Source organism: Lynx rufus, unplaced genomic scaffold (assembly GCF_022079265.1).
Source record: "Lynx rufus isolate CCGP_SWC_20201006 ecotype Redwood Valley unplaced genomic scaffold, mLynRuf1.p SCAF_1, whole genome shotgun sequence".
NCBI classification, from domain to species: domain Eukaryota; kingdom Metazoa; phylum Chordata; class Mammalia; order Carnivora; family Felidae; genus Lynx; species Lynx rufus.
Genome location: NW_025814823.1, coordinates 67,771,841 through 68,925,273, shown reverse-complemented (window position 1 = coordinate 68,925,273; position 1,153,433 = coordinate 67,771,841). Strand labels below are relative to the sequence as shown.

General features: G+C 39.8%; 3 protein-coding genes, 1 non-coding gene and 1 pseudogene across 4 annotated transcripts; 2 read left to right on the top strand and 3 right to left on the bottom strand.

The window, feature by feature from the left end:
* Positions 1-131,198: 131,198 nt before the first annotated feature.
* Positions 131,199-131,305, bottom strand: LOC124523094 (U6 spliceosomal RNA). The gene has a single exon (XR_006964912.1). It is a non-coding gene; the product is annotated as a U6 spliceosomal RNA (small nuclear RNA).
* Positions 131,306-147,311: 16,006 nt separating this feature from the next.
* Positions 147,312-148,328, top strand: OXGR1 (oxoglutarate receptor 1). The gene has a single exon (XM_047084110.1). The coding sequence runs from the start codon at positions 147,312-147,314 to the stop codon at positions 148,326-148,328; it is 1,017 nt and encodes a 338-aa protein (XP_046940066.1).
* A 112,442-nt stretch (positions 148,329-260,770) lies between these two features.
* HS6ST3 (heparan sulfate 6-O-sulfotransferase 3) lies at positions 260,771-919,159 on the bottom strand. Its single transcript, XM_047083983.1, has 2 exons — positions 918,456-919,159; positions 260,771-261,479 (listed from the first exon to the last, which is right to left on the bottom strand). Exons 1-2 carry the CDS (start codon positions 919,157-919,159, stop codon positions 260,771-260,773), a joined length of 1,413 nt encoding a protein of 470 aa, XP_046939939.1.
* On the bottom strand, positions 423,399-448,282 carry LOC124500714 (ubiquitin-conjugating enzyme E2 variant 3-like; annotated as a pseudogene).
* A 39,406-nt stretch (positions 919,160-958,565) lies between the features above and the next one.
* UGGT2 (UDP-glucose glycoprotein glucosyltransferase 2) lies at positions 958,566-1,147,944 on the top strand. Its single transcript, XM_047081127.1, has 39 exons — positions 958,566-958,717; positions 972,693-972,775; positions 981,212-981,342; positions 981,800-981,912; positions 992,842-993,016; positions 997,722-997,818; positions 1,004,829-1,004,901; positions 1,007,206-1,007,306; positions 1,013,052-1,013,151; positions 1,015,359-1,015,419; positions 1,035,406-1,035,497; positions 1,040,241-1,040,391; positions 1,050,545-1,050,664; positions 1,051,468-1,051,553; positions 1,052,129-1,052,264; positions 1,059,027-1,059,158; positions 1,073,191-1,073,355; positions 1,073,749-1,073,872; positions 1,073,963-1,074,061; positions 1,076,399-1,076,493; positions 1,081,233-1,081,439; positions 1,086,297-1,086,428; positions 1,091,593-1,091,717; positions 1,097,355-1,097,450; positions 1,101,651-1,101,753; positions 1,104,138-1,104,217; positions 1,110,402-1,110,585; positions 1,115,869-1,116,027; positions 1,116,378-1,116,463; positions 1,118,372-1,118,456; positions 1,123,812-1,123,897; positions 1,125,997-1,126,089; positions 1,127,147-1,127,231; positions 1,130,994-1,131,176; positions 1,132,820-1,132,980; positions 1,133,866-1,133,980; positions 1,135,235-1,135,351; positions 1,139,857-1,139,983; positions 1,147,922-1,147,944. Exons 1-39 carry the CDS (start codon positions 958,566-958,568, stop codon positions 1,147,942-1,147,944), a joined length of 4,533 nt encoding a protein of 1,510 aa, XP_046937083.1.
* The last annotated feature ends 5,489 nt before the right edge of the window (positions 1,147,945-1,153,433 follow it).

Here is a 1,153,433-nt window from a genome sequence, read left to right as displayed (position 1 = left end):
AGCAGAGAAATTTTGTTTCTGCAAAATTTCTAACCTGATTTATCCCTGACTGAGAACATTTGGGGAAATGCCCAAACACGGATAGGTAGAATTGAAACCATCATATTGTAGGTGCGTGTGTGTGTGTGTGTGTGTGTGTATTGAGACTTTATTTTTTTTAGAGCAGTTTTAGGTCCACAGCAAAACTGAAGAGCAGGCATAGAGTTTTCCCACATACTCCTAACCCACACACATTTATAGCCTCCACTATCAGTACCCTCCATGGAGTGGTACAGTTGTCTTAATTGATGAACTCACAATGACATATCATTATCCCCATAGTTTACATTAGGGTTCACTGTTGATATTGTATATTCTATGGGTTTGGATAAATATGTAATGGCATGTGTTGTCCACCATTATAGTATCATCCAGAGCAGTTTCGCTGCCCTAAAAAAATCCTCTGCCCTTGGAATATTTATCTTTCCCTTTCTCCATCAACCCTTGGCAATAACTGATCTTTTTTACTGTCTCCATAGTTTTGCCTTTCCAGAATGTCATATAATTGGAGTCCTACATTACACATGATTGGCTTCTTTTACTTAGTAATGCGCTCTTAAGGTTACATCAGGTCTTTTTGTGGCTTGATAGCTCATTTCTTTTTAGAGCAGAATGATATCCCATCATCTGGATATACCACAGTTTATATATTCATTCACTTATTGAAGGATACTCGGTTGCTTACAAGTTTTGGCAGTCATGAATAAAGCTGCTGTAAATACCTATATGCAGGTTTTTGTGTGGATTTAAGTTTTCAGGTCCTTTGGATACATACCAAGGAGCACGACTGCCGGATCACATGGTAGGAGTTGGTTTAGTTTTATAAGAAAATACCAAACTGTTTTCCAAAGTGACTGTACCGTTTTGCATTCCCTCAGCTAATGTGTTAGAGTTCCTGTTTGCTCCTCGTCCTCATCAGCATTTGGTGTTGTCAGTGGTCTCAATTTTGGACATTCTAGCAAGTGTACAGTTGTATCTCATTGTGTTTTAAGTTACATTTCCCTGATGACATATGTGATGACATACGGGGAGCATATTTTCATGTATTTACTTGCCATCTGTATGTCTGTTAAGGCCTTTGGCCCATTTTTTAATTGGGCCAAAGAATTTGAGTTTTCTTATTTTTGAGTTTTAAGACTTTTTTTTTTTGCATATTTTGGATGACAGTCCTTTATCAGATATGTCTTTTGCAAATACCTTCTCTCAGTGTGTGGCCTGTCTCCTCATTCTCTTGATACGGTCTTTCTCAGAGCAGAAGTTTTCAATTTTAATGAAGCCCAACTTATAAGTTATTTCTTTCATGGATTGTATCTTTGGTTTTGTATCTAAGAAGTCATTACTGTGCCTAAGTTCATCTAGGCTTTCTCCTATGTTATTATTTAGGAGTTTTATAGTTTTGCATTTTACTTCTAGATCTGTGATCCATTGTGAGTTAATATATTTTTTTTAATTTTTTTAACGTTTATTTATTTTTGAGACAGAGAGAGACAGAGCATGAACAGGGGAGGGGCACAGAGAGGGAGACATAGAATCTGAAACAGGCTCCAGGCTCTGAGCATTCAGCACAGAGCCCGACGCGGGGCTCAAACTCACGGACCGCGAGATCATGACCTGAGCCGAAGTCGGACGCTTAACCGACTGAGCCACCCAGGCGCCCCGTGAGTTAATATTTTTGAAGGGTATAAAGTCTGTGTCTAGATTCTCTTTGTTTTTGCATGCATGTGGATAGCTAGTTATTTCAGCATCATTTGTTGACAACTATCTTTGCTCTGTCGTATTGCTTTTGTTTCTTTGTCAAAGATCAGTTGACCAGATTCATGGAGATATGTTTCTGGGCTCTCTATTCATGTATTTATTTGTTCTTTCACCGGTACCGTACTGTCTCGATTGCCTTAGCTTTCTGGCAGGTCTTCACGTCATGTGGTGTCAGTTCTCCAACTTTGTTCTTCCCCTTCAGTATTGTATTGGTTGCCTGCTCGGGGTCTTTCGCCTCTCCACATAGAGTCATTTTGTTGATATTCAAAAATAACTTGCTGACATTATCACGGGATTGCACTGAATCTACAGACAAAATAGAGAAGAAATGACATCTTGACAATACCGAGTCTTCTCATGTATAAACAGGGACTATCTATTATTTTAGTTCTTTGATTTCATTTGTCGGAGCTTTTTAGTGTTCTTCATATAGATCTTGTACTTATTTTGTCAGAGTTGTACCAAAGGATTTCATTTTGGGGTTTGCTAATATAAATGGTGTTGCATTTTTAGCTTTCAACCTCACTTGTTCATTGCCGGTATATAGGAAAGTGATGGACTTTTGTACATTAACTGTGTATCCTGCAACCTTGTTACAATTGCTTATTAGTTCCAAGAGTTTTCTTTTTTGTTGATCCTTTCAGATTTTCTACAGAGATAGTCCCGTCATCTCTGAACAGCCATTCAATTTCTTCCTTCGCAATGAGTATACCTTTATTTCCTTTTACTGCCTTACTGCATGAGCTAGAACTTCCTGCACAATGTTAAATGGTGGGTGAGAGGGGGCATCCTTGCCTTGTTTCTTATCTTAGTGGGAAAGCTGCCAGTTTCTCATCATTAAGTAGGATATTAGCTACATGTTTTTTTTGTAGATGTTCCTTCTCACGTTGAGGAGATTTCTTTCTATGCCTAGTTTACCAAGAGTTTTTATCATGGAAACCATCAAGTTTTAAAAGCCTTTCTGGTTAGGGGCACCTGGGTGTCTCAGTTGGTTAAGCATCCGCTTGTTGATTTTGGCTCAAATTATGATCTCACGGTTTGTGAGATGGAGCCCCATGTCGGGCTCTGTGCTGACAGCATGGAGCCTGCTTGGGACTCTCTCTCTCTCAAAATAAATAAATGAACTTTAAAAAATAAATAAAAGCTTTTCTTGTCCATCACGGTTCTTAGTGTCTAGCAGAGTGTCTGACACACTGCTATATACTATGCTTTTGGTTGCTTGTTATGGGCGATGAATGAAAGAAAATGAAACCACCTGAAATAATTATCCCCCCTATTTGATTTGATAGAGTAGTTAGTGTCCAATAAGAACTACAAGAACATGGCTGTCAAGTAAGAATTACCCGAAGTTATGAAGCATTCACCAATCTGACCTAGATATACTTATGATAAAAAGTCATTGGTCACAGAAATGGCCATTTACAGGGATGCTGCAGAGAGGGCAGCTTGGGTGCAGCCTGCACATGCCAGAGAGGAATCCAGAAAGTAGATAATCTTTGCCCTCAAAGGGCACAGCTTCCCATCTGGGTTTTAGCATTTCCTGTCTTTGATGTTTTGGGACAAATCCTTTAACCTGTCTGAGACTCAGTAACCTCCTTTGTACATAGTGAGAATAGAAGAGAGCCCCCTAAGAGGCTTCTGGGAAACCAAATAAGACGATGCATAAGAAAGCACTTTGTAAATTGCGTAAGTGCCATAGCAATGCTATTCAGTTTATTGCTTCCATAAAGCATGACCTAACAGTCCTTGAGAAAACACCGCACCACATTCTGTTCTAACTAAACACTGACAGAAAATCGGGGCTCTGAGCTGCTATGTGTTTTCAGGATAGCTGAGATCCTTCATTAATTCAACAAGTACTTATGATGTGTTTACTATGTGCCAGGACTGTGTGAACACTAAAGATGCATCAGAAAATAAAACATGCAAAAATCCATGCCCTCATGAAGCTTACTTTCAAGTAGGGGACAAGACATTAAACAAAATTTAAAATTACATAGAATGTTAGAAGATAGCAAGTTCAATAGGAGAAAACAAAGTAGGGAAGGGAGGTAGGGATAGTGAGTGCAATATTTGTGTAATATTTCTAGTCTCTTTTGTTGACATACTATCTGTTCTTTCTTCATTGCTCTCCATTGTTGACAATTCTGGGGAACCACAAGGGAAACAAAAGTTAATTTAGGAATTAGTTGTGTTTGATGAGGTTTGAAGCTGATCTTTTTAAACTTCTAGACCACTTATTTTTTTATTTTTAGTTAAAGCACACACCAGCAAAAATTGTAAAGCTTCCCCCTTTTCCCCTTGCCACAGTATACATGAATATGGCAAGAAATTAATCAATTTAAAATTTGACAAATATATAGGTTAAGGGAAAAATGATACACACATTTTCTAAAATGTGGTAGAATGCCCTCATTACTCAAATTTCATTTTCTGTTTTCAAAATGATCTTTACTCACTGGGACACAAGATGGGGAAAACGTGACTTCTAATACCATGTCTCTGATCCATACAGAATGAAACCCTTTACTTAAAACCCAACTTTATAATTAAAATAAAATGCAGCTATAACCTGTTTCAAATGTGCTAGATAAGCTGGTTTATAAAAATATAAAATACAATATGTAAGTCCAATTTGAGATTAATTTTACTTTTTGAAAACAATGAAATACCCATATATAAACAAAAGGAATTAATTCCCTATAATTTTTGTCTTTAGTGCTTTATTCCCTTTACCTTTTAGGTTTTCCTATAAGAATTTCTACTTTATGGTTCCTGTTTCTCAGATCTACTTAAAGAATAGACGGTTAATTCATCTCCCTGTGTTTGGACAATGACAATGGCACCTTTATGGAGCACGTGGGTGAATATTACAATTAAGAGATTCGATTTAGTTACCTCTTTAAACAAAAGGTACTCTCCTATATATGTTCTGCTTGATTTGTTATTTTGGTTCCTGGCCGTAATTCCTGAGATTTCAAATTGAATGATTGTTATTTTGTTCTTTAATTACTGTTCTTAATATAGGCAGGTATCTGCCTGATATGTTAATATTCACTTATTAATCCAAAAAAATGTGATTAGTCACTTACTCTGTGTTGGGTGAATTCAAGGCATTCTCTTAACTTTGTAACAGGTAGCAGAGCCCAATGTGGAGAAGTGGGGTAGAAGAGACCTTCAGGCTAGTACATCCTTCAAGTTTCTGGGGTTCTCATTCAGGTAATGCAGTCAGAATTACTCAGAGGAGGAAAGAACTGACACAGCGTATGGATGTCCCGTGCTTTACTACCTGTCTCATCCACACTTGAAACTGAGGTAGAGTGAAAGCCATCCTCTATGGTAAGACCACGGCCCCGTTAGAACCAGACTCTCGAAAAGAGTCTGTTGGAATTCCTATGATTTATATGCTCCCTGATAATTCATTTATTTTGGGAGAAAATGTCCTGAACAATACATCACCTAAGCTAAAAATCACCGTGTCTGCCCCTACTAATATCTTTAATCAACATGGAATACAGTTTTCATATTCCAAAGAGACTCATGCAGTGTTTTCTCCTCTCCTGTTAAAACTCTAACAAAATGTTACTTTGGGTTTACATAGCAATTATCCCCTGTGATTAGAAAGGGCTTCTAGTGATTTGTCTTAAAACATTGATAAGCAGTAGCTATAAGGGCCACACACGATTTCAATGATGGAGGAAGTCTATCCAAAGTAATAGGCTCTCAGGTTTGGGAACAGATTTCAAGGCTCTTGATATCCACAGGTGGATCCTATATGTCACGGATAGTGTGATTTATACAAAGAGAAAATGAGAATATCAGACATGGTGGTAACCTTTTTAAAGTACATGCCTCTTTTCAACAAGCATAAATATATTACATGGTGCTCAAGTTCAAAACTGATAAATAGCATCCCTCCTTGGGGAATATCCCTACTGCAGGTGAGTTGCTGGTACTCAGATGTCTATCTTTTGTATGTCCCTACTGGTGAGGATTTGTCACTCTTTGCTTTCTTTCTGTAATTTGTAGTATTAAAATATTAATTTTTTTTCTAGGAGTAAATCTGTATTACAATGTTGAATATGCTTTTCAAACCACTCATGCCCCAAGCCTTCCAACCAAAATTCTGATTTACTCTGCTTTCCTCTGAATAATTAATTCAGAACCAAAGGACTCACCAAAGACATTGGAAAATGATGTCAGGAAGGGTTTTTTTTTTTTTTTTTTTTTTTTTTTTTTTTTTTTTTAAGAAAAAGTAGCTCATCTTGGGTCAGTGCTTTAGATAATAGACTTTAACTGTGTCACAGATAGAAGAGATGTAATAGCAAAGCCCCAATTAAATTAAGGTGACATTTCCCCCTTTAAGGGATTATTTTAAAACCCTTCATTTCTCTTCATTTCCCTCAGGCTACGTTTTTGCATTGCTCCTTAGAGTTTGTTTTGGAAATAGAGCTTGTTTTCTTTTTCTAAGTGTGGGAACAAGGGAGAACTGCCTGATTTTGCCCCCAGGAGGCCCACACCGGACCTTCATAGTGGTCTGGGAGACCTGAGCATTGATGGGATCACATCAGGACAAAATCAGGTTTCCTAGAACTTAGAGCCATACTTCCCCCTGGCATTATTAGGAACTGGGAAAATTAATCACCATTGTAATTGTAAAAATTTGTCCAACTTGGGATCCCTCTTTTAGGGAAGATATAAAAATTAATGCAATACTTTGAAAAAGTTTCTGTTAGGCTACAGCACAGTGGAAATACCTGCACTGTTGCCATTTCTACCCCTCCCTTTGTGCTACGGCTGCTGCCTCACCCAGACTCGTCATTAAGTATTTAATTGTTTTTGCCTTTTGCATTAACCTCAATTGCTCATTCATTGGCTCATTCTGTATTTATTAAGTACCTCTGTACACCAGGCACTGTGCTAGGAGAAACCAGTTAATATGGCACGGTAGCAACACTTAACAAAATTTCAGGTTAATTAGTTGTACAGATAGGAATGTAAATTCTAACAATCCCAATGGTTAGTGTCTCAGTAAAGTGCATTCCCATGGAGAAAGCATTAACAAACCGTGCTTGGAAGTTCTGAGAATGGTCGCTGCATGAGTTTCCTAAGGTTGTCATAACCAGTACCACAAACTGGGTGGCTTAGAACAACAGCAATGTTCTGCCACAGTTCTGGGGGCTGGAAGTCCAAGATCAAGGTGTTGGCAGGGCCATGCTGTCTCTGAAGGCTCTGGGGGAGAATCTGTTCCGAATTTCTCTTGGCTTCTGGAATTATCAGTGTTCTTTGGCATTATTTGCATTGTAGATGTATAACTCTGGTCTCTGCTTCTGTGGTCACAAGGCTACCTTCCTTCCTTTAGAATGATTTGTGTTTGTGTTTATTTATTTTTGAGAGACAGAGAGAGATAGAGCATGAGCAGGGGAGGGGCAGAGAGAGGGAGACACACAATCCGAAGCAGGTTCCAGGCTCTGAGCCGTCAGCACAGAGCCCGATGCAGGGCTCAAACCCACAAACCATGAGACATGACCTGAGCTGAAGTCAGATGCTTAACCGACTGCGCCACCCAGGTGCCCCAAAGCCATCTTCCTTCTGTCCATCTGTGTGTTCACAAGGATGCTCCTTTCTATGTTTGTGTCTCTCTCCTCCCGTATGACGACAGTCATACTGGATTAGGGGCCCGCTCTACTGCAGTATGACCTCATCGTACTTAACTACATCTGCAGTGACCCAGTTTCTAAATAAGGGCACATACTGAGGTACTGGGGGTTAGGGTTTCAGTAGTTACTTCCTGTATAGAGGGTAAAAACTGATCTGTGTCCTGACTGATGAGCAGGAATTGCCGAAAAGGAAGAAATGGTCTGTGCAAGGTGTGTGTGTGTGTGTGTGTGTGTGTGTGTGTGAGTGGTGACAGACACTCCAGGCAAAGGAAGCACCATTAGCAAACAGTAATTTGTTGTTCGCAATGGCACCAATGAGACTAGAATGCCACCTTAAACCTGGGCACAGACCAGACCGAGTAGCACTGGGTCTCACATTTCAGTGTCCTTGTGTATCTGAAACACCTCAGCACAAAGCATTTTCCTTCCCTTCAGTCTAAAATAAAGTTTTCTGCAAGTCATTGACCAGTGGAGCAACTAGGAATTACCTGGGGAAGATGCAGGGAGCAAACTGGGCCCCTAGGCCAGAGGACATGGGAGTAACTGCTGGGAGTGTGCAAGTGTGTGCAGAGGGAGGAGACAATCCCAGCCTCTGCTCTTGGGAATCAGAGGAAGAGTGGGGAGTTTCCTTCTGAAGTTGGCCACCTAAGTCATCCAGGCAACATTTAGGCAAACTGAGATCCTCTTATAATTGTAGCCCTTTTTCCCCTGCTCTGGTGGCAAAGTTCTGAAAGGTGCTTAGAACTGCCTGATTAGGAAACTGAGTTGGAAACATGATGTTGGACAAGAGGATCCTGCCTGGCCTGGCACTTCGCAGAGCTGTGCAGGGTGGCCCCCTCCCAGAGTTTTCCCCTGCCTGGACCAGCTCCCACCCTGTCCCACCCCACTGATGTGCTCTAGGTCCCTCTCAGGGTCCCTCATGGCAAGGCTGCCCTGGGGGAGACAGGGCTCCATTAGCCACTGGACTGGGTTTCACAGTTTATAGATTTAAATGCCTGGCATCAGACCTCATCTGTCCTCTTTCCCCAGCCCACAACTGTTATAGCCCAGAAGGGAAAAGGGAAGGTGGGGCCAGGTCCTGTGAGGTGTAGGCTGGCACTTGCCCTTGTTGTGAGAGGTTCTTTGTGCTAATTGTTTTCTTCTTCTCCTTTAACTCTTAAGTATGGAGCACACATTCTTTGTTGTGACTTTGTTGTCATTTTGGGTCATGACGGTGGCAGTGCAACTGTAGACCTGATCAGTCTGCAGCTGAAGGTAGGCCCATGCTCTGGTTAGCCCGGAAATGATCTTCTGTGGTGTCCCCTCCTCTTTCTCTAAATTTCCGCCCCACCCCCACCCTCACAGGAAGCTGGAGCTTCTCAAGTCCTTTGTTTCTTACCATCCTCCAGTGCCCTGGCTTTCCAGTCTCCCTCATCCTACCTGTAGTCTTCTTTAGTCACGCAGATCTTAGCTAGGTATTAAGAATAAACCTGTTTTATGTTAGATCTTGAAAGTAGATTACTAAAAAATATAATTTTGCACAGATCTGCACTCTTGGAAGCCATAGGCAAAGAGGAGTATATTCACTCCAACCAGTCTGTGTCAGTGGAGAGAGGCTGAACTACACAATGTCCATACGCTTCTTAACGGCTGTCCTGACTTCCTCCTGAGGACTGTGAATGAACAGTGAGGAGCACAAGGTGCCTATATTTTCCAGGGTCTTAGGACCTATGCTTAGAGTTTCATAGTTTCCCTAAGCCATAAGCAGTAGGAACTATAGTCATAAAGACAAAGAAACCTATGTGTATGGATGTGCGTATTAAAAGTAACAGGTGTTACACAGAAAATACACCCAATACTGCACATAGGAGCCCTCTCTGCAAGAATTCACTTCTATGAGTCACTGCTTACATACTGAATGTTTCCACTTATCCAAGGTTAGAAGCCAAGAACCAGTGCATTTCCTATTCCCCCACCAGACTTTTCATTCTTAGCGTTGGTTTGATGTAGATCTCAGCTGGATGTCCTCCTCACACCCTGTGTCCCTGTGTTAAAATATAGGGCTTTTATCTTTAAGAAAAATCACTCACTGCATTCAAAAAACGGACTCCAAACACCATTCAAGTGTGTCTACCAATTCCAAGTAATTTTCAAAGCTTGGGGCAACTGAAGCCATGGCAAGCTTTCATTTGTCAATTGCTGGTAAGTCCCCAGTTCTATCAGGAAGGTTTATGGTCTATCAGCATAAAGACAGAATTCATGGTCATCTAGAATAAGCTATTCTATTCTATATGCATATTAGACCTTTTCAACATGATGCTTAACTTGTTCATTCACAAAAATATTACAGCCATAGTATTAATTATAATGAAAGCTCATAATAATCTGTACAAGATTTGTGCAACACTATTATAATCCAGTAAAAGAAGTAAAAGTTACTAAAAAAACCTGAAAGTTCCAACATGCTCTGGGAATTTCAGACCTTAAAGTCCAAACACTTTCAAGGAAGCTGTTCAAAGATTATCTTTACCCACTATTGCAAGGTACAACTCAGCTATAAAAGGAGTTGATGACGGTTGTAATGAACAAGCAATGAGAACCCAGCCAAATACTTGAAAGTCTCTAGAGGTGTGTGGGCAAAAGAAGATGCTGCATTCTTGAAAAACAGAGTATGATGTTCAACTGGATTAATTTTCCTTTCAATGCCAAATGCCATTGGAATTAATCTGCACTGGCTTCCGTGAAAGACAACATCCTAACTAGTGCTTCTCCAACTTTACTATATGAATTACCTAGCATTTTGTTAAAAAGAACATGAAGGGCTTGAGATTCTCTTTTTCTAAAACCCATCAGGTGATGCCGAAGCTGTTGCAGGTAGACCACAATGTGAACAGCAAGGACCAACAGACATCCTCCAACAAAACACCGAAATTCCCATCTTCAGTATTACAACAAAACCTTGCATGACATTCTCCATCTCCACTAAAAAATGAAGTGAGAACTGCCCCTTTTCACTTTTACCCAAACTATGGGGTCAGAAAAAAAAAAGGGTTTTAACAAGTAAACAGTTTTGAGTGAAATAAAATAAAGCCCTCTTCACCAGGCTGTAAAGCCAACCTCTGGCTGCAACCATGCTAAGAAGAGCATGTTTGGAAAGCTGAGATTGCTGATTTCCATTCCCAGGTGTTTATCCTTGAGAATGAAAAGCCAATGCCAACAACTATGGTTAGCTTGGCTCTAATGAGGCAGAGGGGTAACCACCCAGGCTGTGCTAACAGTGTGAGTGCTGCAGGCAGATGGACATTGGCCAGCCAGGGCTGCATGGCTTAGCAACACCCATCGGATGCCCTGAGAGTAAGTAGAAAGGTATGTCCATGCTCAGAGAATAAATGGGGGCTGAGAACTGGCTTAAATGGTTTGTTATTGCCTCATAAATTACGTCCCATATATACAATGGTCCAAACGCTGCCTTGACTTACTCACCTACAAAGCTAAGAGAGTTAAGTGCTGAGATCCAAAAGAGAATTGATGGATCCAATATTTTTAATTTTCAGAAGATACCTTTATGGTTGGCCATATACCTTTTAAGCATATTTATGGGCTCACCTGTCTAATTCTTTCAGTGTGTGTGCGTATGTGGGTGTTTCAGTGCCTTGCAATGAAGCTACTGAAGTAAGTGCTACGTTTTCCACACTGTTTTCAAAGAATTAAAGGCAAACTAAATGCAATTAGACAGAAACGAAGAAATGTCTTCTCTTTATTTCTAGTAAGCAGAAGTCCTCCTGTTTTGGCGGCCCTACATTTATTCTTTCCTTGAAGCAATGGTTCCTTTCAATGAAAGCAATTTGAAACTTATTAGGGGGTTTCTTCTTCTGCAGTGAGTGGGGAAGCAGCCAGCTAGCTCAGCAAGGTGAGCTAAATACAGTCTGGATTTTCCTTACAACTCAACGAAATCACTCAGCTGCCTTAAGAGACAATTGATTCCAGAAGGCTCTTTCTCTCCAGAGTTAACATTATAATAGACATCTGTCTCTTAACAGCTATACTGTCTTTTAAACATAAGAAAATAACTTCCTTCCCAATATATATAATGACTTTGGATTTAGACAAGGGTGAGAATGAGTGGAACAGAATTATATTTTGGATGGAAAAGTTATTTAAAACCTGAATTATATATATGTATATATACACACACATATATAATTATATATAATTTATATTAAATATATATTAAAGAAATACATGCACACACGTGCACACACACACACACACACACACACACACACACCTTGGTAAAGAGAAAAAGAGAACAAGAGAACAACCTGAAATGAGAGCATGGAAAATGTGTTTCTAACTCAAATAAAAATAGCTAAAAAAAAGTCTTAAAGTCCGTGTGTGTAACTAGTCTGGTGGTTCCCTGAAATCTAAGCCAAGGAAACAAAGAGCTCTAAAAATGAGCAGTTTTAAAAACATGAGGCCCCTGGGAGTCTAGGCCCATCTCAAAATTGTACTTATGAAAGCTGAAGGCATTGGAATACTCATGTCCTGATGTATAGAAGAAGCCTTAGAATCAGATCCTTCCAAAGATTTCTCTTTTGGAATCAACCCAAGTTATTGGCACTCTCCAGTGTATGGTTCCTCTACTCTTAGAATCACTTTCTTAATAAGCCAAGGTGAATTGCAGATGAATTAGTCCATCCATCCATCCATCCATCCATCCACCCTTCTTTCCACCATTTATTCATTCAAGAAACATTTAGGTCATACAAATCTTGTGCCAAGTACTCTGGTTAGGCATTAGGGAGAACAGCAGAACAAGGCGCTTCTATCCTGTGTTGCCTTCTCTGCTTCTTCCTGATGGATTTAATCACTCCCTCTCTGCACTGCTGATGTGAATCCATATTTTTCAAAACTCAACCAGGTGAAAAATAGGGTTAACATCCTCTTGTGAAAACTAAAAGCCTTATACAAAATTCTTATGAGAATTAGAAGATTGGTTCATCTCCAGTCTAATTTTTGTATGCATCCAGTTTCCTTTTATGACTATGGGTTCTGAGAGGAAGAAATTGTTTCCCCAGCTTCTATGCATATTAGACACACATAGGGAGGGAGGGCATGGAGGGAAGAGAGAGGGGAAGGAAGGAAGGAAGGAAGGAAGGAAGGGGAGATATGAGGGAAGGAAGGGAAGGAAGGAGGGAGGGAGGGAAGGAGGGAGGGAAGGAAGGCCGATCTTTGGTTCTTGAGCACACTTGAGTACATGGTCTAGAACAGACTATTTGTCCTTTAGAAATATTTACTACTTGAAATTGAATTCACAGAGTCAATCAACATCTAATGAATTAGATGCACATAGAACTTGGTCGTTAGAGTTCGGTTAAGTTCCTTCTACATAGAAGTATGTCAAAGGGTAGTGGTAGCATATGGGAGAAATTTATGGGCATACTTTATCTGGAAGCAAGAACACTGGTAAGTTTTCCACATATCAGAAAATCTCATGATACTGTGGACATGGTCAAATTGTTGGCCACTTTTCTGCCACCCTTTGTGAATGGGCGCCAGACCTGTGGGGTTGGGCATGATCCTTTATGGTTTACTTCTGCCTGGAGTCCACACTATCCTTTGTTCCAATCATTTAGGCAATAGTCAGGTATTCACAGATAGTTCTAGTCTTATTAAAGGTTTTCCATTTTCTCTAAATATAATCATTTTCTTTCTTGCTTTATGTTTAATATTTAATCAAAATTACATGTGTTCATGGCATTAAAATGAAATTTTTTTCTGCAAGTCTTACTTAAAAAATCTCAGTAGCCTCTTCTCCCCTGTCCCCCAACTACTTTAACTGTTAACTACTTCTATTTGCTGACTTCTATTGATTATGTCTTTTGATTATACTCACATTTATATAAATAATGTGCTCATAGTGTTCCAGTTACTGTTTTTAGTTCTCCACAGAAGACTAGAATTTAGAATTTAAGTTTTTTGGGTTTTTTAGCCCTCCCCCTCCCTGTAGGCAGTCTCTCTCTGTCTCTCTCTCTCCCCCTCATATTCTTCCTATACAATTATAATGCTGGTTTGCATCAACATATGGTCTTTTACATTGCTATGAAGTTGGAAAATGCTATTTCCGGCTGAGCCATATAGTGAACTATTGTTACACTTCCTTTCTTACACTCATGTTTATGTCCTTGGAGTTAGTGATTTTCCCTTCCCTTCCCTTCCCTTCCCTTCCCTTCCCTTCCCTTCCCTCCCCTCCCCCCTCCCCTCCCCCATTCCCTCCCTTCTCCTTCCCTCCCCTTTTCTTTCCATTGAGGGAGTTGCCTAGTTTTCTATATACCTATTACTAATTAATCCCCAAATGCTTTACCACATATGTAAATCATATATGTAAATCTCCTCCTAATAGGCACACACATTCACGATGCTATTGATTCTTGTGTTTTGAGCCTTCCTCGAAGCCCTGTGCCTCCCTGGCAGGATCTGGTGTTAATATTCTCTAGATTTACTGCTGAGATGCCCTTCTGGGATCTCTCTTCACCATTGCCCTTGGAGATTCTTTTGGCTATTCTGTTTCATTACTTGGTTCCTGAACCCACTGTCCTTTTTAAATTTATATACTCCTTTGTTTTAAAATTTTTCTTCCTCTAGTTGCTTTCTGAAAAAAGGTGCAAGGAAAGAAAATTTTGGTTTTTTAAGTTTTTTTTTTTAAGGGAGGAAAATATGAGGACCTAGAATATCGGACCATGTCTTTATTTTATACTCTCAGTTGATGATGTGGCAAATAATAGATTGCAAATAATACCCCCCTCCACATTTTGAAGCCATGCATTGACATGTATCTCTACTTTCCAGCATGAAATTGAGAAGTGCAATGCTATTCTGAATCTTGATCATTTGTTTTGTTTAAAAAATTTTTAAATGTTTATTTATTTCTGAGACAGAGAGAGACAGAGCATGAGTGGGGTAGGGGCAGAGAGAGAGGGAGACAGAATCTGAAGCAGGCTCCAGGTTCTGAGCTGTCAGCACAGAGTCCGACGCGGGGTCAAACCCACAGACCACGAGATCATGACCTGAGCCGAAGTCGGTGCTCAACCTACTGAGCCACCCAGGTGCCCCTTGATCATTTGTTTTACTTTCTGAAAGTTTTATGAAAGGTTTTGTCTCTAGTGTTCTGAAATTTAACAGTGATGTGCCTGGGCTTGGGCCTTTTCTATCCAGTTTTCTGACACTTGGTAGTCCCTTTAATTTGGAAACTCATGTATTTACATTCTGGAAACTTCATTTATAGCATTTCTTGGATAGTTTTCTCCTGTTTCTTCTTTTTGTATGAAACTCCTATCATTTGATTTTGCACCTCTTGGGTTAATAATCTATTTTAAAATATTTTTCTATCATTGTTCACTTATTTGCCTTTCCCCCTTTCAAGAAACTTTCCTGAGCTTTACCTTTCAACTCATTCATTGAGATTTTCCTGCTTTCCTACAGTACTTTTTTTTTTAATTTTTAAGATTCCTTTCTGCTTTCTGAATGTTCCTTTATAAAGACTTCCTTTTCTTGTTTCATGAATGTAATAATCCATCCCAGTATTTTTGAAATGTTTTTCTACCACACTTTTTCTCTTTTTATTCCAAATTCCTTTTTGTTCTTTTTTCACTTCTGACTTTCAAGTTGGCATATTTCCTAAAATTACATCATCTTTGGATGTTTATAGGTCTGTAAAGCACCACTGAAAGCTCTTTGTAGGGAGGGCTTGTTGTCAGATGCACATTATAGAGGAATCTGGTTGGTCATTTCAGGGGGGTGCTCATGATTATAAGTATTTCCAAGTCTCCTTATCTCTTACCAACCTGTCAAATCCTCCAAGGGAAAAAAAAAACCTTCCGATCTACTACCTATAAGGTATCATCCAGGCTGTGTGAATATGGGTATTGATAGAAAAGGAAATGGGGGCACCTGGGAAGCTCAGTTAAGCATCTGACTCTTGGCTTCAATTCAGGTCATGATCTCACGGTTTGTGGGTTCGAGCCCAGTGTGGGGCTCTGTGCTGACAGCTGCAGAGCCTCCTTGGGATTCTCTCTCTCTCTCCCTCTCTTTCTGCCCCTCCCCTGATGGCTCTCTATCTCTCAAAATAAATAAATAAACATTAAAAAAAAAAGAAAAGGAAATGAAGGTGGAGGTTATCTCAGTTTGGTGCATAAACTTCCATTCAATACCTCTGTTTGTAGCACTGTTGGTGGTCCTGGAGCTAGTGTGTCCAGTTCAGAGAAGCTAATTATGTGTATCTCTTTCCAACTCCATGATCAGAGACTTTGTGTTGTTCACTGAAAATTAGCTTTGGTGGGAATATTTACCCCTTTGAAGTTGGCAGTGACTACAAATGGTCTTCCCCTTGCCCAGCCCAAGCGGATTGTTACCAGAACCAGTGCTTTGTGGAGCACACTACTCTGAGCTGTGCCCTGAGCTGTGTCTGGGTCTTCCCTGTGCCAGAACCCTGCTGGCTTACCCTCCAAAAACACACTTCTAGTCTCCTGCCCGGGGTGGGGGAAGGGAGCGTGCTCGTGGGGCTATGCAGAATGGAGAGGGGGAGCCTAGCACCTACCCGCCTCTCAGACTTTCACCCGCTCTCCCATCTCCAGCCCTCTTTTCACCCCCACTTTGAAAGCACCTGGCACCATCACTGCTGGTTTTCTGATGCACAGTCAGGTTGCTTCTTGTCTGTACCTGCTGCTGGCTTGGGTTTCAGCTCCCAGGGATCTGCCAAGTCAGTGGCCATTCATCCATCTGTCTTGCGACATGCAAAATTAGGTTTCTGTGGTTTCCTCTCTGTTGAGTGTTTTTTAATGTTTTTTTTAAAACCCTTTATATTCCTTTTAGAGGTTTGAGGGAGGAGCTCAATCTGCCCTTTTATTTTTATTTTTTATTTTTAACTAAAACATAGTTGACATACAATATTATATTCATCTCAGGTGTACAACATAGTGATGTGAGAATTATATATATTATGCCCACGTCCAGTAAGTTTAGTTGTCTTCTGTCACCATTCAATGTTATTACAAGGTTATTGACTGTAATCCATAGACTATACTTCTTATCCCCATGAGAGGATCTGTTTATTTATTTTACAACTAGAAGTTTGTTCCTCTTAATACTCTTCACCTGTTTCTCCCATCCCCCCACCTCCCTCCCCTCTGCCAACTGCCAATATGTTCTTTGTATTTATGAGTCTGTTTCTTCTGTTGTCATTGTTGTTCTTTCATTTGTTCATTTGTTATGTTTTTTAGATTCCACATATGAGTGAAGTCATATGGTAGTCTTTCTCTGTCTTAGCTCACTTAGCATAACACACTCTAGGTCCATCCACGTTTTCATAAATGGCAAGATTTCATTCTTTTCTATGGATTAGTAATATTCCTCTGTGTGTGTGTGTACATAATATATATATATAATATATATATATATTATATATATATAATATATATATATATATATATATCTTGGCTATTGTAAATAATGCTGCAATAAACATAGGGGTGCATATGTCTTTCTGAATTAGTGTTTTCCTTTTCATCAGAAAATAACCATAAGTGGAATTGCCAGGTTGTATGGTATTTCTACCTTTCTGTCTTTTTAATGTGAAAATCCAACTGAAGACTGTATGGTATATTAGGGGCTGGCCAAGAATCTGAGGGGTCTGGACCACTGAGGCACTCCTCCTATCCTGGGCCCACCCAGAAGCGCCTCTCAAGACCCCGGGAGGCCCCACAGCCAAGGTGAGCTTTCTTGTGCTACAGTTAATAGTATGCAGGTCAGCACTGCCTTTGGGGGCAGGAGCAGAACCACATTAGTGAGGATGGAGTTACCATGGATATTTGCTAAGTATTCGCCTGATGCTATTCAGGGCTTGGCCAATAGCTACAAACTTGGTAACTCTGACTTCCTGAAACTCCATCTTATTGGCCTTTGTAAAAGACATACATATTTCCTCTTGGAAAAGTTTCCAAGTACCAGAGCACCTGAAGTGATCCTGTGGATTTGAGCCATTACCTGTTGGTCCATAAATTGGTTAGAATTTATTTGGCAATTGAGAAATAACTAATCTTGCTCCTGTTCCATGCAGCCTCAAGGTTCACACCATTCATCTTGTTAAATTCAGTTTTTCAGCTCCAAGAGGTAAGAAGGCATCTCAGCATGAATAACTCTGATGAACAAATGGCATTTCTGGGCTGATCACTTAACAAAAATGTGTGCTGGGCAAGGAAAAAGCCATGCTGATTCCTTTCGTTCTGTGCCCAGTGGCCCTACCACTGGTGAGTGTAGGACGGCTGATTATTGAAGACTAGAAAACTTTTCCACTTTTCCTTATGAGACTGGCAACAATTTCTGAGACAAAGAACACTCTTGGCCCTGCAGGCAACCATGCAGCACCAATGTACACTCGGAAAACATGCTCTAAATGGTTGGCCTGGACTCTCAGGAGACCTTGTTCTCGGTGTGCCGGTGTGTGACATGGTGGGGCACCAACTTCACTTCTGGGAGCACAATTCCCCTGCTGGGACCAGAGGGAAAGGCTTCCATCCCCCTCAGAAACATCTGTAAGTGTGGGAACCCAAGAGATCAATGATTTCTGGATAAAAGTGGTGTTTCGCAGGGATAGGAGAGTAAGGTGTCCATCATATAAACGTGTGTGCTTGCAGTTAGATACTTGTGGGTCCCAGTCTCGGCTCACCAGTTCCTAACCATTTGCCTTTGGGCAACTGACCCTCTCTAAGCTTCATTCTCTTTGAGAAAATGGAAGTAATCATAAGAATTACCTGGGAAAGCTGCCGGGAATAGGGAAAAGCAGAGGGCCCACTAAGAGTTTGTTATTGTGGGCTGTTACTGTGGGTGACATGGCTGCCTCCAGTCGGCTCAGAGCTATAGCAAGGTGGCTTCTTTGGAAGGGACAGATCAAGGTGCAGGGTCTACTCTCTGAGCACGTGCCAGGGCAGCTCCCTCAGAAAGCAGAGAAGGACTTTGTGAACCTGAAGAAAATGCGGAGTCAACATTAAATATTTACTAAGCATCCAGAGCACATGAGAAAGGAGATGAATTTATCTCCAGGAACATTTCACTTAACTTAAGGCATTAAACATCCATCGGAAGCATGAACACGTCCTCATTGAATCACTAATGAGAAGGTACCTTAGGAAGCATAATATTACATTCTTTAATGCCCGCCAGAGCTGAATCTTGCCCTATCACTTTCTCTCCTCTATTTTACACCCACACAGTTCACCGGCAAAGCCCTGCATCTTTAAGACACACAGCCACAGTGACAGTGTATTTTGGCTTGAGCTCAGGCATGTTTCATCAAATACACACACACACACACACACACAGCAAACATATTGTGGGGAAAGTTCCCAAGTTCAAAGTTGGGTGTGAGTCTTTGCTCCTCTTTAGGCATTTTATTTATTTATTTATTTAAAAAATTTTAAACGTTTATTCATTTTTTTGGAGAGACACAGACAGCGTGAGTGGGGGAGGTGCAGAGAAAGAGGGAAACACAGAATATGAAGCAGCCTCCAGGCTCTGAGCTGTCAACACAGAGCCCGACGCGGGGCTCAAACTCACGTACCGTGAGATCATGACCTGAGTTGAAGTTGGCTGCTTAACCGAATGAGCCACCCAGGTGCCCTTTTTGGCATTTTATATACATTTTGAATGGTGGGACTATGTGTGTGTGTGTGTGTGTGTGTGTGTGTACAAGTGTATGTGTGCTAGTACGTATGAGTGCATATGGCTTTATACTAAGAATGGACCTATTTACCCCACTTCTACTTTTAAGAGCAGACATTGTTACCCCAAACATCTCTTTGGATCCCATTACATCCTATGCAAGATGTTCACTAACTCTGAAAATATATACCTTGGCATAAAAATCTTGAAATTTTCCATGGAAGATAGTAAATAATTAAGTAGCACTGATCCATATCTTATATGATACCATCTCTTTGCTTCTTCACCTGTACAGTCATGGATTTTTTTTTTCTTTTGAAAATAGACTTTACTTTTAGAGCTATTTTAGGTCTACAGCAAAATTGAGCTAGTGGCACAGAGATTTCCCATATACCCTCTGCCCCCACACACCCATAACCTCCCCCATTATCAATGTCCCCCACCAGTATGGGACGTATGTCCCAACTTATGAACCTACATGGACACATCACAATCACCCAAAGTCCGAGTTTACCTTGGGTTCACTCTTGTACATACTGTACGTTTTGACAACTGTATAATGACATGTGTCTGTCGATTATGTTAATGGTTCTTTGGCCTTACTGAATTGAAAGGACACCAATACAGATTTTTCTCCCCAGGCTCCACAGGCAGGAACTGCCTCAGCTAATAAACACAGAGCTGCCCTTCTACCCAGAACATGGTCTAATGATATAACAAGGCTCCAACTTAAAAAAAAAAAAAAAAAGTCTTCACAGAAGCCTCAAGTGAACATTGTCAGTAAATGAGTGTGTTTTTTAGGATTGAGCCTGTGCTGTTATGCTTTTCCCTGGAACCAATCGTTCAGCTTCCCTGTTTCTCAGCCATTTATCCTCAACCATGCAACTCCAGTTTTTCCCATGGTCAAGCTCGCACACTGGCAAGTTAGGCTGAATGGAGCCCTGACCATTCAGGGCTGACTCTGGTGTTATTTCTTCCTCTCTTCTAGTTGCCTCCAGCATTTCCAGGAGCCAGGGGGTTCTTGGCATTTCTTGTGCCTCTCCCTGCCTGCTCCATGACGCTAAGTGTTTTTGGTTTTTGCCCCTTAGTTCTGGAGCATGCTTACTCCCCTCACTCCCTCTCAGGCACCTCTCTTTCCTCAAACCATGAATTTCTTCTTTTTCCTCAAGGAAAACATGTTCTGGACATGAGACAAAGTAATCTCTACCTTCTTTCCTTTCCTATCTTCTTTCCTCTCCCCAATCTTTCTTTCTTAACCTGAACAGACGCTGGTTTTAATGCAATTTCTTTCCTCTACAGGTATTAAAGGCAGAGAAAGCTCTGGTTTTCATTGGCTCCATTACATTATTATAGTGCCAAATATCTCCTAAACTATAACCAATGTGAGGAATGGACTATTTCATTTGCAAGCTGAAAAATCAGGTAAATATGAGCATTTCTTTATTTAGTTAGTAGGAAAAATTCATTCTAGATTGTCCATGTGGGACCATTCCTAGCCACGGGTGGGCTATTGCTTTACACTCGGCTGAAGTTACAGCACCGGGTGGGGAGGCATGATTATAGAAACAGAGTTAGGGACAAATGCCAACATGAACATGTATTATATAAACAGAGCTCAAACTACCTCCATACACTCTGAATTTAGAAATGTTACCAATCCACAGATGAAAAACATTCTCGCAAGTATCTAAGTCTGGGATAACATAAAGTGAATGGACAGTGCATTGAGCGCTAGAAGCACTGTTAGGAATTTCTCATGCCTTGTGCTACTTGCCGGCTTCACAAGCAACCGAAGGAACGGGACAGCTAATCAAAGTAGTTCATTTAACCTTTCAAATTTCCAGATGCTGGTCTTGTCTCTGCTCCTGTTTGGGTAACTGCCATGATGTTCCCTTTCCAATAAAACCTGGTGTGCAACACTCCCCCTGGGTGCTGCTGCTTTTACCTTATTTCTCCTAAATTATCCAAAACTAACAGGGGTCTGTTGTGGTCCAAACTACAGCTGGAGCCTCCCCAGTCCAGCTGCAGACCCATGGGTTGCCTTTCCCATGAAGAGATGGCCAGTGTGGCTTTTCCTGAGGAAAAAATATACCCAAACCAGAAGTAGCCTGTAAGGCTTCATTTTAGTCTTACCCACCTCATCCTCAGAAGTCAATAACCCCTACTGTTGTTGGGTGACACGTCATGGTCCCCTGGGAACAGACCCATCCTAGGGATTGCTGCCCCTGGCTTTGGGTAGGAGGGGAGATTAGCCATGCATTCTAATGAAAATGCCAGAACATAGCTTTAGGTTTTGAACAGGGAAAAGGCTTTCTGTAAAATTAGACCTCTAGGAAACCTTCCTGTGCCAGTCATCCCTGCAACATATAGGGTCCTCCCCCGACAGGACCGCCACACAGATTTTTCATTCCCCACTGACCATTCTCAAGGCCCCTCGATCAAGTGAGATCCCTGGCCGACAGCAACCTTCCCTTAATAAGTCATATTTTTAAGTTGCAAATGTCACTTCATTCTGAATGAAGAGTGCATTTCATACGTGATGCTTAGAAGGAATATTAGAGAAGTGTTTTAGTATTTTGTCCATGATGGACTGGATCTGCTGTTAGAATGATTTTTTTTCTTTGAAAATGAGGAACCCTTTATTCAAATAAAATCTTATGTGGAAGCCTGCTATACACATCACATCAAAGTGTAACTGCCCTGGGGGAAACCAAGGTAGATCAATTGTTGGGTCCACCTAGCCCCTGAGACAGCCACGTGGGAGCCTTACCTTGGGGCATGGTCTGAAGAACTTGGAATCAGATGATATGTCAGGCTCTTTCCTTCAACAAACTGTTATTTGGTAATGTACCTGCATTGTCCAGTCTCAAAGACCATCTTGTGCCCATATGTTTTAGTTGGTTGGTTTGCATGTAAAAATAATACCAAGTCTTAAATATACAGATTGGGGGCAAAACTATGAAGATATTAGCTAGCAACCATTTACAAAGTAAAGGGAAATACATGGTTATCTCAAGACCCATACCCTCACTTTACATGGTGAGTTATCACCCCAGATATACCAGACAGCGTGCCCTCAATCATCTTGGTTCTTTTTCCTTTGTCACTTTCCCCTTTCACTTTCTTCTTGCCATCCTCTGCTCTTTCTCTTCTTTCTTATACTCTTTTTTTTTTCTGCTCTCTCCTTTTCTCCATGTCTTCCTTGATCTTTTTTTCTCCTTTTCTTCATCTTTAACTCTTTTACTTTCTTTCTTATTGTGTTTTCTTTTGGCATTTTCTCAGCTTCTGTCTGCTCCTTCAGTATCAGTCAGGCTAGGCTAGGTTACATCGCAGTAACAAAAATCCCTCAAATCTCAGGTGCTTAAAGCAAAAGGTTGATTTCTCAGTCATTCCACACAACCATCATAGTTTGATGGGGGTTCTGCTCAATGTAGTCATCTAGGGATCCAGGCCAATGGAATACCAATTTTCTCAAATGCTGCTAGAACAAAAAGAGGATGGGGGAAGCATACATCATCTCCAGAAGCTTCCACCTAGGCACGAAATATATATCATCTGCCTCCTCTTTCATTGTCAAAGCAAGTTGCACAGACATAGTTCAAGTTGGTGGGCAGAGTGCACCTCTACCAGGTGCCTGTGAGGTAAGAAAGTCCAAGCATATGGAAATGCCCCGGATGAGAACCACACTCGTTATGTAAACTCTGCAGATCTATTCCAGATTCCTTCTGCTCCTCAGCTGCTAATTGTCTTTCCCTCCAGCCCTGTCCCTTGCCCTCCTCATTTGTTGCCGATTGAAGCCCCTCCCAATTCCCTCCTCTTCCTTAGCCCATCATGTGGTGGCAGCACCAAGGATAGTCACAGGAAGTATTACTTAACACGCAGGGAGAGAAGCATCGTGGCTTTATGTACAATCCCTAGTGTAACATGATGACAGTCCTCGAAGCAGAAGAGAAGGCTGTGCCAGGTCCTTGTCTGGGCCCCTCCCTCAATGAGGTACAGCCCTGAGAGACACTGGTCTTTTCCACTGTTGGTGCTAAAGTCGCGCTGCTTAAGACTCGTGTGGAACAGACTCTCCCTTTTCCCATTCTACATGGCTTCATATTAATAATCATTTAGACTCTTTCTCCATAACCACCATTTGGCTGCCCTAAAATAAGTCAGGGCAAAACCATTCCCACTATACTTTATAAACATATAGTAAGGGCACAAAGCAGAAACGTTAAGAGGGGTCACTTAGGATCAATTATAGTTATAATGGATCTGAAGAAATAGCTGCGTTGTAAAATTATAAGGAAGTCTCTGAGGTAAAACCCAAACCTTAGCTATCAATAAAACAGTGCCTGAGAGTTGAAGAAAGGCAAGTACATTTTATTTGAATATAAATGTGATTCACTTCATCTGCTTAGTCAGATAGCACTGGAGGCCAGTAAACCAGAAGCTAAAACGCCTACTATACCTGCTCCTTTTCCCCAACTTGCTGAAAGTCATGTGCAGTTTTGAATCTTACACCTCTTTCCTGGATAGCATTCAATGGCATAGGGCTATTGAGGAACTTGTGAGGTATTGATAGCAGGAAGATTCTTCAGAAATTATTTTGTGTTACCTGGAGTGCCGTGGCTCACATCAGCTAAGGGCTATGTGGTATGATCAGAGACAATTGGGCTGGTGTCAGGAGTGGTCACATGTAAATGGCTGCTTCTACAAGATGATAAAAGACAAAGAAAACTTCTCAAACATCTCCCTCAGTGTTCACCACGTTGACACAATTTTATAACTAGACAATTACTCTTTTGAGAACTAATTTTTTTTCGAGTTTTCAGAAAAACCAATAAAAATGTACCTGGGAGGTGCAATAATTAATTTTTTAAGCCATCACTGACTACCATGGTATTTTGGGGTTACTTGATATCATAAATCTGGACCAGGTAGTATGTGAGAAGGGAAGAGTAAGAGGACGTAGTTGGTAATTCTTGGGAAACCAGAACCAAAACCAAAATTTACCACCTTCTCATTTTTTCCCAAAAAACAGCTCTGATTTTTCTTAAGGCAAACTAGAAAATTTTGTGACACAGAAACAAAACTAAATGTTCCAAAGCTGCATGTTAGTCCTATTCCTTGGGCCACTAGATATATCCCAGATTTCACCCTTAGGGTAAGTAAACATGTTTCAATTCCCTGGCAAGTGTCCCTTCAAGTTGTTGCTTCCAAGATGGGGGACAGGAAGCTGACGTGTGGAGGTTGGGCTGGGAGGAGATGATCACAGGAAAGCTGAGGATACACAGCAATGCAGATGTGGGCATGTATGACCCATGCTGGGCTGGCCCATGACTATTTCAAATTCATGGGCCGTGTGTAGGGAGGCGTGTCTGGCTTGTTCAACTCCAGGTTTTGAGGAACTGAGACCTAACAATGATTGAGTTTTCATAGCAATTCCAAACACTTTCAAATACACAGCTGGGGTGGGAATTGTTTCTAAAAGGCCACAGACAAGACCCCTGCATTCAGGACTTCATGATTCTATTTACAATTGAGAAGCCAAAGGCGAATATATGGTTTCAGTAAGACAAGCCAAGTTCCATTCTTTGTAGGAAATCAAGTCTTATTGATTAGTAAATGAAAACATGCAGAATTATTAATATCTTATCTTTACTAAAGTTTCTTACTAAAGCAGCCGCTCTCTATTGTTTTGTACACCATTTAAATGAATAGTACAGTAACCACATGCATTAATTCTCGTTACACGAGAAAGCTACCATCCCTGGGGCTTCCCCCTCCTTTTCTTTGCTTCCTGTTTACCCTCTCTACGTAAAGTTGTTCCTTAATTTTTTCTTTTTCGTTTTGCAAGCCAACCTTCTCTTCGGCTTAGTTCTTTAGGTGACCAGTATTGGCTGCGCCTTATTTTAGGGCATCAAATACATGGAGATGCAAAACCCAAGGAAAAATGGTGACCGGGCTTTGGCTGCCTCTGTCGGAGGGAGTGCTCCATCGTTCCTGGGTCACAGCTCTCTGGGCTCTGCAGAAGCCTGCTCTCCATCTGCCTCCAGAGTAAACAAACAGCCTCCGGCCAGGTAGAGCTAATAACTCCATTTTTCTGCATGGGAGGGACTCATGACATAGAGAATGTGAGTCATCCTAGGAGTTCACACTCCCCACCCCCCAAGCTTGAGGACTCCGAACTATAGTAAACCATCTATAGAATGTAAGGGAGGAGTGACAGTGTGTGTAGACTATAGTGGGCACAGATGCTTCAACCAAATTGTAGGCATAATATATTTACATTTCAAGACAGGAGAAAAAAATACGTGTGCTACTTTTAAATAAAGAATATTCAGCATACACAACAACTGAAAGAATTCTAACACGCATTACTGCCTCTAAATAAATACTATTTTCACAAAGGAGCTGACACATTGGATTTGGGGCATTTTCCTACTCTTATGGAGATGGTTTAAAATAGATTTGCATTTCAGATTTTTTTTTTAATCACTGAACATACATATGTCATCAGACCCATCCTATTGAATGCCATCCTAGGAGCAGGCTCATGAGACTCTGTTGCTAGAGCTGTGTCTAAATATCAGATGTAGGACAGGTATGAAGAACGATTTTTCTCACAACGTCAGGTCAAAATGATTATCTTTGGGTTCCTTTCCTATAATAGTCTTTCCAGAGAGCTCATGGTTTAACTGTTTGTTCCTAAATAAAGCATATTATTTTTCTTTTTTTCTTTAAATTTTCTTAATGTTTATTTTGAGAGAGAGAGAGAGAAAGAGAGCAAGTGGGGGAGGGGCAGAGAGAGAGAGAAAGGGAGAGAGAGAATCCCAAGCCGGGTCCACGCTGTCAGCACAGAGCCCGACGTGGGGCTTGATTTTACAAACTGTGACATCATGACCTGAGCCGATATCAAGAGCTGGGCGCTTAACCATCTGGGCCACCCAGGCGCCCTAAGCATATTATTTTTCATAAGAGAAAATATGGAGTTTTTATGATCTAAAGATGGAAAAGTATAGCCAATATATTGTCAGAAGCAAATACATTTTCTTTATAAAAGACAATGCCAAAGCCTTTCTGGACATTATTTTTACCAGAATCTGCCAAAGCAAGACAGAGAATGGGATGGGCACACAGAGTGATTCTCAGAAGCCAAACCGAAAAGAAAAAAATTTAAGACAGATAAACATTATGTCATGTTTCTGAAACTTCCTGATCATCCTTAAAGCAGACCATCTGTCCCTGATGACGAAACTCACTGGATGAGACCTTGAGGAATGTAACTCTTTGTAAAATTTCTGAAACACTGAATTTGTTCCCCAGTATTCCAACTCTGTAGCAAATCTGTTACCCAGATGTAAATTTAGAAGCATCAGAGCTCTTGGCTCCCTGAAGGAAGAATTTCAATTTAGAAAAGGCATTATAGACTAACAAGAGAAGAATGCTCAAAACCTAAATTACCCAAAACAAACCAGGATGCAACATAAGGGAAGCAACTAGAGAATTCAGCAATAGGCCAAGGTGAGTTCCAGCCACTCTTATCACTGGGGGGAAAATACTCTGGCATCAAACAAAAATGAAACTCAGCAACATGATGCAAACGTTGAGCATATAATCTGGTTTTGATGAAAAATTCACCTTTTGCTGAGTATTTTCCTAAGTGTCACTTAGCACATGAACAATTTCAAAGTTGACATTCTCCGAAGGGGTGCGTGTGTGTGTGTGTGTGTGTGTGAGACTATCCATCACCAGCCCTCTACAACGGGGCAGATGGTACTGAGAAAAGCAAAGTTGCCATAACAGAATCCATAAACAGAGTAACAGTGGGAGAGGTCATAAAGGTTCAACAAGAAAAAGCTTGGAGGAGGCACAGGTGAAATGGTGGAAGACATCAGGCAGTGGTGCTGACCTGGAAAACTTCTGCAGGGACAGTGCCAACGAATATACTGCACGTAACCCTAAGAGGAGCGGGAGAATGGGTCCAGCCTCAAAGTAAGGAAGCAGATGAATGTAGCATGACTGAAAACAGGAGAGGTGAGGGGCCAGAGGAGGGGATTCGGGAGGGGCAGAAGGAGACCAACGGCTGACCAGCTAATGCGCTGGGCAGCCTCCCGCTCACACAGCTGCCCTGTAGAAGAGCATGTGCCCTCTGGCTCTGGGCGTCCTCAGAGCCTCCGACAAGGTTCCCTCTGTGTGCTTCTTAAGCTGGAATGCACCACACGAGAAGGTGATGGGCACTGAGGAGGGCACTTGTTGGGATGAGCACTGGGTGTTGTATGTAAGAGATGAATCATGGGAATCTACTCCCGAAGCCACACTGTATGTTAGCTAACTTGACAATAAATTAGATTAAAAAAAAGTAAAAAAAAAAAAAGAATAAGAAAGTTCTTTCCACTGAACGTACAATGGCTGTCAAAGTGCACTTGAGCACAGTGGTTTGAAAATCAAAAAGACTCACCAAAATGAATCTGACATATTCACAATATGCCGAATAGCCATTGAACGTGTGACAATTAGGTCTTATAAATCACTACATTGCTTTGGCACCACTAAATGAAGGTGGTAATTTTCCATTCCATTAGATTTATCAATCACCACAGTATATAGTGTAATGAACACCATATACCTATTACCAAGAATAAACAGTTATTAACGCTTTGCCACATTTACTCTAATATTTTTTGATATAGTATATAAAGTAAGTTTCATGACATTTTACTCCTGAAGACTTCAGTAGCACCTCTAAAAACTAAGGACATTGTTCTATGTAATCATCACCCACTTCTGCATCTACCAAAATTAACAATAGCACCTACTGATCATATAGTCCTTGTTCCATATTCAACTTTCCCACATTGTCCCCCAAATGTGTTTTATGGCTCATTTATTCAAAGCAGGGTCCAATCAACGTTCACAAACTGCATTTGGTTGTTACATTTCTTTATTCTCTTTGAATCTTGCAGGCCTCCTCCACATTCCCTACCTCTGCACTGTTATTTCATGTCATTGAAGCAGGTAGCAGAAGAGGTTAGCAGGGGGCCTGGGGAATGGCCACCTTTTGCATTTGTCTAATTAACTTGCTCCTTGAGTCACTTCCCTTGGTTCCTAAACCCTCTGTTTCCTGTAAGCCGGAAGTTAGATCAAACCCTGTTCAAACAGTTTTGGTGAAAAGACTTCATCGATGATGCTGCGTGCTCCAGAGCAACTTCCAGCAGGATCCACATGTCCCACGGATCGTGAGGCGAAGGTGGATCGCTAGGTTAGGTGTGGTCATCGGAGCTTCATAGTTCCGGCAATCCCCCACTCCTTAACACCCACACCTGCTGAATGCACTGCCCACCAGCAAGCTTTCACCTGCTTACCAGAAATAAGTCCACATGACTGGCAGCATAGCATTGAAAGCTGTAAGTATTCATAGACTTCCAGTACCTTGGACGCCAAGGCACGGTTTCATTTAAGAATGAACTAACTTCCTATCAGCTGCTCTTTGGTTTGACGGGAGGAAGGAGGGCAGTGAGCGGCAAAGAGAACACAAAGGAGTAGAAATTTCATGAGAAATGAAGAGATGAAGAGACCAAATGAAAATAGGAATTTGGGGAAACTTTTTCTTTAAACGCAGAGAGCGATCTATTGTGGGACCTGACGGCTTAGACTCCAAAGTCAGGACACAAGGATTCACCAGCTCTCATTGTCTGACTCTACTCTTGGGTACCTAACTTAACGTCGCTGGACTGTCCTTCCCCATCAGAACCTCTCAATAAGGGCACTTCCCTAGTAGGGTTTCTGGGCAACTCAGTGTGAGAACAATACTTAGCACATTGCCAGACACACAGTAAGAGTATGGTGGATGCAGGTTGCTACTATTGCTTAATCCTGCACTGAACTAAGGAGCCATTTTCTTGTCCTGTATTTTTCCACTAACCATTCACAGGAAACTTCTTGAGAAAGCGGAGGATGAGGGAAAGCTATCAGAAGCAGGGGTTATATGGGGGTCAAGAACACTGGTCCCAAATTCCCCAAGGATAAGTCAGGGATGGATGGGGAGAGCAGCTAAAACGAAAACCATCTTCCTCCTCAAATTCTTCTCAGACACAGAATTTCCTTGGTACTCCTCTTCACATGTGGCCCCGGTGTTGACAGGACTCAGTGGGCCCAGAGCTCTCTCTCTACCTCCAAGCTCCCTAGGGGACACAACCTGAACTCGGCAGGTCTGAGGGCAACACAGCTTAACGGGCAGCTGGGTACAAACTGACATTGATGGACCTAGTAATCAGCCTGGACAAGGGAAGTGAAACAGAACCTCATGAAATGCCATGGAGAAACATCGGTACCTCTACCATGGGTGCTCAGAGGGTCAGGCCCATGATGGAATGCTTTCCCTTTCCTCTGAAACACTGCTTTCCCTTCTGCCACAACCGGCTCAGTGGGTGCCTCTCAGACAGGAAATCTCGTGTTCCTCTGGGGCATTCATAATGCGGTATTTCATTTCAATAATCAAGGCACTCTGCATTCTGTAAAAGGGAAAACCAATGAATTCTACCACTTGCAATTTGGCTCTGACAGGAATTAATGTGGAAGGTTTCTTATTTTATTGAGCCACCCACAAAAGGGAGCGGAGAAAGCCTCAAATTCCTCTAAAAGCTCTTATTCCAGCAAAATAACCCAGATAAACATTTACGCTTCAGCTTTGAGATAATTTTCCCAAGCTCCATTTTTAACTTTTAGCGCAGCATAATCTTATCAGGATGGTTGATGCCCTTCAATTGAAGCATCAGCTCCTAGAAGAAGGGGTTACTAGACACTCACCCCGCTACCGACCTCAGTGGCCATCCTGAGATGGGGACTCCCAGGAGCTTTAGAAGGTGACCCCAGTGAGAGACATTGCCCGATGCCCTCTGAGGAGGAACACCTGTGTGGAAGGGGGCAAGCTGCCGGGGAGAGAGGGGAGGAGGCTGCCAGTGAGCAACTCTGCCTCCCATCTCCACCCACAGCAGAATGGGAAGATGCCTATCTTTCATCTCAAGACTCGTCAAACCAGTGCCGTCTGGTTACCTGTTCTTCAGGGCGAGCCTCCATTTCTACCGCATTAACAGGCCCTGCATCTAGTTATCAGGAGAAGGTCAGCAGCAGGAGAAGGTCAAAAACAGCCCTCAGCAGGAAGCCCTGGGCCACTCTCATCGTGGATGCTAATGGGTATACACTACACACTGAAAAGAATTTTTTTTTTTTAATGACACCATGATGAGGGAATTCTCATCAATTCTAAAAAAATATTTATGATCTATTTTGGTCTCTTCTAGGGCTTTGGGTCAGTCCACAGACTCCCGGAAGCCTTCAGAGCCTCTACAGTATATAAGAGCATGGTCATTTGACCTGTTGAAATCCCTCCATCATCTAAGCACAGTAATGAGCTTGTGGAAGGTGCTCAAATATTTCTTTCTGGATTGAACAGAAATGGCCATTCATGTGCTGTTAAGTATTACATAATAATTTTCATTAGCTGAATCTTACTATGTGCCAGGCGCATATACATATACTAGTTTCTTCACATGTGTTATTTTACTGACTTCATTTAAACATGAGAAAATACCACAGAGGTTTCACACAGGTAGAAAGTGCTGGAGCTGACATTTAAATGCAGGTCCATCTAGATCCATACCCCAAAGTCTAAACACTAGGAAAAGGAAAGACAGAGAAAGTGGGAAAATGCCAATCATGCCCTCAGGAGACTGATAATCTCACCAGAAAACAAGACACACTCCCATGAAATAATTGTAACGTGGAACATAATAAAATGCCTAAAGTAGGCACTACATTCAGTTAGCAAGTGCTTCCAGAAGTCAAAGCTGGTGTTGATTAATGCACACGGGATGGTCGGGGGAGGCAATGAGGTTTAAGGCGGGGTTTAGAAGACCACCATATTTTTGATTGACGTCAGTATAAGGAGGGGGCTTTGAGTGAGAGGGGAGGAGGATGGTAGAACCACACTAGCAGACAAGGCACCCAGCATTGTTCAGGTGTAATCCATCCTGGGTGTTGAGTAGTGTGGGAAATCACGGGATGTAAGGGAAAGAAGTGGCGAATGAAGGAGTGACGAAGCTCAGTGGATCTTAAAGGAAAAGATAAAGGATGCAGATTTAGGCAGGAGAGCTATGGCATGGTGAAAACAGGGTTCCAGGATGAACTGTCAGGTGGTGGTGGGCAGGGCTCACTCCAGGCAGGGGCGGAGAGATGGAGAAAGCACCTTTCAGATTTCCAGTCATCAGAAGGATTGAGGACAAACAGAATATCTTCCTTAGCCATGCCAAGTGGACAGCTCCATGGAGAAGGTACGGACATTCGCCATGGGTAGGACCAGAGTGAGATATGGGTAAATATTTGCTTTGCCTCAGCTGGAGAAGATGGATTTTTAATAAAGAGACAGTGTGACTCATGTCACAGAGTGTACCAACAACTCAGGAAAAAGCCACTTCAGAAAATGCCAGAATGGCAGGCAGTCTCTCTTGATGTGCTCTCAGGAAGGGTTTGCACACACACACGTGCACACACACATACTTCCTCCTCCCAATGGCACTGGCACCATTCTATCCTACGGTGTCACTACGCGCCTGATGGGGTCTCCTGGGGACATTTTGGGTCTGGTTTCCACAGTCATTCCAGAGCCCTTGTAGATCCAGCTCCCCTGAAAGCTGTGCGATGTGGTGGTTGTGATTAGAGAATGCTGAGGGCCAACCAGACCGTGCTCTATGACACCCTCAAAACAAAACCCACCGTGGTATCCACAGAGAGCAGAATTCTAAGAGGGCCCTAAGATCTCCATCCCTCGGTGTCATGTCTCGTGTAATACCCTCCCCTCAGGTGTGAGCAGGACCCGGACTTGCTTCGAACCAATGGAATATGGCAAAGTGATAGGCTGTAGAGACTTCCCTGCTGGCTTCGAAGAAGTAAGATGCTATGCTGTGAGAGGGCCAGATGGCAGCAACCATGAGTGGTCTCTGGTTCCTAAGAGCGGTCCCCAGCTGACAGTCAGCAAGGAAACGGGCACCTCACTCTCACAACAATAAGGAGATGAGTTCTGCCAGCAACCCAAGTGAGCTTACAAGTGAATTCTTCCCTGCTTGAGCCTCCAGATAAGGACGAGCCTGGCCATCATATTGATTGTAGCCTCGTGAGAACTTGAGCGAAGGACCCTGCTACACTGTGTGGGGAGTTCTGACCTGTAGAAATTGTGAAATAACAGAAATGCATTGTTTTAAGCCATTATGTTCATGGTAATTTGTTATGCAGTGAAAGAAAGCTAGTATAGCCCTCATTTTCCTGTCTTCCCATAGGAAGCCCAAGAAAGCTCCGGTAATACAGGGAGTCTGAGACAAGCTGGAAGAAAGGAGCACGACCTGGAGTTAAAGCTGAGGGCATGGAGTCCACAGCAGTCAAAGACTGCTGGCTATGTAACCTTGGTCAAGGTGGGAGTCCAGTTCTACCTCTCTCTAGATGAGAGAGTTCTTCCAACTCCGATAGATTCTGATTTAAAAAACTGATGAATGAACGCATTTAATGTCAGTTGAACACCTACTGATGTGGCATGCTAAACATTACTGCATTCTGTCTCATTTAAACTTCAGAAAACATCGTGCCCACGTGATTATTATAGTCGCTTGCAGAGATAAGTAAACTGAGGTTCAGAGAAGTTTAATAATTTGCACAAGACCACATGGCTTGAAAGCGGTAGAGCCTGGAATCAGTCTTAGGACCTTTTCGCTGCATAATGCTGGACCGGCGCCCAGGAGAAAGTCTACTCAACTATTTAACTAGAAGCAATCAGGGAAACAGAGGAGCAGAGAAACCTCAGGAAGGGACCTGGAGTTGTAATAATCAAGTGGAGAGCCATGTAAGTGGTAATTCAATCTGACAGCTAAGACTGAATAGATTCCAAGTGATGGCTTTGAAAAAGTTAAATCACCAGGAAAGTTCATCAGAGTTCATTTTAGAGTGGAGAGAAGGGAGAAATTAGGATTTCAGGAGAATATTTCCCACCACACACTAAACACTGATGGTTCTAAATGGCTTTCTGTGGCCCAGACACGTCTCCTCAACTTTGGATCTATCTCTGCAGCCCTCCTGGTGGTCCCAATTTCAACTCAACACGTCCCCAAACCAAAGTCACCTTCACTGGAGGCCCCCTGCCCTGGTTAAACAACTTATGATTTCCTCATCTGGCTTTCATATCAGCAACTCCCTTTGCTTATCCCCTCACTTCTTAGTGGTCACCTACACCTCTAACCTATGGATTTCCTCCTCTTAAATGCTTTGAATCATTGTGCATGTTATCACGAACTCAGAGTTTCATTACCTCTCTGCTGGGCTATTTCAGTAGTCCCCTAACTTGTTTCCCTATCCTCCAGCCCACCCCCACCCCCTTTCCTTACACAAATCCATCTTCCACATTAATTCCAAGGTGAACTTTCAAAAATGCAACTCACCGCCACATCTGAAGCATTTTAAAGACGCTCCAGCACTAACTGGATGCATTTCAAACTCCTTGATAAGGCATGCAAGACACTTCCTTCCTGGCCTCCGTCTCCTCGTACAACCTCATCCCCTCCCATATCTCCTCTTGTCCGGTTAACTCTATTTGAACCATATCCATATTTTACTCCATCACCTGGGAGATTCCCTGCAACACCTTTCTATATTTTGTCTACCTACTCATCATTTCAAGGCTCAACTCAGGTGTCCCGTCCCCTACAAAGCCTGTTTGTGACTCTTCCCTGAGCGTCATGTTGCACATCTCCAGGATATCACTCACATTTTACCCTGAGGGCTGCCATTTGCATAGAAAATCATGCCCACGATCCCCCATGTACAACAGAGTGGCATGACACACTACCCTAAATGAACTTGGTGACTCTCCCACTATGACTACAATCTGATAACTGTCTCCTCTTCGAGACATTAAGCTAAGCTCTTTAACTGTAAAGGCCATGTCTTATTCATCTTTGAATTCTTAATGCCCATCTCAGTGCCCTACATACCGTAAGCCCTCAATAAGTCTCTGCTGAGTAACTGAGTGAACAGTTGGATGAAGTCATCAAAAGTCAGCCTGTGAAAGGGCAAGTACCTGAACTCTACATCCAGATTTAGAATCCAGAAAAAAGGACAAGTTTCTTGAGCCAGCTTACATTGGGCCTTCTGACCATACACCCCCCAAAGAATAATGCCAACTAGTTGACTGCAATGCTATTAGTCTGAAGATATTGGTAGAGAAAAATATTGCCAGTTCTTTCCATTTTTGGCACATATACAAAGTATTTTGTAAAAATCTCAAGGAGTCTGGTTCCAGCTGCATGGAATGGACTTTCCTTTCTCTTTCCTTTCCCTTTTCTTTCTCCTTCCTTCCTTCCTTCCTTCCTTCCTTCCTTCCCTTCTTTCTTGATCAATGTAGGAGAAATTTGGCTATTCCAGCATAATCAAAAAAATGTCTATGCAAGGTAAATCAGTGTCTTGGTAGCTTTCTGAGGTAATTACTTAGTTGTAGCTAAAATATCCAAGTCTAGGACTATAGGAAGACTTAATTTTATTTATATATTGAGAAGTTAGGGTTCCCATCCCACTGTTTCTTCCTGAACAGCTGAGTGCATGGTTTTAGACTGCAGGAGAGTCTGAGACTGTCCAAGGAGATTAACTTTATTTATTTATTTATTTATTTATTTATTTATGTATTTATTTACTTACTTAGCTGTTTATTTAGTGTGTTCTCTCTCTCTCTCTCTCTCTCTCTCTCTCTCTCTCTCTCTCCAGGGAATTTTAACTTGGCCACATAAACAGCGGCACAGACATCTTCATATTGGGAAACTGATCATAGACTTTCTAGCCTTTACTACTTGTTTATGGTGTGTGTGTGTGTGTGTGTGTGTGTGTGTGTGTATTTACTCCAAGGCCCCAGAACTGACTGTCCTATCTACAAACAGCACTACATTGGGAAATTGCACTCACCGCAGCCACATTTGCCTGAACACCTGTAAAAATCCCTGAGCTCATAAACTCTTACATGTTGCACAGTTATCAGAAAGATCCCGACATACTGTACCGTGTTTAGAATTGAAAGATGGAAAGAGCTGGATTTTAACTTGGTTCTAGTTCTAATTGGCTAGGACAAATTGGGCAAGTCATTTGAATTCTCTGGGTCTTACATTCTCTTATCTATGGGCAAAAGTTTTTATGCAGATGACCTCCGAGACCCCTCTCAGTTTTAGATTTGGTTAGTAGCTGGTTCCACCCCAACCCTGCATTATGTATTATATCAACAAAGACAAGCCAAAAGGCTGAATCTTATTGCTCTAGCTAGCAAAGAGCAGCATAGAGAGGTTAGTCGCTCAGCAATATTTAAGGTAAGCTCCTTGACGGTAAAGACCACGTCTTCATTGTCTTTCTGCCTAATGCCCAGCACAGTGCCCCGTGCATTCTAGAAGTCTGCAAACGTTAGCACATAGAAGGGTAAGTCCTAGTTAGAACTGTGGCTGGGAAGTGATTGCACAGGTGAGGACTACAATACCCAGGCTCCCTTGCTTCTAGGTGGGGCCATATGACTAGTTCCCCCCAACCGGATATGTGTTCCCCCCAAGACAGGTGGATGTACCTTTTCCACTGTCTCTTAGAAGCCGTGTTCTGAAGATGACAGAATTCCTGGGTCCTTGAATGCTCATGTGGGGCAGAATACCCCATTACTCACTTGCGTCAAACTGTTTCGAAAGTAAGACGCAAACTTCCATTAAGTTAAGCCTCTAAAGTTTAGGGGTTGATTTGTTATGACAGTTGTTTTTACTTTAATGAGTACACAGAGAGTAATAATTGCTTCAATGCCAAAGCACATTAGATTTGCAACAGATTCGCTGAGGGAAAGAGGGAGAAAGGGAGGGTGAGAGAGGGAAGAAAAGAAGAGGAAAGCAGGGAGAAGAAGAGAGGAGAGGAGAGGAAAAGAAAAAGAAAGAGCTGGTTTGTTTGGAAAAGCATTTCATTTGGAAGACTGAAAGGTCAAGCTTGTAGGACTCAGACTGCAGAATTTTTTACAATAAGTCTAGAACAGAGAAGTACCTAGGACATTATGTAAGCATGACATAAGCAGTTTCCTCTGCATAGAAAGGGCTGGGGCTTGAACTAAGAAAAGTGTTGCATGGAAGAGCATTAAAATTGGGTCAATATCCCTGAGTAGACTCAGTCCAGCCCCATTCCACAGTTGAAACTGTGTTGGAGAGAGGTGCTGATGAGATGTTAGAAACACCGAATAGGTTAAGAGGGAATCTGTGACCCTCAGGGCTTATGCCCACCATTGGACTGAAACCTGCAAGATTTGGAACACTTTGCATTATTCTCTAAGTCGACACAATGGCCTCGTATGTTGAGGTAAAGAGGGCCTGAGATACGTTCACTGACTCTTCTCCATTAAGTGTAGGGGAAGGCAGCCAAGATGCTGAGAGAGTCTGTGGGCTGCAGAGGTCTGGGGCAGGTTAAGAAGCAGACGTGGACCCGGGACTGGAGTTCCAGGAGGTCTCCCAGCAGCAGTGACGAGTACAGGTGCACGGCACCAGGGACCAGCCATCCCCAGTAGGTGCAATGGCCTTCACACAAAAGCCCCGGCTGTGTGGTCACTCCAGGAGGAGCCAGAACAGAGGACTCAGACCAGACATTCCTTCCTGAGGCCGGTGGGTCACATACACCCCAGCTTCCCAGGGGAGAAGAAAACACAGTGGACTGGAGCATGATCCTCAACAGACTGACTTTTCACCAAGAGTTTCACCTGAAAAAGTCTAGTCTTAAACTGAACAATCCTCAAAAGACAAGACGTTCCCCCTCCATCCATACAAAGGAAGGCTCATGAGGAAATTTAATTCAGTTATAGAAAAATTAATTTTCTACACATCCTAATTATCATGCATAACTTTTATGCCCATTAAGTATACGTAGTATCCTTCCAGAAACAACACAAACCTCGTCAAAAAGCCGCGGTTACTGCCTTATTCTGAAGTCCAAAAGAAGTCAACTGGAGAAGAACTGTCCTCCTCTCCGTGACCACAGGTGACCTCGTGCCCCAAACCTGCCTTTTAATCCCAGGGCGTGGAATCTTCTTGATTTCCTGCTGGAGCAGGAAGGCCTGGGCAGAACCCAGGACCCAAGGCTAATGTCCACAGCTGAGGCCAGAAATGGTCAAACTGCCAGACCTGTTAGGGTGACCAGACGCCCAAGTCTGCCTGGGACTGAGGAGGTGGGGGTGTAGTTCCCAGAACAGGGCTTTCCATTAAAGCCAGGAGACTCCTAGGCAAACTCATGCAAGTTGGTCATCCTATCCTCTTCCCCACTGAAAGGCCAGGCCAGGTGGAGAGAAGAGCAGAGGCCCTTCTGCTGGGCATGGATTCACGCCCATACACGGAGCATGGATGGGCAGGGGCTTCTCGGGCATGGTTGAGTCTTGGAACCCTTCTTGTAAGTGTGGAGTTACATAATGGAGTGAATGGACATGATTCACCATCACCGCCAGCGGAAGAACATACACACACCTAAATATAATTTACAAGTGGCTCCTCTTGATGGCATTGCACAACCAAATTAGCTCCTTTAAAAAAAAACACCCACTTTAAAGCACAACAGATGATCTGTACTTATGCTCGAAACCACAAAAGTTTGCTCTGGTGGCAGAAATGGCTGAGACAAACAGGACCGGATTTGGATTTAGTTCTGAGAGAATTGTATTTGTTACTGTACATCACACATGTGCCCGGCAACCTCCGAGATTAAAAAAAGTCCTGATCCAACACCCTATGTCAAATGCCTGGCCTTTGCACGCGCATGTAACTTGCAAGTGCGCTAAGCGCACTCAATTCCCTCCGCTGCGAGGCAGAGGCTGATAACGACTAGCAGAGGAAGGTTCGTGAAAGCGCACATCTGGAATGGCACAGATCTTGACGGTACTTCAGGATGATGGACTCCTCCCAGGAGAAGCGGCTCACGGAGGAAGGCTGCAATGCTCGAAGGGACTGAAGTTTCGAGAGCATCCAGACCTGGGGACTGGGCCTGGCTGTGCGAGCTCCTGGGCCGCTGCCCTGCTGAGTTTATTTTGGAAGTCTGTTTTGAATTTACAGCGCTGCCTCTTTAGGAGGGTATTTTAAGATGCTCTGCCAACCCGCAAGGGCTCCAAGTAGCTTTTGTTTCTGTACTCACACAGATGAGGAGCTAAACTAATTGAGAGACTGACCCAAATTTGTGAGTATCACAGAGTACCACAATTGGCCTGAATTCCCCGCACCCTTCGCATGTGTCTGTGTTCATGTCCATTTGGAAGTCGCTCTTGGAACCCTTGCAAAACTCTCCTCACTCACATATAATCAGTAAATAAATCATCAGTTCCGCTCCTGAGTGGTTATGTTCCAAGGTCCCAGGAAGAAAAATTTCAAGCGCTAAACTCTTCCAGAGGCCTTTGTTAATATAAACACAGCTTAGCAAAACAATTACTGTTTTCTTTCTTTGTTCCGTGACGGCACAGAGCGGCTTGTGCTCAGATATTGTCCTTTAATTGACATAATTTCGGTGTCTTAGTGTTGATCTACTCAAGGTTGTAAGAGCAAGAGATTCGCCTTACAGCCTTGGAATGTTTTCATTTTTATTCTTCCAAGTGTAGTTTTCTAGCCAAGAGCATTTCAAATCATCGTCAGAATTCACTGGAGAAAATAAAAGGGGGTAAATCACTCCCCACCCCGCTGTCTCTTCCCCCCCCAACCCCCCCCCACCCTGCACACACACAGACACACAAAGGGAGGAAGGCATTTAAGGTAACTACAGGAATGCAAGTCCTACAAGAATTTTCATTTCAAATGGGCATTTTCCATTTAGTTTATACATCTCTTTCTCCCTTTCCTTATTTCCAGCTTTCAAACTCCTTCATGATTAATAGATACGCCAGAAAGCTTCTTATTCTCTCTTTGGGAATCATGCTTATAACAAAGAGTAATTGGTGTAAAAAAGCAAGTTGCTGAGAGAGGGTGGGAGAGCGACGCACAGGAGTGTGTAAAGAAGGAGCAGCAAGGCAGGCAGAGCATGAGGCATGTGGGTGGCCTGCCAAGCGCAGCAGTTGGTGGGGACAGAAGGCTTCAGATGGACACATCCAGGTCCAGGCTGCTGGCTCAGACTCACCTGCACTGCGTCAGGCCTTGTGCCACTGAGCAGGAGTCTGCCCAGAGTCCCATCTCCAGGCTGACTCAGCTGCTGACCAAATCAAGGGTCTTTCGCCCCATCCCTCTAGGTTTTTTTCTTAGGCACAATATACACATAGGGATTTGGGAAAGTTAAATCATCCTGCCGCACTGGGAGCAGAAAGGGGAGACTGAGTCAACCGCTGAATGAAAGCTTAGAGAGAAAAGTGAGAAAAAGAAAAAAAAAGAAAGAATCTAGAGGCTGGCTATTCAAAGCGTGGCCCACTCACCAGAGGCATTAACGTCTTCTGGGAGCTCATTAGAAATGCATGACCTCAAACCTCAACCCAGATCTACTGAAGAGGAATCTGCATCTCACATTCCTAGTGATTCATGTGCAGGAGCAAATTTGAGAAGTGCTGACCTGAGATTTCATCACATGGGGGGCTTTTAGCAACCACAACAGCCCATGCTCTGGTCTGCAGTAGGGCGCACACCTCAGTACTTTAAAAAAAAAATCCTCTGGTGATTGGAATGGGCATCCAGAGTTGACCGCCAATAATACACAACAGAGCAATGGTTCCCAAAGTGTGGTCTCCAGACCAGCAGCAGCAGCTGGTGAACCTGTTAAAAAGGCAGATTCTTGGGCCCTATCCAGACTCTGGGGTGGGGGACAGCAATCAATGTTTTAACAAACTTTCCAAATATTTATCCAGAAGAGCTATAGAAGGACCCCAAATAAGAGTAAGGGCTGTAAATACATTCAATTCTACCACTCAGAACTTCCCAGAAACATCCATTACCTGTAGTAGGTCTTTTCAATGACATTTTAGGTTCTGCATGAATTAATCCAACATACCTTTCTAAATATACACCCCCCCATAATTTCCTTTAACGCATGCTGCTAAAATGAGTGGACTGGATTCTAGGGTCCCTTCCAGCTATAAGACACTGATTCTATGCTTCCAAAGCTATAACTTCAGCTAAGTTTATTATCTCCCGGAATATGGCGACCTAGATGCTCAACCTTCTTTGTCTACATAAGTCTCTTCTTCCTGTCTTCCTAGGTCAGATCCTATCCATTCTTGGAGGCCACGTATAAATGCTATCTCCTTTACTAACTGGTACCCCCTGCTAGAATGAAGCTCTCTCCCCATGTTTCTCATAGCATTTGCTCATTGCATACATTTCCCTGTTTTCGATCAGTCATTCGCCTGATGCTTTGGCTGTCCGCCATATGTACTGTTCCTTGAAACACAACAGTGTTTTATTCTTCCTCACTACTCTCAGCTTCTAGCACTGCCCTCTGCACATAGGAAGTAGCACATAAATACTGATCACATTGAAATGACTGGGTTTGAGGGCTCTCCAGAGATTTTTGTGGACTATAAGATGAATCATGACTGCTTTTTTAAATATAGTGAGCAAGCACAGAATTCCAAACCAGCCAACGAGAGCACAGACATCATGAGTCTAATGAAAGCGACTGTTCCAAAAATTTGATTTCAAAAAAAGTCTAAGTCACATCCTCAAAAATCCATAAAAAGAAATTATATCAAATTTTACACTACTTGGCACATATTAGTCATTCAGTAATTATTTTGTTAGATGAATTTTTAGATGAATATTGATAGAAAATTTTCTGAACAAGAGCTCTAGAAAACTAAAAATGTTTTCATATATATATATATATATATATATGAATATATAACCTTTTTAAAAATGTTTAAAAGTTTGTTTATGTATTTATTTTGAAAGAGAGAGGAAATGAGTACCAGTAGGGGAAGGGCAGAGATAGAGAGGGAGAGAATCCCAAGCAGGTTCCGGGCGGTCCGCACACAGCCCGACAAGGGGCTCAATCCCGTGAACCATGAAATCATGATCGGGGCCGAGATCAAGAGTCAGATGCTTAACCAACTAAGCCACCCAGGGGCCCTTATGTGAAACCCTTTACTGAAATCTGATCTGACTTAACCCTCTGGCAGACACATTACGAATTTTATCTCATAATCTTCATAACCCTAAGAGGGAGAGATTTTCTATTCTCCCTTCTGTGGGTAAATTCAGGCTACAGAAGGTTAAATAAGGCATTGAGAGCATCTGGCTAGAGAGGAGGCAGGACAAGGGCCCACCTCACACCTCCCTAAGTCCAGAACATCTCTGCTCTCCACTGTATAAAGATGCTTGGTGTTTCAAAGATTTCAAAACATTGATTTCTCTTATGTGACTTTGTATATTTTGTGTCTATTTCTCCATTTTATATTTGTCATTAACTACATACTTCTGAATGATGACGCGACCAATAGGACTTTGTGAGAATGATTCCTAATGAGCCTTTCTAGTGGGACATTAGAGAGGAGAAGGAGGACAAGAGCAAGGAGGGAGCAGAGCCTGTGCTGTGAATGGGGGGCGATACATCTGCACTGGTGTGTCTGCTATGCCTCTAAGAGTTTAAACTGGATTTAAATTGCACCTGGCAAAATACCTCACACACACAGGCACCGGCAACCTACAACCACATGCCAAGGGCAGAGGTGAAAGGCTTCACGGTGGTCTGTTTCAGGTGGATGTGCTGAAGAAATCCCGCAAACTCTGTGAATTCGCCCTCCTACCTCCCTTTATTAGCGGCACTACCAGCTCATTACAAAGTGCTACCTCATACCGCCAGGCTCTGAGATCTTTTTGGTTTTAGAATGTTTCCCTACAGAATCTGCCTTCTTGCCTCTTACATTTAAGAATAACCCCTCTTCTCAATCCCAGTCTCCCACCTTTATCCAGAACTGCCAATTTGTCATTGAATGATAAAGTCACTTTATACTAAGGAGTGAATGACTGATAGGAATCCCCTGTCAGGGAATGCATCTGAAAAAAAAAAGATCTTAATGATCTTAATGCTCTTAAATGACTTTTTAATCAGTTAAACACGTAGAATTAGCTTGAAAGGTGACCAACCTTAGAAGTGTATGTGTTTATTGGTGGGGGGGGGGGGAGGGAGGATTGGATTTCCTTTGATTTATTTTCTTATTTAATCCTTATTTTTCAGGACAGAAAATTAGTGGCCATCACTAAGGCAGGAGACTTTTGATCTGACCTAGTTCTGTGATGGCCAGTGTTTAAAATTATGACTTTGATTCTGATTCTCTCTGGTTTATCTGAGAACAAAACTCATCAGTATGTAAATTAAACTCAGAGAGGCTGAGGTCAAAGTCAAGCACAATATAAGAACAGAGAAGAACCAGGGATGTTCAGGAAAGAAGAGCTCAGCACCACAAAGGAGAAATGAAACAGAGCTCTGGAGTCAACACCACCACAAACAGAAGTTGTCATGGAAACCCCCGTTGGAAAGCAGGCAGTTGGATTCTGGAAACTGGATGAAGCAAGACTTGATGTCAAGAGAGGGGGGGAAAGGCTGAAGCCCCAAAATGAAGTCAGATCCTTCAGGGGAATGGAGTCATCATGCCATCACTGTGCCTGTGAACATATACATCACTGCTACAAGATCGGAGCATGACCGATCTGTCCAGCCAGGAGGTCTATGAGTAAATGTGTTAGAATCTTCCTTTTATGGCATTGCGGTGCTCATGACTCATCCTGCAGAACAATGTGATAGGTGGGTGGAATCTCTTTTAAAAGATCCCCAAGAAGAATAGGTAGTATGTCCATATCTAATTTTGAGCAGAAATTCTTTCTCCACTCAAATATTAAGAGTGGAGGCAGGTTAAACAATCGCTGCCATGATTTTTTGTACTAAGTATTCCCTTATGGATACGGCCATGAGGATTGTGCAGGCATATCAAAGACTGACTTCCCTGTTTTCTGGCTCCAACAAACTCTGAAATTATATGATTACACGGACTTATAGCATTGGCACTCGTAATGTACGTGGATTGGTTTTCCATAAATTACCTCTTAAAGAAGAGTCTGTAGCACTAAATGTGCACATGTGGTTACAAAAATTTTCCAGAGAGGAAAAGCAGACAGTGTGCCAGAGAAAAGAAAGAACTCTTTCAGCAGCACATAAAAACTACAGAGGGCTAATTCAAAAGCAGAGTGTAAGTGCATGTTCTGTTACCTGAACATGGAATAAGACATTCTTTGGGACAGCAAGGGGTATATGTGAGGAAAAGGTAAAACAAGTCGCCCTAATGTAATATGTAGGGGGAAAAGGGCGGGTGACTTTGGCAATATGAAGATCTGTCATGAGTAGGTCTGACAAGACTAAACTGGTCTACGCGTCCATGTTGAATAATACCACATCTATTCATTATGATCCTCGTGACTTCCTTTTGTATTTGTGAGTTACGCTCTAGCTTGAAGTTGGAAACAAGGATTGCAAGTGGAATGACAGGGGTAGAAAAATGCTACCCTTTAAGCATTTGGTAAGTTGCTAGCTTAATACCATTATCATGACTAAGGGTCGTGCTGGGTCTTCAAAACTAGGCAAGCAGTGAAAGGAAGAAAACTAGGACAAGACAGGATGAGGTGGGAGCCAGGCCACGGGAGCAAACTCGGTTGCATCATTTGTGACCTGGGGCACCAGATTAACTAACACTGGTTGGGACCTAAAAGTGAATAGATCATGAGAACAGAAGTTGCCAGGCAGAAATATCAAAGGTGGGTGACGGCAACCCTGGGGTTTCAGGGAGGTTGTTTTAGGTTGGAGCCAAGTCCGAGAGGTAGGGTAGATAAGAGGCTATGGTTGAGTTTCTTAAGATGATTATCCAGCAAAGTTTAGGAAAGGCACAAGAGTCTTAGCCAGGTGGGCTGGGACCCACCATAGGGGCTGAATTTTTGCAGAAGACCTAGAATACAGAATGCAGAAGATTCGGAAGCAGGAGTGGAATCCTACCGATCTGTGGAACCGCGGAGGGAACAGAAAGGTTGTATCTCAGTGAGCTCAAAGCTGTGGCTCAGCTTAAACTCATTTCCAAATCATTGGCTACCAGATCTATGTTAGTAAAGGTTTGTTCAGGAAAATGGAAACTACTCCAGGTATTCCCAGAAGAAAAGACTTTATGCAGGGAGCTAAGGGCCCGCAAAACCCTTGGGAGAAAAGGGTAACAAAGGTCAGTGAACACTGCTTTTAGAATTTAGGGGAAAAGAACATTCAGGAATTACAGGTAACTCTGGTCAGTGATTTCAGATGCCTGCAACAGCACTACACGTGGCCACAGAAGGCCTCCTGGAAGCCACAGGCAAAGCCTCCAAAGCTGCCTGTTGCTGCTACAGAAACAATGTTGACGTCAACTTCTCTTCTACTTTCAAATCTCCCTTGATATTTTCTCTTTGGCACAATCTAAGCAGGAAACCTCTGGAAAAGCTTCTGGGAAATGTAGTTTCCACATTTTACAGCCCACGTGATTCTGGGCGAACACAGAAGGGGGAAGAGGTGATCTGGCACAAGGACTACACGAGAAGCACTGATAATATCCCATTTGCTCGTGGAGATGTGATCCTGAAGTGATTTCCTGAAATGAGTTGGTAAGGCTGAGTCTGGGTGGGATTGATGCTAGGAAGCAAAGTCCAGTAGGCTCCATAGTCACAACCAAATGGAAGGATGGCTTGAAGAGTGTGTGGGACCACATAGGGAGAGACAGGCCATAGGGGGGAACACGGCAGGTGCAAGGTGATGACCTCCAGGAGTGACACAGGACATGCTCTGATTTAGAACTCTCACTGGAGTGTGGAGCATAAAGGGGGACAGAAAACACAGCTGACTGAGGGCAGGCAAGTCAGGAGGAAGACTCTATGGCAACCCAGACATTCAACTGATAGTTACTGAAAGGGTTTTATGAATAAAAAAAATTACTCCAGAGCAGGAAAAAATTTGAATAGCCTGAAATAGGGCAGTGATGTTGGAACTAGAAGGAAAAAGGTAGAAATCTGAGCCTTTGAAAAGGAAGTTGATAACCCAGTGGATAGTGGGGAGGGTAAAGAAGCCAAACAGACTCCTTGGTTTGTGATCTGGGTAACCTTGTGAATGGTACTACTAATTGAGATACTACTTGAACACAGACTAGAAGTTGGGTCTGAGTCATGCTGTTTTGGGTCTGTTCAGGGGGAAGCATGTTAGGATTACATGAAAGGCACAGTAATTCACTGAAGATGACGATGTGTGTTGGGCTGGTCTTCCCCACTCCTGTGGACCAAAAAGATAAGCCTTATATGCAGATGTAAGTAAAAATAACCTACACATGTGACATTGGATGTCCCCTAGTCCTACTCCCTCACCAAGTTTGATGTCTACAATCCAACGATCAGTACTTTGCATTGTTGGCTTTAAGTTAAATACTTCAGCTTTTGTACTTGCAAGTCTCCTGCAGTGTGTGTGTGGGGGGTGGGGGGGTCGGTTGCCTTTTCCATCCAACACTTAGCCTGAAGACGGTCTACGGCATTTCTGTGTCACACTTACAATTTGCCACTGCTCTCAGATATAAGAATAAGACCAGGAGGAAGTGGAGCTAGAAGAACATTTTAGGGGCGCTTGGGAGGCTCAGTCGGTTAAGCGTCCGACCTTAGCTCAGGTCATGATCTCACAGTTTGTGAGGTCAAGCCCCAGGTCACACTCAGACAGCTGCTGACAGCTCAGAGCCTAGAGCCTGCTTTAGATTCTGTCTCTGTCTCTCTCTACCCCTTCCCTGCTCACACTCTGTCTCTATCTCAAAAATAAATAAACATAAAAAAAAAAAAAGAACGTTTCAATCCCACACAATGCAGGGATAGTCAGACATGTAGGGTTTGCAGACAGAGAGAACAGGACCTTCCTGCGATTATCTTTTCTTCTGTCTTAACAGACTCCTTTTCTGATTTATAATTGGTATTTCCTTATTAATAACTTTATTCCTGAAATCTCAGGCAATTCCAAACCTATTTCTCCCATCAAAACAAAAAGAATTCATCAAATAGAATCATGAGTCCATTAAGATTGGATGGTACATCTCCATGAAATTGTGATTTACATTGTACAACAGGTTAATAAAAATGAAAGCACTCTGTTGAAAGGGAAATATATCCAAGAATCTTTTAGGGCTATCTAAATTACATGAAATAATATTGTGAGAAAACCTGGAGAGACAGAGAAGGTACTGACTAAGAAAAAAGCACGACCAAAAACCCGCAAGCCAGTAAAGTGGTGTGGCTCAGAGCTCTAAGTTTTGGGTAGACAGCTGAAGCCAGAGAACATTCAGAGCTGCAGACAAACACTTAAATTAGGCATTCTGGTAGAGCAGGGGCTCCCACTGCAACGGCCTGTCCTACAGCTCTTATGAGGTCATTGTCGGTGTGTTGATTAATATGGCTCCTGAGAGCCCCTCCTAGCCAAAAGCTATGGGCTTTACAAGTGGTTCCAAGTGGACCAAAAACACTGCTCATTTCAACCTAGTCCAAAGAGTTCAAGAAAACAGTCATATGTCAAGAACTATGTAATAGTTTCCATATAATTCTGATTGTTTCAAATCATCAAAAACGCTAAAAGGAGTGGTCCCTGTAGCTATAGGGTAGTATGGGGCCTAAAACCCTTCCCAAATGCCTTCAGGCTAGTGTTGCTTTTATGTACTTTATTTATGTATACAAACATAAATTCACTTGGCCAGAAAACAGTTTGGAAACCACTAGCTTAAAGGATCGGTATGTCGGACAGAATTAGATGTTCGATGGAAACAAGACACAGAATGGGACACGAAGAGAGACAGTGGCCACACTGCCCTGAAAAGGGGATGACTTCCTTGACGTGCTACAGCCAGCCTGTAGGTGCTGGCTTCCAAGGAAAAAGGGGGCATGTCTTTCCCTAACTCTGAGCTCAGGGGCTTCACGTTAGCAGCTCGAAACTGGCCACGGTGGGAGTATTTACACCATAGAAACTGGCAAATGCCACATGAATCAGGGCTTTTTCTTTTTTTCCCTCTCAGACAGCTGGTTATAAACACTTGCCAGCATACCACTGGAACTTAATCCAAAGACAATTTAGCCAGGAAAACTGCCAAAGCCCTGTGAAACTCTGACCAATCGCCTCTGGCTGTGGTCAAGTTAGGGACGTGTGGAAGTTTGTAGAATCCAGAAAGAGGGGAAGGAGTTCTTCTTGGAAAACACACGTTCACTATGTAGTCGGACACACAGCCATAGACCAGGGATCTGAGAATTGACATGGAGAGGCCCATGTGGCAGGCGCTGCTCCGACAAGGAGCGAGAAACCTTTCTCACTCGACCAAAGACTCCACATAAAGGAAGGAGTTGGGAGAGCCAAGAAGGTTGGGACTCAGAAGGACCAGTATCCAGGTCATTCTGACAGCTAACTTCTGCTTCTGTTGGAGTCCAAACAAAAGAAAAATGGGCGCCAACAACACATTCCTTAGGTATCACACAGAACTCTCCTAGACCAGGGGTCAGCAAGCCCTGGGTTAAGTGAGTGAGTGACATCACAGAAGCTCTTTCTGAGAGGCTCCAGATGGATATCATCCATCTGGGATGTCTGTGGCTCCCTCCTGACTGAAGCAAAGATTGGAAAATCTCTTCTGCTCCCTTCCTGGGTCCTAAGCCTCTTTAGCAAGATGTGTCATTAACCCTGAAATGGCTTCCAGCAAAACGCAGGAAAAGTTGAAGCTGTCACACACAGAATGAGAGGCTCTGGCAGCCTAGTGGAAGGAAGTTTCGTTCCGTTTTGAGGAAGAAGTTGATCTCTTTGAATGGGTCTGGGACAAGCCTGCCTTTGCCTGACATGCCTCTCTAAAGCTTACTGAGCCATATGTGTTTAAGATGGAGGGCCGGCTCAGGCAGCGAACAACAGCACTACGGGGCCACACGGTGTCCTTGCTATTTTCACCAGCTGCCTGGCAACTGGAGTCGCAGTCACTGGGCAGCCAAGCGTGAGACCACAGGCAACGGTGCTTGTTCATCTCAATCCTGAGACCCAAGCTCATTAATTTCTTTAAAAAAATTTTTTAAAGTTTATTTTGGGAGAGGGAGAGGAGAGAGAGCAGGGGAGGAGCAGAGAGAGAAACCCAAGCGGGGTCCATGCTTCACGCAGAGTCCGACGAAAGGCTTGATTTCATGACCCTGAGATCATGACCATGACCTGGGCCAAAATCAGGAGTCGGACACTTGACCAACTGAGCCACTGATGTGCCCCTTTTAAAGATGTTTTTATTTCATCTTTTTAAAGGAGGCTCTACAACCCACACGGGGCTTGAACTCAAAGCCCGAGAGTGAGTCAGATGTTCCACTGACTGAGCCAGCCAGGGACCCCTCTCTGAGAAGCAAGTTCAAAGGCAATGTCGTCCCAAAGAAGGCTGAGTGCAGGTACGTTTTTCCTAGAGGGCGGCAATTTCCCTGATGGCTTACTCTCCAGCAGTATAGTTTGCTTTCTCAAGAAAACATTGACTTTATTATTTAGAAAAAAGATTTGAAGTATGTGAGGACAGCTTTAAGAGCTGCTATTCAAAATAGTTAACTAGTGTAATGTAGACACTGACCAATCAGAACAGGTGCTGGCATCAGTTCGAGGTTCCTGGAGACCCCCTGCATGCCAGCCTTAACTCCTTAGATGCTGGATCGTGAGAGATCGTCCCCAAGCTGGAGCGTGGGTGACTGGGAAGCGGGACGCTCTGGGAGCTGGGGGGGTGGGGGGTACACCAACCACTATGGAAACATTGCAATGTCTTAACAACCAATCAAGCTGTCCCCGTGCATCCTAGCTATGGAAACTTGACCATCCAGAACTTCATGGGCCAAAGGGGAAGAAAAGTCACTTTTGGCCGTGTTTCAGTTTGTATCATTGGTAATCAAGTGCCTGACCTTGTGAGTTTCGGCCTGAAGAACAGGAGTCCAGGATTATATAGTTCTTAAGCACCTGTTAAATTTCAAGCCGTTCCTTTATTTTCCTATCTTTGCGAATCTTTTCTATTTTTTAAGAGCACCCTTTGATGTCACTTTGATGACGTTTATTTATCTTCTCCAAACCTGCGAAGGCACTAGTACCTTTAAGTCGCAAAACGGATTCACGCTCGATGTTCTATATTTAGCAACCATCTGAGAGGGATCTGAGTCTGCACTTAGCCCTAAATAGCTACAAATAAGGGAGTAGCAGCAACATCCCTTCAAAAGCTTCTGTAGGAAGCACGGTGCCAGGGATGGTGTGACATCCCAGGACTTACAGGTGTGCAGGTGAGCTGTAAGTGAACAGGAAATCCAGGTAGTAGCTGATCGAAGAATCCGAGTGGTTTACTACGAAGCAGTTTCCCCACTTTTTCCAGATGGGTTGTAAGGAAACATTTCAGCGTGTTTATCTGTCTGCCCAACCCTATTTAGCAAAAAAAATGATTGCTCTTTGCTTCTTGTTACCATGCTCAGATGATACTATGGCAACCAGGCTGCATAAAAGGGAGGGGGTGGGGGGGGATGCTGCTTAGCAACTTGAAGATTTTTAAAAGGCAAGTACTCATTTTAACAGCAACAGTTTCTCAAATGCCAGTTTTGAGGAGCGAAAAGAGAGGAACATTAGAGAAAGCGAATGGAATGACACAGTAAAGGAATGAGACTAAGCTCGTGGGAGTTTGGCAGGGTCCCTGCTCACTGATGGGGAAACTGAGGCTCACGGAGGGTGAGTGGCATCCTCAGGGGTGGCCAGTTAGGCAGGGGCAAGGCTGGAACTAACACGAAGACATCCTGATTCCAAATTCCACACTCTTTATCACACCATGCTTTAAAAAAAGAAAAAAAAAAGGAATGAGAAAATCTGAGAGAGAGGAAAAAATTTAAAAACCGCATGAAAGTGTCAACAACGTGAAAAGAGATGGACATCTGTTTTTCAGGTAGAAACTCAATGGAAAGGAGAAAAATACATTTGAATGTATTTATTTAGGGCAAAAAACGGTGACAGGCAGACAGTGCTGAATTCTGGCGTTCCCTGAAAGGACCGCAGGTTGCCTGTTCCTGGAACACGGCATCTGGAGGAATCCCTGGACATTACAGAGACTCAATGCAGAGGGGCTGGAGGAGAGGGGAGGGCTGGAAAGGGGCGTGGAGGGAAAACGGAGGGCGGAAGCCTTGCTCTGATTTAGGAAAAGACTGTCTGAGTGGGAAACACAGGCCTCAAAACAGATGACCATGTGGTCTCGACCAGGACTAGAACCAAAGGTGGCCGGAGCTCCCACTGCCCTCCTCACAGGCCAACGACGCTCTGCTTCCCAGCTCCTCTGACCCCCCTGCCCTCCGCTTTCCTCTGGAGACGAAGTACTAGGTGACTTAAAAACCAGAGAGTTCAAACACGGAGTCGCTGTGGGGTTAAGCCTGATGCGCGTGTCCAGGAGCGTGTCCAGCAACCCTGGAAGGTATGTCAGGCGAATGAGCCTTCTCCCAGGCAGACAGACCGGAGTCTCTGTATGATGCCCCGTCCTCAACCGTCTTGGTCGGATCGAAGCCCTAACTCAGGCCCAACCTATTCCAAGCTAGCGGAAGTCCTGTCTCAGCTTCGGGCGCCTGGAGTTGTAGGTGGAGACACGCATGGATGAAAACAGGCTGCTGGCTGAGTTTTCTGCTCTTCGGTCACTCTGTCACTCCATCACTCCACCAGCCCGCCCCCCCCCCCCCAGGGAGGGCTGATCCTGTTCCACCAGCCCGCCCCCCCCCCCCCCCCCAGGGAGGGCTGATCCTGTGCCGGGTGCTCCTCCCCACTGTGCCTTCGGCTGCCCTGCAACAGGAGGACCTCCAGGCCCAGGGATTCCAGGCCCTGGAGCGCGCCTCCTGGAAGAGGCGTCTCCTTGCTTTCCGGGTAATAACACAGCACTGACAAGACAAGCGCGGCTTTGGGCTGCCGCGGTCACAACCAAGTCATGGGCTGGCTCCTCTCTGCGTTGTTTCCACTCGCTCCTAATTGTGTGGATGCAGAGTCAGCAAGAAACAGTAAACAGACTGCTTTTTCCTGTATGTAGTTCAACTCAAAGGGTTGTTAGGCTCCTAACGAACCAGCTGCCACCAAACATGAGTTCTAATGAGCCAAGAGTTTGAGGAGTGGGGAAGGGGGGGTGGGGGCGCCGTTCTTATTCAGGACACAAAGACATGAAAGGAGGACACTGACATGAAAGGAGGGATCTTCTGGGTTCTAGTCCTAATTTTGCCACTGGCACTTCCACCCCTTGCGATCACCCCCTTCCCCAGGTATGCCACATACTCTGGCCATAATGAGTTTTTCTTTTCTTTTCTTTTCTTTTCTTTTCTTTTCTTTTCTTTTCTTTTCTTTTCCTTTTCTTTTCTTTTCTTTTCTCTTCTCTTTTTTCTTTCTTCTCTTCTCTTCTCTTCTTTTCATGTCTTTTATTTTTGAGACAGATAAAGTGTGAATGGGGGAGGGACACAGAGAGGAAGACATCGAATCCGAGGCAGGCTACATGCTGTCAGCCCAAAGCCCAACGCAGGGCTCGAACCCACAAACCATGGGATCATGATGTGAGCTGAAGTCAGAGGCTTAACCAACTGAGTCGCCCAGGCGCGCCCCCTCCTTAAGGAATTTCTTGAGAGCTCCATGAATACTTCCACACATCTGTTCCCCCTGTCCCCCAGTTCATGAGGAGGTGCCCTCAAAAGACAATGCATTCGGTCTCGGGCTACTGCAGCTGGGGGTAGTCCTAACTGACATTTGTGTCATTTTTTTAAAAAGCACAAATCAGGGCCCCTGGGTGGCTCAGTTGATTTTGACTGAGGTCAAGGTCTCACGGTTGGTGAGTTGAAGCCTGGCATCTGGGCCCTGAGCTGACAGTGCAGAGTCGGCTTTGGGATTCTCTCTTCCTCTCTCTCTGCCCCCCGCTAGCCAAAAAAAAAAAAAAAAAACCCTTAAAAAAAATAAAAACCAGAAATTATTTTCAAAGTCGTAATCTCAGTGAATTAAAAAACAACCAGTTTTAGTTGTTTAGATAGCAATATCCCTCTTTTTATAGACAAGGACATGAGGGAAATCGTTTAGCTGGTCTTCTCCAGCTTAACCCGCCTGGGTCACTAGTTGGGAGCTAGTGAGGTTTGGGATAAGGTCCAACTCCAAATCCCCTGCTCTTCAAGGATTTGCAAACCTCCTTCTCTCTCGGCTTACATTAATTAAACCCAAACCTGCCTTTTAGAGCAAAGCAAAACAAATACACCCTCCCTTTCAAATATTGGCCCTCCAAATATGTGAAGGCAGCTACTGGCGGCTCTCCTCCCGGGGCTTTGCTTGCTTCTCACACTTGAAAGTGCACAAGACTCACCTGGGGGAGTCTGTGAAACCTCAGATTCTGATTCACTGGTTCTGGGATGGGGCCTGGGATCCCCATTGCTAACAGGCCCCACCTCCTCCCAAATCAGTTGCTCAGAGGAGAAAAAAAAAATGTGTACCATCTTCACAGTCAAGACAAAGAACTTGCCTTGTTTGCCGTTCCCCTGCATGTACAAAAATGCCTCACTTACACGGAACATTTAATAAATGTCTCCTCTGTTGGCCAGACACAGTAAAATAAAGTACCTCCTCTTTCCCTCTTTCTTTAGAAAGAGCCTTTGTCTGTTCCCCGTTACTCAACTTATCTGAAGAACACAGTTGTCATCTCTAAATCGGTGGTGACTGTGATATTGAACCTTAGGTGCCCAGAATGGTGCCTGAAGCACATGGGGGGGAGGGCGGGGAGGCGTCTAATAAATGTAATGATCACCCCACCAGACAAAACCGAACCAAACCCGGCCACATATCAGTTGCCAAAACACTGTGTCCTCACTGAAACGAGACAGGAAAAATGCCTCCGCTGAAAAGAACACGAGGCAAGGACCGCTCCCGAGGCCTTTCCCGAAGGGGAACACAATGGCTCCCTGTTCGCCGGCGAGGCCGCGGGAGGAGCGCCCGGGCGAGCTCTGCTGCCCTCTGCTGGACGGAACGCCCACCCCGCGCCAGCGTGTCTGGTCACATCGCGCCAGCTCCCGGGGGACCCGTGTCCTGATCCAGCAGCTTATGCAACACCAGACTGCAGCCAGAGCACGTCTGAGAAAAGGAAACCACTGACTTCATGGCGCTTCGGTGAAAACTGGTGATAAGAGAACAGGGGGGCAAGAGAATAGCAAGTGCTCTTCTAGCGTAGCCGGCTCAGCAAAGGTCCTTGAACGTTGTCTGCGCAGGACCCCCCAAACAGCAGGGGGCTCACTCCTATTTTGTTGTAGATGAGGAACCTGAGGCTCAGGGAAGAGTTGGGTACATTACTGAGGGAAACTGACTGCAGAGAGCCCCAGCCAGGTTTTGAATCAGGGCCTCTTTGACTTAAGAATACCAAGTTGCCACACCTAGCTGTGCCCTTAATTAGCCATTAATTAGCTGTGTGAGCTGGACCAAATACCGGGTCGTGTTGGGTCTTGGTGCTCTTCATTTTCGGAATAAGGGGTTGGCTGAGGTAAACTGAGTTCCCTCTCAGCTCTCACATTCTGAATACAAGCCTTTGTTACTGGTCGCTCTTGTTGCATAGGAATGGATTATGGGGGTCATCTCCCCCAGGGGACCATGCATTTCTCATCAAGCATAATTACTGGGAGACAGCTGGCACCCCCTGCTCTGCAGCCCCAAGCATGCCAGGCCCCCCACCATATTCTCCACAACTTACCTGGCTTCTCCCGTCCTCCAAATTATGTCAGAGGCTCAGAAGTGTGTTTTCTTTTCTTTTTTTTTTTTTAATTTTTAATGTTTATTTATTCTTGAGACAGAGAGAGACAGAGCATGAACAGGGGAGGAGCAGAGAGAGAGGGAGACACAGAATCTGAAACAGGCTCCAGGCTCTGAGCTGTCAGCACAGAGCCCGACGCGGGGCTCGAACTCACGGACTGAGATCATGACCTGAGCCGAAGTCGGACGCTTAACCGACCAAGCCACCCAGGCGCCCCATCAGAGGTGTGTTTTCTAATTAGTCTTGCAGCTTTTCAAATCTGACCACTGGTGAAATGTACCAAAGAGTCAGGCTTGCCTGTCCAAGATCCATGGTACAAGATAATGTTGCAGAGAAAGGAATACTACAAACTGAACAGGTTCACCTAATGCCCATCAGAGGCCTTGAGAAACATTTATAAATTCTCCAGGCAGAGTCCCCGGGGTCCTGCCCAAATGAGCCAATGGGATCATGTACCGTTTTTGTTTTGTAAAAATGGTTTCATTGAGTGATTGACATACAAAAAGCTGCAGATATTTAAGGTATACAACTTGAGGTGTTTGGAGGCTAGTATATACCTGTGAAGCCATCATCGCAGTCAATGCCACAAATGTATCCATCACCTCCAAAAGTTTCCTCCTGCCCCATGTTTTGTTTTGTTTTGTTTTGTTTTTTGCCGTTCACTATTTACTTCAGGCATACTTTCTTTCAGTCTGCAATGATCCTTAGGAGTTTCAGTTGGATTCTTTAATGGTATGAAGGGGGTGGACATTTCAGTCCAGTCTAGTTTGGATATTGATTTATGACATTCTTCTAGTTCATTGGAATCTTCAGGTCGTAAAATATTTTAGGGGGCTCTTTTTCCACAGCGGGGCCAGGAAGCATCTCTGCTTCTCAGACAACTTGACAGAAAATTTCAAAATCCAAAAACATGAAAACTGGAAGGCACCCTAGAGATTATATGATCCCATTCTCTCATTTTATGGATGACAGTCTGAGCTATTTGTCCAAATAAAGAGAGTTCTCTGGAAACTTTTTTTTTAAAGCAATAAAACAAAACCAAAAACAAACCAATAAAAACAGATGCACCAAGCATCTTTTCCCAGACTCTGGATGGTACCTTTCATACACTGGCAGGAAGGCATTAGGAAAGCTTAGTCAACACAGAATCGGGGCAGCCACCAGGAAATTAGGGTTCAGCCTGATTATTATATTCCCAGCTTTTAAGAACGTCAGGTCTGGTGCCAAAAATATATTAATGCCTTTCCCGGAGCTCTCCCTCCAAACATGGCGCCTGGAGGGCAACTCTGGTCTCAAGAAAACATGATACCACACAATATCCAGGGAGGCCCAAATGATGTTCACCCCTGAACTGATGATAAAATACCGATCAAACACTGATCAAACCTCTTTAGAGGCAGCCAAGTTGCAGTTGGAGACGGTATCTGGCAGAGTTTCCAGACTGAGAGCACATGCCAAGTGTAATTGAATGTGAGTATGATAAACAGTGATGGACCCCTCACTGACAGACTGCAATGCTGTTAGAACAAGATTCCCAGCCGTTCTGGAATTATGGGGAGATGCTGGGAGGTCCAGCTGCAACCCCCGAATTCTGTCATCCCAGCTTAGAGAAAACTCCTACTGTTTTTCCCTTAAAAAAATTAACTGTTTCAATCTGGTCTTTTGTTTGTTGGTTGGGTATTTTTTGGTCCCATCCAGTTTTCCCTATTAACATGGAACTTCTGTGGCTTGTGTTTTACTTCATCCCATCGGGAGCAGTAAAGAAACTGCGCAGGACTGAGGAGCCCCCCAGGGGTTCTTGGAAGTGAGGGGGTGGGGTTGGGGGTTCTTGAAGTCCCAGGATGAACCTGTAGGATGAACTTGGCCCATGTTCCAAGAGCATATTTATAACTCATGGTTTACATTTTTTGGTGGGGGGGGGAGAGGAGGAAGAGATGACATTGACATTTTACGAAGCAGCAAGTAAATCTGCATGGGTTTTAAAGATAAAGCACAAGATGTGAAGGAAATTCCTGCTTTGCAGCTAATTGCTTCGAGCTATCTATCGCCCCCCATGACCCCCTTGGGAGCCCACAGACGAAAAATACCAGATTTGACATTTGATTCCGTCCAACTTTTCGCCTGGAAAATACAATTACTACTATTATTATCACTGCTACCTGCACGACTACTACTTAGTACTATTTCTATCCCTCCAACTGTTACTTCCACTGCTATTACTAACACGCACCCCCCTTTTCTTCTTTTTTATAAGCTGGAGAAATCCCAGGACTCCAAGGGGACAGGACTGCTGCAATGTTCTGCAGGGCCTGAAAACATGGTGCTTCCTTTGACTTCCCACCTGAAGACACATCCCACTAAGAATTAATAATGGCTGAAAATAATAATAATACAGGCCAGTCTGCCAACACGGCGGCCATCAGCCCTCGTGAGCCTGGGCGAACCACGGTGGATGTCTCATGCTAACACTTGGGTGACACACTGGATAAGTGAGTGATAAGGCTGCTTGGGGCCAGCAGCCTGGGCCAGAGTCCAACTATCCTAGGCCTGCTCACTCTGAACTGAAGGGACTGATGTCACACTTGTAACACATCTGTGGCACACCACAGCAAGATCCGATTTAGCCTACTCATTACAGCAAATAATTTCAACAGTTTTTTCAGTTAGGAAAACAGAAGATTTCTCCTTGGGCTGATTCATCCCAGATGGGAAGGGGATTTGATTGAGAGAAGTCCGCATGTGACACTGATCACATGGAAATCTGTTGTTTTCTCCTCTGGGTTCTGAGATGCCACCTGCTGGTGTTTCCCAAAGACTTGAGGCTCAGTTGGCTCCTAACTGGAGAACAACCTCATTCATGTAATTTTCATCCGTTCATTCATTCAACAAATACTTGTCGAATTCCTACCTTGTGCTATGCACTCCGCCGGGCACCGAGGATGTTATAAGGAGCCACTGCGGACATGTTCCTCCCACCGTGGAGCTTTCCATCTAGAGAGGGACACAGAGAAATAAGCTGATTTGAAGCAGCATAGCGCAGGAAACAGAGTGCCACATGGCACACGAGCGCAGATGTGAAGGCTGACTTTGGGAATTGGGAAGTGCAGCGTCTAAGTGAAAAGCTAACAGAATTAGAAAAGTCAGCTGAATGTGGTGCAGGGAAGGCTACAGGAATCTGAACTGCCAGGTGATGCTGGAGGATAGAAGCTTAGGAAGGCAGGGTAAGGGGATAAAGACTGGAGTTCTGGCAAGGGCAGCAACTGGAATCTGCATTATCCATGACGCCCTAGCTCAGGGGAGCAGGGCCACATCCACGTAAAGTCCATCCTCATTGTTCGGGGTTGCGCAGGTGAGGCCCACCTCTCCACAGCCACTTAGTTTAATTTGGGCTCTCCCAGAGACACGTTCTCATAGGAGGCTTTGTGTGGATACTGGTAGCTGGGTTCCCATCTGTCACCTTCCTCCCAACCGAGCCTCCGGGTCCTCACCCAGGCTGGACCAAGGGGACGGAAGAATGTCTGTTCTCCGAGCTGGAAACACACCTCAGGAGAGACAAAGCACATGGACAGGGCTACACTGCTCCCTTTTTTGCTTTCTGAAATGCATTCTTAGATCTCTGTGACCTCAAAAAACTTTTATCACAATGTGGAGGAGTCCTAAACAGTTCAATTGCCCCAAAGCTCTTAAAAATGTTATCCAAGCATTATCTCCCAACACAGTTTTGGGGCCCAGATATTTTTAGGTCAGTTCTTTCAAATCCTTAATTATGCAATTCCTATTTTTCCATAGACTTCTCTTAAAGATAGAAAATACAGAAGACTACCCAATTTATTTTATGAAGCCAGAATAATCTATTAAAGACTCCAGACACATCTGTCTCATTCTCAATCCTTCCCTCCCTCCTATCTCTCTCTCACAAATATAACTATTGACTTCAATTAATGAATAGCTCAAAAGCTCCTACAAAAGTCCCACAAAAATCTAGAAAATTAAAACTTAAAATGTAGTAGACTAATAATTCACTACAACCAAAAATGTCATCATAGCTTAAGGCAAGAAAAGCTAACAATATAGCCCATTGCATTAATGTCAGATAAAAAATAGTAAATACTGAAAAGGCATTCAATAAGTTCAACAACCATTCTTTCTTAGAAAAATACAAAAGAGGGGGTGCCTGGCTGGCCCTGTCAGTAGAGTGTGTGACTCTTGATCTCAGGATCATGAGTTCAAGCCCCATGTTGGGTGTAGAGATGACCAAAAAAAATAAATAAATAAAAATTATGAAATAGAGAAATGGAAGGAAGTTTCTCAAAAATACAAAAAATATTCACCTCAAAACAACACGCATATGTAACAGTACAAACTAGGCCTATAACTACTAAAATCAGGTCTGCGAGTAATGAGCACACTGGTATCATGATTAAGTAGCAGTGTTCTGGAAGATATGGCAAAGACATTAATTTGTGATACTCAAATAATCATAGAAAGAGAGGAGAAAATTGCAATTACTTGCAGGATATACAAATCATCCAAAATAAATCATGGAGAGACAGTAAAATGAATGGATATTAAGCACATGTATAAAAATGTGTTTATTTTTTTCATCTGTCACAAATAATTTGACATATAAGAAATAAGACCCTTCATAATATCAAAAAAGCCCATAACATATGTAGAAATAATGTTACATCAGAAATATATAAGACCTCCATGTACCTATGACAGTATGACTTAAATAAATGGAGAAACATACTCTATTTTGGGGTGGGAAGACTTAATTTTGTACAGATTTGAAAACTTACCAAAATCTAATGCTAAAATGTAAGAGTTTTCGGGGCGCCTGGGTGGCGCAGTCGGTTAAGCGTCCGACTTCAGCCAGGTCACGATCTCGCGGTCCGGGAGTTCGAGCCCCGCGTCGGGCTCTGGGCTGATGGCTCAGAGCCTGGAGCCTGTTTCCGATTCTGTGTCTCCCTCTCTCTCTGCCCCTCCCCCGTTCATGCTCTGCCTCTCTCTGTCCCAAAAATAAATAAAAACGTTGAAAGGAAAAAAAAATTAAAAAAAAAAATAAAATGTAAGAGTTTTCTTTGCAATTTATCAAAAATAATCCTAGAATATACAGAAAAATCCACGGGTGAAAATAGTAAAGAAAAATACTGAGAAAGGAAATTGATGATGCTGGATTACCATCAAGCAGAACAGGTCACGTGCCTGTCAAAGTTCCCTCTTCTGGGAGGATGGGACACCTTTTTCTAATAGGAATGCTTAGAGGAAAGTATGTTTGCTAATTGGTTCACCCAAATGGGATGGCTTTTGCAATCTGACTGTCTGAGGGAGGGCCGTTCTTTTGAAGATTGAACAATGTGGAAAAAAAATAAACATTTCAATAAATGACAGTGGCCAACTGGGTATCCGTATGGAAAAAATGGAATTGGTTGCTTATCTTATACCATTCATAGAAATCAGTTTAAGGTGGTTTAAGGACCTATCAGTAATGGACAAAACTTTAAAACTTCTAGAAGAAAATATAGGATAGTAGTTTAACACCTCAGGGGAGAGTAGAATATCTTAAAACAAGTAATAAAAGCTTAAACCATAAACAGAATATGGTTACTTGACTACGTTAGAATTAAGAGCTATTTATCAAAAAAACACACAGTAAAAAGAAAAATTACTAACTGGCATACACACACACACACACACACACACATTTATGAAACTGGAGAAAGAATTTGTATGCAGAATATACCAAAAAAACCCAAAACCCACATATCAATCAATAAGAAAAACACAAAAATGAAACAAAAAATGGACAAAAAAATGACCAAAGGACAAACACAAATTTCCAGTTAAAATACGAAAAGATTTTAAGCTTTTAAATAATTACAGCAATGTAAATTAAAACCACAATGAACCACTTTTTCTTTATCAGATTGGTAAACAAAAACACCCATCCATTCTAAGCTATGGTGAGGACAGTGAGTGGGCAAGAGCTTAATGGGACAAATAATTTGGAAAACAGTCTGGCATTATCTAGACATTTAGAAACGTACATCCCCCAAATCCAGGATTTTCACCCTCACATATGAGAGGTAAGAACAACTCGTGAACACTGTCAACAAGGGACACATAAAAACAGTCATAGATGCCTTACCTGTAATAGGTAATACAAAACAACCAACCAAAATCATCAGTAGAATGAATAAAGCTGGTATATTCTTATAGTAGAATATTAAACAACAGTGCAAACAAATTACAATTACAAATTACAAGCATCCATGTAGATGAATCTTAAAACTTCATGTGGGTTGAAAACACCAAATTGTAAAAAAATTATATCCAGTTGATTCTACTTATATAAAAGTTAAAAATTAGCAAACCTAAAGAATGCATACCGCATGGGTGGTAACACTATCGAGAAAAGCAAGATAATTCGATCGTCTTTTAACTTTTTTTTTGTTTTTAAATCCTTGGCGGTTCTAAAATAGGTAGGCATTTGGTACCTACCTAATAATAAATGAATGTTTCAAAGAATATGCCTCAAGAGGTTTCACCGTGGGAGGCCTTGGTTCTTACACATTTTCATTCCTCAGGGCCCCTCGTCCTGGAGTCCACCAGGATCTTAACCTCCCTGAAGTGTTTTTCTTGGCCACCGCCTGGACTTGAGACCTAGAGAAGTGTCAGTTTTCAGGCTCCTTTACCTCCTTCACCTAGAGGGAGTGACACATGGCATGTTTGAAGTCCCCTTGTTTCACTGATCTGGGGAACAGGGTAAGAATGGACAGGAAGGTAGCTCCTGGCAGAAACATGGATGTATTGAGTGGTTAAGTTCAAGATGACCCAAAACGTTTTCTGATATTCCTACATTTGAGTTACAAGAGAACATTTTTTTTAATAATGATTTCTTCCCCTTTTTTTAATTTTTAAAAATTATTTAATAACTTTTTAAATTTTATTTAAATTCAAGTTAGTTAACATATGGTGTAGTCTTGGCTTCAGGAGTAGAACCCAGTGATTCATCACTTACATGTGACAGCCAGTGCTCATCCTGAAAAGTGCCCTCCTTAATGCCCATCACCGATTTAACCCATCCCCGCCTCCCCCTCAGTTTGTTCTCTGTATTTAAGAGTCTCTCGTGGCTGAAAATGGGGAGGATGTGTGTTCTTCTGACTGCCCTTCCCAGTGGCCTGCTTATATCAGAGTCTATGTTGCATATCAAAGTTTGTCCCATGGCTTCGGTAGCAGGAACTCTAGGCTGCCTAAACTCATCTTCTGTCCAATCTTAATAGTTTGAGTCTTCATTTACCATTGATATCGATCCACGTTACCCTATAACGAAGGCTGTTTCACTGTATTGGATTGGATGTACTACTGGGCATCCAGTCTTTTTTCAGCATTGCCCAAATGAATGATCTGGTACATGGGCCTCCAGCGGAGGGAAAAGGTTTCACTGTATAAAAAACAGGAACATTGTTTCATTGTATACAAAATCGGGATGTTTCGCCCTTCTCTGCCACCTTTGACCTTGGTATAGCTTTGGAGTGTTTTTCAGATATTTAAATACATTTATTTTGAGTTACTTTTTAAGCATATCTTAAGGAATTCCTTCAATGTAATTTTTTTTTTTTATGGTTGCAGAAGTTACAATTAAACTAGTACCTGTCGGTCAGTGGTTCTGCCGGTGATTTTGCTCCTCAGGGGATATGTGGGGATGTCTGGGGACAATTCTGGCCATGGCATCTGGGGACCTAGCTGCATCCATCTGTGGGTGGAGGCCCAGACGCTGCCAGTCACCTTACAATGCCCAGAACAGCTCCTCACAGCAAAGAATGGTCCAGCCCCAAATGTCAGGAGCGCAGAGGTGGAGAATCCCAGGTGTTGATTTACGGTGAAGATAAAGCATGCGGCAGGCATGCCTTTCTCCGCGTTTTGAATACTCAAGTCTTAGCCAACGTAACATCAGTCTCACTGCCCCATCCCAGACAACAGCCATTTTGTTGTTGTCGTAGTTAACCAAATGGGTCAAGGCTATTTATGTTTCTCACAAGTCAAAAATCTCTCTTTGCCTAAAAGAACACCCTATTGGAGAACATTTTGTTTTGCCCTACACCACTTTACCTGCTGGCTTAGCTTGGCAACCGAAGCTGGTCGCACCGACTTTCCCGGCGTCACGAAGCTAAGTGTTTCGTTTTATTTCCCTGATGAAACCTAATGCAAAACTGGAGTGTGTAGCAATGCCCCAATGATTAACGATGTCACTTTTTCCCCTCAAAGTCTAAACGTTTCCATTTTCTGAAGCAATCTAGTTGTGTTAATTTTGGATAATGAATGAAAAAATTCCAATTAAAAATAACCCCAAATCATTGCCAGTGTTAGTTCTCAGGCTGTAAGTGAACTGATCAGAGACCACAGCAGCTTCAGAAAGAGAGCTGCACTCCAAGTAGCCTAAGAATCAATTTTTTTTATTTTAATGAACTCTTTCAGGAGGTCTGGCCAGACCCAGGTCCAGCCTGTGGGTCTCAGTGAGGTGAATATTACAGATTGTGGAAATTAGCACCGACCGGAAGGAGAGTAAGGCATTGTTTTGTACAGCAACCTGCATCTTAAGACCTCTGGCTGGGCAATCATAACAATAAAAAATATTACATACAGAGAAAGACAGATACCATATGGTTTCACTCTTATGTGGATCCTGAGAAACTTAACAGAAGACCATGGGGGAGGGGAAGGGGAAAAAAAGAGGTTAGAGAGGGAGGGAGCCAAAGCATAAGAGACTCTTAAAAACTGAGAACAAACTGAGGGCTGATGGGGGTGGGAGGGAGGGGAGGGTGGGAGATGGGTATTGAGGAGGGCACCTGTTGGGATGAGCACTGGGTGTTGTATGGAAACCAATTTGACAATAAATTTCATATTAAAAATATATATTATCTAAAAGATTCGCAGGACAGCTTTTTAAAATAATGCAGATTTCTAGGGCTACAGAGACTGAGATTAGTAGGTTTCGGATGGGAGCCTAGAATATCTAGCAAGCACCTTTGGGTGATCCGAAGCAGCTTGAGAAGGCCTGGTTTAGGACGGCATGCTTATACTTCCTCGCCTGCCCTATCACTAAGTTATTAAAGACATTTCTCTTTCCTGCTTGTCCTTTAGTGCAAAGATAAGTAACAACGATTTAAAAGAAGGAACCTTGATTAACCACCGCTGTGGAAATGTTTGGCCTCAGCACTGTCTCCTTGGCCAAGGCAAAATAAAATTAGATGTTGCATGCGAAAATGCTTTATAAATTGAGGAGAGGGAAATAAGCCTATTTTCGTGCACTCAGCAAATAGCTTATATGTTGCCTCTCACACAAAAAAAGGTGCTTAGTGGCATGACTAAGCAGAGAAAAGCTACAGAATATCAAAATGTGACTGCATTGTTCTCTCTCATTTAGAGCTTAGGAAACAAGGATGGATCACTAGGCAGGGATTGATACCGTTCAACAGGATGAAAGGAGTCCCTAATTCAAAGAACTTTTGAATCCTGGCAGGCCATCAAAGCAGAAGGTCATCATTCTGAAAATGACTCAGCAGAAATCTATAACCCCGCTAAGAGTACATCAGCAGATCTTTTTCAGGAAGCCTCACACATTTCGATTTAGAATCTCCTAGAAGGCTTGGGGGCTTGGCGTGGCCCCTTACATCCTTCATTCCATTCGGAAACTCACTATATGCCCGACCTCGGTCAAAATCCTGAAAAGTCTCCAAGATTACGTCCCCCTTTTGTGGAAATGGGGACAACTGTATTTGCCTCAGAAAGTCACTGGGAGGATTAAAAGAAATGATGTGTGATAAGAATGTCGACACAACAAAAGCACCTGTTCCCCTCCGCTGGAGACCCATGTACCAGATCATTAGTTTGGGCAATGCTCAAAAAAGACTGGATGCCAGCAGTACATACAATCCAATTTATTATTATACGCCAAAGCAGCCAACTGTGTGGGGAGCTTGACAAACGGGGACTGAACATGTGCAGTGCTAAAGTCTGTATGTTCGTACTTGACATCATATGCAATTTGTCTGGGAGGCCCAGCTCAGAGTCTTCCTGTTCTACTAGTCAACACCACACACACACACACACACACACACACACACACACACACACACAGTCTCATTCTCCCCAGCAAAGGTAGCTCCACTTCTGCAATAGAACTTTCACCTCTAAAGTCTTGATGCCCATCTTTTCGCTTCGCCGACGGTCACTGCATCCTAAAACTTGCCAATAAAAACCTGAGCAGGGCTGCACCTAGCAGTCAACTCCTCCCCATACAGTCAGTCAATTATCACAGCCACCCTGGAATTAGCAGGGTTTCCCGGGGGGTGTAAGTCATACGTTTTCCTGGCCTGAATGTGTGCTTTATTGGTGAAGGAAAGTTAGAATGAAGCACAAAGCAGCCAGCAGGGTGGACAAAGATCCCCACAAATCTTGGCTTAGACAATGATGTAGGTGAGGCTCGCCTGGGCAGGACGGGATTCTTCCCTCTGACAGCACTCAGCATTTATTTAAAACTACTTTCAGAAACAGTTTACGTCGATAGGAAAGGTGAGTCTCGTGATTCCACTCCTACCTCTTTTTTTAGATCGCTTATGATACCACCCAGCTTCCCCCATCTGAATCCCCTGACATGGTTCTAAATGCCAGTTTAGAAAGTCAAGATCACCTTCACAGAATCAAGATTTATAACCTTTGAATATATTAAAAGAATGTGCCACAGGCTCTCCAAGAAACTCTTAAAAAGGAGTACTAGCAAAGTTTGAAAAATGGAATATGTGTGTAGTTGTCAAGTTAATTACATTGGAATGCAACATTCATGTGGAAGGAATATTTGATCTGCTTGCTTACAGAGGTCAGTTACATACCTTTTTTTTTGTCATAGAAGAATCATAGTAATATTTCTCCAAAGGCACAATATCAATGATTCTTTGAGCAGCACATAGGCACCGAATAGCTCCTAGGGACTGTTGTAGTTGAATTCAGATATTGAAAGGACACTGCAACCCGGCTTCCTTCTTCCCACAGAATGAGAACATTTAGTGTTGGATGGTGTTGATTATGGATGCAACTTCCAGAGAATAAGAATATTCAGTGTTGAGTAGTGTCTATTATGAGTGCAAATTAATTCAAAGAAGGGAAACAGTGTGCCTTAGTGTCGTGAGGAAAGCTTCAAGGACACTGGATGGGCCTGGAAAGATGGCTTGCACTGGTATCAGCAAAAGAACAGAGGAGGACAGTCCCACAAAAACACGGAGGCAGGGGCATGTGAATGGGCCCACCTGGCTGGTGTGGCACTAGTATGTTGGGGGATCGTGAGAAATAAAGGTGGAGTTGGGTCACATCGTAGAATGCCTTTGAAGGTTGGGGGATGGTATGTAATATCTTAGGGAAGAAAAAGTCATTACAGACTTTGGAGCAAGAGAAATATCATGATAAAAGAAATGTTTCAGGAAAATTAAAGCAAAAATGACATCTAGGGGCTTGGAACAGAAGGCGGAGGAAACTATTTCAGTAACAGAGTTATGAGGCTAGAACAGAATAACAAGCAAATTGCTCACAGGTTCTGCATTTTTATATTTATCTTATTTTCCTCAGAATTTCTAAACATTTATTTCTACTATTTATTTGCCACTTAAGTTCTTCCTGCATGGTAGCCTTTAATTAATTAACTAATAATTAATTAATTAGTTATTTGGGCATTTCAAGAGATCACACACCTTCTCCACTAGATTATATATTGGGACTCTATTTTATATTTATATTTTTTAATGCTCCTTAACATTGTTTACCCACAATTGGAAAAGAAGAAAAGGCAGCAAAATGATTTATGTTGACTAAATTAGAGAAAGTTTTTACAAATCTTGACAAGAGATGGAGAAGCCAGGAGAGATGGTCAAAGGTATCTCCCAATTTTCTAACCTAGGAGAATAAAATATAATATATACTTAGAAAATGGTTTGTTATAGGGAAAGTTGATGAGTTAAGTTTTAGCTGTGTTGATATCCAAGCAGAAAGATCACATCGGCTTTTGGAAACAAAGAAATAAGTGAGAAATCATCCATACTTTTGCATATTACTTTTCACTGTCTCTTCTTACATTATCCTATTATGACACTTTTGATTACCTATTCTGTTTCAAATACATGTTTTATCTCTGTGGTGAATGCGGGATACATATCTATTTTATCCTTGTAGATATGGGACCATATTGTCACATTTTTGTAGATAAAGGACTTTATCTTCCTCAAAATATTTAGCATATTGGGGTGCCTGGCTGGCTCAGTCGGTAGAGCACGCAACTCTTAATCTCGGGGTTGTAAATTCAAGCCCCACATTGGGTGTAGAGATTACTTAGTTATATATTATATTGTAACATATATTATATTAATTATATTTATTATATAGTACATATACTATACTAATATATACCATTATATACTACTATATATACTATATACTACTACTTTAAGCGCTATTTACTATATATAAATATATATATATATATTATGTTGTATTACTTAGTTATATAATATGGTTAACATAGTGAATTATACATGGTAGGTTATCGGTGCCATATCAATAAGCAGGCTGACAAATGTTTATCAGTGTTTCAAAACTTCAGCATTATTAATATCTTGGACCATATAGTTGGGAAGCTGTCCTGTTGTACTGTAGGACGTTTAGTATCATGTCTGGCCCCTACCCACTAGCCGCCCACAGTATCCTCACTCCCCAAGTTGTGACAACTAAAAATGCATCCAGACATTGCCAGATGTCCCCTGGGAGTGACACTGTCCCTGGCTGGGGATCTGCTGGTTTAGACAGATGCTGGATTGGAGATTCAATTTAGGAGTCATTTAAATAAAGATTATGCTTTAAGGCTCGGTTCCAATAAGAAACGAAACAGAGAAGAAAGAGCTGGTGGCTAAGAACAAAACCTTGGGTGATGAATATGAAATGAGGGAGGGAGTTTTCAAAGAAATTTCTAGTTCCATGATATACCTACCTATACCTTGTACACAGTGGCAGCCAGCATTGCTCAATAGACACTTGTGTTGTGAATGTAATTTCAAATTTTCTAGTAGTTCTATTTTAAAAAGTAAAAATAGGGGCGCCTGGGTGGCTCAGTCGGTTAAGCGGCCGACTTCAGCTCAGGTCATGATCTCGCGGTTCGTGAGTTCAAGCCCCACGTCGGGCTCTGTGCTGACAGCTCAGAGCCTGGAGCCTGTTTCAGATTCTGTGTCTCCCTCTCTCTGACCCTCCCCCGTTCATGCTCTGTCTCACTCTGTCTCCAAAATAAATAAACGTTAAAAAAAAATTAAAAAAAATAAAATAAAATAAAAAGTAAAAATAAACTGATGAAATTAATTTTAATAGTACATTTTATTTAATAATACATATTACCACTTCAACATGTAATCAATATATAATAGTTATTTATGAGCTATTTACCTTCTTTTTCTGTATGAAAACTTTGGGATATGGAGTATATTTTATTTTATTTAAAAAAAATTTTTTTAATGTTTATTCATCTTTGAGACAGAGAGAAACAGAGCATGAGTGGGGTAGGGGCAGAGCAAGAGGGAGACACAGAATCTGCGGCAGGCTCCAGGCTGAGCTGTCAGCACAGAGCCCGACGCAGGGCCCGAACCCACCAACCAAGAGATCATGACCTGAGCCAAAGTCGGCGCTCCCGACTGAGTCACCCAGGCGCCCCTGGAGTATATTTTATACTGATAGCACATCTCAATTTGATTATTCATTTCAAATGCTCTATAGCCACATGTGACTAGGGGCTGCCATATTGGATGGACAATTCAGTCTATTTAAATAAACGTTTTCTGATCCTTTCATTTTATGTTATTATGCTTTTCATAAAGGGAGCCACAAGGATTAGCAACGTGTCTGAAACTTGTTATCAATTTACTTAATACTTTATAAATATAAAAAAGATGTCTCTTTTTTACTTAATGTCTCAATTAAATTAAGATGTCTCAATTTACTTAATACTTTATAAATATAAAAAAGATGTCTCTTTTTTGGCATAGCGTTCTGTGAATTTTGATAAATGCACGGAGTCAAGTAGCCATCACCAGAGTCAGGACACAGAACAGTTCTCATACCCCTAAAATTCTCTCTGCTGCTCTTTTGTAGTCCAGTTCTCTCCCACCCCAACTTCCATTTTTTTTTCTTTTCTTTTTCTTTTCTTGAAACAGGATTCTCTCCTTTTATCAAAAAAAGATGTCAGGAAAAAAGGTAGATGGGAAGCAGACACAGTTGGGAAGATGCAACCGTCGACATTGAGTACATGTCTTTCCAAAGCTCACGTGCGGTGAGCTCTGCTCTACTTGAAGTCATGCAAGCCCACTCTGAGAGGGGCCATGTGTCTTCCCTTCCCCCACATTCATCTGTCGTTCCTCTGCAGGTTACAGGAATAGGAAGGTCTCTCCCGGAATACTCTGCACGACAGATGGCAGGTTCACACTAGGAGACACCTAGAAGAAGAACTCAGCCTCCACAGGTGGGCGCCTTTCCATGGCTGAGGAACAAGGCACTGAAGTGGACCCTCCTTGCATGCTAGATATTCCTTACACTCCGGCTTCTGTGTTCCCAAGTGTCTCTATCTTTTCATGGCCTCTTTGCTTTTCTAAGGAGAGAAACCTAAGAAAATGAGCTTTTTAGTGCATGTGCAGCTCCTAGAGTGGACAGGTCTGGACTGCGGCTGTCATCAAAGCATAGATGACCCGGGTTGTGCCAAACACCATGAGGGCAGGTGTCCTTGGGCCAACTGACAGCAGTGGCTCTGGCTTTGTCATGCCTCTCAGCATCCCCGTTCTGTTCACAAAGCCGAGCAAGCAGATGGGAAGAGGCATGTAGAAGCACCTCCCTCACATATATGTCACTACTGGCACCCACGTTGGGAAGGGGAAGGTGGCCGGTTTGCTTGACATTGTTCCAGGAGCACATGCCTATTGTGCTGCCCAGAGAATCGGGCTCCAGAAATAGAGTTCCACAAGTCACACAAACGCCCACAAGCACACGGAGACACAGAATATGCAGAGGCAAGCACATCGCCTCGAGTTCCCGCTGTTGAACATTTGTCCTTTGCAATTTGCCATCGTAACAATACAATCATAACCTTTAGGGTGTCTATCTTGGACATCTTAGTATTCTCTACACTTTATATACTTGGGCTAACACTTCTCTTTATCCCTTACTCTCCCTCATATAAAGTTTTGAAGAAAAAAAAAACAACAACAAGAGATTACAGTAACATAAAGGCAGGCACTGACCTAAACACATATGCATTAATTGACCAAATACTTTGAGGAATCGTGTAGTAAAATTAAACTAGAAAGAAATCCTACCAGAACCGGAGAATCCTTTTTACTTCAGTTTTCCCTCCCAAAGTCTTCCAACAACATGCCTCTACTGGAAAACCTGGAGACCATGTAAAGGCCTGCATGTTTGTAATGGATGACTGGCAACTAGTTTATCCAAGTTATTTCATTTTTTTAAATGTTTATTTTTGAGAGAGAAAGAGAGACAATGAGCAGGGAAGGGGCAGAGAGAAAGGGAGACACAGAATCCAAAGTAGGCCCCAAGCTCTGAGCTGTCAGCACGGAGCCCGACGCGGGGCTCGAATCCATGAACTATGAGATCATGACCTGAGCTGAAGTCTTATGCTCAACCGACGGAGCCACCCAGGTGCCCCATCCAAGTTACGTCAAGTTTACCACGTAGTTCAACAAAATCAAGTATCCTCATTGGCACGCACTGTAAAAGGTGAGGTGTCCTGTGCACACTAGGACTTGCCAGGCAAAGAAGGAAAAGAGTGAAATAGTGGCAGTGGCCATACCATGTGTTCACAAATTACCATTTCATTTCCTCCTGGGCATATGAGAACGCCATCTTTTCCCAGTCTCCCTTGCCAACTGAATTCTGGCTTGAAGAGACACAGACTAGAAAAGTCACATGCCCTGTAGAGACATAGTCCCTAAAGCCACCCGCTGAAACCAGCGCGTGCCTTCCTTGAGGGCCAACCAGATACTAGACACCCCATGAGGACCCAGGAGACGGCAGAGGCACTCAATGGAAGGAGCCTGGGTCTCTGTTTGAGCACAGCCAATACTTCTAATCCTTAAACCACACTCAACTGTGAGATGAGCAAAAAAATAAAGCTCTGTGAATTGCTCAGCTTCTGGAGTCGTCTGTAACAGCATTTTTTTTTTTCATTTCCTAATCAACACAGGTCACAACCACCTGACTCCCAAGTTTCCTAACCTTGGTCTCAAGGCGATCATACCAAGTCTCCTTCAGTTGGATGTAACCGTGAAGGCTGTGATGCTTATGGCTCTTTGGAGACCAAAACCTGTCTACTTCCCTGTCCAATTTCATTACTGTTTAGTTTAGTCCTGCCTACTATTCCATTTTGATTTGCCTGGTCTGGTCTAGAGGGGAAATAATTGGCGACAAGTTGGGTCTCCTAACATCCCCAAGCAAAGAGCTGGCATACACTGTTTGGTAGTGTGCTGGCAAATGTTTAACGATTGGTTCTTTGGGAAAAATCATATGCATATATACAAGTGCATAAGTCTATTGCTACTTTTAATGATATTAAGAATATGTAGCACATAATTTACAAGTAATAAAATGTACAATACTTTTTAGTATAAATTTTATGTAGTCAATTGATTCTCACAGAACGTTTTCAGCAATTTTGCCCAAACTCTTGTATCCACAGGCAATCTACTATTGCAATTCAATCATGATTTGATAAAATTGCATTCCAGTCTGCTGATTCTTTTCTTAATACATTTATTGCCATTAAATCTGATATATTGTCTACCGTTAAACTATTTTTCAACCTCAAATTATATTCACCAAAATGAAACTTCCACCTCACCACGACACATACATATGGGAACTTGACTCATTTGTCCATTACGTGAGCAATGCTTTTGCTGAATTGGATAATTGTTTTTGAATCCTGGAGGAATTTTACAAGTTTTCATGCTAGCCACAGCGTAAGGTCCATACATATGATGTCCTTTGATGTTTAAACTGTATTATCAAATATCTTCTCCATCAGTTTCCTATGTCTAGATCAGGGGCTTGGAGACACTTTCTGTAAAGGGCCAGTTAGTAAATATTTTAGGATTTGTGGGACAGATGGTCACTCTCACCGACTACTCAATTCTGCCATTATATAAAGGCAACTATAGGCAACGCAGAAATAAATGGGCATGGCTGTTTTCCAATAAAACTTTCCAGAAACAGACCTTCGGCTGAATTTGGGTCGCTGGCTGTAGTTTGCCAAATCTCGTCTAGGCAATCAATAAGACACTAAGTCAAGCCTCGATGTGTCGGGTTTGCCAATTTGTTTGGTGGACAGACTTCCATTGTAGTCAACTTCAGACTACTCGTGTGGTATCACTGAATGCAGAGTCAGGAAGAAACGTGCAGTAGCTGAGCATCATGTAATACTTTCACCGTACAGACACAATGGGGCTAACTGTAAAACCAGAGAGAATACCGAACTATAGAAAAACAATTAGGAAGTGATGTTGAGTATTCATCACCTTTGCTTTCAATGCGATTTAACTGCAAGGATTTATAACTTAATTTTTAATAATAGCTACCTTTCCCACATCGCTCAGGAAATTCCTGGAAGTTTACTAGTCAAGTCTCACGAGATGGTGCAAAAATGTTTCTAACACACCACCGGATCCCAGACAGTTTCTCTTCTCCATGGCCGTTGTATTGGAGTCAGGGAATATCTCTCATCGATTTATTTTCTCCTGAGGCACAGTTACAGTTGTTGGAAGGTAAATATTATTGAATCAGTTATCTTGCTCAAAAGATAACTCTGTCAACACTTAAAACTCAAAGCATGCATCAATTCTCACTCACATGTTCAAAATTATTACAGGTTCATTGCATGCTTTACACCAAAACATGCTCGATATTTTCCTTACATAGTGTGGAGGTGACTCATCTTTACTTAAGGGGAGGTACGATAGATTATGACAGTGTGTGAAAAATCCTCAAGCACAGACTTCTTTACTCCTTTTAAGCATCCACTTCCAGGTGAGGAAATCAAAAACCTAAATGCAAATAAAGGTGACTTTGAACAACACAGGCTTGAACGCAGGTATGCAGGTCTGCTTGTACATGAAGTTTTGGGATAAATACAAGACAGTGCTGTAAATGTTTTCTCTTCCCTATGATTTTATCAACAACATTTTCTCTTCTCTAGCTTACTTTAGTGTAAGAATACAGGATATAAGAATACAGGATATAATACATATGACACACAAAATTGTGTTCATCAACTGCTTATGTTATCGGTAAGGCTTCTGGTCAATAGTAGTGCTAAGGAGTGGTTAAGTCTGGGGATGGCCAAAATGTATACATAGATTTTCAACCGCATGGTGATCAGCACCCTTAACCCCCATGTTGTTCTAAGGGTCAACTGGATCCTAGAGCAAAACAGATCCTTACATAGATTGTCTGTACATGAGGCAACATGGCTTAATGGAAAAGGTCACGAGCTTTAGAATCAGACAAATTGGGTTCAAATCCCTGTTTTGATATGTGCTCGCTATATGACTGAAGGTAAATTCCTTAACCTTTTGAAGCCTCAGTCTCCTCTGTAAAATGGGTCATGAGGTTTAGAATGTTCGAATGAGGAAAAAAATATGTGAAGTGCTACAACGTGCAGGGCTTCTGAAGCATTCGGTCAACGGCAGGTATTATCGTTATTCACTGAAACTCTCATATTGCTCCGGTAAGTGTTATCATGAAGCTGGTGATACAATGGTTCTAGAAATCTCAACGATTATTCACGCCTTTAATGGTCTGATGCTTGGATTGGGGAGCCTGTGTTTCAGATACACACGTCCTCTTCTTCGTGCATTGGGTACCAGCAGTTGCTCTGAGTAGTCAAAAACTGTCAGGTCTACAACGCTGAATTAGCAATTGCCAATTCCCCGTGTGGCAGACTGAGCTGCTTCTGCTTTTCACCTAGACATGAGAAGCCACAGTGGCATGTTACCACTTGAAAATAATCTAGGGGCCTGCCATCACATCGGTTTGTCCAACGTACTTAATAAAGCTGTCTAAGATGCTGTGCCAAAGATGAAGAGATGTACTTGGTTTTGAGTTGGCTTAACTTTTTTCTCTTCTATCTCACGGATGGGTAGCATCAGTTTTGGCCGTGGTATTAAGATGAGAGCATCTATTTCCTCCTGTGCTTCTACAGGAGCATCTTAAACTATACAAATGGTCAAACAATTCTTTAGGAAGATTTCTCTTTAATTTCAATATAAGGTCGTACACGATGCTTTGATAAGCACTTGAGAGTTCCAACCTAACACTCAAGGAGCATGTTGACCTCCTGTTGATATTGTCAAGTATCGTTCACGATGATCTCATGCCTTCTACATCTTTCAGTGGGGAAAGCACAGCCACATTAGAAATCTGGCTCGCTATTGCACTTTGAATCTTCCCCAAATACCATTGAAATGTCCAAAAATATAGATATGATCCTGATTTTCAATACAGTCATCTGATTTTATTTTTCTATTATAACTTAAGACACCTGTGCAGTAAGCAAAACTCATATTCTTGACCACCTGACCACTTTGAGTTGCTGATGACATCAAGTTACTGTCATCACGGTGACAGATAAACTTGACATATTTGGTGAAAGTATTCATCATTCTTAGCATATGTGGTTGAAGAATAACTACGTGTTCATTTGCTTTGATTTTTAATAAGAGGCAAAATAAAAGTCACTAGGACCAATATAGGTCAAAGAGCTTCCCGAAGGAAAAGAATAAGTGACTTTCTTTCTTTATATTTCTTTTCTTACTTCTTTTTTTCTTTCAAGCAACATGGAAACATGACCTCTACTTGCTGTATTTTGGTAACCAGAAACCTTCCAGCGAGATGCCTTTCTAGAGCTATTAAGTTGTATTTTGCTCCTTGTGTATTTAAATTCTCCAATTGCAGGCACAGGGCAAAGCCCTCAATATTTTCTTGTCTAGAGGATTTTTTAAGCCAAAAACAAAAGCCCTCAGCTCTTCCTGCTTTTTTGGGAAAACGTAAACACACAGGAGAGATTATGTTGGATCTCCCAGAGGGGAAGGGCAGTCCTAGACAGAGAAATGGGTGAGGTGTGCAGGCGAAATATTCTTCAGCAATGGGCCTGGTGAGATATTACCAGAAATGTCTGGTGTGAGTGAATACTGGCTTGTAGCTTGGGGGAAGAAAACTGGTTTTCATAATCCCAGAGAACCTGAGGATGGATTAAGTGCTCATTCAGCTGCAGGGGCTCCTAATGAAAGCAGTGTGGTGGCAAACACAGGCAAGAAACTCCCCACTAAGCAGAGAGTTCTCTCCTGAACAACTCTCTTAATAGGCAGGTGAAACTCTATACAGGCAAGAAGAGACTGACAGACAGAGACATAGATAGATAGATAAATAGACAGATAGATAGATAGATAATAGATAGATAGATAATAGATAATAGATAGATAATAGATGTTAGATAGATAGATATAGATAAATTATAGATAGGTGATAGATAGATACATAGATAGATTTTTCCCATCCTCTTTAAGGATAAAAAGATGTGAATATATAAATATATATTCAATATATAAATTTTCAAGACAACTTATTTGAGTTCCACATAATGGATGAACATAAGCATCTGAAAGGATATGAAAGCAAAAAACACATTATATGGGGGGAAAATCCTGTAGTTCACAAGAAGTGCATGCATCTGAGTTATCAGAGGAAACATTCTGTGATGAAACAGATTATGCACCAAGCAAAATCCAGGAGAAAACTGTTTTTCAAGTCTAATTTATATTCTCAATATGATTCCCTAAGATATTATATAAATGAAAAAGGAAAAAAATTGAGAGCAGTGAAGATTACTTTCAGAGGGAAACTGTTACACTCAAAATGACAAACATAGTGGAGGCCCCAAAGAACAGAATGAATAGTAAATCAAGAAATGAGATAAACAGCTTGAGAACTCCTCCTAGAGCAAAAAAACAACAAAACAAAACCCACAAGTAATGACTATAAGGAAAATATAAAAAGCAAAGAGGATAGCTCCTAGAGATATAATATAAACAAAAACAGGACAGCGCTCTTCATATCTTTCCCCGCAGAAGAACAGTGACAGAGAATAAGTATATTTGTACCATCTGTGTATACAGAGTGAGGAGTGGAGGGGTTGGTGGAAAATGCAGAAGAGGTTCTAACCAGGGGTAGAATATCGAGTGATCCAAGAAGAACAAAAAATGTGTTTTCAGTCTTTTGCTCTATCTTAAAAGTTCTTGAATATTTAAATTTTATCCCAAAATATATCCAAGTCTCATTCAACACCATAAGAAAAAAAGAATGTTTCATACAGCTTTCTGATACTTGTATTAGCTGCTGAAAGGAGTTAAAACATTGGGTGGATTTTTAAAGTATATTATTAAAAGTTCTAAATAAATAATAGATAAATGAGTACCCTAAAAGTTAAGAAAGCATGGAAGTCTTTCTTGCCTTGAGGATTTGGTACTCTCAATACACCAATCTTACTGCTTACGGGATTGTAAATGAGAGGAGATTGCAAAGAAATCCCAGAGTCTGTACAAGATGGGGCCTGCTATAGAAAACTCTCTGCAGCCAATTCCCTCCACCATCCCTCCCAAAAAGCTGCTGAGACTCCAAATATCCATACATTCAAGGGTGAGGGCAAATCAAAATGGCAAAACCCACGGGGAATTTCTTAATGGTTTCAAATCCTTTGGTTATACAGGTAATGTAAACTCTGGAATTTGGTTTAAAGAGGTAATGGAATTCAAGTGACCCCAGGCACTTTGGAGAAGTAAAAGTAAATTCTTTCTGGAGGGAAGCACCTGTACTATATGCCTCAAGTAATTCCTACAAATAATTTTTCATGTGCAATGTAATACACAAAGGTAACCAGATACCCAAGAAAATTAATCTTCGCGAGCAAAATCAGCAGAATAAAACTACACAAAATACCTTCAAAAACTAGACTCAGACTGTAAAACAACTAGGCTATGTAAAAGAAATACTAGATAAGCTTAAAGATACCTGCAGAAACAGAAAACTATAAGAATGTCACATTGTATGGGGCGCCTGGGTGGCTCAGTCGGTTAAGCGTCCGACTTCAGCTCAGGTCACGATCTCACGGTCCGTGAGTTCGAGCCCCGCGTCGGGCTCTGGGCTGATGATGGCCCAGAGCCTGGAGCCTGCTTCCGATTCTGTGTCTCCCTCTCTCTCTGACCCTCCCCCGTTCATGCTCTGCCTCTCTCTGTCTCAAAAATAAATAAACGTTAAAAAAAAAATTAAAAAAAAAAAAAAGAATGTCACATTGTACATTTGAAAAATAACCAGATGTAAGTTCTAGAAATTAAGAAGAAATTAACCTATTTAGAAACAATTTATGGCTTTAACATCAAATTAGAAACACCAGAATGGAGGGGTGCCTGGGTGGTTCAGTCCGTTAAGCACCCAGCTTCGGCTCAGGTCATGGTCTTGACAGTTTCTGGGTTCAAGCCCCGAGTTGGGCTCTGTGCTGACAGCTCAGAGACTTGGAGCCTGCTTCGGATTCTGCGTCTCCCTCTGTCTCTGTCCCTCCCCCGCTCACACTCTGTTTCTCTCTCTCTCTCTAAAAAAATAAATAAACATTAAACAAATTTAAAAAAGGAAACACCAAAATGGAGAATTACTAAAATAGAAGATAAATTATAATAAATTATACACAGTACAGCACAAAATTGTAAACAAAACTAGGGGTAAAAGAAAAAGAAGGAGGAGGAGGAGGGGGAGAAAGTGAGAATCATAGAACACGGAGTGAAAAAGTTTAATATATATATGAACTAGAATCCAAGAAGGATAAAAACAATTGAATGGGACAGAAGCATCACTCAATAGCAGATTAGACTTCGTGAAGACAGGATCAATACATAAGTGAACAAGTCAATAGAAATATCCAAACTGAAGACAGAGAGAGAAGAAAGAATGGAAGTTACAAAGAAGAGCATTAGCAATGTGGGACAGAGCAGGAATATGTAACATGTGTGTAATCATAGTCCCAAGAGAAGAGGATAGAAGAAATGAGGCAAAATGATTATTCAAAGATATGATAGTTGAGTTTCTCAGACATGATAAAAAGCACCAGTCCACAGACGCTATGAACTCAATGAATCTCAAGCAAGATACAGAAGATGAAATCCACACCTAGACAAATTATGCAAAGACTGCAGAAAATCAGAGAGATCAGACAAAGAATAGAGTATCCTTAAAGAAGCTACAGTCGACTGACAGCTGACTTCTCAACATAAATAACAGTATCTATGAGTCCAGGGAATGATATCTACAATGTACATTTAAAAAAACAGGGGTGCCTGCGTGGCTCAGTTGGTTAAGCATCTGACTCCAGCTCAGGTCATGATCACACAGTTCGTGAGTTGGGGTCCTGAGTTGGGCTCTGTGCTGACAGCGCAGGGCCTGGAGCCTGCTTCGGATTCTGTGTCTCACTCTTCTCTCTGCCCCTAGCCTGCTAGTTCCTCACTCTCTCTCAAATAAAAATAAAAAAACTATCAAGCTAGAATGCTATACTGGTTAAAATATGTTTTAAGACTAAGATGAAATAGAGATATTTCAGTAAAATAAAACTGAGAGCATTCACCATCAACACTAACTTAAAGGAAGTTCTAAAACATATAATTTAGGTAGAAGAAAATCTTAGATCTAATATCTGAAATATAAAGGGATAAAAAGCAAAGGAAGTGGGAAATATGTGGGTAATTCTAAATGAGTTGACTATAAACTTTTTTTAAATCAATGTTTTTTGGAATTTAAAAAGTGTATAATTAAAATATTGACAGAAGATTAAAGGAGGTAAATAATGGTAGAATTTTCAAAAGATCTTTGTATTGTTCAAGATGAGGATGAAAGAATTAATTCATATTAGACATAATAAATTAACCTACATTTCAATTTCCAAACTAAAAATAAAGAATAAAAGCGGGATATATAACTGCAAATAAGTAGAAGAAAAATATAAAATGCTAAAAAGAAAATAGGCCAAAAGAAGTCAGGAAAGGAGAAGAAAAAAGCATGGAAGACGTTAGACAACTAGAAAACAAAAACTAGATGGCAGATTTGACCCAATATATCAGGAATTCTTGATGTATACATAAATGGATTACTTGACTGACTTCTGCCAGTACAAACGAAAACAAAACAAAATACAATAATTTTTGTTTTTTTTAAAACAAGAAATGTATCTAAACACAATAACAACAATAGTAACAACAACAAAACACCGGAAAGGTTGAGAGTGCTGTGTTAAGCATCACTTAGAGAAATTTGTAGTCTTGAAATAAATGTGTTAGAAATGAAGAAAGGCTGCAAATTAACAAGCTAAATATTCAACTCAAAACTTGGAAAATAATAGAGGAATAAACCCATTAGACTGAAGGAAAGTAGATAATAAAGTTGGGAGCCAAGATGAATAAAAATAAAAAACAAATATTCAACAGAAAGGAGCAATGAAACTCACCAAACATTGGCCTTCTGAAAAAGCCTAATAAAACTGTTAAATCTTTGATGAGGCTGACTCAAAAACAAGAGAAAAGGAGATGAAACACAACTGGGACTCATATTACTACAGAGCCTTCGGACATTACAGGGGATCATAAAAGGATATTATAATTTTATACCCTAAGTATGACAATTGAGATGAAATAGACAAATTCATAGAAACGGTTTCAACTAAAAACACTGGCTCAAAAAGAAATAGAAACCCTGAAAAATCCTGTAAACACCAAAGAAATTAAATTAGTAAGAAAAATAATCTTGCAAAAAAGACCCAATGTGGGTCAAGATCATCCAATCCAGTGAAGGCCTAAATAGAACAGAAACGTACAAGAAAGTTTCCTGACTGTTGAGCTGGGACATTGATCTCCTGCTCTTGGCATTCTGGGTTCGCAGGTCTTCAGACCTGGACTGAAATCTACACCATTGGTTCTCTGGCTCTCACACCTTCCTTTGAGCACTACCACTGGTTTTCCTGGGTCTTCAGCTTGCAGATGGCACTTCAGCCCCCATCACCCCCTGAGTCAATACTTTATAATAAATATCTTTCTCCCCTGTGTGTGTGTATACGTATATACATATTATATATATTCTGTTTCTCTGAGGAATCCTAATATACAAAAAGATATCTTGTTTATTCCTATGATGCTACCAGCCCAAGATGGATGCAGACTCCCCACAAAAATTTTAAGCCTAACAATGGGCAAAATGGGGTTCAGACATAATCTAAGCAAGGGAAGTCATGGACAAGCCATTTAACTTCTATCCTAGGAACAAGTGCCCCCCATTGTCCAAATTGGCTACTTTGGGACCAAGAATAGAGGGGTGGGGGCAGGGGCTGGAGAAACTAATGCCAAGTCTATTCCCAAATATTTAGGACTCTTTATTTTATAAATAACTGGTATTAAGAGTGCCATTGGGGTGATTCAGTGATGAGAGGGGACAGGGAACTAATAAGAATGAAAATATAGACTGTTGGTCATATTTTAACTAATCCAATGATTCTACAACTAAGCAGCCCCCTGTGTAGCCCTTAGGCTCTCGGGAGAAGCCTTGACAGCCACTGACTAAATAAACCTCTGCTGCTTGTGAATTGTTGCATGAGCTGCCCAATCCAGAAGCTGCTTGGGTCCAAGAGTTGCCACCTTCAGTCAGGACTTTTATTCGGGGCCCCTGTCCGAAGACACTGTTTTCTGCTTGGTTGATGGCATATCCGACAACTCTGTGCTGACTCTCCCAATTGGCAGTCAGATCACTTGTTCTTGGCCTCAGTATCAACTGTTCTGGAGAATAACCATAAATCTTCTGAGATGCTCCACCTTCACCCTCAAACACTACCAAAGGGAACTTTTAGTGTATTTCATGACATACGTTTTAAGTCAAATCATCCCACTGCTACTTCTCAATTTTTGCAAAATTGCTAACGAGTAGAAAAAAGTATTTATAGACATTTTTTTCTATTAACACACGATTCTCCATTAGAGATTTTGAAAAAATTAATAGGAAATACCCCTAAAATGATAAATTGGTAGTATCTCAGTGACAGAATTATAGATGGTTGCTCTCTAGAGTTTATGAAATGTTAGGTTACTTTAGTAATGGTTAGGTTAAATAAATAAGGAAGTAACCTGATTCTTTCACGGAAATTTTTATATTAATAAATAAATGCTTAAGGTAAGTGTATACATATACGTATACATATACATATATATAATCTATTATATATACATACACAAAATGTGTTGTATGTGTTAATATCTTTGTATGTCTGTAAGTGCATATATTGATATCATTCTTACACATCAACTCTTAGTGCTACAAGTACCTTAAAAAATTATCTTACCTTCTTCACACAAATCTAAAATTATCTGTTGTGTCCTGGGGTCATTTAAACCTACTTACATTTTGATTTTTATACTTATCAGTTGGTTTGCCTGGAATTGCAGAGAAGTCAATAGTCGTTGACTATTAAAGCCAGAGAAAACTTAACAGATCCAACTCAGCCCCTGCCAGGAAGATGATGAATTTATAATCATAACAAGAGGTGACTAAGGAAATCAAGCCCAATTTTATTAACAGGTGTATCTTGGGAGTAATTAGTTCTGGGCCAGAAGCCAATTTCAAGATCACTCCCTTCTTCTAAGTAGACTTTCATGTCCAGTCCCTTTGCTATGTTTTCACAATGCCAAAACCAAACATGCAACCGAACCATTTTAGTTAAAATGTCAAAATATCATTCATTTAGTTGGTTAACATGATACCAAGGCATCGAATTAATAGATGCTTTGCCCAAAATTGAGGAGATGCTTTTGTATATATTGGCATAGCCTTTGTACATGTGATATTTAGGACTTTCACCTTCAGATGTCCTATGCTCCAAAGTATCATCGAAGACACACCGAACTCATACATACACTACACTCAAAAATCAATTAGTCAATTTCAGATAGCTTGAAGATTGACTTCATGTAAGAGATAAAACAATAAAGCTTCTAAAAGGTAATATGGTGGAACACCTTTGGGATCTTAAGATAGGCAAACATTTTTTAACAGGACACAAAAAAGCATTAACCATAAAGGAAAAGACCAAACAATTGAAAACTTCTCTCCATCTAAAGACACCATTCAGAGAGTGAAAAGGCAGACGAGAACAAAGAGAAGATGATTATTTTCAGTGACAAGGAACTCCTATCCAAAATATTTAAACCAGTTCTACGTACTGATAAGAAATGCACAGGCAAACAAAACATGGACAAAAGATTTGAACAGGCAACTCACCAAAAGCAGGTGTCCAGAAGGCCAATAAGCCTACTAAAAGTTATTGAACATCATTAGTCATCAGGAAAATGCAAACTAAATCTAAAACAAGATACAACTATATACCTAGCAGAAGGACTAGAATAATTGAACAACCTGACATCACCAAGTGTTGGTAAAACCGTGAACAATAGTGTGGGGGAATAAACTGATGCAATGCTTTCAAACAGTATCTGGTAAAGCAGAACACAGGTTCACCCTATAACCCAGCAATTCCCCTCCTACATATGCTTCCATATATACAAAAATGTGAAGATGTACAAAAATCTTCAAAGCGATGATGTTTATAATAATCCCACACTGGAAATAACTCAAAAGTCCATGACAGTAAAGTGAGTAGATCAAGTGTGGTATGTTCATACAATGGAATACTATAACTCACTGGGGGAATAAGGCACACGACACCTGAATACATCCCAGAAAGATGTTGCAGAATAAACTAGAAACACAAAAAACAGTATGGTTCCGTTTACATAAAGCTCGGCTCTGCACTGTACGTCAATAAGGAATGTTTACAAATAAACAAAGGCAATATAACCAGGCATGCTATATGCTTGGTCACAAGACAAACTACTTATAAAGCATGACTGTCATAAAATTACAGAACAAACACCCGACTTAGATTTATGTAACTCATTAATGCGGACACAAGTGAAAACATAAAGCTGGTTCAAACAAGAATTAGGGGAACCAGGATTATAAAATCCACCAGGAAAGACAACATATTGAAATAATTTTCTGGGTTAGAGACAAAACCGTTCAATGTCCAACAGGGCAATAAAACTCATTTTTGTGATTACCAGTTCTATAAGACTGAAATATGTTCCAGTCTGACATTGAAAACACACAAGAGCTACCCTTTGTAGATATCAGTGCTGTTAAGCATTTGATCGATCATCTTGAAGGATCAAGTGCGTGGAAAGAAGTGGGTTGTAAAGAATGAGCAAATAAATATATATGTGGAACTACTATAGGTTGTCAAAAACAAAGGAAATTGAAATTCTGTAAACACGGTTTCACATTCCAAATTTTCTATGATTCTTTTTTTTTTTTTTTTTAATTTTTTTTTCAACGTTTATTTATTTTTTTGGGACAGAGAGAGACAGAGCATGAACGGGGGAGGGGCAGAGAGAGAGGGAGACACAGAATCGGAAACAGGCTCCAGGCTCTGAGCCATCAGCCCAGAGCCCGACTCGGGGCTCGAACTCACAGATCGCGAGATCGTGACCTGGCTGAAGTCGGACGCTTAACCGACTGCGCCACCCAGGCGCCCCTGTGATTCTTTTTTTTTTTAAGTTTACTTATTTATTTTGAGAGACAGAGCACACGCATGAGTGGTGAAGGGGCAGAGAGAGAGAGAAAGAGAGAGAGAGACAGAATCCCAAGCAGGCTCTGCATCGGCAGTGAGGAGCCTCATGTGTGACTCCAACTCATCAACAGTGAGATCATGACCTGAGCTGGATGCTTAACTGACTGAGCCCCCCAGGGGCCCCTAATTTTCTACAATTCCTCCTGGCCCGCCTAAGCTGGTATATCTGAATAAATGATACACTATATTAAAAAATAAACATTATGTCAAGAGGGGGGTGGGCAAGAATATGAACTTCTTGCTTTGCTGAGAAATGAGTGCAAATAAGCAGGCCAGCCATGCATGAGATCGCTGTGGAGACAAGTCTCTACTACAGTAAAACCCGTCACCTGGCTTTCTCATCTCTGCATCCACAACCACCTTTGTGAAAGGTCTGCTGATGTCATATAAAATTTATGAAATTATAAGTTTTCTAATCTATAAAATTATAAGTTACCCCTTCTACGTGGTCTCAAGGCATTCAGTGTTCAACACACAGTCACGGAACCCTGTCCACATGGTAGGCACTGATCCAAATGCTGCGTAGCAGGAGTCAATGTGTAGGAAGTGGATGGACACATTTGGGATATATTTTTATGGTAAGAGGATGATCTTCCAAGAAACTGAAAATGGGTGGCTAGGAGGAGAGATATGAATCAGGAGTTTCACGATCTTGGGGTTTCTTCCTAAGAAATTAGAAGGATGGTATTACAATTTACCAAGAGGGTAAAAAAAATGTAGGAAGATCAGCCTTACTAACTTTCTAACTTGAGAAAACTGGAGGTTCCAATGATAGTAGAGTGGGGAGATCAAGTGTGGTATGTTTATACAATGGCACACTATAAGGTGAGAAATGCTTATTGGACACCCATCATGGTAACGTTGAGCACGCGGTTGCATCCGGAACCTCACATTCAGGAATAGGTCCGGATTGAAGATACAGGAGGCACAGGTTTTTAAAGCCACAGGACTGCATGTCATCACCAAGCATGTGCGTACGGATGGAAGAGTTGAGGACAGAACCCTGGGGCACCCCAAGGTCGGAGCTCTGGAAGGTGAGGAGAAACAAAGCAAAGGAAACAAAGAAGAAAGGATGAGAGAAGTAGCAGGAGAACCAAGAGGGAGCATGTCCTGGAATAGGAATAGGAGGAAAGGCAGACGACAAGGCAAAGCTTCAGGCCAGGTGACAGAGGACACATGCAATTCCTCTACCATTTACTTTGCAGTGAAACAGGAAGGAGGGTTATCTGACAGGGGTGAGGATGGGGCAAAGATAGCACAGGCTTGGAGAAAGAAAAGATGCACAACAGTAGTAGGCTAGGAGAGCAGGAGAGTGAACTAAAGGTAGGTGGGAGGCCTGAGGGCATGCTCAAGGTTAGCGTCCTGAAGAGAGAGTGGCATGACAACATGGTTTTATGTTTTGCTCCAGTTGCAGCCAGATGGTTCTGAGCGGGTGAGGAGAAGGCAGGGAGCTGGATTAATCCAGGGGCTGGGCTTTCCCAAAGGACCATGGCAAAGGGGGAGAGACTGAGCTATGGGTTTGTGGAAAGCGTATATAATGGGCTTGCAGGTGAAGCTGTACAAGGAGGATGGAGCCGCCATGGGTAGGCAGGGGGAGTGGAAAGGTCGGAGGCTCCATGGATGGCAAATCCTGGTGGGATGGGATAAGTTCTTGAGTTGGGGGGCATGAGGGAGGGATCTGGCACATTTGCCAGATGTGGAGGTCTGGAAGTGGGGTGGAGAAACTGAGGTTGGGAAGAGACGGGGCATGTAGTAATGGGAAGGTGCGGGGTACAGCTATGGGGGTGGAGGGCTGGGAGAGGGTGGAGGGCAGGGTCACTGGCGAAGAGGAAGCCAGAGAGCTGAGGCAGCAGAGGGCTGGGAAGGTCAGCATGTTCATTCCCCAGGGACTATTGCAGAGCCTGACCACCGGGCCTTTTCTGTGAAAGAGGAGGGCCCTGGGGTCACTGCACAAGGAAACCATCCAGGTGGAGGGCTTGGTGGAGGAGTCTTACACATATGCCTTAAAGACGAAGGGGGAGGGTGTTCTGAAAGCGCAGGCCCAGGACCTGGCCGGCTGAGAGGGAGGCAACCGCCAGCCAGCGGGGGGCTGCCAGGAATGCATTATCCTCAGGGGAGACCAAATTACATCTCCTTAGGACAAGAGCTTGAGGACACAATGGCCTCTGCTACTGAGCGGTCTGTTCAGAGGGCACAATGAGGGGGTCTGTGATGGGGTCAGACAGAGGGCCTCATGGGGACGGGGGTCCAGTGTTGAAGAAGGACATGGAAGTCTTTGGGCTCCTGTGGTGCTCTGAATAAAGAGGAGCAGTAGATCCGATGCACGATGGGATTAGGCCCGAGGCTGTCCCTTACTCTGTAAGGCTGAGGGTGCAGAAGGGGCAGAATGGGAGGTAGGAGCCCAAGGCTCTGGGCTCCTCTTCACTCTGCCAACGCAGGCCCAGAGGCTAACGGGGTAGTGGTGATAGAGGAATGCACATTTCCTGAAGTCAAGCACTGGTTGTCACCACCTCTACAAAGAGCAAAAACAGGCCTACCAAGAGCTGGAAAACAGGGACAACAGGTATCTGCACATCTCACTGATATCTCTAGGTCAGGGGGAAGTTTAATCAGCGCACAGCACAAGGAGCCCTGTGGTCACCGATGAGAATGGCCATCACCAATAAGAGAGATGAGAGACGAGACAGACTCCTTGCTGCTGAGGGCTGAGAATAGTGGTGGGGATTTTAAACCCCCTTTCCCATTTGTATGAAAAATCAGCAGACGCGATTTTGGAAACTGACTGTTGGTGAAGTGGAATCCACAACGGCCTCCACCCATGTGCTTTCAATTCATCAGGACATGTGAAGAATTAATATCCTGCCTGCCCAGTAGCAAGGAAGTTCTTGTGAATGGAAGGAGGGATGTGCCGTGGCTGCTGTTGCAGAAAGCCAAGCAGCATGAAGTATAATGGGAAGTGGGGAAAAATGGAAACTCAGCCAAGAACAGAAAACTGCACTTTAAGTGGATAATGGATAATGGAGATCGCTACTGGCCTAAGATGCCATCCTCCAAAAAGAGTCACCTTTTAAATGATTTGATTTCACCACTAAGCTGTTTGCCCATAAGATAAGTGCCCAATTAAGGCAGAGGGGGAGTTGCATTTGAAGAGATTAATGTTTCAGGCTTTTAGATTCCACATGGGAGAAAAAAAAATCAGGAATCAACTATTTCTTGAACCTACCAGAATGATGCTTCCCTCCCTCCAGGTAATTGCTGCTGGGAGAGGCCAGCCTTCTTGAACTAGCATCCAACCTGGACCACTGTCCTTGGAGCTGATTGCTTGTAGGACAGAAAAGGCGGCTTTGGAGAAGCACTGAAATGCAATCACCACGTTGCCTCACAGGGGTGGCACACTTTGCCCAGAAAGATCAGAGGGTAACTTGTTTGTACTACTCCTTGGCTGACTGGAAATCTTTACCTGGTTTCTAAACCTTAAATCAGGTTCCCCAGGGTCCTGGCATCTCATTTCTGGAAAGCAAGGTCAGTTTTAATGGTGGGAATTAGTATGAAGGAGAGAGAATGAGCTTCAAGGTGAAGGGCAGTGGCTGTTTAAATATCCACAGTGTTTACCTTCCCCTGATGGCTCCCCGGGCATTCCTACTTATTCTGGGGAATGTGCTTGAAGAGGTGCCATCGGCAGGGGGACATCAGAAGGCATGGTTGCAAGCAAAAGCGCAGACATTAAATTCCACTTAAACACTGGATACGTTAATCTCCAAATTGTTCTGAGCCCAGCTACCCTTGCTCCCCTGCCTGGGGAGCCCACTATGTGGGAGGTCCCAAGTAACCATTAATTGCAGTGGCTTCCTTGAGCTCGTCCCTTATCAAACTGAAAGGCCAAAAGCAAACTGAATGTTAGTGGCACTGTGCACCACCCATCAGGTTTCTGTAACGCCAGAGGAAGGCGAATAGGCATGATGGTCACATCTTCCGAGAACTGTCGAGATGCTGAGCAAACAGGTGATTTATTGCTGCAGAGAGCCAGTAAGAGATTACTAAAGGGAGCAGGACACAGGAGATCAGTGACTAAATGATTTCCTAATGGCCTGAAAGAGTCCCACTGCCTCCCTCTGTACCTAATGTAATAGCAGAGGGTGCCCTTTGGACCCGGGACAGAATCTGGATCATTAACCCTAGCTTGATGTTTTCTAAGATAAAAGGAAAGTGGGTTGAGGCTAAGGGAAAATGCAGATAGTTGGGAAATTCTTCTTCACTGACAGGGATGGATCACAGACTTGTATTTGTGGTTTCTTGGATCGCGGAACACTGCCTTGAGAAATAAAAAGTTTTGGACTCTCACACTCCAGGCTCTGTGTGTGTGTGTGTGTGTGTGTGTGTGCGCGCGCGTGTGTACATGCACATAACAGATTTTATATACAATTTCAGAGAACTAATGGACTCCTAAAAGTCACCCATTACACCCAGTTTAAGAAGTCCTGTCCTATACGGATTAGAGAGGGAAATGCCTTATCTAATAACACAATCCCCCTTCAAGAAGTTTGGAAATATTTACAAAGGAGGGCATATTCCTCATTAAAACAAATAAAATAGACATGGGTTAAAGTTAAATTCCTGAATATTTGTTTCTAGTTTCTCTTCCAGGCTTCCTTTGTCAACGTGTCACCTCCAGGATTAAATATGGGTAAAACCTAGCCATTTATTAACAAAACATATATTTAGTATTAATAATGTGCAAACAAATATGCTAAGAGCCCTGCTAAGTATGCAGAGATAAACAAGGCCTGTTTTAGATGCTCAAAGAGATTCGGAACATGTTGTAAAAATTAGATACAGTAGCAATTCCGCTAATATATAGAATGTGACTTCCAGGCCAAGAAGATCAAAGGAAGAGAGTTCTGGGCCACATCATCTGGAAAGGTTTCTTGAATGACATGCAAACCGATGGTAAAAATGGGGCTCCTGGGGGGCTCAGTCGGTTGAGTGTCTGACTCCTGATTTCGGTTCAGGTCATGATCTCATGGTTCGAGCCCTGAGTTGGGCTCTGTGCTGGCAGCACGGAGCCTGCCTGAGAGTCTCTTTCTCCCTCTCTCTCTGTCCTTCCCTCATCTGCCTGCACTTTCTCTCTCTCAAATAAATAAACATTAAAAAAATAAACTGATGGTAAAAGTGTTTTTCAAACTGTTTTTCCCAGAAGAAATACATTTTATGTCACAGGATAGTACACATATTCATATACATGAAATAAAAATTTTGCAAAGCAATATTTTCCCTTATAATGAGCCAAAATACTCTGCTATATTCTACTCTACTCTGCTATACTATATTTGTTTTCATTTAACCAGAAATCATGATTGGAACCCATAAAGTTTATTTCACAACCCAATGACTATCTACCGTTTGGTAAATACTGTACAGTTTGATAAATCCTGCTTTAAAGGATGGCAGAGGTGGGGGTACTTTGCATGATTAATATCACCAGAGAGTTCCAGAAATTTTATGCTACAGGTCCATGATCATCACTGTATGTCAGACAAGGAAATGGGACTGTGGACAGGTTAAGTAACACATTCAAGGTCGCTTAGCTCTTAAGTAGTGCAGCAGGGATTCGAACATAGCACAACAGACTATGTAAAGGTCCAAGACCATGAGAAGGCACAGAGGGAAGAAACCGTATTTGCGGAAATGTGCAGTTTGGCGACTGTGTAGGGTAAAAGTAGGAGAATGGGGAGAGATGGTTATAAAAGGAACCACATCATTATTATTTTCAAATAATTTAAGTAAAGTTCTTCTTTGTCTTTGTTTCATTCTCAACCTTTTCCTGGAAAATGCACCTGCACCTAATCAGGTGCCTAATTCTTAGCCTAATTCTCTCACACTTGATTTTTTAGTTAGAGCCTTTAAGAAATGCAATTCTTACCATATTTCACACAGGAAAGAGTTGAAAACATATTGTGTTTCAATGCTAATGAAAACAGAAGAAAAAGTGACAAGAAGGCTCTTTCAAGCACTCTGACTGGCAGGCAGAACTTACATAGGTGATTACACAGGTATATTAAATAAACATGCACATAAAGGGAAATGTTACTTTTGAAAATATAGGATGAATTACAGATACAAGTTAGAAGTCAAGAAAGGGAGAAAACATTTTCAATTGGTTCTTGGGATGTTCTAGGAAATAAATGGGATTTAGGACGAAGATGTTCCAGATAAGATAAGGACAAGGGGAACCCAGAGAGTCCTTGGGAATTGGGTGATAGGAGGCAAACAGAGTAGGGGGGTGGGAGGTGAAAGCAACTGGAAGAGTTGATAGGGTGGTAAGGGGATTCAGGGCTGGGCCTGGATCGTGGAGGATCATCAACATAGCCTTAATTAAATTCTTGTCTTCTGTTATTCATAGTCAGCGCACGCTGTATGTCTGATGTATCTAAATGAGAATCTGATTCTTATAACAGCAGAGAGGAAAAGTCTAAACATAAAAACAAACCCAAAACCTAGCCTGTGTTTATGTTTGAAAAGTTATCCACAGAATCTTTTAAGTCACTATTAGTATAATTTAGATGAGAGCACCCGCATTTTGAACTGACTGGCGGTGAGAGCAGGGGGATGCTTCTCAGCTCATACACAGTGACAGCTGTATTTATATTTTGAAGAAATAATGAAATGCTCTTATTTTTTCCTGTGTCCCATTAAATGCTGCCTTACATAATAAAAACATGCATTCAAAAGAAAGCACAGGACTTCGGGGCCAGATTCTTAATAATGACTACTACTCCACTGTTCATGACACCACAGATAAGTATCCTCTCCCTACTCCAAAAATGATCATTTTAGGTCTTTGTTGACTTGCTGGATTATTGCATATATATGTATGTACAGCCTGTTCAAGAGATCTCAAAATATCCTTTCTGATTATTTGTGCTTTAATTTTAACATCAATAAAATGGAAAGAATAATTCATCAAATAGATCCACCTTGGATGACTATTTGCAGAAAAAAAAAGACATCTAAAAAGATATCTTGAACAATTTACAGATTCTAAGAAAACTGCCCTCACAGCTTCAACTGGAAAAATGCCTCTGGTAGCCCAGACCTCTCCTTCTAGCACGGGTCCAATAGGACAGAGACAATGTTGGTTCTTAGCTAATATTAAAACACCAATTTGGTTAGCAGTTGGAGTGTGTGTGTGTGTGTGTGTGTGTGTGTGAGAGAGAGAGAGAGAGAGAGAGAGAGATTTTGAATAAAGTAACTAGCCAGACCTTATTTTATCTGTTTTGTGTGTTAAAATGGTTTGACTGCCAAGCATTTGTTCTCAAAATCTGCACCTGTCTGAAACACAGTCGGTTTTTGTTTTCATGGGAGTTACGTTTTATAAACTCACTGTGAACACTAATCATTGCTCCTAGGAGAAATAGAAGGTTAGGTTCCTGTGAGCCTCTGGTCACATTTTTGTCAACGGATTAATACATACCCATATTTTATGTGTGTTTCTGTTTAAAGACACCTTATTTAATGTATAGTATTGATTCACTGACATTGAACTTGGCCAATAGCACTATAACTCAAGCCCAAACAAGCCTATTAATGTGAAAGGGTGTTCAATATACCTAAATATTGAAAACTGAAAGTCAAAGAGTGATATGTATAGTGTATCCCCTTCTTGTAAAAACAAAAAAACAAAACAAAAAAAAAACCTCCTATGTATATGTGTGTTTGTGCTTACACAAGCATGCAGAAAAGAGTGAAATATAATGCCAGGCTGTTAGCATTATCTCAGGGCAGTATAGGGCAGAATGGAAAGAAGAGTATTAACTTTTTCTCTATGCATCTTGTATTTTTTAAATGAAACATAAAGATATATTACTAATAAAATGTGTTTTATAAAATTTAATTTTAGCGTAGGCTGTAGCAACTTCTTTCTCGATATGTCTCCTGAGGCAAGGGAAACAAAAGCAAAAACAAACTATTGGGACTGCACTAAAATAAAAACCTTCTGCACAGCAAAGGAAACAAGCAACAAAACTAAAAGGCAGCCTATAGAATGGGAGAAGATATTTGCCAATGACATATCCGATAAAGGGTTTATATCCAAAATATCCAAATATATATCCAAAATATATAAAGAACTTGCACATCTGTCAGAATAGCTAAGGTCAACAACACAAGAAACAACACATGTTGGCAAGGATTCAGAGAAAGGGGAACCCTCCTACACTGTTGGAAATGCAAACTAGTGCAGCCGCTCTGGAAAACACAATGGGGGTTCCACAAAAAGTTAAAAATAAACTACTCTATGATCCAGCAATTGCACTACTAGGTATTTGCCCGAAGAATACAAAAATACTTATCCAAAGGAATGCATGCACCCTGATGTTTATAGCAGCATTATCTACAATAGCCAAATTATGGAAACAGCCCAAGTGTCCATCAACTGATGGAAGGTTAAGGAAGATGTGGCACACACACACACACACACACACAAAACGGAATATTCTCAGCCATAAAAGAGAATGAAATCTTGCCATTTGCAATGACATGGATGGAGCTAGAGAGTAAAATGCTAAGTGAAAGAAGTCAGAGAAAGACAAATACCATATGATTTCACTCATATGTGGACTTGAAGAAACAAAATAAATGAGCAAAGGTGAAAAAAGAGAGAGAGGCAAAACAAGACACAGACTCTTCACTGTAGAGAACAAACTGATGGTCACCAAAGGGGAGGTGGGTGGAGAAATGGGTTAAACAGGTGATGGGGATTAAGAAGTGCTCTTGTTGCGCAGAGCACAGGTGTTATACAGAATTGTCAAATCCCTATATTGTATGCCTGAAATTAATATTATACTGTATGTTAACTAACTGGAATTTAAATAAAAAAGTTTTTAAAAAGCGGAAACTATCTATTTATTTATAAGAGAACAAAGGCGCCAATCAAAGTAATAAACCATTGGCTCTCTTTAGCTAGGCAAAAAACAAACAAATGCAAAAAAAAAAAAACCCAAAAACAAAGCAAACAAAAAAACCCAAAGAAATTAAACTAAGGAGAAGTTTTAAAGTGTTTAAATTAGAATTGAAATAAAATAATGCTGGTAGAGTTGAAAATCTTGATAGTAGCTCACTTTTATAGAAAATATAAATTATTACAATAATGACAAAAAAATAGAAAATCTGGGAAAATAATAACTATTAAAAATTAAAGTTATCAAAGAGTTACTTTTCCAAAGAGACTAAGCCATGATGATTATAGCAGCCATTGCTTTTAAACAGACGATTTCAATACCATAAAAACAGTCAAGAGAAGGAAAAACCTATAAAGCTACCTTACTCATTCCATCGAAATGAAAATATATATATGTGTCTCTCTCTTTCACACACACACACACACACACACACACACACACACACTGAAAAAGAATACATTTATCACGTTGCTGGGGAAGAAGTGTGAAACTAGAGAACCAGAAACTTTGAACAACGTTTGGAAGAAAAAGAAGACTGGAACAAAAGGGCACAGAAACCAGAGAAAGAAAAATATTACACGCAGAAAAGAAATGTGCAGACTAAAACCACACTTTCCCCCACCGAAGCCCTCTGGGCACTTCAACTCGGAAGGGCTCATGTAATTCATAAAGTGAAAGAATTCCAACTTGAAAAATGTAACAATTTTAATCTTGTATGCATTGAAAATAATGCATATTAATAAAATCTGCAGAATGAATAACAATGATTATAACAATAATGATACAACTACAAGGAGAAATGGACACACCTGCAGTACAATGAAAAACGTTTTAATTCTTTTTTTTTTCAACTTTTTTTTATTTATTTTTGGGACAGAGAGAGACAGAGCATGAACGGGGGAGGGGCAGAGAGAGAGGGAGACACAGAATCGGAAACAGGCTCCAGGCTCTGAGCCATCAGCCCAGAGCCTGACGCGGGGCTCGAACTCCCGGACCGCGAGATCGTGACCTGGCTGAAGTCGGACGCTTAACCAACTGCGCCACCCAGGCGCCCCAGAAAAACGTTTTAATTCTTGAGTAATTGGTAGACCAGGCAAACCAAAGAACTATCAGAAAAGGTATACGGGATTTAAACAACACAAATAAAAAGTGCAGTCTGACGGATATTACTAAAGTATTCACCCATGGATCTATCCATCAGGAGTGAACCAAGGAGACAGAAACCGCTTTAAGCCTTTGCAACAGGGGTGAGGGGATTTAGCGCAAGAAATTGGTTACACATGTGATGGGAGAGTTGCAATGACAGATGGGTGTTGTTGAGCTAAGAGATTAGCAGCAGCAGGAAGTCACCACCACTCCAAAGCTGGGATCAGTAGTAACAGACAGCTTTTTCAAGCAGTTTTACCATAATTAGTTAGAAAGGGATTTGGGGTCAGGGTTGGCTTTGTTTTGCTCTTTTAAGGGATCTCCCCCCCTCACTCCTAGAGGAAGAGGTTCTGGGCCTCCTTCAGTGCTGCTGCTGGAGGCTTGAGGTCCAAGGGGAGAGCAACTTTAACAAAGAGCAGATGGAGGTCCAGGTCTGCCTCTTTACTTTCTTTAAAAAAAAAAAAAAAAAAATCTAAACACGTTATATAAGGATCATTGTCTGAAACAAATCTGCAGATTGAAGCAGGAGCATACTGTGTTCCAAAAAACTGTAATGTAGAAAGCTTAACACGGAGGCATATCCTGGTGAAGTGGTTGAATTTCAAAGATGAAGGATTTCTTCAGGCATTCAGGCAGCGATATCATATGCCCTAAGCAGCGAAAGCCGTCAGGCTGGCCTCCAACTCTCTCCAGTGGTGGTGAATGCCAGAAGACACTGATGCTGTGTTCTGTTTAATTTTTTTTTTTTTCAACGTTTATTTATTTTTGGGACAGAGAGAGACAGAGCATGAATGGGCGAGGGGCAGAGAGAGAGGGAGACACAGAATCGGAAACAGGCTCCAGGCTCCGAGCCATCAGCCCAGAGCCTGACGCGGGGCTCGAACTCCCGGACCGCGAGATCGTGACCTGGCCGAAGTCGGACGCTTAACCGACTGCGCCACCCAGGCGCCCCACTGATGCTGTGTTCTGAAGGAAAGAGTGACTCAGGACTAGTGTCCACAAATGTCTTGTCTTGCAAGCGCTATAGAATTTGGGGGGGGGGTCTCAAAGCAAAATGAAAATGCAGAACCCCTTACTTAAAAGAATATTAAATCTTTCAAGACTGTGACAACAATATTAAACCAAGCACGGGGTCCTTCCAAGTGCCAGCCCCCGTGCAGTAGCGTGTGTTGCGCACTGACAAAGCCAGTCCTGCTTTCTAGTATAAAGGAAATGCTCAGGCATACATACGAAATACCACGCGAACCCTCTTCAGCAAATTATTTGATGAAAAAATCCAGAGATAATATAAAGCAAAGAACTAAGAAATGAAGAGACTGCACTGGCCGTGAGGATTGAATTTATCTTACATATGAAACAAATACTAAACAGCTTTGAGAATTATGGTTACGGAAAATAAATATTTGGCAATAAGAGAAAGGATGAAATTGCTAATGCCCTTATCTAGCCCTGCAGGTAATCAGCCGACACTGTCTAAAATTATATTATGTATTTAATGAGACATAATGACTCTACATTCTCAAGGTTTTATTTAGTCTCTTTCCTTAATTTTAGAGGGCTTTTTTTTTTTTAATTGAGAAATATCTCATGGAATGAAGAAATATTTATGTGAAGGTTAAGGGATCTCTCTGGTTTTGCTTCAGCTTATCTTTCTTCTATTAAATTCAGATAAATTACATTTAATACTTTTTATTGAGAAAAATAGATGACTCTGTTTTTATGAAAGTCCAAAGGGTAATGATTATTCATAGATGATGGGATCTGAGTCCTTTACCTTCATCTCTGCCTTTTCTGCAGGAACTGGATTCTTTGTAAGTGCATGCGTAAACAAAAGCTAAATTTATTTTTATTTTATTACAAAATTTTAGTGAAATATTCTCTCACCGAAAGGCTCCAAGCCAGAAAGGATTTTATTGGTGAGGGCTAAAACTTCAGGAAGCGGAGTTTCTATAAGCTGGGCTGTTGTTTTATAGTGCGGAGAGTTAGAGAAGTTCCAACCCATTCCATGACATATCACTGATACCAAAGCAAGGCAATTTATTACCCAAAAAACCCCACAATATGCCAATCACTTTGAATATAAACATGAACACAAATCACTTTGAATATAAATGAACATAACGATGCTATATAAAATATTTCCACCAGGCTAGACCCCCCCCCCGATCCAGCCACGCACGCTCATGCGGGTGTGTGTGAAGTGAGAGCTTTGTCACTAAGAAGTTGGTATACTGAGAGTCCAGCCTACGTTTGCATGCAGGCGAAGGCGATATTCTCTGCCCCCCGCCCCCCGCCCTTGACACCTGAACAAAGTCTGCTGGACTGAGGGCAATGCAGAGCCGTGGGCCACAAAGAAGGCTCAGAGATGGGCAGGGCCTACAGTGGACTGCTTCAGTTCAAACTGTCATGATCACAGAGAGGGGGCGCTGCCCTGGGTTGAAGAGGAAGGCATATCAAGGCGGGTGGTGGGAGGGGTCCACCCAGAGTACAGGCACATAAGGGAGTGAAGTGCCTGCAGGCAGTTTGTTTTTTGTTCTGTAGTCAGTTTTAAAAACAGTAATAAAAGCAGCTACGGGGCGCCTGGGTGGCTCAGTTGGTTAAGTGCAGGGCTCTTGATCTGAGCTCAGGTCATGATCTCACGGTCCTGAGTTCGAGCCCCGCATCGGGTTCTGTGCTGGGTGTGGAGCCTGCTTAAGATTCTCTCTTTCCCTCCTCCTCTGCCCCTCTCGCCCACTCAATGCTCGTGCTCTCTCTCTCTCTCTCTCTCAAAAAAAAAAAAATAGCTACTAGTTAGTCTGCTTCTTATTATCACCAAGTATTTGCAATTCTAATGTCAGTGATAAAACACTCCCTTGTGAAAAAAAAAATACTCCCCCTTGGAATTAATAATATATATAATTTATATATATTATATAACATGTATAATGTATTATACATATTGCATATTGTTAATTATGTATTAAACATATACACACACTATATACATTTAATAACATATTGTTAAATATATTATATATAATATATAATACTAAATAAATATATATAATATTACCTATCCTTTAATAAATATTGCATTTTATAGGAAATTCAACTCAGAGATCTTTGAGTTACACACTCAGCCATCAACATGCAGAATTAGCTCTACAGGAGTTTTTCAAGGCCAAGTTTGTAATGGTTTGGCTATTTTTAGCTGGCTTCAGAGGCAGCTTGTGTCACTAACCTCCATGAAATGACCCATTCCTGTGTTTAAACGGTAAATTATATATAAACAATGATAGTGCAATGATTATAAAGTCAAAGAGACAAAACTCAGATTGTTTCAATTCTCTAAATTGTGGGATTTCTTGGACCTGTTACTTGGAACTTGAAACCGTGTGAAACAGAGAGCTCGCTGAAAGGTGTAATATTTTTGTTTGGTAAGTGAACATTTTAATTCGCACATGAAACATACTCATTTTTTTCATGACTATCACTAAGGATATTCTGTAGTAGAGAGATATGGGCGACACAAGAGGATCTACCTCAGGCATGAAGCACGTTGCTGACGCTGATGCCCCCGTCACAATGGCCACACGAGGGAGTAGTTGCAGTGACAGCAGCCGAAAGAGAAGGGAGAGGGAGTCTCTTCGAGACACTGAGCACATTTCCTGCTCTGTTCTCAGGTAATCAGACAGAAATCGGCCCTGAATCCTCTGGACTGAGAAAGAGCCCTAAACTATTGCAAAGCAAGGGATTCAAGGGAGGAAAGAATGGATTTCTCTTGACTATTTGGATAAAGACTAGTATTCTTATGAATTTGGGTTTTGTGTGGACACCTCCACCTCAGCCATAGTAGAGTAACTGGAAACGAACTTACCTTCCCACCATAAACAGACAGAAAGCCAAACAAAATAAACGCGGCAACTATGTTCGGATATTGGACAACAGGCAGTGCGGGACTGCGATCCCTGAAATTAGGGGAACAAATGAGGTGAGCCTCAGCTTTCTTCCTAGAGACACTTTCTGCATCACAGTGCAGACAGGGAGACCCAAGCGAGGTCACAGGGATCTCCCAGAGGCAAGGTAGCAGAGATTAGTGCCGGGGGAAGGTGAAGCATCTGGAATCTGTGGGACAGAGTAAAGGAGTAAAAAGTGCTTCATGGAGTAAGAGCTCCAGAACGTATAGAGGTTTCCCCTGGAGACTGAGGCTGAATATTAACTTCTGCATGTGTATGAAACGCTGGCCGAAGAACTTCCGGCTGAACAAGTCTTAGAGCTCACAGGGGATGAGAGAACATCCAGTTCGAAGCAGCCTGATGGAAAGCACTCCACAAGGACATGAGAGTCCAGCTTTAGTAGTGGGACTAAGCTAGATTCAGAGAAAGACTGCTGTAAACCCACTGACAAACCACAAAAGTAAACCTCAAAATCATCGGCTGGTCCACAAGTGACTCAAGCGTCTTCTTAAAGTCCATCATTGTTTGCAGGAAGATAACAAAACCCAGAACTCAACAATATAAAATCCACTATGCCCAGCTTCCAATACAAAAGGACTTTGTCATTAAATTCTTGCCACGGAAAAATATCAGGTCCAGATGGCTTCACTGTTGAATTCTGTCAATCACTTAAGGAAGAAATGATACCAAACCTCCACAGACTCTTGAGAAAAAACAGCCACTTTGTGTCGCTGGCACATTGGCACAAACCCAAAGAGCTTCTAAGAAATGGAAGCTGCAGACTGTTACTGCTCATGAAAACAGTCACAAAAGCCTTAAGAAAATATTAGAAAATCAAATCCAGCAATATATTGTATTAGCAGACTGTAAATGCATATATAGTATATACACATACACATAGACATATACATGTACATGTACATTCATATACATTCACATATATATATAACACACACCAGTTTTTATATATTAAATTTTTATATATTAGTTGATCTGTACTGATGTATATTATACCTCATTTACAATTATAAAAATGTAAATAGAACAAATCACTTGGAAAAAATTTTCAAAGCCTGTATCTGATAAGGGATTTGTCTTCAGATTCTACAAAGAACTCACATGACTCAAAAATAAAAAGGTAAATAACCCAATTAAAGAACAGGTAAAGGATATAAACAGCCATTTCTGTAGAGAAGATATACAAATGGTCAATAAACACATCAACAGATGCTCCGCATTATTAGTCATTAGGAAAAAGCAAATCAAAACCACACCGAGGGGTGCCTGGGTGGCTCAGTTGGTTAAGCATCTGACCTTGGCTCAGGCATGATCTCACGGTTCGTGGGTTAGAGCCCCACGTTGGGCTCTGTGCTGACAGCTCAGAGCCCAGAGCCTGTTTCACATTCCGTGTCTCCCTCTCTCTCTGCCCCACCCCTGCTAGTGCTCTCTCAAAAATGAATAAAAGCGTTTAAAAAATTAAAAATTAAAAAACACTGAAATACTACTTTACACACTCTAGGATGGATATAAAAGAAGGTTAATAGCAAGTGTTGCTGAGGGTGTGGAGAAATCAGAACCAAAGTTACACACTTCCACCTTTTACACTACTTGTGGTAACGTAAATGGCGTATACACTTTGGAAAGCAGTCTGGCAGTTCCCCAGAACGTTAAATATAGCCTTATCATGTAACCCAGCAATTCCGTCCTTTCCCCGATATCTAACCAAGAGAAGTGAAAACATATGTTCACACAAAATCTTGCACACAAATGCTCATAGCGGCATCACTCATAATAGCAAGAAAGCGGAAACAACCCAACTATCCACCAACTAATGAATAAACAAAATGGGGCATACCATTGTACACGAATGTTTACAGCAGCATTTTTGTCACAGTCAAAAGATGGAAACAACCCAAATGTCCATCAATGGACAAAAGAATAAACAAAATGTGGTATATTCATGCAATGGAGTTGGCCATAACGAAGAATGAAGTAGGGGCACCTGGGTGGCTCAATCAGTTGAGTCTTGACTTGGGCTCAGGTCACGATCTCACAGTCGGTGAGTTCGAGCCCCGCGTCGGGCTCCCTGCTGTCACCACTTCAGATCCTCTGCCCCCCTCTCTCTCGGCCCCTCCCCCACTCCTGCACTCTCTTTCACGAATAAAAATAAACATTAAAAAAAAAAAAGGAATGAAGTAGTTATATGCTACAACTTGGACGAACCCTGAAAATACTGCGTCAAGTGTAAACAGCCAGTCACGGAAGACCATGTATGCGCCTGTTCCTCTGAAAGTCCGGAATAGGAAATCTATAGAGACAGAAAGAAGACTAGTAGCTGCTAAGGTCTGGGGCAGCAGATGCAGGGTGCGGTGCGTGAGAGCTACAGGGTATATGGGGTTTCTTTTCGAGATGATGAAAATGTTCTAAAATTGTGGTGATGTCTGCATATCTGTGAATATACTAAGAGCCACTCAATTCTACACTTTAAATAGGTGAACTGTGTGGTGTATGAAATTATATCGCAATAAAGCTTTTTGTTGTTGTTGTTTTCTAAGTCTGTTATTGGAACTAGGGCCTATGTTGTCAGAGAAACCACACGGCAGGGGCGGGACCCTGGCCCAGACACAGCCACACTCCCCAGGAGTGCAAAGAGCCGCCCCAAAACACAGCCTACACCCTGCTTTCGTGGGAGAACATGGGGAATCAGAAGTCAAGAAACTGGGGACTCCCTGACCCAGCCCCGTCCCCAGGAAGACAGGTGCCAGCGTAGACAGGCCTGCGGAGGCTCGAAGGTTCCACAGGTGCCGACCACCCACAGGCAGTCTGGGTGGGACCCTCGGGTCTGCAGTGACCCCGTCCCCCCTCCCGCACTGCGCAGCCTCTGGCCTGTGGCTTTGCCTCAAGGGCACCGCCCACGCTGCGTCCAGGGCCCCAGCTGACCTTGAGAGCACACTGAGCGTGTCCGGGTGGGCGCTGGCCATAGGAAGGGCGAGGCGACTGCCGTGTGCCACTCACCTCTGTCACCCAGGCTCCTGCTCCCTGTCCCTTGAACCTGAAGTTTCTCTGACCGCGCCGCCAGGTCACGTGCGCAGAGTCGGTCCAGAGCAGGCTCTCGCGCGGCGTGCATGCGCGCTCCACGCGCTCGGGCACATCGTGGACACAAAGGGCGCCCAGCTGGTGAAGTCGCAGGTCATCTGGCCTGCTGCAGTTGAGCAGTTCCAGAGTGCCAGGCGGCCTCTGTGTGGTCCCGATACTGGAGCACCAGCTTCTCCCTCTCAGGGCTCCCAGGGCTGACCTGACTGCCCTGAACAGGAGGAAGCCTCTCTCGGAGTCCAGGTTCCTCTGAGGTCCGCCCCCCGGGTCCTCCAGTTCAGTGTCGCTGGCAGCTGGTCAGGTGCTGTGCGCCCCTAGGCGCAGGCGCGGGGGAAAGTGGGGGAAGGGGGCGGTGTGCTGTACCTTAGCACTGCGTGGAGGTGGGGGAAGGGGGGGATGGTCTACACCAGCTGGACTCCAGCCCTGGCATGCCCCTCTTCCTGCACCCCCAGTAAAAATACTGTTTGACCATAAAAAGGAGTGAAGTAACGATGCATACTGGGACACGGATGGATCTTGAAAATATGCTAGTGAAAGGAGTCTAGGAAAATCTGTACAGATTGGTGGTTGCCTAGGGGTGAGGGGGTGGGAAGGTTGGGGGGCTGGTAGTGATAGCGAAAGAGTACGGGGGGTTTGGAAAGTGGTGACGAAAATGTTCTAAAATTGACTGTGATGGGAGGTGCACGGCTCTGTGAACGTACTAAAAACCTTTGACTTGTATCATTTAAATGGGTGGATTGCATGGTTTGTGAATTATAGCTCAGTGAAACTGTAATAAACGTATTTAAATAAAGAGTGGGTAAGAATGGAAAGAGTGGGAAAAAATGAGACTTTTCCGATACTATGGATAAGTAAGTTGGGACAAGCCCTCTGGAAAGGAGTTTAATAGTACCTAGTAAAATGGAAAAGCTACATACTCTACGACCCAGAAATTTCACTTTTCTATGTGTCATCTGGAGCAGTTCCCCCCAGTATGATCATGGGGTTAGGTCAAGAGCTTGCACCAGAATGTACATCAGAGGATCACTGCCTCCCTCAGAAAAGTCTTGCTCTGTACTGTCCATGTGAACTGAAAAGTGTGCTTGTGACATAGTTAACCAGTTCTGTCATAGACTCCTTACCTTACCATGGACCACGGCCAGTTTGTGGACCACAAACCACATTAAGCACTGCCAGTCTAGAGAAACTTGCCTATGTGCAAAAAGAAATAAACAAATACAGAACGTTGTGATGGTGAAAAATTAGAAACCGAACCAACTAATAGTCCATCAATAGTTAATGAATAAATAAATTGTGGAATATTGATTGAATAGAATACCATTTAGTCACTAAAAGGAATGCAATACATATTTATATATAAATAGGTCTCAAAGTGTGTAATTTGGTATAAAAATACATACTAATATGATGTCATTCGTGTTAGTTAAAAACATATAAATCAATGCTCGTTTATGCTCCCGGAAGTAAGTGTGTGTGTGTGTGTGTGTGTGTGTGTGTGTGTGTGTTTGGATAAACTGGAAAATACACACTCAATTCATGACAATGGCTACCTTTGGAGGAAGAGAGAATTCAGACTAAGAATTCAGGGCAAAGTGACTTCAGTTTTACTCATCATGTTTTATTAAATTACTTTTTTAAAAAAAGATTTGAGTCTAATATGTCAAAAATGTTAACAACTTTTGTTTTTAATGTTTATTTGTTTTTGAGAGAGAGAGACAGAGACAGAGCATGAGTCAGGGAGGGGCAGAGAGAGAGGGAGACGCAGAATCTGAAGCAGGCTCCAGGCTCTGAGCTGTCAGCTCAGAACTGGATGCAGGGCTTGAACCCACAAACCGTGAGATCATGACCTGAGCTGAGGTCAGACGCTTAACCCAGTAAGCCACCCAGGTGCCCCGAAAATGTTAACAACTTTTAATACTGGGTGGTAGTTCATGGATACTTGATATATATTACTGGTACATTTATGTATTTTCAAATTTCTCAAGAAAAACAGCACAATAAGGTAGCTGTACTTTTAGTAAATTATGGCTGCATGTTACCCAGATATCTGCTCCAGTTATATTGAGAAACTGTTCGTGTGAAACTCCACCATCTGCTAAAGAAATCTTGACATCCATGGATAGCACAGAAACATCAAAGACTGACGTTTAAACCAGATGACAGAGCAGATATAGTTGGGGACATGTGGACAACTGTAGCCATTTGGGCAACAAATCCTGGAAACAAATTTCAGATTCCATCATAGAGTTAGTGAGGAGCATCTAGACCAAGGTGAAATTATCGACGGTACCGATTACGGTTTCATACACGACTTTTCATTAATTTTTCTGCTGGGTGGGAATAAAGAGCTGTTGAGCAGAATAAAACTTGTTAAAAGTGCAAGCTGTTCTGAGGAATCCTTATGTCTATTCCAGTCTGTTATTACAGGATTAAAGTGTTAAATGTGAGCAGGAACCCAGCAACATATGAAGAATCACAGCTTAAGCCCACCCCACCCCCCACCCCCACTAGCAGTGAATTGTTTCTCTGACTCATCTTTTGTGCAGACAAATTCATTAAAAGGCACTTGCCTGACTGTGAGGTGACTTCTTTGCTGAACTTCTGTGCTGGAGACCTGCTGAGGGCTGACTACGGTGCAAATTTCTGCAAGGGGGTGCTTGCTGTGGAAGTCCTTCCCCTGGAAAATAATGCCCCATTTCATAAGTAATTGTGCAATCATGCAGTCATTTTTTCCCCTGTTAAAATAAAATCACATATACTTATGTTCCAATTCTGCCCCTTGGCTTAAGGCAGATAAATCTACAAATTATGTGTCACAACGTTGATCCCTAAGAGTGTGTAAGTACTAGAACTTTTAAATAAAGTTTGGGGCTTTATTTATTAATTCAGTTCAACCAACTTTTATTTAGTTTCTACGAAGTCCCAGATACTTTATAAGTTACTGAAGATACAAAAATTAAAATGACATTTTTTGCCTTATAAATGGTTGTCAAATAGCGAAGAAAACAGATATGTAAACATATATGTATAGTTTAATGAGATACTAAAAGAGAACTATGAACAATGGTAAACCCCATGAAAACAGGACCATTGCTTTCCTTTTTCACAGCTCTCCTCCCAGACTTAGCCTAGTGCTTAACGCACTGAATATATTGAGTGAATTTGTTTATTAATGAGCAAAAGTACTATAGATGAGAAAGTGATTGTGATGGAAGATGTCAGATGTTATTAAGGACAGTTGGTTAATTAAAAGCTTGGGTCAGAAGTTGGATCCGGGGCACTTACGTGGCTTAGTCGGTTAAGTGTTCGACCTAGGCTCAGGTCATGATTTTGCCGTCTGTGTGTTCAAGCCTCGCGGGGGGCTCTGTGCTGACAGCTCAGAGCCTGGAGCCTGCTTCAGATTCTGTGTCTCCCTCTCTCTCTGTCCCTCCCCCACTAGTGCTCTGTCTCTCTCTCAAAAATAACTAAACATTAAAACAATTTTTTAAAAAAAAGTTGGATCGAAAGTGGGTCGAAGTGGATACTTAATGAAAACCAACAAACCTGAAGCATTTTATTTAAAATAAAACATCATTTTGTTGTTGTTTGTGTTTTTCGTCAATCTTCTGATAAAGGGCCAAACCTTTTTGAGTGCCTAAACCCAGAGATGGGAATCTTTATTGTGCAAACCACATTTATGATGAATCTTCAATAATTTCCAGTTTCAATGGATTAAGAGTAGTAGAACCCAAAAAGATTCTTGTGAGGTATCCTATCCCTCTAGATTTTTCTTTTTTCCCCCCAAATTTCCCCAAATTTCACACTTGTTTTGCCTATTAGTCTTTGCATGGTTTTTTTTTGTATTTTTGAAGACTATCTTCATCAAGCCTTTTAAGTTTTCAGAGAAATATATCTATTGCCCATGCACATTTTCTTGATTTGTGTAAGCTCTAATTGAATCACATGGTTACAATAACACACACCACTGGAGCAATTGGTCCAAAGTGACTCCTGGTGAACACATGCTGACATGATGGGAGAAGCCAGCTGGAACGCTGAAGAACACTCCAGAAGAAGGCTGCCCTGAGTGTGCTGTGGGCATTTTGCAGAGCCAGGGACAGCCTGGTTAATATGAAAAGCTAAGAAGTGGAGATTGTTAAGAGCATTCATCTAATGTTAGATGACCTGATGTCAAAGCCATTTAAAAAAGGATTAAGGTTTTCTCAGTAGACTAGGAAGAAAACTCTTCCAGATGAGAGGTCAAGTCTTGCAAACATACGACTCTCAAATAGGACTATATTTAGGGGGAATCTGAATCATTGGGATGTATCCTAATATGGGTTATTTTGAACAAGAAATTGCCTTTTGGAGGTAGTTTACCAGGATTATCAACCCAGTCTTTATTAAGTTGATTAGCTAAGGTAATTAATACACCTTCTATATGCATGAACCCATTATTGATTGTACCGTTTATGCAGAGTTGATATTTGACTTTGCATGAGGATAAGAAGAAAGAAGAAAGAGAAGGGGGAGGGGGAGAGTAGGAGGATACATTAAGTTGATTCAAAGCAAAAACGTTCTACAAGAAAGATTCTGACTTACATGGTGCCATACCCTGAGATGTTTACTTAGGGGTCTTTAATTTCGTTAAAATTGAAAGAACAACTTTAGAAATAATTTTACATGTTCACGTATGTATTCACCCCCATTCTCCCACACACTCACATGCACACATACATAGTCAATACCTTTAAAAATATAATTTTATTTTAAAGTATGGCCATAAGATTTATCAGAAGCTTATAATTTAAATGTAATTTTATTGTAAACATGATCTTTAAATTCTAGTACCATACTTAAATTTTCATGAGAAGACTTTACCCCAGAAAAATGGTATTATGTACGAGGGGTCATAAGACTTAGGAATTTTATTATGACCAAATCACTAAAAAGCTACAAAAAGTGAAGATCATCCCTTAATTAAGAGAGTTTTTCTTTAACTGGGAATTTATAATTTTGTATTCCAAAGAGGGAAAGGGCATGAACTGACTGCAAACTTACTGTACAGATTGCTAGATTTCTTTGCTAGGCTTTTCCAGCAATTCCTTCTATTCCAATGCCTAAATTCTCCTGTCAGAAACCTTTCTCATGTTTCAAAACACCTAGGTTTTGTAGTGGGTTTTAGCAGGTCCCTTGCAGACAGTACAGAAATATTTGCTCAAAAACCATGGAAACAAACAGAAAGCCAGAACATGAAAACAAATCTTCATTAAATTATCATTTTTGCTTTTACAGGGTTTTTTTTTTTTATTGCAACTCGAGAAGATCTGTTTTCATACTTTCCTCTGTTATTTATGGATAAATCATAGTCTAATTTGTAGTAAAATAAAACATGTACGTGCTCTTGAAAGTTAAAATTTTCGATGAGGAAAAACAGAGATCTTCTGTCCTGTCCTTTTTTTTTAACCCTTTGTTTAAAAACCTTTAGGCCATTTTTACAGGCTTTTTACATATGTTTTAAAATGAAGTGTCATAATGTTATTTGCTCAATTTGTAGATCTAGCTGCCTATGGATTTTCCCAGCAATAGATGTGAACTTTGTTCTCCACCACCCCTCTCTCCATTTCCTCCAAATACCACATTTCTTCATTCAGTCAATATTCATAGTTTCTATGACTGTGGCTTATAATTGTTATAATTGTTTGCTTACACATCTTTCTGTTTTCAGGTAATTAATAATTCCTTATCTTTTTTATTAAAATTTTTTGATATTTATTTCATTTTGAGAGAGAGAGAGAGACAGAGAGGGAGAGAGAGAGAGAGAGACAGAGCATGAACGGGGGAGGGGCAGAGAGAGAAGGAGACACAGAATCTGAAGCAGGCTCCAGGCTCTGAGCCATCAGCACAGAGCCTGACATGGGGCTCGAACTCACAGATGGCAAGATCATGACCTGAGCCAAAGATGGGCACTCAACAGACTGAGTCACCTAAGCACCTTAAATAATGCCTTACTTTAATTTTTGTTAACAATGCCATGTCTGTTGGCCATGTCTGTACAGCTAATTTTTCTTTAAACTCTCCAGGAGAACAATACAATTCCTCTGGCTAGACACCATTACTTTTGCTCTGGGGGACATCCCTCTTGGCAACTTCTGTTGTCCTGCTCCACTATGGGAGAGCTGTGCTCAGATCTGCTGACCCGCTCGCCTCCGGGGACTTCTCGTTACCATGTTGGTGAGTCCTTCTCTCTCCCAGTCAAACACCATTCTTTGATCCCGATCCCATGTCTTTTCTGAGTGCACTGCCTTGTTTTGGTTCCCTTTCCACCTGGGGGTTTCCTGAGAAGGGTGCACAAGAAGTAAAAATGATGAGGCCGTGAATATAGGAAAATAATATAGTTCACCTTTACACTGTTTTCCAGGTTGGCTGATCGCGACTCCTACTGTAGAAGTAATTTCCTCCACAAGTGTTTGAAGGCACAGCTTCGTTGTGTTCTAGCTTTCAGTGTAGCTGGGAAGAAGACAAAGGTTGTTACACTTTCTGAAGTTTTGTATGTGACCAATTTTCGTTTCCTCTCGGTTAGCTTTTAGATTGTTTATTATTATGATTATGATCATTTTAGAAATATACCCAGTATTTTGAGATTTTTGATGGTGTGTGGTATTAAGTAGTAATTGTCTTCCTTATTTTAGGAATTTGGTGACTTCTTTCCATCTGTAAACCTCTGTCTGTCTGTTCTGGAACTTCTTTTTATTTATTTATTTCTTAAACTTCTTGTTTAACATTTTATTTTATTTTGAGAGAGAGAGAGAGAGAAGGGGAGGGGCAGAGAGAGAGAGGGAGACACAGAATCCGAAACAAGCTCCAGTCTCTGTGCTAATAGCTCAGTTCAATGTGGGGCTCGAACTCGCAAACTGTGAGACCATGACCTGAGCTAAAGTCGGACGTTTAACCAACTGAGCCACCCAGGCACTCCTGGAACTTCTTTTTATACCCTCCCTTCTATTTTCTCTTTTTCTATAATTTTTTAAAGTTTATTTACTTATCTTGAGAGAGAGAGAGCGTGGGCAGGGGTGGGGCAGAGAGAGAGAGAGAGAGAGAGAGAGAGAGAGAGAATCTCAAGCAGCTCTGCACTGATAGTGTGGAGCCTGATCCTGGGCTCAAACCCATGAACCGTGAGATCATGAACCAAGATCAAGAGTTGGACGCTTAACCAACTGAGCCACCCAGGTGCCCCACCTCTGTAATTCTTAATAAGCAGATGTTGGATTATCAGTTAGGAATGTATTCTGATTATTCACAAATAAGAATGTAAAAATCAGGATTTTTCTTTTTATTTTTTTTTTAATTTTTTTTAACGTTTATTTATTTTTGAGACAGAGACAGAGCATGAACGGGGGAGGGGCAGAGAGAGAGGGAGACACAGAATCGGAAGCAGGCTCCAGGCTCTGAGCCATCAGCCCAGAGCCCGATGCAGGGCTCGAACTCACAGACCGCGAGATCATGATCTGAGCTGAAGTCGGCCACTTAACCGACTGAGCCACCCAGGCGCCCCAGGATTTTTCTTACATAACAGGACATGTGGATAGAGGCTAAAAGATGACCAGGGCTATACGTCTGTAAGATTCTCAGACTTTTCTTCATCTGTGCCAAATTACGGTTTTTTTAAAAAATTTATTTTAGAAAGAGAGAGAAAGCACACTGGGGGAGAAGTACAGGTGGGGAGAGAGAGACAAAGGGAGAGCCAGAGAGAGAATGTTGTTAAGCAGGCTCTATGCTCAGCATGAAGCCCGATGTGGGGCTTGATTCCATCACCCTGGGATCATGACCTGAGCTGAAATCAAGAGTCCAACGCACAACCCAATGAGCCACCCATGCACCCTGTCAACTTATTAATAAAGAATGACTGCTAGCATCATATCTGCCTTCCATGATAGAAAAGGGTAAAGGGAAGTGAGTGAAGGGCCAGTGTAGTGCAGGGACCTAGCTGCTTTGGTCTGAGGACTCTTGACAATCTGGATGTCTTCTTTCCTGAGGGCTGTGAGTTTCTCCAACACTGAAGGCCATGTGCCATTCCAGGAATCTCAAGAGAAAGGTGCAGGAGGAAAGGGAAAAGTATGATGGAATGAAGCCGCAGAGGTAAACAAGAAAAGGACCATGTAGGATCTTGTGTTAGAAGATCATGTAAATGCAGAACGAGCAGTGCGTGGTCCCTGTCTGCTGAAGGGTGACTGTCTATCTGGAAGAATTGTTATCAGTTGAAGAAATCTTGGTAAAAGATAGTCCATGCTCTGAACCATATTGTTTATTTTCTATTGAATAGTCTTCAAAGAAATGGAAATGTCCTCAGATCTCATAGCCACCAATATACAGCCACTGTTGTCAAAGGCCAATTAAAGATTCTTCTATAATCCATAGCTCTGGGGCAAATGATGTGCAAGTGTTCAGGCCAATTTCCACTGCCTGCTGGTTGACTGGGCACCTGAAAGGTATAATTCAAACACCTGACGGGATCATTTTTATCACAGCTCCTGTTTGTATCCCATAAGAGCATTAGCTCACACTTTTGATGTGATACAGGGGCTGTCCATTTTAGGGACAACAGTCCTGCTGTTATCAGCCCTGGAGAGGCTGCTTCCAGAGTCCTTTTCACGTGAGAGAAAAATAAACTATCTCTTTTAGGGCACGGGTATCTTTGTTTTCAATCACACACTACTGAATCTAATCCTGTGTGATATACACACATAGAGGCTTTCCTTAGCTGATGAATATTGCATATATGTTCACATATGTGCACACCAACTAATTAAAACTTTCTGAAAATATAAGATTAGAAACAAGAATTTACCTTCGGACCAAATCGTTTGTTTAGTAACACAATTCCGTATTTCAGTAAATATTGAAAGTTTCAATTCCATAATATAACATTTATTAAGATCTATTCAATATATACTAAAGGATTCACAGATGGATTTTTTGAGACAAGAAATAAATGTTCTATGTTTCAGAACTTAAGTTTTCTCAGGTCAAAAATTCTGACCCATTTTATTTAATAATGTCTCCCAAGCATCTCTCATATAGTGAGAATTTGGTAAGTATTTGTTGAACAAATTAATGGGCATATGTACCAGTGCTGAATTATTGCCAGGGTCAAGCACAAGCTTTGTTTCATTATTATATTAACATAGATTTGGTTATTAAATACCTAGATTTGTATAGATACAAAATGAAAATGTATGCACATATCATATATCCTTTTTTTAGTTAACATATAATATATATTTTAAAGTTGAATATAATTTATTTTTTAAGTTTATTTATTTATTTTGAGAGAGACAGAGACAGCACGAGTTGGGGAGGGGCAGAGAGAGAGAGAGAGAGAGAGAGAATCCCAAGCAGGTTCTTCACTGCCAGCCCAGAGTTCCATGCAGGCCTTGAACCCATGAAGCTATGAGATCATGACCTGAGCTGAAACCAAGAGTCAGATGCTTAACCCACTGAGCCACCCAGGCATCCAAGTTGAATGTAATTTAAAGGTGAATCCATCAAGGAGGGTTTTCTTGCTGGAAAAGGCTCCAGCAAAGGCTGGAGTACAAGCAAAGGCTAAGGAATAAAAATATCTGGTCAGCTCTGTAATTTAGAGCCTTGTAGGTCTTTATAAGTGCCTGGAATTTATATTCTGGGCAATGGATTGGGGACTGCACTGAATAATTAGAATAGAGACATGGCCAGATGTACCCTTCACATAGATGAGGCTGATGGCCATGGGTCACATGGAAAGGCCCACCTTCTGGAAATTTCTGTAAGGACAAGAGAAGGGGATGGGATTGAGAAATATTTGGAAGACAGTCCATAAGACTTAGATTGATTGTAGGATCTAGGTGAAATATAGGAAGGTGTCCAGATCCCTGGGAAATTTCTAGAAGGCTTGTAGGACCACTCATTGGGACAAAGGACTGTAGGAAGAAGTTGGGAGTGATGATGTGACAATGACTTCAGTTTTAAACATGATGCTTAATAGGATATCAAGTTGGAAATGTTTTGAGCAGTTAGATAGCTGTAAAGTTTGCTGTAGAAATTTACCTGGGGGTAATTTATCTTTACGTGGGTAAAGATTGCCAGGTACATATATACACACACAATTCTCATCCATAGCTACATATAACTATGTATTTATGTGAAGATGCAGTGTATCTTTCACACCCTATATATAGATAAGTTTATCAGTAAGAATTGCTTATATAACATTATATGGGAATTGAGTGCACATTTGTATGTTGAATTTAGATGTATAAGATAGAAATAACCATATATCTGTAGCTTTATCTCTGTGTAGATATTTCACATATATAACACATACATATTGATATTCTAAAAGGTTAGAATAGATGCTAGTATATTTGAGATCATTAACTCTGAAAAACCACAGTGGTAAAGGGTTTTTACCTTTACTGGGTGGCTCAGTCTGTTGAGCATCTGACTTTGGCTCAGGTCATGATGTTGTAGTTTTGTGAGTTTGAACCCCACATCGGGTTCGCTGCTGTCAGCCTGTCAGTGCAGAGCCTGCTTCAGATCCTCTGCCCCCCTCTCTCTGCCCCTTCCCTGCTTGCACTCTCCCAAAAATAAATATTTTTTAAAAAATCACACTGGCAAAAAAAATTGTCATGTTATTATTAGAAATGCTTAAATTCAGTGTTCTGAAAAACTCTTAGATTAAACACAAATATAAAAGATGAGAAGTTCATGCAAAAATGTGGCAGGAAAGAAGGGAGAACTGCTTTGATATAATGACTTAGTCAGATAACACGAAAATGCTACCAGGGGCTACAACTTCTAAGGCCCTACATCAGGGCCTCGCCTAGGACCCAGTGACTCCAGTGTTCCACGGTCTCCACCTGGAGTGAATCTAGGAAGACAGTTTCAGTTGCCATGTTGTGCAAATTATTTTTTAAAAGCAAGGGATTTTCATAAATATATGCTTTCTTTGACAAGCACATTTTGTGTATCCAATATAGGGCCAACATAACCACTAAATTGTAAGGGAAAACAGGGAGGAAACCTCTTACGAGTTTAGAAACAGAGTCACCTTGCTTTAAAAACTGCTCTTTCGAGTTTTCTACCTGCCAGCATCATGAAACAAGGAAGATTGTGTTGGGTCTCCACCTTGTGGCTATAACATGTACATACCATTAGACATAAAGAGCTAAAATCCCCATTGGAAATACTTATTTTCATTGACTTAACCTAAAATTTTGTTGTCCAAATCATTTCCCTTCCATTGGACCCCTCAACTGCATCTGCTACACCACACACACACACACACACGCGCGCGCGCACACACACACACACACACGCGCGCTTAATAATTGTTAATGACCTCAGCTGTACTTTTCCAATTATCAGTGAGCTAAGATTTATACTTTCAGAAGAGTGCAATTTGGAGTATAAAGTTCAAAAGTTTACCTTAAGAAACTCCTCCTCCATTCTCTCCTTCTCCCCCAAACAGATCTCTCTCTCTCTCTCTCTCTCTCTCTTAAAGCTTGGGATCTAGTGGAGGTTTGGAGTATGTGAAACTTTCACCTTCTCAAAAGCTGAAGCTCTGACTTACACGAAATTCCTACATTGGTAGCCATGTACATGACTAAAAATGTCTTAAATTCTCAACTGCTTAGCACCGAGCAACTACTGTGTAAATCAGGCACCCCTCAATCCCTGTTATCCCTGGGCCTCACGTCATCGCCAGCATGGTGATGGAAACAACATGGGGCAGGCACCATCTGGCAGATCAATCACAAGGGCTTGTAGTCATGTGTCCACCATGCCCATTGATCAATATACTAAATAAAAATAAACGTGGCATGAAAATGAAACATTTCTTTGAGAAAGACATCAGATATTGAGATGCAGAGTATGCATGATACTTGTGAATGTGCAGATGATTTTGCTTAGAATCATTCATAGAACCTTCTGAAATCAGCAAAGGACAAGATAGATACCCGTAGCTAAGGCAGCTGGAATTTCAGAGCCGCATGAGTGATATGCCTTGGGTTGTGGAAGTGTGTGTGTGTGGGTGGGTGGGTGGGAGGCGGGGCACGGTCAGGGGCAGGCAAGGCAATAACACAATTTTGTATTTAAAAAAGAAAACAGAAATTATTTTGTCTTGCAAAATACATGCTATACAGCTTAGAGGGAAACTCTGGATGGCAGCTGTGAATCTCGAGGAAGGATGAGATGCTGAGATCTTCATGGTTCTCAGGATGAGCCAAGGATTAGAACTATATTGAAACACTGATCTGAGAAGGGGGACCCTCTGTCTGCTTAGACTCCATATTTAAAACCTGCATTAGATTGGACATATGTCAGAAAGTGGTTTAGTGCCAGGTCTGAAGACGGTGATCGGACCACAAAAATGATCATAACACAAAGGAAACAGTGTAAACATTAAATGATTTCTCGTGCAGTTTGGAAATGTGAATAAGGGCTATTCTTAAAATACTTTTGTATGTTATTATCTTATGAATAATAAACTTTAAAATAAGTTGCAAAACTTCTCTTTGACACTGGTTTCATGGGACAGACTTCCTTGAGACCAAAGCTGTTATGAAAGTTATTTTAAAAAGTGTTTCCATTTCAGTTTTACACCCCAAAGGTAATAAAGACTTAGTATAAACAAATACATTCAAACATGGATAAAGAGGGAAATGAAAGTCCTCTCTGTGTAGAGTGAAGATCTGACACGGAATGAAGCTCCTGGCTTATGATTGCAACGCTTAGGAGTTTCACTGTCTGACAAGGCCATTTTGTGGCAGCGTCATCAAAAATCCTCTGTACAAATATTCAGCTTCTGCAGGCATCACGGGGGGCTGACACTAGGGGGCAGACAAGCCTATGTTTATGATCCAGCCTTCTGGAAATGGGATTGAGGCTTCAAATAATTGCTTGCAGACCTGACGAAAGAAGCAAAAAAACCTGAAAAACAAACCAAAAAACTTAGCAGTCCTTTAAAATAAAAAAATAAAGAAACAAAGCAAAACTGAGCTGTGTATTTTTGCCCAATTCAATAAAAACACTGACAGCTAAACAAAATATGTGTTTGCATATGAACAACACACACTAGTGAAATAATGCTTAAGGAAGGAGATCCCGGTACAGCCTTATGGCTGAAGCCAGTGTGGCTGGAGGACAGTGTCTCAAGGGTGAGTGGATCAGGTTGGAGAGGTAGGCAAGTTCACATCTGGCAAGATCTTGTAGTCCTACAGAGGCCCAGGCATCCCCCTTTCCCGTTGTATGGATACCTTTGTAAATGGTGGTAGGATTCTTGGGGAAAGGACAAGGTGATATTGATACAGACAGGAAGCATCATCATGACCCTTATTGGAGTGAGAACATAGGAGTAGCTTCCTAAATGGAGTCTTGGTCCAGGCCAGCTTTCAGTGGGAACATGGATCACACAGTGCCAATTTTCTCAGTCCCCAAATGTATAGCTGAGATGGACATAGGTAGGTTGAAAGAAAAATATACGGGAAAAGTTATATCCTGGAAATTTTAAGAATAAGAAAGCTCATGTGCATATGTTAATGCCAATTGACTTCCAGAAAAGTATTGTCAGAGGTATATACACAGGGAGATGTCATGATGATAAGGAATCATTTCATCAGAACATGAACACCATAAATGTAATATGCCCAATAATGAAGCTTCAGAATACATGAAGCCAAAACTGACAAGACTAAAAGGAAAATAGAGAACGTATGACCAAAATTCAGGACTTGACACCCCCCCCCCTCAGAAATTGGTAGAACCACACGCAAAAAATTGGTAAAGATATTGAAAATTTTAGCAACATTACTAATTTTGCCTTACATTCACAATGGCAGAACATTCGATCTTTTCAGGGGAACATAAAACGTTTGCCAAAATAGACCACGTGCTGGTCCATTAAATAAATTTTAATATAATTCAAAAGATTACAGGGTATGTTCTCGGACTATACTGCACCTTAAATTAAAAATAAGTGACAATAGTGTATGTTTTTAAAAACCCAAATATTTGGGATCCATTGTTCAAAGATTAAACCTCCAAGGAATTAGGAACACACTTCAAGGTGCGTAATAATAAAAAGGCAGTAGATGAAAAATTGAGGAGGGGCATCTGGGTGGCTCAGCTGCTTAAGTATCTGATTCTTGATTTTGGTTCCGCATTGCGTGAAGCCTACTTGGGATTCTCTCTCTTACTCTCTAAATAAATAAACAGACAAACAAACAAATAAATAAACGAACATATAAAAAAGAGAAAGATTGAGGCAGCTAACATAGAACTAGATGGTCAATGCCTGTATTAGAAAAGGAGATAAATTAAAACCAATGATTTCAATGCACCTTCCAAGCTAGACTAAAATAGCAGCTTAAATCTGAACTACTAGATACAAAATAGTAAAAATAAAAGCAGAAATCGTTGAAAAAGGCAAAAGGGCAGCAACAGAGAAAATTAAAACCAGAAGACACTTCTTAGAAAAGACTAATAAAAGAGAAAAAGCACTACTCAGGAAAAAAGAAAAAAAAAGTTATAAATATCAGGAATGAAAGAGCATCTCACTACAGATCCTACGATCATAAAAAGAGAAAAAAAGGAATAGTCTGAATAACATTATGCCAATAAATTTAATAAACTCAAATGAAAAATAAAATCTCCCAAACCTGATACAAAATAAAGAGAAAATGTTATTTAGGATATTGAATTTACTATTAAGAACTTTCCCCCACACACAAAAGAAACCCCTTCAGGTTATAGTTTCACTGGTGAATTCTATCAAACACTTAAAGATGAAGTCACTTCTACTCTTATAGAAAGTAGAAGAAGGGGAATACTTTCTAACTTATTTTATGAGGTCACTAACACTTAGATATCAAAACCTAAAAAAAAAAAGATATTCCAAAAAAAATTATAAGCAAAAATCCCTCAAGAATTTACATGTGGAAATTCTTAACATAATATTAGCAAATTGAGTCCACAATGTAAAAAAGGCATTTTTATGGAATGTGCATACTTTTATAGTACCTCAGTATATAGCACAGATAGTATTTTTAGTATATATAGTATTTTTTGTATAATACTTTTATACTAAAAATATTCTTTTTTTATCTGAAGTTCACTCTTAACTGGGAATTCTGTATTTTTACTTGATGTATCTGGTAACCCTATGAGTTCAAGATACTTGGAGTCTTTCACATAGTAAATGTTCTTTAGGCTGTTGGAATGGATGGGTTGGACATTGAACAGAAAGTAGTCACCACCATGCAGTTTCTAGATCATTGTGCCTAGGAATTAGTGTTCCTGAGGACATATAGTTTTGCATATCAGTTTAAGTTGACAAGGACCCTTTGGTCCTCGCATAGCACTGAGGTCACTTTCTAGCTGTCTTCTTACCACCAACCAATTTGACCAAAACAGAGCCCACATCCAGAAGCAAAGACTGACATCATATCCTGTTGCCAAAGGAGCTTCTGAAATCAAAGGACCAAGTTAGAAAAGTGTACTGATTGATCTTGGAAAAGTTTTCCATAAAGTACCATAAAGCAACATCTTAAAATTTAGGTGGAGTATATTTCCTGACTACCCCAGGAAACAGAGTTTACTAGAATATAAGTTAACACTTCCGAGGAAGAGTTATTTTTAAAAATCCAAATAATTGATGCATCTAAAGACAATTATAATTTAACAAGTATCCTATTACTTGATTATTAAATCATTAAAATAATTAATTAATGGTTTTACCCTGATATTGCTGAAAGCAATGAGCATGGCAACTTTTCAAAGTAGTAGGATTTTTTTTTTTAAGGAAAAAAATGTATACAATGGTCATAGCCATATTTTTCTAGTTTGCCAGTGTGGCTCTGCCTTCAGGGTGAAGGCGGGGTCCAGAGCCTTATCTGGTTACTTCTGTGTTCCCAGACCCCGCAGAGATGCTCAGAATGCTTTTCTGTGAGTCTCATTTCCATTGCTTTTGGTCCTAGCTGACAATAGAGGACCCTCTATTCTTCTGCAAATTCTCTCCCAATTATTTCTCAGCATTACTAGAGTGTGCCTTGCATGTGCACGCAAACAAGTTTTGTTCACTCCCGCCCTGTGGCTCTGGATGTTTTCTAGCCCTTGTGTTTTGATTGAGCCCTGCTGAGAAGATGATGGCTCTGCACCGACAGAGAAGCTCCTTCCCCCACATTCCTCAGCCTCCCTCCCCATGCCCCCTGCCTCTGAGGTAGGTATCAGGGAGGCACCAGGTTGTCTGAAACCCCCTCTGTTCTCTGCAGAAGTGGGGAGACACACACTCTCTCTTTTGGTTAATTCTTTGTCTCCATGACAAAGCAACATGTACCCAATGACTTGCAGAGATTTTAGTAAAATAACTCTCATGCTCTCCATCATTTTCATCTCCAGTAGATGCTGTACATTCCTGCTAAAAGGCAACAGTGACATCTGCTGGTAGAAGGAAACATTTCCTGGTACAGCTATTTCCTTTTGTTTTGTTTCTCCTTTCAGTTTATGAAACTCTACAGTCAGGTCAAGGCAACCCTGACCCATAAGAACAGATTTAATTCCTGCCTGGCCGTAATTATTTTATTTTTAAAATAAAATAAAATAAAATAAAATAAAATCACTGTCTAGCATATGATATTTACTATTTCAGTAACTATAGGGGATTCAAACAAAACAGATGAGCAGGTCAAGACATCATTGTCTAAAAGATCTCCCATTTCTAAGAACTCTTAAAACGGAAACACATTAATTCACTAGCTGTTTTGCACGATATAGAACAAGTTTCCACTTTCAGTTCTGCAAAGATACAAGACAAACAAATGAACAACAAACCTGTATCACACTCAACCATGGAGATGTAGAATCCTGATTAGATGTGTGAACTCAGAGCTGTGGAGTCTGGGTTTGAGTCCCAAGTCTGCCTTTTAAACCTATCACCTTGGGCAAGTAACTGAATTTCTCTGTGGCTCAGTTTTCTTATCTGTACAGTGAAAATAAAGATAATAATACTTACCTCATAGCATTGTCATGAGGATTAAATGAGCTAATATGTGCAAGTGCTTAGCACGGTCCCTAAAATAGAGTAAGCACTCTATGAGTTGTAAGGAATATTATTATCTCATTTAAATGGTGTTAGTAAATGTTTCATATTAATCCTAATTAGCTGGAGAAGACTTGGGAGTACAATAAATAAAACAAACAACTCTAGAAATGTCAAATATTTCATCAGAATGAACATGAAAACAAAATGAATCTGCCAGGCAATCCTAAACCTTACAAACCTTCTTGAAAATTTAAAACTAGAAATGTTTTTGCTGTTTTAAAATTTACAAATTATTTTTTTTTTAACGTTTATTTATTTTTCAGACAGAGAGAGACACAGCATGAACGGGGGAGGGGCAGAGAGAGAGGGAAACACAGAATCGGAAGCAGGCTCGCAGGCTCTGAGCCATCAGCCCAGAGCCCGACGCGGGGCTCGAACCCGCGGACCGCGAGATGGTGAGCCGAAGTCGGACGCTCAACCGACTGAGCCACCCAGGCGCCCCCAAATTATTTTATTTTTACTAGCCATTGGCTATTCTGAAAAAGATCAAGAGAAAAAAAGAAAAGTCTTTTTTTTTTTTTTTTTGCATTATGATAGAGTTCTGTTTCTTTTAGAATTCCAAATGCATGGTTTTATCATAATTTTAAAGTAGCTTTATATTTTCAAGATGAACAGATATTAAATCTTACATTAACTTTAAGCAGATCCTCAAGACCAGCATATGTCAAATGACATCATTTGAGTCACATTAATTGAAACTTAACCTAATACAAAAACCACTATTGTTTCAAGAATTGAAACATGGCATGGGGCGCCTGGGTGGCTCAGCTGGTTAAGCATCTGACTTTAGCCTAGGTCATGATCTCACTGTTCCTGAGGCTGTGCTGGGCTCTGTGCTGACAGCTCAGAACGTGGAGCCTGTTTCGCATCTTGTGTCTCCTTCTCTCTCTGCCCCTCCCCCACTCATGCTCTGACTCTCTCTCTCTCTCTCTCAAAAGTAAATAAACATTAAAAAAATTTAAAAAAAAAGAATGGAAACATGGCATGAATCAGAATTGATTAAGAATATTTTGTCCTCTACATTAAGAGGAAGAAAAAATGCTCAGTGACATTACACAGTAACAGTTACCCGAGGTCATTGCAGATTCAGCCTACACATCTTTGTTGTTTTAAAACAGAGGTTCACATAGCCCTGGGGCAGAGCTATGTTAGGGGTACACAGACTCACAGGGAAATAGAGCAGAGTCTTGTGAACACTTTTTTAAAAAAATCAACAATGTAGGTAAAAAAAAATATTTTTTTTTGGTATTTTAAAGTTTTTATCAGACATATGCACAAGTAAAATTAGCAGAATTCCATGTCTCCACTTTATCTAATGGAATGATTCGGGTCATTTTGAGAATTACTTTGAAAGATTAAACTGATACAAGAGGGCAAAGAGCAATGCCATTGTCTACTAAAGTGATTTCAAATCTGTTTCAGGTGAAGAAAAGAGACAGCCTGTCAAAGAAAAAAAAAAAAACCCAAAAACTTGTCCCATCAAAAAACTCAACAAATTTTAATGTGCCCCAAGCATAAACTTGAACAGTTAACTGATAAACTGAATTAATCAATTTTCACAATATGTGCAGGAAAGCAGAGAAATGACGTACTTGGTGTTTCACTATTTTTTGCTTTCTGCATGAAGTGGTTTTGATCAATTCGTAAGGAATTTCATGGTGAAATACCAAAGTACGTGAGTTTGTGGTCTGGTTCTAATTAAAGTCATTTTCAAATGGGCAAAACAAGCAGGTATCTGCAGAGAAGGCCCATTTGTGACAGAGCCCTGCATCCAAACACTCCAGCAGCCACTGCTGCCTCCATCGGAAATGGTCTTTTTTTTTATTTTTTTTATTTTAGGGGTATATTCAGTGGCTAGTAAAAACAGAACGATTGGCAAAACTTTTTAAAAAGCAAGCAACAATAAACCCAGATGAAATGCTCAGCTAAACACAGTTTATCAGTTCCCTGGTGCATTTTGGCCAGCCCGACAGGTGCCAGGAGGGAAATGCAAGACTGAAAGAAGATATAGCTATCCAAAAATGCAGAAGAGAGAAAAACTAAAATATTACAGAAATTCTGAATTGAATGTATATCTTTAAATATATACAATGCACATATGACATATAAAGACACCAATATAGAGTATCTTTATATGTATATATGTGTATATAAAACACACACTATATATAATATTATCTATATATTATGTGTATATATTATATAACTAAATTACCATAACCTTGAAAACCTCAGTGAAAAAGATGAATTTCTAGCAAAAATGATTTTTTAATGGCATAAGGAGAAATAGAAAATACAAATGAGCTAAAAACCTTTCTTTCTTACTTTCTTTCTTTCTTTCTTTTTCTCTGTTTATTTAATATGAGAGAGAGAGAGTGGGGGGGTGCAGAGAGAGAAGAAGAGAAAGAATCCCAAGCAGGCTCCCTGCTATCAGTACAGGGTCTGACATGGGGCTCCATCCCATGAATCATGAGATCAAGACCTGAGCCAAAATCAAGACTCGGACGCTTAACTGACAGAGCCACACTGGCGCCCTAAAAACCATTGTAAATATTGCATTGTAACCACCAAAAGCATATGCCAAAATTTTGTACAAGTGTATCCCACCAAGTTTTTAAAGAACAGATAATTGGGTGCTTGGGTGGTTCAGTTGGTTAAGTGTCCAACTTCGGCTCAGGTCATGTCTCACTGTTTATGGGTTTGAGCCACGCGTCGGGTGCTGTGCTCACAGCTCAGAGCCTGGAGCCTGCTTCGGATTCTGTGTCTCCCTCTCTCTCTGCCCCTTGCCTGCTCCTGCTCTGTCTCTCTCTGTCTCTCAAAATTGAATAAACATTAAAAAATTAAAAAAAATAAAGAGCAGATAATCTTCATTGCTTTCTACAAAAATAGAAATCAAGTATTCTTTTTACTATTCAGTATGAATTCTCATACTGAAAGATTATCCCAATTTTCTTTTTTTTTTTTTTTAACGTTTATTTATTTTTGGGACAGAGAGAGACAGAGCATGAACGGGGGAGGGGCAGAGAGAGAGGGAGACACAGAATCAGAAACAGGCTCCAGGCTCTGAGCCATCAGCCCAGAGCCTGACGCGGGGCTCGAACTCACGGACTGCAAGATCGTGACCTGGCTGAAGTCGGACGCTTAACCGACTGCGCCACCCAGGCGCCCCGATTATCCCAATTTTCTATACAGCTAGCTGCTTACTCAGTAAGTCTGACTCATGCATCCATATCCAAGGGCTTCACCCCTGCGTGGGTTTATGTCTCCTCTACTCAGACCTGATTCAGCTGGAGGTGTGAATCCTTGCCCACACCCTGAGTCAGAGGTGCTGACCCAACTAAAGCCAAGAGATGGGACCGCAACATTCTGCATCTATTAGATTTTACTCAGGTACAGTTATTGACCTGCAGACAGACATCCTGGGAAGTTTCTTAGCAGAAGGGTTTTGTGGAACCCTAATTATTTCAATAAACTGCACTTATGTCCTACACCAGCTGAGTCTAACATCCAAAATGTACAACGGCAAGAATCACCTGCCAACATGCGAAGTCTGTGCTGAATTCGTTCTAATTCATAGGTGGATCAATGAAGACAATTTTCCAGTGGTCTTTTTTATAAAACACACACATCAGCTAAACCAACTTACAGCTGTAGCCTGCAAAAGATGTGTGCTAAAATATTTTCTGGCCCAGGAGATTTTTTTTTTAATGTTTTTATTTATTTTTGAGACAGAGACAGAGCATGAGCCGGGGAGGGGCAGAGAGAGCGAGAGAGACAGAATCCGAAGCAGGCTCCAGGCTCTGAGCTGTCAGCACAGAGCTTGACGCAGGGCTTGAACTCACGAACTGTGAGATCATGACCTGAGCTGAAGTCGGATGCTTACCCGACTGAGCCACCCAGGCGCCCCAAGGAGATTTTTTTTTATTATAGAATTGTCCTTGGCCCTAATTCACTTAGATATGTTGTATAAGACTTCTGTTACTATGTGTTAAAATGCTTTTGAAGTTATAAACATTTACTCATTCATCCCACAGTCTTTTATATGGTCCCCTATAGACTAGACTGGATTCATGATGTGAAGGAGAAACTGATGAATAAGACAGACGAGGTCCTTGCTTTTATGAGATTTGTATTCTAATGGGAGAACACAAATAAGTCGTGAGTAACACAGTTTCATGTAACAAATAAGGTAAATAAGAGAAGCAGGATAATGAGAGAGTGATTTAATGGGCCAGGGTTGCAGGGGGGGGGGCGGTTAGATAGAGTGATACAGGAAGACTTCTTGGAGAAGGTGGCATTTGAAACAAAACCACATGCTGGGAGTCTGGGAAGATCAGGCAAAAGGAATTCCAGACAAAACAATCAACAAACCTAAAGAGCCTATGTTTGAAATGAGCTTTCTGTGGTCTAGAGACATCAACAAACCTAGAGTGCCTGGAGATAGTAAATGAGATAGATGATGGTCCAATCCTACGTGGCTTTGTAAGACAAAACATGGAATACGAGGAAAGACTGAGACACAAAGTAATGTACTTTGATGCCAGTTTTTTTAAAAGAGACTTTATTATGACTTACAAATTATTACAAGGAAGAAATGCTTTGTAGATTTCTTTGTAGGTTTAAAAGAATCTTTTATAGTCCTTTTATATGAGTTGGTTTTCCCAGAGATAGAGGAGAGAGGTCAGAGTGAAATAATTATCACAAGGTTGGTGGGCAAAATCCATCACCCATGACAAAATCAGTTAACAACTTCAGGTGAATAAACATTAAAGAAATTTTTTTTTAATGTTTTTATTTATTTTGAGACAGAGAGAGAGACAGAGCATGAGCAGGGGAGGGACAGAGAGAGGGGGAGACATAGAATCCGAAGCAGGCTCCAGGCTCTGAGCTGTCAACACAGAGCCTGATACGGGGCTCAAACTCATGGACTATGAGATCATGACCTGAGCCAAAGCCAGATGCTCAACCGACTGAGCCACCCAGGCGCCCCAACATTTTTTTTTAAACAACAAGACGATCTTACAAATGTGATTTCCTATAGTAGACATTTTTAGTCTCAAGGACACATGCCAACAAAGTCCTGGAACTGTTAAGAACCCCTTCAAGGTAACAGGAAGGCTCTTTGACCTCCTTGGCAAATAGCTGGACCCTCATCCATGAAGACCAAAGAACGGCAGAGATGTCACTCAAATTTGGGAGTAACTAGCAGTATATATATTAGCTACATTTCCCTCATATTTATCTAGCAACAAGCAATTCTGCTTGATAGCCTGTCTTCTCAAGGCCTCATGTCAACAGTCTTCCATTCCTTTGGGATTTCTCATTAAACTCCAAGGGGAGGCACGTGGCTTCCATCTTCAGCTACATTTTCTGAATGAGCAAATATGGGGTTTATAACTTACTCTTTCTACAGAAATTTGGTTTTATTCTAAGTGTAGCAGAAAGTCATGGAGACTTCTGAAGTAGGAAAGCGATATGTTATTCGTATTCTAAAAAGAACATGAAGTCTTTAAAATGGATGTTGGGGCCTAAAAGTGAAAACAGAAACACTGACTAAGAGGTCATGGAAGCCTCCAAGGTGTAAGAGGGGGGCTTCGACTCAGGGACAGGTGGAGCTGTGATCAGGGATCAGACTTGATAAGCATTTTGGAATTGGAGCCAATAGGACTTACTGATGAGTTGGGCAGGCACCTAGGAGAGGCGGTAGAAAGAATAGAATCATGAGTGACTTTGGGGCTTGGGGTCTGAGCAATTGGATGGTATGATAATGAGATGGAGAGGATTTTGCAGGTGTGCAGCAGAATCAGAAGTTCTGCTGGGTATCTGGAATTTAAAGTGGTCCAGGAGACATCAAGGTTGAGACAATTAATAGGTAGTTCATTATATGTCTTTGGTAATCAGAGCCAATTTCCGGGAAGATATGAACTGATTCTATGCAACTGAATGGGATTTTCTAGGGAAAGAGTGTGGATAGACAAGAGAAGATGACTGGAGTAAGCCCCGGCACATTTCAGCGTTTGCAGGACAGAATGGCAGAAGGACCCAGCAAAGCTGCAAAAAAAAGGAGAAACTGATGAGGGTGAAGGAATACCAGGAAAGCAGGTTGTCCCAGGAGTCAATGCACCATAAAAAATGTATGAGCTTGAGATATTGCCCCTGGACATGAGAGTCTGTGTGTACTAATCAGGACAGTCTCCATATGCTGCCGGAACAAATGGCCCAACAAGCATCCATTTCCCACTCATGCTACGTGTGCAGCTCGGGTTACCTGGCTGCCCTGCTCATTGTGGCCACTCAGGGACAGGGGCTGGTGGGAATTCTGTTTTGACACGTGCTTCCATGATTGACAGGACAGGGGAAAGTGTGGTCACACATTGGCTCTCAGAGCTCTACTTGAACATGACACAGGCCACTTCCTTTCACATCTTATCGGTTAAAGGAAGTCAGGTCCACAGTTAACCTCAAAATAGTTAGGCAAAAGCCATGTTACCATGCTCCCAGCAGAAGGGGAAAATAGCCCGAGTGATGATCAGGCAGTGAGTTGCTGGTAGTAAGTAAGTGGGATGTCAGTGGGGCTATTCACCGCTCGTAGACAGTTAGAGACCAGAAAAGATTTTATTTTATTTTATTTTATTTTATTTTATTTTATTTTATTTTATTTTATTTTATTTTATTTTATTTCATTTCATTTCATTTCATTTCATTTCATTTCATTTCACTTCATTTTTAATATAATTTATTGTCAAGTTAGCTAACATACAGTGTATACAGTGTGCTCTTTGTTTTGGGGATAGATTCCTGTGATTCATCGCTTACATACAACACCCATTGCTCATCCCAACAGGTGCCCTCCTCGTTGCCCATCACCCATTTTCCCCTCTCGCCTACTCCCCGCTCCCGAAAAGATTTTAAAGAAGATTCTTTGGTTCATTTCACCTAGCCTCGGCTTCAAAACCAGCTAGGATGGGGGACTTTTCATCCATGTGGTTTCACAGGAACAGGGGAAAGTTGAGTATTGGTAAAAGTTCCGGTGCTTTCTCCTAAGACACAGCTCAGCTGCGTAAGCACAATACCACGCTGCCTTAGGGATGAGTTCCCAGTCCACTACCCATGTAGCAGGGTCCAGTCAGGAGACAAACATTTTAACGGAGAGAATTTGGTAGAAAGAACTGTCAACTGGATACAAGGTCATTAACTACAAGAAGGAGTCAAAAAGAACTGTAAGGTTTAACAGGGCAGTAATGGTGGACAGCAGTTATAAATATAATGGCTGAGGGGGCAATGATCAAGGAAGGAATCTGGAAACTTTGAGGAGGACCTTTCAGAGGTGAGATTCAGAACTTTGGGCTGAAGGAGTGGTCGGTGGAGATACAGGCTCCTCAGGAAAGGTCACTACAGAGCACCTGCCTTTGAAGCCCAAGAGCCACAACCAGTGCCATGAACTCTGTGGGCATCTTAGCCCTCCTTGTGAGCAGATGTCACAGTGAGAACAGAAACAAAGAAAAAGAGTCATCCTGTTGTGGGTAGAGTTCATGCCGCAAAAGATACACTGAAGTCCTGATCCCGGGAAACTGTGAATAATGACTTCTTTTGGAAAGAGGGTTTTTGCTGATGTAATGAAGATGTAGGATTCGGTGAGGTCATAGTGGAGTATGGTGGGCCCTTCATCCAATATGGCTGGCATCCTTCTATGAAGAGAGGTACAGAGTCAGACACACAAAGAGAGCGCTGTGTGATGACAGACAGGCAGAGAGGAGATGACCACGTGGTGATGTGTGACATTGGGGTGATGCATCTACAAGCCAAGAAACGCCAAGGACTTCCAGAAACACCAGACGCCAAGACAAAGGCATGGAACAGATTCTCTTCTAGCACCATCAGAGAGAGTGTGGTCCGGCCAACACTTTGGTTTCAGACTTTTAGGCTCCAGAGCCAAGAGCAAATAAACTTCTGTTGTAAATTACCCAGTTTGTGGTAGCTTATGGCAGTTCTAGAAAACTAGCAGACTGTCTTTTCTCCCTCTTCCAGCCCTCAGCCTCCTGTCAGGACCACCCATGGGCAGGCGAGGAGAAATGAGGTTCCCTGGAGTCACCACGTCACAAAGCAGGATAAAAAGACTGTGTGGAGCTCAGAGGCACTAAAGTAATAATGGTTACAGCCTGGGAGATCTTGGACAAGCCAAAAAACTTCTACGACACTCAATTTCATCTCATATCAGATGGAGAACAATCCAACGGGGCCTCCTAGGGATGTTGCAAGGTTATATGTGAAATGCATGTAGTTGGCTTAGTTTCGTACTTGCGAGAATCACCCCCCCACCCACTTACTAAGATGTCTCTACATACGCTTAATATTTTTCACATGAGTTGAAAGCAAAGGAAAAGTTGCCTGATTTCCTGAGGGAATTTATGGCACACCTACCTTTCTTTTGGAGAAATAAGAGCACGATGAAATTTCAGCTCTCATGACAATTTAAAGCCCCAGCATCTGGAGATGGGGGAGGACCCACGTGCAACCCCTAGAAATCCATCCAGTCAAAAGACGCTACATTTGAAATAAGTCCCCAAAATATCCAAATTAACTGGCATCCTGAATCTTTTCAGCAACCTAACGAAATGAACTTGAGATGAAAAACAGAGCAGTCAATTAAAAAAAAAAAAAGAATGTTATATAAGACATAGCAGCAATGCCAAGACCAGAACCGCTAGGCCGCTTTACTTTCTTAAGAAAGCACCTCTGTCACCTCTAACTTGTCTGAGTGGGAAATTTTGATCGCTCCCAGACACACAGCACATTTCCCACAAAACTAAGGGTCATTGGTCGTCTGTTTCACTCTCTTCCATCTAGGTTAATGACCTAAGTTTTAAAATGAAAGAGAAAATGAAAACAAAGTGGGACTCCTTCTAAGAGACCGCGGGACCAAGTTTGCTCAAGAAAACAACGTTAAGGAGGCGACAGAAGTACAGATTCCTCTCTGTTTCCCTTGGGTATGCTCATGCTCAGAATTCTCAAGAGTTGACCCCAAGGAGGGGGGCACCACGAAAAACTGGGGTTTGCTAGTGTAGTGTGTATATTACAGGGCAATGGCTGGGTCCTGAGGATGCCTCACCAGGTCAGATCCCATAGCTTGGTCCGTAAAGACAATCCACCCTCTGAAACCGTTCCAGCTTGTTGAATGGTTACCAGGGGCCAGAGCCTGTACTAGGCACAAGGCAAACAGTGATGAACTGGACACAGACTTAGAGCCTAGTAGGGAAGACAAACTCTGACCCATAATGGCATGTGTGACCATCCTTCTGCACACACAGTTCTCACTGTGTTTAGAACTTCCAGAAAACACTGTCATTTAGGTCATCCTGGGGCACCTGTGATTCCTCATGAGATCCTTAAAAGGCTTATTTTAGTCCAAAGCTGTTCTTTTGGAGCACAAACATCCAAAACTCAGCATGCATCTTGTGGCTGCAGCTGCAGGGTATCTGGCTTCTGCTGGCCGCCCGGGTTCTTTGACCGCATCTCTGGCTGAATGTCAAACGTCCACTGGTTCTATACCTCTTAGAAACTCACCTAAGAAAGTGCTCTGAAATCGCCTGATTTTGCGTCATCCCACTGTGATGCGTGGTTCCGAGGGAGTATTCTGCCTGAGGCATAGATCTTCAAGAGATTCCTAAAATCTCTAATGGCGAATGGCCATTGATAAGTGGTCACTTGAGCACCAAGTTCAGCTGCACCAGATTGGTGTTCAATAAAGTGTGCTGGGAGCGTGAGGGAATAGACCACTCTTCAACACTTCACATTAAATGAAAACTCATGAAAAAATTCATGACAAAAAAAACCATTCAGGGAAAAATACCCCATTTTCTGATATCAAGAGATCTATGGAGTTTCAGCATGGCTATCCAAAGCCCTTGGAATGTGGCCCCCATGTTTCATGTAGCAGTGTGGGGACACAGAGCTAAAAGGAACACAAGATAGTCATTAGTAGACTCCGAATTAGGAACAGTCATGCCAAGATTTTACGATTTTTGGAAGGAGGAATCAAAAGACATGCGTGAAGTTTTAGGAACCAGTGAATTCTCTCGGATATTTGAAGAAGGAACATGGAGTGGCTCTTAAGTTTGTCATATTCTGCTCAAGAACAGCCTTCTCACTAAGACCTCTTCTTTTTTTTTTTTAAATTGTGCTACTTTGGTGTTTTCAAATTGCTCATTGTAATCTGACATACACTTGACTCAAGAGCCAGAAATGCTATTAAATTCTATTTCCTTATACATTGTTTCAAAGGAACTTATACAACAGTTCAGTACTTTTAAGCAAGCGGGCACAATGAAGCAGTCCTAACCAAATATGTTCATTGGCAGATTCAGCCCCACACGTGAGCAGAGCGCTGGCGCCTATAGGACCCGCTTGGCAATTTCCTGTAGACACCCTCTCCACCAGCATCAGAAACTCGGGTCTGAGTGTCCCATGAAGGGCTTCGTCAAAAGCTCCGCATTTTAAATAAGCTGACAGATTTTGAGAACTTTTAGAGGGGGAGCAATTAAGAAGGCTTAGTTTTTATGGTTAGGCTATTAGTGTGGCTTATCATAAAGCTAGAAGTAGGGCTCCCAGGGAAAGATACATAGGGTCTTTGAGAAGATTACATATTGATCTCTTCTATAACTAAGTCCACTTAATTATTGCCTGTACTAAGTCTATAATACCAATGAAAAGATACGGCATGGTGTCAAGGTGAAGTCTGGAGTCTGGAGTTAGACTTCATGGGTTTCATATCTTGAGTTTGCCGTTTTCCTGAAGCCGGGCATGTGACCTTCAAACGGTATGCAGGATCACTGCATCTCATTACTTCATATGTAAAATGGACATAATCATAGAACCAACTTCGTAGACAGAAGTGTTGTTACGAACAATATATAATGTGGAGATCTAAAAAAGCATATCTGTACCACATACAGAGCCTTTCCTCCCAACAAGATTGTGATTTCATTTCAGATAGGCATGAAATATTAGTTACTTTTTATTCCATGCCGCCTGGGATGGTATTAGGCACTTAATAGTAATGCCTGACATTGCAATCGACTCTAACAGTTTTCTTATGGTGTGTTATATGTGCAGTGTTTAGCCTGGTTCAATCTCTAAACCGTGAGATAGGCAAGAGGTATTTTCATCTCTAACTTACTACTGGGACAACAAAAGCCTCCAGAATTAAATAACTGGTCTAAGGTCATCCAGTGAGACATATGCAAAGCCAAACTCTGAACGGTGGTTTTTATTCTTTCAAATACATCTGTCCATCACCAGTATATTCTTTAGAAGGCTCTCAGTTAATATCTGTGCCTGTTTTGGTTGATTGACAGGAATGCAAGTAATGCTGAATTCTGGTACCTGGAGAGGCTCCTCAAGGAGGATTTGCGGTACCCAACATAGAGCTCCTTTCTGTGGTATTCTGGACTCAGCCCTGCCACTCCAGTCACTCGGCTTCAGGCACCATGCCTCTGGGACACTGCTGTGGCCAAAGGATAAGGTCACAGAGGGAGACTGAGAGCAAGAGCAGAGGCAGGTCCAAACTGGTCGTTGTTTATCCCTGCAGACAAGGCAGGCTGAGGTCAGCGCACAAGGGCAGGGAGGGGAAGGATGGTCCCAGCTCCTTTATGGAGCCCAACACACTACTCTCCTGAATGCAATGGACTAGCTCTCATTCCTTGCTCCCACGAAAATGCTCCCACTACAGCAGTGAGGGTTTGTCTCTGGAGCCGTCCACACTACACAAGGAGAAAAATGTGGGGACGCAGCCAGGATGTAACTCACTAGAAAAACATGTGCATGCGGCCCCATGGTTATATCTCTTGATAGGTAACAGGTTCACTTTCCGAAAGAAGTTAAAGATGGGAGCCGTGGTTGGCAACTGCCCTGATATGTCTGAGGAAAACAGATTATTTGCAGACTCCTGGTATCCTCCCTGTCTTCAGTAATTTAATAAGACAAAAGCTTGAATTGTGCATAGAGCCAGCTTTAAAAATGTCAGTTATGAAGAGATAACTTGCTGTGTCAGTCGTTGGGAAAGAAATCCATGTTACTGCTTCCTTGCTGCCCCACCTCTGTGTGTGTGTGTGTGTGTGTGTGTGTGTGTGTGTACACAGTGCTGTGGAGTGATTATATAACTCCTTGGGGCAAAGGTCTTTTTTTTTCACAGTTCCTCTTTTGTCTCTCAAGGCATTATTATCTACCTATCATCCCCTGTGGGTGGAGGGTCAGCCCCTGCAGGCAAAGTCCACCCAGAACCAAAGCCTTTCATAAATCACACATGCCAGTCCAAAAGACATCACCACTCAAGGGTCTGAGGGGGCATGACCCAGAAAAGAATAAAGGGGGTGCCCTGCAACCTGGAGGCTCAAGAGGTTGAGGAACTTATGTGCCTGCACCCATGCAGAGATGAAGCCAGAGGTAATCCATTTCATTCATGGTTTATAAAATAATTCTGTGGCATCGAACAGGAAACCAGAGGTGCTGGAAGTCAACCCAATGAACTCAATCAAAGGAAACCAAATTTTGACGTCCGGTGGTCTACAAACATAAGAAATAGTAACTTAAGTGTTTCTTCCTCATTGACACTTCCAAAAATATTCTTGACTTTGGTACCTTTTCCGTGGTTGAACCTGAGTAGATCAAACAAGCGGTTTCCTAGTTCAAGGCCAGGCCTGACTTCATGGATGTGCAGACCATCCAGTAGCCCAGGGCCCATGTTCAAAAGGGTCCCTTGTTTGGCTTAATCCTGTATTGTTGCGTCTTGAAATGTTTAATCATGCTATCTTTGAACTTGTGTTTTGCAAGTGAAATGTGATGGGACAGTGGAGCACACATGTGAACAGAGAAGTTACATGCTATATGCACGTGCACTGCGACTCTTTGTAGGCCTATTTACAAATAGAATGGATGACATTCAATGAGCAAAGAATTCTGGTGGATCCACAAGGCATGGCAGTTCTGTGACTCAGTACAAGTACCAGGCAAGTAAGTTGGGTCTTATAGCTGGGTATGAAGGGTCATTGACAACCCCTTTAGACCATGCTTTCTGTTTAAAGCAGAACTCGCTTCAGACCCGGAGGAAGACAATGACACTCTAATGAACACTAATGAACAAGGAACCCTATCAAGGAACCCATTCTTTACTTGTGTTACTTTCTTGAGTCGGCCAATAATACTGAAAATGGTGACCCAGAAAGAAAGGAAAAGATAGGGTAATGGTTTATTTTCTGTTCAGTCTTTCCTTACTCTTCAGTAAGCTGAAAATAGAGTTGGTAGAATGTGTGCTGTGCAAAGCAGAGTTGCTTTTGTGCAGTGTTTCCACTGTTGCAATAAAACCACAATAGACATGCAGCTTTGAAATTTGGCTTGTGTAATTTTGAGTATGCTACCTGAGAGACGAATGCTCTTATATTTTCATTTAAAACTAGTATTGCACCCTATAAAGACCGATGGTAAATTTCATGCTAATCACCTAAATATGTTGATTTTTCTGGGGGCGCCTGGGTGGCTCAGTCAGTGGAGCATCCGACTTTGGCTCAGGTCATGATCTCACGGCTTGTGAGTTCAAGCCCCACGTCGGGCTCTGTGCAGACAGCGCGGAGCCTGGAACCTGCTTCAGATTCTGTCTCCCTCTCTCTCTGACCCTTCCCCACTCACACTTTGTCTCTGTCTGTCTCTCTCTCAAAAATAAACAAACATTAAAAAAATTTAAAAATTAAAATGTTGAATTTTTTCTGATTTAGAGTGACATTAAATAGCAAAAGCCAAATCAAACCAAAACAAACAAAAAAAGAGAAAAAAACAAACCCAATTACCATGATAAATCAAAAGGAGACTTCAGAAGAAAGGAAAAAGCCTTATGTTTTAATACTTTTTTTTTTTTTTTTTTTTAGAGAGAGAGAGAGTGCAAACAGGGAGGAGAGGGGCTGAGGGAGAGAGAATTTTAAGCAGGCTCCACGCTCAGGGTGGAGCCTGACCCCACGACCTTGGGATCAAGACCTGAGACAAAATCAAGTCAGTCGCTCAACCGGCTGAGCCACTCAGGGGCTCCTATTTTATTGCCTTTAAAGGCATTTTCTCTCCTACTTTTTCTTTCTTTTTTTATGGAACGCTTCACGAATTTGCGTGTCATCCTTGTGCAGGTTCCATGCTAATCTTCTCTGTATGGCTCCAATTTTAATATACAAGCTGCCGAAGCAAGCCCTCTCCTACTTTTTAAAAAAGAAGCCCCACATTTTCATTCTGTAATGAACCCTGCAAATTATATAGCTGACCCTGCTCAAGGCCTCATACATGCACAGGTCTGTTGTGCAAAACAGAGACTGCTGTAAATGTCTACTCTGGGTGACAATGTCAGAAAAGGACACTGCTCAAGGTCTCAGCCTTCAAAGGGCAAGTGGCTGTAGCCACGGGGTGCATGCATGGTAAGAAGGCTTCCCCGGAGCTGCTCTGTGGTCATAACTGCTCTGCAGAGTTGCTTCTCAGGAGGAGAAGCTTCTAGCACTGGCCTCGGTCTTCACAGGCTCCCACCCTGCTCTGTCCATATGGGAGTCACTGTAGCATGAACACGCTAAAGCATAGCGTGTTGGAAAGTGGTGATGACCGAATGGCAATATTTTCTTTTCAAATAAATATACAATAAAATTACCAAACGTGGATGTGTCTATCTATTCAGTGTCTGTGCTGCTGAAGCGAGCACTGGGTGTATTTATTCAAAGAATATCCCTTGGAGATTTTGCCGATCCGGTCGCCCCTAGTTAGAAATAAAATAAAACAGAAAGGTCAGCTCTGGAGACTCAAAAGGCTTGTAAAACCACAGGACCAGTGATTGGTATGTTTGATGTGGACAGGTGGGTTAGGGAGGACGGCAAAGGCCAGACACAGACCACTTTTGAAGATGGGATCGAGAGAGGAGTGAGTCATCTGTTCTCAAGGTGCAGACTAACCAAACGGAGCATTCCTCAATTACCCCTGGACAGTGTTGAGGATTTCACAAGCATCTGGGTACGGTTTAACTCACAATTAGGATGAAAGCAGGATTTCCAGTTAAAGGGGATTAGAACTGTTTTTGCGATTTAACCAGATATCAATCTGGCATAATTAGGAAGGGAGGAACAAGAAATAGCTTAATGATGTCACCTGGCCATTGTACATCAGTGCACATAGCAGAAGGGGCTGACTCCCGAGGACTGTCTGTGGCAAGTTGGAGAAAGAAAGAAACGGCGTCTTTGGCTAAATCACTTGCGTTTTTATTCTTTTCTGAACATGAGCGCTAAGATGAGCCACTCTAAGATTAAACACGATGCTGTCTTCACATCCCGTTCCATTTCAACCTCCTCTTATTCACCAGCAGCCCATCCATCATGGACATGAGTGTGTCTGGCTTACTGTTCATCAGGCCCAGGCCAGCTGGAAACTGTTTGGGGTTTCTCACTCAAACCAGATTTCAACTCTGATTTTTCGAAGGTTAACAGGTTAGTACAGTGGTCTGTTGTGTCAACAAGGCCCTAGAAAAAAATTAATCGTGAAAGCAATATCAAAAGGTCAAATGGGAGAAATTGAAAATGCTATCATAAAAAAATTACATAAGCCTTTTGTATGTGTTTCTGGGGCATTTAAATTCAAATGCAGAAGCATGACAAAGAAAATAAGATGATGTTGCTCAATGTGGTCGCCGCCAGGGGCAAGTGACCTAAGACACTAGCAGGGAAGGGAAAAGAATTTCAACAGCTCATAATGGCCTAGTGTTCTCTAAAGAGTCTAGTGAAACAGGAGAAATCCTAACAGAGGTAGGAAGGGAATGGAATCTCTGGTAACAAATTACTTCTTTAGTGTTAGGTGAACTTAACGCAATCACCATCGGCTGCTATAGAACTTGCAAATGAACTTTAGCACTGAAGAATTTGAATCTCTGAACTTCCTTTAGAGTGTTAAGTGTGGTTGATGTTCCCTTCACACGGTGAATGGAAAAACGTGGGGATACGGAAGGTAAGAGCAGTGCTGGGACAATTTTCTTCTATTTGCTTCAAACTCCCCATCCTGCGCTGGCTGTTGGTAGCACCAGGGAGGCTCACAAAAGCCACGCATTGCATTATGGGTGCCTCAGCAAAGGAGAGAGCATGAAGGTAGGTCTACATGGTGAGTGTCTGTGTGTGTGCACAGGTGGGTGGGAGGAGTTACGTCTTAGACGTAAAGACAAAGGTAATGTTTGTGTGATATGCTCGTATAGTTAAGCTTCCTTTTCCTGGCGAGAGACTTGGAACAGCCTCCTGAATAAAACAAGAAGATGGCTTAATGAGCCATGGGATTCTGGCTCAATGTTCTTTCCATCACTTCAAAGGTCCAAAGAAGAAAACAAAGACATAAAACCTGAACCACAAAAGTAAACACCAGAAGATGAAAATCTGAACAAATAATCAAAATATAATATACGCTTAAACATAATGGTATGTAACTAATATAAGACATGTGAAAGGTTAAATATTTAAAGTAACAACAGCAAGCTGGTTCCTTTCAAAGAATAGTTTCCTGGGATATCCCCTTTACCTAGTAGAAATTTACTGATAAGAAGATTGAACTAGGGGTGCCTGCGTGGCTCAGTCAGTGAAGAGTCTGACTCTTGATTTCAGCTCAGGTCATGATCTCCCAGGTCATGAGTTCAAGCCCCACATCAACGCAGAGTCTGCTTGGGATTCTCTCTTCTTCTCTCTCTCTGCCCCTCCCCTGTTCATGCTCTCTCTCTCTCTCTTAAAAATAAACTAAATAAACATGTTTTAAAAAGATATTTGAACTAAATACCTGCTCAACAGAAAAACTAGTGGATAATTAGGTGTTCTACACATTTGAAATAGCTTTTATTAAACTTCCCTACTCAACCACTTTTAAAAACAATTTTTTTACGTTTATTTATTTTTGAGAGCTAGAGAGACAGAGCACGAGTGGGGAGAAGCAGAGAGAGAGAGGGAGACACAGAATCCAAAGCAGACTCCAGGCTCTGAGCTGTCAGCACAGAGCCTGATGCAGGGCTAGAACTCACGGACCACAAGATCATGACCTGAGCTGAAGTCTGGTGCTTAACCAACTGAACTGTTCAGGCACCCCTCTACTCAACCACTTTTTTTTTTTTAATTTTTTTTTTCAACGTTTATTTATTTTGGGGACAGAGAGAGACAGAGCATGAACGGGGGAGGGGCAGAGAGAGAGGGAGACACAGAATCGGAAACAGGCTCCAGGCTCCGAGCCATCAGCCCAGAGCCTGACGCGGGGCTCGAACTCACGGACCGCGAGATCGTGACCTGGCTGAAGTCGGACGCTTAACCGACTGCGTCACCCAGGCGCCCCTCTACTCAACCACTTTTAATGGTTCCCCATTTGTTGTGTAATCAGATATATAGGTACAAATCCATACGCTAAAATGCACAGATTTTAAGTGTACAGTTTAGTGAGTTTGAGTAATGTATTTAGCTCAGTAACCAACACCTTAGTCAAGATACAGGATATTTCCATCAACCTAGAACGTTTTTAGTTGTCCATTCTGGCTAATTCTCCTCCCCTCGCCAAAACAACTATTATTCTAACTTTTATCTTCATAGATTTTTTTTCTTCTCTTCTCTTCTCTTCTTTCTTTTCTTTTCTTTTCTTTTCTTTTCTTTTTTTTTTTTTTGCTTGATGTCAATGTCAATGGAATCACGATGGCATTATACAGAGTGGGTCTCTTCATTTCTGGCTTCTTTTGCTCAACGTAACATTTTTGACATTCACCCACGGTTGCCATCAGCATTCTTTTAAAGTTTTGAAGTCGGGGCGCCTGGGTGGCGCAGTCGGTTAAGCGTCCGACTTCAGCCAGGTCACGATCTCACACTCCGTGAGTTCGAGCCCCGCGTCAGGCTCTGGGCTGATGGCTCAGAGCCTGGAGCTTGTTTCCGATTCTGTGTCTCCCTCTCTCTCTACCCCTCCCCCGTTCATGCTCTGTCTCTCTCTGTCCCAAAAATAAATAAACGTTGAAAAAAAAAATTTTAAAGTTTTGAAGTGTCTACTTCAAAAATGTATAGTCAAGCTTCAGAAATGAATCAGCTCTGTGCAGTGTGTTTACCTGGAGAACTTTAAAAAAACAAACAAACAAAACAGTACTCATGCCCAACTTCAGAGTTACTGATTTAATTGGTCTGGGGTAGGAGAAAAGTATTGATGTTTCTGAAAGCTCCCCAGCTGATGCCAGTGTTGAAAACCTCTGGATGAGCCTCAGAAATGTTGGAATTTCCTCTTGAGTTCACACAGATCTTCCCCTACCCTCTTTTCTATTTCAGAGGCATTGGTGGCCCTTCCTCTTTCCATTTGTGCTCCTGACTTAACAATAGCTGCTATTTTATGACAGCTTACACCATGCTAATGACTTCTATATATTACCTCGTTTAGGTCTTAGAACAATCATGTTTTATCCCAGTTTGACATATGAACAAAATGAGGTTTAAAGAGAGAATTTGCGCAGCTTGTAAAAGTAGGAGCCAGGAGTCAAACACGGCTATTGTCATACGTCCCCCCTGTGATCCTATCTCCCGTCCATTAATTATCTCTTTCCAATCTTTTCTTCCTTTGGTTTTTAATTTTTTCCTCAGTCTATACGAATGCTTAGGTTATCTTTATCCTAAATAAGGAATAAATAGAGACTTCGCCCTTAAACATGTCAGCCTTCAAACTACACCCTTATTTCTTTCTTCCTGTTTTACTCTTCTGCTCACTTCACAAACTAGCGGCAGCCTCTAGCACGTGACTGCAGTGGCTCTCTGGTCACCAGTGATTTCTTATCCCTCCATTCAATCTTTCAATCTCTCCCTATGTTCTTTTTAAAAAAATTTTTTTTAATGTTTATTTATTTTTGACAGAGAGAGAGAGACAGAGCATGAGCGGGGGAGGGTTAGAGAGAGAGGGAGACACAGAATCCGAAGCAGGCTCCAGGCTCTGAGCTGTCAGCACAGAGCCCGACACGGGGCTTGAACTCACAGACGGTGAGATCATGACCTGAGCCGAAGTCGGACGCTCAACCGACTGAGCCACCCAGGCGCCCCTCCCTATGTTCTTTTCATATGCTCAATTGATTGGACAGACGCCAGTGGGAAACTGCTTGGTGTCAACGTGTAACCGGAAACCTAAAGAACTTGGTATTAATTAAGGTCAAAAGAGGAATCAGATCCATGGTTATAGTAATAACTGCCCAAACAACAGGCAATTGTCATTGCTTGCTATGTATCTATGTAACATGCTGCTTAAGATCCAAAGAGGAGAATATAAGCTCCTCTCCCCTGAAATGGAGAAATCCGGTTGACCCAGGCAAGACTCAAGTTAGTAAAACTATTATAGTTAATAAAATTGTTAAACAATTTAAAAGTGAATAAATGCTGGATAAAATGGTACGGTATACAAGTACAGCAAGTATCCAGAAAAGAAAAAAGTACTTCTGGGCAAAGAGACTCATAAACTAGTTAGTATTTTATTAGGATGTATCACATCTCTAAGTCTTATATTGTCTTTCTGAGTCACAGAGTAGTTGGTAGGGTCAGAAAACCGGGAGGCAGGGACACTACACCAGTAGAGGCAAAGAGCTCAATTCCTTGATGATGATGCCTTTCTTTCTCTGCTGGCTTTTTTTTTTTTTTAAGAGTATTTATTTTAAGAGAGAGAGAGAGAGAGAGAGCACAAGTGGGGAAGGGGCAGAGAGAGAGGGAGAGAGAGAATCCCAACGAGGCTCCGTGCTGTCAAGGCAGAGCCCAATGCGAGGCTTGAACCCACAAAACTATGAGATCATGACCTGAGCTGAAATTGAGAGGTAGACACTTAAAATCAACTGAGCCATCCAGGTGCCCCTTCTCTGGCTTTTCTCTACTCCTTTTTTGTACCACATTTTCTTTGTCTATAATCTCCATTTCTCCCTGTTTCCATGGGTCACCATACTTCACATTAAAACTCCTCCTGAGCAGAGTGGCAATCCCATCCTTGGCTGTGGCCAGCAGCCGACCTGTACTAACTGCCTGGCTCTTTATCCTCCCAGAAGACCCTAACCATCTTCCAACTTTTACTGGGATTGAATCTAAAGAGACAATCTAGTCAGTCTCTTTCCCAAGAGTCTCAAATTTCTCAAATTTCCCAGAAAAACCTCTTTTTCAAAGAATCATCAAGATGACGTTCACATAGGAGCATAGCAAATGACTCACATGGGTGCAGCAACATCATACCTACTTTTCTAAGAAAAGAAGCTTTGAGCTTCCCCTAGGTTTTCACAACTAAGACCCCTTGAATCTGGAACGGGCCATAGAGAATGTCTTGTCCAAACTCTGCTTTTCCTAGATGGAAACCTACGAAGGGAATGTCTTTTTTCAGCTAACGGCATTGCTTTCCAAACACTAAAGTTCAGGCTTTAAATGTCTGGGCTTCTCTCCACTCTACCATAATGTCTTCGTCATTGAAGAAACATTGCAGGAATCTGGAAGGCATCACAACAATTCAATTCGTTGGCAAGTAGAGCATAGATCAAAAACTTGCTTTATTTAATAAGTGCATTTTCACTGAGCAATCCATTTTAAAGGCATTAGAAAACAAGTTAATCATTTTCTTTTAAATCAAGACAATTAATCTTATGAGAATACTGCTATCATATCAAGAGATATATCGTGGCTGAAATTACAAAAAAGTCCGCCAAAGCTATAAATGGTGTTTCAAAACATAGGTTTGTTATTATTCAGGTATGGCGAGGTCAACAGATCAGGAGATGATTGCCATTGAAAAGACAGTTTGTTATGTTCACAGATCCCAGGAGGAGGGAGCACCCCACACCATGGATGGGGACACACAGGCATGCACTGGGATTGGCCAGGAGGCAGAAGGAAAGGAGGAACTTGATTACAGTTTCTGTGGAAAGGAACAGACAAGGCAGGGGAAGCAGACTTAGGACTGGCTAGTTTGAATAATTTCAGTGGGCTCTGGGGCACAGGCGCTGTCCCTATTTGTCTGGTGCCTGGCCTTGGGATGTTTAGAGCAGATGGATGGTGGTCCAGAGTGTGACAGTCTGAAAAAGGAGGTGGTTGGGCATAGGAGCTCTGGATTGCTTGGTCTGCATTTGAAAGTACACCCTCTGGTGGGTTTACTATCTCTAGAAATTGGCTAACCCCGAGAAAGGCAGTCTCTCCCAGGTCAGCAAAGTGCCAAACGTCAAAGCATCCGAATATAGATGTACAAATGGTCAGCAATGATAACTTCAGCTATAGTTGAGACTATGATCTGGAAACATGATCATTTGACGTTTGGGTCAGGATAATCAGGGGAGAAAGAAATAGAATGGTTCTGCACAGTCACCAACCATTTGTCCCTTTCTCACTCAACTGAGTAAGAGCTAAGACTAGTACTAATATGTTATTCCTTCCCCCCTGCCAGCCCCCAACTCAGTAATTAATGGCTTTCCGGAGAATGCTACTTGAATCTGCCTTCTCTGCAAAGTTTCACGGAGCTTTTTGGAGCAGGAGGATTTAAGATGTCAGTGCGTCTTTAAAAAAATTTTTTTTAATGTTTATTTATTTTTGAGAGAGAGAGAGAGAGAGACAGAGTCAGAGACAGAGACAGAGAGTGAGCAGGGGAGGGGCAGAGAGAGAGGGAGACACAGAATCTGAAACAGGTTCCAGGCTCTGAGCAGTCAGCACAGAGCCTGACACGGGGCTCAAATCCACGAATCGTGAGATCATGACCTGAGCTGAAGTTGGATGCTTAAGCGACTGAGCCACCCAGGTGCCCCAAAATTGGAGAATTTCTGAGTATCCAGATTATCCTGGAGATTACCCCATCCTCTGCTTCAAAGGCCCAATTGCAGCACATTGCAGGTGGCACCTGTGTTGCTCAAATAGCTGTGAAAGTAAGTGCTGGAATCCTGTTCTATCGAGTGTTCATTTAAAAGAAGAAAGTGCATTTCTGAATCTGGGCAGGAGACCAGTTTTAAATGGAAGTTGAATTTTACCCTATAGGTCTTTGACTTGTGTTGCTAGAAGACCTAAATCTGAAGTTTAAACATAATCTAAATTAGTGACATCATTCGCTAATGCAAGCTTGTTTTAAAGATATAAAAATTGTATCATTCTTTCTATTCAGAGAATGATTAAGGTCTATATTGGTTAGTATTTTTTTTCCTGCAAATAACTACTTCATAGGTGAGAATTTTGAATTGTAGTAAGAAGTTATATTTACAAGTAAACATGAAAAAACAAGATAGTTAGTTCATAACAATCATCTTGTTGATAGAGCCAATATTGAGTGTCAGATTATAACACATTGTTTTCTGATAAAGTGATGGCTTCAATCAAGTGGCCAGTCACACGTAGCGCGGAGAGGTAAGAACAGAGGCATTGGCTTCACAGAGACCTTCCTGGCACTCACCTCCGTCTTGTCTCTTGGAGCTCTAGAATTCTCAGTGTCCTCCTGTGTAAAGGGAGGCCATAGGACTCGATGTTCAAATCAAAGTTTTAAAAAATTGTGGTAAGATACATAGAACGTAAAATTTTACTATCCCAACTATCTTTAGTGTACCTTCAGCGGCATTTGGTATATTCATACTGTTATGCAAATCATCATCATCCGTCACCAGGACTCTTCGGCTTGTAAAATTGAAACTCTGTATCCACGTAACACACACCGCATTCCTCTCACTCCCAGCCCTGGGGCAACTGCCATTCTACTTTCTGTCTCCGAGAATTTGACTACTCTAAGTATCTCATATAAGCAGAACCATAACTGAGTTTTCACTTACCATCGTGTCCTCAAGGTTCATCCATGTTGTAGCACGCGTCAGAAGCTCCTTCCTTTCTAAAGCTGAATAATACTCCATTACCTGTATATACCACATTCGGGTGGCTGCCACATTGTGGTTATTGTGAATGATGTTGCTATGAACACAGGTGTACAAATATCTCTTTGGATCTCTACTTTCAATTCTTTTGGGTGTTTACCCAGAAGGAGAATGGCTGGATCACATGGTAATCTATTTTTAATTTTGGGGGAAACGATTACACCCTTTTTTTTTTACAGTGGCTGCATCATTTTACATTTCTAGAACTGGGTATCTTAAAATGTCTTTTGCACATTTATGATTCTAGGACCTAACGCTTGTCCTTAAATCATTTCTTTCAGCCATTTCCTCTTCACCTGGAAATCCCGCTCATCACGGAAAAATGGTCAAAAGTCTTTTTACTCCAGGAAGCTTTTTCTGACCTCTCTTTCCCTTACACTTGGATCAGGCACCTTATAGCACCCTAACTTACCAGTGTCAACACGAATCACTTTTCAAATCAATAGTTTATTTTTTTCCAGGACATGAGTTCCTAAAAGGCAGAGATCATGCCTTATTCCTCCTTATCTCCTCAGTGCCTGATACAGAATAATCAAGCAGCAAATGTCTGCGGAATGAATGTGGGTGGATTTGCACAAAATAGGGTCAAATACTTCCAAATGAGGGATTGAGGAAGTGATTAAAAACAGTGACACCGGAGAATACTTTTTCTCCTAATGCAGAGCATTTCCCTGGAAAGGCTGGGACTCAAATAATAATAATGAGAAGCATAAAATTTAAAGACCTCTTAATAGTGCTGTCCAACCATCACCTAGGGGGAATCTTCTCACTTGGGTTCTGGAAAGCCTGGTTCGGCATTCTTGCTGTCGCAGGCCTGCGTGCCAGAGGATGAACTGGTGGTTTTACTGCCCGCCAAGACGGAAGTGCAACCAGGGATTCTAGGCTCATCCACAGCAGAACGTGGAGGGGGCTTTCTCTGCTCACCTCTGTTAGACAATACAGAAAACTCGTCTCTCATGCTGGAAGGGACCTTAGAGTCCCATGATTCAGAGCCCTGTTATCTTGGATGGTGTAGCTGAGCTTCAGGGAAAGGAAGAGGCTGTTCGCAAGTCCTATGGCAAGAGGGCTTCACCCTAGACCCGGAGATCCAGACAAATGCTCTTCGCACACCGTTACAAACTATTTTTAAACGACTTTGCAGAGCGGTGGAGGACAGGCCTGTAACTGGATACAGTGAAAAGACACTTCAGCGGAAGTCTTCAATTCAGAGGGTCAGACTGAAGTTGCTTCCATTCCAAGCTAGATGAAAGGCCCTGAACCGTGGGCAAGCAGGTGATAGTTCTGGAGCCAGACAACAGGACCTCAACCCTCCTGGGGCAAGAGGCCACCTCTGCAAATACTCCCTTTGTGCAGTCTTGGGTCCAGCCGGCAAGGAGGATGTCCAGAGATCCCTGGGAGTGTAAGCGGCAGTTCCGGGTAGGCCTCCAAAGTGGGCGAGGGAGGACGCTGGCTGCTGTCTGCCGGGGCGGGACCCTGAGCACGCACCTGCTCCGGCCTAGGAGGGGGGAGGGCTGGGAGGGGCAGGGGCGGTGCACCGGCCTCTGCTCCTAGTGTCTCGCCACCAGGGCGCAGCCGCGCTCCGAGGGCCACGCGGGGCTCACGGCGGCCGCATACCCGGTGCCAGGTGAGCGGAGACCGGATCCGGGAGCGGCCCGAGGGCCGGAGGGAGCCGGGTGCGGGGGTCCCGCGCCGATCCGGGAGGGACGCGGGGCGCCCTGAGCCTGGGGAACAGAGCCCCGGCAAGTCCCTGTGACAGGACAGGGGCGGACAGAGCGGGGTCCCTGACTTCTCTCAGCAGCAGCAGGCGTACCCCGCACCCTGGCAGCGAAGACGAAAGCCTAAGATGGCCAGAGGTTTATCTCAGGGGAGCCTGAATAGGTTCCGGACTGTCAATCCCCATCTTGTGCCTTTTTCACGGCTAGGCGACCAAGCGTATGTGTCTATGGGGGGTATTTTGGGGCAGAGAGTTCATCTCTGACACTGTTTGATTTCGCTTTCTGGGTGCGTTCTCGGCCCCTTGCTGCCTCTCCCCGGGGTCAGCAAAGTCCAAAGACATTGCCCCACAGCCTCCCCAAGTAAAGGAACAAAACCTTACCCTCTCCCCAAAATGCCTTTCTTTACCGTCTTATCTTATGTTTTGTTGTTGTTGTTGTTGCTATGGATTTAATGAACAAGTTTGCTACTGTCTCTAAATGTCCAAACTGTATGTAAAATTTCTGTGTGCCCATATTTGCACATTTCCCAGGAGAGATACCCATAGATTGTATTTGAAGATCAAATAGCTAAAATCCTAGCTTTGAGCCCCATCCACTGGGCCAGTGCTAACAGTCTTTAGCAACAGAGTTGCAGATTCTTTTTTTTTTTTTTAAGTTTATTTATTTTGAGAGAGAGAGAGAGAGCATGAACAGGGGAGGGACAGAGAGAGAGGGAGAGAGAATCCGAAGCAGGCTCTTCACTGTCAGCTCAAAGCCCGACGCGGGGCTCTAACTCATAAACCTGAAATCAAGAGCCCTACCCTTAATGGAATGAGCCATCCAGGCGCCCCCCCCTCCCCGCCCCTGAGTTGCAGATTCTTTCTTTTTTTTTTTAATTTTTTTTTAACGTTTATTTATTATTGAGAGACAGAGAAAGACAGAGCATGAGCATGGGAGGGGCAGAGAGAGGGGGAGACACAGAATCCGAAGCGGGCTCCAGGCTCTGAGCTGTCAGCACAGAGCCCAATGCGGGGCTCGAACCCACAAACTGTAAGATCATGACGTGAGCTGAAGTTGGATGCTTAACGGACTGAGCCAGCCAGGTGCCATGAGTTGCAGATTCTTAACTGAAAGCTGGAATTGAGGGAAAGGTTGGGGAGAAGGAGTCCTTCAAACTCAGGAAGGACAGCATTCATGCATCTCTCAAATTTGCTTGGATGAAGAATTGGTCTGTTTTCAACTAGTACCAAGTCAAATTAGTTTACAGATATGTAGAGGAAGAAAGGAAGATGAATCTTTGTGAGTAAAATGTCTACCCATGGTTCCTCTTGGTACAACCCCAGCTGTAGTTTCCAAGGACTCTGAAGGAATGTGAGAGGCACAGGGTTTCAAGTTTATGCCTCCCCGGTCCACTGGCAGCTTGAGAAGAGGAAAGAATGAATGTTAACTCAGCTTTGGAACCGCACCGGAAAAACCCAGGGTGTGTGTGGAGGGAAGGGAACTCTAACGGGGTGGGGTGGGGTATTGTTGGATTAAGAGTTTACTACAAAATTAACAGATACCCTAGAAAAATCACATTTCATCATGAATCCTACTTGTTTCCCCCCTCCCCCCACCCCCCCGGCAGGCAAGAGGGTGCCATGGACATAAAATAGTTTATGCTGCCATTTTTTGGTCCTGTCTTCCATATCAGAAGCTTGGAATCCCTGTCTATGAGGTTCATTGGCAAATTGACATTTAGGATAGCGGTTCTCAAACTGCTTGTTTCCAAAACACTGATAGCCTGTAGCTAGCCTCAAAGAATCACAATCTCTTCCCAATTTCCGAGAAAAAAAAATGAGCCAAAATGATGTGATTTTTTTCCTTTGTAAAAATATCCCCAAATCTTTGGTGTTTGCTTTTATTTGTGTGTTATCTAGTTTAGTTCAAACATATGCATCTGTTTATGTTGAAACTTAATAGATCATTATTTCCAGTTTGTAAAGAGTCTGTTAGTTCTAGGTGGTCTATAACCTCCCTTTGATTGAGGTCCGCTGTTGGAGCAAAATGTAGGGAGCATGTCATATCATTCTTGAGTGTCCCCTGAATGTAAATGAGTCCTTTGTGGACATCTGGCTCTCGGGATAGTAGCAGTGAATTGCATGAGATTGTGGGACGACTGAGGAAAGAAACCTGACCTCACATCCCTGACCGGTTTTGTCTGTTGTTCTAAACCTGACACATATTTTGTAAACTCAAACCATTCTTTTGCTGAGGTTTGTGGAAGAGGGGTTAAACTTCTTGGCCAACCCCTCCTCCCTTCCAGTTGGTCTGTCAGTCTTCATTAAATCCCCAGTTGAACTGTTGTTTTTCAAAACAATAAGGTGGTTGTTTCTACCTACAACCTGTCTTCTCCTGATATGATTATTGTTTAAAATGGCCCCATGACATGGCCAGGGGTTCATTTGGCAATGACAGAAATTATAATTTTGCTTCTTACTGTATTTATTTTGTTTAAAAATTTTTTAATGTTTATTTATTTTTGAGACAGAGAGAGACAGAGCTTGAACAGAGGAGGGTCAGAGTGAGAGAGAGGCACAGAATCCGAAGCAGGCTCCAGGCTCTGAGCTGTCAGCACAGAGCCTGACGTGGGGCTCGAACTCACAGACCGCGAGATCATGACCTGAGCCGAAGTCGGAAGCTCAACCCACTGAGCCACCCAGGAGCCCCACTTCTTACTTTAAAAGTGGTTAAAGAAGCAAACTTAAAACAAACAAAAAAAAGTTGCCATTTCATTAACGCTTCAGCCCCAGATAAAATTTTGCTGAAATTACTCATTGTTCTTTTCTTCAGCAAATATGTATTGAGAACCTTCGCTGTGTTGGCCCTTAGGGTATGAGGTGATTCCGTGTTTCTGGTTTCAGGGAGTTGACAGATAAGCAGTGTGGACCTGACTAAGGACTTGCTATGAACTGGCTTCTGGAAGTGCTGCCTCAGGGACTCTTTGACCGTGACCATTTTCTTTCAGGTACAAATTACTGCTCCCATCTGGGCATGAGCCCATTTAAAGAGTCTGGCCAATGAAAAAGCTGTCTGCTGTAGTTTCCTGGCCTCAGAGAACCCTTGCTGGTCAGCAGTACCTGACTCGGATCACCTTCACTGCTGTGTAGGTAATAGTTCTAGGAATAGTGTGTCCAGCGAGAGTAAATTAACTTGACAAGGAAGGAAACATTTGCTCTCCATCTGTGATACACGGTCCCAGGGAGCACTGGCGTCTCCCCTGGAGGATCCTAACAGCTGCCCAGTGGCATGCTTCACATCCCGAGGCTAGTCTTTCCCCAATTCGTATGGAATAGAAGTCATAAATGTTTAAGGCCATCCTGATCTGCACCCTAAGTGAGATCCGGAAGAGTATATTCAAGGCCAATGAACTGGGGAGGAGTCTACTAGTTTCGATTAGTTAAGCTGGGCCAGTCTGAAATCTACCTCCTTCCTGCACTGGGGGAAAGCTTGAAAGTGTCGATTTTAGTATCAGATAATAGTAATAATGATGGCAGATGATGATATAACACGTATATCTTTCAAAACACATACATAAAGTATGTTTTAAAATGTACTTAACTCATTTAACCTCTCTCAACCCAAAGAGGTGGGTGCCATTATTGTTGACAGGTTAGCCCTGGATCACACAATTTAGGATGTTTGATATACTTAGCCCATCTGGGATACAGTCTAATTCAACCTTGTTATTTTAGAGCATTTATTTGCCTCTTGCCTACTCACTGTGAGAGGCATCCCAGCTCTGCAGACTGACTGCCCTAGTCCGCATCTTATGGCTCGCTACTAACTAGCAGTGTGACCTTGAGCAACTCATTGTCTTCTTGGTGCCTCAGTTTCCTCTGTAAAATGGGCATGATCACAGAACTACCTTGCCAGACTGCTGGGAGGATAAAATGAATGCATACTAGAGTAGTAGTGCTTTGTACCCAGGACGCGCTATTATTTTTATTATCAGCTATTATGTTCTTTCCAGCTTCATCTCCCACTGGTCCTTAATATAGCAGCCATGCTGAGCACAGCTCCCTTGAATATCTCCCTCTGTCATATCTCAGTGCCTTTGCACATGCTATTCCTTTTGCCTAGAATGCCTTTCCCTTCCTCTTGCTACTTTCCGCTTAAATGTTCCTTCCTAATGACCTTGCTTCGTGCCCTCCCCTGTTCTCCAGGCAACTGTTCCCTTCCTTCTCATGCCATTCATCTATCAAAGGACTTAGTGATTAACAACTACCCAACATTTATTGAGCACTTATTATGTGCCCAATAGTGTTCCAAGTGTTTTTCCTGCCTTTTTAAAAAAATATATTGACAGCTCCATGTGGTAGGGTTACATTTCGTCAAAATTATGTCCATGTCTATCTCCCCCAGTAGACTGTGATAGTGGCTTGTACATCTGTGTGTGTTATTCATTTTGTATCTCTAGGAGCTGGCAGAGTGCCTAATTAATACACAGTGGGCACTCCGTAAATGTGTAAGTGGATACATTTTACCAACATCTATTTACATCTGAATAATAAGCTAATTGTAAGTGATTCTTCTTTTAAATAATCTTCATGCTTTTCTCCTTGCAGAAATTCACTGTCAAAATTTTAGAAAACCCTGATAAGTAAGAAGAAGGAAATTAAAACGCCACTGCTCCCAGCCCTGGAGAGCTTCAGCAACGTGCTTAGGGACACACAAGTGTTCTCAATAGCCAAACTGAGAATCAAGGTCAGGCAGGCTGGCGACAGAGCGCAAAGCTTTAACGCTGCATGAATCTGCTCTTCCTTCTCCCCTGGCAAACACACACACACACACCCTCCCGTGAACAAATTATATTAGCTATTAAAATAGGTTGGAAGAGCCGACATTGGAAAATGAAATCTACCGTATGTATGATGGTGCAAGATGTGAAATCTACATTAAAAAAACGGGCAGTATTCTGCCTTTTCATGCCTTCACACTTCCTCTTCCACCACGTACGTGGGGGAATCTGGACTGGGAGGCAGCGTAGTGAGGGAAGCTAGAATCGAGGATGGCCTCTAAATCAGAGAGACACAGGTTCGAGCCCCGGCTGTGCCACCAGGTGCTTTCCAGGGACGTGTTGCAAAACCTCCCTCAGTCTTTATTCCTCCTGTAAAATAGAGATAATAAGAAACACTTCACAGCGTCTTGTGAAGTTTAGAGGTTACATGATGGTGAAGTGCCTTGCGCTTGGTTAATGGTAGGTCTTGTTAAGTCTCTAATGGTGACATTCTGTGGCTTCCCCAAACAGCAACCTTGCCAACTTGATGTCCACTGCCGCTACGTGTATTTGTTTATTTGCAATCCTTCGTTTTCATTCTGGTGGTAACTTAACTTTCATATTATTATTAGATGCCTTGCCTCACAATCGTTTTCTTAGAAATTCAATCTCTTCTCCACAGGGTCTCTTTGAGATTAAAGAGAAAGAAGTGGCACATTTAGGATCTGAGAGCAATTTTCATTTAAAAGAAGATCATTGTTTTCATTACCCTATCATTAATGTTTTCTATTTTCCTTTATCAGGGAGTGAGTTTGAAGTGATTTGTGTTGCCAAACCGAACGCTTGTTTTCCTGCAAGATGAAAGGAGACAGCCATGAATGAGCCACTGGACAGTTTTGCAAATGCTTCTTCCGACTTCCCCGGTTTTGCAGCGCCTTTTGGAAATTGCACTGATGAAAAAATCCCACTCAAGAGGCACTACCTCCCTGTAACATATAGCATCATCTTCCTGGTGGGCTTTCCAGGGAACGCAGTAGCGATTTCCACTTACATTTTCAAAATGCGGCCGTGGAAAGGCAGCACCGTCATCATGCTGAACCTGGCCTGCACAGACCTGCTGTATCTAACCAGCTTCCCTTTCCTGATTCACTACTATGCCAGCGGCGAAAACTGGATCTTTGGGGATTTCATGTGCAAGTTCATCCGCTTCGGCTTCCATTTCAACCTGTACAGCAGCATCCTCTTCCTCACCTGTTACAGCATCTTCCGATACTTCGTGATCATTCACCCCATGAGCTGCTTTTCCTTTCACAAGACTCGATGGGCCGTGGTGGCCTGTGCTGTGGTGTGGATCATTTCCCTGGTGGCCGTCATTCCCATGACCTTCCTGATCACGTCAACCACCAGGCCCAATAGATCGGCCTGCCTTGACCTCACCAGTTCGGATGACCTCGCCACTATCAAATGGTACAATCTAGTTTTGACTGCAACTACTTTCTGCCTTCCCCTGGTGATAGTGACACTGTGCTATACAATGATTATCTGCACCCTAACCCAAGGACCTCAGAATCACAGCTGCCTTAAGCAGAAAGCTAGAAGGCTAACCATTCTGCTACTCCTCGTGTTTTACATATGTTTTTTACCCTTCCACATCTTGAGGGTCATTCGGATCGAATCTCGACTGCTTTCAATCAGCTGCCCCATCGAGAATCAGATCCATGAAGCATACATCGTTTCTAGGCCGTTAGCCGCCCTGAACACCTTCGGTAACCTGTTACTGTATGTGGTGGTCAGTGACAACTTCCAGCAGGCCCTCTGCTCGATGGTGAGATGCAAAGCCAGTGGGGACCTGGAACAAGCAAAAAAAATCAGTTACTCAAACAACCCTTGACATACTTCATTTAGTCAACCAAGAAGAAAAGCCTGCTGATATTTTAACTTCTAAGTCCAGAACGGCTCCCTCAGTGGCTCTCAGGAAATATTGTGTGTTCAGGTAATCACGTGCCAAAGCCAGGACGGGGCTACCGGGACTTCTTGGTAACCCATTTATTGAGATCTTCCCTAGGGTAGAGGTAAGAATGGGATACATGCGTATCAGTAGAAGATTCACACGTAGAATCCAAACTATTAGAAATCAGGGACATCTTGCAAAACCTCTAGTCTTGGGGCACCTGCATGGCTCAGTGGGTTAAGCCTCTAAATCTTGATTTCGGTTCAGCTCATGATCTCGAAGTTCATGAGTTCGAGCCCCTCACTGGGGCCTGCACTGGCACTGAGGAGCCTGCTTGGGATTCTCTCTCACCCTTTCTCTCTCTGTCCTCCTCAGCTCTCCCTTTCTCTCTCTCTCCTCTCTCTCAAAACAAAAAAATAGATAAATTAAAAAAAAAGAAAAACATGCCCTAGATCTGTCAGGAAGTTAGTGCCAAGATTGGAGAAAACCAAGCTACTCACTCATGGTTTCATGCCCCCTTCATACTGGGGCCTGTTTGTGTTGAACCCCCAGACTATCCAAGGCATTATTTATCTCTTTTTCAGTATTCTTTTTGTTTTCATTTCATAGCTTTATTTTTTTTTATTTTTATTTAAAAAAAAAATTTTTTTTTTAGCGTTTATTTTTGAGACAGAGAGAGACAGAGCATGAATGGGGGAGGGTCAGAGAGAGGGAGACACAGAATCTGAAACAGGCTCCAGGCTCTGAGCTGTCAGCACAGAGCCTGACGCGGGGCTCCAACTCACGGACCGCGAGATCATGACCTGAGCCGAAGTTGGACGCTCAACCGACTGAGCCACCCCTCATTTCATAGCTTTAAAACTTACTTTTTCAAACTTTGCTTTGAGGCCATTAAACTGCGTTTCTCACAAGGCTTTAGTCAAGTAGATTCAAGGTGGTCAGTACAATTCACCTGAGACACCCCAAAGATGTCAGTGCAAATAGCAACATATGTGGGTCATTATGTCTGTATTGTTGTAGGTCGTTTTAAAAGTTGCTGTTGAGTTTATAAAAATGATCAGCTAATACTAGTTATTATCACCACATCCTGGGGAAGGAGGAGCCACTTCTTGGGGAAACAGAAGTCCTTTTAAATACCTTGTATATAGGGGCGACTGGGTGGCTCAATCGGTTGGGTGTCCAACTTTGGCTCAGGTCATGGTCTCACAGTTCATGGGTTCGAGCCCCGCTTTGGGCTCTATGCTGACCACTTGGAGACTGGAACCTGCTTCGGATTCTGTGTCTCCCCCTCTCTCTGCCCCTCCCATGCTCATGCTCTGTCTCTCTCTGTCTCTCAATAATGAATAAATGTTAAAAAATTTTTTTAAATATCGTGTATATATTGGATGTTAAGTAAAATCTAACGTCGTCATGATTTCTGTGGAAAACGATTCTCGGAAACACCTATTCCCTTTAGATAACGTTCTCTTTTGTGACTCTCTTGAAAATATGTTATCTATTTATTTTAACAGCTAAAGCTATTTTTGATTTATGTGTGTGCCTAATTATCACAATATAAGTTGAAATAATTTGAGAAAAATGCTCAGTCTGGACATTTAAAACCTTAGTAAATGTGTCGATACAATTAATAAACTAATTTATAAATTTTTTATGTTTGCTTTTGAGAGAGAGACAGCGTGAGCAGGGGAGGGGCAGAGAGAGAGAGGGAGACACAGAATCTGAAGCAGGCTCCAGGTTCCGAGCTGTCAGCACAGAGCCCGACGCAGGGCTCGAACTCACAAACCCCGAGATTGTGACCTGAGCCAAAGTCGGATGCTTAAGCAACTGAGCCACCCAAGTGCCCCAATAAACTAATTTAAAGACACTGGATAAATACTGAATAAGCTGGTAGTATTTTTCTGTGAAAGTGCAGCTTTACCACCATTATATATATTTACATGAAGCTAATGTTCTCCATGTGTAGAGAGCAAAACTGTTTGTGACTTTCAGGTTCTTCTAGAACATTACATCTGACTTAGACCTAAGTAAAGATGTGCTCCGGGAGCCTCGGCCAGGCTTGCAGGGGGAAGAAAGAGGCAGGCCGAAGGCTCCGCACATGGATGTTTCTGGATGATGGCACTGTCTCCACCACCCACCTTCTGAGCCATCGTCTCCAGGGCCTTTCCAGAGCATAAGGAACGAGTTGTTTGACTGGAGGGCTTGACTTCCTCATGCACGTTGGCTGCACAGCATGAAACAGCATTCAGAGGCCCGTTGGGAACCTGAAGGCCGGGTAGCTCTCCTTCCCATCTACCCAGTGTCCCGCCCTCACCAAAGTGTGGACAGGTCAGCCTCAGTACCACAGCTGTTGTTATTCTAGCCCGGGACGCAAACCCCTTTCTGTCTCTATTCTTTCTTATTTCAAAGATTTTACCCACCAGAAAAGAAGCCACCCGAATCTCCTTTATGTCTGTCTCAACTGTCTCTGTAGAATCTTTTTTATCCTTTTCCTTCTTCCCACAAATGTACAGAACAGTAAATCATTTCTCTTTCTGATTTCAATTCTTCCACTGTGTCTTTGGTCCTTACTCTGCTGTCTTAGGGATTTTACTCTGCCACTGAATCCCATTTTCTCAAATTTTTAACATTTCTATTACCTTGGATAACCGACCTTAGTTTGGGAACATGCATAATATTCCTTTATCCTCAAAATACCTTCGCTCACTCAGCTGTGTTATTCTTTTATTGGCCCTGCTCCCTGCAGGTATGGGTCAGGTGCAGATGACAGTCTGTCCTCCAGGGTTCTGCTGATAGAGTATAATCACAAAGATCCGAGCTAAATTAGACTCAAAGGGTCAGTCTTATTTTCCAAAGTAAAGAGTTCTGGGCTAATTGTGTTTGGAACTGAGGCCAAAAGAAGAGATTGATGATACTCCCAAGACTAGAATAGGACCCGAATGACCTTGTCTCATAGTTGTAGGCCAAGAAAGTACGGGGACAAAAGAGCAGAGCTCTGACTGTCTGCCAGAGAGGGAGCTGCTGGGTCTTCTCACCATATGAGGACTCTAAGTTCAAGTCAGGCCCAATGTGCTTGAGTGCAGGGAATCTAGAAAAAACGGTTCCAAACTTTAGCGACGCGGTAACCCCTCCACTTTGTTTTTAACTGTCGATCATAGAATTTTTTTAAAAATGTTTTCTTTTTAATTTTTATTTTAGAGAGAGAGAGTGTGAGCGGGGGAAAGGGACAGAGGGAGAGAGAGAGTGCGCAAGAGAGCATCTCAAGCAGACTCCATGCTCAGCATGGATCCTGACATGGGGCTCAACCCCCCGGCCCTGGGATCATGACCTGAGCCGAAATCAAGATTCAGACGCTCAACCCACTGAACCACCCAGGAGCCGCTATCATGGAAATTTAAATGGTCAAAGAAGTAGAAAAAGTAACAAAATGACCTCCCAAATCCATGACTGAATGTCACCAGTAACCAACATCCTGCCATTCTTGTTTCACCCATTCCCCCCACCCTTTTGTTTTTTTGCTAGAATATTTAAAAGCAAATCCTAGGAAACATAGTAGTTTCACCTATAAATGCTTCAACATTGATCTCTTTTAAAAAGCAGAAAACCAAACAAAATAAAAAATTATTTCTTAATATTATCTAATATCCAATCCTTATTTTCCTTCCCTTGGCTACCCCAAACATGTCTTTATACGGTTGGCTTTTTCAAATTAGGGTCCAGACAAGGTCTATGCGCTACATGTGGTTGATAGGTCTATCAAATTTCTGTTCATCTATTAGAGTTCCCCTTTCCTTTATTTATTGTCATCTATTTACTGAAGGGATTGAGTCATTTGCCCTGTGGAATCTTCCTCATTGCGTTTCAATTCCGTTCGGCTGTTTGTCAGGTGGCTCCATGCCCTGCATTTGGTGTAAATTAGAAAGGAGAACTGGAGGTTAGATTAGATGTAGATTCTTTTCTCCCACCCTCGCTCCCTCCTTCCTCTCCCTTTCTTTCCCTCCCTCCCTCTTTCCCTGCCTCCTCTCCTTCCTCCTTTGTTTTCTTTTCACAGAAACAGGACTCCACCTCAGGAGGTATAGTGCCTGACTGCTCTCCATTTAACGATTGAGCAGGGGTTTCAGGATGTATCGGCCTGATCCTTGTATCATAAAGATACAACTTCCTTTGCCCTTCATAGTTTTTCCGTCATCACTTATTGTCTGGACCCACTAGGGTGTTCACAGTGGTGACTTTTAAAAGTCTAACACCCTTCTGCTTTCATTTGTTAAGACTTTTCTGTAAAGATCTTTAACCCATCAACTGTCTCTTCCCCTGCTACTCTGAGCACAGACCCACCGATTACATTTAGCTCCTCCTCCTCCTTTGGGAAGGCACAAATAAGGCATGAAAAGACAGAGTGTAAGTACTGGCAGAGTATCCTTTCTGTATGGGCCACATTTTTGTTCTTTAACTCTTCAGGGTTAACGGCCATGCCTGTGACCCACAGGGTTAGAGCTGCAGCCTTGGGGACCGAGCTGGCCTTGTTGCACCATGCTTCTACAAACCCACCTTAGTGCCTCTGTGTATCTTCTTGGACTACGGCAGGGCATTTCACTTTCCCCTAGAGAGTTCTGAGAACAGGGAGAACAAGGCATTAAGAATGACAAGGCCACGTAGCACTTGAGGCTAAGTGCTCACTTCCTGCGCTAATTTCATTCTTAAATTCCACCCAGCGAACACCGTTCAATACAATCTACCTGATACTATACAATGAGTCCAGATGATATCAGATGATACAAGGCCAGCAAGGCAAAAATCCCTGAAGGGTGAGAGCCCTGTTCATTACTGAGTTCCTGGGAAGAAACTACATTTGTTATGCACATTGATCTGTCTTCTTTCAATTCTATTTCCTTTTCTGCACTTTCTTCTGAATATTTTCTATTTATCTTTCATTAATCCTGGCTTGTACTATAGATAATTTGCTATGAAACTCATGCATCGAATTCCTGATTTCAGATATTGTATTTTTTTTTTTAATTTATACAATGTACTTTTGGTTCTCTTTATTCTACCACTTCTGTGAAGTAGTTTTTGTTGTTGTTGTTGTTGTTTTTGTCTTTTGATCTGTTTTGTCCCTTTCCCTATATTTTCTAGAACTGAGTAATCAGTTATTTTAAAGTCCCAATCTATTTGCTCCAATGTCATATTACCATTGGGTCTGCTTCTCTTGTCTGCCATTTTGCCTGTGTTTATGGGTCATGGGATCCTGTCTCCTTGAATGTCTATTAGTTTTTGCTTGACTGATAAAAATTGTCCATAAGAGAATCAAAGGGACTCCCCTGAGAGGTTTTTATTTCAGTTATTTTACTTTTTGATTATAAAGTTTTTATTTAATTCCACTTCTGAAATTTCCTCTCACTCACTAAATAAGTCATTTTCTTTTAACTCTTCAAGCATATTTACATAGCTCCTTTATTATCTTTGTCTATTAAATCTAGCAGGACTGGCTGTCTTGCCTTACTTCTGGTGGCTCCAGAAGGAAACCATTTCCTGGCATTTTCCAGGTTCTAGAAGCCACCTCATTCCTTGGTTTATGGCTGCTCCTTCCATCTTCAAAGCCAACATCTTCAATTCTCTCTGATTTGTGCTTCTAGGTGACTATCTCCTCTGCCCAACTCTGATTCTCCTACTTCTTTTTATTGTATCTCTTGCAATTACCTTGGGCCCACCTGGGTAACTCAGGATAATCTCTTCATCTCAAAATCCATAATTGAATCACATCCTCAAATCCCTTTTTCTGTGTAATGTAGGATATTTACAGGTTCCTGGGATTAGGACAAGGACATTTTTGGAAGGCTGTTACACAGCTGACCACAGTGGTTTCTTAAAGAGCAACTGACTCAAGTAACAATAACAATGTAAAGTGACCTTGAGGCTGGTTTCTGATTGCTTTTTTTTTTTTCTTGGCTGTGAAATACATCTTTCTGTTTTTCATGTGTAATCATTTTTTACTGAATACCGGATATTATGAGTACATCATTGTAGAGATTCTAGATTCTATTATTGTCCTCTGAAGATTGGTGACTTTTCTCTAGTAGACACAGCATTTACTTGCTAATCACTTTAAAATTATGTTGACTCGGTTCTACAAATTTTTAAAGAACAGATTTGTGAAAAGTCCACGATGTTTTCCATACCCTTCTAACACAGCAGGACCCAAATGCCAAATTCTGTTTCTCCTTTGGTCTTGTCCAGACTTGGCTTTAGGCTTTTTTTGTCAAAGCATGTCTAGAATAGACCTTACTCTGGGGCATGGTCTTTACAGCTAAGACACAGCTTTCTGCCGTCTCAGCAAGATGCGTTAATGGAGTGTTAGTGAGATTTTCTTCCCTGGTTGGGCCAGACGCCCTCGCACTGCTTGACCACTGGTGTCTCTGATGCCATAACAGCATCTTACTGGTGAATATCAAGTAGTCTCTCCTTGCAAATATCGCCCTTGACCCAAGAATCACAGGAAATCTGCATATATTTCTGCCCCTAAGCTCCCCATGATTTCTTTGTCCTTGGTGCTCTGCTCCAAATATTTCAAATGATTCAACAATGCCAAACTCTGGCCTCTGTCTCCTTAGATCAACGGGACCACAGGACTGCTGTCTTCTGCTTAGACTTCAGATTTCTGCACCACAGTCAGGAAATTATTTCCGGACAGAGAGCCCGGGTGACCGTGGGGCTTATAGCATTACCTCGTCTATAGTCCCAGCCTGAAAACATTGGATCCTGTGTTTCGCCCGGTCCTAGTGTTGCTAACAGTGGGAGAGCCTCTCCCTGACGTTCTACTGTACCGTGTACCAGGTGGGGGAGCGGTATCCGTGTGGAGGATTCCTGCCTTTCTCATTAATGCTTTCCACAAAACATGGGAGATTTTAGGGGCTCCTGGGTGGCTCAGTCAGTTGAGCGTCCGACTTTGGCTCAGGTCATGATCTCGCAGTCCGTGAGTTCGAGCCCCGCGTCAGCTCTGTGCTGACAGCCTAGAGCCTGCTTCGGATTCTGTGTCTCCCTCTCTCTCTCTCTCTGCCTTTCCCCCCTCATGCTCTGTCTGTCTGTCTCTCTCTGTGTCAAGTACAAATAAACATTAAAAAATAGTTAAAATGTGGGAGATTTTAATTTAAACATGGAGGTGAGTCTCCTCCTCTCCTCAAGTGACACTAGAGCAATGACAGGAGCATAAGTATAAAGATATTGGAAGGTATGGAAGATGAGAGCCCATGGTTGAGTGGTGAAGCCAGACAAAAACAGAGCTGGTAATGCGCGGAATCTGTAGGTAGGCTGACGTACTCCGGTTAACTGCAAAATGCTTAGGAGTTACAACTACCACTAGCTCCCTCTCGGGGATGGTTGTAAATGGGACTGACAACAGGACATTTGGTTTAAAGCCTGAATAAGAAACAACGGCATCTCCAGAGACTCTCCCTTCTCCTGTGCAAACCGACGACTGTCCCTTTCCTACACCAGAATTCAAGGCTCTTCATTCTGGGGAGGTTGAAGCAGGAAGTTTCTTGGGGACAATAGACAAAACCGAAGGCAGCAGAAAAGCGAGGTGCCAAGTACTGGATAAAAAGACGTGGCTCTGCTACCAAGGGCAACTCGTGCTTGCACTTCCTAGCAGAAGATTGGTGCGTTCTTCTCTATGGAAATGAAAATACAGCAATAACCGATACAAATTCCTGATGTGGATGAACGGCTTTCTTCATGCACCCAGGTGATCTGACTTCAGAGCCTGTGTGCAGAACTACTACACTCTCCTGACTTACATAAAAGGAGAGAAAATACTCGATGCTAACAGCTGGGGAATGGCTCAGCCTGCTCACCCACAGGGCTGCCTACGAGTTGACCCCCTCGTCAACCCTGCTTCTCAGCGCCTTCCTCTTCAGAATGAGCGGTCAGCCACAAATAACAAGGCGACCGATGAAAGCCTGGAGTAGGGATCAGAGACTCCAAAATGAACACACAGGGAAAAAGCACTCAGGGAAACAGAAACACCGTAGGGAGCCTAAGAAAATTTCAAAAAAACCCTATAAATTAATACTCTCAGAGACATCTTTGAAACAGACCAGGAGGTTCTAAAAGAATGACTGTTCAAAAGACAACAAAGAACTCTTGGCTACTGAGCAGGGGGAGGTTAGTGGGGTTATTCCACATGCCCTCCGCTACCTGCCCACGTCTTGGCATGTGCTCTGCACTGGGGAGCCGAGAGTTCTCCTGGCATCTTCTTTCAATTTATTCTAAATGTTTCATAACTAGAAGAAAGTCTCCGAGGCTGGTAGTATGATGCCAGAGTTATTTCCTGATTTCAGTGCAGGTAAAGCATTCTCTGATTTTTGTAATCTTGAGTGCCTCTGTGAGGTTTTAGGAAAGTGGGATGTCTTTAAGTGTACCTAAACCACTGAGTTCCTTGAAGTTGCCCTATTTCCTTCTCATTTTATCTCTGTGATCACATATGAAATAAGAGTATATGTTACGTGATTATATAGTAGCATATCATTTTTTTTCCTGTGATTTGAAAATATGCTCATAGCCTGAACATTGTTTTTCTTTCTAGAAATGCTCGCTGACACTACCTTAATGCTTCTAAATGATTTTTGGGGGGTTAGTCACAAGACCTTGGAGGAACATTAACAGAAAAATAAAACATACATGCATAAAATCTTTTTTAGTCTTTATTTATATTGCTGCTGGTTAAGTAAAGGGATTTATAGAATGGAGGAATGCCTTCATGTTTAGGACTCGATATCAGTTTTAAATGCAATCAGGTTAACTAACACCAGCATCTTCTAAACCTCTATACCATGTGCAAAGTTCTGTGCTATACCCTGGAGACAGAAACCTAAGTAAGCAAGTCTGCTTCCAAAGATAGACAATCGTGCAAACTAGCTGCATGATTGATATGTACCTTTTAGGGTGATTATTTATGCTACTCTGCATTTACTTACCAAATCTCAGCAAAATGTTTATCCAGTTCATTTTGCATTTTAGTTTATTATAACCCTAGTTATGTTCTAAGGAGCTTAATCCAAAGGGATTATTTCAGGAACATATATAATTATCTAAATCTCTATCACTGATAACTCTGAAGGGTGTCCTAAATGGCAAAGCCACAGAAATATCCTAGGGTGCTAATTGTATATGGTTAAATGCCCTATTTATCTGTTTAAATCCACATAAGAGATAATCAATACCACAGTTAATACTTAGTATTATTTCATTATCAGAGGCAACACTATAAATATCTGAATCGTACACCATGAAAGCCAAAAAAAAAAAAATCTACATGTGCATCACAAATGATGCTCTCTGGATCAAAAAACAAAGTACCTTCTTGCAAAACATTTTCTGATTCACATAGTCCATTTTAACTAATAGTGCTTCCCCCTTCCCCAAACCCAGATGTCATTCATACTAAAGAATTAAAACACAGCCAATGTTAAGGCCTCTATTCAATTTTTAGCCATCCACAAAAGCACTGCTGAAGTTTAGTTTTTGAGAACTTTTCTCCAACCATCCAGCCTAGGAAAACAAGCTTCCCACCTCTCTTTTCTATTCATGAGGCATTTTGAGCACTTTATTACACAGGATTTGGATTACCAGTCTTCCATGTCCGTGCATTCTTTTTGTCTCTGGTGAGATTTTAATTCCTCCAACACACAGTCACATTTACTTGTGTCTCCAGCTCCTAGCAATGTGCTAGAAGGTATGATATATGGAACAACAACACAAAGGAGCCTCTCTGAGAATAAGAAATATCTACTTATAATCCCACTTCTTATTTGACCAATTTCTAGATATGGAAAATTCATGCTTAAACTGAGTCTTTGTATTGCCTTTGAAGAAGAGGGGAAAGACTTGTTTTTAGTAACATGCTAAATTAATTCTACTGTGCAACCTTCCAATTGGAAACGACAAAAATGGCTAAACAAAGTATTGTCGTAAGCACCTATAAAAATGCTCACTGAGCTGGTAAGAAACTAAAAAATCCACAAAGGACAAAATACAATATATAGCTAGGGAACTAGAGGTCAGCAAGCAACAAAAACAGCAATTTTCCAAACAGTATCTGGTGCTTTTGAGCCTAAATTTTGATATCTGTGTTTGGATAAGTAGGGTGATCGTATATCCTGGTTAATGCCTGTTGCCTTGGTGTAATTATTAATAGCACCTACTCTTATTCTTAAAAGTATCTTGAGTGGTACATGGTCATCCTAATTATAAGAGACAGGACATAATGTAGGAAACTTGAAAAAGTAAGGATTCTAATAGGAGATCTCACAAAAACCAGCGTGTTAATGGGCTCCATTCTCCATGTTAGGAAGAATGATAAATAAGGACACAAAGCCGAAGGAAGCAGCATGTGAAATAGCCTGTATTTACTTTGACACCGGGCAGAAGGAAAATGAATCTGCCCCTGAGAAATCACAGTCAGCATCAAGCCCTCATGTACATTTGTTGTTATCTGCATGTTTAAATTGAAGTTCAAGCGGAGAATTGCATTTAAAGTGATTTCCAGATGGGTAGTACCACCAGGCAACTGGCAGAGCATATGCAAAACCTCTCTGAGGGGACACAGCTTTCACCTAGGTCTCCAAGAATTCCTGGTGGTAAAGTTTCCAAGGAAATGAGAAACACATTTAAAAAAGCACAAGAAACGCCAACCAAAAGGCACAATGGGTGAAGTACATCAGAATTGGAGGATAGAAGAATCAGAATGTCAGACTTTCCTACGTGAGAAATATTAGGCATGGATTATAAAATGGAATGTTTATTTTGTTCAAAAAATTAAGAAAGTTCTAAGAAGTGGACTGATAAAGATAAGACTATAAAATGATTAAGCAAATTTAGGAAAACAAGACTTCCGGAAATAACAAATGTAAGTCGCTATAAAAAAATATTAATGGATTGGTAAAATAGGGGATTAGATACAGCAAAAAAGACCATTAAGGAGTTGGAAATGAGATAAGAAAGAAACTATCTGGAATGATACCAAAGAAACCCAAAGAAACCAGAAAATGAAAAGTGTAAAAGGGCCCTGGATTGAAGACTGAGGAGGCTTCACATATACATGAGCAGATTTTCAGAAGGAGATGGAAAAGAGAATGGGGGAAAAAGCAAAACCAGTCGCACAATTAGGTCACACGTGTTTATCGTAGTACTTAGCATGCAAACAAATGGATCATACGAAGGAAGGCTTTGCATAGAATGGTGATGAGAATCTGTCGTAGGCCAAGGATTGTGATGAATCCAATTCTGTCACATGGCAGGTATAAAAGATAAGTCAGTCAACCAGCCAGTAAATAAATAAATAAATAAATTTAAATGAAATCAAGAAAGAAGAGGGAAAAAGAAACAGAAAAGTGGGACAAACAGAAGCCATACAATGAGATGGAAAAACAAACACAAATATGTCAGTAATCACACTAAATGTGAAAAGACTAAATATCCCAGTTAAAAAGAGCAAGGCTTTCAGACGACCCTTTAATTTAATATAACGTATGGCCTTTTAAAGAGACACATCTAAGACATAAAAACAAGTTACGAACTTGTGAAAAAATGAAAAATGCAACAGATTATAACCATGAAGGAAATAGAACTAGAAATTGTCTTAAGATAATACAAGTTTGATACGCATTAAAAAAATCAGTGTAGATGTTCCTGGTCAGAAGGCAGCTTTTGTCCATGCAGTGATTCATGGACCGAAAGACTTTTCACCTCCTGAGGCCTCCACTGCCCAGGGCCTCAGAATCTTCTTCTCTTTTAATGTTTATTTATTTATTTTGAGGGAGGGAGGGAGAGAGAGAGAGAAAGAGAGAGAGAGAGAAAGAAAGAGTATGTGTGTGAACGGGTGGAGGGACAGAGAGAGGGAGAGAGAGAATCCCAAGCAGGCTCTGTGCTGAGAGCCTGCTCAGTCCCACAAAATGTAGGCTCATGACCTGAGCCCAAATCGAGAGTCTGATGCTTGATCAACTGCCACCCCACTGCCACTCGCATGCCCCCCGAATCTTCTCACCTTTCTCACATTCCATCAGCAATAACCGATCACAGTTCTCTCCAAATGGTTTGGTTGTAAGAGCCTCATTATCTGGCTATTTAGGAATTAAAAGACTGGTTTTCTGCCGACCATACCCACCTCAATACAGAACAAAGTAAAGATAATATCAACGTAAAAGCTCCTTCAGAGAAAAGAAACGGAAGAAGACAATAGTCATGGAAATGTTGAACCCCTGCCATGTAGACATTGTGAAAACCCTCTTCCCTGGCTGTAATGTTCCGGATTAGACTCAATTCTGTTCTCTAGAAGAAACTTCCTTTTCACTGTTTCCCATCCTCCGGGAGATTTTTCCTGATTCTTTCTCCTCTAAGGCAGGGGTTTTAAGATTTAGCAAGCATCAGAATTCCCCGGAGGGCTTGTTACAATACAAATTGCTAGGCACCATTCTTAGAACCTCTGATTCGGTGAGTCGGGATAATTTACATTTCTAACATATTCCTGGGTGACGATGAAACTGTTGGTTTGGGGACCACACTTTGGGAGAACCACAGTCCTAAGGCCCCATCTAAAATGGGCTGGAGGAATACGTACTCCTTGAGGGTGCTTCATGTTCACTGCCAGCTTCCTACTGGGGCAAGTTTGGAGGCGTGAGAGCTGTTTTATAGTTGCAGGCTTTTTAATTTTTTTCAACGTTTATTTATTTTTGGGACAGAGAGAGACAGAGCGTGAACAGGGGAGGGGCAGAGAGAGAGGGAGACACAGAATCTGAAACAGGCTCTAGGCTCTGAACTGTCAGCACAGAGCCCGACGCGGGGCTCGAACTTACGGACCATGAGATCATGACCTGAGCCGAAGTCGGACGCTTAACCGACCAAGCCACCCAGGCGCCCCGTTGCAGGCTTTTTAAAACCAGGCTTCAGTTTATTTAGCAAGATATTCCCACAGATACTTCCTAGATTCCTCATCTATTTGCTTCCAGTAAATCCCATGTATGAATAACCACATTAGTTCTTCCCTGGATAGAATTCTTTCATGTGTATCTTTACTTTCTGCTCCGCACCCCCCACGGTTGACTCTCTCAAATGCAATGACAGGTATCTCGAGGCCATGTTACAAAGTAACCTCGAAGTGGAAAGAAAGAACCTTAATGCAAACTTGGCCACAGAGCCGAACCCCTTCGTGTAACTGAGAACCGCTGCGGGACCTTTGCTGCTCAAAGTCCTTTCCGTTATAGCTTCTAATTCTGCTTTACAGCATAGATACAGTTTTGCCAATCCTCAAACGTGCAAGTTCCTGGACTCTCTCCATTCCCGTTCATCTCTGCCCTTGAGCCAGCCACCTCTTGTGGGGACTCACCTTTTTGTTTTTTGCACTTCGCTATAAGAAAAAACCAACACACCAACATTTCTAGCTCCTTCCAATTACTGCTTGCAAACCCACACATTTACTAGGCATCAGATATGCTTTCGAGATTACAGCAGGCCACGTTTTATGCTACCAGGGAATAGAGCTCTCCGTATTTCAGTCTGGTTTTATTGTTTTCCTTGCTGCCTGCCACCCACCTATTACCTCAATGCTACAAATTTTACAGTTTATTAAGGGGCGGGGGGATTCCCACTTCAAGATAGCAATTTCCGTACTGGTTAGGGTAATAAATGTTAGCTGATGAAACAAAATAGTCCCCAAATATAGTGATTCATGCAACAGAGGTCCTTTTCTTGCACAAGTGAATGCCCAACATAGGTGTTCCTGGCTGGCAGGCTATTTACCTACGTGCAGGGATTCAAGCGTTTCTGTGCCTTCTATCTGTGGCCTCACCAAGTCCCAGGACCCCAGAGTCCCTGCATCTGAGTGGATAAGGAAAGAGAGAAGGCATGCACTTCTTGCAACAGTGCCATATCACTTCTACACATATTCCATCGTCAAGAGCGGGTCATGTGGCCCCATATCCATGCAAAGGTGGGTCAACTAATTGCCGACTGAGCAGACGCTTTCCCACGGTAGCTACCCTCGGGAAGGGGGGAGGGGCGTGAGTTAGGGGGAGCTGCCAGGCCGTGAGTTTTCTTTGCGACAAGTATCAAAGATAATACGGTAACACTTTAGAAGGTAAAGGAGCCTGTCTTTAAACACCCGAAAAGGAAAGGATTTTTACACAAGACACGAAAAGTTACAAACCGTAAATATATTGATAAATTCAACTATGTAAAAAATTAAGAGCTTCTAGTCATCCAAATACACCATGAAGAGAGCAAAACGACAAGCCTCAACTGTCTTTCGAGGCTGTCTCTGAAGATATTTGCTGTAGAAACAGCTAGCCCTACATACCCAGAATACGTGCAAAACTCTTCCAAGTGAATAAAAAAGATAGTTCGGTAGAAACAGTAAGTAAAAAGACAGGTAGCGACTTCCTGGAAGTAGCACGAAAGGCCACCAGGTATGTGGAAAGCTGTTTCCACTCATTGGAATTTAGGGAAATGCAAAATGGAAGTGCAAAGAGCTGCCCTCTCGCACCCGTCAGGTTGGGTGAGTGTTTAAAGGTTGGGCAAAGTGAAGTATCAGTGAGGAGATGGAGAGAAGTGAATTCTCTTACGGTGCTGTTAGGGACAAACATTTACACACTGATTTATCAAACAGACTGACATTGCCTCGTAAGGGTAGTGGGTGCCAGGGTTCTTGTTTTCTCATTATCCAATAGTAAACTGTGTGTGTGTGTGTGTGTGTGTGTGTGTGTGTGTGTGAAATCTGTCTCACAGTACAAACATTTAAAACAGCACTCTTTTGAAAATATGGTGTAAGAACTATGGAAAAGAGAACGGCCACACCTCGGTTACCCTGGACACGTTTGTGACGTCCCGTACTGCCTCCCTGTTTAGAACTGGCCCTTTCTTCCACCCCTGGATCAGCGGCGGATGACATTTCTTCTCAGACTGATGAGAAATTCCAGCCCGAACAAATCCACCTCATTTTAGTCTTAGTACTGGCGAATGGGGGATGAGAAAGCCGAGCCATGGAATCCTCTCCATCCCAACGCGCAGCCCTCTGCAGGAAATTCACGGAGGAAGCACACCTTCTGTTTATGTCAGAGGGGTTAATTAAGAAGAGTTGGTGTCATTTCCAATAATTACCAGAGATCGAAATTTACAGAAGGCGCAATGAGGGCCCGGAGGCTCTAGTAAAATAAATCTGCCTCTGACCACATGGCTGCAGCTGTTACATCTCAGAACGTATTTTTCAAATCACCTTGGCTTTTTGAAAGCCGGAGTCTGAGAATAGCGTGATTCCAACCACGTGGACTGGACCAGAAAACAAGAAGGCCCCACAAAATGCCATGTGGCTGTCCTCGGTGGCCTTAGAAAGGGACACAATTCATTTTCCATTTCTCAGAGGAGTGAATTTTAAAGCTTCTTCTCCAGGATCCAGAATTTAAGGACAGAAATAGGCTCTTCTCTGTCAACTTTCAGACTGAAATAACCAGTTCTTATAATAAACTATCAAATGTAGTCTAAGTGAGGCAGAATTTCACACAGCCCTGTGTTGGGGAGCACAGGAAAAGAGGTTGGAAAGATAAATTGGAAGTTTGCAACCTGTCTTTGTGGAAGGTGAGGTGAAGCCTAGAATTCAAGAATCTCCCGTTCTCTGAAGGTGCTCCAGAAACCACTTCAAATCCTACAATGAGTGCACAGCAGTTTCTCCTTTATTCCCCACAGGCGAAATTTTGCTCCCTAATGGCACATTGCCTTGCCTCAAACACCAGAAACAAAACATCCACTAGAGGGCATAGAAAAGCTTATTAGAAATAAAAGTGCCTCTGAGAAAACCCTCAATATTGGAAAAAATGAAAGGCTTAAAATGCGATCTCAGCCAAATGCAGCTGGGAAAGGCAAAGTGAGGATGCATTTTAAAAATACAGTCTCTTTCTATAAAATAAGATCCTCCTTTTGGAACGTGAACTAAATAGACAAAATTAGTAAATGGGCACCTTTTCCTACTGATGTGAAACAACTAACAATTTCTAACTTACCTTACAATTTAGATTAGCCCACAGATATCGGTGGTTTTCATCCAGAAAGATCTTTCAGAAGAAAAGTACTGTAGTGGCTATTAAGCATCACAGCACTATTGGCTTACAAAGCCAACACTTTCTTAACTCACTGTGCTTAGAAGCTTCCAAGGGACCCCTGACCCGTAAGAGATGGGGTCTAATGAATGGAGATTTTGTTTGGGAGAGAGTAGGATCATCTGTTTTAGGAATCTGTGCCTTGAACTCACTGGGAAATAAAGTCATGATCATTTAGCTGGCTAATCCTTCATCTGGTTGGTTTATGGCCTTTGTGTTGTTGTTGTTGGTGCTGGTGGTGTTAATCTTGGGTCTATGGGTCTCTCTCCGGAATGTAAGAAATGCACATCAGCTTTGGAATCCCGCTTTGCGATAAAAATGAATTGCTAAGTCATGCTATGACTTCATTTGCCAACCACATTCCTTCTCCCTCTGCCGAATCGCCAAATATCTCCGCGTTGCTGAAATCAGTTGAGCTACAAGTGAACTCTTAATAAGTATTGATGCATAAGGAAGATGAGGACATACCTGGAGACGAGATGCTGAGGGAAATTTTGTTGATCCCAACAGATAATCATTTGTTTTAAACTTGCAAGAAAATGGAAGTCAAAGGAGAAGTTGCCAAGAAATATAAAAAATTATGCTGTGGGTTACTTGGTTCCACGGAGCTTGTGGCAGAAGAGAAAAAAGGGGGGATGAAAAATGCAACAAAAGAGATAACACACTATAACAGAGCATATGTTGGTAATATTTCAACATGGAGACTGCTGTTATCTTTTGTCTTCCGGGATGGAAACATGGAAGAAGAGCTGAGGAGCTTTTGGAAGAGCCTCTCGTCTTTAGCGACAGGTATGGTTTCCAGACCAAAGAATTCAGTGGAACCTCATCTAAAATTCCCTTGGGTGTCAGAAGCATCTCAAGTGAGCAGAAATTTTGAGGATTACGTTTTCTCCTGTAAAGGCAGTCTGTTTGCTTAAATTTTTACTGTGTGCTTGGCTTGGCGTGTACAATAGAGGAGACATTTCAAATCAGAATTAAGAACCATTAGACTACAGAATAATGATGGTGGTATCGATTATGACGATGACAGCAGATTCTTCAGAGTGCTTGGTTGTAAGCGCTTTGCGTACACTAACTCATCAAATCCTCACAACGACCCTATAAATTAGAAATTACTATTATTATTCCCATTTATAGATGGAATTGAAGCGCAGAGAGATTAGGGAACTCACCCAAGGTCACGGGAGTAATAAACAGCGGAAATGGAATTGAACTCAAGGGATCTGTCTCAGGGCCTATGATTTTAACTGCTGGCCAAACTGCTTCTCTAATAAATAAATATTGTCTGTTATCATATGATGTTATGGTAAAACTTTGGTTTGCGAGCATAATTCGTTCCGGAAACATGCTTGTAATCCAAAGCACTTGTATATCAAAGTGAATTTCAAGAACCGTTGGCTCAGTTGTGATCACGTACTACTTGCTTTGCAAGACATCCCTTGTTTATCAAGTTAAAATTTATTAGAAACGTTGGCTTGTCTTGGGGAACACTCGCAGAACAAGTTCCTCACAATCCAAGGTATTATGGTATTGTATATTACTTTATTGTCTATTAGCACTCGTCATGTAAATGAAAGGTAGTAATCTGTAAACCCTTGTAGTTCAAGTGTCCTGTACCAGTTGACAGATCCCTGCACAAGTTAAGAAGAACGAATGCTATTATTTGCACACAGTCTCATCTCGATTTTGTATCTTGAAATGTACAGTGGTATCTCAAATAATAAACTCTAAAGAAGCACATCTCAACAATGTTCTTCATGTTAGATAGAATGTGCCAAAAATGTTTATATTCCTAGTCACCTGGAAGGAATGGTTTGGGGCAATCGGAAGGCAAGTTCACACACTGGTGTCATCCACTCGGCATCTTATTCCCTCCACTACCTTATTCCCACGTCTCCCTCTTCATTTTCCAGGCCTTTCCACATACTCATGACTATAAAATTTGCTCTCGCCCAGCAGTTTAGAAACTTTCATAAGACTGATATCACACAGCGATGGGGCTTTCTCTGAAGGTATGTTTCCCTCCCATCAGTCATTTTTAAGTAGAGCTTAATTTAAAATTCTATGACTTTGATCAAACCTAAGGGAATTCCTCGACCAGAAAAGATTGAGGGAGTGCCCATGAGGCACGGTTTTTATGGGTTTAGTTGGCCTATTCCTGTACTTACTCCCACCAAAGTAGAAGACTTTAAAATATAGGTTTTATATTTAGTCCAATCATATGATCTCAGGCATTTTGCTTACCAAGTTTATCTGAGCATCTGCCTGAACTTTTCTAATCATTTCTTTCAGCTAATATTTTAGACATTAGGAGGTTTGAAAAACCATAAAACAATGCCACTCTTTTCACAAATATCTTTTGCTTTGGTAAATACAGTTATCTTTCAGAAATATGCATTATTTATGTTAATACGTGATAGGTTTATTGTCATTTTTAAGTTAATAAATAAATTTAAAACTTATTCTTAAAAATTTTAAAGTTTATTTATTTTGAGAGAGACAGAGAGAAAGCATGCACACAGCAGGGGAGGAGCAGAGAGAGAGGGGAGAGAGAGTCACAAGCAGGCCCTGCACTGTCAGCACAGAGTCTGACATGGGGCTCAATCCCATGAACAGTGGGATCATGACCTGAAAGAAATCAAGAGTCAGATGCTTAACTGAACGAGCCACCCATGTGCCCCTAACACTTTTTTTTTGCTTTGATATCTAATATCACATTGATAGATATAATCCACATTAAGCAAAGCTCTTTGAGGTCCTCACCACTTTTTTCATGAGTGTAGAGTGGTCCTGAGAACAGAGTCTAAAGACTTGTGCTTCACACACCTGGCCTCAGCAGCCCCAACCTCCACGCCATCAGAGGACCTGCCATGCTCCAGTGCCAAGACCACAATGGTAGAGTCTATAGCCCTGAGTCTGGTCATGACTGCCCATTTACTAAGAGGTGAGTCCTCCATGCCTTCATCCGTAAGGTGGAGACAATAATAACTAGTTCTAGGGATGTTAGAAAGCTTGCATAAGTTGCCAGAGGTTAATGTGCATAGCCCAGGGTCCAGAATAAAGTAGACAAGAAATACATAGTAGCTCCCTTCTAGTTTCCCGGGTGCCTCATATGCACCGTACCATTACATCATATTGTCTTTAAATCCTTAATTTTTAGCCCAATAGATCACCGAGAACACCTGCTTATCTCTTTCCTAAATAATGTTCTTTCTAAATCTCTCCTCATGACAAAATCTTGTAACCAGAACCACAGCTTACATTTATATAGTGTTTGCTGTGTGCTAGGCACGGGTCTACATATTTCATCTGTATTAATTCATTCAATCTTAACGACAAACTCAAGAGTTAGGAGCTATTACATATAGTTTGGTTTTACACAATAAAAAACTGAAGGACAGATAGCAAGCAACTAATATCATATAACCAGCAAGTGTTGGAGTCAGCACTAGAACTCAGGCTGTTTTCAGATTCTATGGGCTTCACTTCAGCTGATGGTGCTAAACATTTTATAAATGGCTCCTAAGGAACTCTGCACCGGACCCCACGGGTTCTGTGTGCAGCCAGTTAAAATACGACTAATAGCAAATTGACTTCATCACATCGATATCTGCTTGGTTGAGAAATTGCAACAGCGTCTTCTCTCTCCTTGCTTTGGTATCTCCGTTGCAAAACAGGCCGACTTGTCAGCACTTAAGTAGGGTGGACCAACAAACCCAAGCTCATTCTTCCGTGCAGTGGCTCTTTGGGACTGTTGCTGCTTAAACACAATCAGATAATTGCCTCTGGAAGATAAACAAAAACAATTTAATATTTTCCTTCCAAATAATTGCACTGTAATCCATCGATTGGACTAAGGCCTCAGCATCAATGGCCACTTGACAGCCCATGTTAAACATCTTTAAGTTGCCAGGGTTGGACAGAATGGGACATTGATACTTTTGTTGATGTGGGCACATTTGCATCCACAGATACTGGAGACTTTTTAAAAATTTTAATAACATAATTACATAAATACATGACATACATTGTGTATGCACTCAAGCAGTAATTTCAAAACACGTTGTAATTTTTAGAACAGACGCTACCTTGCTGCCAGAAGGATCTGAACAAGCCATTGTTTGGTGCCATGAGAATACTTCTCTTAATTTGTTTTTTTCCCCCTCACCTAGGTGTTAAACGACTGTCATTATTTTGTCATCTCCAGTGCCTAATCAAGTTAATTCGGAGCACCAAACATTTTTCTACAATAGGACATAACTTCTATTAGTTTTCCCAAGCTCAGTGGAAGGTTGAGATTCACAGAATATTAAAGATGGAGGGGCCCTGAGGGACCACCTAGTTTCTCCCTCTGATTTTACAGGTGGGGAAATAACTCGGTATATGGTTCACGTGGGGTACATTGTTCAGACAGGGACGTAGAATGGGGGAAGGATGGTATTTCTATTTCTATTTCTTTTTCTAAATTTCCTTGCTAACTCTGGTGACCTAGTTTCTTCGGAGTTCTTTTTTCTCTTTGATCTCTGTGCCTTTCTCTCCGTCTTGGTCACATGATGGGTCACATCTGTCTCCTTCACACGCCAAAAGTTCCACTCAGCTGATGAAGTCACAGAGAGGAAACTTTCACTGGACGTAGGTAGGAGTAACAGCGTGGGGGCACTGCATCTCCTGACCACATGGTAGATGAATTTAAATGGAACATTAGATCCTTCTTTTTGTAAAAGTCTCTGCTTCGTCTGGTGACCTATGTTTTCTGCCACATTCTCTGGATCTCTTCTGCCCATCCCCCCATCTCTCCCCCTTCTCTTCTCTCCCAGCTCCATACTGCTTTTTGTGGGTCTCAGGTTTTTAATCTGTCTCTGTGTTGTTCCTGCTTTCTCTCAAGGCCTTATTTTCTGTTAGCTGTAGCTTTTCAGTGTGTTTTCCTAAACAAAAATGGTTCCTTCCCTAACCGGAACTCTGGTGCCAACAGCGAAACAATACTCTACTTTTTACCCAGTTATATCATAGCTGAGATATATGCCAGAGCATTTTGGACAACTGGGCAAAAATGCTTCATCCTATTATAGGAAAGGTCATGCATGGCACCATTTGCTGTGGGAAATGAAGGAGGCAAGTTGGGGGAGGAAGTCAGGTCAGGCCAGAAGAGGCACGTGGAGGTGAACGTAGAGCAAGCAGCAGTCTGCAGGGCACGGAGGGGCCTGAAGTTCACAGTTCCTCTGGCGGTGGGAGGCGGTGATAGGCAGATGGATGTAGGGGCAGATAGCAAAGGGTCTTTCTTGTCATGGTGGGGTATTTAGATGGGGAACACCAGGCACCAGGATCTGCTCCCCTGGATCTTTAACTTCTCTACTAACATACTCTCCATCTGCCCTGCTGTGACCGTGGTCCAGCCTGCCGTATCTTTTGCTTGGACTACTACCGTGCTTCGAGGTACAGAGACAAATAAAGACATGATACATGAGGCACACAGACTGTTAACTCAGGAGAGTTAGAGGAACAACGTGGAGAAGTAGATAGGAGATGAGGGGAAGACAAGCAGGGGCCTCGTCTCTTTCCAAAGCCGACTCTCCATCCACTCAACTCTCGAAGATCCCGGCAATCTATCTACCCAAATCTGCTTATTCAACCTCCAGGAGGAAGTGTTCTCACCATCCAAACCTTTCTACCCACTGTCCTCTGGAAAAAACAAAACAAAAACAAAAACAAAAACATGAACAATTTATGATTCTAGCGGATTTCTAGTGTCGCATAAAAGTTTCTTATAAAAATGAATATCAGGGGCGCCTGGGTGGTGCAGTCGGTTAAGCGTCCGACTTCAGCCAGGTCACGATCTCGCGGTCCATGAGTTCGAGCCCCGCGTCAAGCTCTGGGCTGATGGCTCGGAGCCTGGAGCCTGTTTCCGATTCTGTGTCTCCCTCTCTCTCTGCCCCTCCCCCGTTCATGCTCTGTCTCTCTCTGTCCCCCAAAAAATAAATAAACGTTGAAAAAAAAATTAAAAAAAAATAAAAATGAATATCAAAGTAACAATATTTTATTGATAAAGATCAATGAAATTAGTAGAGACGCTCCACGTTTACAAGAACTGGTTGTAATAATGTTTAGTTATTCTAGGCCATCTGTGCACACACAGAGATAGCCTCATTATATGTAAACACATAATAATACTAGTTATTAAAATTTGATTCTCTTTGTAGTGTATTCAAACAAAATGAGAAGCAGAGAGGCTAAGGTACATATTCTTTTCTTTTTTTTTAATTTTTAAATGTTTATTTATTTTTGAGAGAGAGAGAGAGACAGAGACAGAGAGACAGAGCTTGAGCGGGGGGAGGGGCAGACAGAGAGGGAGACACACAATCGGAAGCAGGCTCCAGGCTCTGAGTAGTCAGCACAGAGCCCGACGTAGGGCTCGAACCCACAAACCGTGAGATCGTGACCCAAGCTGAAGTGGGACACTTAACCGACTGAGCCTCCCAGGTGCCCCACTAAGGTACATTTTCTATGAATGTGGACTCAGGAAAATAATTAGATGTGAAAAGAACTGTAGAGTTAAAACATTTTTTTTCCCCTGGGATATTTATAGTTTTCATGAGAAAATCCAAGATGCTCTATAGGTTATCCTAGCTACTGACTAACCTTAATCACCCAGAGCTGGCAATGTTCGTATATGGAAGTTCAGAGTCATCGAAAGCAGCAGGCTGCCTTGGGGAGTGTTCTCTGTCACACCATGTCATGCTGTCGTGCTGACCACGATCTCTGTCAAAGTCCCTGACGTTGACGAAGCCCATAATAAATGGTAGCTCCCTGGGGCACCTGGGTGGCTCAGTCGGTTGAGCGGCCAACTTCGGCTCAGGTCATGATCTCGCGGTCCGTGAGTTCGAGCCCAGTGTCGGGCTCTGTGCTGACAGCTCAGAGCCTGGAGCCTGTTTCAGATTCTGTGTCTCCCTCTCTCTGACCCTCCTCTGTTCATGCTCTGTCTCTCTCTGTCTCAAATAAATAAATAAATAAATAAACGTTAAAAAAAGTAAATGGTAGCTTCCTTCCTTATTGGGTGAGGAAGGGGCTCCACCATCCCCACTGGAGTTTTACTTTCATAATTTATGTTTTGATTCTTTTTGAAGAAAAGAGAAAACAAGGCAACAGTTTATGGGTTTCTAGTATCTGCTAAATACTATGCACAATAGTTCTCCATATGTGTATACACACATACGTATTTTTTTTATATGCAGAACTGTCTTGTAACGTTGGTTTTACCATCTTCGTTTTACCGATGAGGTAAAAGTCTCAGCTATCGAATGGACACTGCAGACTGTAGACTAGATGAGCCAAAGAGCCAATATTTAGTTCAAGTTCTTGGTTCTCCAAAGCTCATCCTCTTCTTGAGCTTTCTTATTCTCCTGCCATCAGCTTTTTCCCCATGGGACTTGGGAGCCGATTAAAGAAACTTAAAGCCTTTTCTCCAATATATATTGAAAAAAGATGTCCAACATTCTGCATCAGCTAAGTTTGGGTTCTACGGTTGAAGCACACTTACTATTCACCCACTAGCTTTTGAAATTCCTTTGAATACAGGTAGCCCTCACTGCAGATGCAAACTGGAACCACGCAAAGTGGTTTGAATAATCAATAGGAAAAATCACACGTGTTCCTTGGCCTTTAAAATTTTATACTGAGACATTAAAAACTCCCTTATGTCTGTTGTAAAACATTAGAAGCACTGAGAATGAAAGTGTTTTCTTTGTAAAAAAAAAAACATATCAAGAGTAGTTTGAAGCGTGCTCACTTTCTTCTCATTGTAGAACTTAGGACACAGAGCAAGCATCTTTTCTATGCCTTGTTGAATTGTTGTACTCCTTTCTAAACTTGGATCAGCTCTCGACGTTGTGTTCTCTGTGCCTTCAATGTCATGAAACACCTCTGAGAATTCCTTTCATGTGAAGGTTTTCTTTGCCAGCTTTGCTTCCTCTGGAACATCTTTATTTATTTATTTCTTTTATTGAAACCACTTTCTTCATTTATGTTGATGAGTTCACTTCCAATAAGTTCCTTCTGCTGCACATCCAGACTCTCTCAAAAGGAGGCAGACTCAACATTCCTGACACCTGCTATTGCTTCTATAGTTCTTTTATGTTTGATTTGCATTTTACTTACATGGTTATCAGTTTTCACTTTTCTTTTTCTTTTCTTTCTTTTTTTTTGTCCCTCTTGGTTTCAATTTCCTCTTTATTTCCTAAAAAATGTTTATTTATTTATTTTGAGAGAGAGAGAGAGAGAGAGAGAATGAGAGCAGGGGAGGGGCAGAAAGAAAGAGAATCCCAAGCAGGCTCCATGCTGCCAGCACAGAGCCCAGTGCGGGGCATAATCCTGAAAACCATGATACCATGACCTGAGCTGAAATCGAGAGTCAGACACTTAACTGACCGAGCCACTCAGTTTCCTCTTTAGATCACCCTCACCGGTAAAGGCAAACATAACGATCCATACAAAACTGTAATGGGGACATTTAAACCACTTTTAACCCTAATACACAAGTTAAAAGCATATGACTACATTGAAAAAAAAAAAAACAAATCACAAAGGAAGATGTCAGGAAAGGAAAAGAGGGAAGGATGAAAGAACCACACATCAGACAAAAAAATAACAGAAGGGTAATAGTGACTTTTTACCTAACAATAATTTCTTTGAACGTAAATGGATACAGCTCTCCAATTCAAAGATATAAAATAAAATCAGGAAGTGTGATGACTACAGCTTTGCTTTTCTTGTCCAAAATTGCTTTCTCTATCCAGGGTATTTTGTGATTCCACATGAATTTTAGGATTGTTTTTTCTCTTTCTTTGAAAAATGTTATAGGAATTTTCATAGGGATTGCATTCATTCTGTAGATTGGGGGAGGGGGGTGGCACGGACATTTCAACATTATTCATTTTCCCAACCCATTAGTATGAGATATCTTTCCATTCATTTGTGTCTTCAATTTCTTTAATCAATGTTTTATGGTGCTCACTGTATCGATCTTCTACCTCCCTGGTTAAATTTATTCCTAAGCATTTTAGTCTCGTTGATGCTACTGAAAATTATTTCAAATAATATTACAAAGCTACAGAAATAGAAAAGGTATGGTGCAGGCCTAAAAATAGACACAAGAGTAATGGAACATAATAGAAAACCCAGAAATAAATCCAACTGATCTTCGACAAAAGTGCTAAGAATACACAACGGAGCAGGATAGTGTCTTTAAGAAATGGTGTTGGAAAAGCTGCAAATCTAAATGCAAAAGAATGAAATTGGGTCTTTATTCTACACCATGCACAAAACTCAACTCAAAACAGATTGAAGACTTAAACCTAATATCCAAAAATGTGAAAATTTTAGGAGAAAATATAGGGGAAAAGCTCTTTAAATATTGGTTATGGCAATGATTTCTTATATATGGTGACAAAAAACACAAGCAACAAACACAAAAATGACAAAAAAAAAATCCAGCGGAAAAGCTTTGTATAGCAATGGAAACAATCAACATAATGAAACACCAACATTTGGAATGAGAGAAAATACCCACAAACCATATAGGTCATGATGGGTTATTATCCAAAACATATAAGGAACTCATACAAGTCAATAGCAAAAAAAAAAAAAAAAAAAAAAGTAACCCAGTTTAAAAATGGGTAAAAGATTGAACAGACATTTTTCCAAAGAAAACAAATGATGGCCAGTGAAAAGATGCTCATTATCTAGGAAATGCAAATCAAAACTGCAATGAGATATCACCCCACACCAGTTAGGATGGTTATTATTAAAAAAAAAAATACAAGTTTTGATAAGGATGTGGAGAAAAGGAAACCCTTATACACTCTTTTTGGGAACGTAAAATGGTTAAGCCACTATGGAAAACAACAAAATTAAAAACAATAAATTAAAAATGGAACTACCATATGATGTGACAGTCCCGCTCCTGAGTATACACCCCAAAGAATGTAAATCAGGGCCTCTAAGTGATATCTGAATAATATCTTCACTCCCATGCCATGACAGTACTATCCACAATAGCCAAGTTATGGAAACAGCCCAAGCGATCATTGACAAACTAATAGATAAGGAAAATGTGGAATATTAGTCAGCCTTAAAAATAAAGGAAATATGGGGTGCCTGGGTGGCTCAGTTGGTTAAGCATGTGACTTCGGTTCAGGTCATGATCTTGCAGTTTGTGAGTTCAAGCCCCGCGTCGGGCTCTGTGCTGACAGCTCGGAGCCTGGGGCCTGCTTTGGATTCTGTGTCTCCCTCTCTCTCTGCCCCTCTCCTGTTCACACTCTGTCTCTCAATAATAAATAAACGTTAAAAAAAATTTTTTTAAATAAATAAAGGAAATACAGCTATTTGTGACAACATGAATGAACTTGGAGGACATTTTGCTAAATGAAATAATCCAATCACAGAAGGACACATACTGTATGATTCCACTTACATAAACTACCTAAACTAACCAAACTCGAAGCACAGACTGGAATGGTGGTTATCAGGTGCCAGGAACAAGGGGCACCTTGCCAGGGGAGAGGGGCAAACGAGGAGTTGTTCAACTGTTCTAAAGTTTCAGTTATGCAAGATGGATAGTTCTAATGATCTGATGTCCAGCATAGCACCTAAGTCATCAATATGTATTATGCACTTAAAAATTTTAAAGTGTGGCTCTCGTGTTAGGTATTCTTATGAAAAAAATCCACAAAGAGATAGAAGGAAACTTCAGAGGTGTTAGATACATCTATTACCTTGGTTGTGGTGACGGTTTCATGGGTATATACATATGTTGAAACTCATCAAATTATATACATTAAATATGTGCAATTTATTGTATGTTGATTATACTTTAATAAAGCCATTTTTTTTATTTGTTTTTAACAACAAGCTAAGTGCATAAAAGGAAGAGTGAATTTCCTGGACAACTTCAGAGGCTTGTTCCTGCTTTAGGCACCACGTGAAAGAGTTGTCCTCAGTCTTTGTAACACCAATTTTTAACTCTGCTCTTTGGAGAATTATTTCCATGACCATGTATTTACCCAGCTCTTGGAGTCAATGAAGAAACTGCTTTCACTAATATTTACTTACTGCTGTTAACATATCTAAATGTTGAACGGCAGCTGGCCACCCCAGTTTCCATTGGGAGCTTTTATCTTCTTTTAGAGACGATTTTGTTTGACTATGTATCCCAGACTTTCTTCATGGTAAGTCAAGATATTTGCTCATATAAATATTTCAGGAAGGAATACAAAAGCCTCGGAAAGAATCCTTGAAGAGGATACAGATTTAAGTCCAGATTCTCTTCCTGTGACACTTAAATTCTTTCTTCTTGTTTTCTAAACATAGTTCCAGAAATACTTCACTAGTGCAATCTCTCCAGATTTGAAGCGTCTCCCAGAGAGGGTCTAAAACAGGTCCAACCAGGGGCTGGCAGAGAGCTGCTCTTAGTCTGTGGTGTGTGTCAGGCACCATGCTCTCATTACCATGCAGGGCTCTGTTGTGATGGAAGGAAGGACAAAGCATTCAAAATAAATATCTTGGTATTTTAAAGAGCCTTAATTATGAAAAAAGTGGCATTTTCACAATTCTTTCAACACTGTGGAAGGAAAAGCCTTTGTGCTCAAATGGCTTATTTCCTTGATTATTTAAAGGTTCTCTGCCTGTGGAGAAGGTCTTCTCCCAGAGGGAGGCAGAACCCTTGGGTCTCAGGGGGGAGGAGGCGAATCTGAATTCCACACAGTGGATTAGTCTCGAGGATGAGCTTTGATGAAAGGAACAATGAGGATCGAATTGCACAGTAGTGATCGTAAACTTCATGCTTCCAAATCTCTCTAAGCTTTGGAGTAGATGAAGTTCAGGGTCTGCTGTCTACAGAACAGACAGTCATGATTCCAGCTGTGTCCACTCCTATACTATCCACTTACTCCTTCAACGAACTGATGTTAGAGTCAAATTTCAAATAAAGGACACATGCCCTCTTTCAGTAGGCCAGAGAAGACATCTTGGTGAGAAGGAGTGCGTTGTGTGCCTTCCCAAATGAAGTTATATTGCAAGCCTGAGTTTGTTGTTTGGAAATATGGTAGTTCAATCATCTTCAGAGAAATTAATTATTCAAGGATGTTCTAAGACAGTAAAGAGAAAGTTTTTAAAGAAAAAGGGGATTAGCAATAAAGCTATTGATGAGCAAATATTGAAACTAGAGATAATTAAAATTAATTCACCAGATATTTATTGAGCAAATACGTTATGCCAGGCAGGTCTGCCATGTGCGATTGTGTAGTATGTAGACTGTGCAAAAGCATCTGGCTACTCACAAAGAAACCGTGTGAATTAGTGGAGACCCTAAAGTGAAAAAGATATTTCAGCTCTGGGGATAGAATGGTGAACCCAACAGACAAAATGCCTCTCCTAATAGAGCTTATATTTCAGTGGAAGATGCAGACACATTGGCAAGCACTTCTATAACAGAGTGTGGGATGTTGCATATGTGGAATGCCATGGGCACAGTCAAGAGGACTCTGATCCAGGTAGAGGCTGGAGAGGGCAGAAAAAATAAACTAACACCAGAGGGTGAGTAGGATCTAGACAGACTCACACACAGAATGTGGGCAAAGGGAGTGTTTCAGACTGAGAGAAGGAAATCGGTAAAAACTCAAAAGTGTTCCTGAGCTTGGGATTTCCAAGACTCTGAGTGAATTCCATTTTAGCTGGAGCATCAGAAGGAAGGCTGGAGAATGAGGCTGGGGGTGGGGGTGGGGTGTAGGCCAGGCAGGGCTCCCTACTGCAGAGCTCAGCTGACCATAGCAAAGTGGTTGGAGCAGTGAGTAAATGTTTTTGAGCAGGAAGGGAGGGAAGCAGGGGTGACAGGATCTTTTTTTTTTTTTTAATGTTTATTTTTGAGAGAGAGACAGAGCACGAGTGGGAAAGGGGCAGAGAGAGAGAGGGAGATACAGAATCCGAAGCAGGCCCCAGGCTCTGAGCTGTCAGCACACAGCCCAACACAGGCCTCCAACCCACAAACTGCGAGATCGTGACCTGAGCTGAAGTCGGACACTTACCCGACTGAGCCACCAGGCGCCCCAGGATCTGCTTTTTGAAAAGACCATAATGAATGCAAGGTCCAGACTGGTTTAAGGGGAGCAAGAGACGAGTCTGCTTTGAACACACCCAGTATTGATTTTACTTTGGAACCATATACATTGCTTCAACCACATTTAAATAAATTAAAAAGTAATTACTTAAAATTGAAAGTAAAATTAAATGGATGACCTTAACTACATATCTATTTGGAGACAAAACCATACAGAGAAGAGTTATTCCCAGTGACTTTAAAAAAACAATCACTTGGGGCGCCTGGGTGGCGCAGTCGGTTAAGCGTCCGACTTCAGCCAGGTCACGATCTCGCGGTCCGTGAGTTCGAGCCCCGCGTCAGGCTCTGGGCTGATGGCTCGGAGCCTGGAGCCTGTTTCCGATTCTGTGTCTCCCTCTCTCTCTGCCCCTCACCCATTCATGCTCTGTCTCTCTCTGTCCCAAAAATAAATAAAAAACGTTGAAAAAAAAAAACAAAACAAACAAAAAAAACAATCACTTGATTGACCCTAGTGGGATAGACCTTGAGGAAAAAAGCACTGTAAAAAAAATCCCTTAAGATTTTAGAAAAATCCCTTAAGATTTAGCAATTATTTTGTTGGAAGAAATGTTAATATAAGTTTTCTGATATTTTTCTGTGTCATGAACAATATCAAACAAGTAATTGAGTGAGCTTTTCAGCAGTCTTGAAAGAAGATACAAGTATCAGAACAAGGAGGTTAAAGGAAAACTCTATAGGCCTGAATTTGAATGGCAAGTATTACTATAAATTTATGCTCTATTTTTTATTTAAGAAAAATTATATTATTATTAGACACCACGAGCAACCCATCTGCCGTGACACCATTAGTGCCCAGAGTGTCATCCATAAAGAGTGAAAGGAATCAGGGATCTTGTGAGAAGTATATTATCCTAGGTCTTGGCCCAGAATATGCACAAAATGAGTCTGGAATATCTCTTTGCACCAGAAGACACGATCTGAATTAGTTCCTGCTGGCCAAACATGAGCAAATGCGACCGTTAATAAGTACGATGGATTAAAAGACAATGTCTTCGTATGTTTGGGCTACCATAACAGAAGTACCATAGAGAAGGGGGCTTATAAACAATAGAAATTTCTCACAGCTCTGGAGGCTCAAAGTCAATGTGCCTGCATGGGTCTGCTGAGAACCCTCTTCCTTCCGGGTTGCACATCACTGACCCCTCACTGTGCCTCACACGGAGGAGAACAGAGGAAGCAAGCTCTGTCTCCTGAGTCTTAAAAGGACACTAATGTTCATTCATGAGGGCCCCACCCTCATGACCTTATCTAATGCCAATCACCTCCCAAAGGCCCCACCTCCTAATACCAATGTGTGAGCAGGTAGAATTTCATGTGAATTTGAGGGGAGGACACGTTTATTCTAGAACACACAGCAAATGATATTTAAATGCCTGACCTCATAGATACCACAACAAACCAATAAATAAACAAAACCGAACCCTTACTGGTCAGTATGGGAGGATGAAAATGACTGACCTCGTGACCAAAGGTCCTTGAAGTCTTTAGACATATCTGAACCCTTGGGGCAAGACAGCCAGTACTGGGATCAGGGTTAGACCTAAGATTTAAGCAGAGTCACCCATGTTTGTGGGGTTTCTGTTTCACAGTGTTTAAAAATCCCATTTATGCTCTGGGTCCGAGAGAAAGCCCATTATTACTTAGAGCAACAGGTCTCACTCACCAAGACAATACTACCTTCCCCATTGTAAATGAAAGTACAGCTCTTTTTGGGCTGAAACCAAAATTTTTCTAAGTGATCTATGTGATCATCCATCACATAAATGAGATTTCCTAATCATATAAGCACAAGAATTTTCCAGCATTCTAAAGAAATTGATTCCTCTCAGTTTAAATTAAAAAAAAAAAATGTGTCTCTCTTTTAAGATATAAATGGTGGAAGCTACAGAAGAACTATATCCAACACAAAAAAGAATTTCTTCCATTAACTAATATCCAGAGACTGTCATTTTCTTAAAGACAAAAAAACAAAACAACAACAACAAAAAAATGCTAATACAAATTTAGCTGGTTGGGAAAATCTTGAACTTTGCTAAATATGTCACTGTTATTTCTTTGTTTTCCCTGTAACAACGGCAGCAAAAAATAACTATTATTGGAAAGCTTTGCAAGTTTAAATGAAGCTACCCTGGGGAACCAAATAGAGTTGCTAATCCTGTATACTTAGCTGGTTAGTTGATATTTTAGACTATATTTTTCAATGTACAATGAAGGGCACCTGGGTGGCTCAGCTGGTTAAGCGTCCGACTCCTGATTTTGGTTCAGGTCATGATCTCATGGTTCATGGTATGGAGCCCCCGTAGGGCCCTTCGCTGATAGCACGGAGCCTGTTTGGGATTCTCTCTCTCTTCTTGTCTCTGCTCCTCCCCTGCTTGCATGCTTTCTCTCTCTTTCTTTCTCTCAAAATAAATTAATAAACTTAATAGATAGATAGTTGCACGTCAAGAGACGTCCACTTAGGGAAAGTAAGAAACTGAGGGCTAAGCTAAGAAGGGACCCAGTTTGTATTGAGCATCCCACCACACATCTCCCAGGCCTGGGCCCTCTCCAGTTTGAGAGAGTTACTTGCAATCTAAACAGAAAAAGGACATTAACTTGCATTCCTAGTGCTCTTAATTAGTCTCCCTACAAATCGATAAGAAAAAACAAATAGGAAACTGTGTGAAGGATGCAAAGCTGCTTCTCACAGGACAGGAAGGCCGCTGGTCAATAAGCACATCCCACTCATAAAGGGAGAAAAGCAGACGGAGCAGCAGTCCATTGCCATTTCCCACCTGCCTGACACGTTGGCCAAAAATTAGAAGTCTGACCAGCCGTGCCCGGGTGAGATGCGGGGCAATGGGAGCCCCACTCACTGCTTGTGGGATTAGACATCAGTCCACACATTCTGAAGGAGAATTTTGTATCATCTGGAAGTCCTGGATATTTGTTTCTTCTTTATGATGAAATATTTTGAGTATTAAAAAAAAAAGCGGGGGAAAATATGCAAACATCCATGTATCCGCCACCCAGAAGGAAGCATGCACGTGAAAGAAGCTCTAAATGTTTCTCCTTCTCATCCCTTTCTCCTCTTTTCAGATGAAGCCACCGTCTTGAAGGTGGTGTTTGCCGTTCTGATGCTTACTTACCCGTGTATGCGTCCACATGCCAAGTCCTCGAACTCCACGCAAATGATCTTATATTGTATATTTCTTCCCGGAACTTGGTTATTTTTATTTTTGTTCTTGGTTGCACGCACCATTATCTTTTCAGGAGTGACCCATATATTCACTTATCTATACTTCCATTATAGATGTAGCTGGAGTTTTTTCCTTTTAACTTCTTGCGGTGTTCCTTTGATAAATACACTGCAACTTATTTTTCAATCCACTACAGATGATCAATTATTTTTTTCCAGGTTTTTTGTGCTTTCTGTTTGGTTGGGGGTTTGCTATTATAAGCAATATTTCAATAGGCTTTCCTGTGTAGATAGCTCCTGTGAAAATGTGCGCGAGTTATCCTGGGTGTGATTTGTACTCTCCTGTGGAGTAGTCTAGTTGAAAACCTCCCCAACTTGTAATGTGCATTGGAATCTTTTTCAAATGCAGATTCTGGCTCAGTGATGTCTGGGGTGGGAAGAGAAACCTCATTTTCAAAAACTCCAAGGTGATGCCAGGGTTGCTGGTCTGTGGACCACTTGGGGAGTTATGAGATATTAAGTAGCCTTTTGCTTCTTAGGACACTCCCATGCCCTTACATCAGTGAGCTCATGGTGTCCTTAGGTACGCCTTAAATGCAATTGGCCTGCTTTAACTCTTTAGTGCGGAAGGGACCACTTATCTCAGTATACCTTCTCTGATCAATTCAATACACCATAACGGCGTTTTTAACAGATGTGATAGAGTTTCTTTACGATGTCTTAATGTTGCCATAAGGCTCCCCTTGATTTTCACGTACAGGAGAGGTGACATGCAAGCCTTGGCTCGGCACTGGCGCTGAGCTGTCTCCGAACACAAACAGTGGGGGAGCCTGGGGTTACGAGGATGATTGCCAAGTGAACAACATGTTTTGTCCCTGGTCTTATATTTTATTCTCTTTACTGATTAGTGAAATTGCGTGTGTGTGTGTGTGTGTGTGTGTGTGTGTGTGTGCATGTGTTTATTTTAATAAAAAAGTAGTAAATGCACTTGGAACAAACTAAACTGTGAAAAAATGAAACTGGATCCAACCCAATTGTGTGGTAAGTTACATGAGATTGTAGCGCTCATCTTGTTTGAGTTCCTTGCTACCTTGAGGGCTATGTGGGTCCCATGTGACATCCTTTAGGGGCCAAGGGGGGGCCTCAGCTTCTGCAACAACCATATGAGTTTGAAAGCAGATCCATTCCAGGGCACCTGGGTGGCTCAGTCAGTTAAGCATCCAACTTCGGCTCAGGTCATGATCTTACAGGTCATGAGTTCGAGCCCCACCTCGGGCTGTGTGCTGACAGCTTAGAGCCTGGAGCTGCTTTGGATTCTGTCTTCCTTTCTCTCTGCCCCTCCCCCACTCTCACTCTGTCTCTCTCTCTCTCTCTCTCAAAAATATATAAATATTAAAAAAAAAAAAAGGAAAGCAGATCCATCCTAGTCAAAGCTTCAGGTGAGAGCACAGTCCACCTGCCGCTGTGACTGTGCCCTTGGAGGGAGTCCAGCCAAGCCATTCCCTGACTCCTGACACACAGAAACCAGGAGATAATGAGTGTGTATTGTCCTAACCATTGTAACAACATGGATACACAGTAATAGAAAATGAATACACTACTTCCATAAATGATAAACATATACAAAAGATTTATAAATTTCTCTCTCTTTTTTTTTTGCTCCAAATTTGGAAATTATTTAACATGGTCATATACACATGTACTCTCTTAATTTCTAAGGCTGTCTTGTATTTCAGAGATTGAGGCTCCACATTTTACTATTTAATGCACTTCTAGGTTGTTTCCCTCGGCTTTCAAAAGATCCCATTCTGTCGTCAGGGAATATATGAAAGTGGCTTCCAATGCCTAGGGACAATAAACCATTTTTAAACATCTATCTGCTTTATTTCCTGCTTCCCAGTCCTGTCTTTCTAGCCTTTCTTCCACTTGAGGTTTGAACTAAGATTAGTAACCATTTGGTTTACTCAGGACTAGGGTTTTTCTGGAATGCAAGATTTTTGGTGCTAACACTGGGGCAGTCCCCTCTCCCCCAAAGGGACAGTCGCTAGTCCTGCAACCCCTTTAAAAGTTCAAACAAGAGGAAAAAGAGGCATTCTAAGGACTGCAGGTGATTTCCTCTATGCTCAGCCAACAGTGAAGGAATAACAGTCCCCACATCTGGTCTCCGCGTTGCAGCCACGCTTGCATACCCAGCTTGGGGTTCCCTGCGAGCCTCTGCTAAAAGTGAATATGCAAGTGTCTTTACCTAATGCAAGAATGAATAAAAGACTTTGGATTTTCAGAGCAATCATCTACCTCTTTTTATCGGAGGGATAAACCTCTCAACCTAAAAGAATAGTTATCCACACAGGGCTTGGATTACGCCTCATAAAACAGCAAGCCTTCTATTATCACCTAAATAAAGCTGCCATCAAGCTGGAACAAAGAGGCCAGGCAGAGAAAGTCTCTGAAAACAAGAGGCTCGGCATTTTATTTTTTTTTATTTTTTATTTTTCTCTCAATATATGAAATTTATTGTCAAATTGGTTTCCATACAACACCCAGTACTCATCCCAAAATGTGCCCTCCTCCATACCCATTACCCACCCTTCCCTCCCTCCCACCCCCCATCAACCCTCAGTTTGTTCTCAGTTTTTAAGAGTCTCTTATGCTTTGGCTCTCTCCCACTCTAACCTCTTTTTTTCTCCTTCCCCTCCCCCATGGGTTTCTGTTAAGTTTCTCAGGATCCACATAAAAGTGAAAACATATGGTATCAGTCTTTCTCTGTATGGCTTATTTCACTTAGCATAACACTCTCCAGTTCCATCCATGTTGCTACAAAGGGCCATATAGTATCCAAAATCTATAAAGAGCTCACCAAACTCCACACCCAAAAAACAAATAACCCAGTGAAGAAATGGGCAGAAAACATGAATAGACACTTCTCTAAAGCAGACATCCGGATGGCCAACAGGCACATGAAAAGATGCTCAACGTCACTCCTCATCAGGGAAATACAAATCCAAACCACACTCAGATATCACCTCATGCCAGTCAGAGTGGCCAAAATGAACAAATCAGGAGACTATAGATGCTGGAGAGGTTGTGGAGAAATGGGAACGAACCCTCTTGCACTGTTGGTGGGAATGCAAATTGGTGCAGCCACTCTGGGAAACAGTGTGGAGGTTCCTCAAAAAATTAAAACTAGATCTACCCTATGACCCAGCAATAGCACTGCTAGGAATTTACCCAAGGGATACAGGAGTACTGCATAGGGGCACTTGTACCCCAATGTTTATAGCAGCACTCTCAACAATAGCCAAATTATGGAAAGAGGTTCGGCATTTTAAAGGCTTCGGAAATGCATAGTAGGGTGGTGATGCCGGGGTCTGGAGTCTGACTGGCTAGAGGCCTGGAGGAGATACTTCCTGCCTCCGCTTCTCTGTTTTCTCATCTGCAGGGCCTAATACATTGCAGACGCTTTGTAAATCTACATCCCACCCTCTCCCTTTTCCAGAAGAGGACATGGAGGTTGTGCCGGGTGGTCCGAGGTGAACGCTCATTTCAGAAGGGTGGATAGGCCCATTCGACCTCGATGACACCCGCGTCCAAGTGCACTTGGGAAGAGGCACTGAGAGGAGGCTCCAGAGCCTGGGGCCCCGCTTCCTGCCCTCAGAAAGGTGATGCCCCAGGTTTACGGCCCACACGTGAACTATATCCAGAGACAGACATTGCAAATCTGCTCAGTAGCACATTTGAGAGTCTCCACGAGGACAGATGGTTAGGGGATGTTTCCTTGCGCCCAATGGCAGGATTTCTGGCTTTGTGTTTATGACTTCATGCTTCCTTGTCAGCGTTCAAAGCTATGGTTCTAAGGAATGTAAAAAAACAAAACCAAAAAACCTACACTTTCATATACTGGAAGCCCATAAATTAAGCACCTTTTAGCCTTTTCTTTCTTGGACTCAAAAAACCCCATCCACATACCATTTCCTGGGGAACCGGATGCATTTGTGTGGCAGCTCGGAGCCTTCCATCCACAGCTGTCATTCTGCAGTCACGGTGCTCGGAGACCCTGGGACAAAGCTGTTACCTGCGCTTGCCAGCTCAGTAGTCAGGCTAAGTGGAATAAAAAGGGGCCCCAGGCAATGAGCACACTCCTTTCACTCATGATGCTTCTAAATAGAGGCACAGGTGCCTGTGTGTTTGCTATTTTTATTTGCAAGAGTCCCATCTGCGGAAGGGCCTTTAAAACAACAACAACCAATGGGCTTTCGTTGGGGAAGGAAAACAAAATTGTCCGTTGAGAGTAATGAAAGTTTACTGATGACGACAGAAGCCATTAAAGATTTTTCAATGTTTACTTCTTTATTTGAGAGAGACAGAGAGTGCATGAGTGGGGGAGGGACAGAGAGGGAGGGGGAGACAGAATCCTAAGCAGGTTCCATGCTTAGCACAGAGCCTGACTCAGGGCTCAATCCCACCACCAACTGTGAGATCATGACCTGAGTCCAGCTCCAGAGTCAGATGTTTAACCAACTGCACCACCAGGTGCCCCTGTTAAAGACTTTTAGAATAGACAGGAATCTGGGGTCTCCCATGTGTGACACCACAAGGTGTGTTATCAAAGAGAGAGATGTGGTTAAATGACTGTTCCTGGGCCACGGGGACAGGAAAGGAGCCAGAGAACCTTCGAGGAACGGCCGACAGATTTCCCTTTGTCTGGGGCTCAGAGGGCAGAAGAAACAAAGGGGGTGGTAGCCCATGCGGATTCCTTCTGTACATTTTATCTTCTTACCTCCCTTTTTGCCCCACTCCCACCCCCTGGCCCTGAGACCTTTTAGTGACGGGCCTTCCGAGCCCGCAAACCTATCATGTATAGGTTTATATAGCCCCCTTACGAGGAAGCTAGGATTGCATCCCTGAAAATGTCACTCAAGGTTTTTGCAGGAATCATTTTGGTCTCCTTGGTTACTCGAAGCCATCCAGGTGACGTGTGTGTCTTTCACAAGCACGTGCTGCGAGGAAGCAGTTGAGAACCCAAGTGTCACAAGAACCAGGGTGCGCACTGCCCACGTTCAGCAGCAATGGCAGTAGAAGAGGCAAACTGATATAGAGTTGATACGTGACTCAATAATGATGCATATTTCCGCTCTGGAATTTTTCACTGTCCTCAGTCATTCGTTCATTTACCAGATATTTATTTGGCCCTAGCCATCATGCCCCTCATGTTCCCACTTTCTCTGCAAACACCTTTAATTCCCTTGCTCTCTACCTGCCTGGTCGATACCAATACTAGAGAAACCAGATATCCACTTATTCCATTCCTGCAGCGGAGTAGCCAAACATTGGCTCAGCAAAGCACACAGTTTCATGTGTTTGTCTCACTTTGAGTCATGTTCATACATTTCAAATGGGCATACAATGCTGCTTGCTAATCTTATCACAGATCCCTAGTGGTCTCTTTCCCATTCCCTAAAGTGACTTTTTAACACATTGCCCTCTCTCCTCAAACATCTTGCTTCCCCTCCTCCCCCTTCACTCTCAACAAATGACCTTGCTCTAAAGTTCTAAGAGAAATTAGAAACAGTGAAATAGGAATTTCTTGTGCTTCCCTCCACTAGATTCACCATGAGCCTAAGGTTTGCACCTGCGCTCCAAGGGTCGTGAATAAAGTATCTCTTCAGATGTCAACCACATGTCTACCATCTTCTCTCCCCTTTTCAAGAACATCACTCGTGTAAGTATCCCTTCTTTCTCTGGGATCATTAGTTTCCTCTTTGTACCAGATCATTCTAATGTGAAACAAAAGTGCCTCCAATCCTTAATAAAATATAAGATAGAACCACAGAATCCTCTCTCGACAATCTACCAATCTATTAGTGTTCCTTACCTCCCCAAGCAAACATTCTTGCAAGGGCTGGCCAGAGTTCCTGTCTTTACTACACATTGGGACTCCGCTAACACTGCTAATTAAAATTCCTGAGGATCCTGACTTTGCCACATTCTTTCTCTATTTTTGCCTTACCTGATTTCTACGGAATAGTTGATGTGATCAGACATTCTATCCTTCTTCAAACACTTTTTCCCCTTGGCCTCTGTGATAGCACACTCTCCTGATTTTTCTTTTACTTAATTGTGGCCATTTATTCAGAGTCACTCATTCTTAGTCTCCTTTGTTGACTGATGCTCTTCTGCTTGGCCTTAAATATTGGAATATTCCAAGGGATATGTCTGGGACTCCTCCTCCCAAATGATACTCTCTTTAGGTGGTTTCAAGTGTCTCATTTCAATGTCATTTATAGGATAAAAAGTCTCACCTTTGTGCATATACAGATCTTTTACACGCCAGACTCTCGCATCTAATTGATTACTAGATGCCTTTACTTAGTAACGTATCCCCCAGTCTTTCCTATATCAGTGACACTTGCAACTGAAAGTCAAAAAACAGGATGAAGTCTCTTTTTCCCTTACCCATCATATTGAATTAATTAGAAGGCTCTGAAAATTCTTCCTCCAGAACACATCCTGAATCTCTCCATTTCTAATGCTACAACCTGAAAGAAAGCCAACATCATTACTTCTCTAGATTATTCCATTAAGCCCTCAATGATCTCTCTTCTTCCAGGTAGGTATTATCTTTATTTAACATATGAGGACACTAAAGCTCCACAAGGTCAAATGACTTCATACATTCATTCAGAAATATTTCTGAGCACCTGTTTTGTGCTGCCAGATGCTTGTCTAAGTTGCAGGATATAATGGCAGTGCCAGTTCTATCTGACGCTAAAGCCCTGTTCTCAGTCTCACATACCATATTGGTATCGGATCAGGAATGTGCCAGAACATTCCTTCTAGTACAAGAAACAAATACATAGAAAATACACTGGTATGTAAGAACATCACATGCTTTATAATAGCAGAAATATACTAACTCAACCTGAGGGCTTTGGGAAGTTTACCTAAGGGAGCCAAACTGATCTATTTCTATTGGAAATTTCTCCCAAGGATCCTGACATCTTTTCCTTTACCAAAGTGGCTTTCTCTACCTGGCCTACCTTATAGATCATTAGCCTGGCTAATGACTACTTAACTCTGCAAAAGCATTGCCTTATCTAGGAATGGTCTACCCTTGGCCTATCCATGTCAACAAAAGTTCTCTTCCTCTGTGTTCCTTAGTTGATGCTTATTATATTGTATTGCAATTTGGGGTTTATACCTACAAATAACTTTGTGAAATCCTTTAAAAAATATTAGGTGCAGTTGATAAATCTAGATGGAAATACTTGGAAAATGCATAGGGAACATCTAACTATTTAACTTTCCTTTGCAAAACCTGACACTCATCACCATGTTCTCTCTTGCTAGCCTACATGTCTTGAAAACTAAAGTTTAAAATGTGTATTCAGTACAGGGTTGAATGGAAATGTCATCCATATCAGTCACTATACAAGCCTGGAAAACAAATACAAGCCCTTCTCTTTGATCTTTCCAATGAATCACAAGACTCATTTGCCTTTCTTAGTAAAATGGTGCTACAGTGGTGGTGGTGACACTTCCGAGGGCAAAACAGAATCTGAACCAACTTTCCCCCGCACTCCAGGAAGTGGAGACTCTGTAAGGATGTTGCTGAAGATTGAGCCATCCCAGCCATCAAAGAAAGTGGGAGCTAGGTACTTTGTTTGCACGTGTATGTATTTTTTTATTCCGAACGACTCGGGTTTTAGTTTTAATGGTTACTGCGTCTCTCATTCAAGGCTTTTCATCTGGAATTCATCTCTATTCAAACAAAGTTGGGTTTATGGATGCTTGGCGCAGCAAGCAAGACCACACATCATGGGGAAATGCCCGGTATTTCAGTAGGAGAGTGTCTGAAAGGATAATTAGTAGGGATGTGGACTCTACTGAACATCAGGATGTTCTGGCACATTCCTGATCCGATACCAATATGGTATGTGAGGGGGTTTTGGGGGGAAATTTAAGGAAGCAGGAATGCTCTCTGCATAGGTCACTGTCAGAAGGCAGGGGTAATTCTATAATCGAGCATGTCTCTTAAAAATTATTTATTTATTTATTTATTTATTTATTTATTTATTTATTTTTGAGAGAGAGAGAGCGAGAACGAGCAGGGGAGGGGCAGAGGGAGAGGGAGAGAGAATCCAAACAGGCTCCAGGCTGTCAGAGCAGAACCCTATGTGGGGCTCAAACTTGTGAACCATGAGACCATGACCTGAGCCAAAATCAAGAGTTAGATGCTTAACAGTATGAGCCATTCAGGCACCCATATATAATTGGGTATCTTAATAAATCTTATATCTAGAACCAAAAAAACAAACAAACAAACAAACAAACAAAAAACAAAAAAAAAACACACAAACAAACCAAAGAGTGAGGTTAAAGCATTAATTGGTAAAGGTGAGGTAGTCACTCAAGTTTGCCAGGAGAAGGGGATTGAGATATTATGAATTATAAGAAATGTACATATCTGATCTTCACCCACGTCTTTTGGGTGGCTCACATTTGGGGCCATTGCCTGAGTAATACCCATAGGGTATGCAGGGCAAAACCAGATGTATGTCTTTGTTCAAGTTTCTAGAACTGCTAAGTCAGCCCTTGCTAGCAAACCACCAAATCATCACCTGGCTGGACGGCAGAAACCAGCTGGCTTTTGGAGGGGTAACGTGGTACCAATGCCATCTCTGGGGTCCACCCCAGACTCTGAAGCTGGAATGCTTGGGTTTGAAGGCTGATGTTCCCACCCATTTCCTAGCTTTGCACATCTATGCTCTGTTTCCTCCACTAAAATAGTATATACCTTGTAGGATCATTGTAAAGATTGAATACTTCCATGCATGTGAAGTTTCTAGACCACTGAATGGCATATTGCCATCTGTGTTACTTCTCAACCCCACCACGCACACACATTCCTGGAATCCTTGGACCCCATACCAGAACTCAGTGGTTAGACAAACCCAGTTAGAGCTCCCAGGGCTGCATGGTTAGACAGACCGGATTAGCGCTTTCCAGTGAGGGGCAGGGGTCGTGGTGAGTAGGCAGGCCTGTCATGTGGTATTTGTGGAGTTGCAGAGATCACAGTCTGAATCTGGCATGAGGAATCTGAATTGATTCTGCCAGTCCCCTGGGTCCTACACAGGGTACCTGTAAGGCAGGGGTCATGGACCATGTGCAGATAAACACATTCTTGAGTGCAGTGGGCTGGAAGTGCCATTTTTCTAGGCCTCTTTCTTTCCAACGTGCATTTTCACACACAATAGATCCCAATAACGCCTGTAAAACTGCCACAATTTCCCCATTTTAGGAAAGGCCAACCTCCCATTATAGGGAGGGGCTGTGTGCAGCAAGCATTAGTGCTGTAAATCACAAGGATGGGCTCTGCATACAGCGATTCCTTGCTTATAAGCCTTTTAATGTCTTCTTCCGTCACTGTGGCGTATGTTATTTACTCTCTGCCGGAGCTTTGGCTTCTGCCCTTCTGCTGACCATAAAAGTAATAGCCTATGTTTGTGCACAATGACAAATCAGAGAAAGCAAATATTATACCTGTGGAGTACAAATCCACCTGAACTCCTTTTGATCCCTATCACAAGGTTAGGTTATTTGGATGTGTCAGAGTAAGAGGATTTGGCTCTGTTTCCTTATGAGGGTAGATCTTATGAGCAAGCAGAGCAAATAGGCAAATACAGTTTGATTTGAGGGGTACAGACAAGGGCCTCTGTCCAGCTCCCCATTCTCCACAAAATGTGCAAGTATACTTTTAATCTATGTGCAATTGACTGCTTTACTCAAGAGTGCACAGTCTGAGGGCGGTCAGCTGGTCTTTCCTATTGACCTATTGCCAGATTTCAGAGCTAGGGGCATTTGCATTTCAAGGAATGCCAAGAGTTTAAGTTGAAGGAATACATCTCCAGTTGTGTAATTCAACCAACAGTTAGTCTGTGGTGGAGGTATTTGCTGGAGCATGGCAGGTTGAGGTCCAAGGTTTTGGGCTACAATTTGCTATGCATGTGAACGTGGGTTCGTGCCCACTCAGATTCTAAAAGATATAGACAATTCTTTTTAGACCATTGAGGGACCATTAGTCCCATTGTGGCCACTATATTCTGTTTTGGTTCAGTTGTATGCTTATTATTCTACATCATAAGCAAAAAGCTCCCAGTATGGATCATGATGAAAATAATTTAATTGCCAGCTTGATGGAAACTCAGAAATTCCAACATCCCACCTCCTAAGAACCTATGCTAATTTCTAGGAGAAAATTCCCAATCGGGTAGACTATGAGTGTGGAGAAGGCTTTCCTGGGGCTGTGTTCTAAGGGAGGCCCATGTTCTGACCCTGGGGAAAGAAACTATAGACCCAGGTCAACTAGTAACCACAGCTGAACAACCATAGAAACGGAGGAATGGAACAAGACATGCCCTGGAAGGATTGAGTTGAGAAGACATGACTCTGGGCAGGAGATTCAACCCTGTCATGAAGTCTGAAACGTCCATTAAAGTACTCTACCTACAGTAACGAGGACTTATGAATGTGCAAGTATAGTTTTAATCTATGTGCAATTGACTGCTTTACTCAAGAGTGTATAGTCTGAGGGAGGTCAGCTGGCATTATATTGGAAAATAACACATTTCAGGGGCAACTACAACATGTATTCTGATAGCTAAATTTTAATCAACCCACAGTGTTCATTTGCATACCAAATGTCAGAAAGGGGTCTTATTGGTGAAAAAATATTGATCTATTGACTAGTATGAGGACTTAGAAATGGGATCTGATTGGTAAAATTCAAGGTTTCCAAGATATGTAGGTGTGCTAAGATATTTTGGAGACACCCCTGTGTTCCCTGCATCCCCCACATCTCACGTGGCAAGGGTATAAAACCCAGCGAGGTCTGTAATCTGCTTATGCATGCATAACCCCTGAGATCCCCAAATGGTCCTTCATCCAGCCATCAGGAGGATTTCTGAACATCTGACTAACTTTACATCCCAGAGTACTATGTCTGCAATGTTATGTTTGGCTCAAGAGAATATTTCATGCAAAGTAAGGCCAGAACATTTAGAAGGACCAAGAACCGGACCCTCATTGAACTTACTGAATGCTAATTATTTTTTCCCGCTTGCTTAATGTTGATTTAATAAATGTCTGACATGTGGATTGGCATTTTGACCTGCTCTCTTTAGAGTATGGTAGTGAGGTTATGGATAAAAAGCCACTCTCATCTAACTTAGTCATTTTGGGGTAGCTTCTAGTCTCTACCAAACAAACTAAAACAAAAAAACACAAAGAGTTGGACATTACTATTTTTTCACCTGTTTAAGATGTAGTCTGAAACCTTTTTTTAGAAGGATAATTATATTATGTGGTTTTTAAATACTTTTCTAAATATAAGGATCTGTGGGAACATTTCTCTAGTGACATGGGGAAAGGGAAGGGATAACCGGATGGGGTCAGAAAAAGCTTCAAGTCTTTAGAGGGCATTAAACAGAAACACAGCACTGAAGGGAGTCAGAGGAACAGGTTTTCCCTTGGTTCTGCCACCAAACAGTTCTTTGTGGTTGGCTTTTCCTCTTGGACTCCATTACTCTCATCTGTGTAAAATAAGGAAGATGAATAGAAAAAGCTCAAAGGTTCCCTCTGGTTCTCAAGTTCTAGGAGTTCCAAGGGGTACAAGCAAACGGATCTCTCCACCTTCTGGGTAAGTCATCAGGAAGGTAATTCTATCCCAACAGATGAGCCCCCTGCCTGACGTTCAGGTAATAACTGGAACCACACTTTGGTGAACACTCCTCCTTTTCAATAAAGTATTATTAGAGGACAGTGGGAAATTACAAACATTTACAATTCATTGAAAATGAATTTCATTGGTAGCTTTCTGATAGCTGTTAACACTTCATGAACAAGAATGTTGATGATTCTTCCATGACTGGAAGGGGAGATAAGAAGGAAAAGAAGCAAGGGGTCATTTTCATCAGTGGTGCAGAACTGAGGACAGGAATGGGGGAGGAGGTATGTTGAGGGGTGTTCAGGACACGTGTAAGCACAAGTGGTGGTTAGTCAAAACCTGGACATCCAAGATTCCTAGGTTGCTTGGGGAGTGAGAAAGGGAAATTGGGAAAGGAGGGACAAAAAAGGCACAGGTGATTACTAAGCAGATTTGCCTAGGGGTTACCTCTCCCCCAACAGGCCCTGTGCCATTACAGAAGCCACTGATGAACCCTGAATTTAGATTTGAGAGCAGAGAACACTATCCAGAAGGGGAGAAGGCACTGCCGTCTTGGGATTCCCCAACCTTCCAGCTCTCTGCCACCTTTCCTCCAGAAGCTAATGCTTTCTCCTTCTCTTTGCTTTGTGAGCTGACTCAGTGGGAAGACCCAGGTTAACAGGGCCCACCCAGTTAACAGGTGTGTGTGTGCAGAGCCATTTTTGGTTGAAATCTGCTTCCCCTGTCGGCAGTTCAGAAGGAGACTCCTGGTCTCATCTGGGCCCCCAACAGAAGCTGACATGGCATCAGCCTTCTGGTACTCGAGGTAAGATGGCAACATTCCAAACACACTTCACAAATCTTGCTCGGGGAGCATGGGCACAAGCTGCCTCAGGAGCCTACCGTTGGAGCACCTATCAGTCCCAGAGAGGGCAGCAGCCATCCTGCTTTCTTAGTGATCATCCAGCCCTATCTCTTCTGCCAAGAATATCTTCCAGAAGCTTTCTAAGATGGGGGGAGTGAGAGGGAAATTAGAACTTTTGCATATCCGAGCTCACTTTCATAGTCCCTACTCACACTTTATTGATCACTTGGTGGGTATAGATTTCTGGATTGAAAATGATTTCTCATTTTAACTTTGAAGGTGATGCTCCATGATCTGCTAAGCTTGTAATGGTAGCCTTGAGAAGCCTAAAGACATTCTGGCCCCTTACCCTTTGCTTTTTGTCCCTGGAGCATTTAGGGATATTTCATCACACTGCAGTATTTTGGCATTTGGCAAAGATATAACTTGGTATTGCTGTCCTTGCTTTAATTATGCTGGGGACTCATTTTCCTCATTTCTCAGAAATCTTATCATATTTCATTGATAATGTCTCTATTTTCTCTGCTATTCCTTTCTTGATTGCAATTTTAGCTGGATATTGTATGCCCTAACTTGATGACCTAAATCGCTTATATTTTCTCTTCCATTTTCCCAACTTGGTTTTGCTGTTATTCTGTTTGATGTTTTGTAAAGTGTATGTTTTCAATCACTTTGATTAAGTTATATTTTCATTCCCCACAAAGTGCTCAGTTTAGAGTTTATCCCTTACTTTCCTATTTCAGTCTATGCACGTTTTCTTTTTAGTAGTCTCCTTTCAGTCAAAAGATTCTCCAAAAGGATAAAGACACACACCAAACAGACAAAACCCACAAGACTGCAGAAGTGTCTTGACACTTGTGAAATACACATGATACTCTTCTACTTCAATGTCCCTTTTGTGGCCACATGAGTTGAGATACTCTTGTGGTTCTTGTGGCCTGCCCTGAAGCTTCTAACCTACCTCTAAAATGCTGTTTCCACCAGAAGTTTCAGGAAACAACCGACTTGTCACCAAATCCATAAATGGAAGGGTTATGCAATCACTGTAGTCAAATGGATGAGCAAAGCCCTAACTAGCAGCTGCTTTAAAACATTGATTCAGAGTATGGCAAATCAGTACTCCAGAGTGGGGAAAGTATAGTCATGATCCTTCTGCTGAGTTTCATAGTTATAATCCAGAATGTATCACTTTTACCGACTCCAGAGGATCAGAAAAGCCACTGAAATGATCATGGTTGTTGTAAATTTTTTCTTACTGGGTAACACAAGCTCAACATTTAATTGTAGCCATGTCCATGTACCTATACTCTGTTGAGATTCATTTTCACAAGGAAATATATTTTTTTCTGGTTTTTGTTCTTTGGGGTGTTGAGATCTGGAATTCATAACTGCAGATCTAAGAATGCTAAAGCCCTTTTCAGCCATAGGCAGTTCCCTATTTAAAAGATAGATTCCAAATTGGCATTTATCTCCAGTTCCAGAGTTGGAAAGTGGGTAGCAGCCTATAAGTGCCTCCCTGCTAGGAAAAAAGAGTTCCCGGGGTCAAGGAGACCAGGAGAAAGCAAAGACAGAGGTTGGCAGGTTGTCTGAGAATTACGGAGTTTCAAATATGCACCTTTCTGTCTCTATAGACACAAAAGTAAAAGAAAAAGTGTTGTAAAGGCCCTATTCTGAGTATGAGGGGTATTTCTGTACTGTGAGTCTGTCCACTGGGAAATCTGATTTCAGCCAGTAAATCATGTAGAATGTGGCTCAACAACTCTTCCTTATCCTTTTCTTAGTTTCACTCCAGAGAAGCAAACTTACTAATTCCATGAAGACCAAATATTTCCATTAGGATAATAATACAGATCCCATAACTGTGTTATCACACTACTGGGCATTTATTCCACAGAAATAATTCTAGAAAAGAAAATATAGTTTTACCTGTTCTTCACAGAAAAATTATTTATAATTGCAGAACTACTGCGGTGAGCATTTGTGTCACACAGGGGAATGGTATGTAAACGATGCTATTTCCTTAATGGGTCATTAACAGTAATAACTATTAAAACCATGTAACTATTAAAACCATGTAACAGTAAGAAAAGAGATTTGCAGTTAAGTTTTAGTGAGAAAGGAACACAAAATATCACCTGTGTGATGATTGCCAATTTTTAAAACGTATTTATATGGACTACGATGAGAAATAAAAAACAAAAATAAAGAATATTTACCAACAGTTGCTGGTGGAAGTTTGGTCGGTGTCTCTTTGTTGTTATTCGTCAAATAGTGGTCACCGTGGAATCTCATTCTGGAACAGCCGTTCTGCAGAGAAGCAACTGGGAATCCCTGGCCTCTAATAATACTTCCTGGGTATGTTTCATGGTATACTTGTTAGGTCTAGGATACTAAGATATTCCATGAAAACAATACAAAGCAAAACAACAAAGAAAATACTTTTGACCAAATGAATGTTAAATCCATTTGCTCTCAAAAAATGTTACTGTAGGGCTCCTTAGAGACTTACATATGCTAATATAGAACATGAAGTTCCCAGAAGGGAAATAAATATGCAGTCTTTTCAAGACACCTCAGGCTACACAGATTCCCACCCTCTCCCCCAGCCCCACCTCCCTCTCTTCTCCCTCCCCTCCACCTGCCTCACACACACACACACACACACACACGCACACACAGGCATTCTGCAGGACTAGTGTCTTGCTGAGCAAGCTGTGGGTCATTTCTGATTGGGTTGGCACATTTCCTTGGCTGTGCCAGAACTAAACAAACACTTCTCCAGGGTTCATCTTCTAACATAGTAGCTGAGCAATTTCTTTTCATCTTTCAAGGTCTCCCTCGAGTGTCACATCCTCTATGAGAACCTTCCCAATCCCTCCAGGCAGAACTAATGTTCCTTCCTCTCACTCCCCTTCCACTTTGCCTTTGTTATTGCACACTTTATTCTTTGGCAATTATTTGTGTTTGTTCTTCAGCTAGAAGGGCTGTTTTCAGTCCTCCCTGTGCTTCAGAATCCACTGGGGACCTTAACATAGTACAGACGCCCAGGAACCACCCCCAGAGATTCAGGTTCTTTGGGTCTGGAGTGAGACCTTGGCAAGGTCTGATGAGGATCACTGGGAGAAAGAATCAGCTCCTTAAGGCCAGGTGTGAGTTTCATTGATCTTTGTATTGCTACTGCCTGTCACTAATGGGTAGGCAGAAACTTCTGCTAAATCAATGTGCCCTAGCGAGAAAAGAGGAAATGCTTACTTAAACACTGGTTGTTAAATTCCTCTTAGTGAAATAACATGTTTTGAGTAGCGAGGTTCCTTCGTTTGCCATTTTAGTTATGGAAAGACAGCTGTGGAAGCGTCCAGGAGATGAGGAGAGAAAGGACACAAAAGGTCAGCATGTGAGAGACCATGAGGAGTGAGTGGTCCTCTGATGAGAACCAAGATGCCCGATGTTCAATGTTAAGTTTTCAGTTTTGCCTCATTGCCATACCCTGCTGTTGCTCTCAAACCTTAGGGAAAGAGCATTCCAGCATAACGCTCTGAAGTTCAACCGGTCAGGGCCTGGGCTGGGCTATCCCTTGAGTTTTGTCTGAAAAGAAGAGAGGCCAGAGCCTGCATTAGGGAGAGGCGAGTGTGGTGCTTAGGGCACCAAAAACTCTGCAATCAAGATAAATACTATTTTGATGCAGTATTAAAAAAAATCAAAATGGAAACAAAAATAAGCCTATGATCAACCAAATACCAACATTTTATTATTTATTTAATTATTTATTTAATTTTTTTTTTTTTATTGAGAGAGAGAGAGAGAGAGAGAGAGAGAGAGAGATTGAGAGAAATGCCAGCAGGGGAGAGGGACAGAGGGAGAGAGATAGAATCCCAAGCAGACTCCATGCTTGGAGTGGGGCCCAATGCAGGGCTCGATCCCACAACCCTGCAATCATGAACTGAGCCAAAATCAAGAGTCGGACATCAACCTACTGAGTCCCCCAGACACCCCCCAAAATTTTAAATAAAGACAGAATCAATCATAGCTGTGTCCCTAAACACAGTAGAGCCTGAGGAAAGGAAAAATCAGTAATACTAATCCTGTCTTTATCTAAAACTTTGGTGTTACGTTCATGATGGATTTGGGGGTTCATTTTGATTGTTTAGTATATTGCACTAAATAGTATTTATCAAAACCTTTACTGATCTTGATCACTGAAGCATCTGGTGCCCCCACCGGTTTTATGTCTGAAGCAAGTACCCTCACTTGCTTTACTCTAGTCCCAACCTTGAGATGGACACTTGGAAACTCCTCTGAAACTAGTCTTCCAGCTTTGCAAAGGATGCTGTGTTTGAGAATACAGGATGCCCAATTAAATTCCAAGAAAGGAGGCTAACCAAAAAATTGCTCAGATGACACAGTATAACCCAACATCTATAGTCACAGAATGTCTTAAAGAAAAGAATATTGCTTTTTGATAGTAGGAGGCTTCAGACTGATCTGGAGAAGGATCCCCACTGGACTAGCCCATTGATGCAAACTGCATGCAATCCTGGTCTGGGGATTGTCTTGGGACTGACAGAAATTGGAAAGGATAATATTGAAACATGGCAAGGATACACCAACAATCTGCTACAACATTGGCATGTGTATGACACTGAAAAGCAAGGAATCCTCCCTATGCTGGAATCAATGTCTTGGGCACAGAACTTCAAATCCCTCAGTGCAGGAGACTTCTGTCCCTGAGCCCACGAGTGTTGGTTAGGTGAAATGCAACCAGGACTTGCGGTCTAGTCTATAAAACATGGGTGATGCACCTGCATTGCTTGATGTATGTAAACCATTTTCTCTTGGGGATCAGTGTAAACAATTATTCAAGTTCTACAAATAAATGATGTGTTTCTTTCTGCCGTCCTCACTCATCACTTCAGGGTGAAAATTTGAGGGGTAGGTACCCTTATGGGGACTGCAAAGATTTTGCTGAGAGGAAAATGTAACAGAACCACCACAACACCCCCCCTCCCTCACCTGCAAAACCCAGCTATGATTGGCATATCAGCTGGTGGCAGGATTCCTTTCTATGGGGTGAAGAAGTTTTTCTGTCTGTAGTGAGATACCTTGATGGGTCCTTTCAGTTGGAGTGAATGAGCACCCAGTCATGACGCAGGTCATTGGGGCAAAGCAGAGGGAGCCACGTTGCCCTGCCTTGTAAAGTGGGAGAAGCTGTAAGTTTCAGGACATCGCCATAATGCATGGGGTGCCCTGCTGGAGAATGGACATGAAAGGGAATGAGTGCCTTTGGGGCTTGGGGAGGCTATCCAAAGCTCTGTTTAAAGTTACTTGCTACACTGTGCTTTGCTGTCATTTATAGCCTCACCCTCACTCACTCCACCACCAAATTCGTCAATAAAAATCTCTCTAAATATAAGCGGTTTTTGCAAACGGTGTTTTGAGAGAAAAGCACAACAAAAGCAAAACGGGTTAGCATTCTGTGCTTGGGTTGATGGGGGGCGGGGAGTGAAGAAGTGAAATGAATACTCAGAGAATGGGAACTTCAGGGGAACTGAAATAAAGTATAGAAGCAAAATAGAAAAAAAGAAGCAAAAGCCCTTGAAACTCCTTGGCCTGTGTTAGGTGGGGGATGGAGAAACTGGGAATGAGGGTCCTTCCTCGTGGGGGAGCGAGGCTCCAGCCACCTCCTCTCACTATTACGAGAAAAGGTGACCCCATAAGACAGGCTAGGGTGAGGACTTCCAGGTGACTGACATAGAAATGAGAGCTTAAATGCCACCACGTGTCACATAATGGCATAATAGAGCTTCTTTTCCCAGAATAATAATAATGCACTTGACAAAAGGCTTTTACATGAGTAAAGAGAACATAATTTCTGAATATTTAATGCAAATTGCCATAGAATAAAATGATCATTAAATATGTAAATGCTATTTACACGTGCTTATTGCTACCATAACTCATCTCTTATATAATGCGATCTCTGTGCCCTAATTTGTTACTTGGTCATGGGTTCCACAAATCAAAATCTGGGGCAGCTTCTCACAAAGAAGCAAGTTGATGAAATGCACAAAAAATATCTCCTTTCAGCGCTAACAGGAGGTTTCTGAATTTGGCCTTTGTGCTCTTGATCCGAGGAGGAAAGATGGAGACCAGCACCCTACTGGGAACTGATGTGATGCCAGGTGCTGAAGGGCCATTCGGATCAAAGAGAAGCCCAAATGTCCCGTCTCAAGTACACACCGTGGGTCTCCTTAGTCTCCTTTAATGTAATACTAAGCAAAAGATTAAGAAAGTTTAAAAAATTGTCCTTTGATGATCACAAGTGAGCCAAATTTCTACTTTCTCTTGAGGGCTGCTTGGGTGCTATTTATTATTTTAAAAAGAAAATAAAGCGAAGCTGGTGAGAGCAGCCTCCCTCGTTCTGACCCTCATTATTGTGCAGTTTTTGGATTTTCGTCAAAGGGCCCAAGGCCTGCTTATTCAAAGTGCATCTGGGCCAGCACTGGCGTCACCAGGAGCATCTTCATTAGAATCCACATCTTAACAGATTCCCCAGGTGGACTGTATACACATCTGTGGTGGGTTATTTTTGTTTTAAGTTTATTTACTTATCTGGAGAGAGACAGAGACAGCACGAATGGGAGAGGGGCAGAGAGAGAGAGGGAGACAAAGAATGCCAAGCAGGCTCTGCACTGTCAGCGTGGAGCCCGAGACTCAAGAAACCATGAGGTCATGACCTCAGCTGAAACTAAGAGTCAGAGGCTTAACCAACTGAGCCACCCAGGCTCCCCCCGTGGTGGTTTTATAACAGTGTCAGTTTGGATAAGACTCCCCCGAAATTAGGGTTGGCCAAAAGAAAACTTTTGCGGGAGATTGACAAGATGGACTTAAAGCAGCCTCGGTCCTGCTCTGGGGCCCTCCTAGCCAGGGTCCCTATAAACAGGTGGCTGGGTTCCAGCTTTTCCCTGCTGTCCCCCCTCTACCTGCACACCCAGCTCTTCTATCCAACCGTCAGCCCAGCTAATCAAGGGAACTCCAGACAGGGGGCAACAGCCTTCCATAGGCTCCAGCATCCCTTCCCTTTCCCACTGGCCTCCTAGATTTCCCAGAAAGTTCCAACTTGTTCATGCATGCAAAAGCTTCAGGTCAGTTTCCTTAGTGACCTTTCTGATCCCCCAGTTCCACTTACGGGACCTTCCCAGCTCATTCCACAACTATAATAGGTGCAGTTTGTATAATAAACCTCTTCCTCTAGATTACTCAGAGCAGCTTTGCTTTCTTGGTAGAATTCTTAACTAGAAGCGCATTGAAGTTCAGAAGGCACTGGTCTAGGTTACAGTCGTGATTAGCAAGCAACATTGTAAGTTATCCATTTTGAGCAAGTCCACTGGCCCCATCCCTTACAGGGTTTATCCGAATGAAGTATGTGCTTTCCAAGCAGTGGTGGAGGGAGATTCAGAGGTCTCTGGTAATTTCTGGTGAGTGCCCCTTATTTATATGAGAACTAGTTTGGTGGAGACAGTTCATCTGGGAAGGCTATTGAGTCCTTTTAGCCACATTGATTGGATGTTTCAGCTCGGAAGAGGAAAGGTGAGCTGTCCCTTTGGACTTTGGATACCTTATCCTGGTCCTTGAAAGTTTTCCTGGTGCATTTTTGAGTGATTTTTTTGAACTCTTTGAAGTTCTGTGCTGATCAGCTCTCTGTCATTTGAAAGTGATAGAAACCAACTCAAAAACAGCCCAAAGCGGTTAGAAGTGCTGTTTTGGTTTTTTGTTTGTTTGTTTGTTTGTTTTGTTTTGTTTCTCCCTTAACTTTTTTCTTTTTTTTTGGCTGGGAGGAGGGGTCAGCAAGTTTTAGGCTGAATTTGATCCAAGACCTAGGTGATGTCCTGAGGACTGAGTTTCCATCCCTCTGTTCTGGATCTTCCTCTTTGGGGAAAGATTTTTTTTCAATGGCTGCTGGAGACAATTCAGGGATCCAAAGTCCAGTGGCACAAAAAAGGTAATATCTTCTTTCTGGTCATGCAGGTGGAAATTCTGGGACCAGCCTGATAGGATCTGATGGACTGACCTATGCCACCTGCTCATCCATGATCCAGCCACCTGGCTAGGAGAAGGTCATAGGCTGAGGTCCACCCTGACAGCTGCGATTGGCATAGTCTCTACCTGAGGCACCCTGAAGTCCTGGGACTGAGAACCAGTATGGCAGGAGGTGGTGTTTTTACAGGAAGAATAGGGAATTGTTGCAGGCAGACAGAAATCACCACAACCACCATGATGAAATGAATAGATGGCCACTTGAGGATCATAGTATAATATACTTTGGATTTCACTGTTCGGATTCTAGAAAGGAAATAAGAAGATCATGGCCTCTTAGTTTAAAACTCATCAAATGTTCATTGTTGAAATTTTAGAAAGTGCAGGAAAGCATAAAAAGGAGGAAGAAAAAAAAGTCACAGCAATCTTATCACCAAGGGAAAATCATTGTTATTGTGTAGGCAAGTAAACTTTTTTTCCAAGTAATTTACTGAAGAGTATTTTCCATATCATTAAATATACTTCTATACTGTGCTTTTCAGTAAAGGCATAGTTTTTCATTGTATGTTTGTGCTACACACCTGGTTCCATATTGTAGACCTTTTTATTGTTTCTAAATTATGAATCCAATGTGTAAAATGCTTACCCATCAATCTTTGTGAATATTTATAATAATTTCCACAGGATAAATGCCTAGCAGAGAACTCGCTCGGTTAAAAGACATGGACATTTCCCCTAATTTCCAACATCTTGCTATCCATAAATGTATCAATTTATGTGTCTATCGGATGTTCATTTTGCTACTTCCTCAACAGTGATTAAGAGTATATTTTAAGCTTGCCAACTCCATAAGCAAAAATGTCATTGTTGTTTGCCCTTATATAACTTTGTGATGTTAACACACTTGCGTATGTGAATATCGGGGCTTGTATATTTGTATGTGTGTTTGTACTTCCTCTTCAGGTTGTTTGCCCATTTAAGAAATTGGAGCATTTTTATCTTTTCCTTTTATTTGTTAGACTCTTTGTAAACCAGCGACATTCTTTATAATATATGTTATAAATATTTTTCCCAGTTTAACATGTACACTAAATTATTTTTTAATGGAAATTCAGATGTTTCCCTTTTTTGTAGACCAAGTAATCTTTCCACTTATGTAACTTGCCCCTTTAGAATCGTTATTAAAAAATGCCTCTTTCATTGCAAGAAAGGGGGGGGAAAGGAAGACAAAAATGGAACTCCTGAAGTTCCTTTCCAGGCATTCTGTGCTATTCAACAGTTAATAATAGATATTTTGTTACCCGCTGATAGGAATTACACCAGCCGTTTCCCGTTCCTCCCAAACACTTCTAAGAAGGCGAAAGTTGTTGCTAGCCATTTCTGACATAAAATAATGTTATTTTGCACTGCATTTTCCGTATGAATTTGGGTTTCTTTTCATGTGGGTCGTTCATTTCCAGTGATAAGTGTGTCTGTTCTAGTCCCAGAAACACACTGTTGAATGACTGCTACTTGGTAATATATTTTATTTTCTGCAAGTGTAAGTCACATCTAATTATTTTGATTATGTAAAATTTGACTACTATTTTATCTTTTTTTTTTGGATACACTGTAGAATAATTTTGTCAATCTAAACAAGTCCTTCTGAGTTTTTTATTGGAATTGCTTTCAGTTGATGAATTAACTTGGGGAAAAAAGTATTTCTTTCCATTCAATAGAATTTCATATCTGTTTCTTTTTCTCAAGGAGCATCATCCCCCAAATTGAATATGCTTTAAGATCCACAAAACCACGACACCTCTCCTCCCACATTTAGAAATCCCGGGCTTGGGGCTGACAGCAGTATAATAGTTTAGCTTCCTTCTTTCTGGGTGATCCGCTGATCCCTCTGGCATTCCCAAGGTTTTCCAGTGAGGACTGGGGAGCTCTCTGTAAAATTCTCCATAACCAAATGAGATCTGACCTTGATCTCCAGCCCTGCCATGAGAGAGAGGGAGAAACTAAGAGGCCCCTCCCATGTTCTTTGCTCTTCAAGGGGGAAAAACACACCTTGCAGACAGGCTAACTCATGCTCCTCAAGGAAAACTGGCCAGAAGTCACAGTGGCAGAACTGGTCATTTTCTTCCACCTCAGAGCAGATTCTTTTAGAGCAGCAGGAAATGAAACGGTATTCACACTATCAATTACCCCAGCTGTTTACCTAACGAACTCAGCTGCAGAGACAGGCGTTTTCAAGACCAAAAGAATATAATAAGCCCACGGTAACCCTGCAGTAACAAGCACCTTGGCAAACTCAAGGTCTGAATTCACACGATTACAGTCTGGCTGCCGGGAAGATGCCATCCCATTATTGACTTATAATGCCATGTTATTTATTGGGATAATTATGCTTTTCTACCCTTCAGGGGCCCAGAATCAGAGAAAGTGAGCAATTTATTCTTATTCATTCAGCATGTGAGCAAATTTCAAATTAGAATAGATCTCTCCAAGATCTATTATACTGCGTGGAGGCACTCTGCAGGCTTTGGTCCCTACCCCTAAAAATTACAGGGGCTTAGAGGCATTGTAGGAACCCATGGGAAGCAGTGAAACAAATTTCCGTTTTGTCCAGAACTCTACTCTCCCTCTCCGCCCTCAAATGTTAGCATCTCGTGCTGGCTCTCTGAGCTGGTTTGTAACGTTGGACGCAATAAAATGAAATTTTAAAAAAACATTGCATCTATTCTGCATAACCCTGGAAAGGAGTTATTATTGCAGATGAGGAAGTAGTTAAATGACTTCTTTGGTGAACACAAGTTAATTTTCTTTTCACTGGGGCACCTGGGTGTCTCAGGGGTTAAGTGTCTGACTCTTGATTTTGACTCAGGTCGTGATCTCACAATTTGTGGGATTGAGCCCCAAGTTGGACTCTGTGCTGTCAGTGCAGAGGCTGCTTGGGATTCTCTCTCTCTTCCTCTCTTCCCCTCCCCCCCCAAAATAAATTAATAAATATTTTTAAACATAATTTTCTTTTCACTGAACATAATTCACTTGTTTGCTTATCTAATTTCCCACCAGGCTTCCAGGTCCTTGAAATCAGGCATCTTCTAGTTAGATCTCAAATACCTCTGGCTCTGGTATAGGTCCTAATATACAGTGGGAGTTTAACAATTGTCTGCTGAATGGTGGGTCAATACTGGGCTAAATGTTGGTAGAATGCTCAGATCCAGTCTCGGGCCTAATGATTATTATTAACCTCGTGAACCTGGGTCTATCACTTTGCTCTGGCCTTCATTTTTCTCATCTCTAAGGGGACATAATCATACCAAACTTTTCTTTCTCTTTCTCACAAGTTTTTTTGTTAAGAATGAAATGAAATTTAGTGGAGGAGAGGGCTTTGAAATAAATTATGAAGTATGAATAAAATGAAATCCACCATGGGGTGCCTGGGTGGCTCAGTTGGTTAAGTGTCCGAACTTGGCTCAGGTCATGATCTCCAGTTCGTGAATTCAAGCCCTGCATGGTGGTGGTGGTGGGGGGGGGGTCTGTACTGACAGCTCAGAGCCTGGAGCCTGCTTTGGATTCTGTGCCTCCCTCTCTCTCTGCCCCTGTCCCACTCGCGTGTGCGCGCTCTCTTAAAAATAAACATTAAAAAATTTTAGAAAAAGAAAAATTTTAAATGAAATCCATCATATTAAATTCTTTTTAATACAAATTGACTAGATTAGAAGAGGCCATTATGAATGCTGTCATGCTTCTTAATATGTAGGTCAGGGCTGTTTTTGTGTCATCAGGGTTTACGGAGTTTATTCCGGTGGACCCTTCTTTCTGATGGGTGGTCTCTAGATTCTATGCCCTTTTGAGTGGTGCAGGAGAAAGATCTCTGAATACGGAATCAAAGTATTAAGGCTTACTACCCGTTTTGCCAGTAATAAACCATGTGGTCAAGTCATTTAAGCCCCGGATTTCAGTTTGTATTTTCTTTTCTGTAAAATAATGATGGTGATAGTGTTGGTTGGTGGTTGTGTCTACAGAGAGAGAGAGAGTGGGGTGGAGGGAATTGGCTAGATCATCTCTAAATTATGCTGCAGCTTAATTATTCCACGTTTTCACCTGTACCTTTAAAGTCTAGTTGCTATGGTCCAACTAGTTTAGAGAGAGCGTAGTTGAATTAGATGGAAAGCTCCGAGTTTGAGGCATCTGCATGAGCACACAGGGTCACTGCTAAAGAGAATCAAGAATACCATTTCCCTTTCTCCTCCTAAAAGAAAACATTTTACATATGCCAGTTGGGAGTAAATTCGGCTCCGAACTTGGACCTGCTTCCACTGGAGTTGAGGTAAGTTAGATACCAAACCTACCACTAAATTGGATGGCTTTCTAATGAGCCACTGGAACTCAGGTGGCCAGACTTCACTGTGAGGACCTGAGCTGTTGACTTCTTCAGTGTGGGGAAAGTACTTACGAGGCTGTTGTCACAGGCATCACATGGAACTTTCTGAGGCCAGCACATGTTATGCCCAGAATCCGTGATCCCCAAAGACCACCAGGGAGCCGAGTCCGATGCAAAAGCAAAGAGCCTTTATTCGAGCTAGCTAAAGCTCAATCCCCTACCTGCACCGACGCCGCGGTGAGATACCAGAGAGAGAGAGCGGGTTTTAAGAGCACAAAGGTTTTATAGGGATCATGGCCTTAGCTGATTGGCTGGGGAAGGGTCGTGGCCTCAGCCGATTGGCTGGGGAAGGATAGAACAATGGCTGCCAAGGTGTGGTCCCAGATCAGCAATTATCAGCGTCACCTGGAACTTGTTAAAAATGCAAATGTTGGGCCTGGTGGTCACAGACCCACTGAATCAGAAACTCTGGGGGTGGGGCTCAGCAATCTGTGTTTGAACAAGTCTTCTGGGAGATTCTGATGCACCTGAAGTTTAAGAACCACTGTGTCTGAGGGTCTCTAACATGTTTGGCCTCACTGTATACAGAACGTTTCTCACTGGTCACCTATTAACCATTGGCTGTCAGCCTTGCTGTGCTATATAAATACCTAGCACCAAACACCATCCCCAGAGACTCTGATTAATTGGTTTGGGGAGGGGTAAAATGCTCCCAGGTCATTCTAAGCCTGGACAGGGTTGAGGGCTCCTGCCTTTGGCCCCTACCTGAGAGAAGCCCTCCCTCTTCTACTCACACTTTCCACGCCTCTCACACTCCCTTTTCTCCCACCTTAGACTTCAGAAGAATGCATCAATCGGTAGCCTGCTTTCTTAGAAAACATAAATTACTCAAGGGGAGGAGGCGTGGCCTGAGGTTTGAGCGGGAACTTCTTTCTGAGGCCATGTCAGGGACATAGTTACTAGTCAGCCGGCCTAGGTCTGCTGTTTCACACAGACTGTTCGCCCACTATTGCTTGTGTCCTGGTCTGACCATTCTTCCAGTGCTTCCTCTTCCTGGAGGTGCCCCAGCTCTAATCTTCTCCATTTTCCTAATGAATATTGCCCAGACATTGCAATTCTGCCCCTGCAGTATGTCTGAGAAATTCATCACCTTCTCTGGCAGGCTTTGAACTTAGCTGCTGACTCAGAGGATAGGATCCTATAAAACTGGTTTCCAAAACAGTGGGAATAACACAAATTTCATACAAATCAAAGGCCCATCTTCTCTGTTGTATTTCACATGTTGAGTTTCCCATGATTCACACATGTTGCTGTATTTTACCTCAAGAGATTGATGCTTTGTAGGGAGAAAAACATGTATGCTTGCAAAGTTTTCCACGGAAACTTTTCCTCCATCAGCCATGTTACTGCACTTCCTCAGGACTGTTTCGTTACAGACCCTGCTGAGACCTGATTCATATTCATGGGAAGAGAATACAAGCCTCTGAAGACATCTTGAACTTAAGGGTGAAGAAATATGCCTTGAGGACACATTTCAGCTCCAGAGTACAGCTCAGAGCCACCAAATCTCCGAGAGAGGTGATGATGAAAGACAAAAACATTTTTTAGTCATGGGTTTTTATCAGCTAAACCCTGGGGATTAGTTCTTGGTGCTGGAAGAATGTGAGAGTCACATGGGCAAAGAGCCTGCTCAGTAATTTTAATGACCTTTCCTATGAATAAAATAGTTTTATTACTTTGTACCTTTGCTAAGGATTCGGGGCCTAAGAAAAGGCAGGCACGGCAGAAAAAGATAGTTAGCTTTGACTTCAATGGTGGAAAATACATTCCCCAAATAATCATACTAGGCTGGGCCAATGGAAGAGCTATTTTTGAAAAATACTGGAAATTACTGAGATCCAAACCAAACGGGGTCTGAATACTCTCCCGCCACCTTATATTTTCTTTCAGGCTGCTGCCTTCCATCGTCCAGAGAGGCAACTTCCAGTCATCCCCCCTCATCCCTAAACACCTCATGCCACCTCCCCCGGGGACTCCCCAAAGATGACGTGGGGGCCAAAGTCATAGAATAAGAAACCACCACCGACTCAGAATGGCCTTGACTTCTTGCCTCTCACATATGGACTTACCATGGCTGGTATGCTATTAGTCAGCTAGGGTTTCTATAACACAGTAGTACAAACTGGATTGCTTGAACGACGGAAATGCATTGCCTCACAGTGCTGGAGGCCAGAAGTCCAAGATCAAGGGTGGGTTCCTTCTGAAGGTGCCAGTGAATAATCTGTTGCAGGCTTCTCTCCTAACTCCTGCTGGTTTGATAGTGTCTACAGCCTCACCTCAATCTCTGTCTTGGTCTTCATGAGGCACTCTCCCTGTATGTGAGTGTCTCTGTCCAAATTTCTTCTTCTTCTAAGGGCATCAGACATATTGGATTAGAGGTCCACCATAGTCCAGTATGACTGCATCTTAACTAATTACACCTGCAATGACCTACTTCCAAATAATGACACATCTGGAGGTACTTGGGGCTGGGACTTCAACCTAGAAGTTTAGGGAGACACAATTCGATCCATAACAGGTTCCCATGCCTGATCTTTTCCAAAGTACCTTTCTCTCCCATGTGGCTACCCCTTAGCAGGGATGTTTTGGAGACCAACCACTCCTGCCTCCCCTAGAATCATCTCTCTTCACCAGGTGCCATTGCTTCTGCTATACTGATCCTCCCAATCAAGCCTTCCAACAAATTCACTTCTCTTTCTTCTGAAGAACCAGCTGTGGCAACAAAAGCTTTCCATGGCCTTTACGTTCCACTTAAGCCTTGGCCCTGCACCATCTTTTCTGTCACTGCCCCCCATCTGCTCCCTCCATGTGCTGTCTCCCGTTCACCCAACTCACTACAGTGTGGCCTTCGCCTTCACTGCCTTACTGAAATGGCTCTTGCTGGGAATAGTAGACACCTTCCTTCAGCTATGGGCTGCAGAGGCTGCATCTTCCTTGACAGTATATCATGGCTTAACATTGCTAACCTGTTTTGACTTTCGGAAGTGCTCTCCCATTTCAGCTTCCCCAGCTCCTCATTCCCCTGACATCATGTTGTGTTGTGTTCCTTCCTGTCTCACTAGATGTTACAGTGCTGTCTCCTTTGCTGGCTTTTCTTTCTTTGTCAATTTCTTGAAGTGTCAGCGCTTCTCAGGGTCCAAGCCTCGATTCTCCAGACTCTCCCCTCCTGTGATCTCCTGTCCCACCAAACTCCAATGACCACCTGTATGCTATGACTTTCAAATGTCCTTCAAGCTCAGATGGCTCTCCTGAGCTCCAGGCTCGCATGTCTAATTATCTGCAGATGTCTTCGGGTGGATAACCACAGCCATCTCAAACTCAGTTTATTCCACACTGAATTCATGACAGACAATCCAAGTCTATTTCTATTTCTCTCTCTCTGCTCATTATCTTAATGGTACCATTAATGGTTTTACCCAGTGTTGAAGTCTTGGATTCTTCTTCACTCTTTCCTTTCCCATATACCACATCTAACCACACTTATTCTCTAGATTCCATCTTGTTATCTTTTGGAATCCTGCTTCTGGCAGTGGCTTATGCAGGCTGGGGGCATCATTTTTCCAGACTACCACAGCAGCCTGTGGACAGGTCTCCTTGCCTCTGATCTTGCAGTTTGCTGATCCGCTCTCCACACCACAGCCAGAGTGGCCTTTCACAGTGCAATACCGCTCTTCTGCTAAAAGAGATTTTTAATGCTTTTCATTGCTCTACAGTTGAAATTCAAACTCCTTAGCACTGGAGTCTCACAATTTGCTCACAACTATGCTGGACTCCTCAGCATCATTGTTCAATATCCTAATAGAGAGCTCCAATCTTTCTGAAGTACTTGCAAATCCCCAGTGCACTATGATTTCTTTCCACTCCTCACTCCATTCCCCTGCACGGCGAGCTCTTAGACCAGGAAACTCCCCCCCAAAGCTGACCTAAAAAATCTTCCTCTATTTTCTCATCAGACAGGTTTCCACCAGCTTTCCTAACTTTACCACATTATATATTGCATGCAGATTCATATATTCCTTGAAGACTAGGACTTTGCCATCTATGGAAAAGAAATAGCCTAATTTAGTGCACACAGCACAGGGACTGGCATATAGTAATCGTTCAATAAATGCCTGTTAAATAAAATGAATGGATCAAACCTCCAGAGATAGCCAGCTTAGCCATATCCAACTTAAAATAGCAAATAGTTTTGAAACCCCCACCAAATATTCTCAAATGCAGATAAGTTAAAAAAAAATCAGAAAGGTCCCCAAAAGCTTGAGTACATGGGTAACGTTTAAGGACATAACATGAAGAATATGTCCTTCTAATCTGTCTATTTGTAATATTTCAAGGTAAGATTGAGCCCTCTGAGGGGGAGAGGGAAGATTACTTATGTCTATGACTAATAAAAACAAATTCTGCTAACTCTTCCATCAGAATATACCCCAAATCCAGTTACTTCCCACTACCCTCTCTGCTACTTCTCTGGCTGTAATCACCGTCATATTTTGCCTGGATTATTTCAAAACTTCCTAACATCTGCCTTCGCACTTTCACTTTGCATTCTTAATCCAGTAGCTAAGGGGATCCTGCTCAAAGAGAAATGTAACTTTTCACTCCTGTGTGTAATCCATAACAATAATCAAAATGCTTATAATGAGCTTCAAGATCTTACAAGAGTAGCCTTCCCACCTCCAGCCACAACCACCCTGACCTCCTCTCCTGCTGCTGCTCCTTCACCCTCACCACATCCCACACCTTGTTGCTCTTCAAACACTTCAGGCGTGTTCCTGGCTCAGGGCTTCTGTACTTTCCCTTCTCTCAGTCCAAGTGCTTTCGCCAGATATGTCTGTGACTAGCTCATTTGTTTCCTGAGGTCTTTGCTGTGACGATTTCTTTTCAGTGGTGTCTCCCCTATTCACTCTACTTTAAATTACAATCGCTTTTCACCCCCAACACTCCCTGTTTACCTTTCCTGTCTTGACTTGCTTTGTAGCACACAATCCTATCTGGTGCTCTGTCGGCTTGTTGACGTGTTTGTTTCTATTGCTTGATTTTTCCCACATGATATGCTCTTTAGGAGTTTTATCCACTCTTGTATTCTCTGCATTTAAAGCAGTGCCTGGCACATAATAGTCAATTGATAAATAAATGTTGGGTGAAAACATAAAATCAAATTTGAGGACTTTCACTTTAGCCATAGTGGAATGAGAGGGACCAGATTAATCTTCCGACTTAGAGAAAACATTAAAATGGAAAAATATAGGTAATAACATTTCCAGGTATTGGACAATGGGCAGCACAGGAAAGTTATCTCTGAGAGAAGGACAAGAAAGAAAATGAGACTCAAGATTGCTGCAGTTTACTGCCTTGAAATAATTCATGGGGTGTAATGCAGGTAGGGACCCAGCAGAATCCCTAAGTTGAGGAGGCAGAGACAGAATTTGGAGAGTCCAAGATGGCTAGAACTCATAGGGAAGAATAATGGAGAGGTGATATCTATATATCTACATATTTATATATTGATATCTATCTGTCTACCTACCTATCTATCTATTTATTTATTTATAGAGAGGAAGAGGGAAATAAATTTCTGGAAATCTTCAGAGGATTCCCTTTGAATCTTTAACTGGGTACTGGCCAGTGCATGTGTGTGAGAAAACTGCACGAGGCCAGAAAAAGATAGCAGGAAGGATCAGATGGGACCAGTCCCCAGTGATCACATAGAGCCAAAAATAGTTTCTTTTCCACCAGCCAGAGTGGAAAGACCTCTTAATACCTGGATCATCAAATATAATGTTTGGAAGGGTATTGTCATAGCAGTGGGGCAAACAAGAATCAGAATAAAAATTGTTCTGAACCTATCTTAAAGTGGTTAAAAGAAAACATAAAGATCAAATTATTTCCAAGTAACTTAAGTGTAACACTGAACATAGCCCCACAGAATTTATAGTTCTCTAGAAAATCATGATGTTAATTTCACAACATCTGGCATTGAATCAAAAATTAATAGGCATGCAAAGAAACAGAAAGTTTAATCCATAACAAGGACAAAAATAAATCAATAGAAAAGATCCAGAAATGAGATTGTTATAGGTTGGATAATATCCCCCCCATCCCGACAAATTCATATGTTAAAGCCCTAAATCCCATACCTCAGAATGTGAAGCTATTTGGACATAGGCTCATTTTAGATATAATTAGATAAGATGAGGTTATTAGGGTGGTCTCTAACCCAAAATGACTGGTGCTCTTATTAAAAGGAAAATTTGGAGACATAAAGAAAGATGATGTGAAGAGACAGGTAGATGATTACCATCTTCAAGCAAGAAGAGAGTCCTGGAACAGATTTTTCCCTCATAGTCCTCAAAAAGGAACCAATCCTGCTGACACCTTGATTTTATATTTATAGTTTCTAGAAATGTGAGATAATAGATTTCTATTGTTTAAGCCACTTATTTTGTGGTACTTTGTTAAGGCAGCCCAAGCAAACTAATGCAGACGTCAGTGGTAAAATTAGTACAGAATGACATTATAAAGCTCCTATACATGTGAGGTATATATTTAAGAAGGTAAAGGAAAATATGTACATAATAAGAGACTTGGAAATACATTCAAAAGACTCAGACTGAAGTTCTATAAATAAAAACTATATTATCGGAGGAAGAGAATTACTAATAGGTTTTACTTGTAGAAGAATAACTTGAAGACACAGCAATAGAAACAATTTGAAATCAAATACACAGAACAAAAGAAAACAAAATAATAACAGTATCAGTGAGTTGTGGGACAACTTTAAGTGGCCTACCACACAGGTAATCAGTCCTGGAAGGAGAAGAAGTTGAGGAAAAACAAATATTTGAAAAATAATGGCCCAAAATTTTCAAAGAAGCTCAAAGAATTCAAGCAGATGAAACATAAAGAAAATTACAGCAAGGCATAATGTAATCAAATTATTTAAAAGTAATGTTAATGATTAAAAAATTTTAAAGCAGCCAGAAGAGAAAGAAAAGAAACATTATGTACACAAAACAAAGTTAAGAGTGACACCAGGGTCAGAAGTAATTCAAACAAATAGTAGTATAGCAACATCTTTAACATCTGAAAGGGGAAAACTATCAACATAAAATTTTATATCCAGCAAAAGTATCTTTTAAAAAATGAAAGCAGTGTGGAATGGCCCACCAAGCCATTTACTGAAAAACATTACAAGATAGTGAGAGATTAAAAAAAAAAAAAGAAAAGAGAAAGAAAAAACCAAGAACAACAAAGACACAATAAATTGTTAACACTTCTCCTCTGTTGAGAAAATGCACAAAAATGCAAGCAATCCATGGTCACTTGTGTCCCAACAACAAGAAATCTTTATGCACCCAATAACAAACATTTAAAATACATAAAGTAAAACTGTTAGAACTGAGGAAAGAAATAGACACATCTAGAACTATATAAGACATTTCAATGTTTCTCTCAACAATTGATGGAACATGTATACAGGAAATTGGTTAGGATAGAAGAAATGAAGAACTCATTTGACCAACTCGACCCAAGTGCACATGGAAAATTGACTAAATTAGGCCATATGCTGGTCCATAGGATATTGAAGTTTTAAATTATATAAAATATGTCACCTGATCACAATAGAATTAAATTAGAAATCAGTAACTCAAAGATATGTGGAAATTCACTAAATAGTTGGACACTACACACATACTTCTTAATTCATGCATCAAAGAAAAAAATCATATGGGGAATTAGAAATTATTTTGAAGTGAATAGAAATGGAAATGCACTATACCAAACACTGGGGAATGAAACTAAAACAGTGTTTACAGGGAAATGTATAGCCCTAAACACTAGTATTAGAGAGGAAGAAGGGTTTCAAATCAATGACCTAAGCTTCCACTCTATAATCTAAAAGAGGAACAAATTAAAATCAAGCAATCAGAAAAAATGAAATAAGCATAAAAAGAGAAACGAATAAAATGGAGACAATATTAAAAATCAATAAAACCAAAAGCTGGGTCCTGGGGAAGATTATAAAAAAACAACAACAAAAAAGATAAATCTCTAGCCAGATTGATCAAGATGATCAAGATAGCTAGGGAAAAAAAATTGACAAACCCACAAATTATACCAATATCAGAAGTTAGAGTGGGGAAATTCTACTGGTAGTGCATTTATTAAAAGAATAATATAGAAATAATATACATGATTTTGTGGCAATAAATTTGGCAACTTCTATAAAATAACACATTCCTCAAAAGTCATCGGCTACCAAAGTTCATTCAAGAAGATAACCTAGGGGCCTGGGTAGCTCAGTTGGTTAATTGTTCAACTCTCGATTTTGGCTCAGGTCATAATCTCACAGTTGTGGGATGTGGGATCAAGCCCCATATCAGGCTCCACACTGAGCATTGAGTCTTCTTGGGATTCTCTCTCTCTCTCTCTCTCTCTCTCTCTCTTTCTCTCTCTCTCTTTCTCTCTCTCTCTCTCCCCCACCCCCCTCATGCTATCTCTCTCTCAAAAAAATAAGTAAATAAAAATAAAAGGTAACCTAAACAGCTTTGTATCTATTATAGAAATTAAGTTCACAGTTAAAAACCTTCCTACAGTGAAAACTATAAGACCAGATGGCTTCACTGGTGAATTCTACTGAGTATTAATGAGGAAACAATATAAATTCTACACAAACTTCTCAGAAAATTGAAAGAGAGAGAGAGAGAGAGAGAGAGAGAGAGAACACTTCCAAACTCATTCTACAAGCCCAGTATCACTCTATAAAACCTGACAAAGCTACTACAAGGAAATTATAACCAATATTTCTCTTGAACACAGATGAAAAATGTATTAATAAAATCTTGGCACATGATATTTAACAATATATAAAGGTATAATACATAATGACCTAGTTGATAAATCACATTAATTAGAAAAAAGGAACAAAATCACGTTATCAGCTCAACAGATACAGAACATAATTTTTCAAAATTTAACACCTATCTATAAATTTAAAAAAAACTCTCAGAAAACTAAGAAGGGAGGAGATTTCTTCAATATGGTAAAGGAGATGAACAAAAATCACACAGCTAACATCAACATTTAAAGTCTGTGGGACTTAACATAGGACATAGGAATTCTGTTCCTAGATATTTACTCAGAAGAAATGAAATAACTTGTAGGAGGTTTTTTTGTATATTTCTTTGCAGTATCGTAACTATCTTTTCTCACCTGCAGCTTGCATCTCCCTCTCTTAATATGACTTTTGATCAAGTCTCTTAATATGACTTTCATCAGGAGTTCTAATTTTAAAATAGTTCTACTTATCAGTCTTTTCTAGTTATTGTTTTTTATGTCCTGATATTAGAACGTGATTACAAAAATGATTCTGTAGGCAAAAACTGGAAACAACCCCAAAGTCCATCAAGAATTTACTAAATAAACAGATTATGGTATTTTTACATGACTACTACTAAGCAAAGTGAAGAAACCAGGTACAAAAGATTTTATGCTATATAATTAATTCTATTTATATGAAGTTCTAGAACAAAGAAAACCAATCGTTGCTTCTTACAATTAGAAGGATGCTTATAATTATCAGGGCCTGAGATGAGAAAGGGCAGGAAGGAGGCTTCTAGGAGGTACTATATCTTGACTGAAGTAGTTGTTACACAGATATATGCATTTGTTGAATATCTTCACACTACATTTAAAATCTGGGCATTTTATTGTATATCTTTATAATTTAAAAGTATTTTTTGGTAGTGAAATATTTATTTATTTTTCTTTAAACACTTTTTAAAAATTCCTTAATTTTTTTAATTTTTTAAAATTTATTTGAGTTCAAGTTAGTTAACATACAGTGCAGTCTTGGCTTCAGGGGTAGAACCCAGTGATTCATCTCGTACATATGACACCCAGTGCTCATCCCAACAAGTGCCCTCCTTAATGCCCATCACCCAGTAAACCCACTCCCCACCCACCTCCCCTCCAGCAACCCTCGGTCTGTTCTCTGTATTTAAGAATCTCTTACGGCTTGCCTCCCTCTCTGCCCCCTTCTCCGCATCTATGAAAACATGCAGTAATAGGGATCAAGAACTTGAAGCTATGGCATATAAGGAACATGATGAGTGTGAATCAGGCTCGTAAAAATAAGATAGAGGAGTATCTCATCTAGCTTTTTAGACCATGTGAATTTCTTATCTCAGGTACCTATAAGGAAATGCACTCAGCAGGGAAGATAACTCATTATTGTTCAGTGGCAAACATTGATCTTTTTAAAGTTTCTAGAGGCTCTTGTGTAAAGGTCCTCCACTTTGTATCCAAGAAAAAGGGGCTTGTGACGCAGCAGACACCTGCCCAGCTGAGGCTCTGACGGAAAATCCAGTGCCAAGTGCTACTTGGACATGTACATTCTGCAGCCATTTAGCAAACAGGTAGAGGTTGAATGAGTGCCCTCCTCTCTTAGGAGAAAGGGTAATCTACTCCTGAAGTAAAATCCAATCAGGTAGGATTCCAGTGGTCCTTGCAGCATGACGGTCACATGGCTCTACAATTAGCCTTACATATGCCCAGCCTTAACTGCAGGCGAGAGCACTGGTCACAGTTTTCAATCGTTCTCTGGAGGTTAATGCACTGGCTTTCAGCAAGATTTGACATGGCACAGAACAAGGTGCTGTGTTATTAACTACTTGGGAATTACAAATAGGTTATGGTAGACCAGATATGATTTGGAAACCGCATAAAATGGAATGATCTGTAACTCACATTAAAACCAGAATTATGAAAATACTGCCTTGGCCTATGTAGCCTCTGTCCTAAAGGTCCAATGTATTGAAACCTCATTATTCCAGCTTTACTTCAAAGGCCCTGGGCTTTCTGTCCTCAATGAGTCTCCTAACTCCCCCAGTCAATGAGATGGTAACAAGGGCGACAACAAGACAATGAGCTGTGATGCAGAGCAGGGAGATTTCTCTGGAGTTCCCGCTGAAAGGCAATAGTCAGCCCTTCCTGGGGAGACATGACGCAGTAACATTATTGGAAGCTCTCCCCCTGCTTCCAGTTATTTTTCTTACTCTTACAGATGTCCAAGTGGCACTCTTACAGTCCAGTGGTCTTAGACACGCACAGAAGGCGAGCCCCAAGCAGCCAACATCTTTTCAGTTATGAGAACTATCACCCCATGCCATAGATACGGAAAGCAAATGACATAACTGCTATTCATGGAAAAGGCTTCTGTGAATCAACAACTAGCCTGGGAAGATGAGGCAAAGAGCACAAATGGAGAATTTACAAAAGAAGAAATGCAAATCTCTAATCTGCATTAAATAGATCCACATGTCACTAGTGAGCAATTTAAAGCAAAATGTGCGCCAGACGTCACGTCTCAGGTTAGTGCTGATTTGGAGAATAATTGTGAGTGTATGGTAAGACAAGTAATCTTATGCACTGTTAATGGAACAGTCCATGCCATATCCTTCTAGGGAAGCGATTTGGCAATACATATTGAGTGACTTAAAATGTTCTTTCAATCAGTCATTATCTTATGACATGGTCCAAAGGAAATAATCTCACATGGGGACAAAGATGTGTATGCAAAGTGCTTATCACAGTTAGCAAAAACTGGAAATGACTTAAAGGTCTAATAAAAGAACAATGGTTAACCAAGATATGTCATATTAAGGAATATCATAAACCCATTATAAGTAATGTTTGTGGACAGTAAGAGACAGGATTCAAGGTTAAATGTTAAGTGCAAAGAGGATAAATGGGTAAAACTATGAATAGACATTCCAAAGAAGAAGAAGGTACATAATTCTATGCACAAGTGTTGAAACCCCACAGCTATCAGTTATAAATACAAATTAAAAAGAGACATTGATTTGCAGGCCTCAAAATAGCAAAAAATAGAAGAGCATATAACACAAAATGTCACTAAGTATGTGGGAAGATGGGAACTTGAACAACACTAGAAAGTGATACGTAGGTTCTTTGAGAAGTTTTCTCTGTGAGAACCTAAGGCCCAATAATTCCACTCACTCCTGGACATAGATCACAAAGACATTCTTACGCCCGTCCTTACAGGAACATGTAAAAGACATTTGTCACGATATAGACTGGGCGGCAAGAGTTAGAATAACCCAAGTGTTCAGCACTGGGGAAAGAACAGGCAAAATGTAGTAGATTTACACTATGAAATGACAAAATTTGGATTAGGTATATGTCAATAAATCTGTAAAAGAGAAGGTTGAATGAAAACACTAAAGGAGAATGGGATTTTAGTAGAAATGAATATTAAAGACCATATATGTGAAACAGTGCAACAATGTATTTCTCAAGAACAGGTGGATATATAGAAATGGGTGGGTAAGCATCTTTATCAAAAAGGAATCATAAATGTTATTATTATTATTGCTAGTTTATAATTATAATAGAAAAGGACTTTGCCTAGGTGGATATTCAATGATGAAATAGTTCTATAACTGAAAGGCATGAAAAATTCATTGCTTGGATACCTAGGTCTTTAAAAAGAGAAGAGCCAGTATTAACATACCATATAGTTCTACCATATAGTTCCAAGTTTGTAATAAATGTGCAAAAAACACCGGAAGGAAAGAGAAACATTACGATGTTAAAATTAGAATCTTTGAATGATCGTTTGTCACCTGCCTCCTTCATATCTGTAGGTAGGTGCCAAAGTCTGGCATAACGTGTCCAGCTGTTGGGATTTGGAGATATTTGAGCATGGGGGGGTGGGCTGGGCTGGGGTGGGCAGAGCAACCTAAGATTCCACTGGATCAATGTTCTCATGGCATGAGCCTCAGAACTCAGGCACCAAAGGGGCAGTAAATGTCCTCTGAAGACCCTTTCTTTGGATATAGAACTTAGGCTAAGGGAGAGAGGAGCCACAGTCAGAAGGCAAGCAATGGTTCCCTAGTTTGCTAGGTCCTCAGTAAGAAGGTCTGGCTGGGGATGGGGGTGGAACTTGCTTTCCTCACATCTGCATGAAACCTCAGAGCTTTAGTCGCACCGAGTGTCCTTTGGCAACTCCAAATCCTTAGGGAGGGGACTCTGAGTGGTCATATAAAGAAGAGCCCAGGGGTCCCCTCATTCGGTTTTGTAGGCAGCTGATGTCACTGAGTATGGCCAGATGTGGAAGGGAAATGATCAAAAGCCACAAATAATGGGCCAAACTAAATTGTGAGCATCAGTCCAGGTGCTCTGGCCCCTTGGGTTTCTCATACTACCTAGAAATAAGAGGATGGAGGGAATAATAATTGGTTAGGGATTTGAGAACTTGCATTAGGAAGGAAAAGAAAGAACCGGTGAAATATGAGTTATTACTATTAATAATCATTCAGGTTGATGAGCTGAGGAAATGTTTCCTATTTTCTCTATTTTCTGAGCATTCAGCAATAAACATATTTTTATAATAAAAATTATAATAAATTAGAAAATAAAAGTCTCAAGTATAAAGGAAAAATAGAGGGGCAAGGTATTTCTAAGAAAAGTCCTGACAACAAACTGTCCTCATCTCAGGCTTATATTGCCTGTCTCTCTACCCCATCCTAGGCTTTGTGTTGGAGTCTGGGAAAGAGAGAAGGAAAACACTGCCCTGTTGTCAAATGGCTCATGGTCTTGTTCTGGAAGAGCATCTAAAAGCCGTTCTTTTGACATAAGAAAGTTTAATCCCATAGTTCAAGTTAAAGGACTGTTTCTAAGGCTATGGATATCAAATTTTGTGGAAGACAGTCTCTTCATACCGCCACCCTTACGGATGAAGAGTCACACCCCGAATTCTTCTTCTGCGGCTGGAAAGAAGGAAGTCGGGTTTCTCACGGACCAACCACATTCTGCAGAAGCAGCTTCTTCCTGGTTAGTGTCCTGAGTCCTGTGGTAACCACCCCGCAATCCCTTTCCCCACAGGTCTCCCCACCAAATGCTAGAGCCGGGGCCAGACTTCAGTAACACTGGTTGTCTTTGGTACTTTGCCTGTTTTCCATTTCCCGGGGCTTCCTCTCCTCTATCCCCAGAGAGGGCGCCCAGTCTCTCCCAATGCCCCACGCCTCCTGTTCCCATACCTACGTGCTACCGCGGAGCTTCACAAGCCAATATTTTCTCTTCCTCCACCTTCATATTCTATCTCAGAGCTATATTTGAATTTTCAAAGCACATATTTGTTATTATGAATGGATCTATTAGGCATGCTGTATATTTTACTTGCTTATTTTCTGCCTTTCTATATACTCTCTCCCACTCCCCAACATCAGTAATTCTTGTTTCTTATTCTCTGATGTAGTTCCAGGGTCTAAATCAGTGCTTGGCTTATAGAGAAAATCCTACTAGGCATTTGATGGAAGTATGAACAGATTTGAGGGAAATAATGTGGGGTAATGAACTTCCAGGAAGAAAGGCCTGGTAGATGATTGGCCATTCCACTCATTCATTCATCATTTATAGAATACCCATGAAGTGTCAACCACTAGTATGGGAGGGGGGATTCAATTCTTGCCCTGGGGGAGCTCACAGTCTGCAAGGGTAGACATGCCAATGGAAACCAAATAGTGTGAAAAGCGCTATAATTGGGTAAGCTTTGGAGCAAAGAGTGGGGGCATCCCCTTGGGGGTCTCCCCAAGGGCATCAAATGCCCACCTAGGCTGAGGCCATCAAGTAGGGAGGAGTAGCCGAAAAACCGGAAGTGGTAAGTTTTGAAACAGGGAGTTCGGGGCGGAGGGGGAAAATGCTGCCAAAGCTTGAGGGTGAGAGAGGGTAGTATAATCCGGGCCTTGGTGCTGCACAGCTCAAGGGGATGGTGTTCACATCATGCTGGAAGCGAGTACCTCTCTCAGGCACTTACAAATATCCAGAAGCAAAGGCCGTCAGGTGGCCATGGGAGTGTTCGGCACTTTGTAAACACTCGGCGCACACTGGCTCTACCATAAGAGAGAACAGGAGGCTTCGGGTGGGAAAACGGGGAAGATGGGGCTGATCTTCCTAAGACAGTAGGCGTGGCTCACACTGAGAGAGTTTCTGCCAACAAGGAGGAGCAGGGCAGCGCGTGAGATACGTAGCGTGTGAGGATGAGGTGGCAGTTAGTGGGGGTGACCGGGGGACAGGGACGCAGGGCTGGCTGAGGGTACTGCAGTTGTCCAGTTGTGAAGTAGCTCAAGGTTTCAACCAGAACGCAGGCAGTGAAGCAGAAGCACCGGGCTCGGGTGGGTAAAGGGAGGGTTGCTGGGATCTTGACTAATTATAGGGGAGAATAAAGTAGGTGGATGTGAGGACCGCCTCTGCAAGCCCCTGGCTCCAGGGCAGTGACGGGGACATGGTGAGGATGGCACAGGGGGCCGGAAGGAGAGCTTGCTCTCTGGCCCTCAGCCCCCACTAAGCACCTGCCAGCAGTCCGAGCTGCTCTGCAAGTGCCCACAGGACAGCAACTGTCCTGTGCTGCAAATAACCAAAAAGCCTCGAGATGCTTCTGCACTCAGCATTTTAATAGATGGAGACAAATATTAAACCAAGGGAATGAATCTCTAATTATGGAGCTAGTCATCTGGGAGCAAAATAAGGATATCCAGGGCAGGAGAAATAAACTTCAAAATGCCTCCAGCCTGCAAATAAGATAGAGTGAACACACCCGCTAGAATGGCTGTAATACAAAGGATGGAAAGTAACCAGCATTACTGAGGATGTGGAGAAACTGGGACACTTGAATTTGCTGGTGAGGAGGTAACACAGTCCGGCTGCCGCGGAAACAGCTCAGTGGCTCCTCTACAAGGTAAATATAAGTTAATTTATTTATTTTGAGGGGGTGAGGGCCAGAGAGAGAGAGACAGAGGAGAGACAATCCTAAGCAGGCTTCACACTGTGAGTGCAGAGCCGGACATGGGGCTCCAACTCATGAACCATGAGATCATGACTGTAGCCAAAACCAAGAGTCAGATGCTTAACTGACCGAGTCACGCAGGCACCCTTAAAAGGTAGATATAGAATTACCAGTCACCCGGCTATTCCACTCCTGGGTGTACATCCAAAAGATCTGCAATCAGGGACTCACAGATACTCCCATGCATGTTCATTGCAGCATTATTCACCACAGCTAAAAGGCAGAAATAGCCCGTGTCCATCAACAGATGAGTGGATGCACAAAATGTGGTGTATACATGGGGTGCAGTATTATTACTCAGCCCTAGAAAGGGAGGATGTGCTGACAGAGGCTACAACACAGATGAAACTTGAGAACACTGTGCTAAGTGAAATAAGTTAGGCACAAACAGGCAAATACTGCGTGATTCTATCTACCTAGAAATGGCAAATTTGGGGGACAACAGGTAGAGTAGCATCCGGGGAGAGACGAGAATGGGGAGTAACTGCTTACTGCCTACCGAGTTTCTGCCTGGGGAGATGGAAACGTGGTAGAAATTGATAGTGGTGACGGTCATACAACACGGTGAATGTCATTAATGCCGCTCAACTGTAAAGAACGGTTAACACGGCAACTTTTGTGTTATATGTAGTTTAGCACAGTAAAAAAGAAATTTAAGCACGTACATAAAATATGTAGGAAAAGGTACTGTAAAGATATGTCAGGGATTAAGATAAATATAGGGGGGATTTTCTTCTGGGTTTTGTGATGTTTTCGGGTAAATTTTAGCTTTTATACTTTGTAGTTTGTTGTGATTTCTTTTCTCATTTTGAGTACATTTTCCTATAGTAAAAAAAAAAAAAAATACATAGAGCCAATGTGTAGTTGATAGTGCCATTACCCAACGAAATACTTGCGGAATAGTTAACTCGCTGCTGGACCTCCCTCTGTCTCTCTGTCTTCTTCACTCTTGCGGCATCCCTGGGCCCAAGTGTCCTCTCTTCACAGCTGAGGAAAGGGATCTGAGGAAGCGAACGGACTTGCAAGGAGCCCGTCATCAGAAGCCCGTGCTTGTGGATGAGGCTGCCTTATGTTTGGAAAGTGCCACTTTGGATCATAACGCGGTTGAAGGAAATCACCACGGTGCAATTCCTTTCTAAGCAAATGTATGCCCCAAAATGAACTTTTCAGACTGAACCACAATGAGTTTTTGGTTGGAAAGAAAAAGCTGCTATCCTGTCCTGGCATAGCCACTGACAAGTCATGGAGCACTGGAAAAGCCAGTTAGCCGCTCTGGGCCTTGGTGACAGCATCTGCGAAAGCCAAGTCGATAATATTTATCAAGTGGCCACAAGGCACAAGACCCCAAGTGAGGCTCTGAAGGATGGGGAGGCAGCATCGGCAGCTTTGCTCTCGGTGAACTTGGGATCCAATTGAGAAGACAGGATCTAGTTGAACAGAACTGAAGGCCCGTGAAAGACGACGGAAGCCGGAGAACAGATCCATCAATTCTGTCTGGAGAAACAACACTTGATGAAGTGTGAGAAGGAAATTGATAGGCGTGTAACTGAGTCACCGGCCTTTGTGTCTTGGAGGTGGGGGTGAGGGCTTCCAAGAACAGTCAGTGAAATCGGTTTTTCTGGTTAGCTGGTTGGCTGAACCCCTGCTTTGCTCTCTTCCATTCTCATAATGTATGGTTTTGATCTTAAATGCCTGCAGGTGACTTACAGGGGGTGGGAGAGGTGATGATCTATTCTCCGTCTTCTGCACGGTCCATGCACACACACACACACACACACACACACACACACACACACATTCCAGAAAAGGCCAAGCATTTGCTTTCATATCTCAGTGGTAGAATGCCCTGTAAAGAGCTGGAAATTCTCATGCACTCATGTCTGTGCTTGTCCTGACCCACAGCCTTCTTGCCCCCACCACCCTGGTGCCTCCACTGGCACGTGGACTTTTTTTTTTAACTCCTTCCATCCCTTGAAGCCTTGACCTCCATCATTCTCTGGCTGGCCCTTCCTCACTGTTTCTCCTCAGTCTCTGAAACCTTAGATGTGTACATGAGTTATTCTGTTTGTTCTTCCCTTTGTTTCTGTGGTTGGGTTGGTCAGGGGGGCGGTGTGAAGAACTTTGGGTCTAAGAGTACAGGAAATGAGAAGGGTCATTTTAAAAGACAGGGATTCTGAATGGCAGCCTTTTGGCTCTTCCTAAGCTTTCACTACACCCCAAAGTCTCACTGTGTTAACTTTATTTGCCTGTTTTTAATTCCTGACTTTCTCAAACTTGAACACTCAAAGGGCCATAGATAAAAGACCATCCCATTTCAGATACAAAAGAGGGAAGGGTATTTCTGGCAGAGAGAACAGAAGGAGCAAAGTGGAAAAGATGGGAATAGGCATGATACATCATAGGCATGGAAATTGTCTAGTTCATCCTGTAAGTAGGGTCCTGGAAGAAAGTGGTAAGAGATGAACTCTCAGAATTAAATTGAGGACTCTGAAAAGTCTCGAGTGCCTCAATTAAACATGGTGGCCTTCATTCTGTAGCACATGGGAAACAACTATGGAAAGGTTCAGAAAAAGTAATGATACGATTGTGTCTTTGTTTTGCTTAATTCTGATGGTTGTATAGAATGAATTAAAGGGGAGATAATATAGAAATCGACTTTTTAATTTATTCAGCAAATATTTATAAGTTGCTTCAATGTTACGGGTACTATATTAAATGTTGACACTAGACAGTGAACAAAATGGACAAAAATCCCTGTCCTCACAGAGCTTAAAGGCTATGGTTAGAACACTGTGGGTTTGTTGTCACCTTCAATGGAGCAATGATAGGGGAATAGTTAAGAAATATGAGATAATATTTTGGAAGTTCAATTAATAAGATGTTGAAACTTGGAGTATGAGAGAAGGTGGTAATACAGTTGACTACTTTAACCAACATAAGATACAGAGAATAAGAAGAAAGTTTTCTATAGCTTTCAGGAGAGTATGGTGTAGGTATACTAAGTACTAAGTGGGAGGTTTTTTAAAATTAATTAATTTATTTATTTTGAGAGACAGCATGAGCTTGAGCCAGGAAAAGGTAGAGAGGAGGGAGAGAAGGAATCCCAAGCAGGCTCTGCATTGTCAGTTCGGAGCCTGATGTGGAGCTTGAACCCACTCACTGTGAGATCATGACCTGAGCCAAAATCAGGAGTTGGATGCTTAACCAACTGAACCACCCAGGAGCCCCTAAGCATGAATATTTTATAGGCATCCCTGTGGTGGTATCCAGAAGGCAGTTGGAAATATGCCTGGAGTTTGGGGGGCAGGTGAGAACTACAGAAGTGAAGGGCATCAGAATATAGGTGATAACTAAAGCCATGGGCAGAGTTGGAGTCATCCAGAAGGAATACATAGGGTAAAAAGAAAAGAAAATCAGGCTCATAACTTTTGACATCGGGGCTGCAAGACAAGAAATCAGTGAAAGACTGAGAAAAAGCCATCAGGGAAGCAAGAGGAGAAGTAGAAGATACTGGTGCTTTGGAGCTCAGAGGAAGCAAGTGTTTTAGGAAGGGCTGGGTAGAGGTCAGTATGGGAGGAAGCCCAAGATAACCCACGAGACGGTCAAGCCCATATGGAAGCTTTGAAAGCAGCTTCTTCCTTGGAGCAGAAAGGTACAGGGAGGGAAGTCTGATTTTATAGAAGGAGGGAAATAAAGGGAGTTGAGGACGGACTGTAAGGCATTCTCCAACTCTCTATTTCTTAACTTGAGTCTAGATACATTAGAAATAGTAGTTTGGGTGTTCTGTGACTTCCTCTGTGACAGTTAACATGACACAATTCCTTTGCTATAGTTTGTCTTATGAATTCCAAGAGACTAAATGTAGGGAGTGCAAAAGAATCAAACTTCTTCCTAAGGCCAACAGGAAATGTCTGATTTCCTTGTTGGAAATCAGGTCTTGTTCTCACTCCTCAGAGAGCTGGGGGTGCCTTGGATTCCCTCTCCATTGTCCATAGAAAGGATTCCCGGATTGCAGTGTCTAAGTGCTATCCCAACATCTTAGGAGATGGCACGGACATGTTTCCCTATTTTGTAGCAGTAGCAGCAGCAGTGGCTTCAGATTAAAGATGAAATTCCCATGAAGGCTTCTCTGCGGTCAAAAAGCTCAGAAGCTTTTTGACTGCAACGCTCTTGAATGTCCTACAGAAAACAGGGTCCCCTTGGATGTTTCAACATCAGTATTTCTGAGGCATCATAAATCAGTAAATAATCCTTGGATCCGGATAAACTGAGTGAACCACAGCTGAGAGCTCTTAACTGGACAAGGCCTGCAGGAGATTTAAGGGATTAATAACTCAAACTTCCACCAGTCTACATGGTGACACAGCTTGATGTTGTCATAAGAACACCCGGTCCCCCTCTTTATTTATTGGAGTTCAAGTGCCTCTTCTTTCCTCCCATGGCAGTTCTCAGTGAATTTTGTGGCCAGCTCACACTAATTTATTTGTTCAAGTCTGCCCCCTTCAGCTTTCCGCAGAGGTTACAAAATTAAAAATTGTCAGTACCCATAACTGCCTGACCTTTTCAGTTGGAAAAGTTCAGAGACTGGCCCACTGGGGCTACAAGGTAATTCTGCCAGGAGCAGCTGTGGCCTCAAAGAATCAATGTAAATATTTCAAAAGGTAAATAATCAGTCAGAAGGCTTGGGCCAAAAAAACTACAAATGTTGAGCCAGACACAGGATGTCAAAGGTGGAGTAAACTTAAAAGGAAAGCTACAAGAGCGACATTTCATAAAAATAAAACCTTGTCAGAAGAAGAGCTTTGAAGTAGAATTATCTAAGTTCCAATAAATGGCTACTCTTCAAGGGAACTCAAGAGAACAAATGGAAGAACATGTGAAGGTTTCCATTCATCCTGGACTTTGCACTGTAAGTGCTACACCATCACAATGGCCAAATTTATTATTTAAAACCTATGCAAAAAACCTTTTTTTTTTTTTTAGTCTTCAGGAGTTACTCTGCTGTTGGGTAGCACTGTAGAAAAGAAGCCAGGAAATACTTTAGTGAATGAGGAAGGAAAGACAAAAACATGATTACATGGCCTGAAAGTCTCTCAAAAGTCTTGCAACCAAGAGAAATGAGCAAAATGGAACTAACTGTGTCTGAATTATTCCCCATGAAAGTTCTATAAAAAGAGAGGGGTGTGAGCATTGAGAATGCACAAATAAACCCATATATCCACAGCCAATTGATTTTTGACAAGGGTGCCAAGACCATTCAATGGAGAAAAATAGTCTCTTCAATGAAATGTACAGGAACAACTAAATACCTCACATGGCAAAGAACTAAGTTGAACCCTTGCCTCACATTATATACAAAAGTTAACTCAAAATGGATCAACAACCTAAATAGAAGAGCTGAAACTATAAAACTCTTGGAGGAAAACATAGGGCTAAATCTTCATGACCTTGGATTTGGCAACAGATTCTTAGCTGTGATACCAAGAGCACAAGAAATAAAGGAAAGAATAGATATATTGGCCTTCATCAAAATTAAAAACTTGTGCACATCACAGGATATTATCAAGTAGTTAAAAAAGCCTACCCAATGGGAGAAACTATTTGCAAATCATATATTTGATAAGCGTCTAGCATGCAGAATACATAAAGAATCATTACAACTCAACAATAAAAAGATAACTCAATTTTTAAAATGGGCTAAGGACTTCAATAGACATTTCTTAAAAAAAAAAAAGCTATCCAAAAGCTTACATGCCTTTAACTTGGGGCTCAGAGAAGACACACCAGATATTGACAGGCTTGTCAAGTAGACTCCTGTGACAGTATTGTCCTTCTTCAAGGGGATTAATCAGACTCATTCTCTAAGGCTCAGCTTAAGTGTTACCCGAACAAGAACATGAAAAATGTTCAACATAAATAGTCATTAAGAAAATGCAAATCAAAACTACAGTGAGATGCCTCTTCCCATCTGATAAGATGGCTATAAAAAAAAAACAAAACAAAACTCCCAGAAAATAGTACATGTTGATGAGGATACGGAGACTTTGGGACCCTTGTGCATTGCTGATGGGAATGTAAAATGGTGCACCTGCTGTGGAAAGCAGTTTGGTGGCTCCTCAAAACATTAAGCGTAGAATTATCATATGACCCAGAAATTCTACTCCTAGGTACATATGCCACAGAACTGAAAACAGGAACTCAAATAAATGTATGTACATGTATGTTCATAGCAGCAAAATTCACAATAGCCAAAAAGTAGGAACAACTTCAATGTCCATTTGTGGACAGATGGATGGATAAATAAATTGTGGTGGAATATTATTCAGCCATAAAAAGGAATGAAGTCCTGATAGATGCTACAGTGTGGATGAACCTGAAACCCATTATGCTGAGTGAAAGAATTCAGGTATAAAATGTTACGTATTGTAATATTCCATTTACATATATTCAGAATAGGTAAATCCATAGAGACAGAAGGCAATTTGGTGTTTGCCTGGAGTTTCCAGAAGGAGAAGCTGGCGAATGACTGTTTAATGGGGATGAAGATTCCTTTTGGAAGATGAAAATACTTTGGAAATAGACTGAGGCAGTGGTTGCACCATATTGTGAATGTACTAAATACCATTGGACTGTCCATTTTAAAATGGTTAATTTTATTCTATGGGAATTTCACCTTAATTTTTTAAAAAAATTAGAGAAGTGTGGGTCATAATTCTATGCAGAGTGACTTGGGCTTGCTCCTTTAGGAAACATCTGAGCCCAGTAATGTAAAAAAGTATTTCCGTAGAGCTTAGCCCAAAGACACATGTGAAGTAGCTTTTGAGACTTTTCTCTCCTCATTTTACTGCACCAAGGCTGTGGGTGGGGCAGGGTGAGGTCTTTTTTTCACTGTCAAACACGCTTGCTTTCTCTACCCACCCCACACCGCAGAAGGGTCCCAAACAACCACCCTGAACTCTCAGTTTCATCCCTCCAGTAAATTTCACTTATCCTGGGGCTCTGAGAAGTGACACCAGATAGTGACAGATTTGTCAAGTAGACCAGTAAATTCACTCCTGCTATAGTATTGGACTTCTTCAAGGGGTGCCTAGCAGAATGCTCAATGTATTAAGGGTATCAATGCCAATAGATTGAAATACCTGTTGGATAATACATCTCAGACTAAGTAAAAATGTACTTATTCCTTAGCAATATATCCATGGGTGTGTGCGTGTGTGTGTGTGTGTGTGTGTGTGAGAGAGAGAGAGAGAGAGAGAGAGAGATGAATTGGGCAGAATATATTCGCTTGTGGAAGCCTTTTCATGCATCAGATGACCTCCTGCCAATGCCTATGGGTATATCAGTCTTGCTGCCACAGAGTTTCTGCCCTTCAAAGAATAAATTTATCATTCAGAGACCAATTAATTTAACCTAATTCTATCTTCAAAATAAATTGGGAGCTGCTTTATCGGAGGCCAGCTCTCTGAGACGGAACTGGAAATGGGCCGGAGAAAGGTGTTTGATGAGCAGCCGGTCACTGGTGACTGGAGGACTTGGCGGGAAGCAGGGGGCCATGGACACCACCTGCGGCTCTACACCTGGCTGTGATTCTGTCACCCCACAGCAGGCTACAGAGGACTTGGACGCTGTCAGCCTCCGGGAGGGAGGACAGCAGAAGGAGGGTGGGGGAATTCAAGAAAGAAAATGCAATCGCTAGAGCAAAAATAACATTTTCTCCCCGAATCCAGAGTCAACCCGATTACTTCCATGTCCTCATTAGATAAACTCTGAACAATGTCCGATTGTTCTGAAAGTGAATTCAGAACCTCGGGTGGAAGACAGCTGGTGGTTGGAGAAGAGGATGCAGACGATGAGGAGAAGCTGCCAGGGCCTGAGCCCCCAGGGGAGGCGTTACAGGCAGTAGAGTGAGGGCCAGTTTATTTAAACTAAAACACAAGGTATAATATATAGTTGACCCTTGAACAGAACAGGTTTAAACTGCGTGGGTCCCCTTATATGTAGATGTTTTCCAGTATACACAGGACACGACCATAAACGTATTTTCTCTTCCTTATGATTTTTCTTAATAACATTTCCTTTTCTCCAGCTGACTTTATGGTAAGAATACAGTATATAATCCATATGACATACAACATGTGTGTTCACCACCTGTTCATGTTATCAGTAGGGCTTCCGGTCAACAGTAGACCGCTAGTAGTTAAGTTTTTGGAGAGTCACAGTTACACTTGGGGTTGTGACTACGCAGGAGGTCAGTGCCCCACCCCCACATTTTGGAGGACCGACTGGATCCACATTTCGCCAGCACTGCTGGGCTGCCGCTGTCCCCCATGGCATACTTTGGTTCTAAGAACTTCCCAAGACTCTACAGTGTGTCCTTTGTGCTAACCCCCTGGGAGGAGCCGTACTATGTGTGTGTCTTGCCAGTATGTTCTTTGATTGCTTTCACTGAATGCTTGCTTTGGAGTTTACAGGTTCAGACCACTGGAAATCATTTCATTGTGTGCCCTCCTCTTACTTAATCTGGTTGGCTTTTCTTAGAAAAGCCGTGAGGGGAAAAACTAACTTTACTCACATTTGTGACATTGGTAAGAAAAGATAAGAAGAAGGTAGAGGGCCTGGGTGGGAGACGCGGGGCAGAGGGAGCTGCTGGGTAAGTGGGTACATTGTTACTCCACAATTTTGAAAGGGTAGTAAAATCAACATAGAGTCAGTCATATCATTACCACCATGTAGTGGTAATTCTTGAAGCATGCAGGGACAAATCAAATCACTGGCTTGAGTGTATGACCAAAGTTAGCCTGTTGCTGCACTGGTCATTGTAAAATAGTTTTGAATGTGGAAACACAGAACATTAAGACCAAAAGGCAGCTTAGGTATCATGTAATAGTATCTCTTCATTTTTCCTTCACTCCCTCTCTCACTAAATGAAAATTGGAGTAGCCACTGCCAGTGATCACGTTTCCCAAGATATGCCCCTGCCCTTGTGAAGCCTCTAAGCCTGGGAAAGAGTGGTGAATGACCTTGTCAAGGTCATATGAGTGCCGAGAGGCTGAGTCAAAACAGAATCCATGATACTTCCAACTGGCCTTCCTTCCCCAAGGGGTTTAAAGTAGCGGGAGCCCAGGAACCGCAGAAAGCCGCAGGTCTTGACATACCTTCCAATCTATGACTAAACTAAAAAAAATTGAAAATTCCTGATGTTTTTTTCTGAAAAATTTGTTATGTGTTTTGCCTTTCCCCCTCAGGACACAGGTGGTTCCTGGAAGTCTGCAATGGCTTCCCCCAGCCCCCGCCACTTAGTACAGGGAATTTTTCCAGCAGCACAATTGCATTCTGAAGTTTATGCTTCAAAGCGAGTACTAACAGTGCTCTCCCTAGGTGCCCCAGAGAAGGCAACTCCCCCAACACCACCTCAAATGACTTTTAATTAAATCGAACTCAGTCAGTCATGACTTATGCTTTGCCCTTCTGTTTTCCATATCTAAAGTTCTATTTATAAACCATTTAGTCATATGGGCTACTGGATTGGGAGCGTAATTAGAGTTGTATTACAGTATGGCCGCCTCAAACATTTGCCTCGCTTTGATAGGAGGCGGGCTAATTAATTGCTTGTGAAGGACCCATTGTACTTCTCTTAGCAGGTTTGTCTGTGGATTCCATCTAAAGGGGATGCACTCCCTCTAAAAGCCCCAAACCACACACTACTCCTTGGTCACCTCTCTCCGCTTACTGGCTGTGTGCTGTGTGGCTGTGTGCTGTGACAGAGGGAAGGAACAGCAGCCCCGCACCAAGCCCATGGGCAGCAGTCACTGCAGGCCCCCGGTCAGTGTGCGGGAGGCTTTGATCACCTTACAGCCTGCTGGTGGATCGGTATTGGAAGGTTTGGGCCCATTTCTCCTCCTGTCTTGGACGGAAGCCAGGATTTAAATAAAGGAAAGAAATAATAAGAAAAAGAAATCAAATAGAAATTCAACGACTGGAGTCAAGGGCAAGCGAAATTGATTTTAAAGGGCTGGCTTCAAGCCACAGAAACAAAAGAAAGTTGAGATGGAAATGACTCTCCTGCTCCTGGTTGAATCGCGGCCACTGCTGAAGGAGGGGGATATAATGGGAAAGGGGACATGAATGCTTCATTTTAGAATGCCCAGTGTACTGAAAATGAAGACAGGGCACGCTGCTTAAAATTTGAGAAAAACCTGTCCCCCAGAACAGTTCTGTCTGCCTAAAATGTAAGCAAGAGGCACCAAAATCAGAGCAAAATGAAAAGATGGTGGGAGGACAAGACAGCTTATATCTTGCAATTCTGCACTGTTCCTTTATTACTCGATTTCTCTACAGTCATGTAATTTTCAGCATGTAAGTAAGATGTCCAATTTAGCCATTTTGACTCCACTTGTATCACCAACTGCAAACAATGTCAGATTTATTAAGAGGTGATACTGCCTTGTGGTTAGGGGAACCGGTTCTAAAGCCAGAGTGCCTGCGTTCAAATGTTTGCCACTTATTAGCTGTGTGGCTTCAGACAAATTGTTTGACTTCTCTGAGCCTCAGTTTCTTAATCTATAAAATAGGGATCATAGTAATAGTAAGTGTAGTACATAAAACAAGTGACATATGTAAAATGTAGAGGGCAGTATTTGCGCCTACTAAGTGGTAAAGTGTTTGTTAGTTTTGTTTTTAAATATTAATGCTTTCTGCTGCCTATCCTACTTATCTATTTAATTTTCCTCAAAAGTTATCAGTGCAAAATATCCAAGTGGGGAAAAAATGAATCTTGACCTGATATTATACCGATATTATATACAAAAATTAATTCCAGGTATTGTGGGTATAAATAATAAAGTTGACACAATAAATCTTCTGGAGGAAAATGAAAAAATCTCTTTAGGACTATGGTTAAGGCAAAAATAATTTTTAAGCAGGACATAAAAAAACACTAACCATAAAAAAAACACTAAAAAATTCTACTTAAAATTATTTATGCTATGGAAGTTAACAAATAAATGTGCTAAATAATTTAACCCCTCAAGTCTTAACATTTGTTTATAAGCTATTCACATCTAAGTGAATTGAGCATGTGTGTGTTTGTGTGTGTGTGTGTGTGTGTGTGTGTGTGCGTGTGTGTGTTAGAATGTAAGTTCCAGGAAGACAAGGATATTTGACTTTAAGACTTGCTGCTCCCATCTCTGGCCACTTCAATAGTGTCTGATATGTAGTAGGCACTCAATAAATATTCATTGGATGCATAAATGAATAAATGCCTTGCATTTGATAAATTAAAGGAAAATTAATTTAATACTGTATTTGTAGGCCAGGAAAACGGAATGGGTTCCTTCCTAGGAGGTATAAATATTATGATTGATCTACTTTTATGTTTTCTCCAGCTAGTTTTTTTCAAGCAGGGTTTGTAATTGCAGGGAGTGATATATGAGTAATAGTCAACAGTGGGAACCAGTGTTCAAGGCCATGAAACATAAAGGAAATTAATTTCTGAGCCCACCAAGATATCTCAGTATCTATCACTTAACAGAATACATGCATTCCAGTAAAGATAACTCTAAAGCAATTTCTTTGGTAAAAGGAAATCTATTTTCCTATGGGAACTCTCAAAAGAAGTTGAATGAATGTTTTCACAGGGAAAACTCCTACAATAAATGAGAGTTACAAAAGAAGTCTTTCTGTGAGAAAAGGCACAAGATGGCGGTCAGTTTCCTAACGGACTAGAGATGACAGTACCTAGGACAGATCCTAGAGCATGCTTCTGATTGTCATTTCTACCTTGTTTATTCTTTATTTGCATAGGTTTCCCAAATTTTGCATTCTTTGTATCCAATCAGGGAACAAATTTCTGTGAAAGTCTGCATTTCCTACCTTCTCTTTGGGGTCAGATATTTTCCATATAACGAAGCTGGCGCATGATAGTATGGGTCACCAGCATTAATAGTGATGTCACACTCTATCTTCAACATCCTTCAAGTCTGAAGTCAAAGATTGTATCAAAAAAAATTTTTATAGTCTTTTGTTTAATGTTTATTCACTTTTGAGAGAGAGAGAGAGAGAGAGCGCAAGAGAGTAGGGGAGGGACAGAGAGAAAGAATTCCAAGCAGCCTCTGTAGTGAGAGCAGGGAGCCTGATGTGGGGCTCAAACTCACGAGCCATGAGATCATGACCTGAGCTGAAACCAAGATTCAGACGCTTAACCGACTGAGCCACCCAGGTGCCCCGTGAAACAAATTTTTTAATGTGGCAAATTCCAAATCAGGTAAGTCAGCCTTAATTTTCCTAATGGATGAACTTAATTTGCACGCATAGCTTCCAAAGTGATTAGGTCAGTAAGTGGTATCATCACCATCACCATCGCCATTTACACCCAGACGGCCAGAAAGTAGCCAAGTGATACAAGCCCAGTAGTTAACTGCTGGTTTTTGTGTGGATGGCTAAGAACTGGAATGGACTTTGGCCCTGAGACAGTTTAGCAGCTTGGCCTGAGGCACTGATCAGCTGGGGAGACCAGCTATTGTAGCTGCTGTTTTTGGTTCTGTCAGCACAGAGCAACTCATCACCATGCTTCATATTTCCATCTGCAAAATGGGGCTGAACACCCATAGCCACTCACAACAGCAAGGATTTCCACACTACCCAACTTGGAAACTGGCTGTGGAGGGAGCAGAATTAGCAAGGCAACGGGGAGGGAGGAAGGCCCTTGGGTTGCTGGTTGGAAGCTGAGAGCTGGCTGGAGATAATTCTCTCTGATCTATTGCCTGGAGAACATCAGGAGGCAGGTGGTCTGAGAAGATAAGAGAATTGTTCTTCTCCAGGCGAGGTGGTGCCATTACCTATCAAGGAGTTGGGCTAGCTGCTTAGCAAACGTTACTTTCACCGTGTGCCAAAGTTTGCCCACGTTTCATCTGGATTTGAGAATTAGAAAAAAAAAAAAAAGGGAAAAGGAAAAAAGCTCATGTTTTAAAAAAATGACTTGGAATAACTTTGGAAATAACAGTAGTTTTGCATAAATGCTAAATTGCCCCTCATTGCCTCCTCCATCTGTTTGTATACCTGCTCTTGCTATCAGACTCTACCTTATCAGAAGCAGAGGTTCCACAGCTCAGAGGAAGAAGGGGAAACAATGGACTTTTACCCCTGCAGGATGGACGCATAAGAACAGAACTGAGCGTGGTGATGAGCGAATTTATATCTACTTGGGTAGGTTGTGGTGCCCAGCTGTTTGGTCCAAGACCAATCTAAGTGTTGCTATGAAGGTTATTTTTTTAGCTGTGGTTAACATTTAAATCAGTAGATTCAATTCTGACACCAATTCTAATGTGTGAGTTCTCCAAAGCCATTCTGTGACGCCAACAGTTCAACTCAATTCTCAATTCTGACACTAAGTACCTGGAGATAAAATTAGGTCCCATAGGTTAGGGGCTCGTTCCCCCCGTGCCCCCCCCAACACTTCCAGATGCAAACCTGTGTTTCTGACTTACAAGCTATAGGTTGGAGGTTCTCATGATCCCCTCTCCTTGAATTAATTTGCTAGAGAGGCTCACAGAACTCAGAGAAACATCTTACTTACTAGATTAGCGGTTTATGATAAAAAGACTTAAATCAGGAATAGCCAGATGGAGGAGACACATTGGACAGGGTAGGGGGAAAGCTGGGAGAATTTCCATGTTGTCTCTGAGCACACTACTGTTTCCCAAAGCCCCACGTCTCCACCAACCCCGGCCTTTCCAGACCCTGTCCTCTTCTGTGTTTATGGAAGTGTCATTACACAGGCATGATTGATTAACTCATCGGCCATTGGTGATTGAACTCAATCTCCAGCCCCTCTCCCCTCCCCAGCAGTCAGGAGGTGGGACCTAAAGTTCCAATCCTCCAACCACAGGGTTGTCAGGTGACAAGCCCTAATCCTTAGTTGACCTAGGAGCATTCAAAAGTTGTGTCATAAACATAACAAAAGACATCTTTATGCTTTCATTGTTTCAGAAAATTCCGAGGGTTTTAGGAGTTGTGTACCAGGAATGGTCTAAAGCCAAACATACAATTGTTATTGTAGAAATAGAGGAAGAAGAAATTCTAAGTTACAACATAGAAACCCTGCCTGAGTTTCTAGCCTGCCGCCTTGCAGATTGTGGACTCAAGACTGCAACATCAATTCTTACCTGTTTCCAGCCTGCCCACCTGGCCTACAAATGGCTGACTAGCTAGCCAGCCCCAAATCACATGAGCCAATTCTTTGCCAGATCTATCTATCTATCTATCTATCTATCTATTATCTATCTCTATCTCTATCTATCTATCCATCTGTCTATATCTATCCACAGATAGAGTTCCCTACAGGATCTGTTTCCCTGGAGAATCCTGACGAACGCAAGCATCCCACTATTACAGTAAAGGGAAGATGTGCTGTTCCCCAAGGCGGTATGGTTGAAAAGCTGCCAAAATGTGGCCCGTCCTGAAACATCTCCTTCCTCTCTTTATCCCCAAGTCTACCAGTTAGCTTGCAAATTCATTCTGGAAAGCCACTGAGAGCGACAACATCTCATACAGAAGGCCATAGAAGTATCCTTACCCATTAGGTTATTAGCTTGGTAAATTTCTCTGTTTGGGCGGGCCTTGCACCTTGAAGAGAGAGGCATAATACTGACTCCTGAAAATGGAGTTATATGGCTCATAGCCCTCAGGGGTAGGGGCCGGTCAGGGTAGTCATATAGGATGAGACAGGGACTACAAGGGCTGCCTGGGAGGAGGGTGAAAAGACACAAGGTAGATGCTTTGTTATGTTGGACACTGTTATGAATGATCAGCATCATAAGATCAGTAAGCCCCAAGCTGGCCATCTAGTCATGGGGAGGCAAGTCCTGACTCAAGCAGCTCACAGGGGCACCAGAGTGAAGCCCCGCACCCCAGACCACTTCCAGCCACCCCCTGCTTCCTAAGTGAGGTGCCCAGGTAACCCCACCCCGTCAGCAGCAAGCAGGGACTTGGCTTTCTCGATATGGGAAGAGGCACTTTGGGGTCGTTCGGCTTTCAAGGACTCACCGAATTTCTTCTCCTGGACATGTCATTCCTGGAAACCCAGCCCCCGTGCTGCAGGGGGATCCTTGGCAGCCAAACCCTTCCTCTCACTACTCCATCTTTGGTCTCTTATCATTTTTTTCTTTAAAAAAAAAAAAAAACAATTACCACGAACCTGGTTCCCATTCTCTTATCCTTACTTAGAACCCTTTGAAGTTAATAGTGCTCCATTTTGCAAGTGAGGCAACAGCCTGGGAGAGCTTGCCCAGATGTCAGCGGGCGGATCAGAGCTCGGCCTGGCGGAGGGCTGGTACTTGTGCTGACCCACAAGAAACTCAACGAGCGATAGACCAAGAAATGCCACGGCTGAGACCCCTTGGCCTGAGAGGGGCTCCAAGGTAGGGCCCCAGCACATGTGGGAAAGCCAGAAGAAAAGGGAGCTATTTAAAATGAAAGCCAAGGGGGTCTTTATTCTGTGAATTTAAATGCAGACATGACATTAACAGCAGGATAACCCAGGAATACTAGCTCACTGCTGGTAATTAGACCTCGCACATCTTTACTCTTTGACAGATGCAAAGAATTTCAAAATATAATTAAACCTTCCAATACCCTTGTGAGGAGGTGGCATCATATTCATTTTACAGATGGGTGAATTGAGGCCAACAGAAGACGAGTCTCTGAAAGTTAGATCCCGAATCCATGAGAAAACATTAAGGAAAACCTGTGGTTCTTGGCTCCTCTGTGTTTCAGCCCCAACCAGCTCAGAGCAGTGGTCTAGAATCTTTAAGGGAGGAATCAAGATTAAATGTCGTTAAGGAAAGCATTTCACCCATATGTATCCATCCCAATATCTAAAGCAAATATCTAAAGCAACAGAACAAAAGTCGGTCCATACAAGCATTTAGCCCCTGAGTGGCAGTGGTCTTATCCGGGGTTTCCGAATAGGACTCCCACAGGTGCTACTTGTAAATGATACAGGTTTTCTGGATTCCCCCCTGGAGATTCTGATTTGGCAGGTCTGGGATGGATCCTAGGAGTCTGCGTTTTGAACAAGTTTCCAGGTGATTTTTTATAAGTAGGCAAGTTTGGGAAACACTGGATTAGTTTCGTTTTTTTTTTTTCTAAGTACTTCTGAAGCCTATTAATGTGCCTAGCACTGTGTTAGTTTCTATCAGATAAACTCAGAGTATAAGGAACAGCCTCTCGGGGTGCCTGGGTGGCTCAGTCGGTTAAGCATCTGACACTGGCTCAGGTCATGAGCTCGCAGTCTGTGAGTTCAAGCCCCACATCGGGGTCTGTGCTGACAGCTCAGAGCCCAGAGCCTGCTTAGGATTCTTTGTCTCCCTCGCTCTCTGCCCCTCCCCCCCTCACGCTCTGTCTCTCTCTCTCTGTCTCTCTCTGTCTCTCAAAAATAAACAAACAAACAAAAAAAGAAACAGCCTCTCTAATCCCTTTCTCCCCCTACATGGAGTATACAACAAATGTTTAATGCAGGCCTACTCTACGGAAAGCCTTAGCTCTCAGGTTGGGTGCTACAGCAGTCACAAAGATCAAGAAACCAGGAGAGACAGACAGCTAAACAACAATTAAGAGCATGAGATAATAATGTGATAGAGGTGTGTACAAAGCATTCTGATGGAGGAGACAAGGGGGCAGGTAAATATAGCTGAAAGGAAGAGAGGGGAAATGTACAGCAAGAGAAGACCTATGAGCTGGGTTTTGAAGGATGGATAGGAGTTTGTCCACTGGGAGTGCATTACAGAAAAAAAAAAAAACCAGTAACATAAGCAAAGGAATATATATATGTACATGTATGTGTACACATATATTTTAATCAGGACTCTGAAGGAAAGCCAAGTGATACAGTGTAAGTCTGTGACAAGGTGTGGTAAGAGGTGGTGGCTAAGGGTTTCTTTTAGTGCCCTTGTATGTCTTGCTCATTCATTCAACAAATATGTATTGGGTACCTGTTGGCTGCCAGACAGTGTTTTAAGCTCCGGTGACTTATCAGTTACAAACTAATTTTTCAAAATGCCTTTCCTCGTTAGTTAACACTCCAGTGGGGGGAGAAGGTCAAAAGAACAGCAGTTCTGCCTGGACGAGGCTTTGCTCATAAGGGGACATCTGGTCCTGGCTCTGAAGAAGGCAAGTGTGGGAACCAAGTGGGGGACAGAGTGTTTACATTAGAGGGGGAAGCAAACAGAAAAGCCTTGAGCATAGAGTTTGCCTGGGGCCTCTGAGATATAGAGAGGAGGCCAGCATGGCGGGACTGGAGGGAGACAGGAGAGAGTGTTAGGAGATGAGGTTAACAGGGTGACAGTGTTGGAGGGGACAGTTAGTGAGGTCTCAATAGGATGTTTGCAGTCAGGGTGAGCTATCAGGTAAGTCAGAGGCCTGTTCCGACAGCTCTCCCAAAACGTAGCCACAAGAAGCCGGATCAAACCAGACAGGCCAAGACAAAGAAGGCTGGAGACACTGACCAAGTAAGGGAGAAAAGGCGTGAAACCCTGATGCCCCCAAATCCCCTCCCCAGTAATAAGCACTGCACCCCACTGGCTAATATCTGTCAATAAAAGATAGAGACCCAAACCTTAGGTACAAACTCTCCCTTGAGCTCACCTGCTCTAATATCTCAAGAGTGCACTCGCTTTAATAAACTTTCTTGCTTGTGCTCGCTCAACCATCGTTATCTGGTCTATTCTTAAATTCTTTCTTGCCGTGAGACCAAGAGCCTCCAGTGACATCCCAGAGATGGGCTGACTGGAGGTCTTAAGGTTGGGGACCTCCCCAGTCTACCCAGCAACAACAATAGGCAGAGAGAAGGGGGACCTGATTACGAAGGGCTCTCTAGGATATCTTATGGGTTTTTGGCTTTTTTGAATGAGAAGGAAAACCACTGGAGGGTTTTAAGTAGAGGTGTGACGTGATCTGATTCTCTTCAAAGATGTATCACTCTGACGCCCATGATGAAAACAGCATGCAGGGTTAAATGCAAAGCAGAGAGGAGACTACTGCAATGATCCGAGTGTGAACTGATGGCAGCTTGGGCCCTGGGGGAAGCACTGGAGGTGGTATAAAATGGTAGAATTCTTGATGTCTTTTGAATTGTTAGAAGGGTGGATATAGAGCATAAAAGACAGAAGGAAGCTGAGGATCTTGGTCTCATTCTGGAAACCATTTGCGACAGCATTACCTGATCTCTGCTTTGTGAAATCTTTCTGGTTTTCACCTAGAGAATAGGCGGAAGGCTATTATAACAAGCCAGGCAAGAGGTAAGGATGTTTGAACAAGACTGGGTCTGTGAGTTCCAAAGAAGGAACCGTGGTGAGAGAAGTTTTGGAAGAACAAGTACAGAATTAGGTGACAAATTCAATGGGTTTAGTGTGACTGGTGCATGATGGAGGCACAGAGTAGCAGTCAGACTCATGGCAGGAGAGAGGATGACTTTGGCTTTGGCTTGTTGATCTTGAGATGTCTCTGATCTTTGGATCAATGATCCTTAGAAGGCCACAGGCAATTTAGCTCTGCCACTTGGGAAGGAGATCATGGCCAGGAAGTTGTGGAAACAGCTAGTGATTTTAGATATTGATGCTAACCTTAAAGTAAGCCTTCTAGATTTTGCCAAGGATAATGATTTTTACAATATATAGTGCTCATCTCTAAATTTAAGCACAGGAGGGCTTGGGAAATACTTGGAGATACAAATAGTCCAGTAGGATGAGCATGAGTGTTGGGGTGGGTGGAGGAGTATAGTGTGGGCTGTGAGAAATTCCCCAGCCGGCTTGGATTGGCCAGCCTCCACAAGCAGACTGCATTCCTTGTGAGTTTTGTCTTTGCATAACTGCATAAGCACATTTATAAACTGTCTTTGCATTTTCATACGTTTATTTATTTATTTTGCAAGAGAGAGAGAGAGAGAAAGAGGCAGAGAGAGGGAGGGAGAGAGAGAATCCCTAGCAGGCTCCAGGTAGTTGGTGTAGAGTCAGATGTGGGGCTTGACTTCAAGAAGCATGAGATCATGACCTGAGCTGAGATCGAGTCAGATGTTTAACCAGCTGAGCTACCCAGGTGCTCTGCTTTTGCATTTTTGAAGCATATAACGGGGCAGTGGGGGCAGGGGTGGGGGGGAAGATGCCTGAGTGGCTCAGTCAGTTGGACATCTGACTTCAGCTCAGGTCATGATCTCATGGTTTCATGGGTTCAAGTCCTGTGTCAGCCTCTGTGCCGACTGTCAGAGCCTGGAGCCTGCCTCAGATTATGCATCTCCCTCCCTGTCCCCCTCCCACCTGCACTGTCTCTCTCTCCTTCAGAAATGAGTAAACATTAAAAATTTTTTTTTAATTAAAAAAAAAAAGAAGCATGTAACAGGGATCTTCAGAAAACCCCCTGAGTGGCCTTTGAAATCCCTTACATGCCCACTATGTCATCTCTTGCTTTGGTTGTTGGCTGGACAGGCAAGGGCTTTAACGAACGAAAGACAGCCAAAGTGATGAGATGTCACTACTGACATTAGGTCATTAAAGACTGTGACTTCCATCTTGCCAGCACTTTCTCACCCCACCTGTTCACTTTGATGAAGCCAGCTGCCATTCTGGGAGCTTCCCTCTGGGGAAGCTCATGTAGCAAGAACCAGGGGTGGCCTCTGACCAATAGCTCAGGAGAAACTGAGGTCTAGAGACCACTGGTCCACAAGCAACTGAAGCCTGCCTACTACTACTGAAACAGCTTGGAAATAAGAGTCTTCCTGGGTTGAGCCTTGAGATAACTACACCCCAGGTGAGCCCTAGACTTCAGCCTTGTGAGGGGCTCAGGGCAGCACACCCAGCTCAGCCATGCCCAGATTCCTGACCCACAGCAAATGTAAGATAATAAACGAGTATTACGTTAAGCTGCTAAAATCCAGGGTAATTTCTTACCCAATAGATAATGAATACACCGATTAATGTAGCATAGCCTGGGATGGTTTGGAGGAAAAGAAATAAAGGGTCTTACATAACAAAAACTGGGGGGTTACCAAACATGTGACCCTGACATGGAAGGAAAGCTAAAAAAGAGGTCCTAAGAAGTGCTGGGGCAGAGCATAGAAAGAAAAGTGTGGAAATAAATGAAGACCAACCAAATGAGAAAAGCGGAGGCTACTTATTCCAGAGCTTGCTGGAACAAGCGAGTCGTTGACCATCACTTACATTTGGCAGAGACTCAAAGGCAGGCAGAGGATGGGAGAGCTTCGAAGAGGAGAAAGAGGAAGGCTCCAGGGGTGTCCTGATTGGAGGCTGCTGGCCTGGGGAAGCAGGAGGCTGGCCAACTAGAAGTGGGCTGTCCTGTGTGATGGGTTAGGGGTGCACGTCTGACTTTCTGTGGTTGGCCCCAAGTTGGAAGTGAGAACAAAAATTAGGGAAGTTGGCAGTTATTTATCAAAATCCTGGCCATTCGAGGCCAGTTGTTGCAGGGATTATTGTTCGGTTTCCTGGGCTGCTGATAAAGATAGTGCTCTGACTGGCCTCTGGACGGCTTAACATAGATAAAGGGCTGGTTGCTGGAGACTGTAGGTCAGAGTTTTATTCTTATATTATGGTCTGGCCATTTCTATACTCAGTCTCTCAGAAGGAAGAGTAACTATGAAGAAATGGGCTACCTGAGCCAGATCCAGGAGATGCCCACAAAGGGACTCAGGACATCCCTAGTCACAGAAGGGAAAGTGTCGGGAGCCCCTGCTGCTTTTTCACAGGGTCACAGATGACCCCATAAGTGAATACCATGGAGAAATGCTTGGCTGCACCGTGCTTCTGGAATCTGGACCCATGACAAGTCACTGGTCCAATTTGAATTGCTCATGACCACGTTTTAGCCACACCTGTCTCTCCTTTCCTTACCTGGGTCTGAAAGCAAGTGGCAGTGCCGTACCCGCCATCCACCTGATAGCCTTTCACACAGCCTGCTTTGCTCTCGCCACATTTCTCTCCATAAAGCCACCATTTAAGTGGACTCTTAACCACTATGGCTTTTTTTTCTAGAAATAGTCCCAGGAGAGTCTTTACCTACATCGTCCTGAGTTGCACTGTAACTTTCTTTACTGGACCCCGTTTAATATGTTCTTTTTTTCACAGTCAGACTTAGGGGAGGTTTTCTTTTCCTTTTTTTTTTTTTTCTTTTTTGCTTTGCCTTTTCACCTGCTGACTAACTAGAAAATTACCCTCCGCATAGTAAATGCTATCTCATCCCGTTGTGAGAATCAAAAATTATCTTGTAACTTTGCTCTGTTGGGCAAAAATCTACATCAGATCAACACTCCCTCTTAGCAAGCAGTGACTTTCAGGAGAGGGACCAGGGTCTGGATAATAAGAGCAGGGCTTGTAATCTTCCCGGTGCTAATGAGGGTCGCATCCTCCCTGACTTTCAGGGCTTCTGCGGAGAGAGTTACAGCTTCCCCTGCTCTAATTAGCAATGGCTGATGGAAGTGGAAACCTGCGCCTTTAAAGGTATCCATTGCAAGTGGTTTGAACAATGCAGAGAACAATTATTTGCAGGCCCAATGGCAAAGATGGTTAATTAAAATAGTGATGATGTGGATGAGAGGCACGACAAACGGGGGTCTCTCTTTAATGAGAATGGTCTCATTCTCTGCTCCCTTCTCCCTTGGCTCATCAGGAAATAGCAGAGCGGAGCCCCCAGGAGACTCCTGCTCAATTAGGCCCCGCAGGCAGTGGAAGCTGCCAAAGGCCCTGTGAAGAGAAAATTTAACCACCTAATTTGGGAGGGAAGGAGAGAGGGCACAGGCTTTAATGGAATATGCCACTGGCACTTCCAGGTCTGTAGCTGATGGGACGCGCCTCTGGAAACAGAGCGTGTGATGTGAGCAGGAGACACACGGGCTTTGCCGCCACGCAGGCCTACACCGGGATCTTCATTCTGGCAGTGTTCCTTCCCCGCTCTGAGCCTGTCTTCTCATCGGAAAACATAATGACAATGACCTCCTTGAGGGCTGGGTGTGTATGTGTGAGGGGAAAAGAGAGGACGTTCACAGGGCTCACAGAGCACCCAAATAAAAATTGGCGCTTTTCCTCCTTACCTTCCTTTGTCCCAAACACACCTGCCCCGATGGACTTGATCCTTGTCATCTCTTGCAAACTACCGCTTACAGTTGATAGGACCTGTTTACAGTGGCCCACACTTTGTCCTGCCCGCTGTCACATCGAAGGTGTCCTAAAGACCTTTCTTGGGCACTTTGTGTCCTTTCTTCTAGGCGTCAGCACCCTAAGCATAGGAGCTGTTCTTTGTCACCTTCTTCGATCCTCAACAGACTGCCACTTGTCCCATCTGAGTTGGACATCACCTCCTCCCCTAAGAGAGAAAGGTCCTTGGAGGGACTCTGAGAACTAATGAACCCGACATCTGTCTCTTTCAGCTTTGAGGAAATCCCCCATTGTGGCTAACACCAATCTTTGTAAAGCAGAGGCATCTCGCGATCTCGATTTTGTTCTTTCCAATGACCTTGTGAAATTGTCCAACTTGGCTACAATCTAACTTTTTGGAAGAGGCAGAACTCAGGCCAAATATTCTGAGGACAAAGCTGGAATATACTCTCCATTTTCTGGAAATAACTAACATTGGACTCTGTATCTCAGGATAAATTATGAAAATCGCAGTGGCTGAAAATAACAAAGGCTTATTTCTGCCTCGTGCTACATGTCCATGACAGGTCAGTTGGGGTCCTGCCCACTAAGTCACCCCTGTAATCATCTGCACCGTGAGACCCGGGCTGATGGAACAGTGTCCCTTGGAGCATTGCTAACTGCCGGGGCAGAGGAAAGGCAGGCAAGCTAAGCATTTGCTTGATCCTAAAGCACTGGCCTGGAAGAGATGTATTTCACTCCACTCCCATTTCACTGACCATGAGTGAGTTCACCAGGGCAGGGAAGCATCACCCTCGCTGAGTGCGGGGCAGGGACACTGGTGAACAGTTGCACAGTTTCCCACTGACCCCATTTCTCTTTGTCTCAACTCCTCAGTGTTCTTGAAATCAGCAGAGTCTGTTAGTGGTCTACTCATTCCGGCTAGTGATTGTCACTACAGATGGAGGACTGTGGACCCTCTACGTGCTCTTTTTTGAAAGCAAAGACAAAGCAAGGATACCCACAGTAGTGTTTGCTTTGGAGGACACAAGTTAGAAGGTGATGTTTGTGCTTGGCGATCAATAACATGTTTAAATCCTGGACCAGAGGTTATATTAGCAATTGCAGAAGGAGAAGCTATGTGGGGCTTCTTGCCATAGATACGGTTCCAGTCTCCAGGGGTTCAAAGCCACGTGCAAATGTTTATGGTCTTCAACAGCAAGGTACTAACATGTCCCACTTTTTTGGTTTGTTTGCTGAAAAGAGGAGAGAACTAAATAACTTAACGAACAGCAGTTCGTGACGAACAGCAGAAACAGAATTTTAAAAGTGTTTGGAAGTGATACAGCAGAAGATGGCCAGGGGCCTGGAGTAAAGGACCCGAGGACTGAGTTCCCCTAGGACTGGAGTTGTCTTAGGACAGGCCGTGTGACTCCTCCATTTCTACCTCCAGTGTATGCTGTGTCTTCTTCCTTGAACTCATTTGCTTGTAAAAGAAAACAAAACAACACAAAACGAAAGTACCAAAAAAAAATTTTTTTTTTTTTTTTTACAAACAAAAACCCAACCCAAAGCTTCTCCTTCTAGTTTACGTGACTTGTTGCATACAGGTAAACATCAGATATATTTACTTACCTACTCAGACTTCATGCTTCATCTACTTCTAGGTGGATTTGAGGCAGGGTCAGCTTTAAACTTTATGCAAAATAGGAAAGTTGGAACTGAAGCCAGAGTAGAGACCATAGAGTGAGTAGATGTTTCCACATCCCTGAAAACAGCTAATGATGTGCTCAGCACTGACTTGTCTCCATAGGTTCTGGAAGCTATGGCACAACAGGACCACACTGGCCTCTTGGGAGTGTCATGCATCTGAAGTGCAGGTTATTGTGCAGGCAAAGTGCCACTTTGAGGGCCGTCCTCTCCTGCCTTGGTGGGACTACCTGTCCCCTGAGGCTTAGGAAAGGCTGACTTATTACTAGGATAGGTATGCAACAAAATCTGTCACACCAGCCCACTGACCAACAGTGTACGTAGCCCTCTCTCCATTCTGGTCCCTCCTAAGTCTCATGGTGGAAAAGCAGTCTGATCCATCTCTATGTTCAGATGTTATCTGAGACAACCTCAAGACCTGACCTGATTTAGGGATTTTTGTTCAATTCCATTTATCTAATGTTTATATATTGACTACATGTTCAGAGCCTGGAAATACAGAGATGGAGAAGACAGAGTGTCTGAACAAGAACACTGATTGGCAGAACCACCCTGGGACCTAGGCAGCTGGGGTCCCCTTGCTTAGAGGACCCATTTTGGGCCTCCACCAGTCATGCCCCACCCTATAATGAAAGATTCTACAGTGCCGGGAGGGATGTGTCCAACTGAAGCCTGTGGCTCTCCCTCCTTCTACTCCATGTTCTAGGTACACGGCACCCCAGATTTCCCTGCCCTAACAACCCACAATAGCATCTGGGGCCAGCATAAGCGTCTTCTGAAGATCTAACCTGGCCTGGTGGGAGTGCATCCAAAGTGTGAGAGTAGGAGAGAGTTGGCCACAGTAGGACTCTTGGCCAGAGGTGTCCGCAGACTTGAGACCATCCCCTTCAGAGTGTGGGATGGAACAGGGGTGGGAGGTGGAGCAAGAGGGTCAGCAGGCCATGGCCTGTATTGGAATGTTTGCCCCTGGTCCTGAAAATGTGGAGATGACCTTGTGATTGGGCATTCTGGGAGGTAATGATAGAGCTAGGTTGGAGACAGATCCCAAGTCTAGAATGGGTTTCTTTTGGCCAGCAAGGGGTTAGTCATCCACTGTTACCTATTTCTGATTGTTTACAGGAAGATTTGATTATGAAAAGCCAATGAAAGTGTTCAAGAGTCTGATTCTTCTTGTCTATCTAAATTACCATCTCAGGAGGTAAAGCAAACCAATTTACCTTGAGGCTTTCATCAAAGAAATCCGTAGACAGTTCAGGAACCACATGCTAACAAGATAGTGAGTCTCAAAGCAGGAAAACAAACTAAAAAGCCAAACTCAAACTAAAAGGTATTGCTTCATGATGAACTCCCACTTATTTGGGCCAAAGAATCCAAAGATAGCAGTATCATGGGGAAACACAAATAGTTTTGTTAACCGGATGTAAGTTAGGATTGTGTCTTCACAGATTTAAATTATTGTAATTTATAATATAATATAATAATTATATTTATTATATAATATTAAAATTATACTAAATATGATTATATCCCTTCTTTGTTACTGACTTCAGTAATTTGGCAGATTGCCTTTATTGTTATTATTATTTAGGTTGCTAATATGTGCTTAGGGTCTATCCTCCAAAGACTGACTAAGCAGTAGAAGTAGGACAAGAGGTCCCCTCCTTGTTATGACTGAAGACAGGTGCATGGGAACTTCTCATTAAAGAGAGGCAGAAACGTTTCTCCCGTTGTGGCCCCTCTGTGGGTAACTCATGGCTTCACTGTTGCGATGGTACCTCCGTCTTCTCAACTGTTGTCATTCTAGAGTGTAGAGCTCATCAAAGAATTCTCTTTCACAAGAGAATTTCAGTGAAATTCTTTTTGCTCTGCCTTCTGTGTTGGGGGTCACATAATAGTTGTCGACTCAGACAAAATGGTTATCTTGCTATTTAAGTCCCGCACCTGAAAAATGTGTAGGTCTTTGCTGTTCTTTGACTTCTTCCCTTATATTCTTAATTAACTCCATCTGTACCCACCCAATGATCCCCTGAAGGCATTCCTCCTGCCATCCACCATGCCCACCCCAGGCCATTAGGTAGAATTCTTCAGAAATTCTGTGTAACTGGAAGACAGATTTAGTAAAGAGGAAGATGACGTGGGAGAGTGTGAGTGTGGTGGGGAGAGGTTGCTGGGCCCTAAATGCCATGCTTACTCTATCTCAAGGTCAATGGATTACCATTGGGAAGGTTGAACAGGGAAGTGATATGACCGGGTCTTTGAATAAGAAGAGGAAAAGGTTTGGAGGCTGGGAGAGCAATGATCTCATAGTAGAATGTGGGCTTTGGGTAGAAGCAAAGCTGATCTCAAATCCTAGTTCCAATATTTATCCATTAGGTGGTTACTGTTTACTTTCTTTGATAAGTCAATTTCCTAATTAAAAAAAAAATTGTAATGCCTCAGAGTGTTTCTGTGAAGGTTAAAATGGGTATAAGAATCTCCTACTGGCAGACTGGATGAGACAGAGGAAGGTCTACAGGCTGTGGCTGTGGAAATGGAGAGCAACGATGGATGCTGAAGGTAGAGTTGCCAAAAATGGTAAGAAGAGTCAGGGGTAGGCGGGTGTTCTGCCTCAAGTGACCTTATAGGCTGCACAGTTCATGACTGAGTCGGGATGAGGCAGAACAGAAGGAACCAAAGACTAATTCAGATAGAAAAGAAGCTAATTTATTTCATTTTATATAAGTTGAATTGAGGGGTGAGTGGAAGACATTTAGCTGCAGGTGGTTATTAGTTCACCAAAGACAGGGGTCTAGAGAGCACTATTGGGACTGGTCAGAACATGGGCCATTGTGGTCACCCTGGGATTTGCTTAGCTTGCCCAAGAGGACAAGTTGGATTCACTCTCTCATTGATTTTTTCACCTACTAATTCACTCATCAAATATATACTATTTACTATGTGCCAGTGTAAGTGCTATTAAACAATGATGAATGTGCAGAAGTTGTGCCTGATCCTCAAGGTCTTATGTCAAGGTTATAGGATGAAAGGGAGCCAAGGATGCCCCTGGCCTTCAATCCTGGGCAGCCAAAAACCCAGGTCTGTGTGTGGGCTGGATGCCAGGCTGCTGAGCTGAGCATGGAACAAGGTAGAGCTGGTCTGTGGTTGTGGGTTAGGGCACAAGAGGAGGGAAGACTGTCTAGCCTGACAGTGTCTGAGAACAGAGCAAAATGCGGATCCAGAATAAACCACGTACAACACAGGGTAAGAAAGGTGGAGTGTGCAGGTCTAGATGTGGAAAGAGGAGAGGTTTTCTGAGGTATGACTGGGGCCAAGGGAAGAGCCTTTTCCAGCACACCTGTCACTTGGCCTGTGAGTGCTAGAGAGATTGCTGAAGACATCAGATGGGCCCTATTCTTTTAACTTTAGCATCCAGCATCATGCCCCACTCTTAGAAAGTTTAGTGAACATTTCTTAAAATGGAAAGACAAAGGAATAATAAAAAGAAAGGTAGGAAAGAGATATTGAAAAGAGCTCAATTGTCATTGTCATCAGTCTGTAGATTTAGAAGGTGGTAAAGATATTGTGGAGTCTCTATTGACCTTCAACCCAATTACAGAAATTATTAAGGGGGACAAAAAGTAGCTAATCTGAATTTGGGGGCTGTTGAAAATTCCTAAAAACTTGCTCCAATGACTTTGAGTTACTAATACCAAGATGTGCAATGTCATAGCGTGATGCTGAATGTATCAAGCACGTTTTCTAAAGTTCAGGATCTTAACCAGGGAAGGCTTTCTCCCCTAGAGAGCAAAGAAGCTGATGACATCAGATGGGGATTGTGGCTCTTCAGCTGTGACTGAGCTTCCTACGTGGGGTGCTAGTCTACCTTTCAATGGGGAGCATCATGGGGGTGGCTGCGGGATTACTGGCTGTGGCTTGCAGCTGAACGTGGGAATACTAACTGTCAGCAGTGACCTCTTAGTAATATATATGCTTCCATTTGAAACTTAACTGGCAGAGCTCCTGGGAGTGATGCCTTGGTTTGCAAAGACTTAATGGCTCCGTGTCATCCAACACCTGTAGGTACAGAGACGAGAGGGGAGGGCATCAGCACCTGGCTGTGCCCCAGATAAAGTGAGCCGCGTGAATTTGTGAAGGCGCCGCCTTTCCTTTTGAGAAAAAAATTCTTTATTCAATAACTGTTACCTTGATTTTAAGATTGCCAATGTTTTCACTCAGAAATATTTTAAATTATATTCTTTTTGTAAGGTTTATTTATTTGTTTTGAGAGAGAGAGAACGAGCAGGGGAGGGGCAGAGGGGGGGACAGAGGATCTGAAGGGGGCTCTGTGCTGACAGCAGAGAGCCCGATGTGGGGCTCGAACTCACGAACTGTGAGATCATGACCTGAGCTGAAAAAAAAAAAAGGCTGTCGCTCAACCAACAAGCCACCCAGGTGCCCCTAAATTATATTCTTAAAATATATCCCTGCTAGGTTCAATTCCCCCTTTTGTGTATATTAGGATGGGTTTAGTTAGTCATAAATTAAACTTGAGGACAATTGCATTTCTAGAGTCCTGATAGAATTTTCACTCCTTTGATTTCTTCTTTCTCTGAACAAACATACGATTCACAGGAACTGAGGACATCCTGAAAGCTAGCTGCCCCCCATGGCTTTCAAACCCAATTTGTGAGGTCCTAATTTCCTCTTTAGCATATATCTTCTTATTTCACATGTGACAACTGTTTAAATAATTTAAATGATCAGATACATGCAAGCCTCACCCAGAAGTGTGAGGATTTTGGCTTTGAAAGTAACTCAGTATTTCCAGATTAGGATGAAAGTAACAGTTTGCCTATTTTTACTCTCCCATCTCCTTTTGATATAATTATAATGCTAGCTACAATGATGATATGACAACAGCAATGACACTACGAATCTAAACGTTCATATTATTTCTAATCCAGGGCTATTACTTCAGGTATTAAAATATTAAACACTTGGAAGTATGATGGGGGAAACCGATAAATGCTTGCATTTATATAAATGTGAATATCTTCAGATTACACAAGGAAAGCCAAATAAATATGATTGCGTTCTTACCACTGATTCCAAAGAAATTGTAGCTTATCAAAACAACAGAAAATAAAACAGGAAAGGAGCATAAGTAGTAGAAATCATAAAATAACTGAAGACAATAATCCATAAATTATAACCATTTTCTAATGAAAAGACCATGACTCAAATTATGTAAGAAAAATTAAACTACATGTTAGTTACAGATTATAAAAAGTTGAAAACAATATTAAAATGAAAGTTGAATTGAAGGCAAAAAGTATTAAATGATACAAAGGGGGTCATTTGATATTGAAAATGGTAGCCTCATCAGTAAAGAATGTGGAACATTCTCTCTAATAAATTCTTATTTATTCTTTGATAACAAATCACCAAATTATATAAACTAAAAACTGTTATGAAATGATACACAGCTACAGTGGGAGAGTTTAGTATGCACTGTGTCTTTGATTAAAAAAAATATACACACATACAGTCGAGATATGTGTATATAATATAAATATATACATAAACAATACATATTTAATACATATGTATCCTGGTATATAATCATTTAACTTGTGATACAAGTTAAATGTGCATATATATATATATATATATATATATATTTGTGCGTGTATATGCATTTGTGTGTGTGTAATTCGATAATGCAATACATTTTCTTTCCAGGTATCCAGGAAATTTTTATGAAACCTGACCACTTACAAAGCCCCAAAGGAACCTCAGTAGAGTTTAGAAAGCACAAACTTTGCAGGCGGATTTATCTGAACACAACATGTTGATCAAAGATAATAGGAGTAAACGAATTTGTTTCAAAGTAAAGGGACAGTTAAAACCAACAATGACAAACTGAAATAAACTTATAGAAAAGCAAGTAAAAGGATAAACTGTCAACAAAAATGAAAGGCAAAGCATTGAGACAGATGAAAATGGTGGGATTTAAAATAAATCATAAGGGGAGCCTGGGTGGCTTAGTTGGTTGAGCGTCTGACTTCAGCTCAGGTCATGATCTCTCTGTTCATGAGTTCGAGCCCCTCATCAGGCTCACTGCTGTTAGTGCAGACTCCACTTTGGATCCTCTTTCCCCCCCTCTCTCTGCCTCTCCCCTGCTTGCATTCTCTCAAGAATAAATAAAACATTAAAAAATAAAATAAAACATAAAATTAAATAAAAATATCCGTGCATAAATTAAGATTAATATTTGAAAATGAAAATTAAGAAGTGGGATGATAAAGTAAAATATAATCACAAATAGGAAAAGAAAAATCTTATTAAAGGGAATGAATATTAACAGAGAGGTTTATGGGAGGGATGAGCAGACACAGAGGGAATCCCCCCAAAGCAGAAAGAGAGTGAAAGTTAATCACGAAAATCTGGAGTTTTGAAATAGAATGTGACGAGGCGGCCAATAATGAGAAAGCAATGGAAATAGAGAATTGATAAGAGCAGACTTGCTTCTAGAAACTTGTCAGACTGAGCTAACACGGATTCCTCTTTCAACCATAAACAAGTGGAAATGTTGGACCAAATATGCCAAAATAACTTTTCAAAACGTAGCTGAGCTCCAAAGACAGGACGGGAGCTAGAAGGAAGCAACAGCAGCAGCAGCAGCAGCAGCAGGCCCTGGAGGCTGGAACGCAGGCAAGCCTGGGTCCCTGGAGAGGAGGTGTGTGTGTGTGCGGAGGGTTCACTGGGAACAACCCGTCCCGAGAGTCAGGTCCCCAGGAGGGGCAGAGGCAGGAAGCGAACTGAGGCGTCTTACAATGAAATCCTCAGCTGACCCTACCTACAGGCACATGCTGTGGAGCCCAGAAGTCCCTAGTTAAAAGACCTGGCCTTTGCCTCCGCAGCCACGTCATTAGAAACAGCCTGGCCTCTACAGGTGACATGACCTTGGAGGCGGCAGGTGCTCCAGGCAGACCCAGATGAGAGCTGTCAGCCAGCAGCCACACTCCCAGCATCTTGCGGGAATGTGCGCTTCCCTCCAGGGCCAGGAAGACAGTTCCGGAGAGATAACATATAATTTTCTTTGAGTATATGAATAACGTTCATTTTTTCCCCCACAACTCATTTAGCTGCAGCTACGTTATTTTGACAACCTTGAATATGTTTTCTTTCTCAGTTGTTGGGGAGAACCAATCAAGCAGTCCACTGTCCTCTGTCCAACACGTGCACAAAGACAAAGATGCTACTTATGTATGCATATATTCATTTCAGTGTTAGTCATTTGGTGGAAACATTGAAAATAACAAGAATGCCCCAAAATACGGGAATGGTAGAATTACATGCACCTATTAAAATTATATTTTCAAAGAATGGCAGTAAGAAGTTAATATATGTATTTACATTATATAGATTGTATGATTCTAATTCCCTAAAACATCTGTTATTTAAAATTTTACTCTAATTGCTAATACATAAAAATATGAAAGGAAAAGGTCAAAATAATGTCAGGATTTGGCTCTATTATGTATGCATTTTTTTCTCACATTTTTCAAATGATCTAAGATCACATAGTATGTTGTAATAAAAAATTAACGTAATATATAAAATAAATAATTATGTTGAAATTAGCTTTTATTAAGTTTCAAATTTATTTTTATGTAAAAGCTGACCTGTGAAAGGGAAACTTTACTATATTGAGAGCAGATTTTCAGTAATATTTTTGACATTTCTTTCAGTCTTACCTTGAACAGTATTTTCGTGGTGAAGGGGGAAAGAAGTCTTGAGTATTTCTTAGTTCTTCTCTTCACTTATCTGTTTTTTTTTTCTTGGAAGACAGAAGCCCACAAAATGTCCATGCATGTCTGTGTGTGGGGGTGTGGGGGGATGCACACTTGTTTATATTTAACTTCAATTGTCTTTTGAAGCCTCTCCTATGGCTGCTCCAATTGCTCTAGAGTCAGGGACTTTGCCTATGATCCCCACTAGTTAGAGGAACACAGTCAAGTGACATTTCTCTGAGGCTTTAAATCTCATGAACCCATAAGCAAGGAAGGAATCCACAAATCCCACTTCCACAGAATAAAAAGAAAATGATAAAATGCACCATTCAGGGGATTTTTTTGAATGAAGGAAGTTTTCTCTACTAGAAGTTAATTTTATTCTTTCTTTGCTTTTGTTGTAGGAACTAGTTATTTATTAAAAAATCTATGTGGACAAACTGTACACTTAGAAATTGTGGAGAAACCCTCATCGGCTGCCATTGTTGTTGTTTTCTTCTTCTTCCATTTTCTCTCCCTGTCTTGCCTTTCCTCTCTCCCTCTTTTCCTTCCTTTTCTCATTTCTTTTCAGTTCCAAACTCCTTTGCTTCAGTTCCTGTTTTTGTCTCCCACCACTCTTTGTCAAAACTTTCCCTCATCCTTCCTCCCCAGGCTGCTGCTTTTCCAGGGTTCACAGTGAATTTCAATGTGCGGGGGGGGGGGGGGGGGGGGAGCGGGGGGGGAGGGGTAGCGGGGGTGGGTGGGGAGGAGGGGGACAAAGAACAGGAGGGCCACCGAAAACGACGGTTCTAGAAGCTTATGTGTTTGAGAGCCTGTGAAATCCTCCCTGGCCTCAGAGATTTTAAATTGTTCCAATCTATATTTTCTTTGTCTTTTATGCTTCTAAAGCTTCACATCCAATAGCCACATTTGTATCCAAAGCATGGATTCTTTAGAGTTTGACAAAGCTGATCCCATGCATTCAATTTCCATAAATCCCTTAAAGTGTTTGACCAACTTTTCTCATTTTGCAAAAACGTCTAACAAAATCACAGGGGAAAACAATTGTTCTTGACATCACAACAGTTTAATATGGTAACTTATTCATTAAATTGTGCTTCACATCAATGGAGATCCTCAGTTCTACAAACTATCATGTTTTAAATAGCAATAAGGGTTGATAATGTCACAATACAATCTCCTAGTACCCGAGTTCATACATATTATTGCACAGAAACAAAAGGAAATATCTCTTAGGTGAAATAATTTACTATCTATTGGATCACTATCTTTACATCTAAAATGGGGCACCAGATAAAAGTCTAGATTTTTCTTTCCAACATTTTTCATCTTTGATACATTAAATGAAAAATAATGCAAACAAAACCCAGAAAGTACCTCTGGGGAACAAAAAGAAACAAGGGAAAAAGGAAAGAAAAGATGGCCATGTGATTACAAACAAAAGAAATGATGGGTTGGTGGAGGGCAACTGTGACAATAACTAAACCACGCAAACTCCGCTTCCTTAGAACGCCGTCTTCCCCGGCAAGAACTGAGGTCTTTCAGCACTGACATCTGGCCCTTTGAGGAGTTCCCACAGTGCAGCAGAGCACATATCGCGCAGAGGCTCCATTTAATGCGTCAAAGGATGACAGTTGCAGCCTTTTCCGTAGAAAAGGAAACAGAACACAGGCTTCGGAAACATCTGTGCTTCGGCGTTCTCAGATCTGGAGTTTTGTTAGGTCACCTCGAGTCCTTGCCTGGAAGTTCAGGGGCTTTGGTCTTGCAGATGTAGCTGGTGTTCATAGCAAGGCCAGTCCTTCTGGAAATCTCAGCACTTCTGCAAGGTGGATTGGTTTTGCCAACGTGTGGCGTGGATGGGTCCATGTGCGTTCCATCCACGAGGCTACAAAACACACAGGTCTCAGAACTCACCCACTTGCCCAGAAGGGCTAATTCAAAGTTTTAGGGGGTTAATTCAGATGCGTCCAGGTGAATGTGGTAGGAGGACAGCAGGATTCTGTCCCTTGGAGAACGGAGGAGGGGGATAAGGAAGGTGCCTTGGAGAAGGAACCTCTCTCTGCATGCTCCCCAGAGGCGATGTGACTGGGTGGAATCATCAGACCCAGGCTGCCCTGATACCCAGCCGGGAGACTTTGAGTTGGAGTTCTGATGACCAGTGGAGGCACAATAACTGTGGGAAAGGAAAGCCTTGGAGACGCAGCTGTGAAAAGATCGGGGTATCCTTTGTCTAAGTCCAACCCAGGTTTCCCTTTGATCCAACCCTTCCAACTCATTCAGCCTTCAGTCCTGTCGATGCTCTCGTCCTGTTTCATGAGCCTCGTGCCCTTGTCATCTCTTTTAAGTGGCCCAAAGAAATACAGTCCACATGTCTTCAGCCTGCTCTTGTTCTTGAGGACAGAAACCGTATGCCGTTTTTCTATTTTTCAATATTTCCTGGCACATATGTAATTCCCATTCTTTTCACCTTTGGAAGACTGCTTCCCTTTTAGGAGCCCTCTCCTCCTCTATAGTTACTCCTACTCTTCCAAACCCCCACCCCTGCATGATCCCATTATACAGGACTTTCTTCTCAGCTAGAGGTCAAGTTTAGAGAGGAAGACGATCAACTCTGTGTGAAGATGTTAGCCTATGACAGCTTAAAGCATTTCCTCTCTCTGGCAAATGTGCAAGGGGACTCATTTAACACCAAATATAACCTTTAAGAACCAAAGCAATAAGTTGCTGATAAAATTCCAGAGACCTGGGGAAGAAGTAGAGAGGAGGGGAGATTTTTTGAGCAGGGTTCTATTGATCATTCCTCACACCTAACTATTCAGGCTGTTACTGATTCTAGATATTTCTAACACTGAGCTTCCCTAAGGAGTTGTGAGCATATTCCCTCAGCCTTCATCTTGAATTGGACTTTGGATTGGCTGGGGTGAACAGCCAGCATGAGGTGTTTGAACGTCTGTGCTTCTCAATCTCCCCTGAAACACTGCCCATCTCTTGGACATTTCACTGCTAATAAGATGATTCCTCTTTGGAGGCAGGGGTTGTGAGCCAACTCTACCAGTTTCCTTGGTATCTTGTAAGTCAGTAGTTCTATAAGAAGGTAAGGAAAGATATAAATCAATAAAGACTTAGATTTCATATTCTTGCAATTCCCAATCCTGATACTGATGCTGAACAGCATAAAGTAGTAGCAAAGGCTATGAAGTCAAGACGGGGGCTCTCAGCAACTTTCTTGTTAATAAACTAGAATTGAGAAATCTTTTAACATCTCTGAATCCCTGAATCCCCATGTGAAACTATCAGATGGGATAATGAATAGAGGTCCTTTTTAGCTAACACACAAGAAAGTGGTGGAGATAAAATGGGATACTGAGTGTACAAATGTTTGGAAAGCATTAAATGCTATACAAAGTTATGAATTTTAATCTTATCCTTTGCAAAACATATGACAGAATAGAGAACTCTGAATAGCACTCGGAATATTTTTCAATTCCCTTTGGTGGCAGAGACTGATAGTTTTATCAGTATTAAGTTTCACATTGCCTCTTTAATAATAGATTCCCCCCTGTTGGTCAAGGTGCATGGCAACCAATAAGGAAGACATTTCCTGGTATCCTTTGTTTACTTGTAGCTAATGGCTAGGTTCTAGCCCATGAGATGTGAGTGGAAGCGATATTTGCAACTTCCTTCCGTGCCCTCTCTGTTGTCTGAAATACAAACAAGATGGCAGGAGCGGCAGCAGGCACCTTGCATCATGAGGTGGAAGGCACGTGTTCGTATGAAAGAGCAACAAAGAGGGGGCCTGGGCTTCTGTAACTCACCAGAGCTATCCGACCAGTTTGTCTTTTAAATGAGAGGACAATGGCTTTGATCTCCTTGAAGTCATTATTATTTTGAATTTCTCTGTTAAAGTGGCCAAGTGGGAATCCTATCCTATGGATTTAATGTTTGTTTTTGTTTTTGTTTTAATGATCCATGCTCATCTCCTTGCCAGGTCTATCTCTGGTAGATTTTCTTCCCTGTATAAATACTATCTCTACTCAGGCTTGAACAAGTCCTCATATTTCAAACCCTTGATTAGACGATGACCAAGTTACCTCCTCTAGGTGATAAGAAACACGGTCTTATAATTCTTTAATAGCACACACGATATCCTTAGCTGTTGCCCAACACTGATTGCTAGTGTTATTAGTTATTAGAAGGAATATCCAAATAATTCTCAGGGCAGGCTTTCTCTGGTTAGCAAGAGTAGGCTGCCAAAAAATTAAAAAGAGACAGAAGAGATAGTATACCTTAGTCCCTGATGATAATTTAAACACACACACATGAACATGCACACGAGGACACCCCGTCCCAATCTGGGGCTCTCCTTGCCAAGAGAAGGGAAGGAATGTCTACCTGGGTGTTGTAGGAGTCAGTAGGATGTGGAAGCCCCTGGGGAATTTTCTCCCCCTCCTCTTGGGCTTTTAACAGCAATGCACCTGGTATTGATTTGGTTTTGGATCTTAAAGCTGTTGACTCCCCATGGCTCCCAAGATCCAGATGCCTTCTGTTGGCATCCCCTCTCTGAGCTTCACTCAGCATGTAGGTGTGCAGTCAATTTTTGGAGAACAAACTGTGTCCCTACCTCTTCATTTCTATCAACATAGGACCCCAGGGATATGACAAGCGTGCTGCTTTCGAATGAAATGATATGAGGGAGGAAGCCTGTGTCGGTCTTTTTAATTTGCTCAGCACTGGCCTCGGGCCAACACAAAGAGATGGTTTCTCCTCTGAACATCCTGATATCTGGTCTCAAGTGGAGCTCCATACATCACGCCTTCAGCGGCAAAGAGCCTTTTGATATAAATCCCGAGATGCCTAAGGAACAGTGTGAAGTCAGCAGAGGCTGCCTCCAAGTCTCAGCTATGCATGAATTCCCTGCCAAACATTTAAAGTGAGTTTAAAAGAAACAATCCGAATGCTTTCTAACTTGTTTTGATTTTCCACATGACAAAACACTGGATTGTTATTGTGTGAGTGTGTGTGTGCGAGCATGTGCGCGTGTGCGTGTCACAGCGGCAAGCAGATAATTTGCAGCTAGGCAGAACATTAGATCCTAACATCGAAATGTGATGATGGAGAGAGAGCTGCTCATTAACTGTAGCTGCCATCTTCTTCCCTCTCTACCTCAGGAACAAATCATGGGTAAGATTTTGTGAGTCTAATTTCTACCGACTAACAAGCAATGTTTATTTGGTCCCTTTAACTTATATATGTCTCAAAAAGTGTCACTGCCTAAAAAGTCATCCGTCTCGCAGCTTGCTGGTGGGCCAGGGATGTGGAGACGTCCGGGCTCACCCCAGGCGGCATGGCTCTGGGTCACGGCCGGCTCAGGGCTGGCACAGTTGTGCCACGCACGTGGGTTAGAGACAAATCCTTCTGGGCTTTAATAGCTGGCTTCTTGCGTGATTGGCAGGAAGCTTTTATCCCTCATGGAACACACGAGTAAAAGGAGCTTGCACTTTGCAGTCCGTCACATCTAGCATACAACCTATGAGGAAGCCGGTTATTGTCTGTGGGATTCACTTTTCCCATCTACGTAATTGGGCCTAATAATATCTACCTTGTTGTGAATAGATTTAAAGTATGAAAAGGGCCCCCCCACAGTGATGGACACAAGGGAGGCCCCCAATAATACTCCCCTCACGGGGCAGATGAAGCCAAGGGTAGTGAGAGAAGTACAAAGCCGCTTCTCCAAATCTCTCTTTGATGGAGACACTGGGCTCCCCTCTGTGCAGGCAGGCACTCCATGAATGCTTGTGGGTTGATTGACTCTCAACCCCAGAGAGACTATTCTGGAGGCTGAGATGCGGCTTACGTAAAGCTGGCTTAAACATCAAACATGTTAGATATCAATGAAATAGGCTTTTCAATCTGATTTAGGGGTTTCACTCATTTTGCCTTGAGCTCCTTGAAAGGACTGATCAGATCAATGTTGTGAAACTCTTGACCCGCTCTGATCCTGCTCCTGAATGCCAGGCAAGGGCTTTCTATCCCCTTTTCCCCTTATTATTCGACAAACTTGGTGTTCCTGTAGTTGTGATTGGGAAAAATTGAAAACGAGAAGCAATTGGCAATGCAGCACATTTTCAGGTCCTGTCTCACACACTCCAGCCCGAGCTGCCAGCTATGGGCATAGTCTAACAAGAGGAGGAGATCATGTGGGTAGAAGAAGGTTACCAGGCTGGAGATAGTCAAGATGTTGGGAGGTAGTCTGTCTAAACTCCTGGGACAACTGGCCCACTGAGTTCCGTGTCTCCTAGCATAAATCAGTTATCATTTATTTAGTGACCCTGAAGATCTTTTGCATACTGGCTAGCTAAGCTCCTAGTCTTTGGGCCACATTCTTTTTAAACGTCTTCGCCTCTGTGCTATAGCAGAATTTCAAACTTGGAAGTACCATATCAAAGAAGATGACGGCTCCAAAGAGGTAAAACGGAAATACTCCTGGAAACACTACAAGTTCTGTAGCCTGTTTGGAAATGTTAGACATAGAGTTTTCTTCCTGCTTCCCCCAGCTCTTAATTTATTAGTCAATTATTTTTGAACGAAAATAAAATCGGTAAAGGGTGATCTTAGACACTTGTTAATAAGCACATTTTCTCTTAAATGCCACTATCAGTGTTCATTTCTCAGGGCCTGTCCTGAGACATGCCTGTCCTGATTCTACCAGCCATTCCCTAAAAGACGGGAGATGCAGCACGGCTCTGAGCTGAGATGCAGGGGCTTTGCGGGGTGTGAGTCTCTAGTGATCGTCAATAGGAGGGTGACCTTGTTTAAAAACAGCTGCAACAACAAAACACCGCTACTTATGATTTGAACCGCATTCGCACCGGGTTCAAGATGAGAGCGAACAGCAAAGCAAGGGTTGGTGTAAAACCTCATTTAAGGGTGGAAGGGGACTTCTTTCTTTCTCCTTCTCTCTAGACAGACCAGTATTTCCATTACAGAGGCCGTGTGAAACAGACCAGTTTCAGCAGAACATCCAAGCCATAATTTGGCTTTTCATGTGTGCCTCTGTGGGTTCCCATGCTGCTGCAAAGGATGTTTTCAAGAACTGTTTCTTTCTGGTGCTTCTCTCCTTGAGCTTCTAAGGACATCTAAGTCAGATGCATCCCTACCCTACTTAATATCATGGATTGAAAAACGTCAGGGGAAAAAAAGAAGAAGACAGATCCTCTCCAGCTGGGCAAGGATGAAGACAAAGAGGAAGCAGGTGTCCAAATCAAGCCACCTACAGCCAGGTGTCCTCCAAAAGGCCCATCCTTCTCCAAGGTAACCAACGCCACAGAAGGTCGGTGTGCCTGCTCATCCCCCCCCCCCCCCGTCCTGAGGAAGGAGAGCACAGGGGGTCACCATCTCACCACCTGGCTGTTGTAGTCCTCGGTGACCGCCCCGTCTGTGTTCCCGTCCTCCTTGGGCCACCGGTGGCCCCTGTGCTCCCGCTGCAGCCTGCGCCCCTCCCGCCTCTTTTGCCGGTCCCTCTGGTGCTCTAGCTGCTTGGTGTGGTGGTAGCGCTGCTGGAAGAGATCCTTCGCGTACTCGTAAAGCTGCATGTCCAGGAAGTTGAGCTCCTCGATGCGCTGGCGGGCGCCCTCGTTGATGTCCACGTTGGAAGCCCGTGTGATGTTGAACTGCGTGAAGGGGGAGATAAACTTGAGGTTGAATGTCCTCTCAAAGAGAAACTGAGTCTTCCTCTGGAATTCCGTGAGCCCAAAGAAGGCCATGTTCTTCAGGTTGTTTTTCGCGCTCTGCAACAGGATGGTGTTTCTCTCGCTCTCATTCATGAAAGTCAAGTTGTAGCAGCCCACCAGGCTCAGGTCGGCCAGCATGCGCACCTGGCGGTTGTTGGCCAGGTTGTAGGTGCAGTCCATGAACTCCCGCAAGCTGACCCCAGACCAGTCGTCCCCGGGGTAGCAGGTAGGCAGCTCATCAGGGGTGGGGCTTCTCCCATCACACATGTGGAGGGAGGTTTTCCATGTGGCCCCTCTCTGGACGTGTTTCCACTCGCTCAGGTAACGCGACACTGGATCCCGTAACATGGTGATGTAATAGAAATTCCTGGAAGAAATTAGAAGGAAGAGGGTCAGTCAGTCGTTGACAACCACAGCTCTGGGATTCTGAACCTCCGTTGTGTTTGTATCAGCACTGAGTCAATTGCCTCTTCTGCCAAATGTTCATGCGAGCGTCGTTGCTTGGATTTGCACCTATCAGGCAAATGTTCCCAAATGTGATATTTCCATAAACATGCATGGACCGGTTTTCAATACCATTCATTTGTTGGGTATTTCCTCCCTGCTCCAGTGTGGGGAGAGATGTGGTGGGGGAATAGGTCATTCATTCATTAAGCAATTTCTTCACTGATAAATTACTACCAGAAATAACAATACCTTATGTTAAGAAAACACACCAAGAGTTTTCAAAGTTATTCTCCAACCAATGTTTTATTTGATCCTTACAACAAACCTTTGTAGCAGATGTGGGACTATTTGACAGGGAAACGTGCAAGGAGGCAAAGTGATTCATCCAAGGTTGTGGGACCAAAAAGGGCAAAGCCGGGAGCCAAGCCTCCTTAGTCTTGCCTGTTTACACTGCTGTTTTGGATTACAAGGTAGGTGGGGTTGGGGGACGATGTGTTGTATGTGGAGACTGATGTTCACTGAACACCTACTGTGTACTAAGAGCTGCGACAGGTGCTTTATGATACTAGCACAGATAATCCTCAGCACAATTTCATAAAAGGTTCTTTATCATAACTTCTTCAAAGCTGAGACCATAGAGACTGAGAAAGGTGAAAACACAGCCTAAGATCCTAGAATGAATTAATACTTGAACTGCAATGGAGTCCAGGCCTATTGATTTTAACACTTCTGTGCTTTCCTATGTACTGTATTGCTATTTTAAAAATAAAAATATAATTAATATTTATTAAATGTCTGTTTTTTTAATTTTTAAAAACGTTTATTTTTGAGAGACAGAGAGACAGACAGAGAGAGAGAGAGAGAGAGAGAAGAACCATGAGCAGGGGAGGGGCAAAGAGAGAGGGAGACACAGAATCTGAAGCAAGATCTAGGCTCTGAGCTGTCAGCACAGAGCCCGATGTGGGTCTCGAACCCACAAACTGCGAAATCAGACCTGAGCCGAAGTCAGACGCTTCACTGACTGAACCACCCAGGCCCCTTGAATGCCTATTAGTTGTCAGGTACTGTGGTTATTATAAGCACAGGTCTTCTCTACTGGCATCAGATGGAACATTGAGAAAAAATATGTCTTTCAAATGGTTAGCTTCAGAATGATTCTGTAAAGATCAGGGTGCTTCTGGCTTAAAGAGGCAAGAAAACTGTAAAGAGGCAAGAAGAGAGTTGGAAAAGTAGATAGGTAAAGACACAACACAAAGCATTACAGGAAAGTAAATATTGATTAAAATGAGGAAAACCCGGGGCGCCTGGGTGGCGCAGTCGGTTAAGCGTCCGACTTCAGCCAGGTCACGATCTCGCGGTCCGTAAGTTCGAGCCCCGTGTCAGGCTCTGGGCGGATGGCTCGGAGCCTGGAGCCTGTTTCCGATTCTGTGTCTCCCTCTCTCTCTGCCCCTCCCCCGTTCATGCTCTGTCTCTCTCTGTCCCAAAAATAAATAAAAATGTTGAAAAAATAAATAAATAAAATAAAATGAGGAAAACCCTTCTCATGATTTGAGCTGCCTCCCAATGGAATGAGCTGCCCACCCACCACTGGGACCAGGAGTGACAGTCAGAATGCCCCTGAGCAGACAAATGGTCCTGAAGAGCTCAGAAAGGAAGACTGGTCTTCCCTTGGCCAAGCTAACCTGGATTTTTTTTTTTTAAACTTAATACCCAGGAAAAGCAATGACAAACATAAGGGCTTTGAGGGTGCACTGCTTTTGATGCTGCTTTTAAAAAGGAGTTGATAGGGTGCCAGGGTCGCTCAGTCGGTTAAGTGTCAGTCGGTTAAGCATTGGGCTTTGGCTCAGGTCATGATCTCGCAGTTCATAAGTTCGAGCCCCATGTTGGGCTCTGTGCTGACAGCTCAGAGCCTGAAGCCTGCTTCAGATTCTGTGTTTCCCTTTCTCTCTGCCCCTCCCCTGCTCATGCTCTGTCTCTCCCTTTCCCTCTCTCAAACATAAATACACATTAAAATAAATAAGTAAATAGGAATAGATGAACTATAATATTTGAAACTACACATTTACTATATTCAGTTATTTTGAATGTCTAGCCAGACAGTTTGAAACGTGCTAATGAAACTGCACTACCTCAAGGAATGCTAGCATCTCCTTAAATTAGAAAGAGGAATGTGCTGACCACAGACAGGCCAGCCCCAGCCCTTGCTGTGGCCAGGTCCCATTTTACGTTACTCCATTGTCTTTCACTGTGACAGAATGACAATTCCATCAGTGGGAGAAAATTTCATGAAAGGTCAGTAGGAAAAGCAGAAAACAACTTGATACAGCTTCTGGGCTCCACGACGAAATGTTGATGGTGAAGTTTTGTTCAGAGTAGGTATTACTATGGTTGAACGCTATATGACATGTCATTACTTAATTCTGCTTTGGTCCCATCTCAGGGCTTGTTCATGTTTACATTTTATAAGCAGAGACTGATGTTTATTTCACAAGACAATTGCATAATAAATATAGAAACACAATAATGATGATAGTCACATAACTCATTAAGGATGCCAAACACTTCAAGACAGAACAATCTAAAGCAGACCGATCTTTAAATTGGGACAAAGACCACAAATGGAAAATTTAAGATTTTCCTGTTAATTGGGTAGAAGAGAAAACACACACAAAAAAAGGATTTAAGGAAAACGCATGGTGACAATCAGTTGATAAGTCTCCACCTCATTCACGTGTCTCAGGGTTAGAAACAATCTAGATTTTTTAAATTATAGGAGCCGGAGGGTTTTATGGCCAGGAATTACAACGGTTTGTGACGTAAAGGTTTAACTGGAATCTGCTCCTGGAATTTTAGTGGCTTTTGTCTGACTCGGGAAAATTGGCCATAGAATTGCTGGGGCCCTCGTTCCATTGGAAATTTACAGGGTCTCAAAGCTGACTGAACCTGGCTTGGCTTAAAATGGTATTGGTTTCAAATTTAACTTTATACAATTTAACACCGCAGTTAACAATGACCACCCAAGCTGTAGGATGATGTTTACATGAGTAAAATAAGTCCCAAATGTCTTCAGGTTCTGCCAGCTAAATAGGTAAGAGATCAATTTGTACGCAAAACTCCGACATCAAGACACAAAAATGTACTAGTGGGACATTTACATTGATGGAGTACAAAGTTGTCCCAATCTCATGGTTCCGTAAAGGAATGGCCCTTCGCATTTAAGTATTGCTTTAGTCAGACATATTCTCATGTATGTTGTGTTTCCTTGTTTAAATCCTGCCAAGGATTCAAAATAGAAATTTAGAAAAACAGTAAAAATGAAACAACGGGTTGAAGAGCACTCAACTACTGGTGAAAGACAAAACACTTAAACATGATCAATTAAATAATTTTTTCTCATCTCTACTTTTCCATTTTCATTTGCTTCTCTCCTTGCAGACAGAAAACTGCAAAGATCACTGTTGAAATGATGTTTATGTCCAGGCCACACGCCCACATGTGCAGTGTACAAGCTTTGCTCGGGTTTTATGAATCTTCTGCTCACTCCAAAGAACAACACGTACTCATTTTCTTCTGTTCTCCAGACTCCTGATTCAGTTTCTAGGGAGAAGTCTTAGAGGGTGCCACACTACTTAAATTTGCAAGTTTCTTTTGTACGCCTTTCTTGTTCAACAGCACAATGGAAGGTAAAGCAAAGAACAGAGAAAGACTAGCCCCAGCTCCCTAGCAAAGCCTGTTATGGCCACAGTGTGGAGGTCTTCATCCACTCTCTCCGTCTTTCCTAATGCAATCTCCTAGCCTAGGTACAGCGTCATCTGTTCAGACACCGTCCTTGCAGTTGACTTCAACTCCCCTCAGATTTGGGAAACACAAATAAGTAAACTACTATTTTCCTCCCTCATCTACCATTCATTCGTTTGTTAATTCTGCCAATGTTAATTGAGCCCCTTGTGTTTGGTAAGCACGTGGGGGGGTGGGGTAGGGTGGGTAGGAGACATCAGGGACTCAGAGATTACCAACACATCACCCTCAAGGGGATCTCCAGCACCCAGTGATTTTGTTGCAGTGAAAAAATCGCTAACTACCACAGTAAGGGAATGTTCTACCAGTCTCCTGGGACCAGAGCAATCTCCAAGACAGATAACTTTATTTGTCGGTGACAGCATTCTGTCAGCAGGTCGTCCATTTGCCACCAACTTCATCGAGAGTTTGGGCGAATTCATTTAAGAATGTCTATAAAGCAATTGCAGTCCTTTCGAATTGTCATTCTTGGGCCCCCAAGATAATGATGGCAAATATGGGGGGTGTGCTCGGGAAGATTAGGGAACAAGTCACCTTGGTTAGTTCAAGGATGATTTTAACTGATGATGATCATCTGGGCCATCGTGGCTTACTCAAGTTCAGGGCCACAGAAAACACACTTTTCCACGGCTGCTTTCGAACCACCTGAACGTCCTGCTCTGCTCTGAGGGAATCACATCAAACAATTCTACATGCAGCACAGAGGCATGACTGCCCTCCTTCAGTCTTTGACTTGTCTTTCACTCACTTGCAAGCTGCTGCCTGGCCTTTTGTGGCCCAACTCCACCTTGCCTGATTTTTCCAGCCTCTGGGGTTTCCTGCATTACTCACTGCACTTTTAACCTGCACGTGAACATCGTGGTCACCTCTACCCTTGAATCTCCTTTTTGATAACTGGACTCAGGCCTCATGTCCCACAACACCTCACACAAAGTCCTGCTCACAGCAGATGTTCAATACACGATGCCACATAAAAGAAATGATGATCGTATGAGATTAAATGTATTTTAATAACTAAGGTTAATATCGCCTTTGATAAATATGCCACTATCTTCTTTCCTAAAACGAATCCAATATTGTTTTTGACTGTTTAAAATGTGTGAAAAGTGTAAAAAGATACGTAATCTATGAGTGTATCCATCATTTGATTGTGATGGTCCACGTGCAGAGAGAGACAGTCAACACAGACTTTGGGTAAAAAGTAGAGTGTTCAAGCAACAGGTAATTAGTAGCGATGAGGTGCCTTTTTAAAAATGTTAAGCTTACTAGTTTTCTTCCCTATTGCTTCAAAAATCTGTATTTCACCAAGCAGTTTATTGTATAATTGCTCATTTCTTTAATTAGCAAGCCATTTAATTAACACATGCTTATCGAGGGTTTGTTATGTGTAAGGATCTGCTCTAACAAATGTGGAGAACATAAAAAAAGAATAAAATGCCCTCAAGTATTGTGTATGTAAGGGTGGTCGATTAGAAAAAGCCATTGTGTAGCAAGTTACGGAGGTAAGGAGTGAACAGGCAATATTTAAGAGAATAGTTACGAATGTACGGAGAGAAGAGTGGTCTAGGTTAGACCAGGAGGTTCATGTTGTGCCTTTCACAAAATGTTTGTTTAATATATGAATGGGTGGGAGCTACAATAGGATGCTGAGTCCAAGGAGTCATGGGCTCTGAATACAACTGTCTATTCCCCAAATGAGAAAGGTGTTGATTTAAGAAGACTCATTTAGCAACAGCGTTCAGTGTAGACAGAAGTAGGCAGAGCCAGGAGAGACATTTGGTAGCTGTGGTGAAGGGCCAGTGGGGAAGAGCCCAGAACCATTGGTGTGGATGAGGAAGAATCAGGGACAGATTCCTATCATGCACCCATCTGTCATCCTTCCTTCCCTACTTCCACATTGCCAGCTTCCTCCAAACTACCTTTCCCTCTGTATATTCTTCTTCCCTTTTACCTCATCCTTCCTTTTCAATTCCTAAATGAAAGAAGGCAGAGCCAGTATGCCCATCAAAATGGTGGAATGAGAGTAGACGTCTCTAGAATCACCCTGCATGTGGTGATTAAAAAATAGTTTTATGAGGCTATCACTTGCCTAGCCATTGAAAACACATCCAGAAGAATCTACAAAATGCTACGTTCACAGGAGAGATTTAATAAATGTATTCCTTCCACCACTAGATTAACCCTTGTAAAATCAAGCAACAAAATTAGTAGCTCCATGGTCCACAGCTCTGTGCATTCAGAAAAAACAGCTCAAGTAGAAACTCCTCCAGCCAACACCCTGTGATGTCCTCTGAGGAAGGAGCTTCTACTCCCCTGTAACCTGTGCCATTCATACTTTATCTTCATTCCAGTGACCAGTGACTGTCCTATCCCTTGAACAGGTGTCATGCCTCACTCTTCTTGTTTCACCCGGAGCATATGGTGCACGACTTTATACAACATGGATGTTCAGTTGTTCAATGTTTGTGGAATGAAAAAATATTTTATCAGCTACTGTCTCAGGGATTCTGATAGTGATACCCCCGGGAAACTGAACTTGGTGCCTGGACCAACAAAAGGTTACCCAGGCTAACGGTTTCTCTTAGCCTAGATCTTGTGAAATGTATGGAAAATAATCAATTTCTCCACCTTCCTCTCACCGTACACTTTTCAGTGAGTTTTCCCTACCTAATCAAGTTTTGCCAAAGCTCAGCATCTCACAAAGAACCTTGTGAACAGTTGGAAGGTGGACTTGGGGGTCATCTGACGGAGATCTTTGGTCCTCCCAAAGGAGTGGTACAGACATCTAACAGTATACACCTTAAACATAAGGTGATGTGAGCATTTTCAAATAGTGACACTTAGCTCCCCTTCTGCCCCACTGTACTGCGTACTGGAGTCATTTTCCAAACGCTCAGAACGGAATTAATTTCTTGACTCTCTTTAGAGCTGCACACTCATTATGGGCTACCCATTCTTCATTATCTCAGTAGAGTGTTATCTGCATTATACTGTATCTGATAGGCGGAATGGTGGCAGTTAGAGCTTGGCAATCAGACTGCCCTTTGACACAGTGATGAAAAGGCCTTTTATTCGAGCCTTGAAAACAAATTAAGGAATTTAAGAATGATGTTCTAAGCAAATGGGAAATTGGGAACTATGATTGTTAAGTATGGTAATAAAGAACTTTCAGAGGCTGACAATGGTGTGTGTCAGAGCGATTGGTTCCAAGGATGTCCAGTATTGTGATGAGAAAATGGAGACATGCATGTGTGGTTATCTTACTTCACACAGAAGCCACACGTCCCCCACCCAGCTGCCGCTGCTCCTCCCTCGCGGCGACTTACAAAGCAGCCAGACCCTTTTGGCTAAGGCCTTTTTATTTTATGTACTACCCAGAGATCTTGACTCTTTTCAGTTGGTAAGATAGAGGGGAGAGGAATGCCCACAGCCCTCCTCTCCTCCTCTCAGGGGGAGAGACACTTCTCATCACTTTTCCTGCCAGTGTACCTGATAAGTTTAGAAGGAGAATACTTTTAGATGTAGCTGGTTTGACCCTTTTTGTTTTTAAATCAGTGATTCCCCACCTTCCCCCAGTTGGAAATGCAATACATCGGGGCACCTGAATGGCTCAGTTTGTTAAGTGTCTGACTTCAGCTCAGGTCATGATCTCACAGTTTGTGGTTTCGAGCTCCATGTCGGGCTCTGTGCTGACAGCTCGGACCCTGGAGCCTGCTTCAGATTCTGTGTCTCCCTCTCTCTCTGTCCACCCCCCTGCTGTGTTCTCGTTCTCTCTCAAAAATGAATGAAAAAATTAAAAAAAAATAAATGCAATACATTGATTTTCATGCCACTATGGAAAATGTGAGCAATGCAGAATAGCAAAAAAGAAAAAAAATTAAAATTATGTATAAGCATTTCACTCATATATAACCACAGATAAATATATATTTTTCTTTATAGAGTAAGGATCATAAATGACCATGATATTTTTAACCTGTAATTTTAAGAAAAAGGGTTTTTTTTACATTTATTTATTTTTGAGAGACAGAGTGAGACTGTGCGAGTAGCGGAGGGGCAGAGAGAGAAGGGGAGACACAGAATCCCAAGCAGGCTCCAGGCTCTGAGCTGTCAGCATGGAGCCCGATGTCAGGCTCTAACCCACGAACTGAGAGATTATGACCTGAGCTGATGTCAGACGCCCCATCGACTAAGCCACCCAGGCTCCCTTAACCTGAACTTTAAGTCAAAACTACAGAGTGAACACTTTTTCTATTTTATTTAATATTTTTCTATAAGAGTGTGATATTCCAATTATAGATGTACCATAATTTATGTGACTCATCTCCCGGTTTTGGACAATTAGGCTGATTCTATTTGGAGGAGGATACTACAAACAATAATCTGGTGAATATCCCAAGCCATAAATATTGACGCAGGAATAAATTGCCAGGAGTAGAATTTTGAGTCAAGAGAATTGCCCCCATTTTGCTCTCAAAATGCCAAAATATAGCTGACCATCACTAGCATTGGAGAGGACAGGGCCCTTCCACGAGGCCTGACATCAGGAGGTGCTGGGGGACAAGGCCGCCCAGAAGCCAAGGGAGGCCTATAAAACAGGCTCTTGGCTCTGCTCCCTTCTGGTTGGACCACGAAGAGGTCCCACCGGGATCACATTTACCAAAGACGGATGTTCAAGGACCGCCGGGGTGGGGTTTGTGACAGGGTGGTGTGGAAACATTCTTCCAAAAAGATTTGTTTGTTTTGCACTGGATGAGCAGCTGGAATATCAAATTAGAGACTAGACATTTGTGGAATCAAATCCCACTCATCAGTCTTGCAGCTATATTAAAGCTGACATCTGGATCAGAAAGACGGAGGTCCCTCACCCGATTATATTGGGGCCGGTCCTCCCAAGAAACAGCCCCTTGAGAGGCAGCATTTCTGCAGCTTTTAGTTGTCAACTAACTTTAATTATGAGAAGCCACAACACAGTACTAAAACAACCACACAAAAGCGTGAAATAAGAGGCTTCCGGACCACACTGGTCATTTCTCAGCGACGATCAGCCCACCTTCCAACCTCCCCAGAGGAAGAGGTAGTATTTATCGATAAGATAAAATTTTAAGTCCTGTCCCGTTGCTGCTTTATATTGACACGAACGCTAGGAGCCTCAGACTCACTAAAATGCCATGATTTTTGGGCGGTTGTCTAATTTGCTTTCACTTTCCCCCAAGTGGCTGCCGCAAGAATAAATTTCAGGGCATGCATGTTCCAGGGGCTTGTTTTTTGCTATCTTGCTGAGTACAGTTCCTTCCAGTACAGTTCCAAATGTGCCAGGGAGGGTCCTGCTCTCATGCATTATTCAGGCGCTTCCGTGCTTATTTGGTTCAGAGGCGCCCTGCTTTGCGCTGCCTTGCTGGGATTTGGGCAGGAGGACGTCTCAGGGCGCTCCGCTCTGCAGAGCTGTGGTTTATGCGTGTGGGCATCCACCTGAAGCCTGGAGCCGCCCCAGAGTGAGATAAGGCCCAATTCCGTCTCACTTGCAGCTCTAATCCCAGCCGGGCAAAGCGGAACACCAGATAGTACACTCCGATTGTGTTATCAGGCCGTGCGTGTTCTGCTGTGCTCTCTTCTTAGCTAATTTCCCAGACGCTGCTTTTAGCAAACGTGAGAATTACCCAGGGTAGAAGCAACGAGGTGTTTCCATTGCAATTGTTTTGCTCTAGCCAATTTGGAGAGGAAAAGAAGTAAATCGGGATATTTAAGAGCAAGGCACGTGTTTCAATATTTAGGCTTATATCTGACGGCTTCGGTACACATTTTCCTAAAATATCTTAAGAACTTAAGAAAAAAATCGTCTCTGTCCAGATTTTGCTGTGCTCGTCCATAAAAGATTCTTCTGAGTTAGGATTTTCCTAGATTCTGCTATCATGACTTGGCAATCATTTTAGGATATTTAACAAAATACCTGAGAGATCTCTGCTTGATTCCATCCCTTGGCAGTTCTCAAAGAAAGAGTGACTTGGAGGTCATCCTTTGTGCAAAGATTAAGGACCAAGCTAACTTAAAATATGCAAAGTTCCATGTGAAACAAATATTGATATTAATAGCAGTAATAATAACGGCTAACATTTATTGAGCTCTATGTCCAAGTACAGTTATAGGTTCTGTATTTGCATTAACCAACTTAGTCATCAAAATAAGAGATACATAGGCTTTTAGATGATGTCCGTAATTTCACCAAGCTCTCCCAAAGAGAGTTCTGATGGTCTCCTATCCTCTTCTAGGAGTCAGGCTGTTTTAAAGATGCAGTTTATGAATTAATGCTGCAGTGGGCCAGGCTTTGTTTAACTCAAAGCTCTAGAAGCAAAATGAGCTTTTTGGGGTAAGGGGTTTGTGTTTACCTGTGGGGTGGGCAGCAGGAATGAGGGTGAGGCAGCACACTGTAGGGTCGGGGGGCAGAGGGTTTATCTCAACTCTGGAGCATATGGGCTCAGAGGGTCCTCTAGACGGTCACAGCTTAGAAGTTCAGAAACACTTATCCCGACCTCGGCATGCACACAAAACTGCATAACAAATTTGCACTTGAGCTATAGAGACTAGTGGGAAAGACTGCAGCTGCATGAGTTTTTTAACACTCCTGAGGAATCTAGAAGCCAAAAGACTGTGGTAATCTCAGGACAATAATGGATGGTTGGAAATAGCGACACAAGAGAATTCCGATAAGGCAGAGCTCATGCAATGCCATAATTCTCTTCCTGGCTTTAACATAAGTCTTTTTTGAACACAATGCTACAAAATCTCAGAAATGTGTTCACAGGAGGTTGTCGGATCCTGAAGTTGGCTTTTGTTTCGGAAGAGAAGATTCAAGAAAATACACGTCAAGCTCTCCTCATTTGGACATTGCATGGGCGCATAATTTCGAGCACGTTGGAAACTTCACTGAAGGTGCAGTGGAAAGAGAATGGGTTTGAAGTCAGAAAGATCTGGACTTCAATTTTGGATCCTCCTCCCCCTTGATGTGCACTGGTTAGCTTATATGACCTCTGCGGGCCTTGGTTTCCTCATCTAAATAGCCAGGGTATATACATGCTTATTTCATAGAGTTGCAAGATTAAAGTAATGAGCGTGAAGGGCCCGGCGGCAGCTGATGCATGGCAGTTCCTTAACGTAAGTGCACACCCTCCCCTTTGACAGTTTTCCTTCTTGCATGATTATCAGAACCTCAGGAACTAGCCAAGTACCGTCAAGTTTTAAATCTTAAACAAGCTGCGTTAATAATAAAGAAAGAGAGAATGCTTTTCTATTTGTATAACATGCTTACAGTTCTCAAAACACTTTCCTTATCCATTATTGCACTTTATCCTCAGTAAAGGATCGTATCATAGCAGAATTTTCCAGGTGAGGACCCTGGCGTTCAGACATAGGAAAGGATGTTCCTGAGGTCAAACAACTCAGGCGCAGTGGCTGTGGGACTTCTCTTCTGATCCGTCTTCAGCCACTATACTCATTTATTTATTTAAATATATTTTTTGATTACGTCTTTCATGCCACTGTGCTAAGTACTTGCGATATAATGGCACACAGGACACGGCCTGACCTCAAGGAGCTGACCATGCAGCCATCTTTGATGATCCTACACTGTTGTGTTTTGCTCCTATGTAGTTGAGTTAGAAAGAAAACATGGGATTTGCACATCATTCTACAGTTTTGGAGGTTTCACTGATGTGTATATTAGCTCATTTTCTCTTTGAAACCCACCGAAAAGGGAGACCCAGAAGAAATAGGCAAAAATGCCAGGATACAGATATGCCTTTAGGTAATATTTGAAGTTGTAGAAAAAAATCAATCTGAAATAATAAACTCTTATTTCTAAGTAAGCAGTGTTGTGGACCTCAGTCAGGAGGCACACAATGTCTAGCGGTCTCTCTTTCTGTGATGCCAGTGGCCACTGGTGATCATTTGTTAAAGGGTTGCAAAATGGTGAGATTCTAATTCTATCATTTCTGCTTCATTTGTTAGCCACAATGCTTCTATAAGGAGAAACTGCCCTTTATCAACTATTTGATCCCCCAAGGTATAGTTGATATAGTTAGGAAAGGTAGATGAATGTGTGAATCATGTTATTTATTGGTTTCAAAATAATGGATTACTTTCCTAGAATCCTTCAGAGGGGCTTTTTTTTTTTTTTTGGATGTTGTTTGTTATTTGTTTTTCTATCACTAATAGGTCGTGAGTTTAAACATATTTAGTGTGTTTCAAGACATTGCAGACATTATACTTCTTGATGTTCAAATTGTCTAATTTTTGGCCAGTAGGATCTTATTCAAGATGGATTCTGAGTCCCTTTGATTTGGTCCCTTACATCCCTATAAGCCTTTTCTGCATATTCTTATAGGATCTTGAACGTTGCAGAAGTTCCCTATTAACAAAGACCAAGGAAGATGGGGTTACAGCTGGAAACGTGCCACCAATCCGAAAGAACAAAGTGATAGCTGCCCAGCCTCTCCTCCTGGCCAGCCGGACCTCTCACAGTCCCTACCCGGCAATGTAACTGATGCCTGTGCTAATTACCCCTGAGTGCAAATGGGGAAACAGACCAGACACCATCTTTAATTCTCATATGTTCTATCTGGGCCCAAACATCAGGGGTTTCCACTTTGATTTTTTCTTCTCTCTTTTTTAAGTGTACATGCGTGACATTTTCCTCTGTGCTTGGAACAATAGGCAGGGCCAGTGACTCATCTGTGACTAGATGCCAATGTCACTCTACAAACTAATCTAGGAGAAACCAAATTATGCTGGAAGTAACACGGAGCCCTAATGAGGTTCTCTCCCAAATCCACTTATTCCCAATAACAGCTTGAGTTCCTTCCAGAAGCCCGGCTTACCACGTGGACACTCAGTGGGACCCTCCAGCTGCGGTGGGCTCTGAAGCACGGCTGTAATTCTGCCTAATTAATAAAGCAATGACAGGAATTTAGAAAAAAAATATATATGCACGAGAATTTAAATCTCCCAGGAAAAAATCAATTCGTTCTGTCTAAATTTTGCCTTGGGTGCTCCCTTTATCAATTCAAGTGTGCAGCACAGTGACCTTAAGTTGCAAATATTTTTCTTCAGGCATGATTGAAGCATCAGAGAGGTAATAGCTTTCAACATGCATTTCTTAGAAATTTAAAAACACTCAAATGAGGACACTCATTTCCCCACTTTGCTCTGCTATATGGAAATCAGAGAAAATAATCTTTAAAATGGTCAAAATAAATGTAGCTTGGGGCTGCTAAAGTTAGCTTTACCTTTGTGTAGTCAACACCTGGATTAAAAATAAGAAGCAGCAAGCCTCAAGAAGCAGAATTATACACCTGTAATGCCCTTGCTTGCAAACTTCCCTAAACATACCCCCTCTGCATTTATTATTTCTCTTGGTGATAAGAATCTGAGTTTAATAATCAGAAAAAAAGGAGGCGTCTGTCTCTTAAAAATGGACACGGCTCCCATCTCCGAGTCCTCCACTGAAATGATGTGAAATATGCTGATGTTAATCTAAAATGAAAAACAATTCAAAGCCATAATGCAAGCAAACAAGTGTAACTGAAAAGAGAGAAAGAAAAAAAAATCAACCAAAAACATCAACCAAAAAACCCAGCTGAAAGTGGATCGTCAGTGTTCAGTTCAGCTTTGCTAGAGCCACAAGGGGGCTCTCAAATCTTTCCAAACACTAGGTAAGTGCTGAGAACTGTTTTTCTAGTAATTAATTTCCACAAATCAATATTACCTATTAATGTACACTACAGAGACAAGCTACAGACTTCTGACACTTTATGCTCAAGTTAAAGAGAGAATTTCCTATAAAAATTCTAGGGGCCTGTAGCGATTGTAAGTCAAAACCAGAATGAGTTGCACCTGTGATTTCCTGTGTCTGCTCTAGCATAAAAAATCCCAACACTGCACATTTCATCAAAGGTTAAAACTGAATTTGAAGCACCATGTATATAATGGAATACATTGACCTCTGATGCATTTTTAAAGGCTGTCTGCTTCCTTCCACCACATCGCGCACCCCCAAAACAGCCAAGGAGGCTGATACACAAAAGTTAAAATGCGGTGACCCTTTCCTGGGGCAGGGGGAAGTTGCTAGAGCCATTAGTTCTGAAGGTTTTCAGCTCATGCTGAGAGTTTTATGGTGTCTTGGTGTTTGCAGCCTACATAAAAAAAAAAAAAAACAACCAAAAAAACAACCTTGCAAGGAAAGAGGGTATTTTCATTCTCCATTAAGCCAGAAGATGGAGGCAGGGTCTGCTGAGGTACAGGGGCAGAAAAGGAGGTTTCCGCAACTAAGGACAGATTGGAAACTCAACTTTCTCCGAAGCTTTCCCAGAAAAGAATACCACATATCACCCCTACCTCAGGCAAAATAAGGGAACAGAACAGACGTGCCCCCAAAACATTCTGTCAGATTCATTAAAATATCAAAATCATCTTTGTACAAATTCAGAAAGCCCCTCTGAGCTTTGATATAAAATGGCATCTGATAACGGCCTTTCCTCTAATGGTAACAGTCCCAGTGAAGGGTAAGGATTGGTAACAATTCCACTGCGATAGGGCAGGAGTATTTTCATGGCATCTGGGGGATGTGGACCTTCTCCTTCTGGGCAGCTTCTCTCCTAGAACTGGCAATGAAGGAGGAAGGGGACACCAGCTAGGACAGCTCAATTGTCCCTCTGGATCAGAATTTCCACACATTCATCTACTTCTGAAATTAAGAATCACCATAGAGAGGCACCTGGGTGGTTCAGTCAGTTGAGCAGCTGACTCAGGTCATGATCTTACAGCTTGTAGGTTCAAGCCCCGCATCAGGCTCTGTGCTGACAGTGTACAGCCTGCTTGGAATTCTCTCTCCCTCTCTCTCTCTCTCTGCTCCTCTCCCACTCATGCTTTCTCTCTCTCTCTCTCTCTCTCTCTCAAACATAAAAAAATAAAAAAAGAGAGAGAATTATCATAGAGTAAATCCTGGTGTAAGAAGACCAGTGTTCTGCCTTTAACTCAGGCACACAAGAGATGTGTTATGGAAAAACAAAGTTCTCTCTCATGAAATCCGACACTGCTTGGCATATGCCCCAAATGCATATTGAACTAAACCTTGATGTAAAATGTGTAAATTTTTAGCTAGCACTTTTTAGAGTTAGTGCTTCCCCAAGTATTTTTTTAAATTGAAGTATAATTGGCACATAATACAGTTGACTCTTGAACAGTGCAGGGGTGAGGGGTGCCCACCCCAGCACAGTTGAAAATACATGTATAAGTTTTGACTCCCCAAAACTTTAATAATAGTTTGCTGTTGGCCTGATAGCACAAACAGGTGATTAACACATATTCCGTATGTCATATGCATGATATACCGTATTCTTATCATAAAGTCAGCTGGAGAAAAGAAAATGTTATTAAGAAAATCATAAGGAAGGGAAAATACATTTAGAGTACTGTTCGTACATTTATTTTTGCTTTTTAAATTTATTTCTTAAAGATTTTTTAAACATTTATTTTTCAGAGAGAGAGAGAGCTAGCAAGTGAGGGAAGGGTAGAGAGAAAGGGAGACAGAGAATCTCATGCAGGTTTCAGGCTGCCAGCCAGAGCCCAACAGGGGGCTCTAACTCACAAGTCATGAGATCATGACCTGAGCTGAAAACAAGAGTCAGATGTTTAACCAACTGAGCCGCCCAAGGACCCTCCCCCCCCAATACATTTATTTTTAAAAATCCACCTACAAGTGGACCCATGCACTTCAAACCCATGTTGTTCAAGGATGAACTGTATTATATTAGTTTCAGGTGTACAACATAGTGATTCAATATTTATATATATATCATGAAATGCTCAACATAAGTGTAGTTACTGTTTGTCACCATACAAAGTTATCACAATATTATTGACTATATTCTATATGCTTTTCACTCCCATGACATATTTATTTTATAGCTAGAGACTTGTACTTGTACTTCTTCATCTTCCCCTACATCATCCATCCCCACTAGTTTGTTCTCTGTATTTATGAGTTTGTTGTTGTTGTTGGTTTTTTTTTTTTTTTGGTCTGTTCTTTTTAAAAATATATATTTTACACGTAAGTGAAATCATACAGTATTTGTCTTTCTGTGACTTATTTCAGTTAGCATTATACCCTCTAGTTTCATCCATGTTGTAACAAATGGCAAGATCTCAAGCTTTGTTATGGCTGAATAATATTTCATATGATATACATATCTCACAAGCTCAATGGTATATATATATATATATATCTCACACCTTTATCCATTCATATAACAATGGACACTTGGACACTTGGACCTTGGCTATTGTAAATAATGCCGTAATAAAGATAGGAGTGCATATATCTTTTCGAATCAGTGTTTTCATTTTCTTTCCAGTAGTGGAATTGACGGATCACAAAGTAGTACTATTTTTCATTTTTTGAGGAAACTCCACACTGTTTTCCACAGTAGTTGTACCAATTTACATTCCTATCAACAGTGCATTAGGGTTCCTTTTTCTCACTAACACTTATAATTTCTTGTCTTTTTTAAAAATTAAAAAATAATTTTACTTTTGAGAGACAGAGAGAGACAGGGAGTGAGCAGCGGAGGGGCAGAGAGAGAGGGAGACACAGACTCAGAAGCAGGCTCCAGGCTCTGAGCTGTCAGCACAGAGAGCCTGATACAGGGCTCGAACCCACATACCATGAGATCATGACCTGAGCTGAAGTCAGATGCTCAACTTACTGAGCCACCCAGGAGCCCCAATTTCTTGTCTTTTTGATTTTAGCCATTCTGACAGGTGTGAAGTGATATCTCATTGTGGTTTGGATTTGCATTTCTGTGATTCCCCAATTTTAATTCCCAGTTTAAGTAGCATCAGTCTCTCTTAATTTGCCTAAATCATTTCTTTTTGCAATTTCAAAAGGTATGTCCTAAGAGATCATGTTTTTCTTCCAGCTCTAATCCAGACTTCCATTCAAATCCTTCTTCTTCACCACTTTGCACATTACTTTTATGCTGTCCCACATCTAACCCATACTTTCATTCATGCAACCTCAGAATGTTGACCTTCTCAAGGGATATCCCTTGTTAAAATTCTGGTCATGACCTGGGATTGAAGTTTAGTCTAAGGCTTAGGTGTACACATGAGGGTCTTCAACTTGGTCTTGACTCAGAGCCCTACCCCTCCAGAAGGCAGCTAGGACTGAGGCAGAACTTGTGAAGGAGGAGGTCAAGCAGTAAGGAGGTAGAAACAGATCTTTAACTGATCCCAAGGCATTCCGTTTTTAGACAAAGCACATCTAGTCAAGTGTAAGTATATTTTTTTAAGTACATTTTGATCTGTGTACTTAAAATCACTCAAGGTCACAAAGAGATAGAATTCCCCACCTCTAAGCAGGAGGTGAACATTATAGACTGCATGTTTGTGCCCGCCCCAATTCATATGTTGAAACTATAACCCTCAATGAGATGGTATTAGAATGCAGGGCCTTCGGGAGGTGACTAGCTTTAGAGCCCCACGATGGGATTAGTGCCCTCATGAGAATAAAAAGAGACTAGAGCTTGCCCTTTCTACCATGTGAGGATACAACCAGGAGACAGCTGTCTGTAAACCAGGAAAAAGGTCCTTACCAGACACCAATTTGCACCCTGGTCTTGAACCCCCCAGCCTCCAGAACTATGAGAAATAAATTCCTGTTGTTTAAGTCATGCAGTCTGTGGTATCTCATTATAATAGCCCCAACTGACCAAGAGAGCAAAGGTTGGTGTTTTAGAGAAAATAAAGGAAATCTTTCTCCACCAACTTTCTCCTCTCATAGAATATCCATTGCAATATACCTGATCATGTTAAAAGCTGCTTTCTAAAGAAACTAAATGACTAAATGATCTGACGTGATGGGCTGGGGTTGGGGCTGGGGCTAGGTTTTGTAGAATTGGTCTTTCTCAATTTAAAATTCACCAGCCCAACTGCTCCTCTTCACTAATCAACTCAAAACCCATCACTGATCTCCCATTTAGAGGTGTTGTGAGTTGAATTGGGTTGTCCCAAAAGATGTTGAAATCCCAACCTCCATTACTTGTGAAAGTTACCTTATTTGGAAATCAGGTCTTTGTAGAGAATCAAATTGAGGTCATTAGTGTCTCCAATATGGCTAATCCAATATGCCTGGTGTCCTTGGAAAGGGGAGACATTTGGACACAGAGACATTGTGAAAAGGGAAGACAGTGTGAAAACACAAAAGGAGAAGACAACCATCTATAAGCCAAGGAATGTCTGAACATACCAGAAGCTAGGAGAAAGGCATGGAAGAGATTCTCCCTCACATAACTCAGAAGGAATCAACTTTGCCAACACCTTGTTTTAGGCTTCTAGACTCCAGAACTGTGAGACAATAAATTTCTGGTATTTTAGCCACACAGTATCTGGTGCTTTTGTTACAGCAGCCCTGAGAAACTAATGCAAGAGAGATATTTACTAGAGAAACAAGAACACAATGGTGGAGAAGGCACACACTAGCTACCCACATTAATAACCCTAGTTTTTCTCTATAAATATGAATGGACCATTAAGGTTTACTAAACATTTGAGGGGAAAAAAGTGAGTAAACAGAATAAAATGCCTGGAAGAAAAAGGCAATTTAATAAACAAAATGTATTATTATGAACTATCCTGAAAAGTTACTGCAGCCATTAGATAAGAATAGGATAGTAGGGAAAAGAACATGAAAGAGTTCTTAGAAATTAATTTATATTCATATATATATTGGACCTGAAAAAAATCGATAGATGGAATAAGCGATAGGATCCAAGAAACCTGGTAGATAGGGAGGGGGAAGGTGTGGAAAATATGAGAAATTAAGAGACGAGGATATGCATTCTATAGGTCCAATACCTGTCTAGAAAAAATTTCCAATAGAGAGTAAAGAAGGAACAAGAAACCACAGGAAGAAATAATAAAGGTAGAGTATTTCCTAAGCCTAAAAATACAATGAATTTGCAAATTGAAAAGTCCTGTGGAATTCAAGGGATGTAAGTGGAATTTTAGAGCCCCCAAGATAAAGAGAAGTTCCCCAAAGCTTCCAGAGAAAAGGGATCTAAAGAGATCTAAGATAAAATAAAAAATTAAATTGCTAACAGTTTTCTTATCAGAATTCTGAATGCTAGAAACATTGGATCAGTGACTTCAAAATTCCGAGGGAAAATTATTTTAAAAATTGAATTTTCTACCTAGTCAAACTATCAATTAAGTGTGGAATAAAAATACTGATAAGCTCAGAATATCTACTTCTTCTACATACTCTGGAAAGAAAAAAAAAACTATACTCTAGAAAATATTCCAACACAAGTAAAAAGAAATCCATGAAAAGGAGATGGGATCTAAGACACTGGAATTAACAGTCTACACGGGAAAGATTTACTAGGATAGGAACTCAGATATCTCCAGAAAAGAAAGCAAGGGAAGTGAGAGAAAAGTCATTTCCTCAGGATTCGTAGATTGAATATTTTATTTTATTTTTTTTAATTTTTTTAACCTTTATTTACTTTTTTTTTGAGACCGAGAGAGACAGAGCATGAACGGGCGAGGGTCAGAGAGAGAGGGAGACACAGAATCCGAAATAGGCTCCAGGCTCTGAGCTGTCGGCACAGAGCCGGACGCGGGGCTCAAACTCACAGACTGTGAGATCACGACCTGAGCTGAAGTCGGACGCTCAACCGACTGAGCCACCCAGGCGCCCCTAGATTGAATATTTTAGATAATAATGATGAAAGAGGCATAGAATTCTTCTCTCCACAAGATAAAAGAAGGACAATTTCCTGGCGATTCCAGGAAAAACCAAAACTGAAAGCGAAAGTCACAACTATATGTGAAGCAAACTAAAACATGGCAATATTCTAAGGATGAAATGGAATGCATGAAAGGAGAATCCATTTGGCTTGGTGTGGTTTGGGGGAACCAATGTACATTTCCTTTTTTTTGAGTCCAATCACACCATTTGTAGATATTTACATGGTTACATTAGGCATGGTGCTTATTGGTTTTTTAATTTTTAATTTTTAAAATCATCTTACAGAATAAGTTCAGAAGCCTATGTTTCACTGAAGGCCAGAATGCAAATATTCACAAAAGCATCACAAAATGAAGGTAAGGCCAACCGATGTTGAAGGTGGAGTGAATTGAGGGGCACACATGGAACGAAATGTGCCTTAATGTCCTCATTTTTCATAAGAGAGAGTCCACAGAACTCTGCCACACAGAAATAGGCTTTTACTCACTGAATAATGAATAGTTGTTGAGCCCCTACATAGCAGAGGCAGGAGTCGAAGCAGCATATCAGTAAAGAGGCTGTGGTCCAGGGTCTCATTCCCTATTGTACAGTGACACCATCAGTGACAGAGTATGTGATGGAGTATACCTTTCTCGGGAAGGAGAGTTGCACATTGACGCCTTTTCCCACCCTTGCATTCAGTCCAAATTACATGGGAGAGGTTCTCCTAAAGTCAGATGTTGAGTCCACACTGCACCTTTCTTCCTGAGTGTGTGTGTGTGTGGGTGTGGGTGTGTGTGTTTACATTTTCTTTCCCGTTTTCGCATTTATTTCTTTTTCTCAGATCCTAGGGTAGCTGTGGATTAGGTAAACCTGCATGCATGCCATTATTTTTCTGGAAGTAAATTGTAAATATATCTCGATAGCCAGCTAGCTTCAGAACCAAGGGCATTATATATAGTTCCTCTACCTGGCCAGATATAAGATTAGAGACCAGGCAGGGCTGATCTCACAGGTACTGTGATCAGAGAGGAAGACCAGAAGGAAACAGGCCCTGAGTCCTAAGAAACTCTAAAGATAAGAAGCTGATAACCCTATACCAGATTCCTTCAGGTTCAAATCTGCAGGAGTCATTGAAAACACGAAACCTTCCAGCAAATCCTAAGTCAGGGTATCAAAGATAAGTCTTGATTGTCCAACATCAATGCTTAAGAGGTGTGTGTGTGTGTGTGTTCACTTTTAAATACAAAGATAATTCCTCATATTCAGAAGGAGAAAAGACACCATATATGCTACTGTGATTTCTAATTAGGAAATATATATTTGGTGTTCATCTAGTTCCTGGAACAGAGCTCTTAAACCTTTGGAATTTCCTGAAGTGATGACAGCATAAATGTGTCTTTTGTTTTGCTAATGAGGCTACTGTTGGAAAGCTTCTGGGTAACCTAAGGATGGGAGAACCAACCCCGTGAGTGGTTCCATCTGGAGTCTTCAGTTCCAGATATGGCCACTGGGGTGGGGAGAGGGGCTGGAGATTTGAGTTTCATCACCAATGGCCAGTGATATAATCAATCACACTTATGTCATGAAACCACCATAAAACATAAAAATAAAAAAGGACAAGGTTCTGAGAGCTTCCGGGGTTGGTGAACCTGTGGAAATATGTGGAGAGTGGCATCTTAGAAAGAAAAGAGAAGCTTTGCACTCTTTCCCCACACCTTGCCCTGTGCATCTCTTACATCTGATAGCTCCGGAGTCATATCTTTTTTATAATAAACTAGTGATCTAATAAGCAAAATATTTCCCTGAGTCCTGTGAGCCTTTCTAGCAATTAATTGAACCCAAGGAGGAGGTAGAGGGAAGCTCTAATTTACAGCCAGTTGATCAAAAGCATAGGTAAGAGCCTGGGCTCGCAAACGGTATCTGAAGTGTGGGTGATGTGGTGGCAAAGACAGTCTTGTAGGACTGAGTCCTTACCCTGTGGGATCTGATGCTATCTCCATGTGGATAATACCGGAATTGAGTTGAATTGTAGGACACCCAGCTGGCGTCAGAGAATTGCTTGGTGGTGTGGGAAAACCCTCTACACATAGTAATTGGGATTAGAATTATACCATGACTGGTTGACAACTTTATAATAAGAGGAACTTCACCTAAGAGTTGGGAGAAACCAATATCTCAAAGCTTGAAGAATAAAAGGTTAGCAAGCTGACAATTGTTAGCAGGCAAACTGCCCTTCTATGCAAACTTCATTGTTCTTATGTGCTAGTGAGAAGGGAAAAAAATGTTGAAAGGTTAATTTTAAGATTCAACTTCAAAATTCGTCTCAGGAAAATACCTGTTCTAGCTTTGTGGAGGTCTCGTGGTACAGGCTTGCAGGGAAATATTGGCCGGCCGAAAATCTCTGATGGCAGAATGGTTGAAAGATGTGAAGAACAGAGATGACTAATATTAACCCTTAAATTTATCCCTTGGATTCTGTATTGTAAGCCCTCCTTGCTACCCCTAAGTCATCAGTAAAGTCTGGAATACAAACAATCATCTTGTGCGGGTGTCGGATTGGGACAACCCAGGACAAGAGGCTGGGTTCTTCAGCTGAGTCAGGATTGGAATGTCACTGAATTCAGGCCATCAGAGCCAAAGGTGACCTTGAAAAGGAATGAAATTCCCCGAGTGCCTAGAAAACTTGGGGAAGGATGTGTGCTCCCCTGCCTGTCCCCCAGACCCTGATTCTGACAGTATGAACGTAGCCCACCTGGTAAACCCCAGCCTTACCCCCAAGCCCGCGCATGCTCTGACCAACATACCCCCGTTACCTAAGTCTATTCTGAGCATATTCTTTCTGGTCTAATAGAAATTGAGTCTTCTAGCTTGGCTGTGACTCAGGCTTGAGACCTAGGTATTCTTGGTCCTTCCATACTTCCATCTTGAATTTCAAGCTTTGATGTTCATATTTTAAACAAGGCTTTCTTTGGGTGTAAAAAGACTAAATTCAATGGCAGGTACAAATGGTTATTTATTATATGTGTTCAACTTTCTAATTTGTTTTTAATGAGGTCTCCTATTCCTGTTTTTTATTCATTAATTCACTCAGCAGATACTTACATCCTACTATGTTGCAGCCACTATACGTTCTAGTCTATGAAGTAATTGCACCTTTTTGTACATTGTAACAAATGTATTTGCTTCCCAGTATAAAAAAAAAAAGTTGAATACTATTAAGCTTTTCTTAGGCATTCTTTTTACAAATAATGGCATTTTTCCTATTTACATAGAGCTCCAGACATTTATTGAACATTTTCCAACGATTCTTTAACACTCCAGCCAAGTGGGTAAAAAAGAATTGCTATTCTGATTCTAAGATGATTTAGGAACAGGGCCCAAATCACATCAGAAGTAGAAAAGCCCTTTAAAAATAGGACTGCTTTTTCTGGGTTTCTCTTTGCCAAAGCAGAGCAGTGCAGGGTCTCGTGATGGTGCCTTATCACTTCCTAGCTAACATGCTGAAGATATTTCCTTTGCAGCCCCAAGGTAAGTAACAGCAGTGGCTTTTCATTTCTGCTTTTGGTTTTACACCATTAAAAATGCTCATTTTGCTTCATTAACAAGAAAAAGATTCACACTGTCTAGGGGCCTGCTGCTTCTTCATACAGAACATTGTCTCCTTATCACCTGTCCTAAACAGACCCAACGGAGCTGGGAGGTCTCTGGAGAATTTGTTTTTGGATGGCCCCTATTATTAGTACTTAGTGTATTGTTCACAGCAAAGAGGCCTATAATTAAGCTGCAGGAAAACTTGAATTGTAATTTCTCATTTTTTGACTAACACAAGTAATAGAAAAATTGCCTAAGCTCTTTAGCTACATTATTGTTGCTATTTCGTTTTGTGTTTCATGGACAGTTTTCCACGAGGTAAAGGCAAAGAAAATTCCCTCACCCCAAAACACACAGATAAATTCCCCAAAGTTAGGGCAACTTAGATTTCCCTCTATTTCAACGTAACAATTATTCCATTTTTAACATCATCCTAAGATTTGCTCATTAGACAGAATCCAAGCTGTGACACCACTTACTTGAACAAATTATTTAACCTTTCTGAGCTTTACCTTCCTCGTGTTTAAATGGTGATAAAAATAGTACCAAGCTTGCAGGGTTTCCTGGGAGGATTCACTGAGATACAATATGGAAAAATCTCGGCACAGAGCCATCCCATAATAAGCATCCATGAAGGTCAGCTATTCTCATCATTCACAAAGTTTTATGATTAATACTACTAATAATAACAATACATGAAAACAACCCATGTGAGTACCTTTCACAGAGTACTTCCTGTGCCTGGTGGGGGGAGGAAAGAGGTCTGCTTCCTCCTTTGTTCTTCTATGTCTTTGTGTCCCTCACTGATGGAAGGAGAGGGGATTTCTAATGAATTGATTTGAGTCTAGAACAGGATGAAGCCATGCTTTCCTGATAATAAGGGCTACCAAACCTTCCAAGGAAGCCACCATAGGGAGACCACCCTATACTTGCTTCCCTCATGTCAGGGAGCTGTGATGTCTCACTGTGCCCTCCAGATCTCAAATCGCATTCCCCAAATGAGCTTTGACCTGATTTCAGCCTTGCAGGGTATTGGATGCCATCTCAGTCCTTCATCAAGATGAATGTTGAGATCTACTTGGCATTGCCTCCTTGGTCAGGAACCCCAACTGTAGCATTCTTGTGAGCTGGCCATACTACTATCCGAATGGTACCATGGTCTCATTTGGAATCCCTGGCCCCAGGCACTGGGACAAGTTCTATGGAAACATGACCTCGTGAAGCTCCTCAGGGAGGAAGGCGTTATTATCCTCAACTTTCGGAAGGCCACGCCAGGCTTAGAGAGGTGATGGCCTCTGCCCCAGAACTCATAAGTGTTAGAGCCAGCGTGTATATCCAGGCCTGTCTGACTGCGAAGCCAGTGTCTGTAAGTCTTATTCAGGGCTGCCTCGTATGTGCTAGGTATTAATAATTAGTGCCAGAGATACCAAGATAATGAAAACACTGTCCTACCTTCACAGAGCTTATGGCCAAGTCTGGAAGCTCAGGGTCAGTACTGTCCCACCCACTGTGGTCTGCAGATCCCCTGCATACATGACTTGACCTACTTCTTAATGTGCAGGTTCCCAGCTCCTGTCTTAATTCACTCAGGCTGCTATGACAAAAATATGGACTGGGTGGCTTAAACCTAAGCATTTATTTTGCACAGTTCTGGAGCCTGGGCAGTCCAAGGTCAAGGTACTGGCAGATTCAGTGTCTGGTGAGGGCCCTCTTACTGGTTCACAGGCGGCTGTCTCCTCACTGTGACCTCACAGGGCAGACGGGATAAGAGAGCTCTCTGGCATCTCCTCCTATAAGGGCACTAATTCCATTCATGAGGGCTCCGCCTTCGTGACCTAATCACTTCCCAAAGGCCCGCCTCCTATTACCACCACATTGGAATTTACATTTCAACGCATGAATTGGGGGGCTGAACTTAAACATTTAGTCCATAATACTGCTCCTTCCCTAAGTATGCTGAATTAGAATCGCTCTGAGGCAGATCTGAGGATTCTGCGTTTTTTAAAAAATGTGTCACCGGGTTATTCTTAACGTAATTAAAAGTTGAAAACTACTAGTTTTAAATTTAAAAGCAGAAGACAAGACAGACTAAGAAATAGCATATTCCTAGGAAACTCTCCTAAAACATTTATCCATAAGGGTGTCCTTTTTAAATTCTTAGCCTGAATATTTCCTGGGGTTGCCTAAATCCACCAAACATAATTCTTAGTTAGGAAGAATCGTGTTAGCATCGGATTACAATAAAAATTTTATTACTAGGCTTCACTTTTAAAAAAAGAGGACATTATTACAGGGCTAACAAGGACCATTACTCAAGCGTGATGAATGCAAAATCAGAGGTCCAAGAGCTTTTTTCCTTGAGTCTGAAATATTAAGCCAATAGCTCAAATGGTTAGAGGTGAAACTATAAATTCTGCCCAGAGTAGCATGTATTTTGTTTTGCTCGTGTGTGTGTGTGTGTGTGTGTGTGTGTGTGTGTGTGCAGTTTAAAAGAGAGGAATGCTCTCAGTTTAGGAAAACTTCTCTTCTCCCATCCCATCTGCACTCTGCAGAAACCTGGCTGGGCTCCCTTCTTGAATGCCCATGGACCACTGCCTTCACATGAATCATCACAATCACTTCTCACATCAACTTCTACTCAAAATCAGTAACAGGCTCCTGAAAAAGTCCCCACTTCTTACCCTGACATGCAAAATTCTCCACAATCTGGGCTCCTTTGCCTTTTTTTTTTTTAGCATGTACTTCTTTTCAAAATTAAGCTTTTTCAAGGAGTTGACCTACTTAAGATGCTACATTCCCATAACTATGCTTTCTCTTTTGCCTTTTCTCCCACAAGTGCTGAGTCAGTAGGCACAGGCTGGGTTCTATGCAATAACAAAACAACCCCTGATTCCCAGTGGCTTAAAACAACAAAGGCTTCTTACTTTTTGTGCAAGTTGGGTGTCTCTCATGAATTAGCACGGGGCTGGCCTCATCGTACACTACTGGGTCAGCAGGTGAGGTCGCCATTTTCAGCATTGCTGGTTGCCACGCCAGAGGATAAAGAGAGCTCAGGGAGACTCACATTGGCAGTTAAATGCTTTGACCTGCAAGTGACACGCATCACTTTTGCTCTCCACTCATTCATCAGAACTGGCCACATGGTCCCACCCAGCCGCAGTGAAATCAGGACATGCAACCCCATCAGCAGCTCAAGTGGGAAAAGTATCAGTAAACAGCATTCATGACGAGCTGAAGTATTTTTTCAAATCCCATCAGTACTAAAGGCTGAGCTCAAATACCTCCTCCGTTGCTTTTCCTACAGAGCCCAGCTGGATGAGAGCAGGGTTTTTTTCCCCTTCACTTAGAACTTTTATTTTTCTGTTCCGTTTATTTGGCATAATCAAATCCAAAAAAATTTACATGATTATTTCATATACACATGTCTTATCTCTTCTGAGACCAGAAAACTATCTTTTTGCAAATCATTTACTTGATGTATCATAGTTAAGATAACATAATAGATGTTTAATAGTATATGTAGGCATTGACTATCTTTCTAAATTACGTTAAAAATATGGCATCTATCCTACCACATTTTCATTTTGTACCTCTAGACATGAGAGCTTTGAACTCCTAGTTTACCCAGTTTAAATCTTATGACAATCATTTCAAATACTATATCCTTAGTTGCTGGTTTTGTCCAGTACTCACATTTTATCAAACCCTAATTAGATGTTTTCTAATGTTTTATATGTATCCCAGACACATAGGACAGTGACTGACAAATAATAAGCACCCAATAAGTTCTTGTTGAAGAGTTCATTCTATGTTCAAAATGACCCTAAAAGAAAACATCCCCATGTTACAGATGAATAAATGGGTTGAGGCTTAGGGAAGTCTGGCAAACAATATGCAGTATAATATTCTTAAACAAAATAAAACTTCTTTTACCAACACCATTAAAAGGATATTGTTTTGATTTAGGATGCAATTGATATTTCTAGAACTTTTAAAAAAATGTTTTATTTATTCTTGAGAGAGCGCAAATGGGGGAAGGACAGAGAGAGAGAGGGACAGAGGATCTGAAGTGGGCTCTACGCTGATAGCAGCAAGCCGACATGGGCCTTGAACTCATGAACCAAGAGATCATGACCTAAGCCGAAGTCAGACACTCAACTGGCTGAGCCACCCAGGTGCCCTGATACTTCTAAAACTTTTAAGCTCTTATTTTGGCTTGGTTCTTGATGGTGATCAAGAGACATCAACTCTGTGGACTTAGGCAGAAAAAAAATGGGGGGGGGGAGGAGGAAGGACAGGAAGCCTGTAGAAATGATGAACTGGCTTATTGACAGGTTCAGAAAGGAAAAGTGGGATCTCAGGGAAGTGATGCCTAGGTGCAGGCCCACAGCAGGAAGTCTGCTGAGGAAACAATTCCCGTGCCCTTCCCACCGGCCCCTGGCTCCCCAGCTTTGGGACTTTCCACTCAGTTGTAACTCTGACTGTCTTCACTCTCCTCACACCTGTGAGCCACTTTCTCAACAATTGACTGGCTGAAACAAGCCTGGATGAGCCTTCTCACATGTTTGTGTCATCAATGCCCAATGGTACAAGATGGGGCCCTACCACTCTCCATCTCGGGAATTCCCAAAATAAGAAGAACAGTCAATGAACCAAACGGCAAATTTCCAACACCGTTATGTGCAATCAGTCCCCAGGGGCTGGACTGACATTCCTGACCTGAGATCCAAACGATAAGACCAACACTTGTATTAGACACGAGAGTAGAGAAAGGCTTCCCCAGACATGATCCCCTAGAAGCGGGCAGAATTGCTACTCTCATTCCACAATGAGAACACGAGTCAGGTAGGTCATCCGACTAGAACTGTGGAGGCAGAGCGTAAACTCAAGTCTTCCTTTCTGCAGATACTGTGTTCAATTTACTACATTATTCCACAATTCAGTCTATATTAGAATTCAGGGAAGACAAAAAAATTATTTATAAAAGTTAGAACCAAGTTTTCTTCATTTAGAACAATGCTTCCTAACTTCTTCCATGGAATGGCACATGTAGAAAATAGTCATTACTATGCAGCCATCTGGGATAAAATGGATAAGTCTGGTTAAGACCAGACCCTCTCAGACTCCACAGTACAGCTACTAAAAACAATCATGGAAAAGCTGAGTATCGACCAATGTATCTGGGAGTATAATACTGATATAGTCCATGAGCAGGGATAGTTCCCCAAACATGGGCTTCTTATCTCCCATGAGCCAACCTGAATAGTCAGGGCAGGAAAAAACAGGTTAACATGCATGAAGAGCTCAGATTTTCATAGGGGAGACAAAAACGTAAGCAGAAAATTACAATGCAGTGTGACATAGCCACAAGGCAAGGGATACCAGCAGCCACTAGATGCTGGGAGAAGCAAGGAGCATATTCTCCCCTGGAGCCTTTGCAGGGAGGGCAGCCAAGCTAACACCTTGGTTTGGACCTGCTGATATTGATTTCAGACATCTGGACTCTAGATCTGAGAGAGAATAAATTTATGTTATTTTTAGCTGCCAAATTTGCGATAATATGTTTTACTATTAACTTGGGAATGACATTGCTCAGAATCTTCTTCTCTGTATGGGCTGGGTTAGAGTTCTGCAAAACAAATTATGTGATATTTGGAGCTGACACTAAGGCAGAATTACACTCTGAAGGTCATCATTGGTTAGGAGCTTGAAACACGTGCAGAGGTGCAGGCAAGCTCTCCTCTGGCCCTTCTCATCTACTCTACCCCTACATCTTGGTCCTGACAGTGGCCCTGCTGACTGACAGTACTTCCAGACCCACACTGCATGGGAACTCACAGGGACAACAGCCGTGAGTAGTCAGGAACCTTCCATAGGCTTTGTATACCAACCACCTCATGGCCCCACTGTGTCAACTGCTTGTGCCTACCTTCAGGATCTCCTTTGCGAGCTTCGACCCAATTAACTCATATCGAGACTGATCAGTGATTTTTCCTTTGATTTCCCAACTCTCTTTCTCATTTATTATTATTTTTTTAATTCAAGAAAGAGAGAGAGAAAGTGCATGCACGTGAGCAGGGGGACAGAGACAGAATCTTAAGCAGCCTCCGTGCTGTCAGCGCAGAGCCCCATGCGGGGCTCCATCTCACGACCATAAGATCATGATCTGAGCTGAAACCAAGAGTTGGTTGCTCAACCGACTGAGTCACCCAGGTGCCCCTAAAATTCTCCTTTTCAGATCTTCACTTTCCTAGCTTCTGTCCCTGTTGTGAAAATTCTTACTCCTACGGTAAATTTCTTACTGTGCATAGTGGTTTACTCCCCTGATTGAATCCTGATTGATCCGCACGTGTGAGCCAAGCTAGGCCTTTGCAAAATGTACTTGGAAAGAGGGGAAGGATGTCAGCAAAGGTACAAGATAAAAGAGCTAGGGAGGGCTAAGTGCAGTGACTTAAGAAGAGGGAAAAGGTTTGGGTGGCTCCCGGGTTTCCAGCTTGGGAATGGGGGTGCTGATATTAGTTTTCTAGGTTTGCTATAATAAAGTACCAGACTGAGAGGCTCAGACAACGGAAATTTATTGTCTGGCAGTTTGGAGGCCAGAAGTCTGGGCTATGCTCCCTCTGAAGGTGCTGGGGAAGGATCTGTTCTAGGCTTCTCTCCCAGCTTCTGGTGTTTTGCTGGCTATCTTTGGTATGTCTTGCCTTGTGGATGCATCACCGCAATCTCTGCCTTCAGTTCACGTGGCATGTTCCCTGTGTGCATGTCTGTGTCCAAATTTCCCCTTTTTATAGGAACACCAGTTACATTGAATCAGGAGCCCACCCTACCCTAGGATGACCTCATTTTAACTGATTATGTCTGCAAAGAATCTATGTCCAAACAAGTCACATTCTGAGGTATTGGGGGTTAGGATTTCAACATATGAATTTTAGGGGACATAATTTAACCCATAATAGGAGGATCATGACTCAATGAAGAAATTAGGAAGACAGATGGGGGAAGACTGAGTTCCATTTCCGACATAATAGTAATAACAACCACCAACTCGAGTGCTTGCTATGTGCCAAGAGCTGTGTTCATTTTTTTTTCATGTGTTTAGCTAGCTTATTCTTCACAAGTGATTCTTAAAAAAAAATGATTAAAATTGGCATTTGACTTTCCAGAGGCTTAGAAATCCAGCTGTACGGCATTGAAGTCATTTGGACAAGGTCACACAGCTAGAACAGAGTAGATGAACCCAGATATTTCTGACCCAGGACCTTTGGTCTTAACCTGTATGATATTCCACCTGCAGGGATGTCCATGTAAGAGGGGTCTATAGTAGGCAGCTGGATCAGGTGAACATACAGGTATGGCAAATAGTAGCTTAGAAAAAGCTTGGGCATCCTAGAAACTTGTCCAAATCTAAGAATATAATTGAACAGTTACAACCTGAAATCAAATAGCCAATATTCAACTGATTTATAGTTGTTTAATCTTCTGTGTACATCAATCCATTCAGTTAACTAAGACTACACTTTAAAATCTGATAACCAGGAAGATTGAAGGTGCAGTGAATGCTTTCCTGGTGCTGATTTTTTTTTTCATGATCTGGGTAAAGATTTTGTAATATTTGCTTTAATATGCTTTTTTTTCTCCCAAGCCAGGACTATTATGGCTACACCTTGACTCAATCCTAATATTCTTTTCAATTTCAACTGAAATGTCACTTCCCCAGGAAAGACTTCTCTCATCTTCTCCCCAAATAAAGCAGGCAGCTGTGATGGGTGCTCCCCACGTACCACAAATCTATCTGATCTTGGTTCTACCATGTTTCATGTTAATGGCTTATTTAGTTATAAGTCACTATCGGAAGATCATATGCTCAGTGATGAGAGGGGCTAGCGATATTTTGTTTCCATTATGCCTCTAATCCCTGGCACATCTCAATAACGTTTCCATGGGTGCATAAATATATAAATTAACTGAACTTTGATTATTGATTATTCTGAGACTTGAAAACATTTCGGAAACATTTTACGAGAAGCGTTTTGGTTCTACCCATGGACATTCTCTGCGTGAATTTATAGTGACCTGCTTGCTTATGTGTCCTCGTTAGTGTCCACCACATTTATAAGATGAAGTCAATCCCTCTTCCAGCTATGGGTTGTATTTAGCAAGTGGTATAGGTACCTACAATTCCAGGTGTTTGTCAGGGAGCATACATACTTAATAAAAGCTCTGAAGTAGAATTTGTGGAACATTGCTTTGAAGATAGAACTACTCATGCCTCTAGATACCCAAAAATACATCCTCAGATGAGACTGCAGTAGTACATTCCTGCATACCTGGGACAAAATTGCATAGCTTGTCATAGAATTTCATTAGCAAACTTCACTTGGATATAAATGTAACATAACAACACTGTCATCTTTCTAACACTTTTTAACTCACTAAGATTCACCAGAAAAATATTTTTGAGGGTACTGGTCACCCTATTGCTTTGTGACCCTCTTGTTAGTGACCCACAGAGCAATACTAAGCTCCGTATTTTACTTCCTTTGGAACTCTGTTTATTTTTACCATATTGCCAAGTCTTGGGTTTCTTATTGGAAAGATGAGGACAATAATACTGAGATGAGAAAGTTTTGGACAATATGAAATGGGATAACACCAATAAAATGCTTGCTTAGCATAGTGCTTGGTGCATGGTAAGGAATTTGTTATGTACTGTTTTGTCACCATCATCACCATGATCACCATCACCATTATCATTGTCATATTACCCTCTTGGCATTTATGCCTGGAAAGTGCCAAAGCATGTTCCTAACCACCTCCACCAAGTGAAATTACTGTTTGGACAAAATAACCTTCACCTCATCCTAATTTTTCCCTACTCTTACTTTTCCCTTCAACCAGTTTTCTCATTTATACATGTCTAAGTACATTTTTGTTCATACCACTAGATGCTGGCTCACAATCTTTGTGGAACCATGTGAGTTATTACTACACACATATGTACGTACGTTAGTTTCCAAAGGGCAAAGATGGATCACAGAAAAGTGGAATGACTTGTACTCAGAGTAGCAAAGCAGAAAGAATTCTTGTGTTTTAAAGCATGGCTCCAGCCCTTTTTTTTGTGCAGAAGGCCACTGAAGCTTCTCTTTTGCTGAATTCCTACACAGTCCCGTCAAAGAGTCTGATGTGCCTTTTGCCACGTTCCATGCTGCTTATTGTTGAAATGAAAGCTTTCCTTCTTTCACCAAATAAGGTGCAGAAACTTCATTGAGGGAAGGAAGGAGCCTGAGAGGACAGACCACAATAGCTGGAAAGGAAGAAAGGATTCCTGGCGTGCTGTGTACTGCCTGGGTAACCTAAATATCGCATAGTGAACTGATATAAGCAGGGATTTTAATATTATTTTTAAAGAAAGAAAAAGTCAATTTCTTTTTATTCCCAAAGGTAGCTGTGATTAATCTGTGGGGGTAAGAAGAAAGAGCGGCGAGACACAGAGCCCTTGAAGATTTATGGCTTTGTATGTGTAACGAACATAAGTTTATAAATACATTTGTAAGCCCCAGGCTCTACCCTTAAACATTCAAGACGCTTCCCTCCTCCCTCTTTGTACCACATGGCCTCAGAAACCACATAAAGGACACTCTGGGCTGCCATCTGCCCTACATTCTTATACGGAGACTAACTTTTCTCCGTTCTGACCACTTCAGCTGCATGTCTTCCCCTCCCCGCACTACCTCCCTACCTCTGGTTTTACACTCATATATATCTTTTTTCCTTTTGGATGGGGTAACTTGACTAAAGCATTTGCCTTGGCACAAGAGAATAGGAAACCCCACATGGAATGCTGATCCAGGCATCCGCTCCACTGCTCAGCCTTCAAGCTTGTAAGCCCGTGTTTTAGGAGCTGTCTTTTGAGCCCTGCCAGGTTCCCAGGATAGGAAAACAGGCATGTCTAGCCTCCAGCTACAATCAGGGGGAGGAGAGATGGGTCCTAAATAGTTTTCCTTCAGACAGGCTGCAGCCTTTTGAGGGCAGGACCCACTTCACTGCCAAGGTCTTTCCAGTTGTGCAGAGCAGGAATCGTGTTGGAAATTTCTTTTCTTTCTTTCTGTTTTGTACATTCTCCCACACCCAAAGCATGAACACCTCTAGAGTTATATTCCATGTGACCCAATAAGTGCTCATTTAAGCAGATTATGGAACAGAAAAGGAATCATAAATTTCCTCGTCTGCTGTCAAATACTCCAGAGGGTAGAACTACCCATGCCCCAACACAAAACTTCTTGCCTATCCACTCTCAGTATTGGATCTCAAACTATAAACAAATAAACAAATACTGGCAAGATTTCAAGTTTGAGTAGAGCCTATTTGCCAGAAAATGTTGAGTTCCAATCTTGGCTTTAACTCAGAGTCTATTTTTGTCTTAAAGGAGAAAACAAACAAACAAACAAAACACATTTTCTCATCAATTTGCGCAAAGTCATTCTTACCTGCCCCTTTGGGTACCGTGAGGATTAATGACTTCTATTTCTTAATAATACCCGAGTCCCTCCCTGGTAGTAAGCCAGGGATATGGGCCCATTAGCTGCAAATGTTGCTCCAGTGGCCTTTAAGGATTAATATACCTCCCAAAGCCCTTAACTTACTGGGACAAATCTGGCTCAATGAGTTAATTGGCTAATTAGTTAATTGTCAACTCTGCAAGATGAGAAGTATTGTTATTTTCACTTTATCAAATTCTTGAGGATTAACAACTAGAGGGAGTGCATGCTAAGAGGATTTGAAGGATCCTGGATGAGTGTGACACAAATTGTTGGTCTTGTCAACAACCTCTTGTCCAGCCTTTCCTGGGGGAGTGAGGGGATGAGGCCATTCATTCTATCCCGCGGGTAACTGACAACCAGAGCTGTTGGGAAGAGATTGGACTCCACTGTATAAAAGCCTTCTTGACATGAAAGTGCGTGTCCTAAAGTAGGACGAAGAGTCAGGGTGGTAGAATAATTGTCAGTTTCCATGTCACTGATTGAGAGAGAGATGACTGTTGTGATGTGTGAACTGAGGAAAGATTTGGTCTGCAGCATAACTGGATATGCAGAATGATGAAGTACTTTTTAGTGAGGCTTTATAATGCCACTTGAAAATATGGTTCACTTTAGAGCCAAAGGAAAGAGCATGGGGGAAAGTATTTGAAAATGTGAATATTCTATAAATAAGAATGAGGTGAGATCAGCATGGGGCATCTGAGTCACAGATACTATTAACAAAGGGAAGTCATTGGAAGGGGTTCAAATTGTTAGTTATGATCAGAGATTATACAGCTCAGACAACTTGTTTCTAAGGACAAACTTTAAAATTGCATGAGCCTCTGGATGGTTTGGGAGTGTGTTCAATCCCTTTGCAGACCAGTGCATTTTGAAAAATTGGAAATTCTACACAGAACAGTCATAGCCCAAAATGATGGATACGTAAGCCTTCCTGGTTCCACAGGAAGCATGTTTTATTTAAGGCTCTTAACAACAACAAAGTAGCTAATTAGACTTTTGGAAAAAAGGTATGCATGAAGAACAGGTGAAAAGTTGTTCTTAACAAAGAAAAGCTGTGTTAAAAGAGAAAATGGCTTCAAAAGGGAGCATACACAAACACAGATGGCCAGTTACAGACATTGTGCCAGAAACTCCTTGAGATATGGAGTAGACCCTTTTGGCTGTCTATGCAATAGTCATCATTCCTTCACAATGTCTAAGCCCTGATTTTCTTCTTGTTTCTAATCCCTTCTTCTTCCCCACGAATCAGGTATATCCTGAAAAGGATGGGTCTACTGCTGCCAAGGTGGGGAGTTTACAGATGGGTATGTAGCCAGTTTTGTCAGTGGGATATGAAAAGATGCCTACTGGAGGGCTTCTGAAATTTTCACTTCCTAATACATTTCTTTAAGTCAGAAATATCTCCTTTTCTATTGCTGGACAATGTTATACTTTGATGTGTTTCTGTAACTACTTCAGCCATTTTATGGTTATAAGGAAAAACAGCCTTTAAATGAAGTCAACACAGAGGACGGCAAAACAGAGAGCTAGAAGGAGCTTGGATCCTTGATGACATTCTGAGCTACAGATCTTACGATCATATAACTCTGGAGTTCCTTTCATTAAGATGATAAATCTCATTATTTATTCCAGGTAAACTGAGTTCTCTATTGCTTGCAGCCAAAGGCACCGTATAAATCCAAAATTCCTGTTCGCTTTAAAACGCTAAATGTACACTGCACATTTATTTTATTTTTTTAAAGTTTATTTATTTTGAAGTAGAGAAAAAGTGTGGGTGGGGGAAGGGCACAGAGAGAGAGGGAGAGAGAGAATGCCAAGCAGGCTCCTCACTGTCAGCCCATTGCCCGATGTGGGGCTTGAACTCATGAACCTCAGGATGGTGACCTGAGGAGAAATCAAGAGTCAGAGGCTTAACCAACTGAGCCATCCAGGTGTCCCCACTGTACATTTATTAAGAGTATCATCAATGCATCCTGACATGGGTTTCGATCCTTGCCATTGACTGTGTGAACTTGGATAAGTCACTTAAACTCTCTAAGCTTCAAGTTTCTGTCAATAAAGGAATAATAACCACTATTTCCTAGGGCTCCTGTAAAGATTATGTAAGAGAACACATGGAAAATGTACTCAATAAATACCTGAAATAACAAACATGCATACATTCTAAAGGCAACTCTGACAGCTGTTTTCAAATAGGAAACAAATCAAGTGAGAAAATAAACACCATTCAAGCAGCAGGATAAATAAAACTAGAAAGACATATGGTATATCAGACAGCATCTGAGTTGAGAACTTAAAGCCTAATTTTTTATACCTAATCCTGGATTAAGTATAAAAATATTGGTATTTTTCTCAGATCTCTTAAGAACCCAGAATCTGAGGGGAGAATCCCTTAGGGATCTACAATGTGGGGCATACTCAATGTTTCAGGCCCTTGAAATTGTCAGAGAAGGATCAAACAATGAGACCAAGGTAGACTGGCCAGTGATGATAAGTAGGGCAAGAAGAAACTGAAAATGTTGACCCCAAAGCCAAGGGAAGAAAGTGTTTGTGAAGTATGGAGTAAACAACAGTGCTGAATGCTGTTAAGAGACTAAGTAGTGTAAGAACAGAGAAGTGAACATATGGATTTCCACGGAGGAAGATGATGAAACATGAGTGAGGGGGAAACGGTAAATGAAGGCTGAGAAGTTGGAAACAAGGACTACCTATACATTCTATATTTTACTCGGGCAGGATAGAATGAATGGGACAAGAACTAGTGGGCAACCAGTGGTGTTTTTTCCTTTCTTTCTTTTAAGATCAGAGATGCTAGAAGATGTCTACATGCTGCTGGGAATGTGCAACAAGGAGGGTGAAACTGACGGAGCAGAGAGAAGGGGGATGATCCCAAGAGTGAAGTTCTGGAGAAGAAGAGAGAACAATGGGACATCTGGCTTTAGGTAGGAGCTGGGAAACTATTCATTATAACAAGATGGGAGGTATGGTTGTATGCAGACAGAGGGAGGTACTTTGGCGGATTTGGAAGATGAGTGGATTTCTATCTGTTGGTGGCGGACTTGGAAGGTAAGTGGATTTCTATCTATCTGTTGGCTTCCATCCTAGAAAATGGACAAGAAAATATACCAGTCAAAAGACAGAATTTCCCAGAGATGGAAAAGTGTTCTACATTTCCCTTGTTCTAGATTTCAAAGTTTGGACCTTGGGTTAAAATCCCAGAATTCTGAGAAAGAAGAGTAGAATTTTCCTTAATTAGAGAGCATTCTAATTGCTCAGACACTGAGCTGCTTGGATGCATAGCTTCTTTGGCATAGATGCAGTATAAATGCTTTGGGACAGGATAGTCATGAATTTAACAGGAAAATTAATTCTCTGACAACTGTCCAACTACTTGGTGGCAGCATCATGTGGTGAAAAGAAAACAGTTTGAGGCTGGAAAATTGAGGTGTAATATTACACAGGGAGTGTAAACAACATTACACACCCTGTGTAATATTGGGCCAGGACTGTAACTTCTTCGTACTTCAGTTTCTCTGCCTACATATACAATTATTATGATAATCTGTATCTAACAGATTTGATAAGAAAATCAAATTATATGAGAATAATGATAATAATGTCCCTGATAGTTATAAGGGCTATTTCTTATTGGGTGCCTACTTGGGGGCAGTAATTCTAAACTCTCTCTCGGGGGTGCCTGGGTGGCTCAGTTTGTTAAGTGTCCAACCAGGGCTCTGGTCATGATCTCACGGTTCATGAGTCTGAGCCCCGCGTTGGGCTTTCTGTTGACAGCTCAGAGCCTGGAGCCTGCTTCAGATTCTGGGTCTCCCTGTCTCTCTGCCCCTTCCCCACTTGCACTGTCTCTCTCTGTCTCTCTCTGTCTCTCTTTCTCTCTCTCAAAAATAAACATTAAAAAAAATTTAAACTCTGTGTATGTGTATTTGTATATGTACATACATATACACATACACACACACACACACACACACATATATCTTGCTTTTGGCTAATTGTGCCCCCCTCCTGATAAATTAATGTGTTGATGACCTAATGCTCACTGCCCTGTATTTGGAGATAAGGCCTTTATGGCAGTGATTAAGTCAAAATGAGGCTATTAGGGTGGGCTCTAATCCAATCTGACTGTGTCCTTACAAGGTGTCCTTATAAGAAGAGGAAATTTGGACACACACAGAGACACTAGGGGTACACGCACACAGAGGACAGACCAGGTGAAAACACAGGGAGAAGGAGGCCATTTGCAAGCCAAGGAGAGAAGTCTCAGAGGAAACCAACACTGTCAGCACCTTGATCTTGGACTTCCAGCCTCTAGACCGTGAGGAAGTAAATTTCTGTTGTTTAAGCTTCTCAGTCTCTGGTGTCGTGTTATAGCAGCCCTAGGAGGCATATTTTATTTTATGTATAAAACCTCTTCTCCTTCCTCCAACTCAACAAGGTAAGATACTGTTATCCTTGCGTTACAGCTGAGAACCCTGACACTTAGATTAAGTGACTTCCTCAAGGTCACGTATGACAGGCAAATTCTCACAAAGTGCATATTAACTTCAGAATCCCTCTTATTTTTTATTTTTTTAAGTTTATTTATATTTATTTTGAGAGAGACATAGTGAGCGGGGGAGGGGTAAAGAAAGAGACAGACAGAGAGGCGGGGATGAGATAGAAAGAGAAAAACAGAGAGAGAGAGACAGTCCCAAACAGGCTCCACAGGGTCGGTGCAGAGCCCAACGAGGGGCTCGAACCCACAAGACCATGAGGTCATGACCTGAACTGAAACCAAGAGTCAGCCATTTAACTGACTCTGCCACCCAGGTGCCCCTAGAATCCCTCTTAAAGTTAATTGTAAAAATTTGAAGTCATAGAAACAAATTTAAAAACTTCTCTGTTTCTCATAACCACATTCTTAGATTCCTAGTTCATATGCTCGGATTTCATAGCTGTTTGCTGTTGTTATTTTCAGAGCTCCTACCCTGCTATCTCTTCAAGGTTTATTAGAATTTTTAAACATCCTTCTTATTGCACCTTTTATTGGTCCCTCATTGCAATTCTATCATTCAAACTCAATTAACCAGATTGTTTATTCTCTCGGCCTTTGTTACCTTCTCAGCTGGGATCACTTATGGGGGTTGCAGCTTGCCAATTCTGCAATGAAGTGCTTAGATCAGAACTTCGAGCGGGACCTGGTTTACGGGACAGCATTGCAATCGGAAGGCGCCCTTGTCAGCGCAGCCTGGGACCTCATTTGAGGCTTGCAAACATCTGCTCTCCCTGCAGCATTTCACTTCCATTAAACGTGGAGCCTCCAATCTCCCTTGTGCATCCATGCTTGGGCACTGGGTGACTTCCAGTTGAAGGGTCAATAAATATAATTAAAAGGCTCATTCAACTGGATCTCATTTTCCCAGTGTCTTCTCTTGGAAAGCCAACACTTTCCATGTCATAAATGGATTTTTTAAAACATGCGGGCTTTGAAAGGTTGCAGATATCCTCAGCCTATTGATTTGCACAGTTGAATGTCTGTCGAGTTGTAGTCAGGGGCCTTAGACTCATAAGGACACACTTTTATATGCAGAAAGTTAAGGGATAGTATTCACTGCATTATTGTCTGTTCAGTGGCTCCACTGAAGCAATGTCACCCATTCAGATCTCCTCACGGACAGGTAATAATGACCATGACTCATCAGGAAATAACAGTGAGAGAAAAAAACAGCAGTAGCCAGTTTCTTGAGCAGCTATTATACGACAGGGCATTTCTTCGTATTCTTACATACCTTGGTCCTATTTCTTATGTTAACCTGGCATCCTGCGAATTATTACTTCTCTCTCATTACTAAGGAAACCAAAGCTTGGTGAATTTAACTAATGCATCCAAGGTTTCATAACTATAAAGTGTCTGAGATTGCCTCCCCATCTCCAAGACTCATGTCTTCTCGCTCTATTAAATTTTCCCTCAGCCAATCATCGCTGGCATTCCAAAAATATGAGTTTTCTTTAAAAAGTTACCCTTTGAAACTTCATTAAGTTGAATGTTGCTTTCTTATACCAACAGTCTGAACTGCTCTCCTGTTTTAGAAGTCTAGATGTTCAGTGAGCCTTTGAATTATTGGTTTATTGCCGTATCAGTCAAAAGAAATGACAGTATGGTTCATTTTAAAAATTTCTTTTGCCTCTGAGGTTTTGCCAAGATCTGTTTATCGCTGTCATGTGGAAAAGGGAAATATGATGAGGCCTGAAACATTCAAATGTGAAGTTTTCCTTTTCCCATTCAAATAAGGGCCGGCAACAAATCAAAAGGCGAGATTTCATTTCCAGTGATTGACTTAGACAAACGAAAGGCTGAATAAATGCTGGGTAAATTAGATGTGGTGACTGCTGCTTAAAATACGTGAATCTTAATGCTTCCGAAAAGTAACAGACAGATTAGAAGCAGATCTTCTATCAATACTAATGGTAACATCAAGGATCATGATGACGGTAATGTGGATTTGTGTCGCCTTTTTCCTTCCCACCATCTCCAAGCCATCAACGGATGCATCTGGGAACAAAGACCACAGGTGGACAAGTCCAATGAGCGCCACTGTGCTGGACCACTGTGCCTCATCTCCAACAAGCAGCCGCCCCTCCAGGAAGCGCAGCTTCTTGCCATTTGGTGGGTTGCAAAGGAGCATTCAGTCAGATGCTTGTTGCCATGGGGATAAGAGTCAGGAAAAGACCTGTTCAATTGGTCGCCCAACATAAAACCCTTCCCTTTAGATATAATTCTCTTTGGGTTCTCTGGGGGCCAGGCTGAAAGTGATTTGCAAAGAAGTCAGAAATTTGAATGAGTAAGAGCACAACCTTTAAACATATTTTTTATAGTTGCAGTCTTATCGCATTTTTGTTTGAAAAATATAAGGCAGGTATTAATGAAGGGGTAACAGAATTATCAAGTTTATACGATTTTGATAGCTTAGCATTTAAGAGAATGGGATTGGGATTCAGAGACTAGCTTCAAATCTTGCGTCTGCTACTTATCAGCTCTGTGGCCCCAGGGACATTACTTAACCTCTTTTGTCTTTAGTCATTGCAACTATATGATGGAATAATAATACTTAGCGTATACAGCTGTTGGAAGAATTTAAGAGACATAATGAATATCAATCATATTTCAAATATCTGGCTCAAAGACAACACTGAAAATAGTAGATGTCAATATTAAAATTGATTATTAATGCCATGATAGCATTATGATGACCAGACTGGATAATAATGTCATCAGTCAGTTAGAAATTTAGGTTTATAATATGCACTTCCAAAGATAATAAAGAGGATGGAAAGGAGTGAAGGGTTTGAGTGATAATGAAAGCACCTGTGCAGGAATGACTTTGATATAAATAGGTTTTTGTTTCGGAGGGTGGGGTATTTTAAAGGAAACTAAGCAGAACATTTTTTTTTAAAGCCACACAGTAGGGTACCAAGGTGGAAGTCACAGGTGACAATCAATATGCTTTGCCAAAAATATAAATAAGAAAATTCATCAGCTGGAAGAAGCATTGCTACAATGTGCGTGTTGCTTCCATCTGGAAGGAGAATGCTAGAAAGAAACTTAATATTCATGACTGACACATTTTCTTTGTACTGTCAGTCAGCCAGAACCAAAATACACAGCTGGTTAGAAAGCCCATCTCTAGTTCATGTTTCATCTGATGACCTTATACATCAAATCAAAAATTGTGGGACGAAACAACCCTCTTCACCTAGTTTATTATTTTTTTCCTGAGGACGGTACAGGGACCAAAATCTGCCACCATGTAGCCTGTTTCCTTTCTTCACCTTTCAAGTTCTTATCAGAAATCAACACCAGAATTCAGTAATATAAGTCCACTTATCATCCCAAGAAATAAAGGAGGAGAAAATACACACTTGGTCAAATACCTTATTTGCAGGCAAAGTAATTTGTCAAACAGAAGATTCATTTTTGTTTTCAAAGTGCTGAAGTTATGTAGAGATGTCTTAAAATACATTTTTTTTTGGAAACTCAGCCATAAATATTCAGGAAATCCAAATGTTAGACAGACTCTCCATTGTGAAAATATGTTTATTTTTTATAGATTGTAAATTTCTGGAGTCAGATCCAACCTTTTCTTACACAGTTTCCTGGAAATGTTATCTGCATAGAGGAGTATTTATCAGTTTTGTACACACGTGGAACTCACGTCCCTAATTATAAGTTCAGGGCTGTGCATTTTCACAAAGAAGATGAACGTCAAAAGTGTTACTATTTAACCTATCATCAGGGATTGAAGTAAAGGAATTGACACATAAAGAATGACATCGAAGTGTCTGTTCTCAGCAAAACAAAATCACCACTGGGTGTTGTACGTAAGCGATGAATCATGGGAATCTACCCCCAAAACAAAGAGCACACCATACACACTGTATGTTAGCCAATTTGACAATAAATTATATTTAAAAAATAAAATAAAATAAATGAAATTGCAAAAAAAACAAACCAACACCACCACCACCACCAACAGAAAAACCCAGAAAAACAAAATCAGTGGCCACCTGTCATTTATCTTAGCAGAAACTGTCATAATTGCAAAATCAGTAGAAACAAAAGTAGTCAGGTACATGCACACCTAAATCTTCCTCGAGGATTCCATTCCTTCTTAGCATGTCATATTCAATCAGTAAGAAAATATTTGGCTGATGATAAAAAATGAAAATGAAATGCATTATTATCTTTAAACAATATTTTAGGAAGGAAGTCATCCTTAGAACCATAATCATACCCTTGTTCCCTCTCGAGGGATTACTTCAAACTGGCATAGGAGTCCTAGAGCATTGTAGTGGAAATAAATTCCTAGTACTCTGGTCTTCTGAGGATTGATTACAGATTTATATATCTTTTCTTGCTTTGGTATGGAACAGCCTGTAAAGATCCCCACATGACAAAGGGTGGTTGTGATCCTGTGGTATGAGAGATTTAATTAGACATCCAACGTGCCTCACCTAATGAGGGTTGTTTAAATTATCAAGGCACACACTGCCATTCTCCAGCTCACACACTGGAAGGAAGCATGAGGTAAAAATCCAGTGAATCCCTTTTCGACATAACGGGATGCAGGGAACTACCGTGTTACCCTTGGCAGGCACACAGCTCACCGACTCTCCTTCTCAAATGTCTGGGCTGTTTTGTATTTCGTAGATGATTGACACTTCTTCTCTTGTCTCTCAATCAACCGGTCCGCTCACCATCCCATTGATCAATTTAATACCTTGGCTAATTTCACCCCAGAATAATGTTTCTGTTTATGGAAGTCTGGCTTCTGGGGCAAGCAACAAACACACAGGGGTGTCCATGAAGCAATGACGTGGATGCTGGAAGGACAAGGAGAGCCTCTCCAATCAAAATACAGTCTCAGCTTCCAGGGCGCCAGGGTGGCTCAGTTGGTCAAGTGTTAGACTCTTGGTTTCAACTCAGGTCATGATCTCACAGTCATGGGATTGAGCCCTATGTCGGTCTCTGCTCTGAGCATGGAACCTGCGTGGGATTCTCTCCCTCTCTCTCTCTCTCTCTCTGTCCCTCTCCCACTCTCTCTTCCTCTCTCAAAACAAAGGTAAACAAACGTTAAAACAACAACAACAACAACAATAGCCCCCTCCTCCATGTCTCGTCTTCCCCCTCCAGGGGAATTGGTGGTTAGAACCCTTCTGTGCACAGCTCTACTTGTCCATGCAGCCTGTTGGGAGGGGGATGGTCCATGGGGATCCATAACTTTCAGACTGCAAGGTAAAGAATGATGTGAAATGGATCCTTTCAAGCCAAGGTCAGGGCTATTAGGGTATGTTGGCAAGACACGAACTCACTTCTCAGACCAAACAATTTGTTTTATTTCCCTCCATCTTTCTAATACCAGGCATGGGTCACATGTGACCAAAAGGAAGCAAATCTTGGTCATCTCGACAAATCGGTGTGGTGCCAGGAGGGAAGGAAAACTTGCCGATTAGGAAAGGATTGATGACTGCAAGTGTTTTCCAGGTATAAACCATCTGGGCAGGTGTCTTTTAACTAAGATTAATAAACATATGTCGCTGCAAGTTTCTCATTACAAGAGGCATGATAATGGAGATTCAAAAATTTCAAGTCAAACTGCCAGCCTGCCTGCCAGAGAGCAAAATCTCTCCAGATAAACAAAGCCATGCCAGCTCAGATAGGAAAAGCTCCACTTACTGCACCTGAAATGTGATGTCCAAGGTAAATAGTCCTCTTTGTTTCTGGAAAAGTGAATGTAGACCAGAGGTCTCTCTGTCCAGGCCAAAACACAGGTTATAAAATTTCCTCTCAATTGGCAATCTGTGCTCATATGGACAAAGCAACATCCTGGCCTCTAAGTTAATGCCTACAGCCAAGCATGGAACTATTTTAGAGCCTCTCACCAGAAATTGGTGGCCAGGGACCTGAATACAGCAACATTTTCATAGGGTAACTACACAAACGTCGAGGACCATGGCGACAAATATCGGAAGTGTTCCATGGAACACCAGAGGGGAACATACATGGTCAGTTCAAAATTTCGTTTCTCCCCAAATGTCAAAATGGGCCAGGGCCGTAAGCTTCCAGGGAACCATCTGAACCATGGTTTGTGTTTCAAATTCAGGATCAATGCGCATTTCCATTTTACAGCCCACGTGTGTAAATCCATCACTGAACATTCATTTAAATCTTGCTGTGAAACTGTGGGTGAACTCTTTTCACAAAGACGATTAAAGGCTCAGAAAACAGAATATCTAATCTCCTTGCCCACAAAAGTTAATTATTAATTTTTCCATTTGCTTGAACTTTTGGTTGACTGAAGCCTTCACCTTTCACTTGAGATGTAGAGTAATGTTTGTGTTATCCTGTATGATAACATATATATGGTGTAATATGTGTATGCGTGTTATCTGTTTATATATGTTAAGACACAGGGAAATAATAACTCTATTATTTTGCCTCATGAAACCATTATGTTGGTAAAAAGTAGACAGGAAAGTCCTTAACAGGGACTTACAGGAAACTATCATCAATTTGAAATAATTATCTGGAGTGGAACGTCAAAGATCTAAAATACACGACGGTACTAAAGAACGGCATGAATTACGAAATAAACACAGGTAAACGAGGACAGACACAAGAAGACGTGGTCAGTGTACTGTCCAGGTAAAGACACTCCTTCCTGATCCAGCCTGCCACATAAATAAAGATTTTTAATATCAGAATGAGAATGAGTGTTATTTTCCTGGATTATATTCATTATTACCTTTCATAGCCTGATAGAGTTATGGCAACCAAATTTTATCCCACGTGTCAAGTTTGATGGCTTGACGTGGCTGTCTGGACCCTTGTGCCGAGAAGGTTTCTGAAGCTGCATCTGGGTCAAAGAGACCAAAGATAATCAACAATCCCTGCTGTGGCTGTAAGACTGGCAGCTGGTGATTACACAGTATACACTTGCTGTGACTCACTCTGTACCTAACAGGAGTCTCTCTCTCTCTTTTTTTTTAAATTTTTTTAATGTTTATTTATTTTTGTGAGACAGAGAGAGACAGCGAGAGAGAGCGAGCATGAGTGGGGGAGGGGCAGAGAGAAAGAATCTGAAGCAGGCTCCAGGCTCCGAGCTGTCAGCACAGAGCCTGATGTGGGGCTCGAAACCACAAACCACGAGATCATGACCTGAGCCAAAGTCAGACGCTTAAACGACTGAGCCACCCAGGTGCTCCTAACGGGTGCTTCTTAAATGTTTATTATTGATAATAAAGAATGGAACATTAGCATGCAAGATGACAAAAAACCAAAGGTCAGAGGTTAAAGGATGGTGAGGACAACCAAAGCTAAAATTAAAAAATGGGATTACATCAAACTAAAAAGCTTTTGCACAGAGAAGGAAACCATCACCACAATGAAAAGACAAACTACTGAATGGGGGAAGAGAAGATATTTGCAAATCATACATTCCATAACGGGTTATACGGGGCAGCTGGGTGGCTCAGTTGGTTAAGCATCCAACTTTGGCTCAGGTCATGATCTCACAGTTTATGAGTTTGAGCCCTGCATTAGGCTTTCTGCTGTCAGCACAGAGCCTGCTTCAGATTCTCTGTCCCCTTCTCTCTCTGCTCCTTCCCCACTCTTGCTCACTCTCTCTCTCGCAAAACTAAACATTAAAAAAATAAGGGATTATTTTTTTATCTTTATCTTTATAAAGATATAAAGAACTTACATAAATTAATATCAAAAGAAAACACCTATATATTTTTAAGAAGGCAAAGGACTTGAATACACATTTTTCAAAGAAGACATACAAATGGCCAAAGGTATATGAAAAGGGTTCAACATCACTAATCATCAAGGAAATGCAAGTCAAAACCACAGTGAGATATTACCTCACATCTGTCAGATCGGCTAGTATCAAAAAACAAAAATAGAAACAAAAGATAACAAGTGCTGGTGAGGATGTGGAAAAAAAGGAACCCTTGTGCACTGTCGGTGGGAATGCAGGTTGGTGCAGCCACTGTGGAAAAAAGTATGGAGTTTACTCAAAAAATTAAAAGTAGTACTTTCTAGCAACTCCACTTCTGGGTATTTACCTGAAGAAATGAAAATACCAATTTGAAGAGATATATGCACCCTTATGTTTATTGCAGCATTATTTACAGCCAAGATATGGAAGTCGACTATGTGTCCATTGGTAGATGAATGGATAAAGAAGATGTGGTGTATATGTGTAATGGAATATTACTCAGCCATAAAAAAGAATGAAATCTTGCCATTTCCAACAACATGAATGGACCTAGAAGGTATTATGCGAAGTGAAATAAGTTAGACAGAGAAAGACATATACCAAACGATTTCATTTATAAATGGAATATAAAAACCCAAACAAATGAACAAACAAAACAAAATAGAAACAGCCTCATAGATGTAGGAAACAATCTGTTGGTTATCACAGGTGGGAAGGGGCTGGGAGGGGTTGGGTCAAATAGGTGAAGGGTACTAAGAAGTAACAAACTCCCGAGTCATGAGGAGGTCATGTACAGCATAGGAAATAAAGTCAATAATATTGTAATAATTCTGCATGGTGACATATGCAGACTAGACTTATCCTGGGGACCATTTCATAATGTATAAAAACATCGAATCACCATACGTACTCCTGAAACTAATAGGATATTGTATGTCAGCTATATGTTAATAATAAAGTAAGAATAATTTCTACCCTACTGCTTTTAGTGTTTTTTTAACTCCAAAAATATAAACTAATAAGTTTATGTCTCTCACAGTCCAAAATGATGAACTTTTTTTTAAAAAGCTGCCATAGGAAATAAAAAAAAACAACCCACAAGCAAGACAGATCCCAAATAAAGGTAAAGGAAGATTTTTGTGTACGTTCCAGAAAGTTTTTAAATGCCTTTCGTCTTGGGCATCCTGTGGCTGGCTGCCTTTCTTTATTGCTGTAAATCAGTGAGGGTGACTCCGCTGGCCATAGGGCCTAGATCCATGGCAGGTGGGAGTCAGTGGCAGGGCAAAGCAGCCCATGCCTGTAAGCTGAGGTTGACACCAGAGCTAAAGTTGATGATTCCTGCACAAGGAGATGAATGTCTTTGCTGATCTCTTTGTGCTGTCTGGATCACATCTCCTGCATGAACACATAATTAGAAGTTTGTTAGACTTGTTATCTGTTCCACAAGTCTCTGTCTGTTGAAATGAGGGCTATTTTCAAGTGAAAGGAAATAATTATGAAAATGGAATTTATATTTGACAGTTTCACCTGGCTGGTCAAGGAGAAATTTGCCATTTCCCAATCTGCTTTGGAGATGGAAATAAAACGAGCGAGCAAGTTTAAAAAAAAGAAATTAGGGGAGGTTAGGGGTGGCAAAAAATAGTGCAGCACAGAAGCGTCCTAATGAAACAGCCTCAGCAAAGTTCAATAACTTGAAGACACTGCCCGCTGCATGAGGAAGTCATCTCTCAACCTAGTAAGAATCTATTTCAGGTCACATAACTTGAGGATGTGGGACTAAAAATAGCCGCTAAAAGCTAAAGGAAGAAGTTTCCTCAGAACTGCATCTATTATCAGGGCAGGTAGCAGGGAGGAAGAGACCTCTAAGACACTACTTCATGAATGACCATGGCAATTAGGGAATCAGAGGATATATGCTCTCTTGTTTGTAATCCTACAGAAATGTTTTTAAAGGGGAGGGATGGTACTTTCAAGGGAAAGTTAGACAACCATTTCTCAGAATTTGGGGAGGGAATTGGTTCGTGAGATAGCCAGGGTCACTGTGAACGAAGGTGGGGCACCAGAATCACCTGTGGAGCCAGCTAACAAGCCATCTTATGCAAACCTTCAGCCATGGGACCCGGGAATGTGAAATCACATCCTCAAGAGATTCTGGCACAGGGGCGCCTGGGTGGCGCAGTCGGTGAAGCGTCCGACTTCAGCCAGGTCACGATCTCGCGGTCCGGGAGTTCGAGCCCCGCGTCAGGCTCTGGGCTGATGGCTCGGAGCCTGGAGCCTGTTTCCGATTCTGTGTCTCCCTCTCTCTCTGCCCCTCCCCCGTTCATGCTCTGTCTCTCTCTGTCCCAAAAATAAAAAAATAAAAAGGTTGAAAAAAAAGAGATTCTGGCACAGAGACAGTACTGAAAACAAACAACGTTTTACAGAATGTCTTCTGAAGTTTCATTCAGACAGGCAAAATTTTGTAATAAATAAATAAAAATCAGTCTGTGTGGATATTTGGAATGGCACTTCACATGCAGCGGGAACTAAATAAATTTAGGTTGAATCTGAATCTTAATTTAGAATGTTTTGGATTTCCTCGTTTTAAGTTTTCCCCTCATTTCCAAAAATGATTACAAGAACTGCAGATAGCCCGTTACTTAACATGTAGTCAGGACTCCATAAATGTTGGTTAATTTGAATCCTGAGTTACTTTTCAAGACTTCTTAATATTAAATAGTATCTTCATTGAGTTAGCTCTTGGGACTGATTTTAAGTTTTTCTTTCATTTGCAACAATGATTATAAATAGGTGTTGCACATAGTGTAGAAGAGGTGTGTGTGTGTGTGTGTGTGTGTGTGTGCGTGTGTGTGTGTGTGTGTGTTAGAATCTGATTACTGAGTTAGTTTCCAGGAAACAAGCTTATAATAAACCACAAATCTTAAAACACAGAAGTACTTGTCTGCTGAGTGCTCAGTCTGTAACAGTGCTTATCAGTGAAGAGGGACATATAATGTTTCAGATGCTCAGTCTGACACTTTTCTAAAAAAGATGGGATAACCAGAGTTGGAAAAGTTGCAAATCAGAAGTCCTAACAAAGCTGACTGTTTGCTGGCCTTCTTTTGCTTAGGATTAGAACCCAAACTGGGGAAGGAAAACAGAACTTGACATACCATCAAATCAGCGGGGACTTTCCCCATGGCCTTGCCTCTGGTTTCTCCTGGCAGGGACACCTGGAGTACAGCAGAAAAATCTCCAATGGAAGCCCGATTTTTATTGTTTAAGGAGTGGGAAAGAGGCCCCTGCCCTGTCAGAGAGAGTGTGGGGGGCGGGATCTGTTTTGTTCTGTTTTTTTTTTTTGTTGTTGTCTGCTCTTGCCCAAGCTTCCAGGCAATCTTATGGTTTAGGTTAAGAGCCTAAAACTCTGAGAGGAGGAACCTTTCCTTCTGACAGAAGAACCGTGGTCCAGAGGCTATTGGGGAGGTATTCCCATTGCTTTTATTTTGCTACTTGGCCCCAAGGTGGGTATAGTTACAGGAAGTTTATGACAAAGAAGGCAAATACAGTTCTGGGTTTCTCCCCAGGGTGCCATGAAGGGGTGCCCTTGGAAGCAAGAATGTATAAAGGAGATCCTAGAGATGAGGAGCCAAAGAAAGTGATCTCATAAAACTGTGTATGATCTCCTGAGCTCATCACCAAGCCATGTATATGTGGATCTGAATCCAGACAGCTTTCCAAAGCTTTGAGGACTGAAGTGTGAGGCAGACGATTGCCCAGGTCCTAGACTGGAAGTGAGCAGGCCTATATGTGACAGATCCAAAGTACATAGCAAAGATTTTTAAAAATAAACTAACAAAAGGACCACAGCTCACAGAAGGTGGGTAGGAAATTTTGGCCTGAACATAATCAAGTAAATTGCCTGCTAAACAAAAAAATCAACATCCTCCATACAGTCTTACTCAAAATGTCTGGAACATAATCCCAAATTACTTAAAATGTTAAGAATCAGGAAGATCTCAACATCACTCAAGGAAAAAGACAATCAAGAGATGACAAACGGGAGATAAAACAGATGTTGGAATTAACAAAGGCTTTGAGGCAAATATTATAACCATGACCTAAAAAGTAAGAATGAATACTATTGAAAAGAATGGAAGATAGGAGATAGAAGATACAAGGAATGACCAAATTAAAAGTTTAGAATTGAAAAATATAATAGCCCAAGGGGAGCCTGGGTAGCTCAGTCGGGTAAGCGTCTGACTCTTGGTTTTGGCTCAGATCAGGATCTCACAGTTTCGTGAGTTCGAGCCCCGTGTTGGGCTCAGTGCTGACAGCATGGAGCTTGCTTGGGATTCTCTCTCTTTCCTTCTCTCTCTGCCCCTGCCCCACTCATGCTCTGTCTCTCTCTAAATAAATAAATAAACTTAAAAAAAGAAAAAATATGATAGCCTAAAAAATAAAAATCACTGGGAGCACTCAATAGCTGAGTGGTGATGACAGACTGAAGTCAGTGAACTGACAGATTCACAGAAAGTATGCAATCTGAAAAATGGACAGAACAGAATTGAAAAATTAGAACAGTGAATCTAGGACCCATGGGACAATACCGGAAAACATTTATATTATCAGAATTCCAGGGGAGAATTTGTCCCCAGGGGGATAAAGAGTGGTGCAGAAAAACTTCTTGCAGAAGTAATAGATGAAAATTTCCCAAATTTGGTAGAAAACAAACTTACAGATTTAAGAGGCTCATAAATTCCAAACAAGATAAACTCAAAGAACTCCATACCCAGGTACAACATAATCAAACTTCTAAAACTGAAGGCAAAGGAAAAAAAATCTTTAAGGAAGTGAGGAAAACTGTCCTCTACAAAGGAACAGCAATGCAAATGGCTGTGGGGTTCTCATCAGAAACCATGGAGGACCAGAGGTAGTGCAGTTTTCTAATGTTTAAAGAAAAGAATGGTCAGTCTTGAATCCTAGAGCCAGCAAAAATATGCTCCTATAAAGAGGAAATAAAGACATCCTTGGAAGGAGAATTAAGAGAATCCATCAGCAGTACACCCACTCTAAAAGGCAAATTTTCTTCAACAGAAAGAGGAATGTTATCAGTGAGAAACTTGGAACTTCAGAAATGATGGAAGAACAGAAATGGTAAATACGTGGCTAATATATTGGACTATTCTTCTCCTCTTACTTTTTAAATACAAATAATGGATGAAGACAAAAAAGATAATATTATCTTACTGGAGCTTCAATGTATAGAGGTTATGATGATCTTTAAATGAATGGTGATGAGAACAACATAAAGAGAGAAGGGCAAAAGAACTTTATGGCAGTAAATTTCCATATTCCACTGGAAGTGATAAAATAATAAATATAAGTAGACTATAAAAGTTAAGTATGGGGGCGCCTGGGTGTCTCAGTCAGTTGAATGGCTGACTTGATTTCGGCTCCGGTCATGATCTCATGGTTCATGAGATTGAGCCCCACAGGCTCATGTTGAGTGTGGAGGCTGCTTGGGATTCTCTCTCGCCCTCTGCCCCCACCCTCAAAATAAATAAATAAACTTTAAAAAGTTAAGTATATATTTTGTAACCCCTAGATAAACACAAACAAATTAATACAAAGAAATATTTAAAATTCAATAGATAAACTAAATTGGAATAAACAAATTCAAATAATCAAGAATGCAGGAATGAGAAAAGAGGAATGTAGAACCAAGGGAACCAATAAGCAAACAAAAATCAAATAAACATAAATCCAAGTATATAATACAAAATGTGAACAATGCACATATGAATTAGAAATGAAAGATTGTCAGAATGTCAAAAAAAGAGCCTCAATTTTATGCTGTCTTAAGCAACCTACTTTAAATGTGATGTCATAGGTAATTTTAAAAGCTATCCATATAAGCACTAAACAAAAGAAAGCAGCAGTAACCATATTAATTTCAGACACAGTAGAATTCAGGACAAAGAAAATTGTCAGTGTTAAAGAAGGAAATTGCAGGGGTGCCTGGGTGGCTCAGTCGGAAATTACATAATGATAAGAGGCTCAATTCACCAAGAATACGCAACAATCCTCGATGTGTATGTAATCTAAAAACAGAACTTCAAAAACTGTGAAGCAAAAACTGTTATAACTGAAAGGAAAAATGTACAATCCATAATCCAACCCTTTCCCTTCACCTATAACTATGACAAGCAGACAGAAAATCAGCCAGGATATAGAACTGAATGATGTCATCAACCAATAGATCTAATAGACATTTACAGAACACCCTCAAAAAAAAGCATCAAAATTTTATACTGAAAAGTACAAAAGGCTGATGAAAGAAATCAAAGAACTAATAATTGACCTGGCATACCATGTTCATAGAGTAGATGACTCAATAGAGTAAAGATACCAATTCTTCTCAAATGATCTTTACATTTAATGTGATTCCAAAAAAATAAAAAATAAAAAAAAGTCCCAGGAAGATATCTTGTAGATATAGGCAAGCTAATTCTAAAATTTAAATGGAAAGACAAAATAGCAGAGTCAAAACAATTTTTAAAAGCTAGATTAATGTAGGAAAACTCATACTGTTTGATCCTAAGACTTACCATAAAGGTATAGTAGTCAATACTGTGTGGTTTGGCAAAGAGGTAGACTTGCAGGTAATGGAACAGAACAGAGAGTCCAGAAATAGATCAACACAAGTATGCTAAACTGATTTCTGACAAAGGTGCACAAGCAATTCAATGGAGGAAGGAAAAGTGTTTTCAACAAATGGTACTGGAGCAGTTGGACATCCATAGACAACAGAAGAAAAGAAAAAAAAAAGAAAAAGAACTTTGACTTAAACCTGACTTCTTATATGAAAGTTAATTAAAAATGGATCATCAACCTAAATATAAAATGTAAAGTGAGAAAACATATAGGGAAAAAAAAACATAGGTGAAAACCTTGATGTTGGGTTAGGTGAAGAGTTCTCAGACATGACACCAAAGGCACAATACAAAAAAAAAAAAAAAAAAAAAAGAAAAGAAAAAAAGAGGAAAAAATAGGCCTCATCAAAATTGAAAATTTCTGACAGTGCAAAGCACACTGCCAAGGGAAAGAATAGATGAGGTACAGTCTGGAGGAAAACCCTGATTACAAAATATATAAAGAGAGGCGCCTGGGTGGCTCAGTTGGTTAAGCGTCCAACTTCAGCTCAGGTCATGATCTCATGGTTTGTGGGTTTGAGCCTCACATCAGGCTCTGTGCTGATGGCATGGAGCCTCCTTGGGATTCTCTCTTTCCTTCTTTCTCTGCCCCTACCTCACTATCTCCCCCCCCTCTCAAAATAAATAAATAAACTTAATATATATATTAAATATATACATATTATATATATATGTGTGTGTGTATATATATAACTCTTATCATGCAATAAGACAAAAACCTCATTTTTAAAAAAATGGGCAAAATATTTGAACAGACATTTTGGTAAAAATATATAGAGATATATAAAGAAACACATGGAAAGATAAAGAAATGCAAATTAAAACCAAATGAGATGTCACTACACACATATTAGAATGGCTGAAATGAATAAGTACATACATACGTACACATGGACATATGTGCATACATAAATGATAACGCCAAGGGCTGGTCACGATGGAGAGCATCTGTAATTTTTGTACACAGTGCTGAGAGTGCGAACTGGTACAGCCAATCTGGGGAACATTTTGGCAGTTCCTTAATAAGCTAAATATGCATTTACCACTGACCCAGCCATTGTACGCCTGTATATTTACCCCAGTGAAATAAACTTGTATTCACAAAGAAACCCAGACACAAATGTGTACAGTTATTGAATCCATAATTGTGAAAAACTGGAAACAACCCAAATGTCCAGCAGCAGGTTAACATAAACTGTGGCACAACCATACAAGACAACTACTCATTAGTAACACAAAACAACCAATATACTCAACCAACTGGACGGCTCTCAAGGGAGTTATGCTAAATGAACAAAAGTCCATTTCAAAAAGTTACATACTATGTGATTCCATTTATGCTGTTCTGAATAGGTAAAACTCTAGTTGTCAGTGGTTACCAGGGATTGAATTAGGGAAAGGCTGAATCTAAAAAGTGCAACACGAGGGAGGCTTTTTGTGTGGCCATAAAACTCTTCTGTGCAATGGCTGTGGAACTTGTAAGAATCTATGCGTGTGCTAAAGCTCTTAGAATTATACATCTTAAGAAAAGTCAACTTTATTGTATGTAAAATTCTTAAAAATTTACTTTTGATCACATGCCAAACTTTCTTAAATTTGTAATGTTTTCTCATGCAAAGTGTATGGCTCTGTGTGTGTGTGTGTGCACGTGTGCGTCCTGTCCCTGTGTGTAATTACCTACTCATCTGTGCAACCACCAACAGGAGATCCTTACAGTCTAATGGAAGGAACACATGCTTTGGGGGCAAATCAAAACTTGAATTCTTGCCTCCCAAATTTATCTAATTAATAGTAACCTACTATGTGCTAGGCATGTGCTGCGTTCTAGGAATAGAAAGCCAAATAAAATAGATGTTTTGACATCAAGAAACTTACAATCTTGGGGTGCCTGGGTGGCTCAGTCGGTTAAGCGACTGACTCTTGGTTTCAGCTCGGGTCATGATCTCATGGTTCTTGAGTTCGAGCCCCGTGTCGGGCTCCACGCTGACAGTGCAGAGCCTTCTTAGGATTCTCTGTCTCCCTCTGTCTCTGTTCCACCCCTCCCCCTCAAAATAAACAAATAAACTTAAAAGAAAAGAAACTTACAATCTCGGGACGAATTCAAAAGTAAGCAGATAAACGTGATAGTAGATACATAAAATGTGATAGGCTGTGGTAAGTTCTATCCAGAAAATAAACAGGCCGATGAGCTACAGCAGAATGAAGGAGGAGACATTGAGACATGAAGGAAGACAATGAAGCATCCAGGCAGAGCGCTAGGAAAAGGGGCCTTCTTGTTGTAGGAATCAGTGAGTGCAAGGGAGCAGGGGGGAGAAAGCCCTGGGAATTCAGAGAATGACGAAGCTGTCAATGTGGCTGGAGTGCTGTGAGGGGAGAGAGGAGGCACGGAAGGTGCCATGTCATGGAGCCTCAAGGACGTGGTATACAGTGTGGCTGTCAGAGCAATGGGCAGCCACTGGTTTTTGCGGTTGTGTTTTGTTCTTTTTTTTTTTTTTAAGCAAGGGAGTGGCCATGATCCGGTTTCTGCTATCAATGGGACCTTTAGAAAATTCTTTTTTTTATTAAGCTTATGTATTTTGAGAGAGAGCTAGACAGAGAGAACTAGAGAGAGAGCGAGCAGGGGAGGGACAGAGAGAGAGAGAGAGAGGGAGAGAGAATCCTAAGCAGGCTCTGTGCTGCCAGGGCAGCGCCTGACATGGGGCTAGATCCCATGAGCCATGAGATCATGACCTGAGCCGAAATCAAGAGTCAGACGCTTAGCAGACTGAGCCACCCAGGCGCCCCTGGAAAATTCTTTTAACTCTGAATCTCAGTTTTTGCATACGCCAAATGGGAGGAAATGCTTTTGTGAGAAATACACATGCACGTGTGCGTGCGTGCGTGTGTGTAGAATTGTGCAGGTTATAGCAGGTGCTCAATGAAATATGGGCTTCCCTTTTTTCACTGTGTCTCTTTATCTCTGGGTATGTGTGCCCCTGTACTGCTTTCCTGTTCATGTGAGCTTCTGTCTCTCTTGTCTGTCATTTTATCTTTCGTTGAACTCTGGGTGACCTTGGAAGGAGAATGTTAGCAAGTCCACAAGCACTAGCACAGTCAAAGCCTCTGGTTCCTGTTCTCTTTGCCCATTTGCAGCTCAGATTCAATTTGGGCGAACCATATGAAGTGGCTGTGTCAGTAGATCTCGACTGACTGAATCAGGCTGACCCAATTTCACGGAACTGAGCTTTGTAAGCACACCAAAATGTGACCAACACGGATCTCAGTGGTTTCCTCATCTGCTAGAGATTAGATTATTTTTGAGAACCAGTATGGCTCTAAATTCTGTAATCAGGCCCACGTTGATTAAAGACACAGCCTTTGTCACCAGTATAAGTGAGCATCTATCTCTCTTGCAAACTGTCTTGATCACCGACAAATTCCCAGGAGGCTCTCTCCAGGATCACAGCACCAATATACAAAGGAGCTTTCCCAAATACTGCACTTTATCTCAAAAGCATTCAATCCTTGTTATCTTTTCATTAGGCAGGTTTTAGGGTTTCATTGCATGGAGCACCGTTTCCATCACTTCCTTGAGGATAGGCTTGGTAGAGAATACAGCAGAATTAGAGAATCAGGTCTAACTAATTCAGTCAGTTGATAAAGTTCTAGTTTTCAGGTCCAACGTGAGACACCTAATTTATGGTTCCTTGAGGATAATGTGTAACATCTATAAAAAGTATCTTGAACAATGCTTTTTAGCCCGCTAATCAGTTGTTTGAAACAGAAATCCACTCTCCACAGCTTTCTAAGCAAAGCCAAGTCATTTTATCTGTCCACAAGCAAGAATAATGTTATCGTGTATTAGCTGAACGATGTCCTATGACGTGGTGGGTAGGCGTATTTATAATACTCTACTTTAGTATGTAATACTTTATCCAGCTCTCTACTTCCCCTTTGACAAAAATAAGGAGATAAAAATTAAAAAGTTACAAATCTCAAAAGCTCATTTCCTGAAGAGAGGATTGCAACTCCTTGCCTTTTCTCCCACTCTGTGCAAAGTCTGCTAACTCCACCCCCCAAGCACTGACTTTCACCAGACAGGTGAGTTTAAGCAGGTCATATTCATTTCCAAAGGGTTTTCATTACTACCATTAATCTTTCCCCAGATCCTCATGAGGAGATAAAGCAGATATCAATACAAATAAATATGCTGTTTATTTATTCATATCAAAGCTCCTTTCTTCTCAGCAGGAAGTGAATTTCGGCCTCAGTCTCCAATCTCCCATTAGTGATGAATCAAAGGGCGAGAGCAGGGAAAACTTGAAAATATTAAGATCGAGGAGGCCTCCAGGGCCTGGCTGTCCTCTGCTTTTTCTACTGAGTCTTTCTTTCTTCAGGGTGTTGTCATTAAGCTCACTGGTGAGTCTGGGGTGTAGCATGGTGGGAGTTCATCGTGAAGATCAGTGACACAATAAATATGATGGTTTTAAGTACGCTCTTCTCAACCCAATCAATAATAGCTTTCATGTGATCTTGAGATGCAAATGTATTCCACACATTGCTTCTGGGCTCTGCTTAATCATGCCTCCCCTTCCTGTTTGAGTTCTCATGACTGAAAACCATGCTGCTAATCCCCCAGCAAAAGGAACTGCTCTATATTGTCTCCACTTGCTTTGCAAAGATTCAGTGGTTCCATCCTGTCCATAAACCAAGTTATCATTGCCTGGGCCCCTGGGAGATCCTTCTTCCTCTCATAAGAGAGAAGAGACACTTTTATTTGTCTAACCCCTCCACCCCCCCCCCCCCCCCCCCCGCCGCCCCGCATCGTTATGGTAGTAATCAGCTGTGGGATTCACAATTTCTTCATAGAAAAATAAAAACTGTTTTGAATTTCAAACCCAGAGAAAGAAATGAAGAGAAGGGGGAATGCGTCAGAGATCACTTCAGCCTATATAACACCAAAACATTGGGTAAAAAATAAAACCATTAGCCAGACTTTGTGATGTTTAGCTGGTAGGGTGTTGCTGTCCAAATGGGACAAGAGGTAAGGAGGGCAGAGTCATGACCCATGATGGAGGCAAATCAGGCCAGTTCAGGACCCCAAAGACTAGCTACATCATTGGTTCCTAAGAAAGAAGTGATCCCAACACACAGCTTTGTGCACGAAGGGCTCATTCGGTGCCATACATTCTGTTTTCACATTTTTGTGTCCTATCCACATACCCACTTAAGACTTAGTTCATAAGCCTCTTTGTTCCTTCAACAAATAATGTGTTCTATTTTGTCCTCATTTGATCATATGGCTTGAAATAATTTACTCAACTTACTCATAAATTATTCCAGGTCCGATGCTCTGTCTGTTCTTACAGATGAGAATTTCTGGCCTCTCTCAGAGCTTATCTTTCTTACCATAGACAGTTTCTGTGCATATTTTTCCTCTCCCTTCACAATAGGGACCCAGAAATTTCAGTATTGAGGTATTTGGAGGGTTTCTCCTCCCTCTACCTAAAATGAGTGATTTTACGTGAGCATCTGATTAGCCTTGTTCAATAAAACTTCCCAAATTCCAAATCTCCCTTTGCATGTCTACCATTTTAGAGCTGGCCAAGGGCCACTCAGCAGCTCATGGCCACACATCCATGTGCAAGGAAAGACACTAAAGCTGAATAGGAACAAAGAAAATTCATTATGTCTGGCAATGATGTGACGTGTTCATGGCAACCATTTTGGAGAGTATGGAGAAAATTGGCAATCCTTAACTCTGCGATAATTTTACTGCCTTCAGCTTCTTAAATAATTCAATAGCCCTTTTTGCTTGAACATTAGCATATATAACCAGAGGAAACTTGGGGGCAGAATCGGGGCTAGATTGGTAAATTTATTGTGTTCTCTGAAGAAAGGCATCAGATTCCAGAAAAAAAAAAAAACAACACAACAGTATAGCTGAGACAAGCTTGAAAGTTCACCATCAATATGGATGCTAATACATCACAAAATTTGCCTTCAATTTCTATTTATTTCCTTAACAGATTTCTAGGTTATCTACAACCATTCCTGTTCCACATGAGAAGTTTATATTAAGGCTATGCGGATATTGGACACGAGATAATTATTTGGGAACATATTTATGAAAATAAGATTACTTTTTCAGGGTTTTAGTCCATGATTTTTCCTTCAAGGTTTGACAACTGACTAATAATAATGCCAATAAACACCAACAATAACATATTTGTCATTCCACTATAATAGCTAAGTGGAAGCAATTTTAGCGAAACATGATCATCTCTTGAAAACAAGATTTGGATTTGCAAGAAATGAAAGAAGGTTCACATTTCCCCTAATAATGGGAAAGAGATTATTTTTGAGGCCCAAAGACAACATAAGTTGTTTTGAATTGGGCTTCATCTCATTATTGATATATTTTCATTTGCTGAACTGCAGCAGAGTTATGATCTTCTCTGGTTTCCTGTTGAGAGTTTTATCTTTCCATTTTTATAGTGTATGCTTTTTTCAAAAGAGTAAACTTCCAGAGCAATTTGTTTAAGAAGATACAGCTACTGAATATCAAGAATGCTAAGAAACTGTTATGAATACACTACAGCTTTTCCTGAGAACAAAGCTTTGCCCTTGGCTCTTCACCTCTGATAGCATTCTGGAGAATTTGGCGCAAGGCTGCTGGGTACAGTTGGGTAGGTTGTTCACTGCACAAGGGCAACTGACCAAGAGATGAGGGGCTGAAATTTGGCTTCACTTGCACAGCTGTATGCCCTGGCATTGGGCTGCAACCCACTGGAAGAAGGAGTGCCTTTTATTAATTTTCACAGAGGCATTTATGCACTCGTGGCAGCCTTATTTAGCTTGGCAACTAACACCTAATAGGAAAACTTTCACATGGTGAGATTAATTTGTTTGCTCCTTAAAGTGCAGAAAGAAGAGAGTGTGTCCACAAGCAAGATATGGGCACTGCAGGTATGGAAGGAAGAATTCCTCATCGCGAGACAGACATAGCTATCTACCTCAGGGTATGTCCCAACTCCTTCCAGACTATTTCCTTATCAGTAAATTAGCTGTAATAATGTTTATACAGCAAGGTAAAGTATATCCTATACTGGCTGGTACTTAATAAGCCTGAAGTGCTTGGTGGTAGTTGTGGTGGTTGCTGCTGCTAGTGTTTTATTGTGCTGTGATTAATATCTCTTCCTTCCCCTCACTTCACAGTTAAGATTGTCACTCTGCCAGAACCAGCTCTCCCGTGCATACACGTGCAGCTAGGAACATTCGAGAGGAGGGAACAGAGCTCATCCCCACCCTGTCTTCTGTCTGCTGTCCATACAGTGGATAGCGAAGCAGAGCCTTTAACTTTCCCCCCCCAGAAGCTAGGGTGTGCTGCACAAGAGCTGCCTTATTCTCACCCTGGACTAGCGGTGTTGAGAGGAGTTCGCAAACCGCTGTAACAATGGGAAGTATCTGAGGGTTCATGAGCCTTTGCAGTTCTGTGAGGAGCGAGTCTCTGGCTTTCACTCAACTCTGAAAGTGCCTCTCTCCCAAAAGTTAAGACCTGCAGTTCTGGACTAAGGAGAGGGGGAAGGAATTAAGGAAGATTATTTCTCTCCAACTGCAGGGAGTGGAGTTCTTGTCTGGAATGCATGTGTCAAGATCTGCCCTGTCCAGCTCTCTGCCTCCTGTTCATCTCTTTCTGCAAGACTTGGGCTGCCCAGCTAAGGCTGCTGATTCTTACTAATGCGGGATGATCACCCTTCCCTTCAGCTGAAGCAAATACTTGGCATATAGCGTGTGCAGTATCTACTGCTGCTTTCTATCTATTCTGTCAGCCCTCGGCACGGATCCCGAATCTCTACTACCCATTTTCTCTTTCTAGCTTCTTATTCCTTGATACTTACTTCCTTCTTCCATTTGGTACATCCATTCTCCCTCAGTTCTAACTGCTACCGTTCCAAATCTGAACCTGTTCTGGGAATCGTGTGCCATGCCTGCCACTGAGACCAATCTCCGTGCGTGCCCTCTGCCCACTCTGCTTTCTGATCTTGTGGTTCTGATTCTTTGCTTTAGTCTCCTGCTCTAAACGCAGGCTTTTAAAATAAATCATGTTATTCAGCAATACATTCCAATAACCACAGTTCCATTCTGGGATTGGACAATAGGTCATTGAGGCCTGTAGTTTATGATTCATCTTGGCTTTTTTCCAGAACCTCAACTTGAATTGCAATCTTGTTGAGCTAGGCAAGGATTCAAACGTCCTTCCAAAAAAAACCAGTGTAAGTAAGATCAGGGGTTCTAATAAGGGAAATATACCTGCTTGATCTCAGGGCAAGTCCGAGAGTCAAAGGGCCATGAGTTCCCTCACCTGTGTTCCTGGATCTGCCCTCACATTCACTCCTACACTGTGACAGGAACATTCCACTGCTTTACATTTCCATCTCTATTCTCCTTTTACATCCTGCACTTGCAACAGTGATCACACTCACCCTCGCGTGGATGTTCTGCCAACTCCTCACACTCGAAATGTCCAAACCCTCAATTCACTGTCTCCCCGCGAATGACCTCTAAACTCAGATGCATTTTTACACACTGCTGTCAGAGCAGCCTTTCCAATATGAAACTTTGAGATAGTTGTTGGCTACCTCAAAAAGTTCCAGTAGGGGAGCCTGGGTGGCTTAGTCGGTTAAGCATCCGGCTTCAGCTCAGGTCACGATCTCACGGTCTGTGGGTTCGAGCCCCACGTCGGGCTCTGTGCTGCCAGCTCAGAGCCTGGGGCCTGCTTCGGATTCTGTGTCTCCCTCTCTCTCTTCTCCTACCTCCCTTGTGTTCTTTCTAACAAAAATAAATAAACATTAAAAAAAAAGTTCCAGTAACAGTCTGTTCCCATAGAACAAATTTCGAACTTCTCAAGATGGCACTCGAGACCACAGTCTACTTTAGGGGGGAAGGACCTCTTTTGCCAACATTACAATAACTTGGGGGAATGTCCTTCTCATTGAGTGTACCTTCCATGCCAATTCATAAATATCAAAGTACCTGTAGAAAGATGCACCTGTATAACTTACTGCTTTCTAGCACCAGGTGTGGCCCACAGAAGATGCTTAATAAATCTCATTTTATTATTTCCTCATCCCTGTGCCCTTAGGACAATTTCTCTTTTCTTTTCTTTTCTTTTTTTTTTAGTTTTTATTTACTTATTTTTGAGAAAGAGAGAGAGAGAGAGAGAGAGAGAGAGAGAGAGAGAGAGAGAATCCCAAGCAGGTTCTGCCCCATCAGTGCAGAGCCTGACATGGGGCTCAATCCCATGAATTGTAAGACCCATGACCTGAGCTAAAATCAAGAGTTAAATGCTTAACCAACTGAGCCACCCAATATTTAACTCCAGCATAGAATTTTTGATTTCTCTCTACTTATATGTATCATAAACATTTTTCTCTTTACAATATTCCGAGTATTTGCTGACCATGGCTCAATAACCGCATAGCTTTTTTGCTCTGAGGTCAATTTTTTCCTTCTGACAAACATAGCATTGCTCTCTTGTTCTTTTTTAACCGGGTTTGTTTAGAGTTTAGAGCCGAAGAGTGCTGAATCTACCATTCCATGTTGCTGGTATGCACTGGAATTAGGCATCTCACAAACCCTACTGAAATAAGGCAAACCTTTACCTCTAGATGGTGAATCTCCAGATTGGGGATGGGTGGGGGGCCAGTAGTTGCTGATCTAAGTAGCACTTAGATAGCACAACTCTGATAGCCTTGCTGAATTTCACCTTCCTCTTAGGTCCCTCTCACCTTGATTGGAATGGCCTGCACCCATATCTCGGCTGCAGATGTGTGCTACTGTCCATATCAAACTCTGGCCTATGCATGAACCCAAAGGTCTTCCCTTGTGATCCTGAGCAAAGCTGAGGCACCATGAAATAAAAGAAACAAGAAAGACTTCACCAGGTGTGAAAGAAGAGCAAAGATACAGCAAAGGAAGAACTAGAAGCCTAGACTTGGTCATGATTATACCCACATAGATTTGTGGTATTTCATAGCTAGTGTCTGACCTTTCTTGTTCATGGCCCGTCCTTGTTGGAAGTAGAAGCGAAGGGCAAGATGGCCTCCTTGCAACACACACACACACACACACACACACACACACACACACACACAGTATATGTATTTACATTGTAGTTTCTGGTAGTCTTGTCTAAGGTTGATGCCTAACTTCTCGAGGACTTTTTTAAGTCAAGCTGGGGTTACAGGTATCAAAAGCAGTCATGTCAAGATCCCTCACTGTGTGAGAGAGGACAGGATGCCTGCTCTGTAACAGGCCAAAGCTGACAAAATCTTGGGAGGCTTGGCACCTTCATAGAGGAAGTGATGAACATTTGTTCACCGCAGTATTCCTAAACTGCACATATGCCCTCTGGATGCGGGGCTGGAATCATTGGGTTTCTTCTCCTCTACCCCCTCAGCCATTTTGGTCTGCTTATTTGATACTTCTATGAATAGCTGAGTGATTGCATCATGAGAATGCTCACGTCGGTTTCTCGAATTCTTTCTAAAGCTGACTCTTGCTTTCAATGTACAGGTTGCCCTCGCTGTCTGAAAGGGCGCTCCTACCGAAACTTTCCCAAGCCAAAATGGCGAAAGGCGAAAAAGCAACTTCCATTAATTTTCACGGGAAACATTGTAAGCCTACCTAGATCCGAAAAATCACGTCTCCCAGGCTTTTCTGATACCTTAGCGCACATCTTGCTAACGGATGCACGAAACAAACCGAGACAAAGCCCAGATGCGCACAGACACCACGCAAAGCTCTGGCAGCTGGAGGCGGAGGTGCCGATCGCGGTCCCCGGGGAAGGAGCCTGGCGGGGCAGCTCCGGGCGCGCTACTCGGGGCGCGCCCCGCCTCCGCGGATGCTCACCGCAAAACCGAGGTTGAACGCTTACTTGCACGTTTTGCCTTTTTCCGTAAAAGTGAAAATCCTCTTCAGATTTCTCCTGGTTAGTGAAAACAGATACCGACGTAGTAGGTCTTTTGCGACGCAAACTTTTGAAAAGTGGGGCATGCATGTCTCATTGAGTTTGCAGATCTCACCAGCCATTCCGCCAACGGATTAACTACCAAACACAGCACTGCCTTCCTTTCAGGGACGTAGCTGACCAAACGCGTCTAACCTCCTCCAGGCTACTCTCCATGGGGTGACCAGAATACTTTCAGAGAAGTTCCCTGTCTCAACCTTCTTTTGGTTTCTGACAGTCACTGCACAATAATTAATCAATCCATATTCAATACCAATCTATTGAATACTCACTGCAACACAGAATCCGCTAGGTTTTCTTCCCTAATACCTCCTATTTTATCCCCACCAAGAAAATCACGCGCTGTTTGTTTTGCATTATAGTTTTTCTATATGTTGTGGCAAGCAAATTGTTATAAGACAATTTGCTACTCCTATGAAATAAATATGATGTCCCATCAAGAATCTGTTACCTCTATAAGGCAGGTATGTAAGTAAAACATGAAAGCGTTAAGTCTGACTTATATTTGTCTAAGTTTCTGGGTGTGTGTGTGTGTGTGTGTGTGTGTGTGTGTGTATAATATGCCAGCATTAAAATTACACTAAAGAAAAATTATTTGAAAAATTATTAATTGCTAAATTGCAAAAAAAAAAAAAAAAAAAACAAAAACCACCCACAATCAGGATGCATTTTCAATTAATAAGTCCAGCCTCTGGATCTCCAGTTTGGCTTGTATGAACAAGTGAACTGCATTGGGCAGTAAAGCCAGTATTTAGAGCCAGTAGCTGTGTGCACACATAGTTCTGGACGATTTATTATTCTGTACAGTAAATGGCTGGCCCATAATTCACAAGCTGAGAGTTAATGAGAATATCTGTCCTTAATACCCATAAGAAAGATAAGGACCAGCATAATGTGGTTTATCCAGCACTTCCCAGCCTTTCAAGGGCAAGAGTGAAAGCCTCTGACAGCAAAATGCAACAAGAAATATTGCACTGACCTACAGACTTCCTACTCTCCCATCAAACCAATCCATGTGTACAGGCACTAAGGAACAATTCATTCTGAATAACTGTTCCCAAATAACTGGATCCTTTATAATTGTTGGCACAATTAATGATATGATTGTGTTGCTCCAAAGAAGAAAGGGATGGAGAGAGAAATTTATTTCTTCCTCATAACTTAGCTAGCAAAACTAGAATATATATACACATATGTGATGTTATACAATTATTTTCACAACCATATATAAAATATACATTCTCTATATATTCTATTCAAAACTACATGTGTATTATTATATATTATATATTTTTATGTATATAGGATATGTAATATTCATACACACAAATGATATATACACAAATGCACATACACATAACATATATACACAGAAGGGCGGGATAGGAGTGAGAAACAAATTAAACAGGGAGAAAGTCCCCCAAATGACTAATTGTTTATCAGTTTATCTGATTTTATTACCAACCTTTAGAAAGTAAATATCTGCTTGGGGCCTCATCAGAGCAGTAATAAATATTAATAATTACCAATTGACTACAGGTTTTAAATGGTCTTTCTAAAGCAACGTGTCAGCAATACTGTGTTGCTAGTAAGCATAGAATGGATGTCTGCATTAACGGCTTCTCCTCTGTGTGGGGTTTTAAAGTCAGGGATGTTCTCAACGGTCTATCCTAATGGCTTCTAACTCTCTCTGCTATTTCCTTGAAGGCAGTTGAAGTGTCTTGTAAAGAAGATGTGTTACCACTCTGTGCTGAAATGAACCTACAAAATGCCCCACCTTAAATAAAGGCAGACTCTGTGTGTGTGTGTGTGTGCGTGTGTGTGTGTGTGTGTGTGTATGTGAAACAGAGAGAGAGAAAGTGTGTGCGTGGGTGTGCATACATGTTGTTTAGGAACCTGATAGGGTTTAGCTAGGATGTGTTCCTCCCAGTGGTTCGTGGACCAGCAGTGTCGAAGTTTGTTAAAGCTGAAAATCCTCAGGTCCTTCCCATTGTTGATCTACTAACTGAGGGGAGCCCAGGAATCTGTGTTTACAAGTTCTGCAGGCGACGTGTTTGCTCACTAAAGCTTCTGAACTATCGGAATGGTTTTTCTTGACTCAGTATCGTGCTGTGAATCAAGTGGGTATGAGCCAGCAGATGCCAGAGACTTTGTAATGTGATCGCTGGCATTTTAAATGTTATATAAACAGTCAATGGTGTTGCTTGTATACTAATGGACGATTTGATATTGCGTTTTATGGAGGACATGCTCACGGGATCCAAAAGAGTAAAGAGGTATTAAGAGTCTTTTTGTCCCCCTCTTGCACTGTGGCTTACGTGGCAGGAAAGCATTCATTTTCTTCTGAGTTTAATCACACTTCAGTCAGACCACAAGAAACAGAGTTTGAGTATTCATGTTAAAATTCTATTCCTTCAAACAACGGTGTCTGAGGAGAAATGCAGAAAAAGCCAGAGAGGAATACAGAAGTGACCCAGTCGGGTTTGTGATCATTCGCTAAGAAAGGCTTACGCGTGTACTTACATGTACCGCCTGCAAAATTCGGGCCCCAACTCACTGTTGGCAATTCCTGTTCTACACGGTCAACCAGCTGATGGAGTAACACTGAGCATTCTCCCTTTTGCATAGACTGTGTTCCTTCCCCTTCCCCTTAATCTATTGCCTCAAAGGCAGTCCAGAGTGGTGTGCAGGCTGAGCAAGTGTGACCTTCCTTCCAAGCATCGGTGAGGTAAACAAAGAGCAGGCGAAGTCAAAGCTAGTGATTGGAAAAGTAATGACAGCCTTCTTCTCAAGCCCTTGGAGAAAAAGCATGAGTATTTGAGACTCTACTGTGTCTGCCTGAGTAAGGAGAGACAAAAGAAAACAAGGTACAACGTGATCTTAGGGATGTTTTCCTTTCCGGTCCCTGGCCTCATCCTTCTTAGCTAAAATGGGAGAGCAAAACTATTATGGCATCCAACTGGGACAGAAGAACAAAGATGTTACCTAGTTTTAAGACCAGCTCAAGGTATCCCCTGGTTCTAAACTAGGCATTGGGTTATGGGTATCTATTCAATAAAGTTGTGTATCTGATGCTTTTCTTTTTTCACTTTTAGCTCAGGGTGTGCACAATATCTTGCCTGCTTAACACTTAATTTCTGGGCTGACTGAGGTTTGGGCAATATGTGAACCTGGCTGGCTTCTTGCCACAATCTCCAATCTGCAGCTGCCAGTCTGATTTCTGCCCCCTGAGCTGTTCCACATGGCTTCAGGTGCCATTTATCACCAAACACCACGCAGGCGTCCAGTGGGCAGAAATTCTATTAATATGCGTGTTTGCCACAACATGCATATACCCAGTTTTATTTCAGTATGGCAATTCAAGACTTTATCAGATCAACAGAGAAGGAGTACTGTGTGTGTAACAGGTTACAAATGTGCAAAAGGTTTTGTTTTCGTAATTCCCACACCCACCCTCCAACAAAGCCATAACATTTTCCCAAGGCTATTGTAATGAGAACAAGGCAGGTAGAGATTTGTCAGATAGATGGAGATATAGACGACCTTTGTTTTCTTAAATCTTAAGGTTGGGGAGCATGTGTATGTGCACCATATGCATGTGTGTTTACCTGTGTTAGTCACAGTGCACCACGGATAGGAGTTTGTGGTCAATGTTTGTTGAATGAATTATTGAAAATATTTGTTGGATACTTGGCTCAGGTCATGATCTCATGGTTTGTGAGTTTGAGCCCCGCATCGGGCTCTGTGCTGACATCTCGGAGCCTGGAGCCTGCTTTGGATTCTGTGTCTCCTAGTCTCTCTCTGCCCCTCCCCCACTTGTGCTCGCTCACTCTCTCTCTCTCTCTCTCTCTCTCTGTCTCTTTCCCTCTCTCTCTCCCTCTCACTCTCTCAAAAATAAATAAACGTTAAAAAATTTATTTTAAAAAACAAAAATATAAATAAACAAAGACATACATGTATGTATGTGATTCATAACAGTTATAAAAAAAGCAAGCTACTTCTGGAGCGAGTTACAACCCTGTGTTAGGTATCTTAATCAGTAGCGATCTAATGAGGCAAAGTTAGCACATAATTTCTGGCACACAACTGGAAGAGGTCTCAAATAATCTTGTCGAAGGGCAAACATCCTAGCAGAGGATGGCCTCATAGTCATAAATTGTATTTTGGCGACAAAGGGGGGATTATTTCCATCAGAAAATAAAAAGACCAAAGCTGGTGCAAGGTTGCCTCGGAAATATTTCTCAGTGACACCCCAAAGGAAGCTTATCCTTAGAGAAAGCTGCAATTCTTTTGATGGATTACAAGTGGAAGGATTCCCCTTAAAGATGTTAGAGACTTTCCAAGTCCCACAAACAATTGGCTGCAATCATGTAATCAGTCATCTCCAAATGTTATCCCACCTAGGCTCATAAAACTTTTACTTAATGATTTTGTCAGGCATATCCACCCAAGGGAGTTTCTGCCTGAAGAAAGTAGTGGGAAAATAGACATATGCTAAGAATCTTCCTAGTTAAGGGATTGAAATAACAAGCAAAAGACAATTAGCGCATATAATCAGCACTTTGGAAATTTGCTGCCTGCAAGGTTTTAAAATTCCCCTTTTAAAGATGATTAACACCGCACTGTCACATTTACTTTTCAAAGGGATATAAACAGAACTTTTGTGTGGTACGATTTTTTAATCATTTGTTTTAGTTTGTAAACTGAGGTTCACAAATGTTTCTCACCAGGTAATTAACTGCTGCCCGTTCATGTAGGCAGTAGGAAAAGAAAGGAAAATTCTAGTGTCAATGATTTTAACGTCTATTTTTCTTACTCTTTTTTTCTTATAACCCCAGCCCCCCCCCCCCAGAAAAAAAGAATGGAACAGAGATGAACTTGTAGTTCTGATTGATTGACAATAGGATGTCCTGCTGGTCTATGTTCAGAATGTGTACCTGGAAATCTGGAAGAATTTGCCTCATACAATCAAATAAAAATCAGTTGCTACCCTGACTTCATTAACTGTGATGGCATTTATTACAGTGTCATTTCTTCATCTCAGATGAAGCTTTTATCTCAAAATAGAATGTGTCCTCATCTCTTTCTGAGACCTGTTTCATAGTAAAACAGCTGCCAACACTCATAAAAGAAAAAAAAAAGCTCTTTAAAAGTCTGAGGCTATATTTAGTACACAAAGCCTTTGTTGCATACATTACCATATTCTTTGTCAAGTACATGGTTCCAACATACAAGGTGAAGATAAGAGAGGTACCCTTCGCAAGATGAAGAGGGAAATGGAGAGAGAGAGAGAGGGAGCCGCAGCTCACAGAATCCAAGGCACTATTGCCAAACCCAAGAAAAATGCTGGGGGAGGAAATCACAGAATGTTAGTGCCAGGGGGATCTTACATTCATCTAGCGGAGAAACTACCAAATGCTAGCGCAGGAGGGATCTTATGGTCACCGAATGCTGTCTTTCCACTCTAGAGGTGAGTAGACTGAGGTTGGAGCTGACAAAGATAACATGGTGGTTACTGGACACTTGAAATATAGCCAGTGCAACTGAGGGCCTGAATTTTTTATTTTATTTTATTATTTTATTTTTGATGTTTATTTATTTTGGAAAGAGAGAGACAGAGCATGAGTGGGAGAGAGGCAGAGACAGGGAGAGACATAGAATCTGAAGCAGGCTTCAGGCTCTGAGCTGTCAGCACAGAGCCCAACTTGGAGCTCGGACTCACGAACCACGAGATCATGACCTGAGCCGAAGTCAGATGCTCAACCAGCACCCAGGTGCCCCTGAGGGCCTGAATTTTAAATTTTGGTAACTTTAAGTTCCAACTTCAATTTCAGTGGGCTCATATGGCTAGTGGCTACCCTGTTGGACAGGTCAGAGGCCCTTCCTAGATCCTTCTCTTCAATTCGGTTTAAAGTCACGGCCAACCTGTTAAAACTCAAAAGAATCAAAAAAGACAAAAATCATTCACAATAAACAAAATCATCAAAGCCTTCTGAAACCATTCAGGAGCATGACAGGCACTCCAGGGGAACGTGATCAATAAAACAAAGACCTACGAGAACCAAAAACATCTATGAGGACTTCGATTCTTTCTCAGGAGGTGTGGAAAGCATAAGAGAGAGACAAAGTGGCAGCAGAGAGCAGCCAGGAACACACTTATTCTGACCTCTCAGCTGGCGAGAATTCTGCCCCAACAGCGACAGGATGAAGGAAAGAAAGCCTGTTGAGAGACAGAATCAACAAAGGACAAAAGGGGAACCACTGAGCAAGATGGCGAGGTTGGAAAGACCAAGAAGATCACCCTGCCCATCTCCTTCCCGAATCACACACGGAATCAATGCCGAGAGGATGAGTGGAGAGCAGACACTAATCAAGAATATTGGATTTTTATCGCTATGTTAGCAAGTTGGAGTATGACCTTGGGAAGCACACTTAACTGGCTATCTCACTTGCTTCGTCTGCTGGAAGAAATGGTAATGAGACTTGGTTTCAGGTGCTTGGGGAGGCGTAAGATGAAAGTGTAAGATAGAATCATCACTTGTTCCTTTTCCCCTTTCTATCAGGCCATACTTCTCTTTCCAGTTAATAAGACCAATCACTTTCAAACCACAGTCTAGTGTCTTGTTATAGAATCCTTCTTTGAAAACAGTCAGGCTTAACACTTTTTTTAGCTTCTTTGAAAATATAACAATTGGAGCTAAAATTAGTGTTGTTCGTGTACTCAATAGAAAAGGCTTTACAATATTTAAAGAAGGAGGATGACTGTGTGAGGAAGTCCGTGGAACCTAAAGAAGTAAATGTGAGTAAATGTTGAATTAAGAATACTCTGAACTATTCTTTTTTTAAAAAATTCATTTCTATTATAAATTTAAACAATTTTCAATGTTTATTTATTTTTAAGAGAGAGACAGAAACAGAGCACAAGCAGGGGAGGGGCAGAGAGACAGGAGGACACAGAATCTGAGGCAGGCTCCAGGCTCCAAAGTGTCAGGACAGAGTCTGACACGGGGCTTGAACCCATGAGCTGTGAGATCATGACCTGAGCCGAAGTTGGACGCTCAACCGACTGAGCCACCAGGCACTCCTTGTATTGTAAATTTTTTTAATGTTTATTTATTTTTGAGAGAGAGAGAGAACAGTAGAAGGCAGAGAGAGAGGGAGAAACAGAATCCGAAGCAGGCTCCAGGCTCTGAGCTGGAGCCCATACACATAGAGCCCAACACAGGGCTCGAACTCACAAACCATGAGATCATGACCTGAGCTGAAGTCAGATGCTCAACTGACTGAGCCACCCAGGTTCTCCCTATCCTGAACTATTCTTAATTAAAGTTCCAACAATTATGATTCTGAGGGTACAATTGCAAGTTATTATAATTTCTTTCACTTCTACTATTTTTCTGCATGCCAGAAAATTTTCTTATTTTCTAACTTCAAGGTTACTCAAGAATGATTGTCTTTGAAAAGCATATTGTTGTAATATCACTTGCATCTTACTTTCCTATCCAATGTTTTCCCCATTTGTTTTTTAATTTCGTCTATTTAGGAAACTATATAGTGCTTGCTATATATCCAACACTAATCTAAGCACTTTACAAATGTTGAGGCATTCAATCAACAATGTTAGGAGGTAGGTACCATTACTCCCTCCAACTCATAGAGGAGGAAGCAGATGCGAAAAGGGGCTTAAGAGTCTTTCCCAAGCCATGGACAGAATTCCAAATGGTGGGGAGTGAAACAACCCATCTGGGTCTCTTAACCTCTAGGCCATGCTGTCTCGTTTTATATACACACTTAGGTCAAATTTAAAATGAGTGTTTGTAAAATTAACTGCCTTGAAACACTTTTTAGGCCACAGTTTTTCCTCAGTGTTGCTTCCCCATACCCTCTATCCCCACTCACTTTATTTCTGAACAATCTCATACATGTGAGTCATTTGTCTCCAAAAGAGCTAAATCACCACTAGAACAAAGACCATATTGGAGGAAAACATAAGTACCAGTTTGTTTGTTTGTTTGTTTTTACTTTATTGTTTCTGAAATTTAATTTTTTTATGTTTTATTTTTTATATTTGAGAGAGAGAGAGAGACAGAGCATGAGTCAGGGAGGGGCAGAGAGAGAGGGAGACAGAACCTGAAGCAGGCTCCAGGCCCTGAGCTGTCAGCACAGAGCCTGACGCAGGGCTTGAACTCACAAACTGTGAGATCATGACCCGAGCTGAAGTCAGATGCTTAACTGACTGAGCCACCCAGTCACCCCTATTATTTCTGAAATTTAAGGAACAAACTGGAGGGGTGCCTGGGTGGCTCAATCAGTTAGGCGTCCGACTTTGGCTCAGGTCATGATCTTGCGGCTTGTGAGTTTGAGCCCCACATTGGGCTCTGTGCTGACAGCTTGGAGCCTCGAGCCTGCTTCAGATTCTGTGACTCCCTCTCTCTCTTCCTCTTCCCTACTCACGCTCTCTCTCTGTCTCTCAAACATGAGTAAATGTTAAAAAAATAATTAAAAAAAAAAAGAACAGAAATGGAAGAAGGCCAACTAAAAGAAAAGAAACAGGTGGAGGAGATCAATATAGAGGAGAAAGAACAATAGAAGGAATAAGGAAATGTAAGAAAGATACAACACCTGTCAGCTTTGCAGAGCCTCCTAACATGTTCAGTTCTCACAAGACAAATTTAGTAAGCGCTAATTATTTAGAGTCAGTGACCTGAGTGGTTAAAGAACAGGTTGGCCTTCAAATAAGTACACCTTATTCTCCCAAAAGGAAGTAGTCTTGAATAAGTTTGCTGAGCCAATGAATAATCTTTTGTTAATTTTATTCACAGGGTGGCAAAGACAACCCGAAGAACAGAGAATAAGGCTCCAGCTGGAGTTGCACAGAAACAGCCTATGAGAGAGATCAGCACGATGGCAAACACCACTTTCCTTGCTGAGGAAATCCAGTGTGAAAGGCTTAGAATTTGTGTCCTCACTGTCAATATTTAGAATGATTTTAACACCTCCTCCACTCTGATCTGATGGTATATGTCTAACTATCTACACATTCGAATTGTAAGCAATAATTTTTAAGTACATACATATGTACTACATGTATACACACTTCATTTTTTTTCCACTTTTATTGAGATACAATTGACATATATTGCTGTATAAGCTCAAGGTATACAGCAAAATGGCTTGACGTACACATACTGTGAAATCATTGCCACAATGATTTCAGTTATTTAGTGCCCAGCGTCTCACATAGATACAATAAAAAAGAAAAAACAAAAAAAGAAACAAAAAATTGTTTTTCCTTGTGATGAGAACTCTTAGTATCTACTCTCTTAACGACTTTCCGGTTACCTTTCAGCAGCATTAACTACAGTTGTCATGTTGTACATTCCATCCCTCTTGCTTATTTATCTTACAATGGAAAGCTTTTAATCCTTCCACCTTTTGACCATCCCTCCACTTCCGCCACCACCGGCCCCCCCAACCACTGTTAACCACAAATCTCATCGTGGTCTATGAATTTGTTTTTGTTTTTGTTGTTCTGTCTATTTTGGATCTTACATATAAGTGATGGTGAATCCCTAATATATAAAAAAAGATAACACATCATGAACAAATATGGTTTGTCAGGGAATGAAAGATTTGTTTACCACTTGAAACTGAAACTATAATTCACTATATTCATTAAACAAAGGAGAAAAGTTACATGATCATCTAATTAGATGAAAAAAATAATGACAACATGTAATAATGTTCATCACTTAAAAATTTTCAAAATTGCAAAGGTGGTTTTGAAAGCAGAAGTCGCTAAATACAATTCACCACATTAATAAATGAAAGGAGAAGAAAGAAAGTCATATATTCTCTCAAAAGATGAAGAAAAATCTGTGATAAAATCGATTTACTCATGATCAATATCATTGGTAAGCTAGAAATAAAAGGGAACTTTCTGAACCCAGTAAAGAGTAGTTCCAAAAATCTAGACTGAAAACATTCCTAACAGTAGAATGTTAGAAGCAATCACTTTAAAATTAAGAGCAAGAGAAGTATGCCCTGCTTCTATGCAGGTTGTATTAGAGATTCTTGCTTGTCTAGTAACACACAGGAAATAAAAAAATTTTTAATGTATTTATTTATTTTTTACAGAGAGAGAAAGCATGAGTGGGGGAGGGGCAGAGAGCTAGGAGAGGGAGAATCCCAAGCAGGCTCCGCACTGTCAGTGTGGAGATGTGGGGCTCATGAACTGTGAGATCATGACCAGAGCCAAAGTCAGGTGCTCAACCAAATGAGCCACCCAGGAGCCCTGAGAAACAAATTTTAAAATATAAGAACCAGAATGGGAACAACAAAAAAGGTCAACATAGATGATATAATTATCTACACAAAAAATCGAAAATAATTAAGAGAGATATTAAATTAATATAAGATAAATGAATTTAGCAATCTGGCTAGAACTAAGATCAATACATTTAATCTATATGCCATCAATGACAATTGAGAAAATGTCGTTTTTTTTTAAAAAAGATAGCACTTAAAATAGCAACCGAAATATGCAGCACCTAGAAATCTAACAAAAGATATAGGTCATTATGGATACAATTTTACAACTTTATTGACAGACAAGGAAGAAATCATAACTAGATGAAGAGATATAACATGTTCCTTGGCAAGAAGGCCATTGTATCATAAAGATACAATTCTCTCCAAATTTATCTACAGACCCAAACCCTATTCTTTTTTAAAGCAACTTACTGAGGTGATTCTACATGTGCATTAAAAAAAAACAAAATGGCAACTGGCTACTGGAAAAGATAAATAGTTGTGAAGACTTGCCCCACAAGACCAATTTAAGGCAACAGCAGTAAAAACACTGTAGGATAATTACAGGGATGTATAAAACAGAACAAAACAAATTCCAATAAAACTGAATAGAAAGACCAGAGAGTTGATATAAGACAGACACAGATGGCAACACAAAGCTCTAAGAACAGAGATGCCTCTTCAAGAACAGGCTCTGGACAATCACGAACCAGTGACCTGAGGAAAGAAGTGAAATTTGAACACTACCTCTCTCCCCATTCACAAAAATCAATTCTGTGTGTGTTCAGTATAAAAGTCAAACTTCCAAAGCTTTCCGAAGAAAGTACAGGAAAATATCTTTATCCTGCTGGAAGTTGGAAAGCATTTTTAAAAAGCACAAACTAAGGAATTAATAGATAAATTTAATTACATTAAGAACTTGTGTCATTAAGAGATATTATAAAGATGGTGAAAGAAAGGACACCAAGGAGAGGATATTTACAATATCTGTAACTGACGAGGATCTAATATGTGCAGAAATCCTAGGTATCAATATGAAAAAGACAAATGATTCAGTAGAAAAATGAGCAAAAGGTATGAATAAGCATCTCAGTGGGCAACATAAATGATATAAAAACTTGCTTTTTATTTTATTTTTTAATTATTTCCTTTTTTTTTTTAAATTTTTTTTCAACGTTTTTTATTTATTTTTGGGACAGAGAGAGACAGAGCATGAACGGGGGAGGGGCAGAGAGAGAGGGAGACACAGAATCGGAAACAGGCTCCAGGCTCTAAGCCATCAGCCCAGAGCCTGACGCGGGGCTCGAACTCACGGACCGCGAGATCGTGACCTGGCTGAAGTCGGACGCTTAACCGACTGCGCCACCCAGGCGCCCCTAATTATTCCCTTTTTTAACTTCATTTATTTATTTTGAGAGAGAGAGAGAGAGACAGAGCATGTGCAAGCCAGGGGCAGAGAGAGGGAGAGGATGAGAATCCCAAGCAGACTTCGCATTGTCAGTGCAGAGCCTGATGGGGGCTGAAACTCACAAACTGTGACATCATGACCTAAGCTGAAGTCCATTGTTTAACCAACTGAGCCCCCCAGGTGCCCCTAAAAACTTATTGTAAAATGATCAATGCAGTTAGTAATCAGAGAAACACAAAATCAGATCATAACCAGATTCCATTTTATGCTCATTAGTTTGGGGAAGTAAAGGATCCTTATGCTATCAAGTTTCGTAGAGTACCTGGAGTAGTGGAAACTGTCCTAGGCTGCCCGCAGGAGTATTAACTGGTGTCAACCCACCAGAAGGCAATTTGACATTACCCTGTACCCCAAACACGTGCACACCCTGAGAATCTGCAGTGTGGTATACAATGGTACGCGCACAAGCATGTTGTAAACGGCAACTACTACTAACAAAATGCTACAAATAGCTCCAACCACCGTCCGTCCACAGAAAAATAAATACGCAAATGAAGGTAGCACATGGATAAATCCTAGAAATGTTCACTGAATGATAAAAAGCATCTCTAAAATGACTACACTGAGTAAAATACCATGATATAGACTCAAAAGAAAAGCAATATAGTATTTGGGAAAACATATGCATTTCTAAAACTTTTGGAAAATAAGAAATGTTTTTAAAAAGTCAGAGAGTAGTTACATTTCAGGGTCATGTGGGAGCAGGAAGACCACACAAGAAGCTTTATCAGTACTGGCAATAATCTTGCCCTTAGATTTGACTGTCAGCTTATGACTCTTTGTTTTTAAATTTGCTTCAAAATTTTTCTCCAGGTAGGGCGCCTGGGTGGCTCAGTCAGTTGAATGTCCAACTCTGGATTTCGGCTCAGGTCATGATCCCAGGGTTGTGGGATTGAGCCCCATGTAGAGCTCCATGCTGAGCGTGGAGCCTGCTTAAGGTTCTCTCTCTCTCTCTCTCTCTCTCTCTCTCTCTCTCTCTCTCTCCCTCCCTCCCTCTCTCCCTCTGCTCCTCTCCCCGACTCCTGCTCTTTCTCTAAAAAAAAAAATTCTATTTGCAAGTTATACAAATGATTCTGTATTTCTATAATTCAGAATAATTCTATATATGGATATATAACTGAGATTATATGTGTATATTTGTAATATATATACTATATGTATTATATGTAGAAACATATCACATTTTTTTGAAGAGGGAGGATGCATATACAATATACATACAATGTGTATCTCGATCCTGGAAATCAGCTTTTATTCTTTTAAACAGGGTATTCCATAAAATTGTTGCGTTGGATATGATTAATTACATGCTCTGTTCTGTCGCTTGCCTCTTCCAGCTTCTGGTGGCTGCTGGCATTGCTGGGCTTGTGGCTGCATCTCTGCAGTCTCTGTCTCTTCTCACTGACCCTCTCCTCTGTGTCTCTAATTTCCGTCTGCCTTTCTCATGTGATGACAAAGCTGGATTCATGGCCCGTAGTCCACAATGCGTTCATCTCAATATCTGTAGCTTAATTATGGCTGCAAAGACCCTGTTCCCAAATAAAGTCCTAGTCATGGTTTCCAAGTGGACGTATCTTGGGCACCATTCCAACCATAGCAGTAAGTCACCTGTACTCATTTTATTTTAAATATTATTTAAAAATCTGAGATACTGTTCCTAACAGATGATGAGGGAAGAAACAGTTGTGTGATTCCCCTAATTCAAATGTAGGCAAAATATACACTGATGTCTGAAAAGGGCATGGCAAGATGGTTTCATTTTGTGCGAGAGAAAATAGCAGTTTTAATTTTACATCTTCCTATATTGTTTGAAGGTGTTTCAACGAACCTGCACTTTTTTTATAAGCACACACAAAATTAAGCTCTTTTCTCTTTAATGCTAAAATGCTATTGGCATGGTTCTTTTTTATATTTGAAAATCTCCACCTACATTTCAACTTAGGTTGACAAAATTGTAAAGGAAGTTAGTGGTATGTCACGGTATGCTATGCCATGACTGGCTTCCTGCCTGTTGGGCAAAGCTTCCAGTCTTCCCTGAATATCTTCATGGTTAATTGCTTCCTCTCAACAAAGGCAGGGGGGTCAGACTCAGATCTGAGTCCAAGGCCAGCGGAGCATTTCTTCTTTTAAAAATACCTTCTTCTTTGTTTTTGTTTTTGCTCGGTCAAAGACATACAAGGGATTTTAAAAGCATTATCTTGTTAACAATAACACTTCTGTTGGCATGATGATGTCATGAATGAGTTACCAGGATGAAGATGTGGCGAATCCTTTATCTTCACTATAAAAGACAGACAGACAGGGATGTGGCTTGTCAAGGCTATGCAGTGAGGAAGGGGGGATCTAGGGCTGACCCCAAGGTGATGGCCACCAGTCCTAGGTCACTGGAAGATGGCACAGTGAGATACCGCATTTCTTATAATTGCTGGGTTTCCTTGGGACTTGCGCAGAATCAGTAGCATGTATGAAGCAACTTTCAAAAAATGGAAAGGTTTAGGGGCGCCTGGGTGGCGCAGTCGGTTAAGCGTCCGACTTCAGCCAGGTCACGATCTCGCAGTCCGTGGGTTCGAGCCCCGCGTCGGGCTCTGGGCTGATGGCTCAGAGCCTGGAGCCTGTTTCCGATTCTGTGTCTCCCTCTCTCTCTGCCCCTCCCCCGTTCATGCTCTGTCTCTCTCTGTCCCAAAAGTAAATAAAAAACGTTGAAAAAAAAAATTAAAAAAAAAATGGAAAGGTTTAGTTGGGCCATGTAACTATCACTTTGTGACTTTTCTTTACCAAGTGCCAACTTTGAAATGTGTGGTAACTGCTATAGTCTCTCCAAAGGTACTAGGGTAGTTAAGATATGTAAATGAAGGAATTGGGAACTTCTGATTATTTCAACTGTCTTCCTGTTAAAGTCATGGCATTTATTATAGGCAAAAACTTGTGAGAGATTTTGCAGTTACCAAAAAATTCTTTACACAAAATAATATCTTCCTCGATTTCATTACAGAATAGAATACTGACCGTCAAGAATCTTAAGTTTGATTTATTCTCATGACCATGGATTAGGGTAATGGATAGATCAATTTATTTATTAACTCTGGATTATGGTATTTAGGAATATTATGAATTAAATAACTCAGTGCAGCAAAATAAAGCTTAAGAAAGCTGAGATACAAACTTATGAAAGATAAAAGTAGAAATTAATTAACTAGAACCCAAAAGACAACAGAGCAAGTAAACAAAAGTGTAAAATATACAGAATTTTGACGATGAGGGAAATACAAAGTGACATTACTATAGATATAAAGATGGAATTAGAAATTATAAGAGAGTACTATGTACAAACTTATGCAAGTGCATTTTAAAATATATATGGGAGGGACAATTTTAAATTAAATTACCAAAATTGAATGAAGATTTAAATATTTTAATGGACTAATGATCATAGACAAAATTAAAATTTAGGCAAATCTCAGGGCACCTGGGTGGCTCGGTCTGCTAAATGTCTGACTTTTGGTTTCAGCTCAGGTCATGATCTCACAGTTGTGGGATCTAGTCCCACGTCGGGCTCCAGGCTGGGTGTGGAGCCTCCTCGGGAGTCTGTCACTCCTTCTCTCTCTGCCCCTATGCCACTCACACTCTCTCTCTTAAAAATAAATAAACAAATTTAAAAAAAAATTAGGCAAACCTCTATCCTTAATTTGAGACTACCAATCCAGATAATTTTATAAGTGAATACCAAAAAAATCCCCTCCCCCCCAAAAAAAACCCCAAGGCAATGCAAAACAACACCTAAACTATTCCAGAGCTTAGGAAAAAATGTAAAATTTCACATTCATCCTACAGTGCTTATATAATATTGACTCCAAAACTGGACAAGGAGAGCTCTCATGCACACACACATACACATAAACACATGATCCAAAATTAATCTCATTTATAAATAAAGTACAGTAATCCTAAATAAAATATTCACAAAGTACACCTATCAGTATATTGGCAAATTAATTAATATACATTTGCATTTTCATATGTGTATGTACATATATGTATAATTATATAATTACATATGACAAGATTTATTAAACTGTATATATTGTGCTCATTTTCACTCAATATGTGAGAAAATATCTTCACTTATCATCTTCAACAATAGTATGATGTTCCACTGAAACCACCAGTTTCCACTGAAATCACCAGTTTAAGGCAAAATAAAGAAATAATTTATTTGTATTGAACACAAAGCATAACTGCAGTGACATTGGGGGGAAAAAAAACAAACACTTTTCAGTTCTTTTTGTGTTAGTTTCAATAAATCCCCAAGTAGCTGTGGAATCAACTTTTAATTTTCTATCTCAATAAGAGTATGTTTTCTCATAACAGAGAGAAAAGGGGGACAGGGAGAGGGAATTCCAAAAATCTGTTGAGCTGGAAGTTTTTAAATGTCTGGGCTATTTATTTCCTAAACTAAGGGGGACTAGGAGATGCAGGGGGTGAGAGAGGCCAGGAATCTGAGGGAGGGTATCAAATGCCAACTCGGAAGAAGACAATTAAAATGGCAAGAACTTAAACTGTGAAAGAACAGTTAGTGCCAACCAAACTCTACCGGTTGTTCCACAAAAGTGAGAAAAAAGCATGACTATTATTATTCAGTTCACAAACTTTTTAAACTTGGGGTATAGTTGACCCAGTTTATGTTAGTTTCAGGTGTACAACATAGTGATTCCATAAGCTTATACATTATGCTATATTCAAATGTAGGCAAGTGTAGCTTCCATCTGTCCCCATATCACTATCACAATACTATTAACTATATTCCCTATGTGGTGCCTTTTATTCCCATGACTTATTCGTTCCAAAACCGGAAGCCTGTATCTCGCTCTCGCCTTCACCCATTTTGCCCACCCCACGTCCCTCTGGTAAATATCAGTTTGCTCTCTGTATTTATATGTCTGGTTCTGCTTTTTGTTTGTTTACTTTTTCTCATTCCACTTAAATTTGAAATCAGATGTTATTTGTCCTTCTCTGTCTGACATATTTCACTTAGCATAATGCTGTCTAGGTCCATCCATGTTATCACAAATGGCACAATCTCATCTTTTTTTATGGCTGCGGAATACTCTGTTTCATATGTGTGTGTGTGTGTGTGTGTGTGTGTGTGTGTGTGTGTGTAAATATGTATGTAAACACACAACCTCTTCCTTATCCATTTGTCTGCTGATGGACACTTGGGTTGTTTCCATATCTCAGCTATTGTAAATAATGCTGCAATAAACACAGAGGCACATATATCTTTTTGAATCAGTGTTTTCATTTCTTTGTGTAAATAACTAATAGTGGAATTATTGGATCATATAGTATTTCTATTTTTAATATTTTGAGGAACCTCCATACTATTTTCCACAGAGGCTGTACCAATTTACATTCCTACCACATACTCTAAAATACTCTGTAGTTATACAGAGGAGATTAGCATGGCCCCTGTACATTTCACAAACATTTTTAAGGTTCTACTATAAGGCAGGAAGAACAATAGGTGAGACACAGTCACTTAATGAAGCTTGAAAATGTACACTGTAATGAGTGAGACCAGGCAAAACATTTATGTAAAATAAAGCATACAAAAGTATATATGGGTTGCATGTCAGACATTTGCAAACTAGTTTAGCCCCAAGTAGCTAAATAAAAGTGCATGAGTTAGACTGATTAGTTCTACTATGTGGGGATTAGCCATGATTAATTAGCCAGGATCAAAAGCTTTTCCTCTATATTAACTGAATCACCTTTTCATAACACTCTGTACTCCTGGGTCACAGGGGTGCACATCCCTGACCCAAGTCTGGTCAAACAAGCATTGGATCCCCATTTCTCCATCCATGGTGACTGGTCCAGGAGAGGACACAGGATCCAACCAGGGCTACAGAAATCTTGTCCTGGGAGTTGTATGTGGGCTTTGTAAGACATAAGTTCTCTTTGAACTCTCCTAAACAAAGAAGTTGGAAATCTGGGGATGCCCTTGGTCATCTTTCATGCCATATAGAGAACACTAGTCTGCAAAGGCAGAGGATGAAGTAAACACAAGAGTGAAAAAGACAAGGTAAGGTGAGAGATGGATGAAGAAAAATGCCCTCCATCATGTGTGAAGTGGGGTATACCTCTAGCCTTCCCATTTAAAGGAGACAATGAATTTGCTTTTTGCATTAGTCAAAATTTCTGATTCTTACGATCAAATACCTCCTGAATATATCTTCCCAATATCTACCTTGTTCCTGAGAGGCTTCCATATATGAAGAATTCACACAACATGCTAGTGTCACCATGTTTTTATTATGGTGTCTCTAGTGGCTCTGAATCTCAATCTACTTCAACCACCACTGGACCCTTGTCATTATCCACAACTGCACCCCTATAAAATACTATCCCTAATATCCCCAGTTTCTCATAATCGCAGAGATACACATACATGTTAGTGGCTGGATTATGAAAAATCAACTGTGACAGATTGCATCATATAATTAGGTGTTATGAAAGTTAAAAAAAATAGTTCTTATTTGGAGTAGTAGTATTGAAAAAAATCTCAAGTGTTCAATATAATTTCTATTTAAACATATGGCATGTAAAAGAATAGATCTTGTTAATGATTTTTCATTGCCCCTATTTTAAAACACATGGTATTCTTATATATTGATCAGTCTTCAACCAAAATAGACAAAAAGGGAAAACCGTAGCATTCCAACCCTGCCGAAAGCTAAATATAATTGATCTTTTTTTCTTCACATTTCTTTTAGCCTTATGCTGCATATTTAGGAAGCATGTAGAATTAATTGAATGTGATGAGCTACTGAAACATTCTGAGATAGCACTGGGATAATAGAGAGGTAAAGAGCTGGGCCACAGTTAATCATAACAACATCCCACTTAAAAGCTGGAATGTATCAGCAATCTGCTGTTGCCATATTGATTTCACTTAGCCCTTCTGGATGGAATATGAGGGAGATTTTCCAGTGTAGAATCAAAACAGATGGTGGGGAGGTTGGGGAAAAAAATAGTCTCGCAGTATAATGGAAGTCACAGCAAAGCTTTTTGAAAAATATTATTATAATTCCTTGACAAACAACTGACATAAAACCAAAAACATCTATTGGTACCATGGCAAGAATCAGTGGCATAAGAACCTTACAGTCTTCAGTGATGTTCACTGGCTGTTTACTTTTTATCAATGAAGTTAGACCTTGCGGGTCTACGGGAGTTCCTCAAATCACTTTATCAATCAAATGATATAATACAATTAATTAGATTAGAGCTTCAGGGGAAATCTTAACCTGGAAATGGAGTCTTCAAAAATAACATTTAATTATAGAGCAAGTGTTTAAATGTTATATTTTTATAAAAAAATGATCATTCATATTCATGAACCAAACATTTACAGTGATGCCTCATGATTTCATATGAGATTACTACAGAAGCCAAAATCATGTTATTCTTGATATGCAAAAAAGATGGAAGCCTAATATCACATAGGAAGCACTTGTGGGTTTCTTTATTCTATCTAAAGCATTGTAAGTAACCAGTTTTAACTAGTTAACTCAATATAGTTACTACATTCTACCTTCCTTGTGTACATCCTTCCCTTACCATCCTTTCTTTGATCTTTACAATTTGAGAGGAACTAAAGTAATTGTATTCTACGTCCTTGCAAACAGCAATAGTCTGGTTGAAAAAAAAACAAAACCAAAACAAAACAGAATTTTTAGTTCAAGGGTTTTAATTCAATTCTATCACATATTAATTCTTTGACCTTAGGCAGGTCACTTAACCTTCTAAACCTTCAATTCCTCATTGCAAAATTGGAATTATATCAAATAATGCTAAAGGTTATTAAGATTAGATACATAATTATATAAAAGTGCCTGAATTAGTCCCCTTACTTTCCCTTAGTCTTGTCAAGAAAATACACTCTCTCTTTAAAGTGGGAGTGGAGCGGGGTAGTTCTCAAGTGGAGTTTTTTGCAGTTTGGAAGAGTCTAATGCATTTCTTGGGTCTAGTCCTAATATTGGAGGACTGCCTCCCTACCAATGCTTGCTTTGTTTGTTTCACTGGGGCCGATTATTTATGCCAGGGAGGAAAGGCAGTTCAACCAGAACTTGCTGCTACAATACATTGGTGGGCTTTGTCTTTCTGCAGCAGTGGGAAAGCCTGAAGATGGGAGTGAGGCACCAGGAACAAGACCAGACAAGTAGAAGCAAGAGACCCAGAGGAAATCTGCTTCCGATCATGGCCAGCAGCCACATGGCTACAAGAGCGTTACTGGAGGCAAAGTAGAAAGTTTCAGGAGTGGTGTCAAACCACCTCCCGGGTGGGGCAAGCCAGAGACCTACTGAATTCAGTGCATTCAAGTGAGTTCTGAGATACTGATGTACATTAAGTATAATTGGCGCCTACTGGAAGCTCCTCGGCCTTCACGAAGAGAGGGCCTTGCCCTCTTCCTCCATGCCAAAGCTGGTTCACTCAGGAAATTGTGCTTCTGTTACAGTTACCTTCAAGACTTTGGGTGCACTGCCAAAACATAAACGTCCCCGTGCCAACTCTGCTCTGACACATAGCTCCCAGAGATAACTGATTCATCTCTTTTAAATGGACACGGAGTCATGTATGCCTAGTGAGACGAGAAGCCATCACTTTTACAACTTGGCTGAGCACTACCTTAAATCCTAGCATGTTTAGTCACTACCACTGTTTTGCACTTTATTTGTTCTCTTTATGCCTTTTGGTCTCCTACTTCCTCTTCTAGAGGTTGGCATCTAGGTTCAGTGAAGTTCATCGAGGCTATGATGTTTCAACTAGAAGGTACGTTAGAAAATATTTATTTAGGTTTCCTCATTTTCATAAAGGCTAAGAGGTTGGGTGATCTGCAGTGATCACATAACTCATGGTAGAGACGGGAGTAGAACTCAGATGTTTTGAGGGATCTTTTGTACTTACGAAGCAACGTATCTTCTCTCACATAGGAATTACATAATTGTCTGGGCACTTAGTAGGTCTTCAACAATAAACGTTGGGTTAGTAGTTGTTCAACAGGTCATTTCCAATTTAGACATTTGATCCTTAAGAAAGTAGAACCCTCAGTGAAGTTGATGAAATTGTGAAACACAGCACAAGTGAGTGGAAAGAGCTTAACTACGATGTGATGGTAAGTACACAGGCAACAGATTTGCTTTTGATGGACAAATATCGTTGTATTCCTCTTGGCTACCTTGCCACCTCAGAAAGTGCTGCCTAGTGCGTCTACTTATGCGAAGTTGGTATTAAAAACTTGATTCATCAAAAGTGGAAAAAAGATGATTGTCACAGGGTAAGGCTTCTCAGAACTGAAGACAATCTGCTCCTTTCCAACTGAAAATGTCCAACACTTATTCATACAGTTCTTACCAGACTTGATTTATATGAGCAACTGCCGATCCTTAACCTCCCCCTCATGCAAGTGCAAATGGGAAGCCTGCTCGTTCAGCCATTAAAATCACGTTAGTTTTGTTTGATATCCCGAATAGAAAATCATTTCTTCCCTCCATGTGGGAGTTATTGATTTACCCTGTCATTCGCTTTAAAATCTTCTAGTTTCTAAATATGTTTGTTATTTACCTGCGGGGTTGTAAAAAATATGATTATTTTCTTTATGGGTTTCTAGGAGTTTGGCTTAAAAAATAAACATTGCTTACAACCTAACTGATCATTTGAATTCACATTTTCCAAGCCCAGTGAAAATTACACTTTTTGCGGAGAGAGGGGGGAAAAAAACCAAAATAAGGTAAAATTTCACGTGTACCGTGTTTCTAGGCAATAATGAGGCTTCTACACTGAAACCTATGCATTTTCTTAAGGACTCAAATATTAAACATTTTTTACTTCTGAATTTCCTAGATGACATATGACTTTTATAGAAATATTCTTCAAATGGGCATGCCCAGATAATGGGAGAATTACCAGGAAAAATGACACATACGTGGTTGGGGCAGATGAAAACAAGGTTTTCAGTGAAAATGAAAAAAAAGAAGAAGAAGAAGAAAAAGCAAAAGGAACAGGCTTGATCCTACAGAATGAGTCACTTATTTCAGAAAGAGAAGAGGGAATCAGAAAGCGTGATTTATAGTGCCATGGTCCAATAAATCATAGCCAGGAAAGAGTTGTAAGGTACAAAACGTTTCCTGTGATATGCCTCTTCAAGCACCAGATTGATAAATCTTCAAAAATTAGTCCCTACCCCCAAATGTATATTACAACAGAGAGCTGTCTTGAAATACCCTGATTCACAACACCTTCATTGTCAAACTAACAAAGAAAAGACCACAAGCTGTGTTTTGGGTTTATTTCATAGAGCACAAGGACTAAGAGCCCCAGAAAAACTATAAAGAAACATGCCCCCATTTCCCCACTTCAAAAAGAATAGAAAGATCAGTTATTCACTAAGCAGGATTTCCACTGTCATTATGGGATTTTACTCACAGTATGGAGCAATGCTACAATAGAAGAATAGAGGATGTTTAATGGCCATGTTCTCCAGGGAAAGCTGGGTCATCTCAGAAGCTTTACCTCCCAATACAAACGTTCAGTGCCAAGACTGCCAAAGAGGCAGGGGCAAGTCAATACGGGGAGGGTCCCAGTGACTGTTCAATAGCCTCGGTATTTTTAAAGCATGAATTTTGAACCTCGCAACTTTCTTCACACTCGCTTTTTCCACATTAAGTGGCTTTCTTTTTAGATGCTCCTGATGAATAACTCAGAACAAAGAATGACTTGAGACTGCATAATTTAACTAGTGGTTTGACCAGAAGGAGACCCACCATGTCCCCCAGGATTAGCAAAATCAAGACCTGATCATCCAAGGTTGGCAGTGAAGCATGGAAAGGATCGGAGGTCCCTTTGGAGCTCTCATCCACATGACTGCAGCCATATGTGGAAAGGGATTACCACTTTAAAAATCCAGCCACATTTCTCTATAAATCTTGGAGGATACAAAAAATGTGAGAGGGGACACTGCCTAGTTTCCTGAGAAGAGTCTCTCTCTTCTTCCCGATGTTGGCAGGCTGAACTGGATTTCATCAGGGAAGTAGCTAGTCCTCAGCATCCCATCAGTTAACATTCTGCTGCCCTTAGATTACAGCTTCACCACAACTCAAGTTCATGAGCTACAATGAAATAGGGTGCAACTTCCCATGGAAACATGTTTCACACAGAATGTGTCTTCATGGATAGCATTTTAATAAGAATATGACATTAATATCTGTAATCATAGGGATGTAACTCTTTAATGAAAATAAATGTGAAACTGGCATTTTCTAGGGGAAAAAATGAGCTCAGAATTTAAAACAAGCCTGAATATCCAGCTGAACTATTATGCACCTGAAATCGTGGTATTCAATTACATTTTCTTGTTCCTTTAAAAGGTGCAGAACCTTGAAATCTTACAACTACAGGTAACAGAATAATGTGACTGTAGTGGCCTCAAGTACATTTATGATTAACATTCACCTAGTATACCTTTTTTCCTCCTTTAACTTTCAGTCTTTCCCTATATTTATGTTTTAGCTGTGTCGTTTTACATGTGTCACTTGTAAAGAGAATGCAGCTGAATCTGGGTTAGCTTTTATTCAAACTAGTGTGTCTGTACTTTACACAAGAGGGTTTGGCCCTCTTATACCACTTGAGATTATCAATGTATTTGGAATTATTTCTAATCATCTCATTTTGTTGTTCTCATTTTTTCTGATTTTACCTATTTTTATTTTTTTCTCCTTTTCTGCCACATTTTTGAATTCAAATTTTTAAATTCCACCCCCTCTGGGGAGGGTGGGTGATGGGTATTGAGGAGGGCACCTTTTGGGATGAGCACTGGGTGTTGTATGGAAACCAATTTGACAATAAATTTCATATATTAAAAATAAATAAATAAATAAATAAATAAATAAATAAATAAATAAATTCCACCCCCTCTCCCCCTGCCACTGGTTAGGACGTGACACACACTATTTCTATTCTTTAGTAGCCATTTCTGTTAACAAGGATCTGCTGAGACTAGGTGAAGAATGTTGTGCTTTTTAATGCCATCTTAACTATTGGCTTCACACACATTCTTTCAGTGGGATGCTGGTATAGCTTCAAAGGTGACAAGCCCTAATCATGCTTAAAGAGATGTGGCATGTTTTGTTAATCTTGTGAAACCAAAGAACCACATAGAGGGCAGAGGAGCAAAGGAGAGGAGCCAGTATATCCATGATGCCCCCATCTTTGTCTATACTGCATTCATTCGTTCATTCGTTCATTCATTCAGACAGCCATGTATTCAAGGAGCAGGCCTTTGCTAAGTGCCTCCCATGCTATGGGTATATTGCTTGATAATAAAACCGACTTGCTTTCTATGTAAGGGGTTTGCCTTTACTCACTATATTGTGCATTGCAAAGGAACAAAGGCACGGTCTTCTATTTATTTTCATCTTCTCACTCAGTAGTTCTCAAACCTGAATGAGCAGCAGAATCATGGAGAAGCTGACAGTCTGTCTTTCAGATTAAGGTGAAGCATGACCACGTCTGCATGGTGTTTCCTGTCAATTCTGCACATAGCGGTGATCCATAAATGTTTGCCACAAGTGAAGGAGATAGCTGCACTAGACTTGGGGGGCAGGTAGAAGTCTACATTTCTACAAGCCAGTAGTTCTGATGTCAGTTGACAAAAGGCCTTCATAGTGTGGTTTGCAGAATAAAAAAAATTAATCCAAAGTAATAATAGCCACGGTTGCATTTTATCTTTATGTCGGTCTGACCCATCTAATCCTATAAAGTTGTACCAAGAACCTCACTCTTTCAAAATCATCTCTGGCTGAAAAGCTCTCAAAATAGATTATGCCAGGTAGGACAGACAGCAAGGGAATCTGTGATTGTGAAAGTGTTGCTCATTGGCAAGAAAAAAAAAAAGTACATTAAGAGAATTTTAAGACTTTAATAATGCCACATAATGTCAAATGGCAGCCAATTATATACTTTGCTAAAGGAAGACACGTTTCTGGTGGCAGTAAATTGTTTTCCAGACAGAAAGTTACTTTCAAAAATAAGAAAGAACGGATTGTTTCCCCTTGTGGATTTATCTTTCAGTTGAAGGGGAAAATGTTTAATGCTAACAAAGTGCCTTTGCTTGTCAACACCATAACCGCTACTTCTAACTTCTCACAATTATATGCTGGTTGGTATCTGGCACCTGTTTAATCAAGTATGATTGCTGTCTCCGTCTTGTTGCCAGACACACTGAGTTCGTCCATTTGTGAGCAGCTATTCGTCTGCTGACCTATGGCTAGCCTCTGTCTCCTCCTTGGAGGAAAGGATTGAATCTTGTTGCAGCTCAGAGCTAATCTGATTTTGATCTCAAGAGCCCTGTCTTTCTGGACACGACTTTTCTGCAAGTCCTCTTAAAAAATGGGTCAATGATAAACACAAATTCAAAGGTATACATCCACCCCTATGTTTACTGTAGCATTAACAATAGCGGAATGATGGTAGCAGCCCAAGTGTCCATCTATAGATGAATGGATAAAGAAGATGTGGTGTATCTGTATACACGATGGAATATTATGCCATAAAAAATTATGAAATCTTGCCATTTGCAACAACATAGATGGATCTAGAGAGTATAATACAAAGCAAAATAAGTCAGTCAGAGAAACAGAAATACCATATGATTTCACTCATATGTAGAAGTTAAGAAACAAGACAAATGAGCAAAGGAAAAAAAGAGAGAGAGACACACACTCAAATCAAGAAACAGACTCTTAACTATAGAGAACAACCTGATGGTTACCAGAGGGGAGGTAGGGGGAGGTGGGTAAAATAGGTGATGGGGATTAAGGAGTGCACTTGTCATGATGAGCGTTGAGTAATGCATAGAATTGGTGAATCACGATATTGTACACTCGAAACTAATATAACACTGTATGGTAACTACACTAGAATTAAAATTGAAAAAACTTAATAAGTACAAAAATAAACAATACTACCCCCCAAAAAGAAACCCAAAAACCAGGTCAATGGAATGAGAATGAATGATCTAGTGATGGAGAATACCATCAACACTTCTCCTGATGGACTTACATTAAATTACCATATGGTTAGCAGAGACATGTCCACACCAGAGTGTTGGATGACTTTGAATGGGTATGGGATATTTCAAATTCTTGGTTCAAAATATGTTACTACACCCCAACTCCCAGCTGAGACTAAAGCCTTTAGCTAATATTTTTTCTTGTTTGTAAATGATCTATATGATTGTTTTAAATATAGAAACAGCATAAAAGTAAAAGATCAGAATGTGTGGAATAATAAACATTTCCCTTCCCCATTTGTCACCCCAAAATCCACTTCCCCTCCACAGAGAAGCCTTTGTCCTCATTCTCTTGTGTATCCTTCTAGAAATCTGCTGTGCCCATATAAGGAATTAATAACCCTTTCAACAAATATTTATGTACCACTCAATATGTGTCAAGCATTGAATATGGTGTATATATATCAGTGAGCAAAGAAGTCAATATTCTTTTCCTTCAAGTAGTATACATTCTAGGGTGGGGAGACAGGCAATAGATAAGATAAATATGTGAATTTTTTAGTCTAGTAGAAGATGATAACTGTTTTGGGAGAAAACTCAAACAGGAAATGATAGTAGGGAGTCTTGGGAAGTTGTAGAAAAGGGTGGTCAGAAAGAACTTCATAGACAAAGTGACATTTGAGCAGACTTGGAGGAGAAGAGGTTGTAAGTTCTGTGAATACCAGGGAAGAGCATCCAGGAAGAGTGAGTTGGGAGCATAAAGTGAGAAATGAAGTCAAGGTCCAAGTGGACCAAATCAGACTGGGATTTGTCCTTGTAATAAACTTAGCTTTTGTTCTAATGGAAATAGAGTGCCATTGAAGGGTTTTGAGAAAGGAATGACACTATCCCAATCATACTTTGGCAGGATGTCTGGATGTTTCACAGAGAGCAGCCTGTATAAGGTAAGCAAGAGCTGGGGGACACTAAGAAGGACATTGCAGTAACACAGTCAAAAGGCTGATCAATGACTTGGACTAGGATGGCAGCAATGGAGGCGATGAGAAACAGCTGGACTCTGGATGTAGTTTGAAGGCAGAGGCAACACGAACAGACTAAGGCTTGGATGTGGGCTGCACGTGACCCTGAGGATTTTAGTCAGAACAAATGAAAGATTGGAACTGTCATGACCTGAGATAGGAAGGCTGAAGAAGGAACAGATTTGAGGGGGGGACGATGGGAAGTTCAGTGTTCGATATCCTAAGCTTGAGATGCTTACTAGATGTCAAAATTGGATATGCCAAGAAGACAGTTGGATATATGAATATGAAATCGGGGAAAAGATGTGAGCCAGACATTAAAATTTGAGAGTTGAAGACAAATGGATGATATTCAAAGCTCTGAGTTTGGGGGAGCCCTCACAAAAGTGAACACGGAGAAGAGAAAGGGAGCAAGGACGAAGCCCTGGGGTCCTGAAACAGTGGTGAAGGCCATGAGGTAAAAGCAAAGAGACAAAAAGGAAAACCAGTGTGAAGGGTCCTGGAATCCAAGGGAAGGACAATATTTCAAGGAGGAGGCATGACAATTGTGTCTAATGGTGGTGAACGATTTATCAAGATCGAGGTCAATGGTAGTACTGACGTGAAGAGTTTTAGCAGGACAAAAACGAATTAGAATGGATTTAAGGAGTAAGAAGCCAAGGAGAAATTGGAGAAAATGAGTATAGATTAAGTCTCTTGAGGAGTTTTGCTGTAAAAGAAAGTCAAGAAAAGAGGTATTAACTAGAGGGAGAAAATGTGATCAAAAGGAGATCTGCTTTTCTTTAATAGAAGAAATACAAAGCTTTTTTTGAATGCTGATGGTAATGATCTAATAAAGAGGGAAAATGTGTGTTTTACACATAATTATTTTGTTGCACATATAATACAGTTACACACTAATTTGAACATCCCCCCTCCCCCCCACTTAACTACAGTATTTCATCAAGTTCCAGTTCTCACTGACCAGAAAACACATCATTATTTCACTGCTAGGGAAGAACAAAACTATTCTGCCATTGAAAAAGGACAAGTCATTATTTGAAAGACGCACCCTGATTTCAAAACGTTAACAAAACAAAACACAACAACATCAACAACAACAACAAAACACGTGCTTCATAAACAAATGACATACAGTCTGCCTCTTGGTGATAATAACAAAGAGAAAAGCATCTTTCATGAAAGGCGGCAGCATATTCCATTTTATCAGTGTACCATGACTATCCAACCAGTTATTTGTTGGTGATGACTTCTTTACAATTCTTTAATGTTACAAAAATGGGGCACTGAATACCCTTGTATATATAATCATCTTCACCTGTCTAGGTGAATCTGAAAGAGAAATTCCTGCAAGTGCAATTATACTCTTATGGATAATCCAACCGGCTGTGCATCAAGGTTTTACCAATTGCCAGCAATGTCTGAGATGCTGTTGGCCACATTCATCCAAAATATGATGCTATCAAATCTGTTAACCTCTGCTTATATGGTGTGGGAGGTAGAAGAGTGCCTTTCCAAAGATGCCCATATCCTAACCACAGAACCTGTAACTGTATTACCTTACACAGCAAACACGACTTTGGGATTAATTTAAGGACCTTAAAATGGGGAGTTTAAACTGGATTACACAGGTGGGCCCCCTGCAATCACAAGGGTCCTTTAATAACTGAAGGAGGGAGGCAGGAGATCAGAGAATGGGATGTAAAGAGAAGAGATGTCAGAAAAACAGGGCAGGGCACCTGGGTGGTTCAGTTGGTTAAACATCCGACTTTGGCTCAGGTCATGATCACACAGTTCATGGGTTTGAGCCCCGCACTGGGCTCTGTGCTGATGGCTCAGAGCCTGGAGCCTTTTGGTTTCTGTGTCTCTTTCTGTCTCTGCCCCTCCCCTGCTCGTGCTTTTTCTCTCTCTCTCTTCCTCTCTCTCTCTCTCTCTCAAAAATGAATAAACATTAAAAAAAAAAAAAGGAAAACAGAGGGCAGAGGGATACAGTTGCTGGCTTTGAAGATGGAAAGGGGTCACCAGCCAAAAATGATGGCCTGTAGAAACTAGAAAGGCAAAGAAACAAATTCTCTTCCAGAGATGATAGCTTTACTAAAAAAAACACAGATAGTATCCTCCTTTATCATACACTCTGAAACAGTCTGAACAGCATTGGAGTTTCTCTATTAGTTAACATTTCAATAAATTGTGCTTTGAAATTATATCTTTTATAGAAGTTGGTCTGTATAGATTTTCTATACATTCTATAATTCCCTATGAATTCATCATCTTCATCCATAGTCTTTATCATGTTTGTATAGACCTGAACAAAACAGTCTCTTGTGATTTTTAAAATTTTTACATCTGCACTCACTGTCATTTTTTTTCTATTTTGCTTTATCCTCTTTTCTGTGATTAAGTCAGCTAATTTTTTTTTCTGTTAACCAGCTTTTAGATTTACTTACTTTTCTATTTTTCTATTTTCCCATTCATGAAAATCTGTTTCATCATTTTTGAGTATTTTTTTTTTTGCTTTTCTTAGTTAGAAGTTTAAATCTTTTTCTTGTTTATTACTGAATTATTTAGTGCTGTAACTTTCTTTGAACGTGACTAGATGCCTCACATTCTGGCATATCACACTCTCATCAGTCTCTCCTACATGTATTACAGCTTACATTTTGATTTTCTTATTGTCTCAAAAACAGTTTAGGAGAGAAATTTTTAAATATTTACATGGTTATGTTTGTTTGGTTTTTTTTACTTTAAAATAGCTATATTTTGGGGCACGTTGGTGGCTCAGCTGATGAAGCATCTGACTCTTGACCTCAGCTCAGGTTTTGATCTCAGGGTTCTGAGTTCAAGCCCCATTGGGTGTGGAGCCTACTTTAAAAAAAAAACATAAAATAGCTATACTTTGAAATTTCTTATTTTATTACATTGGATCAAAGGATGTTTTGGTCCTATTTCAGCTTTGGTGAATTTGCTGAGGTTTTATTGATGGCTAATATGTTACTTTATGCAAATATTTCTTGAGCACCTGAAATAAACGTTATTCTCCATTTTCAGGATAATGAGTCTCATATATATTTACAGAAATTAAATCTATCTTATCGTTATTTAGGTTTCCTGTATCCTTACTTATTTTTGTCCAGTTGGTCTATTGATGACTGTAATAAATAACTTAAAGTCTCCAATTTTGCCTTATGTTTCTGGTGGTTTTATGATGATTTTTATAAATGATTTTTTACGATGATTTCCATAATGCTCTTGACGCTCTATTATTTATTTGGTGATTAGGGCTTCACAGCGGGAGACCTCCATTGTGAGCTGTACTCTGTATCTTTATAAAGCACCACATTTTGTCTAGATTTACCTTGGATTCAAATTCATCTGGTATCAACATTGTGGCCAATACTTTATTTTTGTCCACATCTGCCTGGGATGTCTTTGCGTCTCCTGTGACTTCCTCCTTTTGTTGGTCACTTGGTTTCAGAGTCTTCCTTTTATACAGAATGCAAGTGGGGTTTCTCTTGTGTGTTTGAGAGCCTTCCTCTTAGATGAGTTTAACCAGTTTAAACTTAATTATATGATAGCTATATTTAGGCTTACCTCACTCATCTGTTATGGCTTTTACTTCTTTTTTAATTACCTGGCATAGGGGAGGAGAGAGCACAGTTACCATTTATTTAACACAGCGATCTTGGGTAGTCTGGAGAGAGGCTGACCAAGCTCACTCTTAAATGCCAGGGATCGAGATCTCGGCTCTTTTTTTTTTTTTTTTTTTTACTATTTTTCAGTATCCCACACCCTGCATTCTGACCCAATATCCTTCAAAATGTTTTCACATTTTGTTTAATATTCTTCCTCATATATATTGATGCCTCTTTGATAGTGAGTGCTTTTCATGAATAAGAATTATGTAATTGACAATAGGTGAGTGTTATCAACATATTGCCTTTCTGATAACTTTTCATGATTTGCAGCATTTCTGAACTTGCGCACTCCCCTTCCCATGTGCCCGCTCCATCCCCAACACACAGAACACATCAGCCTTTCTCAGATTTTTTTTTAAAGAAAAATAATTTTTTCTTTAGAGATTTTGTGTGTCCCTTTGGTTCTTAGCTACAGGTGATTTTCATCATACATCATCCTAGGCTCTTCAAAAAAATTGTGCAGGTAATGGCTAATGTACTTGGCTGAGCAGTCTACCCCATTGCACAGCTGAAAGCCTGACGACTTTACTTTCTTTGTCAACTTAATATATAACATTCCGACTTTGAATGAGTATAAATGTCAAAATCCAGCATCCAGAATAGCCCTGCAGCATCTCAACCTTCAGCTTTTGGGGAGAATGCCAGAATCTGTTCTCTAAGATGCTTCTTAACTGTTAATGATTAGCACCTCAAAGCTTAGAGGCACTCATGACTCCTCATCTGAAAAAAATACCCATTAGCAGAAGCTACACTGGTGTGTGTGAGTGAAGGAAAACAAATTTCTCCAGACACCATGTCCTGGTGAGAGAAGTAAATGGGGGGTGTGCTGTCACTTGCTCATTCTCTGCGTTAATGCCGCTTCAGGCTTTGCTCATTTTAGTTTTGCATTAGCAAATAATCTTATTAAAAAGATGGCCATGATAACACTGATTGATGGAGAGGAAACATGCCTGGTTTAAAATACTCATAATTTATAATCAACTGTGCTTTAACAATGTAAAAGTGTCATTTAAAATGCTGGGTATATTTAATCTATTTCTGAGGGAGCAATTACATCTATATGAAATTCTAATGATTTGAATGTAATGTTCATCAAAGCGTTCTTCATTTTAATTTCAGTCCCCTCCTCTTTAACAAATAGTTACTTTAATCTATAAGAACCACTTTCTTGAATACTCAATGATTATTAAATGTCAATGTCTAGATAACAAAGGTGGGGCCAGTATAGGAGCAATCATAGTTTTACCATTTGTCGCTGTGCAACGTCTTTGAGCAATCTATTTTAGAACACTGACCTAGGAAGAGAATCTATGGCCAAGCTACGAGACAGTCTTTTGTTTCCCTTGCAGCAATAGTGCAGAGTATTTCCTTCATCTAGCAAATATTTGTGAGTGCCTCCTATGTGATAGGAGACTGCCTGGTGCATGCTGCAATGACAGGCTGGTCCCTGTCCATGTGGAGCTTGTGGTCTGAGGGAAGTGGCCAGATCATAAGTAAACAAGGGGGCTGGATTGTATGTCAAGTCGGAGAAAAGTTCCTGCAACATGTCAGCAATGGAGTGGCAAGATCTGATATGCACTTTTAAGAGGTTAAATCTGACTGTTCAGTAGGCAGTGAACTGGAAGAAGGCTCCGTTGAAACAGGGAGACGTGGTCCATTGCAGGGACCCTGGGGTAAGGTACTGAGGTGGCAGTGGGTGGATCAGAGGTCTTCTCAAGAAAGTGGCAATGAGGCTCGCTATTTTGTGATGTGGAGGTGAAAGAAGAAGCCAATCACAGGTGTCTTCTGAATTTCTGGCTTGAGCAATGGGGCAGAGGGAGCTATTTCCTGAGATTAGGGGAAGGTGGCAGACGTATGTCTAGAGCCATCACTTGCCAAGAGTCTTCCTAGGGCCTGTCATCTGTGACATTCACAAAACCTCATATGGTTGGGGCACCTGCGTGGCTCAGTTGGTTAAGTATCGGACTTTGGCTCAGGTCATGATCTTGAGGTTCATGAGTTCAAGCTCTGCATCAGGCTCTGTGCTGACAGCTCAGAGCCTGGAGCCTGTTTCACATTCTGTGTCTCTTTCTCTCTCTGCCCCTCTCCTGCTCACTCTCTGTCTCTCTCTCTCTTTCAAAAATAAATAAACATAAAAAAAACCCAACTCATGTGGTTAAATATTATCATTCCCATATCACGGAGGATGAGACTGAGGGCTGGAAAGGGTTACACAACTCACTGAAGTCATTGATCTAACAAATAACAGTGTCAGAATTCAGTTCTTTTTTTTTTAAGTTTATTTATTTGAAAGAGAGACAGCCATGAGAGGGGAGGGCAGAGAGAGAGAGAGAGAGAGAGAATCCCAAGCCGGCTCTGCACTGTCAGTACAGAGCCCGATGTGGGTCTCAAGCCCACGAACCATGAAATCATGACTTGAGCTGAAGCCAGATGCTTAACCAACTGAGCCACCCAGGTGTCCCCCTATTCTGACTTCTAAACTCAGACTCTCCTCTCTTCTCCCTTCTGCCCCTCTTGGAATAGTTTAGAAGAACTTTTAAAGTATGTATTTTTCCTTTCCTTCTCTTTTATTGTGTTCTTTCTTATATCCTCCGACAATATAGCAAGGCAGTAAGGTACTGCCTTACTATAAATAACAATTTATTATAGGATCTCTCAAATCCTATTAGGACTTTTGTGGGGTTATAAAGGCAACTGATTAATATTAAAGTTGCTACAGAATACATATAGCACTTGGCTATCTTTCTTGCTTATTGTTTATATCAGCACCTGGATTAAGATAGTTTCTGAACTATCAGGAAAAAAATGTAGCATCCTTAATACTTAAAAGTAGAGAAAATAGCTAAAATCTATCTTGCTAAGTCCATCACAAAAAGGATTTATGATTTTTGTTTGCTCGTTTGTTTTGTTCTGGTTTGGATTTGGTAGGAGTGGGGTTGCCAAACACGTAAAAGCAAATGGCTGACCTGGTGACCCAATTTTGTTCTACTAATGTTTATCTAGTACTTATTATGTGCAAGGCATTCTGCTAGATTCTGAAACATAGATCACACAATTAATTTTAAATGACTGGATATGAACAGTATCTGGAGGATTGGGAAAGTGGTTGGCAAATCCTCAAAAAATTATATGCTATGATAAAGAGCACTGTGTTGAGCTGCAAGATGACCAGAAGGAAGCCATGGGAATAAATGTCAGGTTCAGTTTGAGGTACAACTTTATTAATGATCTGGAAGAAGACGTCCATTAATGAAATTTCCAGATGCTACTACAGAGGGAATTGTCAAGCACACCAGTGAAAACAGAGAGCTAATATTATGTACAAAGGCTGATAATAGCAAGAAATAAAGGTTAAGTCTACAGAAAAGATCTTACTGCATGAAGTTCCACATTAAAAACCACCATATTCTAACAGAGCGACTAAAGATTCAAAAACTAAATAAATGCTAATTGGACTGCACATGTACCAGAGGTGAAAGAAAGAAGACAATAAAATCTGGAGATACCAAGGTGTTATATATACAGAAAATGAAGAGGAAGCTGGAAAAATAATTGCTAACCAAAACTAAAAATATTTTGTGATGTTTTGAGTACAGGAAGTATAAACCATTTTAAAAGCCCCTCAAAACAAATAGCGAAACAGAAGTCAAGACTGAAAGACTGTACTGAATTAAGCGTTTTATGCTTCCAGCGTCTGCTCCATTTTCTTGGTTTGTTATAGTTCAGATTGCAGGATGGTCCATGGCTTCTCTCTACTGCTTTTAAGGCAGAGCTTCCTTTTGCACCCATAGCAGCTGAGACAATGCAACAATAGAATTACTTTTTAAAGTCAGTGAAGGCTCTTTGTTTCAAAGCATCACTGGAGGTTGGGATTCCAGCTTGAGTGGGCATTCTACTTATTACCCTAGAGGACATATCTCCTCCCAACAACCCACCCCCTGGCATGGGCACTGTCATTAACCACCAAAACTAGAAACTGCTTCTCCCTCCCCCTTAGATACACTAATTTTATTATTTAAGTTTATTCTTGGACTAGACAATGAAAGGAGGCTTTAAGCCTTGTTCTTAAAGCACGCTGTGTGTATTCTTACAGCTGATTCAAGGTTTGGTAAGTCAGGTATTACTCACCTAAGTATGAAAACTCACAATTTGATATTAAGCAACCATCTGGCTCTTTTTCTCTCTCTCTTTTTCCCCCCTACACCAAATAAAGGAGGTAATTTCCATTACCACTACCACTCTGATTTATAGTTTGGTTGTAAGATGAATGGTAGAAAACACTTTTTTTTATAAACAGAATTAGTTTTTATTTAGACACTACAATATGCCAAGCCCTTTGCACATATTAGCTCTTTTATGCCCCATAATAATCTTATAAAGATAACTGACTCCATTTTTAAAAAGCACTTCTTTTAACAAAACCCATAAAAAATGTGGCTTTCTCTTGAATATGATAATTTTTCATGCATCAGGTCACAGATGATCAATTAATATCTTAATTGTGGGAAGTGCCATATTCACTGGGTTCCCAGATAAAGCTTTTCAACATTTGAGCTTGCCATGCTATGAGAATGGTAACAAAAAAGAAGCTGAGAACGTTGACCTTCTAACCCTGAAAATGACTCAGTGTTATATTTATACTTTGTACAGTGTAACATGTAGAAAAATCTCAAACAGTGTGTAGGTAGCCTCTCCTTTCAGGAGAAGATAATTTTAAATATTAGAAAAAAGAACATTTTCTTTGTTAATATTTAAGGCACTCCTGAGTTATGTTTAATCTCAGTTCTAGGGTCTCTCTTATCTATATTTTAGGAAACCGAATGATGCCATGAAAAGTACCCTCCCTAACCTAGAAGACTTGCAACCTGAATTGTAGATATGGTCTGACACAAATTAGGTAAATGAATATAATACTGGGCTTCTTTTTTCATTCAGTAAATATTTATTGAGTACCAACTGAATAATCTCTCACCTCTGATACTGAAAGTGTAACTTGATTATCTATCTTGTATTTTCAGTATTTGTGTCTTTGTTCTTTTACTTTATTTTATGAATTTATTCAAGAAAGTATTTATTGAGTGAATGCACTTTGCCAGGAAGTGTGCTAGCTGGGTACTGTCTCCTTGCCTTCAAGAACTTAAAATCCGTGGAGAAGACAGACAAGAAAATAGACAATTACAATCAAAAGTACATACATGTGAGGAAACTACCCAAGACCAAGGAAAGAACTCCCCAAAAATATTAGAGGGAATAGGACTCGGCTTCTCATTCAGGGCTGGGAATGGTGACTGTTATTATAAGTCAAACACTAGATACTCTCAAAATTCACAGGTTATTGAGTAAAGTAGTATTTTCTGCCCCCCCCAGAAGAATTTAGATGCAAGACCTAAAAGAATCTATTTCCAAGTAACTTAACTGCATTTAATAAAAAGTTTAAGAATATTTATAGGAATATAAAATATCCAGCATCCAACAAAGTAAAATGACAACGCCTGAAAGCCACTCAAAAATGATCAGACATACAAAGAAGTGAGAAAATACCACCCATAATGAGAAGAAAAATCTAACAAAGCAGATCCAATACTGACCCCGATATTAGAATTAAGAGATAAGGATACTGGGTTATTATGACTGCATTTAACATGTTCAAAAATTTTAGTAGAGACATTGAAAACATATAAATGATTCAAAATGAACTTTTAGACATTAAAACAACAGTTTATGAGATGAAAGTATGAGCTGGAGAGAAATAACCACAGATTAGAGATTGCAGAAGAAAGAATTAGTGAATTGGAAGATATAGCATTAAAACTATCCAAATGAAACAAAGATGGAAAGCCTTTTTTTTAATAAAAAAGAATATCAGTGAGCTATCAGACAACTTCAAGGGGCCTAACATTTATGTAATTGTAGTGCCTGAAGGACAGGAAAGGGAAACTAAAAATATATTTGAAGAAATATTGGTTGAAACTTTAGACACACTGATCCAAGAAATTGAAGAAATACCAAGCAAACCCTACCAGAAAAAAAACACACAAAAATTATGAAGCAAACTACACCAAAGCACATCATAATCAAGTTGCTCAAAAAAAGTGATAAAGAGGAAATCTTAAAATCAGTCACAGAAAAATACACATAACAGAGAGTGAAAAGAAAAAAAAATGACTGTAGATTTCTTTTTGCAAGCAACACAAATGAGAATAAAATGGAACAATAACCCTAAAGTACTAAAAGAAAATAAAAACTGGCTACAGTGAAAATATCTTTCAGAAATAAAGGAAAAATATTCTTTCAGTCATACTAAAGGTGAAATAATTCATCACCAGAAAACACTGACTCCAAGAAATGCTAAAGGAAGTCTTTAAGGCATAAGGAAGATGATACTAGAGGGCAATATGAATCAACAAATAGGAATTAAGAAGTAAATTTTTCTTTATTCCAGATGACATTATTGTCTATGCAGAAAATCCAATGGATTTTCCAATGGATCCAATGGAACTTACAAGGAAAGCTACAAAAATAATTGAGTTTAGCAAGGTCACATGATAAAAGATCAGTATTCAAAAGTTTGTTACTATTTACATATTAGCAATACTGAGGATTTGAAATTTAAAAACAGGACTATTTATAATATCAAAAATATAAGGGTGTCTGGGTGGCTCAGTCAGTAAAGCATCCAATTTCAGTTCAGGTCATGATCTCACAATTCATGAGTTCAAGCCCTGCATTCAGCTTTGTGCTGACAGCTCAGAACCTGGAGCCTATTGAAGATTCTATGAATCCCTCTCTCTGCCCCTCCTCTGCTCATGCTCTTTCTCCCTCAAAAACAAATAAACTTTAAAATAATATATTTAAAAAATATGAAATACTTAGCCATAAATCTAACCAAAGATGTGCAAGACCAGTACAGTGAAAACTGCAAAACATTTATGAAGGAAGTTTAATGGAAAGTTATACCATATTCATGGATAGGAAGAATCAATATTTTTAAGATTTCAGTTCTCCTCCAACTGATCTATACATTTAAAATAATTCCAATAAAAATCCCAGCAGTCTATTATAGATAATGCTGTTATAAACACCATGATGCATGTATCCCTTTGTTTCTTCTATTTTTTTTTTTTGTTTCTTCTATTATTTTTCTATTCTTTGGGTAAATAACTGATAGTGCAATTTTCCTGGGTTGTAGGGTAGTTCTAAGCAGCCCAAATGTCCATTGACTGATAAGTGGATAAAAATGATATGGTATATATACACAATAGAATATTACTCAGCCTTAGAAAAGAAGGAAATCCTGCCATTTGCAATGATGTGGATGGAGTTAGAGATTATTATGCTAAGCAAAATAAGTCAGTCAGAGAAAAACAAACACCACACAATTTCATACATATGTGGAACCTAAGAAACAAAATAAAGGTGGGGCACCTTGGTGGCTCAATCAGTTAAGCATCTGATTCTTGATCTTGGCTCAGGTCATATCTCATGGTTTGTGAATTTGAGCCCAGTGTCAAGCTCTGTGCTGACAGTGCACAGCCTGCTTGAGATTCTCTCTCTCTCCCTCTCTTTGCAACTCGCCCTCCGTCTCCCTCTCTCTTTCTCTCCCTCTCCCTCCCTCTTTCTCTGTCTCTCAAAATAAAAAAAGGGGCACCTGGGTGACTCAGTCAGTTAAGTGTATGACTCTTGGTTTTGGCATAGATCATGGTCTTACGGTTTTGTGGGTTCAATCCCCACGTGGGGCTCTGCACTGACAGCATGGAGTCTGCTTGGGATTCTCTCTCTCCCTCTCTCTCTCTGTCCCTCCCCCACTGGTGTGGTCTCTGTCTCTCTCAAAACAAACTTAAAAAATATTTTTTTTTAATTTTTTTTCAACGTTTATTTATTTTTGGGACAGAGAGAGACAGAGCATGAACGGGGGAGGGGCAGAGAGAGAGGGAGACACAGAATCAGAAACAGGCTCCAGCCTCTGAGCCATCAGCCCAGAGCCTGACACGGGGCTCGAACTCACGGACCGCGAGATCGTGACCTGGCTGAAGTCGGACGCTTAACCGACTGCGCCACCCAGGCGCCCACTTAAAAAATATTTTTTAAAGAAACAAAACAAATGAGCAAAGGGAAAAAAAGGAGAGGCAAACCAAGAAACTCTTAACTATTGAGAACAATCTGACGCATACCATAAGGGAAGTGGGGGGGGGGATGGGTGAAATAGGTGACGGGGATTAAGGAGTGCATTTATTTTGATGAGAACAGAGTGAAGAATGAAAGTGTTGAAATACTACTATATTGTACACCTGAAACTAATATAACCCAATAAAATTTTTTTAAAAATCCCAACAGTCCTAAAATTCATATGGAAATGCAACTGACCTAGAATAACAAGACAACTTTGGATTAAAAGAAAAAAGGTGAAAGATCAATATTTCCTGAGCTAAAGACTCACTATAAAGTTGCAATAATCAAGACAGTGAAGTATTGGCATAAAGATAGAAAAATATGTCAACAGAACAAAATGAAGTCCAGAAATCTCTCCCTTTTTCTTATTACACACACACACACACACACACACACACACACACACACACACAGAGGAAATTCAGTAAAGAAAGAATTGTCTTATCAACAAATTGTGCTGGGATACATTGGATATCTCTCTGCAAATAATTTTTAACTTTTATCCATATCTTGTACCTATATAAAAGTTAACTTCAAATGGATCATAATTCTACATGTAAAAGCCCAAATTTAAAAACTAATAGAAAAAGCATATGAAAAAAATCTTTGTGGCATAGGTTAGGTAATGATTTCACCTTTAATACACTAAAATCATAATTCATAAATGTATATAATGACAAATTTTACTTATTCAAAATTAAGTGATTCTACTCTTGAAGATACTGTTAAGAGAGTTTAAAAAACAAGCCAAATACTAGGAGAAAGTCTTAGCAACTCGGGTTCTAACTAAGGATTTATATCCAGAATATATAAAAACTCATAAAAGTCAATAATAAAAAGCCAAAGAACTCAGTAAAAAAGAAGCAAAAGTTCTGAAGAGATACTTTACTAAAGGTGATATGTAAATAGCAAATAAGCATATAAACAGATGCTCAACATCATTTTTTGTTAGGGAAATGCAAATCAAACCCACAATCTGAGACCACTATGCACCTATCAGAGCCTACATATCCCCAGTACTAAGAACATAGAGTGGTACAGTTACCATGAAGGACAGTTTGATAGTTTCTGAAAAAAGTGAAACATGCATCTACTATATGATCCAGTCATGCCATTCTTAGGTATTTATTCAAGAGAAATAAAAACAAATGCTCATTCAGGGCTCACATACAATATTTCCAGCAGCTTTATTTATGATATCCCCATACTGGAAACAACCAAACTGTTCACCAATAGCTGAATGGATGAACAAATTATGGTCATCTATACAATGAACTACTACTCAGCACTAAATGAATAAACTGTGGGTGCAGACAAAATATGGATGAAACTCAAAATAATTATGGTCAGTGAAAGAAGCTCAACCAAAAAAAAAAGAGTATGTATTTTATGATTTCATTTGCATAACATTCTCAAAAATGAAAACTCATCTCTAGGCACAGAGCCGATGTAGATCCGTGTTTGCCTGGATGAGGGTGAGAAGGGGAGCCAATAGAAGGAATTACAAAAGGGAACAAGAATTTGGGGGATGGTGGATATGTTCACTATCCTGATTGTGGTTTCATGGTGCATACATACGTGAAAATTGATTGTGTTGTATACTTTATATGTGTAGAGTTTATCATATGCTAATTATATACTAATAAAGGTGCTTAAAAAGTTACAGACATAACCAAAGACCCCATTTCTCTCCCTGCCTCTACAGAAGTTATCACTATCAAAGTTGATATGTATCTACTCAGTGCATTTTCCTCACTTTTTCTACATTTCTGCGTACCCATTCAATATACACTTCTATTGTGTGTGTTCTAAGTGTACATAATGGTTAATATAATGTGCACATTATGTTTTATTGCTTTAATCTCTCCAGAGTGTTGTGAAGGATATATGAGCTTTGTTTGTGAAGCTGTACTGCCTTCTGGGAAGAAGCCAGTCTAATCCCAAGAGGAGAATAAAGCAATGGAGAGACAACTTTTTCTAAAATGTAAAAGTAAGACCACAAAAGAAAGCAAGCCAGCAAAGATGTGATGAAGAACTTGGAAGAGAGGAGGCAAAAAAAGGAGGCTAATAAAGTATTTCACAATGAAACATCAAAAGAGTTTTAGAATCATAAAATAGGAATTAAAGGGATTTAAGATGAGACCATTAAAAAGCTCTTTAAGAGGCTGGAGGAAATGAAAGTAGGATAAAACAGAAATGTCATGGAAAATGCCTTACAGAACAGACTGCCGGTTAAGCCAAGATCATGTTGAAGCGCGGAGAGGCAGAAAGCACTGCCAGGAAAGGGTATGGGGAGGAGGTGCCCACAGCCGGGTTGTGAACGCACCATAGAAATTAACCAGTAAGCCCCAATGTCAAGGTTCGGAAGACCTGCAAAGAGAGTGTTGTGGGTACCAATGAAAAGAAGATGGTGAGGACAGCTCAGGAGAGCCAACATTTGTTGAAAGCTTTGCCAGTTAGAATCAGGTCGTCTGTAAGCATCAGAATATCCAAAATAACAGTGGCCTAAGAAGATGGACTTTGGCTTCTCTGTCTCCTAAAGGAAATCCAGAAGTCGGCAGTACAGGGCTGGAAGGCCAGCTCCAGAGCTGCTCTGAGCTGCCCGGTGTCTTCTTCTTGTTGTGACACCATCCCCAGGGAGGGGAGAGTCCTCATCGTGATCCAAGGATGTCTGCTGGAGCACCTTGTGAGGAAGGAACAAAGGGGAAAGAACAAAGGGCACACACACCCGCTGTTTCCTCAGGTTTCCTGGCAGGTGCCATCCAGAACTTCTGCTTTCATTTCATTTCATTGGTGGTGACTGTGCGTCACAGGCATACCCAGCTTCAAGAAGGCTAGGAGATGTCGTCATCCTTTAGAGTGGCTATGCACCAGCTCAAAAATTAAGGTTCTGCAACTTGGTAAAAAGAGACCAGGGAAATCGGGTACACAATCAGCTGCTTTGCCACAAACCCCTTCAGGCTAAGTACTTTTATACATGTATACTTTTAATCCTCACATAAACCCTACAAGATAAATCTTAGTATTCCCACTTTAGAGGTGAATAAAATGAGGTATCAAGGGTTCAAGTATATTTCAGAAAGTCACAAAAGGATTAAAATCTAGATCTGTCTGGCTCTAAAGCATATATCCTTTCACTTTAAAAAATGGGAAATTTAAGAGTCATGATCCCAGGATAAAGATGCTTGAGAATACAAATGCAAATGCAAAAAGAAAGCAGGAGGCCCAAGCATTAGAATGATTAAAATTTTATAAAAAACATGACAGGGTATTGACAATTTTGGTTTTTTAATAAGAAATTGATAAGCAATGCCGATGGAACATTTTTGGCTTTTGTTAGTGAAACCCTGGGTCTTTGACATATATTTTGTATAGCTTCATGATCCTGTACTTATGTGCCAAATCCCCGCTCTCTGAAAACCAATTTTCACTCTAAATCATTTATTGGCAAAACCTGATTTAAACTGAAACGCGAGTCTTTAACTTTATTATTTAGGTTACTTTGTGTGACTATTCAGGAACTTCCCCGCAACAATACCAGAGAGCTTGACCACAGGGACTTCTGTGCACGGCCCTGGATGCCACATAATAAATGGTATATGTACAATCCTACCCTTACAAGTCAAACTTTTTAAGAAATATATCTGGCTCCAAGGATTCAGATAAGGTCACGTAGACTGTGCAACAATCCTCCTCAAACTGGAAACCAACTAAGCTGATGCGTGTGGAAGGGCATGGGGAGGACTTGAGAAATCCGTATCGATGTGTAATGTAGTATTGTTAGTCCGTGATCAGATGCACTCCTTGGTCTGTAGCTCGGTAAGTCAGTACCTGAGGTGTGTTTTCTACCATAAAGAGAATGTGTCTATAAATTCGCCTTGAATCTAAATTTCTTAGACATTACTATTATTAGACAAATACTGTGATTTACGCTAACATTCTAATTAGCTTGGGTTTAATTTGGCAATAGAAAAATCTTCCTCAGACACAACACTTTATGCGCGGTTAATCCCCGAAGACTCCTGACTGGAACACAAATCACCCGCAGAGGCAAATATGAGGACATTAAGTAGATAAAGATATAAAAATGCTGTGTCTGTTCTAAAATAATATGTCTAAGCACCTCGTGCTCAGGTGATATGCACCATAAAAACACATAAACACCTTGTTCTTCAACAAGAGGAATTATCATTAGCCTCAGTACAGAGGCAACCAGCATGGGAGGGTTTTGAAGAATTTGAAACTTTGCTGCAGAGTCTGCTTGTTAATTCACAGTTTCTAGGTCTCCGCTATCTGCTCACCATGTGTCTTTGTACAAATTGTATGATTTTCCTTCAGTTCCTGCAGTGGTTATCATTACATAGACTTTCATTGAGCTCTTACAAAGATATGCAATGAAGAGAGAACAGGAAGATGTGCTGATGTGAATTGTTCTTTTAATGACACCCTTAAATGTGCGCTACGAATGACATAAAACACCATTTCCTAAGTGAGCAGCAAACTTCAAAATACCACCAGGCACATTATGTCATCATCTTACGAGCCAGGGGTTAAGCCAGATATGAGGGTTATAAACCAAAGAAGAAAAATATTTATTTCCATATTGCTTTTCATCAGTAGAAGAAATTTCCGTTGACAGTACACGGTGCCTTTTTACCATGTCAGGATGTGGGTAAAAGCAGAAGAAGTCGAAATAAAAATAAAACAGGGCCAATCAGTGACTCAATCGGTGAGGATAACCATAACTAAGGAGGTACGTTAGCTCACCTGAGAAGAAATTCGAGCGAACACAGAAGACTGCTAGCATGTCATTAAAAAGCTCTCTGTTCATTCAGTTTTTTTCCTGACCCCCCATAAATTCCAAGAGAGAAAAAGAAAGCTAGTACCAAACCCAGGAGTAGAAGGAGAACCCACACGTGCCTCTCCCAGCTTGATTCCCTGGGGCGACTTCAGACCGAGCAGAAGCAGCCTGCAGAGTTAAGAGTCTCTCCTTTCTGTATTTCATTATCACCTACTATAGGCAAGTAGCTACTATGAGTAATACAAAAGGGAAGACGATAGCCATGGCCTTGTGCAGCTTATAATCCATTTCTCGGAGATAAAAGTACAAGAACAAGACAAATTCTATAGGAAGGTGCACATGAGTGGCAACAGGGTCTTAGAACTGATATACGCTATAGGCGTTTAGAGGAAGAGGATAGTTAGGATGCTTCCAGAAGCTGAGTGGCTTCTTTTATCACTGCCTCCAACGTCAGGGGACCTAAAGAGTCAGATAGGAAGGATGAAGAATGGGGAAGAACAGGAGAGCCAAACCCACATGTTGGCTTCTGGTGCTGTGAGGACACACACGTGCAATTTACCAGCACCTGGTCAGCAAGCATGAGAGGGCACCCCCTTGAATCCAGAGAGAGAGATGCGGGTTTCCCAGCAGACGGAGAGAAGGAAGACAGAGGGTGTTAGGAGACTGGGCTGTCAGGCACCCAGGAGTCTGTGGGTTCTCTTGTTCTGGGCTTTACTCAGAGAATCTCTAGACAACTTTGTGGAAGGTAGAGTCACAGTTATAGGTAATGGCAGAGGTGCTACATTATTGAACTACGTTTCCTTTAGTCCGGCAAGTAAGAGCACCATAAACCTGTAGGAAGCTGGATTCACTGAAAAAGCCAAGTGCAGATCACATAATGTAAAACAGTAATTATGCTGGCAATTACTCATTTTAAAGTCTAAGCAAGCTGGCTTTAATAAACCACAAACCACCTATCACCAAAACTCTCCTTTTTATTACAATAAAATAACACTTCCAAGCTTGTAATTGCTTTAGAGACCTAGAAATAGGATGTTGATGAGATTATTTCCACAGGGTTCAAATATTTATGAAAATCCTAATAATTTCAAAAGTTACAACACAAACATTACCAAAAAAAAAACCCTCATAAAATAAAAGAGTCTCTGTTGCTTTTTCTGTTGTTTTTAAACCAATAAGAAGTGTTGGTCTCACATTTTCTGGCTTCTTGAAGTAGGAGCTTCTTAGTTGCCATTTTAAAGTAAAGATTTTGTAGAAGCACCTGGGTGGCTCAGTTGGTTATGTGTCCGACTCTTGATTTCAGCTCAGGTCATGATCTCGCAGTTCTTGGGTTCGAGCCCCACGAACATCACACATCACATCAAGCTCTGTTCTGGGGGTACAGGGCCTGCTTGGGGCTCTCCCTCTCTCCTTCCCTCTCTGCCCCTCCCTAGTTCACTCTCCCTCTCTCTCAAAATGAATCAATAAAGCTTTAAAGATTTTGTAGAGGAAATTTGCATGGCATATACATTGAGGCTATTTCTAAGGGTAAATTTATTAACGTTTATTTATTTTTGAGAGACAGAGTGCAAACAGGGGAGGGGCAGAGAGAGAGGGAGACACAGATTCTGAAGCGGGCTCCAGGCTCTGAGCTGTCAGCACAGAGCCCCATGTGGGGCTCAAACCCACGAACCGTGAAATCATGAACTGAGCCAAAGTCTGAAGCTTAACCGACTGAGCCACCCAGGTGCCCAGAGGCTATTTCTAAAGGAACAAGCTTCTCTCCAAAGATGCACCTCTATCTACTACAACTTTAAAAAGCTTCATCACTGAAGGAAAGATGTAGCTGGGAAGGGGATAAAAAAAGAGGAACATGGATGGTGAGGAATAACGTGGAAAACAGTAGCTACAACGGCGAATGTAGGCATATACCAAATGTCTTAGTCTGCTTGAGCTGCTGTAACAAAAGTACTGTGACGGGGTGGGGTGGGGGGCTTGTGAAACACAGAAAAATTTATTTCTCACAGTTTTGGAGTCTGGAAGTCCGAGATCAGAGGCATGGTTAGGTCTGGTGCGGGGCCTCTTCTGGGTTGCAGGCTGATGACTTATTGTATCCTTTCGTGCCAGAGAGCAGGGAGGAAGTAAGCTCTCCTGACCCTCATAAAGGCACCGATCCCATTCCTGAGGGCTCCGCCCTCACAGTCTCATCTTACCCTAATGACCCCAAAGTCTCCACCTCGAATAGCAGCACGTTAGGGAGGGGTGGGTTTCAACATGCGAATTTTAGAGGGTACACAAACATTCAGTCCCTATCACCATAGAGCATTCATTCATCCCTCCATTCATTCATTCTGTTATTTAACAGATTTTAATTAGGGCCTCTTCTGCACCCAGCATTATTTTGTGAAAGTTACATCAGTAGTTATTTAATTCTGTTTCAGATGAAATCTTACACTCTCTATATAAAACAGATTAAAAGGGTATTTTAGAAAGCTAGATATGTGTCATAATTTCAAATTTATAATCTTTATTTTGTATAGTCAATCATCAAACAATATGGCTATTTTTGTGAACCCCCAGATTGGAAGTTGGTAGTTACAGAAGGCAACATCCAATTTTTTGCCACCCCTCCCATTTTTTGTTGTTGTTGTTATTGTTGTTGGTTTCACACTATATAGAAAGAAACTTTGATTCATGCTGGAAAGGAGTCACAGTTGGTAACAGTTCCTTAACAGCATGACAGCATGTGTTGTAATCTCAGGGAGCTCTTCAATTAAATAGAGGTGGAAGGAAAGCTTTGATCTGAGGTCTGCACAAAAATGATTTAACCTGGCACTTATTTATAGATTCAGTAAGTCACTGCGAGAGATACAGTGGTGAAAAACTATCTTTGTCACCCTTGTACAATTTAAATCTGGCAGGGAAGATAGACATTAAACGAAATTAATTACATGAACTATTATTTAAAATCATTGTAATAGGTGCTATGTGAGGGTAGCTGGGATGCTGACCCAGACTCGGGATTCAGGAAATCTCAGGATTAAAGGCTTGAAATAGAGCAGTGCCAAGGACTGCTGAGAGGAACCTGAGACACGGGACCCTGGGTGGATCACGTTTGTTATTATCACTTATTTTGCAGGGTAGGGGAGGTCCAATGTGGGAACCCCGGTGTGTTAAAATGTGGAATATCACACTGCTGAGTGTATTGCATTTTTAATTATCTTTTGTAACATACAGCTATATGACACATTTAAAAAAATGAAAATTTCCCCTACATATGTAGAACCTCTAAAGCACCTCTCTGGGATCCCCACACTGCCCTCCCATCAGAGAAGTTCTTGGGGACACGTGCCAGGGTTAAGTCCAAGCCTAGCTAGCTTGACACCGAGCAAGTGCTGTCTCATTTCTGAGTGTTCGTTTCCCCACCTGTGAAATGGAGTTATGGAGAATGAGCAAAACTAAATACGAAAGGCACCTTGCACAGTACTTACGAGCTAATAGCCATGTAATACGTGTTACATTTCCATTTCCTCCTCCCTTTCTTTCCTATACCTCAGCATAACAGGAATGAGAAGGCGCGCTCTCCAGGGCTGGTCTGTGGAGTGAGTGCCACTCTCTACATGAAAGCATATAGTATGCGGTACACTTCCAAAAAGGATTAGTAATAAAAAATTAAAAAACAAAAAACAAAACAGAAAAAGCATAGCAGCATGGTACTTCACACTTACTTGGGACCAAGATGCTTTTATTTTTCCCAGAACCTGTTCCCTCTGAGTGCATAATCTGTCAATGATAGAAGGGCCTACATGCTCCCATTTGCCTACCTAAACACTAGTCCCTCGTATGCATTGTCGGAGACTCACTTCATTCGGGTGACAGCAGAATCATACGCCCTGCCACACAAGTGTCCCCACTCTATAAAAGTATACTTCTTTCTTGACTGCATGTTTTCAGATACAACCTTTGTGGTTGATGTTTGCTTCTTTACTTGGCCCATGTACCTACACCGATGGAGGAGTCAAGGGCATTTGCTATCTTTCCCCGTGCGTTTCTTTTCCTTTTCACTTTACTTTTACTGCATGCTGTCTTCTATAAGTCCAAAAACTAACTTGTGTCCTTTCTGGAACAAAAACAGAAATAAAACGGCATAGAGATGGGCATGTATCTGGAGACACGGATGGCTAAGTAGATGCTGGATGATAGGGAGATTAGGTAGGTAGGCAGGTAGGTAGGTACGTAGGTAGGGAGGTGAAGGAAGGAAGGTGACAGAGTTGTGGGCAAAATTCTAAAGATCCTATCCCCAAGATTCTCCTACCCTGTTTATTCAGTCAAGCACTAATCCAGGTGCTGCTTAGAAGGGATTTTGCACATGTAATTAAAGCCCCAGATGGGCTTGATCTAATCACAGGAGCTCTTCAAAGCAGAGAGCCTTCTTCGGCTGATAGCAGTTTAGAAGTCAGATTTGAAGATGGAATGGGCCACATGAAACAGAAATACTGGCGGCCTCCAGAAGCAGACAGCAACCGCTGGCAAAGAAATGCAACTTCATTCCTAAAACCATCTGAATGAGTTTGCAAGCAGATTCTTTTTCAGAGCCTCCACTCAGTGTGGCTAACACCTTAATTTTGGTCTTGTGAGAACCTGAGAAGCCACCTAAGTCAACCATATTTCAGAACTAGAGTTATTAGCTAAGTTTGCGATAATTTCTTATGTAGCAACATAAAATTGACACAGATAAACAGAGAGGTAGGTTAGATAGATAGATAGACAGACGATAGACAGACATCATTGCTGGCACTTTGCATTAATTAAAATATTAGTTGGAATTAGTTAATGACATGTACTAGGAGGACTATTTGGTGGTGAGTCTAGAACAATTACATATACCCTCTCGGTTATTACTAGAGACAGAATTTACATTGTACTCTTGGTAGACTAGTAGGCTATTTAAGTTTTTTGTCCAGATTCACTTCTACTTAAAACAAACAAAAAACAAACAAACAAAAAAACCCCTTCTCTAATCATATCAGCCTCTCGAATGGAATGCTTGATATTATGGGATATTTGAACAATTCAGAAAATAATAATGGTATCTAATTCAAGAAATAAAGGCAATTAAAATTTCTAGAAAAAGCAAAAAGTGATATGACAAAAGTAATAAAATCATGATACACTGCTAGGATCTGTCGTAAATCACTGTAAATAATCACAATAATGTAAATATTCCTTATTGATTGTGATCTGTTAGAATTAGCTCAGAGACAAAGCACAAAAGATTTAATTACGATTACAGAACAGAATGTAGATGCTATCAATCTGAATAACGTAAAAGCACAAAAGAAAAAGTCTCAGGTGGAAAGGGAAGAAAACAGTAAGAAGTCAGAGGAGTAGGAAACACTATCTGTAATGGATAGAACAAGAAATTAAGATTTAAGTATGTCGTGTTTCCTAAAAGTCAATACAACCAAGAAGGGAACTTATAAAATCTTAATACAACTATGTTTAAAACATGTCGAGGGAAGGTAAGAAGTAATATAAGTGAATACAATCATTCACTTTCATCATGAGAAACAGATAATGTTTCAATTAGATGGATTTCTACTGTAAATAGCTAAAGATAGAGCAATTACTGCTAGAAGAAACAGGTGGTTAATAAGGGTTGCCTCTGGGAAGTGGTACAAGGAATGGAAGGGAGTCAGGAACGAAAATGTTGTGTAGTTATTTTTAATTGGAAATATTTCAAGAATTTAACAAAGATAGGATAATGACATAATAAACATCCAAATACACCCAACTTTATCAAATTTACTGTTTTCCTGTATATGCTCCAGATTTTTTTCTAATTTGAAAAATGTTGAAAAGAAAAAAAATCTCCCCAGAGTTAACGACTAGCTTTGGAGTCGGTGTTTCATCCCCTTGAATATTTTGTTTTCCCCTTCATATACATAAATCCAAAGCACTTAAATACTATTTTGCATGATTTTAAACTTTAAATTACCAGTTTGCCATTTTTTCCTTTGACATTCTTTCTTTGAAATTTATTCAAGTTGACATATGTAGCTCTATTTCATTCAGGAATGTTTGTTTTTGCCATTAGTATATTTAGCAAAATGCTATTTCTATTTAATGACTACTCCACAGTTTACTTGCTAATCCTTCCAATTAATGGACATTTGGACCCTTTCCAGATCATCACTATTATAAACAATTATGAGTATCCTTAACCATCTGGTTGTGTATTAATACAGATGTGCAAACGTTGTTCTACGTTGGCAGTGACTTGCTAGTGTGTTGGGAATGCACACCTTCAATGGTATTCATACAGCTAAGTCAGTGATGCCAATTAAAATTCCTACCAGCAATGCGTGAGTGTTCCTGTGGCCTCACAATCTCTCTAACGCTTGGCATTCTCACACATTTTTAAGTCTGCATACTTGGTTAGGTAAAATGGCATTGCTTTGCGTTATTCTGCCTTCACCTGACCATTCTAGAAGAGGAAGCGCCTTTTCATACGTTTGCTAGATTTCCTCCTTTATGATTATTCTGCTCCTACCCTTTACCCAATTTTGAATTGTTATTTGTTTTTCCTTGGTAATATGTGGACGATATCTATAAACTCAGGATATTAATACTCTGTTGTAATATACGTTACAAATATCTTTTTCTAGATTGTCTTTCCATTTGGTACACATTTTTATAGAGATGTTACACACTTAAATATAGCCTTATTTATGTATATTTTCCTTTTCACTTTGTGGGGTTTCTACCGTAAATCTCTCCTTTACCTAGTGATCACAAAATAGTCTCTATTTTCTTCTAAAAATTTTAATGCTTTTCATTTTCACATTTAATTTTTTAATCCACATAGGAGCTATTCAGGGCCCAGTGTAAGGTAAGGGTCTAATTTGATCCTCATGGGTAACCAATTATCCCAGCATCACTTACTGACTAGCCCAATTCTTTCCCCACTGGTTTATATGCTGCCCTGCCTACCAAGTTTCCATACATATGGAGGCGGTCTCTAGGCTGTTCCAGTAATCACCATGTTTCATCACTGGGTTTTCTGGAATATTAATTTAATTTAATTTAATTTTATTTTATTTTATTTTATTTTTTATTTTTTTTATTTTTATTTTTTTCAATATATGAAATTTATTGTCAAATTGGTTTCCATACAACACCCAGTGCTCATCCCAAAAGTTGCCCTCCTCAATACCCATCACCCACCCTCCCCTCCCTCCCACCCCCCATCAACCCTCAGTTTGTTCTCAGTTTTTAAAAGTCTCTTATGCTTTGGCTCTCTCCCACTCTAACCTCTTTTTTTTCCCCTTCCCCTCCCCCATGGGTTTCTGTTAAGTTTCTCAGGATCCACATAAGAGTGAAAACATATGGTATCTGTCTTTCTCTGTATGGCTTATTTCACTTAGCATCACACTCTCCAGTTTCATCTATGTTGCTACAAAGGGCCATATTTCGTTCTTTCTCATTGCCACGTAGCACTCCATTGTGTATATAAACCACAATTTCTTTATCTGTTCATCAGTTGATGGACATTTAGGCTCTTTCCATAATTTGACTATTGTTGAGAGTGCTGCTATGGAATATTTGTTTTAACCATAATAAACTTCAAAATAATAAATGTTAATAAAAACAGAAAATCTAATCATGTTTACTCTAAAGACAGAGAGTAAATTGGTAGAGCCACTATGAAAAACAGAATGGAAGTTCCTCAAAAATTTAAAAATAGAACTAACATACAATCCAGAAATTCTACTTCTAGCTATTTATCCAAAAAAAAACCCCAAAAACACGAATTCAAAAAGATATGTACACCCTATATTCATCTCAGCATAATTTGCAATAACCAAGATATGGAAGCAACCTAAGTGTCCATCAATAGATGAACGGATAAAGAATACGTGGTACGTACACAATGTAATCTTACTCTGCCATAGAAAGGAATGGAATCTGGCCAGTTGTGACAGCATGGACAGACCTAGTGGGTATTATGCTAAGTGAAACAAGTCAGACAAAGACAAATGCCATATGATTTCACTTATATGTGGAACCTAAAAGACAAAACAGGACAAAACAGAAACAGATTCATAGATAATACTATGAATAATTACAATCATAAATTATATTTATGTATACTTATATATAATTATAAATTTATATATATATATTTATATTACAATAGCATTGCAATAATTTTGTATGTTGACAAATGGTAACTAGAGTGTGGTGGTCACTTTGTCATACATACAAGTATCAAAGCACTGTGTTGTACACCTGAAACTAATACAATATCATGTGCCAACTATTCCTCAGTAAAAAATTTTTTTAAAAGATTTAATTAAAGACAAAATAAAGGTAAAGAATTTTCATTTTTCTTTTGCAGCACTATTAAAAGAAAAAAGTGCTTTCAATAAAACCATGGATGACTGCTTCTACCAAAGCACCGCTCAAAGCAAATTATTTTTACAAAGAGTCACAAAATTGTTGAACGCACATGCCCTGGAAAAATATATTTTATTTAAAACATTGGATAAATTACCCAGTAGCATTATCTCCTCCCTTGGTATAAAATAAAATTCATATATGGGAGGTGTTCAGGATCTATTCTTGGAGAGGAGTTATAAATGGGCTCTAATGCATCTTTTGGAACCATTAAGCCTTGCCAGGTAAATAATGTGTGTTTTAAACATCGCTGAATCTATATTTACAGTCATATGATAGATGGTAATGGCTCTAAAGAGAAATGTTAAGATCTAATGGACATTTAAAACAGTCCCTCAATATGTATTTATGCAAGGGATCCAAAGAGACTCAAAAGCAGTTTAGTCCTATTTGATCAATGGCGATCAATGGTTTTGAAAGATGTAGAATATTTAGAGTCCATATTTAAAACTCCTATAACAAGCAAGCCTGCAAGCTTAGGGTTATAAATGCTTCTTTGTAGCTTGGGACAGATGTGGAATTTTGAAAATATCCCATTAACATCACACCAAAAAAAGGCCAAGAAAATTTAGCACAGAAAAAGATGACATTTCACAATAGTAAAGTTGTGGCACCGAACAAGGCAAGCTGGAGCATCCTTTTTATATCCTCAAATGGATTTTCATTTTATGTTACTCGGTAGGAGTCATTTTGAAGACAATTTCTTCTGAAAATAAGCTTTGAAGATTTACTGTTTTTAAAAATCTCATTTGATTCAGTTTGCACAGGCTTGGTTTCTATTTCTGTTCTTTTTTCCCTGTAGAATCACTTACATTTCCATTGTATTGTTTGAATGAAAGAATCACACCTACTGAATCCTTTAAATGCCCTGGGTGTATGGGGAGGGAGAAGATGTCATAGAACTAGAATTTGTGTCAGATTCCTAGAAAGTCTTTATTGGCTAAAGAGTGTCAGGACACTGTCGGGGACATTTGGAAGCTATCCAACAGCTGTCTATCAACATATGAAATGGAGTCATCTTGACTGATCTAAATGGTAAGCCAATACTCTTTACTCCAAAAAAAAAAAAAAAAAAAAAAAGGCTATTTGACATTCCCAAAGCACTAAGGTGCAGTCCTGGGGGCTAGTTCATTCTTTTACTGTCTGTCTACACAACACCATCCCTCAATCCTTACACTGGAATAATAGAGACCGTATGGTTTTGCTTGGGTGAGCCTGATATCTCGTTGAGTTTGGCATATGGAATTCCAATCTAACAGAGCCTATCAGCATGCAACTTAAAATTCCATAGCCCTAAATCACCAAGTGATGCCTAATCCATCTGTTCCCTTGCTTTATTGTTGTTCCAAGTTCTTATGAGGCTGTCACACCAGGAAGTATCTACAGATACCGGTGTCAAGAAAGATGAATCTGTATCTCTCAGTGTTCATTAGTGTTCACACCCTAAAACTCTATTTAATTCTACCATTCACCTTCGTTCAGTTCAATTTAGTCATTTTTCATGAGTCTAGGAAGCCCTTAACATGATCACCAATCTATAGGTCACTGTGTGAAGTGAAAAAAGTCAGGACTGGTTCACAAAATAGACAAGAAATGAAATAAAACCATTCATTCCTAGCTTATATATCTTTGGGCAAATATCCCATAATGGAGTAAATCATCTTTTATCCCAGAAAACTAGAGTCCTACACAACTCATATGGTTTAAATTCTATAGGGGCAGAGAATTATAATAAGAAATCTTAACTTCACAGATAGAATATGAACTGATCTGCTCAATCTATTGCAATTAAATTCAATGTCATTCTTGATAGAAGATGTACCAGAAATTATAAAACAATTCAAGTTGACCACAATATGGATTATATAACCACAGGTAGAGATACAAAGAAACATGGATATATAAAGAATAACCCATAGAGAGAGGGTGGCACAAAATATATTGGGATACACAAGGAAAGTCTGAAATGAGACACGCAATGGCACATAAATAGAAAATATGTGGGAAGGCAGTCCCTGAAAAAGTCCTATGGATATGCAGGTGCTTAATTGATGCTTTGGATGGTGGCTTAATAAGAAGATATCCTTAGAAGTTAGGAGAAAAAAAATATATGTGTGCAAAGTAGAACCTAGGAGGTTCACAGAAAGACACTAACTGACAAAAGCCAGAACGAAGACAGGCAAAGATGAGAACCACCTTGTCATAATTGCTCATACTGTATTTTCCTACAGAGAATTACTTAATAAATGTACATATCTCCCACATAAAAAGTGATTCATCTCCATGTTAAAATGCTTATGTATGTATGTATTTATTTATTTTATTACCACATATTATTTTATCAATAAACTATACATATATTTAGGCTTTTATGCATTATGCATCATAAGAGTGTCCGCTTATTTTATTTTCACCACATAATTATACGGTTGGTGGATGTTCTGACTGGCCAGGTTCTGAGAAGTGTGGGTCATTCAGACTGAACTAGCATGTGGTCGACTCGGGGGAGACAGGTCAGACTGGGATTGCTGGCCAGTGGCAGGTCAAAGTCTAGGAAAGTTGCCAAAGCTGAATATGGAACACAGGTTGTTCACCTCCCTTTGGAAGGGACAGGTTACACATAAGTGGGTTCAGAAGCAGGACAGACTTAGGACAGAAGGTACATTTTTGTTGGTAAGACTAGCAAAAGAAGGGTCAAGGTAGGTATGGGATCATTGAGAAGTCTGAGAAAAATGTTCGATTCTGACACTGTCAGGGTTCACCCAGGTCCAGCTGGCTAAATTCACTTTGGGATACCTCCCATTTCATCTTCAAGGACAGAGGCAATCCATCTAGGCCTGGCTTCCTAGGACAGCAGGAGATTCAGCTTCCATCCAGAATTCTCCATAAGGCCCTCATCTCCACTGGAGAAGCATTTCTCTTGGATTTGTGAGCAGCAGTACCCAGCAGGAGGCAGAGGTGATGATACGCACCCCACTGCAGTGGGGTCAGCCTGCTTTTCTTCATGGCAAGAGGAGGCCGGGAATCAGGACCCTGCCTGGCTTAGTAGGTATTTAATGAACATTTGTTGACTTACGAATGGAGGAGGAGTTATCTGCCTTATCTGTGCATTTGCTTACAGAGAGAATGTCCATTGTCACTTATGTTTACCTGGGAAAGACCATGGCCTCATGTGGTCCAGCTTTATCATTTTGGTCTCTGGCACCTGAATCAGCCATCTCTGGGTGGACTGTGCTCAGGACGTCCCACTGGTAGATGCGGGGCTCAGAGGTGACCCAGCGCCAGCTACCTTTGTGCACAATGCTGCTGAGCCACACCCCCAAGTTAGCGTGGCCAGTTCAAGGCTGGGATCTGCACTATGCTTTCATTTCTAAACCCACTGTTAGATGAAATTGCTTAATACTTTCTCCTATTTCCTTTAGCTGTCTTTTTAGCCATTTTCCAAATCTTGAGTTATATATTGAGTAGGCTAATTACACATCGCGGGAAAATTAGAATAATAGTCGTTGCAACAGACGTTAATACCACCACCTGATTATTTAGTACGCAGCAGCCCTATTTCAGCTACTGTCCTTCCCTTACCTCTCCAAGTGACTGAGAAGCAGCACAGAGTTGCAGTCAATGACGGGAACTAAAGACACAAGTTCAAATAGGGCTCAGCGGTTCATAGCCTTTTGCTTCAATTATAAAATATTTTCTTTACATTGTTTCCAAGCTACAAAATAGGAATCATAATAAGGAAGACGGGGCTTTCTATTTCAAATTACCACTTTACGTAGGTATTAAAATTAAACAGTATCTTAAAATGCTTCACCTTGAGTAATCTATTTGACATTTATTGATTGCTTACAGTGCTAACTCAGGCTGCTCTAACAAATCCCACAGACAGGGTGGTTTAAACAACAAACACTTATTTCTCACAATTCTGGAGGCTGAAACTCTGAGATCCATCTCCGGCATGGACAGATTTTCAGTGAGGACCCTCTTCCTCCTTTACACATGGCCACCTTCTTGCTGTATCCTTCATCCTTCCATGAAATCATCTCTTTTCTGTCTCTTCTTATAAGTGTGCTATCACTTGAGGATAGCACCTCTGAATGTGTGAGGGTGTATCACTCATGGCCTAATTACCTCCCCAAATCCTCTCTTCCAAACACCATCGGGTTGAAGATTAGGGCTTCAACACAGGAATTTGGGGGAAACACAAACGTTTAGCCCATAGCACTTATCAATGGGAAAGGCTCCAGACACAAAGGGGAATAAGACACAATTCCTACACTGAAAGAAATGGCAGTCACGTGCATGTGTGCTTGTGCATGTGAGTGTGAGAGAGAATGTAAGAGGGAGATGCTGTGGGGGTGGGGCAGTGGGGAGGTGGTGTTTAGGAACGGGAGAAGGGGTATCCAAAGTCATTGCTCTCCTATCCTTTCCTCCATCCTATCAACAGCTGAAAAGCATCTACTAACACCGTCTTTGTATTCCCTTGTCCTTCATTGATAGCTTATCATTTTCCATTTTCTACCATAATGTGTTGTGCCAGAGATCAGTTCCACAGAGGAGTTGAAAGGAACAATCACATTCGTCCAGCTAAACTGGTATGATCTGCCCAGGATCCGTGGATCCCTCACTACTGGGCTATTCTTCCGCTGGGGACCCACATCTCTCTGGAGAGAATCAGGCTCCAGGCTGTATATAAGGTCTGCTTAGTTAAATAAAAGCCTGACCCATGTGTATGGAGACAGCAGGGACCAAATGAGGAAGGGAAAGCCAGAGGATAGCACAATTGGCGTTGAGAAAATAAGGGAAGGATGTATTAAGCAAATTAAGTATCCTTGACATCACGCATCAGTATTTTGCTGACCTTCCTCATTGAGACAATGAGCCTGATCGAGTTGAGAGAAAGAGAATGGTGCCTTTCAAACTGGAACACCCGTGCCTTGGAAAGTCCGAGTACTCGTATGGAAAATTCCACATCACACGCTAAAATATGAGGTCCAGACTTTCCTATGGTCTCATGTTTTGCGGAAACCTAATCTGAAGTCACTAGCTGCATGCAGATAACTATGGCAAAAAAGTAAAGTGGCTTCTAAGTGAAATGTTTATTCATTTTCCACAAACATACTGTGAGGTAGCGAACATGTAAACAAGAGTTCCGGAATGATTTCTGGCTGCTGTTTTCTTGAACTCGTGACACCAGCACTTAGTGTCTTTCTGAAGGCTGGTTGAAAGGTTCACAAATCCAATATCCCCAGCAGACATTTCATTAGGTTTCCTAACTTTAAAGCCCATCTGGAATGCCCTTATTCCTTGGCAACTCTTATTGACTGATGCTGATTATGCCATCAGCAAACCTCACGAACTCTAGTTCTTCATTTAGATCATTAATGGTCAATACAAGGCCTGAGATGGTTGACTATTAACCTCTTTTCATTCAGAGGACTGACACTGAATACTTTTCCTTTGATTTTCACTGCATGCTTAGCATGGCTCTCTGTGGGGGAAAAGAAGAAGGGAGTGAGATAAATAAATCTCTCGGAACCTTCCTACACTCGTCCTTCATGTGCATGAGCTCTAGGGCTGTCAGGGCATCCCTGTATGAGCCGAGCACACGCAGTGCCAAAAAGAAAATATCCAATGTGTCTGGCTCCTGGTGTACATATGTAGAAGCCAGAAGCAGGCCCAGCCAACATGGACCACTGCCAGTGTGCCATAGGAGCACAGCTCTGGGGCTCAGGCCCGGCTGGATTCATCACAATTCCACGGGGAGACTTGAAAATGCAGATTCCTTGCTGTTCCATTTCCAGTGATGTCTCAGCTTCCAGAGATCTTTTTTTTCCCATGCCTTTTTGTTCGAAGAGCCAGGCTACTAACAGCTCTGTCTGCTCCTCAGTCCATCTTAGAGGGTAACACATGACCCCAAACTCAGCTTCCAGGGACTGCCTGCTCGTTTTCTGTGCGTCTGATCCCGGGCAAAAAGAATGTACTTATTTCCCTTCTGCTCTTAGGGGACGGAGAGACTAAAAAGAACTCAGTCTCCTTATTTGTCAAGGATAAAAAAGACAATTTGAGATGATATTTTCTGGGAAGTGCTGCAAAGAAAGGAATCAATGGATTATTCCAGAAGAAAAGACTCCTAGATGAGCCCGGGCTTGACAAACTAAAGGTTGAGAACAAGCCAAACATCTAGGAGGGATGGAAGAAAGAGGGTGAGGGCCAGTGAGAAATATCTGTCCCTGCCACCGTCCTTTCGGTGAAATAAGCAAGAGTTTGATGATGGGACCTATAGCTGAGGATTCAGTAAGACCTGTTGCCTGGCAGAGTGCCAGGACCATGGATGTAGGTAGAGGCCTGGGTGAATTGCTAGAGACTGATCAGGCTGCTTTTCTGCCTGCCTGTTATGTTTCTCAGCACTGCAAGCAAGGACTTGCTTCAGGGACAGAATGAACACAGCAGCTCCTGAGGATGTGAGTCATGGCGGGACTCGGAGGCTTGAGCCAGAAGACACCTGCCTTCACTCATCACATGTGGGCTGGTGGAAAGGCCATCAGCATCTGGAGGCAAGGGTGCAGCACTGGCGGGCTAGAATGGCCTCGTGAGCTTCCAGCATCATTTTGTGGCATCCTTATGTAATATCTGATGTAGACACCCTCAGCAAGGCAAATATGCACCGTGTTCCACGAATGGTATCACGTGAAAGAATCTGACTAAAAATCCCATTGACAGAAGAATTCATCTAGGTCATTCTTTTGGCCTCTCTTATCCTTCTAAAAGTTGTTCTCACATTGGTTCAAATTGGTGCACTTTTAAAAGACCTATTGTTAAGGGAAAAGAAGGGATGAACAACAGGCAGAGCACAGAGAGTTTTTAGGGCAGTGAAACTCTTCTGTCGGCTACAATAACGGTGGGTATGTGACATTAATGCATTCATCCAAACTCAGAGAATGTACAACATCAAGAGTGAACTCAAACATAAACTATGGACTTTGGGTATAATGACACATTAGTGTAAGGTCATCGGTTGTAATGAACGTACCACACTGGTGGGGGCTGTTGATGGTGGAGGAGTCTGGGTGCATGGTGGGGCAGGAGGTATATGGTGAATCTCTGTACTTTCTGCTTGATTTATTTGTGAACCTAAAATTGCTCTAAAAACTAAAGCCTATTTTTTTAAATGCCCTAATAGAATCTCTGAAAATTATTTGCATAGTTTCTGAGAAGAGACTAGGTAGCTCACCAAAGGGACCCCAGGCCACTTGGGCCCTTCTCATCCCTCATAGAGACCCCAGATTACCTACAAAGCTGATTTGCAGGCTCGGACATTTAGGAACTTGGGGGAATTGCTTGCTTTTCTAGTCCTCTGACTCAAATGTGCCTGTGGCTGGTGTCCCAGTTTTCGTAGTTTCCACCCTGCTCCCTAATACCTGGCTCCCTCTCAGCTAAGCCCTGAGAAGCTAACTCTTCAGGTGGCCTGGACCTGGTATCTTACACGCCCTGCTCTGCAGCCCAGGCCCTGGAGTACTCAGCACAAGAGAAACATCTTCATTCCAACACAGAATGTTAGACATATTGCTTCCCGACTGATTCAATATTTTTAATTTCCGGTCTTTGCTCTTGATCAAGTTATAATTTATTCATCTATAATCATCTTCCCACTTGAGGTATCCACATCGACCTAACTGATCTAACAGCTAATGTTTGCCCTCAGCAAGCTAATTGGGGAACGGGTCCTATAAACTATCCAGATTAGATCCCGATTGTGTATGGAGAACCAAAAGACTTCCTCAGTCGGGATTTATTCTGGTAGAATGTCGGGTGCAGTATCCCATCTGATCTGTATAATGCTGACTGGAGATGAGGCTTGGTGCCGGCTGATACAATCTCTATTTCCTCTAGCTCAGGTTGTAGTGTTGCCTGAGATATTTGGTGCTAATTAGAAGTGCCTACTTAGAACTATTTTGAAGGCAATGACTAATCCCAGCATGCTTAAGACAAGTTCTTCTGTAACGGAAGACGTCTAGTATCCTTTGTTACATGTTAGTGAGATCAGTAATCCCAAGGAATCCAGCAAAGAAGCAGGATAGAGTGATTGCCAGGAAGTAGTGGTAACATTGATGCCTGTGAATTTGCTCCATTTTCTTTGTTATCCCCACTTTAGACATATGAAAATATTTGCAGCAATTTTATGCTGAACAAAAAGCAAGCACTCAATCAGGCTAAGTGCCTCTGATGAGAGCATAACATTATTTTCATTTTCTATTTTTAATTAGGATGCACCAGAAAATGACAGGTTGGTTACTCTTCTCACAACCTTAACAAATGCAGATGAGCAGAGATGCCTCACCGGTTGACACTAGAAGTCCTTAGTGCCATTTGTTAAATACAGTTCTTAAGCAAGCTTAAATAAAAGCATCAATTGATAGGCAATGCCAATGTCAATAGATGATTTAGAAAAGTTGGTCTTTAGTGGAAGCCATCTCATAGATACACATGGTTTGCTATTTGGAAGCAGAAACTGTTGCTGATAATAGAGGTTATGCCCAGTATTAAAATTTGATTTTCTCATGAATGGAAGCAATTTGGAGAGCAAATATGTTCAATATACATGACTATTTTAAACCTAGAAGAGACTAAGTCTTGGAGATCCTAAATTTCAATCATATTATTAGACAAAGAAGTCTTAGACTAGTTGGATGGGCTAGATCAAAGTTAAAGAACAGAAAATAACAATAATAATAGCACCTAATGCTTTATTAACTTCTACAGTTTAAAAACACCTATAAGTGTATTATTCCTGCTCTGGAAACTGAGGCTCACAGAATTTAATTGACTTGTGCAGGTCACTTACCCCTTCCTTTTTCACTCCCTTTGCTTCAGGTGAAGCTGATATACCTTGTGAGCTTGAATTCTCACGGTATTTCATGGTGGATATTTAAAAACTCTTTAAAGAGGTCCAATTATTTTACTTCTATTTCTCTTGGACACATTCTGAAATGAGAAGATTGAACCCCTCAAAATTTCTTCTTTCTGTATATAGAAGCAAGTGATTTGTTTCATACGTTTTCAATAGAGATACAGGCAGAAGGTTTGATATAGCTGTGCTGATGCCCAAGCTGGTATCAGCAGAAAGGGAGTGGGCAATCCTCAGTGCACCCTAGTAGTTTCAACATTAGACTTTAAAAGTAAGGTAGGAATATGTTCTATTGATAAATACTGATTTGGTTCATTTGCATACTGAATTGGGTATTCATTAAGTACTCACTGAGTATTTCCTTTTTTTTTTAAGTTTTTAAAAAATGTTTATTTATTTGGGGGGAGTGGGGTAGAGAGACTCAGTGCTGTGATTGCAGAGCCTAGGGCAGAGCTCGAATTCACCAACCATAAGATCATGACCTGAACCCAACTGAGATGAAGTCAGAGGCTTAACTGACTGAGTCACCCAGGAGCCCCTGAGCATTTCCTTTGAGAACTGTCAATGAACTACTCAGAAATATTGTCCCCAGAGGGCCACTTTACACATGGAACCACCAGAATGGTTTGTCTGAAAGGCAGAGAAATATCTGTAGATAAACCAGATTGCTTTTGTATTATCTTACTGGAATGAGTGCAGACCATTTTGACCTAAGAGGAATGGATTACATGTTCTTTAATGGTGTTTTCTACATCTGTAGTTCATCCCACAACTAAAATGGGACAATCAGTATTGTCTCTAACTTCACCTAGATATTTAATCCCATAGATATCTGCACAGCCATACTTGCTGTTCCTCTCATCTTCTTTCTCTTCACACCCTCTATCCATCCATCTGTCTGTGAAGTCCAGTGATCACCTTGATATCAATAGATGATCAGTCTCTGTCCTTACACCCATCATCTGTGCTGTATTGTTTTTTTCACTTCCCTTTGCTTACAGGAAATTCTTGTATCTTTCTTGTCTTCCTCAATCAGTGATAAATAGTTTGGTCATGGGGACACTTTTTTAAGTCTACCAAGGGCCCAAAGTGCTCTGAGTAGTACATTTTGATTGACTTTTCTTCCTAGCTTTGTGAATTCCATAGTGTTAAATTTTATTTTTGTGCCCATTAAAAAAAAAAAGTCTAAGGCAAGTTAAATATGTATATTTAACCACTTTGAATAGTTATTTAAAATCAGCCTCTTCTATTTTTATTCTTAAATACCATCATTAAGATTTGTCTATACATAAGGTAGAATCTCAATGAGCTACCACATTATTCGATTAGTCATTCTCTACATCTTCAGACCAGTAATTAACATTTCACCTGTCTCAAATTGTGCAGTGTCTTAAAAGGAATGAAAACAAAGTGAAAGGCTGGTTTTAATAATACACCATGCCAGTTGTCATGATAGAAATGTTATGACTTTGGCAAGTATAGTACTTCTTTTGTTAGATGGTAATTTTGATTGATTGATCAACCCAACTATTTAAAATAGCTGATTATTATCCAACACGTTTCTTCTCCCCAAAAATCAGCCAAAATACGATTGTTCTGCTTATTATGATGATCAAAACAACTCTCTGGGTAAACCATTCACCCTTAAATTGTAACCAGGTCATTTGAAGATGTGAATTTCCGCTGGCTCCACTGCTTCTTTGGGTGAACTGAATGAGACCCGGATGTCCCAATGTCCTTGCCCCATAGGAGTAAGGAGTTTATACTCATTAAGTCATTATCTAGCCTAATGATTAAATCCCATGAAATGAGAGTGAATCATTCGCTCCAGGGTAAGTGTGTCATCTATTTTGGGCCAAAAGGAAACAATTTTGTAAATGACCTTTTCAGGGAGACAAGCAGTCCCTTCGGAGCCAGGGAGAATTAAGGCTCTTCTTCCTTACGGTGGGTAATTTTTCCTCCTCTCTTACATAGACCCAGATACAGTAAGATGCCAAGCAAAGGACTTAAGCTGTCTTTGCTTTAGGACTAACAGATTTATTAGTTTAGGTTTCATATATAAGATAAAAAATCAGCATCAACAAAAATGTTGACAACGTACATGATGGGCTACCAGAATTAAAAAAAAAAAGAAAAATTGAAAAGGGATCATTGAAAAGGGATAATCTTTGTACATCGCTACAAACAAACAAATAAGAAATAATGCTGAGGTCCTGAGCAAAGGGAGATGTGCCTTAGGGACATACAAATGAAAAATAGTTTAGGGGCCTAGGCTGCCAATGCATTCAATAGGACTCAGCAAAAACTGTCACCAAAAAGGCTAATGGCAATCTTAGCCCACTGCTCAGTAGAAACAAAGTATTTTAAAGGACTTATGTAACAAACTTACACTGCTAAGCACTGATTACACTACATGTGGTCTTTTGTGTTTGTTTCTCTGATTCACGCTTAAAAATTTGAAAACATATCAGTCTTTGGAGAATATCAGAGTATAATATAAAAATGCTCCAAAAACAAATAAAATAACCCATCGATTCACCATGCAAAGGTAACCATTCGCCAGTAGAATTCTGGGATCAAAACCATTTTCCCTGGTAGTTTTAAAGACATTGTACTGTTGTCTTCAAGCATGCATTGTCACTGATGAGACCTCCATCAGAGGTTACTTGTAGTTTAAAAATTTTCTCTCCAAATGGGAACTTTTAGATTTTTTTTTTTTTTTTTACTCTTGGTGCTCTAAAATTTCACATTGATAGGTCTAACTGTGGGTGTTATCTCCTTCATCCTATTCAACATGCAGTGAAAACTTTTAACTGGAGAAATCTTGCCTCCCATTAGCTCTTAAAATTTTCTTGCATTGTCTTTAGTTTCTCCAGCTGTATTTTCTCTTTCCGTTGGTGGAACTTTTAACTGTCATATGTTCAACTGCACAGATAGATTTTAATAAATTTGTAGTATTTTCTCTCCTATTTCCCACTGTTAAAATTTTCCTGTGTTTGGATATATGATATATATCTTACATATACATCTTAGGATATATATATGTGTGTGTGTATATATATAATCTTAGCATATATATCTTACATATCTTAGGATATTTTTTGTCACTTTTGTTCATAGCATCGTGTTCTTGTTTTATGAATTGTATTATCTTCTCAAATCTTTCTGAATATAATAGTCATATTATCACAAGTTATCTTCCAGTTCTTGAATTTTCTGTTTTTTCTGGGGCAGTTTTTCTATGTGCTCTTTCTTTAAAAAAAAAAAAATGCTGCATTCTTCCTCAAATGTCTGAAGACTCTGGTTTGCCATTTATAGTTAAGGATGAGAAAACAGAGCGGCTGCCTGAGAGCTGTGTCTGTGTGTGTGGACCATCCTTGCTCATTGTTTCGATTTTGTGCGACCAGATCCTGAGCTCACTGTCAGGCTAGGGACCTCTTCTAAATGCTAAATGAGGCAGGCCTCACTTTCATCTGCCAGCACCCACATTGGCTATCCTAATTCTTCCCACATATTAGTTCTGCTTCCGTAGAGAAAAACTCTCTGATTTTTTTGCTCTGGTTTAACGGTTAGTTTCACGCTACTGTGCGGAGAGTCCAAGGAAGGAAGAAGAGAGGAGGTCAGCTGACTTTTAGTGAATACCCAATCTTCTGCCTCACTTCCCAGTCTACCCTAAAACCTGTCCCTGGAGTTCTTTCAAGCTGAACCCCATCAGTGTATTATATATGCTGGGACCTCCTCCTCTCTGATTTATTGGATACATTCTTCCATCCATTTTCTATCTTCTAGAGTCATAGTTTTATATATCAGTTTGATGAGGCTACAGTTCCCAGTTATTCAATCAACGGCTAATCTAGCAGCTGCTATGAAGGTATTTGTAGATGATATTAAAAGTCCCCAGTGAATTGATTTTAAATGAGGGAGATAATCCTAGATAATCTGGGTGGGCCTGATCCATTTAGTCAAAAAGCTTTAGGGCAGAGTTGAGGCTTCCTTGAGAAAGGAGCCAATCTACCTGTTGACAGCTGCTTCAGCTCATACCTGAGATCCAGTCTGCCCTTCCTGAGCCTGGACTGTGGATTTTGAACCTACCCGATGAGACATAACAGTCATGGAAGCCGATCCTTTGCAGTAAATCTCTTATTATTTACCTCCTATTTCTCTGGTTAGACTCTGACTGATAGATTTCTTAAATTCTTTCATCCACTCAGAGACTCCTCTCTCCCTGTATAGTGCTCCTTACTGTTAACGGATTTACACTACTCTTTTTCAATACATTATTGTGAAGGAAGAAGATCTGAACATAAACTCTCAGTCTACCATTTGGTGCCAGGAGCCCAGGATTATTTAATTCACTCATTGTTTGGGTTTTCCCAAATTTTCGTGATTATTATTTATTATTGTTGTTATGAGTGTCGTGTTGCCCATCACTGTACATGAACCTTGTACATCTCAATCTTTCTCTACACTAAACTCCTGGAAGGAATTGCTGCATCAAAGAATAAGCACAGTTTAAAAGCTTTTGTTGCATATTGCCAAATTGTCCTCAGGACACCTATTTCTCATTCCTGACTGCAGGGTGTGAGAGTGGCTCGCAAACTTTCTGACGGGCCATGGAACCAGAACTAGGGATGGCCAACTTAGAGGAGACTCACTTGCTACCTGAAAACAGTCTTCAATATTTTGACTCAAAGGAGTAAACTAGGACAAATGAGCAGAATCTAAAGGAGAGAGAGAGTTTTTTTCTTCTTCCTGGCCAACCTAAGACAGAACGTTAAATTAAAAAAAATAAAATAAAAATAATGAATAGTTTTTAAAACATGATGATGGTGTCCTTAGATGAAATGAGTGTTCTCATCACTAGACCTTTCATGCACTTACTGATAGGCTGTCAAACAGCTGGGACTTTGAACCAAAATATTTGTAAGGATACTTCCAACGCAGAGCTTCTAGGTGTCTGTGTTTCTGTGCAGATGTGTGTGCATATAAGTGTGTGTGTGTGTGTATCTTATTTTGATACATCAAGTTATTGTTGTTTTTTTCACCATAACATTTAAAACCTATGGACAGGGGAAGAAGACATTATAGCCTGCAGATATGAGGAGGGTGTTACTGCTTAAGCTTAGCTGCTTTCTGAGTTTCAGGCCTGTAGGTTATAAATGGTTGCTGAGGGCAGCATTGAATGTGTATTAAGGGTCAAGTCTGAGCCTGTGTAACTTTAGTTTAAGGATGAGTCTCTATGACAGGGCTAGAGCCAACTGCCACATGAAAGATGCTCAGAGACTGAGAATGTGAATACGAAAGCAGTTCTCTCTGGTTTTAACCTTTGTGAGAGACGGCCTCACAGTAGCTCTGCCTAATTTCCTCTAAATTGTGCTTATAGCTGATGATCACTTTACCATAAGAATAAATAACTGAAATAATCTGGATTAGGCAGTAATGACAATACAACTCTGAAGAATCTGGCTAAGATTTTTTTTTTAAATGGCATAACAAAGTCACATATATTTGGCATTAGAAAAGGTTGTTCTGTATTCAATAATGAGGTTGGAATCTGGTTTCATATTTTTATTAAAAATAGGTGAAGCAGAGCAGTAAGCTTTCTTGTCTTCCACCTGTAGAGTAGAGAAAGCAGCCTTACCTACATAAGAGTGACGTACCAGATGAAGGGTAAATTTCATCTTAGAGAACCAAAATAAAACTGTGAATTGATATTGTAGATGGATATCAACACTAGGGAGTCATTGTACCTGAGTAGGAGACTTAATTTTTCAAATAGGTATTATCATCTGGCCACAAATGGCCTTTTCAAGCAAAAAATTCCAGCGTGAGCTCAGTAAAATACAGACCATACCGCGTCCCTCAAATAGCACATTAGAAAATGCCCCTGTCTGACAACAACATATTTCCTCCTACACAGTAATTTTTGAGAGTAGTAATTGGATTTGCATAATCCTGAATACAAAATAACAGAAAAATAAACACAAAAGAATTAATAGGAGACCAAAATTAGTAAATAAGCGAATGGAAAAAATATACATTTCTGTTTAATAATTTGACCAATAATAGCTATGCCAGAAAAAGAAAAGAAGTAAAAAATGAACATCTGTTACTCCATGAAACGTTATTAATATTCATATAGAAAGAGTTGCTGCTGAATCATTCAGTATGGAATCTTAATGCAGTTTAATTATTTTCATCTTCAGGATTTGCACAAGCTCCCTGAAAGCAATCTGTGATTAAAGTTCCCCACAGATTCAGAAATCTGTAGCTGTCCTAATAGTGGCAAGCGACCTTGAATATAGTATGAAATCTGTATGGCCCCCAAGGCTACGTAACTCTGCAGAAATGAAAAAACAAAAACAAAACCTATGCCTTTCCTAGAAATATTTGTTGTTTGAATCTGAAAATTTCAATTTTAATTTTTTTATATTTATTTACTTATTTTGAGAGAGAGAGAGAGAGCAAAAGCAGTGGAGGGGCAGAAAGAGAAGGAAAGAGAATCTCAAGCAGGCTCCACGCTGTGGGCACAGAGCCCAACGTGGGGCTTGGTCCCACGATCTGTGAGATCAGGACCTGAACTGAAATCGAGTCGGACGCTTAACCGACTGAGCCACCGAGGCGCTCCTGAAAATTTCAATTTTAGCTGGTTACTGACTGATCTATATTCCTCATTCTAAGTACTAGTCTTTCTCTCAGCCACACTAACCATGATTTTGTTTACAGTGGAAGATACTGAATTTAGGCCTCGCTGGAGTCCGAATGCCGCTTCTCTCGCTTGGACGTGTGTGACGTTGAGTATCCACTGTTTAACTTCCGCCATCTGTTTTTTCTTCTGCGCGGGAATATTGATGCCTACGTTAATGGTGACTAATTAGGGCAAGTGCTAGATGAGATGAAACAGTCCCTCAATGAAACGTTACTGAAGAGCAGATACTCACGGAAGAGCTCTTTAGGGCACACAGCCACCAAATATGCTATTTTTCTTTTAAATCTTCTCTGTGCTGACTTGGTTTTCAGGTTGTTCCCACGGTATAGGATGAGGAAAGGAAACGAGGAAAGAAGTAAAAAGCAAAAAAAGGAAAAGAGAAAGAAAAGAAAAAGGAAAAGAGAGGAAAGCTACGCAGAGTTGCCCGAGCTAGCTAGCAAACTCCGGATGTGCCCGTTTTGCCAGTTTATGAAGTCAAAAACTCAAATTAAGTTTATGTAAATTCCAACTGACTTCCCCGTCCCCCTATTCTCGATATATGACCACCAGCAGTAAGAAGAGATACAATGGGGCTCCTTCACTGGCCAACCAGTTGAGACACTATGGAGTTCCAACCACCGAGGGCATAGACATGTGGCAGGTGGCTACCAGTCTTACATTAACCCCCCCCTCTAAATACTTCATCTCCAGTGGCCTGTCACCAGAGCCATCATTGACACATGGCCCTCTGACAACTTACCAATTACGAGACAGCTGCAAATTAAATATTTTGGCTGAAAACACCCCCTCCTTATGTCAGGACACATTAATTTGAAACAAACATTTTGCTGAGACGTGAAATGAAGCAGATCCATTAAAGGTTACTAGTCATGTGTTTTGATGTATTACTTTCTGATGTAGTATTTGCTGTTGGGCAGACACAACAATAGTTGACCAATGTGATGTATTCTTCATGGGACAGGAAGGAAACTGGAAATTATAGAGGGCCTGCTGTGTGCCAAGGACTGTGGTATACACTTTACTTTCTATACTTCCCTATAGTAATCTAGTAGGTAGGCATCTATTCCCAACTTGGGAATTGAAAATTTTGAAACCTACCATAGCTGAGCATTAGCAATAAGAATAAAAACCATATTCAGGTTTTTGGTTTTTGGTTTTTTTTTTTTCTTATCTCTTATGGGCATTCATTTCACAAGGGACCAAACCTTCCCATGTGTTGGAAATGCATTTTCTCATTTCCCTATCCCTAGGTAGTTTCCATGCAGAGTAATGGTCTCTGTGCAGGAGCACTTGGAAAAGTGATCCAAAAATGCATTTCAACAATTTCAGAAGTTCTCGCCACTGCTTAAAGGGTAATCTCTGTCTACGTAAATAGAGGTAAACATCGCAAGGTTCCAGGGTCAAGAGTGCTTCCTCGCTATCCCCTCCTGGCATGGGAGATGGCTTTCACTTCAGATGATCCATGAAGGTCTTCGGGAGTGCAGTAGAGATGTCTACGTTGTATTTGTAAGATAGCCTATTATCTGGTTTCAAATACCGAGTCAGAGGGGAACCAAGCAATAGTGTCTAGAAAAGCTTTTGTCACGAAAACTCAAAATACCAATCTATCAAACAAAGATGACCTGATTGCATTTTGAATAGTAAATCACACACAGCACACTATGTCTGCATATAATTATAACCTGAGTAATGAAACCAAATGCTCTGATATCCGTATACTTTTGCCTTAATATTTGGGGTCTGTTTCCAGTTTTTTTGGTTCTGTTTCCAGTTTTTTTAATTAATTGTTTTCCTTTAAGTTTCTATTTCATTTAAATTGAGGATTCATTTATGCTTTTACATCTAATATTATAAGATGGGGCTGAATGATGTTCCCTTTGTAAGGACTCAGCCAGATCTCAAATCTGATGCAGCAATGTTCAGTGTGTAAGAGCTGATTCTTGTCCATAGGATCCATCACTGGTTTTCTTCAGCTGTAATTCAAATCATGAGCAATGAAAGTACCTGTAGGACCTTTCTCCAAATGGGTCTGTTTCCTCTGCTTATACCCCCTCTCCTGTGAATCTTCAACTTGGTAGCCAATTTAGCTAATATGGCTATAATATAGCAAATTCTCAATATTGATACAAAATCAAAACTGCATGCTGCATATTCTCATTAAAAAGGAGGTGCCTGCGACCAGTATCATCTGAAGTCAATACTCTCTCAACAAACACTGACAGACAAATAAACTTTAGGATGCTGAATAAAGAAAGAATAGCCAAGGAAGCTGCCTTCCTCTTTCTAGGAGGAAGATGAGCCAAAATTTGCACTTCATTTCTTTCATACATAAGTAGGTGTAGTTATTTCTACATATCAGTCCACCATGCAAACAAGTACCAAACAAAAAACAAAACAAAACAAAACACAAACACACAAACACAATTGGTGATGCTGATGGTTGTATAACCAATGAACCCACTTCTTGAAGACTCGAAATTGTGCCTATCCTTACGTCAGTGCCAATATAGTTGAGGATACAGGGCATACACATCAACTACACCAGAATATAGTTTATAACAAAGCTGAATTTGCTAAAGATCAGTATTTTAGGAACTAAGATGAGGGAAAGACATGGGAAACAAAGAGGAGCCTGGATTTTATTGTCCAACAAATTTGATTGTAAATTCCAGTTCCAGCACTTACTAGCTGGCAAAGATATGAGTGATACCTACCTTCCCAGACCCCTATGTGGACTGGAAGTGATAATCATTTGTCTGCTAACTATGTGTACTGAGCTAACCCTTATAGATGCCATTTTATTTAACTCTCAGAGCAACTCTGAAGGGCTGTGAAAGACTGTACTTTGATGATCCCCGTTTTCCACAGTATGAAACTAGGACTCAGAGATAAAACATGTATCAATACCACTGCCCTACCTTGTCTCATAGGAAATACAAAGACCTATCACAGACGTGGAGATAACAGGTGCTTTATAAATGGTGACTCTCAGGATTAGGGTGATGGAAAAAGCTTCAAGGAGGAAAAGATTTCTCCTGGACCCTAAAGCATAAGTCTGATTCAAATAAACATGCAGCGATAGAAGGATGCTTAAATTGGGGTGTCTTGGGTAAACAAAGGATCAGCAAAGCATCCTTGATATGTCATAAGCTGACTGCAGTGGCTACACAAAAGATATATGCCAGGGATTAGTGGGACCCTTTGCATAATGATGGGCAGCTTATTTAATGAAGATTATAAATCTATTTCACCATACTAAACAGGTCACTGAAGAGGAGAGAGAGTTCATCCACAACTGACAGATTCATAAGTTCAAGGAAAAACTCATTAACAAAAACACACTTAAATTCAGAGGTTGTGAATCTGACAGCTGATAGGGTTAGAATAAACTTCCCTCTCAAGTGAATATCTCTTCTCTATGATTCCTTCTGCAGCGTCCTTCAAGACCTGAAAGGGTGGGGCGGGGGGGGGGTAGTACTTAAAAACAGAAGGAAGCAAGTACCTTCAACCTACCATCCTTTGGAACCACACGAAACTAATCCTACCTCATCATGCCACCAGCTGGATGAAGCCACAGAAATCACAAATTAAAAAATCCATTAAAAAATAAAAACAAATTTTATATGTGCATAAACACATAGCATCTAGCCAAGCTCCCAAAGCCTAGCTTAGTGGCATCAGGGGGAGGTTTGGAAGGTTTTGGTTGACAACATTGGAGCTGGAAAGAGTCAACTCCTCTCAGAGATCTATTATTCAAATGGTGTAAATGAGGACTAAGCCAGTATTTGATCATCTCAAGCATTGTTTTAGCCAGTTTTTAGTGAGAAATTGCACGGTAGTAGCCATCGTGCCTCACTGGCTTTTTCCTCATCTATCGCCCATGCCCCTAAAAACACAGAGGGTCTCAAGCCTAGATATCACCACCAACTCCCAGCTTTTACCACTCTATTTCCAATGCCACCAACGAGCCTGCCCGCCCTCCTCCTCAGAGATAATATTTAGATACAACCAGCTCATCCTGTGAACTGCCTCTTAGATTGACATGCATACTACCAGATCATTTTAGAGATGGAAAGTGCTTCAAACTTTTCAGAGATTGGCTGATATGTGAGTTGGAAATATATAATCATTTCTGCCCTTCATTTCCTACAAATCTAAAATACCAAAGTGAGCTCAGCTGTGGGCATGTTTAGAGACATTCTGCATATTGTCGTCATTCTTTAAATGCACCCTGTCTAGATGTGTTACAAACATAAGTTGCCCAAATTCAAAGTAATTGACTTTCAGCCAACTGTGACCAAATCACAAAAAAAGAAGACACCATGTGTTACAGCATGAAAACCCACCCCAAACTCAGAAATTCCCACCCCAAGAAACTTTTAATAGCCTGCCTTGAAACCAAATGCATTCTACGGTGGCTAAAAATAATGTATTCACTGGGGGTGGAGGGTGTAAATCTGTCTCCCTGCACAGATTATTCTTTAACAGAATTATTTTGTATATTTGTTATACTAAAAATATTCACAAAGTGAAAATTTTTACCATCATATTTATGAAAAAAATAAAGGTTCTTTTGGCTGTTTCAGAATATATTTGATATTTGCTCAGTGTTTCTTTAACGAAAAGGAGAAAAGAGAGCCTGGAGCAAAGGGAGCAGCAAGCATGCATAAATTAAATTGCACTTTTATCTCTGGTGAATATTAAATACCAAAACCCACATTTTAATATATCTGATTATCACATGCATCGGACTCCACAATGGGGAATGGTGTAAAACCTAACTATAGACAATAGATGCCGAATAAATTGTATCTATGACATATGGCCATGAATCCCATTCCTCAACAGTAGTGTTATACAGTTAACTTCTAAGTCTGTTTCCACAATGGAAGAATCAAGCTCCAGAGCTATAATTTTACACAGGGACAGAGATTAAAGGACTGCAACAAACATATGGCATTTTAACTTTCCTTGACTGTAAGCGTGCTTGCTTTATCAAGGAGCCTTTTCTATTTTATTATTTAGTTGCACAGATCACCAGCTTCTTGATGGAAGGGGCTGTCTTGTGCATTCAGTGTCTTAGGAATGGAAGTTATTAGATGTACTAAATTAAAACAACAACAACAGCAATAAAAAAATGACTATCAATCCTTCTCAGATGTGCCTAGCCAACATAAGATAGCACATTAAACCCGAATAGGTTCAGTTACCTTGCGTTCAATAGAAAACTACAATAACTCAAGACATTTTTTTAGATGGCTTTGGCCTCTGAGCTGTATGTACTAAGCACCGTTTCAGCACTATTTACACAGGTAATAAACCATAATTATTAAAGAGGAATAAATGCATTGCTGTGGGCTAAACCACAATCTGGTCTGCACATCAATAAAAATATCTTTTCACTTGTGACAGCTATTTTCTTGGCTCGAAAGGTCATCATTTGCTTGAATAAATAGGCAAAGAGGAAGCTTTTCAAGCTGCATTTGAAGGAAAATGAGACCCCAAATTGGAGGAGACGTGTATGGTAATGAGAAAGTGTGATGATGAGTTGTGTGTAACTGCAGGCAGATGCCTTCCTCCTCATATGAAATTTTAATGATGGGTTACTTTTCCAATGGGAAAGTAATAACTTAGGTGAGTACAGTTGTACACTCCAAAAATGAAATTATTTTCAGTTTTAAAATATAACCTCGATGCTATCTACCTGCAATTTCGTCTGCCACTGTCATTAACGAAGCACCTAAAGTGAACATCTCATTCTCTGAATTACTCTCTGGTCCTTACGACCTGGCAGGGGGACATGGATGTAGACCACGTTTCTTAGCACCTCGGAAATTCTGGGAAATTATTCTGGGCAAAGGAGGGAAAACAGGAAGGAAATGCAGTCATTGCCATCTTTCCTGTGGTTGTGTCTGTAAGAGACGCTATTTTTTATCTATCGGACGTTGAATTCTCCTTCTCTTCCCTTTCCATCGCATCATGGGATAGGTACACGGTTAGGCAGGAGGATATATAATTCATAATTGTCACATTCCTACAGAAGGGAAGATCTCAACTCCATGGTACTCTGAATATTGTTGATGCTCAGCATATGTTAATGAATGGGTGAATTATTGTCATGTTTATTCTCTTTGCAGAATATTAATACACATACTACATGTGGTAGAATGGAATCCATTGCATAAATGACTGATTGAAACATAAATTGGTGTGAGATAAACTTAAGTAAAGTACAAAACACAATGGTGACTTTGTCCTTCCGTATCCCTGTGCCAGGTATGCAGGAATTAACACTCCTTCGACAACCACAACCGTCCACCCTCTTTCCATCTTTATGAAGACAAAAAAAAAAAAAAAAAAACGAGAATGAGGTAATAATAGAAATAAACTATCCATATTTAATCCTTTCGACTTACGTAAAATAATCAATTTCTGGTCTACTTAGTGCCAAAATGACTGATTTGACCCACATTATCACTTTTCATTGGTTTGTTTTGGAAACATGGCAAAGAGAGTAACAGTCAAATGATACTTATCTGTTAAAAATAGAAGACTGTCAGATTAGGAGAACCAGCCCCTGCTAAATAGATTGCTTCCATGTACTGTGTGCTGAATACTCCTTTTATGTACTGATCATTTTTTTTTCACTCACATGTCTTTACTGCAAGCTACAGAACCAAATAAAAAATGCTGTGCAGGTATGCTTGTGTATGTGTGTGTGTATACACGTATACACATTATGTATCATGCCAGGACAATCATAGTAGAAAAATGCCCTGTGTGTGTGTGTGTGTGTGTGTGTGTGTGTGTGTATACATAACATATATACGTGTATACACACACACATACACACACACACACAGGGCATTTTTCTACTATGACTGTCGTGGCAAGCAGCTCTCAAATGCACCTAGTAACTTCCTGCTTGGATGGGTCTTCTGCTGGCATTCTTGCTGTCATCCACTCCTGTGAAGTGCATTGTAATTAGGCGTATGTTTCATGCCATGGAGCTGCACTACCAAGTGATAACAGGTTAGGGCTGTCAGTTCAGGTGTCAAGAATATGAAAGGATATTTAAGTGCAGATGACAACACAATGGGCATACTTCAAATCCAAGAGGCATTCGACGCTTGGTCCTTCATTGAGCAACAGGGTACCTTTGCAAAAGAAGCTATTTTTCGGATCCACTGGCCCTCCTCATGCCCCCAGCAGTATGCACAAACTGAGAACTTTGTTCTTAGGCTCCAGTTTTCAACAAGCCTCTAATTATACACACAAGCCTCCCAGTCCTGATTCCACTTACATTTCTGACTGTAAATGAAGACTTCATTTCAAAAGTGTTGGATGATATCAAATATTAATGCCAACATTTAATTCAGCTACTTAAAGCAGTTCGAAAATTAGACAACTCCTTTTGCTACGGCACTTGGTGTTTCTGGAAATACAGAAATATGGTTTAAAACAGACTACCTTTTGGGGCATCCACACAGGAACCTCTGAAAAGGTACACCAAGAAAAAAAATCACAGTATAAAAGAGAAATGAAGAGAAAAGATAACTATTTTACCCAGGTTCCTATAAATTATATATAATAAAAATATAAAACTTTTTACTCGGAGTGAAATAGTTTAGTTACTGGGGCAACAAATATATGCATAAATTCAGTGTTTAGCCTGTGCTACACAAACGACTTTCCCCAAAATTACAACTGCTCAACTATTTCTAGATAAGTCAATATTAGCAGACTTGCAGAAAGTGACTTAGCTGTCAACATAACCTTTCAGATTTCCCAGTATACAAAGATCATTCCAATCACAGTAGTATGGCACAGAAATGCCTACTTCTATTTAAAAAACAAAACACACACACAAAAAAAGCAAAACAAAACAAAACAAAAAAAACATAGCCTTCAAATCCATCCACCCACCTTTCACTTCTTTTCAGATTCTCTGTGGTTGGTAATTCTTATACAGGTTTTTATAAAACTAAAGATAGTAGTGATTGTGTTCTGTTATGCTAAATGACTTGGGAATTGTTCAGGTTTTGTTGTTATTATCATTACTGCAGATTTTCCCCTTACAGAAAAATGTAATACTTTTTTTGAGAGAGAGAAAGAGAGAGAGAATTTTAAGCATGCTCCACTCTCAGTGCCAAGCCCAACGGGAGGCTTGACCTCATGACTGTGAGATCATGACCCAAGCCAAAATTAAGAGTCAGATGTTTAACTGACTGAGTCACCCAGGTGCCCCTGATTCTTTCTTGTGCAAACAACAGTCCAGTAACACCAATAGAAATTAAATATGTGAAGAGAGTATTGCCCAAAGACTGAAGATTATTTCACAACAATGCGATGACTTAGCCAAATTAACCAGCACCTATTAATACAAGTGGCTACCAATCTCGTTTCCACAGCATTTTGGCTGGCATGTGGTTGGAACAAAGTAGCAACAATAGATGAATTATGCATGTCCTAAACCAGCCATTAAATAATACCTGCTAGTATTCATGCTCTTACAATGTCTTAATGAACATTTGGAGGGAAAGGGGACTGCTTTAGAGGATTGTCTCCATCAGTAAAAATTCTGCCAAGGCATACCAAGGTTTAATTAAAATATCAAAATGTGGAGGAGAAACACAATTTGACAGATAAATGTAGATATCATGGCATTGTCACTGAGCTTTCTAATGAGATTAGATTCCTACTTTAATTGACATTTCCAACTGAGGCACAGATAAGACAGATTTAATGGGAGCAGTTATATATAGCTGGACTCTAGCTGGATGAATAAGTGTTTGACATTTAAATATCGTAAACGATATATGCTCCCGTCACTAATGCACTGTCAATGTTAAGAAGGATAAGCAGATACTTTAACTATACGCGGCACAGAAAGCACAAGTGAGGTAAATAAACCTCATGGCAGCTTAGTTGTTTCAAGCAAACCTTCATGAAATCGCTTTCATTCTGCGCATGCAGGGTCTTCTATAAAAAAGGGAAAATCCTCACACAGAATCCCTAAGGGTAATTTAATTTCAGGTTTATAAAAGGGAATGGGAGAATATAAAGTTGCTTTCCTGGAATTATTTTCGTTTGGTAGGAACAAAAGTCATGGAAAAAAAAAATTGATCAACTAATGCAAGGTTGCATCATGATCAAGGCAAAAGAAATAAACCCATCATTTATTTAAAAATATCAATACAAGAACTTCTTTCTTTATTGGCCTTTAATGAGGTTTCCACCATGCATTCACCTTAAACACTTCAGCTTAATGAACAAAATTTGCTATTATGAAGTCTCTTTTGTATCGGGTCTAAAACCCAGGTGACACGGCTCTGGGATCTATGTGCAGTGCACTGCATTTAGTTCCCGAAGGGTCACTGGTTGTCTCTGGAGTCAAAGTCATTGTCCTCATTTGTCCAATTTACAGCTGGAGTTCCCCTGAGAATTCAGCAAGTACCACAGGATCATTGTATTTCCACAAATCCTTAAACCTAACTGCACAGGAACAAAGGAGGGAAGAAACAGAAGCGGAATAAAACATTCAGCTTCAGGAGGCAAGGTTTTACTGAGCTTGGTAAATATGAAGAGAAAGGAAATGATATGAAGATTGCACGGTTTAAAAAGTCGTTATTATTCCACCTAAATATTTATGCACAAACACAATTTCAGTGAGTTTCGAATATATCTGTGAATAGAAAGAGGTCATTATTCATGTATAAATATATATGTGTCTGCAATAGCGACATCTACCCTTAATATCCGGATTGAGCCCCGTGTATCAATTAATTTTGGAGAGTAAACTAATACCTTTATGGATTTTATTTTATTTATTCCCCAAATATTTATGAAATTGCTACTATGGTCCATACACAAAGATAAATAATGCATTTCACTGGTCTCCAGCAGCTTAGTCTATGAGATACACAAGAATATATTCAAGCAATTATATTCAACAGCCCCCTGATTTTGCCCACGTAGTCAGCACAGGCTTTGCACAGGTTGGAGGTTGGTTGGTGGGGGGAGTGATGCTGAACTCAATATGAAAAAGACGAGGAGATATTTTTCACAGGGACAGTGTGGAAGAGAAAGGAGAAAAGGTCCTTTCTAGATGAGGCATGACAGGACAAGATCTAGTCAATAAATGGCCATAAGCTCAGCAAGTCCAGGCTTAGACTGGTTTAAAAAGTGGGCGACAGAATCTCTCGGTGCTGGAGAAAGTGAGGGAAGGAAATGGGGAAAAATGTTCCACCCCCACCCCGGAACTCAACTGGAACAGCCCTTTTCATTCATTCTCATACCAGCCTTTAAATAGGATTTTCTTTGAAGAAGTAGTCTCCTGTGAAGAAAATATATTAGAAAATCAATTCATTAGTGGCACATAGTCCATGATGGAACATACTAGGGATGATACTAAAAAGAATCTAGATTAATTTAGGGCTTTGAGTGCCCATCCAAGAGGTGTGGACTTTAGGGCAATAGGGCCAATGAAGGGTGTAATATGGTTAGCGATGTGATCAGTTCCGCTTTTTTGGAAATTAAGTCTAGTAGCAGCAGGATGGAGAATGGTTTGCAAGAAATCATGAGAATCAGGAGCAAAGGAGGCCCAGGTGGAGAGAAGGTAAGTTTGATTCTGCAGATGAGAAAGGAAGTCTACACTGTTTTCCCAGGTTTGACAAAGAGTATTGGTTGAAAACAAGTGTTATAATTCCTTATTTCACAAAGCACTCGTATCTTGATCAGTATAAAACACATTTTGGGGGACTAATTTTATTTCTAACATTCATGCATCTGAACACATCCAAACAAAATTTATATGATCAAGTGTTATTATTCTTATTCTAGCCCAAATTGTGGAAAACCCATAAAGCAGAGCCAACTGTCTCAATTAGGCAAAGGAAAGAGCTACCCAAATGGCACATTTTGGCGATTATAGGAAAAACCAACCTAATCATAGTAAGTATTTCTTGCCATTTTAAAGATGTAAAAACTGAGGCCCAAAAAACCTATGTACCTCATCCCAAGTCATAAAGCTAATGAGTGGTGAAGACTGTATTCCAAATCATGTTCATGTAATTCTGAAGCCATCACACTCTTTCTCCTTCCTCTACCACCTACCTATGTGCTTCCCACTCTTCCCTATTATTTCTCATCATGTCTATGATTCTAGAAAGGACTTTTTTGAAGTATAAAGTCTACAGGAGATTTAAATATCCCTGTAGTGGGTAGAAAATTATGCCCAGGGTTGAAGGATGGGACGGTTGCTCCAAGATGGTGGGTCAACTCCTAGTGCAACAGTCTTTAAAAGTTGTCCATGGGGACCCATGTCTTTGCATGACCAAGAGCTATGGTTTAAACCTCTTAGGAATATGGTGGTGCTTAAACCTTCCTCAGCTGTGCTAACATATTGTCTACACCTCTGTTGAAACACATTTCACTGTACTCAGGTAATAGAAGTGTCCTCTCCCCTTTGTCCCAGACTGGAGTGCACTGAAGTGTCTTGCTTCATCTCCGGGTAGGAAGACCCTGATGTGCCCCCACCCCAGCCTGGCTTGTAATAACATTTAATCTGAACTCACTCTCCCTATCCTCTCAGCAGAGTCCTGCCATCTCATATAGCTTACAAATGTACGGGAGGATTGCCAGGTTACATTTATCACACCACAGGGCTTCTAATGCAATACGATACCTTTTAGGTTAGGGCAAGGGGTTGCTAGGCCATGCCACGGTGAAGTGGCAAGATTCCCACCATGAAGCACAGAAGTCACTGGGGGGAACCAAGGAGTCTGTGGCAGGCTGCTTGGGTCAGTTGTCCCCCAGAAAGAGATGCTAGGATAGGTGCGGGGTCTTTCGTAGCAAATTTCCCATCCATAAACACTGGCGTCTCCAGAGGACAAGCCTGTCCTGGAGCACTGTGTTGGATGGGCTCGGAGGCTCTTCCCTCCTAACCCGGAACCGGGTCCCTGTCCTCCGAACCGCTTGCATTCCTTCCCCATTCTTCTCTCACCTCTGCGTTTCGGTTTGAAATATGGCACTTTGGGGTCTTGGGCACATCGTTTCTTATTTTGCTCCAATTCTCCCAAAGATTCTAATGCCCTCAAGGCCAGGACCTGTTTTCTTGGAACTTTTGATCCCGTTATTGTATCCCAGCCCATACCAGATCCTTAAATGTTTGATGAATGAATGTGTGATATCTACCTTAAAGCAAGAAACAGCAAAGAAGGATCTGCTGCTCACAGCTGTTGCCACAGTAACCAGCAGGTGACCTCCCTAAAAGAAGGCATCTGTGGGGGCAGAAAGCTAGGGAACAGCAGCATTTCAAGTGAGTCCTCATAGAAAAACAAAAAGGAAGCACTGACAAAGACTGGGAAGCAGCAAGGTGCCGAAGGGTAAAGTGTCTTTGGCTCTGCCTTGTGGCAATTGCGGAGGGTGGGCGGGGGCTTGAACGTTGGAGTGGGCATGTGTGGGGAGAGGGGTGGGGGAGGGGGCAAAAAGCTCCCAAATAAAGGCATCCAAACATGCATGTGCGAATGTGTCTGTGTAATCCTCTCACACTGAGAATCTGTGTAACTGCTGGTGTGGGGGTTAGTGAGAAGTCCATGGTCAGCGCTTTCAGGGTGAGGCAGGAAGGGATGCTGTGGTGTGCTTTAAACAAGCCATTAAGAGCTTTTCAAAGTGATGCTCATGTGTCTCATCATTAACTAATGAATTAACTAGTTCAGTCGTCCTCAACTTTTGACTGTTACATTAAGATGGCTGGATGCTAAGGGGCACTTGTACCCCAATGTTTATAGCAGCACTCTCAACAATAGCCAAATTACGGAAAGAGCCTAAATGTCCATCAACTGATGAACGGATAAAGAAATTGTGGTTTATATACACAATGGAGTACTACATGGCAATGAGAAAGAACGAAATATGGCCCTTTGTAGCAACGTGGATGGAACTGGAGAGTGTGATGCTAAGTGAAATAAACCATACAGAGAAAGACAGATACCACATGTGTTCACTCTTATGTGGATCCTGAGAAACTTAACAGAAACCCACGGGGGAGGGGAAGGGAAAAAAAAAAGAGGTTAGAGTGGGAGAGAGCCAAAGCATAAGAGACTCTTAAAAACTGAGAACAAACTGAGGGTTGATGGGGGGTGGGAGGGAGGGGAGGGTGGGTGATGGGTATTGAGGAGGGCACCTTTTGGGATGAGCACTGGGTGTTGTATGGAAACCAATTTGACAATAAATTTCATATATTGAAAAAAAAAGATGGCTGGATGCTATCATCCTGTAGATACTATTAAGATGCTCAGGACATCAAAGACAAGTCCTGGTCCCATCCAACAGCCTAATAAGGAAAAGAGGTTGGTATCTGCAGATTATATCCCCATGTGGAAGTTAAATTAACAAGCATAGAAGAACTTTGCAAAGGCCAGCCAGACAGAGGAGGGTGTGGTGATTAAGAAAACAGAGCCATTGTCCTGTCTCCTCTGGTCCCTACAGGAGTGACCTCTTTGTTCTATGACTATGCAAGGAAACAGATGCAATTTTCCTATCATCCCCACACTCAGGGTGAGTTCAGGGTTGACATTTTAATAAATTGTTTTATAGATAACAAAAGCTTTGAAATTCTGCTTTCTTTGTTTCCTCTTCTGAATGCTATGAGGGTTGCACAAATAGCTGAATTGTTAAGAAAAACAAATAAACGATGAAGTGTACAGTGTGGTAATTAATAGATGGACAGTTAATGAGATAAATTGGAATCGAAATCAGAGGAACTCTATATCATTGTCAGTTCTTCATGTTGCTTTTGAGGTCAGAGAGCCCATCTTGCTTTTAACTGGTTTTAAGTATTAGTCAGAATGCTACAATAATGTATTACAATGGTATTAGCAAATATTATAGGCCCAAGTCCTCAAAATATTTCTGCACCTTAAAGAATTCAGTATGAAACAATAAATAAATAAGTGTTTTGACCAAGTACAATATTCACTTAAATTTGAAACGAGATTTATGTGAATCTAGCATGACTCAAGTTCTCAAGAAGAAAGATGTAATCAAATATTTACAACACAATGTCATAAGATATATAAGAGAATTGAGTGCAAAATGATCTGGGCACGGAGTTGCTAATAATATCCTGAAAATAAATCTCTTTTAAAAAGAAATACAGCACAGGGAATGAAAATGACACATAACCTTCTCATTTTAATTTTTCTTGAACAACAAAAATGTGTGATATACATACATACATACATACATACATACATAATATATATATGCATATACAGTTGACCCTTGGGCAACACAGATTTGAACTGCATGGGTCCATTTGTAGGTGAATTTTTTCAATAATTACACTGCAGTACTGTAAATGTATCTTTTCTTCCTTACAATCTTCTTAATCATTTTCTCCAGCTTACCTTACGGTAAGAATACAGCATATAATGCACATTATATACAAAATATATGCTAATTGCCTTAATTGGTAAGGCTTCTAGTCAGCAGGCCATTAGTGGTTGTTTTGGAGGAATCAAAAGTTATGCACAGATTTTTGACTGCACAGGGTGTGTTGGTGCCCTTATCCCCCACATTGTTCAAGAGTCAACTGTACACACACACACACACACACACACACACACACACACATGCCTAACTGAATTTTAAAGTACCAAGAAATGTCTTATCTTACATTTTATTGTGTCTTTCTGGGTAGAGAAAATATATCCTATCAAAATGCAAACTAATACACATAACCTGCTTTAATCCAAAAACGGGCTCTCGGAACAACAACAACATAGATGTTCTCCTGCTTCACCTCTATTTACTGTAATCCAAGACCCAGGGATGTGGCAAACAACTTTTCCTTTTAATCTGAAAACCTCCCCGACCACCCAAAGAGATGACCCGTGCCCTACCTGTGAGATTGGCTGTAGGCATCGCCATGCAGTATTTGAGAAAAGGCAAATACAATGTCAACTTTTCTTTATTGACTATGACCTTGCCTGTTGTCCTGCTTCTAGTTTACTCAGAGAGATTTTCCACCTAACAGAACCTGCTGACCACCACACCCAAGGAAAAGGTGCTGGAAAAAATCAAAATAACTTTCTGAGGAACAAATCACAGCCATCTAAATTACTCCTTTGACAGAGTAATGGATCTTATAGATGAAAGAGAACACAAGGTGTCATTTATCTTGACTTCACAAGACTTGTCAACTTTTCTTGGTCTTTTCTGAAGAACACAATCATAAACAATTTAGAAAATTATGACTTAGACCTCAAAACCTTTAAGGGAGACAACTACAACCTGGGAATGAGGACTTTACAAAATAATAGTTACCTGGGTCTCCTGGGATGGAATGGGAATCATAAAGCAATTTGTCAGGGAAATTTATGGAGCCCGGTACTATCTATAATTGATATGAGGCATTCATTTCTTGGACAATTCAACTTCATTCAATTCAGCAAAAATACATTTGTTTAATGGAACTGTAATGGGGTTGAACACTGCCCTGGGCATGTCAGTGATGGTGTTTACAGCCCTGAGAGTTGGCTTCTGGTTCAAGAAGCTCTGCTTGTTGCCAGTGTGTGGTATTTTGCTACAGCAAGCAGCCCAAGCAGACTGATACAGAGCTCTGGGCCAAGAGGCAGCCCTAGGTCCTCTGCATTGCACAGGTGGCTCTGACGGGACCAGGGATTCGCAATAGACACCAGGGTAACTCATCTAGAAGGCTGAATGGCCCTGTATGGTGGCCAAGAGCACAGCTCTCTGTGCAACTGGGCAATGATAGAGAGCTACACAACCAGGCTGGCTCCTGGTGGATTTGCACTGGTGGGTGCACTGGATTAATAATCAAAATCTAAAGAAGGTACAGTGCACACAGAAAAAAGTGACAGTACAGGGAGAGATCATGTGGGGTATTAGTGAAAACTGAACAGAGAGGTTAGTCCTTCAAGTTGCTTCAGACGGATTTCCAAATCTGATTCCAATCTTCATTTAGCCTTATAATAATCTCCTCTGCCTCACTCCTTGTTTTCTCTCCTTCCTCCCTTCCTTCCTCCCTCCTTCCCTTCCTCTTTCTCTTTCTTTCTTTCTTTCTTTCTTTCTTTCTTTCTTTCTTTCTTTCACTGAGAATATTTAAGTCCTATTCTCTTAGCAAATTTTAATTACACAATACAATGATGTCAACTCTAGTCACCATGATACGCATTATATCCTCAGACCCTATTTGTTATAGCTAAAAGATTGTACCCCTTTACCAACCTCTCCCTATTTCTTCCATCTCCCAGTCTCTGGCCACCATGTTTCTACTCTGTTTTCATGAGTTTGACTTTTTTTTTTTTTAAGTTCCACATATAAATATAAGTGATACCATGCCAACGTTGATCTTTCTCTGTCTGGGTTATTTCACTTGGCACAATGTTCTCAAAGTTCATCCATGCCGTTGCAAACACCAGGATTTCCTTCTTTCTCATATTGAATAATATTCCATTGTATATATACCACAATTTTATCTGTTCATCCACCAAAAGATGTTTAGGTGGTTTCAATATCTTGCCTTTTAATAATGCTGCAGAGAACCTGGGAGTGCTAATATCTCTTTGAAATCCTGTTTTCATTTCCTTTGGACATATACCTAGAAGTGGGATTTCTGGGTCATATGGTAGTTGTATTTTTGATTTTTTGAGGAACCACCATACTCCTGTCCATAGTGGCTTCACCAATTTACACCTCCACCAATACTTATCTCTTGTCTTTTTGATGATAACCATTCTAACAGATGTGAGCTGATATACCATTGTGGTTTTGATTTGCACTTCCCTGCTGGTGAATGATGGTTTCTTTAAACACTTTTATGTAACTAGAGGTCCAGGAGAGACTTGATCTTACATGGCTTTTGAAATTGGAAAAAAAAATGTTTTTTGGAATTTGAAAAAAAAAATTTTGGAATTGGAAAAAAAATTTGTATTTTCTCTTATAAAAAGTGGGACCTTTCATTCTGCAGATATGAGAAAGCTCCTTCCTATTTTACCATTTTATTCTTGAGGAAGCCCTATATTCAACAAAATAACCAAAATACTCTTTCTTTAGAATGAGATAGACAATATATATTTTAGAATTTATATATATGTGTGTATATATATATATATATATAGTTATACATATATATACATATATATAGTTATACATATATATATATATATATATATATATTAGAAAGAGAGTGAACTTGTATATATTTAGAAAATAGTAAAGAATAATTCCCTCTCAAAATTAGAAAATAATAGTTCTTAAAAAATACAGTTCTTGATTTTTTCAAATTGAGATTTAGCTTCAGATTCAGGGATATCTAATTTATATAATTAAATGTATACTTAAAATTACAGCTTATACTAGGGGTGTGTGTTTGTGTGTGTGTTGGTTTTTGTTTGCTTTTTATATTCTTGTCCAAGTAGTAGCTTCCCAACCATCAAGAGTAGAGACTGAGCTCCTGTGATAAAGGCATGCAGGCCTGAATTTCTCTGCATCTTATACTGGAAGAAGGCTGGGCCCAGCATAGCTAAAGCTAGAATAGATTACTTGGATGCTAAATTTACTGTTATTTCAGATGAAGCGTAAACATGGTAAGTTGAATCAAGGCATGTAGCTCTACTTTCTCCTGAAACATGATGTTTAAAAACAGTAAAACAGTAAGGGAATAAAAAAAGGCATAAACTCAAGGATATTCCATTTGGGAACAGAAAAGGAAACAGTAGCAAGTAAAAGGAAATCAGCACAAGTTCTGAGAGCAGAGCTGAAATCAAGTCTGTTGGGGGTGGAGGGAAGGGAGGAATGGAGAAAGCAGAAGTGAGTAGCTGAGCACCTACTGATCCCAAGAAGGCTCCGAAGTTGGAGGGGCCATGTTTCCAAGGCTCTTCCTCGTCTTAATAAAGGAATGTGGAGTTTCTATTGAGACTAAATCAGAGCATATGAACTCAGGAACAATGAGTCCATCTGAGGGCCATGGAGAACGAAGTGAAAGTCTGCTCATGAATGGTGAGAAGCCAGCCTCTTTACCCATTCAGCTCGCACAATACTAGCAGCTTGGCTCACACATCCCAGAAAAAAGAGGGTTTCTCTCTAAGAGCAAGGACCACCTATAGGAAAAACAAAAAAACAAAAAACTTATCGAAACTGACACTTGGAGGTCACCCATCAAAAGAGCTTTGTCATCACCTTATAAGTGTTCATTACCTCACCACTAACTTTGAGCAAACATTCAGACATTTAAAGAAATCTTCCCACATAAATGAGAGAGGTGGGGCACCTGGGTGGCTCAGTCAGTTAAGCATCTAGCTCTTGATTTTGGCTTAGATCATGATCTCATGGTTTGTGAGTTTAAGCTTGGGATTCTCTCTCCCTCTCTCTGCCCCTCCTCATTCGTGCGTGTGCTCTCTCTCTCTCAAAATAAATAAACGTTTAAAAAACGGGATAGGTAGAAACAAACAAAGATTTTTTTAAAGCCCTTGGAAGAAAAAGAGATGAAACTAAAAGTTTAAAAAAAAAAATAATTAAAAAATCCAGAGGGTGCCTGGGTGTCTCTGTCGGTTAAGGGTCCCACCTTGGTTCAGGTCATGATCTTGGGGTTTATGAGTTTGAGCCCTGCATTGGGCGCTGTGCTGACAGCTCAGAGCCTGAAGCCTGTTTCAGATTCTGTGTCTCCCTCTCTCTCTGCCCCTCTCCCACTTGCTCTCTGTTTCTCTCCATCAAAAATAAAGAAACATTAAAAATCTTTTCAAAAATCATCAGAGATGAGAAAATATTGTGGTCATGAAATAAGAATTGGAGGCTATAAAAGTGAGGAAAAGTATTATTAGATATTAATATTTTAATATGAGATGTAAAATATCAATAGGAAGGTTAAAGAATCTAAGTTGAAAGCTCTCAGGAACTGGAGCAAAAAGTTCAAGGACCAGAAAACACAAGAGAAAACATAAGCAGCCAGAGAATTCACGTGGAAGAACTAGGAGGTTCCACAACTGACAGGTAGGAATTCTTGACAAGGATCAGGAGTACACTGGAGAAAAAAGTTCAAAGAATCAATAAAATAGCCCTGAAATCAAGGACATGAGTTTCTAGATTAAATTACCCACCAAGTGCCTACGAAGCAAATGACTGACAGAAACTAACATCAAAACACATCATTTTGCAGTTTCAAAAGGGAAGATTCTATTAGCTTTGAGCAATAAAATACCGTTTACCTTCTGTGGATGGCTGAGTAATGGTTACCCAAAGATATCAGTTCCTAATTCGGAGAACTGTAAGTTTGGAAAAAGTGTTCTTGCAAACGTGATTAAATTAAGGCTCTTGAGATGGGGAGGTTATTCTGGATTATCCCAGTAGGCCCTAAATGCAACCGTGAGTGCCCTTATAAGAGAGAGGCAAAGGGGAAATTAACACACACAGAAGAGAATGTAGATGAAGCAGAGACAGGCTTGAAGATGCTGGCCTGATGTATTTCAAGGACTGCTCATTTCCAGCACCGGATTCCCCCGGACTCCCCAAGAGGATTGATAGTGGCAATTCTCTTCCACTGAATCTATACTTAATCACAAGGATGTGCCCTGGGTCCATGTCCTCAATAGGACAACTGCCATAAAGGAGTCCCAAGTGTATCAGTTTCCTACAGCTGCTGTAACAAAGTACCATCGACTGGATGGCTTAAACGACAGAAATCTCTTTTGTCACAGTTCTGGAAGCTGGAAGTGTGAGACAAAGACGTCGGCTGAGCTAGTTTCTTCTGAGAGCTCTCTCCTTGGCTTGTAGACAGTGTCTTCGCCCTATGTCCTCACATGGTGTTGCCTCTGTCTGTGTCCAAATTTCCCTGCTTCTAAGGACACTAGGCTTATTGGATTAGGGTCCACCCTAATGACCTCATTTTAATTTAATTCCTCTTCAAAGAAGCTGTCTCCACAAAAGGAGAAATGCGGTTCAGAAACGCAGCATATAAATTTTGGGACAGGCACAATTCAGCCCGTAATGCCACATTATAATTTACTCAGCCTTAAAATATTTTTATCAAAATGACATCTAAAAACAAAATAATAGTTTAAAAAGTTAGAGTATTACATAACTTAAAAAAAAATGTTTCTTTTGAGAGACAGAGGGATAGAGAGCGAAGAGGGGAGGGGCAGAGAGAGAGGGAGAGAGAGAATCCCACCCAGGCTCAGTGCTGTCAGTATGGAGCCCAAAGCAGGGCTCAAACCCACAAACCATGAGATCATGACCTGAGGCAAAACCAAGAGTCTAATGCTTAACCGACTGAGCCACCCAGGAGCTCCTAGAATATTACATAACTTACAGTTAAATTAGCACTCCTTGTCCCACTAGCCCCATCTGTAATATTTGCTCTCCAACAGTAGCCACTTTCAAGTTTTTTTTTTCTCTATCCTTTATATCCACATTTCTAAATACATTTTTATACTTCTATTTATTTTTTCATCATAAATATTACTTGTTGGCTCCATAGTGTGGAATGTAAGGATTTTACTCTCTTGTACCCCTTATACACACTTCCCACCAAATGGTTAAATAGTCAATATGTACTTTATTATCACTATGTATTATTCACAGGTGATCCAAAAAGGAATTGTGTTTCCTTTCTCGTGCTGTATTTCGTTTTATATGGGGCTTAAAATTGCCTTCATTTTCCCTAAGTGTTCAGTAAAGCCCTGTTAGAGTTCATAGTCAGTTCTTGTGGCACTGGCGGGTCTGGTCCCAGATATAGGAAGGAATGGCCAAGGAGCATCAGTGGTGGCCCCCAGGGAGGACAGCCATGCCCGGCAGAAAGCACTTATCAGATCTTTGGCTGCATAAACACCGCACACAGTCCATTTCTGTTAACTGCTCAGTATCCATTTGGCACAAGAGACCCTCTGCCAATGGCCAATGGATTATTCAAAGAACTTGTGATTAAGAAAATATTTGATTACCTGAGACAAATTCGATTCAAATATCTAAAAAGAATGGTTCAATATATTATTCAATGAGCCAAATCTCTAAACCTCCTCCATCTTTGCTCATATATCTGGCTTCCCTCTGATGGCCATAGATGAACACTCCCAGCTAGATCCAGGATCAATACATGACTTGTGGGTACGAGACATCATCCCCTCCCTGGCATTTCCTTTCTCTCTAGCATTTTCATTTCTCTCTGCTACTGAATAATTCCCACTAGTATACATTCTTGCTGCTGGATCTCATACCTTAAAAACACTTATTCTTGAACTCACATTCCCCTCCGTTGCCATCCTGCTCTCTATTCCCTTTTATATTTAACTCCCTGAAAAGGATGTCTGCATTCACCTAGCTCTGCTTTTCATCTGCCATTGTCTCTTGAATCTACCTCAAACAGACTTTGTCCCTATTACACCACTAAAAATGACTTTGCCAAGGTCAACAAGGACTTTCTCTCATTTGACCTCCCAGCAGCATCAAACACAGCTGGCCACTCCCATCTTCTTAAAGCATTTCTTTATTTGGTTTCCAGGACACCACATTCTCCTAATTTTTCTTTTCATCTCTGGCTTCACTTCTTCTGAATCTTCTTTACTGGTTCATCCCTCTCTTTTCAGACCTCAGAATGCTGAAGTGCCCCGAGGCTCTGTTCTTTTTATATCTAATGCCACTTTCCACATCCACTCCTTAGGTTATCTCATTCAATCCCACTGCTTTGAAAATAATCTATGACTTGATGGCTCTCAAAAGAAATCTCTAGCCTCATTTTTTAAAAATTTTATGAGAGAGAGAGAGAGAGAGAGAGAGAGAGAGAGAGAGAGAGAGAGAAAAGGAGAATCTCAAGCAGGCTCCACGTTCAATTCAGAGCCAGACGCGGGGCTTGATCTCATGACCCTGGGCTCTTGACCTGAGTTGAAATCAAGAGTCAGATGCTCAACCAACTGAACCATCCAGGCATCCTTCTCTAGCTTCATTTTGTCCCCTCAACCCTGCATCAGTGTATTCTCTGCTACTTAAACCTCAGTTCCCTGTTCCTCCTCCCAGACACTTGTCTCTCCTTCTCCCCTGTCTTAAGGAACAGCAGCAGCACTGGCTAAGTCAGCGTAACAACTATGATGACAATTTCCTGCTACTTTTGCCTTAGGATGAAAAGTTGTCAGAGAAATTTTAACTTGTTAAAAAAAAATTTCTTAATGTTTATTTATTTCTGAGAGAGAGGCAGAGTGCAAGAAGGGGAGGGGCAGAGACAGAAGGAGACACAGAATCTGAACCAGGCTCCAGGCTCTGAGCTGTCAGCACAGAGCCCGTCGCGGGGAACCCACAGTGAGATCATGACCTGAGCCAAAGTCGGCGCTCAACAGACTGTGCCGCCCAGGTGCCCCCAAATTTTAACATTTTTTAAATACTACTTCTTTCAGAGAAGGATCCAGGGTAAAACAAGGAGATTAATATTAAAAAAAAAAATTAAGTGGTAAAGAGAAGAACAGTGTGTCCAAGTGTAGGAAAGTTGAAGAACCACCAAATCATATATCTAGCTCTTCAGAAATAAGATAAAAAGACAGAGGTTAAACCACTGCTGGAGAGACCACGAGGTGCATGAGAGAGGACTTTCTCCACCCAGATGGGCACTGGCTAGAAATGGGCCACGGAGGAAGGGGGCATACACTGTCCCTCTGAGCACTTATTAGACATGGGTTGGTAACAATCTGCTCTGAAAGATTTCAAGACATGTCCTCCCTGGAGGGAGGAGGAAGAATCCAAAGGCCTCCTGAGGGCCCATATAACTCCTAGATTTACAGTGCACCATTACATTACCACCACGGTTTAGCGACACAGTGCAGTAAACATATAACATTAAGCCAGCCGCCATCTGGACCTTTCTTGGCCTAGGCACACTCAGTAGCCGTCCAGGGTTTACACCTAAGGAGGTGTTCACATATGTGTGTGCCTCCAGCATAGTTCATTATGGTTTTATTTTATTTTATTTTATTTTATTTCATTTTATTTTCTCTTAATATACAGTGCCTTTCAAGTTTTCTTTTAAGTCTACCGCAAATAACAGGTTTTAGCACATCAGGTGATATTTTGCTTCCTGAAGCAGTTAAATTAATTTTCTATTACCAATGCAAATGTGTACTTTCCAATTTACCCACTGCACAATAAAACCTAATTTAAAGCAATTAATGTTCATTAATGGCCCCATCTGCATGTTTATCGCTTTATCCTTAAATACTTGAGACATGGTATCCATATTTTATAGCTCACTTCTTATCAGCAAGAATTCTTATCCTCAAGGGTAAATGTAAGACTAATGTGCCAGGATCTCATATCTTTATAAGAAAACTACATTGTCTTTTTTCTTTCTTTTTTTTTCTTTTTTCTTTTTAGAGCTGTATGAGTAGGTTGAATGCGCATCATACCAATCGTACCTACTACCGAAAAAAGTGGGGGGCGGGGTTCTCCCTGGGCACTCACCTCCCTCTCCATCTTCCTTTCCCCAGAACTCATGTGTCACAGCAGTGAGCGTGCTCTGGCCAGTTCTGCAACCCTCTGACAGGATTTGGCCAGGCATAGGATGGAATGCGGGGACAGCAGCACTGGCAGGTTATCTCACCTCGTCCCCTTCAGCAGGGCAACGCCTTGCCCGGAAGGGGCCAGGGGGCGGCGCTTCCTAGAATGTCAGAAGGCGTTCTGAGCATGCGCCTTGATATCAGCCAGGCATCGCTTTGCCACTTAATTGCCTTCGTTGTGTACACTTAAGGATATTGTCTACACCTGTTCCGCATCAGTTTTCTCACTCTGCTTGATTAGGCTTTTCTCAGGACTAAGATAATATGCTAAAAGTGAAAAGATGTGTCGTCAATAAGAGGGTAGCTTTCACCCGACCAGACTGTTGGGTTCAAATCCTGGCTTCACCTCTCACCAGCTATGTGTGCGTGTGAGAGAGGCCTCTCTCTCTGCCTTGGTTTTCTCATCTGTAGAATGGGCATCATTAATCTATCTCAAAGGGTTCCTGTAAGGATTAAAAGGAGCTAATATGTATAAATAGCTTAAAACAGAGCATGGCAAATAGCAAGGACTTGGTGACTGCTTGGAAAAGAACAAAAGCGGTAGTTAGATGGAAAACAAAAGCCATTTTTATTAAAGGAATTTGTCTAGAGTCACCGTCTGTAGTGATAAATTGTGGTTTCTGAGCTTAGAGACAAGAATCCTGACATAAGGGCACATTGCAGGTGGCTGGTCTCACAATATCTCCCCCACAACCTAGAGGAAGGCATAGTAAGTATCTCTGCTATGACACTATTATGTCTAAAGCCCTGAAAGCCAAATGCATGTATAATGCTTGCAAAAAGAAAAAAAAAAAAGGAAAAAAAATCAATAATATGTTTACACTCTTGTAACAAGGAAAGCGAATTCGTTTGGAAGGGATTTTTTTATATAATGTTGCTGAGCCAAGATCAACCCATCTGATTTCTCTATTTCTTAAAAAAAAAAAAAGAAGAAGAAAGAAAAAAAAGTTAATAAATGTTTCCACACGTGTGATTTCAATGAAATTTACATTTATGAGTCATTATCATTTTGGCGGAAGGCAGAATGATACTCGGCTTGTCACTGGCGGGACAGATGGAGATGGGAGTTTAGGAAGTTGACACACTAGCTGACAGAAACGAGTAAAATTTACGTCCCAACCAACCTAATGGCAAGCAATTATCTCTGAACTAGGATAACAAATGTGCTTTTTTATACTCAAAAGATGACATGCATTTTAGAAGTTTCCAGAAGCCATATTTTCTGTAAAGAAGCAATTGCTTCTATATTCAACATTTAGTACAAGAGTTTAATTGGATACTGACCCTCTCAGAAGATTTCGTTACAAGTTAAAGTTAGACATTAAGAGAATGGAAAAGTCTACCTAAAGTGGTGGCTACTTTCTGTTACCTATTTCTCTGTTTAAATATGGCCTTACAAACATGCTTTTACTGGGGCGCCTGGGTGGCTCAGTCGGTTAAGCATCTGACTTCGGCTCAGGCCATGTTCTCGCGGTCCGTGAATTCCAGCCCCACGTTGGGCTCTGTGTTGACAGCTCAGAACCTGGAACCTGCATCAGATTCTGTGTCTCCCTCTTTCTCTGCCCCTCGTTTGCTTGTGCTCTATCTCTCTCTGTCTCTCAAAAATAAATAAACAAACAAACAAAAAACAAATGTGCTTTCACTTCATATTCAATACTGTTTCTAGACTTTGGCATCAGCAAAATATAAATTACTCTATGCACAATCCATAGGCATACTATCTTGTGAGCATGATAAATAAAACAAATACAAGTGGAAATCTGGTGTTTATCTTGTCTTGAAAGACTATCTATCTTAGTATGAGAAAGGCATTTTTGATTCCATGATTAAATGACATCTTACATAACAAAAAATTGGCAAATGTACTGGTATAAATTCATCACGATGACATTATGTAATTAAAATGTATTGATATAAACCTTTAAGACACTTTAAATGTCTTACAGTGTAAATTTCAAATGCTTGGGCTCATAAATTTATTCTATATAAGAAAGTAACTTAACTAGATGCACTGTCCTATCTATAAATTATATATCGTGAAACATGATGAAATAGTTACATGAATGACTTTCATTTACTTATTTTCATGAGGGCATAGAATATAACTGCTATTTGATAGAGAAGTAAAATTTTGAAAATTAACTTACATAGAAAGTCCAGAAATATACATTCTTGGCCTATTAGAGACGGAAGTGACCATGCTTATTCTCTAGGTCAAATCCCTTAGGTTAGAAATAGGGAAGCTGAGGCTCAAAAATGTTGCTGTCACATCCTAACTGTGATATTAAATAACAGCAATGATACCGATACAATGAAAACATCCTCAGCCATTTAAAAATTAACCATATCTCTATTTAATAGTGTCAAAATCTTAACCTCACAAAAATATTGGAAAGAAAGGAATACCAGAAAAAAAGAGCATAGATGTGATGTAATCCAATGAATTGATGATGGTGCTGTGACGTCAGAGGAAAGAGCAAAAGAAAGAAATAGGTACAAAAGAAATGATATTGAGCCCTTGCTCTCTGCCAAAATCACCGTAACATAACTTATTCAAAAAAGACTTAAAGTCTGTCTTAATGCTTACTAGTCAGTGTCCTTGGGTGAATCAAGCCCTATGAATCTCTGATCCCAAATTTCAAAGTGAAGGTAATAATACCCACAGTTACCATGGGAACTAAGCGAGATAATGCATGTAAAGTATGAAGTTATTCCTGCAGGACAGTAAGACTATACTGTACCCTTAGATCTTCAGATGGGCTCTGTCACTCACTGCTCGTGACCACACCATGATACAAAGTCAGTGGCAGAACTGGGATTCAAATTTTGTCTCTCTAGTCCCAAACCCAAGCAATTCTCCTGTTTGGCTTCAAGACATTTGTACATGGTCATCCCTCCACTCAGAATTCTCTCCCCACCTCCCTGTCCTACATCTCCAACTGCCCGCTAAATCCTATCCATCCTTCACAATTCATTTTAAATACAACTTTCAGTGAACTATCCCTGGAACTTCCCCTATGTGTTCTCTTAGTATTCCCATATTTTTGCTTTGTTGTACTTATTAATAATTAAAGTTAATTACTCTTCTAACTATTTTTAACCACTGTTTCTCTACTAAACTGTATAAATTCCATGAGATCAAGGGCCATTTCTCTCTTGCCGAACATCATATCTCCGATCCTTGGGAAGGTATTTGGCACAACGTAGGCATTCAATAAAAACTTGCTGGATACATCAGTGAAGGCATGAATGGATAAACAAAGAATGAAAAAGAGCTTTGTATTGGCAAATATTTTTTATTTTGTTTAGTAATGGCAGAATGCTAATAAAGTCCCTGAGGAAGTCAAAGGACTTTGTCCAGGGCAGAAGCAAGAATTGCCCAAGAAAAGGAGGAGGGACGATTTTGACATTTGTAGAAAAGAAGATGGAAAGATCACTGCAGACGTACAAATATCTTCAAAGGATCCCTTCACAGACATGCTATTCTCTGTGAAGTGGGAGGTGGCCTTCACGTGTGATTAAGAGAGAGGAGGGAGATGAAGTTTGGAAGAGCTCTGTGAAAAGAACAGAAGGTTCTGAATGAGAGACACAGAACTGCCAGGAGGCATCAAGCATTCAGCCAAAGTTAGAGACCATGAATTTGGAATGTTACCAATTTACACCGGCTTGGGTAGCATTTTCTATTGCTCAGTTCAGTGATCAGGGTCTTGAAGACAGATGTTTAGATTCAGTATAAAGATGAGGATCAGGAGGAGGAGGAGGAGGAGGAGGAGGAGGAGGAGGAGGATCACAAACATTGACTCACTCCACCAAACACTGTGCAAAGTTGTTTCTATGAATTATCTCATTTCTTATACACACAATATTGTGTATATCCATTTTTTACAGATGAAAATACGAAGACATTTTTATACCACTTTTTAAAGGTATAATTCACATACCATAAAATTCACCCATTGCATATGTAGAATTAAGTGAAATTTATAAATTTACAGAGTTAGCAACCATCATCACAAGTCAGTTTTAGACCATTTCCATCACTCCAAAAAAATTCCCTTGAGCCTGTTTGCACTCAATCCTCCTTCAACCTCCAAACCCAGGCAACCACTGATCTGCTCTCTGAATAATTTGTCTTTTTTGGACATCTCGTATAAATGGAATCATATAATAGATTTGTGTTTTGTGTATGTGTGTGGCTTTCTCACTTAGGATAACGTTTTTGTGGTTCATCCATGCTGTAGTATGTATTAGTATTTTGTTCTTTTTTTATTGATGAATAGCATTTAATTATATGGATACATCCCATTTTGAAATTCATAGGCATTGGGATTATTTCCAGTTTGAGACTATTATGATGTTGCTATGAGTGTTCATATATAATTCTTTGTGTGGACATATATTTTTATTTCTTTCTGTAGATCCTAGAGTGGAACTTGGAATTATAAACCTGTCTGCTAAAGTTATATTTAACTTTTTAGGAAACTCCCAAAATGTTTTCCAAACTAGACATGTACTGTCCAGTACCATTGTATATCCCTACCAGAAATGTATATATCAAATGTATTTTCTGTGTCTATTGAGATAGCCATGTAGTTTCTATTCTTTATTCTATTAATATGGTTATTCAATTAGTTTTCAGATGTTAGTTTTCAAAGTTTTGCACTCCTGAGATAAACCCCACATGCTCATGCTATAGAATACTTTGGATATGCCTCTGAATTTTTTTTTTGCTAATATTTTGTTAAGAAGTTTTGCATCTATATTTCTGAGGGATATCCATTTATAGTTTTCTTGCCATGTTTTTGTCTGGCTTTGGTATCAGGGTAATTGTGGCCTGAAAAAAAATTAGGCAAGAATGTTCCCTTTTCATCTATTTTATGAGTTTGTAAAGATTGTTATTACTTTAAACATTTAATAGAATGTACTATTTAAGACAAGAGAGGCAGGACCATTGTGGCAAGATTTTAAATTACTAGTTACATTTCTTTATTATTCTGGACTTTTCGGGTTTTCTATTTCTTCTTGAGTCCATCTCAGTAATTTGTAAACACACAATTTTCTACTCACATCTTTATCATTTCCTTCCTGCTGCTTACTCTGGATTTAGTTTGCTTTTCTTTTTCTATTTTTTCAAGATGGGAGCTTAGATTATTGGGATTAGAAACTTGCTTTTTTGGTGTTATAAGCATCTAGAGTTATAAATTTCCTTCTAAGCACTGCTTTAGTTGCACTCGATAATGGCCACCTCTTTTTAGCCTTCATTCAACTCAAAATAATTTTTGATTCCCTGTTTGGTTTCTCCTTTGACCCGTGGGTTATTTAGAAGTCTATTAGTACCCAAATGTTTGGCACACATCTCTTTCTGCTGTGGATATCTAATTTAATTTTGCTGTGGTCAGAAAATATACTTTGCATGATTTCAATTATTAAAAAACCTGTTCAGAGGGGCGCCTGGGTGGCTCAGTCAGTTAAGCATCCAACTTCAGCTCAGGTCGTTATATCATGGTTTGTGAGTTCAAGCTCCATATTGGGCTCTCTGCTTCAACACAGAGCCCACTTCAGATCCTGTCTCCCTCTTTCTGCCCCTCTCCAGTGCTGCTTGCTCCTCTCTCTCTCTCTCTCTTTCTCAAAAATAAGTAAACATTAAAAAAAGTATTGGGAATATTGTGTGGCCCAGCATATAGTCTATCCTGGAGAATATTCCATTGCAAAAATGTGTTCTATAGTTCTTGAGTGAGATGTGCCCGAATATCAGTTAAGTAACATTGGTTGATGATGTTGTTCAGTCTTTTATACCTTTGCTGATTTTCTTTTATTTGTTATATTGATTATTGGAGTGGAGTATTTAAACCTCCAACCATTAATTTTTTGATTGTGTATTTCTCTTTTCAAACCTGTTATTTTTTGCTTTAAGTATTGGGGGGGGTCCTCTGTTATTAGATGTGTATACATTTATAATGATTATATCTTTCTAATATATTGACCATTTTAACATTATAAAATGTCTTTCTTTGTTTCTAATGATATTTATTATACTGAGGTTTACTTTGTTTGATAATAATATAACTGCTCCAGATCCATAATGGTTACTGTTTCATGGTGTACCTTTTTTCAACCTTTCTTTTTTTAAAAAATCTATTTATTTATTTTGAGAGAAAGAGAGAGAGAGGGAGAGAAAGAGGGAGAGAGAGATAATGAACCAGGGGAAGGGGGGAGGGGGGGGAGAGAGAGAGAGAGAGTGAGAGAGAGAGAGAGAGAGAGAGAGAGAGAGAGAATCCCAAGCAGCCTCCATGCTGTCAGTGTGGAGCCCTATATGGGGCTCAGTCTCATGAACAGTGAGATCATGACCTGAGCCCAAACAAGAGTCAGACACTCAACTAACTGAGCCACCCAGGAGCCCCTTTTTCCAATCTTTTACTCTCAAGTTCTTTGTGTCTGCATCTAGGTTGCATTTCTTCTAGGCAGTACATAGACATCACAAAACACCAAAGAACACGTGGGTTTGTTTCTTCCTTGATTAGCACTCCAAGGATTTAGATTACAAAGCTAATGAAGACACTCTTTTCCTTAACCAAACAGTTGTGAGAATAGGTAATGAGACACAGAAGTTTTAACACTCTAATCTTCAGAAAATCTGGATAGCTTTCCTTTTAGGTTATCTCTGCAATTTGGAATTAAATGTTTAACTGTTCTGAGAGAACACAGATAAATGATTTTCAGCTTCTCAGTCACTTTGTCTTCTTTCACTGTGGTTCTGATGATTTCAGATACCCTATTAGTTTTAAGGACAGAAGGAAAACTTAAAAAACATTTCAGTCTTCACATCATAACATTCCTTCACTGAAACTAAAGGAGAATGTACCTTTTTCTTACGGTTTTAAAAACTGTCAACCAGGTCACTGACTGATATACCAACAAAGCAGGTGTGTGACATTTTACTCTTAACAATTTCATGACTGTTGGACACTGCACCTATGAGTAATGACTCGTTGCTTCTTTTCAGCCCCTACATGTGGACATTTCATCTGCTCCGTGCTCACCAATAACATGTACTGTTCTCCTAAAGTCTATGTTTTCAAAACACTTGTAATGATAGATTACATTCTCTATATATACAATTGCATCCAATTCCAGCCATTCGATTTTTAGGAAATGCACGGTTTCCACATCACTCAGGTTACTATTTCTACTGACTAACATGCAACAGGCTGGACACCGTGTTAACTAAAATGTCACGGCACTGGGACTAGAGGTCTGAATAAATCGATATTTCCCAGAAGCTCAGGAAGGATGGCCTGAGAACTACCCCAGGAGCTCAATGTGAGGAGCAACTTCTTGGAATAAGCAAAGGCAGACCAATCTTTCTCAATCTCTACCTTGGGAAGGCTGAAGATGTCAAGGTCATTGTGTCTCCTGCAGACCATTCTAAAATGTCTAAGAGGACCATCCTTCTGGAATGTCACTGCTGAAATTGGTAGTGTCCAAGCAATGCATAATTATCTGACTCCAACCTTAGTAAATTTATGGGCTGTTTTATTCTCATCATTTTCCCAGGCCTTTGAATTTATGTCTGAGACACCTTCATTGATTTTTGCAATCTAGGCGAGAAAGTCTGCCTGCCTTGCTTCATCAGGTGATGACAAGGAACATAGGGCAAATTCTTCTTGAAACTTTGAAATCATTTATTTAATTATCCCAACAATTACAGATTTAGGATGGCTCCAATTATGGAAATAAGGCAAGTACTTAATGTTTAAAAGGTTACTACAATTTAAAGTTACTGAAGACTGGAGGTCTCTTCTGGATTAGAGCCTTGTCCCAGATAAGGTCCATTTCCTCATGAACAAGCTTGAGTGATTTTGTTTGTCAAATAAGCTAAAATGATAGGATGCTTGCCAAGCTTTTATTATTTACCAATAACAAAAGATATTTTTATAGTAACTTATAATTTTCAAAGCATTCCCATGTCCATTATCCTGCTATATTCTTGTTACAATTCTGAGAAGTAGGTGTTATTGTGCCCAAATTGTAGCTGGACCTAATAAGTGCCAGAATCTTGATTGGAATTCAGTTCTTCTGATTCTATATTAATGCATTTCACACTATATAATAGAGCATCTCTTCATTAAAAAATTAATTGCCCTGGTATTGTTACAGCATTTGTACAGAATAAGGATTCGTAAAGATTCAGTATACATAAGAGAGAAAATAAATTTAATAAGTGAATTCATAAGCCATAGGGATTAAGTAAATTTCAGTGCATCTATAAATTAAATCCTGTCTATTTATTAAGAGGGTATTATGTTGAATATTTATTATTTCAAAAATATAACCATAATATACAAAGCAGAAATTTGCAAAAGACTATGTGTATACAGAATAGGCAGTTCAGAAATAGATACACACATATACAGTCAAATGATTTATGACAAAGATGCCACTAAAATTTTGCAGGAAAAAATTCTATTTTCAATAAATGGCTCTAGGGCAATGGGATATCCGTATGTCCCATTATTTCACACCATATTTGAAAACTAACATGAAAAAGCCCAAGAAACCAAATGCAAAAAAATATATTTTGTTTCCAGAAGAAAACAGAATCTCTTCATACCTTAGGGTAGAAAATAATTTCTTAATTAGTACATAAAAGCAATGTACATCAAAGAAAAAATAATAAATTATAGCTCATTGATTTGAGAACTAATTTATCAAAAGATACCAGAAAAATAATCCAGGAAGAAAAGATATTTAAAATACATATACCCAAAAAAAGCTTAGTGTGGTATATCTCAAAAACTCTTACAAACTAATAAAAAAAAAAGACAAACCCTAATTTTTAAATTGGACAAATATACAACACACAGCCACTATACAAAAGAGAATATCCACATAACAAATTAGCAAAAATCAATAGAATTAATCATTAATTCAATGCAAATCAAATAATCCTTTTAGAGTAGCTAAATCCAGAAGACTGATAATACCACTCATTGGCAAGAATGTGGAGTAACTGGAAAGTTCATATCTTCCTCAAGGAAGCCAAACTGGTGCAAATAAATTTGAAAAACTATTTGCCATTTTTATTACCCTATGATCCAGCAATCACGCTCCTAGTCACAAGTGTGTATATCCATCAAAAGACATGTACAAGAGTGTTCAGAGAATTCTTACTCATAATAGCCAGAAACTGGAAACAACCTAAATGTTTACCAATAGAAGAATAGCTAAATACATTGAGACATAAAATAGTAGGCAGCATTGAAAATTAAACAGGGTAACGATACATAAAATGTGAATAAATCTCCTAAGATATCATGTTGAGGAGCCAGACACACACAGAATGTTCATACAATGTTATTTCATTTTTATGCACATCAGTAGTAAGGCATAAATAATTAGTCAATGGTGATAGAAGTAAAAAATCATTGCTACCTCTAGGGGGAAGTGTACTACTGAACATTCTAGAATGCCAAGAATGTTCTTAATCTTAATGTGGTGACAGTTGTATGTAAGGGCAGAGTCAGATGTTGCTTCAGTTTGATGTGCCTCCTTATGGCCAATGCCTTTTAATCATCTTATTGAATCCTGAGTTCAGCAACTGGCAATGGTGTCCCCTTTTTCCTCACAATTTTGTGAACGGCAATGTTGAATACTGAGCATGCACTTATTAAAACGAAGTTTTAGAACAGACACTCCTCCATCCCTCTCTCTCCACTTCTTTTTCCACAGCTACTGCCATGCAAGATTCTGAAAGACGTCACTGAACACTCCTAGTGTCAACGTGACCACAACCAGGCAGGTTTTTCACAAAAGTCCCTTCTGCAAAAGTTGCCAATAGCATTTTTAAAACACCAGCGCTCATAGCAAAGCACTTTTCAGGCTTCCGAAAAATTTTCTTTTGAAACAATGATAACAAGATGCACTTAAGGATTCTTGATCCAGTCCATTCTTGTTCCACCTTGAACGTGAATGACTTCTAGATGTCTTTCTTTCTCTTTTTAAAATTATCCTTGTTATGTTTAAAATTTTGCTTTGCAATAAATAAAAATAAGGAAAGAATATCTCTTTGCTTGTACTGAATTAATATTAGAGTTAGAGTGACTCTACCTTTCTTCTTTTCTTGCTTTGCTATTTGAGGCATGTCCCAGGAGGCGGGGGGAGAGAATGCCAAAGAGACACATGCATTGTCTCTCTTTTACACATACTCACACACACACACACACACACACACACACACACACTTAAAGAAAGAGTAATCCATTTGGCCATGACACATCTAGGTTTTGACAACCAGCATCCCGTGAAAAGGCATCCCAAATATGGCTTTAGAGCAACCATAAGACTTTTTAGGTATAATACACATAAAACCAGTCAGTTTGCTATGAAATCTAAGGTTTAGAACCCACCTAAATCTTGGAGCTCAGGCACATTAGCCCTAGTTTCTCAGCACAGACAATTTATTGAAGAATCCAACCAGCATCACTCTTTTGTCCCTCTTTCTCTCATTCCCCTATGGAATGGCTCAGAGTGGAGCATAGCCAAAAGGAAAAAAGCTTTATGGTACCCTTATCTTAAGCCTAGAGACTTGGCCTCGAACACACCTCTTCCATACTGTCATATTTTGGTTTCATTTTGTTTCCTGGCCCTTATTCTAGTCCCAGAGGAGAAGTTTGAGATAGGGTCAGAATCAATTCCAACAATGTACTCCTAGTCTATCTTTTGAAGATAAGTTTGTGATAGGAATAAAATGAGGTTTCCCTCAATAAATGAAAGTGTATGTGATATAATTGGGATATTGTAAAGCATCCTGAGAAATCACGATGGAAAGCATAATGGAGAATAAATTACTAATTGCATTAGTGGTCTTCTGTGCTCAACTCAGAGTATAACTTTTAAGTATACCTGGCATCTAGTCCCATTACTGTAATTTGTTTTGCTTGCCTTTTTTAAAAACTCACACGAGTTATTTTTAATAATGTGTTTTCAAAGGTAGGACAAAGACAATCTTCATAATTCTCTCAGGTTATGAACAAAGGCACAGAAATAGGAGTCTAAATTGGAAGCTCTAGAGGGGATTATATCTATTGCTATGTTTTATACATTATCTAATTTCCTCTTGGCAACCGCAGATTCTGAATTATAACTGTGGTGATCATAATAACAATGAAAATGAGTGACATCTCTTACTAGCATGAACTGTGTTCAGCCCACTCCTTTGTTCTTGAGATGTGGGATCTGGTTTCAGAATCTGTAGAGAGCCCTAAACAGCATGATAGAAGGTTAACAGGTAAATAAAGGTTAGAAGACACATCTTTACTTTCTATCATCATGTTGTCTGCCTGTCTCTCCTTCTTTCCCAGGATCAAAATACGTATGTGGCAAATATGGAAGGGAAAAGGTCTGTGTGTACTTGGTAGAGTTTCATTTCATTCTTTATCCATAATGCCTGGTTTTTCTCAGCACTAGCATTGATATTCTCCAGCATACGATCAGAATTTTCTTCCTGCAGACAGCTCATTTCTGGTATAACAGACAGTCTTCTAACAGTCTTTTAAATGAAAGGACTAGTGTTTTATGTAGGCCTCCAAGAAGTCTAACTATTTGAGGATAGATAACGAATGAAAAAAAACCTAAACAAGAATCAGCAACCCTCCCCTTGGCAGCCCATTTACAAGTTTTGAGTAAGAATTCAATGATGTTCTGAACATCAATAATAATGTTTTCTAAGACATTCAACTTCCCGGAGATAAGCAATAATCTTGTTTGCTCCAAACACTTTGGTATTCCCTGTTGAACTAGTCTTTGAAGCACATTTTCTAACACATCTGCAATGCCCCCTGATTTAGCCTGCTCAAGGAAAGGGGATGACCCACCCACTCTCTGGGGTTCAGTGTCTCCAATCCCTGTCATCATAAGTGTGTGAGATTGAGAAATTCAGTTGCACTGAAAAGCATAAAGTAAGGAACTAAGATGCTCATTTTATTCTCCCTTGACAGATACTGGCAGAGAGAAGATATAAACTTAACAGTGTCCTAAGGGCTCAGGTGAGCTTTTACCTCACTTCTAAAACACCTTAAAAATAACAAAAATTGCTGGTAAAGCAGCCAAGTCGGCCAAGAAGTTCCTTCTTCAACATTTTGTAATGTAAACTCTTGTGGGGAAAAATTGGTACTGCCCTTGTCAAATTAAATAATCGCTGCAGACACGGTAACTCCGGGCTGTTTTCTAATAATGATGGCTTGAGGAACAGGTACATCTAAGTATGCATACAAGAGATAAAGATGGGATGTGTGTTCTTACATTCATGATGAAAAATGAACCATAGAGAGTCTGATTCGGTATAGATTTCCTTCATTTCAATCAGAATATTTGATTGAACAAAAATTAAAAACAAAAATTTCAGAAGATTTCCTATGTTGCCTACTCTTCAGCCTCAGTTTCCTTGGGAAGGGGTGGGAGGTAAGAATCAGACACACTGCGAATAGACAATCAGGTCTTCCCACCTCCTTGGTTCAAGACCAGAATGAGTCATGAAGTGAGATTCTCCTGCCTTCACACTTACCTCAGAAAAGCTTTTAGCAAACACAAGACCCCAAATAGTATTGACATTTTAAAAATATGTTTTTTTAAAAAGCATTTCCATTTTCTTGCAGAGCAAACGGTCAACCATGAGAGTTTGGCTGTCAATTCACTGATGATTACTATGATGTGATTATTATATGTGATTGAACTTTGTGACACCATAAGAAAGCCTTCCTTACCTCCTTTATCAGTGCCGCTTGTTTTTATGGTGTTTCTAAAGAGCTACCAAATATGAGCTCAAAGATGGCCAGCAATGCCTTTTTAAATTCAGTTTTAGAGTAATTAAGAGTCCCGTTGCTAACTGCAGCAATATTTTCAGAACCCATACCCCCACAAAGGTCTTCAAAGACTAGAGGCAAAATTCACAGATTACGACTTGCCTGTTTGAATTCAATCTTTCTTTCAAAGAAGCACACAAAACTTTTTTTCTAATGCACTGTACAATCAAGAACAAATAGGTGAGATGCTTTCAACCCATAAGCCTATATCTCAACAATTCAATACAAGGTGACAATGGTTAGTTTAACCATCATCAGAACCTTTTATTGTGTGTACCAAATACATCAAAGTGGAGCCATATCTCAAAGAACCAGGAAGCAAGAGATAGGTGGGCAGACAGAGGGGAAGGAAAAGAAAGGAGGGTGGAAAGGAAAGAAAATGTGTGTTTGTGCATTTCTTCCTGGGCCTCAGACCACAGATGGGGATTCGCTGATGTGGTGACTCTCAGGGAGTGAATTACCTACGTTTGAGTGGGGATCAGGTGGGGGATGCCTTTACACTCAGGAAAATCCATTTTTCACACAGCAGAGTCATCTAGCATGCCCCAGCACTACCTTTCCCAGTGCTCCAGAAGGCCTAACCTCTTCTTGGAGAGATGATTGCTCCCTTAGATGAAAAGAGAGTCAGGAACTAGGGAAAGGGTTGGCCTGACAGGCAGAGTATCAGAATAGCTGGGACAAAGGGACAAGGTCAGGAACTGGAAAAGCACCATTGTTTCCAGTGGCCATTGGGAGGTCTATGAGATACTCTCACAGCTCATAGCATATTCCCTGTGGCAAGAGATGTCCTAAGTGGCCTGTGTCAACACCATGCAGGTGTCACTACTGTCACACATGTGGCCCATGTCCTGCACTAGACAGCCATGAGACCATGATACTCTGACCTATACTTTCTATTATTTAATTATTGAACTTTCTTGATACATTTAGCCCAAGGAAAGGCAATGACATTACATTTCTATTATTCAAATTTTATATATATACGTGTATGCTTATGCATGTGTATATATAAAGATGTGTTTATATATGTATCTATACATAAAGACTGTACTATATTACTGTATTATATAAAATAGTAGAGATTTAATACAGTATTATATATATACACATACATATATATGCATATATGCACATACACATGTGTATATATATATATATGCACATACACACATGTGTGTATATACACATACACATATCTACTATACACAACCACGCATACCAGATATATAGTAGAAACTTAACATGGTAAATTTTTCATACATAGATGTGTATGTGTATGTATGTATATATAGAATTGACAGCATTATATATAATAGTAGAATTTAATGAAGTTTATAGGTCTTAGACTATATGCTTGAGACTATATACCAGGTATTAAACTTTTACATATCTGATATTTATCATGACAGTGAACGTATCAAGTCAGATATGCATTCCACATTCTGCATTCATTCATTCTATACTTACCGAAGGTTTTCCTATGAACAGAGAATTGGACCACATACTGTGGGGATAGGGAACCAAAGAGAATACAGTGCCTGAGGTCCAAATGAGCTTCAAGCCACATGACAGAAAATGTATGTCAGTAACTCATTGAATACAAAACAGTATGGAGCAGGTGTCCCAAGGCAGACAGAGCCAGATGCTGAGAGTGTCTGAAGGAAGGAAGGGTTATTATGATTTGGTCTGAGAAAGGAGACAAGGAAATCATTGTTAAAGGAGATGCTTTTGAACCATTTTAATGACCAAAGGAGGAATATGAGATCTACAAGCCAACAGAGAAATGTGAGCCAGGGGATGAGGTGAGGAAGGTATCGCATGCTTAGGGATAACAAGCAGATTCATTTATCTGAAGAGGAAGGTGCAGCAAGGGAGCCAAGCCAGGGGCAATAGAAGGGACAAGCTTGTCTGTTGGTGTGCATTCTATGTTGAGTCTGTATCAGAAGATGGGCCATTATGGATACGGTCAGGGCTGACGATGTAGAAGGCAAGGCATCTGAACTAAGTATTGAAAGATAAATATGATTTCTATAGTCAGAGGTATATATAATGAAGAAGAACATTGCAGGAAAAGAGAATTGCGTTAGGAAAGGGGCAGCGACAAGAACAAATAGTGGGGACTTAGGGAATGGTACAAGTAGGATAATAAATTTTGGCCCATTCCTGGCATGTACTATGGGTCAACAAAAATTTGTTGAATGAATGAATAAATGATTGATCACAGGGACGTCAGGCAGAAAGAAGTTTCAAAATCTAGGTTGGAGTCAAACCTTGAATTCTAGACTAACAAGTCAGGCCTTCAGCCAGTAGCCAATGAGGAGGAACTAAAGAATTCTAAAAGGAAGGAGTGACAGGATTGACACTGTGATCTGGAAGAGGAATCTGGTATTGAGATTGAGAAAAAGGTTGGATTAGAGAGGGGTTGTCACAAAGAAAAGGCTACGCATGTATCACCAACTCCTGTTGGTGGTAATAGTAGGAATGTAATAGAATGAATGGAAGAAACATTAGAAAGACACGTAATACTATGACTCAGCTTTATCTGACTGACCCACCCACACACAGCAAGGTTTGCAGGCCAGTAGAAATATACCCACAGGCCTACTTGTGGCCATTGTCTGGGGCTTCACACTTTGCTTCCCCTGGTGCATCATTCTTCTATTTCAATCTTCTGCCCCTTTAGCTCTGTTACCTGTTTCCAGGCAAGTCTGCACATGCCTCTTGGACTTGAAATAAGTTTTACCTCCTGATGTGACATTCAACCCTCATTCTTGTACTCTTCCTGTGCCTAACTGTTTCAGATAAACATAGCCCTCATCTCAGCCTCAGCTTCTGGAATAAAACCCCAAAGACAGCCCACTCGTTTAGAACTTACCGTATTCTTTGAGCCCCTCGGAGGTAAAGCCACGAGGAAGGACTTACAAAAGGAGGGATTTCAGTAGAGATTGAAAGTGAGAAGGAAAGAAAAGTCAAAGATGAATTACCTTTCAAGAGAGATCATTCACTCATAGATATTTCTAGAGTTCCACTGTTTGCCAGTCATGGTTTTTCATGCTTTACATAAATTAGGGAACGAAATGGCCAACAGTCCTGCTCTCATGTAGTTTGACTTCTAGGTGGGAGAGACAAACAATAAACAATAGGTATCATAAAAATATAAATGATACAGCATGTTTGAAGATGTTAAGTGTTCTGAAAAATTCAGCGCGGGGTATGGCAGAAATAGTACTGTGGGAAAAAGTGGAGCAGGATGCTATATTAAAAAGGTTGTCAGGGTTGGCCTCATTGAGGAGGAGTGATATGAGCAAAGGCAGGAAAGAGACAGAAGAAATTAGCCAAGCATGTATCTGGGGGGAAGAACATTCCAGGCAGAAGGAATAATAGCAGCATGTGTAGCAGGTTCAGTGAGCAACAAGAACGTCAGTATACCTACCTCAGAGCAAACAAGAAGGGGTATAATAGGAAATGAAAAACATAGTAAATCTGGGATAGATCGTGAAGGCTTTTACAGTCCATAGTAAGGGCTTTGGCTTTCACTCTGAGTGAAGTAGGAGCCATTAGAGCATTTGGGCTAAAGAGGAACATGATCCAATTTACATTTTGTGGGATTACACTGAGTGTGCATTGAGGAAAATTACAAAGGAGCAAGGATAGAACAGGGAGGTCCCTGAGTAGGGCTCAGCAGTAATCCGAGTGAGACAGGACAATGTTCTCACAGCAAGGATGCAGCAAAATAGGGGGTGAGAAGTGAGCAGGATATATTTTCATGGTTAAACCAACGAGAGTTCCTCCTGAAAACCTGGATAAGGGGTGTGAAATAAAGAGAGGAGTCAAGGAAGAGTTCAAGGGCATTTTTTGGCCTGGACAACTAGAAAGATAGAGTTGCTATAAACTAACATAGAGAGAACTGAGGTTGGAGCAGATTACCTGGAGCACAGTGCAGCAGATATGGAAGCTCAAGATGTCTGTGAGCTATCCACGTGGCATGTTCAGTAGGCAATGGGATGTGGGGGTCTGCAGAAAGGTCTGCGATGGAGACATAAATGGAGATGTGCTCAGCATGGAAACCGTACATAAAGTCATGAGACAAGATGAAATTACCAAAGGAGCGAGTGAAGATGAGGCAGCGAAACAAAGAGGACCAAGGACTGGGGCCAGGGGCACTCCACATTAAGAGACTGGGTGGAAAAATGGTGCCGTCCCTGAGGCAACAAGAGATAGTCTGAGTGTGGGGAGAGATGACTGGTTCGATAAATGAATTCTTTTTTTTTTTTATTTTTTTAACGTTTATTAATTTTTGAGAGACACAGACATGGCACAAGTGGGGGAGGGGCAGAGAAAGAGGGAGACAAAGAATCCGAAGCAGGCTCCTGGCTCCGAGCTGTCAGCAAAGAGCCCAACGCGGGGCTCGAACTCATGAGCTGTGAGATCATGACCTGAGCCGAAGTTGGACGCTCAGCCAACTGAGCTGCCCAGGCACCCCTACATGAATTCTTTTTTACCCATGTTGTGTTTAAGGTGAAATTATGAAATTCAGGTGACAGCTAATGGTGCACTGCTAAATAGTAAACAACCGACTTCAGGGGAGGAGAGTGTAATTTGTAGACTTGGCCAATTTCTCTGGTGTTATATACTCCCATCATTGCCAATTAGGAGCTACAAACTTGGAAGTCATTGCATTTTAGTGGCTGATGGAAATACAGGAGTAAGACCCAAAACAAAAATGTATTACTTTTTTGATTGAGAAATCAGCTCTAGGGAGGGGACAATTAAAGTGATAGGAAATCATGAAATCTTCAGAGGGCATATTGTGATAAACAGGAGACAAGGCAAAACGTGGGTAAATGTCCATATTAAGGGGGCTCAAGAGATGTCCAAGGGAAGAAAGAAACGCAAAAAGCTAAATTCCAGAAAGGTTTTATAAACTGGGATCCTTTTGCTACTGTTGTGTTTCTTCTTTCTTTTCTTCCTAGTTTTCCCCTGGCAGGTGAAAGTATATGACTCAGGTAAGAGTTTTTCTTTCAGTGCCTCAGAGAATGGACACAACAAAGCCTTCTCCTTACCGATAGAAGAACTTTACTATGAACGTGCTTATGAATAGTTTTACCCATTTCCAGCTTTCCATAAAATAAAATGTCATAAGGATATCTGCATACTCCAACATTTATACCATTTGGATTTTCCAAATGGTCAATGTGTTTTTTTAGACACGTTCAAAAAAAAATTTTAAGTCAATTTACATTTGGTACAAAGCGCTGTACTTAATAGCCAAAAGTCCTGTTACACTGATTAAAACTAAGAACAACCAGTAGGAAACAGTGGTGTCTTAGTTTGCTTTTTTGTGTGCAACTTAGCTGCACTGATGAAGAACAGAATTAAGACTATGATTCATTCTTAGCTATTTAGATACAGGTCATGCTATGGAAAACGAGACATATGTTAGAACAATCAAACATGTGATGCAACTTTTTTAAATGTATGTATGTTTGTTTGTTTATTGAGAGAGAGTGTGTGAGGGAGGGGCGGAAAGAGAGGGAGAGAGAGAGAATCCCGAGCAGGCTCCACACTGTCAGCGCAGAGTCTGACGTGGGGCTCGAACCCACGACCTGTGAGATCATGACCTGAGCTGAAATCAAGAGTCAGATGTTTAACCAACTGAGCCACCCAGGCACCCCAATGTGATGCAACTTTTTAAAAGCCTTTAAAAGTCTCTATGTACCTTTCAAGTATAGCATATGTGTGCTAATCACATTTCTAGGATATTTCAAGATTCAAATACAAATGTATTTGTAATTGTCGAATCATGTATTCTAATTTTTTTCATTTGAAAAACATGAACACTGTTAGCAGATTTGCTTTGGGCTAAATTCAATTTAGATTCCACCCCCAGTGTCTGCTGGATGGTAGAGAGAAGGCTACTAAATCTAAGGAAAATGTACTAAAAGCCTACCCGACATGCTCATTGGGGCTGTACTCTCAAGAAAGCTTGGCCAGCCCAAGCTTGCTATAACACTACGAGTATTCTCAAATAGCAGTTGAATGTTTGTCCTAGTTCTTAGTAGCTGCTCTGAATCAAAAGAGCTCTCCGTTCTTAGGACATTGAAATTATGACTTGAAAAGGAAAAAAAAAAGCGTGTTATTGCATTTTTCCTGGATTGAAAATCACACTGAAGACAGTGAAACTCTTCCAAAAGGCAAAGTTCTGCTTCACCGTTTGGGGTCCTTCTGCAATCTCCCTCAGGACCCATACACAAAATGAGGACAATACGGAGACCTGCCTGTTCACATAATTGATCCACTTTCATCCGCATAAAGGGATGAGAAAGTCTCAAATTATTAACAGTCCAGTGCTTTTACAGCTCCCACCTACCATGCACTTATCGCTTTCAGATTTCTCCTAATTGAATTACTCAGAGCAGACCAAATGACCTTAGTTGTCCAAGCACTATTTATCACATTGTACTGTAAATGAATTGCATTATTGAAAGAAAAATATTCTCCTAATCCATTTTCCATCTTCTAGTAATTATATCCTCAGTGTCCTAATTTTTCCATGACTTTTCTTTTCAAGAAACAGCTATTAACCTTCAACATAGTCAGTGACCTTGTTTGGATGACTCTGTCCCCCCAGGTGACCTTGAAACAAAAAATTATAGAAGCATCAATTGGCAAGTTCACCAGCATTCAGCAAAGTATGAAAAGGGTAAGAGCTCTTCATTTCCCAGCACTGGCATTCATCATGGAAAGACACGTAAAAGAAAGGGCAAATTGCAATGACATGCATCCAATAAATTGGAGACTCTTGTCACAGTAAACGCGAATTCAGCAGTTTATAATCACAATGCATAATACGGCTACATTACTTATTTTTCAACCCTCCAAACTTATGCTTTTAATATGGGTTCTTCTGTGTCTTCCTTTTTATCATTAAAAATCCTAAGTGCTGTCTGCTATGAGATCATCTTTCTGAGTCTGTTGAATTTCATCTTGACTATTAGTAACAAATCTTTTTTGTAAAGGCATCCAATCAAGCGTCAAAGATTTTGAAGAAATCTGAAAGGTCACGTAGTTTCAAGTAGACCATGAACAAACTGAACTAGAGGGGAAATGACCTACCAAATTGTTAATAAACTATTTGCAAGTTCAAAAATCCAGCCCTTCTCTTGGCAATCTGCATGGCATTTCATTTCCTTTAATCTGGTAGATGGGATCCAAATTCTCTTGCCTAAATTGGAGTTAAACCCAACAAATCAATGATCAAGATGATTCATCATTCCTAAATAGATTTATTTATGAACTAAGATAGTTCAATACATATTGTAGTGGTGTCAGTAGAGTGTCCACACTAAGTGATGTTCTCTATTACATGTGCTTGATTTTTTTCAGATAGTGTGAATGCTGTCACTAAAGTGCACGTAATAAGGTCAAACACACTTACAGAGATGTCCATGCGTGGTCAGGCTCTCTCATCTCCGTATTACATTTCACCCAAGCGGGTTATGAAAGGTAGAGCAGCAACACAGAACAGACACTGGCCAAAAGGGATCACAGGTATGGGGTTGAGTCCAGCTCTCTGACTCTTGTGAATTCTACTAGACATTCACTCAAACCCCCTGGGCTTCTACTTCCTCATTCATGAAACCGTTTCTGAAGTCATACGATCCTATCAGTCTCCGTTGCTACAAGTAAACACCGGATTCATTGCTCCCTCTTCATTTCTCCCTCATCTCCCAAAGCAAAACAAAGCAAAGCAAAAAATAAATAAATAAATAAATAAATAAACAAACAAACACACACACACAGAAAAGGGGGCAAGGAGACAAAACTGGCTCTAGTCTGTGCCTGAGACGTGCTGAGTTTCCCAGTTTTGCATGCCTGCTTCCCGAGCACTGTGAGTGTGCGCTAGCAGTGAGAAGCACTACTGTGGCAACCCATGCTCTGATGCTGTGATGATGCTCTGAATCCTATTAAACAATAGGATTCTTAGATTTCTGGATCTTTTCATGGTTCATCCCCAGTGATCGTAGCATACATATCACAACTTGAACAGTCGGTATTTCCGGTTCAGGACGGGTCCACATTATGAGGTGGAATATTTCCTCCACCTAAAATAGAGCCTCTTCGAGATCATTCTTCAAATAACTGCCATTTTTGGAAGCGTTATCATCTCTGCAGCTAGATCCATTGAGGAAAATCATTTCCAGAGATTTGTTTCCTGAAGCATTGTTTGTCTATTCACTGTACCAACAAAAGAGCTTAACCATTCTGTTTTGGAGTAAGGTGCTCCTAGGACATTTCTGATCCTGAGGTACAGCCATAGGTTCCTGCTACTGATTCTCATGTCCAATTTTGAGTTGCATCAGCTGCATGTTATGAAGCCAGTCCTCACTACATCCCACCAAGAATGTCAATCGGTTTTCCAGGCTGTTTCTACTCCCTGCCCCCACACCCCTGAGGCAGTGCCCTAATCATCTCACAGGAGCCCTGGCTGATCTCCATGCCCACACTTGGAGTTGGACTCTAAACTAGACCCACTAACGAGATTCAGGTCTCCTGCCCATATGATACCATTTCAGGCATCTCAAGGGCTTCCTTGCCTTAAAAACAAAATTCTACTTTTCTAACTGCTGCTTCAAATTCCCTTAAGAGGATAAAGACATGCCTTGACTCAGTACACATTTTCCTGGGATAGGAAACATATAACCTGAAATCTATACAATTGATTATTCTGACAAAATTGATTAATATCAAATCCTTTCCTGAGGAAGGACTCTGATGGGGGAGCCCCACTGGCTAGCGAAATGGGGAAAGTACAGCAAAAGGAGGTGAAAGACACCACATATTTTGCTTCCTTTTTGCCTCATTATTATTTGTGATAGGAGCATGATGTTAATCTCCTGAGGTTCTTCAGCTAACTGAACAATAAATAAACACCATTTACTGAGTCGCTCAACAGTGAGAAGCAGCACCGTGAAAACGCTGGTAAGCTCCAAAAAGCTTCTCCTTTATAAAAGCAAGGAGAGCACTGGCAAATATCATCAGAAGTTACTTCTTTATACCTCTGTATATTAGCTGAAGGCTTGCAACCATTCACGGAACTTTTGCTGGGTTGTCGTTGGTAAACGATAAGCCTTGTTAAGAGGAGCAAGCTTCATTGTGTTTTTACTTGCCCTATTTCCACCCCACCCCTAAATTCACAGTCTTCTTGAAAACTGACAGCCACAATCACTGTTAAAACCAGCAGTCTGGCATCCCTCACAAGGGGCAGAATGGTCCTGGAGCTTCTTGAAAGCCCAATTCTTAGAGAATTAATCATTATTTGACCTGTCTAGTGGTTCCCCAGAAGACCTTATTTGCAAAGATATCTTTATATGACATGACTGGAAACTCATCCAGTATGAAAAGCCTTTGTCCCAGGGGTATTTGCCCCCCTCCAGAAAGAATCTTAGGCTCCTATTTAACACTGCAGCCACCTGAGGCAGTGGGCAACAATGGGACAACGGGTAGGGAAAAAGTTTAAAAGAAAAAGACAGGGAATGAGATGTCCAGAGGGGGCTTTGAACATCCCCAACATATTCCTAGTCATCTAGAAGCCCGTGTGCATGTGCGGGGCTGTGCACATGGCCAGGACTGTGTGCACATTCAGGAAGACTTAAGAAACTCTACCATCTTGCTAAAGTTGACATTCCGTGCAAGTAGAAAATGCAGACTAAGAAGTAGCCTAGTTGAGTGTTGAAGGTGTTCCCCAGGACACATATAGAGCTCCTGGCAAAGACTGGGCGACTTATTAATTCCGGGCATTTAAGAAAATATCTATCCAATTATTATCTGACCATTAAGAGAACTGGGCAGGGACTTCACTGACCACACACACACACACACACACAAAGAATTCAGAATTTACAGAATTACAGAGTTCAGTAAAGTCACCGAACAAACACCAACAGCAACCCTGGTGAGGAGGAAGAATCTGATTTCCAGGGTTACCACAGGGTATTAGCTAAAATGTTCATTTTTCAACAAAAAGTAGGAGACATACAAAGATGTAAGTGGGTATGGCACATACACACACAGGGGAAAAAAAGCGATTAATAGAAACTATCTCTGAGGCAGGTTAAAGGTTGGGACTTATAACACTGACTTTAAGTTAGCTACTTTATTTATTTTACTTTATTTTATTTTCTTAAAGTTTTATTTATTTATTTTGAAAGAGACAGACACAGTGCGCATGTGGGAAGGGAAGAGAGAGAGAGGGGGAGAGAGAGAGGAGTCCCAAGCAGGCTCCATGCTTCCAGCACAGAGCCCAACATGATGCCCAAACCCACAAAGCTGTGGGAACATGACCTGAGCTGAAACCAAGGGTTGGACACTCAACTGACAGAGCCACCCAGGCACCCCTAAATTAGCTATTTTAAATATGGTCTAAGAATGGTCACCAAAGAGAGTATGTCAATAAAAAGGCAGAAATTATACAAAGGAACCAAATAGGAATTCTGGAGACTAAAAGTATAATAAAGGAAATAAAAACTTTACTACAAGAGCTCAACAGAAGATTTGAGCTGGCGGAATTAAAAATTAGTGAGCTTTTAAGGCACCTGGGTGGCTCAGTCAGTTAAGCATCTGACTTCTGCCCAGGTCATGATCTCACGGCTCATGGGTTTGAGCCCTGTGTCAGGCTTTGTGCTGACAGCTCAGAGCCTGGAGACTGCTTCAGTCAGATTCTGTCTCCCTCTCTCTCTCTGCCCCTCCCCTGCTTATGCTCTGTCTCTCTCTCTCTCTTAAAAATAAATAAATATTAAAATTTTTTTAAAAAATAGTGAGCTTTTGGTGGGTATTTATCTCCCACAAAAAAACCCAAAAAACCAAAAATTTGAAAAGATATATACACCCCTACATTTACTGTAGCATTATTTACAATAGCCAAGATATGTAAGCAACCCAAGTGTCCATAGACAGATGAAGAGATAAAGAAGCTATGGTACACATATACAATGGAATATTACTCAGCCACATAAAAGAATGAGATTTTGCCATTTGTGGCAATATAGATGGACCTACAGGGTATTATGCTAAGTGAAATAAGTCAGCAAAAGAGAAACGCTATATGATTTCACTCACAAGTGGAACCTCAAATATCAAAACAAATAAATAAACAAAAAGCATAATCAGACTTATAAAAACAGAGAACAGACTGATGGCCGCCAGTGAGGAAGGGGTGTGGGGAGATGGGTAAAATGGGTGAAAGGGAGCGGGAGGTACAGGTTTCCAGTTATGGAATGAGTGAATCACAGGAGTGAAAGGTACAGCATAGGGAATATAGTTAGTGGCACTGTGATAGTGTTGTACTGGAACATGGCAGCAACACTTGCAGTGAGCATAGGATAGTGTACAAACCTGTTGAATCACGGTGTTGTACACTTGAAACTAATATAACGCTGCCAACTATACTCTGCTAATAGTAATAATAATAAAAATAAACAACATAATCTGGACTTCATGTACAGAGAAGGTGTACATGCATGTGTGTGTGTGTGTGTGTGTGTGTGTGTGTGTGTGTGTGTAATGTTCAATTTTGGGTTTTTGGGAAGTGGCTTCTAGAACTATCACCAAGTCACATACATGTGCCTTTAAGATATAAAATGATTTCAAAAATATTTAGTGAGCTTGAAGATAGGTCAATTGAAATAATCCAGTCTAGGGAACAGAAAGAAAAAAGAATAAAGGAAAATGAATATAGCCTAAGAGCACCAAGTAGATTAATATATGCATAATGGGAGCCTCAGAGGAAGAGAAGAGAGCAGGAAAAAGGGGCAGAAAAATATTTGAAGAACTAATGGCTGAAACATCCCAATTTAAAGAAAACCATCAATCTACATATCCAATAAGCTCAAAAAAATTCCAGGTGAGATAAACGCAAAAAGATCCACAGCTAGACACTTCATAATCAAATCATTGAAAGCCTAGGACAAAGAGAGAATCTCGAAAGTATCAAGAGAGAAGCAACTTAGCATACAGAAAGGATCTTCGACAAGACTAAATGACAAGCTGATTTCTCATCAGATATCAGGGAGTCCAGAAAGCAGTGGTATGACATAATCAAAATGCTGAAAGAATAAAGGCTGTCAACCAAGAATTCTACATCCAGCAACACTATCCTTCAAAGATGAAGTAGAAATTAAGATAGTCACTGATAAAAACTGAGAGAATGTATCTGCTTGCTTTTCTGCCCCACAAGAAATACTAAAGGAAGCCCTTTAGGTTGAAATAAAAGGATACTGGAAAACAACTCAAATCTACATAAAGACATAAAAACCACTGGTAAAGGTAACTACATAGGTACATATAAAAAAATGATATAAATGTTTATTCACTTGTAACTCATTTTTTCTCCTATCTGATTTAAAAGACAACTATATAAAATGATACTTATAAATATGTGTCTATGGGCACAAAATGGATAAAGATATTTCCAGGACAATAATAGCACAAGGAGGGGGAGAAAATGGAGCTACATAATAGCAAAGATTTGTATATTATTGAAATTATATTGAAAATAACACTATAGGGGCGCCTGGGTTGCTCAGTTGGTTGAGTGTCCGATTTCAGTTCAGGTCACGATCTTGTGGTCCACGAGTTCGAGCCCCATGTTGGGCTCTGTGCTGACAGCTCAGAGCTTGGAGCCTGTTTTGGATTCTGTGTCTCCCTCTCTCTCTGCCCTTCCCTGCTCATGCTCTGTCTCGGTCTCTCTCTCTCTCTCTCTCTCTCTCTGTCAAAAATAAATAAACATAAAAAAAATTTTTTAAAAATAAAATAACACTAGAAAATATCTATGTAACATAAGAAAAAAAGCTGTTATGGGCAAGACATTAAAGACATAAGACCTACAGGAAACAAATAGAAAAATAGCAGATGTATATTCTACCTTATAGGTAATTTCATTTAACAAAAATTAATTGAACAACCCAATTAAGAGAAAGATATTGGCAGAATATATAATCCAATTATATGCTGTCTGCAAGAGACAAACCTTCAAAGACACAAATAGGTTGGAGGTAAAAAAATATATCATGCAAACAGAAACCAAATGAGAACTGAAGTGGTTATACGAATATTAGACAAAATAGACTCCAAAACCAAAATTGTCACTAGAAATACAGACATTTTACAATGTTAAAAGAGTCAATCCATCAAGAAGATATAGCAATTATAAACATATATGTACCTAACAACAGTGTTCTAAAATACTTGTAGCAAAAACTGACAATATTAAAGAAATAGATAATTCAACAATAATAGATGAAAATGTCAATAACCCACTTCCAAAAATGTTTGAAAGAACTAGCAGGTGATCAACAAAAAGTAAAAATCTTGAAAAAACTATACATCAACTAGACCTTCGGACATTTACTGAATGCTCCACTCGACAACAGAATATACATTCTTAAGTGCACATGGAACATTCTCCAGGACATGCCATATGTCAGGCCACAAAACAAGTCTCATTAATTTTAAATCTATATTACTAAAATGGAATTATTCAAAAATCAACAGCCGGATAATATTCTGGTGTGTGTGTTTTCTTTTTGTTTGTTTGTTTGTTTTTAAGTAGGCTCTATGTCCAGCATGGAGCCCAACATGGGGCCTGAACCCACAACCCTGAGATCAAGACCTGAGCTGAGATCAAGAGTCAGATGAATAACCAAATGAGTCACCCAGGTGGCCCAGCCAGGCAATCTTTTAAGTCATTTACATGAGTTATTTTAATTAATTCTGAAAAAAAATTCTATGAAGTATTGATAATATTGGGTCTAAGAAGCATGATTAGGTATGATGATTATCCACTTTTACAGATGAAGAAACTACAGTAATGAGGGTTATATGACCTACCTATGATGGAACACTTCATAAGGAACAAAGGTACGAGCTAAACTTAATGCCCTACTCATGTTTGAGGTCTCAGCTTAAACGCTGCCTCATCAGAGATACTTCCTGCCCAATCTACACAAGATCCCCCCTGCAATTCACTCTTATAGCATCCTATTCTTTTTCTTCATAGAACTTTTTACAATGTGAAATTCTAGATTTCTGGGTCTGACGATGGACAAGTGGATAACATAAGTAGTGTGCACAACTTGTCTTTGTTTGCCTGGGACTTTCCCAGGGTTGACACTGACAGTTCCAAGTACTAGGAATCCTTTCAGTCCTGGGGAAACTAGAGTGGTTTGTCACACTAAGGAATAAACAAGCTACGAGTGTTTCCTCGTTGATGTCACACAACAAGACATTCCCTCCATAAGTGATCAGAGCTATCACCAGGACATTAGTGCTATAGCCAACCCTCTTTCCCCTGACAATCCTAAGTGGCTTCTAAGTCATGGGAGAGTCTCTGTGTCTACCCGCTACAAGGCACCCTTTTCAGTCACCATGGACACACTATGTAGAAACTAAATAGAGATGGGATTTTTAAAAAAATTTTTTACATTTATTTATTATTGAGAGACAGAGAGAGATAGAGCACAAGTGGGGAAAGGGCAGAGAGAGAAGGAGACACAGAATCCGAAGCAGACTCCAGGCTCTGAGCTGTCAGCACAGAACCCGATGCGGGGCTCAAACCCACAAACCGCGAGATCATGACCTGAGCCGAAGTCGGATGCTCAACCGACTGAGCCACCCAGGCGTGCCAAGAGATGGGATTTTTAACCCAGGTTTTGAATAAAAATGGAAACTCTGTGAGAAGGAACTCCCATTTTGGGTACCATTATTGTTTACTTGTTTATTCCCCTTCTTTTCCATTTACTCCATAAGAGCAGGTGGCTTTACATTTTTGTTCACCATTAAATATGCAGCATGTAGCAAAGGCCTGGCATCTGGTGACTATTCAATAAACATTTGAAGCAGGGACCATGTAACTTCTAAGGCCTTGCTCTTAATCACCATCTACCTGCTTTGATGTAATACTTTAATTCCCCTGCCTTAACAGTAACACAGGCTAACAGTATGAACTACTCACAACATTCCAGGAATGATATTATAATTAATTGACAGACCAAGTTTTTGAGGTAATTATTCCCATTTTCCAGATGAGGAAAAGAGAGATTAAAAAACTTGTCTAAGACCTCAAAGTTAATTTGTATTTGCTCCACAAATGTGTGCTGTAATTTCTCAACTCCATCATGCTTGTGGCAAGAAATATTTCTATACCCACACAGTGTAAAGTACAAAACATCAGGTGCTTACTAACATTCCTTGTAGAGACCGCTTCTCCATGCTTCCCATATTGTTTAGCGTTCCAATCTGGTAAGCTAAATATTTTTCATATCTGGGAGTTTCACCTGGGTTCCTCTCCAATTCAGTTCAAATTTACACAGAGTTATAGTAGTTATAATAATAACCTCTGAATTCCTCAGGCACTAGCAAATTTTGAGTCCATAATAATATAATTTCCCAAAGTTGTTTCTTCTTCTAATTGCTAAGACAATCAAGGAAACCATTTTCATTCATTTTTAAATTTCTATTTTATCTTATTTTATTTTATTTTATTATTTTCCATAACCAATGTAGCTCTTAAAGCTCTCCTTTCTTCTTCTCCTTTTTTTTTGAAAAGAATCCTCAGGTGTACATGCATGATATTTAAACTAAACTCCCTAGAGCTGAATATGATTTATCTTCAAACAGCAGGGAGGAGGGAGGTGAGTAGAAATCTTCAAATATATATAGATTCATAGCTAGCTTCTACTGAACTCCCGCCCTTGTCAACTCGTTTAGAACACAATTTTCCAAATGCCACTGCTTTCTGGGAATCAGGGGAGGGTAAGAGAGCTCTTTCATTTCATTAGATTTGTGTCAACTCCATTCTGAGTTTCGAGCAATGGAGACTCTTGGAAAAATATTCTGAGCTCCCCTTCAGGGCTGGGCTGCTGCAAATCTGGCAGCACAAAGCACTGAAAGTAAATAAAATGGTTCACATTGTGCTCCAGGCATGAAGGAGCCCTAGAGATAGGACGAGAAATCCAGTTGATGTGCTCAGACCCTACCTCCAATTGTATGCTGCTGTTTTCTCAATAGTCAGAGCTGTAGCCATGGCCAAATTGCACAATTGGAGCCAAATCCTCCCTCAACTCTGTGTAGGCAACTTCATCCAAAGTCAGTAGGTGTAGAGTGCATATCTAAAAGGGACATTTGGAAATAGTGCCATTTAGTTCTCTTATCGGCCACATACTTACTATGCGGTAAGTGCTTTTCCACCAATTTCTGCACAAACGTGAGCCTGTTTGCTATTATCAGATGGCAACACTTGCTGTACAATTTCCTCACTTTTTAAAGCTTTTTGTGTTTTGCCAGTCAGGAGTACATTTTGCAAGTCCCTGGCAAACACAAGTGTACTTTCTCCTTGGCTTGAAAACTTGCGGAAGCCAGATGAAAGAAAACAGCTCCCAGGGAAAGCTCAGGATTTCATCAGTTCATCAGTGAAATAGTCTTAGGCTTCTCCAGTCCAGTTTTGAATGGATTGTGTTTCCTTAATTGAAGAAGTAAAATTTCAGAAGAGGGTAAGTGAAGAAAAGAGCGGAAGGTTCACCTCATGAACAAGTTCTCGTCCTTGGCTCTCCCTTGGCTCTCCGTCCTCAGGATGAGGTGGCAGTTTCCATTTCCTATGTACATCTCACATCCTTTCGTATGTGGGTGGGATTTACCAGGTGCATACATCCCCCACCGTCTAAGGTGGGCTCCCTGAGGCAGGACCAACAGCGTCTTCATCTCTATAATGCTGGCATGTCTCATCAAGAAACATTTGCTCTCTACCTACTCTGTGTTGGGCATTGCTGCTCCTCCCAGGGAAAGGGATAGAGTGGGGTTGCATACTTCTATCCCTTGAGGGACTTAGAGCCTAGTCAGGACACGGATGCTTAAGCATAACATTTATGCATAATGCGAGTCAAGGTTATGTGGAGTATGACCAGGGCGCCAAAGGGAACACGGCAGATGTGTGTGTAATCCTGATGGTATAGTCAAGAAGACTGCTGGGAGAGGACTATGCCAGAGTTGAATGCTGACAGTGACACTAACCAGGAATTACGTCAAAAATGAGCATGGAAGACAGGGAGTTCTAGGCATGGGCCACATGCCGGTGAAGGGGCACATGCTTGTCAAGAGCAAGAGGGCAGGGAACAGCATGTGGTGTGCCATGCAAATTTCAAGGGCCAGGCTGGGAATAGTAGGGCCATTAAAACTGAGGAGGTGGACAGTGTCCAGCTAGCCAAGACTTTCTTTTTAATTGTCTAAGTTTTTAAAAATATAGAGACTAATTTCAACACTGAGAAAACAGGCTCATATCTGTGTTTTAAACAGTTTGAATTGGGAAATTAATAAAGAGGACGGATTTTATCTGTGCAAGACAGAAAACAAGGAGCCCAACTGGGAAACAATTTTAATCATCTTGGTGAAAGACCAGGGCAGCCTGTGTTAGGGCACTGTTATTAGGCCTGGGAGTAAGGTTATGCAAGAAACATTGACAAGGCAGAATGGGAAGGATATCGTGCTGGAAAGGGGGTGGATGGAGGTACCCACTGGGCCCTGGGTTATGTAAACTTGAAGTTCAGAGAACAGTGAGAGATTAAAGTTGCCTTATGTGCCTCCTAAATTTATCGGAATCAGAATAATCCTTGAAAGCAGATGAGATTCCCCATGAAGAACTTGTTAAAAGAGAAAAGCAGTAGCTGGGCATCCTTGGGGAAAAATACCATTTAGGGGGTGAGCAGGGGAGCAGATGCCTTTCAAGGTGACAAGACCCTTCAGAGACCTACATGTGGGACAAAGACAGGGTGAGACCCTAGAGGTTCAGCAGTAAAGTTTTTCATAGAAAAGGCAGAAAACAGGGGCACCTGGGTGGTCCAGTCGGTTAAGTCTCCAACTTTGGCGCAGGTCATGATCTCATGGCTGATGAGTTCAAGCCCCGCATTGGGCTCTTTGCTGACAGTTCAGACCCCCTGGAAACTGCTTCAGATTCTGTGTCTCCCCCTTTCCACCCCCCTCCCCACTTCATTCTCTGGCACTCTCTCTCTCTCAAAAATAAATAAAGATTAAAAAAACATTTTACAAAGAAAGGGAAGAAAACAGTGTCAATGCCACTTTGTGATTAGTCAACATAATGTCATATAACTTGGGCAATAAAATAGTCTTTGAAGACCTTTTGTGTAGTAAAGACACTTCTACCTATTGCTTACTTAATACATGAATGAATGAATGAATGAATGAGACCAAAACTTCAGAGACTCTGTTACCTTAGGATATAAAGGGGGAGGCTTCATTTGTTGGGTGAAGGCTGAGCTTCAGAGTAGTCTAATCTCTAGCCTTATAAACTTACTTACTTAGTATTGGTAACACAAAATAAGCCATTCTGTCCCAAGCTGTTTCTTATCGACTTTTCCTCTCCATAGAACTTGCCACCACGCATATTAGCAGTGATAGATGAGGCAAGAACTAAGGCGGAAATGCAGGATCCAGGGATAAGCTGCCTTCATCACTGGTCACATATAGGACCCACTTCCACATTTCAGGTAGGTTAAGGGTCATAGGTCTGTGTTCGGAAACATTGACAACTAGGTGTCACAACGTCCAAGTTTTAACACTAGCTCTTTTATTGCCCGCAAAGAGATCTCTGGGCCCGCACCTGTTCATCCTTGAATTGAAGTAACAGACTAATGGACTTCGACGTTTTCTTCCATTTTAAAGTTTTTCTAGATACTCACTCTCTGATGCCTGTGAAGCATACTATATTCACTTAATAAGTGCTCAACAAAGATTTCAGCCACTAATTCAGTCCCTCCGGACCGAAAGCTTTACATTGAAGCGAACAGAACGGTGTGCTGTTTGTTCCTGAACCAAGCAGAGATTTATTTCGCTTGCTGTGGTTGTTCTTCGTTTCTGCTTTCCCTGTTGTGTTGGTACATATGCCTTCACTTTATATTCCTGCCTTTTTCTCCGGAAGTCTGAGAAACACTGGTCGCTGCCAACGCATACACCCATGCTGACTCATCCAAGGAAGGTACTGAGATCTGCTCCTCCATGTTTTGACTCACTGCAGGGAAGAAGCACACTGCCAAGTTTGCAGCTTCCAGGGTTAGAAGAGTGACAGGACAGCAAGATGAAAGAACAAAGAAAAGAATGAGAAGAGGTTCTGATTCCAAGTGTGGCTTGCAGCACGGTGAGGGGAGAAACACAAACAAATGACCTGGCTGATTTCACTGGGAACATGCGCATCTCACTCACGTGTTGCCGGATTTTGACATCTACTAATGTCTTGCCTGGTGTATTCAGATGACTCACCATATGGACAGAGGCAATGTTTTCCTTAATCCTTAGTGTAGTGTACAGCCCGAACTATCCAAGTTCCATCACCAACACTAACCACAAAAGGAAATGGTACTGCTGTTGCAAAACAGTGATTCACTTTCAGCACGGAAGCTGCAGAGGGCAGGGATCTTGTTTACGTTATATACTGTTCTCAGAGCTCACCAGGCAGTGACTAAATAGCGAAACCCGCAAGCCCATCTTCTTTCACTAACATACATCTAAGTCCTTAATGGCCGCCTAAATTCTCAACGTTTCCAAGGGTTGGTATTTTGGAACTGCTTCGCAGAGGTATTTAAAAAAGCCTGAATTGCAGAAAGCAGGCAATGTTTTGATGTTCAGAAAACAAGTCAGAATATCTGGTATTCTGGAGCTCCCCCCAAATAACAGTCCACTCTTTGATATTCTTGAATTAGAACAGCTCTCCATTTGGTTCAAACAAGAGAACAGCCTCCTCCCTCCTCTCTCACCTAGTCAGAGCTCTAACTTGCATGTATTTCCAGATATTCCCTATTGGGCTTGCCAAATGGCAGCCCTTTCTTACTCTGCTCTGGCACTCATAACCTTTTGCTTTTCTTGAAGATTTTCATGAGCCCCAGAGCATTGATCCTGACATCCAATCATTGCAAGAAATGTTTAAGAAATGTATGACATCTCGACCAAACTGAATTGTAATTAATTGACTTTTTGAGAAATTTGCAATATTATCTGGAAATATATGGAGAAAACTTTTTTTTTTAATTAGTTTTCTTTATTTTTGAGAGGTAGAGAGAGACAAAGCACGTGTGAGGGAGGGGCAGAGAGAGAGGGAGACACAGAATCTGAAGCAGGCTCCAGGCTCTGAGCTGTCAGCACAGAGCCCGATGCGGGGCCCGAACTCACGAACTGTGAGATCATGACCTGAGCCGAAGTCGGACACTCAACCGACTGAGCCACCCAGGTGCCCCTAGAGAAAACTTTTAGTTGATGTTTTAAAATAAGACACACAAAAAATAAACATATGACATACAACCAAAGCGCACCGAAGATAATTATATTTTAAGAATTTTGCAACTTATCTGGGATATCAGTAGATAAGATGCTATAGACTAGGGCTGAAAACCAGTCCCTTAGGGCAACAGAATCTCCCAATAGAGTGACTGGTGGTAAGGGTCGGTGCAGAGAAAAAGAAAAATAGGATAAATGGCTATTTCTTTTCCCACACAGACAACATTGTTTACTCTTAGAACATTCTTGTTTACCTCATTAAATTTACGACTCTTGGACAAAGTCAGTGTCTTATGTTACCAGCCTTCTGAGAATGAAATTTACAACGTTCATTGCTGTTACTTCATGATAAAAACATTTGTTATTGCTGTGCCCTCTGATCTAAACAGGGCCATGGGCTGCTAAACTTTTATTTTTAGAAACAGAGAAGAATTGATAGATGATACCCAGGAACAAAAGAGAGAAAAGGACCATCATCTAAGCCATAATAAAACTACTCTGAAGAAAATTCTAGAAAAAGATGAGCTTTTTTGCGTATGCCTTACATTGCCCTTAAAACCAGAGCAGCTTGTCTGAAGTATTACCTTCACCTCCCAGCTCATTTGATTACAAGCCGGTTCTATCTACCTTTATTTTCTTATAGGAAATTAGCAACAATATCTATCTCATATGTGTTTGTACTCTCACATTTAGAATGTTTCTGCCTTGATTTTACATTGAAGAGTACTGAAAACCATTGATTTCTAATTATAATGGTAAGCTTCACATCTAAAACAATGTAGAACTCAATGAAATAAATTTCATTCATATCCCTATTCCAGCAGGCACTATAGAAAAAAGCCCATATTTAGGGAGAATTTCCCATTTCTGAAAGTATGGCAGACTAAATTTTCTGTTTCCCTTTGAAAGCTCCCAAAATGATTAAATAAAATCTTTTTTAAAGCATAGCGTTTTAAAGCCATCTTGGAACTCATGAGAAAAAAGGAATCCCAGATAAACTGAATCCCCAAAATGAAATAAAAGCCAGCCCCAGAGAGGTAAGCCAGCATCAAAGCCTCAGCTGTCTTGAAGGTATTGGCCGAATTGTGTAACCTTGACTCTCTATTTAGGTAGATTGTCCAGGCATAGGAGGTAACAGACAAGAGTCTGGGTCTGCTCAGAGTGAGGAACTTAATAGAATTCTACACAGTGCTGAGATTCCAAAGTGGAAGAGTAAAAAATAAATAATCTTTACCCTCAGGAAAGGAGAGTAAGGGAACTTGCTACCATAAACTTGACACTAGGTATGAGGAAAAACAAATATCCTTGAGAATTAATAATCACAAGTCAATCCTTAGGGACAATTTGTGATCTGTAACCCACATTTGTGTTCTTTGTATGTACTGAAAAACCACAAGCATGGAAAATAGTTAAATGTGCAGCCAGATTAATATTAATCCCTGACATCCTTTAGAGAACTCAACATCAGGATGGAGTTCTAGTTCTCACAGGTAATTCCAAGAAAAACAAGGAAATCACAATAAAAATGATCACAACACATACAAGAAACAGCACACCAAGAATGAGAGATGACAGAATTATCTGCAAAGACCTCAGATATTGAATACATAATACTCTTCTTTCAACGTTATTTTGAGAGAGAGCATGCACGTGTGTGTGTGTGCGTGTGTGTGTGCGTGTGTGTGTGTGTGTGTGTGTGTGTGTGTGTGTCATGTGTGTAGGACGGAGGGGCAGAGAGAGAGGGAGAGAGAAAATCCTAAGCAGGCTCCACTCAGTGCAGAGTCCGATGCAGGGATCAATCCCATGACCGTGAGATCATTACCTGAGCCAAAATCAAGTTAGATGCTCAACTGACTGAACCACCCAGGTGGCCCTACGTAAGACTCTTAACATAAAAAAATTTAATATGCTCCAAGACATAAAAGACTCAAAAACATGAAAAAATAAGACATTTTTAAAACCAATCAATATTTCAAAGTATCTATTGGATTTATTGATTTTTCAACTGAAACTTAAATATCCATATGATAAATTAGCAGACTTAACATAGCTGAAGAGAGAACTAATGATCTTGAAGATAAATCTGAAGTAATCAACCCAGAGTGAAAACTATTAAAAATAGAAAAAAGTTGAAAAGAGATAGATGGGATCACTGAGAAAGTTTGACATACATATACATGGAGTCTCATAGTTTCATTTACTCACAATGAATAAAACTAGAAGGAAATGTTGGAAAAATATTTTCAACAGTGTTTGAAAGATACTAAACTTATTCAGAAAGCTTAGTGATTTCCAAGCATACCAAATAAAAAGAAATCCATACCTAGACATATTGAAAGTAAAAATATATATCGATGAAAATAAAGAAAAGATATTTGAAAGAATCAGAGGAAATAAGGGTTATCACTTATAAAGAAACAATGATACAGATACTGATTTCTCAGCATAGCAATGGATATCAGAAGATAAACTGCAACACACTGAAACAAAGCAGTCATTACCCTAGAATTTCATACCCAGTATAACTAACTTTTTAAGAACAGGGGCAAAATAAGGACATTTTCAGAAAGGTAAAACCTGAGAGTTTTCATCATACACAGACTATCCCTAACTGCAACTCTAAAGGATATGCTTTAGAAAGAAAGAAATCTAGTCCAGATGGAAGGACTAAAATGTAAGATGGGATTCTGAGCAATGAGATTAGTAACTATATGGTAAATACCAATACTAACATCTAAAAAAGCTTAATTTGTGAAGGTTAAAAATATAGAACATCATAAATGGAAAATAATGGCTTGTAAGCTGGGAAGGTGGTGAAAAAGCTAAAGCATTCTAAGGTTTTTGCATCATTTGGGATGAGAGTGAAGTTATGATTAATTTTAAGCTGTGCTCATTTACAAATGCTAACATATCCATAGTAACTACTAAAAAGAAACATAAAGAATAAATTTTTTAAATGAGTGCAGAGATAAAATTAAAAAGAAAGCAAGAAATTAGAAAAATTGAGTAAGCGAGACGTAAATTTAAAATAAAAAGGTAAAAGAAAATTCCAATGAAATAATCTTTGGGGAATTTTTTAAAAAGATTGCTAGAGTTGACACACACACACACACACACACACACATATATATATTTGTGTGTGTGTATATATATATATATATATATATATATATATTTGTGTATTTACAGGCACACACGCTAACATACATATATTCTCAACAAGTGAGAATGCAAAAGTATCAGTTAAGTCAAACAAATGCTAACCCAAAATATCACAAAGAGAATAGACTTTAAGGGGAAAAGAGCATGAGCAGAGAAAACTAAGGTCTCTTCATAAAGATAAAACATTTAATAAATTGGTAGATGTGACCAACAAAAAAGCCAGCATAAAGATGGAAGACCTGGACAGCCTACTTGACTCACATGGACATATGTAATACAGAGCACTGCACCAAATAACTCCAGAAGTTACCTTCCTTTTAAGAACAGATGAACTATTTATGAAATCATCCACATGAGCGGCCATAAAGTACATCTCAATAGTTTTCAAAGGACTGGTCTCAGGTAGATTGTATTCCATTAACAGAAAGCAATCAGGTTAGAAATCAAAAACAGAAAGGTATATAGCACAAGAACTATATATTGGCAATATTAAAAGAGCATCTGCTTCTAAAAAATACATGGATCAAAGAAGTCATGAGAGAAAAATTTTTAATGAACTGTTGAATGATTCTTTAAAAAAACTGCATATTAACACTTGTGGGATTTAGCTAATAAGTTCAGCTAATAAGTTCTGAGGGAAATTTGTACACTTCTATGAATGTATTAAGAAGGATAAAATCTTTAAATAAATGAATTAAGTACCAAGCTTCAAAAGTTAGAAAATGAACAACAGTATAAATCCAAATAAAGCATGATATAGGAATTCATAAAGAGCAATCCATAATTAAAGAATGAGAAAACAAACATACAATAGAAAGCATCAAAATGCCAAGCCATTTCTTTGAAAATATCAACCACATAGGAAAACTGCTGGTGATATTAATTTTAAGAAGGAGAAAGAGTACAGATAAATAATAATTGGTATGAAAAAGAAGGCATAACTTTAGATGCAGAAGAGATTTAAATTATGTGAAAGGTTATTATAAACAAATTTATACCAAAACATTTGAAATCACAGACAAAATGGGTAATCTTTTAGAACATACAACTTATCAAAACTGGTTCAAGTAAAGCAGAAAACCTAAATAGTCATATAATCATTAATACAATTAAATCCACCGTTCAAAATCTTTTAACAAAGAAAACTCCAGGCCCAAATTACTTTTCGGAGAAGTCTATTAAACATTCAAGAAATAAAAAATATAAGGCATAAACAAACTCTTTCAGACAATACAAAAAACCCACACTTTTAAACTTATTTTATGTAGCTAATATAGCTTTAAAAAAACAGAGAAGAGTATGAGAGAATAAAATAATAGGCCAAGTCAATCTTGGACACAGTTCCAAAATTCCTAAATAAAATATTAGGAAATAAAATCTAGCATTATATTAAAAATATACTCACCATAGCCAATTGTCTTCCTCCCATAAGTACAAAATTGTTAGAAAATTGATGATTCTAACTCATCACATTAAAAGATTAAAAGAGAAAAATATACCATGTTCAACACAGATACATAAAATCATTGGTTAAAATTTAACATGCAAACATGATTAAATTATATGATGACAGAGGTGCTAGCTAATGCTATAATGGCAAACATATTACAGTATATAAGTGTATCAAATAAACATGCTATAGACCTTACATTACACAATATTACATGTCAATTATAACTCAGATTAAGAGAATTAGTGAGATCTCTGCCAGTAAGAAAATACAAATAAATAAAAATAGAAGAATCAGAATGGAAAAAATAAAACTGTCCCCATTTGCAAAAGATATGAGTATATCCACAGAACACAAAAATAATATACAGATTATACATTATAAATAATTAGAGTTTTTTAGTAGAGAACCTGGGTGGTTCAATCAGTTGAGCATCTGACTTTTAACATTGGCTCGGGTCATGATTTCACGGTTATTGAAACTGAGCCCCAGTGGGGCTCTGTGCTAACAGCATGGAACCTCCTTGAGATTCTCTCTCCCTCTCTGCCCCTCCCCTGCACGCTCTCTCTCTCTCTCTCTCTCAAAATAAATAAATATTAAAAATAAAGAGATTTTTTAGCAAAACTGTTGGATACAAAATATTCAAAATTAAATTATATTTCCAATACCCCAGCAATAAGAAATGTAAATTTTGAAATATACCATTTATGGGCACCTGGGTGGCTCAGTTGTTTAAGCATCTGACTTTGGCTCAGGTCATGATGTTCCAGTTTGTGGGTTCAAGCCCTGCATTAGGCTCTGTGCTGACAGCTCAGAGCCTGGAGCCTACTTCAGATTCTGTGTCTCCCTCTCTCTTTGCCCCTCCCCTGATTGCACTCTGTCTCTCTCTCTCTCAAAAATAAATAAAACATTAAAACATTTTTAAAAGTATACCATTTAAAATAGCACCAAATCCTAGTAAGTACCAAGAAATAAATTTAACCAATGATATACAATACTTTTTAAAAATTACTCATTTTATGAACAATTGGGATCTCATGAAATTAAATCTTCTACACTGCAAAGGAAACAATCAACAAAACTAAAAGGCGACAGACAATGGGAAAAGATATTTGCAAATGATATATCGGATAAAGGGCTAGTATCCAAAATCTATAAAGAACTCACCAAACTCCACACCCGAAAAACAAATAATCCAGTGAAGAAATGGGCACAAGACATGAATAGACACTTCTTTAAAGAAAACATCCAGATGGCCAACAGGCATATGAAAAGATGCTCAATGTCACTCCTCATCAGGGAAATACATATCAAAACCACACGGAGATACCACCTCACACCAGTCAGAGTGGCTAAAATGAACAAATCAGGAAACTATTGATGCTGGAGAGGATGTGGAGAAACGGGAACCCTTCTGCACTGTTGGTGGGAATGCAAACTGGTGCAGCCACTCTGGAAAACAATGTGGAGGTTCCTCAAGAAATTAAAAATAGGTCTACCCTATGACCCAGCAATAGCACTGCTAGGAATTTAGCCAAAGGATACAGGAGTGCTGATGCATAGGGGCACTTGTACCCCAATGTTTATAGCAGCACTTTCTCTAATTATTTTTTTTAACGTTTATTTATTTTTGAGACAGAGAGAGACAGAGCATGAATGGGGGAGGGTCAGAGAGAGGGAGACACAGAATCTGAAACAGGCTCCAGGCTCTGAGCTGTCAGCACAGAGCCCGACGTGGGGCTCGAACTCACGGACCACAAGATCATGACCTGAGCTGAAGTCAGCCGCTTAACTGACTGAGCCACCCAGACGCCCCAGCAGCACTTTCAACAATAGCCAAATTATGGAAAGAACCTAAATGTCCATCAACTGATGAATGGATAAAGAAGTTGTGGTTTATATACACAATGGAATACTACTTGCAATGAGAAAGAATGAAATATGGCCTTTTGTAGCAACGTGGATGAAACTGGAGAGTGCTATGCTAAGTGAAATAAGTCAGGCAGAGAAAGACAGATACCATATGTTTTCACTCTTATGTGGATCCTGAGAAACTTAACAGAAGACCATGGGGGAGGGGAAGGAAAAAAAAAGTTAGAGAGGGAGGGAGCCAAACCACAACAGACTCTTAAAAACTGAGAATAAACTGAGGGTTGATGGGGGGTGGAAGGGAGGGTAAAGTGGGTGATGGGCATTGAGGAGGGCACCTGTTGGGATGAGCACTAGGTGTTGTATAGAAACCAATTTCATATTAAAATAAATAAATAAAAATTAATCATTTTAAACAAAAAATTAGTCTATAAAAATAAAAAAATTGATAGGAATGACAAATTCATTAACAGAAAGAACCAATATTATGAAAATAACAGGTTTTCCCCAATTTTTCTACACACAAATAGATTTTTAAAATTATATGGAATATCCAAATAATGAAGAATAGCCCAGATACACTTGAAGAAGAAAACAAGGTGAGAACACCTGCCTAACAGGTATTAGTACTTACTGTATAATAAGACAGTAAGATGCTGATTCAAGTATATGTAAATAAACCAGAGAAGTAGAACTGAAAGCTTTCAAACTGACCCAATCGTGTATGAAAACTAACAGTTGATGGAGCTGGTTGAAAAGCTATAGAGAAAGCTATATGATACTGAAGAGTTGGTTTTCTATGTGAAGTAAATAAAGTTGGATTCCCTATCTCACACCATACAGAAAAAATCAAATCTAGGCATATTAACAGATAATAGAGGAGAATATCTCTGCAAAATTGCTACAGATTAATATTTATAATATCAAAACAGGAAAATATTGATAAACTGGACTATGTTAAAATTAAGAACTTCACTTTATAAAAATAATCATAAAAAGAACAAAAGAGCTAACAGAAATTGGGGTAAGTTATTTGCAACCCATATGATGTTACAGTGGAACCATACATACAGTTTAAGGTCTAACCTTTCAAAAATGGTGGAAAATAAATATATGACCTCATCTGCACACACACACACACACACACACACACACACACACATACTGAGATCTGGGTGAATAAAAGTTTCCCTGAGAATATTTACTCACAAGTATGTTCTCATATAGATTTGGTGTCTGAATCTTTACTACAACATGATACAGGAAATTACAACCTGATATTTAACATAGAATATTCTCTGCCAATAAAATTCCTGAGATTCCTGACTCCCATCCCCACCCCTACTCTAATCTCAACCCAGGATGCAAAGGATTCCAACGAATAAAACCACAAGGGAAATAAATTCACAATCTTAAATTACCAAATAAAAACAGGAAAAAAAATACATTAGGTAAAAGTCAACAGATAAATAAGAATAGATCTTGAAATAGATTTTGGATAATAGAACTATGAGATATGGAATAAAAATGAAGTATATTAAAATGATTGAGGACATAAAAGGAGAAGTTGAAAATATCTAAAAGGAATGAGCACTATCACAAAGGCAGGCAGATGTGAAAAATAGCCACCTGGAATTTCTAGAAACAATATAATTGAAATATAAAATCCAAGAGACAGATTAACAGATGAATATGACCTAAATGAAGACAAAATTAATAAACTGAAATATAGAGATGGTAGAATTATTAAGAAAGCAGGACTGAGAAAGAAGTATAAAACCTGAAAGAGTCATTAAAAAGACCAACAACATCTGAGTTCCAAAAGAAGCAATAAGATGTGGGTAAAGCAGGCAATATGGAGAGCTATGGGAAGAGAAAGAAAGAAGATATTTAGTGATTTTCAAAAGATGCTTGATCAAACCTTGCCTGAAGCCCTTTCCATTACTCAGCCCTTCTGTTGTTAGTCCATACATTTTCTTAATTATTTAAGCCTATTTGTGTTGAGTATTTAGTTCTTTGCAAGTGAAGTTTTTCTAAATGATATGGGGAGTAAGAAAATAAAAATTAGTTAAATTGAAAAAGTAAACAAGGTACCTCTACACGCGGCATCTAGAAAAACAGATACAGATAAAGCCAGCTGAAAGTTAACAGGAAACAATACTTCTCCCAAGTACATACTGCCGATGTAAAGTGTCTCAACAAACACCTTTGGGTGACTACTGCTTTTTTTACTCACTGAGATACTTTGTTCTAAGGGATGAATCATTGGGTTCTGTCTACTCCTGAAAACAATACTACACTGTATGTTAACTAATTTGAATTGAATTTTTTAAAAAAAATTAACATTTTAATTCTCAAAAACTTTGGGTTTTTTTGGGGAATTGTATCAGTAAAAATTAAACATCACACTCTTGTAGAGGATCTAAGCCACTTTGACACAGAGGCATCCTCAATTTCCAATCCTGGTGTAGAGCTTCAAATGGGGTTTCGAGACCCTACACTGTACGTCTGTCTCAACTTTGTAGTTTCCAAGGAAACAGGACTTTAGATCCACTTCACAGCCTGGACTTGATGTTAAACCCTTTGCACACAGCCCTGCTTTGCTTGAGCCTATCCAAACACTGCTTTATTTAAATGTAACCTAAACTCCATTATCCCTCAAAATCCTATAATAACCCCTATGTTTTCTTCTGTTTGGTGAAATGCCCCATAGTTCCCTGGTATGTGGTCTCCCTCACTGCAATGGCACAATAAACCTGACTTTGCTGAATAAAAGCTCGTTCCTGGTGATCTCAGGCCAACTGGGCTAGAAGAGAAGGCAAAAGAAAGCAAACTAAATAACTCAAAATATAAAAGTATATTTTTAGTATTTGCCTGAAGAGAGTCACGTTGAGAGGAATACAAAAGAGGCAAATGACAGAATCATTTGGTTGGTCTGTAACTAAATAGGGAGGGTTTTCATTGATGATAGCTTCTTGGAGAAGGCGAGTTTTGGAGAGAGAGAGATTCCCTTTGCTCCATTAAGAACATGGAACTAGCAACAGAGGTCCTTAAAGAAAAAGGCCCCCCCTCCCCCTCCCCTCGCCACATGTATGCTTCCAGACAGGGACAGTTCCTTGTTCAATGCAGGTGGCCATGGGGCTCCCAGAAAACTGAGTGCAGCTTAAAACAAGTGCCAAAGCACACTCTGGGATCCAGCTGCCTCCCAGGGCTAGGGCTGAGCTCCTGGGCTGTATTTTCAGCAGAGAACTGGCAGTCATAAATGTCAAGCCCTGATCAACATAATCCCCTTAGTTCTTCCAGCTTAGTTCACAGCGAGTAAAGGTGGCACGAAGAAGATTTCCTATGTTGGAAAAAAAAAAATAATTGCTGAACTCAGATTGGCATAATATTATAGTATTAACTTTATCTATGGCCTTTATCTCCAGCAGGTTCAAGATTACTTAAGCATTTGTGGGAATTAGATTTCTTTGTAATCAAGACAAAACACAGCCTTTTGGTGCCTTCTCTGATGGCGAAGTATGGTTATTTTTCAGCTGGGGGAACTAATAAGAAAAATCTGGTGTAATGCAGCAGTAAAAATAAAAAGTGGAGCATAATGAAGATGTAGCTCTCTGATATCCTCAGTTTCAAGAAACCTTTGTGGCTCCTCTCACCTTCTTCAGGTCCCACGGCTTTGACCTTGAACAGTGAAAGCCATACCCACAAGGCGTGCATAGGCTACTCAGTGTCTTGAATGTGGGGTACTTACATAAGTAAACACTAAGGAAAACTACACATGAACCAAGTACAGTTGCATTTTTAAGAGCTTGAAAACTGTTCTAATCCTAACTAGTTCACCTTTAAATTACTATGGCTTCCTGGGCTCTATCAGTCCATCGTGTTTGCATTTCCAGGCATTTTTTAAAACGCCAGTATGTTGATTTTCTTGACCAAACCATACTGAATTAAACGCATCAAAGTGTGTGGGGTGGGTGGGCGTAGATTCTAAATGGAACATTGAGAGATTGTTTGAAGACACAACTTTCTTTCATAGCAACAGCTTTTGGAGCTTTAAATAACTCAGGTCATGCACGGGTACCTTCAGCCCCAATGGAGAGCTTCATCACCAAACTCCGTCCACTTCCCAAAGATGCAAAGCACATCTCACCTGCCAATCTCTACAGGTGTCAGCCTTGCAGGAAGAACATGACAGCCAGCTTCTCAGAAACGGAAGGGATCTGCCAATTCACCTACCTTGTATATTTCATAGACAGGCGATTTTAAAAGGTTTCAAGTCCCAAAGTTTGGTTGTTTACATCGATCCTGCCACTGATATGTTGCCGGGGCCTGCCACCTGTCAACTTTGTCCAACCTACCCAAAAAGGAAGCTGTAAGGGTGCATGTGCCATTACTGTAGAATATGGGATATTAAAATAAAAAATATTCCAGCTCTTTGATTTCCTCTGATTTTGTGGGTAATACAATAACCAGAATGAGATAGCTGAAACCAATAAAATCTGATTTATAGCATTAAAGGCAATCTTTATAGCACTTATTTATGGTACATTACATCTAAAATCCAATTTCACAGGCCGCTGTTTGAAACTTTCTGTTCAATCATAAATACACTACATACACTGTACCTCAGTGCCACAGAGTTAGATTACATAAATGTCTGTATCCCCAGAAGGTATTAAAATTCGGTTACTATGGTGGTGAGTGAGCTTGACAGTAATTTTCCTAACCAACTCTTCAACCAAAAAGATCCAGTCAGCATTTGATAAATACTGAAAACGCTAGACTACTGTCATTAAACCACACACACACACACACACACACACACACACACACACACTGCTTAGATAACTCTACATGCTAGAATGAAATTAATTGAAAAGAAGTGTAGAGAAATAGGATAATTGATGACGCTGAAGGATACTTGCATTAATGTCGCTGGGGTACGTTTTCAAGCCAATGAGCAAAAGCACTTTTTGCATGACACCATCCGTATTGCAAGGAGACACATGGCTAAGTCTACACATGCTACTGTGGAAATATAACCTTAAGTGTCTACATTCATACACTTCAATGGAGAAGCCTATATTGAGTTCAATTACTATAATCATTGTCAAAGAGAGGGCAGAGAATACAATCTTTCGGAGAACTGTCATTTGAATCTTAAGCAACTTCACATTAGTTTAAAAAGGTTTTGATCTTAAAAAAAATCAGGTCTCCATAAGCTTTGCTTGCCAGGTATTAGATAAATGTAAACAGAGTGGCTGGAATCTTCGCCTGAGCTAAAAGGAAGCAGACTCTTGCTTTGTGAGAGTTGGCACTTAAGTTTTATTCCCTAAAGACATTTCCAACTCATTGTCTCCAGAAATGTGCGTCATGCACCCCTCACCTGGCTTATGTTCTACGCTGGTAAGTCATTCCAGACTACAGTTCAGGGCTCAGATGTAAATGACAGAAAATGGCAGGAAAAGGGAGGAGGCTCAGTACTCAAATAACCAACACTCACTACGTCTCTGGCCCGTGCCAACCATTGCACTATGCTAGGAGTGCACTGGGATTCTGCGGGTCCTGAAGCTAATCCAGTTTGAGGATCCTCCTTAAGAAAAGAATACAGGCTTCAAAAAAATTACAAAACTAGGTTGCAAACTTAATATTATCTAGAAGGGACTTGAAACAAGTGAAGCTTTGGTAACAAAGTGGTAAAAGCATCTCTGAGTCTTGCTTTTCACATATCATTCTATCCTCCCTACAGCCCGACAAGGTCAGCATTATTCTTTAGTTGAGGAACCTGCTGCTTACATGGGTTATCCCAGAGGAGGAGTTAGGAATCCATTCCTTGGAATGCAAGCTCAAGTTTGTCTGCACGGAAACCCACATATACTGTTGAGTTTCAGTTTATATTGATGAAGGTGTGGGTTGTATTAGCTAGATCTCCCTGAGATGGGAAGTACTATTGGTTGCTTTAGCCTCCAGAGAATTCTTCACGACAAGGGAAGATTTGAGCAAGAATTAGATTCCCCTGGAGGGCTTGTGAACTACAGATTGCTGGATCCTACCTCCGGGGATTCTCACTCGGTAGGTGTGGGCAGAACCTGAGAATCTGCCAGGCAATGTTGATACTGCTGGCCCTGGACTATACTTTCAGAGACAGACCTAGCGGAGCTGGATTAATCCCAGCATTCCGTCCATCCGTTGTCTTCCTCTGGTACAACTACAGCTACTGTCGTTCAGGTTTACTCTTACCAGCTCAGCTCAAACGGAGCTAAACCCCATCCTTTTCCATAAAAGCCTTAGGCTGGATGAACAGTGGCTAAAATCCAAAAGATGCTGCAAAGGAAAAATGTTAGTGAAAGATTATGTTGGAAGTGCAGACTGATTCCTAAAATCTGATTCAACAGTGATAAACTCAGCGTATTTAAATTAGCTTCACTATAGCATAATTTAAAATTGTTAAGTAACTGTAGTTAATGAAAACTCATATAAATGCCCCAAATTTTCTGTAAACTAATAGAAAAATAAAATCAATGAATATGGTGAGAAGTCAAGGAAAGACAATCACCATGTTGGTGGTGGGGGAGACCCTAAGACACTAAGGGCATGAAGTGTCATTCAAAATTGAGTTAGTAGGATTTAATCAAGGTATTTAAATGCATTCTACAATAGAGTACAACATACATTCTGTATTTAAGTCGGATTCAATATAATAATGATGGACTTTTATTACAAGACAGCTATTCAGTGATACTTATGAAATGATTGTAGACAAATTATCTCTGTGACATACTACAAAAGTCACATCCATAAATTATTTTAAGATGCCAGCACTAAGTATATTAAGATTTGAAAGACTTCAGTTCTCTCTGAACTCTTAATGTCTCTTGAACATGTTTACGGAAAGAAAAAAAATGACCCTTTTGTCACTAGCATCTCATGAATTATTCTGTAGTAAAGCATCTTGTGTATTTTGCCCTTTGGTTGAAAGCCTATGAGGAGCTTTGTTTATTCAACAAAGAATTACTGACACCTACTAGGTGCCAAAGATACACAAATTAATAAGATATCGATTCAGCCTTCAAAGAATTAGCCAACTACATTATTCTCTTTGTCTCCTTTACTTGAAGAAAGAAAGTAGAAGTAATACAACTATCCAGCAAGTCATGTCAGAGATAGAAAAATATAATCTGAGCTTTGGGTTCAGGGAGGTTTTCTTCTGCTAACTCCATGTGACTTATAGAAATGGATGTGCAGAGATCCATTGTTTCCTCATGTGGTGATCAACAGACTAGGGGGTGCCTGGGTGGCCCAGTGGATTTTGGCTCAGGTCATGATGTGGTTCGTGGGATCAAGCCCCGCATTGGGCTCTCTTCTGTCAGCACAGAGTCCACTTCACATCCTCCACCCCCACTCTCTGCCTCTCCCCTGATCTCTTGCTCTTCAAAATAAACATTAAAAAAGAAAAAAGAAAAAACAGACTGATTTCTAAAAATATATACATAAGGTGAATATGGCCCCACTTAGAATACTTTCTGCTTCTAGGAGCAGAGAGGTTCATAAGGAGGGCTTGTGTGCATGGGCATTTGTATATGAATTGTCTAAAGAATAGGAAAGTGCTGATAATGAAAAGAAATTAAGAGTTTTTCAAGTAGAAACAGATTCTGAAAAGGAACCACAGATTTTTTTTAAAGAACTAGTGATAAAATGATCAAATTTTAGATCAATAAGGTGATATACATGGAAGTTCTGCAATTGCCTAGAAAATGTACCAAGGGTAACAATAAATCTTAGCTCTGATTCCAGTCAATTACCTAGTTTATGGACCAGTACACAAGAAAACAATGAATTCCCTTCAGTCATCATGGGCTATAAGCACCTTCATTTATAAGAGAGTCCATAAGAAAATATATGTTTATATTTATAATATCAACATTTGATACTATTCTTGCTTTCTAAAAACGGCTGCTATAAATGTATTTTTACTACACATTTCATAGGCAGATGGTTTAAAAAAATACCATTTAACAAAACAAAAACAAAAACAAAATCAAAAACAAAAAACAAAACAAAACAAAATAAAAAAACATTTCCTAGCCAGTGTCAACCGTGTTTCTATTAATCTGCAATATATGGGAATAATTCTTTTGATCCTCTCTTAAAGCTGTTAGCAGAAACTTTTATTTAGTATAATCAAGGGAAGGGGCACCTGGGTGGCTCCGTCGGTTAAGCATCTGACTTCAGCTCAGGTCATGATCTCACTGTTTGTGGGCTCCAGCCCCGCATCAGGCTCTGTGCTGACAGCTCGGAGCCTGGAGCCTGCTTCAGATTCTGTGTCTCCCTCTCTCTCTGCCCCTCCCCTGCTCATGCTCTGTCCCTCTCAAAAGTGAATAAACATTAAAAAAAATTAATTAAGGGAAATTATAAGTTTCTAATAGAAACAGATGACTTAAATGTTGCAGCAGCCTTACCAAAGTAAACTTCAGGTCATATATATCAAAAACATGCGTATGTCAATATGAAACAAACTTTCAGTACATTCCACATGAGGGATGCTGCCTGTTTGCACAATGCCTATGATGACGTGTCCAAACACACTTCACTGGTGTCACAATGTCATAAATCCTTCATGCTTCACCAAAATTCTCTAACAGATTCCTCTAATGGTTGTGTTTATTCTGCTTCATTGACTTTCAAGTTCACATCAAGTCTCAAAACTTTGAACTAAAAGGAATCTTGGAGATGATTTAGTCCCCTCCTTCCAGCTCACTCTCAGGTATGATTCATTGAGACCCAGAGAAGTCTGGTGATATGTCCAGGGTCTACATCTGGGTGATGAAAGAGCCAAGGTTGATTGAGGCCCTGGTCACATGACTCGCCATCCATTGGCATTGGTCTCACTGTGCCCGTTGATCAATGATCTTGGATGGTGCCCTGACACCTTCTTTGGAATCACACGCTCTCAACAGCTATGTGAGTGTATGGCATCCAGACATTTGAAGAGCAAATATGAGAAGCAGGAATTTGTACATGGAATTCTGGACTAGCTGGCTTATGCTAACTCACAGAACGATCACTAGGAGCAACTGGTATGAAGTAGGTAAACTCTTAAAGCAACAGCCTTTGTAAATTGTAAAGCACGATGCAAATATAAGGCATTTTCAAGACCACATAACCTAAGACATTGTTATATGGAAAGTTTCTTAAAGAAAAACCAAGGTGTCTTGCTAAAAATGTATGGGATACCACAAAATATCCAAGCCAAGTTCTACCCACAAGCAAGCTGACCGGATACATTTTAAAGATGTATTGTAAGCAAATGTTAAGAACAATCTTATTACCAAAACATATCTGAGATGAAAACAAACCTGAAATTTAGCCAAAGGTTAACCAGCATTTGTAGAAATTTGGCTGCTTTTGAAAACTGTACCAAAATGCCAATTCTAAGGGGATGGAGTTGAATAAGACCATGATTTTCCATTTTCATAATTAAATGGGAATATATTTAAATCACCCATAAAATGATAGCGTATTATTTTGTTTTTATTTTCTGTCAGCAATGTGTATACATACGCAACTCTGAACCTTCAATAGTCTTACAGCAATTTATAGAATTAATAAGAAATTGGATTCTCACAAACTAATAGACTTTTTCACCATGAAAAACCAACTTGAACAAAGATTCACAACATGGTAAGTTTCCATTATTCTTGCTTCATTCCTCTGCCTGGAAAGGCTTCCACCCACCGTTGCCACCAATTCTCTCTGCCCCAAAGTAGACCCCCCCCAAGTCGGCCTTGCAGATGCTCACCTACCCCCCTCACCTCCATCAAGCCTTTCCTTGTCACTTCTCCTGCTTTATCCAATCCTCCTAACATATAGCTCTCGGCTCCTGTTGTACGCTAGTGATCATTTTTGTACTTACTTATAGTCTACCTTTTAGACCGTAGACTCCATAGACGTAGGAACAACTCAAAGGCCTTTACGTTCACAGCACAGTGCTTGGAGCTTGTCATGACCAATAATCTTGCTCAGTTTGATAAGGCTAACGTTCCTCATCAAATATCTTTTTATTGACTATTTCCCACAGTGCAATTAAAGGGAGGAACTTTTAGACACAAGCCTTCTTTTGATTAATTTACTCAACTCAGCACGTGATCATAGAAAAGCAGTCAAGTATTTAGTATATTTAGTATTTACTGCTGAGTTTACAATAACAGCATTTTAATAGAAAATGGAATCATGCAGGCCGATAAAATAAATGGCTCCCAAAAAAGCAACTTAAGTGATACTCTCAAAAGAAATAGTATATAGAGACTGAACAAAAACAAACTTCCTGATTTGTATCTTTCTATTTTTCCACCGGTCTCTGAACACAAGAAAGGAATGGCAAACCACCACCTCAAATTAATAAAGTCAATGTTTATTTACTTATTCATTAAATGCTGAGCCAGGCACATCCTAGGTGCCAGGGAAGCAGCATAACAGTGACCACAACTAAGTCTCTGCCTTCAAAAGACAAAAACTTAGTGGTGGTGACGATGGTTGACGACCTGAGTTTGACTCTGAGCTCTGCCACATAGGAGCTGTGAAATCTCATGTAATTTACTACACCTCTCTCTGCTGCAATGTCCTAGTCTAGAAAATAATACTACCTATGTTGCAGGGTTATGAGTAGTCGATGAGTTAATATTTGGAAAGTTCTTTAAAGCGTTCCTGGCACATATGATGTAAGTGTTTGACAAAATTTCAAGGTGCTTCAATTCTACCAAAAAGAGACAGACACAGAACACATCTCTCTATGATCTGTCACCTGGTGACAACCGCTGTGAAAAAAAGTAGGAGGCAAAGGGAACAGAGGGGGTAGGTCGCTGCTACTTTATTCCTGGGTCACTGGAAGAACCACAGGGACTAAAAGAGCAGGACACTGGCTGGAGGCCAGGTCACAGAAGAACTGAGGGAGTATGATAGCTCCTGCTTCCGTGGGAAATACGGTCCAAGAACCCCAGTGGATTCCTGAAACCACAAATAGAACTGATCCCTATATATATGATGTTTTCCCTATACACATATCCATATGATAAGGTTTAATTTATAAATTAGGCGCAATAAGAGATTAACAACAATAACTAATAAAAAAACAGGACAATAATTGTAACAATGTACTGAAAAAAAAAAAGCTGTGTGAATGTGGTCTCTCTTATTGTCAGCGTCCTCACCCTTCTTCGTGTGACGCTGTGAGGTGATAAAATGCCCATGTGATGAGATGAAGTGAGATGAGGGACGTAACTCTTCTGCTCTGGACTGCAGGCAACTGAAACCTTAGGAAGAAAAACCATGGATAAAGGGGGATTACCGTAATCCCACAGGGCATTGCGGGTCGTGAAAAGGACCACACGTTTCAATGTGCATGAGGTGAAAAGCCACTGGAGGATTCAGAATGGAATATTAATGTTACTGGGGTTTTGTGGTAAAAGGACAATTGTGTCTGCTACAGAAGATCAGCGAGCACACAAACAGTCTAGATGAGAGATGATCTGTCTTTGACGAACAAGGTAGCAGTGGAGAACATAACATGTGGCCAGTCTCAGGTTAGTTTCGAGGTATAGTCCCAGGATTTCCTGACTGAGGGAAGCAGGGAGAGAAAGAGAAGTCCAGGGCGACTCCAGGGTTTTTGGTCCAAGCCTCTGCAATGATGAAATTATTATCCATGGAGATGTGCAGACCAAGGGACAGTTTTATCTACTACAAGTCAAATCAGTTTCCTCCTCAGAAATCTCCGGTGGGCCCCACTTACTTTGTGAAGTAAGTCCAGCCCTCTTGGCATTCGATTCGAGGTCCTGCTGGCTGTCACCACAGTCTTGCCCCCATCCATTTCACACATGCTCTTTCTGCTTCAGCCACGCCCGACCCATTGCTGGTCCCCAAACCTTCACAGTTTAATGACTTTTCCTTGATCTTCCCTTTTCTGGAAGCAATTCCTCCTCTTGTGTGCCTAAGTAAAAGTTACTCAGTCCTTCAGTGATTAACTCGAAAGTCCATCTCTCCAATGACGCCTTCTCTGATATTTCTTGGCAGAAAGTTTTGGGCTTTCTATTCTTGTCACACATACCTCATTTCACCTTAAATTATTTTACATACTTGTTTTCCCGTTTCATCGAGTAGACTGTATGCTCTTTGAAGGTAGAAATCATTTCTTATTAATGTGAATAGATCCACGGTTCCTAACACACTGCTTGCATTAAAAATAATTCAAATTTTTGTTGAAATGAGATTAATATTAGTATCACTGGAAATATCTTTCGGGGGGGAGCACCTGCATGGCTCAGCTGGTTGAGAACCCGACTCTTGATTTCTGCTCAGGTCATGATCTCGGGGTTCGTGATATCAAGCCCTGCATCAGACTCTGCACTGACAGCATTGAGCCTGCCTGGGATTCTCTCTCTCCATCTCTCTCTGTCCCTCCCTCTCTCTCTTTCTCAAAATAATAAACTTAAAAAATGTCTTTTGATATGGAAACAAGCAAGTGCTCTCTTCAAAATATGCTAATTTCAGAATTTTGTTATTTTTTTATTTCACCAAATAAACATATATTTAACATTTTCTTCACTTATAGAATGCCAATAGGTAAATCATAGAGGAAAGGAGAAAGGAAAGGAAAGGAAAGGAAAGGAAAGGAAAGGAAAGGAAAGGAAAGGAAAGGAAAGGAAAGGAAAAGGAAAGGAAAGGAAAAAGGAAAACGGAAAAAGGAAAAAGGAAAAAGGAAAGGGAGGATTGATGTGCTTCTGGTTTTTTGTGTTTGTTTTTCAGCCAGATACATTTCTTTGGCTGATCGTGTAGGTAATACTCTTGAGCTTTACATGATAAGGTTAAAATTTTTCTCTATGATATCCCAGCATATAGTTCAGGCAATATGCCTTAAGTTTTTATTTTTTCTTTCTCTTTCCAGCACAGCTACAAGCTTCTCTGGGGAACCAGCTGTAACACAAAGATTTGGTACACTATCTGTCTCTTCCATTTCAGAAAACTACAAATTATGTGCTTTGAGACATAGGGAAGTAAAACATTGATTGTATACAACATTTCAGTAGAGTGGAAGGTATTCTAATTAACATGATAATCAGCACAGTCCTTTTCATTGGAAGAGATTGTATAATCGAACATTTTTTATGGATTTTGATAAACATACTTTATTCTCTGAGGGATTTCAAGCTTCTGGTGTTATTTCTCTTTTCTGGATACCAAGGTATACAATTAAGGTAAAAGAACAAAGAAAGAACCAGACATTAACTTATAAATGAGCTAATAATTGACTATTACATAAGGGAATAACACCACTCCCTGACTCTTCTGATGCTGATTAAAATAAATCATACTGGGGACACTGGAAATCAATAACGGTCTCAGAAATCCTCTACCATTCTTTATACTGGTGTGTAAGCCTCACTTTCCATCCATATTATTTGTTGAAAATAAATAAATAATTTTACCTGGGGCACGATGATAGCAACCTTTATTATATGAAGTTACTCTTAATTGAGTACAAACTCAGCCAGGCATTGAACTGAACATTTCATATATAAAATCTTAAATTTTTGCAATAATCCAGAGGATAGCTAATATTATCCCCACATGTTTTAATTGAAGCTGAGAGAGATTAAGTAATTGCTCCAAGGCAACAGAAGTCATTAACAGTCCAAGTCGGGATTTGAACCCAGGCTACCTGATGCCAGAATCCACGTCCAGAATCATGGATTCTGGATACTACCAATTTCCTTGATCTTCCTGTGTACCTATGTGCCTGTGTTGTCACAAGGAATGAACTGGTGGAGAAAAGTTCAGTAACCACTCTCATGGAGCCTCCCTAATCATTCCGAGAGGAAGGAAAATGGCTTCCCTAGTGTATATTTTGAAGATTCAAGTGGAAGGCAATATTGACCTTCCCAGTTCATTTTCCATCACCACATTTTATTAGAAACAGTAAAGTATGGTAGTATATTTCAAATTAAAGTATGTTTTAATGGAATTATTTCCACTAGATTCACAGGTAAATTTTCATAGAACATAATGAATCTTCCCCTGTTAGATTCCTACTTTGTAACTGAAGAAAATGTTTCTATGATCTTGAAAATGTACAACTCTATCGACAGGACTTGCTGATGAATCTACCGGCACCTATTTGGAGCCAGTGTCAGCTGAGTTCTGGTCCTGGTGTTGCCATGATAAGAGTCAGTTCCTACTAAAAGAAGTGTGTCATATGCATGCCTCAGTTTATAACAGATTGTTGTCAATAAACACTCATTTATTATTTATGGTTTGTAGCTCATAGAAGCATTTTTAAAGCATCCTCTCTCTGAACACTGGTTCATGAAGATATCCACACAGTCTGTTTTGAAACTAAATTTATAAGGATGTAAAAAATGAAAAATAAAATTCCTTCAAGGTGTAAACCCACACAGAAAACCACGGTAAAACTTGGTGCTATCTATCCAGACATTTTCATATTCATCTACCAGACAGAGATCCTTGACTTTTTATATTGGACCATTTATTTAATTTTTTAAGATTTATTTATTTTTGAGAGACAGAGACAGAGCATGAGCGGGGGGGGGGGGGGGGCAGAAAGAAAGAGACACAGAATCCGAAGTAGGCTCTAGGCTCCAAGCTGTCAGCATAGAGCCCAAAGTGGGGCTCGAACTCAATGAACCATGAGATCATGACCTGAGCCAAAGTCAGACACTTAACCGACTGAGCCACTCAGGTGCCCCTATACTGGACCATTGAAAATAATGACTAATTTTTCTGAGTTTCTTTTTGTTTGGTCTTTAAATTTTAATGTAAGTTTCTCGTGAAAAAAGATTCACAATATATCATTTGCTTTATGTATTGGGATGGAGTAGGACTAATTATACCAGATCCTCTAGTTAGTAATATAGGGAAAGTTTTGGTGTGGGAGTCCTATGAACAATGTGTGGGGCCCAAAAGTCTTAGAAAAATATAAGTAGGTAATATTTCACAGACAAACTCTAAGGAGTAAATAAAAAACTTTGGCTTTAATCCTTCCAAACCAATACGAAGAAGATACAAATGAAATCTGATGGGATTAAAATGCGTACCTCTGAGATGGTTCATTTATTACAGACATGATGATTAGTGCATTGTTATATTTTTCAGAATTCAGTCATTATTTCAAAATAATATTAATGTGGGATAGGCTCCTCAAATCCATAGAACCCTATTATTAATTATTTTCCATTCCCTCTGCACAATATATCCCTTATATTTAAAGGGAATAATATATCTCTACTGATAGGTAAGAATACCTTCAGGTCCCAGAACCTATAAGAGCTGGAGTGGAGGCTTTTAAAAAAATCTGTTGATAAATTATTTAAAACTGACTGAGCTAGAAAACCACCAGAAGAGAAAATATTTGGTAAATGATGTAGAAATCTTAAAAATCATCAATACTGGAATATTTTAAAGCCTTTTCCCTTTTCTTCTCCACCTCACACCTCACTCATCAATTCTCCAAATGTCAGCTTAAACCCTCTGGCCAAATCCTGTTTCAGGGAATCCACTTGTGGAAGTGCCACAGCAGGCATTAAAGATGCCATTAAACTGACATCTGCTCCCGGACACATGAACCTTAAATGGCCCGAAAGCATATAATGCATATAATGTGCCATGCCAACTTAAGAGAAATAAAAAAAACAGAAGCAAGAAAACAGAAACAAATTAAAAATTACTTAAATGAAATTTGAATGTAAGTGTGTGCACAGGCGTGCATGCTCACACACACACACACACACACACACACACTAATATGCTCAACTGGCTTTAGATTCGTAGCATTGAGCACAGAATTGGAATACCACACGCTCCATTCTGATAGTGACGCATGTTTTGCATTATTTTGAAAGAACTAATCCTTATGCTCTTTTGCCAAACCATTATATTATCGATGCCATTTACATCTCTGCCACCTTTGGTCATACAGAGAAAGACTCTCTTCTTGTTCTTTTCAAATAAGCCCAAATATACATATCTTATGAAACAAAGACACATCTCATCTAATATGCACTGTCATCCCTAAGACCTGAAATTTCTTTCCCAGCACCCTGACTCAAATGATGTTCTCGGTATCTCCATCTCTAAAATACACTTGAAATTAATGGAAAGTTGAATTACACCCACTGCCTTTATTTTTAAAAATATTTTTACAAAGTAGCAAATTGTTTCCACTCGGTAAAAATGATGGATTATTGTATAGTGTGAAAAAATTAATGAGCAGATGGAATGCCAACCCATTATTCATTAAAATATTGCACTGGGTTAATTCAGCAAATAAAAATGGAGAAGAGAGCAGATGGCCATTTATAGTTCTCTTGAATTCTTAAACTACTTCTTTACAGCCAGAACTGCTCCTATATTTAACTTGAAATGCACAGCTCTTACCATATGCACAGTAAGCAAGCATTCATGTGACCTCATAAACTTTTCATATAGCACAGCAATGATTTTTATGATTTAGTTAAAGGAACACTATACACTTACAGAGCAACTTATTCCCATATCCCCAATATTCTGGGGATAATTTGAATTTCCTAGACTCAGTAGATCCTTGCAATCATTATCTGGTCTGAAGGAGGTTCAAGTAGGCACATGGGTAAAATTTCACAAAAGGAAGTGATCAGCTTTGTTATAAACGCTTAAGTATGCCAAGCATACATAAAATTATTACAGAGTAGGCAGTGTTTCTCTTAAGGCAATGCTTTTTCCCCCCATCATATCCTGATCTTACAAGTTATTGCCTTTTTCAAAAATTCTTTTCTCATGTAGAGTAAATGGAACTCTCACGCAAGTAAATTGAATCAACCACTCTGGAAGGGTGTTTGGCAGTCTCTATCACAGCGGAACATACATACACTAGATGGGCCAGCAATTCCACTCCTCATTATATGCCCAACAGAAATGCACACTCATACCTACAAAAGACAAAAAATGTGAATATTCACAGAAGCACTATCTGAAAAAGCTCAAACCAGGAAACAACCCAGATAGAATGAATAAATAACCAGTGACATATTTATACAATGGTATAATATAGGAAATGAAGATCAAGGAACAACAGCTATAAGAACAACCTGAGTCAATGTCACAAACACAAAGCTGAGCAAAAGAAGGCAAACACAAGAGCGTGTACTATGTGATTCCCTAGGTAGAAACTTCAAAGGTTGAAAAAAATCACTCTGTGATGATAGGACTTGGCATAGAGGTAGCTCTGGGGGGAAGAGTGGGGAACAGTCATTGAAACAGGACAGGGCTCTTTGGGGGTGCTGGCCAAGCTCTATTTCCTGATCCAGGAGGTTGTTAGTAGGTTCTTAGGAAGTATGATGACTTTTTTTTTTTTTGAAATTTACTTTAGAAGCTAAACAGACACTACGAATGAAAGAAAAAAGTCCTCTGTATCAATGCCACATAAAGAAATCACACTAGGATTAATAGCAAGAATTATATTCTATCAGAGGTAACACAAGTAACATAATACAACAAATACTATGTGAATACTTTTTTCATAAAATTCTCTGATCCTCGTATTCCAAGAAAGCCTTCAGTAACTTCTCTTTTGTACCTTTACCGGTTAAAGAAGGCCTATGTTATTTCTCCCAAGCACTGGGCCTTCCTCTTCCTGGTGAGTATCCTAACTTTCCTTGGTGAAATTCCTTTCCCCGGTTCTCCTCCGTGGTCTATGCCCAATGATGTTCTCACCAGGAATGGCTGAAGCCAGTGTTTCTCTCAGGGACAGTGTTCTCATTCGGGGTAGGATAATTTTTTGTTGTATGGAACTGAGCCAAGCACTGTGGCGTGGTTAGATTCCCTGGACCTTATGCAAGATGGTGGTAAGCCTGTAAGATGTGTCATTGTTATTATATGTAGCCTGGAGTTCATGACTGGGCTTCAGGGTAAGATTTCAGAGACAAGAGACCAGGCATAATGTCTTGTACATTGTTATTCCATCTAAACCCAACAGTGCCTGGGGCATGCTAGCTCTTCAATAAAGGTCATCTGAATTTATTTGGCATATATTCAATAAATGTTTATTGAGCACCTTTATATGCCAGGCATAGTTCTGGACAATAATAAGGATATAGACTTGAGTAAAATAGACCAAATCTTGCACACATTACTTTTCTTCTAGTGAGGGAGAAAGAGATGATAAACAAATAGCAAATAAATGCAAATAGAAAAACTGCAGATAGTGAAGTTAGGAAAATAGGATAATGTGATAGAAATAAAGTGGAAAGGGGCTGGTTGCTTCCGTGGCCCTCAACCAGCAGTGATTTTGCCTCTGCGGACATTTGATGAGACAGTTTTAATTGTCTCAAGTGAGGGCATCGAGTGAGTAGAGGCTGCTAAACATCTTACAATGCACAGGACAAGCCATCCTCACAAAGGATTATCCAACCCAAAATGTCAATAGTGCCGAGGCTGAGAAACTGTGCTTGATAGAGTGACCAGGGGAAGCCTCTCTGAGGACGTCCCATTGGAGCTAAGAGCTGAGCAATGATAGAGACAGGTGAGCAAAGCGTTGGAGAAAGAACATTCCAAGGCTCAGGGACAGCAAGTGCAAAAGCCCTAGCCTGCAAATCAGTGTGGGCGGTGTGAAGAAAATGAAGGATAGAGGGGCTGAACTTAGCCAGGGGGAAGAATGGTGTATTCACGATGAATTTGGGCAGGTAATTGTACCTGGAAGATAAAGCTGGACGAGGGGGCATGGACTACATCATTTAGGGCCTTGCAAGTCACAGTAAGGAGTTCGAATTTGATTCTAAGTCCAAAAGGAAACCCCTAAGATGTGTTAAGCAAGGAGATGACTGTAATTCCATGAAAAAAAATCACCCTGCCTGTTCTGTGAAGAACGGCTTGTAGAAGAGCCAAGTGGAAACAATAGGGTGAGAAGGAAGACTCGATCCAAGAGAAATAGGATGGTACATGCACAGAGTTGCCAAATAAAATACAGGATGGCAAGCTTAATTTGCATTTCAGAGAAATAATTAATACTTTGTTGTATAAAGATAGCCCACAAAATATTTGGTATATACTTATACAAAAATCATTTGTTGTTTATGTGAAATCCAAATTCAACAGGGCATCCTGTATTTTTATTTGCAAAATCTGGCAACCCTGTGCATGCATGAATGGATGAATATCCACATAGGTAAACAGAGAATAATGTGTATTTGGAAAATAAGCCAACTGCTACATTTCTCAAATTCAAAAATAAAAGGTTCTGCACGAATGGTTCCTATATGTAGAAGAGGGGTGTGTCTAAATATATAGTGTTTATAGAGGAGATCAACTAAGTCTCTAATCAATTTTGACATTTATGTCTTCTTCTCATTAGTTTAAAATCTAATGAAAGTAGGAACATATATAGTAAATTGGTTCTCATTGCCCCCTGAGCTCTCTTCTAAGTCTCCAGCGACCTAGACCCCCAAGTTCAAAACTTTGCGGTAGGCTTCTTCCATGGCTTTAATTTTATATGTGAACTAATAAAATTTCCAAATTCTGTCAATTATTCTGCAAATTCTCTTAAATTAGATCCTCCTTCCCAGTTTCCATAGACCCATTTTTGTCTGGATCTGACTCCTGCTCATTTCCTACACTCTCATGTTTAACCGTTCCCTTGTTCCTTATCATGGAAGTGGTAACTGGTCATCCTTAGGCTGTATCAAGCCAGCAGGTGTCTTTAATTTGGCTCACACAGTAGCAAAAAAGAGTAAACGTTTAAAATTAGAAGGATTTCCTTTAAAATGTGGGTATCTGGCTATATTTGAAAGATCTGAAGATCTGGCCACACCAGATCTATCTACTCATGGTTACCACAGCTGGAGTTGAATGAAAACTTCCTTCTTTAGACAGAGCTTGTAAGTCCTCCTCTGTTTTGGGACCTGGCTGGCATCTGACATTAGATCACATTCAAATACCTCTATAGTGAGCGTCTGAGACCTCTAAAAGCTCTTTCTTGCTCTCCACTTGAACCCAAACTCTGGATTAGGCTGATAGCCCCAGCAATCTCCTTTTGTTCCCTCTTCCTTCACCTGCAATAGCCAGGAGAGGCTGAATCCACATTTCTTTTCCTCAATTCAGATTGGTTTATCTTTATGTTGATTTCCTATGTAAAGTTTTTTTCCATACAATCTCACCCACATTGTTCATTACCTGGATTTTCTTTCTGAAAGTTAACATGCAGATATTCTCTAGGCATTTCTTAGGAACTTGTCTTTTCTCGCCAAGATGACTGTGTCAGCTCCCTGAGGACAAGAGCCTTCCTTGCTACCTCTTCTAGCAGTTCTGGGCATCCAAAAGCACTCAAAAAGTAGTTGGTGCATGAAATGACTCTACCACAACCTAATCAGCATGTAAAGAGAAAAGTGGGCCTGAATTTATTCCTTTTCTGAATGGTATACTAGTATGGTTTGAAACTGGTCATTTTTCCTGACATCAACTATTTTTAAAAATAGCATATAAGAAATAGAAACTGAGAAAGCTCTTTTAAAGTTCCGTTTAAAGTAATTTAATAAAGCCTTTGTATTAAACCACATTATCTTACTTTATTCCACAGATATATTTGATTCTATGACCAATAAAAACTAAAAATTTCATTCATTTTGCCTTTACTTCTTATGAGATTATTAAACTCAAAGATCCAATTTTCTATCATTTTAAGAAGGCTGATTATTTAAATGTTAAAAGCTTGAAATGAGGAAATAAAGCACTCTCTGGGTTTGTATGTATCTATTAAAGCACAAAGGAATAGATGAGAAGCCTGAATCCTAAGGGAAAAAAAAATTAACTATGTGAGCAGATACCAAAATCTATTTAAACTGGTATGTAAGAAACAGTGAGTCTTAAATCATTTACTTTAATTGTACACCTTAAAAAAATAAGATTTAAAGTGGTCCAAAACGCAGTATTTCCTTAATGAAAAAAAATTCATTCCACACAATAACTACCTCTAAAGAATATTTTTAAAGAGGTTCAAAGTCAAAAAATAATTAGTAAGAAATCCACTCGCAGTAGGGATTAGCAAACAGTCTGTGTTTTCCTAAATCAGCTCCTCTCGATGTGTTGTCAGGATCATGAGGCATGACAAATTTTAAATGGGCTTTCTGCCGAGAACTCATCCATAAGGTACAACCATTTCACACACACACACACACACACACACACACACACACACATACACACACACTTCAAAGGGGTGAATAAAGCAGCAAACAGGCATGGCTTAGCCATTTTCATCATAATCAGTAGAAATGAAAATAACATTCCAGATAAATCTTTTAGGAAAGGCTTATATGTCAATATGCTATGTGAAACATGAACTGCATTCTTCATAAATTTACATGTATGTAAATTTACACATAAGTATATATGGCTTGAAAGATGCTTACTCATTAACAAATAAGAAAAAAATGCACTGCTCAAGCAATTGAATCTTTAGCACAATATAGAAGATTTAAGGGAAAAGTATATACAAGGACATTGGTTTCTGATTAGACTTACTCAGATTTCATGTTTCTGGTATGATTTACTCTAAATCATAAGATCATATGGTGAATAAAAAATAAAAGAACATACAAAAAGTAAACAAACAAAATTAATGATCAACTCAAATGTAAGACAGCAGCCCTTAATTATCCAAGGGAAATTACATTGTTCATAACACAGCACATGACTTACTAATATCATTTGCATAGAATCATATGTCTCATTAGCACTTGGAAGGGATCTTAATGAGTGTCTAAGACCTGTAACTCTAGAAATACCACCAAGGAAACCTCATACAATGACTTTCCCAAGGTCACTCAATTTGTCAGTGACAGAGAAAGGGCTGAAACTTGGGACTTTTTGCTTTAGAAAAAAACCTGGTAGCTCTTGAATTTGTTTGGTTAATTACTTGCCCTGCTGATATCTTGCTGGCAGTTTGTTGGTTTCTTCACTTGTTTGTTTAAATGAAAGGCTAAAGATTCTATCTATTCTAAGAAAGTTTGCGAGGGGTTTGAAGTGCTCTTTGGTCAGGGATGTAAAAACACATCAAGAGTAGACTGGCAGATATCGAGCAAGAAATGGAATTGAAAAATGAGCCCAGGAGATTTTCACGTTCAACTTTGTCTAAATATCTATGAACAAAGGGACGTCCAGAGATGCGCTATGGCTTGCTCCATGTTAACGCAGCTAGCTGGTGGTAGGAATGGGGCTAGAACCCCGTGTACCCGTCTGGTCTGGGTTCTTTCATTTGCATCTTGTCCTTGAGTTGTGTCTTCAGGGTGAGGCTTCATTGTAACATTGAAATGGAATTCTTCATTGAATTAGATCATCATATTAATTACAAATGCAAACACCATGCTCCAAAACCGGATATAGATGTTTTGATTATTTGGTGTTCTACAATGAGTCTATTATTGTTCCTTGCAATTAGAATGGATAAACAACCATTGCCTTAGGGTACTGCTCATGTGTCTTTAATCCGTTAGTTCATCATGGGCAAACAGGAACGCAGGCAGGACCAACACATCACATGTTTTAGAATTAAGTGTTGTGTCAAGCACAGGCTGGGACAAAACACTTACAGCTTCATTGATTCAGACTATTTGGGAGGAATATGGTACAAGATGGGGACAAGTGAAGTGGTGAAAAGACGAAGTCTAAAATTAAATAGTTTTGAAGAAATACAAATCAATTATTTTGAAATAAGCGAAAGTAACCCACTCCACTACTGCCAAATATGAGTCCTGTAGGGCTTATTTTAATAACTGAATAACTCAGCTGTAATTAGCAGACAAATTGTTTATATGCAAATGGCATCAGAAAACATTTGAAAATACTTTAGCACATTAAAAATGTGCCATTGAATCTTATTTATTCCAAACTTCACATGGAAAACTCTTCCCTACAGGGAGCAGAGAGGGAAAAATTAGTATATTTGTAGTTAAATTATCAAAAAGTCTCCTACAATAATGCTCTTACTACTATAAGAAGTGATAAAGATAGTAATAATAATTCATTTCTGTTCCTTTGAGGGAGTCCATATGTATTTTCTAATTTGTACTCTAACAGAGCTCTGTGCCCTGAGGGTACAAAGAGGTGACAGGACTTACCCAAGATCTAATAGCAGCTATGTTCTACAGCCTGAACTAGAACCTGGGTCTTCTGACCCCTGCCATGTGCCCTTTTGCTTCTCCACATACTCTCCATGATAGAACACAGTGCTCTGGGTTAGGCCAGATGAGCCCTATGTCATTTTTCTTGCTAGCAGGGTCTACATTTGCCTGGCTTCATGTGCACTATGGCATCAAAGAGAAAGGTACAAAATCCACATATGTGCGATTGGGGCTTAGCTTCCCTGTATTTCAGGGACACTGGATTGCCCTTCTGTGTGATCATTGTTCCGTGGATCAGTACCTATGTTCACCACCTCAACTCCTTGTTGATATGAGGTGGACATAAATATTCAAACTATCTTTTTTTCCTAAACACTGGGTTTAATTTATAAAGGAAACAAAGTCAACTATCCCTTAGTTTTGTAACAGCGAGGAAAAATGATAGCTCCTAATCTACCATTAACATTACCAACACCTAGATATATGGATAATCTTATTTTCTCAGGCAACAGCTACTGTGAGCCTCACTTTGGCAAGGAGAGCAGAGACACCAAAAGAAAGAACCTTGGAGATTAATTTGTTAAACGAAGAGACACATGCAGGATAAGAAAAAGGCCTTTATGCTGTTTATGCTGCTAATTTAATTAATAAAGAGGCAGATGAAGTAAGCATGCACTCGTTCAAGAGTCTCTTTCACCTTAGCCTGTGTGTATGCCAATATTATGTTTATGGCCTTACTTATGTTGATAAAGATATGATCTTAGACAAGACTTAGTTTGAAGTTTTTAATAGTAAAATGTCACCTCTCAGCCTCTGTATATGATACAAGGGAGATCTTTTTCGACTGAAGTGTGCCCACATGTAATACTGCCTATGACAGCAGATGAGGGTGCTAATACCTAATGACTGATCAACACTGGAGTTGACCAACATGCGTAGAGGGGAGGAAAGAAGGCTTGAGCTTTAAGTAATGCTGTGAGTGGCTTAAATGAGTGTTTCTTACATCCCTCTCTTTGTTCTTTATTGTCAAGATTTTTCAGCTTGATTTCTCATGCATATCCTCCACCCCAGGCCTCCTTGACTATTTACTCATGGTTGCTTCAACAATAATTTTCTCACGCTGTTCCTTTGCAAATAGTATTTTGTCACCTGTAAAGCCCCTTTATCCTTTCTCTTCTCCACTCATGGAATTCTACTCATTTTTAAAGACCCAGATTATATGTCACCTCCTGAGAGAAGCCCTCAGGAAATGTGCACTCATCTATATTCAAAAATATGCTGGTCACACCATTATTATAGCACTGACCGTAATATTCTGCAATTATTTGATTAGTTACCTCCCCAGTAGACTGCACATTCTTCATGGCCTGGGTCATTGTGTTATTCCTTTCTGCTACTCCTTCGTAGCCTGCCTCTTAAATGTGACCCTTGCCAATATGCTTCCCAGTGTCTTGCACACTGTTGGGCATACAGTAGGTATTCTATAAATGCTTATTGACTGAACCAGAGTGGAAGTGGCCAATGGATAATCAGGATCTAATGGGTAGTTAGATTTATGTGTGATGAAAACCCTCCTAAACATAATGCATTGACCTAAAGTCTCAACTCCCTGACCTTTCATTTACACTGCAAACCAGAGTGCATGAATCTTTGCTTACTTTTTTTTGTAATGTGCTATACACTTAGATTTCAGCCTTACATTAATCTGGGATATTAATTCCACCAGCACTTTTGATAGAAGCTATCATTTATACCACTGAAAAACCCTTCTGTGGGTTAATATTCAGAGGTGTAAAAATACAAATGACATTAAACATTAACTAGGCAAAGAAGTATGAGTAAAGAAATTGTACTGTGTAAAAACTGAGAGCTAAAATTAAGGCTAAAACATTTCACAATTAAAACAGGATGAAATGAACGTGTTATAGGCTATGCATTAATCAGAAAGGACATAAACCAAAGCAGAGGCGTATTTATTCCTTAAAAAATATTCTCAACTCCCTAAAGTGCCTGTAATTATTAATTATTTATAAACAACACTGGAAGTGTTGACACTGCATATTCCCATAAAATGAAACATAAAATAATAATGCCTCAATTTTATACAATCCCTTCAAGTTAATGATACATTTGAAAAAGGATCCTGTGAAGTTTTAGGTGGGCACGCATTGATGACCACCCAGAAATGGTACCCATTAGGTTAATACCTCAGTCTCCTCTCTCATTAAATATCCTCTCTTTGACCCTAACACCACAGACAGACAATATGAAGTGGCTGATCCAGTCCTGAGATCTTATGTTGACATGCCACAAACTTGCTGAATGACCATGAGTAAGGTCTGTATTCCTCTGGGCCTGAAGTTCCCAACGTAAACGAAAGGACTAGAATAGTTCATCTTTATTTCTTTTCAGCGAGTATTCAATCATCGGTATTTCTAAAGTTTATTTGATTTGTTTTCCCTGCTCTTGTTTCTCACACAGAGGGAAAGGGTGGTGGTCTGATAAAAACACATGCCATTTTGTAGCATTTTTGGTTAGTTGAAAAGTCAGTTTATTGAAAAATTTTATCCATTTTGGTGTTTCTAGCCTCACCTAATAGAAAGCCTAACCTCATGCAAGTATTATTTCATATACTAGGATAGGCAGGGTGGAGATGGGCTCAGGTGAAGGTATCATCAAAGACAAAGGTTCTTTCCATCTCTCACCCCTACCCTCTTTGTGTCAGTCTGTTCTTCAGATTTCTAGTAAGACAGCTATCTTGGTACAATGGTCCAATAGGGAATACAAAGACGGGACTCATAACTTCCAATATCCTTGGATGATGTCATCATTCTCCTCTAAGCAAACAGCCAACAACTCATCTAAGTACCTTCTTCTTTCTGTCACATTATTAAGGTAATTTGGAAAGTAACCACTGAATCCCTAGAAGTCCAGTATGGTGCTAGGAGCTGTTAATTATACAATGAAAAGTATTAAGGAAAATCCATTCACTCTTTCACTGTGGAATCATGACTGATACAGAAAATCAAGCATATCTGTTCCAGAGTCTAAAAACAGGACACAAACACTCTCCATGAGGTTAACCCAGTCCTAGCTGAATCTCCAGGTATAGTTAGACAGTGTTGCCTCATTCATACTTGTAGAATAGTAGAAATTCCATACCGTTAAATTCCATACTTAAGAAATTCCATACTTTTAAATGAAAATTATTTCATTATCGCAGGCTGCAGTGACCTTGTTCTTGAAGTGACTAAAGCTCAGCGATGCAGAATGCATTTCAGATTATAGTGGCTAGAAACCAAGGGTTTCCTGCGATATCTAGAATAAAATTTTCAGCAAGGTAAACATAGTATAATCCAAAACATAATCATAGTTGCTATAGATTAAAATATGTCATATATCACAGATGGTATGTACAATTCATTCCCAAATCCACTCTTCTCAGATAGGACCTGATTTTGAGATGATAAGTATTACATTAGAGTCTAAAAAGGGAGTATGTGGGGTGCCTGTGTGGCTCAGTCAGTTAAGTGACTGACTCACGATTTCGGCTCAGGTCATGATCTCACAGATTCGTGAGTTTACACCTAGCCTCAGGATCTGCACACCGTGTGGAACCTGCTTGGGATTCTCTCTCTCCCTCTCTCTCTGCCCCTCCACTGCTCCCACTCTCTGTCTCTCAAAATAAATAAATAAACTTTAAATAAATAAAAATAAAAATGGAGTATGTGATAAAAATCATAATCATAATATCCAGGCACTTGAATGTAAATATTCCCAGAGTTAAATGGCTCTGGGATTTGTTTACAAAAACAAAAAACAAAAACAAAAAACAGTGTAGTATGACTATATCACAGAATATCTAAATAGATCAAATAGATCTTTATTTCTTATTTCCAACAATGTGTTAGTAACACTCACACACGTGCCTTCAGGAACATATTAGTGTCAGTTTCTCTGTGCTGGAGACCTAGTAGAACTCCTTCTGGGTCATAGGGTAACCACATTTTCCATTTTCATGACTGCTGCTAATTACCTCCAAAATGGCTGTCCTAAATCCCACCAGCTGTATGTTAGAGTTTTTGTTTCACTGAATTCTCCACAAACGTATGCTATGATAAGACATTTTTTTACCATTCCAGTGGGTGAGAAACAGCACCTCATTTTTTAATTCGTTTGCACTTCCCAGATCCCCAGTGAGATTAAAGTTGAACACTTTCTTGTAGGTTCATTAGCCACAAAAAGCCTTTCTCCTACTAAAAAATCCTGAGGCACCTGGGCAGCTCAGTCGGTTGAGCATCTGACTTCAGCCCAGGTCATGATCTCGCAGTCCGTGGGTTCGAGCCCCTCATCGGGCTCTGTGCTGACAGCTCGGAGCCCGGAGCCTGTTTCAGATTCTGTGTCTCCCTCTCTTTCTGACCCTCCTCTGTTCATGCTCTGTCTCTCTCTGTCTCAAAAATAAATAAACATTAAAAAAAAAAGCCTACCTGTTCTGTTTGCTCATTTTTCTATTGGGATCTTTTCTAGTTCACATGACTTTGTAAGTTTTTCACATGTATGTTGCTTTTTGTGGGTTGATGCCTTTTCTATTCCTTTGCTCTCATTTTCTTTTTTTACAGTTTTGTTGAGGTATGGTAGAAAAATAAAAATTATTGTGTATATTTAGGTAGTTCAATGTGATTTTTTAAAGGGCTAGAGTGTGACAATTTAATATGCCTCTATATTGTGAAATGATCAGCACAATCAAGTTAATGCACACATCCAGTGCCTCACACAGAAGTACAGAGATTTCTTCAAGACACTGATTTCATCTCCGTTGCATATACACCCAGAAGTACCGCTGAATCATATGGAAGCTCAAATTTTAATATTTGAGAAACTTCCGTACTGTTTCCAAAATGGCTGTGCCAATTTACATTCCCACCAACAGTATACAAAGGACCCCAGAAGGAAACTCCACACACTGACCCAAACTTGTTATCGCTTATCTTTTTAAAATCTCTTATCTTTTTGATAATAGCCACCCTGACAAGTATAAGGTGGTATCTCATTGTGTTTTGATTTGCATTTCACTGATGATTCCTCATGTTGAGCGTCTTTTCCTTTATCTGTTGACCATTTGTGTGTCTTCTTTTGGAAAAATGTCTGTGAAGTTCCTCTGCCCATTCTTTAGTCAGATTGCTTTGTTTTTAGGTGGTTTTTGCTTTTGTTTTTTGCTATGGATTTGTAGGAGTTCCTTACATATTTTGGGTTTAAGCCTTTATCAGATACGCAGTTTGTAAATATTTTCTCCCATTCTGTAGGTTGTCCTTTCAGTCTGTTGATGGTTTCCTTTGCTGTGCAGAAACTTTCTAGTTTGATGCGGTCCTACTTGTCTATGTTTGCTTTTGTGGCTGTGCTTTTGTTGTCACAAAAAAAAAAAAAACAAAGAAAAACAAAAAAACAAAACATTGATAATGTCAAAGAGCTTTTTCCCATTTTCTTCTAGTAGTTTTATGATTCAGATCTTAATTTACATCTTTACTTCATTATGAGTTAGCTTTTATGTAGAATACAAGAGCCTAAATTTCTTTTTTTTTTTTTTTTGGCATGAGTCTATCCAGTTTCCCCATTTTAAAGAAACTATTCTTTCTCCTATTGTGTATCTTAGCACCGCTGATAAAGATTAGTTGACCATATATGTGTGGGTTTATTGCTGGGCCTTCTGTGTTGCTCCATTGGTCTATGTGTCTGATTTTACACTAGTACCATACTGTTTTGATTACTATAGCTATCTAATAAAGAAATAAAAGGCATCCAAATCAGAAAGGAAGAAGTTAAATTGACACGTCAATCTTATACATGGAAAACCCCAAAGATTCTACCAAAAAAGTATTAGAACTAATAAATTCAGTAAAGGTGCAGGATATAAAATCAATATACAAAAATTAGTTATGTTTATATACACTAACAATGGACTACTTGAAAACGAAATTAAGAAAACAATCCCATTTAAAATAGCAACAAAAAGATAAAATACTTAGTGGTAAACTGAGGAGGTGAAAGATCTGTACACTGAATACTAGCTGACACTGTTGAAAGTAACTGAAGACACAAATAAATGGAAAGACAGCTCATGCTCGCGTATTGGAAGAATTAGTATTGTTAAAATGTTCATACTACCCAAAGCAATTCATGGATTCAATAAAATTGCAATCAAAATCCCAATGGCATTTCCCATAGAAATAGAAAAAATAATTCCAGTATTTATATGGACCCACAAAAGACCCCAAATAGACAAAGCAATCTTGAGAAAGAAGAATCAAGCTGGAGGCACCACAATTCCTGCTTTCCTTTAGTCTCATTCTATAAGAGTTTGGGAAGGAGAAAGGAGTTAAATGCATGTAGCTGACTCACTATGTCAACTACAAGTTCTGAACGCTCCATAGTTAAGACCCTCTTCATATATGAAAGGGGTCTGTCATATATATGGACTTATGCTCTGTCATGCATGCTGGTCTGCACATAGCTGCGGCTAGAATGTCACCGTGGCTTCTAAACTTGTCCTTCTAACATACCAACCACCATAGAACTTCTGATTTCTTCTCTCACCAAAGAGACAGGTGGAGATAATGTAATTATTCTGCAAACGCACATGGAAAACGAGTAACTTCCAGGGATTTAGTATGAATTTTGTTACGATGCGTTCTTTAAAGAATTTGGGTTTTTTGTTTGTTCTATTCTTGATATGTTGGAGCACCATCCCAGAAGTCAATTGAGTACCTATTTAGGGTAATGAGAAGTATCTAGCTTGTTTTAAAACTAGGGATGGGGATGAGGGAAGATTGAGTTTAATGAGATAGTCTATCATTTCTGTAAATTTAATGAAGAGCTCTGTAGTCTAGAGTTGCCCAGATCGTTTCGTGGGGAAAACATCCCCCCATTAATTCTCAGGACCTTGTGCTTTCTTCTTCTTTTATTTTCCTGTGCTTATTGCTATGGTTTTAAAGAGTCACTTCTCGTCAAATAGGGAATTTCTTTTGGTTGTGTGACTAAATGGTGCTTAAGTGGTATGCCAATGAGACATTCATTATGCAAGGTGCTACGGCAAAGCACCCAATGATCTGTGAAGGAAACAGAACTTCATCTTTGGTATTTTAAAGGTACTTTCCAAGACAGATTATAGCAGTTCACCACAAAGGGGACAAAAAAATAGTCTCACGTAGTTTTACAAGACGAAAGAATAGCAAGTATGTGCTATCTTGGCTTAAACACACATAAGCTGCATGCCGTCTGAGTTTTTCCCAAACAAAGAGTTCCTGAACAGGTAGAAGAAAAGTTCTACAAAATGCATCAGCCAGAAGTACTGTGCTAAATTGCCCAATTACTCATGCTCTACAGAAACTTTCAAAATGCAGTTCACACCACTTGCTGAACTTGTTAGTTCATTTTCAATTGCAAGGAACAACAAAATAGTTTCTTTCCCTATTTTTGGGCGGTGAAAAATGAGTAACCTCATAAACTAGATATGTATCATTATCATTTATATCTGAGGAGGCTGCAGCCAATTATATTATTTTCTATGTTATCTGCAGGGCAACAAATAGAGGCAGGAGAAAAGTCAGCAAGCTGTTTGCACACGGGCTGACCACACTGATAGAGCACAGACCTGAGGCTTGGGGCTGAAGCAGTGAGTGGGGATTGGGTGGAAACGTATGCGTGAGAAGCTCCTTGGGCTCCATTCTCTTCCAAAAGCCCATCAGCCCAGAAGGAGGCTGTGTCTTAAAGGAAGGTGATAAATGTTGGCCTCAGGCATGTCACTTAACCATCTGGGAGAAGAGGGTATGATAATACATACTTCATAGGGACTCCATGAAGACTAAGAGAGAGACAATCCAGGTAATACAGACAGCACGATGCATACTTAATAGGTGCACAATTAAGCTCCTTTGAATCCCCCTTCCGTGTTACCTGTCAGATCCCAATCATTAAACTGGGTCTCATTCTCATGCTGCGATGCTACACTAAAGAGCAGGGCACACTTTTCAAACCTTTGAGTAGCTCTATATAGAGTGACTATTTCTCTGGGACTGTCATAGGCCCCATACCTGTACACCCACTAGAGTTTCTGCCAGTAAGACCTGTGGACTGTGACCAGACTTCCTTTCCCTTTCTTACATGCTTCAGATTCTTCCTCTCAAATGGAACTTGAAGTGTTTTCTCCCCATTGCTACAAGACTTCTTCAAGCATAAAAGTAAATACCTGAAGACGGGGCAGCTTTCTCAAAAAAAAAAAAAAAATTAAGACTAATGGGTGTTCATTCTAAAAGAGCAAGGATCAAAAAAAAATAATAATAACTTTCAAAGCAAAACAAATGCTGTTGCTCTGTCACCATCGAAGACACCTGGGGTTTGGTTTCCTTTTAAGGTTTTTTTTTTTTCATTCCTTTGAAATATACATAAATGTGATAGGTTTTCCCATTTAATCAGGAACTGGTCTGAGACAATGTGATAGAAAGAAACCCAGCCTTGCCTAAGCCACTGCCAGACCTACATCATGGGATCCTTTTTATTCAAATCTCTATATAGGATGACTAGAAGTGTGATTTATTAGAAAAATTAAAAGGAGATCAAAAGAAAATATTTTTCCTGTTGAATTGCTAACTAGCTTTTCATCCTGAGGCTCTTTTTCTGTTTCTTCTAGATGGATCCATTGTTCAGTCTAGCCCGACTTCCAGGAAGCAGCTTTGCTTTCTCTTTCCTTAGCTAGATCTCAGAAACCTGAGAGTTTCTATCTGGGTTCCCAGTCTCAGTGTTGGCTGCTTTCTCTCTCTGCCTCCCTGGCCTTTGGTGAACCACAAGCAAGGTGCCTCTTGCCACTTGCTGAGTTGCAAAGTACCTGCCATCTTCTCTCCCCCCCACCACCCCCACCCCCCACCGCCTGCTGCACAGAGGCCTCTGACTCCTTACTTCTGGATGCAAGATGCTAATTCCAGTCACACACTTTCCTTGCCTGGTGCAGGGACACAGTAAAACATAGTTGATTATTTTACTCAACAGCTAGGCAAGATGTTGTTGTTGTTGTGATCCCAAAAGAGAGATTCAACTTGCTTAACAGACCTTTAAATCTACATTTTTAAAGTCTGAATCGTCAAGGATGATGTAATCACAACTGTTTCAGAAACTGTGTGGGAAATAAGTCTACATTTACTGGTTAAATATTATCTCTGATGTCCAACATTTTTTATAAATATATGAAATTTATTGTCAAATTGGTTTCCATACAACACCCAGTGCTCATCCCAACAGGTGCTCTCCTCAATACCCATCACCAGCCCTCCCACCCCCCATCAGCCCTCAGTTTGTTCTCAGTTTTTAAGAGTCTCTTATGCTTTGGCTCTCTCCTACTCTAACCTCTTTTTTTTTTTCCTTCCCCTCCTGTCGCGACCGGCGCGACAAACATTGAGGTCAGGGTCCTGAGGATAGGGGAATGCAAGAAAAAAGAAAGAAGAGAAAGTTTGGGAACAGGAGGGTCCCCTGGGCTGATGGCCCAAGTGACGGCTTTATTGTTGCTGTACACAATCTTTTATAATATAAGACTCTTATGGATCAGGTCATTCTAAGAATAAACAGGTTTCACATGATCACTGCCAGCCAAAACATTTAGTTCTGTATACCTTGTGAACTTTCTGAACAGGTCACAAGACCTTGTTGATAGATTGCTAGCAAAACACAGTTCCCATGTTTGTGTCTATCTGACTAGGGGTAGAAAATGGGAGGTAGCATTACTGCCAACACCTGCAGACCACAGGCTTCAGGAATTAACTCTCAGCCTTGACAAGGCTTTCATATGCCCTTGAAAGTGGGGGAATGGGAGGGGTAACCACCGGGTTGGCTTGAGTCAACAGGGAACGTTGCTTGACCCGGTCTCAGCCTGGCACCGGGGCCCGGCCCCCCACACCCTCCCCCATGGGTTCCTGTTAAGTTTCTCAGGATCCACATAAGAGTGAAACCATATGGTATCCGTCTTTCTCTGTATGGCTTATTTCACTTAGCATAACACTCTCCAGTTCCATCCACGTTGCTACAAAGGGCCATATTTCATTCTTTCTCATTGCCACGTAGTACTCCATTGTGTATATAAACCACAATTTCTTTATCCATTCATCAGTTGATGGACATTTAGGCTCTTTCCATAATTTGGCTATTGTTGAAAGTGCTGCTATAAACATTGGGGTACAAGTGCCCCTATGCATCAGTACTCCTGTATCCCTTGGGTAAATTCCTAGCAGTGCTACTGCTGGGTCATAGGGTAGGTCTATTTTTAATTTTTTGAGGAATCTCCACACTGTTTTCTAGAGCAGCTGCACCAGTTTGCATTCCCACCAACAGTGCAAGAGGGTTCTTGTGTCTCCACATCCTCTCCAGCATCTATAGTCTCCTGATTTGTTCATTTTGGCCACTCTGACTGGCGTGAGGTGATATCTGAGTGTGGTTTTGATTTGTATTTCCCTGATGAGGAGCGACGTTGAGCATCCAACATCTTATTTTTAAAGAGCTACTCTACTGAGCTTGGTGCTAGGGATTTACTTAATACAAATCACCTTATTGCTCACAAGGTAACACTGTTCTCAGAGGTGATTAGGTAATACATCCAATGTGTGGCCACTAGTAAGCGAAGTCTTTGAACCTAAACCAGCACATTCAGAAGCCCCCACTCAACCCCACACACCAATACCTTCTATAATAAATAATGTGCCCGTCGTTCATTTAAGAGGTTGGATAAGCTTCAAGGTTATTTCCAACTATAAGCTTGTGGAGGGCCTGGCTGAAACCCTCATAGATCTCAACTCAGGAATATGCACAAAGGAATTTTGGATACATGCTTTTTGATTAGGATGATAATAATTAAAAATAAAATTGTATGAATGATCATAGGGAATACTGATTAGACCAATTTAATAAAACCCCATCACCACCCCTCTAAAGATACATTTTAGCATCTCAATGATTTAATAGAAGATTGCTATATTGCAATTCCCAGCTGCACAAAACCTATTCTCAAGCATGATCATTATAATCTCGTGCTTTATTAAACATCTGAAAGGAATGGCATAATGGTCCTTCAAGGACAGCTCCATTAGGGGAAAAAAATAGAATAATCTACAGTATAATGTGTTTAAAATGCTTTTTAAAATAGTGTTGTCATTAAGGTGATCAGCACCTGGGTTATTCTCACTGAAACAAGCCTGAGGTCTGCTGATTAAAGAGACAGCTACACCCCCTTTCCCTGACCCATTAAATGAACCAAAGATGTAATCTACACATGTCTTCCTGTGGTCTAGTTTCATTAGGATGGAAATCTTCAAAAACCAGTTCGTTATCAGTGCAATAAATAGGTTGGGAAATAGAGGAGTGGAATGACACATAGCTTTATTGACCAATAAAATTTAATTGACTATATATATTCTCACTTGGAAATTGGTCAAAATGACCCCCAAATTCAGTTTGATGCTACCAGAGCTGCCTTCAAAGGTCAGAACAAAATTTTTAAAAAGCACAAGTCCACCGTTCTTCATCTTTTCCTGGCCAAAATTATATCAGGCATTCCTTCCAAATGAAGCTTGCCTGATAGTTGATTAATATTCCCCAATCCACATCTAAGATTATAGGTGGAACTCTACTGGACTGAAAAACAAATAATAAGATTAATAAAACTTACATTTATGTTGTGACATAAAATCTACCGGCAATTTTAATGTCTGTTCCCATTTTTAAATTCTCACCTCGACAACATTATGATGCCCGTTTTTCAGATGAGGAAAATGAGGACTGAAAGATTACATGACTTGCCTGAGATGACAGAAAGCACAAATCACTAAAAAAGGATTCCCAGCCAGAACTTGGAACTGGCCCTGGGCTTTCTGTAGTATGCTATCTTTTTTAAGTTAAAACTTTCCCCTTACCTGGCACTTGCCATACTGCCCAAATTCTCCAGAACATTATTACATGCTTTGTAAATGAGCCCGTAAATGGTTTGTGAAAAATGAACCTCTTACGCACAGCAGGCAGCAGGCAGTGATAACTGTTATCTGCCTGCTGTGAGACGTAGGGCAAGTTAGTAAATCTCTCTGAAACTTAACTTTCTCTTCTTAGTATCAAAATAATAACATACTTGCCTATAGAGAAACCAGGGCAATAATGCATCAGAGGACCTCTCACAGAACTTGGCACATAGGGAGTTCTCAAAACGACTTATTTAATACACATTTCAATTAGAGCATTATCAGAACCTACATGTAATTAAGCTTGGAATTGTAGCCTTTCTTTTCAAAGATGGGACTGTTGGAGGTAAAATCAGCGGAGGGCGGACTTGATGGCATGCTCATCTAGAAAATCGGAAACAGAAGAGCATTGGAAAGAGAGACGAAAAGAGACAAAGATAAAGGCTGAGGGAAATCAAAAAGGAATTTCAAGAAGACTGATGATACCTATGCCTGCGGACGATGACTGAATGGCCCAAAGCAGAACATTTATGTACTTAGTAATCCTCCCGCTAACTCTATGAGACAACTCTTGTCGTTACTGTTCCCATTTTACAGAAGAGCAAATTGAGGGACAGAAGGTTAAGGATTTCCCCAAGCTCACACAGCCAGGAGGTGGCAGAGCTGAGATTCGAAGACTGGCTGTGTGACTCCAGAGTCTGTGCTCTGATTCAGTGTTATTGTTTTCCTGGTCTAGCGGGCAAAGGCAGCTGAGCGTTAGAGTGGGCACTGAACATACTCGGTCACTCCACAAGAGGACATGGGTCTTGAAGGCAAACACCACCTGCATGTGCCATCCTTTGGACACAGCCGTCCAGGGAAGCCGCTGGCTCAGAGCTTGGGATGACCAGAGCACAAGGCGGACGCCGCTCTTTGCACACTTGCCAAGATGGCTGAGGGATCCCTTAGCGTGCATGATTGTGGCTGAAAGACACTAAATTTTCCCAGTAACGTTCTCTGCACATTGTGAGGCTCTCCTTGTTGCTACAAAGTTCAGAGAGGTCCGGGAGAGCTGGCTGCTGTTTGCTGGGCTTCCACTTGCGTGTGACATCATTGGGGGTTTTCCTTAAGCTCTTCCCTGCCCTCCTTACTCCTGAGCAACACCGCGTCCGCTTATCTCTCAGCCGCTGCCTTGGCATCTCACCACCTGCCTTAACCACACAGACCCTTCCAGCTGAAGCCCTTCCGTACTGGCTCTGCAGCGACAACCTGTTCAGTGCCACCGCTGCTCATGTGACCTTTAACCTCCCTGAGAACCTCTCCGTCTATAAAACCCGGTACAACAGGATCTACCTCCCAGGGTAGGTGCAGAGGTACAATGAGATTATACTTGTGAAAATGATCTGGGATTATAGAAATATTTGTTGAATCTGGACTTTAGTAGCAAATATTACCTACGAACAGCTAGACTGACTGTTTCTAGACCCTCACTGTTGGTGAATCCATCTCAACTTTAGAGATGACCTATAAATCACCTGGATTAAGTAGTTTAAGAAATTGGATGTGACATCAGATATAAGGCTATCTCGTTTCAGCATACCCAACAATGGCCAGTGCTGTAGCTGCTGCTGCTGATAAAAATGCGCACAGCCAAAATATCCTGAGCCATTATTATATGCCATTAATGTCACTTTCAGCATTGGAAAACTGCTTTTCTGTCATTTTTATGAGTAATGACTCACCTGTGCCTGGGATGTAGTTACCATCATTCACTCTTCCATAGAAGTGGATGGTTTGGAACACACATGAGGGTTGGTATCAGAATCGGGATTCAAACTACTCTACCTGTATTGCTTAGTCAAATCAAGCCTAATTGGCCAGGATTAAAATACACTTGTATCTTCAAAGCAAATACTTTTCTCGATCAGCCCCAAGGTACACCAAAGCAGGATTTTGTTTTTAATGGTCAAAGAGTCATCCCAGTTCACAAATTTAGGGATAATGAGTTCTGGCCAAATCTACGGGTAATTATGGAAAACCAAAGATGCCCATTTAGATATCAATTTCTAGGAATGAATTCATAAGAATGAAGGTAAAACCTAAATATATATACACATATATGTGTATATATATTGCTTACTCTGGAAAGGAACTTTATTTTAAAGCTAAGGAAAGGGAATCCAGAAAAACTACCTAGCTACACAGTTGGTTAGTACAAAAACTAGCAATAAATGCAAAGTCTCTTCACCCAAGTCCAGTTTTTTTTAAGTATTATAAATCTAGAGGCATGGGGCTCCTGGGTGGCTCAACCGGTTAAGCGTCTGACTTCAGCTCAGGTCATGAACTCGCTTTCATGAGTTCGAGCCCCATGTTGGGCTCTGTGCTGACAGCTCAGAACCTGGAGCCTGCTTCTGATTCTGTGTCTCCCTCTCTCTTTCTGCCCCTCCCCTGCTTGCACTCTCTCTCTCAAAAATAAATAAAGATTAAAATAATAATAATAATAATAATAATGATAATAATAATAATAATAAATCTAGGGGCATGAAAAACTAAAGCAGTCCTATTAATTTATGAGCAACACAGCCCCTCCTACTCTCATTCTAGGGAAAAGTCCAGGTAGACCTCTCTTCAATGGAAGAATAGCCTAGGAAAGCAAATAGTCAGTAGCGGGTTGATCAAAAATTCATTTCCATTATACTAAGAATGGTTCAGATTGAAAGGGCAAAAGCATAGAGCCAACTCACTCTTTAGACCCTTCTGAAATGTTCCATTTCCCCTTCATTCAGATATACAGGAGGTGACCAAGGTATAATAATCTATGGTGCTAACTTAAGGTGGCTGAGGTCCTGGGAAAATAAATTGTTTGAAGCAATTTTCCCACTAAAAAATCTAGAATTTATTATCTCTGTCTGGCATTTATTGTCACTGACATCTGTGAAGATTTTCAGACAAGAATGTATTGTCTTCCACATCTCGCTCCAGTTCAGTGCACCATATTCCATTCAGGATTTTTTTTTTTTAATAAAGAACCATCTGTTTAAAATGACTTTATTAATTCCTTTTGGTGTATTTTTTGACATGTCTACAAATTACAGATCATAAATTTTCTAATAACAAATTGTTCATGGAGCTCTAGGCAGAACCTAACACGAGACTAAATATAGAAGTGGTATTTACATATGTACCCAAGTAATTCATACATAATGGAAGCCCTGTTTCCCAAGACCAGGATCACCGGTAGACAAGCTCTGATAACACAGAATATACAGCCCCTATAGAGTTTCCATTAGGTCTAGCGAACTCTGCAGTAAGGCTACAGTTTTACTCTCATTACAAATCTCTAACTTATTTCATTGTTTTCTTCAAAAATATCATATTTGACTTGAGCCTAAGGCAAATGTTTTCTGAAAAGTTTGCACTCAGCCAATTTCTTTGTGACCCATTTGACCACTGGCCCTGTTTCCAGTGGTATTCAAAAGAGCAGAAGGGGAAACAAAGGAACAGAAGCAGAATTAGGTCTAATACTCTTAATGTATAAATATCCACACAGCGTCTCACTTTCTTCTGCAGATTGTAAAATTTCTCAACCGCCCTGCTCCATGAAATCCCACAGTGCCTTTTCCAAGCTCCTGATGGGAAGTGCCCCAGGGAGGTTGGGAAGGTGATGCTGGATGATGCCCTGGAGAAGGGCAGGAGCTGCTGATGAAAGAGGCACATTTCCTGTGCCCAGAAGCTGATGAAATGGGCTTTGCTACCATTTTTCAGATTCCTTCCTTGACCTGAGGTCCAGATATAAGAGATGGTGCTCAGACTCTTCACCAGAGAAGTCAAATAAAATGTTACTTAAGCAGTGAGCACTGGCTTGGTTACAACAAAGACAGGGTATTTCTATCAACTATTGTTTTTAGCTGTTCACGTTCTGAAAATGGATATTAATGGATATATGTACTTGTTTGGCTCTGACGCTCTCTCTCATCTTAACTGTTGACTTTTACTGTTCTATCTATATCCCACTGTAGTTAATTTACCCAAACATGTTTAAGTCGTAAATACATATATTTTAGAGAGAGAAAGATATGACACTTTCTCCATGAAACTGTCATCTCTTGGCTTGGTGACACTTATATTTACTGGTTCTCATCTATTCTGAACAGTCCTTTCTCTGTTCCTTTTGTTCCTCGTTTTTCTTCTGTCCCTTAAATGAGGATGAACCCCAAGGTTCTGACCTCTCTCCTGTTTTAACCCCTAACATATCTCCCAAGCTGTGGCACCGCATTCTAATTACCTGGACATGTTCACATCCATTTCCAGCCAGCTGCCTAATCAACCTATTTGTATTACTGTCGTCGGCATTCATTACCTAGCCTAGTGCACGCACACACGGCCAATTCCTTTGTCTAATTTCCCTAATGCTATTTGTGCCAATATTCTGTGAGTCAATCAAATTCAAATCCACAGCTGTCTTTGATTCTTCTTCCTCTGCCACCAAATTGTTACCATCACGGGCACTTCATGATGGTGTCACAAATGCATATGCTTTCTGACATGGCCTTCTTCTTTGAGTCTCCGTTTAATTCCGTCCGGATAAAACTAAGCACCTCTTTGGTTGCATTAATCTTATGCATAATATATTCAATAAGGCTCTGGGACATCCACACAAAGTTTCAATGTAATTTAGTGGAATTAATCTGACACATAAGATTCTACCAAATGTAGGCATGTCTGTACGAGGCTACCTTTCCATTATAACCTTTGTCTCCTTGTTGCCCTAAATACCAACAAGCTTAAAGAATGCTTTCCTATCTGTACACCTGCTCTTTCCTTAATATTATCCCCCTCATCTACATTTACTGGGATCATTCCTGGGAAGCTCCTTTTCTGCCCCTGAGTACTGTGGCATTCTAGACCACTCATCCTGCATTCCCTGGACTTTTCCTCATTTGTACCCTGTCATACCTCTCCAGCATAGTGACAGCATCTGGAAATCTGGAAATTTCTGGAATTTCTGGCATGATCTGGAAATCATGCCTTATCGAACACTAGGACCCACATAGCATCCAGCATGTGGCCTTTGCATAGTAGGTGCTCAGTAAGAACATGCTGCATATTGAAACAATGGACACAGGAGTTCCCAGGAAGAGGGACGAAGTGCCATTAAGTCAAGGAATCAAGGCATCCCGAGGTAGACCTGACAGGCGATAAGGTAAATAAATTGCACGTGTGGGAGTTACACGACCTCTTCAAATATACTTTGAGTTTCATGAAGTCCAATATCTCCAGTGACCCCAATGTCCACACCTCAGGGAGGACCCACTGACCCCTAGTGTCAGGCTTACCCTTTCTCAGCCCCTACTTCACTCCTGTCCCTGCAGCTGGACAACTCAAACCCCTGCTAGACTCCAAGGGTGTCTGCTACACGTTCTGCTCAGAATCTTTATTTCAGCCATGATAACTGGGCTTAACTCTTCTCCCACCGGAGTTTCCAGTCTGGTAGCTGTATTCTTTTGCTTTGTGCTATGGCTACGGCTTCCTATTCTTCCCTGTCCCCAGTCCCCTGAGTGTCAGATGATTCTAGTTTGTATTTCTCAGTGCCATCCTCACATCTCCTCCAGTGTAAACTCCTACACTTGAACCTCAGCCAGGTGCCCTCTACCTGCTGAAGTAGCTCTTGATACTGAGTGCCTGACTCCTGAAAATCCACTGCCATGCTCCAGCCACTTGTCCAGATGCCCCTCTTTGTCCTTACCATGAAGTCTCTCTGTGTGGCTCTTGCTGGCCCGGATATCTACTTTGGCAGCCCCACTACATTTGCTCCAAGAGCGAGCCGCTGGATGTGTGCCCACAGTGCCCATAGTGCCCAGATGGGAAGGTCTGGATTAGAGCCCTGGACCCTTGCCCTCTGACCCTTCCTGTTCTAGTTGACTTGGTACTGACCACAGATGTGACAAGCTGGTAAAAGGCCAGCTATGGAGAACCCAGAGACACATAGCACAAACACTGTGTCACCTCCTGAGAAGTCAGGATCAGCTGTCTCTTGCTGCATCTGGCCTCAGGTGATCCCGTAAGGCTACGGCCAAAATACTACAAAGGAACGTACTTCAGAAGAGTCAAACATTTTTAAGAGCAAAGACATTGAAAATATCACAAGCCTCTGTACTCCTATAATAGGTGTATAGCATACATCTAAGCAATAAATACATGCACTTTGAATTGCTGCAAACCATTGAAATAAACCAAATTTCATTTTTTAATGCATGCAATAAACTTCTTCCGTAGCCTATCAGTTAAGATTGCTCTAACTTTAAAAAAAACCCACAACTGACTCGTTCTGTATTCCTATAGCTCAGAATAAATAGATCAACTAACTTTAAAGTTGGCAGGTTTACAGTTCTCACAGAGAAGAGAAATTAAAGCCAAGCTGAAGATAAAAAGTAAGTATTTTTTTATATTTATGAAGTCTTAAAATTACAGAGCTGAACATACAAGGTCAATACAGAGCTGGCAGAGAGCTGAAGTCGGATATTTCCTACATTAGCTTTATTTTCTAAACTGAGAAAGTATGATCCAGGGGGTGGAGATGTGTGAGCAGAGCAGCAGGGAAATGGTGAGGCGTGGTTCCGATGCAAACTGCTCATGAAGAGTAAACATTTACAGGTGGAACCCCAACTCTAGGCTTCATCCAGCGAAATCCCTTCCCAAAGAAATGTCAAAATATGAACTGTGGCATAGAATGCTTTCTTGGGTATCTGCAAGGTATTAGGTCTTCATTTTGTAATTATTTTGTGTTTTATTTTCCTATGTATTTGCATCTCCTTACCCCCCAGCAGTTAACTCCCCAGGACAAAATTTCTGCTTTCGTTAAACAAAGTCATAAACAGGACCATAATCCCAGCATCAAGAATAATGTCTGACACATGGCAGTTTCTCAATAAAAATTTGTTGAATAAATGAATACATTTTTAGTCCTACCATGACCCTCTCAAGGGAGCTCACCAACCTTAGCACCTATTCAATGCACACAAAAAACAAAACAAAAAAAAAACACCCTGCTTGTTCACTTTCTATATAAGGATATCTAAGCACTGTAATTTAAGGTGTCACGTTCAAAGGTAACATTTTATTTTATCACTTTGAGGGCCCATCTCTAAGCATGAGAAAGAATATTAATCTTCCTTGTATTTGTCTCTCTGATCACTAGAAATTTATTGACATTTAATTGTCTGGAATTTGAATTTGGCTTCCAGGAAGCTTCAAAGAATTAGCACACTCTGAGTAAATCCTTGTACGATATTAGTTTTTGATCTCAAAGGATAGTTAATTTAGCTTGTTTACATGACAGATTTGGACAGAGTTAAAGGTTAAATTCTACCTTGGAAGTCTAAATATAACTGACAGTTGATATTAATAATTTTATAATTACTGAAACTATGATTAGCATTGTCTAAGTATCTTGTGCTAGTAAAAAGTGTCATATGATTCTAGCTTGTTCTCCTGGGAGATGACCTGACTTTTGAATTTTCATTACCCCTAAAATTATCAGCTTCAAAACAGCATTTATGAAAAGAAATTAACATAAACCTTTAAATGAGGTTTTTCTGAAAAGCTACTTGCTCATATAAAATTGAAAGTCAACAATGAAATTACTTAAATTAATCATTCTTTCATTCACTCCACACATAATTATTGAATATCTGGTGTGTGTTGTTTATTATGCTAAGTTCTGGGGATACAAAAAAAAAAAACCCCATAGGATATTGTCCCTATCATTGAGGAGTCTAGTGCAGAGTTGGGTTTTATTTGCTGGTTTCATAAGCCCTGGTATTTACAAAGATGCCAAGACTTGAGCTCACATAAGGCTCGGAGCTCCGTGATGGTAGCATCCAGGCTGTGCTGTTCACCACTGAATGTCCAATGTCAGGAGTATTAGTAAGTATGGGTGTCTCTGTGGTGCTTTCCAAGGTGCTGACATGGTAGAAAGACAAATGTGGAAACAGAGATCAACACACAACGTGGTAAGCGAGATAACAAAGAAATAGAGCACAATAAACATGGCCTGGATGAATAGCTAAGTCTGCCTGCAGAAGCCAGAGAAGGCCTCTGACAGGAGTCACCCTTGGGCTGAAGCCCCTCTGGGATGAAGCATTATTATGCCAGGCACGGGAGAGGGTTCCAGGCACACAGCACAGCACATGTCAGGCATGGAAGCATGAGAGAACATGACGTGCTCTAAACCCATAAATGTTTGGATACAGCTGGTAAGGAAATCTGAAGACTGCCATGGACGTTATCAGGATTTCCCTCAGGTTTCCTTACTAACTGTTGTTACCTCATCAAAAACAATGCTCCTGCAAGTAATCTAAGTGCAAAATTATTATTGGACTAAAGTTGACTCTTTTATAATTATTTCAGCAAAGGAGAGAGGACCTTTTACAATATCATTTGTAAAGTTTAATAAAGTGTTCTCTTTTCAAATACTTGTATTTTGATTACTTCCAGAAACACGCTTTAACAATTTCTCTATAAGCCTGGAATCAAATCAGAGCCACAGCTATTCCTTGACTCAGTGAGGATTTAATATTCTAATCTATACTGTGAAAAAGCCAGCATCAAAAATTCCTCATGGGGGTTCCCCGGGTGGCTGAATCGGTTAATCAGCATACTTGATTTCAGCTCAGGTCATGATCTCACAGTCCTGGGATCGAGCCCCATGTTGGGCTCTGCACTGATGGTGCGGAACCTGCTTAAGATTCTCTCTCTCCCTCTCTCTCTGCCCTCCCCTGGTCACACACACACACTCTCTCTCAACATAAATAAAGAAACAAAAGAAAAAAGAAAAAGAAAAAAAATTCCTCTGCCACATTTCCCCCAGTCTGATAAACTATCTCAAATGTGTATTGAAAAACACAAATAAATTAACACAAGCACCCAACTAACAAATAAACAGTGGTTTGTGGAGGCTGTGGAGGTTCTTCATTTCTTGTGCACACCCAAGAATAATTTCCACTGAGTGCCTCTGGAGAGTACAACAAAACAAGTGTGTCTGGTCACTCTTGGAGAAATGAAGGAGACTAAACAGCCCTTCTCCTTTGAGACTGGATTGTGGGGAGGAGGGACGGTGGGGAACAAAGTGCAGTGTGATTCATAGGAGCGTAATCAGGGTCCAGGTATACCTTGAGCACAGCTGTATGAGGAATGACTCAAGGTCACTCCAAGGTCTGGGATGTTTAGGTTGAGAGCTGTGTATTGAGGGGAATAATAATAACTGTCTTCAAATGTAGGGAATGTGATGGCTAATTTTATGTGTCAATATCACTGGGCCAGAGGGTGCTCAGATATTTATTTAGTCAAACATTATTCTGGGTGTTACCATAAGGGAATTTTGGATAGATGAGGTTAACATTTAAATCTGTAGACTGAGTAAAGCAGACAGCCCTCCCTCATGTGGTTGGGTCTCATCCAATTAGTTGAAGATCTAAACAAAACATAATGATGGGCTTCCCCCAATTAAGAGAGAGAATTCTCCTGTCTGACAGCTCTCAGACTGAATATCAGCTCTTCCTGGTTCTACTGCAGCTTTGGATTTGAGCTGGGATATTAGCTATGTAGACTCTGAACTTGCCAGCCCCCATAATCATATAAACCAATTCCTTGTAAGTCTAGATAGATAGATAGATAGATAGATAGATAAAGAGAGAGGGGGGAGAGAGAGAGAGAGAGATCTCCTATTGGTTTCTCTGGAGAACCTGACTAATACAGAAAGTAATAACAAAGGAAGAATACCATGCGAAAACATGAAAAGTTGAGAAAGTAGAAGACATTTTGGGGTGACAGTAGAGAGGCCAATTTACAGGAAGAGAGGGATATTGTAGAGAAGATGAAATAGTCACATTGGAGCCATGAGGTTGATTCCCACAGTTTCCACATCACTGGAAGTCTTTGAGTAGGGTGGGATAAAATTAGTATACTTTTTGAGGAAGAAGTGTTTGGATACAGCATATAACCTTCTAGAGGAGGAAAAGTCTGGAGGCCCCAGGGTCCACTCACATGCTGAAGAAGAGTGAACTCCTCTATATGAACCCAATTTTGAATCAAAAGAACTTGACAGTATTTTGAGTTAAACATTAGGTTGGCCAAGATGGAAAGGGCGGGGGCATGCTTCAAGTGAAACAGAATCATTGAACAAAATGTAACAAGACCGGATTTGTCCTTCTCTATATGTTACAATTTCGCAATTTTTGCACTTTTCTGCATTTCTCCTAAATAAAGCTTCACAGTGGAAAGGAATTGTTATGACTTCCTTGGATGCCTCTGTGACAGCTTCATCTTTCAAGCAAATCTCTAGGATTAAAAAAGGATTCTCAGGCCTTAAAACACCCCTGATACCATAAGTCTTTTAAGCCAAAAACAAACTACAAACCAAGCAACCCTAAGACCCAAAACTGGAGCCTTTCCCATGTCAGCAGGTAAACACACTACGATAGATACACTATACAAACTCGAAACATCTCAGATGACAAATGAAGATGAGGCAAAAGGCAATCAAGGCGGCAGATAGAACACTAAGACTGTATAAAGGACAGAATTCATTAACATGCTTAAGTTGAATTCTCTCTTTCTCTGCTTTTCACTTTTTTGACAACAAGGGAACCACTAAGGTTAATCTTAAGGAAAACTATTCGATCATGTTTAAGTTTCTTTTTTTTTTTTTTTTTTCAACGTTTATTTATTTTGGGGACAGAGAGAGACAGAGCATGAACGGGGGAGGGGCAGAGAGAGAGGGAGACACAGAATCGGAAACAGGCTCCAGGCTCTGAGCCATCAGCCCAGAGCCTGACGCGGGGCTCGAACTCCCAGACCGCGAGATCGTGACCTGGCTGAAGTCGGACGCTTAACCAACTGCGCCACCCAGGCGCCCCATGTTTAAGTTTCAAAAGCAATACTAAGAAAGTAATAAATATCACATTAGTATAGTGTCTCTAATTTGTCCCTGATCAAAGGTATCTACTGATGTAGCACTCTGTCTCCAATGCCCTTTAAGGAGTGAAGAAATACTAGTCTGAGAGGCTGGGCAAACCCTAAAAGGATGAAAGACGTGCTAGAATCAGCTGGTGGATTTGCTGTGAACTGATTTTGGTACCACATTAGCATCCTGATGTTAATAGCTCCCCGAGCCATACCTGAGCTTACCTTAAACTTCACCCGTACCCTATACCCCCAAGCTGTTCTCTCCAGGGTTACTTTCTTCTAGAAAATATTTACTGTACCCTGCCAAGAGGAGTTCTCCACAGTATCTCTTCACTTCTCCTCTGTTCCCATGGTGCTTGTTAATATCAGCAAGTTTCCACCTAAATGCCATAAAAAGAGCCCAGCTGTTGCCAGGGACAATGATGCCACAAGACTTTAAGAAGTGAAACCCAGATCACTATAGCTTCTGGCTTCTGTCATTTACTGTTTTTCTCTGGCATCAGATGTGGATTACCCAGTTCATATTCCCCTCCACTCTTACTTGTAACAGAATACACAAGGGAGACATGGCCGGAACAAGTGTGGACATTGCTGGCCCTCTAGGAATCCTTACATGATCCCAGGTCGATGCTGAAACATGTATTCTAGGGTAAGTGCCCATTGTGGCTTGGGAGTTTATTTTAAATTGAATCTTTAATATGCAAATGTGAGATTCACCTGGGGCACCATAAGAATGAAATCTATCCTCCACCCTGTCTTGCGCTCTTACATTAAAGGGAAGAAGAGTAATTTTTAACACACCCCTACGATGGTTTTATGCAAATTCTTCAAGCTAGGCAAATTATTTTTGTGTTAAAATTTTTCAACCCCATAAAAACAGGAGTGAATTTATGTGGCATTTTAAAACGATGTTAGGCACATTGTAAACCTATTTCATCTCATTTATAAAGAAGAGTGAACATAAAAACAGGCCACAGCATAATTAATAGTGAAATGATTTATAGCACCAACTCTTTCTCCATTCATATTTATGTATTTTCTGCAGTGTGGTGCAAGTTTTCCCTTACACATCTCCAATGCCTGTCCTTGCCACAAGAGAGAAATGCTAGCAGGTGAAATTCACCAGTTGGAGCTTAAATTCACTTAGGCGCACACGCATGCATGCTCACGTGCCATATACTCTTAACAATGGTTTTCAAACTTGGCTGCATGTCAGAATTTCCTAGTGAGGGCTAGAAAGTACTGATCCCTGGGTTCCACCACCAGGGGGTCTGTTTCAGTTGGCTTTGGGGGGGGGGGGCAGTGTGGAGCATTGGGATTTTTCAAATGTCCCAGGTGAGGCTAATGTACAGTCTAGATTGAGATTTACTACATTAAAGTATTTTAAGATTATTAGGCAAAGCTATAACATGGAATTTACATACCCCCTGTTAAATAACTTGAAGAATAAATTCAGAGGCTACCCTATAAGGCTGCTCCATTTCTAATTCACCCTGTAATTTATGACTTATAGCAAATTCAACAAGTATTCAAGTGAGTACCTACAATGTGCCAGGCACTGCAGTAGGTCTTGCAGATACAAGAATAACACCTATCTTGTCTTCACAAAGTAAAGTGTAGAGTTCCGCAGATATTTGTAAGTAGTTTTTTCGACTTTCTGTATTCCAGCTAATGCCCTACCTGCACTTGATATTTACTTTCTGTAACAGGTGGTTCTTAAAGTAGCTCTTGGCTTTTTCTACTTGGAGCTTCTGTTTTTAAATGTCTTACGAATACAGATGAAAACTAGCGAACTCACGTATCTTTATAAGAGCAATAAGAACACAGGTAATAAACCAACTCTAAAACTAATTAACATTTCAAAGAACCACCTGAAAGAGAAACAGGAAATATTATCTCCTCATGAGGATTTAATCCTACATTGTGAAGTTTATGAGAGAAATAAAAGTTCAGCACAGACTATACGGACAGCTCTTAAGATAGTAACAGTCTGATGTCCGTCGCAAGTAGGGCAATGAGTTATATACTTCCCTCCTTCCCCTGATTATTGGTGTGGATTTGAGTATAATTTGAGATAAGCTCTAAACTATCTCCTAAGCTTTTCAGAAGAGTAGTTTTGGCTACAAAGGGAGTGCAGAATAGTAAATATGCCAGCATCATTTGTAAGATGTCATTTAATTTCTCTTGACTATGTTCAGCTGAGAAGTCTGCTCACAATGGTTTAATGAGGTAAATTGAAATAATTGCTCCATTCTTACATGGGAGAACATGAGCACAATAAGCTGAGTTATCAAACTCACGATCCAAATAAGTAGCAGAAATTTGAGCAAGAATTGATTCAAAAGAAAAACAAGTTTCAGTCTTGCATAGAAACCACCACAACTTTCTCATGGCTGACACAGGCTGCATAAAAAATGCCAGGAAGACTTAGAGAAATGTTCTCAAACATTTCTATTATATATTCGCCAGGCAAGGAGTGCAGTTTCCATTTTTTAATTAACAAAGATCTGTTTGATTCTCTCTAGAATACCAATTTGGAAGGTAGTTTCTTTATTGTTATAATTTCCAAAAATCTCTTCTAGGACGAGCTTCATTTCAAAGCAATACAGACGTGAATTTCTAAGAAGGTTCATTTTTAAATAGTATAATGAGCCAGATTTTCTCTGAGCGCCCAAGTCACAACTTGGGAAGACTTCCTGGCCAGCAGAGGACCACTTACCACGTCCCATCAGACATCCACCAGTGAAGATGGTAATGTGGAAGTTGGCGCAAGCTTTATGCATGCACAAGAGGGTAGAAGAGGGACTCAAAGCTGGAAAATATTCATATTCTGGATTTTTCCATATTGTGGGTCAAAGAGGAAGACTAACAATGAGTTGTCTTGAATATCATAGTAATAATTGGAACCAAGATAACTAACAGTGATATATATTTTGCAGATGTGTTTAGGCTCCTACCTGATCATTTTCTGTGCCAAAGCACTCACCACTTTATTCAGGAGCTTTTGCCACTATTAGATTGTTCTCAAATTCCTGTTTGTCTGACATAGTTCTATCTACTCATTCTTCCATATGCTACCCATCTAACTATTTAAAGATACATATCATATCTACTACAAGCCTTCTCTTTCTGTGTGAAATTCCTTAGTTTTCAGATGCCCTTCTATTGGATTCAACCTACTCTGAATGCTCTCTGGTTTGTAAATATCTCTGTGAGTGAGTTAGCACCCAAATTTGAGACAATATTCCAGATTTCAGCTTTCCAGTGCACATGTCTATGGATATCTATCTTCCCTTGTTCTGGCCACTTGCCCTCTTGTTGCCATGCCACCCTGTAGAAGGGCAAGTTCATGATCTACTGAAGCCATTAAGGTCTTTTTTCACATCAACTGTCATTGAGTCATGTCAGGCCTCCCCAACCCTGAGCGAGTACGGATAAGGTTTAGAATCCAGTACCTTACATTTAATCCTATCATATTTAATATCCATGGTTGGAACACATCATTCCATCCTATTAAGAAAAAAATTTGATTCTGTCATTATTTTGGCCTGTTCAACATTTTTTCTTAAAATATCTCATATGAAGACCGGTTTTAAAGCTTACTTGCCATCACTCATATTTTGTATCTTACACATAACCCAGAAGCATGTTTTCTATGTCTAACTGAAGCACAATTCACCCACACCTTTCTGAAGTGTCACCTGGACAGAAGAAGAATTGATCCTGAAACTGATTCCCTTTACACAAATATTATAGGAAGATGTTCTGGTCAAGAAATTGTCTTGGCCCCAGATTTAAGCAAAAATATATTAATTGCAAAGTTTTTGCTCGATATTTATATAGCTAAGAGATGGCCCCTATGGAGTGGTGGACCTTGTAATGGTTCCTTTTTTTTTTTTTTTTTTTTTTTTGTATTCCTATAGATTTCAGTGTAAGTAAAGAGCAAAGATATGCAAATTAATTAAGGTTCATGAAGTTGTTCATGATCTCTCTGCTGTGGGCAGGGGCAGCCGTGAAGATTATGCTTCTCTTTTTCAACATGTGTTTTGACCATCCTCTGAGAATTGTTCCTGGAGTTGAGCACCTGTTTGGGTTCAGCGATCACCCAGGGGATGACGACCAAAATAAGGAGAGCTATTGTACCACACGCCATTGAGACCTGGAACCAACCAGCCCTGAGAGAGAGGGTGGCAATGTCTCCCAGCAGATTGATCTGGACAGAATAAATCAGGTATCCAGTAACGCTGCTGGGAATGCTGTGTCCCAGACTGTCTGGAGGGGAGATGGGAAGAGAAATAGAGTCCTGTCTGTGAGTGAGAGTGGCCCTCCTTAAAGGCAATCCATTGTGACTGTGTTAAGATATCGATATGGACGTGTGAAGAATTAAAAACTCTAGTGCCTTTTTCTTCATAGCACTAGTCGCTATCTGAAAGCATTTGTTTACTTGAGTATTTTTAATCGTCTCTTTCCTACCATCAGAATGTAAATCCCCATTTGAGCAGGGACTGCCATCATGTTTTGCTGTCATGTGTCCTTGAACAGTGCCCAGAGAGGCTCTCAATTACTATGTGTGACTATAATGATGTGTTGAAAGGCAGACAGAGACAGGGCAGGCCTTGAAAGTGGCAGAGCAAGGACCTAGACTATGTCCCTGAGAGGAAATCTCTCTTAAAAATTGATAAAGGTGAATGCAGTCACTTCCATACTTCCCACTCTGCTGAAGTTCGTGAGAAGGAAGAAACAGCAAACACAGGGGACTGTGGTCAGGAGGTGTCAGAAAGGGGTCAGGAATGGAGAGAAAGCCCCTAACTGCATTTGCAATAGGAGATCAAGTTCTGCTTTCCCAGAATATTCCAGGAGGGATTCACTCGTAAAACACTGGGAGGGTGTTACTTTGTTTAATCATGCATTTGCATAATCATAAATAAAAACCCCAAATGGACAATAGATTATCTTTAAGGTAAGGTGAATCTAACACTTTACGGATAGGTGTTCAGTCAAAGGGACCATCTGACTCTATTACCATGCCTTTCAATTTCTCCCTACTCACCACAGGCATATCCGTATCGGCAGAAAAGCTGCTGGAGATCTTAATGAAATAAAGATATACTGTTTCTATGGTGTATGGTTTTCCCCTTCATCTGCCAGTCCAGTAATCCCATCTATAAATGTGAGGAAGTAATTTGGTCATGTCTTGTCTTAATAAGCCAGGAACCATCTTTTTCTTAGGTAATTGTTCAAACGTAATTTAAGTATTTGTTCCTGAGACTTTCTTTTCTTTTTTTTTTTTTTTTTTTTTTTTGCCCCTGGGGATCCTTGAATCAAAAAGGTTTCAGGTCTAAGGATCCATAACTAATCCACAGGAAGGAAAAAATATTTTGATTCAATAAGACTAAGAAAAAAATGTAAATACAAAAAACTCTCAGGAAATGAACATGATGTCAAACTTAACTCCCACTGTGTTACATTTCAACTGACATAAGAAGAGCAGTTGGTAAATTGTGGCACCGCCTCTATGTCAGATGATACAATGAGTTGCACAGTCTACCAACAAAATCGCTTCATGAATAATTCAGCACTGATGAAAATACTTTATGTGTCGGGCCCCTAGGTGACTATTTTGGGCATCACGGTTGCAAGCCATAGCTAATGGTAATGGGCAAAGATTCCCCTAGATTCCACGAGGTCACATAGCACCGGGTGATTTAAGGAGGCACCTCCCCTCTGGCCCTGGGCAGGCATCATATCATCCCATTTTCAGAAGCTTCTCAGTAAAGTTATCATTTTCATTACATTTTGCATTTTTACAGCACCTGTAATCATAGCTCCCAGGCACTATACATTGTTAATTTATTACAGGCATTTCAATTTTGCTAGTTAACTCCCCGGTCTCCTTACACACTAAGCCCTAAAATCGGCACCGAGAACTGAAATTCATGCGGCTTCAAACCGGAGTATGTTCTCGGGAATCTGGAGGCCTGGGTTCCAATATCAGGACTTCCCCTGATTGGCTCTGTGATGAGGGGAAGTCCCTTCTTCTTTCTGGGCTTCAGTCTTCTCTTGGATAAAAGGCTGAGACTGGACGACATGTCTTCTAAAATCCCCTGCAGCTCTAAGCTTTTCTGGTTTTGTGTGTCAGAGCTCTCAGGAAGATGTGTCTGACATATATCTGTGCATAGATATGGATTAAATCTGTTCCTGAGGTCACTCTTGCTCTGCACTCCTTAAGTGCATCATCCATCCTGGTGTTGGCCGCTGACAGCTCCCTGTGGAGGACCCCATGCCAAATCTAATTCCATAAGGTACTCAGAACCAGAATTAAATAGGAATGCCTAGGGCTAATTTAGATGTCCCAAGCTAAGCCAAGAGAAGTGATTCCTTCATGAGATTTATTTTAGAACAAAAATGGTTTGCAGAGTGAAGTGAAGGAAATGGCATTAAGTTACGAGAGCATGTTAGTTAGTAATTAATGGCACAGCTTAAAATGTCAATTTAAGAGATTTTCCTCAGTGAGGAAAATCCATTAACCAAATTTAAACAATGCTGACAAGGTCCCTTTGGCTGAGGAGGAACTGCGGATGTTGAGGTAGATACAGGAGGTCAGACAATGTCCCTACATGTTTCTTGCCCTTCATGTGCTTACAATTTAGCAGATAAAATGAATCAAACATTTAAGGAAGAGACAAGTTAAAAAAAAAAAAAGAAAGAAAAAGAAATATCTGGACTGACAGCACATGATACGTATTTGGGAAATCTTGAATCAGGTTTATATCCAAGTGCCATAAAGACCTCAGAACGGGCCTTTAGGGAAAAATAGAATTTGTTTTGGAAAGTGGCTTGGAAGAAATAAATACAATATATACACTGGAAAGTACTGAGAAGAAATGCAATCAGGTTGGACTTACCAAAGAATCCGTTATATATTAAGGTCTAGAGCAATGCTCCCCACACAGTAAGACCCAACCTGCCAGGAAATTTCAGAGCTCTGCCTGGCCATCCCAAGGTTAGTTGTCTGTAGACGCTGGGTTTCAGATGACAGCCACTGCTCCCTTGCCGGGCCTATCGACGACCTCTACCTAACATTCTGCTCTAGTTATCCAGCAGGGAGACTGTGAGAATGAAGGAATCAAGTAGATTCTCTTATGGGAAAGGCCCAGCCCCTGGGCTACAGGAAAATGCCAAGCGTGTTTATGGTATAGGCCACAAGAGAAGTGGGAAGTGAGAAATGCAAAAGCAGAACAGTAGTTAAGGATATTATCCAGGGAAGAGAATGTGTCAATATACAAAAGGGAGCCACTGCAACTTTCTGAACCTGGCAGTGGCTACTCAACACCTGGTATTCATCACCCAATTATCCATTAGAGGGTTTCCTTTTCAATTCCAGGACTCTATTAAAACAGAACGAAAACAATGAAGAAGCAGTTGGAGATAGACAGACTTTCACGTGAGCACTCAGAGTTGTGCAGATGCCTGGGTTGAGCTGGGGGGTTGTTGTCATTGGAGTCATATGATAGATACAAATCTGAGCTCAGATAAAAACTTATAGAGAAAACTAGTAAGACAATGAATGCTAGGGCAGAACATAAACTGAAAAGGACTTTTCTTATGTCTGTAATTTCCCTATTTGGGAACAAGTATACCCAAAGTATAAAGCACCTGCTTTGTGCCAACAACTTTCCTAGACGTCATTCTCTATTAGGAAATACAGTGCTGGGAAAACCTGGAGGAATGAGCCACTCTTCTGCCTGCGATGATACAATGATATCACAACCTACAGACACATTGGGGCAGGAAAAATGTTGGTCTTATGCAAAAATACAGAACAAGAGACCTGCCCAAAGACAACGTATAGACCAATTGGAGATACAGGATCTCCTCTGAACCAAGTCCTCTATAACCCACCTTCACCAAAAAACAGTAAAACTGGTATAAAAACAATCCACTGAGGGGCGCTTCGGTGACTCAGTCGGCTCAGGTCATGATCCCATGGTCGTGAATTCAACCCCCGTGTCAGCCTCCATGCTGACAGTGCGGAACCTGCTTGGGATTCTCTCTCTCTCTCTCTCTCTCTCTCCCTCTCCCTCTGCCCCTCCCCTGCTCACTCTCCTCTCTCTCAAAATAAATAAATTTAAATAAATAAACTTTAAAAAAATCAACTGAAAAAGTGGAATTGGTAAAAATTTCAAAAGGAGATTCTTCCTCATTTAAGTCTCGAACTCTCGATATCATCTAAATATTGCTAAAACCAATTTCCACACACTCAAATAGTTCCTTAGGATATCTCCCAATATTTTAAAACAAAACTCCTTTCCTCCCAAATTGCTAATAAATGCACAATGCAAAAATTGCTCTAATTAATATATAAGGCAGGAGAGGGGCATGACCACTGTCGTTTTTTTTTTCCTTCAACATGTGATTAGAATTACTTCATAAATTATTCACATGTTCTGCTAGAATAATAAAAGAGCATCTCATTTTACATAAATCACATTACTTATTTGGAAGGGGTGGCAAAGTTCCTCTAAAATGTTGTTTTGATAACACGGAAGACAAGGCACCCCAAGCTCTGATTAGCATTTGGTTCATCCCGTTTTGAAGTAAACAGTGTAAGCAACCCACTTGCATGAGCAACCACTTCACCTGCATCTATTATCTGTGGAGCATCACCGTCAAGGTTTGCCAGGGCTGCAGCGGAACTGTGAGGCTGAAGAGAAGAATCTCTCCATGTCTCTCCTCCACGTTTTCCGATACTCACTCTCCCCTTTGAAAGCACCATGACACACCTGTACCTCCTGCTACACGGAAGCTGTGTCTTCCATAAGCCTCTGCCAGCAGAGGCAAACTCTCTCTCACTCTCATTTATGAAACAGACTTCTGACATCTAACCACCCTCAACGCTTGATCTGTCCCTAGCATCGGTTTATTTATTAGTGCCCTTGAGTTTTGAGACACATGAACGAAATTCGCTGTTCCAAGCTAAGACCACTGTTTCCTGTTGTATTATAATTAACATTTAGTTATGTGAATAGCACCCTACTAGTTATTAGGGAAGACGATGACACAGGAATGTATGAAACATGTGCCCTGTCCTAAGAGGTTTTTTTTTTTTTTTGATCTTATGGTCTACATGGGGAAAAAATATATGTATATAAGTAATAGAATGAATATTTCAAATGGGGGACCAGCACAGAAATAGAAGGTGCTCAATATAAGATGAGCATGGAAGTTGATGTAACTGGAAATGTGGACCCCTCTTCAATCCTGGCCTATTGTAGAGTCTTCCTCAGGTCTTGGAGGCAAGAGAGAAATGCTTTGCTCTAACGAAAAGAGTATGAGCTTCTCAATGGCTTTTCATGTCACACACAGAACAAAGGGCCTAGTAAAAGTTTAAAGAACATCTTTTGAATGAGGAGAGCCTAAAAGGGAAGACCATCAGGGATATGGGTAAGTGGAAGAATCAAAAAGTAGAACCCCCCCAAAAAAAAGAACAACAACAAAAAAAGAAGAACCAAGAAGTATCCTTCTGAAACCACACAGCTTAGGTAGCCTCTGTACTTTTTTTACAGCGTTTCTTTTCTGTTTTGCGTAATCATCCACAAACAAAGTATTCCCTATCACAGACCCTTTGAGAGACCCTAGGACCACATTCTCCCTGGCTGACTCAGATTATCCTAAAAAGAGGACGGCAAACACCAACCAATTCCTTGAGGGTCATGGTTTTCCACCTTGTCTGGCCAACCGAAGTCAGAATTCCAGGCATCACTTTGCCTCTCCTCTCCCGAAGCACAGATGGACAAGAGCCACAATCTCCAGCTGTCTAGAAACGAACGCCCTCAGCTAAGAATGCCCTTTATATTTGATCATTCAGGATCTGTACAGAGTTCTTCTCTAAGCATCCCTGTGTGTGTTATTCATGTGGAGAGAGAGCATCTTGTTTTTATGTTGCCTATAATAAATTATAAGTGTAACAGCGGGAGCTTTTTCAATACTATTTGTAAATGCAGCCAGAGGCTATTAAGTGATTGGTGTATCAAATAAATATAATTAGTAAATAGAAAAATAACATGTCTGTAAACTGCCTTTGGAAATATGTGATTAGACCAAAGACAACAATTTCTGCCAAAGCTTCTAAGTGTTTCCAAGAGATACCAGGAAAATACTTTAATGATTTCATAATGACTTTGAAAAATTTCTATGTAAATCTGTTAAGAAGGTAGACAGTATGCTTACTTAGTCCCAACTCCTTCTGAATGCTACATGTTGGAAATTTAAGTGCAGGGGTATGCTTAAGTGCGCATCATAATTTTTTCAGGGGAGTTAAAATGTGCTTGATTATTGACTCTATAAGTTTTGAAATTGACATTTGATGAGGTTAAGAAGAGTTATAAATATACCTCCATGTGCAAAGTGCTCTCAGGCGGTAGCGTTATTCTCAATTACTAACACTTAAAATGATCCCAGCAAGTCAATCAGTGTGAAGCGAGGTGAACTCACCCTGCCCTTCTCTCTTATTGGCATTATGGAAAAGTTTGCTCTTCACCAGTGATGCAATGCTCATTGTCTGGCAATGGAAACTGAAGAGTCACCCGAACCCACTGATTCCTCCTCTGAGAGATACAGACAGACACCCATGCTTGTCCCTTACTCATCTCCCCTGAATTCATATGGGACTGCACTGGAACCCCGCTTCCCTCATTGCTCCCACCCCAACTTCTCACTCCCAGGCCACATGAATTACTCTTCCAAGAACCTCACTTTTACCTGTGACTTCCTGGGAAAGAACCTAAAATGGATCTCTATGCACAGGTAGCAAGCCACACGTTTAAATCCTACCTACCCTTCCAGATTGTCCAGAATTTAGCTCCACCCATGCCTACAGAATTTCATTTCCTACTAACCCCCAATCCAACCTCCTAGTCAAGTTAGACTAGTCTCCTCAATGTCCCTGGGGCCCACTCCCAGGGACACCTCTGTCCCCCATCTCATTCAGGACTCTCTGCTACAATGACTTGCCTTCTAAGAGCTACACACTTCCCCACCACATCGGATCCCTCCATACATACCTGAGCGGGCCCTACTTTGCATTTGCAGTCTTTCTGCATTTATGGTTTGTTCTGCATTTCACTGCTACATTGTTCCTGCCTGTGTGTCTTTTTTCTTGTCTTCCCAGTCCCTTAGAAATTCCTCCTGGGAAAAGAACAAATTTTATGTCTCTTGCCTCCTCTACAATGCCAAGACTGGTGCTGAGCTAAAAGCATGTAAACAATGATAACCGTGATGACGATGACTGTGACTGTGGCGTCATTAATTATGTTGTTATTTGCTTATGTGGCAGGCCCGGTGCCATCCAATGTCAACAATTATGTAATTTAAATCTCTCAACAACCAATTGGGATAAGATATGGTTAAATACACTATTTCAAACATGAGAAAACGGAGACATATGAAGGCAGTCTGATTAGCTAGTCAGTGAGTCACAACTGAATTTCAAAGAGGTAGGTATATTATTACCCTAGAGATGTTTACTAATAGAGTCAGTGTATACATTTGGCTTACAATCAGAAATATATGTCTCTTAATCCTCTGATCAGAACATTTGGCTGAGTTTCATGATTACTCATTTACTCATTCATTCAACATACACTAACTGAGTCACCTCTATGTGTCATACGCTAATTACTAAATCCTAAGGATAGAGAAAAGCAATAACATATGGTCCCTGCCCTCAAACAACTCACAGTCTTGACATTGCCCAAAATTACATCTATGGCCTTATTTCCTATGAGTTGGAGGAGCCTAGTGGACAATAGTGTGGGATGGTGGAGAAAGAGCATTTGAAAAGCAACCAAGATCCAATGGTCATTTTGGGGTCTGGGTGATCGGTGCCTGGTGGGATAAAGAATGATGAGAAAGGAAAAAAGTATATTCGGAAAGGATAGATTGGTGAAGTGACTGGGAGAGCTCTAGCAAAAACTCTGGAAAAGCAAAGATCATGCCATGTGTACAGGTTTCTAGAAAAATAATCCCCAGGGCAGTGCACTAAAGCCCATATTTATCTGTCCAGAGCAGAGGTGTGAATGTGTGCAAAGACCTCAAGGCCAGATCAAATGAGACTGCGCTTCTGTCTAGTTTGGGGGCCCCTGGGGATTACTTTAATACTGAGCACTTCGTCATCATGCTTGATGGCTTCGGCGGCCTCATTTATCAAAGATCTATAGTTAAATTTAATTTTCCTGTGAGTGGAGGACAGCCATGGCAGCCAGGCTCCTTGTTGCTGATCCGTCCCCGTTGATGTCTTCTGAAGTGGAAATGATGGATGCCACATGTTCTGGCTGTGATTAAATTTGCTTTGACAAAGCAGCATGGAAATCTGATTTTCAATAGACTTCTGCATTTCACCTAGTGCTGAGTAAACAGATACAGAACATAATGCTTACATGGCTGTCAGGCCGCTAGCTAATTCATTGTGCCCATCTAATCAGGCTGTCCATTAAATTATTATTTGTCAATAACATGCAGGATCATTTTTGAAACTCTTGAGGAATGGGAAACTTGTTTTTAAGTAAATAAACGTAAAGCCCTTGACAAAGGCTGGGGATTTTCTTAGGAAGATCCAAATAACTCATCTGTCTCTATGTTCCCCACTCCCCTGAAGAATCAAAGCACCATTTAAGAAGTTTTTAGTTTCACTTCACTTGGCTCCCATTTCAAATGCAAACAACAGCATCCAATTACAACAGAGAATGAAGCTACAAACATTGACACTTTAGCTCCCCAGTTTATCTTTAAAGGAGAATGAAGCAGAAAATCACATTAAGTATGCATCTTATATTAGAGCTTTTAACCTCCTGCCTAGAAGTGCTTCGTGCAGACCACCTCCTGGAAAAGGCTCCCACTTTGGGGGAACGCAGAAGAGAGTTGTCTCCAGAGGCAAGCAAAAGTGGCAAGAGTGTGATGTTAATGCTTGTTCTTTTCCCCAGTCAGTGGGGGTCCATGTAATATCAGGAAAGCCCAGGTCCCAAACTCAGACATTCCTTCTCTCTGTACTCTTTTACTTCTGGAAGTTCACACCAAGTATTTTCTGACCTTACCTGAGCCTTTCTTAAAACATCTGAGCCTCCATCAACGCTCTCCTTTTGAGCCAACCTCTTGTCAACCACCCGCATAGCCCTGAAATGTACTTGCCAATGGAACCCACAGACCTCACACCTTCCGTATCACTGAAGAGCCAAGAGTAGGCAGTGTACTTGCATATCCACACTGGCTGAAGGACCTTGAGCACATTTCTTAAGCTCTCTAACCTTTATATTTCTCACTGGAAGAATGCCATGTAGTCAAAGTGCAGTTGCAAGAGTTAAAGGGAATAATGTGTGGAAGAAACCATTTTTCCCCTCAATCAGTTACCCTTTGTGACCCTTCAAATAGGAATTACCCTCTCTCAAAATTACTGGGGACCGGCTGTCAGTCTTCTTACAGTCATTCTTGCCTTTCCACAGAAAAGGGGTGACTGCGTGATGAGGTCTGGCTGCTCTTTGGATCCAGCTGGGGCAGGTCCCACCTCTGCTGGGACAGTGTGGGGCTGCCATCTCTGGAATGGCCTGCAGTTACCTGTCTAGCTCATTGGCTTTTGGAGGTAGGTATGTTGTATTCAGGAGAGAAAGAAGGTATCACAAATTGGCCTCCAGTCCATGGTGTGTTCTTCTCCCCAGCTTTAAGGGTAATGAAACTGATATGTGACAGTTGTGTTTATTTCTCAAAGGGGAAAGGACTGGGGAGAGACACAACACGAATTATTTATTACACTCATTGCCCCAACACGGATGACTGGACATGCCAGCTACTCCATTCTAGCAGCTTTAATAATAAATAAGTGACTCTAGGAGATACAAAATGGTAGTGATGTTTCTTGTCTCATTAAGCCTTCACAACACTCCAGGTCAGCAAGTAGGGCAAATAAAACCTCCATTTCACACAGGAAGAAGCTGAGTTTCACAGATGTTTGGTGATTTGCTCAAGTTCACAAAACCTAGGATACAGGACAAGAAGAACCAAGCTTTATAATGCCCACTCAAGTACACTTTCTACAACCACACTCTGCTTTCTTACTTTCATGTGTCCAGGAGGGGACAGATCTCTGAAACAGTCCCCTGAGTTCTCAAAGTCCCTTGGATTTCTCAGTATAAGGTTTCTTTTCAACTTCCATGACCCCGCCACTGTGCTATTTTAACTTACTCGAAAGTATTTTGTTGCCAAAACACTTACACCCTCAAGGAAGCTGGCATCTCCATAATGCTTACTGTAAAGATGACCATGGATTGGCCAATGACCCTGTCACAGCCAGAGGATGGCCCTAGCTACAACAGCAACTAATGAATCACAGTCCACCCTCTGCCCTGCTGACCTGCACTGAAAGAGCAGTAAATATAAGAAACAGTTCAAGGCTTAACATAATTATCATGAATTGAAATTTAAGCTAACACCCAGCCCACAGTGAGATGTTCCCAGAAGACTCCTCTTCTAAAATTTGAGCTTATAGTGATCTTACAGTGACTGGAAAAGAATCAAATCTTCTGCAGTATGTCTAAAAGGAAATGGAGGGATATCTGTAAAACATGACTTAATCCAACCCAAATCCCTTTTTTTTCAAATATCAACACCACCAGGCCAAGAGAGTTTGAATCTCTCAAAGCCTGGTTGTACAGACAAGGTGGGGGTAGAGGGTTTGCAGACTTTTACTTTGTGCAAATAAATTCATTGTTTATTAGGAGCGTGACCAGAACAATAAAGAGGGAAGAGAGGAGGATGAGTGGAGAGAGAAAGTGGAAAGAGATATTGCTAGCAATATAGACTCAACACTTTCTGATCAACATTGAATGTTGCTCTGAAGATGAGGCATTGGTATGCCCTGAGGAGTGCTCTAAACTCTTACTACTCAGTGTGGCCAATGGATCAGCTACACAGGATTCATGTGAAACATGTTGGAAACACAGACTCATCAGATCTACTAAATCAGAATTTGCATTTTAACAAGACCTTAGGGTTCTAATGAACCTTAAGACTTGAGAAACACTCGCTGGTTATGGCTTTAAAAGTGGAGATGAGAGGGGTGCCTGGGTGGCTTAGTTGTTTAAGCGTCTGACTCTTGATTTCGGCTTAGGTCATGATCTCCTGGCTTGTGGGATTGAGCCCTGCATCAGACTCTGCGCTGACAGCATGGAGTCTACTTGGGATTCTCTGTCGCCCTCTCTCTCTCTCTGTTTCCACTTGCATTCTCTCTCTAAATAAATAAATAAACTTAAAAAAGAGTAAACACTTAAAAAATGGGGATGAGGGGCACCCAGGTGGCTCAGTCGGTTAAGCATCCGATGTCGGCTCAGGTCATGATCTCCCAGTTCATGAGTTCAAGCCCCGTGTCAGGCTCTGTGCTGACAGCTCAGAGCCTGGAGCCTGTTTCAGATTCCGTGTCTTGCTCTCTCTCTGCCCCTCCCCTGTCCACGCTCTGTCTCTGTCTCAAAAAAAAGTAAAACATTAAAAATAAATAAATAAACAAACAAACAAATAAATAAATAACGTGGTGATAGTATGAGATCTAGGGTTCAAGCAGGACTGGGAAGCATGGGAGACAAACAGCAGTATGGGAACAAATTATCAACAAGACAGGTTATAATATCTCCTTTGCATGTTATCTGCTTTGATGTGTTATTTTGGTGGAAGGATATGAGAAAATTTGTCACACATGTAGTTGGAAATGACAGGAATATTCTAATGTCACTTTTAGATAATTTGAATATGTTTCTTGGGTACTACATGCCAACTTGACAAGTGGTAGTGCCTTCAGGGTTAGTTACAATGTGGAATCTGAAGCTTTATCAATGAACATTTGTAAGGTATTGTGGTAAGATACCTTGCTGTGTCTCGCACTTTGAATGATTCTTTATTCGGGCATGATTTCTGACATTATGTGTTGGTCATTAGAAACCATCGGTTCAATGGGTTATGTGGAACTGTCAAATGTTAACATACTTCATTGCCTAACATTTAAAAATTGCATTTGTTAATATTACCACCAATCTCATCAGTATTGGGCAACAGTGACGCTCATGGAGCCTCACACAGGCCTTCCGAAAATTCGAACTTTCTCTTGAGAGCTCAAATTTTATCATTAGCAACAAATATTGCCATTTGTTTCCCCTGAAGTGACAGACTCGCTTTCGAAGTGATAGGTTCATTTTTGAGAACCTTTCTGCCAAATACCTGAGCCTGAATAACCATAACTTGCAAGACATTATTTCAAATTAAAAAAAAAAAATGATGCTCCATCAAAAACACTACCAGTTGGGCTCACAATCAATTGTGCCATTGCTTTCCCTTGGCACAACCATCATATTTGGGTATTTGCTTCCTATGTACTTCCCAAGTCATTAGAAAGAATGTTAAAAAGATGTGTACTCACAGCTCAAGATTTAATGCAATTAATAATTACACTGCTTTAGCAAGGTCATTCTTATGTGAACCTGGCATTATGTGTACTTGTCCTGAATGGCAATGAAGACTATAGTGACTCGTACAGTTTGGTGCCCCACCTGGATAAGCCCTAGAACTCCACCGCTGCCTTTCCATCAGGAGTGCAAATATTAACACAGTAAAATAGTTTTGACCTTGCAGATGCCCCCTGAAAGGTCTTGAGATCCCCAGAGGTCTGCACAGCACACTTACAGAACAACCCTGCCTACTTCTCCAAGGGAGCCCTTACTACTGCCTGCCTGACTCTGCCCCAGCCACATTGGCTTCCTTGACCTTTCGTGAACACACTGAGCTTGTTTCTGCCTCAGGGGAGTCGAGCTCTGTGGTTGCAGTTTCTTCCATTGGTGATGTGATGCTCCTACCTGCGGGGTTCACCTAGCCGGCTCTCCTCATCACTTCTGGTTTCTGTTGAAGTGATAGCCCCTCGAAGATGCTTTCCCCAACCGCCCTATCCACATTAGGCTCCATCTTATCCAGCAGAGACTCAGGAAACTCTCTACCTCCTTATCCTGCTGTAGTTCTTCATGTTACTCATCATTAACGAGAATTCCACCATGCACTTATTAGTTTACTTGCTGATTGCCTGCCATCCCCACCAAAACAGATCCTGCATGAGATCTAGGGCTTTGTCACATTTACCACTACAGCTCTGATGCCTAGAAAAGTGTTGACATATAATAATCAATACTTGTTTCATGAATAAATTAACTTACTTAAAAATCCCTCAATACTGTTGCTATCATTTAAAAAAATTTAATGTTTATTTATTTTTTAGAGAGAGAGAGAGAGAGAGAGAGAGAGAGAGAGAGAGAGAGAGAGATAGGGCACAAACAGTGAAGGGGCAGAGAGGGAGATGCAGATTCCGAAGCAGGCTCCAGGCTCTGAGCTGTCAGCACAGAACCCGATGTAGGGCTTGAACTCATGGGCCGCAAGATCATGATGAGCTGAGGTTGGACACTGAATCGACTGAGCCATCCATCCAGGCACCCCTACCATTGCTAACATTTTAAAGAAATAAAAGAAAGTCTTCTGAGTCACTGCTGTCCAATAAAAATATAAGGTGAGCCACAGATGTAATTTTAGATTTTCTAGTAGCCACCCTAAAAAAAAAAAACTGAAAGAAACAGCTGAAAATAATTTAATGGTGTATTTTATTTAACCCAAGATATTCAAAATATTACGATTTCAACATGTAATCAATATAAAAATTATTAATATGCTGCACTTTCTTATTTTTCTTGATAAACCTTTGAAGTCTGGTGTGTATTTTACATTCACAGAACATGTCCGTTCTGATCAGAGAATACAATCTAAGGAAAAATTAGAGGAAACTAGAAAGCAAACAGTATTTGCTTTCTCTCAAATTTAATGGAATAAAGAGAAAAATTATGAACAGTAGCAAAGAAGAACAATAATAATTACCAGCACAGCCGAATAAAGGAAGAGTCCAAGTTAATGCCATGTACTTTACAAAAACGGAGGCCACGAATGAGGCAGCGAATGTACCCCAACCCACGCCTTCTAATCATCCCCACTTCCACTCCTAGAACCGGTACTATGAAAAGAAGGTGAGTTACCAGTTTGCTGAGAATTTTCACTAATACCTCTTAATTTGGCGAGGATTAGAAGGAGGGGGTGAGCAGGCATCCCAGCCCTTAACTATCACTGCCGTCTCTGCCAAAATAAAATAAGCCCCCCACCGCACCACACAAATTCAAGGGACTAATTAATTCTAAGTCTCCACACAGCATCCAGAGTGACCTCTGTAAATGCAATTCTGATCATGACACTCACCTATTTTAAATCCTTCACTTGTGCACTAACTTCATCCTCTGGAGAAATTCTGAGCTCATCAGCACATCACACAAGCTCATTGTGGGTGAGCAGCTCTATCCTCCCTTTCACCGCACCAAACGCGTTCTCCAGATCAGGAACCGCTGTTCTTTCCCTGAGCCACTCCATTTGCCCAGAATATACTCTATCTTCCCCTTTCCAGGCTAACTCCAAAAATCCTCTAAATTCAACTCAGCAACTTAGCAAAAGCCTTTCCTCTCTCCCTGGTTTACCTAATGATGGATTCCTGTGTCCTGGAAACCTCTAGATTAGTGCATACACAGCTCTATCATTGTAGCTCTACTTGTATCTCTTTTTTTAAGTTTATTTATGTACTTTGAAAGAGAGAAAGCATGAACAAGAGAGGGGCAGAGAGAGAGGGAGAGGCAGAATCCCAAGCAGGCTCTGTGCTGTCAGTAGAGAGCCCAGTGGAGGGCTCAAACTCACAAACTGTGAGATCATGACCCGAGCCAAAATCAAGAGTTGGATGTTTAACCGACTGAGCCACCCAGGTGCCCCTCTCCATGTATGTCTTGACTGAAGTGCAAATTCCTCCAGATCAGGAATGAGATCTTCCATTGCTCTGTCACCAGAGCTTAACACAATGCCTGCTTCATGGTTTGCAGAATACATAAGTGTAGGACAACTTAGACTTGTCATTTACTGGCTGTCATCACACTTATAACTAATAAGTACATTACAAGAGATAATGAAAACCAAAACACTCTAAGTAGGCACATAATAATTCCAGGTGAAGTTCATTCAAAGTCACAGGTTACATCTGATTATATCTCAAGTAACTGAGAGCAAAACGTCCCAAGTTAAGTTTGGGATGTGTGTGTGCGTGTGTGTTTGTGTGTGTGTGTATGTGTGTTTGTGTTTCATATGGAAACATTAGGCAAATGTTCAAGGCTTTTGTGTCAGTGTATCGTCAGTAGCTGCTGTGCCCCTTGGCTGTAAGAGGTAAGAGCCAGTCTGCCTGATGAAGTCCCACAATGGCCACAAAGTTCAGAGTCCACTGGTAACCAGGAGGGGTGGAGGATGAGACAGAAAATGAGGTGGGTAATTAAGCAATACACCAGTCCCCAATCTCCCATCTCTATCCTAGCATGTGCTAACAATGAGCAACTCAAAATTTACCTCAAGGCAAAACAAACTAAATACTCTCTCTTTTTATTTTTTTACAGAAATTAAATAATTTGCCTGTGGCAAACTAGTGTGGTTACATAGAGGGACTGAAGGTCAACTTGTTGGCCTATTTCACACCCCAACACTCTAAATTTAATTGGTGCCGGAAGAAACATAATTCAGAGAACAAAAGACAACTTTCATAAAATGGATTCTTATTCTTATAGGCATTTGAAGATATTGCCATCATAAAATAAAAATAGGATGCTATGAGAAAGAATCATATGTGAAACTAAAAAGAATATAATTATATATTATAATTATAAGTATACACCTAGCAAAATAAAAATACAAATAAAGGCAGAAATTATTTTTAGGAAATTTTATAGCATGGAAACAGAAGAACAGGAGACAGAAGACACGAAATAAATTTAAGAGAGAAAAAGATTAATCAGGAGAGTCCACGTCGAACCAATAGGAGATCCAAAAAGGGAGAACAAACAAAATGGAGGGAAACATGTAATCAAATAAATAATAGAAGAAAAAATTTTAAGACCAGAATGAAAATAAAAAATTCAGCACCCCAGCACATCCCTGTGAAATTTCAGCACAATCAAGACTAGCAGAAACTCCTAAGTGTCCAGAGGAAAATAAAACATGAAGAATATCTACAAAGTTATGAGTGTTAGACTTTTCATTATCAACACTAGATTCTAAAAGGCAATGGAATGATGCAGTCAAAATACTGAAGGGACATTCCACTATCCTAAAGTGCTTTGGCAACCCAAATTGTCAGTTATTTGAGGATAAAACACTGACACGCTCAAGCATCCAAGGACTCAGAAAATCTTCCTCAAAGGCACCCTTTCATAAGAAGTTACGAGAGTGTGTGCTCCAACAAAGCAACCTGCATTGCTTGGCTTATTAAAAATTGTAACATTCAATAAAACGAAATGAGCTATCAAGCCACAAAAAGACATGGAGGAAACTTAAAATGCATATTTCTCACTGAAAGAAGCAAGTCTAATATGATTCCAATTGTATGACATTCTGGATAAGGCAAAACTGTAGAGACAGTAAAAAGATCAGTAGTCACCAGGGTTTGGGACAAGGGAGGGAGGGATAAATCAGTGGAGCACAGTGGAACTGGGGGACTGTTCTACGTGATACCGTAATGATGGATATGGGACATTATACTTTCGCCAAGATCCACAGGATGTTCGATAGGAAGAGTGACCCCTAATGTAAACTGTGGACTTTAGCTAATAATAATGTATAAATATTCCTTCATCAATTGTAAGAAATGTACCACACTAATGAAAGGTCATAACAGTAAGGGAAACTGTCATGGGAGGTAGTACACGGGATCTCTGTACTTTCTGCTCAGTTTTTCTGTAACCCTAACACTACTCTCAAATAAAAGTTGATTAATTAAAAATAAATACATTGTAACCCACCCCTCACTAACCCTGCTGGTCTCCTTTACCCTGATCTACATCATCCATTTTTTCATGTATCACTCACTCATCACCTTCTAACATGTTAATATAATTTAGCTATTCTTTATTATTTATTTTCTGTTTTCCTGGCTTCAAGGAAACTTCCACAAGACAGGGATTTTGTCTTTCTTATACAGAATTGCATCAAAAGTGCCTGGCACATCGTGTCCTCAAAAAGTACTTATTGAATAAAGATAAGAGCATGGTAAAAAAACAAAAACTGCAAAGAAAAATAAGAACAGGGATTCCTGGAAATAGAAGACATAATCCATACCAGTAAAAGTTGCTCTCTGTCTCATGCTGGCCTGCAGACCTAGAAAGATTCTCATTCACATTGGGGCAGGAAGTGTGCAGGCTTTAAGAGAATATCTGAATATACAAAGTAGACTCAGAAAGATGAAAAATGATAGATAGATAGATAGATAGATAGATGATAGAGATATCTATCTAGACTAGAGATCTAGTCTATCATCTATCTAGATCATCTATCAAGACTAGAGATATCAGTTTCCATATTTCTACAAGATCAATCACCATTTGACTCTTCAATAAGCCACACTTCCATAATCATAATAATACAGATGTTGAAAACATTTTTATAGTTTTAGAGTTAACTGACAGACAAAATATTTAAATTATGGTTTCAGAAGAAGGGGTAAATTTTATAAACCCTGATGATAGGAAAATAATAGTAGAGCTAACGGAATTTGGGAGTTAGAGGAAGGGGTGGAAGTTGGAGGAAGAGGGGAAAGGTAATGATGTTATTTCCCTCAGCTTTTGTAGTGAGGAATCGTGAAATTGCCTAAAGTTGCCTAAAGTTAATGCGACAAGCAATGGAGGTTCAAATAGATTATTAAAGGGGCGCCTGGGTGGCGCAGTCGGTTAAGCGTCCGACTTCAGCCAGGTCACGATCTCGCGGTCTGTGAGTTCGAGCCCCGCGTCGGGCTCTGGGCTGATGGCTCGGAGCCTGGAGCCTGTTTCCGATTCTGTGTCTCCCTCTCTCTCTGCCCCTCTCCCGTTCATGCTCTGTCTCTCTCTGTCCCAAAAATAAATAAACGTTGAAAAAAAAATTTCAAATAGATTATTAAAACTGATAACATTACAAAATGTAATAATAAAAGAATCATTAGTGAAGTGAAGGGAAGAAAGGCTGGGGGAAATCAAATAGTCCTTCATTTTTCGTATTAAGTGGTCAAAAAGCCATCTTTACATTTTCCAAATGAAGATCTAAGTGTATATGCTTATAACTTAGCATTACAGAGATTATTACCAGCAGAACCAGGAACTTCATTTTCAAACAACTTTATAGAGTAAATGCTATTATTTTACCTAGTTACACAGGAGGAAATGCAGGCACAGCAAGGTTAAGCAATCTGCTTGAAGTTTCGCAGCTAATAAATCACATTGGTGGGATACAAACTCATTTTGTTGGACCTGTGCTTATAGCCTTCACACCATATTTTCTCCTAAGCTATCAATGGACAAATAAACATGGTCTCCCCAAGTAAGTTTCAACTGCTTAAGAGCGGAACTATTTTTACTCATCTTCATATACTCTTAGGTGGTCAGTTCATTACCAGTCACATCCCTGGAACCCAATAAATGACCACCGGGCAGACCATGCCCAGAAATATTCACTCATTTGCTCCTCTGACCCCAGGGGTAGGTCAGTACTCCCGAGAGTTCAGTTCAGACATAGTCATTCAAGGCACAGAAATAAGACCTAGCCCAGAATACCCCATCTCTCTCCTATAACTTAGGGAGTATGTAGGTCATTGAGTAAAGCCATAGTTCTTCTCTAGCAGACAGACTATCAAACATGATGCCAGTTACCTACCACTTAGGAAAATGTTGGAGTCAGTGAGAGCTGAGACCACCGGTCATTAACACAGTGATTCCACTGCAGTGTTAACCATGTTTTAGACCCAGAGGTCTCTCCAGGCATTTCTCTGTCCTGCCCACTAAGAACACGTCTTCTGAAAGGCAGGGAGAATGAACTCTATTACCTTGTGCTAAGTAAATAGGTTTTAAACAAGTGTTCTATCATTTTAGACAACTTACCAATAAAAAAATAAAATAAAAAAGAATGCACATATTTGGATCATAAACTCTCTATCTATTCTAAAGTCATTTTCAGCCAAAATGTGAAAATAAATGTTTTCTAAAGGCTTGTACATAGAAAGGATAGAGATAATGTTCCAGAACATAGAAATCTGTCCTTTTTAGAAATAAGTGAAATGATTTTAGTATGAATGCTGCTTCATAAAATAACCTGAAAACTATAAGATGACTTTGAATGAAGGATAGGCATTACAAAATGTACCTAATAAATCAGAAGTTCAAAAATGCTATTAGACACTTCCTTCTCACGTGACAGTTGCCTTTACTGGGAACATAATATAGGCGAATTATTAAATTACTGCTGTCTTAATCCAGACATCCGAATTCTGAATTCCTACAACTTCAATATCTGGTTAACCACTCATTAAAGATAAAGAGCTACTTATAGCAATCAAGTAATGGAAACGAATGTTTGCTGACTTTATTTTTACCACCCAAGGGTGAAGGAGGAAAGGCAGTTGGGGTGTACATAACATAATATTCTTTTTCTACATTTTTTAATAAATAGTTTCAAAGTTGCTACATAGCATACCTAATATACTACATAGATCAAATAAATAGCACTGCTTTAATGAATATCTTGCTCTAAGCAACTAAATTACCTAGTATTATTCCAACCGCTCCCCATAGAAAGGGGAATAGAATTAATTTGCAGTCATACCCCCCATTCATGTAGGATTATATTTAATTAACATTTGTATGATCTTAATCAGAAAGAAATTGAAAATGTTCTAGGTATCACTGCTTTTCTTTTAGTAAACATCTACCTAGGAGATGGTATTTTCCTCCATGGAAAAGGAAGCATTTCCAGGAAACCCAAAATGCCCAAAGGAAAACCAGTTTAATAAAGGTGTATAGGCCCCTGCAATGATCTTAGCTTCCATCTTAGTCGAGGAATACTTAAAAGTTCACTGTGATAGATTTGATTCTTGTCCCTGCTTCCTGGTCCCCAATCCTGACCTCCACAGGAGGCTGTGATATTATGATTTATAATAAGAAATATACATTTGGTCTTTGTCCCCATTCCTGGCACAGAGTTCCTAAAACCCTTGGAATTTCCTAAGGGATGACAGCAAAAAAGGTGTCTTCCGTTATGTTAAAGAGGTGACTTTTGGAACCCACCCTTGGATGGGTACCTGCTGCCAAAGGAGCCAACCAAGTGATTAGAGGGTTGAAACTTTAAGCAGCGACCCCCCTCCCATCTCCTGCTTCTGGGAAGGAGGGAGGTTCTGGAGGTTGGATGGCTAGACAATTGCCAATGATCTAACCAATCATGCCTATGTACTGAAACCTCTGTAAAAACCCAAAAGGACTGGGTTGAGAGAGCTTCCCAACTGGTGGACGCATGGAGGTGCAGAAGCAGTGGCGTCCTGGAGAGGGTATGGAAGCTCCATGCCCCTTTCCCGTGCCTCAGCCTATGCACCTCTTCCATCTGGCTGTTTCTGAGTTATATCCTTTTATAATACTGGTGACCTAGTAAGTAAAATGTTTGTCTGAGTTCTGTGAGCCATTTTAGCAAATTAGTGGGACACAAGGAGGGGACTGTGGGAATGTCTTTGTAGCCAGTTGAGCAGAAGCACGGGTAACACCCTGGGCTTGTGACTGATGACTGAAGGCATGCATACGAAGGGGAAAACCTTGTTCAACTGAACCTTTAACCTGTGGGATCAGACACTATCTTCACACAAATAGTGTCAGAATTGATTTGAATTGTTAGCACACCAAGTTGTGTCCAGAGCATTGCTTGATTATGTGGAGAAAAACAAAAACAAAAACAAAACCCTCCACCCCACCCCTCCGCCCACATACACACACATATTTGGAATTGGGTCCTAGAACCCAAACGAGAAGTGTATTCTCTGCCTTGCTGTTGTTGGGTTGGCCATAATATTTGCCTTGGTCAATGGGACACAGGTGGAAATGGGTGATATGCCAGTTCTGAGCACATCCTCCTGGCCCTCTGAGAGCTTCCAAACACTGCACGAAAAGAGCATACCCCTGGCAGCCTGCTGGTCACAGAAGAATGAGAAATATGTGGAGGGTGCCTGGGTGGCCAGTAGGCATCCGACTCTTGCTTTTGGCTTAGGTCATGATCTCACGGTTCGTGAGTTCGAGCCCCGTGTTGGGCTCCATGCTGGTGGGCACAGAGCCTGCTTGGGATTCTCTCTCTCTCTCTCTCTCTCTCTCTCTCTCTCTGCCCCTCCCTCACTTGCATGCTCTTTCTCTCTCTTTCAAAAATACATAAATAAACTTAAAAAAAAAAGAAATATGTGGAGCTGACCTGCACCTCACCATGGCTTTAAACCAAGACTAACTAAGCCCAGATCTGATCACTGAACCTGCAGAATTGCCTGTAACAAAAAGTGCTTATTGTTTCATGCCACTAGATTTTAGGACAGTTTGTCACACTGCATGATTGTGGCAGTAGTTAAAGTTAACACCTAATAGTTTTGAAAACTATTTAGGTTGTCAATAAACCTAGACAATAAATTCCTAGAATAAATTCTAGACTAGAATAAATGCGATTGTTTTCAGTGTGTCCAGTGAGGTTCTAATGCAAATCACTACCTGAACCAATAAAGGTTCTTCCAGTATCTTCCCTAAGCATAGAAAATAAAACTGAAAGTACTTATTAAGTTCTTATTCAAAAATGTATGCCAATTTAAGAACATTTGAACTTCAACAAAATATATCAGGGGTGGAAAATGTCTTACTACTTACTAGTTATTTACTGAGCACCCATTAATTGCTAAACAAATGTCAAAATATAAAGATGAGAAGTATAGGTTAACTAAATAGGGCAGCATCAGCCACATAGTAAGTATGACATAAATTTTAATGCTGTTACTCTCTTCATAATCATTAGACAAACAATAGAGTGTACTATAATGATGTAATATAGTAACAACTAAAATGGAACCTTGTACAAAGTTGAAATAGGAGTTTACAGTACAGAGCCTCCATTTACTTTAGGCAGTCTGACAGTTTCTTAGAGGAGGCAGCAATCAAGTGGAAGGTAGGAAGATGTCTAAGAATTTGCAAATACAAGAGCAGGGGAAAGGCATTCTAGCACATATAAAAAGGCACAAAACTTGAATGTGCCCAACATGTCTAGAATGAAAAAAGCAGGAGCCACTCTACAAAAGGCGAACAAGGCCAACCCCTCATGCCTACCGCTAGCAAGGACCTCACTAGCTCCTTGCTTCCCCACAATCTGGACCAAGGGAGCCCTCCTGGTGAGCTGCATACTGACTTGAGAAATATAATTGCTTCCTTGAATTCTTATAAAGGAATTATAAGAAACTCAACAGATCTTACTTTTGAGTTGCATGTTAGTGATTTATTGAAGTTTGCCAATATTAGGTATTCCTAATCAAACACTATATTATTCCTAAAGTTAATACGGACTCCAGTGACAGAGTAGAACAAGGAGGCTGGCTGATTACACCAACCGCAAAGCTCCTTCCTCCAAGGCAAAGGTGCACAGAAAGATAGATAAAATTCTTACCCATTTCAGAAAGAATGCTTTGCTTTTAGTGCAAACTGAGTCGCCTTAAGGTACCTCTGACTTTCAGTTATTCAGCTATTCTAGACCTTTTATTACAAATAACTGTTAGTGTACCTTCATCATTATTAACACTTTTCCCCTGAACTCCTTGTTACCAGACAACGTCACTTGCATGTCTAATAGAATCTCAAATTTAACTTGTCAAAAACTGAACCCTTTGATAAATACCACAACGTGAAAATAACAAAGTAAATAAATAAAGGAACTACTGTATTAGTCTGCTCGAGCTCTTATAACAAAATACCACTGATCGTGGGGATTGGGTGGTTTAAAAAACAGACAGTTTTTTATATAGTTTTCACAGTTCTGGAGGCTGGAAATCCAAAGGAGGTGCTGGGAGGACTGGTCTCCTGCCTGTGACTGGTTTGTCAACAGCCACAATATGCTTGTGTGTTCATATGACCTCTTCTTTGTAAGTGTAGAGATAGAGAGGTCTCTCTTTCCCTTCTTATAAGGCCACCTATCAGATTAGAACCCCACCCTTAAGATCTCATTTAACCATAATTACCTCCTAAAAACTCTATCTTCACATATAGTCATGTTGAAAGTAAGTGTTTCAACATATTTATTTTGGGAAGGATACATAGCGGTTACCAATGGTAAATTGTATCATCATTCAGTCTGATGATCAGGCCAAGAAAAACCTTGAAATTGGTCCCCTTTCAAACATTTTATAACTCACATTGAATTTATCACCAAATCCTACTGGCTCTACCTTCAATATAGAGCCCAAATCCAGTAAATTCTACCCTGCTGCACTCTTACCAACCTAGTTCAGGCTGGTATCATCTCATCTCAGGGTTATTACAGTTGTTTCCTATTTGCCCTCCCACCCCCACCCTGCCATTCTACCCCCCTCCTAAAATCTGTTCTCCACATAGCAGCCAGAGTGATCCTTTGAAAAACAAGTTATGTCATTATCACTCTCCTACTTGGATGCCCCACTGGCTTTTTTGTCCCACTGAGAATGAAGTCCAAATCCTTACTGTGTCCCACAAGGGTCATGACGTGCTCCTGACCACCCTTCCAACCCTCCCTAGGAATTAAAGCTTTATAAGGCAAGTAGGTTCTCCTCCTCCTCTTCCTCCCTATTCTTCCCACTATATATTACCCTCTCCTAGAAAAGTACCTAGACCATTTGATCTATTTAAGTAATATACATATTGGATAAATGAACGGATTTAGGTTGTTAGAGTTTCTTGGTCAGCCTTACAATATGTAGTGATAGAATATATTAATATTATTTTAATAAAATTTATAATTTTCAAATAACTGGACATTAAAATATCTATGGGATATGATTCAAATGTAAATCATCCAATTCCTCACTCCTAAACTAAAGATGCAAACATAACACTCCAAATTTGTTCATACTTCATCATTGTATTGTTGTTTTTTTAAGCTACTTTTTCACTAGGAAGTAGAACCTTAGAGCATGGGCCACAGATAAAATGTTTGAGAACCACTATGCTAACCCTGTAATGAACAAGCTCTCAGGAAATATGATGATGAATAACTCCTGGCAGTTTCACACACATATGCCCTTATTTATAAAAGTGTATATTGTGTAAAGTATGCAATATAATTTATGAATGCATCTGCTATATAATGTGAAGCCCAGACCAAGTTGAGGGACCACCTGAGAACAGGTGCACACTTCCTCAGAACTCAAGCAGGACACAGACGTTCTCTAATTTACCTATATGATCTTGAAAAAAAATATCAGCGATCCTTGAATCAGAGTAATGAGATCTAGAGTCATGGCCACAGGCATGAAAAGTGGGTGATGATTCTGTAAATCATAATTAGAATCAGGAAATCAGGGAAAGATCATTGAGAGGGAAACATGCCACTCATCTATTTCTACTATTTACCACCTGTCTTTTTCTCAGGGAGACCGTGGCAGATAAAGTGGAGGGAATGGAGAAGACAGACACATAAGTCACATGGCGACAGTAAGACATCCTGACCCCAAGCCATAGCAACCTCCTGAACTCCCAGTCTGAGAGAAGCATCCCCAGCGAGACTGAGCAGAAGGGACTTCAGATCATTTCAACTCCCAAACACCCTGCCTTCATTGTCTGCATGGGCTTTCCTTTAATTAGTATCTGTCTGCATTACTACAACCCTTTGAAAGATCCAGTATCACAATTATGCATCAAATCTGTGAGAAGAGAAAAGTAAAGGAACACAAGCAAAGCTACCTGGGGAAAATACATTATACGAGGTAACAATATCTGGGGGAACAGAGGCAGAGTTGAGATAGTTCTCTGTTGCCTCAAAGAGATTATTGACAGTATGATGGCTCTAAAGAAAAAAAGCTCAAGAAAGAGACACAAGAGGGGCACCTGGGTGGCTCAATTGGTCGGGCATCTGACTTCGGCTCAGGTCATGATCTCACAGCTTGTGAATTCGAGTCCCGTGTCGGGCTCTTGCTGACAACTCAGAGCCTGGAGCCTGCTTCAGATTCCGTGTCTCCCTCTCTCTGTGTCCCTCCCATGCTTGCACTCTGTCTGTCTCTCTGTCTGTCTCTCTCTCAAAAATAAATAAAGATTAAAAAGAATTTTTTTAAAAAAAGAGATACAAGAATTCAAAGAATATTTAAGACACCGTAAGGAAATGAAAAGTAAGTTGCCAGAGCTCAGACAAGAAGTAGAAGGGGAAGACATATAAAAAGTCATACAAATTACAAGTAACACATAGAAAAGTGAAGATAATAGTGAAAAATCACACAAAACAAAAGGTAATTTAGCAAAGATACTTCTATTTCAATGATTATGGCAATGAGCAGAGACATGAAAACAAAGAAAACTCCAAATGAGTATTACTGGTATTTAGAAAGTAGAGAACACTCAAAAAATTAAATGAAAAAAGCACCCAATGAAATAATAGAGCTTTCCTAAAATGAAGACTTGAATCTTCAGATCTTGTCCCAGAAAAAAAAAAAAAATACACAGAAAGATCAAGGCCAGAATGTATTGTGGAAAGTCACTGAACTTCATGGATAAGGAGAAAGATTATATTGATATCCAATAAAAGGCAGGGGAGGAAGAAGCATTTAAATGGGGAAAATTACAGTCTGATCTCATATCTACCCACAGCAACACACACTGTGATCTCACAGTGCAGCTGGCCACAGAATTTCAAGGGAAAGAAAGGGTATTATCATTATTTTAGAATCGTGCAGTTGGAGCAACAGAAAGATGCTCTTGAGCTTACAAGGACCAAGGGAAGGCACTGTCATGAAGCTTTCTTCAAACTACTGGGGAGCAGTACCATCACTGTTTCTGTAGAGGAAAATGGGTGCATACTATAAACACAACATCAACGAGAGGTTAAAGATCAGAAAAAAGAAAGAGAAAAACAATCATTATTATCTATAGATGACACAACTGCCCCCGGAGAAGAATCAATAGAATCAACAAACAACTAGAATTAATGAGAGGGTTTGGTGAAGTTGACAGATACAAGATCCATTGATACCAACAGTAGCATTTTTCTACAACAATGAACTACTAGAAAATATAACTAAGAAGATAGCATTTGCAATCACAATAGACTTACGAAGTTGCCTAGGAATTTTAAAATAATTCACAAGCCCCTCATATAGAAAACATTTAAATCTACTGAAGGATGTAAGAAGACATAACTGATGGACAGTTTGTACTCTTAAGTGGGAATACTTAATATCAAGAAGTCAGTCCTTCCCTGTTAGATCTAAACTTCAGTGCAACCAAAATCAGAATTCCAGCTGAAATTTGATGGATTTTGACCAACTGAATCTAAAACTTATTTTAAAATTTAAATAAGAGTTCTAAGAATTGCCAGCTCAATACTGCAAAAGAAAAGCAAAGACAGGGGACTTGCCTAAAGACATATTTTTAAAACAAAGTCATACTAATAAATACCATATGATACTGGGGCAAGAAAAGGAGACTGTATAATCAAATAATCTTTTCATATGATAAAGTTCATACCTTAACTCAATTGATAAATATTAGTTTGCATAGTAACACTAGGAAAATTGACTTACTGTGAGGAGAAAAATAAAACTATATTCCTATATCGGGGCGCCTGGGTGGCGCAGTCGGTTAAGCGTCCGACTTCAGCCAGGTCACGATCTCGCGGTCCGTGAGTTCGAGCCCCGCGTCGGGCTCTGGGCTGATGGCTCAGAGCCTGGAGCCTGTTTCCCATTCTGTGTCTCCCTCTCTCTCTGGCCCTCCCCCGTTCATGCTCTGTCTCTCTCTCTGTCCCAAAAATAAATAAACGTTGAAAAAAAAAAAAAAAAAAAAAAAAAAAAAAAAACTATATTCCTATATAATAGTGTATAGGAAAGTGGATCTCAGACCAAAATGTGGAAATTAAAATAATGAAGTTAATAGAAATGATGTAGGAGAAGACTGTTGTAACCTAGGAATACAGAAGGACTTCATAAACATAAGCCTCAAAGCACATTTTACATAAATTAACATAGATGGATTTGGTGAAATAAAAATAACAATATCTATTTAACTAAGGACACCATGTGCAAAGTTAACAACAACAACAGACAGACAGACTGAGAGATGCCTGCAATCTAACACTAGCAAGGAACTCTTATTTATTGAGAATGCCTGCAAGTCAAAATCAAACAAACCAAAGCAAGAAACCCAATAAAAAAACAGGCTCTGTATATGCACAGGCCATTCAATGCAGGAAGAAACTCAAAGGCTAATAAGCCCAAGCTTAATAGTATTTAGAGAAATTCACATTTAAACAGCATTGAGCTATTACTCTATGCTATCACCTTGACAAGAACTGGAGAGCTGCCTCGCGTCAGAGTTGGACAGATGTGGGAATCTGAGAATCCCCATGTACTACTGGTAAAGTTTACACAGCTGGGTCATTCTAGAATGCAAACTGGCTCGTTAGACAAATTAATCATATGTACACCTCTGACCCAGCAACCTCCAGGTATAAATTCCCAGGAAATTCTCACCCAGTTCCATGAGGGCATATACAAGCATATCCATCTAGACATACTTAGTAGTGGCAGAAAGTTGGACACAACCTAAGTTTCCATGAATAAAGCCCTGAAAATATAAAATGTGGAAAAGGTATCCTAAGGATACGGTGACCATGCTCCTCAGTGGCCTGAGTCAATCCCAATCAATGTATGCCTACTGTCCTGGTGTAATTTATTAGTACACTGTTTTGGCCTCAACGGTGTTCCATTTTGGATGATAAATTACCCCTAATGCTCTGCAGAGATAAAAGCCACAAACTATACACACAGGAACATGGATGAAACCTTAAAATGTCATGATGAGTAAAGAAGTTCAATGAAGTCCTTAGTACAGCATCACTTATGTAAAAACACAACGCTGTATGTTTTATAAGGAAACAAATTCATTCATCAAACACCTGGGATATTCATCAAACACACTAGAATGATTGTCTATGGGGTCATGTCAGGAAAATGAAATTGGGGAATAAAACAATAATAACAACAATCATAAGATAATTATCATAATAATTTTTTCAAAGAGATTGTGTCCCATAAACTAAGGAGCAGGATTAACCTAGCCTCTAGAAGTGAGATTCAAAATGATGGTGGTGGGGGATGGCTATTGCTAAGGGATCCAGCCAATTATGGAATAAATCAGAGCAAAACTAAAAATATAAACTCAGTAGTAGGAAGGCTTGAGTTGAGCATTCTATTCATTTAAACACCGATTACCATTATGAAACCATGGGGATGAATGAGAACCGCAAAAGGTAAATGCTATAAACCTCAGTGGTGAAAAACCTAACCATATAACTAATAAAAAAGAGTATGTTGTGAGGAATCAAAAGTGTGCTAATCTCCTCAGTCTTCATAGCAGGGAGTCGACCGCTAAAGTCTAAATTTCAAACATGTAGGTAAAATAAGCAATATTCCTTAGGAAAGATTTACCTGAATTTCAACTACTTTGGGTTCATTCAGCTTCCCTCATTAACCTGAACTAAAAGTCAACTGGATATTTAATATTAAAATTGTAGCTACGGCATTATGCATTCTAAAGTTATTTCGATTTTACTTTTACCAATCTCTCTACCTATCTGCTTAGGGCAACATCTAGAATAACGCTCACCAAATGTTCGCGATGATTACACCCGAACGTTTATGTTCATTTTCCTTGCCTTTTTTTTTTAATTGTTTAAATTTTACGATGGCTTTAACTTCTTTAGAGGAACAATACAGTTATTACAAATAAAATGAGAGGAAAATAGTGAATGCACGGCAGTAATGGCAGGAACCGTTCTTAGCTGCTAAGTTATACAAGTAAGTTCAGATACAGAGGGAGAGAACCAAGCTCTGTATGCCAAGACTTCCCAGTACCACATATTAATTGCAGAAAATTGAAAGCAAAAACGTTATTCTGAGTAAATTCCCAGTTGCAAAACCCTATTTCCTCCTCCAGAGGTGAGATCTGTCTTCTTAGGATCTCAGAAAGGCACAGCTCAGCCAGGGTCCAGCTTTCCTCCACAGTTCATTACTGGAAAGGCAAAACCACAGGAGACGGTGAACAGAAACAATGTCAAATTTGTCATCGACAGCCAACCATTCTCGCTTGGGACACACGTCATTACATTTTACATTAAAAGGTAAAGTTAGCCAAAATAGTGCCCATGACTGATGCACCAAATTGCCACCCAGAATTCTCCAGTGGAGGCTGAGGTGGAACAGTTCTTGATATCCTTAGTTATTTGAGTTAAATGAAGTCTGACATAGTCCCACATGGAAATAGTAAGGAGAAACGTTTTTTTTTCAGTCTATTAAATTTAATTCATTGTGTATATTTTTCTTCCTTATCAGCAGTTCAAATTAATTTTTCTCATTGTCAATGGGGCTGACAGACTTCCACATTTTTAAATCCAAGCACACAATATTTGCTAGGACTATCCATACCCACGGGTGTGGAAAACAACATGTTCATTCCATTAGGTCTTAGCCAGGCTCTAACAATTACACAAAATAATTTATCCCTCGACGATCGGGTACAGCTGTATCTAACTCCTCCTGTCAATTTCCATTTCAGCAGCAGAAATTATGATGTTCTCGGGAGAGGAATGATTGGTTTTCAGTTACACACTGCTACAGGTGGAAGTCATCTGAAAACTGTAATGCCAGCATATGGGTAACCTGTGTGGCAGCATAATGATATCTGTATGTGCCTTACAGGTGCTCATTCAGGACTATGGCAATGTAATCAGTTTCACAGGGGGCAGAAATAACATGCATCTCTCCATTCACTTATTGCATTGAGCACTGAAATAATGATCCCCATCTAAATGGAAGGGCAGCATTCAATAGGAAAATAAGGGATAACTGCAAAGAAAGATCTCTTATCCTATTTAAGAAATGAATGAATGACAGACACAACTTGTAGAGGCAGCCTTCATGGAAAGTCTCCCCACTCGTATCTCATGTGTAGTGGAAATACATTTGCCATTTGAAAATCAGGAAAACCTCCTGGAATCAGAAATACAGGTTTTTAAAATTAGTACTCATTCCAACATCTTGCTGCCTCATTTTTTTTTTACCTGCAAAATGAGGAAGCTGATAATTTCTCATTCTTCCCTTGAAAGGGTATTTTGAGGACAAATGGAAGAAGAATGTACAAGTGGTTAGAGCTTTTGGAAGAAAAGTTCTCTTAATCCAAGCTATTACTATTATTATCACCGCTGACTATACAGTGGTTTCAAATCTCAAATCTAAAAGCTTTTTCAGACATCTATTATTCAAATCTTATAAAAAAAATCCTGCATTATTTAGCTCCTTATTAGAGGTGGGTAAACTGAGACCTAAAAAGAATAAGAAACCTCCTCAAGATCACACAATGGCAGCTAAAGAAACAGAAATATTAATTCTGTGTACAACATCCCACAAAAAGGCGAAGTGAAACTCAGAATCATTAATATCAGAGCCTGAACCAGCAACTTTTATATTTAAAAATGATTCAGTTGAAAACACTAGCCCAGTAAAAATCTTGGAGAAGCCCTAAGCAGAAGCACTTTTGCACAAACCACTTTTCTATCCTTTCCTTAGTTGTATTTTTTTAAATGTTTATTTTAGAGAGAGAAAGTGTTTGTGTATGAGTGTAGGGAAGGGACAGAGAGAAATGGAGACACAGAATCTGAAGCAAGCTCCAGGCTCTGAGCTTTCAAAACAGAGCCCCACGGGGCGCCTGGGTGGCGCAGTCGGTTAAGCGTCCGACTTCAGCCAGGTCACGATCTCGCGGTCTGTGAGTTCGAGCCCCGCGTCAGGCTCTGGGCTGATGGCTCAGAGCCTGGAGCCTGTTTCTGATTCTGTGTCTCCCTCTCTCTCTGCCCCTCCCCCATTCATGCTCTGTCTCTCTCTGTCCCAAAAATAAATAAACGTTGAAAAAAAAAAATTAAAAAAAAAAAAAAAAAAAAAAAAAAAAAAAAAAACAGAGCCCCATATGGGCTCAAACTCACGAGCTGTGATACCACAACCTAAGCCAAAGTCAGACACCTAACCAACTGAGCCACCCAGGCACCCCTCTTCAGTTGTATTTCTTGATGTGACATATATTTTTTATTGAGAGTAAGGGCAATGTACTTCTATATATGATTCTCTCTGTGTACTTATGAAATCGTATTTTTAAAACCCCTCAATTTTCTTCATTGAATAACGAGAGGTCTACCTATGTGAAGCTGTCTTCATTTGCAATGCATTTTTAGAATAGACGAAGGCAAGTAAATATCTTCCTGCCAGTGTATTTCCCTCAATTCATTTAAGTTTTCCGTGTACTTTGCGGAAATCAGTATTCTCTGAGTGATGGTAAGGGCTGTAGGGACACGTACAGCCCAAAGCCATGTATGAATTGGATTGCCCCATGGCACAATGGGGCAACACCCACCTTTAACTCATGGACATTCCAACTTACAGCTCGAGTTATACTTTGAGAATTCTTAGAAATATTTTCCGGGGAGCCTAGGTGGCTCAGTTGGTTGAGCATCTCACTCTTGATTTGGGCTCAGGTCATGATCTCACGGTTGTGGAATTGAGCCCCTTCACTGATCGTGGAGCTTGCTTGGGATTCTCTCTCTCACCCTCTCTCTCTGTCCTTCTCCCACTCACATGCTCTCTCTCTCTTTCTCAAAATAAATACATAAACTTAAAAAAAAAAAAGAAATATTTTCCAGATACAGAGCTCCACCTTAAAGGGCTCATGACTGTCCTACAAAGGCACCCACTTTCGTGACCCACTTGCTGTTCTTATCAGCGCTTTTTCATTTTAATGGAAGCCTGCCTATTCACATTTTCTCGCATGTTTTTGATGGATTTAAACTGCGGCCTGCCAATCTTTTGGGAATTCTCCCATGTGATTACAGGGGATGTAAAGTAGCAATTACAAAGGAATAAATTTGTTCCACATTAAAGATATTTTCAGCTGCTTTGGGAGATCACTTTGAAAAATTTGGAAGTGTTTCCATCTTGTTGAATAAGCATTATTTACATTCTCATAGGGAGGATGTCACCAAAATTTAGTACTTGAGTATAACATAGAGTACTGTGGGTCAGAGGTGTCTCATTGGGGTAATACTTCTCAAAAGTGGCACAGGAAAGCTGGACTTTGGGGTCACTTACTATTTTAAATTTTATTTTTATATTTCTCAGTTTCACCTTGAAATAATAGTATTATTTTATTACTGTTGCATAGGAATTATGCAACAGAATTTTATACATTTCAAACACTTTTGAAAGCTATTCTATCACCACTGAACATCTTTGGAGTTGTGGTCTTACATCACAACATGCTCATAAGAAATACATTGAAAGCAAAAAAAAAAAAAAGAGAGAGAGAGAGAGAGCCTCATTTTCTAAGAGGAAAGGTCATATTTGATTATGTTAGGTACTTTAGAACTAGGTCAAAGGAATGGAGAGCAGGGGTGCCACTAAATGTCATTGGGTGTCACTCAAGGTCTCCTTTTCCTATCTACATTCTAAGCCCTACTGAACTCTGCTAGCAACATTCATAGCAAAGCAATTGCTAACACCTGATCAGAATCTGCTGTAAATATCTGTAGTACCCAAGACTGCCCACAAACCAGCTACCACAGTCAGTGGCCACCAGAGGGGCAAAATTGTAGTTACAGATGTGAGTGTTGCAACATCTGGAGTCATGCTGCCTGAATTCAAATCCCACATCTGTCCTTTATCAGCTGTGTGACCCCTGGGCAAGTGATTTCACTTCACCATACTTTAGTTCATCTTCTGTAAGATAGGAATAATACTAGCCACTACTTCATAAGGGTTTTGGAATCATTAAACGTATTCATAGATACAAAGTATTTAACACATAGTATGGCGCATGCTCAGTAAATGCAAACTATTATTATTAGTCCAAACTCTTCTACTCTACCACCCAATTCATACTGGTTTCATTGTTGTTCTAGAATGCTCCATGCTCCCATATGTTCCCCCATCCCCACCTCATGATGATCTCCTATCCCATGAATCTAAAATGGAAGAATCCCTGTGTTCTCCCATTTATAAATCCTACCCATCTTGTTACACTCACCTCCACCATAAGCTATTCCTGGGATACGTCAGGTCACAGTGATCTTCCACTATTTCCTCTCTGTAATTTATACTCTCATATTCTTTCATTGTTAATTGCATACTTTAGTATACCATTCTCTATTTGTTTTCCATGTATTCATGTTATCTTCATAGTTAAACATCAGCATTAGGCACTGCCTTGACCTTCCTCATGCGCCAGAATGGTGACCAATGGTAGTTCCAAACAGGTGTTAGTTCACTCCCTTGTAAACACCCTAGGGGAGTTTTCTGGGCATTAGATGAAGGAGAAGGAGAAGGAGAAGGAGGAGGAGAAGGAGAAGGAGAAGGAGAAGGAGAAAAGGGGAAGGAGAAGGAGAAAAGGAGAAGGAGAAGAAGGAGAAGAAAAAGAAGAAGAAGGAAGAGAAGGGGGAGAAGGAGCAGGGAGGGAAGGAATGGGGGTGAGGAGGAGGAGGAGGAGGTAGAGGAGGAGGAGGAAGAGGAGAAGGAGAAGAAGGAGAAGGAGAAGAAGAAGAAGCTTTCCATTTTTCTCTTTCTTTTCATTTAATTCAATCCAAGCATTTAGAAAACAAAATTTATAAATGCAGGAGGGGTTCTGATTATCACACACACACACTGCACTGAATGAAGCTCACTAACATCATATTAAAAATAAAAAGCTCTTTTGTGAATAGCATAGATAGTGGATAGTGGATAGATAGTATGCGTGATTTAGTTAAATTACAATCAAGCTATAGTCGGTTGACCTAATCAGGGATTCTCAATCCAGGAAACTCATACCAGTCCACCAACCCAACAGAGGAGATTCTGTTATCTCTACTTCAGTCAACATCAGGAGTTTTGCTAATTAGTATAATGAATGTCCAAAATGGGTTTTCATCGGCACTAGGGTATGTTCAAGATATGCAGTTTGGCTAAATATTTCAGAAATGTTCCCACCCTTGAAAGAACAAAGTATAAGAACTACTGAAGCCGATAACCTGCACTCTGAGGGCTGGTACAGAACTGGCATTGGAAGACCTATAGTTGCATAAAGCTGCCTGCAGAAACTTCTACAGAATCCTTACTTCGGAATACTGTATATCTGATTCCAGTGACTCTTGCTGGCAAGGTCACGGTTGCAGACCCTAAAAAGAATGGAGAGCTGGGACTTCATCTAACTCACAGAGCAAGCTGTATATCTGCTTTGTCCCCGCTTGCTAACAAATAGGTTCTTTAAATAATAATAGTAAAAAAAGCTCATTTGTGAGAAAGTGTCAGGAGGGAACCAGTACTTTGAACCATTTCCCTCTATATGTTGAAACTTTTGATCTATTCCCATTTAGAGTGTCCAAAACTGACAAATGAAAGAAAATAATGTGATATAAATGTGCACACACATGGACAAGGCAGGCTATGCTGGCACTTTGCTAACCAGAAGGCTGTGGAAATCAAATCAATCAATCAACTGATATTTACTGAGTGCCTGCTAGGTGCCCAGAACCGTGAAAGTACAAGATATCAGAAATTGGCATTTCAGATATCACCTAAAATAAATCTGCAATCTGGTCAGGAACAGTAGGCTAACTGAGTACTGCAGTCTACACAGTGAGATGAGGGTACCTGAGGGTTGCTAGAACACTGCTATTTATTATTCCAGCTTTTCTTGAGGGGAAAAGTTAGATATCTGTCATACACGGCCTTAACAAACAGTCATGATTTATGGTCCATATATTTGCTTATAGGTCTAAGGAGAAAAGAAAAGGGGAGAACAAATGTAAGTAAGAATATAAGAAGCAACATAAATGAAGTCTCATTTTCCCGGAAATTTTGCTTTATTCACCATTACAATTTTATGCTAGATTACAAAAGTTTTGTGGTGTATGTCAGAGGTCAAGTGGCTCATATCCTCATCAACCAACAAATTGGACTGGACTCATCTCATGCTGTAGGGGACTTTAGGTCCCTCCATTCACGAGGAATTCTTAGCATGCCAGAAGTGAAACAGGTAAATTAGGAAAGTGTAAATCATGTGTAATGTGATATTCTTCTATGGATTGCAGCGGCGTGTAAGGTGAAAGGAAACAAGTCAGACTCTTGGCAGAACTTACTTCACACTGGTTCATGGAAGACTCACTCTGGGCCAGGCTCTGCTCTAAATGCTTTGAATATATTAATCCTCACAGCTGCCCTGTGTGGTAGGTGATCAGTGTTATCCCCATTTATAGATAAGGAAATAAGCACAAAACACTTACATGCCCCAAAACAGCAGTTAATAAGTGGCAGGAGCTGGAATTTGAAATCAGGGAGTTTGGCTCCAGAACCTATTCTCTTAACCCCAGCATCCACTCAGAGAGTATAACGAAGGTCAAAGTGTAAAAGTATATATAGTAGTAGGCACTCGATACACTTAATTCCACTTTCCCTTATTTAGAAGCCAATTTTATTTACTATAGGTGCTCAAAGAATAGACACTCCTCTATTAAGCAAACAGACCATTAGGTTCTAAGCCACAGCACAGGCACAGTATACCAAGGGTGTCATCAACTGTGGGCGTCAAAACTCGACAGATGTGGGTTGAGACATCTCTGTCTCTCTCTCTCTCTCATCACCATTAGAAGACATTCTATAGTCAGATGTGTGGGCTCTATTTTTTTCTGGCCCTATCCATTTCTTCCCACAATTCCTTCCTCCCAAACTTTCATTCTACCAAAGAGAAATTAAGATTGCCAAGAGTGTCATAAATTGCAATGCATTTCACAGCCAAGGAAGCCCACAATTGGTGAAAGCATTTAAATAATATGGCCACAAATTTATTTTTGCAAGCCAACTACAGTTATGCTTTATGGCTCTAACATTATTGGACAATTGCATTTTAATAGATTTCATATTGATCCAGTGCAGTATCATTAGATCTATGAATAGAAACTCTCTCTAGAAAACAAATGCCACAGACAGCTAATCCATTAAACGTGGGGCTTTTCATGCCATCTTCAGGATGGCAGGCAGACTTGTTGATATGTTGTTATGGTACCATCCTGAGCAATGGCTATCACCAGGGGCCGCAGCTCAGTCATGTCCCAGGACTTGTGGTTGGTCGAAAACTTGCAGGTCACCATCCTCTCGCATCTGGATTACTGTAAAAACCTTTACTTTTAGCCCCCTTCAATCTATTCTCATCATAGCAGACAAGAGTGGTACTTTTTTTTTTAAGTTTGTTTATTTATTTGTTGAGGGGGATGGCACAGAGAGAGGGAGAGAGAGAGAGAATCCCAAGCACGCTCCATACTGTCAGCTGAGAGCCCAACCTGGGGCTCAAACCCGTGAGCCATGAGATCATGACCTGAGCAGAAATCAAGAGTTGGATGCTTAACCAACTGAGCCACCCAGGCGCCCTAAGAGTGGTCCTTTTAAAACAGAAGTCATTCCACTCACAATTGGATACCCAAGAAAACTGAAAACATGCAACCATACAAAAACTTATACATGAATGTTCATAGCAGCATTACTTGCAATGACCAAAGTGTGGAAACAACCCAAATCAATGAATAAAGAAACTATGGTATACCCATACAGTGGAATGACATTTGGCAATACAAAGGAATAAAGTACTGATATATGCTACAACATGGGTAGACCTTCAAAACCTGCAACATGGTTGCTAAATGAAAGAAGCCAGCCACAAAAGACCATGTATTGTGTGATTCCAATTATATGTGATGTCCAGAATTGTCAAATCTACTGAGACATTCAACACTAGAAGGCACCACATGGAGAAGAAAATGAACAACCCAGTTCATCACAGCCCAAATTTTCATTCATATGTCTGACATTTCACCTGTGGTGGTTGGACAAGCTGGAGAGAGGTGTGGGGCAGGCCTCTTCCCACAAAGCCTCTACATTGCATGAGCCTTGTCATCTTAAGTTGTCATCTCTTGCTTGGCAGCCAGCTTCCAAGAGGGAAGAAGACCGAGAATGTCACATCTGCTAAACTCTACTGGTTGAAGCCTGCTGGAAGGCTAGCCCATTCAAGGACAGGGAATAAAGATTCCACCTCTTGATGGGTAAAGTGGCATGAGCATACAAGGGAGGGGAGGGGTGGATGGTGGCCATTTTGGAAACAAATTCCCAGAGCCTCACAGAGGGATTTCTAGGAACTTCAGATGTTCTCTCCCCGTGGTCTTTACTCCATTCCAAGGTAGAATGGAATTTCCCCAGAGTCAAAGATAAAATGAGTACCAGGAATAGAATGTGGCCACTGGAGTCAGGGGTGGAGACTTCAGGAATTCCCCCTCAGGGATAAAAAGGATTTTAGGTGGAATTGGATTACAGCATAGCCCTGTTCTTGGAACTGTTGACTGTAGTGAGTGCTCTTAGAATCACTCCCTTTTTTTTCTTGCCCTCTTCTTCTAATGTGGCCCAGACAGCAGTCTTGATTCCACATCCCACTTATGAGTGCTTCTGCCTCTGTCCATCACCCCTAGATGGCCCAGTTATCCAAGAGGCTCAACCAAGGATGTCTCAGACTCAGAGCATGTTGCTCATGCCTACCTTGTGTCCAGGCTTCATGGGATAAGAACCACTGGTCTGTTCCTAAGGGTAGCAGGTACGTGAGAATAAATCTAAACCTTAATGAGTTACAAAAAAAAAAAAAGCATGCTTTGTTCTGTATTTATATTTATCAGAAATCTAGTCTTAGTGGCATGCAAAGGATTATATTCAAAAATACTAAGATTCAGGTCTTGGCCACACATTTACACAACTAACAACTCATGGCCCTATGAAGTCATATCAATTACACTCCCACTGCCCCAGGCTGAGATTATATTAGAGTCTTCATTAAATGGCTCTTTAAGTAAAGAGGCAATATGCTCTTTCATTAAGCTGTTAATAATCTTAGCTTGAGCAGGACTAAAGAAGTTACTCAAAGAAGCCATCAACAACACAAAAACAATCTCTCCACTTACTCTGTGGCTATTTTCCTCATCAACTCTTTCCACCTAAGATGGAGAACCACAAGTTCGCTGTGTGTAAGGCACTGTTAAAATTCTAAGGAGGTAATGGCATTTTTTTAAATGAGGACCCTTATAAAATACTGGCAAGAGGGGAACCGCTAACTAGCCAAAAATAAAGATAAAAACATAGGAGGGATATTTCTTACAAGTGGCAACAGCCCTCAAAACAAAAATCCTCATACATAGTATCCTCAGCTAGTATTAAAAGAGGGAATCTCATTCCATTAATGAATTCTGTGCCAATAAATTCTTGAATCCATTTAACAAGAACTGAGTGTTATAAATGGGCTATGGAAAAAACATAAAAATCCCCCTCAGGGTGATTGTGGAAAAGGAAACAGTATAATATCAGTCAAGAGGAATGAAAAAGATGACAAGACAGAATAAGAGAAGAAAAGCAGCAGGTTGGAAGGGGGAGGCGAAGAAGCAGGAGTGAGTACAGGAGAAATGGAAAGGATGGTGTAAAGTAACCAGACACCATCCACTGTATGTAGTCAAACTCGATTGTCCTTGGGGCAAAACTGTTCCTACTTATTCTTCATATTGCTATATCAAAGCGCATATCAAAGAGACATCTCAAAGAAAAGGCTCCCAACAATACTGGTTATGCTGAAGCACAGACTATCAGTGGGACCAGTAGCAAGAAAGCAGTCATCTTATTACCTCTTTGTTAATAGAAGCATACTGAGGGAGTCCCTCCAGTATATGTGCTGGGACATGTGCTCAACATCATTTCTCTTTTCTTATCCTTTCCCTCATGTATGTATACGTATTTTTGGTGATTCCAAAAGGATGTTGCAAAATTGCCAGTAGAGCTTGACAAAAGCTATCTTGAGAGATTGTGATTTAGTAAATATGTGGCAGTTCTAGGCACCTCTAATCCTATAGGCTCCTAAGGTTATTCTGATATATCACAAAGACCAAGAGTCATCAGCACAGAGCAAAGACATGGACAGAGATTAAGGACAGTATGTTTGAAGTCTGACTCTGAACTGATGGCTTTTAAGCAGGACCATGAGATCTTCAGTAATTCATTTAGCCATTCTGAAAAATTATAATAGTCCTTATATTTGTTTTAAAATGTGAGATATTGATATTCATACTTCAATAAGCCATAATATTTCTCATAACTTTCTATACTTGCCTCTATCTTTTTATCATTCTACTCCAATTTGCAGCACATGTCATTTGAAGTTAAAAAGACATGCCCATAAAAAAAAAAAAAACAAAACCACAAGAGAAAGAAAACCTACCCTTTTTTCAGAGCTTTTGGCAAAGCAAAATCACAGTATAATTAATATTTTGCTATGGAGGAAACATGAAGTTCAGTTCATAAGTTAAGATATTAACTTTTCCCCATCATTATCAAGGTCAAGAGGATAGCATTAATTTATTTGAGCTGATGAGTGCCAATACCACTCCAAAGAAGAGGTATCCCACACTGTGCCACATACTGTCCCCAAGGAATATGGTAATATTGATATTGAGAGTGGTTGTGCAGAATAAATGTGATAATGAGTCAGTATAAAACATCCTGAAAAACATTCTAAAACCTAAATGGTTATCATTATTAGGTATATGATAGCAGCCAAATGCTCTGTTATGTTTTTTTTTTTTTTAATATTCTATTAAGAGAGGCATCAGAGAATTACTTTGAAATCCTTGAGGGGAACTTTAAGAAGCATAAATAGAGGGATGCCTATAATCTTTAAGGTAACCTCCCTCAGAAAGGTGAACTATCTGGGAAATGGGTACAGTGAAACCTTCTCCGTACCAAGAACAAAAAGAGAAAAAGTGCCCAATCTCTAGGTACAGGTCTCCAGGGGCAGGAAGAAAACAATCGTTCTAGTTCTGAAAATGGACTAAATGAACTGAACAGCAAGAACCATGACCTTGGGAAGCCAAGTGAAGGGCAACTTTTTTGGAGCATGGCTCTGAGAAATTAAAGTTGTCCTCGCTCAAAAGTCAACATTGGCAGAGTGCCCTTGGCCAGTGTGGAGATGTGAATTAGCAGCATCTGTCAGAGCAGGGAGCATGATTTTGTCAACAGCCACCAAACTTGGCAGCCTCAAGCAATAGCATTAGCAAACTGAAGAGGATTCAATCTCTCTGCTCTTATAATGGAAATTGAACTGACCTTTCAGCCCCCATTTGGATCCGATAAGCCCTCAGGTTTCAAGGAAGTTTTAAGAGGGGAAGGATCCCCAAAAGGGAAGCTACTGTACTTCCTGTCAATATACAAGAAGACTCAAATCAATTTTAATTTGTGTTTAAAAGTCATAGAGGAGTTCAAACTCAGTTATATGCCCACATATATGTATTAGGGTCTCAGCAAAGGCCATTCTTCAAAAAAATTGAATTTCCCTGTTAGAAATGGTGAGCGTATCTTGGGACTGATCATCCATCTATAGACACTAGGACTAAAACCCTTAAGGAAGAAGAGACAGAATGCCCCAAAAGGCAAAGTCCTCAACTTACTAAGGAGGAATTGAAGGGTATTTACTCTGACATAGGACCAAGTCAAGATTAAGGAGGAAGATGTACCTATGAACAGAGTAGTATCACACATTAGCCCTAAGCCCGGCTTCTTGATAACTGGTATATGTTCCTTAATAGAACATGCTTTGAAGCAAAATGAGATGCTAATCTCTCTAAAGTTGGCTGAAAGAATGGAGATTCTGTCCCGTTGCCACAGAAAGAGTGGTACTGCTGGCAGAACGTGTGGATTGGGCAGAAAAGCCACAGGAATGAACCAAGTCTCTAGAGAGTGTGGACTGACCAACAAAATGACAGCGTTTGTGAAATAGGAGTTAAGACATAGTGGCCATACTGGGCAGAAAACAACAATAACAAAAGCAACCTGAGCCACCTACAATCCACAGGTAAAATGGAAAAAGAAAAATCAGGATGTTTCATCCTCTAGTATATAAATAGACCCCTTAGCAGAGTCACAATGGGACACCCTTATAAGGAGAGCCAAGCCCATAACAAAATCTGGGTTGAGACTAGATCTATCCACTTCATTCTTACACTGGCTTTTAATTTTTCCTTTGAAAAATAGAGTAGGAAACAAAAGTTTAATAGTGTCTCTGTCATACATGGGAGAATAAAATCACTGGTGATGATGACACCTACCAAGCTACTCTAAAGATTGACACGAATGACCCAACAAGATAGCAGCCTTCATTACCAAGAGCATACCTTCACAGTATTAGGTAGCCAGACTGACACAAACTAATGCTTGCTAAATGTGACATATCAACTAACAATGGGCCATCAAGTCTCTATGGATCACATGCTAACCAACATGGGAAGCAGAAGAGAAGTACAGGGGTGTCTAGTCACAATTACGAGAGAGGCGTGAGACTTCTGGTGCTGGACTGGGACACATATTAGAGATTTTTTATTCAAGTGAAGTCAGTTTTGATGTGCTGGGAACAACTATGTACCAAGTACTTCCACAGGAGGCACAGACAAGGAAGGAAGAAAAGATGAGAACATGACTTGCGTGAATGTTGAATGCCAAGCCAATTACTGAGCAGCAGTCAGAATGAGGCATGACTCTAAAAAAATGTAAGATCTGTATTTGTTTATATTGATTACCTGGCAAAGGAGAATAGTTGAGGAAGTACCGTGGAAGGATTTATTAATAAACATTAGTTAGGAGTCATACTGTACAATGAATTAATTCCCTGGGTGGGAAACAATAAGCAAGCAATAACAAAGTTGCCCAGGAGATCCTTGAGACACACTTCTGAGCAAGAGTGGCTGGAATTGAGAGATCTGGAAACGAGGGCAAGATGAGCACAGGTATCATGACCATGGTCTCATTGAAGGGTTTAGCACATCACTGAGACTGGAAGAGGCTATGTGTTTACAAACTGGCTACTAGGAAATATTGCTAACAGCTAGGGTATAACTCACCACTGTAACTGGCCCAATGGGGCCCAGAGGCCTATTAGTATGCAAGCTGAGGATGCAGGCAGGTGATAGCAGATTATCCAGTTACGAAAGGTGACACATTCAGGGGCAGACAACTGGGAACCCCCATCTTGCCGTGCTCCTGTCAAAGTCTCATAACCATACATCTGCAGTGTTCTGGGTATTTTATGCCCATTAATATTATAATTGCGAAGTTACTAATAACCATGTAACAGGAAAATCTCCTTCCTCCCTTTGAAAACAAAATATCTCTCCACTTTTCCTGCTCTTCTTTAATGGTGGTACGAAATGTGTCCCTGAGTCCCTCCAACCTACCACAGAACACTAAAACAATAACCATGAGGATAAATACCAGATGGCAAGCTTATGGTGCTGGGAATAACTTTCAGCAATGGTCACTTTTTTTTTTTTTTTTTTTTTTAGCTTTCAAAATGCATTTAGTTAGCAAAAATAATGGGATAATTCACTCAAATAAATGGAATCTATTTGAACTTGATTAGCTAAAGTATAATATTCAGATTAACATGGGTCTTCTTCAGAACAGGTCCAAGAAGATAAATTATGTTAAAAACTAACTTATACCCTACGGTAACCCGAGACTGAGTATCAAGGAAGTCATTGTGATAAGTGTTCAGAATAGCTCACAAGCAGTCATAAGCCACACACTCATGTCCTAAATACACAATAGCAGCAAGTGTCCTTTGCACTGTAGATGGCTCACCCAGGCTGTCCAGATGGACCCAGTATTGATCGCTAAGACAACATATAGCACAATAAGACTGAAGATTTGAAGCAGGTTAGCCTGTATTAACACAATAGTGGAAACAGAGTGGGGGTTAGCTATGAGTTTGCTTACTACCCAATGAATGCTGTGGAAAATCCTGTATTTAATAGATTACCACTCTGTAGACATTTTAGGGAGTTCTATTTATAGATCAGATGATACAGGGGAGCCAATAAAATATGTCTCTCAAGTGATATCATAGCCATGAAATGCAGTTGTGTGGTACTTAGGAAGACAGGGTCTATAATCATATCATTTAAATATCCTCGGCATTTCAGAACCGTAATATGTACACATATTAATATTTTAAATGCATTCTTAGTCTGGTCAATGCAAAACAGTCATCTCATAAATCTTTCAACACTGCAATACTGTTTTCATTTTATTCATTTTATTATCCCTAAAATTCTGCCTTGCACATTTATTTCTATTTACAACCCTTAAAAATACATTGAAAATATCTGTGTATGGCTGAACTCCTTGGGACAGTTCAGACTTCAGTTCACTCTCTGAGGTTTAGATTAGGGTGCACATGTTGTCCTTTCTTCTCCTACCATGAAAACACATGTCAGATGCCCTTATTCTGATGCACACCACAAACACCGAATAGTTCTAGAATTAACATTCTGGGGCTGAGCTAATTATGTATGTTTTGCTATTGCATTAAGTTCAGCTACTGCCAAATCCAAGTATGTTTCAAAGAATCTAACTCCAGAATTGGTACCATTGATTATAATTATTGCCTCTGTAACTGAAAGACCTAATCCTCAGAAATGCATTTCCAGGTTTCTTTAACATGCAAAGAAAGACTCAGAGTTGAGTATGAGTGGAAAGGCTAAATGGAGCTAACTCGTTCTACATAAGAAAACATAGTGAAATTTATATTTATACATACGAAGGAAGGGACAGAAGTAAGAAGAGAGAAAAAAAGACTGGCTGAGCTACACGGAGGAGGATATTTTAAGAGTATTATTATCTGATACGCTATGATATAAATGTACTCTTTCCCCTAAATATCAACAAAATCTGTTCAAACAGACAAGAAGTACACACATGTGATTTAAACAAGTTAATATCAGGGCATGCTATTTGAGAAACTCTTAAAGAATATTAGGTCTTACTATGATCCATACCATTATTTACCATTTATAATGTTGACTAACGATAGAGACTCATGGTATTACAACACCCATAGCAGTGCTATTAAAATGATGGGTGTTTTTAGAAAACATGGAAAGATATTTAAAAAAAAAAGAATTTCACCAGGAACTACGATGAACTAGTTACTATAATTAAGAATAAAATTTAATTCTAAGTTTCTTAGTTGGGAGTCAAAAATAGAAGCAGATTTTCTTTTATTTTCCTAATTTGAGAAAAACTATATGTTTGTACATATACAGGCAAAAAAATTCCTGGCACAAAATCTTGTAAGTTTATTGTGTGTCTTGATGAATTAAGAGCCATCAAATAACATGAAGAGCTATTTACTAACTGTAGTTTGTTCTGTAAGTAGTCATTTTGCTATAAAAAGCCTGGTTAAAAGCTGAAGATATAACATTAAATCATAGCTTCAAAGGCAGTTCTTTGGGGGAAGAAAGCTAATAGAGGCTAGAAATGCTATTTCCTCTTACTTCAATAATATAAAGATAGATCTTAGAGAACCTAACGGTATGGCTTGGTTCGCATGCCCATTGTAGTATCATTTATTATTTCTCATGACTCTTTCTGAATATCATCACACATTGCCAGCCGGCCTCTTCAGTATATAAGGCACACATACATCAAAGAGCAAGCATGCTGTCTTAGACATAGAGTTCCATTAGGCATACATTCTTGAAATTTTTTAAATCTATTTTCCTCACGAAGGTAAAAGGAATGATTTTTAAGGATTCCAAAAATTTGGGGTAGGTGTTATGAAATATATTCACCTACACCAAAAGTAAAATTGGTGTAGAAGCATTCAATGTGGCCAAGAATATTATTTTAATTGAATGCATGTTCCACTTAAAAAAAAAAACAAAAAAAACACTACCATACAGCCAGTACTGATTATTTACAACATAAAAGATGATTTGATTGACGAAAGGCTTCATGGTCATGTCCTTATTCACCAAATGCATTTTCCTGATCTTTGTAAGTATCCAACTACTTGATGGCAATGAAGCTAGTGGAAAAAAAGGAAGCTCAGCTTTGAAAACATAAGGCAGCATTGCCAATGGACATCAAATCAGAAGTTATGACAGGAGTCAACAGGGAATGACGAATCAATTTACAGTCTGATTTTAGGAACCCATCCCTCTTACTAAAATGCCTTGATATACAAATACCAACACATGATCTAAATAACAACGTACAGCATGTATCATCAATAATTTAAAGATTTCATCTTGGAGGCATCCTAAGAGATATCAGTTTTCAAGTTTAGGAGAACATTCTCAGCATATTAAAGGACAACAGTGGAACAGAGAAGTGATGTTTCTTACTAAATATAACTGAAGCACAAAAGAAAAATATAAGCAGTAAAATTATCCTTTCTTACCTGTCATTGGCGAGAAGGAGCCAAGTTCACAGGGTTCATACACATCCAAAGGAGGAAGCCGGAGGGGTTGGGGAGGGAGAGAAAAAAATGACACAAAGGATCATTTTGGGTAAAACTAAAGTATAGGTGACAATAAAAATGAAACATTTTGCAAAGAAAACCACTCTCCTCCCATACAGGAAGCATCTGATTATGTGGATTTATTCAGTTTTTTTTTTCTCCTGCCAAGTAAACTCGAGTTAATTTGCTTATAATGTTGTGGATCTCTCATACTAGACATTGTTAGGTTGTACAGCTGCTTCTATTCACAATGATAGATGTATAAAACCAGTCTCCCATTTTAAACATCATTCAACATAGAAAACATTGAACATGTCTCATGGTATCAATGGGCTCACACTCAGCTGCAGAAACTCTGCAGTCGTGTTCAAAATCACCTTGAAAAGGGATTATAAGCCAAATGTGAATAGTCTGAATGTGATTTGCGATCTAATTATTTGCTCTGCTTTTAAAAAACATTGACTGTATCTCTAAAATACAGGAGCCAGTGCTGGGAACTAGGACACATAGACACCAACCTCAGCCCCTGTCCTTTAATACCTACTATTCTACATGAATGTGGTTTTCATATGATTTAAATAGGTGTAACTAGAGATCATCCATGAATTCTGAATCTGAGATCACCAGAAGATTCTCTGACACCAGCTTCACCAGGAAGTGTAGTCCCTGTTAAAAGTCAATTTTTTTTTTTTTTTTTACTTTGCAGGGATATCATATTTAGAAATGAAATTTCGGCATACAGTATTTTCTGAAGTTATTTATCAGTCACCTATTAGGCCTCTGAGGCAATGGCTTACAACCCCAACCCAACATCAAATCACCATGTGCTCTAGGAAACCTCAAATATACCCATGCTATTGTACCTTTCTAAGTAACATTGCTCTATTAGAGTTTTCCTTTTTTCCCTCATTTCTTAACCATTTTATGGTTAAGGGAGGCAGACAGGAAAACCCACACAAAAGAAGTCAGATCTCCCTTTAAGAACAAACAAAACAAAACTCCAACACCCATGTATTTGAGATACTTCACAACAAACTGATCATAACTGAACAGGGTCTAACCTTATCCACCTTATCCTTATTCACCTTATATGGGTCCTTTCCAGGTAATGCCTCACCTCTTACAGTTCCCAGTGACCCTGTCCCTTTATCCAACTTTTACCAGATTTTGCATTCTCTAAACTGAAAATTCTGCCTATTTGTAAAGTTTGACCCAATGGCATTGTTGCTACTGAATACCAGTCATCCTACTTTACTGCCTTTGTAGGTGAGGATGTCACAGGTCAGTTGGAGATTTGCCAGCCACTGATATTAGTCATTCTATGACTCTGATCTATTCAAGGCTTCCTACTGTATAGAAAATTAACAAGGAGGTACACAGATTTCTAAAAAGAATTTGAGAGCTCTAACGAATCTCAGACTGTATGAACCAGGTCAAAACAACTCCATATGTGTTCATAACACTAATGTTTATTCTTTTGTTCATCTCTCTCTCTCTCTCTCTCTCTCTAGCCATTTACTCAGAAGCAATTTAATGTGCACCCAATATTCTTCCAGGCACTGTGTTAAGTACTAATGTGGAAAAGATACAAAACAAAAAATATTCTTCTCTTAAGGATGCCCATCTCCTGAGTGAGACAAATAGCCCACAAAGATATACAATGATATAATATGAGTGATAGAAGAGTCAGCCAAAGAACCATATACTCCAAATTTCTCAAATTGAGTATCCTTCCTAATTCTTAGAATATATGTTATCCCTTCTTCACTTTGAAGCTAAATGCCTCTTTTAAAAGTAAAAAATCTGATTATGTCCCAATCCTTACTAAAAATATTATAGCCATTTCACATGACCTTGCATGGATAGTCTACATGGCCTCAGGAGCCTTGGCTTTGTCCATTTCTCCCACCTCATCCCAAACTACTGCTCCCTTGATCTCTGAGCTCCAAACACACTGTTCTCCTTTCAGTTCCTCAGAGATGCCAGGCTCTTTCCACCACTGGACCTTTGCACTTCCTGTTCCCTTTTTGTGGAATACTCTCCTTATAAGCTCCATCCTTCATCCGGCTAATCCCTATTCGCCTTTCACATCTCCAGGATCATTTCCCTGACTGCCATGCCCTCAAAGTCTGATCATTTTCCAGTGTTAAATGCATCCATCATACCATATTCCTTTCCTTCAGAAGTTAGATCTCAGTTTGCTTTTATAATTTCATTAGTATGATGTCTCATTAACAACTGTCTGTGCCATGAAGATGGAACATCTACTTTTGCTTACGAATGGTATCTTCTGTAGCTAGCATCTGGCGTAGTGTAAATGCTCGATAGACACTGCTTACATCAAATCTGTTGATGGAATAAGAACCTCTTTTAGTGTACATGGCATGTGAAAAGTAACACTAGGGGGAAAAAAAGAACATTTGTTGGGAGACATCAGAGAGGCCAGAAAAAGGTAATGAGTATTAAAGGCATAGGCATGTTTTCTCTATTTAACAAATTTTCCTAGGATCTCCTTTGAACATAATGATATTAACAACTAAAAGGAACATATCCACGCAGATTAATCGCTCTGTTTAGTTTTATACTTTCTTATACATTTCTATTTTACCTATTTCCTTATATTTCATGTTTGATTGAACTTGAAGTGGGGAAAGACCACTGCTGTATGGGATTGAAGAAAAGTCATTTTGAAAGCTGCTCAGGATCAAGACAGATTAAGCTGCCTAGGCCCAGGAAATGACCTTAATCAAGTCATTTCATTGTTATGGGCTTCTAAAAGCACCGCAGGGGAGACCAAATAAAAAGTTAGTCCCCATAGGACAGACAGTGCTATATCCAAGCTGAGCTTTATGGAAAATACAAGGGTAGGAATGTGAATCCTAAGATATTGAAAAATATTGTCATATGAGCAGAAAATACATTCTGTTTGGTTTCAGGGAGCCAGATTGGAAAGCTAATGATCTCAGTCTCATAACCAGCCTCCCCATCAGTCTCCTCTGGGAGATATGGCAAAGAAAGTAGATAGACCAAATAATGAACCTGCATTTGCCCCAGGAGAAAGGACCCTGAAGATCGGTGTTATAGGTTACTGGTAAATATTATTGCCAGTGTAGAAACAGATAATTCTCTGGGTTATTTTGACTAGGAGTATTTATAAAGTACCCCAGTATAGGAGAGGTGCTGTGAATAATATACTTGAGGACAAGACGGGAGGAAGAGAAAAGAGCATTTTGCTGAAACTTTCAGCAGTAGTAACAGATTCTTTCCCATTTGTATTCTTTTATTTTGGGGGTTGATGAAACACAGAGGGTGGAGATCTAAGAGCAAGGAGCGGCATGTAGTGAAGAAGAGAGAGGCGAGTAGGACTCAGAGAGAACAAAGAGGGGAAGACAAAGACAAAGATAAGCCAGGTGAGAATACGGCCAGACAAAGAGAACTTTGAAAACTGATTTGTTTCCCTTTAGAGCTCATCATAAGCTGTTTTCCAATGTCCAAAGCACATTGCACACGTGACTTACATCAAGCCTATGAGACAGACGGAGCAGAGATCACCACCCACGTTCTTGATCACCTGAGACTCAGAGACAATGCAAAATGCCAGACCCAGTGAGCAGAGGAGCAGAGTGGATGGGCAGGATGACTCTGACAGCAGCACGCATGCGGGGAGGGCAACAAGGCGCACCATGTCGTGAGGTTGGTAGAGCGTGAGCCCATGGAAGTGCTGGTACCATTGCCAGCCTGGGAGACAGGCAGAGCTGCTTCCAGAAAAGGAGAAATCCGGTTAAGTCCTGTTTTTCTACTCTCCATGCATTCTACAAAGGTTTCCTGCGGCCCAGTCTGGGGCCACTCTAGAGAAAAGCGGGCACCGCACCTTTCTCCAAAAACCCACCACTTCCCTCTGCTTACGCAGGAAGAAAAGTAAGAAGCACAGTTTTTGTTGTGACTGTTTTTTGTAATCAACGAACACAGTTTTTAAATTTTCCACTTTACATCATAAGCTTTTCTCAACGGCCTCGACACAAATTCTAAATCATGTGCTCCTGGGTTTCAGAAAGTTCATCTGAGTTTGACTTGATTGCATCTAAAGCATAAGCCAAAGATGTCCACGATATACTTGGTCGTTGATTAGTCAGATCCTGAAATGTATTATACTGAGAAAATAAAGACGTTCTCATTCCCGATTAAAACCCTAAATCCGATGTTACAAAATAGAAAACAAGGGTTTGTAGATAGAGCAGATATTTTTGTGATTAATCAATCTGATTTATGGTTAGGAATGAATCTAAACAAAAAGTGTCCAAATCACTTAGTTTCTCTTCAGCACACTGCCATTTTTAAGTGCATGTACACATTTCATAAGCATCTGGTGCTGTGGGCTCCTGAGTACACTGAGGCCACACTCAGATGAACCTACAACCTGGGTCAGTCCACACAAGGACTGAGGACGGCAAGTGAGTCACCTCCCAGTATTGCACAAAACTCCCCCATAAACCATTTAGAAAGGGACACTGATGCCAGGATGGCAGAAGGTGGGCAGGAATAGGAGTGGGGAGTAGTGAGATGGAGAGGGAAAGACCCAGAAGCCTAGAGGACCTCGTGATATGCAAACAGACACCCTAATAAACATCAACTGCCTTCAAGACAAAGCAGCCAAATCCGTAAAAGCCACCGAGACCCGCATGCCCTTTCCCATCTCATGAATCAGCCCAACACTTGGAAAGTTAATCCTCTGCTGCCACACACACTAGACTCTCTTCTCTCCACACACATGTACCTATGTCGTTATAATTCTTCAAGTGCAGAACTTACTAGTCCTTGTGGTAGACAATGCTGTGCATTCCTGCCATTTGGGGGAGGGGGGCATGTGACTCATTCTAGCCAATGAGATGGAAGCAGAAGAAAGTGGGTCACTTCTGGGCTAAGGCAGTGAAAAGCTCACCACACTCCAAGTCTTCCTCGCCCCCATCAAGGTGATGGCAGAGGAGTTCTAGTGTCAAGACAGAGCTAACACAGGTTGAAGCCACTAGATCACTGGGCATGCAGGACAATTGCCTAAAAGAGTTGCCTGGACCTACGTGGACTCTGCATTAGAGAAAAACAAGTTTTTGTTATATTCCAGAGATCTAGGTGCTGTTTTTTAGAGCAATGTAACTTGGTTTAATCTGACTCAGTCTCATTGTCCATATTACTAATCACCAAGTTCTCTTACTTCCATTTCTCAAATCCCCTGAAATCTAACCACTGTGACTACCTTAAATCAGGTTATCATCCCTCTTACCTGTGTCAGTGGAACAAGTCTTCCTGCTTCTGGTCTTGAAGCAGAATGGGCGGGCCCAACCCATCTCTTAAGTACCTAGAGTCATCATTCTAAAGTGCAAATTGAACCTTTTGTTCCTCTACCTAAAACCATTCAATGGTTCCCAGTTGCTCTGAGGATAAAACGCAAACTCCTTCCCATAGTATTCAAGGCCCTCTGGTTACCTCTTCAGCCTCATCTCTTGACATCCCACTCTCCATGCTTCAGTCCTATAAATATCTGATGTCCTTTGAATTACCATGGTGCAGACTCATTAGTCCTTCTTCTTAGAACACTGTTGTCCACCTCACTCAACTTTCTCTAGACTAATTTCTCAGGAACTGTTTAGGCAACACCTACTCTTCTGATTTCTTAAGGCTGAACTGAGTATTCCAGAGTCAACCTCTGTTCACCCAGGTCACTTCTTTGGGATAAACAATCACCTGTCTCCTTGACACTCCTCTGCTAGAGTGAGAGGTCCCTGAAAGGCCTAGAACACAATAGACCTTTAACAAGTATTTGCCAAATGAAAAATGAATAACTGAATGCTTAAATCCGAGGCTCCCACCCCCACCCCGCTCCCCGCTTCCCTTCTCCACAATTATTCCCTTCTCTGTTAGCTTGGGCATAGAACAAAAAGGAAAGAGAAAGGACTTAAAGTCTGACCAAGCTGGCTTTAAATTATTTTCCCAAAACCAAGAGCACACTGCATACACTGTCTGTTAGCCAACTTGACAATAAATTATATTAAAAAATAATAATAATAAATTCTTCCTCTATCACTTGAAAACTGTGTGACCCCAGGCGAAAAACCTAATCTTTCTCAGCCCCCAAATCTCCATTTGTGAAACTTCATTACTCCATTACTCCAATGGAGTAATCACATCTCCATTAGGGAGTTGTAAACAATGGACTTGTGAACATAAAACAGCCCTGGAATGAGAGGCACAAAGCAAATGCTAAATATAAATGCTAGGTATAATCTTATTCCTGTTGTTATTATTATTATTGATCAGATAAAAACTAGTCTGATGGCAGCAATGGAAATGCACTTGAAAGTGAGATCAGCTTCCATTTCAAGCAGGAGCAAAGAGGAAAGAATTAGGCTAGAAATGAGTCCGGGGAACTATGCAGGTGATAATGGACTTCTACTCAACTCCCCTGCTGGCTTCCTCTGTCTTTCTCATCCTTTATGTTTTTCATAAATGCATTATTGTTTAAGCTACTCCCAATGTTCCTTCCCTTTTTGCCTCTTAAGACCCCAGTCATTCCTCCCCATGCTTTCCACGTCCCCTCCCCTTCTCCTGTCATCCTTGAAACTCCTCTCTGCACATGTCCCTTTTTATATTCCTGGCCAAGAAGAAGCAGGCTGTTAATGAACACAAATAAGACAGAGCAATCCATCCTCACTTGAAATACTAAGTCTTAATTCCAGGTCTTCCAACGTCCACATCAGTCATTCATTCGCCACACATTGATTGAGTGCCCACCGTTTGAGGCCTGGGGCGCTGAACTAGGTGCAATTTTTCTCTCTAAACAAGAATTAATTAGTTACAAACTACCGGGCACACCTATTAGAATAAAATTTCTTGGAGGAAAAACCAGTCTCTTCCATACTCAGGCCGTCTCAGTACCCAGGCACAGAGAGGGGGGTTTTATTTTGCTGCTGTTGTTGCCGTTAATAAATCATGTAGCAAATTGGTAGCATAGAATTTGGTTTTCGGCGTATATGAGACTTGCATTTTAGTCATGAAAGTTAGCCACTCTTTTGATTGAACCAGACCAGAGGTAAGGGCATGCATGCATAAACGGGAGCTCTGCTGCTCTAAAAAGCTGACCCTATCAATACATAAATGCATTTATCTTTTTAACCTAAAAATCTCACAAGTGTCAATGTAGCATACAGTATGGTCGCATATTAAAGGACATGGTAATTTCTTGACTTTCTGTTTTGTGTAATGTGAGATTCTTGTTGCTACAGAAATCTGATGACCAAAATGAAAAGTCCGTTTATATCTCTATCGTCTTCCTCTATCTCTCCACCTCCCCCAGCCTTCTGTATAAACTAGATGAGGCAACAGTATCATGGACACTATTGCTGGTCAAGAATTCCAAAGAATAACCTTCCCATAGGTCTAGGTAGAGTGTGGTACATGAGGGAGACTTGGCCTCTATTAGACTCTGGATCTTCTTGAGGGAAATAGAAAGAAATGTTACATGACCAATGTTTTACTAAAGGTTGATTTAAACACACACACACACACACACACACACACACACAGTTACTAACCTTCCTCATGTAACTCATGTCCAATATTAAACAACCCAATTTCAGGAAATTCCTCCTTATAACTTACTCCAACCCTCGGTATGTGCAAAATTCTCTGAATTATTTAGAGGAACTCAAGGACACTATCAAATTAAGGTGTTGTCCTTGTAAGCTTCATTTCACTATCCTTTGATATGAACTCTTCCTCAGAGATTGGTTTCCTCTCATTAACAGCATGAATATATTTCCCTTTCTGATGATTAAAGTATGGTCCAAGATACTATGCCACAAATATATCCCATCCCAGTGAGCCACATTTGGCAACATTCATAAGATCTAATGTCACCACAGGTGCTAAACAGTCTCAAGGAATGATTCACATCCTAGTCCCCTGTCTCCTTGGTCAACCCATCATTGGATCTGTCTAGGGATCCTGAGTAAGCTATAGAGGAAATTAACCTAATTATCTGTGTTCTTAGAGTGTTAAGGCTCCAGCAAAGATGAAAAAAGCCTCTCTTTCTCATGTCTGTGTCAGATTTATTCCTTAAATTTAAGAGCTTTCACCAGCTATGAAGAAGCACATTCCATTCCTTTCAACAAAAGGATAGCTACCTCTTCTTTTCAGATGGTGTTTGTTTTCTTCAAATAAAAATCTACCACTAGCCAAGGTCACTGTGCACCTCAGCAAGTGAGGTTATGTTTTATTTCATGGTTCTTCCTGCATTTCCTCCTTTTGGCCATTCGTGGATGAAGATTTTTAAATGTAGGTAAGCTAATTACCCTAAGTTTCATCTCAACTCTGAATTCCTCATTTTGGAATAGACCACAGATGTCTTTGTGTCTTAACAGGTTTACCGAGGGATAAAGTTACAATGATTTCATCTGATTTTCTTTTTTTCTGCAACCATTGTTGGATGAGTAAAGTCCCTAATTAAACAGTTCATACCATTAGCAAAACACATTTAGAACAGTCCCGGACTTCATTTTCTCTTTGTAAAACTGGTTGATGGGTAACACTGCTGTTTTCTCAGGGCCATATTGTAACCACATAGCTTCTGCCAACATGGGACCTTAACAGACTGCTGATGGTCAAAGAGCAGGCAGAGGTTTCCAGGGAAATAAAAGAAAACTTGCAACAACCAGCTTAAGGAACACACTGCATATTTATTATCAAGCAACTAAACTATTATGTTTGTATTAGCGCCCAAGGCTGTAAGGAAAACGTGCATTCATGGAACCTATTTTAATAACCACTATCCACCGCCTGTCATCCCTGTTTCGTGTGCCCAGAGCTACATAAGCACTTACTGTCCTGTTAAAAGGCATTGCTTGGATGAGAGAGTAGGCTTTTAAGTAACTGCCCACCTTTCTGGTCAAAAAAGTAGAAGCCTGAAGAGTAAGGAGAGCCCAGAGAAATGAATATATTGTAATCCCAAGAATGTTCAGGACACTTTGGTGTTAACTATGGGAGCAGGAATTTCCAAATGCAAACTATAAGTTAAAATGTCTATTTAGGAACAAAACTATAGCCTCACTGGTGAGAAGAGAGTTGCAATTTAGCCTGAACCTTGGTTTTTCTACTTGAGGAGATTCCTATAACTGTCAACTGCTTCCCTACAAGGTAATATGTTTCAGTAGCCAATCGAAGACAAAATGTTTAGGGTTTTTTTTTTAATTTTTTTTTCAATGTTTATTTATTTTTTTGGGATAGAGAGAGACAGAGCATGAACGGGGGAGGGGCAGAGAGAGAGTGAGACACAGAATCGGAAACAGGCTCCAGGCTCTGAGCCGTCAGCCCAGAGCCCGACGCGGGGCTCGAACTCACGGACCGCGAGATCGTGACCTGGCTGAAGTCGGACGCTTAACCGACTGCGCCACCCAGGCGCCCCTGTTTAGGGTTTTGAGCTCTCATCCAAGCATTGTATTTAGCATCTATCTGATGTCACATAATTTTTTAAAAATATTCTGTGTCTGAGTTTCACACCTGAAAGTTAAAAAATATGAAGAGCCATCCACCGCTTATTTGAAAGGAATAACTAAAACAAGTTCTAGCTAGAGATAATAATTGTTGCAGGTTACTATAAGTTTCTTTTGATCTTTTTCTCATTAATTTCAACAGACTTCACTGGTGCAAACACTCTGGAGAGGTCACGATTTCTGGGTTTCTGATTTTTCTCCAGGATAGCCAAATTATTCTTCCACCTAGGGTGGTAACCAAAAACACGATTAACTTACTAATTACACTAAACTTGCATCACTGTAAACCAAATGCCATTCTTCTTCTCTGCATTCACATAGAACCATCAATATAGTAACTGTGTTTGGCCAAAGATCCCTCTGAAATCCTATCATTAGGCCCACACAGATTTAGTACCACTCACTTCCCAGGGCACTACATGTGCTGTTTATCTACAGCATCTGTCACTGATCCTCTTGCCCTTTCAATATTTTCTATCCATTTGGACACAACCACTGCAGTTGTTAAGCTAACCTACTCAACCCTAATACCCCCAGCCCCGCCATCCGCCCCCTGCAACCGACACTCTCTCTAACATTAGGAGCAAGCATCACATTCTCCAAGCTTCGGTTTCATCTCCCCGAGCTCTTCTTTAAACCTACCCATCGCCATCACTAACGGCCTTCTGTGATTCAAGGAACTGTCACTCTCAGCTCCCCACTTGATGCAGAGCACTGACATTAAGATGTGCCCACCAGGGAAAAAATACTGAAGGAGGGGTGTACATAAAATGAAAAGGATTCATTGACCAGCAAAAATCAATGAAGCAAAAATGGACCATTTTCCTCTCATTGATTTTCACTGCCCATTGTATGTTGACAGTCATTTCTGCAACTTTCCCCTCCTTTGTAGTTCTCAGGGAGGCCATGCAACGACATGGGATGCTCACAACACTTGGCCAGGCCCTTTCCATTCCACTGGGTTAGAGCAGCATACCAGAAAGAAATGCACATTGAGGAAACAATGAGATTCTTTCTTAGTAAACTGCAGCCAACACGTTTGTGAGCAAGCTGTCCTCGCTGGACTCTGAAGAAATCACACCATGGCCCTCACTCAATGGCCTCTTGACTTCATCTGGCCACATTCTCAGATCTGCTGTCCTGTGGGAACCACGACCTACCCTCTTCCGGATTCAACCTCCCAGTATTCTAAAGAAATGGCCATTTTACACAAAGTGCCATCCATCATCTGCAAACGCTGGGAAGTTTAAGTCCCTGCCAAGAGCAGGGGCAGATATTCTGAGTAATTGGATGCTGCCTCTGTAACCTAACTGCTGCTGAGCAGTTGGAGACAAGAGGTGAGGTGACGAGGAACCTTCCCGGAAGAGGCTGCAATGCCAGACACTTCGAATTCCATCTCCGAGGCAATCAGGTGTGTGTCAAACTCCCTACCTATTTTTAAACAGCACACGCATTCTAAAACAAGTCAGCATATACTTTTTAAGAAGTTATTTACCATGATGTGTCATGCAGTCACTTAGGTCCTAGAGAAGCTCAGATAAAGATAAACTCTTCTGAATACATGCCTAGAATATGGGGGAACTCAGCCTGGGTTACACTCACTGCCCTTTGTTTTACCAAGAAGAAAATGCCTAACTAAAAACCAAGTCCTTATTTCCTTAATTAGCATTCTAGCAGGGCTACACAAACCTGTGCATTTAACTATGCATCAGTCAATAGCAGGGCAAGAGTGCGCCTGTGTAATTAAACATGCCCATATTCATGCACACACTGCTAAGCAAGGTAGAAGCCACAAAATATTCACAGACAAGTAGGAAGGGCACAAACTTGGCTTTGGAAAGGGACTTAGGATTTAAGCATGTGCTTACAGTACTAATTCTTTAGATGTGGTCCATGAAAGAACATTGCCTAGAAAACAGAGCTAACGATGTATCGGTTAAGGTCTAGCATCTCTTAATTACATTCCTAGCATATGCTTACTAGATGAACCCAGTGAATGAACTGTCCCACAAGTACCACGACCTTTCCTTGCTTCCTTCTTTCCTCCCTCCCTCCTTTCCTTCCACCCTCTCACCTTGTTATTCTTCTCCTTTCCTTTTACAAACATTGATTGAATGCCCATAAGTGTCAGGCACTGCACTAGTTCCCGGGGATGCAAGTCGACTAAAGTTTTCCCATAGCCCTTGAGTAACTGCCTCAAGCCCTTTTGACTCGGTCTAAAGGAACAGATAGTTAAGGCAATGATAAGGCACCCAGGGTTAAGTGCAATGATAAAGGTAAACCCGAGGTGCTAAGAATCACAGAGAAGGGGCATCAATCCATGTTTAATGGAATCATGGAGGGCTTACAGGGAAGAAGTCTTTTCTTGACCTTAGTTTTCGAGGTTAAATAGGAGTTAGCTAGACAAAGAATGGAAGGAAAGTCCAAAAGAGTAGCATGCAATGAGAGGCATGATACAACATGATAGGTTGAACAAATTGGAGGACAAATGAAAGAGAAACGAGGCTCCAGACATCAGCCAGAGGCAGTTACAAACTTAGCACACCTGGCTAAGGAATTTGAACTCCACCTTAAAAATTAAAATTTCATTGAAATCGTTTAGGCAATTTAGAATTGTGGTAGTTCAGTTTGCCCTGTGTCTGGCGTGCTTGTTTGCTTTATTTATTTATTTATTTATTTATTTATTTATTTATTATTTTAGAGAGAGTGGGGAGAGGAGGAGAAAGAACCTCGGCGCCAAGCCTGACACAGGGCTTGATCCCACAACCCTGGGATCATGACCTGAGCTGAAATCAGGAGTCAGACAACTGACTGAGCCACCCAAGTGCCCCTCTCTGGCTTTAAACAATAGGACAACTTCCCCTTCCGAGCCCAGGCCTGCTGAAGCATCCCATATCTGCTCAGGATTCTGCCTTGGGGGAGCAAGCTCTGGGTAGCCTCTGTCTTCTCAACCCAGTTCCTGAAAGGAGCAGACCCAAATCTGACTGCACCAAATCCAACCAAGCTCGGCCAAAATCAGTCAGACCTCAGCTCCTACAGACCCATGAGCAAGAAAAATAAATTCATGTTGTGAGCCCTGAGACTTGGACCATTGTTTATTACTCTACCTTGTCGAAGCAATACATTATTTATTACTCTGACTGACCGAAGTACTGAGAAGTACTCATTCTCCCTACTTTTTTTGGTGGGAAATATTTGTGTTTGGGGAGTCTAGATTGCTTAAAAAAATGAGAGAAGGGGTGCTTGGGTGGCTCAGGCAGTTAAGCGTCCAGCTCTTGATTTTGGCTCAGGTCATGATCTCACAGTTCATGGGATCGAGCCCCATATCAGGATCTGAACTGACAGTATGGATCCTGCTTGGGATTCTCTCTCTCTCTCTCTCTCTGCACCCACACCCACCCCCCGCCCCCTGCACTCTCTCTCTCAAAATAAATAAATAAACATTTTTTTGAAAAAAGAAATGAGAGAATGCTGGGAGGTAGATGTTCAATCATTCACCACATTTTTAAGTGAACAATGAAAGAGACCTATGCTGGAGCACCTGGCTGGCTCCTGTCCCCTCCACGGTGAGCAGCCCATGCCCCCTCATGGGACACCATGTTTCTACCACTTGTCTCTGCTCCCCTGGCAATAAGGACAAGAAGTGATGATGTCAGAGGAGGGACAGGGAAGCCAAGAAGCAGGGAAAGCTTGTCTGCAGAGGGAAAAAAAAAATGGAGCCAAAACACAGAAAGCAGCAGAAACCAGTAGCTATTTGGCCTTGGAGGGTAGAGGACATCCAAGATAAATTGCGTTGGTGCCCACAGCTGTCTGTCCTATTCTCAGTCTCCACAAAGCCTGGCGCACTTCCTGCCTATTAACCCAAAACGTGACTCTGAATCACAATAATAAATCCTCCATTTGCTTAAGCTCAAGAAAAGATCTGTTACTTGAAACCAAAAGAAACTTGAGGAAAATTGTGCCCATTCTGTGCCATACATGTGCATGGCATGAGGGGTAACAAAGAAACAGGACCGATAAATAAATAGACATTTTTTTTAAATTTTTTTAACGTTTTTTAAATTTTATTTCTGAGACAGAGAGAGACAGAGCATGAACGGGGGAGGGTCAGAGAGGGAGGGAGACACAGAATCTGAAACAGGCTCCGGGCTCTGAGCAGTCAGCACAGAGCCCGACACGGGGCTCGAACCCACATACCGCGAGATCATGACCTGAGCCGAAGTCGGACGCTTAACCGACTGAGCCACCCAGGTGCCCCATAAATAGACATTTTTGAACAGTTCCCAAGTTATGACGGAAATGCAGATGGTAGGGGAGTACTTTCCCACACATAGAGGCATCCAGAAAGTCATCTTGGAGGAACTTACATTTAAGCTGAATATAAGCAGAATACTTTACCAGAGAAGGTGTAGTCAATGAGGTCAAATGCCATTTAGGTGTCCAGTAGGAATCTGAGAAATGGCCTCTCAGTTGAGCCAAAAAGGTCACTGGCTAATATTGAGAGGAATTTTGAGGAGTGGTCAGGACAAGCCAGACCACAGGGGTTGAAGAGAAGAGTGGGAGGTAGGAACAAGGGACGACAACACTTACCATACTTTAAAATCCATGCCTATGGAAGAGGCAGGTATGTGGGATGGAGTTGAAAACTTGTTTGTTGTTATTGTCTGAGTAGGAAAGCCTTCACATCCCAGACATGAGGACACAGGCTGATGTATCTAGAAAGGGCTATCTTTTTTGGGAATTGATGAACAGAAGGAACGGTACAATGAAATTAGGAAATAATGTGTCAAGAAGATAAAGACAGGCCACGCAGAAAATGCAAGTTTATTATAAACCAACTGCTTGGAAGGAAATTATTTTGGGGGGAAATGCATTGCCATCCTCAAATGGAATGCCTGAAAACTAATTACTATTCCTAACTTATTTATGCTCAGTGCCTCACCAACATGATCTTTCCATAATAGATTCATAGTTCAAAGTATGGAATGAAAAAAAAAATGTAACAACCAGCAATGAATGACACAGATACAATGATCTCAGGTATAACAGCAATTGGAAAAGTGAATATGGGGAGATGTTCAACTCTACTAAATTTACACGATTGTTTTCCTTTTTACAAGTCTCATTTCTCAAGGGCACTGAATGTATACCAAACAAATAATTGAAAATTAATTTTGTTGACTTTGAAGAATTTCCCATATGCATACAGTATATCCAATAAAGACTTCCCTTGGTGTAATCAGTTGTATTTTTACACACAGGAAAGTATTAGCAGAGGAAGAGAATACTTGTGAAATGAGCAGAGCGTAGAAGTAAAGAAAAGCATCGTACTAAATACATCTCCTAGAACCTGGTGTTTGTAAGCCACTGCTATGCCCCTTCCACCACCACAATCATTACCGACACCACCATCCCCATCATCATCATCGTCACCACCACCATCCCCATCATCATCACTACCACCATCATCCCCATCATCATCATCACCACCACCACTACCACCATCCCCATCATCATCATCACCATCACCACCCTTACCACCATCATCACCATCACCACTACCACCATCCCCATCATCACCAGCAGTAAACCATCTCTACTACCATCCCTACCATCACCACCAGCTAGTTTCCAAGAATGATCTCTGAGCCGTGAGTGGCTATTCGAATCACCAATATTAGGTATGACTCATTCAGTTGCAACACAGTTTGGTGCTACTTTTTCTCCTGAAACTCCTTTCCTTCTTTATTCGTATAATAAATATAATATATATACAAATGCAGGCCAGTGGCAGGGGTGGAAGTGAAGAACTAAGCCTCAGGGTGAGAGGTGGAGGAGCGGGACACTGAACAACCAAGCTGCAATAATGACCTGACTCTCAAGGCACACTAGCCTGCTGCAGGACGGATTTTTGATAGGAACTTACAAAAATAGCATGTGCAGCCAGGGTTTTATTTTTAATGTCCCAGCATTGATCAAAAAAAAAAGGGGGGTGGGATTCAACTAAGCCAATGATGGAGAAAACTAATTTCATGGTAAAATAATTCTAAAATGTATTTAAGGTGCACTGGCAAGACCATTTTCAAAGACATCTGCATTACAAAACATGCATGGGAATTGAAGACTCTATTCAGACAACCTCCAGCTGCTAAAGAAAACTGTTTTTCTGTAGCTCTCCCCCACTGTTTCGTGTAAACAATTTTATGAGGGAGAAAGCTTCCTTACCACATCTGCCCTTGTCAAAAAGAAAGGCACAGCATGGTGTAAATATTTTGCTTTGTTTCTTCCATTAGCAAATATTTCTTTCCTCTAGTAAAAGACATGAATAAACAAAAAGAAAACAGTGGCACTGAAATTATTTACTAGCTTACGTGGAGGGGATCGATATGGAAAAGCGATCGAAATCATCTTTTTCAGGTGTTGCCAAAGAGAGGAGATTCAGTGAAGGTGTGTCTTCCTGTGAACTGTTGTATTTTACATTTGATGCCAAAGATCCAAGATAAATATTTTACTTCTTAAAAAACATCTAAAATTCTCAAGTATAGCTTCTATAGTGTCTGTATACAGGGTTTTATAGTATATTTACATAGTACACTTGCCTTGTTTTGATCACCCCTTGCTCCAGCATGTGTGTGTTGAGTGAACTTAAACTTGCAGTAGGACGCAATACTCAAATACAGCCTTGTAGTAGCATGCCTTTTTTCTTTCAATTTCCTTGTTTTGCTTACAGCAAAAGGAGCTGATTGATCGCCGTGTGTGTGTGTGTGTGTGTGTGTGTGTGTGTGTGTGTGTGTAGCCTTTTAAATAAAATTTAAATGACCACACAAAATCACTCAATTAAATGACCACATAACCAGATAAATGTCCCATCAGTTCAATTTCTCTCTTCTTATTCACACTTATTTCAATTTAAAGACATCCAATTTCTGGCTTTCTGGGACTTCTCATAATTTATAAGGAAAAATGTCCATTCATGATGCCTAGCACATCACGCCATACATTGTTTGTGCATTTGTTTCTAAGCCTCATTTGTCATTTTCTCAAACTTAAGGCTTGAAGTTCTCATTTAGGATCGTGTGCAGCAATCTCTGACATTTTAGAATGCAAATAGCTGCTGGGAAAAGTCAACAAAAAGGTACGTTTAAAGAAAACAGAAGTTTTAATCATTAGGAAGACACAGCCCTTGGGTGTCAACATAAAGAAACACAGGACTAAGACTAAATACACCATTCCAGGAATGGGTCTTTAATGAAGTCAGTTCCAAATTCCTGGGTTTCAGTTTGAACCTTGACACTGACTAGTTTTTTGTTTTTTTTTTTTAATTTTTTTTTTAAATTTTTTTTTTCAACGTTTATTTATTTTTGGGACAGAGAGAGACAGAGCATGAACGGGCGAGGGGCAGAGAGAGAGGGAGACACAGAATCGGAAGCAGGCTCCAGGCTCTGAGCCATCAGCCCAGAGCCCGACGCGGGGCTCGAACTCACGGACCGCGAGATCGTGACCTGGCTGAAGTCAGACGCTTAACCGACTGCGCCACCCAGGCGCCCCTGACTAGTTTTGTTCTCAATCCATACCTAGCCCTTGCACCAACCTTGTTCTTGGCTTTATTTTGCAGTGAACTTAAATACCATGTGTGTGGTGAGTACAAAAAGTGGGTCTTCAACTAGGCTACCCAGCTTTAAAATTCTGACTGTACCCTGTATGAGTTTGGGCACATGATTTGACTTCCCTCTCTCAATTTCCTCCTTGCAAAATGGTGCCAAGTAGTACCCATGTGATGTAGTTATTATGAAGGCTAGGCAAGTTAATACATAGAAACTGATTATCATAAAGGATATGCTAAATTAGTTCTGTGGTTGTTATCGCTTATTCTTTTTAATGTTTATTTATTTATTTTGAGAGAGAGCAAGCGCACAAGTGGGGGAGAGGCAGAGAGAGAGAGAGAGAGACAGAGAGAGAGAGAGAGAGAGAGAGAGAGAGAGAGAGAGAGAGAATCCCAAGCAGTCTCCATGCCATCAGTGCAGAGCCCGATGCAGGGCTTCATCTCACAAGCCCCAAGATCTGACCTGAGTTGAAGTCAAGGGTTGGGCGCCTAACCAACTGAGCCATCCAGGCACCCCATGTTATCACTTATTTTTATAATAATAATTATTTTCAATAAATATTGTATCTACTTAATGTATACAACATGATGTTTTGATACACCTATCCATAGTGAAATGATTGGTAGTCAAGCTAAATAACATATCCATCTCCTCAAATGGTTACCTTTTTTGTGTCTATGTGGTAAGAGAACCTGAAATCTACTCTCAGCTAATTTCCAGTATACAATGCAGTATTATTAACTATAGTCATCCTCTATACATTAAATCCTTAGACTTATTCATCCTACGTAACTGCAACCTTCCTACATAACGGGATCCTTTGACCAACATCTCTCCATTTTCCTTACCTCCTCACCCTTGATAACTACTATTCTGTTCTCTGCTTGTATGCATTCAACTTTTTCAGATTACACATATAAGTGAGATCGTGTAGCATTTTTCTGTGTCCGGCTTATTTCACTTCGCACAACGTCCTCCAGGTTCATCTGTATTGTTGCAAATGTCAGGATCTCTTTCCTTTTAAAGGCTGAATTTTATATCTATATCTATAGATATAGATACATCTATAGATATATATTATAGAATATATATATCACAATTTCTTTATCCATTTATCTGACAATGACAGTTGTCTCAATACCTCGGCTATTGTGAAAATGCTATAATGGCACCAAAAGTTCAGGCAGAAAAAGCAAAAAAAGTGACCAGGAATACATTAAACCAAAAGGCTTCTGCATAGCAAAAGCCAAAATCAACAAAATGAAAAGTCAACCTACTGATTAAGAGAAAATATTTGCAAACCTAATATCTAATAAACAGTTAATTCAAAATATATATCCAAAATATACAGAAAAAAACAAACAATCCAATTTAAAAATGGCAAAGGACTTGAACAGATATTTTTTTTCTAAAAAGACATGCAAATGGCCAACAGGTATGTGAAAAGATGCTCCGTATCACTAATCATCAGGGAAATACAAGTCAAAGCAAAATGAGATATCACCTCACACCTTTGAATGCTTATTACCAAAAAGATAACAGATAATAAATACTGGCTTTGGTAAGGATGTGGAGAAAAGGAAACCTTTATACACTGTTGGTGGGAATATAAATTTTTTTTATTTTGTTTTAATGTTTATTTATTTTTGAGAGAGACACAGAGTGAGAGTGGGGGGAAAGAGGAAGAAAGAGGTGTTAGCACACCTCTGAGCTGTTAGCACAGAGCCTGATGCAGGGTCCAAACACACGAACCGTGAGATCATGACCTGAGCTGAAGTCGGATGCTTAACCAACTGAGCCACCCAAGTGCCCCAGTGGGAATGTAAATTTGTATAGCCATTATGAAAAACAGTATTCGGGTTCATCAAAACATTAAAATAGAACTACCAAATGATCCAGCAATCTCACTTCTGGGCATATACCCAAAGGAAATGAAATGAACACCTCAAAGAGGTATCTGTGCTCCCATGTTCATTGCCACATTATTTTTAGTGACTATTATCATTAACATGGCTGTCTGTCCCTTTGAATTATAGGTTCCTTGAAGAAAGGTGCAGGCCCTGTATATTTGTGTAGCCCAAACAATGCCTTGTACACGGTAGATGTTTAATAAATTAAATCTACCTAGACTCTGGTTTTTATTAGAAACTCTACAAAGGTAAAGATAAAAAATGACCAGGGGCACAATTATAAAAGAATAATAAGAATTCCAAAAATATCCCATGTTGCAGCATGATCCTGTTTTTCTTTTCCTATGAGACTAATTAAAGAAACACAGGACTAAGAACAAACTTAAGCAGAGGTTGGGGCCAGCTGCCAATATGGCATTCCTCTGAGTTTCCTTGCCATCTTTTTCCTTTGACATCATATCAAATGGAGATGCTTGAGAAATACCATTCGAATAATGGCAAATAGAACACAAGGACAGTTGGAAAGTATAATCATATTTTGAAACTTATCATAAACAACGCCAATGAGATCTACACGTGTGACAAATTGAATTCCAGCAAACATGGCAGACCCAGAGATCCAAGAAAAACTGGTAAGTACAACCACTAATATGCAAACAAGACCCTAGACAGACCACCTAATATCCACCCAGATTGTACCTCTTTCTCTACCCAAAAACGAAAAGCAGGGTATGATGTCAAGTTAAGGGGGGGGGAGCTAAAAATCCAAAAAACTTCAATTTCACTCTGAGTCCAATAATTTTGTCTCCCATTCAACTTGTAAATAGGAGTCATTAAGAACAAACTGAAAACATATATGTAAAGGCAAAATAATTGAAATAAAGGAAGCTACCTTCCAGTGATACTACATTTTTTTCTAACTTTTTTCCCCTAACATTTCTTGCTAAGAAGTATAGAAAAATCAAATTCCACTCAGGGAGCACCACACTTTTCTTCTATGACCAGGAAGCTTTCATGTGTAATGCATGTGCCCCGTCCCATCAAATAATTGTTACCACGTTTTAAAATGATACATGGTGGTGTGCCTGGGTGGCTCAGTCGGTCAAGCATCCGACTTCAACTCAGGTCATGATCTCACAGTTTGTGAGTTCAAGCCCTGCGTCAGTCTCTGTGCTGACAGCTCAGAGCCTGGACCCTGCTTCGGATTCTGTGTCTCCCTCTCTTTCTGCCCCTCCCCTGCTCATGCTCTGTCTCTCTCTGTCTCTCAAAAATAAATAAAATGTTAAAGAATAGAATAGAATAGAATAGAATAGAATAGAATAGAATAGAATAGAATAAAACATGGTGTGTGTCATTTCTCTTCAGTTATTTTCATGGCTCCGCAGTACTCGAGAAATGAGTAAGCCCCCATGTATATTTTGATTCTACTGCCAATGGCTATTTGGGGTGTTTCTATGTTTTGCTGCTAAAAATATTTTTATGCAAGTTTCTGGGTGAAAATATGCAAATGTTTTCTAGGGTTTCCACCTAATAGTGAATTTTCTAGTTTCATGAGTTATGTGTAGGTTTAAATTTACTAAGTAATACCAAAGTGTTTTCCAGAGTATTATACAAATTCCTACTCCCAGTAGAAGTAAATGAGAATCCCATCTACAACCTGACATTTAGTGTTATCCAATTTTTTAGTTTTTGCCAATCTTGTGGGTATGTATAGTTTTAACACTAATAACTCTTGAGTTGGAGCATCTTCTTAAATCAGCTTTGCCATTTGAGTATCTGTGTGTGTGTACCTGGTGTGTGTGCAGTGTCTTGCTTAAATCACAGTATATTTACTATAGATACTGTGGATGACTATGTTTTGTTTTTATATTGAGAAGCATATACATTGTTTTTATATATGCTTTTAGAATTAAGAAAACATATATAGCAATAATGAGAAAAATATCACGGTCAATGGCACCACTATCGACATCATTGGCCAAATTAGAACTAGAAATCACTCCATTGCTCTCACTTTCCATTACTCTACCTTCCAGGAGATAGGTCCTCTGCTACCTTCCAGTAGGTAATCAAATTCTGCTGAAACTATTTACCTACATAGTTAGGTCTAGAAAACTGGTTCCTCTCCTTCCATAATGTAATAAATATTTAGTTATTTGTATGCTCTACTCTTGTCTCTCAAGAGCAGCTATTACAAACTGTGATGCTATGAACATTGTTGTACAACAGTGTGCAAGCATTTCTCTAAGATGTATATTAAAAAATGGCATTTAGAATCATGACAGTGTGTGAGTGTTGAAAGTGACTATTAAGAAATCCCAAAAGTGAATGAACGTTCTCCACTGCGGTCACAACCTCACAACACTTTTTAGTTTGGTAGCTTTCGTGGGGAGGTAATGGTATCTAATGTTTTTAATTTTCATTTCTCTGAGTAATAATATTATTTAACATCCCATAAGATGTTTGTTAGTATTTTAATTTTCTCTTTTTTTCTCCTTTTCCCCCCCGTATTGTTGTATTAGATTATCTTTTCTTACTGACTTGAGGAAGTTCTTTCACCTGGATACTAGTTATTTGCCAGTTGTACATGTTGCTGGCTTGCTGGCTCCCCCTTGTCTTTTCACTCTGCTTACAGTATCTTTTGATAAAGAATATTTCAACTTTAATATGGTCAAATTAAATCCTTACTTCAGGGTTTTGCCTTCTTGTGTCTTGCATTATTTGTATCTTTGTTTAAGAAATATTTTTCTATCTTGTGGTCATAAAAATATAATCTACTTTCTTCTAAACATTTTGTAGTGTTTCTTTCACTTGCAAAGTTTTAATCCGTTTAATTGACTTCCTCATAAGAAGATAGGCACCCGATTTCAATCTTATCATATGCTTAACTAATTATCTGCCTTATTACTATTTACATTGACCCCTTTCTGCAATGTTCTCTTGATAAAGTTTTCATACATTGCCTTTGTGTAGTGGGGTGCTCTGCATTTTACCTCATAGTTCTATATATCCAACCCTGTACACTGTCTAAATTGGAATATAAACTTAACTAAGATCTATTATCTAAAAGAGTTTGCCTCGCCTAGTTATTCTTCATGAGTGTCTTGGGCAATCCTTGTACTTTCCTTTTTCAAACAAAAAATTTTTAACTTTATCTAGTTACACAAATACACACTACTCTGTTGAAGTTTTATTAAATTGGCATTGAATCAACATGGGAAAAATTAACATCTTCCTATCTAGAAGAATGATAGAACTCTCCATTTATTCAGATTTTCTTTAACATTTTCCAATATAATTTATGATATTCTATATTTGTTCCCTAGTTCTAATCTCACACATCATTTAAATAGGAATATGATATTATAAAATTTTTGTTAGATTTATTTCTTGTTACTTTATATATGCTGCTACACTGACTTCCTGGGTATTCACATAGATAATTGCAACTCATGTTTATATCTTGATTTTATATCTAGCATTTTACTAAACTAATTAATTTTAGCATTTTATTTATAGATCTTTTGAGTTTCCTAGATAGGAAACCTTTGAACAATGGCAGTTTTGTTTTTGCTTCTCAGTTATTTATTTTTTTGTCTTATTACATTAGCTAACACCTCCAGTAACATTGAATAGAAGTGGCGATAGTCAGCATTCTTATCTTGTTCTTGATTATAAAAAGTGCTTCCAGCATTTCACCATTAGGTGGATGTTTTGCTGAACATTTTGTAGAAGTTTCTTTTACCAAAATAATGAAGTTTCATTACCCTCCTAGTTTACCAAGAATTATTCTTTCTAAGTCATGAATAGATGCTGAAATTTATCAAATTTGTTTTTTCCCGAATCCATTAGGAGTTTGAAGAAATTCTTCAATGTGTTTGGGTAACTTATTACATTAATCAAGTTCCTCATATTAAGTAAACTTTGCATTACTGAGATAACATTATATACTATCTTCTTTAGATGTGCTAGATTTCATGTGCTACAACTTTAACTAGGTATTTGCATCTATATTCATGAGAAGAATAGCCTATAATTTTTCTATCTTCTTATCTATGTGCTTCCTTGCCTCCAACGTTTTGCTTGCCTCACATAATAAGGTTGAAACTGCTCCCTCTTCCATCTTCTTAGAAAGATTATATGTAACATTGGTATTACACATTCCCTGACCATCTGGCAAGCCACTTGGCCCTGATGTGAAGGTTTAAGGTCTCGTGGATTTGGCAGAACCCCTCAGGGTGAAAGCCAGCTTTGGAGCTCATCCACCTTGCAGAATTCCAACTTTTACTTCAGCTGTAGTTTCTTCCGATTCATGTTGTGTTCCATTCAGCAATGCATTTTAAAAGACTTTTAAAAATGCATTTTCACCAGCCTATGGTTCTTTTAATCAGGTGGTCTTTCATACCAACAGAAATGGATATCCCAGTGGCTATGTTCTTCTAACAACATTCAAACTGCCCTTACTTCTGAGACCATGTCTACTCTGGCACATGGTAGAGGTTCAAGTAATATTTTTCAAATAAATTAATGAATAGTACAACCAAACATGTTGTTGTCCTTATCACAACACATTATAACATTTACCTATGTGTTTATCACTCCTGCTGAATGGTCAGCGCTGAAGGACAGGAGCTATGTATATATCTGTTTACACATCTTCTTATCCCCAATGTCTAGCACATAAATATAATGAATAAATGAGTGAATAAATATACAGATAAATCAATCACTATAGTTAATTTGAATATATGTAGGTTAAATTTTACCCAGATGCTTTTTAATCTGCTACCAACTAGGTAATTAATGCAATGCAGGGAAACCAAGATGTAAATTATTGAATTCTACAGCAAAGTAAATTTACTGTCATTTAATTGGGTGTATCTCCCATTTTGTAGAGTTGCATATGTAAATCTCAGATAATTAAAAGCCTACAGTGAGTTGTTCAATAGCACTTATGATGCTTTTTTTTTTTGTTTCTGCCCCCAGGCAGCTTGTTTTTGGCAGTAGATGTCCAACTCACATGCATTATTTGAACATAAGTTATACTTCTTGACAAGATGCTCTGACCTCCCCACTGAAAGAGAGGGAATTCAAGTAGGCCTGTGCTGAGCAGGCACACTGCCAGACCTCTTTCCTTAACTGAAAACTGCCTGCAAATTGAATTTAGAGTCATATGAGCTGTCTAATTCTTAAAGCCACTGTTATGTGAAGTAATGGCCTCCCGTAGTTTACTGCTAAGTATAAAGATATAAAAAATCAATACCAAGCACACATATTTCTATGAAGAAAGACAAATGGATCTGCAATCACACAGCATCTAGTCTTAAAGCTTATATGAACCACGCCAATGGCTGTGTGACCCTGCTGAGGTCAAAGTCTGAAAACAGCAGTGTGTTTCCCAAACCCTAGAGCTCAGAGAATATAAACCAACTAAATACATGTTTACAAACATTATGGGATCTTACAAAAATACATACGAGCCTTGAGAAGGAAAGTGCTCCTGAATGAAGCTTAGTTACCAAAAAAAAAAAAAAAAAAAACCACTTTCCTATATATAAAACCATTAGCAAACTTAAATAACAAGTAGAATTCCAAACAAATAAATTACTTTCACAGTTCAACTCCTTTGCTTTGTTTAAATTCCTAGTAAATGTCTGATAGTCTGAAGCCAGAATTCTCTGTCCATTGTTGGGTTTGCTTTCTGCTCCCACATACTGATAATGGCACCATGGCTAGGTTAAAAACACAGAAGAGGGGCGCCTGGATGGCGCAGTCGGTTAAGCGTCCGACTTCAGCCAGGTCACGATCTCGCGGTCCGTGGGTTCGAGCCCCGCGTCGGGCTCTGGGCTGATGGCTCAGAGCCTGGAGCCTGTTTCCGATTCTGTGTCTCCCTCTCTCTCTGCCCCTCCCCCGTTCATGCTCTGTCTCTCTCTGTCCCAAAAATAAATAAACGTTGAAAAAAAAAATTAAAAAAAAAAAAAAAACACAGAAGAATGGTACAATCCCAGGGAAAACAATACCTTTTCACAGAAATTATTTTTTTGCTGTTATGTATAATATCTTGGCCCAATCTCGATCTCCAAGTAAAGGAATTTAATGAGACTCTTGCTTTTAATAATGCCAATATAGTGAATTTAGCTACTTGAAAACATATTTAAAGTAAACCAATCTGCTCATTAATCATCATTACAGTTACAAAGAGAATCAAGCAAATAACCTTTCAAAATGTTTCTCAGGTCAAACTTCAAATCACTCCTGCAACTTTCAAACACTGAGTTTTAAAAGGTAGTTTACCAATACATGCACACACTGTAACCAGTTAATTAAAGTAGATATTAATTATGCTATTATTCAATTTATCATTTTTAAGTTACAAAAGCAAATGTGAACACTCATCAATCCCTTTATGGCTTGGAAGGCATCATTCTCAGGTAAACGTTACAGCCATTTGTGTTCCCAAAGCCAGAAAAGGAACAGACTATGCAATCTTATCAAGAATTGTTGAAAACAAAAGGACAATTAAAATCACCTCTTAATCCCAGTGAATATGTAGGAATAAACACATTGCAACACTGCAACAGTACAAATATCAGACTCCACCATTATTCCAAAACTGCACGCCTATTCCTACTGTCAGGGATAAAAGCTGGCCTGGTTCGAACTGTACCTGTATTTTCAGATATACTCAGTATTTCTCCTTATTGCTTTATACTCTGCCCTGAAAGCAGTATGACCTTCCCAGTTTGTAGAACTTCTCCAATACAACAACCAGGATGACCTTCTATATAAGTAACTCAATGATGAAATGATGATCTTGACATCCCTTTTTTGAGGTCATGTAGGCGTTCCGGGTTTGGAACAAGATAAAATGGATGTGTATTTCTTCCTTTGTTTAATGACTCCTATGGGGATTTATTTTCTTATTCCTTATTTATGATTCAATTAATACAATTCAGATGAGCATGAATATGATCTCAGAACACCTACCACCAGGTTCTGGTGTCTCTCCTGTCAAGACCAAATACAATCTGAATTGTCTCCCCCTTTTTACACCACCTCTTTCTTATAGACTGCTTCATTTTTATCAGTGACTACCTCAGTCTTCACTTCCCTCATGGTTTTAATATATCCCAGCTCCCTCAGAATATGTACAGCAGGAAATGGAAATATGATCTGGGAATTTCAAATCTCAAACTGCAATTCAAAGATCTTTTTTTTTTTTTTTTTTTTGTCTTGAGAACCTGACAAATGTAACAGATTGGGCAAGACAGTCTCTTAGAACCTATTCCAAATGTTATAAAAGAAAGTCAAATCAGAGCCAGAGCACCTTGAGTTTGAAATGCTGCTGCTTGCCAAGGCTTTGTCCTTTCTCAATTACTTCCTACTTCTTTGAGTGAGTCTGAACTTTATTTTAGCACGCAGAAAAATGGCTCCATTAGAAGAATTGAGCAGAAAACATCAAAGAAAAACTGCTTTGGGTGCTCTGTTGTAAGATGGAAATATCCTAAATCAGATGTCACACAGGCAATCCACACACCTTCTGTAATCTTGTTACTACAAGTGTGATTATATGCATAAATGCTTAAAATAGAAAATACAATTTGACATTCCTAATAGGCAGTGTATTCTGGATTCCAAGTCATCAACCAGTTACCCTTGAGCATAGTAAGGCTGGGTAAATGTTTTATGAATGAATAAAGGCAGGAGTCATGTTCATTTGGATGATGATGAAAGAAAAAGCACTACCATGCTATTAGCCAAAATGGTTCTTTTTTTATTATTCTATTTTCCCCCATTCCTAAATGATTTATAAAAAAGGTAAAAAATGCTGATTATACAGCTAAACCCATCTAGTTTTCTACAGTTTTACACAGCAGTAATTATAACCAAAGGATCAAAACAGGGATTGAACAGTCACTTTATATGTGGAATACTGACTGTATTCATCCTACCACACCTAGATAATAAGGCAGATTATGCAGTATACAGAGGAAAAATTTTTACCTAGCAGCAAAGATAGACTAGAATAGGGGTATTATCTACTAGTGAAGGCCCTCTTAGCATTCTTCCTGAGGAAAGGGGGAAAAAAAAACCCAAAGAAACACTTGACATACCGAAAAAAAAAGATAAACAAATTTTACTGTGAAAAATGCCAGCATGCAATTTTTACCTTAACTAAAATATTTTGAATCATATTACTCAAGAGTATCTAATGATGAGATTTCCAGGGCTAAATTAACAGAGCTACTTCTCCTTGATACAGAAATAGGTTCCTATTGATCAAATTCAGCACAGGGCAAACTAAGCAGTCTTGTCTGCCCATCTGTATGTGTTTTGCCAGCTCAGAATATCCCTAAAGAGGAACAGAAGTGCTTGGAATCAATACTGTCCAATCCAATTTTTTTTCATGGCTATCAAAGAGAGTTCGGTAATTAAGAAACAATTCCATTAAAATGTCTAGCACCTATACTATAATCAACAGGGTCTCAGATGATTCTCTGTTTCTGAAATACTATTTACGTTTTCACTTTGTACATCACATTTATGTAACTACCACATTGTCACCAAGGAAATAACGGCTTTCTCTTTCTACTGCCTGTGCTTCCAGAAGTTGTAAGTTAAGGGAAATCCCTATATGCTGTTTAAGGTTTGAGATTCTTTTAAAGAGACCCATCTTGTGATTATGAAGCTTGTGACGTTAACCATTTTTTTCAATTTAAGCTGTTTCTGATAAGTGTTTTAAAGATAAATGTCAATCTGGCCATATTCAAATAATAGAAATTTTCTGCTAAAAGGATAAGTAAGTGTTTGACCCCTGCAATGTATTTCAGAGCAAGGACAAAATAAGAGGAGGAATTCTAACCGAGGTCTTTAAACTAATTGTTATCAGCTTCTATGTAACTGATAGAATTTAAAGTTCTACATATCAACATTTTTTGCCTGTTATTTTGTTCTTTTATTAAAATATTCACTTATACATTCTAGAGACTAAAAATGATTTGCATGCACTAAGGATTGCTATGGTAATAATTCAGAGATTAATTTATTTCAAAAATATGCGATTACTATAAATATGTACAATAGCTACATTTTCAAAAAATAAAAATAAAAACTCTAGATAACAGGCCAAATACTTCATCTGAGATTGAGAAAATATAAATAAACATTAAAAAATTTTTTAAAAAGGGGCGCCTGGGTGGCTCAGTCGGTTGAGCTTCTGACTTCGGCTCGGGTCATGATCTCACAGTCTGTGAGCTTGAGCCCCGCGTCGGGCTCTGTGCTGACAGCTCAGAGCCTGGAGCCTGCTTCAGATTCTGTGTCCCTCTCTCTCTGCCCCTCCCCCACTCATGCTCTGTCTCTCTCTGTCTCAGAAATAAACATTAAAAAAATTTTTTTAAGAATAAAAAAATATTAAAAAGTCAGGACTGCATAGTCAAACCCATGACTTATGCCAAAAAATAGATGTAAATATATATATAAAGTTTTATAATTTCATATAAATGAAGTTATAGGGAAAAACAGATTAGACCAAGAAAATCTCAGCTTAAATACCACCATCACCGAGGGGAAAAAAACTTTTGCCAAATCTCTAATTACATAAGTCACTTTCTCAAATGACTAAAATAAATTAGAAGCAAAACTGTCCTCTAGGAACCTAAAATCTCAGACTCTCATAGCTGACAAAGTTAGGGCATTTATAGTACATACACATAATAGATACCTATATTACAGAATATATAAATAAGATGAAATACTGTATAAGAAAAATTCACTTGCTTCTCACTTAGGAACATGCATTTACACATCAGTAATTTGTGTAATTGGAGTGGAGAGCTGCTGGGCGTTCAAAACTGGATATAGCGGGGCCACTCTGCCTCACCTGAAAACAGATTACAAATGGATAACACATGTTCTGATTAAGCCCCCTCATCTTCAGTTTTACACAACCGAAATGATTTGCAACGAAGGCGATTACACAGCTAACTGGATCTAGTCTTTACTTCTACACAGCGGTAATTAAAACAAAAGTATCAAAACATTGATTGTCCGGTCGCTTTATATGCAGTATATTTACTGCAGTCATCCTACCACACCCAGATAATAAGACAGAAAATAAATATGTTCTTTCAAAAATTTACCTCCAGAGAGCCGAGTTTTTATAATTCCACTGAAGCCTCAGGGTCCGACTGAACATGCGTGTAATAAAAAGTCTTCAGAGAAGTTGGCTCTTCGACAAAAGATAGCACACCTTTGTCATTCTGCCAGGAACACCTGAGAGACTGTAGCTAACTCAAGAGGCCATGGTTTAGCCATCAGCATTTAAAAGACATTTTTCTACAGTAATTCCACTGGCCTGATGAGTTCTGTTTCACAGAAGTACAGGCTTCCTGTGTCCATTATAAGCCAGGATTAAAGAGTTTTAAACTGACCTTAAAACCAGAAGATCGTTTGGATATCCTGGATATCATGTGGATAAACAGTTCACTCTGCTTTACAATAAAGACAAAGTTCTAAATTAATCACCAAAATTTCATTTTAGAAAAAGCAATAGGCATACAAAAAGTAGTCAGTTATTCAAGTTCAAGCCTTACAAGCAATTAATTTCTTTTAAACTTCTTTCATCTATCAAGGGCTGGGGACACAAATATGTTGCCTACATAGTAGATATTCGTCCATATGTGTTTGATGGACTGATGTTTAAGCATTCCCCTTGAGCTCCATTATTTATGGAGCTAATACTCACTGAGAATCCTCTTACCCTACTAAGAAGCCTTGCTCTGTGGTACTTCATTCTAACATCATGCCACATGAACACATTTTAAAGCAAAGTAGTCTTGGTTAATACACAGAAATTAAGTCAGACCAGCAGGTAAAAAATGGAGAGGAGAAAGCTGAGTCCTCATCCATAAAGAAGGAAAAAGAAGAATTTACACCACTCATCTTCCCACCCTCTACACACAGGCACACACACCCACACAGCTAATTCCTGAACTTCAATTTATTTCAGCATATCAAGAATACTGTATACTTCTCTGCTAGGTTGGCATGAAGGCAGACATCACATATTTTAGGATCCGATTATGTCATTCCTCAGTAATAAGAGAAGTGGCAGAAATAAAACAAGAAGAGAACTGGATAATTAGCTACAGGACTCAAAGTCTAAAATGCCAGCACTCTTGCTACTCCTGACTACTGTCCTCAAGATATGAGGATTCTACTGCCCATAGTGATCCACAGCCAAACTGGCTGCAAATTTATCTTTTCTAATCAAATGGGTCTCTCCATTCATTAGAGAGAGAAAAAAAAAAAAAACCCTAAATGTTTTAAGCTGTAAGAAGAAAGCCCCGATACTTTAGCAGGCACCCATCCAAATGAAGATAGAGCACCACATATGAGCGGACTTTAGTGTTATAATCAATGCAACTTAAAAACATTGATCTGACACATATTTAGTATTATGAATAATCATTGTGCTGCATGGTAATTAGGGATAAATGCTAAGTCGTTCACATAAATGACAAAAATTAATGTTAGGTTTACACAGCGAAATCAAATTTTCATGGTACTACACTTTTCATTAAATTACCCCCCAAATCAATGTCTGCTATCACATGCAGCAGATCTTGTATCCAGTAGCTCTCATTAAAAAGGCAAAGGTCTCAAATCTTAGCCCCTTGAGGCTGGTAGATGCTTCCGCCCTGCATCACCACAGACCCACTGTGACTTTCTTAGGGGCCCAGAGCTGAGGTACATTCAGTTCCTAACACACGCCCTCATCTCCAGATCTTGGTCCACAGGCTCCATGGAAGGACCCTGTATAACACTTCCATGCTTAGTAGCATTTAGTTGGCAAAGAGCCAACACTACAAGATAGTGGAGACCTTGAGCTCATAAGGCTAAGGGTGAGCTGACTATAGGTTGTGGAGTGTGTATGAGAGAAAGGGAGAGATGCTTTCTTTTTCTATTAACTTTTCTTGAGGATCTTCGACATTCCTTACAATTATACCCAACAGGGCAAGATAAGGAGAGTAAAATCAAGGAAAGGAGTCCCAGAAAGGGGAGCATAGTTATCCTTATAACAGACACTCTTTTCCTTATCAGTGTTTCAATCAAGGCTGACTGAAGTATAACCAGCAAAAGTTGGTCAAGAAATAATTAAATTTTCTAGACCACTCAGAGGTAGGGGTAAGAAGGAGTTTTATGTACCCAGGGGTTCTGGGATGCAATTCTAGCTTCCTGTTATTGATTTCCAGGTGTGTGATGACTTTGGTGGCCTTCCAAATGAACAAAGTCACCAGTGGCTAATGAGATGACCTGTGGCTGCAATAAAAATAAACTAGAACCGGTTTCTTTCTACCTCCATATACTACTAAGACAACATTACAGATACACTACTGAAGTGGCTTGAAACAGGGCCTGATCATTTTCACTCAGCAGCGTTGACAGACAATTCTCCAAGGTGGTTCTGCACATCTCGTATCAGCTGTTGTTTCAGGCCTAACTTTCCAAGATTGTTTTATGGCAAACAGTCCTAGAAGATCAAGAGAGTGTCTCTCTCCAGGGCATGGGTTGATCAGGCTACACACAGTTTGTTAGAAAATATTGGGTTTCCTATACTCAGGGGTCCTCAGCTGTGGCACAAACCCACTGTGTGCACAGCGTCTACCTGGGCCGCGCCTCATCACTCCCACGGGACTTGGAGATGAGGAGAATGGGGAAGAAGGGGAACCAGAGCAACCATGTAGCTAATGCCATCTGTTGTGCCATGAGTAAATCCTTTGTCTCAGGCCCACGAGTCTCATGTCTTTTGCCAGCATCCAAACTGTGGCAGGCTAACTTGTTAGATTGCAAGTAGAGTAAAATCTCATACCTTTAGGAGTAATTCCTGGCAGGATAAGACTATCCTCCCAGGTAGCAGGGTAGAAAGTTGCTACAGATTTTCCATCCCCCTGGGAAAAAAATATAGGAGTATATCTTATCTTGGGAGAGGTAGTTCTGATGCTGAAGGAAGAATAAATAGCCAGCTAGAAAAGAACTTCTCCAAGACCTTGGAGGCAGCCATATTGCCCACATAATCTAAAGATTCATTTTATTATGCATTAGAAAAAAATGTGTATTATTTTAAGATATCCCTTGTTGATTCCTGATGGAATTAGAATAGCTGATAATTCAAATAAAATTAAGACACATTCAGTAAACTAAGAAAATCTTCTTAAACTCCTTTAAAAATAAAACTGTAGGGGCTCTTGGGTGGCTCAGTTGGTTAAGTTTCCAATTCTTGATTTCAGTTCACGTCATGATCCCAGGGTCATGGGATCTAACCCTGCATCAGGCTCTGTGCTGAGAGTGTGGAGCCTGATTAGTATATATTCTCTCTCTCTCTCTCTCTCTCTCTCTCTCTCTCTCTCTCTCTCTTTCTGCCCCAACCCCACTCATTCTTGTGCTCTCTCTCTCAAACAAATAAACATCTTAAAATGTAAATAAATAAGAAATTTAAAATATAAAATTAAAAAGTTAAAACTGGTCAGGAGGAAGATGGCGGCGTAGGAGGACGCTGGGCTCACCGCGCGTCCTGCTGATCACTTAGATTCCACCTACACCTGCCTAAATAACCCAGAAAACCGCCAGAGGATTAGCAGAACAGAGTCACCGGACCCAAGTGCAGACGAGAGGCCCACGGAAGAGGGTAGGAAGGGCGGCGAGGCGGTGCGCGCTCCACGGACTGGCGGGAGGGAGCCGGGGCGGAGGGGCGGCTCGCCGGCCAAGCAGAGCCCCCGAGTCCGGCTTGCAAAAGCGGAGGGGCCTGACGGACTGTGTTCCGACAGCAAGCGCGACTTAGCGTCTGGGAGGTCATAAGTTAACAGCTCTGCTCAGAAAGCGGGAAGGCTGGAGGACAAAGGGAGGGTGAGCTGCGGAGCCCCCGGACGACAGAGCTCAGTTTGGCGGGGAACAAAGGCGCTCTCCAGCGCCATCTCCCCCGCCCATCCCCCAGCCAAAATCCCAAAGGGAACCGGCTCCGGCCAGGGAAATTGCTCGCTCCGCGCGAACACCCAACTCTGTGCTTCTGCGGAGCCAAACCTCCGGCAGCGATCTGACTCCCTCCGGCTGCACAGGGCCCCTCCTGAAGTGGATCACCTAAGGAGAAGCGAGCTAAGCCTGCCCCCCCTGCCGCCGTGCACCTTGCCTTCCCACCCCAGCTAATACGCCAGATCCCCAGCATCACAAGCCTGGCAGTGTGCAAGTAGCCCAGACGGGCCACGCCACCCCACAGTGAATCCCGCCCCTAGGAGAGGGGAAGAGAAGGCACACACCAGTCTGACTGTGGCCCCAGCGGTGGGCTGGGGGCAGACATCAGGTCGGACTGCGGCCCCGCCCACCAACTCCAGTTATACACCACAGCACAGGGGAAGTGCCCTGCAGGCCCTCACCACACCAGGGACTATCCAAAATGACCAAGCGGAAGAATTCCCCCCAGAAGAATCTCCAGGAAATAACAACAGCTAATGAGCTGATCAAAAAGGATTTAAATAATATAACAGAAAGTGAATTTAGAATAATAGTCATAAAATTAATCGCTGGGCTGGAAAACAGCATACAGGACAGCAGAGAATCTCTTGCTACAGACATCAGGGGACTAATGAACAGGCACGAGGAGCTGAAAAACGCTTTAAAGGAAATGGAAAACAAAATGCAAACCGCCACAGCTCGGATGGAAGAGGCAGAGGAGAGAATAGGTGAACTAGAAGATAAAGTTATGGAAAAAGAGGAAGCTGAGAAAAAGAGAGATAAAAAAATCCAGGAGTATGAGGGGAAAATTAGAGAACTAAGTGATACACTAAAAAGAAATAATTTACGCATAATTGGTATCCCAGAGGAGGAAGAGAGAGGGAAAGGTGCTGAAGGGGTACTTGAAGAAATCATAGCTGAGAACTTCCCTGAACTGGGGAAGGAAAAAGGCATTGAAATCCAAGAGGCACAGAGAACTCCCTTCAGACGTAACTTGAATCGATCTTCTGCACGACATATCATAGTGAAACTGGCAAAATACAAGGATAAAGAGAAAATTCTGAAAGCAGCAAGGGGTAAACGTGCCCTCACATATAAAGGGAGACCTATAAGACTCGTGACTGATCTCTCTTTTGAAACTTGGCAGGCCAGAAAGAATTGGCACGAGATTTTCAGGGTGCTAGACAGCAAAAATATGCAGCCGAGAATCCTTTATCCAGCAAGTCTGTCATTTAGAATAGAAGGAGAGATAAAGGTCTTCCCAAACAAACAAAAACTGAAGGAATTTGTCACCACTAAACCAGCCCTACAAGAGATCCTAAGGGGGACCCTGTGAGACAAAGTACCAGAGACATCACTACAAGCATAAAACATACAGACATCACAATGACTCTAAACCCGTATCTTTCTATAATAACACTGAATGTAAATGGATTAAATGCGCCAACCAAAAGACATAGGGTATCAGAATGGATAAAAAAACAAGACCCATCTATTTGCTGTCTACAAGAGACTCATTTTAGACCTGAGGACACCTTTAGATTGAGAGTGAGGGGATGGAGAACTATTTATCATGCTACTGGAAGCCAGAAGAAAGCTGGAGTAGCCATACTTATATCAGACAAACTAGACTTTAAATTAAAGGCTGTAACAAGAGATGAAGAAGGACATTATATAATAGTTACAGGGTCTATCCATCAGGAAGAGCTAACAATTATAAATGTCTATGCGCCGAATACCGGAGCCCCCAAATATATAAAACAATTACTCATAAACATAAGCAACCTTATTGATAAGAATGTGGTAATTGCTGGGGACTTTAACACCCCACTTACAGAAATGGATAGATCATCTAGACACACGGTCAATAAAGAAACAAGGGCCCTGAATGAGACACTGGATCAGATGGACTTGACAGATATATTTAGAACTCTGCATCCCAAAGCAACAGAATATACTTTCTTCTCGAGTGCACATGGAACATTCTCCAAGATAGATCATATACTGGGTCACAAATCAGCCCTTCATAAGTTTACAAGAATTGAAATTATACCATGCATACTTTCAGACCACAATGCTATGAAGCTTGAAGTCAACCACAGGAAAAAGTCTGGAAAACCTCCAAAAGCATGGAGGTTAAAGAACACCCTACTCACGAATGAGTGGGTCAACCAGGCAATTAGAGAAGAAATCAAAAAATATATGGAAACAAACGAAAATGAAAATACAACAATCCAAACGCTTTGGGACGCAGCGAAGGCAGTCCTGAGAGGAAAATACATCGCAATCCAGGCCTATCTCAAGAAACAAGAAAAATCCCAAATACAAAATCTAACAGCACACCTAAAGGAAATAGAAGCAGAACAGCAAAGGCAGCCTAAACCCAGCAGAAGAAGAGAAATAATAAAGATCAGAGCAGAAATAAACAATATAGAATCTAAAAAAACTGTAGAGCAGATCAACGAAACCAAGAGTTGGTTTTTTGAAAAAATAAACAAAATTGACAAACCTCTAGCCAGGCTTCTCAAAAAGAAAAGGGAGATGACCCAAATAGATAAAATCATGAATGAAAATGGAATTATTACAACCAATCCCTCAGAGATACAAACAATTATCAGGGAATACTATGAAAAATTATATGCCAACAAATTGGACAACCTGGAAGAAATGGACAAATTCCTGAACACCCACACTCTTCCAAAACTCAATCAGGAGGAAATAGAAAGCTTGAACAGACCCATAACCAGCGAAGAAATTGAATCGGTTATCAAAAATCTCCCAACAAATAAGAGTCCAGGACCAGATGGCTTCCCAGGGGAGTTCTACCAGACGTTTAAAGCAGAGATAATACCTATCCTTCTCAAGCTATTCCAAGAAATAGAAAGGGAAGGAAAACTTCCAGACTCATTCTATGAAGCCAGTATTACTTTGATTCCAAAACCAGACAGAGACCCAGTAAAAAAAGAGAACTACAGGCCAATATCCCTGATGAATATGGATGCCAAAATTCTCAATAAGATACTAGCAAATCGAATTCAACAGCATATAAAAAGAATTATTCACCATGATCAAGTGGGATTCATTCCTGGGATGCAGGGCTGGTTCAACATTCGCAAATCAATCAACGTGATACATCACATTAACAAAAAAAAAGAGAAGAACCATATGATCCTGTCAATCGATGCAGAAAAGGCCTTTGATAAAATCCAGCACCCTTTCTTAATAAAAACCCTTGAGAAAGTCGGGATAGAAGGAACATACTTAAAGATCATAAAAGCCATTTATGAAAAGCCCACAGCTAACATCATCCTCAACGGGGAAAAACTGAGAGCTTTTTCCCTGAGATCAGGAACACGACAGGGATGCCCACTCTCACCGTTGTTATTTAACATAGTGCTGGAAGTTCTAGCATCAGCAATCAGACAACAAAAGGAAATCAAAGGCATCAAAATTGGCAAAGATGAAGTCAAGCTTTCGCTTTTTGCAGATGACATGATATTATACATGGAAAATCCGATAGACTCCACCAAAAGTCTGCTAGAACTGATACATGAATTCAGCAAAGTTGCAGGATACAAAATCAATGTACAGAAATCAGTTGCATTCTTATACACTAACAATGAAGCAACAGAAAGACAAATAAAGAAACTGATCCCATTCACAATTGCACCAAAAAGCATAAAATACCTAGGAATAAATCTAACCAAAGATGTAAAGGATCTGTATGCTGAAAACTATAGAAAGCTTATGAAGGTAATTGAAGAAGATTTAAAGAAATGGAAAGACATTCCCTGCTCATGGATTGGAAAAATAAATATTGTCAAAATGTCAATACTACCCAAAGCTATCTACACATTCAATGCAATCCCAATCAAAATTGCACCAGCATTCTTCTCGAAACTAGAACAAGCAATCCTAAAATTCATATGGAACCACAAAAGGCCCCGAATAGCCAAAGGAATTTTGAAGAAGAAGACCAAAGCAGGAGGCATCACAATCCCAGACTTCAGCCTCTACTACAAAGCTGTCATCATCAAGACAGCATGGTATTGGCACAAAAACAGACACACAGACCAATGGAATAGAATAGAAACCCCAGATCTAGACCCACAAACATATGGCCAACTCATCTTTGACAAAGCAGGAAAGAACATCCAATGGAAAAAAGACAGCCTCTTTAACAAATGGTGCTGGGAGAACTGGACAGCAACATGCAGAAGGTTGAAACTAGACCACTTTCTCACACCATTTACAAAAATAAACTCAAAATGGATAAAGGACCTAAATGTGAGACAGGAAACCATCAGAACCTTAGAGGAGAAAGCAGGAAAAGACCTCTCTGACCTCAGCCGTAGCAATCTCTTACTCGACACATCCCCAAAGGCAAGGGAATTAAAAGCAAAAGTGAATTACTGGGACCTTATGAAGATAAAAAGCTTCTGCACAGCAAAGGAAACAACCAACAAAACTAAAAGACAACCAACGGAATGGGAAAAGATATTTGCAAATGACATATCGGACAAAGGGCTAGTATCTAAAATCTATAAAGAGCTCACCAAACTCCACACCCGAAAAACAAATAACCCAGTGAAGAAATGGGCAGAAAACATGAATAGACACTTCTCTAAAGAAGACATCCAGATGGCCAACAGGCACATGAAAAGATGTTCAGCGTCGCTCCTTATCAGGGAAATACAAATCAAAACCACACTCAGGTATCACCTCACGCCAGTCAGAGTGGCCAAAATGAACAAATCAGGAGACTATAGATGCTGGAGAGGATGTGGAGAAACGGGAACCCTCTTGCACTGTTGGTGGGAATGCAAATTGGTGCAGCCGCTCTGGAAAACAGTGTGGAGGTTCCTCAGAAAATTAAAAATAGACCTACCCTATGACCCAGCAATAGCACTGCTAGGAATCTACCCAAGGGATACAGGAGTACTGATGCATAGGGGCACTTGTACCCCAATGTTCATAGCAGCACTCTCAACAATAGCCAAATTATGGAAAGAGCCTAAATGTCCATCAACTGATGAATGGATAAAGAAATTGTGGTTTATATACACAATGGAATACTACGTGGCAATGAGAAAAAATGAAATATGGCCTTTTGTAGCAACGTGGATGGAACTGGAGAGTGTGATGCTAAGTGAAATAAGCCATACAGAGAAAGACAGATACCATATGGTTTCACTCTTATGTGGATCCTGAGAAACTCAACAGGAACCCATGGGGGAGGGGAAGGGAGAAAAAAAAAAAGACGTTAGAGTGGGAGAGAGCCAAAGCATAAGAGACTGTTAAAAACTGAGAACAAACTGAGGGTTGATGGGGGGTGGGAGGGAGGGGCGGGTGGGTGATGGGTATTGAGGAGGGCACCTTTTGGGATGAGCACTGGGTGTTGTATGGAAACCAATTTGTCAATAAACTTCATAAAAAAAAAAAAAAAAAAAAAAAAAAAAAGTTAAAACTGTAATGACATGAGAAATTAGGGTTTCTTTTCCCATATTAATTTCCTGGCTGCTCACAAAATAGGAACATTAAGCTCAATCATTTTCCTGTCACTGGTTTTTTGTCAGTATTTTGAAGTGAGAAAGGGAAACCTTTAAAATTCTCTGGAGTACGAAAAATGTCTCCTTCAATACTTGGGTTTCTACTGCTCAGCTGTGTCATTTGGTTGGAGCACAAATTCAGTGATATGGTTCCAAAAAATGGCTATTTACCCTGAAGTTCTGAGCCTCTATGAATTTTACAGGTTTACTATATAGATTCTGCTGATGATTATAGTTCTCCTTGGTTAATTAACGCTCTGCAACATTTAATTTTGCACTACATAAATACCAGTAAAGAGAGTGAAAAATAAAACTAGATGCAAATTTTATGCTCATTGCAATGCACAAATTAGGCCATAGAAAATCCCTGGCTGGATTCAGAGTTTTCTTGCGCCAGCTAAAGCCTCAAAAAAAATGTTAAATTATTTTTCACCAATTCAACAGAGGTAAAAATGATCACATAAAAACCAGACTAAACAGAAACAAGTCAATGAGGCTGCTACACATAAAGCTTTATACAAATGAAGCATTGTCAAAACATTTCGAAATGTCAGAAATTCATTTAGAAATTTACAGTCTCTTAAAAAAAAAAAAAACATACACTCCTGGCATAAATTTGCCTTTCTGTAAATGTAGTCCCAACCTCTCATTATCACAAAAATGTCAGTCTTCTCAATTTCTAGAACTGTATCTATGATATTAATTTGCAGAGTGCGAGCTGTCTGCCAGTGTCATGTCCCAAAGGTGGCCTTTTTGATCGGAGTGTTTGAGGAACACAGCATAGAAGGACAAAACTGTGCACAATAACAATCGAGCTGCACAAGATGGCATTTCAAAGTCATTTTTAGACACACATTAAATCAGAGATGCATTTGTGTTGCCTAATCACTACTAATGAAGCTTGAGCAGATAATTCAAACTTCAATATTTAGCTAAAATGTTGAAGTGTTGGGGCACCTGGGTGGCTCAGTTAGTTGGGCGCCTGACTTCGGCTCAGGTCATGTTCTCACGGTTCGTGGTTCGAGCCCCGCGTCGGGCTCTGTGCTGACAGCTCAGAGCCTGGAGCCTGCTTCAGATTCTGTGTCTCCCTCTCTCTCTGCCCCTCCCCCACTCAAACTCTCTCTCTCTCTCTCTCTCTCTCTCTCTCTCTCTCTCTCTCTCCTTCAAAAATAAATAAACATTAAAAAATAATAATAATTTAGAAAAATAAATAAAATGTTGAGTGTAGCATCTAAATTAAATACTATTACTTGGGAAGCTAAGATTAGGCATTTTTACATTTTCTAGACACTCAGGACTGGATGATATGACCACAGACTAGAACAGAACTGAAACCCAAAGAGTTTGAAAAACCATTCTTGCTGATATTGGAAATTCAAAATAAAAGCCTATTTTTGTTTTTGTTTTTGTTTTTTTTAATAAAGTTCTGTTACCTAGGTCAACATCGTTGAGGCTTTTTAGTCGTAGAAGGATGGGTAAAGTGATTACCATCTACCCCTTCTTTTTTCTCCTCTAATGTCAGGCGATTTTTTTTTTAATACATTGAAAGAAAAAATGTTCTGTGAAACATGAAAAAAAAAGCCAGAAATAAAATTACAAAAGTTTAGTTACAGCCATAGAAGACTAAATCTGCTTCTTTAATATTGGTTGGTCTACTAACATGGCAAAAATTGGCTGTTGGTTCCAGCTGGGGCCTTCACATGGAGGGGGGGTTGAAGAGTCGCCATTCTGACTTCACAAGCCACAGCCGAGTGTTTGTCTAGTGCCAACGTACTTGATAACCCACCCAGATTGTTTTGCCAATAACATAATTTCACCTCTTTAGCAGAGATGCCAAATGTTCTATGACAGGCTACAACTGCACTTTCAGCCACATCTATCTCATAATGAACAAAAAGAGTCACTGCCTCTCCCTCAGCGGAGAAAAATATTGCTAAAGCATAATTTCTTATTAATCATACACACAGTTTCTGAGGACAAGTTAGCCAGAAACCTCTTGGGCAATTTGTGTGCTCAAGACAATCATCTCAACTTCTTGTGGGACTGGTAAATATTTGTACTGAAGAATGAAAGATAGATGGCCAGTCTCCAGGGTATGGAGAAAAATACTCAATAGTCATTCCAATCCAGCCAGGAAAAAAAAAAAAAAAAAGGTACAGAGGTAGGCAAGCAGAGGTCTCTATTCAACACAAAATGCTTAAAGACATCTTTACTAAAAATAAGCAGATTGCAACAGCAATTCTATAAAAAGTCAACTATGGTGAGATATTTCACAAATATCAATGTTCTGTTGAGATGAATAGACAAGTTTTTAAATAAGTCTCAAAACAAATCATAAAAGTTCCTATGGCAAATACCACTGGGAAAACAAGAAAGTAACAGTCCATCAAAAAGGCTCATAAAACTGAATAAAAGCCAATCGTACACCCCCTGAAAAAATGACTGTGTTCGAGTCAACTCATTTATTAAAACTACCCATCTCTCAGAGACCGAGTTTCCAGATTCCCTGAACTACCTCTGAGCAAAACATTTGTTTGAAGTCAGAGCAAGGCAGGCACCACTAGTGGAAGGACTAGTGGGGTCTTAGGGAGAAGAAAGCATAAACACGGGGAAAGGATAGGAATAAAAATCACTTGGTAACCTGGGGCTGCTCTGTGGAGCATTTTTAAAAATCCAAACTATACATCTGATCTTGGGTTTTCACAAGTCCAATTAGAGTTTTAGCAAGTAATATAAGGTAATGCATAATACCTTTTATCTGTAGAAAATCCTCACTTTAAAATTCTATGATCTCTTTCTACACAGAAAGGAGAAGGGCAACAGAAGTACCTGACATTGTTCAATGTCTTTGAACATGTTCCTAAGTAGGAAGTCTATTGTGACAAATAGCCTGATAGCCCACTACACCTGCATTCTCTTTGGTAAAGAACATGAGATTGGTATGGCCTTCTGAAGGGTTAAACATAGGCAAGTACACAGCTGGGTAGGTAGATATAGGTGGACACACATATGGGAGTACAATCTTCTGAAGATAAATACATACATATATGTGTGTGTATTTATTTATTTATGCATTCATTCATTCATTCATTCACTCATTCATTTATCTCAGATTTAACACGAGCCCACCCCATAAAGAGATATGTTTAGTATTGTTATTTGGTAACAAGGGAGTCACTGTCCATGAGGTACAGTTGAGTAAGTGAGATGGGAGACTGAGTCACATGAAACATCCTCTCTTACAGGAACTCTACAAGAACTGGAATCAGACAGACTCGTAGCAGGGACATAATTTTATTTCTCCAAGCTTGGCATGGTAGATGTCATAAAGAAGAGTAGCAGTGTCTTTCTGGGGTGGAGGGGAGAGAGGGCCTATTTTGAATAATAGTTCATACTCAGCCTTCAAACCATTCTAAAGGTTTCCAGACTATACCCATTCATCACAAAGGTAGGGAGAAAAGACACAAAATTATACCTCATCCAACAATTATGCTCAATCTGTGTCTGCTAAAGTTCTAGGCATGACATATAAAAATGAACAAAACAAATATTCTCATAGTCTAATGGAGACAGGCAATTAAACTTAATTGCAATACAACCTAAGTGCTACACTAGAACTACAGAAATAAACAAGAAAGGCACTCTGGTAGGGAAGGCTTAAGCATTGGATGGGAAGGCTCCCCAGGAGGGACTCTCTAGAGTTGAATCGAGAAAGTCAAGTGGATGGGGAGAAAGAGAAACTGTAGGAGCTGTAGCTGGAAGGAAAAGGCACAGTGGCAAAAGACAACATGATTCACTAGAAGCACAAGTGGTTTAGGATGGATAGGATTTTTTTTTTTTTTTAGTATTTCATAGACACTGCAATAGACATTGGAAATATCCAGGAAAAAAATTGTGTTCAGGAGTCTGAAAGTTAAGTTAAGCCACAGGCAGAATGGAATGAGTATTGGGTGCCATTCTAAGTTATTTTGGCCTTTCGTACAGGTGATTAAAAAAAAAAAAGCTAAAAAATTTTAGGCAGTAAAATTACAACCTTATTTGCATTGGAAAGAGACAGTTTGGGGCATATTCGGAGATGATGACAATGGTTGATTATTTAAGGGATACAATTAAGTGAGTCAATACAAGAAGCATAGAATTTACGACCATAAAATGCATTTTTAGTGGGTTGATTTTTTTTTTATTTTATTATTTTATTTTTTTTTAATTTTTTTTTTCAACGTTTTTATTTATTTTTGGGACAGAGAGAGACAGAGCATGAACGGGGGAGGGGCAGAGACAGAGGGAGACACAGAATCGGAAACAGGCTCCAGGCTCCGAGCCATCCGCCCAGAGCCCGACGCGGGGCTCGAACTCACGGACCGCGAGATCGTGACCTGGCTGAAGTCGGACGCTTAACCGACTGCGCCACCCAGGCGCCCCAGTGGGTTGATTTTTTTAAAGTAACCCAGAAGTTTTGTGTCAAGAGAGAAGATAAGCTACACCATCCTCAAGTTTTTAGGTGAGAACTAAAAGATAAGATGATGTGGGCAGAGGAACAGACCTGGCTTCACCCAGCTGCATTGACCACCGTCCCATGGACAATTAGGTGAAGAGTCTCCATCGCATCTGCAGTAAGAAAAACACCATTTCCTCAGCCTCTAGTAAGATGGAAATGAAGAAAACATTTCTGGAGATAGCACACAAGGGTAGGCCTTCTGGGAACTGAGAATTGAGACACAAAAGAAAAAAATGAATGAGGAAGTGGGATGGAGGAAAAGATTGACTTGGGATAGTTACGAACACAGAGGATGCAGGAAAGCGGATGACCCTGCCATGTTAGTGAGCTCCACCCAGAAATCCCTCAGCTGGTAAAGTTGTCCAATGAGACTAAAGTAGAAGTTGATGCTTTCGTGAGTGTCCTTACCTGGAGACCAGATATTGAGGGCTGTGGCTAGAAAATGCACAAGCTGGGAACACCTAGAAACAAAGGTGTTTCAGATTTCTAACTGGATAATGAGGTTGATACTAGCCCCACTAACTGAACTAAAGAAAGCAAAAGGACTACATTTAGAGGGCAAACTGCTTGCCTTTGTGGAACTCAGTTTCTCCACATTCATGGAATGAGGGCATTGCCCTGGTGCACCCTAACATCCATGCCAGTGCTGAGAACAAGAATTCATCAAGAACATTCCACTTTCAACTAATGGATCTCACCCCCCACAGCCCTCCTGGACCCCTCAACATGCCTCCTCTTTTCCACTACCAAAGCATGTATGAATACAGTAAAACAGAAACTTCTGGAATAGGAATAATGAAGTCTAGTTCAAGGCCATTAGGAGTGCCAAGTATTCTTTTTTTCAGAGGGAGGTCATACCACAGACCTTGTCAATCATGTTCCCTTATCATTATGAAGGGAGAAAACTACTCCCACTTGCAACCCCACACGGGTCTTCTCACAGATAGAGGATTCTTTCATTATTAAATAGCAGCAGTCACAGAAAAGCATACATATTTGAAGGTGTTACTATTGGATAGGTCAGTATGCAGAGTAAGATACTGCTGATTAAATTCAGCCTCAGTTCACTGGTCTAAAAAGAAATCCTACACATAAAAAAATTATTAACTTACTTTGGGACTCATTTTTTATAAAAGATGTAGATATTAAGACTGATAGCCATCTAGCATGAATTCCATAAATAAAATATTTTTATTTCAAAAAGTTTAACATTATCATTTTTTTTATTACTTCTACCAAAGTGGAATGAAGAAAAATATATAGCGCTGCGTACTCTTACGGGGCTTTATTTGAAGCCTTTACTAGGAGATGTTTGGGTAATAGCGGATTTTAGTTGCTCTCTCAAGAAGGAGTTTTAGGTTTAACAAAATATAATCTCTAAGACTTCAAAGTACTTTTTAAAAACATAAATGTTAAATATAAATGAACAATCATATTTGGCTGTCATATACTCTGGTTACCAATACGGATGTCAAGCCTTCCTCTGACACACTTTTTGCTCAACTGATTGTTTTATTTCATAAAAAACGTAATAGCTTCAGTGTTTTCTTCTTCAGTAAACACTGGGTGATATCTGGTTCAATGCTTTTCAGCACAAAATTACGCCAAAGAAAGGCCGGTGTAATAGGTTTGACCTATTATTTTTACCTATTTCTTTCCAATTTCCACAACCCATTGTAGCATCAAGCATCTCTAATGCAGGGTAATTCATTTCTGACTCTACAGCCGACCCCTAACTACACCGAGGTCATTCACTACATTTGATACCCTTATTTTTTTTAACAACCTCTCCTTAAATTTAGATTATGCTACAGCTTAGACAGGGTGTAGTATGTGCTAAATCTTCTGATCTTCAAAGAATATGTTTACGCGCTTCGAGTACGGTTTGAAAATGAGACAAAAAATCTCTAAAAATGCTATTTCAGCAGACGCCATCCATTCAGTCTATTTATAAGAAACTAGCAGATGAAACTTCATCTCACATCACTATCCAGAGAGATGTCACATGTATAAATAGCACAGTAGCAGTATCTGTTTTATATATCATATAATTGTATACTTGGTCATGTTCAAATCTTTTTATTGCCTAAAAAAGGTGAACTTTATCCAGTATAGTCCTACAGAAGAAACCCTTTCATTTAGGTATCACACTGAACCCAGAAAGCTTAGTCTAAAATGTCAATGACGTACAAACCCATTTGTGTTCCATATGAACACAGAAATTTCCAGATTTTAGTCACAAGAAATTGAGACGACTCACTTAATTATTAGGCTATTCTGGATGTTCCAATCTTGTTCGGCTCACAAAAACAAGAGTGAAACCTCACGACTATAAATCAATTCTCGTTAAACATGTAATGTCCATTAGTGGGAAGTCTTCATTCTAATAAAACTTCCTTTTTGGGCTTGTTCCCACATCAGGGACCATGCCAGAATAAGCAGTTACTGCTTTGAAATCCACATGCCATGTGATACAGGCTATAACTCTGGTCATTTCCGAAAAGTCATAAGGTCTACCTGCCTCAAATTACACAGTGCTTCCATTTATACACCCCAGCCCTGTGTACTCACTGCAATGGTAATTTGTTTTTAAATTTTGCTCAAAGTGTACTTGCCCATGATTTAAACAGCAAGTAGTCCAGGAGGATCTATGGTATAAAGAAGAAGCTTCTGCCCCACAGTCTATATTTTCTCCACCTCTCTCATCAGCTTCTTCCAGCTATAAATGAAAGTCCATAATATGGGAATGATAGCAGTGAAAGCAGTTTACAGTAAGAAGTAAATGAGTTTATACAAATATATACTTGGAGGAGTGTCACGAGCATAGGACACACTATGTAAGTGTAATCTGTGATGATAATCACTTTTATAGTCCCAGAGCCAACACTATCAAAAATACAACAGTTATATTGTGTCCTATAACTAGAATTAAGTCATCAAGACCAGACACTGAGCACTTCCTAGGAAAGGGCATTGTCTTTAGAGAACCATGGGGAGCCAGTGTATGTTTCTAGTTCAGCAGCATACCTATCATGGGCCACTTTTCTACAAGCTGGGTACGGAGGGGTGAACCAGCCCCACACGGTGCTGACATTCTAGTAAGGAAAAACAATAAAGAAACCAACAAATAAACTTTTGAAGAAACACATTCAAAGAATGATTCCTTTTTTTTTTTTTTAAGCCCATGATTACTCAAAATTTGCCAGGATTTTAGTGTGTTTTACATTTACATGGCGCTTCCCTATATGCTTCCTTTCTTTGTTCTTGTTAGAAGTAGGACTTTCTCACCTTGTCCCTAATATCATCCAGTTCACTCATTCTTTCTGTTGGAGCCTCTTCCATTTTTCTTGAAGCCCAGTAATATCCTAATCTAACGAGGGCTGGTTGTTTCATATCTGAACCATAAAAAAATAAATTTTTTTTTTTAGAATTTCAAATCTAGTCTTATGGTCTATTTCTCATTATATTCTCAAATGTTTTTCTCCCTGTTAATTGTACCTTTTATTATGTTGAATCCACCATTTTCTCAGAACCCCACCTCCTGAGATCTTTTTTCTCTTCTCCGATCTGGCCTCCCTCGGTGAGCTACCCTTCAATTGTCACCCTTCAATTTTTCTATCTCCCTTGGATGCCTTGTTTTTTAAAACCCACACTTTTTAAAAAAAAATCTTACCTTCTTTTTGCTGCTATACATTATCAAGTAACTTTCTCGGAGTACATGTCTAAAAACGACTTCATCCTGGCCTCCTGATTGATAATTTATCAAGATATAGAACTCCTGACTAAAAATCTCTTAATGCAGGTTTGAAAGTCAATGTTCCATTGACTTCTAGGATCCAGTGTGCTAACGAGCACAGTGGGAGGAAAACTGGACTTTTTTTTTTTTTCTTTTAGGTCTTAACAAGGTTAATTCTCTCTGTTAAACTTGATATCCAAAAATTTTTAGAAGGCATTGTTACTCTGCTCAACCCTATCTGCAATGTGAAAATCTGTGACCAGTTTTCACTCTGGGAACTTTCTTATATAAGATTTATTCCCATCGGGGTGCCTGGGTGGCTCAGTCAGTTAAGCATCCGACTTCAGTTCAGGTCATGATCTCAGGGTTTGTGAGTTCAAGCCCTACATCCGCTCACTACTGTCAGCACAGAGCCCTCTTTGGATCCTCTTTCCTCCCCCGCCCCGCCTCTCTCTGCGCCTCCCTGTCTCACTTTTTCTCTCTCTCTCTCTCTCTCCCTCAAAAATAAAACATTTGAAAAAAAGATTTATTCCCATCAACTTTTTTCAGTTACTTATTCCTGAAACTCCTATTTGTTGAACAGTGGACATTCCAGATTGAATTCTATGTCCCTCATCTTTCTCTCACACTTCCAGTCTCTTGTCTTTGCATTCTCCATCCTTACAGACCCCCTAAATTTTAACCTCCAAATCTCCTACTGTAGTTTGTATATCAATAATATTTTTTTTCAGGAGCTCTTTCTCCTTATCTGATTATTCACTTTTACAGTATGTTATTCCTTTTATGGATGTACTATCTTAAATCTCTGTGTGGAGACCGATGATAACTTTTCTTGTAATTTTCCACATGTTCTGAACTCTGAATTACCTGTTTCCTTTACAGTCAGTTTTCCTATATTTTTTACAGGTCTTTCTCTAATGTTGAAGACTTTCCTCAGCTATCTTGTGCTTCCGTGTTGTTCATTATTTTATAATAATAATGGGGCCTCTGCGTTCATGGGTAAGATTTGCCAACTGGAAAGCTCTACTTTAGAATGAGCAAGTGAGGAGCAGTCTTTGAGTCAATGGCCCCCCATGTCCTACCAAGTGGAAACCTTTACTTTGCAGTACAACAAACGCTCCAATTGTTTTCTGGGTTATCCTCTCACCCTTCCCCCAAAAAGCATGTTTAATATTTTCAAGTTCACTCTATTTTTCATCTACCTAGTAATAAGTGCTGGAGAAAAGTTGGGGGGGGGGGTTGGTCAGTGAAAGGATTTATTAATCTACTTCATAGTCCCTGTGCACAGGGCTCATTCCTCATGGCTATAGTCTTGCTGAGATTCTTTAGTTGAAACCACTGAAGGCTCCCCTGCTCTAGAGGCCATGTGGAATCAGAATATTTTAAACCAGAAAAGGCCTTGAAATTCTGAACCACCGGACCATACACATGATGATTCTCAACATTCTTGAGAAGTTTCATTAGCATCACCCATGTATGCACATTATTGGTCTGAAACAGTTGTAAGGTCTTTCAGTGGACTCAATATATTTTTATTGACATGGTGTTCATTGTAAGCCAACTCCTCTCATTAAGAAATGTGAACAAGATAATTTAGCCCAAATAGTTCCCTCAGTATGAGCTCATATGGGTTCAACATGAGCCAAATAAGAAAAAGTGAGAGAGAAAAGAAAACACAAGACTAGAAGGTAGGAGATCTGGGTGTGGATCCTAGTTCTACCTCTAATCAGCTATGAGACCTTAAATAAGTTGATTCACCTTCCTGGACCTTTTCTGTAAAATAAGAACCTCTCATGAGAATAAGCAGCATAATGAAATACTAAGTCATGGCCCGAGATATGTGTCAGAATGATTTAAATTTGTGTATATATTAAACTTACAAAATACTCTTGTTTTATATACCAGAAGTGGAGGAGGAAAGAAATCAAGTTGTTATACAATGAATAGAGTATATGGAGACACAAGAACCAGCTGGAACTCAATACAGACATCAGTCCCTTGACACAGTGGAGTATATACTGAATGAATGAACAAGTGGAAAGATATATATGTTTAGAGCAGTGAAACTCTTAAAAGATGAATGTTGCTGACATTTGTAAAGAGTAAAAAGTCATGACATCATAACAGAGTGTCCCCCGGCGAGTTCACTGTTAAAAGTGTTACTCCTCCCTAAGACAGGTTGGAGATTTCCAATAACATTTGTCTGTGCCTCTGACTGTCAAAGGAATTTATTGTGCATTTACACAAGCAAGAAAGAAAAATTAGAAGAGAGACCAATCCTCATACTTTTTTAACATGAGAAGTATCCCCAGCAGAGTTACTGGGGAAACAAAAGTTCCCCTTAAATAATTCCAGGGTCTTTCCATCGATGTATTGAATAGTCGATAGCAGTTTGCTTTTCCTTGGCACATCATGAACTGACTAGAGCAAGAAAGATATCAAACAAGAAAAGGCAAAGGCTTAATCTAGCCTAATAATCTGTCTTTGCATTCAGACATTCCCTTCATTTCAGAAAACAAATGTTGATAGTTCCTACCAAGCTTATTTCTTTTTTTTTTTTTTTAATGTTTACTTATCCTTGAAAGAGAGACAGAGCGCGAGCAAGGGATGGGCAGAGAGAGAGGGAGACACAGAATCCGAAGCAGGCTCCACGCTCTGAGCTTCAGCACAGAGCCCAACACAGGGCTCAAACTCATGAACCGCGAGATCATGACCTGAGCCGAAGTCAGATGCTTAACCAACTGAGCCACCCAGGTGCCCCTACCTACCCTATTTCTGACCAGTCGTGAGGAATCAGAATTGTGGAAACCTCTTAATTTAATTCAAGTGCTAAGAATCCTCATGTGTTCAGTGATAACACTAGCCCCTCTGGGATAAGGACAAAGCAGTGATGGTGGGGAAGGACAGGAGTGAAAGAAGTGATAGTGCTGTCCTTGCATCCAGAAAATATAAAATTCCTTGAAGGCAAGGAAGACAAAACATTGAAGGGGCTGAACAATGAAAACACCTGATGATGACACTCAGCAACTAGGAAGCCACCTCAGTGGACAACATGAACAAAGGGCCAAGGATAGAGAAGGAAGAGATTGGTGTAGACTGGGGAATCAGGGTGACCTCCAGGAAGGAGAGAAAATTAACAGCATGCAGGATAATAGTCTAGAAATACGGGAAGGAGTGGGGAGGAATCTTGAGTTGGTAAACTCAGCAACCAGCACTCAAGGAACAAAACTACAAAGAGGTTAGTAAAGTGACAATGAGGAAGTGGACCACAAGGTGTCTCAAGTTGTTCGAGGAATGCTCTCGTGGCATATTTAGTATCCACCATGGCCTTCTAGACCACTGCCCTGAGCTCTGACCCCACAGTGCATTTGTGAGGATAACAGGAAGAGCTAAAAGAGAAGAATAGAAAAGAAAAAGAAGGACTTTATTCCCCAACTTTAATATCCTCCATTTTGAAATTTATCAATCAATATATTTGAGTGTTTATTTTTTGCCATGAGGTTACATTAACTTGCTTGGCTGCCACCACAAAATAGGTCAGACTGGGTGACTTAAACAACAGAAACTTATTTTGTTACAGTTCTGGGGGTTAAAGTCCAAGATCAACTTGTCGGCACACCCTGGTTTCTCCTGAGGTCTCTCTCCTTGGCTTGCAGACGGCTGCCTTCTTGCTGTGTCCTCAAATGGTCTTGCCTCTGTGCACACATCCGTAGTATCTCTATGTGTGTCCAAATTTCCTCCTCATATAAGGATACCGGTCTGATTGAATTAAAGCCCACCCTAAAGGCCTCATTTTGACTTAACAAGCTCTTTAAAAACCCAATCTCCAAATATAGTCACATTCTAAGGTACTAGGGGTTAGGGCTCCCACATATGAATTGAAGGGAAAAAAACTCAGCCAATGACATGTATTTTATGTGTTTTTTAGGCAAAAGAGAAATGACACTGATAACTATATACAGTACTTTATTTTTTTTTTTAATTTTTTTTTTCAACGTTTATTTATTTTTGGGACAGAGAGAGACAGAGCATGAACGGGGGAGGGGCAGAGAGAGAGGGAGACACAGAATCAGAAACAGGCTCCAGGCTCTGAGCCATCAGCCCAGAGCCCGACGCGGGGCTCGAACTCATGGACCGCGAGATCGTGACCTGGCTGAAGTCGGACGCTTAACCGACTGCGCCACCCAGGCGCCCCTATATACAGTACTTTAAACACAGCATGATATACTGGACATTGTTGTAAACGTGAAATGTAATTTAAAAATACAGGGGCGCCTGGATGGCTCAGTCGGTTAAGCGTTGGACTTCGGCTCAGGTCATGATCTCCCAGTTCATGGGTTGGAGCCCCGCATCGGGCTCTGTGCTGACAGCTCAGAGCCTGCTTCGGATTCTGTGTCTTCCTCTCTCTCTGCCCCTCCCCTGATCGCACTCTGTCTCTCTTTCTCCCTCTCAAAAATAAACATTAAAAAAAATTAAAAACACAGATTTTGGGGGCACCTGGGTGACTCAGTCAGTTAAGTGTCCAACTTCAGCTCAGGTCATGATCTCACAGTTTGTGAGTTTGAGTCCCTTGTCGGGCTCTGTGCTGACAGCTCAGAGCCTGGAGCCTGCTTCAGATTCTGTGTCTCCCTCTCTCTCTGCCCCTCCCCCACTAGTGATCTGTCTTTCTCTCTCTCAAAAATAAACAAACATTAAACAAAATAAAAAATACAGATTTATACAAAAGTACAGATAAATACCTTATAATTTGAACAATTAAACTCCGAAATCTCGCCAGACAGGGGAGTCGCAAATTTAGACCAGGAAATGATAATGTCGACCTTCGATTACCCGCCCACTGAACTGATGAAATATCTCAATACATTATTTGCTGGAAAGGCTTTTTGATAAAAACAAATGACCGTGTCCTAGGGAAATGTAAAGCAAAGGGAGTAATGTACTAGAAAGAGCCATGGATTAGGATTCTGGTGTTCTGGATTCTAGCTTGAGGCAGAAATATCCAAAGAGATTGACAAAGAGAAGGGAAAGAATTAGGAAAGAGCAACATTGTAACAGCTAAAGGGATTCAAGATCCAAAGAAGAGGTCAACCCAGAGTCCCCTGCTGTGAACAGATCAGCCAAACATGGCCTGAGAAGAGTCTGACACACCTCTGGGTTCACTCAACCTTCACAAAAGCAAGCCAGGAGAGCTGAGACAGTTAAAGACAGATTTGGTGGACGGAGCAATGAATAAGAAATAAAGTGTAGAGAATTAGTGATTTTTTTGTTTAGGTCTGACCACTGGAGACTTTGGTGGTGGCTTAGAGGAAGACCAGACAAAGGAGGTTTTTTTCCTTCCTTTTTTTCTTTTTCTTTTCCCTCTCTTGTTTTGTTTTGTTTTGGTGATAAAACTAGAGCTTGTTGACAGGTTTAAAGAAAGAACCTGCTTGGAAGTAAGGCTTGAGGAATCTAAGGAGTGATGGAATTCTCCCTGGGTTCCCTGAAGCAATGTGTGAGGAACTTCTAGTCATGTTTGTCCCTCCCTGTCCTCAGGGAGCTTATAGATTAGTGGGGCTACAGACAATTACCATAAAATTTTTGTTTTCATGGCTGGATGTCAAAATGAAGAGAACACATTGGCAAAGGAGAACCCACATGTCCTTGAAAGTCTGAGAAGGTCTTCCAAAGAAGTTGGAGCCAAACCTTGTGGGATGGGCAGTGTGTCAGGTGAACCCGAGAGGAGGTATTTCATGCAGATGAGTTTATGCAAAACCAGAATCATGAAGAATACAGACAGACCCCATGGAGAGATTCACCTAAAAAGGGAATAAGACGCTTCTATAATTCATAGAAGGAAAAACAGAAAATATGAAAAACAATCTGGTCAAGTTTTGGGAAAGAATGGATGGGAAATGAGAGGAAGTTATGCCTAAGGACCCCTATTTTCTCAATTTTCTTCTTAAACCACATGAGCTGTTGGTCCGATATAAGCATCACACTTTGAATGTTCACTTTTAAAACTGCATAGTGCTTCATGGGACAGTTTAGCATCAAATACAGACACCTCAGAAGAAAGGAAATAAGATGGACTGGGCAGAGGATAGGTTTGAAAATTCACCTGGAGACAAAGGCAAAAAGTTTAAATGAGGCAGATAACAAGGGCTTTGCCCATCAACACAGCTCAGTTGTAAGTGCAAACAGGCATTATTTGATCAAAAAAAAAAAGGCATCGAATCGAGAATTCTTTCAATTAACCTCCTTATAATTTACAATGAGAATTAGTCAAAGTACTAACAATCTCACAGGAGAAATAAAACATGAACCAAAAAATACTGGTGTACAAATTGGAATATGATACGTACCTAAAAGATAAATAATGTTCAATCCTCATAAAAGCAATCAAAGTAAAGTTAATCCTACCTAGGGATCAGATCATGCGCCAAAAAAACAAACAAAACAAAACAAAACTTCATAGAAAGTATAAGGGGCTTGGAAAGAGAATCATGGATCTCCACTGAGTTGGTAAGGTCAAGACCTGGTAATATGAGAGAGGAAAGCCACCAGCAACAAAAGGGACTATGACACGGAGGCATCTGTACCCTTCAGAACAGTCTTCAAGGCTGAGTGAACTTGACCAGTAGTAGGAGGCCAATCAAGTCATCTGACTGGAAAGCAAGGGTGACTGAGAAAGCCATATGGACAACTGAACCTAAGGCCAAGGCAGCCACTGGTCAAGGAAGGCAGGGAGCTGAGGCAATCATGGTGATAATTAGGGTTGACACGCAGCAAAATAAGAAAAAACCTGGTTGGTGTAGTAGTTGGCTAAAGCTGCCATAAGTCCCACAGTCCAAGTGCCTTAAGCAACAAAAGTTTACTTTCCCACAATTCCGGAGGCGGGAAGGCTGAGATCAAGGCGTTGGCAGAGTTGATTTCTTCTGAGACCTCTCTCCTCGGCTTGTAGATGGCCACCCTCAACCTGTCTCCCTTCACATCCTCTTGCCTCTCTGTGTGACTGTGTGTTCAAATTTTCTCTTCTTATACGGACATTGGTTATATTGGATTAGGTTCCCTCCTAATAGCTTCATTTTAATGTAATCATTTCTCGAAAGATGATCTTCAAATCCAGTCACATTCTGAAGTAATTGGTGTTAGAACTTCAACATATGACTTGGGAGAGGGAGGAACACCTCAGCCCATAACAGTTGGTAATTATAGGATTCTTTTAAAAATGCAGCAGGTAATCAATCTTCCTGGTCAAAATTTAGTCGCAGACATTCTTGCCTAGATTTGGAAAATATAGCAATATTCAGATGACCTTCTCCACCATAGAAAGGTATCACCCTCGCTCGATTGAAGAACTAGAACGTGAAGTACAACTTTTGGTTGTGGGCTCTTTTTTATATTAGAGCTGAGAATTTTATTATCACCCAATCATTTTACCTCAAATAAAAACATGGAACAGAGAAGTGGAAAATGCTTTTTTAAAAAATGGACAAATTTCAATAATCTGTGGCTTTGGCTACTTCCCAGCTTCACTTTTCTTACTATTTATTAGCTAAATAAGCCTACTTAGGATTTAAAGTCAAAAAGAGGAGGCAAAATTGCCATGTTCTCTTCACTTACGATTTTCAATATTTTAAAAAGAGCTTAAAGACCTTTTATTTTATACAATTGCCCATAATTGTCTTTATGGTCTTATTGGTATTAATTTCATACAGCTCATTTAGAATGTCAGGCCACATACGCAACATAGTAATAAAGTCATTATTACTGCATAGAGATATAATTATAAGTAATTTTGATTCTCTCATTTTTGTCCTCTTACTTTCTTCTCATTTCTGCCCACATTTTATAAGAATGAAGATGAGTTTGGTGACCTTTTGCTAAAGAACATTTACTACGAAGAAGCTGATGATTTCATCCTGATCAGGGTCCGGGAAACTTTTATTTTCTAGCACTTTTAGCGCCTTCGGAGTAAGTCTGATTATAATATCACTGAATTACAAATAAACTTCTAAATTCAGAGGAGAATGCTAAGGCTACAAAACAGTAAATAATTCAAATAATATATTTGAATTTTAGCCATAATTCAATATAACGTTTTTTCCTTTATTAACAATATACTAGAGAAATAATTATTTAAAAGTAAAAGAACACAGGAATAAGAGGAAAAATAAAATTTCTCATTTTTTGTCCAAGATGGGTTGACATACATCATTAAATATCCTACAATAAAGTTTCTCGGAATTAGGTCAGCAATTTAAAATATGTAGTAAATGGAATCTATGCCCACTAAGGCAATTTGCATATTTCTACAGGCTTCATTAGGCATAATTTTGAAGGACTTTATGAATCTATTAGTTCTTACATAAGAGAGCACACTATTTGGCCCTGGTAAGGATAAGTACATTTTGGCAAATGTTTTGAGTTCCAAACGTATAGGGGAAAAGGCAAAAAGAAATGGAAGATCCTATTTCCAGGCCTTGTGCTGGGAGGGGGTAGAGTAACACCCCCTTCTAGGTAGCCGGACTAGAACCTGTGATCTAAAGGGGAAAAACCCAACCAACCAATTTCAGAGCTTGTACCATGAGGGATGAAATGAGATGAGTGGAATGTACTTAGTGCTGACCATGCCTTTGTTTTGGGAAAGACACAGGTGTAGACACAGAATTATGCCAATGTAAAACAAAAAACATATTGTACAGTGGAAACTTAGAGAAGCTAGGGCTTTGAGGAACTAAGTGGGTCTGCAAAAGATGATTATATAATAGGCAAGATTTGTATCTCTGAACACGATCTTCTAATTGGAAAAATATTGCTGGCCAACCATCACTCCCTCTTAGGCGCAAGGGTATATTGTATTTCAGCTGCCTGCTCATAGCTTAAGCAGAGCCTGAGAACATTCAGATGGCAGAAAACCCTAGAAAAAGAACTAGACCCGTCATGACAAAGCTCACCCAGGAAGTCCAACCCACGGCAGTACATAAAAATGAAATCTGCAGATATTCAGAAATGTCTACATTAAAGGACCTTTTCTTTTTGTAATTTAGAAGAAGACATGAGGAAGAGGCTTAGAATTGCAGGACTACAGCTTTCTGGAGAGTGACTGTGTTATTTGGGGAAAAGTGAAAACCACAACCCTATGAATAGAGGGTGGGATCTGAAGGAACTGGACATACTCACTGTCAGTCACCTTTGGAGTTTCAAACAGCAAGACTTGGAGGGTGGGACTAAACTGGGAAGAGGGGAACTCCATACTCTTCCTTGGTATTGTTCTCTTAGGACTGGACCCGAAGGAATCTACCTCAAGGGTAGACATAAATAGTGGAGGAAATATACCTCTGAAAGATGAAAGCAGGCAGGGGGATGCTGGCAAAAGCATACCCTGTGGTCAAGCAGGGCAACATGATTTGCCTGAGCAGGGAAGCAGCTTCAGCTGGAAGGGCTGAACAAGACTATAATCTATGAGAGTCGCCATTGCTAGTGGCCAATGAGAATTTGGTCTGGGTGGTGTTCTTCCCCTGGGCCATCTCTGACCTCATGCTGCAGGTAATGACTGGAAATCCAAGGTGATAAAGAGAAGAGCAGGGCCCTCTGAGACTAGCAGAAAGGGCAGCATGATAGCAGCAGGACTCAGCTGCCCAAACAAGCAGCTACTTGGAATGCAGGCTCCAATCATGGCGACAGTGAGGACTGGGGTCCCAGGAAAACCTGAAGTCAGCTCTCTGCAGCGAGCAAAGAGCCAGCCAGTGCCCAGCCTGACATCAGTGGTTCATGGAAGCACTGTCCTGGAAAAAATATTAGCCAAAGGAGGTTATCTTGAAGAATCCAGAAAGGAGAGAGAGTTCGCCTAGTACAGTTTTCCAGGCAAAGGGAGCAATTGTATTTGAATTTAACTTACACGTGACATCCCGTGTATCCCCCATGCTGGTGAGACCCTGGGGAAACATCTGTATTACATTTCAAATAAACACAACTCCCATGAAGCTAGAAATTAGGGTTATTCTAATTTCATCGGTAGGAAATTTAAAGATTGTGATATTTCCTCAAACTAAAAAGGGTAATACCCCAAATTAGAGCCCAAAGCTGCTAATATTCACAGCGACGCTAAGACACTAGCCGCAATGTTGTCTCAGACAGCGAACACCCAGCAGGCACACTACATCAAATTGTGGAAGCACAGTGATCAACGTCAATTTGGATTCTATGAATGAGCCCCTAGATTTTACCATGCCTTTCTGTCAGGGTTTATTATCTGTTAAGGGGTTTAAATTGACAACAGAAAAATATTTCTGTGAAATCCGGTAATACACAGTGGTTAACCATAGCCGAATTTTATAAACTGTGATTTGTCAAATAATTCATGCTTTTCCCCAAACACAAGCCCTGCATTATTCTGACAGCAAAAAGAGTCTACCTAGCACCTATAATTTACCATTGAACCTACCGCATATCTGCTTTATCTGGATTCTTAGAGGGTTAGGAATTTAAGCCCCCAAACCACTTTGTGATAGAAAATGTAAAGTCTTCAAGCTAAAAGGACTGGAAATATCATTTCCCTGGACTTCAAATGCGACCATACATGCCAGCTCAGGCTGAGCAGAGAACACTGACTGTACTCTTTAGTAGACACATCTAAGAAATGAAATTATACAAGAGAGAAAGTAACAATCAATCAAATTAACAATTATTGAGTGGCAAGCTCTCTTCTCAATATGCTCAATTTACATTAGTAACTCTGTTAAAATGGCTGCTAGTAGCTCACTTAGTCCTTAAAAATAATGAGACCGATAGTGTTGTCATAGGGGTTAAGTTCTCTGTCCAAGATCGCACAGCCGAATGGTAGAGTTGGTATTTAAAACCAGTGTCTCTAACACCGACATCACTGTTCTTTTTACAATATCACGCTTCTTCCATCTGTAACCTTTCTGCTACTTAACCACGGCTTCTGTCAGGAAATTTTTTATTCTATTCTAAATCTCATTCATTTAAGCCTGTTTACTTGAAATCTTTTCTCGTAAAGTTTTGAAACAGCTGGTCACTGTCCTTGGTTTCAGAACTCCCTCACATACAGTACTCGGAGATAATTAAATCCCCCATCAGCAATTTCTTCTTTTGGCTGAATAAGCCCTTTCCAATGTTTCCTTAAAAAGATTTCTGTACCCTTAAATATCTTGCAGCATCCCCATATCGTGTTTTACAGCTGGAACACTGGCACATGTGTTTTGGGGAGTCATTTATAACCCTGAGGACCAACCCTTCCCCCATTGCCATCATGTTCCTTAACCAAATGTCTTCTCTTTAATGCTTAAGCAGCTTGGTTCTCCCTGCTAAGCATTTTGTCCTCCTTGAGTTTCCTTATGTTTGCCGTGACCATTTTCTCCAATTCGCCAAGAAGCTGCTTCTGTTTTCTAAGGAGCGTGGCAGATCATTTGCCATCCTGGCAAAATCCTTACCTCTTCTGTTTCAGTGTATGTATCTGCTTGAGAATCACCTGTTACAAGCTGAATGGTGCTCCCCCATCCATAGGTTCAAGTCCTAACCACCAGTTCCTCAGTATGTGACTGTGTTCGGTCGGAATTAGGGCATTTAAAGGTATTTAAGTTTAAATGAAGTCATTGGGGTGGACTCTGATGCAATGGGACTGAGGTTGTTATAAAAAGAGACTGTGGGGGCTCCTGGGTAGCTCAGTCGGTGAAGCATCTGCCATCTGCCTTTGGCTTAGGACATGATCTCATGGTGCGTGAGTTCAAGCCCCACATCAGGCTCTCTGCTGTCCTTGCAGAGCCTGCTTTAGATCCTCTGTCCCCCTCTCTGCCCCTCCCCAACTTGCGTGCTCTCTCTCTCTCAAAAAAAAAAAAAAAAAAAACTAAACTAAAAAATAAGATTAGAACACAGACACATGTACAGAATTAGGACCATCTGAACGCACCATAAAAAGACCAGTCACCTACAAGTCAAGGAGAGAGGCCTCAAAAGATACCAATCCTGCCAACACCTTGATCTCAGACTTCTAGCCTCCAGAATGGTGAGAAAATAAATCTCTGGGGTTAAAGCCATTCAGTCTGTGGTCCTTACTATGGCAGCCGAAGAAACTACTATAGCTCCCTGTAATGCCTCATCTCACTAACCATATGATTAATTATGTAAAGAATTCCACACTAGGTACCTGGGTGGCTTAGTTGGTTTAGGCGTCCGACTTCAGCTCAGGTCAAGATCTTATGGTTCATGGGTTCGAGCCCAGCATCGGGCTCTGTACTGACATCTCAGAGCCTGGAGACTGCTTCGGATTTTGTGTCTCCCTCTCTCTCTGCTCCTCCCCCAACTCATGCTCTCTCTCTCTCTCTCTCAAAAATAAATAAACTTAAAAAAATTAAAAAAAAAAAAAAGAATTCCACACAAACTGAAAATCCCCTAATACTGAAAAGGTCACATCACTTCCATGGTATTCGTGTCAAAAATGAGCCAACTCTATCCATAAGTAGGCATTAGATGATTCCTGAATCGTAAAGCACTCTACAAAATAACTGACCAGTACTCTTCAGAGGGTCAAAGGCATCAAAGCAAGGAAAGAGCAAGAACAGCCACAGAATGGAGGAAACTAAGGAAATATGAAAACTAAATGTAATAGGAGATTCTGGATTGAATCCTGGGCCAAAGAGTATTAGTGGAAACCCAGTGAATTCACAATAAGGTCTATTCTTTTTTTTTTTTTTTTTTTTTAATTTTTTTTTCAACGTTTATTTATTTATTTTTTTTGGGACAGAGAGAGACAGAGCATGAACGGGGGAGGCGCAGAGAGAGAGGGAGACACAGAATCGGAAACAGGCTCCAGGCTCCGAGCCATCAGCCCAGAGCCTGACGCGGGGCTCGAACTCACGGACCGCGAGATCGTGACCTGGCTAAAGTCGGACGCTTAACCGACTGCGCCACCCAGGCGCCCCAGGTCTATTCTTAATTAATAACATTGTACCAACTTTGATATTTCAGTTTTGATAAAAGTATTATTGTTATGCAAAATGTTGACATTAGGGAAACCCAGGCAAAGCATACATGGAAAATCTCAGTTTTACCTTTGCGATACTTTTGAAATCCCAAATTATTTCCGAAAAAACCCTAGAATAACAAATATATAGCAATAAATATATCATAATATAAATACATATTATAAAAATTATATATTCTAAATACATATAAAACAATAGATATAACAAAAATTTAAATAAAATAAATGCACCAATAAATAACCACTGGGAGAGGAAAAAAACCTTTAAACACTAAAGTATTCTCTGAAATAAACTCTGTTAAAGAAAGCAGGGGAGAAGGAAAGAGCGACTATTCATTGAGATCTACTGGATGATAGATCCAAGCACTTAATCCTCACAACACTGTCATCCATAAAATGTGACAGCGGATGAAACAAGCTCAAAAATATTTAAGTAACTCATTCAAGGTCACATAACAAGTATGAGGCCTGAATTTCAGACCCAAGTCCATTTAAATCCAATGCACACGCTAGTTCTACTGGCCTCCCCACCAACTTAACATTCATTTAGTTGTATCTGTTCTGCCTTTGGGGTTCCCTTCCTTGGCCGCACATTGGAATCACCTGGGGGGCTTTAAAAACACCCCGATCCCAACCTAGAAAACTCTGATGTCATCGTTTTGGGGTTCAACCTGATCTCAGGATTTTAAAAAATCTCCCCAGATGATTGAATATGAAGAGAACAACTGTACTAGCTTATCAATGTGTGGGGTCACACAGAACAGAACTCAAACCTTCCCAAAGACAGAGCAATCCTATCTATCATTTCGCTGGGAGTGAGAACGTATCATCAAAATCAATTCAATTTCACCAGTGCAACACATTCTTTATGGGAACAACGAGAGAAGTGGAAATTCTTCAGGAGAACAGGAGAACAGGGACCAGCTGTAGAAGGGTGCCATCAGCTAATTGCGTATGTGCCAAGAATTTAGAGGCAGTCGATTTGAGAGATAAATCTCTGAACTCTTTCAGTACAGAGAAGAACGTAGCAATCTTTTGACGGGTAGAAGTCAAATGACTTAGTGTCTTTGATTTTAATTTCCTCTGGTCCCTTTGAAATGGCAAAGGAAAACCATCAAGCTATGTAAGACTCTAATTGAAAATAAACATTTTCCTACTTTTGAGTGGAATTGAAGCTGGGAAAAAACTGAATAGCTTCAAGGTGAGGAATGAAACAGAAAGCACCATCAAGAAGGCTGCAGTGAGGGGATTTGAAAACCATTCCGTTTGCTGAATTGTGAGCCGTGCAAGCACTTACAGACAATTACAACCCTAGAAAACAAATAAAAAGTGGGTAAGTAGGCACTTTGATACTTCTTCCTAATTATAGGGTTTACGAGCTGGATTCTAAAAACACAAATAGAGGCAATGCAAACAATAGTAACCCTGAAATGAGGTTATGAACTTATTAGCTTTACATAATTACACAGCTGTGACAGGTTGACGAGACCCCTCCCTGAGGCACAGTGCCTCCTCGCCGCTGGGTCTTGGAGTAAGGGTACCACCTTTGTGCTTTAGATTTTGAAAAAAAATGCAAGTTAGGTGGAGACATGTGGAACTGCCAATATTTGGCCTACGAAACGGCAAGTCCATATTTTGAGTGACAATATGAAGATCTCCTTCATCTCCCTTGGGTTTCTCAGGGGCACAGACTTCTTTTCCTAGAGCCTTTGAAACATCCATAGCACCAACCACAGAGCTGCGAATAATAGAGCAAGCTTAGTAAAGGCATATACAATAAAAGAAGAAAGTCACCTACCTATAGAGAAAAGCTGTATTTTCTAATATCTAATGAATCGAGAAGCCCCTGGAAACCACCATCTGTGATATATATACCAAATAACATTTCATTCTGGTAATTGGCCCAGATACCAAATTGCACCTGCAAATCGGCTGACTGGGGCTTTTAGAGAATGATTATTTACTGTCCCTCTTGATTTATTTGTAGAGGGCTTTGGAAACTCAGTGGGGTTAGGAGCCTTTCACTGCATTTAGACACACATACACGCACACAAAGAAGGCTTATAATTAACTGTTTTACATACCCATGATTCACAAATGCTTGTGATTAATCTTCCATGTTTTTAGATATAAGGGAAAAAAACTAGGCAAAGAGCAATCGCCAAGAAAGGCATAAACTAATTCTTAATTGTCTAACATTTGTTTTAGTAATGAAAACCTGTTTGTGAATTCCCATGTCACACACACACACATTTTGCCTTTGAAAAGCCAAATATGGACTTGGCAGATTTTTCTCATATATGCCAAAGAGAGATGTCTATAGAAAGTTTCATTCCAAAGAAAAACTGCAAGTTCTTCAAGGCTCCAGGCAGCAAACTGCAAGATATAATAATAAAAGCTCACGTTTATTGAGTGCTCGCCATGTTTGCTGTTCTAGTGCTTTAAACATATTAGCTATTTACTCTTCACAATGCTCTTAAGAGGCTGGTACCATGTTTATTCCATTTAGCAAAGAAATGAGAGGCTTCAATAGGTCATTTTCCCACAGACACATGCTTCTTAAAAGGCAGCCTGAGCTCTGTCTTATGTGGCCTCTTGCCTGAGCAGGTACTCAGACTCACGACTCTCCTGCCTCACATGGATAGCCCACACCAGCCAAACTACAATGCAACCATAATAATATTCCAGAAGTACATAACCCCATTGTATGTTATTTTGATTTGTATAGTAGGTTATTAGCAGCTATCTTGAGTGCTGCTCAATGAAAACAAAGAGGCATCATCTCCCATACAGGCATGCATTATAAGTTTGTTTTATTATGTTTATCACTTCAGGGTTTATTTCAAGTTCATTATGTAAAAGAATGTTTGTCAAAAAAAAAAAAAAAACCACGAGGATATGCCCACTGAATGTATATTGCATTTCTAAGTGAAGTGCTAGCAAAAGATGTTAGAGAGTTTATAATTCTTTTAATTTATTGAACAGTTTTACTGTTTTCAGTTTGGAAACTAATTAATTGAAACCATTTACAGGTATAATCATTAAACAAGAATTGGTTGGACCCACGTTTTATCAAAACAAGATGTCTTCGTTTTAATTGGAAAGATTCCACTGCTAGAATTCATTTGTTGGGGAATGTCCGCAGCGGGGAAAAAAATGTATCTCTAATAAATTTAGTCATTGTAATTGGATTTCATAACACGGATCTTGCTGAAGAATGATGATGCTATATAGGAAACATACACTTGTAATATGAATATGACTGGTCTCTGTGGTCGGTTTTTTATTTATTTATTGAGAGAGTGGGAGAGAGACAGAGAAGGTGAGTGGGGGAGGAGCAGAGAGAGAGGGAGAGAATCCCAAGCAGGCTCCACACTGTCAGCACAGAGCCCGACCTGGGACTCCATCTTACAGACTGAGATCAGATCATGACCTGAGCAGAAATCAAGAGACTGTGGCTTAACCCACTGAGCCACCCAGGTGCCCCGCTATGGTAGTTTTGAATCCAGTCTTCATGAAGTGTAAAACTGGGATAACAGGCTTAAAGTATTGAAGGCATGTGAATAATTCAGATTTTTGTAGCCAAGATACAATCGCATGCTTGGGGAACGAAGTAAGTTTGGAAACCCACAGGTTGTGTTACTGTGCGGTTACATGGAGTACTACAGTAGCTTCCTAATTGGCCTCCCTAATTTCATGTTATTCACTCCCTGTAGTCTATTCTCAACACAGCAACCCGTAAGGTGAATTAGATTAGTTTTCTGAAGTGTATCATAGTGGGTAGAATCAAATATAAAATCCTCACAGTGGCCAACAAGGTCCAACCTTCATTCTGCTCCAACCACACTGGCCTCACACCGGTCATGTGAACCCCCATCAAAGAGCCTCTGCACCATGGTTCCTTCTGCCTGCAGTGAAGACTTTCAAGTGGATGGTATTCTCACTTCATCCAAATGTTACCTCCCAAGGGGCCTTGGCCATCCACCCCATCTCAGACTCACCCGTATCCCACCCCAGCATTCTCTTCAGGCAACTGACCCATTTTGTTTCTCACTTGCTTTTCATTCCCTTGAGAGCATGTACCATTTGTTTATCTGTTTGTTTCCTGTCCTCCCTGCTAGAAAATAAATTCACTGAGGGCAGGGACTTATTTTTTTGGACCCAGGACCAAGAAGAGTGCTAGGCACATAACAGACATTCTCTAAACGTTTTTGGAATGAATGAATGCATCTGAAAAACTGAGTGACTGTCTATGAATGAACAGCCCATTTTGATTTAAGGTGAAATATCAGAATTAGAATGAAGATGAAACCTTCATCCTTAAAGAAAGCAGGATTTGCAGATTTCATGGGTTCTATTTGGAGGACCACTTTTCCCAAATCCAATAATCCTTGGGGAAAATATACGGAGTCCTGAAAAATAAGAAAGTAAAAATTGTTGCATTTTCTCTATTGTCCACCGAAGATTTTTGTTTCAATTATATATTTATTTCATTTTAGTGCTTTTTTTAAGTTTATTTATTTGAGAGAGAGTGCATGAGAGTGCTATTTTTTTATCTATTTATTTATTTTGAGACACAGCACATGAGCAGGGGAGTGGCAGAGGAAGAGGGAGAGAGAGAATCCCAAGAAGCAGGCTTTGCACGGTCACCATAGAGCTCGACTCAGGGCTCGATCTCGTGAACCATGAGAGCATGGCATAAGCTTGAATCCAGAGTGGACACTAACCAACTGAGTCATGCAGGCATCAGTTTACTGTTTACTTAATGAACAGTTCTGTTTACTTTTACATATGCATGCCTCCTTTATTTTTTTAGTTTATTTATTTATTTTGAAAGAGAGAGAGCACAAGCAGGGGTGGGGCACAGAGAGAGAGAGAGAGAGAGAGAGAGACGAAGACAGAGAATCTCTCCACACTGTCAGCACAGAGCCCAACGCAGGGCTCGAACTCACAAACCATGAGATCATGACCTGAGCCAAAACCAAGAGTCAGACACTTAACTGAGCCACCCAGTCACTCTTAAATATACATGCCTCCTTTAATGTTCACATTACAAGTATATTACTTACAATGTTATGATAGTATTATATAAGTTAGGTGGGAGGACTAGATGCTTTAAAAATCAAATAAAAAAGAGAAACCATGTTTTAAAAGTAAAAGATAAATGGGAGTATTTTTTGTTATTACTTCTTGCTAGTTTGTTATTTTGTATCCTATCACATTTCTTGCTCTCTTGCATTTAATTCTAAGAGTAAATACATACCTCATTTTAAGAATAGGAAGGAAGGAGGTGGGGTGGATTCCCAGATAAGGGCTCTAAGAGAATTAGTTCTAGTGTGACTCACATAACATGAAGCCATTATATCTTTGTCCCTATGGAGATGCATCACACAGTGACAAGAGCTCCTTGATCCTCCTCAACATGTCCTGGAATCATGATACACCTTCCACCATAGTTTGTTCTAGACCCCAGTCTCCTTTAGAACATCCTGCCCAGTCTGTGGGGACGTATACGTGCCCTCCACAATGTCAAGGGACTTGCCAATCCCTGATTTCCTGATAAATATTATCCTCTGTTTTCTAGAACATTGCTTGGAGGACCTTTAAGCTACCATAAAACCCAAATTTCAATACTAAAAAGAATATTGTTGCTTTGCAGAGATGTCTGCCAAAGTACAAAATATGTGACAAAGAGAGAGAACACTACAGACCAAACTACATGTGCTGCAGAACCCACTCGACTCAGAATAGTGCGGTGGGCTCACACACGGCTGAGAGAGTTTGCAGTGTATGTGCTAATGCATTCTGGCCAAGAGCGTTCGGCACAGTCTGCCATAGCGCTCACTGGCTGAAAGTGCACGGCAAAGAGTATATATACAGGGATCTGTAATTTTGTTTTAATTACAAAACACTTCTATGATAAATAGTGCTAAAGCGAATCATTATTACGCAGGGAAGCACGGAACATGCAATATATTCAGGAGGAGGTGATAATTATTTCACGAATGATAAAACAATTATGTAAAGATATGAAAAGCTGAATTGTGGAGAAAATGAGCCAAGGCACGAAAACATGCATTCATTTAATAAACATTTACTTATCTATGTGCCAGAGGGGGGCACTCAACCAATACCCAAATTTATAAACTAGACATACAACAATGAGAAGACATTGTTCCTTGACCTCAAAGAGCTTACAATCTACTATGGAATAATAGACACATAAATAAGCAATATGTTGACTGTTTACTAGAGCTTTTGCAAAATTCTACGGGGTTTTTGTCGGTTTTTTTGGACAAAGAGGTGGAAGACGTGAATCCTCCCTGTTTTGTCAGGAGCACCTTTACTAAAGATTACTAGAACAGAACCTAAGGAGATGATTGGGTGAATCAAGCAAAGAGGGCTTCCTAGATATAAGGAACAGCATGTGCCAAGGTGAGAAGGAAAATGGCACATTCAGGTGACTGTAGGTCATTGTGAGTAGCAGAGGTCAGATCATAAAGGGCCTTCTATACCATGCTAAGAAGGAGCTTGGTCTTCATCTTGAGTAAAATGGAAAGTAAAATGGAAATATTTTAAATAAGGGAGTATTATGATCAGATTTTCAATCCAACTATAACAGACTGTAAGACAGTCCTGTCCTTTTCCCTTCCTTGAGAAGTTGAGGCATTGACAATACCCTAAAAGTTCTCCATAGAGGGGAGACAAAATCATGAATGAATGAATGAATGAATGAATGAATGACTTAATATTTTACTAATCTCTGTTCCATGTGTTATGCTAAAGCAATCTTACACAAGGAGTATTTCTGTGCAACAACTAAAAAAATGGGGTTTTAATAATTCAATAGTAATCAATATTAACGTTTGTTACTAGCTTTCTTATGCAACTCTGATTTCCGCCATGAATAACTTCCAGTGGAGTCAACATAATGGAGTCTAGAAATTCTCAATAAAGGAGAAAAACAAAGGTTAAGAGGCATAGAAAGTGGGGTAGAAAAGAAAGCCAAACTGCAGCTAAGAGAACCAAGATTCGAAACACATTCTCATTCCCTAATGGGGTGAATCTCAGTTCACACTCTCTCAATTTTCCTCCTTCCAGACAAAGTGGGAATAACTATACTACTCCCTGACTATGCAGAACTGTTTCCCAAACCAAATGAAAAACATGCTTATCAGTGAAAAGCACAAAATATCTAGGTTATGAAAACCTCATCTATCAGTGTGCATAACATAAGTGCAAACATGGGCACTACTGTGATAAAAGTCATAAATCCAATACTAGTACATATTTGACCATCGATTATGAGATGGTTTCAAAATTTAGAAAGTGTATTTGTTGATCTAAAGATAGCTCTTCCCCCAAATATTTACCATGTGGGCACAACAGTAAAAATACGTAAAATAAATTTTTCAAATGAAAATTTCTCATCCACTAGAGTCCTTCTCCATGTTACATTAAAGTGCATTCAGATTCAGTACACCATGAATCTGATGAAGAAATAGGATGGCATAAAGGGTGAAGGGTAAGGAAGAGGGAAATATACAAAGATTTCCAGGAAAGTAGACACAACACAGGGACACTTCCAAACACAAAAATGTGACCTTTTATTCCCCCCAGATGTGTCATGAATCCTGTCATATACATCCAGGTGCACATCAGGTAATTCCCAGCACTGTACCCCACCTAACCAGAATGTATTGGTGACAGTACATGGTTCCAGGGCACGCAGATGCCAGCTATGTGTTTCTTGCTACTGCTGGCTGGAAAACTTGAGGTAAATCCCCAGCAGGAGGGAACTGGAGAAGCCCACAGATATCTGTGACTGTGTAAGGTTGTGTCCCAAAGTTAAATACAAGATATTCATGAACGATAGAGCAACCCCTCTATCATGGGGCAGAATCTCATCTTCACAAAGATACATTGAGGGGCATCAGAGTGGCTCAGTCAGTTGAGTGTCTGACTCTTGGTTTCAGCTCAGATTGTGGGATTGAGCTCCACATCAGCTCCACGCTAGGCATGGAGCTTGCTTGGGATTCATTCTCTTTCTCCCTCTGCCCCTCTCCCCTGCTTGCACTCACTCTCTCTCTCTCTCTCAAATAAAGAACGAAAAAAAATATATATATATATGTATATGTATATATGAAGATAGGTTGGAGTCCAAACTCCTGGTACCTGTGTGTATGACCTTATTTGGAAATAGGGTCTTTTGCATATGTAATCAAGTTAAGATGAGATCATTAGAATGAACCCTAATCCAGAATGCCTGGTGTCAGAAGAAGTGGGATGTACCATGTGGGCACAGAGACACATGGGGCAAAGGCAGCCAGGTGACAATGAACGCAGATGTTGGAGTAATGTCTCCATAAGTCAAGGAAAGCCAAGGATTGTTGGTACAAGGAAGGATTCTCCCCAACACATTTCATGGGGAGCACAGCTCTGATGACACCTTGACTTTGGATGTCTAGACTCCAGGCTTATACGACAATAAGCTTCTGTTGTTTTAAGCCACCTAGTTTGTAGTACTTTGCTATGGCAGCTGTAAAAAACTAAAACATAGTTTCATACAAATTCATCTATCTACCTACCTATCTCTCTATTTATCTATCTATCATCATCAAAAGATCATACCAAGCAGGGCACCTGGGTGGCTCAGTCCGTTGAGCATTCAACCCTTGATTTCGGCTCAGGTTGTGATCCCACAGTGAGATTGAGTCCTGCATCAGTCTCCATGCTCAGTGTGAAGCCTGCTTAAGATTCTCTCTCTCCCTCTCTCTCTCTCTCTCTCCCTCTGCCCTTCTCCCCTGATCATGCTCTGTCACTCTCTAAAATAAATAAATTAATTAATTAGTTAATTATCAGACTAAGCAGAAATGATGCTTTAGTGAATACTATACCACAGAGACCAGCTATATTCCCTGTCCAGGCCCGATCAAATGCAAACTGGTCAAATTTCCCTTTTTTTCTTTTTTTTTTTTTTTTAATTGGCTGTTCCATTTTCTCCCTACATTTTTATACAGTTTCAGTATTAAGGTATCCTTTTGCTACAGATGCCTGAAGGACGGTTTCACATCAAAATAGAAAAGAAACTCATAATGAATAATGTACATTTGTTGACTAGCTGCATTTTAACAGAAAAGCATTCATACTAAACTGTTACAAATGAATACTTTTGTGATCTTTTCCTTGCTGCCATATTACAGGTTTTTTTTTTTTTTCTCATCTCAATATAGGAATTTTAGGCACCTATTAGGCACCTATTCAACCAACACTAAAAAAAAGTCTAACTTAAAATCAGTAAAAAGCCTGAATACAGTTAATCACTCAAGAAGGTATTTATGGGTGGGTTGCCTGGGTGGCGTCAGGAGGTTAAACGACCAAGACTCAAGTCATGATGTCAAGGGCTCAGGTCATGATGTCAAGGTTAGGGAGCTGGTGAGTTCCACCCCTGCATTGGCTCTGCACTGACAGTGCTGAGCCTGCCTTCGATTCTGTTTCCCTCTCTCCCTCTCTGCCCCTCCCCCGTTCACGCACACTCTCTCTCAAAAATAAATAAACATTAAAAAAATAAAAGGAGATATTTATGGGGGCCTTGCACACACTGATGCTGAACTTCAGGCTCCCAGGGCAACGTGTCCCATGTCCTTGAAAGAACTGCCAGTCAGCTGGGAAGGACACAGTCTTCAGGAGGCTGGGACCGGTGGCGTCTAAGTGTGCAGTGAGTGACTCAGCGAAGCCTGGAGTTACAGCCATAAACAGGAATCTGGCCCATAACCGAGAACGAAGCCACGCTGCCACCTGGTCGAGTTCCGATAGCTTGTTTTCTGGTGTCTCCATACACTCATCGCTGCTTACGTCCTCATTTCCAGCCATTTCTTCTCCAGCTCAGTATTCACAACCCCTGGGCCATGGTTGGGATGTGCCTGTGAGCTGATTGAACCACTGTGCCATCCCATCTCTTAGGGTGCTACCAGTATAAAGGCAGAGAGGAGGTCTGGATTGCTGAGCCCAGCACTTGGGGGAAGGGGATTATCTTGCCCCCCTACTGTGAGCTGGAAACTGCATTTCCAGCTTTGAATTACAAACTCGTCCAGAGCTAAATTCCCAGCGCAGAACTCACGAAAAAAGACAGAAGATGCAATTTAATCTGTGTCTATATATAAAGCCAATCCTCATTATTTGCAGATTCCATATTTGCAAAATCACCCACTCGCTAAATTTTTTTTTTGTAACACCAAAATCAATACTCCTGGTGCCTCTGTGATCTTTCAGACCCCGTGCTCAGAGCAGCAACAATTCCGATCCACGTTCCAAACTGAGGTTGAACAAGGCAATGCTCTGCCTTCTTGCTTCAGCTTTCATAGTGCAAACAAGTGTCTTTTTTGTGCTCTATTTAGTGCTATGTTTTTTTTTTACATTTTTTGTGCTTTTTCTTGGCATTTTTCTGCTTAAATGGTCCCCAAGCATACAGCTGAAGTGCTGTCTGGTATTCCTAAGTGCAAGAAGGCTGGGGTGTGCCTTAGGGAGAAAAATACATGTGTTAGATACAGGCAGAAGTTATAGTGCACTTGGCCATGAGTTCAATGTTAATGAATCAACAATAGATATCAAATATTGTGTCTTTAAACAGAAACATACATAAAATAACGTTGTGTATTGATCAGTTGAAAATGCTGTGTGACCAGAGGCTTGCAGGAATCTAAATCTACATTTCCCCTAGGAGTAATTAGTATTCACTAATTCAGTGTTCACAGAAACTTCATAGACACAACTACCACAAATAACGAGAATAGACTCTGTCTCCATATACGTATACATATATACGTACGTACAATTATGTATATATGTGAAATCAACTATATACACATATATAAATATATTTATACAAATATATAAATATAAAATACATTATGTATACATATATACACATGTTATTTATAGGATGTTATATCGTTTTTCACTATGTTGGCTCTATAGAGGTGGTAGTCAACAAAACCAATATGGCCTCACTTCTCAGGAAGCTTAGTCTAGTAAAGGAGTAAAACATTAATTAGCAAACCTCTCTGGGCTGCTAAATCGAAAGCCACATTCTCCAATCACCTTCATCAGTAGTAAAACTTGATATGTTTACCTTCGCTGATTTCTCGCTCTCTCTCAAGTGGTTCTGAGGTAGAGCAAGGAAGAAGACATTGCCTTAAAATGTGAGCTCAGTGGGGCAGGGCTCTTTGTTTATTTTGCTCTGAACCCCTAGCTCCTAACACAGGTACTGTGTACATAACGGACTCTCATAAATGAATAAATTTATTGGTCCACTGAACACACAAACAGCTGGTACCAATAAGAAAAGGGTGCAGAAGCAAACTGCAAAGTAAAACTACAAAATATATTCATTCATCTGATAATAATTCTTCTAATTCCTTTCTCCTTGCTAAGAACTACTAAATGTGTGCTGGCAGTGGGAAAGTTAGCCAAAAATAAGCAAGCAGGCAGGCTCTCTAAGGGCCAGTGGAAATTAGGAAATGAGCAATCCAGAAACATGCTTGTGGCTAGTTTAGTGTTCTAAAAGATTCTTCTTTGTAACTACCTAATACCTTTCTGCTCTCCAATCAATCAATTTATTGAGTTCAGTTGCTCAATAAATTTGGCCTGTATAACCAGCAATGAAAATACTTTAAGCCCTTCAGGAAAATGATCAATAATTGTAAATGCCATTAATGAAAAATCATCTGTAAGTTGTTTGTGCTGTTGTCATTTTATTCCTAACTCTATGCATATTTGACAGTGAAACTGGTAACATTCCAGCTGTTAATCTTTGTATTGGGCTAAATGGGGGAATCCCCCAATACAACTAGGCAAATAGGTAAAAATTTTAATGGGGAAAAATTTTTTTTTCAATTGACTGCAAATACATTTTAATGCATGCATCCCAAGATATCGGCAATACCAACTGAATGAGAAGAGACAGTCTGGCCAGTTGCCATTTTGCCACTAACTAAAAAAGCTAAGGACTGCTCTGCAAATCTCCTAAATAAAAAAGCAATCTAGTTTCTGGCAAGGAGATCAGCAATGGCCATTTCATATAAATGAATCTGTCATGATTTCATTTGCGCACAAGCTCGATCATCCAAAATAGCAGAAACAGCAGGCTGTGGTGTGGCTTTTCTTTATCTGTTTTTGATAGACTGCTTCTCCCTTTCCTGCCCCAAATGATGACTGCCATCGATGAAAAACTGTACTGTGAAATTGCAAGAAAATTATTCTCAATTTTAATAGTCAACTAACTTACCAAAGAGAAATTGTGCCTTTTATTTTGTTAGTGCTTTACAGATTCCTAACACAAGATCAAGTACAAATGTGATCTTCCCCTTATATATCTTCATCAAAATAAGATAAGTGGAGTATGACAGGCTATAAAGCACATTCTTTGCTTATTGGTATGCCCACCTGTTCCAGATCATTTGCAAGGCTGCCAGTAACAGAAGGAAGTGGCATAAATGAAACATGCCTTTTTCAGTAAGATTTTCTTGCAAGATCCACAGAGAACATCAACTATTATTTTCTAAAGCCAATCAAAGGTCTTCTGTGCCAATATGCCCATCTCGACAGCCATGCACGCTGGCCTTATTTCCCAACTCTGGCTATTCCGGTCACGTGGTGCCTAAGCTGCTTCATTAGGCAGAACCAGCAAAGACAGAGTGAGGAAATGGTGTGCTCTTCATTCCAAATACAAGCAGAGCACTTTATTTTTTCTTTCCTTCAAAAGGCAATGAAAGTTGTTATAGCTTAGCAAGAGGATAATGGCAGTGCATCACTGGGCTAGGAGAGGCGTAAGACTTGTATTATACTGTGTCCTCTCCACCAGCAGGACTTGGGGGCTCCTCACCGATGCCCGAGATTTCCCGGGCCAAGAAGGATAAGATGACTCTACCTCCCTCCCGCTCCTCATCCGCTCCCATCCCATCTGTACTGAACATCATGTTCCCAGACAAGTTCCCTCAGGAACTGTAATTTTCTGATTAATGTTACACTGTGAGAAGATTCAAAATGGCTGAGCAGGGTCACTCCATTCCCTAAAGAACCATAATTGTAAGGCAGCAATAGCCTAGCCTGAATTTTTTCAGTTATGTTTGAAACATCCTATTTTTAAATCTACCTTTTTGAGGAGTTAATTATTATAACTATGGAGGCTAAATTTAGAAGAATAAAATTTGTTGAATCCTCAAAGAAACGTTTTGGGTTTCGGTGGTGATTGTTTTTTTTTTAAAGGAACAGCAACTTTAATTTCCTGCTCAAATATCACAGAGCTCTAAAAAAGTCTCCATCATGTCTTATAAAGTATACCATTTTTTAAACACCTAATGTCAATTTTGTGCAAAATGAAAACAAGCCCGTATTTATTCAGCAAGAAGTAGCACCATGTTAAGAAAGAAAACTAGAATATAAATCTAGTCATCTGACTTGAAGTTGAAATCACAAAACTAGTTAAAATTTGGCTTTGAGTAAATATACCTCTTTGGACTCCATATTTTGCATACACATATGAAAAGGTCAGGCCAAACGATACTAAGATCTCTTCAAAGTCCCGAATTCCACTATTCTAATCAGCAAAGGAACAATATGACTAAAAATCACTTCTTGTTTCATTTAATACTTAGTAAACCACAAACAAAATAAATTGTCCCTCTGCAGGGCTGATCTATGTGAAAATTCTATTTCACTTTTGAACTCATCTCCTAAAATGCATTATTAAAATACCTTCTTTCTTAAAGATATGACTAAACAAGGCCATTTGTTATGAATTTTACAACTGTAACAAAATCCGCACAACTTACCATATGGGTTTGAAAAGACACTGAAAGTCTTCTTTCTCAGTTTTGACTTTGCCATCCTCTGAAAGAAATTTGGCTATTGTCCAGTTTAATTTATGTAACACTTTGTTGCCTGTGTTTAACATAATTGCAGACATGATACGCATTCATAATTGCAACCTAAGCTCTAATGGTCTATTTTTCATCTCATCAAAAACTAGCTACAGGAAGAAAGGAATTCCAAGACAGCAGCAACAATCACAATTATTCACAGGACGTCCATATTAGGCATCATTAGCTGGTAAAGTTCAAGACCGATGATGTTTGCAAAACTTAGTAGATGGGTATAGACCCAAAACATGAATCATAACAATTATCACATGATATATATTCAAGCCTTCAATAGCCACCAAATATCCTATTATTTGCACAACTCTAACCTTTTTAAAAATTTTTTTAATGTTTATTTATTTTTGAAAGAGAGAAAGTGTGAGCAGTGGAGGGGCAGAGAGAGAGAGAAGGAGACACAGAATCAGAAGCAGGATCCAGACTTGGAGCTGTCAGCACAGAGCCTGACGAGGGTTTTGAACTCACAAACTGTGAGATCATGACCTGAGCTGAAGTCAGACGCTTAACCAACAGAGCCACCCAGGTGCCCCACAACTCTAGCCTTTCTAAGTAAATTCAAGAGGGATTTGAGAAGTAAAACGAAAGCTAACATGTAGCAGATACCTGGATGCGGTTGAAATAAAATAGCACAGTTTTCTTCTAAAAATTAAGTTTTGCCACTATATCCTCCATAAATTCTCCTGTTAATATTCTGCAAGAATACATGGACAGCTAGAAAATTCTTAAGAGATGTTACATAAAATAATGCATTGCTTTTCTATCTCTTTCACCCCAATTTCTTCTCTGACCATGTTTACCAAGATTGTCCTTCATACCACAGGGGTGCCAGTGTTTTTTCTGCTCCTCTAAAGAACATAACATTGCGTGCTTTAACCAATTAAATTCTACACTGTGTGTACCCTTTCGCTTGATTTCCAGATTGCTTTATTTTCAGATGTGTTCAAGGTACTGTTATTCATATATTTAAGAAACACTTGGATTAACTAATGAATAACATTCAGGAAGAGGTGAAACAATATTAAGACCAAGGCTGGAATCTCAAATTCTAATTAAAAACAGTTTGTAAATGACATATCGGACAAAGGGCTCGTATCCAAAATCTATAAAGAGCTCACCAAACTCCACACCCGAAAAACAAATAACCCAGTGAAGAAATGGGCAGAAAACATGAATAGACACTTCTCTAAAGAAGACATCCGGATGGCCAACAGGCACATGAAAAGATGCTCAATGTCGCTCCTCATCAGGGAAATAGAAATCAAAACCACACTCAGATACCACCTCACGCCAGTCAGAGTGGCTAAAATGAACAAATCAGGAGACTATAGATGCTGGAGAGGATGTGGAGAAACGGCAACCCTTTTGCACTGTTGGTGGGAATGCAAACTGGTGCAGCCGCTCTGGAAAACAGTGTGGAGGTTCCTCAAAAAATTAAAAATAGATCTACCCTATGACCCAGCAATAGCACTGCTAGGAACTGACCCAAGGGATACAGGAGTACTGATGCATAGGGGCACTTGTACCCCAATGTTTATAGCAGCACTTTCAACAATAGCCAAATTATGGAAAGAGCCTAAATGTCCATCAACTGATGAATGGATAAAGAAATTGTGGTTTATATACACAATGGAATACTACGTGGCAAGGAGAAAGAATGAAATATGGCCTTTTGTAGCAACATGGATAGAACTGGAGAGTGTTATGCTAAGTGAAATAAGTCAGGCAGAGAAAGACAGATACCATATGTTTTTACTCTTATGTGGATCTTGAGAAACTTAACAGAAGACCATGGGGGAGGGGAAGGAAAAAAAAAAGTTAGAGAGGGTGGGAGCCAAACCATAAGAGACTCTTAAAAACTGAGAACAAACTGAGGGTTGATGGAGGGTGGGAGGGAGGGGAGGGTGGGTGATGGGTATTGAGGAGGGCACCTATTGGGATGAGCACTGGGTGTTGTATGGAAACCAATTTGACAATAAATTTCATATTAAAAAAAAAAACAACAGTGTCATCTGATAATGACAGTAAAACACAGAAAGCAGCCCGCCCAAAGGACCCTTCAAATGAAAGAGGGCTCAGGTAGCACGCCCATGTGTCCATGTACCTGTAGTGTGTTGAAGGTCATGTTCTCTGCACCTTAAATACAGTCAGTCCGTCTCCACCCTCAGGAGAGGGTGTAAATGTAACCATTTACATATCACATAATACACTTGTATATTCCCTGACAGTGGGGCTGAAGAACTTTAATCTGGAAATGCAATATCCCTGTTCCCAGCTACGAGCACCAAGGGTCACAGTAAAGTTCAAATTGTGTAGCAAAACATTTCTCTCTACTTCTTTAAAAAGAATTATTTCTTTATTCTCTTATCATTTCTTAATTATAGTGAATTTGGAAAATATGACCTTCACAATGTAACCAAAGTCAGACCATCATGATTACCATTTAAATGCATTGCTTCCAACCTTTTTATTTATCTATATTCCTATTTTAACAAAGTAATATTATCCTTTATGGATGTGCTACTTATTTAATATAAGGCACCTATTATATAATTAAATATTATATCTAAGTGGGGTTAACTAACATTCCACTAGATATAATTTGGGTAATTTAGCTAACAATAACAAACAATATTTTGATAACTGCCTATTATGGATTTTTTTTTCAATTTTTCACAGCTGAAGGGAAAAAGTGTCAACAAATATCCAAACAGTATATTAGAGGTGTGTGTGTTTGTGTGTGTGTGTGTGTGTGTGTGTGTGTGTTTCAGAACCTCCCCCCAGGACAAAGGTTTTGTTTTGTTTTAAATCATTATCAATTTGATAGTTAATATGAGGCATCTCATTATGGCTTTAATTTTTACTTCTTGAGTATCAGTGAGATTGTTTCTACGTGCTTACTAATTTATAATTAATATATATTAATATATATTATATATAACATATAGAATATATTTTAATAACATATATTCATTTCTTCTGCCCATTTTTAATTAGGGAATTTGTATTTTTATTTATTTGTAAAACACTTTTATATTAAATTATATCATATCATATCACATCATATTATTATATCATGGATCTTAACCTCCAGATGCATATTTTGTTTTTCACAATTTGCCATTTTTGTTTCAACTTTGTGCATGGTATCTTTTTATTCTTTTGATTTATGGAAACTATAAATATTTCTGTAGTCAAATCCATCATTATTTTCACTGTTGCTCCTTTATCTGCTTTTATATACAGAATGTCTTTCTACCTACAAATATAAGGAAAATACTAACCTTATGGTGTTTTTGTAATTTCTTTATTCTTTTTTTTTTTTTTTTTTTTTTTTTTTTTTTTACATTTAACTCTGTACTCCCTCTGGCATTCACAATGAAATACTGGTTCAGGTAAGAATGGAACTATTTTTCTACTAAAATTAAGACCTTACTCCTAGTTATTGAATAAATCTCTATATTTGCACTTGTTTTAAGGCAATATGATCATAGTCTATTTTCCTTTGTGCCCCATAGACCCTTTCAGGAGCTTTCTGTTTCTAGATTCTTTCTCAGGTCTTACTGATCTTGTGTCCTTGAATAAGCCCATTCACTTCCTGATGTCTGATTCCATTACCTACAAAACAGAGTTGGATCTATTTGCAGATCATTTTAAAAATTAGAGATGATTCATATGAAATGCTTATCACAGCCCATGTAAAGTTTGGAGCACTCATTAAACAGAAGTTCCTATTTATTGTTTTATTTATTCATTTTTTTATTGATTTATATCTCATCTTGTGCCAGTACCACAATGACAAACACATCTGAAATTTAACATATGCTCTGATACATCAGTATAGGAAAACTCTGACATGTTTACTTACCACTTAAGCCTAATTATCAACACCCCCTCCAACAGTCATACATTTAAGAAGTATTTCAGCACCAACAATTACACCAAGACTGTATCAGGCACCATAGGGGCAACAAAGATAAATGAGAAATAGGGGTGCCATTCAGAATTTTTCAAACCCCTGCCTCCTTCTGTTAATGCACAGTGTATATTCATTTATTCAACCAAATCTTCATTAGCCCTTGAAATGATTGGATATCGTGCCAGGGGCCAAATATAAGGATGGAATATTTTGTCCAGGTTTCACCATACAAATCTGATGCTGCACATATCAGATATGAACCAATATCTCCCACTTGGGGAGTTTGCTGAGATAATAATCTCCCTTCAATATTCAACTCAAAAACTTCTTTCATGAAGTCTTCCCTGATTTCCCCATTTGAGGTCATTATTTTTTTTTTAAATTTTTTAACGTTTATTTATTTTTGAGACAGAGAGAGACAGAGCATGAATGGGGGAGGGGCAGAGAGAGAGGGAGACACAGAATAGTAAGCAGGCTCCAGGCTCTGAGCCATCAGCCCAGAGCCCGACACGGGGCTCGAACTCACGGACCGTGAGATCGTGACCTGAGCTGAAGTCGGACGCTTAACCGACTGAGCCACCCAGGCGCCCCATAGAGGTCATTATTATTTACTTTTTTACCTGGCTATTCTGTTTATCTGTATGTCTGTCTATCAGTCACCCTCCCCACCTTTAGACTCTTTCCTCATCAAGGTCAGGGCTGTATCTTTCTCACTTTGCATCCCTGGCAAACCACTACCATTCAACAGTGAGCACAGTGAGCAGGTACAAACATGCTTGGTCTCTTTCCTCACCTAGGATATGTTAGTTGAATGATCTTATCGTATCACATGTCATACTGTAGTTTCATGTGTATTTGTGCAATGTGCTCCAGGTTGGGGGATATTTTCATCCCTTTTTGTATATCCAACTGGGCCATATGTTGGCCCTCATGTAGGGAAGCATAAATATCATGATTTATTTTTACACCATGTACTTTGAAATATGAATATTGGGGGGGTGGAGAATAGGACACACTTACCATCATCAGTATTAAAAACAAGGCTAAAAATCCCAAATATTCTCAATATTGAAGTGTTGCATTATAACAATCTTCCCTAAATCCTGAGGCTTGAAATTTTATTTCACTCCTAAGATTTTTATTATCTCCATTACTTACTAGAGACTTTTAAAAAATCATTCTCTTTTATCATGTCACTTGTTACCTAAATTCAGTATTACTGTTGAACATTTCAAACGTTCAGTTCTTATTCCCCCATCTATAATTGTAACGTAAATTCCTTATGGACAAGGACATTTTCTTCTTTTGCCTAATATATCTCACAGCACCTAGCACAGTGTCTTGATCTTGCTAGGTCATCAAAAACTTATTTACTGATTCAAGTAATTAACACTTTACTCAGGGATATGTGTAATAGATCGCCAAAGTGAACCCAATCTCTCCAGCCAGGTGTTTCAGAATCAATTTTGTTTGCAGAACCCAAAGCATTGACTTATTTATTCAATAAGTAATTTTGAGCATGGGCAAGACACTGTTTCAGGCTCAATCTAATTGAGCCCCTAATATGTGTTCAATATTGGGCTTTTCACGTGGTCTTGCTTATCATATCATTACAATTCTATGAGGTGAATATTATGATTCCCATTTCATCAGTAAAAACAAAACAAACAAAACAATGAACAAAAAGCTGCTTAAATTTAAACAGGCAGTGAATAGCTGAGCAAATATATGATCCCAGTCTATCCAAAAGCCAAGTTTAACATCTTAACCAGTACGCATACTGCCTGTAGAAGTGTCCAAGGCTTTATCAATGAAGAGATAAATGGTTTATCAGATGAAATCAATAGAAACTTTATAAATAGCTCTCTCCTTTTTTAAAATTATATTTATTTATTTTGAGAGAGAGAGAGAAAGAGAGACCAGGCACAAGCAGGGTAGGGGCACAGAAAGAGAGAGAGAGAGAGAGAGAGAGAGAGAGAGAGAGAGAGAGAATCCCAAGCAGGTTCCACACTGTCAACACAGAGCCTGATGCAGTGCTTGATCTCACAAACTGCAAGATCATGACCTGAGCTGAAAGCGAGTCATACACTTAACCGAGTGAGCCACCTAGGTGCCCCAAGAGCTCCCTGCTTTTAAGCTTAAAATGTCACAAAAAATATTTTAAGTTTCAATATTAAAAATGACTGCATTAAGTTTCAATATTAGCAAATATGTCCATTTCTAAGACATTCCCTGGATTTAAAGTCAAATAAATTTTAAAAATGTAATTTTTTTTATAAATCATGACACTGTAGAATGTTAATACAGATATGCAGAGGCTGAAGTGGAGAATAATTATCAGGATGCAGTTTCCATTGAAAACAAGAAAACTACATTTCAAACATACAGGTCTATGTATATCTTGTCTGCAGAAAATGTTTAATGAATGTTGACCTAAAGAAATCAATATAGGAAGAGACTTTCTTCACAAAATCCCAAAAAATAGGATAGCATGTGCCAAATCAAAAACCTGTTTAGAGTAACTTCTGCCAATTTAAGATTATAAATACCTGATATGCACCTTAATCTAACTCAAAGATGTGCATTCTCCCCACCCCCACCCCAGGGCATAAAGACATGCTATGCTTAAATAAGTTGTAGATGTTGCTTTTTTTTTTTTTTTTTAACATTTTACAATTCTTGTTGCCTGAGAAAACACTAGTAACTGCATTTTTAAAAATCATGCCATTCCAGGGGCGCCTGGGTGGCGCAGTCGGTTAAGCGTCCGACTTCAGCCAGGTCACGATCTCGCGGTCCGTGAGTTCGAGCCCCGCGTCGGGCTCTGGGCTGATGGCTCAGAGCCTGGAGCCTGTTTCCGATTCTGTGTCTCCCTCTCTCTCTGCCCCTCCCCCGTTCATGCTCTGTCTCTCTCTGTCCCAAAAAATAAATAAACGTTGAAAAAAAAATCATGCCATTCCAAAAAAAAAAAAAATAGAATGACCATAAATCCAGTTCCAAACTTCCCATTAGATATGCCTGGGTTGAACCCCTCTCTGGTCATGAAATGCAAATGACAGATAAAACATTCTGCTAATTCCAAAGTTCCAATGCAAGATGAATATACATGGCACTTTAGTGTTCCAGTCTATAGCTAACGGAGAGCATGGGTATTTTCAGACATGAAAGCCAAGTGCCACAATTTCATGAAGATAAATGCGATATACAGGTATAGGTAACAGTGGTATTCACTAGTGTTTGAGGAGGAAGAAATCAGGATCACTGAGGCTAAGAATTATGGTACAAGGTCTTACACTCTTCAAAGTACTAGTTGAATGTTTTCTTTTTTTTTTTTTATTAAGCTGTCAGAATTATCTGTGTGTGATACCAGATTAATGTCTGAATAAAAATATAAAACTGATTAGAAGAGACTGAGTGTAATTAAAATGAACTAATCCAAAATAAACACAACAGTTTAATGCCATTAGTATTCCAGCTCCTTAAAAAGTTGTTGAACCTAGTGCAAAAAGGATTACGAATTTCAAAGAAAACTAAATTAACCATATAGCTGAAAAGTGAATTAGGAAAACAAAAATTCCAGGCCGTTGAGCAAACAAGAATTTTATTTTCTATTGTTCTAAGTTTCCAAAGTTCGGAAGTTCCCTTTCTTGCTGGAAAAGTAAATCGGTCTAAAAGTCAAGCCACAAGAGTTTATGAATTGGAATCTCTTTAAAAAGTAACTAAATACCACACCAAAGTCACTTGCAAGAAAATGTAAATTATCTTCTGAAATTCCGTTGTTCTTCCAAACTGTGTTTGTGTGTCCCAGGCCTTTTAACACCAATGGAAAAAATCAATCCGAAGATTCTTGACTTGCTATGCCACAGGTAATCTCTTTCTGCATTAGAAAGGTAATTCAGGGGCGCTTGGTGGCTCAGTCAGTTAAGCATCTGACTTTGGCTCAGGTCATGATCTCAAGGCTCATGAGTTCGAGCCCCACGTCAGGATCTGTGCTGACTGCTCAGAGCCTGGAGTCTGCTTCAGATTCTGTGTCTCCCTCTCCCCCCCAGCCCGCCTGCACTCTGTGTCTCTTTCTCTCTCTCAAAAATAAATAAACATTAAAAAGTATTTTTTTTTAAAAAAAGAAAGGTAATTTATACCAGTAAAGGGGATAAAAATGTAACACTGTTGGATGTGCTTACCACTTAAGAAAAGGGATTGGTCACATTCCGTCCAGAAAGATCATTATTCTGAAGTACTGGTAGTACTCAGTACAGTAGTAGAAAGCTCCTAAATCTGATTTTATTCCATTAACTGATGTTCCCTGTTTACCTACCAGAGGCAAGACATGGTGTTAGATCCAGAAGGTATAAAAATGAAGAGATATGGATCCTTCCTTCTAGGAGTTCCTATCAACCAATGACCAAACATAGTAACACCACATTTCCACATACAGCCATACCTTCATACGGTTTACCGCCCTCCCCAAAAATAAAGCACTAACATTTGTTAACATGACAAATTAAAGCTAACCAATTAAAAATTCTCTAACGCAGGGTGGCTTTGGGGTGAGGTGTTGGCTACACCCATGGCTCTTAAGGTATTGACCTTTTGCAAGCTTCTTGGCTTCTTAGCCTGATTTGGCACTGAAAAACCACAACTTTTCCTTCCAAACTTTGCTTCCTATACTGCTCCATAAAATGTCTTCTATTCTTCTCATGCCACAATTCTTACTTACTCTAAGATTTCCCCCAATCCTTCATCACACTGACAGATGAGAGTCTGCAACAAAAGGTTCAAAAATATATCAGCCCACTCTTTAAAATGTTAAGGAATTTCTCTCCCTGTCGTCAAGTAAAAAGGAATATTGAGCCGGGTCTTTCCAGGACAGGCACTGCCTCCTGAGAGCACATTAGACTCTTTTAGAAACAATCTTAAAATTTTTGGGTCACACAGTATATAACACTAAATTGTATCCTGGGGGCATATAAGGCCCAGAGCAGCATCCAAAAGAATTCATTTATTCCTAGGGAATAGTCGCTTTTTTCCCCCAAAATAATGTTCTTTAAAATGAAATAATTGGAGAATGACTTCCTTAGTCCTACATATGAGATCTAGAAACACAGTTGAGTGTTAAAAGGTATGTTATTTTAGAAAAGTTTTATAATTGTAACCTCTCTCTTATGAACAACAGATGCTAAAAGAAATTGTCATTCTACAGAAACAGTTCATTTTAAAATAAATCAATTAGAAGACGTTACTAAAGACAAATAAAAATATCGAGATATTTCTCATTTATATTCAAAGCTAAGGATTAGGAGAACAACCCAATTACTCATCCAATCTGCCCATTTAAGCACCTGTCAACTAAAGGGATTAATATGCCTTATGTTTATGGAATTAAGGGCAGTTCTGTCACAGTCTCTGCCTGAGAACCATTAACAAACACATTTTCTAAGTATGTATTAACATTTCTTAGCTGTCTCTACTGTAATGACCCTGATACAAGCTAATCAAAGCATTCAAATTTCACAGCTATATTATTGTACATAGAAGGCAATGCCCCCAAAAAAAGACAGGTGGTCCCCCCACCTAAAAAATGTTTGTTGCAAATACCCAATTCATAGAAACTAATTATTCTCACATTCTCAAAGGGATTTTGTTTCCTTGAAGAGACCAATTAAAACAAGTGTAAGAAGGAAATGATTAAGTCACAAAAGTGTAAAAAATGTAGAGAACTACATAATGTAGGATCTGAGTTACCAAAGATACCATATGTAGCATCTGCAAATGATTATCACTCTCAGATGGTAGCAACACCTGCTTTGGCTCCGGTTTTGGTGTGAAAACTCTGAAACAAAGGTATTGATACTTTACTGAGCCTATCTGAGGATAAGTGAACTACTCCAGCAGTGATTTCCTTCCCTTGACAAATGGAATAAATGCACAATAAATAGCTTTTACATATACAAATAATTTGTTAATAATTACTGAAATCACATAATCAACAATAAAAACAAACAGACCAATTACAAATTGGCAAAATACTTGAATAGACACATCACAAAGGAAGAAACATGAATGGCCAATATGCACACGGAAAGAAGCTCTTCATCATTAGCCAACACGGAAATGGAAATGAAAACTATGATGAGATCCTCTTATACCACTAGAATGGCTGAAATGACAGACTGGGGTCAGTGTGAACGTGGAGGAACTGGACGTCTCATCCGTTTCTGCTAAGAATACAGAAATGGCAAAACCATTTGGGAACTGCTGGACAGCTTCTTAAAAAGCTAACATGTGCCTACCTGATTCTGTGATTCTGCTCCTAGGTGTTACCCAGGAGAAAGGAAAATATATATCCACAAAAAGATGTATACATGAATATGCAGTTTCATTCATAAGAACCCCCAAACTGGAAATAGCTCAAACATTCATCCATAGGAGACTGGGAAAACAAATTGTGTATATTCATGCAATGGGCTACCCCTCAGAAAAGGACCAAACAACTGACACATGCAACAACATGCGTGAACATCAAAAATATGTTGCAGAAAAGAAGACACAAAAGAGTTCTAGAATAGGCAAAACTAACCATTGGTGATAAAAAACTAAATATTTTTTTTTCCTCTGGGAGAGAGTGGATTGATTGCAAAGGTGCACAAGGAACTTTCTGAGGTGATATAAGTGTTCTATATCTTAATTGGAGTGTGAATTACATGAGCATATAGTTGCCAAAAGTAAAAAAAAAAAAACTGCACAACTAAAATTGTGCATTTTTATTGTACGTAAACTATGCCTCAATTAACAAATACAAAATCAGGAATGATCAGTCACATTAACATTGACCATTTCAGACCACCCAATAACTAAAACTTATATGGTATGCATATATTCCAGGCTGTTCTAAGCACTTTATGTATGTTATCTCACTTAATCCACCTAACAATCTTATGCAATAAATGGTATTATTGTCCTCATTAGATAGATGAAGATCTAAGAAGTTAAGTAACTTGACCCAAAGTCTCATAACTTGTATATCCATCTGTCCCTTATTTAGACAGTTAATAAGTTAAACATACATTATATCAACTTGAAAGAGTCCCAGGTAGTTTAGACTTTGGGTTGATGAGTTCTTTAACTCACAGATTACTGAATTATTATTCTACAGGGTTATATGGTAAATTAAAAGGCTGTTATAGAGTATTTCTGACTCACGAATGTGTACACTCATGACAATTGTAACAGTCAATATATAAAGCTCCATGAAACAGAGAAGTGATAGACTTTTAAAAAATTTTTTAATGTTTATTTATTTTTGAGAGACAGAGAGAGACAGAGTGTGAGTCGGGGAGGGGCACAGACAGAGAGGGAGACACTGAATCTGAAGCAGGCTCCAGGCTCCAGGCTCTGAGCTGTCAGCATAGAGCCTGATGCAGGGCTTGAACTCACGAACCGTGAGATCATGAGCTGAGCCAAAGTCAGATGCTTTACTGACTTAGCCACTCAGGCACCCCAGAAAAGGGATAGTTTTTACCAAGATTCATTAAGTGCATTCAGGCACTTTCAATCTGTGCAGGCAGGACAGAAGTATGTAGCGCTGGGAGAACTATCAGTTAACTAAGGGACATCCAATGAGGGGACGGGGGACCTGCTACAGCTGATGTGTTGAACGGTGACTTGGACGATGAGAAAACAAAGGATGCTTTAAGTCTCTATCGACACCCAACTTGGAGGGCTTTAGAGGGTCATGGTTTCAAACAAACCCTACAAGTTGGAGTTAAAAATAGAATGATGTTCAATAGCAACAAAGATAGATCTTTCAATCAGGAAAAGGGGTGGGGGGACGTAAGTACAAAAGAAAAGGAAAGTCTTCTGTTAAAAAATGCCCCATAAAAGCAGAGTACAACCTCTTCTGTGTTCCCCTGGTCTCCACACCATTTTCATTACTTTGATGTCTTTGCTATCCCTGCTTAAAATAATTAAATATGCAATAATCAATACATTTTAAATTAGAGATACTCAGTTACACATTCATATAATTTCATTCCTGAAATGTATGCTTTAAGTTTTTTTTCTAGATTTTAGCTCTCTGTACTATCTATCTCTATTTTCATTCATTATCTTCAAATTAATGCTCTGGGTCTGGGAACCAGGGGGTAGGTTTACTCTAAGGAGAAGGAAAAGAAACCACTCTGAAATACTGATGGACTATAAGTCAAGGACTTAGAGTGACATGACATGAGGAAAAGGAAAATCCCCTGTACAAACCATGACATATTTTCCTGCTCTTCAGTTTGTCAGAGAATTATCCTATACACATAATTCCAAAACCACAAAGCCCTGAGCCATTGAGGGATCTTCCCTCAGCTGCTCAGTCTCAGTGCCTCTTCTCATGTTCCTCCTCCCTGGTGGTGTCATGTTCCCAACAGCATCCCTTTCCTGATATACTCCTGTTATTAGGTCTCTAATTATACCATTACCAACTCCCCAGTTCCCATCAACTGTGATAAGTTCCTGTTATCAACCCACTAATTACGTCCATCACCCTCTTCCTTATCCATACTAACCAATTAATCAATTAATCAGTTAACAAACATCAAATTAATAATTATCAAAGCACATTACTAGATACTGCAGGGGAAGAAAATTAGTATATAACACTCTTCGCTCAACTCAAAGAATCTAGTCTATTTAGGGAGCCAAGAGCCTGTGTGTGTGTGTGTGTGTGTGTGTGTGTGTGTGTGTGTGTGTGATTTAAGCACTACCTAATCAAAGACAGTGTTCTCAGTGTGTTGAGATGAACAGAGGCAGCCCCCATTGAAGAGAGGGAGGACTTGAACTTCCCTGTCTGAAGGAAGAACAGAGTTCAAACTTGTAGTGAGTTGTATGCACAAAACCCAGAGGTGGAAATGATAAGGTCAATCTCCCTTGAAAAGAAAGTTTGAGTCCTGCAGCAGAGTGTTACAGAACTGAAGCAGTAAATTAGCCAGATCATTGAAAAAAGACTTTCAATAGCAAAACGCAGAAATTTACTTATTCTATAGACATCATGAGTCAATGACTTAACTGAACACTGCATTCTCTGTAAGAGAGATCCAAGTAAACTTATTAAACTTGGGTCTCCTGATCTTAAATCAGAAGCCAACCTACTGATAGCCCATAAGAAGAGGAATAGCATGACTGATGGCACCAGCCATTGGACATGGATAACTCTTGGATACCTCCAGGCCTGTCTCCACTCTGTAACTATCAATGATCTATAATGGGTAGGGAGGGCTCTTGTTAACATTAAAGCATTTTCTTTGTATCTGTACAGGGCAACTTTAGGCATTTCTTCACTCCTATAAGTAAACAATATAAGCAAAGCGATGTTGTTTCAATATCCCTTGAAATTCTGTTGAAAATCTCGTTCAGTAAAGTAAGAAAAATCTCAGTAAAAATTTCACAATTCACAGAGTCAATGGAAGGTAGTGTAAAAGTGATTCAATTTTCTCATTTATAAAATAAAAGGGTTAGACAAACTCTAACATCTCTCTGAGTCCAAAAGGGTTTAACTCTGTAATCACACTCACATTTTAAATTTGTTGATACGATAATTAAAAATTATTAGTGGCCCTTTAAATACTTAAGAAACTAGATTTTATTTTGCTATAGTGACAAATTAAATTTAAGGCATACATTAATGTCTGATACTCATGTGGCAAAAATGGGTCAAAGTTAGACAGGTATTGAGAAACTTGATGTATCTATCAGTAATCTACGACTGCATAACAAAGTACCACACATGTGACAATAAATGTGGCTCAAAAGAAGGCATATTTATTATCTGGTAATTTCTGAGGGCCAGGAGTCTGGGCACAGCATACTGGTCCTTGGCTCAGGTTCTCACAAGGCTGTAATTTATGGTGTCAGCCAAGCTGCATTCATTTCTAGAGCATGAGGTCCTCTGCCACGCTCATGGGGTATAGAAGTATCCCATTCATGAGGTCCTTATCCTACTTTCTGGGTGTCCTTGAGGGGCCAACATCAGCTCCTAGAGGCTGTCTGCATGCCACATGGCCTTCTTCTCTGGTCTCTCACAACATGGCAGCCTCTCCCTGCTGCTGAAGGGCCAGCCAGAGAATTTGGCACTCCTGTCTGCTAAAAACAAAGTCTTATGTAATACCACATATCCACAGGAGGGACAACCCACCACTTTTGCCAAATCTCATTTGCTGGAAGTAAGTCACAACTTCCACCCACCACTCAAGGTTAGTGGATTATACAAAGGCATGATTCACCAACGGTCACCTTAGGGTGTGTTTCAAAATGTGAAATGTGAAACAACTGAGTTACTACAGCCACCTAAGTTCCTCCCATCAATTAAAAAATATTTTTTGGGGGCGCCTGGGTGGCTCAGTCGTTAAGCGTCTGACTTCACCTCAGGTCACGATCTCGCGGTCCGTGAGTTCGAGCCCCGTGTGGGGCTCTGGGCTGATGGCTCAGAGCCTGGAGCCTGCTTCCGATTCTGTGTCCCTCTCTCTCTGCCCCTCCCCCGTTCATGCTCTCTCTCTGTCTCAAAAATAAATAAACGTTAAAAAAAATTAACAAAAAATATTTTTTGATGGAAAGATAAGAAGTAAAATAAGAATGGAAGGTTACTATTGGAAAACTTCTTGTAATAGTCGCCATGACAAGAATAAGGGTAGAAAGCCTATGTTCAGCATTTTTAAGCAGTGGGCACCACACACCTCTTATGATATTTACCAGTTACAATAAGTCCATGGGGGAAGTTATTATCCTCATCTTACAGTAAGTAAAATGAGCAAAGATAGGTTAAGTTGGCTTGCACATGTCCACACAACTAGAAAGCAGCAGAACTGTCTCAGAACCCGGTACAGCTGCAAAGGGAATGTCTAGTAGTTTTGCAAATCTAGTAACGAGGTTACTCAGCAAATCATAATAACCTTAAGACTCGGTTTTCTCATCTGTAAAATGGGGAAGATAATAATACCTAGTCTAGAAATCTCCTAAGGTTGTTGTGAAGATAAAATACATACATGTATAATAGAAAACCTAAAGCGCTTCACTCAAATCTGAAACCTGGTAAGTTCTTAACAAATAGTAGCGTTGCTGTTCAGTTATAAGCACTGAGTAAATGCGGAAGTATTTATACATTTGAATGTATGGGTAAGGATGATAAATTTAATGGGCTTTTGTGTGTTATTATTTTTTACTGGTAGGAAATGTTCAGGATATTTACTAATCAGTCGACTACTTTTCTATGTTAAAGACTCTCGAGAAATAAAGAGGAATAAATATTGCACCTTTCTGTACAAGAAGAAATAAAACTCTCTTATCCACCAATAAATTGAAATGCAAAATACATTTTTTAACAATTCCTATTGGTGGGTCAAAGACGTGGACTGCTTACATGCTTGATAAGGATGTTTGAATTAGCCTTGTTAAAAACTAAAGTATTAAGATAGCCAAAAATGGACTATTCAAAAGAATGAGTGGATCAAAGAAAAAAAACAAGATATTCAGAAAGATTTAATCATACAGTAATAACATTATGGAACATTATATAAGTCATCCTTAATAAATCTATAATGTTGTTAAAACTTAGACACCTATATTGTTAATTGTCTAGTCTAAAAGGTGGCTATTTCTGAGACCAGAGATGACTATATACTTCCCCTTGAACTCCTTGGCTTGTCTTTCCCATACACTTGTTTTTCATTTTTAAATGTTACTAATCAGATCAATATCATCACCATTTATAAGTGTTGACTTTTCATAGGGGATATTCATCAATGTTAGCCATTGCACATGACCAAAGGCCACTGCTGTGCTAGTAATTGTTCAACAGACAACCTCTGAGCAGAAAAAGAGTTTTGTCAATCTCTATGGCCAATTTCAAGCTACCAATAGGGTGTCAATGATCAAGAGGTAGGAAAAGGTAGGTCTGGCACACCACATAGCCCTAGTGGGAGATCAAAAGGAAACCACTGAGAGAATATTAAAATTCAATTTAATGTAGTATAACTCATGTATCTATATGGTGATGTCTTGGAATTTCCAAACTGGGCTTGGGAAGACTTCTGGAGGAAGTATGGAATTTTTCAAAGGAAGGATTGAAAATAAAATAATTAATCATACTACATATTCCACAAATGTTCTCTCAGGTAATCCCTGATTAACCACAGAAGGTAAGTATTATTTCCCTCATTTTACAAGTAAGAAAACAGAGGCTCAGGGAAACATCCTCATAGCTAGTAAGAGGCAAGTCCTTCCACCCTTTCGTCCCTTCCTCACCTCTTTCCTGTGTTTCTTTCTCATATTTTCCTTTCTTCCTTCCATCTTTCTATCCCTTACCGGCTCTCCTTTATTGTATATTCATCTACTGTTTTCTATGCTCAAGATAGTGTGCCTGGAACCAAGTATATGGCATGTTGGGAGGGAAGAACCACATGGGATCCAAAAGAGAGAGTAAACATACTCATATTGCAACAGCATACTTAACACTAGACCACTTACTTAAAATTGAGAATAGACTTTAGTCTGCTATTAACAATCAATTTGACTTAACATAGTTTTTTTCTTTACAAATTAGGAACAATTAAACTATTGCTAGAAACTCCACAGGAATGTGGTAATGCTAATAGACACACTTTTTGCTCTTCTCCGTGAATACGATAAAAAAAATTTGCAATATATTATTATTACAAAAACCTAATTTATCTTTTAACTCAGATGCCAGAAAAAAAGTAGAGTCTCTCCAACATCCTCTGGAGCACACAGAAATCCTCCAAATAATAAAAGCACATTAGCAAAAGCTTTCCTTCTGAGAAGACCACAAAGCAATAAATGAATAAGTGAAAACTTAACAGGAAGATCTTCTTGGCACAAATATGGCAGTAATATTTTAATGTCTTAGCTACCTTCTCTGCTTGTTTTTTCTACAGTTAATAAAATAACACAATTAAATATATCTATTGATTTTCACATAGTATATAAAACTGAATGATTCTGAGTATTTGATATTCCAATTCCCTCACCTTGGGGTACATTTTTTTCCTTAAAAGATCTAAGCCTCACTTTGTACAAAAATGATTTTGAATTTGCACTATTCTTAAACTACTCCCTATCACAGTGCTAAACAATGTACTATAAGGTAGGGATAATTTAAATAATAGGATCACACTCTGAGCTCTTTATTATAAAGATTACTGGCAAAAAGTTATATTCACGCCTTCCTTCATGCTCTGCACAATGAAGATTATACATTTTATACAAACCATATTTCTACCAGATATGAACCATGTCACCTCTAAAGTTAATTTATCAAGCTTTAGGTGTAGCTTTATAAAAATGATACCATGCTGATTTTAAAGTGAGACTACAAAAGATATAAAAGCTTCTATCCTGTCCAGAGAGTCAACATGAAAGCAGAATAAGATTTAGGATTAGAGGAGAAGTTTAATCTCTGGCTACAGCCTAGAAGAATGGCCTACCCCTTATCCCAAGATGTGTTAGAGCCCTAAATACTACTGAACTCCTGATTACCAGCTGTGGCCATTCTATTCTAGAACAAATTGGGAACACTGACTAAGCCTGTCTCCAACTGAGGCACTCCTCTCAATAGGCATTAAGGACCATAAGAAGAGTCTTGGAGAAATTCAAGCAGTAAAGGAGCCACAACTACAACCAGACATCTGGTTTACCCTGCTTCCTCAGCACATATATATTTGAGAGAAGAAGCTAAAAGAATATAGAAGTTACCATCTGCCAAGAGAGGTAGAGAATATTTTTAAAAAGAATATTCTAATGTTTCCATGTTTGCTTAATCTTTAAAATTGATGCCTTATAAAAATTTTCATAGGACACATGACTGTGATCATTCCTCCCCCACCATTATTTTCATTATTAAACAATTTTCTGGCATCACAGGCTAGAAATAGTTACCAGCATCTGAGTACCAACCTACTGACTTCATCCACAAGGAAGAAATCTTGGCCTGGTGAAGCTTTGGCTCGCTCATTTAGCTTGGTGACGTTAAGAAAGCTGAACTGTTTGGTGTTAAGAGAGGAGGTCAGAGACTGGTGGCTAGATAAGAGGCTGTTGCAAAAGTGATCCCAGAAGTGATACATACTGAATTAGCACAGTTATGGGGAAAAGGTAAGAAAGGGAGCATGCATTGTCATACACATAAGAGGTAAAAAGCAACAGAGTTCGGTGACAGATTGAGTGTGGTGGATGAGAGAAAGGGAAGAGTTTGTTGAAGACTGGAAGAATGATCTAAACATACCGCATGGTACTTTTAAGAATCTACAAAGACTCTTAATATCTAAGAGCCCTTAGATGTGAATTATGAGCGTCTCGTGGAAGATCATTCAGTTCATGCTTACTGGGCTGAATTAAATATCCTATGCAATATTTCAAATGATACTAAAATTACAGATAATTTTTAAAAAAATTTTAAATGTATTTATTTTTGAGAGAGATACAGAGAGAGTGAGTGGGGAGGGGTGGAGAGAGGGAGAGAGAGAATCTCAAGCAAGCTCCACACTGTCAGTCAGCATGGAGCCCAATGTGGGGCTCTAACTCACAAACCTATGGGATGCGACCTGAGCCGAAACCAAGAGTCGAACACTTAATCGACTGAGCCACCCAGGCTCCCCCAGATAATTTTAAATAAAAAGGCTTAGTTTGCATACTGAAGACATTCTTACATTTAACCGAAATTAAAATGGCAAAGAAAAATAACTTATTGCAGCACTGAAGAGATACTGTCATTGACACTACAAAAAAGGGTAGAAAGCAAGAAATTTCAAGCCAAGTTCCTCCTTGCTGAGCCAGTCCTCAGTTAGCATTAAGTTATTTTAAACATTCTGTTTTCTCCTGGAATGTGAAAAGAATAACAGCCAAAGAGACAGAGAAGCAGAGCGCAAACCTTGACCCTGTCACTGTTAACATCTTGGGTCCCATTCAGCTATCTGGTCCTGAATCTTCTCATCTATAAAATAAAGATTTCAGCTAGATGGTTTATAAGAATCCATCTATTTCTTTTGAGTGACATTTTTCTTTTACTATTATCAGGTTTTAGGTATGATCACATTTTCATGAACTCTAAACCTAGGGGCCATTGAAATTTGAAGGTTCGTCTACATGACCTGCTTTGTTTCCAGAAGCCTTTGAAATCATTTTAGTTAATGATTCCTTATAACTGCCATCTCATTTAGTAAATTAATATTGCCTTAGCATATTCATGAAGACTATATTTCTTAGGCGTAAATGTGATGGCAATCCTTCAGAAACCGTATCACCCCATCCTTGTGAATATTAAACTTTTCTAATTAGAATCCATGGACTCACTGCTCTTAAAATCATGTCCAACTTATTACTTAAATAAATCAACATGGCTATTTTGATTCATTCCGGATATCCATATAGAATTCTTCCATACTTGCTCTGTGATTAAGCTCCATAAAGGCAAATATAACGCATACTAACTTGGATGTGACCAAAAGTGTATGATTAAATACCTTGAGGTTCATTTTCCAGCAAACAAACCACATATGAGTTTATGGCAGTCAAGGCAGACCAGAGGGTACTTGACAGCTTAAAAGCCATCAAAGTTGGCCAAATGATTGCTCTATAATAGAATGGGTGATAAATCCACTGCTGGGGGCTCCATGGCTCTAAGACTCAGAGGCCATGGCTACACCAGATGGCCAGCAATCAAATGACCTGGCACAGTTACCTGCAAATGGCTCCTAATGCACAAAATGGGAGAAAATACAGGCTTTATGCAACTCCCTATTGAGAACATCATGCAAAACCTCTGTGCATTGATGGATCCAAAATAAATAAATGAATGAATAAACAAGCAGGCAAACAAACAGCAACACATGAAACCTTTACTTTTAGAGACTGATTGATTCTGCATGGGGCAGGCAATATTTGGGATTTGGGGGTAACTGGAGTAATCCAGTTGGCCCATGGCTGTAAACGTGTTTTTCTCCTAATAGAGAATAATAAAGTATAATGCAAAATTTAAGCACCCTTTATAAAATACCAGCTTCCCCAATGGATTATGTTCAACATGGATTTTGGCTGTATTATAATTCTCTGCTTTCTAAGCCATCTTTTTGATTTCCAAAAGAAAATATTTTAACCAACATGCACAGATGGATGATGAACAGCTCCATGAGAAGAATGATTCCTGTACAGAATAGCATAATAGTTCAACCATCTAATCTTATATGTAGACAAAGGATTTAAATGATTAGTTTTTTCAGGTGTGGATTATTTGCTTTGAAGATCATCCCATGGTTAATTTAAACGTCTGAATCACTCAACACACTCCTGGTTATCTTTCCACGGCGTTCAAGTTTATACTCAAGGAACCCAAAGTGATCATGGTCTTAGACAAACATAAGATGATATAAAAGGATGATTGTTTCAAAAGTCATATAATGCATCCCAAAGCTTTATATTAAGGTATTATCTATGCTGCAGGTTCTCTTCAATGCAGAAGACTACCAAGAATTATCTTCATTTGAAAAAGAAGCAAAAGACTTCAAAATAAAAAAGGCATTATACAAAAGCAGAATCAACTCAGAAATGTTTCTTAAGCACTTGTCTTTGGTCTAACATAGTGCTGAGTTCTGTAACAAAAAAGAAAAAAAAGACATATATCAGCCTTACAGGAACTTAACAGATATATCGAACAAGACTTATCCAATACATTCACACACACTGCAAAATTATGACATCTTATAAGGCCAAATATTATTAACCAAAGTAAGCTTACAGTTTATAGACTATAGTGCTATAGAAATTCAGGAAAGACAAGATCACTGTTAAGCAGGGTTAACAAGAGAAGATTTCTTGGAGGACGTGGATCAAAGGGCTACCCTGAAGGGAGACTCTTCTCATTCTTTCATGTGTCCAGATTGCCTGGCACAGTGCAAGGATCACATAACAGTTTTCTGAATTTAACTGAAGGGAATATAGAGTTTGCAATAATGAAATGGAAGTGAAAGACCATTCAAGCTAAGAGAGCAACATAAGGAAAGAAGAAAAGGAGCAAATCCATATCACTTATGTAGGATTTTTACTAAACTGTTTAACTGGGACATAACCATAAGGAAACCACCAGACAAATCCAAACAGAAGGACATCCTGTAAAACACTTCAAGTGTGCTCTTCAAAAATACCATTATCACAAAAGATAAAACATAATATAGGAGTGTTCTAGAGTAAAGGATACCAAAGAGTCCTAACAATCTAATGCAATTCAATTCCTTAACTAGATTCTGGAGAGAGGAAAAACAGCTGCACAGAACTTCTTCCCCCCAAATCAGAGAAATGTGAATATGGACTGCATTTTAGATAATATTACTGAATCATTGCTGAATTACTGGATGTGATAATGGTTGTGTAGAAGAACATCCTTATTTTTAAGACATGCAGCTGAAGTATTTAGTGGTGATGTATCATGTCTACAACTTAGTCTCAAATGGTTCAGTGAAAAAAAAAACAAATCTATAAATAAATACACACCTACGAAGAGAGAGATAAAGCAAATGTGGCTTTGGTGAATCTCAGTGAAATAAATAGTGGTGGGGAGAGAAATAATGAGTCAGATGGGACTAGATTAGGAGGATGGATGGCACCAAGAAGTGAGGCAAAGATCTGTGAATAAGGAAAGTATGAACAACTGATGGAGATCCTTGGATTGCAAAAGAGGAACTTGGCCTTGACTTGGAAAAACAGTAGGGACACAGGATACACAATAGTCTTTGACTTAAAAGTAAAACAATGACTTCATCCATCAGGAAAATAAATATGGCAGCCCTTGGCAGACAGCACTAGAAAAGGAATGATTTGAAGGCCAATTAGAACAGTCTCTCATAATAACCAAAAGGACATTTGAAAAGTGTTGGCTTCATAGAAGCAGAGGAATTGAAAAGACAAAGATAGAACCGGTAGGAAATATACATTGTCGATGGATTACTTCCACAGATATTAATTCCTTAGGATTATTTCTCTCACCAGCCTCCCCTAAAATCTCAAGGCAGATATTATCATCTCTCCTAATAATGGTCTGATTCCACTAGAATTTGACCACAGCAAGATCCCACGCTGGCTGTGATTGTTCTCACAGAATTGAAAGTCTCAGCCACAAGTAACCCTCAATAAACATGAAGCTCCAGGAAACAAGTGTGTATCTGGTTCAACATTAATGTCCAGCATCTACACAAGAATAAAAAGGAAAGTGACACACAGGGTTCAAAGGAAAGGAGGAGGTCAAAATGCTTGTGAGATTTCTAACATGGAGGCTGAGAGAAGTGGAGACATCTAGAAAGAGAGCTTACTTAGGGTGAAGGTGTCATTCTCTATGCTATTTCAGAGATGATAGTACGTTAGTGGGTTGGAGAATTTATTTCAGAAACTGTCTATAGCAACAGTATTCTTCCAAATTGTTTTTGGACCTGATTTGTTTAAAATACGGTAGATATTCTTACTCACATAATTAGTTTGTCTAATTTCCTGTCAAATCAATATTTATTCACACAAATCAATCTTGTTGCTTTTTTTCCCTGAAAGTATTTGGTCAATTTGTGTCACTATAAAGAAACTTTCCAGGGCATTTTCTCCTACAAATCTTTTTTTTTTTTCTTTTCTACACAATTTATTCCTAGTCTCTCTTTTTTTTTATTGCCTAGTTCACTTTGGTGTAGATTTTAGTTTCCTTACAGACCAATCATACATTGATTTGAGTATTTTTCTGCATGCACTCTATGTACATAATAAGAGCCATATGGACCTGGGTTTTAATCTCAGATCTGCTACCAATTAACTTTGGCTCAGTACATGATCGCATAGTAAGTGAGTTCAATCCCTCCATCAGGCTCTCTGCTGTCAGCATGGAGCTGCTTTCGATTCTCTGCCCTCCTCTCTCTCTCTGTCTCTCTCTCTCTCAAAAGTAAACATTAAAAAAGAAAAGGATAAATTTGAGGACCACTTCCCAAGTCCCTCTAATTTCATAAATATCCAAAGAGATTAAGTAACTTCTCTATGGTCACACAGTTTATAATGGTAGAAATCCAGTTCATCCAGGGTCTTCTGTCTTCCAAGCCAGGGAGTGTTTTATCCACTTTATCACAGTGGCATCCAACTGGGAAAGAGCTGGAATTACTACCAATGTGCACTGTAATTTTAACACATTCCTAAAACCAATGCTATGCTGCAGTGTGAACAAGTTAGCAAAGAAGAAAGTTCACTGAGGTCTTATGTACATGAAAGAGTTGCCTGGGCAGGGGAAATATTATTTTTTCAAGGGCAGCAAAATGTCTTTTGACAAATATTGACACATATTCTATTACAAAGCTAGAAATTATCCTTAAGGAAAACTTCTTTTAATCTCAAAAGAACCACTTTAAGAGATCTTTTTAATTATATAAATGCAAATCAAGGTTCCAGTGCTTTATCTTTGGGATATACAGCATGGCAAGCTTAACTAGAATCTGAGCTTGGGCCAGTAAGTGGAAGGAATCATTTTGTCCCTTAACCACAGTCACTGGTATAGAGTTAGAAGCTGTTAAAAACGGGTTGAACACATTTGCAACTTAGGGGTGTTCTGAGATGGAAGGCATTGAGAACTCAAAAGCTTCTCTCTGACACTCAGTGGTACTGAACTCCATTGAGTTAGCCCTGACTAGGGCCAAGTTGGAAAAGCCCCTGATCAAATTCACCATAAGAAAGAGGAACATCTCCAGCTAAGCCTAATGCCAGCATAAGGAAGAAACATTCCCACCCACTGCCACAACCACAGCAGCCAACAGGGCTAGTCAGCAAGAGCAAAAACTCTCATTGCTTCAAAGGAAGCAATACTCTCAACTTTTTGGACTTAAGAGAAGACAAGACCAAGGAAGGCTGGCCTTTGGTTTTCAGCAGCCACCTTTGACAGCCTTAGACATAAGATAGGAGGAGTTCCTAAGGAGAAGAAAAATTAGAAGAAGTTAAGGTAGGAGCTCAGAGTTCTCATTTGAATATTAAAATAACTATCTTATTTGTAGTCACAGGCTGAAAGACTAAGGATGCCTCATTACAACATCATATGACATTATGTTAATAGACTCAACTATGGCTCAGGCAGAGGGCTCTTTCCACAAATATAACTTCAGGGTCTCAAATAGTCTCTACCTTTCATGGATCACTTTTGCCTCTGATAGCTTACAGAGTTCTCCAGAAGTGTCTCCCATGGGATCAGGGCTCCCCTCCAGGAGCTGTCTCAGTGCCCCTCTGCCCTGCTGTGAGCCACCTCTGCTCTGGACCCTTCTTTTCTTCAGTATTTCTTCTCAGGACACTCCAGGGCATGGAAACTGCCTCAGATTGCTGATGCTCTCTCAGGGTGCACTGACCTGCCTTATGAGGCCCAGAACTCCCTCAGGCTTCGGCTTCATCCTGAACCCTCATCTCCCTCAGACACTATCTATCCACTGACGTTCACCTCGAGGCCAACTCACTGCTCTCAACCACTTTGTGTTCACCTCTTGGCCAACTGGGATCTGCTCCCCTTCCTTTGTGTTCTCCTCTCCTTGACATGTTTTGCCCCCAGGAATTCACCCTTTTAGGTTTGACACAAACAGTGTTCATCTCTTGGTTTGCACACAAACTATCAAGGACCTGGCAAACAGCAGGATCAATCAACAACCTCACAGCTGACCCAAAAACACAGCTTCCTTCTGAGCTTCAGACTCCGCTGCCAAGTGTGCCTTGTTGTTCCAGAAACAATTTCTCCAAGGAGGAATATTTGTAATCTCTTTTGTAGTTGGATTCTCTTGAGTCCCTCTCTCCCATGCTCACTGCATTCACTGCCTCTCAGCCTTGCTTCTATATGGCTGAACCTCAATCTCTAAGACTGAATCTCAATCACTAATACTTTTTTTCTACATTAGGCCCCTTAGTCCCATATAAATCAGTTCATACAAATATACATCACAGGGGCGCCTGGGTGGCGCAGTCGGTTAAGCGTCCGACTTCAGCCAGGTCACGATCTCGCAGTCCGTGAGTTTGAGCCCCGCGTCAGGCTCTGGGCTGATGGCTCAGAGCCTGGAGCCTGTTTCCGATTCTGTGTCTCCTTCTCTCTCTGCCCCTCCCCCGTTCATGCTCTGTCTCTCTCTGTCCCAAAAATAAATAAACGCTGAAAAAAAAAAATTTAAAAAAAACAAATATACATCACAGTATGGAGGTAGATTGTTGGCTTTTCACACCTAGGCAAGGACATGCTTTAGATTCAGCAAGGATATACTTTATACACACTCATACACATAAACACACAGCAAAAGAATTTTAAATATATGTACACATTCTTTCATTTTCATCTGACTATTCATTCCCATGAATGGAATATACTGAAAAATATTATAGATTAATCGTAGATTAAGGGAAATAAATAAGAAAAGAGAAGAATGTCCTTAATTATATAGTTCTTTATAACTTTGACATTATTTGTCAGATGGAAATATTGATCTGAGAAGTAAAATAGCATGATGAGCCAGAAACATTAACTGATGTCTGCTATCTACAAGGTAAATTCTATCATATTCACCCTTTACTAGAAGTGCATGGCTCCTGGGCTTCAATTACTAAAGTAATAGGACTAAGTTTGACAGCTATGTTAGTTATATTATCACAAGTCTTACTAAAACTCATTAATTTTCTATATGGAAACACAGTCCTTGACTCTAAAAGAAAGGAAGTTTCAGTAAGGATGTAAGAAAGATCTTGACTTGTGCAAGAGTTTGCCAAGATATTGTTTTCAGGACATTACAGTCAAGTTACAGGCAATCATATTCAGTCATAGCTTATTTAATAATACCACACCTTTGTGGACTATGCAGTTTATAAGACACATTCATTTTAAGTCATACTTTTTTACAAAGGAAGAAGAAGAGTTGCAATGGGATGAAAGTGAACTTTTCAGCGTCAGAGTGTGATGTATGACCTATAATTAAGGTTCAATATTGTGTGCTGCCTTGACATCTGGTAAAATCAGGTGTAGAACAGCCTCACTATAAGTGAGGCTTCCCACACTGCATCCATAAAAAAGTGCTTTAGCCAAATAGCCCTCCTTGTTGTTGTTTTTTAATGTTTATTTACTTTTTGAGAGAGGGAGGGAGAGCAAGAAGGATAGGGGCAGAGAGAGGGAAAGAGAATCCCAAGCAAGCTCCTTGCTGTCAGCACAGAGCCTGATGCAGGGCCTGGTCTCACAAACCATGAGATGATGACCTGAGCTGAAATCAAGAGAGGGATGTGTAACTGACTAAGCCATCTAGGCATCCCCAGATAGCCCTCCTCATTAAAGAAACCAAGCAACAGTTTTTGCTTCTCCCCGAGTAGCAGATTTTAGTTCCCTGCCAGCCCACAAAATTATTCAAACAAGCCAATCACATCCTCCCACAGGAGCAAGGAAACATTCCACCCTCTTGATACTACAAAGTCTGCCTCCCACAGCTCCTGGTTGTTCATTCTGTTCTGGAGTGCAACCCTGTGCGACCCTGCATGATACACTGTCCTCCTCTTGGCTGTGTGCATATGTGACTAAAAAATTGGTCTCCATCTCATGTATCTAGTAGTGGATGTCCTGTGTTCAGCCATCCCAAAAACCCTAGGCAAAGAACCCCTCACTCACCAACAGGATGAAGAGGAAGCAATCAAAACACAGAGCAGGCACATGGCAGAGAGGATGTTCCAAGCCAAGCTTTCTGACTGACTCCACAGCCACTGCTATTCCAGTCCCCAGAGCTACACCCACCACATGATGACAGCACTCAGGGGGTAATTTCTGTGTGAGTTATTTATGAGGATTATCTCATCCAAGCCACACAACTATCCGGTAAGATAGGGACCATGATTCTTACCATTTTACAGATGATGCATCTGATGCACAAAGAAGTTGAGTAACCAGATAGAGACTGATGGAGCTGGGATCTCATAGCCTGCCACTGCCAAACCCCACTCCCAAAAGAACTATGGCCTTCCCAATCAAAGAGTCCTCTGCTAAATGGATTTTACAGAAACACTCAGCCACCAGACAAAAAGAGTTGAAAAATATAAGATTATGAGTATAAATTGGGTGTACAAAGGTCACTCTGATTTGCAACCATGCCTAAGTAAATAGTGGTTTCTACTGAGAGTACAAACTGAAGGCAAGACTTGCCTCAAGCATGGTTAACGAAAAGCAGCACACAATCCTGATATTCCTATCCTCCAAAGTCATAATTTTTATTAAACATTTTAAAATAGCTTAGTATATTTTAGGTCCTCTCTTTTTTCTATAGTCATTTTCAAATCCAGATATAATTACACACAGTGACATGTCTAGCTCGAGCTACGTCTCTTCAGATTTCTTGAATCCAGCTTCTATGCTCCCAACTGCCCTGCTGAACATCTCATTCTACTTCATCATGTCCATATCTTTCTCCCTCATCTAGACTATGATCTGCTTGTGAGCAGTGACCAGGTTTTACTCATTTCTTTTTTCTATCACCAAAATCTCACTCTGTCCCTGAATGGTTTTTGAAAATGAGCCAATAAATGAATATAAAAGTAAATAAAGTCAAGCAAGGAACAATTTTTTTTAATGTCAAGGGGTTAGAAGCTACTTTATTTTTATCCAAAACTAGTTCTTCATTTAGAGGCTACATTTTTTTTCTGAACATTTTGACAATGTTTGGAACAGAATTGACAATTTTCATACAAAGTGATAAAGTACTTCCCTAAAAATAATTTTTTTAACTTGTCATCTTTTTAAAAAAAGTATGGTAATTTGGAACTAATATCTGTTATACAGTCATATGTCATTTAGGAATACAAACCATGTACATACACACATACAAAGTCAACCCACAGACACTATTGATGAGCAACATTGAAACAGACCTTCTATGAAGCAGTGAGCTCCTCACAGAAAGTAGAGTGTTCAGTGGCCAATCATCAAACATTTCTGCCTTTGTAAAAGTTGAATCAACTCTCTTTCTCAGAGCATTTTTTTTAAAAAAATTTTTTTTTAACGTTTATTTTATTTTTGGGACAGAGAGAGACAGAGCATGAATGGGGGAGGGGCAGAGAGAGAGGGAGACACAGAATCAGAAACAGGCTCCAGGCTCCGAGCCATCAGCCCAGAGCCCGACGCGGGGCTCGAGCTCACGGAGCGTGAGATCGTGACCTGGCTGAAGTCGGACGCTTAACCGACTGCGCCACCCAGGCACCCCTCTCAGAGCATTTTTTAACTATAATACATGGTTTTACAGAAAACACAAGCATCTTATTATTCTAATATAAACTGGTCTTACAATATTTTTTCTTTTCTCTGATTCTCTGCTCAAAAAAAAAAATGTTCTTTTATGTACTAGGCTGTGTCCAAAACTATAGAAAGTTTCCTTGTAAGAAACTTTTTGATAAAGCACAGTCTCATTCTAGGCAATATTTAACCTATTGTTCAAACTTAAATTTATAATAATCCTCGAGGAAGGTTACTGAAATGCAGGTCCTAGGGGCCCATGGGTGGCTGAGTCAGCTAAGTGGTTAAGCATCTGACTCTTAATCTCAGCTCAGGTCTTGATCTTGTGGTCTATGAGTTCAAGCCCTGCATTGGGCTCCATGTTAGGCATGGAGCCTACTTTAAAAAGGAAAGAAATTCAGATTCTAGGTCCCAATAAACTTCCCACATACCTCACACCAGAGATTGCAATCCAGCAGATCTGGAATGTATCTAAGGGATCTACATTTTTCTCAGGTCCTGTCTAAGTTGGGGGTTGTAACAACTATACTTGGAAAAATATTGCTTTCAGAATATTGCTATTCAGAAAATATGAAGTCAGTTTGAACAGCAAACTTAAATTTAAGATTTTTTCAAGGCTGTTTGCAACGATGTGGAGAATGATTTCAGGACAAACAGGTTTTAATCAAGAAAATCTGTTAGCATAATCCAGAGAGAAGTTTACGTAGGATTGAAGAAGAGTGTAGGATGGAAGAAGGATGGCAAGAAAAATATTGCAGAGGCTCAATATTGACAAACTAAATCATTAAGACTTGGTGATTCAATAGTTAGGCAAAGTGGGGGAAAGAGAGTTGGCGTGAAATCAGGAATACTGAAAGACAAATTCACTTCCATAACTCAAGCCCTGGAGACGGACTAGCTGGAGATGCTGTTAAGTGAGGTGGTTATTATGGTTATTAGCCAAGTCTGTAACCTGCACAAACCAGCAGGAATACTGCCAGTTCACAGCGGTCTCTGTGAAAATTTGGAAAAGTAACCACATTTTATGTAGAAGCACATCTCGAGGCAAAGCTTGGTGAGTGGAAAACTCCTTCGGGCAAATTAGAAGGTGCTCCAGTCTGTGAACAAACAGCTCTGTGCCAGTCACATTTGGTGTAACATTACAAAGGCTGGATTTAAGCCCCCACTTCCCCTGAAAAAAGGGTCCTCATGAAAAGCATGATGTGCAGTTGGCCCAGAGAGACACTAACAAGATTCAGGATGTGGTGAACGGCCTTGGAATTGATGGTTAGAAAAGAAGGGAGGCAAAGTCACTAAATGGAACAATTCTCAGGAATGGTGAGGTAAATTGATGAATGGGTTACCTACATGCATAATGAATTTTTCTAGGGTTGCTTTCCTAAGAGGCCCCATAAAAACCTCACAGAAGCCCTTATCACCCTGCCTGATATGAGAGCAGATATTACTAAAGTGAGGGTCCATTTAGGGGAGGGACCTTTGCTGTGTGATTCAGAGTAACACAGCCAGGGGTAACTCTCACTAGACTACAAGATGAAAGAGGGCAGGGATGGTTTCATTCATGGCTCCTATGCCCAGCACCATGGACAGCACCCAACACACTGGTACAATGACTGAAGTCCAGTCTTCAGTAATATTCTTCCACTTCATTTGTGGAAACACGACTTGGGATTCTCTGTTCTTGTTTTCACCTTCCTTAGTACTATAAAATAACATGAATAAGACTAACTTTATAAATGACACGTTAGTCTGGAGGGGAGGTGGGCAGGGAATGGATTAAATGGGTGATGGGTATTAAGAATACACATCAAGTATTAAGTGATGAGCACTGGGTGCTGTATATAAGTGATGAATCACTAAATTCTACACCTGAAAATAATATTACACTGTATGGTAAATAACTGGAATTTAAATAAAAACTTGGAAAAAAGAAGAAATGACAACTTAGTGTATTAATACCACCAAAACTTGGCAAATAAAGCAAAATAGGCTTCTTTTGGAGATTTCTCAATTGTAAAAGAAAACAACTCTACCATGCATTTCATTGTATCTCAATTTCTGCTTACTCAATTTACATATTATTCTATAATAAATCTTTTGTCTTATTTTGACTAATTCTGGTCCTACAACATGTAGCTTTGTATACCTATTCTGGATTTTCTCTCCCTCTTCAATAGTGTCACTTTTTTGTCACAGTCATTTAATTTCCTAGTTCTTTATAATGGTGCTTAAGTTGTTTTGACTGAAGATGTTCATCAGATGGAAACAGCACAGATGTCAGCACCTGTATGCTAAACCTGTGTCTTAATGTACCATTTGGTTCATTATTTTACAGATTTTACAGCCATAGTAGGAATTGTGGCTTTTTTATTTACAGGGAACATTTCAGGAAATACTGTTTTTATTTCTTTTGTAAATTCCTACTAATTGTTAGTGCTCATAACTTTGTGCCTCAGAGACCTCATTAAATACAGCAAAAAATACTTGAGAACTACTACCAATAATTATATGTGTGTGGCGAATTGCCTTTAGAATTAAGCTACATTTTCTTAAAAAGAACAGCCCCTTAACTTTCAAAAGTCAAAATTTCTAGGGAAAGGGAGAACAGAAAAGAGAGAATAAGTAAGCATTTATTATGTACTATAATACAGAAATTTATAATATTTCTCAAGACATCTTGACAATAATTCTGTGATGTTGGTATTGTTCACCCCAGTCCACAGATGAGGAGCTTCATAAAGGCCAAGGAACTTGCTGGAGACCATAGATAATGTTGTAATCAATACATGTTGTAGATGCTGGGAAAAGGCAGATCAAGGATTCAGTCCCTGAGCCTGCCAGGCTCTTGTCATGCTACCAGTTGTGGACAGTATTTAAGCAATACAATTTTTCCTAACATCACAGTCCATTTTCAGATTATGACATACCAATGCATGTGAATGTAACACTGAAGAATAAATTTATCTCTAGATTGAATCACTTTGCTATCTGTCTGCTTGACATGAAGGATAACACAATGGCTCCCAAGCATTTGTCTATTTACCAAAAGCTTCTTAAAGGAGTTTACAGTAACAAATTTGCATCTGTAGTTAATAATCCAATAGCAATTTTAGATATCAATCCATAAGAAGCACAAATGGTACTTGAGCATATCTGCACATATGTTTCATAAAAGATAAAATATACTGTTGGTTAAGCCATGATGGCAAGTTTATTTTTCTTTATTTAGCTTAGTCCCTAGGACATTATGATGTCCCCTTGTCAACTCCGTCTGCTCTTATGACTCAAATCGCTCACCTACTTGGTGGAAGCTTAGATTATGTTGATCTCTCAGGGCTCCATATGCTTCTAGGGACATGGTTACCATATTGCCGACTTGCAAAGCTCAGAAAACAAATTATTAAGGAAATGAAATGCCAGGAACTCAAAATACTGAAGACAAATATGTAAATAAATCCAGAGAGTAATGTTGGCTGAAATTACCATTGAAATGTGGCGTTAAAAACATATACACAGGGAAGCATTTATCTTCCCAGGGCCTCTAGCATCACTAATTCCATGCTAGTGTCACAAACAGTAATGTTCATAAAGAAAAGATTTACCAGTAACACCTAAGTTGTTTAAGTCCACAGGATATATTTTGCACATAAAGGAAATACTAGCAATCAATTTTCATTCAAGGTCAAGTGTAGTTGGTATATTACAATTTTCTAGAATTTAGGTGGCACATGTTAATTGGCTTTTATCTCATGTTGAGAGATATTAATAAGCAATAAAGACAAATAATTGAGAATCAAAATAAGCACCCTGCCATACACACTGACCCAGGTCACAGGCTTGAAGATAGAGATTCTTTAGAGTACCCATGATAATTTATTAAATGTGCTTTATTGAAGAGCAATTTGATCCCCGTAGGAAAATTAATTCATTCAATGGAATTGGGGGGGGGGGCATTTATCTATATACTCTAGGCACTGGGATACAGCAAAATAACCCAGAGAAGATTGCTACCCTCAAAGTACTTATATGCTGAGATACAGAGTAGAAGTAGATAATAAAAAGAAAGTAAGGAAGCAAGATCACTACAGATCACGACAATGGCTATAAAGAAAATAATCCAGGGGTGTCTCAGTGGTTCAGTCAGTTGGGCATCTGACTCTTGATTTCAGCTGAGGTCATGATCTCAGGGTGCAGAGCCTGCTTGGGATTCTCTGTCTCCCTCTCTCTCTGCCCCTTCCCCACTCACAATCTCTCTCTCTCTCTCTCTCTCTCGCTCTCGCTCTCACTCTCTCACTCTCTCTCTCTCTCAAAAATAAACATTTAAAAAAAAAAGAAAAGAAGCAAAGTGATGGGAAGCAACTAGGAGTCAGAGGTGAGTGGATGAAAGGCCACATCTTTGTAGAGAAGCCAGGCAACACTTACTGAAGTGGTGTTTTTGCTAAGTCTTGAACAATGAGAAGGGACAAGACCAGGGATGAGCTGAAGAACCATGTGCTGAGTAGAGGGAATTGCAAATGCAAAGAGCCTGAAGCAAGAAAGAACTTTCTATGTTCAAAGGACAGAAACAGTGCCAGTGTGGCTAGAGCGCAGTGAGCAAGGAGGGTGGACTACGATGAAGCTTAAGAGGTAAATAGAGGCAGATTTTCCTTGTGTGACATGAAGCACTTAGAAATGACAGAGATTAGTAAAAGTTTCTTGTAACTTGGTGGATACCTAAAATTAATGCCATCTATCTGGGCCTACTAGTGAATTGGAAGAAAATAATAATAATAAAATTTTAGGATTGGAGGGGAATTTATGCATTATCTATTCTGCCCCTTGTTTCATAGAACCGTGAAGGCCCGGTGTGGTCAGTGAGGAGGGGAGTCAGAACTCTGGGTTCCCTGAGGTCTAGTGACCTTTTCATGATGCCCACAGGCTTATAGTTTTTACCACTTGAGACTCCAGTGGCTTTCTACCAGACCCTGTACATTGCAGACATCTAGCTGCTGAAGAAAGCTACTCAAACTCTTCTCAGAAGATGGAAATGAAAAAGAACCAAAAAGTGTTCATGCATGCCCAAGGGGGGAATGTCTTATTACTCTGTCTTAGGCAAACGGCAGCCTTGAATAGAAAATACAGAAAAATACAGGGATAAAGATTCAGGGAGTGCTACCAGAAAGAGAAATTTGATGAAATTACAGAAAATGGGGAACCCCATAGGTGAAATAGCCTCAATTAGCAGGTAACAATAGTTAAAGTTGGAAAAGACATGAAGTCTGCCAGAGCTAAAAGATAAACATATAAAAACACAGTAAAAATGACCTTTAAAATTCAATATTAACAAAAATCTCAAAATTACTGATTGTCAGGTCAGATTCTCTTTCCAATTGCAACCCTTTTTCAGGTCTTTTTTTCAACTGACCAACATAAATAAAAATACTATAGAGTAAAACAATAATATAATACTGGAAGGACACATGACAGGATGCTTACTTGAGGAACAGACTGATAGGGTTAATTAAGACAGTCCCTCTCTTTCCAGAGAGAGAGAGAGCTTAGACTTGTCTGGTCAAGGTATTTACCTGTTTGGGAGCATGAAGCTAAACCAAATAACTTTATAAGTAATGCTCTCTATAACAAAATGGAATCACTTTGTCCTGCCTGAATGCAGAGCGTGATTAACAGGGTCAAAATTCTATAAGAGAGAAGGAAAGCAGATTTAAACTAACATCATGACAAAATAAGATAAATGCAACATAGAAATTGTGATAGTCAGACACAGCAGTGTTTTTAATGTCGCTATCAGTGTGTCAGGCAAACCATGATTTGTACACCCCTGGGATTACATTGGGAAAAACCCAGCCACTTATTTCAATCAAATTGATGAGAACAGACATGATTGAAATAAGCAGAGAATGCTTGAGGAAGATTTTCCTTAACACTCACAGTTTCACATAAAAGAGTCCTCATACATCTCCTTAAATCACATATTTGTTAGCAACACGAACAAAAATCTAAATGGCCCTGTTTTCAAATTGGTGAAGAAAGCAAGCAATGAGACATAGAAAACACAAAGCTTAGCCTTCAGGAAGCTTCATTCCAATGTTAGATTTATAAATTGTTTAAGCGACAATCACTACATATTCTCACTCTTGTTCTTTTAATAAAAATAACACATAGCCAAAATCCCTTTTTTATTTATGTATATATGTATTTATTTATATTTTTTAGAGCAAGAGAGAGCATGTGCGAGCAAGGGAGAGGGGCAGAGGGAGAGAATCTTAAGTAGGTTCCACACTCAGCACAGAGCCTGATGTAGGGCTTGATCTCACAACCCTGGGATCATGACTTGAGCCGAAATCAAGAGTCAGATGCTCAGGTGACTGAGCCACCCAGGCACCACTCAAAATCCCTTTTGTAAAGTATGTCTCTAAAAAATGTAGATACAGTGTATTCAATTTATGTGCACACCATGTCTGGTGTTGAAATACTGGCATATTTGAAGATCATGTACATTAGCCACTGTAAGGTGGAGGTTTTTAGAGGCTTCGTTGGTGGCTCTCAGAATGGTATGTTCACCTCCTAACCTCCAGGAACCTCAGAGTGCGATCTTATTTTAAAAGAAGGATCTCTGGGTATTGAGGAGGGCACCTTTTGGGATGAGCACTGGGTGTCGTATGGAAACCAATTTGACAATAAATTTTATATTAAAATAAATGAATAAATAAATAAATAAATAAACATTTAAAAAAAGGATCTAAATCCAATGATAAGTATCCCTATAAGAGACACACATAGGAAAAAGTAGGGAGAGAAGAAGAGAAGGCCATGTGAAGATGAAGTCAGAGGCAGGAGTGATGCAGCCAAAAACAAAGAAATGCCTGGAGCCACAGAAGGTGGAGGAGGCCGGGATTTCAGAGGGGACCTAGCTCCACCGATGCCTTGGTTTTGGACTTCTGGCTTCCAGAACTGTGAGAGAATAAATTCTCTTGTTTTAAGCCACCAAGTTTGTCATGATGTATTACAGTAGCCCTAGAAAATTAATACAGAATCTTTCTGCTCTTCTTCTTAAAGACTATAAAAGCACTATTGCAACATTAAAGAAAGGTTTGACCAGAAGATTGAAACAAATCATTCAACAAAATCTAGCAGGTATTTTCATTTTAGCATACTCCTGCTGACTTTTTGTCCATTTACTTACATTGTTGCACTCAAACTGAGCACATGATTTCATTGCCCTTTTCTCACTAAAAATTACATCATAATCATTTTCACTGCGTCTATGATGGCCTTCAAATGTGTTTTAATGTCTGTATCAATTCTGCTGAATTGATACACTATATATTACCTATTTTGCAAGCTTCGAAGGCCTGGACTGATTCTTGTATTAGTCTAATAAATGGCTTAGATAGAACTATATAGTAAGACACAAGTCCTGGATATGTTTGATGCAACTATTACAACATTGCAAATAGGCTGGATGATAATGCACTGAGAAACATCAGTCAGTCACTCGCCAAGTATTTCTTGAACAACTACTAAGTGCCAGGCACTGTTTCATGTCTTAGAAATGCTACAGGAAACATAAAGAAAGTGTACAGGCTATTGGTTTATATCACAACCAAAAAGTCAACTGATAAAACATGGTCAACATATTTTACAAACATGATAAATCTGATCAACAATGAAAGAACTCTTAGCAAACTGGAAATGGAAATGTTTTTCCCTAATTTAATAGATGCCATCTCTCAAAACTACAGCAAATACCAAGCTTCATAGGTAGAATGTTAAGAGCATTTCCTTTGAAAACTGGCAACAAAGAAACAGTATCATCTGTTACCACTTCCACTTAACATTGTTCCAGATATCCAAAAAGCACCATAAGATAAGAAAAAGAAAATACAGAACTGAAACAAAAGAGAGATAAAACTATCATAATTGCAAATAATATGACCATCGATATAGAAAATACCCCAAATATCTACAAGATTTTACAATTAACGAATTCAGTGAGATGGCTGGATATGACATCAGGGTACAAAACAAGTTCTTACAAGAGCTACAGAGAGCATAGTTATAAAAGAAAAGATTGATCATTTTGACCATGCTAAAATTAATCATTTCTCACCAAGGCACCATAGAGTGATCTTGGCAACACATAAAACATATTTCCACGTATATGGCTCGCTAGGCATGAATACTAGAAATGTATAAAGAAGTACTACATGTTGATAAGGAAATAAATACAACCATTAGAAAAAATAGACATAAAACTTGAACAGGTCTTTCATGGAAATGAAAACCCAAATAGCAAATAAACACATTAGAAGATATTTAGTCATCAGGGAAATGTCAATTAAGACTACTATGAAATACCAATTTATTCACATTAGATTGGCCAAAATAAAAGCCTCCAAACCCTAAAGGTTTGCCAGTATATGTTCATGATATGCAGTAGAGTAACATGTAACCTAATATCCATTATCAGGAGGATGACAAAATCATCATGTGCTTTGTTCATACAAATAAAATGTTACCCAGCAATTAAAATGAATGAAATATTTTCTATGTACAGCAAGGAAGAAGACTCAGAAATAATCTTAAGTGAAAAAAAATTGCACAAGATAACACAGAGCATGGAATTATTTTCATAATGCTCAAAATCCAGCAAAACTAAATAATATATTGTTTGGTATACGTGCATAAAGTAATAATAATAAATATTTTAAAAACAGTAATGATGAAAGCAAAATCCATAACACTGGTAACCCTTGAGGAAATCAGGAGATAGGAGATTTTAGAGGAACACATAAACAAATTCATTAGTTAGGGTAATTCCTCTAGTTCTTGAGTTGGATAATTTGTTCACGGGTTTTCGTATTATTGTTAAGCTTCAAAACTTATATATATGTTACATAAATGTTTCACATATCATAAATATTACATAGGAAATTTCTTAAAGTAAAAGTCAGAATACACAAAAGAACAGACAAAATTTAATTGTTCTAATGTAGAGAGAAAAGTTGCAAATGAACAGAAAATATTGCTGCTGAAAGCAACTTTAACTATAGACCTCTCATTCTCAACCCTAGCTGTACATTAGAATCACTTAGAGATATTTTTTAAATTAAAAAAAAAATGTTTTATTTATGTTTGGAGAGAGAGAGAGTGCAAGCAGGGAAGGGGCCGAGAGAGAGGGGGACAGAGGATCCAAAGAGGGCTCCATGCTGACAGGTTGACAGCAGGGAACCCGTGTGGGGCTGGAACTCATGACCCACAAGATGTGGGGCTTGAACTCACCAACCCGCAAGATCATGATCAGAGCTAAAGTCAAACGCTCAACTGACTGAGCCAACCAGGAGCCCTGAGGTTGTAGAGACTTTTTAAAAGAGGCTGGACCCCTCCTGGACCCCTCCTGAGATCCGATACATCAAATTTACTGGGCTAGACACCTGCCATCAATTTATTTGTTCTCCTTTGATTTTATATTCAGCATTTGCCAGATGATTCTTTTTTTTTTTCTTCAATGTATGAAGTTTATTGTCAAATTGGTTTCCATACAACACCCAGTGCTCATCCCAAAATGTGCCAGATGATTCTAATATGCAGCCAGGCAGACAAATCACTGATCTAGACCAGGCCTTCTATTTTCTATTGAGAAACTGAGGCCACTATGTTAGTGGAAATCCCAAGCTGGAAACCATTCGCTAACTCACCAAAGTAACCCTACCGTCAGGAAATTTCACCAAACTTTGACTAAAACGAAGCACGAGACGTGGAAAGAGTACATTTTGAAAAGATCTCATTCTGAAAATAGTCACCAGTGCTCTCCTTGCACATTTTCTCCAGGCGAAAATTACACAAAGCTTCATCATTTTTCCATCCCTTTCTGGGTGGGTGGGAGGAACCCTCCCTGCTCTATATCCTTTGCTCCACTTTGTACTTACTGAAGTGCAGCAAAGCCCTAGAAATCAGCCCAAAGAGGTGTCTAACAGCCTCTTCCCCACACTCATCAGTCTTTTTGTGCGACCGCTGCCCAGATGACACAGGCCAGTGAGGTGCTGACAAATGTGCAGGGCTGCCTAGAAGGAGCACAGATTCAAAATATAACCTGCAGCTTCTACTTTCCCTAGGCTTTGCCCGGAAAGGCTTCATGGCAGTTCAAACGGTGGCCATATCGTGGGATCCCAGATTATACTCACACGAAGTCACCAGACAGCTGTTAACAATACCTAAGGCGATTGGGTATGTTAAGGCGTCTGCTTTCTGCTTCACCATGCAGAAAACTGGGGAAGGAGGGAGTGATCTTTTGATTCAATAACCAAAAAGCCTTCTGCCCGCCTCTCCTGTGGTTGGTTCTGACAGGGCATCAGCCAGTCACTGCTTGGTAGTTTTGCCCGAAGTACTTTAGGTCCTTCTCTCTAATAGGCTGCAAGAGGGTCGGCCCCCACTAACCCTCTGGAGGATTTGGTGTTTAGGAGAAGGGATAACCATGTTCAAACAACTGGGTCCATATCACCCTTCTATGATTATGGGTGCACACACACCCCCACTCTCACGCTCCTTCCCCAAACACACAACCTCAAGGAACCACCATTTTTCTCTCACCGACTTAATCCTCCTGAATCCAAACACAGTACCCTGTGATAGAGTTGTATGTCTCCCTCAGATCCCAACGGTATTAAGACAAACGTTTCCTGAAGGTAAAAATGTGTCCTTACGCATTTACCCCAAGATGGAAGTATCAGGACATTTGCAAAGACTTGGAGCGTTAGGAATAATAAACACTGGCATGTGTGTTAACAGTTTCAACGCGTCCTGCTCTTGAGCAATTCACGCAACCCTTGCAATATCATAACTAACTTACTTGAACTGAGACTCCTTTCATTCCCCTGGCGAACCCAGAATGTTTTGTCTAAACTCAAAACAGAAAAAGGCCAATGGATGGGATTACGCCCAACACAGACAAATTCTAAATAATTGATAGTTGACTAAGACAAAATGCATAAATATGCAAACAAAAATAGAATTTTTACTCCGTTTTATTATGTTTCTGTTAAAATGAAGAATTATACTGTAGATCCTGAATTATACCATGTAATTTAACATGAAGAAGAAAATTATGGTTTTTTAAAAGCTCCGAACATCAGGCTTGTTGGCTAGAGACTGGATTAATGCTTATGATGTGAGAAGTCCTTTTTTCATTGAACATGTCTGCCAGCTGGATTGAAAACATGTCTTCTTAAAATACAGTAAAGCCTAATATAATAGGCATTTATACACAAAGCAGCCATTCTTTTATGACTGAGTTCTGAAAATTCTGTTATTTATAAGCACCCCATCTTCAATTCAAATAGGGTGGCCCCATGCCCAGAGAGCCCTTTATTTTGGAGTGGGTAATAGGATTCAGCCTGCAAGTGTAGAAGCAGGGCCTAAATTTAGTGAACTATTATGCCTAATAAAGGAGAGAAAAACGTAGAGTGAGGAAAATAAAAAAGAGATAGCCAGCAACGTGGGGGAGGGGGCTGTGCTAGGGTTGGGGCTGAGGGTGAAAAACCATAGGGAATGTTGAGCAAAACGATGTAGGAAAATTTGGAGGGTTTTTTGGAGCAAAATACTGCACTCTGAACTCTCTCTTTGACCTCGTACATTTACGGGGGGAAGAAATTAAAAATTAGGCCATAAGTTTTCTTTGAATTATCAATAGAAGCATGGAAAACCTGAGCACTGCTCAGTGTGTGTGTGCTTAGAAGAGTTATCACAAGGAAAAAAAGAGGTGCTGACAGCTCAGAGCCTGGAGCCTGTTTCCAATTCTGTGTCTCCCTCTCTCTCTGCCCCTCCCCCACTCACACTCTGTCTCTCTCTCTCTCCTTCAAAAATAAATAAACATTAAAAAAAAAAAAAAGATTAGGCCCAGCCAATCAACTAGATATTGCCAGCCACTCCTCCTCTGTGATTTCAAAGTAACTGAGTTCTACAAACTGAGGGTTGATGGGGGGTGGGAGGGAGGGGAGGGTGGGTGATGGGTATTGAGGAAGGCACCTTTTGGGATGAGCACTGGGTGTTGTATGGAAACCAATTTGACAATAAATTTCATATATTGAAAAAAAAAAGTAACTGAGTTCTAGAACATTCTGAGTTGTTTGAATCTACAATAATGGACAGCATGTGATTTTGTTCTTACATTTTGCAAAATTGTTATCATGTTATCTCATTCACATCCCCTTTGTTTTCTCCATTATTAACACCCAGGAAATGAACCAGTCTTAAAGAGCAGGAAAAAGAGCCAGTAAGAATTGAGAAGCAGAAACTTAGAAGTTCATCTCAGAACATAAGTAATAAGCATAGTAACACTGTACCAGCATCACGGTCAACAACTATGATTTGGGTAAAGTGTGGATCAATATTTAATTAAACACATTACACAGAGGAAACAAAACATGCAGACATCTGATTTGCAAAAGTAAATGTGAACCCTATCATCCTGTAATCAAAAGATTTAAAAATACAAATCCTTTTATCATTCATTACTGTTGTTATAAAGCACCATTGTCTAAGAATATTATCTTAGAGTTATATCAACTTTTACCATACAGAATTAAGATATCTTTTTTACTTCAGGTTTTTTAACAAAAATATTTTAAAATATTGCTATTAATCTGTATTACAACAAGTATTATCCTTATACAAGAGTAAAATGCAAATTGTAATTATTCACAGCTCAGTTTACCAACCTATTCTTTAAAGCTGTGTTCTTTACCCACACCAGAATCATGAGGGGTACTCATACCTGGTTCTCACCACCAAAATTCTGATATAATGCGTCTGGGGTATAGCATGGGGATGGGGGATTTTTGAAATTCCCTAGGTGATTCTGATGTGCACTCAAGGTCGAAAACTACTACCCTAGATCCATTGAAGAATTTCTGGGCATGGGTCCTATAATCTTAACAGGCCTTAGTGGGTTCCCAGGTGATGCTTAAACACAATAAATTATAAAAATATTTTTAAAAATGTTTTTGATTTACATGTACCTGAAAAGGATTCAAAGATACTCAAGTGTATAACAAAATCCAGCATCCTCCTAACTTTAGTTGCCTCCCTAGAGAAGGGGCAGAACTCATTCAAAATGCTGGATGTGATCATTTTAAATATCTCCTTAGAATGCCTCACTGTTTCAAAAGATTGTCTTTGTAACTTATCTCATTTAATAGGACAACAACTTTGTGGGGTTGTCTTATAATCCTCATTTTAAATATAATGCAAATTTAGATTCAAGGCTTTTGACTCACCCAAGGTGAAATTAGCTAGTTAAGCCATGAAATTAGAACACAAGAATCCCAAATTTCTTCCTGAAATATCTGCTTTTTCCTCTGTATACACAATGACCATATTACTTAGAAGGAAATCATAGTTCCTGGCCTGACAAAGGCACTAAACTTGAAAAAACTCACATTTCATACTTGTGGCTTCTCCTTTATCTTTCTAATTACACAGTTTAAAATGAGTTTCAGGGGCTCATGGGTGGCTCAGTCAGTTAAACATCCAACTTCTGGTTTTGGCTCAGGTCATGATCTTGCGGTTTGTGAGTTCAAGCCCCACATCAGGCTCTGGGCTGACACAGAGGAGCCGTCTTGGGATTCTTTCTCTACCCCTCCCTCCACGTCTCTCTTGCTCTCGTGATATATATATGAACTTAAAAAATAAGTTTCAGAAATAATAGCATCTACATGGTGCACAGTACATGTCACAGTTGACAGTATTCATAGAATAATGTCACATGAATGATTCTGATCTCCTTATTTAAAACCTTTAGTTTTGACCCATGACTCCCAGTGCCTAGTACAGAGCCCTAAAAGAGAGACAATCCAATCAATACTTATTAAACAAGGGAATCATGTGTGCCACTTCGAGGTCAAGTTTCTTTCCTCTAAACTTTTAATTTCAAAATAACTACAGATTCACAGGAAGTTGCCAGAAAAAGGGTACAGGAAGATTCCTTGTTTCCTTCACCCAGTCTTTCCTACTGGTCACATCCCATATAACTCTAATGTAGTATTAAAAGCAGGAAATCAATATTTGTATCATCCATAGAATGTGTTCATATTTATAAACACTTGTGTGTGTCTTTCTATGCAGTTTTGTCATATATATATAGATTCATGTAATGGTAATGGCACCACCCCAATCACGTCACAGAACTGTTCTGTCACCCTTAGAGTCACAGCCTCCCTTTCATCCTTAACCCCTGCCAACCACTAATCTGTTGTCCACATCCCCAATCTTGCTGTTTCCAGAATGTCTTATAAATAAAACCATACAGTACGTAATCTTCTGGGATCAGCTGTTTTTCACTCAGCCTAAGGCCTTTGAGATTCATCAAATGTGTTGCATCTATCAATGGTTTATTGCTTTTTATTGCTGAGTAGTATCCCATAGTATGGATATATCACTGTTTGTTTAACCAGTAATCCACCGAAGGACATGTGGGCTGTTTCCAACTTTGCGCTATTAGGAGTAATAAAGCTGTTATGAACATTCACGAGCAAGTTTTTGAATGCACATGCGTTTTCATTTCACTGGAATAAGTGCCCAGGAGCTAAGCATTTTAATAAGTGGGCATGCCTCCTCTATTCTCCCTCCCTTCCACCAGGGGGATGCAAAGGACAATAGGGCTTCTGGGCTGGCACAGAGTCACAGAATGGAAGGAGCCTGGTTTCTGAATCACTGAGTGCAGCAGAGTCTCCTCCTGCTCAGGAATACCCACCTGGGAGGTTAAGTAGCCCAGAAATAAACTTTTATTGTATCTGGGTCTGTTAGAGAAATTCGGCCCATTTTGTCTAAAAACCTAACAAGCAAAACAAATCCAAACTAATACTATACATTCTAGCCAACGAATGAAATATATTTGCCGTAAGTCAATTGCATTCAAAAATGATTTTTTAAATTTTAACTGTTAGAAATCTTTATAAAACATCACTACTGCCTTACGACAACGGTAACATGGGTTGTGCAGGTGGTCCCCTACATTAAGCGATCCCCACACAGAATGGCTTGATTCCATTTGTGCCTTCCTCTAATATTACTTTTCCCACTAGATTTAATATACAACCTCTCTCCTGTTACCTAGCACACTGGCATCAGGTTCACCTGGAGGGCTGTTAACAACCAGACTGCAGGGGCAGGGGGCACTCCTAAAGTTGCTGGTCCATTTGCATTTTTAACAAGTTGCCCAGGTGATACTGAAGCTGTTGGTCTAGGAAACACATTTGGAGAACCACTGACCTAGAAAATCAGGAAAATAAACTTGCAGCATTTTCAAACCAGAGCAGCAAGACCCTGAAAGGCGACATCCATGAGAGTGTCTCTAATGAGCAGTAAGCTGCACTAGAGATCCAGACTTTGCAGCATCTACTCTGGCTTGAAGGAACAGGGTTTTGCTATTGTTGTTTGTTTGCTATGTTTTCACTTGCTTCCAGCTTCTCATGGAATCTTGTCAGTCAGACTTAAAGGTTACCCAGTCAAACCTCTTCTCGAACCAAGAAATTCCTCTATATTCCCAAACAAGCAAACAGCCTGCTGCTTTCAGCACTCCCGGCAATGGGTAACTCACCCGTATGTTTTTTTCAGATCATTGACACTGTCAGATGGGAAATGTCTAGTTAGGTGTTACTTTAAAATGATGTAAATTATGTTTCTTAAATTCTACATATGAGTGAAATCATATGGTATTTGTCTTTCTCCGCTTGACTTATTTCACTTAGCATAATACACTCTAGCTTCATCCACATTATTGCAAATGGCATGTCATTCTTTTCTATGGCTGAGTAATATTCCACCGTGTGTGTGTGCGTGTGTGTGTGTGTGTGTGTACACACCACATCTTCTTTATCCATTCATCAGTCTATGGAGTTTTGGGTTCTTTCCATAGTTTGGCTGTTGTTGATAATGCTGCTCTAAACATTGAGGTGCATGTACCCCTTCAAATCTGTATTTTGTATCCTTTGGTGAATACCTAATAGTGCACTTGCTGGATTGTAGGGTAGTTCTATTTTTGTTTTTTTTGAGGCACCTCCATATTGTTCTTAAGAGTGGCTGCACCAGCTTGCATTCCCACCAACAGTGCAAGAGGGTTCCCCTTTCTCCATACTATGGCTAAGTGAAATAAGTCAATCGGAGAAAGATAATATCACGTGATTTCACTCATATGTGCAATTTAAGAAATGAAATAGATGAACATATGGGAAGAGGGGGAAGAGAAGAAAGGGAAACAAAGCACAAGAGACTCTTAACGACAGAGAACAAGATGGATGATGGGTATTAAGGAGGGCACTTGTGATGAGCACTGGGTGCTGGATGTAAGTGATGAATCACTGAATTCTGCTGAAACCAATATTGTACTGTTAACTAAATAAAATTTAAATTAAAAATATTATGTGAATTATGATCTGAACTCAGACATGGGGCAATGAAACCATCTTAGCTTCTCCTAATAGCTTCTTAAGAGGAATCTTTAAAAACTTCTTACATTTTTGGGGGATTTTGGGTGTCTCTGTCGGTTAAATGTCTGACTCTTGATCTCAGCTCAGGTCATGATCTCATGGTTTGTGAGTTCGAGCCCAGCGTCGGGCTCTGGACTGCTCACATCAGGCTCTGCGCTGACAGTGCGGAGCCTGCTTAGGATTCTCTTTACCCCTTCCCCTGCTTGCTCTCTCTCTCTCTCTCTCTCTCTCTCTCTCTCTCTCTCAAAATAAATAAATAAACTTAAAAAAATAAAAAAATTAAAACTTCTTACTTTCTTTTTTCCATTACACTTATTCAGAATAAGAGAAAAGAAAGACTAAAAAGAACCAAAAACATTTTTTTAGTATGATCAGCAAAGCCTTGTGATAAGTAAGGCATCAGGAAATTCGGCTGGAATCACAGTCTTCCACTGATGAGTCATGTCATTTAATTACTCTTAACCCCGACTTCCTCATTTGAATTATGGGGATAAAAGTGTGTCCCTTACTACTCACAGGTGCACCACATCAAATATTGTACATCAAAGCATTTTCTAAATTAGGATAATCAACTCATTAGCTATTAATAGCTTAATGATTCATTCTATCGCTGTTATTTAACTAATATACTTTTTCCAATAATATTTTCATCTCTGGGTCAAACGCTCATAAATTTCTGATATGTAAATGCTCTCTGGCCTCCTCCTGCATTTTTTAATTATATAAAAATATCATAAATCAGGGCTGTCTCCTGAGAATTTCAAAATAATGTTCCCTACCTCTCTTAACCTCTCTACATTCATAATGATGGCTGCCCCAAACTTAAGCCTCCCCTGGTACCAACAGAAACCTAGCCTGACAGGATACTAGCAGCTCTCTTTCTGATAGTGGGGGACCAAAATATTTTTAGTGCCCTCTGCTGCTTCCTCCTGCCTATATTAATATCAGGGATTAGCCTCTGCTCCTTTCCCACAACCAGCCTGAAGGTCTAATCTTTCCCAAAGACCTAGAGGGATCTAACATTAATCCCTTTTGTCCTGTACCCCAAAACAGGAGCACTGAGGAAGGCATTTCCCCCTTCTCCCCTATTTCTGTCAGTAAGACCTACAAAAACCCAAAGGGTGCCCACCCTTTTGGCCCACACATTTAGATACCCTGAGTCTTTTTGTTCCCTCCCTACAGAGTGGAATGTTTTTTCAACCATCCCAGGAAGGTCCCTCACTGCTTCCTGGATTGTGCCAGCACCCAATCCTTCAACCTTGGGTTGAAGGGCTGACCCAGGCTCTGCTTAGTAGAGCTCTGAACTGGCCAAGCATACATTTGACTTTGTTTTTGCCCTGTTCTCCTTAAGTGTGTTCTCACTTCCTTTTTTTTTTTTAAGTTTATTTATTTATTTTGAGAGAGAGAGAGAGAGAGAGAAAATACACATGCAAGTAGGGGAGGGAAGGGAGAGAGAGAGAGAGAGAGAGAGAGAGAGAGAGAGAGAGAGAGAGAGAGAGAAACCCAAGCAGGCTCCACACTGTCAGTGTGGGGCTCGAACTCATGAACTGTAAGATCATGACCTAAGTCAAAGTCAGATCCTTAACCAATTGAGCCACCCAGGTGCCCTATTTCCTCACTTTCTATCTAGCTGGCCTAGACTAAGTCACTTCCCATACTGGACCCTCCACCCCATACCCCTCCTACTTTACTGCTAGCTTCTCCTCTGCTGGGTCTTCCCTTGGCCCAGGTTGGAAGGGTTTTATCCACCCTGCTAGAGACTAAAACTGGATGGACTGTTTTGCATCTGGTTATCTTTGAAGCTATTTTTTTTATGTTTATATTTATTTTTGACAGAGAGAGAGAGAGAGAGATAACATGAGTGGGGAGGGGCAGAGAGAGAGGGAGACCCAGAATCCGAAGCAGGCTCCAGGCTCTGAGCTGTCAGCACAGAGACCAACGCAGGCCTGAACTCATGGACCGTGAGATCATGACCTGAGCCGAAGTCAGACGCTCAACTGACTGAGCCACCCATGCGCCCCTCTTTGGAGCTATTAATTCACTTTCTGCTGCTCTGCCTTATTAGGTCAATCTCCTAGAATTTTTCAGTGCTTTCAGCATGTTCAGACCAATGGCATGAAGTAGTCCACAATCTGTGTGATGTTCCCTCTCCCCTCTCCACAGCAACAGGACCCTCAGTTGCCATTCCTGACAACCTCCGTGGTCAAGGAGAGGATCTGTCCATTTCATTCACCGAAGGCTTGTTAGTGCCAGCTCTCAGGGCTCCACTCCCGGAGTTTGTGATTTCATTTGCATTTCTAACAAGTTTCCCAGGTAATACTGAAGGTGCTGTTTTGGGGAACCAGTTAACTGAGAAGCAGTAAATGGTTAAAAGAAAAACTCTAATGAGGAACCAAGGTTTTCTAGAAGTGTACTTTGCCTATATAACTAGGTGGAATTCTGTATTCCTACACAGAAACCTAATTCAAAACTTTTAAAAGCAAATGTGCTTATGATAAACTGTTCAATACTCTGCCTGCCAGTCAATCTGGAGCACAAATAATCCCATCAAATGCACAAGCAATTTAAGGAGGAAAAAAGTGACCATGGGTAAAGCTCTGTCAGAAGTACACTCATTCACGTTAGCAATCGTAATTTGTTTCTAGTAAAAATAAGAGCCCTCCTCATCTTGCCTAGTTAGTTCCTTCCCAGTCACCTTTTCTCAAACCTTGTAACTTGATCCTGAAGGCAAGGCTGAAGTCAGCACCAGGGACATCAGAAATAGTGCAAATCGTTAATCCACACTTAATATTTCTCTTCTCATTTTGCAAAATTTCAAACCTAGAGAATATTAGAGTGAACACGTGTATCCTAGATTCATCAATTATTATTTACCACATTTGCTTTCTCTCTCCACATATCTTCTCCTTCTAATTGCATCTTCTAAGAATAAAAATATTTTCCTAAGTAACCACAAAACCATTATTGCACTCAAGAAAACTAACATTAATTACTTTAATTTGTGATCTGTGATATAGTCTACATTCAAATTATTCCAGTTCTTCCTAAGCCTCAAAATGTCCTTTATAGTTTTCTCTCCTTTTTTATTTTTAATTCAGCATCAAAATTTCATGCACTGTATTTGGTTCTTAGGTTTCTCTAAATCTTTTTAATTTAAATATTCCCTTTGCTTTGTGTGTGTGTTTCATGATATTATTTTTTTTTAATCCAGGCCAGCTGTCTGTCACACTATCCCACTTTCTAAATTTGTCTAATTGTTCCCCCACGATAAGATTTGCTTTAACATATTTGGCAAGAATATTACCTAGGTGATATGATAGCAAATCAGGAGACATACAATAGCAGGTTTTTCTATTACTAAGTTTGATCACATGGATAAGGAGACCTCCACTTTTTAAGTTTATTTTTCATTTTATAAGAACCTAAGAGACAGAACACTTAAATCTACATGGAGATACCTTCAGACCATGTGAAGATCCTGCTTCCAACCACCCTTCTCCAAAAGGGTTAGTACTGACTGATGATCCTTGATGGATCAATTATTGAATTGAGCATTACAACACTGTGATTTTCTTATTTTATCTCTTCTGCTGTAATTACTAATTAGCATTCTTCTGTTAAAAAAAGGGATTTCTCTGTACTTATATAAGTATATACATACGAATATACATACATATAACTATACTCATGCTTTAATTTAATATGTTATAATCCATTATCATATCTATTCTTTTTTGATGTTCAAATTATCCAAATTTAGCCTATTAAATCTACTCCATGCCAGTTCCTGGAGATGGACACATTCTCACTTTGGTTAGTTTTTTGTTGAGTTGCTTAAATTTTTCAATGAACTCTCACTTTAAATGGATTTTGATAATTTGTATGAGAAACGATTTACATAGCTTAGGTAGGTGGGTAAGTCACTGACCATTTGAAAATAGCTTAAATCACAACAGTCCAGGCTAGCATACTTGCAAATATTGACATACAACATCATTGTGTATTTGAAAGCAAATAGTTAATTCCATTTCAGTAGGGTTTATTTCAGGACACTTAAAGTAAAACTAATGCTAATAGTAAAGCGGCATTAAAAACTAAAAATTACCCAGAATCTCACACCTCTAAATTACCTTGTCCATTTTAAGTCACCTCTATGGATTTTACACTGCTGTAATAATAATACCTATATTATTATTTGTTGTTTTCACCTAATAAATAGTAACTTATTTAATTTTTCAGAGGAACTAGACGTAAACTCAGTGATATATGGAGTTTCAAATCATATATCATACAACCAAACCCTATCACAGCCCACAATTTTAAATTATGAATTAATTTTATTATAAAAGGAATTCAGGGGGCTCCTGGGTGGCTCAGTCCGATAAGTGACCGACTTCGGCTCAGGTCGTGATCTTGCAGTTCTGTGAGTTCAGTCCCGCATCAGGCTCTGTGCTGTCAGCTCAGAGCCCACTTTGGATCCTCCATCTCCCTCTGCCCATCCCCCGCTGGCTCTAGCGCACTCTCTTTCTCTCTAAAAAATACACTTTAAAAAACTGCTAAAAGTAAAATTTTTTTAAATCTTTTAAGTAATTCAGGGGCGCCTGGGTGTCTCAGTCACTTAAGCATCCGACTCTTGATCTCAGCTCATATCATAATCTTACAGTTTGTGGGTTCGAGCCCCACATCGGGCTTTTTGCTGCATGGGATTCTCTCTCCCTCTCTGCCCCTCCCTCACGTGCACTCTCTCTCCCTCTCAAAAATAAACATTAAAAAAAATTAAGTGATTCACACACATGACAAAAGTAGAAAAGCATAAGATGAAATAAAATGAAATTACATTTTCCTTCTCTTCAAGACCCTGTCTCTCCTTCCTCAAAACCATCAACTTGCACAGCTTCTTACAGAAGGAATTCCAGAAATTTCAAATTTATAAACCTAAATGTCAGTAAATCCTTTGTTGTTGTTGTTGTTGTTGTTGTTGTTGTTGTTGTTGTTGCTAAAGAAAGGAGAATTTATAACAGCCAGCGTTCTGCATTTGAATGGTTCAAATGGAATCTGAGGAACTTTTTCATTTCAGATCAGCACACCCCTGGTAGCTAACTCTAAAGGATATACGCCTAGTTTTTCACGGGGTAGCTCTACCATAATTTATTTAGCCCGTTCCATTGTGGTCGACAGTTTTCATTTCTGTATTTGCTTGTTTATTACTGTTTCAGGCAATGATACAATAGACGTTAAGTGTGTGTAGACACAGAGGAGGGCACCCATTCAGAAAAAAATATGTAATAATATAAAGGTGAGGTCAAAAGATCAGAGTAGATTTTAATCTGAGAGATACTGTCAGTAGTGTGTAAGAGTTCTCTATTCCCCTATACCCTCAGTAATACTGTAGTGTAGCAAAATTTCAATTTCTACCATATCCCAATGGGATAAGTGAAAATTAAGCTTAATTTCTTTAACTAGGAGGACGAGCATTTTTCTTGTTTATGAACACTTTATATTTTTTTGTCAATCACTATCTCTGTGATTTTTCATTGAATTATGTGTCTTTCCTTTATGATTTGTAAGAACTCCCTTTCAAGAGGAAATTAGAGCTTTGTCAATTGCATAAGTGAAGGCATTATCTTTTTCCCTAGCTTGTTGTTTATCTTTTGATTGCTTATGGCATGTTTTGCATATGTAGTCAAATTGATCACTGTCTTGCTATATGACTTACTGATTAAGAGTTTTCTTTACTTGTTAAAAATTGTGGTAACATTTTCTTCCAGTATTTTTATCTTTTCCTGTTTTTATATTATAGTACTTTATCCACAGAGGTTTGATATAAAGAATGATTATATTTAGCTTTCTTTTTTCCCAAATAACTAGCCAAGCTATCATGATGCCATTTGTTAAATTTCCCACTCTAATCTGAAATGTCACCCACATTCCACACTCAATTCCTACATGGATGTCTGGGCTCTATTTGGTTCCATTAATTTCTCTCTCCGTTTGTCTCCCAGAACTGTTTTCATTACAGTAGATTTAAATATGTACTGAGTCTAATGGGCACACCTGCCATTTCTACTTGGAGTTAAGGACTTGAGCTCTAGAGTCAGACTTTCCTGGGTTCAAATCCTGCCTCTGCCTCTTACTGTGAGACCTTGGAGAAGTTATGTCAATCTCTCTGTGACTTCCTTTCCTCATCTGTCATAGAGATAATAATAAAAAGTATCCCACAGGGATATTAGTGGGCATAACTGATATAACTCATACATAATGGTTATAATTGTGCCTGGTGGAGAGCAATTTTTAAATAAATATCAACTTTCTCCTTTCAAAAGATTTCCTGGCTAGTCTCAGATTTTTATTTCCTTGTACAACCACCAGGATTGATCTGCCAATATTCAAACCTTCTGTGGTAGCCAGCCTCTAACATGGCCCCCAATGATCCATGATGCCTAGAATTCATGCCCTGAGGCAATCTCCTCTCACATTAAATAGGACTGACCTTTGTGGCCAGTGGGATATTGCAGGAGTGACGGTGCATGACATTCAAAATTAGGTCATAAAAGACATTACTGCTCCCACCTTATCCTCACTCTTGGTTCACTCACTCAGGAAGAAGTGGCTACCCTGTTGTAAATACATTTAAGTAGCCTCTGGAGAGATTCACCTGGGAGGAATTGAGGCTTCCTGCCAACAACCACGGTCATGAGAATGAACCATCATACAAGTGAATCTTCCAGCCCAAGTCATGTCTGCATATGACTACAGCCTTGCCTGCAACTTCGTAAGAGACTCCAACCCAGAACCACCCAGCCAAGTAGCTCCCAAATTCCAGACACAGAGAAACTGCATGAATTAATAAACACTTATTGTTCAAATTCACTACATTTGGGCTAATTTGTTATGCAGTGATATATAACTAATACATCCTCCCAATTTTATTGGGAAGACGCTGAATTTACAGTCTCATTTATAGAGAGCTGACCTCTTTACAATATTAAACATTCTTATCCAAGTAGAACTTCTTTCAGTTGAGTCAAGATTTTTAAAAAGAAAGACATAAAGAAAAGAAAGAAGGGAAAGAAAGAATGAAAGAAAGAAAGAAAGAAAGAAAGAAAGAAGGAAGGAAGGAAGGAAGGAAGGAAGGAAGGAAGGAAGGAGAAAACCTGGTAGATATTGTAAGTCTTGTTCATCTATGTCTGGTGCATTTCTCATATAATTTTTCTTTCTATTTTATTTCCTTCTATTTTATTCTCTAAATAGTACCAACACTATCAACTTTAATGCTATTAATCATCTATTAATTTGTAACCAGCCAACTTACTGAGTTTTGTCATTTTTCTAACAGCTAATACATTTTTCTAGCAGCTATTTAGTAATAGCTAAAACTATACAACTGATAGTTTTGGATTTTTCAGGTGTATAATCATACCATCTGAAAATAATGACAATTTTGCCTCATATTTTCCTTTTTTCTTTACAGCTATTATTTTTCAAATTACATTGGCTGAAGTAATAAATATTAGCACTAAAAAATGTATTGTGGCAGAAGACAATATAAACCCTTAGTATTTATCAGTTTGATTTCTTCCATTTCTCTAAACGTTCTGTGGTTAAAGACTGCCAGTTTCCCAAGTTGGGTCGAAATGGTTAACATTTTTATTTAACAACACCTCATTTTAATAGAAATATTAATAATTAATTTTTTTAATTATGCCAAATCAAACCTTCTTAAAGTTCTTAGCAACATGACTTAAAAAATGTAAAAAAAAAAAAAAAAAGAAAAGAAAATGGCTAAAAGATGATAGTCATTGTCATAGTTCACAATCTTTCACTTGCTCTCCTTAATCCTACTTGACCTTTCACCAAAAGATTTGATTATCTTCCTAACCCACGGGAAGTAGAAATCAGAACTACAGAAATAAATAAATACATGCTTCTCAATGGAAAAGGTTAACATAAAAGGGAGCAACATCTTGAGATTGCTGAGTAAAAAAAAATCTTCCCAAATAAATTTTCCTTTTAATAACTCTCAAAAGTAATGCAATTTCTGAAATATTTAAGTTGAAAAACAATTTCCAGATAAAACAGGATAGGGAGGAAGCAATGGGGAACATCTTTGAAACCAAGGAAAGTGAGAACACTACAGGGTAACTGGTAAATTGATTTTTAATAATGTTAGAAGCTTGCAAACCCTCTCTCTTCATTGTGCTGCACTAAGAGAATACATTAGCAGGCGTTAAAACACCTCCAAGGATTTTCAATTTTATTATTATATCCATGCAAGGGAAAGGAAAGACAAAATAACACCCAGGTAAGTAAAAAGTTCATTACTACCTAGAATTGTTTAGTGGTAATTTTTCCCTTATCTGTGTCTAACAGAAGAACATCTTGCACTTTATACAGAAGGCAAAATGAACATACAAGTTTAACGTTGAAGACCCCACATTTTACAGATTCTAATTTTGGAAACATTTTCTTGCATATAAATGATAATTCTGCTTGAGAAGACCCTCTTCTGTGCTTTCCAGGCAAATGTTATGCCAAGACTTTCCAAAGTGACTTATCACAACACCAGATTGATAAGCAGGTTTGATCAACACTAGCAAAATCCTCTCACATCAAATATTACAGGATTTACAAGAGTACAGACCGTGACGGTAACATGTAAGCTGGCTTTTTCTGTGCTTAACTTGGAACCACAGACGTGTTCAGCTCAAACCTTTTCAAGTCATAACATCTGTTATGAGCATGATGAAAAACAATAGACTTGGGAAATTGGATTCATTTCAATACTAATTTCAGTGGCCTGACTCCATGTAGCTACAGGATTGACATGAATAATAGCAAGAGCAAGAAAGACTATTTAACCCAGGTGAGGAAATTTGTGATTGTCGACTGCAGATTTGGGGTCTATACCTGGGACATGGCAGAATACCCTTTTTAAATACCCAACTAATCTCTTCAGAAGCACAATGTAAGATTTATTGTAGCATCTCAGTCAACAACTAAGAAGAAAGGGTTTATCTTCACGTATTATACCATGGGAACTGGGGTTAAATGATCTTCCTTTAAGATAAATTCTTCATTGATTTTCTGAACTGCCAATCACAACCTCAGTCAACATTTACACCAACATTATTTGGTTTTCAAATGAATAGATTCTCCTTAGTCTGCTAAGCGAACATATCAAGGTCTTGGCATTAACAACTCAACCGTATTTTCTTTGTAAAATTTTCTCTTCCTCTTTTACTTCTGCTGAACTGAACTGAAATGGAGCCCGTGGCTTAAATTTTTGTCTTATGTTGCAGTCAAGCCCAACAACACATGTCTGAGAAATAAACTTGCTCTAAAGAAAGATGACTGGCAAGCTAAAACTTGCACCAAGCTACACCATCAATACACTTTCAGAAGTGGAATGAATCTCAATCTTCATGGAGTTGAAACATAATGCCCCTGGATATTTCCTTTTTCTGGAGGGATTGTGACATTTTATTTAAAATTTTGAAAATGTTATGCAGCATTTTTTGAGAGTTGTTTGGGAAGGGAGAGAAATAAACTTAACTAGAGAACAATATGATTTCTGAAACAAACAAACAGAACACCACCACAATACCGTCCTTAAAAATATAATATAGAACACACAAATACGCTTGATTTGCTTATTTCAAATTATGGGGAAAAAGCTGCAAACCTGAGAACCCGTTGTTCTACATTTTAACTTTAACTTAGCAGCCCACGCCCCATTAATAACTCAGAGAATGTTAACTGAAAATTGTACTGGTACTTAAAGATTATTGCAAATGCAGAAGAAAATGCAAGTCAACATTCGACTGAACATGAACTCAAATCTTTCGTGTAAGTTTACAAATTTCTATTTATGGGGGAATATAACATTTAGGGTATTATTAGTCAATCAAGGACAGAGTGTTCCAGGATATAAACTGTCATTTGTCTGTATTCAAAGCATAGGATGAGCATGTATGGAAGGGCTGAGTCACTAAATTGTGCTCCTGACGCTAATATTGCACGGTATGTTAACTAATGGGAATTAATGTCTTCAATGGGTTTTTTTTTAAGTTTATTTATTTACTTTGAGATGGGGTGGCAGAGAGAGAGAGAAAAAGAGAATCTTAAGAAGGCTCCATGCCCAGCATGAAGCCTAACACAGGGCTTGATCTTATGACTAGGAGATCATGCCCTGAGCCGAAATCAAGACTGGTACGCTTAACCAACTTAGCCACCACCCAAGTGCCCCCTTAACTAACCAGAATTTAAGTAAAGACTTTAATAAAAAGCATCCCTGGCTTTCATCTGTGACATAAACCCAACTGTCACGTGTGACTAAGAACACTTTGATTAGTTATCAGGCTTTTCTTCACTTTTATTTTTCTTTAAGCACAAAGTCCAATCTTCAAGAGCATGTGTGGCCTGAAGAGATCTAGACATAAAGATACTGGCTGTTCCCATAAGTGCCCACCACTTTGAACAGTGTCTGGGGAAAGCAGCTGAGACCTTTCTGAAGCTGGGCTATTCTAACTGCCCTGGTTGCTGGTTCTCTGGGTGGTGAAATACATGCCTGCAGTCCTTGAGAAGACAAGTCAAAGTCCCTCTGTGAGGGAGTTTTCACAACACAACACTTAGTGATTTCTCACTGAATCCACAAGTACACACATTGGTTTCAGTAACCTTGACAAATAGTTCTTTGGGGGAAAATGCTATGGAAGGCATATTTACCAATTATGTCACAATCAGAGTTAGGTTTCATTTTACATAGTTAATCATTGATTAGCACTATTTCAAAAAATGCAGATGTACTTTGAGGCACATTCCCTCAGACCCTCTAAATATGATACAACCCATGGCTTTTAGTGTTATGTGAATAGCCAACACCTCCAGAACTCTGAGTAATCGGGACTACAGTAATAGGTCCTCAACTTGACTCTAATGGATTTTGAATGTTACACCTCCTTAGATGGGATTCTCTTTGGAACAATCTATACCCAACATTTGTATATTTACCAATAGAGTGCTGTTGTAATAACTTCCAGCAAAGCAAGTGTCAGTAGTTTTCCACGACCTGTAGATTTTCTGGGGCAAGCACCTTCTCCCACATTTTTGCTGATTCCATTGGTAAGAATTTTGATTGCATCTTATTGACATTTAACTTTATTTCTTCAATGAAATTCTTACTGAGTGCTCACTCTATACCAAAGAGCATGCTAGGTGCTAGCGATACTAGGTAGATAAGGGATTTATACTCCTTGCTTTAATGGACCTGAAGCCTGTTGGGAGATACCAATAATTAAACAATAGCTTTTCAGGGGAATGGGAAGCACAGAGTGGGAGCACCCAGTTTACTCCTGGTGGAAGGGAAAAAGTAAAGAAGGGTGTCAGCTAAAGTATCTGGAGAGAGTGTCATTCAACTGAGACCTAAAAGGTGACTGGGAACAAAGAGCTCTAGCAAAAGGTGGCAGAGGGTAGAAGCGGAATTTTCCCTAATCAAAGAATTGTGTAATATATTCTATTCCTCTGAACTCTAAGTCTAAAAAGAATGCAGTATCCCCGCCCAGCATCTTTTCTGATTATATTATTAATTCCTACTAATGTTAACTGTGGTCCAGTCAGAAGGAAAGGATTTATTATAGATTCCAAATAGTAGGTCATCCTGCAGTATAAAATTTAAGAATTCCTCAAAATTGCACAGTTGGAATATGTACACAGGGAAGCTTTCATCAGGCTACTGGTTTCATTTATGAAAATCAATTTTCTGAACAATGGCTGCTGAAACAATGAGCATTTCATCAAGCCTGGGTCTTAGGTGAAAAAAGGCAGCAAAGGAACATAAGACTTGAATATGGTTGGGATGAATGGTCAACCATTACGTTTTGTTGGCAACGTCATTGTACATTTCACAACAGAATGGAAGCTTGGGCAGGCTGTGCTGATGTTCTATTTCTGCATAACAAATGGCCACAAAGCTTAAAGTAGCTTAAAACAATGCACGATTCTTATCTCATAATGTCTGTGTATCAGGAATCCAGGCACAGCCTATCTGGGTTCTCTGCCTCAGGATCTCACACAGACTGTAATGAAGGTGTCAAAGCTGGGGTCTCAGCTGTAGCCTTGAATTAAGAAGGACCCACATCAAGCTTATGTAGTTGTTTGCAGGATTAAATTCCATGCTGGCTGTTGGCTGGAAGCCACCCTCAGTTCCTTGCCATAGGGATCTCTCCAACACGACAGCTTGCTTCAGCAAAGCATATATGCAGAAAAGCGAATAGAGTCCACTATCAAGAAAGAAGTCACAATCTCTTATAACCTAATCATGGAAGTGACATTCCTTTAATGTTACCATATTCTGTATGTTAGAAGAAAGTCCCTCAAGGGAAGGGGATCACACAAGGTCATTAGTACCCAGAGGCTGGGATGGATTACTGGGGACCATCTAACAGGCTGTCTGCCTTACCTGCTGATTGATGGTCCGCTCTCAGTGTGTCACAGGTCAGTGTAAAATGTTATCAAGTTTTATCACATTTCCAATCCTCCAGCAAGAATATACAAACATGGAATTATAGTACCTGTTTTTCTTGGTTTTATTTTTATAAGTAATATTTAGTATGGTCAAAGCACAGCTGGTTCCAACAGAGGATTTTTATCATAGATGAGAAATCAAATATACTTCAACTGAACAATATGGTAAATACTTGTCCTCTACTACACATGAAGTAAACAGTAGAAATGTAAATGGTAAATATGGGTGTGGCAGAAATGAATTCTACTGGTCAAATAAAATTCTCGCACACCTAGCAGTATCTGAAATCCTTTAGCAACATAACATCCTCATACCATTCTAATAAATAATACTGGGCTGTGGACACACACACACACACACACAGCACAGCACACTTAAAAATTAATGTAGTCACTAAGACAAACATGCTTTAGAAAAAAGCTGTCTAGCCTAAAAACAACAATGCTCTGAAACAACAATATGAATAGGAATATTTCAGGTAAAATGCTAGAGGCTATATTTTGTTTTCTAAGTAATTGCATTTTTCAAGGATTGATGATAGCCTTATGAAAAACAAGGCACTATGAGCTCACTCTAAGGAAGAGTTCCTCCAAAGGCTGCCTACTTCAATGCAAATATATCTCTAAGACAAAACAAACAGCAAAATGTCTCTCAGTACCCCTGACTCTAGTGTGTTTCTCAAATGCTGCCTTAATCCATGCTGTGGGGTGAGATTATTCCTAACCCAAATGTTTCTTCAGCATGAAAACAGAAGATAATTTTACTAGAAAATGTGCCTGTATTCCATTACTTTTGTCCGAATTTGATCCTTACACAATTGAAAAAGAATTTCCTTTCTGTCCTTATTATTTATACACGGAGAAGAGAATAATCAAGGAGAAAGCCAAAAAAAATCACGTCAAAAAATTCCTCATCCATCCATGGGGAGAACGGGTGTTCTTACAACACCTCAATCAGCTGGCTCATCACACTGATTCTTAGATGGTGTTCCAGAGACCAATGACACTGTTCACGAGCAATAATGACCTTCATTCAACAGAAATATCCAATGTGAAAGTAACATCAAAAGGAAGAACTGAAATACGAACTGAACACTTCTTTGTAATAAAGGACAGCTCAGGGTCAGGATATGCTTCTAACTACCACAGGAGACAATACACATTCAATAAACATATCCCGAAATGTAATATGTGCACTCCCTATGTTTAACAACTATCCAATCAATAACAAAGAGAAAGAGCAGTGGCCACGTACAACCAAACCTATAAATATTCATTGGGCAAGACAATATCTCATGACGCAAAGATCATAAGCTTTGGTGTTCCAAAACAGTTGTTTGACCTTGGGCAAGTGCTCTAAGTTTTGAGACTCAACCTAGGAAATGATGACAATGATACCTACCCCTCAAAGAAGACATTTAAGTAAGTATCTCTTTCCTCCTGATTATTTCTACAGGTTTTTTCTTTTAATCCTAAGCAAAATGTATGAATAAGGAAAGAGTATATTAATTGTTGAAGAACTGTTAGACAAATGACTATTTTCTCTGGGCCCCTATTTCCTCATCTGTAAAATGAAGATGAAAATAGTGCCTATCTTAGGACAATCTTATACATCTCTTATAAAGTGGTAATATTTTTGAAAAGCTTCATCTGACACCTGCACACACATACATACAAGTATATAAGTGTAGGCTAGATAAAGTAAAGCTAAATACAACATAATAAACAAGAGGAATAAGGGATACTATGAATAAGGAATGACGTGGAAGAAATAGGGATATGAAAAGATAATTTATAGTTTAAGAGAAGGAAAAGATAATGGGAGATATGGTCATGAGAAAAATTACCTTGCCTCCGCTCGCCAGCAAGAATGTCAATGTCTTATCTGCAAAAACCTATGAATGTGTTGTGTGATACGGCAAAGGAGAATTGAGGTTGCTAAACAGGTGACCTTAAAACAGAAGTTATCCTGCATTCTCTAGATGGGCCCAATGTAATCATAAGGGTCCTTAAAAGTAGAAAAGAATAGCATAAGAGGAGGTCAGCGTGATGTACCGTGCCGAGGACTGGACGTTCCATTGCTGACTTTGAAGATGGAAGAGGCCACAAGCTAAAGAAGGTGGAGAGTTTCTAGAAGCTGGAAAAAGCAAGAAAACAGATCCTCCCCTGGAGCCTTAAGAAGAGAATGAAGCTTTGTCATCCCTTGACTTTAGCCCAGTGAGACAAGTGTTGGACTTCGGACCTAAATATTACACATTTGTTTCGTTTTAAGCCATTAAAAGTGTACCAGTATTTTGTAGTCTGTAGGATTTTGTTGCAGCAGCAATGGGAAACATACAGGAGGCTGAGGAGAAGTAACACATCCCATCTCTTAAGCAGCTAAGGAACAGACTGATGAGCGTGGCTGTCATTGATGCTGAAGAATAAGAAATCCCTTCTCTTAGTAATAATTATCTTTGGATGAAAGGAAAGGTTCCATGACCCTTTGGCAGCTTGGCAGTTAGGACAAATCCCTTTAAGAGAGGAGAGAAACAGTACAATATTAAGTACAGAGTACAGACATAGAGTCCAAAGATATGCTACTTGCCCCTGAAATTTAGAAATCCTGTCTGAAATGTATCAGTTATCTCTAATCTAGAGTCACAGATGGAAACATTTTTTCTTGAATAACACAAAGCCCAACAATAGTGAGAACAGAATTGTGCCCAGATAAATTATATGCACTTGACACAGCATGGCTTCTCTCTAGATAGGGTAAAAATTTTAGCTGATAATTAAGCACCAAATGAACCATTTGAAAATTTCAGTGCCATGAGCAGAAGAAAATTAAATTAAATCAGAATGAACATATTAAGTCTGGGTTGAGTAAAGACAGATTATTGCTTTGTCTGGATTCTGTCTTGTTAAGGAGAAGCTATTCTTCAAAACATCCAACTCTAAAATACAATTGATAGGATGACATTAGCAAGTAAACATGATAATTAAATCATTTAAGTTAAAACTAACGTGCAACAGAATGTTCTGTTGGTTACAAGGGCAATGCTTCAGAGGGCCTATATGAGTGGGCTGGTTATTCAGTTCCACTCGACACGTACTACTGAGCCAGGCATAGTATTAGATGCTTGGACTTTAAAGCTAATAAGACACAGTCCTTACCCTTCATGAACTTCATAGTCTAGAAGAAGAAGATGTGGTAAACAAATGATATTAACAAATAATATGCAAAGAAACTGCCATCGAGTTTCAAGTCATAAGTGTCTAAATTTGGAAAGTGATCATTTGTCCACAGATCTCCCAACCTATGTATGACAAACTTTTCTAAAAAATTTAAATCAGTAAGTTCTTAATACTATTTTCACCACAGAGACCTTCATGAATCTGATGAAAATCATGGACCTTTTTTGGGTAGAAGACAAATGAGTCTGATTGTCATTGATGCTGAAGAATAAGGAAGCTCTTCTATTAGTACATAATTCCTTTTAGATAAAAAGAGGGTTCAATGCTGGAGAAAGGGTACCAAATACAAACATATTCACATATAGCTGCATTCAATTTAAGGATCTACATATGAACCCTTGATTTAGAGCACCTTATGATGTACACATGAACACTTGATTAAGAGTATCTTATATGAACTGAGGATATATAAATTACAAATCACCTCTACACATGGTAATTAAAATAAACATACTAAATAATTATCTTTTAGCAAAGGTTATAAAAATTTTTACAGTAATGGTAAAGGAGAATGAAGATGCATCCCTTAGAGCTTGGGAGTCCAACTCTTAAAATATTCTTGAAGTTTGAAATTTTAGCTTTAAAAAGTCTGTAAGAATTTTTATCCAATTCCGTAATATATCTACTTTTTCATTATAAAAAGTGTTTTAATTAACATTCAATGAATACTTAAGGGGCACCTGGGTGGCTCAGTTGGTTGAGTGTCCAACTTCAGCTCAGGTCATGATGTCGCAGTTTGTGAGTTCGAGCCCCACATCAGGCTCGCTGCTGACAGCCTGTCCGTGCAGATCCCCCTTCGGATCCTCTGTCCCCCTCTCTCTGCCCCCCCCCGCTTGTGTCCTCCCAAAAATAAATATTTAAGAATAAATAAATAAATAAATAAATAAATAAATAAATACTTAACTCAGCCCCTCAACCTCCATTTCTCATGTTTACCCTAGGACTTCACAATAATCCTGGCATATTCCTATGTATCCCCAGGGTAAGAATACCTTAGTTTTAAAACACCATGAGAACATGCTAGAGTGGTCTCTTCATGAAAAGAAACTTGTATATCAGATAATTTTTTAAATGTCATAAACTTACATATGTGTTGCACCTGATATATTGAAAACTGTGTACATATACATGCATATATATTTACAAATTGTTTCATTTTAAGATTCACATGGTGCAAGTTTCCCATGCTGAAGGAAAAACTAGTCCTACAAAACAAAGAGCCCTTCCTAATAGCAAATGAAAGCATGGCTCAAGTTTAAAATGGTGTGATTTTTTAATTGGATTAAATTTTAAATGTATTTTATTGTTTTAATCTATACATCAAAAATGTAATCTAAAAATTAACACATTAATATTTTAGACTACTTTTTTAAAAATAGGATAAGGTTCTGAAAGCAATCCATCACATTTTCTCTTCCCATTTTGAACACTGGCCAAATTCTGCACAGAGATCTAAATTGAAAAGATATTTTATAGATTATTTTTACTTCACAGAAAAGGAATGCCATTTTCCCCCCAACCCTGTAGAAGCTTAGTTGGGAATAAATAGCTGATTTTTCTACATATACCCAGAAAAGATGGAACTTCAAAGACTTTCTTTGTTAGTTTAGCCATTATGTCTGAGAAGAAAACATCCAATATTTCTACAAGATATAAGCTGGAAGCTAAGAAAATCCAAAACATTTTGTGTGTATGTGTGTAAACATTGACTTAAGAAAAGAATTAGTGATAAGTATCTATATACAAGTATAAACATGTATTCATTTAAAAAAACATTTACTGAGCATCTACGACACAGCACTGGGTTGGGCCATGAGACTAGAATTATAAAATGAATTGTGATGTGCAGGCAGAGTACAGGGTTTGATAAGAGATGCTGACATGCAAATGAGATGATCCTCTCTCCCAAAAAAAATGAGATGATGCCACAGGAGAAGTGTTGACATGCTAAGAAAACCATAGACTGATTCCAAGGACCCCAACCATGCCACCTACTTCCGCACATCTCAGTACCCAGCTCAGTAAGCACAAGTCCAGATCAAAATAGCTAACAATGATGGCACTCTTCCTCCATGCCAAGCACTCTGCTACATGCTTCATATACACTACCCCTGATCATCTTTTCATCAATCTAGGAGGGAGGCCTTGCTATCCCTGCTTTATATTTGAAAAATAGGCAGTTTGGAGAGGTCAATGTGCCCCAGGGTACACAACGGAAATGACAGAGCTCAGACTTCCACCAGGTCCATCCATCAACAAATTTTCTGTCCTGAATTGACCGCCAACTACCCTTCACATGTCAGGTGTCTTTTAGATTGTGCTGCTTCTTGTTTTTACACGTTGAATTCGTTTCTGCAACCGGCTCCAAGTTCAGGACATCTGGGTGACACCATATCCACTTCTTGGAACCTGGTCGGGTTCTCTGATTCAGCAACACGCATCTAAAAGATAAATCATCTATTTCCAACATACCTAACACACAACAGTCAATAAGGACCCAATAACAGCAATTTTTTTAAGATAAAAAATACCTAATTCCGAAAAGGGGAGCCGAGAAACACTGCACAGAGCTTCCTGATTGACAGGACAAACCATACCCAACAGGACAGAGTGAGCAATGATTCCTTTCTGGATATGAGTAGGTTCTTCACCAGCAAACTTAACCTCAGCTCTGCTCTTGGAGACTCTCTTGGTCCTTTGTCTTCCAAAATCTTTGTTTATACCTGCGAAAAGCATCTTCCATTTGCACTGTTCTCCAAATCCACACAGGAGATGATAACCAAGAAGCCCCTTCTCAAGATTGAATAACAATAGTAAACCAAGGCCAGTTCAAAGGGAGAGGGGTTAGTGGCCTGAGGATTATGTTAGGAGATAAACAGTCTCCTATAATTCACGGGTTTGAGTTTCTTTGGCAATCCACTTTTTCAATTATTTAATAAACTCCTGGTCTACTTATATCTTCAATCATCTTTGCTTCTCGAACTCCAGTCTCCCTGCCACAGGTTTCTGGAGCCTGACCATCCCTTGGCTTTCAATTTAAAGGCCTCTGCTGTGATGAAATTCGAAACCATAGCCTTGGGCAGGGAAGCACCACCAATAATTCCTTCTTTCCCCTCAGGCTTGATCACCTTGTAGGTCCAAATGCTTAAGGAGAGGGACTTGGGAGATGCTAACAACTCATGCTCACTGCCCCATTTCATCTCTTATTAAGCATCCAGCTCTTCTTGATTTAAGGAGAGAATCTGGCGTTTTAAACGATTTCAGGCCCTAACCAAAGATAATATCTCTAAAAAAATTTTTTTTAATGTTTATTTATTTCTGAGACACAGAGAGACAGAGTGTGAGTGGGGGAGGGGCAGAGAAAGAGGAAGACACAGAAGCAGAAGCAGACTCCAGGCTCTGAGCTGTCAGCACAGAGCCGGATGTGGGGCTTGAACTCACAGACTGCAAGATCATGACCTGAGCCAAAGTCGGTCGCTCAACCGACTGAGCCACCCAGGTGCCCCAAGATAATATCTTTTTTAAAAATGAATTATTCCTGCACCTCTTTTTTTTCATTTTTAAAAGCTCACCTTCAGTTCAGTTCTTTTCTTTCTCGTAGCATGTCATGAAAGTCTCACAGAGGAGCCAGTACACTCCACATCCTGATTTGCCCTACTATTTCCCAAATACTCTAGCCTTGGTAGGAGAAGCATCCATATCCCAATGCACAGTAGGCAGACATTTGACTGATTGGTTTGCAAACACATCACCAAAATCACCAATTTTTGAACCCAGAAACAGAGGGCAACCCCCTATCCTTGACTAGCCAAGACCCCCAAAGCAAGTAGCCTTGTTCTGAAAGAGAATGTCAGTGTAATGTAGTTCCTCCAGAAATGAGATAGATGGAACCAGTATGGATATTGCCACACCCTTTTGAATCCCACTAATGTCAAGAAACAGGCACCAGTGGTGTGGACCTGCAACCACACAGCAGAAGAGAAAAACGCTGGTGTAACTGGCAGCTAAAGAAGCCGATGCCTGCGCTGGCAGTAGGCAGCCGGAAGCTGGAGATTTCATCCCCCAGAGCCCAGGAATTAGAGGCGCCAGAAATCTCTGAAGTTAGGGGACTGTACGAACAGCTGACAGATACTCGTAATGCTGGTTGAAAGAAAACTCAGGTCTCCAGATCCTTTCTCCAGCTCCTCCTGGCCACATGACTGCCCTTCTCATGCTCCAGGAGAAAACCAGAAGATTACTCTGGAGGTAGTGAAAGAGAAGAACTCTAGGCTCAGATAAGTACTGTACCCTGAAAAACAAGGATGCGTGATAATCTTCAGAAAACTTAAGAGTGGCCCCAGGGTCCTCTACCTTCACTAGCTCCCAGAACATTGCAGCCAGGCATCTACCTCCCCTGCAAACAGACAACCCAAGAGAGAAAGATCTACACCTCTTGCAGGACAGGAGTCCCCCCAACAACGCAGCTCATGGGTCATTTTCAAAGTTTCCAATTAGCTTTTAATGTCTCACCCTTAGGTAGTAATTTTAGTCAAAGAACACCAAATATTTGAGAGCTGTCTCTAGAAAAACTGAGGCTCAAAATCATGAACGTAAAACCAGAAGCTAGAGGTAACAAAGATAAAGGAGAATAATTTTTTTAATTCTATTAAAAAGATCTCAGAGGTAAGAAAAGGTATCACATCTATAAAATAGGGGGGGAAAGAGGTTATAAAAATATTTAGGGAACAAGTATTCCCAGTGTTTTGATGTACACAAGAAAAAAGAATTTTTTAAAATTAAAATTTGACAGCACAAATGAAAAAAAAATGGGTTGAAAGATAAAGTTGAGAAAATCCTCTAGAAAGTAAGTCAAAAAGTTGGAAAATCAGAGAGAAACTATAAGGAAATTAGGTAATCAATCCAGGAATCCCTACTTCTAAATAACAGTTGCTCCAGGGGCGCCTGGGTGGCTCAGTCGGTTGAGCTTCCGACTTCGGCTCAGGTCATGATCTCACCGTCTGTGAGTTCAAGCCCCGTGTCGGGCTCTGTGCTGACAGCTCAGAGCCTGGAGCCTGCTTCGGATTCTGTGTCTCCCTCTCTCTCTAACCCTCCCCCGCTCATGCTCTGTCTCTCTCTGTCTCAAAAATAAAATAAAACATTAAAAAAAGAATTAAAAAAAAAAACAAATAACAGTTGCTCCAGAAAGAAAGAAGAGTAAAAATGGAGAGAGAGAAACTGACAAAGAAAAGTATTTTTTTAGATGTTCCAGGTTCGAGAAGATGAATTTCTAAAATGAGAGAATTCACTGAATGTTGAGCTAAGCAGATGAAAATATCTTTTTAGCAGCACATCATCCAATGCACATTATCATGAAATGTGCTAGGAACAGTAGGAATGACAATGTTCCAGATGAGAAGATACAAGTAAGGTCACAACATAGGATCGGAAATGAGAATGTCTCTGAAATTTCAGCAGCAGCATTGGAAACCAGAAATAATGGAAATGTGTTTCTCATGCTAGAGCCAATTGTAAGAGAAGAAGAAAACTTTAAGTCCCATGACCCTTTCTCAGGATACTAGAAAATATTTTCCACCAACATGAGGAAGTAAACCTTGAAAAAGGAACCCAGGAAATAGGGGATTTAAGATAAATGACAAATCATGGGAATTGATGGCATAATGGAAAATGGAGACTCTGGGATTAAGCTGACCACAAAATGCAGAAAACATTTTCCAGAGAAAAACAAAACTGATCCCTTATTTCATGTGTTTGGAGGTACTGAGAAGAGATTCATACTTCCATCAGAGTTGAGAATGAAGAAGTAGGTGGTCACAGAAAACTGACCAAATGAGAAATGAGACAATTATTAATTTCAGGAAGGACAAAAAGTTTATGTAATTATGATCTATTTCTTGGCTGATCTGTGTGTTTATAATATTGTAATCCCAAAGATTGATTTAATAAGATGATAAGAATATAATAACTTCGGATGTTTCTGTATATAAATTCAGGATGGAGATATTAGGTATAAGAAAGAAAAAGTCTTTTATCTTTCTTTCATACCACTATATTATTAACTTGCTAGCATTGTGTGAAAAAATAGGAAATATACATATTGATCTCTGCCTTGGTTCCTGACAGAGCTCCTAAAATCATTTTAATCTCCTAAGTGATAAGAGTCCAGGAGCATCTTTTGTTCTTCTATTTGGTCTTTGGCTCTGGTTCCTGACGCAGTGCTCCTAACTTCCTTGCAATTTCTTGGGTGATAGGAGTGTCTTTTGTTCTGATGATGTGACTTGGTGAGTTTGTGAATAGCTTCAGGATAGGGGATGATCACCAGAAAGGCCAAGCCATGATAAGCTCAGAACTTTCCACCCCAATGGCTATCCTCACCCTCCTTGGGGGGCGGGGGAGGAGAAGAAGATTAAGCACTCCTACAGGATGATGTCTCCATAAAAATCCCCAAAGGGGGTGCCTGTGTGGCTCAGTCAGTTGAGTGTCTGATTGTGGATTTTGGCTCAGGTCATGATCTCAGTTTGTGAGACTGAGCCCCGTGTCAGGCTCTGTGCTGTCAGCATGGAGCCTGCTTGGGATTCTCTCTCTCTCTCTCTCTCTCTCTCTCTCTCTCTCTCTGCCCCTCCCCTGCTCACACACTCTCTCTCAAAATAAATAAATAAGCTTAAAACAAAATCACAAAAGTACAGGATTCATAGTGCTTCTGGGTTGGTGAACACACCCATATCTGGAAGGGTGGTACACCCCATCCTAATGGGACAAAAGCTTCTGTACTCAGGACTCTTCCTTACCTTGCCTTATGTGTCTCTTCATTTGCCTATTTATCTGTATCATCTATCGCATCCTTTATTATATAATAAACTAGTAAATGCATTTGCTTCCCTTTAGTTCTGTGAGTTGTTCTGGCAAATGATCAAATCTATGGAGGGGGTCATTAGGACCACCAATTCATAGCCAAGTCACACAAAAATTGAGTAATCTGGGGACCTACTACATGTGATTGGTATCTGAAATGGGGGGCAGTCTCGCGGGACTGAGTCCTTAATACATGGGGTCTGTGCTAACTTAACCTGTGTCAGAATTGGACTGAATTGTGGGACACCCAGCTAGTGTCACAGCAAATTGCCTGGGTGGGAAGAAAAAAAAAAAAAATGACACACCTGGTGTCAGAAGTGTTGGGAGGGTGGTAATGCTGTGAAAGGACAGAAGACACATGGGAGGAGTGTGTTTTCTACTCAGACTGCCATAACAAACACCACAGAATGGGGCACCCAAACAACAGAAATGTATCTCCCCAGCATTCTGGAGCCTAGAAATGTCGGATGAAGGTGTCAACAGGACTGGTTTCTTTCTGAAGCCTCTCTCCTTCATTGAGAGATGGCCATTTTCTTCCAGTGTCTTCACATGACCTTCCCCCTGTGCAGGGTCATGTCCCAATCTTCTCTTCTCCAAAGGACACTACTCAGTTTGAAGGAGGGCTTAACGTAATGACCTCATTTTGATTTAATTACCTCTTTAAAGGCTCCCTCTAAACACAGTCACATTCTGAAGTACTGTTGTGGGGGGGTGGGGGGTGGGGGGGTCAGATTAGGGCTCCAATACATGAATTTTTGGAGGACACAATCCAGCCCATAACAATAGGTCAGTAAATAATCATCTAAAACTGAAAAATCCTGGTATTAAAAACATAGAAAATAAAAAAACATAGCAAATAAAAAAAAAAAAAACATCTGAAAGAACAAAGTGGTTGTCTCTGCAAAGTGGACATCAGGTGCCAGTTAATGGAGGGGAATTGCTTTTCTGTTATAAAACTTACAGAACTAGTTGCTTTAAAAAGCACATATTTAAATACAATAAAAACAAATTAGACTATTTCAACATAAAAATAATTATGAACATGTGAGCAATAGCCAAAAATATATCATTACCAATTAGGCAAAACTCTTTGCTTATTACCAGATGCTTGGGGGAGCAACAAGTTATGACAATTAAAACATAAATAAGAAAAATGGTGATAAACTAACCAGAACTTGCAGTGTTTTAAAATGTCAAACACTTAGGTTTACGACTTCCCAGGCACCAATAATCTAAAGAAAGGCCAAGTCTATAAGACGTCATAAACCTGATCAAAGAAGAGATGATTCTACCATGGACACCAACGCAAAGAGTATTTTTCTTTGTTTCCTATACATCTTTTGAAAAAACAAAAGAGGGAATTATGCAAGCCATTAGTATCCTATCAAGCCTAAGGGCTGGGGAAAATAAACTCTAGAGAGGAGCACTGCACCAATTCCCATCTGATTAATAAAACTACACTCCGCAGGCAGCAACGTAGTCCGCTGGGGCCATGCGTGCCTGCCCAAACTGCCCCCTCGTAGACACCTCATTCCAGGAGTTCGAATTGCCATGGAAACCTTCCCCGAAGCTATAACTAGAAGAGAGCTGCCGTAGGCAGTAAGTAGGGCCCTGTTAACAGAGGTACTAGGGATCCAAAGACATAAGGAATGAAAAGGGAGGCCCGTATTTAGGACAAACTATTGTGCTGCTCGGTTGGCAAAGCCAGCAGTCAAGTCACTGGGGCCACAATACCACCTGGGCTAATCACTGAGGTCTATTCAAACCGGTGAATGGCTGGTATGGCATTTATGGTAAATACACCACCACTTGGAACACGTCCTTGGTCAAAACCGGCCTGGGTGATTCCAAAGACTTCTTTCAACCTTCAAGTTTCAAGTTTCAACCTTCAAGTGTTCCTGTAACAGCTTACCCTGAATATGGTTTCTACTTTATCTGTTGGCATAGTCCCAAGGTTCTCCTACCTGTGGGGACATCCCCCGATAAGCACATGACTCCTCCTTCACAAGCCACCCTCAATTAGCAGCAACGAACACCCTCCCAGTCAACAGGATGATCAGCCTCCATGGAATGTCAAGATCCCCAACGGCCACACATAGCCAAATTTGCACAGAAGTTTTGGGTGGTGCTTCCTAAGGGCTTTGAGTTTCATTCATACCAGTCTTCCCCTGTCATTCATCAACCCATGGCAGAGCCAAGAAGCATCAACTAGGTAGTTGAACAACTATGAAGAATATATACCTACAGTAGTTTGTTTTCTTTTTTTTTTTTTTTATTTTTTTTTTCAACGTTTATTTTTTTGGGACAGAGAGAGACAGAGCATGAACGGGGGAGGGGCAGAGAGAGAGGGAGACACAGAATCGGAAACAGGCTCCAGGCTCTGAGCCATCAGCCCAGAGCCTGACGCGGGGCTCGAACTCACGGACCGCGAGATCGTGACCTGGCTGAAGTCGGACGCTTAACCGACTGTGCCACCCAGGAGCCCCAGTAGTTTGTTTTCTTAAATACAATCTCGATTCAGTTTTGAGAACCTGGCTACAGGCCAGTCAACTCTTCTTCTTGCCCAGTCTACACCTCAACCATTTCCCTTATCAGGTTCTCACATCCTGGGCTACAACACATCTTCCCTAACTGTCTCAGGGCCAGGTAATAGGCAGCTAGGGACAGACTCTATACCCCAGAGCCCACAGAATTCTTCACATTATCAAATCCACAGAGAACCTGTGAAACCACGTTAACACCAGCCACCTGCCATTCATAAGCTGTCTCCTGCAGCTCTGGCTTGCTATCACCCTGTCCCTGGGAACAACCCCCTGGGTGGCTGTGCCTGGCAGTCTGCTCCAGTTGGCAGCTGTAGGCAACAAAGAGTTCTGCCTTCATCTACCCAAGGGTCAATGTGCTGTGTCCTGCCACCAAAAGAATGTTTAAACCTTATAAAGCACCTGCCCCCACATCCGCAACTCGCAGAATTTGTTTTTGGTGACACACTGCATTCTTTAACTTTGGACACAAGTTGGGGGAGGGCTTCCACCCCTGCCAATTTCTCCTGAAAATTCTAGAACTACTGTTACTCCAAAAGCTCGACTTTGTCAACTCCTGGGGAAAGCTATGGGCTTCTCCAAAACCCTCAGTACCATCCAGCACTGCAGACCTCCAAAAAAGACAGGAGAGATTTGGGGCCCAGACTTTCTCCCTCCCCCAGACACCTTTCCTTTGCTTGTACCTGACCTTTACCACAAGTCCTAGCAGTAGACACTTCTAAAGAGTTATTACTTCAGGTTAATAATCTGCCAACAAAGAACACAAATATTCTGGGCACCCACTACCCTGAATTACAAACACAGAATTGTTGTAGAGAGTTGCCTCAGCTTTGATGCTGACTCAGATGTCCTTAGTGTGGTTATGGTCCTAAATATCAGCCTATGACCCAAAATAAGTACCGGCAACGTGCCTGAATTTCCATTTCCTTTCCTCAAGTAGATGGCAAATAAATGTTTACCTATGTGCTGCTGATAGAACATATAAATAGGCACAATGCCAAGTCAATGCATATTTTAGATACTAAGCAATCCCCTGCACACAATGTGAAGTGCCTTCGATTTTGTTTCATTTCAGTCCTTTAAATCATACTGGCATTCTTCAAATCCTCACAGATTGAGCAGTACTTTTTCAAATGAGATGTCCAAAGAGGGCCTCTAATGATTAAGGGAAACGCAAGCCAGTAGCGAAGCAAGACCGAACACCCACGTAACCAAGAGAACATTCAAATGGTGCCACACTGACTCTAAACACTCGGGGGAATCACTTACCTAAATTTTGTCAGGCTCCACAAAGACTGTCAAGAGGCAAACTAAACAGATTGTTACAGTTTATAGATGACAAAAATAAAATCAAAAAGGTGAAGAGACTTGCTCAAGGTCACCAGTTACTTGCTAGTAAAACCAGAGCTACAACTAAGGTCTAAAATTTACAAGGCCTACAAGAGACACATATACTCAGACCTTCAGTACTTTTATGTATTAAGCAAAACTGTCATGTATCTTTAAGTGAAGCAAAATTTAAAACTATGATATAAAACTTGGGGAAAAGAAACCTGAAACATGAAAGAAAGTCATCAGATATCTCAGATATGTTTGAAATTATGGATCTTCATAAATAGAGTAAGTTGGACAATATTCAACATTATTGAGTACGGTTTTCCCACTGTCTTACGTCTGTAATTCACTGAGCGTACAAGGTTCCCTCCAAGTTCATTATCACTGTGGAATTTTACGCCCCTGATCGCTTCTTAGATATTTTCTTTCTTACAATAATTTCAAACTAAATTAAGTATTTTTAAAATACAGTTTGTGTATATATTACCATATCTTAAGATGCATAATGAATACAGGAGGGAAAGGATTTTAACATACAAAACCACTTCTTCCTAGCATTAAAGTCTGTCAATTTAAATGAATTCTAAATGTCTTAAAAACTTTCTCAACAAATTTAAATGACCAATTCTAGCCCCTCAAAGGATAACCCTTCCAGACTCCATTCATAGTCCCAATAATGTTAAATGTTTAAGACTCTATAAAAATATTACCTCAGAAAATTCTGAAGGGCTATCATTTATATAAATCGCATTTGTAAAGCAGTATTTATCAAAAATACGTCTTAAAATCTAGCATTAAACAAACATAATCTGTCCTTTTATTTGTATAGTCTTCCCTCTAAATGACACATTAAAAAACAGTAAAATAATACTTCTTTTCATTAATTGTCTGAGAATATTGCCATATATAACACGATTTTACTAGTGAATTAGAAATAAGTGGAAATTTTCTCTAGGTAATGAAAATCTAAAGCTTTGAGATTTAAATAAACTATCAGTCCTAACATAATATGTCCAACCTATACACAGTAATAAAATAAGGTAATATAGTGGTTTCCTAGGGATGCCATAACAAAGTAGGACAAACTGGGTGGTTTCAACATTATAAATGTATTGTCTCACTGTTCTGGAGTCTAGAAATCTGAAACAAGGGGGCTGGCAGGGTTAATTCCTTCCGAGGGCTGAGGGAGTGTCTGCTCCATGCCTCTCTCCTAGCTTCTGGTAGCCTCAGCCATTCCTTGGCTTGTAGATGATATTATCCCCCTGTCTTCCCTCTGCATGTGTCTCTGTGTCCAAATTTCTCCTTTAGGAGAATTAAAGGTTATTAAGGTTACATTCATAGGTATTAGGGAATAGGACTCTAACATATCTTTGGGGAGGGGGTACAATTCAACCCATTAGAGGTACCAACTAAATATCATGAAATCCTGAAGCATTGGTAATCATTTCCCTTAGAATTCTTTAATCTACTAAAATTGAGGAAAAGGGTAGTTTACACCCCTATCCTAAAGATATTCACGAGGCCATTGATCCCATCAGTGAAGCTGATAATAAAGCTTTTGAAGATGTCTGGAGAAGGCGTTTCTGCAACTTCTGTCAGCCTATTTGTGCTAAAGAGCTGCCTCTGTAAGTGTCTTCCTGGAGTATAGCCTTCTACCATCTATTGCCACAAATCTTCATGGCTAGCACAAAGGCACAGAGGACTGATAAAATATTCTTGAGTTTCTCAGTGTGGTTCATTTAAGGGAGACTTGTCACCTCACACAGTTTATGGAAAGAGGTAGGTTATAATAAGAGAGATGGTCCAATTTAAATCCACATGATATTCATATGGCAAATATTTATTGAGTTCTTATTATGCTAAGCACTATTGTTGGCATTGAATGAAATGGACAAAAATCCTTTATGAAGCCTATTTTTTGCTGGGGGTAGGGACAGAAAATAAACAAAATAAGATGTAAAATATATAGCATGTTAGATGGTTATAAATGCTATACAAAATAAGGAAGGAAGGAAAATAGAAAGTACCAGAAGGCAGCAGATTGCAACTTTAAATAGGCTCTTCAGGGAAGATGATGCTGAGCAAAGAAGGGAAGAAGATATGGGAGCACACTCTCCAGGCAGAAGAAATAGGAAGAGCAAAGGCCCTGAAGAGTGTTTGTGTTCCAGGAACAGTAAGGAGGCCTGTGGCTGGAACCGAGTGCAGGGGCCACTAGAAGACCTGGAGCAGAGGAGTGCCATGCTCTGTCAGACTGTGGCTGCTTTGATGAGAATAAGTTGCAAGGAGGCAAAAGTGGAATTGCAGAGACCAGCTAGGAAGCTACTGGCTTAGACGAGGGGGGTAGAGGTGCAGGTGGTGAGAAGGAGTTATATCCTTCATAGTTGGAAGCTCGATGGTCATAAAGATTGGCCTAAAGGTTGAATATGAGGGGTTTGGAAAGAAAAGGATGTCGAAGGTGACTCTAGATTTTTAGCCTGAGCAACTGGAAGATAGTTTCCATTTATGAAGCTAGGGAAGATGGTGGAAAGGCTAGATTTGGAGGGAAGTTCAGATGTCAGTTTTGGGTGTTGTCAACTGAGCTGGATCATTCCTCAGTTACTGGAGAGGAGGCGCTACATGTGCAATTAGACATACGAGGAATGATGAGAGGCGTGCAGTGTGGAGGCATTTCTTGGGGAGTGCAAAATATATGCGTATTTAAAGTCATAAGCCCAGATAAGACCACCAGTGGCAGAAACGGAGGAGAGGTCCAAGTACTGAGCCTTGAAACATACCAATCAAAGGAGGTTGAGGAAGTGAACAGAGATTAGCAAGGGAGACTGAGAAGAATCAAGTGTGAAGCAGGAGGAACACCAGGAGACTATGGTATCCCAGAGGCCAAGTGAAGACCGTGTTTCAAAATGGAGAAAGTGATAGACTATGTCAAGGGTGCCAATAGAGCAAGATAACTGGCAATGGACTGCTGAATCTAGCTACACAGAAGTCATCAATGGCTTGACAAAGCAATTTCAATAGAGTGGTAGACACTGCTAAAAAGAAAACCACAAGACACTGCTAAAGAGTGGAGCCACTTAGGGTAAGGCCTCAAGTCAGTAAACCAAGACTGAATACCTAACCTAACTGCAGTTTCAATTTTCCTGGAATATAACCTTCAACCAGTCAACACGGAATTTCCTGGTCAGCACTAGGAAATTTACAGAGAAGCCCCATCTGTTCCCTTTAAGAGTGCAAGACCTTGCCTAAAACGATGGATTCCTTGTTAATAATTTTCTTTTCCCCATTCCCTCTCTACCTTTATTTTTTTTTCCTTTTCTGCAGTTCAGTGGAGCTCCTTTCTATTTGCTAGATGGGATCTTGCCCAATTCATGAATCATTTAATAAAGCCAATTCAATCTTTAAAATTTACTTGGTAGAATTTTGTTTTTTAACAAAACAAAGCCTAATTATAGAGGCCTCACGAAAGAATGGAAAGAGTGGGATGGAGATAGTAATTTCATATAATTCTTTTCAGGAGTTTTGCTATAAATTGAAAAACAGAAAAATCAAAAGCTTGAAAGGGATGGTGAGTCAAGGGAGGGTTTCTTTTTTTAATAGGAGAAATAAATAGTATTTTTATATGTTGATGGAGATGATCAAATAGAGAGGGAAAACAGCTGATGCAAGTCAGAAAGGGGAAAATTCACAGAGCTCTTGAATAAACAAAGCGGTAGAAACAACTAAATAGGTTGAGAGACTGGCTTGGTACTGGTGCTAAAAAATTAGTCTATGGTAGTTGTTATAAAGGCAGAGTATGTGAGTAGATTGATGAGATGATGAGAGTCTGGGAGTTCTTTTCTTATTGCTTTTCTTTTTCTCACTGAAGTAGAAATAAAGTTGTCAGCTGAGAATGAAGATGGGAGAAGAGGTATTAGTAGTTTGGGGGTGGGGGAAAGCTATGAAATAGCTTAGGAACATACAGATCGAATGGACTAGGGAAGCATGGCACAGGTGCATTTGAGGTTCATGGTCATGACTTAAAGTGAAACTTATTAGTAGGACTATTTTTCCCTGGCCCCATTCACCTGCATGGGTTACAGACGCAAAGAATAGAATCTATCGAGGATTGTGGCTTTACCAATGAAGTGACACAGGAGCAGGACATTGAGACAAAGGGCAAAAGAAAAAACACAGTGAATGACTATGGAATTTACACAGAGTATAGAGAGAAGTAAGGGCATGAGGAGGTGAGAGACAGTGAAAACATGGTGGTCAATAGATTGTAGTTCCAGAGAATTACTGGAGGGTTGGAGAATTACTAGAGTCACGTTACAGAGAAAATAAGTGGGAAACACAGGGCATGGTAGTCAGAGAATAAGATTCTTGGAATTAAGATGTGGAAGAGTTGAAGTTAATAGCAATAATAAGATCCAGGCTAGACCAGCTGGGGAAAACCAGAGGGGAAAAAATCATCGTCATCAGAAAATCATGATCAAGGAAATTAGAGGCAAGGAAATTAGCGGCAAGAATACAGAAAGGATCATCCTCACAGATACTGAGGAAGAATGAGTGGAGTGTGGAGAGACACCTTCAACATGGAGAGCTCACAAGTCATTTATTCCAGGGACATGAGATTCAAAATAGAGGGATTAGAGAATTTTTTTTCCTTAGTATTCTCTTGCATTAAATAGGAAAGCCAAAAGAAGACAATCCTATGTTACTTTTCTTTAAGTTGAATTTATTAGACAGAGTCAAAGAAAAGCATACCAATTATTCAGCATAGCCAGGAAGGGATAAGAAGTAATCATAAAAAGAATAGGACCTGGACCCAAGAAATCATCCTTGCCCCATACCCCAGCCCTAGGAAGGGGTCAGAAATCCACATTATAATATTCAAAAGTGTGAGGCAGATGTCAGTCTGGTCGGGACCATCATTCATTCCAAAGTGGCCAGCCACGATGGGCCTTTGGCACAGTGGTGGAAGCACAATGAAGCAAGCTCAGCAAGGCACCACAGGCTTTAGATAACAGATTGACTCAAGATCCCACTCACTACAGGAAATCAGGATCCCAGCATCCTTACTCTTCCCTGACTCTGGGATGTTGAGAGTCAGCCCTGAAGCTGTTTGACCAGCCCCTGGGCTACAATGGGGTTGGTGGCTGCTGAAAGTGTAAAGTCAGCTGAAATGCTGTCCTGAACAAAAATAAATACGTACGCACTCTGAAGTCTGGGAACATTTAAAGTGGGACTCGGCATTGTGGTGAATCTCAACTCCATCTCAAAGATAACAAAGCTCATTTTCAAACCTTCTGTGTTTCTTTGTCAGCTTTCTGTACACATTTATGCCTCAACACGCTCTATTTCCATAACAATACTGCTACCCCAATTGTGAAGAGTGATCAAAACTTATTACAACTGAATATTCTCACATATCAATGTAAACTTCAGGATGGGAGACAATATAACACAAGGCACTGCGAAGGCTTGGAATCTTCCTCCAACAGTTCAATTTTGGGTCACAAGAAACACATTCATATGTACTTGGAGCTGTGAATGAGAAGTAAACAACACTTTCCAAATCCAAAGGAGAAGAACATATGACAAGCATCTTGCTAAGAAAACTGTGAGTAAAAGATCAAAGTGTTCACTTAGGCACGTAAATGACTTTTCAGAACAAAAGGAGGAGGTTTCCACATGAAGCTGCATATTAATTCCCCAATAAACGGCACCAAGACAGTAAGGCAAAGATTCTCTGATAGATATTCCCTCTCTGTCTGTCTGTCTGTCTCTCTCTCTCTCTTCACTTTATTGAAAGGAGTCATTTGAGGAATAAATGAAAATGCCACCATCATGGAAGCACTCACAGCAAACCTCATCAGAAACCAAACCCGGATCTAGTGTCCTCAGAGAACAAAGAAAAGCAATTTCTAGGGCAGCAATCTTGTTTTTCCAGTGTTCAGGGAACTCTAGTATTGGTAAATTTCCTGACTCCTAGCAAAGAGCTATAGAAAGACCATTCTCAAATGCTAGACAACCAATTCCTTAAAACGGACCTGCAAAAGTCCTAACAAGTTTGATCATTATTGGCTCTGGTGTTGACATTGTAATGTTGAGCTAAGTATAGACTTTGATTCTAGTGTGGCTTAGTAACAAAAACCCAATGAAAAGCAAAGGACAAAGAGCAAGAGAAACCCTCATATACTGGTGGTGGGAATGGAAAATGGTGCGACGGCTTTGGGAAACAGACCAGCAGTTCCTCAGAAGGTTAAAATAGCAGCACTGCCATGTGACTCAGCAACTCCATTCCTACGTACATATACCCAAGGATAAGCAAAATGTACAGTCATGCAAAAACTTGTACATAAATGTTCATGGCAGCATTATCCGTAATAGTCGGATAATGGGACACCATTATGAAACATGGAAACCACCTAAATCTCTCCATCAACCTGATGAACAGATAAATAAACCATGGTATATCCATGTAGAGGAATACTATTGGGGCAATAAAATAAAGTATCACTAAATGCTACAGCATGGAGAAACGTTGGGAACATTGATACATCAAAGAAGTCAGTTACAAAAGATTATATATATTTTTATCTCATTTATATGAAATGTGGTTGCCAGGTGCTGGGGGAGGCTGGAGGGAAACAAGCAGTGACTGTTCATGGCAAGGGGTTTCTGTCTGGGTTAATGACAATGTTCTAAAATTAATTGTGGTGATGGATGTATGACCCTATGAATATACTAAAAACTACTGAGTGATTTTAAATTTAAATGGATGAAATGTGTGATAGATTAATTATATCTCAATAAAGCTATTATTTCAGAAAGCTAAGGACAGCTACTAAGCCAGAATTAACATTTTCCTTTAGGAATATCTATGTGCCAAAAACTGCTTTTTCTTTGAATGTCACCCTTAGAATTTGGACTTAACAGGTGAGCAACATATAAAGAGTAATTCTTTGTGACTTAAGAATGCCCGTCCATTTTTTTCCCATGTTACTTTATATATAATATAGAAAGTTGGGAAAAAAAGAGAAGGGGGGTGGGCGTGTTTGTTCCTATGAGGAGAAGAAATGTCCAGAAGCCAGAAAAGTAGCATCTGCTCCTGCTGGCTGTGACTAAAATTAATCTCTAATTTAGCTTTCAGCTAAAATTATCATAATTGAAATAAAACTAACAAACTGGATGTGACTTGCAATTTTCTTATCATTTAGGAGAGAAGAGGCCAAATGGTTAACTCCGGAAGAGTGGGCTTCTCCCCTGAAGGGTGGCCTTATGGTTTTGGATGGACAAAGACCCTCTCTTTTAATAGAACTTCACTTCTTCCCCAATCCTCCAAATACATGTTCTGTAAGTTGTATTTGGAGAAAAATCTAAGGAGGCAAATGGAGATGAGCACCTTGGGTTAGCTTGGAATTTAGGGAAATTATGTTTTTTTTCTTTATTTGACTGTTCTTTTTTGGTTCTTTCTTAAAAAGAAACTTTCACACATTTGCAATCAGATATACTCCCACACACTACACATACCCACATGAGTGTTGTGTGTGTGTGTGTGTGTGTGTGTGTGTGTGTGTGTGTGTAATCTTATACATGTAGTGGTCCACAAGTACTGATTTAAGAAAACAAAATAGCACTTACCACAAATACGTGCTGCAAATATTTGTTCAATACAAGCTGTAAATATTAACACAATAATGATAATTTTAAAAATACAACCAGAAGTGAGCACTCCAGGGTTCTGGAAAGAAGCCAAGCACTAAAGTATGTCTGGCTTGCTCCACAGTGGTGTCAACTCCTGTTTTTCTTACAAAAGGAAAAAAGAGAACATGGCCTTATTATAAAGAAAACCCACTGACTTCATACATAACTTGGAAAAAGTCACATCTCTCTTGGGTATCTATTTTACCTATTCAAAGGCTAGCAAGCTTGCTATTGAAAATGCAGAGGCATACAACCTCAGCAGAAAGGTACCAGGTCTGCGAGTATAATACACATAATTGTATGATTAACACAAACAGTCTTTTACAAACAAAATGGCATTTTCACTTGTTATAATGGGTGACAAGCAGAATCAAGTAAAACGTACAGAAATTAATGCATACAAATGGGGAAATTACACTCTATGTTATATAAAGCTTTAATTTCCTCATGAGCTTTGACACATTCTATATAGAAAGATTTGTTGGACTTTTTTTCATTTTTAATCTCTGAAAGAGGATTCTATCTAAAAACCTAACATAAACAGTGGCAGTTATTGTTCTGAATGTAAATAAAAGCTGCTTCTTGCACTTCAAGTAATAGATCCCTAGCTATCAGGTTAAATAACATGTTATGTTTATTTTTACTTATTCTGCAACTATTAATAATAATTGGCTATATTTGAACTTCTCTATTTCCACAGAAATGATGATGGTCTGTTTTTTTCTGTTTCTTAGTAATGGCTTGGGTCATAACCAACCAATATCAGTTGTCAAGATCTTAGAGAAATATGTCTGAACCTCCTAAGAATAATTAATCTAAATCCTTTGTGCAGACACTGGGTGTAGTATGATATGAGTCACTGGTTTTCTCCTCTACAGTTGATACATTCAGCAAGAAGAAAGACTTTTTGTTTAGTAGCAATTGTACTTTGTTTTTTTTTTTCCCAAGGTCAAATACATTTAGATAAGATTTGTTCATCCACAGATAGATCTAATGGTAGACTTCAGAAATTTAAGAGTTTTTGATACATTCTGCTTTGTTAATATTGGTGTATTGTTGGTGTATTTTATTTTTTGGTTTCATTGTCTCATCTACGTATGTACTATACTTTGAAATATAACATACCTACAAAAGAGTATATGAAAATATATAAATGCAACTGCATAGTTTAAAAAGCAGTAAGAAAATAAACTACCTGCATCTGACTTTCGGACCAATAAGTAGGACATTCCCATACATCCCCAAACTATTTTTACTACTTTTGTATGTAACTTTAAACAATTCATAGTTTGGTTTTACCTGTTTTTTGTACTTTACTTAAATGAAATAATGCTAATTATCTTCTCTTCTGAGGAAATGTGTTTTTGAAATTCATCCATGTTGATGAGTATAGCTATTGTTCACGATGGTGCTTTGTTTGTCACACAAAATATCTACCCCCTTTCAAAGACATATGGACTGATTTGCCTCTTTGAAATAAACATTAGATAAACGAGCCCAGTCTAATGAACCCATGTACTACTGAATCCATGAACTATTGAGTTGCATGATTTCAAAGACGTGAAGCAAATCATTCTCCATTACTCTCTTTCTTCCTCTTCCCCTGCACCCCACCCTCATATACCCTCTCCAAGGAAAAAGAAAGCCATTTTTTGTAGAGCTATTTCAGTTTTTCTTACCTCGGAATGCTTAGAACAAACAAAAGGTACAGCACCAGGTTCAGAAAACAAGTAGAGCTAAGTAAGAAAATGCTAAAAACAAACAATGCTATATAGTTCTTTTCTCCTGCTCAATCATGCCACCAGAAATAGCTAGCACCAGCTGCATCCTGCCACCTGGGTTCTTACCTCCTGATGACCACATTGCTAAAGGAGGGTTTGTAAGAGAGTTAGCTTTGAGTTGCTGGAAGAAGATATTCTTGAGTTAGGACAGCAGTGAATAAACAGCTGCCCTAGGGATTTGGATTTAGGAAAATACCTTGATAGGTTACTTGATGGATTAGTGAGAATCTGGGAGTGTGGATATGCAGAAGGGAAGAGAAAACTTTTTCTAATACTTAGCATTAGAAATAATTTTTTTAAATTAAGGGTATTAGGAGAAGGGTTGGGGAAAGGAGAGGAGCCAAGAAGTTGATGTAAGGCTGGAGCAATGTTTGGGGTGAAGGTGTTCAAGAACACTATTCCTGATAATGGAGTAGAAGAGTGATTTTTTTTTTATTTTTTAATGTTTATTTATCTTTGAGAGAGAGAGGGAGAGACAGAGCACGAGCAGGGGGAGAAATTAGGAGACACAGAATCCAAAGCAGGCTCCAGGCTCCTAGCTGTCAGCACACAGCCCAATGTGGGGCTCGAACCCACGACTGTGAGATCATGACCTGAGCTGAAGTCGGATGCTTAACCAACTGAGCCACCCACGCACCCTTAGAAGAGTGATTTTTAAGAAAAGATATGGAAAATAATAAAGTTAAATTTACTTGCATTGCTGGATGCACATTTCCCAATATCTTAGTAAAATGTATTATAGACAAGAACTACATGTGAGTGAGTTTTCTTGTGGAAATTGAGTAAGAGAATGAATTTCATACCTGGGTTGATGTGGGGAGAACAAAAACAGCAAGCACAATATATAAATATGGCCCATAAACATATAATCCTATGAGAACAGGAGATTGGAGACAGGGGTGAATTTAAGAACTATACCTCTACTCCAGCCTGGAAAAGGCCAAAAAGCTTGGAGAGGGTTTTGGACACATGCTCAGTGTGCAATGGTGGTTCAAGTCAATCTTACCTGTAATTAAAGAGACACGGAGACTTCAGCTGACATCTGGGTGTGACAGAACAAAAATATGTTAACCTCTTCTTGGTTTCTATATGGGTACATCAAAAAACTAGGACAAGATGAGGACAAAATCAGGACAAGAGAACAAGGCAAGATACGAACCCTAAGGTGCTATTTCTGTGACATTAGGTAAGAAAGTAATAGGAGTTCAGAAATAGAATACATCAGTGAGGAGCAGAATATCTGAAACCATCAGGCAGGACATGAAATTTATACCAGACTTAGGAAAAATCTATGGCATTTTGGAAGATGGGCAGAAAGAGAGAAGATCTTTCTGGGTGGGCACAAGCACAGAAGAGTTGCATGAGCTAAGATGTATAAATGAGAATTGACTATGGTCGAATGAAATCAGTGCTAAGTGGAAGTATAAATAATATGGGGAAATCCAGAGGAAGGGATGATTAATTTTGTCTAATAGAAGATCTCTCTAAAAAAGTAGGTTTAGAGCATTTAAGAATGATAAGGGTCTAAATAGTCAGACAATGGAGGAGAATTTGTTTCTCACAATACAGCAAATAAAATAAACTTGCTTAAAATGTTGGAGAAAATTCTTTTTCAAAAGTCCATTCTAGTGCATGGCTGGGCTTGCATGACAATAAGAAAATGAAGTAAATCTCAAGAAGATAGTAGAAAGTAAGAGCAAGAATCCAAGGTGATAAGCAGGCTCTCAATCCAACAAGTACCCTAAAGTACTTGCCAGTTCCCAGTAACCTAGATGGAAAGCAGTCTATAAGCAAACATTACCCAAAAGAAAAAGGATATTGCTATTTATATTAAACTCACAGTAACTTAAAATGTCTTTACATTTGAAGACAATAAGAACTTTTAATGAAAAATAAGTACATAATGCTAAAAGATGCAATCCTCCAAGAAGATGTAATAATTCTAAACTTGTATATAGCTAATAACATAAAGTCCAAATAAATAAAGCAATATTTGACAGAACTAATAAGAGAATTTAGAAGATTCATTATATTAGATTTTTAACAGAGGTCTTTCAGTAACTAACGCACGCAACTATAGCAATAAATAAACTAAAACAGATAATAAAACCATTTGAATGAAATTAACAAAGTTAATATAATTTATTCATATATATGTGTTTTGTAACCTACTTTTCCACTTAACATTTTTAACTATTGATTTTAATATTCCTCTCATTTAAAGTCTTATTATAGCTAAAAATAAGGACATTGATGTATTTAAAAATTTTTAAATATAAAATACAGTGTCGAATAGGAACATATGTCCTTATTTCATTTTTTTTTACCAAAATTTAATTCAAATGATAAAGTACAAAGAGAACGTGATAACTGACAAAATCTGGACTTTTCACCAAAATAACTACTCTTTAACTCAGTTATTTTTAATCTTAAGTCACAGGCTTCTTTGAGAATCTAATAAAAGCTTTGATCCCCTCTCCAGAAAAACACATGCATGCAATTTTGCAAACTATTTCAAAGAATTTGTATTACCTACCTATGGAGCCCCAGTGGACCACAGAACTTGTTTAAGTATCCAAGTATACGTGAAAATGTTGTTGCTAAAGGAAGTAACCTTACTTAGAATGGGAATTCAATGAAATATTTTTAAAAAATAAGTTAGCACCAATTTCTAAAAAATGTTACATTTACATCTTTATTACAGTTAAAAATGATGTGTCCAGTCATTTTGAGCATCGCTAATGTTGTCTATCATCTTTCAATTAAACAGTACTTACTGAGCACTATCTACGTGCCAGGCTCAGCATGGAATCAAGCAAGTGCTAAAATCAATGCTGTCTCCCTCAGAAATGTATGACTATGTAAGAAAAACAAATAATAAAACCAAAAGGTGATAAATGCAAAGAGTAGATCAAAGTGCTAAGCATCCCAGCATCTAACCTGAAACAATATTAGAATAAAACTTGAGAAAAATAAATATTTGCCAACTATGCCGAGTGTATGTTTGATCAGAAAATTCACTTAGAAAATATTTTAAATTAGTTTTCCTATAGTGGAAGACTGTGTAAATATTTTGTACAAATACAGGAGAAACATGCCAAATATAATTTTTCTTTCTTTCCCTCTAGACAAAGGCTAATTTTCCTAATCTTCCCAGGAAATTCCTTAATTTCCTATCAGTGAAACTCTCTTCAGTCAACATGTGTATGCAATTTCCCCATTGTAACAGACTATATCATGCAAGCGGCAAATTGTCATGGACAGAATCTTTGCTTCCCAGAATAGCATGCATATTTATGAAGCTGTGAACTTGAAAAGAACAAGCTAATCTTAACCACACATGGCTGTTGAGAGGGGTTCTTGCTGGATCCCAGACTTAAGAGTACAGGAAGAAAGGAATAAGAATGGAATGGAGCAGAAATGGAAACAGGAATGAAAATGGCACCTCAGAAATTACCTCACCTCTAATTTCCCAGAGCCGGTAACACGTATTTAAATGCCTTGCCCTGTCTTCCATAAGTCTGCTGCCTGCTGCAATACCTACTAATGAATTATAGACAGAGAAAAGGAAACCATGTTGATTATTTTAATGACTTTTAAGGTCCAATATTTAAACTGTCTACAACTCCTGTGCCTTATATTTTCTGTTTTCCTAATGCTTCCATCTACAGCATTGTCTTGGTACCAGTAATAAATATTTTCTGTCTGATTATAATTATTTGACTAAGAAGAACTGAAATGAATCTCAATTACCATTCTAGTAGGATAATGAATACCACATTCGAAGATCATCACAAAGGCTTTCAATGAAGCAATACATAGGGAATCGATTGTGTTCCTTTTAATGTAACGTCTAATGTTGTCAGTTCAGTAAATCAGTCCACTAAATATAAGAATAACTATTTTCTTAAAGATTGAAAAATATCTATAAAGTACAACACTAACATTTTAATAAATGCTTTCTCTCATCTTGCTGATCACCATATTAAAGTTGGAGTTAAATGTCATTACTTCTCGGTGTTGATACCCTCGACTCTTCATCTTATCTCTTTCTTTAAAATAAATTAGTTCTTCATTTCTCAACAACTGATGGAAGTAATGTAAATCCAAAAAGCAGCAATTATGCAAAAACTAAAGTCAAAACCGTTTTCTTTTCCCCCCCTCTCTAACAGCTTGTAAGCATAATTAATCAAATCAAGCTTCCCTCTCATCGTGAAGAGCTATAATTTCAAAAAGCAAATTACAGCATTCTTGCAGTAGCACATATAAAGTATATTAAGAAAATATGTATATGAAGTAGGAGTTTGTTCTTGGAGATAAATTTTATTTTATTAACTCCCATTCTGTATCACAAATTCAAAATCATATGATATACACTGCCCATTGAAGGAGCTATCTTATTATAGGAATTTTGAATCACTGAAAATATAATAAATTAAAACACTTCCTATGTCACAAGAAATCAGTCAGAGGAACAACATTAACGGACACCACATCCTCAGGAATAATCTCAAACATATCTAATGTATTATGTTAATAAGTATACCTTAGCAGTTTCTTTTTTTAACAGACTCGTGACACACGTGTAATAAAACAAAAAAGTACTATTCTTTACGTTTATTTATTTATTTATTTTGAGACAGAGAGTGCGAGTGGAGGGAGGGACAGAGGGAGAGGAGAGAGGGAGAATTCCAAGCAGGCTCCCCGTTGTCAGTGCTGAGTCCAATGCGGGGCTCAATCCCACAAACCACAAGATCATGAACGGAGCCGAAATCAAAAGTTAGATACTGAACTGACTGAGCTATCCAGGTGCCCCGGAAAAAAGTACTGTTTTGAAAACCTGTCTATAGTGTCCCAAAATGTCCACAATTAGGATATTACCAACTTCCAGCAAGATAAGTTATTTTCAATGTTTCCAGGAAACAACATCTAATAATTTCTCCTATTATTTGCAGAAATGTATGGATTTTGCTCCCTCAGTTCCGGAGATTCAGGAAGGCCATGTGTCCAAATATTTGCCCAAGATTATGAATGCAGGGAAAATATGGGAAAAGCAATTTCCTTCCCAAAATACGATATTAGAGAGAGCATTTTCTTCCACTGAAGCATATCTTAAAATCCCTCCGCTTTCTTAAAGCCTCTCCAGACTAACTGAATGTAGAAGACTAACAAATTTTATGGCTTCCTACCACTTACTACCACCCTTTCCTATATAATTATTCCCCTGAGTGTTATAATGCTATTAAATCATCTATTTGGCATACACATTTTTAATTTTAACATTGATTGAGCCGTCTGCATCTTCCTTGTATTTATTTGAATCAATGCTGCCTGTCTACTTTGTTCCCAGCCCAGGACCAGCTCCAGATAAGGCTGTCTGGTAGAAACAGTTTCAAAAGCTGTTTGGTATAAATGATGATGATGACAAAAAATTATTTGTTAAAGTCAAGATTTCTTATCATACTAGAATCCAGTTTCATAGGGAGGTAAAAATTTTTTTTTCTTCAAAGCAAAGACCTTATTTACAGGGTTAAACACTTCCTGACAGAAATCCTAAAACACAAAAAGAAACCATCGACTTGCACACTGAGCAGGCAGAGCATATGTGCAGAGCGAGCATACGCACTTCCCAAATGGAGACACTGACTCAGTCAACAAGACCCTTCTGGTCCTCCTGAAAGGATAAACTACTAACTAGCTCTTTCATTCGAAGAGAAACAGTGTTTAATTCACCTTCAGACAGACCATATGAAGCAAAACGAATGTGGACTCGTTTTCACTTAATGGGGAAGAGTTAACCAGGAACAAGATAGCATTTCACGGCAAGGCAAGTAACAAACCAATCCTGAACCAATTATAAATTGGTTTATATTATGTATATTCTTGTGGGATATATGTAGATTGCACTACAGATGACTAATAACTACTTTTATCTGTATCAGTTGTTAAAGACATTAAACTTTAACAAGATAAAGATATTAAACTTTTACACAAGACCCAGCATTAGATTCTAAAATTAGTTATATATTATAGTAATATAGTAATATAAAAGAACACACATTATTTTCATTTTCATGTATATAAGAAATTCTGTATGCAAATATATATATATATCGCTCAATCTAGACTGATCCTCTACTTAAATATCATAATTTGTGAAAATACAGAGCTGTCCAAAATTTGATGAGAAGCATAAAGAATGCAAATTAGAAAATTCCATAAATGATGCATTTCATATGTTCTTTGTATTTCAACAAAAATTTGCTATCAAAATATATTACCTATCAAATATGAAACTCAAAACATTCATGAAATATTTTAAAAATAAATGTTAACTTAGGGAATAAATATGGATTTTTCAGAAATATTTATAAATATATCAAGCAAATATGAATAATATTATTTGACAACAAGTTTATTGTTGTCAATAGTGTTCCCATAATTTTGTTTCCAAATAAAAAAGCCATTAGGTTTTCCAGCCATAATAAGATCCAGGTACGCAATGCCCACAATCTAGAAATGGGAATTTACTTCAGAGGAATTATTAGATACCTCTGATCTCCTGATAATTCAATAAATGTGAAAGGATAGAAATATGGAAAACTCAGGGCAGGCAAATCATTAGAAAAACATCAAGTAATGACTCTCATGCAGTTGAGCTTGGAAGCCTTCCAAATTGTGTGTGGTATTCTCTGTCGTCTCCCCCAGGCAATCAAGGAGTTTACAGTGCCCTTCGAAGACATCCCCAGCTCCAGAAAGATCAACCCTGCACCTCTGATCATTATCATTAACTAAGGCAGATCTCCATTAGATGGTCACTTGAGGAGACCTTGGCACTAATGTATAACAAATAATGTAGTGCTCCTCAAATCTAATCACATTTTTAATAAAATAAATGTCTACTGGAGAATAAAAGAGAAAGCATTTAGAAGCACAGAAGACTCTAGCTCTCTTTGCTGTTTGCTGTTCTGGATGAGATGCAACTCCACCCTGAAAATAAGCCACCAACCAATATAATTCCACTATGAGGGTCAATCAGAGTGGAATTGACATTAAGTAGAAAACTATTTTTCAAAGTTGAATACCTTTGAAAGCTGCAAGTCACATTTTTAAGTTAAATCTTCCTAGTTCTATTAATTAAAATCTTAGGTGAATCTGATAAAATGTTATAAAACAAAGTGACGGGGAAAAAACCATGGCTAAATAAATACAAAACCCTGACTCAGTTCTTTCACAGATTTATCATGCACTTCACTCTCACTTTTTCATCTTCCCCCAGACCACCATTTCCCCTCAATTCTCAGATGTCCTTCCAGTGCCATACCGGCACTTTGATTCTCCCCTTATCCAGAACGTGCCTCCCTGTCTATTTTGCTCCTGTTCCTCAAGATCAGGAACTCTTCAGTCATCTTCCACAGCAGCCCACAAAAGTGCCTCATTCAATAAACACGTGTTACTGAAATGAGACAATATTTCACCTTTAGCTGGATAGTGGGCCAACCATTTGGCCAAAAAACAAAAACAAAAACAATAATAGTTCCTTTTCCTTCCCACAAAACTAGACTGGAAATAACAGTGTGAGGCCCATAAGGTCAGGGCACAGAATGAGAAAAGGCCCAGATCGCTAAACTTCTCTGGTTTCTCAATAGAAGAGAGCCAAGTTGAATCTTGCTCTTTCCTGGTCCTGGGAATTTACTATTCACAAAATCATTTAAATAAAGTATACATCTTTGCAGAATTTGAGGCATTAAAATTTACCTGAAAGTATGATATTAAACTATATTTTAACTGAATTAGTGTGTTTTTAAAATGATAGACATTTCCAACTCAACCTTCTAGAATACAGGTCAGAAAACATTTTCTGTAGAGGGTCAGATAATAAATATTCTAGCTTCTGTGGGCTATCACAACTATTCAATTCTACCACTGTGGCATGAAAATAGCCATAGTAATATGTCCACGGATGGGCGAACCTGTGTTTCAATAAAACTTCATTTCCAAAATCAGGTAGCAGGCCCAGTTAGGTCTGAAGGCAGTAGTTTGCCAAACCGTGTTCTAAGATAAAATCATGGGATTATTAGAACCTTGGAACAAGAGCTGGCACTATAAGTTATCTAGTTTAGCAACATTTTTGAATTCAAAAGTATTATATAATAATTATTGTCCTTTGTAAAATACATAATCATTTCCTTGAAGAATATTTCCAAATAAAATAATAAAGAAGAAAGCAAAAGTTCCCTCTAATCTCACAACACTGCGATAGCTACTGTTAACATTTTGCTATTTACTCTTGTAGTCATTAAGTATAAATCTCATGTATAAATTTCATTCTTTTTCATATGATATAGGCACTTTTTTTGCAAAGTAATTATCATACTACCTATGCAATTTTGTGAGCCATTTATCTATTTAACAACTTTTCAAAAGCATTTACTTACACCCTTAAATAATCTTCAAGAGTATACTCTGAAAAGACTACATAATTTTATCATCAGCTGCTTATGCCATAAGTTATTTAATCAGTCCCTTCACACTAGACATTTCCCTCAAGTTGCTATGCTGTTATAAATAACTAGACAATAGATCTCCCTGTGCATAGATCGTTCTATGACAATCTGATTACTTCCCCATGGTAAATTCTTAGAAAGGGAATTGTGAAATCAAAAAGCATGGAAAAAGTTTTTTGTTTTTTTTTAATTTTGCGGCTTTTGATACATATTGCTAGATTGCCCTCCTGAGTGGATTTATCAATTTATACCTCCACCATCAGTAAACCACAATACCCACTGCCATGTAATATTGTGATGTTTTCTTTTTCTTACACTTGTCACCTTGATGAGCCTCAACTGCTATAAATAGTTTGGCATGTGTTTCTTCCATCAGTGAAAAAACTGGACCCTTTTCCTAATTTTGGAAAACTGTTTTGTGAATTTCAACTCTCATTTGAAGGACAAAGAAGATAACTGAGGTTCAGAGGGGTGAAGTATTGTCTCAGGGTCACAAAGTGAAAAAAAAAAAAAAGATCCAGGACCAGAACTCAACTCTTTAGCTGACAGACCAAAGCTTTTTGCATTGTACTATGTGCTACCCCCATGCTACCCATCTACAATCTATATACTTGGATCTGTCTTACAGAGTTTAAAAATTCTTTCTAGATCATCTTATTGCTTAATGTTTAAGTGCAAGATAACCAATACATGGTTTTTTTCCCTTTTGTCTTTCCTATTGCCAAAGTGTTTTGGACCAAGGTCTACTGTAAAGGCAAAGTTTATAGTGAGTTATTTTATGTTCTGCTTTAATTTGTATATTGGAGAGGATTTTTAAAAAGCAAACATTGTGAATAACAAATATACCAAATAAAATATATATATATATATATTTCTAATGCTATACGGTTGTTCTTAGAGATGGCCATACGTCTTGGTTTGGCCAGGGACTGCCTCAGTTAACACCTCTTTTCCAGCATAATAATTAACAGAACACTCCTTCGCTCTCAAAAATTTTCCCATGTGGAAGAGAAAGTTAATCGGAGATGTACTTGAGAACCACTGCACAGAAAAAACAAGTATCTCTTTCCTCTAGAACACTAGAGTCAATGACCTCTCTCTAATGATGCTTCTGGTATTTTTCAACATCTATGCAAAGTATAGTCCAGTCAACATTCTAAAATATATTTCTCATGAAGTTATTATAGTTTTGCTAATATTAAAAATCTTTCAAAGTAAATTAAATGATCGCTTTTTCACCATTAATTAAATTTCAGTTTTGCAACCTAATGCAGCAAATGTGATTATTTTCTAAACACACTGAGGCATATTATATATATATATGAAACCAAAAGTGACTTGTTAAAAAGACCCTAGATAAATAGTAAATAAATATTTACCTTCTCTAAACTGTTTTTTCACAAAAGATAAACCAACCTCGCCCACTGATGTCAGAGTTCTACAAATTTTCTCTCTGTCTATAAGATTTCTTCCTATCACAGTTTGGAATATTTGGGTTCTGATCTGGGTTATCCCACTGCCATCACTCTTCAAAATATAAAGGTCACAGTAATTTTTTTCTTCAATGCAAACCTAAGTATGCCACTAAATGCTTCATGGAGCCCTGGTGGCCTTCACACAAAGTGCAATTTCTAGCTAATCCCCCATGTCCTTTCAGAATTTGGACTTGCTGCCTCTACACTCTTAAACACCCAACACAACCACTGCATGCTGTCTCGTGCTATTGTGCTTTTCCTACTCTGTTCCATGGTCTTAGAAGGCCATTCATAATCAGTCCCATCTGGCATCCATTTTCTCTATGCATGGTGATATTCCTTCTAAAGGACATGCCCTTCTAAACTTTACTCAGGTGACACTGTCTGTGGGAAACCCTCTCTCCACTGGATCAGATGCCACTTCTCCAAGTTCTCCCTGTGCTAAATCCCAAATAACATCTGACACATATTTACTCAGCTTTTGCTATGTACAAGGCATTGTGCTAGATGCCAGGGAAAGGCAGCAGTGAGTAAGACACATTCCTGCCCTCGCGGAGTCTTCCATTTTAAGTTCACAGGATGTTACCCTCTTTTCATCATTGCTTTACTTGCTTACCTTAGCCAACAGATTACAAACCCCATGCAAGTAAAGACAGTCTTCTTTGTCTTTGAATTTTCAGAGCCTGGATTAAGGTTGGAATTTAATAGGAGTTTAACCTACCATGAGAAATATCCCGACAAAACATGACATCTAGACTTCTAGGAGAGTTAGATGAATTGCATATGTTTAAAGTTTTAGTTTACTTAAAGATTAAATATTTCAAAAAATATTTTTCTCTACCACTACTGAATTTACAGCTTGAAAGTTTGCAATAATGTTTCTCTCTCATCTCCAAGAGTATTGCTAATCTTCATTTTTCCCCCTGCAATATGAAATCTCTTCCATTCAATTCCAGGTGTTTGGCAGAAGTGAAAGTTGCCATGACAAAGAATAGGTTCTCAGCTTCACTTCTGCTGAGCTGTTAGTTTCTACCCTTAAAATAGGCAGAGGATACAAAGGTCAAGCGCGATAACCTCGTTTCGTGTGACAGGTCAACTAATATCTATAAAGTTGAAATGGAGCTCGGTAATAAAAAAATTTTGCAATTGCTGTAGAACAATTTGGGGGCTACTTTATCTTGATTTAGGTAGCAGACTATTAGAGATGTCTCTGGATTCAAAGAACGTGCACAAGAGGAGGGCAAAGTGTCCAGCCTTAGAGGACCCTCGGTAAGATGAACAAATACAGACCCGTGTGCTGGATCTCAGCGCTAGCATTCTTTGTCAAGGAGCCTAAGGAGAAAATTCACTTTATAATACTCATCTTAGTATCAAACCTTCTAATAATTTGTTACTAGTTTTTTGCCCTTTCCCATTTTCCATTTCTCCATTTCCTTCCTTCCTTCCGCTACGCACAACGTGTTTTGCAGGTGCACACGCAAAATCATGGTCACGTAAGTACAAACGCACCTCTGTTTACCTCATCATAAATCCTGACATCTTAGTGTTTAAGCACACCAAGAAAGAATCTATGGAATAACATCTATTAAACAAGATATTGCCCTATGTTTAAATCTAACAAACTTGAGCATTTTAGGAATTGTCTAAATACATCATCTCCAACCAGCTAAAATAAGAAATTAATCATTCCCATCCCAATCCACAGTTCATTAATGAACAGCCAAATTAGCAGGTTTCTCTAAGAAATTTTCATCTTAAAATAGGTGCAGCTTTATAAGTAATGTTTAATGAAATGTTCAGGCTTGGAAATAAGTGATGTCATTCATTCAAAATGTATTCATTTTACATTTCATTCATTCAAAAAATGGATTCAAAATACATTTATTTTTTTTTAGTTTCATGTTTTTATTTAAGTTCCAGTTAATTAACATACAGTGTAATATTAGCTTCAGGTGTAGAATTTAGTAATTCATCACTTACATATAACACCCAGTGCTCATCATAAGTGCCCCCCTTAATACTCACCCCCCCCCATGTTTTCAGCATGTCCTAAATACAAGACTGTGTGGTAGGCATTGTGGGGAAATGGCAAAGCTGAATCAGCAATAAATTGTTACCAAGAAGCTCCTCCTCCAGTAGCAAGCTTATGGATGGCAGCAGAAGTGATGATAAAGTGTCCCAGGAGTGCAGATGAGGCATGAGCATTGCACACTGGGTGAATCAGAAACGCCTTCATCTGGGACACAGTTTTTGTCTGGATGCCCCAAATCATTAGGGAGAAGGCAGAGGAACATGACATTTAGAAGAAAGAGCTTCAGGCAGGTCAAAGGAGAAAGCAAAGCAAAGCGCAGAGAATTAATCCCATTTGCACAGGCCACTGAAGGAAGGAACACCCTGAGGACAACACTGGCAAAGCAGGTTTGGGCCAAATCATGGTGTGCCTTGAACGCCAAGCAAAAGAGCCTTATTCACTGGAATGTACACTCCACAGGGGAAACCACTGAAGTTTTCTGAGAAAGGATTCAAGAGTTTGGCCTTAGTTCCGTTAATTGGACAGAAGAGATATTTCTTCCTCTGAGAAGAGTGGAAGAAAAAGAAAACTGGTGGAATATAGAGAAATTTAGAAACAGAAAAGAGGGAAGTCACGAAAACCATCTCATCTCAATGCATACATTAAACTAAAATGGTCCTAGCAGAGAGCAGGTAGATACAGATGAGGCTAGGAATCTATGCAGAAAGGGAAAGTTGAGTATAAAGGCTTACGGATTTATCAGAAATTTGTTACAGAATAAGAGGGAAGGTTAAAAAAAAAGGGGGGGAGGGGGGAGTTGTTGGAAATGTAGTTGGAAGTAGGTGGGAGCCGAACTGTGACAGGCCACTGAATGAATGCTAAGGATTCTGCCTCCGATACAGCAAACCATGGGAATAAAACAGAACATGAGCCAGGGTGGAGGACGACCCTAGTAGCAGCATTGAGGATAGACAGGATAGGGGATAAACTGCAGAAGACGACATAACCAGCTTGCAGGCTAATCCAATAGGCAGAGAGAGAGATGAGGATATATTCGATTAATTGTTTAATAAACCAAAGCATAATCAATTTAGAATATGGAGAAGGGCAGATCTAACAAAATTAACAAAAGCACTCCCTGTAAAACATGTGAATAAAGCTATGTCACTTGAAAAGGTATTTCATATTACAAGAGATGCAAGTAGGAAGAGTGGGAGATACTTGAACCCATTCACTCAAAATAGGCAAAAAAAAAAAAAAAGTCAGTTGAGTGTTGGACTCAATTTCGTCTCAGGTCATGATCTCACAGTTCATGGGTTTGAGCCCCACGTCAGGCTCTACGCTGACAGCACAGACCCTGCTTGGGATTCTCTCTCTGCCCCTCCCCGCCCCTCCCCCTCAAAAATAAACATTTAAAAAAAAGGAGTTTCAGGGTAAAGTGATCATGAACTCATCCACTGAAAGTTATTCTATCAGCTATATAAAGAGTAAATTATTTTATTAATTACATAACATACAAAAAAATAGCCTGGAAAATGTTGGCATTTTCTAAACACTGAATTTTGTGCCAGCTTTTCTCCCTATCATTCTGCCGTTCGGAGATACACAGTCTACTATCAACTTCTCAGGAGTCTCTTCTTGAGGGTTATCCAAGTCCCTAAAAAAATTAGCTATTCCAAGAATCTATTCTTAAATCTCTAAGTATACACTATCACCCGAAGATTCAAATGTTAAGCTAGAAAGAACAGGAGCTGATCATTCCTCTAGAGAAAATGTGATGCTTTTGATTTTAACACTATAAATTTTAAGGAATCACGAGCCCATTGAAGAAATCTTTTTAAGAACATAAACAGAAATCCTATAGCATATGGACCAGTCAGGTATTTAAAGATCAGAGCAATGCTGTCCACCATGATTTTCTGCAATGATGGACATGTTCTATGTCCAACAATTTGATAATAGCAGAAAACTCCACTAACATGGCTCCAAGAAAGTTGAAGTAAGTCCTCCATTAGCAACCCGTTTATGGAAGATCAGAGCCCCTCCTTCCTGTGTCCCTACGGTGATTCTGTAATGACAATCAACTAATCAAACCATGATGGTTCCCATGTCAAACTCAAGTCCGCAGCTAATATCGGACATCCTCATTAGTCTACACTAATGCTTTCCAGTTTGTACTTACCAGACACCAAAACCGTCCATAGAACAAAAAGTATAAACACAATGCTCAATAAAGACTGCCAGGCTTTTAATAAGACACATGGGAACATACTAATCCAGATTTCTTGTAGGCAGATACTTCATAAAAGGTTAATCAAAGTGCTGGGCAATGTGGGAACATCTGTATCAGGCTCAGCACTATTTTTTTTTTCCAGAGAGCTCAACATCTGCACGTAGGCCAAGATTGCTCCTTGGGGACAACCCTGAGCCTTAAAAGGGAAAGATTTGCAAGGGCATCAACTGTTGTTATGTTAACATGACTTCTCTTCAGCAACCACTTCTAAATCACAATGACGGTTGGAGGGAAAAAAAGGGAAAAAACATCTCTGTGCTCTGATACTGAATATCTTTGTAATATATCTTTGAATATTCTTTGTAAAAAAAAACCTAATAACTTAAGTAAGCAAACCTATTAAATACTAAAGATATATTATCTTTGTTTAAAAAAAACTGAAAAAAAAATATTTGAGATGTTACCATCGAACTAATAAGATTTAAATGGAAGGATTTTCATGCTATTACATGCGACCTGTTTAAAAGGTACAAAAATACCTGACTATGGCCATCTGCTGAAACAGCTGGAGGGTGAAGCCTGTCCATTGATCACTCTCCTGTGTTTGCTGTCATGACCCTGCTTTTAACCACATACTATTTATTTTAAAACAACAACTGATTATAAAAATCCATTTTTGTTTCTTGCTATGACTCCGGTAAAATGACTTTCATTCTATTCACACAACTAACAAAGGAAAATTTAAATTTCAGACAATTACAGTGATGCTGTTAAGGACCAGGCCATGTTTCTATCACAAGCCTTTCTTCTGCACAGTATTTATCTGAATACACACTCCTCATTCATAAAAAAAAAAAAAAAAACAGAAAAAACCTTTCATTGCTAACATCCACATTTTTACATCCCCAAACCTCCGTACATGAGTATTTTTTAAGAATCTAAAAAGTAAGTTACCCTACAAAAGGTCATGGAATGAAAAAACCTCATTTAATTTATTTTGTATAAAAATGTGATGTTATAATTGCAGTGTCTTTTCACAAACTCTCATCTTTTTCCACCAATCTCTTCACCCATCTATACTGTTCTATTTAGGTTAACACCACCCACCGGGATAAGAAAGTGACCATTTTTGTTTTTGTTTTCTTTTAACTTAAGGTATTGCTTGTGAACCAAGTTACTGTAGTAACTTTAGCCACATTCAAATATTACTTTAAAGTTTTATTTGTTTTAAGAGAGAAGAGAGCACAAGCAGGGGAGGAGTAGAGAGAGAGGGAGAGAGAGAGAGACAAAAAGAGAGAGAGAGAGAATCCCAAGCAGTCTCCGCACTGTCCGTGCAGAGCCAGATGCAGGGCTCAAACTCCTGAACCATGAGATCATGACCTGAGCCAAAATTCAGAGTCAGATGCTTAACTGACTGAGCCACCAAGGTGCCCCTCAAATATTACTTTATTCCATAAATTAGGGATATGATTCTCTCTCTCTACCTGAAGGGGTTCCTGAAAAGGTAAGCTGGTATATTAAGTGTTGAAATCTACCAATTATCCTTGGTCTGAGCTTCAAAAATAAGGCATAAGATTATTGACAAGCTCTACAAGTACCAATGCTGAAGTAAAAGACCACCAGTAGCCCTGACCTTCAAAAACTATTAGAGTTGCTGTTTTTTTCTGAAGGAATGTCAAATAACTATTAAATAAAATCCCCAAATATGAGTGCTTAAGCTCCTAATTGAACCCAACTCTTAATAATTTTACAAGTTGTTCTTTGTTCTCTTTCAAGGCACAATTGTTCCATAAATATCTATATTATCTTTTGTTAATAATATAAATCTTGATTGAGGGGGAAGACTGTCATACCTTTTTGATATCTCTACATCCCCTCAGTTCTAAAGGGAATCTATGGGATTCATTATCACTGAAGTTCACCATCCATTAGTTGTAAAATTAGCCTGTGGCTTGAAAATTAGGATGTGACAATACATAGCATATAAGAGCAGCAACTCATATTTAGCATAAACTATTGCATCTAGGAAATATTTTAAGTAATTTAGAATCTTCAGTCTAAAATTTGAAATCATTTGAAATTGAACAAATTTTTTTTCTTTTATAATCAGTAATTAGGGAGAAGATTAAAGTTATTCTAATAATCTTGCTATTTATTCACCAACATGAATTCACCTTGGGGATAGAGATTTTCTCTCTCCTAGTCCCTAGTTGCCTATGAAGTACCTGACACAGTGCAAGCTCATTAAATATTTGTCAGTTTGTTTATTTTGCTGAAGTACTATCTATACAGTTTTGTACTTTTCGTAGAAATTTAACTAAAATTAAGAATGTGAAATACATTCATTTCTTTCTATAGATTAAAAAATAACGTGAATAATCAAAAGTGGTTCAGCAAATGCACTTTTAATTTAAATAGTTCTTTTAACAACAAACATTTGAACAGACAATAGCCTCCCAAATCCATGATGAATCATTCTGTTGCTTAGAGGAGAATTAAAATGAAAACTACTATGCCAAAACTTAGAGGCACCTGGGTTGCTCAGTAAGTTGGGGATCTGATTCTTGATTTCAGCTCAGGACATGATCTTACAGTTCATGAGATTAAGCCTCACATTAGGCTCTGCACGGACAGCTCAAAGCCTACTTGGGATTCTCTGTCTCCTCTCTCTCTGACCCTCCCCTGCTCTTGCTCTCTCTCTCAAAATAAATAAATAAATAACCAAACATTATTTAAAAAATGAAAACTACTATACCAAATATACTATACTACTGTACCAAAATAAAATAACCAGACTATCATTTTCTTTTAGGTAGTATGGTCCTAAATTGGCTTGCATAGAATATCATTCTCAAGTAAGTTAACAAGTGTTTTTTAATAAAAGTGTTCCATGATATGCAATTATATTTCAAAAGCCTTCTTAGATATTTATAATCTCTGAAGTCAATGTTTCCTAAACATAGTTATTCACAGAACATTTGTTTCCAGTTTTTGTTGTTGTTGTTGTTTTGTTTATTGTTTTTTGTTCTCTTGTTGTTTTGTGGGGGGTTTTTGTTTTGTTTTGTTTTGCTGTCCAGCTCTTAGCATCTTGCAATATTGCTTTCCCTGGAACACCAGCTTGCCAAATGAGGCAAAGAGTATGTACTCAATAGATACTTGATGGTATGATTTTTGCTAAAAAAAAAAAAAAAATCATTGGCATCTTCCTGGATGGCGAATCAGGTCATTATTTTATATTGATTTCATTTGAATGGAATCCTGGCTATATAAGCTTTTCAAAATCAATCATGTTTTTGGTTTGTTGTTGCTAACAGCCCTTCTCTTTCCCACTTAAGTCATTGCCAGAAAGCTCTGTCGTAGCACAAAATAATATTTCAATAACTCTTCTTGTCATCAGATCAAGGAAGCTTTCCTCTTTTGAGAAGGTAATTTTTTGAATAAATACATTTATTCCTTTGTCAGGACCATCAATTTTCATTAAAAACAAAAGTTTATTATCAAACTAAATCCCAATCACTTCATTTTCCCAGCAAGATTCCTCCGCCTTCCTCCTAACACATCAATTTCCCTTTTTCCCTAATCTATACTCAAGAACACAGGAGTTCTAATCATATCTCAAAATATGAGCCACACCAGGGATGCCGACAAGTCAGAAGTGCCTCTTTCAAGTTCCTCTCATGACCACCAACCCTCACCAGCAACACTAAATGAGACGAAGGCGGGCAGCATCCAGACCTTACTCTTGGGCTGTGACCACTTAATTCGACAAATACTTACTGACCATCTACTATATGCCAGGAATACAATAGTGAATGAAACATATAGACCCTCATGGGGCCCACATTCTATGAGGGAAACAGACAACAAACTAAATAAATAAGTAAAATATATGGATTATTAGATTTATAAATGATAGAAGTTTGTTTGTTTTTTTTTTAAATCAGCAGGGTAGAGGGATATAAAATGTCATGGATAGGAGTCTGGAAATTTTTAAAGAGTGGTCAATAAAAGCCTTAATGCAAAGGCGCCCTTTGAGTAAGTGATGAGACAGAAAAGGAGCAAGCAGATACCCAGGAAAAGGGAGATGCCCAAAGCCCTGAGGTAGAGTATGTTTGGCCTGTGACTAGAGCTAAAAAAATGAAAACAAAAACAAAAACAAAAACAAAACAAACAAACAAACAAAACAATGGGGTTGTGGTAGAAGAGGAGATCAGAGAGGTAACAAACCAGGTTATGTGGGGATTTACAGGTTATCAGAAGGACTTTAACTTATTTTCTAAGGTATATAGGAAGCCATAGGTGATTTTTGAGCACAAAAATAAAGTGCCCTCATTTCTATTGTAATGAGATTACTTTGGCTGCTATAGTAAGAATAGATTCAGTGAAGTGAGAGTAGAAAGAAGTAGGAGGTCAATTCAAAAGCTAGTTCCTTCTAATCCATGCATTAAAGAGACAATGGTAGCTTTAACCAGAGCACTGGCAGTAGGACATCTGTGAGAAACGGATAACTCCAAGGTTTGGGCAATTCTTAACTCTTACTATGGCAGATGTTTTGAATAATATATTTACTGAGAAGGTCAGTCACCTTGTCATATTGCCCATTTAAATGTGAACTTCTTTGAAATGCTTTTTTATATCCTTCTATTGTACTGGATACAAATCTTCTCCTCAGATCCCCTGGGTTATACTATCTGTCTCTTAGACCCCACTAACACCCTGGGGGTCCAGCTGGTCACCAGCCTCACATGTGTCAGGCCATCCCCCTTGGTCACTGCTGTGCTAGGCTGACCAGCTGAATGTTCAGAGTTTTTGAATCCTTTGTCAGTTTCAGACTAGAATGAAACAATGAGGGGCATGAGAACCGGCATGTAGAACAGCCAGTAAAGTGGTCTAATGACACAGGTGAAAGCTTACTGCCTATTGGGCATGCTCTGACCAATAGGAAAGAAAACACAGAACGGCGCTAGGCAGATACTTCCCCTCCAGCTTCCCTCCCACGGACTTCTCCATCGCTAAATTCTCCTTGTCACTCATTTGAGAAGTTCCCTATGCTGAGTAAATACACCTGCCACATCACTTTGGCTCGCAGGGCATCTTGCCTTGCTTCTCTTCCTTTAACCCTCACCCTTGTAACCTGAGCTGGAACCTCATAAATAAAGCATCAGCATTTTAATCCTGCCTCAGACTCCACTTTCTTGGGAAAGTGGACCAAGAGAGCCATCAATGTCTCAGGCTTCTTTGAAGATGATGATGATGATGATGATGATGGTGATGATGTTTACATTATCATTACAAATAACTTCTCCAGCTGTGATCCATTGTCTTTGGTAGCTTCTGCCATTTTCAAAATTTTCATTTTTATGTAGCCAAAAGTTCTTTGGTAGTTTCTAGATTTCTTGGCTTGATTAGAAAGGTCTCCACAGGAGCACCTCAGTGGCTCTGTCGGTTGAGCATTCGACTATTGGTTTCGGCTCAGGTCATGATCTCGCAGTTTGTGTGTTCAAGCCCCACATTGGGCTCTGTGCTGACAACACACAGTGCAAAGCCTGGTTGGGATTCTCTCTCTCTCCCTCTCTCTCTGCCCCTCCCCTTGCTCTCTCAATCCCTCTCTCAAAATAAATAAATAAACTTATAAAAAAAAAAAAAAGGTCTCCACAACCTGTATGTTACCACATGAACTATTAATTTTCTTCTTGATTTTTTTTTAATTTTTCAAATGTTTATTTATTTTTGAGAGAGAGAGACAGAAAGTGAGCAGGAGAGGGGCAGGAAGAGAGGGAGGCACAGAATCCAAAGCAGGATCCAGGCTCTGAGGTGTCAGCACAGAGCTCGAGGAGGAGCTTGAACCCATGAACTGCAAGATCATGACCTGAGCCAAAGTGGGATGCTTAAACAACTGAGCCACCCAGGCGCCCCTAGAATTTTATTTTTAAATTTAAGCCTTTTGCTCAACTAAAATTAATTTTATACATGTTTAAAATAATGGTACCCATTTATTGTGATTTCCAGATGTGTGGGAACAACTTATTAAATAAATCATCATTTTTATAATGAAATAAAATGCCAGCTTTATCATATGTTAAGTTTCCATATATACTGAGAACTACTTCAGAATACCTATCTTAGTTTATATGTCTATTCCCAACCATTTTTGTTGTTATTAGAGTTGTCTTATGGTGTTTTGGTATTTGGTAAGGAAAATGGCTCTTCACTATTTCTCCTTTTCATATTTTAATTTTTTTCTCAGATACTGATTTTTCCAAACCTTGAACTTCTTAAACTCCAAAAATAAGTTGTAATTTTAAATGAAATTTCCCTCAGTTTATATATTATGAATAGGATATTAGTTCTCTGTGTTTACGTCTTGTTTTGTATCTTTCAATATTATTTTGTAATTTCATTTATATGTATTGTGTGATTTCCTTGCTTAAAATTATACCTAAGCATTTTGGTTTTTGTCATTCCCAAAACTAAGAAATTTTTACTATTTCCATCTTTAAATAGCCTTTAATGGTATAAAAATTTAATATTTTTCTTTTTTTTAAGATTCTATTTTTAAGCAATCTCTGCACCCAACATGGGGCTCGAACTCACAACCCTGAGATCAAGAGTCACATGCTCCACTGACTGAGCCAGCTAGGTACTCCTTAATATTTTTCTTATAACCTGGCTCTCTATAAAGTTTCCTTACCAATTCTAGTCACTTTTACTAGCATATCTTGGGGTTTCTAGTTACAGAAGAAGTATCTTCAAAAATAACCCAATAGCCTTACTTTTTATAATAGTTATTGTTATTATTATATTTTCTATATTTTATACTTTGACTTTTCACATTTACTTTAACCAACAAGAAAATATTAAATAATAACAGCAATAGAAGACATCCTCTTTTCTATCCTGATTTCAGTGGATATAGATTAGTGTTTTACTATTTTGGCTGAACCTAGGATGATGTTTGCTATCAGTTTTAGTAAGTAGTCTTTATAATAATGTGGTGTTTCCCTTTTATTCCTATTTGGCTTAATTGTTTTATTAGGGATGGCTGTTACATTTGTCAAAAACTTTTTCAATAAATGTATGAATTTTTCTCATTTAGTTTGTTGAATCAGGAAATTAGATTAATAGTTTCCTGGATATCCGATCCATCCTTATATTCCTAGAATTAAACCTAGTTGGTCACAATGATGTGGGAAACAAAGGCAAAAGGAAAAAATTAAATTTCCTTACAACTTACAGCCCACTGACAAGTCCTTGAGACAGGCAGAGTGACCCTCTAGGAACTCAACTGCCTCAATGTTAATACGTTGCTAAGGACAAAAGGCAATCTTAGCTTAACATCATCCCAACCTCCAAGATCCTGTAAGTCTTCTTTACCACATAAAAAAATTCCTTTGGAAACTTCCTTTACCCCTGCCCCCAAGATATATATTAGCAATCATCCCCCAAGCATATGGCCCACTGATATACATCTAAGGGGCCTCATGATTGAGTTTTTACTAAACAGTAATAAATGACAGTTTCCTAACAGCAGCTAGCCCCTCAATGTCCTGGAAACCTTGCTTCCAAAATTCCTTAGAGATGTCTGCTATCTCTAACCCTTCCCAATATTTAAAGTATATGATCAATTGCTCCTCATAATCCCAGTGCAGCTCTTTCTGCCCAGAGGTCCTGTCCCCGTGCGTTAATAAAACAACCTATTTGCACCAAAGACGTCTCAAGGATTCTTTCTTGACCATTCACATCAATAGTGCATATTTTTTTCATATGTTACTATACTGCTGGATTCTACCTGGTTAACATTTTGAGTAACTCGGTTTAAAATGCAAATTTTTAAAAAATAATCACTAGAATAAACTATAAGAAACCCATTTAAACCCAAGAGTTTTCACCAATATGTTTAGAGGTAAAATAAAATGAGACACAACCTACAAGAACAAATTCATATGACTATATTTATGACAGAGGGAAAAAGTCCACAATAGGGAATGTAGTTTTCACACAGAGTTCAGAGAAGAATGATATCAGTGGTTCTCAAACTTCAGCATGGGATCAAAATCACTCGCCAGACTTGTTAAAATGCAGACTGGCAGGTCCCGCCTCCCAAAGTTTCTCATTCTGTACATCTGGGGTGATGCCTAAGAATCTGCCTTTCTAACAAGTTCCGACATGATGCCGATGTTGCCGCAGCTCCAGGGACTACCCTGGGAGAACTTCTGTAGTGGCTCCCTGGAAGCTTTCAACTTTCCAATTGCTTAAACTTTGAACTTCAGCCCCCAACATCTGAAAACTGGAGATAACCATCATTCCTCTGAAGATGACTGTGAGAAATAATCTAGGAATTATTGGAGGAAATAGCGTTTAAACAGAGCCTGGCACATGGCACACATTAAATAAATGTTAGTTATTTCTCACTAAGAAAGTAAAGAACTAAAGAATAAAGAGGAAGAGGAAGAGGAAGCGGGGAGAAGAACTAAGAAGAAGGAAGATGAACACAATCCCCAAAACTTGTGAACTACTGCCATTTTATGTCAATATCTAACATAGGAATTAATGGCAGAAAGAACTGAATTAGTGGGGCGCCTGGGTGGCTCAGGCAGTTAAGCATCTAACTGGATTTCAGCTCAGGTCATGATCTCACACTTCATGAGTTCAAGCCCCAGGTCGGGCTCTGTGCCTGGCAGTGCAGAGCCTGCTTGGGATTCTCTCTCCCTCTCTCTCTCTTTGCCCGCCCCCCCCACTATAAATAAATAAACAAACAAACTTTTTTAAGAAGTTTAAAAAAAAGAATTCAATTAAGAAGAAGAGTATAGTCATCCCTGTACGAGTTGATGATAAAATATATCATAAGGACTTTCAGCACTGATTCCTAAATTCCCTGAAAAGAAAAATAAATCTTATTTTAAATTTGACATTAGGTATTATTCCACTTTAAAATTTCTGCTAAGTGACTTTCCACATATAGCTTGATATTACGTAATGACATATGGAGCTATATGTGGATAATACTCTTCTTCACAGATCTTAAAATATCTCTAAAGAGATAATACTCCTTAAGGACCTTAAAATAGCCAAATATTAAAATATTTAAGGTATTTTATAAAATTTTCCTGTATATCTTGATGGTTGAGTCAACTTAAAAATGAAGTAACTCAGATTTATTTCATAGATACTGAACATTTGGAAGTGTACCTTAATAAAAAAAAAGATTCATTTAGATTTTTAATTAGGAATTGAACAGGCACCTGTAGGATGTTATATAGAAGCTCATCTGATTTACTTTTATGGGAAACCTTTGGGGGTTAGGGAATGTGACTGCTGGAGTCAATTTCTACCGTGTTGTGCATTGACAACAAAAGATGTCTTTGTATCATGAGGTCTTCCAGAGAAGAGGCCCTCCTCTGGAGGCACAGCCCTGGAAGGAGCTGGGAAACAGATTTCTCTCCCATATCTCTTTCCCTGCTTTGCACACTCAGCGTGGCCACTCCTTCTCTCTCCCTCTCTCTCTCTCTCTCTCTCTCACACACACACACACACACACACACACACACACACATACACACACACACACACCATCCCTCCTCAGGCATAGTCAGGGGCAGGCATGTGTCCCACCCTGAACTCAGGAACATTAAATGAAAGTTTGCATACCCAGTGTTAAAGCTCCCAGACTTCAGCTCCACTTGGCTTCCACGGTAATGGATGTATAAGCAAATATATCTGCATATAGAAGCAAATCTCCCATCAGGTGAATGAAAGAACCTTCTTTGGGGAGTGTGAGCTGCCCAGGATAAAAGATTTAAAGATACAAAGCTACTTTTTTTGGAATTTACTTGGCTATAATCAATGTTAACTCTTTAGAGTATATCCTATTGAATACCTTTGCTATTACCTATATATCATCACACCTATAGAATTAGATATTCTCCTCCTGTGTATTTTAAAAGATATCACAGTCTACAGCTATTTTAGGATCTGCTTTTGTACTGCGCACATTTTCACATGATGTTAAATATTACATAATATTATTTTAAGTGGCTACATCAACAAACCCCACCTCAGCCTCGCACACACACAGAGCTTTTTAGTGATCTTAGGCAATAAAGAAATAGAAGGGTAATTACAGAAGGAAATAGGACATTCTAAATGAGAGCAGTTGAAGAGTTGAAAGATTAAGAGTTAAACAGCTGAAGGAGAAGAAGAGAGGTTAAAATAAAGGATAAGAGGGGAGAACTAGTTAAGCTATCCAGAAAGCACTTAATAGACTGACATCAGCCTCAAACCACAGGTGGCCAGCTTGGCAACTCCCTTGGCCACAAGAAAGAAAGTGGACCTGGGCTGCAGAGAGAGAAGGACAGAGAGAGGGAGAGAGAGAACTGGCAACTTGATTAAGCCCTAGATCTATCCATGACTGATGCTACAAAACCATGAGAATTTTTGCCAGTCACATGAGCACAGAAATTCCTCTTGGAGCTTAAAATGATTTGAGTGGAGTTGCTGTCATTTTCAATGAAAATACACCTTGTCCTTTAATTAAACATCAACTTCTCTATCTCTAAACAAACTAGGAAGACTTTCAAATACACAACACACCTATCAAATTCATCATTATTTAGAGTAATGGTAAATATTGGGTAAAATAATTCATGACTTATTCCTCAGAACACTAATTTCTCTCACTAAGGCAGACAACTACTAGAACCAAAAAGCTCAATTCCCTCTTCCATCCCACTTTATTAAATAACATGTAATATGTGGCCATATTTTCCATTTTCTCAAAGGCTAAATTGCTCTTCTTAAAGTGCAAGTTGATTGTAGTTTCATACTTTAACACTGTGAATTCAGAAGTAGAATAAATAGCACTAACAAGTATCTTTTAGTCTCTCTGAAAGCAAAAGGACTGCTAAATAGTCTATCTTTAAGAGGATCAGAAGTGCCAGGGGCTCCTTGAAATGTATGCGCTGGGAGAGGCAAGGATGATAAATCATCTCCATATCAGAGCTGCTCATCTTCCTGCTGAGTCACACTGAAGAGGGGCCCAAAATTCTGTCACACAGCTTCCTGTTCTTTTCTTACAGGTTATCTCACACTATTAGGACCTTACCAAAGCCAAAGGTTCACGAAGTGATGAAGTGCAAGACAAAGAAAGTAAAAAATATACATTTAGTCCTAGAGCCCTCCCATAGTAAGATATCCACAGCCAACATACATTGCCATTGCCTGAAAATCCCAGTTTTCAAAAAAAACAAAAAACAAAAAATGACCGTAGTCTCTCTACATGAAATATGATGCAAAAGCATCCCCAGCAGGGAAGCTGGGTTAATTTTAACCAAGTGGGCTTCAGCCAAGGGCATCGCTCATCCTTGCTCTTAGGTCAAAGGGAGCCAGCCCCAAATGCTTCTCACAATTTCCGTCTTTCCACTAAGGTTTAGGAAAAGAAATAAACGTAAGGAAGATGTGTGTTTTCAGGAAGGTACACCTGAATTTAATAAGCTATTTATCTCAGAGTAAGGCCCCATATATCTATTAACTGTAAATAATCTGTGCCCCCTATAACTTTGCTGGTCAAGATGTGACACAAACCAGCAACATGAACAAGACCCGAGAGCATGTTGGAAACGCAGAGCCTCAGGTCCGACTGTGGATGTCCTGAATCAAAAACCAGATCTTAACAAGCTCCCAAGGTGATTTGTGTGCACGTTCAAGTTTAAAAAGCCTGGCTCTTTAAGGAGCAAATCACCGAAATTTCTTAGAAATATTATTTTGTCCCCACAAAGCAACTCATCGAAAATTGTATATATCGATACTCATTTTAAGATCACAAAATTAATGAAACTAAATGGCATACTCTTTAGAGATTCAAACTTATGTGATAAAAAGTATAAATTAAAAAGCAATTTAGGACATCCGGTACCCCGGAGCGGGGTGGGGGGCTAGAAACCAAAGACCAGAAGAGGTTGAGACCAAATAGGTAAGGAGTTCAAGGTAAGACACTAGGATGCAATAGTATCGTGGATTCACAGATGTTCCTGTTCTTATGCTACATGTATTTTGTATATTCAGACATGACATAATAAGCATTTTCAAAAGTGAGGAAACATAACCTCAACTGGAATAAAAATAATGTTTTATAGTCATAAAATAACAGCTTTTGCATAGGCCAAGTATATAGAGAATTGAAAAGGACTGACTTAGCAGCCTTGTAGGGCATTATTAAGGAAGAAGAACAATGAAATAATCCAGATGGGTCATAAAGAATGCTTTATTACTTAAGAGTGGAAAGGTAACAACAAATACATACATAAACAGATAGATCAAGCATTTGTTTGCATTTTTCTTCAGAGAGGAAAAAAAAAACCCACCCTGCATCACCAGCATCTCTCTGAAACATGAGAAGCAAATGGTGAGTCTGGGACAACAGATGCTTGGAGTGCAGTGAGGAGGAGATATTCAAGAGATGCTGAGCCAGGTTATCCATCAGGGACTTTCGGAACTAGGGACAGATGTGGACTGAATGGATTTTCCAGCCAAGAATGATGCCCTCAGGTAACCAGGCATGTGTTCCTTATTTGCAATTTTGCATTAAACAATAACATATTTTAAAAATTCATGCTCACAACAACACTTTGTATAAACCTTGAATTCTAACGCTCTGCTTGTAAGGAAAGAAACATGAATGTGCAAACATGCGGTCTCGGGTTTCCATGATCCTAACTGGCACATTGCGTCATACACTTGCTTTCACGTCTGGTGCCTGATGAGAAAGTGAATCTTCAAACAATGGATGACATGTTTCTCATTAAAACTTTATGTGAGAATTGACATATTCTTTAGCATACATAGAGCACCCTAATCCTAACAATGAGAGGTGGAGGGGAAACTGAATAGAAAACGTACTCAAAAGCTGTAGGTTTGATTCTTGGCATCCCATTGATTGGGGAAGAACAACCTTGGGTAAGTTAGCTCACCCCAGTAACCCTCATGCTTTCCTCATTGGTTAACTAAGCAAACCAAGCTTTTTTGAACATGTGGACACAGACATAGATGTATCTCCTGAAACATCTTCCCTGATCTCCATCTACTTCACTATTTCTTGACTTCTTGGATATTGACCTTCATCCGCTATTGGTTTGTGCTTCTGCCAAAGCATGTTCAGCTAAACTTCTGGCCATCTGACTTGGCTAGGCTTCCTGACCACTGACTTTCTCTTTCTCCCAGAGGATACTGACTCCAGAGGAGCCATCTCGTCCTTCCTTCCACCCTTACTTAGCGTATCTCACCTATGCATGACTGAGGACTCATGGCATGCCTTATTCCCATTTTTGCAGACCAAAGTAGACATGAGGTATGAAGGTGTTGTGAAGAGTTCAGAAGAGTTACTGAGAATAATTGGGAAATGAAAATACAGCGGAGGTTAACCTGTCAAAAATATTCATAAAATTGATTAAATTATTTCCCCAACTATGCCAGAACTTTAGACTTTTACCCAAGTATTATCACAACCAGAGGTCCTAGGTCCAGATGTGTCACCAAGTAGATCCACTGGAAGAGTCTTATTGTAAATTTTCTTAAGCTTTTCCTGCGGCATTGATTAGATATGATCTTAATTTTCTTGAGCCCAGCACACAGCTATGCAAAATATGATGACCATAATTACTGGAAGGAAGGAAGTTGAAAAGAACTCACAGCTCTTAGTGACCTTGGAGAGAGTCCGATCTAACTCCCCTACTTTCCATTTTTTAACATATGCCTACGATCATATAACTAACTACTATCAGAACCAGAACTAGAACGCAGGTCTCAGTGTAAAAATAATTCCTGTAATTTTATGATGTCTGATAATACTTTTGAATGCAGGTAACTTAACAACTTCAGGCTGGTGACACTGTGCCATTTTTAAAGCCGCCAGGCCAAAAATTCCACAACAGCCCTCAGAATCCTGTGGTAGTGCCAGTGTGATATTTCTACTGGCCTTTCTCCTCATGGTTCTCTAAATCAGTCCTATGTCCAATTTTAACTTTTCTCTCTTGTTGGAACAGACGAAAAGCATGCACATTTGTTTTTACTCCTCACCACAGCAATACTCAGATTTATGAAAAATTGCCTGGGTTTGTTGTTGTTCTTGCTGTTGTTTGTTTTGTTTTGTTTTTTCGTCACAGAGCCCAAGGCATTAACCATCGTTAGAGACCTAAGTTCCTGTTGCTGTGCTATGCTAGAGTATGCTAAATAGAGCTGCCCTTAAGAGGAGCAACACCTTCAGAAACCAATACCTACAATTCAGAGTACCTGTTTTTGTTACTTTGATTGGAATCGTATATCGAAACCACCCATTTGTTTTTAAAGATATGGTATCTGAATATGTGTGGTTCATCTCTCTGGAATGTCAGTCACATAGACCTATTGTTCTATCTCAATATTAGCTATTACTCCAGAAAATGACTATCATATTGAAGTATACCAGCATAAATTTCGTTTAGGCCTCAAAAGCTCTTTCAAGATAAACTACACTAGACCTAGACTCCAGATTACTCTCTAGCCGAAAATACATCCAGCAGGTTTTGTGTTATGTGATACAAGACAGACAAAAACATAATTCACTTTGTATTGATTACAAAATATATACTCTCTCACCACTCTTTTTTTGTCCAAGCAATTTAGTAGAAATCTGCTTTTCTGTTTCATTTGTTGTTGAATGGAACACATCCTGAATTTGTCATCTCTTCTTTCTCTACAAGGAGTCCTTCATGTTAAAGGTAATCAATCAATTGGTTTACAATAGAATGCCTGATATACTGCAGTTACACATCACTTCATTGATAGGAATAATAAACCTAAAATGGAGAAATGGTAGACATGTTTTAAATGAACAGGGAAAAAAAGAAGGTTTCATTGGCAGTCTTTTGGAAAATATATCATCAAAAAACTAGAATATATGGCCAGGAAGAAATGGTTCATTTCTTGAAGAACAAATATTTCATCACAGCCATTAACCACCAGGTAAGAGACATGTCAAAAAAGAAAATTTCAGTGACACATCACCTTTCCAGAACCATCCAGGAGCTAATACTGTGCACAAAACAAGCTTTGTGTTGACAGACAATAAGAACCTGCCAGTGTAATATGTTGCCAAGCTACTGATTGAGGGCACCAAGGCAAAGAACTGACACACTCAGAAGCTATGTCCACATACAATTAAAGCCACAAAGGCAGATATTCGCAACATTTTAGGGAGTTGTGATTCCCTGCCATTTTTAATACAATATAACCATTTTCTAAAATGTATTGGATCTCTTATAAAAATTAAGTCTGAGTAGTCTTTAAAAATTGAGTTAAAATAGCACAGAAATACGGTCTTATGAGGTGACACAGAGAAGAAACCCCTAAGCACCAAACAACTGCAGGCACAATTAAGAATTTCCAACCACTGCCAAATCATGCCTAACACAGAATAAAAGAAACATACTGATTGAATGCCAATGACTACCCTTTTTATGTGATATTCCAAAGAACAAAAAGGAGTTATGAGATAAAGAAGGCAAGAAAGAAGAAAGGGGAACAAAGCAGGGAAGAAAGTAGATTGGCAGCTAACAGAAGCAGCAGAATTCAATCAGCAGGGATGGCCTGGTTGGGGTCTAGATAAATCTACTCGGCTTTTAGATCTCATTTTGCCAATTTCCTTTTTGAAACAAACCTTTTCTGGTTCCTCTAAACAAGATTAAGTTTTCCTCATAATACTTTCAGGTTACAGTCAAACACTCTGAAACTTACCCTTGGTATCACTCATAATTTGTATAATTATTAGTCTAATGTTTCTACTCCCCTGTCCCTCAATTACAAGCTCTGTAATGGTAGAGACTATATGTCCATATCCATAATGACTAGCATATGGTATATATATATATGCTCAATAAATATTAGAATAAATGAATTAAATATAATCATTAATGTAAATATTTGAAGAGGCAGCATAATGATCAAAGGCATAATCTGGAGCCTGACTGCCTGGATTTGAATTCAGTTTCTGCCATTCACTATTCATACAAACTCTGGCAAGTTTCTTAGCCTCTCTGTGACTTTGTTTCCTCAGTTCAAAATAAGGCTAGGAGCGCCTGGGTGGCGCAGTCGGTTAAGCGTCCGACTTCAGCCAGGTCACGATCTCGCGGTCTGTGAGTTCGAGCCCCGCGTCGGGCTCTGGGCTGATGGCTCAGAGCCTGGAGCCTGTTTCCGATTCTGTGTCTCCCTCTCTCTCTGCCCCTCCCCCGTTCATGCTCTGTCTCTCTCTGTCCCAAAAATAAATAAACGTTGAAAAAAAAAATTAAAAAAAAAAAATAAGGCTAATAATGACACTCTCCTCAGAGGGTTATGGAAATTAAATACATCAATGTTTATAAAGTGGTTAGAACAGTATAAATAGCCATAAAATATTTGTTAAACAAATATTTGAATGTTAATAAAACACATATTTGCTTGTAAACAATAAGAATTAAATTTTTAGTTACGTTAACTATGAATCCAAATTTGGTATTCCCAAGTATAATAGACTATCAACATGACATGTTCTAGCCAACATAACTGTAAGAGCAAAAGTAAAATTTCCCCACTGGGGTTTTAAATAATATGTTAAAAATTACCTAACTTGTTAAAACACCTAAACAATAATAATTAATACCTATAAAAAGCCATAAAGGTGGATGACAGAATGACATCAGCAATAATAGCAGAGTAAGAACCTCTGAAAATTCTTTCCTCTATAAAAGCAATAAAAAAAATTGGCAAAAATAGTCAAAGATAACTTTCTCAGAACTTTGCAAAGTAACCAAATTCTTGCAAGGACCCAGAGGGCATTTCTGTTAGAAAGCCAAGTATCAGTAAGAACTTTGTGGCATTTAGACTTGCCATGCCTTGCCCTCCAGCTCACAGCTAGGTTGCAAATCAGCAGCCTGAAACCCACCTTTGGAAACAATGGAGCTTCCTCTTTTTCTATCTGCTGTAAAAGGCAACTGCATAAAGCCATGACTATAAATCTGTGTTAATGGGCACATAATGCGAGTGTACATATATATACATCAAGATATATAGATAGATATATACACCTACACACACATATATACATATATATACATATATACATGTGTATATATACATACATATACACGTATATATACATATATACATATGTGTGTGTGTGTGTGTGTATTACTGAAAGCAGCACAAAGGAGGGAGTGGAAAATGGAGCTATGTAGGAGGAAAGTTGTTTTACAATACTGAAATTAAGTTGGTATTGATCCAAACTAGACTGTTATAAATTATGATGTAAATTGAATCCTCAGGGCATTCACTAAAAAAAACCCCGAAATTTATAGCAAAATATATAGTAAAAGAAATGACAAGGGCATTAAACTGAGAACCTAGAAAATATCTATTTAACCCAAAAGAAGGCAGTAATGGAGAAAGAGAGAAACAAAAATGACAACACATATAGAAAACTAAACACTCTCCATCTTTAGTGGGAATGTTCATTACATTTACATTTAATAAAATTACTGATATGGTAGGGTTTACACCAAAAGAAAGCAGAAATGACTACACCAATATCAGATAAAATAGATTTTAAGGCAAAAATTGCTACAAGAGACAAGGCAGGATATTTTATAATGATAAGGGGGTCAACCCATCAAGAAAACATACGAAGTTATAAGAAATTATAATATATAAAAAGAAATTATAAACATGTATCAATAACAGAGCCCCAAAATATATGAAAACTAAAACTAACAGGAATGAACAAAACAAAAACTAACAGAAATGAAGGGAAAAACAGGCAATTCAACAATAATAGCTTAATAAGGAAGGCTAATAATAAGCTTAATAATAAGGCTTCCATGTCTCACTTTCAACAATGGAGAGAACAAGTAGACAAAAGGTAAAGAAACAAAATTTTGAACAATATTATAAACAAACTAGACCTAACAGATATCTATAGAACATTCCACACAACAACAGAAGAATCATATTATTTCCAAGTACACAAGGAACATTCTTCAGGATAGACCATATGTTAGGCCATAAAGCAAGTCTCCATAAATTGTAAAGGATTCAAATCCTACAAGGTGTATTCTCTGACTACATGAAGTGAAGTAAGTAATACACCTTTACTCACTCTTTAAGGTGGAGACACTCTGAGATAGAGAATCATCCCTACCCAGGGCTTCTGTTCCAGCTATTTCCTTCAGTGGAATGTTTCCCTCCACTCTTCAGCTGATCTAAATTCCATCCACTTATGCTGGGATCTAGGGTTGGCTATAACAGGGACACTCAAAATAACAATGGCTTAAACAAGATATTAATTTCTCTTACACATAGAATCCTTAGCTGTCATGACAACTCTGATGAGGTTGACAAGGGCTCTTGCTCCTTTCATTTTGTTATCTGCCATATTCACATGACTCCAATATCATGGCCCAAGATGGATGTTCCAGCTTCTCGCTATTTTATCTGTGTCCCATCCAGTAAGACAGACAAAAAGTAATAAGGGGCAGGCATACTTCCTGCTTTAATAGCATGATCTAGAAGCTAAACACACAGTTCTGCTTAGAACCCACTGTACAGAACTTGATCACATGTAGGTGCAAGAGCTGTGAGAGGTGCAGCATTCAGCCAGGAAATCAGTGAAATTAGATAAATTTTACTCCTATCTAAGAAAAGAAGAACAGGTACTGGAGAAAAGTAATAGACTCAGCCACACCACACCGCAAGTCTCCACCCAAGTTCCATGTCCTCCAAGGAGCTCACACTACTCAAGCTTTCCTGCATTTCTGAAATTACTTATCTACAATCAGTTCAGATGACACTTTGAAAGCCAGTTACTCTTGATTGTTTCATGTATGTCCAGTCATTCTGTTCCTCCATTTATATTAGAAGGTCTTTGAAAATAAGATCTGTCCCTTACGCTACTTTTGACTCACTTCTCTGCCTCCATGTACCAGGCACAGTGTTGGAAATATACGAGGCACTCCTATATTATTACTCAGTGGTTAAAACGAAACAGTTAAAATACCTGAAGAACACAAAATTACATTAACATTTCAATAAATGTGTTCTGAAAAGGTATTGCAAATGCTATTGCTGAAATTCAGGAGTAAATTGATAAGTTGTAGTTCCTCCAAAATACAGCTAAAATCATTTATAAGGTTTTGAATAAGGTTAGATAACCTATTACTTATATCACTGTAGCTATTTAAAAAAAAAAACCTAAGGTTAAAATTACAGCTGATTCATTTTAGTCACAGCTGATTAATTACAAGTCTTGATAAAATTAAGCAGTTGATGTGAAACTTCAAAAGAAATTATTGATTCTTCTCATGAGCAACAGCCAATTAAAACAGTATGGTGCAAGACTGCTCTAGTTCTTAGTATTCTAATTTTGGATTTTTTCTCTTCATTTTTTTAAACAAAGAACATTATATAAAGACTTCAAATTAGCTCTTGGCTTTTCCTATTCAATATCAACCACTTACTGAGTGCCAATCATTTTGCTGAACCTTCTTTAAAAAAGAGTTTTGCCAGTGGCATAGCAAATGAAAAGAGATGATGAGATAATCATAGCTAAATCTTATCCGGTGTGCTGCCTTTTCTTCCCTGATGAGAACCACACATGACATTGTTATGTGGCAAAAGGACATGATGATTCAAACACCAGAACTGTTTCTTTCACACAAACAAAATGAGAACCCCCAAAAGGTGTGGATTTTGAACAAAAGAAGTTTAGGGTAGATCTTGAATTCCAGATATCCTACTGGCAATTCTACTTTTAGGGGGAAATTGAAATTGATGCTTCTTTTATAAATGGCAGGATTCCAAGGTGGATCTCCTAAGACAGGGTAGCCATGTCCTATATCAAGTGAATATACATTATTGTTTAAGATAAAAATTAAAAAGCATAAAGCTATCCAAATCAGTTTATGCCAATAAAGCTGTTGAAATGTCTGTATAACTCATTTCATTTTTCATTCCCAGAAACTGAGTACTTTTCTCCATAGCTGACCACAGTCTGAACTATTGCTCTGTTTTTCAATTATTATAAAAATGGTATTTTAGTATTAAAAGAAAGTAATTCACCCATTAATCTATCACCTAAATATAACTGTCTTTATATTTACATTCTCTCCCAGCCTTATTCATGTTTTCCCATAGCTATAACTGTAGTATAAATATAATTTTATCTTCTATTTTCTTCACTTAAAATTAAATAGAATTTGTGACATTTTCATGCTGATATATAATCATCATAGTTATGATTTTAGTGGATGTATATATTCCATTTAATTAGTACAATATACTTAATCATCACTCTTTTCCAGGGACTTTTGGAAAATGTCGCCTTTCTGAAGACTTCCGTTTTTCATTTTGTTTAATGTTTATTTTTTAGAGAGAGAGAGAGAGAGAGACAGAGCATGAGTGGGGGAGGGGCAGAGAGAGAGGGACACACAGATGCCAAAGCACGTTCCAAGCTCTGAGCTGTCAGCACAGAGCCCAACAGGGGTGGCGCGGCGTTCGTTGGGAGAGTTCGTTCAAACTCACGAACCGCAAGATCATGACCTGAGCCAAAGTCAGATGCTCAACCGACTGAATCACCCAGATGCCTCAAGACGTCCATTTTTAAAAGATGGTCTTTGCCAAGCACTAGAGGTTCCACATTATAACAGAAATAATAAGAAATACCCAGAAGGACAACATATGATTCCTGATTGCAACTAATTTACAATACAACAGATGAGGTAAAACAAGAGCAGAGGATAAAACTCAACCAGGACTTCACAAGAAAGCTCATTAAGGAAGGTTTCACTAGGCAGATGTCACTCGTGTGAGGCCTGGAAATACAACGACAGAGTGTTTGGAAAGGCAGAGAAATGTAGGGAGAGCATTCCAGAAGGGGGAAAGGTTATTTGACTATGTCAAAACAAGAGCTTTGGCCAGAATGGTGAAATCTGTCCTAAACCGAAGCAGGGTTGGACCTGTACGTGGACATTTCATCCTTTCTAGTGGTGAGGGTCAGCGGGGTTCAAGGACTGAGCACCAGGTAGATAAATAAACCCACTCTTGGCAGTGTGTGCCCAACAGGAGTGAGGAGGGAGGTAAAGACTCATAGGTAATTCCTCCCTTACAAATGTATCCCTAGATTTTTCCCTTCATTGCATAACTTCATTACAATCACACAGGTGTAGCTCACAATATATTTAGGGTACAACTACTAGATGGTCGACATTTTAGACACTAAAACAAGAATAATATCACAACGTGAAAAAATATTCATCATATATTTTTAAGTAGGACACAAAATATATAGTTATAAATAAACCACTACCATATAAACCTAAATATGGACATAAAAATAAAAATGATTATCTTTGGGTCTTGCATTATGACTTGACCTAAGGAAGCAGGTAAGAGGACAGGAAACCTTTTCATGGAGAGTTGCTTCCACCTACCTGGACTCTTCCCTAATTCTTTCCTTTACATTCTGTGGGATCTGTACCTCTTCTTGGGTGAAAAAAACAACAACTTGGCTTTATATCATAAGGCACTTTTCCACATCTGTTGTTTCTTTCATATATTTATGGCAAGTCTCTCAATTATATCTTCTGTGGTTTTCCAATGTCTATGGGTCATCTCCCCTCATTCATAACAGTCCTCTCCTGAGACACTGGACTAGAAGACTCTAGTTACCTGGCCCAGGCAGAGCCATGGGGTATGAGCAGGTCCATTAAGAAAAATAAATCCTGAATATTTTCAAATATTAGACCATAATACCCATACATATTCTTTTTTAATTTTATTGGAAATATGCCTGAAAATATGCCCAGCAATATCAGAGCTAAAATGTAATCTCATTGTCAATTCCAAATTATAAAGCAGTGCTCTCCAAGCACATACCAGCTGGAGGAGCTGGAGTAAGGCATTCCTGTTTACTTCAGGTATCTTCCAGAACTCTCCACCACAGGTTCAGCTCAGGGATGGAGGTAACTGGTGTAATGAGGGAAGCCCTAGGTTGGTCACCATGTATTCGAATTTTCACATGACCAGTCCATCTATGGAGAGAGATAATATTTTGGAAAGGTCTACACTTAGGTACTATGGCCTAAGGTTCTAGAGTAAACATGGGTCTGTGGCAGGAATTACCAAACAATTCAGAAGAACTATACAAGTAAGCTGAGGTTCTGAGCATAGACTCAGCTAGATTTCTCAGGATCACAGCCCTGTCACAGGGTTGAGGATACCGCCCAGAAGCCTTCCAGGTTTAACAGGAGTGCTAATAATGTCTCCTCCAGAGCTATTCAGAAGCAATCCCTAAGGTCTCTGTTCACCTACCGTTAGTTACAAGGGTGTTCTTTTCTAGTCACCCTATGTACCATGCTTCATTCCACTTTCAACTGCTTCTCTCAAATATAAAGAAAACACAGTGCTGGGCAGCCACTAGCCTCACATTCTCTGACACTCAGCCTGTAGTCTCCCATCCAGTGTTTCTCAAAATGGAATACAAACCACATCTGGGTCAGAATCACTTAGGACATGTTATAGGTGGGGTTATGCACCTCCCCCCTACCCCCTGACAATTCACATACCAAAGTCCAAAATTCACATGTGAAAGTCTGCCAGTATCTCATAAGGTGACATTATTTGGAAATAGGGCCTTTGCAGATGATTAAGTTAAGATATGGTCAGTAGGATGGGCCCTAGTCCAACTATGACTATGTCCTTATAAAAAGAGGAAATTTGGAGACACATGTACATAGAGAGGACACCCTTTGAACATGAAGTCAGAGACTGGGATGATATATCCATAGCCAAATAACACCACAGCCCACCAACAAAGCAACAGAAACTAGAAGAGAGTCCTGAGCAGATTCTCCCTCACAGCCCTTATAAGGAACCGGCCCTGCCAACACCTTGAGCTTGAACTTCTAGCCTTCAGACTGTGAGACAATAAATTTCTGTTGTTCAAGCCACCCAGTTTCTGGTACCTTGTTGTAACAACCACTGGAAGCCAATCCACAGTGCTTGTTAAAAATGCATGTTCCCCAGGGAGCCTGGGTGGCTCAGTCAGTTAAGCGTCCGGCTTCAGCTCAGGTCATGATCTCGCGGTTCGTGGATTCGAGCCCCACATTGGGCTCTGTGCTGACAGCTCAGAGGCTGGAACCTGCTTCAAATTCTGTGTCTCCCCACCTCTCTCCCCCTCCCCTGCTCATGCTCTGTCTCTCTTTATCTCTCAAGAATAAATGAACTTAAAAAAAATGCATGTTCCCTGGTCCTCCAGGCAAACCTAAAACCAGAAACTCTGGTCATGGGTCTCAGAAATCTATCTCTACAAAACACTCCAGATGATTCTGATATTTTTAAAAGCATAGAAACCTTCCACAAAACTTAAGCTAAATATTAAACTATAATACCAGTATAGAACCTCCTAGAAGAAATCTGCTAATTGAGATTTTGGAGATTATTCTTCAAAAGAAACCTAGATGTGTACCTACAATGAAATAAAATAACTAACCTCTATACAGCAACTTATAAAAGATAGTTTCACATGCTTTACTATATTGAGTCATCACAATAACTGTCAGGTACATAAGGTGGATACTTATATTAGTCCTATTTTCTAAATATAATAAGGAAGGTTCAGAATATTTCCAACATGCTGAGCATCGCACAGCCAGAAAGGCACTAAGCTAGTGCTCCCAGCCAGGTTTGGGTATATGCTCAATAAATGTTTTCCGAGTGTTGAAGGTCAAAGCTAATCAGTGGGAAAGATTAGGCAGTGGAATCAGAAAGTGGCACTATGGTTCCAGAGAAGTGTCTTGTTGAAAGGAGGATACCAGTCAGGGTAGTGTCCTGGGTCCTGCCAGCAATCGAGGGCAGGCATGAGGCTATGAAGGCACAAAGGAAATAGCAAGGCATGATGGGAACAGTGGGCTAATCCTAACAGAAGTAGGCCAACTCTTTCCTGCTCCACAACCACAAAGCTATATCCATTTTGTATTTAACAGGCTTGAGGAGATTTTGCAGACCTAATTTTATGTATGTTTCAGAATTAATTCAGAACCACCACCACTACCAAAAAAAAAAAAAAAAAGAATGTTGGTGGCATTTAGATTATTTAACTTCACAGCTACTGACATTTCAGAAAAGTCATGATTGTCACCTTGTGCCTTACACAAAAGCTAGGGAAAACAAAGGAACACAACTTCAGTAAATAAAGATTTCAAAGAAGAATGCTTTTAACCAAAATGATAGCTTATGGATATGTGCTTCAGTCCTTTTACGTACTGAATTTCCACTCCCAATACATAACCCATTCTTTACACCATATAGCTAACTAGAGAGAGTATGATGTGATACTTTTACTATAGAAACATTATTCTACTGATTAGAAATTTCAATAGAAATGGAGAAAAATAAATTACATGAAAATTCTCTAAAAATGAGAATGAAAATGCACTGCCTGTTGCTGTATGACACAAATTCCCCAAATAATTATTGGTAGGGTCCATTGCCATATAGTTGTATAAACATAAATGAGCCCAAGATAATACCCAAAGCTCAAAGAGTAATGACAAAGGTGGAAGAGATGGTCTAGTCAGGCATGAAATTGATTTTATAATAACAAATATCTGTTGCCTTCCATGTGCTAAGTAAATAATTCTGAAGCAGGGGGTAAAGATAATAAAAACAAAATCATTAACTGCTTCTACTAAATCAAACACAGAAAGAAACCCATTGTCATGTTGACCCTGAAGCCTGTTTAATGGCTAATTAAAGCAATTATTTTCATCACGACACAGCCCTTAATCATAGGTACGTTCAGAGCTGTAGGAAAGTTTGGCTGGTAATCTTGTTGGAACTACATCCCCCCAAATTTACACTGAAAACATGAGAGACGCTGTGCTCAGGTAAGGCAGGAGAAAGGAAAGTAGGGGATGAACTCAGTGTTGGAGCCCACAATTGGATCATAGACTCCACAATCTAACCTTCGAAGGCAGGCTTAATATGATGTATAATCTCACTCTTTAGTTTGTGGGGTTTTTTTTAAAGGACTAAATTAGCTAATTACAGATAATGGAAGTTTATGGTCAGCTTTAAAAAGTCACTTTGAATGTCATTATGTCATTTATGTTCCCACAGCTCAGCTCAGTTGATTAGAATATAATTCTAAGGAGAATAGCATTTCTGGTTCAATGCCCAGGTGGGTCAGTTAGCTTTACTCAGTCCCTTGGCCCCACAACTCATCATTTCTCCACCCAGCTATTTTCAAAGGTGAGGCTTTTATCTAAAAGGAATCACAAAAGAAAAAAGGGGGAGAGGAGAAGAATGTTATCAACTTTTACAAATTCCAGGAATAATTCCAGAAAAGCTCTAAGCAAGTTCCTTATTAATGACATCTGCCCACGTCCAAGAAATCACATGAAGTAAACACCTAGTGTTTTTGCCTTCTTAGTACCCTGCTCTTCTTGATGCTTCCCCTCCCCCTTTCCCAGTGCAGTTTCCAGAAACACTGCCTTGGTCCTAAATGGCTCAATCCTCCAGGCCTCGGCAGAGACGGACACCTTTCCAAAACTGAGCCAAACAGAAATCCTTGCCTGGGATTTTTGAAATTGGATTCAAAGAACATCTGTAAGTCTGTCCTTCTTGATGACACAAGCAATCAGACTTAGAATTTAGGAGCTTCTGGTGGCCATAATTTGACCCCCTGCAGAAAAAATTTGGCTTTAGTGAGAGGCAATGAGGCCTCCACACAGAGAGAAGTTGAGACAGAAGGTAGAAACAAAGGGGCTGGCGGTATTCAGTCCCATCCCACAGCTTGGGCTTTGCCTGAGGCTCAGATCCATCTGTACCCCCCTATTGTTTTATTTTTTAACCTTTCTTGGATTCCAACCACTGCTAAATCCCTTCGTTTTTGCCTCAATAAGTTTGAGTTCAGTTTCTGTCACTTGCAATCCAAATAATACATATGTACTCATTTACAGGCAATGAAGCAAAAAAGAGAATGTCATTTTTAGTTCTGGCATCGACTCCATGTATCAGTCTGGATAAGAGGTTACGATGCAGTAACAAACAACTCTGTGCTCAGCAGAAAAAAATAACAAAGAATTAGTTCAAAATGACTGCATGTCCCTGTTCGCTGAGGACAGTTCCGGTTTATGACTCTATTTCAACCAAATTATTAGTAGAGGCTCCTCTGAGTCTCAAAAGTGATCTGGTTTGAATGATAAAACTATACAGTCACACTATTTATTTCTCACTTACCTTATCTATCCATCACATAATGCCCAGGCTGAGGGAATGGTCACTGTATTGAACACTGCCACTCAATATGACAGAGGGAAAACAGAGGCCTAGTGTCTTAAACTAGCAATTAAATGCCACAGACTAGAAGCATCATCTAGATATATCAAGTCTCCTTCACAACTCACAGCCCCACTTCATTGCAAGGAGCCAAGAACTCAAATTATTTGGTGAACAGTACTAATGACTTCCAAATTCTAACTCTCTCCTATTGTGTATTGGTTTTCTTATTTGTAAATCTAAAATTCTTAGTCATTTTTTTCTAATGGACTATTATATAGGTCCTTAGATGAAGATTAGTTTATTTTAGTTTATGTTTCCTTTTCTAAATTTATCTCTTGACAACCTGCATCATTTCATTTCACATTCATTGGATGCCTGTTTGCCAAATATAGTGCTCACTCTTGAAGGATAAGGCAATGATTAAGACATGATCCCAGCCCCCAGAAAGTTAAAGCAATTTTAGTATTCTTTAGAGTATCTTTTAGTTCATTGTACTCGTAATTTACTAAGTGATTCCTTTAAGAACTGCCAGAGTTAATATCCCCAGGGTATGGTTCACTCACCTGGTAAGACCTCTAAAGAAAATCTCTATGCAAATTTAATATAGCTTATTCTCCTAATTTAATTTTAACTCTATAGCTTATACTCTTATGCAATGAAAACTCTGATCTTAATTAAATAAGCATAATACAGAAAATCCTAATATAAAGCACTTGCAATGTCCTTTACATAGAATTGACTTTTTCATTACAGCTACTAGAACTCCTTCCCCCCATCCAGAATTTTCTATCTCCTACTACTAGGACAGTCAGAACTTAAGTTGCCCTGTTATGACTAAGGCTGAAACCACATCAAAATGTTCCTATTCTGGTTGCTTAAAGTCTAAAAGGAATTGGGGAGGAGGAATTTGTACAGTTGTTGCCAGTGATTCAAAAGCAGAAAATGTAGATCTGGCACCAGAACTGGAACTTGAAGTATATTTTCTTGCAGAATATTGTATAACGTGATGAGCTACCACCTTATGAGTGCTATATTTCAGCAGTATTATGAGTGAAATGGGTTTTTTATGGACCTCACCACCACTGATAGTCAGTCTAGGGACCTCACCACCATTTATAGTCAGAAATAGGTTTTAAATATCAAGCAACAAAGCTATACATTTACTTTCAGAACACTATTGCCTAACTTGGTTTATCTGAATGCTGTAGGTAGGTGAAGATACTTGAGTGAGATGTCCAAATCCATCCTTTGCTTTAAAGTCAATTACTCTTTGTCAAGGCCGTGTTATATACGTTCAACACCTGGGCCTCAATCATTTAACCAACATATACTGAGCACCTCCTATACCCAAGAGAATATTCTAGATGCTGGTGATATGTTAGTGGGCAAGTGAGATAGATTGTCTATGATCAACTTGGTATCATCTCTGCTCCCTTCTATAGACACTTCACATTACAGAGAGAACACAGAAACCAGCCTCTTCAGAATGCCCTTCCTAGCATGGTGCCAGGTTAGAGCCATCCCATGAGAGGAGTCCAGGTCTCTGGGAAAGTTGCAGGGAGACTCATGGGCAAAATGCTAGTTCTTAAGAATCCCTAGGATCAACAGTGGCAATTCCCACTGAGACTGGGAGGTTCTCTGAGACAGCTTCTGGGTAGGTTCCTACAAGTCAACTACACCCAACCATCTGTTTCCATGACCTTCTCCAGAAATAAAGATACAATTTATAATTCAACTTTTTGAACTAAACAAAAATAATAGGTTTTAAGTGAAAGGAGACAATTTACTGTGTGTACACACTCACAATGAGTTAGAAAAGCCCAAACCAAAATAACTTAAACATATTTGGTATTAAAAGATGATGTATGGGTGCGCCTGAGTGACTCAGTGGGTTAAGCGTGTGACTCTTGATCTTGACTCTGGTCATGATCTCACAGTTCGTGAGATCAAGCCCCATAATGGGCTCTGCTCTGACATGGATTGGGATTCTCTCTCTCCCTCTCTCTGCCTCTCCCCTACTCTCTTGCTCTCAAAATAAATAAATAAACATTGAAAAGAAAAAAGATGATGTGTGTACTGTCTGCTCCAGTTGTCATAACAAAAGACCATAGACGGGGGACACTTAAACAACAAAATGTGTTTCTCACAATTCTGGAGGCTGGGAAGTCTAAGATCAAGGTGCTGGAAAGTAGGTTTCATTTTGAGGCTTCTTCCCTACACTTGTAAGCAGCTGCCTTCTCACTATAAGCTCACATGGCCTCTTCTAGTGTAGAGAGATTTCTGGTATCTCTTCCTCTTTTATAAGGACGCCAATGGATCTATCGGATCAGGGCATTACCCTCACGACCTAATTTAATCATAATCACTCCTTTAAAAAGGCCTATTTCCAATACAGTCACAAAGGGGCTAGGCCTTTAACATATGAATACTGGGGAGAAAGGACAAAATTCAGTGCATAGCGATATGACTTCATATAACAACATATGTCAGATATTTGGTTCAAGGATACAAAGAAATCCTTTCTAAAATTATATCAATAATCAGGGACAACTGGGTGGCTCAGTTGTTTAAGCGTCTGACTCTTATCCTCGGCTCAAGTCATGATCTCAGGGTTTTGTGAGTTCGAGCCCTGCATCAGCCTACACACTGTCAGTGCAGAGCCTACTTGGGATTCTCCCTCTCCCTCTCTCTCTGTCCCTCCCTCCCCCACTCACGATCTCTCTCTCTCTCTCTCTCTCTCTCTCTCTCTCTCTTAGAATAAATAAACTTACAAAAATGTCTTAAAATAAAATAAAATTACATCAATAATCATGATAGCCACTACTGGATACACTACATCTTGTATATTATATAATACAACCCTACACACACACACACACACACACACACACACACACACATTCTCTCTCTCTCTCTCTCTCTCTCTCTCTCTCTCAACCATCCACGAATCACAGCCCTTCAAAGCTGACAGCTGAGTAGGTTGACCACAGACAGCATCAGGATCTCTCATTCCTACAAGGCAGCAGCACTTTGGCTAATAAGCAGAAATATCAGAAATAAAAGTATCCCATGAACCACACTTGGCTTTATAGTCTGGGAACATCCTGAATGGGTTTGTGACTACTGTACTATTATTTTAATGTTCAGTGCTATTATAATTTATAATTGTTTTTATATCCCACAATAATATCCCCAAATGCACCGAATGGTGATGCTGTGAAATGTGTCACCCACCCCCCCACCCCCAGTCAAAAGCCATGGAGTGAAATTACATGTGATAAAAAGCTATGAAAAGGGTCAAGGTTTTATAGTTTATTTATTCATGTGTTATTTTTATGTTATTTGCTATACATAAAAAGTATATTTAAAAGTAAAATTATACTACAATTGTGGTAGATTTATGAAGTCTGAGAAAGCAACCCTCTGCATTACAATTTATTACAATTAGAAAATTAGTGTTGAATTATGTGAGCTTTGAAAAATACACAGTCTTTATGAACCTATTCCTCACATAAAATGTGACTGCGTCATGCATACAACTGAGAAGCATGGACATCCTGTGAACCCAGAGACGGTAGAGGGATCACTGTTCTGCTTTCCAAGGAACGTTTGTTCCTGCCTATTCACAAATGTACATCTCTGCCATTATTTAAATAACCTGTAATAGAAAAATTGTGTCCATGTCCTCAAAGTATTACCGAGATGGAAATGACAAAAGATAATAGGTCACACAAGACCCAAAGGAAAGTTGTCGTTAGCTCCAGCTGAGACTTCGTGCTAAAGTCATTTGATATGTGAGTCACACCTCCATCCAGAATCATCAATGTGCAATTTTGCCAGGAAGCAAGAGGATAAGCAAGATGATCTGATGTCCTTTGCAGTCTGATAAATGTAAGTAATTGTTGGCAGTTCAAAATGTAGCTATGTTAGATTTTATCTTTTGTTGAGCCTAACCCTCTGCTCTAATCAAGTACTTCGGCCACTTTGGAGAACCACCTGATAAGCCTTGTTGGTCTCTGGCGTTGTACACAATCCCTTCCTCCCAGCAAGTTTCATCAGAATGTAGCCAAGGGCAAGCAGACTGTGTTCTTGGGTCAACAGTGGGAGGTCAGCCGTACCTGGTTATCTGTCTTAAAGCTGGATTCTTTCTCCACTTCCAACTTGTCCCTTGATAAACCAATTCCTTTTTAGGGCTCTTTTATGACCCAAATACCCAGAATATGTTTCATATCCATTCCTTCCCATCAGTAAGATCCCCACATTTTCATCGTAAAATAACAATCTCCCAGCATGGACAATGTGCCCCTTGTACCCTCTCGACACATACATAATTCTTGATCCATCTAAAAGAATTTCCTATCCTAACTGGAACCACCTTGCAAAAGTTATAATAGAGCACTCACAAAATTGGTATCATACCCTAAATTTTACAAACAACAGTTTGTATTACCATGAACAAAATGAAAAGATGCAGCCTAATAGTTGTGTCCATTATGGTACTTAAGGTTACCACATGGTATCACACTCTTACAGTGCTTTGAAAAAGCCTGACAGATTTTTAATAACATAAAAGATATTCATGTAGTCAGAAGAACAGATTTTTCTCCTTTCCCACTGAGAAAAAGCAGAAAGGAAAATGTTCAAGTTGAAACCAAGGAGGTTTAGTTAGATTTAAAGATTTAGAAATTGTTATATAGGATTAGGTGAAGAAATCTAAAATATTCTTTCCTGTTGTAAGAAGAGAGATGCCTGTCTGTCAGCAATGCTTAGAAAATATCACAGAACAGCCAGACTGACCATTCCTTTGGGGCAGGCACCGTATTTCTTTTGTCTGCTTTTGATTTATCAGTCACTGGAATGTATGTGGCATACAGGCACTTACAGAATAGACATTCAATAAATATATGTTGAATGAATGAATGTCTAATCAAAATGTCAAGTCAAATATGTTCATTATTGTATATCTACTTTAGCCAATCCTTGTAACTACTGAAAGTAAGAGGGATCTTAGAAGATGTGCCCACGGTCAAAACAGAGAGTGGCAGACCTAAAACTTGAGTCTCTCACTGTTAAGTCCTATCAGTTAAACAAGCATGTAACTCTGTCCACAGAAGAATAATTAACAACCTCTATTTTCCCCAGAACATCAGATGAATTGATAAAAAGCACCCTGAGTCCCAATAACTAGCAATAGATTCAGACCAGCCAAACTAAAATATCTTATGTCCACTGTTAGCCAAGCATTACTGTGGTGCTCTCACGTCCATGGTTGTTAGGTAAACATCTGGACTATTCTGTGAGGTATGGATTGTTATCTCCATTTTAAAGATAAAGAAAAGCCACAGAGACATTAAGCCAACTGCCTAATGTAGCTCGGTTAGTAGAGATTTGAAGCCAAATGTTTTGATTCTACTTCATTCTTTTTCTATATCTTGAGAAACCATGGAATTCATTGGACAATTAAATACGATGACCATCTGTTTCAGCATCTAAATGAGGACATTTTTTGAAAATGAAAAGACTATGAAAATCATCAAGCATAAACTCACTCTGTCCTGGGAAAAACTGGAGGAAGACCATTCTGGTCCTGCCCCTTGATCCCTTCCTCTGTCAAAGCATGTCTGTATCACCGTAATCTTAATCACTCCTTCATAAAGAGTTTCTACTTTTGGATCAGCATATCTGTCTGTACATTTTAAAATTCTAAGGTAGGTATTTTCACTTTGCGTACTACAAAAGTAGCTGGAGTGTTTCAAGGGATTCTAAATGAACTAGAGTCAATAATATTGTCATATATTAATTGAATTACAATTGCTTAAATAAAGTCAATTTCTATTCAAAATTTCCAAGGAACAATAAACTCTTTCTCTGTGTAGGGTGATATCAACAGTGCTTTGCAGGGGAACTGAGAGGAAGTAGAGGTAGGCTAGATGCTAAGACCCCAATTTCCTACACAACACCACAATGTCATTCTATATTTATATAATGGCTTTGGGTTGGAAATTTGAAAAGAAGGGGTTATTTTCTGGGTAACTTCTTAGTGAATGGTAGAAAATGTCAATTCCCACTTATTACTGCTTAATTAGAACTTTTTAAAAGTTATTTTCAAATTTCAGCATTTTGAAATGTCAACTTGTAACACTTGCAAATAATTTCTAAAAAGCTGTACAAACTAAGCCTTATACCTTTGCCTTTTAGAAATAACCCATGGTGACACTGGGTTGCTTTGGAGAACTGTAAAGGCTCTCATCTCCCCAGAGCTTACCTCCCTGCCCCGTAAAATAAAGCTGAGAAAGGTTTGAACTCAGAGTCAATCAGTTTACTTCTGTTTATAGTCATCCGTGAGGGCCATGGTGTCTTTAAAAACAAACCAGGGTGTTCATTGTTTGGTGGTACCAGAAATACAAATAATCTAATTTGCTGTGGCCCATGTGCTGTGTGGATTACCCCTTAAGCGTGGACAAGCCAGGACCAGTCAAAACCCATCCTTAGAAATTTGAGGATTTTGCATAGCTAGGGAGAGGCTGGCAATCTGTTGTGCAGGCTCAGAAACACCTCTCAGTAAAAACTAGTTAAAGATGGCTCTGCTTGGGGTGCCTGGGTGGCTCAGTTGGTTAAACATCCTACTTCAGTTCAGGTCATGATCTCATAGTTTGTGATTTCAAGCCCCGCAATGGGCTCTGTGCTGACAGCTTGGAGTCTGGAGCCTGCTTTGGATTCTGTGTCTCTCTCTGTGAACTCTGTTCACACTCTGTCTCGGTCTCAAAACAAATAAACAAAACATTAAAATAAATAAATAAAGATGGCTCTGCTTGAACAAAAGGCACCTCTCCTTCCATGATCTTTATCCTGGAGATTTCATCTATCTGCTAACTTCTACGCCTCGTCCAGAATTGGCACAGCCAGTACAGGGAGCCATTGCGATATCAGTATGAATGTGGAAGATTGACTCTTAATATTGTTTACTAGGAGAAACTGCATTATTTGAGGTTAAAACAAAACAAATTATCATAGGCATAGGTTTGCGATCTCCCAATGTCACCCCATCTGCCCACGCACATGAAGCCACTAACTCCAGAACATTCTCATACATCTAGGGGTAGGGAGGAAAATGGAAGTGTGTCACACACCTTGGCTGGCTCCTAGCCCCAAGAGGTAGCCCATTAAGTGGTTCTCACCCCACCTGAACCCAGACATGTGGCTGTCATCACAGAGAATCCCCTAACCCCTCACCAACTACGAGTTCTTTGTCAAAGAAGATGATTTTCATCCTGGCGAAGTATTAATCATGATAACATTGTAAATGAGAATGAAATATCCAGACCTGGACCTGGGCCAGTGGCTGCTCTGTTCTTGTCCAGATCTGATTTGTATAAGCCAATAGTCTACTCCATGTAATAAATGTCTGAATCTCAGCTTCTGCTTCCTATAATCTATACCAAATCTTCTGTGATCCATTAAATACTTATGAAATACCCTCATTTGTTGAAAGTTTGTCCACAGTTGTTTAATAATTTTCCACACAAACTATGCAGATGATCTTATGCCTTATAAGGAAATCAAGGGTGGGGGGGAAACTTAGGGCTAGAGAGGTATACCCAAACACATCAATATTTTCTATCAGTACTTAGCATTCTAATGACAATAAACATGACAGGATTACTTCATTTCCCATTTATTATAATAATGTGGGCATTTATATCCGTCTTCCCTTCCTCTGTGAATGTTAAGTCTATTGTAGAGTACAGACCAGGAAAATTTCCTAGGCTAGTGGTTTTTAACCTGGAATCCTTGAACTCTCAAGGTGTCCTGGGAGAGAACCCAGGGAGTCCATTAATTTGGATAGGAAAAAACAAATTTGCATCTTTATTTTTTCTACCTCTAGTGAAAATTTAGCTTTTCTTTCAACATATGATCACAGTATTAGTCAATCCTGTGACTAGGTCGCCAATAGAATTCATGTATGTCTTCATATCACATTAGGTTGTAACAGCTGTCTCGCAACACTAATGATATTCATCATTACTTCAAAATCATGGTACTCAGACGTCCACCCCATGTCACAGTTTTATTTTGTACAATTTTTTTGTTTACAAACTTTTAAGGAATCTAGAAAAATGATTTTTAAAATTTATATTTTTATTGAGGGATAATTGACATACAACACTGTATTAGTTTCAGGTGTACAACATGATGACCCAGTATTTGTATATATTGTGAAATGATCACCACAGTAAGTCTAGGTAATATCTGTCACCACACAGAGCTACACAATTTTTTTTTCTTGTGATGAGAACTTTTATGATCTACTCTCTTAGCAACTTTCAAGTATGCAATACAGTATTCTTAACTGTAGTCACCTGTTTTATGTAATTTTGAAAACAGTGTTTTAACACAAATGACTTCTTTTGTAATCCTGTGTACTTTATCTTAATTTATACACCTACAAACATTATTCTGAGAAGTCATTTACAGGCTTCTACAGACCAACAAAGAGGTCCAAGGTACAGAGAAGATCAAGAATCACTGTCAGTCCTCACATTTAATAACATAAATAGGGGCCCCTGGGTGGCCCAGCCGGTTAGGCATCCAACTTCAGCTCAGGTCATGATCTCATGGTTCATGAGTTTGAGTCCCGAGTCAGGCTCTGTGCTGACAGAGCAGGGTCTGGAGCCTGCTTTGGATTCTGTGTCTCCCTCTCTCTCTGCCCCTGCCCCACTCACACTCCGTCTCTCTCTCTCAAAAATAAACATTTTTTTTTAAAAAATAACATAAGTAAATGCAGGGAGACATTAAAAAAAGTTTTTTATATGAAAATGCTTAAGTAAATAATTCATAATATCATGTGATCCATTTCAGGGTAAGTGCAGATTTCAATCCTCATTAATTCAAGTTCATTTTAAAAGGTATCCTTTCTTTTTTATGCAGCTGTCCAGTTTTGCCAACACCACCTGTTGAAGAAGCTTTCTTTTCCCCATTGTATATTCTTGCCTCTTTTGTGGTAAATTGACTGACCATAAAAGTGTGGGTTTATTTCTGGACTCTATTCTATTCTGTTGATCTGTGTCTATTCTTGTGCCAGTACCATACTGTTTTGATTACTACAGCTTTGTAGTGTATCTTGAAATCTGGGACTGTCATATCTCCGGTTTTGTTCTTCTTTTTCAAGACTGCTTTGATTATTCAAGGTCTTTTGTGACCCCATACCAACTTTAAGATTACCTGTTCTAGTTCTTTGAAAAACGTTGTTGATATGTTGATAGAGGTTACATTAAATCTGTAAACTGCTTTGGGTAGTATGGACTTTTAGGAATATCATTTCTTTCAATCCATAAGCATGGAATGTCTTTCCATTTGTCATCTCCGATTTCTTTTATCAATTTTTTATAGTTTTCAGAGTACAGGTCTTTTACCTCCTTCATTAAGTTTATTCCTAAGCTACATACAAAAGAATAAAACTACTTTCTTATGCTAAATGCCAAAATAAACCCAAAATGGATTAAAGACCTAATGTGAGAGACCTGAAACCATAAAGTTCCTAGAAGAAGACATATGTAGTAATGTCTTTAACACTAGCTGTAAAAACATTTTTCTAGATATGTCTCCTCTGGCAAGGGAAACAAAAGCAAAATTAAACTATTGAGACTACACCAAAATAAAAAGCTTCTGCCTAGTGAAGAAAAACATCAACAAAACAAAAAGGCAACCTACTAGATGGGAGAAGATATTTGCAAATGATATATCCAATAAGGGGTTAATATCCAAAATATATAAAGCACTTATACAACTCATTACCAAAACAAAAATAATAATCCAATTAAAAATAGGCAAAGGACCTGAATAGACATTTTCCAAAGAAGATAAATAGATGACAGACACATGAAAAGATGCTCAACATCACTAGTCATCAGGCAAATGTAAATTAAAGCCACAATGAGATGTCACTTTATACTTGTCAGAATGGGTAAGTTCAAAAACATAAGAAATAACAAGTGTTGAGGCATCTGGGTGACTCAGTCGGTTGAGCATGGGCTCAGGTCATAATCCCAGGGTCGTGGGGTTGAGCCCCGTGTCAGGCTCCATGCTGAGTGTGGAGCCTCTTTAAGATTCTCTCTCCCTCTGACCCTCTCCCCTAAAACTTTGTTTTTAAAAAAGGAAATAACAAGCATTGACAAAGATGTGGAAAATAGAGAAATCCTTGTATGCTGTTGGTGAGAATGCAAATTCATTTAGCCACTGTGGAAAACAGTATTGAGATAGCCCAAAAAATTAAAAATAGAATTGCCATATGATCCAGTGGTCCCAAAGAAAATGAACATGCTACGTCAAAAAGACATATGCACCCCTATGTTTACTGCAGCACTATTTACAATAGCCAAGATATGGAAGCAACTCAAACATCTATGGATAGATAAGTGGATAAAGAAGATGTGGCCCATGTATATAATGAAATATTACTCAGCCATAAAAAAAGAATGAGATCTTTCCATCTGCAAAAACATGGATGGACATAGTGGGTATCATGCTAAGTGAAGTAAGTCAGTCAGATAAATACCATATTATTTCACTCATACATGTGATTAAGAAATAAAACAAAGAAAAAAAAGACAAAAAAATACAGACTCGTAAATACAGAGCATCAGCTAGTGGTTGCCAGAGGGAAAGTGGGCAGGGATATGGGTGAAATAGGTTAAGGGGAGTAAACGTACATTTCTCTTGATAAGCACCAAGAAATGTATAGAATTATTGAATTATTATATTGTACACCTGAAACAAATATAACGCTGTATGGTAATTATACTTAAATACAAGTAAATAATTAAGCACTCTGCATATAATATGGGGGGCAAAATGTATCCTCTCCTGAAAACTAAAGAGAAAGGAGCCTTCGCAGCTGTCTGGGAGGTACATGATATAGGAGTCCAGTGGGCTGGATAAGGATAAATTTCTGCCATGATAAACCCAGGATGGGTAGATGGATACACAACTGATCGTACTGTTCGTGAAGACTGTTCACAGAGAATCTTACTCTTGTGTTCTTTGTGCCTGGTTTTCCATTTCATTAAATCTCGTTAAGAATCAAATTATTTACAGTGTAAAGGAACAATTATAATTAATGTTTGATGATAATTTCCTTGATTTTCCCCCAAAAAGCCCATGCTATCTTCATACATAGAAGTTACAGAGGGCAGAAATATCCGCCTTGACTCTCCATGGCTTTCAGACTTACCTGGGCACTTAAACGCCCCTCATTGTTCAGCCAAAAAGACCAGACTAGGACAAAAGTTCCCTCGGCCCTAACAGTCTGGTTTTTTTCATAGACAATGTTTACTTTCTTTCATCTCATTTTTCTTTATATTTTTCACCTGCTAATAATTATCTCTTTATCCTTATCTTCATTTCAGTAGAGACAAATATGTAGTTAAATGGCCTTTCTCAATGTCCTGGGAATGAAGGTACCTAATTGTGATGTTGTTGCCATCTTACTTCTGAAACCTTCCTGAATGACAGTTACCATTCACTATTCTGATGACCTTCATCCATCCCAGGTAAACCCCACAAGGATAAGTGGGGTTTAAGACGATTCTAGGACCCACGGTTAAGACAATTCCAGGACCTTGTGGTACCTTTATAAATGCAGCTGATCCTGCTTTCAGTTTCTTCTATGAGAAACTTGGTTCATATGACCTGTGTAGTACTTGCTGTAAATCCCTAACACATTCACCAGGGCTGGCTGAAGGGGATTAGTCTAGGACCACAAAGTTCCTTTATTTTCATATTTCAATGTCAAAAAAAAAAAAATCAGGGACCAATTTCCCCATAGATCCACAGCCTCCACATATTTCTATCTTCACACAACTTCCCAAGCTTTGAAGAATAACATTTTAAAGACGCTAAAGTTCAAATGTTTCAATCTCCCGACTTTGTAGATAAAGAAAGGTAAACCTAAGCGGGTGGAGAGACTCATGCAAAGTCCTCCAGGTGCCAGAGCTGAGAAAACGTGCTTCCTGTGCCTTTTCCATTTTACCACGCTGCCTCCTCACCCTCCCTGAGTTTTCTTGCATTCATAGGCACTTACTACTGAAAAAAACTATCATCAAGAATATTTGCTAACACTTTAAAAACAGCAGTGTTCGACCAATTTTCTTCCTTCATTCACAGCTCCATATCCCCTTTTTCAATTGGTGCTTTCCTATAGCTGATTATAGCTCAACAATTTGAAGCCTACCATTACATACCAATCTATACCTAAGAAACTGGACTGCTTTAAAGTGCTTATACTACTAAACAAAGAATCAATTCCTATTCTATTTTATTAAGCTTACTGGTATTTGCTAATGAATTTCTGTGAAACAAAATATAAAATTTTTAGGATGCAACCCAAAGACATTTTGAAAGTAATGGCTTTGTTCAATTGAATAATCTTCCAGAAAAAAAACCCTCAAATATATGAATTTCTGTTCTTATAAATAAATCCCTTTTGGCTTTTACTCCAAAGCCCAGGAAGGCAGCCATTGTAAAGGGGATTAAAATAAAAGGCAAACAGGCTACACTATAAGAAAACTCGCTCAATGAAAAGAAAATATTTAAAAGGCCATTCAAGCTTGGAACCTAGCAAAGTAGCAACCAAATGATTTGAGCAAGGACATCAAAGGATATTCGCATATAGTGGTATATACGTGGTAGTATTGAATACTTTGTCTTTGGTGGCAGTAACAAAAGATACAATACATGAAAGGCTCAGATTCTTAACTCATTTTGTGTATCTTACAGAACTCAGATGGAAACTCACAACCAAGTGAGGGCACAGCCAAGAAAACAACTTTATGGAAAATACTGCTATGCATCCAAATCATTGTTTAATACAGTCATTGATTTAAGCTTCATATTGTAATATAAGTTTAAGTGGAACTAATAAACTAGAAACAAAAATTTTACTCCTCCTCTTTATGGCTACTCTCTGACAGAGATGCTAATCAATGGCTACTTTTTCCACCCAATTAAACAACCACAGGTACAAATGGGAAGAGACCAATGGGAAAATCCAAAGTTAAATGTTTGTAAGGACATGAGCTAGAAAGAACCAAAGAAAAAATTAAAAGGACAATGGATGAGTGTGGTGGCTTTCAGATGTTAAAAACACTATAGTAAAGTCAGAAAATCTAATGAAAACACAAAATATTTTCTATGCCTCTTAAAATACAGAAGAATCTCTACTGATAGAACTCAACCCAGGATTGGGTTTCTCTAGATTTTACATCTGATCAGTACCAAAGTCCTTTTGAATCCATCTCATTGGTCTTCCCAGAGCCACTGTGTGCTCCCATGTCCTCTGCCTCACTTGGAACACCACAGTAGTCATGAGCTGTCCTCCATGTGGCAGCCGGAAGGCCCTACCTAAATTGGTCCTGTCCATCCTCACTTAAAATCCTCTGAAGGCTCTCCATCACCCTTACGATACAGTTCAAGTGTCCAAACAAATCTTAAAAGAATCATGATTCGCCCCCCTGCCTAGCTTTTCACCCCAGATTCCATCAAGACTCCCCTTCCCCAGTCCCCCAAACACACACACACACACACACACACACACACACACACACACACACACTATTCTCCAGATATGTGAAAACACCTGCAGTTCACAGAATACAGCATGTTCTGCCCTCCCCCTGAGTTCTTGTACATGTAATTACCTCTAGGAAGAGGGCTCTTCCCCTCACTATATCTGCTGAGTGGATTTAGCTTAAACATCTCTTCCTCTGTGAAGCTTTCCCAGACTTTCCCAATTAGAGTAAGGGCACTTCCTCGTTTGTGCACCCATACTGCCTTGTACAGACTTTTTATAAGGTGTATTCTCTCCTTCCCTTCTATAAGTCTCTATGGGAAGGGAACCATGCCATGTTCATCTCTGTTTCTCAAGTTCTTAGCAGAGTAACTCACATAAAATGGTTACTTAATTAGGGGTTGATGAATGAATGGATTTAATTAGACCATGATTCATTCAATACTGAATAAATATCCATTTAATATCTCCTATATGTCAGACACTGTTTTGGGTGCTGGGGATGTACTAATAAAAAGGCACGATCTCTATGACTAAGAAACAGTCTAGTTGATGGTAGAGAAAAGGAAATTGCCTCTATCAAGTGCCACTAAGAACAGCTGCTTTGACATATATGATCTCATTTCATCCCTACCCTGACTCTATGAGGGGTTGTCAATCCCATTTCATAGATAGTCTCTGAGAGTTTAACAAATTCTTGAGCCTCATACAATTGATGCCAGAGCCAGAATTTGTATACAATGCTATCAAATTCCAAAACCCATACCCCTTTCTAGTGTGTCTTTGTATTTTTCCAATGTTTAAACTTCTGGGGTTCTGGGGCGCCTGGGTGGCGCAGTTGGTTAAGCGTCCGACTTCAGCCAGGTCACGATCTCACGGTCCGTGAGTTCGAGCCCCGCGTCAGGCTCTGGGCTGATGGCTCGGAGCCTGGAGCCTGTTTCCGATTCTGTGTCTCCCTCTCTCTGCCCCTCCCCCGTTCATGCTCTGTCTCTCTCTGTCCCAAAAATAAATAAACGTTGAAAAAAAAATTAAAAAAAAAAAAAAACTTCTGGGGTTCTTTGTTGTTAACTTTTTGTTTTTACTTCTGACATAAGAACTGGGACCTGGATAATAAGACTAACTTGTTCACATCACTCTGAAGCAGTGATTCTCAGACCACTCTATCTAGGATATAGAAGCAGTCATTGCCAGATGCTGCACTGTCGGTTCTATGAATTGTTTCCATTTTCCTGTTTCATTCAGAAAACTCAACAGCAGACATACTAAATCCACTGTGGTCTCATCCAGACTTCAATAAGAAACTACCATTTCAGAACCTCTAAGTCCTGAGGCTGGACCACTGTTTTAAATGGTACAGCGAACTGCCAAAATCAAATGGAATCTAATATTTTATATAATCATCAAAATAATGATGATAGTGATGACAATATTAACAATTATGAAAATGATTGTAGCAACACCCCAGAAAAACTCAACAGTGCTCAACGAAGAAAGCAAAGGAAAAATCACATTTGTCTCTCAGGTTCGTGATACCCAAGAAAACACTGGCTCTGCTAACACACAAGATTTCCATCTTTAAATCTCCTGAGGAATGTATTTCCTACTCTTCTCTTGAATGCCTCAGTGCTATCTGTAGCCCTCACTTTTTCTTTTGTTCTTTCCTTTATCCCATATTTATGCTTGCGAGCATTTTAAGCTTAATATTACCAGCACCTGATTCTATGTAAAAGCTTTATTTATATTTTTTTCTTACAAACATTTATATAGTTCTTGCTAAGTATCACACACTGTTATAAACATTTTATAAATATAAATTCATTTAGTCCCTGCAACAAGGCCATGAGGTAGGTATTTTTTTGAGGTAGGTATTACCATTATCCTCATATTACTTATGAAGGAAATGAAGGGAAAGAAATTAAATAACTTATCGAGGGTCACAAAATTGATGTGGGTAAAGCAGAGTGGCAGCTAGAGTCTTGACCCTAAGTATCATGCTAATCCATCTCTCAGATAAATATGATAATGCATACAGCAATCCTGGAAAGGAATGTCAGCATGGGTCATTAGAAAACTACAAATAATATGTGAATAATATGTGAATAATATGTGAATAACTGTTGACTTTGAATCATACAGCCTTATATTCCAAGTGCTGCTTCAAGACTAATTAAACACCTCCAGTGGATATACAGTATGGAGATGCAGAAGGTTCTTCTGGAATCCTGTGATCTCCTGATAAACCTGTTAATCTCAAGGTCCCGGTACCATTGCTCAGTTAAGGACAGTCAAGTGATGCTAAACACCTGCCTCCAGAAAGATCCCTAACACTTTGAGGAAGTGAGAAAGGCCATTGTCAGGAATAAGTCCACTCGTGCTTAGAATGTGGTTATGTCATAACTCAACAGAAACAGGAAGCCCTTCTGAGAAATGCTCCATCTTAAATTAAGTCAGATCCCAAATGAAGAACATCAAGCCCAAATAGGGTAACCATCTATCTCTGTTTGCCTGGGAGAAGTCCAGACTTCAACTGTGGTGCAAGTGTAAATATACACAACACGCTCTCTCGCTCTCAAACGCATACGAACCTGGGAGATAAAATTTACTGTAACCCTCACCATGGACAACCAAGGGTTGGTTGTAACTCTTAACACATCTAGGCAAGAATGATCTCCGCCAATGACCATACGTAGCTTCTCTAAAAATGCTGAAGCTTACCATATCTGATTCACAACTCTTCATCTAAAACCCAATTGCTAAATCGCCTTTGACATCCCAACCAGAGAAAGATTAACAATTTTTTTTAATGCTTCTTAACTATGTAACCACCTGTACAAAGTCTCACACAGGCCTGCAAGCCGTGGCCCCTGTCCTCCAGCTGCCCCACCCGCCTGAGAAGATGTTAATGTTAGATTTCTAGCTCCCACCATGCAGCTACTTAATCCTCACAGTAATGCTGTGAGATCAGCATCAGTACCCTCTTTTTAGAAAAAGAAGAACAGGCTTGGAGGTCACTGTTGAACTGATCAACTAAATTAATCATCTGGACACTGCTGAAATAACATGGAATTTTTAGCTCCCATTCCTACCACACTTTTGAGATGACAGAACGTTTTAATATACACATGACAGAGTCTTTGAGATTCACACAACCTTTGTTTTCATTTATTATACAGTGAAACCCCATTCTCTCTGGGACCAATCCTGTGTGCGTGTTTCACCTGATGAAACACCAGGCTGAAGTATGACCTGATGGGACTACATTGCCCATACAGCGGCATTTATTTAAGTACCTGAAAATTCAGTTGCCTTTTCTTTCCTGTTTTTATACAACACTGTGGAAGACAGAAAAATAAAATGTTAATACTGGTACTAATACAATTTAGGAAATGCGAATTATCATCAAGCATACCAAAAGCAAGACATCAAAAGCTCATGGGACACAAGCTGGTCGATTGTGAGTTTATTTGTGAAGGAAATAGCAATTCCTCAATGACACACAAGCAATGACAGAACTGGGGGTGAAACCATGTGTCTATAATTGAAGTAAGGGTAGAGAAAATGGAGACAGTCATAAATCTGTGGATTAAGAATCAATGTCAGAAAAGGATGTAAGTGATTCAGATACAAAGAGAAACTCAGAAATTGTTAGAGCTGTTGATATGAATAAAGTTTTCTACAGGTTTCTTCTCAAGGGAAGACATAGGCTAGTTTCCACTCTTCTGAACAAATTTTGTATGAAAGCTGGTAATTCACATTAAAGTCAGCATCAAAACTGCCTGCTGAGTCCCCTGAAAAATTACCACCTAGAAAGCCCATCCCACTGTTTATTTTTTTAAATGTTTATTTTTGAGAAAGAGAGAGAAGAGGCAGAGAGAGGGAGACAGAGGATCCAAAGTGGGCTCCACACTGACAGCAGAGAGCCCGATGTGGAGCTCGAACATGAACCCACAAGATCACAACCTGAGCTGAAGTCGGACGCTCAACCGACTGAGCCACCCAGGTGCCCCACCACTCCACTGTTTAAATACATTTTTTCTATCTCCTAAAGTCACACCAAGTAAGCTGAGAAACTAAAACCTTAGGTAGGAAATTAGTTTTAAAATAAATTCACAATACACGCATTTAATGCTTAACATGGTTTTTAGTGCAACAGACAATCATACATACATTGTAGCATTTACAAAGAAAAACCTAGGGCCCATTCACCATGCTTGATGCCATAATTAGGGGTTTTATAACATTTTCATTGCTATGGGATTGTCTCTCCTCAACTCCTTGCTATTAACTAGCCAATCTGTGTTACTCAGCCATTGTATATGATTTCACCCTTGTTTTCAGAAAGACCTTCTGTGATAAAATGGGATAAAATGAAAACTATTTGCTGTCACCATCAGCCTGTGGTAGAGGAGATCCCACGGAACTAATTTAATATACTGTGGGTGGAGACTCACTTCTCTCTGAGTCTGCCCTGACTTGCTGTGTTCCAGTTAGGTGGCAGATACTAATTGCTTGTTGCATAAATTTTAAAAAGAGTCTCAAAAGTTAAGAATATATCCAAAGTAAGAAAAACAGAATGTCTTTTCCAGCCTAACTTTCACCATTTACTTTGACTCACTCTTTCGCAACTGGTTTTTAAGCAGCTGAAATCCACTTATAATTCTCGCTGAATGTTGGCTTTCTATTCGCCGCTATGGAGAAAGCTACAAGGTCAGGAATCAACCTCGTCAGCTTTTTTCTTCGGGTTTTCAGAACATACAGCCTTCTCTTTTCTGGAACGACTTGAAGTTCCTTCTTCTAAAGCACATCCTTTTCCTTTGAGGCAAAAAGTCTCCTTTCTTTGGTTCCTCCGAGCTAGACAGTTTCTAAGCTTCTCTCTGGCGTCTGTCCATCCCTTTGAGCCTTTCTGCATCTTTATACCCTAGAGGCCTAAAATGACATCACTTTCTTTAGCTGATCCCAACTGAGCTCTTCCGACAAGAAGTATGAAGATTAACTACAAATGGTCCTTTTAAATGGCCATGCTTTTTGGAAATAATACAGTAGGTCACGAGGCACTAATCAGGAGGAGCTGCCCATGATGTAGTTGTTAAAAGGAAAAAGTATACTACAGAGCAATATTCCCTTTTGTGGGAAAACTATATTTATAATAATCTGTACACATCCACAAAATGAAAGGCTACATTCAAAATGTTGGCATTAAGGATGACATTCACTCTTTTCACTTCCTACACTTGGTCAATGCTTGAAATTTTAATAAATAAGCACGTAGTTCTTTTGTAATGAAAACAAAAAAGAATGGTTAGGCTTTTTCAGCAGGCAATGCCTTCTTTATGCAAGGCCCTGCCCTAGAGACTAGAGATAAGAGGATAAATTAAATGTGCCCCCACCATGGAACAGTTAGTGATCTCAGGGAAATGGACACATAGGCAGTTAGCCATACTATCATTGTTTTGATATGGAACCAAATGAGTAAATAATTATTGGTTATTTAATATTTAGAAAGAAAACAATTTATTCACTGGTGCCACTGAATCCTTGCAGGAATTTAGAGGGAAGAGGAAAAAGGAAAAGTCAGCTGGTTTCTGTTGGAAAGGACATGTGCTGGATTCCAGCCCTCACTGCCTTTTTTACCTGCCATTACACATCATGCAAGTTACCTACTCTCTTAGAGCAGTGGCTCTCAAAATCCAATAGGCATGCGTATTATGGAAAGATGATCACACAAGATGCAGATTCCTGGAGAATATGCCTAGACTTTCTGATTCACTAGGTCTTGGTCAGGGCCCAGGAGACTGCATTTCAACAAATACCACAGGTGATTCTGCTGCAGATGGCCCACAGATCACACACACTATGAAAAACACTGGTGGGGAGCCTCAGTTTCCCCATCTAAGGAAGACGCCTACTTTCTTCGGGCTTTTGTGAACATAAATCAGACCTACTAAGGGTGGTTCCATTTTTTTATAACCATGAAGTCTGTAGAGATGCCTTCAGGATGTTGATGGGATTGGCCACAAGCCAACCTTCTCTGTAGTGGGAACCCTTAGAACTTCCCGTGACTAGTCAGATTTTCCAGAGCACAGAGGAGTTAGAGGTTGTATTCATTTCCTAGAGCTCCATAACAAATAACCATAAACCTGGTGGCTTAAAATGCAGAGATTTATTCTCTCACAGTTCTGGAAGCTGGAAGTACAGAATCAAGGTGCTGGCAGAGCCATGTTCCTCTGAAGGTTCTAGAGGAGAAGCCTTGCTTGCCTCTTCCAGTTTCTGGTGGCTCCAGACATTGCTTGGTACCACTCCAATCTCAGCCTACATCTTTACATGGTCTTCTCCTGTCATTCTGTTTTTTTCTTCTCTTCTGTCTCTTATAAAGACATCTGTCATTGGATTTGGAACTCACCTGTGTAATCCGGGGTGCTCTCATCTTGAGATCCATATTTAATTACATCTGCAAAGACCCTTTTTTCAAATAAGGTCATATTCACAGGTTCCAGGTGCTAGGACATAAACATATCTTTGGGGGTGGGGGCACCATTCAACCTACTACGGGGGTTTTATGGGCTTTTTCTCTCTCTGGTTCTATAACCCAACCTCTGCTGAAGTAATTCACCTTCTAGATCATCTTCCATCCTGCACAAACTGTGCACACATGGACACAGACTCTCTCTCCACATTTTTAAAAAAGAAATTTACTGTGATAAAATATTCATAAAAATGAACCATTTTGGCCATTCTTAAGTGTATAGTTCAATGGCATTAAGGACATTTACATTGGCGTACAGCCATCAACACCATCCACCTCCAGCATATTTCCATTATCCCAAAATGAACCCCTTCAACATCTGTATGCCTTAAACAACTCCACATTTCACCCTCCCTCCATCCCCTGGTAACCTCTAATCTGCATTCTGTCTCTATGGACCTGAATAGTTTAGGTACCACATATAAATTGAATCATATAATGTTTGTCCTTTTGTGTCTGGTTTCTTTCACTTAGTATAATGTCCTCAAGATTCATCACATGACATGTATAAGAATTTCGTTCCTTTATAAGGCTGAGTAATATTCCACTGTATGGATACACCACATTTTGTTTATCTGTTCATCTGTTGATGGACATCTGGACTGCTTCCAACATTTGGCTGTTGTGAATAATCCTGCTCTGTTCTAATATGTTTCTAGATATGACGTGGAAAAATTCACCGATAGAAGGCTGTTGTGAATATAGCAGATTGTACTGGAGAGAGGAAGACATCTATCTTACAAAAAATAGCAACATTCCAAATCTGACTATCAAACCAACCTGATCTTACAAAGTCCGTTAGCCTTTTCTGCCTACTCTGTTTCCACTTCTCTCTAAGTTTTCTGGTCACTCGCTCCCTTCCCTCTCCTTCCTCTCTCCTCCTACTCCTTTTCCCTCCTTCCCTTCTAACCACAAATCTCTGGTGACCATGTATCCAGGGTGATTCAGCTACCTTTTCTCACCTTGTTTCTGCCAACCTTTTTTTCTCAGGGTCCCAATTTGTAGCATCGATTGGCTTACAGGCCATTTTCCTAGGCAAAGCCCATGGCCTCCCCAGATGGATTTCTGGGGCCCTCCCTGCTCTGTGACATTTGAAGTAGCACTAGGACACAAATGTAGAAAAGCAGCTAGTGAAAATGAGGGACAGGAGGATGAAAGAGAGAGCAGGGTTTGAGATGAAGAGTTTGGCATAGGAAGGAGAACAAAAATTTCTTTCAGTTCAGGAGAGGGAGGAAAGAGAAGACCTGAGGATAAAGACCCTTTGGAAGGACATGCAGAGGACTCCGAGCCAGCAAATGAGAAAACTGTCAAGAGATGCACAAAGTTATAAGTGCATCGGTTGATAGAACAGCTGGCCACATTGTTTACACTCGATGGCAAATATGAGGGTTAGTCATGCATAAGTTTTCAGGCTAACTTCACTAGTATCAGCTACTACAGGAATTATATGTGCATGTGCTCAGAGAAGAAAGATAGGCATCCTTCAACTGAATTCAATTCGTTTCTGAAAGTACGTCACATAGTAATTTTCAAGTGGTGGGACACTATCACTCTATTATTTTAATGGGGAAAATTAGTATGTTCCAAATCCATCCAAACATCCATCCAGTTCCCCCAAGTATCAGTAAAACACCTGTAAACATCTAGATAGCAATCCAAATCGACTTCTGAATGACATAAATTAAATCATTTGAAACACCAAGTATCTAATTCTTTAACACCTAAGGAAGCATGTGGAGGGTATGTTTGCACACAGTACACAGGGAATCCTTCCTAACAGTATCAAGTGGGAAAATTATTTTCCTTTTACACATGCAAAGAACATATATGTAATGTAAGTAAACCATGAGATAACATGTTAGAGATACTAAAGGTCCCAGATTCCATGTTGGAAGTGCTCCCAGATCATGGCATAAAGGAACTGAGATGTAGGAAGGGCCGAATGTTCAGGGAAAAGCATGAGGAAGATCAGTGACTATGCAAACACTTTCAAACAAACTGAGTACAGGCTGACTGAAGCCAGTATCCCACTCACTCCATATCCTCTTGACTGATTTCAATAGCAACAAACTTTTTTGTTACATAAAAACACATGCATATTGATTATGGTAAATTGCTGATTCACACTGTGTATTTAGTATAAAAGTGTCTATAAATCCTTATGGTAAATATTTGAATAATGAGGGTTTATATACACCTGTATACTTTCAAAGAAAAGCAACCTATAGGGAATTATTCTCACATTATCTTAATATATTAATGTTAATATATTCCCACATTAAATTAATTCTAAATTAAATCCAAATTTTAGTTTCTGTCTCTAAGGAATTAATGTTACAGAGTTGACACAGAGCGAGAACTTAGCTGGAAGGTATATTGGAAACACAACTCACCTTATTATTATAACCTTAAGAGATACATAAAATTAAAAGTTCCCTCAGATTAGTTGAATATACTAAAATATGAAGCTGTGGTATGCAGTATGTACTTGAGATTCTCAAATTCAATAAAAATATGTACTTTAGATTCTCATGTTAAAAATAGCCTCTGTTACAGATGAATGGATAGAGAAAATCACACGCGCATGCGCGTGCACACACACATATACACACACACACACACACACACACACACACACACACACACACACATCAGAATGTTGTTCCACCATGAAAAAGAAAGGAAATCTTGCCATTTGCAACAACATGGATGAATGTGAGGGCATTATGCTAAGTGAAATAACATTTCTAATTATGCTAAGTGAAATATGCTAAGTGAAAGAAAAACACTGTACGGTCTCACTTATATATAGAATCGGAAAAAGCCAAACTCATAGGAACAGTAGAATGGTGGTTGGCAGGGGCAGGGGGGTAGGGGAATGGGAAGATATCGGTCAAAGGGTACAGACTCCCAATTTATTAGATGAATAATAAGTTCTGGGGATCTCATGTACAGCATGGCACCTATAATTAAAATACTGTAATATATACTCGAAAATTGCTGAGAGAACAGATCTTCAATGTTCTCACCACACACACACACATACACACACAAGTTAATTATGTGAGGTGATGGATGTGTTAACTAACCTTTTGGCAATAATCATTTTGCAGCATATATGTGCCTCAAATCATCATATTGTACACCTTAAACTTACACAATGTTATATGTCAATTACATCTCTCGATAAAGCTGGGGGAAAAGTGGGCTCTGCTATGTTTCCATGTTATTTGATTTTGGCAGCTTAAAGTCATTCACCACAAAGTAAGAAGGGAAGGAGGGGTAAAGATGGGAGGGAGGAAGAAGCCTGCGTTCAAACAGGTGTTTCCCCTATCAGAATTGAATCTAAATAGGCACATTGCCACCAAAAGGAAAGGAGCCAAGGACTGGAATGCACACTGGGATACAGTATGAGAAAGAAGAGTTCTTCTGGAAGATTTTTCTTGAAAGCTAAGATTGTTTTTAGAGGGAGAGAGAGCGTGGAAGTAAGGGAGAGGGGCAAAGGGAGAGAGAGGGAATCTTAAGTGGGCTCCATGCTTAAGCCCAACGCAGAGTTCCATCCCACAACCTGGTCATGACCTGAGCTGAGAGTCAAACGTTCAATTGACTGAGCCACCCAGACACCCTGAAAGCTAAGACTTTTAATATTGCCATAGGAAAAGGAAATGTCTGATTGGCTTTCTAAAATATTGCTCTCTCCATCAGGGAGAAATGAAATACAAAATAATCTCTCTAAAATGTGTCTAAATCTCTACATATCCACACAAAAACATGAATACTTTGCTTTAACCTTTTCTTTTTTTTAATGCAACACAGCTTTCCAGGTTTGTTTTCAGCAGATACTAAGCGAAATCAATTACTATTCCCAAGAAATAGTCCACTGAAAAATTATTTTTGAAACCCGTCACATCTTTTACACTATCTGGCCCATAAAGTTACAAATCCTCTCCCAACAGAAATCCATTCCATCTCAAGGAAGAAGCCAAAGTTCTATGCAATCCAATCTCCTCTAGGGATCTGAAGACAATTTCACTCTTCTGTTTTTAAACATCTCGAAAAATCCTTACATTTGCTTGAAAGGGCAAACTGATATTCCCTACACACACACACACACACACACACACACACACGCACACGCACACACACATACACACACGAGGAAATAACAGTACATTCTACAGGGGCAGTTTCTGTGGTAAATATTTCAATCAAGTCTATATTTGTAAACCTTTTTTGAAGTATCTGCCTTAAAATCATGCAATCTAAAAATCGACTTCAATAAGCCATATCTTCCCTGATTCCACAAGGACTGCCTCCAGGCCGGAGCAAAAAGGTAGCTGCCTAACCATTTTTTTAAAATAACCACTGCAAATGTCCTTGATAATGTATTTCAATGTTTCGACCTATTAGCATCAAAAAGTTCATCCTGATAGTTAACCTAATTCTCTTCAATTGCATAACAATATCATTCTCAGGCAAGTTGGGAAGAAATGAACAAAGAATTCTGAGCAAGTCAGAGGACCTGGTTTCACATTCTGGTCCACTACATTTGCTGTGTGACATCATTCTAGTTATGGGTCCCCATTTCCTAATTGTTAAAATAAATTACTGGACTAAATTACTGGTCTTTACAGGTATGACACTGCTCTAGCAGTAAGTAACTAACTGGTTAGCTCAAGTCAAACTAAACAGCCATCCACATATGTATGTATTATTATTTTGTGTGTGTGTGTGTGTGTGTGTGTGTATACACATATATAATTATCACGTATTTTATTTGTATATTTGTTAAACATATAACTATTTCATTATATATATATACATATATAACTAAACATATAACTATTTCATTATATATATATACATATATAACTATTTCATTATATACATAATTAGTACATATATATTTAGGATAAATACAGACAAAATTAATATCTTAGGTACCTTTCTTTTACTCAAACTGACCAACCCTACTCTTTTATTTAATGTTCATTTATTTATTTTGAGAGAGAGAGCACATGCGCCATATGCACATGAGCAGGGGAGGGGCAGAGAGAGGGAGAGAGAGTCCCAATCAGGCTCCATGCTGTCAGCACAGAGCCCAATGCAGGGCTTGAACTCATGAACCATGAGATCATGACCTGAGCTGAAATCAAGAGTCAGATGCTCAACTGACTGAACTACCCAGGCATCCCATCTTTTCTAACATTCTCCCCCCTGAACCCCCCCCAATTCAGTTTGTTTGTTCTTGTAGAGAATAATGCTTTTAACATATCAATGATGTAACATATTAACTAATTTTTCCCTGTATATTTCCTATTCTCCCAGGACACTCCCTCACTCCCAGATTACTGCAGTCTAGGAAACAGGTAGACATTTGGGGGTTTCTATTTCAGAGAAGAATCAAAGAGGCAAATTCTTTACTTTTGCACCTAAAAAGCCAAGGACCTCGCATAGGCAAGAAACTTACTTGGAAGGAGAATATGCTATTTCCCAATGCTACCAAGAGGCTACGATAGTTTGCATGGGTGTAGGTACCCCCAAAAGCTCAGGAGCACCACATGGGTGAGGAGGCAGCGCTGTGCGAGATCCTGCAGACCCCATCATCAGAACCAGGAAGGTCTCTAGCAATCTCTAAGGACCAACACATAAGAGAGAGAGCACCAGTGTGGACCCGCATGCCTTGGCCTCTGCAAGGTCCCCCCAAATTAGTTGGAACCTATGAGCAAATGGAAACCAAGAGCTAAGTGAGGATTCTGAACTGACAGCTATTACTTTGAATTGTTGAAAGCCTTGAAAGAGAAAAATAATTGAGTTACATCTATTGGAGACCCTGAGGTTGCGGTCTTAATGCCATAACATTCACACTCTTCTCTGACTCAATTCTCTGAATCTTGTATAAGTAGCAAGGTCCAAAGTAGACATGATGACTGAAGAGACATACTCTAGGGAGCCCAAGAATAACCTCATTGTTTGCAACATCACATGTTGATTCCAAATCCTCCCCGAAAGCCTGATTTTGATCATCTGAGATGATTTAGCAATAGCACACAAAATTAGTGCCATTGTAGCTGATCATATTCATCTAAGGGGGTTATGCAGTAAGATTTCACTATTGCTGGAAGAGATTAAAAGTAATATTCAACACATGCTGTGACTTCCTAGCATAGACAAGTGAATAACATTTAAAGTTAATAGGTATTAACTTTAATAGCAGTCACAACAATTTTATATTCAAACACAGTTACACCTAACGTAAAAAGAAAATGCAATATATCCTGTTTCCCCTTGAGAGAAACTGACAACAGTTCATTACCTATGTACAAAATGCATCATATTTGGCCAACTTCCATTATGAGCCGCCCATAGACCTCACTCCCTAGTGGAATGAACCTCAATAATTACACCAGAGGCTTCAAATTTCAATTCTATATCTATGGTGAAAGTTTAAAACTAGCTTACATAATCCTCTTTCCATCTGTAAATTACCTAGAACTGGAGGAAGAATATGTTTTTTTTCCCCTTTGATTAATACCAAAATAGATGGAATGCATAACAACCCAATTTGCTTTGTATGGTGATAGGATTAAGCATTTCTGATTCATCACAATGACATCGCCTGTTCCCATAAAGCTTTTTAGGAAATCAATTGCATCAGTTAGAAGTGAATTAGCACACTCTCTTGATTGCTTTAACATAGTGGTCATAATTACAGAAAAAAAAATTCCCCTTTCATGCAAAAGACCTCCATTCTGCAACCGATACAAGGATTTCTATTACAAAACTGATTTTGATATGATAAATTTATTTTAGCATAAAGTCATTAGAACACAGTAATCACTTTGTCAACTCTCCTCCCTACACAAGACACCCTGGAGATTTTCTAATGCCATAGGGCTGCTGTTCCAGAATTTGCACTACTGAATTCCTATCATTGCATTCATGATGGTGGAAACTTAAAAAGAAAATCCTACAACTCTGAATAATTACTGTGTTTTCATTGACCCTGCATGTAAGGGTGATATAATTTCCCCAAAGGAATGGTTAAAATACTGTGCTAAAGTTCAGAATAGCTTTTTAAAACAGCTTTATTATCTTCCTATGTTCATTTTAATTTGAACAAATTAAGATTCTCAAGGGTCCCTTTTCCATTTGTTTATCCTGAAGGCCACAGCTCTCTACATAAAGGCTTATCAGAAAGACATAATGACATTTTCAGCAGCTAGGCAGCCCCCTCATTCCTGCCTCCCCCCCAAAAAAGTGAAAAGTTTCTAAGGGACTAGTTGGTGCAGCTATGCCAATTTATTTTCAATCTAGGTTCTCAGGTAACTCAAATATAAGTGTGATAATATTAACCAACTCTACAAACACCCCAGGGAACATTTAAACTCATAATTTCTTTTAAAGAGCATCTAATACCTTCCAAAGAACTATTAATTTGTGTGCAAACATGTTCATACTTAAAATAAAAGCCGTTGTGGCCGGATGTAGCTGAAAAGACACCACAGTCCCACCCCCAGGATGCTTACAAATTTAAATAATGGCCTATTGACAGGAGCAGCAACCAGTGGCCAACTTGTCAATTATTTAAAACCCTGACAGCTTTGTTGTTCCAAAAAGAGCTATCCTATTCCCCAAGGGTCAGTCAACAGATTGGTATTGTCAAGGTGGTTTAACAATTAAGTTTCATTAGTCAAAATAATTCTACAAATGTAGTAGATTGTTTTATCTTACTATGACTGAACATTGAACCAGCCATAGATATCCATATTCCTATTCAGCCACAGCATTGAGCATATCACCTTAACAAAGTCAAAGAAGTTTCAAATATGATCCTTGCCCTTAAGAATCATACAGTCTGCTAAAAAAAAAAAAAAAAAAAAAAGGCAAGACAAAACAAAACAAAACAAAACACTCAAGAAATACTCGGCAAATAAAAATGGAATTTTTAGTACTAGTATTTGCCATATAAATTTCCCTTTCCAATATGGTAGCCACTAGCTACACATATGGCTATTAGCACTTGAAATGTGACTAGTCCAAACTGAGATGTGCTATAAATGTAAAATACACACTTGATTTTGAATACTTATCTAAAAATATATAAAATATCTCATTAATAATGTTTGTATTTATTACACATTGAAGTTACAATATCTTGAATAGACTGGGTTAAATGAGATATATTAAAATGAATTTCAATGGTTTCTTTTTAGTTTTGTCAATGTACCTCAGTGAAAAACAAGAATTACATATGCAACCCGCATTTGTGGTTTGTATTCTTTTCCTCCTGGATAGGGCTGGTACAGATGATAAATATAAGTGTAATTGGGAAAATTCAGGAAGGGGCTGGCCTTTAAAGGATCCAGAGGACTTGAACAAGGTAGAATTAGGAGGGAGGCATGTTTCAGGCAAGAACTGGAATGTAAAATTCTACGGGCAGAGGGGACATTGTCCAGGAAGTGCATTTGGAGGGTTGGATATTTGGGTAGAGACCATGTTTTGGAGTCAGGCAGAGGGGTACACATATATTCTTTTTCTAACTTCTCCTCTCACTTCTGATGCACTTTATAAGCAAACTCACTATAAGAGATACCATAAAGAAGTACAAAGTGAGTTTACAAAATCTTCAGTGAAAAAAGTGAGAAGCTGAGATTCTATCTGCCAAAGGTAACCTTGCACAAATGACTTATCATCTCTGCCTTTGATTATTTTCCACAGTACCTTAACATTGTGTAATGTCTAGTATTTTTCATAATGCCAAGTTATCTTCTGACTTTAAGAATTTTTTGCCAAGATGTGCTTGAAGAATATCACATACCAAACAGATTGGTATCACTTTAGGGTCAAGGTCAGCCAACCTTGAGACCAGCTTCTCAACCATCAGCTGAAGCTCCCACTCTCCACAACAGCCACCCCAAATATTATACTCTCTTTGGCCATCCTCCCCACCCTTCCTGCCCTATCATGGATGGTCTAATCTCCAGCCCCATAGAGACAACCTTCAAACTTACCTCCAGAAACACTTCTTGCTTCCCTTCCTTGTATGCTGGTGAAGGGAGAAGGATCCTTGAATAACAATGCTTCTGGGGACTGAACCTATGCCCTTTTCTCACTTCAGCCTACTTCTCTCCCAAGACCAGAGGTCCTCAAACTTGTGTTATCAATATACTCACTAAAATGATTTTGAAACACCCCACTAACACTTTCAAGTTCACATCCAAAAATTACCATACAACCTCATATAGGATATCATTGGCGAAGGATACAATTCCCTCCATTTTATAAATATTGTAACACCATTTGAAAATATTACCATTATTTCATTCTTTTAAACATGTCCAATGTTTAAGATATGTAAGATCATTATAGAGATTTCATTCCCACCTTCATCTATTTAAAAAATACATGAACAAGCTCTTCTTTTACATTAAAAAATATTACATCATTCCTTTTTCTCTTAGAACTCATAATTCTGTTTTGCTTCTCCAACAAAATTTCCACCCAGTGTAATATATTTTATGTTTAGAAGTCTTTTATTGATCACCTTATCCTACATCTCTAAAAAAAAATATGTTGATATATTTGATTTTTTTTAATTGCCTGGAACCATAAGTTTCTAAGTGATAACATTTTTCTTCTGGATTGAGTTCTCATTAAATTACCATTATATCCAATTAATAAACACAATGTAACATATTTTATATTTGATAGATATTTATTAATTATATAAAATGGAATTTATACGGAACTATTACTTAATTAAGATGGTTTTCATTTTTTTCAATTAGTTTATGGGTTCATGGATAATATAACTTACTGCCAGAATGAAACAATGTTCTGCATCAGGTTTACTCCTGTTTTCATTTTTTGTGCCTGAAACATTTCCTAAATACTAGGTAGACAGAAATAAAGAGTTTTATTATGAGAATGTCACACAATTACTTAACTCCTTCTGAGTTATAAGCTAAAACTCAAATAGCATTCTTTTCATTTCATGGTATGCAAAAACAAACAAACAAACAAACAAAACAGAATGTACCCAAGTTACAAAAGGATATATTACCCCCATTTGGGTCATTCACTCTCTCTGTATAAATGCCACCACTTTTGTGTGGGGCCCACAGAAGCACCACATCAAGAAAGAACAAACTGCAGGTCTGCCCTTCTTTTGTAAACAGGAAACGAACTCTGTGAAAGGAGGTGTGGGGAAGAAGAATCTGCTTGACCACAGAAGGATCCTCAGGAATACTGATCTTAGAAAAACAACTTATGAAAGTTGGAAACCTAGCAATTGGATTCCCTTAAAATTATTTGCATGCCCACATAAACTTTTGAGTCTTTATGTACTCCCAGAAGTACATGTACCTCAATTTGAAGACCATGGCTATAGTCCTTTCACTGATTTCCATGACGTCAATTACAAAACGTCTAAGTGCTGATAACTGTCAAACATACATCAGGTCGGTCCACTCTCCTGAGATTCAGAACCACCTATCTAGGAACCTATTGACCATCCTAACTCATAAATATTTCCTGAATCTATCCACTTGTCTCTACCCCCCTGCCCTTGCCCTGGAATGCCATTTTAACATCCTCATTCACTCATCTCCCTGTATCCAGTCTTATTTCCTTCCTACCCATTCTCCACACTTCAGCTAGAGTGGTTAAAATGATAAAATAAAATTGGATCATGTTCTGACTCTCTTTAAAATCTTTAGTGTTGCCCCAGCATTTAGGATAAAGTACAAATTCTTTATCATGACTCACAAGGCAATCCGAATCTGGTCTCAGCCCTTCTGGGCATATTTCTGCAACTTTTCTTATCACTCTAAGCTCCAGCCAATCTGGACTTCCTTCCATTTTCCTTCCTTCCCTCCTACATACATACATGTTCTTTCCTCTGTCCACGTTGCCTAACTTCTTCTTAAATAAAGCCTTAGTTTAACTGTTATTACCTCCAGGAAGCCTTCCCCTGATTCCTATAATAGGTTAGAACCTCACAGATAAATGCCCCTGCGGTACTCTTAATTCCTCTATCACAGCACATATCACGTGTCACTGGAGCAACCTGTTTAATGCTTCATTTCACCCAAAGATGATCAACTTTATACTGCAAGGAACATATCTGTCTTCTATTCCTAGTACTGAAACTGAAATATTGTAAATGTCACACAAATGAATAGTTGGTGAATAAAAAAAATTCTTATCAGTACATAATCAAAATTTTATTATCAGTATATTTATCATTCTCTAACACAAAATTTGCTTGAAATATATCAATTTCCATTATCCCTTGAAAGCAAGTCCAGAATTCCTTCCTGATGACTCATAAAAGCATCAAATACTCCAGGGGCACCTGGGTGGCGCAGTCGGTTGGGTGTCCAACTTTGGCTCAGGTCATGATCTCGAGATTTGTGAGTTCGAACCCCACGTCAGGCACTGTGCTGACAGCTCAGAGCCTGGAGCCTGCTTTGGAGTCTGTGTCTCCCCCTCTCTCTGCTCCTCCCATGCCCTTGCTCTGTCTCTCTATAATAAATAAACCTTAAAAAAAACTTTTTAAAAAAAAGCATCAAATACTCCAAAGCAACTAAACATAGAGACCTAAGCACCAAGAGTTTGTTTGTCTACTGTGTTAAAAGTGCTATTAAGGAAAAAGCCAGCTCTTTTGAAAGGACACTATAGCCTGTACCAACATTCCATTTAGATAGAATCACATCAGTCACCTACATGGATCCAGGTAGGAATTATGTTGATTTAAAGGTTCTCATTCCTCGAATGTTCTGAAGAGACTTAAAATAGAAGTTATTACTAATTTCTGACAAATTTCCATACAGCATATTTGTGTTTGCCTTGCCTCTTACATATAAACTCTTTGTGTGATAACATTCATTATTTTTATCTGCATGCTCATAGTAATTGGCTATTAAGTATTTCAAATTTCTTTTGTACAGTAAAAATTAGCAAAAACAAATGTATAATTGGCTTTAATAAATGAGCGCAGTGCAAAAATTACTGTCTTTGCTATGAACACAGTTAAGCTGTATTCTGTAACAGTGTTTGCCTTATTAAACCACCCATTACAATTGCCTTTATGGGTAGCATCTTTCATATGAAGTAGTGCAATATGATAAGCCAACTGCTGCTAAGTGATTGACTTCATTTGTGTAGCCAGATGAAGAGATATCTCCCATATCAACACTCTAAGGCATAAGACAATCACAAGGGAATTCTTGGACAATCAATAAGCATCAGTCATGAAAATAATTAACCTTCTTATTAACCATTTCCATGGTATGCGTTCATGTACTCACCTGTACGAATATAAATACTGAGGAACCGGTATCTCCACACTTTCTTAACTTTAATATCTTGGTGGTTTCTACTCTGTATTCTACCCTGAATAATTCATAAATTTTAATTTTGAGTCAGGTTGCCTGAAGAGATTTTTTTTTAAATATAAGATCTCCCACAAAAGGTAGAAAATACTGAGCTCCCAGTATTCTTTCCTCAGCCCTTTCCACTGCCCTATTTCCTCATTTCCACAAAGATACAATCATTTTGTCATTTGTCAAGTTCTAAATTTTGCTGTTGTATTTTCCATTTCTCCATATTGTGCGGCCAATCCTTACCTCTTACCCTGTGTCACCCAGGCACCACGATAATCATCTTACAACCCAGATCATTTTTATCCTTTCTCTTCACATCAGCACCAAATAATATCAACACTTGCCAAATATTCATCTGTTCATTCATTTCACAAACATCTATTGAAAACACACTATCTACTATGCATAAGCACTGTGCTAGGTACTGGGGTAAAACAGTAATCAGAGGAGACTTGAACTTTGACCTAAGGGGCCTCCAGCCTAGCAGAGGAGACACAATAAACACATAAATATACGTAATTCGAGATCATAAATGTTGTAAATAAAACAAAAATGGTTTTGAGCTAGAGGGGCACCTGGGTGGCTCAGTCAGTTAAGCGTCCGGCTGCTGCTCAGCTCATGACCTCACAGTTTATGAGTTTGAGCCCCGCGTCAGGCTCTGTGCTGACAGCTCAGAGCCTGGAGCCTGCTTAGGATTCTGTGTCTCCCTCTCTCTTTCTCTCTGCTCTTCCCCTGCTCACATTCTGTCTGTCTGTCTCTCTCTCTCTCTCTCTCTCTCTCAAAAATACATAAACATTTAAAAAAACTAAAAACTAAATAAATAAATAAATAATAAAATAGTTCTGAGTGAGAGAATAATAACGGAGAGATCTACTTTTTTATCAGGAGGTTGAGGAAAGCCTCTTAGAATTAACTACATTTAATCTGAGACCTAAAGAATGACATGTCAGGAGCAAAGGGGATAAGGGCATAAATAGAATGATAAACAAAAGAGCCTTATAGATGAGTCTTCACTATAGAGAACTGGTTGCTACCAGAGGGCAAGTGAGTGGGGGTATAGGCGAAATAGGTGATGGAGATTAAGAGTAAACTTAGCATGATGAGCACTGAGAAATATATAGAATTGTTGAATCACTACATTGTTAAATATACTGAAATTAAATTTTTAAACAATAAAAATAAAAAAGCAAATTAAAAAAAAAATGAGCCTCGCAGGCTGTTGTAAGGAATCCACAGTGCGTCTAAATGGCAAAATCAGATTTAACTTTTTTAAAAAAGGCACTTTGGGCTGAAGAATGGATAAAAGGTGACAAGACTAGAGCAAGGAAACTGAGAGGGCTTCAGTGGTAGTCCAAGTAAGGGGCCATGTGGCTTGGCTTAGAATGTTAATGATAGAAACGGACAGGAGTAGAAGGTTTAGAGATATACAGGAGCTAAAAGCTATAGATTTTGGTAGCAAACTGGATGTGAGAGGTGAAATGGATGAATTAAGGCTAACCCTCAGTGTTTTTTCTCAAACAACTGGGTAGATGGTGGTAGTGTTTACTGAGATGAGGAAGATTAAAACAGGAAGAGATGTGGAGGATGGAATCGAAGTTTCCTTTTTTGGAAATAAGCCTGACAAGCCCATAAGGCAATCAACTGTCAACATGGCAGCTGGGAGATCATCTGAGATTCATGGGTAGAGCAGGAGACCTGTCAGAGAGAAAATATGGGATTGGGAGTCATGGGAGGAAGGTTCGGGTTTAGCTGACAGAAACACCAAAATTCTGAGACAGAGTAGTGAAAAACCATGAAGTGAAAGAAGAATAAAATAAGAGAGTCTGAGGTTGAAGAAGCCAAAGGAGATCACATTTCAAGAAAGGAGTGGTCCACTGAGTCTAGTGCTGAGTCAAGTCTGAGGACAAAAAGAGCAAAACTGTGGCCACTGATTTAGGCCATATGAAGGTCATTTGCCACCTTGACAAGAGCAGTTCCAACTGAGTGTTGGGGTTAAAAACAAGATTAGAAGTAAAGCATCAGCACATGTAGATGACTTTCCAAGCAGGGGGATTACTAAGAAAACAGGAATGGAGCAAATGTTAGAGAGAAATATGGGGCCAGAGATTTTAAGTCTGCTTTTACACAAGGGCCTGGTAGTGACGAAGAGATCAGCGATGCAGCGAGAAGGGATAAGTGAGAGAAGGAAGTGAGAGAAGACAGAAAAGTTGGAATGGAATCCAAGAACGGGCTTGGATAGGAGAAAGAGGGATAGTTCCCCTGTTGTACTAAGAGGGAAGAATAATAATGCAAGTGGGTTTGCAGATTTGGTAATGAGAAGACAAATAAATATCTTCCTGATGGCTTCTATCTTCTCAATGACATAAGAAACAAGGTCACTCTAGCTGCAAGATAAGTGGGAAGAAGAAGTCTGAGAGATCTGAGGAGAGCGGATGTTAGGAAACAGTCATTACAGGAGGTGGGAAAGTGAGTCCACTAGAGAAATATGGTAGGATAGCAGTTTTGAGATTTGTGATCATGCATTTAAAATTAAACCAGGCAGCCCTCTTGTGTTTTTTTTCTCTAGGAATAGTTAGCTGCTTGGGTGCTGGCAAGGAGATAGTAAATGACAGATTCAGTGTCAGAATTGTTCTAGAAATAAATAACAGAGGAAGAAAAGTAAGAGAAGTTGAGGGATTTTTCAATGGCGCTACTACAGTGGACAACCATGGAATCTGAGCTGGGTGAGGAGAAAAATGAAGAGAGGGTGCTTCAGGTGATGAATGGACAGTGGGAATGGGCTGGGGGATGGGGCAGTAGACAAGATGATTCAGAAGGTAGAGGAGCCAAGCTGGAATCGTGGATGGGTGTTAGAGTCACTGAGAGGAGAATAACGACAGGGTTCAGGGCACTAATACTATGCAAACGGGAGCTAAAATCTTCAATGAATGAAGAAAGATGACCAGAAGATAATCTATAGGGATTTGAGGGTGAAGGTGCTATAATCTTGGAAAACTCAAACGATCAGGGGTTTTTGATGTAGGGAAGGAGAAGTACTGGTCTGAAAAAGAGTAAGAGAAAACAAGGGAAAAAACCATGCCTCTCCATAGCTTTTTTGTTTTTTAATGTTTGTTTTTTTGAGAGAGAGAGGCAGAGAGAGAGGGAGGCCCAGAATCTGAAGCAGGTTCCAGGCTCTGAGCTGTCATGACAGCACAGAGCCCGATGCGGGGCCCAAACTAAGAGACCGTGAGATCATGACCTGAGCTGAAGTCAGACGCATAACCGACTAAGCCACCCAGGCACCCCCATAATTTTTAAATTTATTTTCTACATTTCACTGAAATTTTTTTTATTGGTCTTTTGGATAGAAACAGTTTTATGCCATGAAGGATGATCCCATCATACTTCTGCTAGAACCATGGCCTTCTCTTTCATGACTCTGTGTTTGGCCCCAAAGCAGCCTGTACTGTACTTGCAGCACTCGGGCTATAAGTAGAAAAACTTTCTGCTTGATGGGGCCTATTTTCAAACACCAGTTGACTGCCTACTCTGCATAGTACAAATCCTTGTCATCTTGCAGCTCAGTCACAGGGCCTCATATAAGGCAGAATTCCAGATAGTTGTGAAGTATATATTTTTCTATAAGTAACCATAAATAATGAGAGAATATTGGCACAAGAACAGACACTCAGATCAATGGAACAGAATAGAGAACTCAGAAATGGACCCACAAATGTATGGCCAACTAATCTTTGACAAAGCAGGAAAGAATATCCAGTGGAATAAACACAGTCTCTTCAGCAAGTGGTGCTGGGAAAACTGGACAGCGACATGCAGAAGAATGAACCTGGACCACTTTCTTACACCATACACAAAAATAAACTCAAAAAAAGGGGCGCCTGGGTGGCTCAGTCAGTTAGGCATCCAACTTCGGCTCGGGTCATGATCTCGCCGTTCATGGGTTCGAGTCCCACATCAGGCTTTGTGCTGACAGCTCAGACCCTGGAGCAGGCTTCAGATTCTGTGTCTCCCTCTTTCTCTGCCCCTCCCCTGTTCACGCACTATCTCTCTCTCCCTCTCAAAAATAAACATTAAAAAAAAATTAAAAAAAAGAAAACTCAAAATGGATGAAAGACCTAAATGTAAGACAGGAAGCCATCAAAGTCCTCGAGAAGAAAGCAGGCAAAAACCTCTTTGATCTTGGCCACAGCAACTTCTTTTAACTCAACACGTCTCCGGAGGCAAGGGAAACAAAAGCAAAAATTAACTACTGGGACCTCATCAAAATAAAAAGCTTTTGCACAGTGAAGGAAACAATCAGCAAAACTAAAAGGCAACCGACAGAATGGGAGAAGATATTTGCAAATGACATATCAGATAAAGGGTTAGTATCCAAAATCTATAAAGAACTTACCAAACTCAACACCCAAAAAACAAATAATCCAGTGAAGAAATGGGCAAAAGACATGAAGAGACACGTTTCCAAAGAAGACATGCAGATGGCCAACCGACACATGAAAAAATGCTCAACATCACTCATCATCAGGGAAATACAAATCAAAACCACACTGAGATACCACCTCACACCGGTCAGAATGGCTAACATTAACAACTCAGGCAACAACAGATGTTGGCGAGGATGCGGAGAAAGAGGATCGCTTCTGCATTGTTGGTGGGAATGCAAGCTGGTGCAGCCACTCTGGAAAACAGTATGGAGGTTCCTCAAAAAATTAAATATAGAACTACCCTATGACCCAGCAATTGCACTACTAGGCATTTCTCCACGGGATACAGGTGTGCTGTTTCAAAGGGACACATGCACCCCCATGTTTATAGCAGCACTATCAACAATAGCCAAAGTAGGGAAAGAGCCCAAATGTCCATCGATGGATGAATGGATAAAGAAGATGTGGTATATATATATACAATGGAGTATTACTCGGCAATCAAAAAGAATGAAATCTTGCCATCTGCAACTATGTGGATGGAACTGGAGGGTATTATGCTAATTAGAGAAAGACAAAAATGATATGACTTCACTCATATGAGGACTTTAAGAGACAAAACAGATGAACATAAGGGAAGGGAAACAAAAATAATATAAAAACAGGGAGGGGGACAAAACAGAAGAGACTCATAAATATGGAGAACAAACTGAGGGTTGCTGGAGGGGTTGTGGGAGTGGGGATGGGCTAAATGGGTAAGGGGCATTAAGGAATCTACTCCTGAAATCATTGTTTCACTGTATGCTAATTTGGATGTAAATTTTAAAAAATTAAAAATAAAATTAAAAATAAATAAATTAATTAATTAATTAAGCTGTTAAAAAAGTAATGAGAGAATATCCAGCATCCACCCATACATTCAAACATATATTTTTTCCCATATTGTATAAACTATTCATGAAACTGATTTTCCACTTAGCAATGTACCACAAAGATTTCCCAACATTAGATATTCTTGTCCAACAAACATGATCTTAATAAATGCATTATATGACATTGGATAAATCAGCTGAAATTTATTTAAGTAAGGTGCTACTGTTATATGTCTAGGTGTTTTCCAAATTTGGGATATTATAAATAATGCTATAATGAGCATCCATGGGCATAAATCTTTGCAAATATTACCAAATATAAATGCCTTGAAGAAGTATTAGTTAGTCATAGGAAATGGATGACTTTAACATTTTTGAGACATAGCATCCTATTATCTTCCAAAAAAGCTTATAAAAGTAGCATCTAAGATTTTCCTTGGACCTTGCCAAGCCTGGGTATATTCTTTGTTTCCTTTCTTTCTTTCTGTCTTTTTAATAGACGATAGAACAAGGACCCAAAAGAAAAGGTCTTGTTCAAAGGTCAGCCTCCCTTCCAGAACCTGGATGTGCTGACGTGCCAAGGCGTGCCAGCTCCAACATGCAGCAGGTAACAACATTCACTGCACACACTTCCCTTAAGATGCCTTTCTTTCTGCTCCTGCATCCTGAATGCTAATTATCTTCCCTGCTGCCATCTGACCATGTCAGTCCTTTACACAAAATTACCCCAAAGCTCCCTGGATTAAATTTAAATTCCTTCACAATCTTTACTGCCTATTTACAGACTTGCCCAGACCCCATCCCTCACCTCCTACAACCAAGTCATTATCAGCTTGCCTCCCAACCTCCTCTAATCCTCTACTCCTATCAAATTTAATTTCTGGATTAAAGCTTCCAGGCAAACACAAATCGCTATCATTTCATATTTTTCTATTGTGTTTCATTATCTCTTATTATTTTCCCAATTTCCTACTGTGTTTTCCCTCTTCCTCATAACAGGTTTCATTTTGATTTATTAGGTATCTTTTCCAGTCCTCATGACTGTATCTCTTTCCATTTCAGATTTATTTTGCTGGAGCTCTTCAAACTATAGTTTCTTTCTTAGGTATTTCAAACCCTCTATAATAAAATGAGTGTTCTATATTTGTCGAGTTCAAAATTACATTTCCCACTGGCTATCGCTTTCAACAGGACAGTAATAGTTACTACACAAAACTAAAGGAATAAAAAGAACAAAATACCAATATTACAATATTTTAATATCCTTCCCATTCTGATAGACAGGACAAGTCTCTTTGCATGTGGTGTGTTATATAGCTTCAAAAGAAAAGGGCCTTTTTCTGGATGGAAATTCTACTCTTGATAGCCTGATATGGTCCCACTTAGGGAAGGAACTTAGAACTTCATTCTACTATTTTCTAATTTGTAGAAAACAAATATTTCCACACCAAAATTAGAGGAAAATGCATTATCTTAAAAAAATCCAATGTTTTAATAAGGGAAAGCAGATGTATCAATCAAGCAATGGCTCTATACTGTCATTCAAAAAGAACGTATAACATGCTTATCAAAATTATGGAATGAATCCTTCAACATCTTCTTATTTGGTATGCATAAAATAAGCAGACCTGTTTTTTTTTGGCTGACAAGACTACACGCCAAATGAAAGATACTGGGCCTACATCCCCAACACATCCACCCTCGGAACAGGTTTGCCAATACCCTTCTCAAAACTGTTTTACCCAAGCCTCAGCCAAAACCCAAGACCAGCCAACAACATCTCTGCCCTTCTCCTTGCTATCATCTTTCACCACTGCCAAGAGTGATCGCCTTAGGTACCAACCATTTCTCCCATTGCTCTTCCTTTCCTCCTGGCCCTTTCTATAGCCAATCCCCTTCAGTCCTGTCTTCTGAGCTCTCTGGAAACAGGCCTGCCCGTGCCCATTCTCCATTCAATTCCACCCATATATACTTAAGCTCTTCTCAGAATGATCACATTTTTCCCTACCCTATCTAGATCCTGCTTTCCTAAGGATTCATTATCCCCTGTAGCCCTCTCTAGAGGAGACTGCTCACCCTTGCCACCCCATACACAAGCATACTTACATAGCATTTTCTCTGCATTTCTAAACCATTATTTTTCCACTCATTATCACATTTTTCAGGGGGTCATGGCATCCGTCTATCCCATCCTCAACATTTCCCTTCCCTGGCAATAATGATCCTATGATCACTCTCACAGTGGATGAGAGATTTGGCATCTGTCCTTCTCCAGTCCTCAACTCTGCCATCCATCCAAACACTTCCTTAGCAACCTGCTCCAAGCCACTGTTACCTCCTGGGTTACCTGCCCTCCATCATCTTAGACTGTGAACTCACTCTCTCACAACACAACCTCCTGACATTCCGTTTTCTCATTCCTACACCTTAAGCCTCCCTCCTCAGGCTACACGCTCTACCTTTTCCCAAATCAAGAACAGAACAACATGGCATTTCTCTTCAAGGGTCCTATCACATCCCCCTTCAGTCCAACTATCTATGTATACCCCACTTATTCCCAAGAACACAAACACTGCTGGAAACAGCACACAATCATTCATGCTGGTATCATCAATGTTTTGATTTCTAACTTTAGGGGAGAAAACAGCTTTTATTTGCCCTTTATGATGGTCAGTCCAGGGGCCAATGCTAGCTTCAGAAGTCCTTAACCCCTCTTTTTGTCTATCAGCACTCTTCATCAAAGCCTTCCCCCATATGAACATACAATTTAAGTAAAAACAGTATATACAACAGCTTCTAGAAAATGCCCTAGTTTCTTGTACTCAAAGTTTGGTGATATGACACATAACATCAGCATCACTTGGGACTTAGCAACTTGTAAGAAATTCAGGATGTGAAGCCCTGCCCTAGACCTAATGAATCAAAATGTCCATATTAATAAGATCCCCAAATGATCAACAAGTACATTAACAGTTGACAAGCACAGCCTGGGCCCCACTTGCCCTTTTCACCAATTCCTCTCCCAAGACACACACACACACACACACACACACACACACACACACACACACACTACAGAAATTATGAGAGCTTCATTGGACTGTTGAATCTCCTAATTAGTTACTTCCACCTTATTCTTTACACCACCTTTTCCCCCTCACCTGACGTAGGTAGCCTTACCACTTTCTTTCAAAGGGAGATGTAGGTCATGAGGTGGGAGCTCCCTCAGTTTCTTGATCTTCAAACTCTAAGTCCGTCAATCACCACAAGGACCTTCATCTCTTGCTGTTCATACTGGATTCCCCTCCTATCCAAGGTAAGCCCTCCTCTCCCTCCTAACCCCTTTGGCATCTTGCTCCAGGCATTTTCTCCTTTCTCTGCACTGTCAGGAACATATCAGTCTTCACTTCTGATGGGCTCCATTTTCTTAGCCTATGAACATGCTCAGATACTACCTGCCTTTTACAAAGCTTCTCATGACCTTGAGTCCCCCTCTAAGGTCCACTTTGTCATTCTCTTTAATTCTGTCTCTTGAAAGACACCTACACTCATGCTTCCACTTCTACTGTCCCCCCCCCCCCATCTTCCTTTGGCTTCCATGAAGCTCCTCTCCTCTTCCCGGGGAGGTTGCCCTCCAGCCAATTTCAATCCTTGGACCTCATGTTCTACATGATCCACCCTCCCTGCACACTTTCTCATGTCTAAATGCTTCAACTACAACTTCATGCTGATTGATTTCCAAAGTCTACATCTCCAGACCCTTATTTCATCCAGACGGCTGGACAATTACACTTGGAACTCCACATTCAATGTCTCCAAAAACTGAATTTACCTTCTTTACCACCAAATCAATCCACTGATACACATCTGATGGGGTACTGATGAGCACATCATCTATATAGTTTCCAAACCAGTACTTTGAGACTTTTCTAAGACTCCTGAATCCCTTCCTGCTACCCTCTTCATTCTCACTCTCCTGGTCTGTTTAACTTTGCATCACTTCATATGGATCAAAACAATGGATTCTTATTTTGTTTTCCTACCTTAGCCTTATGCCCACACCAATCCATCTTATACACTGTGCCTAAAGAGATGACCAATCTGGTCATATCCCTACTCCACTCAGGGTCCTTCAATAACTCACTATTACTCATAGGGTAAAGTTCAAACTCCTCAATAGGACATGAAAGACCTTTCAAAATCCTAAGCTCTGATAACTTCCTAGACTCTTTTCCTACCAATCCAACATGTTCTTCTTATGCTGTAGCCATGCTGAGTTACTTGCATTTCCTGAATATGCCTCACGCTTTCCCAACTCTGCCCCTGCTGCTGAGACTCTTCTCTCTCACCTGGTTAACTCATACTCATCATTTGAGGTCAACCCAAATGTTGCCCCCTCTTTGAATCATTTCCTTGCCTGAGCCCCCAAATAGAAGTAAACACCTCTCCTGCAAATTATATGTCCCTTTATTTTAGCACTTATCATTTCATGGTACTAAGAGCCTAAATGGAGTCTCCCCGTGAGGTGATGACCCAAAAGAAGGCTGTGATTATGTTCTATTCTATTATTTATATTCTTAGTACCCAGCTGTTATGTACTGAACTGTCCCTCCCCTGCAAATTCATATGTTGAAGCCCTAGCCCCCGAGTATGATGGTATTCGAAGATGGGGTCTTAGAGAGGTAATTAGATGTAGATAAAGTCATAGGGTAGGGCCCTAGTGATGGGATTAATGACCTCATAGGAAGATAAGAGATATATTTCTCCCTGTCACTGTCTGTCTCTCTCTCTCTTTCTCTGTGCCATGTGAGGACACTGAGAAGATGATTGTCTACAAGCCAAGAAAAAGCCCCTCATCAGAGAGTGAATCTGACAGCACTGTGATCTTGGCCTCCAGAGCTATTAGAAATAAGTTCATCCCTCCCTCTCCCTGGTCCCTCTTCCTTCTTCCTGAGCTAGCTAGAGAACTAGTATGGGTCAGGTTTTAGCATTTAATTACATTCTGGTTTATAATATGATGTCTTTATGCAGTCAACCTTTTCTCCATCTGAATGAAAAGTTCCTGAAGGCAGAGACAACACTTAATATTTTCTGTGTGTCTTCTCTAGCACTAAACACAGCACTAATTATGTAGCACAGAATTTCATGAAATGCATTAGATGGGGTTTAGCAAACTGTGGCCCACTGGCCAACACCAGCCCATTGCTTATTATTCTATGGCCCTGGAGCTAAGAATTTTTTTTACATTTCTTTTTTTTTTTAATTTTTTTTAACGTTTTTATTTATTTTTGAGACAGAGAGAGACAGAGCATGAACGGGGAGGGGCAAAGAGAGAGGGAGACACAGAATCGGAAGCAGGCTCCAGGCTCTGAGCCATCAGCCCAGAGCCCGATGCGGGGCTCGAACTCACGGACCGTGAGATCGTGACCTGAGCCGAAGTCGGATGCTTAACCAACTGAGCCACCCAGGCGCCCCATTTATTTTTTTTTAATTTTTTTTAACGTTTTTATTTATTTTTGAGACAGAGAGAGAGCATGAACGGGGGAGGGGCAAAGAGAGAGGGAGACACAGAATCGGAAGCATATTTTTTACATTTCTAATTGGTTGGGAAAAAAGTAAAAGAAGAAGGATATTCAAGGCATGTGGAAATTATATTTAATTCAAATTTCAGTCTCAGGGCATGTCGGTGGCTCAGTTGGTTAAGCGTCCAACTTCAGTTCAGGTCATGATCTCACATTTCGTGGGTTCTAGCCCCACATAGGGCTCCATGCTGACAGCTCAGAGTCTGGAGCCTGCTTCACATTCTGTGTCTCCCTCTCTCTCTCTGCCCTTTCTTCACCTGCACTCTGCCTCTCTCTCTCTCTCTCTCTCTCTCTCTCTCTCTCTCAAAAATCAATAAACATTTAAATATTTTTTCAGTCTCTAAACAGTTATATAGAAACACAACCACATTTATTCATGTGTGTGTTGTCTGTGGCTGCTTTCATGTCTCTACTGCAGAGTTAAGTAGTTGCAATGGAGACCATCTGGCCCACAAAGCCTGAAATATTTACTCTTAAATCCTTTACAGAAAGTTTGCTGATCTCTGCATTAGAAAGTTGAAGCGATTGAATTAAGTTCACCAAGATTATTGAAATATTCACCCAAAATACTTCCCCCACAAAAAGAAAAAAGAAAACTCTTCAAATTGAGTAAGTAGGTAAAAAAATAAAGAAAGAATCACAAATCTGCTATTGGAGAATCCACTTGCAGAACTGTCCATGACATAATCTGATACTGAGAGATCACAAAGCATCACGAGTTCAAGAGAGAAGGTCATGTCCCTGTATCATTTTGCTCTGAGAGTCTTTCTAGACAGGAAGCAGTAACCAGTGCCGGCATCCTGCACAGTCTTTACCTAGACAATCTACACTGAAATTAATGCAAGAAGACATAAAAAAAAAGCTTTCTTTCCAGCAGTTTACACCCATGTTGTGCAGAAGGAATATGAATCATGGATTGGAAACAATGAGGCTTCTTGTCTAATTAATCATTTTTATGCACTAGTCTCTCACTGCAGGATAGGGATCAGTAAAAAATGACCTAAAAGAGCTGGGACTTCCACACCTACCTTGCTTTCTGAAACACTGTGAATAGATGAAAGTTGAAGCCAGTGGTGCCCCAGCACAGAGATATTTTGATCAAATGATGGGAAATGCAAAACTTGGAGACTTCACTGACTTAATAAGGTGCCACATTTACCTCATTGTAACATCTGTACTTGTGCAGCCATGGCCCCTACAGGTGCCAACACATTAACTCCATCGCCTTCCTACCTGAAATCTCAGCTTAATTGGACCATTTATCAAAATGGCACCTGTTTTAGAGGCCAGATCAAATTGATTACTGTTGTTCTGCTGGATCTCCACAAATGCTGTTAAGTACCTATTTTTAGAGCAAAAGATGGGTAAATATTTACCCCAAAGATTATAGTAAATATAGTAGGTAGATGAGAAGGAATATATCTGATACATGAAGAACATCCACACTTATAAAGTAAGACCATATTTTTACTTTTGCATGGAACTTGCGGAAGATGGAATCAATGCAAAACCAACGTTTTAGGGCTTACTCTTTCAAAGAGATGGGCTAAAAACAGTTCTGGCTCATCAATTTAAGGTGACTAATCCCAACAAGCATGGATTTAACCGGCCACAATTTTAAATATAATAAAAATATTTATGCAGAACACTAGATAAAGTCCCCATGGAGTACCATGAAGCTACTGTCTAAGGATCAGCAAGTTGATATGAAAAATGTCTAGATGAGCTGGCTCCCATCAATAACAGCCACGGCTAAAATGCTTTGTCTGTAATGAACCCGAAAAAAAGACCTCTCATATCTTGGCTTAACATTTCATTTTACTGTATGTAAGTGCCACTTATGTGCATTCACACCAAGGCCTCTAGCCTAGATTAAGGCCTCCAAGGACATAACTGTGCCATTATATTTCTTTAATCAGAAAAATACTACTCTACATCACAGAATTTGAAACTACAAATGTGTTGTCCCATTTAAATGGCATGTCGCACTTAAATGGTATATTTTTGACAAAAATATAAACAACAGCAACAAGGAGACAAAAGATAATGTACTCTTAATTTCCCCATCTAAATCCTGAAAATGTTCAAAGTATGAACTCTGAAATGCATATAAATCCAGCCATTGGTTATTTCTAAATGCTCTAAATTCTTTAAGTTAGTGTAATGAAACCATTTTTAAGAGTGATATGCTCTCTCAAAAACTCATCATTCTACACACAAAGTGACACTTTTGGCTGTATCTTTGCTTAACCCTCATCATGCCCACTACCAGTGAGAGGACTACAGAGGCCTGGAGACTCAACAAAAAGCACTTGTTTACTACCAAAGATCATCCAGGTAGTGGCAAGACCATAAACCAAATTTCCTACCATATTGCCCCAGGACTCACCATAATAAATGACTACATGTTTATAATCCATTTTTCCACAAAGTATCCTTGCTCTTCCAGGTTTCTCTTTTACTTTTTTTCCCCAGGTGAAGTACATTCTTCTCTTCTTTCTTAAATCTTAAGATACTTAAAAATCATCAATTTTAATTGATCTCAAGGAGAAAATACCTACACAAAAGCCAAAAAACCTGGGTAAATAGCAGTGCCAGAGAAAGAGCCAATAGGAAAGAAAATAAACAAAAATAGGTTATAAACTGATCACTGATCAAAAACAGGAAAGTATAGTTATTAAAATAAAATGTTATACCAGGGATATCCTGATGCAAGTAGGGATGGATGTACAAGAACTATAAGATACACTTCTTTCCTTTTCCATTAAGAAAATACATAAAAGAGGGACACATTCGACATAACTACCTAAAATAATCCTATCTACGCATTGAAAGAAGTATTTTAAAGCATGATGTTTATTTCAAGTAAAAATGTTTCACTTTGGGAAGAAACATGACTCTTAGAATATTGAAACCTATTGTTTCTTAATGTATGGGCATTGGAAATTATTTGCTAATTCACAAAATGGTTTCCAAAGGAATATTCCCAGAATAACTCACCGTTTACACCTCCTAGTGTAGGCAATCTGTAATAACAGCATCAGCATTTACACACTTATGTCCCCTGGATAATTTAATTAGGCCAAACTCACTTTGATACGCATTTACTTCTCAAATGGCCTAGCATCTGGGTATACCTGTCAGATACGACCAATTAAATCTATTGTCTACAAAGGATGTCTGTGATCAAAATTCACATTTTAAGCTACCAAAATACTATGATGCTTGGAGGAAATGTTTTATTCTTAGTGACTCCCTCAATTGCCAACTTACAAGCTAATATATTGCTGTGCATAAACCATGCATTCAACTTCAGAATAATTCAATTACCCTTTGGAAAAATTAAACGCACTCTCAGTAACAATGCAAACATACTGCACTTAAGCAAACATAAAAGTCTACCCGAATTATTTAAGAATAGCCTGAAAGAAATCTAAGTAATGATGATGGAGAGGATTTTCATTCTAAGTGACTGTAAGATTCTTACCAAAAGAAACTCATAAAAAGACCACTGGTGGAGGGAATTGGGAAACAATTAGCTGACCTGCAACCTTGGGTCAAGCACTGACTTCCTCTAACCCTGTATTCAGTTATCCTAAAACAAAGATAATTTATATTCTGCCTAGAACACAGGACTATAAGCATATATAAAAACGTTTTGTTAATTTCTAATAGGTACCAAACTACTAATCAAATTGATTCTCATGGTAAAATTTGATACAAGCTTGAAGATTTTACTCTTCCCTGTCCAAACCCGCAGCCCTCAGTGATGGGGCTCTGGAGTCTCATTTGCAATCATTAGCCTTAAGAACCACAGAATAAATGAAAGCACCACAGAGGCTAATATTCTAACACAGAAATTAGAACATCTTGAAAACCCATAGGTAACATGCAAAAGGAGTTATGTGTGTCACTAGGATGGACAACTTGCTGCTTACAGGGCTGATTTGTCCCCATATATAGTCAGTAATTCACACTCTGCAAAGGGAGAGGAGGAGAGGAGAAGAGAAGGGGGGAACAGGGGACAGAGGAGGATGCTGGAGGGGAGAGGAGAAGAGGGAAGAACGGAAGTGATTGGAATATTCTGTCCGAGTTTATATACAGAGCTAGCTTCCATCTGAAAGCAATTGCCATGGTTAGAGAGAGAAATTGGAGTCCCTCAACTAGATATCCAAGGATAGCATTTTTGACCTTTTATGGTAGCAACTATTAGGGTGAGTTTTATAGTTATTGCCAAAAATTGTAGCATATATGTTATTGCAACAGCTAAGCAATTTTCTTCCTTCTCTTACCACCCCCCACAAGTTAGACACAAATCAAGGAATAACCTAAAAAATGAAAAACAGAAAGGTTTTTTCCCCTGCATCCATTCCAGAAAGAACATCCAAGGGGTTATTTTGTGTCACCACAAAGTATAGGTGTTCTGTTCTGAGCACAATTGCTCTAGTCCCATCCATGAATGTCAATACTAGAAATGGGTCTTGGGTTCAGGCCCAGACTGGGGCATTAGAAAGACACTCTGTGTACCTCAGCCCTGCCAACACCAATGTGGGAATCAGCTGAATGGTGTCAGTGGCGGGTTTGAGCAACTGTGGGGGCAACCATATTACAAAGGGCATTGGAACAGGTTGTCTTGTTCTAGTGTTGGAGGCTGTGCTGTCCAGTGTAACAAGAATGCCTATGTATTATCACCTCAGCAACAGGCCATTTGCTAAATGGCCACTATCACATTTCCTATTGCAAAATACGGGTGACTCATTATCCCATCCATCTCTATTCCCCTCCTCCAACTTCACTCGACTTACCCCATTCTTGTCCCGACTGGATTACACAACTGACATACTAATACTGAAAATTCAAACAAGAGAATAAAATATTGGGGTTTTTTTTGATTTGGTGAAATAAAATATCCTAAAACAAGCATGGCTTACAATGAGAGACAACTTAGCCCACAAACACATCCTACAAATCATAAACAAATAATAGGACATAGTACATGGCTACACTCCATTTCTAAACCAAAACACATAATATCTTCAATTTTGCAGTTTCAATATAGAATAGTGCAATAGAAGCTCCTGGTTTGACATCTTTTACCAAGTTCAGATCCATAAATGCCACTGAAATAGACACAAAAACTACAAGAGTCATCCCCTACACACACACACACACACACACACACACACACACACACACAATGAATCCTATCATTAACCTATGTGAGCTAAAGCATGCTTCCAGACAAATGAAAAATTAATTTATGAGAAAAAAGGAATGGAAATCCAAGAAATTAATGGCTTAGCAGTCCCAAGTGTTAACTTCCTATTTATTCCTCTAAAATTCACTAACACACAATAATTCTCTGTAAATAAGTTCATTTTGATTATTCTGTTACTGATTCAGCCATATGAGCAATTACTAGCTGTTAGGCCTGAATAATATGCTCCTGTTTAAAGAGCGGTGCTGGAGAAGGAAATCCTCCAGGTACCAGGTGAAGCAATGAAGCCCATTTACCTGGTATGAGATCAGTGGGCAATTTTCATTAAAGAAAGTTAGGGACTCATGTTAGCTTTCACTGATCTTGTTAACTCCTTGCTTGGATATTGACCTTGTGATTTTGCCTCTGGTTTTCTCTGAGCTTTACCACATTCTTTAATTTCCTGTGTGATTAATCTTCATCCCAGGGAAAATGAAGCTGATGTTGAACCATAAGAAATGTTTCTCATCACCTTTCCACACAGACATGTGTAGCATCTTCTAAAGCCTAGAAATTATTAAAGTCCATTTCAAGGCCTTAACTCTTTTGGCTTATGTGATTTGTGCCTTGTTAGAAAGGAAATCAATGTATTCCCTTTACATCATAAAGTGGCTAGGAGGAAAATTATATTTACTCCAACATCTCTAGATTGTCTTATGAAGTTAAAAAAAAAAAAAAAAAGAATTGAGATTGGTATTTTATGGTTACCCAAGGAAAAATAACCTTGATTTTATCCAATTGTATTGTCAATTTCACCATCTCTATTTCAGAACTCGAGTAAATTTAAAGTCAACATGCTATAGTTTATTGTTCAATCATTTAGAATCAATTATAAAATTTAAAATAGCACTTTATCATCCAAAAAGAAAATTTAATATTATAACTAAAGTTGATTTTTTTCCATCTTGAGTGGGAAATATAATCATTTTTTTTCAGTCATCCATGCTAAAGAGAGAAATAATCCAATGTAAAAGACTACATCTTATTCATTTTTGTATCCTAGCACCCAGGACACATAATCTGCCGGGTAGCTTACATTTTACAACCACGTGGTAGATACTGCAACGGTCTAGAATTCCAGGAAGCCAAGCATCAATGGCATCCTTTTTCTGATCACGAGCTTGTTGGAACCACTTTTTGCCTTACTAGACTCTGGAGGCCACCAGTTTACCCATGCCACTCCTGGATGTCTACACCATATTTTCCCTCTCCTGTTTACTGCCTGCCGAATGAACTTTATTTAGGACATTAACTTCAGTTCATTCCCCCAAACTCTGCCTCTCCACTCCCCTTTCTATTACAGTTCAATATAATTTGGTTAACAAAATCACTCAACAAAGATTTATTGGAAGCTACCACAGGCATTGTTCTCAGTGCCTGGATCACTGTAGTATTTAAGACAATCCCAATCATTAGCTTGAATTCTACAGACGAGAATAAGCCATAAGCAATGAGACAAATAAATAAGTGACAATTTCAGGGAGCAGTGACCACCCAACAGTGATTTGAATAACAGTCCTATTTGCCCCACTCAGATAGATGTAATTGGATTATTATTTCCCAAAAAGACTTCTCCTGACCCTAACTGCTTTCCAATCAATCAAAAGGTAAGGGTGTAACAAACTGATTCCTCACCAACAAAGCAGCACCTATTTTCCCCATAAAAAGAAGTTTATGTTTTGCTGTTTTGTTTTATGGGGGGGGGGGGTGGAGGGCCGGAGGATTATTTGAGACACAAAGAAGGTATATTTTCTTCTTCACAGCTATTTTTTGTCAGTTCATTTCAACCTAATGTACAATAATGTGTAAGATCTTTGAGCTATGGGAGGAAGGATAAGGAAAGGGACTTCTTAAAAAGATAAAGCAGGGGTGCCTGGGTGGCTCAGTCAGTTAAGCATCTGACTTTGGCTCAGGTCATGATCTCATGGTTCGTGAATTTGAGCCCCATATCAGACTCTGTGCTGACAGCTCAGAGCCTGGAGCCTACTTTGGATTCTCTCTCTTTCTCTCTCATTCTCTCTGCCTCTCCCCCACTCATACTCTCTCCCTGTCAAAAATAAATAAAACATTAAAAAAAATTTTAAAAAGATGAAGCAGAGTGCAGGGCAAATAGGGAATGCACAGGGATAGTACAGGACCCTGAGACCCATAACAGCAGGGTTGTCACCAGCACTTTTGTTCTAAACAGAAAGAGGTGGAGTGAGCAGTTATAGGGACCCAGAACAAGAAAGGATGTGAGAAGAGGGCTACCTAACAGATGCTGTGACCTTGGGTCAACGGGCATGGCCAGCCCAGGAGAACCCTTGATTTCAGTTTCCCCCTTCCCTCCATCTCCTACTGAAGCTCCCCATTGGCTAAACTCAATAGTAAGGCAGAGGCAAGGCATGCTTTGAAGTACCCTATACTAGTCACATTCTCGGGTGTTATGGATTGCATGTGTCCCTCCAAAATTCATATGTTGAAGCCCTACCTAACCCCCTATGCAATGGTATTTGAAGTAGGAGTCTTTGAGAGGTCATTACAATTGGATGAGGTCATGAGGTAGTGCACTCACTATGGGATTAGTGCCCTTACAAGAGGAGACACTAGAGAGTTTGTGCCCTCTACATACACACACACCAAGAAAAGGCCATGTGAGTACACAGCAAGAAGGCTGCCATCTACAAGCCAGGAAAAGAGCCTTCATCAGACACTTAACCCTGCTGGACCTTGATCCTTTCCCACCTCCTGAACAGTGAGAAACAAATCTGTTGTTTATGCCACCTGGTCTATTTTGTTACAGCAGCCTAAACCAGCTAATACAAAAGGAAACAAAGTAGGGGGAGAAGGGTGGAAAGTGGATCTAAAGAGGCAAGCGAAATACTCAGCATGCTCAGCTATATTTTATAAATTAAAAGTTATCAATACTATGGCTCCAAGTATGAACTGGCTGATATTTAAATTATCAATTCAGTCAGAAAATGTGTTATTGCTAAATATGTTGTGTACTGAGTCTCTCTTAGCCTAAGACAGAAGACCTCCTCAATTTTTTTTTGCCAGCTTGCAAACAACATTAATTGACAAGCAAAACCTTTTAAAGGAGTTGGCAAAACAAATGTCCATTTGTGCCCCAATAGTATTAAAGCTTTAAGAATATTTTTTCTATTTAATTTCTGAATGAGATTAGTATTTTGTAGTAAACTGTCATGGTTTCTGTATCCATACATTTACCCCAAACAGGATGTTTCAATCCTGAGGCATAAAAACAGGAAAATCATGACATTGCCAGACCACATTAATTTCAACAATTACATAATTAAATTCATGAAGCCAGTGGAACAGACTTAAAATTTTATATCATATGACTCAGCTATATAATACGTGAATTTGTAGAAGCCCTGGGCCAGATAAAATGTCACAGATTTATTAGGGGATATAAAACTATTATCAGGAAAAGAAGTTAAAATAAAGTTTCTTTAAAGTTTTGTGTGTGTGTGTTTTTTTTTTAAGATAAAGTGTCCATTTGAAACAGATCATCACAAACAACCTAGCCAGCCCAAATGAGCTGATAGTTTCACTTCAGGGAAAATCACCACAATTTCTAATTAAAGCTCTTTAAGTGGGAGAAAAAAAAGGAAGGTGACTTCAGATATCTGTGAGATACACACCCTTTAAAAAAAATAGGTCTTTCCTTACAACTTAAAAGCCAAGAAAACAAATCAGAAAATTTAAAGTTTTAATGAGGCTTTAAATCTGTGTATTTAAAAAGGTCTTTCAGAGATGCCTGGTGGCTCAGTCAGTTAAGCGTCTGACTTCAGCTCAGATCGTTATCTCACAGTTCGTGAGTTTGAGCCCTGCATCAGGCTCTGTGCTGTCAGCTCAGAGCCTGGAGCCGCTTCAGATTCTACGTCTCCCTCTCTCTCCACCCCTCCCCTGCTCACAGGCTGTGTGTCTCAAAAATAAAAAAATTAAAACATTTAAAAACAAAATAAAATAAAAAGGTCTTTCAAAAATATATTTCTCTAGATGATCTTTCTCAAAACTCTTAAAAATGTATCTAACATCATGTTTATTATCTGCAGGGAAAGGATGACAAATATGATTTAATAAGCAACCACTATGTACCAAATTCTATGTTGGTTGCTTTATATACCCCATCTCATCTCATCCTAACCACCACCTTCCAGGACAGAGATTATTTCACCATCTCATAAGGCACCTGTAGTCAGCTTTGTCTATCTCCAAGTTGCCAGAGGCTAAAAAAAACTGCCTGATACTCATATCAGGATGCACTCAATAAATGTTCCTGAAATGAATGAATGAATGATGCTGCTAGAGTTTAAGTACCTGTCGTCACATGAGCTCAGGTCTGTCTACCTCCACCATACTTTTTTTTATCAACATGCCATGTGGAAAGTGTGAGGCTCAAAATACAGTCACAGGACAAATCACCACATAACATTGTTCTCAGGAAATGCAGCCTCTCTGACTACAGCGATTTGTTCATATTATTTAGACGACGTTCCACATTAAAATACCTTCACAAGGCTGACAAAACTATATTGGAAGGGAAAATGGACAACAGAGAAAAGAAGAAAAATGCCAAGAATTTAACAGAGCAGTGTCTAAGGGGGGAACTCCAGGCAGGGGTGAATAAGGCTAAGACCATCTGTGAGCTAGGTAAGTTCTTTGAGTTAGTTAAGTTCCAGAAGCACATACTTAAAGATCTGAATTTAGGCAAATGATTTAAGGGGAAGATGTACAGGAACTTAACAGGTGTCACAGCTGGTCCCCCAGGGCATCTTTGTGTAAAAGATGCAGCTTTTGGGGTGTCTGGGCAACTCAGTGGGTTAAGCGTCTCACTCTTGATTTTGGCTCAGATCATGATCTCATGGTCGTGAGAGTGAGCCCTGCATCGGGCTCAGTGAGGATTGCAGAGCCTGTTTGGGATTTTCTCTCTCCGCTCCTCTCCCACTTGTGAACTGGTGCACACGCATGCTCTCTCTCTCAAAATAAATAAATACATATTAAGAAAAAAGAAAAGAAAAGAAAAGATGCAGCACTATAAGGGGATGGCTTAGGGAGGCATTGGTGTCTTTGTGGAAAAAAGAAAATGGCACACCAGACTCAACCACAAGCAACAGCTCTCGGTGCCTGACCGAAAATGTCCACTGAGAAATAGCATGAGCTAGGGACCGGAGGAAAAAACAAAAGTGGTGAGAAAGCCTGTCCCTGCCAAGAGCAGTCAAAGCCATCATGGAGAAAGAATGGTGCACATCCAGGCTTGGTTCGGCACCAGCAAAACCCATCTGTCAAGTGATGGACAGCAGCAAATCACATCAGAGAGCACAAGACAAAAATATTCCCTAAACCCCAGTCCTTCAACAGATGCCTTCTTAATTAAGCGGGGCCAGGCCACATCTCTTCCTTGCAGTCTCCATCTCTGGCCAGTTCTGATGTAAGCTTTAAACATATCCCTAATGCTTGTCCTCTCTCCACGTGGCTTGGGTAGTTGACATTTGGTAACTGGCATGTTCCCACAGGAAACGTGAAGTCCTGGAAATAGCCGGATTTCCAGAGAGAAAGACATCATATACAGTCATTCTCTGCCAGATCTCGTCCCTTGGCCCCTCCAGGTGTTTCCACCCTGGTCTGACTGCCCCGAGGTTCAACTGCATGGACCATGACAAGGCGCCCCCTGCCTTCTGGCTTCCATTTGGATTTGGCAGATGGGAAGCTCTAGCAGGAAACAAGAGTGGGGGAGGAGAGTGGGGTCTGGGTATTTATTCTCCTGGTTTTTGCAGGGTTCCCTCTAGCTGCTATGTCCCTCGCCTGACAGTCACTGATGTTCTCGACGTAGTCTGCTCTAGATGACTCTCTCCTCTGCTTTCGGGAACTTCTGCCACTCTGCATCCCACCCTAGCCCCTTATCTCTGTGGACACAGAAATGGCGAAGACTGTGACTGCTTCCAGTCCTGAGTCCTGGATTATCCCCAGGTCTTCTATCCTATATCTCTATAATGAATCATTTTATAAATAAATTCATCTTGAATTGTTTTAATGTGAGGGCACCATCTCTTTCGTATCTTTCATACTGGGACCTTGACTTACATAAATTTATGCATTCATTCAGCTAGTATTTATTAAACGCCTACTGTATGCCAGGCATTATTCCCTGTGCTGGAAATACAGCAGAAATAAGATAGGCAAAGAAATATATATGTATACACACACACACACACACAAACATACATTCATACTGCTGCTGTGCAGTATAACATAGTTATTAACAGTACAGACTGCAGTTAAACTATCTGGTTTCAAATCCCTGCCCTACTCTTAATAAACTGTGAGATTCTGCAGGAATTTGCTTAAGCTCTCTGTGCCTCAGTTTATTCACCTGCAAAATAAAAGATGACAGATAGATGATAGATAATAGGACCTCCTTCCTTAATTTGTTGAGAGGATTGAGTGAGGAAATGCTACACAGCCAATCAGCCCTGAGTAAATGCAATCATATTTTAGTATCTCCTAGAGCTTCCATTCTGGCAGAGGGGGACAGATGAGTAAAAACTGTCTCCGTTATATCGTAAACAGGCAATGGCGATCTTAAGCACAGTACTTTAATTTTCCAAGATTCCGTTTTCTCATCAACTAATCAATGAGAGAAAAGTAAACCCTATCTCGCAATTTGAGGAAGATGTAAATTGGATTATGTATATAAAACACCTAGCACAAGGAGGTCCCTCAATAAATGCTCATTGTCTTCTATCCTTTTACTTCTTAATTCAGATTCCTTGCTCTTAGATTAGATACGATGTTCAAAGTCAGCTTCTCCTTTACTGACCACCAGGAACACTGCTGGCTTCTGTCTTGCTTCCTGACATCCCACAATGGCTCCAAGGCAGGAGACGATAGGCAGAGAATGTGATGAGGAGGGCTCCAGAAATGCATCCTGGAGTCACAGGAGGGGTCTGGAGTCAGAGAGAACCCAGGGCGGAGACACAGACAACTCTGTAGGTCAAGGGGACCAGGGGAGTCAGGGCAGGAGTGTGGAGGGTAGGGAAAACAAGGCAAGTGCTGACAGAAAATTAGATGGCTATGTTTTTTGTATTTTTTAAATTTTTTTTAATCTTTATTTTTGAGAGAGAGAGAGAGAGACAGAGTGAAAGTGGGGGAGGAACAGAGAGAGGGAGACACAGAATCCGAAGCAAGCTCCAGGCTCCGAGCTGTCAGCACAGAGCCCGACGCGGGGCTCGAACTCACAGACCATTAGATCATGACCTGAGCCGAAGTCGGACGCTTAACTGACTGAGCCACCCAGGCGCTCCTGTTTTTTGTATTTTCAAACATTCCTTCCGCTTTTATTTTCCCTTTATTTTTAGTAAAAGTCCCTTTGAAAATGGCAACCTGTCCTAGTATGCTCGGGGAACACAGGAAGCTGCAGATTGTGCATGCTTAGACCAGGCTAATATACCGTAGAATGTCACCTCTGTGGTAGGAGGGAGGGGTCTGGGATGGAGACAGCCTTCAACTCTAAGAGGAGGTGTCTTCCAGACTGTGTCCCCCACCACCACCTCTCTCACCCCTTCCCACCCGTGATGACATCATTTCTTAGCAAAGGATGAACCACAAGTAAATATAGTAACATGTTAGTTTGGCTGAATCTGGTTGTGTGTCAGATTATTTTCTATACTTCTTTGTAGATACGAAGTATTGTCAAATTTAAGATGAATCTCCACTTTGGGGAAATGATCAGAATTTTCAACAAATGCTATGCACCGTAATATTTCTCTATTATTTATCAGAGAGGGGGTGGGGGAGGGAACAAACTTTAAAGGGCCAGTACTGAGGCTCAGTGACTCATGGAGTGCCCTCTCAGTGGAATATTATGCAGTCATTAAAAGGACTGCTCACAGGTGCGGGTTATGTGCCAAAGCAGAACAAAAAGTTTATCCGCGACACAAACAAATAAAATATGCTAGAATGTCAGCCCTGACTGCCCAAAAATTGCACAGTAGTGATAATAGTTAACATTTACTTACTATACACATAGTAGGTGCTATTTTATGTTGTTTATGTATATAAATGTATACAATTCTCAGAACAAATTTATGATTAAATACTATTATTATCCCCATTTTATGGATGAGAAAACAAAGACACTGAGAAATTAAGGAATTTGTCAAAGAGTATGATGCTAGGAAGTGGCAGAAACCTGGGGTTTGAGCCCAGGCAGTTGGCTCCAGAAGAGTCTCTTAACCACTCTTCTCTACTGCTTCCCATAAATGGGCCAAAATAATAATAGCTACCAACTGTTAAGGCCAGCAACCGTCTCAGTCCTCACAACAACCCTGTGTGTAGAGATTATGGACTCCACTAAAAAGATGAAAAACTCAGCAGAGAGAGGTCTACGTAACACACCTAAAAACACAAAGCCGGAAAGAAACCAACAAATCATAACCCATGTCCTAATCGTGACACTCTATGTTCATTCTTCACCTTCCTAAATCTTCGACAGGAAGCATGTATTCCTTTGACTAAAATAATTAAAAACACACCAAAAAACACAGAAAGACAGAAAGCCCAGAAGAAAAGGTGCTTTTAACAACCGCAAACATAAAGCAATAAAACATTTTAGAGAACAAATTTGAACGTGCCACGTTGTAGCCTTCCATTAAGTCTTCTCTCATATTCATTTCCCACAATTACTGGAAGAGACTACCTACAATTTCATATCCCCCAGAAATGATTCTGACGAGCCACACTTGGGAAGGGCAACATTTCTTTACATGATTGGCTGGATATAGCTACTGCCACGGGCAGTTCACATCTCGAATTCAATTTAATGGCGTGACCAATGATTTTCTTTCCAAGCCATCCGAGTTGTGTCTCATTACCCATTAGCACCCAGGAATTACTACTCACTGGGTGAGCTGAAGGCCTTGCGTTCGCAAGCGACACATCACACAAACAGCTTCCTGCTTCTTCGAGGAACGCCGCTTACGCGCCGCTGACACAAATTGGACAAAACAGGCCCGGGGTGTTTGGAAGCTGCTGTGGCAACGCAGACATTTAGACTGAGAGAGCTGCCTTTGCCACCAACCTCACCTCTCCCGGACACCTTCCCTCATCTACGAACACCCTTCCCCCTGCCTCACGGACAAAATGGCTCTCGAGGTGGAGTGGAGGTGAGCGAAGAGGTGGGGACTGGAAATGATTCACCGGCCAAACTGCACACCGGCCGGCACCGTCTCTGCTACCGCTCAGCTCACATGCTCGGGAACATGTCTCTCTCTTCCTCAGAATTCAGCTGCCTCTCAATGGTCCAAGCCTCCAGTTCCTCATTTTGCTCTTAAAGCCATCGTGGTCACCTTCATTCACTTTCAAATAATAAAACCCCTGGCTTGATTTCCTTTTTAAAATTTTAGAGATGGATATTTCCACGATCTGGAGATCTCCTAATTATGCTAACTAAAGAGATCTTCAGGTCACAAGGTTAACTACTCACAGCTCCAGGCTCAGTTAAATTTAGACCAGTTCTGGGCCCTCAATAATGCACATCCACAGTATTTAATAATCTCCTTTAAAACAATCGTCTTGGGGCATAGGTAGCTCACCTCAGACGCCATCCAGTTAATACAGTCTTTATAAGCCAATAAAGGATTTTTAAAAAATTGTAATGAGATGGGAAATTTTATTTACCAGACTCGAGGAGTCTGGAGGAAACAGATCACCATGGCGGGGCTATTCCCCAGGAAAGAAATAGAGATGAGGTGAGATTATACTCCCTGGGGGCTTGGTGGGATACGTGAGCAACGGTACCTCCATGTAATTCCTCCTTACCACCGATTCCACCTACCCAAGTAAAATCCTGCAAAATGTACTAGCTCACAAAGATGCTGAGTATGAATAAATTTCACGGAGAAATGGTCTACAGGTGGAATTCCGGATCCTGGTCTGACTGGTGCAAACACACACACTAGCGATACATGTTTATAAGATTATAAAAGTAGAATGTAGCCACAAAAATACAAACTACAAAAATGAAAAGGCAGACAGTAAAACTCTAGGAGAGTTTCTTAATGACCTGGAGTTAGGGAATGATATCTTAACCAAGAAACTAATATGAATAAACTTTATAAAAGGGGGGTGGATATGGAGCCTGGTGTCTTAGTCGATGAGGCATCCAACTCTTGGTTTCAGCTCAGGTCATGATCTCATGGTTTGTGACATCAAGCCCCAAGTGGGGCTCTCTCTGCCCTCCCCCATTTGCATTCTCTCTCTCTCTCTCTCTCTCTCTCAAAATAAATAAATAAACTTAAAAAAAAAAGAAACTGGGGTGCCTGGGTGGCTCAGCCTGTTGACTGTCCCACTTTGGCTCAGGTCATGATCTCACAGCTTGTGAGTTCAAGCCCTTCATCGGGCTCTGTGCTGACCGCTCAGAGCCTGGAGCCTGCTTTGGATTCTCTGTTTCCCTCTCTCTCTGTCCCTGCCCTGCTCATACTCACTCTATCTCTCTCTCAAAATAAATAAACATTAAATTTTAAAAATTTAATTAAAAAAATAAACTAAAAGGAAAAGATTGAAATACATTAATTAAATATAAAAATTACAGTTCAATCAAAGACTTTTTTTAAAAAAATGAATAGAGAAGCCACAGATTAGGAAAAAGATCTTTGCCATATATGTAACGAAGGATTAGAACCTAGGGGCGCCTGGGTGGCTCAGTTGGTTAAGTGTCCGACTTTAGCTCAGGTCATGATCTCACAGTTCATGGGATTCAAGCCCCAAGTCAGGCTCTGTGCTGACAGCTCGGGGCCTGGAGCCTGTTTCAGATTCTGTGTGTGTGTCTCTCTCTCTGTCCCTCCCCTGCTGGCACTCTCTCTCTCTCTCTCTCAAAAAAATAAATAAATATTTTTTAAAAATTTTTAATAAAAAAAGATTAGAACCTAGAATATGTAAAGAATTCTTACAAAACGATAAGAATTACCACTGTTATGGACAAAATGTGCTTCCCCACCAAATTCAGATATTGAAATCCTAACACCCAATCTGATAGTAGTAGGAAGTGGAGCCTTTGGACAATGATTAGGTCATGAGGTTGAAGTCCTTATGAATACAATTAGTGCCCTTTAAAAGGACCTCAGAGAGCTCCCTCCTTCTCTCCCCATCAAGTGAGGATACCAGCAGTTGGCACTCTGCAAGCTGGAAGAGGACCCTCATCAGAACCGAAGCATGTGGCACCCTGATCTCAGAAGTCCAGACTCTAGAACTCTGAGAAATAAATCTCCATGGTTTATGAGGCTTCCAGCCTCTGGTATATTTGTTATTGCAACCTGAACTAAGACAACCACCAAAAAAAAAAGGGGGGGGGGCTATTAAAAAATGACTCACTGAAGAAAAGCACCATTTGTATGCACCAGGCTGACAATGAAAATTTAAATTTAAAGTCTCGCTGCTGGTAAGGATATGCAGCAACTGGAGTTCTTACACGCCACTGATGTAAGCATTAATTCGAGAATAATATCTAGTAAAGTTAAAGACATGTATGCCCTACAACCCAGCAATTCCACTCATAGGTAGATGCCCTATAGAAAAATCCCAGATGTGTGCACATGGTAATGTAGACTTTGTCAACTTCCTATATTGAGAAAATCAAAATGCCCATCAACGAGAGGAAGGATAAATAAAATGGGATAAATTCATACGATGCAGAAGTACAGTGCAATAAAAATAAACTATATCTATATTTACTCATGTGATCGATCTCCAAAAACACAATGGTGAGCTAAAAAAAAGCAGACTGTGAAAGTATAGCAGGTGTCCTCATGCCTTTTATGTAAAGTTTGTTAAGTATGCAAAACAATCATCTCATTTTTGGTTTAGATATGCATGCATACAGAGTAAAAGTATACAAATATGCAGAAAATGATCACACCATACTTAAGTTAGGATTGCGTCCAGGAGAAAGGTCAGAAGACCTGGGAGGATGCGCAGGGATCTTCAACTGTATTTGTGTTCTTTCTTTTCCCTTAAACTGGGCATTTAAGGATATTTTTACAAGGTTTTTATATGGTTTAAAAAAATTCATAATAACAGAGAGCAAAAGAACCTCACTAATGAAAGCAGGTGTAATGGGTGAAATAAGGACATGGGGGTTTATGACACATATACTCTATAATACTATCCCATCATCAAAATACCCAAACTTAGCATTCACGATCCACTTGCAAAAGTTAATGTATTTTGCTTATCTCTGAAAATGAAACACATAGGTATTAGGACCCCATACAAAAGTGATTCCAGGGATTTTCCATTTTCTCTTCTTTTGTAGAGGGGCACTGCTTGTGTGTGAGACAGACGCACACTGAGATTCACTATTCAGACATCAAAACTATTCAGACTCCTGCCCTGAGGCAGGAGTCAGTTATAAGCCACAGAGTAGGAACATTCATTTTCACTTACCTTGGTCTTCACCTCAACTGCCATTATCACAGACAGAAAAAAAAGGAGACCCCCCAGAAGCAGAATGCAGAATCTTTAGGGGTGGACGAAGCAAATGGTTTACACTCCAGTACGCCAGTACTGCCAGTACTGAATGGTGCCCTGTTTGTGGTGACGTGATGGGAAATAGATGACAAATACTTGTACAAGGGGGCCAAATTTTAAGGAAAATCTGTGGCTGTCTTATGAAAACTCCACTGGGCTAAATTAAGTTTTTTCCCCTTGAAAAGTCAATATTTGGATTTGTAAAGTCCAAGATAAGCCAGTACAAAATAGCATAAAAATCCCTTGACCTAACTCACAGTTTATACATTAAGTCAAACCAAAAATAAGTTATCAGCTGCTCTGTCAGTATAGGAAAATCAATATTTTCCTATCATACCATCTGCTTTAGCAGTGCAAGTTAATAAATTTAGCTGGTGAAATTTTCTTCTCTCTTTGGATTCTGGAGAAAGAAGATATATTTTCAATAGTTAATCTAGTCACTTACTATATAGAGCAATGAAAAATGAAATACTATTATTTGAACATGTGAGTTTGCCGTGTTCGGTAATAGAATTCTTCACCACTGAAATAGCAAACCTGTATCACATCTATTTTTCAACACACTCCACCCCGGTCCCCCTACTTCCAAACTTCTTGCCCTGTTTGCCCCCCAAAATTGTATCAAGAGAATAAAATAATCTGAACTCTAGAAAGTAACTTGGCCTTTGAGGCATGCTTTCAACCCTGAGTGTATTTTGTTTTTCTTTGACAAAATAGAATTGACTACGTTTATATAACTTGAATACATGTGGACTAGATCTATAAACAGATTCAAAGAACTTTCTAATTTTCTCAAATTTTGTAAAGATATTGTTATTGAAAGAGATGTGCACTGTGAGTGATCATATCCTGATAATATGCATCTTTTGAAGAAAATAAGTTAAATAAGACTTCAGCTTTTAAACCACAGGCAAACAGTCCACAATGGAAATAGGCTTTCATAGAAATGTTCAAAGCAATGACATATATCTTGAGTACCTACCATGTGCCTAGCATGTATAATGATATATCAAGAAATCATGTTTTCTTATATGCATTGCCACAATGCCCAGGCATCAAAACGGATGCCAGTATTTCTTTTATAATATTTTTAATATTCTACAAAAAGCTTTCTTTTAATTTTTACCCTAGAGATATTTTCCTATTAGTGTGCCTGGCAGCAATTGACCAGTCAGATAAAAGTTCCTTTTGATGTAAGTTTTTCAGTTAGAAGAGTATACCCAAATTGGTAGAATCATCCTAATCAGGAAATACTCTCGTTTGAGAAATAGCAAAATTAGCAGACCTTTCTTGCTCTTGGTATACTCTATGATGTCAAGAAAATGGTCTATCCATCCTGTACCTTTCTTTCAGGCTGCCATTTATCTTGTCTTCTGGGGTTGTTGAGAGTTAATATCTATAAAAGGCTTTGTGTTTTCTTCACAAAAAGAGGGTAAGTGGAAGAAAAGCAGCAGTATATCACTGCACTGTGTAGACATTTAGGTGAGTTCCATGCAACCTGAATGTAAAATTTTAAGTTTCCCACAAACACAATATAAAGACAGCCACCTATGGTGCCATACTTCCACCAGAAAATAGCATCCTTTTTATTATCTTTTTTTTTCCTAGAGGAGAAGAAATAAAGGTTTTTGGAGTAAGAAAGTATCTAATAAAATAATAGAAAACAATATATGTAAAGAGTTTCGACATTCTCGCAATCTAAAAAGACATTTAAACGATACAACATTCTGTTCTCTAAAAACAGGAGCATCTAATTCAGTCCTGCAAAGTACTAGCCAGGAAGTCACCCAGCCTGCTGCACATCTGTTTATGCAAACACAAACGAGCAGGCTGAGAATCGAGGCCATGGTGCAATCACTCGGCTGGACACTGCTGACCCGACCCCAGAGGTGTGGCAGGCCAAGTTTGTAGTGGGGTGAGTGCTGGAGACAGGACCTGCTGACGGTTGATGGTGTAAGGTTTGTATAATCCCAAGGGCCGGAAGTTTATCTTGCCATCCAAATAAGAACCATAATAATAAAAATAGAAATGATAGCAACCATAATAATGATGATGACATAAACAGATGATGAAGTTGATGTCACAGAATGAAAAAATATAGAAAGACATCTGCTTTCCTTAACTTCTGCTAAGGCTATGGTGCCTGAGCAGGGGAATTGCTGAATGCCCTAGGGACACAAGATCACACCTCAGGACATGCCACGCCATGCCAAAGCCCACCCAACTGTGACCTAACAGTGGCTAGCAGAGAACTGGCCCCCCAGGAAGGTTATAAGAAAAAACCCTTCTCTTCCTGGTAACCACAAGTCAGGTGAAGGCCATTCAACCTCAGAAAGTTTACCAACATGAGAATGCTAGGAAATAGAAATATTTTGGCTTACATTTATCACTTCCTTAATTCCCAATGTCCATTACTTCCTGCTTTTGAAAACTGGTTTGGAGATGGGATCCTAAAATTTTGAGAAGTGAGAATTCCTTCAGAGAGTCTGGGACCATGGACATGATAGAAAGAAAGCTGTCCGCCTCTTGGGGAATCCCAGGAGGAGGCTCTGTAGCTGGAGGGGAGTGCTCCCCTATCTTAGGGTTCTATCAGAGATCTTGAAGTACAGCTTGTCACAGCGTGGACAGCAAGATGCCACAGCACCAGGGGCTGGAGGATATGATATGCAATATCATTTTGCGATGGGACCGCAGTGTTAATGGCTGTGGATGCTTAGGGTAGAAAATAAGGACTGAGGCATTTGATGAAATCACTGCAGTCACAAGAAGAGGAAGTAGCTTGCACAGCGGATAGTAGCTAGAAAGCATTAAATCCTTTTGTCAGGAAATCCAAATGGATGTGAGGAATACCTGAATAAGGAAAATATAATTCCCTTTCACCCCCTTGAATTATTTCAGATGGTATCAAGGCATTAAAATGGCAGTTCTCAGGGTGCTTGGGTGGCTCAGTCAGTTAAGTGGCCAACTCTTGATTTGGGTTCAGGTCTAGATCTCATGGTTCATGGGTTCGAGCCCCGTGCTGGGCTACACTGTCAGCATAGAGCCTGCTTCGGATTCTCTCCCTCCTTCCTCTCTGCTCCTCTCCAATCATGTGTGCATGCATGCATTTTCTCTCTCCTCTCTCACTCTCTCTCAAAATAAATAAATAAACTTCAAAAAATAAAATAAAATACAGTTCTCTGGTGTGATTTGTTATAACAAGTCCCATTGGTGCCAGATCAATTCATTTTTTAAAAGACATTAAAAGCAGTATTTAGGGATGAAATCTTTTATAGCCACTGCAATGTATCAGTGTGTGTGTGTGTGTGTGTGTGTGTGTGTGTGTGTGCGCGCGCGCGCGCTCAGATGTGTATGTCTGCATACGTATACATACAAGTATTTTTCAGTGCATTTACACTGAACAAACTCGACAAATATATAGAGGGAAATCTATTTTACAATGAAACTTTGCTACTCTTATTTGCTAGGAAGTATTAAATGTCCATCAATTTCATGAAAATGCATTCATGTAGTTTCCACATGGTGCTTGCAGAGGGCTATAAAAGCAGGTGATCTAGAGAGTCATCAGCTCATTATTTAGTATCTTTCCAGTCATATCTGAAGTTTACACTCTAAGAATGGTGTTAACCAACATATTATATGGTTCATAGAGCTGTGTACCTTGAGCACTGGAAGAGATACTATGCAACAGGAATTAAAAATTAATGTAGCATCATTCATGCAATGGCACCAAACACAACTCTCCATAAAAACGATGGACTTTCACTTTCTACATGAATTTCTAAATTTTTCTATTTTGTTAAATTTCCTGTGGACTTCACAAGTAAAGACCAATATTAGTCACAGAAACCTGGGGTGTAAAGATATCATTATTCCAACCAGCCTAATCTAGGATAGCTTCCACCATGAGAGGGGTTTACAAATTTGAAATGGAAACTAATTGGAAAGCAGATATGCTCTCATCTGAATTTCTGATGATGCCATTTTGCAGGCCAAGCTTCCTTTTAGGCAAGGAGTTTTGTCCCTTACATCAGGCCCCAAATAGCTCCATCTATTCAGCCACCATCATCAGAAATTCTGAGGCATGCCAGAGCTCAGAGTGACACAGGTGCGTCTGCAAACAGCCGTCTGAGGGATGTACACCCAGCCCCATGCACAGCTGGGATGTGGTAATAAATACTTGGCAGGCTGGCATTTATCAACTGTGTCTCTAATCTCAGAGATAACCAGGCAGAATACCATGGCCACCTGCCATGAACTCATAGCTGTAAGTTTTCTGGCCTAGGCTTTGTCCTGATCAGTCCCTGGGTAGCACTAGAACACACATCAACAAGGGGAAGGGGGGTCGATGCTAGGAATGAATGAAAGTTACAGTCATACAGAGAGTATGGAACTAAGTATGGTCTGTACTTCTTATTTGGAGACTTGAACACATGGATGTAATTCATTATCAGTGTCAGAAATATTTTTTTCACTCCTGGAAGGGCATAGAAGGCATAGAAGGCTGTTACTCTGGAGAAAGTTTAATTTTAATCTTATATGCATTTGGGCTGCTGGCAAACTATTCAAACAATCACATGAAACCAGAATCTGCATGTCTTTTGACTTTGACACTGGCTAAAAGGCATTCCTAGGTTTTTCTTACCAAATATGAATGAGATTGTCAATGGGTTGTATCTTTGGTAGGCCTACCTTCTACTTTCTGGTCAAATTCTAAAATAAACCATAGTATGATTTGCAAAAGCCTCAGCCTTGTCTTGGAAGAAGTTATAGTTTAACTTCTAAAATTAAAACTTGGGGCACCTGGTTAGCTCAGTCAGTTAAGCGTCCAACTTCGGCTCCGGTCATGATCTCGCGGTTTGTGGGTTCGAGCCCCACATTAGGCTCTGTGCTGACAGCTCCGAGCCTATAGACTGCTTCAGGTTCTCTGTGTGTGTCTCTCTCTGCCCCTCCCCCATTTGCTCTCTGTCTCTCTCTCTCTTTGTCTCAAAAAATAAACATTGAAAATATTAAAAGTGAAGTGATATACACAGAAGTGATACAGAAATCAGAACCAAAAAAAATCAATATATGTTCAATGGTTCTCATTTCTTTATAGCTAATAGTTATTAAAATGAATTAATGCTGACCAGGTACTTGGCTATATAACAGCCCACTAATTCTTAGCCAGTGACCTTATAATTAATTTTATAAATAATATAATTGGGATATATAACTATCAAGAGATCTTCTGTGGTCGTTCCTTCTTTAAGTAAAGCAATCTATACCTTATATACAAAATCTCACCTTCACTATAATTGTTCAGCTCTATACATGGAGAATACAATTTCATGTTGCTAAGGTCTCCTTTTAATTCCATAAAGCAAATTAATTTATATATTGTTAGTATTTAGACGTACTTTAGCCCTAAAACCCAAAGAAAATTCCTATCCCCACTTATTAAACATACTTAGATAACTGCCAATGAACCAGTCCTCCATGAATTATATAGATCCATTTGGAGGTTGCAGGGAGAAAGAACAATAGAGCCAGCAACATGAGCCTCAGAATGATGCAGAAACACTGGTCAGAAAGCTGCATTTCAGAGCAAGAAAGGCACTTCCTTGTCCTGAGAAACAAAGGTTGTGAGAAGTTTGACAATTGACCATTGAGAGGGCTATGGGAAAAGCCTTGGGGACCAGGCTTGCGGACCATATCCTTGGGACCAGCAAGGTTACAATTCAAATCAAGAAGCCAGGAAAATATCTGGAGACGTAAAAAAGAATAGAAAAGAGAGAAGAGTGGAGGTTTGGTTCATGAAGATAATAGTTTTGGGGTGATGAGTAACCTTGGGTTTGTAGCAGTGACCAAAGGAAAACAGGCCTGTGGAACACGAGTAAATTTAGTCCCACAGTGTTTGGGAGCAATGAACAATAAGGCTGGAGAGGACCCCACCGTGGCCCATACCAGATGCCCAGTAGCTATAGTGGGAAAGCTGGGCTTTGATTTTCCCAGTGTCCCCTGCAATGGTGGTTAGTAGCAATGAGCAAATAGAAGCTACATGGCCCTTCGCCCAAAAGATAGGTTGTTTGTACATGTGGCTGGCACTTCCCAATGCCAAGGCCATGCTATCACTCTCAGTGGCCTCACAACTGAAGGGGGCCGGACAATGAACGAGTGAGCCACTAACCCACACTTGATTCCTGCATCTTGGACCCAGTGGTGATAACAAAAAACCAGCTCACCTATCCTTATACCTTGGATTCCTGAACACCAAGAGCTCCCCTGTCCTTTCCTCAGGTCGCTGGGCCCCCGAGCAGATTTTCTGGTGTTTGTTTTGGCCCTTTGTACCTGTTTACACAGTCCTTTATGCCTTTTCTCTCCCATCTTATATTTTTATAGTTTTCTTCCAAGTGCTATTTTGCTTAACTGTAGACTTAACACAGACTGAACTGTGTTTTTGGTGCACATTCGGTGGTAAAATAGACAGAAGTTTCTTACATAATGTAGCCAGAGAGGCAGTGCAGGTCTGGTGTGACAGCTTCATGGTGTCACCAGGGAACCAATCTGCTAAGGCATGGCTTCAGCCCTCAAGGTCATCCTGTCTGAGGTGTAGGCCAGGAGAAGGGAAGTCAGAACAGAAAAAGGCATCCTTCTGAGGACGCAGGATTCTCAAAAGCCTCACCAACACTTAATTCACAACCCACCAACCAGAGTTGTTACATGGCCACTCCTAGCCGCAAGGAAGGCTGGGAAAAGGTGACTGTATCACACAGGAACAGGGGTAGCTAAATATTGGGATCCTAAAACAAAGAAAGAAGGAGACATGTTTACTGGGTAGAAGCCAGCTGTATCTGCTACATATGTGGAGCTGTGTTTCACTCATGATCCTCTTGCAAAGGTCCCTCTGAGATCTCCACCTGCCTAGGACAGCTCTCCGCCCCCCACTGGCACTACCATGCTGCGGGTGAGCAGTTACACCATTGTTTTCCTAAGTCCCCACACAGTTACCTAAGTCACCCAGCAACCATCGTCACATGGTCCTCAAGACCCAGAAAATCATTAATCAATCCTGTGGCCTTGGGAGGTTATTTATTCTCTCTATGCTGTTTAGCATCAACTGCACAAGAGGATAATAAATCCCTACAGTCATAGGGCTGTTGTGAGGATTCTGGTCAACACAGCACCTTTCCCTTTTCTGTCTGATTTACCTTCCAGATAGTAGAGAACTGAGGGGACCTTCTGCGGGGAAGCATTTAAGGAGATGCCAATCAGAAACGCAACAGACATGGGGCACCTGGGTTGCTCAGTCCGTTAAGCGACTCACTTCGGCTCAGGTCACGATCTCAAGGTCTGTGAGTTCGAGCCCCGCCTCAGGCTCTGTGCTGACAGCTCAGAGCTTGGAGTCTGCTTCAGATTCTGTGTCTCCCTCTCTCTGCCCCTACCCTGCTCATGCTCACTCTCTCTCCCTCTCTCTCAAAAATAAATAAGCATTAAAAAAATTGTAATAATAAAAAAAATACAACAGACATGGGTCATAATCCAAAGAGGGGAGACCAAGATGGACAAAGCAGCTGAGAAACTAAAGTAACAAGGACAGCAGAGACCTGATAAGAGGAGAGATCTGAATAAGAGGCTGAATCTAACAATTCTGTGGGTCACCAGTGGTGGCTGCCCCAGCCTTTACAGGCATTGCAGAGAAGAAGCAGTTAACATACTGACCCAGGGTGACACTTCATACTAAATTGCTCTTCACTTTCACTCACATCTGTGCTCTCAGGAACATACTAGAAGAGTACCAAATTATGCCTTCTACTTCAGGAAAAAGCACACAAGTAAAAGCAGATCGAAAATAGAAAGAAATCATGTGGTTCCTGAGATTGATGAACTCAAGCCTATTCTGAAGACCCAAGGATAAAAAAATTGCTTTAAACTAACATTTACTGAGAGCATATTTTACTATTTGCCGCACACTTCTTGAGATGTTTCCAGAGCTCTACTTCATCTCATCACGTCGTGAATTTATGGTTGAGATACAATAATGCCCCCATTTGGCAAAGGAGGAAACTGAGGCAGAGAGGGGTTAAACGACTTTAAGCCTGTTGGGAACACCTGTAGTGGTGGGGGCGTGGATGACCTTGTATGGAGAGTGATGCTTTTCGGGCACCGGCTCTACAACAAATCCTCGGTGATGGTGACCACCATGGCGAGGAGGTCCCAGCGAACCTTATCACCTTAACAAAGTAGAGAGTGATCATCCAGGCCATGTTTTACATCAGGCAATAGAGCCCCACGCACAGTGCTGCCTGCAGTTACTCACAACGAGGTCGTAGTTCCTTCCTGACAGAATTTATGCACACACTTGAAGATATGTAGGGCTGTGGAGATGGATTAAGCATGCCACTGGGAGTGCACTTATGCACGGAGACAAGAAGATGCTCTGGAAAGGATAAACTATTTCTGCAAAGGGTTTAAAAAAAAAAAAAACCTTCGAAGCTATACAGCAGTTCTTTTTATCAAGCAAAAGCTCAAAGATGGCATTAAAGATTGTCTCTGTTATTCATTGCTATTTTCAGGAAGCAGGGAAGTCTGCAAAAAACATGTTCCATCTTCCAATTTGACATCTTCAAATAATATAATTTCCTACGTGGGTCTGTTAATGTTATTTTTGTTTCCCTTTTTAGTTTTGACATTTCAAAAAGAAAATCCTTGAAACTAGCAGACAAATCTTGAACTAGTGAAGGCATCATTTCCCCCCAACATGTTGCTCTCTTGGCGGATGTAATGGTTTTATATCAGAAATCAATAAAATTGCATTTTAAAATAACCATTACACACAATATTCTCATTAATTCCATGAATAGCACAGGACCTCTAAGTTTAATCAATAACAAAACGCTAATTAAAGTTTGGAAATGGGATCAATTTACCTAATAGAAATGATAGATAACCATTACAAGCAAGGCTAAATGGAATGAAAAGAGGGAAGAGGAGCATAATAAGATGAATTTTCTGAATAAAAAGATAAGGCTAGAAAATAGAGACCTCCATACTTCCTAGGGTTGAAAGTTGACAAAATGCATCAAAGGAAATGCTTTTAAAGTTCAGAGACCAGGACTAAATATCTTCAAATGTATTCTGTGGGTTATTTTTTTTTTTTACATCTACTTTTGGTTTGGTTACATGGCCTTCAGGTTCAGGCAGACAAAATACATTTCCGGTGAGCAGATTTTTGAGTACTCTTCATTTTACAATATTACATAGAGAATGAGCTGAGGGCGCCAGGGAAATGCCTGCAGTATATGAAATGGCAGCCAATAAGGGGACCAAGGCTTGGAAATGGGCTGGGGACAATTGTCCCCACAGGATTGCTTGCAGAATACAGGAGACTTAGATAAAGCTCCGAGCACAGTGCCCAGCACACTGTAAATGGCCAACAGCTCACATCTAGTGTTATTATTACTGAAAAGCAACAAAATGATTCCTAGAATGCACATTTTGCAGTTTCAAGGGATCCTTAAGGAGTTCCACTTAATGAAGTAGCAGATTACCAAGTGTATTAATTAGCTCTGGTGTCCTGAAAGAGTTTATTCAATTTGCAAAATAATAAGATGGCTAGAAAGGGACTTAATGAAATCCCAGAGGAAACTTCACTACCCCTCTTTCTAAATGCCCTGTATACTTATACGGTGCACACTCAAACGCTATCCAAGCAATGGCCAAATCTAAGCCATAGGCTAGGTCATTACTGTTTTCAGCCTCCCCCACCTCCCTCGCTCTCTCTCTCTCCTGTGACTTCTTTTTTACAGTCTGAGATCTCTCCAGTTTGGAAGAGCATACCCATAATCAGTCTCATCCTAAACGTTTATGACACATCCACAACATAGCCTCCAACTTCCTCGAATCAACTGCCCTTCTGAGAGTTCAGCACTTTTGTTTATCCTTCAATTCCCCATCACCAGTGTCATGACTCTCTTAGAAAACGTACACTGAAGCTCCCCTCCCTTTCCTTACCCTCTGCCTTTACTAACCACTTATTTCCTATGTTTTATTTACATTACCTTAATGACATCTCTAAGAAATGCAGAATGAAATACCCAATAGGAGCCTGAAAAGCCTTGTTGAATGGAACTGAGCTGTCAAGCCATGTTCCATCTGATTTCTTTCTGCTTTGAGTAGATGGTTCTACTCATAGAAACAGGGTCAGAAGCAGTTGGGTCAGTGACAGGGTGAAGGTGTGAAAAATCCACTGGGTTTATCTGATCTCACCGAAAACCTGAGGAAAGAGATCTCTGGACCATGGCAACTTTGATTTCTCTCTTGTGCTTCTAAACAGAAACCTGGAGCCAAAGGCATCAGAGGACCAGAGGAATGGATAGAGATAGGGCTGTGGGAGAAGAGGTAATGGATGTGGCATTTCTGTGATCTGCTGGAGAGAGGAGTGAGCAGCACTGAAGGAGGCAGAAGGATGCTCAGAGACCCCTCGGAAGACTCTTGAGCACCATAATGCCTCTGGGAGAGCTCAAACACTCTTTCCTTCAACCTTGCCACATACTGTCCCATTTTTCACTTCTTCTCAACCTTACACTCATTCTAACTAAATATATTTCTGTACTAATATACTACCAACATTGCCGTTTAAAAATTATCATACTTGGTCAACATTATAACTCTTTTTTTTTTAATTTTTTTTAACATTTTTATTTTTGAGACAGGGAGAGACAGAGCATGAACAGGGGAGGGTCAGAGAGAGGGAGACACAGAATCCGAAACAGGTTCCAGGCTCTGAGCCGTCAGCACAGAGCCCGACGCGGGGCTCAAACTCACGGACTGTGAGATCATGACCTGAGCCGAAGTCAGCCGCTTAACTGACTGAGCCACCCAGGCGCCCCAACATTATAACTCTTAATGAAAATATCCTTATCTTGGGGCACTTGGGTGGCTGAGTCAGTTCAGCATCTGACTCTTGATCTCAGCTCAGGTCTTAATCTCAGAGTCATGAGTTCAAGCCCCATTTTGGGCTGCACAATGGACGTGAAGCGGAAGGAAGGAAGGAAGGAAGGAAGGAAGGAAGGAAGGAAGGAAGGAAGGAAGGAAAGAAAGAAAGAAAGAAAGAAAGAAAGAGAAAAGAGAGAGGGAGGAAGAAAATATTCCTATCTCTATTTTAGTACTGATTATAACAATAGTAATTTTTGTCAGAAAAATATTCTTTCTTAGTACTAATGATAACAATAGTAATATTTGTCAGACATTTCTCTATACACTTTCCTAATCTCACTTAATCCTCACAGCAATGCTGAGTGAAATAAGCCAGGCAGAAAAAGACAATACCTCATGGCATCATTTATATGCGGAATCTGGGGTGGGGGGTTGGGTGGGGAGTCACATTCATAGAACAGAGAGTAGAAAAATAAATGCCACGGGCTGGGGTGAGGGAAATAGGGAGAGGCTGATGAAAGGGTATAAATCTTTAACTCTAAGATGAGTAAGGTCTGAGGAGCTAATGTAAAACATGGTGACTACAGTTGATTACACTATATTGTATAATTAAAAAGTTGCTGAGAATAGAATTTAAAAATTCTCACCAAAAAAATTTAAAAACATAAATATATACGTGAGGTGAATAATGTGTTAACTAGATGAGAAGATTCTTTACATAATGTATACATACATATCAAATTACCATGATGTACACTTTAAATCTAATCGTACCATTTTATTTCTTAATTATACCTTAAGAAAGCTGAATTTAAAAAAAAAATCCTTACAGCAGTACAACTGACTCTCCCATTCTCCAGAGGATAAGTAATTTGCCCACAGTCACAATTAGAAAATTCCAGATCCAGATTTGAACCCAGTTCTCTGGCTCCTGAGCATGTCTGGATAAGTTACTTGACCAAAGTCATCCAATGAATAATATTAAAGATTCGACTTGTGTTCTGACCCCAGGCTCAATATTCTCTCTGCCACCCTGAGCAGAATGTCTTTGCTCTCTATCTTGAAGGGATGCTCCTTTTTACTTTCCATCTGCCTACTCCTACTTCTGTTACAAGAAATGACTCCTATTGAACTCCTATGAACTCTAGCTTTATTGAACTCAGCTGGCTTTTGTAAATAGAAGGTGTTCTACAAAATAGTCACATTTTTGGCTGCTTGAATTATACATATATATTCATTTGTTTGATCAAAATGTTTTTTTAATTTTTTAATGTTTATATTTGAGAGAAAGAGAGAGAGAGAGAGAGAGAGAGAGAGAGAGAGAGAGTGCATGAGCAGGGGAGGGGCAGAGAGAAAGAGAGAGAGAGAGATGGAGACAGAATCTGTAGCAGGCTCCTGGCTCCGAGCTGTCAGCACAGAGCCTAATGTGGGGCTTGAACTCACAAACTGTGAGATCATGACCTGAGCCAAAGTCGGACACTCAATCCACTGAGTCACCCAGGCACCTCCAATCAAAAAAGTTTTTTTAAACATCCACTAGTTGTGGGCACTGTGTTAAGCCTTGAGGCACAAAAGTGAGTAAGACAGAGCTCACATTGCGATGGGAAGACAGACGAGTAAACTATGGAGTGGCACTAAGATGGGAAGGAACAACACACAGGAGACAGTGAGTGCACACAGGAGGTAATTAACCCAGGCAGAGCCATCAGGAACATGGACACTGGGACCTGGAAGGTGAACTGAGGTCATTCAGTAGTGGGAATGGAGCCAGAAGGAAGAGAATACAGAGGGAGTAAGTGTGTCTAGTCAGGGAGGGTGGGAGAGACAGGTCCTCCAGAGGACCACAGATATGTGGTGTGCAAGGGCTAGAAGATCAGCTCCAGTGTGTGTGTGTGTGTGTGTGTGTGTGTGTGTGTGTGTATACAGGGCGGGTGGTGGAGCATAAGGTGACTGAAAGCATTGAATGTCTCTATGCAGAGACTGACTTGAACAAAGTTGCTTTTTAGAAAGTTCATTCTGGCAGTGAGATGGAGACCAAGCTGGAAGTGGGCAAGTCTAGAGGCAGAAAGACCAACTAGAAGCCACCCTGAATTGTGATGGCCTGGACTGGGTAGGGGGCAGAAGGAGGTAGTGAGGCAGATGGACTGAGAAGTTTTGGGGAAAGAGAAAGTCATAGAGATAAATTAGATACAGGAATGAAGAAGAGGAATCGACAATGAGGCCTAGGCTTCTGGCTTGATGGTGGGGCCACATCAATGGTGTCTCATCAACTCTTGAACCACACTTACTGCAGCCTTCAAAGCCCATTATGTCTGGGTCCCAGCCACCTCTCCAACCCCACCTAGCTCAGTGTTGCTCACCAGACTCCCCTGCTGCGTTCCCCTGCATACCTCAAGCTTGTCTCCACCTTCAGCTCTCTTCATCAACTGTTCCTTGTACCTGAAGCAGACGTTCTCCAAATTCACATCGCTGGTTCCTTCTTGTCCATCAGGTCCCTCCTGAAATGCCCCCTCCTCAAAAGACCCTCCTTGACCACCCTGTCTGTTTTTTTTATTTTACAGTACTTCTCATTATCTACCTTTAGTTTCTTTGTTACTTATTACTTGCTAACTCCTACCTCTTCACTTCTAAGTGTATGCTCTTATGAAAGCGAGAATCTCCAACAGCTCAGGCAGCACCTAGCGTATGGTAAGTAGTTGGCAAATATTTGCTGAATGACTAAATGAATGAGTAAATAAATGAGTGCATGAATGAGTGGAGAACTCATAGGGACGGGAAGCTGGGGACATACGAAAGAGTTCAATTTTTGACATGAGGTACTAGATGGGTATTAGCAATAAGAGCATAGTTACCATCCAGAAGGTAGACAACATGGAGCTCAGAACAGAGTCTGTGCCTGACAACGGATTCCGTCATCCACCTACAGATGGGAACTGAGGCTCTGCGACTGAAGGAAAGTGCCTAGGCAGAGAGCAAAATTAAGAAGGCAAGAGAGCCAGCACCTAGAACAGTACCTGGCACACAGTAAATACTTAATAAGTGTTTATGACACAAATCAACAAATGAATGGATCGATATGTTACAGTTACTTGCACACACATCTGATCCTATAAAACGCTATGTAAGTTTCATTTGGACATCAAGTTTGGACCATTTATCTTTTTAACACTTACAGTCTACTACATGGTTCAATAAATGCCAGGTGAGGGAATTCACAATATGTTATAAATTTTTATCACCTAATTTACTCCTTAACATCTAAGGTCCAGGAGATCCATGTCAATGTGGGTGGACTGCATCACTGCTCACAAGTATCTGCTTTCTCCTCTTGCCCCTAACCCACCCCTGCCCTTTGAGATTAGCCAGGTGATTTGCTTCAGCCAATGGCCTGTGAGCAGACATGATGTACATCACATCAAGTCATGGCTTTAAATCCAACTGTGTACTCGATTTAGCCTCTTGGGTTCAGTCTCACTGCCAGAAGATGCCCCAGATAGGAGCTGCTCCTTTTGGTCTGTGTTCCAGAATGATAACACAAATGGAACAGACCCACAGTAATTCAGCAACCTGGACGTCCAGATGGTATGATATATAGACCCACAGCCAATCCACAGCCACAAGTAATATGAACAAGAAACACATTTTTGCTAGTGTAAGCCACCGAGACTTGAGGGTTATCACTGAAAGTAAGGGAGTGTAGACCTCAAAGACAAGGTCTTCCTAGACAAATTCCACACAAAACAACTCGAGAGATAGCCCTACATCCCTTCTTAGAAGGAAGTTCAGGCCAAGAGGATGTCATTTACACCTTACATAGTGGCATGTGTCCAACTAAAAACTGAAGGATGAATCATCCAGGAATTGATATTCACTGAATGAATATCAATGAATAATTCATTCATTATTAAATAAGATTCGATTGCGGGCACCTGGGTGGCTCAGTCTGTTGAGCGTCCGACTTCAGCTCGGGTCGCGAACTCGCAGTTCATGAGTTGGAGTTCTGCGATGGGCTCTGTGCTGACAGCTTGGAGCCTGGAGTCTGTTTCAGATTCTGTGTCTTCTTCTCTCTCTGTTCTTCCCCTACTTATGGTCTGTCTCTCTCTCTCTCAAAAATAAATAAAGATTAAAAATAATTTAAAAATAAATAAATAAATAAGATTCGATTGAATCTGCTATTAGAGACTCTATCATGACCCCTCTGGTCTATTATACCACCTTGTATTCAGCCTCCACTCACTACCTCTGTTTTGAATGTTTTCAGTTTTAAACCTATAGCTCTTAAGCTACTCTGAAAGAAAACTTAATAAAACTATAAACATAAAGGAGCATTAAAGTAATGATGATAAAAATAATCAATTTTCATTTCTTTTACAGTCCTATAAGTCTTATGGATTTAATCAAGTCATGAAATTTTTTTCATAGAAAATTACAGGTAAAGAAAAATGAACTGAAATACATTTTTCCACTCTTGCTTAATCAAAATGAATCCCTCAAGTAGGAAAATATAAATACCTGTATTAAGAAATTTATTCTTGGGGCACCTGGGTGGTTCAGTTGGTTAAGTGTCCAACTTTGGCTCAGGTCATGATCTCATAGTGTATGAATTGAAGCCCCACATTGAGCTTTGTGCTGACAGCTCAGAGCCTGGAGCCTGCTTTGGATTCTATATCTCCTTCTCTCTGTGTTCCTCCCCTACTTGCACTGTGTCTCTCTCAAAAATAAATATTAAAAAAAAATTTTTAGAAGTTTATTCTTGCTAGCTATAGCTACACATTTTTTATTATGTGATAATATGGATCTTAATGTTTGTATCGAAAATTAAAACATAAACTAGTATATTGGGAGAAAGATTTTAAATTTGCATACAAAGTAACCTAGACTCTCCTATCTATACCTTCAATGACAATTAGAGGGTATCCTAAATGCAGTTGTCTGACAGCAGTAACAATTAAATATTGATAACTTTAATGATAAAGTAAACATACGAAGAAAATCGGTGAAGAATTATTTCACAGGATTCACAGTTTATAGAGGAAGAGAAATGCCATTTTGAGCAATAATATGCCAGACACCATACAGGGCACTTTATACATATTTATTTTCATTCACAATGTCTAAAACAGAAGCATGTATGTTAGCTTTGTTTTACTGATAAGAAAAATGACTCAAAAAAAGACTTTAAAATTGATCGAGGCTTTACTTAATTTTCTAGAAATTTTACTTTGATTTTGAAACCAAAACAATGTTACATGTAAGTCATAATGAAGACTGATATTCAACTTCATCTGAAAGTTACTATAAGCAACACACTTATTTAAACCATAGTCCTATATATAATAGTATGTTAAGTTCTCTAAAGTTTGTTAATTGAAACAGAGTATATGGTAAGCGTCACCTGTGACAGGATTTGTGACCATCCTAGAGATGTGAGCAGATGCCATTTCCATGAGCCAGTACTGATGCAGAAAAGGGGGCACGCCAGCAAATAGAAATATACATTTCAATACCTTATATACAAGTATTTCCATGTATCACCAGCAGCACTTTGCAAATAAAATGATTACAACCTGAGTGGCTAAAAGTTGGTTGTTGCCCAAGGAGGATCAACCTTTGCTTAGATACCAATCTTTGCTTAGAAGAATAGGAACTCATTTTCAGGTGTCCATTCTCAATGGAGAGAAAGAAATTATCACTAAATTCTGCTACCTGGGGAGTAAGCTCTTTGACAGCAGCTTGACAGATAAAGAAGTAATCAGCCAAATCAGAAAAGTCAACATGTCCTTTAGCAGGCTGGCAGACAGAACAGAACACCAACATGGCATTGATCTACAGATCAAAGGTGTCAAATCCACAATGCATTGAGGTGATAGAGATCTAGTCATAAGAATCACTGAGTCAGACTTCATTAAGGAAAGTCAGATGGCCAAAATCAAGTGCCAGAACCTGTTATACAACCCAAGGTGAACCCATGCGCACTATGGTCACATCACAGAAAACTTGGGCTTTGGAATCAGTTCAGGATGAGTCCTGAACTGACTCATCCACTGACTAACTGGGATATCTTGACCAAATTGATGCTCTGAATCTCAATTTCCTCCTCTGTAAAATGAGGAACGTGAAATGAGGCTCTGGGAAACGGGGCTAATGCCTTACATTTCTGGTGAAGAGTAAATGAGATAGCATAGGTGAGCTGTCCAGCACTTAGCAGGTGCTCAGTAAATGACAGCTATTTATGTTATAAATCATTTGATCAGCTTGGAAATGGTGTTCTCAGCAGTTCCCAGCAGATATGGGATAGAAATGCGATATCACAAAAGTTGCCTCAAGGTGAACAAATTCAAGTAAGTCCAAAAGACGTCAGAAAAACGTTTTAAAGGCACGTGGAAGCACAACCTCAAAGAGTGTGCTTTTCCCTGCAAAATGCCGATAAGCAGCCGCTGCCGCCGCTCGAAGCTAGAGAGTGTGTTGGGATGACTCCTTTGCAGCAACGGTGGTAGACAGATTGTGGGAAGCAAGGAAATCAGATCCATCAGAGCTCAGGGAATCCTGTGCCACAAACCAAGAAATGGTTTTCATAGCAAATTACAACGCGGACACTCTTCATCACAGTAGCCACTTCCATCACAGCCACCCCTCCACCCTCACGGCATCATCTCTAAACCTGAAGGGCAGTAAAATAAAAAATGCTCCCCTGTTCCACTGTGAATAAAGGTGAAGACCGTATGCCTAGGATTATACATAATCCACACACAGAACTAAAACAAGGAGGAGGGCCTGGAAGGCTCAATGGATTAAGCCACAGACTTTTGATTTCAGCACAGGTCATGATCTCACAGTTTGTGAGTTCAAGCCCCCCATCAGGCTCTGTGCTGGCAGGGCGGAGCCTGCCTGGGATTCTTTCTCTCTGCCCCCCCTTTGAAAAATAAATAGATAAACATTTAGAAAAGAACTAAAACAAGGAAGAGAGGCTTATATATCACAGAGTCTAATTAAAAATAGATATTTGAAGAAACATTCAGGGAAAAAGCATACCCTCCCTCAGAGAAGTGGTTTACACACCTGCCCACAGAGTCAAAAATAATATAAAGTGGTGACCCTGATGTCCACAATTTACTTGGATTTTCAAATATCTCTAGATAGGGCTTTAAGTCCGAGGGTGATTTATACCCACACACAAAGGTCTCCTTAGTGGAAAGGCATCCAGATATTACTTTGAATCCCATCAAACTTTCAAGACCCATCCACCTAACAACCACCAGGTACATAATAATGTAAAGTCAAAGTGTAAACTTGTGTATGTGGGCCATAAGGCTCAGCAGGGGAAAGGTCACTAGAGACAAGTGAAAGAAACATTCAATCATTGCCCACAATCACACAGGCTGTCTCCTTCAGGATTCCTGTGGTTGAAATTCTAAAGAAGTCCCCAGAGCTCCACCTTTCCCAAACGGCGAAACTCAGAGGGTAGAGCAGGTATCTTAGTGCTCTGAGTCAACTTGTTTTTCTTCTTTCTTTTTGCCCAAATGGAACACACTTTGGAGAGCCTTGTCTGTTTGCAGTGCACACATGAAAAGTGAAAGCCAGGCTGTTTGCTAATTGTCAAAAGGAAAAAATTACATATACATATATATGTATACTGTGCATGCATATACACGTGCATATTTGTATGTAGGCACATTACATATATATACCATTTATACACATAAAACATAGACACACATATGTGTACACACACACATATACATACAGTACATGACTGCATTTAGACCTACTCCAGTTTTTTTAGCATCTCTGCCCAACTGGGGAGGAGCACATGGGCCCTATATGTGTGAATAAATGCTTCCAACTGCAAACATCACATGGTAAGTACCCACACGTGACCCAAAGCATGATCCGCAAAAGCAAAGAGAAAGAGATACAGAGTCGAATTCAGCAAGCTAAATAATTTCAAGTGCCTTTATTTTCACTGCCTCTAAATTCAAGCAAAATAAACAATTTTGGAATTGAACAAGTGCTACTGAAAACATTACGTGGAGTATATATGTGTGTGCTTCTGCATACGGCCCAAATCCTTAAAATCAATTAATATGCAAGAAAATGCAGCAAACTTATATAACGTAAAACTCCGCGTGGTTAAAAGAGGTAACAGTAAGAATGCATGTTTTCCATAGCACTTTAGAACGTTCAAAATGGCCTCTGTCCCCTGGCTGTGGTGCAGGGAGTGGTCAGCAGCCACACCAAAGACAGCATAATAGATATGCAGCCAACAGTTTCAGTTTGAGGCCCACCTTTGTCACTCTTTAGCTCTGGAATATCAGAAGTGAAGTTCCTCTTCTAAAAAAGGCAAATATTCATACCTAGTCTACCAGGTTGCTCTGAGGCATAAATAAGAAAACATTTTGTAAATGTTAAAGCATTCTACAAATAAGGAGAAAAAAAAAAAGACACAATCTCTTGAACAACTCCAAATGGATGGGACAGGTATTTTTATCCCAATTTCCCACTAGGAAACTCAGTGCACTCATATGACAGACAGCATTCTGTAACATCCAAATTGGTGACCAGCTGATTCTAGCTCACTTGTCTTAAAGTACAATTCCTCACTTTTATTATTAGCTATTAAGATCATATTTTGTATTTTTTTAATTTAAATTCCTGTCAGTTTGCATACAATTGTTACATTAGTTATATAATTAGTTATATTAGTTTCAGATGTACCATATAGTGATTCAATACTTCCACACATCACCCGGTGCTCATCATGACAAGTGCCCACCTCATCATGTATTTTAAATATCTTCAAAACAAACTACAAATACACAATTTCCTCAAATCCATGTTTTTATAATATCATGACGAGCTACATAATGCATCTAAGACATTTTAAAATTATTTTTAAACAGTGAAAGTGAGATGTGTACAACCATATATTTTTTGTTCATTCATTCAGTAATTCAACTGAATATCTACCACATTGTCTACCCTGTCCTGGGGCTCTGTGGGTTTAGCAGGGAAGATGAGATCCCTAACCTCATGATGTTTGCATTCTCCTCAAAAAGATAGTCAATAATCAACCAAGTAAATAAGAAAAGTACATGATGGGGGGGGGCACCTGTGTGGCTGTCAGTTGAGTATCTGACTCTTGCTTTCAGTTAAGGTCATGATCTCATGTTTCATGAGTTCAAGCCCCACAAAGGGCTCAGCGCTATGCTTAGGATTTTCTCTCTCTCTCCCTCTCTCTCTGCCTCTCCCTTACTCTCTTTCTCTCTCTCTCAAAATAAATAATTGAACCTTAATTTTTTTTCAAAACAGAAGAAAGAAAAAACCATGATGGTAAGTGTACTGAAGAAAATAAATAGGGGACTGAGAAAAAACTAGGAAAGCCAGCATGGAAGGGGAGGGAGGAATGACCTGTTAGAACAGATGATGAGAAGCACTCTGCATGATGCGTCCTTCCCAGGAAGACCTGAAAGAAGAGAAGGCTAGCCTAGTAAAATAATGGAGGAAGAAGATGGCGTAACAGCATGGAAGGTTTTTTTGCATCTCACATCCATGAAATACAGCCAGATCAACACTAAACCATCCTGCACACCTACAAAACTGATTTTAGGATTAACACAACAATCTGCACAACCTGAACCACAGAATTCAGCAAGTACACAGTGCAGAGAGGTGAACTGGGGGAGAGAAGCCACGGAGGGCAGGGAGCTGTTTTTGCTTGAGGAGAGAGGATGAAGATTGGGGGAGAGTACAGTAATAACACCCCCCACCAAAAGTGCTGGAGAGAAAGTGGAAAAGTGGAAACAGCCACAGGGACTGAACTAAAAAGGGAGAAAGGAGAAAGGAGAGGGTTAAATTCTATTAAGACTCTATAAACGGGGGAGCGCAGAGTCTGAAACTCCACAGCTCAATACCTTGTGGTGCTCTGGTGGGAAGGGTGAATCCCCAGGAGCAGAGTGAGGTCTGGGGCTCCTCGGGCCACAGGGGAAGAGGCAGTTCCCCTCCTGGAAGAACATTTGGTAGAGGCTGTGTGGCCATCCGGTCCCAGCAGACCCTAGAGAACAACCACATTCTCTGGTGCTGGAACAGAGTCGTTAAGGGTGAAGTCTGGTGCCAGATGTGTGTTGTGATATTCCATTACCCTTGAAACGCTGCTGCTACATGATCATGTTAACTTTTTTTGGGATGGGGTGGCACCCAGCCACAGTCTCAGCATCGGCAGCAACACGGTCCCGCCAACGTTTCTTGGTGTGGCTGACACCCGGCCATTATTCGTGAGACTTTCCCAGACGATCTGAGCAGGTAAAAGCCATAGTCCCCCAAAAGTGAGGGGTCAGGAAACACAGCCATATCTGAGATAAAACTCAGGAGGGAGGTGCCTGGCAACCTGACAGCTTGGTCACAGACAGTGTAAAAGTGGGGAGTGGACAGAAGCCGGAGACAAAGGATGGGTGCACAATTGCTGGTCTGGGAGACCACAGAGTTCCTATACTAGAGATTGGAGAGCTGGTGACACCATTTTCACCTCTTCCATGCGGAAGTGCCACTACAAGCGCCCCAACAATCCACCCCAGTAAGCTAAGCAGCGCCATCCAGTGGAGAACGGAGTCGTTACACTAAGCCCCGCCCAACTGGGCCAACCTTGCTCTTCAGGAACACCACAAGTCTCTCTGCCTGCTTAGTTTACAGACTATAAAGTGCTTCATAGTTTGACTTTTAGGGGAAAACGATGTAATTTCAATCGTATTTCAGTCTGTTCTCTGGCCCATCTATTCAGTTTTCTTTTTTTTTCTTTTTCATTCCTTTTCTTTTTCTTCAATACAAAGAAAACATTTGTTTTCATTAAAAATATTTTATTTTTTGTACTATATTTTTACTTATTTATAAATCTTTCAAATTATATTTTACTTCCATCATTTCATTTTATTCTATTTCATTGTATTTATTTTTTCAAATTTTCAGACATTTTCCTTTTTTTCTTTCTTCTTTTTCTTTTTTCTTGTTTTTTTCTCCCCCCCCCCCTTTTTCTCTAATCTATCAAGCTCCTTTCAACAACCAAACCAAAACACACATAGGATTTAACATCATTTATTTCATTTTGTGTGTGTGTGCTGTTTTAAATCTTTTAATTTTAATTTTTTTTTACCTTATTAATTCATTTTCTTCCTTCAAAATGGCAAAATCAAGGAATTCATCCTGAAAAAAAGCAGGAAGAAACAACAGCCAGGGACTTAATCAACACAGATACAAGCAAGATGTCTGAACCAGAATTTAGAATCACGATAATAATAATACTAGCTGGGGTCAAAAATAGATTAAAATCCCTTTCTGTGGAGATAAAAAAAAAATAAAAGCTAGTCAGGATAAAATAAAAAATGTTATAACTGAGCTGCAATCTCAAATGAATGCCATGGCAGCAAGGATGGATGAGGCAAAGCAGCTAATAAGCGATAAAGAGGAGAATAATGAAGCAGAAAAAAAGAGGGAGACTAAGGCAAAAGAGTACAATTTAAGAATTAGAGAAATCAGTGACACATTAAAAAGGAACAACATCAGAATCATAAGGGTCCCAGAAGATGAAGAGAGAGAAAAAAGGAAAAAAGGGTAGAAGGGTTATGTGAGCAAATCACAGTGGAAAACGTTCCTAACCTGGGAATGACACAGACATCAAAATCCAGAAAGCACAGAGGACTCCCATAAGATTCAACAAAAACAGACTGTCCACAAGGCATATCATAGTCAAATTCATAAGATACTCAGGCAAGGAAAGAATCATGAAAGCAGCAAGGGAAAATAAGTCCTTAACCTACAAAGGAAGACATATCAAGTCTGCAGCAGACCTAAGAACAGAAACTTGGCAGGCCAGAAAGGAGTGGCAGAATATGTTCAATGTGCTGAATTGGAAAAATATGTAGCCAAGAATTCTTTATCCAGCAAGGATGTCATTCAAAATAGAAGGAGAGATAAAAAGTTTCCCAAACAAACAAAAATTAAAGGAGCTTGTGACCACGAAACCAGCCCTGAAAGAAATTTTAAGGAGGACTCTCTGAGGGGATAAAAGACGATAAAAAGAAAAGAAAAAGACCAAAAGCAACAAAGACTAGAAAGGACCAGAGAACACCACCAGAAACTCCAACTCTACAAGAAACATACTGGCAATAAATTCATATCTTTCAGTACTTACTCTAAATGTCAATGGACTAAATGCTCCAATCAAAAGACATACGGTAACAGAATGGATAAGAAAACAAGATCCATCTCTATGCTGTTTACAAGAGATCCACCTTAGACCTAAAGACACCTTCAGATTAAAAGTAAGGGGATGGAGGGGCGCCTGGGTGGCTCAGTTGGTTAAGCATCCGACTTCGGCTCAGGTCATGATCTCGCAGTCCGTGAGTTCAAGCCCCGTGTCAGGCTCTGTGCTGATTGCTCGGAGCCTGGAGCCTGTTTCAGATTCTGTGTCTCCCTCTCTCTTTGACCCTCCCCCGTGCATGCTCTGTCTCTCTCTGTCTCAAAAATAAATAAACGTTAAAAAAAATTTTTAAAGTAAGGGGATGGAGAACCATCTATCACGCTAATGGTCGACAAAAGAAAGCCAGAGTAGCCATACTTATATCAGACAATCTAGACTTTAAAATAAAGACTGTAACAAGAGATGAAGAATGGCATTATATCATAATTAAGGGGTCTATCCACCAAGAAGACCTAACAATTGTAAACATTTATGTTCCACATGTGAAAGCACCCAAATATATAAATCAATTAACAACAAACACACAGAAACTCATAGATAATAATAATAATAGTAGGGGAGTTCAACACCCCACTTACAACAATGGACAGATCATCTAAACAGAAAATCAACAAAGAAACAATGGCTTTGAATGCCACGCTGGACCAGACGGACTTAACAGATCTGTTCAGAACATTTCACCCTAAAGCAGTGGAATATACATTCTTTTCCAGTGCACATGGAACGTTCTCCAGAATAGATCACATACTGGGACACAAATTAGCCCTCAACAAGTACAAAAAGATTGAGATTATAGCATGCATATCAGACCACAACTCTATGAAACTCAAAATCGACCACAAGAAATATTTGGAAAGGTAACAAGCACTTGGAGACTAAAGAAAATCCTAGTAAAGAATGATGGGCTAACCAAGAAATTAAATAGGAAATTAAAAAGTACATGGAAGCCAATGAAAATGATAACACCACAGACCAAAACCTCTGGGACGCAGCAAAGGCGGTCATAAGAAGACAGTATATAGTAATCCAGGCCTTCCTAAAAAAGAAAGAAAGTTCTCAGATACACAACCTAACCTGACACCTTAAAGAGCTGGAAAAAGAACAGTAAATAAAGCCCAAAACCAGCAGAAGACAGGAAATAATAAACATTGAGCAGAAATCCATGCTATCGAACCCAAAAAATAGTAGAACATATCAATGAAACTAGAAGCTGGTTCTTTGAAAGAATTAACAAAATTGATAAACCACTAGCCAGGTTAATCAAAAAGAAAAAGGAAAGGGCCCAAATAAGTAAAATCAAGAATGAAAGAGGAGAGATCATAACCAAAACAGCAGAAATAAAAACAATAATAAGAGAATATTATGAGCAATTATATGCCAATAAAATGGGCAACCTGGAAGAAGTAGACAAATTCCTAGAAACATATAAACTACCAAAACTGAAACATGAGTAAATAGAAAATTTGAACACACCCATAACCGGTAAAGAAATCAAATCAGTAATCAAAAATCTCCCCCAAAAACAAGATTACAAGGCCAGATGGCTTTCCAAGGGAATTCTACCAAACATTTAAGTAAGAGTTAGCACCCATTCTCTTGAAGCTTTTCCAAAAAATAGTAATGGAAGGAAAACTTCCAAACTCTTTATATGAAGCCAGCATTACCTTAATTCCAAAACCAAACACCCCACTAAAAAAGAGAACTATAGACCTTTTTCCTTGATGAACATGGATGCAAAAATCCTCAACAAAATATTAGCCAACCGGATCCAACAATATATTAAAAAAATTATTCACCACGACCAAGTGGGATTTATACCTGGGATGCAGGGATGGTTCAACATCCACAAAACAATCAATGTGATTCATCACATCAATAAAAGAAAGGACAAGAACCACATGATCCTCTCAATAGATGCAGAGAGAGCATCTGACAAAATACAGCATCATTTCTTAATAAAAATCCTTAAGAAAGTAGGGATAGAAGGAACGTACCTTGAGATCATAAAAGCCATATATGGAAGACCCAACTCTAATATCATCCTCAATGGGGAAAAGCTGAGAGCTTTCCCCTAAGGTCAGGAATAAGATAGGGACGTCCACTCTCACCACTGTTATTAAACATAGTATTGAAAGTCTTAGGCTCAGCAATCAGACAACATGAAGAAATAAAAGGCATCCAAACTGGCCAGGAAGAGGTCAAACTTTCACTCTTCACAGATGACAAAATACTCTATATGGAAAACCCAAAAGATTCCACCAAAAAATGCTGGAACTCATCCACGAATTCAGCAAAGTTGCAGGATATAAAATCAATGCACAGAAATCAGTTGCATTCCTATACACCAACAATTAAGTGGCAGAAAGAGAAATCACGGAATCGATCTCATTTGCAATTGCACCAAAACCCATAAAATACCTAGGAATAAATCTAACCAAAGAGGTGAAAAATCTATACACTGAAAACTATACAAAACTTATGAAAGAAATTGAAGAAGCCACAAAAAATGGAAAAAGTTTCCATGCTCCTGGAGAGAAAGAACAAATATTGTTAACATGTCAATACTACCCAAAGAAATCTACATATTCCATGCAATCCCTTTCAAAATAACACTAGCATTCTTCACAGAGCTAGAACAAACAATCCTAAAATCTGTATGCAACCATTACATATGCCAAATAGCCAAAGCAATCTTGAAAAAGAAAACAAAAGCAGCAGGTATCACAATCCCGGACTTCAAGCTGTATTACAAAGCTGTAATCATCAAGACAGTATGATACTGGCACAAGAATAGACAGTCAAATCAATGGAACAGAATAGAGAACCCAGAAATGGACCCACAAACGTATGGCCAACTAATCTTTGACAAAGCAGGAAAGAATATCCAGTGGAATAAACACAGTCTGGGAAAACAGGGCAGTGACATGCAGAAGAATGAACCTGGACCACTTTCTTACACCATACACAAAAATAAACTCAAAATGGATGAAAGACCTCAATGTAAGACAGGAAGCCATCAAAATCCTTGAGGAGAAAGCAGGCGAAAACCTCTTTGACCTTGGCTGCAGCAACTTCTTACTCAACATGTCTCTGGAGGCAACGGAAACAGAAGCAAAAATGAACTATTGGGACCTCATCAAAATAAAAAGCTTCTGCACGGCGAAGGAAACAATCAGAAAAACTAAAAGGCAACCGACAGAATGGGAGAAGATATTTGCAAATGACATATCAGATAAAGGGTTAATATCCAAAATCTACGAAGAATTTATCAAACTCAACACCCAAAAAACAAATAATCCAGTGAAGAAATGGGCAAAAGACACGAATAGACACTTCTCCAAAGAAGACATCCAAACGGCCAACCAACACACGAAAAGATGCCCAACATCACTCATCATCAGGGAAATACAAATCAAAACCACAATGAGATACCACCTCACACCTCTCAGAATGGCTAACATTAACAACTCAAGCAACAACAGATGTTGGTAAGGATGTGGAGAAAGAGGATCTCTTTTGGACTGCTGGTGGGAATGCAAACTGGTGCAGCCACTCTGGAAAACAGTATGGAGGGTCCACAAAAAACTAAAAATAGAACTACCCTATGACCCAGCAATTGTACTACTAGGCATTTATCCAAAGGATACAGGTATGCTGTTTTGAAGGGGCACATGCACCCCAATGTTTACAGCAGCACTATCAACAATAGCCAAAGTAGGGAAAGAGCCCAAATGTCCATCAATGGATGAATGGATAAAGAAGATGTGGTATATATATATATATATATATATATATATATATATATATACACACACACACACACACACACACACACACACAATGGAGTATTATTTGGCAATCAAAAAGAATAAATCTTGCCATTTGCAACTACATGGTTGGAACTAGAGGGTATTATGCTAAGTGAAATTAGTCAGAGAAAGACAAAAATCATATGATTTCACTCATATGAGGACTTTAAAAGACAAAAGAGATGAACATAAGGGAAGGGAAACAAAAATAATATAAAAACAGGGAAGGGGACAAAACATAAGAGACTTAAATATAGAGAATAAACAGAGGGTTACTGGAGGGGTTGTGGGAGGGAGGATGGGCTAAATGGGTAAGGGGAATTAAGGAATCTACTCCTGAGATCATTGTTGCACTATATGCTAACTTGGATGTAAATTGAAAACAAAAATTAAATTTTAAAAAAGTTAAAAATGGAAAAAAATAATGGAGGAAGAACATTCCATGTAGAAGGAACTGCAAAAAAGGCTGGAAAGACATAGTTGGAAACCACTTAGGAGGGTACCACAGGAATTGAGGGGAGAGAGCATGGTGGTCTAGCCTTTGTGGCAGATGAAAAGCAGCATATTTTGAGAGTAAAATCACCTGTACTCGGGGACGGACTGGCTGTGTGGGTGAGAGAAAGGGTGGATACAATTCCCACATTTGAGTACCTGGGTGAGCATTTTGTAGGTGGGAAAAGGTGAGATTATCTAGTTGAGGGGAGAAAATATAAACATAATGAATGGCATGATAGAAGATTTTTTAAATTCTTTTTACATTGTAAAAACACATAACACATTTTTCCACCTTGACAATGTTTAAGGGTCATGGTTCAGTAGCATTAAATGCATTCACAATATTGTGCAACCATCACCACCACCCATCTCTAGAACTCTCTACACCTTGCAAAATTGAAACTCTGTCCCTGTTAAACGGTAACTTCCCAACCCCACCTCTTCCCAGCCCCTGGAGACCACCAATCTACTTTCTGTCTCTATAAATTTGACTGCTCTAGGAAGCTCATAGTAGTGGAATCCTACCACATCTATCCTTTTGTGTCTGGCTTATTTCACTGAGCACAATACCCTCAAGATTCATCCATGTTGTAACATGTATTCGAATTCCCTTTAGAAGAGGATATGCTTACAATGTGGCCATGGAAAGACTAAGGGAACCTGAATCAAGGTCTATCTGGGCGTCAAACAGAACAGGGCAGAGAGGAGCTGTGCTCGGTGAAGCTTTCTCTTGCATTATAACTGAGAGGATGGGGTTAGTATATAACTGTTAGGACTGGAGAGGAGAACTAATACCCCCAGGTACCACTGCAATTTCCCCTAAGACACAGTAAGTAAAGTGGAGATCATCCAAAGACTTTTCCACTCTGAAGCATCCAGGTTTCTTGGGTCATTGACCTGGGGTGTGACCTCGGTAGAAATCCACATGTTTTTCTTTAGCCTCTCCCTCATCGAACATGAAGCCAGAGCTAGACAATAGCAAAGGTGAAGAAAAATCAACTTCTCTACAGGCTTTCCCCCACAAAGGCTTTAACATAGCACGCAGTAATTTCCAAGCTTATATTTTCGATTCAATCATTTTCCAAGAAAATGGAGGTTATCAAAATGATTGTTATTATCCACAACATTTGGTAACAGAAAAACAACAGGGTCTTGTCTCATGTTAGACTCCACTGCTATCTAGCAGCAGCTCTCGAACAATCTCTATCACGTCTTTAATTCACCCAGGAGGAGCCTACTGACAACAGCTCCCCTCCACAAAATGGAAATTCTTAATTTCCAAATACTGGGTGAAGGAAGAAATTGCAGAAGACTTTGCAAAGGAAGCTAATAATTTAGGTTGGAGTGATGGGCTGGCTATTTTCCTGCAATTCTATGCATTTGAATCCTAATCTCACAGAGGTCTGTAGTTCAGAGGAGGACCTCCAGAGAGAAGAAGGTAAGACAATGACATTATTTTGCAACCAAGTGTTAGTACAAGGAATTGTGTTAAGGATTTTATTTGCTTACTCACAACAGGTATATTACGTTTCATGTTATCTCTGCTGCAGGTTCTAAGGAGTTCTATGCCTTTAAGCACAACAGGTACAGAACAAGAAGAAAAGCAAAGTAATGATACCAAGTCCTTTACAATCTGCAGCAGATATAACAGCAAATGTAGTATAATTAAGCTAAAATAAAATCAATACTCCTCTTCATTAGCATTCTACTTCACAAACTTAAGAATATTACCCATGAATATCTAATTGCAGTTTTCCCTCATGAAGTTCTATTTTGAAACCTCTGTCAAACTGAAATTGAGCTCCCTGATCACATTAGTGAACAGAATTATTTCAGGAATAAAGGATTCTTGTCTTAAATCATGAAGACATTGCCTTTATGTCCCGGCATACTTTCAGCAGCTTTTTCAATCGCTGTGCCCCAGAAGTCATAATGAATTGCGGGGTTCAATATCATTTTAGGAAAAGTCAAGGGTCGGCAACACAGCAAAGCCTCAGAAACGCAAATTAATTGAATGAATCAATTTATGAAGAGTGCTATTTTGAAAATGTGCTATATGAGCAGCGTGGTCTAGTCTCAAGAGGTGTGTACCAACAGTCACAAATTCTAAGCTGGAGTTCTGACCCCTTCGCCAACTAGCTGTGGCATTACCTGAGTCCCTGAACGTCTTCCAAGTTGCGGTATCTCATCTAATAAAAGTTCTTCTCCTAACTCCTAGGCTTATGGAGCAGACAAAACAAAATAGGGTAGGTGTGAGTGCTTTTAAAACCAGAAATTACTCAACATATGAGGTATTATTAAGTAAAAATAACTGCTGGTTAAAAAAAATCATCAAGGAAAAGTCCTTTGATAGCCTGCAGCAAAAATAGATAAATTGAAACAAACCAGGACAGAGATGTGGATATAAACCCAGAAGATCTGTTTTAGTCTAGAGAAACTATTTTCAAGAAGTGCTGTTCAGAGATAATGGATTCTCTTCTAGGAAAGTCTTGGTGACAGACCACAAGAGCTCTGAAATGGAAGCAAGCTTCTCCATCGAGATCAGCCTTCCAGAACATAGCCTCTTGTGTAGCTTCAAGAGCGCAATTTCCAGCAAGAGGTTCTGAAAAGCAGACGGTAGGCAGTGCTGCTGCTAGAGGTCTGTGAAGATGCCAGAGGACAGCTAAATAACCTGGAAGCTTCTGGCTACTGAGCTCAAACAGGCAGAATAAATCTCTTCTTTCCTGAGGAAAATATTTGGAGGGAAGTTTTTCCAGCCATTGCTAACTATAATAATTGCATTTGACATTTTAGGAGCACGATTCAATAACTAAAACATGTAAATGTAAATGACTTGCAGGAAGAAATATAAATGGGCATACATTCAAAGACCAACTGCTCCTCTTCTGAGAAAATGAGCTTCCAAAGTTTCTCACAGTTAGAAGTTAAAAAAAAAAAAAGTTCTGTAATACACCATGAATTCAGAGTAGAGGATTTTTTTTAATATAGTACCATATATTACAGAAAGTAAAACCTCTAGATTCAATTGTGTTGAGTAGTTTGTGTAATAAAATAACAATGTACTTCTGTATTACATGCAAAGTATAATTTAACAACTGAATTTCAATCAGTGGCCACCATTCACTAACAATAAACGCATGTGATAATAGAACATTAATATTAGTATCTGAAGCAGACTATTATTTTTAAAAAATTAAGTATGTTACGGTAAATGAACTGTTGATACATAGTGCCATACCAAATGTAGTCATACAATCTGGCTCCATATACCTGTTTATAAGCTATCCACGAAAGGAAGGAAGGAAGGAAGGGAGGGAGGGAGGGAGGGAGGGAGGCAGGGAGGAAGGAAGGAAGGAAGGAAGGAAGGAAGGAAGGAAGGAAGGGAGAAAGAGGAAGGAAGGAAGGAAGGAAGGAAGGAAGGAAGGAAGGAAGGAAGGAAGGGAGAAAGAGGAAGGAAGGAAGGAAGGAAGGAAGGAAGGAAGGAAGGAAGGAAGGAAAGAAGAGAGAAAGAGGAAGGAAGGAAGGAAGGAAGGAAGGAAGGAAGGAAGGAAGGGATGAAGGGAGGAAGGGAGGGAGGGAGGAAGAGAAAATCCAGCAAGGTTTCTATTTGATACTTTGATACAATTGTGATTAGTTCAAATCTCAGACTCACCACTTGCTAGCTATGAACAAATTATTCAATGTCTTTAAGCCTCAGAGTCTTAACCTGCAGTAAAATATCAAAAGAGAGATACTTGGCTCATTCAATTGTGAGTTCTAAACGAGTTACTCCATATAAAAGACTTGGCTTAGTACCAGGTACCTATAAGTACTCAATCATTCTTACTGTTTATACGTCAAGTGCTTCCGATACAGCAATTAATCTCCTGGTTTCAAGATTCTATTGATATCATTAAGAATAGTTGAAAAATTTTTTATGAATAGTTATTAACCATTTCTTATGTCTATGCCTCCAGGAGGAACCCCTAAAATTTTATTAATAAAAGCAACTTTTTTATTTTCAAAAGAAACAACAAACACTACAATTGAGGTGGAAGAGTTCTAACAATAACGCTCAATATCAGAGAAGGGAGGCAGATGTAATTTTCACTCTCCTCCTGGTAGGAAGCTGACAAATATGGAGGAAGGCATCACACTGCCAGCTGAGAGAGGCATGGCGCTGTGTAAGGCATCTGGTCATCTGCTTTAAAGTCCCTCACTACTGCACACAAAGGGGGTGCATATAAATAAGGGTTTGGAAGGTGGGAAAGGAAACTACATAAGAAATGAATTCTGTTCCTAACCTAATGGCATGACAGACACATAACCATAATCTAAAACAGACGGTGGTGAGGATGATTTTAGAGATGCCAAGGAAAAGGTGATAATGTTGAGAGAAACTGGATTGACCCTGTACATTGGCCCTAGGGACAGGAAGGGCCATGAGTGATCTCTGTATGACTCTTAACTCCATACATGCTGGGACCTTATTCATCTGGCTCACCGCAGTATCCCCAGCACCTAGGACAGAGCCTTGTGGGTGCAAGCATGGATAAATGTGTGTTGAATGAATGCCTGGGTAAATAATGATTTCAAGATCATGAGCACAAGGAGTGAAAAGACAGCATTACCAGGAATTTCGATAGGAAAAGCCAGATGCTAAATAAAGATGACGCTAGTACGCAGCAGGGAGAATGAGAAAGATAAAGAGTTTGGTTAGTGATGCATGAGTGTGCTGGTGTTTTGCAAAATACAGAGTTAACAATAGCCTTCAACAGTGCAGTCCTGGTAAAGTGGATAAGGAGCCCAGTTTAAATGGCATTTAGACTATTACAGATATAGTCTGGATCTCTTATTTTAAAGACACTTTGCCCAGGACTCAGTTACATTCAATTCTCAATTTTCTGTCCACTAATATCTTATTTTACTACTTAATCGAGTTTGTCATTTCCCAATATGTAAATTTCACTGTTCAAACCTGTCTCTTGACTTAACTACGTAAAAATCTGACAGTTTCTGCACTATTTTATTTTATTAATCCATTAACTTCATCTACTGAAAGACTTGCTTATTTCCTTAGTGTGAGCCCAGTCTCTCCATTTATTAGTATTTGGCCTAAAGCCGATATACTTTGGCTTTTAAAATAGTCCTCTATACAAAATCTGGTCGGTAGCTATTAGAAATCTAAATAAAAGACTCAGCTCTACTTTTCACTTCATCAGACATGTCCTTCCTTCATGAGGCAATAGCATCTTTTCCCAGAGGACAGTTCCAACCTTCCATATTGTCTACTCCTACCTGTAAAGAAGTATTCCTGGTCTACAAAAGAGCAAGGACAAAGCCGGTTCCCAGGTGTCTGATATAAATGATGCTTGGAACAGATAAATTTACTCCAAACTAAGAGATCTCACATAGAATGTGTCCCCAGTGGGCTATATAATGGCAATCGGGCTAATTTACTCAAAGACTTATTTTTGGAACACTCCTTACCCTCATAGATAGAGACTGATAGCCAGGGCATTTACCCTAAAATAAAACCTAAGATCTGCTCTGCTAAGAATTTACCAAGGCAGATATAATTCTGGAGCAGGGGTGAGTACTCCCAAAGTGGAGTCCTCCTTCTATTTGCATGTGAACAAGCAGTACATATCTTGCACAGCCCCAAGTGAAGTCTGCCAGTTAAAGCTCCCCCACCTAGTTACATGGAACTCAAAGGCATCCCTCCTCACAGGGAAGAGGTCTTACAGCTAAAAAATCCCTCTGAGTCACCAAAGAAACCTATGCTGGCTACCTATTTTTAACCCAAACTGGTTTTTTTATTCTTTATTCTTTTATACTTTTATTTATGGAAAATTCCAAACATATACAAAAGTAGACACCCCCAACACCCACCTTCAAAAGTATTAATTCATGGCCAGTCTTGACCTTTACATACCCTAACTTACTTCACCAACCCACAAAATTGTTTCGAAATTCCCAGACGTTATACCATTCCACCATTAAATTAGGTATGTTTCTCTAGAAGACAAAGATTCCCCTTCCAAACCATAACCAAAATAACTAAGTCACAGCTCCCCAAAATCAACAATTCCTTCACACCATCATTCAGTGTTCATCTACTTGATTTGTCCTACAAACAATCTTTAAAAACTACAATTTGCTTATTTGAATCAGTACCAAAATAAGGAAATACATTATGATTGGTTGGTAAGTTTCTTGATTTCTTATAGTCTATAGATTTTCTTTCTGTCTCTTTTTTTCTTCCCTGAAATTGAATTTGTTGAAGAAATCACATTGTCTGTTCAGTAGAGTGTCTCAAAGTCTAGACTTTACTGACTGCTTCTCCATAGCATCACCTAATATATTCCTCTACCAGCCACATTTCTTACACATTGATAGATTTATGGAAAGCTTGGTCTGATACTGGTTCAGTTCAGAGGGTGGGGGGCAAGACCATTTCAAATACAGTGTGTATACGTCCATCAGGAGGGAAATAATGTCTGTTTGTGTCTTCTTCTGCAAAGTATTGATAACCACTGCCTGAATCAAATAATTCATTAGGGTTGCATAAAGATGACATTCTCATTCAATCATACCTTCCTCATTTATTATCTGGAATACTCCTATAAAGATAAGCTTCTTTGGGGTGCCTGGGTGGCTCAGTCGGTTAAGTGTCTGACTTTGGCTCAGGTCATGATCTCACGGTTTGTGGGTTCGAGCCCCGTGTCAGGCTTTGTGCTGTCAGTTCAGAGCCTGGAGCTTGCTTTGGATTCTGTGTCTCCCTCTGTCTCTGCCCCTCCCCCGCTCACACTCTGTCTCTCAAAAAATGAATAAATGTTAAAAAAAAAATTTGTTTAAGATAAGCTTCTTCTCATCAAATATTTGGTTATCCTCGGGTAGTGTTTACATAAGAAAGGCAAGATAAATGCTAATTTTTCCCTTTATTCACCAGCCTTTTTTTAAAAATTGAGTTTTGTACCTTACAAAAGTTATCCTTGAATTTTGGAGTCGTTTTGGGGGGAGAGTTGTTTGTTTTATTATGAATCCATAGATTTAAACATATTTGATATGTTGAAATTCATTGCAGTTACTCTTTTTGATGATGTGTAAACTTTCCCAGCTTTCTCCAGAAGGAGCCAATATGAATTGGCTCCTCACTTCTTTCAACATGACCCTAGCAGGGCAGTTTCCTTTCTAGAATGACAAAATATTGTGGGTTCATTTTGTATATTTCTTACCCCTGACCAGGTATCAGCCATTTCTTCAAGAAGTTTTTTCATTTTAGCTTAAGATGGTATTTAGAAACAACAAGCTAGGTGCTGGGGGTGTCCATTGCTGAGTTGATCATTCTTTCTGCAGTTTTTTGGTGGAGAAAGCTAACACGACTTAATCTCATTGATCTTCTACATCCATCCTCCCTGCCCAAAACCCCAGTCCTCAATAACACCAACATAATTACTAGTTTTCTTTATTGTGCAATACACAGTCTGATTTCAAGACTACCATCAGTGATATAATTGCTAAAAACAATTTTAAATGTTTTGCAAGTATTTTCATCCTTGGGGGCACATCCTTCCAAGAATATACAGATCACTGTGTTTTAAATCACTTGGGATGGCTCATCCCTGTGTGGTTACATTGCCAAATGAATATACAATCAGACTCATCTATTTCATTTTACTACTGGTTTGAGAGGATTATCCTTTAAAATTCAACTTTGTATTATAATTAGGTAAAATAAGTGCATGGTTCCAAAGGAAAATTGACAAAATAGCATAATTCTATTCCCTCCCTCTTCAAAAGCTAACTTTTTAAAATTTCATGGTTTACCCTTCTGTCTTAAAATATAAGTGCATGTGTATAGATTTATATTTAGATTTTCCCTTTCTCAGTAAATAGTATCACACTACACACACTTTTCTCCACCTTACCTTTTGTTCTACGTACAAATATATCCCAACAATGACTCCTCAGATAGATAGATAGATAGATAGATAGATCGATCGATCAAACAACATCTTCCTGATCTTTTTTTTACACGATCATAGTACTCCATTCTGAAGATGTTCCATAGATCATTCAACCAGTCCCCAATTGATGGATATTTCAGTTATTTCCAATCTTTTACTACTACAAATAGTGCTATAAAGAGTAGCCTTGGTCACACATATTTCCATACTTTTGTCACTTCCTGTAAGTGGGGAACCCGTCATTTTTAAATGTAAACAGAGAAATAAATATCATCAAACATTTTGAAAATAAAAAACAAAATGCAAGATGACCGAGAGGCATGAAGATTAGAAACTGACTCCAGAGAAAGTGAAAATAATTTAAGAACCTAATTAGTATCGTCAGAGAGAATCAAGAGGATACTGCAGTCATAAAATAAGAACAAACTGCTTTTAAAATGTGAGATGAGAGAACAAGAATGAAATACTACCTGAAGGATGTGTGAAGTAAACCACTCTTTCATGATTGGTATTCAACAAATACTTTCTAATGTTGATTAATTAGGGGATAAAGATGTAACCTCTGTGTGTGTGTGTGTGTGTGTGTGTGTGTGTGTCTATCTATATATCTCTATGTCATATACACAGAAAAATATAGAAGTGATTGCCTCTGGGGAGTGGTATTGGAGATGGGAAACCATTTTCATCTTATGTCATGCGGCATACCTAGAATTTTTTCACAATATTTAAATTAAGCATAAAATATGAGAATGAATAAATAAATGTGAGCTGGCATTGATATGCTTTTATTTGCAACATGTTTCTCAGAGCACTGAGGAACTGAAGACTATTCTTACCTGCTGAAAACCTTCCAAAAGTAATGTTAACAGGTGACAATTTACTCTGATGTCCAAAACACAGTGTGACAAGCATGATTTACTTCTAACTAACACATTTCCCTTAGAGCTTGCTGAGCCTCCTTCTTCTGTCCATCACTCTCTTGCTCTCTTTTCCATTTAGCTGGTCATAATAATAATAATTAAAGTCCATTACTATCCCTTATATGTTGTCTTTCTTCTATGATGCTTTTTCTGTTCATAAAATTCAGGTGAATAGAATATTTTACTTTTCTTTCACAGAAAGTGAAAGTAAGTTGTTTAATTTGAAATGCAATTCCCAATTAATTTTCTCTCACTAGCTAACAATTAACAAGAAAAAAATCTCTTTCTTAAACTAAATAAATATTATTGTCCTCCAAACACCATTTTTATCCCAACCAGAGAATTTTCCTCTTCTAAGACAAATCTTGTTCATCCTCAAAAAAAAAATCATTTTGTTCTATCACACTGGACAATGTGTGTGTGTGTACTCAATAATTCCACTCTTATGATAATAGATATTATCTCCTTGATAAGTATGTAAATGAGACTGATCTTTCTGTAGTTCTCAAGTTCTTTATAGATGAGAGTTAATGTTAGAACATTTCAGCTACTCGGACACAATGATGTTATCAACTCACATGCTTTGACAAACTTGTTAATAACTTTATCTTTGAATTAATTCAAGACCCCTGGTTGCACTGCATTAATTCTTTGATTAGAGTGATTTGAATTCCACCAAGGTTTTTGAACTGTGCTACGGTGGACAAGTCACTTAATCTCGGTGCGACTCAGTTTCTACCTTCACAGAACGGAAATAATACCATGCATTTCAGAGTTATATCCTGACCATCCTATCTAAAATGACATCTCCACTGTGTCTCCCTCTCTTTCTACCCCTCCCCTGCTCGTGCTGTCTCTCTCTCTCTCTCTCTCTCTCAAGAATAAACATTAAAAAAATTTTTTTAATGACATCTTCATTCTTCTCTTTCCCTTTTATCTTATTTATTTTTCTTAATTGTAGCACTTCTTTCTATTTGCTATCACTCTATTATACCTATTTTTGTTTACTGTCTCCCATTCTAGACTGCAAGTTATTTGAGGCTAGAGCTCCCCCTGTTTTTTTTCACATCTATACTCTGCAGCCCTTACAACAATGCTTAGCGCATTGCGCCTGCTCAGTAAATGTTCCTCAAAAGGTTGACTATAGAGCATTGCTGAAAGATTAAAGTAAGATAAATATAGAGCACTGCTGAAAGATTAAAGTAAGATAATGTACACAAAATGCTTGGTGCTTTGGCAGAAAGTAAGCTCCTAATGAAAGGTAAATATTAACATTTTCCTATGTTTATTATGTCAATACTTCCTATTTTTTGCCTAATATTAAAAAGACAACGGGAGCAATATCTCAAGAGACAAAGACAAAGAATTTGTTGGTTTCTTCTGCTCTCATAACATCTTCTCTAACAATTGGAAGCAAGATGATTTATCTGAGCCATTTGTGGACAGAACTCTACAGGGACCATTTTAAGGAAGTTTAAGAAACACTTATAATAGTGATTGTAAATAATAATTTATAAACACAGATAAAAATGTTACTATGTTCCTAATAAAAAACAATAACTAATGCTTGTTATAAAATCAAAGTATAATATAATGCTGAGGGCAATTAGGTAAAAGGAAACTGGTAAATGAACTCTATGCTAAATGGATCTGTTGGTGAAACAAAGGGCCACATGGTGGTTCTCAAACTATACACTCCAGGGCACTACAGTGAACCCACAGGCCACCACAAGGTAGTTTTAATTTGGGAGGAAAACCAGCACCATGTGACAGACACTGCATGAGTTACTAGTCAAAGTAGTTCACAGTTTCAACATGAGACTGCATTATGTACCTTTGATGATGTCATATCTTTGCAAAGGTGAGTTTGGGGCAGTTGATGTGATAAAACACACGAATCACATGGATATCACCATGGAACAGAAAATGAGGGTGATAACAGCCAATCAGATCTCAGAGCTTGTGAAGTGGCACAGTGCTCAATATGTACACACATTCCATTTTTAAGAATTAAATTAAAATATTTTTTTCTTTCAACATATGTGAATTAATTTTTTTAACAGTTACAATAGTTTGGACATAAATATTCATTAAATTGTCTGAACCTAACCACTTAAGCAGAATCATTAAGTTTATTTGTTTGGTTTATGCCTAGGAGCCCCAGGGGAAAAAAGTTACTGAAAACTAAGGGCTTCACGAATCAATGAGGTTTGGAAATCTCTGCTGTAGAAGCTAGAGACAAACCACATCAGCACGTGTAGACCAGAAAACAAATTTCGTAATTTGCCAAGACATCCTAATATACTGCGAGATGTCTTGGAAGCCCACTGAGAGAACATCATAAAAAAAAACAACAGATATTCAAGCAACCAGGGAGGCCTGAGCAAGCTTCTTGGATGCAGAATCAGAGTGTGAAATTCGGCTCTTGAAGAGTGTTCCATCCCGTGACCCGTGACCCATCACAACAACGCCTGCAGCCTAGGAGGTGCTTCCCTGTGGCCAAAGAGGGAAGGAAAGGCATTTTGAACACACCAGGCCAGCTCTGAACTGTGAAGCTACCAGAGCAGGGCAGACACAAGAGGCAGGAGATGGGAAGGGGTAAACAGAGGACGGCCAAGGAAGGAGGCTGGTATGAAAGCTGGAATTTAGCATTTCATGTCAACCACCTTCTGTAAGGTTTCATCTTAATAAATATAATAATATTGGCTTTTTTTAAAGTTTATTTATTTTGAGAGAGAGTGTACAAAAGGGGAGGGGCAGAGAGAGGGAGAGAATACCAAGCAGGCTCAATGCTGTCAGCACAGAGCCTGATGCAGAGCTCAAACTCATGAACCATGAGATCATGACCTGAGTTGAAATCAAGATGCTTAACTGACCGAGCGACCCAGGTGCCCCAGTATTGGCTTTTTAACTAGATATCTGAGCATTTCCTGTCATAAACTGATCCTAAAACTATGTGATTTCGTGGTCTTAACCAAAAATCTAAGGTTTATATTTCTTCATTAAAAGATACTCATCTAGTACTACGTGGCAATGAGAAAGAATGAAATATGGCCCTTTGTAGCAACATGGATGGAATTGGAGAGTGTGATGCTAAGTGAAATAAGCCATACAGAGAAAGACAGATACCATATGTTTTCACTCTTATGTGGATCCTGAGAAACTTAACAGAAACCCATGGGGGAGGGGAAGGAAAAAAAAAAAGAGGTTAGAGTGGAAGAAAGCCAAAGCATAAGAGACTCTTAAAAACTGAGAACAAACTGAGGGTTGATGGGGGGTGGGAGGGAGGGGAGGATGGGTAATGGGTATTGAGGAGGGCACCTTTTGGGATGAGCACTGGGTGTTGTATGGAAACCAATTTGACAATAAACTTCATATATTGAAAAAAAATAAAAATTTTAAAAATTTTAAAAAAAGATACTCATCTAATCTATATGTAGGTGTACTGGACATCTCAGCCTGGCCTGAGAGTAAATTTTTCCAATCTTTTTCTGTTCTTAAATGATTTTAATACAGTCTCATGGGACCATGTATGTGTGCATGCACACACATAGCAAATAAGCTCCTTATTTAATCTACCCTTCCTATTTTCCGATTCTACCCATTTCCCTCCACCTACTTTCTGTGTTATGCCAAGGCCTCACTTGCTGTCAATCATCTTGTGTTCTTTTAAGTTCCCAAAATCCAGAAGCGTTTTTACCACTTCCATGTTTATCAGTTACACAGGGAAGTGGGTTCACTGCCTCCTCATCCCCATTTCCCTCCTGCACAGCACTGAGTTCCCCTTGACAGTCCCAGGGAGGCCTTTATCAATCTGTGTCTCCAGTTTTTCCTTACTCATTGGCTTTTCTCCAGTTTGCTCGCCTTAAAAAAAAAAAAATCCCACCATTTTTAAACTTCAGGGGATCTGCAGACATAAGGAAACTCCTTGGCTGCATCTTTGCTCCAGCAGGAGAAGCTCACTAACAGGATCACATGAAATGGCTTATTTTTAGGAGAGAGGAAGTAAATGTAAGTAGGCTGAACTGCGCCCATATCAAGTTGCTCTTCTCCACTGAAAGTTTTCTCTTCTGTTGCAGGCAGCAAGCCAAATTCAAATTCTAGTATCTCCATTGATTAACTGTCTCCTTAAGAAGGGCACTAAAACTTCCTGATTCCCAGTGTCCTCATCTGTAAGATGACGACAACGATACCTTCTTCACCTGATGGTGAAGACGGACTATCAGTGATGGACAGACAGACACAGCACACAGGAAGTCTCATTATTCCCTTTTTCTTTCTTGTGTTCCTTACGCTCGACATTAGTTAACTGCTAAGCAGTTAAACACACAAGTTATCAGTATGAATGTGATGGTCCTGAAACACTACAAGTGGAAACTCTAAAGTACAAATCAGGTAGTTTTGCTTTTATCATGAGCAAGATCTAATTCTTCCTCACAGCCATGATTCCATTCTTCGGCAGTACTATAGGCAACCACGTTAACTAGGCAGGCTAGCAGAAATATGCTAAGTAAGCCAAACAGGTTATTCAGACAGACACCCTTGCTTCTGAGCCCTCCCCTCCTCACATTGTGTCTGCACACATTTTGAGAGCTCGCTCTTGGGATGAGATGCACAGAGAGCATGTGTGGTATTAAAAACACTTCTGCTAGAGCTTGGAGGTGGCATGATGGATTACATACTCGCTCAAGGTTCCTTTCCACTCTGTGATTCCATAACTCTCCCAAGACAACTTCTAAAATTCCAACACTACCAAACAATTTTCCTACAGCAGTGTTATTTAAATACGGGACTTTGATTTAACTGGAAAAGGTGGGACCGTCCTCAGTCTAAACCAGAAAGAGAGAGAAAAAAAACACCACTCTGGAAATCAGGAACTTAGAATTGAAATCCCTACTTCTCAGATCTTCAGTCACCAGATCTGAAAAATGTGGGCTGAGCTCAGCAAACTTGTATGTTTCATTTCAACCATGAAATTCTGATTCCAGGATAAGGTTGCTGCCTATCACAGTACCCAGTTCTGCAGAGGGTCATAAATAAACATGGGAGAGCCGCTCCCTCTTCAGAAGTGTCCTGTGACCCTTGCCACTTTCAGCACTGGTTATCCCTGAGAAAAGGTGGGGGTAGAGAACAATAACTAAAGAAAAAAAAATAACAGCTGTGGATCAGGATCATTAGGTTCTCTCTGCTCTCTATTTCAAACTAGTAACTTCAAATAACTGCTCAAGGACGTGCCTTTGTGCACCAGAAACATTCAGAAAAGGACTCACATATGTCTTAAAGATAATGGTTCTCCATATCAATGATGCTATTCTCTCTGGGGGCTCAGAAATTAGCCAAACTCCTGGCTGCCACAGCCATCTTTCCCCCCTAGACAGCACATACATTTTCTCTTTACATGCCCCACAGAGTGCTTAATTAGCACCATCATGGGCCCAAAATAAATAGGAGACTAGTCCTCAACTGTCTAAAGGCCCAGATTATTTTAATATTCCAAGAGTTACCAAGGCAACCAGATTTAAGAAACACAATATTACTGCCAATAAAGCCTTCTGATTTGTTCGATTTTTTAAGACAGTTACTCTTTAAACCGAAAAAAAAAAATGGTGTTAAGTTTTAACAACACTTGGAAAATTTTTCAATATTAACTTCCAGCTTTATAATCTAAATAAGCCCACACCAATAAAATCTTAATCATCATCAAGCACTTCACACTTACACACACACAGGCACACACATGCACAGTATATTTATATATCAGAGATACCACGTCGTTAGGCATATATATGTATATATGTAAAGAGGCCCAAAGAGGATTTTCATGAAAATGTTAATAATTTCTATAAAAATCCTCACGTACTCACATGCATGACACTTGCATATAACATTTCAATTAATTACCTATTCCTGAAACACTTGGGTACTTGCACAATTCAGCAGAATTAACGCAGCATTAGTATGAGGACATGGTAAAGATCGTCTAATAAACCCTTCCTCAGGATGTTTCATGTTTGCAAAGCACTGAAGCTCAGTAAATGACCCAGCAGCCTGGCCGAATGCCCCAATCTGTTCTGTACAACATCAGGCCCCTTCTGGCCCTGTTTGATTTAGGCCAGGGGAGTCACATGCAAGATCCTTGGGCTATAAGGAAAGATAGAGCGAGAGCACATGGCACTCTGCAGCCCCCAGAAGCCAATTCAAAAATAGACTTCCTCCTGTCCTTCCTCCTGAACAAACACTGGAACTCTGATAGGCTGTGGCTAAATAACTCTGGCAGAGGAGAAAGTAGAAGAGTTAAAGATGTCCCTCTTCCTAATAATAGCTACCATATTAATGTGCCAGCTCTGAGCACTCTACAGACATTATCTGATACGTTCCCCAAAACTCCTTGCAAAAGATGCATGAAAACTCCATTTATGTGATGGGAACCTGGAGCTCAGAGAGATAAGGGGCATGCATGGTCCTGAACCCTAGTTTTTCTAACTGGCCCCATGCTGCTCCTTTGAAGGAACTAGGTTATGAAATCTCTACTATGTTAAGAGAGATTTTCATATTCCTAATAGACACGTGGGGTTTTGAGACACGCCCATCCACTCACCCCATCTTGCTGCTAGGAACTTAGAGGAGGGAGAGTTTTCTCCATGTGATGTTGACTAACCACTCAGAGCCCTGCAAAGCAAGCTGAGCGATGAGAGTGGGAGTTGGGTAGTCACAGCATCAATGGCCATCAAAGTGTCCCACAGAGAAGACGGGAGGGAAGTGGCTAAACAATTACTACAACTCTCTCCACAACCACTCCATCCTTCAGGCAGTGGACATTAGTGGCACGTTTTTTCTTTGTTTTGTCTTGTTCTGATTTGTCTATGCAACCTTCTCTTCGGATGGATGGGTAAAAGGATAATTCTAGCTTTGTTCAGTCTTGCTGGGACTCATGACCCACTTCTTTTTACCAATGCCAAAGTTGGAGCTCATTCACTGCCGACTACCCAGGAGCCAGGGCACAGGTGTGTAAGAGAGATAATGTCCTCCTCACGATCCAAGGCGTGTGGTCTTGGCTCTACCAATCAGACAGTCCAGCCCAGACTCTGACTGGAGCAAAACTGAAGGAGTGACCAGCCTTAATTCACAGCAACTGCAGAAGTGCCTGGTGGCAGCCACAGTTTTGTCCAGCAGTGACGAAGTTCTGACGAGACTGTCCCTGCCAATGATGAGAGACTGTCTTCTCAGCACCTGTGGGGTATGGTTTTCAAATCTGGTTCTTCAGCTCCCATGTTTTGTCCCCATCCCCAATAGTTTGATAGTCTTCAAAATGGCATTTTTCCACTTAAGGCAGCCAGCATCGGTTTCTGTTGCTAGCATCAAGCAAATCACACACACACACACACAAACACACACACACCTCTCTACCCTGTCACAGACTGTATTATTGTTCTTAAATATTGACCAAGATGGCCTTAAAAATTCCCCTCAACTGGACCATACTTTACACAGATTTCTTCCTGACTCTAGGCCCCTGCCATATCTTAGAAGCATTTACATTATAAAACTTGAACTATAAATTCTTTCTCTGCCCTTTTGAGATGTAAACCTTTTTAAAATTCTCTTGCTGGTTTTGCAACCCAGGAAGGGTTTCTCAAGGTTCCGGCAGCCAACTCTCTGAAATGCCAACTTCAAGGAAGAGAAGCCCTCTCTAGAGAAGGCTTCTTTTCCTCGGTAGAGAGTAGAATCCTAACTTTGGTGGGTCCCTTACTCCAAATTTTAAAACTACCTCCTGTCATGAAGATACAAGAAAATTGACTTTTCCTTTTGGTAAGGCCAAAGAACAAACAGAGATGGCCAATGACTACCCTACCTTCTACTCCAGCTCTTAAAACCTCCCCTTCTCTTTGTTCAGCAGAGTTGAATGCAGATTCTGTTGAGGTCTCTCTCGTCTAATGCAGTGTCCTTGAATAAAGTCTTCCCTGCCTCTTTAACTTTGTCCAGTATAATTTTGCTTTGACAATACTCATTACTCCTCCCTAAGAGAGAACCAGATTCCTCACATACACCCCCTGATACCAGGTTTGGCCCATGAACTTGCTCTGGTCAATGAAAAGTAAACTGAAGAGATATGCCACTTCCAGGCCAACGCTGCGTGTGATCTAGTCTGTAGTCTGCCTGGTTTCCTCTTGCCTAGACTACCTGAATTCTCGAGTGAAATGAGAATTGACTCGAGTCAATCACAGTTGACTCGTTGTGTGCACATGTGCCATGAGCAAGAAATACATTTTGGCAGTTGTAAGTCACCAAGATGTTGGTTATCATTTGTTACCACAGCACCAGCAGTTTTGACTGGTCACATGCCTTTTATGGCCCGTGGCCCTGCAAAAGGGAAGTTCTGAAATGGACCAAGTATCTCCTGGAAACCTGCCCTCTGACATTGCCTTCCACAAACTAGCAGTGAGCTTCTGAAGTCCTCCTGGACAAGACAACCCAGAGGGAATCCTGGATAAACCAGGGGGCTTTAAAACAGCATGTGGACCGCACCAAAAGAGGTAAGCTTCTATGATCCAGGGGCCAACAGAGGCCTTTGGACAATCCCAGATGGTGTTTAAAGGGGGCCTTTTTTCAGTGCTATCCAAAACATTTTGCTCACATTCCTCCTAAAATATATAGGCACTCCTTTTACATATTTTTTCGTTGTCACCCCAAAGTTTTAAATTTTAAAAAGTTAATTTTTTATTGACAGAAAGATATGAAATATTAAATATTTTACAAGACAAAATATTTTAACTTTAACTTTAAACTGAACTGAAATCAGTATTTCATGACATGCTTTGATAAAATAGGTTTTAACTATCATAGTGAAAACTGCACTGAATCCAAAAGGAACCACATGAAATATGTGTTTACAGTCTTATCTAATGTATCTTTAAAACTTTGTTAGTCCTGGAAAACACAGATGTTAGTTTTAAAAGAACTGGCACCACTACGCTATGTTGCAAGGCTTAGCTTCATCCTTCTCAGAAACATATGTAAGATCTAGAAAGACAAGAAACCCACCAGGTGTGTTTCCTTGATTAATCGTTAGAGGAGCCCTCCTCCAAAACTAATATTTCTGAGCAGACCTTTTGCTGGTGCATGGGATATTTGTGATCCTGGGGCAAATGCACTACATTAACACTTCAGATCGGTGAAGAGCAGGCCTTTATTTGTAAAGTAAGGGAGGAATTTGCAAAGCAGACGCCTTCTCAGGCAATTTGAGAAAAGAATAAATGTAGAAGTAGCAAATCTTAAAAGCAAGACTTGCAGCGTTACTGCAAATCCTTAAGACTACCCATGCATGAGCGTACTCAGAAAGTGTGCAAGCCCCTGTTTAAAGAAAATGTTTTATATACATACAAAACACAGTTGGTGTGTATGGGACAGAGAAGCAGCAGGTGAGCGGACGCTCTCTCATAGGTGCTCCCTGGACTCACAAAACAAGTCTGAGCAGAAAGCCTACTCCCACTTGAAGTGACTCTTCCTGGAGACCAGGGGACGCCTTCTCACCGCAATGATATCTGCACAGCTACCGTAAAGCACCAGGAACCATTTCTGGAGCGCCACTGAGGACTGAGAACTGCATTCCCCAGAACTCAAATCATGTATCACAGAATGCCAACAAGACCATAAAATTTTTTCCCAGTTTTATACATATTTAAGAATTCGTGGGTAATATATCTAAACTCTTCTCCTAAAAAGAACCCTGCTAGCAACTACACTTTTGAATAAAGAACTGTCAACACTGGCAGATTCAGATCTTCTGCTGAGAAGAATTTACCCCAACAGAATGATCGAAGTACATCATGTCATGCAGCAGTTTAATAAGGACATATTTGTAAGCTGGAGGGAAAGACGGTTTTCAGTAAGCTATGGATACTTTAAAAATCATTATAAATTAATTCTACACTATTATGTTGATGGCATTTGCTGAACAGAGCTCTATATGGTTCAACGTACCACCTGGGCTGGAACCAAGGAAAATATTGTACACTGGTATGGTTTAAAAAAAAAAAAAAAAACTATCTCAGAAAGACTTACTATCAAGATGCATTGAAATGGCACAGAAAAAAATACCATGCTTATATGCCCACTGCCCTATGAAAGCAGCATGCTACTCCAAACACAAAAGAGCAACTCTATAAAATCAATAACTCTCCTCCTTTCTTAAGAATGGGTGACTAGGGGCGCCTGGGTGGCTCAGTCCGTTGAGCGTCCGACTTCGGCTCAGGTCATGATCTCACGGTCCGGTCCGTGAGTTCAAGCCCCGCGTCAGGCTCTGTGCAGACCACTCAGAACCTGGAGCCTGTTTCGGATTCTGTGTCTCCCTCTCTCTCTGACCACCCCCCCCCATTCATGCTCTGTCTCTCTCTGTCTCAAAAATAAATAAATGTTAAAAAAAAATTAAAAAAAAAAAAAGGATGGGTGACTAGATGATTCCAGTCTTATTAGAAGTTTGATGGCAGATCTCAAAATAAGGTTTTATATATATTAATATCAGATTACATGGGGGACCTTTTATGTGAATAATTTAGTAGCTATGATGATTTTATCATACATTTCTTTTGGGAAGGGGGTGGGGTAGGACAAAAAGTCATATTACAGTTCATATGGAAAAACATTAATAATAATCAAACATAATGGTTCATTAACATATCAAACAAACTAAACAACATAATCCCAACACAAAATATGAAAAACAACTGCTAGATAACAAAATGCGTTGCCTTTCATCTGAACTGTGATAAATTTTTAATGGGCCAGAACTCTTTGTATCACAATCAACTTTGATTTGACAAAATTAAACCACATAGCACAACAATAATATGCCAAAGAGAATTCTTCACACTACATCTTATCTCATTTTTCATTGTAGTATGCACTTGAATTCCTCCAAGTACTACCTCAGTGATCTCTTCCCTACCTCTCCTCTGAGCTTCCAGATATAAAATCCTAGTCCTGGATTAAAAGGTCCATATAGCGATTTCTCCTGCATTTCCAAACCAAGAGGTCCAAAACCAAACTGAAATTCTTTGCCCACAACTTTTTTTTTCTTCCTGTATTCAGTAGCACCACCCATATCTATTTACTCCCTTAGGATCCTTTTCAACCATCTTCACACTCTATATCTAAACATTTGACAAGCGCTCTGAGTTTCACACATGCTCAACCATTTGATTCAACAATTCAGTTCCTTCTTTTAGGTTCCCATTACTCCATTTTTCCTCTTTTTTTTGTTTTTTGTCTTTTTTACCTTCTGTATTTTCATACCATTAGATGGATGTTGGAATTTATGAATCCATCCTCCACATTTCTTACATTTCCTATCATTTCTTCCACATCTTTATCTATGCAGCATTCTGGGAAAATTCCTTACGTTGAACTTCCAAATCAGTGTCTGGCTATTCAGCTGTTTCCAGGCTGTTATTTAGCCTATTGGCTATGTCTCCGTTTTAGTAATTTTATTATTTCCAAGATTTCTTGGAACACTTATTTCGGTCTTATGAATGTGAAGACATTTATCATCTGAAGATCTTAAATATTCTCATTGTAAAGTCTTTTTTCAGACTATTCTAACATCTCTATTTCCTTGGGAGCAAATTCCTGTGTATGTGGAGGGACTGTGATCTCTTCAATGATGGTGCCCTTTGCAAGTCCCTACTGACTTCCTCTTTTATGTGAGAAATTCTCCCTTGTACTCTTATACTTTACCCCATCTACTTCCTCCTTTTACCAGAGATATGGATTTGTTGGTTTTATAATCTTCTCTTTTACATATTTCTCTGAGTTTTGTGTGGGAAGGAAAGATTTCAATATATGCTTTCCCCATCAGTCTTAAAAGATAAAGGTCTTTTATCATCTGTTCAGGGGTTTTGACAATAGCCTCCTAACTCATCTCTCCTCCCCAGCGTCTCAAGTCACACGGCAACCAATGCGATCCTTAATGGTTCTGCTAAGAACCCAATCTCTGTGTTTGGTGTTATTCTTCTACCTAAAGTATACTTCAATTAAAAAAAATGTGTAGTAAAATGTGCTCCTAGATCCTTCACTCTTAAGAGAAATAAAGAACTCTATAGCAAAGATCATGTAAGGAAAAACCCCTGAATGTTAGCCCCATCTCCTTTTCCACCCTACCTCCCCACTCCATCTCTTCATTATCGCCACCCTCTAAGCATCCCAACTACTCAGAATCTACACAATTGCATGTTTCCCTGCCTTTGCTGATGTGCACTGCACTTACATGTCCCACTCATCTGCCAAGATCCAGAGAAAATCCAACGATCTACTCTATGAAACCTTCCATATGTTATGGACATTTCATGATCTGGGCCTCCATTAGACATTACCCAGACCCCTATTGGTATACTTTCCTCATTCTTCCTTAATAATGCATTAGAATCCCCAACTAGGCCACAACTTCTTGAGAACAAAGGTTCCTCATTATTTCTTTCCCTATTTCAGGCAGCACCTAGCACAATGTTCAGCATATAATAGGCACTCAACAAGCTTTTTTAAATAAAAGATGACCCTTGTTCCAGTGACTAGAAATGCTATTTAGCAAATATATTTAGCAAATATATACTCATAAAATTAAATTCCAAGAACTGAGGAATTAAAGGAAGTGAAGACGTTTGAACTAGGATTCAGTATCATAGCTTTCAACTGTAGGTAAAGGAAATTTCCTCTTGACATTCTGAACCTGTATCAGCCTCAAGTACTCCTCCCCTTCTAAAAAGCGCCCTGATGGCTCAGTCCTCCGGCTCTCTTGCATGCCTGCATGCCTCTTTCATTGTATTTACTATTCAAAAGTGCAACTGCCTGGGTATCCGTCTACACCACTGGATTATATCCCCTTCGAGAGCAGAAACCAGATAGAGTGTTTATCTGAGAATAAATAAAAGTGTGTTGGCTACATAAATGCTTAAATACCACATTTTCCCTTATTTGTCCTCAGAACAGCCTCAAGCAGTAAGGAAAGCTGTTATTATTCTCATTTCCAATAGATAAACAAGAGTAAATGGAAGTTAGACGAACTCATGGTCACAGGGGAAGGGAACTTGGTAGCAGAATTTAGGTCTTCTTGAAATAAATCACCACCTTTCTTTTTACTCCTATATAATAGGAAGCATCCATGGTCAGAAATATATGAATGGGACAACCTGGAGCTCTTTACATAAAGGAAATAACCCTCACAATAGCACAGTGAATAAACCCAATCTTTAAATAACCCTCAGAGTTCTGTTTCATCCATTCACTCAATACTAAGAGCTTCCAGAAAATAACTAATATCATAACAAAGTAGTCAGCCACACACTGGTCAGCACAACACAATCATTTCTAGGCGTCCAGGGCAACCCTATTAATTTAACCTGTTTGGCAGAACTTTAAAAAGCTACAAACATCACCAGATTTAATGTATGTTAATTTCTACCAATTCAGCATTTTCATTACATGCAACGTCCTCTACTCTACAAACAAGATGCTTCTACTAAAACCTCACATAACCACATAGGTTTTAAGTTATTATTGCTCTTATTATTCATTTCATTAGCTATTTATTGAGTGTTTACTATATGCCACGCATGTTGCTAAGAGCTACATAAATTATCTCCTTTACTCCTCATAAAAAATACTATGAATCAAGCACTGTCATTACTGCTTTTAAAAAATGAGAACTGGAGCTCAGAGATATGAAATAATACGTCCAAGGTCACGCGGCTAATAGAGAAGGGATAGGAATAGCTCCTAGTCCTTTCTGGTGCCACGGTCCTGGCGCCTCCCTACTATGGACGCTGGTTTGCATTAGTGTCCACTGGAAGAATGCATCTGGTCAGATATCCTCATAAGTTTGACATTATCATCATGTTGAATTGTATGAAATTGCTATTTTTGTGGGCTAAAAATGGTCAAATAGTTCAACCTAACACTTAGATCTTAATTATCTACAGGTTTTGCTTCCTTAAAAATGTATTATTTTCTTTTTATTTTGCATAGAATATGCATCTAATGACTCCTGAGATTATTATTATTATTATTACAAGTTGCAGTATAAGACATAAACACCAGTCAGTCCTTCACGTAATTCCCCAATTCTGATCACAGACTGATTATATGAGAAACATGTTGGGAAGATGTGGCCAGGAATTCTCCCCTTCAGAAAACCATTTCCTGATCAGCATGTGCTAGAGTTAGAGACAATGATCTGTTTCTACAAACTTGCAATGATTAGTATAGTACCTCCATTTCCTTTAAAACACAAATTAAAGCCTAAATAATTCCAAGAAAATGAAATAAAATAATAAAATAATGATAAAATAAGATAAAATAAAATAAAATAAAATAAAATAAAATAAAATAAAATAAAATAAAATAAAATAAGAGCAAGGCAAAGCAAAGCAAATGCTAGCACTGGGGAATGAGAGTTTAGAAACTAGAACATTCATGGGTGCCTGGGTGGGTCGGTTGGTTAAGTGTTCAGCTCGTGATTTAAAGCATCCGACTCTTGATTTTGGCTCAGGTCAGGTCATGATCTCACAGGTTTGTGGGTTCAAGCCTCGTGTCAGGGGAGAGCCTGTTTGGGATTCCCTCTCTCTCTGCCCATCCCTTGTGTGCATGTACACTCTCTCTTGTGCTCTCTCTCTCTCTCCCTCTCTCTTTCTCTCTCTCTCTCCCTCTTTCTCTCTCTCTCTCTTTCAAAAATAAATGAACATTTTAAAAAATAAAAATTGTTAAAAATACATTGTTAAAAAAGAAACTAGCACATTCATGCAGCCCACTCTCCTTTTCACCTTCATTGATCCCTGTGCCTTTCCTTCCCGTCTTAGAGGAAACAGTGTCCTGCATCTTCAAGAATAATCCTTTCATTCTTGCTCTTCACCCCAGCCTGTCCTCTCCTCAGGGAACTTCCTCTGGAAATCTTATCTCTGCTCCCTGCCTCCTGGCTTCAGCTCTTACACCAAACACAAGCAAGTTGGGGTCTCCTGTATCTACACAGAGGCCACACTTCCCGGGGCTCTCTTCCCCTTCTTCCACTTCTCTTCCCTGGCAAAAGGATTAACAAAGTGACAGGTTCTGCCCATACTCCCTCACCTCCCACCCACTCGTCATCTCAAACTAGCCTGGCTTAGCTGTCCCTTCTCTAAAATCATTCTCAGCAATAGCCCCAGTGACCCCCTCCCCCAATTACTGGTCTCTCCGTTCTCACCCTACTTAATCTCTCCCTAGCTTGTGTTAATATTGTCTCCTCCTGCTCCAATGTGCCCTACGGGACTCATCAACACTAACTCTTCCTGGTTCTCTCCCTACCTCTATGACTGTTCCTCTCGGAGCCTTCCCTCTTTCACTGTCCTATGCACAGGTCTCTTCCTTGGTCCTTTCCTCCAAAGGTTCAAGCTTCTCATTTTTTCTTTTCGCTCTACTCTTCCCAATATACTCCCAGGAGGCTCGACATCAAAATACTCAAAGCCATGTTTCTCTCCTAAAATCCATACCTTTTTTGCCCTTAGACCCATTTCATTTCCCAAACGAAAATCACCTAGTCATTTTGAAATCCCTTCCCAAATTTATTCTGCAGCCTCACCTCCCTTCCCTCCTGGAACTCAGCCAAGCCATCACCCAGGTGCACCAGAGTCCTTACTCGGGTGGCCCTTGGCTCTCATGCCTTTATACATACTGTTTCCTTCACTTGATCTAGCCCTTCACCTTCAGATCTCTACTTGAGTGTCACATTCTTTGTGAAGCTTTCTCTACTCTTCCTGAGAATATTCAGTTCTTCCTCAATGGTCCCAAAACACTTTGTATACACCAGTAATTTATAGCATTTACCTCACTGATAAAGTTACCATGGTAACTCTGTATGGTTCTGTTCCTCTCCAATCCTGTTCTTGTCTTCGTTGTTCGTAAAAAGAAAGGGACTGGGTTATATAGTCCCCACTGTATCTCATGTAACACTGAACAAGTGCCTGGTTCATAGCAGGTCTTCAAAATGTCTGTTTTATTGAACTGATCCATCTGTCTGGTCAGGTTTATATACAATCTTGTTCAGAGGTAAGGGTTTATGCTAGGTGATTTTTTCGAATCCTTTTGAATACTAATAATCCATTATGTAAGACATACACAACACAAAAACAAGAGTTAACATTTTAATTTTTTTATTTTAATTTTTCCTCCTAATATAAACACATTGTCAAAAAAATACAACTCTTTAAGGTTCATATCTGGAGGTTGCCTCCACCTAACAAAGAAAACAGATTCATTCTCTTGAGAGCACCTATCAGTTTCCCAAGTCAGCCAACTGCTTACTACTGCTTTCTTAAATCCTACTTTAAAAGTCCAAAATGACAAATTATCTCACAGGTCCCTGGGCAAATACTTCACTGCTTTCTGAAATGTCAGTGCTGATGCCCTATGCCTACTCAGTTTTGTTTCATTTTAAGCCAATAGAAATATCTCTTCCTGCCAGCCTACATTTTGTTTTATAAAACTATTTTTCCCTTTCTTATTTTTCAGTCTACAATTTATCTGATAAACTACCCCTAACTTCTAAACTTTGGGAGTTAAAATATCCCAAAATATCTAAACTTTGGGAGTCAAATATCCCAAAATATCTAAACTTTGGGAGTTGAATAGCAGGAAGAAGAAACTGAGTCCAAAGCAAGATGGCCATGAAAGTGAACACTGGAAAAATCATTGCCAAAGATGTTTTCCACCAATAACTAACATTTACCAAATGGCATCAAATACTAAAGAAATGAGAAAGCAGGTTAGCACTTAAAAACATTATCACATTTTAATCTTCATCAGAGTAAATGTCATTATTCTTGTTTAACAGATCAATAAACTGAGGTTCAGAGAGGGTTAGTAATCACCCAAGGTTACTCAGATAATAAATGGTAGGCCCTTGCCATATGTTGGAATGACCTGAAGTAATTTTCTCAGGAAAAACGGACTTGCCTGAAGGTTTCTGCTTCTGCTCCCTGGCATGTGGTTCCTGGTCAATCACCATTGTCCCCATAAGGAAACAGCAAACCCATACTCTGCCTGCATTTCTGCTGTGCACCATGCTAAGAGCCTTCATTCATTTTTTTTTCATTTAATCACTGAATGAGTTATATATGAGGCAGAGCAATATTGTCACATTACAGATAAGGAAATGAAAGTTCAGCACCTGAAGTTCAGAAATAAACCCAACATCTCCCAGTTAGGGGAGCAGACTAAATCTATCCTCAAAGCCAACACTGCTGTCTCAACATGGCCAACACTGCCCTAAAACAGCAGGATCTTGCCTGAGACTATCACCCAAAACTTGGCTCTACTATTCTGAAATTCAGTTGTGATAAGTCATATTCAAGACCGGTTGGTCTTCTGGGTGTTCTGAAACATCGCCTCCTATCCTGCCACTTAATCAGAGAGCAGTGAATCTTTCCTTCTTTGGATTTCTCATAGCAATGACTGTCTTCACTGGGCCACCTTTGGGTTTTCAGTCACTGTTTGCACTGAGGATCACTCTGAGAAACAAAAGGGCACAGTTGTAAAGCACCCGTGCTATGAAACCAGGCTGCTGGGTTTCAATGCAAGGTCTGCCATTTATTATGTGACTTGGGCAGTCACTTAAACTCTCTGTGCCTCAATTTACCCACCTGTAAAATGGGGGAAATGACCCTCCCTATCTCAAAGAGCTTCTGTGATTCTACAGTGAGATAATACCTGTAGAGTGCTTAGAGCAGTACTGCCTCTATGATAAAGTTCAATAAATATTAGATATTTCACAGACTGTTAGAAGAGTCCATATTGTGAGAAGAGAAAAATAAAAGGAAAATCACAAGAATTGGACTTTGTGGAAGCTGAAGAGAAGACATGTTTAAGGAAAGGAGAAACGATGTGCCTGATGCTCTCAAAGGTCCCTGTCTTAGTCAACTCAGACTGCTATAACAAAATACCACAGACTAGGTGGCTTAAACAACAAATTTACTTTCTCACAGTCTGGAGGCTGAACATCCAAGATCAAGGTGCCAGCAAGGTTGATGTTTGGAGAGCTGTCACCAAAGAGAGGAAATCAGTGTGTGAACGCAGGGAGGGAGGATATGAGCTGTCTTGTGTCTTCCTTTAAAAGGACACTAATAATATCAGATGATGGGCCCGCCCTATGACCTCATTTAATCTCAGTTACTTCCTTAGAGCCCCCATCTGCAAATACAGCCACAGCAGGAGTTGAGCTCCAACTTATGAATTTTGCCATAAGGGACAAAAATTTTCAGTGGTAAGTCACTGAAAAAGTAACTTTGGGGTTTGGCTAAAAGGAGGTCTTTGGTAAGCTTAAAAATAAGTTTCCATGACTCTGACTTATTCACCAAACAATGTAGCGTGTTTACAATTCCTCTCTATGTATTCAGGGAAACAGTTTTAGAAGATTAAACAGAATCCTAAGATTCATGTATTCTGACAGAAAAATAGTATGATAAATCACAGACCATGATAAACTAACTGTACTTATGTTGTTGGCCATGGAAGACAGAAGTACTTGGTAAATACAGAAATCTTTTTTCTATTATCAGTTTTTCATTATTAAAAATTACTGTCATTCTTAGTCTTTAACAAAAAAATCTCTAACCTTTTTTTAAAGAAAAACTGGCCAGAACAGCATGGACATGAATTTTCATTGTATAAATTATCCCAATCAAAATTTGTATTAACCTCTGACATCTTCATGCTCCCCTTGTACTGAATCTAGGGCTAATTAATACCTATTTAAGTATTCAATTTCTGCCCTGGAAGCCAAGATAAACTTGTCCACAAGACAAGAATATATTTGCCCAATAGTAAATCTCAATGAGGAGACAGTCTCTTTTTTTTTTTTATTTCATAAAAGATTTTGTATAAAATTTAACAATAGCAAAGAAAATCTGGAGATTGTACAAAGGGGAAAAGGTTTATGATATCACCTCTATTAGGTAATAATCACTACTATTCCTTCAATCACTACTATTCCTTTTTTTCCATGCATATTTTAATATAACTTTAATTACGGTATACACATAATTTCCTATTCTGTCTTTCTCAATTAGCACTTCTGTTGGTACACATATGTAAGTAATACATGTGTGTTGATTACACAATATATAACTGAAAAACTAATTTAACCATTCCCATGGTGATGGACATTAACATTGCTTCTAGTCATAATTTTAAACAACATTGCAATGGACACTTCCTACACCTACCTTTTTCTATCTTTGTATTATTTCCTTAGATTTAATTTCCAAAGGTAAACTTGGGGGTCTATAGGTCTAAGTATTTATAAGGCTCTTGATACATATTCTAAAATTGCCTCCACATTTTACGGTCACCAGTAATCTCAGACCCCTTTCTCTGTAGCAAAAAGTTTTCCTACCACAACAAGCAATAAATAGACAATTTGCTGCATTAATTTCACTTCTCTTATTACAGAGAACATTTTTCCTGTCATGGTTATTTCCTAGTTTCACTCTTCCTTTGTGAGTTACCCATTCATTATCTTTACCTATTCATCTGTTAGAACCCTCATTTTTTTTTCACTGATTTGTATGAAGCCATCTCTTTTACTCATAAAATTATTTAATAGTAAAAGTAAGAACATTAGAAGGATCCTTGACATTCTGCTGATGTTACACTAAGCTGAAGGGTAAAATCACAGTCACTAATAAATGAAAATTAAAATATTTTAGGAACACTTTACCAAGTTCTGACAGTGTTTGAGGCACAATTTAGAGGATTTAAAAGTCTTTACTTTCACTGAAACTTACCTGTTATAATTATACTTATCTTTTGAAATGAAAGTAAAGGGTTTATTTCCCAAACATGGCACACCAGCCAATGAAAGACAAAGCATCTTATTTCCTATCCCCCACAACCTTTAATTTTATTTATTTATTTATTTATTTATTTATTTATTTATTTGAGAGAGAGAGAGCATACAAGCAGGGGAGAAGGGCAGAGAGAATCTTAAGCAGACTCCACACTCAGCACAGAGCCCGACATGGGGCTTGATCCCATGACCCTAGGATCATGACCTGAGCCAAAATCAAGAGTAGGATGCTCAACCAACTGAGCCACCCACATGCCTGTCCCCCACAACCTTTTAATGCATTATGGAAACAATTCAGTGAATTCAAATAAAGTGGAGAATTCTGCCCCTCTAAAACTGATGCTTACACTAAATCTCAAATTATCTGACATTGTTTAATGTTAACATTATCATTAATCCTCTCCATTCACTGAAAAACTACTAAGTGCCAGATGATGTGCTGAGTGTTTTAGATCATTATACTCTCCAAATAAACCTTTGACGTGGTATTAGCCACCCCACTTTATAATTGAGAAAATATGGGTTAAAACAGCTAACCACCTGGCCAAGCCAGTCAGCAGGTGATGGACAGAAATGTAAACCCAGGACCTATGTCCCTCGCCACTAACTATCCAACCTTATATTACTGCAGCCCTTACCATGGCAATATTGTGTAGTAACTAATACTGACGAAAAGCAACTTAGAAACAGACATTTGTCAAGTGTATTTGGTATACATATTGGGGCTGGAAATTCCTCAAATGATATTTCATCATTAATAAAAGTCAGCATTTTTAAAGTTTACATTTGCAAAGCTTAGCCTATCCTTACTTTTTGAAAGTTTAGCCTATGTAACTTACTAAAATTTAAAATAGAATTTTTCATCCTGGCAGTTTTAATGGTGGAAATCACTTTTATGTAAATATGATACAATTCTCAAACACTTTGCTTGCTTTTGATGGATCTGCATACAGAACATTGGGTTAATCAGATAAACTCTATGTCCCAGAAACTGAGCCAATTTCTCCATTTTCTAACCATTTTCAGAGGAAGTACAACACACCTCCCAATAGGCACACAAACTTCAGCCCAGTTGATGGGGAAATGGCAAAGAAGGATTCAATTTTCTCCCATAGATTTCAGAGGAAGCATGGCTCTGTGGACACCGTGATTTCAGACTTCTGACCTCCAGAACTATGAGACTATATATCTGGTGTTTTTAGGACAATTTGTGGTACTTACAGCAGCCCTAGGAAACTAATACAGTGATTTTTAAAAAATAATATTTACTGGATTTTTTCCTATTGATGGACATCTTCAGTGACCGTGAGGCATCTACTTAGAAATATGTTCAAGCCATTAACCATCATGCCAAAAGGAAATGGTGATAGATTTGCTACCCACATTTCTCCACTCAAGTTTCCCTTGAGAACACACACACACACACACACACACACACACACACACACACACAGAGCTTGGTACATTTAGATTTTTTATATAGGTTATCATAATTTTGAAAAAAGAATCAGAGTGCCCAAGTGTCCTTCTTGGGCATCTAGCCTAGGGCAACGTGAGGAAAGAAAGTTGGAAGTGTCCTGCCCCAAGTCATAGGCAGAACCACCCAGACAGGAGCCTAATCTCATTTCCAGTGCTATTACTATTCAATGTGCTGCTTTTGACATAGGAACTATTTTTTAAATTGATGTGGACCTTCCTCTAGAGCTTCTAGATAAAGTCTGGACCTTCATCAGAAATCTATTTGTTTTATTAGATAATTTTTTTTAAGTCAAAATATTTGGAGCGCATGCATGGCTCAGTTGGTTGGGTGTCCGACTCTTGATTTCAGCTCAGGTCATGATCCCAGAGTCATGGGATTGAGCCCTGTATCAGGCTCTGAGCTAAGCATGGAACCTGCTTAGGATTTTCTTTCTCTCTCCCTCTGCCTCTCTCTCTCTCTCTCTCTCTAAAATTGGCCCTGTGAAAACATAAATACTCAAATGTTCCATTGAAATCCCACCACTAACAGTTTCATTTCTAGTGAAACTAGTTGTCTTCAGATAATTAGTTATCTTCAGATAACACGTCTTAATCTCCATGGGATTGGTTTAGTCATTCTCAGACATCTTATGAGAAAATATACATTAAACTACATGTATAGGTATTATTCAGCTGCTAGTGAATAATCTCTGCAAATCTTCCTGGAAGTTTACCATATTGTTCAGATCCCTGTAATTGAAAAATATAAAGGTTGTACATTGTATTCTGTCCTGGACATAATAAGCTGTCTTTACAGGGGAGGAAGAATTTTTTTTTTAATTTTTTTGAACGTTTATTTATTTTTGAGACAGAGACAGAGCATGAATGGGAGAGGAGCAGAGAGAGAGGGAGACACAGAATCTGAAGCAGGCTCCAAGCTCTGAGCCATCAGCCCAGAGCCCGACGGGGGGCTCGAATTCACGGATCGTGAGATCGGAACCTGAGTTGAAGTCAGATGCTTAACCGACCGAGCCACCCAGGCGCCCCAATTTTTGTTTTAGTATCACACATTTTCCTTAATTGACCCAAATAAGAGATATGCTTTTCAAAAATAGGATTAGGATGCTGACATGGGGTTATCTTTTGTTTCTCTTCTCCCTGATGCCCTGGCAGCTTTGGGACAGAGATTGGCTTTTCTCACCCAGACAGACCTATAATTCTTAGCATGAATGCAACTTACTTTAAAACAAGGTGATGGGAATACAAACTGGTGGAGCCACTGTGGAAAACAGTATGGAGGTTCCTCAAAAAACTAAAAATGGAACTACCCTACAATCCAGCAATTGCACTACTAGGCATTTATCCACTGGACACAGGTGTGCTGTTTCAAAGGGACACATGCACCCCCATGTTTATAGCAGCACTATCAACAATAGCCAAAGTAGGGAAAGGGCCCAAATGTCCATTGATGGATGAATGGATAAATAAGATGTGGTATATATACACAATGGAGTATTACTCAGCAATCAAAAAGAATGAAATCTGGCCATTTGCAACTTCGTGGATGGAACTAGAGGGTATTATGCTAAGTGAAATTAGTCAGAGAAAGACAAAAATCATATGACTTCACTCATATGAGGACTTTAAGAGACAAAACAGATGAACATAAGGGAAGGGAAACAAAAATAAAAACAGGGAGGGGGACAAAACAGAAGAGACTCATAAATATGGAGAATAAACTGAGGGTTACTGGAGGGGTTGTGGGAGGGGGGATGGGCTAAATGGGTAAGGGGCACTAAGGCATCTACTCCTGAAATCATTGCTGCACTATATGATAACTAATTTGGATGTAAATTTTAAAAAATAAAAAAATTAAATTAAAAAAAATGAGGTGAGCTTTTTCTCCTAGAATCCTGATACAGGAAAATAGGAGTCACACTCTTGTGGTTTTAAAGAAAAAAAGGCTATAAAAATGAAGGCACTTTTTTAAAAAAATGTTCAGGAACTACTTTCATAATAAAAAAAATAAATTCCATTTTGTGTCCTTTGACATAAAGCATAATGAAGCAGGCACTAACCGTTCACAGTGATCTAGAAATCACTAAGAACAATTTTCTACAGTAACAAAAAGGTGTTATTTTTAGCACCTCAGAGCTGGAATCATCAATAATTGGCATTCTAATTTGAAAGTCGTCGGGATCTGTTTATTTAAGTGATTTTGATCAATTCCCTGCCAAGTCTAGTTTGTTTCTCTGCCCTTCAACCATGCTGTTTCCTGTTCCACTTCCCAAATTGTACATTACACTTTATCATGAAAGCTAAATTTTCTTAAAGAACAAGTGGATTCTGCTTGCTTTTTTTCATTTTTATTTATTTATTTTTTGGTACCAATTCATTTTTTCTTTGCGTCTAATAGAGAAGATATGTTTTTTTCAGGCTTCCTTTCATCTCATACAGACCTAAAGAATATTGCCTTGTCATTTTCAGTGACTTTCACCTTTTTTCTAAATAATATTTATTTATTTTTTAGAGAGACAGTGGGAGAGGGGCAGGGCAGAGAGATCAGAGGATCGGAAGGGGGCTCTGTGCCGACAGCAGAGAGCCCCATGCAGGGCTGGGAAAGTCAGACCCTTAACTGACTGAGTCACCCAGAAGCCCCAGTGCATTTCACCTTCTATGGACCATTTGTTTCCTGGTTTTATCCTCATATGCTACCACTGAGATGCCCTATTTCTAGTGTATTACTCTTTTCTAATCCCTACTCTGTTGGGCATTTCACATGCGCAGCTCTGTGTAGTTATGCAGATGTCACCCTGTTCTCTGCATCTTCTTGCCACCCTTACAAGTGCTGCTTTCAGAAGCAACCTAGTGTGTGTGTATCCTTCCACTTACAGATCCTTTTCTTATCATTTATTTAAGCTGTCTGAAGTTGACTTTCCTGAAATTCATTTTCTTTAGATTGCTGTCTTCACTTCTTTGAAGTTTACACAAAGACTACCGATCTTGAAATGCATTTTCTTAATTAAATGAAATGTTCATCAAAGAAATAGCTCCAGGGATGCCCAGGTCATGATCTCGGGTCATGATCTCACGGTTCGTGGGTTCAAGCCCCACATTGGGCTCTGTGCTGACACCGTGGAGCCTGGAGCCGGCTTCAGATTCTGTGTCTACCTCTCTCTCTGCCCCTCCCCCACTCGCACTCTGTCTCTCTCTCTCTCTCTCTCTCTCTCTCTCAAAAATAAATAAACATTAAAAATTTGAAAAAAAAAAAAAAGAAGAAGAAGAAGAAGAAATAGCTCCAGTATGCAGGTCAAGGTCAAGGGTAGCTATAAATACAAGCACAATCTCATCTCTTTTGTCTCTCTCCCTCTCTCTCCAGACCCTACCCAGAGAGGTTTCCACCTCACCATGTGTCACATATACTCTCTTGCCTTTAATCCACTGGCTGTGCTGTAATTCTCTCGTTAAATGGCTTTGTCCAATATGCATTTAGGATGATGGCTAGTGTGTTTTCAATCTCATCACGACTTATCAAGACAGCTGAAACCTGGCAATATCTGTCAGAGATAAATAAACTAACTGGTCACAGGGCAGGTTAGCTGTCGATGACTGATTTTGAGTAACCTAAAAAACACAGAGTAAAATGGGAAAAACACACAGCCTGAACTTAGTAATGAAAGTAGACTTCTTTTGAATGACATTCCCTACAATGATTAGTAATTAAGTTAATCCTTCATTATGTGCTTCACTGATCACTATCAAGAATGACAAAACACATTTGCCCTTTTTTCAATTAAAATATGTGGGAGTAAGTACAGAAATTGGAGAAAATGAAAGTTTGGCTTTTAAAATGTCCCTCAACCACACTTAGACACTTTGTTGGCTTATCTGCATTTCTTGGCATCTCAATTCTGCATCTGGAAGATACAACAAACTTTGCTGGTGTTGCTGATGACAAGTGATATGACCACCTTCTTTTGCAGCTTGATTCTCCCAGTCAGTGCCGCCTACCACCTGATTCATGCTTCAACTCCAGTTAACAATTCAACACTAGCAAATGCAATGGTTTCCTTTTTAAAGGCACTAAGCCTTGTGTTCTCTGAATTTTAAAAAAGCAACTTTAAATAAACCATAACTTACTTGAAAAACTATTTTTCCAAAAGATGTCTGCATACAGTGACTACACCTGGGTATCAATTACTTTATAAAATTGCTTTCATCCCAGGCTTGCATGAGAGCCCTGGGAAAGCAGTCCAGGCAGGAACAAGAAGAATGAGGCATGATTTATAACGTATTTTGAAGAATTCTAAAAATATATTAGGGAGCATCTATCTGAAGTTTCTGTCCGACTTCTTTGAACATCAAGGTTCTCTAATCTATTTGCATTTCTACTTTTTAAAAAACATTTTATTTATAAGCAATTTCAGGATCACGTCTAGTACATAAAAGACATAAATTGAGATCTTTTAATATATGACTATTTGATAGTGAACACAACATGAAGAAAAACGGGTCTCTAGAGTTCTCACTTTCAACTTACTTTCCTGTGTCTGTATCCTAATTCTGGTGGAAATCTTTTATGCTTTCAATAAAAGTGACGAGTGCTTTTCTATGACTTAGAATAGCCAGCTTCGTGGAATTATGTGAATAATGTGTCATTACACTGATATAATAAACCTTTGGCCATTGATAGTTCTGATAACCACTCTTTGTAGTATACTTAGAAATCTTAATCAAGTAATGGGTCTCTGGTATTGAATATGTTCTAATAAACCAAGAGACATACCCAGGTAAAAAGGTGTGAATATTCTATATAACAAATTTTACCATAAATCATTATTAATTCTCATAAAACTCCGTATGCCAAATATTTTATCCTCCATGAGCTGATTAAAAAATAGAGGCTAATAAATTAAACTATCTTGTCAAAGTCATATGGATAGTAATGGCAGAGATGGGATTTGAACTCCACTGAGTCTGATTTCAAAGCTCTTCACTACATCATGCTATCTTTGTTTTCAATTAAGTTTAGGATTCCCTAAATTAGTGAAAGACACATATACCATAAATTAAAATCACTAATACCTTGAAAACCTAATTTTAACTAAGCTTTCCGGCAAAACATTTTCCTAACATTAATAAGGAAAACATTGGCTCATCTAACTCCTGTTTCTTCATGTGCTTCCCTCAATCACCCAACCCCATCAGGATGCTGGTAAGCACTCATATAAACAGAAGGTAAACAGCAGCCAGAGAAACAGAGGGTCTGAATAATCTACAAACTGGGTAACTATCTTCCAAACAATCAAGAGTAAACTGAATTAAATGGTTTGCTTAGAGTGTGTCTAGAAAGGGAAAATAAGTTATTTTCAATTACAAAGAACAGTCTTTATTATTTTTTCAGTAAACTGCATTCGTTTTAAAAGGTGAAAAATGATCTCAAGTATGTAAATCATACTATTTTTAGATATCTCTTCAACGTAAACAATTTAGAGATTCAATTCTAATCACTGCAGTAAACCACTTACAAGTATTTAAGGTTTTTCTTGAAACTGCCCTGACTGTTAATATACATATATTGGGTCACTTGTCTAAATATAAAGTGGTTAAGGAACATTCATGTATCACTATTTTTACTCCAAGTTTTATTTGGATCTGCAAAAAAACTTTTTTCGGGAGCTCTGTAAATTTTGAAAGTTCATTATCTTATTTTATAGGGATATTAGCTTCATTATGCAAGGCGTTCAATCGCTGCTGTCAGTAGGATCTGTGCTCATCCATAAAGCCTTTTCCAATGAGGTGAAAAACATTTGCAGACTACATTATGTTGTGATAGTGAATGATTTTAAAAGATGTCAAGTTCTACTTTAAGGAGTTTTCTATGAAATAGCATTTATATTAGAGAAAGGTTTGGGGGAGGTGAAGGATGTAAGTCATCAGAATTTCATTTATTTTTAAATATAATTAAGCTCTCAGAAAGCATCAGCACCTTAACTTTGAATATCTTTTTTAAAGACATTACTGAAATATCATATTACTGTTTCTTGATTTTCTAATGCATCTCTGAAAATGAATTCACTTTAATAAGTGGGAGGATTTGTCTGGGAAGAAAACCAGACTATAAGCACAAAGGAAGGATAAAATGTTCAATTGTATTAATTATACTTTCATGATATGCCATTGATCCTGACATACATATTTACCACATTTATAAACTTCAGGAACAATCCAGTGATAAGATATGAGCATGTGTATCAGAATTGCCTGAGGCCACAATTCATATGCTTTTTGCCACAGATACGTGGAAGCACAGTATACAGCCTTCTGATTGTGTGAGGAATCATCTGTGCCCTTGGGAATATTTTACTGCATGTAATATCGTGGGTTTACACTTCAGTTCAGAACTGAAATAACTGCCTTAGGAGGTATTGCGTTGATCCCAGGTTCTTTCCAATCAGTCTCATTTTACCTCCACTAATCCTGGAATTTAGATGCAAAATAAGAAATTTTTACTTCTTTGGAAAAAGGGATTTCCAGGAGAATGATCTACCCAAAAGTGGGAAATAACAATACTTCTAAAAATAAATGAGAAAAAAATATGATTATTGTCACATTTTTAATAAAATACAATCTTTTTTAAATGACCTAAACACTAACTTTAATGGAAGTTGATAACTATATTGATCTATGCTGTCACTTTCATTTTCTTTTAGTATGGCCACAGTTAGACTTGAAAATACTTCTTCAGGCTCAAAATAGTTGATTTAAGGCCTAAGTGCCACGCCTCCCCCCCCAAATGCACTAAACTTTATGTGGCTTGTGAACAGGGGCACTACTTGCTCATTTTGCATTTTTCATCGCAACTGAGCAGAGTCCTACTAACACATGATAGGAAATTACTATTTTGCTAAGTCAAGAAGCAAAAAATACATAAACTTTGTAAACTCTTGTTTATGTTATACACACTGTAAGTCTTATGCAAAACTCAAGAAGAAAAAGTACTCTTTCCTATCAAGATTATTTATAAAAATAAATAAATAACGTGCTTCCATCGAACAAATTATTTTAATTTGTATGTGCTTTTTTGCTGAATCTTTCACTATTTCAGGAAAAATGTTTTTATTCCCAACTGACAACAGGGAACACCAGCTCATCCTTAATTCATTAAGTGCCGTTTTTTACCCACTGACATTTGTCAAATTATAGGATTCATTATAACAGGGATGTAGAGTTATGGCTTTAGCTCTTTTTGTTCTAATCCTTTTTTCATGTATTCTTTCTTTTGATTTGTGACCTTCATTACCAAGAGAGCTCATTTAATGCTTTCAGTTCAGTTCCAGGAGGATAAGCAGTCAGATACTGTAGGAATTATTTTACATACCACAGTTATTAACATGATTACTCAGAGAAATTATATTAATATCCAAGTCACTCCAGTACTTCCAGGAAAAAGAAATGCTTTTTATCAGAGTTTTTCCTTTGGCACAGAGAACACGTTCTTACCTATTTACAGTTAAAATCCCCAGGTGAACGTTTCCACGGCCAAGTAGCAATGCATTATATAAAGAGTTCATTGTAGATGCAGATCACCTAGGTCACAGATTTCTTTTTTTTTTCTGATTATGAAATAATGTATTCTGATTATACTAAATTTAGAAAATTGAAAATAGTATAAAATAAATAAAATCACCCATGACCCCGCATACCTAGAAATAACCCTATCATTTTAATATGTTTCCTTCACCTTTTTTCTATTCATGTTAAAGATATTCTGTGTGTAAATCTAGACTATTCTAGATTTAGAATTTTATATCATTTCTCACCTAACATTATATCAAAATTTCTTCCCTGTAATTAAATATTCTTCAAAAGTATTATTTTAATTTTAACAAAAATAAATGTACTATAACTTATTTCAACATCCCCTTACTAAAACTGTACAAAATGCAAACTAATCTATAGTAAAGCTAACCAGTGGGGGAAAGATAGGGCAGGAGAAAAAAGTGTTAAGGGGCACAAGGAAACTTTTGGAGATGACAGGCACGTTCATTAATTTGGTTGTGGTGATAGTTTTATAGTAAAACATATATCAAAATATATCAAATTTTATAAATTTTAAATATTTATACTTACTGTATATCAACCATGCCTCATAAAGCTGATAAAAATAATTTTTATAAATTCTCCTATTGTATGGGGCTCATAGCTGGCTCAGTTGGTAGAACATGTGACTTTTTTTTTTAATTTTTTTAACGTTTATTTATTTTTGAGAAAGAGAGAGAGAGAGAGAGAGAGAGACAGAGCATGAGTGGGGGAGGGGCAGAGAGAGGGAGACACAGAATCTGAAACAGGCTCCAGGCTCTGAGCTGTCAGCACAGACACCAATGTGGGGCTTGAACCCATGAACCATGAGATCTTGACCTGAGCTGAAGTCAGACACTCAACCAACTGAGCCACCCAGGTGCCCCAAGCATGTGACTTTTGATCTCAGGACTGTGAGTTCAAGCCAGTGGGTGTAGAGATTACTTAAAAAATAAATAAAACTTTTAAACAATATTTCTCTTATTACATAGTAGGTTGTTTCCCATGGTCAGCTATTATAAAGTGGTAATAAATATAATTCTCCATGTCATTTCAAAGAGAATATAACTTTGTACACTTAAGGCTTAATCAGATTTGATGAAGAGACATTTTGATTCTTTTGCAATTCACAACTGTTTTTATTAAATTTTTTCTGAAACTAAAATATTTACTATACTACTTAAGTTTAGAACTAAAAAGTATTTGGAGGTAAAACTAGATAAACTGTTCGTTGCTACCATGAAGGCTCACATTAATTGAAGACTTTCCATGAGCTAGACACTGTGTTAGCATTTTACACTATACAAGTAAGTATCTTCTTGTTTCTTTCAACAGTATCAGGCAAAACAAAGTAAAAATGTGACAATATTAAGTAATGAGGTCAGGAGGAAGCTTAACCTACAGAATTCAAAATCCTTGGAAATGTTCGGCCTTGTTCCTCTAAGTTTCAACTAGCAAAATCATCAGAAGGACCAATGGATAAATTAGGTATTCATATAATGAAATACAACAAAAAGGAACAAACTACTGATACCTGCAATACTGCAAATGATGAACATCCAAAACACTACGGTGAGTGAAGAAAGTCAGACACAAATGAGTACATGTTGCATGACTCCATCTATATGGGAACCAAGAAGAGGTGAAACTAATCTATAGATACCGAAGTCAGAAAGTTGTTGAACTATGGGGGTGAGGATGAGGATAAAATCAATTAGAAAGGGCCATGAAGGAATTTCCAGGAAGTGGCTACACAGGTATATACCGTTGTCAAAACTCACACTAAACACAGAACCATGCATTTAATTATACATTACTTATTAAAGTAAATTGAAATAAAATAAACCTCCAGGGGCGCCTGGGTGGCTCAGTCGGTTGAGCATCCAACTTCGGCTCAGGTCATGATCTCACGGTTCATGAGTTAGAGCCCCACGTCGGGCTCTGTGCTGCCAGCTCAGAGCCTGGAGCCTGCTTGGGATTCTGTGTCTCCCTCTCTCTCTGCTCCTCCCCTGCTCACGCTCTGTCTCTCTCTCAAAAATAAATAAAGATTTAAAAAATTAAAAAAGAATAAATAAACCTCCAGAAATCTAAGGATTAGCTCTAAAATTATTCCCATCCAATGCCATATCTTTTGTTTCGTGTGATTCTGTGACATTCAATGAATCCTACTGAATATAAGGACAACCGCCACCACGCAGATGACATGACCAAAGATGATGCTGAACAGAAAGAACTGCCTTATCAAAAAATTGAAAATAATCAGAAGAATGAAATAAATTTAGATGAGGAAACCCAATTCAAATTCAAATACTCTACTTTGAAGTAAGCTAATCAGATCATTAAAATCCAATATTAGGTCAGAGGTCGAAATGAACATAAGGCCAAAGAATCACAGACAGAACCTTCTAACCTCCCTCTAAAATTAGCCTATCACGGTCTACTCTGAAGCAGCATGTTGTCTGGCTAAACAGTTTTCATATTTGAATTTTTTTTTTCTATAAACACAGCCAAAGCTGGCTCTCTATAAATTCCACCCATTGCATCTGGTTCTGCCCTAGTTAGCAACCCCCTTTTCCATGACAGTCCTAGGGATATCTGCCAATAGCAAGCAAATTTCCTTTAAGTTCCTGTTATAATTAGACTGAACAATTCCCTCAACTGCTCTTCATTATAGCACAATTTTTAAGTTGCCCCACCTTTCTATTTTTAAAGTGTATTTTCATTCATCCACACTTTTATTCATCCATACTTCTATTTGATGTTAAAAAAAAAAGGAAAGGAAAGGAAAGGAAAGGAAAGGAAAGGAAAGGAAAGGAAAGGAAAGGAAACCTGTTGGTAATAATCACAGCCAATGTGCTTCCCAAAGCATGAGACAAAGGAAATAGATTCACTCAGGATTCTCCCACAAACTGCCAGAGGGGTGGTAGGTCCAACCCAACACGTACAGCAGTCAGAGGAAGAGCAGATTTCAGAAGCATGACTGTGGCGATCCCACTATAAAGTCTCCTTCCAGAACAGTCTTTTGGAAGTTTCCTCAACAAAGCCAGGCCTCAGAGGTGGCCTTCCCTGCTGACCTCTTTGAGGTGCCACAATTGGCACTCTGCTGAACAACTTGCTGGTCCCAGTGCTTGTGTCAGAGAGAACAGTTGTGAGAATATCCAGCTCTTGATAAACAATTAATGAATATGGCATACCTGGAGAGAAAAACTTACCAATTCTAATATAAAATGTGCCTCTTCCATAAAGAGGATCATTATCAGCCTTGGATAAGAAATGTATCATATGCAACTGATATGAGGGTATCATTGATGACATTATTTTTCCTGGAGAATCAACACTGAAGGGAAATGAAGAGATAGTCTACAAACTCAAAGGAACAACTATTAGGGACAGTCAGGAGAAACACATCCAAACTCTGTGATCGCTGAGAAGACTTTCTTTGCAATTTTCATCCCCAGCAAAACGCTTAGTGTTTGTAATCTTACAAATAATAACAAAAGGAATTAAAGGAACAGGCTATAATAGGAAAATAAGAAATAGATAAATAACATGAAAGGGTTTGGGAGATTACAATGCAAAGAATTAGCAAAATTAAAACCTATAAAACAGATAAAACCAAACCTCACAAAAAAGAAAATAATTACATTGTTAAAACATAAATTGGTAAAAAAATAAGAAGAAAAAAGAGCCAAAGAAAAAATATCAAAGATAGAAAATTAAAGAGAGATATATGAAGGTAAAACCAGAGCACCAAAAAAAAAAAAAGAGGGGGTAAAAAGTAAGACAAGTGAAAAAGAATAATTACCATGTAGAATACTAAAAGAACTAGATTAAAAATTAAAAATATATAAAACCATAAGCCAAGGTATACATGGAAAAATGCTCGATGTCACTCATCATCACAGAAATGCGAATCAAAACCACAATGAGATACACTTCACCACTGTCAATATGGTGGGTATTATAATAAAATTTTAAAAGTGTTGGCAAGGATGTAGAGAAATCGGAATACTTGCACACTGTTGGTGGGGAGGCAACATGGTGCAGCCGCTGTGGAAAAGAGTATGAAGTTTCCTCAAAAAAATTAAAAATAGAGCTAGCATATGATCCACCAATCCCCCTTCTGGGTATTTGTCCAAAAGAATGGAAATCGGGATTTCAAAGAGAGATTGGCACTTCTATATTCATTGCAGCATAATTCACAATAGCAAGACAGCCAAGATGTGGAAACAACATAAATGTCCATCCATAGACAAATGAATGGATAAAGAAACTGGTGTGTACATGTGTGTCATACATAAATACATGTATACATACACATAATGGAATACTGCTGAGTCTTTAAAAAAAAAGAAGAAGAAAATTCTGCAATATGTGACAATGTGGATGAACCTTAAGGACATCATGCTAAGGGAATAAGGCAATCACAGAAAGACAAACACTGCATGATTTCACTTACATGAGGTATTTAAAATAGTCAAATTCACAGACTTGAAGAGTAGAAGTGTTTCCGGGGACTGGGGGGGTGGGGGTGGGGGGAAATGGAAGGTTCTAGTCAACAGGCATAGCTTCAGTCAAACAAGATGAACAAGCTCTGCAGGAAACAAGAGAACAAGAGATCTGCAGGAAAATATGGTAACTGTGGTCAACAATCATATGTTCTACACTAACATTTTCAGAGGGTAGACCTCATGTTAAGTCTTCCTTCCGCAATAAATTAAAGTTATGATAATAAATTAATATCATAGAATATAAAAGAATAACAATAGTAAACGACAAGAAGGATTTTTTAAGTTAAACCAGGAAGGTTTTTGTATTTGTAAAGGTAAAATGTCCTAAGCCTTAAGTGGACTAATAAACCAAGACAAACAATCTACAGGAGAGTAAATTGAAACCATTTAAATGAATAGAGAGGTTCTTTAAATAGCAGAGTAAGATAAACGCTTCTCTTAGGTGCAGTTAAGAACTTGCTCTGAGTTCAGCGCAAACGTGGCAGGTCTCCTGCAGATTAGCCCAAGACTTACGGTTCCTGGCAAAAGATGCCAAGATGGTTTTACTGGAAAGCTGAGGGCGGTGAGCTGATGAAAGCTAGGAAGATCAGAATCAGCACACTTCTTATGACAGACACTCACCCAAGCCCTGATGTCCACCAGTCCTCAAATACTTTGCTTGGTGGTAGGAAGAGGAAACCAAGGCCTGGCTTTAAAAACGTACACAGCCGAGCTAGGGTTCAGGGCTATAGCGGAGTGTTTCCAGGACTGGTAACCTGGGTAAGGCCCGAAGACTCTGAGAAACTACTGGGAGTGAGGCATCAGAGAGAGGAGGAAGTTGGAAATCTGAGAGCAGTGATAATTGAAGAAGAAGTTCCAGACTAGATAGTCGAGGATAAAGAGCTCAGAGAAAACTGCAGAGAAATTCATTACGTGTAAATCCCTCTCTAAGCAGTTTTTAATGCAATACGACAGAGCTCACTGAAAAGCCCAAGGCTTAACCAATAGGGCCAATAATGAATGCAGATTTGGGGATATAGTTGCTCTTGGCATTACTTCAAGAAAAAGGAATTAAGGAAAGACAGGTTCACAATGATTGGTTAGGTAAGTTATTTCTCCCCATGGGATTCGTCCCATGTTTCATAGACCCTAAAACCTTCCCCAACTAGGATCTGGTAACCCTTTGCCTTTACAGCATATATAATTAATGACTTTTCCAGAAGTGATATTTTGCCTAGAAGACAATATCATTTGCTTTAATGGTAGCAAATCCTAATCCACGGAAAGAGCCTAATTAACCCCTCAGGGATGGTTCCTTCTGGGTCAATTCAAATTCGTAGCCAAGAGTATCTCCACTGTCTCAAAAGGCTCAGGGTTCCAAGCCACCCAAAGGGGTGGATGACGTGGAAAGGGGAAGAGCAACCAGTTCCCAGACATGCACCTGCTTTTTTAATCAAAGCAACTCATTTCTGTTATTACCTCCTTTAAAATTCTTAAAAAACAAAACAAAACAAAAACTCCCTGCCAAATCAAGTTTGGAAATCCCTAGGATAAGTTACTGTATTTATCCAAAAGTTACCATCCTTCTCCCCAGAATTATACATTCTTCATTTTCAGTGGAAACACTTTTCAAACTCTTTGGTATTATTGTCCCCTCTCAAACTGAAGAGCTACATTCGTCAGTCTTTCATCCTGAATAAAGAACTGCAGTTTAAAACATACTGTACTTGGGGCACCTGGGTGGCTCAGTCGGTTAAGCTTCTGACCTCAGATCAGGTCATGATCTCACAGTGTGTAAGTTCGAGCCCCGCATTGGGCTCTGTGCTGACAGCTCAGAGCCTGGAGCCTGCTTCGGATTCTGTGTCTCCGTCTCTCTCTGCTCCTGTCCTGCTCACACTCTGTCTCTCTCTCTCTCTCTCTGTCAAAAATAAATCAATATTTCTGAAAAATCTTACAAATAAATAAATAAATAAATAACACACTGTACCAGTTTGTTAGGGCACCATAAGAAAGTACCACAAACTGGGGGACTTAAACTACAGAAATGTATCATCTCCCATTGTGTTGGCTAGGAGTCTGAGGTCTAGGTGTCGGTAGGGCTGGTTCCTGTAGAAGCCTGTGAGGAGGGATCTGTCCCGGGCCTCCTCCCCTCAGCTTGCAGATGGCTGTCTTCGTGCGCACAGGGAAAACGTCATTCTTGGAAAAGACTATCTCCAAATAAGGTCTGAGTGTCAGAACTGTAATTTATGAATTATGGGGAGGCACAATTCAAACCCTAACACATACTCTTTGCATATGGCCATTACTACTACTTAAGAAAATAACTCAGATGAATTTTTTAAAGACACGACTAATGCTCCAAATTGACTTCGATTCTTGATTCCCAGCCACTCTTGGTTCCATACAAACTAACAAAGATACCGATCCCAAGGACTTCAAATCCGTTAATTGTAATATCACTACAAGAATCATAATAGGCCATGTTTCAACAAATCGAACTCCAAATTATGTCAAGCAAAACTAAGCTATACCTTCCAGCCTCTGTAATTTAGCTATTAGATTATCTGTGTGCATACTTGCCAGCCACAAAATCCACAAAATCTTTTTAGCCACAAAATCTTACTTAAGAAGTAAGAAATGGTCTTCTTTCAGAAACTGAACAATCATGGCCAGAAGAAACCACTCACAATATTGCCTATACTACCACCAAAACTATCACGTTTAAGAAACAGCTTTGAAGAAACATCTTAAAAAGGGAGACAGAAAAAATTTTTATTTTTGGAATTCCTCTTAAAAAGAGGTCAGAAATAAATAAATATTTTGATAAACCTTTTGGAATGAAGGAAAAGATTCCAAACACATTGACGCTTTATTTTTTTAACTTTTTTAAATGTTTATTTATTTTTGACAGAGAGAGAGAGACAGAGAGAGAGACAGAGAGCATGAGCGGGGGCGGGGCAGAGAGAGAGGAAGACACAGAATCCAAAGCAGGCTCCAAGCTCTGAGCTGTCAGCACAGAGTCTGACACGGGGCTCGAACTCACAGACCGTAAGATCATGACCTGAGCCGAAGTCAGACACTCAACTGACTGAGCCACTCAGGCGCCCCCACATTGACATTTTAAAATGACCGTTATTAAGCTCTCTACAACAAACAAGGAGGGGAATGTGTGTAGGTCCTAGCAGAGAGAGGGAATGAGGATGAGAAGAAGACAGAGAAGGAAAGAGAAGCAGGGAAAGGAGACAACTTGGAGACATAGAAAGGCTGCCTGATGTAAGATAATTTCCACTCGAACCCCCAAATCTTCAGGAAACTAATGAAGGGAGGTAAGGGATTTGGGAACCCGAAGGAGCTAGGCTTTGCACCCAGGCAAGGCAAAACCATTCAGTACTCTTCTGGAGAAGCCAGGTAGGGAGGAGCACCTCAGCTGATATCTGGATCGTAAGAATAACCTGGTTCCATCTGGTTAGCTCGGGATACACTTTAAGGCTAACCCACCATGCACACACCATGATACAGCACTGCTTAAAGTCAGAGACTGTCCGTGAGAGGACATCTTGGAAACAAAAGAAAAAAAAAGAGAGAGAGAGAAAATTCTTTGCAATATTCTGGGCCACCACACTGCCAGCATTTCATGAGACAGAACCTAATACTTAATCAACTCTTACTAGTTATGAGAACATTTTTAGAAGTCTGCTTTTAGAAGAAAGCTCTGATCCTGTCTTTGGGTCTTCCTGCAGCCAGAAAGCTTATCTTTAACTTGAGATTACAGATAAGACTTTTAACTTCCATGATAAAATGTTGATTTTAGTAACACAGTCCAGTACCTGATATACAGTAAGCACTCAATAAATGTGCATCAGAAGCAACTCAGGGTGTGTCTGGGTGGCTCAGTTGGCTGAGTGTCTGACTCTTGACTTCGACTCATGTCATGATCTCACAGCTGATGAGTTTGAGTACAGAGCCTGCTTGGGATTCTCTGTCTCCCCCTCTCTCTGCCCCTCCCCTGCTCTCTCTCAAAATAAATAAATAAAATTAAAGATGAAGAAGAGGAAGAAGAAGAAGAAGAAGAGGAAGAAGAAGAAGCAGCAGCAGCAGCAATTCAGGAATGTTTTGACAATACAGGTTCTCTCTCTCAAAATAAATAAATAAAATTAAAGATGAAGAAGAGGAAGAAGAAGAAGAAGAAGAAGAAGAAGAAGAAGAAGAAGAAGAGGAAGAAGAAGCAGCAGCAGCAGCAGCAGCAATTCAGGAATGTTTTGACAATACAGGTTCTCTCTCTCAAAATAAATAAATAAAATTAAAGATGAAGAAGAGGAAGAAGAAGAAGAAGAAGAAGAAGAAGAGGAAGAAGAAGAAGCAGCAGCAGCAGCAGCAATTCAGGAATGTTTTGACAATACAGGTTCTCTCTCTCAAAATAAATAAATAAAATTAAAGATGAAGAAGAAGAAGAAGAAGAAGAAGAAGAAGAAGAAGAAGAAGCAGCAGCAGCAGCAGCAGCAGCAGCAGCAATTCAGGAATGTTTTGACAATACAGGTTCCCAAACATACCAACTCAAAAATCAAAGATAAGGCTGGGTGAATATATTTAAAGGATTCTGTTGCAGAAGGTGTAGGGATTTTACTTCAAAATCTCCAGGAAGATGCTAGCTGTTACCTCCTCATGCCTCCTCGTGCTCTAAGAGTCCAAATCACCATGTCAAGGTGGCCTGACTCAACTTCCCCATCAATTAACAAGCACATAAGGGGTTGATGAAACCACAAAGAATTGTGAGATCTTCCAAGGAGAGCATCTAGGATAAGAACAAAACTAAGGACATCTAAATAACACTACCATTTGAAGGGCACCTGAAGGAAAAAGAGTACTTTAGAAAAAACAAAAAATAGAGAGATGAAAGGAGAATCAAGAAAACCTGATAACTATACCAGATAGCTTCAACCTGTAATGAATTAATCACATAGAAGGGTAGCAAGTATTTATTGGAGTTAACATAGTAGATATTACCAGCAACCTTAGCAGGAACAATTTTACGGGAGGGGCAGAAGCTGAAATCCAACTGCAGTATGCTAAGGAGTGGAGACATAGTAAGACCAAGAGCCAGTGCAGAAGCATCAAGAAATTGGAATGCTCTGGAACAGAGCAAGACTTATGCTCAGCCAAGAGTAGTTGTTGCTATTCATGTTGTAAGTAAGAGAGACACTTGAAATCCTTTCAAAGAAAGGAAATACTGGGACTTCAGGGGTGGCCGGTTTAAGAAGGGTCACCATTGGTAGACCAAGTGCACAGAGGAGATGGGAGACCAAAGCAAGAGGCTGGGTGGGTGGCCTCCTATTAAACAGAGAGCCAGACACTTCACTGTCTTTCACCGGAGAAAACAGGGTAAAGATAAACGAAACATAGGTAAGTTTTCAGGAGGAAGTGGGAAGAAATGGGGATAACCTTGGTGGACCCAATATTTTCAATACAGAAGAAAACAAAGTAGGAGTTAGAGGGGAGAGGTTGGAGGGGGAGCCTGCAGAGGTGAAACTTTGAGTTCATTACTAATGAGAGAGAAAGTATAAGGATGGCTGGAGACTCAGATGAGCCAGAATTCCATGATAATGGGATGGCAACAGCCTACACAGTTGTGTAGTTTTCTCCAACAGGGTTCAGCAGACAGGGTCAGGTGAGAGAAAACAAACTGTAGCATCAACCCTGACGCCAGATTTTGCAGAGTAAAGTGCAGCAGAAGAGTAAGTGTAGCATCGCAAAGGGTCCTGGTGAAAAAAGAGCTTGGGTGATAAACCACATGGCCCCTAGTAGGTTGGAAAGGAATAGAGGTCAAGAGGGAACTGACTGGTAGATGCAAAGAAAAAAGAGAAACTAAGAGATTAATGGTCTACATGAAATCATCGAGCAGGTATAGTGGGAGTAAAATTATGAGAGACCAGGAAGGAAGGAAGCTCATGCACTTACAGAACTAAAATTAAATAGCCATGGTCATTGGCTAAAATGTCCCAACAGAACCTTGACCACATGCTGTTAACTTGTGTAATTTTATTGAGTCGGTTATAAATGACCACATTAAATGATTCCTCACATGATATAAAAACTGCAATTGAAGGCCATACTATCACATTGCTTATTTTACTTGTCTTACATTTACCTTTATCCTATATAGGATCTGGGTGGTTCACAACGTTATAAAAATACAGCATGATAGAACAAATTTAAGATAAGTAAGAAAGATGGAGGAATGGGTTAATAAGGTTAAGCAAACAAGATGGAACTGGAATTGAGACTGGTTTGTGAAGCCTAATGCTCCTTAAGATCGATGCAAGAAATTCTTAGAATTTGGTGCCAGGGAGAGTTTTCTCCTAACACACTGGTATATTCCCTAATTTTAAACAAGAGGAGTTATTTAACCCATTACATTTCCATTTGGATCTTGACTCCAAGAAACATGGAAGCATATATTTTCCCCGATTATAATAGCTATGCTTAACCCAGGTTTCTATTAAAACCAATACCTTCCCTCATGATATATATCTTGCTCTTTTTCCTTGATGTAATAGACTTTTGTGGAATTTATAATGGCATGCCACCGCAAACACTGCTGGAGTAGATGCAACATAAATTAAAAATAAATATTCAGAAACCTCATTCCTAACAGTGATCTAGATAGCCACTGGACCTTTACTTAAAATTTCCAGCCCCATACTTAATTTCAAACCCTAAGAATAATTTCTCAAGTTATCCTACAGTGTTTTCTCTTACTTTTCTACATATGGCAGATGGAGCGCAGTGAAATATCCTCCATGAACTTGGCATATCACTACATTGATCGGTCTAAATGATACTCTACAATGGAATATCACTGATAATATACTGTACATCAAACCTACTCTCTACTCCCTACCACTACTTACTTGTATTCTGTCATCAAAAGCAAGAATCTTCAATAGTTTATCATAAGTCAGAGGTGCTTAGATGACGAAACTGCTTATATACACCATGTTTTACTATGGATGACTCACTGGGTTAGCAAAACATGTGTTTATCTGCTTATGCCCCAGCAGTGACCCACGGGCCTCTGGCTCAGGAGTAGGAATCTGAGGCAACTCCAAACACCATACCAAAGACTTATCCATCCTCAGTGACATTAGATGCCTATAGGCTTTTTAGGCCAAAGTTGCCTACACCTTCCATTACTAATAAAGCAATATCTATTTTTTTTCCTTTTACCTTATTTTAGTTGTTTATTTCACATCTATTCAATTAAACAAGGAATTGGGAGTGTCAAAATAAGGAAGCAGACGGTGGGGCTAGTCTGCCAAAGAAACGTGGCTAAATAATTTTGTCCTTAGGGACGTTTAATGCCTGGAATCAGTGCTTCCATTCGAGTCCCCAATGGTCTCCTTGTCCTAAAGGATGACCCTCTTGAGATGGTTAATAACTTCACACCTAAAATCGCTGTTCCTGGCAATTCAGGGGAACAATGGGCTAGAAACTACCATCAAGAGAGCTATAAGCCCAACTTCTAAAAACTATTAAGGAAATCTCCTGAATGTTTTACTTTCTTTTCTCTTTAATATCTGGGATGATTCAGTCCCTATATGACAAAGATGAGAACTTAAGTCCATGATTTTCAAAAGCTTAACTTTATGCTATCAGCCAAACTCCTTAATTGGCCCATGCACCCAACAACTACCATTTCAATAAGCTCTGCACTTTTAATTTTCTAAAACAACCAGGTGCTCCTTTTCTATAATGTTTCCAAGAGGAAAGCACAACAGAAGATCTTTATCTACACTCTTTTGAATGCTCAACAAACTAGCTTTTCTGCAACAAGCTTCAAAAAGATTTTTCCATCATATAAATCTTTTATCTGCATCCTTCACTCATGAAAATTAAGAGATAGTTGAGGGGCGCCTGGGTGGCTCAGTTGGTTAAGCGTCCAACTATTGATTTTGGCCCAGGTCATGATCTCATGGTTCGTGAGATGGAGCCCCGTACTGAGCTCTGCACTGACAGTGCACAGCCTGCTTGGGATTCTCTCTCCCTCTCTCTTTGCCCCTCCCCCCCTCAAAATAAATAAATAAACTTTAAAAAAGAGATAGCTGAGTATAAAGACAATCATAACCATAACAGCCGTGCCCTTTTCATAAATAATCTCATGCCAAAATTCCTTTGGCAATAAACCTTAGCTGATAATTCTAGACCCTTCAAGGGAAGAGAATTTATATGTACCTAGTCGTACTCAATGCCAGCTTTCCAGGAATGGTTTTCCTCAGTACTGGAAACTAGATGAGAAATTTCTTTGACAGTTATTTATATCTTTATAAGGGTGAGAGACTTTTCTCATAGTTGACACGAAGCAGCCTGAGCATTGGCTCCAATCATCCAATCACAAGGTCATTTGTCCAATGCTCATTCTGTTCAGTCTGAATACTTTTTACTCACCAGTCGATGGTAGGTGAGGAAATCTATTGCACTTGAGTAATACATGCTTTCTCTATTATTTAAGAATACTCAATTCTTCACCAACAGACAAGCAAAACAAATAGAATGTATAGAACTTAAAGAAATGTTACACTTAAATAAGAAGTAAACTAATAGCTTAAGGAAAAAGCAAAAGTCATAGGATGCATTAAGTACGGATAAAGAGTAGCTTGTGAGACATAGGCATATGATGTGTTAATTATAAATAGTAAATTAGTAACTTGTAAGATGTGTTAAAGATGGAATAAATGGAATGTATGATGGAATGAGCAAGAGTATTACTCTTCAACTATAAGGTTCAGAAAGACCAAGTATTAATGTAAAATCACACCATTCTGTAGTAACAACCATGTTATCCTTAAATCAGCTATTTAATGTGGTTCAACTCTGGATGAACAAGTGCTCTCTCCAAAAGAACACAAATAAAACCCAAAGATGTTCAGCAGGCTAATTAGCAAGCTAATGCTCTTGGCAGGTGTACTTGCCCTTGTATCCCTCTGATAGAAACTTCCCATCTGTCTGTTGGGACTCCTTCCTCAAACCCCACTGTCGTCCTCTTAACCACACCACCAGTTTGGAAGGTGATACAGCAAAGAGACAAGATAGATGAACATTGTATACCCCAGAATTCAGATGATGGGTTTCCTTTCACCCCTTAACTTACCCCACCTTTCTCCTCTTGATTTCTTCTTATATGCTTTGAACTGACTTAGTAAACTATATAATTAGAGCATCTTATTTTTTCCATGAGCCTTTCTTTTCAGTGGTCTCTGACTGAGAGGCTACCATTGCACTGGTATAATTTCCCATGCAACAGTGTGAGTGGGAAGATATATTAGGCTAAGCTGAAAAATTATATATATATATATATATATATATATATATATGGTTAGAGTGTTTGCAAAAGCATAATCATGAAATCATGTTAATAGAAATATAATCTACTATAATAATAGATTTAGAAGTACATGTATTTGAATGTTGTCTTATGACAACTGAAGGTATAATTGAAAAAACATAACTGGAAAGAAGCAAATGCACATAGCTAAGTGTCTGAGCTTTTGAGATCAAATGCAAATGCATATAAGTGTATGTACTCCTAACATCAAATCCTGACACGTTTCTTTGTCACCTCAGGCAAATTTCTCTTTGTGCCTCTATTTCCTCATCTGTAAAATAGAGACAATATCATTAATAAAATAAATATTAGTAACCATTTTGAGAGGGTTATTTTGATCATTAAAGGAATTACTAGCACATGTAAACCTCTTACAACAGTCATGATAGGAAATACTTTACATTTTTCAGCTATTGAAAAAGAAAGAGTGCAAGTTAGAGTATGACCAAAGGAAACAAAATTTGGGGTGACAAAGGGTTGTACAAACACTACTCCCCATTGCTGTGGTAATGAGACTCTCTTCTCATGCTAATGACATTACAAAGGATAAAAATCACAGTGTATAAAGCAATAGTAAGTAATCAATACGGAGTAACATGTAGTTTGTGTGTTCTTCATCAGGTTGGGAAGGATTTTAGGAGGGCTTAAGTACCAAACAAAGAGTGAGTTCATTTGAGGGAGGGATGGGGTAGTAGATGAGAGAAGGTTCAGAGTCCAGTATCTAGAAAACTTTGGGAGCCCAAGGCCAACTCCTCCTCCAAACAGAGCGACCAGAGCCAGTAAAAATAAGCCAAGTGCTCATGAGTCTGTCATGTCTTACTCATAACCATTGCTACTAGAAGAGACCTTGGACTGGTGGGGATTTGAGCTCACTCTTCTGATGGCTGTTAGGAACTAGCCTGGGCTATTAGCACTTGTGGCCATTTGCTGCCCCATTAGCTTTCTCCACTCCTTAGTGGCATCAGAGAGGTCCTAGGTGTCCAGAAGGAAGAATGCTCACAAGGTATCAATGCACATTATAATCAAACATAGCAATAAGAGTATGAGTTTTCTACAGACATCTCCATTCTATACCTCTCAGGGTGACCTCACCTCAAATAATCCTAGCTTCACTCTACATTTGCTTGACTCCTTAATAAGCCTCTAAAAAAAACTGTACCAAGAAGCCAAAAAAACCTACCTATTCCAATTGGGTATATCTCAATTCAGCTAAATTAAATACACATAAATTCAAAGTATTAGTAAATCACCAACTCTGAAATGGCATACTTTTAAAACCCTAAAGGGAAATGAAGGCATTTTTAAAACGCTAGCATGGTTGGGAATACACCTACAAATAATTTAAAATATTCTTTGGATAGGTGTGCAAACGAATTTAAATCCTCTGTGACCGGTTTTAACACTATCTATTTTAGGAGGTCTGAGATTCAGAAAATGAAATTCTTGGTGCCCAAGTTTTATTACTCACTTTTCCCAACCAGCCCAGACCAGATAATTTCATTATAGGTCAGTGGATCTCCATTAGCTGTGGAAATTCCTATATTTATCACAAACCTTATCCAGTTTCCAGATGAGACTTTACTGCTTTGAGTCTTGATGGATAATTTCCTAATGCTTTTGTAATATATGTCTGTTAGATATGTCAGCACTCCATATTTTATACAACTGATTTGTCCATGTTAGGGCTTTTGGGTGCCAGAGCTGGTAATTATTCTGCTAAGCTCCATGCACAGAAGTTTAATAGAAAAAAAAAAAAGATTATTGTGTACTTTTCATGAAGAAACATAGTTGTCTAAGTCACGGGAAGACAATGACAAGTAAAATACATTTTTCTTCAAAAAAGATAACATTTATAGATTTTTGTGTCCTGATAAAATTTGAAAAAGTCAGAAAACTATAACAAAGGAAATAAAAGTTGTCCAAAATGCTCCCATTCACAGGAAACCAGATTTAACAATATGATGCACTGGGGAAAAAAAATGGAGGAATATATATACATATGTTTATGTATTTTTTAAATAATAGGAGTCAGAGTATATAGAATATTTTATAAACATTTTCAATGATTAATATACTGTGCGCATTTTTACATATCCTTAAAATATTCAAAAATGTGCTCTAAATGACTGCAAAAACTACATAGTCCTTGCATACATTTCCTATGGCTGTTGTAACTAAAGACCACAAATTGGGGTGGCTTAAAACAGTAGAAATTTACTCTCTCACAGTTCTGGAAACCAGGAATCTGACACCAATGTGTCAGCAGGGCCATGCTCTGAAATCTATAGGGAAAAATCCTTCATTGCCCTTTGTAACTTCTGGTGTTTGGGAACCTTTGGCATTCCTTTGCTTATGGCTCCATAACTCCAACCTTTGCCTTCATTGTCACATGTGTGTCTGTCTTCATTCCTGTGGCCATCCTCCCACAAGGACACCACTTATATTCGATTAGGGGCCCACCCTACTCTGGTTTGACCTCATCTTAAGTTAATTACACCTGCAACCATGTTCTTTCCAAATAAAGTCACGTTCTGAGATCCTAGAAATTAATACTCTAACATATTTTCTAGTTGGGAGGACACAATCCAATCTTTATCAGTCCCCTATGATAAAAGAGTTTCCTTTTTTTTTTATTTTTGCTATTATATTTAATGCTGAAAACAGTCTGTGAAAGTGATTTTAAACTTGATGCACTATTTCAGAACTCATTAGTCCTTATAACAACCTTATCCCCATTTTACAGAGTGAAAATTGAGCAGAAGTATTAAATAACTGCCCAAGGGCACTCAGATAATAGATGAAAAGAACCCTCTGATTCAATAGTCTTTGAGATTAATCATACTCTATAGTAGAGAATGGAATAGATCCAATGCAAATTTCATTAAATCAAGGGTCAAAATGATTGCTCACTGAGCAACCAGGAATTCCTCTTTTTATCTCAATCCTTAAGTATTTTAGACCATCTTAAAATCTTCTTTCCCCTAAAATGTCTGAGTCTTGATTTTGCTATCCTAAACTCTTCTAATAAAACAATATCTAGCACCCAAATCTTTATAATTTATAAAGTACACCAAGATCTATTATATTTAATTCCACTTAATAAAGAGATATTAAAATCATTATCATACTTAGTAAGATCCTTCTGAAGTAAAATATTACTCTTTTTCCCAGTTTTATTTAAAAAATTACTGTATTTTTCCCAATTTTTCTCCCATTCTTTTAAAATTCCCTTCAATAGTTTTCACATCCTACATTAAATTAATTAGCAGTTATTTAATGCTATTTTACTATTTATAAAGAGATTAATTTTTGTTACATTTTATAGGCTCATGAAGCACTAGAGACCAGGGATTTATTTTATAACTGTGCAGAACTCTTATTACTACAACAGTTTTCATTTGATTTCCTAGGGTTTTCTATATCCATAATCATGTATGCATTTACTAACATGAGTTATTCACCTAACCTTTCATATTTTTTCCACTCATAGTCCTGCAGCAAGCATCTCTAACATTGTTAAGTATTGATAGAAAGCATTTTAACATTCGTCCTGGTTCTTTTTTCATAATTTCCCCTTTTCTAGGTTATGTCTCTACTTCCTTTCTGTGGTTTTCATGTTGATTTTCCATCATTTTTGGTATCTGTTATTACTTTGCCAGGGCTGCCATAACAAAGTACCACAGACTAGGTAAATTAAACAACAGAAATGTATTTCTTCATGGTGCTGAAGACCAGATGTTCGAGATCAAGTGTTGGCAGGGCTGGTTTCATCCTGAAGCCTTGTTCTGTCCATACCCAGCTTCTCCCTTTGTCTTTACATGGGTCTGCCCTCTGTGTGTGTCTGTGTTCCAATCTTCTCTTCTTATAAGGATCCCAGTCATATTGGTTGGATTATGGCCCACCCCAATGACTTCAGTTAACCTTAATTACCTCTTTAAAGTCCCCATCTCCAAATACAATCACCTTCTGAGGTACCAGGGTTAAGAATTCAACGTATGAATTTGGGAGTGGGGGGACACAATCCAGCCCGTAACGGTGTCCCTATTCTTCGCAGATTTATCTCAATCTATTTTCTGGATTCATGCAGTCTATTACATGTTTTTAATTCAATCACCTAACATTACAATTTACAACGAATGTGAATTTTTACTGTAGTGCTCTAAACCTATCCTTTGTAGCCTATCTTGTTTTCTGGTATTTCTGCAGCCTTTCCGTGTGCTGCAGTCATTCATCATCACTGCATATTTTTATAGATATTATGTCTTCCTTTCTATTTTCTCAAGTGGGTATCGTCATCCAATCTTATCTCCTTGTGATTCTTGATATTTGTTTTCCACCTCTACCAGTGCAGAAGCCTGTCTCTTTGATGTTAAAATACTTTCACAATGGGATTTGATTTTTTATTTTCATTTATTATTTTCAAATGTTATTTTCCCTTTGTGAGGCTTATTATGATTTTTGTAATTCTTCTGCTATTATTTTGATAAGTTTAAACCACAGGGGGTGGCTACAATGCTAATCCATTTAGCATCTTCCTGAAAGTTCTTGTCTTATGAAATATTCAGGCCCAAATCGGTTTCTTTCATGCTACAAAAATCAAGACTCTTAGGACTCCATTCAAAATAAGCCTCAAAGCACTTAAGGAAGGAAGAAGCAAGGAGAGAAAAGGAAGGGAATTAAATTACTAATACCTACTGCATCCTAGAAACATCATTTCAAAATCTCATTTAATACTTAATCCTAAAAAAATGGATGAAATGTTCTATCTCATTTTACAGATGAGTAAACTGAGGCTCAGAGACGTTAGGGACTTTCTCAAGTTCATACAGGTAACAAATGATAAACCTCAGGGTCAAAATTAATTTGTATACTCCAAAACCCATGCTTTCCCCATGACTTCATATTAACTCCCATCCATCCTTACATACCTTTTCATCTACCTTCAAGTTGCCCTGAGCCTCTCTGAAGAAGTAGAATGATGAGAATATAACACAGGTGCCCAAAAAATCACCACAGGGTGGCGGGTCTGCCACCTGCACCTCTCTAGCCCACCTCTCAAATCAACAGTTTAAAATAGTGGTTCGCAGGCATTCATTGGAAAATTCACTGCAATTTAGAAAGTTCAGTTCAATAAATGTATATGGAGCACTTTCCACACGCCTGACACCAGGCCCGTTGCCTAGATGAATGAGACATTCATCTGCCTCTGAAAAATCTACAGTCTGGGACTCACATGTGGCAGGGAGACTGCTATACATTAACACGTTTGCAGGGGAGTTTGTCAGGCTACTGTTCCTGTCTCAAGAACCCACCCCAGGCTACGTCTCGACGGATAAAGAGACGGCCGTGTATACCTCAATACTACAATACTCCTTCCCACCACCCCAATCCCAACTGGGTCAGGTGAGGTAGGTCAGTCAGCTTTCTCGGCCACAAATTTAAAATCAGGCCTATAAGAAGTGAGCTAGAGAGTAGCAGTGTAAAAGAAGCCAATGAAAGAAGAGAGTACGTAGTCATGGCCATGATGTCATGCATCCTGCTGTCCAGCTCCTGAAGCTGACCAGATTCTTCAGACTCTTCCAGACATTCATTGTTCTCCTGTCTGTTTTCCAGAGATGTTGCTCTGGCCAGCCAGCATCTTAAATAAACACCGCTTCTGGTGTGAGCTAATTACACTGGCTTCTATCGCTTGGAAATAGGTGAGCTCCAACTGATGCAAAACTGTAACTATAATTCGATAAATGCTATAACAGATATATCAGCAGGGTTCCGTGTCTGTGCTATGAAAGAGCTTCTGACCCAGCCTCAATAGATGACACCTGAACTAAGTTCTGAAAATCTAGGAAACTGAACAAAGACACAGAGGTGGAGGGAGGGAGGTAAGGCCTAAAGTAGTCACAAGATCAAGGAGGAATGATTGCTGTGGTTAACCTAAACTCTGGCTAAATATTAAGCCAGATCATCAAAAAGCCACATATCTTGGCCAATTCATCAAAAATATATATACTGGGGCGCCTGGGTGGCGCAGTCGGTTAAGCGTCCGACTTCAGCCAGGTCACGATCTCGCGGTCCGTGAGTTCGAGCCCCGCGTCGGGCTCTGGGCTGATGGCTCGGAGCCTGGAGCCTGTTTCCGATTCTGTGTCTCCCTCTCTCTCTGCCCCTCCCCCGTTCATGCTCTGTCTCTCTCTGTCCCAAAAATAAATAAACGTTGAAAAAAAAATTAAAAAAAAATATATATATATATACTGATTGCTTATCATGAACCAGCATGTGGTAGAAATGGGTAAAATTGGAGTCGTTGTACTAAAGGAACTCACAGTCCAGTGCAAATGGCTTTGCTCTCTACATGACTTATGAGAAGTCAATATATTTATTAAGCCTTGGGTGATGGTGTTTTGTAATAACAAAGTTTCATTCATTTGGAGGTTTTTATTCCCTTTTATGTCTTATCAAAATCAACATTATACTAATAGGTAATACTGACATAGTGCTTTACATGTGCCAGGTACTTTTCCAAGCACTTTACAAATATCAATTTACATAATCCTCACAATTCTGTAATTAGACACTATTATCCCCATTTTACTGAAGAGCAAACTGAGGCACAAAAATGGTAAGTTACTTTCCCTACAGGGAGTAGGTAGAATTTGTGTGTGTACCCAGCAATCTGAGGATCCACATTTTTAATCGCCACTGCACACTGCTTTATAATAAAGAAAGTAGGGAGGCACCTGGGTGGTTGAGCATCCAACTCTTGATTTTGGCTCAGGTCATGATCCCAGGGTTATGGGATCGAGTCTCAGGTCAGGCTCCACACTGGGTACAGAGCCTGCTTAACACTCTCCACGCCCCACCCCCCGTCCCCTTCCCACTCATGAGCACGCATGTACATTCTTTCTCTCCCTCTCAAATCAAAAATAATAGGGGCACCTGGGTGGCTCAGTCGATTAAGCGTCCGACTTCGAGTCAGGTCATGATCTCACAGTTCGTGGGTTCAAGCCCTGTGTCAGGCTCATGCTCTCTCTCTCTCTCTCTCAAAAATAAATAAATGTTAAAAAAATTTAATAAAATCAAAAATAATAATAATAAGCTAGGAATAAAACTAAAATTACCCACCCTTTCACAGATTTTTTTTTTCATTTTATTATGTTCCCTTGTAAAGTTCTACAGGAGAGACACGAATCCGATCCCTGGATAGATACTACTTTGTGTCTTCGTTAACAATGCCTCAAAATTTCCTAATATGCTGGTCTTCATAATTACCATTTTAATGGAGACAAAATATTCCATCAGTTTGTTTTATCATAGCTTAACCTACCATTCCCCTACCATCCAGCTGTGTGTGACCTTCTCATCCCAATAAAACCCTGTATCCTTGGCTAAAGAAATCAGGAATGTAATCTAACCTAACAGTGGAGTGTGTGCATCTCTGGTATTCCTGCAAACCCACACCCACGACACTCTGCTCCCCTCTTCCCTTTTATTTGTTGTATTGCCTTCACTGTACATTTTTCTCCTTTTTAACACAGATAGATCTCTTGGACTTTTTCCTGTGCTCTGTTATCTCTTCACATGTTGGAAAGGATCCCTCTCTCCCAGGTACTCCCAATATGTCCAATTTTATATTATCCCCAGGCTTATATTAATTTTTATCTTTAACTATTGAGTTCACCTGGAACATAGTTTATTGTATGAGACGCAGATCTAAAAGAGTTCGCTTCGCTGTGTTTCTAAATGTTGTTGGGAAATTGGTTATTAAATGGGTATTCCTTACCCTATTCTGTGATAACTACTACATCCCACATTCAGTCCGCAAATACGACTGTATCAATTTCTAGAGCTTTTCATCCTATTCAAGTCCTGTTTTTCCTTTTCCTATTCATGCATCACTATATGCAGTTTATATTATTGTTTCTAAAATGGTATATATCCATGACTAACTTCACCTTGTTACTTTTCTTCTTTAGTAATATTTCTAGTATCCTGTGATTTTTTTTCAGAATGTTTTAGAATGATTTTGTCATGAAAGAGTCTAGCAGATTTTTAAATGTTTGAACTTATAAATGAACTTACTAAAAATATCCAGTCTTTACAATATTCATTCTCCCACTGAGGAAACATTATTCATTCATGCTTCAAGAATATTCTCCAGGAAAGTGTTGTCATTTTGTTTACGCAGGTCACAGTGATTCCCTGAAAAAGCGAATTCCTAAGTATTTTATATCTTTGTCACTATAGGAGATGAGATTTTCTTTTCATCGTATTCTTCAGTCACTCATTAGTGATATACCAAAATCTCTGTTTGATAGAATTGATGTAAGTAACAGCCCTTTGAAGAATGTTTCTGTATCTCTAGCAAAACTACCATGAAAATGTTGTTCATGATGTCATTCCATGTCCCTTTAATCAATAAATTATTCCTTCCGGGGGTCAGAAAAAAGAAGTTGTTGTGGGTTTTGCTTTGTTTTGTTTTGTTTTTCCTGAGACAAACTTAAATCAATGACCAAGGCTCTCTAAGTATTTTATTTTTGAGGGCATCTGGGTGGCTCAGTTGGTTAAGCTTCTGACTTCAGTTCAGGTCATGATCTCTCAGTTCATGAGTTCAAGCCCCGCATCGGGCTCCATGCTGACAACTCAAAGCCTGGAGCCTGCTTTGGATTCTGTGTCTCCCTCTCTCTCTGCCCCTCCCCTGTTCGCACTCTGTCTCTCTCTGTCTCTCAAAAATAAATAAATATTTTTTAAAAAGTATTTTATTTTTTGTCTTAGCAGCCAAGATATTAAAAGCTTAAGTTCATGTTTAACTGCACAAATGAACTAAACTTAGATGCCTGGCACACACATCTTTCTGTTCCTTTTAATTGGTTTTCATTTTACTCATATTTTTAATTGTCCTATTTTAATTCTGTAATCCACCTCAAATTGTCTTTGGAGGTAGGCAGTTAGCCTGGGAAGGTTATGTACCTTAATATGCACATTCACAAGTAATTAAGCTATATGATAATTGAATAGTATTGTTCATCTGTTCCTAATTATATATGCTGAAAACGGAGTAATCAACCTTTTCCCTTCAGGACACACTGTAAATCTGTCCCTCTGTGTCCCTCTTAAGAAAGGATCAGAGAACATGAGAGAGATCCCACAGGTCACCTTGAGTCCTCTTTAATTTAAAAGGAAAATATAATCATTTTTTTGTAAACTTTGGTACTTCTAACACTTTTAGTAATAAATCACTTACGCTACAACTTAATAACTAGTCAAAGTGCAGCAAACAGTATGTCACAGAGACACATCTGGGACACCCCTGGATGCATGGCTCCTGCATCATAACTTCTGAGGTCGTTACCATATCCCCTTGGCAAAATCAGCCGCTCTTTCTCCTAAGTTCTCATCACCTTTTCTAATTAATCCGTTTCCTTGGGGCAAGTCTGTCCTGCCCTTGCTGACCACGCCTCTCTCCTTACCTGGCTCCCACTTCACCTATGCCAGCACATCCCTCGATACAATCGTAAAACTGTCCAGTGTTTAGTCCGTCTGTAAGGTCCTTGAGAACAGTGACAATGTCTGATTCACCTTTTATTTCCAGTGCGTAGCCAGCACCTAGCACTTCCAACCTCCTCTCACTGTATCTCAGTGGCTCAGATTGTTCTCTTCCATCCAAAAAGAGAACTTTTTTTTTTCTTAAATGTATCAGCAGGGCCTTAGCCACCTCTGCAAACCAAACTTGTCCTATTGCCAAACACGAAGTATAAACACTTAAATACTGGTTGTTGTGCCCACCCACCATTTATACCTTTCTAGTCTCGATTTCTTGGGCCACTTTTTGGATCTTCATTCCTAGGCCCTTCCTGGGTCCCTTTTGACCTCTCTGATACCTCAAAGTCATGAACATCAGTGTAATTTATTGTACTGCCCTTAGCCCTTCTCCAGAACAGAAGAGGGTATCCGATTTTTAATAAATGCTAAGTAGCTCTCCCAACGTGGAAAGAATCAAGCTTTAGACAAAACACAGCCCAATCTACCTATGAAGGAGGCCCCTTCCACATATAAACAATGCATGACCTTTTAGAAATAGTAGTAATTATTCTCTAACACCTTCTCCTAGTCCATCCCATCAAAACCCAAGTGTTTTGAAATAGACTAACCCTCCTTTATGAATGAGAGCTATCTCCTCGAGAAACCTTTATTTCTCAGAAACCTACCTACTCATGTACTGACATATGATCACATACTGACACATGATCACGTACGACATACGATCACGGTTTGTTTGCAGCTTCTGGGGCCCAGCTCACAGCCAATGGTCAAGATCTTATTTCCTGCAAAGTCATCTGCCCACTGGAAAACCTTGTGTACCTGGCAATCCAGGGACAGAGCTATCCCTCATCAGGGAAGTTTTAAGGTAACAGAATCTCGGTCCCCTTGATACCAAGGTTTAAAATTTCTAAATGCTTTTAGACAAGAAACTTTACAAATATTACTCCCATTACTGCTTTCATAAAAAGGGAATGTTGCACAAAACTGTGTCTTGATAACTGTGATCAAGTGATACATACAAGGATAGTGAAAGTCATAGGCCCTAACCTTCCATGGGAAGCTGCACTCTGACCTCCTTACAGAGGAGTCCCTAGTGGGGACTAGTGCCCTAATGGGATACTGAAGGATGGGAAGCTTTTGCCCTTTTCCACAGAACATCCTTTTTCCTTCAGGTTCTTGTATCTCCTTATTTAACATCCTATTGCAACTTCTGTTTTATCTTATTTCTATGTTCTGCTCTCTTCTCTCCTTTATCTCTTTCCTTCTTTGTTCCTCAAAATCCCAAAAACTGACCAGCATAGAAGCCTGACTTGAGGAATTACGTGCCCACACTCTACTGGGGCACGTGTCATTCTTTGTCCCCCTGAACCCATGGTGCTGTCACCATGGACTTCCCAACTCCCAGCGCCAGGCTCCTTACTCTCCTCTCCAACTCCACATTTATCATCAGTCTTGACTTCAACATTTGCATGAATAATCCATCCAACATCTCGTCCCAGCCTTTCTTTGACCTTCTTAACTGCAGGGATCACTTCTTGCCCCCACCTCAGCACTTACTCACATAGATCACACAATTACAGCACCTGCTCCAGCATGTCAACCTCACACACTCTGTTCCCTGACCATCATCCCCTGCAGTCCAGCACACTTACACCACAGGCCAGCTCCCCTCCTACAGTTCCCCAGACAGACCTAGGCCATCAACCCTAACACACACCCTTGACTGTTCTACTCTCTATCCTCGTGTATCTCTTAACCAGTCTGGATTGCATGATCTGGGTCTATAAATGCCTCCTTGCCACCATCACTCTCTTGTTCCCCCACTGGTAAAACCCCAATCCTGGTTAAATACCCCATGCACTTACTCTATGCCTCTACCAGAGCAGCTTAATGTTGCTGAAGAAAATCACAGAACGTTGCTGACTGGACTGGCTTCAAATTTATAATCACAGGTCTCAGAACAGAACTCAATACTGCCAGACAGCTTACTTCCTAGGAAATTTGTTTTTCCAACTTCTGAGATAATTATTTACACCTTCTCTGCTCTCCTCAAGTTTCCAACATTTGTTCCTCTCTGCCCCTCTCTCAGCTAATGACCTTGCTGTGTACTTCATAGAGAAAAGAATGCAATCAGATTAGAACGACCTCATCTTTCAACCCTCAGCTCACCAACCTGCCTAGATCTGTACTCAAATACTCTGCCTTCATTTCTGTTAAAAAGAGAAGAAGATAGATGAGATCCTGTGTTCTATGATTGGATCATCTGTCATTGTCTTTAAAACATCGCTCCTACGATCACCCAGCTTTGCTTTATCATTCCTGTTAGCATTCAAACATGGCTCAGGGGCTCTTGCAAGGTTGCAGTCTCTGAAGACTAGACAGGGGCTGGGCGATCCCCCGCCAAGCCCACTCACACCGCTGTTGGCAGAAGGCTTTAGCTCCTTGCCATATGAGCCTCCCCAGAGGGTGCTCAGGACACAACTTTACCCAGAGAAAGAGATGACGGGGGAGGGGTGAGAGACGGAGAGAGAAAGAACACCAATACAGAAGCCACGGTCCTTTTATAACCTAACCTCTGAAGCGGCATCTCATCGCTTTGGTTGTATTCTATTCATTAGAACCAAGTCACTGAAGTCAATCCTGGGGGGTAGAGAAGAATTAAGCTTTACCTCTTGAAGAGAAGAGTGTCAGAGAATTTTTGGACATATTTGTAAAACCATCACTGTTTAAGGACTTGAGGTAATTCTAAATGTGATACTGAACAAAAAATAATATCTCTTCAGTCCAGCATATATTTGGAGCCCTCTATAAACTACCCTATATCATCCCAATATCACACCCTCTTCAGCCAATTCAAACACTTTATTATGTGCCTGTTTATTACTGAAAATATTCACACTCTTTCTTACAGCACATCTTCTTTAGAACTTGTATATGTAGTTCTGAATACAATACCATGAATTGACTTGAATGTTGTGATGTAAATATTTCCAAGTCATTTTGTCTATGCCTTACAGAACTGTATTTCACTCTTTCAAAGCCAGGACCAGATCTCCCCAGTCTGTGTCCTCCACAATGCCCAGTATTGGGCTACGTACACTCACGAATCAAGCAATCAATCAATCAATCTAGCCAGCTACCTATAGAAATAAAACCACTTCAAAATGAAATTAAATAACAAAACCACTAATTCAAAGGGATACATGCACCCCCATGTTTACAGCAGCATTATGTACAATAGCCAAGATATGGAAGCATCCCAAATGTCCAATGATAGATGAATGATAAAGAAGATGTGGTATATGTGTACAATGGAATATTATTCAGCCATAAAAAAGAAGGAAATCTTGCCATTTGCAATGACACGGATGAGCTAAAGAGTATACTGCTAAGTGAAACAAGTCAGTCAGAGAAAGACAAATACCATATGATTTCACTCATGTGTGGAATTTTAGAAACAAAAGAGCAAAGGAAAAGAAAAAGAGAGAGAAAAACCAAGAAACAGACTCTTAACTGTAGAGAACAATCTGATGATTGCTGGGCTCGAGGGGTGTGGGGAGATGCGTTGAATAGGTGATGGGGATTAAGAACTTAGGGCACTTGTGATGAGCACTGGGTGTTGTGTGCAAGCGTTGAATCACTATATTGTATACCTGAAACTAATATAACACTGTATGTTAACTAACTGGAATTAAAATAAAAACTTTTTAAAAATTAAATATTATATCACTCTTTTCAACCAGTCAATATTCTCACAACATTGTATTATTCAATTTTTTTAATGTTTATTTTTGAGAGAGAAAGAGAGAGACAGAGCATGAGCGGGAGAGGGGCAGAGAGAGAGAGAGAGAGAGAGAGAGAGAGAGAATCCGAGGAAGGCTCCAGGCTCTGAGCTGTCCACACAGAGCCTGACACAGGACTTGAACTCACAAACCATGAGATCATGACCTGAGCCAGAATAGGACGCTCAACCGACTGAATCACCCAGGTGCCCTCACAACGTTGTTTAAATTGTAAGGGATCATTGAGGTCACCATTCTACAGCCAATCCTTTTCCTCCCTCTGTCTTCCCACATCCATGTCCTCCTGTAGCTCAGAACCATACGAATTGAAGACCTGGTCCCACACCAATCTCGGCAACCAAGCCACAGTCCTGACTATGAATGTGAGGGCAATGACTAGTCGAATCCAGAACCCAATCCCAACTTGACTTTGCTTCTGTACTCTGATCACTTGTTTTTTTACTCTGCTTCTGAACCTACTTTTTACCACTTTTATGCTTTTGAATAACTAGATTCCGTGTCCTATATTTGAGTTCCATTCTTGATGGCTGTTTTAAGGATACTCGGGGATTTATTTTAATCATTTGTGGTAGGAAGAGCGGACACAGAAACGATTGTTAGGAAGGAAGGAGTTTTGTATACTCACAGAGCCCTGGTGAAAGAAGGCACAGTATGCCACACCAGGCCACGTAGGGGAGCACCAGGGTCAGCTAGGTGACAGAGGAAGCAAGGGGAAAACCTGGACAAGAGGCTTTCTTGTGATTTCTCAGGGAAGGAACAAGGGAGGCAGGGTTTAGGACGGGCTAGTTTGAGTCGTTGCTGTGGGCTCTGGGGTATAGCGGCTGTGCTAAATTGTCTAGTACCTGGCCCTCAGGTGATTAGTGCAGGGGTGGGGCACAGGGGACAGTGACCTGGAGTATAAGAGCTTAGTAAAGGAAATGGTTGGGGATATGCACTCTGAGTTAGTTGGTTTTCATGTGCAAGACATGCTCAATGTCATGGGCATGTACTTTATCTCCAGGAATTAGATAACCCTGGGAGGGGCAATCCCTCCAAGGGTCAGTAAGGCCCCAGATGTCAAGGCATAAAATACAAAAACCAGAAAACATGGTTGTTATTATAATAATAATAATAACAACTTAGCTCCACCCTGGTTCTGCCTTGCTCTTCCTGGTATTCTTACTACCTGCCTAGACAGCAGTCATATATGCACAATATCAGCACAGATATGGTTCTGCAGTACACTTATCTTAATGAGCACTGAAACTAATGTAACACTGTATGTTAATTATACTTGAATGAAAAATAATAATAAAGTACTTGCTACTTTCTGCTCAAAAAAAAAAAAAAAGAGAGAGAGAGAGACAGATGGTTCTGAAATCAGACACACCTCAGTTAAAATACCTCACTGCTCTTAGGGGCGCCCGGGTGGCTCAGTCTGTTAAGCGTCCGACTTCAGCTCCAGTCATGATCTCACAGTTTGTGAGTTTGAGCCCCACATTGGGCTCTGTGCTGACAGCTCAGAGCCTGGAGCCTACTTCTGATTTCTATGTCCCCCTCTCTCTCTGCTCCTTCCCCACTCATGCTGTCTCTCTCTGTCTCTCAAAAATAAAATGAAAAACATTTAAAAAATTAAAATAAAAGAAAAAACCTCACTGCTCCACCAATGATTAATTCTGCAGCCGCGAACAAGTCACTTAACCTCCCTGAGCCTCATTTTCTCATCTGTACAATGAAGGTGATAATAGTACCTACTTAATGCAAGTCCTTACATAAGAAAGCACTTAGCCTAAAGCAGAGTAAGCAATTAAAATGTGTCAGCAATAATTACTAGTTCTTCTCCCTCTGATTTCTCCCAAAGTGTACTGTGATTGATATGTAGTAGACACTCAATAAATGTATGTTGAAGTTAACTAAACCAACAAGGAAGTAAATGGAAAAAAAATCAATGAATAATCTTTGACTAAGCACAGAAATGTAACACTTTTCATAGATGTAGTTAGGATAATTGGCAGACCAGAACTTGGAAGTGAGGCCTGGATTTGAAGTCTAGTTTTATAATTTAATCCCATGTGTCTCTCTACAACAGGATGGAGAGTCTATTGGTAGGCTCTCCAACATCCATTCCCCACTTTCCCTTGCTGGGAGAGCCTTGATTTTGTCCTGCTATCCACTATCCCCACCCTCACAGATAAATCCTGGAGGTCCTATTCCCATTGCCATTGATTGGCTTAGGGGTGGGAAAGTGAACTTTCTGCTCTAAATATTGTCCCTTTGGCCAGGAAATTCTGCCTGAGCAACTGCAGCCTTCCTGCAACCATGAGTCAACAAGGTTAAGGGGGTAAGGCAAAGGTGTGAAAAAACACCTGGGGCCTCAGTAAAATAATGACAGCTAACATTTAATGAGTGCTTACTGTGCTTCAGGTATACCTCTAAATGTCTGTGTGCATTAACTCATATGATCCTCAACACTAATACCAGGTAGGAATGTTTTTATCACTGTTTTACAGGTCGAGAAACTGAGGCTTCAAGTATTCACGCAGTCTGTGCAAAGTCACATGGCAGAAAGTGGCAGAGTCGGGATTCAAACCCACGGTTGGACTCCAAAATTATGTTCTTTGCCTCTTTGCTTTACTAGATCTGGAAAATGCTATCAAGACAGAATCAACCAATTCTCTCTGGGCTTGTTATGAGACTTAAAATGTCTCACTATTAAGCCAATATGAACTTGAGATTTTGTTAAATGCAGCTGATAGTTTCCTAATAAATATACTCAGATTCTTCATCTGTAAAATGGGGACACTTCTACATGCCTCAGAGGGTTGCCGTTAACATAGAGTTCAACAAGTGCAATACCCTCCCTCTCTTCTTCTGGATCACCTCCTACTGCTGGTCATCACATCTCTCCTGGTTTTCCATCAGCTTACTGACCTTCTTCCAAGACTCTGGTCCAGAAGAAGTCTGGTCAGGTCATGATCTCATTGCTTGTGGGTTCGAGCCCCACATGGGTCTCTGTGCTGATAGCTCACAACCTGGAGCCTGCTTCAGATGCTGTGTCTCCCTCTCTCTCTGTCCCTCCCCCACTTGCACTCTGTCTCTCTCTTGCCCGCTCTCAAAAATAAATAAACATCAAAAAAAAAATTTTAAGACTCCAGTCCAACCCAGATACTTTGTATAATTTAAGGTCTCCACCCAAGCAAATGTGTATATCCTCCTAGAAGTGATCAGGCATACCTCATATATGAAAACCAGCTCCTTACTAAGCAAAGTTATTCTGCTAACAGATCTTTATTATGAAACATAAACTCTTGATTCTAGAAGATTTTATTTTCTCTACTAAAGTAACTTTTTGCTCTCCTGTAATTAGCTTCAAAAGCAAGTATGCAGAGAACAGCTCAGTAGATTATCACATGCTAAATCAGCTTAAATGAAAATGAGTTACATTCTCAGCACACTTTGAGGACATATTAACCGAAAGTTATAATTTATAGTGGTCATATGAAAATAATGATAAAGTCATGAATACAAAAGTAAAAATACCAATTTTAGGATAGCTTCCTCAAAAGGGTAAAGCAATGCAGGGGAAAAAAACTTTTATACCTTGATCTGTGCCAAATCCCTGGAAAAAGAGTTTCCTGATGGTCTAAGGAGAAAAACTTGAGCATCGTGATAAGCCTTTTATGATATATTATGTCCTGTTTTAAGTGAAACTGCTCATTACTCTAACAAGTTGTCGAGCTGAATGTGTGTTTTGCATATTTTCGAATGCATCTTTGTCATCCCTGATTTTTGAAACTCCCTGTAAACACTGAATTATATATTCATTGCATTTCCAAAATCCAACTTTCCTTCCTTTTCCATTCTATGTCAAAAGGCTCCTCACTGTCAGAGTAAATTTAAGTTTGTAGAGTACTTTATCCTTTACCAAGTGTTTTCACTTAACCTCCAACAATTCCAGAAAGGAAGACAGGACACATATTCCTATCCAAAGTGTCCGATAAATAAGTAAATTTATTCATGCTTGTTTTCTTTCATTCTTTCATTTATTCAGCCAACATTTATTTGACAGCCATTATGACCAGGCACTATTCTAGGCACTGAGGATGCAGAGGGAAACAAAACAGTCACTATCTTCAGGAAGCTTAAATATTGGCAGGAAGGCCACACAATCAATAAGTAAACAAGTCCATGAAGAAGCCTAGATTCAAACCGTGTTGCTTAATCACAAGTGCAGAGCTCTTTTCAGGATAACACTCTCCCTCCTTGGTCCAAATGAGCTGACACAAAAGTTCTCTTTGCCACGAGTTTGGGCAGTTTGATTTCTTGGACTCCAATCTCTTTGGGTTTCCAAAAGGGCTCAGATTTTTCATAGTCTTCTGAAAAAATTCAGTGGACAACTATCGAAGCAGCATCTAATAACCAATTCATTCAGAGCACTGTTACAGACAGTTGGGAAGATTATCCCTTATCCTCCCCAAAACAAAAGAATTGTGGATTTAGAAATAAAATTTAAAAAGAAACATACACACCTGTAAATGTTTGTGGGCATTAACTCAGATGATCCTCATTACTAATTGTCGGAGGAAGTCATCTAGAGGATGGAACCAATGGGTGAGCCAGCACAAGCTGGACCTGGGGTAAATGGAAGGCATCCCCCAGCCACTCCCCTGTCCTTGGAATGCACTTTCTGCCTACATCCCCACACTAGGAGCTGTCTCTAGGACACGGCCTTGAGATAGTAAGGTGTAGAGACCATCTGAACTGAACTAAGCTAAGGTCTCTGTATAAATTCTTAAGATTCTGGCAGGCAAGGGGCGCCTGGGTGGCGCAGTCGGTTAAGCGTCCGACTTCAGCCAGGTCACGATCTCGCGGTCCGTGAGTTCGAGCCCCGCGTCAGGCTCTGGGCTGATGGCTCAGAGCCTGGAGCCTGTTTCTGATTCTGTGTCTCCCTCTCTCTCTGCCCCTCCCCAATTCATGCTCTGTCTCTCTCTGTCCCAAAAATAAATAAAAACGTTGAAAAAAAAATTAAAAAAAAAAAAAGATTCTGGCAGGCAGGTGCAGAATCATCATGGGGCCACACGCCCAAGACAAGCCTCATATGTAAGTTCCCTTGCTTAGTAAACCCGCTGCCTACCAATCTGGAATGGCTGCCTCTTCCTTCAGTCTTTGCCCTCCATGTACAGGGGTGTTTCTGATTTCACCCAGGAAGCTCCCAAAGTCTGGAACCAACACTGACACCAAACAGGAATGTTTTTATCACTGTTTTATGGGTCAAGAAAACAAAGCCTGAAGAGCTCGTGCAATCCGTGGCAGGTCGTATAATAGTAAGTAATAGAGTCAGGACTTAAACCTACATTTGGGCTTCAGAACATATGTTCTTTGCCTTTTATTTTACTGGATCTAGAAAATGCTATTGAGGCAGAATGTCTGCCAATGCTAAGACCTTCTTCCCTGGAAAAATATGGTCACATAAAATTTTAAAGTACAAATTAATATCCTGCAAGAGTCTACTCATTTAGTTATTAGCCGTTGTGACTACACAGGCTTTCCACGGGACAGCATTTCAAATGACTCCCCTTTGCCTGTTTTCCATCTTACAGCACTCACTAGTAGGTTAACTTCTTCCACGTATCATTAGTAATTCATGACTCATTCGTGAAGGTGCACGGCTAGCACTACTACGGACCTAATACAATGAATATCTTATTAGGAAGAAATTAACAAATGAATTGTTGCCGATCAATAGGTGTTGAAGAGAAAATTACAATGATAGTAAAGCCTAAATAATTTATACACAATATTGATTTTTTCATTACATTAATTATTCTTTATAGCACACATAGGGAACTCGCAGAATAAAACTTTCAAAGCAAAGAAATTTATCTGCAGTGGTGCTGTAGGCTTAAGTGTGAATTTAAAAGACAAAGAATGGACCATGAGAGCTGAGAAGTATTTTTAGATTAAATACGCATCAGATAATAAATTTGACAGCTCCAACGTACTGGAGTTCCTTCATGTTGTCTGACGGTTTTATACACAATACTTTTGATATTTATTTATCAAGAGAAGTATTGATAGAACTGTTTCTTTAATAGAATCATTAGAAATAGAACTATCCATTAATCCACCTCTTTCATCGAATGTTTGGAAGGCAGAATGACAAACTCGATGAAGCTATGTGGGAAAGAAAACCTTCTCTAACAGCTCGCCCAGAATCTTTAAGTTAACGGGACTTACATTCAGTTGACTGGAGTGCAGGCTCCTTATAGTTAATATTCGGAGCCGGCAGAATACAATTCCTAGGGCAATTTTATCATGGCAAGTACACTTCACACAGATGCAAGGGCCTGCACAAGAGCCTCATGTTTGCAGACCATTGCCAACTCTAGCCATCACATAATGGGGTTCTAGAGAACAAAAAACAGTGCTGTACGTAAAGAGTACATACATGTGAAAAAGAGTATGTTCTTCGTGGATGATGCTGTTCCCAGCAACGCAAAATCCCCTCCTCATGGATGGAAGAAATGAACTCAACACACATGCACCAAGCTCAGTAGAGGTACTAGGGACAGATATTGCATTGAATATCTACAAATGCATATGTTGAGTCATGTTTGGCTCATGACATTTTGACTCTTGGAATTTGCACAGTGAATTGATAGTTCTTATGTCAAGTTTTCTCAGACATCAGCTGTAACTATTTTTCAGTATCTAATGTTAGGAGATTCCATGTTCCTAATATCTTGCAAAGAGTTGCATATATGTATGGTATCAAGCATATCATATCTCTCCCGCAAAATTAATATGGAAATAGTGTTTCAAATGGCTTTTAAATAAAAACAAAAAAAAACATTAAAATAGTTTCAAATTGATACTTTTTTCTAATTGATACTTTTTTTTTTCTTCCTCATCATTCACCCAGAGACTGAAAACCACACTAATGTTACTTTTAATGTTCTTGGAAGAAAATCTAAGCAACAGGAAGCATCTCATCTCACAAGTGTGCTTTTGCAAACTACAGCCGGTTTTGCAAACTATTTTGTCAGTCTCAATTAATATCTCTATACAACTTCAAATTTATAAAGTACCACATACGGGTATAATATAATATGCATCATAATACAGGTAAAACTTCCCCAATCTGTTACTATTATCAGCTGATTCTGGGGTGACAAAACACCCAAATTTAGCATCATTTCTATCGTTCAGTGAAAAAGTCTATGGTGACTGCTATTCTGTGGAGTGTGCTTTGCTGCATTCACCGTTCCTTAGGTGGAGACTAACAGTCCATACAGAAAACATGAGGTCCAGGTCCAGAACATATATTTATAAGTGGTATCATTTGTAGACTTGAACAGGACATTCATAAAATGGATTAGAAGACATTTCAAACTATTTAAAGGCAAGTTATTCTGCGTGTTCATCCCACCCACTGCCCCCCCCAACCCAAATCCATTCTCCATCTTTCTCTGGCTTGTGGAACACACGTGGTTATATCAAGTAGCTCTCTTACTGTTCACCTTCTGTGTGGATTCAGCCAGTGGAAGGCAATGGAAGGAGACCGGCAGGTGGGAGGAGAAAGTGATCAGGATATTCCCTCCCCATCCTGTCCTCTCTGCCTCAGCTCCATACTTCTGGAACAAGCAGCTCCCGTGGGAAAGCCCTTCTTACCACTGGGGCCATAGCTCCTGTCAGGCCCCAGCTGACAACATGGTCTCCTCTCTCTGCCACTTCAGGCCCGGAGGGGATACCCTTGTCGGTAGTTACAAGGGGCCCCAGGTCCAGTGGTGGCCCTTAACCAGTCCATACCTCTGTAATAGCCCCATCACAATCCCAGAGTGTCCCTCTGTTTGCTTCTAGGACCCTGACTAATACAGCTAGCTGTGCTAGAGAAGAAGAATGTGTAAGTAATCAAAAGAACACCCGCAGCATTTAATGACACCGGCCCTCGGAGGCAGGGGATAGATGGCGAATTACTCCCCATAAAGGCACTAATGAGACCAACCATTGCACGCAAGATAAACTGCTCACCTCCATTTTCAATATTCCTTCTGATTCAGTTTTTTAAGATTTCATTCTTCACCTTGACTACTTTTGTCCTTCTGCTCTCCCTCCTCTGTAGCATCCTTCTAATTTACGCTCCACATTATCAGTGTCTGTTCTCTCTTCCCGGGCATGTCACTTTGTTTTTTACTGTACTATACAGATCTTACCTTCCACACACAGCTTAAGTTACCAACTATATGTGTTTAAAGTCATGTGTACCCTTCTCTCTAGTTCTGTTTTCACTTTTTCAGGCAAATCTATAAAATTCTACAAGTTCATTATTAGAGTCCACAAAATATAGAAGCTACCATCCAACTATATAGTCAACATCCATAACCTTGATTCCTTTGAAAGAAATACTCTGTAAAATCCAACAAATAAATGTGGAGGACAGCAAGGAGGTTAGCATTTCTACCCTCTTATGTTTATAAAGAAACTAGAATGCAGAGGTAACCATGAACATATGGTGTTAAATGCAAGGTTCTGACAACAAATGGCACAGTACTTACCAATAAAAGCATGCTAAGATATTAATAATAGCAATGAACTGCAAATATTTATGTGCCCACAGGCAACTAATTCAATTTCACTGCAGGATTGCTCCATTTATGAATTTAATTGTGTGTGTTTAAACATTTTTGCTGCTGTTTCATTAATTACCCATAAAAAAAATAAAATGATATGCTGAAGAAAAGGAAGAGTGCGAGTTTCCATTCAAATGCCTTCATTTAAGTGCCCACTAAGTGTCCACGGCAGCTTACAAATTAACACCTACCTTCATCATCTGTGGCTTTTCTGCATCACAACTTACAGATTCATTTTTGGTCTCTCAGGATGAGAAGTGCCAGAGTCAAAAAGGACGGTACAGGGGCACCTGGGTGGCTCAGTCGGTTAAGCATCTGACTCTGGATTTCAGCTCAGGTCATGATCTCACCATCCTGAGATTGAGCCCTGCATCAGGTTCCACACTGAGCATGGAGCCTGCTTAAGATTCTCTCTCTCCCTCTCCTTCTGCCCCTCCCTTGCTGGCTCGCTCTCTCTCTCTCTCTCTCTCTCTCTCAAAAAAAGGAAGGGGAATGGTACAGGTTTACCTATCATTTTATTTTTACACAAAACAGCGTGGATGTGTAAGACGAGCCCCATGAGAAGAAAATGATGGCTAATGCTTACATGTGGCAGGCTTTGCTTCAAAGGTGCCACGTGCACCGTGAGAACCCACCAGGAGTAGTACCACCATGCCTCCCATTTTCCAGAAAAGGAATCAAAGTACAGAACAGGTAACTGACTTATTCAGGGTTACATGAGAGTAAGAGGTTGAGCCAGATGAAAATCCAGCTCCCTTGACTTCACAGCCCATGCTCTTAAACATCGCCCTAACTACACTCACAAATTGGACATCAGCACAACTCACAGTGATTTTCAGTGACTGATAAATTTGTCACTGATTTCTTCCAATTTCCCTTGAGGACTGTTTTCCTAATTCGGGGACTCCTTCCAACACTCCTCAATATCACAACCACCTCAACCATCTGACTTCAACCAGTAGTAATCCAGTACATATTATTTATACTTTTCTCAGCCTCCTAACCTACATCGAAGACACTGTGCTCTCCAGAGGCTGATTTTTCTTTTTACTAAAGTTACAATAAATGAGATTAACCTTCCCAAGAGGCTGTTTGTACCCACATGAATTTCTGAGTTGTAGCATACTATCTCATAGGAGAAACCTCCTAGGATAGTCCAATAAGGCCTGGCTTCTGTCCTTACTTTTACTCCTCTAGAGAATCAAAGGAGTTGACATCTTGCTAATCATGGAAGGCAACTACTAACAATTAGAACTGTCACCTGAAGTAAGAGAGTCATGCTACAAAACATTTAATCATTCCCTCTTTTAAAGAACCACAATCTTGTCAGGTTATGCTGATATTTTTCCAATGTAATCTAGAACATGTCACAGACTTTCAGCTGACGTTTATGGAGTATCTTTCATAGATCAGTCTCTGTGCTGGGAACTTTGCGTGTGTTTTACTGAGCAAATGTATGTGCTAGAGGAAGATATAAACAAATAATATCATCTAAGTTAAACGTCTGGTACACTTCCCAACACATAGTTAAATGCTTAGCTATAATTAAAACAAAGCTCTATTAGCCAATTAAAATCAACAGAGGATTTATATATAATATCCATAATTTAACAAACTCAAAAACAAGATAATTAATTACTAGAAAATATTAATTTGGGCTCCCCATTTAATTGTTTTCATACTAAACCTATTTCTTGGCCCAATAATTTATTTCATGAGTCTTAAAATCACATTAGGATTTGGCAGTATCACTTAGACCTGTTTAATCCATTATCAAGCATAAGTAACTTTCAAATGCCATAAGCTTCTGATTGTCCTTCGTCAAAATGAGATGATAATAATTAGCTTTGGGGAATAATAATACAAGAGTCTAAGATTAAGCAAATCCACATTGTCAGTGGCTAAATTTACCTAGAATTCAATTATTACATGAGCATTTGGATTTTTCCAAAAAAAAAAAATCAACCCTTGCCAATATCCCAAGGTAACCAGCAAGAAAGAGGCAAAAAAAATAAATCATCGATCACCATTTGCCAGGTTCCAGTTTTAGCTTCACAACTCAAAAAGAAAAAAAAGGAATGGGTTTAATTCAACCTCTTTCTGATTTATAGCAAATATTGGTGGTTTGGACCAGAAGCAATACTTTCAGAGACTCTGTAATGAACGTGTAAGTGGATACGGCATAGAGACCATCTCTTATCTCCTTAGTTTCACACAGCACACAAACCTGATGGTGAAAATTAACCTTCTTCGCAGTTCAACATTTCTAATTAGAAGAGACATCAAAGAGATTATACTTTAGAAGGCTGTATGGGCCATAATATTCTAGACAATCTGAAAGAGAGCTCTGCTGACTCCTTATATATTTCAGCCCACTGTCTAAAGGAAAAAGCAATAACCACATGATGTTTCAAAGTGGTGATGGCTTAAAACATAAGAGACTCTTAAAAACTGAGAACAAACTGAGGGTTGATGGGGGGTGGGGGGGGAGGGGGGTGATGGGTACTGAGGAGGGCACCTGTTGGGATGAGCACTGGGTGTTGTATGGAAACCAATTTGACAATAAATTTCATATATATATAAAAAAAAAAAAAACCAAAGTGGTGAAGGCTTTTGGTGGTAAGTTGTGTTATATTTTCTCATCTTTCCTTTTTTTTAATTTTTTGAATATTTATTTATTTATTGTTTTTATGTATTATTATTTTTTTTTTTTTTGAGAAAGAGAGAGAGACAGAGTACAAGCAGGGGAGGGGCAGAGAGAGAGGGAGACACAGAATCTGAAGCAGGCTCCAGGCTCCGAGCTGTCAGCAAGCATGGAGCCCAACAGGGGGCTCAACCTCACAGACTGTGATATCATGACCTGAGCCAAAGTTGGAAGCTTAACCGACTGAGCCACTCAGGCGCCCGACTCATCTTTCCTTTTTATATTCATTATGAAGAAACAGAAGCTCTAGTACACTGGACTACTGCTTTTGGCCCTCACCATGTAAAACAGTCTATACCACCAGACCTGTGCTTTCCAAGTTTCCTTGGTGGAAATATTTACAAATGTTTGACAACTGAGTAGTTCATTTGTAATCTTTTTTTTTTTTGAGGGGTGGGGGGTTGTGTTTTGCTTTCTCTGCATGGGGCAGAAGAGGGGAGAAGAAAGATACCCTGAATTCAGCTTAGATTAGAACACAGAATCTTAAAATAGAAGGCCAGAGAGGCTAAGCTCTTCCTCAGGGAAGAGTTCCTTTCACAACCTCCGTGGTTAATGAGCCACATTTCAAGTTTTCCCTGCTGGGGAGTAAGCCACTGCACAAAAGAGTCCATCCCCATTTTAGATAGCTACAAATTTTAGGAAGTTCTTACTCTGAGTTGAAACCTTCTCCAACCACCTGAATCTCAAGTATCCTAGTTCCATCCTTTGGAGAAATACAGAGCAAGCTTCCTCCATCTTGCACACCTTCCTCCTTTGAGTATTTGAAGGCAATTTTTACATCTCTCCTTATTTTTTGCCACCTCTATATTAAATCCCCCCCCCCCGCTCCTCCAAATTATTCCTCATGTGACATGGATTCCAGCTGCTGCAAATAAATTGGAGCTGAAGCTTAACATTAAAATGTTCCTACACACAAGAATGCAAAGGAGAGATCTGAAAGTTTGTTAATTTTTTATTTACTTACACCTGTAATTGACACAGTTGGAAAGACTATCCAGAACCCAATGGTCCCTGTGGGAGCTGTATCTATGTGAGCTCCCCTTATCACTACACATACACACACACACACACACACACACACACACACACACACACACACACCAGTCCCATGGATGGTTCTGTGATACCAGGTGGGTCCGGAAACCTCACTGCCCCGGCCCCATGGACTGGCTAAAAGAAGACTCACAAGTTCCAAGCTGGGCTATTCAGAGTCATGCCCCAACATTTCAAATTGGAACATGGAGAAGGCTGGCTAGCCTCTTGGCCTGTGGAGCTATTAGACATGACAGCCATTTACCCATTTCATAGAATAAGCCGACTGGACAGAGTGAGATCAATATCCAAAGGAGTATGGGGAGAAAGACCCCAAACTTCCAGTTCCAATCATTCTTGAAACCAACTCTACCCCTCCGTTTCCTGTGGTCTGGTTGTTAAGCCAGTAATGCTCCCTGGCTGAACTGAGTTTGAGTCAGGTTTATATCATTTGCAACACAGAAGGTCCTATCTACCACAATATTCATTAGATTCCAACTACTCTACCAGAAACAACAGAAAGTAGGTCATAAAAGGGAAAAATCACTACCCCACCCTATAAAAGGTGTGGACAGAATCTCTTGCCAGCTTTATTTAAGAATGAGAGTGATACTCACCTACCAAAGATGAAGGTCTTTCATCCTAATAGACTAACTTCCGTAGGGCTGACACTGTTCAAAACTGCATTCCTAGAACTATTGCAGTAACTGGCACATAATAAGAGCTTAAAACACTCTCCACTATACTTTTCATAGTAAACAGAAAAAACAATAGGCAAAACATCATATATAAATTATTAAAATGAAGATTCAAGTCCCTGAATAAACCTTAGACATATCATTTCACTTCCTTAGGATTAAATTGCCCATTTGCCACATATATTGTAGGACTCGATCACCTCTTCAGTCTTCTTTAGCCATAAAATGCTATGATTCTATCCATACTCAGTAATAGTAAAGAATAGTCTTCTAAAGGCCTGAACATGCAAATAAAAGAAGGGAACATGGTAATAAAGAAGGCAGCATAAGAATAATAATTAAAAAAAGAAGGGTTCCTGGGTGGATCAGTCAGTTGAGCATCAAACTCTTGATTTCAGGTCAGGTCATGATCTCATAGTTCACAGGATCAACCCCTGCTTCAGGCTCTGTGCTGAGCATGGAGGCTGCTTAACAGTCCTCTCTCTCTCTCTCTCTCTCTGCCTCTCTCCCCTGCTCATGCATGTTCTCACTCTCTCCCAAATAAATTAATAAATACAAACATACAAACATAAAAAGAATAACCTACTAAAAAGATAGTTGGGGAGGAAGCAGAAGAAAAATGAGCAGAAATCATCAGTAATGTGATTGAGGAGGTCACTCATACATGCCACCTTCTGATTTGCTTCCTATTTTACTCTAACTAATCATTGTGCTGGAAAAAGCCCTCTGTGCTGGGTCCAAACTGCCAGCCCCAGAGCCTTTTCCCTTCCTGGGCATGTATAGTCCACATGATGGCTTCTCCATCTAAACCATGTCCTTTCAGAGTTGGCTTCCCACTTTTGCCTTTGGTCCTAGATATTCCATTTTTTCATCTTTAAAGATAAAGAAGGTTTTTTTATCTTTAAAGTTTATTTACTTATTTTGAGAGAGTGTGTGTGTGTGAGCAGGGGAAGGGCAGAGAGAGAGAGAGAGAGAGAGAGAGAGAGAGAGAGAGAGAGAGAGAGGATCCCAAGCAGGCTCTGCACTATCAGTGCTTAAACTCACTATCAGTGCTTAACACAGGGCTTAAACTCACAAAATGTGAGATTATGACCCCGACGCGGGGCTTAAATTCACAAATTATGAGATCATAACCTGATCCAAAACCAAGAGTCGGAGGCTTAACTGACTGAGCCACCCAGGCGCCCCCTAGACATTCTCTCTTGCTCTCGCACCATTCCAGACAGGTTTCCTTTTTGTCACCAACAGAATATATACACCCAAGTACACTGTGTGCTTTCCCTGTTTCCCATCCTGTACCCTGCATTCACTGATGCCCAAATGTCCATAATTTTCCACTTATTTCTTAAGTTCGGAGTTTAGGATTCTGTCTCGACACAGGAAATCACAAAATGGCATCTCTATGGCCAACAGACACATGAAAAGATGCTCAACATGACTCACCATCAGGGAAACACAAATCAAAACCACACTGAGATACCACCTCACACCGGTCAGAGAGGCTAAAATTAACTCAAGAAACAACAGATACTGGAGAGGATGTGGAGAAAGGGGAGCCCTCTTGCACTGTTGGTGGGAATGCAAACTGGTGCAGCCACTCTGAAAAACAATGTGGAGGTTCCTTAAAAAATTAAAAATAGATCTACCCTATGACCCAGCAATAGCACTGCTAGGAATTTACCCAAGGGATACAGGAGTGCAGATGCATAGGGGCACTTGTACCCCAATGTTTATAGCAGCACTCTCAACAATAGCCAAATTATGGAAAGAGCCTAAATGTCCATCAACTGATGAATGGATAAAGAGGTTGTGGTTTATATACACAATGGAATACTACTTGGCAATGAGAAAGAATGAAATCCTGCCATTTGCAGCAACATGGATGGAACTGGAGGGTATTATGCTAAGTGAAATAAGTCAGTCAGAGAAGGACAGATATCATATGTTTTCACTCATATGTGGATCTTGAGAAACATAACAGAAAACCACGGGAGAAGGAAAGGGGAAAAAATAGTTACAAACAGAGAGGGAGGGAGGCAAACCATAAGAGACTCTTAAATACAGAGAACAAACTGAGGGTTGATGGGGGAGAGGCGGGGGAGAGGGGAAAATGGGTGATGGGCATTGAGGAGGGCACCTGTTGGGATGAGCACTGGGTGTTGTATGTAAGTGATGAATCACGGGAATCTACCCCCAAAACCAAGAGCCCACTGTATACACTGTATGTTAGCCAACCTGACAATAAATTATATTAAAATTAATTAATTAATTAATTTTAAATTTTTAAAATGGCATCTCTATAAAATAAGGTGACCTACTTTACAATGAGCTGCTCTAAGGAAGTCACCTCAGATCCTTTCATAAAAGATGACCTTGATTCAAGAAATATTGTTAATACAATTAACAACTAATGTTAAGTATGACTACATACCAGCACATTCTACTATGCACAGATACTGTGCTAAGTATGTTGCATACATTTGCCCCTTCAGGTCTCATAACACCTCTCTAAGAGAGTACCAATTACTACCTATGCATTAAAGATGAAGATTCTGAGGCCCAGAAAGAGTAACTTACTCCTGCTTGCTAAGTAAGAGCCACTCTTGGTTACACAAGAGAGCCATATCCATCTGAATCCAGAGTTCTTGCTGTTACCCACTACATGACTTACAAAGACACTAATCCCTGTGAGAAATGGGGAGGGGGCCTTTCAGGGGGACCAAAAGCAAAGAGACCAGGGAACTAAAACATGATCTACTTCTTGATTTTGCTTAGAGTCTGCCCTATTTGAAGAACCTTGTTCCCATTATGTAGCAATAGATTATCTGCCATTTTGCATTGTGGAAACGTACCCTCCATTATCCAGGCTAATCTAGTTGACTGTAGAATGCTGTACTCGGGCATTCCAATGACAGACTACTAATTCGATCTTCTCGGTGAGGAAGATGGTACCGGACATCCCTTCAACCTTTTCCCTATAACTTTAGATGTAGGGCACCTCACATAAACCACAACCATTCCTTCCTACAACATCTAGAGCAAAAAAGTAACTTAGAATATCAGGAAGGGGAGAGAGCGTGTTGAAGAAAAGGAAAAAGGATTATAAAGAGTAGTGTAAAAAAAAAAAAAAAGCTACCATGAAAATTTTGAATTAAAAAAAAAAAAAGCAAACCGGTTCAGGGTGATTATCTGATAACTTGTGATTCAGAGAGAAATAAATGTTCATGGTCCATCATTAAACAAAAAGAAGCACTTGTGCAACAGAAACTATATGTTCGAATAGCCACAGTGGAATTTTCCTACATCCCAGCGTAGACAGATACTGAGGATTTCCTATAGGAGTGAGACCTCAGTGCTGTAATCCATGTAGGGTCTATAGTAGCAGCAACATTTCATCACTAAGCAAAAATGCAGTTATTTTTGGTTCCAGAATCTCTAATTCCTCCTAAACTCTTCATCTATTCACTGTGAGTTTTACACATATTGGCAGAATATACTGCCAGTCTCTGTTGAAGAGTCTTTAGATGTTCCTGTGTGATAGTCAAAGTCTCTAGTTTTACTGAAATGGAAGCTGGGAATCAGACTAGCAGACTCCTTGGGGTCATTCAGGAATTAATACATAAAGGTCTCAATACAAAAAGTACAACTTTGGCTAAAAGGTAGCAAAGATTGTCTCTCACTGAACTAATCTTGTTTGTCAGGAAGTTTGAGAGTCATAATTAATTGAAAAACTGTTTTGAGCTAGACATAGAAGGGCAGGATCTAAAATACTACACAATTAGACATTTTTAAAAGTAAAAGGTCTTTAAAATATGCTAAGGAAGGAGCCTTCATACCAAGCCCAACCAGTTTCCTATTCTAACCAATTTCCATTAAACAAGGAAAGGAGCAGGGAGGAGAGAAAGTATTTGAAAAACTGCCAGACTAAAAAATCCCATAATGAAATTTTGCTCATTCTTGGAGAAATGAAGTAGAATTAGATGCTTCAGTGGTGGTGAATTTCAGAATCTGGGTGGCTTCCAGTAAATGAAGTTTTTCCATAATGTCAAATGCAAAAGCTATCTGATATCAACATATTGAGCTTGAGTTTTTAAATTCCTATTTCCTTACACCAAATTGTTTGAAACCTTTGAGATAAAAACTTCAATAAACTAGTGTTCCAAGCTTTTAATATTTTAGTCCCTTGAGCAAGCATGTCAGATTAATCTTCAAATTGCAATGGGCAGAAAGAACATTCAACCAAATTCTTAAGCCCATGCCTCTCTCAAAGGATGTTAATAATGTAGGCAGTTTCATTGGCTATTAAGATTTCAAACTTTCCTAATTCTCAGCAGTATTGCTATTTAAAAGTAGGGGGTATGGGGCGGAGAAAACCATCTATCTTGAAAGGAAGGGATGTTACTTATTGTATCTCTGGATTCACTTAGCACGTAGCACGTTGCCAGGCACACAGTAGGCATTTAACTAACACCTCTGGCACGAGTTGATGGTTGGCCTGGGGGAGAGTGGAAATCTTGCTGAGAACAGCATGAGTCCAAATCTGGCATTGCTCAGCAACAAAGACCATCTCCAGAATTAGGGTTATCGAGGTACAGCAGGAATTTGAAAGTGTATCTTCAAAGACACATCAGGAGGATTGTTTCCCCCAGCTGGAGAGGAGCCACCCAAGATCCACCTATAGAGGGATTCGGCATGTCTGTAAAACTCCTGCCCTGCCTCTCTACGCCCAGCTCCTCCTGCCTTTTACCGGGTTTGGGTTTCCACTCACACAACTTAGGAGCAAGATCCGACCTCGCTAGTCTAACCCAGGCCTCCTCTCCATTCCACGGTCAGCGGGAGGCCGCACCGTCCTAGACACACGGAAGAACATACACTATTGCTCCCGGACACCTCTGAAGCTGCAAGGGGGTGGCAGGAACCCCGGGGGCGGGGATGGGGTAAGGGAGGGAGAGGAGTGAGTTCAAGCCCAGGGCTCTAGCCAGAGGTTTCTTATCCCACTCCCCAAGCCTCTGCCCGGACCGCTGGAAGACGCTGGGGAAACTACCCGCAGGCTCGGGCAGCGCAGGGCCGCCCAGGGTCCGCACCGGGGGTGGGGAGAGGGGCGGGGAGGTGGCAGGAAGCGAAAGGGGGCCGGAGACAGTACCTGGTGTGGCTGTGGTTGCGGGGACAGTCTTTCTTCTCCATGATGGCCGGCACGCAGTTGGTGAGCTCCGTCCAGTCGGCATGCAGCCCGCAGCTCCAGCCGGTGGAGAAGCGGGAGAAGAGCCACGTCTCCTTCTTGCCCGGCCGGTGGCAGGTGCACTTCTTCTGGCCCGCTTTGCAGCTACACGGCTGCTCCAGCCGGATGTTCTTCACAAGGTGCCGGCCGAACGTGGTGCCCCCGGTCTTCTGGATGTGCAAGAACACAATCACGTCGCGCCCTTTGATATTGAAATCCACGAAGCGGGTCAGGTCCTTCAGGGTGAAGTTAAAGCGCGGCACGAACCGGGGCAGGGAGCCATTCTCGGGGGCCTCGGGGTCCGGCTCCTCTTCCTCCTCCTCTTCTTCCTCCTCCGGCTCCCCGAGCTCCTCGTCCTCGTCCTCCGGCGCCGCGGCCCCCCGAGGGCCCTCGGGCGGCCCCCGGGGTGGCGGGGGCAGCTGGGGCCGCCGCTCCCACTCCTCCGGCGGCGCCTGTGCCCGGCGGGCGGGACTCGGGGCGGCCGGCTGTCCGGCCTCCCCCGCGCGGGGCTGCTCCCCGAAGTTGGCGCAGGAGCTGGTGCAGGAGGGGGACACGTACTGGTACATGATGACCACGAAGAGGAGAGTGAGCACCGGCGTCAGCAGCCACTTGTTGAACCTTTCATCCATGGTCCCGCTCTCAGGCCGGCAGGCGAAGCGGCGGCGGCGGCAGCGGCGCGGACTGGCGCCCGCTCGGAAGTTTCGGGGACTCCGGGGCGCGGCTCCGAGTCCGCCGCTCCTCCATGCCCCTGACGCGAGGCGTGCGGCTGGCTGGCGGCCCCGCGGCACTCCGGCACTCCGGGGCTGGCAGCGCCGGGGCCTGCGAGCCGAGCGGGGAGGCGGGCGCCGGCGCGGGTGGCTGCGGCTGCGGCGTGGGGCGCCCTGCGCTCCCGGGGGCGCCCGGCTCGGCCCGTTGCCCGCTCCCGCCCGGGCGCGGCGCGCGCTCTCAGGCCACGCGGGGCATCCCGCCGCCGGCGCTCAGGCGCTGAGGAGCGCGGCTCCGGTCCTGCACCTGCCCGGGGCAGCCGGGCGGCTGCGGCCGCGAGCGCGGGGGCTGCATGAGGCTCGCCAGGGCGCGGGCCAAGGGCGAAGGCGCGGCCCGGCCCCGCCGCCCCGGCCGGCCGCGGGCACCGCGCTCGGAACGCGCGCCCGGCGCCTCTGCCCTCAGGTCGCCGGGCGCGGGAGCCGAGAGGGCAGACGGCGCCCGCCGCAAGTTTGCGGAGGAGCCCCCGCGGCGGCTGCGGGCGCGGCGCCTGTGCGCAGCCGCCTCTCCGGGAAGAGTCGCACTGCTGTCCGGGTCGGTCCGCCCAGGCGCGAGCACGCAGGCACACTCGCACACCCTGGCTGGCACCGCCACAACCCGCCAGCCGGTGTGACAGGAGCCCTGCTACCCGCAGCAAAAACCTGCCCTAGGTACGGAGCATGCGCCAAAGCCTTCCCCAGCCCCGGAGGAGTTTCCAGGGGAGGAGTCCGCTGCTCCGCGGGGCTCGGAGGAGGCAGCTGGGGGTGGGAATCCCTTCAGCCTCCAGCGAGGAGGTATTTGGGAGAGAGGTGAAGGCGGAGAGAGGAAAGAGGCCCCGAGGAGAGCCGCCGGCTCGGATCCGAGACCTCTAAATCCGCAGCTTTCCCTTTCTGAGGATGGACGCAAATCTGGCTGGCCTCTGTGCAGGAATACTACTTGCGCACCGCTGGGCAGACTCACCTAGACAGGTCTGCGCTCGAGCTGGCTGGGGAAAATCGGCTCCAGACTGCTTTTAATTTCTACCCAAGACATTCTAACTGGTGCTCAAGTTTTATTCCGGTCCCTCCTTAACTACAGATTTGGTGTGTCCAACTCCACAATTGTATGCAACCAGCATCCATTCATCAATTATCCATTAGGTACCTGCTGTCTATCACAGGCTCTTTGTTGAACGCACACTTCATTTCCTCCACCACGGGACCAACCAGCCCACAACCGCGCAGTACTTAGAAGAGCTTAGGGGTCACCTCCTAAAATCCATCCTACTAATAATACACACCGAGTTCCCAAATGTGCAAGACTCACCCCTGACCCCCAACGTAGATGATAAGACCGACACGTACCTCTATTTCATAAGCTAAATAAGCTCTAGTTGACGTGCAGATTTTTTTAACTTTATTTTTCAAACATGTGAATTTTGATTTACCTGAGTACCACATCTTTGTTTAATAACATTTTCTGTTTTTCAGGTAATGAATGGATGTACCATCAAATGGGAGTAACTACCCCTCCACAATCCCTACACTCGTTTGACCCATGTGGAGAGGGGAGGTGTGTTGAAGAGGGAAACAATGCAATGTGATTATGTCCCTCCTGGCTACCTTGCCAATCCCAGTCCACCACACCTGGCATCTCCTGCCTTTAGAGCGGTCAACCTTCCCACCTGGCCCCTTTATGGATGGGTATGGTACTTGTCTTCTCTTGAGACAGTGTACTATCTCTTCCATTTGTCAGACTACCCCCTTCACAGCCATCAGTTAAGATCCAGATCTCTTTCAGGGATGCTAATTGAAAGTTATTTTTATTGTTCTAGACAGGTGGAATTCTTCTCAACAAAGCTTCCCGCCTCTGCTTCCTTTCCTCTTTTCAACTCTATAAACAACCACAAACAGTGCCCTTCCTGATACTGTATGAGCCTACATTAGTTACAAAAAAAAAAAAAAAGTGTTGGGTAAGATGAATCAGCTTCTTTAAAGCTTACTTAATTCTACTTATTTTTCTCTCACTTAAATGCTAAAATCCTATTAATGACATCACACTGCTCTCCAAAGCAAGAAATTGTGAGTGATAAGACAAAGAAAACAATAGAACTCAACAGTTACTTCCTGAATGCATCTGGTTAATGGTATTACTTATTCAAAAACATACACCTTTGCTTACCAAAGTAAAACTTCATTATACTTTTTTATGTTACTTTATTTGAGAAGTTTCTCATTTTCTATAAAATCATTTGCTCTCACATGCATAAGTATAACCTTGTCAGCTACCCAAATATATAACTTCAGTGCTTCGGCAATTTGTATAATGGAAAGCACTTTCTAGATATTATCTCATTTGCTCTCAGAACAACATTCTAGGAAGATAAGAGAAGTATAATATCCCATTTCAGAGATGAGGAGATGGAACCAAGGAAAACCAGGAGAAAGCAGAGCCAAGATTAGCAACCACTAACATCCCTGAGATACATTCAAATCGCCATTGAAGAAACCCAATGAACATCAACAACAGAGCCCATAATTTCCTCTCTCTCCTCTGGAGACCCTTTGAGTCAAGAGGCAGGAAGAGGCAACGGAATTGCAATAGAACAATTAAATTATTTTCCCTCTCCCTCTGGCTTTAGAGACAAAGCTGAGCAATCTCTGTATCCTGCGGTTTGGGACACCTACTCTGTCAGTTTCCAGATAAACAGAGGAGAGACAATAACACTCTTGACATGGTTATGTCATTGTTAAAAGACATTATTTAGGGGAATTTCAGAAGAAAATATGATAACAAAAATATCACAGTTACGTTACTAACAAAATGTATAGTTCCATAAATAAGTGCACTTTAACCCTTTTCAGTGTAGGTTATCCCAGAAATCTGTTTTTGCTTTTAGTAAAATAACTAATGGAGGGCCACCATTTCCTCGAGGTAACCACAAGAAAAGCAATGCATAGAATCAAGCAATTACACAGACAATTCAAGCATGTATGCAAGTATTCATTTTTAATGAGAGGTAACTTTGGTTGTGTAAACACGTCTGTCCCAGGTGTGGCCTCCCTATTACAGTTGTGGAACTTGGTGTGAACTTAATCAAAGCTCTTAAATCATGCAATAAACAGGTTTCCTTATCTACAAGGGCAGACCTCACATCCAGGGGCAAATGAATAGAAACCTTGTAAAATTGAATGCTCTCCAGGTAAAAGGAAAAACATGTTTGCATTCAGCCTGCTACAGTTACTCCACGATGACACCAGCTGGCAATTGTTTCTGGCTAACAGATTGCAGCTACTATGAATCCTACACAAATTATTAAAATAATAAAAATAATGTTTTCAAAGACTCTCTTCCACTTCCTTTGCCAGTCTAGCAATGAGCTTAACACTGTCTGTGAAGCAATTTGTTCACCTAATTTTATGCCTTAATAAGCTTTACTACAATTATTTTCTTGCCTGCTTCCTTCTCTGCCGTAACTTTAGTACTCTTCTTCCCTGTTCTTCTTGAATATTCTCAAGCCCGTTAACAACATTGCACTCCCCTAGGATTGAAACTTTTGATTAGAACAGTCCCCATTTAATCAAGTTCAATTGGGAGATAAAATTGCATCTCAACTTCTCCATTTTCCCTTTGGTGCCAGAAACTGCCTTTGAGAATGTTGAGGAAACCCTGGAGAGATTAACAATCCAAACAATCACAGAGAATGGTTTTGGATCCCCTACGTTTGCACACAGGAATATATAGATACGAATGCCCTTCAAATACAGATGAAAAACAAAATAGATTATGTAAGTCATTGGCAGCATGAATCTCTCCTTCAGGAACACAAAGGACTCCTATACATTGAAATACTTTTTTTTTCATTCTTGTAAACAAACCTAAAAAAAAAAAGCCCTCATGGTAAGCAGTTTTCCAAATAACCAGCAAAGCAGTCACTTTTTTTCCTGAGGAAGTTAAGCAGAAGAGTTTGTATAGACACAGCAAACTGCAGAAAAAATAGTGATATATACTAAGTGTATTCCAGTTAAATTGGGACTGCCAATCAGTTACATAATTGTAACTTTGGGGGAACCATAACCCTACTTACTGTTTTCCATAAAGTTCTATTTATATGAGCAGTTCATTCTTTGCTTTATTGTATAACACTCTTTACCCACCGTAGATAGCTGGCTGTGAGTGATGAATGGCCACTCTGCTACCTGTCTTCATTACCGCGGTATAGCGTAAGCAGATACAATAACCTTTTCATTGTAGAAATTCACGTATGTCTTCAACAAGAACTTTCAAGCATTCACACATACCACATGCTGTTCTGAGTGTTTTGGAAACAACATTAAACAAGACCAAAAAGGACACTACCCTCATGTACCTTACTTTCTAACAGTAGAAAAATAAATGATGATTAAGTAAAAAAGATTCACACATTTAACCCAAAAATATCTGTTGAGCCACTACTATGTATTAGGTACTTTTAGGTACTTGGGATACTTTAGTGACCACTAAAGACAATGATTTTTGCCCTCAAGAGTGTGAATGCCAGCTGGGTAAGACATTACCCAGGAAACGGTAGGGAAGACATTAGAGGGATAAGAGAGGCAGGTCCTGTTGGACCTGTTGGCCACTATAAGAAATTTACTATGAAAAGATGGTAGCCACTGGAGGATCTGAACAGTTTTTAAAGGGTTGTTTTGACTGTTTTGTTGAGAACAGACTGTAAGAGGGCAAATGTAAAAGGAAAACAAGTTAAATGGCTTTTCCAATAACCAGGATGATGTGGTGGGAGGGGAGGGAAGTGGCTGCCTGCATTTTCAAGACAGAGCCATCAGTTTTTCCTGGTGGATTGAATGTAAGGAACAAGAGGAAGGGGGAGTCAAGTACGATGCCAAGGCTTGGGCCTATGCAACTAGAAGGATGGATTCCCCATTGCCTGGAATGTCACCTGGTACCATTACACGTGATTTATCAAGGGTAAATGTGGAGGGTGATGTAGCGAAGGATATAAATGGCAAGGGTGAAAAGGATTTGGTCCATTCCATTGGGCACTCAGAAAAGACCATTGTTATGAAGAGGCAAAGGGGCTGAGCCCTGAAGGATTGGAATGAACCAGCCATGCCAAACATCCTGAAGAAGAGCTTTCTCAGCAGAACAACAAGTGCAAAGGTCTGAAGTAGGAAAGGTCTTGGCTGGCTCAAGGTGGAGAAAAGATGTTAGACAGGATGGTTGGGGCAGATCACGTAGAGCATGGTAACAGGTGCAAAGAAGCCAGCAAGGAGTTTTAAGCAAGGAAACGACAAGAATAATTGACATTAAAAGCTCATTCGGCTCCATAAGGAATGCATTTGATTAGGAGGGATAAGAGAGAAAAAGAAGCCAGTGAGGAGGCTGGTGCAGTTTTCCAGGCAAGAGAGGATGAGGGTGTGAACTAGCATGGGAAAGGTGGAGAAAATCATTTACGGTCATGAACCTGCAAACTCCTTATGGAAAGGTGTAACTTCATTTATTTTCTAATAACAGAATGAAACTTTGCCTTTACGACTGATTTTCTGAAAGACAGGAAAATGGAAAGTATCCAACTTATTTTAACCCATCACTTCTCAGTAAACCTCTATCTCTTTGGGGTAAATATTCAGGTTCCTGTGTCTCCTCTCCTCTTTCTCTTTGCCTTCCTCTGGGATGATCTGAGGTAAGGGAGACATCTTCATATTGGATGAAGGAGATGTGGGGAGTTTTCTGTTCCTACAGCCCTCTCCACAGTGTGTGGCTAATCTCACCTGGACTCATGTGTAGATCTTGACTCCTGCTGTTATGGCCGCCCTGTTATGACCCCCAACTGTCATAGCCTGGTCCATACAATCTTCACTTTCTCAGCCAAACTTCTGCCCTTACTGTCTGCCAGCCCCTTTAGCTCTTCTCTGGTCTTTTCTCAGGGGCACTTTTGCACCTAGATCTGTGGTTTTCAACTCCATCAGACCCAGCAGTAGCTTATGTTGAACAAATATTTTGTAAATAGTCCCTTTAAAAGTCCCACTTTAAATGTCATGCAATTTTTGCAAAATTAACATAAAATGCCCCAAATGTAATGTGAAGGAGATATTTTTTAAGTAATTCATAATAGAACACTGCATATTTCAACATGGAAATGCCCAGACCCAAGTACAGCAGACAACATCAAAACATCAGATGCTTGTGTCTCTTAACTATCTTGTTTGGATATGAAAGAAGGAGCCTAGAAGTCATCCCTTTCAAGAAGAAACTGAACAAGCAAAAGGTGTTAGTGGACACTAGGATTAAAAATAGTGGTTGGGTAAGAACAGATCTGGCTTATAAATATGTATGCATATCATAAGACAAAGAGGAGAATAACCTTATTAAATGAAGCAAAGGTAACACACCATGACAAATTACCAAGATGGATTTTTGAATTAAACAGGGAAATATGATATTCTCATAAATGAGCTAGATCCTCTTTTTAAATGTTGAGTCAAAATACTTCTCTATTCTATAAAACATCTGAAAAAAACATACCTTCTATCTTGAAATCCTACCACACATCAAGGCTAATCTCATTTCTGAACATAGTAGAATATTTGAAAGTCACATTACTACAAGACAACTCTAGCATTGCCCCCACCAAAAGAGGTCAGTAAAGACACCCCCCCTAGGCACTAATGGCACTAATATCACTTCCATTGAGAATCTAAGTACTCCTCTTTCTTTCTCCCTTCAAAATAAATCGGTTTGGGGGAGACACAGCTAAGTGACATATTTGGATTTCAACCATACTTGGATTTGATCCATACTTGGATTTGGTAGCCTGATGCAGAGATGGAGAAAAGTGGCTGGATTCAAGATAGATGTTGGAAGTCAAATTAATAGGACTTCATGAAGGGTTGAATAAGGGGAGGAAACAAGGAATGAGTCAAAGATGATTCTGATGTTTGTGTTTGAGCTAGAGGAAGGCTGATGGATCTATTTACTTATTGAAAAGGAGGAAATAAATGTGAAACACATTGGGAGTCTGGCGATTCAGGGTGAATTCTGAGTTCTGCTTTGGATAAGTTAAATGTAAAATACTAATGGGACTGCCAAATGGAGATATCAAATAAATAACTGTTTATGGGATCTGGAGTTCAGCTATGACAGGAGTTAAATGATGGTGGTTTTAGTAACATGGGTAACAGATAGTAGCAAGTGTTGTATAAATATTGAAAAAAATATGTGAAAAACTAAATAAGAAATTACTATGATACAAGAGAGAAATGACACAGAGAGAGAGAGAGAGAGAGAGAGAGAGAGAGAGAAATAGCCGTAGAACAAAAGAGTAAAAATTTGAGAAATATTCCAGAAGTAGAATCAGTAAGATCTAGCTATTACATGTGAAGCAGTAAGAGAGGGAGAAATTAAGAACAGCTCAAAATGTCCAAGCTTGGAAAGCTACATGGGTGGCAATACCATGAATATGGGAGAAGAAATTGCTGAAAGACTGGGAGTGAAAATAAGTGTAGAAATAATTAACTCTCTCAGCAAATCAAAATGTTTGCATTTTTCAGATGGGTTTGAGCTTCAAAACATTCACACTTCATTTTAAGGAAGCAGGCTTTAAAAATATACTTTCATTTTTCTGCAGCTAGACAGATAACCTTAGTTTAATTATTAGCTTCAGAAGGAAAGGTCTAGCAAGGTACAAGCATATTTGGTAAAGACTCTTTTCTCTTTTCTAATGTTTCATATGATAAATCAGGATGCCGTGCTCCTCTTTTCCATGTTGGCAATGAATTTTATCCTTCGTTTCAGTATCTGTCTCTTGCTCCTCTGTCCCTCAACAGATAAATAGGTAGACAGAGAGAGAAATCTATCTCCATTGAACTACATCTACCATAAGAAATCAAATATCTGAAGCAGGTTCTAAGAAATACTGTAAGTAGCTGCTCTTTGCTCCAGTAGGATGGCATTTTCCAACAACACAGAAAGACGGGTGATCTGAAAGCTCCCTGAGGGAAGACTTTAATTCCGACTCTTTTTTTTTAAGTTTATTTACTTATTTTTGAGAGAGGGAGGGAGAGAGAGAAAGCACCTGCGCACAAGCAGGGGAGAGACAGAGAGAGGGAGAGAGAGAATCCCAAGCAGGCTCTGCACTTTCAGTGTGGAACCTGATGTGGGGCTTGAACTCACGAACCATGAGATCATGACCTGAGCCAAAATCAAGAGGACACTTCACTGCCTGAGCCACCCAAGTGTCCCCATCCCAACTCTTCCTTTATAAAGCCCAGTCCTTTACACTTACCAGACATCTGAATAAATGTTCTTTGAACAAGTTAAGAATTACACATGCTTCAATTTTAAATTACCAAATGAATTCCAAAAACTCCCTTGCTAACATGTGCCTAACCTCAAATCCCTGACACTTTTTGCACATCTTGTCCAAGGTGAAGTGAGCACGGAATCCCTCAGTAAATCATTCAACTGTGTTCCTACTACTGATAACAGCCTTTTTAGCACAACCTTTCGCTAAGGTTTCTACTGATGTTCCTATGGTCTGATGAATTATACTATACAAAAGCAAACTTCTATTACACATATATGAATATCTATATTCACTTATCAAAAAGACTGGTCACCTTGCCGTGGAAGTATATTAGCTACCGGGAAAAATTATTTTTGCTACCTTCTAATGGTTACTATATAGAATCTTATTATCTTCCAAACTTTGTAATTATTTCCTTTCTTCCCCCAAGGAATTCAGCCGTAAACACTCACTGTCCTCAGAGCATTTTCTTAAAGCTTTCTGTTCTGCTCATTATTGTTCTAGCTCTCTATTTTACCAAGAAAGCATATTCTAAATGTAAAAAACAGGCTTAATGTAGCTATAACTGGCTTACCCAAACCCAGTCAAGATCCTACACACAACCCCAGAAATACATACCCATTTTTATTCGATTAATTAATATAAGTACTTGTTTTAAAAATCATGCTGAGAAATGCATGGGTTTTTTTTTTATCCAATGAATTCTTAATTGTGCTCAGACACCCAAATTCAATATGCTTTTTTGCACAAAGAAGTCATTTTGAAATAGTTGCTCTTTCATTTTTCCTCCCTCCATGGAGTGTAGCTGTCTACTGATCATTCTTGCCTGTGAATTGCTCTTAAGCATTTAATGCTAATTCTTCCCAACTATTGTGAGTTAAATGTTGTTCTTGTGATTTTATAAGGCAATGATACATCATTTAAGTGTCTAACGCTAAGGTGCTGTCCTAATGTACCAAATGCAAAAACATCTCATTTCCCTGAAAAAAGGGAAATTGAAACATCTGTCTTTCGGGCCTTTGTTGTGAGACGTTCTATTTGCAGAAAGGGCAAAATGGCCGAGCAAGCTAAGCCGATGGTGTGCTTCACGTGGTGGCTACTTGTACGGGTCACGTGGCCCACTCACAGAAGAGTGGGCTGAGGATGGTTGTTTGTTTGTGGAGAGTTAACACAAATACCAGGTCTTTGACAACCACTCTTTCCTGGGTCTGTCTTACCAGCCGCTGTTCTACCATTTATCTCTATATGTTATCAGTCTAGACTCTATTATCAGCATCCTCTTTCCACTCTCTTACATTCCGATAGCGAAGACCCACATCTCCCCACCACACACACACACGCACACACACGCACACTTTCTAGTCCTGACAATCTTCCATCAGGAATACTTTTCTGTAGCCTTCCCACCTGATGACCCAGTTTGTGCTCCCACACTCAGCTGAGAAACGTCCTCTTCAATACAGTGATTTGGACACTCCATAGTCATCTATTGCAGGTAAAGTTAATTATTCCTTTCTCTCTTCCACCTCACTACAATTACGCAGCTCTAATACCAAACTATGCGTTTACATTACGTTTCTATAAATGACTCTTAGGCGGGTCTGTGAATTCCCTATGAGCAGGCACTATTGATTGTTGATATCTGTATTTACCAGCTGAGGTAGGCAGAATTCCAACGCGCCTCCCAGTGACCCCTACCCTTGTATAATCCCATTCTGTTGAGTGTGGGCAGAGATGTGATTCTGTCAGGTTGTATGGTAAAAAGAAATAATCCTGGTTATATCTGAGTCTTTGAAAGGCAGAAAAGTGTTCTCCAGCTGGTCACAGAGGAAGAAATAAGAGAGATTCATTCTTACTGACCTGGAAGAAGAATCATTTTGTGAACTGCCCAGGGGGACCACCTGGCAAGCAACTGCCAGCAACCTCTAGGTGCTGAAAGCAGTCCCTGACCAATAGCCTGCAAGACCTCAAGGAAATGAATTCTGCCAGAATTTGAATGCACTTGGAAGTGGATTCTTCCTCAGCGCCCCCGGGCAGGAAATGACCCATCTGACTCATTGGTTTCAGCAAGATGAGTCACTGAGCGGAGAACTCAGCCATGACAAGCCCCACCTGTGATCTGCAGAACTATGCCCCACAAACTGTATTTTTTGGGCTGCTATGTTTATGGTTATTCATTATATTGCAATAGAAAAGTAATACGTTGGCCCAGTGCCTGGTATATAATAAAATATTGGCTGGTTATTTGTTGGGTGGATGGTTTGGATTAATCAATCAAGTTAGGGAAGGAAGAAAGTTACTACAGGTGTGTACCTAGTGGCCTCTAGCTGGTGGGCCATCACAGGGATGAGGTTATCTCCACCTTGGATGCACAATAAAATCACCTTGGGAGCTCAAAAAATCCTAATATTAGACCTCATCCCAGACCAGTTAAATCAGGATGTGGGCATCAGAATGTTTTCAACTCCCCATGTGATTCCGAAGTCAAGCTGACATTGAGGCCAATGCTCGAAACAAAAGATTGAGGCTTTTTCCCCATTTGGCCCAGTTCCTGGCTGTCCTTTCTTGCATAAAAAAGGCCCAGGCTTCTCCTAGTGGGTGTTAATTGCCAAGCTGACTGGTGAGTTCTCAAAGATTCAGTGTGATGGCCTGGTTTGTGGTAGAGATCAGAACCATGTGTTGGAAACCCAAAGATTCAGCCGGAAGGAGTAGTTGTCTCTATGAGAGTGGGACATGAATTTCTCCATGACCCCATAGATTTCTTATCAAATTGAGGAGCTGGAGCCTGAAAGCCAATGCCCCCTAGATTATGGGCTACTCAGGGCAGAGTCATGCCTTCCTCTTATTCGGATTATTTCTAGAACCTAGTTCAATGACGCTCAGGTGCTTCTTGTGAAACTGAACGAATGGATGATTTTTACTTGAGTTTCATTTTCCGGTGCCACATCTTTCACTTGGGCTATAAAAGCCAAGTTATGCACAGTTGGCCAAAGGTGATTTGAACTCTATGACCACTCCTTTTCACCTTTTTTGTTAGAGTCCCTCAAAGCTCGGCCCACCTCTGTTTTCACTCTAAACCCCTCCACCAAAAGCTTTACCTGTGCCCTTGCCTTCAGTCTACTACCTGTACACCAGTGACATTCAGGGCTCTCTCTATCTCCAGCCCAAACCTCGCCTCTCGACTGTACCTGCACTAGCCCCCTGTACCTGCAGTAGCCACTGCCTTCTCAATACCACTATTTGGTTGCTTTGCTAATATCTCCAACTCAACATGTCCATAACCAAACTCATGATCTTTCCTATGTATGTGCCCCAAGTCGATGGCAAAACTATCTTGAACCAGAAACCTGAGAGTCATCCCTGATAATTCTTCTTCATCATCCCTCTCATTCCATCCATTTTCAAGTCCTACAGATTTTTACTTTCTAAATACTTCTTAGAACATCTTTCTTTCTAATAACTTGATAAAAGCTAAGCTGCCATTATCCGTGGCTTTGGCTCACAATTCTAACTGGTCTCCCTCTTTCTGAATCTTTCAATTTATTTTACACTTTGAAGTCATAATATTCTTTTCAGATATCTGATCATATTTTTTCCCTGTTTTCAATAATTCATTGGTTTCTCATGCTTTTCAAATAATGACTTACATCTTCAGCATGGACCTCAAAGCCTTCTCATGCCCACCTTGCCCCCCTCATTCTCTGCAATATAGTCACACTGGTCTTCTTTCATTTTCTAGAATATGCCGTGAACATTGCAACCTGCCTCAGGATCTTTGCACATGCTCATCTGTCCCAGAACACATCCTCACCATCCTTCACATAGTTCATTTCTACTCATCCATCAGATGTCAGCTCAGATGTCACTTCTTCAGAGAAGTTCTTCTTGATACATTCCACCAGTATATCTAATCCTTCTGTTATGCAGCACTTCCTTTCTAGCACCATATGCTTTCATTCCATAACATTTTAGCAATCTTCAATTATACATTTATTGGTATGTCATTTGGTTAGTTGCCATCTTCTTTACTAAGTGTATGTCCCAAAAGACAGAGATGATACTTGCACTCATCACTGTACCTGCATCGCCTAGCATAATGCCTGGCACATAGTGGACACTCAGTAAATATTCACTGAATGGAGGAATCTAGACTTTGTGAATACCCTTATCCTGCTTGTCTCAAGAGACAACTTTTACCCTTTCTTGATGTACAGGTATTAGGAAAACTGACACTCCCCTTTTTGACAAGAGACGACTCTGTACTTGGACGAAGGAAATTAATAAAGACTTCCAGCATTTTAAGGATGCCTGTTTGTTGTGTCCCAAAGTCTCCTTTTCTTTTCTGATAGCCTGTTGTGTCTTAGGGGCATTATCTGCCATGATAAACTCTCCAGAATCCCTCACTCACTCTTCCAAAGGTGGCTTAGTACAAATGTCACTTGTGAGCTGCAGACTAATTTATTACTGTATCCCCAGCAACCTCTAGGGGGCACCAAAAATAATAGCTATTTCAGCAAAGATCTCTAAAGGAATTTGCTCAGTATTCTCTAAAATAGCAAAAAGGAAACAGGCTTGTATAACACCATATGCTGGAGGGTTATATTTATAAATCCCCCTTTGCTGTGCTCTGAGAGAAGGCATGAGTCTACTCTCCCTGTTGGCTCAGGCCAAACACCTCTTCTTGACTCCTTGGGGCTTCCCAACTTCTTTTCATGCACCACATATTACTTTGGGAGACAATGGTTTGGGGTCAAGCTTAAAATGGCTCGCCACAAATAGCAACTTTCTCGGCGGCACTTATATTTTATCTTAGAAACTCCACGCAAATGCTTTGTTTTACTCCATAAAATATTCCAGTATGCTTTATTTTAAAAATACCTTGCCTAAACGCTTTGACAAAAAATGATACCCTCAAGTAGCATGTCTGTCTTGTAGTTTCGCATAACCCTGGACGTAAGTGTCTACCATGATGCTGTATATACACCAGTTTTGAAACAAGACTGTGAAGGTCCAGTAGATATTCATTTGCCAAGTTTTGAAACAAGACTGTGAAGGTCCAGTATATATCCATTTGCCAACATTAATTAGATCACATACACAAAAGTGTATGTAACATACCAGTACAATTTAAAAAATCTATCATCCAGCTTAAGAAACAAAATACTATTATGGGGCCCCTGGGAGGCTCAGTCGGTTAAGCGTCTGACTTCGGCTCAGGTCATGATCTTTCAGTTTGTGAGTTTGAGCCCCACATCAGGCTCTGTGCTGACAGTGTGGAGCCTGCTTGGGATTCTCTCCCTCTCTCTCTGCCCCTCTCTCACTAGTGATCTCTCTCTCCCTCTCTCAAAATAAATAAACTTAAAAAAAAAAGAAAATATTATCTGTATCATTGGACACCTTCTGTTATGCCTCCTACACTGCACTTCCCTTGCATCTCTTTAAAGAAAGTTCACTTCTTAAACTTTGCATTGACATTTTCTATGTTCTTCATGTTTTGACATTATACATACGCCTCTCAACAACATATTATCTTGTTTTATCTGCTTTTTAACTTTATGTAAAGGGACGTGTCCTGTACATCTTCTTCTGTGATTTGCTTTTTCAGTAATCAATGTGTTTTTTGAGATTGACCTATGTTGATACATGTAACTATGGTTCCTTCGTTTTTTCTAGGTTCTTATTATTTCTTTGAAGTAGTCTCTCAAATCAGAATTTCTCTTCTTATTGCTGGGAGGCAGAGGGACACTATGAAAATAGAGAAATGTGTATTGCCATAAGTATCCATTCTTTCCACAGGGAAGTATGGAGATTACCTCTAATTAGCACTTTGGGTTACTTACATCTTCTGATTCTAAAATAATTTACATTTTACAATTCTTTTAATTTAAGACAAAGGTAGATAACAACATGGATCCCCTTCCATGTGTATAGAAATCTCTAGAATGGCAGTTTTGCTATTTTTCACTTCCACACAGTTTTGATTTGTAAATACATTTCCCAAATGGGTGAGCACCTATTATAATATAGTTACTGGAATACAAATAGTATCCTCTAAAGAATTTCTTGATTACTTTTCCATCTTGCTTGTTTTAGAACTGTATCAACTGTTGCAATTTGTTATTACCAATTCACCTTTCAATGTTGTACTATGGGAAGGAATTTTACCCACAAAATTGCTTTTTAAAAAAACTCCATGAATTTATAAGAGACGATGTCGGTTAAAAACCTCTATTTGACAAGCCAGGCATGCATTTCCCCGTAGATGTTGATGGAGTATCTGCTAAGCGTACTGACCCAGGGTCTAGGTGGAAATAGAACAGGTTCCCTTCCTAGGAGGAGCTCACACTCTCTCAGCCCAAAGAGACTTGCCCGTGTGGCTGTCATACAAGTCAGTGGATGATGAGGAACTTGAAAGAGCTGCAAACAAAATGTAAGAATAAGAATCAAAGAGAAAATCACTTCCACCCGGGGAGTCAGAGAAGGCTTTGAGGGGAAGATGGCATTTAAACTTTGGAAGATTGGTAGGATTTGGAGAGCCGGGTGGAACGGAAGTGATAGAGGATATTAAGGCTGAGCTAGAGGTAAGAAGGGGCAAAAAGTTCAGGAAGCAGTGAGCAGTTTCATTCGGCTGTAGGAGATAATTTACAGGACAATAAAGGCAGCGATTCCTATTTTTTAATAGTTTTTTTCACTCTGCTTCTTCTTTGGGTCTTAGTGGGTCAGTTCTGCTCTTACCTAATGCCCAGCCAAATGTGTTGACATAACAGATGGTGCACACACACACACACACACACACACACGACCTTTTCAGGATTTGGTTGGAAATAGAGATATAAGGATTCCATCATGCATCCCATAGCAATAAATCTTTATTACCCATTTCCTCTCCTCCAGAAGTCCCATATACCATTTGGCTCCACACTTCTCCCAACCTCCCCACCTGAACCTCCCCCCCCCCCCCCCGGCCATCACCCCTCTAGCCTTCAATCCCTCAACCAGATCTTTCCTTCGGAACTTATCCTTCCCTTTTTATTGTGGAGAGCCATCTGGCTTTTGTTTTCTCCAATTTTCCTTCCCACACAACAGCAAAGGAAGTCTAGTAGCTTGAAAAAGAAGAGGAAAGGGAAGATTAAGAGAGGACAGAGAGGAGGAGATGGAGAAGAAAAAGGAAGAAAAAGAAGGAAAAGAGAAAAAAAGAGAGGTAAATAGTTTCTTCCCTAGAAAGACGGTAGGACAAGCATGCAAAAACTTACACTGTAAATTTTCTCTGAACAGTCACAGAACTTGATTTAATCTCTAGCAGTCAGACAAAGTAGATGAATTGGAGGTCACCGGTGTCCTGCAAGTATCCAAGTCATGGGTACTATGACTTCGACATCAGGGTCACATTTTCATTTTTTTAAACCCTCTACTGGTTGTCTGTTCCATCGTTTGGTGGGTTTGTGCTTTCCTCCCACCACTTCATTTGCAATAGCCTTCACTGTTCCTTGCTTTCCACCACACACTCCCCCCTTCCTGTTGATTTTTCCCATGGGTGGCATAGACAGGCAGACCATGTTTTGAATATTCATGGCTCAGCCTGTGCAATGAACACACAGAACAAGTAAAACAGCTGTCAACAACTCTGCAAAATTCTGTTTCTTGGATGAAGACCATCAGACGCACCTGTAGATAAATGTTATTACATCTTCTTTTCCTTTGCGAACACCTATTAAGCAAAGAGATATTGTAGCCATTGATTCCCACAAACTCTGTTAATAACCAAGAGCATCAGGTGCGGGCAAGTAGAAGGTAGTTAAGCACAACCTGCTATTGCCAAGAACAGTCCCCGGGAGCCTCTCCTACCTAATCGTTTACTCTTACAAATACACAAGACAAGAAAGTCAGTGCAGAACTAATGTAAAACCCAGGGGGCAGAAAGTAATAGGAAACTCAACTACTTAAGCTTCCTGGATCTCCGGAGAAAATCACTTCTAAACAATTACAGTACGTTTTGTTAGCATCATCTCCTCCAAGCCAAGAAACAGAATAGTTTTTGATTCATAAGCAAAGGAGAAGGTAAAATGGTGAAATGAAAATGGCAAAGTGTGCATTATATCTGATGCTTAAATAATGGTCTATTATTTTTTCTAAGATCAGCTTACTAAAGAATTTACACATCCCCCATTTGGAAATATGGATTTTCCAAATTTAGAGAGAGTGCTTTATATTATATCAAATTTTAGACAGCTTTAATGGGACCTTTGTCATGATTGGTTACCATCATTGTTTCAAAATACATATCATCCAGCTTCTATGCCTAAAAGTCATTCATTGGCAAAAGTTGACTTATTAAGAATATCAAAGACACCTAGGAAACTTGGCACTCACCAACTGGTGGACTGTTATCACTTTTATGACATATGGTGGTTGTGGGCGTGTGCTTTCCTAACTGCTCTTGGCTATTGCGAGATCTGAAGAAAACAGGATATTTGTGGAAATTGTGAAGCAAAAATCACTTTATCCATGAACAAATATTCTCTTAAGGGGAAAGTCTCGGTGATGTATGAGAAAAAGCACCTGGCTTGGAATCGGAATCAGTCTCTGCCCCTGGCCAAATGGCCTTGTTTGAATAAATAAACATCTTCGCTTTTGTGGTGTGGAGATAGTCCTTCCTATAACCCAGTGGGATTGAAAAGGTTAGAAGAGTTATCCTTTGATAAATGTCTGTTCCCCTTTCTCCCCTCTCTTGCCTACCTTTGACCAGTTAGCATGGCAAACATTTGCATTTCCTTAGTGAAAAAGGAAAATCTCTTCTCTAGAGTGGGGCTAATCCCTGCATAATGTTGGAAGATGGGCAAAGAAGCACAGAAACTTTTAGTTTGAGTATTTCTGTTTCTTGGTTTGTCTGTTGGCTTGCTTGGTATGGGAGCAAAGGAGAGAGGTTAAGCAAGATTTATATTCCACCAGAAGGAAACCAGAGGATCCCTTATCTTTTCTTTTCCTTACCCAGGAAGCAAACTTAAGTCTAATATTCAATTATATTTAATCACTCAGAGAATGGGACAATGACAGTAAGTGACAGCACTGAAAGTTTTCACTTATATTTTGTATCCTCCAATTAAGGAATGAATGGGGCGCCTGGGTGGCTCAGTCAGTTAAGCGTCTGACTTTGGCTCAGGTCATGATCTCACAGCTCCTGAGTCAACCCCCGCATTGGACTCTCTACTGTTAGCACAAAGCTGGCTTCAGATCCTCCCCTTCTCTCAGCCCCTCCCCCACTCGTGCCTGCTCTCTCTCAAAAATAAATAAACATTAAAAAAAATTAAGGAATGACTGACACCAGAGATATGTAAGATAGATAGAGACATAGATTCTCCTGAGGAAACTGCCTGCATATGTCAGGTAAACAGTATGGAACTAAATCTGTGAGTTCTTAATTTAGGTAAAATGTTAAAGGAAATAAGTACTTGGTCATTGTATCCTGATGTCTTTTATAATTTTATTTATCTTATAGATATCATGAGTATTTCCAAAGAATTAGATACAATAAGATACTCTTCATTTTTGAGCTATTCTGCAAAGATCATAAAGATTAGATGATCCCAAATTTTTGTCCCACTCTCTAGTGGGACATTTCAGCAAAAGATTCATTTTAAAATAATAAAGCTTCTAGGTGCGCCTGGGTGGCTCAGTCGGTTAAGCATCCGACTTGGGCTCAGGTCATGATCTCGCGGTTTGTGAGTTCAAGCTCCACATCAGGCTCTGTGCTGACAGCTCAGAGCCTGGAGCCTGCTTCAGATTCTGTGTCTCCCTCTCTCTCTGACCCTCCCCTGCTCGCACTCTGTCTCTCTCTCTCAAAAATAAATAAACATTTAAAAATATTTTAATAAAATAAAATAATAAAGCTTCTGTAGGGACAAGCCCTTCATTGGTCCAACAGGTCACATTGAGTGGGGAATAGGAGGTCTTGGCAGAGATCTTGTTCCAATTTCAGCCTTAAATTTTCACAGGTATAATCCCCAATACACTCTTTTGCACTTCAACAGCTATTTCTTTACTTCTTTTTTTTTTTTTTTTCTGCCGGACCCATAATAAGCTCAGTGCTTTTACTTATTTGCCTATATGTGGTAAAATGCACATAACATCAAATCGGTGTAGCCTTGAGCAAATCACTTAACCTCTCCTGTTTCTCAGATTCTCTCATTATTTGGATTCCAAACTCTGCCATTTATATCCTAAATCTTTGCTTGGAAATATGGACTAATCAGGAATTCAGCTGACCCTACAATCCTACAGGCCTTTGGATCTAGTTGTCAGAGTTACAAAAGTCCTGAAAGACTTGCCTTTGGTGGATATATTTTGGAGGCACCTAGAGACAACAGGTGTGGCTCAATCAATTTTTGCATCACCACCAAGTGTGGGCTACCAGCACTTCATGGACAATATGACCTCACCATGACCAATGCCACACATCCTTCATTTCCGATGTGCCTCCATTATATACCTCACCAGTCCTGGTTCCAACTGATACTGATGCTTTGGTTCCAAGGAACATAAGTCAGTTCACTGAATATTAGAATTAAGGAGAACCTGAAGCTCACCACAGTGGAATCCAGAAGGGAGACAGCCAGTCCTCATGGGAGAACAGGAAACTTGTTCTGGGCGCGTCAGAGAGACTGATTTCTTTCCTAGGGCTTTCTTGTCCAAGTAGCGCGAACTGAGCGGCTAAAGACAGCAAAAGTGCATCATCTCGTGGTTCTGGGGGCTAGAAGTAGGAACTCAAGGTGCCTGCAACCAGTAAGAGGGAATCCTTCCTCACCTCTTCCATAGCTTCCAGTCATTTGCCGGCGATTCTTGGCACTACTCGGCTTGTGCCAGCATCCCTTGAGGACGATTCTGCTGTCGCATGGCCTCCTCCTGGGTGTCCGGTCTGCACATGGTGTTCTCCTCTTCTGAGGACACCAGTCATGTTAGCTTCGGGCCCACTCTCGTGGCCTCATCTTAACTTGATTCCATCTGCAAAGACCCTATTTCCAAATAAGGTCACGATCACAGGTACGTGGGTGAGGACTTCCACGTATCTTTTGGGGGACGCCATTCAATCCACGAGTTTGACCTAGAAGCTTGTTTAGGGTCAACCTGAGCAACTAGCTTACCTGGCTGCCTCCTCAGGGAGCAAGCTTTTCTGAATCCTTGTTGCAGTATTTCCCTGTTAACAGGCTTTCCCTTCTTTGTTTTCATCTTTTTAATGATTTTGCTCCATCTACCAACTGCTCAGCTTCTCTGAATCACACGTTCAAAATCAGTGAGAGAACAGGATTATTCTAATAAGCAACCTACTCTTCTCTCTTGCAAAGCCCTTCATTCTAATCACCACTCAGCCTTTGACAAATCTACACCTTGGGGAAACCTGGGTAGGATGCCCACCCACCCATTATTTCACCTGTGGCCCCGGGAACAGGATTCTGAAATGTCCATGTAGCCACTTAAATTAAGCAATCATCTCAGGCTACTTTGCTTAGGGATCCTGTGCAGGGAACAATAGGCTATCTAGGACACAAAGAAAGCTTTTAAATATAGAATAAAATTATTACGCATAGAAATCTATCGCTCATACTTTAAGAATGTAAGGTATGAAATTCAAGGAATTCACACAGATGCCAATAAATCCACCTTGCCAGAGAGATGTATTGTGATATAAATTTCATGCAAAATGCAGTGATTCATAACTACCTGTATGTTAATGCTGCTTAGGGAATCATAATTTTTAATTACCTGAATTTTACACATTTAAATTTGCATATATATTATTATATTAGTTCAGCTTTAAAGACTATATATGTACTTTATATATGTGTAACATTATAATGTGTATGTGTGTAATTATAATTGAACTCAAGGGATCCCCATAATGATTCAATAACAGAGAGGGAAAAAATCAAAGCCAAAAGCAATAAATCCATTTTAATTATATGTTTAATAGCTTGTGGCTGCAGTTTTTTTATACATATTCATTCATGTGTGCCTTTTGTATTTTGCATTGATTTTAAAACTGTTTCTTCAATGTTTTATAATTATGACCCCATGTACATCAGCTCAGTTGAAAATTTTACATATTCAAATTAATGGGAAAAGACATAAGATGTTCATCTGCATTATTGAAAAGTAATTTTTACATGCTTGCTGTAGTTACACTCAATACATGCGATTGCATGGACTCAGTGTTTGAATGACCATAACTTAAATGCTCTGTTTAAAATCAGGAAAATGATAAGTTGTTATATAAACTCAATGTTTTCGAGCAGAAAATATTTAATTCATAAGGGACTCTTTACCAATTTGAAATGCTATAATCAGAGCATGATTTATTGTATTTCCCAAAGCATGAATCAAATATCCTGATTGCCTGATAATGTTTTGGTTTTAGCTATTAGCATGTTTTTGTTTTTTGTTTTACTGCACTTAAAACATGGGAGGATTTGATTTTAATGGGGGTATGCATTTCAATACTCATTTGGTTACAACTGAATATAATACTACAACTTGGGCAATATGTCTTTCCTAAACTCTCTGGAAATTCGGCACGCAGGAATTACAGTGAGGCATTGAATAGAAAATGGAGAAAAACATTACTGCCTCTTTTTGCTTGAGTCTGGTGTGGTCTCCACTTATACATGGCATGAGAGAGCCATCTACAGAACGTTAAGAAAAGAACTGTCTCCTACAGTAGGTACAGAAAGTCTGAGAATGTCTGTTAGGACACATTACTCTGTGGTGACATGTGCTGTCACACAGTGCTCACGGGATTGGAGCCCGGGATGGACTTAAACAATAACAGGCAGCTCCTGGAAGGATTTAAAACAACCTCGTCATATAGTAAGACATGTCACATTCACAGTGGTCTAAGGCCCGAAAAGCTCTGTTGTCAGGCCAGGCCGAGCAGGCAGTCACCAAGAGTCTGCGATGATAAAATCAGGAAGCAAGCCATAGATCTGACACCGAGTGCCCTGGGCCAGCATGAAAAAGACCGTTAACATGTCGCCAAATAGATACACCTTTCTCGTTGAATCATTTGACAGTATGTCACCGACATCTTAAACTCCGTACATCTCCTCAGAACAACTCCATTCTCCTTTATAACCACAGTTTCCTTATCACAACTAAGAAAATTAACAATGCTACAACCTAACTGAATGTCCAGTTTCTATTCAAATTTGCTCCCAGTTTCCCCCCAAATATCCTCACTAGCTATTTGTTTCTGAAGCAGGGATCCAATCAAGGTTCACACTTTGCACTTTGTTGCTAGGTTTCCTCTTCATCTAGGATGGTACCATTTCCTTCCCCACGACATTAACCTACAAAAGATCAGGCCAATTTTATCTTAGAATGACCCCACAGTCTGAATTTGTTCCACTGTTTCTCGAAAAGTTGTTTACCTTATTCCTCTCTTCCTTGTATTTCCTCTAAAATGGAAGTTCAGTTTAGAGGTTTGAGTAGATTGTATTTAGCCAAAAATTTCGTATTTTAGCCAAAAATACTTCATAAGTGATGTTGTGCACCTCCCATGACATCTCATCAGAAGGTTTATCACCTTGTCTCACTACCTGGGATGATGTATTTGGTCATCTGTTAAGGCAGTGTCCCCAGATCACTCTGTTGTGCAATTACAATTATACTTTTGTAATGAATAAGTGAACTCTTGGGTGTTACTTTGGTACCATTCAAATATCACATTCTCCAAAATCATTTTATCCAATGCTTTTGGCATCTATTTATGAATCATATCCAAATCAAGCATTACATTGGGAGTTTCAGATGATGATTTTTCTGATGTTATCATTTTGTCTACATTTATTAGCTTCCCTTCTCCCACTCCCTCCATAGCTCTCCTCTGCCCCATAACTATCTCCCCCCTGCCTTCTTTCTTGAACATCACTATGGACCTAAGGATATTTTTTTGCTCGGTGTACTATAGTTAATTACTGTCATCTTTTGTTCTGGCTATCATCAGTTTGTTATTTTTTTTTAATATTTATTTATTTTTGAGACAGAGAGAGACAGAGCATGAGCAAGGGAGGGGCAGAGAGAGAGGGAGACACAGAATCCAAAGCAGGCTCCAGGTTCTGAGCAGTCAGCACAGAGCCCGACATGGGGCTTGAACTCGTCAAGAGCGAGATCATGACCTGAGCCAGTCGGACGCTCACCCAGGTGCCCCTTCATCAGTTTGGCTAATGGAAGTATCTGCAAGCTTTCTGGCCTGTTGGAATTCCAACTCATGTCTCTACTCTTATTTCAGACCACTTAATCTGTGAAATATTCTTTACTGGGAGTATTAAGTGCCCTCTTCCCCTTTGCTCCAGTTGTGTTGTATATCTCCATTACTATAATTAACATTTCTGCATGATTATTTACAGGTTTGTCTCTCCACTGGTCTGTAAGAACCCTGAAGGAAGAGACATGTTTATACTCGTATCCCCATTGAGCATTGCGCCTGGTGAGTATGAATTCTGTCTGGTGGAAGGAAGCTATGATTTCTCATGTCCAGTTTATTACTTCTTCAAATTTGTTCTCCTTTTTTTAAAAATGTTTCTTTTTTTCTATTTTATTCTTCTTTTTTTTTTTTTTTAGTTTTACTGAGGTATAATTGACATATAGAATTGTAAGATATTTAAAGTGTACATAGTGGAGTGGCGATTTGATATACATAGACATTGCAAAAGGACTCCCCTCATCTACTTACTTCACACATCATCACCTCACATATTTACCTTTATGGTGTGTCTGAGAACATTTAAGTCCTAGACTGTTAACAAATTTCAATGATACGATACAGTGTTATTAATCATAGTCACCATGGTATACATTAAACCCTCAGATGCTATTCATCATATAGCTGAAAGTTTGTAGCCTTTTACCAACTCTCTTTTCTCCCACCACCCCTGCCCCCAGCACTTAGCAACCACTTTTCTATTGTCATTCTCTGTCTGCCTTATCTCACTTAGTGTAATACTCTCAAGATCCATCCATGTTGGTGTGCCTGGGTGGCTCAGTCTATTAAGCACCTGACTCTTAATTTCGACTCTGGTCATGATCTCACAGTTCATGGGTTCAAGCCCTTTGTCAGGCTCTGCACTGATAGTGAGGAGCTTGCTTGGGATTCTCTCTCTCCCTCTGTCTCTCTGCTCCCCCTGCCCCCTGTCAAAATAAATAAATTTAAAAAACAAGACCCATCCATGTTGTAGGAAATGGCAGGATTTCCTTCTTTCTCGTCGCTGAATAATATTCCATTGTATGTATAGTCCACATTTTCTCTATTCGTTCATCCATTGACGGATACCTAGGTTGTTCTCTTTCTACTTGGTCTTGCTTCCATACTTACTAAAGCCTCAAGGGGCCACACTCTCTCACAAAAGGATGAATGACCTCTTCAGGACAGGAGTTTTAAAGCTGTGGTGCTTGTCTAAACTATCCAGTGTTGTCCTTATACATCTTTTTCAGGTCTTTTCTATGGAGTCCCCTGACTTCAAACCCAAGCACTACACCACTTTCTTGCTGATGCTTCCCTGGTTCCTAAGTGAATCACTAGGATCTGAAAAGAAGGTGATGACAATGTCATAGCAAAGAACTTTTCTTGATAACGAGCTTTTCACTCTGGACTACTGAGTGAAACTGAAGGATCCTCAGTTTCAACCAATTAGAGTCCGGAAGGATCCTCAGTTTCAACCAATTACTTACCCAGGTAAAGGCATTTTTAGTGCCACAATTAATAGTAAAAATTTTTAAAAAAATAAATTAGTATCCCTTTCTTACAGAATTGAATTGCCTCACAGTTAAAATTTCGGTGAATGATTTCTGATGTGCACTGGCTGAAATGGCTTTAGAGACTGGCACTATGCCATTGTTATCAGTGACAAATGCTGATGTCTTATTTCACCTCCACAAAACCACAAATGATGTTTTTCCTCCAGCAATTAATCAGGGACCAGTTGGATATCACTATCAGGGCCTTTTTAAACTGAGTCAACAAAAAAATAATAGCTGCTAGTGGTCTATGGAGCACTCTCTACTTTCCAGAGTGTTGTTAAATACCTTATTTTATTTAATCTTCTTCAAAAAGAACATCCATGTTTTGAGCCCAGACCCATATATCCAACTATTTCACTATCTCTGTCTGGATTCCTTTTAAGTGCCTCAAACTCACTGAAACTCATCGGTTGTCCTAGCTCGGTGAACATCCCTCCTATTCATCTATGTGCCCAAGCCAGAGTCCTAAGCATCATAATCACACCTTTATTACTTTTTTCCCTAAGTATTTACTTGTTTGTTTGTTTGTTTGTTTGTTTCACCTCTACACCCGACGTGGGGCTCAAATTCATGACCCCAAGATCAAGAGTAGCATGCTCTTCAGACTGAGCCAGCCAGGTGCCCCACACCTTTATTTCTTTGATGTGTCCTTCCCTCAGACATTCAACCAACAAATATTTTGCATTCTGACTTCCTAATGCCTTGAATGCTACCCATCTCCTTGCCACATTGTGCCTCAAACTCAGTGTGTCCAACACCAAACTCATTTCTTCTCCCCTAAAACCTGCTACATCTTCTCAGGGAATGGAACCACATTCATGCAGTTCTCAAAGCTAGAAATCTGTATGTCAGTCTGAACCCCTCATGCTCCATACATGCATGTGTGCTTCTTCTTTTCCAGCCCTACTCTACTGACTTGATCTCTCTTACCTGAACTATTTCAATCACTTCTTACAGAGTCTTTGTGGCTCAGGTTTATTCTTTGTATGGGTGTAGAACAGTCTTTCTGTAACATTTGTCTGATAATCCACTCCCTCACTTTAAACCACTCTCAAAAGTAGCACGGAAGTATGGCTCAACATTAAATAAAACTAACTCATTATGTAAGAATTCAGGGTACTGGTTAGCTTTGGGGAGGGAACTATGGGTACTGATCGCTAGCAGGCAGTAGGAGTGTGGACAGTATGTACCATTTTTTGATGTGGGTGCAGGATACATGAGTGTGGTAGCCGTATGAGAATTCATTGAGTCATTTAAGTATGACGTGCTCACTTTTCTGTATCAATGTTTTCCTTCAATTAAAAACATTGACTAAATAAAAAAAATTGATTAGCCAGTGATCATCCTATCAGGACTGAGCAACAGCTATAGTTTTTTTCTAGATGGCTTCATCATGGTGAGTTTCATTTTTAGCACATTTAGAACGAAAGCATTCTGGTCTCAGTTAATCTTCAATGACCAGCAAAGAGTCATATACTTGTTCTTACGTATTCTGGGTAGTTGGGATCTACTGATTTGTTTCATGTCATGATGATAATGCACCATCTCACTGTAAACATTCTCTCTTCTAGTGGGCAACTGCTCATCCATTTTAGGGGATGAGTCCCGTCAGCTCCCCTTTGTCACCACACTTGTTTAATGCCTGTATGAAGCAGTTTCGTGAGACAGAGAGACATTTTGGTGTCACTATCATCAATATGCTGACACAGACTCAACTCCATGCCAGCTAGTATTACTATTCGACTCTTCCAGCCTGGCTGAATTAGAGATAAAAACGAAAGCCAAATGCTTAACTATAAATCCAGACAACACAGCAGAGATACTGGTAGGCAAAGAGATACCTTCTGAGGCAATGGCAGAAATCGTTGTGACATTTTAAATTATAGAAACTTGGAACACAAAGTTTAGGTGAATAATCGGACTTATACTTTCCAAAGAGCATTTAATAAAAATCCCCACCAGTTTAGGAAATGTTATGAACAGAAAATTCTGCTACATGGACATTAAAGTTATAACAATGAGAAACAAAGATAATCTCATAAAGCACCTAGTACTGATAAAATGACATAATGTTTTATTATAGAATCATAATATAGTGTGACAAATATATAACAAAATAATATAATTGATAATAGATTTTCATTTTCAGTGCCTACCATGTCCTAGGCATACACGAAGCATTATTTAGATACATTGTTTTGTTTAATACATTATAGTTTTACATATACTTCTTGTGACACATTACAATAAAGAAAAAACAGTGAGATGTTCCCTAACTCATTCCATTGTTCTTAGAGTTTTTATCCTCTCCGTATTGTTTTTTGGTATCCGTGAAGTGTCCATACTCGCAGATTAATCTTCATTATTATCGTCACATGTTAATATGTTAACATAATGCACTAAAATACCTAAGTCTTGAATCCAACTTCCCAGTAGTCAACTGTTGGGAAATGTTGTCACCCATGACTGAAGTTGTCCACCAGTCATTATGTACGCTCTAATCCATTTTTACTTATTGCCTAGCCGCCGCCCACCCCCAAGATGTTTCTGAGAAGTATATCCCTGCGCATCCCACTTGTCTTTAGAAGGAGAAGCTCCAGATGTTCTGGATACCAAATGATTCAAAATAAAAACTGTCTGGGGCATGAGACCAAAGGGCTGGTCTAGTGAGTGGTTATCCAGTTTGAGGAAGGGCAGCAGAATCAATGAGCTAAAGGGGTTGATGCGAGGAGAGAAGTGCAAACTACAGGGAAAAGAGTCTAGAAGCCAAGGATGGAACAAGCAGGGACTTCTTGTTACACCGAATAACCTGTGCCCCCTAGGGTCATGTCCATGTCCCTGTTTCTTCCGGGGCAGTTGCAGCTGAGGGTAGTGACTAACATTTGAGCAGACAGAACCACTCCTGCAAACAGTACTCCCGCAACTCCAGCCTAGTTTCGGAAACGCATTCACACTGAATTAAAGATGATTGATATCAGATTAACCGTGGAAGGGAAAAGAAGAAGAGGGAAGAGAAAACAGAAAGGTACTGGGCCCCAAAGTGGAATGGACACAAAAAGGAAAAAAACTAAAAAGGTTTCCCAAGTCTGCTAATGTTGTCAAAACTCCCGTCCCTTTCCTCTTCTGCCCCCCTCAGGATCTCCATCTGACACAATATACACAAGAAATAAATTCCCTATTTGATTTCCTACTTCAACTACCTTCCTGCCTCCTTCCTCTCCAGAATCCCCCTTCCTAATTCTAGAGCTGAAATACGCACTCAGAAGCAGAAGAGAAGTTAAATAGGAAGAGTGAATTTCTCTGGCTTTCCTTTGGCTAGGCAAAAACAAATTTGGGCTTTTGAAATGAAACAAATTGTTATTTGATTGTATTAATATCAGTTGCTGGATCTGGAGGATTTTAAACCAAAATTATACAAATGACGTAAATTTTCTTGGCTCATCATGCTTGATAATTTTAGACAAAGTGATTTTTAGCATTTGCAGCTGCAAATATAACAGCTTCAAGACAACGATCAACACTAAATTTTGACATTTTGCTGTTTTTGAATTATAATATTTTTGAAATAAAGGCACATCTTCACGTACTGCAATTTGACTTTCGAGTGATTCTTTAACCAATTAAACACTCATTATGGTACTTACAGTAAGCTACAAGATATTTACTTATGGCATACAGTCCTTGTCCTGATGTTGCCTTACAAAATGTCCTCTGGCTTCTGGAAATCTTACTCCCTCTAGTTTCCAGGCTAATTCGTTGCCTCAAAATGAAACACTGAAAGCAGAAAGGTGTAGCAAACACAGCCAGTTGTCTACATAATACACATCACTCCATGATTCCTCAGCAACAGAAACGTGATTTTGTTGGGAGAGAGAGGGCAAGATGGGCCCAGTATACAATTACATTTCCTAGACCCATCCCACAAGGGGGGGGGGGTCCAGATGGTAAAGAACTAGTGGATGAGGTCAGAGGATACGCTTCTGGAAAACTTTATTAGATATAACCAACTCAACAGGCACTCAGGTTTTGCCTATTGGCCTTTCTCTTTCCTCTTCCTCCTGCTAGGACTATATAAATGATGACTAGGGATGTACGAGTCGTCTGTAATGATGAGGTTAAAATCCACATCTGGAAGATGACAAAAGATAGCACAGCTCTGAGCTACCATAAGCAGCTTCGGTGTGCTTATTTACAGTTTCGTGAGGAAAAAAATACAATTTTTCCGTGGTTTAGGCTACTCTGTTGGGGGGTGATGATAATGTCACCCTAACTCAATCTCCTTAAAAAAATTTTTTTAAGTTTTTTATTTTAATTCCAATGTAGTTAACATATAATGTTATATTGGTTTCGGGTGTGCAATATAGAGATTCAGCAATTCTATGCATAACTCAGTGCTCATCATGATAAGTATACTGCATAATTCCCATCACCTATTTCACCCAACCCCACCCACCCACCCCCCCTCTGGGAGTCATCAGTTTGTTCTCCATAGTTAAGAGTCTGTTTCTTGGTTTGCGTGTGCCTCTTTTTTTCCCCTTTGCTCTTTGTTTCTTAAATTCCATGTATGAGTGAAATCCTATGGTATTTGTCTTTCTCAGACTTATTTCACTTAGCACGATACCCTCTGGTTCCATCTATGTTGTTGCAAATGACAAGATTTCATTCTTTCCTATGACTGAGCAATATTCCATTGCTGCTAATACACATCTTCTTTATGCATTCGTCAGCCAATGGACACTTGGGCTGCTTCCATAATTTGGCTACTGTAAACAGTGCTGTAATAAACATTGGGGATCATGTATCCCTTTGAATTACTAAATCTCTCAGGTGATACGTTGAGATGTACGGCTTGTACTCATATAATGATGGAAGTTAATTACTTGAATAGCTCATAAATTGGGTATGAAAGTAGTTCCAAAACTGGTTTTTCAAAAACATTTTGACAGGGTGCTGGGGTGGCTCAGTCGATTGAGTGTCAGCTCCTGATTTCAGCTCAGGTCATGATCTCATGGTTCATGGGATTGAGCCCCACATCCTCTGTGCTGACAGCATGGACACTGTTTGGGATTCTCTCTCTCCTTCTCTCACTGCCCCTCCCCTGCTCATATGCACGAGCACTCTCTCTCTCTATCAAAAATAAATAAGTAAACATTAAAAAAATACTGTGACCAATTGGGAATGTAAAAATCAAGACCACAATGAGATATCACCTCACCCCTATTAGGATGACCCATTAAAAAAAAGAAAAAGAAAAAAAAACCCTTGTGTACCGTTGGTGAGAATATAAAATGGTGCAGCCACTTTGGAAAACAATATGGCATTTCCTCAAAAAATGTTAAGTAGAATTTCCATATGATCCAATGATTCCACTTTTGGTGATGTCAAGACACACACACACACACACACACACACACAATTTATTGTCAAGTTGGCTAACATACAGCATATACAGTACGCTCTTGGTTTTGGAGACAGATTCCCGTGATTCATTGCTTACATACAACATCCAGTGCTCATCCCAACAAATGAAATCCCTCTTCAATGCGCATCACCCATTTTCCCCTCTCTCCCACCACCTCCCACCTGCCCAAAGTTTGTTTCACATATTTAAGAGTCTCTCATGATTTGCCTCCCTAACTCTCTGTTTGTAACTATTTTTCCCCCTTCCTTTCCCCCATGGTCTTCTGTTAAGTTTCTCAAGTTCCACATATGAGTCAAAACATATGATATCCATCTTTCTCTGCCTGACTTATTTCACTTAGCATAATACCCTCCAGTTCCATCCATGTTGCTGCAAATGGCAGGATTTCATTCCCATTGCCAAGTCGTATCTCGTTGCACGTATAAACCACATCTTTTTTACCCATTCATCAGTTGATGGACATTTAGGCTCTTTCCATAATTTGGCTATTGTTGAAAGCGCTGCTATAAACATTGGGGTACACTTTGTTCGTAGCAGCACTGTTCACAAAAAGATGGAAGCAACACAAGTGTCCACCAAGGATAAACAAAGTGTGGCATATACATAAAACAGAATATTATCCAGCCGTAAAAAGGAAGAAGATTCTGACATATGCTGTACATGCAAGAACCTTGAGGACATTATGCTAAGTTAGTCATAAAAAGATAAATACCACAGGATTCTACTTATATGAGGTGTCTAGAGCACCCAAATCCACAAAGACAGAAATTAGAATGGAGTTGCCCACAGCTGGAAGGAGGGGGAATTGGAGAGTTGTTAAATGGGTCTAGAGGTTCAGTTTTACAAGACGAGAAAGTCCTGGACATTGGTTGTACAACAATGTGAACGTACTTAACACTACACTTAAAAATGGTTGACATGGTAACTTTATGTCATGTATATTTTACCACAATGTTAAAACATACTTTTACCAGTTGAAGCATCTGATAAAGTGCCTACTCCATGAAAAAGGGCTTTCTAGAATGTTGTTTGAATAGATAAATTCTTAAATGTGTCATTAAAAACTTAACTTCATGAGGCATCTGGGTGGCTCAGTTGGTTAAGCATCCAACTTTGGCTCAGGTCACGATCTTGTGGTTTGTGAACTCAAGCCCCATGTCAGGCTCTGTGCTGACAGCTCAGAGCCCACTTCAGAGCCCACTTTGGATCATCTGCCTCCCCTTCTCTACACCTCCCCCCTCTCAAAAACAAGTAAGTGTTTTAAAAAATTAATTTCATTGCTCTATAGCCATTTTGTACATTCTTTCCATTGAAAACACTGAAAATAAAAAGAAAATCAAATGTTCTAGAGAATATTCATCATTTAAGATTCAATAGATATTTGTTAAGCACTTACTATAAGCTAAACCCCAGGCAAGGACTAGAGAACCATGGTGACTGAGATATTATCTCTACCTCCTGACATAATAGAAAAGATATGGGCTTTGCTGCCAGGTCGGATGAAAAAAAAAGTGAAAGTTAATTCTAGCTAAAAGTTACAAAATTCACATAAAAGAGGACACAAAAGGGCTTGTCAAGTTCAGGAAATGAAAAATAATTTTAAAAATCAGGAACATGGTGATGAGATTGAGGACAAAGAGTATGGATATGATGGGGTCAGAGTGTTAAACAAAAAAGTTTTCTTTAAACATTGGGAAAATAAAATATAGAAATATTCTCTAAAAACTTACACATTCTAGGAGAGAGGATTTCTAAATAGCATAGCTGGACTTAGAACACAAATGGAGGCTCTTCCAGGAAATGAAGAAGCCATGGCCAGTATTCAATTAAACATGTAAAGTCTAGAAGTGTGTCAAGCAATATATATGTAAGGAATTTCAATTTAATTCTGCGGGCAATGGAGAAGCATCATTTTTGAAGACATTGACATAATTTGCTTTGTGGCTTTTTTATTCCACTTTGTAAACATTATGAACTACGTCCCACACAAGTGAGATCACATATCCACCACCTTTCTTAAGAAGTAGACTATTAATATCTTATTTTTTTAATATGAAATTTATTGTCAAATTGGTTTCCATACAACACCCAGTGCTCATCCCAACAGGTGCCCTCCTCAATGCCCATCACCCACTTTCCCCTCCCTCCCACCACCATCAACCCTCAGTTTATTCTCAGTTTTTAGGAGTCTCTTATGGTTTGGCTCCCTCCCTCTCTAACTTTTTTTTTCCTTCCCTTCCCCCATGGTCTTCTGTTAAGTTTCTCAGGATCCACATTAAGAGTGAAAACATATGGTATCTGTCTTTCTCTGTATGACTTATTTCACTTAACATCACACTCTTCACTTCCATCCACGTTGCTACAAAGGGCCATATTTCATTCTTTCTCCTTGCCACGTAGTATTCCATTCTGTATATAAACCACAATTTCTTTATCCATTCATCAGTTGATGGACATTTAGGCTCTTCCCATAATTTGGCTATTGTTGAGAGTGCTGCTATAAACATGGGGGTACAAGTGCCCCTATGCCTCAGCACTCCTGTATCCCTTGGGTAAATTCCTAGCAGTGCTATTGCTGGGTCATAGGGTATGTCTATTTTTAATTTTTGAGGAACTTCCACACTGTTTTCCAGAGTGGCTGCACCAGTTTGCATTCCCACCAACAGTGCAAGAGAGTTCCCATTTCTCCATATCCTGTCCAGCATCTATAGTCTCCTGATTTGTTCATTTTAGCCGCTCTGACTGGTGAGGTGATAATCTCAGTGTGGTTTTGATTTGTATTTCCCTGATGAGGAGTGACGTTGAGCATCTTTTCATGTGCCTGTTGGCCATCTGGATGTCTTCTTTAGAGAAGTGTCTATTCATGTTTTCTGCCCATTTCTTCACTGGATTATTTGTTTTTTGGTTGTGGAGTTTGGTGAGTTCTTTGCAGACTATTAATGTCTTAGAAGGCACATCTTTGTTTCATCTTCTTTTTCTCACTCAGAGATAACCAAAACACCGAGTTTTGTGTTCACCATTCCTTTGCTTTCATTTGAGTTTCCATGTATCCCCAAAGGTTATATTGTTAATTCTATCTGTCTTTGAACCCTATGTAACAGAATTTTAGTATACGTATTCTTTGACTGGCTTTATCACTGATACTGTGTTTTTGAGGCTCGTCCATGTTTATTTACATAGCTGTGACTCATTTATTGTCACTACTGTTTCATATTGTATTGAACAAAGAAGCCACAAATTATTTTGTCATTGTACTTCAGTGGACATTTGATCTGTATCCAGTTTTTTGTTATCACAGAAAATAATTCATAAAGAGTTCTTTAGGTTTCCTGCAAAACTTTCTCTAGAGCAAAGGTTGGTACTCTAGGGCCCATGGGCCAAATATGTATAGCTTGTAAGTTAAGAATGCTTTTACATTTTTCGGGGCACCTGGGTGGTCAGTTAAGCATACAACTTTGGCTCAGGTCATGATCTCACAGTTCGTGAATTTGAGCCCCGCATCGGGCTCTCTGCTGTCAGTGCAGACCCTGCTTAGGATCTTCTGTCTTCCTTTCTCTGCCCTTCCCCTGCTTGCTCTCTCTCTCTCTCTCTCTAATAAGTAAACATTTAAAAAAAATGGTTTTACATTTTAAAATTTAAAAACAAAAGAAGAATATTTTATGATACGTGAAAATAGGAAATTCAGTGTCCATAAGTAAAGACTTTCGAAACACGTCCATCCACGTCCATTTGTTTGCAATGTCTATGGCTGCATCCACACTACAATGGCAGACCTGCCCCCTGAACTCCCTCCAGGTCACACCACTTATTCTGCGAAGCTTTTCTTGAGACCACTTCCTCCCTCAATTCCTGTCACGTTTCTTGTAACATGCAGTCCTTTACATCTTCTCACAGAAAACTTCTCATCCTAATTTACTTTTTACGTCTGGTGCTACCCTCCCAACCAATGGACAAAGTCACTTAAGATTTGAGACCATGTTTCATGATGTAAATGTAAAGCTGCTCTACAAAGGCGTCTTTTTTGTTGTTGATAATCATGACAGTAGGGCCAGGTGCTTCCATAGGGATGGAAAGCATTTGTGCAGCTTCTCAAAGCGCTAGATTTATGTTTTTTTTTTTTACATTTTATTTATTTTTGAGAGACAGAGAGAGACAGAGCACAAGTGGGGGAGGAGCAGAGAGAGACGGAGACACAGAACCCGAAGCAGGCTCCAGGCTCCGAACTGTCAGCACAGAGCCCGACATGGGACTCGAACTCTCAAACCGTGAGATCATGACCTGAGCCGAAGTCGGACGCCTAACCGACTGGGCCACCCAGGCGCCCCTCAAAGTTCTAGATTTAAATTCGGGAAATAATTTGGGTGAGAAATTTGACTAAAGCTGTTTATTTGTTCAACGAGATTTCTTAAAAAGTATTTTCTTCTGGACTTCCATAGAATTTTATTAACTTTTCCCTGTAATAATTTATTGGGAGATGTCATATCTTCACTACACTGTGAGCCCTTCGAAGACATTAACCATTTTATCCACCTCAGTATTCTTTCACATATATGACATGGTCAGCTTCCCATACAGGATAAGCAACATATTTTGAACAAATTGGTGAGCTGGTGCACATAACTATACTAGCCTCTACTAGAAGATGTAAAAGCAGGACATAGGTTTGCCTGCCACCAACATGCTTCAATCCTATGTGTTTTGTTGAAGAAACAAAGCAAATAATAGAAGCAATAGTAACTTAGCAAACTTTGAATGCATAACTGTAAAATATCGACCATGTATGTAAGTATAAAAGAATGTTGTTAAATAGATGTCAAGTTCTCGTATCAGCCCAATTGATTAACTTAAAAATGTTATATTTTTTCTTCCAATATTTTATTTAAGTTCAAGTTACTTAACATAAAATGTAGTATTGGTTTCAGGAGTGGAATTCAGTGGTTTATTATATACAACACCCAGTGCTTATCACAAGTACCCTCCTTTTTACCCATCACCCATCTAGCCCATCCCCCACCCATCAACCCTCCCTCCCTTCCTCCATCAACCCTCAGTTTGTTCTCTATGGTTTGCTTCCCTCTTTCTTTTTTTCCCCTTCCCCTGTGTTCATCTGTTTTGTTTCTTAAATTCTACAAATGAGTTAAATCATACGGTATTTGTCTTTCTCTGACTGACTTATTTCATTTAGCACAATACACTCTAGTTCCATCCACATCGTTGCAAGTGGCAAGATTTCATTCTTTTTGATGGTTGGGTAATATTCCATTACATATATGTGTATATGTGTGTATATATACACACATGTATATGGATGGATGGATACTGATGAATGGATAAAGAAGCTTTTATATATATATATATATACCAATGAAATATATATATATAAAAGCTTATATATATATATAAAAGCTTCTTTATATATAACATATACATATGTTATATACATATTATATATATGTTATATATATTATATATATATATGTATAACAGCTTCTTTATCCATTCATCAGTCAATGGACTCTCCATCAGTTTGGGCTCTTTCCATGATTTGCTGATTCGAAGGGGCACGTACACCCTGATGTTTATAGCAGCATTATCAACAATAGCCAAGCTATGGAGAGAACCCAAATGTTCCATCTGAGTAATATTCCATTATATATATATATGTGTGTGTGTGTGTGTGTGTGTGTGTGTGTATACACATCAATGAAATATTTGGAATATTACCTAACCATCAAAAATAATGAAATCTTGCCATTTGCAACGATGTGGGTGGAACTAGAGTGTATTATGCTAAGTGAAATAAGTCAGAGAAAGACAAATACCATATGATTTCACTCATTTGTGGAATTTAAGAAACAAAACAGATGGACACAAGGGAAGGAAAAAAAAGGGGGAGGGAAGCAAATCTAAAAGACTTGTAACCATAGAGAACAAACTGAGGGTTGATAGATGGGCTAGATGGGTGATGGGTACAAAGGAGGGTATTGTTGTGATGAGCACTGAGTGTTACATGTAAGTGATGAATCACTAAATTCTACACCTGAAACCAATTTTACCATATGTGTTAACTAACTGGAATTTAAACAAAAACTTGAAAAAATTATGTATTTTCTATACTTAATTTGCTATTTGAAAGTCACTGTAGTTAATAAACCACAGTAAAAAATGTCATCAAACATACCTGGAGTTAGACATTTGTGAGGCATTTGTAATGTATGTTAGGTAAAATGTGCAAACTTATAAAAATCAAATTTACTGACACTTAAAGGAAACTAAACAATAACTCATTTGATTACAGTTTTAGTATAATCCTGCCTAGGGAGTAGGAATATAACAAATTAAATAAGTCTATAAATTCTTCCCAACTGGAATGAAGAGTTAGACATTTTCTTGTACTTAAGATATTCAAATAAAAAATGAGAAAAGGGTCTTTGTTATTGTAAGGGAAATCTGGAAGACCTACAGGGTAGTATTTTTAAAAAGCCATTTCAGCTATGAGACTATAGGTAGAGAAAATTAAAGTTTTATTATATTACATGATAATTTGGTAGTAACTTTATCATCACATAGCACTACTATTTTCATTAAATAAATATAGTCCATGCAGTACTTACTTCAAGATGATTTATTTTATTAAACACAATATTCTTATTATGAAGGACTCATTAATCACTTCTTCCACATACAATGAAAACTGCTATCATCATCAATTTTCATTCATATTACCCTGATGTGAATAACTTTGAATAACATTTTGCTAAAAAATATTCAAGTACAATTGTGTTCCTGATCTATATTCACTTCATAGCCAATCTGTGCCAAAGGGTTATTGATAATGAAGGTTAGAATGCTTTGCTGCTCCACTAACTTGAGTGACCTTCACTGAGTTACTCAGTTTTTGCACTTTAATACAGGAAAACCTTTGATTGCAAGTAACTTGTTCGGTGAGTGTTCTGCAAGATGAGCAAACATTTCTAATAAATTTTAACTTGATAAATGAGCGATGTCTTGCAATACAAGTAGTACGTGATGCCGAATATCACATGATCACGACTGAGCCAATGGTTCTTGAAATTCGCTTTGATATATAAGTGCTTTGGATTACAAGCACGTTTCCAGAATGAATTATGCTCACAATCCAAGGTTTTACTGTATTTCTATCTGTACATAGAAATGACATACAGAAGAAACTTCAATGTTGGCTCACAACCTTGAGAGTTCCCTGGGTGAAATTTGAAACTGGCAGTCATACACAGAGGGCAAGGAGAAACTGAAGAGAGAAGCAGAGGACTCCAGATTGGTAGGTGGCAGTTTTAATAAGCGAGGGGACTTACTTACAAGGCTTATCTTGGGCAACTGCAAGACAAGTAGATTTGAGCACCCACCTGTCAGAATCTTAAGAGTTTATACTGAGGCTTTAACAGGGTTCAACAACATATACAGAGCAGAGGTCTCTATAACATTACTCCCTGAAGGCTGCTTCCTTGAAGTGGCTCCTGATTTGGGAACAGTGGGAAGAACTTATATTCCAAGGACAGAAGAGGGAATAAAGTGTCTCTCATTGCCCACGTCCAGCTCTGAGGTCAACCAGAAGTTCTCCTAATGATTTCCTCCAACACTTACATATCACCTAGTCCTGGTCTTTCATTGTGCATGTGAGGAAACAAGCCCAAGGATAGTCAGTCTAAGGAATATTTCAAACCCACTGAAGTTTCTAGGAAAATACTATGTAGGCTAAAATTTATAATAATTATGTAAATAAATGACCCTGGATTAGATTAATTTCATTCTTTAAAAGAGAAATGTAGCATTCCTCTTGTGAATTCAAATATACTGGAATGTATATAAATATATGTTTTATTAGTGTCTTTTAATAGTGTATTTTATGTGACTCTTCATACACAAGTCATTTCTCAAAGATTTGCAACCATCAGATATGCTGACATTTAAGACATTCACCGTCAATATCTTATTTCCTTTATCCTACAATTTCAGTCAAAATTTCAGTCCAAAAATAAATGGACATGAGGAGTTAATTAAAGCAAATAGTTGTGGAAGATTCTTAATATATTTTCCCATTATGTTCTGTGGATAGAAATGAAGCTCCATACTCATCTGCCTTAGTGTTCTACTTATCCAAAAAACAAGGACTGTTCAATATTTATTGAGCCCCAATAACATGTACTGTGCTAGGTATTGCAACGGATGCTAAAATTAAGGCACGAGCCCTGGGGAAACACCATCTCTAACAGGAGAAATATATAAGTACTGTATTCAAATTCTAAAGTGAAAATTACAAGTGGTTTATGACAGTTACGATAAAGAGCTTATGAGAATTTAAAGGAAGGATAGGTCATACCAAATAGGAAAAAGGAGGAAATGAAGGCTAAACATAGAAGATGAGAACTAAGTAGAATTTCCAGAGCAAGTTCTTCTGAGGAAAGGTATATACTAAACAAATGAAAGGAAATGAAAAAATTATCACGTTTCAGCAGCTTCAGGAGATCCAGATTCCCTAAAAGGCAGAGGAGTAACTGGAAAAAAGGAACGGCTCGTACATCCTCCGAAACTATTTTTCCCAGCTGCTGCTTCTCTTTACCATATATTTTAATATTTATAATAAATTTAACAGCTTTCTGAATAGAAAAAGAAGCATGCCTGACGAGGAGTCAGAATCTCGACGCTCCACCTCCGCCCAGTTGAATAAAACGGAATATTTTGATTTGATGAATCATCTGTACTGGAAAAACACTTAACTCTGTTGCAAGCTTTTGTCTTTGAGCCTGATGCAGTAAATGCATGTTAACCTGGGGATTCAGATTCAGTACGTCTGGGGTAGGGCCTGAGATTCTGCATTTCTAAGGAGCTCATAGGTGATGCTGCAGCCGTCCTGTGGGCCACTTTTTTTTTTTTTCAACGTTTATTTATTTTGGGACAGAGAGAGACAGAGCATGAACGGGGGAGGGGCAGAGAGAGAGGGAGACACAGAATCGGAAACAGGCTCCAGGCTCTGAGCCACTGTGGGCCACTTTTGAGTACAAAGGCTAAAAGCGAGGTTTCCCAGCCAGCAATATCAGTATCACCTGGGGCCTTGATAGACGTGAAATGTAAATTCTTGCATCCCTGCCCCCCACACCAGATCTACTGAATTAGAAACACTAGGATGAGGCCCAACACCCTATGTTTTAACCAGCGCTCCAGGTGATGTCACTGGTTTCCGAACAAGATTGCTCATTCAGTCACCTGGGGGCTGGGGAGAGTTAAATACTATTGGGCATCGGGCTTTCGAAAAGCTCTACCAGGTGGCTTTAATATGCTATAAAATGTAGAAGCCCGTAGACAACTGAACTTGGATGGGCCTTATTTTCCGCCTGCGAAAACATGGGTAAAAGCCACGCCGGTTTCTGCCTTCGCTCCCAGTTTTTGGCATCTCCACCCAGCCTCAGTCGGCCGCAATCCCAGCTTGGCCTCCGGGAGCTAGCTTCCCCTCCCGGTGTCCCACAGCCCCTGCGCGATAACAGGGGGTCCGATCGCGGACCCGCCGGAGCATCAGCCACGCCGCCGCAGGTTCCGGCACCGCCCGCACCTACGTGGCTCCAGGATCCAGCCCCGGGGGGCTCCCGGGACAGCCCCGGAGCGGGACGCGCATGCGCTCCGTGCCCGCCAGGCCCCGGCTCCGAGTAACGGACTGGAGCTCCCCCCACCGGAAGTGGGCGGCCGCGGCCAGAGGAGCCGGCTGTGCCGTGGCGGCTGCGGGCTGTGGGCTCCGGGTACGAGGGGCTCGCGCTTCTCTCTCCGCGCCATGGCAAAGGCCACGGACGTGGTGCGGCTGCTCCTGGGCTCCACGGCGCTGTGCTTCTCCCTGCTCGACGCCCGGACGGCCTCGGCGTCTAAGTCGGTGACGGCCCACTTGGCCGCGAAGTGGCCCGAGACCCCGCTGCTGCTGGAGGCCAGGTGGGTGCGGGCCGGCCCCTCTGCCGAGCCCAGCGCGGAGGGAGGATCGGCGGGGTCTCTCGGGCCCGATCTCGCCGTCTGCCGGCCCTTTACCTCTCTGCTGCTGGGGCGCCCTCGTGCTGGGCGCTGGAGCATCCCCTCTACCCCGGCTACCCCTGCGCGGCACTCACTTGCAATTCCTTTTCCTCGCAGTTCATACTTTGCCTCACCTACGGTTTCTCAGACTTCAGGGCCTCTGTTTAATTCGTCTGGATCTCTTTCACATTTAAGAAAAAGAGGAATAGGAGCTGGAGTGTGGGTTTTAATGCAGGCAATTCCATTGATGTGGGGCAGTTCTTTTTAGGAAACGTATTGGAAGCACCTAGTGTCGTAATAACACCAGTGAGGAGCTTCCTGTGGAGAAGGTAGCTTCCCCCAAGTTGTTTCTTCCCCAGTCTCCTCCACTGAAATTAGTTCATGTCACTTTGCAGAAAAAGGAGTTGTAGCTATTGAATTTTGCTCTTAGTATTCTAGAAGTTAAACAGAATTTGGAAGTTCCTTTCATTGGTTAGGATGAACTTTAAACTCCCGTTGCTTTTGTCCATTCAAAGAAACAGCTTATGGAACTAAAAAGAGACTCCCCATCACTGGTACCACGTTGCATATATAAGATAGAGAAAGTTTTTTAATTGAGATGTAATTAACACACCATATTAATTTCAGGTGTACAACATAACATTCAGTGTTTGAATCGCGAAATGACAGCAATAAGTCTAGTTAACATCCATCACCTGACATGGATCCAAAAGGTTTTTTTTTGTGTTGAACTTTTAACATTTCTTAGCAACTTTCAAATATGCAATACAGCACTCTTCACTGTAGGCACCATGCTATACATTACATTCCCATGACTTATTTTACAACTGAAAGTTTGTACCTGTTAACCTTAAAAATAAAAGTTATTTTACCAACAGAAAATGGATTTATTCGGGAATAATAGAGAATTGCAAATAGGGACAAGCAAAATATGGCATAGGGAAGTCTAACAAAGGAGAGGAACATTATTTTATGCAGAAGGAGAATGCATGGAGGGGTGGTTTGGAACAAAAGTCCTTTGGAGAAAAGCCGGAACCCAGTGTGATGACAGTTTCTCTTTGGCTGAGTTGCAGGACTAGTCAATTTCTTGTAGGAGATGCAATGTACCTTCTTTTCTCTGTTGGGGCCTGTAATTGATGATTCCTGTGGAAAACGTTCTGATAGAAGTCTGTAATTGACGTTGAGTGGTACAGCTTCCCACACCCCCAGTCCACTTCAGTGAGGTTTCTCTCTAATACTCCCATTTCATCATTTTGATCAAAATCTTTCCTTGAAAGCATTGCTGACCAAAAGTCAGGTTTTTCATATTTAGTGGTTTTGTCCCTCAGTGCCAGACAGGATCTTTCCTGATTGTCTTGTCCCTACATAGGAGGGAAAGTACATAACGGTTGGAAACCACGTAAGGCCACATTTGACTAACAGGCAAGGTTAGGAGGTGGAACTCTGAGGCACTTTCCATCTAAAGTCTGTATCATTTCAAGACCGTAAGTATTGGAGATCCTCTCCTAATTGGGTACGTCATTTTTATAAGTTTGACAGGCAACTAAATACAAAAAAACAATTAGGGAAAAACAGAAGGAGGAACATAACTTTCAAATTGTATGATGATTCCGATCCAGGACCCTAGGTCAGAAAGTATCCAGCTGAAAGTGTTTATTGGCACTTAATTCCAATTTAGGGGAAAAAAGTTCTCCCTATGGGGTCCATTGGAGACATGTATGCCTCCTGGCAGTCCTTACCTATCGTAGCCATGAAAGCAAAATAGTGAATACTGTAAGAATTAACCAAGTGCATTTGAGAAGATTCCGTGCAGGTAAAAACATGAGGCAATAAGTAATGAACTTTTTGCAAAACTAGTGAAACTTCAAAGATGTATTAAAACAGTGTTGTTGTCTCAAAGAAACCATTTGAAAATCTTACCTAGTGATAAAGCCTGTAAGGTTACAAATTCAGAAACTATGAATTTGGATAAGAATTCAGAATCAGATGAAAGATGAATTCTGAACCTTCAACCCAGCCCTTCAGAAAAAGCAAGTGAAAATTTAATTTGTCCTGGGATCATGATGAGGCTGTTGCTCAAAGGCCTAATCAAGAGAAGAGGTTTTCTCCCTTTCACAAAGGTTTGGGAAATGTGCACAAGAGCATTTCTTTTCTTTAACTTTTATTTTTTTAGTGTTTATTTTTGAGACAGAGACAGAGCATGAGTGGGGGAGAGACAAGAGAGAGAGGGAGACAAAGAATCTGAAGCAGGATCCAGGCTCTGAACTGTCAGCACAGAGCCCAATGCAGGGCTCGAACTCATGAAGGTGAGATCATAACCTGAGTGAAGTTGGATGCTTAACCCACTGAGCTACCCAGGTGCCCCTAGAGCATTTCCTTTCTACGAAAGAGCTGGTAGAAGCAATCAGTGAGGAAAAAGTATATAGGCCTGGTCCCGGTATGTTGAAAAAGCTGTATTGTCAATTGTCCTCTACTTTCGTTGCAGCTTACCAGATGGTGTGCAGGTCTGGTAGGGTTTGGTGATTTCTCCTTGGATTCATGTGAATCCAAGAGCCTATTCCTTGGAGTTTGGTGCCATCGGGATTAGCAGCTCTTGATAAGAGCCTTTTCAGCAAGACCGAATAGTCTTTATGGAGGTGCCTTTTCCAGTTTCCAGCTTGCAAGATATGATGCTTAAGGTTGTTGTCTTCTGGGAATGCACTTTGAAAAAGATCACTCTACTAAAGCATGGTTATTTTTCATGGAAGTAGTTAGACCCTTGCAGTCTTGAAGTATATCTCCTCTTTTATCTACTGTAGCTCAAAGGAGGTACAGGGGCCAAGTGGATTGGGCATCTGTGACGATCTCAAATGGTGACAGTCTAGGAGGTTCAAAGGGGTGGAACCAAGATTTAGAGGAACCAATGGCAGTACTTTGGGCCAAGGTATTTTAGGATCTGTACAAATTTTTATAAGTTGAGTGTTAACAGTATTGTTAATATGTTCAAGTAACCCCAACGATTGAGGACAATCTGTACCATGCCAGTGTTGTAAAACTGGCCAAACAGCACACACTTGTCAAAGCACCTGACCAGTAAAATAGGTTCCCAATCACTATGAAGTTTGAGAGGGTTCCCCAGTTAGGGATAATTTTTTCTAACAAAGAAGCAGCAGCAGCCTGTCTAGAAGGGAAAGCTTCAGTCCCGTGAGAAAACATAGACCATTACTAAAACATGTTTCTATTCATGTAGTGGGAAAGCTATATGAAATCCGTTTGGGCAGACAGGTTTCTCTGGCTTCTGTTTTAGACAGGTGGGGCAAGTGACGTAGGCACTTGTTGCAACCTCATTAACACTTCCCCACCAGTATTGGTTCATGAATGCTATTATTGTCAGTAGACCACGATGGTTTAATGCATGTATAGCGGTAAGTATAAGAACTTTAGAATTTCTAGTAGGGCCAGATATTTATTTGGTCCAAACCAGGGCTCTCCTTATTGAACCAACAATGACTAGATTTCCAATATTTTTCCCTTTCTGAGGCAATTGTTGGGTGTCGTCTATCTTTCTGAATTATCATTTGGCAGAACATCTCTTTGGACCATAACAGGGGTCTGGTTATTAGTTTCTTTGAGAGTGGTGTTTTGGGCAGAAATATCAATGAGAAGGTTTTCTTTGGCCCCCAGGGAGTTGACTCTGGAATGGCCAGGAACCTTAATAAAGTAGCCAGCAAAAGTGTGGTATATAACAAATTTTGGACATAAGAGCCATTTTAAATTTTATCCCTCTTGGAGGTAAGGAAACCTTGTTTCCATAATCCAAAGTCATGAGCTATCCCAAGGGCATACCAGCTCTCAGTATAAATGTTTGAAGTTTTGCCCCTGGCCAAAATACAAGGATGCTTGAAAGGGATTCCATGATTATTTTGTCAGTGGCAGGAATGTCTCTGAAGCGAGGTGATATCCCTGTGCCACAGGGTCAAATTGTTGGTTGTAATACCCTGTGTTTTTGGGTGAGTAATCCCAAGGGTATTCTCTCCCATCTCCCATACAAAGAGGAAAAAGGAAAGTTGATAATTAGGATGTCTGAGGGCAGGTGGGTTTAATAGGCTTTTCTTTAAAGTCCCCAAAGCAAGTCTTTCTGATTTTTCCAAATAGGGTGAGGTTTTATATTTTTTAGTAAAACATACAGAGATTGAGCCAGAAGAGAGAAGTTTGGAATCCAGTTTTGACAGTAGCCAACCAGTTCAAGAAAAACTCATATTTGGCACTTAGTTTTAGGTTTTGGAAAGTTTGGAAAGCCGTGGAGTCTCTCTGGATCCAAATATTCTGAGGTCAGATGCCCTAAGTATCAAACCTGAGTTTGAGCAAATAGCAATTTTTCTTTAGAGTCTTTATTTCCCTTTAAGGGCAAAGGTTTTTAACAGGTGGATACTGTCTTCCTGTAAAGTGGTTTAAGAAGAGGAGCAGAGAGGGGCGCCTGGGTAGCTCAGTCAGTTAAGCATCCAACTTCAGCTCAGGTCATAATCTCATGGTTAATGGGTTCGAACCCCACATAGGGCTCCGTGCTGATAGCTCAGAGCCTGAAGCCTGCTTCGGATTCTGTCTCCCTCCCTCTCTCTCTCTCTCCCCCCTTCTCCTGGTCGTGTTCTGTCTCTCAAAAGTAAACATTAAAAAAGCAGAGGAGCAAATCATCTAGGTATTGTAACAAAGTAGATAGAGACTGCAGAAAACCTACCATTCAAATCAGCTTCTAAGGTTTGTGAAAAGTAAGAAGGACCCTTTGAAACTCCGGGTGGGGCATTACTGTCCTGGTGTATTTCCATTCTTCCCAAGTGAAAGCAACTGGAATACTAAAGAATGCACTGCATAGATCAACTACAGTGAAAAATTTGCATCCGGTGGGAATGGTTGTCAGCATATGGGTTAAGAACAACAGGGTGCCGAGGGATAACAGTGTCATTTATTGCCCAGAGGTCCTAGACAAACCATCCTTGGCTACTGGGTTTTCTCATAGGTAAAATAGGTGTATTAAAGGGACTGGTACAGGGGATAATGGGGCCTTGAGCTTTGTAATCTATGAGCTTGATGCCTTGAAAGGCTTCTTTATTTATAGGATATTCATTAAATTTAGGGGGATGTTTTGAGGAATCTATTTGAATCTTGATGGGAGGTATACTGTGGATGCTGCCAGTATCTGTTGAAGATGTCGCCCACAGAGGATGGATCCGACAGGGACAAATGGTCAGTGTCCTCAGACTCGGCTATAGTGCTATCAGACTCAGAGCGAATTGAGGGTGTCAAAGGGTCATTTAATTTACCTGGCTGCCTATTTTTATTACTATGGTCAAATTCTAGTATTATTTCTCCTTTTGGGAGAAAGGAACTCTGGTATATTTTTCTAAGAACTCTCAGCCCAATAAATGAAGAGCAGCACAGCAACTAAGGAGAAAGGTATGTGTATCAGAGCCCTTAGACTAAAGGAAGTAGGTTCAGTAACTGTGTTATAAACCTGTTGAGGCTTATGAGAGACTCCCTGCCCCCCATTAGAACCATTTTAGTACTCCAGGGCAGGGGCTGTTTTTAGCAGTGGGATTGAACACTAAGAGCGTATGTCTGGTGTCAATAAAGACAGCTGCATTCTCAGTCTTTATTTTGTAAGAGAAAGAGCATGAGCAGTTGAGTGGTTTCCCTGAGTTGATTAAGAGGGGGGACTGGGAAGAGCCTCGAACTCCTCGGAATCCTGTTGTTGGGAATTAGGAGGACACTGGGAATATTGGCTACCCGGCTGAAGGTGCCTGGAGCACTTAAGCTGGTAACAGATTTTTCACCCCAATGCCCTAGCTCTTTGCAAATAGTAAAAACTAGGTTTTTGGTTTTGTTTAGGGTCTTTCATTTGTTGGAGATGAAAATCAAGAATTTTAAGAATTTGGGGGGCACCTAGGTGGCTGAGTCAGTTAGCTTCCGACTTCAGGTCATGATCTTGTGGTTCACAAGTTCAAGCCCCGCAATGGGTTCTGTGCTGACAGCTCAGAGTCTGGATCCTGCTTCGGATTCTGTGTCTCCTTCTCTCTCTGCCCATTCTCACTCGTACTCTGTCTCTCTCAAAAATAATGAAAACATTTAAAAAATTTTAAAAATAAGAATTTTAAGAATTTTATCAGTCTTTTTTGGGTGATGCATGTAGGATGTGTGCAAGCTAGTTTGCCAAATTGACTGAATCTGGAGTGAACAGAGTTTCCCATTCACCTCTGGTCCTTTTCCTAAAGAAGGATCAAGTTCACCCCATTAATGAATATAGAGTTAAATGCTACCTAGGTGGATTCAGCATCTAAGGGAAGACCAGAATTTAAAGACAATTTGTAGAGTCAATTATAATAGTCATGAATGGGTTCACTAGGCTTTTGTGTGCTAGCCTAAAATTTGTTTAATCAACAGGCTTAGGAAAAGCTACTGCAATTGCTCAGTGGAGATTTCCAGCAAGTGTTTAGCATTTTGACAGAAGTTAGGTGTCAATTTCTGTAAATCCTTTTCAGGATATTCTCATTGGACTAGTTTTATCCGGTGTGGATAACACTGTGGGTTGTTTGTTCTATTTCTGTGGAAAATGGCATTGGAATTTTGATGGGGATTGCACTGAATCTACAGATTGTTTGGGTAGTATGAATACTTTATTCTTTTCGTCTGTGAACATGGAATGTCTTTCCATTTATTTATGTCTTTAACTTCTTTTATCAGTGACTTCTAGTGTTCAGGTTTTTACCTCCTTGGTTAAATTTATTCCTAGGTATTTTATTCCTTTCGATGTACTTGTAAATGGGATTGTTTTTAATTTTCTCTGAGTTTGGTATCAGAAATGCAATAGATTTTTGTATACTGATTTTGTATCCTATCATTTAATTTGGCCTAATAGTTTTTTTGGTGAAGTTTTAGGGTTTTTTATATATAATATGATGCCTGTCTTCTTCAAACAGTGACAGTTTTACTCCTTCCTTTCTGATTTGGATATCTTTTATTTTTCTCTCCTCATTCCTCTGGCTAGAATTTCAAGTATTGTATTGAATAAAAGGGATGAGCATGAGCATCCTTGTTCCTGATTGTAGAGGAAAATTCTCAGCTTTTCACTGCTGAGTATGATGTTAACTGTGGGCTTGTCATATGTGGCCCTTCTTATGTTAAGATTTATTCCGTCTGTACCCTGTCTGTGGAGAGTTTTTATTATAAATGGACGTTGACTTTTGTCTAATGATTTTTCTGTATTGAGTGATCATATGATTTTTATTTTTCACTGTGTTGATATAGTATACCATGTTGACTAATTAGTAGATGTCGAACCATCCTTGCATCTCTGGAGTAAATCCCATTTGTTCATGGTGTGTGATTCTTTTAATGTATTGTTTGCTAATAGTTTGTTGATTTTTGCATCTGTGGTCATCAGGGACATTGGCCTGTAATTTCTGTGTGTGTGTGTGTGTGTGTGTGTGTGTGTGTGTGTGTGTGTGTGTTCTTGTTCCTTGGTATCAAGGCAATGCTCCTTTGTACAACTCCTTTGTAAAAGGAGTTTGGAAGCATTTCCTCCTCTTCAAGATTTTAAAAGAGTTTCAGAAAAATAGGTATTAAATCTGTGAATGTTTGGCAGAATTCACCAGTGAATCCATCCGGTCCTAGACTTTTGTTTTTGGGGGAGTTTTTTGTTTTGTTTTGATTTTTTGTTTGTTTGTTTACTTTGTAAGAGAAAGAGCATGAGCAGGTGAGGGTCAGAGAGAGGGAGAATCCCAAGCAAGCTCCGAGCTATGAGTGCAGAGCCTGAGATGGGGCTTAAACTCCTGAAGCATTGGAATGCTTAACCTACTGAGCCATCCAGGTGCTCCTTTTTGGGGAGTTTGTTTGTTTGTTTTGTTTTTTATTACTCAATCTCTGTGGTAGTAATTGGTTCAGATTTTCTATTTGTGAGTCAGTCTTGATAGCTTATTGTTTCCAGGAGTTTATCTATTTCTTTTAGGTGGTCTGATTTGTTGGTACATAATTGTTCATATTATCTTGTAATCCATTGTATTTTATGATATCAGATGTAATAAAATAGTTGTATTGAATAAAATATTCGAGCCTAATGTGTGTCCTCTTCCTCTGTTTCTTCCCCTGTTTCTCCCAGTTTGCATCCATCTGATCCCATTCTCTGTTCCAGATCTGCAGTCTAACTTCTTCCAATCTTGGATTTGTAGTTACATTGTCCTGATTTGTATTTGCCTTGAGTCTCTTAGAGCTGGAACTTTTGTAGGATGCTACTTCAGGTTCTTCATAATCTGACCCCCATCTATGTACCAACTGCATCACTTGTAGCGGGAGAATTGCAGTTCCTAAAAAGTTTACATCCTAACTCCTGGAACCTGTGAATGTTACCTTACTTGGATAAAGGATCTTCGCAGATGTAATTAGTAAGGGTCTTGAGACCAGATCATTGTGGACTATCTGGATGGCTGCTAAATCCAATGTCCTTATAAGAGACAGAAGAGGAGAAGGCTATGTGAACAGAGGCAGAGATTGGATTGATGTAACCACAAGCCAAGGAACACTTGTAGCCCTCAGAAGCTTGAAGAGGCCACACCGGTACCTTGATTTTGGACTTCTGGGCTCCAGAACTGTGAGACCATAAGTTTCTGTTCCTTTAGGTTGCCAGGTTTTTGGTAATTTGTTACAGCTGCCCTAGGAAACCAATACAGACTTGATAAAGTGGAGTGCTGCTGTAAGAAATAGCTAAAAATGTAGAAGTAGCTGGTAAGTCCAGCAAAAGCTAGAGGGATTTTGAGAAATGTGGTTAAAAAACAAAAGCCTACATGCCTTGAGGAGACTGTTGGCAGAAATAGGGACATTAAAGGTGATTCTGCTAAGGACTTAGAGGAAAGCAGGGAGCATGGTCATTAATAAAGCTTCTGTCATAGAGAATACTTATGTCTTCGTGAGTAGAATGTTGGTAGAAATAAGAACATTAAAGGCTCTTTTGGTAAGAGTACAGAAGGAAATGAGTGACCTGTTATTGGAAACAAAGAAAGATGATCCTTGTTTTATAGGGGCAGAAAAGGGGCTGAATTGGATTCTACAGTTGTGTGGAAAACAGTACTTGCAATCAGTGAACTTGAATAGCTAACTAAGGAGATTGCCAAGCAAAGCATTAAAGGTATCCCCTGGTTTTGCCTTGTTTATAGTAAAATGCAAGAGGACGGAGAGAAACTGAAGAAGGAGCTGTTCAGAAAAAAGGAAGCCGCACTTGATAATTTGGGAGTTTCTCCTGCTACCCAGATGGCAAAGACTGTTAAAATGAGGAAACCCAGTGTTGGGGATGCATGCTTCAGAAAGAAGACCAACTTTGTGGCTGGTCAGTCTTTTTCTGTATAGGGTAGGCTTGTGACTCATGGGTCCATTCTACCGTCTCAGTAGAAGCCAGGAATGGAGGGGTAGATTTGTCCAGGATGGATCTGAGGAAGGTTTTTCTGGCATGATGCTGGTGAGATCTACAAAAGACCCAAAGGATTTTGATTATGTTGTATCAGCAAAAATGTTGCCAAAAGAGACAGAGACGGGATGAAATGAGAGAAGGCTGTCAGACTTTCCAAATTCCATAGGCAGGAAATTGGCTGATAAACTGCTTGGCTGCAAACACGCAAACATTTTTCCCTCAAGAGAAGGGAGTAATGACCCTGAGGGCAGAGCCGTGGCACGCAGCAGAGAGTGGAGCAGCACGCCACTGAGGGTTCTGCTCACGACTTGAAACCTAACACAGTTTGTCCTGCTGTATTTTGAACTTGTTTGGGACTGGCAACTCCTTCATTCTTTGTAATTTCTACCTTTTGGAATTGGAATATCTGTCTTTGGAATTTGGAATGCGTATCTCGATACTGCATTTTGGAAGCAGCTTGGTTTCTAGTTCACGGGTCCACATACGGAGAAGAATTTTGCCTCAGGATGGAGCATACCCAGCGTCTCACTCCTACCTCGTCTAAATGATTTACATGATGAGATTTGAGACTTCTGGTGGTATTTACATGGGCTTTTGGTTTAGAGATGATGCCCAATGGGTTGAGATTACAGTGGGGGATGTTGGGATAGGACGTATGCATTTTGTATGCGGGACAGATGTGGATTCTGGGGAGCCCAGGGTGGACTTTAGTGGCATGAATGGTGGCCCCCCAAAAGACGGGTCTAGATCCTGACCTGTGGGACCTGTTGTGTTAACCCTGACACCAAGAATTTAGACTTTTCTTCTCCAGAACTGTGAGAATAAATTTCTTTCGTTTTAAGCCACTATGTGGTAATTTGATATGGTAATATAACACTCTACTATGGTCCTTTCTTCGTTGATGCCCTATTTGTGGACCTACCATATTACTTTCTCTTTGGCTGATTCTTTCACCTGATAAAACTGATGTCTTTCTAGTATGTTCTCCTAACATCTGGTCCATACTTCTGTAATAATCCTTATTGAAAGGTATGTATGCTAATCTCTGCTGTAAAATGTGAGCTGCAGGGGATAAAAATCTATATTTTGCCAAGGCACCGTGCACAAAAGTAGGTGCTCAACAAGTATTAGTAATAAGTATTAGCTCAGCAGAAGCAACGAGTATTTCCTATTCATACTTGTTTTCCCAGGGCTCAGTACATCAGGATCAGGTGCCCAATAATGTCGACGCAGTGGAAGGAACTTATATTAGGTAGTGTCTACTTCAAACCACCATCAGAATTCCCTCTATACTCTAGCTGTGTACCTGACCTATGGAAAACTGGTGTCCTGCCGGGGTAATCCAGCTAGGACGCTTAGTGTTACTTCATGCACTTACCTGTTCTGTTGTGAACAAATATAAATTGTAAGCAAGTCCTTTGTTCGATAAACTAAACTCTTTCCCACTATAATTTTTATCTAGTGGTCTTGACTTTATACTTTCGAACCAGATCTCTCCTTTGTGACAGTGTAGCAGGCTGGCAGCCTATAGTTTCTTTAACCATTGCACTTCTTTTGTGTTTTCTAGACTCCATTATTCTACTCACATCTGGTTTTTAGTGTTTCTTTTAATAAAAATTGTAGGAAAATCAAAGAGGTTGAGGGGAATAAGTGTAGAATAGGAAGAATTGAGAGCATTGGGTAGATTGAAGGAGCTTGGGAGATAGAAACTTAAGAGAACTGTTAGCTCTCTGTTTGGGATGCCCCCTTTTTTTTATGTATATATTTAAAGCATTCATGGGAATTTCTCCCTCCCCCTCCCCATCCTCTGCCTCTGCCTCTCCCTCTGCCTCTGCCTCTCCTGCCTCTGCCTCTCCTGCCTCTCTCTACACAGAATCCTTTAGTTCAGCCTAGAAATTTGAGTGCCTATTTTGAGCATGGCCCTGTGATGGGTACTGTGTAGGAAGCAAAGATGACTGAGTATGTCCCCTACCTAATTTATAATTTAGTATTATTTGCTAGGGATGATTACAGGCTGATGAGGGTAAATTTTTATAACCTGTAACTTCCACATCTAAACTGCATTTATTCCACTGGTGGTGCTCTTGCCAAAAATATTTTTGGAATTTTACTTATAACTGCTGTCAAGCTCTTTTGTACATATAAACATATTCTGTAGAAATCACTTTTTTTCTCTGGTAGAATTTTTTGGGAAACAGTTATTTGGAGCTAGATGTATAAAACAAGTGAACAAATTGAAAATGCCAGTTTTTTCTTTCTCTTTTTTTTTTTTTTTTTTTTTTTTTACTTTTTTTAAACTTAAGGCGAGGAGCTGATTTAGATGATCTCTCAAGGTTATTTCTCTCTCTAAAATTAATGATGAGTTCCTGGCAAATTGCCTCTGAAAGTAAATTCTAGAAGAGTTCCATAAGTGCTGAGAGCAGTGGTATGTTGAGGGAATAAGTGTATTCGAAGACTTTCTCAAGGTCTTTGAAGGCTTATACTTCGATGTGTAAATTCTGGCATCGAGAAGTTTGTGGACCTACCATATTACTTTCTCTTTGGCTGATTCTTTCCCCTGATAAAACTGATGTCTGTGGCTGCACAGCCTCTGAACAGGTCTGTAGATGTCTAGGCAGATCAGTTAGGTATTAAGTGGTGCTCCCTGCTTTGCTTAACATTTTGTACCATTCCTGTCCTTTTCAGGTCACACGTTCTGTTTATCCCATTATTTCCTCTGCTTTTAGCTTCTCCTTTTTTTTTTTTTTAATGCCATTGAGTTGGACACCGTTGCTAGCAAGAACCACTTACCAATTGCTTTGAATTCTAGTGCTTGTCATGTTTATGTGGATGAATTAATCAGTTTTTCTCTTTAGTAACCAAACTCACAAGAATTACTTTGCATGTGTCTTGAATGTCCTTGTACTTTCCATTCATATTAAGCATCAAAGTTTACCAAGACTCGCGAGAAAGATAAGATGGGTGATAACAAATCTGTACTGTCTGTTTGGTGCCTGGTTCCTCTCTAGTTTAAACGGTTGAATCTACTTGCTTTGGGTGTCCTGTGCTTTGTTCTATACGGAACGGAATATCTTCTCACTTAATTCATTATTTCCAGAGGTTTTAAATGGCTTTGGTCATTTTTTATGACTTTCATTCTGTGGAAAAATCGAAGTGTCTGGGATTCAAGGCCAAAGACCTAATTCGATACACTAACTTCCTATTCGTTTTTTCATTATGGTATTTTCTCTTCTAAATAATAAAAAGATTGTCTACATAAATAAGTAACAAAATAAAAATAATAATACTATTTTTTAAAGTTTGAGAGAGTGTGAGCAGAGGGAGAGGCAGAGAGAGAGGGGGAGAGCGAATCCCAAGCAGGTTCCATGCTGCCAGCATAGAGCCCAGCTCAAGACTCGATCTCATGAACCAGGAGATAATGATCTGAGCTGAAATTAAGAGTCAGATGCTTATCTGACTGAGCCACCCAGGCATCCCTAGATAATACTTTTTTTTTTCATTTTTCTTAGTTTATTTATTTGAGAGAGACAGAGTGCGAGCTGTGGAGGGGCAAAGAGAGAGGGGGACAAAGGATCCAAAACTGGCTCTGCACTGACCACAGAGTGCCCGATGCAGGGCTCAAACCCACAAACTGTGAGATCATGACCTGAGGCAAAGTCAGACACTTAACCTACTGAGCCACCCACGTGCCCCTAGACAATATTTTAAAAAAGTGGTTATAGAACCAATTTTTATAGAACACCAGGTTGTGTGTGTGTGTGTGTGTGTGTGTGTGTGTGTGTGTGTGTTACTTTTATATAATACTCCATCATGGTTAAATTATACTTCTCAGTAATTTGCAGTAACATGGATGGAGCTGGAGAGTATTATGCTAAGTGAAGTCAGTCACAGAAAGACAAATACCCTGTGATTTCACTCATGTGGAATTGAAGAAAACAAACGAACATAGGAGGAACAAAAAGGAAAACCAAGAAACTGACTCTTAACTATAAAGAACAAACTCCTAGTTACCAGAGGGGAGGTGGCTGGGGGGGATGGGTGAAGTAGGTGATGGGGATTAACAGTACACTCACTTCCCATGATGGCACTGAGTAATGTATAGAATTGTTGAATCACTATATGGTACACCTGAAAGTAATATAACTATGTGTTGGAATTAAAATAAAAACAAAAAATTATACTTCTCAGTGGTATTTCACATGGAGAAACAAAATAAATCCATTTTTTACTTATAGCTAGTGAGGAAAAGCCAAAAGTGATTTCTTGTGCAGTCTTTTCCAGTCATGAATATATGCTTGTCTGTTGAGAATGATATCTGTGTAAGAATCATCCATTTGTTCTCTTCATTAAAATGAAAGTCACTTTAATTTTTGGAGGTTTTTAACCATAAGTTATAATTTGGTTCTAAGGTATAGTTTCTCATTTCATTTCTCATTCCCATCTATTAACTGATTACTTTTATTTTAATAGTGAATTTATGGCAGAAGAAAGTAATGAAAAATTTTGGCAGTTTTTGGAAACTGTACAAGAATTAGCCATTTATAAGCAAACAGGTAGGTGATGTGCATATTATAACTTAAAGGTTTGGATTTATGTGCATACATTAGATATGTCTATTTTTAACATTAAGGGTGAAGTGTAAATGCTTAATTGGGTTAGTAAATCTGAATATTAAATTTGAAAAGATGTTTTCCTGGATGTTTTCCTGTATTCCAAGCATCCATTTCCAAAAAATAAAGGTTTTAACGCTTTATTTTAAGAAAATTCATATAATTGACAGTGTTTGCATATTGTTTTATAATCAAAGAGAAATAGAAATTGTTGAATTATGGCTTTCTTTTTACCTAGATTTATATGAAATAGTATTACTTTTGTATCTAGTAGTGTTGATTTTTTTTTTGCCAAAATACTTGTAAACTCTTAAAGAGATTTTTTAATACTTGCCTGTAACAAATCAGGTAATCTGTATGCTTTCATTTCACTATTAGAAGAGTTACTGATTCCCGCTTTTTAAATATGTACAAATATATATTACAAATGTGTACATATCTGTCTTTAGAATGGGCATGTATTTATTAATGTATTCTTAGAGGTCAGTAGATTAAAGATAATGAAATTAGGTTTTAGCACAGGTTAAAAGGTTAATTATTAATTATTATAAAGGAAGGCTATTTTCCTGACTCTACAGAGAATGGAATAAATATTAATGTGGATCCCTCAAGAGCAGATTCTTTAGCCTGGTAGACATGGGGAGAACTTCTTACTATGGAGATTAAATAGTTTAGAGAAGATTTACTATGGTGATTAGTTTATGATTTTGTTCTGGAGTGTAAATGTAAGAGAAACAAGTTTTGAATATTTTAAGTGTTCATTTATTGGACTCCTTTTGGCTCAAGTGGCCTTGAATTTCAGCAATTTGATGATTTCATGAGATAGGTTTAAAAAATAGAGCAGACATGCCTTTAGTGATACTTTAAACTGAAATATTTTCAAAACCAAGTAATTTGCTTTTTAAAAAAAACTTTTATTACTGAAAAGCTTCATTATTATCATTATTTGGGTCACAAGAGATACTGTGCACTGCTTTAGATACTGGGAATACAAAGATGAATAAATGTGATCTGTGGTCCCTGGACCCCACAATATTGTGAAGGGGACAACAGAAGAATGTTAAGAGCTTCGCGGGATGTGGACGACATGGAAGTGCATGAAAAAGGGCTTGCAGTTATTATTTCAGAGAGAGCAGGACAGCCTTTCTAGTGGTGAGTGTAGGAGTAGAGTCTGGAAGACAGGGACAGCCAGGTGGTAGGGAAGGGAAGAAAGCAGGAGAGAGGGTGGAATGCACAGAGGAATTTTGACCATTTAGAAGTCAACTTGCAAATCAATGGGAAACTGTCATTGATTGGCTTTGTATTTGCCCTGACAATTTTGGTTTTGGTATTTAAGGTAAAAATAGGCTAGATTAATATGTAAGATTCTGATAGTTTAAAAAAAATCCACCAAATTTTGTGTCTCTCACCTAAGCTCCTAAATGCAACTATCCCAAATCTTTGGTTCTCAGTATGTACCTTATAGCCTTATTCAGTGCCATCTTCCATTGGGAAGCAATCTGGAAAATTATTTTTACAAATTTTGAACTCTTTAAGTTGCTTAGATGTAGCCACATATTTTAGCTAAATGAAATGACATGCCTGGACAATCTGATGGCAGATGATTATTAACAAGTTGGAATATAAATTTAGGAATATGTAAGCTCTGCTTCAAGCATATAATGTAGGAGGTGTGTATTTCAGGGTTGAACCTAAAAGAAATTCTACTAAATAAGAATTACTAACACTGAAGATATAATTCTGTTAAAATCATTTATAATGGCAAGAATGAAGTGCATAAGCTGCATCATTGCTGATGTTGTTAGATGTAGGAGAGAATGGCGTATATGAGGAGTTAAAAATGTCAACAACTGTCAGATTTACTGAATTTACTTCCAAGATATTATCCTAGAGGAAACATTTTAAATCCTCAGTTACTTGTAATTTTTTAGGTTGTTGAATCTCCATGAGACCCTGTAAATACTCTTTACTGAAGAATAATTCCGGTGATCTACTTGTCTAAAAAACTTGTAATGTTGAAGATTTAACATTTTGAATACAGGTGCTATTTCCATGCCATTTAGTGAGAACACGTTACATTATGTGTCAGCAAATTAAGACCTTTTTAAACATTGAATTGCCTGGTTTTGCAACCATTTTAGATGGTTTTGCTACAGAGTTCTATTTTTGTCAATGCTTCAAGATTCAAGTGGCATGATATTAGCTAACCTATGAGTTTTGTGTGGTGAGTTAGAAATGTCATCCAAGGTTTATCTAATTCCAGAGTCCCTATTTATTTTTACTTATGTGCTCCACATAGAAGAAGCTCATTCTCAAAGTCCTTGAAGATTTCTGCGGTTTTTACATAAGTAAAGTTGCTTATGTATTTTAATGGAAAGATTTTCAGAAAATGTTATGACATTTCTAATTCAGTTACTTGTAACTGAGAACTGGGTTTGGATAGGAGGATGATTGCAGTTTGGATGTGTCACATTTGAAATGCTTGTCGAATATCCAAGTGAAGATCTCCCATAAGGTGATAGATGACAGAGATTTAGGTGGTAAAAATCTAGGCTAAAGGGTAGGATTTGGGAGTTATCAACATGAAGAGAGTCACTGAAGTTACAGGGAGAAGGTATAGAAGGAGAAGAAAATAAATCCCAAGGGCAGAACCCTGAAGAACATCAATGTTTAAGAACCAACCAGAGGAAGAACTAGAGGATAGAGACTAGAAGTACCCATAGAGGCAGGTGAAAACCTAGAAAGCACATTGTCATGAAAGCCAGGAGAATATTGATAAGTGATGGATGTTATCAAATAGCATAGACAGATCAAATAATGTGAATATTAAGCTTTTAACAACAGAAAAATTATTGATGACTTAGTAGTTTCACTGGTATAATAACTATGGTAGGTTGAGGTATGAGTTGAGGTTCTAAGCAGAGATAAGTATTAAGTCTTTCAAAATTGACTGCGAAGCATGACAAGATGCTCAACATCCCACTCGTCAGGGAAATACAAATCAAAACCACAGTGACCTATCCCCTCACTCCAGTCAGAATGGCTAAAATTAACAACTTGGGAAGGATGGGTATTGGCAAGGATACAGAGAAAGTGAACCCTCTTGCACTGTTGGTAAGGATGCAAACTGGAAAATGGAATGGAGATTCCTCAAAAAGTTAAAAACTGGGGCACCTGGGTGGCTCACTCAGTTAAGTCTCTTCATCTCTCTGTAAGCTAAGTCTGTCTCATCATCTCAGCTCAGGTCTTGATAATCAGGGTTGTGAGTTCAAGCCCCATGCCGGGCTCCATTCTGGATGTGAAGCCTACTGGGGGTGGGGGGAGATTAAAAATAGAACTACCTTGCAATCCTGTAACTGCACTACTAGGTGTTTACCCAAAGAATACAAAAATACTAATTTGAAGGGGCACATGCACCCCAATGTTTATGGCAACATTATCAACAGTAGCCAAGTTATGGAAAGAGCCCAAATGTCCATCAACTGACAAATGGATAAAGATGTGTGTGTGTGTGCGCGCGCGCGCACACACACACACACACACACACACACACACACACACACTGGAATATTACTCAGCCATAAAAAAGAATGAAATCCTGTCCTTTTCAATGACCTGAATAGAGCTAGAGAGTATTATGCTAAATCAGTAAGTCAGAAAAGGACAAATACCATATGATTTTACTCATGTGGAATTTAAGAAAACAAACATAGGGGAAACAAAAAGGAAAACCAAGAAACAGACTCAACTATAGAGTTACGGGGGGGGGGGGGGGGGAGAGGTGAGTGGAGGGATGGGTTAAATAGGTGATGGGGATTAAGAAATGAGCTCGTGATGAATTGAACACCGGGTATTGTATATCTAAGTGTTCAATCGCTAAATTCTACCCCGGGGTCGGGGGGAGGTGGGGAAGATTGTGAAGCAAACAAGATGAATCAGTAGCAGACTATGGAGGCTGCTGCTTCCCCCCCACCAAAGGTGAGAGTGATTTATGTATATTAAATGCCAATAGGCAAAGATCAAGTAAAACATGAGGCTAGAGAAAGAGGAAGGATATTGAAAGGGCGAAGTTGTTATCAGCAGGTTGGTTGGTAAGTCTGGATTCAGTGATTTTAAAACTTCAGCTGAAGTAGTCCAACACCTCCATCTCACGATTGAGATGATGGTACAAGTTAAGCCTAAATAACAGATGTTTACTTTCTATAAATCCCTGACCCCTACCTGCATCCATCTCTCCCTTAGAGACCTTGACAGTGACCAGTGACAAAACTTGATCTCAGTTGACAGGCACTACTCACGTTTGTTTCTGTTGACGATCTTCCCTGTTTTCATGGAGGACTGATCCCTGTTCGATTGATATAGTCTTAGTTATGTTATTATATTAATTTTGGCTATTTTTCTGTTGGCCCTGCAGCTGTTATGTCTTTTTTAAGATCATTTCTCTAATCTGTACTGCTTTTACTGTTGAAGGTGAGTCTTACTTGTGTAACTTTTTTATTCTTGAGGGAAGCTAACATAACTTCCTGAGAAATCCCGTATAGTTTGTTCAAGAAGTAGGAATGAATGTGCACACCTATTCTAGAACTCTTTAAAAGTACTATATTGGGAAAGTATCGTGGCCTAGAATGAAGAGACTTCCTCATTTTTTAAATATTCCAGAAATGTATTGAAGGCCTATTTTATGTGCCAGGAGCAGAAAGGTACAATTGAAAGCCTAGAAAAGATTCTTGCATTCGCAGCTTATAGCTTAATGGAAGGGACAGCATTATTAAGTTACAAACAATTTTTAATTACAGTTTTGAGAATTGACCTAGAGATTGTACGGCCCTGTCAGAGTGTATGACAGGATCTGGGCTGGGAGGTCAGAGAAAACTCTTTCCACAACAATGGCATTTAAGCCAAGGTGTGCTAATAGGAGTTGGCTGAACATGCACTGCCTACCCTCCTGCATTTCAAACGGAAGGAACATTGTGTGAAGGCCCTGAGTGGTTAGCCCCCTCTAGCTCTGGGCATTGTGTCTTGGTCCCCCATAAGCAGTAGTGAGTCGGCTGGCAATCCTTTCTTCTCCTTACTGCCATCTGATTTTTGTCCGCCAGTATTCTTAGTCTTTATCTTTGTATTCTTAAGTATACATAAACTTCGACTACGTGCTCTGTTGGCTTCGGTGATATTCTTTCATTCCCAGATAATATTTGTGAGGAATCCCCAACCTTATGTTACTTTCCACTTAATTTCCCTTTTGTGGCAGTTTTGCTGGTTGTGTGCTTTTCTGTGTCACCGGAGCGTGCATCGTTGACCAGGTCTTCTGTAAACCTCCACTCCTTCAGTTATTCTTGTTCTAGTTAAGTATATTCAGAGCTCACCCTCAAACTTGATGCTGCATTTCCTCCAATTATTTCTTGGTTATGTGAAGTTTGCTCCCCAGTTGATGCCTCATGAATAACTCCTAGGAATGATGACCTTGAGTTCTTCACATGCATGACTATGTACGTGTGTGTGCATTTTGTACTTCAGGTTTTTAACTTTAAGGTCCTATAGTTTTACTGGAAAGTGCTGCAGTGCTAACCATTCTGAGTCTTCATTCTTAGGTATATAGATTCATTGTTCCTCTTTAATTCTGGACAGTTTTCTTTTTTTATTTTATTTTTTTTTTTTATTTTTTTAAAATTTTTTTTTTTTTCAACGTTTATTTATTTTTGGGACAGAGAGAGACAGAGCATGAACGGGGGAAGGGCAGAGAGAGAGGGAGACACAGAATCCGAAACAGGCTCCAGGCTCTGAGCTGTCAGCCCAGAGCCCGACGCGGGGCTCGAACTCCCGGACCGCGAGATCGTGACCTGGCTGAAGTCGGACGCTTAACCGACTGCGCCACCCAGGCGCCCCTGGACAGTTTTCTTGAATTACGGGGTTTCGTATCATCGTTGTTGTTAGTTCTGTTCTATTCCCCTGATTCTCTGTTGGGGATATAATTATACATACTATAGGTCTCCTTGGCCTGACTTTATATCTGTCATTTACTCAGATCTTTTTTTAATTTTCTCCTTCTTTATTTCTGATTCATTGTCAGTTCACCTTTCCCCTGCATTTGGTATTTCTGTTTTTCCCAATTCTTTTTACTTCGGTGTTACCTCTAGTTTAGTCTGTATTTTATGGTATCCTTTCTTGTTCTTTTCTCCATTCTTTCAGTACAATTTTCATATCCCCCTGTATTTTAGTTCTCTCACTCTTGAGCTTTTTACCCAGAGCTGTAAAGGGGTTGAGGTTTTCTTTTTATCTTACTTGCAAGCCAAAAACTTAGCTTCCCACAGTTTTAAGGATCAGACATGAGACATGAGACTTCTGGATCCAAGCCGAAAGACTTTATAACTGACCAAGGGAAATCTCCCCAGTCGTCCACAGCTTTCTCTTATCAGCCAGGACCCATCACAGTAATTCTTGAGACTTATTACTGGCCTGTTCGAAAGGATCTGTGATTGGCACGATAGACCGTATGAACGTTTGAATCATAAGTTGGTTGTAATTCTGCATTACGTACTCCACCCTGTCCTCTGCTTGGCAAGCCAGAGTTCTAATGCGTTTCCGGCCTTCTGTCCGTACTGGTAACAGATTTCCTTCCTTTTTCACTCCATGTAGATATGCGTGTCTGTACCTATTGTCTGATGAAGGTCAGACCTTACCTCATCCAAGATAGGTCTTTGTACTTGTCATAGTGGTTTGGACTTGAAGCTGACAGAACCACTGGTAGGGAAGTCCCCTTGCATGGAAGAGAGTTAACCACTAAGACCTGATTAGGGGAAATTTTTGAATGTACTGCCCAGTTCTTGAACTGTAATCTCTTATTTTCTTTTCAATAATAGGCAAAGTAGAGGACCACTTTTTGCCTGATTGACCATACTATTTTGTCAGTATGTTCACTATCAATTAACAAGGACTTCTTCTAATCCTGTCAATTTGACCCATGGAGCTGGGTCTTTTCTCCTCCAAAAATCCATGTTTCTGTCAGCAATCCATCTCTGATCTGTCACGTACTGTGAAGGATCTGAGATTTTACCATTTGCAAGCTAACAGATTAGTTTTGTGGATACTGACAGAAGACCTGAAACCCTGGATGAGAGGCAAAGGACTTTATTACTCAAAGAAAAAGCAGTACCCACCATGTCCACATTATTTGTGCTGGCTCCCTGAACCCCAGTTCCCATAGAGCAACATAGAAGTCAAGATGGCACCTGTACCATGAATGGGTTGAGTTAAGGAGAGGAACCAAGCAAGGGTTGAGAGCCCAGCGCCTTTGAGCAAGCAGTAAATACTGTAGCAGTCAGCAAACACCCAAATCTCCCTCACCACCCCCAGAGTTTCTCCATTCAGACAGTACCCTTTCCTCCTCCCCCAGGAGGGTGTCTGTAGTTGCACATCCCTTTTGTCCTCCCTTTTCACATCTGGGAACTGTGAGTGAAGATCTGGGTCTGCCCCAGCTCAGCTCTTTTAATGAAGTTTCCATCAATTGATAGCTTAATGCCAAGGAGTAAAGGAGAGAAGACATGACCAGGGAATGTCTAGGGGCCAGTTTATGGGCGTCTGCGCCAGTTGGCTCCTGAGCTGCTATGCTGTTACCTTACCATCTCTGGCTGACACAGTGGCAACAGTGCAGATAAGTACACCTCAGGTGGTGTAGAGAAAAGAAAAGGGCAAAAATATAGTTCTTTCCCTGGTTATTCCAAGAGTGTCACCAGGCCCTCTGTAGCTCTCAGCTTCTGTTCTCCTTGGCCCTCTCCATCAGAAAGATCTGTCTCCCCTGGGGTGTCAGAGTTCTTAAATTCTATGATTCATCCTTCTCTTTGGTGTCTTCAGGATCTTGGGAGATGGGTTTAGAGGAAACCAGCTTCAGGTTATTCTATACAAGAAGACCTTTCTCTTCTTTAAGGTCTGTTTCAAATTCTGTCTCCTAAAGTATTCTGGACATACTAATTGCATTTGGCTATGTGCACTAAATCTGAGTAGAATTTATTTATACATGTCATTTAAAATTTATTAACGATCATATTCTTCAATTTTTGCGTGCTGTTCATAGTCTCCTCTTAAATGATAAGTAGAGCCTGTATCTTTTCCTTGTTATTATAACTCCATAACCTTGGAGTGAATTGATCTGATATGCTGGCATCTTCCAAATAGATTGACAATATTATTTTTACCTGGACTTACATTGATTATACCTCACTGGTAGATCCAAATGAAGTTAATAAAACAGATCTTGATTTTCCACTTTTCTCTAACCCCAGCCATAACCAAACTTAAGAAATGATTATATATTAGTTTTACAGTAGAGTTGTGTCAATGTATTGAAAATGAAATGACGTTCTTTTATTTTGAATTTTTTTATAGAATCTGCTTATTCTTATTACAATTTAATCCTGAAGAAAGCTGGACAATTCTTAGACAATTTACATATCAATCTCCTAAAGTTTGCTTTCTCTATAAGGGCATACTCACCAACTATTCAGATGTTTCAACAGGTACGTAAAAATACCCAAACTATAATTGACAAAGAGGCATGCTGGTAGTAGACATAAATCTATCTTAATGTGAGTATCTTTGGTTCCAAAGGATCTACAAACTTACAATACCTGGTTCCGTAGCCTATCATTGATTATATTATCATTGTTATTGATTGTAATTGAATATATTATATAATTTTATAGTTCTGTGGAATAAGGAGATTATGAGGACAAATCATTATTGACATGTAATGAAAGTTTTAATTTGGAATTTTTTCAATAACTTTGAAGCATGTATTTCCTACTATAAAGTTGATTTTGTTAAAGTATTTGATTCTGAGTGTAGATATTTTTTACTTAGAGCAATAACTTGATAGTAGTTGATGAGTTATTTTAATCAAAGGAATGCATGAGTTTTAAAGATTATATTGTAATTATCAACTACTGTAGCTAAATATAATCTTTGAAATCTTAGATTGCAGCTGATGAGCCCCCGCCAGATGGTTGTGATGCATTTGTGGTTATCCATAAAAAACACACCTGTAAAATTAATGAGATTAAAAAGCTGCTGAAGAAGGCTACTTCAAGGTAAGTTAATAATAGCCTTTAGTGAAAGGTATGGTTTATAAAAAGAGATGAGGGTTGAAATAGAAATTTCTTATAATAAGCAATGTCTTCATTATTAAAAATTTGTATTAAAGCATGTGCTCTGGATTGAAAAAACTGAATGGGCTGGTAGTTAAGTCCTTTCAGTATTTTGTCTCAATTAGCTTTTGATTTTAGAATATAAATTATATCAAAATACCATAAAATACATGAAATATGTTTTATATAATCATAAAATGTTTTCTCAAACATGCAAAATTGTGTATTTATTTCGCTTCTCTTTATTTTTTAAGTTTATTTGTTTTGAGAGAGAGAGAGAGAGAGAGAGAATGAATCCCAATGTGGGGCTCGATCCCATGACCCTGGGATCATGACTTGGTCCTAAATTGAGTCGGAAGGAAGCCCAACCTACTAAGTCACCCAGGTGACCCTGGCCTCCATCTCTTTAAGCTGAATGTATAACCTGGGAATAAAAAATTAATACTACAGTAATACAGAGTATAGAGTTGCATTGTTATAATGTATTATTCAAAACTTTATTTTTTTACTTCTACATACTTAATACAAAAGGATATGGATAGTCAGAAGGAAATTATTAATTTATTTGTACCAGTGTGTGTTTTAGTGCCTGATTTATCTGTTCTTTCAAAAGTATTAAAGTTGTTTCTCTAATTTTGAAAGAGCTATTTATATGTTAAACAGTAATATAGATATAGTAATTCATATCAGTACTTCCCTTGTTTGTTGGAAACCTTTTAAAATATTTGGTTATATTTTATATTAATTTTAATGTACAGAAGGCTTTTTATTTTTATGTAGGCAAATTTTGTGTGTGTGGGTGTGTGTGTTTATAGTTTTTCCAAACATGCATGAGAGATGTTAAATTTTACAGTTGCTTTCCTAAAGTTTTTCCTTTCATTTTACCTTAAACTTTTAATCCATTAATTTTAAACTTTTAATTCATGTAATTTATTATTATCAAAGGTAAGGAGCCTATCAGATCTTTTTCCCTTCAGATGGCTAGTCAATTAAATATTCATTATATTTGTTATGCTCTATGACATAGCTACTCTGTATATTGCCTGTTTCTTATAGCAATGCCATGCTGTTTTAGTATTTGTTTTAAAATATATTCTGATACCTAATGATACAACCTCATTGCTACTTTATTTCCTCCAAATTTTTTATAGTTCTATGCATTTTTGATGCTTTCAGATTAACACTAGAGTCCCTTTTCTCCTGCAAAAATTAGCATTGGTAGGATTTTAATCAGAATTATGAGGGGTTCCTGGGTGGCTCAGTCAGTTAAGCATCTGAATCTTGATTTCAGCTCAGGTCATGATCTCACAGTTCCTGGGACTGAGCCTCACATCAGGCTCCACACCGACAGCACGAAGCCTGCTTTGGATATTCTCTCTCTCTCTCTCTCTCTCTCTCTCTCTCTCTCTCTCTCTCTGCCTCTCCTCCACTCACACCCTCTCATTCTCTCTCTCTCTCTCAAAATAAATTAAAAAAAAAACCAAACAATTGAATCTTTATTATACTGGGTCTTGCAACAGATGACATGGTATGTCTTCTATTCATACTGTCTTTTAAAATGTTAACGTTTTGTAGTAATCTGTGTTTTTTAAATCAGACATAGTGGGGTGCCTGGGTGACTCATTCGGTCAAGCATCTGACTCTTGGTTTTGGCTCAGGTCATGATCTCACCATTTGTGGGATTGAGCCCCAAATGGGGTTCCATGCTGACAGCGCGGAGTCCGCTTAGGATTCTCTCTCTCTCTCTCTCTCTCTCTCCCTCCCTCCGTCCCTCCCTCCCTCTGTCTCTCTTGCATGCATGCTTTCTCAAAATAAATTTTTTTTAAATATAAATTTTTTTTAATCTATTGAGATGAATACAAAGTTTTTCTCATTGGACATACTGTGTATTATGGTAATAAATGTTAAAATATTATACCATCTTTGCATTTAATGGTGTGAGATTATCTTAATTTCTCTTAAGATTGCTTATGTTTTCATTAAGATTCATGCTTCTTTTTTAATAGATGATATTAGATTAGCTATTATTTAAATTATTAATGCCATCTTTTTATTTTTTGGAGAGAGCGAGCAGGAGAGAGGGGCAGTGGGAGAGAGAGAGAATCTTAAGCGGCAGGCTCCACATTCAGCACAGAGCCCAACACAGGACTCAATTCCATGATCCTGGGATCATGACCTAAGCTAAAATCCAGAGTTAGGTGCTCAACCAACTGAGCCACTGAGGCTAATGCCACCTTTTTTTTTTTTAATCATTCTAGCTTCATATAGTATATTAGACAACTTACCATGTTATTTTTGTAAATTCTGGTATTCTTTTACATATAAATATCATTGAAAATAAGTATACCATAGAAATTACCAATTCCTTTTTAAAAATACAGCCACTTACTTCTCAAAGGAGTTTGATCCAGGTGTTTAGTACTCTTATGCAAGTTTTAGATCCCTTAGCTTCTGTGGAAAGTACCCTGTGCTGTGTTTTAAGGGTCCAGCACTGAATTTTGTTCTGTTTTTATTATTTAAGTATAGTTGATATACAACATTGTCTTTTAACTTCAGGTGCACCACGTGGTAATTTAACAATTCTGTCCATCATGCAGTGCTCACCATGAGAAGTGTGGTTACCCTCTGTCACCACACAGCGTTATTATAACATTATTGGCTATATTCCTTCTGCTGTACTTTTCATCTCCACGACTGACTTATTTTATAACTAGAAGTTTGAACCTCTTCATCCCCTTCACCTATTTTGCCCATCCTCCCTACTCTTCTCCTGTGGCCCCCAGTTTGTTCTGTGTATTTATCAATCTGTTTCTGGTTTTTTTGTTTTTTAGATTCCACATATAACTGAAATCATATGGTATTTGTCTTTTTCTTATTTCACTTAATACCCACTAGGTCCATCTCTGTTGTCACAAATGGCAGAATCTTCAATTCCTTTATAGCTTTATAACACTAACTGGGAAATTGTCAGCCCTCATGCATTTTTTTTCTTTTCCTAGTGCATTTTTAAGCATAATTTTTGGTAACTTTCAACATTCTTAATTTTTGATGACTGACTTTATAATTTTCTTAAATACTCAATATTTAAATATTAAACGTAAAGTTAAATTAAGATTAAGAAAAATATTAGCATCAAGCATTTGGGAGAGGCGATCTGCAGTGGGCCCTCTGAGTCCTTGCATGTTCTTGGTCTGACCAGTAGAAAGTGGCTCTTTACTCGAGCCATTTCTCAGGGTTGTGTTTACAGCAGGCAACCTGGAGGAATGAAGTGATTTTTTTCCTTTTGGAAAGAAGAGCAGGCTTCTTTACTGCTTGGTATAAAATAGTAGTTCACCAATTAGTGTCCTTCAGCTATAACATATACCCTCTATTTGTGTAGTATCTATCCATTTAGATCCATATTTCACAGGGGAGGGGCAGAGAGAGAGAGGGACACACAGAATCCAAAGCAGGCTCTAGGCTCTGAGCCATCAGCACAGAGCCCAATGCAGGGCTTGAACTCATGAACCGTGAGATCATGACCTGAGTTGAAGTTGGACGCTTAACCAACTGAGCCATGCAGGCACCCCAGTTCTTGACCATTTTTGGAAGTAGGGTAGGATGTTGACAGACTATGGCTTTCCGGGAAAGGAAGGACAAGGTCCCCATGGTTTGGTGAAGACAAAAGCTCGACACTTTTTTTTTTTTTTTCCTACTGCTCCTGTCTCTCTCTCCCTCTGCCATTTTGTACTCTCTGTGTTCCTGGCTTGGTGATAGCAGTTTTCTGATAACTTGCTGTAGCCCCTGCCACGACTCCTTGATATGTGTTCCTCCAGGAAGAGGCACCCAAATTCAACTGATGGGGTTTCGAAGGTGTTCACAATGGGCAAGAGTTTAGAATGATCTCTAGACCAATTCAGTGAAGTTTTATTGTTGTAGCTTCCATGAGTGAATAGCAACTGGTACTGATATTGTATATGTTTATACGGTGAATACTCATGAAGTCTCCAGGGAGATACTCATTCGGGGACTGCCACATGTACTGTCTGTTCCCAGGTGAATAACCTAGAATCTCAGGGGGAGAAAGTTGAACTACAATCCCAACTTGAGTAACTGAGTGGCTGCTGGAATTCCCAGAGGCAGTTTCGAGTACAGCAGCGCCACCTACCTGACTCAGCCATCAAGTGTAACCCTTTTTCAAAAGCAGCTCTTAGTAAGAGCTCTTACTGAACCTGAAGACCTGACCCAGGGAAGCCTCATGACTCTGACATCTGATGTTTACATTTTGGCATAGGTCAAGTAGGATTCAGTGACTAATGAGATAGATGGACTCCACAAGTCTCTCTGGTCAGTTGAAAATGGTATATTCAAGAGCATAGTTGTCTTGACTTAGCATGATCTTAGATTTACATGAAAAAGTGGTAGCTGCCCTTGGGGACAAACCATGTGCCCCATTCCACTACCTCAAGTGAAGTTTCTTGGCTCAGTGGAGCTCTCAGTCCACAGTTGTTTTCCTTAATGCCTGGACTAAGTTACTGGTCTGTTCAGCTAAGGTAAAGCTGGTTGTATCTTTTTTTTTTTTTTTTTTTAAATGTTTGAGAGAGAGAGAGACAGCATGTGAGCAGGGGAGGGTCAGAGAGAGATAGAGACAAAGAATCTGAAGCAGGCTCCAGGCTCTGAGCTGTCAGCACAGAGCCCGATGTGGGGCTCGAACCCATGAACCACGAGATCATGACCTGAGCCGAAGTCGGACGCTTAACCGACTGAGCCCTCCGCCAGGTGCTCCAAAACTGGTGATGTCGGCAGTCTGCTGCTGCTGTTCAGTCAGGCCCCAGCTATGTAACACCAACAGCAGATGTGTTCATTCAGTGGACAGAGTTCAAGGCAGTCCTCCTACCTCTGACCCCTTGATGAAATTTGGTACATTTATACTGACTCTTGAGCTGTTGCCAGAGGCCTACCTGTCTGGTCTGCCAGTTGGGGGACTACCAACCGGCAAAGCAGAGGCACCCCTCTTTGGGGCTTTATGCTGCGAAAATAAATCACAGCTTCCCATCTGCCAGTCTGAGTAGATACACACGGTGTTAGACCCATTCTTTTAGTCTGAGTCAAGTTAAGCTGCTTACCACTTAAAACATAACAATGTACTAGCCAAAAAAAGGTAGAATGATTTGTTTTTTCCCTACCTCCTGATCAAAGATTTGTGCTGTGGATCTGCCCTAGAATTTGACAGATGTTATATTAAAACGTGCTTATGTGTTTGAGAGAAGTTGACAGGAATCCTTGGCATCCTAGGTAAGTATGATTTTTTTCCTCCCTGCCCCCAACAGGGAAATAAAACTATTAAGGAGGTTTTTTGTCTCTTGTTTTTTTGAAATTGGGATGATAAAAATGCCACATAGGAAAGAACGGTGTGGCACCTGGGTGACTCGGTCAGTTAAGCATCTGACTCTTGGGTTTGGCTCAGGTCATGATCTCGTGGTTCGTGGGATTGAGCCCCGTCTCAGGTTCCACACTGATGACATGGAGCCTGTTTAGGATTCTCTTTCTCCTTCTCTCTCTGCCCCTCCCTCACTCTCTCTCTCTCTCAAAAATTAACTTAGCATAGTTCCTGTTTTTAATTTTTTGTTTTTATGATTTAAAAATGGAAAAAATAAACCAAGGGTTTAGCTCAAGGCAAAAGAAAATAACATGAATGCAAAGGTAATAGAATTTTTCCTTTTCTGTTGTTACTAATCAGTCATTTCTTTAAAGAAAAACTAAAAATCTAACCCAGAAAACATGAAAGAAAATGAAAACTGAAGAAAATTTAGGGATGAGAAACATCTACAGAGGGGAAAAAGTATGTTACCGACATACTTTATATGTATGTGTATATATGTGTGTGTGTGTATGTGTGTGTGTATAGATAGAGATATAGATGTATGTATATGTATGTTATTTGCTTAAATAAGAAAACAACCACTGTGGATGAATATTGATAGTGTGTCCTGAACCAAGGATTATGTGCCTAAAATTCACAAAAAGAAAAGTGTGTTAACCTAACCCTATAAATAGCTTCTCTCAGGCTGTGGAATTGATTTGGCCCTACCTACAAGCTGATAAGCTTGCCTCTGGCTGTTTCATGGATTCTGGCCAAAGACAGGAGGCTCCTGGTCAGAAACAAAGAACTATTCATGGACACAACGGCCATGCATTAGCATATGGTTAGCACCAGTTCCCTTGGCTCCACATACCCCCGGGGTGAAAATGGACCCACAAGAATACTACACAAGCGGTGGGTAGGTCGCAGCTGAAGGACACAGAGCTGGGGGAGCTTTATCGCTTATAACAAGCAGTAAGCAACCTGCTGTTTGTCCCAGAGTGAGATGCTAACATACCCCTCAAAGTTACTTGCTGCGAACCCTGAGAAATGGCCTGTCAGTCTTGACATAGCCAGAAGGACAGTCAAGGGCCCTGGCAGAGTGCCTCTCCCAACAATCCATCCCTTGGCCTGGCAAATTCTTGACCAAACTCATATTTTTATGAGCGATTCTGTTGTCTCTTAAAGTGTTTAGTTAAGGCTACTGTCAACAGGACTCCAAGTGGCAGGATGAGGTCCATCTGCAGGATTAGCCTCAGCCGTGCCCGCAGGATTCCAGGTTCAGCCAACTCTGAATAAGTCCCAAGGGGCCTAGTATGTCCTTTTTTGAACAGATGGGATGTAGTCTAATGTCGGTCTTCCATCGCTTACAACCTGTACGAGGGAGTTTATATCTACCTGATCTTTGCTGGCACTGCACATATTCACTGGGGACGATAAAAGGGTCAAAAAAGCAATCCCCATCCCCAGTGGAACTGGGCCCACTTTTCCCAAATACATTAAACCTAAAAGTGGCACATGTCGCTCCAGTTCCAAAATTGTTAAACTTGCACCTCGTAGCTGCAGCGTCAGTCTTCATACATGGCCTAAACCAAGGCTTCTCCGGGCACAGAAGTACAGGGAATTGCATGATTAATATTCAGATGAAATTTTTCCAGTCTTCCTATTCATACATGAATTTGGGGTGGGGGGGATCTACAGTCGGGAGATCTTTGTCTCTGGGAAATCTGTTCCCTTTCTTCTAGTTTTTATTTTCAGCCTAAAGATTTATCTACGAGCATTGTTTCATTAGCAGTCTTTCCAATTACTAACAATAGCAAATTATTTGAAAGAATTATCTTTCAGACTAATATTAAAATGTAAGGTATCCTGTATAAATTATGAAATGTACTTCTATAGTACTGATTTGATAAAAATCAGTTTTTTACGTGACAGTCCATTTGACTTAGTGCCATTTGAGTTCCAAGGTATCAGTGAAAATAAATGATGTTAATAATTTCATCTAGTTTGATTCCTTTTTACTTTTTAAATGTGAAGTGTGGGTTTAGTATTTTTTTGTGTTTATTAATAGGATCCTACGAAAAATAGCAACTCATTCCATTTTCTTGTTTTGTGTATTCATCTGTCTTCATCTGTTCCAGAAGAGATGTTGTGAATTCAGCTCTTCTTTGGATAAGATTTCGTTTCAGGTTTCAAATATCCAAACATTGGGGCTCCTGGGTGGCTCAGTCGGTTAAGCGTCCGACTTCATCTCAGGTCATGATCTCGCGGTCCGTGAGTTCGAGCCCCACATGGGGCTCTGGGCTGATGGCTCAGAGCCTGGAGCCTGTTTCCCATTCTGTGTCTCCCTCTCTCTGCCCCTCCCCCGTTCATGCTCTGTCTCTCTCTGTCTCAAAAATAAACTTAAAAAAAAATTCAAATATCCAAACATTAACAGTAATATTTGTAAAATCCTATCTTATGTTAAATGCTAATAAATACAGATGAATGTGTAAAACTTGAAAAGAAATTTATTAGAAGAATGTTGATGAGTGTGCATACATACTGTGAAAGTCCTCTGTAAACCAGTGTAAAGATGCTTGAACTCAGGTCATTTATACACCTGAAGTAAACCCCATTCCCCATACTGAAGTCCACAAATTTCACATGCTTTAAGCCAAATAATTGGTGGAAAGTTTTCATTCTGTTAGATTTATTGAGCACTTGAGTGATTTGGATTTAAAGAAAGTTAAGCTAATAACCAGGAACATAGTATTTTAGTCATTTTTAAAATGTAAAAGTAAACTTATATTCATTGGTAAGCCTTATTCTGTAATAATTAAACAAAATAGAAATTTGAATTTCTCTATTAGAAGGTATAATTTATACATGTACAATTTTCCAGCCATGCCAGAAAATTGAAACATTAATTATTTACCATAGTTTGTTGTAGAAAGTCTGTAAATTTCTTATCAGTATTTTAGAAATGTTTCTCTAACAGGCCATGGTTATCACTAGATGATTTTATCAATTTCTGTTTAGCTCAAATAAGTAATAGAATATTCTGTAATTTTTCATATTTAAAATTATACTTTTTAAAATTTTTTTCTAGTGTTTATTTTTTTTTTTAATTTTTTTTTCAACGTTTTTTATTTATTTTTGGGACAGAGAGAGACAGACCATGAACGGGGGAGGGGCAGAGAGAGAGGGAGACACAGAATCAGAAACAGGCTCCAGGCTCCGAGCCATCAGCCCAGAGCCTGACGCGGGGCTCGAACTCACGGACCGCGAGATCGTGACCTGGCTGAAGTCGGACGCTTAACCGACTGCGCCACCCAGGCGCCCCTCTAGTGTTTATTTTTGAGAGAGAGAGTGTGAGCAGGGGAGGGACACAGAGAGACAGACAGACAGACAGAATCTGAAGCAGGCTCCAGGCTCCAAGCTGTCAGCACAGAGCCCGACACAGGGCTTGAACTCACAAAACCTGAGATTGTGACCTCAGCCAAAGTCAGATGCTTAACCAGGTGAGCCACCCAGGCACCCCTAGGATTATACTTCTTGATAAAAATATTCAATTTTCATTTTAAATTTTGATTGAGAATTTTCATTCTTACACTATGCAGGTTAATTACTGTGGGTGAATTAAAAAATGTAAAGAAAATATGCCTACAAAATAACTTCCCTTACATACAAAACAATATAATAAACGTATAATAAGATTGTAATATAAACATGCTGTAAAATTTTATAGTTATGTCAATAAGTGAAAAAGAATCCTATATGTATCTAGTGTATGGAACCTGAGGGAATCAATAGAAAATGACCTAACAATTCAGTATTTTCATCTAAGTATAGTATTTGTCTCTATTGTTTTGATGCATTTTATGTTTATTTAGACTAAAAGGACATGTTCCCAATGTATTAAGTTGAAACATTGAAAATTAGAATAATGCGACATATACATACAGCAAATTATATGATTCTTATTTATTCCAGTTTTCTAGAACTCTCCATAATCAACAGTGCTATTAAGTTCTTGTATGTCTTTTTGGAAATAAGATTATATAATCATAACTATATAGATAAATACCCCCTACTTTCATCATTAATGGTGGTATAACGTCCAACACTTGGTTGGATGTTCTGTGGATCCTTGATGGTACTCTTGGTCGATAGTTTAAGTAAATGGAGGTTTGCTAGATGGAGAGAAAAATGATCATTTCTTGAGCATCACACATGTGCTTCATGCTCTGCTAGATGATTTGCAAGTCCTTTTGGTAAAGCTACCTAGGCAGTAGCAAGAATTCCTCCTCTTGAGCAGATAAAGAAATAAGCCCAAGAGAGATCAAATCACTGGTGCAGGGACACATAGCTAGTAAGTAGTTAAATTAGAACTTGAATCCAATTCTGCCTAATTTCAAAACCCACAGCCTTTTCACTAGCATGCTGTAGCTTTGTTATTCATACCCCCTTTCCCTCTCCCCTTTTCTTTGTATTTGTGTTTTAAAGGTAGTAAATAACTAAAAGGCTATAGAGATCTGAATTCATTAAATGTTACTTCTCAACACCTTTGTTATTCAGTATCTCTTTTTTCTTTCTACCTATATAATTGTTAAAAGATGTGGCTTTAGGATTCCTATTTATGGATAGGAGTTGAAATTTGGCTTTCTGTTTGATCTTGCTGTGGATATTTAACTTGTCTGAGCCTCAGAAACCTTTAAAGTATTAAGTAAATGATAGTAACTATCTACAGGAATTGTTGGGAAGATAGAATGTAATATGTACAAAAAATCTAGCATAGTGCCTGGAAAATTAAAAGATATCAAAGTCTGTTTATGATAGGGCTGGACTATAGTTTTTCTCTGATTATCCTTGAGGGTTTAATGAGTTGTTATTAAGTACTGATAATCTTTGATATAGTGCCTTTGTTTTTTAAATATTTGGAACCCATTTTCAGGAAACACGAGCTATGAAAAATTATATACTCTTCTAATTGAACAAAATATAGATTTTATTTCATTGAAAAATAGATTGCCATTATATGTTGTTATTTAAAGATTGTGAACTTTCGTCATTAAAAATATTCGTAATACTCAGTTTCGGGTTAACCAGGTTTCTTTTCTGTCTTTAGTAGAAGACACTTTCTATTGATTCCCTCTGATTTCATATATTAGATGTATTCTTTCTCAGTTATTGACATATATCCATAAAATTGTGCAGCATGTTTATATTGTATTCTGTCTTATGTGTGTATTGTTTTGTGTATGAGTAAAGTTATTTTGCAGGTATATTTTGTTTACATTTTTTAATTCTCCCATAGTAGTTACTATGTTAACTGTGGTAAATGAAAATTTACCACAGGAAGTTTAAACTCTTTTTGGTGATACACACACACACACACACACACACACACACACACACACATACACACACAAAACGTGTGTATATTTTATCTGTAAGTTATTTGATAAGCAGAAATTATAAAAGGTCATGATGTATTTCCCATATGTTCTTTGACTTTTTTAAAAGTTTGTGTTTTGTTTTCATTTTAGGCCCAGACCTTATCTATTTAAAGGAGATCATAAATTTCCTACAAACAAAGAGAACTTACCAGTGATTATACTCTATGCTGAAATGGGTACCAGAGCATTTGGTAAATTTCACCCAGTATTGTCTGAAAAAGCAAAAAATGGGGAAATCCTATATGTTCTTCGACATTATATTCAGGTACAGTTTTATCTGAGATTATTTTGGCTATAAAAAAACCTGTTTAATAATTTCCTCACCAGATTTTACATGATTTCTTCCTGAACAGTTAAAGATTTTTAAAAAAATGTTTTAAATTATTTATTTTGAAAGAGAGAGCTCATGAGAGCAGGGAAGGGACAGAGAAGAGAGAGAATCCCAAGTAGGCTCCTCTCTGTCAGTGCAGTCCCAATGTGGGCCTTGAACTCCTGAACAATGATAATGACCTGAGGCAAAACTCAGAGTCTGATGCTTAACCAACTGAGCCACCCAGGCACCCCTAAAGATTTTAAAAAATTAATACAACTATCAAATGTGAATTTTAGTGGAAAAATATATTGGGATTCTCTATCCTTTTCTGGAATTATCCTGTTGATATTTCTTTTCAGATTCCTTTCTTCTTTTTTTTTTTTTTTAATTTTTTTTTTCAACGTTTATTTATTTTTGGGACAGAGAGAGACAGAGCATGAACGGGGGAGGGGCAGAGAGAGAGGGAGACACAGAATCGGAAACAGGCTCCAGGCTCTGAGCCATCAGCGCAGAGCCTGACGCGGGGCTCGAACTCACGGACCGCGAGATCGTGACCTGGCTGAAGTCGGACGCTTAACCGACTGTGCCACCCAGTCGCCCAGATTCCTTTCTTCTTAAATCTGAAACAGATTTAAAGCTTGGATAAAAACCAAAACCATAATGCATATAATATTTGCTAGGATTCATAGTTATTTTTAATGAAAATATTACTTCGAGAAAATCTAATTGATAATACTGATTATATATATCATGTGAACCCTGATACAGAAATGCTCTTAACTATGTCTTTGGACAGGTGACTATTTCTTTGTTCAAGTTTTTGGCCAAATGTGTTCCCACCTTTTCAACTTCTCATTGCTCTCACACTTTTATCACATTATTGTGGTCTAATGACCTTGTAGCACTCATTGCTATATCTCAAGTTTTCTTTTATACCTCTACACTATCCATCCCCTCCACCCCACACAACCAAACTCACACATATTTACTAGAATATAATGACCATTAGAAGGACTTTTCTTATTTTACTGCTATATGCCCAACACGGAAAGAGTGTTTTATATTGAAATATATAATTACTTGCATAATAATGTATAAAGTAATAAAAGCATTGCAGATACACTTGTTAATTGCCTATCCATATTCTTCACCTATTTTTATCTTAGATTTTTTGGGTTTTTCTTTTTCTCATATACAGATTTTAACAAATATATTCTGAATACTAATCTTCCATAGCTTGCAAACATCTTCTAGTATATTTCTAGTATTAAAAAAAATTACGACATCTTTGGTTCAGCACAAGTATAGAGATTTAATCAGACTTATCCACCTTTTCTTTAATGGTTTCCTTTGCGGTGTCATAAGGACATTCTCCTATATTTTCTTGTGACAAAATGCCATCCTTTATGTTTTGGTCTTTAATCCCTCTAGAATGTATTTGAATATGCTGTAAGGTAGAGATAGAATTCTAATTTTTCCATATAGAAGAGTATTGGCTCCCACATGATTTATTGAACTGTTAAGTCTTTATTCTAAGCCATCACATACCAAGTTTTCTTACAGGCATGTATGTTTTTACACTCTGTTCCAGTAATATATATGTCTATTCTACACAAATATAACATTTTAATTGCAGCAGCTTTAAAATCTAAAGCAGTCTTGAGAAAGAAGAACAAAGCTAGAGGCACCATACGTCCTGATTTCAAACTATATTACAAAGCTGTAGTATTAAAACAGTGTGGTATTGGAATAAGAACGCATGGACAGAATAGAGAACCAAGAAATAAACCCATACGTGTATAGTCAACTAATATTCAGCAGGGGATCCAAGCCTACTCAGTTAAACGATGCTGGAAAAACTAGATAACCACATGCAAATGAATGGAACTGGCCCCCTATCTTATAACACTCAAAAAAATTAACTTAAAATGTATTTACAATTTAAACGTAAAATGTGAAAGCATGAGGGTGCCACAGTGGCTCAGACGGTTAACATCTGACTCTTGATTTCAGCTCAGATCATGATCTCATAGTTCATGGGTTTGAGCCCTGCCTTAGCCTCCTCCATGTTGACAGCACAGAGCCTTGGGATTCTCCCTCTCTCTCTTCCCCTCCCCTGCTCGCTTTCTCTCTCAAAATAAAACTTAAAAAAAATGAAACTGTAAAAGTCCTAGAAGAAAACCTAAGAAAAAAGCGCCTTGACGGTGGTCTTGGCAGTGATTTTTTTGGATTTGACATCAAAAGCAAAGGCAACAAAAGTAAAAATAAAGAACAACAAAATTAAAAAGAAAAGAAAAAATGAAGTGGGTCTACATCAAACTAAATTAAGCCTCTGCACGGCAAAGGAAACCATTAACAAAACCAAAGGCAATGGCTGGAATGGGAGAAAATATTTATAAATCATTTACGTAAGGAGGGGTTAATATCCAAAATATATAAGGAACTCCTATAACTCAGTATCAAAAAAACAATCTGATTAAAAATTGGGCAAAGGACCTGAATAGGTATTTTTTCAAACGAGACCTACAGATGGCCACATGTACATGAAAAGGTCTCAAAAAGACAAGTGTGAGAGGATATGGAGAAAAGGGAGCCCTTTTGCACTGTTGATGGGAATGTAAATTAGTGCAGCCACTATGGAAAACAGCTTGGAGTTCCTCAAAAAGTTTTAAGAAGAACGACCATGTGGTCTAGCATTTCTGCTTCTGGGTGAACATTCAAAGGAAAGAAAGCACTAACTTGAGAAGATCTCTGTGCTCTCGTGTTCACGGCAGCATTACCTACCATAACTGAGACGAGGGAACAGCCGAAGGGCTAGATGGGTCATGGGCATTGAGGAGGGCACTTTTAGGGATGAGCACTGGGTGTGATACATAAGAGATGAGTCACTGGGTTCTACCTCTAAAGCCAAGACTATGCTCTATGTTAACTTGAATTAAAAAAAAAAAAATGTCCCCCACGTGACTAATGTACACTATAGGGAGGTACGCTCATCTACTGAGAATCAGTGTCCCGAATTATTTTTTGGAAAATGCAGCCATTAAATATACTATGAAATGATACCAGCCAACTATCTGGGCACTTTGTAGAATCAAATTACGGCTTTCTTTTTAACGAATGACCTATTGTACATTCAAAATAGTTATGTTTTAAATCTAGTCCATGTAATTCTAATAAAATGAACTTATTTATGCTGCTTTTGAAACAGATGCCTTTTTATGGGGAGAGAAGAAATAGAAAAATGAAGAAAGATTCTTCTCACCAATTGATTTAGTCTGTGAGCATTTTTGGTTTGCAAACCCAAACTTACTAAACTACCATTCAAATTTTATATTAATACATTTTCAAATGGAGACAGTAAATATGAATTTAATAAACATTTATCTTTGTTCCCAAGGAGCTAATAATATTTTGGAATTGATAATGGAAATTGGTTACATGAAATTGCATTTCTTTTATGAACTATAACAAAGTATATGGACTTGGAGCTTCAATTTGCTTCTCTACCAGCTGATTGCCTTTTTAGTGGATAGTCAGAATGCATTTTTAAATTGTGCTGTATGAAATTGAAAACTCTTTAAAATATTTTTAACTTTTTCAGATGACCATAATTAGAAGCAATTCAGTTTTCCCATGCTATCTTTCATTGTAGCACATGCCTGAGAAATTAGCAAGTTACATTGTCATGTGTGCAGCAGTGTTAAATACTTGTCTGCATATCTGAAACTAATTCTTCTATCTTCTTATTTGAAAAGATGTGGTGACTTCTCTTCCTTGGTGGGGCAGTCTCTGCAAGTACATTTTGTATGTGCCCCTTACTTCAGACAGCTCCATGTGAAGCGATTGTTGCCCCTCATTGAAGAACAGATACTCATTTGTGGCATTGGGTATTTTAATCATTTAAAAACATGAAGAAAATGGAATCAAGTTGTTCAAGACACTGCATTTTCTTGCGTGTCTTTTGCCTCTACTCTTCAGTATTTGCTCTTGGCACCACTCTGGTTGTCCTACAGCTAGACAACGAGCAAGCAAACAGCATTTGCTGGTTTAGGAAATCTTGTGGCGTTCACCAAAAGGAGTACAGTTTTATTGAAACTTGATTGTATTGGAGCCTCTGTTAATTAACTCTTGGGAGAAATGAGGAAGTTACCACAAACAGAAAAAGATCAGATTTTTTTTTCTTGTAAAGAGTAATTAAAACATTTGGGATGCCTGGGTGGCGTCAGTTAAGCGTCTGACTCCTGATCTTGGCTCGGGGGATGATTTCACAGTTCATGATTTTGAGCCCACATTGGGCTCTGTGCTGATGGCACGGAGCTTGCTTGGGATTCTGTCTCTCCTCCTCTCTGCCCCTCCCTTACTTGTGTGCGCAAGCTCTCTCTCTCCCTCTCTCTCTCTCAAAATAAATAAACTTTAAAAAAATTAAAACATTAGAGTCATTGCGAAGTTTTTAGAAAGTAAAGAAGTGGTAATCAACCAAATTCTGGGTCCTTGATAAACTGTCTAGAGAGAGTATAAATATCCCCCAAATAATAATTCAGTGATTTAAAAAGTCAATATTAATAATTTTCTCTAATGTCCTAATAAACATTGAATTTAAAAGAAGATGTTTGAATCAGTATTTTCTCTTTTTAAAAAAATAAATGTGTTTGAACAGAAACCAGTCTCACAGAAAATGTACTTATCTGGCTACGGTGTGGAGCTAGCAATTAAGAGTACAGAATACAAAGCTTTGGATGATACTCAAGTTAAAAGTAAGTTTACTCTCTGTACTTGAATAGAATAAAAACTTGGAGGCTTACAAACTTTGTTCTTTTAAATATGTAATGACTATAGTCTTATGTATGATAATTTGAGGGGAGTTTGGGGCACTACACCTGTCAAACGGTAATGCAGGTGTCCTAAGGTGAGCTCAGGGAGGGCAGGAACCTCCCGTGGAGCAGAAGGGCAAAAGCTCGCTTGATCTTGATTTTCGGTACAAACACAAACCGTGAAAGCGGGGCCTCACGATCCTTCTGATCTTTTGGGTTAGACATGTTCTCCTTAGTTTAGAGTTTAATTTAATTTTATTATTTTTTGAATTTCTAAACTTTTTTAAAAATTTACATCCAAATTAGTTAGCATATAGCGAAACAATGATTTCAGAAGTAGATTCCTTAGCGCCCCTTACCCATTTAGCCCAGCCCCGCTCCCACAACCCCTCCAGTAACCCTCAGTTCTCCATATTTATGAGTCTCTTCTGTTTTGTCCCCCTCCCTGTTTTTATATTATTTTTGCTTCTCTTCCCTTATGTTCATCTGTTTTGTCTCTTAAAGTCCTCATATGAGTGAAGTCATATCATTTGTGTCTTTCTCTGACTAATTTCACTTAGCATAATACCCTCCAGTTCCATCCACGAAGTTGCAAATGGCAAGATTTCATTCTTTTTGATTGCCGAGTAATACTCCATTGTGTGTGTGTATATATACACACCACATCTTCTTTATCCATTCATCCATCAATGGACATCTGGGCTCTTTCCATACTTTAGCTATTGTTGATAGTGCTGCTATAAACATGGGGGTGCATGTGTCCCTTTGAAACAGCACACCTGTGTCCCGTGGAGAAATGCCTAGTAGTGTAATTGCTGGGTCATAGGGTAGTTCTATTTTTAGTTTTTTGAGGAACCTCCATACTGTTCTCCAGAGTGACTGCACCAGCTTGCATTCCCACCAACAATGCAAAAGAGCTCCTCTTTCTCCGCATCCTCGCCAACATCTGTTGTTGCCTGAGTTGTTAATGTTAGCCATTCTGACAGGTATGAGGTGGTATCTCAGTGTGGTTTTGATTTGTATTTCCCTGATGATGAGTGATGATGAGCATTTTTTCACGTGTCAGTTGGCCATCTGCATGTCTTCTTTGGAGAAGTGTCTATTCATGTCTTTTGCCCATTTCTTCACTGGATTATTTGTTTTTTGGGTGTTGAGTTTGATAAGTTCTTTATAGATTTTGGATACTAACCCTTTATCTGATATGTCATTTGCAAATATCTTCTCCCATTCTGTCGGTTGCCTTTTAGTTTTGCTGATTGTTTCCTTCACTGTGCAGAAGCTTTTTATTTTGATGAGGTCCCAGTAGTTCATTTTTGTTTTTGTTTCCTTTGCCTCTGGAGACATGTTGAGTAAGAAGTTGCCACAGCCAAGGTCAGAGAGGTTTTTGCCTGCTTTCTTCTCAAGGATTTTGGTGGCATCCTGTCTTACATTGAGGTCTTTCATCCATTTTGAGTTTATTTTTGTGTATGGTGTAAGAAAGTGGCCCAGGTTCATTCTTCCGCATGTCGCTGTCCAGTTTTCCCAGCACCACTTGCTGAAGAGACTGTCTTTATTCCATTGGATATTCTTTCCTGCTTTGTCAAAGATGAGTTGGCCATAAGTTTCTAGGTCCATTTCTGGGTTCTCTATTCTGTTCCATTGATCTGAGTGTCTGTTCTTGTGCCAGTACCATACTGTCTTGGTAATTACAGCTTTGTAGTGTAGCTTGAAGTCTGGGATTGTGATGCCTCCTGCTCTGGTTTTCTTTTTCAAGATCACTTTGGCTATTCGGGGTCTTTTCAGGTTCCATACAGATTTTAGGATTATTTGTTCTAGCTCTGTGAAGAATGCTGGTGTTACTTTGATAGGGATTGCACTGAAGAATGAGATTGCTTTGGGTAGTATCAACATTTTAACAATATGTGTTCTTCCTATCCAGGAGCATGGAATCTTTTTCCATTTTTTCTTGTGTCTTCTTTCATAAGCTTTCTATAGTTTTCAGTGTATAGATTTTTCACCTCTTTGGTTAGATTTATTCCTAGATATTTTATGGTTTTTTTGTGCAACTGTAAATGGGATCGATTCCTTGATTTCTCTTTCTGTCGCTTCATTGTTGGTGTAGAGGAATACAACTGATTTCTGTGCATTGATTTTCTATCCTGCAACTTTGCTGAATTCATGAATCAATTCTAGCAGCTTTTTGTGGAATCTTTTGGGTTTTCCATATAGAGTATCATGTCATCTGCGAAGAGTGAAAGTTTGACCTCCTCCTGGCCTACTTGGATGCCTTTTATTTCTTTGTGTTGTCTGATTGCAGAGGCTAAGACTTCCAATACTATGTTGAATAATCGTGGTGAGAGTCGACATCCCTGTCTTGCTCCTGTCCTTAGGGGAAAAGCTCTGTTTTTCCCCATTGAGAATGATATTAGCATTGGCTCATTCATATATGGCTTTTATGATCTCGAGGTATGCTCCTTCTATCCCTACCTTCTTGAGGGTTTTTATCAAGAAAGGATGCTGTATTTTGTCAAATGCTTTCTCTGCACCTATTGAGAGGATCATATGGTTCTTGTCCTTTCTTTTATTGATGTGATGAATCGCATTAGTTGTTTTACAGATATTGAACCAGCCCTGCATCCCAGGTATAAGTCCCGCTTGGTCGTGGTGAATAATTTTTTTAATGTATTGTTGGAGCCGGTTGGCTAATATCTTGTTGAGGATTTTTGCATTCATGTCCATCAGGGAAATTGGTCCATAGTTCTTCTTTTTTAGTGGGGTCTTTGTCTTGTTTTGGAATCAAGGTAACACTGGCTTCATAGAAGAGTTTGGAACTTTTCCTTCCATTTCTATTTTTTGGAACAGCTTCAAGAGAATAGGTGTTAACTCTTCCTTAAATGTTTGGTAGAATTCCCTTGGAAAGCCACCTGGCCCTGGACTCTTGTTTTTTTGGAGATTTTTGATTACTAATTCGATTTCTTTACTGGTGATAGGTCTGTTCAAATTTTCTATTTCTTCCTGTTTGTTTTGGTAGTTTATATGTTTCTAGGAATTTGTACATTTCTTCCAGATTGCCCATTTTACTGGCATATAATTGCTTATAATATTCTCTTATTTTTATTTCTGCTGTGTTGGTTGTAATCTCTCCTTTTTCATTCTTGATTTTATTTGGGGCTTTCCATTTTTCTTTTTTATCAAACTGGCTAGTGATTTATTAATTTTGTTAATTCTTTTAAAGAACCAGCTTCTGGTTTCATTGAACTATTCTACTGGGGTTTTTTGTTTGTTTCCTTTTTGTTGTTTTGTTTCGATAGCATTGGTTTCTGCTCTACTGTTTATTATTTCCTGTCTTCTGTTGGTTTGGGGTTTTATTTGCTGTTCTTTTCCCAGCTCCTTAAGGCGTAAGGTTAGGTTGTGTATCTGAGATCTTTCTTCCTTCTTTAGGAAGTCCTGGATTGCTATATACTTCCCTCTTATGACTGCCTTTGCTGCATCCCAGAGGTTTGGGGTTGTGGTTTTATCATTTTCATTGACTTCCACATACTTTTTAATTTCCTCTTTAACTGCTTGGTTGGCCCATTCATTCTTTAGTAGAATGTTCTTCAGTCTCCAAGTATGTGTTACCTTTCCCAGTTTTTTCTTGTGGTTGATTTTGAGTTTCATAGCGTTGTGTTGTGAAAATATGCACGGTATGATCTCAATCTTTTTGTACTTACTTAGGGCTGATTTGTGTCCCAGTATATGGTCTGTTCTGGAGAACATTCCATGTGCACTGGAGAAGAATGTATATTCTGCTGCTTTAGGATGAAATGTTCTGAATATATCTGTTAAGTCAATCTGGTCCAGTATGTCATTCAAAGCCATTGTTTCCTTGTTGAATTTTTGATTAGATGATCTGTCCATTGTTGTGAGTGGGGTGTTGAAGTCTCCTACTATTACGGTATTACTATCGATGAGTTTCTTTATGTTTGTGATTAATTAACATATTTGGGTGCTTCCACATTTGGCGCATAAATGTTTACAGTTGTTAGGTCTTCTTGGTGGACAGACCCCTTGATTATGATATAATGCCCTTCTGCATCTCTTGCTACAGTCTTTATTTTAAAGTCTAGATTGTCTGATATAAGTATGGCTACTCCAGCTTTCTTTTGTTGACCATTAGCATGATAGATGGTTCTCCATCCCCTTATTTTCAATATGAAGGTGTCTTTAGGTCTAAAGTGGGTCTCTTGTAAATAGCATACGGATGGGTCTTGTTTTCTGATCCATTCTGTTACTCTGTGTCTTTTGATTGAAGCATTGAGTCCATTGACGTTTAGAGTGAGTACTGAAAGATAAGAATTTATTGCCATTATGATGCTTGTAGAGTTGGAGTTTCTGGTGGTGGTCTCTGGTCCTTTCTAATCTTTGTTGCTTTTGAGATATATATATATATTTTTTTTTTCATCTTTTCTCCCCTCAGAGAGTCCCCCTTAAAATTTCTTATTTCTTGCTGGGCTGGTTTAGTGGTCACAAACTCCTTTAATTTTTGTTTGTCTGGGAAACTTTTTATCTCTCCTTCTATTTTGTAGAATTTAATTTTAAACTGAAAGAAATATGTTTAATATTGTGCTCCCAAAAACTTTTTTAGAAATTTGAAATAGCATATTATTTTCCTTTATCCAGTGGCTTCCCAACCATTTTCAGCAACATATAAAAAATGGTAACATGTGCGAGGCACACTGAGGTAACGAGGCTGGTTATGACTGGAGGTGACTGGCCCATGATGTGCCCAGCCACCTCTAGGATGGGGACCGGGTGTCTCAGGGGATCAGTATCTCACTAAATCTGAAAGTCATTGGCAACACATGGTCTTAGGGTCTCAAGTAATCATAATAAAGTTAGGATGATGATGCTGTTCTTGAAGTAAGACAGGAGAGGCCTGTGAATTGCTACATTGGATGAAGTAGATTGATTAGATTTGTGTCTACAAACTGATATCTGTCCATGGTTGTGCATTCTAACTGCAGGCCCCAGATGAAGGACTCTGGAGACCTGAACAAGATGAATAAGTTTTCAGATTCTTAGGAAAATCTTCTTCTCTGGTTCATCTGAAATTTATTTATACCTGATTCTTGGTTAAGAGTTTTTAATTCATTTTTTTATAGGCTCTCAGATGTGGCTTCTGCTTCAACTTTATTTTTCTATCCAGGATCTGGTCCTGGAGGCCCTGCCCTGATCAGACTTCTCTCTGGCCATTCCTCCTGAATGTGCTTCAGATAAAGATCTGTATTCCTGTTAAGTCCTACCAGTTAAAGAGTTACTGGAAAAGTAATAGTCAGATTTTATATATTTCTATATTGCTTATATATAGCCTTATAATGCTTTATAATTTAGTATCTTAGTTTACAGTTATAATAGTAACAGGCATTTTCTAGCTATCCTTGGGCTTGTGGAGTTTTCTTTAAAATGTCAGGTGAAAAAAAAGGAAATTGAAAAAAAATAATTTAAAAAATGTTAGGTGAAAAAAAATTTAAAACTCCAGTGATCACATGAATGATCTATATTACATATTTAACTCAGTTCATTTTTTTCCCTTTGTATACATGTGTCAGACTTCTAACTGGCCTTCTCTCTGATCTTTGTCCTTCTGTAACTTGACCCTCCTTCCTCCCCCATATAAATTAATGGATATTCTTGACAGTGCTTTCAGATTGAGTGCCTTATGCTGAAAATCTGACTTCGTGATACTACTGGTTAAAATCCCTTAGTGGCTCCCCATAACCTCCCTCATAAATTACAGTACCATGGCGTTGCAAAGAAAGCTTTCATACTCCAGCCTCTTTCTGCCTTATCACTCTCCCATAGCCTCTCATTTGTACCCTCTGGTTCTGCAACACTAAACTACTATACAGAATAATTTTCTGTTCCCTGGATGCCTCCATGTTTGGCTCCATGCGAAGCCTTTATGACCTCTATAGAGTACTTTTATCCCTTAGCATATGCTGTTGCCTCTTCCTGAAACCTTCCGTCTTCTCCCACTTTCCTTTCATCAAAGCCTACGCATCTTTTAAAACTCCTATCCATTAGTACCTGTGAGACGGCTGCCTACCGTTGTCTCTGTCGAGGGTGGTTTTCTCCTTTCTACATCCCATGTGTTGTGTGCTGCTTTCATGAAAACTTTACACAGTGCCTTAAAATTGTCTATTTGTCTCTCTCCTTTCCCCCAACTGGAGTTTGTTTCTTTTGTGTCTCTCTTCCTGGTGTGTATGTGGCAGGAGTCTTAGCAAACAGCCAGCAAATGTTTGTGTGGTGAGGGGCTAAAAGGGAGGAGAAGGAGGACTAGATCCGAACACCCAGGGCTTTTAGCTATAGCCCTGAGGTGCGGGCCTTCAGAAGAGAGAGAGGGGAGGAGTGTACTTGAGGGGCACTGGTGCACCCCGAAAGCAGCCCCATGCTGTAAGAGGTCACGAGTTCTTGTGACCCCAAGTACCCTTTACATGTACCATTTACCGCCCTGTATGTTGTATTATTTGGTGAGTAATGGAGAAGGAAAGGGAGAGATGACTGTAAAATGTTATATCCTTACTTTTTGAGGCCATGAGTTTGGGGTCTTCCTAAAGATTTCTTGATTATCTTTAAAGGCATTGGAAACATGCATGCATGCTTATATTTGTTAGGATTTGGCCCTCCTGCCTGGCTTAAGAGCTAAGCCCAGGATTTGTTGCAGCCACTTTGGCTTATCTTCTGGTTATAAAATAGAACTTGACTGTGAAATAATCTGTAAAGCATTTGTTAAATATTTAACGATCCAAGCCTGTTTAAAAAGAGCACAGTCAGAAATAAAAGCATGTGCACATGCATGTATCAGTGAGCTGATACGTGAAAGAAGAACAAGGTAAAACAAAAGGAATCTAATCTCGCATTCCTCTAATTTTTTATTACATCTCCCTTTTCCAGTCTGAAAATGTTTTTGTATTGTTTTGTTTCCAAAATAGCAGTGACTAATGCTACCGTAGAGGATGGGATTGAAACAAATGAAGTTCAAGGATTTCTCTTCGGGAAACTAAAGTAAGTCTGAATAGAAATGAAGTTCTATTACTGTACCTTAAGTTTGTTCTTAAAGGAATTCAGTGTGCTGTGTTGGCACATGTTTCAGTTCTTAAAATATACATGTAATTGGTTTTATTTATTACAAAAGTAATACATGGCTAATGCAAAACACAAAATTGAAAAATAATCACTAATTTCACATATGATGAGTATGATTAGAAAAATAGGAATTAGAAATGATCAAACTTAACTTTGTCAAAAAAAATAAAACATTAGAGCATCTTTCACAGATTTACTGGGTTAGAAAAATCATGGTTAGTATTGGGTTGTTTGCATGAAGTAATCAAAATTTTTATGCGTCAAAAGAAAAAATATGTATTTTTCTTAAATTTCTATGTGCAGATTGCCATATCGAAAACCTTTTAATATCTCGTCTTAATCTCATATACACCTATAAGTAACTGTTCAGATATTAAAGTTGTCCCGCCCCCCTTTTTCTGTCTTGCATCACTGATTGGAGACCAAGAATGGGATGGTGAGTGCTCTCTGAATGCTCATGAATGGGGATTGTTGTTGTTTTATATGTGCTTTCCCTTAGTTACATAAGAAGGGAAAGTTTGTGGCCTCATTACAAAGGCAAAATTAATTACAGGTAAAGGACAGTTTTTATTAATAGCTTTAAGTTTTACTTAATGTTGCAAGTATTTATAAAGGACACTAAGGTCAGTTCTCCTGGTGAGTAGGTACTCTACAGAGCAGGGGAACGTTTGTGGAGACTGTGCTAATTTATATAGATGACGGAGTTATATTTTAAAGTATTGGCACAGTGGTGTGCTAATTGGCCTTGAAACGTTCACGAATCTTGCAAAATGGATTTATTCTAAGTAAGGTATTTAGTAGATAATAATACACTTTTATTCCATTGTCAGCTGTATCTCAGCCTCATGGAATCCACAGTTCTATTCTCTTTTAAACATAAAACTTTTTATGGGAATAAATTGCACATTCTACAAAAAGCCTTGGGAGCCATTTTTAAAAGAGGAGGTACTCAAAATTAGTTCTTACACAGCTATTCAGTTGATTTAAGCAAAACCCTTTGCTTTGAGGTATTATATGAATAATGTATTTTTGTCTGATTTATATAAATTTAGCAGTGAAATTTAAGATTATTATTAAATATGAAAACCAGTAATATAGCTCTTATAAACTTAATATTGCTCTGTAATTAAATTGATAAAGGAGGGGTTAATTTAGTTCATAGTGAACTGAACTTCCTTTTGGAAGAGGTTCTATTGCCCTTTCACTGTAACAGTTGTAGTCAGTCTTCATTCATTTTTAAAACGTGCCCCCGTGTTGTACTAAAATTGCATAAAATCAACACTGTGGTGTATTTACTTAGTGTTAACCATATGATTAATGCATTTCTGTGTATGTGTTCTGTATATTTTTTCTCTTTTTAAAATCTTTTTGCTGTTGAAATATGTGTTTTGTGAGTTGTGTTGGTGGTAAGGTTTTTTAAAAAAAAGAATTTAAATCTGAAATGGCATTGTGTCTTGATTTCATGAGTTAGAAAAAAGAAATTATAGTTTACTTTTTTTAATTTTTGAGAGACAGCACAAACAGAGGAAGAGGGACAAAGGGAGAGAGGGGGAGAGAGAGAGAGACTTACGCAGGCTCCACACTCAACATGGAGCCTGATGTGGGGCTCAGTCCCACAACCCTGGGATCATGACCTGAGCCAAAAACAGGAGTCAGGTGCTCAACCAAATGAGCCACCCATGTGCCCTGAAGTTATAGTGTATATCATATGTATAGTAAAATGTCATTGCTACTACGTTATTATTTGGCATTCTAAAAAGATACCTAGGTGTGTTTAACATTGGGCAAAATTGTCTTATTGAAGATTTTTATAAGTTTCAAAGATGGACCTCTAAGGTTGTATAGGAAGCATTAATGTTTTCCTTATAAAATAGTTTTGTTTTAAATTATAAAGGCAATACTTGTAATTTATAAAATGTTAAAAAGTATAGAATGTAAAAAGCTAATGCTTCTGCCCTCGTCCTTCAATCCCTTTTAGTTAATGTTAACATAGTAACAATTGAGAGTACATCCCTCCAGATTTTGGGTTGTTTCCTATATTTAAAAAAGTGGACATATATACCTCATTATTTTTAGGTTCTGTGGATATAGCTGTATCATAATTTATTATCTGGATGGAACAGGTTTTTGTGTCTAGTTTGAGAAAGTTAATTTCAAAAATATACTGCTTGTATAATTTGTAGTAGGTGATGACAATTAACATGACTTAATATTCTAATGCAGAGAAAGATATTCAGATCTTAGAGATAATCTGACAGCATTCCAAAAATACCTGATTGAGAGTAGCAAAGAAATGATGCCTTTGAAAGTCTGGGAACTGCAAGGTACAGTACTTCTATAACACAGCATTTTGGTAACTGATCTCTGTTCAATAAGCTTTTATGTAATACGATATAAATTATTTCATAGGTAATAGTTAACTGATGTGAATTTTTGTCAAAATTCATATTTAATTAAAAGGCTGTCAAGCAGATCATATGGTTATGTTTATTAGAGTTAAAATTATGTGAAATATAGTTATTTGCTCTTATCATTTTTAAAGTATACACTGATTTATCTTATAGGTTCATCTCCAGTAGTAAATCACATTTCAAGTTGTCTTTAACAGTGATTAAAAATCTTGACTAGTCAGTCCAGGAAATCATTAGTTTTCTTCTGTTTAAAATTTTGATCTTAATAGAACATTGCATATTTCACTGTAGCTTAGAACAGCCTCTGTGCTGACATCCTATAAGCACATATCTTATGACCAAAATTTAGTTTGAACTGTAACTGCTTTTCAGTTTATTTTCTTTATTACTTGTAATTTTTAGTCAGTCATGGGGACATCATTTTTCTGTGTAATATAGAGTTTCTATCACTCAACTTTTTATTAACAGCTTATTGAGACAGTTGACATACTATACAATTCATCCCTTTAAAGTGTACCATTTAACGGGTTTTAGTATATTTTCTGAGTTTTTTTTAACTGTTCCACAACTTTAGAGTATTTTCATCACCTCAGAAAGTCATGTTCCCATTAACAGTCAACTCCCCATTTCTCCCCAGTTTCTCCAACTGTTGTAGGCAAGCACCATTCTACTTCTTCTTCAAAATGTTCTCCAAGGATCCCCTAATTTATAAAATATAATTACAGGTGATAATTGTAGATGATGCTTTTGAAGGCCTATAAACAGAACGTGCGATCTGTTTTAATGGATCTGGCTGATGTCTGTGTCAGATGGATTTCAATGGACTAGAAACAGGAGCTCATGCTAAGACCTCTTTGAAATCATACAGTGAGAGATAGCACTGTGACTGTGGCAGAGGGCATCAGGAAGGCTGGATTTAGCAAATGTTTAGGAGATGAAAGGAGTCAAAGATGGCTTAAGACATCCAGCTTTGAGCCTGAATAGAGAGAATGTAAAACATGTAAGTATGTTTTCGGGTTGAAGATCGAGTTCCAGAATAAAGAGACTGAAGTGAAATGGATTGCTTGCATTTGATGATGTCATTCAGATGACAGGGTCCAGTAGTGGGCTGAACAGGAAGTCCGTAGTTAAAAGGAGAGGAGTGGAAGAGCTGTGGGCGTCTTAGCATAAAGGTCTTCAAGAGGAGGGGGAGCTGATAGTGTGGAGTGAGCAGCCGGTGCATGAGGGCGGGCCCTGTGGCGCTGGTCCAGGGGTGTGAAGTAGAGCCTGTGAGGAGCACCTGATAGAAGCCAAACAGTAGGTTTCCAGGACATAGAGAGTGAGCAATACCTGTGTTCTTTCATTTTATAATTTCTGGCTCAGAGGCAGCGGAATTTATTTACATCCGGACCCGTACTCGAGTATATAATGTAGGAATACACTGACAGGTTCAAACTTTAAAAAAAAAAAAAAAAAGCTCGCACATACACAACATGTATGTTTACTACATTTTATTCATTCTGGAAAACTGTCTTTTATTCTACCTTATATTGTTAGAAAAATAACTTCACATTACCTACTCAATCTGATGTCACTACTGACTAATGGGTTCCAACTGACATTTTGAAAAACACTAGATTCTGAAGATAAGATGAGCTAAAGTAGACGCTGCGTGTCTTCTAAGGATCTTAGGTAAACGTTAAAAAATTAGAAAACCAATGTAAAAATTATGATTGTAATTGCTTTAAAGCAAAGGTAGGTAGGATTAAGAAGGGTGTGTGCCAGGAAGACCTGATCTGGTGGGGGTGAGCGCTGGGGAGAGCGAGAGGCCTCCCCAGTGTCAGTAAGTGGCAGCTGATGTGAGATCTCAGGAAGGGTTGGGATAAATTTGGGGGTGGATTATTTAGAAAGAATACAGGGATCATTGTGAGAGGTTGGATAGGGATATGTGATGGAGAAAGATACTAAGAACTGTAAGATCATGGTTTGTCCAGCTGCATGGACAGTGTTTGCTGAGAAGAGGAGAGTAAAGAGGAGCAGATTTGGGCAAAGATGGGGTAGGAATATTACAAATTTAGGATTAAACATGTTGCTTTTGAAGTGTCCAAGTCGTAAAACAGTTAAATATGGGGATCTGGGTTTCCGAGGCTAAGCGTAGGACTTAAATAGCTATCGGTGAGTTAATAGGTATGGACAGTTTAGAACAAAGCAAAAAGTGTTAATAGAATCTGGTAATATATTCATTTGGTTGTTACTTATACTCTATCTGACTTCATAAGTGAGTTTTCAGGGGCTTTCAAATAAGTTGTGCTCAGAAGATTGGTCATGTAAAGGAGAATTACGTTCGTGTTAATAAAAAGTTTTAAAAGACTAGTTGTACTGTCAAACCTGAGTAGAAGGTGGTAGAAGGATCATCACGACGGTGGATTGACGATGATAAAACTATTAGCCGACACTGTGTCTGGCAAAGTGTTAGGCTGTTTATATACAGTACGATTAATTTTTTAAAAACTCATATGAGGTTAGATCTCTCACTTTTCAGATGAGGAAATCAGGAATGGACACAAAATAATTAGTCCAAGTTCATGAATATGATAAAGCACAGATCAAGGATATCTAAAATGAGCCTAAATTGTTTCTTCCACACCGCATTCTACTGTTTCTGAGTATGACATTGTACAGCAGCCAAATACCATCAGGCAAGATCTTTGATCATCCATTTTCCTCTTTTATAAGTCATTAACACCATTCAGTCATGTGTCGTAGACTCTGGGTATAAAGTTCTCTCTTGTCTAGCAAGAGAGCAGGACGCAGGATGAAAAATGAGAGATGGCTTATGTCTGGGAAAAGACAAGAGCCCAGAATAAGGGTTCTTGCCCAGTTTTATTAGGATCAGAAGGCTTACAAACATGGGGATGGACGTGCACAAAGAGACAATGAATCTGTGAACGTTAAATTGTGGATGTGACGGAAAGGGGGTCTTTAAAAATTCGGGGTTAGGGGTTTGGGTTAATACAAAACAAAATCCAGGCACCAGGCAGTCAGGCTGAAGGTTGTTTATGGCAGACGTGAGGCACCACCTCTGTTTATCTTAGCTAGCCTAGGGATAAGACAGGTAGGACAAATAACCTCAGAGTTAACAAGGCACCTTTTCTTTTGTTAATCATCTCCGCTGTGGGCTGCTTCACCTGCAGCGCAGCCATCTATATCCCGATTTACCTGTTTACCTAACTTGGTCCTTCTTTCCCGTGAAAGCAGCTTTCTGCTGTAGTACTAAATTGGGGGGGGGGGAGGTGCTTTCACCCTGATATATCTAATCTTGTTTATTTCATATACCTATGTATTGGGCACCTTTGCACCTCCCTATTCTTGGTTGTCTTCTCAGGTGTGAGCATCCTATGGCTTTGTACTTTTTTCCTTGTTAACCCATTGGTGTAAGCCCAGGGAATTTCTAAGCTTATTCCCCACAGTCATGTAAATAACAATTATGTTTTCTTGCCTAAAAGTGCATATATTCCTAAATATATACCCATGAGTTAAAAATTGTGTTGCTTATAAATGCCTTTAATAGCAATAGAATAATAAGAAACAGAACATAAAGAGTCTTACTTGTAATCTGACTATTCATTTATTCTTTCATCAGTATTTAGTGAGCACCTACTTGTATATCAGGTCTTTTTCTTTTTTGGTGAGAACATTTAATTTCTACTCTTTGAGCAAATTTCAGTTATGTAATACAGTGATATCAACTCCAGTCACCGTGGTATACATTAGATCTTCAGACCCTCTTCATTTTATACCCTTTTGCCAACCTCACCTTTTTTCCTCTATCCAGCCCCCAGGCAACTATTCTAATTTGTTTGTATGAGTTTAACTTTTTTTTTTAAACAGGTACCTGATACTGTGCAATATTTATCTTTGTTTTCACTTAGCATAGTATCTATCATCCAGGTTCATTGATGTTGTTACAAATGGCAGAACTTCCTCTCTTTATAATGCTGAATAATATTCCATTGTATATGTACACCACATTTTCTCATCCATCAATGGATAGTTAGATTATTTCCACCTTGGCTGTTGTGGATAATGCTGCAGTGAACATGGGAGTCCAGGTATCTCTTTGAGACGCTGATTTCATTTCCTTTGGATACATACCCAGAAGCTGGACCATATGGTGGTTCTAGTTTTAATTTTTGGAGGAATTGCCATGTTTTCCATAGTGGCTACACCAGTTTACATGAGTTTCTTCTGTATTTTGGTTATTGGTGCCTTATCAGATATATGATTTTCAGATGTTTTCTCCCATTCTGTAGCTTGCTTTTTCACTTTGTTGATGATTTCCTTGCTGTTGCAGAAGCTTTTGAGTAGGATATAGTCCCGCTTGTTTATTTTTGCTTCGCTGCCTTTGGTTTTGGTGTCATATCCAAAAAATCATCACTAAGACTATGTCAGGGAGCTTATCCCTATATTTTCTTTCAGGATTTTATGGATTTAGGTCTTAAATTTAAGTCCTTAATCCATTTTGAGTTAATTTTTGTGTATTGTATAAGATAGGGGTCCATTTTCATTCTTTTGCACATGAATGTCTAGTTTTCCCAGCACCATTTACTGAATAGAAAGTCAGTACTTTTTCTTTGTAGGATGTAATAAGCCTCTTGCAAAAGGATCTTCATAAGATAAGGACTGACACATATCCATTGTGTTTGGTAATTAGGAGATACTCATGAGTACTGATGGCTTTGCTCCAGTGCTGGGGCTGGAAACATGCTAAAGTAGGTTGAGGAAATGTGATTTAAAGTTACTCAGCTAGAAAGTGAATACAGAGCTAGAATTTGAACCTTGATTGTTAGGCTGTCTATCGCGCAGTAAGCTGTGCTAAGAACACCTTTTCCTAAGCTTTGATTCCAACTCGATGCACCGTACTGAGAATGCGGAAATGAAACTAGTCTTACTATGTTAAGCTGGTTATTTTACTAGTGTATGGTAAACTAGGATTCTACCTGTGGTGAAACGTTAAAGAGAAACAGTATGTTTCACTATTCAGTAACAAACAGAATCAAGCTTTAAAATCTTTTCTGACTCTTGAACAAAGGGACGAGATTAAGATGACTGCTTCCGACATATTGGAGACTGACTACGTAAACCACACAGTTTTCTTTTCGTAGAACTTTCTTATCCGGTAAAATACTAAGTTTAGGATTTGATTTTTATTGTCATATAAGGGTAATACATTGAAAGAAAAAGTGAATTTTTGATATGTACTGAGTTAATAAACACATCGGATCTTTCTTAAAGTTCTTTCCAGAATTAGTTCCCCAAAGCTCTTTTTTCCTTCCTCTTGTTATCCTTATCAAAGCTTTTTGTTGCATGTTTTGTTAAACCTTAAGTATAGAAAAAATAGCTTGGCATTAACGTTTCTTTTCATATATCTCTTTTTGAAGTTATACTGTAATTTGTGGAAAACAATAGGTATTAAATGATTAGCCCTTCAAAAATGTGTAAAGCTTACCTTATTTGGACATTGGTGATCGCCTTCTGTTTAAAACTTTTGAAAAATGCTACATGTAAGTGTTAACATGTCTATATAATAAATATGTGGCAAGAAATGTTGAGTAAATTATTTAAATTACCTGGAAATGTCTGTGAAGATCTGACATGATGCTAGATTTTTTTTTCCAGATCTTAGTTTTCAGGCAGCTTCTCAAATAATGTCTACGCCAGTTTATGATGCCATAAAATTAATGAAAGACATTTCACAGAACTTCCCCATAAAAGCCAGGTATGTTAAAGTTCATGGGTTGATTATAGCCAGAACTCTTTCCATTAAATAAACTTTATGAAAATAGCTGATTTCATTTAACATTGTGATATCAACTAATTCTAACAGATACAGTTTTAATGAAAATAGGCATTTCTTTATTATGCGTGTTGGGTTGTTTTTTGGTTTTTGTTTTTACCAGAGGAAAATACTGGCATGTGCACACATGCGTACACATCCTGAAAAATAGAACTCTTGAATTAGAGGCAAATGGAAAGGAAAAGTAATCTATTAAAGTTGTTTAAACAAAAATAGTGATACGGTAATCCAGGATAAAAGTTGTTCAAGCAATGAATAATGAGAGAATATTTTTCTTTTTTCTGGGTGGAGGGTGATGAAAAGTATTATTCTAAATAGATTTATGCCCAGAATATGGCCAGATCATGTTCTTGCCCTTTCAGATTCTAAACAAGTCTTCTTTATGGAATATTTTGTGGAATACTTTTTGCCAGTAGGATACCTAAACGAACTGCTTCCAGAAATACTGATTTTACACTAAACACATCTTGCAGTTTAATAGATAATACATTTGCATGTCTAAAAGTAATCAGTACTTTCACAAAATAACAAAAACGCTTATTCATTTGTAGTCTGGTTAGGAATGACAGGATGTGAAATTATAAGCAACCAGTAAAACAGAAAATAAGTTAGCTTCTCTTGAAGATGTGGAGTGTGTGGCTAGCATAGCAGCGTTTTCCTGAGGAGAGGGGAGAGCACCCCTGCACAAGCAGCACCCTCTCTTAGCCCGTGGGTGATCACCAGACCTCTCTTTGCCTCATGTGTTTTGCTGTACATTTATCCACAGTGCAAAGTATTGAATCTTAAATCTAGATATTCGTTCCTTTGTGGGTAAATAACTAGCACATAGTTGGCCAAAAGATAACAACCTTTCTAGGGGACCCTGAAAATAGAGAGATGCACCAACTCAGTTACAGATTAAGAATCAATATATTGATGACTCTTCTGTTAATTTTAAAGAGCCAAGAATTTGAGAAGTCAGTACTTGCATACTTAAAACTTGAAATGTGCATATGTGTATAAATGTTTAGTTACACTGCTGTTTTTGAAATTACTAGATCAAATACAAATAAAGTAAAATAACTTCAGTGTTAAGATTATTTACTCTTTTGACTGTAAGTCAGTTGCAACTCAAGGTTGTGGGCTAAACTCTGCTCTTAATTTGTGGTTGATCATTTAAAAAGAATGCAAACTATGGTAACGCTGCTGAATGGCTAACTTAGAGGCTTGAGCATATCTGTAAAGCCACTTGATAGACCATTACTAAATGTTTGTTAAAATATCTGCTAAATGGATGAAAAACTTGTGATACCAAATTATACATTGTAATTCCTCTTAAATGCTGCCAAATTTTAGGAGATAATCTACACTTTTTGTGGGAGTTTTATTTTAAAGCAGAACTCTGCATTAACGGTCTTTTAATTTTTAAATTGTTTTGTTTGCATAAAACTGACAAATATGTAACTAATTTTCCTAGGAGTTATCAAGTCAAATAAATGTAGTTAATAAACTTGTTTTAAAAAATCTCTTTAAGTTATGAGGGAGTTCTAAGTTCTTCAAAGAGTGGATATGGAGGAAGTCAGTATTGTTAGTCATTTAGAGCTTACATACTCTGGTAAAGATCCCAGGTTTACCAAAACTCTTTTTTATGTGCAAGTATTTTGAAATTTGCATTGACACATGTGTCATATTGGTCATTTTATACAAAGTTTCTCTGAATGGGCCAAACAGCACAAAATAGCATTTTCAGTCAAGTATATCTGAAAAGTATCTAGTAGTAAACAAGTTCCGACTGTACAGTTGTGCCCATGAACTCTTTTTTTTTTAATTATTTAATTCCAGTGTAGTTAACATACAGTGTCCTGTTAGTTTCAGGTGTGCAATATAGTGACTCAGCAACTCGGTCCATCACCCAGGTGTGCACGAGCTCCTGTCAGTCTTGAATCCACCTGAATCAGACACAGTCAGACACCCTTGTCAAAGGAGAGCCGTGGTGCCAGTTGTCCAATAGCTACATGGAAATGTGCACTTTTGGTCGTGAAGCATTCTGAGTTTTTAGGTTCTTATCCAGAGTATTATATTATACTGAATTATAGATTGTCCTAAACATTTAAGTAAAAATGAATTATATCAGTATTTTTTTTTTCCAGATCTCTGACCAGAATTGCTGTAAATCATCTTATGAGGGAGGAAATACAGGGAAACCAAAAGGTTTGTTTGAATTCTTTTTTTTTTAAAAATTGACTACACTAATATCAACGATTTTAGACTTTGGATCTTCAGTTTCCATACAGAAAAGAAAATGTTGATTTGTGCTTTTTGATTATTAAAACAGTTCAGATTTTCCACTTTTAGATTGTCTACTTTATATAGCTCACAGTCTGTGATAACAGCAAGTCTCCTCTGACACACATCTTACTTCTTCATTCACCCTATGCTTCGGACCTTCTGCCCACGTAGTATGGTTGTCTTTACAGGACAAAGAATAAAGCTGTGAGTTAATTACTCTGTTTCTCATGATCAGTTTTTCTTTAAAAGCTTGTAAGGCCTGAGTCAGGTTTGGACTGCTGGAACATCATTAGAATCCTGTGGCATAAAGGGCACAATTGATCAGTAATATGATAAGATTCTGCCAAGTGGTCTCTTAAGTCATAGTAAGAACCCAAATGATCCCAGTTGTGTGCTATTTGTGAAGTGCTTCGAACACTGCCTGGCTTCCATTACATAGGACTGCCTTGGCTTAAAGAAATACAAGACGCACGGGGCGCTGAACAGTAGGAGTTTGTTTTTCTGACATAAAAGAAGTCTCAGAGTGAGCAGTTACAGACATGGTTTACTCCTTCTATGGCCACAGCTTTAGACTTCTTATTTGTATTTAAAGCAGAAAGAGGCAGGAAGATGGTATTAAATACCACATTAATCCTCCGTAACGCCTTCCTGGAACGCATCACCTGTCTGACTTCCAACTCACTGGCCAGAATTTTGTCCTATGGCTATCTCTAGCTGCAAGGGAGGCTAGAAAAGTAGTGTTCACTTTTCTAGTAATGGAGGTAGCAAAGTGGGTTAACTTAGCCAGGCAACCGTGCCTGTCACACAGAAGCAGAATGAACTCTCAGTAGGTACCAGCTCTTGTGATGGTGGCCAGCAACTACAGCAGTAATAATGAAGGAGTAGATGCATAGTTCACATTTGGAGCACGAGTGTTGGGAACCATCACACATCATCCATATGTACGATATTCTTTGCCTAGCTTACCACCTGAGAAATTATTGTTTGTCCTCCCAAAATGGTTGTGGTATTACTCCTTTCTCCAATTTTCCTAATTGCTCTTACCATTCTTTGAACAGAGTGATTTTCTTATAAAAGCTCCTGTACTAATAGTGAATTTTGTTTGAATAGTGCCACCTACAGCAGGAAAAGAAGAGAGGGTAGAAAAGGGAGGAGAAATAAAGGATGCCGAAGTTTCAGTGGCTTCACCCAGTCCAGTATATTTTTTTGCCCATTTAATAGTCCAGAGAGGGTGTTCATGTCATCAGAACATCAAGTTGTGATTTGGGGTCCAAATGCTGGAGGACTTCATGAGGTTACAGAAGAAATACTGTGAGAATGAAAGAGAAGTAACTGGAACTGAAGACCCAAATTTTCTCAGGTAGACCCGTATGACCTCATGATCACAGGGTGACTGCTAAAGCTAGTTGCTGCAGCAGAGTGGAAGAGGAAGTTGATAGAAATGAGTAGATCAGGAAACTCTGAATCTAGAGGCTTGAATGAGTATGGTACCTGATACAGCCCATTCCCTCAGAAATACCGGTTGAATTGAAAACTGTTGAATGTTTACATGTTATCTGTAATACATTGAATGTTTAGCATTAGGTAGTTTTTTTTAAGTGTTCTATAGAGAGAGAGTATAGGAGTCATTAATATCCCAGTGTATAAAATGGGATCCAGTGATTTCTGTTGGGTCACAGAGTTGGTAAAAGAACCAGAATTTGTGCTCTGATAGTTCATTTCAGATCAATTTCGTAAGCACTTTGAATTTGTTCAGGTGCCAAACATCTTGCCAGGTGATTAGAAAACAAGGTATTTGAGGAGATTGAGAAATTTTGGTGTAGTTTCTTTTCTTCTAAAAATTCTTGAATGACTGCTATTTCCAGAAGAACATCATACAAAATTTAGAAAATTGCATTTAATAAAACCAGGTGGATATGAGGAGTCTAGTGTAAACTGTCATTCCTCTACAGAAATCAACAGGGAAACCTGTCGATCAAGCAAAGCTGAGATTAATCAACTTACCACAGTAAGGGGGAACAACATTTGGTAGAATCTTCTTAGTGTCTCAAAAGAAGGATATGGTAGATTACTTATGGGTTGTAGGGCTTCTGTTCAAGTGGTTTAACAGTAGTTGAGTATTGGTCAACACAATAGTAATGGTTTTGATGAGTGAACTGTTACAAGCAAGCTCTTTGCCCAGATGAGGTAACTGTTCAGATGGGCAAACCAGACCATTTTGTAGTTCTAGTCCAAGTTTGCCTGGAACTATTTGTTTGTAAGAATTTCCTGAAGCAAATGGTTATTTATTCATTTATAGCTTTATCTTCCTGGATAAGAATTTCCTGTAATAGTTCAGTAATGTCAGCTCAGGTGATCTCTGTTCTCAGTCCCAGTAGTTGAGCTGTAATACGTAAGTGGTCCCTGCATTTCTCTCTGGGAGGGCAAGAGAGGACTCCAGAAGTAGACAGTAGCTGGGTAGAAAAGTGGGGAGAGACCATGTTACTTTCACGATAGTACTTTATGACCAAAGGTTTCATATTACTAGTAAATAGAAAGTCATAGGGAAGGACAATTTCAAAATTTAAGATCATTGGTTGGTATATTTGCAGAGGGAAAACATGAAGTATTGAGATGGATTATGTTATTACTCACAAATAGTCACTTTCTTCCCTCTGTCAGAGGAGTCTGCTCCTCTGCCCCTACGATGTTGACTGATACCATGTCACTTGTGACTTGCTTTAACTAATATGAAATGAGCAAATACACATGTCATGTGCAAGCAGCAGCTTTGTGGTTTCGTTGCCTTTTGGCTTCTGCACTCCCCCTCTCTCTCCCTCTCTCTCCCACCCCTCCCTCCCTTGCCCGCCCGCCCTCCCTCCCACCCCCTCCCACCCCCTCTCTCCCCTCCCACCCCCTCCCACCCCCCTCTCTCCCTCCCACCCCCTCCCTCCCCCTCTCTCCCTCCCACCCCCCCTCCCTCTCTCCCCCTCTCTCCCCCTCTCTCTCCCCCTCCCTCCCCCTCCCTCTCCCTCCCTCCCTCTCTCCCCCTCTCCCTCTCTCCCCCTCTCCCTCTCTCTCCCTCTCTCTCCCTCTCTCTCCCTCTCTCTCCCTCTCTCTCCCTCTCTCTCCCTCTCTCTCCCTCTCTCTCCCTCTCTCTCCCTCCCCCTCCCACCCCCTCCCACCCTCTCTCTCCCTCTCTCCCTCTCTCCCTCTCTCTCCCTCCCCCTCCCACCCCCTCCCACCCTCTCTCTCCCTCTCTCCCTCTCTCCCTCTCTCCCTCTCTCCCCTCTCTCCCTCTCTCCCTCCCTCCCCTCCCTCCCCTCCCTTCCCTCCCTCCCCCCCTCCCTCTCTCTCCCACCCTCTCTCTCCCTCTCCCTCTCTCCCTCTCTCCCTCTCTCCTCTCCCTCCCCTCCCTCTCTCTCCCTCCCTCCCTCCCTCCCTCTCCCTCTCTCCCCTCCCACCCTCTCTCACCCTCTCTCTCCCTTTCTCCCCCTCCCTTTTCTCCCCCCTCCCTTTCTCCCCCCTCCCTGTCTCCCCCCTCCCTCTCTCTCCCTCTCTCCCTCCCTCTCCCTCCCTCTCCCGCCCTCTCCCGCCCTCTCCCTCTCTCTCCCTCCCTCCCCCTCCCTCCCCCTCCCTCCCCCCTCCCCTCCCCTCCCTCCCCCTCCCTCCCCCTCCCTCCCCCACCCTCTCTCTCCCCACCCTCTCTCTCCCACCCTCTCTCTCCCACCCTCTCTCTTCCTCTCCCCCTCCCTCCCTCCCTCCCTCCCCCTCCCACCCTCTCCCACCCTCTCTCTCCCTCTCTCCTCCCACCCTCTCCCACCCTCCCTGTCCCACCCTCTCCCACCCTCCCTCTCCCACCCTCCCTCTCCCTCTCCCTCTCTCTCTCTCTCTCTCTCTCTCTCTCTCTCTCTCTCTCTCGGCCTCTCCCACATAGAGGCTGCTCTCCTGGTCTGGCACCTGAAATGAAAAAGGCCCTGGGGTGAGCCAAAGATAATTGAAGGTGTGAATATGTGATATGAACAAGAAATCAGTGTTTCCCTCTGGGAAGCCACTGAGATTCGGGGATTCTTTATATTAAGAACTTGGATACTGTAATATCAAATATAATTAAGCTTTATACGTTACTTTTCCGTTTGCTAAATTGTATTTTATCTTATGCTCCTGAAACTGTTAAACACTGTTTCTATGTTTCAAAGAAATGCAGAATAATGTCTGTTGCTCTATAAAAGGGTGATTTTAGGGCTATTGGAAAAGGTGAAGGAATAAAGTAGCTATGGAATTAGGGAGAGAAAGGCAGAAGTTGTGGGTTTAGTTCCTGGTACTAGCTTTGAGAAGTTCTCTTTAAACCTCTTCTGTAAAATGTAATTACATAGTTCAGATTAGAATAATCTGTGAGCATATTTTGTAAATATATACAACTATAAGATGGCAGAAATCATGGGAATGTAGTCAAAATGACAAGTTTAAGGTTAGAATTCTTACAGAAAGAGTTATTCTAATATTACATTTAAAAAAGGTCATTCTTTCATTTACATTATCCAGAATTAACATTATGTGTCAATCCTAGTATTTGCTTTATCTTCTCATTTTTTAGGAATTATTTGGATCTTTTCAGTTTTAATATCTTTATTTTTTGCATAGTTCAGCATTTTATTACCAACTTAGCTAGGAAGTCTGGCTATGGTTAATTTTATTTAGTTATATCATATTTTTAATTGAAGCTGGCCCAAGTTGACATTTTATTAAGAATATAGTGACTGGTTCCAATAGAAATATGGCTGCAGCCAAATTTAAAGTTGTCCCATTTATTCTCCTAAAAATCATACAGAGCAACAAAGAAAATGAGTAGAATTCATATATAGCGACAAAAAGAATGAAACCACGTTTTCAGCAAAACTATCAGAAGGCAAAAACCTACAAACTCTCAATTTTGTGTGTGGTGGAAAATGCCAGCACCAGTAGAACTTAAGTATAAAGCTACAGTTGCATGGAGGGGAAGAATGGAACATGGCAGGAGTCCCAGCATGACAATCCCAGCAATCATCAGCAAGTACTCACCCTCAAAGGAGAGGGCTCCACTCTGAGTAGGAACACTGGGGTGGGGTGGGCAGGATTAAAAACAGATAGGAGAGGGGCGCCTGGGTGGCTCAGAGTGTTGAGCGTCTGACTCCTGATTTTGGCTCAGGTCATGATCCCAGGGTCTTGGGATTGAGCCCCACATCGGGCTCTGTGTGGAGTCTGCTTAAGATTCTCTCTCTCTCTCCCCCTCTGCCCTTCCCCTGCCCCTGCTCATGCTTGCATGATCTCTATTTCTCATAAAAATTAAAAACACACACACACACACACACACACACACACACACATCAGCTGCAGGAGGGGGAAAGAGGAGTCATGTGAAGTGCACGGAAGTGGCAGATTTAAGAAAATCTAGCTGGGGGGTGGGGGTGGGGTGGTTCATCCAAGAGACCAGGTCATCATCCTTTAGTGGCAAAGTGAAGAGAAAAAGTGCCTGGTGATTAGAGCCTCTCAGCTGGGCTAATATTTGAGAATCTGAGGAAGACTGTCTACATTGGGTGACCCAGCTGAAACTGTTGATGACAATAAGGAAACTTCAAAGCAGGAAACCTGGAAGGCTAATTTTGCCTCTTTCACTCCCAAACCATCTCCCCTGCTAATGTCTAGTGCGAGAAAAATCTAAGTGATTCAGATATGCTTATCAGAAGGCTAGAACTACTACATCCATGTAAAGATCTCCCTGTAAAGGGGGAAAGGAGGAGCAGAATTACAGTGTAAATGAAGAAACCTCACTAAGCAGAGGAAGATTGCAACACGACATTCAGATGTGTGCTTGAAAAGCTACTGAAGTCGAGAAGCAACACAGTACAGAATTACAGTGACTCACAGCGAAGATGGGCCAAGAATAGGACCAGAGAATGGGAAACCAGAGCTGGGAGGGCTTTGCAAAGATATAGAAAGCAACCATTTCAGAAGTAAAAGCTAAAACTACAAATGGCAGGCACAAGGGAGAATTGAATTTCTAGAAAACCCCATAGAAGACATAGTGGATAGAATTGAGAAATGCAAAGAAAGCAGAAAAGATTCAAGACAGATGATAATTAAAAGGCAGGTAAAGGAAATCCAGCATTCCTATAGTAGAGTTTCTGAAATAGAAAACCAAACAAATGGACAGAGCAAATGTTTAAAACTGTAATTAAACCATTTTCTGAAATAAAAGACTTGAATCCACATTATTTAAAGGATACACCATATAACTAGGAAAATTGACCAAGAATCATCAAAATAAAGAAAGGCTGTAGGAAAAAAGGAATTATTTGTGCATTTAGCAATAAGGATTATAAAGAAAGAAAACCAGATTGGCATCAGATTTTCAAAAACAGTATTCAACCCCAGAAGACAGTGAAGTTCTGCCTATGGGATTCTCAGAGAAAGAAAAACTGTCCTTCAAACTAGCTCTCAGATAGATATGCATATATAGACTACAAAAAATGTTGAACAACAAGAATTCAGGGAAAGCATGCTCCCTGAGGAATTTCTTCTGATCAAGAACTCATAGAAGATGCTTTGGCAGAAAAACTGCCTAGTTGGGCATTGAATGAGTTTATTGTCCAACTAAAACAGAGATGCAGGTGAGGGAAAGGGCAATGCTGCAGTATATAAATAGTGCCCACTCTGACATAGTAAAATATTGCAACTAATACAAGTAGGGAGGTAGTAAATAGAATAAATTTGCTGACTGCCTTAACGGAGATACTCGGGAATCATGGGAGTGGATTAAAGCTGAAAAATCACGCAGTGGAGCCTAAACATACTTAAAAGTGCACAGTTAGCCACTAATGAGTAGAAAGCTATTGAGTAAAAGTGGGCTGTGCAAGAGCAGGAAGAGGTTAAAAACTATTTTTTATAATAGCATCATTAGATACCTTTTAAAGAGCTGAGGGTATTACATGAAGATACATGTGTAAGAGTAGCTAGTGGAACAGAGATCTAAATCTTCCCTTGGAAAAGAACCAAAAAAAAAGAAATGTACATGCACCCCCCCCCACAATCCATTCATGAATGAATTTTAGAAACACACTCGGAAAGAGTGAATGCAACATGGAAGAATGACAGTTGCAGCTACTCTCTGTCGTATCAACCAATGTAAATAAACTTGACATTACCAAGAGGTGTCAGTTTGAATCATTAGGCTAATAAATGTGAAATAACTCTTAAACTAATTCAGAAATGTTAAAGATTAAAGATGGGGCAGTGGTAGACCAAGCAAATACTGTGTTACAGGGGTAGTGATCTTAATACCATAAAGCTAGGTTCAGGCCTGAAAGTATTAATGAGCAAAAAATGGCCCTGTATGAGACTGATGAAAGTGTAACAATTATTAATATCTATCCATCAAAGCACTGTAGGAATATTCATAAAACAGAAACTACTGGAGATGGAAGGAAAAACAGAATTTACCTAAGACTGATGTAGTCAAAAATCAAAGATACGACCAAACATTATCAATGTGATAGGTGTTACAGATATATAATAAATTTTATATCCTGATAACAGAGAAAAGTCTTTTCTCAAATTGTTATGGAGTAATGACCCCCCCCAAAAAAAAACTAGAAAGCAGATATAATAGAAAAAAACATTCTTTCATCCCTGTGCACTCAAACTGGAAGTTGATTAAAAAAAAAAATCAGGAGAACATGGCTTCTTCTCTGGGAGATTAAAACTCTGTTTACTCTTAAGTAGAAGGGAAAATAAAATACACATCAAAATTGCAGTATTCTTGAAAAATTTTAAAAAGACAAGCTATTAGAATCTTTGAGGCACAAAACAAAGTTCAGAGAAAAGCCTTAAAATCTTACATCAGTAAAAATAAAAGATTAAAAATAAAGGAATTAAATTTAGGACCTAAAAGGTTAGGAAAAGCAATAAAGAAAATCAAAAGAAAGCAGAAGAAAATAATACAGGGTAAAAATTAATGCACTAAAAGACAAAAATAGTAAAACTAATAAAAGGATAATATGCCATAATCAAGTTTACTTGAATGCAAGGATGGTTCAATATTAGGAAGTCTATTCGTATAATAATATCATTGGATATTTGTTGTAAAGTGGCACGATTTTCTCCATAGATGCTGAGAAGCATTTTACACAATTCAAGATCTATTCCTGACTGTAAAAACATTTTTAAAAACTTCATAAAGAAATCAATGAGACCTTTTTTTAAAGTGTGCACATGTATATTTGTGTGTATCTCAGCTTAAAAACCATCTTACTATTGGAAAAGATGTCAGAGAGAAAAGAAAAGACTCCATTTATAATAGCAACATAAACAGCTGTATATTTACCAAAATCAGGAACAAGACAATGAAGCTCATTATTGTCATTGTAATTTATCATTGTATTAGCTGTTAGCCAACATGATTAGTTAAGAGAAACATGTTAGAAGTATAAAAATTGGGAAATGCAGCATAAGAGAATCTGTGAAAAAGCCAAAAACTGGAGACAGAAAGGTGTTCTAGTCTTCTCAGGCTCCCATGGACTGGGTGGTTTCGACAAGTTATTTTCTCACACTTTGGGAGCCTACAAGTCCTAGATCGTGGTTTTGGCAGATTCTGTTTCTGGTGAGGGCTGTCTTCCTGGTTGGTAGACAGCCACCTCCTTGGCGTGTCTTCACATGGCCTTTCTGTGCATACGAAGTGCACCACCCTCATGACCTCATTTCACTGTAATTACATCTCTGTAGGTCCTGTCACTAAATACAGTCACATCGGGGGTGAGGGCTTCAGTTATTTGAATTTGGAGAGGGACGTGCTTTAGTCCCCAACAAAAGGTAATAGGTTACACGACTAATATATAGAGAAATCAGTGGGTTCCAAATATTGCAAACAACTAGTTCAAACAACTTGTTGGAAGATGTCAGAAGAGAGAAAGACTCCATTTATAATAGTAACATAAACAGCATCTTGACAACAAAGTCAATTCTAAGTTAATTTATAGTTGTAATCAGAACCTATAAAAATACCAAAGGTGACTTTTTTTTTTTTCTGAAACTTGACAAACCTAAAACTTCACATGGAAAAGATAGGCAAGGAATAATAGCCAAGGATACTGTGGAAAATTTAAAAGAACAGTAGGGACCTGCCCCGTGGGGACACCAGCACAGACTGTTCATGCCATCATGGATTGTCACTCCAGCCTGCTCAGGGCCACTGGGGCCACCACTGCCATCACCTTTCTACCTCTCCTCCATTTGGAATCAGTGAAATAATTTTGAAATAAGCTTTGATTTCAGAGCAAGAAATCTGAATTTAATCCGTAAACTAAGGAACCGTGGTGTATATTGCTGTCTCAGCCATCTCCCTTGGAGCATGCTGGGAGAAGGACAAGAATGGTAATGGCTTTCCTGTCATTAATCTTGGCTAAATGGGTTTGGACCAGTAGTGCATGTTACCTGCTACCGTGTGGGGCATGTGAGTGGTACCTAAAAAAACGGAGACGAGGGTGGTGGGGACTAGAGGCCGGGAATCCCAGGATCCCTTGCAGTGTTCCTGAGTGTGGACTGAGCACTGGAACAATCATGATGTACGTCACTGCTGTGACATATCCTCCCCACACACCAAAGAGTACAGTTCCCACAAAACGTGTAAACAAGAGGTTTATGCATAAGAAAGAAATAATAGTGGTCATTAAATATGTAGAAAGATGATCTGTCTTCACTCCTAATAGAAATACAGGTCCAAGTTAAACTGAGACACCAGATTTTTAAAATTAGAAAGTTTGATAGTGTAATCAGCGAGCGGATCTATCTTTTGTGAAAGAAAGCAGGGAAAACGAGATGTATATCTGGACATATTAGTGTTTGCATAAAGGGACACCAGAAGGATGAATGAGAAACTGGGGGGAAAAAAAACCCGGTCACCTCTACGGGCCACAAAGAGAGGCTGGGAGACAGAGTGAAAGGTTGCAGAATGGGCATGAGAATTGTGTAGAGGTTTTTATGTGGTTTGACTTTGAACTCATGCGGAGATTATTCTGGAAATATTATGACTGTGCTGAAGGTACAAAAGTATATTTGGGTTTGATTTTATTCAGGAGGCAACTGATTTCACTTCAAACTATGGCACATTTCCCTTCGAAGTTCAGAATTGTTATTTTGATCAGAGATTTACCAGAAGCTGCTTTTCCTGGTTTTAAATTAAATGTCAGTCTACTGTGTATCTGTTCTTATTTGCTTGTAAGAGCTGTTTGTGTTCCATAACATTTTTTGGTTTGGGGGAATAAAATGGAGATATGATAGGGTGATCTGGTAACTTTGTTGTTGTTTTGTTGTTTTTTACTTCAGCAGTGTAAAACAGATTGTTTCAATTTCATAATTACATAATCAAATGCAGGTATTTAAATACAAGATCCAAGTAAAGGATTATATCTAATTCAAATAAAATCTCACACCTTTTCTAATTATGTGAACTAATTACTTAGAAGAGACAGCAATTTTAGAATTCTTGAGAAAATCCCAAGATTAGAATATCCTTCCCAAAAGTTCTTCTGTAAAACATTTTCTTTAGAATCTTATATTCTCTCATCACTCATCCTGGGGGCAGGGGAGGGAGAACCTCTTCTATATTACAATATATCTGACTTCAAATTTTAAATCCAGAATGGATGCAGTTTCAGCTTGGGGGCCTCCCTCCAGATGTGTTTATAAGCAAATTTACCATGATAAAGCTCTACCAGTCTTCTGGGATCCACCCAGTTGGAATTTTTTTAGTTTCTGGTAATGGCCCAGCTCTGTTGGTGGTTAAAGGGATATGTTACAATGTATTCCCTCTTTTTTTTTCAGCCTCTGCTTTATTTTTTTAATATAATTTATTGTCAAATTGGCTAACATACAGTGTGTAAAGTGTGCTCTTGGTTTTTGGGGTAGATTCCCATGGTTCATTGCTTACATACAACACCCAGTGCTCATCCCAACAAGTGCCCACCTCAATGCCCATCACCCATTTTCCCCTCTACCCACCCCCCCCATCAACCCTCAGATTGTTCTCTGTATTTAAGAGTCTCTTACGGTTTGTCTCCCTCCCTGTTTGTAACTATTTTTTTTCCCTTTCCCTTTTCCATGGTCTTGTGTTAAGTTTCTCAAAATCCACATGAATGAAAACATATGATATCTGTCCTTCTCTGACTGACTTATTTTACTCAACATAATACCTTCCAGTTTCATCCACATTGCTGCAAATGACAGCATTCCATTCTTTCTCATTGCCAAGCAGTATTGTATATATAAACCACATCTTTATCCATTCATCAGTTAATGGACATTTGGGCTCTTTCTATAATTTGGCTATTGTTGAAAGCGCTCCTATAAACATTAGGGTACATGTGCCCCTATGAATCAGCACTCCTGTATCCTTTGGCTAAATTCCTAGTAGTGCTGTTGCTGGGTCATAGGGTAGTTCTATTTTTAATTTTTTGAGGAACCTCCACACTATTTTCCAGAGTGGCTGCACCAGTTTGCATTCCCACCAGCAGTGCAAGAGGGTTCCTGTTTCTCCACATTCTTGCCAGCATCTGTAGTTTCCTGGTTTGCTCATTTTAGCCACTCTGACTGGTGTGAGGTGATATCTGAGTGTGGTTTTGATTTGTATTTCCCTGATGATCAGTGACATTGAGAATCTTTTCATGTGCCTGTTGGCCATCTGGATGTCTTCTTTGGAGAAGTGTCTATTCATGTCTTCTGCCCATTTCTTCACTGGATTATTTGTTTTTTGGGTGTTGAGTTTGGTAAGTTCTTTGTAGATTTTGGATACTAACCCTTTGTCTGATATGTCATTTGCAAATATCTTTTCCCATTCCGTTGGTTGCCTTTTAGTTTTGTTAATTATTTCCTTTGCAGTGCAGAAGCTTTTTATCTTGATGAGGTCCCATTTTTGCTTTTAATTCCCTTGCCTTTGGAGATGTGTAGATCAAGAAATTGCTGCAGCTGAGGTCAAAGAGGTTGTTGCCTACTTCTCTAGGGTTTTGATGGTTTTCTGTCTCACAGTTAGGTCTTTCATCCATTTTGAGTTAATTTTGGGGTATGGTTTAAGAAAGTGGTCTCATTTCACTCTTCTGCATGTTGCTGTCCAGTTCTCCCAGCACCATTTGCTAAAGAGACTTTTTTCCATTGGATACTCTTTCCTGCTTTTTCAAAGATTAGCTGGCTGTACATTTTGTGGGCCCAGTTTTGGGTACTCTATTCTATTCCATTGGTCTTTGTGTCTGTTTTATGCCAATACCATACTGTCTTGATGATTACAGCTTTGTAGTAGAGACTAAAGTCTTGGATTGTGATGCCTCCCACTTTGGTTTTCTTTTTCAGTATTACTTTGGCTATTCGGGGTCTTTTGTGGTTCCATACAAATTTTAGGATTGATTGTTCTAGCTTTAAGAAGAATGCCCGTGCAATTTTGATTGGGATTGCATTGAATGTGTAGATTGCTTTTGGCAGTATTGACATTTTAACAATATTCTTCCAGTCCATGAGTATGGGATGTTACATTTCCTTCATTTTCCTTCATGAGTTTTCTATAGTTCTTTAGCATATAAATCTTTTATATCTTTGGTTAGGTTTATTCCTAGGTATTTTATGGTTTCTGGTGCAATTGTAAATGGGATCAATTTCTTGATTTCTCTTTCTGTTGCTTCATTATTGATGTATAGAAATGTAACCAATTTCTATACATTGATTTTGTACCCTGTGACTTTGCTGAATTCATGTATCCATTCTAGTAGCCTTTTGGTGGAGTCTTTCAGGTTTTCCACGTAGAGTATCATGTCATTTGCGAAAAGTAAAAGTTTGACCTCTTCGCCAATTTTGATGCCTTTTATTTCATTTTGTTGTCTGATTGCTGATGCTAGCTAGCTGGACTTCCGACACTATGTTAAACAACAGTGGTGAGAGTGGACCTCCCTGTCGTGTCCCTGATCTCAGGGGGAAAGCTCTCAGTTTTTCCCTACTGAGGATGATATTAGCTGTGGGCTTTTCATGTATGGCTTTTATGATGTTTAGGTATATTCCTGCTGTCCTGACTTCCTTGAGGGTTTTTATGAAGAAAGGATGCTGTATTTTGTCACATGCTTTTTCTGCATGTATTGACAGGATCATGTGGTTCTTATCCGTTCTTTTATTAATGTGATGTATCACATTGACTGATTTGCGAATATTAAACCAGCCCTGCAGCTCAGGAAAGATTCCTGTTTGATCATGGTGAATAATTCTTTTTATATACTATTGAATTCAATTTGCTAGTATCTTGTCGAGAATTTTTGCATCCATGTTCATCAGGGATGTTGGCCTGTAATTCTCCTTTTTTGTGGGGTCTCTGTCTGGTTTGGGAATCAAGGTAATGCTGATTTCATAGAATGAGTCCGGAAGTTTTCCTTCCGTTTCTATTTTTCTGAAATAGCTTGAGAAGGATAGGTATTAACTCTGCTTTAAATGTCTGGTAGAATTTCCCTGGGAAGCCGTCTGACTCAGGACTCTTATTTGTTGGGAGATTTTTGAAAACTGATTCAATTTCTTCACTAGTTATGGGTCTGTTTAAATTTTCTATTTCTTCCCATTTGAGTTTTAGTATTGTGTGGGTGTCTAATTTGTCCATTTCTTCTAGGTTGTCCAGTTTGTTGGCATATAATTTTTCATAGTATTCTCTGATAAGTGCTTGTATTTCTGAGGGATTGGTTGTAATAATTCCATTTTCATTCATGATTTTATCTATTTGGGTCCTCTCTCTTTTCTTTTTGAGAAGTCTGGCTAGGGGGTTATCAATTTTGGTTATTTTTTCAAAAAAACCAGCTCTTAGTTTCATTGATCTGTTCTACTGTTTTGTTTTTTTTTGGGGGGGGGCGGGAATTCTATATTGTTTATTTCTGCTCTGATCTTTATTATTTCTCTTCTGCTGCTGGCCCGGGGTTCCTTTGTTGTTCTGCTTCTAGTTCCTTTAGGTGTGCTGTTAGATTTTGTATTTGGAATTTTTCTTGTTTCTTGAGATAGGCTTGGGTTGCTATGTATTTTCCTCTTAGGACTCCCTTTGCTGCATCCCAAGGGGTTTGGACTGTTGTGTTTTCATTTTCATTTGTTTCCATATATTTGCTAATTTCTTCTTTAATTGCCTGGTTGACCCATTCATTCTTTAGTAGGATGTTCTTTAACCTCCATGCATTTGGAGGCTTTCCAATTTTTTTTCTGTGGTTGATTTCAAGTTTCATAGCATTGTGATCTGAAAATGTGCATGGTATGATCTCAATTCTTTTATATTTATTGAGGACTGTTTTGTGACCCAGCATATGATCTATCTTGGAGAATGTTCCATGTGCACTAGAGTAAAATGTGTATTCTGCTGCTTTAGGATGAAAAGTTCTGTCAAGTCCATCTTGTCCATTGTATCATTCAGGGCCATTGTTTCTTTATTGATTTTCTGTCTGGATGATCTGTCCATTTCTGTAAGTGCAGTATTAAAGCCCCCTGCAATTACCACATTCTTACCAATAAGATGCTCATGTTTGTGATTGTTTTATATATTTGGGTTCTCCTGAATTCAGTGCATAGACATTTATAATTTTTAGCTCTTCTTGATGGATACACATCATAATTATGATATAATGCCCTTCTTCATCTCTTGTTAAAGCCTTTAGTTTAAAATCTAGTTTATCTGATATAAGTAATGGCTACTCCAGCTTTCTTTTGACTTCCAGTAGCATGATAGATGGTTCTCCATCCCCTCACTTTCAATCTGAAGGTGTCCTCAGGTCTAAAATGAGTCTCTTGTAGACAGCAAATAGATGGGTCTTGTTTTTTTTTTTTTTGTTTTTTTTTTAATCCATTCTGATACCCTGTGTCTTTTGATTGGAGCATTTAGTCCATTTACATTCAGTGTTATTACTGAAAGATACGGATTTAGTGTCATTGTGTTATCTGTAGGTTTCATGCTTATAGTGATGTCTCTGGTCCTTTGTGGTCCTTGCAACATTCCACTCACAGAGTCCCCCTTAGAATCTCTTGCAGGGCTGGTTTAGTGGTCATAAACTCCTTCAGTTTTTGTTTGTCTGGGAAAGCCTTTATCTCTCCTTCTATTCTGAATGACAGGCTTGCTGAATAAAGGATTCTTGGTTGCATATTTTTCTTTTTCAGCACGTTGAAAACTCCCTGCCACTCCTTTCTGGCCTGCCACATTTCAGTAGATTGGTCTGCTACTACCCTTATGGGTACCCTTGTAGACCTTAAGGCCCATTTTTCTAGTTATGGGTCTGTTTAAATTTTCTGTTTCTTCCCATTTGAGTGGGTGTCTAATTTGTCCATCCCTAGCTGCTTTCAGAGTTCTCTTTATCTTCATATTTTGCCAGTTTCACTATGACATGTCACACAGAAGATGCATTCAAGTTACATCTGAAGGGAGTTCTCTGTGCCTGCTAGATTTCAATGTCTGTTTCCTTCCCCAGATTGGGGAAGTTCCTACCTACGATTTGTTCAAGTACACCTTCGGCCCCTTTCTCTCTTCTTCTTCTGGAACTCCTATGATATGGATATTGTTCTGTTTCACTTTATCACTTAGTTCTCTAATTCTCCCCTCGTGGTCCAGAATTTTCTTATCTTTCTTTTTCTCACCTTCATCTTTGCCATAATTTTGTCTTCTCTTTCACTTAATCTCCCCTCTGCCTCTTGAATCCTTGCTGTCACTGCCTCGAGTTTATTTTGCACCTCATTTACAACATTTTTAAATTCATCATGACTATTTTTTACTTTCTTGATCTGTGCAGCAATAGATTCTCTGCTGTCTTCCATGTTTCTTTCAAGCCCAGCAATTAATCTTATGATTATTCTAAATTCTTGTTCACTTATGTTGTTTATATCTTTTGATCAATTCTTTAGTTGTCATTTCTTCCTGAAATTTCTTTTGAGGAAAATTCTTCCGTTTCATCATTTTGGCTAGTTCCCTGTCCCTTATGTGTTTTAAAAGCTTGCTATGTGTCCTGCACTACTATATTAAAGAGGGGTCATACAGTCTCCAGGGCCTGGCCCTTCAGGAGGTGTTTTTTGGAGTGTGCTACTTGCTCTCTGTTGTTGTGACTGTGGTTGCTTTATCTCCCTACCCATTGTGATGTTTTGGACCCTCCACCAGGTGTGCTTTGATTTGTTCGCTGAAGTAGCCTTGGAAAAGAAAACAAAAAACAGAAAAACAAAACAAAAACACCAGCTACAGCAAAACAACGGGGTGATGGTGTTGATGGAAGAGGCCTTATCCCATACAAAGAGAGAGATGACAGGAGCAGGGAAAAAGAAAAGAAAATTGAGCAGAGAAACTCTATGGCTTAATCCAGACAGAGAGGAAACTGAAGGAGATATAGAATAGTAAAGAGAATAGATTCAATATGTCTGCTTAAACAAACCAACAACCAGAATAACCAGACTAGAGAAGGGAAGAAATAAGGAGAAAAGGAAGAGGGGGAAAAAAAAAACGTGTGTGTATTTATATATATACACACACATGCACACACACACAAAACAAGAATTGTCCAAGAATTAGAAAATGCAAAACCACTGGGGGCCTTGGAACCAGGGGCAGCACTGGAGGAGGGGCTGTCTGGTTAACATCTGCCCTGCCCCAGTAGATCCAGAGTCAGCAGGCACAGAGGGGCGTGGTTTGGTGTGGGCAGGTCCCCGCCTCCACTGTGAACCTGCTGTCCCTTCCCTGATGCCACATGTTGGAGGTGGTGGGGAGAAAAATGGTGACACTTGAGTCTCTCCTTCACCGACCAGGTGTCCCAAACCACTCGTTCAGGCCATCCTTGCAGTGCCGCAGGAGGGCGTGAACGGAGCAGTTTGCCCCACTCCCCCAACTCTCGCATCTCCCTGGCTCACGGCTGGGATTTAAACCCCGATGTCTTAAAGGGCTCTGCTCTGTGCACCCCAGTTCCGGGGAAGAGCCACTCCGTGTGGCAGATATGACTTCTGGCTGGTGGGCACAGGCAGCCTTTGTCCTTTGAATGGTTATATACCTTCTTCCCACAGCACTCCAGGGAGAGGATCACTTTCTCCCACTGCAGACTGCACCTCTGAACTAGGTACCGAGCCCAGGACTGGCTCCCCTCCTCCCCAGGTGCACAAACAGGGCAGCCGGCCTCAGTTCAGAGGAAGCCCCACAGTTTGAGATTGGATCTTTCTCTGTCCTACTCTGTGGTTTTTCTCTTGTCCAGATATAGTCCTACGCTTCCTTAGTCTCTCTTTTTCATCCCTTTGTCTCTGTGCAGAAGGGGATCCCTCCCGTCCCTGCGTTATACAGCCTGTTTTATCTTTCCCAGTTTGCAATCACGCACCTATGACCCGCCAGGTTGTCCCCGTGGGTCCCTGGAGACGTCTTTGTCACTCTGCAGCCTGGACTCTTGGAATTCAAAGTCCTTTGGCCTCAACACTGCTGTGTTTGAGGGACGAGGGAACTACAGGTTTCCCTACTTCTCTGCCAGTTGGATCTCTCCTCAGCCTCAGCTTATCCCCTCTTTTTGAATGAGGTCCTGTTTCTCACTGGGAATTTGTATTCATTTCTGCTCAAAGCCTAGGAGTACCCCCAGCTTAATTCCACTTCCAATAAAAGGTCTGTGTATGTGTTTTAGACCTTAAAAATAGTGTGAAGTCAAGCCTCAAACTCCTAAAAATGAAAGAGGTCATGAATCCTTACTGAAAACTTGTTCTTCCCCTGCCAAGAACCAAGGGGAGATCGGCAAATTTCTATGCTGTTTCTGCCAGGCTCACTGTGAGTATAATACTCCTTTGTGTGCACAAGGGTCTGACATTCCTCCCTGCCTTGGGTGGGCCCACCCTTAAAACCCTAAGCTTTAGGCCACCTGGGAAGCTTGAGATTTCCTTGGGGGCAGGGCCTTCAGTGTTCACTTACATCCTTGACTCCTCTTCCTACTTCTTTTCTGCCCTTAGATGCTTTACTTTTAAGAACTAAACCATTTATTTAGAGGGCATTATTAATATTTTAATCCAGCATGTTGTATTTTTTTTTTTAGTAGAATTTCAGGATCTCTGGTTCATCATATTGCTGGAAACTGAAGTGTTACCTTTTGATTTGCGAAAAGCTACCTTAAATCATATTCTCAGGGTAATTTTCCAGGATTTAAGCCTCACTCCTCTGAGGGGAATGAGAAAGAACTTGTCGGCCAGTCGCCAGTAGACAGCAATCAAATCCACTGAGTTTAATTTATTACCCTTTTTTGAGTATCTTCTTTGTTCGAGGCACAGGGGCTGGCATCAGCATTCTTGAGGGAATTAGCAATTTAGTACAGATCTGTGTACTTGATATGCTGTCTCCTTACTGTTGAGATGCCTAAAAATGAATGAGGTGCTGGAGAGAGCTGGAGGCCATGTGTGTGAAGGTTCAGAGCAAGTTTTGGGGAAAACAGTGATGAGTTCATTAGACATCTGTAGATTATGAAGTTGGAATGCAGATTTCTTAGAATAAGTCTTTGATAGAAAGGCATAGAAATAGCTAAAGATAAATCCTATTTTCACCTATGAATCTTCTCAGGTTTAACCTCTTGCTAGTATTCTGTAAATCAAGTGGAAATACTTTCTGCCCTATTACAAATTTAGTTCCTTCTCTCCCTTCTCTTTATGTAACCTGTCGTGAGTGATCACCATAGAGAAAAATTTACCTCTGCCAAGCCTTCTCTGAATCTCCTCATGTTAATTGCTTCACCTGCCTTTCCAGAATAATTTATAGAAGTCTCCGTTAGGTCACTCACATAGCATCACTGAAATGCACTGTTTTGAAATTGTTTTTCCTTCTAAATGAATTTGCCTGCCCTGCTAACAGTAATAATAAAAGCTTCGCTTGTGAGTGCCGCATATGTGAGTAGGCACCGATATGTATCACATCTACAGCCTATAACTTGTGAGATGGGAATAAGTACACCCGTTTTGCAGATGATGATGATGAAACTGAGACATGCGAAGCAAATAACTGTATCCAAACTTTACCGTGACTAAGTAGCAAGACTAGGCTTTAAAGTTGATTTGACCCCCTCACTGGCCAGAAGGTCACATTCTGTACTTTTTGTTACTGCTCTAGTGCCTGGAGTGGTTTCTAGCTCAGAGCGCGTGCTCAGGGGATATTTACTGAATGAAAAAACAACATTGAGATAAGTCTTTAATGGAAGCCTTTATGAACTTAGAGTGATCTCCAACAAATATTTACAGATACACCCAAGTTTTGAGTCCTGGGTTAGGTGTATGGCACCTATCAAATTCTAAGTGTGTATACAACTGCATACACACGCGATACAAAATGAATTAAGTAATTGTCATAGAATTAGAACTTTATTTTTTTTTTTAAGTTTATTCATTTTTGAGAGCAAGGGAAGTGCAGAGAGAGAGGGGATGGGACACGGAATCCGAAGCAGGCTTCAGGCTCTGAGCTGTCAGCACAGAGCCCGATGTGGGGCTTGAACTCACAAACCGTGAGGATCATGACCAGAGCTGAAGTCAGATGGTTAACTGACAGAGCCAGGCGCCCTGAAGTGGACCGTTAATATCCTGTATTGCAGAATCAAAATATTTGGGTATTTGTATCTCTAACCTATCATAAGATTTCCATCACTTAGCTTGGGTGGGTGAACTGCTGCAGCTATAGGCCAAATCTGGCCTGCCACCTGTTTTTATAAATGTTTTGTTGGAACATAGTCACGCCCATTTGTTTACATGTCTGTGGCTGCTTTCGTGCTGTAAGGACAGAGTTGAGTGGTTGTGACAGAGATGATGTGGCCAGCAAAGCCTAAACTACTTACTATATGACCCTCAGAAAGTTTGCTGACTCCTGGCATAGATCACTGTTGGTACATGACTTGGTTAACCATTCCCCTGCTCTATTTCAAGGGTCTTCATGCTAGATTTGAAATTCAGCCAGGTGATGCTTGTCTGTTCATAAATGGACTTCGTGTGGATATGAGTGCTTATGATCCTTTTAGGTAAGTATTGAATTACTGATACAAACTAACTATGACTTGTATAAAGGCAAATGTTGTCCTAAGTTTTGTATTTGCCAAAATGCAAATAATTACTTTAAAGGTAAGTCAAATACATGTGTTTGTGCAAGACTTCAGAAAGTCTTGTAATTGTCATGGGCAGAATTCTGTTATTATTTTGGTGGAGTACTCACAAGTGTCTTAGAACGCAGAATTGGGAGAGACCTTGGCAACATCTGTTCAGATGTGAAAATTGAAGTTTCTGAACTTTCGTCCTATACTTGTCACATTGTTGGGAACGGTCTTTCATGAGTAGGTCTGTCCGTTAGCAGGGAAGTTCCTTGGGATTGGGCTGAGCAGCTGAGGACTTCTACCCTCCAGAAAGGAACTGAAAGGAACATGACACACTTCCCCAGAAGAATGAAAACAAAAAGAGTTTAAAGGACTTCTATTTTTCAGAAAGGAAATTTGAAATTATAGAATGCAGGGTATTATCTGTTTAGGTCAAAAACAATTCTTGAAAAATGCTGTAGGGCAAAATTACAAAGTATTGTGTTTATCATGGCCACTGATCCATAAATTAGTCAAGCGTCAAACAGAAGAAAACTCAATCTGAAATTATTTTACATTTAAAGAGAAGCATAAAACTACTTTAAAAATTAATAAGGTAAACTGAGTAAACACAATACTTTAGTTCAGATATTCTATTTTAATTCAGTTGAATAAACTTTCATTGAACTTCAGTTAATTAAATATTTATCATCTTTTCTTACCAATTTGGAAAGAGCAGGAAAGTATAGGAATGACTGAGAAACATAGTAGTTCAAATGAGGCTTTTCTCTTTATTTAGTTGGATCCTTGGGAAAAATGATAATGAAGTATCTGTAGGCTAAGTACTGTACATAGAGTAGAGTGGTTGTTAGCTCCTGGCCTGTGAGCTTCAGGGGGACAAAACTTCAACTGTGCTTAGGAACAGTGAAAGTGGGTTTAAGAGAGGGAGAAAAAGGGATGCCTGGGTGACTCAGTCGGTTAAGCGTCTAACTTCAGCTCAGGTCATGATCTCACGGTCCATGAGTTTGAGCCCCGCTTCGGGCTCTGTGCTGACAGCCCAGAGGCTGGAGCCTGCTTCAGATTCTGTATCCCTCTCTCTCTCCACACAACCCCTGTGTCTCAAAAATGAATAAACATTAAAAAAAATTTTTTTTGAGAGAGGGAGAAGAATGGTGGGTAGATTTCGGGAAAGTCTTCATAGGAACATTTTGCCCAGTAATTTAGAAAGGCTTTAGGCTGTTCAAGAAATAAAGCCCCCTTGGCTCCTCCACCTGGTAGGTAGCGATCTGCACAACACGTAATACAAAATCACTAGTCGTAACTACTGTAATTCCCTCCAAGGAGGAAAAGAAAACGCGTGAGGATATTTAGGTTTTCTGGCATTTTTAGCCCAAAATAAACAAATTCTCCAAAAGAAATCAGAACATGTAGAATAAAACCGGTGTGGAGCATGAAAGGAAGTGATTCAGGAGAGAGGAGAAGGAAGGAAAATATCCTATTACTGAAATTATGTCCTAAATCTAGAGCAAGGTCCTGTGCCACTAGTACTTCAGAATTGCCTGTTTAAGAAAAGATTGGGAGTGAGGAATTAGCTTCTTTCCCATCTCCTGTCTCATTGCATTTTGGCTTGTTGAGGCCTGATACCATGCACCATGACCTTCAGGTCCTGGAAGTAGTGGGAGGAGCTGGAGCCTCCATGGGTCAGGCCGGCAGTGGTTCAGTCATGGCCCAGGCCGAGCCTGGCTCTCCTCCCCAGCGAGGTTAGACAGCAGGAGGCTGTAGCAGTGACCAGGGAGGAAGGCAGGTAGGGATGAGCAAATTTGGAGCTCCATAAATGGTGTTTCACACCTGTGCCCTAGAGCCACCGACTCATCTTTTTCTTTGAACAATCACCTCAGCCACAGATTTGACCAGACAAGCTGGTGCCAAGTGGATATTAAGCATTTTGATAACCAACCTGTTCTGCTTGAGTGGTGTCACCACAGTATACCTGCCAAAGAGACAGACGGAACAAAGGCGTCTTGATATCCCTGCTTGTGTGGGGCTTCTTTGTGTATCTGAAGTTATCTGACTCACAATCCTTCGGGGCTCTTGATAAATACGTATTTGTAATGCACGCAGCATTAGAATTCAGTATTGCAAATTAATTCAATATTAAAATTCAATTCAGTAAATATCTGAGTGCCTGCATGCTACAGAAGCTGGTCGATATTGGGGGTATAATGGTAGAGATAGAAATAAGTGGTCTAGTCGGATAACTGATACCAAATATATAATGACAGTGTGAATTATAAAAGATAAAGTGCAGTGCTCTGGGAGGTTATAACTCCAGAGATTTAAACTAGTTCTTGGTGGAACATAGGGACAAGTAGAAATGTCAGATTTCTTCAAGGAAGTGATAATTTAAGCTAACACTTAAAGGACGAATCAGGCAAAGTGGACAGTAGAGGTTCTGCAAGCAATGGGGTGTTTGGAGAAAATGACAGCGGATTCCTTTGGCCGGGCTGTGGAGTGAGAAGCCAGAAGAAGCTGAAGCCACACATGTGAGAAGGGTCAGCTTGCGCGACCCAGTTTCGGATTTTTGCCTTTTGTCTTCAGGGCTGGAGAAGCCAGTGAAGGGCTCTAAGCCAACCTAAAGATAGTACCTGTTTCAAAGAGAAGCATGAGAAATTACTTTGTTTCACAATCTGTAGATATAAGGCATTTTCTTAATAAATAGACCTACCATATTTAAAGAACCTTTTTTTTTCCCTATTGGTAGCCAAAATTCAGGATTTGAAAAGAGCAAGGAAGAAACTAATGCTTATAGAGGACAGCTGTATGCCCAGTAGTGAGTTAATTTAATCTTAATACCTTATACAGTGATTATCACCATTCTCTCTTTTAGATGGGAAAATGACACTAGTGTAACTCAAAGATAGGGATACAGCTGGCAAAAAGCAGGATTCAAAACCTCATGCTCTTTCCAGTGTACTGTGTAACTCGATCAGGTTTTTCTCTCGATGGTTTTCCTTGGAGACTAGGTTGGGATAACAAAGATGGTAGATACAAAACCTGTGGAGAATATTAAAGTTGTCCAAAAAGAGTGACCAGTAAGCATCGTAAAATGTTCATTTTTTTTTAATTTTTTAATTTATTTTTGAGAGAGAAAGACTATGAGCCGGAGAGGGGCAGAGAGAGAGGGAGACACAGAATCTGAAGCAGGCTCCAGGCTCTGAGCTGTCAACACAGGCCCTGACACAGGGCTCAAACCCATGAACCACGAGATCATGACCTGAACTGAAGTCGGAGGCTTAGCCAACTGAGCCGCCCAGGTGCCCCGCATCATAAAATTTTAAAAACGGAGAGAGCACTGGCAAGCAATCCGGAATTCTTACCTTACAAAATAAGAGAATTTAGACCAAAGGGGTTAAGAATTTCAAGAAGCCTCACATGAAGTAGCATGGTAGCCCAGACTAAATCTTATAATTAGATTGGGATTTGGGGGATCTAAGCTAGTGCTCTTTTGAGCATACACGTCATCTTCTCATAGATTGGAGGCGGGTGGGTAAAAACGGTGCTTTGTAAAGCAGTGGTCAGGAGTGCCTGGGGTACAGACATTCAGAGCCAAGTCATCCAGGCCAGCTGAAAACACTAACAAAAACCAGCTTTTGTAAGAGTTCGGATATTAGATCTCAGCCTTCTAAATGTAGATCTCTCCAGGCCTGCCTGAGCATGGTATTCTGAAATCCACACATTGCTTTATTCTGATTCTGTTCATTTCTGAAAAGCGAAGTGACTTCTTCCGTGGTTGGATTTTGTGATGAAGCAGTTCGGTTAACTATTATAAATATGAATTTTAACACTTGGTTTCAAAAAGCAATAAAGTCCTTTCTTGCCTGGGAAAGCTTTACCTTTGCAAACACACACACACTTTACCACTACCCGTAAAGTCTTACCTTTACAGATACAGGGAAGCACTGCCTTCCTATAGCATTCATACCCCAGCTCTGTCCTCACCCACTGAGAGGCCTGGGCAGGAGACCACCAACCGTCTGGGCCTCACCTGCATCACCAGGACGTCCTGAGGCGGTTGTGAGGTGCGCTCTGTTTGGGGAGGACGTAGACTTACCTGGAACACAGTGTGAGCTTGATCAGTAGAAGTGTAAGGAATCAAATTGCCCAAACTTTTTGCCAGTGGGATTGTATATTGATGTTGTTATTTGTAGCAGTAATCTTCCTGTCGTGTTTAAGAGCTCTCAAAGTGTTACATATATGATGAGAAATTTTAGTGTGTGTTCTAAACAGATGTGAACTTTCATGTTTTAATGGGGCTTTTTCTGTGCTAAAATTTTATATCATGGGTCCCCTTGTTTTATTAGTTGATTTACCAAAATGGTGACCTAGTATATTTTTCCCTTCATTTTTGGCTTGCTCAGGGATGAGCATATCTTCACTTCTTTGCTAAACAGTGTAATAAATATATCTTGTTGCTTTGCCTTTTAAATAGAAAGACTCTGTCCATGTACACAAAAAGTCAACATGAGCTTACCCTAGATAATTAGAACTCCTTGTTTGTTAATAAGTTTTATATTTTTCCTGATATTCATAAAAATACCAGTGGAATCTGTTTCTAATGCTTTAAGAAACTTATAAACGTTAAAGTTTTTTTTAATGTGGCAAATGAAAGTAAAACTCATTTCTTTTCTTTAAAAGAATTTTGGATATGCTGAGACTAGAAGGAAAAATGATGAATGGCCTTCACAATCTTGGAATCAGCAAAGAAGATATGAGCAAATTTTTAAAATTAAAATCCCATGTTTGGGACCATACCTATGCATTAGATATTAGGCATTCTTCTATAATGGTAAGTGCTTATGTGTAGTTCCTTTTTTAAAAAAGGTTTTTTTAATGTTTATGTTTAAGAGAGAGACAGAGACAGAGTGCGAGCAGGGGAGGGGCAGAGAGAGAGACAGATAGGGAAACACAGAGTCTGAATCAGGCTCCAGGCTCCGAGCTGTCAGTAAAAAGCCTGATGCGGGGCTCAAACCTACTAACCAGGAGATCGTGACCTGAGCGGAAGTCCGACACGCTTAATGTACTGAGCCACCCAGGCGCCCCTCATGTAGTTTAAAAACCTTTAGTAGCTTTAAGACTGAACGTAAAACCCATTGTTGGCAGGCCTTCAAATAAATGTAAGCATTTTGGAGAAGGTTGCAGGAGACTCCGAAGAAAAGTGAAAATACAGACTCCTCCCCTCTGATTTCTTGTATTAGCTTTCCTGTCTGTCCTGTTCTCTGCGTTTCCTCACAAGAACTCACTCGTTCAGGATCCGTCCCAGCTTTAAAAAAAAATAATAAACACAAATAACCCCATAACTGACAGCAAGAATTGAACATCCACTATTAAAATCAGTGGAATGTAAGGATGCCACCTACCATCACGACAAGCTCGTCTGGCCGGTTCACAGTGGCCGCAAGCCTTCCTGTCGGTGCTGCACCTGCGGGATTGGGCGTCTGCTCACATCCCCGCCTGCTCGCAGCTCCAATGCCCTCCCAAGTGAGGCCCTTGAGGCTGTCGGTGGCCTTCTCCCTCCTTTCCTTTCTAGGCCGTGAAATACTCTTCTCCCCACTTTCCCTTCGTCGTGCTCCCTCCAGCCAGGCGGCTCCTGCTCGCTCTTCGGCTGCAGCTCCCAACAGCTGGGACCAAGAGCAGCTTTGGAGGATGTGTTCCTGTGTGCCCTGTGCAGAGTCCCAGCATCCCCTTACGTTCGGCGATTCACCAGAAGGACTCACGGAGCCTAGAAGTTGTCATACTCGAGGTTACAGGCTGTTGTGAGCAGAACACAGAGTGGCGTCCACAGAGGGAGAAAGCACAAGGTGAAGTCCAGGGGAGACCGGGCGCAAGCTCCCACGTGCTTCACTTCCCGCATGACCATGCACGCCAGGCGCGCTCGAGCCGGTCTGTCGTGTAGGCATACGGTGGCTGGGTGACTGAGGTCAGCCACTCAAGCTCCTGGCCCTCAGACGGAAGGCAGGTGTTCATCCTGTCATGTTCACGTTCGCTCTGTACAGACTGCCGGAGCCTGCAGCGAGGTCCTCCGCGAGGGAGAGAGGCCGCAGTCGGAACCTCTTAAGGGCTCAGTTACCGGAAGCCAACCTAGAGGACCTTTGTCACGGAAACAAGCCCTTGTACAGAACGTGCAAAGTGTGAGCAGCGCGGCCCACTGAGTTAACCCTTTCTACCCTGCCACGTACACACACGTGTGTGTCTGTGTACGTATTTATTGTTACACGATTACCAATCCTTCCTTATACTTTGGGCAGTTAGTTTTTATAATTTTGCAATTTTGTTCTGTGATTCTTTGAGGACTTTGTTTCTTACTAGACCATATAAACTTGAAAGTAGGAATTTTTATCCATTTTTTTCCTCTCACCATTATACACCTGGTTTTAGTAGGTACTCAATAAATATAAATATTCTTTGAACAAATAAGTAAATATTTATCTCAAACCAACATAAAACATAATTTTTAGTTGTGAAACTAGGAACATTCTAATTACAACATAATATCACCATTATGATTTAACATTAGTATAAAAAAGTTTGGCAGTTAGAAAGAAGAAAATAAAAGTATCATGTGGCAGATTATATAACTAAAACTCCTCCAAGACAGCTGTTACAATTAATAAGAATTCAGTAAAATGGGTTTGAAGTGACAGCAGATCAAAAGCTTTATTTCCAAAAGCCACTTGGAAGACACAATGATTTATTCATAATATAAAAATGCAAGTACCTGGATAATATCTTTACTATGTAATCTTAATAATGAATAATACAAACTGCAACTTAATTGAGGAAATATAGACAGATATAAAGACAAACGGAAAGAGCATTAATTGGCAAAGACTTTGAAGCAGTTGTGGCTGTGGTGCCTTTACAGCATTTATAGACTTTGATCAAGTAATTTCACTGGAAACTCACATAAGGAAATAGTGGGAAATGGAGAAAAGTGTTTATACCCAAAGATATGATCACCACTGCATGTTTTTAAAGCAAAATAGAAATGAGTTAAGTATGTAATAGAGAAATGTTGTAAATTTTATATCCATGTGCTCAGGTATTATTCAGACACCAAAATTATGTTTATAAGGATTGTGTGTATAAGGATGTGTCAGGAACAATGACTGTGCTCTCATGTTAAGTAAAAAATATTTTTTTAATTTAAATTTAAAAAAAATTAAATTAAAAAAATGTTTTACATGTTAAGTAAAAAAAGATTATCTTACATGATAAGATAGAGGATCAGAAGGAAATGTATCAAGATGTTCTTATTAATGGGTGATGTGGTTTAAGGGGTAGTTGGGTCTTTTTCTTCATGCTTTCTGTAAAGGCCAAATTTTTAGCAGGTATATTTTACTTTCTATGATCGGGGAAAAAAAAATTTTTAGAGATTTTATTTTTAAGTAATCTCTAGACCCAACGTGGGGCTCAAACTCACAACCTCAAGAAAAAGAGTCACACGCTCCACTGACTGAGCCAGCCAGGCACCCCAGAAAAAAAAATTTTTTTTTTTAATGTAAAGAGGTATAACCTCTCTGAACATCTTGCTAACTGTCTCATGTAAAAATTTAAGGGATTTTCTTGGAAGTATCTCAGTTTTTATAGTTCTGTCCTACCTGAAAAGCCTTCTCACTTACAAATTTAGTCTACCATCCAAGAATCATGGAAAGACAACAGCAACAACGAAATGCCATATTCCCTAAGTTATTAATTAGTTTATTCTCTAGTGTATTATTAGTGTATTCTCTAGAACACTAAGTGCCTTGTTATAAATGTTTATTGCTACTGTGTTTTACTGCTCTTTAGACCATATTGTCTCATTGGCTAGATATTACTTTGACTTGGAAATCTCTAAGCTCCATTAACAGATGTCTTCTCTAAAAATGTTTCATCAGAAAAAGGAATGACCATGTTAGTAATCCTAATACTTTGTGACTTTCAAGCATTCGTGCATTTGTAGAAGACACTGGGAGTGTGGGCTACAATAAGAAAAGGAAAGTAGTCTTCAAGACTACTCTTAATAAGAAATAAATCTATAAGGAAACCTTGCAGCTCCATTTATAAAATAACATCCTGGTCCTCCCGGGTTGGCCACGAAGGCCAGTCACCACTGGAGAGGGGCAGCCTGATGCTGTCCCCATTGCCCCTTGTCCCCCCAGTGCCATTTCCCCACTGCACTGCTGTGACAGCTCTCTTGATCCAGCTCTTGGACACCTTAGGAGACGTTCTTTTCCATTCTAAGAGTATCAAAGTAATTTTTTATTGAGGTAAAATGTGTATAAGATATGCTCCTTTAACCTTTATAAGTGTGTGATTTGGTGGTATTAAGTACATTCACAGTGTTGTAAAGTCATCACCAAGATCCATTTCCAGAACTTCTTCGTTCCAAACAGAAACTCTGTAGCCATTCAGCAATAACTCCTTCTCCCCTTCTCCCCAAACTCCCTGGTAACCTCTGTTCTACTTTCTGTCCCTATGAATTTGCCTTTTCTAAGTGCTTCATAAAGGTGAGATTATATAGTGTTTGCCCATTTCTGTCTGTATTTCACTAGGCATACTGTTTTCAAGGTTCATCCATGTTGTAGCATGTGGCAGAATTTTATTCTTTTTAAAGGCTAAATAATAGCTTAATTTTTTAAATACCCTTTTTTGCATATTATTAAGGGAAATTTTGTGTCTCAAATGCTTTTATTTTTCCACTTGGAAAGTGTCTGCTTTCAGTAGATAATTATTTGTGAGAGTTGATTTTCTGGATTCCTTTAAAAAAAAACTGGCAAGAAATGCAGAGCTCTGGGTTTGAGTACTCTTCACCTTGGTCTGTGAAAGCAAAATTAACTCATGCATAAGCTTGATTTTTGCTTAGATTTGCTACCTCCCAATATGATATGTATTTATTTGTTTACATATAATCTTCTTCCAGTGGCATGTGAGCTCTATAAAAACCAGGACTTTGTTAAATATCCTCAGCATCCAACAGGCCCTATCACATAGGAAGCACTCAGAAAATCTGTTGGATGCCTTAATGTCAAAACAGTTATTCATGAACAAAAGCAATACTTTGCGTTTAATTCTTTTTCTCCCCCTGGATCTGTTTCTGTACTTTTTGTCTTTACAGAAAAAGCTGAGTCACTGAGTTAGATTACTTCGACCTCTGTATTTATACCCTCCCCAAAACAAACCCTGGCAGTTTATTTCTTAAAATCTGCTTGCTTAAAAGTTGAGTAAAAACTCAAGAAGGTCATTGAATATTCTCCCATCCTTGGTTAACCATTTTAGGTTTCTCTCACCAGACGTCAGGAGACACAACTTAAATTTTATATAGTTTAGTTTCCTGTTTCTTGTCTTGCCACAGTACATCAGGTTTCACTAGTATTTTGTTAAAGTCTGTAAAAATGACCATACAATTGTGTGCTTGGCTCCTTTGCATTGTAATTCCTTTTCAGTCTAATGTGCCAGACCCCCCATCATGAAGGGGGCTGGGTCATATTCCACCAAAACTACCCCTGCCCCTAGCTGCAATTTTCTGTCTTCTATTCTGGGATATCCGTGATGTAGCCATATTCCTGAGTTGCTTATGATCATTTTCTTCAATTTCCTTTTCTTTAAAGTTCCCAAGTCACCCTAGCCATTTGTCATCCTATCAAAACAGCTCTAATTCTTTGTTTTTGTCACAAAATGACAGTGATAAGATTAAAAACAAACACTAGTCAGCACAGGCAGAGGAAATGAATTCTTTATCCAGATTAAGAATGTAACTTGCTACCCACAGTGGGCCCCACAGTCTATGACAGCAAATTTCCCATCCAAGCCCCATAATGTTGTAAATCAGCTTACCGTAGACACATGGGTTTACTCTGGACTCTTAGTTCCATTGATCTGTATCTTACCCTTATGCAGACACCACACTGTTTGATTACTGTAGTTTTTGTAAGTTTTGAAATTGGAATTGTGAGTCCTCCAAATTTGTTTTGTTTTATTTTATTTTAAGATTATCTTGGCACTCCTAGGACCCTTGCCCTTCATTATGAATTATAGGATCATTTTGTCCATTTCTGGAAAAAGGACAGTTGGCATTTTTATTGAAATTTCATTGAACCGATAGATAATTTAGAAGGTATTGCTATTTTAATACATTAAGTCTTCTGATCCATGAATATGGGATGCCTTTCCATTTGGTCTTTATTTTCTTTCAGTGATCTTTTGTAGCTTTCAGTGTACAAGCCTACTACTTGTTAAACTTATTTCTAAGTATGTTATCCTTCCTGATGCTATTGTAAATGGAATTGTTTTCTTATGTATATTTTAGGATTTTTCAATGCCTCTTAATTTTTTGTTGAACATGGGACATTTTGAACTAGAAGTCAGATTCTCACCTTCCCTGGGTTTGTTGTTACTGTTTGCTGTTGTTTTTATCATTTGTTTAGTGTCTTCTCTGAACTAACTTTGTAAAGTCTATATTCTTTTTTGTGTGTGGCCATGGAAATCTCTGTTATTCTAGCCTAGTCATCTACTCAATTTTGGACAGAGATTTACTTAAATCCCCGGACCCAGAAAACCTCCCAGTCTTGAATACGGGCTCTATGTGTGTGGCTGAGGGAGGAGGGGGCAGCTTGGGTCAGACCCTCAGCCAAGCGGTGTGCATGTGCCTCAGCCTTCACTCCCTGCTTGCACAGAACTTCAGAGTCAACCTGAGAAGAGAATTCGGGGCCTTTCAGTCTTCCCTGGGCATGTGCAGGGCCGTTTAGAAAATCCCAGGAATATGCCAGAATGTCTTAAAACCCTATTTCCTAAAACGTCTCATTCCCCAACCTTTCTTCACTGGATTTTGACTACTCTGCTTTCATCCCAACCATTTTCTGTTGCCTCAGGGAGGAGTAACTAAAACATTTGCCCATAAATGTTTTCCTCAAATTGGGTTTGCAGCTCTAACACTGTTACGACTCAGTCAGATAAAGCCCTGGTTTTCAGTGGGTTTTCTAGGAAGTCACCAGACCGTTCAAACAAAAACTAGAATTCTTTCAGAATGAGGTCCATTGTACTTTCTCCAGTATTGGTACTGGAATTCAGGCTGCTGTTGTCAAAGCTACTGATAAGCTTGGTAGCAGAAGATAGGACTGGGATAACTTATCACACCACAAATCTCACTGCTCTTACTGAGACTCAGCCATTTTTCTTCAGTATTCTCAAGGTTGCTGCAAGCTTTTGGTTAGTTTTCATAGTTCTTATGATGTTGATTCCCTCCCCCCCCTCCCGGATTTTCTAGTTTTTTGTTGCTTTTATGTAAGGGTGGAGTTTTGGAATTCCTTAGCCATTTTGCTGATGCCACTCCCTCAAGAAAACCCAAAGGTATAAATTATAAATCTTTTAAGTGTTTTGCTTCTCTCAGAAAGAGAGTCATCGTGTAACACCATGACCAGCCTTGTGTCCTTTTGCTGACCTGTGTAGCTCCTAGGACACTGAGGAGATTGTCTGGTAGGTTCTACTCTGTTAATAACAATGTCTTTTATTCAGTGTCTTGGCAGCCCAGTAGATACAAAGGCCAGAGTTGCGACCAAGGAAACTAATAGAGGTAGTTCATTGGAATTTCAATGCCAGCTCTCGATGCAGCTTTGTGAGGTCACGCTCACAAAGCTCATTGCTGCTGCTTCTGTAAATTTACTTGAAGTGAGAGATGGGCAGTTCAGTCTCTGGGCCTATGCACCCAATTTCCATCGTCTCTGTAGTTCTCCAAAGTGGATCAGGGTATCACGTAGGTGAGTTTACCCAGCACCCATGCTATAAATTGGGCCATTGCTGTAGTGTTTGTTCTAACTGCAGTATTTGTGGTAAGAATCATCAAGGGCACTTGTTTTACATGGAGATTCCTAGGCCCTATTCTGAGATTCTTGCTACTTGGTAGGTCTGAAGGCCGGCCAAGGAATCTGCATTTTCAGTAAACACCCCAGCTATTTTGATCCATATTAAAAGTGACTCTGCCTCCAATCATTAATCAGGTTCAGTGGGACAGATACATAAAGCATTATAAGGCCAGTTTTTCACATAAAACCAATATTAAGTTATCAGGGGGATCAGATATTCACATCCTCTACTCTGGTGCCTTTTCCTCCACTGGCCTCGGATTCCCAGAGAACAATGAACTGATCTAGACACTGCTAGAGTCTACCAGGATTTCCAGTTCATAGGGGATTCCTAGCATATTGCCAGGATCTTTAGAACTGTTCCCATTACCTTCACATCTTGGCAGGAGTTATCTCAGAAACATAAACAAGATATATCACTACCTACTTTTCCAGGGAGACTGAAGTTCTCCCTTCTCCCTCCCCTCAGTATTACCAGGACAGATGGTAGCAGAAGTAAGCTAATCACAGATCCCCATCATACTTGTTAACCACAAAATGGAAATTGTTGCAGCTGACCTAGTTACCCCTGCCCACGTGTCTTTATGGACTTCTTCAGTACGTCCCGGACTGAACCGTCTCCCTTTCCTGTCCTCTCCCCTCAACAACCTGCTTCTGTTACAGCTGCTGTCTCAATGTTGGTATGCTGCTCCTTTCTGAAAGCCATGAATTACCCTAGATTTTCCCTCTTACTTGTCCCTCTGTGTGTGTGTCTCTGAATTCAGTCTTCTCTCTGACACCACTGCCTCTGACTTGGTTCAGCTCTCCAAAACCTCTAGAACACTGCAGAAGCCGCCTAATTTCTTCAGTCCCGATGGTCTCCTCCCTCCTTTCTTCTGGGACTTTCAGGGGCATGTGATAGACCGTTTGCCTGTGTCGTTCATCTCTCTTACCCTTTGTTTGAATTTTTGCACTGTTTTTTTCTCTGTGTACTTTAGTTAATATACACTTGATTGACCTGTCTCCAGCTGACTTATCACTGTCTTCCTCCGTGTCCAGTCTACAGTTAAGAACTATAAGAACTAATTAGGATTTAAGTATAGAGTTTTAGAATCTAGAATATCCCAGGGCGCCTGAGTGGCTTAGTCAGTTAAGCAACTGACTTTGGCTCAGGTCATGATTTCACAGTTTGTGGGTTTGAGCCCCATGTTGGACTCTGTGCTGACAGCTCAGAACCTGGACCCTGCTTCAGATTCTGTGTCTCCCCCTCTCTCTCTGTCCTTCACCTGCTTGTGCTCTGTCTCTCTCTTTCAAAAATAAACATTTTTAAAATTTTTTTTAAAAAACTAAGTAAAATCTAGAATATCCTGCTGGCTCTGTTTTTAAAAAATAGGTTTTTCTCTTAACATTTTCCATCCTTCCATCCATTTTCTTTTTATTTTTTTAAAGTTATTTATTTTGAGGTAGAGGGAGAGAGAATGAGCAGGAGAGGGGCAGAGAGCGAGGGAGACAGAGGATCTGAAGCGAGTTTAATGCCGATAGCAGCAAGCCCGATGCGGGGCTCAAACTCACAAACCATGAGGTCATGACTTGTGCCGAAGTCAGATGCTTAACCGACTGTGCCACTCAGGTGGCCCTATTTTTGTTCTTTTTTTAATATGTAAATCATTAAAGTCCTTGTGTAAGTCCTATGTTATCTGGTTTTTCTCTTACGTTGTAATATTTGGTCCTTTATTTACATGGCAGTTTTTGAGAGGAGCCCCAAGTTGCCGATGTAAAGTCACGGAAGCAAAGGCTTGTAAGGTTTGCCCAGCAGTCCAGGCAGCAGGCCTCCCCCGCTCTGTTGAGGCAGGTTTCTGGGCTTTGTGAGAGCTCTTCTGCTGTGTGTCTCACTTCTAGGGGCTAGCCCTCCCTCTCCTTTTCTCAAAGCACAGTGTTTACCAAAGTCTTAACACTTTGAACTTCAACTTCTGTCTCCTTATTACCATGCCCTGGCTGCAGTTTCAACTTCCCAGTGTCGATTCCCCCTAGCTTTTTTTTTTTTTTTTTTTTTGGCAGTGTTGAGGTGAGTATGTGTGTGTATGCTCACGTGTGCAGGTTAGTAGTCAGCAAATGAGAGGAATTTGTATAAAGACGGTTTGTTTTCTTCCCTGCAGTTTCCTCCTCTCCTGGATTCTCCCCACCCCCACCCTGGCCCAGTTCCTACCATTTAGGAAACCCTAATTTTAACTTCTGTCTTTCCAGCACAATATGGCTGTCACTTTCAGTTTAAATTAGTTCTTCCAGGCTGCAATTTTGAAAATGCCCCTAGGGATAGAATTGAGGTGAGCATGGAGCTTTTTCCCTTAATGCCTCCTGCTTTCAAGGATTGTAACTCCTTGACTCTTGATTGTTGGTTGACCTTACCTCCATGTAAACAAATGTTTATATGTTTTCCGCCCGCTTTTAGCATGTTTCAGGCAGGCGGCTTAGTCTAGTGTAAGTAGTTACCTCTTGATTCTAATTGGCTTTCCAAGGTATCATGTTTTATTTTCCTTATGTCTGAGGGTTTAAATTTGAGAAGGGAGGTGGAGGACCTCATTGCCTCCTCTACTGCTGATAATTAAGATAAACACTTATCTCTCTCAAATAGTTTATGGAGAGTAATTTCTATGCAATCTTACCTATTCATTTTTATTGAGAGAGAACACGTCCGAGGGTTGGGGGAGGCTACTGGGAGAGGGAGAGAGAGAATCTTAAGCAGGATCCACACCCAGCGTAGAGTCTGATGAGGGGCTTGATCCCACAACCATGAGACCACGACTTGAGCTGAAATCTAGAGGCAGGCCCTCAACTGACAGAACCACCCAGGCACCCCCAATTTTATTTTTTAATATGAAAAACAAACCTGAATAGAAGTGAGTTGTTCTGGCGGGGGAAGGCTTACTCTTAAAGGCCATGGTAATAAAAATTGTTGTACATGATGTATTCCTTAATGTAAAGAATATTCAACTGGCTTCTTCCATTTAATCAGAAATACATAAATTTCTGTGTATGATTTTACTTGTTTGATAGAATAAAAATTGGCTTTAAGATGATTTAAGTGTTAATATACTTAAAGATTTCTGGATTCTTTTCTAGTGGATCAATGACCTAGAAAATGATGATCTGTACATTACATGGCCTACAAGTTGCCAGGAGCTTCTAAAGCCAGTGTTCCCTGGAACTGTACCTTCCATAAGGCGTAATTTTCATAATTTGGTGAGTTTTATTTTGACACTTTATATACATCTTTTATAGAGATGTCAGCATTCTTTTTGGATTACCTTGTTCTTGGTAAATAGGCATCTGTGTAATAAGAAGGAAATACTCACCTGATGCAACAAGCTTAAGGTGGCATGACTGACTGTCCAAAGCCAGCAGTGTCACATAATCCGCCTCTTCTTGTTTACATGTGCTTTTATAATACCAATATGATATTGGTGGTGAGTTACTTTTACATTTTCTGAAAGGAATTTGATTGAACTTTTTCCTTCTGTATAATAAAGAACTAATGATTAAAGTTTAGTACATTTCAGGGAAAAACACATGAGTTCACTATTACAATATTAAATAACCTTATAGAACTTTGAAATGTGTAGAAAATACTTTTTTCCCACAAAGACAAATTTCCTACAGCAAGGTAGAGAGAGCAATTATGTTAATGCTATTTTTTTTCAAAATTCATTTACTATCTTTTAAAAATATTAAAATCCAGTGCACATTTAGAATACGATATTTCACTTCACATAAAAAAATTTTCTTTGTGCTGTGGTTCAGAAAGAGGATGAATAATCTGGTAATTAAATTCCATGTCTTATTCAGATGTGCAGCCTTTAGAAATCCTTCATTATCTGTGAAGTTCTTATATAAAATTCTTTAGTATTGCTAGAAATTTCTTTAAAAAAAGATTGTACCTTGAATTTCATACTTTTAGCTACAGGAATCCGACTAAACTTGAATTTCATGAAAATTCCAAAATGATAAAACAAAATAGTGATTATAAACTATCTACTTTCTTTTAGGTTCTGTTTATTGATCCTGCCCAAGAATATACCTTGGACTTTATAAAACTTGCTGAACTTCTCTATTATCACAAAATTCCTCTTAGGTAATTGTCAGTTTATAACATTCAACTATCAACTGAAGGAAATCTGTGAAATTCATGTTGTATTAAGGAGTATTGCATCGAGTGTTAATGTGGGATTCAAAGCAGTGGTGGTCTCTAATGCCCAACACAACACAGCTCTTTTGTGAAGTATCATTTACCTTTATGATCGACTATGTTAATCAAAGCTGCTTGGTAGTCTCATTTATCCCGTTATTTCTTGAGAGAGTGATCTCATTACTTTGGGTGCTTATAGATGGATCCATTTCCCTGGGATTGGGTTAAGAATACACTTTCCCTTTTTTTTTTTGGAAAAAACACAATCCTTGGAAAAACACAATCCTTTAATAATATCACCACCAGAGAGAGTTTGACAGTTTGGAAAAATCCAATAGGTAGGCGGATGTTGGTGAACAGACATTACAAATCAAACCTTTTCAAATTAAGTACTTCCCCTCCCCCCCTCTATTAACACATTCCGTCCATCTAGATGTTATAGTCTAGTAATGTTTAAAAATGGTGGTTGGTTGTGACTCAAGGGGTAGTTGTGACATTCCTTCTTCACCTTCTTTTCCCAGAATTGGTTTTGTGTTCGTTGTTAACACAGATGATGAAGTTGATGGAGCAGATGATGTCGGTGTTGCTCTTTGGCGAGCTTTCAACTATATCGCAGAAGAACAGGATGTGTCACAAGCGTTTCTTTCTGTAGTACATGTGAGTGTGTGCATGAGGTATAATTTCTTTAGAAAGTATAGTGGGTTTTCCTGCACTATTCCTGTAATTACTATCATTTATTATTTTTATCTTTCAAAGTTTATAAAAAAAATGATTGTGAGGATTAATACAGATGATGAATTTAATTCTTGCAGCTTCTACCTGAAATACATAATGTCATCCCCACTTTACAAATTAGGCAACTGAGACTGTGCCAGAGTGGATGAATTTTCTTGGGTTTATTCAGCCACTAATGCATTTTAGATTGTATATAGAAGTTTAGAAGAAAACATACTCATAGAAAATGATTAGTCAAGGATGAATTCTTGAATGAGGTCTTGAACAAGATTATGAATAAAAGAGGTTACTGCAAAGTTAAACATTCTAAATGACAAAATATGTAGACCCTCCTTAGAGAATTTCAAAGGAGAAGGAGATCACGTCATGACAGCAAATCGAGGGGGAAATGGTAGGATGGGTACTGAGTTTGACAAAGAGATGGTATAAGAAAAGTTAGAAGTTGGTAAACACCTGATTAAAGAACAAGAGGTGAGAAGATTATTTTGTAATTGAGGTTTTGAAACTACTATGGCCCATCATGGAAAAGATATATTAAAGAACTATATTGTTATTATTAAGGACGTCAGATCATAGATTAAAAACTAGTTTCATTAATTCATTGGTCTTTTGCTTTCAACCGTTATTACAAGGACTGGTTCTTCTTCAAAGTGAGAATGAAATTACCAAAGCCCTGTAAACTCCCTACCCTGCTTCTGTAGCCCGGGAAAACCACTAAATACCTCATTCATTCACTGTCCTGGGACACAGAAACAACCTGCACCTCAGTGACTTGGGGATACACTTTGTTCTGTAAAAGAGTGCTGTGGAATATGTGTCATTCTTGTATCTCAGTCTATTTTACTAACTGATTAGTGTAAGAGTTTATAAGGACTTCAGATTGACATATCTTTTATTGAAGTCCGGCTACCTTATCGTAAAAGGATCAGTATGACATTCAAAACTAACAAAACTTGAAGACCTTTGAAATTCTCTTTACCTAAGTAATCTTAATTCTCTCCTTTGACTCTTATATCAGACATTAATTTGCATGTGATGGCATATTTCTCAATCGCTTGCCTTTTGAATTATCTACTGTGATGTTCAACGTAATACTGTAGTATCTTAGAAAAACAAATTACATTTTGAAGCCATAGGATTCACTACGAAGCAGCATAAAAGTATTAAATGTGTGCCATAGCCTACAAGTTGTGCTAACTTATTAGAGGAAAGAGAGGGAAAAATGAATGAGGAAGGAATACCTATAACATACTAGAATTCACCAGGGTCTGAAGTGTGAGAATGGTCATGGTTATTCAAACTATGTATGGTCTTGGGGCACCTGGGTGGCTCAGTTGGCTAAGCATTCAACTTTGGCTCAGGTCATGATCTCACAGTTGGTGATTTCAAGCCCAGCGTCAAGCTCTGTGCTGACAGCTCAGAGCCTGGAGCCTTCTTTGGATTCTGTGTCTCCCTCTGTCTCTGCCCCTTCCCAGCTTGTGCTCTCTCTGTCTCACTCTCAAAAATAAATAAACATTAAAAAAACCAACAATGTATGCTCTTGACCCTAAAATTTCAATAGCCCATGGAAAAGTAAAACATGATTGAGCTAATACCATTCTGTTGGAAATGTATTGTATCCTTTAGGTGACTTAGCTTCACTAATTCAGAATAATTTGAGCAAAATTTAGTCTTTTAGTAAAATACCTGAACTATAAAGTATCTTTAATATTATTCCAATGCTTTCATGAGAAAATTATTTTATCTATATGAAATAATTTGAAAATATAGTATCAGGAGAAAGAAATATTACAGCAGACAAAATTATAAAAGTCTATGAAAATTATTGAAATGTGTTAGTTATGGTAGAGTAAGTACAGTATTTATAGCAAAACAATTGACTTTGTATCTCAGCTCTCCACACTGGCTATACAAACTTACAAGTAATTTGATTTTCTCTTCCTACCTTACAAGATTAAGATCCAAAAAATAGGATATTACATAGTTGATGAATATTTGTTGAATGCATGTTTGAGAATGCAAAAGTACCTAAAGACTTTAACTTTTGGCCATGATAGGTAACTGACAACACATTAACCATGTCACCATAAGCACAAAAGTGGACAAACAACATGAAATAAGTTTATTTTCAGAAGTTCAACAAGAAGTAACATGAACTAGGATCCTTCCAATTCCGTGCTACTTCAGGAGAAATACCAAGAAGAAGAAATACAAAGAAATCCTTTAGGCTGAAAGGAAATGACACCAGATGGTAACTCAGATTCACACACAAAAATGAAATGGTAACCATAAATAAAAATGTAAATATACGGGTGAATATAAAAGGCTATATGAATATATTTTATTGTGTTTGAATTGCACAAGATTGACTAAAGCAGATTTTAACATATAGATGTAGTACAAATGACAATAACTGTACAAAGGAGCAGAGGATGAAATGGATCTAATTTGGGACTTAAAATTTAACATTTGTCAACATAAAGTTAGGATTAATAGGAAGCAGAGTGGAGTAAATTGGCACAACTGAATATCCACATGCAAAATGATGAAACTGGATCCCTATCTTCCACCATATACAAAAGTTAACTCAAAATGGATTAAAAAGTTGAACATAAGACCTGAAACTGTTTCCTAAAAGAAAGCATAGAGGGTAAGTAAGCTCTTCGTCATTGATCTTGGCAATGGTTTTTGGATTTGACAACAAAGTCAAAGGCAATAAAAACAAAAAAAATAGGGGGTTTATATCAAAATGAAATATGTCTACACAGCAAGGGAAACCATCAGTGAAATGAAATGGCAACTGTGGAATGAGAGAAAATATTTGCAAACTACCTATTCGGTAAGGAATTAATACCTGCAATATACAAGGAATTCATACAACTCAACAGCAACAAAACAAAACAAAAAAATAACTCACTTAAAAAATGGGCAAAAAGGGCTAGCTGGGTGGCTCAGTCGGTTAAGCATCTGACTTCGGCTCAGGTCATGATCCCGCAGTTTGTGGGTTTGAGCCCCGTGTCAGGCTCCGTGCTGACAGCTGGGAGCCTGGGAGCCTGCTTTGGATTCTGTGTCTCCCTCTATCTCTGCCCCTACCCCGTTCCCACTCTTTCTTCCTCTAAAAAATAAATAAACGTCAAAAGGAAAAAAAAATTTTTTTGAAAGGGCAATAGAAGGGCCCCTGGGTGGCTCAGTTGGTTAAGCATCGACTTCCACTTAGGTCATGATCTCACAGCCTGTGAGTTGGAGCACTGTGTTGGGTTCTGTGCTGACAGCTCAGAGCCTGGAGCCTGCTTCGGATTCTGTGTCTCCCTCCCTCTCTCTCTCTCTGCCTCTCCCCCACTCGTGCTCTCTCTCTCAAAAATAAAACATTCAAAAAAAATTTGTTTAAATGGGCAATAGATCTGAATGGAAATTTTTCCAAAGAAGACATACAGATGACCAGCAGGTGTATGAAAAGATGCTCAGCTTGATTAATCCTCAGGGAAATGAAAATCAGAACTCACAATGAGCTGTCACCTCGGGTGTCTATTATCAAACAAACAAGAAAACAAATGCTGGCATGATGTAAAGAAAACAGAACCCTCTGAGACTATAACTGGTATAGCCATTATGGAAAAGTCTGGAGGTTCCTCAAGAAATTAGAATTGTAGGAGGTTCCTACAATTTGAACCAGCAATCCCACTTCTAGGTGTATTTCCAAAGGAAATCAGTATCTCAACTATCTGTATTCCCACGATTACTGCAACATTATTCATGATAGCTAAGGTATGGAAACAATGTGTCCATCAGTGGATGAATGGACGAAGAAAATGGTGCATCATATACATGAATTAGAACATCAGACTTTAAAAAGAAGGAAATCCTGCCGTTAGCAACAACATGGGTGAATCTGGAAGGCATTAGACTCGGTGACATATATCAGACAAAGACAAATACTGTGTGATATCACCTGTATGTGGAATCTAAAAAAGCTGAAGTCCTAGAAACCGAGAGTAGAAAAGCGGTTGGCACAGGGCTGGGCAAAGTGAGAAAATGTTAGTCGAAAAGTATAACTTCCAGTTTTAAGGGGAATGAGTTATGGAGATCTAATATATAACATGTTGACTATGGTTTGATGATACTATTCTGTGTAACTGAAATTTGCAAAGACTAGAATTTTAGTGTTCTCACCAAAAAGAAAACCTGTGTGCAGCGATGGATATATTAATTAGTGGTGGCAGTTCTTTCACGGCGTGTTCATTTGCCAAATTATCATGTTGTACAGTTTAAATGTATTGTGTTATTTGTCAATTACACCTTAATAAAGCAAGAAAGAATAGAAAAATAAATAAAATTTGTATGGAGAAGTAGAGACCCAAAATTGCTGTTTTTGCTTACCGAGTTACGTAATAGTTTAAAATTTTTTTTTAATGTATGAGAAGATTGGATCATTATATATCTAAGTAATTTAGACATTCTAGCTGCCTTAGATACCTTAGGAATATCTACTGTTTTAAAATGACTAATTTGTAAAAGGACTAATCTCAGTAACTTTTCATATATAACTTTTGCCGTATTCAAAATATCATTTTTCTAATCCCTGTTTATGCTTTATAGAAGGCTGAAATTTTTGCTTTTTTTTTTCAGTTACTAAGATCATAGCATGTGCTGCTCAATATGAGAAGAAAACCTGCCCATTAAATGAGAAGCTCATAAAACTAAATTGTGTGATCTAATTATAGACTGCCTCTTTTTTTTTTTCAACGTTTATTTATTTTTGGGACAGAGAGAGACAGAGCATGAACGGGGGAAGGGCAGAGAGAGAGGGAGACACAGAATCGGAAACAGGCTCCAGGCTCTGAGCCATCAGCCCAGAGCCTGACGCTGGGCTCGAACTCATGGACCGCGAGATCGTGACCTGGCTGAAGTCGGACGCTTAACCGACTGCGCCACCCAGGCGCCCCTAGACTGCCTCTTTTTAAAGGAATAGGTTACCAGGTTTACACTGAGAAAATGAAAATGAAGAAGAATGCTGATTCCTTATTGTCTCTGGCCATAATGATACAAGTGAATTGAAACTGAGAATAATACTCTCAACTAATACAGGTCTCCCCCACTCCTGAAGTAGAGCATTCCTGAAACCTTTTGTAGACACAAATGGTATGAAGTAAAGAAGCAGTTACCATCAGTTTATATGGAAAAATGTTTCTAGTATTTTCCAGGACCCAAAACTAACCTCTTTCAAGGCTTTTCTGGTACCTTAGGACACACCTTGCTAATGATATGCACAAAATAAATTAAGCACAGATGTTCATAGACACAATTGAGACTCTGGTGGCTGGATGCTGAGATGCTCCTGAGTGTAGTTCCTGGGGAAGGAGCTTGGTGGGGACACTGCCCTCACTCACTGCAAAACAGATGCTGAACACTGTTTTCACTTTTTTATCATTTTTCATAAAAGCAAAAATCCTCTTTGGATTTCTTTTGGTTGGTGAAAACAGATGTCACTCTTGTAATAGAGAAGTGGCATAACGTGAACTTTTGAGAGGCGAGGGATACCTGTATATCAAACTGCTACTTAATGGTACTTGTACTTTACTGGTTTCTTCTGCCTTAATGCTAACTCTGTGTTCATGTTTATGTCTCAGCTGAGGTTTCTGCTCAGAGAGGCCTTCTCTCTTGGTGCAGAGTAGTTCCTTTTCCCCATGCCTAGCGGAGTGCCTGGCATGGTGTGCAATGAGGGACAAGTGAAACAAGAAAATAAAGGAGTAACAGCCTACCTCATGCCAGTGTGCTTACAACATTTGAGATGGAGTGGGAATGGGGGGTGGGGTGGTGAAGAACGGAGGTACAGAGGAAGCCTAGAATGAAAAGAAAGCCTTTGTGAAATAAGGCTTTTGAAATATTTTATACATACCTTTTTAAATGACGGAAACCATCATTTTACTAAGAATCATAGTGTCTAGTTAGACCAAAATAGAACATAACATAAATTTGTTACAGTATTTTTGAAAGCTATGGAATACTCATAAAGCAGTTTTTTTTTTTTAATTTTTTTTTTCAACATTTATTTATTTTTGGGACAGAGAGAGACAGAGCATGAACGGGGGAGGGGCAGAGAGAGAGGGAGACACAGAATCGGAAACAGGCTCCAGGCTCTGAGCCATCAGCCCAGAGCCCGACGCGGGGCTCGAACTCACGGACCGCGAGATGGTGACCTGGCTGAAGTCGGACGCTTAACCGACTGCGCCACCCAGGTGCCCCTCATAAAGCAGTTTTTATTGGAAGAAGAAATATTGTGTGGTTAAAATGATTTATTTATCGGGGCGCCTGGGTGGCTCAGTCAGTTAAGCATCCGACTTGGGCTCAGGTCATGATCTCATGGTTCATGGGTTTGAGCCCCACATGGGACTCTGTGCTGACAGCTGAGAGCGCGGAGTGCGCTTCAGATTCTGTGCCTCTCTCTGCCCCTCCCGTGCTCACGCTCTGTCTCTGTCTCTCAAAAATAAATAAATGTGAAAAAAAAATTTTTTTTAATAAAATTATTTGTGAATGGGGGAATGTGTGTATATATGTATGTATATGGTATAGTTAGAACTTACAAAGTAGGAAGCTTGTTTTTATAAATTGCCGGCATACTCAGGGAAAGAAAGAAAACTAATTGCCATAAGATGAAAATTAATTATAAAATCTTTATTTCTACAGATGTACCAAAAAGTGAAGAATGACAATATACTCACTGTGGACAATGTGAAGAGTGTTCTCCTAAATGTTTTTCCAGATGCTAATATCTGGGATATTTTGGGAATTCATTCTAAATACGATAATGACAGAAAGGTAAGTTGGAATGTAAGTTTTTGAAAATAGGATCCAAGAAACTTTTACTATAATCTCATGAATAAATGATCTCAATAAAATTAACTCATGATAGGGGTTTTAGACCCTCAGACCTGTCGCAAGTTGTACACCAGTACTTAAATTGCCACTGTTGACCTTTCGAAAAGTACGAGAAAAGAGAATTCTCAGGATTTATAGGATAGAAAACTTGCAGGTATAATTGTAAGGAACGGGGGGCGCCTGGGTGGCTCAGTCGGTTAAGCGTCCGACTTCGACTCAGGTCATGATCTCGCGGTCCGTGAGTTCGAGCCCCGTGTTGGGCTCTGTGCTGACAGCTCAGAGCCTGGAGCCTGCTTCAGATTCTGTGTCTCCCTCTCTCTCTGCCCTTCCCCCATTCATGCTCTGTCTCTCTCTGTCTCAAAAATAAATAAACGTGGGGCGCCTGGGTGGCGCAGTCGGTTAAGCGTCCGACTTCAGCCAGGTCACGATCTCGCGGTCCGTGAGTTTGAGCCCCGCGTCAGGCTCTGGGCTGATGGCTCGGAGCCTGGAGCCTGTTTCCGATTCTGTGTCTCCCTCTCTCTCTGCCCCTCCCCCGTTCATGCTCTGTCTCTCTCTGTCCCAAAAATAAATAAAAAACGTTGAAAAATAATTAAAAAAAAAAATAATAAATAAATAAACGTTAAAAAATTTTTTTAAAAAATTGTAAGGAACGTAATTTGTATTTGAAGAAATGGGAAGCTGGCCTTGTAGGTAAAGGCTGGGGCAAGAACCAAACCTGGGAAGATGGAGCACTGCTGGGGCTGAATTTCTAATGCTCCTACAGGCGTCAAGTTTTCTAGATGGGTTCTTGCATTTTGTAAGAGGTTTTAGACCACAGATCTGATCCTGGCTTTCTTGTATGCAGTATTTCTCCATGGTAACGGCAAAGGCCAGGATCGCTGGTGTTGTAATCCGCAACCCCCCCCACCCCCCGGCCTTGGCCCCTGTTTTCTCTTTGGTCTTGCCTTTCACGACTCTTTTCTTTCCTTGCTCTTCTGTTCCCGCCACACAGGCGGACTAGTTCAGGTTGCTGCATGGGCTCCTCCTGAGCATTGCTGCACACTGCCTCCCTTCTCTCCTAGCCTGTGCCTGCTTCTCTGTAGTGCTTGGCTTTAATGTTACTTTGGGGAAAAAGCAACACTTTGGAAAGAACTTCTGGGCATCCCTTCCTAACCCTCCAGGTGAGATTAAGTTGTTCGTGCTAATTTCACATGCTGAAATAGTACTGTGTACTCCTGCATAATACTGGTTACGCTTGGCAGTTCATTACCTGCCCTCTCACTGGTCCACATCCTCTGTAAGAGTGGGGATCGTGGCTCGTGTTGAGTTTTGCAAGCCCAGGGCCCAGTGACTAGAACATACTATGTAATCAGTAAACATCTACTGAATGAAATACTGAGGAGACAAAGCCATCTGAGAGTGACGGTTGCGCAGTGGGACGGAACGTCACGAGAGCAGTGAAGTTTTAGAGACTGCTGCTCTGGGGGCGAGGAAGGGGGTACAGTAAAGCCATGTATAAGAATTGCTGTGCTGCTGAATTTCTGCTGGAAATGCCTACCCTAAATTTACGGGAGTGTCTTTTGTAAAGTCTAAGATACTGGGGCATGCGAGTGAAGGAGGTGGCTGGGTAAAGTGCTGTCAGGGTGAAGTGTCATAGTTGGATATGGACACGGCCTTACTGGGAGAGGCCCCAACAGTAGCCCATGGGGAGCCCTCCGGGGCACACAGGCTGCACCAGAATGGAAGCAGAGCCAGGAGTCCGGTGGTCTCAATGCAACTGAAAGCCAGTGTGGTAGGAATTAGGGAGTTTTTTTAGTCCTGCACAAATGGTTTTCCAAATCATAATTTCAAAAGCGAGAGTTTCATTGATTGTTTTCATGACTCTATCTTCATATAATTAAAAAAAAAATTAAAAAGCAATCAAGATGAACGTGTAGGGCCAAGTTGCATAGAGGCATCTCTTTTAATAAAACTATTCACCAGACCAAGGAAATTTAGGAAGAAAATTATTTTTTTACAAATATACTTCAGGTACTCTTAACAGGGAAAGAGGAACCCAAATTTCCTATAGTGATTATGTAAACTGACAGAATAGAAAAACAGTGAATTTTTATATAGCAAGGATCCTATTTGCACAGGTTGAAAGCAAAAGGTTGCACCAGTTGGGTTTTAATATCAGCTGATGGTGAATGGTAATTATAGGAGTCCTGGAAGTAATTCTGTTCTTAAACCTTACATGCTGTGTTTTTCTTCTCTCTTTTTTTTTTTTGTTATTTTTTTATTTTTTATATTTTTATTCTATGTTATTTTAATTTTTTAATCTTATTTTTTTTTAATGTTTATTTATTTTTGAGAGAGAGACAGAACACAAGTGGGTTAGGGGCAGAAAGAGAGGGAGACACAGAATCCGAAACAGGCTCCAGGCTCTGAGCTGTCAGCACAGAGCCTGACGCGGGGCTCGAACTCACGAGCTGTGAGATCGTGACCTGAGCCTAAGTCAGACGCTCAACCAACTGAGCCCCTTTTATTTTACTTTTTTTAAAGAAGTGGGCTCTTCTCTGCTTGCTACTAAGTGGTAGAGCACAATTTCTAGTCAGACCTTACCTTCCTTAGGGACTAACACTTGTGCAGAAATCGTATCTCTTGAGCCTGCCTGCCTGATAGATGCATAATGGTGATACTAAGAATCACTTCTCATTCCAGAGTAAAAAAAAAAAAAAAAATTCTAATTGATTTTCCCTTTTTTTTTTTTTTTATAAATCTGTAACAGCCTATTGATTTTTTACTGATTTGTATATGCTTTGTTTCTGTCAAAAAAACTTTTTCTGGTTCAAGTTAATCATAGTATTTAACACTTTTTGTGGGGTGCCTAGGTGGATCAGTTGGTGAAGCCTCTGACTCTTGATTTCAGCTCATGTCATGTTCTCACAGTTCACGAGTTTGAGCCCTGCACCGGGCTCCTTGCTGACAGCATGGAGCCTGCTTAGGATTCTCTCTCTCCCCTCCTCTCAGTGCCCCTCCCCTGTGTTGGCTCTCTAAATAAATAAACTTTAAAAAATTAATGAATAAAGCCTTTTATAACACCTATGTACCTAAGGCTATGAAGTGCATTTAAATAAAATACATTCCTAAGAACAGCTAGGTAAAAATATTCAAGCTGTTTATTTAATTTCAGTATATTTATTTAGCTTAAAATATTGTTCATAATCTAAGTTATATGTGGAAAGAAATGGATTCATTTATTCATGTCGATTCTGGGTAAATATAACAGTAGTCTCTGCTGATACACAAATGAATTTAAGTTGAGCTCTCATATCGCCAAAACATAGTACTTATTATCAGTTGCCATAAAAACATCATCTGAATAACACCATGTTATCCTTAAATATTGGTATTCACAACCCAATATTACCGTTTCCCATTAATTGCCTTTTTTATACATACCATATATGGATGTAAATTTCATTTCCAACTGGACTGTTGTTACTTCAAGAAAAGGAGTCATCTTCTTTTGTATTCCTTCAGTTGCACAGCACATCTTAAGTTTTAGATACATTTGCTGAGTTTCTGTTATAGTCATGGGGGATTGAGCTCTTTCCTACCTCCAGACCTTCACTTGGTCTCTCCAAGTCTAGGAGCGTTACTTAAAATATTTAAAAACTGTTGTGGCTTCACAAGCAACCAGTCAGAGAGAGAGTCAACCCGAGGCAGGTCCTAGAGCTGGAGTGGAGTCTTGAGGCCCTCATGCTGATGGTTACCCTGTAATGGCTGAATCATGTCGACATTGGGAGTGTGACAAAGAGGTCACGATGGTTCTCATGGGCAATCGCCATCCCAGGACAGCAGCTATTTACCAAGTGGTACAGAAGTATTTTATTACGTTAGGAAGTGGTAAAGTCTGTATAGTGCAAACCAGCTGATTATCAGCTCTGTTTTTAACACCTTTTTGGGTAAGTGAATATTTAGTGTGTCTGAGTTTTTAAGTATTCCCTGTTTAGTAAATCAAATACTATGATTGTCCTTCCATTTTTTAGTAACCCTTTTTAAACTTTAAGATTTGCTCCATATTTTTACCCATTTGTGGAGTGTTCTAACTGCAAATGTATCCAAATAGTAGATCGGTCACGTATCTATCCAGAGATTTTCATACAAATAAACATAGCAACGAACAAACCGGCACGTTCCTTCACGCACACCAGCCCCCAGAATGCCTCCTGTAGCCATGTTCCCCTTCCTCTAAAGTGAACTGGCCGTCCCCTGGGCCTGAAGCACCACTGTCCTTTCTGGGTCTGCCTTTGCTGTTCCCACTTACAGGCTCTCTGATTTATCTCTGGTTTTGCTAGCACTGTGCATTTCCTATTTTTTATTTATTTCTGATTTTACTTCTCTCCCAAGCAAATATGCTTAAGAGAAAAATTATCATTCCTTTATGTTCAAAAATCTTATACTGTATTTGTGTCTTATTGGTAGTTGGAGCGGGTAACCATTTTTCTTTCAAGTTTTGGAGGCTTTTCTATACTGTCTCCTATCTTCTGATAGGCTGTGGAGACCAGTGATATCATTCTGATTTTAATTCTTTTGTCTTTCTGCCTTTTTTTTTTTTAATCCAGTTTGAAAGCTTCTAGAATCTTTTTATCTCTGGTGTTTGGAAATCTCATGATCTGTCTTTGTATTGATCCTCTTTCATTCTATGTAGGGAGTATTTGGTGAGTTCCTTCTAATAGATTCATATCTATAATTCTGGGGATTTCTTTTTTCTTTCTCTAATGCTTTTGTTTATTTTCTCTGGCCTTTCTGAGTTTTCTGAGTTGGGTCTCTATTTGCTTTTTCTTCTTTTTTTGTTCCTTTGTCTTTTTCATTCAGTTTTTTAAAAATTTTCTGAAGGTGCCTCTTGTATCATATTCCTGTTTTTTTTTTTTGTTTTTTTTTTTTAATTTTTTTTTCAACGTTTATTTATTTTTGGGACAGAGAGAGACAGAGCATGAACGGGGGAGGGGCAGAGAGAGAGGGAGACACAGAATCGGAAACAGGCTCCAGGCTCTGAGCCATCAGCCCAGAGCCCGACGCGGGGCTCGAACTCACGGACCGCGAGATGGTGACCTGGCTGAAGTCGGACGCTTAACCGACTGCGCCACCCAGGCGCCCCTCATATTCCTGTTTTATAGCATCCCAGTTTTTCTTTCATGGACGCAATATACTGTCTTAGCTACAAGTGTTTTGTGATGTGTTGTTGTGCTCCCTGCATTACCTCTGCCTTCTAAAGCTTCCATTTTCTCATTCGTTTCGATTTCTCTCTTTTGTGTTCGAAGCATTTGTCAGATGTCTTACACTGTCTGGTTGTCTTTCACATGGAAGTATGAAATCCTGAAAAGCGGATCACAAACACATGGGTCTTGTGAGTTGGTGAGCCTCGCTCGGGGAGCTGAGCTGACCTGCAGTTAAAGCAGCATTTGATTCTTCAAATAAGAATTCTTTATTTTCTTCTTAGAAGGAGTACATGTGACAGAAGAGGGTGCACCTGTGGGAGGTGAGGGCACGAGTTATGTGTGGGAACCCACTATTGTGGTCCAGCACTGGGTGTGAAGGATGGGAACTTTCCTTGAATCTCCTGCCTGGTCCCCTTTCTCAGCTCTCCACCCTGCCTGTCATCACCGAGGCTGGTCTCTGTGATTCAGTTTCAGCAGAGAAGAAGAAAAGCAGAACAGTTTGGATTTTCGGGGTTGAGAGAGGGCCCTTGAGAGCCAGCTGCTCCCTGTGCAGACTCTCAGCTAGTTTCCACTTTCTCTGCTCTCATCCTCCGTCCGGGATCCGGAGTGTCTCCAGCGATGATGAAAAATACTCATGTTCCGTTCTGTCTGCACAGGTGTGACTTCACTTTTTACTTTGCTCGCCTGCTTTTTGTCTTTTCTCCCGTTTATCTTTGCGGGCTCTTACATTCTGTTATTCTCACTTTAGTGAAATGTGTGAAGAGAGAAGAGGTAAGCATGTATGTGGATGAACCTACCGTATTTAATCAGAAGCCCACTTTTAAGTAGTGAAATTTGTATTGTTGTGTTATTTTAAGATGTCTGCAGTCATCATCTCCTGAAGTTATCAATATTAAGGATTTTTGTAAAGATTAGGGACACAGTACACTCTTCAGAAATACTAAGTTCCATTTTTGTGTTATGTGCGTACATGCCCCCTGTTTGCTCTCGGTTCACTGCCGTCCTTTCCTGCAACTGTCCTGTAAGGATGGTCTACATCTTCCGTCCCAGTGTTACCTGACAACCCTTCAGTTGAGCTGGGTCTTCTCCACTCCCTACCCCTCCCAAACTCTACTCTAAACCTGCATCCATTCCCTAAACCCCTTTCCTGCCTTCCTCTTCACACCTAGAAAATCATTCTGACTCCTGCATCATGAAGAAAATTGACGAGTTTAGGCCTTTATTCCCTCAGCTCATGTTCCCGTAATTTTCTCTCTCCACCCAAACTTTATCTGCACTTTCAACAGATGTTTATTGAGTACTTCTAATGTTCAAGCACAAGACGTAAAAGAATAGCGTGCAAGGAAAATCTCCTGAAAATTTTTAATAAAATAAAAATGTAATAGAGCAGAGAGAGAAATTAAGAGAAAGAAATAAAAATAAGAATAAATGGCAAACCAGTAGAGTCTCAATCCAGAAGACTCAGGAAGAACAGAGAAAACAAAGGAAAGGAAAGCATCAGAGAAATTTGTCCCCAAGATTGTCCCCGAGAAGTCCCCGAGATTGATGGACATGTGTCTTCACTGGAAGGGACCCCCAGGTACACAGCACATAGAGTGAAAGAGGAGTGCTCTGGGGGTGGAGATAAGGAATACAGTCTCTGAGTGGGGGATGGCAAGCTGAGTCCTGAAGTAGGACGAAAAGTTGAATCAAAGAAAACAAGAAAGTGGCAGGAGATTGACATCCCAGAGGACAGTGTTAGGAAGTCCAGAGTTGTGAAGAACTGTGAGCAATTGGTGTTGCCTCTGTGTGGGTAGCAGTGGAGTTGTGTTGTGTGTGTGTCATGGAAGGAAGGGGGCGGATTGCACAGTGAACAGTGTCTAACTGGAACTCAGAACAGTCGAAGAAGACCGTGGCAACAGTAAAAAGTCTGAGAAGATACTGAGCAGTGAGGTGACCATGACCTGCCTTTTTTTGAAAGAGCACTCTCCATCATTTTGAGTCAGTCGCTGGACGGCACAGTGTATGGGATTGTCTGTCTTTCAGAAGAGAGAACTGACAGGAACTGACCCACAGCTCTTAGAAGTGGCAGGAAAGACCAGGAGCTCAAAGGGTTTGTGGCTCCTACACCTGTGTTTCTTGCCCCCAAATGCTGGCAAAGTTCACTTTGGACCCCGTTGCTGCCACCAAATCTGTTAAATGACACAAATTCAACAGAGTAACTTTTAAGGATCTAAATGGCTTTTTTTTTTTTTTTTTAATGCTCATGAATAGGACAGCATCCCCTCTAGCAAACGGAAGGATGATCTGAGGAGTTACACTAAGTGGAAAGATTTTTAGAGAAGGAGGTGGGGCAGGAACGTTATTAGCAAAAGAAAAGGGTTGTTTTGGGCAAGGAGGCTTTCCCTTAGGGGAAAAGCAGGGGGGTTAATATGTAGACTACTTCTCTGCCATTGTGACAGACTCATTGGTACTGATCTGATGGAAAATTTTCTGAGGGAGACTGAAGCTGCAGTTAGATTAGGTGTTAAGTCCCTGTTTGGCAACTTGTTCTTACAGGGCTAAAAATATAAAATTCAGTGTCATTGGCTTATTTGTGGTACTTAAAGCTTTTGGAATGGGCGGGTGGCCTAATTAGAAATCATGGAGTAAATCAGAAGAGGGCTTGTATTTCCAGCAGAGACATACCCATACCTGGTTGATTGCCCGTAAGGATCCTGAATCAAAAGCATCTAAAACCACACCCATCATCTTCCTTGTTACCCCATTTTGTTCTTCTTTATGCCTGTCCTACAGGGTAGCATCATCATTCACCCTGGCCACCTATGCTAGAAGCCTGATGGCCATCCTAACCCACTGCTTCGCTCCTACCATCCCAAACAGTACAGGGTTTTGTTCCGGCCGTCCAGCCAGCTGAATGTCTCAGAAACTGCCTTGTTCTCTCCTTGCCCATCACCCCTGATTTCTGTTCTGCTTTTGCTCTCTTTCCCATGCTATTGTTGTAGTTCATGAGCGACACTCCCAGGGCGTGTTCTCCCACGTCTTTCCTTCTCACCGTTGCTGCTGTGGTCTTTTTTTTAAATAAGCACACCTGATCCTATTACTTACCAGTATTTACCCTCTTCTTAGATGGAACTGACCATGCCCTCCTTGGAACCCCTGGGTGCTATACTCACACTTGTTTTTAATGGGTCCATCTCTTCCTCTGTTAAGCTATGAGTTCCCTTAGGACAGAATTTGCATTTTATTTATGTGCACTCATAAGCCTAATACACAGTAAGTGCCCAGTAAATGGGTGATGGGCATTAAGGAGGGCACTTGTTGGGATGGGCACTGGGAATTGTATGTACAGGATGAATTACTAAATTCTGTACCTGAAACTAATACTATACTGTATGTTAAACTGACTGGAATTTAAATAAAAACTTGAAAAAGAAAAAATTAAATGAAATGCAGTAGCTGCGTGGTGGCCCTGGAGGTGATTTCATCTCTGCGTGTGTGTTTCAGCATCTGTAAAATGGATGTAATGGTAGTACTTAGCTTCACAGAGTAATTATGAGAATGTTAGCAATGATGGTAGCTATAATAATACATAGTTGTGAATAGCAGATGAATTGGCTAGTAACTTCTGTCATTCCCAAGGTAAAATGCAGATGTTGAGCGCCTTCAGGAGCTGGCCTCTGTCCCGTATCTTACTGCTCCCACACACAGAACTCTCCCCACCGTAGACACAGAAAATTACTTGCAGTTCTAAATATATCTGTCAAGTCATTCAGGGCCCTTGTTTCCTTATGGACCGTGTGTCTAAATGATCTATCCATTGTTGTAAGTGGAGTGTTAAAGTCCCCTGTCATTACCACATTCTTATCAATAAGGTTGCTTATGTTTCTGAGTAATTGTTTTATATATAATTGGGGGTTCTCATATTCAGCGCATAGACATTTATAATTGTTAGCTTTTCCTGATGGATAGGCCCTGTAATTATTATGTAATGCCCTTCTTCATCTCTTGTTATAGCCTTTAACTTAAAGTCTAGTTTGTCTGATATAAGTATGGCTACTCCAGCTTTCTTTTGACTTCCAATAGCATGATAAATAGTTCTCCATTTCCTCACTTTCAATCTGAAGGTGTCCTCAGGTCTAAAATGAGTCTCTTGTAGACAGCAAATAGATGGGTCTTGTTTTTTTATCCATTCTGATACCCTATGTCTTTTGGTTGGCGCATTTAGTCCATTTACATTCAGTGTTATAGAAAGATATGGGTTTAGAGTCATTGTGATGTCTGTAGGTTTCATGCTTGTAGCGATGTCTCTGGTACTTTGTCTCACAGGATCCCCCTTACCCAAAGCAACAGAATATACTTTCTTCTCGAGTGCACATGGAACATTCTCCAAGATCACATACTGGGTCACAAAACAACCCTTCATAAGTATACAAGAATTGAGATCATACCATGCATACTTCCAGACCACAATGGTATGAAGCTTGAAATCAACCACAGAAAAAAGTCTGGAAAACCTCCAAAAACATGGAGGTTAAAGAACACCCTACTAAAGAATGAATGGGTCAACCAGGCAATTAGAGAAGAAATTTAAAAATATGGAAACAAACGAAAATGAAAATACAACAATCCAAACACTTTGGAATGCAGCGAAGGCAGTCCTGAGAGGAAAATACATTGCTATCCAGGCCTATCTCAAGAAACAAGAAAAATCCCAAATACAAAATCTAACAGCACACCTAAAGGAAATAGAAGCAGAACAGCAAAGACACCCTAAACCCAGCAGAAGAAGAGAAATAATAAAGATCAGAGCAGAAATAAACAATATAGAATCTAAAAAAACTGTAGAGCAGATCAATGAAACCAAGAGTTGGTTTTTTGAAAAAATAAAATTGATAAACCTCTAGCTAGGCTTCTCAAAAAGAAAAGGGAGATGACCCAAATAGATAAAATCATGAATGAAAGTGGAATTATTACAACCAATCCCTCAGAGATACAAGCAGTTATCAGGGAATACTATGAAAAATTATATGCCAACAAACTGGACAACCTGGAAGAAATGGACAAATTCCTAAACACCCACACGCTTCCAAAACTCAATCAGGAGGAAATAGCTTGAGCAGACCCATAACCAGAGAAGAAATTGAATCAGTTATCAAAAATCTCCCAATAAATAAGAGTCCAGGACCAGATGGGTTCCCAGGGGAGTTCTACCAGACGTTTAAAGCAGAGATAATACGTGTCCTTCTCAAGCTATTCCAAAAAATAGAAAGGGAAGGAAAACTTCCAGACTCATTCTATGAAGCCAGTATTACTTTGATTCCTAAACCAGACAGAGACCCAGTAAAAAAAGAGAACTACAGGCCAATATCCCTGATGAATATGGATGCAAAAATTCTCAATAAGATACTAGCAAATCAAATTCAACAGCATATAAAAAGAATTATTCACCATGATCAAGTGGGATTCATTCCTGGGATGCAGGGCTGGTTCAACATTCGCAAATCAATCAACATGATACATCACATTAATAAAAGAAAAGAACCATATGATCCTATCAATCGATGCAGAAAAAGCATTTGACAAAATTCAGCATCCTTTCTTAATAAAAACCCTTGAGAAAGTGGGGATAGAAGGAACATACTTAAATATCATAAAAGCCATTTATGAAAAGCTCACAGCTAACATCATCCTCAATGGGGAAAAACTGAGAGCTTTTTCCCTGAGATCAGGAACATGACAGGGATGTCCACTCTCACTGCTGTTGTTTAACAAAATGTTGCAAGTTCTAGCATCAGCAATCAGAAAACAAAAGGAAATCAAAGGCATCAAAATTGGCAAGATGAAGTTAAGCTTTCACTTTTTGTAGATGACACGATATTATACGTGGAAAATCCGATAGACTCCACCAAAAGTCTGCTAGAACTGATACATGAATTCAGCAAAGTTGCAAGATACAAAATCAATGTACAGAAATCAGTTGCATTCTTATACACTAATAATGAAGCAACAGAAAGACAAATAAAGAAACTGATCCCATTCACAATTGCACCAAGAAATATAAAATACCTAGGAATAAACCTAACCAAAGATGTAAAAGATCTGTATGCTGAAAACTATAGAAAGTTTATGAAGGAAATTGAAGAAGATATAAAGAAATGGAAAAACATTCCGTGCTCATGGGTTGGAAGAATAAATATTCTCAAAATGTCAATACTACCCAAAGCTATCTACACATTCAATGCAATCCCAATCAAAATTGCACCAGCATTCTTCTCGAAACTAGAACAAGCAATCCTAAAATTCATATGGAACCACAAAAGACCCTGAATAACCAAAGTAATTTTGAAGACCAAAGCGGGAGGCATCACAATCCCAGACTTTAGCCTCTACAACAGCTGCAATCATCAAGACAGCATGGTATTGGCACAAAAACAGACACATAGACCAATGGAGTAGAATAGAAACCCCAGAACTAGACCCACAAAAGTATGGCCAACTCATCTTTGACAAAGCAGGAAAGAATATCCAATGGAAAAAAGACAGTCTCTTTAACAAATGGTGCTGGGAGAACTGGACAGCAACATGCAGAAGGTTGAAACTAGACCACTTTCTCACACCATTCACAAAAATAAACTCAAAATGGGAAAAGGACCTGAATGTGAGACAGGAAACCATCAAAACCCTAGAGGAGAAAGCAGGAAAAGACCTCTCTGACCTCAGCCGTAGCAATTTCTTACTTGACACGTCCCCAAAGGCAAGGGAATTAAAAGCAAAAATGAACTACTGGGACCTCATGAAGATAAAAAAGCTTCTGCAAACAAAGGAAATAATCAACAAAACTAAAAGGCAACCAACGGAATGGGAAAAGATATTTGCAAATGACATATTGGATAAAGAGCTAGTATCCAAAATCTATAAAGAGCTCACCAAACTCTGCACCCGAAAAACAAATAATCCAGTGAAGAAATGGGCAGAAAACATTAATAGACACTTCTCTAAAGAAGACATCCAGATGGCCAACAGGCACATGAAAAGATGCTCAACGTCGCTCCTCATCAGGGAAATACAAATCAAAACCACACTCAGGTATCACTTCACGCCAGTCAGAGTGGCCAAGATGAACAGATCAGGAGACTAGATGCTGGAGAGGATGTGGAGAAACAGGAACCCTCTTGCACTGTTGGTGGGAATGCAAACTGGTGCAGCTTCTCTGGAAGACAGTGTGGAGGTTCCTCAAAAAATTAAAAATAGATCTACCCTATGACCCAGCAGTAGCACTGCTAGGAATTTACCCAAGGGATACAGGAGTACTGATGCATAGGGGCACTTGTACCCCGATGTTTATAGCAGCACTCTCAACAATAGCCAAATTATGGAAAGAGCCTAAATGTCCATCAACTGATGAATGGATAAAGAAATTGTGGTTTATATACACAATGGAGTACTACGTGGCAATGAGAAAGAATGAAATATGGCCCTTTGTAGCAACGTGGTTGGAACTGGAGAGTGTTATCCTAAGTGAAATAAGCCATACAGAGAAAGACAGATACCATATGTTTTCACTCTTATGTGGATCCTGAGAAACTTAACAGAAACCCATGGGGAAGGGGAAGGAAAAAAAAAAGAGGTTAGAGTGGGAGAGAGCCAAAGCATAAGAGACTCTTAAAAACTGAGAACAAACTGAGGGTTTGTGGGGGGTGGGAGGGAGGGGAAGGGGGGTGATGGGTATTGAAGAGGGCATCTTTTGGGATGAGCACTGGGTGTTGTATGGAAACCAATTCGACAATAAATTTCATATATTAAAAAAAAAAATTACTGGGGCGCCTGGGTGGCGCAGTCGGTTAAGCGTCCGACTTCAGCCAGGTCACGATCTCGCGGTCCGTGAGTTCGAGCCCCGCGTCGGGCTCTGGGCTGATGGCTCAGAGCCTGGAGCCTGTTTCTGATTCTGTGTCTCCCTCTCTCTCTGCCCCTCCCCCGTTCATGCTCTGTCTCTCTCTGTCCCAAAAATAAATAAACGTTGAAAAAAAAAATTAAAAAAAAAAATTACTTGCAGTTGCCTGAGGCTGTGTTCTCTTACCCCCAATTCCTGTCTTCACATGCACTTCTCCCACTTTATCTTCCCAGCAAATGTTTACTCACCCTTTAAGACTTTCCCTGTCACCCCTTCCCAGAGGCTTCTCTGACCCCCTCCTCTCCATCCTTGAGTTTTCTTCCTGGCTGCCGCAGAACCTTGCACGTGCCTCTGTTTTGGCCGTGTCTGTGTGAACCCCTTGAGGGCCGACTTTCAGCTTTGTATTCACAGCGTCTAGTCTAATGCTGATGGCATGAATTGAAAAATCAGTAATGAAACAAATGAATGCAGGGATGAATGAATATCTGATCCAGATAAATGGTATGTTTTTTAATGTTATACTGTGCACAAGGGTCAGCACATCCTGCCCTCCCACTGCCTCTTTTATATATACAGTTTTCTTGGGAGGTAGCCCCACATCCCTGCATCGGTGTATACCCCTGCTACACTACAGCATCAGAGCTGAGTAGTGGAGACGGAGACTGGATGGCCCACAGAGGCTGCGATGTGTGCTAGCTGGCCCTTTACAGGAAAAGCTTCCTGATTCTTGCTCCATAGGTAGATTACTTTGCTTTAAATAATGTTCGGAAAGGACAAATGAAATTAGCACAATTAACCTTTTTTTCCTGTGGTGTATCAAAATGCGCCAATGCCCGTCCCTTCTTTTACATATGCATTTCTTTTCCAGACAGACGTTTTTCAGTTTAACTCTGATATTTTTTGAACTAAATAGGTGGGAGCAAGCTTTTATAAGATGACTGGCCTGGGTCCTTTGCCTCAAGCTCTTTATAACGGAGAATCCTTTAAGCTTGAAGAGCTCAATATGAAAGAACTAGAAATGGCCATTCTTCGCAGAATGATGGACGCAACGGTATATTTACAGAGGGACGTTTTTATGGTAGGCAAGCATTTATGAGGAAGTACATGATAGATGATATTTTTATAAATGATTTTTTGCATTAAAACAACTTTCTGTAGCAAAAGTTTCCATCCTGATCACTTAGTAACGAATTTAAAAGTAATAATTAACTAAGTTTATCTGTGCATAATTACATCAGAAATGCTTAATTGGAAAAAAATTCAGGTATTTACAGGAATATTTGTTGTAAATGTAAAGTTTATTGTATGAATCCTAATTGCCTAAATTATTTATTTATGTATGTATGTATTTATTTATTTATTTATTTATTTATTTATTTTAGATTAGCCTTTAAGTATATTCTGTGCATAACTTTAGAACATATCCCTATAAATTATCTGTGTTACCTAAGTAATATTTTTGTTGTTTCAGGGTCGATTAAATGATCGAACAAATGCAGTTGATTTCCTTATGGATAAGAATAATGTTGTACCCCGTATAAATCCTTTGATTTTGCATGCTAAATGGCAGTACCTTAATTTAATATCCACATCAGGTAAAATGATCCATATACTTTCTACAAATGCTTACTGATTGTGCATGTTTTATTAAGTGGTTATTTAACATTTAATATGAAAATTTTCAGTAACTGCTGATGTTGAAGATTTCTCTACGTTCTTTTTCTTGGATTCGCAAGATAAGAGTGCTGTAATAGCAAAGAACATGTATTATTTAACCCAAGAAGGTAATGAGCATATTTTATTTTCCTGACTTTATTCCTAAAGTAGCAAAATTTGCAATTTTAGTGAGGTGTTTGCATAATGAATTTGTATGTTGCCATTTGACTAGAGGTCTGGTTTTCAGTTTCAGAGTTTGTAGTTTTTTAGGATACAAGGATTGTGCTGGAAAATACCTTCTACCCTAGTTATATGTTCAGGGGCTCATCTTGGTTTTTTGCCTTTTCTTAAAGCAAGCTGTTCCACTTTTCACCTTTTTAAGAAAGTGATAAAAGACTTTCCGGACTGTGTAACCTCGTGTCTTATAATGCACGAGTAAGAGTATAATTCCCAGATCAGAGGAGAAGTAGTTCTACCCTCTGATTAAACTTCTGGATTTTTGTTTACATTGGTGATTATAAGAAAACAAGGGAGACCGATACAGGAATGTACTGGGAAATACACATTTAGCCTGGACAGGGAAGTCGATGGTGGAGTCAAGCCTTGTTAGAGTACAGTGACCTATTCGAAATAGACAAGGATAGTTGGAGTTCAGCTGGTTCGGTTTTGCTTTGTTTTATTTGATGATCTTTGCTCTAGAGAGAAAAATGAGAGCCAATATGTGAAAGATAAAAGAAGACTGAGTTTTGTCTCAGTGTATGAGAGTGATCTAAAGATAAAATGAACTTCATAGTAAGGGGTATATTTTTATAGAGAGTTTTAAGCAGAGGCCACCCAGCCAGTTTTTTAGAATGCCATGGAGTCAAGATTGGATCAGATGGCCCCAGAATTACTTCCTAACAGATCCCAGATTTTATGTTCATAAAGTGGTCTGTCTCCAAGAAATCCAACAAATAATAAAATACAATGCAGTTCTATGTTATGGCAGAATAAGGTCCTGACTGTGACAAGTGAAGGGAAAAGGAAACAGAAACAAGGAATAAAAATAGGAGAAGTCTATTTTTCAGGTTCTGAGGGGTATTTCAAAAATTCCTTCTGGGCATCAGAATAAGTTAGCCTATAATTAATGGCCTTTGCTTAAATCTCTAGCAATTTAAAAGAATGTTAACTGGGAAACACCCAATTTCCTTTTGCTTGGCATTTATATAAACGTGTAAAGAACTGATGGAGTTGTGAGAAATTTACTTAGCACTTTTGAAATAGTTCTCAGTTTACTAACTATGATGGTGAAAGTGCTGACCTTAAAAAGGCGTTAGAATTCTTTACCTTTCTTCTTTGAAAAGAATGTGCTGCTACTGCCTCACACTTAAATTGCTTCAATGTGAATTCAATGTCAGCCCTCTTTCTGTTATAGTTTTCATATAGTTAGATATCACTGAGTGTGGTAGTAATGGTGGCCTCACATCTATTCAGGGGTAAGTTTTTGGTCTGGTAAACATTTTATAATTGTTTCAAGTAGGTTATGTGATCTAAAGGATTGCTTTTGTGTAGGTTTTAATGATGGCTAGACAAGTGTACAGGTGATGCATACAGAGCCTAGATGAAATTAAACCCATTTAACTGTGACTTCATAACTAAAAATTGTTTCTCCTTGTGGTTTCCAAATTTTCAAATTTTTCTGAAAAAAAGAATTGTATTAATGTTGATGGTACAGGTAATGTGAATTAGACCAAGTTAATAATAGAGGTTTGGGAATAAATGAATTGTAAGCTAATATTGCTGTTTTTAGTATCTATTAATAAGCTTTATTGTATGTAGTTTTACATCTATGTGGGGTATAATTCTCAATTTAAAAAAATATATAGCTGTAGCTGGAAGGCCATTTTGCTCGCCAATTCCAAAAACATAAGTATAATACAACTTTTGTCTACTAATAAAAGTATTCCACAGGTATGTCCCTTAGAGACCATTCTTTTTGGTATCCGAGTTTATTTAAAGCTTATATAGCACTCTTCTAGTGTTTTTATATGCCTGTCAGTGTGTGTGTATGTGTGTGTGTGTGTGTGTGTATAATCTTTAGCAATATTTTCTTATTTTCAAAAAATTAGCTTAATACTTTTTAATGTATTTTGTTAGCTGGAAATGTCCCCTGCTTTTAGTTTAATTTTAAAAAGAAGCAGCTACGGGGCGCCTGGGTGGCGCAGTCGGTTAAGCGTCCGACTTCAGCCAGGTCACGATCTCGCGGTCCGTGAGTTTGAGCCCCGCGTCAGACTCTGGGCTGATGGCTCAGAGCCTGGAGCCTGCTTTCGATTCTGTGTCTCCCTCTCTCTCTGCCCCTCCCCCGTTCATGCTCTGTCTCTCTCTGTCCCAAAAATAAATAAACGTTGAAAAAAAAAAAAATTAAAAAAATAAAAATAAAAAAAAATAAAAAGAAGCAGCTTGACTAAACTATTTGATACTTTCAGATGATGATGTAATTTCTTCAGTTACTCTCTGGATTATTGCTGATTTTGACAAACCATCTGGGCGAAAACTACTTTTTAATGCATTAAAGCACATGGTGAGTATTTAGATACTCTTACCACAAAAATTTTATAATTTGTTGTTAATTTTGAGAAAGCCAAATGAAGAACATGCATTAAATCTTATTCTCCTCCACGTTAATGTTTTAAGTCCCTCAGCTTGTTGATAAGGAGGCGAAAACGGGAACTCAAATTCAGTCTCCATGTACAATAGGCAGATTTGACCAGGAAAAGAAAACCCTGCAAGTCGTCCATGATTCAGACCTGTGTGTTCCTGCTTGCCCTTGCTATTAGACATATACTTGTCTGCAATGTGTATGCACTGAATGTTTGTGTCTCCCATAAAATTCAGATGTTCAAATCTAATCTGTAGTGCAGTGGCATTTGGAGGTGCGACCTTTAGGAAGGAATTGGGTGATGAATGGGATCAGTGCCCTTGTAAGAAGAGGTCAGAGAGCCTACTTCACTCTCTGTCCATCATGTGTAGATACATGGACAGATCCGTAGTCTGCAGCCCAGAAGAGGGTCCTCACCAGAACCTGACCGTGCTGGCACCCTGATCTCAGATTCCCAGTCTCCAGAACTGTAGGTAGTACATTTCAGTTGTTTATAAACCACCCTGTCTATGGGTACTTTGTTGTAGCAGCTGGAACTAAGACATAGTAGTTATAAATAGGCTATTAAAACAGAGTGAATGGTCCAGACCCTACCATTACATCAGTGACACCAAATCTAGTTTTTACCAAAAGCAGTTTGTAAGAGCAGTTTTCCATCACATAGTCAGGCAGCACTTTCTTTCTCTGAATATTTAAGAAAAAGAAAATAAATTTTCACTGAAGAGTATTTTAAGCCTTAAGTCAACCTTAATTTTTTTTTTGTTATTAGAGAATTACAAACCAATATACTTCGATAGTATACATTTCTATATTTATTTAAAAATACTCTTTTATGGGGCACCTGGGTGGCTCAGTCAGTTGAGTATCCAACTTTGGCTCAGGTCATGATCTGGTTTGTGCACTGGAGCCCCGCACGGGCTGGCTGCTATCAGCACAGAGCCTCCTCTGGACCCCCTATCCCCACCTCTCTCTCTCTCTGTCCCTCCCCCACTCACACTCACTCTCTCATTAAGGTAAATAAACATTTTTTAAAAATACTCTTCTATAACCTTCCATATTTCTAAGGGAGCATAAAAGTTTGTCTAGATTAAAAACACCTACAAAACGTAACTCAAAGTATTTTATGAAATTGTTTGTTTTGCATTAGCTAAGTGTAAATTTAGTGCTGATAACAAATTACCCCATAACTTAATGGTTTAAAAACAATAAACATTTTCTCAGAGTGTCTGGGGTTTAAGAATTCAAGAGTGACTTGGCCGAGTGGCTGTGGCTCAGGGTTTCTTGTGAGGGTGCAGTCAGGACTCTGGCAGCAGTTGTCTGAAGACTTGACTGGAACCAGAGCATCAGCTGCTAAGAGGGCTTGCGTGGCTGCTGGCAGGGGGCCTCAGTTTGTCACTGGCTCTTCACGGAACATCTCATTCCGTTGCCACATAAACCCCATTTTAGCATTGCTAAGTGTCCACACAACGTGACAGCTGGCTTTCCCTAGAGTGAGTGCTAAAGAGACAGAAGCCACAGTGTGTTTTATGATCTGGCCTCAAAAGTCACACACTGTGCTTCCATAATATCCTATTGATGACACAGATCGCTCCTATCCAGTATGAGGAGGAACAATACGGAAGCACAAGTATAAAGAAGTAGGGATCATCGGGGGCCATCTTGGAGGGGCACTACCACATCAAGAATAGTTAATACATTTTAGATGAAACATAATAACATCAGTTGGGAGAATTTTCATGTCATGTTAGGCAGTCTCAGAACACATTCTGGCTTCATTCAAGCCCTGCAGACCAGCACATTCAAAAAGGGGTGTTTGAGGTCTGTGGAGTACATCACCTCTGCCTTCTGTCTCTTCTCAAGAATTTTTGGTAGCGTGTTCTTTGCGAGGCTGACAGATTGCCTTTTCCCAGTAGTTCCAATGTATGTGGCTCTCCCATTATGCACATATTGGTATGTTTAATGGTGTCCCACATTTCTCTGAGAATCTCATCATTTTAGTTCTTTTTACATTCTATTTTTCAGACTATAGCTCTGTTGATTTATCTTTAAATTCAGTGATCCTTCTGCCAAGTCAAATCTATTGAACCCCACTAGTGAATTTTTCATTTCAGTGATTGTACTTTCCAATTCCAGAGTTTCCATTTGGTTCTTCTTTATAATTTCTATTGCTTTGTTATTATCATCAGTGTAATAAGTTGTTGTACCTTCCTTTAACTCTTTAAGCATGGTTTCCTTTAGTTCTTTGAAGGTACGTGTATGTCTGTTAAGTCCATCATCTAAGGTCCCTCAAAGATAGTTTCTGATGCTTGGTATTTTTCCTTAGTATGAATCATACTGTCCTCTTTCACTGCATATCTCAATCTTTTACTGAAAACCAAACATTTTAGATAATACACTGGAGCACATTTGGATCCCATACCACTTCATCACCTGGACTGTTTGGTCATTTGTTTGTTTAGTGATATGACTGAACTCTCTCTCTAGTCTATCTCCCTCTCGTTGTTTTTCTCTGATGTTCCTGCTCAGACTTTTTCCCTTGTTTTTATCTTTGATCTTGGTTTCCTGGAGACTGCCTCTGAGTCAGCAAAAGCCAATTATTGTTCAAAGTTTATACTTAAATACCCCCAGGCAGTTAGATGTTCACGCTTTACTGTTGGATGTCTGCTTGATTTAAAGGCTGCTTTCCAGGTTAGAGATTTTATGATTTTGCCCCATATTCACAGTGGAATAGTATCTTGGAATGTCCCTGATGACTCCTGAGAAGATTCAACCTTTGGTTTGGTCTTCCAGACTGCCGAGAAGGACTTTAATATTATTTTTAAACTTGACTTCCTAGCAGTTGCCCCTGGGTCAGAGTACCTTTTTATTTAGCAGTATTTGTTTAGGGAATGCCTTCAGTGTGCCCCCTGTCCCATTCTCATTACCCTGAGTGGGGCCACTGTAACACAGATGCAGTTTCCCGGAACCTCAGGGATGAGTGTGATCCCAGGACAGCTCTTTTCATCTCTCTCCTTCTCTGAGTCTCTCTCTCTGTTAAACCCATGGCCGATCTCTCATTCCGCCTCACGTTTTTTTTGCCTGGAGGACCATGTAAAAACACGCTCCAGATGGGATTTCACCCACAGGCTGTCATTTGCTAACTCTTGATCTGGTTCATTAATTGAATTATCTGCGGTATCAATTCTTATTTTTATTCTTTCCAGTATTATATTTTGAGCCTCTCTCATTTTCATTTCAGCCAGCTTGCTTTTAACTTTTGCCTTTCTCTCACTGGGGTCTCTCCTTATCTCTCTGAGTCTGTTTTTTGGAGGCCATGTTTTCTTTTCATAAGTACACAAACTTTAAGAGACTAACATAATGAACACTTATATACCTAACACCTAGATTCTATAATTTTAACATCTTGCCACATTTGTTTTATCTGATTATCTGTTGTTAGTGGGGAGGAAGGGCAGAATAGTCTGCATTTTAAAGTAAGTCACAGAAATCAGCATATATTTTAAAGTACATACATTTTAAAGTAAGTCACAGAAATCAGCATACATCATCCCTTAGTATTTTAATATGCATTTTCTAAGAATTAGGATATTTTACATAACTGCAATACCACTATCCCATTGCCAGTACTAAGCCTACATTAAATTGTTCGCACAAAGATGTCTTTTCTTTTTTCAAGCTAGGATCTAAACGTGTTTCATTGTTACGTTTCATTAGTTTCTTTTATTATAGAACAGTCCCATCCACATTTTGTCTATTGACTTTTTAAAGAGACCAAGCTGGTTGCCTTTTAGAAAAATCCCACCTTACAAATTTCACTGATTTTTTTTTCCTTACAGTATTTTTAACTTGTCCCTTAGCCCTTATATCTCCTCTACACTGGAAGCTATGTCTGACTTAATTAGATTCAGCTTCCGCATGTTCATGAGTGATGATGTATTCTTCATGCTCTGTTTGTACACTACCAACCTGAAAAAAAATTTCAATGTCCAGCATCAATAGAATGTATAAAAGAGTATATTCATACAGTGGAAATCTATGCAGTCCTAAAAAATAAAGCAACTAAAGATACACAAAACAGTGTTGATGAATCTCACAACCATTATGTTGAGTGGAAACAAGGCAGGAAAGAATATATACTGTATGATTATATGAAGCTCAAAATAGGTTAAAGGTTTAATGATGAAACGTAGGTGATAAACCAGAAGAAGAAGCAAGAATGATCCTACAAATAAGTAACAGGATCGTGGTTGTTTTTAGAAAAGTGGAAAGGTGTAGTCATTGGCAGGGTGTCTGAGAGACGTCTTTGGGTTGCTGGCAATGCTCTGTTTCTCGACCTGGGTTATATTTTTATGGGTTAACTCACTGAATTCTACATTTTTGTTTCGTGTATTGTTTTATATATGTTATTTCACATACAAAAAGTGGTTAAAGTATCTTCTAAAAGACTCGTTATACAAAGAGGTGAAGCAGTCGGAGTTCCTAAAGTGACTGTTTTCTGGCTATGTCAGTAGGTACACGTTCAGTACCATCCACATAGAAAGACCTCTGCAGTGAGGGCTGCTGTGTGTTAAAGTGAACAAGCTCGAATGGAAAGAGAAAAGTTCGGCTGTAAAATGATACGTGAGATACCGATCTTTTCCACCTATAAATGTGTTTTGCAGAAAACAAGTGTTCATAGTCGGTTGGGAGTTATTTATAATCCTACATCGAAAATAAATGAAGAAAACACCGCTATTTCTAGAGGAATTTTGGCAGCTTTTCTTACACAGAAAAACAGCTTTTTGAAAAACTTTCTCAGGAAACTGGCGAAGGAAGAAACTGCTACAGCTATTTACTCTGGAGAAAAAATTCACACATTCCTTACTGAGGTCAGTGGCTATTTGTTTGGAGTAAGAAGTATCTGTTGCATTTTTAGAATGTATAAGCCAATGTGGTCATGCTACTGAAAAATGTCAATAAATAAGTATAATCAATTGGGGATAATAAACATTCCTTCAACGGGAAAAGACAGTGATGTGACTTTGCATCAAGGCACTTAGGCAACCAAATTTCACGTATTTCTGCTACTACTGTATGATCCTTGAAGTTGATAGCATTCTAGTTAGGACTTGTATGTGAAGATCGAGAGTTCAAGGGCTATGTTAGTCATACTCAGGTAGTTCACTGAAGGGTCCAGTATGAGGGAAATTCTAAAGATGGAAGATGATCCTCAAGAAAGAAGATCCGTTAATCCACTCAAAAATATCAATTGATTGTCTGCCATACAAGGGAGGTATACTCGTGGACAAGGCAGATATGTTGAGTCCATGCTCCTGTGGAGCTTCCACGGTGGTGGGAAAGGCAGACAAACTAAATGGTACTGGAAAAATACAAAGAAATGAGAGGGTAAATAGTTTGAGGGACGCTCTTTTAGCTGAAGTGGTCAGGGAAGGCATCTCTTAAAGAGCTTATGTTTGAGCAGAGGTCTGAATGTAATGAGAAAATTTGTGAGAAGAATGTACCAGATCCGGGAACACAGTAAGTCTAAAGGACTGACGCAGAGACTGTCTTTCCAGGTTTGAGGTACAGGCAGAAGATCATCATGAGCAAAATAGGGAGCGTGATGTGGAGAGTAGTAGGAGGTGAGGTCAGAAACATAACCCAGATATTTCAGGAATCTGTAGGCCATGGTAAGGAACTGAAGTCTTTCCTGAGTATGATGGGAAACCACTGAGGAATCTTGAAGAAGTGAATAACCCTTAAAAAGGTGACTATGGATGCCATGTGAAATTTTGTAGTAGGCAGACAAGAGTGGATATAGGATGAACAATTGGAATGTTTTTGCAGTAATCTAGACAAGACATAATGGTATCTTGGACTAGGTAGTAGTGGTGGGAATGGTGAGGTGATTGGTACATATTTGTTACAATCAGAATTAGCTGATCAATTGTATGTGATATGTGAAGGTAACATCCTTACATTTTAGCTTAAGCAGCTAGAATTAATGGTGGTGCCTTTTTTTTGAGATCGGAAAGTCTAGATGAAGAGAAGATTTGGACACATAGAGGATCAAGCATTAAGTCTGTACATGTTAAGTTGGAGATGTCTGTTGGACATTCAGGGGGAGATATTGAGTTGACAGTTGAGTTAATGAGTATTGAAATCAACTCAGGGTTATCAGGGTATTTTTAGAGTACATCACTTCGAGAGTTACCAACATTATATATCATTTAAAACCAAGAAACTGGGTGAGATACCTCAGAAATGAGTTGGGTGAAGGAAGAGGGGCTAAAAAATGGAGCTCTGGAATATTCCAACATATAGAGGTATGCAAGAAAAGGATGATCCAGCAAAGGAGACAGATGGAACAGCCATAAGTTAAGAAGATAACCAAGAGAATATGGTATCTTGAAAGTCAGTTGGAGAAAGTATTTCAAGGACAGAATGATCAACTGTGCAGATGTTCCTGAAATTGGGCTTCATAATTGACCATTTACTTGTTAAGGTGGTCATTGGTGACTTTGATGAAAATAGTTTCAGTGGAGTAGTAGGTATAAAAGTAAACTTGATGGAAAAGAGAATGGGAAATCAGGAACTAGAGATAGTGAGTATAGGTAGCTCTTTCAAAAAACTTTATTTTCCCATGAACAGAGAAATATTTTGTAGCCAGAAAAGGACTTGGCATCAAGACTTTCTAAATTTGCGAGATGTTACTTTTTGTAGGCTAATGGAGACAGTCCATCCAAACAATGAGAAAGGAGGATAGGGAGGGGAGCAGAGAAGAAGCAGAGTTCTTGAGTAGATAAGAGGTGCTGGGATCCCCTGGACAGGTGTTTACAGTTGGTCTTAAGAAAAGGAACCATTCATCCATTTTTACTGGAAAGAAGGCAGAATATGTGAGCGTGGCTGCAGAAGGGTAGATTTAGTTGGTGGTAGCAGGATAAAGGACTTCTGATTATTTTCATTTTCAGAAGAAATTCAGGTCATTCGCCAAGTATTAGAGTGAGAGTAGGTATTATTAGAGGTTTGAGGGAAGAGGAGCAAATGCCACATATTCTTCTCTTGTTCTGAGAGAGAGAAAGTGAATTAACTACATTAGTGTGGGAGGGTTTCTAAGGGCCCACTAGTTGTTAACGACTGTAAACTGAAAGTGAGGTCACTATTAGTTGCAGCTTTTTTTCCAGCTGTATTAAGACCATTTTGGTTCCAGTTACAGGGGAAGCAGAGTCGTGCTTAAACAGAGTTGAGGTTTTGCCAGGTGAATATGACTTCAGGGAAGCATTCCAGGGATCTAAGCATGGCAAGTTTGTGTTGCAGTAAAGGCCTTTGAGGTATAACTCGGGAGGAAATTATGGGAGGTGTGATGGGTAATAACGAGGTGGTAGGGGCAGAGGACAGAAGGGATTGGGTAATGGTTGGTATGGTGACACTAGGTTGAATGAGCTGGAAGTTGAGGAGTTTGTGGTCAGAGGGGATGACTGAGATGGAGATTTTGGATGTAAGTGGGATCTCAGGCTGCACTGTCCAATACTGTATCCACTAGCTGCATGTGGCTCTTTTAAACTTAAAATCAAGTTAAAATTCCAGTTGTTTAAGCATCCAGCTTTTGATTTTGGTTCAGGTCATGATCTCATGGTTCATGAGATCGAGCCCCATGTGAGGCTTTGTGCTGACAGCTGGAGGCCTGCTTGGGATTCTGTCTCCCTCTCTTTCTCTGCCCCTCCCACACTCATTCCCTCTCTAAATAAATAAATAAATAAGCAAACAAACAAACTTAAAAAAAATTAAGTTAAAATTTAAATTCAGTGCTCCAGTCATTCTAGCCACGTTTTTTTTTTTTTTTTTTTTTTTTTTTTTAATTAAAAAAAATTTTTTTTTTCAACGTTTATTTATTTTTGGGACAGAGAGAGACAAAGCATGAACGGGGGAGGGGCAGAGAGAGAGGGAGACACAGAATCGGAAACAGGCCCCAGGCTCCGAGCCATCAGCCCAGAGCCTGATGCGGGGCTCGAAGTCCCGGACCACGAGATCGTGACCTGGCTGAAGTCGGACGCTTAACCGACTGCGCCACCCAGGCGCCCCTCTAGCCACGTTTTAAGTGCTCGGTAACCATCCATGGCTGTGGCTGGCATATTGGACTGTTTAGTGGAACATTTCTACCATCGTGGGAGCGTACCAGGAACCTGCTAGAAATTCAGAATTTAAGGCCCCACCTTGGATCTTCTGAAGTAGAAACTACATTTCAACAAGGCTTCCAGGTGATTGCACATTAAACTTTGATAAGTACTGATATGGAGAGTGTTTCTTAGTGTGAAGATGTGAAGAAGCTATTCGTGGTTTATTTTCTGTGAATGTCCATATATTTTTTGACTCTCACCAAGGATTACTTTTATATTTCAGAAATAAAATGCACTATTACTGAATTGGTTTTGTGAGGTTGGTATAATGGGGTGTGATAGGGTATTTCTATTTTAAACACTGTTTTTTTTTTTCACTGAGGGTACCAAAATGGGGTACTGAGTTCAGAATTTAATTAACATTTGTTTAATTTCTCTAATGATAAATTGTATTTAAGTTGATGTTCCCTAGCATATTCCCTAGCATTACTAGTCAGTAATCCACCTGAAATCTTCAAAGAATGAATGTGGCATGTGATATCTACTTGTAACAGGATTTATAAATGTTATAATTGGCTTGGCAAAGAAATATTCTTTTTTAAAATGTAGTTTCAACATTATGGAGGTTTCTCAAAAAACTAAAAATAGAACTACCCTACGACCCAGCAGTTGCACTACTAGGCGTCTATCCAGGGGACACAGGTATGCTGTTTCGAAGGGACACACGCACCCCCACGTTTATAGCAGCACTATCCACAATAGCCAAAGGAAAGAGCCCAAATGTCCATCGATGGATGAACAGATAAAGAAAATGTGAGGTATATATATACATGTATACATATATATACACACACACACACACACACACACACACACACACACACACAATGGAGGATTAGTCGGCAATCAAAAAGAATGAAATCTTGCCATTTGCAACTACATGGATGGAACTGGAGGGTACTATGCTAAGTGAAATTAGTCAGAGAAAGACAAAAATCATATGACTTCACTCATATGAGGACTTTAAGAGACAAAACAGATGAACATAAGGGAAAGGAAACAAAAATAAAAACAGGGAGGGGGACAAAGCAAAAGAGACTCATAAATATGGAGAACAAACTGAGGGTTGCTGGAGGGGTTGTGGGAGGTAGGATGGGTTAAATGGGTAAGGAATCTACTGAAATCATTGCTTCACTATAAACTAATTTGGATGTAAATTTTTAAAATAAAAAATAAAGTTAAGTTTAAATAAAATGTAGTTTCAGATGAAAATAGTGCTTTTTAAATCAGAATTTAGAATAATTTCAAATTTTGCATTAATATATTAAAGTAGGCTTTGTTAAAATGATTTGCTGGGGCACCTGGTTGGCTCAGTCAGTTAATAGTCCGACATCGGCTCAGTTCATGATCTCACTGTCTGTGAGTTTGAGCCCCACGTCAGGCTCTGTGTGGACAGCTCAGAGCCTGGAGCCTGCTTCGGATTCCGTGTCTCCCTCTCTCACTGCCCCTCCCCTGCTCACACTCTGTGTCTCTCTCAAAAATAAGTGTTAAAAAAAATTTTTTTTTTAAATAAAAAATGATTTGCTATATTTCTTTTGTTAATTTCATCCTTCTTAATTTATGGTTTAGGGGATGGATAAGAACGCTTTTCAGAAAAAATATAATACCATTGGAGTGAATATTTTCCGAACTCATCAGCTGTTCTGTCAAGATGTACTTAAAATTCGTCCTGGAGAAATAGGTATTGTCAGCAATGGGAAAGTAAGTAGAAAACGCAATTGCTCGCTTTTTCTCACTGACCCGTGACCTGGGGGCCTGTCACAACACGCAGGAGATACGGCTCCTGTGCTGGACACAGTGGACAGGGGTCAGCATAAACTACCTGTGGTCCCACCCCTTCCCCCAGAGATGGACACATCGAATGTGGAGTGAAAGAGCTTTCGTATGGGAATAGCTGTTATTGTGTTCTAATGTAAGGATTAGAACAACTACTACAACATTGCAACTAAGAGCCACTGTTGCTATAGATGTGGAAAGTATGTTGTGATGCCTTTTTCTTCTTGTCGCTTTTCTCTACAATTGACTGTGTTAACTTCCATAAGTACCGAATTGTTATTTTTGAAATATAAAGTCATAGTTATTAATGTAATCATTAAAATCTATAAGAAAAATCACTACTTCAACCCTCCTAATGAAATTGGTTATTCATAGTTTATTGTTTTACCTTCTAACTCTTTTCTCTACCCTACATAGGCATGTCTGGTTTGTAAAAATACATAATTTAATCCTGTTATATACATGCATGTATAAAATTTTATATCACATTTTTTTTCTCTTGGTATATCGGAAACATTTTCTTATTAGAGAGGTCTTTATAGACCTACAAAATTAATATCTACTTAATATTTTTTGAGTATGAGAATCTTGTTTTCTCAGTAATGATTTAAGTTTTAAAAAATTGAATCTGGGGGGCGCCTGGGTGGCTCAGTCGGTTAAGCCTCCGACTTCAGCTCAGGTCACGATCTCACGGTCCATGAGTTCGAGCCCCGCGTGGGGCTCTGGGCTGATGGCTCAGAGCCTGGAGCCTGCTTCCGATTCTGTGTCTCCCTCTCTCTCTGCCCCTCCCCATTCATGCTCTGTCTCTCTCTGTCTCAAAAATAAATAAACGTTAAAAAAAAATATTTTTTTAATAAAAAAAAAATTGAATCTGGTGCATAGATTTATTAAGAAATCAACTACGGGGTGCCTGGGTGGCTCAATCGGTTAGGCGTCCGACTTTGGCTCAGGTCATGATCTCACGGTCTGTGGGTTCGAGCCCCGCGTCGGGCTCTGTGCTGACAGCTCAGAGCCTGGAGCCCGTTTCAGATTCTGTGTCTCCCTCTCTCTCTGCCCCTCCCCTGTTCATGCTCTGTCTCTCTCTGTCTCAAAAATAAATAAACGTTAAAAAAAAAAAAAAAAGAAATCAACTAATGCAATATGTTTGGCATCCTCTGTTTGAACTACCAAATTATATGACCCAAATTGTCTTCCAAGGTCTAGTGCGCTCTTAACGTTTTTGTTTTCTACATTTCTAGGTGAAGCTCTCTTTATCTAATGTTTTATTCCCCTATCATTTTCCCTGAAAATTATGCTCATTTTTTTCTTATCTGACTCTATAAAGACTAGGAACTGGAGAGTAGAGAGGGTCTCACATCCACAAGCCTCTGCAGATCAAATATATCTGCTTCAATGTAGCAGTTTTCAGGCTAATTGTATTTAAGTGTTCATCTTTGTATGGTGCTGTTTTATAAATTGGTGACAATGGTTGCCATTTATTGCATTAATACACAGTATTTGTGAATTTGATAAGCAAGGTTTGTGGAAGCCCAGTAATGTCATTGCTTTTTATTTTTAACAGTTGTTTGGGGAGGAAATGTGGCTTTTTAGAACAGTTTTGCAGTATATGGCTCTGTCCCTTTGGCTCTGTCTAGCACTGTAAGGGGTGAAGAGGGAAAAAAATTACACCAGCTGTATTTAGTACCTTGTCTTTTGATTATATGTTGTGGAAAGGCTACCCTATGTTTTCTTTGCTGTTATTTAATGTAATTCACATATTACCCATGTTATCGATAGCAAATGTTATAGTTATATTTACCCTTATTTCTCCTAGAATAATTGTTTCACTTCATCTTCCTTGAAATTGACAAAAATATTCAGATTCTAATTTTGCACGTGCTGTGATCAATCTTCTAGGTTCTGAGAGTATAGTAGTGAACAAACTTGTTTTCATGAAGTTTATATTTTGGTGGGCAGTGACACCTAACAAGTAGCATCCTTATTGATAAGGTGCCATTTGGAGAGAGCCAGAGGAGGCAGGGAGGGGGGTGGGGGGGTAGAGCAAGCCGAGTGGAATATGTGCAAGAGGAATGTTCTAGATTGAGAGAACAGTGAGTACAAAGGTCCTGAGGTGAGATGATCACTGTGTCCTAAAAATAGCCAGTACAGAGAGTAGTCAGAAGAGAAGCTTCAGAAAAGTAGCTGCTGACCAGATCCCGTAGGGTTTCAGGACATTGTAAGGACTCCTGCTTTTCTGTGAGTGAGTTGTGAAGTTTAGTTCTGGGCAGAGGACTGACATGGTCTGACTTACGTCTTCTTTGCGCATCTCTAGTGGCTGTTCAATAGAGAATAAAACATAGGGCATCAGGAGAGCAGTCAGGAGCTAGTTCAGTAGTCCACGTGAGAGCTGATGGTGACTTGTACTGGAATGGCCCTGGAGGAGGAAGTGAGGGATGTATCGTGGAGGAAGAGTGGACCTGAATTACTGACAGACTTGGGGTGGAATGGAGAGAACCGTGTGACTGGCAAAGTGAGGCTGCTCAGGACGAGTGGAAGGGGAGGGAAGATGGAAATTCAGTTCCGGATGTAGGAAGAGTTCAGTGGCCAGTTCTGGTCCTGTGCCTGCTCTTGGGCTGACACTTGAGCATATGAGTTGAATTCAGGGAAGAGGTTGGGCCGGAGGTAGATATTAAGTTAAATTATGTTGGCTTTTGCGTTGATTAGTAGAAAATTATAATTTTATGTTTTTAATTTATGAAACTGTAATTTGAATAGAAAAGTATAATGTATCTGAAAGCAAGTACTGTGGCTTAGAGCTGTGTAATGTAATACTTAGCTTGTTACTCTCAAAGTGAGGCCTTAAAGCACAGTAGTCACAGCAATTGCAGCAGATAGGTACAACTCTCAGCCAGATCGTTTAATGCTTGAAATCTGACATTTTAGAATCAGCCTTCATCGTGAACCTGTCCAAATGTTTGTTAGAATTGGAACATACTCAGGTTGTTTATGAATGATCAAAACCGGGGGGTGGTGATTATCTCATACTTTCTTACTAAGATGCTGAAGAATTAAAAATGCATTTATTTTTAGTATTAAATAAAACTCTAATACTGCCACTATAATTATAACAGATTTATTGTCATTAACCTACATGTTTACAAATTGGCGAAAGATGGCGTAGCAGGCAGTAGAGAAGCAGGGCCTTTTTTGTTATTTTTTTTTTTTTTAGCCAAACAAATCTCTGTTTGAATTCCATTTCACCATTAATTAATTAATTATATGACTTCTATGAGACTTGGCTTAGAAATATCATTTGGACAGTGGGAATGGTGATGGTCTATTTTACAGAGTTGTCAGAGATTAAATATACTTTTATAGGTAAAGCACATAAAACAGCCCCAGACACAGAGCAGATTTTCAGTAAATATTAATTCCTGTTTTCTCTTTAAATATTTGAAGGCTGTCATGAGAAATAGTGGGTACATTTGTAGACCTGATTTGTGTTACATTTGATGAGAGAGTCAATATAGAATCATACTGAGATGTCCATGAGTGGAGAGAGATTTTTATAAAGCTCAGTGTGTGGATGAACATTCTAACAGAGTTTTCTAAAATTTTAATGAGCTGTCAGAGGTAATGCATTTCTGTTACAACAGTTATTCCGTATAACTGAAAAATCACATTTCCAAAATGTTGTAAAGAAGATGGAAGCACCAGATACATTTTATTATGTTTGTACATGATTTTCAAGTTCAGTGTTCCTTTTCCCAACTTAGACATTATGTGATTTTATACTGTTTATGTTACTTTATCCCACAAGAATCAAGTTTCTCCTAGCTGTTTCACACTGCACTCACATAGGTGAAATAGAGCCAGTTCTCTGGTGAATTTAATCAATGAAGAGAGCCAATCTAATTAACCCCTTAAGAAAATAATTTGAGATTATATTTCCTTTTTCTGAGTTATTAACAAAACTGCTCAAATCAATAGAGGTGGTACAGATAAAATTCAGCTATTTTCCAGGCCTCCTATTCATAGTCCATAAAATATAACATTGAAAGTGCTTTCAAAGTATCTCAAAAGTGATACCAAATCTTAAGGCAATGAAATGTTTCTATGTGTACTTTTAGTTTTATGGTATCCATTTTTTCATTTTGAAGAGCCCGTTTTATATGTTTAAGGGTGAAACATGATATTTGTTTAGTTGGAATGCTAACATCCCAGCTAATATCACCTGTGATATGAGCAAATAATAAAAAATTCAAGAACTATACCTCATTCATTTTTAGAAAAATATTAATTGCAGAAGCAGATGAAGCAGTCGAGGGAGTGAGAAAATCTGCTACAACCATTTAATTCTGGTCTGTTTACCAAGAAAAAAAGGATTCTGGATGCTATACTTTGTGGTTGTCATTAAGTGTAAGTGTTTAGGGCATAAGACTATGTCAGGCTCACCTTCTACATCGGTGCTTGCATTCATAATATGATGATGTTGCATGGATTAATTTCGAAACTAGGCGTGTGACAATTTGACAACTCCTCCTCTAGAGTTAACTGGTTCACAGCCGACTTGCATACATGAACTTACTGTGGTCCAAACCATTTATACAGCATCAGTTAGATGAAGATGGGTTGGTATGTTTAAGTGATTATGTGATTTGTCTTTGGTTTTTTGCTCGTTTATGCCTTGCTTATGTATTAATTCGTATCTACGTCATGTAGGCCACAATTGATAGATGAATGGAAAAGCAAATTGAAAATAAAAGACTTATGAAATACAGACCGTTTCATAATTTACCTTAGAATGAAAAGCCTTAGGTTTTTGAAAGCATTATGTTTCAAAGTAAAACTTTCTAATGGAAATAATTTACTACTTTTCTATTTTGTCAGTTAGATATTGGTGTTTATGCAAATGTTACTTGTAATATGAAAGTGAGAAAACCTTTTTCTCTTTGTCTCCCAGTAGATTTAGTAAGTGGTGGGATTGATCGCCACCGTCTGTTTAATCGGTAATCGGTTGTTGTTTAAATATCTGTTTGATGAGAAAATATTTGTCCCAAACTGGTATCTTCTAGAAGGTATACAATAATAAAACTACTTTTATTTTAAGTTCTTAGGACCTTTAGATGAAAATTTCTATACAGAAGATTTTTACTTCTTGGAAAAGATAACATTTACTAATTTAGTAGAGAAAATTAAAGGCGTTGTTGAAAATATGAAAATCAGCTCAAAGAAGTAAGTATTTAAAATCGTAAGAGAAATTCATTTCAGGATGTGCTATTTTGCATCTTATTTTTTTCTTTTTAAGAATAGAAAATATTTCAAATATGTACACAATTAAAGATATAAGCGATATGTAGAGAATATTTAAAAATGATAATAAAGGACATCCACATACTCACCACCACCAAACTGTACATGTTAATGGTTTGTTTTATTTGCCTTGGATCTCACTGTCCTCTTTGTTTCTTACCCACCTACACAGTCTCCATCCTCCCTGAGAAGTAACCATTTTCCTAAATGCTGTGTGCATGATTCCATACTCATATTTATACTTTGCTTCATTTCTGAATATCCATGAGCAGTGTTGTTTGGGTTGAATGCCTGACTTTTATAGAGAAACTCTGTTTCCTGTAGGTTCCTCTGCACTCTACTTCCTCTGGAGCTTCATCCAGGTTCATGTACGCAGTTCATTTTAATTCCTTTTCGGTGTTTAATGAATATTCTGTAGCTCGTTTATGCAGTCCATTACTGAGGTACAGTGAACTTGGCTTTAGTGTTTTTACTGTTACAGAAGTGCTGGAGTGAACCGGCTTTCAGTGTCTCCTTGTGCAGTGTGAGTTTCTCTAGAGCACAGGGGTGTTGCAGTTGGGTTGTAGGGTGTGCGTGTCTTCAGCCTTACCAGATATTGTTAAATACCCTTTAAAGTCGTTGCAGCAATTAACACTCCCACCAGAAAGGTGAAAGTTCTGTTTCCACAGGTTCTTACCAATACCTGGAGTTGTCTGACTTGATAATTTTCTCTGTCTGGTGGATGTGAAATTGTGGCTTGTTTTACTTTGCATTTCTTTGACTCTTAGTAAAGTTGAGTATCTTCTCATACGATTATTTTCATTCACGTTTACCCTTCTGTAAAATACCTGTTTGTGTCTTTTGCTCAGTTATCTGTTGGGCTTTTTTTCTTCTTTTAATGATCTATAAACATATTCTCTGTGATTCTGTATACTAATCTTTATCAGTTATATGTGTTACAAATATTATATTCTAGTTTGTGACATGACTATTTACTTTTTTATTGGAATTTTTTACCAAATACTTAGATGATTTTTATTTTAATGTCAAAACATTATCAGGATTTTTCTGTCATGGTTTGTCTGTGGTCTCTGTGTGTGAGTGAGGGAGGGAGTGAGTGAGTGTGTGTGTGTGTGTGTATGTATAGGATATATAAGAATTTTTTTCTAGTCTGCGTTCATAAAGATATTCTCCTTTATTGTCTTCTAAAAGTTTTACAGTTTCGCTTTTTTATTGGTTTATATCTTTAGTTCTTCTTGGATTTTTAAAAAAGTGTTTGTTTATTTTGAGAGAGAGTGTGTATGTGTGAGTGAGCAGAGGAGGGGCAGATCTGCACTGTCAGCACAGAGCCCCATGCAGGGCTCGATCCCATGAACTGAGATCATGACCTGAGCTCATGTCCTTAATTCTTCTTAGATCTTTATATTGTTCCACTGGTATGCTGTCTCATGCTAGTCCCACACTCCAGTTACCACAGCTTTATAATAAATTTTGATAATAGCAAAAATTTTCTCTTCTGTCTCTTCTTCAAAATTGCATCGATTGTTTTTTGCTACTTGTTTTTCCACATAAATGTAATTAGAACCAGCATAACAAGTTCTACAAAAAACTGTCCTGGAATTTTTATGAGAATTTCCGTGAATTTATAGATTAGTTTAAGAATTGCCATTTTTATGTAATATTAAATTATCTCATCTGTTAAATATATACATATATTGTTTATGTATGGCTATATGAATGTATAATATATAAAACATATAAAATAACATATAGGTATATAACTGATGTATCTGGCATACAATTTATATGTGGTATATGATTTATATATAAACATATGTATATAAGAATATGTAGGTAGATAGTTTGACACACTTACTTAGTGTTCCTTTTGGGTCCTTTGGTGAAGCTTCCGTTTTTTCCCCATGAGTTTTTACACATGTAGTTTTAGATTTATTCCCTTGTACTTTATACTTTTAGCCCATATTATAAATAGTGTACTTTATATTTTCAAATTGTTTATTGCTAAATTACAGGAATAATAATAAATTCTATAATAAATAATAAATAATAAATTCTATATTGATCTTCCTTGCTCAACTCTCTTATTTTTTGTAACATTTTATCTGATGTTAGACGCTCTTGTCATTTGTGAATTGTAACAGCTTCGTACTTTAACTTCTAGCTTTTAAAACATCTCCTGTTGGCCTTTCTCTTGTTCTAGTTTGCTTAATTTAGGATAGACTTATTTTACTGTTTTACTTTTCATATATGTAGATTTAGGACCTGGCAGGCTCTTAATTGTTTTGGTTGTTTTTATCAGTTTCAGTTTTTACTATTTTTTTCATCTGTTCTCTTTCATAAACTTCTCAAGTTGGGTTCTAAGCTTTTTAATATCACATTTTTTTTCCTTACATACCCTTAAATTACAGGCTTAAAAGTGTCTTTCTAAACTCTATTTAGCTGTATCACATAAGTTGTGATATATAAATGCTTCATTATGATTCATTGCTAACATGTTCAGATTTCTGGGTTTTTTAACATTTGCTTGTTAAGATGTTTTGAAATATTTATAGTGTCTTCTTCATGAAGGCAAACTCCTTGTCCATTTTATCATTTTTATCTTCCTTATATGGAATTGTGCCTAGATCTTGTTAGACATCCAGTAAATCTTTATTGAATAAATAAATGAATAAGATGCATTTTAAAAATTTTAAGTGACACAGTGTGTTATTAGTTGATTTCCAGTTTGTTTTTGAACTGTGATTAGAGAACATGGTTTATGAAAATCAATTATTTGGTATTTATTTCTACAAATTTTGTGAGACAGCGTTAATCTTTATCATTGTTCCATGCCTGATTTTTTTAAGGCTTATTCTCTAATTGTGTGGAAGATTTTACACATTTATTATTTTGAACATGCTATTTTTTTTCCAACCATCGAAATACTGAATTATTCTTTATCTGTCAGTTACTAGATGAAGTTTGTTAAAACACTGCAATGATGATTATGGATCTGTCATTTAATTCTTGCAACTTTGTCAAATTTTATTCTAAATATTTTGAGCTATAGTTATATATACTCTGATTCAGAATTATGTTTCTAGTGAATTGTTCCTTTTATCATTATATATTACTCCTTTTGCTATAATTTCGTCTTAAAGTCTGTGGGGTCTCGTATTTAAGCCACATCAACATTCTTTTTGGTTAATGCTTTTCTGTTTTATCTTTTTCCATTTACTTTCAGTGTACCCACACATCTTATGGCATACAACTAGGCTTCCTGCCAGAACTAAAAATTCTGATTCTTAGTCTTAAATACAGAATTCTGATTCGGATGAAATGGATGTCCTTGCTTAATCTGTTCCTTTAGGGAGTAATTCATCATTTAGGAAATGATGTTAACATAGAAAACTATAAATAAAGTAGGAAAGTGTAAGGGCATTTTCTGCAGTAAAGAGATAATATCCACAGTTATTTTCAAGTGGATATTTTAAAAAGAAAACTTTAAAAAGCAAAAAAAGTTATTTTTGGTTAAATAATTTAGGTCTAGCTTATGTTGGAAAGCATATAAGTCATACTGAATTTTGTGAATATATCGTTAACATTTCAGAACGAATTTTTTTAATCTGATCTGGCAAAAAATAGTTTTAAATAGGTTTGGGAAGCTATTTCAGCCACTTTAGAGGTGGATTTCAGACCAAAACCACCACCGAAACAACAAAAACCAACACTAAACTATAAGAACATCCCCTCTAATTGTCTGAAGTCATTGCATGCACACACATAATGCTAAACACGTCATGTTGTGGTTAGAATAAATGCATATATGCTTAAATGTGAACATGTGTTTAAGATATGCGTCCTTATTTTCATGTCTTCCAAGAGTTAGCTACCTAGGAAGGTGGAACTCTGGGTGCAAAAGACAGAGTCCTTGGAACCATTGCTGGGGGAGCACGTGACACCAGTTTCTGGAGCAGAGTGATTACTGCCTGCTCTGCTCGGAGACCATCTCCACTCCTTAGACAGGAGGTGCTGACCTTCTCGTGCATGTTCCCTTCTGCAGTTCAGAGTATTTTGCAAAAAGAGAGAATTGAGAGAATCTACAAAAAGGCTGTTTGGGGCCCCCATTTTCCCTTTCCTCATTTCCTCTTCTCTTAGTGCATATGGTCTCCTTGAAACATGGGGAGCATGTTTAACCATATTTCCTCCATTGTGTCTACAATTTCACATATTAGAGATTATGTGGCTAATAAATACCTTTGAGGGAGTTTAGGAATAGAGATTATGATTTTGATTAATTTACTCATTTAAAACAGGTTTATTGGGTGGCTCAGTCGTTAAGTGTCCGACTTCAGGTCACGAACTCGTGGTTTGTGAGTTCGAGCCCCACATCAGGCTCTGTGCTGACAGCTTGGAGCCTGCTTCCAATTTTGTGTCTCCCTCTCTCTCTGCCCCTCCCCTGCTCATGCTCTGTCTCTCTCTGTCTCTCAAAAATAAATAAATGTAAAAAAAAATTTTTTTTAAACAGGTTTATTAAGTGGTCATTAAGCAGTGCTCTGTGAAAGGTATGGTGTGTAATACAAATAGAAGGAATGTGAAGTCCTACATGTCAGAACCTTGTAGTCAAAGCTGATATAGTAGAGAGATACAAGTTCTCAACTCTGCATCTGAATTTCTTTATAAAAAAGAAGTGCTTATCGTTTCTTTTCTTGTTTCTTTCTTTTCAAAAACTTTCCTTAAAGTTTAGCCAACATTTTCTGCCCCAATGTATCAGTGAACATATAATACATTTCCTCTGGCATGGATTTTCAAATTCGCTTATGTTTAATCTAGGTATTTGTTTTATGCAGTCGTAATTAGTTTTCAAACTAATTTGTGACCATACAAGTCTGGACTTCTTAGTTATTTTGGAAATTCTCCCTTTTGTTCTTCCTGCTCTTCTTTCTTTCCTGGGTGGGCTCCAGTGCTTGAACACGTAACCAGCACTCAGCAAATATTGCCTTGAATTGAATGACGCACCGTATCCTTACAGGCACTGTTAAGAACACTACTTATAAGTGTTTAAAGATCATGTCAATGATAAAAAAAAAAAAAAGGATGGTTTTTAAAGCAGCAGTCATCTTTAAACTGACAAATTCTAGGGGCATCTGGGTGGCTCAGTCGACTAAGCATCCGACTCTTGGTTTTGGTTCAGGTCATGATCTCTTACGGTTCATGAGGTCAAGCCCTACGTTGGACTCTGTGCTGACAGCGTGGACACTGCTTGGGATTTCCTCTCTCTCTCTCTCTCTCTCTCTCTCTCCCTCCCTCCCTCCCTCCCTCCCTCTCTCTCCCTCTCTCTCCCTCTCTCTCCCCCTCTCCTTCCCTCTCCCCGCCCCCATGCTTGCTCTCTCTCAAAATAAGTTTTTAAAAAAACTGACAAATGCTACTTACAAATTTGGAAGAAAAGTCATTTATATAAAGCTTGTCTATTGGAGATATTTTACATTAAATTTCCATTTCTCAGGGCATTAATTGTGACATGAAATATGGACCTTTCTCCTCAGAAAAACTCATCTGTTGTTTATCTTGTTTACCTAGCATGAGTGACCTTATTATGAAAGCTGATGCCCTTATTTCCTCTTTGCCTAAACGTGAATCTCGGTATGATATCACATTTCTTAGAGAGAATCACAGGTAAGAATATATATTTTCTGTCACTGTATCCTTTACTCAGTTATGGTTTCCACTTATAGCAAAATTTAGAGCAAATTAAAAATTTTTAGAGAAGAAATGTATTTGACAAGATTAGGAAAAGAAATTGCAGCTCTAAGATATTTGAAATGAAATTCATCAAGCTCTGTCTACTTACATACAATTATCTGTTTCCCCCGAAGGGAACCTTTTCTGTTGTTTTTAATTAGGGACCGCATAGAATTGGAGGAAAAAATAGACATTATATAATTAACCTATAGACATGTTTCATTGTGTGATCTTTTTCTAATCAGTGCTCCTATAAAACTAAACTGAGATGAATACCTTAACATAGACTCATGATGGCTGAGAGTACCTTGTAAGTTTTCTGATTTTATGGTAGATGCACTCTTACATTGCTCATGTGTACTACTAGATGGTAATACGTGCTGTAGCTCCAGGAAGTCTGACTTTCAAGAGGTCTTTACACATGTGCAGTTGTATACTCAGGGAAAATAACTTTCTAAAGAAAGGAGCACTGTTGGGAAGGAAGTTTTATTTTTTTATTTTGTTTTTTTTCAGATAACTAAGATTCAATACTTTTAAGTGTTTATTATTATTTTAGATAGCACAAGAGCTGGGGAGAGGGACAGAGGGAGAGAGAGAAAGAATCTTAAGCAGACTCCACAGTGAGTGTGGAGCCTGACACGGGGCTCAATCCCACTACCCCGGGATCATGATCTGAGCCTAAATCAAGAATCAAATGCTCAACCGACTGAGCCACCCAGGTGCCCCTCTTTTCTACGGGAATTCTTTTTACAAACTTCTTTGACTTCTAAATGCCATGTGCTAAAATAATTTAACACAAATTACTCAAAACCATCACTGTAAACATTAGTCACTAGACTGCTCTGTTAAGCTATACTGTACTTAGGAATTTTGATTTGTTTGGAACTTATTTACTCCCGTGTTAAATGTCTGAAACAATTGATTTTTATAGTTTATTGTCGGTTAGTTTCAGCTCCCTTTCTCTAACTTTCAATTTCTCTAACTTTCAAATCTCTCAATGCATCTGTTGCTTTTAAGCCTGCTGCCTTATTTTATATAGACAGAAGGTATGATGTGACTTTCTGATACTGGTTTGCAATTCTCCAATTTTTTTCTGTTATTTATAAAAATGTATAAATGGATATGCAGTATGTACATATTGATGTGCATCTCTGTTTATACAGTAATACCTAATGCCTGCCTTCTATAACATGCAGATAATTTGCCATTTTCTGAGTTCATGTATATACTTTAGGCATTTAACTTTTGTTTTCTATGTGCTTACCCATGCTGATAAATTCATCTGGGTCAACATTGGTTATGTAGCATAGCATGAGCTTTCTTGTCCAAAAAACCCAGTTTTTGAATCCCAGTCTATCATGGCCCTGTGACTTCTCATAGCTTCAGTTTCTTAATCTATAAAATGCGGGTGTGGAGTCCTACCCTTCCAGGGTTTTATGAGACTCAGGCCTACTGCCGTGAATATAATAAATATTTAATGCATTGCAGCTATTATGTGTATTTGTTGCACAAATAATGACACTTGGAAATAAGAGAAAGAAGATTAGACCTGAAAGTTAAACCATAAAATCAACTCCTCTTAATCTGGGGAGAGATGTGAATACCTACCTTAAGTAGGATCCAGGTCAGCAAAACTTAATGATAACCTAAGTGAAGGTATTAATTTAATGAAGGAAGAATGACTTTGTTGGATTTTGTGTTGGAAGCCTAGGAAAGGTAGAGAGAAGCACATTAGCAATGCTGGACTGTACAAGCAGAGCTTAATCAGAGCAGTTGGAATGCTGTTAATGTGTGTGTGTGTGTGTGTGTGTGTGTGTGTGTGCACGCACGCACATGTGCATGTGTGCGTGTGCACGCATGTACGCATACACATGTGGAGGTTGTGTAGATGAGAACTCGTTATTCATTTATAAAAGAATTGTTGTAGGGTTCGACCTTACACAATTGTAGGAGCTGGTTAAGCAGTCCCTCTGAGGCTATTGATACTGGAGCTTAGAGCTCACAGTGCAGGCAGGAAGGAAAGGAGGTTGCAAGGCGGATGGCCGTTCTTTCTGCCTGCCATGAGCACACCCCAAGTTTCACTGTAAGCTTTCCAGTTTACATGGTTCACGAAGTCCACGATGGAAACAGAGGAGTTGTTCAGGTGAAATGTAACTGTATTTATTTATTTTTATTATTATTATTTTTAATATGAAATTTATTGTCAAATTGGTTTCCATACAACACCCAGTGCTCATTCCAACAGGTGCCCTCCTTAATACCCATCTCCCACCCCCATCAACCCTCGAAATGTAACTGTTTTTAGAAGAGGGAGGACAGAGAAATTCTCTGAGAAATCTTTGCGGAGGGAATACTATAGAACGAATAGTGTCTTCAACATCTTTTAAGATGGGTGGCTTGACCTGTCTTTATATACAAACTAATAACATCATAACAGACTTAATTCAGTAGAACATCTCTGCATGGAATGGATATGATATTGGCTGAGCATTTTCCTGCTGCAGTGGCCTGTTTAAAATGTGCTTAGTTTATCCCTAAGACTTGAAGGCCTGCACATACCTACCTCAAGCCAACCTTCATGGCTCTCTTTGACGTAAGCTTTTAATAATTATTGACTGTCAGTGTACTTGACATCATTCTTCCTGGCTAATGGCATAAAGTGTAACACTAGTTTCTTGGCAATTGAATACACATCCATTGCCTTAAAAAGGTGGTGTAGGTGGAATTAGCATCTTTTTGTTAATATTGTATGGGAAAAGAGATGTGCTGCTTCCATTCTTGGATTAGTCAATGTAATACCTACTAATAGGCTCAGGATTTTGCTCAGAAAATGGTCATGAGTCTACATCAATGCATGTAGAAATAGATGATGGGGAGGGACTGTTGGATTCGGATACAGACAGCCTCACAGAATCGGCAGTCGTCTGAGTAAACAGATGCCTGCTTTTAGCCACCATAACAGCACATACAGAAAATACAAGTTTTGAGTAACGCTACAAGTATAGCAATAATTGGTAAAATTGTCACCAACATAACTAAAGTAATTAACCACTGTAGATAGTCTCTTCAGTTTTAAAACATCTGATTTGTAGTCCTTATTTCTAGTAATAGTTCCGTAGCAGGATATGTTGTCTGATTCTGTCACTCCTATTTTTCACAAAATTAAATCATGTCAACTTCATATAAAATAAAATATCTTTCATTTCTTTGTCAAAGGACCCATATTTGAAGTGACTTTTACGTTAACTTTTATTGCTGAGAAATTCATCCCTTTGCTGCAAAAAGTCTTTTATAGTCTTTCTGCACCAAAGAAGACTATATCCCTGTAATTTTACAGGGATACATTTTGATTTGGTAACCTTCATCCCTTTGTAATACATAAAATATAATTCATACATCTCAAAAAACTGACTTCCTGTATTATTACAGTGTTAAAACAGTAATTCAATTGAATATTCTGTACTTTTAGTCAAGTATATACTTTTAACTTTGAATTACGTTAAATATAAAATTTATTATCTTTCACTGGCCTCTTCTGTGCTCTGTGTTCCTTGTAAAGATGAGTCTATCTTCCAACTTAGAACTTAGTTCAGTGAAAGAAACAAGCAGGAAGACTGAGAGGAGGAGCTCGGGAGAAGGTGCCTGGGGCCAAAAATAAGTATGATAAATTTGGGCTTTTACCTCCTGAACTTTCCTGTTACATGATATATTGGAGTTTTTTAAATACTAAATTCAAAAAAACTACTGAACAGTTAATTTTATTCTCAAATCTGAAAAAATATATTCAACCAACACAAAAGTAACCTGGTTTTATTTTTTATGTTGTATGGTCCATGAGAATTTGGGGGAGGTTAAAGTTAGAGTTTTCACTGTAATAGTATTGTTCTTTGAAGAGTTTTTAAAAATCACTCATTCATAAGTTCTTATTTTCTCTGTTTCCTTCCAGTTTTGTAGTTTATTGAACACAAACATGAGGCTTTTAAATTTGCATTTTCATCTGTGAAATAACCAGGTTTTTTTAATCTAGTGAGAAAGAGAACAATTTATAAGAATGTATATAGCTGAGATTAAGGTTTATTAGATAATTAAAGAGATTTAACTCATCCCCTTTCATCTTATTTTCTATTTTCATAGCATTATAAAGATAAAGCCTCAAGAGAATGGTATGTTCTTTGATGTCATTGCTATTGTTGATCCATTGACAAGAGAGGCACAGAAGATGGCCCAGTTATTGATTGTGAGATATTTTTATTCTATATTCTATATATGTCATTTTATTACATACTTTTGTTTTGAAATTTATCATTAATCTGTCAGGTCTGTTTTCAAGTATAGTGTTTATGTCCTCTTGATTCTTTATTCTGTGTAACTTTTTAATCATATTTCAATGTAGAAAATGGAATGGTGTAAGGCTGTGCACGAGGTGTATGGCAGGCCCAAGGTTCGGTGTTGCTGTAGACTTAATTGTTGTCTCCACCTCCCCTGAAATTTATATGGTGAAGCCCTACCCTTCCTGTGACTGTGTTTGGAAATGGGGCCTTTAGGGGGTAATTAAGGTTAAATGAGATTTTACAGTTTGGGCCCTAATCCAATAGGATTTATATCCTTACAGAAGAGGAAGAGAGAGAGCTCTCTTTCTCGCCTCACACACACACACAAAGCAGAGGTCATGTGAGCACGTGGCAACATGGTGGCTGCCTCCAAGGCAGGAAGAGGGCTTTCACCAGAAACGGAATCAGCCGGCCTCTTGATTGAAAATTAGTAAATTTCTGTTGTTTAAGCCACCCAGTCTGTGGTATTCTGTGGCAGCATTCTGAGCTAACTAACACACGGTCTTCCTGTCTTCACCCTGTCTCGAGTTCTGAAAAAATGGCTTCTGGAGAAGCCGATGGTATAATAAGTAACAATAGCCAAACAGGTGAGTGAAGGTTAGATTCAGAAAGTTTGGCCAAAGTAACAGAACCTTCAAGACTGGAGTTTATTTCTCTCATCTCACAGCAGCCTGGAGTGGCTAAGGCGGCCCCACGGTGTGAGGACTTGGCCAGCCTTTGTGTGGTAGTTCAGTCTTCCTCCTGAAGCGGCTGGTGTCTCGTGGCCTGAGATCCAGTCAGGCTCCTCTGACCCACCTCTGTGTTCCTGTGAGCGGGAAGGGGAGAGCAAGGGTGTACCCATCCAGTCTTGTCTCACTGACGTGAGCCCTGCATGAGGCTCTGCGCTGACAGCATGGAGCCTGCTTGGGATTCTGTCCCTCCTGCCCCCCCCCCCACTTGTGTCTCCTCTCTCTCTCTCTCTCTCTCTCTCTCTCTCTCTCTCTCTCTCTCTCTCAAAATAAATAAATTTAAAAGAAAACAGTAATCAATCATTGTATCTGTAAGGCATGGAGCTAATATGATGCATTTTAGTGTATAAATACCTATTCCTACAGAGTCATTATTCAGAAAGAAAAAAAAACATTGCTTACCTCCAAAGTTTTTATGTAAAGGTAGAATTTAGGAATAAAATAGGAATTTAAATGGAAATATAAAATATGGGATTGGATCCCAGTTTATGTGATTGGAAATAATAACATGTTTCCTTCTGAGCACCTCAGTACTTCATATAATTTATTATTTCTTACCATAAGGAAAATTTATGCTATAAAACATAATTTATTGGAAGAAATGGATAGTTTCTCATTGAACACTTGAGAAAAACAGTGCCTCAGTGACCTCTGTTGTAGCAAATATGAGGAATGATAGAATAGGAAATAGGGCTCTGAAATCCTTAGTCTGTCCTGATTCCTTCTCAAGCCTGTTCTTTCCTGTTCTATGTGGCTTTTCTCATCCTTCTGTCTTTCTCTATGTCCTCTGTTGACTAATATCTTTCAAATCTGCACTGACTTGCCTTCTAGAGGTAGGGACTACCAAAATTAATAATTCTTCTACATCATATGCCCCAGGAAAAGAGACAGTATTTCCTCCGTATGTAGCTAGGAACTTCCTACATCTCTACCACGTGGGCAGAATTCCAAATGGACTGGGGCACCCTGGCCATTGTTGCCGTGAGGACAGCACTTTGTATTCACATGTCATAGTTCCAGCAATTATTTTACTTGTTCTTCAATACTAAGGAAATATGGAGACCATGAAAGAAAGTCACATTAGGCAAAAGGGAGGCCGCGTAACTCTTGAGCAATGAAATCAACTGTCTGGATTCAAATCTGACCCTGGCCATGATTTATTGTGTGATCTTGGGTGAATTACTACTACATTTCTCTGTGGCTCAGCTGTGAAGGTGGTCGCCTCTAAAGGCTGTTGTAAGGATCACATGAGATAATGAATATCAAGTGTGAACGCAGGGCACCTGAGTAGCTCAGTCAGTTAAGTGTCAGACTTTGGCTCAGGTCATGTTTTTTTGGGTCGTGAGTTCAAGTGCTGCATCAGGTTCACTGCTGTCATCACAGAGCCTTCTTCAGATCCTCTGTTCCTGTCTCTTTCTGCCTCTTTGCCACCCCTTCTCTCTCAAAAATAAATAAAACATTTTTTAAAGGTGTGAACACAGTGCCTGGTGCATAGTAAAGGCCTAATAAATGTTAGATATTAAGAATATTTAATATAAAATACGGGAATTTTTTTCTAACAGGTACTTGGCAAGATTATCAACATGAAGATAAAGTTGTTCATGAACTGTAGGGGTAAGCTTTCAGAAGCCCCTTTAACGAGGTGAGTCTGAGTGAACATAATTTCATTTCAAAAGGTTTGCAGATGCTAGGACTAAAAGAAAGAACCATAATTACTGGGTCTGTTTTTTTTTTCTTCACAAGATGATTAACTGAAAAAAGATCAGAAGACCAAAGATAATTTATTAACCTTAATGGGCGCAAAATTATAATAACCAGTAAAATTGATCTGACATAATTTCAGTATTTACATGGATTTATGTTTGTCCATGGGTATTTTTGAAAGTGTGATGTAGAAATACCTATATAAAGTTGAATTAAACCATTTTTGTTTTTGTATACTGTCAGTACTTCAGAGCTGAATTGTCAAAATGAACTTTATGATATTGTCTCATTTCTTATTCAGAAGTATTGAGATGTAGTTAGTGTAGAATAATCTTTTAATAATACAGAAAATGTTTATTATATGCAATTAAAAATTTTTATATATAATTTATTGTCAAGTTAGTTAACATACAGTATATATGGTGTGCTCTTGGTTTGGGGGGTAGATTCCTATGATTCATCGCTTACATACAACACCCAGTGCTCATCCCAACAAGTGTCCTCCTCAATGCCTATCACCCATTTCTCCCCCTTCTCCATCCCCTCTGTCAACCCTCAGTTTGTTCTCCACATTCAAGAGTCTCTTATGGTTTGCCTCCCTCTCTGTTTGAAACTATTTTTTCCCTTTCCTTCTCCCATGGTCCTCCATTAAGTTTCTCAAGTTCCATATATGAGTGAAAACATATGATATCTGTCTTTCTCTGACTGACTTATTTCACTTAGCATAATACCCTCCACTTCCATCCACATTGTTACAAATGGCAGGATTTCATTCTTTCTTATTGCCAAGTAGTATTCCATTGTATATATAAAACACATCTTTATCCATTCATCAGTTGATAGACAATTGGGTTCTTTGCATGATTTGGCTATTATTGAAAGCACTGCTATAAACATTGGGGTACATGTACCCTTTTGAATCAGCACTCCTGTATTGATTCATGCAGGATCAATTGCTGGGTTGTAGGGTAATTCTATTTTTAATTTTTTAAGGAACCTCCACACTGTTTTCCAGAGTGGCTTTACTAGTTTGCATTCCCACCAACAGTGCAAGAGGATTCCCGTTTCTCCACATCCTCACCAGCATCTGTTGTTTCCTGAGTTGTTAATTTTAGCCACTCTTACTGGTGTGAGGTGGTATCTCACTGTGGTTTTAATTTGTATTTCCCTGATGATGAGTGATGTTGAGCATCTTTTCATGTGTCTGTTGGCTGTCTGGATATCTTCTTTGGAAAAGTGTCTGTTCATGTTTTCTTCCCATTTCTTCACTGGATAATTTGTTTTTCGGGTGTTGAGTTTGGTAAGTTTAATCCTTTATCTGATATGTCATTTGCAAATATCTTCCCCCATTCCATTGGTTGCCTTTTAGTTTTGTTGATTGTTTCCTTTGCAGTGCATAAGGATGAGGGATGCAGTGCAAAAGGATGAGGTCCCAATAGTACAGTTTTGCTTTTATTTCCCTTGCCTTTGGAGACAAGAAGTTGCTGCAGCTGAGGTCAAAGAGATTGTTTTTCTTCTCTGGGGTTTTGATGGTTTCCTGTCTCACATTTAGGTCTTTCATCTATTTTGAGTTTATTTTTGTGTATGGTGTCAGAAAGTCGTCCAGTTTCATTCTCCCAGCACCATTTGCTAAAGAGACTGTCTCTTTTCCATTGGATACTCTTTCCTGCTTTGTCAAAGATTAGTTGGCTATACATTTGTGGGTCCAATTCCAGGTTCTTCATTCCATTGGTCTATGTTTCTGTTCTTGTACCGGTACCATGGGGTTCTATCCTTCAAGAAGAGCTAAAAATTATAAATGTTTATGCTCTCAACTTGGCAGCACCCAAATACATAAATCAGTTAATCACAAACATAAGCAATCTTATTGATAGGAATACTGTAATTGCAGGGGACTTTGATACTCCACTTACAACAATGGACAGATAATCTAGGCAAAAAAATCAATAAAGAAACAATGGCCTTGTATGGTACACTGGACCAGATGGATTTGACAGATAGACTCAGAACTTTTCATCCAAAAGCAGCAGAGTATACATTCTTCTAGAGTGTACATGGAACATTCTCCAAGATAGATCACATGCTGGGTCACAAAACAGTCCTCAAACATATAAAAGAATTGAGATCATACCATGCATATTTTCTGATCACAACAGTATGAAACTTGAAATCAGCCACAGAAAAAAAAATTGGAAAGCCTCCAAATGCATGGAGGTTAAAGAACATCCTACTAAAGAATGAATGGGTCAACCAGGCAATTAAAGGAGAAATTAAAAAAATACATGGAAACAAGTGAAAATGAAGACACGACAGTCCAAACCCCTTGGGACGCAGCAAAGGCAGTCTTAAGAGGAAAATACATTGCAATCCAGACCTATCTCAAGAAACAAGAAAAATCCCAAATACAAAATCTAACAGCATTACTAGAGGAACTAGAAGCAGGACAGCAAAGAAACCCCAAAGCCAGCAGAAGAATAGAAATAGTAAACATTAGAGCAGAAATAAACAATATAGAATCAAAAAAAAAAAAAACAGTAGAACAGATCAATGAATCTAGGAGCTGGTTTTTTGAAAAAACAGACAAAATTGATAAACCCCTAGCCAGACTTCTCAAAAAGAGGACCCAAATAGATAAAATCACCAATAAAAAGAGGATAGGTCACAACCAACACCACAGAAATACAAACAATTATCAGAGAATACTATGAAAATTATGTGCCAACAAACTGGACAACCTGGAAGAAATGGACAAATTAGACACCTACACACTACTAAAACTCAAATGGGAAGAAATAGAAAATTTAAACAGACCAATAACCGGCAGAGAAATTGAATCCGTTATCAAAAATCTCCCAATAAGTAAGAGTCCTGGGCCAGATGGCTTCCCAGGGGAATTCTACCAGACATTTAAAGCAGAGTTAATGCCTATCCTTCTCAAGCTGTTCCAAAAATAGAAATGGGAGGAAAGTTTCCAGACTCATTGTATGAAGCCAGCATTATCTTGATTTGCAAACCAGAGACTCCACTAAAAAGGAGAATTACATGTCAATATCCCTGATGAACATTGGATGCACAAATTCTCAACAAGATACTAGAAAATCAAATTCAACAGTATATCAAAAGAGTTATTCACCACAATCAAGTGGGATTCATTCTTGGGCTGTAGGGCTGGTTCAGTGTTCAAAAATCTATCAGTGTGATACATCACATTAATAGAAGAAAGAATAAGAACTGTATAGTCCTATCTTGGATGGAGAAAGCATTTGACAAAATACAGCATCCTTTCTTCATGAAACCCTCAAGAAAGTCAGGATAGAAGGAACATACCTAAACATCATAGAAGCCATATATGAAAGGCCCACAGCTAATATCATCCTCAATGGGGGAAAACTGAGAGCTTTCCCCCTGAGATCAGGAACACAACAGTGATGTCCACTCTCAGTTGTTTAACATAGTGTTGGGAGTCCTCGCCTCAGCAATAAGACAATAAAATGAAATAAAAGGCATCCAAATTGGCAAGAAGAAGTCAAACTTTCACTTTTTGTAGATGACATGGTACTCTACATGGAAAACTGGAAAGACTTCACCAAAAAGTTGCTAGAACTGATACATGAATTCAGCAAAGTTTCAGGATACAAAATCAGTGTACACAAATCAGTTGTCTTTCTATACACCAATAATGAAGCAACAGAAAGAGAAATCAAGACATTGATCCCATTTACAATTGCACCAAGAACTGTAAAATACCAAGGAATAAATCTAACCAAAGATGTAAAAGATCTGTATGCTGAAAACTATAGAAAATTTATGAAGGAAATTGAAGAAGACACAAATGGAAAAATATTCAATGCTCGTGGATTGGAAGAACAAATATTGTTAAAATGTCATTACTACCCAAAGCAATCTACACGTTCAGTGCAATCCCACTCCAAATTGCCCTGGCATTCTTCTGAAAGCTAGAGCAAACAATCCTAAGATTTGTATGGAATCACAAAAGACCCTGAATAGCCAAAGTTATGATGAAAAAGAAAACCAGAGCAGGAAGCATCATAATCCCAGACTTTAGCCTCTACTACAAGGCTGTAATCATCAAGACAGTATGGTACTGGCACAAGAACAGATGCAAATATTTCACATTAAAACTGTTATGTTGAAATAACATGGTCTCTAAAGTGGGGACAAAAATTTATCTGTCTTCCCCTTTCTGGGTCAGGGTCACTATCATTTTGAGCCACCCTTTCTGATAGGAATATGCAGGATCTTTCAGTTGTCACGGGGCAAAAAAAAAAAAAAAAAAAGCCTTGTCAATGTGTTATGCAAACACAAGACAGAAAAGTTACATTCGGTTAGTCCCTTATTTACTTATTGAATTGTATTTGTTGTAATTGATAAACATAGGTTATTGCCTTGAGCAGATATTTTAAACATGGCAAATACTTTTAATACAGTATTTGGAAAGCAATAAAATGGGAAATGTAAGGAATTAAGATAAAAATTTAGGGTACATTCATTCCTTTCCTGAGACTCATGTCCTCATATCTCATTCACTTTTCATACTTCTCATTTATCTTGTGTATTTCAAATTTTATTATGTCCCTCTAAATCCAAACAAAAGCTTTCTTCTTATTTTAGCCACTAATGGAGAGAGGTCAGTTAGCTCCATGAGTACAGAATTTTTATTCACATGACTAGAGATGCTCTCCATAGTATCTCTATAAAGAGTAAGAATAATGAACATAAGGAAGCATAATCCATTAGGAAGGAAAGAACTTGACCTCTCTAAGGTGAAATGACCCTTAATGTACCAGACAGATGCTTTGAGCAGTTAATAATGCTGCACAACACAAAGACTTTGAAACTGGTTTGGAACTATGGACTCAACAGAGTATTATTTACTCAGTAGCATCTACCAAGAAAACTAGATGACACATTGGTCCCCAAGCCCTTTGCTTTTAGAATACTGTCCCTTCCTTCTCAGACGTGGCACAGGTTGTGGGCAGCCTGCTGTGTCTCCCACGTGTCCCAGCCTTCCTGTGGGGTAGAGGAAGGGGTGCTGAATCTCCTCTTGGCTAATCCTCCCTTTCTGTTGGAACCCACACTTGCTTTGCCACATAGCTCCTTTGTTCCATGTCTTTGACCTCCCTGCCGACCTCCCTGCCAGCCCTTTTCTTTCCGTCCTGAGAGTTTACTCAATTTAAGAAGAGAAATAAAAAGGGGCGCCTGGGTGGCTCAGTCGGTTAAGCATCCGACTTCGGCTCAGGTCATGATCTCGCAGTTCGTGAGTTCAAGCCCCGTGTCAGGCTGGGTGCTGACAGCTCAGAGCCTGGAGCCTGTTTCGGATTCTGTGTCTCCCTCTCTCTCTCTGACCCTCCCCCGTTCATGCTCTGTCTCAAAAATAAATAAACGTTAAAAAAAAATTTTTTTAAAGAAAAATAAATTGCTCTCTTAGTAACCTCTCCTCAGGAGCCCAGACTTTTTCTCCTCTTCTGCATTCTTTCTCTTCTCAGCTTCTTCAGGGATGGCTCATAACCCCTGTTCACCCCTCATTCACCTTGTACCTCCCCCTGCACCTTGCATTTCCCAACACAGAGCTTGATCCCACAACCCTGGGATCATATCTGAGCTGAAGTCAAGACTCAGATACTCAACTGACTGAGCCACCCAGGTGCCCCAGTCCTATTTGTTTTTAATTGAACTTTCATCAGAATTTTAGCTTGAATTTTATTTGCTTTCTGGTTATCATTTCTCCTCATACAATTAGTGGTGCCAACATTTAATAAAATGGCTGACAAATGGTCAAATCTGAAGAAGGATCAGTGAGCAAATACAGCTCATAATACTAGAACCCACATAAGTCGGTATATCCTAAAAGCATTCTAACCATGTTCATTAAGAAATAATTAACAAGGATATATGATATATACAATCTTGTAATAGATGACAGTGTAAACAGACTGTTTACCATTTATAAGCATCAACCGTTCTGCAGTTACAGTGTGTTTTAGTCTTTTTAATTTGAGACTTTTTGGTCATGTTTATAAGTGATTTTCAGTTCTTAAATATTTTAGAAGAAATTTCAGTTTTGGTCATAGTATGTATTTTTATTTATGTTCTGTTGACAGCTTTTATCGTTTTGTTCTGGAGCCAGAACTGATGTTAGTGGGTAATGACATTACTGGACCAGTGGCAAAATTCTTGGATATCCCTGAAGCGCCCCTTCTAACCCTCAACATGATTACTCCTGAAGGCTGGTTGGTTGAAACAGTACACAGCAATTGTGACCTTGATAATATTCACCTCAAGGATGTAAGTTGTCCTGTAAAGTTGTATAAGATAAGAGGAATAGGGTACATTCTTGTCAGCCACTGTAATTGTAAGCAATGACTGATCATGCCATGGCTGCTCCCAGAATTTTCTTCCTTATGGTTCTAGGTCCTGATCCAGTCTTTCCTTTGATTTTTGAGTTTCCTTAATTTACAAATTCACCTTCTCTAGTTTTCCAGGTTCCTAGGTACTCTTACCTTCTTTGTTGCCTCAGACCCCTACTTCACAGGTGCTCCTCTAAGATGAACGACGTAGGAAATATGGAGTTGGATGACTTAGGACAACACCGTGAATACCTATTTTGCCCCTCAGAGAAACTGCATGGCCAGAGAAAGCAGCCTGAACGAGATTAGGGTAGAAAGCAGCCCGAACGAGATTAGGGTAGAAAGCAGGGAACAGGGCGCTCTCAAAACTGCAGACTGGGTGCACTGCTTCCCACCTGCCCCCTACACTCCCTACCCTACCTCTGCCCACCCTCTGGCCCCACCCCCTGCACCCCCACCCTGTGATCCTTCTCCAGGAAATGTCCAGCCTTCTCTTCCCCACCTATTACATTCCGCCCAGGGCCCACAAAAGGGGAGGAGACTATTTTAAAATACACTCGGTCTTTCAAAAAATTGGATTCAGAAGTCAGAACTGATTCGTGGCTAATGACATTACTGGACCAGTGGCAGAATTCTTGGATATCACTGAAGCACCCCAAAATACTCCTAAAAACAGAAGCATTTTAGGAGAGCTTACCTAGAGAATAGGTATCCAGAGAAGGGAGCAAATCCCTCCTTCTTAGTGTCTTCCCTCTTGGCTTGGTTCTGCGTAGCCCTGACCTGTTTTCCAGCTCTGAGTGTGGCAGCTTCTTGTAGCTACTGCTTTAACCTAGGCTGTGAACATTTTACCGCTGATAAAATGGTTAAGATTGTTCATCATATTTGTTTCTCATGTGTTACCTTTGTCTAAAGACTTCCCTTCCATGGTTTCTTCAGATCCAGTTGTGAATAGATTGTGTGGTTTCCCATCACTTCCGGGGAACACACCCACTGCTGTCAGCTTCAGCCACCCAGAGAAGGACCTAAAACCCTGCCATAGCCATCACCAATAATCAGTCCTTCAAATATCGGGAAAGAATAGAAAGGCAGCAAAATAACATAATCCAGGAGAGAAAATTCAGAAATGAGTTTGTCAAAACGTAAAAAGCAATCCTGTTTTCTCTGTGAGCAGCCAGCTCTCTTAAAGGATTGCCTGGATTCTCCATTGAGAGAGTTCAGGGATCTATACCAATAAGATGAATTTATAAGTTCCAACCCAAATGCTAAAGAGTTTGAGGTGGGAGAATTAACACGGCTTAGAAAAGATTTAAATTGAATCTGTGGTAAAAAGTTAAGCAGCTATTAATTAATGGAGATTAACTACACATTGTTGTGACTAGCAGATACAGCAGTGTCTTTTTAGAAGCTATTAATAAATACACAATGTATATATATTTATATTAAAATATATATTAAAAATTATACAAAGAGCCAGCCAGATGCTTCTAGAAGCTATTTAAATGAACAATAGTTACATTTATTTTAGAAGACTAAAATAAAGAGAAATCGTTTTTTCTGACTTCATAGATTATATGAATAAACCGAAGGAAATTACAAATTCTCGGGGCTATGAAAGTTAACTACTTGTAAGTCTCTTCTCTCCCGCTATGTTCTGTACATACTTCCAGTATGACCCGCAACAATCCTAGAAGAATCTGAAATCACAAAGTAGAGACACTTGTTGGAGTAGAGAGAAGGAGTTGCAGGTAAAAGGGAAAGTACGGCTGACAAAAATGAGGCAGATAGAGATTTGTCCCACGCATTGGCTCGTGCAAGTACTCCTTCGCGTCTAATCCCTGGACGTTTCATAGACACCTAAAAACATTTGATGGCGTAAAACTCTCCCTCACCAGGACTTTAGTTCATGTGTTTATGACACAACCATCATTAATGCGAAAATCGAAGGTGACAGAAGTGGTTCTAGGGAAGCTTAAAGTGAGACAATCCCTCTTCCCTGGAATTTAGAAGTGGTTCTCCTCAGAGCTTGTTATTAGAACTTCATCTGAAGACTCCTCAGTTATATTAAATCACAGCCTGTATCCGAAAGATACCAAAACACCTGAAACACTAGTGTATGTTTACCCCTAAAGAGAAAGTGAGGAATAAAAGATTGCTAAAGGATAGTAGGAGGTGGCTGTGTTAAAAAGGAATTCATAGAACAATGTATTAGCTGCCTCTGAAACAGCAGTACAGTCGACCTTTGAACAACACAGGGGCAGGGCTGCTGACACCGCCCCCCCCACCCTGCCCCCGACACACACACACACACACACACACACACACACACACACACACAGTCAAAAATCTGCATATAACTTTGACTCCTGTCCAAAACTTAACTACTAATTGCCTACTGTTGACGAGAAGCCTTACTTCACATAAGCAATCAACACATATTTTTTATATGTCGTATATATTGTACTTTTCATAAATTACTAATTTTTAAAATTCTTTTTTTATAATAGGAGATTTTATTTCAATATTTACCTTTAACACTATTGTAGTGGTTTTTAAAAACATGGATGTAAATTTTTTTTCATTTAAATCCAGGTTTGTTAACATATAGTGTAATAATTTCAGGAATAGAATTCAGTGATTCATCACTTACGTATAGCACCCAAGTAAGCTGGAGAAGAAAAACCTGATTAAGAAAATTATACAGGAGAGGACATGCTTTTCCAGTACTGTACTGTATTTATAAAAAAAGAATCCATATGTAAGTGGAACCGTGCGGTTCAAACCCATGTTGTTCAAAGGCCAGCTGTAATTTAATTTTTTCCAAATTTTTACTTAAATTCTAGTTAGTTAACATATAATGTAATTTTAGTTTCAGGAGTAAAATTCAGTGATTCATCACTTACATATAACACCCAGTGCTCATAGTAACAAGAAGGGTCAGCTGTAATTTAGATGTCCATTGCCAGTGTAATTGTGAAAGAATTCATATTTTACTACCATAGATAATTGTTAATAAATCCAAATGATAATCTTTATAATTAAACTTATATTTTTTTAAAGGAAGAAGCTAACTTCCTTACTATTTAGCCACAGAACAATAAACACTTATATTTAGAAATATTAATATGCACCCAAAGTTATATTTGTAAGGTGTTAAATTCATGTCTCATATCAATAAGCTAACATTTAGAACAGATAAGTAAGCACATAAAGGAAATGCAAACATCACAAAAGACCACAAACTCCTGTCCTTGCTAAAAATAAACCTTGATAATAGAAACCAATTTAACTTAAATTACCTTAATGAAATTATTTGAAATGAACTTATAATATTCACTAGAAACAACTCTTTGAAAAATGGATTGTCTGTTTTTGGTGTTGTAGTTTGAGGAAGTCCGTAGAATTGATGTCTGTTATCCAAATCTATAGGGACAAGAGAAAGTTTCACATTAATGTATTATAAAATAAAAGTATTACTGGTCTCAAACTGATGTGTATTTGGACTTTGCCCTAATATGTAACTCCTAAAGAAAAATATTTCAGCTTCGTGACCACTGTGAGGTACAGTTCCTCGTCTGTAAAGTTCTGTGATTTTGTTTTTTTTTAATTTTTTTTTTCAACGTTTATTTATTTTTGGGACAGAGAGAGACAGAGCATGAACGGGGGAGGGGCAGAGAGAGAGGGAGACACAGAATTGGAAACAGGCTCCAGGCTCTGAGCTATCAGCCCAGAGCCTGACGCGGGGCTCGAACTCACGGACCGTGAGATCGTGACCTGGCTGAAGTCGGACGCTTAACCGACTGCGCCACCCAGGCGCCCTGTGATTTTGTTTTGACTTCACTCTTCTCCCCTCCTGAGACCGTCTCCTGTGAATGTTTCCTTGCACACGTGGTGCTGTCAGGACTGGGGGCACACGTGCATGATGTAGGTGAAGCTCATTGCTAGACTGGTAGAAGTTCAAGTAATTCAGATCCCAGCTAACGTTGAAACAAGCACTGTTGTCAAAGAAAGTACTTATCTCTTGTTCTTAAGACCTGAACTTGAAGAGAAATGCTGCACACAAGTATTATTCTTTCTGTGGTGATTGTGAGGAAAAGCAGCTATCCAATAGAGAATGTTTTGAAATACTTTATATCCTAAACACACCAAAAAATAGTGTCAAAAACTCACAGCGAAATAAAATGATACCGTATAGTGAGCATCACTGTTTCATCTGCTCAACAAAATTACCAAACCAGGTAAAAGTCACTTACCATTTGATTCAGCCTCATGTTTGCTTATGTTTTTCATATCAAGTAGAGAAAAAGTGTTATCCCTAAAATACATTTGCAATAGAGGGAAATCTGGAAAAAGTCTTAGATCTTTTTTTTTTTAATTTTTTTTTCAATGTTTTATTTATTTTTGAGACAGAGACAGAGCATGAGCAGGGGAGGGACAGAGAGAGAGGGAGACATAGAATCCGAAGCAGGCTCCAGGCTCTGAGCTGTCAGCACAGAGCCCGACATCGGGCCCGAACTCACAAACCGTGAGATCATGACCTGAGCTGAAGTCGGATGCTTAACCAACTGCGCCACCCAGGTGCCCAAAAGTCTTAGCTCTTTAAAAAGAGATTTGTAGAGACAGGGACGTGTTCATAGAAAACTATTTAATGAAACAGCTGGTTACATTTTCTTAGAAAAAAAATTACAGAAAAGAAAAAGAAATGTGTTATGTGTAATGAATGTTAAATCTGTGGGTAATTTCTGTTTTTTTCTCTTTTCCACATTTTTATATTTGCTCAATTTTTTGATGAGCATATTTTATTTTGAGTGCAAAACAATGAAATATTAACTTTTTATATTACAAGAAAGGTGATAAGTTGGCTTTCTTGCCAGATCTGGAGGAGCTCAAGGGCAACAGCCAATGAAGCAGATTCCTTGAGTTTCCCATCTCACTCTCTCTTGAAGAGATCTGCAAATACTCCAACTTGATGACATCTTTCCTGACTGTGACATTGGTGCATATATCATGAGGTTGGAGTAGAGCTGATGTCATGGGAAAGGAGAAAAAAACTCATCATGAGTTTTGGTCTTGAAGAAATTGCCTCAACCATTAAGTCACTAGTATGAAAGACTTGAAGTTGCCCCCACAGTACATTGACTGATATTAATTACGTTTATTTATTACAAAATTTATATTATGAGAATTACTAACACCAGAAATAATGACCTGTTTTCCCCCATAGATTGAGAGAACTGTCACCGCAGAATATGAGCTGGAATATCTACTACTTGAAGGACACTGCTTCGATACAGTGACAGAACAGCCTCCTCGGGGTCTGCAGTTCACACTAGGCACAAAAAGCAAACCTGTTGTGGTCGATACAATAGTGATGGCCAATCTCGTAAGTATTATCAGTACTTAATCGATTGTATGTAATTACATGTTTGGGGGAAATCCTCGAAGTTTTCCTGATAACAAGATGAAATAGATTTTATCCTGCTATTGCTGAAAAGCTCCCAGAAAACAAAATTGATCCTTAAATAAGGTAATTAAGTAAAACAAAAATGAAGGGAATCATACTTTCAGGATGTATTATTCAGGCTATTGCAAAATCTCCTTTTTGTAATTCATTTATAGAATTCATCCACTCCAGTCTAGTAAACACTTTCCTGAATGATTCATGTATAATCTTTTTTGAACAATTGGAGGCTTTTAGTCCTATAACTGATCATATTTTTCTCATCCTAAAAGGGATATTTTCAATTAAAAGCAAATCCAGGTGCTTGGATACTGAAATTACGCCAAGGAAAATCTGAAGATATTTATCAAATAGTTGGGTGAGTTCTATAAACCACTTTAAAATTTTTGTGTAGGGGCGCCTGGGTGGCGCAGTCGGTTAAGCGTCCGACTTCAGCCAGGTCACGATCTCACGGTCCGTGAGTTCGAGCCCCGCGTCAGGCTCTGGGCTGATGGCTCAGAGCCTGGAGCCTGTTTCTGATTCTGTGTCTCCCTCTCTCTCTGCCCCTCCACCGTTCATGCTCTGTCTCTCTCTGTCCCAAAAATAAATAAACGTTGAAAAAAAAAATTTTTAAAAAAATTTTTGTGTAAATAAGGTTTTAATGTCTTGGATAAGAAGTGAGAGGGTGATTGATTTTTCCTGTACAAAAATTTAAAATATATTTATATTTAGGATTCCCAGGAAAATAAATATGTGTCCATTTAAAAAAAAAAAGTTATGCTTCTTGACATGTAGTGAATCCTTTCATTTTGCAGCAAATGGCTTTTACTGAGATACTGTGTTCTTCCAAATCTCATTGAGAATGTAAATTATTTGAATGCTCCCCTTTTTCCCTGCATTAATTCTTTCTCAGTGAAGTCCATGTCCTCTGACTGCTTGCTTAGCTTGTTCCTTTCATTGAAGCTGCTGACTGTCCTTATGTATCCAGTGACTTTTAGTTGCCTAGCATTACTTAAAGATCGAATAGTGCAGTGGTGAACATCCCAACTACCTGGGCTTTTTGGGTCTAGGATAATCGTTGTACCCTCCTCAAAGGATGAGTGTATGGATCAAATGAGTTAACATCTCTATAAAGTGCTTGCGATAATACCTGAAATAGGGTAAGAGTCTTCCTCGCTACTACCTCTACTATCTGGTTGGATGGAGGGAGTTTGCTTTAGATCTTGTGTGGGTCTCGCTGCAGTGTGTGCGACCTGGCTCTACCTGCTCTTGATGGACAGTGGATTCAGTGGCTAAAGTTGCTGGTGTCCATGAGCAACATTTATGACTGGAAACTCTTGAAAATTCTAAGAAATTTGACATTACTAGCACAAAAATTGAAACCCTTTCTTTTTCCTGGTGGTAACTGTCGGGGATGGCTGTGCCTTCTACTTTGGTTTAGCCACCTCAGCTGGAGAATTGGGAGAAAAAGGGAGTCAGAGGCATGTGTCAACATACTCCTGTAACCATTCAGATTTCCATTTCAGGAAAATGTTCAGGTGTGTGTTCTAAATCTGACTAAACTCAAAGTATCTACTAATTTGACATCTGGTTGCCTTCCCTCATTGACGAAATTCAGCTTTGGTGCTTTATTGTAAATGTTTTTAACAGCATTTTTCTGTACATAGAATGATACCAAAAAAAATTTTTGGTCAGAGCTATCATACTTGATTTGTTCATGCAATTTCAAAAATTGGACAATGAAATACATTATAATATAAAACATTCAGGTCATGCAGATGAGCATAATAGACATCTTCAGTTTTATGGGTTTAATACTTCAAATTTTGCTATTTGAAAATAGCTGGTGGATATTGAAAAGTTGTTGGTGTAGAATTCCTTCGATTATGATATATAACAACTTATTTTAAAGTCTCAAAAACACTTCATATTTTAATTATCATTGCAATATACCAAAAACACCTGAAAGATTTGACTTTAGCGGTAGTCTTGGTATACTACGGCAAAGATCAGCGATAATTTGAGCTTGCTCAGTGATTAGGCAATATGGAATTTAGTGAGTTACTTTTGTACAGTTTTAATTTGTATCAAGTTAAAATTGGATAATTTTGAAAATTGTGTACTATAGCATATCTTAATTGACTATAGAAACAGCAAATATACATATACACAGTGATGTTATACTTGTGTTTATTGCAAAATGAATTTATTCTGTTATTTATACCATCATAATTACATGTCGCTTCTTGAGTTGATGATAGACATTTACAGGTTTTTCTGCTTTTAGGCATGAAGGAACTGACTCTCAACCAGACCTGGGAGATGTCATTGTTGTGATAAACAGCTTCAAGAGCAAAATACTGGAAGTGCAAGTGTGTGGGGCAGAAGCTCTTCATGGGTTTTGTTCTTAGACTAAGAATTCTCTTTTTTGTCCTTAATTGATTATTTTCAAACTAATTTTATAATTTTACTACCTAAAATGTCATACTGGAACTGTGGCATGAAAGGAAGAAGAGAGTTAAGTTCATGAAAGAAAGGCAGAGAGCTTGAAGGTAGAAGAAAAGGAAAGACTTTTTCTAAGTTAGGATGGGTCTGTCATATCTATTGTATCCATAGCCAGATAGTGTTACAAATTAGGCTCTAGAGTTGAGATCAAGAGCACAGATTGAAAAGTTAGCCCTGAAAGAAAAAGTGATGTTTCTTTCATTTACAAAAAGAAAAAAAAAAGAAAGATAGAAAAATAGTTTTTAATGATGGCAAATTTATTTCTTTGGACCAATTTACCTACTTAAAACTAATAAAGATGTCGGATAAGTGTGTTTGAAACATCTTAAAAGCAATGAGGAGCTGACAGTACCAAAATAATAAGAAAAACAAGGAAATACAAAACCAAAATTATAGGGAAAATAAGAGCCTAGTGAAGTAAGCACAGAAGCTTCTCTTGTCCTGAGAACAGTTGTCCATCCTGGTACACCTGAACTATCATTTTGATTTAATTTGCAGGGTGATGGGGACAGAAAGTAAAATCCTGGACCCATATAAAGCGGGTAATCTGTTAGAAGACCCTCTCTACAATAAGCTGGCTATAGCTTCAGGGTAAGGATGAACCCTAGTAAATTATTCCACACAGTCTTTTAACCCAAATTTGTATCATGCAAGTGGTCCAGGGAACCCTGAGCCTTGGATTTGCACTAAACTAGTTCCAGATTAATGAGGTTGTACAGACATTTGGAAGAAACACGTATATATCCCTAGAATAAGATTACTATCTCCAAATACATAGAGAAAACCAACAGAAACAAACACAGAAACCAGGCACATAAACACTTCCTGTATTAGAATTATTGACACAGACTCTGAAACAACTGTGCTTACAGAGTTTAAAGAAATGAAAGACAAACTTGAAAACAGTTGCAGGGACCAAAAAACTATTAAAAAGTGTGTATCTGATTTTTTTTTAAGTAGAACTTTTAAAACTGAGTGATACAATAACCAAAATTAAGAATTCGGTGGATAACTTTTACATGTCTAAAGAGAGAATTAGTGAGCTGAAAGGCCAGAAAATATTCCAAATGTAACAGAGACATTTAAAAAGAGTATAGTACAGCAGAGAGCATAAAAGACATAGAGAATAGAGTGCGAAATTTGAGAGACCAGGAATTGCGGTGAACCTGGCTCTGCCATTCACTAGCTGTGTGACCTTGGACAAATTGCTTAGCCTCTTTGTTTCATTTTCCTCATCTATAAATTGGGGGTAGTAATACCTTACATGTTTGTTATAAGGATAAGATAGTTCGGTTTGTAAAGTGCTTTATGAGTATTGAATAATTAACATCATTTTAAATGGAGTTCCAGACAATGATGAAAGAATAAGGTAAGTGTAACATTGTGTGTCAACTATACTCACATTAAAAAAGGAAAAAAGTATAATATTTGAAGCATTAATGGCTGAGAATTTTCATGAACTGATGGCTGTTACCAATTTGCATACTCAGAAAGTCCAGTGATTACCAAGCAAGACAATTCACACCTATGATAAAACTGCAGAAAACAAAGAGAAATCTTGAGAGAAACCAGAGGAAAAAGGAAAAATTACCTTCAAAGACCTATAGATAGTCTGACCGTTGATTTCTCAGCAGTAAAAATGAAAGCCAAAAGATACTGGAATGATATTTAAAAGCACTCAGTGAAAAAAAGAATGCCAAGCTAGAATAATTTACCCTAAAAATATATCTTTCAAGAGGAAACATAAAACAAGGTATTTTCGGACAAATGGAAAAAACTGAATTTGCCACCAGCACTCTCACACTAAAGAAAGTTCTAAAAGAGGTACTTCAGGCAGGAAAAAAAAAAATACGTCTAGTGGGACATTTGAGTTTTAAAAGATTAAAGAGAGAAGAAAATGGTAAATTATGTGGATAATTCTATGAACAGTGAATATATAAAACAAAAGTAATGTCTTAGAAGGATTTTTTTAAATATACAGAATTTAAAAATAACAATCGCATTTAAGCCATAAGATAAATAGGGTTGTTTTCATAAGATAAATAGGGTTGTTTTCAATAACATGTAAAATTCTTATATTGATCAGAGCAAGGGTAATGATTACTTTTAGACTTTCAGGCAAATATGAGTTTAATTTCTAAGATAACCACTAAAAGAATAGAAAGAAGGCATAATGTCATAATAAAAAGGAAAAATGGAATGAAATAATATAAATAGACTAAGAAAGGAAAATAAATAAAGCAGAATATATGGGATATGGAGGAGGAACAAAATAATAAGTTAGAATTTAACCCAATTACATTAAATGTAAATAGACTAAATGTTTTAATTAAAAGACAAAGGTTGTGATATTGGATTTTTTAAAATTACAACTACATGTCATTTGTGGAAAGTACACCTCATACCTAAGAATACAACTTTAGGATGAAGATGAAAATAAAATACAAGAGTGGCAAAAGTATTCTAGGCCAATACTAAGCTAAAGAAAATTGGCATAGCTCTACTAATACCAGAGATATAGGACAACAAGACAAATAACCTTACTAAGATAAAGTCATTTTACATATATAAGGCAGGAATAGAATTAGAGAAATTTATAGTTCTCTATCATGCTGGGATTATTTTTAATGCCCATCTCTCAGTACCTGATACAATAAACTGACCAAAATATCAAGAGATAGAGATTTTAACAGATTATAAATTTTGACCTAAACACATATAGAACACAACACCCAGTAACACCAAGTGAATACTCTTTCAAATACACATAAAATGTTATAAAAATTAACTTTGCATTTAGTTGAAAAGCAAGTCTCAACAAATTTCAGAAGAATGAAATTGTACAGGGTGTATCCTCCATCTACAGTGCAGTAGAGCAGAAATTAATTTCCAAAGATAACTAGAAAATACAATGTGGTTGTAACTTCTAAGATCCAATAACAGCAGGCTACCAAACCTCACACCTTACATATTGCCTAGATTGTAAACTACTGTATCACCAAATTTTACCTTGCATCCCATATCATAACCTATTCCTTATCACCTCTGCTTTTTATCCTGTGATCAGTTATACATGTTGCTCACATTCATCTTTGATTCTCTTCCTCCTGTATTGACCTTGATTTTCTTTCTCAATAGTAACACAGTCTCTTCTTTAATACATTTCTTTCTGGTCATTTCAGAAGAAAAACCCCACAAAACCCAGACCAGCTACTTAAGATACTAACTCAACCAAGCCCTATAGGACCAGCATTCCAGGAAGTTTTATCCTAGCCCTGCAAACAAGAAAGAAAGACCATTTCTACCAGGCTGGGGGACGAGAGGACAGTTCCATCTTTGAGCTATTTTGACCATTGAAAAGCCGCTTAGGTTTTCTTGAGCTGAATTTTTTCACTCTGCCTATCGGTTCTAATTTGACTTCTTGGTCTATAGTACAGAGCAGGTTGAACTCTTTCACCATAGCCATCAAATCTTTGAGGTAATAATCATGCCCTACCTGAATCAGACCACCCACCTCAGTCCTTCTGTTGTTTTTTTAATAACACCGTTTTATCTCCTCACCATCCATCTCAGAATTATATCAAAAGACAGAAAAGGGAGAGCAGAAAAGATAAACAATGTTAAGGATCAGCCCATGAATTCCACAGCCCATGAATAGGAATTCCATAGAGAAAGAATAGACAATGGAGGAGGGGGACAATCCACTGGCTCACTTGCTCCGTTGAGCATGCAACTCCTGATCTAGGGGTTGTAAGTTTCAGCTCCATGTTGGATGTAGAGATTCCTTAAAAATCCTAAAAAAAAAAAAAAAAAAAAAAAAAAAGGGAGGGTATTTCACAGAGAAGGAGAGGGAATAATGTTCATAAGGGTCCATAAATTACCGTGAGTGAAAGATGGCCCACATGAGACCCTAATAACTATCAGGGAGGAAAGGCAGGTCAGAGTCATAGAATGACACTAATCCTAGCATCAGACTTTGCATTTTCAAAATGAATGTTATCAGACAGCAAAACAAAGCCTTTAGTATTTTGAGGAAAATTATTTTGAAGCTAGGATTCTTTAACCAAATTCTTAAAGACAAAGTTATTTTCTGAAGAGTGAAGGTTTAGAAAAATTTTTCACACCCCTTGAAGATGTTTGCCAGTCCAATGAAGATGAAGACCAAGAAAGAGGAAGATAGGTGCGTCAAGAAATGGTGAAATTAATCTGAAAAACAATGCAAAGAAATCCTTGAAAGAAATAGGCAGTTAATTACTGAGCTCTGGGAAAAACATTTCCAAGAGGACAGGAATTCCAGGCAATAAACATGAATAATAAACTGGGAAATATTAGGTATGTGGTAAGGAAGAAACATATCTCACTACAAGGAAAAATAAATGCAATAAAATTCCAAGAAAAAATGTTTATGTGTTGGTGGGATGTAAGAAAACAGAATCCATTTGAAATATCCAGAGTCTCCCATGAGTGGCACGATGGTCAGGTTACTATAACTGCACTGAGGAAATACAGCTTCAGTGGCCTTGCAGACTCTGCAGTGAATAATCATTACATCTTCACAATAAGCACTATTTGCTGATCTTCAAGTTGTAAAATAAACGTAGCAAAATGCAGTAGATATAATTACATTTACCAGCATAAATGTAGGTAGTACCTATCCTTATACGATGCTAAAGTAAAAGTTCAGCTAATGTAAAGTGGGAGGCGGAGGGAAAAGGTAGAAATACCATTAGTATTCTTATCTTACATGCGAAGGAAACCTGAAATTGTTGGAACAAAAAATAGACATTTAAGTATTATTTGAAGCTACAAAGATACTCAGTAGAAGAACTAATGGTAATGATACTACTCCCAAAACTTCCAGACAAAGAGAGGCAGACCAATAGAAGGGAGCTGCTTGTCTGTCGTCCCAAAGAATGAAAAATACCTAAACCCTGTGGTTGCAGATATGCTGGTAGATAAAGCCTGAAGTTGAAAAATCAGTAAATACAAGTATAAGCACATTATTTAACAGAATGGAGGTAACCACCAAAAGAGCTAACAATGAGATTGAACTGATAATTGAAACCAGATTGTGTCTGTAATGTACTAAGATCTTCCCTGGCTCCGTCACTGCAACTGTCTTAGATTTACAGGGGTCACCTTGCACTTTCTAACTTTCTAAGCACATTGCATAATACTTAAAGCTGCACAATTCTAAGATTTTTCTTTACCGTGCTATCTAGGTGCAAAAAAAGCCAGACAAAATTAAGGAAGATCTCCTAACCGATAAAGATGAGAAGAAAAAAGGAATGTGGGATTCTATTAAAAGGTAATTACCAGTGAATATTTTAACATATAATGATAGATCCATCAGGAGTCTAGTATGTGGAAGGCCTGCAGATGGTAAACATCTAAGTAAAGCAGATCCTCTTTTCATGTGGGGTGAGATCGATACACAAGTGTTGATAAAACGGGATAGGAAACGAGCTATAAGACAGCTGAAAATCAAGTGCCCTGCGAACCACAGGAGAAGAAGATTTTATCTAGTTAGGAGGAACCTCAGGAAATACTTCTTGGCTAAGATGTGCTCTAAAAGATGGACAAGACTTCAGAAGTTGGAGATAGAGAGAAGGTACCTGGTTATATGAAGTCAAAGAGATTAAACAGAAAATAGCCCAGCTTAGCTAGAACACTGGGGCATTGAATATAATAGGGAATCTATAAATTAGGTCAAGGCATAATCAAACAGGAATTGATGTTAATAATATTAATAAATATTAAAACAGGAATATATTGGCTCACATGTAGAGAGTCCAGGAGTAGAGCTGGCTTTGGGCATTCGGGTGACGTGGCCTAGGAACTCTTTTTCCATGTCTTAGTTCTATTCTCTGTGCCTCCCTCATTTTCAGAGAAACTTTTACAAGGAAAAGTTTGCCATCTTTCCATATAGTGCCAGCAAAAGTTCCAGGGCTGACTCATGAGTCCAGTTGTTAGCCATTTGTCCCAAACTGAACTGGTTCCTGTGACTCTAACCACACTTGGGTCGTATGCCCACCTCTAGAACGAGTGGGCAGGCCTATCGCAGACTCACAGAATGCAACTGGAGGAGGAATGCTTCCCCCAGAAAAATACCAGGCGATTGTTACTAGAAACGTAAAGGACATTAGATGGGCAAAAACAAAGGCGTCTGCTGTAGATCCACATTGTAGAGAACTGTGAAAGCCAGTTTTAGAAATCTGAGCTTCATTTGATTTATGAGAGAGAACCACTGAGAGATTGTCTCCCAGAGATAATTTCTATCAGTTGTCTATTTCTGTAGACACTTTGAGCCAGCCAGATTCAGCAACCTAAGTGGATTGTGTTACGCCAATCAGGGGCACTCCTATCATTGGGATCTTGCCCAGTTTAGGCCTCTTTTTCTGTAGTTGGTGCCTTGTTTGATAAGAATGGTGTTCTTGTCCCTTTATGTGCATTGAACTATTACTGACTGAGAAGGTCTCAGACCCCCTCATTTTGAGATCATCTGGAGAGTAGGTATATTTGACAGGGGATAATGAAGCAGAATGTGAACATTTTAAAGAGTATCTCTCCATAATCTTCCATTAAAACCAGAAAGTGGAGACAAGAATGAATATAGGTAATTGTTAAACAATAGCATGGCCACTTGCTGTACGGAAAGGGTACCAAAAACAAATACTGCTGTGTAGGAAGGGAGAAAAGACATGTTCAGGGGGGAAGCTCCTTCAGCTTACAGAAGTATTGTGTATGTTATAATGCTGTCACTTCTTTATCTGAATTTTAATCCTAACTTGGAGTATCAACTGTATTTTTCTTATTTGAGAGATTATAATAAGATTTGAAGAATACTCTGTCGGGGCGCCTGGGTGGCGCAGTCGGTTAAGCGTCCGACTTCAGCCAGGTCATGATCTCGCGGTCTGTGAGTTCAAGCCCCGCGTCGGGCTCTGGGCTGATGGCTCAGAGCCTGGAGCCTGTTTCCGATTCTGTGTCTGCCTCTCTCTCTGCCCCTCCCCTGTTCATGCTCTGTCTCTCTCTGTCCCAAAAATAAATAAACGTTGAAAAAAAAATTTTTAAAAAAAGAAAAATACTCTGTCATAACAGTTCCTATTTGGCAAAATACATCTGTGGTGATTGTAAGTTATTTTTTTCCAAATTGTAGTCGTTCTAAATATCTGTGCCTATAAAAATGAAAATTTTAATTAAATAAATTTTTACACCTGAAGAAAACAGAAATTATAATTATGAATACTCCAAATAAAAAGATTCAGTAATTTTGTGTATGAGATGGAGCTTATTTTGAGAGGCTTTCCTATTGCATATTAAATTTAGTATGCATATTAAATTATGTAGGTTTGTAAAGTGTGCAAATGCAGATTAAGAACTTGTCAATCACTACTTTTTTATTCCAAGTTTCACAAGAAGTTTGTATAAAGAAAAAGATGAAGCAGACGTTCTAAACATTTTTTCAGTTGCTTCTGGCCATTTATATGAACGCTTTTTAAGGTAGGTATGTTTTTTATCAAATGCTTTGAAAAGCGGTTCAAAAAGAATTTCAAAAGTTCAGAAGAATAAAAGAATGTACAGTGAAAAGAATCCCACCTGTTTCCTTATTACCCAGTTTCCTTCCAACAGGAAACCAATATTATTTTTGTAACTTGCCAAGGATGTATGTAGATAAGCATATATATCTTCTTCATTTTTTAACTTGTTTTTACTTAAGTAGTAACCAAGTATATGTCGTTCTGCACCTTGCTTTTTTCTTTTTTTTAACCTAAGATTATGAGAGAAGTATATCTTTAAAATGTAGTCGAATTTCATGAGTTTAATTGATTTGGAATATCAGTGTTCTTTAAGGCTAGGAAATGAACATATTTTATGACAAAATAATATGTGAGAAAAAATATGTATAGTAAATTTCCCTTTTATTTTATAAGAAGGAGGAGGGGGAATAAGAAGAGAACTAAATTCCAAACCTTAGGGCTGTTGTTTTTAACTTTTCATATAGAAGGATATCAGAGAATTCCTCAAAAATATTTGAAGATGTGATATTCAAGTATATGTCTATATGTGATATTTTAGATACATCTGTCTCTTTTCCAGTCAGAGGTCTAGCGTAGCAAAACAAAGGACCTATCCCATGAATTTACTAGTATAGATCATTCAGTTCTTCCATTTCTGTATACTTGATGTTAATGACAAAGTAATAGAGTGGAGATTAGAATGTAATCAACTAAACAAGAGTATTTCAGAGTCAAGTGGAACAAACAAAAAGCAATCAATTTATTCTGTATAGTGTGTGTGCATGTGTGTGTGTGTGTATATATGTATGTGTATATATGTGTATACATATATATATACACACCTTCTTACACATTACATACTTGATAAGTAACCATAATTTGTGAAGGTGCTTCAGTCTATTTCCCCATAATTCATAGTGAAAAATTAATGACTTTAAATAATTATTGCATATATATATATAATAATTAAAAAGCCTTAGGAAAAGCAGGATGAACTCCTATTAATATTAACTTACTGGGTTAAATGTTCCTCTATACAGAATTATGATGCTTTCTGTTTTACGTAACACCAAAACACCTGTGAAATTCTGGTTTCTAAAAAATTATCTCTCACCAACATTTAAAGTAAGTACATTAACCTTTTTATTATAGAGTGGTTCAATGTTTAAAAGTAAATTCTTTATGTCATTGTAAGTTCACAACATTTTCAGAATGAGCCTTTTGAAATTACTGTTTCTAATTTTAAAGTTTTGGTATTCATTGTTTTATCTGGCTTAAGAAAAATGTTATGCTGTTTTTATTTAGAGAAGTGTTTAGGAGGACAGAAGGAGATGGTTTATTTTTAAGTAAACTCAAAATCAGAAGGATTAGTGGTTTTTCATGATAATATAATTAAACTTGGCAGTGAAAGATATGTACAGATTGTCAATAAAAAGAATTAGATTCTGTCATAATTTTACAAAGATAGACTAGAACAGTAGTATCCAGAGAACATGAAAATCGTACCATAGGAAGTAGTTCGATAGTCCCAGGAATAATAAGGCTCTTTGATCTTTCTGAGGCGCGGTGACTGCTGTGGTAGTGGTTTGGGGACTATATTCAGAAGTGTGAGGCATTTTATCCTGAGAAGTTTTCAGGGGGCCAACAGCTGCTCCCCTGTACTCAGCCTCACACTCTTGCTACAAAGTATACCCTGTTTCTCCCTATTCTCACTGCGGACTAATCAGATTTCATGCAAGTTTGGGTCTCATTCAGTAGCAGTTCAAAGGAGTTCTCTTTTTCTAAACCAAAACCAGCGGTAAAAGCAGAAATAAAAATAGCCAGCCATGTTGTTATTCCTTAATATTGCCAGGCACATTGCTGAATGATTTACCTACATTATTTGTTCTTAATAAAGTTCTATTCACAGAAAACCAAGACTCAGAAATTACATAACCAGCCTGCACAATGGGGAGGTATCCAAGTTCACCTTAGGTTCAGTGATTAACTAGAAGGACTCACAGAAATAAGGAACACCATTATCGGGGTGCCTGGCCCGCTTGGTCGGTTAAGCTGCCAGCTTCAGCTCAGGTCATGATCTCATGGTTCGTGGGTTCGAGCCCCGTGTCAGGCTCTGCACTGACAGTGTGGAGCCTGCTTAGGATTCTCTCTCTCTCCTTCTGTCTCTGCCCTTCCCCCACTTTTGCACACTCTCTGTCTCTCGGGATAGATGAATAAATTTAAAAAAAAGAAAGAAAAGAGGGGCACCTGGGTGGCTCAGTCAGTTAACATCCAACTTCGGCTCAGGTCATGATCTCATGGTTCATGGGTTCAAGCCCCACATTGGGCTCTGTGCTGACAGCTGAGAGCCTGGAGCCTGCTTCTGATTCTGTGTCTGTCTCCCTCTCTCTCTCTCTCTCTCTCTCTCTCTCTCTCTCTCTCTGCCCCTCCCCAACTTGCTCTCTCTCAAAAATAAACTTAAAAAAAAAGAAAGAAAGAAACACCATTATGCTTACAGTTACAGTTTACAGCAAAGCAGTGCAGGTTAGAACGAGCAAGGCAAAGAGACGCGTAGGGCAGACCAGACCCAGAGCTTCCAGTTGTCCTCTCCTAGTGGGTTTGGCAGCAGCGCTTATTTCTCCCAGCAAAAACGTGACAATACACATGGAGTATTGCCAACCAGGGAAGCTCACTCAGACTGTGGTGTCCACAGTTCTTACTGGGGGTTGGCCACATAGACCCACTTGACTGCCACAGGGTTACCTTTGCCTCCAGCCCCTCGAGAGGTTCAGCTGATACGTTGTGGCTCACAGTCCCAGCGGTAAGTTGCATTGTTTGTGTAGACTATTTGGTGTTGACTGAGGCAGGACAGTGGAAGGCATAGAGGTTACCTACCGGGAGCCTGGGACAAAGGGTCTAACCTTTCTCTGAGCAAGCTTTGTCCTTTAAAGCAGAGTCCTGAGATCAAACAGCTAATTCAGCAGATAGCTGAGATCTGATCCCAGGCATGCTGCCCTCACAGCCTGGTGCTTAACCCTCACGTAACAGCATCTTCCGCAACCACCAAGAGTGCCGCCTCCTGTGTGCATTTAGCAGTAGATAAAACCAAAAAAGAACCCATTCATATAAACAACAAGTCCTACTAGTTTGTCAGCAAGTTTTTGATGTTATCCTACTAGGCAAATACTGCATAAGGGGATTGGTTAATTTTACATAAACTGAGATAATACAATTGTAAGATTCTCTCAGCAGGAAATATACCATTCAGTAGAAATATAGTGCTGTGTCTGCATAAAGGTCTTGTTCTCCCACATGGCCAAAAGTAATACCATATCTGAAATAATATTTTCCTTCTTTTTGGAATTTTGTTCCTTTCCCTTAAAATGTTTCTTTTTGAAGCTTTTCATGTACAATGTGTACAAATCGTAAGTGTGCAGCTTTGATGAATTTTTACAAAGATAAAACACCTGTGTAACCAGCAATTAGATACAGAAATAGAAATTACTAGTACCCTAGATCCTTTCCTTCCAATTTTCAAAATGTACCTCCTCTCTTCCTTCAAACATTTAATGAATTCTGCCTGCGTAGGGAATAATCCTTTCCTGACCACACAGTCTGAAGTTACAGTCCCTTCTGATTTTTCACTCTGCTTCCCTTCCTTTTTTATTTTTTTCCTAGCGCTGTCTTCTATAGATAACTTACTGATTTAATTTAATCCACTCACCACCTCTAAAATGTAAGCATCATGAGGGCCACAATTTGTATCTGTTTTGTTCACATCTGTATCCCTAGGACCTAAAATAGTGCCTGGCACATAGGGCATGCTCAGTAAGGGTGGAGCCCGGTGCAGGGCTGGAGCTCATGATCCTGAGATCAAGAGTCCAACATTTAACTGACTGAGCCACCCAGGCAGCCCTCAGTGAAAATTTTAATACATATTTGCTGAATTAGAAAGTTTTTCTAATTTTTCCTAATACATATTTTTAAATTTTGAAATCAAAACAGTGATTCTCAACGACTGGTCTAGCCATAATTACAGCATTATAATTCATAAATAAAAACCAATGCTTATGCTAAGGAACATAATTTAAATCTACGTTGTTCTTACAAAAGCAAGGAGAAAATTTAAGTATATAACCAGCAGCTAGCTACAAATGAGAACTGAGCAGGAAAAAGCAAATTCTCTGTGTGCTAACCTGTCTTTCCCCACCCCTTTACCATTCTCCCTCTCATGTGGGGCTCTTGAACCAAACTTAACCAACAGTGTATTTCATTAACTGCTCTGGTTTAAACAGAATAAGATACTTTAAGTCTCTAAGACCCTGAATCAAATATCAGACATTCACACCCACAATGACTACCCTGTGTTTTTAATCCTTGAATTAGGTAGTCATAAATCTCAGACATGAAACTCATGTGGAGAACCTAATTCATCAATTTACAACTCATTTTGTGGTTTTTTGCACCCCTCTATATGTTGTAGCTGTCTGACCAGCCAGTATGTTGACATAAACATAAACTGTTTGCTGTGTCGATGTTCCAAGATCCAAATGCTTTTCCTTTATAGTCAGGCTTTCTCAAGTCAAACAGTAGTGATAAAAACTAGGGGAACATTGATCTTAGTTGATAAGCTTGCTAGTTAATATGGTGTACCTATTTTTTAATGTCATTAGATCGTATAGTTTTATGTATACTTATATTTTGATATTTGTCAGCATTTTCCTATTCCTCATTAAGGAATATAAGTTGTAGAATATAAGTTGTAGGAATATAAGTCGTAGAAATAGTTTACACTTTTTTACCAATTAGTTTGTAATAATTTATGGTAAACTCTTTCCAATGTTAAATTGTTCTCTAAACATATGAACATATTCTTTGATTCGTGTGTGTGTGTGTGCGCATTTTTAGGAGGTGATTCCTCACATGGCTGAGGAATATGGGTTCCAGTACGAGCTAGTGCAGTATCAGTGGCCCCGCTGGCTTCACCAGCAGACGGAAAAACAGAGGATTATTTGGGGTTACAAAATTCTTTTCCTCGATGTCCTTTTTCCCCTAGCGGTGGACAAAATCATTTTTGTTGATGCTGACCAGGTAATAAGATTAACTGTTGCTTTCAGTAATACTTAAACTATGTTTGCACTTCTGAGTACAGGGACTCAATTCATGTTGCTGGTGCTCATTATTGTCTTTGTTGCCCTGCTGCATAAATGTGTAAGACGTGAATGTGATATGTAAGGAAAGTATCTTAAAAAAAAAACGGTCAGAATTCCAGGGGAAAATCAAGTGTATCACAAGAAGTACCATTTATTATTTGGACATTGCAGTTTTCTCTCTGACGTGGTAGTTTTTTGATTTTGGCAATTAAAAATAAGTACTGAAATTAGTCATGATAAAAGTAGTTGTGTGAGTTCCTATGAATGTATGAGCTGTTTGCTTAAAAGGAGCTATGCTTCTTGGTGAAAAAGTTGGCGATTACAGACAGCTCTCCTCTCTTGCTTGTACCTCCCACAGCATTCTTGGGCCTTTAGCCAATAGCCAAAACCTCATCATCCTTACACTTAAAGGGGAAAAATGTCCCAGATTTATCCCCCCAAAACCCATTCTGGTACCTAGCTTTCAAAACTTACATATCCAAAAATTATGACTTTTCCCCTTCCCTCCTTGCATTGCATGCCTTTGTAATCACTAATGGGAAAAATATTTGCAAAATACACAGAATCTTTAAGAAGAACAGTAAATAATAATGTTATATAAATTAAGTACACAAGTTAGTATTTATATTTAGGACAAAAGTGTATTTTCAAATCCTCTATTAGAGTTTACTTGTATTGTTAACTCTATTGTTGTTTTTGTGTTAGTTTCCAAGTTGACAAATATGAATCATTATCCTTAAAAATGAAGAAAACAGGAAAATGTGGATAATGAGCTAAGCATTTCAAAACATATTGTCTAACATAAAACATATTTCTCCTACCTTCCCCCAGCTTACACAGTGGCATTTTCCAGCAGGCTAGAGTCTATTAAAAACTGGAACACGCTAATGTTATTTCATTAAAGCCATTGAGGGTAATTAAGAGGTTTTTCTTCATCATTCAGACTAATATTGGCCAATATAAAATACTGGAGATTTATCATAAAAATGATTTTGAATTATTAATCCGTACCTTGATAAACTAAGAGCGATGAACTTGTGAAATATTTAATTTCTTCCCAAAATGCATATTGTTTAAGAAATCTTGATTAAGATGACATGACAGACTATTCTTATTAATAAGACCACTGTCCTATAGACTAGGCATATGCATTTTAGGTTTCTCTTCATCTGTACGAACAAGAGAAAAGGGAACTTCATAAACTCCCTACTGCTTGAAAGAGCTGTGAGCAGGGAGCCTGGGTGGCTCAGTCAGTTAAGCGTCCAACTTCAGCTTGGGTCATGATCTCATGGTTCATGAGTTCGAGCCCTGTGTTGGGACTCTGTGCTGACAGCTTAGACCTGGAGCCTGCTTCACATTCTGTGTCTCCCTTGTTCTCTGCCTCTCCCCCCTCACACTCTGTCTGTCTCTCAAAATAATGAACGTTGAAAAACAATTTTTAAAAAAGAGCTGTGAGGAAAACACAGTTCTGTTTCTACAGTCAGGTGACAATTTGAGATTCACGTTAAAAAGGCTTATTATAATAGCATAATGTTATATTATTGTATAGGCTTCATCAGAGAAACTGTTTTAATTATTTAGATTGTAAGACATGACCTAAAAGAACTCCGAGATTTTGATCTGGATGGAGCGCCCTACGGGTATACCCCATTTTGTGATAGCCGCACTGAAATGGATGGGTATCGTTTCTGGAAAAAGGGATACTGGGCATCACATCTTTTAAGAAGGAAATACCATATCAGGTAAGAAAATCCATACTCTTACTTTTTAGTAACCAAATAACTTACTGGATCTCAATACTCTGTTTTCTTAGAAATCAGACAATTATGACAACCAATTGGTGTTTGCTATGTGCTAATCACTCTTACAAGACTTTACATGTATATATTTTTTAAACATAGATTCATCTCGTTTTAATATTTATTTGTTTGTTTATTTTGGGAGAGAGGAACAGCACAAGCAGGGGAGGGGCAAGTGGAAGAGGGAGAGAGAGAATCCTAAGCAAGCTCTGTGCCCTCAGTGCAGAGCCCAGCGCGGGGCTCAATCCCATGAACTGTGAGATCATGACCGGAGTTGAAATCAAGAGTCAGACACTTAACCAACTGAGCCACCCAGGCACCCCAAGACTTTACCTGTATCAACTCATAAAATTTCTGTGACAACCTTTTGAGATACTGTTATCATCCTCATGTAATAGATGTTTCAGAGGGATGAAGCACTCATGTAACTTGCCCAGGCTTACGCTGTTAGTGCGTAACTGAGCCAGGAGTTAAACCAAGTAATAGAACTCAGGGGAGAGGCACCTGACCACAACAGAAGACTTAAACTGGCTTGTCATATAACAAAATGAACATGCTGTCTTCAAATATGTTGTTTTGTAGAGCCATGAGTTCCATGGTATCTTGGAAAAACCTGTGGTGACTCTAAGACGATATGGATCCTAACAGTATTATAACAAACCTCAAACCCTTGGAAACAGTTTTAGAATTGGGAGAAAATTTAGGAAAGGACTTGTTGTTATTAGACCCAGGGATATCTGAAGTCAATCCCATTACTGTAAATAGTCACTGGGGGAAAGTAAAAATACGTGAACAACATGAGCCACCAAAGACTGTTCACCTTTACAGTGCCTTGTATGTAGTGGATCTCAAGCAGTTCAGGAGAATTGCAGCCGGTGACAGGCTCCGGGGCCAGTACCAAGCTCTCAGTCAAGATCCAAACAGTCTGTCAAACCTAGATCAGGTAAGTAGAACGTTCTTACTCATTTGCAGTGCATAGATCCAGACTGCTCCAGTTCCCTGCTTGTAAACTTTAAAACCTTATATTTTCAGCCTCTCCCTCCCTTTCCATTTTGGAAAACAGTTTGGGGTTTTCTTAAAATTTAAACTTAAACCTACCATATGACCAGTTATTCTCTTTGAAGGGAAATGAAAGCATATGTCTACACAAATACTTGTGCATGAATAGTAGCAGCTTTGTTTGTCAAATCCAAATCCCACAACAATCTTGTATTCATTATCTGTTGCTACCTAATGACTTACCTGAAAACCTAGCCACTTACAGTAACTGTGGGTCAGGAATCTGGGTCTGACATTGCTGGGCATTCTGCTGCAGTCTCTCACAACGCTGAAGTCTTTGTGGACCCAGGGGTTGCCATCTAATCTGAAGACTTGACTGGGTCGGTCACTCACATGATTGTGGGCATGATTCAGGGCTTTGTCACCTGTGAGGCTCATTTGCCATTTAAACTTCCTTTAACGCAGGTGCCAGCAGTCTTTACTTAGAAAGCCCCGAGCATGCAGAAATGTGAGAATTCTCCTGGAGCATTGTTTCCTAACAGGGACACGAAAGGTCACCTCCAAATCTGGAGAGCACAGCGATGGCAGCCATAAACAGCAAGAGCAGGCACGGTGTGGGTGATTGGTCGCCTTGTTTCAGGTCAGGCAGAGGCATTGAGGCTGTCTGCTTGGGGCAGTGAAGAGCGGTGGGTTTCTGGGCTTCCCGCTCCATTCCTGACACGAGGGGTAAAGTCCAGGGCAGCTGTGGGCATAGTTCTAGGGCATGGATTCATCATGACACAAGATGGTTGAGTCAGATTAAATGTTTACTAGCTTAAAAATAGATATTTTAGGGGCACCTGGGTGGCTCAGTTGGTTCAGCATCTGACTTTGGCTCCAGTCATGATCTCACGGTGTGGGTTCGAGCCCCATGTCGGGCTCTGTGCTGACAGCTCAGAGCCTGGAGCCTGCTTCAGACTCTGTGTCTCCCTCTCTCCCTCTCTCCCTCGCTCTCTCTCTCTCTCTCTGCCCCTCCCCCTCATGCGCGCGCACACTCTCTCTCTCAAAAATAAATAAACGTTAAAATTTTTTTCAAATAGATATTTTAGATCTGCATATGATTCTTTGGACCCGTTTTTAATTTAATTGACCTCATCAACCTCATTCCCTCTGACTCTAATTTCTATACCTCTGTGTTTAAATCATTTTTCTTCTATAGGATCTTCCCAATAATATGATTTACCAAGTGGCCATTAAGTCTCTTCCTCAAGACTGGCTGTGGTGTGAAACCTGGTGTGATGATGAATCCAAACAGAGAGCCAAAACAATCGATCTGGTGAGTGCGTGTGTGTTGTCATTTGTGTATAAGCAGATGTGAAAATGTTCGAATAGAAGTATCTTCTCTTTTACAAATGGAATGGCACACATGTGGCACACTGCTGCTTAGTCTTTTTGCTCTATTTACTTAGGTTGGCCAAGTACAGGGCTGTCTCTGGGGGCCCCCAAGGTCACCCCCAAGTTTGCTGAATCACAAGAGGACTCACAGGATTCAGAATATCATCATACTCATGGCTATGCTTTATTCCAGTGGGTACAGGGCAAAAGGGAAAGGATGTATGGGGCAAAGTCCAGAGAAAACCAGATGCCAGCTTCCAAGAGCCCTCTCCCCATGCAGCCTCACAGGGCAAGCTTAATCCCTGAAGCTATAAGGAATTTCACAGCACATGTGAAGTGTTGTCTACCAGGGAAGCTGATTAGGAACCCAGTAGCCAGGATTCTTATTGAGGGCTGGTCCCATAAGCACGCCCCTGCCTGTCACATACCAGGCACTTGACACTTTAAAAGCTTATAATTCGCAACATCCAGAAGGAAAGCATGTATTTGGCATAAACTATGTGGTTGGCACAGGTTAGGCATGGTGAGCCATTCTTATCAGGAATGGTGGGAACACTCCTGAAACCCAAGTTCCCAGATGCCAGCCGAGGCCCCTCCTTGCAAGCAGGCCTTTCCGAGGATAGCGATCTCAGGCTTGCTGGGTTCCTCTTTAATGCACAGCGGCATCTGAGAGAAAGACCATGAGCTGCTGAAATGTTCCTGGATTAACTATCATCTTAATAGACAATCAGTTTGGTTCTCCTGCCAATATTTTTCCCAAATGTGTCTACTTGAATTATCCTATACATGTCTGGGTTTTTTTCCTTCCTTTTGAGAAAAATTTTTAACTTTTAGTTTTAAGCAGTTTATGCTCTATTTCTCCTAGACATGAAATATTTCAAGCTAATGTATTGTCTAGCTATCTTGAACTTACATTCCAGTACTATAGTGTCTTTAATAGTTATATCGTCATTATTTTTCTGACCATATTGTTTTTATGTGCTAATTTGAGTTTAAAATAATTATTTATAAGATCTTCCGTTAAAAAATAAACTATCCAAATATTAGCATTCATGCAGTTTTGAACATAAGACAGGACAATAAAATCTAGGGACCTTTTTCTAGGTACGTGTAGAAATGTATAGGAAAGTGGTAGCACGCCAACTTGTCAGATTGCAGTCAAAGGTGATAGAAAGTAGCAGAATCGAGGTGGCATTGTTAAGAAGAAAGCAAGGGAATTTTCTAAAGAGAGACCAAGAACCTTACTGAACATAACTCATAAGATGTTAAGGTTGTGCTGTGACCTATAAGGTTGTGACTCATACATTAGTGACATAAGGTCTCCTTGGGATCTCTAACACTTAGGTTAACATGAGCTAACTATAACAAACCCCAGATTTCAGTGGTGTCACACTCACCTAAGTCCAGATCTAAGCGGGTGTTGTCAGTGAGTAGCTTCCCTGTCCATCATGGGACCAGCCTCCATCCATCTTGTGGCTCCTTCATCCTCTGAGGTGCTGTCATCATCTGTAGCCATCAGAAGCTGATCTGTCCAGTATGGCAGCCACTTGCCACATGTGGCCATTGAGCACTTAAAAATATTGCTGATCTGGGGCGCCTGGGTGGCTCAGTCAGTTAAGTGTCCGACTTCGGCTCAGGTCATGATCTTGTGGCTCATGAGTTCAAGCCCCGCGTCGGGCTCTGTGCTGACAGCTCGGCGCCTGGAGCCTGTTTCGGATTCTGTGTCTCCCTCTCTCTTTCTGACCCTCCCCCCATTCATGCTCTGTCTCTCTCTGTCTCAAAAATAAATAAACGTTAGAAAGAAAAAATTGTTTTTAAATATTGCTGATCTGAATTGAGATGTGCTGTAAAGTATAAAATACACACTAGATTTTGAAGACTCAGCACAATAAAAAGAATATAAAAATATAAATAATATTTGTATTTATTACATATTGACTGATGGTGTTTTTGATATGTTTATATGTTTATTTCACCTGTTCCATTTATATTTTTATATGTGGCTACTAGAAAATTTAAAATTCCATCATATTTCTGTTGGGTAGTGTTGATCTGGAGGGGAGAAAAAGAGTATGAGGAATGCTTCCTGACTCCTAAAAGCTGCGGCCCCTTGGTGGATTGGTTGTGGGGCCACATTTAGATGTAAGGGGAGCTAAGAAATGTCATTCCCAGTTGGGCAGCTGCTACTTAGTGATAGGTCTACATAGAAAAAAGATGGCATAAATTTTCGTGGACAGATAGCCATCCCTCCCACAGAAACACTTAAAAATGAGAGAACATGCTAATTTGGGCCAACTTCTTGGGGAAAAAAGTTAAGGGAATGCAGACAAACCCCAAGGAAATGGCCTAATGAAGAGGAAAAAGCATGATTAATGATCAAAGGTGAGGATGAGAGCATTTATGAATATCATGGTACCATCTCGGCTCTGTTTCAGTCAACCTGGGCATTATTGACATTTGAGACCATATAATTCATAATTGTGGGGGGCTGTCCTGGGCCCTGGAGCACGTTTAGCAGCATCTCTGGCTTTACCCACTAGATGGCAGTAGTGCCCCACCACCCCCCAGTCATGACACCCAAAAATGTGTCCAGACCTTGCCAAAGCTCCCCTGGGGGGCATGATAACCCATGTAAGCACCACCAATATAGATTGTGGGGGTGGGGGGGGGGGAATTGTAGACAGAAAACTAAGGGAAACACAGTATTTTAACAGTTTCTGACAGGATTAAAATGGAAATAGTTCCATTATCTTTACTTTATAGAACATAATGCCTGTAAGGTTAATTTCTGCAGAGAAAATCTCCTTTTCCCACTTACTTCAGGAATATATTACTATAGGAAAAAATCCACAATGGAATGAAGTGAAAATATTTGATGAGGAAGGGATTAAGACAACAGGCTCGGGGCGCCTGGGTGGCTCAGTCGGTTGAGCGTCCGACTTCGGCTCAGGTCATGATCTCGCAGTATGTGAGTGAGCCCCGCATCAGGCTCTGTGCTGACAGCTGGGAGCCTGGAACCTGCTTCAGATTCTGTGTCTCCCTCTCTCTCTGCCCCTCCCCTGCTCACGCTCTGTCTCTCCCTCTCTCCCAAAAATAAATAAACATAAAAAAAAAAAAAAAAGACAATAGGCTCATGGCTCGTACATAACCAGTAGCTCTCCCATAAGGAATTAGGGAGAAAGCAAGTTGCGGCAACTGCAAGACGTCACATGAAAGTGAGCTCAAGATGTGTTCTCTATTAATGTCTTGTAAAGAGCAAATGGGATGCTTCTGGAACTTTGTGACATTTGTCCTCCTCCCATAATCCTTCATGTCTTGGTCGATGGCATCTCCATTCTTCATGTCGCTCAAGCCCCACACTCTGGGGTCATCTTTGACCTCTCTCCTCACACCTCACATCCAGCACATTAGCATCTTGTCAGCTGTACCGTCACATACATCCAGAATCAGAACCTTTTCCTGTTCACTTTGCCTTTTGACCTCTTAATTTCCCAAGAAACCCCATAATAGGACCAACTGCTCGCTGAGTCATTTACATCGGTCAGATATCAGTGGAAGCATAGAGATTATCTTATTTCAGCTTCCTCCCTTGTGATGAAGCTAAGATCTTCCCCCCACCCAGCCCCCGCCCCACCGCCACACACACACAGTTAACTGAAATGTATGGGTCTTACTACCAGTAAGCAAAGAGTTGGAACCATGAGGACTGAGGATCTGTACCCATCGTTATTCCACTGTATCTGTCAGGTAGACTAGTTAATATGTTTAGACATGAGATTTATAAACTCCTGTGAATTTCACCCTATCAGTATTTTGACACATGAGTTCCAGTTAACTGATTTTTAATATCGCCACAGTTGCTAATTAGAACAGAAGCATATAAAGGGGAGGGAATGCTTTTGCTAAACAAACTCGAGGAATTTCTAAAGGCTAACAATATTTGTCTGTGGAAAACACAAGTATATAAACCAGATTTTAGTCCAAAGAAAGATAAGAGAATACTTATTAATATAGTCTGCTATGTTCTTTTACAAAATAATCATGTAATTAGGTCTTTTGCCAAAACATTTTGGAGAAATGTTTGACAGACTCCTTGTTAACCATAAGAATGTTTTTAAACAATTTTTGTTTAAATTTCTGATTGAGGTATTTGCATTAAATACTTACTGCTTACATAAACTATCATTTGTCATTTCGCTTGATCCTTTCCCTATTAAACTAAGTACTTTTATTTGTTAGTGATTTAAATATTTAGTACTTAGGGCTCTGCTTTTTATAAAATGCATTTTGTGTGCTGTAGTGACATAGTAATGTTCTCAAGTATTTCCTTTTCTCCTGGACAATGATCTGTTCATCCTCTATCCCTCCCTTCCTCCCTTAAATGAAGCATAATTAACATACAAGGAAAGTCATCTTTCATTAACCAAATTTTATTTAAACTTTTAGTGCAATAATCCCAAAACAAAAGAACCTAAGCTAAAAGCTGCTGCCAGGATTGTCCCAGAATGGGTGGAGTATGACACTGAGATACGACAACTGTTAGAACACCTAGAAAACAAGAAGAAAAATGCAAGTAAGTCATCATTCTATGGTGGTGTCTGAATCATGTGTTGCCTGAAGTGAAATTAAAATAGAAAACAAACTCATTTCTTGGTGAATTTAGTAAATGATCAGGTCAGAATTTCTTTCAGAAAATTTGTGACATTATTAAGCACTTCATTTTATGTGGACTTAAACTCACAAATTTAAAACATGGATAGAGAATCTATTCCCCCATGGATGTAACTTTAGTTCATATCACCACATAAATGGGTGCCAAAGCATTAGCCTTCTGACACAAGAGGTAGAAAATAAAAGTAGAAAACATGCTTGTCTTTAGGATTACACCAAATGTCCTAAATATGAAAATCCAAGCCCTAAAGTTTAGTGAAAGACTTATATGGAACCTAGAAATATTACCTCCTATCTCCCAAATTAATCCCATGTGGAATATGGATTTCCCATGTGTTCCTGGTTCTAGTAGCCTCCTCAGGGCTGGAGGGTGACTTGGACTAGATTTGCTTCCATTTCTAAGATTAAAATGTGGTTACCTAGGCATTTCAGCACTCTACATAAACCTTCAACAAGTAAGTGTTGAATATTCTGTTAAAGCTGCTGTAAACTTCTTGATTGCCTCCTAATTCGCTTTCCTCATTAGTGCCTAGTTCTCTCAATTTTTCTTTACTCTTTTTTAAAAATAGCACTGAGCTCCAGTGTTAGAGACTTTCAAACAGGTTGTATTAATCCTCAACAGTAATTCTTCCCAGTGGTTCAGAATAATATTCTTATTTCCCTCAGCTTTATTTTTTTTAGAAGCTGAAATGTTAAATATAAACATACAAATATTATACATAAGGGCGCCTGGGTGGCTCAGTTGGTTGAGTGTCTGACTCTTGATTTCAGGTCATGATCTCACAGTTTGTGGGTTGAAGCCCTGCATCAGTCTCAGTGCTGGCAGTGTGGAGCCTGCTTGGGATATTCTCTCTCTCTCTCTCTCTCTCTCTCCCTCTCCCTCCCTCTCTCTCCCTCTCCCTCTCCCTCCCTCTCTCTCCCTCTCTCTCCCTCTCCCTCTCCCTCTCTCTCCCTCTCTCTCTCTCTCTCCCACTCTCACTCTCCCACTCTCACTCTCTGCCCTTCCCCCACTCATTCACTTGTGCAAGCACATGCGTGTGCACCCTTGCACTCTTTCTCAAAATAAATAAACTTAAAAAAATATTATATATAAACTTTCTCACATAAGCATGAAATTGTGTTTCATCTTTTTGTATTCTTTAACAAAACTAATGCAGTTATTTTCTGAGAGGTTGAGTATTTAAAACACATCCATGTTTTGTTAATGAATTTATTTTTCTACTGTTTATTTATTTTGAGAGAGAAAGGGCGTAGGGGAGGGGCCAAGAGAGAGAGAGAGAGAGAGAGAGAGAATCCCAAGCCCAGTGTGGGACCCCATCTCACACACTGTGAGATCATGACCTGAGCTGAAGTCAAGAGTCAGATGCTTAACCAACTGAGCCACCCAGGTGCCCCTATTTTTAATTAATAACTTAAATAATTTGAAGACACCATTTCAATTCAGAAGAAGATTCTGTAAGTGGTGTGATACAACTGTTTTAAAAGGGAGTTGAAGAAGGCAGAAAACAGGGGAGAAAGGGGTGGGGAAAAGAAGACAGAAAGGAAATTTTACACAATTACCTCAAAATTTTTTAATGCACAGAACATACGGATGAAATGTTTCTCTTCCCAAATTGGAAAGAGTTAAAGGATTAAAAATAGCCAGAGTTAGTGAAGTTACTGACAAGTGAGCACTCATATGCTCATACATACAGCAGCTGTATAAATTAAGGAAATTTTACAATGTGTATAAAAACTAAAATATGTGTGTCAGGTTTACATTTAAAAAGAGAAGTGAGGGGCATCTGGGTGGTTTAGTCGGTTAAGCATCTGACTCCTGATTTCAGCTCAGGTCATGATCTCACAGTTTGCGAGTTTGAGCCCCGCATTGGGCTGTGTGCTGACGGTGTGGAGCCTGCTTGGGATTCTCTCTCTCCCTCTCTCTCTGCCCCTCCTCTACTCATGTGCGCGCACGCACTCTCTTTCTAATAAATAAATAAATACATAAATACATAAGAGAAATATGTATACATGTTATGCCATTGTTTTTAATAATGAGATAGAAATAATTGATCCATTAATAGAAGATTGATTATATAAATGTCAATACATACAAAGAAATATTGTAGTCGTTCAAGAGAATTTTGATAAATGTATTTTGTGGATAGCATATTTTAAGTTAAAAATATAGTAATATTTGTAATTGGCCCCATCTTAAATAAAAATGGCATGTTTGTATACATACCTGTGAATGTGTAAAAATAAGTTTTACAAAAGATTTTTGGATTTTTTACTTAATTTTGAATTACAAATGTAAGTCTGTTATAAACATGAAAACAATATGGAAGTACTATATATAGAAAGAATAAAATTGGAAGACCTCTTTTACTCAAACACAAAGAGGCAATCATTTTTAAGGCTATAGTAGGCCTTGTTTTATAACTTTTGCATTTCTCTTATTATAAGCTGTATTAGTTTTCTGGGGGTGCTCTAACACAGTACCACAAAGTAGCTGACTCAAACGGAAGAAATTTTTTGTCTCACTGTTCTAGAAGCTTGAAGTCCAAGATCAAGTTGGTTCCTTCCTGAGGGCAGTGAGGGAGGATCTGTCCCAGGCCGTCTCTTGACTTGTAGGTAGCCACTTTCTCGCTGCGTCTCTTCACATTGTCTTCTCTCTGTATACGTCTCTGTGCAGATTTCCTCATCCTACAAGGACACTAGTCATGTTGGATTAGGGTCTACCCTGATGATGTCATTTTAACCGTATTACTTCTGTAAAGACTATCTCCAAATAAGGTCACATTCTGAAGTCCTGCAGGTTAGGGTTCCAACATATGAATTTTGGAGAAACACAGTTCAACCTGTAACATGAATGGAGTTGAGAATCTGGTCATATGTTTCAGGGACATTTGTAATTCTGTTTTTCAACTGCTTATTTTTATCCTTTGCTCATTTTTTCTAGAGGATTATTGTCCAATACTGGAAAAAAGTTGATGGTCTTTATTTCAGAGATTTGTGTTGCCACCTTTATCATACACTAAATGCCTGCATTATTTGTCTCATTTGGCACATTTTTTATCCTGTTCCATTTATCTCTGTCTATACATGTGCCTATTATATACTTTTTTAATTAGAAGATTTATAGCATGTTTTATTACTGAGTAGGGCTCATCTCCCCTCATTACTATTTTGTTGTTGTTTTCCTGGTATTCTTGTGTATTTTTCCATATAAGCTTTAGAATCATCTAGTTCCAGAAATTTTTCAGTTTTTCTTTTTTGGTGGGGGGTAGAGAAGAGGATGGAGGGAAGATTACATTAAATTTATTACTTAGGTTAGGGAATATTGACGTGTTTGTGAAAACTGTTCTTTGCACCTAAGAACATGTTGTATCTTTATGTTCAGTTTCAGTTTTATGTTTGTCAAGAATCATAACATTTTAATCATATAGGTCTTACCCATATCTTTTTTAAGCTTGTCCCTAGGTATTTCATCTTTTTGTTATTATTATAAATGGGATTTTCTCTTACAGTGTATCTTACTGGTATTTGCTTGTGATAGATTATTGTTTTCAGCTTATGAATCTTTATGATCATACTGAATCCCCCTATTATTTATAGTAAGATTTCAGTTGGTTCTCTTGAATTTTTCCCCCGAGGATTACATACATCTTATCTGCAAACAAAAATGGTTTTTCCTCTAATCATTATACCTCACATTGCTTTTTCTTGTCTAATTGCTTTGGTTGATATATCTAATATGATGTTAAATATTAGCTTCTTTTTCTCACTTTGTTTGGCCAACCTTCTCTGTTTCCCTGTTAAGATAATGGCTTTGGACTAAAAAATTTATGTTGAGGAAATATCCATTGATTCCTGTTCTAATAAGTGTTTTTATCAAGATTGGGTTGCATTTTATCAACCACATCCTCAACAAAAATAGAAGCAACTGCCTGGTTTTTATATTTGATTTATTAATATAATAGACAATATTAATAGATTTACTAATATTGAAATTTCCTGTGTTCCAGAAACAAACTCAGCTTGGTCATGACCTATTATTCTTTATTTTTCCTTTTTTTAAATTAAGATATTATAGCTATATTATTCATTTCAAGCATGTAACATTCATTATTTGTATATATTGTGAAATTATAGATACTTATAAAATTTGTTTTTCTTTTTTTTTTAAAATTTTTTTTTTCAACGTTTATTTATTTTTGGGACAGAGAGAGACAGAGCATGAACGGGGGAGGGTCACAGAGAGAGGGAGACACAGAATCGGAAACAGGCTCCAGGCTCTGAGCCATCAGCCCAGAGCCTGACGCGGGGCTCGAACTCCCGGACCGTGAGATCGTGACCTGGCTGAAGTCGGACGCTTAACCGACTGCGCCACCCAGGCGCCCCTAAAATTTGTTTTTCTTGTGATAAGAACTTTTAAGGTCTCTTAGCAACTTTCAGTATACCATAGAGTGTTGCTAACTATAATCACCATGCTGTGCATTACATCCCTATTACTTATTTTATAACTAGAAGTTTGTACCTTTTGACCCCTCACCTATTTTATCCATCCCTCAACCTCACTCTGACAACGACTAATCTATTCTCTGTGTGTGTGAGCTCAGTATTGTTTTATTTTAGATTCCTTATATAAGTGAGATCATACAGTATTTGTCTTTCTCTGACTTATTTCATTTAGCATAATGCCCTCAAGGTCCATTCATGTTGTACAAAGGGTAGGATTTCCTTCTTTTTGTGTAATGTTCTGAGGAACTGCCATATGTTTTCCATCGTGGCTGCAGCAATTTACGTTCCCATCAACAGTGCACAAGGGTTCCCTTTTCCTCCACATCCTTGCTAACTCTTGTTATTGTCTTTTTGATAATTGCCATTCTACAGGTACATGATGATAACTATGGTTTTGATTTTCATTTCCCTATGATTAGTGATTTTGACCTATTTATCTTTTTTGGGAAAATGTCTCTTCAGAGCCTCTGTCCATTTTCTTAATTGGATTGTTTAGATTTTTGCTATTGAGTTGTATGAGTTCTTTATATATTTTGGATATTACCCCCTAATCAGATACATAGTTTCTTTCATCTGCAGAAGCTTTTTAGTTTCATGTAGTCCCATTTGTTTACTTTTGCTTTTATTATCTTTACTTTTGATGACAAATTCAAAAAATTATTGCCAACACTGATATCAAGATGCTTACTGCCTATGTTTTCGTCTGGGAGGTTTATAATTTCAGGTCTTACATTTGAGTCTTTAATCCATTTTGAGTGAATCTTTGTGTTTGGTATAAGAATGGGGCAAAGTTTCATTCTTTTGCATGTGGCTGTCCAGATTTCCCAACACTATTTATTGAAGAAATTGTACTTTCCCCATTGCCTATTCTTGGCTTCTTTGTCATAAGTGCCCATCATTCTGTTTCAGTGATCTGTGTATCTGTTTTTATGGCCATGTCAAACTGTTTTGGTTACTGTAGCTTTGTGATATAGTTTTCTTGGTTTTGTTTGTTTGTTTGTTTTGTTTTTTTGGAGAGGGAGAAAGAGAGAATCTTCCCACAAAGGGCAGAGAGAAGTGGGGCTCACCCAAAGCAGAGTTCATGTTCACTGAAGCAGAGTTTGTGCTCACCTGAAATGGGGCTCGACCTCACCCAAAGCAAGCCTCCTACTTACGAACCATGATATCATGACCTGAGCCGAAGATAGCTGCTTAATGACTGAGCCACCCAGGCACTCCTGTGATACAATTTTAAATCAGGGACGCTGATGCCTCCAGCTTCATCATTTCTCTATGTTACTTTGGCTATTTGGTGTCTTTTGTGGTTCTTCATAAGTTTTAAAGTTGCTTGTTCTATTTCTGTGAGAAATGATATTGGAATTTTGATAGGGATTGCATTGAACCTATAGGTTGCTTAGGATAGTATGGACATTTTAACAATATTAATTCTTCCAGTCCGTGAGCATGGAATATCTTTCTGTTTATTTGTGTCTTCATCAATGTCTTAGAGTTTTCAGGGTATAGGTCTTTCACCTCCTTGGTTAAATTTATTCCTAGTATTTTATTCTTTTTGACACAATTGTAAATAGATTATTTTCTTAATTTTTCTTTCTTATAGTTTGTATCAGTGTATAGAAACACAACAGATTTCTGTATATTGATTTTATGTCCTGCCACTTTACTGAATTCATTTATAGTTTTAACAGTTTTTTTGGTGGTCTTTAGGGTTTCTTCTATATAATATCATGTTATCTTCAAATACTGACAGTTTATGTCTATTCAGCTTGGATGCATTTTCTTGCCTAATTGCTATGGCTAGTACTTCTAATAGTATATTGAATAAAAGGGGCAAGGGTAGGCATTCTTGTTCATGATCTGAGAGGAAAAGTTTTCAACTTTTTGCCGTTGAATATAATGTTTGTTTTCTGTGGACTTGTCCTATATGGTCTTTATTACATTGAGGTACAGTCCCTCTATACCCACTTAGTTGTGAGTTTTTGTCATAAATGGATGTTGAGTTTTTTCAAATGCTTTTTCTGCATCCATTGAGATGATTTTTATCCTTCATATTGTTGATATTTATCATGTTCATTGATTTGTGGATATTGAGCCATCCTTGCATCTCTGGAATAAATCCCACTTGATCTTGGTATGTGATCTTTTTAATGTATTGTTGAATTCAGTTTGCTAATATTTTGAGGATTTTTGCATTTTTATTTATCAGGAATAATGGCCTGTAATTTTCTTTCCTTATAAAGTACACTTTTCTGGTTTTGGAATCCAGTTAATGCTGATCTTATAAAATGAGTTCGGGTGTGTCCTTCTCTGTCTGTTGTTTGGAAAAGTTAAGAAGGATTGGTATTATTCCTTAAATGTTGGTAGAATTCACCAGTGAAGCCTTTTGGTCCTGGACTTTTGTTTCTCAGGAGGTTTTGATTACTGATTCAGTCTCAGGTTTGTTAAGGTATTCTATTTCTTCATGAGACAGTATATTCATGGTAAGTTGTATGTTTTTAGGGATTTATTCATGTCTTCTAGATTGTCCCTGGGTTTTTTTTGGTGTATAATTGTTCATAGTAGTCTCTTAGGATCCTTTGTATTTCTGTGGTTATATTTTCTATTACCTAGTTTTTTTCTCTGTTCAGGGAAATTTTTTTTTTACTTTATCTTCTATTGATTATTTTTGAAGGGGGCAATCACATCTTAATTAATGTCTTCCCTAGGCTCATTATTATTATTCCCTTTACATTTTCTCTCAGGTGAAATTTGGTGAAGAAGAAACATAGTCTGCCATCTCAAATTGTGGAATAGGATGCATTTACATTGTACTTTAATTCATATCTGCCTGAAAATATCCTGAATTCTCAGTGTTTTAAAATCAGTTAGTATGTGACAACTCAGTAATACAAAAGAAACCATTTTGGTCTCTGATAGTCTTCACTGATCCTCGCATTTGTATCAGCTAAATCAGTATTTGACTGCTGTCTCTTCCCATCACAGAAGGAGACCATATATGGCTTCTGCTCTTTGTTGTTCCATTACATTAGTGATAGGCTATTTGTGCATAGTAAGTGATAAATACGTATTTTTCAAGGCTTCAAATTGCCAGACAGTGTGCTAGGCTTTAGAGATAACAGAGATAACAAAGATATGGTCCTTGTCCTCATAGACTCATGAAAGCTCCCTTCTAGGTGGTAAAATGTAAGTACTTATGATACAGTAATGTATAAACAACTAATAAGCAAAAAGGTACTAACCAAACAAAAGGATCCTCAGCCAGCACCTATGATTTGGGTGACATTTGAGCTCATTTGATATTTAAGATTTCAATCACTAAATAAACTTTCCTCCTCTACAGTTTTGACACATGATGAACTCTAGCACTGGCTTATGAAAGACGACGAAAGTATTTCAAGAAATCTGCCACCTGCTGGGGAAGTGTGGAACTACTGCCAAGGCTTTTGGAAATTTCATTAAAGATTAGTGACATATTCTTCAATTTAAATAATATTTAAAAATACATGCAGTTAATGTATTGAATAAGTTTAAGTTATATAAAAAATGGCCATTGAGTATTTAAAACTAGATTATTTCTTTTTCCTTATTGCTTAAGACCCTGGGTTTTCACCCATTAAAGTGATATTTTGCCAGATAGCCCAGTAGAAGAACATACCTGACTAGCTGGTTCTCAGGGGGATTTATCAAACCATCTGTGTCTGTGTATTCCAGCTCGTTGTGCACCCATATTTGCTTATTCTCAAAGTGCATTTAAAATGAAAGAAAGCTGTTTTGTGTTTTTTTCCTCTAAGAAAAAAGGACTTGTGGTTACCCCTGAATAATAAAAAAATTAAGCCCATTTATAACTTATTTTTAAATGAAAGTTGTGTGGTACTGTAATCATTTATCTTAAACAGTATGATGTTTTCATCCTATGCTGCATTTGTAGTTTCTTAATGTTTCTAATTTTTATTTCACAAAATTATATTCATGGACTTACTGAGCTTTGTATGCCTTCAAAATAAGTATAAAAAAAGAAGTATAAAAGTAGTCACTTCAATGGAAACTAAGAATATGAAGTTTGTTTTCCTGCCGTGTATTAATAATAGATGAATAGGAATAGTAAATGTTCAAAAACTATCCAGCTATTCTAAATCGGATCTCAGTAATGGAAGAGACTTCAGTGTCATCTGAATCCCATCCCCTGAAGAAGCTGATTCAGTGGGGCTGAGCTGAGAATGGGAAATCATGATTGCTTAAGGAGATCACCACACTCCTGATGAGTGTGGTGTGGGAAATGTTTAATAGAGGGGCTTCCCAGCCACCATGGCAGTCCCACCTAGTGGAGCCTCAAGCCCCCTGGACCCTTGCAAGGCAATAGGGAGCTGTCTGCTTCAGGAGGCAGGCTGGTCCATCTGAGCTCTACAGTGAGCCAGAACGGTCCACTGGTGGTTTCTCCTGCTTCTTGAGCTCTACTGAACAAGTCTAGCCCTTCTCTATTCAGCAGCATAGCCCATAGAGTATTTGAAAATAGCCTCCATGTCCCCAGCTGCCTCATTCATTTCTAATTAGAAGTCACAAAGGCTCTCCCTCTCCTGCTCACCCTGCCTCTGTTACTTGTTCTTGTCTGTGATAAAATGGAGTGTGGCCTGCCCTGATGGAACTAGATTATTCTAGATGGTTTGATAAAGCTTATAGATAAGAGGCTCTATAATCTGCTCAAGTGAGTTAGATGCTCCAACCCAGCTAACCTGAGGTCTGCAGTGGTTTTCGGGACAGAATCTCCAAATGACTGTAAGATGGTACCTACACTTCTTTCACTGTCAGTCTCTGTTTTCGCTTGTCTAAGAATTTTGTGGGGAGAAGGATCGGGTAGGTAAAGGCACTAGTTCCCATGTCTATCACTAACTGCCATCTCCCATATGCTAGATTCTATATTTCATGCAGTATAAGCTGAAATTACAGACTAATACAAAGTCCTGATGCTCCCCTCCTAGTTTGTATCTTGTGATTTGAAGGGCACAGTGTACAAGTCTCATTCAGGTGAGTGATAGCTTGCATTTAAAAATCTCAATTTAAGGGGTGCCTGGCTGGCTCAGTCAGCAGACCATGAGACTCTTGATCTCCGGGTCATGAGTTCATGCCCCACATTGGGCATGAACCCTACTTAAAAGAGTAATTTTTTTTTTTTTTTTTTTTTTGAGAGGGCGAGAACTTGAGCAGGGGAGGGGCAGAGGGAAAGGGAGAGAGAGAATCCTAAACAGGCTCCGCGTCCAACACAGAGCCTGATGCAGGGCTCAATCTCATGACCATGAGATCATGACCTGAGCTGAAATCAAGAGTTGAATGCTTAACTGAGTCACCCAGGTGCCCCAAGAATAAATAAATTTTTTTAATTAAAAAATATAAAATAAAAATCCAGATTTCTAAACAGATACTTCTTTACGGGGCGATTCTTTGATAAAATGGCTCATCTTTATGCTAAGTGCTTATAGACTGCTGTGTCATACAAAAATCTACCCCTCCCCCCCTCAGGGACACAGTGTGGGAACTGGCCTTCAGGTCTGACTTGAGCATGTGGGCAGCTCTTCCAGAGAAAGCCACCAGCTCCATTGAGCTGGAAATGCTGAAATGTAGCCCAGGCCAGGGGCTTTAGTGTACATTCTGGATCCTGAATTCAGGTGCAGGCCCTGTATCAAACTTTAGCAAAAATCAAATCCTAGAAGAAAAGGATCTATCTGAAGTTATAATCCACTTCTCTTTCCCCCTCCTTTAAGAAAACTGTCTGAATGGTTTACCCAAGAATTGGCAGATTTTGAGCTTATCCTGTAAAAACCTGTACGTTTTAGGCATACAGTAAACCCAGAATATGAGACTGAGACTGAAGGCAACTCGGTGTTCACACCACTAAGAAGCTCCAATACAAAAGGTTAGATTTTGGAAGTGCCCATCCTTTGGCTCCGGTTGTCAAGTTCAGAGGACAACGGAGCTTCTAGAGAGAATAGAATACTTCCAGAAAGCACCATACGCCATCTCAGCCTTGGAGCTAACAAATAAAATCAGGCTTTTCTTTCATAGGAAACATGTAGTTCGACACAAGGTGGAGGGCGTGGGGGGGGGCGGTGCTTAAGGAAATGGTTGTTCCTATGTACTACGTACCAGGTCCTGACTCAGGCACCGAGCAGGACAGTTTTAAAGGCAGAAGGTAGGTAGATGTCAAGTCCAAATATCCTTCAGTGACTAAAGCATGGCTGAGACATTCTTTGAGCTATAGCAGCAAAGAAGTTAGTGACATTTAACTTCCCACTAGAACAAATAAGACTGTTCACGGAAGGACTCTACAGGTCTCGGATCCCTGGCTCCAGAGGAAAGGTGCTGATGAGGCTCAGTACCATGAAGTCTAAGGTACTGTCCAGCCCCCTCTTGCCTGCTTCTCTGACTTGGTAGACTTAAGGCGGTCCACTCATTTTCAAAAAACCAGTTGATTTGTTAAAATCTTACCTTTGGTGGCAAAGTGACAGGAGTGGCAGGGAGGTCCAGGGCTCTGATGGCCAGAGTTCAACTTACAGGCAACTCTGTGGCCCAGGGGTGCATGGTCTGCCGTAGGGATCCCTGGGGGCCCATGCTGCTCTGGAGCCCGGAGGGACCATGGAAATGGGACAGCTGCTCCCTTTTTATGGTGTATTATAAAGCTCAGATTATCAAATACAAACTTCTATTTTCTGAGAAATTCCAGAGGGGAACCTCTTGACTTAAAAGTTACTGTAAACAACCTTGTTTAAAAATTTCAGGTTTGGGAAGGTATCTTGTTCCCTACAGTTCTTAATTACTTGAATTTTAAAAGTTGTCTTTGATCACATGGACGTGCCCAACTATATCAGGCTTGTTTCCTACCAGATATGATTTCACTTTAAGGTTTTTCCACGATGAAGTACCACCTCACACCTGTCAGATGGCTAAAATCAACAACACAAGAAACAACAGATGTTGGCAAGGATGTGGACAAAGGGGAACCCTCTTGCACTGTTGGTGTGAATGAAGACTGGTGCAGCCGCTCCGGAAAACAGTGTAGAGGTTCCTCAAAAAGTTAAAAATAGAGCTACCCTACGACCCAGCCATTGCACTACTAGGTATTTACCCAAAGGACCCAAAACCACAGATTCGAAGGGGCATGTGCACCCTGATGTTTATAGCAGCACTACTGACAATAGCCCAAGTATGGAGAGAGCCCAAGTGTCCACTGACTGATGAATGGATAAAGACACACACACACAATAGAATATTAGCCCTCAAAAAAGAATGAAATCTTGCCATTTGTAACAACATGGATAGAGCTAGAGTGTATTATGCTAATAAAGTAAGTCAGAGAAAGACCAGTATTTCACTCCTATGTCAAATTTAAGAAAAAACAGATGAACATATGGGAAGTGGGGGAGAGAGGAAAACAAACCACAAGAGACCCTTAAGGATAGCGAACAAACTGAGGGTTGCCAGAGGGAGGTGGGTGGGGGGGTGGGCTAGATGGTAATGGGTACTAAGGAGGGCACTTGTGATGAACGCTGGGTGTTGAAGGTAAGTGATGAATCACCAAATTCTCCTGAAACTAACACTGCACTGTATGTTAACCACCTAGAATTTAAAATTTTGAAAAGAAAACCACCCATGTTTTCACATCTCCCTGAATTAAAGGTTTTTGATAAGAAGGGAATACAAATTAAATTTTAAAAGACTGGTTCAAAACCAAAATGTTTGAATGACAAAGATCAACTTCATGTTTAATTTAAAACTGGGGAGAAGGTAGAGAAGGAAGAAGAACGGTAGTGACCTTGCCGAGAGGAATTTTGAAGTAAACATGACTAATCGTATAGAGGAGAATCTAGAGCAGCACCAACTCCTTCTCATACAAAAGTCACTGAACCTGCCTCTGCTTCTACCAGAAAATGTGTCCAAAAGGCTTCATCTGAGGAAGGCCAAAATATAAAGTTTCCATAACCTGAGCCAATCCAACAGCTATTTAAGTACCTACTATGTGTCCTTTTGAAGTTATCAGACCAGAACAAATGGCATTCAATAAATCTCCAAATGAAGATGTTATGAAGGGCAAGTGTCAGGAAGGAAGGGACATGGGGGACGAAACTCGAGGTGGGAGCCGGCTGCTAGCCGGGAGGGGGAGGGGGGGTGACAGGGTCATGCAGGAGAGTTTGCAGACCACAGGAAGAGCTTTTGTGCTGTGGTCCTAAAATGCAGTGACAGGCTTTGCCATCCATGAACACTTCTCCAGGATTGCTCAGTATCTGCCTGCACGGCTTCCTGACAGTCCTATTTTTTTTTTATTTTTATTTTTCTGACAGTCCTATTTAATCTAAGTGTTCTGCAGCACTTGGTCTAGCAGGTAACAGCTCACGGATACCAGGACAAGTAGGATTCTCTGGGATTTGGTGCCATTTTTCTCCACTGCACAGCAGCCATAATAAACTTCCCCGGGTGTAAAGACCACATCTTACAAGGCCCTCCTTGCATGTTAGCATAACCAGAGTGGATCCAGGTGGAAGAGATGCTATTTTTGCACAAAAATTGTACAATTTCCACTCATGAGGTCTTAGTAACTTGTAATAAAATGCATTAAATTCTCGCAAGAAGCCAAACACTGCAACAGGTGATAGAATATAATCCTAAGAAAATACAGTGAAATGTTACTTGTTAGAAGAGTTATCCTTTGCTATCTTTGAAGCATCTTGCACACCGAGAAAAACCCTGAGGATCTGGGAAGAGAAAATGGATCTTCCCTTCCTCTTCTTGTTTTCCTGCCAGCTGTCACATCTGTTATTTTCATGATCTTCAGACTAAGGCTGATGGCTCATAGATTGCAAAGA

Excerpts from the sequence above, each read along its gene's own strand:
- UGGT2 (XM_047081127.1), top strand. The coding sequence starts at position 958,566 with ATGGCAAAGGCCACGGACGTGGTGCGGCTGCTCCTGGGCTCCACGGCG. Across the intron at positions 993,017-997,721 it reads TTCTTCGACATTATATTCAG|AAACCAGTCTCACAGAAAAT; the intron begins GTACAGTTTTAT and ends GTGTTTGAACAG. Across the intron at positions 1,015,420-1,035,405 it reads AAATACAGGGAAACCAAAAG|GGTCTTCATGCTAGATTTGA; the intron begins GTTTGTTTGAAT and ends CTCTATTTCAAG.
- OXGR1 (XM_047084110.1), top strand. The coding sequence starts at position 147,312 with ATGAATGAGCCACTGGACAGTTTTGCAAATGCTTCTTCCGACTTCCCC.
- HS6ST3 (XM_047083983.1), bottom strand. The coding sequence starts at position 919,159 with ATGGATGAAAGGTTCAACAAGTGGCTGCTGACGCCGGTGCTCACTCTC. Across the intron at positions 261,480-918,455 it reads CGCAACCACAGCCACACCAG|GAATTTCTATTACATCACCA; the intron begins GTACTGTCTCCG and ends AATTTCTTCCAG.